At 35.5% G+C, this 1,153,433-nt stretch overlaps 1 long non-coding RNA gene across 1 annotated transcript; it reads right to left on the bottom strand.

Annotated features, from left to right (window-relative positions):
* Positions 1-257,811: 257,811 nt before the first annotated feature.
* On the bottom strand, positions 257,812-1,034,279 carry LOC147914394 (uncharacterized). The gene is made up of 3 exons (XR_015555439.1): positions 1,034,029-1,034,279; positions 270,126-270,560; positions 257,812-258,029 (listed from the first exon to the last, which is right to left on the bottom strand). It is a non-coding gene; the product is annotated as an uncharacterized LOC147914394 (long non-coding RNA).
* Between the last annotated feature and the right edge of the window lie 119,154 nt (positions 1,034,280-1,153,433).

Here is a 1,153,433-nt window from a genome sequence, read left to right as displayed (position 1 = left end):
CCAGATGCTAGAGCTGCATTCCTTGGCTCATGGCTCCTTCCTCCATCTTCAAAGCCAGTTGTGTAACATCTTCAGATCTCTCTGTGCTTCCATCACATTATGTTCTCCTCTTGGTCGTAAAATTTCCTTCGGCATCTTTCTTATAAGGGCACTTGTGACTACCTTTAGGATCCTCCCAGATAATCAAGGATCAGCTCCCCATCTCAATATCCTTAATTTAATCATATCTGAAAAGTTTCTTTTGTCATATAAGGTAACATTCCAAGGTTTCAGGGATTATGTTGCTATCTTTTGAAGCTATCATTCAGCCTACCACATAATCTTTCCACTCTGCTTTCCTCAGACTGGTGGCTTTATCCTCAGCTGCCATCCATTGTGGCTGCATGATGGCTGCCTATTCTAGGAAGCACATGCAGACACTAGTGTTCACTGGAAGAAAAAAAGGCTCTATCTGTGTATGTGTCTCTGTTTATCGACAAGGAAGCCTTTCCCAGAAGCCTCCCGAGATGCCTTTCTTCATAATTCAAGAGAAATCTCACTACATGCTCATTCCTAAATAAATCACTAACTAGGGGCAATTATACAGATTCCCTGAACAACTGCATTTGTTACATAGAAAGTCAGACTCTTAGATGCTGCCAATATTAGGGAAACAGCCAACATTTCTCCTACATTTCTCTAGCATCAGCTTAGCATTTGTCTACCAGGAGAGTTTATCTCATATGTAAAAGTATCTGCAGGGTTTTGTGTGTGTGTGTATGATTTCCTTTGTTGAGATTTGTCATTTAATTATGACACTAGCTAACAATAAATCCTCCCTAATAACACTGACCCTTCATGTCCTTAACCCTTATTCATTATACTCCAGCATCTACAGAATGCTACCTTTTGTTTTTTGACTCTAAACTTAAGGCATGTCAGATTATAAATACATTTTAAATGCATTTTTTATCTAACACATTTCCCTATGGTCCCATTGTTTAAAACCAAGGATAAAAATAGAATATTAGAAAGATTAATCAAATATAAGAGTCAACAATATAACTCCTTATTTTCTTCATTTACATATTATAATGTATATTAGCAGAATCTGTCATTTTTAAACATATGGAAGAAAGCAAAAGAGAAGCTTTCCAAAACGAAGCTGCACCGTGCTACAGCCACAGCTGTCGCACGTATTGCTGTGATCCTGAAAGCAAATGTCTGACGTTCTCTTTCTTAAGTTGGAACCTGATTTATGGGTTTATGCCTGCATCAGTGCCTCCTTTAGATCATTGCAGTTTGAAAAAGAGTAAACCAGCCAGCTTCAGATTGTCTTTGTTAACAGTTGTGGAAAAATAATAACCAGCCTGTCATACAAAGGGAACGAGACACAAGAGGTACAGAAAGAAGGAAAATCTTGACTTCTGTTGAATAAATTAACAGTATTTCGGATGCTTTATGATGTGAAATTTGCTGCTAGCAGCAACTAGCAATCAATATTTACTGTCGTCCTCACACACCTCTGGGAAGGCTCCTAGATTTGATTTGAATATTGCCACTTCAGTAATGTAACATGGTCATCCTATCGCAAGGAAAGAAGATTTGACCAATGGCTCTTATTTTGCAATTTTAATAAGAGATGAGATTGCAGGATAGGTTCAAATTGACTAGAATGCCTGCTTTTAAATTTCACTGAAACAAATGCATATGTGAAAATTTAACTATAACCCAATTACCTTAACCCTCCTCAACACCCACACATACATCATAAGAGGTCACTCTTTCTCTAAACACTCCTTACCTGTCATCTGCACCTCTCTTCCCACCCATTGCATTCTACTCTTCGTTACAATTTGTCTCATCTTATTTCCATTACTGTATTTTAAACATTATATACATAGAGTGTCTTGCCTACAACAGGTACTTTAAAATACATACTGAATAAATGTTTGGTTCCAAATCACCTTGCAGGATTTCCTGTTCAATCCCATTTTTACAATATCCTAATTAACTCTTGTGGTGAATAAAGAACGTTTCTACATTAGAAGTTATTTCCTTTTTTTCTTTTATTCCATTTTTGTCCTAATCAAAGGCCAAGTGAGGTATTAGCATTAATGGAAGCAAACCAACAAAAAAATAATCCTGCTAGGTTACTTCCACTTATCCTTCAGATTTCAAAAGACAAGTACATTTCTCATTATTGTCACTGTCGATGTTTTGGGGAAATCATTTGTACTATCTCTGATGTTAGACAGTCATATCAACGTGAGCATGGTTCTTATCCCTCTTCTCACCTTTGCGTCTCCAACACCTAAACTGGAGCCTGCTTTGTGCTTCACACTCAATAGGCGTGTGTTTGAATAGAAACATAAGTTATGAAAATATAAAACATGATTTATTGCTTTTTTTAAAATAGAAGAACATGTCACATAGAGCCTATTAATAAATAAATTAAATAATATATAAATAAATAAGAAATAAGAAGGTCTTTAATATCTACTCAAACTTTGGGTGAACCTACCTCATTTCTAGGGGTTTTACATTTTATAGCATGGACTCTTAAAAGATGAACTGAGACATATTAAAATTTTTGAGAGTTTATTTGAGCAAAAATCCACTGGAATTGGGCAGTGCTAAACTGGAAGTGGTTAGGAGCGTTCCACAGAAAGGGGCTAGGGAGAGACTTTACAGGGAAAAGGCTGAAGCAAAGGAAAGGAAAGATGGATTGGCTAGAGCTTAAAGCGTGGCTGGCTGTTTGTGATTGGTTGTTCCTTACGTTTTGATTTTGTAGCCTTGAGGCATTTACAGACTTAGATTTTGGTTTCCTTACGTAGGGTACCAGAGCATTAGAGCCACCTCAGTCTGATGGCCTCTTTGTTTAATTAACATAACAACTCTTAAATTAGTCCCATTCTGGCACCCTTTTCTTCAAATCTGAATCTAGCCTTTGGTTTTCCAGAGACTACAAAAAAGAAAGAAAAAAGATAACAAAAATGGCCATCTTGATTCAGAGTATGTAAATAAGCGATATTTTGGTTATTGCACATCCTATATTCCTATTGGTGCCTTCTTGATGCCTTATCCCATGGTCAGTTTCTCTGAGTACAGATGAAAGTGAGATTGGACCCTCTCTGTTGTATATTTTCTTACAACCCAATTTTAGTATCTCTGAAATAAACCCCTCAAGAAGAAAACAAAAATGTTTTTAATTTTCCACTTCTAATCTGAGCTGCTGCCATGTCTATATTTTGGAAATTGTAAAGTAAATGAGGCAGTGATGAAGCTTTCATGCCAGAGACGCTTTTAAATATCAAAAGCCTGTCATTACAGCTGAGTTTCGTTTTTCTTCTAATTCCTTAATTAGATAGGATAAGAATTGCATCTCTTCAGCAAATTCTCCTGCTATCCTTTCCTGGCCTCCAGAGGATCTCGTAATTGTATGCATCGTATTTTATTTGTAATGGACTTTTACACATTGTAGACTTTGTCCTTTCATCCTATCCCTGAACTAGAAGTGAGTTCTAGATTTCTGTGTTCCTGAAAACAAAAGCTAAATCGTTTTGCTTCTTTGCTTGAATCAACAAGTTAACAGATAAACTGATTTAAACAGGTGAACTGTTTTGAATTCTGTGGAGAAAATGGAAGGAATAATCTTATTTAAGAACGGGCAATATAAATATAATATAATAATACAATACAAATAAACAATACAATATAACTAAATGTATTTGAGAATGGCCAATTGTGCAATTGTTTTTAATACTAATGACCCAGCAGCTAATTGAGGCATTAGATACAACAAACAGAAAATTTTTCTTCTAAAATAGTTTTAGTTGGATCATGCAACAGGTTTTTGTTTTTCTTTTCTCAAGTGGTTATGAAAATTTTAAGTTAATGCTTTTTTAAAAAAATTCTATTCTTAAGATGATGAAGGCAAAATCAACCACCATTCCCCCACAAAATTTTTTTTTAATGGAGATCAATTTTGTGTTTCCAAATCTTCCAACAGAGATTTATGGTCAAATTGTTAAAAATATTGTAGAGTAAATTCTTGAATTCTTAATTGATTCATAATTGTCTTCCCACTGTAAGACTATTGGATTACTCTAGTCGTTGTTGAATTTGAGGCTTCATAGGTTATTCAAACTTCTAAAGACAGAAATCATGTGACATAGGTACTGGAGGAATAAAAATTAGGAGTTGGGAGCAGAATGCCTCTTAGGAGACAAAACTACCTCTATTTGGCAAAATGCCCTTTTGTTCATTTTGGCTGAGGAATAGCTTTCAGGATATTGTACAGTGTTCCAGAAGTGACGAGGAGATAAAGCTTTCTGCCTAAAGAATGCTCCTAAATTGGGACAGTTGCTGGTAAATTCATTAAAGAATAAAAGAAAGGAGATCAAAGGTAGGAGAGAGAGGGCACAGCGACACGGCAGGAATCTATCCAAACAAAAAAGATAACCTGCAGAGGCCTGTCCAGCAGAAGAGTGAACTGACTCCACCCAGTACCATTAGGCTTCCTGCTTCTTCCTGTGTTATTGCATTTCTCCTGGCTCCTGCCTGATGCCTAGATACCCTTCTAAGGGGAGCGTGAGGCCTGAGTTTAGGGCATGTGCGGTAGCCATGGTGGCACCGGTATGTGGATTTTTTTTTTTTTTTATGGTGCTTAGATTCTCAGAGGACACAGGATCATTTAACCAGAAACAGTCTTCAGAGATCTGGATTCAGGAGGAATATGACATGTTAGGAGACAACTCTTGTCTGCTAGCATCCAACTGAATGGTCAAATTGGTTCTGGAAGTCAGTTTGGCCCCACTCACCAAACCTTGCTACAGAACCTAGGCCTGTATCTGTCTAGACTTTGGGACTTCTTTATCTAAAGGTATCCCAACACACACATGTTGTGTGCTAATCATGACCCTGCCTTGTCATTCCCACATAGGCATAAAAGGGGAATTTATGGGCCTGAACCATAGAATACCTGCTGTGCAATTAACAATTAATGAGCTCCTTGACTACACCACTATGCTGGTGGCCTGGAACAAAACACCCTTGACAAACTAATGTTCCCTGCTTTCTCTCCTCAGTCTCTCTCTGCCTCTCTTTCTTGATAGCTACTTAGCTAGACATTGATATGGATCGCTTGATAAGTATGTATGTACATGCGTGTATAGCCATCCCTGGTAGTCTAGTGGTCAAGATTCAGTGCTCTTACCACCGCAGCCCAGGTTCATTTCCCGGTCAGAGAACACACCACCTCTCTGTTGGTTGTCATACTGTGACGGCTGCATGTTGCTGTGACGCTGAAGGCTATGCCACCAGTATTTTAAATACCAGCAGGGTCACCCATAGTGAACAGGTTTCAGTGGAGCTTCCAGACTAGGAAGAAGGAGCTGGCCACCCACTTCTGAGAAAATTGGCTATGAAAACACTATGAATAGCAGCGGAGCACTGTCTGATACAGCGCCAGAAGGTGAGAGGACGGCACAAAAGGACCCAGTGGGGTTCTGCTTTGCTGTATAGAGTTGGAATAGACTCGAGGGCACTAACACAGCATATGTGTATATAGAGATATATGCACATGTATATACACACACATACATAATACATAAATATGTATGTATTATATGTATATATAATGGTACACATGACACAAAAGAAAATAGCACAGAAGTAGCATTAGCCTCCACAATTCTCCATCAATAATCCTATTTTCCAAAGGCAAATGTTGGTTTTTATTTTTTTCTCAAATTACCTAAATACCTTTAATAGTAAGCATAATAAGCATATACATCTATTTCTCGATTTATCAATTTTAGACAGTATCTTTTAACTCTCACCTATGAAAAATAACTGCTGTGCAATTAGATTATCCTATTAACCTTCCTCACTCCTCTCAATATATGATAGAGGGATATTTTTTCTAATTTATCTCTTGGTTAATTTTGCATATTTACATGACTCATTTGAACTTCGGTTTCTTGAACCATCAATTTGTGCATCATATTGAGAACCTCTACTATATTAAATGAGGATACTAGAGTCCTTCCTTTTTTCAACACCTCTCTATTTGCTACCCTATTTCCTGAAAAAGTTAACTTTGCTTTTATATTTTTAAGTTTGTTAAACTTATATTCTGTTTTTCTACCATGTTTGAGTCATCAGTATTGCTTATAGGTTGATCCTAACCATTAAAACAAACACTCACAGTAGTGTGATTATATGAATGCTGTTAGTTGCAGTAGTGTGTAGGATTATGTATTCTTTTCTGTAGCTTCAAGGTTAAGAAGCTTTTGCATCAGAGATTTTACAAAACAGTATTATCATTATTTTTGCCTCTCTATGCTTTAATACTTGTTTAGGGATTTCTTTATCATCATATACACATTCAAGTGCAAAATTGAAACATAATTCTATGTTTATATGGATTAAAAATATTTAAATATGTCTATGTATTTTAGACATACACACACAAATGCTGTGTGTCAGGCTCTAAGTATATAGAAACAAATTTAATTAACAGATTATTCTTATCCATAATCCTATTGATCCTGGTGCCTATTATTATACCTATTTAAGTGATGAGGGTAATGAGACCCAAAAATGATATAGAACATGTTCAATGTCACATAACTGGTAGGTTAGTGATAGCACTGGGATTCAAACCCAGGAGACTCACTCCAAATGCTGTGGTTTTGTTAATCATCATATACTGTTTCTACAAGAAGAATTAAATTTGGATTCATGTTAAGATGTTATTTATGGGTATTTCAACATAAAGAATGAAATTCAAGTGAGATTATATGACATCTTGACATACTAAACCTCAACAAAATACTTGTTATGTTCATAATACATGGGAAAATAAATCAAAATTTGTCATTTTGCACATATTTTTTTCTGCACTTTTAATTTCTTTATTCTCTCATGTGAAAACAAATAGTCTTTTTTGCTTATTCTGAGTTTTAAAACATTGCATTCTTGTAGCATTCTGTAGAATTGATAAAAACAGGTATATTTTGGGACTAAATTATTTACATTTTAACTTGAGAGCCTGTTTCAAGAGCTACTTGGAGTTAATAACTGACAAAAATCTTTATTACAGTTATTAGCCCAATTAAAATTAAATTCTTAGTTCCAGTAAGTAATTAAAATTAAACATTAATAACTTTCATAAAATCTTCAAAATGACAATTAAAATTAAACATTAATACCATTTGGTATTATACCAAAATGGAGCTCTTACATAGAAAATTCATATTCAGATTATGTTGTAGACCATGTGTGAATGTGGAATGCAGAATTCTAGGATGAACCTCAGTGCCCCACACCCTTGTAAAATCACCCTTTCATTGAGTGTAAGGAGGGCCTGCAACAACTTCAATCCATATAAAATGGTAAAGTGAGGGTATTTTTCAGATGTAATTAAAGTCACTAATCAGTTGGCTTTAAGTTAATCAAAAGGGAGATTTTCATTTCATGGACCTGACCTTTAAAGATAGGATCTTTAAAGTGGATCAAGAGGAAGATACTGAAAGCACAGACACTCTCTTTCCTGCTGGCCTTGGAGAAGCAAGCTTCCATGAGTTGTGTAGCTGCAAGGAAATGAATTCTGCTAACAACCACATGAGACTAGGAGACTCTGAGCCTCAGATGAGACTGCAACTCCAGCCAACACTTGATTGCAGCCTTTTGAGACCCTAAGAAGAGAACCCAACTAAGCTGTGCCTGTATTTTTGACATGTAGGAACTATGAGATAACAAATGTGCATTATTTTAAGCCTCTAAGTTTGTGGTAATTTTTGATACAGCAATAAAAAACTAATACAGTCAACTATATCTTAGAAAAAAAGAATATTTTTCAATAAAAACTCATTTCCAACTTTGATAACATTTCATCACACGCACATAGATACACAAATATGCGCACACGCGCAGGCAAGTCTAGGAGATCTAACTCCTCAGAATTTGTAGGAAAAAAAATCCAGTCTCAATAATTATCTGTAAATAATTCTAATAATCACTGAATGGCAGAGTTAAACAGAGAGCTGAGAGTACATCTAGTCTAAACTATTTGTATTTCCCACGAAGAAATAAGAGCTTCGAAAAAGTGCAACACTTGTCCAGGGTCGTAGAACCCTGCAGAGGAGTTGCTGCGATAACAGCCCAGCCTGGGTCCCCAGTTTCCTCCTGCCACGAGTTACCACAAGTGAATTGCAGAATCTAGTCAGACTGCGCTAACCAATACAGAACGACACATAACTCACCTTTATGACCTGTAGAAATAAGATTCTGTAATCTTGCAATGAAGAAGATTGAAAGGATTTTTCTTCAGAACATGCATAAACCTAAAGATATTAGGTCAATCAGCTGGATGTTTTTATCCTATATGGCAGTTCTTAGTGATTAACTGTATAGTTTGACACGAAAGAGACAGTTCAAATCTCACCTATGATGTCGATTGAGACCTGATCTCTGTCGTCAGACGAATAGATTGCAGGGCTTGAATGAGTCAGGATGACTATACATACTGAAACTAATTCACAGAAGAAATGCAGAGCACCAGTAGATACACGAAAAGATGCTCAGACTTACCAATAACTAAATAAGTGCAAATAATGACAATGAAGAGATTATTTTTACTTTTCATTATTCAACAAATATTTATTGAGTGCTTATCATGCTTTAGGCACTTTGTGTTGTTTCTGAAGATAAATAGCAAAGACTTTGTTCTTGCCTTCGTGCACTCCGCGTTCCAGTGTTAGAGATGGACACTGGACAATAGATCACACAAATAAACCTAAAATTGAATCCATATTAAGTCCTATGGAGAAAAGGACCAGGGGACTATGAACACATATATCATGACATCTAACCTAATCTTGAGGAAGGCAGAGAAGTCACTGGGTAAGTGACTTTTAAGGGTGAAATAGAAGTTGACTGATTGTGTATGTGTGTGTGTATGTGTACATGCAGATGTTGTGTGATAGAAAAGAAAGTCTTAAATTTCATGCTGTGGATTCGATTTTGGGAAATTGGAGAAGGGAGGTTTTCTTAATAGAAATTTGAAAATCATGCTAAAGAATAGGTATTAATGAGTGGAAATGAATTCAATTATGAACAAACAGAGTTTGAAGGGGTTATGTGGTATCCAGACGCATGGAAACAAGAGACTAGATTTTGGGTGAGGAAATTGAATGAGGGATTCTCTGAGGTACATCTGTATCAAAGAATCCTTAGCTTGGGAGACAGAATGGTATGCTTGCTATATCTTCTCTTAACTTCCCTTACAACTGAAGTACTTAGGATTTTCTTTTAAAGTGTTTCACAAGCCTGACCTCAAGCGGAATTTTCATGCAACTTTAAAGAAACATTGATGTTTAAGTTGTACTCCACAAAGATTCTGATTTGATTTTTGCTTGTCAGTATTTTCTTAAAGGCACTCAATTGATTCTAATATACAGCCCAGGTTGAAAGCTACAGACTTTAGACATTTGTTAGCTAATATTAGGGTAATTTATCTGCTACAGAATCTTAATACCATTTGAATTGGGAATTTCTTAGAGCAGCTATTCAGAACATAATAGAATAGTAAATAAGTGCCCTGGGAAATGATCTAATTCAACTCTTAAATTTTATAGATGACACTGAAGGCTCATTTTGTCTAAGTGACTTATCTAGGGTGAAAAAGTAGCTTTGTTCCCTTTCAATTAAGCCTATTTTAAGAGTAGTCCACATATGAAATTCTGTATTGAGCAATTAAAACTCATTCTCAAAAAATATGTCAGTGTCCACTATGAGTCAGACTGTGCTGTCAGTTAAGTTAATAATCCAATAAGGTAATTGTTATCACTTCCATTTTAGAGATTCAAAGACATAAAGTAAATTCCCTAAATCATGGAACCAACAGGTGGTGGAATCAGGGTTCAAACTCAATTCTACCACTTTTAAAAGCCATGATCTTTCCATCACTGTTTCCATGGGCTTATCTAGTATCTCCTCATATACCTAAAATTACCTATTGGTTAAATTAGCTGATTCCCTCAGCCTTTCCTCAAAGGACTATTTTTGAAAATTTTCGATTAATTGCTTAGAACCCCAATATCTTTGTAACTGTCTAGTCATAAAAGACTTGCTCAGGAGTTTCAAAAGATTAAATAGTTCTAAAATAGTTTATACTATATGATAAATGCAATGGAATGCTTATCCTTATTCTAAAAAATTTCAGGATCTTCACTTAAAAGAAATCTTTAGAGTCATTTTTAAATTGTAATTCTGACCTTAAGGAAGTGTTAAACAGGTTTGTTCAAAATTTAATGAGGATGAGTTTTCATATGATAGTCATTTTAATTTAGAGTGTTACGAAGGATTCAACAATTTTAGTATAAAATAGCAGAACTTGCTACATACGTGTGGTTGATGACTAGTTCGGGCTAAATTTTGCATATCTATGGAGTCTAAAATTCAATTGCGATTCTATCCAATTTTTTGTTTAAGTGTCATAAGTAAAAGAAAATATCTAGTCTAAAATGAACCATGGTTTGAAACTCCATTCTCTTCTCAGCCACTTTTTCTTTATGAGTGGCTTCACATGAGCAGCTCTAACTGCTGGACATTAGGTGATATTTAGAAATTGTGAGAAAACAAAGCATGCATAGAGTGTTGGCTACCTCTTATTTCATCTATTAAGTGTATGAAATATAACTGACAGCCTGTTTTTTAAATATCATTACTTTAAGATGTAGTAAATACAGCTAACTGAAAAAAGAATATTGGTATCAGCATTGTGCTTAGAATTAATTTAGCATCTAACCACTATTTCCCACTAAAATATATAAATATATATATATTTTTTAAACAATTTGACAGTTTCTTTTCTTTTTTGAGGAAGATTGGCCCTGTGCTAATGTCTGTTGCCAGTCTTCCTCTTTTTTTCTTTGTTTTTTCCTCCCAAAAGTCCCAGGATATAGTTGTATATCATCATTGTAGAGTTGTGGCTCTTCTGTGTGGGATACCACCTCAGCATGGCTTGATGAGAGGTGAGTAGGTCCACACCCAGGATCCCTGGGCCACTGAAGCAGAACACACAATCTTAACCACTACGCCACCCGGCTAGCCCCCTAAAATATATTTTTAAATGTCTGTGTAACTTTAACTATTATTATACATGACTTATTTTTATTAATTTTCAGATGTTTCAGACAGGTTTTATTCATTATTCATTCATCATAATATTCATTTAGCAGTTCACATTTAACCTAGTGCTTTTTAGAAACACACACATATACATACAAATACATATATGTATTTACACATATAAATTCATATATATATATATAGATATACATATATATGCACCCACACACATATCCTTATTCGGAGTTGCTTTTCCAGGTTATCAGTCCTGAATTAGGGCAGGGCCCAGGGCCATCCTAGAAACTATGGGAGTCACATTGGACATATTAATCAAATAAGGAAACCTTTAATAAAATGCTTGGTATATAATATGGAAAAATGAGTATATAATATAAGAAAATATTGTCTCTCAAAGGTGAATTTATCAGAATCACCTGGCTTTTAACTTACTGTATTAAAAAATTCCACAAATAGTTTTTATTTCCTCTGTCTAGGTAGACAATACTGTTCTCGGAGATATGAGAACTTCAAGAAGTTTAACTATTTGCCTGGGAAAATGTAAGTAACACAGATAAAGCAAAAGCTCCCAGATGAAAGTGCTAAATTTTATAAATAGTATTTGTTTCTTTTATAGTCAGTGGTTCTCAAATGTGATTCCTGAACCAGCAACATCACCTGGGACTTGTGGGAAATGCATTTGGGGCCCCAACCGAGACCTACTGATTCCGAAATTCTAGGCTTGACCCCAGAAACAGGATCTCTAGGTGGTCCTGAAACCCACTAAAGTTTGAGAACTACAGAACTTAACTTCTAGATTTCTATTATTTTAATTATTCTGAACTTATTCTTTTTGTTCTAATTATTCTGAAATTGGTGGAGACTTGCTATATGTTTTTTGGCATGGGAGACTATATATATATTTTCTCCTACTTCATTCCCTTCTAACCCTCCCAACTATGTTACTGAGAATCAGGAGAAATCACCACCTTGGGTAATCAATCACTAGAGGATTGAACTACATTTACTCTTCATTATAAAAACTCTTTATATAATTCTGAAAGAAAATTTCCATGAGAATAATGGTAAAAAAATCTGGAGTTTTCAAGCAGGATCTTCTATTTCATTTGACTCCCTCGGTTATGTCTATATAACTGTTCATCATAATCAACAGATAAATAACAATTAAAATTATATTAAATATGTAATATAGCTTTTATTCTCATAGTATCATAAGACACTGAGATCAAGGGTTTTAAAAACTTAATATTTAAAATAGAATGAAAGATACAGTCAGCAGGAGGATTGTGAATGAAATAGAATTGCCACTGGAGTTCACAAGATGATGAGAATTTTTAGAGGTGAGGATAAGAGGACATTCCTAGGAAAGGGCATAGGAAGGAAATTATGAAAGTATCAAATCAAGAATACTCATGGTAGTTATTCGCACTTCTTGATTATGGCTTTTGAGATTATTTACACTTTTCTGAAAGTTTTGCATTTGTGCGAATCCTTCTTCAGAGCAAAGGCTTTTTCCCTCAGTTTCACATCTATACCCACCAGCTAGTACAGTGTCTGGCACATAGTAGGTACCTAGTAAATAGTTTAGAATGCATAATGAAGACTAACTAGTCACTTGGAACTAGGTTGAACAGGACATGGATGTCTAGCTGCCAGCAAAAGAGTTTAGACAATATTCTACAGGCTTTATTAGTGAAATCAGCAAAGTGATATTGTGGGAGTGCAGATGTAGCAGGAAGGAAGGTCAAAGCAGGGAAAGAAGAGAGAGAGAGACCAAGAAGTCAGGCAGGAGACTTGCAATTAACAAAGTTATGGGCAGGAAAGAGTCTAGGGGCAAAAAAGTGTCATTTGTTTCTGTTTTCTTTCTTAAATCACCAAAATATTATGTCAATTATCATTTACAATCACATCTGTTTTCTTGAAGCCAGTGCCTGTTTTTTCCTTCATTTTCTAAATTAAAAAAATTCAGTTAAGCTTTAGTAAATGTGGATGATGATATGCCCTTAATGTCAGCTTGTTACGTGTCCTTACTACTGACCAGAGTGGAGGAACAAATTTGGGAACGATGAGAATAATGATTAAAGTGAGGATTGAAGCAGAGAGCTGCAGTAAAAACTTTTATGCTACAGGAGGAAACGATGCAAGTTTACATATATCTTCAAACCTAAAGATTGACATAAAAATATTAATATCTATCTTTGAATAAGTAGGCTTTTAACTTTTTAAAGCAGCAACACACACACACACACACACACACGCACCACAAACAATCCTTTCTTTTCTAAAATGGGATCTTAATTAGAATCTTATTGCTGTGTACAAATCAGATGAAGCCAGAATTGTCTGTTTGTGGAGGAAATGTAGCAGAGCAACACTGAGGCTCTTATTCTGTTGACCTCAAGCTTTCCCTCAGGGCCTCCTGAGACACTTCATTTGTACACAGGGCTCCAGGAAGCAGAGAAAGCCTGCATTTTCCTATTAAAGACGTACGTAGATATTCTACTTTACACCAATGAAACTAAAATCTAATATGAAAGATGAAAAGTGCATTATAATTATTTTCTTATACATTTTTTTCTAACACCTTGCGTGATACTTGCATCTTAGGACTACAAAGAGATCAAAATGCCCTTTAAAAGGACCTCTAAGGCACTATGCCCGAGGACCAGTTGCCAGAATCTCCTTGGAGGGGGATGTAGATTTCATTTAACTCCACTATGTAGGTGATTCTTTGAAGACGGAGCTAGGATACACAGAGTACAGAAATATCGATAGAGTGTATTTTAGATTAATCATGAAGATTTCCCTACTATAGAGATGGTGTCTGTAATACAGTGCGAGTAAGGAATACGAACCTGGAGTGATGCGGTACTGCTCCGCAATAGTTTTAGTACCATTAGAATTGTGCCCCTCTCCCATCCCCCACCTTAATATCTACCATGTAGCACACAGCTTTGCATAAAAAAGACACTCAACAAATGATTTGGAGTTTAATTAAATATCAAATATCAATTTCTTGTACATTACAAATTTATAGCTCTTTTTAAAAAAATGTGTAAATATATTATTTAAAAAATTTAATTTAAAATTTGTAGGAAAGTCTCCCTATATACAAAATTATGTTATTCCTCCCATAATTTCAAAAATGTGGGAATATACAAGTATATCTCTTTTTTTTTTTTTTTTGTGAGGAAGATCAGCACTGAGCTAACATCCATGCCAATCCTCCTCTTTTTGCTGAGGAAGACTGGCCCCAAGCTAACATCCATGCCTATCTTCCTCCACTTTATGTGGGATGCCGCCACAGCATGGCCTGACAAGCGATGCGTCATTGTGCGCCCGGGATCCGAACCTAGGCCGCCAGCAGCAGAGCGTGCGCACTTAACCACTACGCCACAGGGCTGGCCCCTATATCTCACTTTTAACAATGCATAGATTCCTAAAATTTTGGAGAATCAAAGTTTTGTAAATCAAATTAATTGAAATAATATCCCTTTTGGAAAAGTGAGTAAAACTTCTTGACTGGGTGTAGTTGAATGGGGAAGATATAGTGGAATACACATTATCCTATACGTCCTGTACTTCCAGGAGGCTATCTTAAATATTCTTCTTATATAATGACCATTCCTGCATTTTATTATAGCTGGAAGAAAAAGTCTCTAGTAAGGCCATTAAAATAATCTGTTTTTATATTTGTTGTATAAAAATGGCCTTTTTTTGTGTATGTTGTTGTGAAACTAGCTTAAATAAAAGTTCTTGTCAAAGTTTTTTTTTAATGCATTCTGTATAAGAAATATAGGGTTTTTTAACTGGGTTGTTTACTTTTTTGTATGAGTTCTTTACATATTTTGGATATTAGCCCCATATCAGATATATGATTTGTCATATATTACCTTCATTATGTTGAGATACTTTCCTTCTGTACCCATTTTATTCAGAGTTTTTATCATAAATGGATGCTGTATCTTGTCAAATGCTTTCTTTACATCTACTGAGATGATCACTAATTATTAGGGAAATGAAAATCAATATTACAATGAGCTATCACTTCATGCCCATCAGAATGGCTTTTATTAAAAAGACAAAAAATAACAAATGTTGGAGAGGATGTGGCGAAAAAGGAATCCTCGTACAATGCTGATGGGAATGTAAACTGGTGCAGCCACTATGGAAAATAGTATAGAGGTTTCTCAAAAAATTAAAAATAGAACTACAATATGATCCAGCTATTCCACTTCTGGGTATTTATCCAAAGAACATGAAATACTAATGTGAAAAGATATTTGCACCTCTATGTTCATTGCAGTATTAGTCACAATAGTCAAGATTTGGAAACAACCTAAGTGCCCATCAATGGATGAATGGATAAAGAAGATTGGTATATATACACAATGGAATACTACTCAGCCATAAAAAAGATGAAATCTTGCCATTTGTAACAACATGGACAGACCTTAAGGATATTATAGTCAGACAGATAAAGTCAAATACTGTAGGATTTCACTCACAAGTGGAAAATAAAAACAACAACAAACAAACACATAGATACAGAGATTAGATTGGTGGTTACCAGAGGGGAAGGTGGGAGGCAGGCTGGTGAAAGGGGTAACTGGGCACATGTGTATGGTGACGGATGGCAATTAGTCTTTAGGTGGTGAACATGATGTAGTCTACACAGAAACTGAAATGTAGTGATGTACACCTGAAATTTATATAATGTTGTAAACCAACGTTACCTCAATTAAAAAAAAAGAAAAAGAAATATAGGGTTTTTGAGACAGAGTTTCTGGAAATCTCTCTTATAAAATTTGGCCACAAAAGATTGCTAGGACAACTTCCCTGAAATTCAGTTGTTTAGATAAGTGAGAATAATCTGCAAATTAGCTGAGTCAGCTTCATACTTCAGTGTGCTTCCTGTTGTGGACACTCATTAGACAGGATGCACCCCCACCTAAAATTTGGTTCAGCTGTCAAAACTGATGTTGCCACACACACACACCAAGAGGGTAAGAAAAGATTTATTACTCACATAGTGAGGCTTTCAAGGTAGAACAGGGCAGGTTTCTAAGGTTGGCCCAGAAATGGCTTGAGAGAGCAAGTAAAGGAGATCAGCTTGGGTTTTCATTGTGGTGAGGGAGTGGGGCCAGGGTGAGGGTTACTGCTCTTGTATGCCAGGGCTTGTGTGATTTGAAACACCCACTGGTGTCAAGGGAGGGAGCACCCAGGTATTTTCTTTTCAGTTTGCCCAGATTGGGGAAGAAGGGGAAGAGAGAGTGGGGAAGCTTAAAGCTGTCAGCTGTAAAACACCAAAAAAATGGAGTCAGACTCCTTATTATACTTTCATTGCTCCTTTTTAAAATGAGTAGTGGAAATTTGTTTCTACTTCAGTTCCGGGCATTGAAACTCTCAGAAATTGGTTCTGATTCTTCATTCTGGAAAGATAAAGAAAATCTCAGAAAAAGTGAGTAGACATCTATTGGTAATTATATCAGAAGCAAATTATGAGTAGATAGGTGACATAAAGCAAACTCAGTAACAGTACCTGTACAAGAATCAGGAGATTTTTAACTCCCCAGTATGATCATAATACAGGCATACCTCGAAGATATTGTGGAGTCAGTTCCAGACCACTGTGATAAAGCAAATATCACAATAAAGTGAGTCACACAAATTTTTTGGTTTCCCAGTGCATATAAAAGTTATGTTTACACTATACTGTCATATGTTAAGTGTGCAATAGCATTATGTCTAAAAAAACAATGTACATACCTTAATTAAAAAATACTTTTTGCCAAAAATGCTAACCATCATCTGAGCCTTCAGCAAGTCATCTTTTTGCTGGTGCAGGGTCTTGCTTCGGTGTTGATGGCTGCTGACTGCTCAGGGTGGTGGTTGCTGAAGGTTGGTGTGTCTGTGGCAATTTCTGAAAATAAGGCAACGGTGAAGTTTGCCATAACGATTGACTCTTCCTTTCATGAACAATTTCTCTGTAGCATGCAATGCTGTTTGATAGCATTTTACCCACAGTAGAATTTCTTTCAAAATTGGAGTCAATCCTCTGAAACCCTGCCGCTGCTTTATCAACTAAGTTTATGTAATATTCTAAATCCTTTGTTGTCATTTCAACAATCTTCATAGCATCTTCACCAGGAGGAGAGTCCATCTCAAGAAACTACTTTCTTTGGCCTACTTTCAATACTGTTGTTTCTCAGGAAATAGGGAGGCCTGAGGAGAGGGACAGAGATGGAGGAACAACCAGTTGGTAGGACAGTCAGAACACACACATTTATTGATTAAGTTCGCTGTCTTACATAGGCACGATTCGTGATGCCCCGATAACATCAAAGATCACTGATCACAGATCACCATAACAAGTGTAATAATAATAAAAAGTTTTGAAATATTGCAAGAATTACTCAAATGTGATAGAGGGCCACAAAGTAAGCAAATGCTGTTAGAAAAATGGCACCAGTAAACTTGCTTAATGCAGGGTTGCCACAAACCTTCAATTTGTAAAAAACGCAGTGTGTACAAAGCACAATATAACGAGGCGTGGCTATATTAGCTAGCATGTATTGAACATTCTCTATCAGACACTCAGCTAATCAGTTTATATGATTATTTCATTCAAACTTACAACGTCCTTATATGTTAGGCTCTATGATTATTCCCATTCTATAGTTAAGGAAATTTGTGCTTAGAGAAGTAAAGAGATTTCCTTAAAACACATAGCTAATGGTACAGATTGTCCAGGCTGGTCTCAGATGGGTGCTATTAATCATTGTAGTTTTCTGCCCTCTGATATTCTTAATTCCAATGGAAGATTACTTTAGAAAAATAAGTAAGAAACATATATTCCTGATAAAGGCATCAGGCACTATGTAAACCTTTGCTAATTTTTTAAAAAAAACTATACATTTTCATGCTGAAGGTTGTAATCAAGTTAATTTGCTATAAAGAACTTCTGCCAGAATAAACTGTGGAAAATGCATTGCTCCAAATCTTTGGGACTGAAGCTGAGATCCAATTTTGAAATAAGAAAAATCTCTGTATTTTATATTGTTCAGTGTGTTTATAATTAAGGGTTTTGTTGCTGTTGCTTTTTAAGACTTAAATAAGCTACTTCAAGAGGTCAGGTTTATAAAACTTGAGTGATATTGCATGAGATATTAAACTCTGGATCAGTTATAAAAGGAATAGGAACACAGTGAAACTGAGGCCTTTAAATGGCGCCTGGTTGACGGGTGGCCCTCTGTTACTTCCTTTCCTTTTCTGTCCTTCTGTGCCCATCCCTTGGATGTGCCACACTAAAAGAATCAGGGGCAATATAATTTGGTTACTCTTTGTTCTACCATGTCCCGTTGGTATATTCTTATATTACATTTAGATTCCGATTAGGCTGAACTTTGTGTAGTTTTTCACTCAAACAGAGCAGAGACAGTCATGGTGACTAGGCCAACAACTATAACTTGTGTTGTCCCCACCCGCAACTCTTAAAGGATTAGGCCTACTATTTCCAAGCATAGGAATACATTACTTCCTAGGCATATGCGAGATACAATATATGTGCTTTTTAATCAATTCAGCATGTGTATGATATACAAGAGTGAATTTTATAGGCTTAAAATTCATACCTTCATCTGCTATGACTTTTTATGTTAGATTATAGAAGTACCTAGAGGCTAATGCAATGAATGTGTCTAAAGATTTGTTGCTCAAATGAATTTTTTACAATAATTTTAATGACTTTGTCTTGATTTACCATGATGCTATGCATACTGAGAACTGATCACTTCACAAATGGCTGGAATTAGTTATCATTTTCACCTACGTTCTCTTTTAATGAGAAAATTAGCTACTCTTTTCTTGCCTTGTCCTTGGGGGTAAGTGGGAGGGGCATCAAAGGAAGGAAGGAAAGTACAGCACGGTGCATTTGTGTCATGTAGTTGTTAATGAGCTGAACCCATGACATTTCCCAAGGAAAATTAAATATGCAAATGAAAGCAATGGCTGAATTAAGGCCTTTCCATGAGTTTAACGTGAGATCCTCTGTAGAAATTATTTTTCAAAATTACTGTTTTATAATATTCATTTTTCACGGTTGTTATTCATCCAGATGGCACTGCTATAAATAATTTTTCAGAAGTTTAGGCATCCCCAGCAAGCCTGTGCTAAGCTTTAGTATAGGGTCAAGAGGATCCAATTGAAAGGGGCAAGTTCCCTGGAAATTTGTCAGATGTTGCTAAACATACTCGGCTCTACAGCCTGAGAGACAAAGTGAGCCACTTATTCAGACGTACCCCAAATTACAGTGGCCCCCAAATCCCATGTGCCATATTGATTTTGAGGTTCTCTTCTCTCATTATAATGTCCTTCAGGATGTTCTCCACTTGGGGTGTCTCGATCATATTTCTAAGTTATGTTGTACTTCTGGCATTACCATTTCCTGGCTCCAAATTACATCTCTTTGATTTGTTAAAGGGACACTTTCAGTGCTCCTACCAATGATCTCCTGCAATTCTGGGACAGATGACCTTGACCTAGGCGCTGGCACATGCTAACACCTCTGTGTGACCTTGAAAGAGATGGAGGGAATGCTGCTCTCCTTTTTGGGATTCTGCCCCAATAATGAAATAGAATCTTGCCTTCATTCATTCTCCGCAAATGATACCAAGCATAACATCATTTATTATCAACACTAGAATATAATACCATTTATGGAGTACTTAATGTGTGCAGGCAATATGATTTAATCTTCAAATAAACCTATAAGATAAGTACATTAATTCTCTTTTTTAATCAAGGACTAAAATAAGTTTCAAGGAAGTTAAATAAATTGTCTAAAAATTTGTTGCTTGAAAATAGTATATATCAGATGCAGAACTTCTAGTCCATATGGTATCTTTGTATAAATAAGAAAAAGAAAAAAAGAGTTCCCTTTACTCAAGATGCTTCCATCTTTCAAAAAATTAGCAGAATATGAATATATTTTTAAAAAGAGAAAGACACTTTACTGCCACCTACAGGAGAGTTTTGTTGTAATCTATACATCTATGATAGTGACAAAATAAGTAGTGTCTCCTTAGATATGCTGTCCTTGTGAAGTCAAGGGTCTACACAAATGTACACAGCAGCCCTTTTGGGATGTGAAAACAAGTGCTCTGAGTTCAAAGCCCTTCTGCTTAACTGTGTCATAAACTCAGAAATATCTAAGCAAGACCTAGTCACATTGTATATGTAAATTATCTAGATAAAACTAATGCTTTTTGCCCCCATCCCTGGTCACTACAATACAGACCCGCCTTCTAGACCACCACGAGTGCACCTTTCCGTTGTGCTATCTAGCTCCTGAACATCCTGAGGATAAAAGGAATTTTAGGAGAAAAAATGACAAAGTAAACGGAGTTACAGCAAAATGTAAATCTGGCTCCTCAGTTATTTTAAGATTTTATTTATTTTATTTTTTCCCCCCAAAGCCCCAGTGGATAGTTGTATGTCGTAGCTGCACATCCTTCTAGTTGCTGTATGCGGGACTCAGCCTCAGGATGAACGGAGAAGTGGTGCCTCGATGCGCACCCGGGATCCGAACCCGGGCCACCAGCATCGCAGCGCACGCACTTAACCACCAAGCCACAGGGCCGGCCCTCCTCAGTTATTTTAAAACCTTTAAATGGAATACATTTTCTTTTTTCAAAACTCAGCACAAAATGGAAGAAAATAAAGAGAAATTTGAACTCCACTGTTTTTAAGCTACTGCACACTTGTAACTATGAACCACAGCATTTGAAGACAGAAAGTTCCTGAAAAGGGGGTGAATTTGGGCCCAATATTCAATTGGTTTGGTATCTGTTTTGAATTGTCTGTGCTTCTGCCAGAGCCACTCTTGTTAGCCAATTTGAATATCAGTTTAGATCATACTAGCTCAAACTAAATTCTCTTTTTTAACTTGAAGAATGTGCACGCACTGATGGTCACAGGAAACTATTTGGGGAATGTTGTTTGTGAGGCCTTCTATTTAGCGACAAGCTTTTGTCATCGCACTTGTGATTGGACTACACCCATCAACAATTCAGTTACATGTTAACTGTGACCCTTGTCCTCAGTGGGGATTCCTAGCAAGCCAGTCCATTTTCATTTCCCCCAGCCCCATATGCAAACTTTGTAAATAAACAGGTCAAAATTCATTTCTGTCTGAAATGATCGAATGTTAATGTGACTTACATACCATCCATTTTTATTCCATGCTGTTCCCCGTGATGGGAGCATGTTAGAGTTGGATAGAACTTTACAGGTCAACTGGTAGCCAGATCTTTCATTTTACAGTTGAAGGAACAGAAACCCACACACATTAAATACATTTCTCAAGGCTGAAGTTCTTTTAGGAGACACAACTAGAAGTAGAACATTCGTCTCATGAGTTAAAGCATGAGGATTTTTTTATTACATTACATAGCTATTGTTACAGAGTCATCCAGAAAAATTTTTTTTAGTTTTCAAAAAGAAGCATGATACGTTTCTAAATAAATAATGATAGCTCCAATAATACTCTATTAGCTTCATGTAGTATCTCAACATAAAATATCCATCATTTTGTGCTACCCAGGAATTTAATCTTGATCGCACAAACTCAACCCACACCAGGAATCAGCAACATTTCTGTGGCAACTTGGTACATCATTGTCGTTTAGTTGTTCTCTGGATAGAGGAGCCATCTGCATTTTGATCAGCTCACTAAAGCAATTTGTAATGGACCAACAATTGTGGATTGCAAACAAGCTTGGTAAAAGTCCGATTTACACCTAGGAACCACATTGAGATGTTTTTGACAAAATGAAAGCATTTCTATGGCAACAGAATTTTTGGTTTGAACTTCAGTCAGCTTAAACATTCACTTTTTTTCTTTCTTTTAATTTTTATCTACTTCTAATATACCACATCTAATGTAGCCTGCCTCTTTAAAAGTTCCAAATCTTACTATGGTATTAAAATAATTTTCTTATAGGATTGTAAAAAACATATTCTCAATAATATTCATTCTTTTCTTGTGTGTGTGAGGAAGATCAACCCTGAGCTAACGTCTGATCACCCTCCTCTTTTTTTGCTGATGAAGATTGGCCCTGGGCTAACATCTGTGCCCATCTCTCTCTAAATTTATATGGGATGCAGCCACAGCATGGCTTGACAAGTAGCACATCAGTGCACGCCCGGGATCCGAACCTGCGAACCCCGGGCCGGCAAAGTGGAGTGCACGCACTTAACCGCTGTGCCACCAGGCCGGCCCCAATATTCATTGTTTTAATCAATATTTATTTAAAATCTAATATGTACCCCCGGGTGGAGCTATGTGAAATCAGGGAATCTATAAATTGATGAATCAAAGATCAACACTGGTTCTAGGACTATATTTGGTCTCAAAAAGCCACTTCCCAGCTCTCCTATGTGTCATAATTCCTTAGTGATAATTTCCCTGTGGAATTCTGTATGGTTACATTATGGGTACATCATCTGAAAAAGGTAAGTTCTTCTCTGAATATCAGAATTGTAAATTAAAGGGAAACATCTGCACACAAATTGTGCCAATCATCAGAGCATTTCTGAGAAAAGACAATTTTTCCTATGGGCTTGCTCATCAAATCTTCCTGAGTATGTTTGACAGTGACATCAGGCATTTTTCATTTCTACTGAATTGAAACAGAATACTGATGGATAACATTTCAATTGCTCACCACACAGAAGAAAGACATTTATTACGAATTAAGATAGGAAGACTTCAAAGAGTTCACACATGACGTGTGATATTCTCTGAGTTTCTTAGCCATATATTAAAATTTTAAATGGCCAAATATTTCTGTTTATAGAAAAATGTCAGGTTGAATAGCCGCTCACTTAATTTATTGACTTTTTAAACAGGGTCTCAAATGAAAATAGGAGGTAAACCACTACTTACATGAGTTCAAACACTGATGGGATTTATAAAATGGAAAGCAAAGTTGTCATTTGAAATTATGTCTTATAAGTCTCACAAAACCAAAATGTAGTGTTGTCTCTTGAAAACAATACAGTTATTTTTTCTCAGCTGATCAGAAAATAGAAATTACATGAAAACAATAGGAACCAAAAACAATGTGTTTACCAGTGCATTCTTCTGTTTTCAAAAAATAAAGCAGTCCACTCCTGGGTATATATCCAAAAGAAATAAAAACGTACGTCTACACAAAAACGTGTACATAAATGTTCACAGCAGAAGTATTCGGAATAGCCAAAAAGTCACAACAACTCAAATATCCATCAGCACATGAATGAATAAATAAAATGTGGTATATCCATAAAATGGATTATTATTTGGCAATAAAACAAAATGAAGTATTGATACATGCTACAACATGGACAAACCTTGAAAACATTACACTAAGTGAAAGAGATGAATCACAAGGACCACATACCTTGTGATTCCTTTTATATGAAATGTCCAAACTAGACAAATACATTTAGACAGAAAGTATATTGGCAGTTGTCTATGGCTGGAAAGAGCTTGAGGGAAATGATGGGTGACTGCTAAAGAATACAGCATTTCTTTTTGGAGAATGGAAGTGTTCTAAAACTGACTGTGAGGCTGACCCGGTGGCCTAATGGTTAAGTTTGCGCATTCCACTTCGGCAGCCCAGGGTTCGTGGGTTCAGATCCTGGGCGCAGACCTACACACCACTCATCAAGCCATGCTGTGGCAGTGACCCACATACAAAATAAAGGAAGATTAGCACGGATGTTTTTAGCTCAGTGACAGTCTTCCTCGGGCAAAAAGAGGGAGACTGGCAACAGATGTTAGCTCAGGGCCAATCTTCCTTACAATAAGATAAATAAATAAATAAATAAAATAAAATAAAATTGATTGTGGTGATAGTTGCATAACTGTGAATATGGTAAAAAATATTGAATTATATACTTTAAATGGGTGAATTGTATGGTATGTGAATTATATCTCAATAAAGCTGTTATAAAAAACTGCCTACACAACAGACTGGAGGCAAATTCACAAAAAAATAAATAAATAAATAAAAATTTAAAAGCCAAAGAAGTATTCCATGTAATAAAAAACATTTGAGCTTATCAGTATTGGTTAGTGATTGCTTATTAATTTATGAGAAAACACTTGATATGATAGTTATAAATAATTTTTTATTGTTATTTTTGTGAAGTTCAATTTTCTTAGAAGTATTATATTCTCGGATGTCATCAAGAGATTCTTAGTGAGTTGTTCTTTATATTTCAATTATTCTAAGATCAACAGTATATTAACTGCCTTTTGGATACTTCTAGTGTTAAATAGTTTTTGTAACTGCTAAAAAATGCCAATGCAAACCTAAAAAGACATTATTTTCCTTCTAAAAACATATATGAAATTTATAAAATTAAATGTTAAATGAATGAAAAATAGCAAATATTTAAAGAGTTTAAATGTAAGTGTAGAAAAATCTAGCTCAAGTATTGCTATCCTTAGCTTTATCTATAAAAATATTATGCCCAAGAATTTGAGTAACTTTAGGAGAAAAGTTTAAAATGTACATTTCAGGTAATTTTTCATAGGATTATAAAATAGTCTACATTCTATCAGTATATTTAAAAGAAGAATGCCTCCAAAATACATTCAGTATGCATTAAATACCATATTTTTAGGCTCAAAAATGGTTCCATTTAAAGTAAATTGTCATTATTGAGACTGAAATGTTTCCCAAGGAGTTGAAGATCAAATAATATATTTGGTATGGAAGTCGGGTTCTTGTTTTTTGTATGGCAGTTCTGCATTTTACATCTTATTCAAATTAGATTTTCTCAATATCTGGCATAGCCCTCTCTGACAGATAAAAATTGCTTTGTAAAATTATAGGAAGCAAAAAATATATACAACAAGGCTCATTTAGTTTGCTTTCAAACTCTTTAAAATGCAATCTGAAACTGTGTTTTCTTGACTTGAGACTTGTATCCTTAACCTGAAATCCATTGCTTTATCACATTCTATTTTTGAAAATATGATGTAATGTGAGTGCTAGCTATGATTTTTATCATATTATCAGCAAAATATTCAGCATAAGTGTAACATGTAATTAAGCCTCTCAAAAACTTTATATTTAATCTTTTATTTTATATTTTCCTAATTCTGTCTTATAGTTCTGTCATATGCATATTTGGTTCTCAAGGGCAAATTTAATGTTCACTGATATCAAATTAATGAAAATATTAAAGCAGTTTTTCATTTTTTAAATATTTTTATGAATTTAATTTTACAGAAAAAAATGAATTTGTATTTTTTCAGAAGATTTTTATAGAGCTTGTAAAGATATGTTTGTGGAATACAAAAAAATGAGAACAGTTTATCCTCAGTGATTTAAAAAATTTCAGTAACTTATGTTATCCTTTAAAAAGTTTCAGTTAATAAGGACTATATATTGAACTTTCTACAAGGCAGCATTCTGGGAACTGTGGGTGGCTAAAAGATGTTGGAAATGCATTGCTTGCCTCTAGGCAGCTTACAGTCTTCCTAGGCAGAGAAGAAACTTGTAAGGAACACCTGAACACCCCCTCTCTTCGTAGAATCAAAACATTTTCTTTCCTCAGTGGTTGAGTGGTGCCTTCAGCAACCCTGCAGGCAGTGTGAGTACATGGTCCAGCCCTTGTCAGTACAAACAGTCTATTACACTGACCAAAGAGATTAGTGCATGGTTAGGACAATTCGAGATTGCATCAGATTTCTTATCAGATTTGGAACAATGTGATTTTTTTCCCCCTGAGTGTTTAATCTGGTAGGTTTGAAGTCTGCAGATGCCAGTGGTCAGCTTGTGGAGTGAAAGCATTTTTGACGGAGGAACAAGAGTTTTGAGAATGTGATTTTCATCTTCAGGTCCAAGTAGGCCTTTACATTTCCTCCTACACCAGTTGTTCTTAGCTTTGAGGATTTTGCTCCCCGCCCCATCCCCTCCCCGGGATATTGGGCAGTGTCTGGAAACATCTTTGTTTGTGACACTGGGGGGCGCTACTGATATTCAAAAGAGTGGAGGCCAGAGATGCTGCTAACATCCTACAAGGCACAGGAAACAAAGCCCCTCACAACAAAGAGTATCAATAATGCTGTGGTTGAAAACCCCTGCCCCAGGTAAGCTGAGCAAACATATTAACCTCCCCGTCTTTTTTTCCTGTTTGGTAAAAGCTGGTTTAAGTTGGGTTTCTATCACTTAGAGTTGAACAAGTGGCATATAACTGTCAATAGAAGTTAGAATTGTTTAGCGCTGTGGTTATATAGGGCTTTCAGGATGCGAGGATACTAGGAAGAGGATTTAAAAACAGGATGGAGACAGATTGAGTGAAAACACGTGAAATGTTCCAGGTAAAGAGAACTGAGCAAGGCACTGGACTGGAGGAATGCAAACCTAAGAATAAGAAAGTGCGATCAAACTATCTGCATCATGTGGAAAGGAAGAGTGGAGTTGGATAAAAAAGATAACTTGGTAACAGATTGTGACCAGCCTTGAATGTCAAATGAAGAAACATTTAGAGTTTTTGAACTAGAAGAAATAGTATTTTCTGACACCTTGTTTTTAAATCCCTATAAAAAACAATATTACTTCATAGTTGCAAATTTAGAAAATTTTAAATGTGTAAAGAAGTAAATGCTATCACTCAGGTATAATTAGCATTATTACTTTAGCATATTTTCTTTTTTTTTTTTTTAATTTTTTGTTTATTGCAGTAACATTGGTTTATAACATTGTAAAAATTTCAGGTGTACATCATTGTACCTCTATTTCTGCATAGATTACATCATGTTCACCACCAAAATACTAATTACAACCCATCACCACACACATGTACCCAATTATCCCTTTCACCCTCCTCCCTCCCCCCTTCCCCTCTGGTAACCACCAATCCAATCTCTGTCCCTATGTGTTTGTTTATTGTTGTTATTATCTACTACTTACTACTACAATGAGATATCACCTCACGCCCGTCAGAATGGCTATAATTAACAAGACAGGAAACAACATGTGTTGGAGAGGTTGTGGAGAGAAGGGAACTCTCATACACTGCTGGTGGGAGTGCAAACTGGTGCAGCCACTATGGAAAACAGTATGGAGATTCCTCAAAAAATCAACGATAGAACTACCATATGATCCAGCTATTCCACTGTTGGGTATTTATCCAAAGAACTTGAAAACACCAATTTGCAAAGGTACATGCACCCCTGTGTTCATTGCAGCCTTATTCACAATAGCCAAGACTTGGAAGCAACCTAAGTGCCCATCAAGGGACGAATGGATAAAAAAGCTGTGGTATATATACACAATGGAATACTAGCATATTTTCTGACAGGTTTTTCTCTACAAATAATATTTTACATACACCAGATCATTATCTACATGTGATTTATTTTTGTTTTTATCCTATTTGCCTAATCATAAGTTTCTCAGATGGGTAAATCTCTTCAGAATTTTTAATGGCAATATAAAGTGTGTTAATAGCATATACCATATTTTATTTAACCATTTACTTATCAGTTTAGAAAAAATTCAGTAAGAGTGTATTGAACATCTTTGTGCATAAAATTTTATAATACTTATGACTAGAATTTGATGATATATATAAACATTTAAGAATCTTGATACTTATTGCCCAAATGTTTTAAGAAACATTGTGGCAATTTATATTCTTTCAGTCTACAGAAATAGCTCCTAGTTATTCTTAAAATTTAAAATAATTGTTACCTAAGGAATGCCCTGGGCAAGAATTGTCTTCCTTACCTATATTTTGCTAATGGGTTCCAATCATTTTCTGTCTGTGACTGAAAAACTTAGCCATTAAAAAAACAATAAAATTATGAATTAACCCATTTATTCATAAACCACAACTATAATAAGACATTAACATACAAATTTTTCATTGCTTAAATCATAGTAACTTCTTATGTAATTTTGGTCTTAACACCTTAAGATGCTAGTGTTTTTGAGATACTAAGGGCCTATTATTTGTACATCTATTTTTTATTTATATTCAACCTATATCCAAAAATTTTGATCTAAGGCTGATCCCTGACTACTCATAAAGACAGGAATTATTTCCTCGTTTCTTCATGAATGCTCCTGACAGTAGTTTGACAGCTTCTAGAATGTTCTTAATGCTCTTAATACTCTGAATTTTTTAACCCAAATCAGTTACAGCAGTAACTTATCTAGGTAGAGTATGTTGTTGTTTCTAAAATTAGCCTTCCATGCAGAACTGTTCTTACTCAAAACTGTAGTTTCTTCTCAAGACCAGTTTGATCTACACACTTTGCTAAATGTTCTCTCTGTCTTTCTACTCTCTAGAGTAGAACTCTCTACTCATCCATATCTAGCCCTGCCCTCCACTCCATGCATCCATACACACTTTTGATGTTATCAGTTTGCTTTTACACTAAAATACTTCCCCCAGTTAATAAAATTAACTGGATTTCTTTTGAGATATAGTCTGCATAAATTAAAAAGTGATGTGTTTGGGTCAAAATTATTCTCATACAGCATTCAGGGACACACAGGTCTTTTAGAACTACTATGTTCCTTAACTCCCTCCATTCTCTTCACTCTCATTTTAGAGTTGCATTTATTGCTGGCATATCACATGAAGGACCACATTTGACACTTTGCATGAAATAATAAATATAATATGCCTAATAAGATATTTTCAAATTTTTAGTTTCCTTGTTTTAATTCTCCTTAACATTTCTTAGATCAGTGGGTTTATAATTTTGCTTAGCAACTGTGCCTTTTAAAGCACACTTAACTAGTGATTTAAAAAATTATATTCTGTGTCTGTATGCATGCATGTGTGAGAGAGAGGGTTGATCTCCAGGACCAAGGAAAAGGTATTGGGTGAAATTTCAGTTATATTTATTTTTCTAGTTAATATAATTTTAGTACTATATCTAAAGGTTTAAGCAATTGCTTGCACCAAAAATAAATTCAAATTGGAGAAAAACAATCTTTTCTGTTCTATTCAATGATGAAAACTTGATATTTTTGTGGCAGATTTTAATTGGAATAATGTAATGCTGATTTCACTTATAATGCAAATTCTAATTACAGAATTGATTTTCTCAATATTAATAAGTTCATCTTGATCAAGATATCAGTTAGCTTTTGCTGTATAACAAACCACTCTAAAATTTATTGGCTTATAACAAGAGTTGGCAAACTACTGCCCAAGGGCCAGATCCAGGTGTTGCTTTTTTTTTTTTTTGCTGCCTGTTTTTATAAATAAAGTTTTATTGGAACACACAATGCCCATTTACTTATTGTCTGTGGTTGCCTTTGTGCTGCAACAATAGAGTTGACTAGTTGTCATACTCAACAGCCTAAAACATTTACCACCTGACCCTATACAGAAAAGTTTGCTGACGCCTGGCTGAAAATGACAATCATTTATTAGCTTATCATTGTGTCTGTCAGCAATATGGGCTGAGCTCAGCTGAGCAGTTCTAATGGCTTTTCCTGGATTCACTCATGTGGCTACCTTCTGCTGGCCTCACTTATGTGTCTGATGGTTGGTGCTGGCTGTCAACTGAGGTGGTAGGGGTGACTGGGTCACATGTTTCCAGCAGGCTAGCTGGGGATTATTCATACAGTTGCTGTTGCAGGACTTCCAGAAGCAGCAAGGGAGGGTAAACCCCAGTGAGCAAGGAGTTTTCAAGCCTCTGCTTGTATAACATTTCCTACTGTCCCATCTGCTAAAGCACCTCGCAACAGCAGGCCAAGCATCATTGTGCAAAGGAGTTATGCAAAGGTGTGATTACAGGAAGGCATGAACAAAATGGGGGCTATCACTGCAATAATTGTCCACGGTTGATTTCCTAATTTTACAGATGACGAAAATGAGGTCTGGAGAATTCCAGTGTTCACTTGGCTATGTTCATGCCCATGTTCATACAGCTAGTCAGTGTCTACGCCTGTACTTCACCCAGAATCTCCTGCTATTGCTAGTAGCAGTACATCCATTTCTTTCATTCTTTTTTAATGCCCTTCAGCTCATCATCAGTAAACAATTATGTAGCACACAGGGTTGGTGTAGTATAGCAGCTAACAACATGGGCTTGGATTTCAGACCTCAGTTTCAATTGTGGCTTCACTACTTTGTGGTTGATTTTGAACAAGTGACTCAAGTCTTCTGAATATATTTCTCCTCTGCACATAAGGATGACAGAGCCTACCTCATGAGAATGTTTGATGAGTGAGATGAACTCTGTAAGCCGCTACCATAGCGCCAAATCAGTGTAAGTGCTCAAAAAATGCCTGTTACTTTAGTGTTATTATCCCATCTCATATTTCATTGTGCCTTTTTCTCTCAAATCTATTCTTTGTTCTTTAATGTTTTTCATCATTTCTTTCAAACTTCAAAATTGGTTTCTCTGTGCTTTCACCTTTTCGACCATTGTTTTTCACGTAACCTCAGTCTTAATCGTTAGAGCCTGGTGTATCAATTAAATGCTTTGGTATGTATATAACAGGTGGCCTTGTCACAACAACTAGCTTTTTGTGGCCTTTGAACACCTTTTCTATTTGATCACAGCACATTTTCTAGAGGGGAGACATTATTTGTTGGACAGATAAATTCTCTAGGGCTGCATATTTAGCCTCATCATATTCCAAGGCAGCTACTGAGTTTACTGGGTTCTAGAAGGTACAGCTTATTTCTTTATTCCCAGCAGACCAGTATACCTCAAGGTTCCTCAGCTACTTTGATACCTGGCGTAGAGACAGATCTGTTTTGTTGTTCCTGCACACTGACTATTGTTTTATTGTCATTATCACTTTTTATAACGGAGAACTAAGTTCAAGGAGTGAATCTCATTCCTTTCTTACAATGTTAAACCACGTCATTAGCATAATTATTTTAGAATCCCCGATTTGATTTTTTAAGCTCTAGAAATCACACCTACTATTATTTCAGTTGGGTAATAAATAAATATACTAGTAATATCTTCACGATAGCTTAGATTGGATCAAGGTTAATCATTTGATTAACTGTCTACAAACAACATTCTTGGAATTTGCCCCCAATTATTTCCTGAGCATTTATATTATTTTATTTTTGTAAAGTTATATAATGTTCTTTCTCCATATTTGATTCTATATCTGATTCCAACACTCTAGTTTCAGTATTCCACCAAGGAAACTCAATTTCAAGTATTCATGATATTAGCAATACCAGTCATTGAGTTAATTGACTTATATATTAAATGATATTTGTCATTTAATTTTTTTCCTCATTTGAGAAAGCATGAGTGCTACATGATTAATTTGCAAGCACATGTCCAGTTTCTAGGATTACCTAGGTTTTTTCTTTCCCCCCAGTTGTTTTGATCTATTTGAACCAGTTTTTAAAAGTTAGCTTCATTTTAATAACAGAGGCTATGGCTCATTTAGAAAAATGACTATATATATGCCCTAAGTAATATTATTCCCTTGGATACCTAAGAACTAAAAAGAGCAGCAGGGAAATCACATTTAAAATTTTAGATCCTTTTCTAAACTGCTGGCAAGGGGCAAACAAGGCTATTAGTATAGACTTGTAATCATGTGCAGGATAATGCTGCCCTGAAAGGAAATTTCCAAATGAGAGTACAACCTTCCTTTTGTTAATTATCTTAACAGGAGCTTAAATGTTCTTGTTCTGTTATGAAAATCTAGAGGACTGTAGAATGTTCTCATATTCCCAGGGCAAGTATCACCTTGTGGTGACATTCGCAGACACATTAATGCGTGACTCCAGACTTCCGCATTCTTCAAGAGCTCAATTCTTGATGACATGGGAGTAAGGGATCCCAGGGTTTAAGCTCACGTGATAAAACCTGGATTTTTTTCAGGAATGCCAGGATTTGAGGCAGAAATAAATCTTAGCTTAAGAGTATAGAATTTAGACTTGGAATACATCTTTGAAACTATCTAGTTGAAACTCCGTATCTTTTGACGAAAAAACTGGGATCTTGAGTAGAGAAAAGTCTTCCACAAAGTGTCAGAAGTAGCTACTAGTAAAAAAGGGACTCAATTAGGACTAACAGGACTGTGGGATCTGACATTATACCAAAGTGTTTTCTTGGGCTAGACAAAGTTTTCATAGTGGCCAAGGGGTTCTGTTTATTTGATACTGGTTCACATACTTGACCCAACTGCCCATTGCCAGTATTAATAAATAAAAACACAGGGTATCTAGTGAAATTTGAATTTCAGATAAATAGATTTTTTTTTACTATAAATATGTCTCAATATTTTTCATATTGTAACAAGTAGCCTTGAGATGTATTAGACCTGAGTGTCTGGAAAAGGGACTAATTAGGAACCAAGCAGGAGATCAAGACCCAAGCTGCAAAGCTGAGTTTCTGGGCGGTTTTATAACTGAATGAGCAGGAGTATTTGATGGGGAAACTAAGGTTAACACCCACTTTTTATTAATTAGTCCCAAATTATGACAGTGTACAGGAGAGTTATAGACAAAGGCTGTGAATTAATTGAGTGAAATAAAAATCTTTGCCAGATGGGATAGTGAACTTTTGACACAATTTCCATTTAGTTTAGATTGGCTCAGGAACTGAATGGGAATGATCCTAAAGGTGGAAAACGGCAGAAGCTCCCATTTGGAGGGTTTGCTGAGTCCAGGCAGTTGGGATTGGAGCAGAGGCCTTTGAGTCCTTTGTATAAACAAGCATTATCCCTGGGTTCCATATTAAGGATATTTTGAAGTCAGCAATCAAATGATTACCACGCACTGGTGAGGAGGACAAAGAATGTAGTCCCACTGTATATCCCTACAGATAAGAAGCAGATACTTTCAATAATCTAAGCAAATATGTCCAACAATACCATTTTAAAGTTGAATTTATCACCTTTTTATGTGTAGTAATCCATTCTCCATCATCCAGTAAATGCTTTTAATGAATTATAAATTAAGCATGAAACATGAAAACCGTGATGTATTCAGTTGTTGTCTCTATTCTTTGAATTCTTAACCACAAATTGTTTTTCCTAAGTGTATGAGAGAGAGAGAAAGAAAGTCAACAGTTTCCAAAACTTTAACCACAATTGCCTATTTGTATATATTATACAAATTTGATATTAAAAGGGGGGTAGGTTCAGGTAAATGTTCTGAAGTGGTATTCAGATGATTGTTTGTTGGCTTGCCAATATTATGCATAAAAATTATTGCTTACTCATTGCTGATTTCAGAAGCATCACTAGATGAAAATGTGTGCATAAAAATACCTAGATTGCTTACATAAATTGCATTGTTTCATGACAATCTAAACCTGTTAATAGTGGTCAGTGCTCTTTGAAGTTGTAAAGCAAGGCAGCCTCTCCTAACCCTATGTTCCTCTGTTCTCTTACATTATGATACTCTGCCTTCAGGCTTTCTCATGGTTCAACCTGGTGAAACCACATTAATGTGACATTTCTCACCATGCAGCAATCCGTCAGTACCCATGATCACGCACAGGGAACCAAGTACAAGGGCTGCCTAAGCAGAAATTCATCAGAACCTGAGTTCTGGATCATGACCCTCAGTTCATATCTGTATCCCACCCCAGTCTTTTTGTTCTCTCTTAACCCGACTACAACTAGTTTAAGAAAGAATAGAGATACTTTGAGTTCAAATATCCAATCGTTGGAAAGGGCAAGAGTGGAACTGGCTGAAGCATGGCTAGTATGAAGGGAAATTGAAATCTGTTAACTCTCTCTTCCTCTCCCTCCTCCATTTCTTTCTTCTTTTCCATCTCCATCCCTTCCTCTCCTCCTCCTTCCCTTCTTTGCTTTTTTACATACACACACTTATCTTTCCTTCTATGTGGGCCTGTTTCATCATTTTCTACTCCAGAAAGTGTTCTTTTTTTTTTAATACCATGGAAGCAAATAACTCTTAGCATCTTTACGTTTTAATTGGTCTTTAATCAGTTAACCAGTTAATCTCAGCCTGAGTTTTAAAATTCCCCAAGGAGGGTTCAGATTGGCCTGGCTTGAGTCACATGCCCATCCACTGACCAGTCGAGGTAGTTAGGAGCTTGAGTCCAAATGACTGGTCCAGGTGAGGTCTTCCCTTTGGATCTTTCAGCTATTCTAGCAGAGAGGAGCATGGGAAGGAGGAAATGTATAATGGCACCATGGAACTCATTTTGAACTAGGCAGTCAACCCAAAGTGCACCCCCTGTAATTCTCTGGGATATTCCTATCATTTGTCTTTTTAATATTTCTGTATTTGCCTAACCAATTGGATGTGATGCATGCTGTTTTCCTCCTGGTTATAAATTCATCTCTTTGATGGTCATCCTGACTCTTTGCCTTAGCAATTTTTCCCTGAAGGATGCTCCTGGTTTGCCGTAGCTTTCCAGGAGCCCTTCTCCACTAGTACCTCCTCCCCAGTTGAAGGCTTAACACTTAATTACGTAAAGATTTGGGTGAAACCAGCAAAGTAACATTGTGCTTTGTGTCTTATGTGCTAGAGGCAAGGTGTGAGAGAGATCTCCTTTTATCTCAGGCAGTTAGAGAAGTCAAAACCTGTTTAAAATCAGTTTATGTTAAGTCCTTCAGTCATTATTTTCTCTTTTTATTTTAGGACAATTTATTGAGCATTATCCCAGCCCCTCTACTAATTGGAGAAAAATCAATGTTTTTCCTGTCCTTATAGAGCTGTTAGTCTTGAGGAGACAGATGCTAACCAAAATTCACTTTAATATGAATGCTCTAATGTAGGAATTTATTGATATGAGAGTACATAGTGGTGCATATGATATGTATTTATCATAATGTGAACATAATAAGGAAGGAATGGTTGAGGAGGCAACTGAGCTGAGATGTGAAGAATGACTTTGGGTTAAGTAAGTGAAGTGGAGCATTTGCAGGGAAGGGTTGGTTAGGGATGGAAATTACTACAGAAGAAACACCATATGCAAAGTTGCTACGGCAAGCGGAAACCTGGCGTTTGCAAGAGGGACATAATGAACAGTGAGCCTGGAGAAGTAGGTGGAACGTGTTGGGGATTCTATCCTGTATGACAGAGGCAATGGTGCCACTAAAGGTTTTTAGTGAGGAGACTTGGGCAGTCATGTAACTGATTAGTGTATTGCTCGTATCATTGACACAAAGTATAAGGCAAAGATAGCCCAAAGGAAATAATAAGAAACACTTGGGAAAGTAACTTAAAAAGCATCACTTCATTTAAAGTAGTAACATTTTGAGGTTAGCAGGGCCAGATGGAAAAATACAGGGCCTGGCAAATTAAAGATTCTTACTAATTGTTCTTGTTATTATTATTCTGCCCTGCTTTTTCTTTGTATCATATCTACAAGGCCATGTTTTCTCAAGAGATATTATAGCCACTAAGATTTTAATAAGAGACTTTTTAGCACATTTAAAGGGCAAGTGTAAAGACTGCAATGCATATTTGTTTTGTTTTTTAAAGTCATCAGAGGAGGACAAAGACTTAGTCCTTTTGATCACCAGAGACTACATTTGTTGACACTTGTCAGGAGCCTTCTGGGAGACAGGCACCAGCCAGAGTAAACATTTGTGAACTGTAGTTTACAGAAATTCTGTCTACACGTGGGTCCTTGTGACCTCAGAGCAGGAGAGAAAAGGGTGTCAGGGTATGTGTTCAGAGGGATATTTCTAACTTCATTCTTTCCTTCCTACATCTGGCAGTGAAAAGAATCTCCATTCTTCTGGGAACCTTTTAGTCTATTGGAAATGCAAGGACCACAAAGATAATTAAAAGTCCTCAGTCATCCTGATCATTACCAAGCACAAACTTTTTTGAAATAGAAAGCTGTTGGGGCTAAATTGTTTTTATGCTTTATTCATTTGGCATCTAGTGAAGATGTTAAAACACACACACAGAGATGGCCAACAGCCTGGCAACAGTAAAAAAATAGATAAATTCTTGGCTATTTGACAAACTGGAACATTCGCCCCTGAATAATAATAAGTTGGCCCAAATATTAAACAAATATATTTCATTATGTAGTTCATATTGTTTATCACCAGGGGAAAGATTCAAAACACTATTAAGCACATTTTGGTAAATCAAAGCCTTACAGTTACTACTTTCGGATTTTAAATAACGGATTTTATATTCAGTTACTTACTTTTGCTTTTATATCATCCCACAAATGATTTACCAGGTTACAACAAGTATCCATTTATAAAGAATATAGTGTAAAAAATTAGAAATTTAGAATAATGCGGGGAAAGTGTATGACCGTGAGCTGGACTTGTTCTCACTGCACAGGGTGGTAATTAATTAGAGCCGTTTTTTTGTAATTTGCTGAGACAAGATGCTTTCTTTAACGTTAAGCTTGAATGGCAACATTTTATTGTCAACATAATTACATTTCTATAGCTCTATAATTAGGGTGAATTTATCTTATTTAAAGTTTTATTTTCTTTCCTTTGACATTTTTCTTTTAAAAAAGCCAAATTGCTGGCAGGGGTGATATTCTGTTTTATAGAGTTATCATCAACTTCTTTCCTGACTGAAGAACAGTTTCTCAAAACGAGAGAACGAGCCTGTTTCATTCCCTGTGAAAATTACGGGATTTGCCGTTTAAAATATATGTATAGCCCTGCACTCAAGAAATATCTCCCCTTCTTTTTCTCATTAATATACTTAATACAGTAAGCTTCTCTCTATAGAAGTCTACTTATGGGGCCTGATACTACTCAAGCCACTGTTTGAGAGATTTTTCTTTCTTTGTCCGACAGATTGTTCTTGAAACAATTGAAGTCTCTAGTCCTTGTATATAAAGATATGTGATGCAACTGAATTGTAATTGAACAGTTTGAATTCAGACACCGGTATTATGTTTAAATTGGAAGAGAAGGATTGTCTTTTAATTTTATGTATTTAAAGAGTTGGTTGGTTACATTTCCCTGAGGAGCTGAGCCCCTAAGTAAATAGTTATCCTAAATGTGTCTGGGCAATTTCACCGCTACATGCCTTGTCTTTTTTTTTTTTCTTCTGAGGAACATTCACCCTGAGCTAACATCTGTACCAATCTTCCTCTATTTTATATGTGGGTTGCCACCACAGCATGGCTGCTGATGAGTGGCGTAGGTCTGCACCTGGGCTGCCGAAGCAGAGCGCACTGAACTTAACCACTAGGCCATGGGGCCGGCCCCACCTTGTCTTCTTTTTTTTTTTTTTTTTTAATTTTTTGTTTATTGCAGTAACATTGGTTTATGACATTGTAAAAGTTTCAGGTGTACATCATTGTACTTCTATTTCTGCGTAGATTACATCATGTTCACCACCAAAATACTAATTACAACCCATCACCACACACATGTACTGAATTATCCCTTTCACCCTCCTCCCTCCCCCCTTCCCCTCTGGTAACCACCAATCCAATCTCTGTCCCTATGTGTTTGTTTATTGTTGTTATTATCTACTACTTAATGAAGGAAATCATACGGTATTTGACCTTCTCCCTCTGACTCATTTCACTTTGCATTATACCCTCAATGTCCATCCATGTTGTCACAAATGGCTGGTTCTTTATTAAGAGTTAGAACTCCTTCCATCTGGCCCCATAAGAGGAAGGACCCCAAATTCCTGGTACCATGGCAATTGCTGATGGAGATGCTCTTCTTCTCGTGACCTTAGGAGGAAGCCCGTTCAGATATATATTTGCCCTTTTTGTTTCACCATCTTATGCCAAACCTTGATCAGAGTAGCGATAGATCATTCCTTTCTTTCTGGGTAGCAGAAAAATTAAAAAAATATTCATTAAATCTAATTGTGAATCTTTGTATCTGCATAAGATCTATTTACTTAGAAGAAAAAGAACATGCTTCAGCTCTATAACTAGATTTTTAAATAATCAAATTCAGAGACATATTAATTAGCCTATTTTTAGTAAAAATAAACAAAAAGAAAACTTAACGACTATGCTGGTTATCTATTGCTGTATAACAAATCACCTGTCAAACAGTGGCTTAAAACGATGATGATGATTGCTCATTTGTTCTCTCCTCATTGTGGGGGTGCCTGGGCTCAGCTTAGTGGTTCTCCTGCAGGTTATTTCATAGAAATGGAGTCAGATAGTGGCGGAGGTTGGTGTTATTTCAAAGCCTTTCTCACTCACATGTCAAGAAGTTGATGATGGCTGTTGACTGGGGGTTTAGCAGGGGTTTTTGGCTGGAATGTGTACATGTAACCTGTACATGTGGCTGGTACTTACCCACAGCCAGGTGACTAGATTACAACAGCAAGTATAGACAGAGAGATAAAGAGAGAGACAGAGAGGTGGAGACAGAGACAAAGAAAGAGCAACATAGAGACACAGACAGGCAGACACTCTACCACCTTTTGATGATCTAACTTTGGAAGTCACATAACTTGACTTCTATCAAGTTCTATTGGTTGAGACTCTCCCAAAGTTTCACCCAGCTTCAAGGGAAGAAGACATAGACTACCTCTTGATGGAGAAGGGCAAGGTCACATTGTGAGATGAGCAAGTAGATTATTGTTCTGGCCATTTTAGGAAGATATAGTCAGCCACAGTGACTCACTGAGGATCACAGAGTGCATCCCTAGTAATATTAGATAACTTTCACTGTATACTTACCATGTGCTCTGTGATGTTCTACATGATTTGCATGCACTGTCATTTAGACCTCACAACATCCATTCATTTCATGTGGATACCATTGTTTCCCCCCATTTAAAGGTTAGAAAACAGAACTAAACAATTGTTCAAGGTCACACAGCTTAAACTGAAGATACAGACCTGAGGTTCTTAACCTCTATCCTATACTGCTTCTTACTAGACAACAGAAATAGGTGTATTGGGAAAAGTTTAATATCTTAACTTAGAAGACCTACTGTTTAACCATATGAGCTTGATTTTCTTACTTTACATCTGTGAACCTTAGAGATTCATGTCTAAAAATGTGAAAAGAGATACTGGGCTTTGAAACTTTGTCAAAGATTAATTCATAATGTGCAGGAAAAAGTGCCTAGCATAGTGATGGCCACATAATTGTAGCCCAAAATACAATTTTTCGAACAGGTTATTTCATCAATTTAATTTTTTTCATTTAGTTTTTTTTTAAATGTTTTTCTTTTAGTTTCAAGTGATTTGATATTGATATGTGGACATGCTAAACTCCATCTTGTTCAAGGCCTCCTATTTAGCCCTCCTAATTGAATTACATTGTTATTAGTAGATTTCATAAGTGATAATATACACATTTATGTTTCTGACAAATGAAAAAAGTTTATTTTTTGGCACTGAACTGTGATATATTGTTTTATGCTCTGATGTTTTTTCAGGAAGGACATGGACTCATAAATGTACAGACATTTTTGTCCCTTTAAATATATACAATTAAATATTTTTAATATATTATATTTATACATAATGTCTAATTATGTGTAATTATTATGTATTATGTATAAGTATATATATACACAATAACGTATATATAATGTATATGTAAATATATAAACAACCTGGAAAAATACTATTCATGTGTGTGAAAATGATAAAGTATATATATACAATGGAATATTCAACAGCAGAACAAATGAGCAAAAGGTACATAAATCAATGACTGAATCTCAAAAACATAAGACACAGAAACAGTTTCTTCTTTGACCCTCTTTCAATCCTTGGAGCACATGCCTGGGGAAGTAAACCAGGTTATAGCCTACGGTTCCCCAGGAGACTCTAAGTGACTTGAGGATGAAGAATTTCTCTTTTTCTACTTTGACTTAGATTTTGTTTTCTCCTGTGTAACTGGAATGTAGTATATTCAATAAGTGTTTGTTGATTGATCAAAGGATGTTAAGTCTAAGATTAAGCTTAATGAGGGATTTTTTTCTTAATTGTCTCTTGCTAAGTATCATTTTGGGAAAAGCTTGAAAATAACCAAGGCCCATTTAAAACTCCAACTTTGATCTGATGCTAATCTAAACCTTATAAAGACTTTCTAGGCCTTTTGACATTACAAAATTTAGTTCCAGTACATCTTGTCTTGGCAGGAACCCAAAAATGCAGAAACAGTTCAGATGTCTTATAAAATTATTGAGGTTAATTTAAAATTTGGTTATATAAATGAATGAGGGGTCAGGGAACATAAGTGGCATATATTTTATTACCCCAAATCTGAACCTCGAAGGAAATTACTTGCTTTTTCACTTTTTATAGTCTCTTTTATCAGAATCTTCATTTCTCATCTCTTGATGTAAATGCTTTAAAACAATAAATGTTCACTTTATGCTGTGCTAAAGCTATCATAATACTCAAATAATATATACTAAGTACTTTCATTCAAATAGAGTATGACAAGTGCAGCGACTAGAATAAAAGCTGAACGTTTTTTCTCAACAATGTTCTTTTTAGAGAAATCTATGAAAGATTTAGACGTGGCCATTTTTTTTTGACAATGCACATCGATAATCAAAGCCAGCATTTTCCTGAATTGTCAAAGGTAAGCCCTTGACTCTAATTGTGCTTAGAGGGAAATATTTAAGCATTTATTTTTCAAATGTGGCAACCCATTTCCTTAGCTTATTGCAGGGCTGTCCTCTATAGACTTGGGTGCTGACACGTAAACGTACTTGAATTCATAGGTAGCTAAGTATGATATTCGTTACCAGTCCCTAAAATGCAAGACAGCTGCATTTATAGTAGAACCATTTATTTTTTTTTATTATTACTTTTTTTGTGTGTGTGAGGACGGTCAGCCCTGTGCTAACATCTGCCAATCCTCCTCTTTTTTTGCTGAGGAAGACTGGCCCTGGGCCCATCTTCCTTCACTTTATATGGGACGCTGCCACAGCATGGCTTGCCAAGTGGTGCATTGGTGCACGCCCGGGATCCGAACCGGTGAACCCTGGGCCACCGCAGCAGAGCACGTGCACTTAACTGCTTGCACCACCAGGCTGGCCCCATACAGTAGCACCATTTAAATATTGTCTAATTGTAGAAACAAAAGTCTTTGATATTAGTACTTCTCATGAAACAAACAAATGGGAACACATTAGGAATCGTGATGAAAATTTTAAAATAAAATATTAATTTCTAAATCTGGGTCATGAATTAGATTTTAAGTAAGTTCCTGTATCTATTTTATAATTGGCCAAATGTCCAACTTTCAAGAGGCCATCCTTTCCTTTTAACAGACAGAGTAATTACCTAGACAGCTTGCTCTTGCCTAATGGTATCAAACCAGCTACAAGGAAAGGACATTGTGAGGTCTAATCTTGGCTGTTACCAGGTCAAAATTTAAACTCTTTCTCAACACTCCTGCAGACCGTAAAGCAAGAGAGAAGCTGAGAGCTACCATAACTGTTAGTCACAGAGAAAAATCAAGCATAATAATGTCTTTTTTGTTGTGAGACTCACGCTGACCACAACAGGAAAGGAGAAGTGAGTTTACCTTTCACAAGGGGAGCCATCACTTCATCTTTTCTTCAGTGACCAATAGCTGTAAAGTTTCACCTTGCTACTCTCAGTGCCAATATGGCAGGGGAGATAAAAGCAGAGAGGACTTGAAATCAGTTTTAATCACTTATCTGGTGGTGAACAATTTTAAATGCAGGTTGAATTTGTAGACTTCAGATTTATAAGATTTGCAGAAGTAACATCTTGACTTGAAAAGGAAGGAGCACAAAAACAGTAGGGTTGCATACGTGATTCCAGGGACCAAGTTTCTAGGCTATCACACATTAGTACTCCTTTAGGAATACAAATTCCCTGTAGTAGACTTCAAAACTGCATTTGAGTGGAAATCGAGTGTCAGTATTGCTAAAGAAGATCACATACTTCTTATGGACAGAGGTCATGTTTTAGTCATCATTTTATCCCCAGCGCCAGACAAAGATTTCTGAACTTACGCAAACTCTCCAAACAATCTCACTACATGGGGGAAGAACATGCCCTTAAGTTTAATGAAGCCATGTCCAATCGTATGTTCCAGAGAAATCAGGTCACTCATGGAATCCCATGATGGAGATTTAGAATGCCCATCTACTTATTAATGGTTCCCATAAGTTTTCTAGTAAAGAAACCTTAATTTTGCTTAACCTATGCTCTCCAAACTGATCGTTATGAGAATTTCTTTTGTCTATCAGTATTCTTTGAAGTTATGTAGAACTAATGCTTAACATCATGCACACTGGAAAGGTAGTATTTTTTGTTGTGGTGAGTAGGTCATTTTTGCCCTATTCCCTAAATTTCTTTTCCAAGAAGTTCTTCAATAAGTGCTTTGTCTGCCCAATTGAGAATAATATCCTAAGTTAGAGTCAGAGGCTCTGGTGAGGTATGAGCTTAATTCTTTTTGTATGGTCTTAAGTATGGGGCATAATTGTTTAAAAATTACCTAGGACCACCCCAGAAAATACTGACTTAGAGTCTCAGTCCCCTCGCTGCCGCCTCTGGACACTTTTTAACCCTTTCTGCGTGCCTTCACTCTTCACTACTTCCCATTGCCTTCTCAATTTATGTCTTTGCCATATTCCTTCCTCTACCGTCTGGAACACAATCTTCTCTCTCTTGCCCTCGTCTCTCTTTCCTCTGGCTTCCAGGGAAGGCAACCAAGGCAGAATGAAAATAAATATGAAAAACAGTGAGATATGTGAATTCTTTTTATTTCTACAACATAAACCAACATTAAATGCACAAATAATGTTAGGTCATTTAGGGGGAAATATCTGTGGAAATGACACAAATGTGACAGCAACTATAACTAGGAATAATGCTGAATCCATAAAATGTTGTCTCATAAAGTGTTCAGAGTATATGGTAATGTGTGTGTAAATTATGAAAATAAAAATTCCACTAAAACATTGTTTAAAAGTTACTGTATAGAAATAAATTTTGTGCCCAACTTGTTATTGTTTTGGGATTAACTTTTCAGAGAATTAATAGAGTTTTAATAGAGATCTTATTATTTTAATTTATCTAGGAGGAAAATATGCGTAGCTTTCCTTTCAATTTTCTGAAGCATGGATCTTAATCATTTCTGATTAAGTTCAAGTTGCAACTTTATGAAGTCTAACTCAGAAAATATCATTTAGGCATGGAAATTTGAGATGCTGTTGTCCCTCCAGGTCTATAGGTTTCTCATTAATAAGGATAGTTAACAATAATGACTAATGAAACTATTTTAATTTATGTAACGCCATTTAATCAAAGATTTAAAATGTTTATTTTTTTGGTAAAGTTTCAGTTACATTTTACACATGCAAAGAAATCTTTTCCCCTTAGAACAGTTTTGTGTCTCTGCAGAGTACTCTTGCAGTTAATGAGTATTTATTTTGTGCTCTCAGTACATCTCCCAGCATTAACTGCCTAAAGATATATGTTTTAAATAGCTCTAATTCCTACAGAGTGCAAATAAGCAACTAATTAGAGCCGAAAGATTGTTAAATGATGATAAAAAAAGAAGAGGAGGAGGAACAGAGAGGGGAAGGAGAAGATGGAGAAGGAGAATAAACTGAAAAGTTGCTACACTTTCTTGAGGTTTTAGTTTGTGCCTGGTATTGTTCATGTATTTTGCAGAAAATCCATTAAACAATCAGGTGATTTAAGTATTAATCTTCCATTTTATAGCTAAGGAGACTCATGTTTAGAAAGATTAAGATTAAAAGTAAACTTCCAAAGCGTATATACCTAATCATTTGCCTAGTTGTGTTTCAAACCTAGGTTATTCTTTTAACCACTATTGTGGCCACATGATTATTAGAAGGTTTAGAAAGCAGGATCAGAGAGGAAGATGCTCAGGAGACCACAGGCAGTATAAAACAGGGAGTATCCATTTCCTAATGTGGTTTATATTTCTTTAATGTTCAATGCTTGCTTTTTGATAGAAAGTGTTATATCTGTCAAGATTTAATTCTTCAAAATATCTCATATACAGGGCTGGCCCGGTGGCATAGTGGTTAAGTTCACACACTCTGCTTTGGTGGCCCGGGGTTCGCAGGTTCAGATCCCAGGTGCAGACCAACACACCACTCATCAAGCCAGGCTGTGGCAGTATCTCACATACAAAATAGAGGAAGAGGGACATGATTGTTAGCTCAGAACCAATCTTCCTCAGCAAAAAGAGGAAGATTGCCAACAGATGTTAGCTCAGGGACAATCTTCCTCACCGAAAAAAACAAAAACAAAAAAATCTCGTATATACCATCTCATTCTTGAAGACTTTTTTGATTCTCTGACTTGATATTCTCTCTGCCTTATTTAAGCTTACTTAACTTTGGACCCTTTATATACTGCCTCATCTACTTGACCAATTCCCTGGCTCATCTCACTCTCCCCTCTATCCCCCTGGCAAGCACACATGACAGATTAAATGCCATGGTAGAAGGACTGTTTCATATTCCATGGTTTGTTCATTTATTTCATTCTTCATTCATACATCTAATAAAATTGTACTAACTACATACTTTTAGAAAACAAACCACTCCTTTTTCTATCAAGTTGTTTAATGGGAGAAAAGGGCTAGTACACCAATATTTATAATGCGTTGCCTGTGGGGTCACCCAGCACATCTTATGCATAGCAGGCTACCAATGAGTATTAATTGAATAGTCAGTTATGCCCTTTGTAAGTAAGCAAGCATTTTACTAAAAATACTGTTATGATTATATTAAGAAATCACAGGTAACATGGTGTGTTTAAACATTTGAAATTATTTTGATTATCATATTAGATATGTACCATATGACTTTACATCATAATCTCAGGTCATCCTGTACATAAAGGAAAATATATTTATTATCTTTAATGATATCTCTGCTGTATACAGGGTTCTGTGACCTATGACTAATGTATCCTAGGAGGAAAACTGGGCCAGCGTATACTGAAATCTATGTTTTTCTCAACTGGGTTATGATGGAATTGCATTTTACTTTTCACTATATTTAGAGTAATATATTTGTCAATAAAGCGAAAAATGGCAAACCCTAAATTAGGTCATAATTATAAATAACATTTCTGTTTGGGCAGTCAAGTGCACTGTGTTAATGTTCTAACATGCTTTCATTAATAAATTGTTTCATTTTTATTATTAATTATTAAGAAATAGGAGGATGAGAAGAGTTTCCCAATATACTGATAATCAAAACAAATTGTGTAATGAACTGTCAAGCAGACTTAAAGCACATGTCTGGAGTCTAAAAGATTATGCCCTGCGCTTAGACAAGTCAATATCGAATCAGCTAGAAAGCAGAGTGCTTATAAAAGCAGAGCCCTGATAAGAGGGGCAAGCATTCTAAAATCATTGTTCAATTAAGGAAGCAGCAAACATAGGTTTTCTCCCTGTTTTAAACATTGTTTGAATTTCAATTCCTTCAGCCAGTCGTATCCATCTGGACCTTTAAATTTTCAACAGGGGCTCTACAATTTGAACTAGTTTGAAACAAATTTTTAATTTTGTCTTTTGTTGGGATGATTCCCTATTCATATCTAGAGTTCAAGAGGGATTTATTGCTGTTCAATCTCATAACTAGCTTTGGTCTGAAAAAGGAAATCTATATTGACTATAAACTCAGATCTCTGTGCCCATATCTCTTTAATGTCCACAGAAACTTGCTCAGCTGTGCTCTCTTGCCATGCACATTACTATATTTGTAAAGATGCGTCCAGAATCATGTATCTAACAGACATTTATTAACTATCTACCGTGTACAGGGCATAGTGATGGGCATAAGGGATGCAGAACAGCACTAATCAATATCTCTGCTCTGAGGGAGTTTGCAGCTTAATGAGGATGCTTTGAAACAAATATTAGAACACAGTGAAGGGATAGTGAAGGTGTAGATTTGATGTATTTCTAAGAATGCAAAAGTAAAATGACTAACCCTCTAAGGAGGGCCAAGTAGTGATTCACAGAGAGCTTGCTTTTCATCTGGGGCTTAAAGTATGAGTGGGATACCACTAGATTACAACAATGAAATAAAAGTCATTAGTAGTAAATGATGATCAAGGGCTTTCTATATGTCAGTCTCATTCCATGCACTTTACATATATTACCTCATTTAACCCTCCCAAAGCTGTGAGATAGTGTAATTATTATTCTAATTTAGAGATGAGCAAATGACAGGGTGATTAAGTAATTTACCCAATGTTGCCTATTAAGTGACCAAACCCTCGTGTAAATCTAAAGTTTTGTAATTTTGGATCTAGCAGTTTGGTGCAAGGGCCTGATTCCAGACAGAAAAATAATTGATTAATTAAGGATGTAAGACAGGCATGCATGTACAGCATGTTCAGGTTTGGGCCTATGAGTTCAAAGGCTGGATGACTGATAAATATGGCAGGTAAAATAAGACACTGAAATTAGAGGTTGGGACCAGATTGTGAAGGGTTTTTTATGCCAGGTATTTGCAGTTATTAGCCAGCCCTGGTAGTCTATTGCGCAAGATTTGGCGCTCTCACCACTGTGGCCCGAGTTCATTTCTAGTCAGGGAACCACGGCAACCGTCTGTCGGTTGTCATACTGTGGTGGCTGCGTGTGGCTGTGATGCTGAAAACGGTGACACTGCTATTTCACATACCAGCAGGGTCAGCCATAGTGGACAGGTTTTAATGGAGCTTCCAGACTAAGACAGAGTAGGAAGAAGGAGCTGGCCAACGACTTCAAAAACAATTAGCTATGAAAACCTTATGAATAGCAGTGGAGCATTGTCTGATATAGCGCTGGAAGATGAGAGGATGGCACAAAAAGACCAGGCAGAGTTCCGTTCTGCAGTACACAGGGTTGCTAAGAGTCGGAATCTACCGGACAGCACTAACAACCACAATTTGTAGTGCTTACTATTACTATGATGTATTCACTGATGAAGAAAAGATGTATATATATATATGTGTATATATATATATATATATATATATTTTTTTTTTTTTTTTTTTTGGTATCTTATGAGATTTCTGAAGGAAACTATGGCAGCAGTGTGAAGGGTGGACCTTACAGGGAAGAGAGTAGAGAGTGTTGGGTGGAAATCAGTTAAGTGGAGCTATTACAATGGTACAGGTGGAAGGATATTGATGAGGACTCGAATTAAAACAGTAAACGTTAAGTCTGCAGTATTATGGACTACAAGATCTGACTAATAAAATGTATCTTACAATCAAACCTCCACAGCCAAGAGGAAATTTTACGATACACCAAGTAACCAGTGTAATAAACATAAAAACATTAACATTTAACATGAAAAGAAAATTAAACCTGTCTCAAAAGCACTAGCCATTTCATCTGTGGCCAAATGCTTATACAAGGCAGAATATAAATTTGGAAAACATTTAGTTTTCATAATCAAAGGAAACTATTATCCTCAAAGCAGCAACTTCAGGAAGAAGTAAGCATGACATTAAAGAAGACTCTCTCTCAATAACTCTCTCGCCAAGAGTGAATATCCTTGGGTTTTTGACAGGTATCAGATAAAACTGTTCATAAAGTGTAAAGAGACAGTGGAGACTCAATCACCTCAGGCTGTGAAATGGAAGCCCTAGTTTAGAGGCAAAAATTTCTATCAAGTTTTAAACATTCCATTTTTGAAACATAACCATTTCTTTGACTCTCTCTCTCATTTTTTTAAACCTCAGCACAGATATAGTGACATTTTGCATATTCTGCTAGAGAAATGTTATGTGACATCAAGTATCTTGATCACATCCAGAGAAAAGTAGCAAGGTTGTAAAATATATAGCCATCAGCTCACTTAATTAGAGGTAATTGTACTGTTTCCTCAACCATCAGAGAGAAAAATATCCATTGATCTTATCCAAGCCCTGGAATTAGATATTCTTTAAATCAAGTAAATCCTCAAGCTGATTGATTTTTACATGATACTAAAGAGGCAGCATGTTATAATCAGCAAGGCAAAGATAAATTTGGATTCAATTCCTGTCTCTAACACTCAAGTAAAGCTATAATCATCACGATAGCCCTAGATCTAGCAGAGTGCCTGGCACATAGTAGGAACTCATGCATTTCTGTTGCATGAGTAATGAATATTGATCTAGTTATTTGATCCATCTAAATCACAGTATCCTAATCTGTTATGAGAACCGATTGATTATACATAAATGTATCTAAAATGAGTCTTGGTGCTGCTCTATTCTAACCTCTTGTTAGGCCTAGCAGAGTTAAATGGCTTCAGCCTTTTGGCCTAACATTGTTTACCAAGATGAAGTTTTATATGGGAGTTTAAAGAAATCAAACAAATGAAAAGCAACACTTCTGTTATTGAAAAGAGGTTAGAGGGCCGGCCCCGTGGCTTAGCGGTTAAGTGCGTGCGCTCCGCTACTGGTGGCCCGGGTTCGGATCCCGGGCACGCACCAACGCACCGCTTCTCTGGCCATGCTGAGGCAGAGTCCCACATACAGCAACTAGCAGGATGCACAACTATGACATACAACTATCTACTGGGGCTTTGGGGAAAAAAAAGGAGGAGGATTGGTTAGCTCAGAGCCAGTCTTCCTCAGCAAAAAAGAGGAGGATTAGCATGGATGTTAGCTCAGGGCTGATCTTCCTCACAAAAAAAAAAAAAGAAAAGAGGTTAGAGAACCAAAAATGAGTCTATTCCTTGCCCTATTCCACCACACTAGACATAGGGTTCTGAAAAAAAAAAAGTGTAATTTGAAAGAAAATGGTAGAGCAATATTAATTCTAAATTAATCATATTCTTTATATATTGTCTCATATTTTCAGATTTTCTCCTCCAGAGATCACAGTCTTAGATCCAGAGTCTCTTTTTCCCTCTCTCATTAGTTTCTTTAGCCTTATACTTCAGTAGAGACATGAAAACAGTCTAGTGTTTAAATAAACTTCCAACAAGGTGAATTAATTTGAAGATGAGAAATATAGCCATGGTTTCATTCACAATTAGTTATGATAAATAGCTGACTTCTTACCAATTTACCTTTATAGACAATCAATTTTATAGCTTTATTGTAGTGTACTTGACACACAATAAAATGCCCCTATTTAAAGTGTACAGTTGGATAAGTTTTAACATATGTATTCATCTATGAACTATGCCCACGTTAAGATACTGAATATATCCATCATCCCCAAAGTTTCCCTTGTGCTCCTTTATAATCTTCTTTCCTCCCAAATTGTGGTCCCCAGGAAAACACTGATCTGCCTTCTCTCACTATAAAGTAGTTACATTTTCTAGAATTTTGTATGAATGGGATCATACAGTATGTACTATATTTTTGTACAGCTTTTTTCACTCATCATCATTATTTTGAGATTAACCTATGTCATTATGTGTATAAATAGTCTGTTAACTTTTTATTTTTCAGTAGTAGTCCATAGTATGGATGTATTATACTTTGTACATCTCTTGTTAAAATTATCCCTGGGCATTTCATTTTTTGATTCTTTCTTTAATTATATTGTTTTGCAATTTCAATCCTGATTGTTCATCACTAGCATGTAGAAATAAAGTTGATTTTTGTATAATGATCTTGTATCCTGAAACCTTTCTAAACTCACTTATTAGATCTAGCTTTCTTGAGTATTGTTTAGGTTTTTTTAGATAGGTCATCAGATCGTCTGCACAAAAAGACAGTTTTCTGTCTTCTTTTTCTATCTGTATGTCTTTTATTCCTCTTGCCTTATTACTTTGGCTGGGACCCCAAGTACAATGTTGAATACAAGTTTTGAGAGCAGACATCCTTCCTTTGTTCCTGATCTTAGGGTGTAAGCCTTTAGTCTTTCTTTCTTAAGCATGCTGTTAACTAAAGTTTTATTCATAGATTCCCTTTACGAGGTTGAGGAAGTTTCTTTCTGTTTACGTGTTGCTGAGAGCTTTTATCATGAATGGATTTGGGGTTTTTGTTAAGTATACTTTTAATGCATCTTTTGAGACAATCATATGATTTTTTTTCTTTTTGTTGTCTGTTAATATGGTGAATTATATTAATGGATTTTTGCATGCCAAACCTACCTTAAATTCTCGCCATAAATCCACCAGGTTATGTTGTATTATTTTTTCATATATTGTTATAGAATACCTAAAATTTTCTTACTAATTTTACATCTATGTCCAAGAGGGATGTAGGTCTGTAGTTTACTTTTCTTGTAATGTAAAGAAGCTGATTTCTCACCCATTTAACACCATAGGTAATCTTTTATTATATACTCTTTTATCCCAGCTTTTATTCTTTTTTTCTGGACTTTTACGTATTTGCCTTCTCATTTCTGCCCTGGAGCTCTTGTTTTTGTAATATTTTAACTGTTATCTTCTATATTATATGGACTCAAAAATCTTCCCATTTCCTATGGACCCACACCACTACACTCTCAGCAATGATAATGCATCATAAGATGTCCAAAGTATTATTACTATTCTACTGTAACAGGTGTTCTCAGCCCTATTAGACCTGATGCATTTTATTTTTTAACATATATTTTGTAATTCCCTTTCAATATATCTTAATGGAACATAAGTTCAACTGCATGAATGGAATTCCACATTGATAATGTAAAGGAGAAATAAATGGTGAGTAATTTATAATGGAATAATTACCTTTTTTAATTTTATTAATGCTTGGGCTATACTACTATGAAAACCTAATGAAATTAATCAGATGCTTGCACCTATACATTGAATGCCTTTAATGGGTCAGCTACAAATAGATTTACAGTCATATGTCACTTAACGACAGGGATACATTCTAAGAAACTCACCGTTAGGTGATTTCTTGGTTGTGTGAACATCACACAGTGTACTTACACAAACCTAGATGGTATAGCCTGCTACACACCTAGGCTATGTGGTAGAGCCTTTTGTTCCTAGGCTACAAACCTGTACTGCACATTACTGTACTGAATACTGTAGGCAATTGTAACAGAATGGTTAAGTATTTGTGTATCTAAACATATGTAAATCATAGAAAATGTACAGTAAAAATATGGTATAAAAGATAAAAAATGGTACACCTGTATAGGGCACTTCCATGAATGGAGCTTGCAGAACTGGAGGCTGCTCTGGGTGAGTCAGTGAGTGAGTGGGGAGTGAGTGTGAAGGTCTGGGACATGACTGTGCACTGCTCTAGACTTGATAAACTCTGTACACTTAGGCTACACTAAATTTATTAAAAAAATTTCTTTCTTCAATATTAAATTCACCTTAACGTACTATAACTTGTTCACTTTATAAACGTTAAAATTTATTTTTAACTTTTTGACTTTTTTTGTAATAACACAGCTTAAAACATGTATACATTGTATAGCTTTACAAAAATATTTTTTCCTTCATATTCTATAAGCTTTTTTACTATTTTAAAAATTTTTTATTTTTATTTTTTACTTTTTAAACTTTCTTATTAAAACCTAAGACACAAACACACACATTAGCCTAGGCTTACACAGGGTAAGGATTATCAATATCAGTGTCTTCTCCCTCCACATCTTGTCCCACTGGAAGTTCTTTAGGGGCAATAACACACGTGGAGTTGTCATCTCCTATGATAGCAATGGTCTTCTTCTGGAATACCTTCTGAAGGTCCTGCCTGAGGCTCTTCTTGAGGAAGTGTCACTCTTTTCAGAAATATGGTCCATGGTGGTTTTCTTCGTTAGTTTATTGTTTTCATTATAGATTTGCTTGTAAGCAGACAATGCACCATGAACATTCCTCTCTATTAATGAAAACCTTTTGGTGTTGGGGTCCATGTTTTCAAACTTTTTAAGGAACTTGTCGAATGTAAAAAAGCTTCTGCTAAACCCTTCCCTGTGAATTTTCTTGAGGGCTATTCTTTTTCTTCTCCTTTTCTCTTGCCTCTTCTTCAGCTATGCATTCTGGTTCTAGTCCCAGGAACTCCGTATTAGTCAGTTCCTCAGGAACCACCTCTAGGAGCTCCTCAATGTCATTCTCATCCCACCCAGGTTAAAGTTGCTTGCCGTCTGAACCACAGCCTTGTCGATTTTTGCATCTTCTCACTTTTGGCAAATCCTTTGACGTCATGGATGAACCTGTTGAATGTGTCTTCTTCCAGATGCCATTCACATACCTCTTGGTGACATCACGCCAAGCCCAAGCAAGGTTCTTGATGCAACTATAGATGTTATAATCCTTCCAGAATTGCATCAGTGTCTTCCTCAGTTGCAGCAATAGCGGTGGAAAAGGTTTTCCCAGGGTAGTAGGCCTTAAAAGCTGCTATAGTTGGATCAAAAAGGTGGTGTTTGGAGGGAGAAACACTGCTTTGATACCGGGATAAAGATCACCAATGAAAGGAGGATGTCCAGGAGCATTATCAACAATAGGCAAAATCTTGAAAAGTATATTATTCTCCAAACAGTAGTTCTCCATTTCACTGGCATAGCAATTCAGGAGGGCATCTTGAAAGAGGAGCTGGGTCATCCATGACTTCTTATTGTTCCTGTAGTGCACTGGCAGTGTGTACTTATTGATATGCTGGAAGACCCTGGGGTTCTCACTGTGCCAGATCACAAAGGGTTTCAATTTGTAGCCTGCAACATTGTCCGCAAGCAAAACTGTTATCCTGTCCTTAAAAGCCTTGAAACCTGGCATTGGCTTGGTATCCTTATGGATGAAAGTCCTTTGAGATATCTGTTTCCAGAATAGGGAAGTTTCATCCATATTGGATATTTGCTCTGACAGGTAATTTTCCTTCACAGTCAGCTTATCTAGTGTTTCCAAAAATTCTTCAACTGCCTTTACATCAGCACTCACAGACTCACCCCTCACTTTCACATTATGTAATGAATAACAATTCTTGAATCATTTAAACCACCCAGAGCTAGCAATAAATTCAACATCATAGTCGGGTTCAGCCTTTTCGTTCAACATTACAAACTTTTTGCTTTAGCCATGATTGTCATGGTGCTAAGAGAGATACACTTCTGTAGCTGGTCTTCAATCCAGGTCATTAGAAATTTCTCCATGTCTGATATAGGCCCTTCTTGAATTTTTGTTAGTATCATTGCCTTCAATCAAGTAGATTCTTTAACAGCTTCCATCACTTTGTTCTTGTTCTTCAAGATCATGGCTATGATCGAATGGGACGTGCCTGACTGGCGAGCAATAACCATCACTGATTTTCCACCTTCTTTGTCCTTAATCACTTTTAATTTTGTTTCCAGGTCAGTCACTCAATGTGGCCTCTTACTGGCAACATTGGTAGTGGATTTTGTACACTTAGGGGCCATGATGAACAAAACAACATGAGATTTAATCAACCACAAGAGAAAATGATGCCATCAAGAGATGCAATAAACACGAGATGTATGAGACAGCTGCTGGCGTAACATGGCATCCTGTTTTACAGTGAACTTTTTTATTTATAAGCAGAAAGAGTGCACTCTAAAATAAAGATAAAAAGTATAGTATAAACCATAGTATAGTATAAACCAGTAACATAGTTTTTACTATCATTATCAAGTATTATGTACTGTACATAATTGTACGTGCTATACCTTTATATGATTGGCAGCATAGATTTGTTTATACCAGCATCACCAAAACACGTGAGTAGTGTGGTGCGCTATGATGTTATGATGGCTCTGACATCACTAGGTGGTAGGAATTTTTCAGCTCTGTTATAATCTTACGGGAGCACTGTAGTGCATGTGGTTCGCTGTTGACTGAAAGGTTGTTATGCAGAGCATGCCTGTATTATATTGCAATTCAAACATCATGGGCAATATTCCTATGTAGGTAATGTGATTATTCTTAGTGGAAAAGAACCATTGGTTAAAAAAAGTTTTTCCAAGTTTAACCTTTCCTTAATTTAAAGGGAAATTACTTTGTGGAAATTCAGCATATACTTAAAATGTGCAAAAATGCTTTATATGACAAAGACGGTAAAAGTTTAGGCTCAGGTAAGTGTAAATATTTTCTTCTTCTTGTTGCCAGGCCAGACATTCAAAACCATATAGAATGTGGCAGCTTTCTCTGTGTGCAGAAATGTCCTGCACATTGCAAGACTTTCCCGGCTCTCCCTACTAACATTCCTGCAGTGCCGTAAATCATCCCGACAAACAAAACACACTGCCACCCAGGTTTTCAAAATCCTCTCAAGGAGGAGGTACTGCTTTTGTGGATAGGCACCAGAATAAAGGTTAAATAAAATTTACATTTGAACCTACATTACTCAGTTATCCCGTTTTAATCATTTCTTCGAAGCTCACAATTAACAAATTGAATTTGGAGAAGAGTATTTCTAGACATAACATGGTTGGCTATCCACTATTTTTAGATAAGGCTTTTTTTATAGCTACATATTAATCCTGTGAATGTAAATGAATTAGCCTCTTTGGGGATCCTGATGAATTTTTATCAACTTAAAGAAAAGTACATGCTTTTGATACTTAATGTTGAAACAACTCTGTGTCTCGTGTGAAGTAGTACAAAATTGCTCCAGTACCAGTTGTTTTTATTTGTGAATCAGAGATGAGATTTAAAAAATAGCAAAGGACTATAATTAATAGGAAACATTATTGTAAATGCATATTTTTGAAATACATTTTAAAACTAAAGCTTTTTTAAAAATATGGTGAGCTCTCACAAGCTCTTCAGAAATGTCCCTTTTAAGATAAGATTTTTTGATCTATGTATAAGTCTTTGTATATAGAAGTCTGGTCCCACATGCAAACTAAAATCAAAATGATGACGCTCTGTCACACTTTCCCCTCTAACGGCAATATGACTTCCCTTGGCTCACTTTTAGATCTTTTTTTAAAATTCTGATTTGAAAAATAATTAGGTTTTTAATAGTGAATGTTCTGGCATTTGTTAGAGGTTGATGATAGATTTAAAAAAATTAACATTTAAACACTAAAATATCGTACATAGTTACTGAATTATGCAGTATGCTAACATAAAAATATATTCTGAAGTATTTTTAACTACAATGTGAAGGCTTATTACAAAATAGAGGCATTAAATAAGTTTGAGAGATGTTACAGTGGAGCTTAAATTGTGGTAATAGATTTCCAATGTATCCTAAATGCCTAAAGCTTCCAAGTACTAGAGTTTGCAGGGAGGTCTACCATGTAACAAATGTAATAACTTAATATATGTTGTGTATATTTTTCAAAGTGAAATTCTAAGGGAAATCTAACAGACTGCAAATATAATAGAGTATGCTGGGAAAATGCAATTAAGAAAACTGTGGTAGTCAAGTATGCAAATTATGTCCATCTGTTGAACAAACCCTTGGGATAACATGGAACTGATGCACAGAAGTGAATGATTATTTTCCAAGCATACCTGTCAGAAACCATACATTTTAAGCCTAACTGTGAAGATAAGAACCCCTTCTAAACATTCTTAGTAAGCCAGAATCTTTTCCTGGTCCAAATGACTTAGCAAGCCCAAAAGACAGACCAAGAACTAGAATAAAGTCAGGCCCATTTGTTTCATTAAATCTGCATCCAACTTGAGCCAATTCAGTCTCTCAAATGGCCTTGGCAATGACTTAGCTTCCTGGAATTCTTTGCAAGTGCAGACATATCTATCTCCTAGATAGACAGAGGTTAGGACATAAAATGGGTTATAGAAAGAAATTCTGGAGTTCTAAAAATGCCCTGTTTTAAAAATGACTTTCAGGGCAGTATTGGTGGTAAGAAAGTTTTCATGATTGTTTTGTGGAAACTTACATTAAATCACAACTCTCTATTTCCAGTTCTAGATAGGCTATTTGCTAGAGCCACTATGTTTGAAAACAAAAATGGACCCTGAAATTCTGGTATACACTAGAATAATTCACACATTAGAATAATATCAAAGGTATATGTCAGTCTACTAACATGAGAATTATCCTACTTATCTTTTAAGTGGCCTTATCGTGGGCCATTTTCATATTAAATTTTCAAGAACAATAACTCATTAATTACTTAAGTATGCATATATTGTCAGGATGCATTTGTTTTTATATGATCTATAAAATGAAGTCACCCGTGGATAAGAGAGTTTAATGACAATTGATTTTTCTCCCATGTAAGACATGTTATGAAACTCTAAGAGCTCATGAGTGTTGACTACCAGATCAGCTGGTGTTTGCGTCATTTGGCGGTTCTCTTTTGTGCCTGCGTTTCTTTTCCTGCAGGAGTCCAGAAATAGGATTAAGTGTATCTCCCAGTGTCTTCTAATTTTAGGTTTCTCCACATGTGCTGGTTAATGGTCAAATGGGGTACCATAACTTTCCTGGTTCCTCCCATTTTGACATGAGCAGCAAGCTGCACTCGTTAATGCACTGAATCTTTCTGATGTACAACACAGGGATTTTTGTTAGTAAATTGAGCACAGTGATGATTGTTTATATGTCATCCTAGTACATTTTGGCTCACCTAAATTATTTCACACTGGATTTAACGTTGTCTTTTATTTTGCACAGTTAAATTAAGGTCACGGAAATTTAGAGGCTTTTTAGAAGAAAAATGCCATCCATTGGAGTATAATGCTTCACTAATGATTTACAATTAAATAAATTAACTCTTGAAATATTTAAACTTTTTATTCTTGAAGTAATATGTTTTCATTGTTAAAATAGAGAACATAAGAAGGAAAAAGCAAAGGATAGATAGAAAATTAAAATCAGTGATAATCTCAATACAAAAAATATATTTTTAAATATTGTATAATGATTAATTCTAAATGTTTCTATATATAAATGTATATCCCTATATCTATATCTATATCCACACACATAATAATATATGTTGCCTTAAAGAATTTTTAATTAACTATAGCTGTTATAATCTAGTTTTCATAAATTAGAAAAACATATCAAAGGTTCTATATAGTGAAAATTTCAGACTTTCAATAGTGAGTTATTTGATCTCCCAGACTATATTTAGAAATGTTATGATAATTAAAATGTATTTCAGTTCGACTCTTATTATTGCTATGAGATAAAGATTAGTATTCACTCCATTCTCCACTGAACCGCATCTTAATCCAAGAAGAAAAAGAAAAGACTTTGATCATTTATTTATTTAAACAATAGTTAAGCACATTTTAAAACATTTATTAAAATATTCAGAAGAACTATTATTTAGCAGCAATTATAGGTTTGAAAATCTGGTGTATTTCTAGCATTCCAATTTACATGTCTTCACTTAAATTTCTTGCATGATTGTGTAAAATGTTAATTGCTCCTTGTTTATATTTTTTTGTTGTTAAGTTTTTAACGAGTTTGATAATTCCATAATCTGATTTTAGGTGTACGTATAAACAATTCCTGCCCTCTCAGGACTTAATTCTCTAGATCAATGAGCTAAAAATAAAATTGTATGTCAGTTGTAATCTGGAAGGTGGAAGAAATACATATGTTAAGAAAAATAAAAATCAAAGTTTGAATGTTTTGGGACCAGCAAAAGCTATTGAAATATTCCCACAGTATGTGTTCTGGATATTCCTACATGTATTCTTTATAGGTCTATTTTTTTTTTTTTTTTTTGGTAAGGAAGATTAGCCCTGAGCTAACATTGTTGCCATTCCTCCTCTTCCTGCTGAGGAAGATTGGCCCTGGGCTAATATCTGTGCCCATCCTCCTCTACTTTATATGTGGGACCCCAGCACAGCATGGCTTGACAAGTGGTGCACAGGTCCACGCCCGGGATCCAAACCTGCGAACCCCGGGCTGCTGAAGCAGAGCGCAGGAACTCAACCACTATGCCACCAGGCAGGCCCCTATAGGTCCTTTTTAAAAGTGGCTGTGTAAGATAATTATTCTAAGATTGAAGGGGATCTCATATATTTTACAGTTTATACTTTTCTCAATGGACACATGTATTGTCTCTAACAAGGGTGTGGATAGCCAAATGTTAACCAACGCATTTAGAAATTACCTTTTGGTACTTTACTAGCAAGAAACAACCCACCGCAGAGATTCAGTAAAGACACCTAGCATGGAAAAAGCCTCGGCTTCAGATGCAGTCTTTTTTTCTCAAGGGAGTTCCTCTTTCGGAGGGCTTTTAAAATAATGCCTCATACTTTCATTCAGTTTCTATTAATTATTATTATTATCAAATAATTCAGCATTATGTCAACTTTTGATTGTATTCATTCTTTTATTTATAAATATTGAGAACCTTCTTTGTCTCAGAACTACACTGGGAATACAATGATTAGCAAGATAGAAAAGACCATTATGCTATAGAGGTTTTGCTTTTTTTGTTACACACTGACCTCTAGATTTCAAATATTTCGTGCAGGTGGAAGTTGAGTGACCCTGACAATAAAGAGGTGCCGGGTGAGACACTTCAATTATATTTGCCCATTAGGTGCTGGTTTTACCTAACAGATCAGTCTATTTCAACAACCTTAATTAACACACATGCACCTGGAATTATGATAATGTGTACCATTTTTTATGGTTAGTTTAGACTGGTCTTCTCAAAGGGGAGCCCCTGCAGCATCAACATCAACTGGGGATTTGCTAAAAATCCAATTTTTGGGGCCCCACTTTAGATCTACTGAATCACAAACTCTGGGAGTGGGACCAAGTAATTTGTGTGTTAACAACCTTTCAAGGCAAATGATTCTCTGCATGCTAAAGTTTGAGAACCACTGGTCTACACTAAATATTAACATTGTGTTGACCACAATCTATAATGGAGGCCAATACCACAGTGGATATTTCATAACTCTCCAATCAAATGAAACTTGAGGCTCTAGAACACTTTCATTCTGATGAAGAAATTATGGTGCTGTCTACATTATTTTTTGCTGCACTAATAATGATTGCATCAACAAAATCATGTGATATTAGCCAATACCTATCCTTGGCACAGAGAAAGTATTAAATTCACTCCCATCAAGTGTACCTTAAACGATCTAAAAATTTTAAGCAACAAAACACCTTCTGCATTCACTGGTATTAATAATTAACCTCTAAGTACAAAATAGCAATGTAAAAATGGACCAAATTTTAACTGAATATTTTAATGCCTGGTATAAACATTGAGTTTCATTCTGTGGAAGACAAATGGTTGGATTGACTTAGTAATTCAATAATTAAGTCCCTACTATGAGCAAGTATATGCAGGAGGCTGTAAAGTTGAGTAGTATGGCATCATCAGTGTTCTTAAGAACTTAGAGTTTGGTAATGAATATGAAATATACATACGTAGCTCTATAATATGGAGCACTATGTGATAAATTTCATAAGGAAGTATATCAACTGTGTGAATTCAAAGGCAAGAGAAACCTCTGATCTGAACCTTCTGAGATGCTTTATGTGGAAGGGGCCATTTGAACTAAAGTCATTAAGCCTAAAGAATAAATTAGATTTTAAGAAGTATAACCAAGTAGAGAAGGGTTTTCAGGAATGGGAAAGGTCATAAACAAAGGAAAGAAGGGAAGAAAGCCTAGCACTCTGCGTTTGGAGAGTATCAAAGAATGAGGCCCACTAGAAATCAAAATATATGCCTAAAATAGCTGGAGCTATACCTTAAAACTTGTTTTGAGGGCTTAGATAACATGATAAGGAATATAGTAGAAATTTATGGACTATTGAGAGTTTTGAGGGGAAAGAAAGTAAACTAATTAAATGTATAAACACACAGACACAGATCCATTCCTCTTACATAGAATAGATTGGAAGAGAAAGAAGTTTGAAGCAGGTTGAATAATTAGAAATTGTATTTAATTCTTGGTCTAAGGAAGAAGAAATTGGACCTTGAGTAAGAGAAGGATGAGTGAGGGGAAAGAAGGATAACGTAAGTGAGAGCTTCTGAGGTAGCCTCCAAAAGTTAAGGCAAATATTCAGAGTATCAAAAAATAATGCAGCAAGAGTGTTTATGTTAACTGATAGAAGGACAACGTTCAGGGTAGGAGAAATGATGAATTTATGGGGACATGATGATGTAGCTTTGTTAGAGGGACTAGCAGGTCTAGGAGCAATTGACAAAGTGTAACGAGCTTGGGAGAATGGTGGAAACTCAAGAAGGACGTGTGGAAACCGCCTCTTTGGTGTCCATTAATACTACGTGTTCACAGAACTGAATCTCTTTCCAGATGTGTTTTTAGTAATTAATCCATTCCTTTATTTAGCAACTATTTATTAAACTCTCACTATATGCCAGGCACTATTCTAGGCACTGCTGATACAGCAGTGAAGAGAACATTAGATCCTGCCTTCATGGTGCTTACATTCTAGATGGTTATTAAGAATAAAGGGAAATTAGAAGAATGCATATAGGCATTATATCAGTTAGAGGTAAAACATTTGATTTGTCCCTGATACCTCTTTCTAGAGCCACCTATTTTCAGTATGAGATATTGATTCAAATTATACTGTTCTCTATTGCAAGTATTTAAAAATAGTCCATTTATTAGGTTTCCTACAATTCTAATTCCCAGACTGAATATGACATCATATGAAAAGTTATCTTAAGGTTTCCCAATGTTCTTTCATATTTATGACAGAACTAATAATGTCTATATTACTGGACTGTAGCTTTTATGGGTAGCAAAATTCTTTTTGGCAAGTAAAATGTAATGAGAAAAAAAATCTGTCCATTTCTTGGTAAACTATTGCTCATGACTTGGCTTTCTTGAACAAAAATGTTCATATTTTATTTAATTTGATTAAAAAAAAAAGGAATGAAACCAAAAAGGAAAAGAGACAGAGATCTCAAGCTGTTGGGCTTTGAAATTTTGGCAGAGAATTATTTTCTCTGAAAAAAATTGTTGGAGGGGAATTCAAAACATCCGCCTCCTTAGACCTATTCAGACATCCATAATGCTGCCTCAGAGGACAAAAAACATGAAGGACCTCGCTTACCCTACTGGGAAAATCATTTGAAATATTGGCTTGCAAGCAGAGAGAATTCTGATGACCCCTGTGTATATCCAAACCACTCACATTCTTAGACCTCAATCACTATCATTTCTATGAAACCCACAGAATTCTCAGCATTGATATGCAAATGAATGCACCAACAGTAGCCACAGGATTCATTTTCCATGTGCTTTGCAAGCCAGAATGCTGAAAGGCTTCCAGCAATTTAATGCACAACACCTTCAACGAATTCTACTAAAAACAGTCAACCAGCTTCACATACTCTAGTCTGTAGAGACCTAGGCATATTCCTGAGGATTGTTTTGTTTTAAGTTTCCTAAGTGCAACTGAGGATTTTTTTTTTAACGGATAAAATAGGTAGTGAGGCAGAATGGAATGTTTAAAATCTTTGTTTCCATTTATGTTCTTTAAAATCACATAAAACGTATGGCATAGTTGACATTTGAGCTGTGAGATCAAATGGAAAAGGTTGGCCCTGTTTCGTGTGAGCTGAATTTCTTTTTTAGCAGAGCAATTAAATTGTCTCTCCAAAACAGACTACTTTCATTGCCTGTCGGCCTGTTGCTCTTCTGAGAGTAATGAAAATTGAAATGGGATACAGATTATGATAATGGAAGTGAAAAGGAGGGGAAGCAGAAGGAATTTGCTCCTCTTCTTTTCTATTTTCCCTCTCCTAATTCTTAAGGTAATTACAAGACTCTGGAGATGTGAACATCTTTATTATCTATGCAAAACGCCATCTGCTGGAAGCATATTTTGCAAACCTGCAGGGCCCGAATATGAGAAAAACTGATTTAGTAAAAGTGATGCTTTGTTGTAGTGTTCCTTTACTCAAGTGCCAGACTTCTCTTTGTTGTCCCAGGAGTTCTGTTTCTAAGAAAGTAAAAGGGAAGTGGGAAATATCTAGAAAAAGGTTTGATTTTATTCAGCCCCCACTGTTGTATTCTCTTTTTACTAACGCTCTGGAGCAGAGTATTATTTCTGGATTAGTGGACCATTCTAGTTACCTCATTAAGAACATTTCTTCTAATGATTTGCGAACAAATTGAATAACTATGAATGGCTAACCAAAGATCACTCATTCAACAAGCATTTATTAAGCACTTACTATTTGTGGGACAATTTGCCTAAATGCTGAGGATACAAGGAGGGAAACCCACAGGCACACACACGCATGCATAAATGTACACATGTGCGTGTGCACCCCTTCACACGCACACAGCGATTCTGCTCTCCAGGAACTCACGACTTAGCTTAGCAGAGAGTATATACGTCCCTGAAATTTACAACCAGAGCGATAACTAAGATTCCTCTTATATTTAGCTTGAATTATTTTTTAAGTAATTGAATTTTTCTTTTTCTACCTTACTCAACCTCCATTTAATTATCCCTTCCTATGAATTCTTCCATTTTTTTCTTTCTTCTCCGAGTATTTTTTCCCTCACAGACTCTCTCTATTCTACTTGCTATTAATCTTGCTTCCTTTTCTCCTTTCTCTTCTTTATTCGTTCTTATCTCAACCTTATATTTTTCCTTTCACTTACATGAAACCATTCATTTGTAAATCACACATGTTTTAAGAAATCCAAAATCCAACTTAGAGTCAGCTCTTGCTTTCAGTTTATAATTTATCTTTACCAGGGACTCTGGAACTTACCAGATTCAGCTTTTGAAGCTTCTCTATCTCCATCTTCCATGGGCATTTTGTAAGATAAATGACTGACAACCCCAATGCCTCCTCATAATCGCCATAGAGAACCAAGGAAAACTCAAGCAGATAAGATATCTGATGATCTACCATGATATATGACAGCCTAGATTATTAGCATAAATATGTAAAATAAAGCTTTAAATACTAGAATCACTCTGAGCTTAACAATGCCCTTCCACAACTGACCCAAATAAGTAATAATGATAGAAAACTTAAAGCTTCTGCAACATTTTACTACACGTATTGAAAATGGTTTTATATCATATCTTTTAACTCAAAAAACAAAACAAAAAAAAAAAACTAGGATGAACCTTTAAAGAAAAAATTAATTTGAATTTTAGAAACAAATATAATCTGGTTTCACTCAGTGTTTAGGACATATTAGTAACATAGAAAAGAGGTTTAAACCTCAAGGCCCAGGGAACTATGGATATATCTCTCAGATACCAATGCTTCATGAAGTTTATATGAGTAGAACCATGATATTGTCAAGAAAGGCCAAGAACAGGGAGTTCTCAAGCTTATGCATCGTATTAGATTGCTAAGGCTGTCATAACAAAGTACCACAAATTGAGTGTCATAAACAACAGAAATTTATTGCCACATAATTCCAGAGGCTAGAATTCTGAGATCAAAGTGTTGGCAGGGTTGCTTCCTTCTGAGGGCTGTGAGGGAGAATCTGTTTCATTACTCCCTTCTAGCTCTGGTGGTTTGCTGGAATCTGACATTCCTTGGCTTCTGCTGCATCACCCTGATCTCTGCCTTCCCCTTCACCTGGTGTTCTCTCTGTGTGCATGCCTGTGTCCAAATTTCCCCTTTTAAGATATCAGTCATATCAGATTGGGGCCCCAATCTCCTCCAGCATGACCTCAACTTAACTAATTATATCTGCAACAACTCTATTCCAGTAAGGTCACATTCTGAGCTACTAGGAGTTAGGACTTCAACATATGAATTTTGGAGGGAGATCATAATTCAAACCATGACACAAATACAACCATTAAAAACTCCAGCGTGGTAGGCTTGAGTAACACTGAAGACCTTATCACTTAGCAGAGAATGAAGACAGCCAAGGGCTTGTGTCTGTAGCTGAACATACTAAATTTTATTACCTCAAAAGTACTATCCATCGGGTCGTTGACTAATGCTTCATTTTATAAATGAAAGACATTAGTATCAAGAGCATAACTTGAGAATTGAAATGCATTCTTCAGATACAAAGTGGGTCACCAGCCATGGGCAAATCCAAAATGTACAACAGTAAATTAATTAGACAATATTAAAGTTTGTGAAGTGCAATTAAAAATTATCTTTTTCTGATATCAGTCATTGCTTAAAACTGGTTAGTACCGATCTCATGTATGTGCAAAATATCAAGCTTCGGTCTTAGTCCCTCTGAAATGTCAACTACTGAGGAATTCTGTGCTCTGTTCATGTGTTCACATTCCCCCAGTAGTCACTGTTTTGTGATTACAGTTTGAAAACATTCTGATGTAAATATAAAGTTAACTTATCACTTTAATCTGGAAATATCTATATTTGAGGATAAAGTTATATAAAGTTATATATATGTAATATACATATATATGTATGTGTATATTAAATATAATTGTATATATGTGTAATTGTATATATGTGTGTACACACGTATATACACACATATATAATATATGTAACAAATATAAACACGTGTGTATATATATGTTTTACATGGAGAATTTATGTATATTTATTTATATATAATATATGTATTTATATGTAAAATTTGCAATGTTTTATATAATATATAAAATACATATAAATATATAATATATATCATATATTATATATAAAAGTATATAATTTATATAGAGATAGCATATATATTCACATATTCTATTTAGTTTTATTTGCTTTTAGTTGTTTTTTTAAATCTCCCCTTTTTATCAAAAAGAAATGCAGAATTGATTATAGGGCAGATGAAAAATTCTACCTTTACAAAAATTGTGAAAAGTAGATAGCTGATGGCAAATATTTACTGTGCTCTAGGAGTAACTCTAATGGATTTTCTTCTATTTGAAAAGTCACTTTCTACCTAACATGGTTAGCTTCATGGTTAGAGCTAATTATAGTTGTTAAATTTCTATGACAGGCAATAGACTAATGCCCTTTATTATCCAGATAACAATCAATATTAAACCTAAAGGCTGGCTAATGCTGAGTGTTTAATATACACAAATATCCTGTGGATGTGGGAACACACCTTCTCAATCCTGAATGTGCCTTTCCTAATTGACTTAAGAAAACAAAATACTCGAACATTAACAAGAAAGCTTCCTTGAGGTTTAGTGTTGGACACAAGCCCATTACTTGAACAGTAATTTCCATGGATGCACAGATCTCTTCTCTTCCTTGTGAATCAGGCATATTCCAACATTTCATGTGAAAGCAAGTTGTCTAGAACTTGGGATATTTTCTCTATCTTTAAAAAAATTTTAGATGTAGATTTAGTAGTTAGATTTTGAGGCACGCAATATCTGATTTAATCATAGTGAGTCTAAAAGTACAGCAAATGACCACCTATTTTACAAGCAGAATTTTTACATTAGCCTCCAGGTGGCTATAGCAACATGAACAGACAATTTCTAGACTTCTGTGAGTGATCAGGAAGGGTTTACGTTATTTCTGGATTGTAAAGATTAAATGGTGTGTAGTTAAATGGCTTGCCAGTCCTCAACCATGCGAGGCCAGGCAAGGCAGGTATTAACCCTGGACTCAGGCGGAACAGAAATGCCCACCCTCTCATTCATTCATTCATTGTTGAATGAGTGTTTTCCATCTCCCAGACGTACTAATAAGCACAGATGATACAGAAACAAGGAAGTAAACAAACAAAAAACAGAGATTCATCTTTTCCCTGAAGTTGCTGAGAGCTATGAGGAGGACAGACGATAATGAGCAATTATAACGTTGGGTGTTGATACTGGATGAAAGATGTGCACAGGACTCCCAGGCAGCATTGAGGAGCACCTTACTTACTCTGGAAGCAGAGAAAAGTGATTAGGCAAAGTGAATGAGAGAAAGTGATCTTTGAACCAAATCTCAGATAGCTTTACCACTGAGGGATTGTATAGGAAATTTAAAAGTTTTTTTGGGGGAGAAAAAGAACAATTTCTAATTATAAAATTAAAATAATTTTTATATAAATACGAAATAGGTCATAGAACTGATTTAAATTATTTCTGTCATGCTCCTCTGAGGAATATTTGACCATCGATTTGTGTATTTGCGTAATACACATTTGTGCAACATGTTTCTAATCCATCATTCTTGACCTTTTGTTTCAATGGCTTTGTAGAAGCTATAACTCTCTACTTATCATACCATTTTTTGTGCAGTGCCTCTAAACATACGATTTCGCTTCTTTTCCAATCACACTAGACCAGAGACAATAATAATAGTAAACTAAAGTCTGAATAAATAAGTTCACATGAAAACTTCTCAGTAAGTATGGTGGAAAATCTTCTTGACAAGTTAAAATATTAGCTTGCTTTTTATAACTTTTCCTGTAATCTTCTCATGATAGTAAATATTGAACTTGATAACATATGAAAAAAACATAGAGAGAGATGTTATCACTGCCTATTTGCTGATAGGATTGAGTTTTGATAGATTGGCCAAGTGTATTTATATTTTATCGGTCTTCCAAAACAAACTCTATATTCTTTATATCTATTTCTTATTGTACCGCCTTTATGTTTACTCCAAATGTATGATCTATAAGGAACACACTGTAAAACATCTTCCATTTATTTTGGGTGGGGTGTATATATACAGCCAATTAGACATAGTGGGAAAAAAACTTTTCGCTACCGATCCCACCCCTATTCCTACACACACGTGCATTTTATCTCATGCTGACCAATGTGACTTTGGACAGTTTTTCCATCTGTAAAATGGGAATGGGGCTGATTTCACGGGCATGTGAAGAGTGTAGTCACACAGGACCCCATGCTTAGCATTTGGGGTTTAATGCTCTGTTGTAAAATTGAAATTCATAATAATTTTATCTTTGAATTTATGTTTAGTAGGTTAAGTGTTAGGGGAAATAAAGTATGCTCTGGGTGCTTGGAGCTTCGCGCATGCAATGTTTCACTTCCTGCAGTTTCCCACCTTCTGAGATCTGGGATGGCTTCTCATCTACCTCCTCTTACTCACCCTCTCCTTCTGTAGCCCCTGCTGTATGACTGCTGCCACCCTCCACCTGGCACGGCAACTGGAGGGAGGTCCATGTTAAACTACTGCCGTCTTTTCTCATTGGGGATCTAGGCATGCGCACAAGGCAGGGAGGGGTTGAGCCTGTACTACAACGTACTACCTGGTGTTTCAGAGCAGAATAAGGCTGTGGACATCCCACCCCTAGGCTGGCAGCGATACTGCACGTCAGATGCAGGGATTTAACAGGGACCTTTCATCCACCCTCATCTAGGTACTGAGTGCATTCCAGTGTGGAGGTTGCAATCCCTTTGCAATCATCAATCCACCATACGTTGGAGTGGCAAGCCAGTGGGAAGGGGACCCTGACTTCCCCATCCCAGCTAGGGCCCCACATTTTCATTTTGCCCTGGAACCCACAAATTATATAATAGGTCCTGAAAGCAAATGATGCAAAACTTAAACTGTGTAGAAATTAAATAAGATTCACGTACAGTACTTACCTGACATAGAAGATATGCCTGGCATAACTCCTGGCATAGAAGAGGTTGTCAGTACAGTTATTGTTCTTTGTAATTTCTCGTTTCTTTTCGTATTTGCTTCCGTTAACTACATTAGCCAGATCTGTATTAAACAGGTATAAATCTCTTATTCCAATCCACCCAAACTCCTTCCCATGTGCTACCTCAATTGAAAACGCTGAATATTAGCTCTTAAAAGAGACATTACACTATTTATTGGATTTAGTTAATTCTTAAGAAATGCTCTGGTCTTGGAGGCGTTTGTCCTCAGTATGAATGTGACAGTTAAGATGGGATGGTGTTATTCTTGGACTATGTTTTTCACTGCTTCTAGACTTCCATATTCAATACCTTTTGTAAAAAGGGTAAGCAAGGAATTGAATCAGGTTTCAGTGCAACCAACCCAACAAGCAGGTTGCACGCCACAGCAGTCTCTGTCCATAGGGATGTCCAGTCTTCTCATGCTCCATCCCCTAGGCAACAAAAGCGGTGCCTACTCTGCACCCACATAGCACCCTCCATGCTCTTACGCCAGAAACACAAGCTCACTCGTCATTAATTTACTATGTCTGAAGACAGTCGTTAGAAGTGGACTCCTAATTAATATTACTTCCTTTATTGCGCTTAAGAAGGCTACATACATTAAACCTAGGAAACAAATTACAGTGGTCGGCACTTCAGACCAGTATAAAGTAGCTTGTTTTGTTTTATCAGTGAACTTAAAATATATAATTATGCAGTTATAAACTATATGTCTAAATATTGTTCTTTTTTTATAAAGGAAGTTTTAAAAAACGTTTATTCATTACACACTTTTAAAATTCAATTATATGAGACAATTCATCTCTTTTAAAATTAAAAATACGAATTTGAAGTAAACATTTTTTTACTTGGGGGGCTGGCCCTGTGGTATAGTGGTTAAGTGTGTGGTCTTTGCTTCGGCGGCCGGGTTTGCAGATTCGGATCCCCGTGCACACCGACGCACCACTTGTCAAGCCATGCTGTGGCGGCATCCCATATAAAGTAGAGGAAGATGGGAATGGATGTTAGCCCAGGGCCAATCTTCCTCAGGAAAAAGAGGAGGATAGGCATTGGATGTTAGCTGAGGGCTAATCTTCCTCACACACACAAAAAAAATTTGTTACTTAGTGTTATAGATTCATGCTGTAGCAAGGAGTTACATTACTTATTCTAAAAGGGAACTATCAACATTGTGTGAAAGAAATAGTTAAATGGCTTCAGATTTTAAGATATCACAAATGGAGAGGTATGGCACAATTTTGATTATTTGATAAATGTTGAAGTAGAGAAAATCAGATGATAATCCAAATTAATGCTGCTTTCTAGAGTTTTAAAATTTGACACTGTCTCCTATTTACAGAAAATAGTAAGTTTCAGAATTAATTGGACATAGGTAGGAATCTGTCCTCTAACTCTCATAGTCCATAGAACTTTGTGCATGGTGTGTAAGTACTTTATTTGAACAATCTGTTTATCTGTAATCTCTACCTCATTGTACTGTTGTAAATGAGATAATGTAGAAAGTGCTTGGTATAATGAAATAATTCAACAAATAGAACACGTTCTGAGATTATTCTTCTTAAAATTTTTATTGTTGTTATTCCCAAGAGACAGTCGAAAGCAACTTTGTAGACTTACCTTTATATGAAAATTTTGCCATTTATTGTTGCTCTGCTTCAGAAGATATGATTTAACCTATAATAACATTCACGTCAACCTAATAATATTAGCCATATGCTAATAGGTTCTGCAGTAAGAAATTTCTGGTCTATACATAGCCATTGTAAAGTCTAAATCACTATACATTTACTGTGATTAAGACTAGTGTGGGTAGATTAAGTTGTTTATTTTTTACTTATAGCTCCTTCCAGGATTTGTAAGAACATGTTTCTATGTAGGAACTGATGATTATTGCAAATAAATTTCAATTCGCTTTTGCTTATATTACCTAGATTTTTTATTGTTTGTTTTAATGGAATGAAGTGGGTTAACACTATAATGGCCAAGACTTAGAATTTAAGAACACCAGGTGGTTATAATTTTCAGTCTAGTATTAGCTTAGTGTCAGGGTATGGGCCTGTAAAGAACAAGAGAAATGGGAAATAACAAAAAAGGAGTAAAAAGAGAAGAAAGAGAGTAATTAGGAAGAGAGAAGCTGCATTAGGAAAATGCATGAGGAAAAGAAGGAAACAAAAACAAAACGAAAAATAATTGAATAGAGCAGAGAGAATGAAAAGGAGTGAAAAGCTTACAGAAAATGAGCCTCTTTTTTTTCCCCTACAATTGTTGCTTTTCTTTACCATCCATTCTCAGGCCTTTACTTCTTTGCCTCCGGCCTGACGTAAACCCTGCTGTTTCCTTTTTGACATTCCCTATCCCCCACAGCCCCACCACCGTGACCAAACACAAACATACCAAGAACACATTGTCACCTGTCCTTGAGATTTTCCAAAGCTTTTGTGAATAGGAATCTAATGGGGCTAAGCTCCTTTTCTTCCCCCTTTTCTTTCCTAAACTGCCCTATTGTCATGTCAGGACACAAAATTACCAACTATTTTGTATATTACAGGTGTAACCTGTTAGGAACTGAATCAAGTCATTTCACTTCAGTTTTTTGAACTCATATCTGCCTTTGCCTCCATGAGCCCTTTAGGCAAATCACTGTGGTTTGTGCCTTGGGTTACTACAAAATAAATTAATGATATTAATACAGTTTTGGTAGGGATGATATGTCATAGTGAATGGGAAAAAATATATTCTAAATTGTAGACATTTTCAAATGTCCATTGGTATCATTTCAGTACATTAAAATGACTTGACTGCCAGCTTTATTGAAACTGAAAATAAAGACTGGTAACAAAGATATAGAATCCTAAGAAAATTTAGGGAAAGGTGACCAAAAATCTTGCTTGATTTGTTTTTGTTTTTCAAACAGTGGGAAATTTCTATAAATGTTCTGTTTCAAACAGATTTAGGATTACTGTATTTTCATAATTTAAGAAAACAGACAAATACAGCAAATGTAGCAAATACTTTTCTATAAAAGTATTCTTGTGTGATATATGAGCTTTTCATAGCAGAAATAGTTGTCACAGATGAAAGAAAAAAGTCTAAGTTAAAAATAATTTTATACAAACATGTTCTCATCTATTTAACTCTCAAAACATTCAATTCCAGTAATAAATGAAAAGAAGGCAATTTTGCAAGCTGTAGTTTTATGCACTGTGATAATGGGTAATTTACACTTCTGCAACCTGAAAGTTTAGCAGGCATTTTTTTCCTCACAATTTTTTTGTCTCTGTTATAAGTAATAAATCTGGTCTGTTGGAGTAAATTGTTGTTAGCTTCTCTAATTGTGTTTATTATAAGATTTTTCCAAGTTTAATACTTATAAAAAGAGCATTTATATATCAAGATAATACAAAGCATTTATGGTCTTACTGCTCAATATTTGCTTTCAAAATAGCTTGTATTATACTACTATACAAGGTGGGTAATGAGATAGAGAAAAATAACTGCATGGTAGCCATGAATACTGGTCTAATAACTTAGTTGCTATATATTGCTTTATGAAGATTAGGAAAAAAATCTGTTAAAGTGGATTATAGATGTACTTAATGCTTCTTAAAAATACATCTATTTATACACACCAGAAGGGAGCAATCCCTTAACTCTAATATAAAGAAATTGTATGCAGTATTACTTCTAATGTATTCATAAAAATAAATATATACCTATGGGCCTAAGGACTCTGAGGAATAGTGAATGAATAGGAAAGTTTGTATTACTATTTCAGAACTGTAGAGAACCTTTAAAAGTTGTATTCAGCGTACTCATTTTTACTGACGCTGAAAATGAAAACCAGGAGCTTAAAAAAAATCCCCTAGGGGAAAGGATACTTCTAGAATCTTTTTTTTTATAGATTTCTAGTCTTAATATTATTTCCACAATATAAAACTAATATTGAGTATATGGTACAATTTCTTTCTCTTCTTTGCATGTTTATGGTATGTATATTCATGGACCATGTATACAGTATGGGTGTACTAGGTATAGAAAAATAATTCCACTTGAGAACAATAGAAGTAATGGAGACTAAAAGACAAACAAAGGAGAAGCAAATGCAAATATAGCATGCAAAGATAGAATATTGATATGGCTAAGACTGCTTTTAAAGCAGTATATTTGGAGGTTTCAAATCTTGCTATCAACTCTCTTAGGAGGAAAAATTATTATTAAAATTTCCAATAAGCTATATTATTAAAGTGATAAAGTTTTAAATGTTAGCTTTATCATAGATGCCTAAGTCCCCAAAGTCTCTCAAATTTAAATGAATTAAAGCTTCCATAGAAACCATCTGACTATATGTAGAAAAATCATCTTGAGAGAAACACTGGAGTTGAAAATTTTCCTGCACTAAGAATAAACTTAAATATAACTTTCAATACAATTTCAGTAAATCTTATGTCATGCATTTTTAAAATTAGTTCACATGAAAAAAAAAGCAGAATGTGAGGTGAGTTGGGTTATTATAACTTTTGCATCAAGTGATCTTTTGGGGGTTTCCTCATTTATTAATTTTATTTCAACAAGATATAGTCAGCATCATGCCCATCAATGGATGAATGGATAAAGAAGATGTGGTATATATATATATGTAATGGAATACTATTCTGCCATAAAAAAGATGAAATCTTGCTATTTGTGACAACATGGATGGACCTTTATTATGCTAAATGAAATAAATCAGATGGAGAAAGCCAAATACCATATGATTTCCCTCTTATGTGGAAGATAAAAACAACAACAACAAACACATAGACATAGAGATTAGGTTGGTGGTTGCCAGAGGGGAAAGGGGAGGGAGGAAGGTGAAAGGAGTAAAAGGGCACATGTGTACGACAACGGATGGTAATTAGTTTTTGGGTGGTGAAAATGATGTAGTCTATACAGAAATTGAAATATAATGATGTACACCTGAAATTTATATAATGTTATAAACTCATGTTCTCTCAAAAAAAAAAGATATAGTCAGTATCAAACATAAACATAGGGCAGTCAAACTGTTAGGAACCAATAATAAAAAGAACAATTAAGACTGAATTCCTCAAAGGATTCACAGTTCACAATCACAAAGAGTAAGAATTGGACTCTAGAGTCATATCTATATGGTGTGTATAAATATCTATATATTTTCAGGGTTCTGTATGTGTATGTGTGGGTGTGTTGGCCTCTCTTTCAGGCCCCAAATTCTATGATTTATTTCTCCACACCAATGAGTGGGAGAAAGAAACAAAGGAAAAGAATACTTTTCAGAGTTCAACGTATTTGTGTTCCACACAGGAAGGTATTGATAGGGAAATATTTTGCCAACTTCTTTTCCTGGTGAGTTTGGACTCTGTGATTATATAGGCTTGCACACCTTATTGAATCAATGTGGAGGAAAAGAAAACAGCATCTCAGCAGCCCACAAAAGCTCTTCTTACTTTTGGCATTGTTCCTGCTCTTCAGAGTGTCCTTCCGTGTACTATGTTGTTTTTCCTTCTTAATATGATTCAAGAAATCTTTTTATTTATTTGTTTATTTGTTTGTTTATTTATTTAGCTTCCTTGTGCTCTTGAACCTTATCCCTTCTTTTCTGAGTGCTCACTAATGCCTGGGTATCATGCTTCAAAATTATGTAAATCTAAATGCCCATTTAATGCTTCTATATTCAGCAGAAAGGAAACAAAGTATCTGATAATAAATTAATATGTGTGTATACAAACACACACACATAAATGTAATTATATATGTGTGTATTATGTAAATATAATTACACGTGTGTGTATTTAATAGTGTATATAACATAAAATTATATAATATATAATAATGCATGTAATATATTTTATTATAATATAAAATAAAAGTATATATATTATATATACATATACATATATATATATATTCTTTTACTATGCACCACTATTGTTCCCATGAAGTTCTAGAATATTTTATATGTCTTAGGTAGATGCAAGATGTGTCCTCTTTATATACATTTAAAAATAATTATTGCAGGACAGTTGCCCATTAACATTTCTAGTCTGTAATGACAACTTGTGATTTATTAATCATTTGGTCAAAATGTCAGTGTGTGCCCTTTGACAGTACAGCACAGTGAATGAGAAGTGAGTTCTAGGGTCCCTTTGTCTGAGGGCTCTTTCTGTTTCCACCAGTTACTATTTGTGTAAACTTAGGGGAATGACTTCAAGTATTTGGCTCTCAGTTTCTGAATCTATAAAATAGACATAATTTCAGTACATAGTTCCTAGGATTGCAGAGAGGGGTTCAATTATTAACATATTAAAAATTAATAATTGTGCCTGGCATGTAATAAGCATTCAATAAGTACTAGTAATTTATTATCATTATTTCTTTTTACTTAGAATATTGCAGTGTGCTATAACGTTGTATTGCAATATATTATTCAGTACACTTATAAATGAAAGAAATTCTAAAGTTAATATTTAAATTAATGATTATTAATGCCAAAGTAGTCTTTTTTCTTTAAATTGAGATACTATTTAAGATAAATACAAGTCAATAAGGATACATGTAGATTTTGTAAAATCACGTTCCAGTAAAATGTTCAGTAAGTATGAACATTTTTGTTCAATTTCTGTTTATTTCTACTTTCTTCAGTTTTTAAAATTACAGGATACAAATAGAAAGGAATTTTATAGTAAATGGAGGGGAATGTATTATATAATTGCAAGTGTTTTCAAAAGCATTGTTGATAGTATTCAATTTGTTTGGCCTGTGGCTTTAAATTACCTAGACTACAAGATCTGTAAAGTTTCTCTCAGCTCTAAAATTGTGTGCATTCTTTCAAAGAATAGGTAAAGTGAAAACTTCAGGATCCAGACCAAGATTCCCAAATGCAAATATTTTCAGAATTTAAGGGGCAAAATTAATAATAATGAGAGTAAGAAAAGAGAGATGAAGTGGCAAAGGATAACTAGAGAATTTAGGCAATGTATGTCATGAGTATCAGTATGGAAATTCACTGACGTGATGTTTTGATGCCAGACACTGTGGCAGCCTAGAATTTGTAATGCTAAGTACAGAGAGTGTATGAAAGTACTATATTATCTGTTCAAACTTCAACAAAAATATTAGTTGTTCCTGTTTTGGTTAATTAAAACACTTTATTATGGGGGCCAGCCTGGCAGCATATGGTTAAGTTCGCGGGCTCCGCTTTGGTGGCCCGGGGTTTGTTAGGTTCAGATCCCGGGCGTGGAGCTATGCACCGCTTATCAAGCCATGCTGTGGCAGCGTCCCATATAAAGTAGAGAAAGATGGGCATGGATGTTAGCCCAGGGCCAATCTTCATCAGCAAAAAGAGGAGGATTGGCAACAGATGTTAGCTCAAGGTGAATCTTCCTCACCTAAAGAAAATAAAACAAAACACTTTATTATGAATATGAAAAGTAAACATTCTACTATGTAAAAAACAGCATTCCTATTTAAATTGAGATTAAAGAAGAAATGTAGATCAAATAAAGATGAAATCCCCTGCAGCATATCTTCACATATTTTTACCGATAATTCATTAAAAACAGTTGGGAATCTTTCTGTTGTATATGATATGTTTTCATAATTATGGGAATCATTTATGATACTTCATAAATAACCCGAAGCCTTTTTCTATAAATCTAGTATATTGAGTTCAAACTCTTAAAAGGTTTTGCCTTGTTTTCAATTTTTAGTATGTTTTCAATTGTAGTGATTTAATAATTCTATTGAAAAAGGCCAAATTTTTGTTTCTATGAGCTCCTGGTGGAGACCTAGCATGTACGAATAGGTATAATCCACAGTTATCCATAGCTCTTTCATTTTAGGCACAGTTTCACCACACGGTTCCATCAAAGCTTAAGAAAAATAAAAATGCTACCAGATGACTCAAATCTAATATTTTAAAATTAATTATTGTCAGTATAATGTGGAGTGAAGTTATAATGAGTTTACTGTGTCTAAACTAAGGTATCTAAAAGGAGCAGGAGAAGAAACACACGACATGGAAAATCCAAACAATATTAATTAGCTCATGAATGCTCTAGGGTTGAGTGGATTAAATCAAATTGTCCTATTTAGAATAAAGATATGTATGCTAAATAATGTGTCCAGGGTAAAAAAAGAAATTAGAATATGAATAATTAGGAGACTGTGATGGCACTCCGTCCAAAATGAACACCCAACATAAATTTAGTAAATACTTAGAAATTAATTTATGTTGAACATGTCAGTATGTTTTGTTCTCCTCCTTTGAAATTGAAAAGTATTGCTTTTGTATATTTTTGCCTTTATTTAGGATATCTTTTGGAAGACTTTTTTTTTCCCCCAACATTGTGGTTTTAGAGAATAGATTGATTTGTGTTTCAAATTCCAGGGTAATAAAAGTCTCACAGTTCTTATATTTACTGTTGGAGGCTCATTTTCTTTTCTTTTTTTTTTTTTTAAATAAATTTTTTGTTTATTACAGTAACATTGGTTTATAACATTGTAAAAATTTCAGGTGTACATCATTGTACTTCAATTTCTGCATGGACTACATCATGTTCACCACCAAAATACTAATTACAACCCATCACCACACATGTACCACCGAATTATCCCTTTCACCCTCCTCCCTCCCCCCTTCCCCTCTGGTAACCACCAATCCAATCTCTGTCCCTATGTGTTTCTTTATTGTTGTTATTATCTACTACTTAATGAAGGAAATCATACGGTATTTGACCTTCTCCCTCTGACTTATTTCACTTTGCATTATACCCTCAATGTCCATCCATGTTGTCACAAATGCCTGGATTTCATCGTTTCTTATGGCTGAGTAGTATTCCATTGTGTATATATACCACATCTTCTTTATCCATTCGTCCCTTGATGGACACTTAGGTTGCTTCCAAGTCTTGGCTATTGTGAATAACGCTGCAATGAACACAGGGGTGCATGTACCTTTACAAATTGGTGTTTTCAAGTTCTTTGGATAAATACCCAACAGTGGAATAACTGGATCATATGGTAGTTCTATCCTTGATTTTTTGAGGAATCTCCATACTGTTTTCCATAGTGGCTGCACAAGTTTGCACTCCCACCAGCAGTGTATGAGAGTTCCCTTCTCTCCACATCCTCTCCAACACATATTGTTTCCTGTCTTGTTAATTATAGCCATTCTGAGGGGCGTGAGGTGATATCTCATTGTAGTTTTGATTTGCATTTCCCTGATAGTTAGTGATTTTGAACATCTTTTCATGTGTCTGTTGGCCATCTGTATATCTTCTTTGGAGAAATGTCTGTTCAGGTCTTTTGCCCATTTTTTAATTGGGTTGGTAGTTTTTTTGTTGTTGAGATGCATGAGTTCTTTATATATTTTGGAGATTAAGCCCTTATCAGATGTATGGTTTGCAAATATCTTCTCCCAATTGTTAGGTTGTCTTTTCATTTTGTTGATGGTTTCCTTTGCTGTGCAGAAGCTTTTTAGTTTGATGTAGTCCCATTTGTTTATTTTTTCTATTGTTTCTCTGACCCGGTCAGATGTGGTGTTCGTAAAGATGTTGATAAGACCGATGTGGAAGAGCGTACTGCCTATGTTGTCTTCTAGAAGTTTCATGGTTTCAGGTCTTACATTCAAGTCTTTAATCCATTTGGAGTTAATTTTTGTGCATGGTGTAAGGTAAGGGTCTACTTTCATTTTTTTGCATGTGGCTATCCAGTTTTCCCAACACCATTTGTTGAAGAGACTTTCTTTTCCCCATTGTATGTTCTTGGCTCCTTTGTCAAAGATTAGCTGTCCATAGATGTGTGGGTTTATTTCTGGGTTTTCGATTCTATTCCATTGATCTGTGTGTCTGTTTTTGTGCCAGTACCATGCTGTTTTAGTTACTATAGCTTTGTAGTATATTTTGAAATCAGGGAGTGTGATACCTCCAGCTTTGTTCTTTTTTCTCAGGATTCCTTTAGCTATTCGGGGTCTTTTGTTGTTACATATAAATTTTAGGATTCTTTGTTCTATTTCTGTGAAAAATGTTGTTGGAACTTTGATGGGGATTGCATTGAATCTATAGATGGCTTTAGGAAGTATGGACATCTTAACTATGTTAACTCTTCCAATCCAAGAGCACGGAATATCTTTCCATTTCTTTGTGTCGTCTTCAATTTCTTTCAGCAATGTTTTATAGTTTTCTGTATACAGATCTTTCACCTCTTTGGTTAAGTTTATTCCTAGGTATTTTATTCTTTTTGTTGAAATTGTAAATGGGATGGTATTCTGAATTTCTCTTTCTGCTACTTCGTTGTTAGTGTACAGAAATGCAACTGATTTTTGTATGTTGATTTTGTATCCTGCAACTTTACCATATTCGTTTATTACTTCTAAAAGTTTTCTGGTGGATTCTTTAGGGTTTTCTATATATAAAATCATGTCATCTGCAAATAGTGACAGTTTCACTTCTTCCTTTCCAATTTGGATCCCTTTTATTTCTTTCTCTTGCCTGATTACTCTGGCTAGGACTTCCAGTACTATGTTAAATAGGAGTGGTGACAGTGGGCATCCTTGTCTGGTTCCTGTTCTTAGAGGGATAGCTTTCAGTTTTTCACCATTGAGGATGATATTAGCTGTGGGTTTCTCATATATGGTCTTTATTATGTTGAGGTACTTTCCTTCTATACCCATTTTATTCAGAGTTTTTATCATAAATGGACGCTGTATCTTGTCAAATGCTTTCTCTGCATCTATTGAGATGATCATGTGATTTTTGTTCTTCATTTTATTAATGTGGTGTATTACGTTGATTGATTTGCGAATGTTAAACCATCCCTGCATACCTTGAATAAATCCCACTTGGTCATGGTGTATAATCTTTTTAACGTATTGTTGTATGCGATTTGCTAGTATTTTGTTGAGGATTTTCGCATCGATGTTCATCAGTGATATTGGCCTGTAATTTTCTTTTTTTGTGTTGCCCTTGTCTGGTTTTGGTATCAGGGTAATGTCAGCTTCATAGAATGAGTTAGGGAGCTTCCCCCCCGCCTCAATTTTTTGGAAGAGTTTGAGAAGGATAGGTATTAAGTCTTCTTTGAATGTTTGGTAGAATTCACCAGGGAAGCCGTCTGGTCCTGGACTTTTATTTTTGGGGAGGTTTGTGATTACTGTTTCGATCTCCTTACTGGTGATTGGTCTATTCAAATTCTCTACTTCTTCTTGATCCAGTTTTGGAAGGTTGTATGATTCTAAGAATTTATCCATTTCTTCCAGATTGTCGAATTGGTTGGCATATAGCTTTTCATAGTATTCTCTTATAATCTTTTGTATTTCTGAGGTGTCTGTTGTAACCTCTCCTCTTTCATTTCTGATTTTACTTATTTGTGCCTTCTCTTTTTTCTTGGTGAGTCTAGCTAAAGGTTCGTCAATTTCTTTGATCTTTTCAAAGAACCAGCTCTTGGTTTTATTAATTTTTCTATTGTTTTTGGTCTCTATTTCATTTATTTCTTCTCTGATTTTTATGATTTCCCTTCTTCTACTGATTTTGGGCTTTGTTTGTTCTTCTTTTTCCAGTTCCTTTAGGTGCATTGTTAGATTGTTTATTTGAGATTTTTCTTGTTTGTTGAGATAGGCCTGTATCGCTATAAACTTCCCTCTTAGAACCGCTTTTGCTGTATCCCATAAATTCTGGCATGTCGTATTTTCATTTTCATTTGTCTCCAGGTATTTTTTGATTTCTTCTTTGATTTCTTCCTTAACCCAGTCGTTCTTCAGTAGCATTTTGTTTAATCTCCATGTATTTGTGGCTTTTCTGATTTTCTTCCTATAGTTGATTTCTAGTTTCATACCGTTGTGGTCAGAAAAGATGCTTGGTATTATTTCAATCTTCTTAAATTTATGGAGACTTGTTTTGTGGCCTAATATGTGATCAATCCTGGAGAATGTTCCATGTGCATTTGAAAAGAACGTGTATTCTTCGGTTTTTGGATGGAATGCTCTGTATATATCTACTAGGTCCATCTGTTGTAGTGTGTCGTTTAAGGCCAATGTTTCCTTATTGATCTTCTGTTTGGATGATCTATCTGTTGGTGTAAGTGGAGTGTTAAAGTCCCCTACTATTATTGTGTTACTGTCTATTTCTGTTTTTATGTCTGTTAATAATTGCTTTATATATTTAGGTGCACCTACATTGGGTGTGTAGATATTTACAAGTGTTATATCCTCTTGTTGGATTGTTCCCTTGATCATTATGTAATGCCCTTCTTTGTCTCTTTTTACAGTTTTTGTTTTAAAGTCTATTTTGTCTGATATGAGTACTGCTACCCCAGCTTTCTTTTCATTGCCATTTGCGTGGAGTATCTTTTTCCATCCCTTCACTTTCAGTTTGTGAGTATCTTTAGGTCTGAAGTGTGTCTCTTGTATGCAGCATATATATGGGTCTTGTTTTTTGATCCAGTCAGCCACTGGAGGCTCACTTTAAATGCAGAGGTTTATAAGCAGTGCAGGTCTCATCTGATCTGGAATAGCGACATAGTTGAAAAAATGGAAAAATGAACCTCTAGACTATTAAAATGTCATCTTGAAGCCCTATAATGTTCTGCCTTGGGCAAATCCTACACTAAAATACTAGGCCACTACGCATGGCTGCCTTGCTATTGATAAAGGATGTGTTTTGAGTCGTGGAGCTGAACCTGGCTAACAAGAAGTCTTTAGAGTATTCCTGGCCTTCTGAGTCCTAGAAGTCAACCAAATATACTTGATTGATTAAATGGTTATGCTGTTCATTCATTCATTTATTCATATATTCAGTTATTCCAGAAACATTGATTCAGTGTTTACCACGTGACCTGCCTTATGTTAAAATTAAGGATTCAGGGTAATAAACACAGTTCCTCCTCTCAAGGAGCTTAGAATCTGGTGTAGGAGGTATATATAAGAAAAGAATTACAGAATGTTAAGTGTGTTCTTCCAAGGCACTGTGAGATCACAGTGAAAGAGAAATTCAATTTTGAGGGCAGATGGAGTGGCAAAAGGCATAAAATAGAAAACAAGATGGTAACTGTGAAGTTTTCTAGGCAAGTGTGTATCTCTTAGAAAGCTACTAGCAACTTAGCAAGGAGAACTTCCGTGATATTATTAATCCTAGTCACCATTTATGATATTTATAATAATGTATATTTGAGTCCTTCTCTGTGCGGATCCAATGAACTATAAAATAAATAAAAGTAAGTTATCCCTGGGTAGATTCCTAAGTAGCAGTGCTTACTTAGCTCATAGGACACACTTCTATCCAGATTGTATATTAAGATATTGCTCTTTTGCCACATTCACATGACTATTTTTCTTTTTAAAGATATAGGGCATTCCGGTTTTGTTCAGCATTTTGTCACTCGTGTGGGCTGATAATTATTAATCACAAAAGGGTAAAACAAGGAAAGTGAAGTGTAATTTTTAGTAATTCAATTAAGCAAAAGACCTTCTCTACACAATTTAAGGACATTAAATTACCACTGTATATAGATTTAGAATTATTTGTGATTTTTATATATGAGAAAACTAAAAGGTTAATATTTTTTTAAAAATTATGTTTTTTTAAAAAAAATTTATCTGATTCATAAGAAATCCAGAATCAATTTGAGGAAATATTTACTAAAAGCTTGCCATACAATTTATAGAGACCTTCTCTCCCAACTATTTACCCTGAAGGAGTTAACTCTAGACAAATATGCCTCTCATTCCACCTAGAATGTAAATTATATTTCTTTGCTGGCACAGAAATCAGAAGCGGGTAAACCCAATTAATGCCAGTGATTTCAGCATAAATATAAATTAGGTCTCAAATCTCGGGCTGGGAAAAGAGTCTTCAAACAGACTCATGTCTAAGGAACATTCTTGCAAGAGCAGGCACAGAGAAATATTTACATACAAGAACTCATGATGCTAATGCTTAGAAAATATGCTGCAAAATTGGGGAGAGACGATTTGAAATAGCTTTTCTTCTTAAATTACCTTACCTACAAATCTTTACAGAATATTGAGAATTTTATTTATTGGAGAATTCATTTGGACAGCATAGATCAAGTTTTCTTATACCTCCGTCCATTTTTTTTTCACCTGAGACATAAATGAAGATGCCTATCGGACCTCCTTTCGTCCCTTTCTAATATATTATTATTTGGAAACGTCTTTGATTAAGTAGTTCAGCTTCTGGTACAGCTTTTAATTCGGGCTTTAATCTTTCATGTGGTGGCCCAGTTTGTTATTCAGCACAAGGTTAGTGGGAAAATAAAATGCAGCGATGATTTTTTATTTTACTTTTAATATTCTCGCTGTATATAGTAGCTACGTCAAATGTGATATTCTTACCATATTGTTTAACTTCAAGACTTGTCTGTTAACAATTTATTTTGATTCATAGTCATAATCTTATTGTTTTCATAATGAATATATCATTATTATAAACAATTCAAACAATGTAGAAAAGAATAAGAAAAATGTTATAAATCTCCAAGAATCTCTATTCATAAATAACCTGTGTATTTGATGAACGTCATTTCAGACATTCCCATATGCATATAGATAGACTAAACTCATTATTTTGTGAATGGATTCAGGCTAAATACTCTGGTGTGTTTCTAGAGATTCATTTCAGTCCAAGGTTGTATAAACTGCATCTCTAAAAGTGAAAGGCCAGTGATTGATCTTACTTATGAAAACACTTAGAACATGGCATTTATATTGAATAAGGTTTCTCAAATTCATTGCTAATGAAAAAAAAAATCTAGAAATTTACAAGTGAAAAATTAAAAAGCTCCTCCAAGACACATACCACATATTAAAATCTTTTTTACAACCAAAATTTTAAAAATAAAGGTAACAACTATTTGTTTCAAACTTCTTGAGCAGTGATGATTAAGAGAACCATGGGTACAAGTAAGACAGGGAGGAACAGAGAAGACATAGGTTACTGTTTGGATTTTTGTTGACTTCTTGTTTGCTTGTTTTAAATATCTATTATGTTGTTAGTATTTTTCAAAGTCTGCTTTTATAAAGGCCCTGTGTGTAAAAGAGTGCTCAGAAATATGCAAAGGCTACTTTCAGAAGCACTAGCTCTCTGTTTTCCTTCTTGTCTAATGAAACAAACAACCAAAAAAATTATTCTGGGCCACAATAGAAGCTCCTTAATAACTGTAACACCTCAATCACTAAATTTATGTTACATTAAAAAAAAAAAAATACAAGTAACCAAACAAAAAACCAGCAAAGTTTGTGGGTCTTGACTTGGTCATGTACTAAACCTTATAAACATGAAAGTCCGCGCAAAGAGTTGGCTTTTCAAACCAATTGACTACTGCTAGGGAACTATTTCTGCTAAAGACAGGTTCCAAGGGCCAATGAAACATCTTGGAAGCTCTTTAAGCTGCTTCGCTCAGTCACAGCATTTTTCTACCATCGATATTTCTCTTGCATCCTCTTCCTTAATGGAGATCTGTGTTGGCTGACCACCACTGGCCTGGACATAACAGATCACATACATGTGGTTTGATTTCTTACATTATGACTGCTGTGAAGCTTTAACTTGATCTGACAGGGAGCCTTAGGATACTTAGTTCAATGAAGTTGCCATTTTTCTCATTGGTCAGAGAAGGCAATTAGATTCTTATCAAGTACCAAATCAGATGAATTGGTGGAGGCCTCCCGCTGTGCTTTATTGAGAAATAGTTTGATGCATTTTCATGGCTATATGGAAAGAATGCTATGATCAATTTGCAATGTCTGCTATGCTGGAGAAACGATAACAGAAATATACTTGCCTTCTGCTTATGTCCATGTTGCAGGTCCTCGGCTTTGGGAGGATGAGGTTGAGTTGAGTTTCTAATTTGCTTTCAGGTCTCAGAAGCTAACCTTTGTGGAGTGTGTGTGTGTGAGCTTGTACGCGTGTGTGTCTGCATATGTGTACACGTGTCTGTGTTGGCCTGGAATGGAACAGTAAAACACAATGCCAACACCAGACATGCCAATAGCAGAATATAACTTAAACCCAACCAGTTTAAATTTTTTTCAAAAGCAAACACACTTTGTACTGACATTTGGGATAAAGCAAAGAAAAATTTGGTGGAAAGCCTCTTTTGGTAATGAAAACTCTTTCAATGCCACTTGAGCACTTAATAGAAATGAGGAAGAAGAGTGTCAAATAAATGAGAAGGGAAAAGGCTACACTCTGCTGTAGTAGTTATTTTCCTAATTGTAAGATTACAATCGCATGCCCATTAACAATAAAGAAGAAATAACCATATAATGAATGTCTTTGATTTTCAGTTTTTACCTGGCGGGGGAAAGAACAGAAAGCTCTTGCTGGAGTGTCCATTCCCATGGATGTCAGGAACTGAATGAATGAAAGACTTCCATCTCTCTAATGAACAAGGTGGTTGGAGAATTTTGATAATGAAATAGAGGAAGAGATAGAAATGTTACATTTGCATGTCAGGTCACTGCTTTGTGGCATTTAGGAATTAATAAACCATAGTTGGAGTAAATTTACCCCTTATATTTCTAACTCCATCAGAAAAAGTTAAGGCAGCTCTACTGTGTGCAGAAGTAAGTTGAGTATTTGACAAATTTTATAAGCATTAATAACAGCTGTGCATTTAAAGGGGAAACATCATTATGTGCCGTTATGTTAGTCTTCTTAAAATTGACCTAAAAAAATGTATTGTTGATAAGTTAAATAATAGTTTACACTAGTTAATATGTATAATAAACAGCATATTTCTAATAACTGATATATAGATAATAAAGATTTACATTTATAGCATATGAGTTAACCATAATTAATTGATTTTTAAAATTTCTTTTGATTTTAATTATGCATAAAAAGACTGTATATGAGCTATATGTATAGTTCAAAGAAAAATAATAAAACAAACTCCTCTGTTACCATGACTCAGTTTAAGAAATAGAATATCAATATTTTTGAAGCTCTGTATGTCCTTCCTTCTACCTGCACCCCTCCCCAGGGCAGGGACGCAAGTGAGGCACAATTTTCAGGCCCAAAATTTAAGGAGGCTCCAAAAAACTTAACAATCAGGATAAATAATATTTGAATGCAATATGGTAAAATAATAAAAATTGAGGAAAAAATATATGATGAAAAAGTTACCAAAATTTTAAATAAAGACAATATCAGTAAAAAAAAATTAGAAGGGAAAAAATTTGTATTGCTAATCCTTTAAAAATTTTCCTGAAATTTGTATTAATTATGCTTTCACTTTTATTTAGAGGTTTTTCGGTCTTAGCACTATTGACATTTGGGCTGGAAAATTCTTTGTGTGGGGGCTGTCCTGTGTATTGCAGGATGTTTAGCAGGATTCTTGGCCTCTACCATGTTTTTGAATCTTACATAAATAGGACCATGCTATATGTATTTTTCTTCAGTTTTCTCTTTTTACTTCAAGTGATACTTTTTAAATTGATGCATGTTGCTATGTGCAGTATTAAATATATATACCTTAATTTAATTAGATATTCTAGTATTGATGGACAATTGGATTGTTTCCTGTATTGACTACAAACAAGGCTACCTTGAACATTCTTACACGTTTCTTGATGCCTCGATGCAAAACCTCCCTAGGATTGATATGTAGGTGTATAATTCCTGGGTAATAGTATGTGTGCATGTTGTAAACAGCAAGATAATATCAAATTATCTTCCAAAGCTGTTATTCCAGTTTTAATTCTCACCTGCACTGTACGAGTCACCTATTGTTCTGTATGCTTGACTTAATATTGTCAGACTTTGTAAAATTATGCCAATCTGGTGGATTTTAAAATGTATCTCATTGGGTTAAATTTACAATTTACTGATATCTAATGAGGTCAGATATCTTTTCATATTTTAGTGCTCGTCCCTGTTTCCTTTCCTTTTCTGTGAAATGTCTAATGTGGTAAACATTTAACCCGTCCATTGAATTTGTCATTTAATTATTTTTTCATTACCAGCTTTTTTGGCTGTTTTTTTCAAATCCACCTTGTCAAATTTTATAGTCTTTTGTTCCTTTGTTCCTTTGCCATATCTTTATTTGGGGTAGGTTTGATTCTGTAGGGTTTTTTTTTTTTCCTCCTGACTTTCATTTGTGGTACTTTATGTCCTCATCGGTTTTGTGATTTTTGATGATAATTATAACTATCTTAGAGTTATAGTGAGAATTAAATGAGAGGACATACGTATAGATGATGACACTATGATTGTATCATAGATGCTCAATTGACATTACTTCTCTCTCCTTCTATCCAACTTCCTCAATACCACCTCTAAAACACAGGCCTTCTATCATGAATCTTATACATACATGCTTAAGACGTTTTAATGTGTCTATATAGTACAGGTTTCTAGAAATCTCATTTGTTCAGTTTTTTCATAGGATTAATACTCTGTTTTAATGAATACAAATTACATTTTTGTGTAGTTACATAACATGGACAGATATCTGATTAAAATCTCTAAAAAAATGTAAGGTTAAAGTATAAAAGTTTCATGCTTGGGAGGATGTTTTAGAAAGTAATTTTCATTTGCAATGTATGCACTGTCTGCATCTAAACCTTTTGCTGCAGGTCTGCATTAGAATGTTGAGGAAGAAAAGGCTGTTGTGCTTGGAGACAAGAAAACATTTGGGGGAAGAGCAGGACATGCTTTAAGGTTAGAGTTTGGTATCAGCTGCTACCCACATTGTGAAACATAAGATTCTACCTATCTGTCCAAAATATCTCACCTAGCATTTGACCATTTCCCCAGAGTGACCCAAAGCTTAAACTCCTACAGACATTCCTGGGGTTAAATAACCAAGATGGGAGTCCTCTTAGATAGAGGCATCTAATCAGGAACCTTTAATGTACAATGTAAGAATATCCACACTAGTCTTGTCCCAAAAGTAAAAGACTCAGTTTAATGTCTTAGCTATATATTGGCAAAGAGACTAATGGGAAAAGGATAATGAAGGAAATCTTGGTATAGATATGTTGCATTCCGGCAGCTCCATCCAATTTGTGATTCTTTATAAAAGCTGCTTTGTTGCAGCAGGACTGAAATATTTTATTTAGGAAGGCCTGTGTTAGGTGATCAATGTGTTAATGGAAAGCCATGCCTACAATTTCCCTGAATGGAAGCAAATTTTCCAATAAGAATTAGTAGTAAATGAAGGAAATAACAGGATGTCATTGATATCTATAGCTGAGAGTTCCCATATATTTCTAGCCTTTAGCAATATAATTTACACACTTAAATATAAAGATTACATAAGTTAAAAAAGAAATCAAAGTATACTCATAAAATTCTTTCCAATTAAAAACATAAAGATATACTTGTAAAATGTACTCCTTTTACACACCTGCAAGGCTAATTGATGGATTTGATGAGAATGTACTTTTACAGATAGTGATGGATAATTGTGTGGTTGACGTAGGGAAACAGGGAGCCAGACAGAGAGACAGAAGATTTTTCCCAGCAATATGCTGCAAATGTAAACACCAGGATGGGGATGAAGACATACGATGAAGTCTGTATAATCTCAATAAGTATTCCAAGTATGATAAAAAGTAAAATAAAAGGGATAATTTAAGGATAATTATGGAAGGAGAAGTTATGCACTAAGACATCAGAGTTTTACCTCTCTTTTGGTAACAACAAAGTATTTAGATATTTGTACTCCAAGACTCATTATTTCAAAGTGAAACTTTCTTGGGTACATACTATCAAGTATCGAATGTGACGGTGGTCTAGTGGTGAAGATTTGACGCTCTCACTGCTGTAGCCCGGGGTTCATTTCTGGTCAGGGAACCACACCACCCATCTGTCAGTTGTCACACCGTGGCGGCTGTGCGTTGCTGTGATGCTGAAAGCTATGTCACCAGTATTTCAAATTCCAGCAGGATGGTATTTGACAGGTGGACCCATGGTGGACAGGTTTCAGCAAAGCTTCCAGACTAAGACAGACTAGGAAGAAGGACCTGGCCACCCACTTCCAAAAAAATTGGCCATGAAAACCCTCTGAATAGCAGCAGAGCATTGTCTGACATAGCACTGGAAGATGAGAGGATGGTGCAAAAAGACCAGGCAGGGTTCCTCTCTGCTGCTGTACACAGGGTCGCTAGGAGTCAGAATCAACCGGACAGCACTAACTATTAAAATACGGAGAAAAGAAACTTAGGTTATTCTTAAGTGAAATAAACAAAATCAGCATTAAGCAAGGTTTGTTAGAGAGATGCAAACTGATTTAGCAAATAAATTTCAATGCTTTAGTGGCTTAACATAATGAAAGATCATATCTTGCTCTCTTAACACTCTTTTTAGCAGGTGGCTTTCCTCAGATACATGACCCAAAATTTCCTGCTCTTGGTTCTGCCATCCTTTAGGACTTCAAAGTCCCCTCTATCCACCCTGCAGCCAGGGAAAGAGAATATGCAGGAGGCACAGAAGCTTCTTAAAGGCCAGGCCGAGAAGGGACACAGATCACTTGTATTCAGAGCTCACTTCCTCTCTGAAGCCTTCCCTGATTCTTCTGGGCCACAACAATCCCTATGCTCTCAGCATTCCCAGAGTACTTTGTTCATCACTCTATTTACTTTGTCACATTGTTTGGACTCATTTATTTTCTCCAGCCTCATCTTGACATCTGTAGTTTCAGCACCTTTAATGAAAGCACCTTTAATCAATTCTCTCAGAACAAACGCATACGATTTCAATTTATTTTTTAATGTTTGATTTGGGTCATTTACGTATATATATGTTTTTCTATATAAAATTTCATCTGACCATCACAACAACACTTGAAGATAAAGTTTTTATTATGTACATTTTAACCAAGAGGAAATGAAGTTCAGAGACTGTAAATATTGCTCAACTTTTATAAGTAGTGGAGACTAAAATTGAAGTCGGTAGATGCTAAACTCTGTTTTATCACAAAGTAATTAACTGAAACCTCAAAAATATGTTAAATATTGTCTAAAGCATCACTTCTGACTCCCTAAGGCTCTATTCCCACCTATCTCTCACAGAGCTACCTTAATCTGTTAGGAGGGAAACTGCCAGCATCAGCAATGCTATTTTGAATCTACCTTCTCTGATGGTGTTGTTAATTGGAGAAGATGTACGCATATGGCTTTACCCGTGGAAGATGTATTGGAAATTTCTTTAAAAGGTTCTCTTTAAAAGCTAAAGGGGGAAAGAGTGACTCTAAAAAATACCATACTCAGTCTCAGGATTTGCAGTCCCAGAGGCTAATTTGGGACATCTTGGTTGATTCAATGACATTTTTAAAGTCTACTTTCAAGAGACAAATTTAGTGTTATATATTCTTTGAAGTACATGGAAACCTAAATGCTATTTTTTAATACCAGAACATATTGTTGCATAGCTTATGGATTTAGAAGTACTTTGATAGTGCCATCTAGTGAATACAATACCGAAATCCAAGTAAAAATAAATCTGTTTTGTTAAAAAAAAATGTACAGTAGCATTTTTCCTGGTATAAAGAATTTACCTCTCTATGGTACCAAAGGTGTATTATCACTTGAAAACTCATGTAGCTTTAACATGTCTGTCTTTGTTATACATTTAATAGATTTTTCGAAGCCAAACAACACTATAAAGGGTAACTATTATAAAATGGTGATTGAGCTCACACTTTGTGCAAAATTTTAGTAATAACTTCATTGCATCCCTGAAAGAGCTATCTGGGGTAAATAGCTCTGTCATACACATCTGCTGGCACTCCTTAATATTTTCAGATGTGCAATCACTCAAGCCACGTAGGAAAGAAAGAGTAGGTTACAAAAGTAGGCTCGTTGATCCTGTGGGTGAAGCCTTATAGGACTCTGGCAAGTTCAGCTGTCTGCCTCTTGACAAGAACAAGATTGTAAAATGCTTTCAACAGAGGATATCACTGGTGACCTAGATTATAGAAAAAGGATTACAGTACATATCCAGAGAATGATTAAGGGATTACAAATGCTTATTTTTCATGCAATAATGAAGAATAGTATGTCTAATTACTGTTTTTGATTAAAGATGTGAGGGTGTTTAAACTAAAGGAAGTTATTTTTATTATGATGAGTAGTAAAACTCTCCTGGTGGAATCAAGGACTTTCTATAAAAAATAAATAGCACAATCAGTTTAAATTTCATCTTTAATATCGTCTTCCTACTGACCTGATCATACAGAACATACATATTTTGCTTTTTTTGGTCTAACAGCCTATTTTTATTTATTTATTTATTTTTTTGAGGAAGATGGGCCCTGAGCTGTTACCAATCTTCCTTTTTTTTTTTTTGTTTCTCCCCAAAGCCCCAGTACATAGCTGCATATCTTTGTAGGTCCTTCTAGTGCTTCTATGTGGGATGCCGCCTCATTATGGCTTGATGAGTAGTGAGTAGGTCCGCACCCAGGATCCGAACCAGTGAACCCCAGGCCACCGAAGCGGAGCGCACGGGCTAGCCCCTAACAGCCTTTCGTCGTCATCATTTACCTCTCATATAAGACCTTTGGCCATACATTTATGCTCAGCTGCTACCAACTGATAAATTGAGATACCCTGATATCAATTGCCATATGTTCCATTTTTTCATGGCCTCCTTTCTCCAGCCTACCGTTGCCTGCACAAACAAGTTACACTTATATTAATCTAGGATGGCTACTTGATCAACGGCTTAAGGCCATATTAAGCGAGTATCAGGGCTGTCAAAACCTCTGGAGTTATCACCGAGAGAATACTACCAGGTACAAATTGCATACTGGCTACTGGATAGAGTAGGAAAGGTCATTCCACTGGTCGCTGTCCTCTAAAGCATATTTCGCCTTGCTTAGCAATATCTACTCCTTCAATTTCATCCTGAAGTGAAATAGTACCTGCCAGAGGTGGCCTGCTGCATCTTTAACGAGTTGCTCTTGCGTTCTGCATCATCTCTATCAGCGGAGAGGGGGCAACAGAAGATCTGATGGCATTTTTCCTTTCAGCATATTTATTGAGTGACATTGATCTATGTGATGCTTCATTGCTTCATCCAGAATTTTCTACTCATGAACTGCAGATCCCAGGTCAGCTCTACATGACCAGCGGCATGTTTTGAATTTAGAAAATTATCTTTGAAAGACAAGTTCAGCCTAAGTCATGCATGAAATTTTTTATCATAGATTCATCCTCAGATGCATTTGCCCTTGAAGATGCATTATTTTTCTTTGTTTGGGAGCTTTCAGTTTTTGCCTTTGAAGCATTCTTCAGGCATTTAATCAGAGGCTGTTATTTCTGTTACCATGAACTTCTATTTCTTCCACAGATGGCATTATAATAAAAATAAAGGAAATAAAGAAATTACTCACCCCAAGGCATTGGCTGTTTCCATTTTTCATTTTCACTGTTCTCCCCGTTTCTTTAGATAAATTAAAATAGACATAATTGTATTCATATAGTAATTAAAAAATTCTATTCTGTGTCTTTCAAATAAATTATGTCATTAAATTTTGCCATGTGTACGCGTCTTGTCATTTTTCTGTTTGCTATGGGTATATAGGTCAGTTTTATGGAATCATCCACTTTGTATGCCATTAGCTCTGAACTTATAAGTCTGGGAAAATATATCACGACAACAGTTCAAGTGCTCGGCTTGGGGTGAGAGTTAGTAGTTTAAATATATATATCTATGTATATATATATAACTGTATATATATCTACATGTTAAGATTGAGAGTCTCTAAATATCACCTTATCATTACATGAGTAGCTCCATTGATGCTTCATAGATAGTGGAAATGTATGAAAAATATGCAGGAAGCCCTAATCCTTGGCATTTTTTTACCATTCCCCAAGAGCTAGAAGGTATTGATATTGTCTTCTAATTGGTTGATATAGTGTCTACAAGATGCTATCTTAATTATTAATTTATGGGTAATCAGTTGTTTGTTTCCATATATTCTGGACACCTACTAAAATGGCTCAACCATATTTTCATATCATCTCTCCATCTCTTCTCACTTTTATCTGAGCTCTCCAACTTTTTTTTTCCTTTCTTCTGTGTCACTTTGGGAAGCAACCCATATAGATGGGATTCAACAATGGGTATTACTCTCTTAAATGGCAATTGAGAAATCTCCAGTAATGTAAGTTGTAAAGGGTACTCCAGCATTTCCAAAATTATATTTTAATGTCTGACATAAAGATCATCTGAATTGGTAATTCACTTGAAATTTATTTAAACTTTTAGAAATTCATATTGTTCCTTATTTTTTACTGTAATTTTTGCATAGACAAACTTTTTCACCTTTTGTAATTCTTTCTTTTAGTTCACATTTACTAGACTGAGGATTTGAATGATAAGTGGATTCTTTTTTTTTTTTTTTAATTTTTTGTTTATTGCAGTAACATTGGTTTACGACATTGTAAAAATTTCAGGTGTACATCATTGTACTTCTATTTCTGCATAGATTACATCATGTTCACCACCAAAATATTAATTACAACCCATCACCACACACATGTGCTGAATTATCCCTTTCACCCTCCTCCCTCCCCCCTTCCCCTCTGGTAACCACCAATCCAATCTCTGTCCCTATGTGTTTGTTTATTGTTGTTATTATCTACTACTTAATGAAGGAAATCATACGGTATTTGACCTTCTCCCTCTGACTTATTTCACTTTGCATTGTACCCTCAATGTCCATCCATGTTGTCACAAATGGCTGGATTTCATTGTTTCTTATGGCTGAGTATGGATAAATTCTTAGAATCATACAACCTTCCAAAACTGGATCAAGAAGAAGTAGAGAATTTGAATAGACCAATCACCAGTAAGGAGATCGAAACAGTAATCACAAACCTCCCCAAAAATAAAAGTCCAGGACCAGACGGCTTCCCTGGTGAATTCTACCAAACATTCAAAGAAGACTTAATACCTGTCCTTTTCAAACTCTTCCAGAAAACTGAGGAGGGGTGGAAGCTCCCTAACTCATTCTACGAAGGTGACATTACCCTGGATTCTTGATACTCATTGTTACATTGCTTTCCAGGGAAATTGTACTTATTTGTTCTAATCAAAACAAAAGTGCCAGATTTACCTCAACATTTCTTACCTTTAATATTCTCTAATTTGGAAGGAATAACTTACAGTCTGCATTTTTATTTGCATTTTTTATCACTGATGTGGAAAACATTTTCCTCATTTAGTTCCTAATTGCATTACTGCATTTTTGTTGTTGTTCATTGTCTTTGAAGGACTTTTATTCTGTTTTATTATTTGCCTTTAAATAAGAACAGTAATTGAAAGGTATGAGATCAAGTGCTCTGTGTACTACTGTAAAATTAAATCCAAACAAAATCATGTAGTACAAAAAATGAAGTCAAATAGAAAAATTCTAGCAACTTAAAAAAATAACTAAGAAACTAAGAACCAACTGTCAACAATGTTATAGAATCCAGTTCTATGTGAGAATGCAGGGGTATGAGGAAAAAAAGAAAGACTGAATTGATTAGACTACCCTAATGGCCCATTATTAAATTACCTAAATGGAGAAATTCAATTGCCACTAATCTGAGCAGAAGTAGAAATTGAGAATGGAATGGATTGGTCATCACACTGTGATGACCTTTTAAATTTTATTTTTCCTTTTCAAAAATTTAGTTTCATATAAATTGGGTATAAACAGCTGATCAGTGGATCTGTGTTGTCATAGGTTTCTCTGTCTACATCTTTTACTTTTTTCTGAATACTTGCTATCAGTACAGACTCTTTGTAAAAGTAGCCTCCATCCTTAAAGCAGTGCTGTCTATCTTCTTGGCATATTGTATACAATAGAATTTCATAAATAATATTTTAGTCATACAGTTTCTAGGAAGAAAAATATCATGAACTGGAGCATCCATAAAACGTTGAAACATGAAAGTCAGATTATCCTCTAGAAAAGCAGGTAAAACCAAGTAGTGTTCAAAGTTTGGAAAATTGAAATCTTAGTTCTTAATATCATTTTGTTTTGACACCTTTTCTAGTGCATGAGGTGTCTGTTGCGTAATAAATAAATGATCTGAAAGGATAAAAGCTGTCTACATTCTTCGAAGCTGGTGCAGTGTGCCATGGTGCCTTGTCATCACCTACCCACACTTAATTAATAAGCATCTGTTTCATTTTTATATTTACTCAAGATAGTGGCTTAATTTTGTATTCTTGATATTCTACTTATTTCTGGTAATAAAGGAACATTTTCTCTTTCCTGTTCCTTCCCAAACAGCTTATATTGACAAAAATTCAGGGCATGTTTGTTAAACTAATATGGGGAAGCAGACAATGCCAAAAAGATTCTTAGTTCTAGAAATTAAACGATGAAATAATTTGTGGATAAAACAACAGTGAATTGGGTTGCATTTTAGCTGTTCACGATTTCTGTTCCTGTTCAAGTGATTTTAGTTTTTTATTACACTACCAGGTGCAGTATATCAAAAAATAGAGTTTGTGATAACGCAGTTGTTTCCCAGAGAAGACTTTAACAGCAAAGGCTCCCATTAAATAGGTTTTGTGGTTGTTTCTCCTGGGAACCAGGGACTTGGCAGCCTGGAGCTATATTTAAGTTAATGATTGACAACTTCTGATTCTCTATTTATGTTGTGTATATGCAGGTCCAATGGGGAAAATGTTGATAATACAAAGTTTCTCCAAGGAAACAATTCCAAATGTGTGAAGACTGATGTACTATTGATTGTAGCAACATAGATAAATTATTTTTTTCTTGTTTTTAAAACTAGATTCTTTTTGGCCCCTATACGAGAAGTTGCAAGCCTCTTTTTGTTAATGTGTCCTATTTGTGGAGTATTTTTTCATTTGTACCCACTCTCCTACAGTGGATTCAAATGATTGTTAGTCATTAAATTAAGCATAGATTATTGTTATCAGAGAACAAAAGAGAACAAGATATAAATAAGTTGGTTGCTCTTTATCAAAAACTAAATTTATAAAAAGGTATTTTAAAACTACTACAAACATACATTCTATGTCAAGTAGTGTTTTGATTGAGCTATTTTGGTGTGTGTGTGTGAGGAAGATTAGCCGCGAGCTAACATTCGTTGCCAATCCTCCTCTTTCTGCTGAGGAAGACTGGCCCTGGGCTGACATCCATGCCCAACTTCCTCTACTTTATATGGGACGCCACCACAGCATAGCTTGACAAGCGTTGTGTTGGTGTGCGCCCGGGACCCGAACCTGTAAACCCTGGGCTGCTGGAGCGGAGTACATGAACTTAGCTGCGCCACCAGGCTGGCCCCCAGCTAATGACTTTTAAGTCTGTGTATCCACCTAGACCTCTCTGCTGTGATCAAGACCTAAACACACCAAACTACCTAGTAGGTAATACTATCTGGATATTACATGTATACTTCAACCTGTGCGCTGGAAACTCAGGTCATTATCTTTGCCTTACAAAATTTGCTCCTAGTCTCTGCTCCTATCTCTTATAATTGATTTATAATTCTCCTTGGCCCCAAATAACAAAATTTAAAGCTATTCCTGTAGGTTCACTTCCTTACCTAATACATCAAATGGTTTTCCAAGTTCTATTAACTTTAGCTTCAAAAATATCCCGTTTTCATTCTTTTCTTCCTATTCTGTTCATTCTCACGAGGACTAATTTAATAGCCTCAAACCCAGATCTGGTCCTACTTCCCTCTAATCTGCTGCTTATATTACCAGTAATGTGGTTTTCTAAAAGAAGTATGTCTAGCGTGAGGTGGCTTTGCTTGAGAATTCCGGGTGATTACCCAATGCCTTCAGAAAAAGGGCGCAGATTCCTTGGTATGGAGTGTGAGACCATCCCTTTATAGTGTGGCATTTGCTAACATCTCCTGCGCCCTTTCTTGCTGCTTGGCTTCCATTAAACTTGTACCTCAGAAAAAAAAATTCCTTCCAATTTCCCAAACATGCTGTGATCGTTCATTCCTCTTTGACTCACATATGCTATCTCTCCTCCCAGGAGAACTGCTCTCCTCCTGTCTGCTTACAAAGTCCTACTTTCTCTTTAAGACACAATTGAAGCTTCATATGCTCTGTGATGCCTTCCCTGGTGTCTCTGAGTCACTAACACTAATTTTTTTCACATCAAGCTATTAATGAAAGTATTGATTTATATATATGACTTCCCACCTAGATTAGAAGCTCATTGTATGCAGGCCAGTATCTGATTCATCTTTGTTTTTCCAGTGCTTAGGACAGAAAAGGCACAGGTAATTCAACTGACATCTGGTGAGTAAATGCAGGATGAAACAAAACATGAATAGTGCAATGAATCCTATTCTATAAGTTAGATAATTACATTTCACTTCAGATTATTATAAAATAGTTTCCTTAAAAGTTCTAGATATATACTGTTTCAAATTAAGTACCTATGACTATATAATCATAATTTGTGCTGAAACGTGAGTTTTGCTTCAGTTTTTAAAATAAAGCAGGAATATGACCACAAAAAGCAATATTTCAGAACTGTGTCAATTTAAAATATCTGGCCTTCAATATATTCTCAGTGTTTACTGATACTACTTAAGTTTAAAGTTCTTATTATATATTTTTCAGTTTTAGAAAAAAACGTTTTTTGAAAAAATGGTAAAGGTAATTCCTAGGCCATACATGAACAAAATTTAAGACTAAAAATGCTATAAACTTGATAAAACTTATAGTTACAGGTACAGAGCATGTATAAGTAAGTAAATAAAAACATAAATAAATAAGTATAGCATATGGGTAAGGGGCTCTGTAAAAGAAGGACAAACCTTCTCAAAAATAATGCAAAGCTTTGCAGAGCTTGATAGAAGAATATAATTGTGACATTCAAAGTAATAATTTATACCTGACTGTTCATTATTGAAAACATAATCCAATAAAAGAACTATATTAGTGTTGGTGCTTCACAGATTCTAACTTTAGCAACAAATAATTTTGGAGACAAGTCCTGGACTTGTTGGGTAACTGTAAGCATTCACGACTTTGGCGAGTGAAAATAGTTTATTTGACGTCTATGGATTGCTTATAATTTGATGATAGATTTTCTGATAAAATTAAATGTTAATTTTGCTGAATATATATTTTGTTGTTCTTAGGTTGCAGAAATTTTTGCAACCAATTCTTCCTCCAGTGAGACAGTCATGAGAAGCCATCTTTTTTAGGTTATCAATCTTGCCTTTTTCATAGTCATGCACAACATTACTTGGCTGGAAAAAAAATGAGTCTAAACTTATGAATCAGAACAAATAATATGTTCTCTGAATTTATTGTACCCAGACTATCATCTCGATTGATGTGCTTATTCAACAAATATTTAATGCTAGCCAACTAGATGACAGACTCGAATTGTGGCACTAGAAACACAGTAGGGAATAAGATGCTTGCTTGGATGGGAGTGATAAAACTTAGTTTGGAGGTATCTGGCTTTTTTCTAGTATTTTATAATTTTTTATTATTTTTTTTGGTGAGGAGGATTGGCCCTGAGCTAACGTCTGTTGCCAATCTTTCCTCTTTTTGCTGAGGAAGATGGGCCCTGGGCTAATACCCGTGCCCATTCTCCTCTATTTTGTATGTAGGACACTGCCACAGCATGGCTTGATGAGTGGTGCCTATGTCCACACCCCGGGTCTGAACCTGGGAAGGCCGGGCGGCCAAAGCGGGACGCGCAAATTTAACTGCTACACCACCTGGCCGGCCCCTTTTTTCTAGTATTTTAGAGTGTCATGGTGTGGTAGGAATACCCTGAGACTAAGGTGACCAAGACTGAGTTGGTTCTGTAGAACATATACAATGGTACAAGCAGCAAATCCAAACAGATTTTCGTGTAGAGGGAGAAATCTCTATGTAGCTGCTGTATATACTGAAAAATAAAGGGACATTCAGAAAAGCAGGGAGGAACATTTACATCTCATAGAGGTCAAGTCCTGCAAAACTAAGGCCTGGGGAGCTTACCAGGAGAGAACCTCGAAAGTCAGATTCAGCAGCAACGGCACAGCTGGCAAATTGGAAATATGCTTCCCTTAATCCAGAAACTGTTTGTCTTTCTTCACTATTTTATTGGGTGTGGGAGGAGGAAGAGGATGCATTTGGGCTCACAGATTTTGCCATCAAATTCTCACACAATTGAGGCAGAGATAGAAATAGGATTACTTTCAACTTAGCCCCTGTAAATTTTTCTCCACTCTTCATAATTTATGAGTTAGCAAAATAGCAGTGCAATCTAATAACTTAAGGTGAACTCATCTATTTTAATTGTATGTTATTACCAGACTAGACTGAGACATGTATAATGGTTCTGTGCTGTTACAGACATATGCAAAGGCAACTTTTTCCATTTTAAGTATCTGTGTATTCTAAAGACAACTGTTGATAGTGAGAGGCAGAATCTGCCCCCAATTAGGGGTATATATTTCTTAATATAGTAGAATGAGTGATAGACTCCTGTATTCATAGGGCATGTCTAGCCTCTTGTCCGCAAACAAATGGCTGTCAATAAAAGTGGTTCTCAAATCACAAGATTATAAGAATCACTGATGAAGCACTTTAAAATATGGGTTCCTTAATCTCTACATTGGAGCTTCTGTTTCAGAATGTGGTGTAGCCTTTTCATCACTCATACTTGACCAAAACCTCCATCAAGTGCCCTAGTGTACTGCCAGATTTGACAACCATAGCATAAAATACCTATAAAGTTGGCATTAGCTAGTGTTAGGTTTATTTCCTTGTGAACTCCAGGAAAGATAGTTAATTTTAAGCAGCTTTCAATTCACTCATCAACGATTTATTGAGTGCTTCCTACGTGTTGCCCACCAAGCTGTCAGGCAAAAACTAACAATGTATAGACTCTTCCTTCCAGAAACTCACAATCCATATATAGAAAATGGAAGATAGTAAATAGGAACTAGATTTCTCAGGAACTCACTTGGATTTGAATCAACAGTATCTCTTTACTCTGGTGTATTAAGCAAATTAAAGGTCATCATCCAAAATATCATGAAATATATATAAAGATGTAGATATACATAGCTGGATAAATGCATAGATTTCATTTCACAGAGGTTGAAAACTATTTCTCTGTGTTTTAGGTTTTAGGTTAGATTGCCTGTAGAAGATGAAAATGTGTCATATATTAACATATAATTAACACATATAAACTCTTCACTGATGTGTGCATATATCCATATGAATTCTTATAAATAGGCAGCCAGGTGCTATAGGATTTGAAGCACCCCTCAATGCAGCCCCTTTAACTCCCAAAATGACAATTCAAATCATGCAATCAAAGGATAATTTGGAGAAGTGTACATGTTGTAAAAAGAAATATAAGTCATCACGGAAGCTAAATAAAAAGATACTAAATTGTCCGTCATTTTATTTAGCATCATTTCTAAAAACGGCCCTGTACTCACTATAGCATCTGTGAGTGGAAGGGGGACCTTAGAGGTTATCTGGATTCAACTCCCAGCAAAAGCTGCGATCTGTTCAATAACATGACTGGCATATGGTCAGCAGCCAGTGTAAAACTTCTGGTGATAGGGAGGCTCCTACTTTCTAAGAAAGCTGTGGATGCACTGGCTAGATTGGAACATTCTTTTTACAATGAGCCAGAACTCTTTGTAAACTCCACAAGTGGAGGCTGTGGTCTTGTCCTCAGGAGAAAAATATATTTCACTAAATTCCTTTGCATGTAAAAGCACTGAAGAAATTTGAGGGGAGCTATCATTTTCCTCATGCATCTTCTCTTTCCCAGTCTAAAAATCGTTTCTTTATTTGAAAACACATCTACTTTCCTCTCTTTCTTGGTTTCTCTCATCTGGGTGCTTATCATTTGGTCAAAATCTGTCAGAAAACTTGCTGCCCAGAAATTGAATTTCAGTATTGCTCCTTACTGGCTTGAAGAGTGAAGGAAAGCTATTTAATCTCCGTGCTTAAGTATTAAATATACTATCCACATCTGAACAATGAGGAAAGTATTACCATATTTAACTTCCGAGGTGGCTACGAGAATCAAATGAGACGACCTATGAAGAGCCCTACCTATTGCCTAACACTCAGTAGGCTCTCGTTATTTCTATTCCCTGCATCCCGTCCCTGATTAGAAGGAAAAATAATAGTAGCTGATGCCTACAACTTTGCTAATAGAGAACAGAGACAGGGAGTATCAGGTGAGTAATGTCAGACCTTCCGTAAACATTCATCTGTCAATATTGATTGTTTATAAGGTTCTGCTATCGTTATGCATAGGTTGATTGTGAGGGGTGAGAATAGTAAAAATTTGTTTTATATGTACGTATCATATGTTAAAAACAACTAATTATACACTAAGTAATTTATGGTAAGAACTGGAGTGCCTGAAGCCATATGTTGGTTTTAATACATACGCAAGGAGATATGTAACATAAGATAAATAAGAGCCAGCCCAAATAGAGCATATTGTGAGCAGTGCATCTGCTCTTAAGAAGTTCCAAGGGCCGGCCCGGTGGCGCAAGCGGTTGAGTGCACATGCTCTGCTGCAGCGGCCCGGGGTTCGCCGGTTCAGATCCTGGGCACGCACAGACACACCACTTGTCAAGCCATGCTGTGGCGGCGTCCCATATAGAGTGGAAGAAGATGGGCACGGATGTTAGCCCAGGACCAGTCTTCTTCAGCAAAAAAAAGAGGAGGATTGGCAGATGTTAGCACAGGGCTGATCTCCTCTCGAAAAAAAGAAAAAAAAGAAGTTCCAGACCCTGACCTCTGCTGCAAAATGAAAGAGGATTTGAAAGGCTGAAACGAAAGAAGAAGAAGACATTAGAAAGAACGGGGAAAAGAAAAACTCTGTGTTGCTAGCTAATTTCAAAATAATGGATTGCCTTCTCTTAACTCTATGAACTTTATTGATCTGAATTTGAACCAATAAAGTTTTAAATGGATAATTGTGAAGAATAGTGACCCTTAAGTTTCTTTAACATGCATCTTTTCATTGCCAATTTATATACAATGATCAGTTGGACAGAAATCTCACATTGCATATTACATTTACAATTATAACATCCAAACCGATTTTCTAAAGAGAGATATTGTCAGAGGATAGAAAAAATTGTCACTGGACATAATGAATTCATATAATTTGCTTTTGCTATTTCAACATCCATTTTTCTACCTTTGAGAACTAAAGAGGCCTATTAATCTATTAGAGAATAGACGCATTGTCAAGTTCACCTCTCCAGTTGTTTATCTGCTTCCAAAGTTTTGATTAAGCACCATCAGTGAAAATGAAATTTCATTTTATCCTTTCAGTGTTTCCTTTGTCCTTGCCTCTAACAGTCCTGTAATGGATGTTGCCTCTCGTTTTTTCCAATTATGCCCATAATGCTAATGCCTTTAGGCATCAAATGTCCTGTGAATCTTTTTTGACCCACCTCTTCAGGCAATCATTACAACTTTCCGCTTCTATTACTGTACTCCTTTTGTTAGAGCTGATCATACTTGGCCATTGGTTGTAAGATGCTGCTTAACTCTATTTTCCTTTCAGGCACTATCATTCATTCCTGACCACTTATTCCTTTGGTTCACAGAATATAATCTAATCAATTGGCATTACTATGCTTGAAATTATCATCCTGCACCTAGTCTTTCCCTCAACTATACAGTAATACATTCCCGGGAGATGCATGCTTGCTATCATTAGGGTTTTTTTTATTAGTTTTATTTGCATAAAGTTAATTCTTCTACATATTTTTATTTGTAACAAAAATGATATGTATTAATGCGAGAGTAATTGATAATTTTAATGTACAATATTCATTAAAAGCAAGATCATTTCTTCTATTCAATTGAGTAATTTAAAAAAGTGTATGGATAGAAGAAATAAATAATTTTAAAAGAGTAAATTAGGGCTGGCCTGCTGGTGTAGTGGTTAAGTTTGCATGCTCCTCTTTGGTGGCCCAGGGTTCAAGAGTTCGGATCCCAGGAGCAGACCTACACACCACTCATCAAGCCATGCTGTGGAGCATCCCACATACAAAGTAGAGGAAGATTGGCAACAGATGTTAGCTCAGGGCCAATCTTCCTCACCAAACAGAAAGAGTAATTATCTGTAAGTGGGGAATAAATAATTCCAATGTGTGTGTGTGTGTGTGAGAGAGAGAGAGAGAAAGATTAGCCTTGAGCTAACATCCTGAGGCCAATCCTCCTTATTGCTGAGGAAGATTGGCCCCCGGCTAACATCTGTGCCAGTCGTCCTCTACTTTATATGGGATGCTGCCACAGCATGGCTTGACAAGCAGTGCATGGGTGAGCGCCCAGGATCCAAAGCTGCGAACCCCAGGCCACAGAAGTGGATGGAGTGCACTCAACGCTACACCACCGGGCCGGCCCCCTCCAATTTTTTTTGAAGTTAGGAAGCATGGCTTATATTTCATAGACATTTTAAGTGATATTTTATTGACATTCTGACATGTCTTAAAGCTTCTCTGGATGTTATTTTTTGGTCTTTGCTTATCTGTGTCCTTCTCTCCATTTATTGCTTCTCTGTCCTCTTTCTCCCTTAGGCCTTCTTTACAGACTCATTCCTACCATGGCCCACTAGGCTTCTGATGAAAAGTTCTTCACCATAAACTGCATGTCTCAGTTTACCACTTAATCTACCCTATAAGCATTCAGTACTCTACTCTTCCTGAAGCTTCTCCCAAAGCAAAGCCTATCTACTAGTCAAATGCATTCTTACATCCCTGTAACTCTCTCTGTCTAATTGTGTCATTCAGGAAGATCATTGACCCTTTCAAAGGACTGATTTCTTCAGGATAACAGCAAAGCCATAACTCGTCTGTTATTTCTTACAAAATAAATTTCCCTCTAAGAAGTGGAGCATGAATTTGTCTAAAGTAAAACTATGATGAAATTATGGAGAGAGTAGTGCCTCCTATGGACTTGTTCAAGCAAAGTTTTTAATGTTCTGTGAGAGAAAGGGTGCAATTCTATTAAAGGGAATAATCTCATGTTTCTATCCTGTAAGAATCCATTCATAGCCTCAATTTCCATGGCTGCCATCATATCTTAAACCTGGTTTAATTTCCGCCCAGTTTTCCCAGTGACTTATTTTATTTATAAAAATAAGTCCTCCTAGATGGAATGCATCAAAAGATAAAAGGTCAAGCGAGGGTCAAAGGGTGGTAACGGGGTGGAGGGAGAGTAGCAATCATTCAAGTTCAAACTCTTGGCTGTTTAGCAACACATCACAAGTTTTATATCTGTTCCTGTGTGTGTGTGTGTGTGTGTGTGTGTGTGTGTGTTTTCTTACATTTTAACCATAATGTAAACATACCAACCATAAGGTACTATATTCAGATTGTTGGGTTGAATTTTTCTCATTATTTTTATATGTATTTTCCCTTTAGAGCGTTTACTTTGTATCTAGTACAGGTTTAATACTAATTTGTCACCTTGTTACCATGGATTAACATTTTCTGTGTTTTCTAATAGGAAGTGATAAGACATTAAAAGGGTACTCAGAGTCTACGTAGAGAGGTACTAGATAACATTTTGTCTTTTGAGGACTGTTCAGGTCACCTAAGACTGGATTTAAGAGTGGTAGTAGCATCAACTAACACAGAGTGCTTACTTTGTGGCAGGCATGCTCTAAGCACTTTACACATATTGACTAGTTTAACCCTTAAAATAGAACTTTATGAGTGAGATGCTCTTTTTGGCTCCATTTTCATGTGAGAAAATTGAGACACAAAGGTGTTAAGTACATTTTCCAAGGTTCCAGCTAGTCAATGAGAGAGTCAGGGTGAATAAATGTTTCTATAATGAATGTTTTCCAGAATCCTTAACAAGTAATGTGATTCTAAAATGTGGATTATTCATTTTTTTTCTAAATGGTTACTAGTAGATACCATAAATAAGTTCTCTAAAGAGGGACTAAAGAAGGTATAATCTTATATAAAAGCAATTTGACAAAAAAAGGTACTGTATATAGAAACTAGGAAGAACTTACAAAGTGGTACCTGACAAAATTCACGTTGACAAGACCTAGTTTACAATAAGAACTCTAAATGGCCCTCGAATAGATTAGTTTATATGTATTTTCTTGTGCACACAAATACAGGATGTAACTCTAGAGTTCTAAGTATGTCTAAGTCTATAATTTTAGACTCTCAATATTAATAAATGGACTACCCAGATGCTAGTGAATCCTTCTTGAATATTGTGCTTCAAACTTGTAACCTATATAACTAGTATTGTGAAATATTTAATTGAAGAATTACCAACCTATGATATATGAACATAAACTGTATTTTTATAAAAAACAATGTTTTCCGCCCCTTGGCTCACCCCTGCCCAAATTATTTCTCTTCATAGTATCTTCAAAGACACTGAAGATATTATAACTGATTATATTTTAATCTCTACACGGGGTTTACAAACCTCAGAGGCCAATTGTGATCTTCAGCTAACTAAAGCTACACAATAGCTTATATAGCTTATATATTTGTATAAGTCATGATTATGGAAGTATTATTTACATACAGTAAAATTTATCCTTTTTAGCTATATATTCCAATGATTTTTGACGAACGTATGAAGTCATGAAAATCTACTACAATTAAGATATCAAATATTTTCATCTCCCCCTAGAGTTCTTTTTTTGCCTTTCTGTAGTCCATCCTCTTGCTCCACTCCCGGCCTTCGGCAACCACTCATCTGATTTCTATCACCAGTTTGCCTTTTCAACAATGTCATGAAAATGGAAGCATACCATAGGTAATCTTTTGTGTCTGGCTACTTTCACTTAACATAATGCTTTTGAGGTTCATCCATGTTATTGCATGCATCAATAGTTTGTCCCTTTTCATTTCTGAGTAGAATTTTATTGTACAGAATCTAGCTTAATTTTGCTAATGAAATTATTTTTTTGCTTCGTCTGTTTTCCCCCTTCCCCTTGGCTTCTTCTCTGCTTTGTCATTTAACTTTTTTGTATCATATCTATCTTTGCAAATGACCTTGAAGTATTTTTGATGCAAGGTAAAGCAGAGATAGTTGGATAACAGAGGGATACATTAGACCTTATAGTAAAATTGAGCTTGTAACAAGCATTTGTAGCAAAATGAATAAAAACTGAATGGATTAAGTTATCATATGACCTTAGGCATGTTACTTAACATCTCTATGCCTCACTTTCTTCATTTGGAATAGGAGGATAATAATTATGCCTACCTATTTAGAGACTGCTACTGGTTTTTCTCAATATCCTTTGTCCTCTTCTCCCATTTTGATAGAGCCTCCTAATTTTAGTCAGTTAAATGACCTCTCATAATGCAGATTGTATTTCCCAGCTCTGTTGCTGCTACATTCGTCCATGTGACTATTTTCTGACCAATGAAATATGAGAAGTATCATATATTAGCTTCCGGGTGCCTGAGTATTTGGCATCATACACTTCCTAGACCACCTGCCTAGGTATTTCCTTAAAAGAGAAATAAATTTCCACATCGTGAAAACCTGTTTTTTTTTTTTTTTTTCTGTCACTCACCACTGAACTTAAGTCTAACATGACACCTCATTAGAGTTGTGACTACTGAGGAAAATGATTCATATAAAGTATAGAAGAATGGTGGAAATACCATAAGACCTTAATAAATGCCAGCTGTTATTATCAGTGGAACTAGAAAAATTAATAAAATATAGAAGACTACTTTAATGTTCTCTTTAATGTCCAAATATTTTGAACATTATAGCAAATATAATTCTACATTTTAAAATTCTAATTTTTAGAATTAGCTTTATATAGGAGAAATAATTTATAGCGCTTTTTTTTTTTTTTTTTTTTTTTTTTTTTGCTGAGGAAGATTCAACCTGAGCTAACATCTGCTGACAATCTTCCTCTTTTTGTATATGAGGTGGCACCACAGCATGGCCACTGACAGACGAGAGCTGTAGATCTGCACCTGGAACTGAACCCAGGCTGCCAAAGCGGAGCACGCCAAGGTTAACCGCTAGGCCACTGGGGCTGGCCCTAGAGTGCTTCTTTACTCATTTGTGGCTGAAGTGGATATTAGGTTGGTTTACCTGCTAACATATTAAGCCCCGAATAAGCTAGTTTAAGGATATGCCAGCTGCATGATATAGGCAAAGAATCTAATATCTCAGCCTCAGTTTCCTGATGAATAGACAATTCTGATTTTGCAAGGTTGCTGTTAGAAATTATACAAATATAAAATATGAATATAAATAGACATGTATAGTAGACTCAGTAGATGGTAGTTAATCTTGTTGCTATGGATTAATTTATTTGATATGTTTTTAAAAATGATAGTTAATCAGGGAAAATTTTGATAACAGTCCAGAATGAAGAGGATACATTGAGAAGCACTGGGGAAGAGGTAACAATGACAATAAAAGTATATAAAAATGATATTAAGGACTGCTTTTATCGGTCCAAAATTATATTTTGGCTAAGCTCTTGCTGTGAATACTGATTGCATATTTTCATTTTGTTTTGAGATTTTTGGAGAAAGAAGCAAAAATAAACATAGGAGAATTTTCAGCTTGTTTGCCTTTTTTGTTAATTTGAGCCCAGCAATAATTGATCACCTTAACATTTATAATGGACCATGTTCTGGAGCTTTTGATTGAGCATGTGATTCCATGACTTCATAATTTTTTTTTAAATATTTTTTAAAACTTAGCTTTTTGTTCTTCTTTAGTGCCCATAATAGTGCCAAGCTATTGATTATTTTAAAATAGTAGAAAAATATGTTTTTTATCTAAAAAAATTGCATAAATTATTCTCCTAAAATTTCTTCCAGATATTCTGCATATTATCCAAAATAAGAGACTCATTGCTCCAAGCAAAAATACTAATAGAATTTTAAAAAGAAATTCTGTATGAGGTTATTGGCATCCTGAAAGGACTCTTTCCAGATGTATTCATAAGTACATTTTCTTGACATTTTAAAGCTGATAACCCCCATTCCATTCACAAAATACTGCCAATACTCAAATGTGTGGATATTTTTTATCCTGCTTTACATTTGTTTGCCTTATGGTAATTACTATGTTCACGTGATAGTACTTCATTTAATTTTCTCCCTTTCCCAGTTAATCTTCAAGTATACAAATCCTCCACTACATCCCTCTTCCCAGCCTCGATTTTAAATTAATCTAGGTGGGGTGTCTGAGTAGATTTTTTTCCCCCAGGTCTAAATTTAAAAGTCATAAGTGAAGTAAAAATTTCCAAAAAGGCACCACGTAAATTACTTTAAGATTTAAAAAAGAAAAAAAATGAAGTCTCTGAAAAATGGAGCTCATTACCAGTGGAGGGGGTCAGCGGATGAGGGAGAGGGAGATTGAAGAATATCTCTGATGGAGCTCATTACCAGTGGAGGGGGTCAGCGGATGAGGGAGAGGGAAATTGAAGAATATCTCTGAAAATAGCCAAAGCTATCTTTGGTTGAACATACCTTCTGAATAAGAAACAAAAACTGACCTATATTGTAATAAGAGGAATTTGGGTTTTTTATAAGGAAAAGGGAAAGTAATACTAGAAATGGGTTTCCGTGATGCTTTTGGAATCCAATTCCATGGAGCTCTTCAGAAATAAGGTAGATATCTCTTTGCTTAGGAAGGTTTAGGTTCTTATCCTTCCTGGAGTCATAAGTGTAGACTTACAGATCCCTATTGTACCATTTTGCTCTTGTGATTCTGAAATCCTCATTAACATTACTTTCAAGCTAAGCTTATTTATGTCTACTGGGACCTATAGAAAGTGATTATCTCCTTGTAGCGGAGCTATTCCTTCCCAAGCACATGTGTTCATGATCTGAGAGCAAGGTTAGGATTTGGAAGCTGGTGAGGAATAAAGAACACCAAGTTTAATGGCTCAGGTTGTCCTATGTAAATCTTACCCAGTTTGAGAGCACCTATCATTTGAATAGTGCAGAAAACATTTTCCTCTAAGCAGTATTTTTTTCTTCCTATTGAAACCATTAAGTTGTTGGTCTGTGCCTATAAGGCTGTGTATCAAGATATGGGAGGAATTGTATGTGACAAACTGAAAAAATTTTTTTTTCTAAATCATGACGTTGCCAACACTGTGATACTGATTTAGGTTCTGGCCTCCAGAACTAGGAAAGAATACACCTCTGTTGTACTAAGTCACCCCATAAGCACAGCAGCCGTAAGAAACTAATATGGAGCTTATACAGTAATATCACAGGCAATTATATGAGCTGTGTCTGCTCAATAAGACATTCCACCAATCTTCGATTCCTTTCAGAATATATATCTGCCTATTAAAAAACAAAAACAAAAACTGGCTTACTCAGTCTAAGGGTCATCATTACTCTTGATACTTTTGTGTGTGTGTGTGTGTGTGTGTGTGTGTGTGTGTGTGTGAGGAAGATTAGCCCTGAGCTAACATCCGATGCCAATCCTCCTCTTTTTGCTGAGGGAGATTGGCCCTGGGCTAACATCCGTGTCTATCTTTCTCTACTTTATATGTGGGACACTTGCCACAGCACAGCTTTACAAGCAGTGCGTCAGTCTGCGCCCGGAATCAGAACCATGAACCCCACGCCGCCGAAGTGGAGCGTGTGAAATTAACCACTATGCCACCGGGCAGGCCCTACTCCTGATACTTTTCACAAAGCCAATCTTTAGCAAGAAACTGTTTTTCTTCTCAAATCCACAAAAGTTTCAATTATAAGGAAATATATATTACAGTAATGGTAAGATAATTGTTTAAGTTGTTTTATAAATCTTGCTTCTAGTGTTCATTTTGTTGCTCTCAAAATAATTCATAATAACTCAACAAACAACTGTGATTAGCTAACCACCACCATCAGCACCGTGGACACACAATTTAGTGTATCTTGGTTGACTTGCACTTTGATATTTCTTCTAGAAACCAATTACAAGAAAGAATTTAAATAGTCTCGAGGAAGTCAAGTACAGTAGAAAAGAAAAATAAGCGAGCAGTTATAGAACAATGTGATACATGCTACGGCAGCTGTACCTAAAAAATGCTGCTGGAACACTGAAGAACACTGAAAAAGACGTTAAGAGCCTGGGGAAATCAGAGAAGGACTCGAAGAGGGAGTGGCATTGGAGGTGGAATGGGACGGGTGACTAAGCCTCCCTCAGGTCTAGGATATCCTGATGGACATTCCAGGGAGAGAGAGTACCATGGACAGGGTACAGGGGTATGTGACAGCTCAGGTTGAGGGGGGAATTGTTTTCTTTTCTTAGAAAACTAGATCTTAGAGTGTGTGACTGGAGTGTAAGGAGGATTAGAAGTTGCAGATCTTTGTTTCACTGAGCTCAATTACCTTTATGATTCTTTCCTTCAATTTTTAAATGTATAAAATAGCATTTGCAGCTGTAGTGGTAGTCATTAATACTTAAAATGATTTCGATTGTATCCAAAGTCTTATAATAATTGTTTTGTTAGAAATAACAGTAAGACAGTATATATTCTCTTTGTTATTAAGACAATATTTTCTGATATTAAGAGATTTATGAAAGAGTAGTCATTGGATAAAAATTACATTTTAATTTACCCCTGGGCTTTTCTTTTTCTCTCAGTTCCCAAAATGAGTGAAATATCTCCCACCCACAAATGAGCATGGCTTGTGAAAAACAGTCACATAAATCTTCAACCTGATGTTATTAATAATCTGAGTTCTAAATTTTCTTAAAATTTCTGGGACTCAAGGAATTGAGAGGCCAATTATTATTCAAACGGTTCAATCTACTTTGGCATATTTCTCCAACATGGGTCCTCACTCAACTTGTCTTTGTCAACTAAATAAAGGAATCTCATGCTATGTTATTGCTTTTTCCTATTCCCAGTGATGAAAGGGAGCTGGTTCCTTATTAAATCAGCATTTCTTCAGAGCCTACTCAGTGACGGGAGGCTGGCCATGGCTAAGCCTCATGCCCTCTGCATTACTGGACAGTCTCCTTCCTTTGCCTCTAGATTGCTAAACCTCACTCTGTGCTCCATACACCCTGAGTGGTTTTTCTAAAGTGCTGATCTGAAAATCGCGTTGATTTTTCTCATCTGTTAGTAGCTTCTCGTTATACTCAGAACCAAACTCTTTAACATAATTGCCATTGCTCTTCAGTTTCTGCAATCCTCTTTATTTTTCCTGCCTCCATTGTGTGATCCTCCTCACAGCAAACGTTCCCTTCCTCTCTCTTCCATGTTCTCTTTTGCTTCTGGGCCTTTGTGCGTGTTCTGCTGTTCCCTAACTCAGAAGACTTCTGCTTCCGTTCTCTCATTTTTTACCTAATGAACTCCTATTCATTTTGGAGTCCCAGTTTATATTTTACTTTTCTAGAGGGAATTTCTGGAAGTTGCCCTCTAGGGAGATACTCCTGCTGTATATTCTTATAATGCCCTATAATTACCCCTTCTTAAATATTTTTTATAGCAGTTGCCTCTTTGCTTGCCTTTCTTCCGCACTGCTTTCTATGAGGGCAGGAGTCATATTTGTTCTGTTGCTTGTTGTGGAAGATTGCAAAACGTGCTACAAATTTCTTCCATGCTCACCCTTTCTCAAAATGGCAGTATACTTCCTAGCTTGGAGAAGTGAAATCTATTTCTCCACCCCATTGAATCTGGGTTGGACTTATGACTTGATTTAACTTATAAAGTGCTGCAGAGATTGTAGCCATAAATCTCATGAGATATTACAGCATCCAATCGTGACTCTTTCTACCCTGAGACCCCTATGTAAAGAAACCTGGCGTAACTTCCCTGAGGATGAAAAACTTATGGAGAGAGAGATTCAGCCAACGCAAACTCCATACATATGTGGATGAGAATATGAATGAGACCCTCTAAGACTATCCAGCCACATTCTAGCTGCCAGATAATAGCAGCAGCCTGAGGGACCCCAGGCAAGACCAGTTCAAACTGCTGAACCATAGATAAGTAAACACAATTATTGCTGTTTTAAGTCTCTAAGTTGTGGGTTGCTCGTTTTGCAGCAATAGATAACTGATACAATTGTTGCATTCAGAGTGCCTGTCATGATTTCCTGGCATATGGCAGTATAAAAATTAATCAACCTTCTGTCTACCTCTGATGAACTTTCTATTTTCATTCTCTGAATAATCATAGCCTGCAATGCCAATGGCGTTGTACCTATTGAGATATATTCTTTCCAAAATCAGCTGTATTATTCCCAAATTTGTGAATGACAGTTTTACTTGTGAAAATATATAATTTCTCTAAATAAATAAAATTTAAAAATGTGGGCATGAAAGAACTAGTTATTTCAAAGAAAACTAAGTTGAATGATTTGGCAAGTAGAAAAAAAAGATAAAATGTTTAAAAAATTCTATAAGTTAGTTGTGGGCATGACAACTACAAAGGATTGGGGGAAAACCCCCCAAATTATGAATCTACATTCAGATTACTTTACAAGTGATGTGTTACTCCTCTTTAAACAGGAACTCTGAGAAGACACATTATGGGTGGTGTTTATGTAAGGACAACTCAGAAGCCTTATTCAAATGAACTCTTGGACTTTCATCAAAAGATTCTGAAGTAAATGTAGATGTATAGACTTTAAAATTTTTAAAACAAAATATTTAAATTATGCTAGTATTATGCTTTTATGAGTTCTACTTTAGTACAATTTTCCAATTAATCAATTGATTACAATTACAATCATGTCATCTAAGATATTTGATTTACTCAATACATATTCATAAAATGAATGAATATAAGTAAAGAGAATCCAGGAGAAAAAGGTTAAATAACATTCCTTGTTGGGACAAACTGCATAAAGGAAGGAACTTGAACAGAAAATGCCATGGGATTCCCAAATACTGGTTAATAACTTTGGGTAACAGGGATAGAGAAGATGAAGAGAAATGGAGTAGCGAAGTGTTGCCAGGAAGATGTATTGGAGCTGTACTGAAGGATCTCTCAATAACAAACTAAGGAGTTTGATATTGATTCCATAAAAAACGAAAACATTTGCTGATTTTTGGAAAAAAGACTAAAATGACCCAACCGCATTTCAGGAAGATAATTCTAGCCATATTGTAAAGTACAAATAGGAGAACCAGGAGAGATCAGTTGGGAAACTTTTGCCCTAATACAAATGAGAGGTAATGATGTCCTGGGGTCATCTACAAATTAATGTTTCCACGCGTGCGGCAGAATGACCCATGAAAGTGGAGGTACATCTTTCTAAAGCAGAGGACCTCACTCTCCCCCCCAAAGTGCAGGAGGGAAAGGAGCTTCAATATTGGAGAGAAGTGTTAACAGCTGCCTTTATCTTTGGGAAATTGATGTTAGTGACCAAGCAAAATCAGAGACTCACTACAAGTTAACACCAGAAGGGATTTGAGGGATCAAGCCCAGGATTCTCGTTTTACTTTTTTGGTAAGAGGTCTTTGTGCAAATGCCTAATTGATATTTTAGAATCTCCCAATGGAATACAAAATTAGGATCCTAAAGATATCACGCAATGGTCAGAAAATTTAGTAATATTGGTTAAATCTGAATCCTTGATAAACTACATAGAAACCAAAAGCTGTGATATATTACTGGATCAAAAGAAGAGTGATAGAACTGACTCATCTCTTCAATGAGTGTATGTATATGTGTGTAGATACAGATCTTTGTCTCGATCTAGATCTATATAGTCTCTTATTCCATACATGGTGCTGTGTTGGATGCTATGGGAGAGAGCAAGATGTAGAAAATACACCATCTTCCACAGTGAAAGAAAGATAAAGAATCATGCAATCAAATTAAGAACAATTTTTAAATGAACAATTTTGGTTTATTCACAAGAAGAAAATTATACAAATTGAATCAAACATATTAGAATTTTCCTTGTATTAGTGACTAAAAAAGCAGAATATCTTTTCTCTCCTGATATGGGATGGGGATTTTAGGACTGTTAGCACCCTCAGAGACATTAATAATGGAGATTCTTAAATATAGCAAGAAGTCGGTGGGTTTTCCAATTATGGAGTTATTTAAGATGGATGTCAATAGCTTAGATTTTTCTTGAGCAGTAGTCTTCCCCAGATATCAAAATAATCTGAAAAGTCAATTGCCTGTATCTTGTGACAATAGGCTGGGTACTGTCATACACAAATGATTTGCACACTTGAGGATACCATTTTGAGTAGTGTACTTAATGTTCCACACTTCAGTGATTCCCGATACTGCGTTTTTATAGCATTTAGTGATTTTATTTTTTCTACCAATGTTATTTATGAACCAAAAACCTATCTTGGCAAGGCTAAGTCATTTTAAAAACCTCACTGGAAACGGTTCAGTGTTAATTTCGTTTAGGCGAGGATTCGTAAAGGATGATAAATGCATTGTGATATAATAACCTCATCCTTTCATCTATCATAGTGTTAAATCAAATTGCAAGTGTTGCATTAATGTGATAAAATGCTTTCTGCTTACTTTTTCTTTTAGTCAGTTAAGAACTCAGATCAAATGAGAAAATTGGGCCTGAGTAAACAAGATTGCAAGATGGTTTAATCTATAGACCAATAAATTAAAAGCAAAGAATTGATCATATATCTTTGAAGTCCCCAATTATGCAGAGAATCCTAATTCTACCTTGCATATAGGTCAACAGTGGGAGAATAATTGACTCTCAGGCTGAATTTAGTTGTGTTGAATTTCTCTGATAGTCTGGATTGTGTTGAAAAGCTGGTTGAGGTTTGGGTTCCTCCCTCCCACACCCCTCTCACTAAGAGGGGCAATTCTTTACTTACAGCACAACTGTCTCCTACCCTTGTACATGGTCTGGTGTACAAATGGAATGGTTATTACTACCATGAAAACCTAAGCCATTCACTTGGGGAAGTAATGTTCAAGTACTGGCAATTAAAAGGATTGAGTAGAAATTCATCTGGAAATTTTCAGCCTTTCTGCTGAAGCTGTTTTATTAAACACTTGGCTCCCCACAGGGAACAGACGTGGCAGGTTTTATTACCTACTATGGCATCATATTCAGATACAATGTTCTGGTGCTTCACAGGAAATTAGTTAGGTCATAACCCACATATGCAGATTCCGTGAGCAGCAACAACAACAAAGAAAGAAAACTCTTGGTTCTACGGTGAATTCGTCTTAAAATATTAATTATAATCTGCAATGCAGATATAAAAAAATGATAACTGACATTTAAAAAGCACAAGTTCTAGAGTCAAATTAACCTGTGTTCTAACTGTTGTCTTGAACATATTAGCCATATACCCTTAGGCAAGTTATCAAATCACCCTGAGGTGTTTGTAAAACTCAAATAACAACCATTCCATAAGGCTTATATGAGCATTAACTGAGATAATCAATATATATAAAATTCCTAACATACAGCTCACCACAAAGGAGGGAAGATGCAAATGCTAATTCTCTTTGTCTCTCCCTTTTCCTTCAGAAGGAGTCACAAGACTCCTCAAAGCGGAAAGTAAATTTCCCACTGTAACGGAAGATTATGCATTATTCCAAGCTGGTCAATATCATTAAAGTTATTGCTTCACAGGTTCAATGGTTTTTGTTTTCTTCTTTTGGTCTGAAGTATATCCTGACAATTGAAAATCATCTTGTGTACTCTTTCATTAAGTGTAGTAAATTGTAGTAAGTCAGAGTTCACACACAGCTAGGACCTCACATAGAAAACATCCTCAAATTCTGTAAAGATTAACAGTGAGATCGTCTTTAATGCTGTTCTGGTAATAGTGTTACAAAAGAGCTAGTAGAGATAAAAAATGAAATCTTTTACCACTCTCAATCTGTTTGAATAGCACTTATCTCCTTATCTTAGGAAATATGGTCTCTGCTTTTATACACAGCCTTAAAGGTTATGAATGAGGCAACCCCTTTCACAATTACTACTGTGGTTATAGAACTTTATTATATGCACTTTAATTCTCACCGCCCTTCAGGTGTGATATATTGAAAGAACTGAAAAGAGCTATCTCAAATTACAAAGTATCTACTCATGTCAAATAGGATGCCAAGGGTCTCACATGCGTTCTTGTATTTGATTCTCAGAAAACCTCAGGTTTATCACTTTGACAAACTAGAGAAATTCCTGGCCTTGCCCCCATACATCAGTTCTTTTATAAACCTGAAGAGAACAAAGAGAATGGGGAGAGAAACTGAGAGCATTCACTAGGGAAAGAGGTGGGCCTAATTCTACCACACAACACAGTCCCTTTTATTTAAGTACTGAGTTACTATCAAAGTTTAGCAAACACTTACCAGCATACACTATATTCTCTGTGCACTGTGCTAGGGGCTGGGGATTCACACACAAATGCATCCTAATTCCTGTCTTAGAGTTCTAGTGTCTAGATTAGTGGATCTAACTATGATTTCATTTTCCTTGAAACAAGTGAATCATCTCATTATTAAAAGGTTTTGGAATCATTCTTATCCTACCTTATGATTCTTTCCTTAAATAATGAAATAGTATCTTTAGTTCTAAGGGAGGTTTGAAAGTGATGTACGCTATGAATGTGACTAGATGTGTTAAACTGCTTAAAGTGTGAATTTAAAATATTCGAAGGTACTCAGAATTATTACATGTGAGTGAAAAATGATTATATTTCCTTGTGAACACTCAGTGGGAGCACAATTATAATTACTTCCCCTTTGCTGTTTACAATTTATCTACTTTTTAATATGCATGTGCATTTCATTGTTTGCTTATGAGTTTATAGTAAAACAAGGCTTTGGTTTTCTTGGAGCTTTTTCTCTGACATTTTCTTTTTTCTTAAAAAATAACTTTACAATTGTTCCCTGTGGCCTCTCCTTGTCTCCTTCACTTTCTCTTTCATTTTTCATCTCTCCTCTCTACCTTTTGTCCTTTCATACCGGACCCAGATGCTGACTAGCTCCGAGTCCTTGAGGAAAGGCCTAGAAACAAATGAACAAACTAAAACAGCTGCAACAACATTTCCTTTGCTCATATTGACTCTCTCTCTTTTAAATAATTCCTAATGCTGATTTAGTGATTTTATCTTAAACACTAGGTAGAAGGATACATTCTTAAAACAGTAACAGTTTCTGAAGTTACTCACCACTTGGATCATTCAGAGATGCGCAATCCTCATCTTCTCTCTTCTTTTTTTTCACTTAAATACTTGAGTTGCACAAAGGATTATAGGTATGAATTGATCATAATTCTAGTTCATGCGACATTGTCAGCATCTGTCCATGCAAGACAATTCTTGTCATTCCTGTTGTTTGTTTGCTTTTCCTCTTCCCTTATCTTCACTTATTCTCAATCTCAGTCCTCATAGGTACAGTATCCACTCTAATGTATTTAGTATATCTCCTCTCTGTTCAGGGATGATGACATGTTTATTGTTTTTAAAATAAAATGGAAACCATGAATTGAGCACTTACAGTGTGCTAGGATCTGACCTAAGAATTCGTCATAGTTGAAATCCATAGCAGCACTAACAGGCAAATATTGTTATTATTATTTTTATCATCACCATCGTTATTTCCATTTACCATTTTTGATATAGACACCAAGAAATTAAAAAACTTGACCAAGCTCAAAAGCTAATACATGGAAAATAGAGCATGTGAAATAGTTTGGTTGAGAGTCTGTTTAACCAGTTATGCTGTATTATCTAAGTGTTCTCTTCATATTTCATTACATGATAGCCCAAGGAATGGAACTGCTGCTTGGTACATACGTACTGTCATGGAGGTATTGCCAGATTGTTTCTAGAATGGCTGCACAAGTTTACACTCCCATTTGCAGTGCATGAGTCCTCACTATATTTATACCCAGAACTTAATATTTTTATACTTTGTATTTTTTGCCAAACTGGTGTGTATAAAGTAGAAATAAATAGTTTTAATTTGTATTTATCTATTTTCTAGTGTGTTTGAGTATCTCTTCAAAATACATATTTGTCACTTTGGCTTCCCTTTCTGTGCAATTTTCTGTTAGTATTATTAAATATGTAAATAGATATATATCACTGACAGGCATTTGGTATCTGTTGTCATTATTGTTATTATTATTGCTATATTTATCATATTTTCTATTTGATTTCCTATATTTTCCACAGGATTTAGAAGAGTCACCAATCTCCCATACTTTTTAGACATTCCAAATATATTCTCCCAATCTTTCACCCATCCATTTATTGTTTTCTATGATGTCCATTGATTAAGAAATCCATAATTTTGATGCAGTAAATACTTTTTTTATTTTTAGTATTTATGATAGAGTCATATTTAAGAAAGCCTTCATACTTCACAGTTCCAATAATATTGTCATATATTATTTTCTGTTATCATTGTAAGTTTTTCTTTCACATTTTAATATTTCATCCATTTGAAGTTGGATATATGGCATGAGTGGGATTTTTTTCTTCATATAGTAAAACAATTTTTATATATGGCATGAGTGGGATTTTTTTCTTCATATAGTAAAACAATTTTTCTGACATTGTTTATTAAATAGCTCATCATTTTTGCATATATAGATTGTATGTTTCTAGGCCATCAGTTACGTTCCTCTCTTTGATAGTAACTGCAGGAGTACAATGCCATGTTAGTTACTATGGCCTTTTAATATGCTTTAGTATCTGGGAAGATCATTTTTCTCTATTTTTGTTCTTCTATTTCATAACCATTTACCTACCCATAATCTTTCTTTATTTTTAAAAAAATTGATGATGTTTATGAGGTTTCCTAAAAATTCCTGAGGTTTAGATTGGAATTGCATTAAATTTATATGTAAATTTAGGGAGAACTGAGCGACAATGCTAAATCATTTCATATATGAACACAGAATTTCTCTATATTTGGTGAGTATCTTTATGTCACTTAATAGACTTTTACACTTCCATATATGCAATTCTTATTCTTCATTAGGTTAATATCTTTAAAAAGATTTGTTGTAATTTCTCTTGGTACTGTAAATGGTATCTTACACTTTCTGGTTGTTAATTGCTCATACAAAGAATGATATTGAGGTAAACAACCTCCTCTATTTAGCTATAATGACTAGGTGGTTATCTTGAATTGTCTATAGAAATAATTATATAGATCAATAAATGTTACAATTTTATTTCTTAGTTCCAAACTATATGATGCTTTTTTAAAATTTTTTCTTGACTTACACTCTAGGACCTCCAGTTCTGTGCTCAACAGTAGTGATGACAGAGGACAATCCTTAAGCAGTTGTTGATTATCAAAAGAATCTCTCTAAAGTTTGGCCATTGAGTATGATATTTACTTAGCTTTTTTAGTAGTAATCTTTATCAAGTTAGGGAAGTTTAATTCTAACCCAATTTTCTAATTTTCTATTGAAATCCTGAATATACTTTAATTTCATAAAATCAATTTTTTTCTGCACAAATGAGATGATCAAGTGATTTGTATCCTTTGACTCATTAATGTGGCTATGCACATCTATAGATAATCTAAGGTTGAGTCATCCTTGCATTTCTAGGATAAAATATATCATTATAATGTAATTTTAAAGATACATTATTATATTCAATTAGTCGATTTTTCATTTAGAATTTTTATATCTCAGTTCGTAAATGAAATTGGTCTTTGATTTATTTCTCTACTTTATCTAGTTTTGGTGTCAATTTTATACGATAGTCATTAAAAAATAAGTGCTTTTCCTCTTTCAAACTTCTGGAACAACTTAAGGTATTATCTTGAAGAGTTTGTTGGTATTTGTCAGTAAAATCATCTGGACAGAAATGTATCCATTTTGTCTAGAGTTTCACATTTATTTGAGCTGGTGGGGCTCAACCAGACTGACTAAGGGAAAGAAGAATACGAAAAGAGGTCAGAGAGGAAACGGAGGGAATCTTGCAGATCATGTGGGCGTTTTAAAAAATTATTACTTTAAGAACTTTCACTCATTTCTTCTTAACCTATTGTTCTTTTACCGTCTTTGTGCCTTATGTCTTTTTTCGCTTTAATTTTTCCTTTACCTGAAATAAAATCTCTATCATAAATTTCATTTGATTAAAATATTTCCTGGTAATTTTAAAAGTGTCTTTTATTTTCAAATGTTCTATATCTTTTTTTTTTTTTTACTTAAATGTGTATATTATAGACAATGTATTGTTCAATCATGATTTGGTCTTCAAAAGTTAATTGGAAAGTCTCTATCTTTTAATTAGTGAATTTAGTCTCTTAATATTTAATTATTATCATATGTTATTTCTGATATTCTACTTTGTATTTTCTATATTTATTATACTTTTTTCTTTTTACCATTTTACTTTCAATTGGATATCCTAAACTATCAAATTTGCTTTTAGAGCTTGAACTAAAACTTATGCTTGTTTTTCCATTTATACCCTAAATAATTGATAATAACATCTTCTAGTCATCTGTATAATTCTTGAAGACTGTGGGCTCTGCAGCCATAGTGCATTTTGAAAAGTACCTCGCATGCAGTAATCCCACAATAAATGTAAGCTATTATTATTATATTCCAAGCAAAGTAAGAATCTTAATATGCTCTTACCTCCCTGTCTAACTCCTCTTCCTCAAAATACCCGTCCTCGTGCGATATGCTCATACCATGTTGGTATAATTTGAGATGTTGATCCTGGATCTTTAGGGATATATTTTATTGTTAGTCTTGCTCATTTAGACAATAGCAAACTTACTAACACCTTTATTCACCTTACTTCCCATATCTCATTGTTACCTTTTGGATTTATTCTTCTTGATGCTGGCAGTATCTTCCAAGAGTTATTTCAAAAGGATCTCTGTTGTGTTTCCCTTCTAAAACATTTTATACCAGAGTACATCTATATTTTGTCCTCAAATTTAATTATTTTTCAGCTGAAAATAAACCTCCAACTCAGTTCTTTACCTTCAACACAGAAAATATTATTTTCTAGTCTTCTTGTATCCACTGTTGTTGTTGATATGCATGATGCCTAACTTTTATTATTTTTTAGATGATCTGCGTTTACTTTTTGAAAGCTATTATAACAAAATTTGGTTTGATATTTAAAATTTTAACCATAATATACCTAGAAATGTATTTTCTAAAAATTTCATTTATTTGATAGCCTATGAATGATAGCCATAATTTTATACATTTCTCTCATTCTAGAAAATTTTTATTCCTTAATTCTGTATTTCCTCATCTCTATTTCTCATTTTGAGACTAATAAGAAACAGTTATTTACATTTGTACTTTTCTTATCCATATATCTTATCTCTACCGGGGCATTTTGTACCGTGGGGACATTTGGAAATGTCTGAAGATTTTTTGTTGTCACAACTTGAGGGGAACGACTGGCATCTAGTGTGTAGGGACCAGGGATGTTGCTAAACATCCTGTAATGCACAAGAAAGCACTCCACAACTACAACAAAGATTTTCCGGCCAAATGCAAACAGCTCTGAGGTTGAGAAACTCTGATATATCTTAAATTTTCACTTATTATTACCATCTTTTGATTTTATTCTTTTTTTTTTTTTTTTTTAGATTTTATTTATTTATTTTCCCCCCAACGCCCCAGTAGATAGTTGTCTGTCATAGCTGCACATCCTTCCAGTTGCTGTACGTGGGACGTGGCCTCAGCATGGCCGGAGAAGCGGTGCGTCAGTGCGATCCCGGGATCCGAACCCAGGCCGCCAGCAGCGGAGCGCACGCACTTAACCGCCAAGCCACGGCGCCGGCCCCTGATTTTATTCTTTGAGACATCTACAATTTGATCTTCTAACTTAGTTTGTTTTTAGACTAAGTACATCCTACTGCCCTATCCATCTATTTAAATCTGTTATTTCATCAATTACATTTTTCATATCCAGTTTTCTCTTTTATCTCCCTGAAAGCATTTATTGTGCCTTTAACAATTTTATTCTGCCCTACTAATTTGGGCCCTTCTAATATACATTTTTTTTTTCTTTTTTATTTAACCAAAGTACTCACACGCCTCAGATGCTTCATATTTCTTTCCTGTCATTCCATCTTTTATTCCCTTAAGAATATCAGATGCCTGGCCTAGCAGTGGGCAGGAAAGGCGGGAGAGGGACAAAATCCAGCGCCCCAACTTTCATTTCTTCAAATGAGTGTGGGTGCTTTGGGGTTCCTCTAGCCGTCTGTTGTTGACACAATTCTTCCTTGTGCCCCACCCAGACTCCAAAGCAAGTGTCTCTTACACTTTGGAAGCTCACAATATCTCCATCCCAGGCACTCATCTGGTGGCCAGCCAGTCTTTACTATAATTGCTCACTCATGGAGTCAAGGGGCAAAATAGGGAAAATACGAGTGGGAACACTTAGGGTCTGGACAGCCCCATGACGGCCAGAGGGGGAGAAATGATCCACTAAGAGAGGAAAGAAAAAGACCTCTAGAAACTAGAAACCAGAGAGCTCTTCTCCAGTTCAGCTTATACTAGCCACCTAGCTCTGCTTCTTTCCCATTTTTATTTGCAATATGACGTATCTGGTACCTTAGATATAAGAGAGATAATAATTTTATTAAGCATAAAAGGAACTGGGTAGTAGATAACAACTACTTTCAAAATGTTCAACAAGTAGATCTAGTGGCTACGTTTGAGGCAGTATTTAAGTTTGACCCTCAGTACAACAGGCAGAGCTAATGGAAGAAAGAATCATAGTCAGCAAGGTTACACCACAATCTAAAAAAAGTTGACAATCAGTTACTAGGTCCTGTTAATTCTTACCTTTAAAATATATCTCCAATCTATTTACATATTTCCATTCCATTGTCATTAGCCTAATTTAGGTCACTCTCATATTTTACCTGAAGCATGGGATAGCTTCCTAACTCATCTGTTTTCCTCTGGTCTTCCTGTCGTCTCTACCTACCCATTTGTTTTCCACATAGCCACCGGTGAGATATTTCTAATTTGCAAGTCTCATCATGTCACTTTCTCTTGTAAAACCTTTTAATAGCTTTTCTTTGTCCTGAAGTACAAACTCACTATTCCAGCATACAATGCCACTAGTTATAGCCCCTCGGTTCTCTGCCTCTCCTACCTCTCTTTGCCCTCTTCACCTTTGCCAATCTGGATTAATTAGGCTTCCTCAATTTGTCATTCTCTCTCTTTCTTCCCTGGATTTTCATATTTATATTCTTTTCCTTAAACACTTTGCTCCTTACTCAGCTTCCCTGGCAATTTCTTACTCATCCCTCAATTTTAAATGCAAAAGCACTTTATGATGAAATCAAGTATATTGCCCCTTTATAATATTCAGCACAATATGAAGCACCTTTCTATTTCTATTTATTTTTCTCTGTCCCCTTTTATAGTACAAACAGTCCCCGACTTAACAATAGTTCAACTTATCAATTTTTTGACGTTATGATATTGCAAAAGGGATAGGTATTCAGTAAAAACTGTACTTTGAATTTTTTTTCTTTTTTTTTTGTGAGGAAGATTAGCTCTGAGTTAACATCTGTTGCCAACCCTCCTCTTTTTTTGCTGAGGAAGATTGGCTCTGAGCTAACATCTGTGCCCATCTTCCTCTATTTTATATGTGGGATGCCTGCCACAGCATGGCTTGATAAGCAGTGTGTAAGTCCGTGCACAGGACCTGAACCTGCGAACCCCGAGCCGCCAAAGCGGAGTGTGCAAACTTAACCGCTACGCCACAGGGCGGGGCCCGTACCTCGAATTTTGATCTTTTTCCAGGCTAGCGCTACAATCATGCACCATGTAACAATGTTTCTGTCAACGACTGACCATGTATACGTTGGTGGTCCCATAAGATTAGTACCGTATAGCCTGGATGTGTAATAGGCTGTACCATCTAGGTTTGTGTAAGTACACTCAATGATGTTCACACAACAAGGAAATCATCTAACGATGCATATCTCAGAACATATACCCTTCATTAAGTGAGGCATGACTGTAAGTGATATGATACTCTCTCATGTCGCTGGGCGGGAGCGGCAAGCCACAGCTCCCAGTCAGCTACACGATCACGAGGGTAAACAAGTGATATACTTACAACCATTCTGTACCCATGCAACCATTTTTTTTCACTTTCAGTACAGTATTCAATAAATTACATGAGGTATTCAATATTTTATTGTAAAATAGGCTTTGTGTTAGACAATTTTGCCCCAATCGTAGGCTAATGTCAGTGTTCTGGGCACCTTTAAGGTAGGCTAGGCTGAGCTATGATGTTCAGTAGGTTAGGTGTACTAAATGCATTTTGAACACATAATATTTTCCACTTACTATGGGTTTATCAGCACGTAACTCCATCATAAGTCGAGAAAGATCTGTATAAGATTTGTGAAGGCAGGGACTCAATCTTATTATATTTCAAACACCTAGCACAGGGACCACAACATGGCTAGGTTATATGAATGAGTGAAGAAATGAAACAAACAACAGGAAAACTGCTTAAGAGTACTGCCGTCCAATAAACATGCTGTACTTGCCTCCTTATTTGTCTTTATAAGCATGTGCTTCAGTGAATAAGTGAGAAAAAACTAATCCCAAGCCATTTCTTGCTGAAAACTACACATTAAATATTTGTTTCATATCAATAATGCATTATATTAATTTTCCTATTCACAGTTTATTTCTTCTTTCGAATACAGCACGTGTATGGTTTACTCAGCTGGAGCTTGTCTTTTATAGAGATGATGGTATATGGCTCATAAATGGCTGAGGATCTCTCGAGGCTACTCCTAAGGTAGTTTACTTCCTAAGCCCCTGTCACCATGCAGAGATAATTACTTGTATGATTTATGTGCTTGCAAAGAAACTGTTCAACATAACCTTTTCCAGTCACTTTTATTATGTAACTGTCATAGTACCTTGAGATTTGGGATCTTTCTCTGCCTTCATGGATCCTCCTTTGGTTTATTTACAGGCCTAATAATTGATTTGATTTTTTGTATATAGGTCAAAGGGTTACCTTTTTTCTTCCCTTCGTTCTGAACAATTGTGTGGGTAATCTGAGTGGTTTGGTTTGGGTTTTGGAAAGGTAAACTGCCTAGGCTTCTTTTAAAATGCCTAGGCTGTTACATTCTTAAAATAGAGTTTAGACTTCCACCAAATTGTCGGTAGAAAAAGAAGCATTAAAAATCTTTTAATCTGGTGCTGAAAAAGTTTTACATAAAAATAACTATTTATATGAAAAAATGGTGTTTAAATAAAATATTGTATTTACATGTAATATTCAAAGATTAATACAAACTATTTTGCTATCTCAAGTAAGAAGTATTTAAAGTTATATAACAATTCACGCTCCTCAAAGGAAAAATCTTTGCTTTTATAGCCATTTTCCACCTAATAAAAGAAAATGTCCCTAACAAATATTGTTTGTAATGACACTGCATTTCAAAGGAAAAGTTGGAACAATAACAAGCCATTTGCAGTTCAGTTTTATGTGCATTGTTACTTACTTTGCAGCCAAAAGAATAAAAAGACATTCCAAAATGCTATTAAAAATAACATTATCTTTATGTTTTACATTATCTATGCTGAGATTTTTTTCTTTATTTTATATATAGTTCTTTTTTTCCTTCTAATTCCAGATGAAATTGTGTTGAGGTGTTGAGTATAACATTATTTATGACAATCACCTTATATCAAGGCCATACATCATCATACTTTGCCCCATACTTTAATTTAGTAGATTGCTTTTAAAGAAAATTTTGCAAAAATTTGAAATTAAATCAATAAAAAGTATATTTAAATGAAATATGTAGGATTTGTGTCCAAGTGTGACATTAGTTTCTTAATGAACCTATAAACCGGATATAAGGGATTGCAAGCTTTTCCACTACAATCAAAGACAATAAGCAAAAATATTAAGCCTACTGTACAGCTTGGTGCCTATAGTCAATACTACTGTATTGTATACTTAAAAATTTACTGGGATTGTAGATCTTTTGTTAAGTGTTATTATCACAAAACATAATAAGAATAATAATAAATAAAGAGGGTGAGAGAAAACTTTTGGAGGTGATGGACATGTTTATGGCATAGATTATGGTGCTGGTTTCTGGTGATAGATATGTGGTGAATGTATATTTATCTCCAAACTCCTCAAGTTGTATATATTAAATATGTACAGCTTTTTGTATGCAAATCATACCTCAGTAAAGTGTTTAAAAAAATGTTAGGTCATCTCTACGTATGTTTAGATACCTATTATAGAAAATGATTCGGTATTCTAAATTGTTATATCTTGAGATAACTGTATTTGATGATAGCTTATATATATTTCATTTTTCCTTAGGTTTTTACATTTAGATAAATAATTGCTTTGTTCCCTGATGATGTATGGACTCATGTAATAAGAGCTCTCATTCCTTGAGAGCCATGGGTAGGCCAGATGCTTTTTTCAGCATGATTTCTACATCTTACATTTTCCTTCTCATAATAGTAGCATACTAGTTTTACAAAGAAAGATACTGAAATTTTGGAGAGATTAAGTGACCATATCAGATTAATATGGCTAATAAGTAGTAGTGGTGTGGCAGGGACAACATTTTGATAATTGTTAGAATGATCCATCTCCTTCCATTGCATGATCATTAGGTCTCTTAACCTGAAGGACAAAAATCAAGGATTTACTGTCAAAAGAAGAAAAGTTGTCCCTTATCACTAACTTAACAAAGGAGTCTGATCTTGCCAAACAGAAACAAATTACTGAGAAGGCATATAGTTCTAAATAGAGCACTTAATTTTGTATGCACACACATATGGCTGGCAGTTATTGTTGCTACCGGTAGGACAGAATTTTCCCTGCAATTGAGTACAGTAAGTGCTATTAACACTATTATAATACCAAGTCGAACCTTGGCAATCTTAAATTTACGATTCACAGTTTAACCTAGTTAATGTGAGACCACAAGGCTCCGGGCATGTTGGTAATTATCCTGAGACTCAGCTTTCTATCTAGTGCTATTTGAGCGGGTTAGGCAAGAGCCAGGCATTTACCTAAAGGATGAGATGAGACAGCTACGTGACATAAGCACAGGCATCTCTATGAGTATTTATTGTTTTCTACTTATCCTTAGATGTGAGATATTCTCCTGTGAAGTACTAAAATCTTCTCTTTTTGTGTGAAAAAATGCCATGGAAAAATTTTAAAGCCAATCATTATTTGAGAATATTAAGATAAAGGAGAACATTCCTACATAAATGTTAATGTTTGTAAACTTAAGAATGTGTGAAAATTTGGAGACATTATCCTTTTAGAATATGAAAGAGTTTAGTTTTGGGCCGGCCCGGTGGCTTAGTGGTTAAGTGCGCGCGCTCCGCTGTGGGCGGCCCAGGTTCGGATCCCGGTCGCGCACCTACGCACCGCTTCTCCAGACATGCTGAGGCCGCGTCCCACATACAGCAACTAGAAGGATGTGCAACTATGACATACAACTATCTACTGGGGCTTTGGTGAAGAAAGATAAAAGGAGGAGGATTGGCAATAGATGTTAGCTCAGAGCTGGTCTTCCTCAGCAAAAAGAGGAGGATTAGCACGGATGTTAGCTCAGGGCTGATCTCCCTCACAAAATTAAAAAAAAAAAAAAGAAAGAGTTTAGTTTTGATAAGATCATAAAAGTATGTGATAACTTGTGTAGGATGTCTGACCCTACATCTTACTAGCTCTAAGTGACCCTAGGCAAGTCACTTCAACTTTCCTTAACTCAGATCGTTGTTCCTTATACTTTAGTAAAAAAAAAAAACAGTCCTTGCCAATTTTACAAGTGTTTTGCAACTTTTAGTTATTTGTAATATTTTAATTTTTTCTAATTTCTTTTCTAAGAATCTCAAAGGTCTTATTCCTAACAAGATAAAAAAAAAAATCAGAATATGCTAAAGAGCGAGATTCCACTCTTTACATTGAATTCTCCCAACACAAATGTATCTAATCATACTAAAATGCTAATATAAAAGTCTGCCATCTGGAATCAAACTCTAATGTTATATTCCAAATAAAGATAGAAAAATGGCCATATTCCACTCTGTAATGTGAATTAGTTGCAGGGTAATAAATACTTACTAATCAATGGCTTCACACTCACAAGGGAAAAAGGGGACGCGTGATATTTATGTGACAGTAGAAACTTGACCCTCTCCCCATTTGTTTCATTTTAATTTAACATTTTTATTTATAAGTGTACACCAATATCTCCTCCCTAAGATACAGCAAGTCCTTGCCAGCCGATAAGGTTTGTCTTTGATCCTGTGTAAATTTTACTTTACTTCTCCTCACGTACACATTAGAACTCAACATTAAATGCTGATTGGCCCAGCTGTCACCGCAGGCCTGTCACTGAAGTTCATGGGGAGGGAATAGAATGCAGTTGCATCTCTATATTATACACTCTCTTAGAAAGGACCCCAACATCTACCATAGCTCCTTTCTGTTCCTGTCCCCTCAATTCAGTTCAGCGCTAAATGAGGCCAGAGGAGAATGTCAGCTACGAATAGGCTAACCAGCCCCATCAAAGGTGACCAGAACTAGACCAGCAAGTCTCCCCACGGCATAATTTGGTGACTGAGAAAATTACGGATGGTGTTAGAAATGATTCAAGTAACAAGGCCATTTTCAAGTAATCCAATAGGTAAGATTTCAACCACTTATTTGTATATTTTATAAATTTGTATGATTAATAACATAATAGTAATATTTTAATTTTAACAGTCTTTAAGACAACTGAAATACTATCTTATTCTTAAAACATCTCTGCGAAGTAGATAGTGATATAAATATATGAACATTTAGGCTGCAAGAGATTTTGACTCGTTCTTGAAGTTAGAATTTAAGCATCGACAGTCTACCAACAACAAGATGATAATTTATGCCACTACTTATAAACAAAAATCTGCCACTAGAAACAAACAATTTTTTCCAAATGTCAACTTTTAGATTTTGACTCCTTAAGAAGACCTCCATATAGGTATTTGGTGTCCAAGATAAAAATATTTTGACAACTCCATTGTTGAAATAATTTACCAACCAATCTTCAGAACTTGAAATAAATTCTTATAAGGCCAGAGTGATATTATTTGTCCCCTTGAAATACTGTACAAGAAAAATATAGCACCATGTCTTGTCATACCTGAATGAAAGAATCTCCCTGCCATTTCACTGTCTAGTAGTCCTGGGTTGGAAAAATATCTTGAAGGATAAGAACACATGTTTAAGAAGCAGGGCAATACATTTCTTAGGTAGACATAAAATTCCCTAAGGACTTATTCACTTCTTTATACATTGTTGCTGTTTGGGTCGCTTGACCCTGTATTTATTCAACAAATATTTATGAATTGCCTACTATGTGGCAGGCACTGAGAAGTAATGGTAATAGTACTAGACTACACAAGTACTGACTGCATCTCAGTGAAATCAAGGAAGTGAACTTGATGGAAATTGTAGTAGGTGTGGGGAGGTGTTCTCGAATTAGTGTCCAATCCTAGTATTTTTAAAGTTAGTGTTATGAATATTTTCACATCCACAATTTCTATTAGCGTGATAATATACAATTGATAATGGAAAAGAAACATAGAAAGAAAAGTTAAAGCTAACGTGGTTAAAAATGGTAGTGTTTGTATTTGGAATAGTAAATGTGTGACTCTAGCTATGTTGTTGAAAAAACACGATTTAGAAACATGATTTTTGTTCTCTCATGAAATAATTTAGTTGTAGATGAGAGTCCTCCAAAGTATCAAAATAGTTTCACAGTAAAATATGGCCATTTGAAGGCATCTCATCACCTGCTTTCAGTGACCACTTTGCGAAGAAAGAGGTCTGTGCCAAAGGTCCAGATATCTATATTCTCAATGATGCTTCCAACAGCAGCTACAAATCAGATCTGGGAACCATCACTGCCGCTGCTGCTGGGAGCTGTGACCTCTACTGCCTGCTTAGGATAAATGGATTGGCACATTTGATGCTCCTAGTTTTCCCTATCATTCTTTAGAATTCTTGATACATCAAAGTCCCATCTGAGTTCTGTGTGGCATGCCAAATTTGAAGAATATCCTCCTTGTATTTTATGATAGAAGAATGTCATATTGGTAACATATTTTTCTCTAATCTTTTGACTTTTTTTTTTTTTTTTACTTATTTGAATGCATTTATTATAGCTTCTTTGAATTCTTTGACAGCTAAATCCAAACTCTGGATCCACTCGGAACCACTTTCTATTGCATATTCTGAGTATGGGTTATACTTTCTTACTTTGCACATCTACTAATTTTTAGTTGAAAACTGGGCATTATAAATAATACATTTTGGAGATTTCTTGCCTGAAATCTGATCTGTAGCACCTTTTAATGGCAAGGCTGTGGAGTTTTGTTCTGGTATTTACTGCAACTATAGTTATGAGTCTGGACAGGGCCTTTAGGCCAGAAAGCCACAATTGAGATTAAAATTTCCTCTGGATTCTCTCTCCTTAGGACATTTTACAGTATCTTTAAGTAGTTAGGTTGCTTTAAAATTTTTTATTCAGTTTATAATTGTTATTTGCAGAAGGCACAACCACCTCACTCCTCTGCCATTGCAATAAATGTTCCCGCACCTTCATTTGTATTCATAGGTTTTTCTCTATTAAGACTCAGACATGAATGCATCGATGGGAGTGGAAATATAGGGGTCGACTACTAGTAAGTGCTATTTTCAGAATCTTGCCTCCATTCTGAAGGTTATCTGTATATTTGAACCAAACCTGTTCCACACTATTTTTTGGATGAATTATTTCCCAGAAGTCACTATTGTTCTTCTGCAATAAACTCCTGACAGGTTGGTTGGCTTCTTCCAGTCTCTTAGAAATAGCAAATCTTAGAGGGAAATAAACCAAGGATTAAACTGTAGTTACTCTACTTTCGTATCTACCTTCCCTTAAGTCTAGGTAAGGTAAGCTTTTTTAGATTTAATTGCTTGGCCAGTGGGATATATATTTTTTTTCTTTTTTTCTGAAAGACAGCTAAAAATTCCAGTTTGTTTTACTTTTGTCTGATGCTCATAGAAAAAGTAAGTTTTAAACTTATGTAGTTAGTCATTGAATTAGCGAGTGACAGATCTATTCTCTTTTAATAAATACCCTTTTGGCTAAAAACTTTATATTGGAAAATGAAAGATTAAAACATTTTTCTTTCTTTCTTTTTTAAATACGGGAAGATACGCTGCTGCTTTGGTATTTCCAGAGAAAGAGAAGCACAAAAGATGCTCTTCTTGTGATTTTTCTGTTAGATCTCTATAGAGATTTTTAAAGGCAAATGTTAGGAATAAGAGCCCATGCAGAGGCAAGGTATCATAAAGGACATGGCTGACTCCAGCCGTACGGCAGCTGTGAAAACATCATTCCTGTTGCAGATAACGGTGTAGATCATTACACAGACATTTTAAACAGCACTGCGTATTATAATGAACATTGAATTTTCAAAAACAACAAATTAGTAGTAAGAGATCTTTTAAATCTCCGGATCCAGTAAATTTCATGATTCAGTAAATACCTCCATGTGGATTAAATGATTGACTAAAAATATAATTGTAAAATACAGATTTCATTACATAGTTATGTAAGACTTTTAATTTATTTTAACAACTACGATGCTTATGTTCATATATTTTGTGACAATATTTTAGAAGATTATGATCTCATATAAATACAAACTTTTCTTAAAACCTCAGTGTTCTACAAATTTTTAAAAATGTAATTTCAAGGAAAAAAAGTGAATTTCCTCCTTTAGCACCCCACCCTCGCTTCCAGAGATAATGGCCGCTGAGGTACCGTGAACTCTGCTCATCAAGATCAGATTGATGCTCAAGTCACAAAGCATCTTCTGTAGGCTTCTCACCGGGTTGTAGCTTAATACATATTTTGATCTCCTCCATCATTTACACCGCTGCAACTCTTACAACTACATTAGGAGAAGGTGAATTTGGACTTTATCTTCCCCTGAAGCAAACATAATAGCTTCTGAGATTTTAGAGGTAGGCTGAGGGTGGGAACTGAATAAAAAACCTCATCAATCAATCTTTTTAAAAATCAGTGCGTCCACTTCTAACTATAAGATATCCCATACTCTATGCATAATACTTCCCTAAAAATTAAAATTCACAAAGGAGATTCCATTCCCTAATAGCTAAACAGATAGTAAAAATCTTTATTAGATCCCACCTTGTAGACAAAATCTCAATGTATTTCTAACATTTTTGTATATCCTTGAATATTCTTTTCCTTTGTAAATGAACACACAGTCAAATTGTGTATTCAGTTGTGATTAAAGATTTGCTGCTTTCAGCATGTCAGAAGATTTCATCCTTGTTTCAAATCCTTTCTTTTTATGATTCTTCTACTTTTGATCGCTAGTAACAATAATTTTAAATTAACATTTTGACCCAGTATGTAAAAAAATAAAAAGCAATTGCCGTGAAATACTCAAAATTTTCAGATACTACCCGTTAAACAAAGATAATGACTCTGCCAGTGCCTTACTGTTGACTGGTGGGAAGCACTGTAATGCAATAGCTCATTTATCCTTCGGTTACTTCCTTTGTAAATGAAATCCTTGTAGGTTTGGGATGCTTAACAATCGAGGATCACCTGTGATATGTAATAGACATATGGATTTTTATAGGCTAAATCCAAATATTCCAAGTCCTCAAGAAAAATCGATAAAAGGGAATGTGCACTTTACCATTTCAATATGTTCCCTTGTTTTTTAACCGACTGATAATTTATTTACACAAGTATGCGGGGGGGGGGGGGGCCCAAAAATCTCCAGCTCCAGGTGTAACCTTATATTGCCATGCTGCTCAAAAATAGCTGAAGTTCAGTTTCATTATTAGCAGAGAAGAATTTCTAAAGGACTGTCTCTGAGATCCTCCCTCAGGTTCACATCAGCCTCCATCCTACTCCACAGGCCACTGCTAGCCATGTGTTCATTATGAAACAATGTCTAAGTCTATAAGACTAAGCACCTATAGAAACCAAGTAGGTAAATGCTGTACTTTAGATTTACAGGACCGTTGAATTTAAATGCTTAATAAAAATTCTTAAAATGAATAATTTGTTTTAACCACTAATTCCATTTATATTTTGTTTTAACCACTAATTCCATTTATATATCAATTTTTAAAAGAAAGGGAGTAGAATAATAGTCGTATATTTTATGCATATTTTGGGGGTACTGATTATTTTATACCTGCAAGGTATAAAAAAAAATCAGCATTATATGATGCAAATAAAACTACTAAAAAACTATTTCAGAAGAGGGTAGTGTATGGATAAAACATCTGATATAGTGGAAATGCCTGATGACTCGCCATCTCGATTTTATTTCTGTTAAACATATTAGTATCCTGAGTTTCTTGAAAATGTGTTATTTTTATCTTTTCCCAAGTGCTAGGGAAGAACAGCAATTTTGTTTATTCCCAGGTGGCTTAAATTTGATTTGAACTCACAGCAGAGTTTACGCTGATGAATAGCTTTTCATTGAACATGAATAAATTGAGAAATTCGGATTAGTCAGCCACTTTTTCTTCATAATTTAAATTCTGAAGAAGAAGCATTTAGCAAAAACAGAACACAAAGGGTAGTGCAGTTGAAGAATTGCACCTGATGACTAGCAGAATTAATAAAACTATTAATGAACTAGACGCCAAAGCTGCTTTTCATAGAAGATCTATGAAAATTATTGTTTTAAGTAAATAAAGAAAGAAAGAAAGAAGCATTGGAATCAAAAAAGAGCATGTGTTTTGTTCAGTTAATATGCAGACTGATATGATGTTAGAGACAGGTGCAAGCTTTCAAGCATATTTTTGCTCACAGTCTAAGTGTTCTTTTTGCTTTTTAACTGGCTTGACTACTATCTCTAATAATTAAAATAAACTCAGACATTCTCTCTCCCTCCCTCTCTCTGTATATAAATGTGTATGTTTAAATGTCCTCTACTTTTTACAGTCGTCATCCTCTTAAAAGTTTCAGATTTTTACAAATATATAAGCATGACATTATATTTAGATAAGCATTATTATTTACGTTTTCATTTTATTTTAGAGAAAATATTTCTATAAGAGTTCCAAATCTTACAGAAAATCTGTAACTAGCATTTGAATTTATCTTCTATTTTTCTAATACATTTATTAATTATTCTGAGCCTTTATTATTGTGACACTAAATTTGACCATGGCATATTATTGATTGGAAAGCACTGAATCTTTTAAGATATTAATCTTTTAGTGTTTGGCAACTAAATAAAACATTTTACTAGCCATACTTTTATAATAAGAATAGGAGATTTGTTATAAAACAAAGGTCCTTATTTACTTTCCATACAGGGCAAAGTATTTTTCTATATTTGATAGTTCATTTACTATATTCCCAGTATTTGATTCTATTTTAATATAGAAATAATGACAAAGTATTACGTTTAATGATTTTTAGTTGTGGTTTCACAATTACTATAATCTATGACATCGGACCCTCACTGAGGACAAAAGTTGATTTGAAAGTCTTGAAAATCACTCTCGGCAAATAAAAATAGAATCTTAAATGTGAAAGGTTTAACTCAATGTTACTTTCAAGCAAATAGAAGACATAATAGCTCAGTCACAGGGTGGTAATCTTTTGAGCTGTGTAAATAAAGCCTCTGGATCAGGACTGTGGGCTCTTCCATTGAAGTTCCTGAACTGAATTTCTATTTCTTCAGGTACCAGACTGAGAATTCCTTTAGCTCTGCGATATTTGCTACGCTTCTAGATGCTCCCGTGATTCAGACCTTCAAAGATGGGATTTTGTTCCTTCTTTTTTTATCTTTAGTCAGTTTTGGCTAGTTCAGGTTAAACTGTAGATCAATAGTCCAAATTCGTAATTCAGATGTATGTTATTAAGTATTTATTCTGTCCCGTCCAACCTAATCCCATGGTCCTTTCCAAGCTCAGTGTACTTTACCAGGTTTTCTGTCATCCTTTGTATTCCTGAAACCTTATATGTAATACGTAATATTATAATATGTAATATAGTTATATATGAACATATTATAATAAATATTTATATATAAAAGTATATATAAAACATTGTTTTGTGTACTTCTATTTGAAAATCATCTTTCAAATAAATCTATGATTCCTTTACCTGTGAACTGCCCAGCTAACTGTATAGTTACTTCTAGATTTGTAAGGACAATACAAATCATATGTAGCATTTTCCTTTGTATTTTATGCAAGCCAGATGAAAAACCTCAAAACTGTAATATGAAGTAAGATGTATATTATGGTCCTAGAACACACTCAAATAGATGTTCCATTATAGTCTCTTGTAAAATGAGGTTTTTCAGTTAGCATCAAACAATCTCAGTGGAGTGACACTGAATGTAATGCATTGATGGCAAACTTAGTACAATGGGAGACAGAACAACCAATCTGGAAAACTCATGGCTAGAAGCTATAAGTTCAGTTGAGGAACCATAAAAGTGTATTGTCAAACTGATTGATTGGTTCAATAAATTGGCAGTCATTTCCATTTTTAAAGTGTTCAATCTCCTGGGCCTCTTGAAGCCATTTAACTTAACCTAAGTGCTAAAATAGATTTGTGTCCTTGTAGAAATGAAAATGAAAAGGTGTGATTATAACTGTCCTCTGTCATAACTGTTTTCTGTGTTATAAACCCTCAAAGTTCTTAAATAATGGTCCAGTCATTTTTATGCACTGAAATCCAGATATCAATTGATCATTGCTTTTAAACTGTATTCCTCACTTGAAAGGATGATGATAACATTGTTCCATCCTGTGCTTCAGACAAAGCCATCTTTTAGAATTCTGTGTCTATGTGTGTGTGTTAAAAATAGTTCATTGCCATATGAGTTAAAAATACAAATATTTACTTTAGGCCAATATTATGAAAAGAATCTGCCAAAAATATGAAATAAGAAAGGACTATTCCAATTACAAAATGGTAATACACACAATACCCTTCAAAGAAGAATGTCAATAGATTTTCTCTGTCTTATGGTTGAGCATCCCGATGACTTGGATATTTTGGCATGAGCTCACATCAAAATATCAATCTCCAGACATACTTGATTTTAGAAGTATTTTTGAAGAAGATTACCTTGAAGAATATTCTTCAAGAATATACTGTGTTTTGAGATGTTGACCTTGGTCAGCTCAAGTAAAAATTGTAGTTCTAACTTGCCCCACCATTTGAAATATACTGAATTGATTTTCAATCTTGTCTTTTGCTTTGTATATGAAAAATATACTATATATCTTGAATTTGGCAATGGAATATGAAATGAAAAATATGTTTCAATGTATAAAAATAAGAGCAACTTTAATGGAATTGTGACTGATTAAACCATATTTATTCTAGTCAGCTTAGAAACTCACTTTACAAAAGTGAATATATTCACATAAGAATACATTTAAATGCAAATATTTTTAAATTCTGTCATAGTTAAAGGATGTCTCTGGTTTATGTGTATCTCAAAGGATCGCATAATATTTTCTAAGTAATATGTAATACATGTTGGAAGGTTGTATTTAAAATCAAGTTGAAATGAAGGGCAGATTTAGGGTCAAGAAAGAGGATAGCAACAGTAAAAATTGGGTGAGAAATTTATATATTTGATAGGTAAATTAGAGAGAAATGAAGTTTAAATTATTTTTTAATTAGAAAAGTCAGAATTTAAAAAAATTTCATTCAACTGAAAGCGGATTATTTTTTAAAAACATAATAAAAATAATCAAAATTAAATTTTTGTTCCTTTATTCATTTATATTCTCTCTCTCTCCTTTTGTCTAGATAGATAAATATTGATATATATTTGCCTTATATATGCACTTTGGAGTTAACCTAGTTTTTGGCATTGAGTGATACATCTTGCTTCTATTTTTTCCTGAAATAATGGCTAATTAAGAAAAAAGAATACAAAAAACCCCCAAATCAAACAACTTCAATTTTTTCAATATGTATATAGCATATCTTAATAAAGTAAAAATATGTAGTATTGAGGGAGGATTAAAGGCTCCAGATTCCAGAGCCAGACTATTTAGGTTTGAATAGCAACATTCTCACTCACTGAATATGTGACCTTGAGCAAATCATTTTGTACATCTATGAAGCTTCAATAGAGAGATAATTGTATGATTATTGTTATAGTACTTTCTTCAGGTGTTATTTTTAGAATTCAGTGAAATAATGTATATATTTGGCCTGATACGTAGGAAGGGCTCAATAAGCGGTAGCTATTAGCAAGACCTGGTTTTAAATCATGAACATGTATTAGGTAATCTTGGGAAAACAATTTTATCTTCTAAACCTCAATATCTTTATTTTGAGCTGATACAAATACCTATTTCAGGAGTGTTGTAAAAATTAAAAATGATAGGTAAGTAGCTGCTGTATATTACATATTCACATAATTTGACTTATTTTTTTCTTCTCCTCCTCCTCCTCCTTCGTCTTCTTTTTCTTTTCATTTTTCTTTTGGTTCTCCTCACAATTATTATAAATAAAAGAGAGTAGAAACTACCCACAGAACATTGCTGGGAGTGGTTCAGTAGGGAAAGAGCTATTTCTGGAAGTTAAAAATAAAGGAGTAAGACTGAATAGGAGGTGAAAAGGGCAGGTGAGTAGAATGATATCGTCTTAAAAATAGATGGGGAAAAGTTCAAAGGACAGTGCAGTTAAGAGTGACAGATATGGACGGAAAAAAATCCAAAATAGAGTTTCCAGCAAGCAAAGAAAATGGGATCAAGAGAGCTAACATATTGGAATTTGAAGCGGTAATGCTAGTTTTTAGAATATAAGCAGGAAATGATCTAATAACTTCGCAGTAGAATGGTCCCTTTAGTCATATCAAACAGCATAAAGGTTGAAGATTTATGAGGCTCACATGAGGACTGCTAAAGCATTCACAAATTTTTGAGCAGCAGGAAGGCAAATTAATAAGCAGTGAAATAGAATTTTTTTTCTCCAATGACTTACGCCTTGATTGGCTAACCAGGAGAAATTAGTTATTTGCTTCATGCTTATTTGCATAAATAGACAGATAACAGTGAAAGCTTATTATACAATTTATGCAATTTTTAAAAAATCAAGGTCCTTATAAATATGGATTTTATAATATTAAGTCTTTATTTAGGTTGTATTTTGGATTACCTTAAAGTTTTGATTAATAAGTTATTTAGTAAGATCAAAATCATTTCACTGCCCAGGTTTGTGACTTGCATAAAAATATGTTGAACTGGGATTTCAAATAAATAATTTTTAGAATAGAACACATATTACTCTGTATTTATTGTTACAGTTAACAATTTCATAAATGCAGAGAGAATGGACCATATAAAATTGACTGCTCTTTTGGATTTTATTTGTGGGCAAAGGGGCCCCATGAATTTAGCATTACTTTTACTAAATATGTAAAGACTCCATGTTTCTAATAGGAAATGGACAATGTACAGCCATTAAGGCAGTAGCAATTCCAAGAGTCAATGGTCTGTCTTCCCCATCTTGTTAGGAAAAGCTTTGCAATTTATGCTGATAACTCTTGTCTACTTCCTCCTTTCCCTCTTTATCTCTAGAGGTGTTTAGCAAGAGATTTCATCTAAATTCCATTCTGCTCAAATCTAAATTCTTGTTTAAACTGAAGATTGGACAAAATAGATAGCACTTTGTGAATAACTCAATCATATGTACACTTATCTTTCTCCCTCATTGGATTTTTTATTCCTAGCCCATGTCTTATGTCTTTCTTGTGCTGTATCAAGAGTATCTTTCAAAATGTTTGATGTATAGGAGGTACTGAATAAATGCTTTCTGAATGGCTTAATAGATGGATAGAAGTGTGAATGGATGAATAAAAAGCAGAAAAAGGAGAATATCAATAAAATGCGTAATTTTTAGCAAGAATGATCAGGAAAAACATAGCAGATATAAATTACCAATATCAGGAATGAAGGACATCACTACAGATCCTACAAACATGAAACGGATATTAAGTGGTATTATGAGTAACTTTAAGCCAATAAATTCCACAATTTATCTGAATCATGCCAATTCCTTGAAAGGTAAAAGCTACCCAAAGCTTACTCAAGAAGCAATTGATAACCTGAATAGTCCCAGAACTATTAAAGAAAATTCCAGGCCCAAATGGCTTCACTGATTAATTCAACCAAATATTTAAGATAAGATATAATACCAATTTGTTTTTACTAACTCTTCAAACTCATGCTATGATGTGAACTTTGTCCTGATAACAAAATGAGAGAAAGAAATTTCAAGAAAACTATTACCCAATATTCCTAATGAACATAAATGCAACAAGTCTTAACAGAATTTTAGCAAACCAAACCAATAGTGTATGGAAAGAATAATACTTTATGACCGATTGGGATTTATCTCAAGAATGCACAGCTGGTTAAATATTTAAAATCAATCAATGTAATTTGTCATATCAACAAACTCAAATAAAATCTATATAATCATCTCAGTAGATGCAGAAAAAATTTTTGACAAAATTCAGTATCTAGTTCTAATAAAAATTCTCAGCACATTAGGAAGAGAAGAGAACTTCCTGAAACTGATAAAAGTCATGTACAAAAACCTATAGCTATCATCATATTTAGAGGTGAAAGACTGTATACTTTCAGCCTAAGACTGGAATCAAAGCAAAGATGTCTTTTCTTATGACTCTTATTCATCATTGTAATTGAAGTCCTAGCCAGTGCAATAAGGCAAGAAAATAAATAAATAAACAGAAAACAAATTGGAAAAGGAGAAATAAGACTATTTCTGTTCACAGATGACATGATTTTCTATTTAGAAAATCCCAAAAAATATATCAAAAAGAGGTACCAGATCTAATAAGTGGGTTTAGCCATGTCACAGGATACAAAGTCAGTATACAAAAATTAATTTTATCTCTATATACTAGCAATTAACCATTGGAAATTAAAATTTTAAAATAGTACCATTTATGTTAGTGATTGAAACACACCAAAAATATATGAAATCTTTGGGTATAAATCCAATAAAATATACCCAAGATCAAGATTCTAAAATTTTTTCTTGAAATCAAAATACACTTAAATAAATGGAGGAACATACTATGTTCATGGCTTGAAATAACCAGTATAGTTGAGATGTCACTTCTCTCTAAGTTTATCTATAATTCAATGTAATTCCAATGATAATTTTAGTAGTTTATTTTTTTTAAATCAACAAATGAATTCTAAAATTTATTATGGAAATACAAATATATTAAAATATACTTAACAATTTTGGGGAAAAAAGAGCAAAGTTGGAGGAATTACGCTACTTGTTTTCAAGACTTACTATAAAGCAACACAAACCATAGCAGTGTGGTATTAGTAAGAGGATAGATATACAGGACAATTGAATACATTGGGCTATCTAGAAATAGACACACAGATATATTGATTTATTTTGACAAGGGTGGGAAAGCAATTCCATAGGAAAGTTTTTTTTCCCTTAACAAATGTTGCCAAACAGTTGAATATCTATATGTCAAAAAAGAAAAACACACACACACAATTCATACCTAATAACAGATACAAAAATCAATTCAGAATTGGTCATAAACCTAAATGTAAAGCCTAAAATTATAAAACTTTTGGAAGAAAACATGGGAGAAAACCTTAGTGTCCCTAGGTTAAGCAAATATTTCTTAGATACAACACCAAAAGCGTGACACATCAAAGAAAAAAAGTGATAAATTGGACTTCATCAAAATAAAGAACTTTTTTTTTTTTTTGGTGAGGAAGTTTGGCCCTGAGCTAACATCTGTTGTTACCAGTCTTCTTCTTTTTGCTGAAGAAGATTGGCTCTGAGCTAACCGCTGTGCCCATCTTCCTCTGTTTTGTATGTGGGACAACACCACAGTGTGGCTTGATAAGTGGTGTGTTGGTCTGCGCCTGGGATTTGAATCTGTGAACACTGGGCCACTGAAGTGGAGTGCGAACTTAACTGCTATACCACTGGGCTGGCCCCAAAATAAAGAATTTTTGCTATTAAACACTGTTAAGAAAATGAAAAGACAAAACTAGGAGAACATATTTGGAAATCACATATCTGATAAGTGATTTGTAACCAAAATATATGAAGAACTCTCAAAACTTAAAACAAACGATCAATTAAAAATGGGCAAAATGTTGGAACAGACATTAAAGTTATACAGATGACACATAAGCATATAAAAAAAAGCTCAAAATCATTTGGCATTAGGCAAATGCAAATTAAAACTACAATGAGATAGCTACACATAATTATTAGAATGGCTAAATTTTTTTAAATACTAGTACTAATCACTAAATGCTGCCAATAGGAATTCTCATACTTTGCTGGTGGAAATACAAAACTTTAATAGCCATGTTGGGAAACAGTTTGGCAGTTTATTACAAAGTTGAACATAAATTTACCATACTATCCAGGAATCCCAGTCTTAGGTATTTTCTCAAGTGAAGTAAAAACATGTTCACAAAAATCTGTATGCAAATATTTATAACAGCATTAGTCATAATTGCCCCAAATTGGAAACAACCCAAACATCCTTCAGCTGGTGACTGGATAAATAAACTGTGGTATATTTATAGAATGGAATACTACCAAGTGATACAACAGCAGAGAGGGATTTCAAACACATTATGCTAAGTGAAAGAAGGCTATATATTCTAAGATTCTCAAAGAGGTAAAACCATAGTGAAAGAAAACAGGTCAGTGGTTGCTTGGACCTATGAAAGGGATTGACTACAAGGGCTTCAAAGGCAAAATTTGGGGGTGTTGGTACTGTTTATATCTTGATTGTGGTGGTCATTACACAGCTGTATGAATTTATCAAAACTTGCAGTACTTTACACTAAAAATGATGACCTTTATGTAATTAAACTTTAATTTAAAAAAAAAAATAAAGTTAACCAGTCTAGAAATTATATACATATGCACAAATATTACATTTATTTTACACCCACAATCCACCTTAGATAATGTAGTATTGATGAATGAGTGACATTAAGATTAAGCTTTTAAACTGATCACTTTCTATGTTCAAAAGCAAATTTAAAACTTGTAATAGAATTTAGGGATATAATAAAATATTTATTGGACTTTGTGAATGTGTCGACTGACTTTTCTTTTAAACAAATTATCCCACCACCCACAGTCAATGTTCTGAGCAAACTCAAATTGTGTTTTCTAGTGAATACCTTGTATTCCATTATATTGATTTGTTGAGATTTATTTAACCATTTTCCTATTGGTAAACATTTATGTTATTTTTCAGTTCCTCAGTATTTTAAATATCTTTGAACATAAATATTCTGAATTTCTCTATTTCTAAATGCTATATTTCTAAAATTCATTGTACAGGTTCAGAGTTTATAAGGTGGATTCCTTTTTCCAGATAAGTTTTAATTTTAAGAACAATGGATACGATCTTGTGCTAGACTGTTTACAATAAGATCTCATTTAAATTGTCCATGATTGTGCAAATAGTATATAGTGAGCTAGAATTATAATCCATTCAGTCTAGTTCCAGAGCCTGAGTCTATATCAATATATGCCATAGTCTTGAACTCAAACAACCATGAAGACCAGAAAGGCCATATGAGTAAGTGGTGCACACTAGGTAGAGGACAGAGGTGAACTGGGGGGAATCGCCTTGCCTAAACATGCCATCTGTTATTCATCTAAAGCCAATTATTGTCATGGAAGAACACAGACCTGTCTAGAAAAAGCTGGAAACTAGAGTTTGTTAATGTTTTAAAGGTTGACAACCTTTAAAAAGTTGACAACTTTTTAAAACTTTGTATACACCAAACAAGAAAAATCTGTCTTTGGGTATTTCTGTTGGTAAATCTGGTCCAGAGTCCACCAATTTATGCCCTCAGTGACAAAGTTTGCTATCTTGAATTGTTGATGTTATATTTTTAATAAAAATATTGGAGGAAAAAGTGGCAAGTGAAACTTGTGTTGCAACGTGACTGCCCTAGAATGTATAGCTTCCTGGCAATATATTAATATCTAATTTCATTTTGGGTTCCTGAATAATAATATGAATATTGCTCCTTACTTGTACTTGCTCCGTGGTCATAATATGGGGATAGCTGAGTCATTTGAATGTGAATCACATATTCTCATTCCCTTCTACTATGAATGAAATGTTTTTCTGAGCCAACTGCAGGAAGCACACTGAAATGCCATTAATTTATTGTGAAACCATATTTCATCCTCACATACCACAGTCTCTGTTACTGTTCAGCTTTAGTGGTATACAGAAGGGTTAAACATAGTCCTGATTTTCGCAAGTCTATATTCAATAAAGAATATGCATATTTTAACATATGTCTAATGTAGTGTGCTCAACCTTGGCTGCACATTGGAAATACCTGGGGAGATTTAAAATGTACTAAGGCCTGATTCCAACCCCAGAGGTTGTGATTGAATTGGCCTGAGTGTGGCCTGGGCATCAGAGTTGTTAAAAGCTCCCCAGGCAATTCTGGTGTGCAGCCATGGTTGAGACGACTGGTCTAATGTATGTTTCACAGTACAGTATTTGATATGTAATAACAGTTCAATAACTGGTGCCTATTTATTATAATTTGTAATTATTATTAACAATAGTATTTTGATCTCTCCATTTAATCTATATCCTGTGTTATTCTTTTTCCTCCAACTATCTCAAGAAGTGGTACGTAGAATAATATGATGCCATTTTTCATAAAATCAAGAGCTGCCTAGTTAGATTGAAGAGGTGAAGTTCTATTTCCATCATCTCACTCATTTTCTAGACAATAATTTCCTTGAAGAAAGGAACTGTGTCTCTGTGTCACCAACACTTAGCATCATGCCAGACACACATTATGTGCTTTAAAAACTATTGGTTGAACAAATGAGTGGATCCATTCATTTTTCATAAATGAGAAACGTAAACTAGATTAAGAATAGACAGAAGCAACCCGAGAATGTGGCATTCTTTCCCCTCAAGCTACTGAGAACTAGAGGAACAGGAGCAGGAGTATAAGCAACACCACCATCTGTTTCCTTGACTTCTTTTCCACATTGTACGATTGTCTCATATTCATGCACATCCCTTTCTCTTCATAGTTGAAAATAAAGAAAGGTGGTGGGAGTGGGGTAAAATAACTTAGGTTCTAGGAACTCCTGTCTCTCTCTTGACTTTCAGGTATCTCTGAAGAAACAAAATTTGGGTCAAAGCCTTTGACCACACACTGTAATATTTATAATGGGCTCAGGACTTACTCACACTATACTCAAATATACAAAGTAAATGTAGCTTTTACATCTCTAATCATCTTCCTCCTGAACCTTCCTTATGGCTGAGAAAAATTAATGTCAAGCTAATGGAGTCAAACTCTGTCTTATTTTATAAACTGAAGTATTTCATTATGTAACTCAGTCTCTTAGAACTAAATGTTTATTTGTTAGATTTTCTCCTCCACACATCTTCCTCTTTGAGGTGGATTTTCAGTGTGTAGACAGAGTGCTTTCCACTGCCTGGACAACATGGCGGAGGGAGAGAAAAGGGTTCACCTCTACTTGGAATGCTCTGGATTCTTCCTAGTGTATGCTGTTAGTAGGTCTAGTTTGCACCTGTCTTTGTGACTGTGAGGATATTTATGGTCCCATTTTGGCACTCGGTAGAATATTCTCTCGGCTGTGGTTCCAGTAGTTTGTTTTCAGACTCAAAGTTACCACCCACATCTTTGAACCCCAGGTCTCTCCTCATCAACTAGCTCTGTCAGCAGCACCTTCATACTAGCAAATGCTCTTGGGCTTCCCCAAATGTACTGGATACTTGTCAAGATTTCCTGGCCCTTTCAAGACATTGCCCCAAGATGGGGATGGTGTGGGCTGGTAGCTAGGACTTTAGAATCTCAAATTGTCACTCTTCCTGATTTTCTCCTCTTCTTCCCACAATACAACAAAGCGCTTGCCTTCTCCTTCTCTGAGGTCATAATGCCAACCTCTTCCAGGAATGGCCGCCTTCAGAGTAAATATCATTATCTTAAATGATTTTATATATTTCTTTACTTATTTGTTAGTTGTCTCTTTCCCCCAAAAACTGTAAGTTAAATGATGACAGAGATTTTATTAGTTTTATTAACCATTATATCCTCACTGCATAGGATGGTGATTTTTTGCAAGAAACAGTATCATTAAACTATTCATTGAGTGTATGCATGTATATACGTACAGATGGATGGGTGGATGATGGTATGTCTGCATGTGTGTATAGATGGATGTGTAGGTGTATATATGGATACATTCATTAATTAACTTTTCAACTTTGGACTGAGAGGACACTAAGAAAACATGATATAAGGAGAAAATGAAATAGTATAGATTTCATACACCAAAAATATCATCTCCGCATGCTTTTATTTGCTAATATATTCAAATAAAACAGTAGAAGATTTGATATTTAAAGTTTGGAATATCAATTGCATATATATTTGTACTATGTATTTATAAACATGTGTGCATATATAATTATATAGTTGGGGAAATATAACCACAACATTATAATATTTATATCTGGTGGGATTTTGAATAATTTTTATTTTGCCATTATGTTTAAATCTATTTTACAGATTTTTCTACCATGATCATATTTTATTTTAAGTATAACAAAAAAGCAAAGCATATTATTTCTTAAATATAGGTATGCACATTTATTGTAATTTATCTGAAATGTTATGAGATTTCATCAAGAAATTGAAGTGGTCCTAAATGAATTCCTCTGGAAGCTAACACGTTAATCACTGACAATATCTTAATATAACAGTTTTCGAAATATGACCTAAATCCTTTAGAATTTCTTGTCATAGTCTAAAATCTGTAGGTGTATTTTTTTTGAAGATGATATGTGTATAGGAAAGAAAATAAATATTGTTAAAATGAGTGTATTTATTTTTACATTTTCTCTTGATAAAGGAGGATATTTCTATTTTTCTGTTTTCTATATCTGGACTAGCTAGTCTTATTATGTATTTTTCTTGTTTGTTTAGTTATAGCACAGTGCTATAGTTTAAGACATGGAATTTCTTTTTTTTTTTTTTTGCTAATGAAAGGAAAAATATCATGATTATCCCATAATGTATCAACCACATGCCAAATTTCATTCTGAGGTGAATTTTTGTGAGCACATTACAATCTATTAGAGAAAGAGATTTATAATGGGAATGCTGACAGACTGCTCCTATGCCATACAGAGGCTTCCTTAGCCGATTCATTAGTATCCAACCAAGTCAGGCCTATGTCTTTTTACAAATCAAATTCTTCCTCTCCAGTGGAGACAGGTCAAAATATTGAAGAAGCCCTGTGCTTGCCAGTAAAAACAAAATAGATGATGCTGACATCTCCATTGGTTTAATGAGAGTGTGGCAGCAGAGTGCTGCTGGATAGAGTGCTTTGTCAAAGTGGACTGAGGTCTATTTTTAGACAATGTGGGTTGCCTTTTATATTCATCCTACCTAATAGCAGGGGGAATGCAGCAAGTTCCAGAGTACTGAAATAGAAAAAGAAGGAACGAAAGCAGCGTAAATTTGATCAGCACCTAAGTCCACCTGAATGTCACCAATTCTTTGCCTTCGCTTAGAAATTTCTTTTTTTCTTTGTCTTTACAGTTCGATGACTGTCATTATCCTTTGTTTAATATAACAGCAACCTCAGAGTTGTACCCCATTAAAATGGCCTGTTTTGCAACTTTATTGCTTTTTTCCCCTACAATTCGAGTAGCTTGTAGAGAATGCACATTGGTCTGACATTTTTCATATACCTATTCTGATTGAATTGGATATGTTGTCTTGAGGAGGTTTTTAAATTGTTAAAAATTATGCTGCAATTTACTCATACACTAATTTGTATTTAAAGGTAAGAACAATCTAGAATGTGTACAATCGATATCGCTAGATTAGTCTGGCCTTTAATGAAGCATATGTTAATTTTTGAATCTGTGGATATATGTGGCGTTTTTATGAGCTTTCATTGCAGATCTTTCGTTGTGTGTTAAGGGGGAAAACTAGATTCCAGGTTAGGACATCACTATGCTTAAAAATATACACATTAGAGTGCACAGGTCCAAACCCAGTTTACCACTTATTAAATGTGTGATCCTTTCCAAGTGATTTGACTTGTCTTTGCCTGGTTTTCCTAATTGGTAAAATGGCACCAATAATAAATTGATACACAAAAGGCACAAAGTAGTGCTTGTCTCATCATAAACACTCAATAAATGCTAACTGTTTAATTCAAAAATGAATTTCATTACACCGCTAAGTATATAAATTAACTTGCAGTATGAATTTAATGAAATACTTCGCAAATAAAATTTACTTTCCTATTTTCAATAAACTAGCAGTAGTTTATTGTTTTTACTATTTTAATAAACAGAAGAATGTAGCACACAAATAGGACACAATTTTGTAATTATAATGATTTTATTCAAAGTATAGATGTAAACATTTTGAGCAAGAATCCAATGTTGTATTCCAGGTACAGATAATCCTTTGTGAGATTTCAACTAAGTAACTGGATTTACAATGTACTTTCTTAATCTGGAATTAAGTTTTAACACTTATGTATAATGATCAGCAATGAAAGCTCATAAAAATGGCACATCTATCCACAGATTCAAATATTAACATACGCACCATTAAAAACAAGAGTAATGTAGCAATATTGATTGTGTGAATTTTAAATTGTAGTTTTTGTCTACAATTTACAGTTTATGTAAAAGGTGATCTATCTTCTCTAATGCCTCTTTACTGAGTATGAAATATAAAACCATGATGTGATTGTATTAGATAATAATTGCTACGTCAAAAAAGCCCCAAAATGTAGTAGCTTAAAACAACAATAAATATTACCCTCACAGTTTCTGTGGGTCAAGATTTGGGCGTGGTTCTGTGGGTGGTTCTGACTCAAAGCCAGATGTCATCAGCAGGCTTGTCAGAGGGTGTAGGGTTCTATTCCAAGGAGTCTTGTTGACAAGACTGGGACATTTGTGCTAGTTGTTGAGGGGAGGCCTCTCTTCCTCCCCATGTGTCTCTCCTCATACTTTTTTGTGTGCTCATGACATGGCTGCTGGCTTCCCCTAGAGTAAGTGATCCAGAAGAGATCCAGCGTGAGTGTATGTGTGTGTGTGTGTGTGAATGAATATATATGTTCATTCTTATTTTCAAGTCTTGTAGTAACACTCCTGCTGCATTCTATTCATTTGAATTAAAAGACTAAATTCAGCCCACATTTCATGGGCGGTACATGGAGGATTAGTCTTCACCTTTTGAAGGGAGGAGTATCAAAGAAAGTGTGGACATAGTTTAAAATGACCACACTGACCTAATTGGGTTAAATATTGCGAAGAGATTCTTAAATAAAGTTTGTTAAAAAGAAAATTTGTGAAAATATTTGGAACACTTTGTAAACAAGGTACATTAGCTATACAGAGAGAGTGTAGAATAAACAATGTCTCAATGTTTTAAATAGCCTTAGAATTCAACAACATAACACTTTTAGGTATTACCACACTATATACAAGTTTTGACAAAACAGTACCTAAAAGAAAAATATATATATGATACAGCAACATTCCTCTTTTATACTTTCCTGGGATAAATAGGAAAATTTGAAATATTTTAACAACAAAAATGATCACATTACAAGAATTGAGTGTAGTGATTATGCAAATGCAATCTTTCTATGTAACTCATTTTCAACTAAAGATTAGTTTAGCATTTATCAGACTCATTTCTGAAATTTAAGTATTCTCTGTGTAAATATTTAAAAATAGGTATATATTAGTTAACTTTATTGTTACCATTTATTATGGTGAATGTATTTTTCTACTTTACATATCATTTATATTTATTATAGTAGGTTTATGATAGTTATTTTTCATACAATATGCTCATGTTAGTATTGTATGCTCATATATGTGTTGTACTTTATGTATTAGTTCATGTTATTTTAAGTGATCTATCTTATTTATACACTTACATATTTATATACTTATATATAGCATACATGTATACATTTTTATATATTTCATTCTTGTGTTGTAGTAATTTGTCTGCCTTGATGTTTCTTAAACCAGATGTGAGTTAGGGACACCCTGACCCTCAGAGTTAAACACTGGCCACAACTCTAATTTTTCAGGTATGGGAGTCCAGATACTCCATGTTCACTGCACTTTCTGTAATTCCCAACCACTTTCTTTCTTCATGCTTCCTTAGTTTCTCTTACAGCTACCAATGCTGTTTCAGTTCTCCTCTGTGTCAACTGGACATTCACCTCAACCCCGTTGGTGACCCACCCCTCTCCCACCCAAATCTTCCTGTACCATCCATGTTCCAGTTTATCGACTTTACCAACCCTGGTAGACAGCTTCAATGAAGACCTTCACTGTCCATGTACTAGAGACTTCAAATTCTTTGCCATGTGGACTTCTCCTTGGGCTGCCTAAGTGTCTCCAGGTCATGGCAGCTGACTACATCTAGAGCAATTAATAAGAGAGAGAGAATGCCAAAGACAGAAACCACAGGCTTTTATTGCCTAATCTTGTAAGTGACATATTATCATTTCTGCTGCACTCTATTGGTCACATGGACCAATGTGGGAGGGGCTTTCACAAGGGCATGAACAAAAGGAGGAGGGGATCATTGGGGGCCATCTTAGAGGTTGCCTACAAAGTCTGACCTCTGGCACCCAGGGAAATTGCTCACATGTACAGAATATACTCAGTATATTCTCCTCTCTAGGTTACAAGAGGTGGAAGCACGACCTACGACAAATCTCTTGCCACGGTGTGGGTTTCCATTTACCCTATTTCTTACTCATTTGCCACCCCGCCCCCCACAACATACACACACTTTCTCTCTAAATCAACCAACAAATTGCTTTACTTATTTTAAGCATAGCAGAGCCATTCATGCTATGGAGCAGCTAAGATCTTAATGTCTACTACAAGTAGACTTACCAAAATTTTTCTCAACACAGTTAACTATCTTCTTAAGAGGGATTCCACATCTAGCTATAAAAAGAATTTGTTCCCATCTCAATACATTTGACTCCTCTCATTCCCGTGTTTAACTTAATGCTCATCATATGACAAGTAAGAGTTCGCTATATTAAAATAAATATTTCCAAAAGAGTAGTATATACTTAAGTATATATACTTTTTAAAGATTTTTTATTACATCCTGTCCAAGAATCAATTAGGGCAAATTGAGTCAGCATAAAAAATGATGCGAAGCTAGGAAAACTATTAACCATAATATTGGTTAATGATACATTGGGATGGAGTGCGGTGTAAACAACGTTTTGTAGCAGGAATCCCATAATTTCTGAAAAGTCTCATGGAATTTCCATCCTCTGTGTACAGAATTTTTCTTTACTTCAATAATCTATAAAAAAAGACAACAAATTACAAATGCCTTAAGAATAAGCATTACTAGTTTTAACTGTTGACCACTAATATAAATGTTCTCAGTGATGATTGTTACCTCAATATTTGTTCTTTATTTCCTTCAGTTTTTTGTCACTGTAGTTATTTTAAATGGATAACAGAGTAGTGTGTAGTTGATGAGATGCCAGCCCAACATACAGAAGAATCTTTCTTCACTATCTCTTACTTTTAAATATGGTCTAGATTGTTTCAATGTATTTTTTATTTTCAGATTATAATTACCTGTATTTTCATTTTATAAGAACTATGCAATGTCCTCCACAAGGTGTGAATGAGAAGATTGATGATCAGATATACTTTACTGCATTCTAAAGCCAATTTAGCAAAATTGTGAAGTAGTGTATCTTCCACGCCTTCCAACCATTGTTGTGTTCTTCTCTGCCATTCTGCACTTGAACTTCTCCCAGCATAAATATTTATAAGTTATATATCAGATATTTAATTATGAAAGATATTGAAGTATGAATAAAATGCCTAATAAATTACATCCTTCTCCATATAGAGTTATAAAAGAATGAGAGGTGTCTATTATATAATGGTAACCTAAGTATTTGGGAGTCAGTCCTGAATGTGGGGGCAGGAAAGCCATCCAAGGGTCTCTGAAACATAGCATGTTTTAAAGACTGAAAATAATACCTAATATTTATTGAGCATTTAACAATACAGGCTTTGAGCTAAATGTTTAAATATTCTATCTTATTTTATCTCTCAAACAAGCTTTTAAGTAAATACTGCCACTGTTCCTATTCTGTAAGAAAGGAACCTGATGCACAAGCAAGTTATGCTAGGCCATCTAGCTCCTAAGGGACAGAACTTGGAGATGAGCCCAGTTATCTTTTCTTTCAGAGCTTTGACTCATTAAATACTATTAACTACTAGCACCAGATGACCAAAATGAAAACACAGCAATTGTTTTTCCTAGAGATTTGCTTTATTCCCACTCTCTCTTTTCCTCCCAAACAGCACAGCAAGTCTTCTATGACCTCCTCTGTGGCCCAGCCTCCAACAAATGCAATTCTTATTCTTGTTTTGTGCTGCTTGACATTACTATCACCTCTTATTTCCTTTTTCTTTTGCATTTGATGCTAGCCTATAGAGCTTTAAGGGATCTATTCTTTCCTTTCTTTTCTGTATGTTCTGTCTCCTCAGTTTCCACTTTTGTAAGAAGTACTGACCTACTTTGTACAATTCTTTATAAAGGAAGGTCTGGGAGGCCTGTTTCCCAGACCTCTTGAATTTCCATTTCCAGCTCTTCTGTCTCTCTTAAAGTATGATTTGGCTCCAAAGAGATGATATATCTGCTCTCAGTAGTTTCAGTTTATTTTTATTTTATTTTTTTGTTTGTCTTTGGTATAATACCTTTTCTTGTTCAGATGTATTATTACTTGTACTATTTCTGTCAATTCAGAAAAGAATTACTACATGGGTTTTTATTTATAACCATTCAATGTTTTCTCCTGTTTTGCATTTTGCAAATGTGTACACACAGAAGACAGATCTTTTCAGCCAAATGTAGTACAGTTCTGCAAGTATTTGAGTGATACTTATGTGTTGTGCATTGTTTGGTGAGGTCAGGTAGATATTGGTACTTGACCTCAAGAAACCCACAGTTAAGTAAGAAAAATACATTTCCAATGAACTATAGACAAAGCATGATGTTATCATTACTATAAAGAGAGGGTAAATCTGACCTACGCTAATAGAGACAGATTGAAGAAGAAATGGGCTTTGTGCTAAGGACCAGCAAGGTTTTTCATGGTAGAAACAAAAAGGAGGGATTTTATTTCATGTAGAAGAAACATCTTTGAAACTAATTGTAGACACTGTGTTAGGACACTCAAATGTTTGAATGGATGTTGCATAGGTTGGCTCAACTGAAATGTAAGTTGTATGGCCCAGTAGAGGAGGAAGAGCTGAAAAGGTAGACTTGGGTCAGTTTGTATAAGACTATAAGTGATAGGCTAAGAAGATTAAAATTTATACAAGAGGAATGGGGAACCATTGAAAGTGTTTGAAGTCTACAAATATCCTTATCAAAACCCAGAACCAAATCAAAATTTTGGTACACCAATTTTAAATTAATTTTAAGTGCACTGATTTTAAATTAATTTTCAGCAATATTATCTATAAGTAAATATAGCAGAAAAGTCATAAAGAGAAAGGAGAGGAGAAGTTTTTCTAAAACTTTTTGGTTACTTCAACAAAAAATAGCCGAAATCATGACTTGTAATAACAAATAATATTTTGGTTTAGCTATTTTCCTGTGATGGTGGCCTTTTAGCCTAGTGAGAACTAATTATTGATAATTATTTATTAACAGTACCAAAATCCAGTCAATTTAGCTGATTCAAAGTAGAATACTGGGGTGGGGGTGCACAAGTGACATTATACATGGAAAATAATTTAGTTTGCTGCTGAGAAGATAGTAATTGTGATGTACCAACTTGTGTACAGACCAAGAAACTGTTGGAAATGTGTTTCTGGGGCAAATTTGGAACCAGAGGTACAAACTTAGGTGTCATCAGCATTTATTTGGTAGCTGAATCCTTGCGAATGGGTGAGATGGTAGATAATGGAGGAGGAATCCACAAAAGACAAGTTAAAGGAAGAATTAGATAAGTAAGAGGAAAATCATGAAAGAAAAGGTAAAACAAAAGTCAAGGACACAGTAATTTGAGGTGTAGAGAGTGGTCAACCACGTTGATTGTTTTACAGATATCAGTAGGAACAGTCATGAAATAGAATATTAAATTTGGAAATTAAGAGGTCCCTGGAGACCTTAAGAAGGGCACTAAACACATTTTTATGATTAAAGAAAGGATTCTTGAAGTGCCCTTGAATAATCTGTACATGCTATTAGTAAGCATAGACTTTGTGAAGTCTGTTAAATATAATTAGGTCCTTTTGCACGACTACAACAAAAATAAGGCATAAACAAAAATGAATATCACCAAAATAGCAGGCTTTTAAATTCATGCACAAACAAGAAAGAGAAAGGTCCAATCACTCCCTGTCTCAATTCATATCAAGAGAGTTGAAATAGATTATCTTCCACACGTGAGTGAAATCATATAGTATCTGGCTTTCTCCATCTGACTTATTTCACTTAGCATAATGCCTTCAAGGTCCACCCATGTTATCACAAATGGCAAGATTTCATCTTTTTTATGGCTGAGTACTATTACATTGTATAATGATATACACCTGAAACTTATATAATGTTATAAACCAGTGTTACTGCAATAAAAAAAATAAAAAGAAATAGATTGTTTACTATATTAGAAAGTGTTTTCTCTATCTTTGTTGATACTAGCTATTATTTTATCTTCATGTAGCTCTTAACTTTGTGGGTCCCTAAAGCCAATGTATACACTCTAAACTACTACAGATATCCTATGTTGATATCCTATGTTGGCCACAATGCACTCCATTTTAGCTTTATATTTAAATATATAACATTAAATGGAGAGTCCGGCTTTCATTTTCAAGTAATCAATAGAGTAGCATGATATTTTCCAAGTAAATTAGTAAGTACTATTAGGTGTTTCAAAAAATTAAAGTTTGCCAAGAGCTAAGGCAGCTGAAAAACAGTTGGAGAAGATTGTAAAGCTTGGGCTAGTTCTTAAAGGGGGAGGGAATCTCTAATGAAGGCATTGGAGGGAGAACAAAGGCATGGAGGTGAACATGTGCTCAGTACGTTTAAAGACCGTGTTGGTTTGCTAGGACTGCCATAACAAAGTGCCACAAACTGGGTGGCTTAAGCAACAGAAATTTATTGTCTTACAGTTCTGGAGGCTAGAAGTCCAAGATCAAGATGTTAGCAACATTTATTCCTTCCAAGGGCTGTGAGGGAGAAATCTGTACCACACCTCTTTCCTAGCTTCTGACGGTTTGCTGGAATCTTTGGCGTTCCTTGGCTTTCTGCTGTGCCATTCCTGATCTCTGCCTTCATCTTCATGTGGTGTTCTCTCTGTGTATATATCTGTGTCCAAATTTCTCCTTTTTATAAGGATTCCAATTATATTGGATTAGGGACCCATCCAACTCCAATAGGATCTAATCTTAACTAGTTACTTCTGCAATCACCCCATTTCCAAAAATGTTACTTTCTGAAGTATTGGGGGTTAAGACTTCAACATATGAATTTTGAGGAGACACAATTCCACCCACAACAGGGCTCAATGAATAAATCATTTTGACTAAGGCAAAGGACTCATGTAGAGGAAAAGTGGTTTAGCACATTAGAGTGAAAGTTGGAACCAGAAAGGGGAGAATCTGGAGTTTTAAGAGATCAGATTTGATCCTGAAGACAGCTAACACCAGCGCTTTTACAAACGTATTGTAGCCACCACAGCCTTTCTCCAAACGTGATGTCAAACAGAAGCACAATATATAAAATGGATAAAAAGCAGTGCCTCTCTGGTTGTAGTCGGATGTGAGATCTCTCACTCTCCACCCTCCACTCCGATCCCTGTGAGAATTACAGGGATTCTTAGGGCTTCCTGGAGCAGAGTTTGAAAACTTCAACTTCAAAAGATTAATCTAGAAAAAACAGGTTAGAAAAGAGGAATAGGAGACCAAAATTGATTATTGCACTAGTGTAGAAATAAGAAAATGAGGCCAGATTGGGGAGGCCCCAACGAGCAAGAGGAAGTTAATGACTCTACCAATGCAAGTTGTACAGTTTCTACGATATTTAAATGATAGTAGGATGGTAGAAAGAAGAGAGAATGAGGATAACATGATTAATATCATTAATTAATAAATAATTACAATGTATTAAGTTTCCACTCCATGTCAAGCTGTGCCCTACTTGCCCAAGTTCATTAAACGAATACAATGGGATTTGAAAATAAAGCTGGGATGGAAATCTTGATTTCAAAACCTTGTTCTTTATTAGAGATCTCCCTTGCTCTCAAAGATCACTCTAATATTTTGAATGTAGGTGGCTAGACTAAAGAATATTAATACCATTTGTAGAATTGTAAACTGTTTGTATTTAAAGTAAAGGTAAATTTTCTTTTACCACATTAATTTGAGATAATGGTAAGACAACTAAGAAGAAATATCTTGGGGGTCATTACAGACGTGAGAATTGTATTCAAGACGGAAGTCTTATGTGCTAGCACTTCTGACACCACTCATGTCAGAGGTCCCACTACCACCCGAGGTTCGGTGCTTTGCAGAAGGGATTCACAGGGCTCAGCATATAGTTGTACTCATGGCTGATAATTATTGCATAACACAGCAAGGATACACAGCTGAATGAGTGAGTGAGAAAGCTGTATCAGATGGCTCCTGGAGGAATCCATGTGCACTCTTCCTGTATTCTCTCTGAAGGTGTCACGTCAACTGTGCTTTCCCCCAAACATGAAACACAGTAACACGTGCACAATGTTTCTTCCCGAGAAAGTCCACTTGGAACTTAGAGTTTAAGGGATTTGGGGGGGTAGTTACATGGGCAATCTCTGCCTAGCCACAATTATCAAAATTTTAGAATCCCAGAAAGAAAGCAGATGTTCATCATAAGTCACATTGTTTGTATAGCCTAGTTAGGCTGGTATGGTGAAACAACCTTATCAGTTAGTGGTAGAGGGAATAGCTTAAAAGCCAAGTTCCCTGATGCCAGCCAATACCCATCTCACCTAGACTGCCATGTTAACTCTTTCCTGCACGTCTTGTAAAAAAGGGTCTGATGTTACTCATGAAAGCTAAGTGACATACAAGATATAAAATGATAGAAATAGAAGAGTAAGAATTAATTCTTGGGTTATGACTAAGCTTATGAGCTCAACTATCTATACTAATTGTTGATAAATTGATTCTAAAGTTTGAAGTGATAAGGAGAGTTTAGATATAGAAAGTAGTATTATTTCAGAAATCAAATTTGTCAATGATCAAGCCTCTGAAAATGAGGGAAAGACTGTAAGGTATAAAAAAATAAAAAATGAGTCTGAATTTGTTATGGGATATCAAATGTTAATGGCAAATTGAAACAGGTACAATATGTGAATGCTGCATCTTTGTAAAACAAGTAGAGAAAGAGGTCAGGAAAATTGAATTCAATTTTACTCAACTTTCCATAACAGTTTGATATACACCCACCTTTTGCTTCCTACTCTCTCTCTTTTTTTTTTTTTTTTTTGGTGAGGAAGATTAGCCATGAGCTAACATCCAGTGCCAATCCTCCTCTTTTTGCTGAGGAAGATTGGCCCTGGGCTAACATCCATGCCCATCTTCCTCTACTTTATACAGGCCACTGCCACAGCATGGCTTGACAAGTGGTGCATCAGTCCACATCTGGGATTGGAACCTGCGAACCCCAGGCCCCCAAAGCAGAGTATGTGAACTTAACTGCTGCTCTACCAGGCCTGCGCTTCTACTCTAATTCTTGAGTTGTTAGATTGACATATGGACCCCTAATTTTGAATGCATGTCAAAGGCTAAAGAAAATATGACTTTTCTATATTGCTTTAAAAACTAAATTTGAAAATTCAATTTATAGTCTCTTCACAAATTGTCTTTCATAGGTTCAAAAATGATAACGTATTTTACTCTTGTAGTAACATTGTATATGTGTTTTTATTGTTTTTAGTCACAGAGTATTTTATCCTGTTTCAAGAATTTTGCATGCTAAGATCTATTTCTATGTCTATATCCATATTAATATCTTTATCGATACCAACATCAGATTTTCCTGTTGCTAATTGATAGTTTTGCTAGAGATAAAAACAATGATTAACTAATTTCCCTTTGATCCACCACATTCCTCCTCACAACCGCTTTATTAATACAACATGTATGTATAAGGAGGTATGAGGCAATGATGTGCATCGAGAGAATAGCTAGGGAATATGGCGATAGTATACTAGTGTCCTAACAAAGGTAATTGATTATATTACCTTTGACAGATTACCAGCTATAGAATTACAGGAACCCTAGTTTCCTTCAAATCAATTCCGCCTTGGAAAATCTTTAGCATATGTATGAAATGGGACCCTAAATACAGTCCTGAAGCTAGACTAACACACACCACCCTCATTCTCAGTGAGGACTACTTGGTTACTACTTTTATTTGTCTTTCCTTTTCTGCCATGAGCTATGTGGCTTCACAGCCTCTTGCTAGGGTCCTTTACCGTTTTTGAAGATGGTCTTTTCCAGACCAGTGCGCTCTGTGGACACCATTGCCTTCAGATTGTTCCTCCTCTGTTTAATACTCCCACAAATATATTTGTTTCTGCTATAACACCAAACATAAATTCCGGAAAACTCTGTACTCTGAAAAATTGTGTTCTAAATAATAAAGTTTATTGGAAAAACATGCTTGACAGCAGAGCACTCAAAGCCCATGCAACTGTCTCATCACAGCCTTAACAAAAGCAACAATTCTAACAAAAATAGTACCATACTTTAAAAGGCATGCAAACTTCCTAATCAATGAAAATTATAGTATATAGAAAATAATTTTCCTAAAAAGCAGGGAAAAGATGTATATGGCTTGATAAGAAAGAGTTCTAAGAAAAGGCTAAGACCTCTAAACTATGAATTAAAGGAATCTATGTCCAAAATTTTGGAAAACTGCACAAACAAGCACTTCCAATTCAGAGCATGTGGCCCATCTGCACCAAAAGCAAAAAAAAATGAGGTGAATGAGCATGGTGTGCTATACTGCATTCTTCCACAGCTTGCTGCATTTAGCTGTGTAGTGTACTTTGCTTTCAGAAGCAATATTTGGTGGCACAAAATATTAATGTGTTGGGAAAATTTATAATAAAATAATTCTATTGACTAAAAATATATAAGCTAATTCTTCTTATAGAATTATGCCTTAAAACAGTAACTTCTCCTAACTTGTGTTACATGTTATATTAAAAATTCTGTTTACAGTATATCAAATGATATAACAAATCATGGCTGAATTCTGTGCTCTGTTTTACTTGGATTCAAGTTTTTAGGGTCCTCTTGTCTTAAGACTAAAGCACGAGTTACAAAGTCTGAGCAAGAAGCCTATTTAAGGGTTGTCTTCAAAGTAACCTCTTCCTTGGCAACCAATTCTTGTTCTATGACCAAGTTTTACTCTTCAATGCTCTCTTCCATCAAAAAGAGGCTCCTTGTTTCCTCAAATGAGTAAAGAGATTTCAAGTAAGTCTAATCAGCCCTCCAAATGCCTGGGTGCGTCTGAATTTATGGTAGTTACATAACACAGACCTTCATTCAAGGGTTTCAACCTCCCCCTTCAAATTTAGATAGCTCCAGCCTCACATTGTTTGTCAAGTTGTTAGCAAGAACACATGTTTTCTAGTAACATGGATATTGTTCAAGTCCACAAACATTCACCAGGTACCTGCTATGGCCTTGGTACTATAGACACAACATTGTATACACAGTAGGTAATTTTCCAGCCAGCCCACCTGTTTAAAGCATAGTGGAACTAAAGCACAGCACTGGCAGTAATACAGAACCTAACACCATGAATATCAGTTTTTGAGGGAAGACACATTCACTATTCCAACTTAGAGCAACATGGAGTCATTTTTCTCCGTTCCTATTCTCCAAAATAATGGTGTCCTTTACTTGATTTGCCCACAATTTTCTCTAATCTTCTTAACTTCCAGATGAGTAGTTTTTGGATTCTTTTTCACAAGTCACTTTTGACAGTGGTCATATAACAAGATGGTGCATGAGTGACAAGAACAGAGATCACAGAGAACAATTGAGAGAGAAGTTTTGGAGACTCGACGTAGGGTCAACTTCCAAAAGAACCCTTCACTGGTTTTCCTGTACCAAAAGGAAAGACAAATAAAATCAAATGCTGTTTTTTGTAATTTGAGACTTCATGGAGATGACTTCAGGCCAATATACAAAAGAACTAACATGACAGTCTAGAAAATTTGAAATGTTTCTTCACCTCAAAAACTCACACACACTAGCACACCATTCAATAATGACCTAGGTAATTTTTATAATTAAAGTCTAAAGGTGGCCACAGCCCAGAGGCAAATTTAAAGTACAGGAAGGAGTGCATGTGTAGCTTCAATTCACTGTGTACCCTGTCTCAATATCCCTTTGCTCCAGAGAACTTCTACTCTCAGCATTAATGTCATGGCACATGCCTCTGCTATTGCCTTAAATGTCCACCTTTTACTATGCTTTGCCTAGACCAGGTATTTGAATTTAGTTCTACTACTGGGACTCAGGCCATATGCAGACAAACCACATCAGCAAATGTCTAACTTAAGCAGGCATATTTGTTAACAAGAGAGCTGCTTCAAGGCAGCCCTGCCAGCTTGATAGCTGTTGCAGTTCTTCGTAAACTGCTGTTTTCAGGCTGCCTCTGGCAAAGTCCTCTCCACTAGTAGGTTCCACTTTACAACTGCTCTACAGTTCCTGTGGTCAGCCAACTGCCAGGTGATGGGTAGGTGGGTGATGGAGGAGTGTCAGAGTGATTTAGATCTTGACTGTGGCTAGTGAGGCCTAAGGCTATTTCTGTCTCCTTTTTATAGGGAAAATACCTGGCTACAGTCCAATCCTACTCTAGTTGCAGTCTATATCTATGGTTTGTATGCATACCATACAAATTTAAGGATAATCTAGAGAACTGAAGTTCCTCACCAATATTTAATTGAACCCAAAGGGTTCGCTACGTTAACCAAGTTTTAATTGATACTCTGATGTTCATCATGCAAACATAATTTCCATCTGAGCATGATATCCACCAAAATGATATTTTTTGGCTGTTCTTCATAACCTTCCAGTCTTTTTCAAGCATCCCATTGTCCTCAGCCAAAATTAAATAAATCCATACTTTCCTTGGTCACCCTTTGATATCTGGAAATTTCTAGATCTACTTGAAATAAAATCATTTTGATCAGAAACATTATTTTGATTGACTCACAATGTAGTATTGAAAATAGTATAACTGAGTAATCCTAAACTAAGCCTAAGCACAGAACAGCCTGGGGCTACTGTAAACACCTGATTTTACTGAAGCTTAAGGACTAATGCAGGAAGACCACAATGAGCAGGTCTAGCATCAAAGCAAAATAGAGGATTGGAAAAGTTAGTACCCTTTTCTTGGGAACAGAAATATCTCTTTGCCAGAGACAGATCCAGGTTTTCTGGGCCCTGAAACTTCTTATACAGGTCATGTAGCTCTGTAAGAAACAGCATACAAAATGATGAATGCAAATTTGATCCCAGTGTGTAGGAGGAGTCCTTCTGTTTTTTGGAGGGGAAGAGCTTGATAGGAAGCCCTTATGTTTGTTTCATTAACGTCTCTCTGCTCTCTACTCATCCTTGCCCATATCTCTCAATTCCAGAGTTCTCTATCCTCCTTTAGAACCATCTTGGAAGGGATCACTCTAAGATTTCCTTTTCTCTAGTTTGCAAAATTATTTAACACCCTTGTTTCAAATTCTCCCATTGAAACTAGTCCTTCTCTTTCATAAGACAAAGAGTTTTCAAAAAACAAAGCCCCATTTACTTTTACAATAATTTTCCATTCCCATCCCCGTAGTTAAATCATAAAATATAGATGCACTCATTTTTTATTAAATGACATTTAAAAAATTAATGTGGACTTATTAGCACAGTGTCTAGCATATAGTACAAAAATGATAAACAATAAATGATGGTGGTGATCATGTTGTTAGCAGTTATAGCAGTAGCAGTAATAGTTATTCTTTAATATCAATAGTAATAATTATCATTACATTTACAGAACAGAATTGAATTTAATTTTTTCTCCTACACCTCTATTCCAGACCATAGGTATATCTACTCTCTTGAAGTTTTCATTGTTGACAATAGTGGGGAAACAGGCAATAATATGAACTTTTGTAACTCTATACCTTTTTCACTATTTCAACCCTGATTACCTTAAGGTACACAAACCACGAAGTAACAAACATAGAGATTTCAGGAATACACCCAGTCTGAGATTTATCTTGAGATTTTGTTATGTGAGTTGGTGGCAGGAAGGTCATGGCATGAGGGTCAAAGTCAGCATGGGGCCTGTTTGGGGAGTTGGTAGTAGAGAATGCCATACTTCACCCTCAATCTTTGTGGCTGGAGAGAAAAAAGTAAATCTTGGAGTTCCCTCTGCAGTCAGTGAACACCTAGGTTGAGTCTACTTTAATACTGAAGGAGACTCATTACTCAAGTTATAGAGTTATTGCTAAATGAAGGATGTGAGGTTTGAAGTATACTTTGCACTATTGTAGACATACAGATAAGTGAAAATAGATTATTACAGGCAGAAAAAACAGCAGCAGGGCAGGAATTAAAGATCCATTAGAGGGCCGGCCCGGTGGCTTAGCAGTTAAGTGCGCACGCTCTGCTGCTGGCGGCCCGGGTTCGGATCCCGGGCGCACACCGACGCACTGCTTCTCCAGCCATGCTGGGGCCGCATCCCACATACAGCAACTAGAAGGATGTGCAGCTATGACATAAAACTATCTACTGGGGCTTTGGGGGAAAAATAAATAAATAAAATCTTTAAAAAAAGAAAAAAAAGATCCGTTAGAGCTAACTCTAACTGATGAAATAAATTGGATATTTTTGAATAGTCTCCAAGTTTCCTCCTTAAGTCTCTTTTGTTGTTGATTTTATGTTGTTATTGTTGTTGTTAGCACTACAATCGACAGTCCAGTCTGGGTGCCCTTATCAATCACAACATTTTGGGCCATGCCACCTTCTTATTAAATAATATTTGCCTATTTTAATTTTAGCCTAAGCAAAATGTAATTAGGAAATAAACCTGCTTCCAAATTAAAATATATCCTAAAGCCAACTCTAAATGATTTTGGAATCAATCAATATTTAGGATTATCGACACCACTACTTCCTTCCAATTACATGGCTAAACAAAGATCTTTTAAGATAGAATCTCTATGAATTTTGCATATTTAATCATTCATGTGGGATCTGGGTTGAATTACCATTGACAATCAAAACTCTTATATATAATACTGTACAAGATAATAATTTAATAAGATTAATCAAGAATATTGCAAATAATAAAGGCATATTTTAAAACATATTTGACCTCTTAGAATGATCTATTTTGGTATAAACCACCGCACTATTCTACAACCCTACTTTGTCAATAAAAAATAATCAATATATCTTATCAAATGAAAATAAATGTTTACCAATGGTAGTGTATTTTGCCTCTGTCTCTATCTGAGCTCTGTCCATTTTTCCTTTTCTCTTAGAACCTATAGGAACTGTTACTTTGGAAGGGGGCATGAGGAAAGTGGCTGGAGAGCGGGGAGGGTTTAACATTTGGTCTGGAATTATTTTTTAAGATAAGTGAGCCAGCTGAAACCCTCCACTTATGGCTTAATCATTTGCTCTTTGAATGGAATTTCTTGAAGATGAAATTTTATATTTGGTTATAGCTTCTTCTTAAATTTTATGTTTTTAAGCAAACTATTTTTGAAATACTTATAATCATTGATGGTTATTTAAAACTGTAGAAACTTTTCTGAAAACCTAACATGTTTAATATTTGTCTTTATGATGTCTAGGAACACCATAAAGAAATCATTTTGTATTCTAATAGATATACTTCAAATTGCATTGTCATTATGATCCATGACAGTTTAGTTTAGTAGCATAATACTAATCACAACCACAGACTTTGTATTCAGAGACCTAGATTGGAATATCATTAGTTCTGTGATTTTGGCTAATTATTTGACCCCTCTGATCCTCAGTTTCCTCATCAATAAAGTCGGGATAATAATATTACTTAAATCACAGCAGTGGTTGTTAAGATTAAAAATAGATAATACTTTGAACAAGCACTTGACTTTCAGTAACCATTCAACTAAACTGAGATACCGTTATTATTGCTTTTGTTATTCCTGCTGCTGTTGTGTTATCATTATGACTAGTAGGAAAATTATACATAATAATGCACATAAGTCAATTAGCACAAAGCCTGGCATACTGAAAACACTCAATAATTATTTGTTGTTGTTATTGTTGTGAAGTGTAAAATGTTTAGCACTGAATGTGGTAGATATTCAATAATTGTCAATTTCCTTTTGTTTTTCTATGCAACATACACATATTTCTGGGAAGACTGTGTGCCTTAGTGCAGAGTGCCATTGTCTTTCATGCTAAACGTGAGTTTCTATCACTCCTCTGCTTAATTCCAATCAATGTGTTTTGTACAATCATAGTAATAAACACTTGAAGGAAACTTTGTTAAAGACTTTGAAATGGGCCCCAAACTGTGTCTTCAATGGAAAATGAGGAGTTTCTAAGCATGTCCTCCCAGGTTGTCTGATTCTAATGTGTCTCTGCACTTCTCATTATCTTGGAGATGTTTTATAACTCTGTATGTTGTAGATAACTGATGGCAATGCAAGTGATTATTTTCCATTGACTTGAAAATAAATTTTGTTCTAACAAAGTACAATTGGTTTCCCTCCCTCCCTGTGGAATACATCAGTTTTGCATCTATTAGTAAATTCATTTTATTATTACTTAGTGTGTGTGCGCACGTGCGCGTGTGTGTGGTTTTTTGAATTCTCCTTAGAACCAGTTATAATATCTTACTGGTTCCCTCATTAATTAAGGAGTTAAATAAAATCTTTGACACATGTTCATTTTATAACTGGTATGAGAGTTATGATTATATGATTATATTCTCTTGTAAAAATTATGCTTTTACACACTCAATACATTTTAGCCACTCTTACTACCAGAACTGCTCTAAACATTTTTTCATGCATTAACCTTATAAGTCAGATACGCTATACTCCGGATACATGATATCCTTTTAAAAGACTTGTAACAGATATGTTCAATCCAGTGTACCGTAGAAGGCGAAGACTATAAACATGGTTAAAATAATAAGTTTAGAATCTCTAGTTGTTTGACCGTGGGCAAATCACTTATATTTCCTCTTCCAGGAAATGGAGATAATAACCTCCGCCTTGCAGGATTGTTGTTGAGATTGATTGCAATAGTGGAGAAATGTAGTTAGTTCAGTACCAAGTACTTCCACCAACAGTAGTTATCATTATTATGGAAATTCAGTGTCTGACTAGACAGTCCATTTCACTGCTCAACAGTTCTCAGACTTAGCAGGTGTTTCTTACATAGAACTCTAATCTTGCCTGTTGTAACTTTCGTTTTTTGGTTTGCTTGTCAGTTTTGTTTGGTTTTATTTTGTTTTACTATTTTCCACATGACCATGGTTCAAATTTTTGAAAACAAATGCTATTTCAATTCTGAGTATTTTCTTCAAGCTAAATATCCCTTCTTCCTTAATCTGCTTTTAATATCACATATTTCCCAGATTCTTTACCTTCCTCGTTATCCTGTAGTTTGTAAATGTTATTCTCAAAATATTGTACCTGGAACTCAACACCAAATCCTAGTTGTGATCTGCACTAAAATGTAGTGCTGAACCACCATTGATCAAGGCACATATTTCCAGGAATTCAACCCAAGAATACTTTAGGTTTATTATTTGTGATATTATATTTTTGGTTCATTTTGAGCTCATAGCCAACTAGCATCTTCAAGTATTTTTCCCACTTACTCTTTTTTTTTTACTTGCACATTTTGCATTTGAATCAAAAGTTGGAAATGTATATGTATCACTTCTGATTATAGTGATAGTCAATGATATTGGGTAACACATTTAACACACAAAACAACCATTTAAAGTAGGTACTTTTATGGAATTAGATCAAGTATATGAAGCATATATTATTTCCTTTTGGCAAGTGGGGGTACTCAATAAATGTTAGAAGTTTCCTTCAGCCATTGAGCACTTAACCACTAATTTAATGCTTCCCTAGTCATTGCCATTGGAAATCTCACAGGTAGGTGACCTGCACTGCACTCTAATCTCCATCTGGTTAGCCACAATTGACCTATTGCCCCTATAGAAAGAAAGTGGCATCCATTCATTAGACACTTGCTAATATTTTTTTTTCCAGTGGGAAAAGTATCAAGTCATAGTTCTTGCTGTGTAGATAGTTTACTTTCAGCTTGGATGCTAAAGGTCAATTTCCATTTAATCAATGTAGAGCTTTAGAGTCCTGCTTCACAATGCTACTATTTCTCCCATTTAAACTTTAAAAGCACTTTTAGTAATAACAAACCCTTTTTGTTTTCCCTAAAACCAATTAGAAGATCCTCCAGAATAATGAGGCATATAAGTCTGGAAAAATACCAAGAAGGCATAAATGTCTTTCTCTGTGGACAAGGTAAATTAAAAGAGCTAGTTTCTTTAGGCAGAAATTTCTGGATCATTTCTTATCTTCTGTAGTGAATTGTGTCTTCTAAAAAGATTTATCTAAGTCCTAACCTATAGTACCTGTGAATGTGACCTCGTATGGAAATAAAGTCTTTTCAGATATAATTAAGTTAAGGATCTCAAATGAAATCACCCTGGATTTAGAGCAGGCTCCAAATCCAATGGCCAGTGTCCGTATAAGAGAAAGGAGGGAGATTTGATGGCACGGAAGAGAAGGCCATGTGAAGATGGAGGAAGATTGGAGTTATACTGCTACAAACCAAGGAACTCCAAGAGCCACCAGATGCTGGAAGAGGCAAGGAAGAATTCTCCCCTAGAGGCTTCAGAGGGATTGTGGCCCTGCCAACCCTTGATTTTGGACTTCTAGACTCCAGAACTGTGAGAGAATAAATTATTGTTGTTATAAGCCACCAAATTTGTGGTAATATGTTGTGGCAACTCTACGAAACTAATACATTTTCCATAGACACTCTTAGTTAACCTGTATGATAAGGCAACAGCATCAACTTCTGTCTAACTTCTTAGGTTCTATATTTAAATTGTAAAAATGGGCCACTCTACTGTTTTGGAGGCAATTTACCCTTTGGCCCAACCATACTGAAAATGTCATTTCCCTTTACATATCATTCTTTCATTTCACAAAAGTTTATTGAGCACCTCAAATATATTATGCTACTGTGGTGAACAAAACAGAAAACACACACACACAGACACACACACACACATCTCTGCTCTAATGGAGTTTATGTTCTAGGGGAGAGAGTAGATAGAAAATAAATAGTAAATTACGGAGTATAGTTATCAGAGTAAGGAAAGCAGGATTGTGTGGAGGGATGTGATTATAAATAAAATAGCATAGACTAGAATGAGGACATTTGGAAGAAGTCAAGAAGGAGGTGAGTGACTACAACATGATTATACCTGAGGGGAAATCATTCTGGGCAGAGGGAACAGCCAGTGCAAAGGCTCTGAGTTGAGAGTATGCTTAATATATCTGAGAAACAGAATGATGAGGCCAGAGCTAATGGTGTTGGAAATGAAGAACCATAAGGATTCACTGAGTGAAATGTATAGCCATTGGTGGGTTTTTAAGAGAACAGTGACATGACTTTGCTTAACTGACTCATGCCTAAAACAGGTGTTTTTAATCATTTTTGTGCCATCAATTCCTTTAGTCAAGCATATGGACTCTTCAGAAGAATGTTTTCATGTGCATAACATTAAATGTATAGATAATACAAGGTAAACCATATCACAAATCTGTGATAGAGTAGAATATGTGATTCACTAAAAATCTAGCAGTGTGTGTATTAAATACTGTAATATTGAAATAGCTATGGAGGTAAATAGTATTTCAAGTTATCTGTGGCAACTTAAATGTGATATGAAAATAGTCATGCATTGCTTAACAACAGGAATAGGTTTACAGGGATACGTTTTGAGAAACACGTTGTTAGGCAATTTTGTCATTGTGCAAACACCACAGAGTGTTCTTACACAAACCTAGATGGTATAGCCTACTGCACACCTAGGCAGTATGGTGTTAATCTTAGGGGACCATCATCATGTATGTAGTCCAGCATTGACCAAAAACGTTGTTATGTGGTATATGACTGTATCTGTAATTTCTTTTGGTGACCAAAACATAGATACTGTTAATACTACTGTGGCTGATACTGTTAATACTACTGTGGCTTGTTGCCTATATTCAATGAAACGACTCCCTGAATTCTGTCCAAATTAATAAACACTGGTTTATATGTATGTTGTAGCTAATCAAGAATAGAAGCAGAAACGCTAATAATTAATCCATATATCATAAGATTTAACTTAGACTGGCATTTTGCCACTGAGAAATAATGAGATTTTTATGATCATGTGGCCATTTCAATATGTAATTGCAAATCTCCTGTGGTCTTAGTGTTCAAATGTAGGAAAGAGAAAAAGGAATTATATTTTAGTTTATATTGAAATTTAATCCCTCGTGCTGTCTGATACAATTATAGATACAAATATGAAGAAAGTGAGATTTTGTTCCCTAATAAGCCATAATATAAACATATCCATTTGTATATCGCTCATCTCTAACTTTTTCACCATGTTAGGTCTTTTTTTCCCTATTAGGTCATGCATTGGATGTTTCCATAAACAACTGATTATTCCATACTATAGGTGCCATATGCTAAAGATGACTCCATTTTTACCTAGGAGCATATTTATTTGGTATACATATATCCCTTTAATTGGGAAATAAAGAAAATATGTGTGTATGTACGCATATATATATACACATACATATATATATAATGCACATATTTTATTTCCCAATTTGTGATATGTATTTGTTCTCCTGTATTTAATAGGAATCTAGATAGAAAGAGTAACTCAATTTAAATATTGTTAATAACCCTACTTGTATTATGCTATTACAGTTATAATCCAAGCCTAAAATAGTTTAGTTTTCAAAAGGGAATACACCTACACAAATTTACTCTGAATCTTTCTCCTTAGATGGAAAGGAAAAAAACTCATAACATTTTACCAAATACCATTTGATTTTAAATGCCTTACCCACATGTAGGTCTTAAAACACATCACAGCTGAAAGTGAAGATAATTCTGAACCTTAAAACAAAGAAAGTTTTAAATTAATTCAATGTTTCTTGGCCAAAACATGAAGAAACAAAAGAATCTACTTTTGAAATTTCACAGTGTTAACTAATAATCCAAAAATCATTTTAGTCACCTAATTATGTATAAGCAACATAATTTTATAGACCTCATTCAAATGATTCAGTCTTTCAGAATGTGCTAGAACACACTTGCCCTTATACTTCACATTATCACCCTATGTAATTCAGTAAAAATACATCACAACCAAGCATGTTCACAAAAAGGCTCTGTGTTAAATGTGTGACATTAAACATATGGGAATTATATTCACTTGATTGTGATTTTCATACTTGCACTGTTTGTGTGTGCCTAATCCACATTTTAAAATATCTAGATACACCAAAGGGAAGGCAGCGTGTGGCTTTTCTTTTTCATCCACATATTTTTGCTGCTTCTATAACAGGCGTCGACCTAAGTCTTGTCCTTGCCAAAGGCTGTGAAAGATAGTACTTTGAAGTTGTTTTTTTTTTTTTTTTTTAAATCCAATAAGGCATGGTCTGAGAAAGAAGCTGAAGACCCTCTCCCTTTAAAAAAGTAATAAACTTTCAAGCAGGGGTAAGACAGAGTAATAATAGCAGACCACTGTAATTCCTTAGAAAATTCTATAATAACATTCTGTATCTTTCCATATTTCTACTGATATTCTAAGTAGAACTTGAGATTTAAAAGTTGGAAATATAACATATGAATCAGCTTACCATTTAAGAACATGCATTATTAAAGAGGTGTTGTTAAAATGTCATACTGTAGGAGCTACATTAGCATTGTTTTAAAGGTTAGCTATATTACATGTGTCTTTAGAATCTCAAGGAATCTATAAAATTTAACTATATATGCATATGTGTATATTTCATATCTGCAAACATATATGTTTTGTATATATAAGCATATACATACATATGCACACACAGACACACATACACATATATTATATATATATATATACACATACATATATTTATATTTGCTTGTAGGCGTGAAATGCATATATACAGAGAGAGCAAGAGAGACACTGAGACTATCATTTTGCAATAACAGACAGGTATTGGTCCTGCCTAGCTAGTAAGTGGATAGAGTGAATGTAGTGATTTTGTAAATTGCCTTTATAGTCTAAGAATCAAAAAAATATAGGAAAGCTTTTTCTCCTGCTTTGGCCAAAAGTGGTCCTTTGCTGGATCCATATCCTATTTCCGCTGACCCCTTGAATAGGTGGCTCAGCTGTTCTTTGCTTTCATGTCTTATCTCATTTTATCCTAACAATTCTATAAAGGCACATATTATTCTCTCCAGGTTATGGGTGATGAAGCCAAGGGATTGAATGACTTCTGTAATGGCACATTGCTGTTCTTTCCACCTTTAGAGTGCTTTGATTTCCACAGCATTTTCAGTGTTTATCAATGGAAAGGACGATTGAGGACTATTTACATAAGAATTAAATCACTTTGGATTACTTGTTAAAAAAGTAGATTTCTGGTACTATCCATGTCCTGTCAAATCAGAATCTATAAGAGTAGACACTGGAATTTGCATTTTGTACAAACAACCTAGGTGATTATTTTGTTTATTAAAAGGCAAGGGTTATGGCGAACAGTAAATGAGCGCCAGATCCTAGATAGCTGAGTCATCGCCTACAGCATTGCTCCCCAAATTTGGTCTGTGCACCAGCAGCATTGGCATAACCCAGGAACTTCTTAGAAATGCAGAAATGCAGGCCCCAAAGCTAAACTTGAACAGGATCTTCAGGTGATTTGTATGCATATTAAAGTGTGAGAAGTGCTGCCTTAAGACTTTTTCATTATTCACCCCGTTTGATGTTTCCCAAACTTTCCTTATAATAATCATCACCTGGGGGCACTTGTCAACCATATCTGTCCCCAGACTTCTCCCTAGAGATATTTCTCTGTATCTGGGGAGGTGTCTGGATCCTTATGTTTAGAAAGCACCCCAGGTGATCATTATCGTTGGATAAGTTTGAAAAACACCACATCCATTATCCCTCATAGCAAGTCTCTGGTGTATGTCCTTTGGTTGTTGGAGTCCAGAGTTGGAGTTTGAGTTATTGATCAGGAGCTGTAGCAAATTATCTGTATCTGTGCAGGGACAGTGTGATGTAGGGATGATGATCATATACACGCAGGAGCCGGGTGGCCTGGGTGTGGACCTTGCAAAGTTACTTTACTTCTCCGTTTCTCAGTTTCCTCTTTTGTAAAATGAGGACAATAATTGTTATACCTCATAGGGTTGCTGTGAAGAATCAATGAGTTTTCATGAAAAGCTCTGCAAACAGTTCCTGTTTACCTGTTATTACTAATACGTTACCTCCCTCACAAATCCACTTTATAATTGGGCCCTTGATTTTGCATTTGTATCCTCTCCAAACACTGCAGAGTGTCTCTTTGCCATCTCCCCTTCCTGAGAGCAAAATTAGATTCTGGAATTTAGATTCCTGAGCTCTGAATTCCTTTTCCTCTCTTCTCCCTCCTCTCCTACGTAGGCAAAAAGTGTGTGCTTGAAATTTTGGATGTGAAAATTCTCCTTAGGGCCACCTGCTAGCCTGCACCCCAGAATCAATCGCAGCTGTTCCAACCCTATCCCAGGCCAGATGGGGGTTGCTGTCTGCATCTTATGACTAAAGAAACCTCAAAAAAAAAGGTGACATATGCAAAGAGGCAGTGGAAGGAACTGCCGAATATTGAACAACACTTGATGTAAATGCTTTCATTTACATCAATGTCCCTGCAAAGACATTTTAAAGATAGGTTAACAGACAGAAATCACGTATTTTCACCAAGGCCACACAGAATAGGGACTGCGATTGCAAAGCTGGGTCTGTTGGTCTCTGCAGCTAGTGCTTTTTCCATTAGAGTTATATATTCTCCGTATTTCAGAAGAATTGAGAATATATAGAGAATGAAGTACAGTGCAAGATAAAACATTTTAGGAAAAAGGAGAAAGGAGATAAATTAAAGAAGTTGTTAATATAATAGCTGACAACTTTGGATGCCTAAGTGGGTCAGGCTTTGAGTTTTACATGTATTAACTCATCCAATCTCTGAAGTATTATTCATTATTATTGTAGTTCTCATTCTACAAATAAAGAAATTGAGGACCAGGAATGTTAATAGCCCAGGGGGACAAAATAAGTTCGAGAGCTGGCACTGGAAGGTAGGGAGCCCAATTCCAAGTCTGAGCTCTTAACCACTGAGCTCCACAGCCTCCCCAGTCCTGAGCTCCCAAGTGCATTCTTAGCTCCAATCATCTGGGCAGCTGGAGGGAAAAGGGAATCCATTAGAAATTCAACTCTTGATTTTTTGCCAAGAGTAGATGTATTAATTCATCTGCAGAAATATTTTTCCTGGGGTTCCATTTAAGCAAGGACTTTGTATGTGTTATGACTCATTTCCACCAGATTTAATTCTGCTTTCTACCACTACCACTCATCTGGATTAGACCTTCAAGATCCTAGAAAGGAGTGCTGGTGTACAGCTGTGGTACTGACACTCACAGGCATATATTTTGTTAAGCAGTGAAGTAGATTTCTAATATTTAGACATTGTAGAAGACTTCAGTTTCTGCAGGTTTAGTTTGAAGAAATGAGAATTGAGACCAAAGAAACTTTGAGTGTGTCACAGAAAGTGTCTCTCTACAACTCCAAATGACTGTTGGCAAGGGCAGAGTTGACCCTTCCAGTGTTTGGGCAAGATAAATCGCCACTTTTGGCCAACATCCCTTACACCTTCTTTCCAGCTTTTGAAATAAGCCATATGGCTTAGAAGGGGACTGGCTTTAAGATACCAGAGAACTGATCTATACTGGTCACACATTGGTGGGGAATTATTTTATTTTAAGAGAAGGTGTGCACACTGGGCCATCCTTGGGAATCCAGAAAGAAGCAAGGGGGAAAATATTTGAGAATAATTGTTCTGGTTCTTGCTAGTAACTGAATTATCTTCTGGCTCATGAGAATATTGAAACCCAGCCCATTTGCATTTTGTTTAATTTTAGCTTTCCTGTTCCCTTACTGTGACTTTTAGAATTTGGACTCAACAAAATTAACTTTATCTGAGAAGTCTGCCTCCACCACAACATGGGTAGAGTTAATCATACCCTATTATGCATCTAGGATTCATCATGGTTGTAAAACAGTCAGTTGTGTATCTTTTCCTCTTTCATTCTAAATTTGATATTCCTGGAAAGCAGTGACCTTGATTTACTCGTTTAAAAAACGTCCCCAGTGCCAAGTATAGGGTTTAACCCAAAAGTGATAAATAATTGTTGGTTGCACAGGTACATTATCGAATAAACATGTACAAATAATATGCCCATTGTTTTTGGCAAGGTAAACACACAGTATCTGTCACTAATGAGCCTCATATTAACTCCATGCGTAAGATAATAAAAAATTAGGCTGCTGTGCCAAGTACATGCTCCAAGTCAACCCAGGAGCTCAGCTGCGACCTGTTGTTTTCTTGGCTGTTCTGCTTCTGGCTGCCTCAAGCAAGTTAAGCCCTCACAGCTGGTCATTCTGAAAAGGGAACCGGCTTGTCAGTTTCAGAAACACCAAACAACACTTAGGACAAAAGAGGAAATCTGGTGTGTTCCTCCCCTTCAGGGGTATCTGTGTATTCATCACCCTATCCACCTTGTTGTTTACTCACAATTGTTTTAAACCACTCCAGTCAATCAGGCCTGTACATCAAAATTACATAGCGGAAAGCACATCTGCTGGATTTAGAGCTGGAATGCAAAACTGATAGAGGAAAACATAGTGTGTCTGATCTGAGTATACCATTGTCTGTACATACTTGATCTTTCTGAATTCAATGCTTCCATTTTATAAATGAAGAAATAAGCTCAGAAAGGCTGAATGACTTGTCCGCGATCACACGGTAGGAAGTAGCAGAGGTAGAGATTTACTTTCAAATCTTTTTGATTCTAAAATCTAAAATCTTTCATCTGCAGAATGAATTGATCTTTCTACTACAACAAATTTAGAATGAAAAGTAGAAACCGTGCAAACTGCTACTCATTCAACTGTCAAATTACACCTGAGAAAGGAGTGATTAAAGAGGACAAAAACTCTGAAGAATCACTGAAGTGAATAATAATTGTTACAATAATAAAGTGGAACCTCCTACTGGTATGGGAAACCAAATTGGAAGTGAACAGATTGTAATCACCATTTTTATTTGCGTAGAATTGTTCACAAAATGCCATGGCGTTTATTATCTTATTTCACCCTCACAAAAATCTTAAAACATTGGTTCTCTCCATTTTACAGATAAATTAAAGGAGATACAGGAACTCAAAGAGTATGTGTAAGGCCACATCAGAAGTAAATAGCATTATGGGCCGGCCCCGTGGCTTAGCAGTTAAATGCGGGCGCTCTGCTGCTGGCGGCCTGGGTTCGGATCCCTGGTGCGCACCGACGCACCGCTTCTCCGGCCATGCTGAGGCCGCGTCCCACATACATCAACTGGAAGGATGTGCAACTGTGACATACAACTATCTACTGGGGCTTTGGGGGGAAAATAAATAAATAAATAAAATCTTAAAAAAAAAAAAAGAAGTAAATAGCATTAGAATACAGGAGTTTCCCATGTGTTGAGTCCAGAATGACACATTGTGGCCAAATTGAAAATCCTTGTATGTCAAATACAAAATGAATAGAAGTCCAGTTCATGAAGGTCTGTTTAAAAGATTTCACTAAAGTTCTGGTTAAGCTTTAGCTGGTTTAAGTTAAATTACAAAATTATGTTGTCATAATAAATTCGACTTAGTAATTAAAAGAGAGGAGATAGTCAATACTTTCTAATTACTTTTCTTGAAATTAGCCAGAAATTATTTCTATATCAAGTGACTTTTCCACGTTAATTTTTGCCAACATTTTCGTGATTGTACTGGCCAATACTCATTCCATAGGCTTTCGTTTGGCAAGATATAGCCTCTAATTGACCTTGATTAATGTTGGCAAATTGAGACAAAATTGCTCATCTCTGCTCCCCCTTTCTAAAAAATCTCAAGCAAGCAATCTTTCTCATGTTTTTTCTTAGTTTCTCCTCTCATGTTCTTTTAAGCTTCTTTTCTTTCTCTCTCAGATTTACTCCCCCATTTATTAGTTTTTTAATTTTTTTTCCACAGGAAAAGGGAGGCAACTGTATTATAATAGAAAGCACATGTATTTTAGAGTCAGATAGAACCAGATATAAAAGCACTGTGACACCCCTTCATAGTCATGCAATGTTGAACAAAGGACCAAACCTGTTTGAGATAATTTTCTCATCCTACACAATGACAACAATAATAACCTCACAGGGTGGTTGTGAGAAGTAAAATTCCTAGTTCTGTGCAGTTAGAGCACAGAGCCTGGAATATAAAGGTACTTAATAATCGCACATAATGCTGCAGGAAAAAGAGAGTTGTTTATGCTTGCTTTTCAACTTTGGGTCAGTAATTAGTAGATTTGTGACAGGGTGTTCTGACCATCCTACTGGGAAATTTAATCTATCCTTAAAGAGAAACAAACAATAAACAATATCACCTACATTATTCCTTACCCAATGCACCAAATATGTTGACATCATCTTTGAGAAAAGAAACTTTTCTTTTCTTCCATTTTTTTCCTTTTGCATAAGTTATTGGCATATATCAGGAAAGCAGCTGCAAGAATGCTAGGATTTTGACAGTTTGGAGCTGCTTGTCCTTGTCTTTTTATTCTTGTCACAATCATTCTCGAAAATAGTCTCCTTGCAACAATGAAAAAAAAATATATAACCAGGTAGTTCATTTTCCAACTCCTATTTTTCCCCATGAGTTTCAGAAAATTGGACGCTAGAGGCCTGGCTTTATCAACTACTAGTAACATTGCCATGGAAATACTATTAGACACCCCATCACTCAACGTTTCATCAGGTACCAATAACAGCAGTGAACACATCCACTTAAATATGATTTGGCTCAAAGAAGATGATCATAATAATAGGTAGTTAGTACCTCAATAGAAAAATCTGAACTAAAGTTGCTTAAGAAAAAGCAGATTATTTATAATTTCCCTGGTTTATGTTTTTCAAATTCGGCCAAGAATTTCTTCAAAAGGAATTCATTTAGAATAGTAGGTACCTGATAGGATATTTATTGAATGCAGTGGATCTGGTAATTACAGTAACACGTATGACCTTATTTTATTTCTTATACCTAAAAGCTTGACAAATTTTATTAGGAAAAATTATTTTGTCCCCTAAAATATCATTAGCCAGCCAACTTAACATCAACTATATCCAAAGTTACCATAAAATCAGCTCATCAGCCTTCTCACCGCCCTCTTGCTCCATCCCAGTGAGAATACAATAGTCTTCTCTCAGTAATATAACTTTCCAGAGGCAAGAAATCAAAATGCAATAACAGAAAGAAGTTGCTTATAGAAAATATCTTTTTAGCCTCCTGTTGAATTTCTTAAAGGATCAGCTTTGCTAATTCCTTAAAAAATATGGCAACATATTTATGTTCTCCTTTTATTTATTTATTGTTATACTGGTTGGTTTCTGATACCTCAGTATCTACTGTAGTGCTTTAGCTCATCTTTAAATCATGAAAATGCAAATGCTATACTAATCCTAGTGGTACTGGAGGTGCTCAGGTTGTTAAGCTAGTGAATCTGGAAGGGACTCTCCCTCCAATATGTTGACTATATTAGTCAGGATTGACTGAGTTGTGCTACAGTAACAAAATCCCAAACTCTTATGGTTTAAACAACAAGGTTTATTCCTTGCTCATGATACTTGTCCGTTTCAAGTTGTTTCACTACAAGAACTAGGCTGATTGAACACCCACGGATGTCACTTTTCCTCACAATGTTTTCTCCTGAGAAAGTCACATATGCTCTCTCAACCACAAGGGAGCCAGAAAGTATAATCCTGCCATTTGCCCCAAAGTGGGGACAACCTTCCATAGTTGAATGATCAGGCCAATAACTACTGCACTAGGAAAGCTATTAATAGTGCCAGATATAAAGGGTAACGTTCATGAGTAGGTTGAACTAAGGAAGTTGAAAATACATTTAGGCAATTGAGAAAATGTCTTCAGATATAATCCAGGATGGACAATGAATTTAATCATATTGCAGTTGACATTTCAGTCCCGATATCTATCTTTTCCCAGGACCGAATGCACCAAATGATTACTGGGCACATACTACATATAAGTCATTTACCAGATAATGTGTAGATAAATAAATTAAAAATCCATGAATCTGGATTTTACTTATGTTTATTGAACATTTATTTTATTAGGAATGGTGCCAGGTACTATTACTTACATTATCTTATGTAGCCTCACAACAAATAAAATAAAGCTAGTGTTATCATTCTTCTTGGACAGATGAGGACACTGGTTAAGAAAGGAGTATAAACTTGCCCAGGTTTACACAGCTCGTTAAGTGGCAGAGTTAATTAATACACCTTGGTCGTTCTAATGGCAAGTCCAGTGCTCCTTCTAGAACATATCTGTTGACAACAAGAAATGGTTGATGTGAAAATTAGAACTAAAACCAAACAGTTGCCCACCCATGCAGAAGGATCTTTATCACTAATATATTTCACACTCTGCTTTGACAGTTTCTCACTTTTGTTGTCTTCTCTTCTTCACATCCCCCAACTGTGGGCCTTCGTCAGCCTTCTTTTGTTGCAGCACTAGACTTTTTTCCATAGAGAATGTCATCCATGTGTATAAATTTGGCTCTCACATCTAAAATATATATATATTTTTATATTTTCTCTGGTTTATATTTTTCGAACTTGGTCAAGAACTTCTGTCATATATATCTTGACAGTATTTCCTTTTCCATTTGCATCTGCCAAGTCTACTTTTAGTTCCATTATCCCATTTATCTTAAAGTTTTAAAGGTAAATTTGTATGTTCTTTACTAAAATCCACCTTTCCCTAATTTATATTTTAGATAATCCTCAGAATATTTCCTAGGTCCTCAGGCTCAATGCCTTAGTATCATCTTTGATTTCTTTCTCACTCTCACTTCACTCAGTTTGAAGTTTATCCTTCCCAGCCACTCTTGCAATTTTCCTACCTCTGTCAACCTCAGTACTAAAATTTTGTCCATTGTGACATCAATTCCAAACTTTTGTTGTAGCTTCCATTCTCCTTTCCCTTTCTGCATGTCATTGCCAACAGTTGTGTTTGACTATATAGATATTTCATAACTAATAGATGACAATCAAATTCCTCTATATTCTGGCCTAATGCTCCCCTTCCTGCTTTTTTCTACTAAGTCTTAAAACAAAATGAAACAACAAAAACAATTTTCATTCTGTTCCAAATGGTCAATGCCTCCTTTCTAAATACACTTCAGACTTTCTTACCACTGCCCCTCTGATCATGTTATTTTTATCATCTGGATTGTCCTCTCAGATTCTAAATGCCTGTTGAAACTTCACCTATTGTGTCAGGCTGAGACAAATTTCACTGTTGTGTTTTTATTTGTTTGTTTGTTTTTTAACATTCTGCAATGCATTTACAGCTCAGTAAATTGTTTTTTTCTTTATGTTACTGTACTTCTCACTGCATTCACTATAATCAGCAAGCACACCATATTCTGCCTAGAACCCACAATTTCTATACCTTATAGACTGGCTTCTCACATATAATTGGTAGACTATAAACATCAGTGTAGTGAATAAATTATTAAATTGATAACTTTTGTGAGGCCAACTGAACAGTATTGATGAAAAAAATTTTAAATGTAGATTATTTTAGACATCGACATTTCACTTCCAGGAGACAGAGCATTGTTTTATGTTACTGAAAAATAGGAACCAACCTAATTTAGTGCACGCAGTAGTGGTAGAGGAGAAGCTTTGTTAGAACATTTGTGGTCTATTCATAAATTTGAAGTCAAAAATTTATTGGAAACACTGTAGAATTATGTTTAATGCCATGGAATAATGTGCAAAAATGAGGTCAGGGGAAGGGGGCCAGGTTACAAAAAGATGTACTTTTTTTTTTAAGAATATGTGGTAGACTAAGATTCCAGTTTCTTCTCTGGGCACACACCCACTTGTAGTTATTTGTGGCTATGAGACCTGCTTTGGCCAAAAAAATGTGAGTGGACTTGATGTGTGTAATTTCTAGGTAAAAGTATTTAAGATGGGTGTAAGAGTCTCTTTGGTCCCTTCTTCTGCTGTCGGGAGTCCTGAAGACTTGTGCTTACATGGTGGCATCATAAAATTGTGGCACATCCATCAGATTAGGGCCCTGAGTGACTACACTTTGCTTTCTGTTGTACCGTTTTTGTTATGAAAATTTTGGCAGATATTTCCAGAACTTCTCATATAAGATAATAATTATGCAAGTAACATGTTCATAATTCATATATATTTTCATATGAACAACCTAAAGTTTTAGAAAATAGAAAACTGGCCAATTGCAAGTTGGCAGAGGGTATGAAAGATGATCAAATTACCAATTGCCAGAGTTACAGAACTGCAAAACTTTGAGGCATCATCTAGGTCAACTGCTTCATCTTACAGATGAAGAAATAGACAGTTATATAAAGTGTAGGTAAAAGTAGAGAAGCAAGACTCCTGTTTTCTTGCCTCCTAATCCTGTGTACTTCTTGCCATGTAACACTTCCACTGAAGAGATGACATTCCTCTCTCAGTTTAGCTTTTGTCTAGCTGTCTAGCTAGTCTAATTAAAAATTATGTTGCAACCATCATCAAAACAGTAGAGTAAAATAGATTAGGTAATTAGCAGCATACTTCAATAATATTAGATATTAACTTTTACTTCATGATTAATTGTAATGTGGTTTTCAAAATATGGGCCATTGACTAATATTAATCTATCAAGACTATTTGAGTGCCTAATATGTAGAATACTTTGCTAAGCATTAGGAAAACACACACACACACACACAAAAAGCCCATCCTCAAGGAATCCTCAGTCCAATGGAGAATAAAAGAAACTTCCATAGTTGAGTGCTATAGGTAGGGCTATTACAGAGTTATATTCCAGGCAATTTGGAACACAGAGGAGAAGCTGGTTCAGGAAAGATATTTCAAAGGAGGCACTAATTGAACTGATATTGGAAGCATGAGTTACAGGAGTTTTCCAGATATACAAGGGGAGGGAAATGTATTCTAAAGGCCTTGAAAAGTTGGAATGCATGATGCGGCTGCCAAGAAATGAATATGACAGGAGCATGTTGCAGGAAATGAGGCAAGAGATTAAAGCAGGAACAAGGCCTAGTCTATGCTAAGGTCCAGTGTAAACATTTTATTTCTTAAAATCTTTGAATGGTCCCACATACATGTTGGAATTAAAAATATTTTTGAACAAATAATTTTGAACATTTTATTGTATTGACTTTGATTTAAAAAATGATGACTTTTGGATAAATAGACAAACTGGCAGATGAGTACCAAAAATTTTGTTATAAAATAATAACTTTTAAATGGCATACATGAAAGAGAGTAGATCTTAAGCACTCTCACCACACATACAAAAAAATGGTAACTTTGTGAGGTAATGGATGTGTTCACTAGCTTGATTCTGGTGATCATTTCATAATGTATATGTATATTAAATCATCATGCTCACACCTGAAATTTACACAATGTTACAAACCAATGTTACTGAAATAAACAAAATATTAAAAAAAAATCATCATGCTGTACATCTTAAAATGTGTTGTTGTACAGCCTAAATGTATGCTTAAAAGTAAACAAATAAATAAATAAATGACATACATGAGACCAAAGACATATTAATAAAAATTACATTTATAAAATGACATATATATGTGTACACAACTACTATGGCAAACTCTTCTTATAGTTATTTTAATAATTCTGGCTATAATGAGTTGCATGAATGGCATTGCATAGGTTTATAATTGTCACATACTAGATAAAATTTGTGACATCTATTATCATAGATCTCCATTGTGTGTGTGTGTGTGTGTGTAGGGAGCTGAAGTAGATATTTTTAAAGTATTTATTTAGCCATTAAATTCTATAATTCCATTTTTAATTTATCTAAATTCTTGAGGACACCAAGCAAGACCATGGTAAATTACCACGTGGAAGAAGAATGGACCAATCCTGTCTCTTGGCTCCAAGTAGGAATCAGCTTCCCTAGGCTTCCAGAGCACCACTTGGAAGGAGGAAGAAAAGATCCATTAGAACTCATTGTGGCAGAGGAATCAGGGACAATGAACCCTTGGACCTTCCCCTTGAATGTCTCAGAATGATGCAAAAGACAAAAACCCAACCACATAACCACAAAGGGCTTTAAAGAAATTATACTGTGTAATTCCCTTTCTCTAACAAGGCACGTGAGTAGTTTCCATTTTGCTCCAGATATTTGGGGTGAATTTTTGCTACTATTTTTTGCTAATTAAACCATAGTGCAATGATGTTTCTGTTCATATATTTATTTTTTAACTTTTCTCACTATTATGCTCTTAAAATATTTATGCTTATAATGCAACTTAAGTAAGCATCATAATACAATGGTAATAATCCTGACAATGTGTATTCCATGTCCTGGTTTTATAGAAGAAAATAGTCACACTCAGGAAATGTATAGATATTTATGAAGCAGCAATTCTAGCTTTACTTAAAATATAAAGGACAAGCTATAAAAAGTAACTAAAAGCATGTGCAGATATTAGTGCTGGGTAAGTGAAAATTGTTTGAAAACCACTCTAAGATAGGTGCTTCTCATTCAGCCTTTCTCTTCCTCAGCTATAATAGGTCTCCTTATTCCCTCAGCACTTTGTAATCCCTTTCTCATGGCGTTTACATTATTGAATTCTAATTTGTGGTTTAATTGGCTTCTAGAGATCAGGTCCTACTCTTATTCTTCTTGAATCTGACACGAAGTGAGTGTTTTGAAAAAAGACTGTGGAAGGAATGCATGAAGAAAGGAATGTGTTATTATTATTACAATGGATGTGAACTGTTTGGAGTGAATTATCAGGAAAAAATAATGATTTACTTTATGAGTTGTTTCTCCTTTACAAGAGTTTGACTAGAATTAAATATATTTACTCTCTGGTGTTTTGTAAGTATAATTTTGACGACTCTTTTTTACAAAATAGAAATTTTTCCTTTATACGCATTTTGAAACACTTATGGAATAAACAGGACATATGCCAAAGTAAATTAATTGGTAACTATTAATAGATATTATTACTACTAATACCACCTATATATCTCATGGAAAATATCTATGAGAACATCTGAAATTCTGAGGATAAAATTGTACATAAGTTCTGGATTTTATCGGTATTTTATTAATGTTTTATTGTTTGAATATTTTATTATTGTAAGTAATTATGATAATAAACCAGCAAAGAATGGTAGCTATTGTGACCTGTTTCATCTATCTGATTTAATAAGTGTTATAGTAATATTGATATTAGTTCTAGGGACTTTTTATTAATAATAAACTTAGTGTTCTTTTTATATTGACACCCTTCTAGCAATAATCTGAAGCTTTCTGTATCTGGTTTTTGTTTACAATTGTTTTTGTTTTCTACTCACAAGGAATGTTTCATCAAATCCAGTACCACAGGCAGCAGAATATATTGAAGGATCTATGGCAAATTTTAGATGAAAAAGTTTAATCCAGTGTGAGTTTCAGAAAATAATGAGTATTGTAAAAATGAGAGAAAGACTGAGTGAGAATTTTATAAGGCATAAAAAGCAAACTTGTCATGTAATTAGACTGAGAGAAACAACTTATTTAAAATGCCTCTAAAATATATTGTTGTATGTACTTGTATGTATTAAAATAGACTGGATAAAAATTCAACAAATTTATGATTAACATTGAGAAGTAAATGACAGAGGTGCTCCTTTTTAGCATATCTATAAGATGTAGCAGGCATATAGCCTGTTAAGTGATACGTGACCTTCCTTCCTTGCAGCTAGGGCTTTGGCATTGCTGCTTTCTTTAAATATATGTGTTTCCAAAGCTGTCTCTTATAGCACCTAGAACTATCCCCAGAATGGATTTGCAATTGTTTACAGATGTAATGTGTAGTCTCTAATACACTGCAGCTGTGGCTAGGATTTACGATTTTATGTAACTCTTACTGAGTGCACTTGAGGTCATTTTTCCATTGCACAATAAGTTTTCAATATAAAATTAGCTTTTATTTTCATGTGGTTGCTTTCAACCTTAAAATGGACCATATAGGAGAGAGGAAGGGGAGCTGTGCAAAGCATCTGTAGTAAGAAGCTGGCTATGTGATCTGAAAAGAAGGCAAGAGAGAGGTTTATTGTGGAGGCTGATCCTTCTATGGTTAAAGTCTTGGGTTCACCCATCGCTATTAAGTTGACTCCCCATGTCCGGGGACACTTCTTATGGTTGTTCAGGTTGTGCCCTGTTCAAAGGCGTCTAGCAGAGGAGGAAAGCTGAGATACCACCAACGCTCAATGTGTCAGGCTGTGCATCCTGGGATTACACTGCATCAGTTGTAAGAAAGGACTGTCATATTGCAATTTATCCCTCCAGATTGGAAGTCTTTTTGCATTTTATCTGCTTAAGGAAGAGGTTTTTTTGTTTTATCTTTTTCACATAAATGGTTTTCACATCCCTGTTCCTTACTTTCAGCCAGTCCGGTAGGTAATCTGCTTTCACTTCCTTTATTGGCTGCTAACACTTGCTCTGCTTCTTGGAGGTCCTCTCACTCATGAGTCAAGCATGGTCTCCTACATGCTCCACTTTCTCAGGCTGTATTATAAGGGAAGTTTTTTAATCAGTCCCATATGACTTTAAAAGCCACCTCTGTTTCATCTTTATTATTTGACTCATGGGCAAATTGCCTAGTAATTTTAAACCTCAATTTCCTCTTCTACAAAATAAGCAGGATCATCCCTATCTTATAGGCTTGTGGGGTAAAGTGAGATAATTCATGCCACTGAGGGCAGATGAATAGCACTTAGGAGGTGCTCGAGATATATTCATTCTTTTTCTCTATGTGCTCCCACCCAAACTTGTACATATTTTTAATTTTTTTTATTTCTATTTCTCGTATTGAAACTATAAATGATAACAAAAGGAGTCTCAGAGTTCTAAAAATCCTGTGAAGTTCTCATTATGATTTCCTGCCTCATGCTTCCTGACTTCCTTGCAAATAGCCAGTGGTGGCTCTGAGATCCTCCTCCTCTTGGATTGTATTCCTGAACGTCCAGTCCATCAAACCATTTCTTCTCTTACCACTCGTCTTCCCTACCTAAGGAAATAATAGAGCTCGGAGTCCAAGAGCGTAGGCTTCACACCTGGACTGCCTAGGTTCAAATTCTACTTGTTACTGGCCATCTGACTTTAGGATGGATATTTAAACTTTCTGTATCTTAGTTTCTTTATCTATGGATTAAGAATAATGATGCTTTGAGTTGTTATGAATATTAAGTGAGATGATATGTGAAAGGCGCTTAGTGAAATGCCATGCACTAAGCAAATTCTCAATTTGTTGCTTTTTATCACTGTCCACCTCACTCCTCGGAAAAACCCATCTGTCCAATGGTAGAACTAAATCTAAACTAAAGAACATTTCCCAAAATGTATCCTTTGGAGGAGTAGTTAATAAATATTGCTGGTTAAAGTTTACACACACACATACCCACACACAACACACCATACATTTGGGGAAAGCTGGCTCAAAAAAAGTTACACATGTTTATATTCTGGATGAATTCTTATATCCTTTAATATGCCAGGGTGCATTAGTAGATTATAGAGCATGTCGTATGTCCTATACTAATTTACCCACAGTACCATCTTTTCTTACAAATTACTTCTGATAAAAAGTCTTCCAAATCTCTCTATTTTCTAAATCCTAAATCCACCCATCCTTCTTTTAACAGTCAGAAATTGATAAGCGTGGCATCTTTAAGATATTACATACAAATTGTCCCAACTCCACAATCCTGTAACACTAAAAAGAAAAGACTCAGTATACTAAGTTAACCAGAGAACTCTAAGGACTGTGACTACATTGTAACTTGGCTGCCATTGTTGCTACTTTATCTGCTTAAGACAGCATATTCAAGTAGGCATTACAAATAATACGAAGTAAATCCTCTAAACTTTTATTTGTTTCTAGAGAACATGGCCAGAAACCTCAAATAATTTCACTTAATTTTAAATTTCACAAAATTGAAGGCAGTGATAACAAGCATATAATAAAACATAGTATTTATTATATGCTGAGGGATTAACATATATTAAATTATTTAATGTCTACCAACCCTATTGGAGGATACTACTTTTATCCCTATTGAACAGATGAGAAAACTGAGGCACAGAGAAATTTGCTAAAGTTCACCCTACTTTTAAGTATTTGCTCTGGAATTTGAACCCAGGAAACCAGTCTGATTTTGAATCTCATACTCTTCACAAGTGCACTTATACAGCCTTTCAAAATATAATCATAACATTAAAATTATTATAAAAACTGCGAGCCTCAATGAACTATTTGTAGACATCAAGAGCAAAAGCATTTATTAAAGAAATTATGACACTGATACTATATATTTATGTAACTGAACACAGTTTGAAATGTTCCAACGCATGATCACATGGAAAGAAAGTGCACACGTCATTCTAGCTTCGTGGCTTTTACTGTCTATGAAATTTGACTTCTTGATTCCGCCTTTTAAACTGAACAGATGAGTAAGATACTGTATAGCGAGTGCTGAAATAGTGAAGTGGAAGATCACTGATCCTTAACCATATGATCAGAGTTCAGATTTCACATCCCAGGCCTGCAGCTTACTGCCGCGTGCCTTTGCGTAAGTTACTTACTTTTTAAATGTGTAGTTTTTTTCATCCATAAAGTTGGGATAATAGCTCAGTTCTTGGACATACTAAGGGTTTAAATTTAGAACCTATAAACAGGCTGAAGGAGGAAAGCTTCTTAAAGTGACAAGTGTCTTCCTCCTAGAACACAACTGCATTCTACTCTTTCACCCTCCCAGTCTGAGAAAGGTGTGACACAGAAGGACACTGCCACCTGTTACTGATGAGATGCAACAGTGCCTGCCCAGACAGAACAAGAAGTACCTTTCGTGAACTGCTTTTTTCAGTCAATTAGAGAAAAGGGTGATGTATGGGGAATGCTTTTCGTGACTTTGGTTTCTTTTTGAAATCAGGGAAAAAAAAGAGAGAGATGAAAGGGAATAGTCAGATAACCCAAATATCAATCTATGTCTTAGTAACTTTTCCATCACCATATATGTTTGACCAGTACCAAATTCCAGTATTGTAGCCTAGAAGAGATACATTATTGCCTGTGTGACATTTCCTCCATTGTTCACGATGGTGTTTATGATGTTATGTGATCAGAATGGTCAATCTTCAACTCCACTACCATAAGCCTCCTGAACATCCATTGGGGTTCGAGGTCCCCTTGTTTGTGAATGTAGGGGAAAGGGATGTCCAGAGGCATACAGGATGTGATAGATGAGATGACCCCAGGTGTGTCAACACTAAGCATGAGAGACTGGTCACACTGGGAAAAGAATCACTGACTCTTGGATAAGAAGAAGCATGCATGATATTTGTGCTTTAATATATTCAAATGTCAGAGGTATGTGTATATGAGGACAATGGCTATTAAAAAATCATAGCTGCTATCATGTATACATGTATACATTAATGTGGGAGAACACATTTTGATCGTGTAAAACTAATGCTTTTATAGTAACGCATGTGAACTGCTGACTAATTACAGCTAATTACCATGCAACACATAATCACTGTAAGCTTAGTTTTAAAATATGCCAGATTAACACTTTTATGTTTTATGCATTAGATTAATAAAGTCGATGCATGTAAGCTCAGTTTTCACTCTTGCTCAAATATTGTTTGCTGTTCATGCAGTCTCATATGCAGAGGAGGCATCCCTGGCTAGTTTCCTGTATTGAAATGCAGTGGGTGATCGTGAGTAATGAGAAGGGATAAGACGGTGTTTCTGTCAGTATGTCTGATCTATTTTTTCTAATGTTGCGTTGCAAGTATCAGAGGTGGCATCCGGGTATGATGTGGATAATGCATTCCTATAAAATATGAGACAATTAGAGATTCCTGACAGACATTTCCTGACTCTAGGATAAAGTACTGAAATAGTCTATTATCCTCCATCTGTGGGATACTGGACACTTTTACCTTATATTTCAACGTGTTTTGCAGATTCAGCACTGCAAAAAGAAAGAATATATCAAGTTAAATCCATTAAAGTGAAAACATTCCTCTACTATTTGAAGTGTCAGTGTGAGACTTCATACATGATTTTGTTTAGAACCAGCAAAATGACAGAATATCTCACCTACGCCCATTTCCTCTTTGTAGATTGTGCATAGTTTACTATTTTCTTCGAATTTCCATGCTGACACCTTAAGGCTTACAATACTCTGCTCTGAAGTTTCTTCTTATTGTAATGAATCTTAAACCAGCGTATAGGACACTCTAAAGTGTGAGGAGCCTTTATGTGATAATGGAAAACAAATCAGTAATGCTAATATTCTTGCATTTGAAGAAGTCCATGATTACAAATGCAGAAAAACCTGGCACTTAGTGTAAGAGTGAAATAAGGATGAAGGCTTTTCACTGTTGGTTGTCAAAACATTTTTTGAAATTCTCAGGCCTGGAAAATTAGCTTACTGTCATCACAGCAGTCTTTTGCCATGAGAGCCATTATTTTAATTTCCTACTGCAATTCCTGCTGAGAAGTCAAGCTCTGCAGCCTCTTGTTTTACATAAACCAGGCAAGATTATAGATACGGTATGACAGCAGTGACTAAAGTCAGAAATGGAATATGAGATAACATGTTTCTCTAGACAATTACCCTTCCCTGTTTCAGAAAATATAAGCGGTATCATTTTGGTTTTTTCTAATGATTTTATTTTTGCTACAGTCTTTTACATGGATTAGTGTAAGACACAAAGGATTGTTTAGGAAAGAAAAAGCATGAGATTGATTTTCAATGCCTCATCTTGAAGTGGTTCTAAAAATTGAGAAAATGTCAAATTTATGTTAAGGAACTTGTTCGGTTCTCACTCAACACCCAATAAGTCTGTTTTGTGAGTAATTTTACATTAAAACCGTCATAATAGGTCTCTTAGGGGTTGAAATTTACTAAGAATATTGATATATAAGGAAAGAAGGAAACAATTTTTAAAGATAAGATAAATGGGGAGAAGTAAAATATTCAAAACTAGCCAGCCAATCCTACAATTCTGAAGGCTGTAGAGAAATACATTTTAAATAAACTTTAAAATTTGCAGTTTTTATAGGATACCTTTTGACAAATAACAATATTTTCTAAGTCACTGATTACAAGTCTATTTGACAATAATATTGTGACAATATTTCACAATATTAGCATATTGCAATATTTTCTTAGCAGAAAATTACTCCAATGATGCTCTCAGAGAAGTGTCTCGAGATGGTTATGTAATTAATAGATTGATCTACATTCTCACTCAAATAGAAGTTCTCACTTACCTTTTCTGAATTCAAAAGCTACATATGTAATGCCTAAAATTCACCAAACAATAATGAAAACAGACCAGCAATTATATATATATAATAAAAATTATATATATATTTTATGCAGACACATACGCTGGTTTTTTGCTTGACACACAACAAACCAGTGTTTCTTATGTTAATGTTTTACATAAGGCGTAGATAAGGTGAATATGGCTATTCCTTCAAGATCCACCATCATCATCTTCACCACTTAGTAAGGAACTCTGGTAGAATATGCATTAAATGATTTGTTTTTCTAATTAGCATTTCCTTGGTGTTTGACTCTGTAGACAGGAATCAAGTGTAGGCCAAAATGTATGATCTCATTATAGACCCTAGGTTATGTAGACTCATACAAACGTTATACTATAATATTACTCTGAAGCCAAGGTCATTAGGTGTGGTCTTTAAAAGGATCAGTTAATAATTTCCAATGGGGATAAAAAGGATAAGCTTTGCTACCCAACTTCTTTTGAACTTGTTCCTTAATGATGATGCTACTTTTGTATAAGCTGGATGCCTTCTCTGCTTCTCTAGGAAAATGAGAGATAAGTGTTCTCTTTTATGAAGAGGCTATGGATTTATGATCATGATCTGTAGCAGTCTTAATAATAAATGGCTCTGCTTTCTAATCATCCCTAGAAAGTCTACAAATCAATTATTCCAAAAATAAAGTAATTATTTTGGTAAACATCTATCTTCTAATTGACATATGGTTGACAATTCCAAACCGCAGTTATTTTGAATGAACTTGAAAACATTTGGGCTATAAGACTTTATGATATCAATCAAAATGAACAAATAATTCAAGTTTCTATTTTAGGAAGAAGTGTTCACAATCTAATTTGGAAGATCTCCTTTCTATCTTCCACTTGTAACTCTAACTATTTGCCACTATTTTCAAAACAATTTCAAAATCAATTTCCAGTACTGAATGCTTCAGTACTGAATTGGTCAACAGAGGGATACATTTTAAATATAGTAACTAAAATAATTAACTCTTCTCTTTGAAACACTTTCAAATAATTTTCCCTTTACTATTGGGACCTCCCAATCTTGCCAGGGAGACAAAAATAATCACTTCCATTTTTGTGAAAGAGAGAAGGTAAAAGATTCTCTCAAACTGTATAGTAATTAATAATAGTACCTAAATACCTCTTATTAAATCCTAAGTTCTAGGTTGGTTCTTACGTCATTTTTGTGGTCTATGCATTATTACCATAGTTCATTGACTTTTGCCCATTGAGAAATCAAACTCTGCTGTCTCTTGTTTTATATAAATCAAACATCATTATAAAAACAGTATATGACAGTGTTGACTAATAGCAGAAATGAAAATGGGTAACATTTTTCTCTAGACACATTTTTCTCTGGACAGTTAGTTACCTTGCCCCATTTCAGAAAAAAAAAATGTATGTATTTATTTCTGATGATTTTACTTTTGTGTAGATTATTTAAAGACACAAATTACTGTTTAGGATAGAACATGGTGATTGTATGATGCAGCGTTATTTTATATTCTACTAAGAAAGAAAAATTCTATCAATCAAAAGATGCCATTGATTGTAAAATGCTACCCTATTTCCGAGTTGCTAGCATATGAAAAAACTTTGTATCTTAGAATCAATTAAATGCAATATTAGAAAGTCTGCTTTCTAAAATTCTTGTCATTATTTCATCTAGCCTAGTTCTTAGTGAATGAGTTTTGATTTACACGTATACTTTAATCTTTGGGCTGCTTGTGAATATAACACTGAAACATTTTTTTTTTGATAGCAAATGTGAAGAGCTGACTAAAAACAATCAAAATAAGGTTTTTAGTATGTTGTTCCATGGCTTTGTTTCCCCAGAGATGTAAAATATTCACTGTTGCAGATTTCGCTCTGAATGACTAAGGTACTTGGTGAACATGCTATTCTAGTTAATTCCAAATCGTCTTAAGTTCTTGCTACTAGAATGAAGAAGGACTAAAGTATATGTCACAGGAGTTTGATTTTGACACAGTTTTATAGAACACTCCTAAAATTTTGAAATTTGGAAAGTGAATAGCAGATTTTAAGGAGTTAAACAACACATATGGAGCTGAAACTCTCTCCTATACTAGGTGCATGCACTCAGTTGTAGTCAGAAGCGCGATTTTGAACTGTCGTTGAATTCCCAAATAAGACAACTAAGCAATTTCTTTCACAGTCCTGTAGCTGCTGTCCTTCACTCTCTGCATGTGGTGGCATACCCTGTCATGTGAAAAAGAGCTAAATAATGGACTATTTCATCAATCACTTTTAATTTGAAATATTTTTCCAATATCTTTTAAATTACATTTTATTTTTGAAGCAGAAGGTCAGTAGCTCACACAGTCAAAAGTATGATGGTTATGCCTTTGAAGCATTAGACATTACTGTGTTATTTTTCCCGCCACCTAGTTCACACTTTATGTGGTAGACCACAAAAAAGATCCTTTTATTTTCCTTCAAAGTTTGAATGATAATAAAGACATTCAGCCTCCTTCATCTAACATCCAGATATAATAATATGTCTGGGAGACACAGATTAAAATACTTCCACGAATTTTCTTTTCTTATAATACTTTGGCCCCAATTAAAGTGCTTTTACTAAAGAATAACCTCTAGGGGGCCGGCCCCATGGCTTAGCGGTTAAGTGTGTGCGCTGCGCTACTGGCGGCCGGGTGCAGATCCCGGGGGGCGCACTGACACATTGCTTCTCTGGCCATGCTGAGGCCGCATCCCACATACAGCAACTAGAAGGATGTGCAACTATGACATACAACTATCTACTGGGGCTTTGGGGAAAAAAATTGGAGGAGGATTGGCAATAGATGTTAGCTCAGAGCCGGTCTTCCTCAGCAAAAAGAGGAGGATTAGCATGGATGTTAGCTCAGGGCTGATCTTCCTCACAAAAAAAAAAAAAAAAGGAGAAAAGAATAACCTCTGTATCTCTCAAAGGGCACTGTGGGAGGCAGAACAAATGCTGGCCAGAAATCAGAAAACTTGGTTCTAGTCATGGATGTTCTACTTATTACTGATGTCTGGAACACAAAAAGTACTCAATAAAATATTTATCTATAGCATGGATTAATTAATAACTAATATAGCAATATGTACACCGTGGTATACTGTACACCGTTCGGTATACGTGCATACGTACAATACGTACACCAAGGTCTGTCCTCATGTTGCTTATAGAGAGATTGAGGAGGTAGACCAGTACAGTATAAAGTGACTGGATCTGAATTAGAAGTATGGATGCAGTCGTCACTGAAGACATTGCAGAAGAGAGTGAGGAAGAGAATTAGAGTTTACTGAATACATCTCAAGAAGCATGCAAGTTACAATCTCCATTTGACTAATCAGAAAAAGGAGGCATACTGAACCAATCTACTTTACCCAAGGTCATTCATTTAATATATGTATAAGAATTCAAGCTTATGCTAGCTGTTATTCTATCAAAATTTTTTTATAGATTTGGGTGTCATACTATTTCAAGACAGAAAAAAAGCAAAATATCTCTATTCTAGGTACAAAATATTTTCTATTTACTAACATGTATTGTGATAAATACACCCATAGCTAACCTTATTTTGTTTTTTTTTGAGATAAAATTCACATAATAAAATTTCACATAAGATAAAATTCACCATTTTAAAGTGTACACTTCAGTGGTTTTAGTCTATTCACAAAGTTGTACAACCATCACCATTATCCAATTCCAGAACATTTCCATCATCCAAAAAAGAAATACTGCACCCATTCATAGATAAACTTTAGTGAGTATATTCTGTGATTAACCACTATGCTGAGCACTTTATGTGTAATGTATAATTTAATACTGACAACAGTCCAAAGAGGTAGGCAGGTAAAATTTTCGTATCTATTTTATCAACGAGAAAACTGAAATTAAGAGTGGTTGATTATCAATGTCAGAAATGCTTGACTACTGTCCCCACCTTACAGACTTCTGGTGTTCAGTAACACTCCAGTTCTTTTCTCTTCCTAAAGATGAAGTTCACCTAAAGAGTCACCTTCCTTCATACAGAAATAAAAGAGACAAATAAGATATGTGAACTATATCTTCTTTTCTCCATCTTCATACTTTATCCTGTATATTTGAATTTTCTGAGAGGATCTTGACTTCAAATCTTTTGTTCTGTTGATTGATCATAAGTCAGAAGATGTGTACTTGAAGTCCATATACATGAAAGCTTTATATATTTTAGAATTACTTCTGTTAGAAGTGTATTCATTTCTTTCATCACAGCTGCAAATTTCAATTACATTTTCCTGGGGACACCTGTAGTGTTTAGATAGAGATGAAATTGTCCTACTGGTACGATAGACTTTGGTAGATATAAAATTCATTTTGCGGATTGTCATGAGGATGAAATCTTGCATAGCACTATTTCTATAGAAAAAGAGAACTGTTCCAAACAGCAAGTTCGTAAGTAGTCTATTTCCTTACTACTTGCCAGATACTTAATAAACATTGGTTGAATAAGTAAATTAACATATAAGTCATAATTTGGGAATTGCCTGTACTGCTGTAAAGAAATTCATCCTGAAGTGTTGTAAACATATTATGACAGATTGAAGTATATTTGATTGTACCATGGGAAGAAGTTATACTTTCCAAAAGAAGTAGACTATATTTGTAGTCTGCAAAAGATCGCACTTACATGAGAAGTTATTATACTGAAATCCCAAATTTTAAAATTTTTCATGAAGTTGTACACTTTAGATAAGGCTACCATGATACTTCCTATTTTTCTTCATGGTAAATGCTAGTTTGTTTTTCCAGTGGTGCCAAGTACCTATCTCATAATAATTGTTGCAATGCTAAGCAGTCATTTGCTACTAGTACATTCAGTTATAAAACATGGAATCACTCATTTCTACCTAGAAAGCAAGATGAGTACTTAATTTCCTCTGGGTGTTCTGTGAAGGGATATTTTGGAGAGTTCTCATGGCACTCTGGATGATCAGTTATTACAATATTAGTCTCTTAGTGTTACTAGATTTCTTCCCAGTTCCTTCCCTGCCTAACAACCCTCTGCCCAGGTTTGATAAGAGGCTGTAGTTATAGTGATGTAATGAATAAACTACACCCTAAAGGATCAGTATTGAGAACAAAGTTTGCCCATATCTTCAATATTTTCTGTAAAAAAAAATTGCTTACCATAATTGGAGCATCTAGTAATAATTCTTGTAGGTATTACTTTTATGTAAATTCAAAATTTTAGAGGTTTAAAATTAAGTCCTAATGCTATCTTTGAGTCACAGTGAAGATGAACATTTCCATTTGGTAGACGAATTTAAACATAAAATGAGTGTAATATGTACCCTCTGTGTATCAAGCTTAGTTAAAAAAAAAAAAGAAACTTGTAACTTTTTGCTAACTCTTTATTGTGCATATTTCATTATTTTCTAGTTTCTAAAACAAAATATCTCCAAAATATTTTTGAGAAAAAACAAAAATTGTTTTTTGGGAGTTGGTTTGTGTTTTACTTAAAACTATTTCTCCCAGTAACTTTAAAAAGGTTTACTGCAGATTAGTTTCATGGTCAGCAAATGGTACTGCTGAGGCCTAAGTTAAGTGTGAGTCTTTTTTTGGAGGTCAAAGACCACCATCTTATTCTCTTCTAAAAATGAGAACTGCTATAAATTTTTTATGTGTGTTAACTCATTTAACCTTTCAGTAAGACCTATTTTACAGACGGGTAAACTTATGCATAAAAGTCCATTTAAATTGTAAAGAGTAGATTGGAGATTTGAACCCAGACAACCTCCTAGATTGAAACCACATTTTCAGAAGATAGTTGCAACAAAGTTGCGTTTGTATTTTTGTTTTATTTATCTTAAACAAAATACAATAAAGAATAGACTAGGGAGTTCTTTGAAGGGCTGCATTGATTCCTTCAATATACTGTACGTAGTCAGACATGAGACCTGCATGCTTAATAAACTTAATCTCAATCCTCACAACCAGCAAGAAGCTCTTCATTTGCCTAAAATGAGTGTCACGGCATAAGAAATCTTCATCCAAGCTCTCTCCTTGGAAAGGGACAGAGATTTGGAGCCAAGCACAGATCTGTCTGATGTAAAATGGACTCCCTTTCCGCTTCATACCACTTCATAGTCTGAACTACCACTTACAGGACTGAGCTCCAGAGTACGGAGTTGCTTTCAGTGGCCATCAAAGTGACTGAAAATGAGAGAATGGTTGGATTATTCCACTGCTGACAATTTCTAAGATATTGTGAGAAACAAACTCCCGGATGGTGTAGTACTGATGGTGGATCGGTCATGTACTATTTTTATGTGGAGTTACCACATGTATCTAAAATTGCGAATGAGGCTACAGTATCTTTTTATGCCAATAATATATTTAGGCTTTTTAGTATTAGACTTCTCATTTGTCACTATGAAATTCACCTATTTTCTGGCTCTTATTAAGTGCCACCAATGTGTCAAACCCTTACCAGTTGTTACACATTCGGAGTCAAATCATTTTTTAAATTGTTTTTCAATGATCCTAGCAACTGATTTCTGTACACTGAGTTGAATCCATCATATAGACATCAAATTAGACCACAAGTGGTTGTTTAATATGCTGCTAGGATTTTATATTTTTAATCCTGTATCCTAGAATCATTGTGTTCATTGTAACCAGATGGGTGAATGATACAAAGGCGAGCTGGAGACTATTTAGCTACATCTCATATTAGATTTCATGGAGCAGAGATTTTCATAGAGTAGAAGTTGGCAGTTCGTTAGGTTGTTCTGAAATATACTTGGAGAACATTCAAAAACATTACTGATGACCTCCAACGAAACTGATAAAACAGAGTTTATTTACCTATAAATTAGAGAGCAAAATAACGGCTGTACCTAATCGTTTCCCACCTGAGGAGTTGTTGCTAAGCAAACAGCAGGACTGTGTGTGTCCTGCTGTATGTTGATGATGATGGAGGTGTGTGTGCCTGTGAACACTATTATTCATTATCAGTCTTCCCCATTTTTCTACTCTGTACCTTACTTCCTGGGCTTTAGCTCATGGTCCACATCTCTTTCTCATTCCTGCTTCGGTCTCTCATAACATATTGTGCTGCATGGAATCTTTCATTTCTCAAAAAGAAAAACTGAATGAACAGCAGAAGCACTGGCTTTCAACACAGAATTTGATCTTTTAGTCATAGGCTTAGGCTCCTGAATGTTACTCCTATTTTAGGGTGCTTAAAAATATTCCCACCAGTTATAAATAAATCCCATTACCTCTCACATAAAGGGTATTTTACCATTCAAAATCATGTTGGCCAGGTTCACTACGAGGTCAATATTCTTTCTAATTTTCCTATCATTCACTCATATTAATCAGAAACTTGAAGTTAATTGGTTATGTGGCTTCCACTGACTCCAAATTTTTTTAATCTCTTGCCACATCAGTTGAAAAACGATGAGAGCGTGTCCTTAAAATGCGTATATATTTATTTGTAAATTACATGAATATAATGCATATAAGACTATACTTATATATTCTGTACATGATATTATATACATAAATGGAAAAGTTAAAAGAGAATGAAAGAGAAATTCTAATATTTTATAACTAATCTTAATGTATGGTCATGTACCAGCTCACCCCACCGAACACCCAGAGGACACTATTTTGAAAGGCAGTGCTGTTAATTTCTCCACACTATTCCGTATCATGACTATAGTTTGGATCTGTGCATCTTCATGCCGTTGACCTGTGTGTTTTTTTGTTCAGGAAAGCTGAGGCTTTTATTGCAATTGTCTGTATATGCCAAAGTTTCAGTGAGTTTTATCTATTATGTTCTAAGTATGTTGTGTTGAATTAAACAAGCGCCAGCAAACTACATGGATCAAATGTGGTTTACCACAAAATTTTGTAAATAACGTTTTATTGTAATACAGCCACATTCATTCGTTACATAGTGTCTTTGGCTATTTTCACATTACTGGGCAGAACTGAATAGGTGTGAACAGAGACTGTATAGCTTGCAAAACATAAAATAGTTATCATCTAGTCCTTTAAAGGAAGATGGTGCTGACCCCTGAACTAAATGATCAAGTATTATGTCCAGTTAGTGATACTTGGAAAGAGATTAATATCAATATCTAAGCATCCCAGTAATTATCACCATGCCTATTAATGTAAAATGATATGTGAATGGGTTATAACTCTGGTTTAGTAATAGATGAATATATGAAAAACAAACATAGGTTTACTCATGGATTTAAATTTTTCCCTGACACCATTCTATTTATATTATGTATTCCTATATTCAGTTCCTCTCACAATGTAACAGATACAATTTGGTTTAGCTTGTGATTTTGTTGAAAGTGTAGATAAAGGGTTCCCAGCAGAGTATCTGGCATTATACTAGGCACTGGAGAAACAAATGTGAAAAAATGTATTTTTTATCTTTCAGAAAGGGTAGCTAGACGTGGAAAAAACATTGCAGATATTATCACTGAACTTTTTTTTCCTAAAAATCACAAAATAACACCTAAAAAAACTATAGAACATTGTGATTTACAAGTATTTTTACTTATGTTGTGTCACCTGGTACTTACACCCTAAGAGATAGGTAAGGGGCCTATTATTATCTGTGTTTTGCAGAATAGAGAATAGGAAATTTAAGTGACTCATTCAAAGTCACATGGCCATTAAGACGTCATGTATGACCTTGAACCCAGTTCTCTAGATGACTATAGATTAGTATAGCTCTAGTGTTGACCAATTCTTAAGGCCTTCTTAATAGCGTTATCTCGCACTAAGTAATTTGTATTTGTATTTATATTTTAAGTTCCCATTAAAACTCTATGCTTTCATTATAGTGTGGTGTATAAACATCAATTTCTTGACAAGAATGAGCTTCTTAAACACAGTTTTCCCAGGCTTTGAGAAGCAAATGGTTCAGAAGCATTATCTATTCCTCCTTACACAAGTGTTATATACCATATTATGTCCTTTTCAAAGAGCCACAAGTTGAAAATCTAATAGATGTATATAACAATCTACACAGGCATTGAGGGCAGTTTATATAATAAATATAAGGGCCAGCCCTGATGGCCTAATGGTTAAAGTTGGGTGTGCTCTGCTTCAGCGGCCCCGGGCCTGGTTCCCAGGTACAGAAGTACACCACTCGTCTGTCAGTGGCCATGCTGTGGCAGTAGCTCACATAGAAGAACTAGAAGGACTTTTAACTAGAATATACAACTATGTACTGAGGCTTTGGGGAGCAAAAAAAAAAGAGTGGAAGATTGGCAACAGATGTTAGCTCAGGGCGAATCTTTCCCAGCAAAAAAAAAAAGAAAAGAAAGAAATGTAAGACTAGGCACCTGCCTGTAAGGGACTTCTAATCCAATTAAAGACCAAATTTAATCTGGTGTAAAAAATCAAACTATTAATTTAAGGTGATATGTATTAGTGTGTTAGAGAGAAAGTTTTTATAAGGAATCAGAAAAGAATACTTTCTGAGGACTAAGAGGGTCAGGGAAGACTTTAATGATAATATAGCATTTACATGGTGCAGAATATTGTCATAGGTAAAGAGGAAGAAAGAAGAGAGAAAAATATATTTCAGATGTGGGATTTATTTATATAGGTTCAGAACTTTAAATGAGAACAAAGAATTTGCGAGGGAAAAATAATTGCTAAAGTCTAAAACCAAGAGTCTTTGTATGTTATTGTTATGTTTTCTTTTCTCTTAAAGAGGGGCTGTTATTATTTAGTTTTATTTTGAATAATCACTAACGTGACCAAGTATTGAAATTTTACCACTGACAACCTGAAGAATGTGGTGTGTGTATGTGTTTGTGTGTATGTGTGTGTGTTTGGAGTAGGAAGAAGTGGGCTTTGCTTCCCAGTACAAACTTGCTTCTTTAATTTAACAAATGCTGTTGTGGTTAAATAATCGTATTCTATCCCTCAACATATCAGTTTTATCAGCCGTACTTAAGCACCTTTATTGAAGTGCACTGCACAGCTCAGGCATCATCTTTAAAGTGGATTTTGGCTGTATGAACTCTCAAATGTTGACTCTCAAAATGCATTTCAAGTTTCTGTATAACTTCATGTCTCTCTCTGTCTCTGTAATTTGGAATCCATGGTACTTGCTAGAAAAACCTGACAGTAAATTTCCAATTGATAGAATTATTTACTGTCAAGTTCTGTCAAAAATCAGCAGACCCCACACTTTGCAACATAATTGGTGCATTCACCTTGTTGTGTTGAAAGCAGCAACTCTCACATAGGATCATTGTTCATATTATAAACTTTGTATCCAGACTACCTCTGTGCTGTCCTCAAGCCACAGGTCAAACATGTCAATCCATTTGATAAGTTTAAAGAAGATGATGAGAAGCACTTCTAAATCTGTATCAATTGATCAACCAAATACAATGTTTGCATCCTTTAACAGATTTTATTCTGACATAAGTAATTAATTTCAGGAAAGTAGATTGGTGAAAATTTTGTAGAAGATTGATGCTATCATGAAATATTGGATAATAGTGCAGAAGTTTATTTTGTATGGAGCCAACATAGTTGCAGCTGCCAAACCAAGTCAGCCACATGGATTTATTTTCGGTACAGTCATGCACCAAACAACAATGTTTCAATCAACAACAGATCACATGTATAATGAAGGTCCCATAAGATTAGTACCATTTAGCCTAGGTATGTAGTAGGTTATAACATCTAGGTTTGTGTAAGTACTGTAGGGGAGGAAGAATTTTCCTCTATCCTTCTAGATTCTTTTGGCTAGTCTAAGAATTAAATTGACATGAGACAGATTAAAAGGAGAAAAACAAATGAAAGTTTAATGACAAGTATACATGGGAGAAACCCAGGAAATCCGAGTAACTTGCCAAAATGGTTGAAGCCCTCACCTTAAATATCATCCACAGCTAAAGATAAAAGAAGATGTTGGGGGTGGTAGAGTCAGAGACTTCAAAGGGAAGGAAGACAATTCACAGGGAGGTGAAAAGGAGCAAACATTTGGAAAACAAGTGTTTGGCCGCACAGAAACAGAAGAACACAGTGGGGATTCCACTAAACAGGCTTTTCTAGGTTCCTCCCTGTCTACCACCTAGTTCATGTTATGCTGAGGTGATAGCTCTCTTCCTGAGACAGGTTTTTTTAATCTGAATTCTTTTAAGCAGTTAAGAGGGAGATAACAGGAAAAATTTTGAGTATTTTTTTCTCAAAAATAATCAGCCTAAAATAATCCTCATGTTAAAGAGACACATTTTGGAGTGCTAAATTTTGTTCCCCTTCAGTACACTCTATGATGTTTGCGCAAGAAGGTCGCCTAATGATACATTTCTCAGAAGGTATCGCCATCGTGACTGTATTTCAAGCAGATATCGTCCTTATATTCAGCTCACTTAAGGTTAAATGTTAAACTTTGTTTTTGTCTAAATCCCTGTGTGACTTAAGTCCAAATTTTTCTAGTTATTACAAAACACTAGTTATGATTGCATTATACCCTAAATGGTCAGATGAGAGGTTTGATGAATTAATAAATACTCAGTTATTTTCGTGACTAAGGGAAAAAACTGCATAAACATGGCTGATTTGGAAACTCCGTACAAAACTTGTTAAAAAGAAAGCCAGTAATCACATGGGATTACACGAAAGTGTTTTACAATTAAAAATAAAAGTCACAGCCAATGTCATTTCCTTCTAGCAAAAATATTATGATGCACATTTTCTTTTTCTTTGTAATAGATTTAAATCTTTAAAGGAAAATCACCAATATCTAGGGAATAATTTATTTATTGGTGTACATTAGAATTCTGAACAAGTATATTATAGTAGCATTATTTAAAAAGTTATTGGCGTTGTAATATTTAACACATTTTCTAGAAATTTAAGAATTAATGTTTCTTTCAAAGGACTACCCAGAAGTATGCTTATTTATCTTTATGCTCTTACCTCAATGGAAGATGGAAATAACAGATTTAAAAAAAAGATAAAGAGAGAGATAAGATTTTTAGTGGATATTTTATATGTTATTTGGATGTTCTAATTTAAGAAATATTGTAATTTATTTGAAAGATATAACTTTACTCTCTTAAAATAAGAGATGATGGTTCCTAGTCAAAAAAAAAAAAAAAGAAAACCTGATATATTGTCAAGATTTCTTTCAATTATTAGTATATCTGTTTGTTTCAATATTTTTGTAATGTTTTTAGAATATCCACACCAATAATCGTTATGTGTTACTCATCAGGAAATTAATTTTCAAGATGATAGTTTTATAATTCTCTGGAGCATAAAATGGTAATTTTGCCTTTTTTCTTAGCCTCCCTAGTTAAAGAATAAGAACCCCTATAATAAAGAAAAGAAATGGTGTTATTATCAATTTTAAGAAATATCTATAATGTGTATAATAATAGATTTTATCTATCATTATATACTGAGATAGGGCAAAGCCTTTTACTTTAGCTGGTCTGTTATTTGTATGTAAAGCATGTTTCCTCAGTAGTTTCAGACAGATAAATGTGAGTCTTCTGCGAGGAAAGGGCTAGGAGTTTAAGTGGTTTGTTTGTCATCCTTTACATTCCCAATTCTTCCTGTTTCTTCTAATACATTCCTAATTTCTCCACTTCGCTCCCTTGTGTCATGATTGGATTAAAGTGTGGCTGTGACAAGTGGTTTGAATATCAATGCCTCGCTATTGCATCTACTCTGCATACACACTGTTAACATTCAGGTTTAGTCTAATAAAGGAGATACAGCATTTGGTCCTCTGGTGAAATTGTCATTATTTCTATTTTGGGTTTTCGTGCTCGTGCCTGATTTTCCTTTACTGTGAACTGTTATGCTGCTCTGTTCTACCAGCTATAATGGTGATGATCTGTAACTAGTTTCCTTGAGAGGATATGCTGTCAGGCAGTTACAGAAAGCTTCCTTAACTTATGATTTAAATGTATGCTGTTCCCTTTGCGTTTAGGTTTTACTTAGACTATTAGAGGCATTTTCTCTTTCTTCTTCTTATTTGTGTTTGCTGTCTCCTAAGTACTGCTCTCTTCTGTCACACAATTCTTTGTTTGTTCTTCCCACATATTTGGCAGTGTCATCTGTCAGAACGGGATTGTGCACACCAAGCTGGAGAAGAAGAAATTGAGCATTGAATTACCTTGCATTCTGTGAAGTTTATTCATATATTTCCTGGGAGTTATTCGTAGTAAATGCCTAACTCCGTGTACTCAGTGTCCTTTGGGGGTCAGTGCAAATACACCCATTTAGCAGTTGGTTTCAGAATGACTTTGCATTTGCTGAGTACACATCCCCGAAAGTGAGGGAAACCAACCTTAACTTAATCGAGACCAATTCACAAAACAATTAAGACGGGCACAGAGATTTACAGCTGGAAGGGATCTTTGAGTTTCCTAGATAAAGTAATTGAGGGCAAGGGAGAGAGAGGTTGGTGGCAGGGTACTATATTTAATCCAAGATCACATAATTAGCAGCAAGACCAGAATTAAAATTCAAATCTCCAGTCTTGATGTATGAACTCAAACGTGTAGCATGGTGGAAAAGAGTGATGTGAAAAACAAAGGGTCTTGATTCTGGAGTGCCTCCTGCTTGGATGCTCTGAAAAAAAAAAAAAATAGCCCCGGGGTGGCCTCAGATTTCATTCTTGCCAATGAGCATTTGGATTTGAGAGGAGTATTACCATGTATTACCATTCCTTTTAGTGCAGTCTTTGAGTAGGTGGCCAAGAGCGAATTGGCCATCTGGAATAGTAAAGCCATCAGAATAGCTGCAGTGACATGTCTACCTAGCTCAGATCAATCCATATCAGAGAGTCAGACACAACCTTAAGCTGGAAACTATAGTTTGAAAGCTTGCCAGTGCCATTTTTCCTTTCCAGAAACAGCGTTTGGAATTGACTTGGAGGGAAGTATAACAGTAACATAGGTTGGTCTCTTAATAGTACATTTTAAGATTTAAAACCCAGGTAAGCCTGGGTGCAAAGGACAAAGATCTGAAAATTGTCTGCATATAATTATTTGAATTCCAGCAAACAAAACCCTCCATTCATCTTGATGACTGGAAGTAGTTTTAAGCTGGATAATGTTCAACCAGAAGAAGTTCAGAAAAAGCAGTCAGATGGTAAGTCATCTGGAAACCATGTCTTACATGTCATGTTGTTAGCAGGAGAAGTATAAGAGAAAATACGAAAACCATCTCTCAACTATTTCAAGAATTATCAAGTGGAAGAGGAAGCAGATATTTTACAGAAGAAACAATAAGAAACAATGGATATAAATTCCTAGGAACCAAATGTTGATCAAGTAACCAGAAGAGAATTATAGAAATTAGAGCTAACTGTTATACAGGCTATTTCATGAAGTAGTTAAATAATGATTAACTCATCATCTGAAAAGTAGAGACTAGATAACCAATCACCTGGTCGGGATTCTTAATGATGCCATTGATAAATAGAAGGCTAAACAGGATTATATGGAAAGATTCCTTCCAACTCTAAGATTCTATGACTTTATATAATTATTAGTATGGGATATTTGGTAATGTTTAGATTTATTCTTTATGTTTAGGGATTCTTTTCTTTATTACTCTGGAATCATTCACTACTGGATTTTTTAGTATTTCTCAAGATTCTTTGAATTAATTTGTCCCCGGGTATTTATCCGTGGATAATTCGTTCCTATAAAAGCTGAGAACCTGCAATATGTTAAGTACCATGTGTAAGGTATGGAGGAGATACAAGATGAATGAGAATTTATTTCTGTCCACGAGTTGCTTGGAGGCTGTAGCAACTCTCAGATTGTACTGTGTTTTACTTTCAGCTATGGACGTCAGAATTCGTTTAGTATGGGAAAGGGAAATAAAGGTGAAGTCAGGTTGGATGTAACAGCATGAGCCAGACTATGTGGCTAGGCAATGAGAGAACCATTAATGCTGCAACATCTAGCCTACAAAACCAGTCTTGGTATCAGATTGACATTCACATTTTTAGGGCACTACTGGCTATAACCTGTACCAGGTTCATTTAAGTTTGAGGAAGGAATGGGAAAGAGAGCATGTCAGCATGACAAGTTTTCCTCGAGTTCTTACAGCAGTTCAGGCTCTGCTTCCCAAATCCCACAAGTGGCAGCTCGGTTTTCAGAGTTGAGACCACATGGGTGGGTACAGACCACGGCAGCGTAGGCAAGCGTCGTGCGTTGACAGCCTGTGAGAGTGGTTGACAGGCCTGTTCAAGGGCCTCGCTTTTTATAAGAAACATCACACAAGGAGACCAAGGCTTGTATTTTCCAGTAGGTTTTTGTCCAGTTTTTGTCATGTAGACCTTCAGGGTCTATATGTTCGTTCAGGGTCCTCCCGGTACAGATGTAGTTCACCAGTCAGAGGTAATAAACAATGATATCTGCCAGCACTGGTTCCTGTTTATGCGTTTTCAAAGAAACAGAGCTGAGGAAGGTAAACCTGAAAACATCTTCCCACAGAGAAAAGGTGTACCCTGCTGCTAATCCTTTCTCCCTGGAGGGTCTGTGAGCTGAAGAAGGTTATGATTACTATGGTTCCAGAAGATTAGCTTGTAGTAAATGTAAGAGGAAGTGTTGGTAGTGAAACTGGAGGTGGGGAGACAGAGGTGGAGAGCAGTGCATGACATATAATAGACACTCAAATACATGCTCAAGAAACAAGAGAGCCACTTACAGTAATTACAGTGAAAAATAATGAGGATATGAAGATGTTGGCAATGAGAATGGGAAGAGAGAACAGATCAGATAACTAATATGGAAGTACTGAGGCCAGAATTTAAAACCTTTGTCAGGAACCTATAATAGAGCATCAGTTAATCTGACTCTGAGTGCTAATGTGAGCAGACAGTGAAGGAGAATATTTTTCCTATTCCACAAAAAGAAAAATATGAACGTGCGGATTTTAAAGCACTTATACAGAAGGAAGTAAATTAACATGTAATTTAGGAAGGATGAAATAGACATCTTGGATAGATGATTCTGCAATGAAAAGACCTTCAGCCCTTGGTCATCTCCCACTTGTTAAATAAGTATGAAGTTTAATATAGACTGCAAAATCTTAATTTTACACAGACCCTGGAATCAGTATGTCTAATATAATATCTCACCGTTACCCTAAACACAACCAACCTCCACCCCAAATAAGTGAAACAGAGATGAAGAAAAAATTTATTCATTCAGCAAATATTTATTGAGATCTTCTATGAACTAAGCACTGTCAAGGCACTTGTGAAATCTCCCATGATATAACAATAGATAAGAAATTCATATATTATGCTATGAGGTTGTAAATGCTGTGGAAAATAAAAAATGAGCATTTAATAAAATCCAGAATCTTTAGTAAGTAAGTTATTTGTATCTTGGGCTTAGATTTGTTTTTAATCTTTTTATTTTTATTTTTTTTGTGTGAGGAAGATCAGCCCTGAGCTAACATCCATGCTAATCCTCCTCTTTTTGCTGAGGAAGACTGGCTCTGAGCTAACATCTATTGCCAATCCTCCTCCTTTTTTTTCTCCCCAAAGCCCCAGTAGATAGTTGTATGTCATAGTTGCACATCCTTCTAGTTGTTGTATGTGGGACGCGGCCTCAGCATGGCCGGACAAGCGGTGCATCGGTGCACGCCCGGGATCCGAACCCGGGCCACCAGTAGCGGAGCGCGTGCTCTTAACCGCTAAGCCACGGGGCCAGCCCATTTAATCTTTTTTTTAAATAAATACTCTTATTCTAGAGATTTAGAAAAGGAGAAAAAAGCATATTTCAAATAGATTTCTGAATTTTTGGCTTATAGTTATAAACCGAATCATAGTTATAGTTATAATCATTATGTAACTTCAAGGGACCTCTTCTTTAACAGATATATTTTCAGTGATAAAAATAAGTGTAAGTTATTTCAAGTATTCAAAAAAGAAGCAAACCTTGTTTTGCTGTAGTCGTTCCCCTTGGTAGAAATCAGTATGTACTAGAATCCACTGGAAATCTTAATGTTATTTCCATATCAGTATTTGCGTCAATGGCTTATTACTTCATTAATCCGCTTAGTATATATCCAGAGAATGAATTTACAGATTTGGAATTTATTCATATTTTTTTCTCTCTCTTCTTCCACACATCTCATTTATGGAAAGGAATAGAAGTGAGACTTAAATTATTTGACTATGTAAAATTTCTCAAAAACTTTTGAGGAAAATAAAAGTATTCCATAAAGTGGTTTAGGGAAGCGATGTTCCCATCATTATGGGAGGTCTTAAATGGTGGATGTATCACAGCATTTCATTGGCTTCAGATTGATGCTATATATACCGCGTGTGCTTTAGTACAGCTTATCAAATCCCTCCCACTACTCTGGTTCAGAAACATAAGTTGAATGCACACGGTACGCAGGGAACTCACAGGAGCCCACTCTTTCCTCTAAACCAGATCCGGTACAGAAGGATTTCTGAATAACCTCAAAGACTGAAGAGTTTATTTGACATCCATGGCTGTAGTAGGATCAGAGAAAACATCATGCAATTAAATGAAAACGTAGTGTGTCTGTGCATTTCTTTTTTCCCGTAAGAGCATCCAAAGCATTCATCAGATTCCCAAAAGCTCCCACAACATTAAAAAGGTTAAAAATACCATTCCTCTGTCAGTTTTAGAAGTTACAGAGATCCAAACTGAGCCAACAGCACCCTGAGTAGATAGGTACACAAAGAGGGTCTGGAATTGAGCTACATTCTTTGATTTTTGTTTTATTACTTTTTTCTGGATGTGGCACTGGCTTTGGGCTTGGACTGAAAAACTGCAAGCTATTTTGCATTGCTGTGGGTATTATCGTTATCTAAACATTCTCTGGCCACCAAGGGAACCTGCAGAGATGAACAAGAAGCCAACTGGCCCATGGTATCAAATGGTGTATAAGCAGGCTAGTGAGAGGAGGCAAATACTTTCTGATGCCACAATTCAGTCAAGTAAACATAGGGTAGAACTGAATAGGCCATTTGAATGCTTGCAATTGTGGTAGATATCTGAAATACCTACATTGGGCTCACACACACAAGATCTGGCACATTCTGCGACAACTCACACAAGGTAAAACATCACTCTGTAGGATACTTATTTGATGATTATAAAGAGGATTATAAGCATCACAATATTTTATAAACACTTTAGCCATTTTTAAGAATAATCAAAAGTTCTTTTTTATTCTGTTTTCCAGCTATGCTGCTTTTAAAAGTAATCAGTCAGTCCATTAAAATTACAAAAGTATTAACGTATATTTTAATAAAATCAATCACTTGAAAAATCTTTCAAAAAACGACTGAACCCAATATAGTGTTTCCTTCCTACCTTACCTCAAAAACCCATCACAAAAAGGATTGGAGTATAGACTTAACAGAATCTAGTTGAAAAATCTGGCTCTTGCCTATAGGAAGCCTTTTGGCAGCTTGACTTTTGGCAGCTGTCAATGACCTGGAAACCTGAAGCTGTGGAATACAGGTTGATGAGTTTTATTAAATTAGTCAGCAGTGAGAGAATAGAAGAGCTTGAAAAACTAGATAGAGGCAGAAATGATACAATGGAGAAAAGTGTTGAAAGAAGGGATGGAGTAGAACAAAGAGGTGGTGTGGTACCTGAGCCAAAAGAGCCAACGTACAAACTGCTTTCTGGCCCATGTTACAACTGGCCCATATAGTACTTCTATAATAGCAATTTCCTTTTTTTTTTTTTTGGTGAGGAAGATTGGCCCTGAGCTAACATCTGTGTTCATCTTCCTCTGTTTTGTATATGGAACGTCGCCACAGCACAGCTTGATGAGTGGTGCATCTGTCCGTGCCCAGGATTCAAACCTGCGAACCTCGGGTAGCCGAAGCAGAGCACACAAACCTAACCACTACACGACCGGGCAGGCCCCAGCAATTTCCATTTTTAATAAACTAAAGAATCATCTTTTTGTTGTTGTTATTAATATTTAACATTCCCAAGCTTCACATCAAAAATTTTAATTCAATATGTCTTGATTTCAGTCCAGGAATCTGACTTTGAATAATGATCAGGGTGTCTGTGGGACACATTTTGAGAAAGTTCCTGTTAGGGACTGAATTCTGTTCTCTCAAAATTCATATGTTAACCCTAACACCCAATATGGCTATAATTAAAAGTAGGGCCTTTAAAGAGGTTTATTGTTGTAAGTGCCCTCAAGACAGTTCTGACTCCCAGCGACCCTGTATACAGCACAGCCAAACCCGGCTCAGTCTCTTTTGCACCATTCAACACTATACAGACAATGTGTTACTCATACGGTTTTCATGGCCAGTTTTTTTGGAAGTGTATAGCCAGGTCCTTCTTCCCAGTCTGTCTTCATGTGGAAGCTCTGCTGAAACCTGTCCACCATGAGTGACCCTGCTGGTATTTGAAATACACCATAGCTTCCAGCATCATAGCAACCTGCAGCTACCGCAGTATGACAACCAATAGGTAGACGGTGTGGTTCCCTGACCGGGAAATGAACCCGGCCCATGGCGGTGAGAACACTGAATCTTAACCACTAGACCACCAGGGCTGGCTCTTTAAAGAGGTAATTAAGGTTACATGAGGTCATAAAGGTGGAGATCTAATTTGATAGTACTGGTGTCCTTATTAGAAGAGGAACAGACACCAGGGGTGCATGTGCCCAGAGAAAAGGCCACGTGAGGACACAGCAAGAAGCGGACCATCTGCAAGCCAAAGAGGGAGGCCTCAGGAGAAACCAAACCTGCCAACACCTGATCTTGGACTTCCAACCTCCCGAACCATGAGAAAATAAATTTCTGCTGTTTAAGTCACCGTGTCTGTGGTATTTCAATATGGCAGCCCTACCAAACTAATACAGCATCCTAGAACATCATTCATACAATGTGTCTAGTACATGCTAGGTATTTTTGATATAAGTGTGCTGAGCACTAAGTACACAGGATTCCTTCCTTTAGGGAACATAATTTTGTTGACATTAATTATCAAAAAATTGGGAGAAATATTGAAGCCAACAAGGTACAGAAACATCTCAGCTTGTTCATTTCTCAAGAGATGTCATAATTGTCAAGGAGTATGGTTTCTGATTCTTGATTATCACTGTTTTGTTTTGTTTTTTTCCCTGAAACAGAAAACAGGAGTCAATATCTCTTGGAAATTCCACTACTTTTTAATTTTTAATTAGGAAATTGGGATCTTCTTTTACTGGGGTCAAAAGTAAAGTCCCAAGGGACAATTAGTTTGAGTGCTAATTAAGCCACCAAGTCAAACACTTGTCAGACATGCACACTATGAATCTGAATAACTGCATCTGGTTTTGTGACAGAAAGGAAAACATCATTGTCTCAAGAGAAATCCTGGGAGCAACTCCACTAGAGCTCTTCACAACTGACAAACGGTCAGGGAGTTTGGAATTGGTGTGTGGAGGAGAAAATCCAACTCCAATGGGGAGTCTGGCGTAGTACAGCATCACAAACCAGGAAGGGGCTAATGTTCACCACATGATTGCTGCAGGTGCTCACACTCCTAGAATTGTAACCGAGTGTCACAAAGAGAGTGTCTTCTTGTTTGCACTCTGTTGGTGACAAGCCTTACCATCCTTGCTGCCTTCTCGTAGTCCGAGGCTCTTCCCACTGGGTTATCATCTCCAATCTGTCTATATTCAGAAGGTCGGGGCAGATGTCATATCTGTCTTCTCTGCCAGGGGGATAGAAGTCACACAATATCCACAGGGTTAGGCAGAACGATGAAAGCCATTTTGTGAAGAGATGAAGGGTCTAAACTTGGGATGGAAGAACAAAAACAGCTGCCAAATCCAAACGGCTGTATGGGAGCTGGCAGCCAAAACAGGGCAAAAACAAATAGCTCTGCTGCTGAGCAAAGATTATACTGATAAACAAACTGGTTAATAGAATGGAAATAAGCTGAACCTGAAAGAAGTCTGGAGGCAGACTAAACATGCACAGAATGCGCCTGATTTCAGCCACCGCTGCTTCTTCATGGACATGTTGGGCGTATTTTAAGGGGCCAAAATTACCAAAACAACATGCATGTTAAACAAAAGTACAAAAAGGAGAGAGCTTGTGTTTGTGCTCATTCTTCTTGGCATTTCGTGCCGGTTCCACAGTTAGTGCCCTTCCCTCCTGCTCCAAGTTGGTAATGGAAATGTTTGTTCTATCCTAGTGGAATTAATAGGCACAATATTAGAAGGTGCATTAACAGCTCTTGTAGTTACATTACTTTCCAAGTATTGGCCAAGAGAAGCTGAAAAAAGTGAAGGAAAATGGCTTCGGGGTTGAAAACAGTCACTTCTGTTGTATTCTTTGAGTGTATAGAGTGTGCATAATTTCCAATATACTCCCATTATTATTTAGATGAAATTGAATAGTATGTGTAAGGGCATGGAGTGTGTGACAGACCAACTCAAAGGACTAGAGAATATCCTTGATATCAGTTATGCTCTATACTTTTAACATGTTATTATTTATAAAATACTTCAGGATGGATTATCTTTTATGTTACTCACCTTGAAGGTCATTAAGATGGGGGTTACTACTTCCCTTTACATGATGATAAAGCTGAGGTTCAGAAAGGTAAATGTTTTCCACTACCTTCCCCACATTCAGTCAACCAGCAAGTGGCAGATTTGGAATTCAAATTGAGTATCAGTTTTTCTTATTCCTTGTCTGATATGCTTTCTCCTTTATCTGATTGCCTGTCTCATAAAGCAGAAGCACTCTATAAATTGACAGTGTTCCTAGAAAGTGTTGCTAATTTCAATGGGCCAGTTGAATCCATTCCTGGTTACCAGAGGTGGAAGACCTAGAACAAAGGGACCTGAGAATATATGAGAAATTTGGAAGGAAAAAGTTTGAATTGTGATCCAGTTTGAGTCAGCTAGCACCAAATCCCAAGAGCCAATTATTAGCATCTCTTCACAACTCCCTGTTCAGTAGCTTGAAATTGGCCATGGTGGGAGTATTTACATCAGAGAAAAAAGCAAATGCTATGTACAATCAGGGCTTTTTTTTCTGGAGAGATAGTTAAATAATATTTATTAGCACATTGGGGTGGGAGGTCGGTTATGGGTAAAGAGTAATAGAAAAGTATGGTCTTTGGAATAAAAAGGACTTTGGTTTTAATTCTGACTCTACCACGAGACAGTAGAGTGACTTTGGCCAAATTACTTATCCTCGCTGAGTCTCTATTCCCTCCTAAGTATAAGCAGCTAATAACCCCCTTGCAGAGTTGTAGGATTAATGATCATGTATGTAAGTGCTGACATACAAAAGGCAGTCAATTTTAGATGTTATTATTAGGATTATTAGAAACCTCACCTCTTTTTCCTTTTGTGACAAGTTTCCACATGAGTAAAGTCAAAATCACATTAGTGCTCTGTGGAAGATGTATGATATTGGAGAAAAGATTTTTTAAAATGGATAAAAATGATAAAATCTGTTGGGATCTTTAGAAACAGGTACCCTTATAATTCTAGCTATTTACTGTTGCTACACAATGCAACAGAATATAAAATCCAGCTACGAGAGAGCTACTTTTGCCAAATTGAAGTAACAGGAGGTAAATGGTGCTGCTCTCCTCCGAAGGATCTGTGGATTTATAAATTGGTTGGAAGCATAGGGTTTTGGTTATTTTGTTTCGTATGATTCACAGCACCAAGCACTGCAGTCCTAATTTTATCCTGGGGCATCTATTCAATACTTGCTTGGATAGAATAGTGCCACCAACCGCGTCCTCATAAGCACTGCCAAATATCCAAGTTTCTTTTTCCTGTTTGGAGAGGAATACACTCTAAAGAGCATCCATGAAGCCTAAGCTAATTTTTTTTTTTTTTCTTTTCAGGATGACAACTCAATGCTTGTATCAAAGTGAGAGTTTAGATTAGGAGTGAGATTTTCATAAGAAGCATTTTATTTTAACATTCTGGGACTCGAGGAACATGAGACAGAGAGTACAAATATTGTGAAATCTTCAAGAATATGCAAGGTAATAAACATAGTAGTGGTGAAACTAGCAACAATCCAGAAGCCAAAACAAGCACACAAAAACAAAACAACGAAAACTTGTTTTTGTTTAGTGGAAATGCCAAGGAGCTTAACTGCTCCCAGCGTCTCAGACTCAGGGAAATCTGGTGCTTTTTTGATCCTTCAGGAACATCGCATTGCAGGGGTTTAAAGGAAACTGTGGTGCCTGCTAATACCGTATAGAACAAGCCACCTAGTAGGAAGTCCTCCCACTGAGGCACGATTTCATGTTGCAAATAACAGATTTTGAGCTACCCCATTTTCAGCTTATTCCACAAAAAGAGCTGTTAAACATCAAGCACGTCGTATATGTGATTATATGTATTTTTTTGAAACCTGGTCATAAAAGTATAATTGATGGCTTTGATTAATGAAGTGATTAAATGGTCTCTCCTCAAAAAAAAATGAAACATAGAACCATGGTTGTGGATCAGGAAGCCATTGAAATGGGTGTTAAATTTACACCTGCTTCTTTGCATGCAAATAGATAAACATGTCTACAGGACAGAGGTTTAGGTTCTGAAATGTGAGGTTATATTAGTAACAAGGTATGCTTTGTGTTTTCCTATTTAAAGAGCTGTATCCAAATCATTGGCGGATGTTCAGAAGGAAAAGTATCCTCCAGAATTGGCAAAAAGACCAACAGTCCACTCAATAGACCTTTCATATTACTGAGAAAAAATATTTCACTTTGTGTTCCAAGAGAAATGACACTTTGCTAGGAGATACTAGCATCAGGAAACTTGAATACTTTTAGATGATAAACTGTAGTTACTCATGTGCAATCTCCAAAATAATGCCTTATGGAAATTTTGTATTTGCAAAAATGCAAGTTTGTTTTGCGACACCAATAACATTAAAGGACTGCTGGTATGGGCAGTAGTCTTCCCAGCCCCCCAAATGGAATTGCTCATGATGGATTTCCCTTACTCTCTTAATCACTGACAAATGCTTTCTTTCCCAGTTTGTCAAGGAAAAAAATTTAAGGAAAAATCACAGGCCTACTTCAATGCCTTGTATCTTGGTGGGATTTTGCAATCGTTCTACCTGTACTTTTCAGCTCTTCATATATTGGTAGATATTTGAGGTTTGCTTTCACAACTACAGCAATCTGAAAATTGCCTAAAAGGATATTTCCCCTCAGGCCCTGGGGAGCTCAAATGTATCAGACCAAAAAGTTTGATTTTATTTGTAGTAAAAATGGTAGAGCACTATAACAAAAATCAAATGGTCTAGTGGTGCAAGCAAAGAAAATAGACCTTCTCCCCGGAAAAAAGCCTATTGGAGTTCTTGCTTTAAGGGTGAAAAGTAAAGCCATCTGACCACGACAAAGCTGCATGGTATTTTGTTTATTGTCTGAATTTGTAGGGCTGGAGGCCAATGATGGAATGCAACCGTGGACCCGTTGACTAACACGGTGCAACTCTGCACCACTTACCTTGGATTAGAGTTGTGTTCTCAGGCAATAAATACATGCAAACTGGAAATGATGAGTTTCTGGATCTCTACAAAGTATCCTTTTTTTAAATCCAAATTATAGCAGAATTATTAGGCAGAAGAATTCATTTGAAAATTTATAGAGACAGTGCAGTATGCTAGGGAAGGCACATTATTGTGTGTATTTGGAAACATCTTTTTATACCTAATTGGATTTCTCTGGTTCTTAATTAAATGTTACAATTCAAGTCAGCAATTGGCTTTATAAACTCTAAGTTTGAGGGAAGTGGAGCTATAAATTCAGTTTAGCATTCTGCTTTAATATGTAGGACACTGGCCTAGACCATGAAATAGCAGATCTAGCTTTTTGTCTCATGGTTTTTGTGGACTAACTGCTTAATGTCTTTGAAGCTCATTTCTTCTTTTATAAGAGCGACAATGTTCTGGGGAGTAATGAGACCAAACCTACTCTGAGCTTCTTGGAGAGAATCAAGCCTGTAGAATTCCTGATGATGGTGTTATAAAGAAAAAGAAGTATCATTAACCACAACCATCTGACTGAAATGAGTTTGAATTCACTTTAAAAAAATACAGATATCAAAGATAAATACATTTTCCTTTCTTTGGAGACATGAGAAAACAAGAAGACTGTATATATATAATTATATTATTTATTTATTTATTTATTTACTTACATTCTGATAGTTTTTGTCATTTTTGAGGTCAGCTGGGTTTTGGAATATATATTATTCAAATTCAGCAAACAGTTATTGTGCAACTAATTAAAGTTCAAGTACTCTGTTGGGCACAGAGGTGATGAATTAATCCAGATGGTTCTTCCTCTCAAAAGGCTCACAATAGAGAGTGAGTAATAAGTATTTAAATAGCTCACTGTTCTACAAGAGAGAATTAAATGAAGACCACTTCGAGTGTAAAGAATTTTTAACAGAAACAAAGAAAAGAGAATAATTCTGAGGTAGATGAGCAGTAGACAGAGAAAACTTCAAAAAAATATTTTTTTTAGTTATACATTGAAGGCTGAAAAAGATCTTACTAAGTAAAAAATAAGAGAAAGCTATTCACTACAAGCTGAGAAAAATCCCCTGAGGAACATCGAGAAAACTTATGAAGATTTAGGGAACAAATTTGGTGTGTTTTTATTATTATCTCTATTAACAGCCACGTAGGGATGTTTTAGCCATAAGATAGGCTAACAGTAGATCTCTTTGAGTTTATAAGTTGAGGACTATCCGCTGGAAGCTAGAGATTCTGAGTTTTTTCCATAGTACTGCTACCTGTGAGATTTTATTGGCAGTCCGATTTTCTCTCAACTAGATAATATTGCTAGATTGTAAGAAATATGGAATATTTTCCAACGGCCTTTACACTTCAGGTTCAATACCTGAAAGACATAGCGCTTTCAGATCATAATTTTCCAAATTTCATATATTTATAGTCAAGTCTGATGGGGTTTGGAACATGCTATGGCAAATTATGGCACTTTGGCATATTAAATATTTTAAACTGAAGAAATTTGAGAAATGGCAGGTGTGGGAACAACTTTGACCTCCCACTTTTCTCCCCTGAAGCAGGTCATAAGATCCTCTTGTGAGAGATGCCCTCCCTGTACCTGGAGGAAAAGAGCATCCTTATCTCTGAAGTCAGAGGGACGCCAATGGGAATCCAAATGAACAGGGCTTCCTAAATTTCTGCCAGTTTACTACCCTTAGCTCCTGCTGTTTTGTCCTAACATGTTTTCTATGACTTTCCATTCTTCATTAAGCCTAATATTAAAAAGTTCAGGTTTAACTGTTTCTTTGAGTCTTCATTTCCTTATAAAGGCTCCAGTGTCATAAAAACTTGTATTAAATAAATATGTATGCTTTTCTCCTGTTAATCTGGCTTTTGTTCGTCCAATTTACAGGGCCTCAGCTGAAGAACATAGAAGGGTAGCAGGAAAAATAATTTTTTCTCCCCTACACGTACATATGATATTCACTCGTTTGGTGTTGGAACTAACCATTGTTTTATTAATTACGCAGTATTTTGCCATATAATAGAAGTCTTCTCAATTCAAAGATATGAAAACTAAGACTAAAAGAAGTTAAATAATTTATCAAAGTTCACCAAACTAGTTTGTAATAGATTTGGATCCAAACCCCCAAAATTCCTGTTTTGTTTTTCATAACTCTTTTTTTCTACTATAGGGGAAGAAAAATAATTTTCCCTCTACCCTTCTAAGTTATTGGCTGAGACTCCCTCTGTAATAAAAAGACAGATTAACAGGAGAAAAACAAACAAAAGTTTCATAATGTGTATACATCCCGTATACGTAGGAAATACCCAGGAAAACTGAGTAACTCTCAGAAAAGGGCCAAGCCACCACCATAAATACCATCTCCAGCTAAAGACAAAAGAAGATGTTGTGGGTAGAGAGCCAGTTATAGGAGGTTTTCAGGCAAAGCACAGTAAACAAGGATATGGTTGTTGTGCAGATTTATGTCCATGCCCTCTCCATTGACAAGAGTTTCTAGGGTTTAGTCCCCCTCCTCCACCTGGTACAGAGATGGAGACACCTGTAAAAATGGAGATTTCCTTTATAAGTGTAAAAATCTCTTACAAAAAGCATAATTTCTACTTGGTTTTCAGAGGCATATTTTGGAGTGGCAAATTCTGCTCCCCTTTGCTACTGTGCTCTACTACTCTTTCATCTGCAATTGATATTTTAAAGATATAATTAAACCCCATTTGGTATTAACAACTATTATTAAATGGAACACATTTCTCAGGAGAAAAAATGAAAAATACTTTTTTCTCTGCAGTTGGCAGGTTCAGTTTTATAACTTGAGTACCTATGTCAATATGCATTGGTTAAAAATTTGACAGAAGTGGAGCAGTTGAATTTTGCTGAATTTACACGATTCTTCTTTTCATGCCTGACCTTATCACATACAATAACATGCTTGCTTTATTTGCTACAACTGATTGCCTTTGTGTGATAGATTCTTATTGCCCATTTAGCAGAATTTCTCTGCCCTGCAGACAATCTGCAAATGATATTAATTTAGTTGCTACACTAACATTTCAAGATATGGCATGAGATTCTATTTCCACAATTGTTTCTTGACATATTCATTCTTAGGACAGTAAAATGCTCACATGAGCCCTACAAAAAAAGACATATTATTTCTTCTCTCTCATTCCCATGTTCTCTCAGAACTAACTGATTAACTGAGGTCAATTGAGAGTAGATCTGGGGTAAGGATAGGTATAAAAATGGGCATTTTGAGTTAGGATGATTCAGAAATCCCAAGGTGAAAGATGTTTAACCATACTTAGCTTTAGGGGAGCAAAAGTGGACTAAACTGTCAGGAAAAAAATATACGGGGGCCGGCCCGGTGGTGCAAGCGGTTAAGTGCGTGAGCTCCACTGCAGCGGCCCAGGGTTCGCCGGTTCAGATCCCAGGTGCACACTGACACACCACTTGGCAAGCCATGCTGTGGCGGTGTCCCATATAAAGTAGAGGAAGATGAGCATGGATGTTAGCCCAGGGCCAGTTTTCCTCAGCAAAACAAAAGAGGAGGATTGGCAGATGTTAGCTCAGGGCCAATCTTCCTCACAAAAAAAAAAAAAAAACAACTTTGAAATGAGCAAAATAAAAAAAATTCTAAGAGTCTTGAGTATCTTTCCCTAAGTGACTATGGCTACTTTTAACCCTGGTGTGGAAAACCAATAATAATACAAATGATGCTTTGAAAAGCAAATGGATTGTGCTTAGTGGAATGCAATTGATTATTGCCCAATGGATAGAGTAGTCTTACATCTTTTGTAATTCATTTCAGCATTTGTTATTGCCCAGATATGTGTACTTATTTGGATTCTCATTTGAACTAGTTATAACATTTCACCACTCCTCTTACTCAGTTAAGTAAATTGACACAAGATTATTTAAAATGATATGAGTCATGATTTTACCTTTCTTTCAAAAATTCTTTTAACAGTGTAAATCAGTGGTTCCAAATTCTGGTGTGCATTACAATCCTCTGGAGGTCTTGTTAAGACACAGAACCCTGGGCCCCATTTCCAGAGTTTCTAATTCAGTATTCCTGGGTGGGGCCCAAGAATGTGCATTGCTAGCAAGTGCCAGGTAATATTGATGCTGATCCAGAGACTGTACTGTCAGAACCACTGGTAAAAATTGTAGTCCCCTAGACTGATGATGACAATCCCAAGAAAACTTCATTTTACCTAAGCAAAAACATGTTCGTTCTAAAACCTAATCTGCAGCCTAAAACTATTTTTCAGGTCCCTATGTGAAAAGAATGTCCATTCATTTTTTTCCGCTATCGCTGGATAAATCAGCCTCTTAAATCTCCTGATTTGGGCATTAGAAATAGTGGCAGCTTCTATTAAGTGATGTGATGGGGAATAGGAAGGTATCATAGAAGACAATATAAGCTTCACTCTAGACCAATTATGTAGTTAATTACTCTAGTGTGTGAACTTAGCCTTCAAAGCAATCTCATTTGGGCTGAGGAAAAAGCTACTACAGACAATTATGGGATGTGTGTGATGTTAGAAAGGGGAAGACAGAGCTGTAGTTGAGAGAACAGTGTAAATGCTGAGAAGCGTAATCTGAAATAAACATAAGTGAAACTGTGTTTTCCCTGAGCTGTAGTCTTCATTGCATAACAGGTCCTTTCCATTCTAATTTCTATGATTCATTTGCTTATTGGGACAAGTTATATATTTTTCTTCTTTCCCCTTTCCTATTTGCAGGATATGCATTATCCTTCCCTGTTGTGGCTATAGAATTCAATATAAATTTTCATTGTCAGACAGAACGGTAGCAATGGGGAGTAATTTAAACGAGCAAACATCTTTTTCCTATTTAAATCAAAAGGAAAACCTGATACTCATAGGTGAACACCATACACTGACCTAAAGATGTGACCATTGTTTTCCTTTTGTATTCTCACATTCCATAAAAAAAGAAAAAGCAAGCCCTATCATTGGTATGCTGATAATGGGAAAAATACAGGCAGAACTTTCAAATACTTAAGAGGTGGCTTTTTAAAAGCCTTTTGTGAACCTATAAAACGTAAGGTAAATTAAATCTAATTTGCATGCAATTTGTCATGTATTTAGAGGTTGGTAACAATTAAGAAGTGCAATTTGTTTTTTAGCACTGTATTTCTCTTTGATGTGCATTAAAAAATGCATCAACACATTTCTGTCAAATTCATGAGATTACAATGGTGCACTCTAGTGGACAAAGTGAACACTTGAAATTATACATTAAATTTCTGTAAGGTTTTCATAATTTTATATATGTGAACTGACCTATATTTAGTTCAAATAGAAACTCAGTAATGACATTTTGTGTAGGTGGAAGACGGAGTATTATTTCGGGGGGGGAGAATTTGTGGATGGGACAATGTCTCTGAGTTAATTTGGATTTAGAAAGTAGGTTTCTTTTCCCCCATCCTTTTTTTTCCTTCCCCTTCCTTCTCCTTTTCATTTTCTTTTAACCAAAAAATCCTCAATTCAACATTATAAAGCAAATATAAAGGTGGGACTTGAAAACTGAGGACATAAATGAAACGCCTTATTATCATCAATTTGAGGGCCATTTTAGGTTTTCGCTTTGGTGGATAAAGCTATTTTAGCAAAAGCATTCTGCAATGGTACCTCTTCATATTTCTTGAATGTGGGTTGTCAGGCAAATAGAATATCAGAAGCATCTAAAATAGAAATTCATAAAGACTTTTTAACTGGTTGGTACTCAACACTAATATTAGAAGGAGTAAAAATATCTGTGCAATACCTAAACTTCACTTAGGTTTTTTTTCTGAATGCAGTGATATTTTGAGACTGAGATTTTTGCCTCTGTTATTCTAAATTATCTAGTAATGATGCATACTTCAATGTAAATCTTCTCAAGTAATTTTCGTATTACCTATATACTCTTTAAAAATATCCACAGGTGAAGTTTAGTTTTTTTAAATTTCTCAAGTGTTATCTTAGAGTCTTTAACAGATAAGGTGTTTTAATGTTTATGATACTTACAAATTACATATAATTTGAGAAACAGTAACTTGTTTATCCTCATAACTAATGTTTCCATAACTAAAATATTAGGAAAAGAAAAAGTGGAAAAGAAAAGACAAGGGTGTAATCTGTTTAAATACTAAGCACCTAAACTCTCTATTTCAAAGTAAGGTCATACTTCTACGAATAAAACCTTTTTTTCTTTAACCTTTGTTATCAATTAAAAAGAGCTATCTAAGAAACAAACTATACCCCTAGTGACTTTGCATATTATTGTAGAGAATGTTTAATACAAGCCATGCCTTGTCGTGATGGAATGGCCCAATAGCCACCTGCAATTGTAACTGTGCCTCTCAGGAATACAGGTTGGCATATGTTTCTCTCAATCCTAGCCCATAGCTGGTGTGCAAATCTTTGAGAGGAAGCCCCATGAGCATTCTTCGACAAGGAAGTTGTAAATATCAGCAGGCTGCTGAACATGAGTTTGTGAAGAACGTTTCTAATCTAATCCCTTATTCCAGTTCTGGCTCACTCATGAGACTCAACTGGCCCTAAAATAATCTTAAATTTGAACTTACTGCTTCAGGACAGTACATAATGCTATTAGCATGATAAATGAGGCTAAAGGAGTTGCCTCTACTCATTCTCTCTGATCCACTTATAAGAATTTTGTTAAATTCAACTGAGCATACCTGTTCGAAGTAAATGAACTTATTTTATTTTTTGGCTTTAAGATAGTCCTACTGAAACAGAAAAAGAAACTCCAACCTAATGGGAAACAGAACTAGACACTGCTAGGTACTGTCTCAATTCAATTTCTTTATTTGAAACAACAGAAAACGCAACAGAAACTAGGTATTTCTAGAACCAAAATGAGGTGGGTACAGGAGTAGCTCACAGAACTGAAGAAAGAGGTTCACAACCAATGCCTGGGAAATACAGGTACTATGAATGTCCAGGAGATATCAGAATTATAAATTTGTGGACCTTCTTTGGAATGCTCTATCAAAGAACAGAGCATAAGAAGATTTGGTCTTTAGAAAAGTTTCAAATTCTCAAAAGAAAGAGTCTGATTGGCCCATATGCTAACACAGAAAGATGGGGTTCTACCTGACATGCATAAAAAAAGCCGATTATTTACGGCATCAGCTTTTGGGAAAAGAAAACAGCTTTATTGCTAGATCAATCTACAAGGAGACAGGTGGCATATGCCCTCAGATCTGTCTCCCCAAACCAGAGCTTGGGGCAAAATTTATGAAATGAAGAGCAGGGTGGTCTGAAGTGTGGAGATAGATGATTGGAGATACGGAGAAGCGAGGTAATGGATGATCTCCGCAAGCATGGTCAAGCTTCATGGCTCTGCATAGGACGCATGCTCACAGAATGGGGGAATTACTGTGATCTGAGGGTGGAATTTTTTGTTTTTGTGTTTTTTTTGTGTGTGTGAGGAAGACTGGCTCTGAGCTAACATCCATTGTCAATCCTCCTCTTTTTCTGAGGAAGATTAGCCCTGAGCTAACATCTGTGCCCATCTTCCTCTATTTTGTATGTGGGACGCCACCAGAGCATGGCTTGATGAGTGGTGCGTCAGTCCGCCCCCAGGATCCAGGCCTGTGAACCCTGGGCCACCAAAGCAGAGTGCACAAATTTAACTCCTATGCCACTGGCCCGGCCACAGAGGGTGGAGTTTGTAGCTCCTTGACATCAATAAGGTCACTTATCGATCATTTGCGCAGGCCCAGTTTGATAGGTTGGTGGTCTCAACTGGCCTGAACTGGACAAGGGGTCTCAGTTCCTGAAAAACCATTCTCAATTACTCTGTTGATAAGATGGAGTCAGTTGAACTGGACCTAAAGGGCCCTAGGTTACACATATTTGGTCAAACAATAACTCTTTAGTCAAGTCCCCTTGATTCAGTTGATAGTAGGAACTATGATATTCAGCTTCATGGGAATCACTTAGCAGAATGAATGAAAAGAGGATATGGTCAGCAGAAGGAGAGAAGGGATGCTGAGTAGCCAAAACAATCAAATACTCGTTACATTCCAACTCCTGTCTCAGCACTACACACATACCCATATACTGACAATTCAAAAGTATTCTCTTTTAACAAAATGCAATTATCTTATATATTACTCAAAATAAACTTACCCTTTCCCAATAGAAAACAGACTCAAGTCATGTTTACTTTACATTCATATCACTGGCATGGAGAAGAGGTATGCTTCTTTAGGTCCTGAATTATTCTTCCACTTATAACGTGATTTCTTATTGATATTTTGTGATTTGTACATAGCACCCCAAAACTTGAGGGAGCAATTGGTATGAGGATTAATTCTTAAATAGCATTGTCCAGCCTTTAGTCCTATAATGCTAGTTGCATCTGTACTATGGAGTATGTACCATGCATATAGTATTTTCCTAAAATCTCTTTTGGTTGACATTTACTTTTTCATTACTCCATGTGCTGTTCCATCCCCAACTCAGAGTTGAACATGAGAACCAGATAAACAATAGACTACATAATCTTGGCAGAATTCTTTGACCCTGAATGAAGAGAAGACCCAAATAGTGACAAATGAAGTTGCCTGTGTTGGGGAGGAAAAATCATTTTTCTTCTACCCTTCTAGGTTCTTGGCTGACCTAGACCCCCAGTAATAGAAGACATATTAACAGGAGAAAAACAAACTGAAATTTAATCACATGTATACCTCTTGGATACATGAGAGATACCCAGGAAAACTGAGTATCTCTAGGAAGTGACCCAAACCACCACTTATTTTTTTTTTTTTAATTTTTTGTTTATTGCAGTAACATTGGTTTATAACATTGTAAAAATTTCAGGTGTACATCATTGTACTTCTATTTCTGCATGGACTACATCATGTTCACCACCAAAATACTAATTACAACCCATCACCACACACATGTACCGAATTATCCCTTTCACCCTCCTCCCTCCCCCCTTCCCCTCTGGTAACCACCAATCCAATCTCTGTCCCTATGTGTTTGTTTATTGTTGTTATTATCTATTACTTAATGAAGGAAATCATACGGTATTTGACCTTCTCCCTCTGACTTATTTCACTTTGCATTATACCCTCAATGTCCATCCATGTTGTCACAAATGGCTGGATTTCATCGTTTCTTATGGCTGAGTAGTAGTCCATTGTGTATATATACCACATCTTCTTTATCCATTCGTCCCTTGATGGGCACTTAGGTTGCTTCCAAGTCTTGGCTATTGTAAATAACGCTGCAATGAACACAGGGGTGCATGTACCTTTGCAAATTGGTGTTTTCAAGTTCTTTGGATAAATACCCAACAGTGGAATAGCTGGATCATATGGTAGTTCTATCCTTGATTTTTTGAGGAATCTCCATACTGTTTTCCATAATGGCTGCACCAGTTTGCCCTCCCACCAGCAGTGTATGAGAGTTCCCTTTTCTCCACATCCTCTCCAACACATATTGTTTTCTGTCTTGTTAATTATAGCCATTCTGACGGGCGTGAGTTGATATCTCATTGTAGTTTTGATTTGCATTTCCCTGATAGTTAGTGATTTTGAACGTCTTTCCGTGTGTCTGTTCAAACCACCACTTTAAATCCTATCTCCAGTTAAACATAAAAGAAGATGCTGGGAGGGGGGAACGAGTTATTGGAGGTTATCAGGAAAGGAATGGTAACCAAGGGTAGGTTCTTGGGCAGATTTAAGTCCATGCCTTCTCCATTGATAAGAGTTTCCAGAGTTTTAGCCATCCTCCTCTTGCTGGTACACAGAAGGAGACACCCTTACAAATGGGGATTTCCCTTATAAATGTAAATGTCTCTTACAAAAGGGTAACATCTACTCAGTTTTCAGAGTTTGTCCTGTGACTTAAAAAAAGCAGCTCAAGATAATCCTTATGCCAAAGAGTCATATTTTGGGGTGGCAAATTTTGCTCCCCTTCACCTGCAATAATGCCTAGCCTCCTAATAAGATTGTATACCTTTAGTTTTGATTCACTGTAGATGGAAAATTTAGCATTCAACTATGGTTAGCAATAGTCCGGTTTATTAACCCCTTGCATAGCCTTTGAATTAATTATGGGACTATGGGGTTTGAGTAACTGAAAACCCAGACTTGCATAAAATCTAAGGATATGTGCTCTTTGAATAACAGGAAATCCAAAGGTAAGGTATTGTTTTGAGTTGAATTGTGTCCCCCAAAAAAGACATGTTGAAGTTCTAACCCCTAGTACCTCAGAATGTGATGTTATTTGGAAATAAGGTCTTTACAGAGGTAATCAAGTTAAAATGAAATTATTAGCATGGACTCAAATCCAGTATGATTGGTGTCCTTATAAAAAGGGGAAATTTTGACATAAACAGATAGACATGCACAGATGTGAATAAACATGGAGAGAAGACAACCAACTACAAGCCAAGAAACTCCTGAGGCTACAGAAGCTGAGAGAGAAGCCTGAAAGAGGTCACTCCTTGGTGCCTTCCTAGGGAGCATGGCCTTGCCTATGCCTTCATTGGCCTCCAGAAACGTGAGACAATAAATTGCTGTTGTTTTAAGCCACCCACTTATGGTACTTTGTTATGGCAGCCCTAGGAGACTAATATGGGTAGAATCTACATGCATATTACCATCATTGCTCTGGTACCATTTCCCTAGAATTCTCTTGATTCTGCCCTCTTTGGTGTATCAGCTTGGATTTTAGGCTTGCTACATCATGTTCACAAGATGATTCCAGCAGGATTTGGGCTTTTTTATCCTCAGAACGGCAAGAAGAGAGAAAACGTCTCCTCAATTGTGGAAAAAAGTTGTTTGATTTGACTGATCATGTGTTACTTTTGGACCAATAACAGTGATCTTGGGATACCAGGTATTGATTGGATTGAGCCTCAGTTCCTAAACCAATAACTGCCAAATGGGGAGGACATGGAGGGATTGCTATATGTATCTTAGTTTAATCAGAATCTACCTCTGGAGCTGGAATTAGCACCCTGAATTACATGGGTTTTATGGGAATTGGGGTCTACATGAAAAGTCCAGGGTTCTTTTAGGAAGAAGCATAGAGGATGATTCCATGGTACCCATTTTATCCTCCATCCTTTCCACTGTGGCCAACACTGGAATGGCTGCAAACTTTGATTAAAGGCCTCTTCTACAGTGGAGGCCTTCTGGTGACCATTCAACTAGATATAAATATTTGAGGGTTCTAGGATCTCTTTTAAAAAGTTCTGTCAACATATTGTTAATAAATTTCTTTTTCTACCAACCCTCCAGTCTTATCCTTTAGAAGTCCTTGACCATGTACCAAATCTTTGTCATTACTCAGGAGTCAATGTAGTTCCTAACCTCAGACCATATCTCTTTCCAAGCAAAGTGGAACGTAAGACGCATGGCTTTAAATGCTGTCCTTTGGAAGGATTTTTTTCTTCTTTAATGTCCCTAGGACCACGCAAGAGGGAGTGTGATTATCTGGAAGTTCACTTCAGCTGATGCTGCTATAAAACAGTTAATGCTGCTGCTAAAGTCTTGCTTGCCTTCCATTCTTTGGTTGGCTTTTCACCTCTTCGACCTCTTGGTAACTACTTGCTGCAGTTACCTGTGTCCCTAACTGGACCCAGACTGATAAGCAGTGGCCTAGTTATTTATCACATCTGTAGATAATGTTTGATGCCAGTATAAATATGAGGATTCTTTATAGTCATTGTACAGCCTTCCAGATATTCCAGATCTGACTCACAACCATAGCACCTCAGAAATAAGGAAACTAAATTCAAGAAAATTTAAGAGGTTCACCAAAGTAATATATCTGGGGCTAGAGAATGAGCTAGGAACTAGCTCTCCTGTCTTCCAATTTAGTGTCTTTTTATCCCTATATTACCTTATATTTTATAAATATTATATTTCTGCTTATGCTTAGATTTCTCCATCTGATAAAAATTCATCTACTTTTATAACTAGAAATAATAATCCCAAAGTGAATACCTAGGCAAAATTTTCAAGGTTCAATAATTTATAAATTTTAAGACAGATTGTCTGTAAGGCACAGCTTCAGTGCACTAAATAATACTCAAGTGGCTTGAAAGAGTTAACTCAGTTTGCAAAAGAGCTTAATTTATTCCCAGGGCATAGCCCATACACAGGGAGAATATGGCTCATTAAATCGCTTTCAAAGACTCCCGATAGAGAAGTGTGTTTTTGGATCAATATGATGTTCCTGTGGACTTAACAGAATCACAATTACTCTTGGGAGGGGGCTAGCTTTTCCTTCTGGGTGTGGAACTCTTTTCAGAGATGGATGTTTTACCAACAGTTATTCATAATTCTGTTAAAAAAGTGAATTGACTTACTATTTTTTAAAAAAGACTAAGAATTAGGTAATTCTTCATTTGATAGTCTTTTTCTTTCCAGCAGCTAATAAAAGAGCTTACCCTTTTGTAGATGTTTTGTTTTGTTGACTCTATTTGCACCTGGAACCTTCAGCCCATCAGATTCTCTAATGGAAACATTGTACTTCACAACATAGCCATAAGAAGTACTTCTCCAGCCGGCCCGGTGGCGCAGCGGCTAAGTGCGCGCTCTCCGCTGCCTTGGCCCGAGGGTTCGCAGGTTCAGATCCTGGGTGCACACCTACGCAAGCCATGCTGTGGCGGCATCCCATATAAAGTAGAGGAAGATGGGCACGGAATTTAGCCCAGGGCCAATCTTCCTCAGCAAAAAGAAGAGGATTGGCATCAGATGTTAGCTCAGGGCTGATCTTCCTCAAAAAAAAAAAAAAAGTCAAAAGAAGTACTTCTCAAAGATCAGAAACTGCAGCATAATTGTGCTTTGTAAGGTGATTTTCCCCAGGTCATATATATACTGCAACATCCAATGAATATGATGATGCAGTAAAACTCTGTCTACATGATGTTGGACAATTGGATGCAATCTCAGAAATCATGATAGTTCCCCTGTATAACATAGTGAAGTGATGAAGAGTGAGGACCCTGGAATCAGTTCCCTGCATTTAAATCCTGGCTTCTCCACTTAATAGATCTGTGGCCTCAGGCATGTTATTTCAAGTCTGTCTCAGTTTCCTCATCTATATACTGGGGTAAAAATAGTATCTTCCTCATTAGAGCATAGATGAGAGGACTAAATTAAATGACAGGGTATATGTGAATGGTCTGATGTTAGTAAGTACTCAATTAATATTAGCTATAATCTTTACATGGATATTTGTAAACATCTGCATTATTTTAAAATATGTGTGTAGGGCTGGCCCCGTGGCTTAGCGGTTAAGTGCGCGCACTCCGCTGCTGGCGGCCGGGGTTCGGATCCCGTGCACGCCCTGACGCACCACTTCTCCGGCCATGCTGAGGCCGCGTCCCATATACAGCAACTAGAAGGATGTGCAGCTATGACATACAACTGTCTGCTGGGGCTTTGGGGGAAAAATAAACAAATAAATAAAATTATAAAAAAAATAAAGAAATAAAATAAAATATGTGTGTAGAAGCTCATTGGTGTAGTTCGCAAATATTATATCATAACAAATCCATCTTTGAAGGCAAATCTTGCATGTCTTATAGATCATGAAGTCTACATGAGCAGAGAGACACAAAATCTCTCTGCTGGCAGCTGTTGACTATCTCTTCAGATTATAGAGATTACAAATATTATCTATAGATTATTAAGCAAAACATCATTTGTATGATTACTACATGTCTATGAAATATTTTCCTCTCCTTGACAGCTACTGGGGATTTTCTGTTATAGTTCTCCTGACTGGTTTTAAATGAGGTAGGCTGAGGGCAGGCATTTACTTTAGAAGAGTTTAATAAACTAAGGAAAAATTCACATCTAAATTATTTTAAGCTGTATGAAATTTGTCCTATGTCCAGTATAAAGGTAGAAATAATAGCACAATGTTTCCTCATGTGTTCTAGACCCTCTACTAAGTTCACAAATTAGAATAGTAAAACATGCAAAACATTCTATGATGACTGAAATATATGAGATACTACCTAAAAACCTCAATGAGCAATAAAACAAAAGCTGCCAATGCTCAATCACTATTCATTTAAAGGGTCGTTGTTTTTGGACAGAATCAATGATCTATGAGGGGTACACAAACATATTTTTGCTTTATTCACCCACTGAGAACATCTATGGTCATATCCTCCTTTAATTACAATACACCACATTCACCATGAAATATTCAAACATCTGACCAAATTCCTCAGTTCTTTCCCCTCATTTCTGAAAAGCACTGATATACCACGAAAAACAAAGAATAGACTACGAAGGGCTAGTGGGAAGATGACGGCAGATGTAAGATCTTGGACTGCCTTGTTTCCTTACTCGCGTAGCTGAAACATTAAATGTCGAACACTTTTTAAGGCTTATTGTATATTTGAAAGTCAGTTCAGCTCTGTTTATTAACAACAAATCATTCTTTTTTGTGTGTGTGTGTGAGGAAGATTAGCCCTGAGCTAACAATCCGTTGCCAATCCTTCTCTTTTTGCTGAGGAAGATTGGCCCCAGGCTAACACCCAAGCCCATCCTCCTCTACTTTATACATAGGATGCCGCCACAGCATGGCTTGATAACTGGGAGTAGGTCTGTGCCCAGGATCCGCACCCCCTGAACCCTGGGCTGCTGAAGCAGAGCGTGCCAACTTAACCACTATGCCACTGGGCCAGCCCCCAACAAATCATCTATTTTAAGCACACATATGTCATAAGTCAATTATTTTCAAATTTCGTGTGGTTTGTTTCTTTGTATTTTGCTTACATAATCATCTTGAGTCAAACAATGTTTGCTTTATCTACTATCCTCATGAAAAAATTTGTTAATATAATATATGCTTTCACTCATTAAGCACATTGTGCACATTTTACATTGGTGTAAAATTTAGATAGTTATGTAGAAGTTTTCTGTATTGTTCAAATATAATCTAAAGAGCAAAGTATACTCTTCATGGTGAGTGTCATGACTTATTATTTTTGACATCCCACACGGTAATTGGTACATAATAAATGCTGAATATGTTTATTAAAGGGAGGGAGAGAAGGAGACAGAGAAAGGAAGGATGAGTGGATGGTTGGTTGGATGGATGGATTTGGGAGAAAGGAAGTATTGGGAAAGAAAGAAGGAAGTCTGTGATATTTGAGTGAGAAAAACATAGACTTTGAGTGAGAAATATTTGCATTTGAGCCTGGATCTTTTTAGCTGCGTGACCTTAGTTTTCATTTTCACACCTGTTAAAAAAAATTAGGATGATAATAACCACCTCACTTTGTTTTGGGAATTAAGTCAGATAACGTGTGCAAAATGCTCCCTTTCACAATATCTGAAGTATAATAAGTGCTCCATAAATGTCATTTTCTCCTCTTTTACAGAACTTGGCCTGATTTTACCTTAAAGGCAGGTTTTCGTATTTTCAAGTAACAGTTGAACAGATGATTTGAAGGTGGGGAATGACACCGTTCCAACTCTTAGCACATCTTCCTCCTGTGTTGCTTCTTTTGGGAGTTTGCCACTAGGCAGGCGCCTTTTTTAACCTCACTGTGAGTGAGCTCATGTTTAAAGAAACTTTCCTTCTTGTACTCTACTTTATTCCATCAATAGGAGCTATTGATTTGTAAGGCCGGGTGGGGCTGCCCCTGAGGCATGTGACCAGGGTGCTCTCTGAAGATTGCATTGCAATGTAAATAATCACAGAGGAGCCTAAATAATTAACAAGGCAAAATGCGTGGTTATAGTGGTGTATCTTTAAGGTAAATGTGAATTTGAAAATTAAAATATTTTTAGCATTCCTTAACTAAATAAAAAGAGAATTAAAACGTAATCATATTTGAAAGGGAAGAAAAATTAAACGTGTCTGTTAAGGGAGAAAAGATTATTCTTTTTTGACTAGAGAAAAGGAGTACAGGATGCCTGGCACAGAAGAGGCAAAACGGTGTCCCTTGACATAGGAAAAGAAAGATTATAATGTCACTGACTTTATGGAGGAAAAAACCACATTATGACTAAAAACAGGAGAAGATGGATTAAAATGTACTAGCTGGGAAAGAGCTCACAGTGGGAGATGAATGAATACTGGTTAATATTTCTAACACTTTAAAGGGAATAGTACAGCACAATAATTACCAAATTATAACTAAGCCATGTTTTCCTAAAACAGAATTCTTTCCTTCAAAATTATGAATATCTTCTCTTTTACTTCCCCAACATACAAAATGAACTCTTCGCTTAAAAATAAAAATGACTTCATTCTATGCTTGTAGAGAATAATATACTAGGTACACAGTATTCAGTGGCTTCTACATTTTTTTTCTTTTTTGTGTGGGTGTCAAATCTGCTGTGAGAATGTAACAACATTTATTATGCTTGAGGTACATTTAGCATAGTATGGAATAATATATGATTTACATTAATTTAGGAAGTTTTGATATTTATGACAAATAAGCATTATATATGCTTATCCTTTTCATAAAATTGAAACAGGAAAGTGAATCAACATTTGACTTTATATAATTTTCTAATAAATGGTTAGATAGAACATTTTTCAGCTTCCAATATGTATAAAGAACTACAACTCCCAAAATATTGGATAGGAAATTTAGGGTTAAGACTGAAAAACACAGTAAAACAAAATAAGGCAAGGATATACATTAGAGAGAGTTCCATGGAGATTTTTTTAATTATTGGTTTACTAGATAACTATTCATTGAAAACATAATTTTACTTATTCAGACATTTCTGCAAGGTTTGCAAGGTTTGCCAGGTTTATTGTACCAAGCTAAGTTAATTTTTATGTTTACATAGAGTCGTAGTTTCTTTGTCATCGTAATATTCCATAAGTATGGCCAAGATCATCCCCACCTCCCACCCCTACAACACAGCCTGTCTTGTTTGCTTCTCTTCTTACGGTCCACCTTCATTCTTGGGATCCCAGCTCAGGCCTTATGGTACAATCTTCTCAAATTCGCGTTTGTCCTCTAATTCAACAGATATTTATTTGGGGCCTACTATTCCAGATACTTGGAATAAGGAATAAACTTGACAGATAAGATCTGTCTTCAAAGAACCTACATTCTGATGGAAAAGTAAATAAACACATAAAAAAAAGAGTTTATGATAAGTGCTATAATCAGATTGTAGATCCAGCAAAAAGAATTTACTGGATTTTGAGATGGGTCATGCTGCCGTAAGATGAATCTTGACTACTTGGTTCACTCAAAAGTCTATCAGATGTAAGCATTTTGCTACTTTAGATAAATACATAGACTTGGCCTATGAGCCTTTCTACTCTTCTATAATGAAGTTGGCACTAGAGTATTTACAAGTGCTGTTGCTATAAACACTTTATAAAAAATATTCTAAATAAAACCTACCCTATTTGATATACGCTGTTCTCTATTAAAAGTATTTGGGGGTTCACATATAACTGCAGAAAATTACTATTGGAAAACTGAGTATCCTTGACATAGTATATAGGAACTTGACTTTCCCTTCAGATGATTTCCCTCATAACTCTATTAACATTGACCCAAAAGCTTTGGCAGCATTGCGTCACTTGATATAAAAAAGGGAGCCTGACTTTAAGTGGAAAAAGGAACAGATGGCCAAGTGTGTTCTACACACACATATAGGTTTTTGCCAGGGAAGATGCTTCTCCTTTTAATCCAGTTCAGTATGTTCTAAGGCAGCTACTATTTATGAAAGCATTGAACATGCAGGGCCAAAGTTTCTAAGTATGGACCCACAAGAGGCAGGAAGGAAATGATGTATGTTAAATGTCCTGGAAAATTAAGGAGGCTGCAGGAGATGGTTGCAGATCCCTTCAAGCCCCGGCACCCTGTGCCTCTGTCTTCCGCAAAGGCCACAGGGAAGTGGTACCAGAACCCGTGGCAGCTCCCAATTGACATCACCGCTTTTCCCTCTAACGCTTTGCTTTTCTCATTTCTCTTTTGTGACTCACATTTTATGCATTGGAACATTCTTCTCAAACCTCATCGAATTCCTGTTCAAGGGCTGCAGCTCTCTCCTGCTCTTGAACTAACCTAATGTCAGACCTCCTCTCTAATGCCTCCAATGGCTTCCAGTCCTAGTATAATTCAAGGCTTCCTAATCCTAAGTAACCATCTTACGACCAACCTTTTGCTCTTTCTGTTTACTGAACTTGACTCTTGTAAAAATTAGATATATTTTGGAGGCTTACCATTTAAATTAATATAAATTGTTAGCATTTTAGTGAAAGAAACACCTGAAAATAGGAGTTTTGAGGGTAAGGGGTAGGGATTGATGGTCACTATTTGTCCCTTGGGTGCCAAAGAGCTATTGAGCTAAGAGGTTTAAATATAACAATTGAAGGTTATGAGAAAATCCTTTACTTGCCTTTGTAAATGCTAGTGGTTCTAGATCCTACCTCTCTATAGATTTTTTTTCCTACCAGTTTCCAGAGTGATTATAAGTAATAAGAGTCTTAATGAAATTAGGAGTATAAAAGATGAGAACCAATCAATGGTGGAGTAAGGATTCAAGATATGCAATGAAACTGGAAGCTAAAATAAAGCAGTGGATATAAAGACAAGAAGATAGCTGGAATAAATCCAAATGGCAGAGGTCAGGCCAGAAGCACAGGCCAAAGATTATATAAGAAGCCAGAAACCAGAGCGCACACAAAAGTCAAAGGCCACCATCAGGCCATGGATACAAACTAGAAAAGGAATCAGTAAGGAGACCTGAGGTGCTGAAGACTAGAGAATTTTGAGCACTTATTGACCAGAAGATGAAAAAGAGATTGTAATAATTTAAGAAGCCAAGAGCAGCAAGTCAGCACAAGGAGCACAAAGGAGATGAGAACTGAGGTTAAGGAAAACAATACAACAAAGTAGAAGATCAAGAAAGTAATAGACACCAACTGCTAGAAAACATGACAATGAGGGGCCAGCCCTGTGGCACAGTAGTTAAGTGTGCACGCTCTGCTGCTGGCAGCTCGGGTTCGGATCCCGAGCACGCACCAATGCACTGCTAGTCAGGCCATGCTGTGGCAACATCCCATATAAAGTGGAGGAAGATGGGCACAGACGTTAGCCCAGGGCCAGTCTTCTTCAGCAAAAAGAGGAGGATTGGCATGGATGTTAGCTCAGGGCTGATCTTCCCCACAAAAAAAAAAAAAAAAAGAAAGAAAACATGACAATGAACATGTGGCAAACATTTGTCTCATATGGGAAACTTTTTATATGTTTCCTACTTGCAGCAAGAAATAGACAGCTAGATTCAGGAACAGAGCTAACATACAACCTGGAGGCAGCTAATGCTTGTGTTAGAAAACCAGGATGTTCACTTGGCTGTAAGGAGAACGATCAGAAATGAGGATTACTTGACAAGCCTACTGGGAAGACATGAAAATAAATAGGATAAGGTAGTTAGTGAGAAGGAACTAATGTTTCAGTGCTAGGTTTTCTACCTGTATTAGCCCATTTAACCATGCTTGCAACAATTTTGAGAAATTGATAGTAATCTTTGACAGATGAAATAACTATGTTTGAGGAAAGTTAAATGAATTGCCTATAGTCAACCAACTGATTGATCAAGTACTCAAATCCAAATACACTAGCTGACAGTGTAGAAAAAAGGCCAATTTTCCAATGTTATCGTACTTTACTTACGGTGGTGTGCCATATGAAAATTGAAATTTCAATGTTTTCATATTTATGGAGTCAAAACAAGATTTTGGCAGGGGTATAAATGTGGAGCCACAAGAGCGTCAAAAAAACACATGGGCAGCATTGAAACAAAAGTTCAGAGATGCTAAATTGCGTACATAAGGAGGGTATTTTCCTTGGCTGTATTTTATGAAAGTTGATTTGCTCTGAAGAGTTTATTTCCTCAAATTAATGAAATAAAACTAATAATAGTAATATATGTATGGCAATCATGGCATGTATAGTAAATGCCACGTATGCTGAAGTCTTTACAAGCATAATCATCTATATACAAGTCTCATAAGAACTTTGTGTGGCAGTTACTATTATCCTCATTTTATAGATGAGGAAACTGAGATACAGAGAGTTGAGGACACAAGCCCAGGGCCACATACTTATTAAAGGTTTGGAGCAAGGATTCACACACGAGTATCACTCCTTCATAATCTTTAGACATTATAATTTTATGTTCACAAAATAAGATATTTAACTTACAGGTGTTATAGCTCTGGCAATGTTCAAACTACGGGTGAGCTGCCATGGTATTATTCTTCTTAAAGCTTAAGTATTCTTTGCTAAAAGAATATTCAACATAGCAAAAGGTGTTTGAGTAGTAAAACAACCATGACAACAAAATATCCATAGCATATAAAATTGAATAACCGATTTTCATGTATCTTTGATCTACTTATTACCTGTAAAATATTCCAGTTTGGATGTCTGTAGTTGTTTTTCACTGAGTGTGCAAAATAGATTTTTATGGCAGGTGTAGTGGTGTTTTAAGACTAGCACAGTTTTTTTGTGATATTTCCATTTTTAAACAAGGTGGGCATGTGTTTAAACTATCTTGCTTTCTCTATAGAAATGTTATCCAGAATAACAGCATATACTTGTTTGTCGTCGTTAATGGAGTGGGGAATATTAATTGATGTCTAAATATAATCATCCATCTTATCTTTTCAGATAAGTGATGCATGTTTGATTGAATACATTTTTCTCTGAAATAAACCATTGCATTGTTGCAAGTAAATAATAACAGTTCCTCAAGTTTGTCAGTGAAGTATGAGAGACTTGTTGAAGACAAAAGGTTAAATATCCAAAGATATAATTGTGTTTTAATCAGAAAACCTAAAAACGTTTATGGATAACTGAGAAAACAATTACATAAAACAGAATATAATATAAAAATTATCACTAATGTATGTGCTTTAGCATATTTACCTAAAATCACTAATGAGGCTATCTAGAAAAGCTGTTTATTATGGTTTGTTAGTAATATGTGCAGGCAAATTACTTGATCATTAGCTAAATCCAGCTGCTAGAACATTTTTGTATAATACATCAAATTAAAAGAAGGTATTATTTTGTAGCTTAATATACTTCGTATTTCACAAATTATCAATATCATATTAATACTAAAATGCCATTTTCTTGAACTTAGAAGAAAAAGGGAATCATTGATAGATTTATAGTTTTAATTTATGTTTCCCAATATTGACTTGCCATATAATATATTACAGAAAGTTGCAAATATAAACCTGAGATAAGATACAATTGTGATTCTTAATACAGAATCAACGGAGCTAGCTCCTTGTAGAAATAATTTGAGGAAAATAAATATTGCTTATACAACAGCACAGACTAGTGGCCATGCCTTTATAGCAAATCTTTGCCTTATTCTGGGACATGTTATCTGAGGTAGTCATCTGTATATATTATGAAATCGTATTAAACAAATTATTTATTTAAATAGTGATTATTATAATACAATATAGGTTTGTGGAGCTTAAGAGTACATTAGCCAAATCTATTTTATTCATTCTATTTTGCTTTCACTCCAAATTGCCTAGAAATTGTTCTGAAAATGATAGGTGAAAAATATACATGTAAATATCATCACAGATAGTGAATTTAAAGACTATCTAGTTATTAAAATGGATATTTCTGTGATCTGTATTTTTTTGTCTTAAGCTTACAATATAATTAGTCCTCTGTAAGCAAGGCTATTTTTTGCTTAGAGTAGGGACAGACTGATGATATTGTAGTCACTTGTTATAGATGCCAACTCACTTGTCTCAAGACTCTCAATTTATATGAACTAACTTTATATTATGTCCTTCTAATATTTAAACATTATCTTACCCCATTTTAAGTGTTTTACCAATTATTAAAATGTTTTCCCAAATTATACTTTTTTATTTTAAAAAATTCTTAACAAATTTGTCTGTGGGGAAATAAAGGGATGCTACCGCTAAAGAAAAGTTATAGATATTTTCTGAACTGTGTCCTGATAATGTCAATAGAAGAAAAAGATGAGCAAATTAGTTAAAAACTTCTTTTTGATCTCTAAATCTTAAATAAAGTTTCTTTCCCAAAATATGTAATCAGATCTTCCTGCATTAACAGGATCCACCATCTGGAATGGTAGAGAGAGAAAGGAGCCTCACACTGTGACAGGCAGGCAATTTTGGAAACATAATTATTAGTTGACTGTTAATGAAATGACTCACAGACTGGCAGTAAAAGGGACGTAGAATATTGAACAGATGCAAATAATCAGTATAGTAGATAAGAAGCCTGGGATAATTTAAAATTGTGTCTATTCCCAGGAAAGCACAAAACCTCTCCTCTAACTTCTGAAAGGTTTGCTTTGGTGCGTGCTTTATGATAATAATTTTAACTTGGACTCCAATCCCAGCTCTATTACTTACTAGTTCTGCAAACTTGAGAAAATTTGCCAGTCTCCCTGAGCTTTCCTAATCTATAAATTGAGTATAATATTAATGATCTAACAGGGTGATAGCCAAATGAGGTAAACTTTGTGAACACTGAGAAATGCAAAATGAGAACAAATTATTTGATTATTCCAGTCGCTAGATTCTCAGTCTATATTTGCGGCTATTCTGTTTGTTTACTTGTTCATACAACAATGATTTTAACATTGCTTTTTAATCTCTTTTTATGTGGAAAGATCATGAGTATCAATTAAATCTGATTCCATTTTTACATCTGAAAACATATTCCCCTGAGATGTAGAGCCAACACAATAAACTAGATCAAAGACTTCATTGTTTTACATTTTTGTTTTTAAGTATGAAGGAAAAGTTGAATAGCATAATTTATATCCTCTAAAGTGTGGTGATAAACTATTATCTCTTTTTTATTATTCAATCACAAAGAATTATTTTAAGGAAAAAGCCTTAGACACTATTCTCTTATTCCTGTTAAAATATACTCTCAAACACAATTGTAGCGAGAATACCTGTTCTATAGTGGCACAGTTCTGATGCATTATAGGTATCTTCAATGGTAAAGGGCAGGATGATGAACAAGAAAGAAGGTTCCTTTGTACCTTCCCTGACTTTTCTGAGACTGACCTCCTTGCTTTCACGTTAAGGACTCTCTGAAGGGAAGATGGGGGCTTAAATATTTGTTGCAAATTCTGAACTCATGTCCCTGTGTTACAAAGCATAAGAAATAACCAGCAATCAAAATGGGATAGTGAATTTAAATCACAGTTGTCACAGCTCATGATCAAAATATTTGTTTTGGAACTGTAATTCATTATACACACTCACTTATTTGGATATTTACCCTACCAAAGACAAATCAGCCTTTGGAATTATGCAGATGTGGGTGGGCAGATCCTACATTCTTTACCTAGACTGTTGTTGGGGAAGGGGGAGAATCCCCCTCCGTCTTTTCACTTAAGGTTCTTATAGCTGGCCAAATAATTAACAAGACCAATTAGCAGGAGAAAATAATACCAAGTTTAATAACATGTATACATGGGAGAAACCAGGGAAACTGACTTTCTCAACAAAATGGCAGAGATTCTCCTCTTAAATATTATCTTCAGCTGAAGACAAAGGAGCATGTTGGTGGTGGGGGAAGTCAGCTATGGGAGATTACCAGAAAAGCACAGTAAACAAGAGTATGCAGATTTAAGGCCTCACCTTCCACATTGATAAGTTTCTAGAGATGAGGTCACCTCCCTCTTCCCAGTATGGAGAGGGAGATACTTTTACAAATGGAGATTTCTCTTATAAATGTAAATGTTTGTCTGGCAACTCTTTGCAGGGCCACCTAGAGAACGTGGCCAGGGAGAGACAGAATTTTTGATAAGATGGGCTTGGTACCTTTCCTATTGTTACATCTATTTTACATTATATTACAGCCATCATATGATAGTGGCTCCTTCCTGAAACAGGTCTTCTATGTTAAATTCTTTAGGCAGTTTGGGGAGGTCAAATGTCCGTCAGAGGAAATAATCAAGGTAAAGAGACATATTTCAGGGTGGCCAATTTTTATCTCCCACACTGTCTCCTCAGAAACATCACATTTGTCTTGTCTCTCCATGTGATGTTGATCTTCAGGTGAGAACCATCTCTTTACATTTTTGTACATCAGAAGACACTTTGAATTGCAGATCTAAGCTATGAAACATCTCAGAAAAATGTACACATGCACTTCACATAAAATTTTACAGACTTTTTTAGAAGGCTCATAGGAACTCCAAAGTTAACTCTCGTATCCCATAGAAGTTCATTGAGAGGAGTTAAACTCCCAATCCCAGTTGGTGATTGCCAATCTATGTTTTCTGCAATACATTCCATGGATAAATGAGAACTTTGAAAGAGAGGAATTTATGGTTGGAATATCAAAATTGTTTTTTCCCCAAACGCAATACCTATCTCTAAGTAATGCAATGGATGTGTTAGCAAGTGGTTTGAATTGCTTTGGTTGTGTGAATAGTATACATTAGTTTTACATATAAATTATAGGTTATTATGCAGAAATAATCTGATGTCCAACCCTAGCAGAGAGGCTGTAGCAAAACTCATATTTTCTTTCTCCACTACCAGAAAATATTTTATTTTGTACAGCCCTGTGTTTTTAGAGGCCTAAGATATCTTAGCAATGATCTGTTTCTCCTGCCCTCTTCTGTATAGATGAAACACTAACTGAAACCCAGAAATATCCAATAAATGCCCATATTTGGTCTGTGCCAAAACTGAGATTAGAATTCAAGTATTCTCAGTTCAAACTCAGTGTTCTTTATTTCTGGACTTTTCAACTGATGGCATGTTATGAGGATTGAAAAGCTTTTTCAGGAATACAGGTCTTCTCCATTTACAGTGGGGTTATGTCCCTATAAACCTATCATAAGTTGAAAATGTTATGAGTTGAAAATGCATTTACTGCATCTAACCTACCGAGCATCTTAGCTTAGCTTAGCCTAGCTGAAACATGCTCAGAACACTGACATTAGCCTACAGTTGGGCAAAATCATCAAACACAAAGCCTATTCTATAATAAAGTGTTGAATAACTCAAGTAATTTATTGAATACTGTACTGAAAGTGAAAAACAGAATGGTTGTATGGGTACAGAATGGTTGTAAGTGTATTGGTTGTTTACTGTTGTGATCATGTGGCTGACTGGGAGCTGTGGTTCCTGCTTCTGCCCAGCATCTCGAGAGTATCATACCAAATATCACTAGCCCTGGAAAAATCAAAATTTGAAGTAAGGTTTCCTCTGAATGCATATTGCTATTGCACCATGTAAAGTTGAAAAATCATTAAGTCAAACCACGTAAGTAGGGGACCGTCTGTACTTTCCTATTAGGTAAAGGAATGAACTCTTGGAAATTTTATGCTTTCTGTTTGCAATAAAATATTGTCAAGATTTTAAAAGTGCTAGGTGGCAACTGTCATTTAAAATTTACTTGAACAAGATCAGGGAAAGGAACAGTGTTCTTCAGGGTTGGTGCCAAACTAAGCACACCTAGGCAGCCCTCAGCGTTCCTGTTCTCAAATTCTCCCTCATCTGGATTGTTCGCTACTGGTTCTCTGTTCTCTGTATTTTGCCTTCTACAAACAGCACCATCTCTGTCAGTTTCTTCAACAATACTAATTAGTAGTCCTGCTAATAGTGCCTCCTGTTACTTCTCCTAATGGTAACTGCATCTTAATAAGGATGCCAGCATAAGGCAGCAGGTAAAATTTCTGAGGGTGGAATTCTACACCAGAGCAGGAATAGTAGCATTCTGGGTTCTCAGAAAATGATCTAGATAAATGGTTTCCTCCTCTACAGCTCTATTGGGCTGTTTTTAACTAATTTGGCAATCTATGGTGTTTTCATAGATGACATTTAATCTACTTTCAGGATTAATCTCTGAGTCTTCCATCTACTCTTCCTTCTGATTCCTCAGAATGCACAATAATAGGACAGAAATGGAATAAACTTTAAATTACACATAGAGGAATGACCCCTGCGGCAGCTGAACGGGTGAAAATGGGGTTAAATTTGCTCCTATCTTTTATATGCCTACAGGGCCTTTTTTGCTGGTGTTTAAATTTCTGGGAAAAAGCAGTCCGAAGTTTAAGTATTTTGCTACCTCTGCTGCTGCATTCCCACGGGGGCAGTGCTCTATTTCTTACCATTATTCATTTTCGTTCTGCTTCTAAACAGCAATACTTCTGAGGATGATTGTGCAGTACTGCGGATGCTGCTTTACTTCAGCTAGAATGACATTCCAGAAATGCTGTCACTGAAGATGTGCTTCTAAGAAGGATGCTATTTTGCCCTGAGTGGATGAGATCATACATTATATTTAGGATTCATAGGGAAGGCAACTGCTAATGGCTTCCAGCCTGGATCTAAACTTTATATTTTATTTAAGTTCCATCAGCTTTAAGAAACAACAACTTTTCGTTTTCCTAGGTAATAAAATTTCTTTCAAGTGCTTAATCATTTCATGCATTTAATCAGGCAAAAATGGTATAACATTCGATAAAATAAAACCAATTAGTAGCATTTTTATATCAGTGATACCCAGATTGCTGAGATTTTTAAAGCTACATTTCTTGCTCATATTAAGTCTTTTAGTGAGTCCTGTAGAGCCTCAAATATAACAAGGCCACTGGGAATGGTTTTGCTCCTTCACCACCCCTCAATTCTAAGCAGCATTAAAAAATGGGCTTGATATAATTGCTCCAAAATATAATATATTTATTTTCATAGGCCTATCTTATTTTAGGTCCCTAAAAAGTGGGTTATTGACTTACTGAGAAAACTATTTTCTATAAATAACATCTAGAAATCTGGTTCTTTTAAGTCTGATTTTCCTAGAATTCAATTCCATAAATTTCACATTTCTATTTATTTTATTTCTAGCACATGCAAAGTTAAAACTGGAAACTCTTCGATGATACAGTCCCAGTCTTTCACATAATCTCAAACTGTCTCAAGATACAACTATATATTTCTCAAGCCACAATATTTTGTGTGTGGGCATGAAAAAATAAAATATGATTTACAATAGTTACTTTTAAAAGCGATTTTCTTTCACTAGTGGCATAATGTGTTTTTGTGAGTTGTTTAAATATATTTTTCTTCTGCAGAAAGCGTGTGCTTTTATGGAAATATTACATATTTTTACATTCTTATTTTTCAAAAACATTGAAATGCATTTACTTTAAGAAAATGAAAAACATTTTTACATGTATCACTCTCTTCAAAACAACGAATAGAAATTGTGAAAGAAAAACAATCTCACCAACATTACAGTAAATTTGGTTAGCAAGAAGGTGGAGTTTTACAGTAATAGCTTTTAGGCAGATTATCTAATTTTAAAATAGTGCATATTGCACTTTGTGTGAAACGGAGATGGAAGGATACATTTCAATTTGTTTAAATGCCTTTAACTGTGGGTTTATCAGTGCTCAATTTCATTTTGTATTTAATACCTTTTTGCTAAATTCTTTCTGTCATTTTTTTTCTTTATCTCATTTTTTTTTTTAATCTCATTTTTAAAAGAACATTTCGCTACTAGGGAAGAAAATGTTTAAGATATCTTTGTCTATGGCCACTGATTCAGAAAGAAGTTAACTATGTGAGCCCCATAAACAAGCCTGCAGAAACCAATTTGTAGCCTCTGGTTGCTAAGGAATTTGCTGCTGGTTCTCCCAACAACCCTGGGCAGTCTGCTGAATTGAGTGGATCAGTAATGCTTATTTGGGAAAAACAAGGGCGGGTAAGCAGTGACTGCATCCCACATTCGGGGTAGTGGCAATTAGGTTGTAGTGATTTGGCTGGCTGTAAAATTGGGATTCTCAGTACGTGGTTTGGGCAGAAGCACATCTGCTCCTAGGACTCCCTATTGGATGTATCTAAAGTGCTTTGACCAATTGTTGAAAGTGCTGGATGGCTATTTATTCCAAGCTACATCTAGCATGCATGAAAACAGTGTGAGTGTTTTAAATTCAATGACACCAGACTTGCAACAAAATGGGAATTCTTTTGAGTTCTCTGGTCAGGAACATTCCATCCGTGCATTCATTTTTATCTATCCTTTGAACCAAAAATTCTTGCTCATCTCACTTCTTCCTCTAGCTTGAACTTGTTTTTCTGGATAAAGTTTTACCAAACACGGAGGTTGCTGCTGTCATTCACTTTTTCTATTCCAATTATATCCTCACTTTGAAACATAGCCATTCATTACTGAAAACAATGTGTATGCCTTCATGATTTGGACTGAGTACACTTTAACAAAAGGCAATTTTGGGGAATGGCATTAAAGCGTCCGGATTTTTTTTCCTTAGAAATTAAAATAATTCAAATTGTGAACGTCAAATTTTTGTGTGTGTGTGTGTGAGAGAGGAAGATTAGCCCTGAGCTAATATCCGATGCCAATCCTCCTCTTTTTTGCCGAGGAAGATTGCTCCTGGGCTAACATCCATGCCCATCTTCCTCTACTTTATATGGGATGCCGCCACAGCATGGCTTGACAAGCCATGCGTCGGTCTGTGCCCGGGATCTGAACCTGCAAACCCCAGGCTGCTGAAGCAGAGCGTGCACACTTATCCACTATGGGCTGGCCCCCTGTGAAGCTCAAATTTTAAATCCCAAATGTCTTATATTCTTTGTTCTGCAAACAGGCATAATATTGTTTTGTTGATTGTTTATATTTTGTCCTCTCTATTAATTTACATGATGATACCAAAGCAATTTTATCCAATTTGAGAAATCTACCAAAATTGGAAGGGTAAAGGAGAAAAAGATCTTAGAATTCATGGAGTAAATTCCCCCTTTGTTTTATCCCCAGATAAGAAAACTGAGAGCCATAGAAGCTTAGTGACTTTCCTTAGGACACAGAAATAATATTTTAGCGCAGGAGTTTTAGTTTTCGTGTTCTTTATGGGAGGAAAATTTCTTTCAGGTGGAAATTGAAATAAAATGTTTTGAATTCATGATAGTAATCTAGCTTACTTGTGCGACTCTTCCCAATTTTTAATGCAACTTCCGTTTCATTTCTGTATAAACATATACAAATGCTAGAGATTTATAAACTTTAAATTTTGGCAGCCAAAACTCATATAGACCCTTCTTTCTCATAACTTTATTTTTGCATATCATGAAAACAAGTGGCTATGGGGACATAGACAATTTGAATGTCTTAGAGTTTACATGAGACAGAAATCATGGTCTTGGTATTTATTTTATGTTGATTCAAAAGAGAGCTTTAAATTGTCAAAGTACAAACAGAATGGTGGTTTTACTTCATAACTTTTATAGATTTTCAATTTTTTGATAATTCAATCATATTGTTGATGATTAGAAATTCTATCCTGTATCTTAGGAAATTGAGCTATGGAGACGGGGAGAGTTTTGTACCCATCAAACCTATGCATATGCCTTTTTCATATAGCCATTTGAAAACCATGGTGGTATTTATGACAAGTTTTTTCATAGTCATACATTTTTTTTCAGTTACATAGACTGATCTTAAACACTTGATTGAAACCAAGACCAGAGCTTAAAGTTTATTGTCAGTAAAAAGGTTGGACTAAAGAGCCATAATTATTAAAATAATCCAGGTGAGAAGTGAAGAACTAAACTAAGGTCAGAGCCATAGGAATGGATAGGAGGAAATGAATTCAGTAAATATTTTGTACCCATAATCTAGAAACTGAGTGACTATAGTTCTCTGATGTGAATAAAAGTGAAATCTCAACTGATTCCAAAGACTGAGACTTGCAACTGAACAAGTATCTTTCAAAGTGTAATAGTTAAGTGTGTAGGAAGTCTATTCAAATCCCAGCTCCAATATTTATTCCTTGTGTGAATTAAGGTGAGTAACTTTACCTCTTTGTACATCAGTTTCTTCATCTTCAAAATGGTGATAATATTAATCTCTTTCTGATGAGGTTGTAGAGTACTTAAGTTATCACAAGTGTCAGGTACAGAAGAAATGCTGCATAAATGTCTATTATTACTGTTCACTGAGAGAATGCAGGAGCAGATGAATGGAAGAAGGGTGATTGAACATTTTCACAAATTGAATTGGGAATGTCTTCGGGACATCCACATATAAACGTCCAATAGCAAGTTTGATATAAAGGTTTGGGGGCTATACATTTGGAATTTATCAGTAATAAGTTATTTTTGAAACCATGGCTTTGTGTGAAGCTATAGTGGGAGATGGTATAGAATGAGAAGGACAAAGCATCAAAGATGAAGTTCTGAGAAAAAATATCATGACATATACGTGATCAATCAATTAAGAAGGAATAACCAGAGTGATAGCAAGAAAACTAGAAGAAAGCAGTGTCATGGAAATCAGGACAGAAATTTTAAGATGGTAAGAGTAGTCAACAGAAGCAAATGTTAAATAAGAGAGGTAAAATCATTGAAATTTAAATCTGTATTGGAATGGTCAATATGGAGGTCATTGGCAACTCCAGATATCACAATGTCAGTGCCAGGAATCAATAAGAAGGTGTATGAGCTGTGAAGAGAAGGTTTGGAAGTAGAGTTAGTGAAAGTAAACCAATTTTTGGAGAGGGCATGACTGAGAAGAGGAGAATGGAGAAAAGTAATAGCTATATAGAATGCAAAGCTTGGAAGGATTTTGTTTATTTGCTTTGTTTTTCTTTCTCTTTTAAGATGAGATATTTGATCTGTCTTTCAAGTTCCTTTCAGTGGAATTATTTTCTAGATACTACAATTGAAGTTTAATAGAACAAAATGTCTTTTTGTATGTAAGATAAGTGACACACTTTCCTAACAAAATGAAGACTGTTGCTCTCTCAAAAGGTCCTCAGGTTCGGATCCTGGGTGTGGACCTAGGCACCGCTCATCAACCCATGCTGTGGCGGCATCCCACATACAAAATAGAGGAAGAATGGTACAGATGTTAACTCAGCAACAATCTTCCTCAAGCAAAAAGAGGAAGATTGGTAACAGATGTTAGTTCAGGGCCAATCTTCCTCAACAACAACAAAAATATATATATATGGGAAACTTGTCTTGATTAAACCATCCACTAAGTGTGAAGTGGATATATCAGTTTCCTATTTCAAAAAATATTTTGTGCAGTTTGTAAAATCCTCGTCAAATTTCTTAAACTTATGTAAATATCTTCTGCTGCTATTTGATATCTAAATGGTTGACTCATATTTTATAGTGGGCTGTTATCTGATGTGATGTTTAAATGCCGATAAAATTGGTATTCAGTAAGCAAATGGGCCTTAGAATGTTTAGCCACTCCTATCAGTCAGAAACATCAGTGAATTAAGCATGGTGGGTAACACTTTGGTCACCATCAAGCTGTCAACAGGCTACCATTTGTGTGTCTCAGATGTCAAGGAGAAAGGGGTGACAATAAGCCTTAGAAAGCAGAGATGCTGCTAATGTATGCACACTATTGGCCCTAATCTGCCTTGGTTCTTATCAAAATATTAGTAAATTAGTATGTGTTTTTGAAATATGTAATACTGGAATTATTTGGAAGATACGCAATACGAGTAGCAGTGTGTATACTGCCAGCTGCCAATTATGAATATCTAACAGTGAAGCTTATTTTAGACTTACAAGCTGGCAAAGATCTGAAATGATCATTGGGAAAGCATGTTCCATCCCAAGATTTAGATGGATGCATATATCCTCCTAACCTTTTAAAGACAAACAAATGCGGATATAGGCTTTCTGGTTCTTGGACAACACTCTACAGTTAATAATCAGAACCATGCTGTCTCACCACTACTTATTCATTAATCTTTTTCCAACACAATTTTTCGGGCAAACTATTATTATTAATAAAGAAACCATTAATCAGGAGTTTCATCAATAAGGAACTCAAGTTGTCAGAGTTCGGCAACATAAGATTTGGAATGGAGGAAATGGACTGTTGGTTGGTCTAGAGTTTTCAGTTAGCAGGATAGTGAGACTGCAGGAAGGCCGAGGGGATAGGGTTGTGGTTAGAGGGTGTATGAAAATGTTGACCCAGGGTCAACCTGGATAGCCAAATAAGAAGAGTGAAGAGGGTGAGATAGACTGAGAGAAGAGTCAAAGGCAGGTACTTATAGTTATGCTGAAGACGTGATTTAGAGGAAGGAGAGCAGAGGCTGAATAATAGGAGGTTATTGTAAGAAAGATAGAATTTCAGTGAGATATAGTTTTAGTTTTACTTGTGGATGGAGGCCAATTGCTGCATGATTATATTTTATGATCTTTTATGAAAGCATTATGTGTATCTTTTCATTATATGTATCTTTTATCAGATAATATATGTTTAATATCTATTCACAGAATTCTTTTATTACAAGAGGCTAAAAAACTTTCAAAAGAAATGCACATCATTTTTTATATTGTCACTTATTTCCTGAAATTGTGTACTTTTATAACCCTCAGAAATTCCCTCTTTTGTATAATTTATTTTGTGATAGAGCAGAAGGCATACTTTATAAATTTTTCATTTTCCCCAATATTACATGTCTTCCTAACTGCTTGTGTTTATAATGTATTTCATAGTCAGCAATAGTGTTGTAAGAATTAAAATCAGTGACCATGGGATAGGATTTAATTTGTAACATGGATTCTCATGGAATTTTTAAAAATGATTAGCGTGTACGAGAAATGGTGATGAGTTTCTGGATTTATAATTGCTGATCTTAGGTAAGTAATGGGTTTAAACATAAACAGCATTTTTTTTAAACAACATAGTTGCTCTTGTTTGTGTGTATATGTGTGTATGAAAGTCTGTTACTCACTGTTTCTGTGAAAGCTAAAAGCAAAATATGAAGTGCCAGAAAATGATAACGATACAACACAAAAGAAATAAAACAAAAAGAAACAACAGGAAACCCAGCTTCAAAGAACAGGGGAAAAACTCAAGCTCTTCTAAGAACAGCTTGAGTAACATTGGGCAGTGATTCAACGTGCTTGAGACTAATTTTTCTTAACCTTTATACCGGATGATGCTGTCAATGATATCTAGCTCAAAGTTAAGTGCATACTATAAATCTAAAAGAAAAAATGCTTTTTTATAAGACTTGTAATAACCTTGTGAATCAGCTTCCAGAAAGAAAGGTTAAGAGTATTCCCGTGCATAAGTTTTAACACCACCAGTATTAATTATTGCTTTAGTCTCCAAAATGTGCATAGTTTAGGGAAAAGGGTTGGTTTAGGGAAATGTGAAGTTTGTAGCACTAAAAGTGCAAAATTATACTCAGTTCTTACAGATGCTGTATTTTTTAATGGTAATATAAAAATGGTTAAGATGTTCAAGAACAGAGAAGTAAAGATCAAATTTAAAAGCTATTTTAAATCTTACTTAAAATTAAATTCCACAGTTAAATTCTCCTGTATTATGAAAGATGTTTGATAATGAGTGCCCATGTAAATATCTAGAAAGAAATTTCATTTTTCTCTTTGAACTCCCAAGTATAATCCTATATCTAGATAGTGATTTTATAACTCTTTGGCTGGTTTACATGAAAACATTGATACTAAGACGGCCGGGTTCATACTGAGGAAGGAGTGTGAAGGGCAAAATCCTTTAGGAATTGCTACTGGCTTGTAAAAAAATGTCAGTTCCACATTTTGACAATATGTAAAATGTCTTTCTCACCTTCCTTCTGGCATTTTCTTCCCCTTTACCTAGCATACGTGATTTGTAGACACAGGGAGTGTATTATTGTAGTAGAATGAAAGGCTCTGAGTCAGGCTGCCTGCATTTACATTCCAGCTCTACCCTTTACTGACAAATTCTCTTTGTCTCAGCTTCCTCTTCTGAAAAGAAGGGAAATGAACAGCAGTTTCTACCTCATTAGTTTGCATTTAATCACGCAAAAAAAAAAAAGAAAGATCAATAATGTGTATAAGGCATCTGGTACCTAGTAACTACTCTATATATGTTTCTTAGCTTGGGTTCCAAAGAACTTACGTTCTTTGTAAGTTCAGCAGAAGGTTATAGCAATACCTTGTAATATTTTAACATTATTCATTAAAGGCATGTAGAAGAAATTAGTTCCAAAGTCATTTTCTATTAGTCCTGAGAAAGAACTAATTGTCAAATTAGACAGAATAGCAGTTTCTTCCTTTCAAAACCAAAAGTCATTTCTTGGTCAGCCAATGGAGATTTTGACATTGATCATTTCAGACAGTGTGTAGTACCAAAACTCTCCAATTAACTAAGTAATCAAAACATATGTATAATGTTTTCCCTGCTAAGTAGTCAGAATTCTACTGGATTCTGAATTTCTGAATACACACAGAACTATAGGATGTGATTGCTATTCCAATAAACTAAAAATTTAGTTGAGGAAAGAAGGCACATATGTGATAAATATATGATGAAGTGTATGTTAGTATTAGAACAAGCCTATGAATGCAAAAGAAATTATGGCTTCATAGATTAGGTGCATTTAGAGTTTAGTTTAGAAAGATGAATAATGTTTGAATAGGTAGCAAGGGAACATTCTAGGAAGAGAGAAACATAAAAAGCTTGGATGTGGGGCCACCCCGTGTCATAGTGGTTAAGATCACGTGTTCCGCTTCCATGGTCCAGGGTTCGCTAGTTCAGATCCTGTGCGCAGACCTACTCACTGTTCATCAAGCCATGCTGAGGCAGCATCCCACATAGAAGAGCTATAACTCTACAACTATGATGCACAACTATATACTCGGGCTTTGAGGAGAAAAAAGCAAAAGGGGAAGATTGGCAACAGATGTTAGCACAAGCCCCATGTTCCTCCAAAAAAAAAAAAAAAAAGCTTGGATATGTTTGGGAGGGGGCATTTGGATCAGATGTGAGGACTCAAGATGAACCCTAACTTCTCACTTCTTTATGGTCAGTAAATAGCCAAAATTTTGCAGATTTCTCTTTGCCTCAGGAGCAAATGACTGGCTGATCATTAAGCACTTAATGGGACCAACTCATCATTGTCACCCAATTCAATTTTCTGCTGTTAAATGTGTGATTTTAAGTGAAATATTTAATTATATATGACTTTTCTTTGAGTTGTGCTTATCTGGTAAATATTCAGCTATTGGCTTGCAAATTCTCCATTCTGATACATTAAAAGTTTTTGATGTACTTTGTTTATTATAATTATAGCCTCAGATATTTTCTGTTTAGTGCTGTGCTGTTAATTTGAAAGTTGTTGACAGTCCTAGAGTACAACAATCCCTTGGATATGGGACACGAGTTCTACTGATAATAAGCTTAATTTGATAGACAATGCTGTCTGAATCTATGAGAAAACATATCTGAATAATGAGTAGTATAATATTAGAAGAAAAATTGAGTGGTTCATTTTCTTATGTAGCACAGAAGAAAAAAAGCAGATTTAAAGATCTTGTACATAAGCTACAAATTATGTTTTAATAAAGTAAATTGTCATTTAAGAAAAGAAAATGAGTTTGTGGTTAATCAACAAATTAATGTCCTATAGTGTGAATTTTTATATCAGAGAAAAATTTAAGGATTGTATTTATTCTTTAAATGTTATGGGTCATAATACCTTACGTCAAGGAATAATATAAACACCCTTTTGATGGTATCATTTCCTAGCATTAATTCATCAATTTCATTAATCTACAACCTGTCAATTATTTTTGCTTTCCTTCTTCATCTCAACTGACTTAGATTTGGCATCATATAACTGCCCCAAAATGTAAATTCAAAATGCGTTTCCCATTTTTTTTCTTTTCAGGGAAATCTTGAGGAGTTTGATACTTTTCGTCCTCCAGCCATTAATCATTTTGTGGGAGAAGAATATACATTGGTAAGTCTCACTCATTCTAATTGCTGTTTTTGTAGTCCAGTTTAAAAAGTCTGTGACTTGATGGTGATATAGAACAAGCAGGAGCAAAGACAGGTCAACATCATTGCTTAGCTAATTAAAGAATGACTTTTTTTCAATCAAAATTTGTAACATCGGGATTTTGTTTTTGTTTTTAATTACTCTAGCAATAGTAGTGCTATTAAAATCTATAGATATAAAACTAAAATTATGTGGAGAATGGAAAGTAGTAAAGTTTTTTAAAAAGTCTAACATTGTGGTGGTGTTGCTTATAGGTACTTTTTAAGATATTTTATTCATTGACACCATGGTCCACAAGCAACAGTTGAATGAACATCCATGAAGAGGTCTGAGGCTGCAGTCAAACAAAAGCTACTAAATTTTATCAATTTTAGTTATTTTGCATATTGAAATTCAATTTTGAAGTTAAACAATTCTTATGTATTTTTATGCCATAAAACCAAATACACGCTTTTTTGCTTCAATTTATTCTTTTTTCTATATGTAAATAGCGTTAATGTATCCTGGTATCATGTTTCTGAAGGACCCTCCCTTCAACTATGCAACTATCCAACTCTCTCTTTCTCTCAGATGCACATATACACACACACAGACACATACACATACATTCACTCATTCCTTAAAATATCATGTGTTACATTCAGGTCACCAATAGTTAATTTGAACTTTCCCAATTCCTCTAAAATACAATTTTTGAGGGACTTCCCATGCCCTCCTGTGCTTTAGAGCTACGATCTCCAGATGTTTTTGATAAAACGTTCCATCAGTTAAAAATGTTAAATATGCACACAAATATATGTACATTATTTATAAATTACATAAATTTGCTACTACCTTTATAGATAGACAAATAATAGTAAAAAATGTAAAATGCACACAATAGAAATTTTAAAAGCTACAAAGACTATATATATATATGTGTGTTCTAGTGGAACTTTGGAAACCCCAATTCTAGAAATCCTCTGCTTTCTCCTATTTCTATTAACTCTCAGAAGTTGTATCGGCACTAAAAGACTCTTTAAAAAAACAAAAGCTCATTTTAAGCATTAGATTGAATAGATTTACTACATGCTGCAAGTTAGCAAGTGTGTTTATACATTTACACACACAAACGTGTGTGCATGTGGTTGATGTAGATGGTATTGGCTGGATCAAAAGTTTGAGGTATCTTAGAGTGGCATCCAGTGATCTTATATGAATATTCCCCTTTTGGAAAGCTTAGAGAGTAGAAGAATTCAGAGAGATTGTTTTGGAGAATCAAAGAGACAAATAGTTAGGAAAGACACCTGGTGTCATATGGAATACCTCCAAAGATATCTTGCCAAGTTAATATCTTGACAAAAGTAGACTCACACCATTAATGGTCACTATATGATAGAATTTCTTAGTCATGCATGAGCTTCCCGATTTTTTCTTAATAGAGTCCTCAGTGTTGGGTCACTACATGTTATACTATAAGGAGAAGAGAGGAAGACTAAATGGTTATAGTAAAAAGTCATTTAACACAAATTGTTTCTGCATGTGTGAACCAACAATTGACCTCTAAGAGTTATTCACATTGCACCAGATAACTTCCTTTGACTGCTGAGTATAGATCAGGAACTCCCCAGCCCTATGCCTTACAATAGGAGCTCACATTTAACTGGAGTCAAGCCTCAGTTCAAATCTGAAGCCAGACAGGAAGGTGGTGAGACATTACATGACAAATTCAGGACTTTCCAGACAAGCCAGCCTCCATTAAATCTTTAATACAAAAAGCCTTTGTAATTGCTGATTCCACTTATTTGAGCCCTCTTCTAACTCAAGAACCGAACACTGCTGAACCAGTTAGGAATCCATTTAAATGCTCTGTTATCCAGAAAGCAATTTTCTATCTCTTATCTTTCAAAATCTCATGTCAAATACCTTGCTGAAATAAAGATATATTGCGTCTACATAATTCCTTTAATCTACCAGTAAACTCTATCAAAAATAAAAAATAAAGCGAGGCTTGTCTGACACAACTCAGTGAATCCTTAATGACTTTTATTGATTATGGCTTTCTTCACAGCCCAGCCGGTTGATAGATAATTCATTTAAATTCAAGGATATTTGAGGGATCAAATTCTACCTCACCAAGTCAGAGCACATGTAATTTAGCTTGTCTTTTTTAAAAAACCTTCTATTAACTGGCATTAGGTTCACTATACTTGAGTCCTAGAATTTGTCTATGACTTTCCTCTAAAGAAAGAGAAAGAAAACAGAGAAATCAGTTTTGCTGTTTCATTTTGGATTGAATTTTTCCTGTTCTGTGTTCTGAGCAGTCAACCACTTCATGAAGGTGTCTGAGTTGTCTGCTGTTAAAAAGAAAATTAGTTTGCTACCTTCCCAGAACACAGATGAAGATTTAAGCAGCTTTGTACTCAAAGTTGCTCATGAAAAATCACAAACCATAGAATCCAAGGGTGAAGATGAGGTGGGGTGTAGGTGTAATAAGTTGGTTGCTTTGTCTCTTCATTGAATAATCCATGTGCAGTGCTTGTGACATGGGGACCCACTGCTCAAACTTTCAAGATCTTCTCAATTGGAATTTCTGTAGTTGGATATATTCCCCATGGGGACTCCCTTCCTTTCCTTACCCATCACCAAGCCTTAATACATTTAACCCTTTTCTTTGCTGTAAGTCTTCCCTTTTCCCAGATATTCCTCTCAACAGTTAATATTAGCCAAATAACTGCTTATGTTTCTTCTCTTTTCAGTCTATGGCTTTCATGGTTGAACTCACCTACTTTTGTAGCTTCAAAGAGTATTTATACCTAGTGAAACTCAAATCAATATGTCTTCTTAGGATCTTATTTCTGAGAATCAAATCAGCATCTCTATTTGATATCACATTAGCTTCAACTTCCAATATATTAAAATTGACTTGCCATATTTTCCCAAAAGCCTAATTTTGTCTTTCCCATTCCTATGAATAGAAGTACCATCTACCCAGTTTCCTAACAAGACACCTGGCAAATATCTTGGATTCCTTTCTCACGTCTCTTATTTATGTCACTCATGAAGTCTTGTCATTCCTACCTCTGGACCAGTGGGAAATGTTACAGGAAGTGTAAGGAAAAAATGTAATATGCCTCTTTTAAACAGCTTGAAATGCTTCAGTGGAAACTAAATCCATTAAGAGAAACAAAATGATCACTGTAGTCTAAAACAAGGACAGAGAGATAATTCATTCCCAAGTAAGAGCTAAAGCCAAAGTATTTTATCCTTTAGTTGACTGTATTTTTACTATAAACTCCAATCTCTTTAATTTTATTTCATTAATACTTTAGCATTTTTTACCCATAAATATATATTCATGTATCTTTATAGAGCCATTGTATCATTTCCCAATAACCCTGGCAAGTTTAATGTTCAAAATTTTCCATTATGTGATAACATCAGTGAGAAAAGAAGTTCTGTACCGTATATACACACACCAAATGCTTCCATTTGTAGTGATCAAACATATATATTCTTCTTTAATTCTTTTAAATTGAGTAGAACATATGATATACATTTGAGTGTTAATCTAGTTTTAGCACTTTTGTACACAGACTTAGCAGATGCATATGTACATCTCTCCACGTCACTGGACCATGTTTGTAAACTAGGGAATGACTTGTCCTGATAAGTTGAAGAAGGTCATATCCCATCCATCTCTTTCTACCCCCAAGTTTAATGCTTATGCTTTGCTCTCAACTGTTTTGAACATCATGATGAAAGTTTTCATCCAAATGCTCAATATTTTCTTTTTATTACTGGAAGTGGAAATTTTGTATTACCCTTAGGTTGTATGATATAATAGAATTGATAATTCTTATTGTGTTCCAACTGTATTTAGTTATAGTGGACTTTCAACCCCATATGTGAGATTGTCTAGAATCTGGTTTTATATTCCTATCAATGGCCAGAGTGAACTGAATTAATAGAAGGAATTACCTCTTTTTATTTATTCTACCAAGGCTGAGTCTCCCGAGGAATGTTTCATTGTTGCAGACAATACATTCCCTGGTTTGCTGGCTGGCCTTAATGGGATGTTAAAATCGATTGGAGCAATTTCTCTGTCATTTGAGAAGCACTGTAGTAGGTTTGTGGTGTGTTGCAGTTTCATATCCTTCTCATGTTTTCTTAAAAAATCTACATCACTAAATCAAGTGTCTTCCTTTTTTATAAGACCACAACTTCCTTTTTCTGAGGAAACACTTCTTGTTAAATGTGTAATATACCTGGAATCCAGGCAGATCCACCACAGTGGTTGTGTCAAAGCCATGACAGATAATACTGCATATGGCAGAGGCTAAGACTGCGTGTTTACAATTAATAACAGTGCTGCTCTGTTGAGAAAACACTGCCCCCTTGTGAAGGCAGCCTTATCCTTGTGAATATTGTTCCAACACTCATGCACAGATTGTGGGATAAAATAAACAAAAACAGCTTTATTTTTGTCTATGATTGTCTATGTTAATCACTGTCAGGATAGTTATTTACCTGCCCTTTGAGAAACGCAGGCAGACTCCTTGAGTTTTCTGGTAACTTTATGATGGTAAAAAATGTCCAGCATCACTTCAGAACTTTAAAGATTTTATTTATTCAGTTTTTTTCCCCCCAAAGCCCCAGCAGACAGTTGTATGTCATAGGTTCACATCCTTTTAGTTGCTGTACGTGGGACTCGGCCTCACGTTGGACGGAGAAGTGGTGCCTCGGGGCGCTCCCGGGATCCGAACCCAGGCCGCCAGCATCAGAGCGCGCGCACTCAACCGCCAAGCCACGGAGCCGGCCCCAGAACTTTAAAACACAGTGTCAATTCATGTCCGTTCCCATGGATTAATATTGAAACCTCTCCTTCTTGCCAGTTTGGCCCATTTGCAGCCAGTAGTTCAGGAAGGATGGAGTGATCAGCTTCTTTCCCTTTCTCTGTTCAAACCTTGTGCAATTCCTTCCCCTCCAGCTTTCCAAAATGCTTTGCTTTGGGGCATGGTAAGGGAGAAGAGATATAGGGATCACTCAAGTTCTTAGTTAAATGATACTGGCCTGGACTGGTAGATATTTAAAGCTAATTTTTTCTGATCAGTGCATCTGTGGTTTCTTCTAGGACCCCACAAATCTCTACAGAGAATCTCCACTTGCAGTATCCTTTATGCAAGTAGCAAACTTTTCTGAGATTCATTGCTTAATCCTCCCTCAGCACTTAGGCAGCAGGTGTTACCTCTAGTTTCTCTTTCTTGAGATCTATTCATGCCCTCCTGGTCACCTTTCTGTTAGGATCCTTATCTCACCCTTTATATTTCCCAAGTGGAAATGTTGAAATGTCCCCCATACTATAGCAGAGTATTTAACCCCCAAAATGGTCTCCTTAGAGTCAGTTTCTCTTGATTTGAGGTTAGTAGATTATACCCCAAATTCCTGAAAAGTCAGTGAGGGAAGCACATAGCACAGCTCTCTCCAAGGAAATCCTCTTCAAATGTTATCCAATTCCTTATTTTCTTAATGTGGGTGGGGGATTTAAAAATTACATAAATTTTAAGTTATCTAAAACTCATTTAAATTTTGCATCTGTTTGGAATATGCTTGGCCAACCATCCATTCTAATTCTCTCTTAGATGCACAAAGAAAGTTTGAAAGAAATATGTATTCTCTCATAATCAATGTTGACTCAAGAAAATCTAGTAAGCCAGTTCAAATCTGGTGGTCAAATAGTTTGTGTATGGTTATGTTCAAAAACACATATTTAACATTTATCATTCTCATGTGAAATTGCTTAATAATCGTAAAATGTCAAAATTTCTATAAGGAGTTGGGGAAAAGTGGGAATGAGTGAGTGTTTCAGAGATGAAACAGTTGGAACTTGTGAACTGGGACATCTGATTGCAGTGCTGAATATACTACAGCATTTTATCATTTCTTTAAAGTATCACATTATGAGAGTTAATTATGCAATTACTATAACAAGGTTGTGAATTTGTAGTCATAAAGGTTTATATTCTAAGGGATACTATTTTCTCAAGGTACCAGGCATTCACACTGAGCAATAAAACTTAGTAAATGACAAACAGAACTCCCTTTACGGGGGAAAACTACTTTCCCCATTCGGAAGCAGTTAGAATATACAAACCTCTCTATATAAGATCTTGTGCAAACTTACTCTGGAATGAATTTTAGAAGCATTATTTCAATGCAAATATTAATACTTTAAACAATGACGACAAATGCTTATCACTTTTGATTACATATTACTAAAATATTTGTTATCTTTCATCAAATACATCTCCTGACAATGACAATGCAAATGTTACTTTCATAAAACATTTGAAAATGCATTTTAGGGGCCGGCCCCGTGGCTTGGTGGTTAAGTAAGCGCGCTCCACTGCTGGCGACCCGGGTTCGGATCCCGGGCTCGCACCGACGTGCTGCTTCTCTGGCCATGCTGAGGCCGCGTCCCACATACAGCAACTAGAAGGATGTGCAGCTGTGACACACAACTATCTACTGGGGCTTTGGGGGGAAAAAATAAATAAATAAAATCTTTAAAAAAAAAAAAAAAAAGAAAATGCATTTTAAAATAATTGAACATTATCTTATCAATATAAAAATATAGGAAGTACACATAACTGAAAATAAATAATATACTTTTTAGTTCAAACAAAAATACTTAGAGCATATGGGCTAGCCTGGTAGCACAGGCGGTTAAGTGCACGTGCTCTGCTGCAGCGGCCCGGGGTTCGCAGGTTTGGATCCGGGGCGCAGACTGATGCACCGCTTGTCAGGCCATGCTGTGGCGGTGTCCCATATAAAGTAGAGGAAGATGGGCACGGATATTAGCTCAGGGCCAATATTCCTCAGCAAAAAGAGGAGGATTGGCATCAGATGTTAGCTCAGGGCTGATCTTCCTCACAATAATAATAATAATATTTAGAGCATACAAGTTAAAGGTCTTGTTATGAACAAATGTGTATTTGAAACAATTCCTGACCATTATTTTGCAATATTATTTTGAAGCATAAAATACTACAGCAGTATTTTGCTGAAGAATGAACATTGGTATATCCATCGTGAATGTAAAAAATGTCTTACCTTTCTTCAGCGGACTTTCTTTCTTCTGAAGCCTTTTTTTTAGGACTTAAATACTTCTTAAGCATTTTTATTTAGGCCCTAACTTGCAATGAAATATGGTACTTGAGTGGTAGTGGCTAATGAGAAAGCAATCTTAGGACTTAATAAGAATAAGAATATAGCTCTTAGATAATTCTGTAATAACTCTCCTGCTTTATCAGAAAAAAAATACGTGTTCAATCTGACTTCTGACAATAAAATACATGAAGAATCATGTGGAGGGAATGCAAGAAAGAAGAGCAATAAATATGAAAGTTTGTGAAATATTTGAAGGTAAAAACAGAAGTTCGATTTATTTAAAGAAAAGGGGTAGAGCTTTCCTTTCTTCAAGTGCGTGGTAGAAATTATGTACAGAATTGGTATTATTTCCACTAAGGATGAACAAGAGTCTGCTTTTAAATGTATAATACCCCATTACACAGGCACACATGTCTATGGCACAGCTAGAGAGGCCAGGATCTTTCTCAATGGAGGCTCTGAAATCTCCTTTTACTGGACAAGTTTCTAGGAAGTCTGGAGTGTGTAGTTGAGATATAGCTTTGGTTCTACATGGAAACCAAGAGATGGACTTTTTGAGAATCCTCCTTTTAATGGGACCAGTGTGTAGATTATTGACTTATCTTCAAAATTCTTAAGGTGATGAAGAACTTTTGAAATACTGTGGTTTGTGAACTCCAAAGAAAACTTTGGAACTATGCATATTATCTGCTGTAAATTCAAAATGATTAGTCTTAATTAGATTAGTCATAACAGTGATGTATTTATATATATTTAAGGATTTACAAAAATATGATTAGGGTTTTTTTTGCTGTTGATTAATCTTTACAAAATCTTTAATCTACAAACAATCTTTAATGGAGGAATTTCCTGCATAAATAAATATATAAAAATATTGTATTCATTTTATTTTAACTTTTACAATTTGGTCAAAGAGTATATACTTTTAGTACAATATTATTTTCTGTGGCAAAAAAAATTCTATCCAAGAACAGCTTTATCTAAAGCCAGTATCAGATTTTTTTGGAGACATAAAAAAATACTGAGGCATAAAACAAGTTAAAGGAACAACCTAATTACAACAATATAATTCAATGGGCTTTCTGCCCTATAATAGTGAATTATTGAGAACATGAAGACAATTAATGGAAGAAATCATTTCTAAAATGGGAATTCGGCATTTGGGTCTAGTTTATTGCATTTTATTCATTCTAGTGGCTAAAATAAAGCTTAGTCAATTTAAATCCGAACTGCTGCCCAATCTACATAAACTGCAGTAAATTAGTTTAATGATTTTACCTATAGTTTAAGATGAAATACCCAGTGTGTAAAACTTTTGTAGGGTGGTTTTAATCTGTGCAAAACAAGTGCCTTTGGCCTTATGGAAGGCCGTGTCATGGAAGATCCAGGAAAATTCTTTCTTGTAGCTCTGCCTGCTTGAGTCCATAAGCTTTCATTCTCAAGTTTATTCTTCCAAGATCTCAAGATGACTTAATCTGTGAACATCTGATTTTTTAATGCCTGACACTTTCTTTAGAAACCTCCCTGTAGACTCACTCAAGTGCCACTGACCACATTTGGAAAGCAGAGTTACAAGATTAAATAGCTCACATTTTCATATTCTATAATGGGAGGTGGCTCTATTAGGAAGGAACACATGTGTGTCTGGAAGGCCAGTGCTGTTAGATGAGCACTCAGCAATGTTTGAAACAAGAGCCATAAACAAATTGCTGCGGTTTAGAGTTTAGAAAAACCATATTGGTGTGTATAAGTCTAGTAAATCTTCACAGAGGAGATAATACTGGCGATAGAGAGGATGATTAAGAGTTTTCAGATAAAGCAAGGGATTCATAAGTGGGTAGGGGTGACAAAAAACATAGGATTCCCCAGTCATATTGATATTAATTGACTAGCATCTATTTCTCAGAATATTCTTGTGGCATAATAAATGTGAAAACAAACAATATGGATATGCTTCTAAATTAGGAGATTGTGTTGTATTTAGCCAAAATTGTTGGTTCATTTTCAGCAGAGAAAAAAATGTCCAATTAAAGTAGAAGCATTCTTTTAAATATTTGATTATAAAATGGTTCCTCTTTCAAAGTAGGATGTATTCATTCTTGTTAGCAATGTCTTTAATTTCTTCAAATGACAAAATTAAGAGGATTATAACTTCAGTCTTTATATTCAATATCTGAAGCTGCATTCAATATAGTAAAGTTAAAATTATTGTGTCAAGCATTGTTATAAACCTTTTAAATACATCAACCTTTATATGCGTTAACTCAAGATGATACCGTGAGGAAGGTACTATTGTTTTTCCCATCCTACAGATTAGAAATTTGAAATGCAAAACAGAATGTATCAGAAATTTCACACTTCCATTTTTTTAAATCACCAATCTTTTAGTTTTTAATTTAAATCTTATCCCTTAGAAAATCTTACTGAGAGAGATCTGTAATTTGGAATAAAATCAGGCTCACAAGATAAATGTATTCAAATAGTATTTCCTTTAGGGAACTTATTAGATACTTCAAAAATTGGTGGAAAACCAAATATTTTTGTAGAAATACTCCCCTAAAGGATTGTGCTTATTAACCATATGTATATTGGAAGTACAACTCATAAATAAGTTATTTTAGCAGACTAGTGGTGTTTGTGATAATAAACATTTCCAAAGCCTAGAAATGTGAACATTTTATCTGATATTTAAGTTACATGATAAATGTGAAGTTTATAAGGAGGCATAGATCTAGAAAGGTAGGGAAGATCTGAAGCTGGCAGATATGCTGAGAAAATATGCCTATACCTGGCGACCTACAGCTTCAGATTTTTTGGACCACGTGAAAGAAGGAAAAAATCCCAATCTACATCTTTACATCCCAAGAAGTTTTCCTCTCTTGTTTTTTCTTCCTCTCCTCCTATTCCTCCTTCCTCCTCCTCTTCCTCTTCGTCTTCCCCTCACACCACCCTCCTCCCTCTGTCTTTTCTTTTTCTTCTCCTATTCCTCCTCGTCCTCTTTCTTCTTTTTCTTCCTGTTTATATGGAGATGTGGAGTGGGATATGGGGACATTGACAACCTGATAGTGAAATTTGTTTAAAATGAAAAAGTCAGAAAAAGACGAGAAGCAAAACTAACCTACGGTGTTAAGATTCAAGATGGTAGTTCCACTTGGGTGGAGGGTAGAAGCTAGAATGTACCATGGGGGAGGCTTCTAGGGAGCTGCCAATGTTCTGGGTCTTCATCTGAGTGTTGGTTACAACATGAGGCTATTCAATTGGAGAAATTTCATCAACTATATACTTATAATAGGTAGATTTATATATAAGCAAGACATTCTTGAAAGATTAAGTCTTCTAAATATCAAAACTTAATAAAATGTTATAATAATTAAGAAAATGTGTTATTGGCTTAGGATTACACAAATAGGCCAAGGAACAGAATAGAGTCCCACGTATATGGATAGACCCTCATATATGGACACTTGACCTTTAAAAATTGAGGGGAGGTGCAGGTTGATGGAGAAAGGATGGTTTATTTAATAAATGACCTAGGATAATTGGTTTTCCAAATGGAAAAATTAAAATTGGCTTCCTACCTCATACCGTCCAGTCTAGATGGATTAAAGACTTAAACCTAAAACAAGGCTTCAAATTTTTTGAAGAAAATAAAAGATAGTCTCTTTATAATTAGGACATGTAGGATTCTATAATAAGATTTTGAAAAGTAAAGTACAGTCCATGAAGGAAAAGATTGATAAATTTTATAGCAATAGAAATAGAAACAGCGGCTTGTTAAAAGCCTCTGTACTCCATACAGAAAATAAAAAGTGAAACAAGAAACTTTATTCAACACGTGTAACTTACAAACAACACAACATATAAAAAAGACTCCTGAAAATTTTTTTTTTTTTTTTAAGATTTTATTTATTTAATCTTTTCCCCCCAAAGCCCCAGTAGATAGTTGTATGTCATAGCTGCACATCCTTCTAGTTGCTGTATGTGGGACTCGGCCTCAGGATGGACGGAGAAGTGGTGCCTCGATGCGCACCCGGGATCCGAACCCGGGCCACCAGCATTGCAGCGCGCGCACTTAACCACCAAGCCACAGGGCCGGCCCAAGACTCCTGAAAATTGATAACCAAAAAGACAAGCCATCAAAAGAATAGACAAAGTCATGAGCAGGAATTTCACAAATGAATGCCTTGTAACTGAGTGAAAAAATGGTAGCAATAAGATGAATGCAAATCAAAACATAATGAAAAATATTTCTATGCCCACTAGACTGACAAAACTAAAAAATATGGCATCATTACTAATTGTTAGTGAAGATGTGTAAGAATGGGAACTTTTATACACATCGCTGGTGGGAATGTATATTGGGACAATCAGTTGGGAAACAATTTGGTATTTTCTCATTGGGTTAAAGATGTGTGTAACCTGTGACACAAAATTTCCACTCCTAGAAATATATCCTAAAGAAATGCTTATAAATGTGCAAGAGCAGTCATTTCCAATAATGTTCCTAGCATTATTTGCACTAGAAACAAACCAACCAACAAACCTAGACACAGTCTACAGGTTTCTCCACTTTAAAATTACAGTTTTCCTTTCATAATTAATGAGTACTTTATAGAGAGATTTTTTGAGACTCTGTAAATATCCTCTTCTTTCTCAAACTTTCATCCATTGCTTGTAGCCTCTACTGATGATTTTAAAACTCCATTATTTCCTCTGTACTTATTACTTGAAATTCTACTGTAAGGAAAATCCTTTTTATCTATCTATCTATCTATCTATCTATCTATCTATCTATCTATCTATATCTACTTAGACACATAGATTTCTATTTTATTCAAATGGTTAGAACCCATTATTCTAAATGGATTAGTATAACTAAATATGTTAAAAGAAATTTTAATATCACTAACAGGTTTAAAAAACAAGCATTTTTCTAATATTTGTTAAAATGAAAAAAATAATTATAATATAAAATGTTCATCTACAAACAATCCAAAATTGCATCCACGTTTTAGCAGATTACGTTAAGCCTTTATCAACTAGATATGCCTTAATTCATATTGATAGCAACTATGTAACAAGGTTCTGAGTGACAAGACAGACACAGGTGGATGGAGGTGACTGTAGCCTGGTGCCTCACTCAGCAGAGGCAGATCTAAGTGACTGCCGTGTAGAGGGGGCAATACCGGTCAACAGGCAATTAGAGAGGGATGTGAGGCACACTTAGTATGAAATCTTGAGAGCTTGATAGCAGGACTTCTAAATTTTGCCTGGGAGTAACCCGGAGATGAAATGTTTCAAAAGAACCTTGTAATATCTTACATTATAAACCTGCTCAGTTCCTAAATCCCACCAGAGAAGATAAAGTTTATAAGATTCTATGATAATGGCCACTGTTGAGCCTCCCCCTCCCACTACTCCACTCTTCCTCTTTTTTCTTCTATTACTCCTACCATTAAAATAATAATTTTAGCAGACACCTCATATAAATCACTTAGTGCTTCAGACACTCTACTATGTGCTTTATATATTATTTCATTTAATGCTCACAGTAGTCCTTTGAGATACATATTATTTTCACCATTTTGCAAATGACAAAAATTGGAATTTAAAAAAGGTTAAATAACTTTATTGAAATCTGAATGCAGTCTTTATCTTCCATTAATTTACCCTGTTAATACTAACTACACATCCCTCTGATCTCAGAAATCTGTCTTCTCCCAAGTCAAAACTAATATGTTCTGCCTAATTTTTCAAGGCATTTTATCCACTGGGCTTGCCTTATCTCTCCAGCTTTATCTCCTACATCTCCCTACAAACTTTCCTAGTTTCAGTCTCCTCAATCTCTCATAAGCATGATAAGCTTAGTCCTGCCTCAAACTTTCCATCACCATCTACTCTTCCTTATCTAGAATGGTCTTCATTTCCTCATCTGCCTATCCAAATCATATCTTCCCTTTAGTTCAAGCTCTTTACCACTTCCTCTGTGGAGCCTTCCCTTTCCTTCCAGAAAGTTCCCTCTCGTGAAAACTTATATTACTTAATATTGGTAGAAAAGAGAAGAGAGTCAAAAAGCTTACAGTTAGTGGAGTATCTGTTGTATTCTAGTGTTATGTATGATAAAGATATCTGGCTCCAGAATCAGGTATCTGAGGGAACAAAAAAGCTTTCCTCTACTACTTACTGGCAGTGTGAAGTTACTTGAGCAATAACTTAACCTTTCTCTGCCTCAGTTTCTTATCTGTAAAATGGACTCAGATATAATACTAATGTGTACCTCATAGAATTTTGTGAGTATGAAAAGGCATAGTATGTTTAATGTACCTGACATTGTATTAACTGCTTTGCATGTACAGAAATTACATCTTGCAGTGATCTTCCTTCTAGTTGCAGCTGGGATTGACTTCTACTTCTCTAGTATCCATATTTCTACTATGTCCTATGTAATTTCAGTACTCCAGTTGTCAGTTGATTGCAATTTCATTTTTAATAGTTCCCAAAGGGTTTCTAACACAAAGAAGCATGATTAATTTGAGTGTGGAATATTTTCATATAGACACATTGACTTTGTGTTACTGTGGATGACTTTGTTCTACTACCATGGTTTTCTTAACTACTTAAATATTTATCTAACGTAATAATAATAATTATAAAATGTAAGTCAGCAGCTGTTAGTGCACATATTTTTGTTGCTGAAAAATTCAATTAGAGGCATTGCTAGCTAAACCAATCAAAAAGGAGGTAACTCTGAAAGGTCAATTCTGAGTTATTGTTACCCATAATCATTTCCCAGCCATTAAGCCTATAAAATCCAATTGAAACTGAAAGCCATGAAAGTAAATTATAGAAAAGCTGCCTAAGAAGGTAGTGAGAGTTCCACACATGTGAGCGAGACACTTGTCTACAGAAATTACTTCGACTGGATTATCCACAACAAGACTGCTGTAGTGAGTGTTATGTGACCATTACCATTTATAGACCCCACATCTCAAGGACATTTTAATTAATCAATCTCAAACAATCCAGTGAGGTGAAGTGCTAACTGAAGTTGTTTTTAAATATACGCGTAAAATGGGGTAACAAGTCTCTTGACAAAAAAGCACAGTTAAAAATAGAAATAACTATGTACTCAAATCACATCAGATATCTTTTTTTACAATAGAGATTGATGCAAAAAAAAAGGTTGGGAAATAAATCTACATCATATAATTCTAATTGAGGATTAAAAATATATATTCACTCTAAGTCAAAGTTTTTCTCTCCTTTTTTGTTCTATATTTCAACTTATTTCATGTCTCATTTCTCATCTGTAAAGCCAGATTAGTTTTGTCGTTTATGACTTGTAGAGGCTACCACCTTTTTCTTTAAGTGAAATATACTGAAACCATGTGGATGACAAAAGAATAAAATTTAATGTTGTGATGCAACGTATTATTTCTGGAGTGAATAATATTTTCTTATCATACAACCAAGTTTTTAGAAATCAAAGGTCTAAATATAGCAGTAACTCTCAGAGTAAAGACCCACATAGAATGATTTATTGCCATTGGATTTGGTATATGCAATTAATAGTTTGCATAATGAAATGTGAAAAGTAAATGTAGAATTCCTTTTTGGAAGACAATGGAGAAGTGGGAAGAATACGGACTTTGCAACCTAAACACCTAAACTGGAATTGCAGCTTTGGCAAATTACTTAGCCTGTCTGAGTCTTAGTTTCCTCATGTGTGAAGTGGTAACATTCTTTTCATAATGATGAAGGGATCAATCCATTAATAAAATATGGCAACTATAAAATATATGCACCTAACAGCAGAGACCCAAAATACATATAGTAAAACCTGACAAAATTGAAGGGAAAAATAACTCATTCAATATAAATAAAGATGTCAATACCACAATTTCAATAACTAATGAAACAACTAGGAGAGAGAAGACTTAAATAACAATATAAACCAACTAAACTAACAAATTTCTGTAGAGAAACTACATCCAATAATGGCAGAAGAAAGACAGGTAATATTTCCTATGATTAGAATGAATCACTTAAATAGCAAAGGACAGGCTTCAGGTATTGAGCTGTGTCCCAGGTGTGAGAAGGACTTTTCAAAATAAAATGAAAAAAAAAAAATTTTAAATAAGAATTAGTAGTTTTTAATTACCAATAGTAGTATTTGATCACTGTAGAAAATTTTAAAGACAGAATAAGAAAATAGACATCACACATAATCTAATGTTTAGAATCTATGTGTTTTTTGATGCATGCTTTTCTAGATATTTTAATCATATATTTTTCTTTAAAATATTTGGATTATATCATACATACTATTGGAAAATCAGTTCATCCTTAAAACATATGGTAGACAATTTCCATATCATTAAATATATTTTTACAGCAAATTTTTCATGACTTTATATATCCCATCAATAACCCATCCATTGTTTAAATATTATTTGATATGTAATTTGTTTTCACATTTTCACAGCAGATTGTCTTATTTATTGTTTTAATTGATTAAAAAGAGTCCATATAATTTTCCAAGGCATCATAATAGTGTTTAAAATTCAAATTTGTGATTCACAAATGATAGACCAAGACTTTAAATAAAAGAGAAAAGTTAAGAGAATAATACATATTCTGATGGATTGAGAAAATGACAACATGGATGTGGTACCTTTCACACACCCATAAAGTTTCCATTTAACAAGTCATTAATTTCAAAAATATTAATTGAGACCTATTACGTATAAGACAATTGGGTAGATGTCATGAGGGTACTAAAATGAAGATGTGCCTGTCCTCAAGGAAGAAAAGAGAATAGATAAAAAGTACCCTTAGAGAATGGCATTGTGAGATGCTCCCTTGGTCTCTTACCTTCAATCTACAATGAGCAAAACATCCATAACTCAATAAAGGCTATATTGCCTAACACACCTGGATGCCAGAGAGATCCACATATTAGTACAAATGAAGGTGAGTGGATTGGAGCACATAGACGAAGTGAACTGAGGGAACAGCGGAGGCATTGCTCATGATCCTAGTTCCCCGCTGCAGGAGCTAAGCCAGCTGCCCACAGCCCCAGACAACCCGGCAGCAGCAACAGAGGTGTGCACATGACTCCAGCCTCCTGACTGCAGCAGCACCTCTGGCCACAGGGAATCAGACAACAGTGAAGGCAGAGCCCCATGATCCTGACCCCACAGCTGCGGCTCAGAATCAAGTAGCAGCATTGGAGGTGCACACATGACTCCAGCTTCCCAATAGTAGCAGGCCTGTGGCCACAAGGAATCAGACAGCAGTGAAGCCGGTGCCCCATGAACCCAAATCCATCTCTACCCTTGTCCTCCCCATTCCCCCACCAGGGCTGCAATGCTTGCAACCCAGCCGATCCCAGATATGGCTGGAGTGTCTGCCATCTCTGTGCCCCTGGTGGCAAGGCCAGTGACTGCAGTCACACCAGCAACAGCAAGGAGTCAGTGACTTCCTAAAGTGCAGGCAGCAATGACTAGGATACTGGCGACCCCCCTAACAGAGGTGGTAGAGGGTGGACAGTGCCAATCATTACATATAGCCAGAGGTAGCTCAGGTAAGAGAAGCCAAAAACTGAAAAACACCACCAACTGAAAAACAAAAGAATCACCAACCAGTTCAACAGTTAGAATCAAAACAAAGAAAGCTATACCTAAATAAGAAAAGTCTTGAGTACGACAAACTCTCCAGCAGAGGAATAACTCATCAAGCACCATGAAAAGACACAGAAACGTGTCATCACACCCAAAAAATAGCAATTCTCCAAAATGTAAACATAACATCATGGAAGATTGTGATCTAACTGATAAAGAATTCCAAATAGCTGTCATAAAGAAACTCAGTGAGCTACTAGAAAACTCATAGAGACACTTCAATGAGCAGAGGAATAAAATTAATGAACAGAAGGAATACTTTACCAAAGAGATTGAAACTCTACAAAAGAAACAAACAGAAATTCTGGAGCTGAAGAACTCATTAAATGAGATGAAGAATGCATTAGAAAACATGGGAAATAGAGCAGACAATATGGAAGAGAGAATTAGTCAGCTCAAAGACAGAAATCTAGAAATGATACAGGTAGAAGAGGAGAGAGAACTAAGATGTTTAAAAAATGTTTAAATCCTATAAGAATTATCTGATTCCATTAGAAAGGGCAACATAAAGATAATGGATATCTCAGAAGTAGAAGAGAGAGAGAGGAAGCAGAGAGCTTATGTAAAGAAATAATAGCTGGTAATGTCCCAAACTTGGGGAAGGAACTAGATATAAAAATCCATGAAGCTAATAAAACACTCAATTACCTCAATGTAAGAAGACTTTCTCCAAGACACATGATAATAAAACTGTCAAAACTCAATGACAAAGAAATAATATTAAAGGCAGCCAGGGGGATAAAAAATAATAACCTACATCAGAACCACCATTAGGCTATCAGCAGATTTCTCGGCAAAAACTCTACAGGCCAGGACAGAGCGGAATGAAATATTCAAAATCTTGAAAGATAAAAACTTTCAGCCGAGAAAACTCTATCCAGCAAAGTTATCCTTCAGATACAAAGGAGAAATAAAGGCTTTTTCAGACAAACAGAAGCTGAGGGAGTTCATTGCCACTAGACATGCCTTACAAGAAACACTGAAATGAGCTCTCCTACCTGAAATGAAAATGCAAAAGTACACAAACCTTTAAGCAAGATGATAAATACACAGACAGACAGAATCAGAAAATTGCAGCTCTATATCAGAATAGCCTGGGAAACACTTAATTATTACGTAAAGGTTAACAGGAAAGGAAGCATTAAAAATAACTACAACCACTTCAATTTGGTAATGAACTCACAACATAAAAAGGGATAATTTAAGACAACAAAAACATAGAAAGGGAAGAGGAAAAAGATGAAACCTCAATAGGCAAATGAAAACAAGATGCTTTAAGCAGAAAGAGAACCATCTTATCTATGAAACCTTTAATACAAATATCGTGGTAGCCACAAAGCAAAAATTCAGAGCAGAGACATGAAACAAAAAAAAGAGGGAACTGAGAAAAACATCACAGAAAACCACTAAACTGAAGTGACAGATAGAAACACAAGGAAAAAGAAACAGTGGAAATGTAGAGCAACCAGAAAACAAAAGATAAAATGGCAGTACTAAGTCCTCATATATCAATAATCACCCTAAATGTAAATGGATTGAATTCACCAATCAAAAGACACAGAGTGTCTGGGTGGATTAAAAAATAAGACCCAACAAAATGCTGCCTCCAGGAGACCAATCTCAGCTCTAAATACAAACTTAGGTTCAAAGAGAAAGGATGGAAGATGATACTCCAAGGAAATGGCAACCAAAAGAAAGCAGGTATAGCCATAATTATTTCAGACAAAATAGGTTTCAAGCCAAAAAAGGTGACACAAAGATGGGCATTCTATAATGATAAAGGTGACAATCCATAAAGACATAACATTTATTAATATATATATACCTAACATAGGAGCACCAACATATATAAATCAATTATTAGCAGACGGTGAGGGAAAAATTGATGGCAACATAATAATAGTAGGGGACTTTAATACACCCCTTATGTCAATGGATAGATCATCCAGACAGAAAGTCAGCAAGGAAACATCAGTCTTAAATAAAACTTTAGACCAGATGGACTTAATCGATATATATGGAACATTCCATCCAAAAGTAGCAGAATACACATTCTTTTCAAGTGAACATGGAACATTCTCAAGGATAGACCATATGTTGGGAATCAAAACAAGTCTCTATAAATTTAAGAAGATTGAAATCATATCAAGCACCTTTTCCACCCACAGCAGTATGAAACTAGAAATTAACTACAAGATGAAAGCTAGATAGTTCACAGATATGTAGAGACTAAACAACATGCTAGTGAACAACTGTTGGATCAATGAAGAAGTCAAAGGAAAAATAAAAAAATACCTGGTGACAAATGAAAATGAAAATACAGCATACCAAAATCTAGCATGGGATGCAACAACAGCGATACTAAGAGGGAAATTTACAGCAATACAAGCCTACCTGAGGAAACGAGAAAAATCTCAAATAAGCAATCTAAGATTACACCTAAAAGAACTAGAAAAAGGAACAAATGAAGCCTAAGGTCAGTAGAAGGAAGAAAATAAAAATGAGAGAGAAAATAAATGAAACAGAGACTAAAAAGACAATAGAAAAAAATCAATGAAACTAAGAGCCTGTTCTTTGAAAAGATACATAAAAATTGAGAAACTCTTAGCTAGACTCAGTAAGAAAAAAAGAGAAAAGGCTTAAACAAATAAAATCAGAAAGGAAAAAGGAGAAATTACAGTGGATACCACAGAAATACGAAGGGTTATAAGAGACTGCTATGAAAAGCTGTATGCTAGCAAATTGGATAACCTAGAAGAAATGGATAAAATCTTAGAATCATATAACCTTCCAAAACTGAATCAAGAAGCAATAGAGAATCTCAATAGACTGATCACTAGTAAGGAGATTGAAAGAGTAATCAAAAATCTCCAAGAAAACAAAAGTCCAGGACCAGATGGCTTCTCTGGTGAATGCCACCAAACATTCAAAGATTTAATACCTATCTTTCTCAAACTCTTCCAAAAACTTGAAGAGAAAGGGATACTTCCTAACTCATTTTATGAGGCCAAGATTATGCTGATACCAAAACCAGACAGGAAAAAACAAAAAAAGAAAATTGTGGGCCAATATCACCGATGAACATAGATGCAAAAATCCTCAACAAAGTATTAGCAAACTGAATACAATAATACATTAAAAAGATCATACACCATGATCAAGTGGGATTTATTCCAGGGATGTAGGGATGGTTCAACATCCGCAAATCAATCAGTGTGTTATATCACATTAACAAAATGAAGAATAAAAATAATATGATCATCTCAATAGATGCAGAGAAAACATTTGACAAGATTGAACATCCATTTATGATGAAAACTCTCAATAAAATGGGTATAGAAGGAAAGTACCTCAACATAATAAAGGCCATATGTGACAAACCCACTTCTAACATCATACTCAATGGTGAAAAACTAAAAGCTATTCCTCTGAAACAGGATCAAGACAAGGATGCCCACTCTTACCACTGTTATTCAACATAGCATTGGAAGTCCAGGTAGAGCAATTAGGCAAGGAAAAGAAATAAAAGGCATCCAAACTGGAAAGGAAGAATTAAATCTGTCACTATTTGCAAATGACATGATTCTATATACAGAAAACCCTAAAGAATTCACCAAAAAACTATTAGAAATAATAAATGAACACAGTAAAGTTGCAGGATACAAAACCAACATGTGAAAATCAGTTGTGTTTCTATACACTAACAATGAACTAGCAGAAAGAGAAATCAAGAAAACAATCCCCTTTATAATCATAATAAAAAGGATAAAATGTCTAAGAATAAATTTAACCAAGGAGGTGAAAGATCTGTACATGGAAATCTGTAAGACATTGTTGGAAGAAAACACAAAGAAATGGAAAGATATCCTGTGCTTATGGATTGGAAGAACTATAATGTTCATATTATCTAAAGCAATCTACAGATTCAATGCAATCCCTATCAAAATTCCAAATATATTTTTCATGGAAATAGAACAAAGAATCCTAACATTTATATGGAACAATAAAAGACCCCAAATATCCAAAGCAATCCTGAGAAAAAAGAACAAAGCTGGAGGTATCACACTCCCTGATTTCAAAGTATATTACAAAGCTATAATAATCAAAACAGCGTGGTACTGGTAGAAAACAGACACACGAATCAATGGAATAGAAGTGAGAGCCCAGAAATAAACCCACATATCATTGGACTGCTAATTTTCAACAAAGGAGCCCAGAACATACAGTGGAGAAAGGAAAGTCTCTTCAATAAATGGTTTTGGGAAAACTGGACAGCCACATGAAAAAAAAAAAAATGCAACTAGACCACTATCTTATACCTTACACAAAAATTAACTCAACATGGGTGTCAGCCCAGTGGCGCGAGCAGTTAAGTACACACGCTCCGCCATGGCGGCCAGGGGTTCACCAGTTTGGATCCTGGGTGCACACCGATGCACTGCTTGTCAAGCCATGCTGTGTTGGTGTCCCATATAGATTGGAGGAAGATGGGCAAGGATGTGAGCCCAGGGCCAGTCTTCCTCAGAAAAAAAAAAGAGGAGGATTGGCAGATGTTAGCTCAGGGCCGATCTTCTTCACCAAAAAATAAAAAATTAACTCAACGTGGATTAAAGACTTGAATGTAAGACGTTAAACCATAAAACTCCTAAAAGAAAACATAAGCAGTACAATCTTTGACATCGGTCTTAGCAATATCTGTTGGAATATGTCTCCTCAGGCAAGAGAAACAAAAGAAATATACACAGATAGGACTACATCAAACGAAAAAGCTTCTCCACAGTAAGGGAAACCATCAATAAAATGAAAAGGTGACCTATGATTGGGAGAAGATATTTGCACATATATTTGATAAGGGGTTAATATTCAAAATATGTAAAGAACTCATACAATTCAACAACAACAACAACAAAAACAAGTAAAAAATGGGCAGAAGATCTGAACAGACATTTTTCCAAAAAAGATATTCAGATAGCCTACAGATCCATGAGAAGATGTTCAACCTCACTGGTTTTTAGGGAAATTCAAATCAAAACCACAATAATATATCACCTCAGGCCATCAGAATGGCTATTATTAAAAAGACAAGAAATAAGAGTTGGAGAAGATATCGAGAAAAGGGAACCCTCGTACACTGCTGGTGGGAATGTAAATGGGTGCAGCCACTATGGAAAACAGTATAGAGATTCCTCCAAAAATTAAGAATAGAACCACCATATAATTCAGCTGTTCCACTTCTAGGTATTTATTTGAAGAACATGAAAACACTACTTCAAAAAGATATATGTACCCCTATTTTCATTGCAGCATTATTTACAAAAGCTAAGACATAGAAACAACCTAAGTGTCTTCAATAAAGAAGATGTAGTATATATATAGAATGGGATACTTCTCAGCCATGAAAAAGATGAAATCTTGTCATTTGCAACAACATGGATGAAACTTGAGGGTATTATGCTAAGTGAAATAATTCAGATGGAGAAAGACAAATGCTGTATTATTTCACTCATATGAGGAAGATAAACAATAGCAACAAAAACAACAAATAAACAAACACATAAATACAGAGAACTGACTGGTGGTTACCAGAGGGGCAGGGAGGGGGAATGACTAAAGGGGCTCATTTTTTCGGTGCTGAATGGACACTAGATGTTTGGTGGTGAGCACGATGTAGAGTATACAGAAGTCGGATTATAATTATGTCCATCTGAAATCTATAAACCAGTGTTACTCAATTTTTAAAAAGTACATTTAACAGAGAGATTTATTTACCATTCAGAGAAAGGAGTAGGTAATGGTGAAAAACAATCCTCAAAAACAGAACAGTATAAGTCCCTCTAATGAGTTTTTCATTTCCAGTATTGTATTCTTCATTTCTGATTGGTTCTTTTTTATATCTTCCATTTCTTTGTTGACATTCTCACTGAGTCCATCTATTCTTCTCCCCAGATCAGTGAGCATCCTTAACACTCTTAGTTTGAACTCTCTGTCGGGTAGGTTGCTCCCAGAGGGGAAGGGGGGAGGGAGGAGGGTGAAAGGGATAATTGGGTACATGTGTGTGGTGATGGGTTGTAATTAGTATTTTGGTGGTGAACATGATGTAATCTATGCAGAAATAGAAGTACAATGATGTACACCTGAAATTTTTACAATGTTATAGACCAATGTTACTGCAATAAACAAAAAATTAAAAAAAAAAAAAAAACAGAACAGTATAGTCATGTGCTGCATATATGACTGTGGTCCTGTAAGATTAGTACCATATATGGTACTAATACCATATAGTACCATATAGTACCATATATGGTACTAGCCTAGGTGTGTGATAGGCTATACCATCTAGGTTTGTGTCCGTACACTCTACGATGTTCGTACAACAACGAAATTGCCTAACCATACATTTCTCAAAAATATTCCCGTTGTTAAGCAATGCATGACTATATTTGAATGGCAATGAGGTAGACTCTGGAAGTACAAATGGAAAGAACGTAGAGTTGACAAACGAACGACATGGTTCATGACCTGGGCTCTGATGGTGCTAGCCTCCTCCGTGACCTTGAAGAAGTCCCTATCTCTCTCTTCTTCAAGAGCTGATGTCACCACTTGAAAGAGCATGGGATTGGAATTCTTGGCCACCGAGGTTCTATTCAGCTTGAAAATGATGCATAACTTTCACGGTAGAATTAGTTTTTCTTTTTCTTTTTTCACATCAGAGATTGTCTTTTTTTTACATTGGAAATTACAATTGGAGAAAGTAATCACCAAACCTGTCTGAACTAATTTTTCTTCTTTCTTTTCAAATGTTGCAGGATGAGAAACTTTCATGTAAAGAGTTTTATATGTATTTCACGTTTTTTGGTAGTTTATTTTTTAAAATCATAGTTTTCGGGGATGGATCTCTGAATTTATGCAGTTGTGCGTTAGCAAATTTCTTGATCTATGCTTTCTTCTCATAAACTGTAAAATAGGAATAATAACAATTTGTTATTCTATATAGTAGAATTATTGAGAAAGGATAAAATGAGATATCATTCTCCTTCTCTTGTACTCCTCACTTTTCTCTCCTCTGAATCAAACACAGATTTTAAAAATGAATTATGTATTTTACTTCACCACAAATTATACCATAAAATCTACATGAGCATCTTTACTTTTGACTCACCTACTATGTATTTGTAACTTGTTTGTATATTCAAGAAGCTACATTACTAGAGTTCAAATGTAATTCTTTCAAATTCCCAACGACTCTACTGATCAAAATTTAGTTTTCTTGCAATTTTACTACCTCTTGTATTACTGTTGAAGCAATAGAAACCGTAGACAGTGTTTAACCAACAAATCAGAGATGTATATGAAAGTAAAAAGAATCCTCACTAGGACTGCAATCTGGACCTCACACTGTCTTTAAGGTAATACTGTAATTTAACATGGTAAGAACAAAGTAGTAGTTATGTGGTGTTTCATTTGACTGTTTAATTGCAATGAGAAATGTAGCTGAATTTTTGAAATGTCAGAATAAGAAGTCCTCTGATAATCTACCTTTACTATTATCTTGTAGGTAACTAATTTGTATAAAACCATGTGAAGAATTCCCTGAAAAGTTAGCAAAGCCCTAATATGTGATCTTTTATTAAACAGGAATCTAAAAGACGGAGAAATGAAATTTAAGATGTAAGCCTATATAATTGTGCAGTCTTACTATCTTCCCTCTGGTAGAGTTTGTAGATAAAACTAAATGCATCTTGCACAACAGGTACTTGGGAACACTAGTCTGCAGTTTTCTGATCCTCTCTGTTTATGTCTGAAACTTCAGGACCTATTGTTTGTACAATTTATTAGACATCTCTTGAATGTTCTCTAAATCGTTAATGAACCGTATTTTTATACCAGGTTAATAAAAGTTGGGTATCTGCTATTTTCTTAATGTTGGTGATACTAAGGTGCAGGAACCCAGGATTTCCTTTTTGAGAGCTCAAAATCTGGGGGTCAACTGACAGAAAATATTTAAAATGCAACTACTTGAGTACTGTAAGAGACATACAAGGCAATAAAGAAAAGCATGGTTTCCTCAAAAAAGAGGAAAATCTTTTTTCTTCTTCACAAGAGATATCCTGCTTCAATATCAAAGTATTATAGAACCTTAGAGTGTGCGACAGAGAGTGTTAAATAATGAGATTGGATAGATGAGCATAAGTCTTATTTTATGTATCTTTGACTTTGTACCTCCAATGATGCATAGCAAAATATCTCATTGGATGGTGCACGTTCAAAAATTATGTGTTCTTTGATTGATGTCAGTGAATTGGCTTTCATTCTTGTATTCATGACTGAATTGCTACGTAACTTTGAGCAAATGACTCCAATCATTATTTATAATAATATTTTTCCATTTGGCAATTTGAATGATAGAAGAGATGATTTATGCAAAGATTTAATCATTCAGAAACTCTGAATACCTTGGAGATAATTTTAGACTAGACAATAAAATAAATAACACCTGGTTAAAATTATACATTTATCCTTTCTTTCTCTCCACGCTATTAAACAGAAAGGTACAAAAATCTAACTTTTGAGAACTGTACCCAAAGGAAAAAACAAACAAACTTTCTTACCTATGAGATCACTATGCAGATTGGTCAAAAATGTCAAACTATAAAGCATCACAACACGAACCACAATATAAAATGGTTAGCAGAAATTTAAAATATAAAAAGTTGCATGTATTTTCCATTGCAATAGCACCTTGAAAAATAATTCTGAAATTAAGCCATCAACATTCCTGCATCTATTTTTAAGAATCCAATGAAGTATTTCATCCATGTGCAATGGAGTCTTTGTAGAATTTACTACACTTGTGATAGTATTTGCCATCAAATACTTTTGTCCGTGGTGAAATTTTTTCCAACTATTCTGTTTCAATAGAAAAAAAAAATGAAGGATTTTCTGCTGTCTATCCAGGTTTTACTTCTGAGGATAATTGGCTAGAAATGTCTAAGGTGAATTCTATTTTCTGCCCCTTGGTTATTGTATGTCATAGAGGAAAAAGGGTCTACCTATATGGTTCTGGGAATTGAAAGAAAAAATTGAGTAACACGAATCAAGACTGATTATTATGTTTATTAATGGAATATTCCCAATTGTTTTCACATTCTTAATATGAATTTAATTTTGTTCTTTTGTTTCTGTGAAAATGGTCTTTTCCAGAATCAGCACAGTAAAGTGCTCTCAACTAGAGGTCAGGGGCCTGACATCACTTTCAGGCTCCGATTGCAATCTTGCAGAAATCACTGAACAACCTCTGTATGTCTTTATTCTTTAATCAAATGGTAACAATAAAAACTTATTTTAGGTATAGTGACAACAGATGTGGTAGAAATAATACAGGCCTTGAATTGATAAAACTGAAGTTCAAATCATGTTTTTGCCATTTATTGCTTCCAGTGTTTGGATAGAGAACTTTAGGTCTGAACTTTAATATCACTTATAACATAATGATAATAATCATGGCACATTATTACTGAGATTATTGAGAATTAAAGAAATCTACTCTGGAGTGGATATACTTCTCTAACAGATCATGGAATTTATTAATAAAATAGTAATACATTTTATTTATCTAGTCATGATCTTGAAAATTATATGGACCATTTCCAGGTAATAATGTAATCTTGCTTCTCACTGATTTGGATGCTTTTGATGGGTTGTATGTTCTCTGTTGTTTCTTGCTTTGGAGTTTAGCCTGTAAGCAGCTATCCTAATATGTACAATGCAATACTCATCCAGGTAATTCAGTCTTTGGAAATCTTAGTGTTTTCCTTTTATCTGTATTTAACAGTTGTCTCAAATATTGAGCATTGTGGTGCTCCTATCATGGGTCTAAAAACCTTATCTTGGGGCTGGCCTGGTGGTGCAAGTGGTTAAGTGCGCGTGCTCCGCTGCAGCGGCCCGGGCTTCGCAGGTTTGGATCCCTGGCGTGCACCAACGCACCGCTTGTCAGGCCGTGCTGTGGCGGTGTCCCGTATAAAGTGGAGGAAGATGGGCATGGATGTTAGCTCAGGACCAGTCTTCCTCAGCAAAAAAGAGGAGGATTGGCAGATATTAGCTCAGGGCCAATCTTCCTCACACACACACACACACACACAAAAACCTTATCTTGAAGAATTATCATATGGGGATGACAGTGCTAGCCTTGGGATACGAACTAGTGAGTAAGAGCTCACATTGGCCCTGCATTAATGAAACTTATAGTCTGGTGGAAGAAGACGTACATTAATAAAAATCATCTCATACGTATGTATAGAGTGGCAATGGTGATAGTGCTGCCAGGGACAGTGGAAAACATAATGATTTTTCACATCTGTTCTTCCTACAATATTTTTTTCTTTTTCTCCAAATCTTTCCCCCTCTTTTTTTCCATCTCTCTGTTCTTCTTGTGATTAGTTTCACTTTAGTTTCACCATTCTTTAGATATTTTTTATAGTTCCTCAAAATTCTTACATAATATTTCATTTTTATACCTCTTACAATGTTCAAAAAATTTCAGTAAATAAATATTCAAAAATAACTCGATTAAGGGAATGATTAGATATGTATATGCTTCTTATAAAATAGTCATTATCTACAGATTACCTGTCAATATCAGTATTTACCATTTACAAGGAAGGATTTAATGGAATAAAAAGCTAATTGGCTGAAAACAAGTGAGCTTTGGGCATCTACCTGGGCCAAAACCCTGCCATCAGCCAGGCACGATAGAGGGTGAATGCTTGTCCCCACTGTGTCTCAGTCCTTACCTCCAACTTGTAATGCTGATCACTGATTAAAGAAAATTAAAAAGATTTTAGGAGGTGATTTATAAGATATAAGGAATGCTTCTGCACATCCGAAGTAATGTTTGAACAGAAAACTCATAAGTCAAGAGCATGGAAAGTCTCTGAAACTCTTTTCAAACTTATAATCATCAATGATTATTGCAAATAATCTGAATCCCCAGAGTTGGACATGCTACAAAGGTGTATTGTTTTTGAGAAAAAAGCACACTGCTCCCTAAAAAAAAGGGAAAAGAAAAGAAAAATACAAAATGTTATCGAAATCAGCCTTGCACTGGGTACTTGCCAGCAGTAGGGCATTATGCTTTGATGACAGCCTATTTATTATTGTGCTTTGACTTGCTAAATAAAGTGGAAGAATGAATGAAAACTAATTTAAGAAATCTATGCATTAGAAACTTATAAAGGAAAATGAGTTAGAGTAAGCTCTTTTTTTATTTATTTTGTTAAATTCCAAGTTCTGAAATGCCAGAAAGTGCCAGCTTCTTGGTATGTCTTTAGACAACAGGTTACTGACTTCATTATCAAAGAAAATAAAATTGGAAAGATGTTAACTAAATTCAATCTAACCAACAAGCGTTTTACAATTAAATGCTTTTCTAATGATAGGAGTTGCAGCTTTTAGTCTATGAAATCAGAGTTAACAGCTTGGAACATTGACGAGGGTCTTCTAAATCTTCTTCCAATCCAAGAAAAATAACCTAATCTGTGTGGTTTCTTTCTTCCAAAAATAAGCGCCTTCTATAGTGATAAGGGTTTGGTGGAGGGATTGTGGAGAATTTTTTCTCATAGTAAGTTTGTTTATTCATTCATTTATTATTTTTTAAACAAACGACTTTGTAGAATTTGCAATGTATTCCATGTACTAACCAGATGAAATACTTTGTTATTCGTTTCTTATCTATAATTACTTTAAGATACAATTTTCCTGATAAATCTCTGGTATTTAAAATGCTACCTAGATTGGATAGAATTTTCTTTTGATTAGAACAATTATTACATTGGTTTGAATGCAATGGCATATGTAATAGTTCTCAAACGTGAAAAATGTTTTTAGTGTTCTATTAGTTTTTGCAGAAGTTTCATAGACTTCTCTGCGGTCACCCCATAACCAAGAGGATCTGGATGAGATTATTTAAAACTTCAATTTTTTGTTCCATTGCTTTCCCAAGATGTATGTATTTATGTGTGTTTCTGTGGTGGGGCAGCAGTCGGAACTTAATGGTCACCTCTACTGTGGAAATCCAGTTACCACTGGCTGAATCCTGCCTATGAATTGCCTCAGGGTCCGGTGCATGCCCACTTGATGGTACACTGTGCTGAGCCAGGTGCAGAACGCATCCCTTCCCTCATTTTCCACCAACCCCACCCCGCAAACAAACAAGCAAACAACCTCAAAAGCATTCACACAAGCCACAGGCAGCCATTACAGAATATTTAAGAGGCAAAGGGAGCATTATATGAACACTATAGAGTAATGGCAGACATCTCATTTGTGTATATATTTGAGAAAATTACTATGTAAATTTGTTGCATTTTAAAATAATTCAAAATTCACATTCAGCCTCTTTTTCCCAAGGTCATGGTGTTTGGAGACATGGATCACAGTTCAAATGCTGTCTTTTGCAATTTCTAGGTGGGAAAATGTGAGCAAGTTTATTTGCTAAGTTTGATTTCTCAACTTAAAATGAAGATAATAATACCAAACTATTAGATTGCTCCAAAAATTAAATATATAGCATATTTCAAGCACAAAGCAAAAGGTTTAAGACTCCAAAGGCTACTTTCTCTATGTACTTACTAGGATTTATGAATCTTAGGTAGAACCAAAAGTATGGAACCATTATTACGAAAAAATAAATATATTTTTCTTTAATATGGCATTAACCTTAAAATATCACCCAGATTTTGGTAAATATTGGCAGACAAATAACGTTTGATTATTATGCACAGATTGTGCACAAAATTTATTTCCAACCAGTTTTGACTCTAGACAGAGAGCTAACATCGCACATATCAAAAAATACACTGAAAATATACATAAATTTATTTATTTTAGCCAAAAACCTTCCTCATATGCATGACAGTATAGATGGCTTACTAAGAAAATCTTTGGCTGTGTCATATTTCTCTTGAAGAAGCAATTTAGATATGGAAGAGATGAACATCATTCGAATGGAACCATATTACCAGAAGTAAATTCACGACATCATGTGGTTCAGCTCTTCTAATGTGACGCAAGTTAGCGCCCACACTGTACAAACAGATGGCCTTCTGTCCTATCTAACTGATCCCCAAGGACAGGCAATTCAGAACATCTCTTGGTAGCCTGTTCTGACTGTTATAATCAGGAAATTGTTGATTCTTCTTCAATGCTGCTTTTCTTCTAATTTAAGTACTCTTTTGTTTATTAAGAAGGTTATCTTCTATAGGAATGGAGAAAAAATTCATCAGCCATTTTTTATAGATTTAAAAGCCTAATCCACTTCTATCTTCTGTTTTCACTCTAATCTATTTGTTCAAGGTAAGCTAAAAAATAATATTAGTACAAATACAGTGAACCGATGTGTTTGCCATCATTGCATTAAAAGTTTATGTAGTTTGGTACAGAGATATGGATTTTGGAGTCAGACAAACCTGCGTTTGAATCCTGGACCAGATCATTTCTGACTGTATGTCCTTAAATAAGTTAAGCTCTTTAAGCTTCAATGTTTTCTTTTTAAAAACGGAAACAATTACCTTTACCTTAGAATGGTATTGAGGAGATTAAAGACTAGATAATGTGACTGTCAAAAGTGTTAGTATATTTTGGACATTTGTTATATTATAATTGTTGCTATTATAACTAATATATCAGCAATAATATCATCATTTTGGAAAACCATTTAGAAAGAAATAATGACCACTGAAAACCAAAATGCAAACTTTGACAATGAAAAATGTCAGAATAAATAACCTTGTTCCATTTCTTTTATAAGGTAATTAGTTCAGTAGGTAGAATAGGAGTACATTGTCAAAAGACTATATCTGGATTGTAGCAAGTCTTGAAGATGTCTGGTCTGGTATTTTGTGGACAAGATGGAGCTATACTGGATGAATGGTAGGAAAGATAGAGGAATTCCTACTTAACTGAGTAAAAACATTGGCTTGATGAATGGGGAAGTAAACAATGCCTGACATAGGGACCCACCCTTTTCAATTTTTTGAATGAAAGTGTTAATTATATTCTAATCATGTTCATGGATGGTACAAACCTGGAGAAGTGCTATGACCCGATTCTATAAAACATGATCCAAATATAGCTCATTCTAACAGTGGATAGTTGTATGGACAGGACCATAAAAGATGAGTAAGAGTTTGGGGAGCTATAAATGAAAAATAAATTTTAAGGCAGAAGGATCAGCATACAGCTTAATGTTCAGATTACCTATAACCTGAGTTAAATTCATGAAAAAAAATAGTAATAGTGAGACTACAGCAATGAGGAATAGTCGCATTCCTCAGATCCAAGACCTAATGCTAAGTAGTTGAATTTTTATCTTATAGCTATCGAGGAACCAATGCAAATCATTAAGTAAGGGTGTAAAATGGTCATATTTCTGTTATTACTTTTCCCAGGGTTTTCTGTTAGAAATTTTGAAATCTAAGTATCAAAAGCACCAGCCAATCGTTAAGTACAATATTTATCGTTTTCTTACCTCCTTTTTAATAAGACATTATTATATATTTACCTTATGTATATATGTGTGTGTGTATATATATATTTATAATTTCATGCCCTGTATATTTTCTTTATGTTATAAGAATTATTAATATTATTAAAAATTCTTAGAAACTTAATTTTTTTGGCCCTATAATAGTTTATCCTTTGACTGTTATTTAATTATGCATTTACCATAATTTTTTTAGATTTTAATACAATTTTGTCCTTTTGGAAATAATACTTACAATAAATATATTTTTTGTTCATTTGTGTGCGTTTCAGATTCTTAGAGGAGGATAGAATCTAAGGACAATAACTGGGTTGAAGACTGGTTATTTTAATTTTGTTGATATATATTACCAGATAGCTTTCCAGAAAGTTTTATAGTGTCATGCCAGAGAGATTAATGTGAGAGGAAAAACCTGCTTTTGAGTAATGAAGGGCACATACCCATAAAAACCCAAGTGTTTCTGCCCCAGATGCTTCCACTGTTTCTTTAGTAAGGAATAGAAAAGGAGGAGATGGGACACAATTTTAAATTCTCAACATCCTGATAATCATTTTGGAGTTATCTGAAAAAGAATGAAAAAGAAAAAAAAGTTGTGATAACATTTGATGCTTGGCCATACTTCCTGCCAAGAAGGAGGGAGGGGCTGGGACTTAGCCAGGCAGCAGTCCATAAGAAGTGAGCACAATTAGGACCTGTAACTGCTTTCTGAAGAGGATCTTGGTGCTATCTCTTGGTTTCCAAACTGAACTGCCATAATGATACAGCAATAAAGCCTAGCATCTTAATGATCAAATAATAGAAAGATCTAGTGTCTCATATTTACCTTTAAAAGCTAGTGGTTGGGTGCTTTTGAAATGCCAGCATTAACCATTTGCCTCATGTGCTGCCCCAGGACAGTAACAGATACAGTCACACAAAGATTATACAATGAACTTTGTATGGGTTCAAAATAAAAGGCAGAAAAAAAATTCTATGAGAAATGTTTTCTGTAGTTTACACCTACTTATATTTAGTTTTCTTTGCAAGGGTATATGATCACGCTGAGAAAAGTAAAGATATTCCACTAGTGTGAAGTGCGGCAACCAAACATTACAGTCAACCTACATTTTGAATTCGTTAATAATTAAGGTATATCCCTAACAGACAAACAAGCACTGACCTACTTTTTAATTCCAGTTGCTTCATATTGTTGCCAACTCTTATTAGTGATTTTATACCTGGAGTGGAAGGTTAGGTCAGAAGGCGTATGTCTGTTCAACTTTAGTTGATACTGCCAAATTTTCTTAACCACCATCTGTGTATAAAAGTTCACGCTGATATCTAATTGTGTTTTAGTTTATGATAACTGCTGTACTGGACCACATTATTTTTCCATTCCATCTCATTTTTATTATAACTTTTAATTTTCATTCCAACTAATTTTTGGTAGCTTTGTTGAGATATATTTTATATCACATAAAGTTCACTCATTTAAAGGACTATTCAATGGTTTTCAGTACATTCACAAGTCATGCGACCATTATCACTATATAATACCAAATATTTCATCACTCCCAACATAAAACCTTTATCCATTAATGGTCATACCCATCATTCTCCCCACACTCCCAGCCCTAGGAAATCACTAATCAATTTCCTTTCTGACTCTACAGATTTGCCTACACTGGACGTTTCACATTAATGAGATCATACAGCATGTGGTCTTTTGTGACTGGCTTTTTCCATTTAGCATAATGTTTTTGAGGTTACCGTGTTGTAGCATGTACCAGTACTTCATTCCTTTTTATTGCCAGTTATTATTTCATTGTATGGATATACCACATTTTGTTTACATCAATGGCCATTTGGAATTCCTTTTTTGTGAAGTGCTGTTGAATTCCCTTGCACGTTTGTCTTTTGGATTGTCTGACTTTTGGCAAGGAGTCGTGGAAATTCTTTGGATATTCTGAATATGTGACCTTTGATTGTTATACACATCACACATATCTTTTATCTCTCCATGGATTGCCCTGGCATTGTTTTAGTGTTGTATTTTGATAAAGAGGATTTCTCAACTTTAATCTGTGGTTTATCAAGCCTCTCTCTTTTGGTTAGTGCTTTTTATGTTTTGTTTAACAAATCTTTCTCAAGTCCAAATTCATGCAGATATTTCATTATTCATCTTCCCTAGAAGATTTTATCTCTTGTATTTGCAAAGCTATTTTGATACAGAGACAGTGCATTTCTCCTGAGATCCCTTATGAAGTGTGCAATATCTAATGTGGTGGCATGTCCTCTAAAATAATATGGTAATAAGTTTAATGGAGGTATTCGTAATAACACTCTAGGCAGATGCCATCTTGCCAAGGCAAACTTTAAGAAAAGCAATTTTTCAGGGAGGGGTTTGTGGGCAGCTTACACCAGACACCCGTCCCATCCCAGCATTGGGCTAAACAACATTCCAATCACAAAGCTACGGTTCTACTGACTCTGAGTTATCACCATATCAAAATGAAGATGATATATAACCACAGTAATCATTTTACAGATAAACAGTTTCATGTTGAAAATTATTTAATATAATTGACTTATAAATGAGATGGCTTTGTGACAAACATTATTCAAAAGTATTCTAAAACTTATGTTCAAAGGTAATTTTTACTTATTTACATGCATAAGATAATCCAAATATTAGCCTTTAAAGTAAACAAAAAATGTCAATTCCTTTTATTTTTCATCTTCATTTTATCTAGTTTGAGTTTGATCCTAGTTGAGTTTGATCTAGTTGAGTTTGGCTTGCTCAGCTTGTATTGTAGGAGAAATTCTATAATATTTAATGATGGGAAATGCTTCATGATGCTATTATAAGAAATAAACCCAAAACAATGACCTGAATAGATACAGATACTAATTCAGATAAACTTGTTCTGCTAGGTATCTTTGTTGCAAAAGAGAAAAGAGAAAATAAATATCCCAAGAAAAATTTCAGCTATGAATCTAATCCTCATTAAACTTTATAGTCCACAAACTGAGATGTGTGCATTTGCAAAAATCTAAGTTCAAAGAAGATGAACTTAATTGGACTATTTTTTTTTTAATAAATGAGGAACCAAAACAAAATTAATGACTGAGAATTTAGGGATGGTGTGCTTATAAAACGGGAGCTCACTCTGTTAATCTGTTTGCTAGTTTGCTCTTTTTCAATGCTATATATATATATATATATAAATTTTTTTAACTAACATTTTCCATTATCTGAATCATGTGTAGCTTCTTTCCTTTTTTTGTCATCCTAGAAATGAAATATAGCATATTAAGAGCTTACTATTCACTAAGCTTTGTGACCAGCTTTCATATATTATCCCACTTAATTCTCATGGTCATTACCCCCCATATGGCTTACTGGGGAGGGCGAAATTTTCCCTTTACCCCTCTTAAGTTCCTGTTGCTGGACTAATGATAAATTAATACAAGATAGATTAATGGGAGAACAACCAACTTAATAAATATGCATAGGAGATCATAAAAATGATGCTCAGGGAGTGACCAAAAAACAGGCAGCTTTTATATCTTTATATATAAAGAAACAATAAATTTGTGAAGATTTGACAGGACAAAGAAACTTAGATTAGGATGCTTAATTGGTAAGGGATTTAAGCCGAGTTTGGGTTTGAGTTAGTAAATTAGTAAAAAGATAACAAGTTTTTTATACAGACTTCTCAGCCCTGAATTCCCTAATTTTGGTGATAAGGATGTCTCTGTCAGCCTCCAGGAGTAGAAAAGGCACCCTTCACATGGGAGATTCTTTTCCTGCATTTAAGGGGAAAAGGAGGGTCAAAGTGTCTTCTCGCACCGGCTGCTTTTCAAGTAACTTTAATTCAAAATAATCACTATGCCATTGAGGCATATTTTGGGGCGACCTGCCCTGGGACCCAACATACTGCAACCTGTGTGACTATTTTCCCATTTTTATAGATGGAGAAACTGAAGCTCTGTGAGGTTAAGGAGCTAATCTGAAGTAACCCAGTTTATAGAACTGGACTCAATCTCTGATGTAACTGACACCAGAGGTCATGCTCTTTCCAATGCACCCTAACTTTGTGCTCTGCTGTATGTTTTTTATGTATGTCATTTTTATCTCTGGTAATAAAGTCTCAAATAATGTCTGTCACTGAAACACAATAGCTTCAATTATAGAAATAAATATGACCTCGTTCTGTAATTCCATTCAGAATGATCTTTCCTTTAATTTTCTCTATATTAGTTACATTTTCCACATGTTAAAATGTGAAAGAAATATGACTGAAAATATGTCATATTTGCAAGTTGAACTTCTTATTTTTGGCAGAGGATATAGCTACTAGCTAGAACAACTGTGCCGGTGTAGTTGTGTGGAATCATTTATTGCTGGTGAAACCAAAGAGTCAACAGCTTGGTCCCTGTAAGTGGGTTTAGAGTGACATTTCCTGAAAACAGACTGTCCTGATGTAAGGGAAGAAGAACACAGATAACACCTTTATGGTATAAATGTTAGTGCAGAAAATAATTGGTCTTATTTTGGTTTTCTCTTTATTTCCCTAAATTTCAAAGATCAGTCATTCCTTTTCTCCTTATTGAAAATAAATTAAGATTTTCTCTCCTTTTTATGTATGAAAGATGCCTTTTATCTAATTCCTGACTATAAGGAAGAAAATAAAAGCCTTCCTTTTAGATCTGGGCAAATAAATTTGTGTATCTTGAAAGTATTTTAAACTCGCTTTTTAAAGTTTTGATAAACTGAGCTCTTCTACTTCTAGATATGAGAAATAACAGGTTTTGTTATTAAGAATCACCTTGGCATTTTTTAACAAGAAAAAAAAAGAAAAAACTGACATCACTAGGGCTGTAATACATTACTAGACAGAGAAAAAATTAAATGTTCTAAGAAATAAGCGCAAATGTAATGGTGAATTTGTGATAGTTTCAGATCAGACACTTTAAGACTTATGTTCTGCGTATCCTTAAAATCTAATCCAGGGCCGGCCCCGTGGCTTAGTGGTTAAGTGCGTGTGCTCCACTGCTGGCGGCCGGGGTTCAGATCCCAGGCGCGCACCGACGCACCGCTTCTCCGGCCATGCTGAGGCCACGTCCCACGTACAGCAACTAGAAGGATGTGCAACTATGACATACAACTATCTACTGGGGCTTTGGGGAAAAAAAGGAGGAGGATTGGCAATAGATGTTAGCTCAGAGCCAGTCTTCCTCAGCAAAAAGAGGAGGATTAGCACGGATGTTAGCTCAGGGCTGATCTCCCTCACAAAAAAAAAAAAAAAAAAAAATCTAATCCAAAAAATACAGATACTATATTTAATCTAATTCAAAAAAATTGTCATCAGCTGCCTTAAGGAAATCAGTTAGATCTACATGTTTGAAGGTCAGGAATCTCTTGAACTAATCAATTTAATAAAGACCAGAAAGTTGATATTCATAATACACACAGTTGTCAGGTCGTAGCTTCTGAGAGAGAAAATAAAAGATTAAATAATAGACAAGAAGACACTTAAAGACAACATAATTTCATAGAATACAATTTTTCAGAAATAATTGATCGATATGTACAATGTATTCTAAAGCAGTTTTGCTTTTTCACATTGATGCTCAATAGGTGACTGTCTATTGGCTAGCAGAATTTAGTTATGTTTGTGTAATCAATAAAGGCATGTTACTTTTGAAATAAAGTAGGTGATATATTTAGCTATAAAACACCCCAAAATAAATATTCTTTTATATTCAGATGCCTGTTGTAAAAGCAGATAATTGTCTAGATGCCTAGTTATTGACATCTCTTAGAAGAAATAGGTGTTGACATGATTATAATGAAACTGCTGTTACTGCAAATCTGTCAGTTTAATGTTACTCTAGAGCTGCCTTGTAGAATTTCGTTACCAATTACAGTAAATAACATTTCTCCTGTGAAAATGTGAAAAATGAGTTTCAGTGGACCAGTCATCTTTTTCCAGTGTGCAATCAGTATACCGGAAAAAAAACCTATATGAGAGGTAAAATTTATTCCGTACATTACTATACTGCTAGCCAGTCTGAGTATGAAAAATTAAATACTATTTCCTGAAATATGTGGAATACCAAACCCCAAAGAAACTGTAGGAATTACTTTTGGTAATGAATCGTTGTGAAGAACTGATAAGTGTATTTAGTTTAACATTACAAAGCCTAATCTGTAAAGTTATTCATTTGATGTTAATATCCAAGTACTGATCATATATTTAAAGGTTGAGTTAGAGATTCACGACATATGCTTATGATTTCTATTAATATTTAACCTACCCAGAAAAAAGGTTGTTCATTGGAGATAAGAATAACTACAGTCTAATTGGAGTCAAGAGTACAGTCTTGAGTTACAGTCTAATCTCTGATTGATTATTGCTACATGGCTTTCTCTCCAGTCACACCATGTATACCCTATACTTTTTTTCTTTCTTTTCTTTTTCTCTCTCTTCTTCCCTAGCTACTCTCCTGGATTAAAGTCTAATTTCCCTAAAACCAATTCAGTTAGATGTCATTCCTGTTAAAGCAATAGAGGCAAGTTTAACCATCCTAGAATACTCTAGGGAGTATTTTTTTAATTACGATAAAAAACACATAACATGAAATCTAGCCTATTAACAAAATTTTAAGTGTACACAGTATGGTAACGTTAGCTATATGTGTATTGCTATATGGCAGATCTCTAGAACTTTTCCATCTTGCGTGACTGAAACTCTATACCCATTATACAGCAAGTCTAGAGAGTATTTTAATCACAAAACAGAGATGCTGCTTTTCTAAGTGATAAATGTTAAAAAGTAAATGTGTTAACCCATGTAAATGTTTTCTGCCTTAACATAAAATTTGTCTTTTTGTTTATTTTAGAGGTAACACATGCTCAATCCAAAAATTTAAATAGTATAAACACATATTAAGAAGACAAAATAAAAGACTGCCATGGCCCCCACCAGTAGGAGATAACTATTTTTAATCATTTAGAGATTTTACTTTGAGGCTTTTGTGTTCATACTTGCAGAATTCTTTTGTTTATAGCAACAAGATTACATTATAATTCTAGTTTTTATCCTCAAACCATATCATTGGCAACTATTCACACCAAAATATTGTTCTACAATACCAGTTTAATGGACATATTGTATGCCATTACATCAATGACCTGTAATTTATTCAATTTATTCTTGATGGACATTTAGTCTATATCCATTTATCACTATTGTACTTATACTACAAAGCAAAAGCTGATGTTTATAGCTCTTCACAATTGTCCATTTACTTTCTAGATGTGGAATTTTGGGTTCAGAAGACATATCCAATTTTAAAGCTTTTGACATTCTGCAGAATTGCTCTACAAAATTTCATACCAATTTGTATTTCTCAACAATGTAAGAGAGAGGTTGTTTTCCTCAAACAAGGCTGACACTGGATATCTGTATTCTTTATAATCTCTGCCTAATGGAAAGTTTTTAATTAGTAAAAAGTTTGGAAGTGATATTTTTGAATTACAAAATTCCCAGGTTCCTATAGCCATCCTCCCCATCCCCCAAACCAAATTAACTAGTCTTAAAGGGAGTAAATGAATTTTATATAGTTATTGTCAGAGTTTTCAATGTTTGCTCTTAAATTCCATCTACATATTATTTTTGACTATGACAAACAGTTATATAGCTTGCTCTGCCCCCCCTCCAGGACTTAGGAAAGGGGAAAAAATAAAGAATATGATTGTACGATATTACTGTATTTTTCCAAATATGATATATCATTACCTAATATACAAAACATTATTTATACATGTGTTTCTCATAATCAAAAAGTGTTATAGTAAATAATATGTTGCTAATTTTTCTCAGACTATTTATTATATTTATACCATGTGGACATACTGTTTTTAAAAAATAGTTATTCAACTCTTTTCAGTATTTTGGGATGAGAACTGCAACCAAATGCATCAAACATAGCTGTTAGCACTAAGAACTGAGACTACATATTGTCAACATGACTTAGTTGTTTGTTCACAGGAAATCTTTGCTCAGGAAAGATAAAGCTATAAACTAACAAATAACATCATGCTTGCTTCAGAAAACTTATGCAGAAAAATTTATGAGACAACTGCTCAAGATTTAATTCAAGATCTTCACTTTGTTATGTCTACCAATCTGGAAGTAATATGTCACAGACTTTGCACAGTTCTAATCGGTCCCCTGACTCAAAAGCCTTACCTTAAACCACTTGTGCCAAGACCCCAAGATGATATAAATATCCCACTTCTGACTCCCACCTTCTAAATCATTGCTAAGAACTTGCTAAAATGGTGTTTTCTCTTACTGCAGTGACTTCTAGTAAATTCAGCTTTTCTTTATTAGCAGGCTGTCTGGTGATACTTTGGGGAGTTCACCAAACTTGGGGAATTTGGGGGGAATCTCACAGAGATCCATTCAAGACTTCCTCACTGCCATAGTTCCAAAGCCTTGACTCAGAAATAGTGTGCTCCAGTGGACAGACTTTGAGTCTCTCACTCAGGGGTTTTTCCAAACAAGATGGTGGGATTAGTTTCATGGTGGATCTCAGCACAGATTTCTTTTCTTTGAGCTTCAAGTGTTAAATTCATTTTGCAACCCAGAAAGTAGGAATCTTTTAGTTTTCTGATTAGATTTGAAATCTCTCATTCTTAGTTGAAATTTATCTTGTGACTACAGGCACTACTGTTTGTTTTGTTAGTCCTTAATTTATATTGTATATCTACATATAAGAAAGATTCTATACGAAGAAGATGGGCATAAACTCAGTAAGTCTGTCCTCAAAACAAGTTCTGAAAGCCTCTTCAGGAATCCCTTGGGTATATTTTGCCTCAGGTCACATTTTCAAAACCTTAAAGACCTTTCTCAGTTGTCTTTGTAACTGATGTGTTTAGTTTTATCTACCTGGATTTGAGAAATTTGTCAGGCTCTTGATTGTTGATAGACAATCTGCTGGCAAACTTCTGAAGACACTTTTTTGTATGTGCACCACTCTTTATGACTGTTTCAATTGTGATGGGCTATTCACATTTAGGTCTTTAATCCATAGAATTGTTTTTTATGTACAGTGTGAAGGAAATACTTACTTTCATTCTTCTTCTATATGTATACACAATTTTCTGGAACATTTATGGAAAACTCTGTCTTTTTTCCACTGACTTGCAATGCCATTTCTGTGTATATTGTATCCATATATGTGTGGGTCAGTTTCTTGGCTTTCTTTTATGTTTCTTTTATCTATTTGTCTGGCCCAGGAATATCACCACACTATTCCAATTATTATATTTTTATAATAAGCCTGAATATATATTAGTGCATTTCTCCCTACTTTGTTGTTCTTCTTTATGAATGCCTTGGCTATTTAGACCCCTTTCACTATTTTATACATTAAAGAATAAGCTTGTCAAATTTGATTAAAAAAAGTAAGGATTTTTATTTGGATGGCAATGAATCCATAAAATAAATATGGAGAGAACTGACTTTTTTACAACATTGGATCTTTCTGTTATGAACATGACATAACTCTATTTATTCATGTCTGTCAATTAAATTTTATAATTTTCTTTTTTTGGCTTTTGAACATTATTCATTTATTATTAATAGAAGATGCATTGCAATTTTTTAAAAAAAATTGTTCAGTAAAATAACTGAAGATGGCACTATACAAATGGTGACAGACGGTAATTAGACTTATTGTGGTAATTGTTTTGTAAGGTATATAAATATTGAATCACTGTGATATATGCCTGAAACTAATAGGATATTGTATGTCAACTATACTTCAATAAAAAAAAACATAACTGAAAATGGTGTGCCCTATGGAATCTCTCTTTCCTCCCAAGATTACTCACAATAAATATTTAAAGTTTTCCTCATTATGTAGCAGTTATTTGGATTATTAATAAGCCTTTAAATGTAGGCTCATCATTTCCACTAGTATCTCTATCAGTGGCACAGTATTTATTTAGATATTTGGATAGTTTTTGTAAAAGCAGCTTTCCCAAGAAAGATTATGGGAAATGACCCCAGTGTGTTGTTAGTAGAAGAGTTTCAAATAGCATACAGAGTAGAGTACTAATGGCTATAGATCAAAGAATGGAAAGGTATATACAAAAATCTTAACTGCAGTATGTATTGCTAGTTATTAATTATTGCCTCTCAGCTCCATTTTAACTCCACAATACATGCTCTGCAATAATGAAGTTTCTCTAAGCATCCCTTCTTTATAGGGAGGACAGTGTTAAGCTTTCCCAGTAGAGGGCACTAAAGACATTGCAGGAGAAAAGGTTCTGTGTTTTCTGGATGCTGCATGGTGGGTCAACAGTATGGGTGTGAGGATATCCAGTGATGCTCTGCCTAGCCATGCACCCAGAACTGTCCCTCTTGACATGGACACTGGGCACTCCAGGTTTTCTTCCCTCACCAGGGCCCTGATTCTCTCTGCTCACTCATTCACTCCCACCGCAGGTTTGTCTCCCAAGATTTCTCCCATTTGGTGGTCCTCCCAACAGTTACTGTGTGTTCCAGTCCTCCTTAACAGGAGGATCTGTTCCCCCATTCCCTTTGAATGCCATGTGCCCAGGCATAAGCTACAGCTTGCCTGACTCCACCTGTGCCCCAGAGGGTTGACACTGGTGCCCCTAGTCCCTCTGCACAGCTACACACCTAGCTACCAGCTGTGGCTCATTTGCACTTTGGAGGATTGCTTCTTGCTTGTTCAGTGAATACAGACCATCCCTGACCCAGCACACCAGTGAAATTCTCTGTCTTTCAGTGGGTTGCAAGTACCTCTTCTCCAACGAGGTCTATACTCCAGCCTTGGGGAGGCGAGTCCCCTTCCAAGTTTGTCCTTCCTCGGGTAATTTTCCCCAGCCCAAGGGTATCTGAGATTTGAAAGTTTTCTTGTACCCTATAATTACTCTTTTATCAGAATTTAATAATTTTTATATTAAACTTCCCCTGATTAAATCACTGTGTGGTGTGTTTCTCCTGATTGGACATAGACTACTACATGTAGCATGTAGTTATCTCCAGTTTGTGGTTTAATGAGTGATTTCTATTATCATCTTTTTGTTTTGGTTTGGTTGTTTTTTTTGTTGAGGAAGATTAGCCCTGAGCTAGCATCTGTTGCCAGGCCTCCTCTTTTTGCTGAGGAAGATTGGCCCCGGGCTAACGTCTGTCCCCATCTTCCTCTACTTTATATGTGGGATGCCTGCCACAGCATGGCTTGACAAGCAGTGCATTGGTGCGTGCCTGGGATCTGAACCTGTGAACCGCCTGGGCCCCCACAGCAGAGTGCGTGCACTTAACTCCTACACCACCAGGCCAGCCCTTTATCTTCCTTTTCTTATTCTCCATTTTGAAAACTTTCTGTACTGATCATGAATTATTTTTTGTAATAAGAAGTAATATGAATAAAACAATAGAAATATCTGCTTTTTGATCATTGCTCCATGCTTCTCAATTCTTTATTTTATTTGGATATCTATCCTTCTATTAGAGGTTGACTCCATGGAAACAAAGGAATAGTCACATTAAATCAGAATTCTGTCTCTACGAGGGCACTAGAGAAAAATTGGTGGGGAAAGCATGCTTGAGTAAATGAATGAATGAATGCATGACTTAACTGCTAACTGTGTCATTAGCCTCTAAAGGTTAGAGTTGTGACTCAACTATCCTAGTATTCACTAGTACTATTAATATGTAAATATTTACATATGGTTGTTTACATAGGATATTTAATATATCCTATGTAAACATAAATATTTACGTAGGATATGTTTAAATCCTGCATGGTCATTCTATGACAGTATTTTTTAAATTGTGGATTGTTTAGTGTGTTGCAGTCATTTTCTTTTTTTTTTTAGTTAGAATTGAATAAAAGAATAGTAAAGATAACTATTATTTCATAATATTTTTGTTTCCACTTTATATATATATGGGTGTGTATGCTTTCGGTCCTAATGTGAAACATGTTTAAAGTAATAGCCACCACTAATACAGGGCTTATTATGTAGCAGGTACTAAGTGCTTTACTTATATTTTATTGTTGGTCGCAATTAAATGTTTAAAAAGTACTTGTCATCTTTGTGGGGCTTCGCTTTGCATAGTTTTACTACCCAGTGTTTTTGTTCCATTTTTCCCTTCTCTTTAGAAATGCTTTTATTACAGAGTACTATTCTATAGCTTAGAGATTCTTTGAAACAGTAACAGATTTGACTCTACACTGAGATTCCAGGGACTCTGGCAGAAAAGCTGTGGAACCATGCTGAGTCCTCTTAGCAGGGAGGCTGCTGCTGCTGCTACTAATTTACCCAGAACCAGGTCACCTCTGCTGCTGCACCTTCAAGATGGGTGCCTTCTTTCCCTGTAACCCATTCTGAATCAAAGTCTAGCATAGGTGCATTTGACTGGCACTTGTATCAACTATCTGTATCCTGTCCACAAGTGAGGATCGGAAATAAAGATTTTTGCATGACGCAGTAAAAGGATTTGATTTACACAGATCTGTCAAAATGTTGAACATTCAACAGACTTTAGGCAGCCGAGAATGACCTATATCCATTATATGACCTCGCTTGGAGAAGTTTACTTATCCCAACAACCATACAGATGTCATCTTTGTCAAAACAAGGTTTATTTAGCATATGAATCATCACCAAGCTTGATTTATGGGAAAGCTGAATCCATAACAGAAAAGCTTTGTAAAGAGAAAGTTACAATCAAGAAGTGAAAATTTGTCCTCCTTAGCATATAAACACTTATTCTTTTTAATTTCCAGGATCTTTCCTCTGAGATCCTAACAGGTAGCATCAGTCACAAAATGAAAAATTAATTGTAGAAAAGCCCAGCTCTAGCTTCTGTATTCATATACAACCTCGAAAAATAAGTAATACAAGTGATTGTATTACTTGATTGATACAAGTAATTCTCACCTTAGGGAAAATGAAGACTTACCTAAAAAGTTACTTTTCTGTGATTATAATGAAGGAAATGGCAATTAGTTCATGCCTTTATTCCTATTTATCTATATTATGGTTATAGAAATGATTTTTTCCCATTTCCTGGTCAATGATGTGAATGGCATCCATACCTAGCACCGTGAATAATATATCACAAAAGTGCTATTTTAGCTTAAGGACAATGTGTTGCAAGGTGATAATGTGGAGGTTCTTGGACAATGTCATTCTACTGAGTGCTTATAGACAAAGATGAATATAAAGGCTCCTGAATGAGTACCTCAAAAAGACTTGTCAATCTTTAGGAAACCAGAGGTTTCTTGGCAGAACTTGGTGTTGGCAACATTTTCTGGATCACAGGAAATATAGGAGCCATGCCTCACCATATGTTTAGCCAAGGGATCTGTCCACCAAGGGGAGGCATGCTGTTTCAACTGAGCATGCTCAGAAGAAGTGATCTGATAAAGCAAATTATGGGCAAATTATCATCAATTTATTGATGATTCAACAAATAATTTTTAGCATCTACTATGTGTCTGGTATTGTTGTATTTTAAAATATATTAATGTTCGAGACCCTTGGACAAAACAAAGGTCTTTTGGGACCATATATTCCAGCTGGAAAGAGACATATTAAATAATAAACAAAATAAGTAAATTAAATATTATATTAGAAGGTGATAGTCATTATGGAAATAAAGAGAATAGAGTACTGGTAGGGATCACAAACACTCCTCTTATTTTTTCCCCATTATCCCAGATCCTAGCTTCTATTTCCCTTTCCCCATTGGCACCAATTTTAATATGCATGTATGCATATAAATAATGTAGCATTGTTTTATGTGGCTATGTATTTTTAATTTACCTAAATGTTGTTGTCCCTGAATTTTGTTCAGCATCTTACTGTTTTAAAATTAAATCTGTGTTTGAATTTTATCCATCTTGTATGTGTATTCATTTACTTGTTTCTAACTGCTGCACAGATTTCCATAGCATGCATTCACCGACTTTGACTTAGGCGTTTCTGGCGATAGGCATCCAGTTTGCTACAAATTCTCACTTCTATAAATTACAGCATGATGTAGGTCCACTTGCCAAATTTTTGAGAACTTCTTCAGGGCGTACATCTAGGAATGGGATTGCTGAGCATAAATATATTCAATTTTAGTAAATAGTATAAGATTGCTCTCCAGAATGTCTGTACAGATGATACTCTCAGCAGTAGTACACTGAATTCCCTTTCTCTATATCTGGCTAACATGTACTACAATATATCTGTGATTTTTATATTAAAAGGTAAGATTTTGTCGCTCCTAAAATAAAAATTTTAGCTACCTTGTAGACAATATCTCTTCCATTGGGAATGCATGCTATAATCCACCACTTGTGTGTTTTCATCTTTTAAAATAACTTGGTTCTGTAATCTGTCAGGTAATTTTTATTGATCAGAATAGCTTATTTTTTCATCTATCTGTTAATTTTTGTTGAACAGAATGCTTAATTTTGAAATACTGATATTTTTTGCCTTATGACTTATTCTTTTTAGTTCTTAATAAGCCTTTTCCCAATTGTGGCTTACAATTTATTTTCCTATTTTTCCTTCTATTAATGTATAAGTTCTCCTTTCACATTTAGATCATTAATACAACTGACATACATTATGGATCCACTTTTACTTTTCTCAATATCCTAACGAATTTTCCCAGCACTACTCATCAAGAAGCCCATATTTTGCCCATTCCTTTGACCACCCTTCTATATGTATCTAATTTCTCAATGTTTGAGGATTTATTTCTAAGTTATCTGAGGTTTTTCCCCCATTAATCTACACTGTTTTAAATACTATGTTTTTGCAGGATACCTTAAAATCTGTTTGAGTAAATTCCCACTCTTAGTCAGAGTTTATTTAGTTATTTATAAATTATTCGATGTTTATGTTTTATTGAGTTTGCCAAGTTCTCCCAAAAATTAAAATTAAAGTCTGATGGTGATTGCTTTGATTTGCAGATTGATTTGGGATAATTGTTCTATTTATATATCCTAGAATTTTGTCTGTCACTTCGCTTAGATTTTTAATTAAATTTTTACTTTTATTCTTTCTAAATACGTAATATTTAGCAAAATTCAAAAAGAAAAAAAGTATATCTCTTAAAAATTCTCTTTCTCATTATTTATTCTCCTCTCTACAGGCAGCTACCACTATTGGAGTTTTGTGTATTCTTCCAGAGGATATGCACTTTAGTTGTTGAATGCCATAAATTTTTAAAGTCTTATTAGTATTATCATTGGGGTTATGTTCCATCTATAGATTAGTTTTGGGAGGATCGTCTTTGGCATGTTGAGTTTTTTGATCCAGTAACATGGTGTGCTTTTCCATTTGTTTGTCTTCAAACTTTTGTGTCTTTAATGGATTTTGCACATCTTCTTAAGTTTATTTCTAGGTATTACCATTTCTCTTCCTATTGTAAATGGGATCTTTCCTATGTCTTCTAAAACAAGAGTTAGCAAAATTCTTTTCTGTAAAGGGCCACTTAGTAAATATTTTAGGCTTTGAGGATCAGACAGCTTCTGTTGCCCCTGTAGTGCAAATGCAGCCATAGACAAATCTTAAATGAATGGGCGTGGTTGTGTTCCAATACAGCTAAAAGAAAGGGCAGTATGCCAGATTTGGCCCATAGGCCACAGTTTGCCCATTTATATTATAATGGGTTGTTGTTTGAACATAAGAAAGTTATTAATTTCTGGATATCAATTTTATACTCAGTCATCTTACTAAATTCCTTCATTGTTGATAGTATTTTTTCCTTCATTCCCTGTGTTTGCCAACTATACAATTACGATATGCAAATAGTGATAATTTTATCACCTCCATTACAGTTTTATACCTTTATTTTATTTCTCTTATCTATTTGCACTGGTTAATTCCTGCAAAATATGTGAAATAATGATGTCTATTTTGGCAATCTTGTCTTATATCTTTTCATAGTGGGAATAATTCTGGTGTTTCCCAGTAAGCGTGATGGTGGCTTTGGGAGTGAGATACATGTTTATATTTGGAAATTTACTCCTATGCTTATTTTCTTAGTAGTGTTAATGAAGCAGAAAGGATGTAAAATTTGTCAAATGCCCCTTCAGTATCCATAAAGATAAAATATTCATCCTTAAACCTGTAATATGATGAATTATAATAATAAATCCCCTACTACAGTCATGCTGTGCATAATGATGTTTCTGTCAATGATGGACCTCATGTACAACAGTGGTCCCATAAGATTAGTACTGTATATCCTAGGTGTGTGGTAGGCTATACCATCTAGGTTTGTGTAAGTATTGTAGGGGAGAAAGAAATTTTCCTCCACTATTCTAGGTTCTTCTGGCTGGTCTGAGTATTAAATCGACATGAGACAGATTAACAGGAGAAAAACAAACAACAGTTTAATGACACGTATACATGGGAGAAACCCAAGAAAACAGAGTAACTTGCCAAAAGGGCTGAAGCCCTTACCTTAAATACCATCCTCAGCTAAAGACAAAAGGAGATGCTGCAGGTGGGGAGAGTCAGGGCCTTCAAAGGGAAGGAACATAATTCACAGGTAGTGAAAAGGAGCAAACATTTGGAAAACAAGTGTTTGGCCACACAGAAAGAGAACACAGAGGGGAGCCCAACAAACAAGTCTTTCTAGATTCCTCCCTGTCTACCACTTAGTTCATGTTGTGCTAAGTTGATAGCTCACTTCCTGAGATGGGTTTTTTAATCTGAATTCTTTTAGGCTCTTTAGAGGGGGTAATAAGAAAAACTTTCTGAGTCTTTTGTTTCTTAAAAATAATCAGCCTAAAATAATCCTCATGTTAAAGAGACACATTTTGGGGTGACAAATTTTGTTCCCCTTCAGTACACTCTATGATGTTCACACAACGACAGAATCACCTAACACATTTCTCAGCACCAATTCCCTGTCGTTAAGCAACACATGACTGTGTTGAATCATCCTTACTTTCTTGGAATAAATCCCTTTTGGCATAGGTTATTTTCTTTTAATAGTGGCTAGTTGTAAATGATCTGTAATTTATCTAGGGTTTTGGCATGAAATTATATACTCAAGTTATTAAAAAAAAAACCCAAATCTTGGAAGCTTTTCCTCATTGTATCTAGAGAATATTTTAAATAGCATTGAGATGATCTGTTCCTTAAAGATTTAATATAATTATTCTCTAAAAGCATTGTAGCATGGTAATATTTGCACACTTTTTGCATTTTCTTTTAATTTTTCTTTGTAACAGTCTTGAACATTCTTCATTATGTTAATTTCCATATAGTTTATATATTTATTGTTTCATTGTGAATCATATATATATTCATTATCTATTGTTGCAAAGCAAATTACTCCAAAACTTTGTACCTTAAAATAACAATAAACATTTATTTTCTTCATTGTTTCTGCATGTCAGGAATTTAGGAGTGGCTTAGAAGGGTGGTTTTGGCTTGGAGTCTCATGAAGGAGTAGTCAAGATGTCAACCAGGGCTGCAATATCTGAAGTCTCCACTGGGGCAGGAGGATGCACTTCCAAGGTAGCTAGCTTACTCTTGTGGCTGACAAGGTGGTGATGACTGTGGGCAAGAGGATGATTCTTCCCCAACAAGGACCTCTCCACGGGATGTTTGGTGTCCTGAGAACATGGCAACTGGCTTCTTCCAGAGTGGGTGATACAAGAGAGAATTCAGTGGAAGTCATTATTTTTATAACTTGGCCTCAGAAGTCAAATAACATCTCCTCCATTGTACTCTATTTATTACAAATGAGTTATTAATTCTGGCTCACATTCAAGGGGAAGGAAATCAGACTTCACCTTCCGAAGGGAGAAATGTCATAGAATTTGCAGGCATATTTTAAACCAATAGTATATTCTCTGTTCTATAGTTTGCTCAGTTAGCGCTGATATGAAGCAAAGCTATCAAATTGTATAAATTTATCTTGTATTCAGTCTTATATTAACAATTTTAACAATTTGAGGAATCTTTCAGTTCTTTATGTAGGTAATCATATCAACCGCTAGTAATGGCCATTTCACTTTTTTATAGTCAATCCTTACCTCACATTCCTTTTTATTACTCTCTAAAGTTAGCCAGAACTTTGAATTTTATACTAAATAGTAAAGGTGATAGTGAGGATAGTGTTGAAGGTATTATTGTTTGTATGCTTGTTTATTTTAATGTTTCGGAAAGTTTTCTGGAGCCCCTCAAAGATCAAGTTATTTCTAAAAGTCCAAGTTATACCGACAGTGATGTCTCCAACAGTCTCGGAAGGATACATTTCCCAGTAACGGGAGAAAGATCTGGAAGACATATACAATAATATAAAAACAAAGTGTTCATCTATAAACACTTTTATAAAAATACTCAGTACAATTTTAAATATGGTAGAATAGAAAAGAAGTTATAAAGTACCACCATTCTACACCATCAACTATGAAGACAAACAATTATAATGTAACAGATAACTTGTGCTGCCATCGTTTTTCTTTCTTGACTGCCTCACGTGGAAGAGAAAAACCAATCAAAGCTAGTAGCTCATGTCTTTACTAAAATAGTGCATGTAAGAACAGCTCTAATATGAGCGTCCTGTGGGGAGTAAGGAACTTAAAAATTTTATAGGCGCAGGAGGTAGGGGCAGCAAGCTCAGGGTTGTCAGCCTGCAGCTGTTGTTTGAACAATTTTGTTTTAGCAAGAGGGGTAGAGAAGAATAGTTGGGAACTAAGGTCTTGAAAATATCCATGGAAAATTTTTAGTCTTTCGGGGTTTTTCACACACCATACCCTCTTGATCATTCCTAAAATATGACTATTAAGTAGGTATGTGTTCTAAAATAACAATTTTAGTGTTATCCTAAAGAAAACAAAAGTAATTTTGAAGTATTTTTATAAAGAAGAAAAATTATACAATTAATTCCAAAAACAAGTAAACTTTTATTTTTGATTATGCATATTTATTTGGATAATCTAACCATAGATATATATGTTTATGTGGAACGTAGATTAAACAATATAAATCATGAACATTTGACATATCACCTATATAGTAAAATATGTTTGAACTTCTGTTAAATGTTCACATCAATATACAGGCAGACCTCACTTTATTGCGCTTCACAGATACTGCATTTTTTACAAGACCCTCCACCAGCAAAAAGGTTACAACTCACTGAAGGCTCAGACGATGGTTAGCATTTTTCACAATAAAGTATTTTTAATTAAGGTATGTACATTGTTTTAGACATAATACTATTGTAAACTTAATAGACTACAGTGTAGTATAAACGTAACTGTTATGTGCACTGGGAAACCAAAAGTTCACATGACTCGCTTTATTGCAATATTTGCTTTATTGCGGTGGTCTGGAACTGAGTATCTCCAAGGTATGCCTGTAACTGTTTTACTCAGTAAATTTTATCCACTTAAAGAGAGATATACATAATTTAATATAAAAGTATTGATAATTATCTTCAAATATTTAAAGCATAACCCTTTTATCTCCCCATCCCCATGACACACATGCAATTTGTAAAACTTATTTCTATCTGCACTTTGTCTTTTGATAATGTAATCCATTTCCATGGCTTTAAATTTTATCTCTGGCCTTGACTTCCACATGTTATGTGTTAGTAAAGACCATTTCTCTGAGCTCCAGACCCATCCGTATATCCAAGTGTGTGACTCATGGTGGCTCATAGTCATTTCACTCTGTATATTTTCTGACCACTCTTTATGTAGGTCACCTAACTCCTTTGTGCTTTGTCACATTACTTACTTTTTTTTCAACAATAATAGCTGTAGACTTTTATTTATTTATTTATTCATTTTTCTTGAGGTAACATTGTTTTATAACATTACATCAATTTCAAGTGTACATCACTGTATTTCAACTTCTGTACAGACTGCGTCATGTTCACCACCAAAAGTCTAGTTTCCATCTGTCACCTTACAAATGTCCCCCTTTACCCCTGTTGCCCTCCCCTCACCCCACTTCCCCACTGGTAACCATCAATCTGTTCTCTGTATCTATGTGTTTGTTTATCTTCCACATATGAGTGAAATCATACAATAATTGTCTTTCTCTGTCTGACTTATTTTGTTCAGTATACTACCCTCATGGTCCATCCACGTTGTCGCAAATGGCAAGATTTCATCATTTTATGGCAAGGTAGTATTCCATTGTGTGTGTGTGTGTGTGTGTATCACATCTTCTTTATTCATTCATCTATCAATAGGCTTTTAGGTTGTTTCCCAGTCTTGGCTATTGTAAATAATGCTGCAAGAACATAAGGGTGCATATATCTTTTCGAATTAGTGTTTTTGTGTTCTTTGGATAAATACCCAGAAGCCAGAAGTGGAGTAGCGGATCATAGTAGTTCTATTTTTAATTTTTTGAGGAATCTCCATACTGTTTTCCACAGTGGCTGCACCAATTTACAATCCCACTAGCAGTGTACAAGGGTTCCTTTTTCTCCATGTCCTCTCCAACTCTTGTAAATTTTTGTCTTTTTAATAATAGGTTTTCTGATGGGCATGAGGTGATATCTCATTGTGGTTTTGATTTGCATTTCTCTAATAATTAGTGATATTTAACATCTTTTTGTGTGTCTGTTGGCCATCTGTATGTCTTCTTTGGAAAAATGTCTGGATCCTCTGCCCATCTTTTAACTGGGTTTTTGTTTTTCGTTGTTGAGTTGTATGAGTTCTTCATATATTTTGGATATGATCCCCTTATCAGTTATATGATTTGCAAATATCTTGTCTAAATTGGTAGGTTTTCTTTTCATTTTGTTGATGATTTCCTTCACTGTGCAGAAGCTTTCCAGTTTGATATAGTCCCATTTGTTTATTTTTCTTTTGTTTCACTTGCCTGAGGAGACAGTTCCAAAAAGACATTGCTAAGACTGATGTCAAAGAGTGTACTGCTTATGTTTTCTTCTAGGAGTTACATGGTTTCAGGTCTTGCATTCAAGTTTTTGATCCATTTTGAGTTAATTTTTGTGTAAGATGTAAGATATGGTCTACTTTCATTCTTCTGCATGTGGCTGTCCAGTTTTCCCAACACCGTTTACTGAAAAGACTTTCTCTTCTCTATTGTATATTCTTGGGTCCTTTGTTGAAAATTAGCTGTCCATAAATATGTGGGTTTATTTCTGGGCTCTCAGTTCTGTTCCATTGATCTGTGTCTGTTTTTCTGCTGCTACCATGCTCTTTTGATTACTATAGCTTTGTAGTATACTTTGAAATCAGAGTACGATACCTCCAGCTTTGTTCTTTTTTTCTCAGGATTGCTTTAGCTATTCATATAAATTTGAATAGCTAAAATTGTTGTTTCGTATAAATTTTAGGATTCTTTGTTCTATTTCCGTGAAAAATGTCATTGGGACTTTGACAGGAATTGCCTTGAATTTGTAGATTACTTTAGGTAATGTGGACATTTTAACTATGTTAATTCTTCCAATCCGTGAGCATGGAATATTTTTCCATTTCTTTGTGCCTTCTTCAGTTTCTTTCAACAATGTCTTATAGTTTTCAGTGTACAAGTCTTTCACCTCTTTGGTTAAATTGCAAGTGAGATTGTATTCTTGATTTCTCTTTCTGCCATTTTGTTAGTGTATATAAATGCAACTGAGTTTTGAATGTTGATGTTGTGTTCTACAACTTTACTGTATTCATTTCTTATTTCCAATACTTTACTGGTGGATTCTTCAGGGTCACCTTACTGACTTTCCTTCTAGCATTGCTCATCATCTCTATTTTATTTATATAATTATTATACTTGTCTGCTGTCTCCTTTAGTAAAATGTAAGCTTCATGAGAATAGGTACCATGTCTAAGTTATTATTGCATTTTTACCGCTTGACAGAATAGTTACCCAGTAGATGTTTATTTAACATTTAAATTTGGCAGAGCTAATTTAGTTTTTTTGAAGTGACGGTGCATGAAATTCAGAGTCCTATGGTCCTAGGGAGGAGGCTACTGAGTTACTTCATAAGGCCTCTATGGGATATATTTTGAAAAATATTCATTTAGAAAAGCAAAATATATCAAATTTCTTTTAAAACGATTGCCATAATCATTAAAACAATTAAAAATTTTAAAAAGGCTTTTATATTTATTTTCATATTTACTACTTCTGACACACTTCATTTCTTTGTGTAAGTCCAAGTTTTATGTCTCAAATCATACTCCTTCTGCCTGAAGGATGTTCTTGGACATTTCTTGTAGCACAAAGGTACCAACAATGAATAAGCTTTAGCTTTTCTGAGAAGTATTTTATCTTTATTTTTAAAATGTATTTTCACTGAGGATAGAATTATGGGTTGAGAATTTTGTTTTCCTTCAGAATTTAAAGATGTCACACTGCGTGTTCTTCATGTACTTCTAGCTTGCATAATTTCTGACAAGAATTTAACCGCAATTTTTTATGTTGTTTCCGTGTATGTAATATATCTTTTTTCTTTAAATGTCTTAAAATTTTTTTTGGTTTTCATTAGTGTGATTGAGATGTATCTTAGTGTGTACATGTGTTTTTCTGTTTGTTTTGTTTTGTTAGGGTTCTCTGAGGTTCTCGGGTTCTCTAAGCTTAGGATTCTCTCAGCTTCTTGGTTCTGTGGTGTGCTCTCATTAATTTTGGAAAATTTTCATCTGTTACCTATATCTATCTATATCTATATTGATGTATATTATTATTATTATTCTCTGTTCTCTATTGGTTCTCTTTGTGGGACCGAAAGAAACTCATGATAAATCATTTAATATTGTCCTACAACTGTTGATGCTCTGTTCTTTTTTTTTTAATTTTACCTTCTTCAGTTTTATTTCTTTCTGTGTAATTTCTACTGACGTATCTTTGATTCTTTCCTCAGCTGGGTCAAGTACTCTTATGTGTCCATTGAAGGAACTCTCCAATTCTTATATCATGTTTTCATTTTTAGCATTTGACTCTTCCTTATAATTTCCATCTCTCTGCTAAAATTCCCCATTTATTGAAATATGTTCTTTATCTTTTCTCCTAGATCTTTAACAGATTTCAAAATCATTTTAGAGTCCCCACCTAATAAATCCAATATTTAGGTTACCTATGAGTCTGATTCTATTGATTATCTTGTCTCTTGAGGATGAATTTTTCTTTTTTTGTGTGTGTTTTCTAAATTTTATTGAATTCCAGACATGAATATGTAGAAGAGCAGAGACCAAGGCAAATAATATTTATTCCTGGAAACGGGCATACCTATTATTCTGTCAGGCTGTTAGTATGAAGGGTTGATATAAACTAATCAGCAGTGAAGCTAACCTCTCATCCCATACTTGATCTTTAATAACTATTTTTAATTATTTTTTAACCTCCATATGTGGTGGCAATCCCCTCCTTCTATTCCTGTCCTTTATGGAATTCTGGTTAATTGGTTCTTTATAACGTCAGTGATCTGATGGACTTGAGAAAATTTATACTTTTATAATTTTTTGGGTTTTTTTCTTATTGCTTGGTTAGGAGCAATACTATTTCCTACTTTCTACATCCTAGACAGAAGCAGAAAGCTCATACTATTTTTTTTCTAGAAAGATATTTTTAAAATGCCACATTGTGTAAGAAGAAATAGTAGTTTCATATTTAAATAGGCCTTCAAATGTCTTATTTTCATATTACCATTTCCAACTAGCTTTCATTGAATCATAACCACATCAAATAACCCTAAATTCCCTTCTTTCTCACTTTTATCTTTAAATAACTCAAAGGGAAATGACATTCATTCTGAGAGAATTATTAAACTCAAAGGGAATCATCAAAAGCTAATTGATATTTCCTCTTCAGCTGTATTCATGGCAATTTTCATTGTTTTCACTCTTTTTCTTGTCATTCTTGAACCATGCTGTTATACTTTAATATTTCTGCACAAAGTTTTAAAAATACCAAAAATGAAAATCACTAGTCCCTCTGTTTTATAGTGTTCAAGTCTGTGATTACATGCTATTTATATCATTATATTTATGAATTTTTTTCAACATTAAAAACTTAAACATACATCTACTTGGATAGAACTCTGTACTTTCTCCATGCATCTAAGCTCTTTTACTTGAAAGGTAATTTTATTGTTGGAATCTGATATTATAAATGTATTGGGGACCCAATAAGGGCCTTGAGGTAGGAGCATGCACCGCATACTGTTTTACTTTCTTCTTTTATTAGGCCCAGATAAGCATTAGGGGCTTCTATTTGATGCTTTCTGCTCTCGAGCTCCCAGTGCCTTGCAGAAACTTATAAATGGTACAAGTCTCAGAGATGTCTATCAACTGCCATAACTTAAAAGAGTAATCTGTAAACTTCAGAGACTTTGAAAAACTATGCAATATCCATACATTTTTAAGTTGCCATCTGAATTTTATTTGCCATTTTTTAAATAATCATAAATGACTCAATTTAAGAGTACTTTATATTTTTTATGGGCTTAAAATATATTTTTCCAAACCTTTTACCTTTAGCTATAACTCATTCAATTTATGGAAAAATGTCTGTTCTAATTAAATGGCAAAGTTAATCCTCGTTGCCAAACCAATCAGCAAGTCAAATTTACTGTCAGAAAAGACTGGTTTCATTTTTTAATTTAAACTTGTTAATACTCATCACACGTACAGACATCTCTGTGTTCAAGTCTGAACTCTTCTAAAATAGGTAGTTGGGTGGCTAGCTGGAGAATAGGGCACAGAGTCTTGCTATTCCTAGTTGATCACCTAGATGATGCATGAAAAGTGTCTTTGGTGCCACAAAATTGCTTGTTTGTATGTTTGTTTTTACACCCAGGGCAATGTGCCAGAGTAAATTTTAAAATGGCTGGGAGTTAGGTTTTGATTTTGTAAATTAGGAGGACTTTTATGAAAGGCAAGTTGGGAGAGGAAAAGAAAGGCAAAGCTCAGACACTATTGCAGGCATCACTAATTTTAATTTTAGATAAATTATAAATGGATGCATGTGGATGGTGAAGATCTGCAAAATGTTCTGCTGAAACTTAAGGGTTCCTTTGTTCCATCTGGCATGTCTTCTATTCCCTTTGGGACTTTGCATGCCCCAGTTGAAGACTACTGTTTTGGTTTACTCCAAGGCTGATAAAGACCTGAAGAGAATGCCTTCCACCTGTTTTCAGATACAGGCATACTCAATACTAGTGACAATACCAAACTTGACTGAGGGCTTACTCTGTGCCAAACAATTTATATGACCCAAAGCGAACTTATGGATTTGGTATTATAATTATCTCCATTTTATTGTAGTAAACTAAAGCTTAGGCATAATAAGTAACCTGATCAAGGGAACACATCTAACAAGTGTTGCAATCCGGGTAGTTTGACTCCAGAACTCAGATGCCCGCAGATTATAGTGCCTACCCCAAGGGCCTTTCCTGCTTACCTCAACAGAGTTCTCCCCCTTGCTTTGTAATTTAGTAGGTTGATATAATGTAGAGCAGTTCATCTCAAAATTTAATGCATGTGTGAATCACATTAAGGAATTTTGTTAAAATGCAGCTTCTGTTTCAGGAGGTTTATGGCAAGGTCTGACATTCTGCATGTCTGACAAGTGTCAGCTGATGCAGTGCTGCTGGTCCTAGGTCCCCACTCTGAGTGACTCGATGGTTCTCAATCCTAAATGCACAGCAAAATCACCTAATGTTTTGCCCACTTCCAAAATTTCAAGATGAAGCATAGGCAACTGAATATTGTAAGGCTCTCTGAGGTTATTCAGGATAACAGTAAGACGGAGGAACCACAGTTAAATTTTTATGTCTGAACTTTTTTTTTTTTCTAATGCAACTCACTAAAGGCTATAGAAGCTCCAGAATTTTGAATATGTGGGTTGGTCAGAAGGAGAAAGCTAGAGGATTTGTCTGAAAGCTTACCTGGGGAGTTGGAAAAAATGGAGGGGAGTTGATGGAGATGGTAAGACTAAACTCCACTATGCCACATCACATTATGACTCTGCCCATGGGCGCGACTCCCACAGCTGTAAACATAATAATGGTGCACTCTGTCAACGGTAGTGTGACTGTGGAGAGCTGATGCAAAAAGATAGTGTTAATGGGAGAGTGGGCTAGGAAGGCAGCATGTGCAGGTTGAAAATCTGCCCAGGTGATTCTGATACAGCCTTCTCCTATGCCTGGAGAATCACAAGTTTAGAGCATGTATTATGATTGCTTTTCAATTGTATGTGGTTGTTTGAGAATTTTCTCCAGTATTGCTTCTCTCTATCCCTAAATAAACTATGAATATCTCAAAATAAAACTTGTGAGGGGACCAGCCTGGTGGTGTAGTGGTTAAGTTCACACGCTCCGCTTCGGCGGCTGCCTGGGGTTCACAGGTTCAGATCCCGGGTGCAGACCAATACACTGCTCATCGAGCTATGCCGTGGCAGCGTCTCATATATAAAATAGAGGAAGATGAGCACAGATGTTAGCTCAGGGCTAATCTTCCTCAGCAAAAAGAGGAAGATTGGCAATGGATGTTAGCTCAGGGCTGATCTTCCTCACCAAAAAAAATAAAAATAAAAAAAAATTAAAATAAAATAAAGTAAAACTTGTGAAATCTTCTTGAATCTTCCTACCAAATGAAAGAATTCACCAAGGTCTCATACATTGTGTGTTGTAGTTATTAATTTATTCATTCAAGAAATATTTATTGTGACAACAAAAATTTTCTATGTCAAACAATATGATAGAAAATTATAGGTGTAAGACATGGTTCCTATCCTCAAAGAGTTCATCGTCTAGTCAGGGTAGAGAGAGAAGTATGTACGGAAGTGTTCTGAAGAGATTTTGAAAGGAGGGCAGAGACTCCAGAGAGAGGCACCCAGCCTAAGAAATTTATCCTGAAATTATTGGAGGAAGTAGGTTTGAGTTCAGAGACGAAGTATAGGTTCATTTAAATGGGTTACCTTGAAACAACTACTGGAAAAAAAAATCAAATTTCCCTGAGCCTAGTGACCTCCTTGGCCCAAGAGATGTTGAGCTGGGAGTCAAAACACTTCTATGGAAAGTGGTACAAAATTGCACGCTACTTGTTAAGTGAATTTTATTCACTGTCCACATGAGCCTCTAAGGCAGCTTCTTTGATAGCAAAGAAGAAATATTTTTGTAAACATTTTGGCATCATTCAATATCGGCCACCTGTGCATACTTCTGTGAGAAAATAAAATGTTTTTAATTGGTGGTTTTATATTTAAACACCTCTAGGTCCTAAATGGTTTAAAAGTAATACATTGAGGTTATATAGTCATAGTTATCTATCAGTTGTAGACCATACAAAATAAAACAAGACCAAAGAAATCTCTGTAATAGAAGAGAGATAATAGGATGACTTCTCCATTTTCTCTTCAAGTTAAAGATGTTGGCAAGCCCATTTTTTCTAGCTGCTTATTGTGAAAGCTGCTTCATAATACAATTAGAAGCAAATCATCCAAGGGGTCACAATTTCTAAATTCCTATGATGTGGACAAATCTAGTTATAGAGCAAACAGAATATGTGCTCTCCCTCTTTACAAATATCAAAGCAATTTCGGGTATGGAAAGTCTGATCACCTCTCCATTTTTGCTGAGTTCCCTTAAGTGTTAATTATATTAGAGCACATTTGCACCAACTGGTTAACTAGAAAATTGCCAAGAATATGATTATAAAAATCTTTGCCATGAGACAAAGAATGCCCGCAGCCTCTAGAAGCTGAAAAAGGCAAAGAAACGTTCCGTCCCCTCAGAGCCTCCAGAAGGAACTAGCCATGCTGACACCTTGACTTGAACACAGCAGGACTGATTTTGGATTTCTTTCTTCTAATTGTAAGGTAATAAGATTGTGTTCTTTTAAGTCACTAAGTTTGTAGTAACCTGGTATAGCAGTAATAGGAAACTAATACACCTGGACATTGCACAATTAGTTACTCAAGTAATGTATTTTTAATGAAGTGAAAGAATGAATTCAAAATCAAATCACTAATCTAGAAGAGCAGCATGGGAGCAGCAGTGTTTCACCAGAGCCTAACTGTAACTGTCAGAACAGTTACTGAAACAGGAACAAATGTCCAAGGGGACTTTCCAAATCTCTCATTAACTTTTAAGTTGATTCCTCTTGAGGGGAGTAAAAATAGAGGCAAGCTTTCACTCTGCCAGAGAGGTAAGGAAGAAACGCGCACGTAAAACACAGAATGTTTACTACTTAATGTTTAATGTGGCACAGAGAAATTGAGGAAACCGGTGGAAATGTCAACATACACTGGATCATTTTCTCTGTGTGGCAGGTCAGAACTCGAGTCGTGTTTTTAACTGACAAATTCTACACAATCACAGAAAGAGCATACAGTGTGATTCCACATAGTGTCAAAGGCTGTGAGTATGGCTTGTATTACTGGAAGAAATGCAGCTCACTCAGATGAAACAAAAATTCAATTTAATAGATTTTTTTCAAAAAATTCCATTCTTTTGTTAATTGTTTCTAAAGTTGAAGATCTAGTATAAACTACTAGCAACATTTCTAAACATGTTTTCATTTAAGAAACACTACCTTTTTTAAATACAATCTAGTAATTGTGAATTTGTGACCACCCCAAATTTGCTCTAAAAGTGATAAGTATTTATACTGTTGAAAGTTTAAGTACACAGGGAATATAGGATAAAAGTTACATTTAAAAAATTAGTTTATTCTGTGTGAATCATAGATTACCTCTTCTCTCTAAATAAATCATGGGAGCAGCTTGGTGGTGCTATTTGCACAGCCACCACCAAACCAGTACAAGGATTCTTGTCCAAGCATGTTGAGTGCTTTCCATATATATTGCTATATATATGAATATACAATATATATTATAATACTAAAAAGGAGTTTATCTTTTTACAGGATCCAACTCTAATTAATTAAACCCTATGTTACAGCGTTAACTCACTAGTTTCTAAACCTGAAATCCTCAGAATTGAGAAATTTTGATATGTTGCTTATTTCAAAAGCTTCTTTTTATGGAAAATCCAACATGCAAACAAAAGTAGACAGACTACTGTAATACTTCATTGTTCTAGCTAGAACAACCATCAAATCACGGCCTACGCTGTTTCATTTATTCTCCTCCTACCCGCTTCCAAATACACCCAGACCACTAGATACCTGATTTCCACTCCAGACATACTGAATTTTAATCAGTCTAAATACTTCAAAGCTCTTTGGCTGATTCTGATTATCAGCTTAAGAATTACTTTCTTAAAGAAACTTTGAAGTCTTCTCTTCATACCTATTCTATTTTTAGTTTTTTTCAATTATTTTGTTGTTAAACACATGACTATTCTCCATATTGTTTGTTAAACTGTCCATATTTAACTCTAGTTTCCTAAAAAAGCAGTAGATTGTCTAAACTAGAGCCATTTCCTTTGTGACATTCCAGAGCAATTTCTCAAGTCAGGTTTCCTGTGGCCCAGGGCAATGTGGAGACAGTGGTGTGGATGCTTCAGAAACTCTCTTCCAGTTTGTTGAGCCTAGGTGTAGGATCTGATAGGGAGTTCTGTTCAGTCAACCAGCAGGACTCTGTGAGGCAACTTGGTGAATGCTCCTACCTCAGGTTCTCTGTAGCTCCCCAAACGGAAGACCATCTTACAGATCTATACAAATCCTTTCTAAGACTTTTAGCCTGCCTGCCTGTGTAGCGGGAGGGGAGCAGAATTTTTTTTCCCACTAGGTGCATACCTGCTGCACTTAGAGCCATGTCTGAAGTACCCTCCACTCAAAGAGAAAAAGAATTCAACCACCAGAGTAGTCCTCTGACATTTAGACACTCTCTGCCTAAAATCATTTAAGGGCTTCTCATTATCCTTAAAGTAAAATCTAAAGTCCTTAACATGGCCTTATAAATCTTATATGACCAGGGTGTGCCTATCTCTTGACCTCCCCCAGATCTTTAGCACCAGCCCATTGGACTGCTTCCGGCTTCGGAAATACAAATGGTCTCTCTTTCCACCTAGAGGCCCACGCCTCTGCCATTGTCCTCATGCACCCCTCTGCCTCTGTCTTCTACTAAATGACAGTCTTCCAGATGCATTTTTGAATTAAAGGAGTGGGCAGAGATGAGAAAGCACAGCTAGCAGGCTGGAGGAAGAGGAGTAGAAATGCTAAGCAGAGACTGAGGAAAAATACATTCTTTCTTGCCTGCTAGAGCATTCCGCAAGCAATAAAACTGAGCTGGGGTGGGGAGAAGTTTTCTTTCCTTCTTTCTCTCCCTGTAATGCTAAACTGTGCATTAAGGCTGAGGTTCCTGTGCTTACATTTTCTGTTGTTTCTATAATCTAGCTTCCCTGCAGGAGAGGAAGAGTCTCCTACATTTGTCCCCTTGGGAATCCTAATCACTTAAAAAGAAAAGGTCTGATAACATGGTCAGAAAACTCTTTGTTAGCAATTGGAATGGCTTATAATTACGTATGCAACAGGTTTTCTTAATTATTCTCCTTCCATTGTAATCTTTTTTAATTTCTTACTGCTAATACTTAAAGCATAACTTAAATATTTGTTGCTTAATAAGACAACGCAAAATGAAGTTTTAGGGATTGTGCTCCCAAATGATGTTACTAGAAATGTCATTACCACTTTGAATCAAATCAGCTGCGACCCTATCCAGCTTCAATAAAGTTGCCAAATGTATACCCTTCAAATGTCCTAGTATAGCACATGTGTGTGTAGTCAATACTCAAATTTGTGGCTTCATGGTTTCAGGGAAGAATAGTAGGTTCCCTTTTAAAATGTTATAAAATCCTTTTATGTTCTAAAATAGAATTCTTTTACCTAATGCAGAAGCTTAAGCACTAGACTTGTGTAAATTTATACTCATTACCATAAGCATTAGAGAACATGTTTCTCACTATTCTGGTCAGAATGTTACACAAAAGCTTCTCTAATATGGATATAAAATTCTAATTTTGTGAAAATATTTTTTCTTTATATATGTATATCATAATATCAGTTTATTTAGAACACAGTTTTCATCTGTTGCCATTTCTCAGGCATGGTATGCTTAAAAAAAATTTTGGCAATAATACTGAGTTACATTTCAACTTTTTGCACTCCTTCAATGTATATATGCCAATTATCTTTCTCAAATCACTAACATAACAGAAGTCAAAGCCCACTGTAAACCAAAGCTACCAATGCCATTAAGATGGCTAGATCTCTCAATATCTGTTCCAATAATGATAAAACTTTTAATTCTGTGTGACTTGAAGAAAGTCTCTTAAACTGTCTGAACCTCAAGTTCCTCATACAAATAATGAGATAATACTCATCTTTTAGGATCACTGTGAGGATTAAATGATGCAAAATGTAAAATTACCTGGCGTACCTTCTAATACATAATTGTCTCTCAATAAATGTTTTATCCCTTCCCTCTCTCAACCTCTGCCCTGCATTTTCTTTAACATCTTAGTACAGCAAGGTTTATATTCAGTGGGCATAGAGGTGATTGAAAACAGGCTGGGAAGAGGCTTAAGGATCTGGAGACTAATTTTCTCCTTTAGTTTCCTCTGTGGATGACTTGAACTTGGCATATATCCTAATTGTTAAGGGCCTTTATTTCCATCAATTTGTCAACTTAATGCTATAATAGTACTACTAACAATAATGAGAGTTGCTAACACTCAGTGCAGTCCATGTAATTCTCACAACTCAGAGAGGTACTATTCATATCTACAATTTACAGATGATGAAACTGAGGCAAAGGTTGGCTAAGACATTTGTCTAGAGCGTCCAGATGATAAGCCCTGGGCCCTGGGCAGTTTGACTATAGAATCTGACTCTGAAACATGACACTACTTGGCTCTCTGACTGCTCACTCTACACAATGCAGCACAGAGGAAATCTCTGTCTTTGGAGTCACCCTGCCTGGGCTCAAAGCCTGATTTTGCCATTTCCCATCTGGTCTTGAGTCTCTATGATTCTCTATGACTCAGTTTATAGTACATCTGTAAAATGAGAGGAGCATTTATAAGACTTTATTGAGGCAGTGTATTAAACTGCTTTGCTCAATGCTTTGCACAATGTAAATGAGGAATAAAAGTTAACTATTTCTGTTAAAAGTTAGAAGCACCCATTATCCTTTTCTCTTCTGCCTCTAAGCCCTCTCTAAAGCATTCATGGATTTTTGGGAAAAGTGAGTCTTTTTCCTTCCTCTGTGATGCTCAGAGTGGTTAACACTAATCAAAGGAGCCTGCAACAAAAAATGACCCTCATTTAGATACTGGACTAACTCTTTTTTTTTTTCTTTTAAAAGGTAAGTCAGAACATGCTGATTATCTTTTTTTTTTTTTTAATTTTTTGTTTATTGCAGTAACATTGGTTTATGACATTGTAAAAATTTCAGGTGTACATCATTGTACTTCTATTTCTGCACAGATTACATCATGTTCACCACCAAAATACTAATTACAACCCATCACCACACACATGTACCAAATTATCCCTTTCACCCTCCTCCCTCCCCCCTTCCCCTCTGGTAACCACCAATCCAATCTCTGTCCCTATGTGTTTGTTTATTGTTGTTATTTTCTACTACTTAATGAAGGAAATCATACAGTATTTGACCTTCTCCCTCTGACTTATTTCACTTTGCATTATACCCTCAATGTCCATCCATGTTGTCACAAATGGCTGGATTTCATCGTTTCTTATGGCTGAGTAGTATTCCATTGTGTATATATACCACATCTTCTTTATCCATTTGTCCCTTGATGGGCACTTAGGTTGCTTCCAGGTCTTGGCTATTGTGAATAACGCTGCAATGAACACAGGGGTGCATGTACCTTTACAAATTGGTGTTTTCAAGTTCTTTGGATAAATACCCAACAGTGGAATAGCTGGATCATATGGTAGTTCTATCGTTGATTTTTTGAGGAATCTCCATACTGTTTTCCATAGTGGCTGCACCAGTTTGCCCTCCCACCAGCAGTGTATGAGAGTTCCCTTCTCTCCACATCCTCTCCAACACATGTTGTTTCCTGTCTTGTTAATTATAGCCATTCTGACGGGCGTGAGGTGATATCTCATTGTAGTTTTGATTTGCATTTCCCTGATAGTTAGTGATTTTGAACACCTTTTCATGTGTCTGTTGGCCATCTGTATATCTTCTTTGGAGAAATGTCTGTTCAGGTCTTTTGCCCATTTTTTAATTGGATTGGTAGTTTTTTTGTTGTTGAGATGCATGAGTTCTTTATATATTTTGGAGATTAAGCCCTTATCAGAAGTATGGTTTGCAAATATCTTCTCCCAATTGTTAGCTTGTCTTTTCATTTTGTTGATGGTTTCCTTTGCTGTGCAGAAGCTTTTTAGTTTGATGTAGTCCCATTTGTTTATTTTTTCTATTGTTTCTCTTGCCCGGTCAGACGTGGTGTTTGAAAAGATGCTGCTAAGACCGATGTCGAAGAGCGTACTGCCTATGTTTTCTTCTAGAAGTTTCACAGTTTCAGGTCTTACATTCAAGTCTTTAATCCATTTGGAGTTAATTTTTGTGTATGGTGTAAGGTAAGGGTCTACTTTCATTTTTTTGCATATGGCTATCCAGTTTTCCCAACACCATTTGTTGAAGAGACTTTCTTTTCCCCATTGTATATTCTTGGCTCCTTTGTCAAAGATTAGCTGTCCATAGATGTGTGGGTTTATTTCTGGGCTTTCGATTCTATTCCATTGATCTGTGTGTCTGTTTTTGTGCCAGTACCATGCTGTTTTGGTTACTATAGCTTTGTAGTATATTTTGAAATCAGGGAGTGTGATACCTCCAGCTTTGTTCTTTTTTCTCAGGATTCCTTTAGCTATTTGGGGTCTTTTGTTGTTCCATATAAATTTTAGGATTCTTTGTTCTATTTCTGTGAAAAATGTTGTTGGAACTTTGATAGGGATTGCATTGAATCTATAGATGGCTTTAGGAAGTATGGACATCTTAACTATGTTAATTCTTCCAATCCAAGAGCACGGAATATCTTTCCATTTCTTTGTGTCTTCTTCAATTTCTTTCAGCAATGTTTTATAGTTTTCTGTGTACAGATCTTTCACCTCTTTGGTTAAGTTTATTCCTAGGTATTTTATTCTTTTTGTTGCAATTGTAAATGGGATGGTATTCTTAATTTCTATTTCTGCTACTTCGTTGTTAGTATACAGAAATGCAGCTGATTTTTGTATGTTGATTTTGTATCCTGCAACTTTACCATATTCGTTTATTACTTCTAAAAGTTTTCTGGTGGATTCTTTAGGGTTTTCTATATATATAATCATGTCATCTGCAGATAGTGACAGTTTCACTTCTTCCTTTCCAATTTGGATCCCTTTTATTTCTTTCTCTTGCCTGATTGCTCTGGCTAGGACTTCCAGTACTATGTTAAATAGGAGTGGTGACAGTGGGCATCCTTGTCTGGTTCCTGTTCTTAGTGGGATGGCTTTCAGTTTTTCACCATTGAGGATGATGTTAGCTGTGGGTTTCTCATATATGGTCTTTATTATGTTGAGATACTTTCCTTCTATGCCCATTTTATTCAGAGTTTTTATCATAAATGGATGCTGTATCTTGTCAAATGCTTTCTCTGCATCTAGTGAGATGATCATGTGATTTTTATTCTTCATTTTATTAATGTGGTGTATTACGTTGATTGATTTGTGAATGTTAAACCATCCCTGCATCCCTGGAATAAATCCCACTTGATCATGGTGTATAATCTTTTTAACGTATTTTTGTATGCGATTTGCTAGTATTTTGTTGAGGATTTTTGCATCGATGTTCATCAGTGATATTGGCCTGTAATTTTCTTTTTTTGTGTTGTCCTTGTCCAGTTTTGGTATCAGGGTAATGTTGGCTTCGTAGGATGAGTTAGGGTGCTTCCCCCACTCCTCAATTTTTTGGAAGAGTTTGAGAAGGATAGGTATTAAGTCTTCTTTGAATGTTTGGTGGAATTCACCAGGGAAGCCGTCTGGTCCTGGACTTTTATTTTTGGGGAGGTTTGTGATTTCTGTTTCGATCTCCTTACTGGTGATTGGTCTATTCAAATTCTCTACTTCTTCTTGATCCAGTTTTGGAAGGTTATATGATTCTATGAATTTATCCATTTCTTCCAGATTGTCGAATTGGTTGGCATATAGCTTTTCATAGTATTCTCTTATAATCTTTTGTATTTCTGAGGTGTCTGTTGTAACCTCTCCTCTTTCATTTCTGATTTTACTTATTTGTGCTTTCTCTCTTTTTTTCTTGGTGAGTCTAGCTAAAGATTTGTCAATTTTGTTGATCTTTTCAAAGAACCAGATCTTGGTTTCATTTTTTCTATTGTTATTATTATTTTTTTTATTGATGTTTTAATGGTTTCTATCATTGTGAAATTTTGGGTTGTACATTTTTGTTTGTCCATCACCACCTATATGACTCCCTTCACCCCTTGTGCCCACTCCCCACCCCCACTGCCCTGGTAACCACAGTCCAGTTTTCTCTGTCCATGTGTTGGTTTATATTCCACATATGAGTGAGATCATGCAGTGTTTGTCTTTCTCTTTCTGGCTTATTTCACTTAACATAATACGCTCCAGGCCCATCCATGTTGTTGCAAATGGGACGATTTTGTCTTTTTTTATGGCTGAGTAGTTTTCCATTGTATATATATACCACATTTTCTTAATCCAATCGTCAGTCGAGGGACACTTAGGTTGCTTCCACTTCTTGGCTATGGTGAATAATGCTGCAATGAACATAGGGGTGCATAAGCCTCTTTGGATTGTTGATTTCAGGTGCGTTAGATAGAGTCCCAGTAGTGGGATGGCTGGATCATAGGACATCTCTATTTTTAATTCTTTGAGGAATCTCCATACCGTTTTCCATAGAGGCTGCACCAATTTGCATTCCCACCAGCTGTGTATGAGGGTTCCTGTTTCTCCACATCCTCTCCAACATTTGTTGTCTTTTGTCTTGGTGATTATAGCCATTCTAACGGGCATGAGGTGGTATCTTAGTGTTGTTTTGATTTGCATTTCCCTGATGATTAGTGATGTTGAGCATCTTTTCATGTGCCTATTGGCCATCTGTATATCTTCCTTGGAGAAGTGTCCGTTCATTTCCTCTGCCCACTTTTTGATCGGGTTGTTTGTTTTTTTGTTGTTCAATTGTGTGAGTTCTTTATATATTATGGAGATCAACCCCTTGTCATATGTATGTTTTGCAAATATTCTCTCCCAGCTGGTTGGTTGTTTGTTCATCTTGATTCTGGTTTCATTTGTCTTATAAAAGCTCTTTAATCTGATAAAGTCCCACTTGTTTATTTTTTCTTTAGTTTCCCTAGTCTGGGTAGGCATGTCATCTGAAAAGATTCCTTTATGACCAATGTCAAATAGTGTGTTGCCTATATTTTCTTCTATGAGTTTTATAGTTTCAGGTCTCACCTTCAGGTCTTTGATCCATTTTGAGTTAATTTTTGTGAATGGCGATAGCACATGGTCCACTTTCATTCTTTTGCATGTGGCTGTCCAGTTTTCCCAACACCATTTATTGAAGAGACTTTCCTTTCTCCATTGCATGTTCTTAGCACCTTTGTCGAAAATTAGCTGTCCGTATATGTGTGGTTTTATTTCTGGGCTTTCAATTCTGTTCCATTGATCTGTGTGTCTGTTTTTGTACCAGTACCATGCTGTTTTGATTACTATTGCTTTGTAGTATGTTTTGAAGTCAGGAATTGTGATGCCTCCTGCTTTGTTCTTTTTCTTTAGGATTTCTTTAGCTATTCGGGGTCTTTTGTTGCCCCATATAAATTTTAGTATTCTTTTTCTATTTCTGTGAAGAATGTCATTGGGATTCTGATTGGGATTGCATTGAATCTGTAGATTGCTTTAGGTAATATAGACATTTTAACTATGTTTATTCTTCCAATCCACGTGCATGGGATATCTTTCCATTTCTTTATGTCATCGTGGATTTCCCTCAATAATGTCTTGTAGTTCTCATTGTATAGGTCCTTCACCTCCTTGGTAAGATTTATTCCTAGGTATTTTATTCTTTTTGATGCAATTGTAAATGGTATTATCTTTTTGAGCTCTCTTTCTGTTGGTTCATTATTAGCATATAGAAATGCAACTGATTTTTGTAGATTGATTTTGTACCCTGCAACTTTGCTGTAGTTGTTGATTGTTTCTAACAGTTTTCCAACAGATTCTTTAGGGTTTTCTATATATACAATCATGTCATCTGCAAATAGTGAGAGTTTCACTTCTTCGTTACCTATTTGGATTCCTTTTATTCCTTTTTCTTGCCTAATTGCTCTGGCCAAAACCTCCAGTACTATGTTGAACAGGAGTGGTGAGAGTGGGCAGCCCTGCCTCGTTCCTGTTCTCAGAGGAATGGCTTTCAGTTTTTCCCCGTTGAGTATGATGTTAGCTGTGGGTTTGTCATATATGGCCTTTATTATGTTGAGGTACTTTCCTTCTATTCCCATTTTATTGAGAGTTTTTATCATAAATGGATGTTGTATCTTGTCAAATGCCTTCTCTGCGTCTATTGAGATGATCATGTGGTTTTTATTCTTTGTTTTGTTGATGTGATGTATCACGTTGATTGATTTGCGGATGTTGAACTATCCCTGCGTCTCTGGTATAAATCCCACTTGATCATGGTGTATGATCTTTTTAATATATTGTTGTATTCGGTTTGCCAATATTTTGTTGAGGATTTTTGCATCAATGTTCATCAGCGATATTGGCCTGTAATTTTCTTTCTTTGTGTTGTCTTTGTCTGGTTTTGGTATCAGGGTGATGTTGGCCTCATAGAATGATTCAGGAAGTGTTCCATCTTCCTCTATTTTTTGGAATAGTTTGAGGAGGATGGGTATTAAATCTTCTTTGAATGTTTGGTAAAATTCACTGGAGAAGCCATCTGGGCCTGGACTTTTATTTTTTGGGGGGTTTTGGTTTACTATTTCAATCTCTTTACTTGTTATTGGTCTATTCAGATTCTCCATTTCTTCTTGGTTCAATTTTGGGAGGTTGTATATGTCTAAGAATTTATCCATTTCTTCTAGATTGTCCAATTTGTTGCCATATAATTTCTCATAGTATTCTCTTATAATCCTCTGTATTTCCATGGTATCCGTTGTAATTTCTCCTCTTTCATTTCTAATTTTATTTACTTGAGCCTTTTCTCTTTTTTTCTTAGTAAGCCTGGCTAAGGGTTTGTCTATTTTGTTTATCTTCTCGAAGAACCAACTCTTTGTTTCATTAATCCTTTCTACTGTTTTTTTGGTCTCAATATCATTTATTTCTGCTCTGATTTTTATTATTTGCTCCTTCTGCTGGCTTTGGGCTTTGTTTGTTCTTCTTTTTCTAGTTCTGTTAGGTGTAATTTAAGGTTGCCTATTAGGGCTTTTTCTTGTTTGTTAAGGTGGGCTTGTATCGCTATGAGTTTCCCTCTCAGGACCGCTTTTGCTGCATCCCATATGGTTTTGTTATGGCATGTTATCATTTTCGTTTGTTTCCAGATAGTTTTTGATTTCTCCTTTAATTTCATCAATGATCCATTGGTTGTTCAGTAGCATGTTGTTTAATCTCCACATTTTTGTCACTTTCCCATTTTTTTTTTCCTGGTTCATTTCCAGTTTCATAGCCTTATGGTCTGAAAAGATGCTTGTTATGATTTCAATCTTCTTAAATTTATTGAGGCTTGCTTTGTTTCCCAACATATGGTCTATCCTAGAGAATGTTCCATGCGCTCTTGAGAAGAATGTGTAGTCAGCTGTTTTTGGGTGGAGTGCTCTGTATATGTCTACTAGGTCCATCTCGTCCAGTTTTTCATTTAAGTCTAATATTTCTTTATTAACTTTTTGTCTGGATGATCTATCCATTGCTGTAAGTGGGGTGTTAAGATCCCCTACTATTATTGTGTTGTTGTTGATTTCTCCTTTTAGGTTTGTTAATAGTTGTTTTATGTACATTGGTGCTCCTATGTTGGGTGCATATATATTTATAAGTGATATGTCTTCTTGATGGAGTGTCCCTTTTATCATTATATATTTCCCTTCTTTGTCTTTCTTAACCTGTTTTATCTTGAAGTCTACTTTGTCTGATATGAGTATGGCAACACCTGCTTTCTTTTGTTTGCCATTAGCTTGGAGTATTGTCTTCCATCCTTTCACTCTGAGCCTGTGCTTGTCTTTAGTGCTAAGATGTGTTTCCTGAAGGCAGCATATTGTTGGGTCTTGCTTTTTAATCCATCCTGCCACTCTCTATCTTTTGATTGGAGAGTTCAATCCATTTACATTTAGGGTAATTATTGAAATATGAGGGCTGAATGTTGCTGTTTTGTCACTTATTTTCTGGTTCTTTTGCATTTCCTTTGTTTCTTGTCCCATTTGTTTTGGACTGCCAATTCAGTTTGGTTGTTCTGTCTTATGATTCTTCTAGTTTTCTCTTTGTTTATCATATGTGGTTTTGCTTTGATTATTTGTTTAGTGGTTACCTTGAGGTTTGGGCAAAAAATCTTGTGTATGAGATAGTCCATTATCTGATAGCCTCCTATTTCCTTATACTAAGTCAATTCAGTCACTTTCCTCTTCCCCTTCTAAGTTGCTCTTGTTATACCTTATTCTATCTTGTGTTGTGGCTGTGTGTTTACAGTGATGAGGTTAAATTTATTTGTGGTGAATTTCTTCCTTTGATCTTTGAGTTTAGTATTTAAGTGGTTGCTAACCTATTCTGGTAAAGATCTACTATTTCTCTGATTTTGTCTACCTACTTTTCTCCTTCCTCCAAGCTTTGTGTTCCCTTTTTCTTCTTTTTTTCAGGCCTGAGGGCCTTCTTGAGTATTTCTTGTAGTGGGGGTCTCGTGGCCATGAACTCCCTTAGCTTTTGTTTATCTGGGAGAGTTACTATTTCTCCATCATATTTGAAGGATATTTTTGCTGGATAGAGTATTCTTGGCTGAAAGTTTTTGTCTTTCAGTATTTTGAATATATCATTCCAGTCTCTTCTAGCCTGAAAAGTTTCTGTTGAGAAATCTGCTGAGAGCCTGATGGGAGTTCCTTTGTACATTATTTTTTGTTTTTGTCTAGCTGCCCTTAATATTGTCTCTTTGTCGTTGACCCTGGCTAGCCTTACCACTAGGTGTCGTGGTGAAGGCCTTTGTCTGTTAATATATATAGGTGTGCTGTTGGCTTCGCTTACTGGTATTTCCTGCTCCTTCCCCAGATTTGGGAAATTTTCAGCTATTATTTCCTTGAATAGGCTCTCTGTTCCTCTTTCCCTCTCCTCTCCCTCAGGAATACCTATAATTCTTATGTTACATTTTCTAATAGAGTCAGATATTTCTCGGAGTCTTTCTTCATTTCTTTTTAGTCTTAGTTCTCTCTCTTCTTCCATCTGGAGTATATCTGTATTCCTATCCTCTAAAGTACTAATTCTTTCCTCCATATTGTCAGCTCTGTTCTTTAAAGATTCCAGATTCTCCTTTATCTCCTCCATTGTGTTCTTCATCTCCATCAGCACTGATTGGTTTTTCTTTATGATTTCAATCTCTTTTGTGAAGAAACTCCTAATCTCATTGAATTGTTTGTCTGTATTGTCTCGTATTTCGTTGAGTGTTTTTATGATAGCTATTTTGAAATCTCTGTCATTTAGTTTATGGATTTCTGTGTCTTCGGGGTTGATTTCTGGGTGCTTGTCATTTGGTTTCTGGTCTGGTGATTTCACATATTTTTGCATTGTGGTTCCTGTGTTGGTTTTGATTTTCCTCATCCTGGAAGTTTCTGGTTGCAATTTCCACCTGCCGCCACTGTCTGGTGGTAAAGGGCTGTGTAGTCTAAGCCCCCTGCACTCTGCCCCAGTTTTTCTGCTGCCATCCGCAGTTTTGTTGTTTTTTTTTTCCAGCTGGGATCCACGGGTCCAGTCCAGTTTGTTCAGGTCTGCCTCGGATCGCTAGGTCTGGTCGAGCTGCAGACTCCGGGTTGTGGGGAGGGGGGAGCTCTCTCTTTTGCCCTCTGGGTCCCTGACGTGGGAGGCTTCTCGTTTGCCCCTTTTTATCCGCTCTCTGGGGTGCTCAGATGTTGATGGTAGCCCTGTGGCTCCTCTGAGTCCTCTCTGTGGGAGTTTCCACTGGCTGAGAGAGCCCGAAGAGCCACGGTTTCCCCGCCGAGGGCCGCCCCTCCCCCCTCTCTGGGAGCCGGGCGGACCGGGATCGCTGATCTGATGGGGAGGGAGCGGAGTTCTCCTTACCTCTCCCCACTTCCTCCGGGGGCCCAGCACGTTCCGCTCTCAGAAGCCCTCCCCCCTCTCTGGGAGCCGCGCGGACTGGGATCGCTGATCTGATGGGGAGGGAGCGGAGTTCTCCTTACCTCTCCCCACTTCCTCCAGGGGCCTAGCACGTTCCGCTCTCAGAAGTGCGGCAGTGTGGATCACTCCACTCTAGGATTTCACTGTCTGGGATTCCGTTGTTGGTCTGTGGCTGTTGCTTTTGTTGTATCTTGTGGGGGAAGAGTTCACGGGAAAGCTCACTCCGCCATGATGCTGATGTCACTCCATTTAAATTATCTCTATTGTTTTTTTAGTCTCTATTTCATTTATTTCTGCTCTGATTTTTATTATTTCCCTTCTTCTACTGATTTTGGGCTTGGTTTGTTCTTCTTTTTCCAGTTCCTTTAGGTGCATTGTTAGATTGTTTATTTGAGATTTTTCTTGTTTGTTGAGATAGGCCTGTATTGCTATAAACTTTCCTCTTAGAACGGCTTTCGCTGTATCCCATAAATTCTGGCATGTCGTATTTTCATTTTCATTTGTCTCCAGGTATTTTTTGATTTCTCCTTTGATTTCTTCGTTAACCCAGTCGTTGTTCAGTAGCATTTTGTTTAATCTCCACATATTTGTGGCTTTTCTGATCTTCTTCCTATAGTTGATTTCTAGTTTCATACCGTTGTGGTCAGAAAAGATGCTTGGTATTATTTCAATCTTCTTAAATTTATGGAGACTTGTTTGGTGCCCTAATATGTGATCTATCCTGGAGAATGTTCCATGTGCATTTGAAAAGAACATGTATTCTTCGGTTTTTGGATGGAATGCTCTGTATGTATCTACTAGGTCCATCTGTTCTAGTGTGTCGTTTAAGGCCAATGTTTCCTTATTGATCTTCTGTTTGGATGATCTATCCATTGGTGTAAGTGGAGTGTTCAAGTCCCCTACTATTATTGTGTTACTGTCTATTTCTGTTTTTATGTCTGTTAATAATTGCTTTATATATTTAGGTGCACCTACATTGGGTGTGTAGATATTTACAAGTGTTATATCCTCTTGTTGGATTGTTCCCTTGATCATTATGTAATGCCCTTCTTTGTCTGTTTTTACAGTTTTTGTTTTAAAGTCTATTTTGTCTGATATGAGTACTGCTACCCCAGCTTTCTTTTCTTTGCCATTTGCGTGGAGTATCTTTTTCCATCCCTTCACTTTCAGTTTGTGAGTGTCTTTAGGTCTGAAGTGTGTCTCTTGTATGCAGCATATATATGGGTCTTGTTTTTTTATCCAGTCAGCCACCCTATGCCTTTTAATTGGAGCATTTAGTCCATTGACGTTTAAAGTAACTATTGATAAGTATGTACTTACTGCCATTTTTTAACTTTTTTTTTTTCTCAGTGTTTTAGTAGTCCTTCTCTGTTCCTTTCTTCTTCTATACAGAATTGATGGTCACTTTAGTTTGACCTCTGTCTGAAAGCTGTACTCTTAACTCCCCTCCTCCCTCCTTTTATGTTTTTGATATCATATCTAACCTCTTTTTTGTGTATTTGTATCCATTACTTTCTAATCATGGAAATAGATAATTTTTCCTATTTGTGCTCTTCTCTTTTCCCCTTAAATCAGTCCCTTTAACATTTCTTGTAGCACTGGTTTCTTGGTGACAAACTCCTTTAATTTTTGCTTATCTGGGAAAATTTTGATCTCTCCTTCCATTTTGAATGATAACCTTGTGGGGTAGAGTATTCTTGGCTGTAAGTTTTTTCCTTTTAGCACTTTAAATATATCATGCCATTCTCTTCTAGCCTGTAAGGTTTCTGCTGAGAAGTCAGCTGATAGCCTTATGGGGTTTCCTTTGTATGTAACTTGACATTCTCTTGCGGCTTTCAGGATTCTCTCTTTATCTTTAATTCTGGACATTTTGATTATGATGTGTCTTGGTGTGGGCCTCTTTGGGTTTATCTTGTTTGGGGCCCTCTGTGCTTCCTGTACCTGGATGTCTGTTTCCTTCCTTACATTAGGGAAGTTTTCATCTATTATTTCTTGAAATAGATTCTCTGCCCCCTTGTCTCGCTCTTCTCCTTCCGGGACACCTATAACACGGATGTTAGTGCACTTGATGTTGTCCCAGAGGTCCCTTAGACTGTCCTCACTCTTTTTAATTCTTTTCTCTTTTACCTGTTCACCTTGGGTAATTTCTTCTAGTCTTTCATCCAGCTCACAGATCCGTTCTTCTGTATCCTCTACTCTGCTTTTGAGTCCCTCTAATGAATTTTTCATTTCCAGTATTGTATTCTTCATTTCTGATTGGTTCTTTTTTATATCTTCCATTTCTTTGTTGACATTCTCACTGAGTTCATCTATTCTTCTCCCCAGATCAGTGAGCATCCTTAACACTCTTAGTTTGAACTCTCTGTCAGGTAGGTTGCTCATTTCTGTTTCACTTAGTTCCTTTTCTGGGGTTTTGTCCTGTTCCCTTACTTGGAATGTATTCTTTTGTCTCCTCATTTTGCCTCTTTCCCTGTGCTTGTGTCTACGTATTAGGTAGGTCAGCTACGTCTCCTACTCTTGGATAGGTGACTTTATGTAAGTGATGGCTTAGGAGGCTTCCAGTGTGCCTCCCTCAGTTCTCAATGTTCCAGGGGTGACCCCTATGTGGGCTATGTGTGTCCTTCTGTTGTGGCCTGTTTGCTCTCCCTGTAGGTGCCCAGGGAGGCTGAGTTATGCTCCTGGGCAGCTGTTGTAATGCTCAGCTGCTTGTAGTTGTTGTAGGCCCTTTAGTCTCTTTATCAGGTGTGGGGAGCCCCAGCACAGTTGGCTGCAAGTTCTAATACCACATTTGTCTTGCAGTATTTCTTTTAAGTGAGTAGGCCCCCAGCGTGGCAAGTTGTTAGGCTCAGGGCCTTACAATTGCTGTAAGCCTCTAACCTATTAGGTCTCTTGTCAGCTCTCTGAGGATTGCAGCTGGGTGGGGCTGGCCTCAGGCACAGGAGCACCCAATCCTTTCAGGCTTTGGAAGGTGGGGCAAACCTCCTATGTGGGTCTTTGAGAAGCACAAGTCTTCTGCAGCTGACAAACCCTGCCGCCCACAGGTCCACACACACAGTCAACACAGTCCTGCCCAGTGTGAGCGCCCCAACCTCCCCAAGCGGACCCAGTCTCTCCATGGGGGGAGCCCCACATACTCCGCCACCGCCCCACACTCTCCACCCTCTCCTTGTGCACACCCTGCCCCGCTCAAGTCGGCTCAGTTGCCAGGCTGCAGAGAATCCAGTCACCAATCTATGCAGGCTTACAAGTTTCCTGAGGGCTTGTTACTGGGTGGGGCCAGTCTCTAGGGTGGGCTGCCTGCCCTGGCTGAGCTGGATTAAATCGGTGCTCTAGTGGGTGGGGCAGACCCTGAGCTAGCAGGCCTCAGGGAGAACTCCAATGGCGTCTGTGTCAGCACGCCCACACTGGGCCACAACAATGGTCGCCGCCAATGTCCCAGTCCCTGGAGAGGTCTCCCCCCTCACCGAGATGTACCAGGGCCTATTAGGTGAGTCTCTTGTCACCAAAGCACTGTGCACCTTTCTTTCTGGTGATTTTGGGATGCTTTCTGAAACCCGTGAGTTTGTGCGTGGGCCCTTTAAGAGCCAGTTTTAGTTCCTTTGTGAACCGGGTTTTCTGGGGGTGCTCCCCAATGTTTTAGTAGCAGGCAAAGTCAGACATTATGCTGCTGGTCTCGATTGTGCTGGGTCCACAAAATGCCCCCAGTGGGGGCGCTCCCCGGCTCAGGGCCCCGCGCCTCCAGGGAGGCTGCGGACCTGTGAGCTGCTACCGGCGGCCGTGAAGATGGCGGCTTGTGAAGGCGGCGTTTTTCCTCTCCGGAAGGGAGTCTCTGCCTCTTCTACCCCAGTTAGGATTGTCCGTTGTTGCAGGAGTTCCTCTTATCCAGTTTTCAGTTCTGTCTCAGGGGTAATTTTTCCACGAGTATTGTAAATTGGCTGTGTCCACGGGAGGAGGTGAGTTCCGAGTCTGCCTACGCCGCCATCTTGACTCCGCCTCTCTGGACTAACTCTTAAACCTCCTCACCCCCAATCATGACTTTTTTCCTAAAACAGTGCATTGCCCAATGTAACTACAATATACTGAAGTGAATCCAGAAAATTAGCAGGGGATATCTTTTCTCTTAAAGATGATGTTCTTTTTATGGACATCATTATTTTAATAGCTCAGGCTTTTGTGGAGAATTATTATTCACATTTAACCCCTCTAAGCTCTACAATGGAAGCAAGATCTTTTACTCCTAATGCCCTTCCTTGCTGACATACCACAGACCTATCTTAGAAACAGTTTTAGTAAAATTTACATTTGAAACAATGGAAAGCTGAGACCTTCCTGATACATCTAGCAAAAGCTGATAAGCACACTTCTTGTGAACAGATGGGATATGTCAAAAGGAGAAAAAAGTCACTAGGTTTGTAGACATAGAAAGTCTGAAGAAGAATAACTGGTGAATTGTGAATTTAGCAAATGTGTCTGGCCATGTGAACTTGGGCAAGTCTACAGAACATATATTTTCTTGATAATTTAGGTGTTGAGAATAAATCTCTTCTTGTTTTGCTAAAGATAGTCTTAGGTTCTCAGTTTTTATCCAGGTGTGCAAGCAGAATTATTGACTTAAGACGGTCTCATTTTATCCATCTGGTCAACAACCCAAAAGCCATTAGAGTCATGACATACATTCTCTATGTGTAAGTGCTGAAGAAGAATCCAGCATGGGTATATGCAGTCCCTAGGCTTATCTCAAATAAATAATATAAAACTGACTTTAAATGCATTCTTCTAGCATTTTACTCAAAACACACAAAAAGATCACACATACAATTATCTAGCAATATGTTATCATACAAGCTGTACATTAAGGAAACTTTAACTAAGATGTGGTAATACTTATAAACGAATTAATTGTGTACCCATTATATGTCAGTCTATGTGAAATAACTTTCCAAGTGCTATAAACTTAATCTCACAACAACCCTTTGTGGTAGGTACTATTCCATTTAAAAGATGAGAAGTCTAAAATTTGGAATAGCTTACAATGCTTTTCCAAGTCACACAGCCAAAAGTTGAAACCAGGTTTCTAATTCATACTTGTTTGGCTCCAGTGACTAAGTTGTTAGGCTTTATGGACTCATGGGAAACCAGTGTTGGGTCAGAGAAGGAAAAGTGGAGCAGGCAATGGGACAGTATAATGTTGCCTGTCTTTATGCCATTAGAATCATATAGTGGCTCCGAATCTCCTTAGCATAGCATGTAAGGTCCTTCTGAACTGGCTTGTAGTCTAATTTTCAATCTCGTCGCCTAACATTATCTCCTGTCCTTGACACGTGCTCTAGGCTCATACTGAGCTGCTCCCTTTTCTGCTAATCCGTGACTATATACCTGCCTCAACAGTTCTTTCCTACTTGAAAGCCCACTCTTCGTATATAGTACCAAACTCATATACCATTTCTTCTTACAAGTCTTCTCTATTCCCCCTCTTAAATCTACCTGCTCCAATCACGCCAAAATAAAATTGTCTCCCATCTACCTACCATTCCATAGCTCTTCATTCTTCATGATTGTTTTTCTGGCTCAGCTCTATCATTTCCAAAACAAATATTCTCCTATTTTTAAGAGCAGTTTACCAGAGTTTACCCAGATCTGGAAGAATTTGCCAATTTGCGCTCCATCTGTGTGTTATGTGTGTGTCTGCACACATGCATGCACCTGTTTGAAGATCTGTTGTAAATCACAAAATTTTTCTAAATTTACACTGTTGAAATAAGTCATTAAGATCATTATCGATTTAGAGATTCCCAGACCAAAATAGAATTATGAATTTGTTTATGTGCCACTTTTTTATTAACATATTTTTACTTCAATCATCAAGTAAAAGGGGAAGAAAAAAGAAAAATCAAGTTTATGTGCTCACATTTCAGATGAAAAGTAGGTTCAGTTAAATAAGATCTTGGAGTACACATTACATTTTCTGGTTTAAACACGATAAATACAATTTCCACATTTATGCTACGCAAACTAAGCCATCATTGTTATTCAATATATTCTTAATGTTTCACTTTTGAACACATCAATTTACAAGCAAAAGTTTAAAACCGATTTTCTTCCTAAAGAACTGTTTATCATAATTTTAGCTTACTATGCAGTTTGAATAGACATGAGAACTGAAACTAAAAAAAAACTGTTAAACTAAAAACATTAAGTCCTTTTTAAGGTTCTGTTGGAAAACCAGGTTTGCCCCACTCCCATCCTCCATCAGGAGGATTTGCTCAAATGTACTTTATGAATCATGATTAAGGTGTAATATTCTCCTTTTTCCTGCTAAGAAAAGTATCCTCATCTCTGCTGAGCTCTTTTAAGTTTTACTCTACATCCTAAACAGTTTGTGGAATTGTCCAGAAAGATGTTCTCATTCCTTCCCACTTAGGCTTCTATTTCTAAATCATGAGCAATGTATTAACCCCATGATCCACACTCGTCTTTAAAATACATCGCGTGTTTTAGAGAGCAATGTTTCCAATCAGCTCCCCTGTCACTTTCCTTCCTGTCTTGGTAGTGGCTAAATACTTGAGAGCTGGATTCCCTTGCACTCTCACCAAATTCAATATTAACTTGGTGACTATTTTTAGTCTCAAATCTGAGACACGCAATTTGAGTCCCCAATTTAAGAACATAGATATCTTACCAGTTTTATTTCAAAAACCATACAGGGAAATTATTCATGCACGTCTGAACAAATGCATTTAAATAAGCTCTCATGCCATTTATATAAATGCATGAAAGAAATGTCCATAAAAACGGAAACATGGGACCACTACTTGTTTGTCCCTGGGATAAACAGAATCATTTCTAGATTAGGAATTTCACTCTGACCTAAAATGTTTATGAATCCACGTGTTTAGCCTTTAATGTTGATGAACGCTTTGGCAGCCTTCTAATTAACAGTGAGGAGGTTATTTGAGAGTACTCTCCAGGAACTAAACGGAAGCCGCAAATTTCTTTCTTTATGGGCTCTAAAGCTTTCAGGTGATAACAGCTTTGTCTTTCTTGATTCGGACTTCGGGTTTTCATTTCCAAAAAGGAGAGGCTTTTCCCTCACTTTCTCCTCCATTAAATGGTTAAACATCAACCAGCTCTACTTACCCAAAATTCCATTTCTTGACTACGCATTATGTGCTGCATTTTTGCATGGCAATGGACTCGATACTGGTTAATATGCCAGGATCTGTAATGTCGCTACTTTTTCTACTGCTCTGATTTACTTAATGATACTACCATCCGGTTTCCATCACAATCCAATCATTCTCACTGAAGGAATTAAACTGTCAGACATAAGAAATTGGGTAGAAGGCAGAGGTTAATTATAAAGGAGAAAACTATTTACACACAGAGGTATTTCTCTTTTCTCAGTGCCCATAGAATTCCCATTACTGTTAATGGGACTTACAGAGACCTATTGAGTGGCAAACAGAGTATTAAATCTTGGTAATCGGCAGTAATGGAAAATGAAATTTAGGTGCGTACAATTCAGTTTAATGGCGTCTAGTAAGTTCTTTCATTTTTTAAATGTCTAAATTTGAGAAGGATTGTTTAAATCTCAGTATTGTATTAAAGGTTTACAGAAAACATTTAAAAAAAAAGGCATTCAATATGCCTGACCTATTTCTCTGCTAACCTTGTTTCTAAATTTGATTTTTCTGGTTGCAATAAAGAATAAGAGTTTTTATTACTTCCCTAGGATTATCAAGTACCATTTAAATGCTGCACATTATTATTTTATAGTCAGGGTGGATTACTGTTCTTTCTAGTGTTTGACATAGGTTTATGCATCCTCATTCAGTTGGTTTACTCAAGTCATGGTGCTTTGCATTTTGAAAATTTGTGCTGACATCTTTTCTTTTATATGGTGAACAACCTTTATTGAGGTCTTATGTTTCCACTAAGATTCTTAGTAAGACTAAATAGAAATAGGAAACCTATTGAATGTATAGTTTCAGCAAATGAGAGGTTCAACTTAATTTGTGGTGATTAGACATGGATATGTAAAACAACTAGAACATAGAATAACCTATTCACGCAGAGTAAAGGGAAACCTAACGGGTGGGTGGATGGATGAGAGAGAGAGAGAATCTGTTCTAGGAATAGCAAGTCAGAGCAGCTAAGATGGCTTTTTCAAGAGTCAGCATTTAATCAGAAACACGTATATTATTATTTTCCTTTTCTGATAATATTTGTCAATCACGTTGACAAAGATCAGATGTATCAACTGCCTGCTTTGCATCTATTCACTTTTTAGTTATCATACGTAATATCTCTGACATAATATAAGTTAAACTTGAATGACTCAAAATTATACAACTAATTACCTTCATTTTTAATTACAGTGACTAATTGACACAGGTCTGTTAGCATGACCCCTGGTGGCAGCAGGAGCAGCAGGCATGTCCACAAGCTCTTAAAAGCTAGCTAATTAGGGAAAAGTGTTTAGGGTTAAAAACGTCAGACTAGGTGTATTTGGGATGAGGCGAGCCATATTTAGCCCAGGGTTTCTTGTTGGACACTTGAGACTGAGAGAAATTGAAGGACTTAGATGTGTGGTTCTTTCACACTTTTTTTTTCTGGCTCCATATCATACACATGTGAAAAGAATAAAATATTAAGTTCATTAATTATACAAATGTGAATAGAGTAATATCATTATATAAGTTAATTATATCAAGAAGACTGGCATTCGGGGGGATGGGCATATCAGAATTTCAGGGGGTGTATCATTTCCATTTCTCATTGACAAGTACCAGATACTTGTTGCACCCAACGCTAGGGCGAGAAGGTGCAATCTTGCTATGTGCCTAAGAGGTCAGAGCTCAGAAATCTTCAATGAAGAACCTTAATGACTACCATAATTGCCTCAAAAGTAGGTCTAAGTAAAAAGGGCAGAGATTTTGCAACAATCTGTAAAATGTGTGTCTGTGTGTATATATATATATATATGCATTTTAATCATAACTTTTGGATTACTGAAATAATATTGGCAATATTGGCAATTGGGAAAAATGGAAACAAGGTTTATAAAGGCAATTTTCTAAAAGTAACTGTGGCTTAGTGTTTGAATAGATTGTGCTTCAAAATACGTTAGAGCGGGCTGGCCCCGTGGCTTAGCGGTAAAGTGCCGCGCTCCGCTGCTGGCAGCCCGGGTTGGCAGCCCGGGCGCGCACTGACACACTGCTTCTCCGGCCATGCTGAGGCCGCATCCCACATACAGCAACTAGAAGGATGTGCAGCTATGACATACAACTATCTACTGGGGCTTTGGGGGAAAAATAAATTAATTAACAAAAATTAAAAAAAAAATGTTGGAGGACCAAAAGAGAATGTGTATAAGGTCCAATATGCTCAACCTATATTAATTCAATTATTTTAAATAGAGGACTTATTTACTATATCACTTCATAAGTTTAGCTGGATGGATAGGAAATTTTTTATTGGTAATACTTAAAAAAATTACTTTCTTCAGCTTCCCTCTCTCTTATTCTAAGTATTGTTTCTTCTGTTTTTTAATCACTTTACCAACATCTTTTGGCTGTCTTAAAATGAACCTCAGTGATAGAGTGCTTTTCTTCCCTAGAGTTAATTGATCAGTCACAAATTCCTGACATATTTTTTATGCCCAGTCCTTCATTGGTTTGGTGGTGGTTTTAGAAAGCTCAATGGTCTCCTTTTAATCGTCAACTTCTCAAAAAGTTGCTTTTGCTATCAGAAGCAAAACCCAGGATGTTCTGCAAGTTACGTGGGCTAAAGTTTGCTCATACCTTCTTCTAAGACATGCTTTTCTTCTACCTAATTCTAAGATCTTTTCTATGGAATTATCTTTGAAAGCACTTGTAGAAGCACTATGAGTTATTCCTTGTGGAAGATAAATATGGTAATAACTGCTTTGCATTTTTTAATGAACTCTGACTTCTAAATTTTAAGTCTTTTTATAGTTGGTCATCAGATTTGCCAAGCACTATGTTACATAGCTTATTATGTCACCTCACTTGATTTTCATATTTAAGAGAACATGGATTTGCACTCAGGTTTGCCTGCCTCCTGCTTCCTGCACACTCTAACACAATAATTATCACACCGTGTTACCAGTCAGTGAAGTAATTATCATTGTGGCAGAAACAATACTTTATTCAGGCTTTAACCTACGAAGTCTATGGAGCCCAGTGACTGTTCTATAGTAGGCTTTGTTTAATGTTTGCAGAATTAGCCTTTACTAATGCTTCTGGGAAGTTTAAATCTTTTGTGGAGATGGGCTAACTTTATCATTTTCACTGAGTGACTAAAATTCAAAAACAAAAGGTACATAGGAAATCATTCTTATTTTTTCTCAAGTTCAGTTAAGATCACTGTTTTAGCAAGTATATTGTCCATTGCTTCTCAAACAAGGACTGGATGAAGGCATGCTTGTCTCAACTTCTTTGGTTTTGAAATTTCTAATTCCGGGTGTTGATATGGAGGAGAAGATATACACGGTAAAAATTATGCTTGAGAAAAGAGAGTAGGAATCTGCCTCTGAGATATATGTAAATATACAAGTCATAAATATATGCACATATATGTACATATGAGTGATGTTGTGTACTCTTATAACCCAATTTTATTTCAAGTTAAGTTTTAAATTACTTCATCTGTAAAAGGGAATATTGATGCTACACTGCTAGCGGGTTTTTTGAGGATTATTTAAGACAAAACACATGCTAAGCCCTCAAGAATATTAGTAATATTATTAGGTAGTATCATGTAAATGTACACATATTTTCGTGGATAGCAGTCATTTGAGTTAATGTCAAAATCATTCACAAGACACTTTCCTACCATTGATCATGTTGCCTCTTCTACTGGGAATGCCCTCTCCTCTGCATTCACCATCCCAATATTGAGTATGTCAAAAGCCTCCAGGCTGCTTAGGGTACACTGTGCTCCTGTATTATCTGGTGTATATCTCTCTCGAATAGTATCTCTACATTACTCTTATTACATTATACCCTGCCTACATATCTCTACATTGGTTTTATCACATTATATTGTATAACTTTTTATTTATGAGTTGTAAGGGAAATGATCGTATCTTACTCATCTTAAGAAATTCTGTACCTATATGTGCTTCAGTAAATGTTGAATTAAAAAAAACAAAGAAACAAATGAAAGGATGGATTTTAAAATGTCTCCATCTTTTATCTTACGGAATTCTCACTTCAGAGGCAATAATGGGAGTTATATCTTGACTGCACGTGTGAGACAACTGAGGCTCAGTGATGGATCCAAGAATACATCAAGATTTTTTTATTATAAACAGTACATTCTGGATTCTTAACGTATGGCTGCATATAATAACATGGTAGGATAAGAGTAAGTAAATGGACATACAGCTGAAGCGGTGGATTGTAGAACCTCTAGATTTTCTTATATTTTTCTGTTTTAATGTGTTTGCAGAAAAATTCACAGTATGGAAATACTTTGGCTTCAGGTATAGATCTACATCAGAAGGAATTTTCAAAATCACCTCTTGACTTTTATTCAGGATTTTTTTAGATTTGTTTTTCTTTGTAATTCCAGTATTTTAGATAGACTAGAAAGACACAAGGATGTGAAGTCTTCATTTGGCATGAGAAAAAGAGTAATGTTAATAGTATAACAAACTGAGACGAGCACATGGCCATATCTGACCAATCTGCTTCTTTTCCCACATAGCAATAAAAATTTACTTCTGTAGAAAAATTGCTTTTTTAATACAGTTCAGATCTTAGAAGTTTGAAACGAGTGGGAAAAGACAGGGTGACAATTTTAACACAAATTAAGAAAGTGTGACAGCAATGATATTTTGTAATGGAGGAAATAAGTATAGGGCTAGATGAGTCAATATACATTACCCCAACCCAGAGGTTCTGTTAATCTGTAAAATGTATCATTCCATATAGAAATAGCATAGAAATTATAGGCTGAACTTATTCAGGAAATTAAATTAGTTTCAAGCACATATGTCTAAATTTATCTTTAAGATTCCTGTGTTTCTCTGTGCAACTAAATGTAAATTACAGTTTAAAATGTGAATAAAATATTCATTCATCCAAATTACTGATAACACGTATCGTATCAATTGTGCTTCCCTGAGTTCCTTCCATTGTGATTGTTTTTATCTCAAAACAGAACTTGACCCAAGTTCACATGGGGCTTCCGATAAGCCTTTTAAGCTGCAAAGCTCTTTGAGTTTTGCATTTCACTTTCAATATTTTTCGCAACATCTGCATATTTATGTAAACAACCTGCCATCTTTTTCATATTTCTGTAGCTCCCTAACTGAATTATCAAGACAAAACAAATTGGCAATACACTTCTTTAATATTCTAAACCTTTGGTATTTTTCCTTAAGGTAGATTCAGAAAGAAATTATTCTAAAGGGATTCTGTTATCCATTATGGACCACAAATATTGTAGAATCAACTAGAGGATAATAACCTGTGCTAACACTGCCCAGATTCTTCCCTGGGCAGACACGCATGCTGAGCTGAAAAAAGAACAACGTTTGCAGAAATACCATAGCCCAAAATGCATTCCATGGAACCTATGTTGTTTGTTCCTTTGGGAGAGAAGCTTAAGACGTCATTCTGAGGTAACAGAATGCATTTATTACTAAAGATGTGCTTTCACATGCCTTCAGTTTGCTTTTTTTTTTAAACCTGTCTGCTCAGCTCCGGTTCTTTAACCCAGCTGCCTGATGATCATTTCTGTCCAGATAATTTATATTTCTAATTCCAATAATCAAACTACACTCTAACTTCCAAGTCTGTTCTTCCTCCTCCCTAAGGTCCTAGTAATACCACCACCATCTAATGAACAGGCTCGAATGTCTTTGATCCCATCTTCTCTTCTTCTAACTCCTTGCTCTCCATATCTATTCTGTTGCCATAGACAATCTCCTCCCTCAGCCTGTGGTCAGTCCTGTAGCTCAGATCTCTTCTTGCTTTCTTCCATTTGACCCCTCCCTTGCCTCTTTAACTCAATGCACTTCTTCCTTTAACATAATAATCCCAGAAAATTGCACTTCACTGTTGTTACTCCTCTGCTTTATAAACTTTGTATTCAAGTCCATCTATTCCCATTCCTTGATCTATCTAATGTCGTTTCCCAATATTCCCTATCCTTTTTACTGGGTCAAGTTATGCTGTTTGCTGGTCTCAGTGCAAATTCTTCCCTTTTATATCTTTGTACATTTTATACCAGTGTCATGCTTGTTCCTGACTTAAAATGTTTTTTTTTTTTTTGCATATTTGAATTTCCAAATGATATTAATCTATCAATAAATTTTTTATTCCTCAAACATAACTTTCTTAAAAAATTGGTGCACCCCAGTTTTGAAGTTTATACCTTTGTATTTTGGCAAACAAAATCTAGTAATAATTTTTGCCCTAAGGCCTGGCTTTTTATGATACTAACTTTGCCATACCCGTTTATTTGAGGTTAGTATTTACTCAATAAATACATATTTTCTATCCTCCTTACTTTCCTTTATTTCAGTGCTCTTAAGTTTTTGGTGTGTTCCTAAGATATAACTCATAGCCACACTTTAAAAAATGTCTTTACATAAATTGAATTGAAAATATTTAATTTAGCTGAGATCTCATATGAAAAAGGTGTAGACATGCAAAGTACTAACACCATGCTGTGTAAATGTAAAAGAAAGTTTTTGGAGAAATGAGTTAAAATCAGAGAAGTTGCAGATTTTTTTGCTCTCATTTTTGCTAGTATTACTATTAATTATTTCAAGTATGTTTAATATTCTCCAAGTAGGTCTGTTCTACCATTATTATACAGTTAATACTTATTTTAGTGTACCCATATATCTGCCAGTATTTGCTACCCATTCCTCCTTGCATCACATTCTTTTATTGCATGTTTAATGTCCTTCTTCCTAAACTACATGCTTTCTAAGCTCCTTTAGTGAGACTTCATTAGTAGTAAATTCTCAGTATTTTTGTTTGCTTGTTTTTGCCAAGTATTCCTCTATACCTTTCTATGAAAGATTGCTAAGTACAAACTTGAGGTAACACTATTATTTTTTATCAAGCACATGAAAGATGCTGTTTCACCCTATGTTATTCTTCTTTTAGTTGAAAAATCTATCTTCAGTCTTAGACCTTTATATGTTATTTGAATTTTCAAATATTTCTAGCTAGTTTCTTTGTTTCAGTAGTCTACAAAGATATTACAATGTGCCTTCATATAGATGTTTATTCATTCTTCTCTATACTCTTTATCCTTACTAAATTTGAGGAGCCATGTCTTTTGACAATTCTGGAAAATGTTGAGGCCATTTTATATATATATTTTTGTATGTGTGTGTGAGGAAGACTAGCCCTGAGCTAACATCTGTGCCCATCTTCCTCTACTTTATATGGGATGCCGCCACAGCATGACTCGACAAGCGGTACGTGGGTGCACCCCCAGGATCCGAACCTGTGAACCCCGGGCCGCCAAAGCGGAGCGCATGCACTTAACTGCTGCACCACGGGGCCGAGGCCATTATATTTTTAAATATTTCCTTTTTAATATTTCAACTCTCTCCTACTAAAACTCCTATCTAACATTGCTATACCTTTTTATTCAGCTCTTTATAACTCTTCACCTCCCTTCATACCTTCTTTATCTTTATCTGTCAGAATTACTTAAAATTTATTTAGATTTATCTTCTATTTAACTATTACTTCAGAATTATCTATGTTGATTTCCATTGTTTTTTATAAAATAAATTTTTGAAATTGTTCTAGATTTACAGAAAAATTGTGAAGGTTTAACAGAGAACTCCCATATATCCTATACCCAGTTTCCCATATTAACATCTTACACTATTATGACAGATTTTTATGGCAAACCAATATTGAAACGTTATTAAGTAAACTCCATATTTTATTTCAATTTTCTTAGTTTTTACCTAATGTATTTTTTTTCTGTGCCAGGATCTCATCCAAGATTCCACATTACTTTTAGTTGCCATGTCTCTTTAGGGTTCTCTTGGTAGTTTCTGAGACTTTTCTTTTTCATGACCTTGACATTTCTGAGTACTGGTCAGATATTTTGTAGGATGCCTTTCTATTGGCATTTGTCTCTTTTACTCAAGAAAAGACATGAATAATTGGTTACTGAGTGGAAGATCCCAGAGGTAAAGAGTCATTTTCATCACATCCTATTAAGGGCACATACCATCAAAATGATTTGATTGTTGATGTTGGCCTTCATCACCTGCTGTATTGTTTGTTGGGTTTCTCCACTGTCAAGTTAGTCTCCCCCACACCAGTCTCCTATCCATTCTGTGTTCTTCAGAAGCAATAAGCACATACATCATTACATGCACATCCCACACCTAAGGAGGGGGGGAATTATGCTCCACCTCTTGGAAGGCAGAGTAGCTACATAACATTTTTGGAAGTCTTCTGCAGGGGATGTTTGTCTCTTCTTCCTCATTTATTAATTTATTCATTTATGTCAGTATAGATATTTATTTTATACTTGGGTTATAATCCAATACTACTTTATTTTACTGCTCAAATTGTTACAGCTTTGGCCACTGGGAAGGCTTTCAGTTGCTCCTGGGCTCCTTTGATATACCCCCACCAATGAGGTTTTTTTTGGGGGGTACTATTTTCTTTATACTCTGCTACTATGAGATGCTCCAGGCTCATCTTGCATATTTCCTGCCCCTGACCCAGAATCAGATGTTTCTCCAAGGATCCCTAATTCCTTTTACTGCCTGCCATTTCTTTCAGGCCCTCCCAGCTGACAGACCAAAAACATATATGCTTATATTAACTCATGTATATGCACCTATCTGTAAATATCTCTATATGTAAACATCTATATCTATATATAGTTAAACATGAGCTCATACTGATGTCGCCAACTCGAATCCATTGCCACACAGATCATTCTAGCTTACTCTCCTCGCTTATCTGTAAAATGCCGTTCCAACAGTTGGAAACCTGGCTCCCACCATCCATCATCCATTTACTGAGTTGTCCGTTCCAATATACATGTATAATATCCGAATTCTTAACCCATACCCTGTGGGGTTACAAATTTATCAATTGAAGTACAGTGCTTTTATGCAGTTCCTTTTGTTTTTATTACAGATTTCACTCACTTACAAAGTGACTTAGGTCAGCATCTTTCTTCCTCATCCCCTTCAGTGGGTTGTTTCATACATTTGTTGTACAGTTAGATTCTCTTGTGGTAGTCTGCATTGCTTCTGTGGTCCCCAGATCTCCTAAATGATTTTTTTTTTTAATTTGCATACATTGTTTCCCTTATTATGCTTTAAGTTCTATGAGTTTAGACAAATGTGTGCTACCTTCTATCTACCATTATAGTATCATACAGAATAAATTTACTGTTCTAAAAATCCCCTGTGTTTTACCTATTTATTTCTCTGCCTTACCCCAAGCCTCTGGAAACCATTGATCATTTTATTCTTCTATAGTTCTGCCTTTTCCAGAATAACATATAATTGGAATCATACGTCGTCACCTTTTCATACTGGCTTCTTTCACTTAGCCATTTAAGGTGGATTTAATGTTCTTTCACATCTTTCTGTGGCTTGATAGATCACTTCTTTTAATTGATGAGTAATATTCCACTGTATGGATATACCACAGTTTGTTTATTCGTTCACCTATTGAAGGACACCTTGGTTGCTTCCAGTTTTTGGCAATTATGAATAAAGCTGCTATAAACATTTGTAGGAAGGTTCTTATGTAAATACATTTACACATCAATTGGGTAATTACCTAGGAGCATAACTGCTGAGTTATATGGTAAGACTGTGTGTAGTTTTATAAGAGCTTGCCAAACTCTCTTCTAAAGTGGCTGTACCATTTTGCATTCCCAGTTGTTGCTCTGCATTCTCACCAGCATTTCATATTGTTAGTTTTCTTCTAGTTTTAGCCATTCTATTAGATGTATAGAGTCTAATACATGTGGTATTTTTATTTCTCTAATGCAAATGATACTGAGCATCTTTTAATATCTGCCATCTGTATATCTTGTTTGAAGTGTCCACATATCTTACTTATTTTTTAATTGGTTATTTGTTTTCATATTGCTGAGTTTTAAGAGTTATTTGTATATTTTTGATAAAAGTGCTTTGTCAGATACCTGTTTTGTTAATAATTTCTTGCAAGTGTGGCTTGTCTTTGATTCTCTTGACAGTGTCTTTTAAAAAGCAGAGATTTTTAATTCTAAAGTCTAATGTATCTTCTTTTTCTTTTTCTTTTTTTTTAATTATTTATTTATTTTCTCCCCCAGAGCCCCAGTAGATAGTTTTATGTCATAGCTGCACATCCTTCTAGTTGCTGTATGTGGGACACAGCCTCAGCATGGCCGGAGAAGCGGTGCATCGGTACGCGCCCGGGGTTCCGAACCCGGGCCGCCAGCAGCGGAGCAAGTGCACTTAACCGCTAAGCCACGAGGCCGGCCCTATCTTCTTTTTCTTTTGTAGATCATACTTTTAGTATTGTATCTAAAAACTCATTGCCAATATCAAGGTCATCTATATTTTTCTGTTATCTGCTAGAATTTTCATAGAATTAAATTTACTATTTGGGTCTATGATCCAGTTTAAGTGTTATGAAAAATTTAAGTTCTGTGTATAGATTCGTTTTTTTTTTTTTTAATATGGGCATCCAATTGTTCCAGCATAATTTTTTGAAAAGCTATATTTTATCCATTGAATTGCCCTGCACCTTTGTCAAAGATCATTCAACTACATTCATGTGGATCCATTTCTGTACAATCTATTCTCTTCCATTGATCTGTTTCTTTTTTTCACCAATACCATGCTCTCTTGATTACTATAGCTTTTTATTAAGTCTTGAAGTTGGATTGTGTCAGTCCTCCAATTTTGTTCTTCAGTATTGTGTTGGTTATTCTGGGTCATTTGCCTCTCTCTATAAATTTTAGAATAGATTTGTCAATATCCACAAAATAGCTTTCTTGGATTTTGATTGGGATTCCATTATATCTAAAGATGAAGTTGGGGAGAATTGACATATTAACAATAGTGAATCTTCCAATCCATGAACATGGACTATTTCTCCATTTATTTAGGTCTTCATTGATTTCTTTCAACAGTTTTATAGCTTTCCACATAGAGATATTATATATATTTTGTTAGACATATAGATACTTCATTTTTTGTTCTAAGTGGTATTCAGTTTTTAATTTCAAATTCTAGTTGTTCATTGCTGGTGTGGAGAAAAGCAATGAACTTTTGTATGTTAACCTTATCCTGTGATCTTGCTATAACTGCTTATTAGTTCTGGGAGTCTTTTTCTATTTAGAAAATCTCAAAGAATTGAAAAAAAATGTCATCTGTGAACAAAACAGTTGTATGTGTTCCTTCCCAATCTGTGTACTTATTTCCTTTTATTTCACTAGCTAAGACTTCCATTATGATATTGAATAGTAATGGTGAGAGAACACATTCTTGACTTTTCCCAGATCATTGGGGAAAAGTATCCAGTTTGTCACTATTAAGTATGATGTTACCTGTAGCATTTTTGTAGATATTCTTTATCAGGTTAAAAATATTCCACACTATTCCTAACTTGCTGAGTTTTTGTCATGAATGGGTGCTGGATTTTGTCATATGCTCTTTCTGCATCAATTGATAAGACCTCATGAGTTTTCTTCTTTAGCCTATTGATGTCATGGATTATATTCATTGATTTTAGAATATTGGGCCAACCTGCATACTTGGAATACATCCTACTTTGTCATGGTATATAATTCTTGTTATACATTGTTGAATTTTATTTGCCAATATTTTGTTGAGAATTTTTGCATCTTGTTTGAGAGATGTTGACCAGTAGTTTTCCTTTCTTGTAATGTCTTTATCTGGTAGTAGTATGCTATGGTTTCATAGAATGAAGTAGGAAGCATGCCCTTTGTTTCTCCATTGAGTTTTAATTTCAATGATTATATATATACATATATATATGTGTATATATATATACACACACACACACACACACACACATATATATATTTTAGATGTTCAAGTTGATCACTTTTTGTAAGTCTGCCTGCTTTTTGATTATCTTTTTTTCTATTTTGTTTTCCTTATCTTACAACTTCAATAATTTTAAGTATTATTATTTATAGTCTCTATCTATACAGACTCCCCTTAAAGCCTCTATCAACTTGTTTTGTAATTTTGGATTGTGCATTAATATTTGGCAGAGCTTTATTTGTGGAAATTCTGTAAGATTTGGATTTATGAGGTCTAAAGAGAAGAGTATTCATTGCATCTGCCAAAATTCCCATGGATAGTAACAGTAACAGCTCTGGATCACTTTTTATGTTATTTTTTGAAAAATTTATGAGGTCCTACTGTAGCCAAGGCTAATGCAAACAAGTTTTGTACTTATCTCCCCTAGTGAGAATAATTGTTCTCAAATTATTTCTAACTAAATGTATAGCTGTTCGTGGACTTCAGCTTTATACGAAGTTATCAAATGCAACTTTCCACTTTACTTGAGCCCAAGCCTTTATCTCTTGTGCTGTTTTGACTCCTAACTGGTTGTAGACACTGACAATTTAACTTTTCACCATCTGTGAGCAGTTATAACATCAATATCCACCTTTTTTTTACACTTTCAACTAACATGCATTTAAAGTTGGTATTGTTGTTAAATTTCAGGTATTTTGTGGTTCTGTGGAAGAAGTTTGGTTAAGTTTTTTCATTGTTAGAAAGTAAAATCCCATTGCTTTCTGACTTTTGATTTACTAATATATGTCTGTTACTATGTAACTAGCTCCCTATGGGCCATGCCCATATCTGATTTACCTCTCTATTTCCTACCTTATTTACTTGAAGTGATTATTTGTGAAAAATACATACTTAAAGAATACAAGATTAAATTCATGGCAAAATTCTGAATCATGTTCTAAAATTTATCTTCTCTTAATTTTGATCCTTTTTAATATTATTAGTTTCTTCCTATATGAAACATAATCAACTGATCTTGGAAAATCTCAAGCACTTTTTAAAAACAATCATATTTCTGAATCCAAATAACATTTATTTGTGAATGTTTTAAGATTTCACATTCATGTAGAAACTATGATCATCTGACCCACATTCTCAATACTTAATCCCTACAATACTTTTATCTCATATTTTCAGAGATTTTTGTCTATTTTTTGAGTTTGACTTTAGTCAGGGTTGAAGTAAGATTCCCCTCAGTCACCTTTACATTCTCTCCTTCCCCCAGAAAGCACAAAGAGTAATATTATTAATAAGGTGATGGAATGAGAAAAACCTCTCCAAAAGAACCTCTTCATAGTTAAATTTATGATGAACTGAAGACCATAGATTAGACTGAGCATTTCTAGAACATAACAGAAAGCTGGAAATAGTTTTTAAATGCTTGCAATAATTGAGTAAAAGCAGAGAAATATAACAGATTGTACGTTTCCAGCTAAATATAGCCTCCACCAAATATTTATCTTAAGGGTTTTTTTTTCCACCCCAACAATGATTATAATTCAAAAGTCTTGGCTCTCCTTTGTTGAAGAGTACTTTGGATGCTGTTTAAGGAACATGTAGTTATACTCAGTCCTGGAAAATCTTTGTCCTTTAAGAGTAACATTATTATTTTCTTAATCGCCCAAATATTCAGAGTTGTGTTGTGGCTAAACTTGGTGATCAGAAGCAAAATTAGGGTACCAAAATGATATATAAAACAAAGTAAGAGGACAGAATTTTCTTCTGTGATTAGGAAAATGAAAAAGAAACACAAAAAGAAAAAATTTTAATCATTATTGAATCTGGCTTAAATACATACACATCCTTTACAGTTTTATGTTCTCTTAGGTAATTCTAGGATGACAGTCAACTCCTAATTCTGCTACTTAGTACTCACTCACTTATTCACCTGTTTATTCATTTGTTCTTCAACTGAATGCTTCCCTTTCAGTCCTACACTGTAGATAGTGTCTTTTCTTTGCTGAGAGCTTACTTAAGAGGACCTGACTACTTTCCTGCTAGGCTTTCTATGCCTAACTTATGATCGGAGGATGTTGTTTTGTCTGTCCTCTCTATTCTACTGCTTTGATAAAATGCAAGATTTTAAGCATTTAGTTTGACTAGGTATTTTTTAAAAATGAGAGGCCTTTAACTCATTTTTTTCCCACAATTACTTGTAAAATGAACTAAAGTGGGTAGTTATCTCTTAATACAGATTTAATATTAAAATTGAGTTTCTTTCATCCTAGAATCTCATTCTAAATAAGGTGTAAGCTGATCTCACTCCTTTGCAATTTTTTCCAGCTAATCAAGATAGCCCTTTGAAGGACGGCTATTTATATCATTATGTATATAGTTACTTGTATCTATTACTATGTTAATCTATGTTTCCACACACAAATATTTCTGAAAGATAAACAGAAACTATGGAGGAAATAAGAACTGTTATCTCAGGTGGGAGGAAGTGTTAGTATTTCATATGAGTATATCATTTGAATGTTATGTGCATATTATAATCTACTAAAAAGAAAAATAGTTAATATTCATGGATGCCTTATTAATTCAGTGGCCTCATAAATGACAGGAAATTTTCTATTTCTGCCTATTGGACATTCTTGTCTTAAACCAGGAACAAAATCGTTTATTGCCAGGTTATGCATTTTAGAAATATAGTGTTCTTAGGAACAGTATTGATGTAAGAGACATGTTCAAAAAGGTAGAATATTTTTAAAATAAATATTACTCCTAATTTAATAGGAAAAAAGATGATATAACTATATATGACCCTCTAAATAGAAGAGCTTATTAGTAGGACTGTTTATAGAGCAATGACTTTCAATCTATGATCCTAAATAGCTAGAGGCCTTCAAGGTAGTAAATGGATGAAGAATTGTGATTAAAAAACACTACTGAGAAATCCTGCACTTACACACATGGCAGCTCAAAGGCTAACTGCAATGTTGAGTGTGTGTGTACTAGATTTCTTATGGGCATCATATGTCACATGTCAATAAAGCCCTATGACAGGAAGTGAGAGGTATGTAGCATGGGCTTGAAAAATCATTGCCAGTTGGCAATTACAAAAACAGATTAAAGTATGTGCAAAACAGGTTGTTTCAGCCGTGACTGCAGTAAGCAGGAGTGAGGTGATTTACTGAACATAAGATAAGTCAGGTAAACTAATACCAGACTGTATTAATTTGCTCCAGTTAAAATACCACATCCTGCAGGGTAACTGGTTTAAGTCTATGGATACTTATCGTTGTATTAGAGTGCTCCAGAGAAACAGAACCAATATGATGTGTGTATGTATGTATGTATTTAGAGAGAGAATGAGAGAGAGATATTTAGTTTAAGGAATTGGCTTACATAATCATGGAGTCCAAAGTCTGCTGCTCAAATGTGAAGCCCATCAGGCTCGAGACCTAGGGAAGAACCAATGTTGCAGTTCAAGACCAAAGGCCGTCTACTGGCAGAATTCCTTCTTGCTGGGGGAAAGTCAACCTTCTGTTCTGTTTAGACCTTCAAAGGATTGGGTGAGGCCTACCCACATTATGGAGAGCAATCTGCTTTACTCAAAGTTCACTGAGATAAATGTTAATCCCCTCTAAAAACACCCTCACTGAAACATTCAGATTAACGTTTGCCCACATATCTGGGCACCATGGCCCAGCCAAGGTGATGCATAAAATTAACCATCACAATCGTGACCCTTGTTCCATTTTGTTTTTGCCTGAACAAAACAGGTAAATTGAATGGGGATATGATGTGGATAACCACCTTTGCATTCTTCAACTCTTTGATGGTGGCACTAATTTCTGTAACTCATCCTACGATTCATTATTGCATATGATTTACTATCCGGGCTAAGACGGTGAGGTGTAGTCTCCGGGGCCTCCACTTCTTCCTTCCTAGCATAATGTTCTTTACCCCACAGATTTAGCTCAGCATTTAAAGAATGGGAAATGCATAAACATAAATCAATGAAGTATTTTTTAATTGAAGATTTTGCATAGATCCTGGAGGAGGAAATTAAGATATATCAGAAAATCATTGAGTCTATCTTTTTCCTTTATGTTTGAACTTTACCTGATTTAAAATTTTCCTTATTCATTATCTTGATTTCTCGTAGTCATTTCTCTTCACCCCATCATAGAAATTTAGCGTTGTTTAGGGTACTTTAATATTCATCTATTTATATAACTCTATTACTAAATGTTTGGTTTTCATTTCAAATAGCCTTTAAAATTTGTGACTGTCATGTCTTGTATTTTGTAATTGTCCTCTCATTGTCCATTTTCAATCCCTTTTTTCCTTTATACCTGCTGTTAGCATCATGCCTTATACTGCCAATGTTTTTGGTTAGGCTGAGAGTACTCTCCTTTCTCTTACATTTGTAACAGTGCTCCTGAAGTTACTGCCATTGGATCACAGGAATTACCTGGATATACTTACGATGTTTGGCTAAACTTTGCACTCTTACCCTTAAAATTTTATCTTTGTAAGATAAATGCAATTAGGAGAGTATTGTATCATCAGATAAATAAAACAATCACCAAAAAGGAGAAGCTAAAAGTGCATGGCTATTTGACTTTTAACTTACCTCTAAATTTCACTTTCATTTGCCTTTATCTGTTACATTTTTCACATTTTCTTCAGTCAGCCATTTTTTCACTAAACACTCAAAAGAACTTACTGTTTTCCAGGTGTGATGTTAGACACTGAGCATGGAGTGGGATGAGGACAAAGTGGAGGAGAAAAGAGTGACAGCAATAAGGGATGTAGATCCCTTCTTGGAATATCTTGATCTAACGAGGGGAGATAGTTTCATATTTTTTTTTAATTAAAATACAGTGCGAGTAGTGCTGCTGGAGAACGACAGCGCAGTTCATAAGGATAGTAAATAAACAACTGACTGTGCTTTGAGGGTATAGCCGCATCTCCATAAAGAAGGTGACCTTGAATAAGGTCTCGAATGACTAGGACAACAAGAGGCAGACACGAAGTCAGGAAACTCATTTCAGGTTCAGTAACTATCATGGCCACTCTTCATGCTCTAAACTTTATCGTTTTTTTCTCTCTCTTCATTTTTGCCTTTTTTATCTTTCTGTCCCCTTTCTTTTTTTTTTTCTTTGTTTTGTGAGGAAGATCAGCCCTGAGCTAACATCTGTGCTAATCCTCCTCTTTTTGCTGAGGAAGACCGGCTCTGAGCTAACATCTATTGCCAACCCTCCTCCTTTTTTTTCCCCAAAGCCCCAGCAGATACTTGTATGTCGTAGTTGCACATCCTTCTAGTTGCTGTATTTGGGATGCGGCCTCAGCATGGCTGGAGAAGCGGGGCGTCGGTGCGCGCCCGGGATCCGAACCCGGGCCACCAGTAGTGAAGCGTGCACACTTAACCGCTAAGCCACCAGGCCGGCCCTGTCCCCTTTCTTGATAAAGTCAAGAAGAAAAAAATATTTTGCAAGCAGGATATCCTCCAACAAGGAAACACATAGATTCCTTCCAGAATAAGGAAATCCCCTAATGGTCTTCTCCCTCTAATGCCACCTTGTTTGATTTGTCCTCTATAGAGAGATACTCTCAGGGACAGCCAATTTAATAAAATAATCTTGATAGTCACATTACTCAGATAACTTTATGTGCAAAAAATAATTTATCTAGTTTCACAAATGTATTATGGGAAGAAAAGGTCTCTTGGAAGATATTCACAACCGTGCTAACATGAATGATTTTAGTCTGTAGCACCAGGAATCAGAACGAAAATCTAACTTCGCCTCTCACTACCTACATGCGATAGTATTTTTGATTTTGTTATCTTGAGAGCACGTGTTAAATATAACCAGCAGAGGAGATGGACACATAAATTCTTACCATTATATTCCAAGGTACATTGTTGAAAACTAAATGAGGTATTTTTAATCGAGAACTGCTAATCATACTGAACAAGCCTCTTCTATATGTAGAAATACATGATAAAGGGAAGTTTCAGCTTTTTAGCTCATCCAAATTATCTTTATAAAAAGATAATTTCTTTTGCGATATTTTTTGGCTCTTGGGCTAAAAATCTCATTTTATTTTTTCAGATGTTTTCTGGTTTTCACAAGCGAATAGAACTCTATGCGTGGCTTCCAAAATCAGGATTTTAATATATATAATCATTATTCATTCTGTCATTTGCATTATAAAAATGATAATGAGTCACACATATTCATAGTTCTGTCTCACAGAACATTTTGCTTAAATTAAAATGTTTTATATTGCAGTGAAACTCCTATGAGGTTTTTTTTTTTCTTTTTTTTTGTGAGGAAGATCAGCCCTGAGCTAACATCCGTGCTAATCCTCCTCTTTTTGCTGAGGAAGACCAGCTCTGAGCTAACATCTGTTGCCAATCCTCCTCCTTTTTTTTTTCCCCAAAGCCCCAGTAGATAGTTGTACGTCATAGTTGCACATCCTTCTAGTTGCTGTATGTGGGATGCAGCTTCAGCATGGCCGGACAAGTGGTGCGCGACCGGGATCCAAACCCGGAACGCCAGTAGCGGAGCATGCGCACTTAACCGCTAAGCCACGGGGCCGGCCCTCCTATGAGTTTTTACTTCTAATTTTATTGTGAGAATCTCTTTATGATGTTGTAGGCATGGGCTGAGAAAAAAAGAGTTGTGTCTTTAGAGCTTAGATGTCTGTTATTGCATTAGTGGATTTATGTATTTTGTGAAACTTCCCAGCCTTTCCACTGAACAAACTGCACCCCAGGAAGCCGGTCTTTGTGTGGGAGGTTTGGGGGTACAGTAACTTGGAGACTAGCAATAAGGAAAAGTGTGTTTCCCTTTTACAAGGGTGTGCCTCAGCCAGAGACAGGCAAAAGGTCACAGCAAACCTCAGGGGTGGATCCCTTTTGGTGACTGATAAGCAGCTATTGAACTCTGCACTCTCTCTGTATATTTATTTTTCCTTCTAGTTTGAAGAATGAATTTAAAAAAAAATTAATTTCACATAATTTAACTGATGTCCTACATGTCACTCACTAATCTAGGTGTTTTCAGCCATGCAAACTGCTTTGTACATCCCTCAGTTATACTTATCAATTTATAATACAGTTAATTTTCCGCAAATTTATCTCATCCATTCATGAGATAAGCATGCATTGAGCACCACCCAGTTACTAGATATTTCACCAAGTGCTAAAAATTACCAAGATATGTAAGTACTTGCATTTAAACTGCCCACAGTCTAGTGAGGAAGATGAGCAAATAGTCAAATTATCTTAGAAATAGGGTATAAGACAGTGATTTTGTTTGCACGGCCAATTTTGCAAGTACTCTCCTAGAAGCAGTACTAAGCCTATGAAAGTGCAGCATGGCAGAGAGGGTGAGGATCCTACAGGTTTCTCAAGTTTTAACATGTAGTAGTTCTGTTATCATTCAGCTTATATTTTAGTTTAAACTAATATTTCTTCTTTGATTTTCACAAATGTTTTTTCATTTCCAGATGTATAGGTTGTTGTTTTTGTGTGTTTAGGTTATCTCTCCATTACTGACTTTCAACTTATTTCCACTGTGGTGAGAGAACATGGTTTATAGGATTTCAGTCTTTTGAAATTTATTAAGGCTTACTTTTTGACATAAGTCTGGTCAACTTTAATGAACTTGTACATGAAAATAGTGTGTGTATGTTCTCCAATGTCTCCTTTCCAAATTTGTCTTGATTCCTTTCCATTCTAGTATCCTCTTCTACCATTTCACTAAAACACATCTTGTCACGATCGCTACATTGCAAATACAATGCACAATTCTCAGTCTTCGTCTTGCATGACTTACCAGCAATAGTTGACTCAGTTGAACATTGTCTCTTTTCACTTGGCTTCTGGAACCCCACTCTCCAACTTCCTTACATACCACCCTAGCAGCTCCTTTTCATTCTCCTTTCCTGGTTTCTCTTTATCTCCCAATCTCTAAGGGTTGAAGTACCCAAGACATCAGTCCTTGCACTTCTTGTCTTTTCTAATCACACTCACTAGTTTGGTGATGTCACGGCTTTTTAATCCTACCTAGGTTCTAATGACATTCATATTTATACTTCCAGGCACATTTTTTTCCCCATGAATCTCAGATACCTTTACCCAGCTCCTATTTGATATCATCATTTGGATGCCTGATGAGCATCTTAAAACTAACATTTCTAAGATGCATCTCTTGATAATTCCTCCTAAAGCTTGGTAGTCCTCTTTTTATGAGTAAATGCAAACAATTTTTCCTGATGCTCAGATCTAAAACCATGGAGTTGCACTTTATCTTTCTAACACCCCTCATTGAATCTCTTTGCAAGTTCTGTCTCTCCTACCTTCAAACATATCCATATTCGAATCATTTCTTGCCACCTCCACTGCTTCTTCTCTAGTCCAAGTCATATTCGTGTCTTTTCTAGATTGTTGAAAGTCTTAATTGTTTCCGTTTCTGACTTTAATCCCCGTCAGTCTGTTAACATTCAGCCAGAGTGGTCCTGTCAGTTTTCTACTCAAAATCCTCCATTGGCTTTCCATCTTATTGAGTAAAAACCAATGTCTATGATTCCTACAATAGCATACTCAGCTTTATATGATGTGTCTCTTCATTACTCTTTGACCCCCTCCTCTACTCCTCTCTCTCTCTCATTCAATCCACTCCAAACAAACTGGAACCCTGGCTGTTTTTTAAACAATTTAGTCTCCTTAAAGACTGCTGTTCATGTTGCCTATGCCTGGAATGCTTTCCCCCAGTTATCCACAAAGCTGACTCCCAATTTCTCTCAGGTCTTTACTAAAATATCACTTTAGTAAGGATGTACCTAACTCCCATATTTAAAATTGCAACCCCCTCCTGGACATTTCTTACATCCCTTTGCTGCTTTATATTTCTCCTTAGCACTTATTGCTATGTTTATATATGACGTATTGTATTAATCTTGGATTAATAATTGGATACCTTGCTGCTTCTGTAATTTTTGTCTTCTCCACTATAATCTTCATATGACCAAATTTTGTGGGGTTTTTTTTTTACTGCTATATTATAAGCACCAAAATTAGTGCTCAAATACTTGTGAACAGAGTGAATAAATGAATGAACAAGGGCTCTATCCAGTTGTTAGCTGCACATTGGATGCCTTGCTGCTTCTGTAACAAGCAGACAGGCGTGCAGGAAGTTTATAGGGAGTGTTCTGGGGATCAACATCTGTGAAAAAGAAATGAAGAAAGCAGAAATGGGCAGACAGAAGACGGGAAGCAATGAAACCTCGACGAAGGGCTCAGCCGACAACACAGGAAGCCGTTCTGCACTGTGGCCATAGGCCAGGCCTTTGTACTCTACAGCCACCAGTCGCTGTATGCAGGCTGCCCTTGAGTGAGGCATTGGTGAGGCAATCTCAAAGGGCAATTTTAGGGCAACTTCAAAGTGTCATGAGAACTGGGGCTGGCAGCTGGCAGCACTCCCAGAAGCTGGATGACAAGGCCCCTTAATCCTGAAAGGGGATCTTTCATGTGTCCACTGCACTTACCAAGTATGTTGTGGCCTTAGACTGTTTTCATGTCCTAGAAGGTTCTTCCTCCTGGAAAGCACATAGTTCCAGCCCCTCCCTCAAACTCTTGCTCAGTTGTTGCCTTCTTAGAGGTCTATCCTTTCTCTTCCTATTTTAAATTGAAACATGCCCTCCCACCACACTCACAGGCCCATGTCTTCTAATATAGCACATGATATGCTTAATTACACATTTACTGTTTGTCTCCTCCAACTAGAAGAAATGCTCCAAAAGGAGAGACTGTTTTGTCTGTTTTGTTCACTGAAAAATTCATGAGCACCTAGAACACTGCACATAGTATTCCAAATACTTGTGGAATGAACACATTGTAGGGGAGCAGAATTTGCTACCCCAAGATGTCTCTTTGGCTTGATTATTTTTAAGAACAAAAGACTTTGGAAGGAACTTTGATCTTCCCTCTAACTACCTAAAAGGATTTAAGATAGAAGGCGTGTTCCAGGAAGGAGCTATCATCATAGTTAACTAGAGTATAATATGAACTAGGTGTGGCAGGCAGGGAGGAAGCTAGCAAGGGCCATTTGATCAAAGTCCTCTCCATGTCCCATTGTCTCTGCATGGCATAGCAAACATCTGTTTACCAAACATTTGCTTTTCCATCTCCATGTGAATTGCCTTCCTCCTCTTTGAAATCCCAAATAACTATGCCCAAATCTTTCTTTGTCTTTAGCTGAAGATGGTATCTAAGATGGTGGCTTTGGCCATCTTAGGGAGTTACTCAGTTGTCCTGGGTTTCTCCCATGTATACATGTTATTAAACCTTGATTTTTCTCCTGTTACTCTGTCTCCTGTCAATTTAATTCTTAGACGAGCCAGAAGAACTTAGAAGAAGAGAAGAGTATTTCTTCCTCCCCTACAGCATGAATGAATGAGTTTCAGGCTTCCCACTGTGTTGACTTGGAGATATGTTTAGGACTTGGAATTCTGGAGAGTGATGATAGTGCTTTTGGTTTCACTGATGTATAGGGAAGGGTGAAGCAGAGACTGACTGCCCGGAACAAGCCTGCACTGCAGCCCACTGGCAAAGTACTCCAGGGCTATCTTTTAAAGCTAGTAGAGAAGAAAGGAAGGAAGAAAAAAAAAAAAAATAGAAAAGAAAGGAATCCTGCCTGATTAGGATACTCACCAACTTGCAGGCACACACCTCACTCCTTGAGGGCTGAAGTAGCTCCAATGTCTCTTTGTTTTCAGGGAGGGTGTAGTTCCATATTGTCTCAAAGATGAGGAGACTTGGGCTAGGCTTAGAGGCTATGAATGAGTCTGTCTGATATCAAGCTCTATCCACCTGCATACCTTTTGCCTGGAGAAATGTGAGGAAGATGCAATGGAGCAGGTTGCCACCAGAGGGCAATGTGGGACCTCTTTATGATGAGCTTTCCTGTATAGGATTTCAAAAAGTTGGGGACAAAAGCTTTGAAAAACCTAAACATAGAGGACTATTTTGCTGATGTCATTAATGACTTTGCTTCACTTTGAAAATACATAGGATAAGAAGGAATGTTGTAAATTGCAGTTGGAAAGGCAAAGGATACTAATAGGAATTTCACACAAAAAGATACACAATATCCCTTAAATGTTGTGAAAAGATATTCAACTTATCCCATAAAAATGCTAATCAAAATGACACTGATATACAATTTTCACCTATCAGATTTGCAAGAATCCAAAAGTCTGCCCACCCAAGCTGTTCCTTAGATTGCTGGTGGGAGCATAAATTGGTTTAATTCTCAAGGAGGGAAATTTGGCAATATATTTGAAAGTTACTCATGATTTTACCTTTGACCTATCTGTAGATGACCCTCTTAGATACTAATTTACATACTTTTTTTTTTTACTATAGCCTTTTAAATAAAAGGAAAATATTAGAAAAAATCAGAGAGGAGTGTGGTTAAATAACTTATGGTATATCAAAACAATAGAAAAACCTGAAGCTGGATATAATGAAGATGCTGTTTATTTACTGATATAAAAAGCCCTGTAAGTTACTTTAGGTGGGGGGAAAAAAAAAGTAAGGCCCATAATAGTAGGTAAAGCATGCAATCTTAATTTTTTTTCTTTTTTTTAGGAAAGGGGTAAAGAATAAGAATATAGTACATGTTTGTATTCGCAGAAAGAAAGTTTGCAAGGATGCACAGATGCCAATAAAGATGGTTTTCCTGAGGGTGGCAAATGGAGAGGATGGAAGTGAGGGTGGGATTAAGATTTTGTTCTATGTAACATTTTGTGAGGCTTAGATTCATGCAAAGTCATTACCTATCCACAAAATGATACTTTTAAATGATTACAGGGGAAAAAACTTTTGGTAAGTCATTGAGAAAATGCTGGCAATTCAACTGGTGGTTTTTCACTCAAATGCATCAGCTACATAGAGGTATTTGTTGTCATAGTTACCTAGTTTGTAAATTTCTAACTTTCTGCTTGAAATCAATTTGTACTAGTGCTTCTGGCAGCCTTGAAATGAATGAAGTGAATGTTCCAGCAAGGCTGTTCCAGCAAGGCTGTCCCAGCGAGAAGTTGCAAAGTTGCTTGGATTTTCCTTTGGGATCTTTTCAAAGATTTCTTGACTTTCTATGATAGTCTTACTCCCCACTATGTGCCATCTGTCACAGGTTGATTTTCCCTTTGGGCCAAGAGGAAAGAAATTACTGAATCTTTTCCTTACATTGTAACAGACATATTCTCCTAAAACACGTTTATCCGCTAAATGTTAATACCGTTGCACTGAACCACCTTCTGAGGATACAAATCTGTATGACATAGCCTTTCCCTTCCCTCAAGGAGCTCACAGTCAAATAGGAAGACATCATGGTTTAATTGCTTTGCAGAGTGATGTGTGCCGTGGAAAAACAAACAGGCAGTGATCCCCTTTTCCTGAGAGAACCTTCACGTTTCATGCATTATAAAATATGAGTAGAAATTCTCTAGGCAAATGGGGGTAAAAAAGAATTATTCTTCAGCAGAAGGAGCAACACTTATGAAAGTCAGATGTGAAAATGCATGGTCTATTAGAAAAAGTGCTAAAGAGTTAGGCGTGACTATAGTATGTTTGTATTTTTTGCATTTTGAGAGGCGTTATGCCACTATTCTAATATTCAGCACTCAGTAGTAGTGTGTGCTGTGGGTACATTAGGCCATTTAATCCTAACAACAGAACTCTGAAGTACGTATTATCTGCCTTGTACGGATAGTGATACTGAGAATTCTAAAAGTTAGGTAACTTATCTAGGGTCACACATGTAAGTAGAACAAGGACTCAAACCTATATGTGATTCCAAATACAGTGCTCCAAAGTATGGATAAGAGTGTTTGGGTGTCTCCTATTCTTCCAGATTCACTCTGTTTATTTCTACTTCCTACTCTCTAACCCTGGAGACTAGCCTGGATGGAATTCATCAACAGGCTCCCATGCACTTGGAATTCCAATGTGATTTGTCCCACAGGTAGTGTAGGAAGGAAACCAGAGGGGAGGGAGAAGATTAGTGTTTTATCTTTGGGCTCCCTCCCCTGCCGTCATCTTGTGCTACCTGAGACTCCCAGGCAAAGATCACTGCGGGAGGCCCTCCCTGTACATCTGCCTCCTGATTGCAGGAACTGCTCCCTGTCCTCGTCCCTGCAAGCCTAGGGGTGAGAACAACTCCACCACACCTTCCCTTGAGGTTTCCCTACATGCGGCTCACAGTATTGTAAATAGGTTGTTTATTAAACTCTCCTCTAATTTGAAAGTGCCATCTGTTTTCAGTTGGTACCAGATCAACATTTAAGTTGTTATCTAAGTGAGAGCTGATGTGGTAGTAGCCATAGAAATGAAAGGGATAAAGTAGATTCCAGAATGATATGAGAGAAATCTGAATATTTGAGAGAGGGCTACAAGCAAGAACAATAGTTACTCCTAAGATTTGACTTCTATAAAGGAATTCAAGTGGGCCTTTCTTAAACCTTTCATGTTACACTACGTAGAAAAAACTCTTAACCTACGTAACAGCAAGATGGGATGAAATAAGAGATTCCTAACTTGATACCAGAAGAAGATTAGGGTTTAGGGAGATAGATTTCACTGCAAGTATTGAAGTACATGGAGCCACATTATTCATCCACAGAGGGTGGTGCCAGGCATCAAGTGGTGATTCAAAGAAGCGATGAGGGCAGAGTAGGTACAACAAGAGGTAAGAGGGTACCCTCAGGTGGATCAAACAGTAGAGTGTATACCCTGGTTCTGAAGATTCAGGTAGGCGGTGAGCATCAGCAGGAAGGTCAGCAAATAGCACGGTCTCCACTATGAGATTCAGTTCAATCTCCAAGTCCTGGGAGAGGACAAAGGCAAAGGCAACATAACTGCTGGCTGGACCAACTGCAACAAGATTGGCATACTACTACATCTCCTGCATGTTTCCTTAATTTACTTAACCCAACTGTGCCCCAGACTGGGGCAAGGCTGAGAGCGCTGAAGGTCAAGTGGCTCTAATTGCGGGAAGTGAAAGGCCTAACACATCCCGTTGGTACACAGACAGCCCCGCTCTGAGGTTGTCACTAAGCCTACAATTTCATCATGTGGTCAAAATGTCTATTTTCATCTGATGTCCCAAAACATCAACACTCTGGTGCTTTAGGGAAAACGTCAGTGTTCCTCATCCGTGTCTCCCAAGTTGAAGAATATAAAATAGGGCAGGCGTAAAACTAACGGAATTGCATTATTAAATTCTGTTTCCTACCGAGATTCCTTTCCATGGTGAAAAAAAAAAGAAAATTCAGAAAATATTTTCAACATTACCCTCTTTCTGGGGTTTAAAAAAGTATTTTGATTTAGTATCCAAGAACAGTATATAGAAAATGGCTTCTTAAATTAACACATCAATTACTTAAACCAAATTGATGGGAATAATTACATTGAAATAATAAACTTTTAGAATGAACATTTTATAGAAGATAAAATATAGATGGGGCTTTTGACTTATACAGGTGCTATATTAATCACTGAGGTGTAAATTATAGAGGTGAAGAGTTGACGCTTCTTTGTGTTGAGCATTCTGATAAGCGAGTGTCTAATGTGACAGGAAAAGATAACATAATGAATATCTTGTTATGCTTGAAGGAATGTGAAAAAAAAAAATGACTGAGGCTGTATTTTGTTCCAGGTGGGAATAAAAAGCAGGCAGTTCCTGGCTGTGATACTCCAGTTGAGGGTGTCTGACTGACAGCATGTTGGCACCAGCATTGAAGGAATTGATGGGCTTCGGCTCCTGGTGAGTTCAGTTCTCCGAGACACAGTATGTGCATTTTTCCAACTCTTACCCACAGAGCTCCTGAAGTAATTCCATCAAGCCTCCTACCCTTTGAAAATACTGGGCCACTGCATTTCTTTAAAAGATGATAGTTTTAAAATTCTATAATGCATATTGGTTTTCTTAACTTTAAGAGATAGAACACGTAACTATAAACGGGTTTCCTTCTGAATCGAGTGTCAAAATGCCTGAACAACAAGTAGGGTGAAAGATGAATTTCGTACAGTATTTAGGGGTAAGAAGGAAAGGCTATTTCTAGAAGCGACCAAGACCGGGAACCCAGAGTTATTGAGCATTTCACACTGACACACTGTTCTATAGTCTTCTTAACTGTAGACATGTAATGGCCAAATTACCTTTGAGGACTCAAAATTTTATTACTTCAGAGTCAGGCAACTAGAGCAGGCAGATAGTCCAATAACTCCAAAGCCTCCTTGATTTCTGGTTTTCCAATTACAGGAGATCAAAACTAAGGGTCAAATATACCCTTTTGCTGCACTGATTCCAATTGTGACCCTCCTTGGGTCTGTACCTTCATGAATCCATAAGCCAGAATGTATGCATCACTTAGAGAAATTAGTATGAAACTTGTGTGGGCAAAATAGAGTAACAGAGTATAGGTTTAAGGAATGGAAGATATATGATTTTTTTAAAAATAATTTTTTATAATTTGTCAGACCTACATACTAGGCCTACACATATCTTATTGTAATTCACATAGAATCTCTGCCTGTCACAGATTCAAAGATTAATAAAGAAGATATACTGATCAAGATTACTGGGGCAAGTGCTATAAAGAAGATACAAGGAACGTGCAATAAGCGTTTAGTCTATTTATCAACTGCCTTAATAATTCCTCCGTTTGACAAAGCAATTCTATTATCTAGTGATTTAATATAAGAAAAGTATTAGGAATGTCTGAAAGGATTTAAACTAAAGGATGTTTCTCATAGTCTGTTTTAATAGCAGTGAAAATGATCAACAGCCCAAATATTTAATTATGTAGAACTTCTACAATAAACATTTTTTTAAATAGTGAAATCCTATAGAACTATTAAATGTTTTAGAGCAATCCTTATAACATGGAAAAGGAGCAGATATATTCTTAAATTTTAAAAAGCAGGTTGAAAGTGTCTTTATGGGATAACATTGGTGTGTTTATGGAGAAAAAATATATAGAAGGAAAGAGACCTATATGATAAAATGATTTTTATTTTATTTAACTTTTTTTTATATTTTTCACAATGGATATTTTTTCTAGAATCAGGAAAAAAACACCTTAATTTTGAAAATTAGGTCATGGAAATTTTTGCATAGAAAAAAAATAGTATTGTATAAGAATAAAAAGTTCATGAAAAAATAGTCACCATATTTTCCAGTGGCGTTAAAAATCAGGTTAAAAAGCACAATTGCAATAAAATCCTGTATTTGTATAAAATTAAACTTTAAAAAGTCATATCTATAAAGGTTATTAGCTTATCATAAAAAAAAAATAAAACTAATTTGTTTAAGTAAATGAGAGTTTGGGAGAGTGAAGACAATAATTTCTATTTAGTAAATGCGAAAAGTCTCCAAAGAAGGGATTAAATTTGAGTAGGGCCTTGAAGGTTAAACATACAAAAATGTGCTTTCATTAGCAGTGATAGTTAAATTTGACCTGTTCAAATGGATAAATGTACATATTATGCTCACATATATTCCACTCTTCATTTTGTAGAAAATTATAGCATAAACGATATACATTGCATAAATTTGAGTATTAATATTTCAAGGTTAGACAGAATAATCAATTTATACTAAATGCTGTCTTTTATCATACACTTAAACTTTGTAAATACTGCTGAATTTTTAACAAAAATTACACCATTATGTAAGTAATCACAATAAGAGTATATTCATCAAATCTTTGAAAGTTATGTGTGTTTCATTACCATATTTTTGTGCAATTCTTTATCAGACTTTAGTGATTCATGAATAAGTTGCACATTTATTTATATAAAAATAAACCTAGAAGAAATAACTCTAATTTCTTATATGAATATCTCATTTTAAAAATAAACTTTGTAAAGAATATTGGTGGGCCAGCCTCGTGGCTTAGCCATTAAGTGCGTGCGCTCTGCTATTGGCGGCCCAGGTTCGGATCCCGGGCATGCACTGATGCACCGCTTGTCCGGCCATGCTGAGGCCACATCCCACGTACAGAAACTAGAAGGATGTGCAACTATGACACACAACTATCTACTGGGGCTTTGGGGACAAAAAATAGGAGGAGGATTGGCAATAGATGTTAGCTCAGAGCCGGTCTTTCTCAGCAAAAAGAGGAAGATTAGCATGGATGTTAGCTCAGGGTTGATCTTCCTCACACACACAAAAAAGAATATTGGTAATGTTCTTTCACAGACTTCTCTGTTCCTGTCTTCCCTTAGCCTGTAGTTTCCAAATATATTCTTTGCCCTTTTAATTCTTACTGCATCTTCTGCTAAGATGATCACAATGACACCCATGGCTTCAATATGCCCAAATTTATAACTTTAAACCCACACTCTAATTGCCCAGTAGATCAATGTGCCTAATGAACCACAGCTATCATTCTTACCTAGGCCATATTTACTGCCCTTTTCCTTCCAATTCCTCTTTAATGGGGGTCTCTTCTTTCCACCTTCCCCAATATCAAATCTGAAAAAGCAAAATCCTACTGGATAAGGAGGGGTGTATGTGAGCGGCTGCCCCCAGATAGACTGAGTAGGTCTGAATTATCATTAATGGGTGGAATTTCTATTCTAGCTCTAAACGTTTAAAAATATGATCTAAGCAATGTTCGTTAATTTTATTAATATAATAATGTATTAAAATTTTTCTCCCTTTTTATATCATCAGTGAATTTACTCTTGGTAATTCCTCATCATTCTCTTTTCTATGCTTCTTCCCCCCAACATACACTTTTTAAATGAACTAACATTAAGTGGAAACTAGAAGAATGTCATAAAAAATATGTACAGTGGTAGTTTAGAGTTGCCAACATAAGTGCCGGGGACAGATCTGGCATTGGTTGACCTGGGCTCCAGTATCTACTCTGCCATGAATGAGTTATGCAATCCACAACGTACCATTCTCTTCAAGCCTCTGAGGCTTAAATTACTTGTTTGTTCTAAGTGGACACCTTTCCGTAAGTCAACAAATAAAATGTTTGTGGAAGCCTTTTATAAATGTTTAAGCACTTTGCAGGTGTGAGCATTGCTTGCTATTACAAACCACAAAGAATAGATACAACTTACCAAAACACACACATGTGTGTATATGTATGCGTATAGATAGAGAGGTTACTTCCACTGAATTAGATATTAAACGAACTCTGCTCTTTATTTTCTTCACCTGACACAAGGTCAAGTCTCACTAGTTAAAGTTTGCAAATAAAAAAAATTAAGATCAGTTAATATCAGCTCTAATGATGCTAGTAGACAAATTTGTCCAAGTTATTCTTTTTTTCACTTTACAGAATCATGTTTTTGTTGTTTTGTTTTTGTTTGTAGTAAAATATTTTCTTGCTTTTGAGTAAAGTATCTTCAAGCAGGTATTTGCAGAGAAAGTTCTCTCTTTTTTGCTTTAATGTATGTGATCTGCCCATCAAATCAGCATGGTTCAATAATTCAGGACGTGTTCACTCTGCTCTTTGATCACAAAGGAATTCAGCTCTGGACCAAATCCCAAGATAATGGGTTTGGCAACAGAAAGCAACTTCCTTTTATGAAATACACTCAAAAAATAAATGTGGTATGAAAATTAAAGACACAGAATATTAAGATAGCATTGATTCATTGATCTGGAAATTACTTCCAACCATATAATATTAATAGCACTCCATGACCTGAAATTTAAACTTCAGCTAACATCACGCAACAACAAAAATTATTTAATATTGCCAACAACTATAGTAATATTGAATTTTAACAGTTGAAATTACATTTGCTGAAGTACTATAATGAAGATATTTTGCAAACTACAATAAAATATTAGAAATTATCAGACAATGAGAATTTGTTCATACGAATCAATATTCAGTAGTCATTCAAGAATATATGCCTAGAATAAATCAAAATATATTTCACATTGGTCGTACTGAAACCACTTAGAGTTTCAAATAATGTGTGGTAAAATCTAGGCGAGTTTGATCACCACAAACCAAAACTCTCAACTGGATATATTTCTGTCCTTTATTCACATATCTCAAGAAAATGCAAGTGATATGAAAGTAGACCAGAGCTAAAAACAGAGACTGAGTCTCAAAATGATGGTTCTTAATAATAAAAGTTGCAATCATTCAAAAAATATTAAGCATCTCCTATGTATGATGTATCTCGCTAGACCTGTGGGGAATATAGATATTAAGCTTTTCTGCCTTTAATTAATTATCATCCACTAGAGGAGACAAGCTATATATATAGATACTACTAAATGGTATGTTACTTTGCAAATGCTTATATCATATATTCAGATAACTATTTATTAGTGTTAGATGCCAAAAGATAAGGAGAGATCAAGTGCCGATTGCTTCCCAAGAAGAGTGACAACTTTTGACTTGTGTTAAAGCAACTGAGATGATGTGTTGAAGTTGAATTTGATAAAAATCAAATAGGGATGATGTGAAGGCTGGGAATGGCATTGTAGCTGGAGGGAACAATATGTATACGAACAATGATTTCAAAGGTAGAGGACACAGAAAAGGAGAGCTAGCCATCTTTTTTTGTAATAAAGGGAAGTAGGACTGAAAAGGATGGAGATGAATTTTAGTGAATGTTAGACAAATGTTAGCCCAAGGAGTTTATTCTTTGTTTTATGATCCTCCTTCAGTGATCTGTGGACTTTACATTGTGTCGGACCCCAATAACATCACAAGTACAAACGCTTTTAAACATCTTTTTTAACTTAATATGGAGATATTCAATATCTTATACTGATGGAATATATAATAGTTACTACCAACTGTGAAGTTCATAACAGTGCTTAAATATCAGAGTTAATAAGCAAAATTAACCTCCTAAGGCATATAAAATATAAAACTTAAATGAACACTTTTTTCTACAACTTTCAAACACATTCAATTTTCTACAATAAACATTACTAGTCTCAAGCTTACAAATCAACAGTACTTGAAACTATTAAAACTATTCTTTGTGTATTACCTTTTTCTGTAAACCTGTTTTACATGCATAGTAAACAAATAGAAACTCGAATTTATGATGACATAATGCTGAAAAGGTATAGGTTAAAATGCAAATTTTATGGTAACATATATTCAGTAATCTTCCTTATCTTTCTAAACAAAGGCTAGTGGGTAAACCATAGCTTTGTTTTCTTAAAGCACTTGTGTCAAAGTTTTTCTTGAAATTTTTAGATTAACACTCGTTAGAAATTATGGCCTCAGGTTTAAACTATCATTTTAGTCAAGAAAGAGTCAAATATATTTGAGGCTTATAAATTTTACTTCTACCGTTTCTTAATTCTTAGTAATACAATTATCTTCACGTTTACCAAAATTTTAAATCATGGCGATTTTTTTCTTTTCCCCTCAGTTCCTCTGTTCCATTCATTCAACACGTATTTGTTGAAAGGAAACATTCTTTCAACTCCTGAGAGCCCTCTTATACAGGCTCTTTTATGTCTTCCTTTTTTCTTTCCAGTTTCCCCTGCCTATTCCCTTTTTAAACTCAATTATTTTTGGCTTAGCCAATTAAAAAGTTTTCTTACTGATTATCCCGTTACTGTCTTCATATCCACTATTTCTCCTCTTTATTTTATCATACTGTTGCCATAGTAATTCTTCTAAGATATTAGCGTTATCATATCGTTATCATTCACCAGAAAAATGGTATCTTTTTTCATATGGAGTTTTTGAGGGCTTGACGTGGTGGCAGAATATTATGTAGAAGTACAACATGGGAGTTACAAACATGAAACTTAGAGAAGTTGGAGCTTGGCGTATAGACTTGAGATTCCTCCCCATAAGTAATTATTTAACATCAGAACGCAACAGAAAGACAATAAGAAAAAAGATGTCAGAACAAAATTGTTTTGAGACGTGGACATTAAAAGACAGGAGAATAAAGATGAGTGAGAGAAGGAATAATCTCAGGTTATAAAGAGAAGCAGGAAAGCTTAGGTTGAAGAGACTTAAAAAAAAATGTGGTCAGTGTTATCATCTGCTGGACGTTGAAAAAAAAAAAGAATTGATAAAAGACCAGGAAACTCAGTAATTCTGTTTAATAATAAAAATGAAAACAATGCTTTTTTAAAAAAATATTAATGTGAGGTGAAACATAATTTTTTGGTTATCCAGAAAGGTAAGTGAATTTCCTTCAAGGATCGATTATGTAATGTAGAACCTCCTTCAATGTTTTAGATAGAATATAAGACCTCAAATATAAAAACATCAGTTGCCTTCCTTTCCCCTAGATCCATGACAGATGCTGGAGATGACAGATTACATGGAAAACTCAGACTTTGACAATAGTAGAAGTTAAATGTACACATTTTTTTTTCTTGTAGAGGGAAAGATAGAAATTCCTGTTAGGGCAATGTTGTTTTTTCACCTCACTAAATGAGAATTTCCTCACATTTTTAGGTATCACTTAAGCAATCACTCCCTTTGTCTAATAGAATAAGAGATCATTGCCACTAAAATTTGTGATCATATCTTAGATGTGTGATAAAATTAAATTCTTTTTGTTGTGATCTGCTATAATAGGTGAATAATGCCATCTATAATACACACCAGTGTATACCAATTACTAAAGTCAAACGTATTGCTACTCAATATTGGTAACTTGGAAATTACAGTAAACATGTTAGACCTGTGGAAATTCAGAAAATCTATCATCAATGGTAGAAGATAATTAGCATCTACTCTGGGTAGGAATTGAAAGCAGGGACAGAAAGTGCTTATTTTCAAACATATTTTTAACATTAGAAACAATTTATTTTACAAAACTTAGAGGGGTTTGTGATTTTCCTATCCTAGTACTGAAAGCTACAAAACTGTAGCTTTCAAATTTCTTGAAGTGAATCCTAATTTTTTTAAGCAATTGCTTTTAGAGATACAAAGGCAATAAGAACATCTTTCGGGCTCTCTCTGAAATTCCTTTTGATAGAAGATGGTTTTCCTTTCAAAAATATGTCATATGCAACACTGGACAATGTTTCTTTTTAAAATATTCCACGCACAAAACTGAGGTAGGGGGCCTCTCCCTGTAATGGTCAATGCATTCTATCGTTGAATTGGTTTAAGTGGTTTTGGGGCACTAAGAATTGTTCTTAAAATTGCTTTTATTCTTATAAGTAAAATAGAAACTCATGATCTAGTAATCAAATTGTATTAAGAGGCTTATAATAACAGCAACAGAATCAAAGCAGCTTTCTCTGCACCTGTCTATGCTATAGTCACATTTAACAGAACAAGATTCAAAGCTTAGCTTTAGCTTTCATTTGGTAATTATCTTATTTTTAATTTAATATGCTTATAGTTATTTTGACATCAATTTTATTATTATTATTTTTTTTTTTGAGGAAGGTCGGCCCTGAGCTAACATCTGCCAATCCTCCTCTTTTTTTGCTGAGGAAGACTGGCCCGGGGCTAACATCCATGCCCATCTTCCTCCACTTTAAATAGGATGCTGACACAGCATGGCTTGACAAGTGGTGGGTCGGTGAGCGCCCAGGATCCGAACCGGCGAACCCCGGGCCGCCATAGAGGAGCGCCCACACTTAACTGCTTGTGCCACCAGGCCGGCCCCTTGACTTATCAATTTTAAACATTAACTTTCTATTATGATACCTATACAGGATTTAGGACAGGCACACCAATCACAGGGCTTCTTTTCCACCAGCCCTCAGTGTGTTGAATCAAATCGTTTTGGTGAAATCAATATTCAATGTTTACTTTATTGTGACTACGTAAATATTACTTTCCAAGTTTATGATTTTTTGGCATAAGATCTTTATTTTTCCTGAAGTTTATAAGATTATTAATGATGATTTCAAGTAAGCTCTTTGATTGATTTCAAATTTCAGATGCACAAGATGATTAAAATATTTGTGAATTCCATTACTATGTTGAGATCACATTCATTCAGCCTTCGATCCTTCTGCTCCCATCTAGCTGGTTGCTTTCTAAGCCTCCCTGTCTCTGCTGGGTTTCTTGTTCCTGGATTGCTCTCCTTCCTCCTTGATTTAATCCCTCTTCTCTGCAGAAACACTTCTAGTAGCTTCCTAAGAAATACGGTGCATGAGAAGTATACATTTTGGATCCACAGTTGTCTTCAAAGAGCTTCCCTTCTATGTGGTTGATGTTTGAATATATACTTTAGTATATAGGATGAAAATGATTCTTCCTCATGAGTTATGAAAGCATCTCTCTAACGCCAGCCAGAACTCTTCTCATTTGTGGGTGATTTCTATTTTACTTTTCTGTTTTGTTTTTTTTTATTGCAGGAACCTCTTATGATTTTTGAAATTCACAACAATGTGCCTTGGTGTGAGACTAATTTCTTTTTGAAGACTGATACTTTTTGTGCTAAAATTTTTTCTCACATAATTTCTTTGCTAGTTTCATCTTATCAGCTGTCACGGGTTTCTCTTTTATTATCAGTCAACTATTGGACCTTCTGGATTGCTCTTTTCCTGTCGTCTAAAAATTTTTCATCTCTTTCTTTTACTCTTTGAGAGATTTCCTTGACTTTATCTTCTGTCTTTCTATTAATTTTTGAAAATCGTTTTATTTGGAAAAAACATGAAACATACAGAAAGTTGTTAAAAAGTACAAGGAAAAATCTCGGTATCTTTTAACCAGATTACTTATAGTTAACATTTGCCTCATTTGCTTTCTTTTACTCCACACTCAATCACACACACATATGCTATTTCTGTTTATCTATTCATGTTTTTTCCCTTAGTCATTTCGGATTAGATTGCATATATCATTGCCTTTCACATCTAAATAATTCAGCGTATGTTTCCAAAGAACAAGAATATTCTCTTACATAATTACAATAGGGTAATCAGCTTCAGTAAACGTAACATGATAAAATCCTTTGATGTAATCTGCTGGTGTTCCAATGTTATCAGTTAAGCCAATTCTTTATAGTATTTTTTCCCTCCAGTGTGAGATCCAAACCTAGAATCATGTATTGCATTTAGTTGTGTTAAAAGATAAATCGACGCATATTAAAATTTTAAGTGTTTATTTGAGCAAAAATCTGTTTGAATTGGGCAGCATCAAACCAGAAGTGATTATGAGCCACTCCACGGACAGGAGCTTGGGGAGAGATTTTTAGAGAGAAAAGGCAGAAGCCAAGTAAAGAAATTATCGATTGGCTATAGCTTAAAGCCTAGTTGGCTTTTTGTGATTGATTGTCCTTAAGTTTCGATTTCTTAAACTAGAGGCATTCACAGGCTTAGATTTTAGTTAGCTTACTTAGGCCACCATGGCATTAGAGCCACCTCAGTCTAGTGGCCTCCTTGCCTCATTTAACAGTTGCCATGTCTCTGCAGCCACCTTCTATCTGGAACACTTCTTCAGCCTTTCTTGTCTTTCATGACAGTTATGTTTTCAGAATAGTCTCCCTTTTTAAAAGTAGATTGTTCTCATTTTTGGTTCATCTGATGTATTGTTGGTTTTTAAATTTTACTTATCTACTTTTAATTTATGATAACGTCTTCATTTATCATAGCATTCTGTTTTTGTTTTATTATCATAGCACAGATTCTTTTCTCACTCCAACATCGATTATAGTAGTTCTTTCCTTCTCTCTTTTGACTTCCTACATTGCTCTGTTGGATCTCAGTCATTTTCGGTTGCCATCGTAGGTCTCAGCTATAGGTCTCGGTCGTGTTGCAGTTTTGCTCAAATAACTGATCTTTTGTTCCTCATTTGTAGTGTATTAGAGTGGGGTTTTAGAGTGGGAGCTGGGATGATATAATTTGGCTGCTGGAGTTATGGAAACTAAGCAGCGGGACTGGGTTACAGGTATTAAGTATGTCAACTTCCGATAATAGCTCTGTCCAAGGTCTAAAATGTACCAGGTTTATTTCTTCTGAGGAAAAACTTAGAATATAGGTTTTGGTGTTGGGGGTGATGAGGAATGAAGAGGAGTGCGGGGTGAAAGAGCAACCACTTCAGAATTTTCTGAAATTTTCCCTTTTCATCACTGTACCTCACCCCTGCCTTTCAAGGTATCCAGTTCTTCCCAGTACTGGGCTGCTGGGGGCTTCTGTGGGTGATTAGCTGACTTCTTGTGTGTACCCCACACTGTGGGCACACAGGCAATACTTTCTCAGCTCATCGTTTCTCCATCTGCTTCCTTCCCTCCACAACTTATTGAAACACAGCACAGTGATTAAAAGTATGACTCTGAAACCAAACCGCCTGGGTTTGAAGCCTAGCTTTGCTGCTTACTGAATATGTGATGATCAGCAAGTTGCTTAATGTTTCTGTGCCTCCATTTCCTCATCTGTAAAATGGACATAATGACAATGATGTTATGGATACTAAATGAGATAGAACAGTGCCTGACACCTAGTGTCCGCTGCTATCAACCTTGCTATTATTGTCATCTCTCTTCCACTAGTATCTCCATTTTAATTCTAAGCCCCTGTAAGTTGGTTTTTTAAATTATTTTGCTGTCATTTGCCTGAGGTTTGCAGAAGGAAAAGAGATTAATACCTGTCATCAAATCATCAGTTTTCTTAAAATATTAAGGCTTTGAATGTTATTCTTCTGCCAATTTTTTTCCTGACGAATAAAATTTTTGTGTAATTAGTAAGTTCTCTTAGCATACTCCTTCATTTCATCTTAAGAACAGGAACGAACGGTAACTTTTAAAACACCGAGGTTAATTTCAGGACTTTATTTATCTATATGAAAAATACTCTTTCTATTTTCTAAGATATTTTGTTTTAGAATTATGTGTGTGAAGTGTCAACCTCCTAAGTCATCGATTGTTTCAAGACATTACTATTCATGCAAGAACTTATGTAGAGGATAATTAGAGGATACATTCCCAATTGATATTGTAATATAAAACTTTACAAAAAAGGGAATTTTATTTTACTAGATGTAACCTATTAAACAGGTTCTACCTTCTGTGCACAGATATTTATGTTATAGAAATTCAGTTATTTAAATATTTATAAAAGGAGAATTGAGAGCAGCACTTTTGAAAAGCAGTTAATAACGAGCAGACATCAAGGGAGCTATCATTATAACAGCAAAGTGCTTTGCAACTCCAATAACGTCAGTGGTGCAGAAGCTGGCCATCAAATTTAATTAAAAGCAGTCAAAAATAAACTGAGAAATTGAACCGTAAAAGGCTGTCCATTGCCAGGAGCTGAAGGCAAAAAGAAAGCAAGAGAGAGCCTTGAAAGTAGTAATGAATTGATAAGCCTTACTGCCTGCAGCTTGTAATGCGCTCTGTCAGATTTTAGTATCAGTTAAACTAGATTAATAGAGCAATCACTGATTTTTCTATCTTGAATCCTTCTCCGTCGTCCTCATATTACAGGCTCCCATGATGGATGGCAGCCTGAGTGGGTCAAAATTTCCATTCATTTCTCTGCTCAATCACTTTTTAAACAATGCTGGCATCTACTTTTGCTGGACACCAACATTCTCCGTGATATTTTAAAAGCAGAAATAAATATAGTTATTGACAGGCTGCAGTCCTCATTTCCAATGAGGCTTAATTCCTTTTTATTCAACAGAGGAAGAAATCCCCTGGAAGGCGAGGAATTGACATCTCCTTCTACCACTAGAGGCTACCATGGTGAAATGAATGATAAAGAGAAGATTACAAATTTATTGTTGCTTGAAACCCTCAGATTAATGTGAATCTGCAGAAACAGTATCACAAGGACAAAAACAATTTGCCTTCGATCATCTTATTTTTATAATAATGTTCTTTAATGAAGCTAAACCCTCCCTGCTGTGACCTTATTATGTTTTTCAACATCAGTGAGAAATAGATTCCTCTGAATTGTAAGAGAGCTCATGAAACAGCAGGGATATTGAAATGGAGGATCAATTACTTTTTTGCAGTAATTTTGAACTTGAAATGGCTATAGCACAGCCTATGTAGACAAGAAGACAAACCAGCTTATTGAAAAGCTGTGTACAGGTTACACAGACCACAAAGAGCTGAGGTGAGCAAACTGTTTTGATTTCTTATATCTTTCAACATGATTACACAGTGTCCCTTTAAAGAGCACAAGTATCTTGTAGAAGAAGCAAACAAAAACCAAAAATGGAATTTGTCACCAATTTAAATGCAAAATTTTAAAATATATTTAAGAATCCTTCTGAAAATTGCTCACGTCACTGCTTATGAGTTAAATCTTATTCATTTTAACCTGAGGAAAGATCTTTGATTATGATGGTAACTCATCTTCAGATGAAGACAGAAAAGAAATATAGGTGTTATAAATGTAACAGATTATTATTGCATTTATGAAATACTCTAATTTGTGAGGCACTTTCAGACTCATCATGTCATTGTGTCGTTGTATCCTGGCATCCATGTCTTGATAAGACATGAGCTCAAACAAGCATTGATGTCTTACAATTGCTGCAGTAAGGAAGACGGAGACTCAGACAGGTTAAATGATGCGCAACAGGCCATGCAACTGCCTTACTTGCAGCTGGCACCTGGGCCCGAGTAATGGCCCAGCACTCTTTCTTTCCCTTTAGTTTTGGCAAGAACTCCCGACTTTCAAAATGCAAATCATTTAGCTGTAATAAAGTCAGTATTACCAGAGTATATAATTTCCATTTCCATCTGCCTCATTCAGGCAGGAAATTCTCATTTGTGCTGACATGGGAGTCACACGGATCAATGGGCCTTTAGAGAATGGAAGCTCATAAGTGTACTTTATTTGAATGATGGTCCTGCAGCACAGGCAGGACTTCACAGAGCCCTAAACGGTAGGAAACTGAGAGAGCTGGTGAGGGGGCTGTCTGAGACACCTCTTCAGAAAAGGGCACATGAGTTGAAAGCCACATTCTTTCCTGGGCAGGGACTTTCCTGCCTGAACGGAGATTGGGGTAGGGCTTGAGCAAGAACACCAATCACCCTGGTCAATGAGATTGACTTAAAGAGAGAGATTGCTGAAGCTCAAGGTTATAGAGTCCTGAAACTACTTAAAAGGAAGAGAAATGAACTTTCAAGATTGGGATTATAACAGAATGGAATAAGTGGAATTAAGGAGAGTGGTGGAGTGAGAAAAAGGTACTAAAGTACTAATGTGAGGAGCAAAAGATAGCTAAAATTCAAATGATAAGAAGCTTGCTCATATTCATGTAATTCAAACATTGTCATTGATTTGGTTATTTTAGCTTTTCTTAAAAACTATTTTCAATTCTTTCACGTGAGTCAATAAAGGACTGCCAGATAACGTTCTACCTTCTCAACATCGACTGGTATCGATAATTATAATAACAATGGCATTTATTGGGTTGTACCTATGTGCCAGACACTTTTCTAAGAACTCTAAATGTGTTAACTATTACATTATATATGATATAAATATATTAACTATTATTACTCCTATTTTAAATATCAAGATAATAATGTACAGCAAGGTTAAGTAGCTTGACCAAGATAAACTATGAAACTACTAAGTGGCTAAATCAGGGACATTTAACTCTACAGCCTTGACCCTTACGACTCCTCAGACCATTCCCTAAAATAAAATAATACATCTGCTTGCTCATTAGGACAGTTTTGTGATTTATTTGCATTTTAAAAAATAACCATTTTGGCAAGCGTAAGAACTTATGTGAATTTCAAATTAGAGTGATATTGCTTGAATATTCCCATAGTATTTTGGGTTGGGACAAAACCTATTGTGCTTTATCAGATAATGAGAAGAAAACAATTTTTATTTTTTTATAGTGTGATTATTTTAATTCATTATGAAATACAAAAATCTATCTAATAGCACTCTGTGACATGGTATAAGAATGATTGCCGTGATACATGGAGATGTACAATAAAGTCTACTGTCAGACTACATCTTCAGATATGGACTTGAGTTATAACCACCTACTAGAACATGGTTTTTAGCATAATAGAATCTGTTATAAACTATCCTGTTACTGAAAATTTTATATAAAGAGATAGATCAACTGTGTGTGTGTGTTGCGTACACACACACAGTTTATCTTCATTCCAAATTAGTGAATTTGCCTACTGGCTAAAGTTTATGGGTAGCCCCAAATTCAATGCTTATGGAACTTTCCGGTCACTCATAGACATGCACAGAGCAGTGAAAATTTGAGTCACCCTGCACACGTTTTCCCAGCTAAGATGGAACAGGTGATGCCCTGCCTTCTTGTTTGACTTGCATGTGTATAAACAACTGTCCTTTTCACTGTCTACTTAGTGGTAATTTTAGCACTACTTTGTGCTAAAATTTTTCACATTTTGGTGGGTTTTTATGCTATTTTTGCTCTTTAAAATAGCCCCCAAGTGTAGTGCTGAAGTGCTGTCAGTGTTCTAAGTGCAAGATAACAGATTTGTTTGTGGAGAAAACGTGTGTGATAGATAGGCTTCATTCAGAATGAATTATAGTGCTGTTGGCTATATACTCACTGTTCATGAATTAACAGTATATATTAAATAAGGTATCTTTAAACAGAAACACAGTTAAAACAAGGTTATGTATTGATTGGTTGATGAAAATATTGTGACCGAAGCTGGTAGGAACCTAGCTTTGTATTTCCCCTAGGAAATACAGTATTTAGCATTCCTGGTGACTTTATAGAACCTAACTACTGCGAATAATGACTATATATCTTATCCCTATCTTGCCAAAGCAGAACGTCTCTTCCCGGCCATTCCAATTCTTGCACCTTTCCACGGTTCTCCCAAATCATCTCTATCATCACATCAGATTCTAACTTTATTTACTCTCTGAGATATCTTATAACTTTCTTTTCTGGAAGAATTTTTATTATCTATCATTTAAAATGATGATGTTGTCTTCAACATATTTCCACTTAAAATACACAATAACCCCAATATCTGTGCAAAAAGAATTGAGAATATGTACCAAATGAGGGCCATTTCTCACAAAATGAACTTCTTGATGTATGACCATGATTTTAAAGTTGAAAAGGAAGGAGAGCCAGGTGGAGAAGAAAGTAATTGTTAGATAAGGACCCAGAAGAAATGATAATAAATGAAATCCAAGGTGTATATATAGAAGTTAGCCCCCAAAAAGAGGAAGAAGGCATTTTTCTGAGATAGAAAAGACAAAGGGATAGATGAAAATGAAGGAAGGGACAGGAAATGATACAGAAAACAAACAAAGAAAACCTTGAGGAGAAAACTTACAGGGGGTTAGATTTGATGATTTTAGTTTTCAAACTGAAAGGTGGGCAAAGTCATCTGCAGATGTGGTATTTATTGAACACCCTACTGTGAAATTAAAACACAACAAAGATGAATTAAACACAATGCGTACCCTCATGGGTTTATAATTTCATGCAAGATAAAAGATGTCATACAAACCATGCTATGGCACCAGGCATTATAGACCATATGCCACAAGAAAATATAAGTAAAAGGCTACAAGTGCTTCTCTGAAAACAAAAGGACTCATTGCATTTTCATTATAGTTCAGAAGCTCATGAGTGAAAACAGTTCTCCTTAAAATGTATGTAAATGAAAATGTATGTTCAGAAAACTAACTCCTGCGTGATGGCTTATTATATGATATCTTAAAACTCGAGAGTAGGGAAATGCTTGTGCATCTTTCGTATCATTTGTGATTGTACCTGTAATTACAAAAAGCTGATGAACTTTGGGGATGTAATGAGCTGGGAAAAAAGGAGCATTGAGCTATATGAAAATCACTAAAGGAAGCATGTTAGCTGCAAAGGTTGTTTTTTTCTCTTGTAGAGTCTGTTCTTTGCAACTCACCGTAATGTATTTTAACTTAAAATATGTACTACAAATCAAACTTACTGGCATTATTTCAAAATTTTAAAAGGATGCATATGTTATTACCTGCTTTTATTAACACTGTTCTTAAATATAGGTATATCATTTTGGAAAAAATAGACAGTACGAATAATGATGATCAGAAATATAAAAATACTTGTAATATCAGTACTTAGATTATGGATAATATTGATAGTTTACACCTGCATGTTTTCTATATATGTGTATATGTGTAAGTGTGTATGTGTGTTTATATCATCATTATTACTAACACTTAATATTTTGGGGGAGCTTATTGAGCATTATTTCACTTAATTGTCCAATTATCCCCATTTTATAGATGATAAAGTGAGGCTTATAAAGGCTAGATAATTTGGTCAAGGTCCTGTGACAGTCACTGGGTAGCAAAACCAAGATATAAACCTCAGGCTACCTGAAACCCCTGATCTTAACACAACACCAGTTGCCATACTGTTCAATAAACTGCTCTTTTTCAATAACAGTATATTGTAAACATGTTTCTTTGTCTGCTATAGTATATAAAATCCATTGTTCTCAATGGTTTTATAAAAATCCACTGCATGGATTCATTGACACTTTTTAACTAGTCCCCGTTGTTAAGTGTTTTGGTTGTTTCTAATTTTTCTTTATTAGAAACAGTGTTCTAATAAAGAAACTTGCATAAACACCTTTGCTAATTTGTCCCCTTATTTGCTCAGGATAAATTCCAGGAAGTAGCAGTGAATCATTAAATCGAAGCCTATGTACCACTTGCTCTGTCAAATTGCCCTCCAGGCAACCATGCTGGCTTACACTCCCACTAAAAGTCCGTGTACCTGTCCCTCTCCCCACATCCTTGCCAGCTCAGGGCACAGGTTTCTTTTCAAGCTCCATCAATTATATACAGTTCTATTTTTAAAAATTAAAAAAAATCATTTTAATCTGTGTTTACTCTAAAATTTCAAGGGCTTTCAGAGAAATTATACAGGCTGAGGGAAGAATTCCTGGAAATAACATTTCAGAATGACACCTGCTATTTTTTAGAGTGATTTTCACCAGCACTGCAATAAATTCAAACATTCTTAATAAATCATTTTTATTTCCACCAGTTAGTAATTCACACTAGCAAAACTGCTTCCCTCTCTGGCTTATTAAATAAATGTCCAATCTCTTAATTTAAAGTTAACAAAGTTAGATTGACTGATTCAATTCAGATATTAATCATTGCCCATGATTTATCATTCCATAAGATTTTTCTTTTCGTTTTCACTTAAGTGATGCCTTTTCAATGCGAGAATATAGATAGGAATATTCAAAACATTTAGAAATCACTTAGATTCTAAAATAAATTGAACTGTTCTAGTAACATTCTGAATCTGCAAAACGGTGAGAGCAAAGAAAGGAATTCATGAACTCGTTAGGATTACTGAATCAAACAGGAATGAATCAACCTTGGCTGCCAATGAACATGTATTTCCAGAAGAGGGAATCTAAAATAAACAACTTTTCATGTTTGCACAGTCCTGGCAATCTTAATGTTGCTGCCCACCATGATTGCTATAGTCCATTCTCTTCCATCTAATTTGTAAGGTTAGTCAAATGTTGCTTTTATTACTTAGACTGGACTATTGACATGCTGATCATGCATAACTCACAATTATCTTTAACTCCATTCCCTTTCAGGCAGAGATATACAAACTATAGACTGACAACAGTTTGACCCAAGAAGCAGTCTGTCTCAGAAATAAGTAGTAATTGAATACCTTACCAACTCCTTCTCAAAAGTTCTATTGTGAAGGAAAACATGAGGGAAGAAATGCTGTAAGAAATTGTCTCAGTTCCCCTAGATCCTCTACATTTTATGTTTAAATGAAACCTGAACTGTATTTGGAATCATGACATATATAACATTACAATAACCCGCTTCATTGAAATTCTTACCACATTTTACTATAAAAGTGTACTTGAGGGGCCGGCCCCGTGGCTTAGCGGTTAAGTGCGCGCGCTCTGCTACTGCCGGCCTGGGTTCAGATCCCGGGCGCACACTGACGCACCGCTTCTCCCGCCATGCTGAGGCCGCGTCCCACATACAGCAACTAGAAGGATGTGCAACTATGACATACAACTATCTCCTGGGGCTTTGGGAAAAAAAAAAAGGAGGAGGATTGGCAATAGATGTTAGCTCAGAGCTGGTCTTCCTCAGCAAAAAGAGGAGGATTAGCATGGATGTTAGCTCAGGGCTGATCTTCCTCACACACACACACAAAAAATGTATACTTGAGTATTTTCCATATAACACAAATGTATATTTTGTGAAGGCCAACAGGATTAATTTCTCTCAAGCCTCCATGCCAGATGGCTCTCTGTCCCCTGTGAGAAACAGATGTTTTTATGTTATGGACACCATATATCACATAATTGATGGTTTTTTTTTGGGGGGGGGGCACCAGGATGCCCAAAACCAAATTTAACAATGGTTCAGAAAAGCATTCAAGACCTTATGATACAGGTGGGAAGTATTAACCTCAAATAGTGTCTTTCTTTCCTACTCGTTTTGATATATTACTTTGCTTAATTTTTCTCCTGTACTTATGTTTCTTTCTAGGCAGCCTCAGGTCCCATTGAAAATTAGTGGGATACGAGTAGTTTTACAATAAACAAAGTAATTGTCTTGTTTGAATGTTGACCATATGAAGCTAAAATTTTCATAACTTTGAATGGTTTCCTAGCTCGAAGAAAGGTGGGGATATAAATTTAGACAATAATTTAAAAACAGTAACCATGTAAACAGAAGATGGCACGGAAATTAAAAACAAATGTAATTCTAAAGTCTGACTTGCAGTTTGAGGCATGTATACGTGATCCCCATTAATGAGAGGGGCAAGGAAGAAGAGGAAAACTTGGTTGTTATTTAAAAGTAGGAAGGAAGAGTCACAACTGAAAGGAAGAGACTAGGACATTCTAGTGCCCAGCCTCTGAGAAGATCCAGCCAGGAGAGTATGTCACTTGACTAAATTATTCCAGATCTTATTTCCTAAAGCTGTGCTCATGGTTGCTGACTTCACCTAAAAGACACCAGGCGTTATGTTTCTATTTGGACCATAGAGATGGGAACAGGGGCAGATGATACACAAAGCAAAGTGGGCAACAGATGTAAAGTTGTAATTAGTGGACTGATAGTAAATTTTATTAAACACTTAAAATGTCTCTTCCAGGACAGACATGACAGGATGGTGGAGCAAAACGTAGCTCTACCAAACCCCTCCAAGGTGATGAGAATGACTATCTCTTACCCTTCCCTTCCCCCTCCTGGAGCTACTCCTGTCCCATCTTGGAAGGGGGGCCCTTTGTAGAGGTGAGAGAGATGTAGACTCTGGGCTCCATCCCTGTAAAATGACGTGCAAAAGTCGCAACCGACTGCAGTACTCCTTCACTGCGGAAGCCTGAAAATAGACTAGAAGAAGGAACGGGAATTTTCCGAGGTTGTAGTCTATGCTTAGCAGTGGAAGCACTGTGGTCTAGTGGAAAAAACCCCAATTTTTTGGTCTGGTAAGAGTTTTCATGGTGATTCTGTCACTCCTTTTTGGATGTCCTTAGTCACTTAACCTCGTTTGAGCTCACTTTCCGCATCTATAGAGAGGGATAAATGAAACACATGGAAAGCATCAAGCACACTATCTAGCAGAGAATATATCCAAAAGAAAAAAGAAAAAACAGATCTTTCACTCCTTCTAACTCCAGCCCATAATTTTCCAGCTTATCAGAATTCCTAATTGGCTTTTATTTAATAAAGCACTGCATTTAGAGAGAGAAGCCTAAAATACCATAATTCTAGTACTCCTCAAATGGTATTACATGCTTAATACAATTGTTTAGAAATTTGGGGGAATGTAGTCATTCTTATTATTTATTTATTTATTTATTTATTTATTTATTTATTTATTTATTTATTTTTTAGTGCAGGTTCTGAAGGCTACCCAGCTAGGTAGAGTACTTTATAGAGTTAGGTTCCCTGGGTGTTGTCTCAGAATGGCGTTGGGAACCACTGATTCAGTGAGCCACTTACTAGGAGTAAACAGTATAATTTAATAGAATGCACACACACGTGCCATCTTTCTTGTACTTTCACAGTATAGCTTGAACTCACAGACTCTCTCTCTCACACACCCACACACATACCCACACACACACACTATCTTTTTTGGCTACTCTGCAAAAGTTGGAAATTGACCAAGGCCTGCTTCTGTAACTGGTTTTCCTTCTTCCTTTTAACCTCTCCTCCTTTGTCTCCCTCACTTAACCTCCTTCTTCATCTTCATCAGGTTTCTGCCCTGTCCTGTCACTCAGCATTTTTATCCACCTTTCCATCCTCAACTGTGGTCTCAAGGTAGATATATTTCTTCTTTTCCAACTTTACTCCTAAAACCCCATATTCATCTCTGACTCCCTGTTTCACAATATTTCCTTCATGTCTCACCATCTCTTCAGATTTAGCAGTGAAAAACTGAACTCTCATGTTGTCATCACCTCAAGGAGCTTCTCATTGTGCCACAGGAAAGCAAGAGCCTGAAACTGTTGACTGGGGCAGCAGTAAGAAACCAATAAGTAGGAAAAGACTGTCGCCAAGAGTTGCTTAATACAAATCCAGACCAGCATGGTTTGGCTGCTGGACCTGACAGCTGAGCACATTACTAGGGAAGAATGTGTTTAGCTCTATAAGTTGATAAAAATTACAAGGAAGTCTTTAAGCAAAAATCATTTTATAATTTTAAAAAATACTATCCTATTCATTTTTTTCTTTAAAAAATTTTATAGTAACTCAGTACATAGCTTGAAAAAAATCCCAAGAGGAAAGAAGGAAATCAAAGGAAAAGTAAGTTTTCCTCCCACATTGTCCTTCATTGTCTCAATTGAGGTAAACATGATTTTTAGATTCTTACACACCCTTTGAGAGAGTATCTATGCATATAAAACACACGTGTATAAAGGCACGTTTTTAAAGTTATAATTGTTGCATTCTGTGCACATTGTTCTGCATCTGTATTTTGCATGTCTCAGAGAAAAAAGTGGAGGTTGGTCCTTTATGTGGTTAAAAATAATAGAAAGACCACAGGTAACATTTGATAATTGCTTGTGACTTTGTCTCAGGCACTGTGTAAGCCCTATATATTAATTTAATTCTTATAACTTTCCTAAAATAGTACTATTATCTCCTTTCTGTAAATGAGGAGACAGAGCCTGAAGAAACCAATCGAGCTGTTGAAGCTCACCTAGCTAATCAGGGACAAGCCAGGCTTGAACCCGCCAGTTGGAGTCCAGAATCTGCTCTCTTGTCCATCATTCCCAAACTTGACAGGAACCCTGGACTGAAGCCGGTTAGAAAAAGAAATAACCAGGAGAGTTGTGGAATTAGCTAAACATAACCTTTAGTAATAACTCTGTAAATTGACATAAAAAATGGGGAACCTTAAAATAAGGAAAATGTATAAATGAATAATTGGATTTTCTTTTTTTTTGACTTAAAAAAGACTTTTAGAGACTTCCATGCAGATCTGGAGCACAATCTCCATTTTTTTCATTATTTTGTTTTATATTTTAGCCTTTTTGTTCTTGGTATCATAACTGAAATGAGCTGGAACAGCAGGAAGCTGAGACAGTGACAGGAGAGAAAACATTCTCACTCACCAAAGAGGGTGGATATAGAGTGGAAAGACGTGAAGAGGACTGGAGAGTTCATTAGGTGGCCAGAGGAAACTAATTAACTTGTTCTTAATAGTGAACAGTTTTTATAGAGTGGGCTTCCATGGAGGGAGCAGGCCCGTGTGATATTCAATTGCGAGGTCCTGGGTTTTACAAAGCAGAGAATCAATACAGGAAGAAAAAATAGAGCAGACCTCAAAAGACTAACGTTAGCTAGTGATTGTAAGTTGTCAGAGTAGGGAAAATCGAGTGTTCAGCTTTAAATTGTCTGTCTCAAATTGTTTATCACATACCTTGGAAGTAAGAATTAGAAAAAAATAAACTATGCTATATTAAAAGGACATTTTTATAGAAAGTACACAAAGTAGGTTTATCTATGCCCTGTCTAGAGCCACAACTCAAGAATTCTAACCTTTTGACCTAAGTAGCCAGTCCCATGGTGCCATCTGGTGGAATCTATTGTAATTCCAAGTGCAAAGCCTCCAAAAATAAAGTCTCTAAAAGGATATGATTTTCAAACCAAACCTACAAAGTGATGAAAAATGGCGGAGAGGCTGGAATAGATTGGGCAGTGGAGGTTAGCATCAGCGATGGCAGAGTTTTCCAACATTTCGGTTTTGGCAGATGGTAAAATTGACCTATTTGAATTAATTCTAGCTTTTGAGAGGAATGAGTTGCTCTGGGTACTTTTCTTAAAAGGCGAAATATTTTCATGAGCATAAAGAGTAAAAGACAAAACAAGACTCAGAGCTAGCAAAGCCAGGCTGTGTAGTAAATTGCCAGTGCCCTGGGAGCATAAATAATATCATCTTTGGTTTAATTTCTAATTTCCAAATGTGAAATATGTAACACACATTTGAGAGTGAGATAAAAGTAATGGAAATATCTAGGAACTTATGTATACGTAGAAATACCTAGACCCTGCTCTGCACCCTATAAACAGGAGAACTGGCCAAAAGTGAAGGAGTGTTCTATTTAAGTTTAGGGATGTTCCAAAGCAAGACAAGCAGAAAAAGAAGTGAGGGAATCTAGAATACTAGAAAACACATCTTTGGTGGGATTGGACATGAAGTTCGGACTGAGCAGAGAAACAAGTGAAACCAAAATGGACTGATGGACTTGAACATGGACAGACTGCTGTGACACTGTAGATGAGGACTCACAGGCATGAGACAGGCAGCAGGGTTAACAGATCCTTTCCAAGGAGAGTTTACGAAATTCGGTATCTTAGAGAACTTGTTAGCAATGAAGTCCAAGGTATGGCCACATTGTGAGAAGTTTATGAGAGAGACAAAAAGAAAACAATTGTATTTAATCACCAGCATTGTTCTAGACACTTTCAAATATCTTCTCATTTAATCTTTATAGAAATCTGCTGATATGTGTGGTGATATCCCTGTGTTATAGATGGAAACACTTAGGCTCAGAGAAGTAGACAAACTTGTCTAAGGTTACAGAAGTATTAAATGAAAAAGCACTGTTCCCAAGAACCTGATATTTCTACCAAAGTTCATGGTGAAACTAGAGGTAAAGTAAACGCTAAGTGTACCTAGTAATACCAGCACATCTTAGGTGCTCAAATGATACTGATGAAGGAATGTTAAAGCAGAAAAATACAGCTGCTTTCACCTTAAAGGGGCAGGTTGACATTAGAAATGAGAGAATACGCAGTGAATAAGTTGAGCAATATTTGAATATATGTCTTGAATGTAGGAACAAAGTTGCTGCTTTTCCTATATAACTTGTCCTTCAATATGTGTGTCTATGATAAGGTAAATAAGATATTCTGGTATTGAATTCTAAACCTCAAGTTTTGAAAACAATTTATTCTACGAAAGAAAAATAGTAACAGTATTCTCAAAATTTGTGCCACAGAGCACAAGTTCTGGGGAATGTTAATAAGTGCTCTGTGGTAAAATGGCTGAACTTGATGGTTCTTGATTTGAGGAGTTTTCTGGACACTCTTTGCCCCTTTTAGATATTCACAGTGCACATTACCTTGGTACAACCTTCATATGACATTTATCAGTATTCTTTTACTTTGGGAAATACAATGCTGAATGAGATTCATGATCACTCAACTAAAATCAAGACTTTTTATGGAAGATTCTTCAAGGAAACTTGTATTCAGTTTTGCTCTTAGCTAACCACATCAACAATCAACTACTATGCATAACAAACTTTTTAAATAAAAAGATGAGTTTGTGGGCCAGCCCCAGTGGCCTAGTGGTTAAGTTTAGTGCACTCTGCTTTGGTGGCCCGGGTTCGGTTCCTGGGCGCAGACCTATACCGCTTGTCTGTCAGTCGTCATGCTGTGGTGGCAGCTCACATATAAAAAGAGGAAGATTGGCAGCAGATGTTAGCTCAGGGCAAATCTTCCTCAGCAAAAAAAGAAGATGGGTTTGTGTCACAATTAGAGCTTAATTTGGAGTTATATTTCATTGGAACTATATTGTCATCTCTTCTGTTGATGACCCAGAAAATTTGTAATCGATCACATATTTGTCTGATCTTGCAAAATGAGGCAAGAAGCATACTAAAAAAAAACTTAATTTCATATTTTTAATTTTCACAGCAAGCCTGAATATCATCCAATGTATTCATCTTGATTTACATTTATAAAGGAAGAAAGGAAAGGAGGAAGGAATGAAAGGCAGAAAGAAGGAAAGAAGATGAAAAGAAAGTGTCAAAATTTAAGAAATCATAACGTACATTAGCTTTACCTTGTTTTTCTACTCTCTGCTATGAGGAAGTTAGAATATTAGCTAGATTTAAAAATTCTTACCATGTTTTAGTGTTGTTGAATCATATTAGTTTACAAAAAGAAAAAAATCTTTAAGTCAGGAAAGTCTATGGGAACGTGATTTTATTCTTAACCCGGTGTTATTGGCTTCCCGCCTCATTTTATTAGTCCATTCATCTGAATTATAATACCAACTGGCTCCTTGTTTCTCTTTGCCTCCAGAGGGAGATGAAAATTCACATGTGGGGCCCCAGCACTGATTGCCAATGATAGCATTTAGTATTATTCAGCTGTCTCTTGAGGAGCTTCATCATGAAATTATTTCTAGACACTGATAAAGCATGTTGCTTCTGGGGAATATTGTGATCTCAAGCTTAAATTCATATGACAAGAAGAACATTGTTTTATGCAGTAAAGTCCATGAGCACCCCAGAGAAACAGTAGAATTTACAGCATAATCAAAGCTGATATCTGACAAAGGAGACCCCCTCATAATAAATGAGTTGACTCTCTCAATTTTGGACCAATGTCTTACTTGAACACTGTTTGCATATTTTAACTTGGTGAACAACCACAAATGCCTTGTGTTTTCAGTTTAAGTGGCAGGTTTTCCACAGGGGCTGACCTGCTCAAATTTAAATTAAAAGATAAGAATTTTTTATTTTATCTTTTATCAGCTTTCATTTTTACTTGTAAATACACTAGATAGAAATTTACTGAACTTGAGGGTGGTGTTTCTTAGCTTTTTCCCCCACCTATCAGCCAGACTGTAAATTATAGACATCATTTTTCTTATTCCTCTTGCCTTACATTTTCAAACTCATAAAAGAACATTAAGAACTTTTACTTTTAAGTCTAGTAAATTATGGCAGTATATGTTGGCTCCAAAAAATTGATAAAAAGAAATAGATAATCTGTTGTATGTCAAGTAAATGACATAGTCATTTTTGAAGATTAAGCTTTCTACATGTGCTTTTATTAAACAAGAATGCTATAGGAAAATTTCAAAAATGGATTATTTTATTAATGTTATTGTCTTATTATCCTAGAAATTTTACTTAACAGTAGAAATATGAAGTTGAATTATTTTTGTTTCCTATATCTCACTGTTATTTAGCCCAGTTACCTGGCATTTTGAATAATAGAAAAGTTCATTACTAAATGGAAATATAAGAGCAATATTTCTTGAAGTCTGGTGAAATATAAATTGTTATGAAAACAAAATAGTTTTTTTTTTCCCAAAGTATTAGCTTCATTAAAATTACCATACGTTTTCAGGGCCGGCCTGGCAATGCAGCAGTTAAGTTTGCGCGTTCTGCTTTGGCGGCCCGGGTTCCCATTCCAGTTCTGATCCTGGGCTCAGACCTACTCACAGCTCATCAAGGCATGGTGAAGTGGTGACCCATATAGAAGAGCTACAACTCCATATCTATAATACACAACTATGTACTGGGGCTTTGGGGAGAAAAAAAGAAAAAGAGGAAGATTGGCGACTGATGTTAGCACAGGGCCAATCGTCCTCAAAAAATAAATAAATAAATAAAATTACGATAAATTTTTACACTGCATTTTATTTTTGCAGTAACTACTTGTGTAATAATTTGCTTGGGGTTTGTTATGGTGTGGGAGTGAACTCTGACTTGAGGTTTGTGTGTATATGTGCCTGTGTGTGTTTTTAAATGTCTTCTTTTACTGTGTGGCTAATGTTCATTTTCACGTACATTTGCATCCAAGCAAGTTTGAAAATGCTCTTTTTAGTTTGCTATGATTAAATGTAGAGGCTATGTTTTAATGAGTAAGAGATCTTGTTCAACTATAAGAAATATCTTAATGCAGTATTTGATCAGACCAGTGATTTACCCAGTCTTGGAATTCTTTTCTTGATTAAGAGAACTATAGTTGTCATAGCTATCTAACTATCTTCCCAAATAAACAAAGCCGAGAATGTGGGAGCCTTGTTAGAGGAGAGTATGGGGATGATCTATATGATCCACACAATGGAGCAAAGACAGGATTAAGTATGAAACAAACAGGAAATAGAAGAACAAAATGTCAACAGAAAGGAGTTAACCAACAGGCAAATCTAGATATGAAGCAATGAAACGGAAACCAATGAAATGAACCAGAAATGGAAATAAAATGGAAAACACCAAACCAAAGCAAGCAGGTTCCAAAGGAAGTGATTCCCATAGGAATGAGGATTACTCAACTTAAATCCATTGTGTGGTCTTTGTTGCATTAAAATGCATTGAAGTCACTACTGGAGCCATTAAACTTATCAGACCTCTTTAGCTTTCCAAGTTTTATTCAGACTGCTAAGAATCTCATGGCTGTACAGTAGAACTTGGTAAATAATTCTCTATTTGATCATTTTAACCAATATTTTAGGAAAATGTTTCCTATAAAATGATCTCATGGGAATCAGTAAGAAAAAGAGAAACACATCTAAATAAGATAGGCAAAAGACAATTAAAATAAATAATAAACATAAAATGATGCCTAATTGTACAGGTAACTAAAGAAATGAAACAACACATTAATTTATTAGAATAGCAAAAGAGCGTGGAAATATTTTGCACTGGTAAATGTGAAGGGAAATGATCAGAGTCCTGCACTGGTTGAGAAGCCTTCAAAAATACATATCATGGGCCAGCCCTGGTGGCCTAGTGGTTAAGTTTGGTGCAGCTCAGGTTTGGTTGCTGGGCATGGACTTACACCATTAGTCTGTCAGTGGCCATGCTGTGGTGGTGGCTCACACACAAAAAGAGGAAAACTGGCAGCTGATGTTAGCGCAGGGCGAATCTTCCTTAGAAAAAAAAAAAAAAAAACACATATCTTTCAACTTGGTATGTTTACTTTTAAGAATTTATTCAAAAGGAATCATTTGAACAGATGTGCAAACGTACATGTGTACATCTGTTCATTGCAAATTACTATGCAGGTTTTTAAAAAACACTACATACACAAATATACCTATATAATGAGAGAGAGATGAGAGAAAAAATGCCAACACGTTACATTAAGTGAAAGAAATGTTCATATCCTATGTTGACTTCTGTGAAAATGTGCAGGTTCATAGAAAACTATAATATACTTCTCATCAGCACTGTACTTATTCTGTACCAGGAACTCTAAGTACTTTATACTATACATGATAACTTGTTTAATCCTGATCACCTTACGAGAAAGATACTATCACCTGCATTTACAGAGGTGAAAATAGACCAAGTCACCTGTCAAGATGTTAAGATAGCAGTAAGCAGCAGAGCCAGAATTTGAACCTGGGCACTATGGCTCTATGGACCCTAGTCTTTACCTTAAAATAGAGATGCCAAGGTAGAATTTTTCTCTGGCTATTTAGGATTATTTTGTCATTTTTATTCATATCTTCTATACTATTTAAATGTATTATATGTATGTATTACTTTTCTATTAAGAAGAACATTATGAAGCTAACTACATGTTAGGGGAAAAAAATAATTGCACTTATAGGGAAAGACAGATGTTAAATCAGGTCTAGTGAATAGTGAATGCCCCTGAAAAACAATGTAGAATTGAGAGACAATTATGTCCCAAAGGCTTACCTTTCTGCGTGTTCAGGTCAACTTAGTCAATTTCTTAATTAGTTCATTAAAGTATAAATGGACTATAAAGACAAGGAAGGCTGACAATATCAAATTAAGAAATCATAAAAGTAATTTTACATTTGGACATGTTTATACCAATTAAACTGCTTTGCATTTTATACATTTTACAGTGGTGTCTAAGGTAGTACCTAATGTTAAGTCCATATACTTAATGTAGTAAACAATAATGCAATTGGGATAGAGAGGTTATGACCTATGTTTAACTCAAAACTACACTGCCTTTTCGAGTTGTTGTCATTTTTAATAAACTGGTGTTGATTCAGATATGTAAGCATTTTGAAAACCCGTCCAATACTTCTTTCCAGCCCCCAGCAATTTTAGTAGTGAAATTAGTAGGAAAAGCATTAAAAATCTTAAAAACTAAAAACTCAAACTAAAATCCCAATCATCAGCATGTTATTCATCCATAGCAACATTATATGAGGGGGGAAAAATACACAGGAAGCGTGCAATTGACAAACACGCCGTTTCAGGTAGAAAAGTGCTGCTTCATTTATTTTTTATTTTTTTTATTGATGTTTTAATAGTTTTTAACATTGTGAAATTTTGGGTTGTACATTTTTGTTTGTCCATCACCATATATATGACTCCCTTCACCCCTTGTGCCCACTCCCCACCCCCATTGCCCCTGGTAACCACAATACAGTTTTCTCTGTCCGTGTGTTGATTTATATTCCACATATGAGTGAGATCATACAGTGTTTGTCTTTCTCCTTCTGGCTTACTTCAGTTAACATAATACCCTCCAGGCCCATCCATGTTGTTGCAAATGGGACAATTTTGTCTTTTTTTTTATGGCTGAGTACTATTCCATTGTATATATATACCACATTTTCTTGATCCAATCGTCAGTCGAGGGACACTTAGGTTGCTTCCACTTCTTAGCTATGGTGAATAATGCTGCAATGAACATAGGGGTGCATAAGCCTCTTTGGATTGTTGACTTCAGGTTCGTTGGATAGATTCCCAGTAGTGGGATGGCTGGATCATAGGGTATCTCTATTTTTAATTCTTTGAGGAATCTCCATACCGTTTTCCATAGACGCTGCACCAGTTTGCATCCCCACCAGCTGTGTATGAGGGTTCCTGTTTCTCCACATCCTCTCCAACATTTGTTGTTTTTTGTCTTGGTGATTATAGCCATTCTAACGGGCGTGAGGTGATATCTTAGTGTTGTTTTGATTTGCATTTCCCTGATGATTAGTGATGTTGAACATCTTTTCATGTGCCTATTGGCGATCTGTATATCTTCTTTGGAGAAGTGTCTGTTCATTTCCTCTGCCCATTTTTTGATCGGGTTGTTTGTTTTTTTGTTGTTCAGTTGTGTGAGTTCTTTATATATTATGGAGATCAACCCCTTGTCAGATGTATGTTTTGCAAATATTCTCTCCCAGCTCGTGGGTTGTCTGTTCATCTTGATTCTGGTTTTGTTTGTCTTGTAGAAGCTCTTTAATCTGATAAAGTCCCACTTGTTTATTTTTTCTTTAGTTTCCCTAGTCTGGGTAGGCATGTCATCTGAAAAGATTCCTTTATGACCAATGTCAAATAGTGTGTTGCCTATATTTTCTTCTACAAGTTTTATAGTTTCAGGTCTCACCTTCAGGTCTTTGATCCATTTTGAGTTAATTTTTGTGAATGGCGATAGCAGATGGTCCACTTTCATTCTTTTGCATGTGGCTGTCCAGTTTTCCCAACACCATTTATTGAAGAGACTTTCCTTTCTCCATTGTATGTTCTTAGCTCCTTTGTCGAAAATTAGCTGTCCCTGTATGTGTGGTTTTATTTCTGGGCTTTCAATTCTGTTCCATTGATCCTTGTGTCTGTTTTTGTACCAGTACCATGCTGTTTTGATTACTATTGCTTTGTAGTATGTTTTGAAGTCAGAGATTGTGATGCCTCCTGCTTTGTTCTTTTTTCTTAGGATTGCTTTAGCTATTTGGGGTCTTTTGTTGCCCCATATAAATTTTAGTATTCTTTTTTCTATTTCCATGAAGAATGTCATTGGGATTCTGATTGGGATTGCATTGAATCCGTAGATTGCTTTAGGTAATATAGACATTTTAACTATGTTTATTCTTCCAATCCACGTGCATGGGATATCTTTCCATTTCTTTATGTCATCATCGATTTCTTTCAATAATGTCTTGTAGTTCTCATTGTATAGGTCATTCACCTCCTTGGTAAGATTTATTCCTAGGTATTTTATTCTTTTTGATGCAATAGTAATTGGTATTATCTTTTTGAGCTCTCTTTCTGTTAGTTCATTATTAGTGTACAGAAATGCAACTGATTTTTGTAGATTGATTTTGTACCCTGCAACTTTGCTGTAGTTGTTGATTATTTTTAATAGTTTTCCAACGGATTCTGTAGGGTTTTCTATATATACAATCATGTCATCTGCAAATAGTGAGAGTTTCACTTCGTTACCTATTTGGATTCCTTTTATTCCTTTTTCTTGCCTAATTGCTCTGGCCAAAACCTCCAGTACTATGTTGAACAGGAGTGGTGAGAGTGGGCAGCCCTGCCTCGTTCCTGTTCTCAGAGGAATAGCTTTCAGTCTTTCCCCATTGAGTATGATGTTGGCTGTGGGTTTGTCATAAATAGCCTTTATTATGTTGAGGTACTTTCCTTCTATTCCCGTTTTGTTGAGAGTTTTTATCATAAATGGATTTTGTATCTTGTCAAATGCCTTCTCTGCATCTATTGAGATGACCATGTGGTTTTTATTCTTTTTTTTTGTTGATGTGATGTATCACATTGATTGATTAGCGGATGTTGAACCATCCCTGCATCCCTGGTATAAATCCCACTTGATCATGGTGTATGATCTTTTTAATGTATTGTTGTATTCAGTTTGCCAATATTTTGTTGAGGATTTTTGCATCTATATTCATCAGTGATATTGGCCTGTAATTTTCTTTCTTTGTATTGTCTTTGTCTGGCTTTGATATCAGGGTGATGTTGGCCTCATAGAATGATTCAGGAAGTGTTCCATCTTCCTCTATTTTTTGGAATTGTTTGAGAGGATAGGTATTAAATCTTCTTTGAATGTTTGGCAAAATTCACCAGAGAAGCCATCTGGTCCCGGACTTTTATTTTTGGGGAGGTTTTTGATTACTATTTCAATCTCTTTACTTTTGATTGGTCTATTCAGATTCTCCATTTCTTCTTGGTTCAATTTTGGGAGGTTGTATGAGTCTAAGAATTTATCCATTTCTTTTAGATTGTCCAATTTGTTGGCACATAATTTCTCATAGTATTCTCTTATAATCCTCTGTATTTCCGTGGTATCCATTGTAATTTCTCCTCTTTCATTTCTAATTTTATTTACTTGAGCCTTTTCTCTTTTTTTCTTAGTAAGCCTGGCTAAGGGTTTGTCGATTTTGTTTATCTTCTCAAAGAACCAACTCTTTGTTTCATTAATCCTTTCTCCTGTTTTTTGGTCTCAATTTCATTTATTTCTCCTCTGATTTTTATTATTTCTCTCCTTCTGCTGGCTTTGGGCTTTGTTTGTTCTTCTTTTTCTAGTTCTGTTAGGTGTAATTTAAGGTTATTTATTTGGACTTTTTCTTGTTTGTTAAGGTGGGCTTGTATTGCTATGAGTTTCCCTCTCAGGACTGCTTTTGCTGCATCCCATATGATTTGGTATGGCATATTTCCATTTTTGTTTGTTTCCAGATTGTTTTTGATTTCTCCTTTAATTTCATCAATGATCCATTGGTTGTTCAGTAGCATGTTGTTTAATCTCCACATTTTTGTCACTTTCCCAGTTTTTTTTTCATGGTTCATTTCCAGTTTCATAGCATTATGGTCTGAAAAGATGCTTGTTATGATTTCAATCTCCTTAAATTTATTGAGGCTTGCTTTGTTTCCCAACATATGGTCTATCCTTGAGAATGTTCCATGCATGCTTGAGAAGAATGTGCAGTCAGCTGTTTTTGAATGGAGTGCTCTGTATATGTCTACTAGGTTCATCTCATCCAGTTTTTCATTTAAGTCTGCTATTTCTTTATTGACTTTTTGTCTGGATGATCTATCCATTGATGTAAGTGGGGTATTAAGATCCCCTACTATTATTGTGTTGTTGTTAATGTCTCCCTTTAGGTTTGTTAATAGTTGCTTTATGTACATTGGTGCTCCTATGTTGGGTGCATATATATTTAAAAGTGATATGTCTTCTTGGTGGAGTGTCCTTTTTATCATTATATATTGCCCTTCTTTGTCTTTCTTAACCTGTTTTATCTTGAAGTCTGCTTTGTCTGATATGAGTATGGAAACACCCACTTTCTTTTGTTTGCCATTAGCTTGGAGTATTGTCTTCCATCCTTTCACTCTGAGCCTGTGCTTGTCTTTAGAGCTGAGATGTGTTTCCTGGAGGCAGCATATTGTTGGGTCTTGCTTTTTAATCCATCCTGCCACTCTGTATCTTTTGATTGGAGAGTTCAATCCATTTACATTTAGGGTAATTATTGATATATGAGGGCTTAATGTTGTTGTTTTGTCACTTATTTTCCAGTTCTCTTGTATTTCCTTTGTTTCTTGTCCCATTTGTTTTGGACTGCCAATTCAGTTTGGTTGTTCTGTCTTATGACTCTTCTAGTTTTCTCTTTGTTTATCATATGTGATTTTGTTTTGATTATTTGTTTAGTGGTTACCTTGAGATTTGTGTGAAAAATCTTGTGTATGAGATAGTCCATTATCTGATGGCCTCCTATTTCCTTATACTAAGTCAATTCAATCACTTTCCTTTTCCCCTTCTAAGTCGTTCTTGTTATACCTTATTCTATCTTGCGTTGTGGCTGTGTGTTTACAGTGATGACGTTAAATTTACTTTTGGTGAATTCCTTCCTTTGATCTTTGATTTTGGTATTTAAGTGGTTGCTAACCTATTCCGGTAAAGATCTACTATTTTTCTGAGTTTATCTACCTATTTTTCTCCTTGCTCCAAGCTTTGTATTCCCTTTTTCTTCTTTTTTTCAGGACTGAGGGCCTGAATATTTGAATCTTGATTGTTTCTTGTAGTGGGGGTCTCGTGGCCATGAGCTCCCTTAGCTTTTGTTTATCTGGGAGAGTTACTATTTCTCCATCATATTTGAAGGATGTTTTTGCTGGATAGAGTATTCTTGGCTGAAAGTTTTTGTCTTTCAGTATTTTGAATATATCATTCCAGTCTCTCCTAGCCTGTAAATTTTCTGTTGAGAAATCCGCTGAGAGCCTTATGGAAGTTCCTTTGTACATTATTTTTTGTTTTTGTCTAGATGCCCTTAATATTGTTTCTTTGTCATTGACTCTGGCTAGCCTTACCACTAGGTGTTGTGGAGTGGGCCTTTGCCTGTTAACATATTTAGGTGACCTGTTGGCTTCACTTACTGGTATTTCCTGCTCCTTCCCCAGATTTGGGAAATTCTCAGCTATTATTTCCTTGAATAGGCTCTCTGTTCCTCTTTCCCTCTCTTCTCCCTCAGGATACCTATAATTCTTATGGTACATTTCCTAATAGAGTCAGATATTTCTTGGAGACTTTCTTCATTTCTTTTTAGTCTTAATTCTCTCTCCTCTTCCATCTGGAGCATATCTGTATTCCTATCCTCTAAAATGCTAGTTCTTTCCTCCATATGGTCAGCTCTGTTCCTTAAAGATTCCAGATCCTCCTTTATCTCCTCCATTGTGTTCTTCATCTCCATCAGCACTGATTGGTTTTTCTTTATGATTTCAATCTCTTTTGTGAAGAAACTCCTAATCTCATTGAATTGTTTGTCTGTGTTGTCTCGTATTTCGTTGAGTGTTTTTATGATAGCTATTTTGAAATCTCTGTCGTTTAGGTTATGGACTTCTGTGTCTTCAGGGTTGTTTTCTGGGTGCTTGTCATTTTCCTTCTGGTCTGGTGATTTCATGTATCTGCATTGTGGTTCCTGTATTGGCTTTGTTTTTCCTCATCCTGAAAATCTCTGGTTGCAATTTCCACCCGCCGCCACTGGGTGGGGGTAAAGGGCTGTGTGATCTGAGCCCCCTGTGCTCTGCCACGGTTTTTCAGTGCGATTCTCAGGTGGCTTGGTCTGGTCTGGTCGGCAGAGCTGCAGGGTCCGGTTTTCGGGGAGGGGGGGGCTCTCTCTTTTGCCTGCTGGGTCCCTGGCGTGGGGAGGTTCTCATTTGCCCCTCGTTATCTGCTCTCTGGGGTGCTCAGATGTTGATGGTACCCCGTAGCAGTTCTGAGTCCTCTGTGTTCGAGTTTCCCACTGGCTGAGAGAGCCCGAAGAGCTATGGTTCCCTCGCAGAGGGCTGCCCCTACCCCCTCTCTGGGAGCTGCAGGGACCGGGATCGCTGATCTGATGGGGAGGGAGAAGAGTTCTCCTTATCTCTCCTCACTTCCTCTGGGGGCCCAGCACGTTCCACTCTCAGATGTGCGGCAGTGTGGATCTTTCCGATCTTGCTTTTCACTGTCTATCATTCCGTTGTTGGTCTGTGGCTGTTCCTTTTATTGTATCTTATCGGGGGAAGAATTTACGGGAAAATTCACTCCACCATGATGCTGACATCACTCTGCTTCATTTATTTTTTGATGAACAAAATACATATATCAGCAATCAAAAAAATCCTTACACTCACCCCCTCCTCCAGAATAAAAAGGAAAACTTGAACTCTATAGTTTGGATTTGCTTTTAAATCCTAAGAAATATGTGGAAAAAAATTCCCTTATTCACCTTAGTGATATTGATAGAACATAATGTTAAGATACGGTCATGTCAATTTTAAAACAACTTTTTATATGATATTTTTAGTTAAATTGAGGGGGCGCATCTTATATCTTCTCTCTATATGATATTTTGTTTAGCTGACTATAAAACTCCAAAGAGGTGCTGGCCCCCATGGTGTAGCCGTTAGGTGTGCATGCTTTGCTGCTGGCGGCCCAGGTTCGGATCCCAGGTGCTCACCGAGGCACCGCTTGTCAGACCATGCTGTGGTGGCATCCCACATAAAGTGGAGGAAGATGGGAATGGATGTTAGCTCAGGGCCAGTCTTCCTCAGCAAAAAAGAGGAGGATTGGCATGGATGTTAGCTCAGGGCTGATCTTCCTCACAAAAAAAACAAAACAAAAAAAACTCTCCAAAGACATGTTATTTTTTCCTTGACACCAGTGATTATATCAAGAGAATTCTAATCTCTTAGACCTAGCATTTATATCAGTTCATATTTACATAAATTTCCCAAAGATAAGTTTCATAGATTAATGTAAATTGGAATCTTTGTCCATTACTTCTAGATATACCTGATGTATCAGTTAAGAAGTCAACACAGAAATATAAGTAGTAGCATTAACAGAAAACACATATTACGTAGCAAATGGATGCAAAGTATACAGTTTTAGAAGCTGCCTGGGCAACTAAACCTTTAAAACCCATTCCCAGGCCCGGCCCTGTGGCTTAGAAGTTAAGTGCGCACACTCCGTCCGCTACCGGCGGCCCTGGTTCAGATCCCAGGCATGCACCGATGCACCGCTTCTCCGGCCATGCTGAGGCTGCGTCCCACATACAGCAACTAGAAAGATGTGCAACTATGCCATACAACTATCTACTGGGGCTTTGGGGACAAAAAAAGGAGAAGAATTGGCAATAGATGTTAGCTCAGAGCCGGTCTTCCTCAGCAAAAAGAGGAGGATTAGCACGGATGTTAGCTCAGGGCTGATCTTCCTCACCAAATTAAATTAAATTAAATTAAAATAAAAAAAAAAAAAAAAACCATTTCCCTCACCCACAACTGTGACACTTCATTTCCTCTCTGGATTGCCATCTGAGAAATAATAGGGACGAACACCCCTGTGGATGGCACAGACTCCCAGCACAAAGGATTCCCTGCAACTATAATTCTAGTCCCTTCCAGTCCACAGTGGAAATGTAGTCAACAAGGTGTGGGTCCACTACTTTCCCGGGACTAGTCCTCAGGCCCAGAGAGACTCCTCTCCACCTCTATCAGCTGAAATAGCCTGTATTTCCTTGCCTGGCACTTCCTCTTAAGTCAGCTATTAATACATTGTCTTCATGTTAGAATTCTCAGGCCATATGGTAATCACCACCAGGCTGGCTTGCTCTGGAGCTGTAAAGCATGTATCACAGGTATACTCTATGTGGTAAATGCCAGAGAGGTATTGAACTTAATTTCTTCCCCTGGCATAGTCCATCTTGTTTCTTTCACTCTCCATTGATTTTTCCCTTGCCCAACTGGATACCACTGATTTTTCATTTTTATTTATTTTTTTTCATTTCTATGCAGTCTATTCTCTGAGATTCTCCCCCACACATTCTTTTCACCCTAACCTCTGTATATATATTCTTATGTTATAATCCTACAACATACTGTATGCCTCACAAAAGTATGAGATGTAATAGATTAGATACATGATACATTAATAAATTAAACTCTAATAATTACCACTGGAAAAGTTACAGGGGTTGTCATAACTATCGTCCGTTAAGCTTTATAATACTAGTTTATAATCTGTGATACATGTTATGTTACTGGCATGAGAGAAGAAAATGAGTACTATTGATTGAGTGATTTCTGGTTTTCATTACAAAATCAGGAAGGTTTTGATTACAAAGAGTACTTATGGTTAACAGGATTTCTTGGTTATTTGTACAAACGATAGCTATATTAGCAGGGATGACAATATTTTTTGAAATTGAATTCTGAAATTGAATTACTACTATGGACTGAATTTTGTCCCTTTAAAATTTATACGTTGAAGCCTTACTCCTCAATGTGACTGTATTAGGAGATAAGGCCTTTACGGAGGTCATTAAGGTTAAATGAGGTCTTAAAGATGAGGCCCTAATTTAATATGACTGGTGTTCTTATAAGAAGAGGAAAAGACACCACCCTCCAACACTGTGAAAAAATAAATTTCCGTTGTTTAAGCCACCCTGGCATTTTGTTATGGCAGCCCTAGAAGACTGATATAATCATTACAGGATATTTCTGCAATGATGATTATATGAGAATCCATAAGGAGCAATACCAGACTCCAAAACCTCCTAGGAATCATCACCAGTGGGATGATTAAATATGACCTAATTAGACTGCACTTGCCACTGCCAGAAAAGGACAACCCCAAAGCTTGGGGGGGTAGGCAAGCTAGAACACAGAAGACTCGCCTGGCAAGTACTACTTGAACTCCTTCCTTCATTACAACCTGGCCTCAGAAGGACGTGCTGTGTGAATGCGTGCGTGTGTGGTGGGGATGGAGGGATGGGAGATATAAAATAAGAAAATATTAAATGTTACATGAAAATTCATCATACTGAATTCAGATTTAGGTAATTTTTCCTAAATGTCTTCTATGTCCATCTTACTCTTAACAAGGTGCTTTTTCACTTGAGTCAGCTGAAATCAGCATGGGCCACAGATGCAGGGAACTCAGAATAAGTTCCTTAAGCCACATCTCACTTAACCTGTCAAGCAAATTGTCAATCCAGAAAGAATTTCTCTTATAAAATACAAGATTACCTTCTATATACTTGAAAGAAAATAATTTTGATGAGTCCTTGTTTTTTTATTTTCACTTTTTTTTTATTTCTTTTTGTTTTGTGAGGAGATCAGCCCTGTGCTAACACCTGCCAATCCTCCTCTTTTGTTGCTGAGGAAGACTGGCCCTGGGCTAACATCCATGCCCATCTTCCTCCGCTCTATGTGGGATGCCGCCACAGCATGGCTTGCCAAGCAGTGTGTTGGTGTGCGCCGGGGATCTGAACCGGCGAACCCCGGGCCGCCGCAGTGGAGTGCATACACTTAACTGCTTGTGCCACTGGGCCGGTCCCTGATGAATCCATTTTGAACTGAAAACTGGAAGTGTTATGTAACAAAGAAAATTTTCCACATACTCTTTTGAAAAATGGGTTCCAGTTTAATTAAAAATACTGGTTTTCCCCTGCCTGTGAATTATCTAGATAAGAGCCATCCTGGCCCTTGAGAAGTGCTGACTACACGATATGTGAGTTGAAACATCATAAAAGGATTCTCTGTGGAATTATTTTAGTGTAAGATTTGACCTAGATGTGTCACAGAAATGTCTATCTGTGACTTTATTCCTTTATTAAGCTTTTACTTAATGGGAACAATGTAACCACCATTATTATATAACAGAAAATAAGAGAAATGAAAACTTCAAACATTATTATACTGATTACATATGCACCAAATTCATGTTAATCTATAAAAGATAAAAGCGATGAATGTGTAGCGTAATCTATATTAAAAAAATGATAAATGAGTATAGAGTTAGAACTTAGAACCTTTGGAAGAATCTAGAGCTGTATTTCACAATCACATAAAAGCATGCTTCTCATCATCTCTGTGGCTAAACACCTTGGATGAATCCTTCTTTCTTGTTCTGCCTTCATATTTTATACCATATTTTATAAGTCTGTCATGAGATTAGTTGTACTTCGAAAACTTTTCATATCTATCTTTTCCTTTCCTTTCCTACTTGAGTCCAACACTCTCCTTCTCCCCCATGGCTAGATTACTTTAATAATTTCTTTGCCTCCACTAAACTCCAGGAGTTTGCAGCTTGCCCATTCTGCATTTTGCTATTCTGTATCCTGCTCAAGATTTACATCATGTTCCTCATGTGTACTTAAGTTATGTGGACTTATATTGCCTACAGCATCTGGTTTAAAATTTTCTCTCTGACAATGAAACCTATCCTAATCTTGTTTTACCTTATCTTTATAGTTCATTAATTCTCAACACAGTCTCTTCTTCAGTCAAGACAGGTTCCTCATGAATTTGCACTTATGCCCCAGACCTGTGTGCTCTGTTTAGTTGTCACACTTTCCTTGTTTATATCCTTTTCCTTGGCTATAGTAATGTCCATGCTCTTCTTTATCTGCTTCTCTATCCACTCTCCTTTTTTTTTTTTTTTTTGTGAGGAAGATCAGCCCTGAGCTAACATCCATGCTAATCCTCCTCTTTTTGCTGAGGTAGACCAGCTCTGAGCTAACATCTATTGCCAATCCTCCTCTTTTTGTTTTCCCCCCAAAGCCTCAGTAGATAGTTGTATGTCATAGTTGCACATCCTTTTAGTTGCTGTATGTGGGACGCGGCCCCAACATGGCCAGAGAAGCGGTGCGTCGGTGCGCACATGGGATCCGAACCCGGGCCGCCAGTAGCCAAGCGCGTGCACTTAACAGCTAAGCCACGGGGCCGGCCCACTGTCCACTCTTCTAGTTGTGGTTCACTTCTACCATTTAGCATCTTGGATCCTTCTAGTCTATATTGGGTTCCTATTGCATATATAGTAAGAATTATGCAGTTGAAAATTAAATCACAACTTATCTTGTATCTAGTCCCCGTTATTATACATGTCATCTGTAAGATCTCTGAGAAGCGGGACCAATCTCTTGTTTTTATGAACATATGAACATCTGTTTTATGAACATATGTATACCTATATATACCTATAGTTACTCTATGGCATCTTTTGCCGTATTGAACCAATATTTTTCAATAAATATCTGACTGATTTGATAATAACCAGCATATGAATACATGATGCCAAATTTTTACATGTAACTATAAACTTTATCATATATAATCACATATATGAAAATATAGTTTTTTGAAATCTTAGAATGTATTCTTGATAATGCAGCGTTCATTTGCTAGTCATTAATAACAATTGAGCTAATTATTTAAGACTTTACCTGAAATGTAATTCCAGTTAAAAAAACAAAAAGACATGACCTCAGTAAACAAACTGAATTTAGGGTGACTAGATATGTTCAAAGTAGATGAGAAGCTATTGAATGGAATATATAGCTATAAACACAAACACACAATAGTTTAGCAAGAGCTTTTTAAAAAAATATGTGCTGTTCAAGTATGGACTAAATTTGCTAAGTTCAGGCACAAAAAGGTGAGTCGTTCAGATGATATACTCTCATTAGGAAGGAAAACCACTGAGTAGATGACGATGAATATTAAAGAGAACATTGATAATGTATGCCTCACTGATTTGAGTCTTTAGGATGGTGATTTAAACACACTAAAAATCCATGTTTATGCATGTCGTTCTTTAATGAACTGAATAAAATATGTGACAGATTAAAGGCACTTTCAGTATGGGAACTTAAAGCCCCACTTTATTTTACCAAAGTATATCATTTACCACCTATCATCCCTCTGAGTTTGATCTGGGGTGAATGAAACTTTAGTAAACTTCTTTTACGTTGTCTATTTTCCAAATAAATTTGGATGTCTCATTAAATTTGCTCAATTAAAAAAAATAATTGGGCTTTATTCTCTTTGTCTTTTTATACCTGTATCATACGTTGTGTTTGTCTAGTGGTTTGCCTTTTTCAGAGCATTTTTATATGCTTTATTGCATTTAATCCCTTTGAGATACTTAAGGAAAGAGATTATTATATTCATTTTGTAGGTGTAGAAGCTGAGGCTCAGAAAAATTCAATTAATTATGGACATAAATATTGGTGCAGATAAGAGCACAATCCTTGGATGGTGATTTTTGCCTTTGAGGTTGTTACAATCTAATTGAGGATTCAGAATAGTAAATAAACAGTGAATTAACTTTAATTTAGTAAAACAATACTACGAGTATTTCAATTCTAAAACAAATATAGAAATCATTTTTTTTGCCCGAATCTTCCAATTCTAAGTGGTTTTTGCCTTCCTTCTTAATCACTGTCATATTTAAGTAGTTAGCGAATGATAACCTTAGAAGTGACCTGTCTCATCTCAGTGAGCATCTTACTTCCAAGAGGTGATCTCATCTCCTGTAGCTCATTGAAGGTTTACACCTAAAACATAGTGAAGATTTAGAAAAAAAGCAAATTTCAAGCTTTAGAGCCAGACTTGCTGTCTCGCCTGTCTTTGTCTGACACAGAGGAGCTCTTAGTGAGCAGAGAGAGACGTGAGATGATGAAAAAGAACAGTTTGTGCTTCAGGAAAGTGTTGTTCACTATCATCAATGCACTTAGAGGACTGAACTTGGCCAGGAGTGACCCCACGGTTGGTTTGATGATGGTCCCAAAAGTGAAAGCTGGCACTTTGACCCAAGATAAAGGCTAATGTTTCTTTTAATGTCTGCAGATTGTGAGTCAGTGACACTATTAGTTGATTATCGAATTTTGAAAACTGTATTTATTGTTGTGATCAAATAAAAATTAGAACACAATTGTTCTGACACATTTAATGAGATGTGTAGTCATGATGGTGCTGCATGGTAATTAAATAGAAAGGGTTAGAGAGGTGGAAAGATCCAATGAAAAGCTTCAAGTACTTGGAAATTTCCCAGCATCCCTGAGCATAGGGTGAGATGGGGAGGAGGAGGAAAGAATATTTTATAAAATCTGGACTTCCACAGAGATGAACCCTGTTGATTTGTTAACTATTCCTTATATTTCTTTTATTCTTTAAATGTATTAAATTTTAATTCATTCTTTTAAAAAAAATTGAGCTTTTTTTCTGTCTCAGGCATTGTTTCTATGCTTGACATATAAAATAAATGAGATAAACTTTATCTGTGTGTCAGAAGAGAAATAGTTATTTACTGGGGGCCTGGTCTGTGCCCAGCGGAGGTCCAAGTGCTTATAAATATTTTCTCACAAACTCACGGAGCTGCTTCCATGATTATCTCAATTTTACTGATGTGATAACAGAGGTGCAGAGATCTGACATGGAATTTAAATCCAGACATTAATGATGCTTGTGGTGGAAGCGTCGAGCAAATTGCCTGGCATTTTATAGGTATTAAATAACAACAAATTATAATAAATACTCAATTTAAAATGTTTAATTTGGCAAATTAAGGTGTTAGATTGAGGGCTTCTGTTTCTGAAGTTCCTACTAGCATGGTGCATAGACAGACTTTGGAGTCAAAGTGTCTTGATTCTACTTCTAGATATGGGACTCGAACAAGTTACAGAAACTCCCTGAAACTCAATTTTCTTCTGTTAATAATGAAAGTATAATACGTGCCTTGCAGTGTTGTTGTGAGAAATGATAAAGGATGATATGGACAATATTGTGGTATAAACTAAATCCTCAATAAACAGTGGCTATTATTTTTACTACATTAAGTTCATGATAAACTTTTGTTAAATTGGAAGGAGCCTGGACTCAAACCCTGGATCAGGTGTGCTCTTCACTCCATTTTGCTCAGTCTCTTATTAATGTGCTTCCTATTTTTACTTAAATGGAGCCATTAGGATGGTGTGGTTAGTAATTTTCATATTAAGTTTTCTATCCCCAAGATTATAACATGTGATTTCTTTGAAATCGGCTTTCCTAAAATTTAGCTTATAAGTCTGGCAAACATCTATTGGCTTGTTCTTTTACTGTTATCAACTAGTTCCTTTCTCCTAAGGTTCATTTTTATCCTATGGTATGTATTTTGCACCAGCCTCATTCTTTTTCTATTTTATAACCCTAAGGTTGTGTGTGTGTTTGTATGTGTGTGTTAACCATTTCTCATCTAATTTTGATTTATGGTTATCTTACTGTATTCTAATTTTTCTTGGTAAGCTTCTTAAATCATTTTTGGAACAAAATGGGGTATAAACAAAGAAAACGAAAAATTTTGATTTCCTTTACAATAAATGGAGTTGTTTTTATTTCCTGTTACCTACGTTTTCTTTCAGTACTTTAGTTTTGACTCGATAATTATGGATCAATCACTTACTAAAATGCAGGGGTCATGCATATAAAGTCATGTTGCTTAGACAACACAGCATACAAATTTGATCTTAAGGAAACCACAGTATTTAAATCATTCATTTATATTTAAATATAAAATTAGCATATTAGGAAAGATACTATTCAACTTTGGTCACTTGACTAGCCTCATCTGTCTGCTTGTTTGTGTGCTGGCTTGTGAAATTGTTCTCAATAATATATTCAAAATAGTGAAATAACTTCATGAATTTGGATATAGATCTATAGATAGGTAGGACAATAGAGAACTCAGGTGTACTTGGAAATGTAAAGATGAGTCAGAGCTATTTTCTTTTACTGACTTCTTCCTAAGCACACTGCAGTGTGTACAAAATACATTTGGACATCTTAGGGATTTCTCAACACACAGGGCAACATTTTCTAAATCCTTTAACGTGTAGAAATCTAGAAATCTAAAGTTTGACTTTGGCTGCTACTGAAAATAAAACCATAGCTCACTCTAATTCTGTCAAAATGTCCTATTTTTTTCCCCCAGAAATAGGATAGTGTCTTATGCTGCTTTTCGTCCTTAGGAAAATCTATCATGACCTCAATTTGCCAAATAAACATTATGGTTTAAGAGAGTTTTGCCGGAGTAAAGGGCATATAAGTTCTCAGTAAAGATCAAAGTTTTTGCATATGTACATATGTATTTGAGCTAAAGATGTATGTCCTTATTTAGCATTTTGTGACATAAAATAAGTCATCAAATGAGGAAGAAGCAACTAATTTGTTGAATCAAATCATTTTCTTCCAATGATTACATATCTTACATAGCACAAAGATTGCATGCATATGAATGAATGCATGTGACTCACTTTATCCTCCCTTACAATTTAAATCTGCATGTTTTTCTAATAGTTTATCCCTATCTAACAGTTTTTTTTTACTTTCTAATATTTTGTGTGATGATGAACTTGACTATTTTTAAGTTCTTACTTAAGATGTCATGGTAAGACATTACTACTCTGACAAAAATTGCTGTCAAATTTGTTTAGTAGACACTGTTAGTGTACATTTCTGAGCTCTAAACTGTCCCAAATTGGCATGAAGCTGGCTGGTATTGAATAATGTTTGAAAATAGTAAGAGTAAAAATATATGATTATTAAATCCAATTAATATGCTTTAACATTAAACCATTGTTAGACCTTATATTCTTTAAAACAAGTTCTCATATCCTGTTTTCAGTTCAACCATCTTGAGTTAGTTAACAACTATATGCAGGAAAATATTCTAGGCTCAATGAGTCTAAATCTGATTAAGATAGTTGCTGGCCTGGAATACTTATAGCATTCCACATGTAAATCCTTCATGAACTTACCTCTAGAGTTTCTGAGAGAGAAAGAAGTCAGATTTCTCTTGTCTCTTTTATTAAAAATTCATTTGAGTAGTCTGAGGAATTTTAAACTGTGGTTATCAATACCAAAAAACCACAACAGTTAATTCTCAAATATTTAATATATTTCATTTATCATAAATCATTATCCTACTCATTGTAGCATCATCTTTTTGTAAAGATGTTATTGTAAATAAAGTTTTATTGAGACGGCCATGCTCATTTGTTTGTGTTCTATGGCTGCTTTTACACTATGGTGGCAGAGCTGAGTAGTTGCAACAGAGACCACATGACCTGCGAAGCCTAAAATGTATACTATTAGGCTCTGTAGAGAAAAGTTTGCTGAGGCTTAATTTAGACAGCCAAGAGTTAGTACCATAGTTAAGTATATGTTGTCTATATTACAAAACATCAGATTTAAAATAAAACATTAAGTATCTGATTGTTTTAATAAGCTGATTTATAACAGAATATATATGTATGTAACATTATAATAATCTGAATTTCAGGTTAACAAAATTCTGATACATAGGTAAATCAGTACCTGTAATTTAAATTGTGCTTATTTCTATTAGAAATACTATATATATTCTCAACATAATCAGAAAGCACCATTTTGATATTTTGACATAAGGTACAGATAGACTCCCTTTGAAAAAAATATACAAATATAAAATTACTTCATTGCAAATAGATTTTCTTGGTTTTCTTAAAGATTCACTGTAGAGTTCAACTTTCCCTCTAATAACTTTTTTACTTTTTAAAATACACTAATGTCTTATTTCTCTTTTAAAAATTCTTGGTGGAAATGTCTAGGTTCATCATACTGAGTCTTTAATTCACATATTCTCTTTGGTTTAAATTGTGTACATTTGATATAGCAACTCAGTATTTTAGAGATGACTGTGGACTGTTTGCTTCATTATTCTTATACCTCTAGATTTTAGCAACAATGCTAAAGGAATTGGGCATTACCATCACCAACCCTCAGGGACATTTGAGAGAGAGTATATGTGTGTGTGCGTGTGTGTGTGCTTATGTGGGTAAGAGATACTTTTGCTGTTTTAATAACTGGGAAGAGTTCAGTGCCCTAGAAGAAAGAATGTCAAAAGTCTTGAAATATATAGCCAGTCCCAAAGAGGGAAGAATTGTTTTCCCCAAAATACCATTAATGTCCCCGTTGAGAAACACTGTAAGTCTAGACATTATTATTATTATTTTTTTAAATTTTATTTATTTATTTTTTCTCCCAAAGCCTCAGTAGATAGTTGTATGTCATAGCTGCACATCCTTCTAGTTGCTGTATGTGGGACGCGGCCTCAGCATGGCCGGAGAAGCGGTGCGTTGGTGCGTGCCCGGGATCCAAACCCGGACCGCCAGTAGCGGAGCACACGCACTTAACCGCTAAGCCACGGGGCCGACCCAGTCTAGAGATTATTTATGAGAAATTACAGAAAGCTTTGAGATTGCATTGTAAATCCACCCACGTTCACTCATCAGTTTTTGTTATTGTCACTTAGTAAATGGGTCTCCAGTTAATGATTTTTCTAATGTTATTAAAAGTGTTTCCCATTATAATCCAAATAAATAGCAACTGATGTCAGATTTGCATTATATTTATATTTGAAAATGTACTCAATTATGATAATTGCTAGTATTTCAGTTGACGCCCAAAGCAACTGCATTTTCTGATGACATTTAAAATATTCTTTTGTAATCTGTAAGTCAGCTAAGTCCTTAGGCTGATCCTCTTTGAAATGAATTCCTTAGATCTAATTCTTTAATTCATGTTATTTTATGAAAGAAGTATAAATGTTCTGATGATTTTTATGTTGTTCTGTTGCCAATCATTGTAGATATTCCCATTCTTTTTTGAAAAAGAGTTTAGCAAGCCAAACACAGTAGACTTATTTTTCCGTAGTAAAGGTAATATAATTCAAAGCACTATCTAAGAGTAGACAGGAGAGGCCTGTTCCAGTTTCAGCTGTTTAAAACATTGCAATGGTGAAAACTTCTCCTCAAAATAGTATTTTATGATGAAAAAAATAATTTCAAAAGGTTTTACATTCTATCTGAATCTTAATTTTTTCCATAACTCTGTTTTTTCTTTATCTTGAAAACTTCCCAAAGTCTTACTTTTTCTACAATGAAATATTTGAGACCAAGAGGCCAGGAACATTTTCAAATTCTTTGTGTGTATTTAAGAAAGACTCACATTTTGACATTCCGTGTGTTCTGTGTGTATGGATGTGTGTGTTTTACGGAAGACTTCAGCCCCCTTCATTATGAAAAAATTAATCTGTCTCTGTAAATAAATGGATGAGCCCTAAGCTTTGTAGCCATCTCGTTTGCAGCAGATGAACTGTGACAAACGGACCCGTTAGCTACCCATCATTCATGTTATGAGTAGGTTTCAGATTCTACCTATGTGCCATATAACTTCAAGAAAGACAAACTTTCCATTATAAATGAAAGAGGACCTTATTCATCACCATTGTGATAGACTCCATTTTTAAGTTATTTATCATAACTATAAGAAAAGAATAGCAAGTATATAAATCAATGAGATTTTAAGGAACTTACATGTCATAAGTACTAAATTGAAATTTAGCTGCCACAGGTCCTTGACTTAAATTTCAAAAAATGAAAAATACCATTCATTCAGCTGAAATATTCAAAAATATATATAAGGTCTTGGGCTGGGGTATGTCTGCTTCGCCTCCATCTCATTCTTCCCATTTTAGGAGGCCTGGTAGAATTCTTTCCTCTTCTCACTGGCTGCTACTGGAGGTTTTTTTCTTTTCTATTGCTTGTTCCTCTTCCGCACACAGTAATATCCAGAATACCAGGTGCTTCCTGGTATCCATGTTTTTTTTCTTCTTGATTTTGGGCCAAATTTACATCTTTTGGAACAGGAACAAATACTCAAATTGCTTCCTAGGCCATATCCTTCATCTGGATGAAGTTTAGAAATATATACATATTTTTTTCAACCCATTGTGTATCTGAAGACTTTGCCTTTCCTTAGCAGGGTTTTATAGAAAAAAATAAAGCAAAAAGGGGATTAGAGATGAAAAATGGAAGCATCTTTTTGCTTTGTTTTTCCCCTTTGAGTTAAAACCACAGAAACATCTCAAAAATAAATGGCAAAGTCAGAGGAAAATATAGAGACAACTTGATTGAACAAATATTTATTACCATATATATACCTGGCACTGGGGTAAGTGTAGACTGAGCAAAAATTGTCTCAGAACCCAAGAATAGGTAGCCTAATAGAAAAGATAGATAATCTTTAATTCATCATAAAAGTATGTATGGAATGGTAACTGTTGAGACTGTTCTTAGGAAGAAAAGCAGGCAGTGTGGTACAGGGGATTTAATGGACTCAGTGAAGGATCTCACGGAAAAAAATGGTACTGAGCTTCAATCTAAAGGAGTGGAAGTTGGTTAAACTAATATGGGAAAAGGGAAAGTATAACAGGAAAAGGAAAACTCTGTGGCAAGAGGAAACATGTTGAGTATAAGTAAAGGCAAGTGAAAATAAGAAGTTAGTCTGATTGAAACTCAAATTGCTAAGGGCATTCTGGGAGACAAGGCCAAAGAGAGAGAGCAGAGAGATCACACATGGCCTTGAGGAGCCTTTCCAGAATGTGGGTCTAAATGGGCGTATGGAAAAGGAAGCATGGAAAGGTATTACGTGTGAGGAATTAACATGATCTGAATTGCTCTCCCCAAAGATGTGTTTTGGGGCAGAGTGGAGATCAGATTTGGGGGGAATCATCACAGAGGCAGAGAAACCAGCCAGGAGACTATTGCAGGAGGTCAGGGGAGAGATGATAGATGTTAGCTTGGAGATGGAGAGATGTGGAGAGTTATGTTAAATATTAAAAAGTAAAAAAAACAGGCTACAGGAGGACAGGGCGGTGGCTGGAGGAGGAAGCTGTATTGCCTAACTGAACTCTGATTGTTTTTAACGTGAGGGAATTGAACATGCTTAAAAGCCATTGAGAAAGATTTGATTAAGAGAGAAAGGGGAGTTTAAAATATCAGAAAACAATAGAGTGAGATTCCTGAGAAAGCAGGAAGAGTAGAGGTCAATTCTAGGGGAGGATGGTGTTCAATGATGCTCTGTCCACTCCCTCACTTCTGTCTCCATATTGCTGGGTCCCCATCCCAGGATTTAGGAGCCACAAGTGTCTCAGAGAGGGGAGAAGTTATTGAAACAGTAGTTGTGGTGACAAGATAAAGGGGGACTTGTGTCCCAGAGCCAAGGCTGTGTATTTTAGAGGGAAAAGTACCAAATACATTGTCCGATGGAAAACTTTGTTTTGTATAGCAAATTACACTTGTGGTATGCTATCATACTTCATGAATAGTCTGTGTTAAGTACTCTGTGTTGGGCTCATATTGGAAACTAATCAACTGCATCACCCACTTTTCTCTACTGGAAGCTGTAGTCTTGAATTCAGAGAGACAATCACAGTCACAAAGAAAAATAGGTTTTACCCAATAACCTATTACCCAACAGCTCAGTATATTTAGCTTTCATACAAGCTATAGGGCAAAAACAACACACAAAATAACAGCCTAGAACAGGTCTTACAGGTCTCAGCAACAGCTTCCAATGTCTCAGCCATTTTGCAATAATGATGTGTGTTGTCCGAAAATCTAAGTTGAATGTATGCAGATAACTTCAATTCAGAGAAGCTCTCAAGTGTATGTGACCAGTTAGTCAGGCGGCCCCCTCAGGCATCATGACTGCACTCCTTTGGGGCAGCAGCATTTCATCAACACCCTTAACTCATGACTTGATTATAGCTGCTTGGTCTAGTTTATCTTCCTTGGCCAGATTCTTCCTTATCCGGGATCTGGTAAAGGTAATCCCCTATCCATTCCTTGAGATAGTGTTGCAGAGGATTCACCAAATTTCAGGCATTCCTGAAGCTAGAAGAAAAGCCTCAGAACCCTGTTATTTCCCTCCCACTGCCATTTTTATTATTATTAACTTATTGCCAAATCATCGGCTAAAACAACTCACGGTAGTTACTTTCGATTAGTTTTTGCATTGTTTATAGGTAATCGTTAAAAGTTCTCTACAATATAAGATGGTTACACATTTGTCACCTGTCTTGAATAATTACATAACAGCTTACGTTATAAATCATTATAAAAGCTTCTTTACTTAACTCTATTGCAGAATTGGGGAAAATTTGTTCCTTACGTGTACTGTGTCAGGAGTATGCAGCTGTTAGTAATAAGCCAAACTAACAGTGCTCAAAAATACCCAAAAGGTTTTCTTTTTCCCATCTGAAAAGAAGTCTGGAGATAGGTAGTCCTGGGCTGATATGGCAGTTCCACAACACTATCAGGAACCAGGCTCTTTCTGCCCTATTATTCAGCTCTCCTTAGCCTGTGGCTTTTGTCACCATGCTCCTTGCCTCATGGCTGCAAGATGGAAGCCTCTCCTCCAGCTTACATCTTCAGATGTAAGGAAGGAAGGGCAAGAACACAAAGTTCCTTCCTTCAGAGGAAGAAGGGAATGAACAAAAAGTAAAATGTTCAAAGGCATGTGTTAGCTATGTTTTCTACCTTTAATAAGTCTTAGAGGAATTCCCACTCAACAGCTTTTATTTATATCTCATTGACTACAGCTGCGTCACATGGCTACATCTGCTGTAAAGGAGTGTGAGAATCTGAACATATTGACATTGGTGCATTAATATCCTTAACAAAATTGGGGATTGGTAAAGATATTGGATAGGCAACTCCAATTGATAATCATGTTCCGTATTACGTTATTTCACTAGGTCACTTTCTAAATGAACAGTATTTAAGAAATTCTTTTGGGGGCTGGCCCAGTGGTGTAGTGGTTAAGTTCAGTGCCCTCTGCTTCAGGGGCCTGAGGTTCGCAGGTTCAGATAGTGAGTGTGGACCGACACCACTCATCAAGCCATGCTATGGCAGTGATCCACATAAAAAAAGAGGAGGATTGGCAACAGGGGTTAGCACAGGGCCAATCTTCCTCACTGGAAAAAAAACCAAAAACAAAAAAAGAAATTATTTTTGTGTTAAAGGAATAAACTTAATTTCTTATTTTATGTGTCTAGACCAAACATTCTATTACTATAATAACTTAAAATATATAGAAAATTAGAGCTTAGATTATGATTCTTTTTATGAAGACAAGAAACTTATTATTTTAAATTTTCTTTAATTGTCACTTACAAGTCTTAGCTATTTTATAACATTTTCTCTTTTATTTGGCTTTCCTTTAGAAGGTTTGGCACTTGAAAACTTTGACTGAGATCACATTAAGATGGTGAGACAAGATTAACATGCACTAACCTACTCTAGTTTGGGAGACTTGCTTACAATGGTAAATGATTTTCTTTCTCTTCATTGAAATGCAGAAGAATAAAAATGATTAGATGTGATCTTTTAAAACAAGTTTATATTTAAAATCACACTTATAACCAAAGATTGATTACCAATCAATATTTTCATAATATATCCATTTATTTCTATAAAATTAAATTTCTAAAAGCTTACGATCAATTTTTTATGACTTTCTATTATCAAGGTATTTTTGTTGCATATACCAGGAATTGTGAGAGTCTTGAAAGCTTACAGACTTATAGCAGTGATAAAATTTCAAAGTAGCAATTGATTTCATAAGTGCATTTATTACGAGAGCATACATCTGCATTTATGGTATTACGTACAACAAACACAAGTAATTTTAAATAGAAACAAATCTCTTTTTTGCCACTCATCCTTAATAATATGTACAAGCTCTAGGAAAGAACTGATAATGTGCAATGCAATGAGTTTAGGTCTGTTTTAAATTGCTCTTCACTACAATTAATTTCCAAAAATGCTGCCTATGCATTGAGATCTATATCTAGATTACTGATAGCTTCCCCTAGTGAAGCAATAGGTAATTATTTCAAATTATCTCTAAACAAGGATACTAAGGTTTGGAGGAAATCAGAGATAGGGTGCTAACATTTCCTAAAATTGGAGAAAGTTCAGTGAGTAGGAATAGCAGAAGGTGTGGGAATCAGCAATGGCTGGTTAGTGATTTTTAGACCTAGAGACTAGTGACCTTTCTACAGCCAGGTGGGAGATAACATTCAATGCATTCAGAGCAAGGAATGCAGTGTGTCTACACTACTTAGAAGAATAGATTTTAGAGCTAGCCCTGATGGTCTAGTGGTTCAAGTTCAGCGCTCTCACGGCTTCAGCGGCCCGGGGTTCACTTCCCGGTGGTGGAACCACACCACTCATCTGTCAGTAGCCGTGCTGTGGCAGCTCACATAGAAGAACTAGAAAGACTTACAACTAGGATACACAACCATGCACTGGGGCTTTGGGGAGAAAAAAAAAAAGAATAGATTTTAATTTCAGGTACTCCTTGGATTGAATAGTGCCTTTTCCATTTATGAGCTGTGTGACTGTTGAAATTTATTTAATCTCTCTCAGCCTCACTTTCATTGCAAAATTGGTGTGAGCATAAAATGTGGAAGGACCTAACAGAAAGACTGACACAAAATAGGCATTATTAACACTAGGTACAGTTACTCATCTAGTCTCATAGCTTTAATTATAGTCTATATGCAGATATTTCCCAAATGTATAATTCTAACCTGAAGCTCTCTCCTGAACTTCACACTCTTACCTCCAACTGCCTACTCAACATGTCTACTTGGATGTCTGATACTCGAGTACTTCATGTTTATCATGTCCAATACCAAATTTGTAATCTAATATCCTTATCCAATTTTCCCCAATGTAAGCAATGGTGAATCCATCCTTCTATTTGCTCTGACTGAAAAATTTGGAGTGATTCATCCTGGACTTTGCTCTCTCATATCCCAAAACTAATAACCTCATTAAATATTATTAACATTACCTTCAAATTATATCAATATTGTACCACTTCTCAACCTCTCTGCTGCAATTTCCATGGACAGGCCACCATTATCTTTAACCCAGTTGTGATAACAGCTTCCTAACTAATGTACCTCCCCTCCAGCTCTTGCCCACCCCTACTCCCCACAAAGTCTGTGTTTGACATGGTGGGGAGTGGATGGAATTCCAGTAGATGGTGGAATCATGTCACAAATCTGATCTGCTCGAAATGTTTCAATGCCTTTCCATCTCACTCAGAGTGAAAGCCAGCGTCATTACAAGTGCCCACAATGTTCTGGATGACTTGACTTGCATGTTGGATCCTGAAGTAGACTTCCTCTACTTTTGCTTTCCCTCTAGCTCACTGTGCTCCAGACCTGCTTGGAGTTCCTTGAGCAGAGCAAGTGCACACACACCCTCAGAGTTTTTGTAATTGCTGGCCACCAATGCCCTCTCCCCACCAGGAATGGATTGTGCTTCTTCCAGATGTCAGCACAGTCTGCTCCTTCACCTCCTTTAGGTCAAAGGCCATCTCAGTGAGGCCTTCCATGACTATTTAAATATCCATCTCTCTCCCCTTCCCCCTTTACTCCATGTCCCTTTTGCTGATTCATTTTTCTTCATAGGACTTATCATGTGACCTAAAATACATTTTATTTACTTGTTTATTTGCAGGGCCTGGCACATGGTAGTCACTCAGTAAATGCTCATTACATGAATAAATGTGTAAATAGAAGCATTTAAAAGTAAATTTCAGTTTAGTGTTCTCTCAACCTATTTCATCGGATAAAATAGAGATAAAAGGGTCATCTCTGTTTTCTATTCTCAGCTTTAGAAGACGGTAATAATAAAATTATGAGGTAAATCTTTTAACTTTTAAACTAAATTTACAGGCTTATTAAGTTCTATTTAGTGAAAAAGAGCTGGAATTATGTACAATATACATTGAGGAAAACGTAAATATTTTGACATAAAGGCTCTGAACTCTTCTAGTCATATGTAGTTAGTATTTTAGTCTTTTATGTAAGTTGTGTGCCTATGTGCACAAAGCCCAGAAATCTGATTCTTGAAACATCTAATTTTTTCTTGACTTATAAATATGAAATACTGTATATTTGACCAGTGACCTGTATTTAGAAGGCTCAAAAGAAAATTCTCTTTCTCTAAATGACCATCAAAATCTAACTGGTTAAATGGAATAGATGAGCCTTCAAAAATAATTAGGTAAATCTGAATGTGTTTTAAGGAAATAAGTTCATATACATCGTTAAGAGTGAAAACATGCAGAACAAATACGTAGCATTTATAGGATAGCCCATGTTCAGTAATGGCTTTCTCTCTCTATGTGCTAAATGTCAAATTGCTCACAGTCCTCACAGGATAATGTGCTTGTGCCGAAAAAGTTAAATGTTTCCCTGATGCCATTTATTACTTTAAATCTAAGTATTTTCTCTTTGCTATCCTTTAATTTTTAAGATCCAAAAGTCTAACATTATGGGGAGTTTATGACCCATTTCATACAAACCTCATCTCCTCTCTATCCCCACACAACTGGGAAAGTTCAGTGAGGCTTGGTCTGGAGAAGAGAGCAGGACATATATACACAGGTGGGCATATACTCTTGCTTGACTGACTGTACTCCCTTCCACACTTCCTTTTTACCTAGTCATTTTCCAATAGTTGTACAAGACATGGCCATATGTCCCAGCTGTAGTCAATGAGATATAATCAAAGTCACTGACTTTCATGAAAGTTTTTGGGAAGGGACAAAATCAACTGGCATTTCCATTTTACCTTTCTTCCTCTTACTGCTTGGAATATAGATATGATGCCTCCAAATCTGGTATAATTTAGATTCAGCTACTCTGATGCTCTCATGCAAAACTCAAATTTGGAATTAAGTGGGACAGGACAGAGGAGAATCAGCAGTGTTTGAGGGGCATGGCATTTTGTACAGCGGCCTGAAAGACACAGCATGTTTTGGAAGTCAGCACCTGCTTCTTCCTTGGGTTGAAGCTAGGCAGAAACACTCCCGGAAAATGCATCAGTGGCATCCTGATTTCTACCGTTGTTTGGCAGAGAAGCAATTCCTCTGTGGGCTAGTTCACAGCGCTGTTCCAGGAGTCACTCCTAGAGTCCCACCACAGAGCCTGCTCTTCACTCCTTTTGATGATGTTGTGAATAATTTCTGGCATATTGGGTAAGTCAGGGCTCCATCAGGGGGCAGAAACCACATAGTAATTTAAACAGCAAAAATTTAATGTAAAGAATTAATTATAACAGGAGATTGTAGTAATGGTGATTGCCTAGTAAGGAGTAAGCAGATCTCTAAAGAATTCAAGAATAGCGTATATAAGGAGTAGTCCCTACCCTTAGAGCTTAGATAAAACACCCAAGAAAGGAACCAATCTAAAGAAGAACTCCATTCCTAGGACTGAGATCCAGGCCTCATTGAGAGCGTGTGGTCACGGTTCACCAGATGGAGAAGTTTATTAAGCTACCACACTAGCCAGACTTACTGGTAAATTCACCCTCTTGGGTTTCTTAGAAAACTGCCCACAGAGCGTGCCATGTGCTGCTGGCTACTGTCACTGCAGAAGCTGCACACGCTTCGGGAACCTGGCCCTGCAGAGAAGGAATGCAGGAACATACAATGCAGGAACCTGCTGAGGAGAGCATACTGAAACCAGGAAGAGAAGCCCTGCATCCTGCTATGTGCTTCCAGCGCCCTCTACTGACAAAGTGGAATTAGCATCGTGCCAGTTATAGCAAAGAGGAATGTTTAGAGTCCAGCTCAGTTATCACAGAATAGGCAATGAACTGTGCATTTGGGGCTTGGAGGTAATAAATCAGTAGCACACATCTGCACCTGAATTCTGACTAAATCACCAACTCAGAGCCTTGGCACATGCAGTTCTCTGGGCTCACAATAGTCTTCTCCCAAGTCTGTGTTACAAATCTGCTGCTTCTGTACTCACCTCTCAGCTCAGAACTTACCTCCTCAGAGAACTTCTGTATTTATTAGTTTTATGAGTTGAATTTTGTCTCTTCAAAATTCTTATGTTGAAGTCCTAACCCCCAGTACCTCTGAATGTGACCTTTGGAGATAGGGTCTTTACAGAGGATATCAAATTAAAATGAGGTCACTAGGAGTGACCCCTCATCCAAAATGACTGATGTTCTTATGAAAAGGGAAGATTTAGACACAGACACACATAGAAGGAAGATGTGAGACAGAGAAAATGGCCATCTACAACCCAAGGAAGGAAGTCTGAAATACATCCTTCCCTCACAGCTCTCAGAAAGAACCAACATTTAGGAACCCTTAATTTCAGATTTTTAGCCTCTAGAACAGTGAGACAAATTTCTGTTGTTCAAGTGACCTGTTTTGTGATACTTTTGTATGGCAGCCCTAGCAAGCAAATACATTAGCATGCTTTAGATTACAAGTATCATAAATGTAGCTTAAACAATTAGTGTTTGTTTTTCTCATACAATAAAAGTGCTGAGGAGCAACTAGAAGGATGTGCAACTATGACATACAACTATCTACTGGGGCTTTGGGGGAAAATAAAGAGGAATATTAGCATAGATGTTAGCTCAAGGCTGATCTTCCTCACAAAAAAAAAAAAAAAAAGTGCTGAGGTAGTTGATCCAAGATTTGGTTCTGGCTCAGTGAAATCAAGACCTTGGGTCAGCTTCTCTGCAATATCCATTGCCTTCCCCATGACATCACAGAATGACTGCAGTTGCTCTGCATATCTTGTCCTCACAGGGCAGTGTTCAAAGCAGGAAATGAAGAAGAGACTGTCTTCATAAGACCCTCTTCATCAGAGAGGAGGATCTTTCTTGGAAGCATCAATTCTCCACCCCTACTGCCCCAACAAATTTCTCCATAATGTCTCAAAACTGTGTTCCATCTTCTCTACTTCTTGCCATGTAGGGGGATAGGAAAGTAACTGGCAAGAGATGGGCTGTTCCATTAGGACTGAAGGGAGGGGAGTGGCTGTTGGGCAGGCAAACAACAATGCTTGCTCCGCCTTCCCTAGCCATCCTGGCTCATGTACCAATTTCCACCAGCCATTGTCTCTCCATATGCCAGACGTCATTTTCTTTTTCAACACTTAGTTTTCCGAATTTATACTATTTTGTTAGTTTCTTGTGAGTTTATTGTCTCCCTCCATTAGAATTAAGTATCCATGAACCCTAGGACATACCTATTTTATTTGCTCCTGTACCCACATTTCCTCAGACAATAGAGAAGACATTTCATAAAACATTGACTGAATGATTGTACTTAGGAGCATTTCAATAGTATTATACCCTTTCTATACCCCTGCTAGTAAAACTTTCTACTTCTGCAAAGAGTGTTTTCCCTGTTCTAATTTTTCCATCTCCAAAAAATAGAAATATTTTTAAGGAGGGGGAAGCTGAGAGTCTCTCCAGAAACTACTTTAGTACTACCCCACATCCCACCAGCCGGGTTTCCAGGTTTGGCAGAGTACACGTGTGGTCTCAGTAATCAGTGATGTCTTACTCAAGGATCCTAACTTTGTCCCACAGGAAGCTGAACATATAACCTTGTTCTGGCCCTTGACCGTGCGGTTTACCGTAAGATCAGCTTATTGATCCTTCAAAATGTGTGGTCATATACAAGCATTACACATCATACTTTGCTTTCTCATAAGAATTTCACCCTCTCAGGAATGGCTTGATAAGTTGACGAGAACATCCCTTCTCCATTCTGGAACTAAGAGTCATAGTAAATATCCAGTAGTGTTAAAACAAACAAATCCTCCTTCAACTGTGTTGTAAGGGTGTGGATCCCTTAAAGGGGAACAAAGCCCCTTCTTGGTTTTTTGTCCACATCAAAAAGTGTTTAAAACACATGTCATTCATTCAGTCATTCAACAGGTTTAGAGTGAACACCAGTTATGTGTATCCCTTGTTCTTTCATTGCCAGAGACATGAACTTGAACAACTCAGGGCCTTTTCCCTGAGGATTCTGTATCTCAGTGGGAAAAACCAAGAGGTGTGTAAATAATAAATACCCAATACAGTAAATGCAATCTCGAGGAAACCTTTCACAGTTTGGTGGTAAATAAGGTGAAATGAACAACCAGCTCTTCTGTGATGTTGAGCGAAGGCTTTCTAGTGCAGGTAAAAGTATGAGAAGAAAGAAGTCACTACCAATGTGTAAATAATTGATGCTAGAGTTTTCTTGTTTTGATGGTACAGAAGAAGGGACTTCTTCAGTAATCTAGTGTTGTTTTAATATATTTCTCCATAATTTAGTGGCTTTAAAAAAACAATTTTGTGATGTCTTATTGTTTTTGTGGGTCAGGAATTTGGAATGTGCTTGGGAAGAGTGGTGTGGATGCAAGTCAGAGGAGCTGGAGCTGGAGCCGGAGGAGCTGGGGGCTGACCAGGTCTGTCTCTGTTCATGTAGCCTACAGGCTCTCCCAAGTGGTCTCTCCACATGGGCTAGTTTAGGCTTCCACAGAACACGGCAGCCTCAGGGCTGCTGGGCAACTTGCATGGGGTACTCGGACTCTAATGTGTGTTTTAGTAAAGAAAGTGGAGACTGCATCGCCTTTTCCAACCTAGCCACAAAAGTCATGCAGTGTCACTTCTTCTACATTCTACTCATACAAGAGAGTCATAAGACTGCCCAGATTCAAAGAGCAGGGAACATAGACCCTTTTTTTCAATGGAAGAAGTGTCAAGGTCACATTGTAGAATTGCTTCATGCATAGGAGACATTGTTGCAGCCATTTTGGAAAATACACTCTGCTACAGTCAGCCCTCTGGTCACAATTTATATCCCTCCCACGGGCAAAATACACTCCCTTCTCCAGAACTCCCCTCCCCCACCCCACTTTTTTAAGGCAACAGTCTCAGGCTCGAAGTCTAAGATCTTTTATTTAAACCATGTCCACGTGTGGATAACGTTATTTGCATGCAGTTCCTAAGATACAGTTCCTTGAGTATCATTTCAGTTCATTGGAATACCTGAGAATTCAACATAATCAATACAGGCATTCCAATTCACATAGAGAAATCTGGAGACCCACAGCTGTCACTGGTATATAGTATTTCTGACATCCAGGTGAGCACATGTTGTCAATTCCTTGATTCGTGTGCAATCCTGCTCTCTGAAGTTGTCCTCTGGCATCTCTTGGCTACATCCCTTGGGCACCATTTTTTTTTCATAAGAAGTGGCTGGTGTGTATAAATGAGGAACTTTCTCAACTTATTTGCTGCCCATAGTAGTTCAGAAGCCCAAAAGCCTCTTTTCATTTTGTCTATGTCTGTCCTTTTCATTTCATCTTGGAATCATTCTTTTTCAAATGTGAGTTTTTGTATTCTTTCAATTGTAATCTACTACATTAGACAAAATTCACACCCAGAAATCTCTTTGGGATAGATCCTTCTCTCTCTTGAGCACTGCATTAGTTTCCTATTGCAGCTAAATCAAATTAGCCACAAACTTAGTGGCTTAAAACAACACAAAGTTCATGTCTTACAGTTCTGACGGTCAGAAGTCTAAAATGAGTTGGCAGCGTTATTCCTTCTGGAGGCTATAGTGGATAATCCATTTCCTTGACCTTTCTAGAGGCTGCTCACTTTCCTTTGCTTGTGGCCCAAGATCACTGTATCTTCTGCCTCCATTGCCACATCTCTCTAATTCTGACTTTCCTGTCTTCTCTTCCCCTTATAAGGACTCTTACGATTGCATTGCGCTCACCCAAATAATGCAGGACAACATCCCCATCTCAAAATTCTTAACTTAATCAAATCTGCAAAGTCCTTTTTGTCATGTAGGTAACATACCCCCAAGCCCACTGTGAGGCTGCTGAGGGAAATCACCCCTAGAAGCCTTATTAACTAACGAAGGGGATCTGTGACACGTGACCTTAAAATCCTCAGAGACCGGACTTTGGGTGATTATGGTGTGTCAATGGTGGTTCATCAGTGGTAACAAATGTAACGCTCTGGTGGAGGATGTTGCTCGTAGGGGAATTTGTGCATTTGTGGGGGCAGTGGGTATTTTGGAAATCTCTGTACCTTCCCCTCAATTTTGCTGTGAACCTGAAACTTCTCGAAAAATGTAAAGTCTTAAAAATAAAAAAAAAACTAACAGCAACTTTTTCTTATAAATGTAACAAATTTGGAAACCAAAAAAAAGACCTCAGAGTTTTTTGTCTATATGAAAAGTTCTATAAGGCACCACCTTAGATCTTTGCTAGGAGTTAAAGGAATTTACAATCTCACCTTGGCCCTTTCATCCTTGGAGAACCTTTTGCTGGCTGAAAAGATTGGTCTGGGTCCTTCCTTTTCAATGCAGTAATTTCTAATTTTCATCAATAAATGAAAACTTAATTCTTTAGTTTATTTGTTTTCTCTTATTTTGTTATAGGCAGCTAGAAGAAGCCAGACCCCACCTTCAGCCCTCTGCCTAGAAATCAACTTAGCCACAGCATTGAATTTTTAGGAATATTTTGCTTTTTTCTATATTACTACAGACAACAGTTTTGCTAAATTTTCTGCCACTACATTATTAGGATCTCCTTTACTCAAGGTGTCAACAGCATTTTCTTTACTTTCCTGACAGCTTCCTAGCGGCTTACCAGACTTGCATAGTCTCCTCAAGGTCCTCCAGCTTCCATCTGCCATCTAGTTCCAGAGCTTATGCCATATGTTTTAGGAGACAAGGAAATGTTACATGATTTGATGGTGGTAAATGTTTGTAAGCAAGGGAAGTAAGCAATGAGGTCTGCTATAACGTTCGGGAAAGGCTTCCATGCAGAAGTAAAATTTGAGAAGAGGCAACTCTCTGCCTGAAATACACACTAAAGTTGAAGGAAGTGATGTTACTGTATTCTTGTTTTGAGGGATAGGAAGAAAATTATTAAAAAACAAACAAACAAGGGCCGGCCCCGTGGCGTAGTGGTTAAGTTCAGCATGCTCCACTTCAGCGGCCCAGGTTCGTGGGTTCAGATCCCAGGCATGGACCTACACCACTCATCAGTCATGCTGTGGCAGTGACCTACATACAAAACAGAGGAAGATTGGCACAGATGTTAGCTCAGGACTAATCTTCCTCAGCAAAACAAACAAACAAAAAAACAGACACCATAATTCTGAAAGAACATAAAAATGTGAAAGTAGAAAGACTGAACTCTGTGTCTCAGCCCTTACTCCATTCACCACAATGTCAGATGTGGTAACCTGAACAGAGTCCACAATAGTTGCTGGGTGATGAGGAGGCTGAGAGGGCCCCAAATCCACCTCACCTACTACATAGTTTGGCAGAGAAGCTGTCATATTCTCAGCTCTGACTATTGTATATCCTTTGGCTTACTGTGTCTAGGTTAATATTTGGAAATCATTATAGATAGTGCATATTTATTTGGAAAATATATAGCAAGGAATAAAACAAAGAATGAAGGTACCAGGACTGAAGAAAAAAAAAAAATAACGAATATCAAATACTCACTGAAAGCATAAAGTATTCAGCTTGGCTTCCCAGGCGCTACTAATAGAATAATTTCATTGAACATTATTTCTGCTGCTTCACATTGGAAATGCACTTGGTACTGATCTACTTCAGTTGCTTTCCCTCGAGTATTGAAAGGTTTGCCGTGGAAAATGAGAAAACCAAGTGATGAGAAAATTTCACAGCGTATGGCTGAATAATAAATATATTTATTTTAATTCTGGGAATAACGGCTGGTTGAGAGGTCAGAGTACATGTGAGGCAGTGGTTGTGTGTCACCAAAATATTTTTAGAATTGTTGGTGATTGCCTCATTTATAGGGAAGCAGATACGATTCTCTGATTTTGGTATAGGCTCATCTATCCTTAAAATTCATAACTGATGGAGAGACCAGGTAGCGTTGAGTGAAAACTAGGAAGTACCTGAAACATAGCTGCACATTTGGTATCTTGTGATTGCCAGACATCATCTATACTTTCCTGTTTTTCTGGTTGACCTCCTCTTCAGAACTTTTTGTCTATTCATTGTCAGTTTCTGGAGATGTTGTTTTTCTCTAAACCTCTCTAACTTTTCTCTTAGAATAAAGAAATGTCAGTGCCCGTCAAAAAATGATAATAATTGAATTTGTGTTTAGATTTTTTTGAAGCAACACGGGGAGCTTGAAAAATAAACACAATGGCCTATCTTGCTTGTGTGTTATCTGATAAAGTGTAAATACCTTGAAGGACAGAACTTTGACTCTTGCTGTGTGTGTGTGTGTGTGTGTGTGTGTGTGTATACACACAAGGCTCCCTACCTGACAGGAGCATAAAGACATTTAATGCACAATCTAAACACAGAATTTGGCAGTTGGCATACACTACAATGGGATCAAAGGTGATATTTAGCATCTGAAATGCCACCAATAAAAACCTCATTCTCTTCTTCATACAAGTCACTTAGTTTAGATCAAATATCAATTCTATACCCAGAACTTCTGAATTAAAGCCCTCTGTCAAAAGGAAAAATAAGTGTTGAAACCTTTCTCTCTCGACTGTAGAAAACTTGGGAATAAACATTTCTCAACAGAAGAAACCAACTTTACCCTTTGGAACACTGCTTTGGTCGAGCATTGGCCAAATATAAATGGTGAATAAGCAAATAGACACAAGCAAAAATGATGGGGACATATCTCTTAAGCAGTTCTTTCAGGGCCAGCTCAGTTAGGGCTTATCGAGCTTCTGGAAAATGTTCCAGTTTAGGTCCTTTTGATGCCTGTCAAGTTGAGAGAAATAAGATATTGGATCAAAATGGGAAGAGAGATGGGGAGAAATGCAGGTGGTGGAAGGGTAGATTGGAGAACTGGGATCTAAGTAAGTTTTCAATATATGTGTAATACAAGTAGATATTAAATCTCTGTGTATATAATATTAAACATAGCGCTATGAGGCATTCTTTATATTAGTTTTTCTATATTCTTCTTTCAACTCCAGACACATTAAAGGGCTTACAAAGGACCTGTGTTAAAAGACACAGTGGAGTTGGTGGTGGGGCAATGGTTGTTGGATGGGGCTTACGCGTCTAGGGGGGTTGCCTGGGTGACTTGACCCTGCTCCAGTGATTGTTCATTTCTCCGGAAAGCTAGTCCAGGCATGTTCTTGTGGTGAACACGAGGGTGTAAGAGCACGCAAACCCAATCATTCAGGCATATTTCAAGTTTCTATTTTCTTACTTTTGCTGATGTCCCATTGGCTAAAGTAAATTACACGGCCTCTCTGAGAGTCCAGTTGCAGGGCTTTGTATTATCAGAGTGAGATACAGGGAGGGATAAAAAAGTGGGACCTTCAATACGATCCATCTACCCCACACGGTTGTATACATCCTGCCAGCCATTTTCTACAGCCCCAAAGCCTATTGATGGATTCAAAAGTTCCAGGTATCATCAGGGGTTCGTTATATAACCATCCCATTTTATTTTCACAGCAACCCCTTGGGTAGATATTTTCTGTTTAGAAAGGATGAAGATGCTGAGGTAGATAGAGAATATAACCGGCCTCAGTGAGCTTGGACTCAAACCCAAGTCAGACAAAGCTCTAATGTTATAGGAGCAGAGAAGTGGGAAGTGTGAATTACTTGTAGTTGGAGACAGGCATAATAGTAATTATAAAAACATCAATAGTTATGGAGACAAGTTGATAGTAGAGAGTCCAGTGTTAAAATAGCCGACCATCAGGTCCTGGTTGTGTTGGTGAGTCCAAAAATATGATTGAGTGTCCCGAAGAAACTGCTCTTATTTGATTTCTCTTTGTGTCTAAATTCTGCAGTATTAGCCAATTTTAAAATACCTAATACTTACATTTTCCAATATAGAATGAATTTCAAAAAAAGAAAACATTGTTGAATAAAGTTTCACCTCACTGCTCAAGGATTTCCATGTACCCTTCCAAAATGGCTAATGAGAAATTTTGCTGAGCGTTCTCATACTTGAACTAGAAATACCTTTGAATTCAGGGTCTTCAAATGTGACTGTAGAAATAGTTTTAGACTGCACAAAGGTACTAGTGGAAAGGAAGGATTGTTGTTCACTTAATCAGAGATTTCTATGTGTTCTAAATAGTTTATTTTTTAAAATAAAATTACCAGAAGAGCCATTGTGGGCAGCAAAAAAATAAGTGAGCAGTGAAGGTCAAAACAGTATGAGTCTAAGGAACACTGTAGAGTTAATAGATGAACCGTAACATATGCTTGGCTGACTTTAATAGTCTTGGCACTAAATAGCAGCTGTGTAAAAAAATCTACCATATTTACCAAAAAAATTTGTAATAATAATCACTGCGCCACAGTATATAACACACTGCTTATCACACACAAGCATGCACATGTGCACACACACAGACACACACACAGAATTCCAAAGAGATGAATAAATCCTTCTCTAGGGCATTGAAACCAAGGTAAAGCGTACTTGGGACTCACATCTGATAGAAGAAACACGTAAATTTCAGAGAGATCATATATATGCTAATTTTAATTTGAATATATATTATAATACTGTTTAGAATTATACTCAGTGGAAATGGTGAAATAAATCTGACTTTTGAAAATCTGAAAAGTAAGCCAATTAACATCTGAGGAGCACATGACATTTTCACTTAAATGCTAGCAATTAGCACTATAGTCATCTTTTAGGCACCCTAGGAAAGAAATTCAAATATTTTCTTCAAGTATAAAATATATAGATGGCTTCAAGCTTCAAATATAATTTTCTTGTCCATATCGACCCAACTGTCAGTGATTATTCTTGATCTCCAGGCTGTCTGAAGCAGGATGAACTGGAAACTCAAGCTGTTCTTTAACATTAACATGATCATACTAAAGCAAGAGACAAGGAATTTTCTATCCCTTCAAGCTTATCTCCTAAGATTATCTTATCTCAGACATGTCTTACCTCTTGATCTTGAGACTTTCTTCTCTAAATCAGAAAACCCAACATTTTCATTTAGATGACCCATCAATTTAGTCGATATGTTCATGGTTTGACTACATTGGCAAAATGTTGTAATTGATGCAGCATCAAATATCTTAAGCTTAATTTTTGTTCTCTCTTCAAACCTCAGAATTTACCTACTCTTTGTTAATTTGAAAAATAAAATTGACAGCTTCCTCTATGATAAAATTTCTTTCGAATTGAATGTTGTTTGTAATACAGGTTTGTTTCTCAATAGGAGAGCGGGGTTGCCCTCTAGGGCACACTTGGCTATATCTGGAGATATTTTTTATTGTCACAACTAGTAATGAGGTAGTACAGACTACTGGATAAAAGCCAGGGATGCTGCTAATCAACCTATAGTGCACAGGACAGCTCTCACAAGACAGAATTATCTGTTCTAATTGTTCCTAGTGCCCAGGAAGAGAAACTCTGGTATAAGCAAAAGGAAAAAGGCAAATACTGCTGACCTCAGTTTCTCCAATCCTTTACTCTCCGTCCCTAGGGAGAACGAAGCCTAAGCTAAATCGTAGCTTTACATTTAGAAAAAGGATTTAATAGTCATCATGGAACTACAAACCAACATAGAAAATACTGAATGGAAAGGGTTGGGGGTGTGTAAAAGAATACGTTTTGAGGGAAGATAGAATAACAAATCTCCTATTCATTCATTCATTCATTCAAAACCTACCATATGTCTGGAGCACGTATAGGGTCCAGAGTGCTGAGGATTGAGTGGACACAACAGCGAATCAGCTAGGCACAATACCTACCATTCATAGCATGTGGTGGATTGTGGAGGGAAGGATCAAGAGAAAGGAGAAATGAAATGCCTCTTCCTCTCTTGTTTTTCTAGTGGAAATGCTAATAATCAAAAAAATTTAGTAAAAGCCCTGAAGACAGAAGAATGTAGATGGAAAAAAGCAAAGGCAGGAAGAATCTAAAAATTATGAGAAACCTACTGTGCTGTATTTAATAGATTCCATGTAATGTCACTTCATTCTCCTAACAATGCTGTTGGAAAATGAGGAAACAAGCCAAGAGAAGCTCTGTAATTCATGCAGCGGTGTAGCCAGGACTTAGCCTGATAGACTTTGGTCTCAACGGTCTCAAAGTGCAGTCTAAAACTATTTTCTACAGTCACATCTGGAGACCCTGAATTCGAAGATATTTCTTGTTCAAGTATGAGAATGCTTGGCAAAATTTCTCATTAGGCTTTTCCTCTTATGTCAAACTTCCCAAGTCTCTCTTCTATTCAGGCTTTTTGTCTGCAATTACACTTCCTCCCACCTCACCCTACTTTACCTGGATAATGCCTGTTCATTCTTGAGGTCTCGACTTAGATAACTCTATTTCCTGTAAGCCTTCTCTGCAAGTCTGAAGTGCCTCTCCAGTTTGCTCCCTAATTTCTACAACCACGGCCCACATCTCAGTGTATTGCAATGGCCTTTGTCCATTCACTCCCCTCCTAGAATGTAAAGAGTAAGGCTTTCTTACTGACTTACACTCTCAATAACTAGCATAGTATATGGCATATAATACATACTCTTATGTGACTAAATGAATGACTTTGTGCATGAGATCTTCCCAGGTATTTTTAAAAGTATGTAAATATATTTCAGAAAAATACACATACAGAAAAAAGAAAAAAAAGGAATTCCTGCTCACAAAGTCATTACTTTTCTCTAGCTAGGTATCCTAAGATGGAATTGGGGTCTTTCATCTCCACCATAATTGGCAAAGTTCTGTGTTTTATCCAACCACCAATGAGGTTATGCTTGAATTCTGGAGAGTATCAGATGGGTATGGTGGGAAAGGCAACCATGCATTCCTTCAAAGGCTCTTGCTTTTAATCCAGATCTGTTTTCTTACCTTGGTGACCTAGAATGCACCCAATAGAACACCAAAATACTCTTTACCTTCCACTCTAAAACCTAGAGCAGAAAATATTCTCATTCCTCCTTTTCCTTGGGCTTCACTCTAACTTTGACTACGTGAGTAAGTCATAAAGAAGAAAAGAATCTTCACTCCGGTACAGTGGTCTCAACATATTATTTAAGAGTTCCTGATTTCATCATTAATCCATATCTCAAAGTTTCTCCTCCAGACTGAAGAGTGAAGAGAAAGGGGCTTTTGCACTTTGCCTCAAACCTCCCTCCCACATCCTCATCGTGATACTAGACTGTGGAAAAGCAGAGTGTATTGATGAAGCTAAAATTAATTTTTTCTCAAGAGAGTTGCCCTTGGATCTGTCTGTTTTGCAAGAGAAATGTAAAATTACTGGAATTACCTGTCACTTGGGAGATGCATGACTCACTAGTTAACCAAGTTCTGATTGAAGTGCACCACTGCATCCTAAGAATCACTATGATAAATTTCAAATGATAGTCAGAATGTCTCTCTGTATTGTAAGTAGATTTTTTTGGTGCCCGGCACCATGCTTGAATTCTGTGGAATTTCTATATGTACAGTCGGATAAGCTTAAACAAGTGGCTTGAGCAATGTGACTTTAAATTCAAGCTTCACCCAAGGGAATTAGTCCCAAGGGGTAAATAATTTAACTTATTCATACATGCAGTCTGTTTTCTCGTATCTTCAAATTAGCATATTTAAATGATGTCTTTGATATGATACAAATGAGCAAAAAGTTTGACACAAAAACATGACTTAAAGCCATCCTTAATGGATGGCATGTCATTTATTTTGAATTTCTTGACTTGAGTAGATTTGTGCCACCACTATAACAAAACATAGCTTAATTTTATGATATCTCATGATTCTAATATAGAATTTATATAAAGCAAATATGAAAAAGAGGCCCCAAAATGGCAAATATATATGAAAAAAAAATATTATCAAGGGCAAACGTCTTTAAAATAGTGCCACTGCACTAATTTTTATCTAATGAGCCTTAAGAAATGCAATGATCTCATATTTGTTATTGTTAAAACTGTGGAGGTGGTTTAACAAGTGTTTTCACATCATGTGTGCTTTGTCAGATGTTAAAACAGTTTTATTTAAAGCGGCATAATTAAAATAGAATGGTGGGTGCCCTGGGGAGACTTTCACAGCTCTGTTTAAATATAAGTGAAATTTCACAGATGTTAGCCAAAATTTCTAAATGTACGTTTGCTTCTGAAGTCCTACTTTGAAAAGAGATTTTCAAAGTATTTCCCAAGACCTCTTCAGTGATTTTGTTTCAGTTAATAGGTTTCTTCATTAGAAAGAAAAACATTCATTTATTTTAATAAAGCAGGAAGAGTCTAATTGTGTAAGACTTTATTTCCTAAATTTTTATAGCAAAGCTGAATTCTAAACTCTCCCCCATCTACCATTAGACCTCAGGTGCCCAGAATTGTATTAACCATAATCCTTGATTAAAAACACAATTGTTATTGGTCTGTGCATGGCCAATCTTCCTTCCTCTCTTCCATCCTTCCCTTATAATAATGAAATGAGCACTTGCAAACCCACCGTGAGAAGCAAAGCCAGGATCTCCAGATTATCCTACACTTAACCCTGTCTCTCTGCCTCCATTCACTAGAGAACACTATTTTCTTGGATCCTGTATTAATCTTTCCCGGATTTCCTTTTTATGTACTTGTATTGATATTCCACTTTTTATCAATTAAATTAATATTTATCACATTTGACTAAAAGATTTAAGATGAGCTAATATTGTGGACTGTTATCATTCCATCTTAAACCTGGAAGTTTTCAATTTACAAAAGATTAATATTCCAAAATTCTGTCATTAAGTCAGCTGTCTAGAGCATGGATCCACAGAACCTGTGTTATTACTGATCACTAGATTTCAGTCTGTTTCCAAACTCATAAGACGTTGTTAATCTTTACCAATGCAAATGACAGTTGCCTGATTTCAGGGTCCTTGGGAGTACAGCATGTGTAAAGTACAATAAGAAGACAATAAAGATGAGTTAGATAGTCTTTGGTTTGAATCCTACTTAGGTTATTAACAGATGTTCAATTTTGGTGAAATTATCCAGCCTTTTTAAAAACTCATTTTTTTCTCCAGCAATTTAAGACGTCCATACTTAACTCCACCTTATTAGTGACTCTTGATTTCTCTTCTATGTAAGACAAAGTCGTGAGATCTCAAAAGCTATAGAGTTTTGAGAAATTATTTAGGGCCCCAAGTTAACAGTGTTCTAGGCAAAAGATTAGAGAGTATGGAAAAGAAAGGGCCAGAGAATGCAAGATGTGAGCAGTAACAAAATACTGAAGAATTATAATAATTAACATTATTGGTGTATAAGTTGATAATTTACCAGTTTTGTTCATTAGAGTTAGCTAATGATCCTCAGAGCCCTTTGTAGCAGAACATGAGTGATTATGCTCTTTTTTCTAGTGATTTCACAAAGCTTGGCATGTTTAAGGTAACCTGTATATTATAAAACTTGGGATCATAAAATTTTGTAACTGAAATATTTTAGATTTCTAGTCTACAAAGTGCACTACAGGATAACTTCTCACTAATCACAAATTCCCTGGACACAAATTACTAACGTTCAGATTTATCTTGCTTACCTTTCCGAATTCATAAGAATTTCATAAGAATATGGAAATTAAGCATCAATTCCGTAACTTAGGGAAACTGTCTTTTTTGCTCCGAGTATTTAAGAAAACAATCATTTAATGTTTGGCTAGAGGACTGTGGACATACTGCTTTTTTTTTCCTGCTTTATTGAGGTATCTTGACAAATAAAATTGTGGAATGGTTTAAGTGTACATCATGGAGATTTGATATATATATACATTGTGAAAGGATTCCCCCCACCTAGTTAATTAACACATCCATCACCTCACATATTTCTCGTTTTTGTTAGTTTTTTGTTTTTTTGGTGAGAATGCTTAAGTTCTACTTTCTTAGCACATTTCAGTTATACAATACAGTGTTACTGACTATAGTCAGTATGTTTTACATTAGATCCTCAGATCATATTCACCTTATAGCTGAAAGTTTGTATGCTTTTACAAACCTCTCCCTATCCGCCCCCTGCAACACCAGCCCCTGGCAACCACTTTTCTACTTTCTGTTTCTATGAGTTTGACTTATTTATTTATTTTTAATAAATATGTAAGTGGTGTAAGTGATACCATGTAAGTAACTTACCACAGGTGATACCATTAAGTGATAAGTGATACTTCCTCAGTCTGGCTTATTTCACTTAGCACAATGCCCTCGAGTTTCATCCATATTGTCACGAATGGCAGGATTTTCTTTTTTCTCATGGCTGAATAATATTCTACTGTATGTATATATACCATAATTTCTTTATCCATTCATCTATTCATGGACACTTAGGTTGCTTCCATATCTTGGCTATTGTGAGTAATGCTGCAATGAACATAAGAGTGCAGGTATCTCTTTGATGTCCTGTTTTCATTTTCTTTGGGTCTATACCCAGAAGTGGAATTGCTGGATCATATGGCAGTTCTATTTTTACTTTTTTGAGGAACTTCCATACTGTTTTCTGCACGGATTTACATTTCCACAACAGTGCCCAAGGGTTCCCTTTTCTCCACATCCTCAGCAAGATTTATTTGCTTGTCTTTTTGATGACAGTCATTCTAACAGATGTGAGGTGATATCTCACTGAGGCTTTGATTTGCATTTTCCTGATGATTAGTGATGCTGAGCATCTCTTCATGTACTTGTTGGCCATTTGAAAGTCTTTGGAAAAATGTCTATTCAGTTCCTCTGCTCATTTTTTAAATCAGGTTTTTTTTTGATATTGAGCTGCATTGCTTTATATATTTTGAATATTAACCCCTTCTCAGATATGTGGTTTGCAAATATTTTCTCCCATTCTGTGGGTTGCCTTTTCATTTTATTGATAGTTTCCTTTGTGCAGAAGCTTTTTGGTTTGATGTAGTCCCACTTATTTTTCCTTTTGTTGCCTTTGCTTTTGGCATCAAATCCAAGAAATCATCACCAAGACTGTTGTCAAGGAGCTTACCCCCTGTGTTTTCTTCTAGGAATTTTATAATTTCAGGTCTTATGTTCAAGTCTTTAATTCATTTTGAGTTGATTTTTTTGTGTATGATGTAAGAAACTTTTGAATACTGTCTGATAGAAAGCAAAACATGTTCGGAAGTTTATTCTTTAAACTACAGGGAAAGGACAATTTGAGAAGATCTGATGATGTCAACTGGGATCTTCATCCTTCCTTTGGAATTCAAATAAATTTGGCTTAAGTCCGGCATTCCTTTCAATATCTCTCTGAAGGAGGTGCTCATTTCACTCCTGGTAGCGATTCCTGTTTCCACAGATTTTACCTTTTATCTGTTGTGATTTTTCCTTTTTTCTGATCCAAATTTATCCAATATTAGTATCTCTTAAAGCACCAGGGGCCGGTCCGGTGGCGTAGTGGTTGAGTTCACACACTCCGCCTCAGTGACCCGGGGTTCGCAGGTTCGGATCCTGGGTGCGGACATACACACCACTTATTAAGCCATGCTGTGACAGGCATCCCACATATAAAGCAGAGGAAGATGGGCACGGATGTTAGCCCAGGGCCAATCTTCCTCAGCAAAAAGAGGAGGATTGGCAACAGATATTAGCTCAGGGCTTATCTTCCTCATAAAAAACAAAACAAAACCAAAAATACACCACTCACATAGTGTGGTTAGTTGTTTTTAGAAGACTTTTAGTGAAGATTTAGAGGTTATGGCTGAGGTTTAGAAAATTGAAGAGTGAATACTGTAAAAATGAATAATGAACAGCATTCCTAATGGAGCTTCAATAAAATGCTAAACTGATGTCTCTTCTATATTGTCTCCAGCCCCCTCCCTCCTCTTCAGTCTCCTTTCTTATCTCACACCTCACTCAGGTTCCACTCGACAGATGCCTGATCATTTATTATGCACACTAATCTACCCTTCTTACTCATTTACACTTGCCTCTCCAGACCACCCCTTAAATATTTCATAAGGACAAGGTCCTTCAAGAATTTTTTTCCCATAAAAAAGTAATCTACTTTAAAAGGTTTATATCTTATGCATTTTCCTCGTTTTATGTAAAATAATATACAACATTACTTTTTCAATATGTGTTAGCTATTGTTTTATTTCAGTGAATATTAAACCTATTTAAAGAATTTACTATGTTCAAACATGGTTTTGTTTCCATAACTCTATTTCCCCATAGGCTCATAAGTTCTGCCTCTGCAAGTTATTTTACCGTGGGGATACTCGAAATATGAGCCTCCAGTTGGGGAGAGAATATTATAGTTAAAAAGAATTAAGAACAATTTTGTTTTCATCTGCTTGTTGGTATTTACATAATCTGTTTTTTAAAACAGCAAAACTATATTCTAATTTGCTTCTATATTTTTAGATTCTTGGATAACCTTAGGCTAGGCATTAATCGAGATGTAGAATTCAAGAGAGGAGCGGTATTTCTGTTAACCTAAATTCTGTGCCCTCCTTAGAATCTGTGGTAAATTACCCAGAGAGTCTTTATTACTTTACTTCTTATTAACTTCCCTTATGGAAAAAAAAAAAAATAGTGAGATCCATGTTTTAGCTAGAGCTTATGACTTTCTGGATAATTACTTTTTTTGTAAGTGGATGGGAAATATATTGACCATGCTTTGTGCTTTAAGGATTATTTCATTCCTTACTTACTCTTTTTATAAAAGAGAAAAGAGAGGTTCAGATAAGCTATGTAAAGCTAATGTTTCCACCATGAAAGGAAGAAAGCTCTAAAGAAAACTAGAGCTTTTCTTTACACGAAAGGTTTGAGCAGTTTCTCTTTCCATGTTAAATAGACAGTGGTGAAGGCTCCCAACACATCCGTGATGAACCTCTATTTGATAATACTTCTTCCGTCTGATCTTCCTTCGCTATGGTAGGAGATTTGGTAAGATGCACTTGCTTCATAGAATGATCATGATTTTTTTTTTTTTTTTTTTGGTGAGGAAGATTGGCCCTGAGCTAGCATCTGTGCCAATCCTCTTCTATTTTGTATATGGGACACTGCCACAGCATGGCTTGATGAATGGTGTGTAGGTCTGCCCAAGATCCAAAACCACAAACCCCGGGCTGCCAAAGTAGAGTGCACAAACTTAACCACTGTGGCACCGGGCCATCCCTGGATTTTTTTTTTTTTAATTAGTGAATTCAGGTTTAAATTTTAACATTCAGTGTTTGATATTTTCATGCTATTATTTAAATGAGTAAAATAATATTGACCTTCTAAGCCTCTATCGTAAAGCCCTTAGACATTAACTGTTAAATTCAGTTATTTGACAAATGTTTATTAAGCTTATACTTAATATTAAGCAGGCACTTTGCTTGGGGATATAGTTGAACATAGGATGTCTTCTACTTAATTGATAAACATTGTAACTTTCAGTTCCTTCCTGTCCCCTATCTCTATTTGAAGCTTTTTTACTTTGGAACATAGTCATTTTTTTCAAAATCACTTGAAGCTACTGCAGTAAGGAGTGTCCCCCCTTATAATAATGGTGTCTAACATTCACTGGATACTTTATATGTACCAGGCACTGTGCTACACTCTTGAAATGTACCTCTCTCAAGTAATCAACTTGTGAAGCTGTACTATCTGCGATCCCTGCTGTATTCTCTTATTGTTGAGAAAATTGAGCAAATCACTTTACCAAGGTCAGATAGCTAGTAAGAATTGAAACAGAAATTTAATTTGCAGACTAGCTGCCTTCAGAGCCTATACTCTTAATCATTACGCTAAGGTAGGTATTTCATTTATGGGAGCACGGTGACTGCCAGCTCTGATGGGTAACCGCAAGATGAAACTGATGAGTAATCATGCTGTGCATAACAATAAAGGGAAGCAATCTTGACTCCACTGCTTTCTAGCCCATGGGACCGCTGTATAGTGGAAGGATAACAGCTCTTACTCATGAGTTTGTAGTGAGTATTAAATGAGGTCATACACATAGAGTGTATAGTTCATTGCCCGGCAATCATAAATCACCTGTAAACACTAGCTTTTATTATCACTTTGATTGTTTGGGGATAGACTCATGCATTCCTGTTGTTAAAGGACCTTAAAGATTTAGTCAACTCCCGCCCCCATGACCATTTAGAGACAAAGATAGTGAGGTCAAGGAGGAGCTTAAGTTGCTTATTCTATGTTCCTCAGCTTGTTTGAAGAGAGAGAGTTAGAAACTTGGCAGCTCCCCTGACTGCTATCTCCTTTGGCTATTTCACCCACCCTTTTACATACTAAACCAGAGAAGATTTGGAATTCTACAATAAAATATCAGAAAATAGTCAAAATGGAGAAGAGAGAATGCCATATTAAGGCAATAAGGGGACATGAAACTGAACTTCTCAGAAAGATTTAGCGTTACTGAATGTTTCTTGTGGAAATGTCATCACATATACTTTTAGCTTTCTTATTATTTTTTCTATTTCTTTGAAGTTTTATCTGTATTGAATCTCTTTTGACTTCCAATTGATTTGTCCTGTTGCTCTTTATTGTAATTTCTGAAGGTAAGCACTAAATTATTTTCTCTCTAAATTTTTAGGCTCCAAATTTTCATCTAACATCAGCTTTTGGTGTAACTGTAGATATTTGTTTGAAATGTTCTCTAGAGAGAATGTAATTTCATATTTTTATTTCCTCTTTGATTCAAGGAATCAAATGAATGCCTCTTATGTGTTTATTCAACTGTTTATTGTTTCTTAATTTTATTTCTCTCTCCAACCCTCTACCGTGATAAGCTTCATACTTATGGAAAAATTGAGAGTAGAATAACACGCATACACCCTTCATTCAGACTCACCAATTGTTAACCTTTGTCAACATTTGAGTGCCTCTTCCACCTCTCTCTCATCTCTCTTTCTTTCTCTCCCCCACCCTCCCGAAAAAACGTATGTATAAAATTTTTTGGCTGAATTATTCACAATGTAATTACAGAGATAAGTACACTTCATACCCAAACGTTTCAGCAGGTATCACTTAAGAACAAAGACTTTGTCTCATATACAACCGTAATAGGATCGTTATATCCAAGAAATTTAATATCAGTGAAATGGAAATAATGTTGTCTAATATGCAATTCCTATTTAGATTTATGTAATTATCTCCACAATATTCTGTGTTTAATTTTTATTTTGAATGAAATACGTTATGATCAAAGAATACTGCTATAAAATCTCAACTTTTGGAAGATGTTTTCTTAAATGTCCAGATCTTTTGCCCATTTTTTTTTTTTTTTTTGCAGGGAAAGATTCACCCTGAGCTAATATCTGTTGCCAATCTTCCTCTTTTTTTTTCCCTCTCCAAAACCCCAGTGCATGGTTGTATATCCTAGTAGTAAGTCGCTCTAGTTATTCTATGTGAGCTATCACCACAGCATGGCAACTGACAGACAGACGAGTGGTGTGGTTCCATGACCGAGAAGCGCACCCGGGCTGCCAAAGTGGTGAGCACTGAACTTTAACCTCTAGGCCATCAAGGCTGGCTCAACTTACTGAAGATTTTAAAGGTTATGGACAACTTCATAATTTATTGTAAACTTTCCCTGGGTACATGAAAATAACCTCTATTCAAGTAATATAAAGTTTTCTGCATAGACAGTAAATGTAGATTGTAGATTGTCTTACTCAATTTCACTGTTTTTCCTTCTTTGCCTACTAGATCTATACAGATTTTAAAGAAGGATGATCTATTGAAATCTATCATTATAATTGTTTTCATATGAAAGCTTCTTGAATTTTTAGAATCTTTTTATTTGGAAATTTCCAAACATATCCTAAAATAGAGAATATAGTATAATAAATCTCCATGTTCCCATTCACCCATCTTCAATAATTATCGACACTTTATCAGTCTTACACATCTCCACTTCCAATTATTTTTTTGTGAGTAGTATTTTAAAGCAAATTTCAAACATCACATTATTTTTTCTGTAGATACTTCAACATGAGTACCTAACAGATAGGATATGTGTGGTATACATATATACACATAAAAATATACGTACTAAAATGCTATTACCAAACTAACAAAATTAAGAGAAATTATTTAATATCATCTAATATCTAGTCTCTAATCATTTTCCTGATTGTCTAAATAAATGTATTTCTACAGTTGATTTGTTCCAATCATGATTCAAACAAGGTTTGCATGTCTCTTTAGATCTATAATTTTTTTTCATGTCATTTGTTTGTTGAAAACCATTTTGTCATTTATTTGTAGAATGTCTCACATTCTGGATTTGCCTGTAAACTTTATCCTGATGATGTTTAAACCATTCCTCATTCCCCCAGATTTTCTGTTTATTGATAATTATATCCAGAGTTTGGGTTAGATTTCAGCCTCATCTTATATTTCCAAGAATACTCCATTGGTGGGACTACGTGCTTGCTATTGTGTAACACCATGAGACGTTCCCCATCTGCCTGTTCTACTTTCAGAGAAGCTAGGATTGATCTGTGTGTTCAGGTGGTACCAATCTGAACCATTCTTTATAAAGTTTCCCCTCAACATTTCACCTAATAGTTTTAGAATTCATTAATAATCATTGCCTATACCTATTATTTCCATAGGATTTGCAAAATGGTGATTTTCTAAATTTAACATTTCTTCTGCATTTGTTAGCATGACTTCTTCCAGGAAGACAATGTTTTCCTCATCAACTATTTGATTATATAAATATTTGGAGCCTATTTGATTTATTCAGAAAAGGCAAGATAAATGCTCGAGTCATTCTTTTGTTTATCAATATACAGTGTAATAACTTAATGTCCTCATACTACCTGCAATGGTGAATTTCTCACATTTTTAATGGTTTTGGTTTTATATATTTCATTGATATATTGGCTGCTGCATGCAGGTTTTTAACTATCACACCATATTCTCAAAGTAATCCTCTTAATTAGATGTATTTGTATAGGTGGGTAATATGGTCTCTGAATCCTTGTATATCTACCAATATTATTCTTTCTCCCCAACAGGTGAAGGAGATCTTCCTTAGGTAGAGGAATCGTTGATTTCAGACTTTTTCTCTTAGTAGTTGGTATAAGTTTTTCTACCAACTCTTAGAATACAGTGTTGTAGATGAACAATTGAATAGCATTTGAATTTCTTTAGCTTTTGTAAGTAACTTGTTTTTTCTATTTGAAACGTTTATGATTTTTTTTTTCTTTGCCATTTTTTTTTCTTTTTTTTTCTTTTCTTGATGATGTCTCATCAAGATATTCCTATGTGATATCTTTTTCATAAATCCTGCTTGGAACTAGTCAAACACTATTAAACCACAGACTGGGGTCTTCTACAGCTCAGAGAATTTTTCTAAAAATACGATTTTTTAATTTGTACTCCTTCTATGTCTACTTTTTCTTCTTCTGGAAAGATTATTATTCTCAAATTACAACTCCTGTGTCTACCCTCCAAATCGTGTATCTTTCTCTCCTGACTACAATCTCTTTAAATTTTGCTTTGATCTTCTACTTGATCTTTGCTTTGATCTTTGACTTGAGTCGCAACAGGTATGATTCTCTCCTTCACTGTATCTACTAAAGTTTTGGTTAAAAATATTTTCATTCCAAAAAGTATCTTGGATTGTATATGATAGTTCAGTTTTATTATCATATAATTATTATTATTTTGTTTCAAGTTGTTTTCTTTCTTCTCCCGTGTCTCTATTTCATTAGAGGTCTGTTCTGATTGTTCTATTTGACTTTTCTCTCTGGCTACTGGGCTTTTAAAAGTGATAAAATTGTTCTTGTTCTACCCATTAGGGCTCAGCTGCTTGGAATCCTGAAGCATGGTAGTACAGAATGGCAAAAGGCCAATGGTCTATCTGTACCTTTGGGCTTGGAGGTAACCATAAATCAGGTTAATCCAAGAGAAGACTGTTTTGCTACCAAGTCTCCCTGCACTTTCCTCTCCTTGGAGATGGGGAGGAATTAGTCCAATTGCTCAGCTTTTGCTCAGTTCTTTGTAGAGCAAGAAAATCAATTCCACCCAAGTTGTCTGGTTACAGATCTCTTTTTAGGGATCAGAGGATCCCTGAAATCTAGGATCTCTTCAGATTCTATCATATTCTGCTCTCTTTCACAGGTCCCCATGCTTTCATATGGACCAGAGAGGAGGAAGATCTTATTAACTCTTGAGCTTAAACCTGTGAACCTTCCAGCTCCAGTAATTTCTTGGCCTAAGAGAATGAGTTTGAGTTTAAAAATTGAAGGGAATATGGATGTTTTTCTTTACCTAGACTTTGGAAGATAATATATTTTTTGAAGTATCAATTAACTTTTTAATGTAAGTTGACAGCTTATCATTTTTTTTTTATTTATCTGTGAAATAACACCTGGTCAAATATAGGAGAAAAAATTATTTAGAAACTTAGATGATACTCTGAGATTCCTTCTTTATTAATATTGCCTTATTTATAAAAGCAATATGTTGAGAAAATATGCTTGTTATGTATCATATTTAATCATGCAGAATATGTTGAATCATTTTGAAAGTAGGAGTCATAAATCAAATAAGTAAAGAGATTTTTAATCCTTCCTAACCGAATAGGAAGATAATTTCAGATTGTGTAAAATAATGGAATCATTCATATTTGTCTCAAAATATTTCCTTTTCAAAAACAGTAGAATTAAAAATGTCTTCGAATAAACCTAGTGTGTGATCAAGAAAATAAGTAACTTAACTTATCAGCAGACCTGGATTCTAAGCCTGATCATGTGACTAGTTTGTGATCTTGGGGAAAAATAAATCACTGTAACACTGCTTCTCGTCTGTTAAATGGAACAGTAGTATAGGTGACAACCTAGACCCCTGTTGTTTCTAAATTTTCTGAGCCTGTATAAAGATATAAAGATAATTTTGAGTATAAGTTGGAGAACTGAAGACAAAAGAATTCACATGACTAACACAAATGTAATATAAAAGAACCATATTATATTATAAGCTGTACTTAGCCCCTATTACAACAAAACAAAAACAACAAAAACAAAAACTTCTGCTATTGAATAGGAACTGCATTGTTCTATATAAATGTAAAACATTATTTTCCAGTTATGTTGAGCACCTTTGCTAATGTTTTGTTTAGGCATTAAACTCAGAAGATACTTAAAGATTTATTCTATTTTCTAGAGATGTTTAACACTTGTGATGATATATAAAAGGTACTTTCCAAGGGGGCACAGTCATAATTATCTAAGAACCTCAGAAATCAACCCCAAAATCACATAGAAGGCTTGGTTAATTTGACAAAGAAAATTTCATAATAGCTAAGAATTCTCTAAAACATACCCTCTTCCCACCTGTAAATTTTTTTTTCTCTATTATTCCTTTCTTTAAACTTCTGTGGGGATAGTTATTCATATTAACACTCTTGCTACCTGTTTCTTTTTTTCTTTCTCCTCGTGTGTAAATACCAACAAAATAGCTCCTGAAAGTTGTAAGAAGGATAACTTTATCTAGATCCTTTGGTTGAGAGATCAAAATTTCTATTCATACCATTGAAATGCATATTTATGGTATCCAGATTATATGTCTTGAGTATCTGTGTCTGCCTAATTAAAATTTAAAAAGTTTTAATTTTATTAAATTATTCCTACAAATAATACTATAATAAGTGCTATGAAACATTATTTGTCCTTAGTATATGATGCACTTAAAGAAAATAACATGAACAAAACCAGAACTGATCAGAGCTAGAAGATAGATAGATAGATAGACAGACAAACAGGCAGACTGATTCACTCTAAGTGGATGATACAAATTGTTAACATTATAAGTAATCTGAAGAATAAAAATTAACTTAGACACATTCTAGAGAATGGATACAACATGAACTAGATGTTAAATGGTGGGCAAATCTTAAATAGGGGGAGAAGAGGGTTTCAGGGGGACGGAAGCTTATGTATGCACACACATGTACAAAGGAAGGGAAGTGTGTGAGAATGGCACGAGACAGGAGCAATGAGAAGGCCAGTAAATAAGACTGTTGGGAGTATTAGCAACATAGCTTGTTCAGACTTCAGGAACACACTGAGGGACGTTGTCTTCAGTCTGTGGGCAACTGGAAGCCAGTGTGGATTCTTACACAAGAAAACAACATAATTGAATCGATATCATGAGGCCTCCTGTGAAAAGAGCTAAATTATCTTAAATTCATTAATATAAATTGTCGCTTTTGTTTTTACATAGTTATAATAAATATACAAAATAGCTTAGGTTCCTTTAGTAAAGAAAATATTCTTTGAGCAGGAAATTACAGAATATGGACCAATAAAACCAATTGATGGTCTCAGTCATAATTACAAAGAACTTGCTTCTTTCTTAAATTATGTAACTAATCTGATTTTTCCAATGTAGATTTATTTTCTGTGACATACAGCCTTGAAATATAAATATTTTTGGTCATTCAGCCCAGTACACACTTGAATTTTTTTAGATACCATTGTATATGATCTTTTAGAGACATTAAAATGCATATGCAATTGGTAGGAAAAAAATTAGAACATAGTTAATAAAACACCACCCACTTAAACAAGACTATACAGATATTTTAGTTTGTATTTTCATGTATCTATTAGAAATAATCTTATATATCAAGATCATATAATCTTATATATCAATCTTATTACATCAAGTAGAATGTAATATATCTAATATTATGTACCATAATATCGGAAATACATAAAAACATTATTTTATAATCCACCCTAAAATAACCTAATTTTTACAAAACTAAATCTTCTACAAAGTATAAAATAATCAATAAATTTTAATTTGAATAATGCCTCCTGTACTATGAAATGCATGGAAATTTTATTTTAGTGCTTTTTGTATTTCTGTTTATACTTTGTGGACCATACAATCTGTGTCACACAGCCCAGATATTTCCTTCAGTTCAGGACCTCTATTCCCAACTGCTTATTTCACAGTGGTATCTGGATGTCCTGCAAGCATTCCACACTTACTAGGTTCCACGTGGAGCAGGCCTTTAGATTAATTAGGATATTTTTGCCAAGTAACGGATTAATCAACTCACAAAACTGCAAAATTCAGAGGTAAGATGAGGATCAGGTATAGTTCAATCAGAACTTTGGGTCCATTTTTCTGTCATTCCTTTATCTGGTTCCCCTCTTGAACCTAAGATGGCTACAAGAAGAACAATTCTTGCTATGTGGTTCATAGACAGAAAAAGATGTTGTCTTTCTGAAGTTCTTTTCATAGTACCTAGGAAGCTTCTATCTTACTTATTCTTCACATTCAACAAACCTCTCGTGAATGTCTCTTTGACTTGAAGAGGGTCATATGCTCATTCTAAATAAATCCCTGGGGTAAAGGCAAGGAATGCCTTGCTCAAGGGGCTTAGGCTCACCTCTTCTGAAGCCATTACTGTGACAAGAGGACAAGGGGGATGGGATAACTCTGATGAGTTTAGATTAATCAAGGCTACCTCTGGACATAGAATCAATCCCCTAAATTGTTTAGTTGCCACACAATGAGGGAGAGATGAGGTAGAAATTGGTCAAAGAAACTCAATGTTTACTACATCCTCCTTGCCCCCAAATATGGTCTTATATCCTTGATTTTATATTTAATAATATGACTGACTGTTAATGTATCAAGTTGGAAAACTTGGATTCATCCCTGACTCTTGCCTTTACCCAAGCTAACACCAGATTCTTTAGAATGTGTCTCAGGGAGTGTTACTAATCTAACCTCCCCTTACCTCTACCCCCATGCATTATGTCTTTGTCTTGGTTTATGCACCATTAATCTGTTTGAGACTTTTACAGTGGCTTCCTATTTCATCTCTTCTGTGGGCTGTTCTGAGATTTTTAAGAGGAGAGACTTTGCCTAATTTATCTTTGAATCCCCCAAATTCAGCAGCATTTCATACACTCAAATATTTGAGTTTAGGTACTCCAAAATATTTTTTTTGAATGAATAAAATACAAAAATAATTTCAGAAAACTACAAAGTACAATTTTCTCATATTGTCATTGGCTCTTAAGTCTCCCATATCAATGAAGAAATAATTGCTGTTGAAAAGTTTACAAATTATTTGGCGGAGTAACGCTATGAGAAAATCAGGTAAATTTTAATATCTTACATATTTTATTTTGTTTTCAACTGAAATATAATTGAAAAGGCACCATGACACCTGCAATAGAGTACATCCGGGAAAACTTAGATGGTGGTATTTAAGAAAAATATACTTTTGGGGCCGGCCCAGTGGCGTAGTGGTTAAGTTCGTTCACTCTGCTTTGGCAGCCCGGGGTTCTCAGATTTGTACCTCAGGCATACACCTACACACCACTCATCAAGCCATGCTGTGGCAGCATCCCACATACAAAAAATAGAGGAAGATGGGCACAGATGTTAGCTCAGGGCCAATCTTCCCCACCAAAAATATATATATATACTTTCCTTAAAAATCTAAAACAGATTTTGGTTAAGTGTTAGGGTTGGTATCTGTAGAACCAACTTAGTTTGAGTGGGAGCTGAAACTCGCCCTTAGTTTCAGCGGGGGGTTGCTGTGTACTATTCTTTGAACACACCATGTGCAGCAAAATGTCTTCAGAGTACTTGGGGAACTCAGCTCAATGCACCATGACAAACATTTCCAAATACAAATGATTACACCTCTGAGTGGGGATTTCTTGTCTCTGATTTTCAAGCAGAAGAAAGTATTGTTCCCCAATTCCTGCAGCGCTTTCCATGTCAGAGAATTATTAAAACAGGCTTGAGAAGGCATGGTGAAGGTCTTTGAGAAACTTCTTACTGAGCCCAAGGAGATGCTTTTTTCGTGTCATGTCTTAGGAAACCACCTGCACCAACAAGGCATGTTTGGGTATGAGGCACTGTGTGGCACTTAGAGGTAATCCGTATGTTTGCATAGACAGGGATGGATTTTGTGCTAACCTAATTTACCTTACCTTCCTTTCAGAGAATGCAGTAAAACTTTTATTTAAGTGGACTTATAGCAATTTATTTTATCTAAGTATGTCTTTGCTTTTCAAAATGGCAAAGATTTAACTTTTCTCCATGATGGTACTCAATAGGAATAGGTTTGTCAAAGAATTCTTTGTACAGTGCTAGCGGAATTAAATTGATTGGAAAATATTTTGAGGAAAGCAGTCGTGTAATGGGTAGGAAAAGTTTACAAATCTATGTAGCATTTGCCTTTAATCTTTAGGAAGACTTGTAAGACTGATCCCTTAACCTGTGGGATCTGACCCTATCTGCAGGTAGGTAGTGTCAGAATTAAATTGAATTGTAGGACATCTAGCTGGTGTTTGAGAATTGCTTCATGATGTGGGGAAAATAGTTCCTCTTTCCACTTGGAAATGTGGTCTTAGAAAACCTAAGAGATGGCCATCACGTTGTTACTTATAATCATGAAAAAATTTGAAACAACCAAAAGGCCCCAAATTTTGCATGGCAAATTCTTTAACCAGAGTATATAAGCATATGTTACTATTGTAATCAAAACAAATCATGTAAATTTGATGTGTGGGAGTATACATATACCCAAATGCATACACATACATACACTTATTTATGAAGATTTCAACTTGTTGGTTCTTCCAGATGGTCATTATCAATTTAGTCTTTTGTAAGTCATTTTATGAATTCATTTATTCTATTTTAATTAGGATTTCTCTATATAACTTCAAGATATCTCTTAATTTTGCTACAAAAATGTGAATGATGTCATTACCAGGGACAAAATACTATACTGTGTCACTAATTAAAAAACCATCTAAGCATTCTTTCCATGAGTTGTAAGAATACGAAATTACTATTTCAAACCTAATTAACCTCATACCATGAGAGTCTCATTTGAGTAAGCGAGTCTTATTTGGGTAATATAAAATTTATTTCTCAATACACTCACATGATTGGAATGGTAGGTAGAATTTTCGAGCAAAATTTCCTTCTCTCTCTCTTGCTCCTTTCTCTAATTGTATACATTTGCAGTTATGTAATTTAAAAGCGGTCATGAGGTAAAATTAATTCACAATGTGTGTTAGCATAGGATAGCAAAAAGCCAACTGAGATTCCTTTTACTGGTGAAAGGAATATGGTAAATATTTTAAAAATCATTGTCTGATTATAAAAATAAGAACTTTCAGCAGGGGTATCTATTTTGCCAACAGTTCTGTTATTTCTCAATAATCCAATACATAATTATAGTTTTTTTCCAACACTGCATTCTTTTGAAGAGTTGTCAATTTTCAGATCCATACTACAAGTGTAGCAATTTTGTGATGTTACTTAAAGAAAATTGCAACCAAATAACAACTCTATTTTCTGCTGTGGTGATAAAAGCCACAAAGAAAGCTTTGAACAAGGAATATCACTGGAGACAAGGCCATTGTGGTATGGACAAGCTATTTACTACAATTGCTAGTGGTATGAGGGAAGCTTCACAAACATATTTCCAAAACGGGATAGTCTAGTGACATCGATATATTCTGCCTCACATTTTCATCTATGCTTTTGCCTGTTTTCCTTCAAGGTGTGAAATATGAGTGTATTTGTTATAGTCTTAAACTGGTATCTTTGTAACCTAGGAATAAGGAAAACAATAGAAAGTATTAGCTTGGGGTGCTAATGGGAAATAGCAACTATCCAGAAAAATTGGTAAAATTTGCTTAATATCTCTATATTCTTGTAAACATATATGAACAATAAATAAGAAACCATTAAAAGCTATATTATTTCTGTACTTAACCCAAATAAGGCAAATATATCCACTTACATACGAACAATTAAATATTTGTCCAGGAAGGACATGAAATTTCTTCAATCTTGGCTCAAGCTGTTTTCAGATGAGTTTTCAGAGGTAAGTTAACACTGACGTCTTTCCTCGCTGACTTTGTAATCCTCTTCCTTCATCGATTTTGCCTTTAGTGACTCCGCAGTGGAATAAAAATCATGACACTCTTCAAAAGCAGATCTTGTGAAATGCCATATGCTCCATGATACTTAGAATGAGAAATAGTTTTACGTTATCAATTACTTGGCTTTTTTTTCTGGTAGATATTGTTCATGGACATGTGAATTTTACTTTATGCAGTAAATCTGTGTGACTGAAAAGTTATTTTTAAACAGTTTGGGAGAATCAAATCTTATTTTAAATGTACCAGAGGAGTTTGTTATTATTAGGGACCTTGTGATAAACACTTCTTTAAAGTGAAATATTCTAATTTTCTAAGTTGTGATTTTTCCATACTGTTATCTAAAATTAGGTGCAAATATACTGGATGGAACTTGGAAGAAAACGGTGTGTGGCACATGAAGAAGCAGAGGCTTATCAAAAGGAGAAAGCCAGCTGGCGTCCCCCAAATGGCCTCACATTACCTTGGTGTTGCTACCATATTCCAGAATCTGACCTTGGAGATTGCAAGCTCAGAAATTTGGATTGTCAGCACTATAAAACGAGATCTCAGGAGCATTAAATAAGTTCATAGAACTCCTGTATTAAGTCAGAATACCATCTTAATTATAGCTGTTGAAAAATACTGCTTTCATACGACCTAGAATAGTTACAGGAACATGACAAAAGCCTTCTCTGCTCCAAGGTGGAGGGCGCTATTTGGGAATCCAAATTATTATCATGGAGTTATTTTGGTGTGATTAAGCTCAGAATAAGGAGATTAAATAAGGGATATCATATAGCATGTTTTTTCTGCCCTTCCCTGCCCTCAAACCTCAGAGACATTGCTAATTGATCATTGCTAATTGATGAACTGATCCCCTAGGTTCAGACTCAGCTTTACAATCTTTCTCAGCATACTGGTCCAGGAAACCACCTCAACTGATTGAGGTTGGAAAAAGATTTGACACCTGTTCTTGGGCAAATCTTTCTGCTCTGTGCAGTTTCCTTATCTGTGAAATTAATGGGTTGGACTAATTTTTTCCTTCTAGGTCCTTTTCTGCTGAACAAATAACTCTGCTGTTTTGAGGAAATCACTTCACTGTGGTTGGCCTTAATTACTGCATCTTTAAAATGAGAAGGTTAGGGGCTGGCCCAGTGGCGTAGTTGTTAAGTTCAGGCGCTCTGCTTCAGTGGCCCGGGGTTCGCAGGTTTGGATCCAGGACACAGACCAATGCACCGCTTGTCAAGCCATGCCTCAGCAGGCGTCCCACATACAAATTAGAGGAAAATGGGCACGGATGTTAGCGCAGGGCCAATCTTCTTCAGCAAAAAGAGGAGGACTGGCTAATCTTCCTCACAAACTAAAGAAAATAATAAAAAATAAAGAGAAGGATATACTGAATATTAAAAAAAATACACTTCCAGTTATACAATTCTTAATTTTATCTAAAACCATGTAAGCCAGAGCTTTTGTCTGCCTAAGCTTATGGTTAAGAAACTGAGACACGGATCAATTGCTCGTTACTGCCTTGTGTTCTCTTTTGAGTTATCTGCATCCAAATATTGGGTTGGTGGTAGAGTGTCAGAGTGAATTATGATGTCTGTGCTGAGAGCAGAATATGGGAGTGTTGGCACATTTACCATTCTTGATCTATAGATTGATTACTATCTCAAGTATTTGTTTCACTAGAACAGTCATTGTCTGTCGAATCCGAGAACAGAGAAAACTGAAGCAAGTTTGAAGAGTCACATGTACTATTTTCTGGAAAAGTGTTTGTAAAATCAGGCCTATTTCCACTACGCTGGCTATATACAGACAAAGCATAACTGTTTTGTGTTATCATATTTATTGCCCATATGTGTCTACTAGCAGCAAATGTCTTTTAGTTATGGAGCCTTCAGAGCATCGTGAAATAGTCCATATTTTAGTGATGAAAAAGATCTCTCATTACTGAAATGTGTTCTTTTTATAATTCAGGGCCTGTGGTTCTCTATTCATTAAAACAATTGCACAGACTGTAGATCACAGTTCCTTGAGTGTCTGGTTAAGGGCAAAAATATAAAGATCTGATTGGTGTTGAGTGAATTTTTTGAGAAAGATAATGGTTCAGCGTAGAGTGATAATGCATTCTTCATATCTTCGCTTTCTTTTTGTTCACTTAAAATTATTTCTTTCCATTTGAATTTTTTCATTTACTTTAAGGAGAGTATTCATCAACTATGTACATTTAAAAGCTATTAATGTTCTCTTCCTTCACCCAGGCTTTTACTCTTGCACAAGACAGATACCAAATGTGATTAGAATGAATACTGCCATATTAACTTATTAATAAACGCCTGTATGGCCCATGAGGGGCGTTTGCCCTGAAATAGAACTTTCAGACATCTCTGCTCAAAAGGCAGCCAGCCTCTGTCTGCTGCCTGACTGAACTACAATTTACATTTTGTACAATATGGGCAGAAAGCAATTTTAATTTAATATATAAATGTAAAACTTCAGCTTTCCACTCTCTGTAATATGGACTCCACGATTTTATTTATTTATTTTTTATCAGCAAAGCCTGCATCCTGTGAGGAGTGACTCTATTAGGCAATGGGAGAGGATGAAAATGGTTTGAGATAAATAAAAAAGCAATTACCTAGGCCTAGGACAGAGATACCACACATTTATTCAGGAGGCATTTAACTTACTCGGGGCTCCATTCCAATGAACTATTGTTCCCTTTTCTATCTCCCTAATATATGCCAAGTCGAAGGGGGAGAAACAGAATGATGATTCACACCCTAGCACTAAGGAGTCAGAAGTCTGAGGACTTGAGAAAGCTGCCCTTAAGGGAAAGACAAAACCATGAGGATGCCCCTCGTTCCTTTTCCAGTGTTGAGAATAAATGAAATCTTATCTTTATTTTGTACCAAGTCTGGTAGATAGTAAATGCTCTAAAATTTGGTAACTACTATTTATTTAAATTATAATCAACCATAAGCACATGGAAAGGACCTTTAACTTGAAAATTTATGAAAACAACAAAAAGATTACATGAAAATTATCAAATCCATAAGAAGGAGTGATAAATATGTCTAATTTTTATACAGTTAAGTATATTTGTATAAAACTCTATAGCAGATTTCTGATTTTAACTTTTAAGTTCTTTTCACTAAGGATTTCTTACAAAAGCAAAAAAAACTCCATTTGGTCTCAGTTTTTCTTTTTTTTCTCAGTATCTAATAAATCTTTGCCTACTACTGCCATTTATCCTAGTTCTCTTTTATGCTTGTGTGGCTTCCTCATTGATGAGAATAATAGCTACCAAAATTCTCTTTCAGAGTTTGGCCTACATTGATCCAAAATTCCAATTTTAGATATACTGGTCCTTATCAACTCATTCTTAAGGAAAATTCTTCTACTTTCATCTGTAAATTTAACTTATGCAGGAGTGTTTTTTTTTTTAATTCAGTTTGCTTCACCTTAGAGTTGTCTGTCTCTCTCTCTCTGACAATTTCATAATGTATCCATTTTCTCTCATCATGTAGCTCTGGTCTCTGCTTGATGCTCTGTGAATGAAAAGAGTTATATAGTCTATTCCATTTATCAGTAAAAGAAATTTTCAGATTCAATCTGAAATTTGAGAATATTATGGAACTTAATTTACCAACTTACTAACATTTTAACTAGATATAAGGAGCTCATGGACTTTGTGATTTAATTAGTTTATAACAGTGGTGTAGCCAGCATTGACAGTAAGGGGCCATGGCTCTTGTTATGACAATGATTTGCAATAAGAAACAGAGATGTATATGTCCATTAAAATTATAAAAGTAGGTATATTATTGATAAACCTTACAAAAGTGCCTACACTAACTTTATCTTTACATTTTTTACAAAGAATGTAATCAAATCTTATAGAATAACATCACGAAGTAATTGCTTGAAGAATATGAATCTTTAGGTTCTACAGTACCCACTACAACTTTAATTGAACCAAAATAGGGACAGTGTTCAATTCTTTATTGGATTCATTCTAAAATATATGATTGAGTCAGCCCTGATGGCCTAGTGGTTAAAGTTCCATGCTCTCTGCCTCCATGGCCCGGGTTCTTTTCCTGGTCTTGGAATCACACCACCCGTCTGTCAGTTGCCATGCTGTGGCAGCGGCTCACATGGAAAGAATTAGAAGGACTTACAACTAGGATACACAACCGTGCACTGGGGCTTTGGGGAGGGAAAATAAAAAGAGGACGATTGGCAACAAATGTTAGCTCAGGGCAAATCTTTCCCTGCAAAGAAAAAATAGTAAAATATATAATTAATCCTCCATTGACTCTGGAACAGATATGACTGCATGTCTGAGTAGAAGCAGCCATGCTAAAACTTGCCTGTTGAGAGCAATTCATTTTAACCCTTTTATCTCAGAGTTGGCAGAATGGTACTGCAATAACCCAAGCAAGATGAGTTTTACTCAAAGATGCTTAACTGTGATCTGTTATAGGGATCTTACTTTTGCTCAGGTTATTTCTAGTAAAATGGTAATAGAGACCAATACTGCAATGTTTACTCTATGCTAAGTTCTGTAATATAACTACATCATTTTATTTTATCCTAAAATAAGCTTATGGAGTATCCCGATTATCAGTTTACAGATGAAGTTCCTGAAGTTAGATAGGGTAACTAATTTTGTCTAAAAACACATAGCAGGTGGCATCTAAGGTCTCTTTGATTCCAAAGATAAATCTTTTAAACATTGTGCCTTTGTATACGTAAACCTTCTCCAAAGTATTTTGCTTAAGATTAAATCTCCTCTTCCTTCATCCATTTAATTATTATTTTAGTTATGGATTGTTGGAAATTCATCTTATAACTCTAAAAAACATTGCTAAGACCTTGTATGTTTGATGTTTCAGTCATCCATTCAGTCAGTGAACTGAGTAGCAAACCAGGATAATAGCAATCCCAATGATAATAGCAATCCCAATGATAATATTAACAATAACAATAAAACGACAATTTATATTTGCATGTTAACTCCACTTCTTTATATTATGAACCAGGATTCTTTCCTGCCTCCAGCATGATTCCTGATCTTCAAAGTCTCAAGACTTATATTGCATCTAATTCTTACAAAGAATCACTGGAAAGATCGAAGTTTGAGTATCTAAAAAGAGAGGTTAAGAACCAGCTTTTAATATCCTTGAAGCATTAAATACACCTCAGTGGTAACTTTGTTCCCAAGCTAAACCTAAGGCATGTGGGGGGTGGGGCTGGGGTGTGACAGGCTGGTGTTTGTTGATTTGGATTACCTGGGTAACTTATCTGTTAGTAAGAGTTGACAGTTTAGCATACTCTGAGGCTTGTTTACTGATACCATCTGTCTGTGCATTTATTTTTACATTATATTGATGTTTGCTCTTGATTAGGAGCAGAGTTGGGTGCTGGTCAGATTTCATTTTTGCAAGACCTTGCTCTTCTCTAACTTGACTACATTAAGCTTCAAAAGGTAAAGATAACTACAACTACCCACAGTTTCCATGTATTGCTGTGTTCAGAAAAAGTATGTGAAGATTTTGATTTGGTTGTTAGAGGCTTGCTGATTTGGGGTGGAGCATCAACTGGAGACTAGAGCCAGCACTTAAATTAGCACACAGCTAGCACTTCTTTCACTGTGAGACTGACATCTGAAGATCGTGAACTAAAATACCAAAATGCCAGTCAACGGTTTAGCAATCACACCTGAGACAAATGTGCCTCTCTTTGAAATCAAGAATGATTCACAATAGTTCACTACCTTAAGCCTGGAGATTCTTTTCCTTTCCTGCCTCATTATCATTCTTTTAAAAACAATCAGAATAGGGCCGGCCCAGTGGCTTAATTGTTAAGTTTGCGCATTCCACTTCAGTGGCCCAGGATTCACGGGTTTGGATCTCAGGCACGGACCTACACCCCGCTCATCAAGCCATGCTGTGGCAGTGTCCCATGTACAAAATAGAGGAAGATGGGCACAGAATTTAGCTCAGGGCTAATCTTCCTCAGCAAAAAGAGGAAGATTGGCAATGGATGTTAGCTTAGGGCCAATCTTCCTCACCAAAAAACAAAACAAAACAAAAACCAATCAGAATAGACAATAGCATTATAGTCAGACTTACATATATCAATTTAAGAAGATATTAATATCTTGACTTTTTGTTCTAATTTAGCCAAACCAAAGCATGTAAAGTCAATCAACTGCTTTTGTGTAAAAACGTTGAAAGGGAACATTGCTAATCATAATCTTCACAATTTGATTTGTTTATTTGGTGCTTGGGTTCATTGTTTCATCTCTCTTACTACCTATTTTTTCATTATAATCTGGGTATATGTTTTTTTCCTGAATCCCTTATGAAAATAGCTTGTGTAGATTGTACCTGAACAAGTTGATCTTTTGGGATCAGATGGAAGTCACTGTGAGGAATCCTGGGGCCAATTTCCCCAATAAACACAACTACTTCCTCCATTGCAAATTTTTCCAGAAAGTTCATCAATAACTCCCCTCTATAAGCAACTACTCTCCAAATACACAAACACATCCTGTTTTTCAGGTAACGGACATGCTCAGACACTTCTTTGTCTCAACTTAGAAAATATCTTGGATTCTCTGATAAATAGGTTATCGATTAGAAATTACCAGTGTACATTTTTGATTAACTGATTTTCAGATACATGTTCAGTACGTTATCAAGGCAATTGATTTATTTTTGGTATTTGGGAACTTTGAAGATCAAAGAGCCAAACTTTTTTTTTACAAGAAAGGGAAATAAGGGTGTGCACTTCTCAGTTCTGTTCACATGAGCACCATTTAGAAAAAGATTCTTCTAGAAATAAATGATTTAAGATATACTTATTGGATATGTTGTCTGTTTTGTGTGATAGATTTTCTTAATATCTTTAATATATATTACTGAATAGACAGAAATATTGGTTGAGGGCATAGCCCCTAGGATCAGATTGCCAAGTTTTGAAGCTTGGGTCTACCATTTAGATGCTATGTCATATTGGACAAGAAATTTACATCTCTAAGCTTCTATCTTCTCACCACTGGCCTGTTGAGTAGTTGTGATGATTAAATGAGATAAACTAAATAAATTCTTATTAATGTGACAAATGGCATCTCTGTTTTACTCTATATATATTTGAGCATTTACTATCACGTCTTATATAACTTGAATTCTACTCTTGAAATGCATTTCTGGCCCTCAGGGAGCATATGGTCTAGATAGAGGTCATATGTCTCTGTATTTATTTACAGCCCAAGCCAAGGTATGGAGTTAATGGGATATGGCTGTTAAATGTGTTGGTATAAATGAGCATAAGACAAAAGGCACTGAAGAATCTTTGGCTCTGCAGCTATTGCTTCTGAAAACTAATGTAAAATCCATGGGTTAACTCATAAAGTTAGTATAGAGATCAGACTAAAAATAGAAGATTCTGAAGTGAGTATAGCTCATCAGAGGCCCTTTTAAAGCTTTTCCCCCTTCCACTGCTCTCAATTTGGCATCCCAGCTCATCTGACTTGTTCACAAGTCCTTCTGTATGAGAAAAGTCCTCAATGCTGATTGTGAATCACGTGGGCTGCCACTACCCTTGTGTGATTTTTGTTTTCTGGCACTTCTTGCTGGGGGCTGCTTTAGCAGGATGCAGCTTCATCACGTGGAGCTGACTCTTTTAAAAAGTGTGATGTACATCACCTACAGGCAGGTATCTCAGCTGGTTCAGTGAAAAGGCAAAGCAGTTTCATTTCCTGGCCTGAGGCCTCAGCTCTACAAGCTCAGTCCTACAAGCTCCCTTTTAATGCTCCAAGATAGCTTCCCAAGCACCAGATGGTTCTGGTAAGTCTGGGATGATTATGAGGCTTCCTGTTCAAGAGCAACAGCCTGGCAAGACGATTTGGCCTTGCCTGGAGAGCTCTCCTGAAAACAGAAAGAAGGGAATGGTGGGGATGACAGAGTTCGTAGCTACTGGATGAAGGAAGCCTGATATCTGTCTGTTTTTATGGTTAATGAGAAATAATGAAATATTTCTGGGAATAAGTCCTATTCTATTACCTAGATACCCTGTGGAGTTTTTGTTTTGTTTTCCTATAAAGTGGCAGGGATTTTGGAGATGTCAGAGGGATACTGGTGAAGAAATGGGTTGATTGCTCAAATTGAGGTCAGAGAATGGGGATATTTTTTTCAAGAGTTAATATAAGTGAAACTGGCAGATATTTCATAGCCAGTCATTTGAAACATTCTCAGAAAAATATAGCATCAATTATATAAAATTCCCTGAAGCATCAAAATATTTTGCACACTTGAAATCCTGCAGATGGTACTCACAAGTAAAAATACATTGTATTTATTTGCAAAATATCATAGAGCACATTAGTAATTTGTTGTGGATGGCATATGTGTCCTGTTGCAACGAAAATGACAAAGTAATCACTTTTTGAGTATAGAGTCAAATGCGGTTTGGTCGTTTCATTTATTTATTTTTAATCATGCATGGGGACAGAGAAAAATTGAGGTGAATTTTAACTTCTCTGAAAGGACATTTAGGATTGCATTTGGATTTTATTTTCTCTACTTAAGAGGCAGGTTAAAGGTGATTTTGGGGGGCAATTTAATAATATTTTAAGACCAAAACTCTTTAGAAGAATAGCCTAATTAATTACTTGAGTGTCTGAATATGTATTGTTTTTCTGGCCTACTTGGGGAATTTTATACTTTATGGCATGAGATTGTCTCTTCTACTTTCATACATCACAGCACAGTTACCCTATCAGTTTCGCCCAAGATAAAAGCTTTATCATAATCTCCCACTCTTATTAATTCTCCTGTGGGTACAAAACATGTCTTCCTTCAAAGATGATTTTGGCAGTTTTTAGTTAATCAAAAAGAAATCCTCCTCCCTCCGATCCTCAATATTCCATTTCTACTGTCCAAACAGTGTCAGCACTAAGACCTTTCAGTTTCCTTTTTCTTTCATCTCTGGTTTACTTGGTGTTTGGCAGAGTAATGATCTAGGTGGTTTGTTTAAAAATAAGTTTCCAAGCTGTATCTTCAAACTACAAAATCAGAACCCCTTGACATAGAGCCAGAAATCTGTAAACTCCCCTGGTAACTCTTATGCATACCCTGCTTTGAGACCCATGTATGTTCAAATAATTTTGCTCTCATGAGCCAGATTACTTGGAAGAAGTTTATTTTATAAAAACTCCATTGAAATGTTAGTAAAAATTATTTAGTGTAGTTTTAAGAGCTTAATTTCTGTAAAGATGAAATTTCAAGTAAGAGAAGCTGTGCATTTTCTATAACATCATGTTATGAAAGTTGCTCAAACTCTTATCTGGAGTCTGATCCCTTACCTTAAACCCTGGATCAACTTTGTGAAAATTTAGTAGGGCTGGAGAAGACACTGAGAGCAGTGTTGGTTGTAAATGCTGCTGGATACTGAGGCTGTGAAATACCGCTCTCCGCAGTGCTATATATACAGGTTGTAAAGATCAGCAGTGGGGGGATGATTTGAGTGAGAACAAAGAACAAAGTGTTGTTAAATTGAGAAACTAAATATCTTGCCTGGGGGGGGGGGTGTATTATTACCTCTTTAACACTAAGGTAATTTTCAAATAGCAAATATTAAAAATAGAAAGTTAATTTCTGTGCCTAGCTACATAATTTTCATAATATGGGGAATTAATCTTCCTTAAGACGCAAGTTGATTAATTTCCTGCTACCCTTTGTTCCTCCTAGTTGCTGGTGCTGAAGAGCATCAAACTGTTGCTCCTGCTTCGCCCTCCTCTGCCCTGTCCTAAATATGAGACACTGTACCCCCACAGAGGTGGAGCTGACAGTAGTTTTATAGTTGGCAGCCTGGTTACTTATGTAATTGCAGCCTTCTGCTAACCATTGCCAGGTTTGCATAGCCTGGTCCATGAGTTTGGCTTTATGACTTGCTTTGCCTTTGCTTAAGCTGCTGGGTTTTTCTTTTATTTAATTGACTTCATGTTCTCTTGCTGTGGACTTTCTACCAAGCATTCATAGATTCTGTCTCTTGACCTCAAGTTCATTACGTGGGCCTGACTCAATCCAACACGTCACAGAAAGCAGGACGTGACTTTGACAGGAAGGACCCTACTATTTGGACCCTTCAGCCATGTTAGAAGTCTTTGGGTATTGAAAAGAGCTCGAATTTAACTTAAATTTACCCCCTCACCCCCCACACACTCTTGAGATTGTATAATTTGCCCTGAGGATCAGACTCGCTAGGTCAAAAAGTCTCTCATTCCCGGCTGGTCCTTGCGTCTACATCTTTGGCGTGGGTCTATCACTGAATTTTCTTGTGGACAAGATCAGTTAAGTAATGGCAGATAGGAGTTTTTGATTTTGTAATTCATCTCTTTTCTCTTTGAAAAAACTGGAATGTGGTAAATAAAATAGTCAGGATCACTATTTATACCTATAGATGGGAAAAGACAATATTTTAATGGTTTATTAAAAACAGTACTTAAAGTTAATAACATATAACTATATTAAAATAGATTATTCCAGGGGCCAGCCCAGTGGCGCAAGCCCTTAGGTGCACGCACTCAGCTTGGGTGGCCCAGGGTTCGTTCGCAGGTTCGGATCCCGGGTGCGCACTGACGCACTGCTTGTCAAGCCATGCTGTGGTGGGGTCTCATATAAAGTAGAGGAAGATGGGCACGGATGTTAGCTCAGGGCTGATCTTCCGCACACACATACACACAAAAATAGATTATTCCAACTATAATGTAATACCTGCATTATAGTTTTTCTATGCTAACAAAGCTGCTTCCCTTTCTTTTAATTTTTTTATTTATAAATTAAAACCTCTCCAATTCTAAATATATTTTTTAAATCTTAAACATTGCAGATGCTCACCTGAAGAACAGGTCTTGAGTGTTCTAAAAATATTGGATTTTTCCAATATTTTTACTGGAAAAATATTTATTGGAACTTGTATTTTGAATAAATTCTAGTTACTGAGATTTATTTACATGCTGTAATATTTAAAATTAAAAGACGAATATTAGATAAAACTATCAATACAACATAACAATCCATTCTGATAATTTGTATTAGTTATGAGGGATTCATTTTTTTCATTCTCACCTGTTCCTTCCAATTACCACATAATCTGAGTTCCTTTTACTTTTCATTTATCCTATAAATACTTATTAAGAACCCAATATTTTCTAGGCACCAGATAGAAATCCATGGTCCTCCCATTAAGAACATAGATTCCAGTGGACAAAATTCAAAATCTTTAAAGGATCAAAAGAATATGGTTAAAATGAAGAAGATAACACTAGAACTCTCATATTTGAAGATATCCAAGGAGGCTTATGTTTCTAATTGTAACTGTGAAATAGGGGCCTGCCCGGTGGCGCAGCCATTAAGTGCGTGTGCTCCGCTTTGGCAGCCCAGGGTTTGCACGTTCCGATCCCGGGCACACACCAAGTCACCGCTTGTCAAGCCATGCTGTGGCAGCGTCCCATATAAAGTAGAGGAAAGATGGGCACGGATGTTAGTCCAGGGCCAACCTTCCTCAGCAAAAGCAGGAGGATTTGCATCAGATGTTAGCTCAGGGCTTGTCTTCCTCGCACACACACACACATAAAAAATGTGAAATAGAGTAAAGCTCTTCCCCACTTGGATCTTAAGCCCACACTTTGAGCCTCGTTGTCATGGTCTAACAGTGAGATCACTAGCCAAAATCCTGGCTAAATTCCATCAAAATCAATTAACACCCACCAAACATCAGACACAGTTTTTCTATACCTTTCTTTATATTTCTACTCTCATTTTAATGTCATTTAATCATAATTTATATCTTGTTTTTATTTATATTTATATTAATTTTTATTGATTTTTTAGATATATAATTTGTATAAGCACACACACTTAAACATATATATTCAAAGATCAATAAATACTTATGTATTGCCGTTGCTTTATAGATTCAAACCTACATGAGAAATATCCTGTCAAAACGTGGGAAGAGAAGCAATTAATTACTGAAGGCTCCATTTTGCCAAACATGAGGCACCTGCAGGAATAACACCTACAGAACCATGTATGATATTACACTCCTTACTTTAATTTTTTTTATATAAATAAACTAAGGCTTAAGAGCGTAAATAATTTTGCCAAGGTCATTTGCCACCTTTGGCAACGGAGAAAGGGCCTAATTTGAGGAAACAGATATAAAGTGTACTTAACATTTATGGTTAAAAAAAAAAGAAAAACAGTGATACACTGGCACCTTTTTCTGTCAGCTGAGAAAATTCCGAGGTGTAACAACTATTTATAAATTATGGAACCATGTCCCTAAGAGATCTTAAGATTCTCTCCCTGTCCACAAACAACTTTGACCTGAAATCTTGTTTTTTTCTCAAAAGAATGTTAAACGTTTTTTGTAAATGGCCAGAGGAAAGAAGTTTAGGCTTTGTAAGACATAAGGGTTGTGTTGCAACCACGTTGCTCTTCTGTTATAGTGAAAAGCATTCATTCGTAGTCGATGTGCAAGCATGGCTGTGTTCCAATAAAACTTTATTTAAAAAAACAGATGTTAGACAACATTTGGCCCACTGGCTGAAGTTTGCTAACCCCTGCTTGACAGTTTAGACTAGTAATTTCTGAATAACTTTGATCACATACACTATTATTTAAGAAGTTCCATGTGCATACCACTGATATTTGATTTTACTTATTTATAGGAATTTATAAGTACTGCTGTTCTAGCATGTTTTCTTCAGTATGAAACGCACAAAAATATAGACTAAATATCAAATAAGCAGAAAGTCAATTTTATTTCACATCATGTGGATAGTCAACTCACCACCTGGTGTGTGAAGCACTCTACTGAAGAACACTGCCCTAGATACAGCCAATAAGGCAATGATCTAAAAAAAAACATATATATATGCATACACACAGACACACACACACACACACACACATATATATATTGAATAGTTGGTTAGGCTATAGTTGGTATGTTACTTAAAAAGACAGTTTCCTTCACAATGGGAGCATCGGATTATAACAACCATACTACTTTTAGAATTAATACTGATGCCTGGTCTCTGTTTTTTGCTTCTAAATCCCCCTTTCCTCCCTGTTTCCCTCCCTCCCTTCCTCTCCCTCCGTCTCCTTCCTTCCCTTCTTTTCCCTTAAATCTACTTGAGTTATCAGCTTTGAATAATAGCTGTCAATCTTAACATGGATTTAATTACCTTTTTCACTTAGAAAGGATGAAATGAATAATCCTTTGGTGTTTCTACAGGGTGCCCTACTAGATTTTTGCTTCTTTGTTTCCAAAGAAAAAGTGCTCTACTTCAGTTGATTTTATTTTTTTTTTATTTTTTTTTTTTTTTAAGATTTTATTTATTTTATTTTTCCCCCCAAAGCCCCAGTGGATAGTTGTGTGTCGCAGCTGCACATCCTTCTAGTTGTTGTATGTGGGACTCGGCCTCAGGATGAACGGAGAAGTGGTGCCTCGATGCGCACCCGGGATCCGAACCCGGGCCACCAGCATCGCAGCGCACGCACTTAACCACCAAGCCACAGGGCCGGCCCATTCAGTTGATTTTAGACTTTGAGTTTTTGTGTTTTGAGTTATTGCCTATTAAAAGTACTCCAAGCAGACAATCATAGGTGTGTTGGTTCAAAAGAAATATAGATTATATAGAAGCCTTCTAACTTAAAATTTTTTTAAGCATAAATTCTCTCAATATTCTGCTTTATTTTCCTTCATGATGTAAAATATACATGAGTATATAAATTTGTGTATATACATCTAAAAATAATATCTTCTCTTAGCTATTTTAGAGGAAAACTAAGCAGAATTTTTTTCTAATATTAAAAATTTATAGTCTTTCACAAACGTATTAAATATTCATCTCAATTCCTTGTCCAAGCAAATATAAAAAATGAAACATTTTTAACATGAGTGCTTACATGTATTTGCCAACATATTTAAGACACTAACAAATGTTAAAAGAAAAATGCAACATATTTCTCTTTAAACTTTACAAATCTAGTCAAAATATTTATGTTAGCAGTTAACCTAAGGTACATGCATGTCCTTTTGGCAAATATGTATTGAGTATGTACTTAAATGTAGATCTGAGAAGCTGTGAGATATTCCAGATAGAGAAAAGACTCAAGTCTCATCAAAAAGAGATTGTAAGTTTTTTCCACTAAAACTCTATTTGACCTAAAATAAATACTTGCTGTCTCCCAGTCCTAGCTTCTTCATTTATAGGTAGGGTTGGGGGCTGGAACAAATGCTTTTTAAGGGCCATTCCATCATTGAGTCCGTGATCTAACATGTATTCTAATAATAGCATTATGAAAAACATAAAGGTAGCTAAAATTTATTGAGCACCTACTTTGTGCCAGCAACTGGGCTGCATACTCTTCATGGATTATCTCCTTCACTGCTTATCTCAACTCAGAGAGTTACACAATTATTTGTCTTATTTTAACATCAGAACCGAAGGTGCGGAGATAAAACGTCGCCAGCACGATTTACACAGCTAGTAAGAGAAATAACTAATAATTAAACCTAGGACTCAGTGATTCATAAGTCTGTTGTACTTCAACACTTCTCAGAACCTTCAAAGTACATATACACACGTTATGCATCGTAACTGTTAACTTCACTACCACCACTCCTACGACCCCTACCTACCTCCCAGTATGGTTTCTGAGATGCAAAATAATTTGAATGTGTTTGCTAGTAAATACTAGGAAATCTTTTGAAATACGTTTAGCTCCAATTGAATAAGAAAAACAAACATACAAAAAAACCCAAATAGATTGATGTAGTCCCATTTGTTTATTTTTTCTATTGTTTCTCTTGCCCGGTCAGATGTGGTGTTTGAAAAGATGCTGCTAAGACCGATGTCGAAGAGCGTACTGCCTATGTTTTCTTCTAGAACTTTCACAGTTTCAGGTCTTACGTTCAAGTCTTTAATCCATTTGGAGTTAATTTTTGTGTATGGTGTAAGGTAAGGATCTACTTTCATTTTTTTGCATATGGCTATCCAGTTTTCCCAACACCATTTGTTGAAGAGACTTTCTTTTCCCCATTGTATGTTCTTGGCTCCTTTGTCAAAGATTAGCTGTCCATAGATGTGTGGGTTTATTTCTGGGCTTTCGATTCTATTCCATTGATCTGTGTGTCTGTTTTTGTGCCAGTACCATGCTGTTTTGGTTACTATAGCTTTGTAGTATATTTTGAAATCAGGGAGTGTGATACCCCAGCTTTGTTCTTTTTTCTCAGGATTCCTTTAGCTATTCGGGGTCTTTTGTTGTTCCATATAAATTTTAGGATTCTTTGTTCTATTTCTGTGAAAAATGTTGTTGGAACTTTGATAGGGATTGCATTGAATCTATAGATGGCTTTAGGAAGTATGGACATCTTAACTATGTTAATTCTTCCAATCCAAGAGCACGGAATATCTTTCCATTTCTTTGTGTCTTCTTCAATTTCTTTCAGAAATGTTTTATAGTTTTCAGTGTACAGATCTTTCACCTCTTTGGTTAAGTTTATTCCTAGGTATTTTATTCTCTTTGTTGCAATTGTAAATGGGATGGTATTCTTAATTTCTCTTTCTGCTACTTCGTTGTTAGTGTACAGAAATGCAACTGATTTTTGTATGTTGATTTTGTATCCTGCCACTTTACCATATTCGTTTATTACTTCTAAAAGTTTTCTGGTGGATTCTTTAGGGTTTTCTATATATAAAATCATGTCATCTGCAAATAGTGACAGTTTCACTTCTTCCTTTCCAATTTGGATCCCTTTTATTTCTTTCTCTTGCCTGATTGCTCTGGCTAGGACTTCCAATACTATGTTAAATAGGAGTGGTGACAGTGGGCATCCTTGTCTGGTTCCTGTTCTTAGAGGGATAGCTTTCAGTTTTTCACCATTGAGGATGATATTAGCTGTGGGTTTCTCATATATGGTCTTTATTATGTTGAGGTACTTTCCTTCTATACCCATTTTATTCAGAGTTTTTATCATAAATGGATGTTGGATCTTGTCAAATGCTTTCTCTGCATCTATTGAGATGATCATGTGATTTTTGTTCTTCATTTTATTAATGTGGTGTATTACGTTGATTGATTTGCGAATGTTAAACCATCCCTGCATACCTGGAATAAATCCCACTTGATCATGGTGTATAATCCTTTTAACGTATTGTTGTATGCGATTTGCTAGTATTTTGTTGAGGATTTTTGCATCGATGTTCATCAGTGATATTGGCCTGTAATTTTCTTTTTTTGTGTTGTCCTTGTCTGGTTTTGGTATCAGGGTAATGTCAGCTTCGTAGAATGAGTTAGGGAGCTTCCCCCCCTCCTCAATTTTTTGGAAGAGTTTGAGAAGGATAGGTATTAAGTCTTCTTTGAATGTTTGGTAGAATTCACCAGGGAAGCCGTCTGGTCCTGGACTTTTATTTTTGGGGAGGTTTTTGATTACTGTTTCGATCTCCTTACTGGTGATTGGTCTATTCAAATTCTCTACTTCTTCTTGATCCAGTTTTGGAAGATTGTATGTTTCTAAGAATTTATCCATTTCTTCCAGATTGTCAAATTGGTTGGCATATAGTTTTTCATAGTATTCTCTTATAATCTTTTGTATTTCTGAGGTGTCTGTTGTAACCTCTCCTCTTTCATTTCTGATTTTACTTATTTGTGCCTTCTCTCTTTTTTTCTTGGTGAGTCTAGCTAAAGGTTTGTCTATTTTGTTGATCTTTTCAAAGAACAAGCTCTTGGTTTTATTAATTTTTTCTATTGTTTTTTTGGTCTCTATTTCATTTATTTCTGCTCTGATTTTTATTATTTCCCTTCTTCTACCGATTTTGGGCTTAATTGTTCTTCTTTTTCCAGTTCCTTTAGGTGCATTGTTAGATTGTTTATTTGAGATTTTTCTTGTTTGTTGAGATAGGCCTGTATTGCTATAAACTTCCCTCTTAGAACCGCTTTTGCTGTATCCCATAAATTCTGGCATGTCGTATTTTCATAAACAAATGGGACTACATCAAACTAAAAAGCTTCTGCACAGCAAAGGAAACCATCAACAAAATGAAAAGACAAGCTAACAATTGGGAGAAGATATTTGCAAACCATACTTCTGATAAGGGCTTAATCTCCAAAATATATAAAGAACTCATGCATCTCAACAACAAAAAAACTACCAACCCAATTAAAAAATGGGCAAAAGACCTGAACAGACATTTCTCCAAAGAAGATATACAGATGGCCAATAGACACATGATAAGTTGTTCAAAATCACTAACTATCAGGGAAATGCAAATCAAAACTACAATGAGATATCACCTCACGCCCGTCAGAATGGCTATAATTAACAAGACAGGAAACAACATGTGTTGGAGAGGATGTGGAGAGAAGGGAACTCTCATACACTGCTGGTGGGAGTGCAAACTGGTGCAGCCACTATGGAAAACAGTATGGAGATTCCTCAAAAAATCAACGATAGAACTACCATATGATCCAGCTATTCCACTGTTGGGTATTTATCCAAAGAACTTGAAAACACCAATTTGCAAAGGTACATGCACCCCTGTGTTCATTGCAGCGTTATTCACAATAGCCAAGACTTGGAAGCAACCTGAGTGCCCATCAAGGGACGAATGGATAAAGAAGCTGTGGTATATATACACAATGGAATACTACTCAGCCATAAGAAACGACGAAATCCAGCCATTTGTGACAACATGGATGGACATTGAGGGTATAATGCAAAGTGAAATAAGTCAGAGGGAGAAGGTCAAATACCGTATGATTTCCTTCATTAAGTAGTAGATAATAACAACAATAAACAAACACATAGGGACAGAGATTGGATTGGTGGTTACCAGAGGGGAAGGGGGGAGGGAGGAGGGTGAAAGGGATAATTCGGTACATGTGTGTGGTGATGGGTTGTAATTAGTATTTTGGTGGTGAACATGATGTAGTCCACGCAGAAATAGAAGTACAATGATGTACACCTGAAATTTTTACAATGTTATAAACCAATGTTACTGCAATAAACAAAAAATTAAAAAAACAAAAACAAAAACAAAAAAAACCCAAATAGACAAAAGTATTTTCCGGTGTCCTGAGATGCCTTCTCTAAATTCGTTGTAGCTTGAGCTTCCCTGGCAAAATCTTCCTGACAGAGCAAGACACTTACGTCTAGCTCTACGGTCCTTCATTCACCATCACTCATAGCTTGCTGTCCTTCTCGCGCAGGGAAGGGTACAGTTCCCAGACCTGCGGAATTTAAGTTTATCTCCTTTTGTTTCTCACAAAACCAAATTGGAAGAAATAAAAATAAATATTTTATCTTCCACTGTATTTCCCCTCATCTTTCCAATGTACCATATTTTTCCCAGTACTTTTAAACTCATAATTTTAATTTTTGGCTCCCCACTCCAATAGTGAGCTAATTTATAATGCAGGCACGCCCTTATCAGGTGAATCATAATTACATACCTATTTCTTTTTGTTTTACGTTCTCTGACTAAGTTAAACTTATACGTTGAAGGATAAAGTTCTGACAACCAGGAAAAAACAAAATCTGTTTTTTAAGTTTGACATAATTTGTAGGATTTTTTTTCCCTAAATGTAAAAGTAATATACTGAAAGAATATGAAAATACAGAAAATAAAAAAAAAGAATTAAGATCAACCACAAAATTCTGTCACCTTGGATTAAACCACTATTAGTATTTAGATGTATAGTTTTTCATGAATTTCTGGAGATATGTACAAATATTCTCCTTGTGTTTGTATATGTATGTTTAAAGCTACAGATCAATATATATCTAAATACATAGTAGATTTCTTGATTGCCAGCAACAGAGGAAGGATGTTGAAAAACTTGGAGATCCAGGCTTCTGAAAAAAGGTAGCAATGGCAGGGAACAGAGAACACAGCCAAAGCCACACCCGTCTACTTAGGATGCTGCACTGGTATCACAGACAAGATCTTTGCTCAACGATGCTGCAGAATCTTTAACATTTTCACATCTGCCTTGATTAATTTCCCTATGAAACAGAGTCTTGAAATTACTCCATCAAAATTCAAAAACTTGAGTCAGAGATTGGTTGCCTAAACCTAAGACATATGCCTATATCCTCAGCTATATGGCCCCTTTGCCTTTCATATGGAACGCTGGACCTACTTCCCACCAAGATTCACAGTGAGAGATTCTTCCAAAAGGAAAAGGGAATCTCAAAAGTTGGGTATTGACTCATGTCCACTACGTTCTAGTACTTTGGCCATACCACAGCCACATCTACTTTTCCTAACACTGCTCCTGAGTAAGATATTGTAACTATCTCTTATTAAACTATTTCCCTCAAAGAGAAATAACCCAAATTTTCATCACTCGTCCAGTATCGAGTATCTCTGGGTAGTGTCCATTTCTTTTGTCATCTGTTGTGATCCGTCTCATTATCTTGCAAACTGTGGGCTACATTGAAAAGTTAACCCCCCTACACACACTTAATATACAAAAATGAGATAAACGTGAAGGAAAGTGAAAGAAAACAAGTTAGTATTTAATCTTACACACATAACATAAAGAAAAGAATATGAGTAGAGCTACCATAGACCTCCTTTCTGCAACTGGTTATGAGGATATAATTGGTGCTTATTTTCCCCCCACTAACCATTTATGTTTTCCTTATCTTCAGTTAACACTGTACGTGTTGATGCTTTTTAGCAACTGGTGTGGCTCAAATATTCAATCCTGAAAGAGGTTTCTTAATCACTTACCATAGTCTTTCATTAATTTTCTACCTCTAGATATGATGGTTTTCTATTATTTTATTTAATCATTACTTATATGGTGCTGACTATGTATCAGTTACTTTTCTAAGTGTCTTGCATATTTTAAGTCATTTTCTTCATAACAACCCTGAGACATAGATAAGATTTTTCTCTTTATTTTACAGTTGAGGGAATTAAGTTTACACAAACTTTATGTGACTTTCCAAAATTCACACAGCGATTAAGTAGTGGAACCGGGATGTTAACCCAGGTAGTCGACACTGTGTGAAAGAACATCCCATGGAATCTCCTGCGTTTTATCCATGTTACTCTCTATACCCTTGAAGAGGACCAATGTTATGTCCCTTTGATAAGTTAAATTGCCCCACAAACTCTACCTTTTCCCTTTTTTTCCTTGTTATTAAGTGACAAGAAGAGCCCCAGATCACTGCTATTGGGTAACTAATTTATCCCCCTGGAATATGCTCCTAAGGCTGGTACCTTTTGTTGGCAAATTTGGCATTCATCAGTGACAGTAGTCAGTGAGCCTTGGTGAGAGAAGGTTCAAGTTGAGGATCTCCATAGCCTCTACTCCTGCTTCCATGGCCACATGGTTAATGAGCCCATTTAGCTGTCCCAACACAGATTAAAGAATGAAGGTGACTGACATACACTGACAAGATCATCTTGTCTACCTGATTATTAAGAGTTTTCTCTATTCTGTGAGCATTCAAATGATCCTTAAAATTGGTATTCAGACAGAGCATATATATCCTCATTCTGGGGCTACTCCAGGAGGTTATTCCACATCCTTCTTCCCCAAACTGCTTCGTTACTAATCCTTGAGTCCTGTTTTTCCCATTTCCCCAAACATGTATTCAAACTATCTGTCTGTGAATTAGCATAGATTTTTAGTTCAGATCATCAGCCTTTCCAGAAAGATGTGGACAATGAGATACACTGCTAAAGCTTCCTCATACTAGAAGGATTAATCTCCTGCACAGTCTTTGAGGGATAACTTGAATGGGGGTCCATTTCTGGAGCAGCAATTTCTAGCTAGTACTAGAATATCATCCAGCACCTATTGCAAAACTGACTCCAGAATTTTCCTCTTCACTAACTGGTCATTGACCACTCTCCATGACATCAGAGTTGAGTATTGAAGAGATTACAATGTGGCAGGAGGGTGACACTGAAAATGTGCAGTTTGCTTATGCAATTGCTTTGACTCTTTCCACTTCTGCATCATGATGGAGTCCGGTACTGGTCACTCCAAACTTTCGTGCAAATTAGGTAAGATAATACCTAGTTCAGTAAGGTTACAGGGTCGCCTACTGTCCTATGGTTAGATAGTCAGACTTTATCAAATTATGGTGCAGGCCAAGAGCCTCTTTGTCAAAAAGAGACCAGTTACTTGGTGAAGAGTCATGGATTGGTTCCAAAACCCTGGTGTTCTCCAGTGTGATTCTCATTTTGCGGCGTCTTCCTTTCTGCATACTCTTTCCCATTGTACCAAAGACTCCATGTACACCATTGTCTCTGCTCGGTAGCAGAGAATCTTGCACTGCCAGCTTTACAAATTAGCCTTCTTTTGTTCTGAGTCTTATCAAAAGTGGCAGCCTTTAAGTTAAGTGACTAATGGGACAGAGCAGTATAACTAAATATGCTGTTTATTGCATCCAAAATATAAAAAAGCTCAAGTGCTGTGCCTCTTAGCTAATGGCAGGGGCCACAAGTGTCCTTCACTTTGAAATGTATTATGCTACCAGGGCCAAGATCATTGGATTCCTAGAAACTTCACTGAAATGGCAGATACTGGTATTTTATACCAAACAGATATCCAGGATACCTTATCCTTGCTACCTTGGTCCTAGCAATATGATGCCATCAAGTTGTAGAACAGCCTGTGGAATGTTCTACAGGAATGGAACATTCCTGTGGAATGATTATATAACTAGGGACCCTGGCTACTATATTGTGACACAGCATTGAGAGGTTAGTATAACAATAAAGGAAGGTAGTAAAATTGCACTCTTACTACCAGATAAAAACATTCTGGTCTTTTCTGGTCTGGAAAATAACAAAATATTTATTAGCTTAATATCTATATACTATGAGCCAGAGGCTACAGTCTTGGTTCAAAGAAGAAAACTACATCTGGAATTCTAACTGCAATTGGAATTACTAATGAATTAAACATATGCTAATCCAGTACCCTTCTTCAAGGCCTGTCCATTTCTCCTCTGACCAAACTGGAAAATTAAATAAGGATGCAATAGGAATCACCGTTCTATGTTTTTAAAGTCTTGGATGGCTGCACTAATTGTGGGCTTTCCCTAGAGAAATAATACTCATTTTTATTAATTATCTGAATAGGGAGAAATGGCGCCAGAAGCTTTTAGTTGGTTCTTCCTGTGAAAATGGCATTTACTTCCAAAAGCAATGGGCTAGTGAAAGGATTCTGATGTTTGCTTAGTTATCTTTTCCAAATGTACACTTGGCAACTGATAGAATAAACACGGGATGGTTTGGGGGTTTCACTCAGCTGATTATGAGGCAAACTTGGGGCGAATCTCCATTTATTACCTGACCCCTACAAGCCTTCGCACTGATTGGTAAACTCATGGTGTTCTGGGTCCTCAGCAATTAATGTTTCAATCAGAGCCATTTTCCAATAATCCATGGTAGATCTTGGCTTTCTCCTTTTCTTGTACCACAGCGACTATGATGAATCCCTGCAGATCCTTTAGGGAATCCTAAAAGAGAGATTTACATTACATGTCCCTGTTTCTCTTGTATGGCCTTGCCTTCTCTTCAGTGGAGAGGTTCTGTGTTTATCAAGGGAACCACAGTATCATCTTGGCTCCCAGTGAAACATGCCTCTGTAACCCAGATCTGGGATTATTTTTCTGAAAGTACAAAACGGTATCAGTTAAACTGTCTAAAACAGTAAAGACTTTCTTTTCTCTCTCTCTCCTATGAGAAGGAATCCAGAGATAGGAGTCTTTAGACTTGGTCAGTTCAATTTCTCCAAAAACTCATTGAGGATTCTTTATATATATATATATATATATTTTTGCTCTGCTATCTGCAGCATGTCAGCTTGGTCCATAGGCTAGCTGTCCCATCATCACAGGATGGCTGTTAAAGTTCCAAGCATTATCCAAGGAGGTTATAGTCTGCTGATAAGAGTGGCTATCTCTACCTGTGCTTATTTTTAAAAGCAGAATCCTTTCTAGGCAGCCCCTAGAAGTCTTCCCTTCTTGTTTCATAATTTTATTACCGTCTTCCAGGCCTAACTAAATCAGTCATTAGCAATACAAATGAGCTAACCCTAATTTACTTAAATATCAGAATGGATGCCTGAGTAGGACATAGGAATCGATTTTCTTGAGTGTTGTGTACCTGAACAAAATTAGGACTCTATTAACAAAGAACATATAATGAATGACTGTTACATTGGCCACCAAAAATACCTGCTATATAGGACTTTAATTTGTTGTATATTTATTTTGATTCTAAAGAACACACAATTAGTTCTAACCTTCAAATAGCCCTACAGATAGGAATATTTGTATGTTAGCAGACTCCATCTCTTACTATCATAGCATATCGGCTTTGCTTCTGGTGGTTCATTGTTGTTTCTTTTTTCTACTACTCCAAGATCTATCCATTCACATTGAAATCAGGGGTCTCTGTTCAACCAGAGTGTCTTTCACTGGCATAATAGTCTACAAAATAGCACCAATCCTGACACTGATACTGCTTATCTGTGCATTTCTCAAGATTTTAGTTGACCGATTACCTTCATGTACTGGAGAGTATTTTTAGGAATGATTAGGTGGGTTACACATTAAAAAAAAATCAGCTCTAACATTTCTATTTATTCAATGTTTTGGATTCCTTACTGTATAATATACTAAGTAATTTCTGGCATTGTAATGGCATATGATGAAGGTGATATTCGGGTTCACATTTTTCTAAACCTGTCAAGAGAACTATTGCAATCACCCACAGGGTCAGGTTAGCATAATGAATATAGAAACTCTGGCAAGATTATGCATATTTGTAAATTTAGCTTACCCTAAAAATATGCCCCTCTACCACCTTGATGGAGCAACATCAAAAGTTAACTATTTAGTAATTCCCTGATTACTTATGAAGATAAACTAGGAAAATTCTTCATTTCGTCCATGGATAAAATGTTTCAATCTGTAATCAGCCCTTCAGGTCATGCTGGAATCTGACAGTATATAGAGAGAACAATGAAGGGTGGTTTGGTGGGAAGCATGTGGTTTATTGGCTTTTTGCAACTTAAGTCCTTTAGGAAAAGAGTAATATTTTTAACCTGGGAATGAACAACCCTAACAGACAAGTTATGAAAAGTTACTTGTCAGGCAAGGAGGATCAGTAGCTTTAGATGATTGGGGTATCCCCATTCCACTTTTTAGGGTATATCTCTTTCCAGATCAATACTCTCAGTCTCATCTCAAAGATGATGTAATCCTCTGAATTAAACTGACTTTGGAAATCACCAGTCATAGAATTGAACTTTGCTTTTGTATTTTGGCTACCTCAGCCTGAGGCCACAAGAGATAGGAGACACTGGATTTCAGTCTATTCCTTTAGCTGAGAATTTATAAATGTGGGTATATCATTCACTTTCTTAATGCTATCCAATGCATTTTAAAGCAGCTACCGAACTGTGCAGTCATTGAATTCCTCTTAACATTTGTAGTACTTAATGACTGTATCAGTGCCATACCCTGAAGCTTTGCCTCCAATGGGTGACCACAGACTATAATGAACAAGACTTGCACCTCTGGTGCTAAAATGCGTGCAATTTAGGATTCCTTCTTAAACTGCAAAGAAAATTTCCCTGTCTTCAGCCCTAATATAGTCAATTTACCAATCCAGAGTTCTTACATTTTCTTGAGGGACTAATACCTACAAGACATTTTCTGTCCTGCAGTTTTGGTTGCAAGCAACAGTATAAAACAAAACATAAGACAAGTTCAAAAGAAAAGGAAGGTATTGGACAGATTTTGAAAGCAAAGCTATAACTGAAAGAGTTGGTAATGGGCACCTGCCTCAAAGGTCTGCTTAAGATAGCACTGCTGATACTGCACCACTGGATTTTACATCATTTCCATACCAGACTTTAAAAATTGTACTTCCAATATACTGTACTGATTTATTTGTAACAGTCTTTCAACATTCCAAGATTATGAGGGAGCACCTGAATGTGCTCATGTTCTAGCTGCCAGTACACAGGAAGGGGAAGCTCTGTCCCTTTTGGCTTCCATAAATGGAAGTGGACACTGCATCTCAGTAAATTAATAAAACCAAAAAATTGTTACAATATGGAAGATGTTAGAATGTTAGCAGCCTTAAAAATAAGATAAACGTACCATATGTTTATTAAAAACAGAGTCATACTTCATGTGGTCTTTTATAAACTGCTTCCCCACCCCTCCCATTTAACAAATATCAGGCACATTTTCTATGTTGATAGTGATCTGTATCATCATTTTCAAAATACGGTGTATATTAAGAAATAAAAAAATAAAGTCAAATCTTCAAAAAAATAACGTGAGGGTATGAACAAGAAATTTACAAATGTAAAACAATATGTCAAATTTACATGTAAAAGATAGTCCCTATCAGTAGTAATGAAACTTATTTTTTAAACTTTGATTTTTATTTTTTACTGTGAATTCACAAAAACCACAGACACATTTTCAAGGCTTTTATGTAAAGAGGGATATATGCGTTTTTAAAAGGAAAATGTAAATCTGAGTTTTATTTTTACCTTATAATGCCAAGAATTATAGATTAAAGTTTACATGTTGGAGGTTCCTAGTTCATGCCATATGGGACTATTAACCAAATGCCATATTTTAGTAGGAACTGTGCAAAAGGAACAGAGTTTATTATAGGCAGTCAATATTTGTTAAATGAACAGATATGAGTACTATTAATTATTACTTTTCTTTTAGACACTCATAATTTTTATAAATGTAATAAAAATAGTAACAAGTACCTGATAACAGAACAGCTTTTTAAAACAATGAGTCTTTTCAAAGTGATAATAATGATAATAGTAATAATTATAATAATAATGTAGGTTTCTAGAGTTTAAATTTATTTCTAAGTCTGTGGTGTGCCAGGCTTACTTTTTGAGCAAAAAAAAAAAGAATTGTGATTGTAACATGAAACTGAAATATTTAGTCACTAAATCCCAGTGCCTCATTTAATATAGTTGATTTGTTTAATGATATCATGTATATGGATAAACATGTCACATAAATGACGGCTGCCTTATTGTCAAAAGAATAGCTAACATACCACCACATAGCCCTCCATATATTAAAAATCATATGTTTCTGAGACATAGTTTACAAATCATATTTTAGAGATTTTCTCTAGGAAAATCACTTGGCCACATTAAACCAGAGGAAATATGATATTAAAAGATTTTAAAAGCAGAGCAAGATGAATTCCACAGCACTTGTAGTTTTGTACATTTATTATAGACTTTACTGTAAATGCTTAATATCCACTGGATAAACATGGGTTTGTTTTATTTATGTTATATTTATATTAGTAGAAATCAAAGGATTGTGATTGTGATATTTTTAAATTAGTTGTAAATATTCTGAAAATGAATATCACCATAAATATTCTTATGTAAATAAATGCTACCAGTTTATAGACATATGTAGTGTAGAAAATGTCAACTCCAATTTGAATTGATCTTTCCTAATTTTTCAATACAATATTCTACATAATAGTCTTTTGTGTGTCTTCTAAACATAAAGAGCAATGTCATAGATGAATGCACCTATGCATTAAAATATGCATTAAAATATTTAAAAATTTTATTTCCCACTACACTTCATCCCTTTAAACATCACAATGCATCAGTAGTAAAATACTCCAATACATTTTATTGACTTGTTTTAGATATATTAAAAATAGTAGACATAATAAATATGCAGGATGATATTTTCTCATAACTTTATATTTATAAACATAAATTTATAGAAATAAATTATAGAAATTTTTATAGAAAACTATCAATTACAACATCATTGCACTGAAAACAGAGTTACAATACATGGGAGTGAGCATTATCAAATACATATTCAGGTTATCTCCTTGTTAAGAGCTAAACATCTTTGGTCATCAGTAATTAGACCATAGTATAAGCACTGCTTTGAGTAGTTTATTGATTTCTGAGAGGTAGGGTAACTACAATAAATGTTAAAAAAAAAAAAACTTTTGCTTAATTTCATAAGACTTTCATTAACAGGTCAATTAGCAAAATATCTTTTTTAAAAGTATTTGTAAACTACGTATTTTGTCTAAAGTTTTACAATAGAATATCACTGCTAAGGACACGCAGCATCCTAGAAGTAATAAGTTGTAGAATTCTTATATACATACTTTTCTATCATTTTATAACCAATAATTGACTATTGGGGGAACTAAAAATCTCTGTTAATTAATGAGAAATTACTTTGTGACTGGCACTGTCCCTGGATTAGCTAATTGAATCCTCAAAAAATCCTATGACAGAAAATAAAATCTTGCCAGAAAAACATGCCCCAAAAATGATTCAAAACTATAACATATACTATTTCAAAATAATCTGCAAGACATTAGGAACATTACAAAGCTAGTAGAGAACAACATTAATCAGAATTAGAAAATCTCAGAAATGAAGTGACAGCGTTCAGGGAAGTATTAGAAATAAAAGAATAATCATTTTAGAAATGAAGACTAAACTAGGAAGGAAAAGAGAGCAGATATCCTTAACAGGTAAAGCATAAAGGAAAAGAAAGTAAAAGGGAGACAGTTTTTGGAAAAGAGGTAAAAAAAAGATGTAAGAGCAATTAATAAATATTAAAGACATAAGAAGATCTTACATACAAATAATAGGCATCCCTGAAGAAAACCAAAGGAAAGAAAAAATACTCAAAACTATAATCAAGGAAACTTTCCTGCTGATATTTGAAGCTACACATTGAAAGATAATTTTATATATCTAAGAGTATCAACCTGGAATTACCAAAAAACAAGACATATTCTAGTAAAATTCTGGTTTCTAAAGAAAAAAGCACATGTCATTTGGACACATTTAAAAAAATAATAATAGTAATGACTAATAAGGGAGAGAAAATAAATCATCATCAGACAACAGAAACCTAATTCTAGAAGAAAATGTAACATATTTTTGATACACAGGGAAGGAAAATGAGAGCCATGTGAGCCAAAGAGGTTACGTTCAGAAAAAACTAACTTTGAATTATAAAGGGCATAAAAAACTTACTATTATTGAAGAACTCCATTGTTTCCTTGAGTTCTTCCTGAGAATTTTCTATAGGATATGCTTCAGACAGCCAAGTGACTACAGATACATATAAAGATTGTTAGTAAGCATTTAAAATATAGTTACTCATAGAACTTAAGCTAAATAACGGTTAAAAGGGAGAGAGTATAGTACATAGTGACTATACGCTCTGACTATAAGTACAGATACAGATAATATAGGCATAGATATGATATTGGTATAGACATCATATATCTATGTATATATGTATGTGTGTGTATATGTCTGTGTGCCTGTGTAGTACGACTGTAAAAATAGGAGATTATGGGAGAGCATATTCAAATTTTAAAAACTTTTATTAATCATATTTGTGGTGGTAGTATTAGTGTTGCTATTCTAAGACTATCCTCTGTGTAAAAAGAATAAAGAAAATGAGTAATTAAGATGGGATATTTTCATTCTATTATCCTCTATACCTTCAAGAATCAGGATTTTTGATGTGGAAAACAGAATGGTGCAAAATGAAAGAGATTTAGTAAAAACTCTGTAGTCCTGAATTTGCATGGAAGTGTCAGTATTAATTGATGATGAATTTTCTCTTGAAAAATACATTTATCTATGCTTGAGTATGTGTGTACATGCACAGGTGTGTGCATTTGTGTGTGTGTATCCTAGCTCTGCCACTGTAAAGACCAGGAAGCAATGACTGACCCAGTAGCAGTGAATACCTGTAGCACCCAGACTATGGTATTGAAACAGCATTTCCCATTGAAGGAAACCAAGGCTTTTTGGACAAACGGCAGGTCTAGGACAAGATGCACCTGGAATATCTTTTCAAATCAGGTAGCAAGCAAGCTATAAAAGACTCTAGGGTTATGTCAATAGAATTCGGAAAATAACTTGAAGAGGTCTCTATTGGGTTAATTTGCTTAATAAATATAGTCATTACAATGAACTGAAAACTATTAAATACATATAAATCTGTGAGTTCAAAATGATATTTTAAAAATTAATTGATCTCCTTCAGAGGTTGTGAAGCAATTAAATAATTATCTTGAAAACTAAGATATGAAATAAAAGAATTAAGCATTTATCCTGCCTTTCTTATATGGACTCTACCACTGGGTAATAAAATAGCAGAATAGGGGACATGTCTTGTTATAAAACTATCCCAGCAAATAAAAAACATAGAAAAGATAGATTACTATTTTGCAACTACAAGTTAATTAATGGATTGAAGAACTGAGTATCAGTGGCTACTAACACATAAAGAAACTAAGGCTCAGATAGATTACTGCAATTATACAAGATCTCATAGCTAGTAAGTACCAGAGTAAAGATTCAAACACAGATCATCTGGTCCCAGAGCTCACTTTCATCCCTTTGTCTTAATTCAAAGTTTATTCTGGGCCTTTCACTTTTGTACCAGGTGTTGAATACTAGTATAAAATAGTTTGTATTTTGTGATGAGCCATGCTTTACCAGACAAGATTTTAAATGATCATTAATATCACTTTCATTTAAGACATACAAAGTCATCTCAGTAAATTTTAATCAAATACTGAGAAAGCTACTACCTTTTTAATTTTTTCAATTCTTCTGATTCTTCAGGAGAAATACTTATTTTTATACTAGTATATCTTTAACAACCAAGGTATTTCTAAAAGTTTTGTTTTTCACAAAGATAGAACTGGTCTCATGCTCCCAGGCAAAGATATCTTACTAAAATTTAATAATATGTTTTCGTTTTTACTGTATTTGTTTTTATGGTTAACTCAAAACAATGGAAAGTTACATTGGGTTTCCATTACAGCAGCAATATAAAGCTCCATTCATGTAATAAAGCAGCCAATTAAAACATCGGGTAAATTATGATATGGATGATGGATACATGATGTGACAAAAATTACGATTAGTTCTCAAGTAAATGGCATTTATGAAATACTGTGCTAGGTCGAATTCTAATCCGATATTATGTAGTTTAGTTAGAAAGGAAAATTAAGCCATAAGAGATGAAGAAAGTATTAACAGTACATTTGGGAATAGACAGAAGATAAATAATATGTTTATATATGTTGGGATTATCTTAAGTGCCTTCATGAACATATATTTCAGTCATAGTTTTAAAAATATTTAATGAGCTAAAATATCTTTTCAAAATAAAGTTATACATAATTTAACAAGAAAAAGGAAGAAAGGAAGATAGAAATGGATAATGGGACATATGTAGTTGGTTATTTTAATTACACTTTTTTCTTTTTGCTGAGGAAGATTCACCCTGAGCTAACATCTGCTGCCAATCTTCCTGTTTTTGTATGTGAGCCATCACCACAGCATGGCCACTGACAGGCGAGTGGTGTAGGTCCTTGCCCGGGAACCAAACCCAGGCAGCTGAAGTGGAGTGCGCTGAACTTAACCACTAGGCCACCAGGGCTGGCCCTAATTACATTTGTTTATACTCATTTTCAAGCAGTTTATGTGATAAATTTAAAGTTATACTGGCTTCATCATGGTTGCCTTTTGGCAGATAAACATGTACGGTGATATTTACTACCACAAGAGCTGAAATGATTTGAGACTTTAGTCACAGATTTGAATTATCTTAGCCTACAAATTGAGGATGTATGTAAATCATAAGTAAAGTATGTACTCACACATGTACATAGACATGCATATCCTTTATTTTTGGAATTGATGAGTGAAAATTTGCTTTACTGCTTCCTAGTTATTTGGTGTTAGTCAATGTATTTACCTCTGAAAGTCATCAATAAAATGAGAATAATAATAGAAATCTATTTCAGAGAATTGTTGGTAATGTTACATTTAATAATGGGTATAAAATGCTTTAAAATGCATGTGATTACTAATATCAGTAATTTTTATGCCTGAAAAGGAAACATAAGCAGAGACAATAGTCTGCGTACAACTATTACAAATATGGGTAATATATATTTTTTCTTCAGATTTTCTGATTCTGGATACCAAACCTGATAATTTCTATATAGCTACACCTCTAAAGAGTGTTCAGAGAAGTTCTAAAAGCCTCCAAAATACAATGGATGTGCTGGTTCAGGTAGGCTGTGAATTGCCTAGAAGGAAACACACACATATGTCTAAGCAGACCCCTACCCCCCACCTCCATGCACACCTCTGACACAATAAAGTTAAATTACATTTGGTATTTAATTGGTTAAAAAAAATTTTTTAAATCTTAACAGAATATACACAACAGCAATCCATACATGCAGCAGAAATTGGTGATCATTAGGCCTAAGTCCTTAAGTGAAGGGTAGAAACATAGAGAATCTGCAAACTGCAATTCTTGTTGAACCTCAGTCTAAATTCTCCTGGGGCTTCATCTCTCTTCTGGAAGAATTTGTATTATGTAAGACTTTAAAAAGAAATAGTTACAGAGATCTGATTCCTACTGATTCTCCATCCAAAATCAGCATCAGTAAATATATGTCTCACACTGGGGAGAAGACAGGAGGGGCAAGGAGAGGCAGAATCAGTGTCCAGGCGTCCCTCACCAATACCTCTGCCTCCAGCCTCCCAAAGCTCCTGAAAGCTCATCTGATTGCTATGAGGAGCTGCATTATTCTACTGTATGTTACCCATCAGAGAACATTCTGGCACTATCTCAAGGACTGTGATGAGAAGATTAGATAATAAGTGATGGTGAAGCACTTTGCAGTTAAATGAGTATACGATAATACATCTTTGTCAGTTATTACAAGCAAATAACCAAAAGACACACCTATCTGCTATTTGTGTTTTCGACTCTGGAATAATAATGTTTGTAGTTATTGTTCTGAAGGCAATTACAATTACAGTGTTGTCTCCCAAAATGGTCTTTCTCCCTCCCTCCCTCTCTCCCTATCTACAGGTCCACATATATATATACATATATACATATACATATATGTACACGTACATGATATGTGTATATATATATTTACTGATAAAATCAATATGACTTTATATAAGTAAATAATGTTTCTAGAATCTATATTTAAGAAGGAAGTTAGAGCATCTAGGACTTGTATTCTCTGACCTGCCATAAAAGTTTGGTTAATGACCAGGTGAAACACATGGCTTAAATGCTCACCTGATAAGAGGTTTGAGCTCTTTTTTACCAAGCTTTAGCGAAGGCTGACTTTACATGTTGGCAGCCATGTCATGTTTCCTGGGGGCTATAGAACAGTGTGCACTATCTACCACAATCCTGGACATCCTACCATTTCAAGATCCATTTCTTTAGGTCTAAATGACACTTTGTTGATGTGGGTCTCCATTAAAAACATATGTTCTTCTTAAATCTTTGTCATTCACTACCTCATTGAGACTTAGAGGGCAGCTAGATGAGATTAACAACTGAGGAGGAGGTTAGTCAAGTAGACTCCAAGACAAGCCAATAGGATGTTGTGAGAGAACCAAAGTCAAATGTAAAACATTAACTCTTTACCCCAAGGGCAGTGCCTGTAATTAGATTGAAGGAAGTCCTTGAGGAGATCAAAATTTTAACTCCATACCCCACATACCCATAGGATTCCTGAAGATGATAGATTATTCTTCACATTGATCTTGTTAACCAGCTCCACAATGGCAGGCACAGCTTTCCTGGTTTCCCAGAGACACAGAGAGCTAACTTTAAATTTGTTTAACCTTTAGGTAGAACCATTGACTTTTTGACACTGATACAGCAACCAACGTGCTTTCAAGACACCCTTGTATATGGACGCTTTTTCTCCCCACTATAATCTTCATAGAATGTCCATTCACTCCTGAACCCCTTCATTTTACTTTCTATGGATAACTGGTGGACTAAAATATTGTAAATAATTAGTTAATTTTGCTTTTATTTAATCTATATTTAACATTTTACTTTCAATTTTGTTAGGGACATATCTGGGTAAATAGTGGACAAAATAAACTTGGCAGGATGAGAAAATATATATACCTTGTAGATTTGGCTTCTACAGATATTCTTGAATCAATTTTTTTGAGTAGTTAGCCAAGGTAGCGTGAAACAATTGACTTCCAGTTCAGTGAATACATACAAATCACCAAGTTGCTTTTATGTACGCTCTTCATGTTGAAAATCACTTTTTAGTCTGACCTATGGGCCAGCCATGTGTACTGGCTGATTTGATCTTATATAATCATATTTATGTTATTCTAAAAAGCAAGAATTCAGAGGTCATTGAGGAATACTTAAGCTGGCCTACAGTAGTCAGCCATCATTGCTGTTACTTTGTTGGTGCAAAATTTAGAAATGAGTTTTAAGGTTTATTTTTCAAGTTTGTTTACACAGAGAGAATTATCTTAAAATCTATTTCATATAAGGCTTGTTTCCCTCATGATTCATTTCTGAGCTGGGCTTCAGGCAAAAGCAATGTTAGCTCGTCTGGGGGAAGCTCATTGAAGTAGATTGTGATAATGTTTTTGACAGCTAGTAATTTGCTTATTTACAGCTTCCTGATAAGGTCTTCTAATGCAGCGGTTGCTCATATGAACTAATAATCTGCAGTTAAAGAATCCTTATTTCCCATTAATTGTCCCACTAAGATAAAATAAACTTTAAGTTTTTTTCCTTCATTATTATGATTAATATCTTGTGACTTTTCTTATCTTACAGTAATAGTGATTATTATCTATGCATAGGATTATAGAGATCCACCTCTTATTGTTGCAAATTCTTTTCTGGTTCACTAGCTGTTACCATAGGCATGCACCTTACAAACTATCTCAATATTGATGGTGATTTAGCCACTAGTGATATCTTGGGATGTGACATTCTAGAAAAGTTTGAGCAACATGTTAAGCTGCTTCAGAATGTGCAAAAAGTCTTTTCTTTCCTTTGTTTTTAGCTAATAAGGCATTTTTGGAGGAAATATTCCTTTAAATACATTCACAGGAATATATTATATTGTTCAAATAGTGAGATTTATATACATGTACCAAAGCACTTTAGAATTATGATGTATTAGCTCACGTACGGTAAACACAAAGCTATTTATTAAATCTGTAAAGTGGTTGATTTGAATGAAGATGTTTCCAATAAAAGATGAATTTTGTTTGTTGTAATGTGGCAATATCCATTAACAAGTCTTTATGAAAACCAATTTCCTAAATTTAAATGTATTGATTTAGATTTTTTAACAGAAAATTTGTTTAGCATAAAACATACTGGATTATTAGACATAAAATTTGTCAGCTTCTTTCACACTGACCAAGGAAACAAATAGTTTAATTCTTTTTATAAGCTGTAATGATGCCTCTACAACTAAGACTATCCTTTGAAATAAATTGTCTTAGTGTTAGAAGTGTTATCTCAAGAGGTAGAAATTTTATAAGCAACGTAAGGATATGTAAGTTAAGCACCATTGTATACCACCACAGCTTCTACTTATCTATTCTGACCACAGTTTACCTACCATTTATTGTGTTCCAACAATAGGCCAGCTATTACATATATATATATAATCTCTGAGACTCTTTTTTAATCCTGGAGACTAGAGGAAGGAGCTAGTATTATCTCTGTTTTAATAGAAGAGTAATCAGGGGATTAAAATACTTGTGTAGCTGGCCAAAGGCCAAAATCTAATAAATGGAACATCCAGGACTATAAAGTGATTTGTTTTGCTTCAAAATCTGGTCTTTACATTCAATCCCAGGCTCCCTCTCATGTCAGTCTTGTAAACTGCTCCAGCTCAAAGAGGATAGACAAATTGGAAAAGAGGGGTGGTGGTAATTACAAAGTTATGAGATCCCTCGATTGGAATTGTTTCACACAGATCATTCCTTCCAGGAATACGGTGATGAACAAGACTAGTCTGTTCCGTTAGGAAGCTCATATATCCAGTGGGTAAACAGACAAATAGACTTATACTAATGAACTATAAATGCTGATAAGTATAATCATCTAATGCAAAGGGATTAAGAGTAAGCTTTCTAAACTAATATCTGAAGAACAAGTGGAAACAGTAGTAACTGAGGTTGTAAGTAGAAGTGAAAGGAAAAGGGAAGGGAGGATGTTCTAGACAAAAGGGACACCATGACCTTCCCACCCAGTGTCTTAGGTCTCTGGAAGTCCTTTTGGCAGCAATCCTTAGCACCATTATTTGTTCCCATTGCTTTCTTAAAGATTGAATTGTGCATCTGTTGCAAATGACTCCTGAGGACTTGGTCTGTATAAATGTGAATACACTTGCTAATTTGACAGCCACATTCCATTGTCAAGTCTATTTTTCTAGCTCTTCAGCTGACTTCTCCATTCAGCCTCCAAATAGTGAACACTGTCAAGGTCTTTGACCTTCTTTTGCCCCTCTATTCTTTCCACTTCCATAGTTATATATTTCAAATCTGCAGTTGAATTCTACATAAATACCCCTGTTGTTTCTCTGCCTCTTGACATATATTTTAATTTCCAACCTTCTGAATATTCCATTACAACCTCAAATGTGTTTCTAGCATCAGAGACACCATATTCTTTTCTGATTTCCTGTTCCTGATAATGGAATGGCAGGCTTCTTGGTTAGACACATTTGGAACATGAGTGTTAACTTCATATCCACTTCTCCAATCAATCTTTAATCTCCGTCACCTCTAATCCATAACACTTATGTAGTATGCAATAGTTGTGAACGATTTCAAACATCAGAAATAGAGAATCTGATTAAGAGTGGATTAAACAAACAGGACTTTGTATATTCTCATGAAAAATAAAGCTAGATGTTTGTCAGTGTTGGTTCAGCCAGGTGAGGCGGGGAGTCAGAGTGGAGAATCTGTCTCCTCACACTCCTCTTGCCTTTTCTCTAAGATCTTCCCACAAGCTTCCCAGAAGATTTCTCATCATGTTTAGCTATATCTGAATCTCCTGACCACCTGTTCTTTGAAATCAAAGGATTTTCTGTCCTTCTCTGAATAAAAGAGGGGAATGTGTTAGCAAGAAGAGGACAGGGAATAGGGAATGTCTATTGGGAGAGTAAGTATGTATTTTGCTGCCTGCCACAACACCACTGAGAGACTGTTACGTGCTTGCCCCAAACATTTAGTAACTCCCATAATCTTTCAAATAAGATGCATACATCCTACCATCATTTGCCTCAATAAATTTGACCCCATCTCATTTTAATCTGTTCCCCAGTGATCCTTTTTGTCTAATGGCCATTGTACTCTGAGCATTTTTAGGCTAAGGATCACAGTTCCCTCTAAGAGCTACTTCTGGGCAACTTACTCCACTATTTGAGTGAATACATTAATTTAGCTCATTTTAAGGTTTGTTTTTTCGTACAATTTCTTTCCTACTTTGTCTTTTTCTTCTCCTTCTTTCTATTTTCCCTTACAAAATTCCCCATTGATGATGGTGCTCCTCAGCTCTCTTTTTCATTCAATAGAAGAGTACCTTTTTGAGTTCAAGAGAAGCATTAATGTTCATGAGCAAGAGGCTGAGAAACACATATTGGAAAGGTCATTCTTCATTTGTGAATAGAGTAATTAGGTACCATCTTAATCAAATTGCTTCTCAAGCTGAAAAAGTTAGTATCTTGTTTTCACTGACAAATAGCTTTTCTGTCACAAATAATGAATGCATAAAAGAGTACTTTAAGAAATCTCAATATGTATAAACCCTGAGTTATAATAGATGAAAAGAGTTTTAAATATTCAAATTACACTTTTTTATTTTGTGAAAATTAATTTGAAGCCATTACTTCAGATAGCAAATTTTTACATTTGACTTGATTTCCGCTTAAATGAGCTAGTAGAGCATTGGTCTAAGAACAAAATCTGTCAAGTCAGACTGCTTTGAGTTTAAACTCTGTTTGCTGCTGTTCTACCTCTGCTGCCTCTGTTCTACCACTGCTGTTTCCTAGCAAGTCATTTAGCTAACAGTCCAATCCCCTATTAACAATGACTACTACTGATGAAATCATTATTGCGCTCTTGCTGCGCGAAGAGCCCTGGGTTAAGCACTTTATGAGTTGTCTCTTCTAGTCCTAAATGAACATTGTGAGGTTGTTTATATCATTCACCTGGGGCTTGAAGGTGTTGAGATATTTGCTCGAGGTCACAGAGTAAATGGCAGAATTAGGATTTAGACCCAGGTAAGCCTGGCCCCAGAGTCTATGCTCCTAACTATTATGGTATTTATTGTTCCTCATTAAAATGAGAGTATTCATACTTAACTGCAAAGTCTTTGTGGGGGTCCATTTAGATATTGCATAATGACACTATATAAACTATACAATATTTTACAAATATAAGCTATTACCATTACTAATCCTAGAACATACTTTATACATAATCATCATTTAACCTTTAGGACAGCAATATGAATTTATGAGAATTATCAAAGAATTTCTTCTATGTGGTAAATATTTCAAATGCATATGTAAAATGTGGGTAGAATTAAACACAAGATTAAAAATTTTATTTTGAATCACCAAATTATAATCAAACAATTCATATATAAAAAATTCACCCCGCTTATCTCTTCCAAGCACGTAGGGTGCTAAAGAAGAAAGCTTCGTGCTAATTCAATCTTGTTTAGATTATATGCTTTTTTATTTGTGAGTTGCTTAATGTAATTTCTCCCCCCAAATCATATACAATTTTATTTACAATCATATACGATATGTATTTTTTTAAATATTTATTGAGCACCTACATTGTGCCAAGCACTGCTTGGAATAAAAATTGAGAGACTCTTCCTCAAAATAGTCATGGGAAGGTGACTGTACCTTTCTGATTAAAAATTTGTAATGTTATTTAAAAGCCATATGACATTTTTTGTACTACAGGAATTTTAGAATATCTTCATGAATTCACAATATTAGTAGACATCAAAATTACCCTTTTTAAAACATTTTTATAAATCAATTACCTGTGTCTCAGATACATTAATATATGGTTCAATGGCTTTTGGGATGCTGATCCACATTCCCACAGGGGGGCTCTAGCAGTGGGGAATGCAGTGCAGTGTGCTGCCATATTGTGAAATATTACACAAGTACATAATTATCTTGTCCTGTCCCAGACATGAAGCTTCTTTCTGTGAAAACAGGTCTATGAGAGTGAGAGAGGAATGAAGAGGGGTGGGACTGAATATAGATTATGGTACTTAATTCTAGTGAAAAACAGTTCTTCCTGAGCTTAAAAGATGATCAAAAACAACCATCAGGTAACCTTTGCACATTTAAAAATGTAACTCATACACTATATTTCTGATGATGCAAATTTTAACATTGGAATGTAACAGGCATTTGTATGTGTCCTGGTCCTATTTCCATTGCTCAGATAAAAGAACTCAGTTAAGAGAGGTACCTGAAAACCTCTTCTGAGATGGTATAACACTAAATAAAATGTAGATCTCCTGTCTTCTCTAATTTATTGTAAAACTACTGTCAGGCTCTTTCTCTCATCCCATTAAAATGCTTCAAGCCTGCCATCAGAATACTCGTGAGCTCCCTCTAAATAAAAAGTTCCTCTTTTTCTGATTTGTTTTGTGTTTTCATCTTTAATAATAGCATACATCAATAAGAGGAGAAAAGAGTCCCTTCCCTGACAGCCAAAAATAATAATAATAATAACTGCATTTATAAGTTAAAAATTCTATTTTCCCTCCACTGTTGCCATTGGCGCACTGGGCAGAGATCCTAGAAATTAAGAGGGCACCAGCTATGTTTGATTATCAGGTGCCTAATTAAAATAGTGCTAACCTTGCTGGCCAGGAGGTTTCATCTATTCTGGAGGGTCACTATGATGAGTGAAAATTTTAGTGCTGTATCTGAAATGAAAAAATATGGAAAAACGATTGCTAACTATTGTTGGAGGTAATGTCCCATTAATTTAAAAAAGGAAAACTATTTCTGAATTGCAGAAATTAAGAGCCAATCTAATGAAAAAATACCGTTTCTTCAGTTCTGCTATTGTATTGAGAGTGATGAAAAATTTTTTTTCTGATAAGAGTTTAATGGTTTTTACAACCAATGAGAATGATCACTGAACATTTTACTGACTTGCCTTATCAGAGAGCTCAGTTACATAAGGGCAATAATAACATCAGTATTTTCCCCAAATCACTCCTTTAATATTCTCTCAACATTTCAAGTGATTTGGCATATCTTTTCTACTTGTATAATTCTTACATGTCTGGCAACACATTTTCCTAATGATAGATTCTGGAATTTATAATAATTGAGCAGAAATGCATATGCAGCAAAGTATGTTTTAGAAAGGTTTTGCTTGATTGTATTAAAATACTTTATGGAGCTAGGTTTCCCAAGAAACTCTTTCTGGTTTAATAATAGTATATTTGATCATCTGACCATGTTTATAAGGATTAAATAAGATCAGTGTAGTATTCGGTACTACTGTAAGTAGCCCAAATTATATAACATGAAGCAAAAGAAATATATATTGTTTCTTATTATATTATATATTACAAATGCATATTTCTTTTGAGTCATGTTACATATATAGATTATATACATGTTATATATGACATATATAGAGAGATAGAGAATGAGAATAAGAAAATGATTTTGCTCTATTAGAGACTTTTTTTGTGGGGGGGAATGTAGTTGGCAACATGTATTGGAGGTCCTGAGAAAATACATGAGGAAACAGTGATAAGTGTGTTCATTCGACAAGTATTTATTGAAAGCCAACTGTAAGCCAGACCCTGTTCTACATGTTGAGGATGCAGAGTTGAATGAAAGAATCAATTCCTTAGCTCTTGTGCTTTGTCTTTTAGTGAGGTGATTTATTATATGACTAGGCTTACCCACAAAAAAGTCCCTCAACATACATATGTAAGAAATCTCTAGGCTGTAGAGCAGAGGTACAAATAAATAGAGATGGCTGGAACCCAGACATTACATTTGGGTTATGTGGCTGAGGAGCAAATTATTGCCTTATACGATGTAGTGAGTTGACTTCAGAACCCGAGGAGAAAACAGACTTTATTTTTGTCTCAATATCCATCAACTTGTTCTTCTATGTTCTTATATTTTGAAAATTACCTAGGCTGACTCTATTCTCATGTAAACTGAACCATAACCTCTAACTCTTATCATTGTACTCTTTTGATTGGGGGTACTATGAACCTGAGTTTTGTACCAAAATACATTCTGATGGGAATGCCATAAAAAGCATCCTTCTGGTTTATAGGGAATCCTATTACAAGTCATGGGATGGTCTGGCCAATTTCTTGAGAGGCAGTTAATTAATTTCTTACTGTTTGGTGAGTTTAACCTTTAACAACAAATAAGTTGAAATGTCTCCTCTAACAAGTGGAATTGTTAAACTTTGTAAACTTAAAGTGATTTTTGACCCATCAGTCAATAAAATGGAACTTGATCCTCAGAATCCCAAATGAAACTACTTTTCTTAATCCAACAAAGCATTTGTTTACTTACTCTCCGAAGGCCACAAGGATGCTTTCTTTTTTTACTTTGAGAAACTCGCCTTTGTACAGATTATTTAAAATTAACAACCAAAGTGATGTAATAGCCCAGGTGAGATTAGCATGATTTTAAAACTCAGAACAGGTTATAGAAGGGCAGCCTTTAACAAAAGGGAAATCCCTTTGGAGTTTTACATTTTTATTCCTCTTTGGTATGAACAGACTTTTTTTTAATCTTCTTTAGCTTGCTTAAACTTGATGCAGCTAGAGAAAAGAGGGCCGAATGTAAGCTGGTAGCTTTACTCCGTCAGAGAGGACTTAACACGTATGAAAGCATTTTCCTGTCTGTGAATGTATTCTGGGAAATGGCCATTAAAAAAAATTCTCATTTATATTTGTCACTAAAAAGACTTTTAAAATTTAGAGTTGTTAAATGATGAAAGTGCCTAATATTTACTTTTAACAGAAAATGACTTTTAAATAAGTGTTTGATTCTTTATTCCTTCTCAAATGGAAAAAAAATCGGTCAAGTGGCTCTTTCATTTATAAGTCTTTCTCATTTAAATGCATTCTAAACTCTTAGTATAGAACCAAGCGATTATGCTTGAGCAGTTGTCAAAAAGCTCTACTAATCATTTATCTTCTTGCATTAGAGATATAAATGCTTGTGTTGCCCATCTCTTAAGAAATTTTCATTAAATTTTTGAGTGACTCTCATTTTGCAAGCTTTAAATTGATTGGCATATGTATCATTATAGCTAGAAATGTGGGTGACCACATTTATTGACTTTTAAACAGTGACCATGATCTTTATGGTGTATCTATGGCTCTATAAACATTACATAAACTGGGCAATGTATACTTTAACACCTGATATTAATGAAGTACCACTGAATCTGTCAAAATACATTTATTGAGTATTTACTATATGCTAAACTGAGCTACAAAGATCAACAAGTGGTTTCTTCCTTCCAGGGACTCATGGTCTATAGACAGTGGTCCTTCTTTCCTTCATCTATCTAGTTTCTGATAATGCATTCTTACTTTACTCGTCCATATTTAATAGTTATAAATCATTTCAAGGTGTTTTGAAAATAACGAAGTGACCCTTTGCTGTTGCCATTTTCTCCCAAGGAATGTGAATCCAGGGTCACTCTAGTTCCTTTTTTCCAAATGGCTCGAAGTTCATATAAGTTTAAGAAATGTTAAATAAAACTAACTAGTAAAATCTTTTTTTCTAAACTGGAGGATATCTCAGATATTTTATAATACAAATGCACATTAAGATAATCTAAAAGGGGTGTAGTATGCAGGATTTCCCAGATGTATTTTACTTTGCAAATTTTATTCTATTTATTGTGACAGAAATTTTTTCTGGAATAACATATATATATAGTCAATGTGTGTAATTTAGGAAGTTCAAGTGGTTAGTCTCCTTTAGGAAGAGCTGAGACAGGAACTTTGCAGACTATAAGAGGTTTCTATTTGTACTTTAAAGCAGGTTTAATCCATGTCTATTTTCTCTGTGTTTCTAAGTCGTTTTTTTGTGTATGTGTCTGTGAATATCAAAGTTCAAAATGAAAGCACTCCATCCAAACAATCTGTCTCACAGGCTCAGCTCTCTTTAGATTAGTGCTTTATTGTCCTTGCTTTGTCTTTTGGTTAAGGCCCTAAACTTTCTACATATTTTAACTCTGTTTGTATTTGTTACAACATTATTCTCTCCCCAATTACTTCCTACATATACTAAAACTTTGAGTTTTACCTAAGCCTTCGCTGCCTCTAATGCCCCTCTGCTTTCTTTCTTTCTTTTTTTTTTTTGTGAGGAAGATGAGCCCTGAGCTAAAATCCATGCCAATCCTCCTCTTTTTGCTGAGGAAGACTGGCCCTGGGCTAACACCTGTGCCTATCTTCCTCCACTTTATATGGGACGCCACCACAGCATGGCCTGACAAGCGATGCCTCAGTGCGCACCCGGGATCCGAACCTGGGCCGCCAGCAGCAGAGCACGCGCACTTAACCGCTACGCCACTGGGCCGGCCCCTGCCCCTCCCCTTTCTTAAAAAAAAAAAAAGTTTGCAAATAGAACTGCTCATTTTTCTATGAATTTGACCTCAGTAACAGTTGGCTTTATCTTGGTTCTCATTAGTGTTTATGGAATATTGAACTGACAACACTTTCATATGACTCCTCATTTGCAGCCTATGGAATCCAGAGTATCATTCTTTCAAAATTCTTGGAGGTTGTAGGTGCTGGCCTTTCAGTCTTCCTTTCTGCCCCACACCTTCAGAAGATTGTGGGCAACTTCAATATCCTCTGAATGATATTCTACACTCAACGTTGTCAAGGTTCAGTGGTCCTCATTTTCATTCTTTTGATTAATTCATTTAAAGATCTACATTCTATAATGGCTTTCTATATAAAATCTTTAACTTTTAAATTAAGCTCTCTATCCAAAACTTATCCCTCCACTTAATCTGTTAAATTCTAAACAGATTCATCAACCTGACTTAAAGCTTTCCTCATTTATTTCCTAAATGAAAGTTAATTGTTTTTATTCTAAAAATACATACAGTGGAAGGAACTTCCTGGTGAATGACTGAAAAATTGTAGGTGAGATACATAAGTTTCAATTCTATAGTAATTCCTGTAGTTTTTATTATACTCTCAGACTGTGTGAACTCCCATGATGTGGATCTAATATGTAAAATTTTCCGACTTTATTTGACTACGATATATTTTTCCTCCATTCTCCTCGGGATTAGTTTGCCCCTCATTGCACTTTGGTAATTTGGATGATATTGCTCTCAAATCTGGTTATCTCTTTATTTCCAAAGATTCTCTCTGGTTTTGCTTTCATCTTTGCTGGGCCTGGCTCACAAGTAGGTCATTTCACCTGCTCTCTCACAAACTACCTAACTCACTTCTTGTTGACTTTTCTCCATATATGGTTTATTTCAAACATCCTCTTTTTTTTTCCATTTCTGCTTCTAGGCTGCTGCATGCTAATGGAGAAAATAGCATAACAACATTAATTTTCTCTGTTAAAATATATGATTATCAGACACGGCTTGGGATCTCACCAGCACTTGGTATTTTTTCTTTGTTATATTTCCCTCCCTTGTCCGTTCTCTCCAGTGGCTCTTCTTTGAGGATCCAACCCTCTTTTGACGTTCTCAAATTTTGCTGACATATGAATCTCTTATAATGTTAAGAAAATTAGTGTGTTCAAACTTTAACCATTTAACTTCCATTTCACCCTAAATCCACCATTTTCTAACATCATTATTACCTCCTTCCCCACTTGATGAGAGAAGATGATCCTTTTTATCACGGCTAGCCCCTTCACTTTTGCATTATTCACTCTACCATCTCCAATTTGTCTAGGTTTCTCCTTCATCTATTATCCTTTTTCATTCATCTTTGATCTTAACCCTCTATTCTAGCACCTTCTCTTCAATCTAAACTGTCTTAAACATCAGCCCCTTTCTTAAGAAACAACTAGTTCATCTCTTTTTATATTTTATAAATATGTAGTTCATAGTATTATTATAAAAGTAAATTCGTTTATTGTAGAAAATTTGGAAAACACACAAAAAACTTAAAAACAACAAAATTGCCTGAAATTTTCTTACCTAGGGGTAAGAGTATTAGCTTTTTGATGTAAACCCATCAAAAAGCCATATTACATAAATGTGTTATATTTTTTTAATTACAAAATTGATGTGATACTGTACTTAATAATTTGTAGCATTTTCTTCTAGAATGTTCTTTTTCCTTCCCTACATATTTTTTGAAATTGCAGAGTGTGTCCATTGTCTTTGCTCTTATATCTCCCGTTTACTATTCAACTAATTATATTCAGACTTCTGTTCTCATTACTTGACAAAAACTGATTACACTGAGTTTACCAGTAGGCTCCTAAATATTAAAAACAATATCCTTTTCTTGGCCCTCTTTGTCTTTACATCCCTGAAGACCTTGATGTTTTTAGATTTTTCCTGAAGTCCTCTCTGAGTTTAGCTTCCAAATTCAACTCTCTACTGATACTTTGCCTACCTTTCAGAATTTTTTTTTTTTCTTCTTGGCCTGTGGCTCCTCATCCTAATCCTCGTATTTAACACTCTTCAGTTTTTGTACTTTCTATTCATCTCTTCCAATTGTACATTTCCTCTCTGCGCATTCTCATACACTTTTTTAGCTTGAACTATCACCACATGCTTATTTCCCTCACATTGATATGACTAATCTGCAAAAGACAAGGTAAAGAGAAGGAAAAGATAAGCCACAGACTGGGGGAAAATATTTGCAAAAGACACATGTGATAAATGACTTACCTAAAATATACAAAGAACTTTTAAAACTTAAGAAAACAAACAACCCAGTGAAAAGATGGGCCAAAGATCTTAACAGCGACCTCACCACAGAAGATATACAAATGGCAAATAAGCATATGAAAACATGCTCCATTTCATATATTCATTAGGGAAATACAAATTAAAACAAGGAGGTACAAGTACACTACCACTATTAGGATGGCCAAAATCTAGAACACTGACAACACCAGGTGCTGAGGAGGATGTGGAGCAACAGGAACTCTCATCCCTTGCTGGTAGGAATGCAAAATGGTATATCCACTTTGGAAGACAGTTTGGTGGTTTCTTATAAAACTAAACTTGTTCATACCATGCAATCCAGCAATCGTGCTCCTTGATTTTGTAGGAGAGGAATAACTATTTCTCTACCTGCCTAGGTTCTTCTGGCTGGTCTAAGAATTAAATTGACATGAGACAGAATAACAGGAGAAAAATCAAAGTTTCATACATGTATACGTGGGATAAACCCAGGAAAACTGAGTAACTTGGCAAAATGGCTAAGGCCACCACCTTAAATACAGTCTTCATCTAAAGACAAAGGAGGACATTGGGGGTAGTTGTTTGGGACTTCCAAGGGGAGGAAGGCAATTCACATTGAGATGGAAAAGCAAATGTTTGGTAAATAAATATTTGCTGGGCCATCTGTAAACAATGGGACCCTAGAGAGAACTTTGATAAAATGAACCTTGCTAGGTTCCTCCCTGTCTACCACTCCTAGTTTATATTATATTATAATTATCTTATAGTATTAGCTCCTTCTTGGAACAGGACTTCTACTTAAATTCTTTTAGGCAGTTAGGGGGAAGGCCAAAGTTCTTTTTGAGTTTCTTTTTATTAAAAATAATCAAGCCAAAGAGACACATTTTGGGGTTGCAAATTCTGATCTCCCACAATATTTACCCAAAGGAATTGAAGACTTAAGTCTACACAAAACTTGCACATGGATATGTATGACAGCTTTATTCATAATTGCCAAAACTTGGAAGCAAACAAAATGTCCTTCAGTAGGTGAATGGATGAATAAACTGTGGTGTATCCAGACAATGGAATAGTATTCAATGCTAAAAAAAAAAAAAAAAAAAAAGCTATCAAGCCATGAAAAAACGTGGAGAAAGTTTAAATGCAAATTATTAAGTGAAAGAAGCCAATCTGAGAAGGTTACATACTGTATGTTTGCAATTATATGACATTTGAAAAAATGCAAAACTATGGAGACAGTAAAAAGATTAGTGGTTGCCAGGAGTTGGGGTATGTGGAGGGATGAATACCGAAACACAGGATTTTTAGAGCAGTTGAAAATACTCTGTATTTTCAACTGTACAGTATTATACTCTGTATAATACTGTAATGATGAGTACATTTGTCTCAACCCACAGAATTACAACACCAAGAATGAACCATAGTATAACCTATGGACTTTGGGTGATTATGACATGTCAATGTAAGTTCATCAATTGTAACAAATATACCACTCTGGTGAGGGAGGTTGATAATTGAAGAGGCCACACCTATGCGGAGAAAGGGGGTATATAGGATATCTCTGTACCTTCCCCTTAATTTTACTGTGAACCTAAAACTGCTCTAAAAATATAAAGCCTTTAAAAAATTTTATATGACTACTTTCTATTCTCTCCTGAACATCAGAGCCATATATTTCCTGTATATACTCTTGTATATTTCCTCCTGTATATTTTCTTTCAGATGTTTCATTGATTCTCCAGACATAATATATCTGAAATTCAACCGTCTTCTATGCAAACCCAGAATCCTTTTCAGTATTCGACCCAGAAACCCATGATAGGCACCCTGGAATTTTCTCTGACTCTTCACTCTATTCGATTACACAGTATTAGCAAGTTTGTCTTTAAAAAGTTGCCCAAATGTCCGAGCCTCTTTGTTACTGTTGTTGTTTTCTTTTACTCAGAGATAAATCTGTAGGACAAGAACTTGATATAATCTTGGGGGTCCTCTTTAAGAATACAAAACTGTTCAAAAGTGAGTATTTAATTAGAAAAAGAGTAATCGCAAATTGCGTATTTAAAAAGACTGACAAATACCTCAAAATTCAGAAAAATAACCTTATCTCTTTCTTGACACAATTGCATAACATTTTCCTTCCTTTATTTTTTTGCTTTTATACTCATGAATCACCTCTTCACATGACAGCAATCCTGTAATATTTTTTTTTAGAGAGAATGGAAACATAATTGTCTTTTCTCTAGTATTGTTTGATCATTTTGCTGTGTCTGTGGCAATTTCACTTGCTGTTTAGTCTGGAACCACCAGACATTGTCAGGAGAAGATGTGTCAGGTGCATTAAGACATGATTTGATACAACTGGAAACATAAAACTCGCAACTGCATACACAGACTGATTAGCTGTTTGACGTACTGCTCTAGGTTTATGCCCTACAATACAGAAATACTGATCAAACCTATTTCATTTGATTCCCACCCCCCCCAAAAAAAGAAAGGGGATGGCCTGTTGATAATTGTATATGATCCATTACCTAGTACAGTGTATTCCCTCTTCGACATCCCTTTTTGACTAAGTGTCAATGAGAACATAATACTCTGCCTATAATTTACTTGTGTGGTGATTCAAAATTTTCATCAGACTTGTTTCTGGCTTCACTTGTTTCTCCTCCACTATCCACATAATTCCTGTGCTGAGTGCCAAGGGACCTCCATATTGTTTGTGATCAGACCTCTGACCTTATAACTTCATATCTCAAAACTAAATGAGTTGACACAGGAATATTCCTGATAACTTAAGGGTGTAGTGTTCCATAACTTACTTATGCATGGGTGTTATTGGAAACTGCATAAGTAGACCCCACTATATCCAAGCTAAATATATGCCCCAAATCTCTTCCGCTAGATTGCCAAACGTAGGTGACCTCTCCAATACCATAGGATAGGAGCAAAAATGTGACAGGTTGGAAGGCAGAGTAGAAAGACACAGCACCCTTAATTAGCGATTTGTGGTTAATGCATTTGCAAATAATGCAAAGGTATATGACCATGTGAAGCCCTGCTGGGGCTCTTTCCAGGGCCTTGACTGTGGCCTGTGCCAGTGAGGACCCTGAAGGTCAAGCTTCTTGGCTTCCAGGTAAAGCTGCCTACGCCGCAGCTACTCCCTGCATTCGTTTAGACCTGTGATATTTTTGGTTTAGATTCTGGCAGCATCTTAACTGTTCTCTTTGGCTTTTAGAATCTCTCTTCTCTAATTTATTCTCTCTCAGCCCTGCCAGTAGTTATCTTTTAAAACACCAGTCTGGTCAGGTTGGCAACGTAGCAGAGTAGATAAGTGTGACCTCTAGAGAGAAATCCAGGTTGAGTCACTTACTACCTACTTGATTCCAGATAAAATATTTACCTTCTATAAACCTTGGTTTTATTTTTTGTACAATGAGGAACGCACTACTTCTGATTTTTTAGGGCTGCTGTGAAGATCAGATTAGATGTCACATACAAAATAGCCGATGAATAATGTTATTTATTATCATCAAGACACATCCCCTCCTTAAAGAGTTTTAATTCTCCTTGTCTGATTAGCTTAGTAGCCAAGGTCCTTCAATTACGTTTGTGTTTTTGTCTCCCACGTTGTCCCCATATGCCTTCTCTGCACAGCTACATTGACAAGCTCACTGTCCCTATTAGCTGTCCAACAAATGCATCAACTTTATAGACTCCAACTATGTCACTTTTGTTTCTCCAAATACCCACTCCTTTATCTGGCAAAAATCTAAGCATCTTTTAAGGCCCAGTCCATGTCATTTCTTGGTCATCCCAGGCATAATTAATGGGCCCCTAATCTATACTTTCCGAAATACTGCATTCAATACACTTATCCCATCGTTTACTAGTTAGATGTTTCCCTGTCTAACTCCCTTGATGAACTCTGAATACCTTGAGGGCAGGAAATGTGGCAGGCACAGTTCTATTTTTAACCTAGCGTGGTGCCTGGCATAGAACAGAAGATGGATACATGTTGGTGAATTAATTCAATCCCAGTATCTCTTACCCTTTTTGATTATTCTCTAGCTCTCTTAATTTTTCTTCTGTTTTAAGAAGTAGTAGGTTGCATTTCATAAAATTTTCCTAGTATCATACAACTAAAAGTCAATTTTATCCTCAAAAACTTGGTAGTGATGAATTTTTATCTTCGTATTTATTTCACCTTTTATAATCATTTTCTTAAAGTTAAGTGGAATTTGGGATTTAACCTAATAGAAATCCGCTAGGGGCTACTAACAAGGAGAAAGAAAAAAAAAGAGATACATTTACCGTTGCATAGTTTTATTCTAAGATGATATGTCCTGAGTTGAATTTGAAACTCTTTTTTACACATTGAAGAAATTGTTAGTTTTCTTCCCCTCTGCATTTAGGTTTAGGATGTGTATCAGAGGAATGAACTTTGAGTATAATAATTTATTATGCTTTTTCTTGACAGGGATAATCTTTCTTAACAGCATAAAAGAGATTTAGTAGAGGCATATTGACAATCATATCTATCTATTTAATCATATATAATGTATATATATATATGTGGGTGTTTTAATACATTTAGTTCAGCTAGTTTGCTGCTAATGAATATACAAGTAGTGGGTTTGACTCAGGTAAGAGTGTTACTTTCTATTTGTGGGCGTTAAGAGAGATTTTCTTTTCACTATTGGAAAAAACAAAAAAAATTAAAACCTCAAATGGATCAACCAGCACATCTTATAAATGGAGATGTCTGTTTTATTTGTAGTAAAGATATGGAATGATAGAATATCCATTCAATTGATATCTTTCTATCAACATATGATAACAGCAATTTTTGTGAATATAGGACACTAAAAAATAATTTTGCCATGGCAGAGTAATGACAGGAATTTCAGGTCCTTGCAGTTTAGTAAACAGAATAGTTATCAACCATTTGGGTATGGTACAATCCACATAAATGCACACTGTATCCTGCAGTTACAAGATCATCTCTGTGCCCACAATAAACGGGCCAATTTTGTCATTTAAACTTGGCATATGCTCTCAGAGGTGTTGATTATTCAAAATACCTGTTTGCCCAAGTCTATTAAGCCTAAACTACATTTTAATGGCCCCTTATATTTAAACCCTGTTTAATATGGCAAATGCTTGAGAGCTACTTACAAACACCATTAAATTTCATCACTAATTACTAATAACAGGAATGAAATTAGCACCTGTCTCAGCTGCTTTAGATTTTGGATTGCACTTAATAAACAGTTGAGAGAATCCTCTGTTGCTCAACATTTACTGGGGACATTTGCATTCTGATTTTCAATGAGCTATTATGATTTACACTCTCATATAGTCATCTGAAAGAGCATAGGACTTGAAGACATTGTTCCTGATTTGAATTTGAAGCAATGTATGTAATATTTTACCTTCTCAAATCGGTTTTCAGTGTGAGACATCGATTCATCTCATATAGGAATGATTCTGTGTCTCAAAGACTACTGAGTTGAGAATGCTAGTGGAGTGAATGGGGATTTTCACACACACACACACGCACATACATGCACAAACAAAAAACATTGAAAATCATTACATTAACAAAAAAAAAAGAGAGCTCTAGAGGTTTTAATGATCCCTAAAAATGCATAAGCTTAGGCTGCCCAGTGGCGTAGTGGTTAAGTTCGCGCGCTCTGCTTTGGCAGTCCGGGGTTCCAGGGTTTGGATCCCGGGCACAGAGCTACACACTGCTCACTAAGCCATGCTGTGGTGGCGTCCCATATATAAAGTAGAGGAAGATTGGCATAGGTGTTAGCTCAGCAACAATCTTCCTCAAGTGAAAAGAGGAGGATTGGCAACAGATGTTAGCACAGGGCCAATCTTCCTCACACACACACACACACACACACACACACGCACACAATGCAAAAGCTCTTAAAGACGTGAAAACCTGGCTTCTCTAGCTGTTCTTTGTGGGCCTTTGGCCTGTGCTGCTACTGTAGTGGCTGGCAGAGTTCTAAAGTGAAAACAAGACAATTAAATTGGTGAAATGATTCAGCGCTACGTGTAACACCGTTAAATAGCATCACTGATTAATAAGAATAGGAAATGTGGATTTGGGAATGTTTCGCATGCAGAGTGCATTTGTCTTGCTGCCACATTGAAAAGGTATGAGAAAAATTATGTAAAAAGTAATATGATAGAAAAATGTCATGAAACCTTCTCATTAATCTCCAAGGTAAATAATCGTGGGATAAAACACTTTTCTATCTTTGGTGACCTATTCAATTTTTATACTTACAAGAAATGCATCAGATATTATCATTATCTTTAGGATTTCAGGCCAAATGAACTCTAGGTACACTGGCTGTAATCATTCAAATTCTTCTTTCATTTAATATGGATTTATTTTTCTAATATTTCAAAGTACATCAAGAGGCATTTTTTAATAAAGTTTATAAGCTTTAAAAAATCTTACATGATAACCAGAAGATGGCAGCATGGCAGCTATTTAGAAATTTGATAGCTTGTAACTTCCATTATGTGAAAAATAGTTTCTAGATTTTTGTAAATAGTATCTGATTTCCAATCACAAGATATTTTCAGTATATGAAACATAATTAAAATAAAAGACTGTTACTAAGATCTAAATGATAGCTTGACCAAAGCAGAATTACAAAGGAAGAAAAATGAGTTCTTCTCCGCTGCAAATAACGTCAAAGAAAGATGAAAGAGACTCGGCAGAGGGAGAATGTCAAGGCTCTTAAAAATGTGCTTTCAGAACATTTGAAATGAGCTTGATAGAACCCATTATGGGAAAGAAGAGTCTCTTTTAAAATTCCAAACAAGGTCAGTCCTGATATTGAAATAACCAATTAATTCCATCTAGGCCATCAGGAAGGAATTAAAGGTCATTATTATAATTGCACAGATTCAAAACAAACTCCTTAAATTTATCATCTTTAAAGTCCATTTCAGCTTTTAAAAAAATACACCTATGATTCTGTGATCTTTCAAATCTTTTATAGACCTAATACGTGCACAGTTTACAAAGAACTTCCAACACTTTTTATTTTTAAAGGTGTAATCCCATTATAACTAATACAATTAACTGAAGACTTTCTATAACAGAAAAAAATGTCTTTTAAACTTCAGCTGAGAATCCACATATTTATAATAATATAGAACATAATAAAATGACAGTTCAAGAAAACTTTTTTCTATAGTCCCTGAAAAAAATTGTAACAAGGTTTTACTATAGTAGAAATTTTGAGGAAAGCTCCCCAATACCTCCTACTATGAACTGTCAACAATAAAACTCAGAGCACTCACCTATTACATTTTCAGTTTCATTTTATAAATTTATGATATGATATGTATTAAATCTTCACTCTTCATCCAAAATACTCTAGAACCTGTTCAAACTGAACTAGTTACCATGCTTGCTATGAGACTAGTTTGGAGTAGAGTGAATGTACTACTAAACTGGTATAGATCCATTTATTTATTCAAAATTTATTTGTTGCCTACTATAATAGTCGACACCATTCTAGACAATGACTGATGCACATTATGTTTGGAAAAGATCCATTAAACAATTAGCAAGAGAGTAGAAAATATAAGAACTGAATAGGTAGGCCAAACATTTTGTGTGAATATCTATATAGTTATTATAATTAACAACAAGTAATTGTTAATATGCACTGGTTTAAGTCTCTGTCATTTTTCTTAGTTTGATATAATGGATATAATAGTTGATCAAACTTATCTTTATACATATTAAACTAGCATTGAGTTCACAGGGTGAAAATATCTATAAACAAGATTCTTCAAGTAATCACAGAATATCCAGCAAAATAGTGGAGAGAAAGACACTGAAGAATCCAGGCAGAAGGAACATGATTTCTCCTCATTTCTTCCTGCAGTGGGCAGAAAAGCCTTAGTTAGGTTTTAAGATTTCTGAGAGAAAAGGAGACAATGAACCTCGGAGCAAAACAACTGAAACAGTGGACAGGTGTCCTTCTCAGGGCTCTTAGGAAAGAGGTTTTGGGGGCAGGAAAACGAATTAGATGACGATGATGGTGATGATAATGATTACGATGAGGATAAGTATCTTATAAAATGCTTTACCTTTCTTTTTTCTCATCTTAAAAAAGTGTCCAATAGAGTAAGCCATAAAAATAGTCATTTTTTACAGTTGAGCAACTTGAGACTCAGTTAAGTTAAATCTAAGGACAGAGAGCTAACGAACAGGAGAGGCAGGATTCTGAGCCAGATATCCCTGCCTCTACCTTAGAATTAGAGGAACACTGAGAACAGATCAGAAAGAGGTTTGGGCCTGCTAAAACAATCTTTGATCCTTTGGCGTTGAGAAATTATTTGTATTCTTTTAGTTATTCCACAAGTATAAATAAAGTATCTACTCAAGTGCCTAACTTCTGTGTTTGAAGGCAAGAATAGAATTGAAGCTCATCTAGGGAATTTATTCTTTAAGAGAGATTTTAGTAGCCAGAAAGGTTTATTCACCATAAATTTGATTTCCACTTGTCTTGGTAAATTCCAACTTGAATTAAAAGGCTTTAATCCCGTGGGTAAGATGTTGATTTTTTTCTGCCTCAGTAGAGAGTCTTGGCCTTGTGAACAGAGAAAGCAATGCAGGATGAAATATTTGGAGCAAACAAATTATTATTATTTGGGTCTATTTTCACCCTATGAACTTGACCTTGTGTGACATCCAGCGCACTCCCCGTGCTTAGGTAGATATCCACTGAAAACCTCGTTGGGTGCCTCTAAAAAGTGGAAACTTGTCTACAGCCTTAGTCATTCTGCTTTGTGGGTCCTACCTTCGTTCTGTGTCAGAGCTTTCTCCACCTGGGATAGGGGCTCCTGACTCCTGAAATATTCTAATACACAATCCATTTTTAGAAAGAACAAACAGAGCCATAAAAATAAAATAACAATACAGGTAACCTACATTAAATACTAAAGGTATGTAAAGGCAAGAAATGTTAAAGGATACAGCCTGCCATGAAATATTTGTTAAGCACCTATTATGTGCTAGATACTGCCCTTGATAATGGAATATTGCAATAAATTCAGCAAAGGAATTTGAATTAGTTTCTGAAAGCATTAGAGAGACATTGAGGTCTTTTGAGTAAAGCCACAACCAAAGCAGAGGGTTCTTCTAAGTTGTTTCCACTTTAGATTTTTCACTCCAGTTGAAGAATATAAAAGTGTTAAATATTTGTTTAAACACCTCACTCCTTATTGTACATCAACCTCAGATGGACAAAATAATACTTCAAAATTTGACAACATTTGGCCAAATTTTAAAGTGTTATAAACCACATGGAATCCACCCAGTGGCTAGTTGGTCTGTTCTTATTATCTCTCCCCCTTTAACTAAATGTTTTCTCTATTGTATGAGATTAATATTATATTTTGCGTCTATGGAGTTAAAATAAAATGTTACTGCCCCTTAATGAAAGAGTTATTTTTTATACCTGGCATGACTTTACATAATAGAAAATATTGCCAGATACTCTTCTTCTGTACATGGAGATATGCTTAAAAGAATAAAAGGAAAAAACATTTTTTAGTAAAATTATAACTTCATGGTTTATTTGTACTTCATGTTATGGATTCCTGCTAATTATAAGAGAAAACTTACATACATTGTTCAGATTTAAGTTTTCCTACTTTTTTCATCTTCCTTGGAGCCTTGATCTTCCCCAGCTCTTTGACATTTTGTGATAAGTTCTTTTATCCTCTTTTCCCTTATCCACCTTATTAAGTGTCCCAAATCCCTTTTGCCTCATATGTTTTCAGTCTCCCTTCCTTAATCTTTTTTTTTCTGGAATCTTGTTTAACTCTCTCATTTCTTTACAAAATTTATATATTTAGGAGAGAGAATGTAAGGTAAACTGTGACAAAAGAAAATTGACAGAGAAAACTAAATATATCAATTAAATTTTGAATAATAAAGGATTTCACTCTTTTTTGGTTGAAATCATTTCTAGATCTTTATATTTACTGGTAAATGCTTATCAGTCATCATCTTTAGACGTTTACTCATAACACGGTAAAGTCACAACATACTGGGTTCAACTTGAGTGCAGCCTAAAGTGTTAGTCATTATATACTCATCGCCCAATTTCAGACCTCATAAGCAAATTTGGACTTTCACCTGTCAGCTAACAAATAAACATTTTAAGCTTTGTGAAGTGATACTCTCTACCACTCAATCATTTACTACGGACAGCGTCATCATTACATAAGTGTTTATGCTTTTATTGAAAAAAATATTGTATAATATTATTTTAGTGAAATATGGGGAAAATATAAAACAAATTTGTGATTAAAAACACAAAGTTAATAGAATTAGGATTAAAATGGGAATCTAGAACTGCAGCCTAACTGCAAGTGACTTTAAAATACCCCTCCTATTGCTAATCCCAGCCAGGGATTCTCCCCTGTGCTCCTGTGCCTCTGACATTCTGTTGTGCTTCTTATGTTCTCTTCCAGAGGTGTAAAGTTCATGTTACAAAATTTTCATTACATGGTAATTTATTGCATCCCTTCTGCCTATATGACTTCATACCATTATATACAAATCTAATGATGGCGAAACCCTTCAGATTCTTATCTTCTCTCAATGAGGCTAATCATTTTTTCAACCAAGAGTGTAACCATCAAATGCATGCAAATGTGTCAATAACTTTCAAAACGATTTTAACTTAGATGATAATGGGTTAGAGTAGATATGTAAGATGTAAATTCCATAAACTTTGTTTTAGATCTCGTTAATCTATGCAGGTAGATACATTGTAATCTTACATCTTCAGTACATGGCATGTTGTGGCAATCAATAAATACTTGTATTTGTTGAAATGATATGACAGACAAGATTTGGGGATAGGTAAATGTAATGATGATAACAGGAAACACAGGCTTACGCGATTGGTTTGTTCATATTATTGATAATGAAATATGGAGGAATAATATATTCTCATCAATTTATTTGGAGAAAAAAAAACTAGGACAGTGAGTAATTACAAAACTCAGCAAAATGGTGACATTGGAATAATTTGGTAGTTACGAAGAAAGTTTGAGGGTCTGCTGGCTTCATTTACATCACTACCTACCTGAAGCTTTGGTATAATAGCTTTAAATTATTTTGAAATAATTTTAGATCAACAGAAAAGTTGCAAAAAATGGTACAAAGAGTTTATATGTACCTATCAACCAGCTTCCCCTAACGTTAATGCCTGACATAGTCATAATAAAATTTCTTTGTAAAATTATACAATTAATATTGGTACATTGGAATTTCACCAGTTTTTCCACAAATATCTTTTTCCTGTTCCAGGACCCAAACTAGGATTCCAGATTACATTTAGTTGCTGTTTCCTTATTTTCTGCTAGTCTATGATAGTTGACGTCTTTCCTTGTCTTTCAAGTCCTTGAAACATTTGATGAGTGCTTGTCAGTTATTTTGTAGAATGTCTCTTACTCTGGGTTTATGTGATATTTTTTGCATGATTATATTGAGGTTATGAATTTTTGGCAATACCACAGAAGTAATGTTGTGTCCTTCTCAGTGCATTGTATTGGGAGGTATATGATGTGTTTTGTCTCTCAGGATGTACTTGGTTAAGGTAGCATGTGCTGAATCTTTCCACTGTAAATTTACTATTTTTCCCTTTGTAATTAATAAATTTATTGGGAGAGATACTTTGCTATTATGGGAATATCCTGCTTCACCCAATTATGTTAGCATCCATTGAGGAATCTTGCCTGCAACAGTTATTGCTGTGGCATTTGCCTAATGGGGATTTTGTATTTCCCTTATTATTTTTCTATTTATTACTATATAATAAGGTTTTGTTACTTAAATATTACCTGCTGTTAATGTTAAGCAGAAAGAACAAAAATATGCTATTTCTTATTTTTGTTCCTATTTATTGGGACTTTTCTTGCATTCCTTCCAAAAACTCTAGTCAGATTAGACTAGAGTTCCATCTCAAAAACAGGTTTTTAGCTAAATTTTGCTGGTGCAAACAGTTATATTCACCCAAACCCTGCCCACACCAAACCCTGCCCATACCGTTATATATACATATATTAAATGCTAGTAATATTCATGGGCAATACATATTGACATTGAAATTTGCTTCAGGTTTAAGGTTGCACAGCTCCATTAAAGAACCAAGGCTTCGTAATTGTTGTGAATGAGTCAGTGTGGTCTCTGTTATGTCATTGATCTGCTAATTAAAAATTCTTAAAAATTGTCATGATGATTTAATGATGATAAAGTGTCTGATTTGAGAGCTCCCTTATGAAAATTTGCCATAGCTTTGGAAGGAAATTTGTAAAACAGGAACAAAGCAAACAGTACAGTGATTTGTAATTCTAGAATATGAGATTAGATTTAAAAAATTCATTTTTCCTTACATATAAGTTGTGGATACTGTGGTTGAAAGTCTATTAATACCAAATAAATCATAAAAAGCTTGCAAGCTCATATGAAAATTATACCATTAAATTTTTCCCTTAGTATACACTTTATAATTTTCTACTGTATATTCTGTAAATTTTAGATATTTCTCTGATATACGAGTGCTTCAGTGTTGGCAAGAATATTTTCAGCATATGTTAGCTTCCTGCTCTGTTCTGTTATTCCTAGAATATGACCCTTAAAACTAAATGTATTATGTGTCAAAGAAGAATAAGTAATTTTACTTTTAGAGATATGAAGAGCAAATATGGCTTTGGTCACCTTATAGGAAACCTTTTGCACTCTTTTAAGCTTTCTGTGAATCTGTCTGATGACATTAATGCAAATTACACTGTCTTATTTTGTGACTTCTGCAGTTATTCAGCTTTATTACAAACTCACCAAGAATTTTTTTGCCCCACTATTAGAATTGCAGCTAACCTCTGGCAGTCAGTTGCCTTCGGTGGCACTTGTGTATGCATAGAGCTGATAAGTACTGTGGTTCATTTCACTCTTGAGCAAAGCAAGTTTAAGGAAAAAAAAAAAAAACCCAGACAAATGGTTACCTTGAGATGAAGGTGGTGAAAAATCACTTGATGACTTTCTAATTCTTGGCAAGATATAACGAAGTAAGGCTTTGGAGGGGTGGAAGGTGAGAGGGGGACCCCAAAGCAGAAGGCAGGGGAGACGAGAAGGGGTATGAAATAGCTTTTTGTTTTCTTTCTTATGGTTCCCGTGGATTCCTTTAAACTATATTTTATTCTGTACTATCAGGTTGATAAGATTATAATTAAAATGTACATCTTGGTTTAATTATGGATTCTGTCCCACATCAGTGGCTATTCCTCAATATTCCCAGTGTCATCGTTTCACATTACATTTTAATTTGTTAGTTCATCAGGAGGAAGAACAGTGTATCCTAGCATAGAAAGGATTACTTGTCATGACTCAGTAGGCTATCAAAGCTTTTATAGAAAGGAGAAGTCTTATGAAAAGAAAAAAGAGATTCTACTCCTTCTAGGTCAAATTATTAGCTCAGACATTTCATGCAAGAGAGAAGGTGGAAATTTATTTTCTCATTGCACTGTACAGTGTGCTTTCTTAAAAAAAACTAAAAAAAGATATACTAAAATATCACTTGAGAATACAATATATACACAGAATCTATAACAACCGTAGTTTTAGGAATAACTCTTAACAATTACCATTGCATGGGAAAAAGCTTTCAATATTATTCCATTCTTTTATTTTAAAAGAATGAAAATTGTCCCTGGTAGCCTGGGAAGAATTTAAACAAAATCGTTAAATATAAATATAAAGGTGTAATAATGAATTCTGTGACAATTGATTATTACCTTCATGCATTTAAATTACATGACTTTATATTTTGGGCTTGTCTACTCCAATATCTTAAACTAAACACAATGTGAGTTAACAGATATTTATAATTTATTCATTAGAATAATAGCATTAAACTAGGCAAGTTCCAAGGAAGCAGATATACCAACCACAAAATAATAAAATTTCCTTGCATTTGAGAATTTCCTGAGTATTCAACATAGCATTTTGATTCCAAATTGAGAATTACTTGTTAAACAATGGAGTTTTATGATGATAACTCCGAGGACCTGATAGACTAGTATAATTAAGATGAAACTCCTCAGTCAACCTTTTGTTTCCTTATTTATCTTCCACACGAATAACTCAGAGCTATGCTCAGTGCAGAAGTCCTTCCCCAAAGACAGCATGTCCTGGATGGGGAGTTCGGTGTTTAGGGGGCCAGTGGTAGGTCTGCCAATAAATACCTGCATAGGCCTGGGTAAGTTCCTCAACTTCTCTCAACCTAGGTTTCCTCATCTGTTAAATGAGAGTTTTAGAAAAGATTCTTTCCATTTTCCCCAATTAATAAATTTGTAATTTACCTTAATTTTGAAAGGTCCATGTTTTTCAATAATCTTTTAAAGATACAAATGTGTTCCTTCAATCAATGGGTCTGAAGCAGTTAGGAATTTTTATAAAATCTTAATCTTACCTGCTTTTTAAATTATATATATATATATGCAGTACATCTTATGACATCCAGCTTGTGTTTACTGAGAAAATACCATGTTTATCCACGCACGTGCGCGCGTACACACACACACATACACGCACACACACACTAGAGAATATTTCTGGAGAAAGACATCTAAGTTGAGATCTGACGAAGAATAGATGTTAGCCAATAGATAATACAGGGAAGTAGTATCTTAGGAAAAAAGAGTGTGTAAATACCTACTGGACAGAGGAAATAGTCCTTTTGAGAAATTCTATAAGTTCATTAAGGGTAAACTTCAACTTAAAAAGTTTTATCCTAGTTCAGGGAAAGGAAACTAACACTGTTGAGCACATACTGTGTTTCAAACAGAGTGCTTGGTGCTTTAGACTTCTTATGTTACTTGATATGTTATATACCTCCAAATAGCTGCACTCTTCACAGGGCCTCATGTAAAGCTTCAATTGGGCAACTATTTCATATTGGTCAGTTTGATCTAATTCATTTAATTTTCTTCTTCCAATCTCACCATTGCCTTTTATTGATGAATCACAGCTAGCCTTTATTCCTGCTCTTGGAATATCCTCTTTGTCTAGGCATTTCTAGCATCTCCCTTCCAATATTCAGATGGCATTTTAGACAGCGGTTCACGTGCAAACCCCTTTTGGCTAATTGTATAGAAGAGTGTGATTTTTTTTTTCCCTCAGTGGCACTCTAATTCTCTTTGTAGACACTTACTATTTATGTGTTTCACAACTACTCTTCAGTGGTGCCCAGACTGTCCTCACAAGGATGCTCAATTTAAAAAGTATTTTTAGAAGATGACTAGAAAATTGATTCCCTGAATTTATGCCTTTCAACCCAGAGGATAGGAGAAAGTATGTACTGACTATTTGGAAAATGTGTGCACAAAATTAGCTAGCTATTATCTAGTTAACGGATAAGCTCTGCTGTCTGGTGTGCTATGAAGTGGAAGTGAGCAATTGTTGGAAAGAGGATATAAATGGTGCTTTATGAGGGTATATTGATCTTTCTTTTTGTTTTCAATTTGAGGTTTTGAAAAAAGTAATTTTAAAGATGAAGAAAAGTCTAGTAAATTCACCGTCTCTATCGTAACACATTTTGGCTGATTAGGTTATTAAACTAGGATGTTCAGGGTTCTGTTGTAAGGTAAAAGGGAGTAGACTGTATCTTGGATACATCTTTGTGCACATGTAAAAAGAGAAACTAATAATAAACTATTCTATGAAACATATGGTTAATTTTTTATCCATTCATTCAACAAATGTTTTCTGAGCACCTATTATGTGCCAGGCATTGTACTGGGTGCTAGATAAGAGAAATCAAAAAGCAAAGTCTCTTCTGTTTAGGAACTGACAAGTATTTTTGGGAGAGATACACATTTAAAGCAACAATTGGGGCCGGCCCCATGGCTTAGTGGTTAAGTGCGCGCGCTCCGCTGCTGGCGGCCCGGGTTCGGATCCCGGGCGCGCACCGACGCACCGCTTCTCTGGCCATGCTGAGGCCGCGTCCCACATACAGCAACTAGAAGGATGTGCAGCTATGACATACAACAATCTGCTGGGGCTTTGGGGGGAAAAATAAATAAATAAATAAAATAAAATCTTTAAAGCAACAATTGCAGTGCAGGGTTATAATACAGGAATGCAAGACACATAAGAGATACACATTTTAGGGGCTTATAACTAAGCCCAGGAGGAAGTTGGAAAGGGAGATGGTATGAGCTGGATCATGAAGGACTTAGCCTGAGTAGGGACTTAGCCAGGGAGAGAAAAAGGAGAAGAGTATTCGATGAACAAGGAACGGAATATGAAAAACACAGAAGTGAAAGAGAACATAGCATATTCAGGGAACAGCAGGTGGTTTGTTTTTTCTGGAGCAGAAGGGTGTTATGGGTAAATGGTGGGAGATGAGACTGCTGAACAAGGCAGGGCCTACTCACTTCATGAAATGCCCAAATCAAGAAGTCTGTATATTGTCTGTGGTGATGGGAAGCTCTTTTAGAACGTTAGTGAGAGAATGACATAAACAAAATTCACTTTTTGGATAATGTCCCTATAACAGAATGAAAGATGGATTGGATGAGGATAGAACCGAAGACAGGGAGATTAATTAGAAAATTCTAGTTTCTGGATGCTGCATGAACCTCCCATCTACCACTCTTCTTCCCCAAAGAAAATTTAGGTGCAGAACAAAAGATATTCAAAAGTGAATGAATCCTTAGATTGCAATTCTAATTATTTCATTCTCTGATGAAGAAAATGAGGTCAAATAGGTTAAATGACTTGCCCAAAGCCAGAGAGTTTCTGACAAAACCGGAATTTAGGACTCTGACCTCCTCTTTCTCAAAAAAACCTGGATTAAAATTCACAAGGAACCAGCCCTTCAGCTTCAGAGAAGTATTTTAACTAAAGTATTATTGATGGTGTGTCTGTGTTAGCAGTATCATAAAACAAGTGACCTTCATGGACAAAACTCTCTGTGGCTAAAATTAAAAAGACAAAGGAAAATGAGGTCTGATTATTAATGTAATTAGTTGATGATCCAGTGGGGTGACAGATCCATAAATGCCAGTTATTGACGGATGATAATGGGGCATTCAAATCTCCAAACCGGTGCTCAAGTCCAGCTCTCAGAAATAATGAGGGCCATGCTTCCTCCATCCTGCCTCCTTGCAAAGTTCTAAAGCTACATTCCAAATAATGATGTACAAACCCGGCATAATGACGGTGCTGCTGTTGCTCCACGTTAATTCCACTATTATTTTGTTTTCTGTTGCTATAGGTTCTGAATTTTTGAAGATCAGGCATTTATAAAGTGTTATCATGAATGTTACAGGGAGAGAATATTATGATTACCCCTTCTTAAGGATTGCCATATTCACAATATGTTCGCAAAACTCAAGAGAAATATGCTAAGGGTATAACACAGTGTAGTGCTTAGCATTTACATAGATTTTTTTTTTAATAACTCCATTAAGGTTTCTATCAGAGTGCCTAAGTCACATTTAAAAGTGTAATTTGGCACCCGAGTTGCTAGGGGCTATTTCAAACTAAAGATTTCAATGCCCAATAAATAGAACTAGTAGCTCATATAGAAAGAGACCACTTTACAGGCACACATATTTATTCAGGTGAGTGGCCTTAATTGGCTGTTAAACTTGATAATATTCACTATGAGCTTATTTAGACAATAATAATCTCCAGTCAGGATAAGTTATTTGCCCAAGAACACAAGTTAGTAAAATGGCGAACTAGTGCTTGAATCCTAAGACCCTTACTCCAAGTCATCACCATATTCACTGTGCCAAAAGGAATTTGTGCCTTTGCCAAAACACTGTTGTTTAAGCAGTGAAATAATTCTTAAAGGATGTCTGTTTCCTGAAATGCGTATATGTATCCATATTCTCCCAGCCCCAAAGATTCTAAATTTAGGAAAATTGAATTTTAGATAAAAGGTTTTTTAAGGAGGTGAAATGGAAGTCAATCTTCAAGTGTTTCAGGGATCATTGAGGACCAAATTGCACATGATGATTCAAAGTTGCTAGCTGTGGGGTGCGCTGTGGCTTGAGATTCCTGATGTCCGTAGTATTGCCAACACAAGTCATTCAAAGCACTGTGGTCCAGGCAAAGCAGCTTAGTGTGTAGGTGGAGTAGTTGCTCGCTTACCTGGATGGGTCCAGCCCATTTTCATGTTTGTAGAATAGGCAGAGATTAGCACATTGCTTCTTTGGAATAAAACATTGATTTCGCTTGCAAAGGAGATACTTGGTCATGGTAGAAAAAAATTAGAAAATACAGACAAATGTATAGAAGAAAATCACCACTCAGAGATGATCACCAAAAGCATTTTTGTGTATTTTCTTCCATGATTTTCTCTGTACATACTATACCACAAGGGCTCTACACACGTCTGTTCAGTTTATAGAAAGAATTGGATGGTGGAATGTTCCAGGCACTCTGGTGACAGTCTTGCCTAAGCGAGATTAATTGGCAATCATGACCATGTGCCATTTACAATGCTTGCTTTATTTCTGAAAAAGTGAATTTGCTAAACTCTCACGTAGCGATCATGATACAATAAGGTTTAAACTGTTGCATTCCAATAAAACAATGTGGGTAGCTTATAACAAGGGGATAGAATGAAGTATGTAATATTATTTAGTCTTTATGTCCTACGTCATGAGATACTTTGTTATACCTCTGTTAGGGAATAAAGGAAGACTATTTCTTGATCCTCCAAATGAGAAAGGAAAGTTGTAATTGGATATCAGCATTTTCAATTATTTTGGATATAAAAGGGAGAGGCAGGTCACTTTAAGAGTGAAGAAGTTACCGGGTTGTATTCACAAATTATAGCTATGGAAAACCTCTTTCTCCCCACTCCTCTTGAGATGATGGAAGATTCTGCTGGAAGACCATTATAACTTATGTCTGCTTCTTGGAATTCTGAGTGTTTAACTACTTTATAAAAAGAAACTATTTTGGGGAGAGGAAGAGGGAAGAGAGGAAGTTGGCAGAGTAAAGGGAATTCCTGGTTTTTTGGATTAATTTAGTTTTACACAATGGAATCCTATTGTATCCTGATCTGTTCATCTAAATTGTAAATTCACTTTATATTCCTACGCCATTAAATTGTCTTTGAAAACATGGTTACAAGTAAAAACACAATATTTCCTCATCTGTGGGAGGAACTCCGTTTCTCTAATCTGTTATAAGACATTTTGGCTTGTTTCATTTTGGAGGGGAGAGGAGTTAATATGAATAGTAGTGAAACGGATTATCAGAGTACATAAATGTTTGTCAGCCTCTGTTGATCGGTCCTTTTGAGAGATTCCCAGAAGTGAAATAACTGGCTGAAAGGGAGCAAATATTTTGAAGACTGATGCATGGTGGCAAATTGCTTCCCAATTTATACTACCACCAGCAAGGAGTGAAGAGGGCAATTTCAACACCTGCTTGTTACTATCAACACGAAACAAGATAACACAAAATTCTTGCTTTGTAAAAAAGGTATTATTTACTTTTTGCAGACAAATAGACTCAAAGACAGATATAGGCCAAGCTGTCCTTAGTAATTAAAATCTTTGTGATAGACTCCTCCTTTAGGTCAGGAGAGGATTGCTTTGAGAGTACATTTAGAGAGGGAAGCTGTGTCTACCGATAGACAACCCCTTGAAACTTGGGAACATCGAGAGAACATTGGTTATGCAAGAAGCCCATGAAAGATAAAAATAAATATTAAATGGAAAATGTGAGAAGACTGAAGATAAAATTTAGCTCTGTCATATTTTTATGTAAAGCTGCACTCTAACTTTGGAAATTACCAATTGTATTAGGTTTCTAGGGCTGCCATAACGATCCCACAGACTGGGGGCTTATACAACAGAAAAAAAATTTTTTTTCTCATGATTCTGGAGGCTAGATATCCAAAATCATGGTGTCCACAGAGTTAGTTTCTTTTGAGGGCCTCTCTCCTTGGCTTGTAGATGACTATCTTCTCTCTGAGTCTTCACGTGGTCTGTCTTTTGTGTGTCTCTGTGTCCTAATCTATTTTTTCTTTTGTTAAACTTTTTTTTATTGTGATAAAATACACATAATATAAAATTTAGCAACTTAGCCAATTTTAAATGTACAGTTCAGTGGTATTAAACACATTCATAGTGTTGTGCAACCATCATCACTATCCAACTCCGTAACTCTTTTCATCTTGCAAAACTGAGGCTCTATACTCATTAAACAATTACTCCCCATAATCTCCTCCACCCAGCCTCTGGCAACCACCATTCTACTTTCCATCTCTATGATTTTGACTACCTCATATAAGTGGAATCATCCAGTATTTACCTTTTTTGTGACTGGCTTATTTCACTTAGCATAATGTCTTCAAGGTTCATCCATGTTGAAGCATGTGACAGGATTTCCTTCCTTTTTAAGGGTGAATAATATTCCATTGTATGTATATACTACATTTTGTTTATCCATTCACCCACTGATGGGCACTTGGATTGCTTCCAGGTTTTAGCTATTGTGAGTAATGTTGCTGTGAACATAAGTGCTTTCTATTCTTCTGGGTATATCCCCAAAAGTAGAATTTCTGGATCATGTGATAATTCTATTTTTAATTTTTTGAGGAATCTAACTGTTTCCCACAGCAGCTGTACCAATTTACATTCCCACCAACAGTGCACAAAAGTTCAATTTCTCCTAATCTATTCCTATAAGGACACAAGTCACAATGGATTGGGGCCCAACCTTACAAACTTATTTTAACCTAATTATCTTTTTAAAGACAGTATCTCCAAACACAGTCACATTCTGAGGTAATAGGGGTTAGGACTTCAACAGAAGAATTTTGAGGGGGCACAGTTCAGCCGATAACACCAATATATTAAAATTTCTTGTTTCTCCTTAAACTATAATGCATAGTACACTGTTTGTAATACTAACTTATTTATTCATTAATTATTATGGCAACAGTATGATCTACTATGAGAGAAAAACGTGTTGCGCACCATGATCATTCTGAATTTGTTTTGAATCTTCATGTTCACCAGCACATCTGGTTTTATAACAAGCAGATACAAAAAAATAGATTTAGGAATAGCTGTATTTGATCTCTTAAGTTCAGTTTGCACCTTCATTGCAATACAGCACATCTACAACGTGCTCCTGCAATTCGTCATACATTAACAGGGGAATGAAAATGGAGTGAAAATTTCCTTCAAAATAGGTTGAAAAAGCAAGTCATTTTGAGGACTTAACATTTAAATAAGGTGATGTGGAGTAACTCTGCCACTATCTTTATGATCTTCTGACAGCTTTGACAGGGAAAAATGTAGCCTGGAGAAAGGCTTCCACGATAAGCTCTGTGGCTTATGCTTACAAACTTGATATGTAGCCATATGTGACATGGCTAGTTCCATTTCAGTTAGGCAGTGGATACATCCAATTTTGATCATACAGGACATAAAGTTATTCTGTAATTCACAATGTGAATAAGATATGGAAAATAAAAATATTTTAAATGCAGCTTCTAAATATATGCATTTAGTCATGCATACATGCATTAACAACTATTTCCTTGGTATCTTTGAAGGAATAGAGATAAGGAATAATATAAAATATTAACTTTGTATGTATCTGAAAATTATATAGATATATTGTACAGTCAAATTTATTGGATACTAATAGTTAATAAAGGTGAGAGAAACAAAATCTTGACCAACTCTCAAGCATTCATATTGGGCATAAGGGGCATAAATCATTGTGATGTTCTTTAATTTATTTTGGTGTAAAATAGTGATTCTGCTGGAATGAAGTAATTGTTGACGTAGATCTATTTTCTTAAGAACACCTCTTGTTGTGCCCAAAATATAGGAAAGATGTGTAGGTCCCATGGCGTTGCATTGCTATGTATATTTGACCATTTCCAAGTTTGTTCTAAGTACAGACTTCTCTTTTGAATCACAACAATAACAACATAAATAACACTCTCCTATCCTTTCCCTCCTCCTTTCCTGAACACATTGCTTTTAGCTATAGAAATTCACCCATAATTAATGAATGGTTTTAAGGAATTAATTCTCCCTCCCCAAATTTTTGGCCTGTGCCAAGAAGGTCCCTGAAGACAATTAACACACTGAAACACAGCATGTTTTTTAGGTTGTAAATCACACTAAATCAACATCAAGGAAACATTATATGTTATAGTTGAAATACTCTGAGCAACATGATAATAAAGGAATATTCTCAAATGAGCAAAATGAGAACAGTGCAAAATTCTACTTTAGTTTATATTAAATAGTAACAATTATATTGTTTTCAAGATTAGTTTTTGTTCAAGTCACTGTAATTTTACATACATATTTTAGATACACTAGTCATTTTAGATACATATTGTATCTTCATGTAAATATTCAATAGAAATGCATCTTAGTTTTGCTTAAAGTAGTTCAGTTGTTATTTTGGTACAAATTAAAAATCAAATACTAATATTAAGCCACCTTATTTTCCTTAAAAATGATTTTGGTTATTACTTATTGAATTATGATCTATTATCAAATTTCTAATAATAAGGCAAACAATTTATCTCTTAATCAAACTAAATTATTTCAAACAGGATAATGTCTGGCTTTGAATTTAATATTCTTTAAAAGAATAAAACTAAAATCAGATAATTCACTAAAATACTTTCTGACATTGAAAAATGTTTGAGAAAAAGAGAATACAATTACCTATAGGGTTTAAATTGACATAGTGTGAAAACCTTGGTGACCAGTATCTGTTCAACCCAAGTTTAATACACGGCTGCATTAAATACTAGATGGGCGATGCTTAAGTAGGTTACTTGCAATTAAAGTATCCTCTGTCAGGACCCTTGACCAAGCAAGTTTAGTCCTCTTCTTCCTGGAAGATTCACGCTACATAAATGATGTGATCTCATAATTTGGGAGGGTTTGTGAAGAGGTAAAAGGAGGCTAGCACTTCCCCGGCTAAATCAGACGGGATTTTTCAACCTCAGCACGTGACTGATATTTTGGGCTGGATAATTCTTTCACATTTGTAGGGGCTGTCCTGTGAATTGTACGATGTTGAGCAGCATCCCTAGCCTCTACCCACTAGATGCCAGTAGCACTCTACCCCCACTTGTGACATCCAAAAATGTCTCCAGAAATTGCTAAATGTGCCTGGTCATGGGGGTGGGGGAGGAAATTAGCCCTGGTAGAAAATCCTTGAGTTAAAACAATGAAATGATGTGCATATGTCACCACCCCCACCACCCCACTCTGTCACCACCTCCCCCTCCACCTTCACCACCATCACCAGATCTATAAAATAACTTCTGATCGAAACATAGTTTGTCAAATATATTGTCTACCTTTCAGGTTTGACATTTAGAACTTTCCCTTATTGAGCCTATAGTTGTTTTAGTCTTATCTTTTTCTTCTTCCCTTTGTTATTATTTTGTTCGTTTTCTCTTCTCTTATCTACTCGTCTTTTTTTTTTTTTTCCTAATTGTAGCCTATACTTGTTCAATTAAACCAATCTTTAAAAGATAAATATGTCCCCTCTCTTTCCTCCTGCAAGTTATTCCATTTAGAGGGGTGTATGTTCCTATCAGAAAAATCAGAGCAAGCAAGCTTAATCCTATTTTTAAAGCCCTGACTATTCCTAGGCCAAAGAAATGGAGATTTTAGAAGCTGGAGATTGTCTTCTCTGTGAGACCAGCTCTGACTTTGTTGATACCACGGCTTTATGTGATAAATTCAGTATAATCTGGCAGTAATGCTTACTATCCAGAATTTTATACTTTCTCTTCACCCCATACTTTTACTCCCATGGATATTAAACAATTGGATTCTTGCTTGACCTGTGGAAAACTTTAAGTGCCTCCCTGTCATTTAAAGAGATTTTCTGTTCCTCTAGTCATGCCAGACCACAAGTAAATCACAGAACATAGAATTACAGCTATTAAATACCATTTAAAATGCCTCATTTGAAAAAATAAATAAAAAACACTGCCACTTTTACTTTGATTTCTCTGATTCTTTCGTGAATAAAGTTTGTCATCTATACTTTGGTTTCTCAATTATTTTGTGCATAATTTAATTGTGCAAATATAGTTATATTAAAACATAAGAAGAAATACAGACTAAGATTTTCATACTGAGAGATGAATAGTAGACTAGAAATGTCAGTTAAAATATTGTTAATATCCAAATCATTTAATATTTTTGAAGAGCTATTTTTGCTTATCAAACGTTTTGTAGTTTTTGATAGCTAATGTTTATTGGCCACTTACTATGCCCTAAGCAATTTATTTGTATTAACTCATTTAATCTTTACAACAACTTCATTGTAAGTGAAAAACTAAGGCTCAGAGAGGGGTGTGTGGATTGTCTAAAGTCCGGGCTGGCTAATAATCCAAGGAGCAAGGTTCAAATTCACGTAGTGTGAAATTCTAGTTTTGGCCATAAAATAGATGGTCTAAATGTGTGTGGTGTGTGTTTTTTGTTTGTTTTTTTTTTTTTTTGCTGAGGGAGATTGGCCCTGAGCTAACATCTGTGCCAGTCTTCCTCTGTTTTGTATGTCGATTGCTGCCACAGCTTGGCTGATAATGAGTGGTACAGGTCTGTGCCTGGAAACTGAACCCGGGCCACGGAAGCGGAGCATGCTGTACTTAACCACTAGGCCACAGGGCCGGCCCCCATGTGTATGTTTTTTAAGCAACAAAATCCTGTCATTAAATATTATCTTATGTAGACCCTTCAGGTGAGTGTGTGTGCATGTGTGTGTGTGCATGCTTGTGTGTGAGTGTCTGCCTGAATAATGGCTGAGGGAACATTATAGATGACCCAAAGGCTTGGTTTCCTCCCACAGCCCAGGAGCTCCTGAGGTATTTCCATATAAGAATGAGAACTCCTTAATTCATAGTTCGAATCTTTACTTGATTATCCACACAGGGGCCTTCTACAGCTAAAATTCTTTGGATTGGTAAACTTTAAATATGGAGTAAAAAATTCTATTTATTTCTACTTTGTGGATGCTATTCATGATTCATGGTAAAACTTGTATTCCAACATTCTGGTGGAGATCACAAAGGAAGTTTATTGTTTCTGATTTTTTCCCCCATATCTGGAAATTTCAGGCAGATAGGATGCCAAAAAATATTTAAAAAGTGAGTGGTTCTTACATTCTGCATTTAATTGAAGTTCTTGTAATTAGTATTATCACATTTGCAATGAGAGTTCTTAGATTTAGATTTGTGATTTTATGTGAGTGGGTCTCTGAACATATTTAGAAATGTGGCACTGCATCGAGTAGAACAATAAAATAGAAAGAAATGGTGGAAATATTGGGCTTTAGTGAGCAATACGTGATTCCATTTCCTCCTTTGATTTTTAAAGTAGTCAAGTTCATGTGAACATATTTAAATCTATTATCTGCACATACATTCTAGTTTTACTGCCTGAAAGTTTGAAACATTATTACTGTGAAAATGATTCTCTTTTAACTTTAATTGGTGCTCCACTGCCACTTTTTGATAAACAAATATAAGGCTTTTATTATAAAAAATCTATTTAACCTGCCTCTTCATCTTCCTGTTTTGAACATAAATCTGTTTCTGTTTCTTTCTGGGGAAAAAAGTTTATTTAAAGACACAAAGAAATTTTAAGACACAAAGACCTCCTTTGGAGATTGAGAAGTGTATCAGAGTATTTATATCTTGTCCTTTTTTTCTTACATGAATTTCAGCAAAAAAGAAAAAAGATAAACATGCTTTTGACGATAATGGGCAGACACCCACAATGAACAATAGTTGTTTAAACCATGTTTTTGTTTTAATTTTATGTATCAGTATTTCTCAATCTGTTTATTACACTAAGTATATTAATAAGAATATCTATTTCTTTTTACAATAGGTTCCTGTCCTGAGACCACAGCAGGATGTGCCTTGGACAAAGGTATGCACATTTAAAATATATTGCAAATTTTCTCCATGAGTATAAAAATGTTATGGTAACAATTACATTACTGTCACATGCTTAGATATATGGAATTATAGTATGTGTTCATGTACATGATATACACTCTGTCATCTGGCAAAATATGACTCTAGTGAGAAAATATCAGAATTGAAAATCTGATTTTCAAATACATATCATTGTCTGGACACAGAAAGCCTTAATCCACACAACCCATATGCAAAGAACTGTTATCACTAATGCCCTTGCAAGTAAAACAACAGAACTATTCTATGGTGGAAGGAAAGTGTTTAACATAGTCTTTAATGACTCTGATGATTAAATTACGGAAATAGGATATATTTGAGTGAAATTATCAGTCAAGAAGTGCCTATGAGTGTCTAAGTTTTGGGGGACCAAATAGTGAAATTAGTTTAAAATTACAAATCAATTTGAAAAGAGGAAGCAAAGAGGAAAATAAACACACACAGCTCAGTAAGAAATATACAAATGCACTTCATGAGAGATGAGGGGGAGGGCGCATGGCCAATTCAGGATGCCTATGATTTCAAAATGGAAATGCTATTGTAAAAAAATAAATGTGAACACAGAACATTGTAAAGATCGAGAATTGTAATAACCTTGAGTCCTAAGAGGGAGCTGAAAAGAAGATTTATACAATGAATAAAAAGTATATAGTGGGGACTCTGTGAGTAAAGACCAAAGGAACTAAGATTCTTAGGGAGTGTAGTGGAGAAAGATGTAGACTGATAAAATGAAACTCACATATAGGAGCTATTAAAACCAGTCCTACTCTATGGAGGAAGTAGCAAGAGAAAAATTGCTTAAACTGGTACATAAGGAATTTCAGTCAGCTGGGGAATAAGGTATTGAGAGAAGTTTTGAAGTCATTTCTCTGGAGGAATTTAAATACGGAATGGATTCACAAATATCTGATTATAATTTCACTAAAGCTTCTCTAGATCCTTTACCTGGTTCAGGATCCTTCCAACCCCACACAGAAATTGATGAGGCAGTTCTTTTTATTTTCCTGTGTGATAAAGTAATTTCATATCAAAAGGAAAGCTGGAAGTTGGCTTGTGGTTATAAGAAAAATGTGGACATATATGCTATAGTAATAATTGATGTCTGTTCTATTTTATGCAAACATAATACTTGGGGAAATATACTTACACACATCTTCATATTTTAAATTTGTCTCAAAACATACTATATTTGTTCTGCCATGTTATTTTTATATGAAAAAAACTATTTTATAAGCATATTCATATACAGATAATTTTCTGAGATTTTAAAATTGAAACACACTCCCAATTTTTTTCTTGACCCTATTTTTCCTCTTAGTCATTTTTAGTCCCTTTTCAGAGACTGGTGAGACTTTAGAATATCCAAGGAAAATATGCCAGCCGATGTGCACTGCCAGACAGGGAATGAATGGCTCCAGGCACAAATCTCTGTTGTGTCAAGGCTTTGGCATGACATTTGGCAGGGAACTAAATCAAACACAGCACAAAGCAAATAATCTCGGTTTCCCATAGATGTGCAGCCTCAACCTCGAGCCTGCTGTTAGTCATTATTACTCTTTCCCCTTGATATTCCTGGTAATGACATTTCTGGTAATGAACTGAAAACCAGGGCATTTCTTAGGTGTTCTCATGGTGTGAGGAAGTGAGAGGATCATGGCTTTGAAATTGGATCTTCCTGGGTTTGAAGTGCGACTCTGTCACTTACTAGCTGTGGAACCCTGGGCAGGTCACCTCAGATATAAAATGAATTTACTAATAATTATCACGGGGATTGTGTGGGGATTAAAATGACATAATTGTCCTAAAGCACCCCTTAGACATGTTACAGAATAGACATTTAATAAATGTTATTTTACTTCTTCCCATTTCTGTAACAAGTTGGGTTTTGTGTTAAACTTCTTAATAATCTTAATAATCATCTCCATCATTCTGTGAATAGAAGAGGAATGACTCTAATATACATCTGTAAGTTGTAGGTTATGTCAACGTGTGCAATAATATTTGTCTTTATCTTTGGGTGAGCACTCTTTTTGGTGAAGGAAGGGTTGTTGCAAACTTCTTGATCATTTTTTTTTTTTTTAAAGATTTTATTTATTTATTTTTCCCCCAAAGCCCCAGTAGATAGTTGTCTGTCATAGCTGCACATCCTTCTAGTTGCTGTATGTGGGACACGGCCTCAGCATGGCCGGAGGAGCGGTGCGTCGGTGCGCACCCGGGATCCGAACCCGGGCCTCCAGCAGCGGAGCGCGCGCGCTTAACCACTAAGCCACGGGGCCGGCCCTTGATCATTTTTTTATATTGAGTTCTTTTTTTAAAGAGGTGCATGTGATACAAAGGGTCTTTATGTTGCACAAAAGTGTTTTGAATGTCTTTGATTTAATTTTAGGTTTTGTTAGTGTGCTTAAGGATGGAAAATCACATTGGAAAATGTAGATGGCTTAGAAAAAGTATACCTCCATAGCATACACAAAAGATTTAGTTTAGTTCAATAGTTTGGTTCAACTCCTTTACTGAGAAATTACTGTGTGTTATATACTGTGTTAGGTGCTAAGGGTGCAAAGCAGAAATATATGTTCTCTGACTTCAAGGGAATTATAGTCTTAGAAGGGAGGAGATATGTAAACACATCATTTTAAAAGGTAACATTAATGTGGTAACATACTACAATGGAGAGGTGCCAATGAGGGGACCATAAAGAAAAGTCATTTTAATCAATCTGGCTTCCTGGAGGGGTTGACACTTCAGGCATCTTGAAAGGTGGTGATGAACTGGTCAGATGTCAGTCAAATATAGAGACATAAGGGTGGTAAGATGTTAAGAATAAAGGGAGAGAAATCAGTTAGGAATCTATTGTCATAACTAAAACAGTGGTGGCAGTAATAAAGGTACAGATTTGAAATTGAGAGTGAAATCCTCTCACTTTGTTCTTGAAGGTATAGATTTAAACTATGCTTAGAAGATTATTTTTACAGGAATAAGATTTATGTGTAGTGGTGTTTATCATAGTGTTATTTATAGTATGATAATAGGAAACAATGATTAAATAATAGGGAAACTGTCAAATACATTATGATAATATTTATGATATTTTACAGTTTCTGAAATTCATGATTTTGAAGATTAAGAAATTTGTGTTCTTAAAAAACAGGCCAAACTTTGAAATAGTACTATAGTACCACACCTATTTTATACATATGCCTTCATACATATATTTATATAAATCACAGAAACAGAGAGACTCAAACAATTATATATATGATATGCTTATATTAGGGGATAGGGTTCAAGGAGAACACACAGAAAAAGATTGGAAAGAAACACATCCAGCATCATTAACAGTGATTATCTCTATGTGGTAGGTATATGTAATTCTTTCTTAAAACTTTGAAATGTGTTTTACATTTTATATGATGAATGTAGTGAACGTACTCCAATATGGCTCCCATGAGTCCTGCCTCTTCATGTTCATACCCTCCCATTGAGTGTGGGCAGAACCTCTGACTTGCTTCTAAGCAATCGAATATGGAGAAGGTGACAGGATATCACTTCTGTGATTATGTGATGCTATATGACAAAGGTGATGGAATGGCAGTTCCATGAGTACATTACATTGTGTAAGACTATATTTTGTTAGAAGAATGGTTCTTGCTTTCCCGCTGGCCTTGAAGAAGCAAGCTGCTGTTGTGTGGGAGGGTCTCTGGAGAGGGCCACATGCCAAAACACTGTGGCATCCTCTAAGAGCTGAGAGTGGCCTCTGGCTGGCAGCCAGCAAAGAAGTCAAGGACCTCAGTTGTACAGTCGTAAGAAAATAAATTCTGCCAACAGCCTGAGTATACTTGTGTGAAATGATAAAAAATATATAGATCTCTGCCCTCAGTTCCTGGCACAGAGCTCCTAAAACCCTTGTAATTTCCTGGGCAATAGGACTGTCTTTTTGTTTTAGTGAAGTGACTCTTGCTGGGCTCCTGGATAGCTTCAGGAAGGGAGATGGTCACCAATAAGACCATGCCATGATTAGATTTTTGGAGCTTTCAGCCCTCCTCCCATCCTTCAGGAAGAGGAGAGAGGCTGGAGATTGAGTTAATGATCAATCATGCCTACATGATGAAGTCTGCATAAAAATCCCAAAATACAGTGTTCAGAGAGCTTATGGGCTGGAGAATACATCTATATGCTGGGAGTCCAGCACACCTCAACTCCTTGGGGACAGAAGCTCCTGTGCTCAGGACTTTTGCAGACCCCACCCTATATATCTCTTCATCTTGCTGTTGATTCATATACTTTAATATTCTTTGTAATAAACCAGTAATCTAGTAAGTAAACTGTTTTCCTGAGTTATGTGAGCCACTCTAGCAAATTGATCGAACCTGAGGAGAGAGTCATGGGAACCTCTGATTGATAGCTGGTCGTTTAGAAGCCCAGGTAACAACATGGACTTGCCAATGGCATCTGAAGTGGGTGTGGAGGGGCAGTCTTATGGGACTGAGCCCTTAGCCTGTGGGATCTGTGATAACTCCAATTAGTGTCAGAATTGGATTGAATTGTAGGACTCACAGTTGGTATCTGAGAAATGCTTGGTGTGAAAAACCCACACATCTAGTGTCAGAAGTATTGTGAGTGTGAGCGTAAAGGAAAACACAGGAATGTTTTCCCCATACAAGTTGGAAGTGGGTATATACAGTGGAGCTTCCAGATAAGAATCCAGATTCACCTGATATCTTGATTGCAACCTTGCAAAGGACCAAGCCAAGTCATGCCTAGACCTACCCACAGAAACTGTGAGATAATAAATGTGTGTTGTTTAAGCTGTTAAATTGGTGGTAATTTGTTACTCAGTGGAGAAAATTAATTGCTATGGACTGAATTGTGTCCTCCCCAAATCCATAGGTTGAAGCTCTAACCCCCAATGTGACTGTATTTAGAGATAGGGCTTTTAGGAGCCAATTAAGGTTAAATCAGAACATAAGGGTGGGTTCCTGTTCAGACAGGATTTATGGTCTTAGAAGAAGAGAGCTTGCACGCTCTCTCTCTCCTTCCCCACTCCCCATGCAAAAAAGTTGGGTGAGCATACAACAAGATGGTGGCTACCTACAAATCAAGAGAAGAGGCCTCAGAATGACACCTACACTTTTTATTTTAGCCATTCTGATAGGTGTGTAGTGGTATCTCAATGTAGTTTTAATTTTCATTTCTCTAATGGCTAATGGTTTTGAACATCTTTTCATGTACTTGTGTGGCATCTGTATATCCTCTTCAATGAAATGTCTGTTCATGTAATTTGCCTATTTCATAATTTATTGTTTTTAAAGTGATTTTCGAGAGCTTTTATGAATAGTGTATTGAGTATATACATATTATGGCTGAGTGGAGATGGTGGAGAAGATGAAGAGGTATTATCTGCAAGTCCAGATAGGTAAACAATCAAGAAGCAGTTGTACATATAAGTCTGGAGCCCTGGGGAAAGATCAAGGATGGAAATAAAGATTATAAGGGTGTGATAGTCAAGTATACACTGGAGGAGATCTTGGAGGACAACAACTTCAAGCCCTTGTATTTCCCTGCAACACAGAATGGTCCCTCACCCACAAAAATTTTACCTTAATAAGTAAATGCTCTTCCATTCCATGGACTTGAAATTGTATATAAAACACTAAGGTTTTCTCATTTATCATAGACCTGAAATGTTACCATTATTTGAGTAGTTTCATAAGATATATGAATTTTTCCACCGGAGAAACTAAATTTGTTTTGGTATGTAGCACAGACACAGGAATACAGGAAAGAGTTGGTCAGGCTACAATCTGGAACTCGGATTACCCACAGAAAGAGGTAAGATATTTTGTAAAGAGGTCTTTCTTGAGACACTGTAAGAAAGTTCAGTTCATAGGGCAACTCTGGGAAGTCTGGTGATACAACCATGGCAGTCCAGTAAAGCAGGCAATTTGGGAGTTTAACATGAGCCAGAGGTACACCACCAGGTGGGGAAAGAAGAAAAGGAAGTAATATCTGAAAGTCTAGAAAGACTAGAGCATATCTGTCAATAGAGGGCGTCCAGGGGCAAAGGAACAATTCATCATTCAAGAGAGACATTGACTCTATGAATATGTCTGCCCCATTTTCTCATCTTTGTACTATAGACTGGGTTTATGCTCAAAATTTAAAATTCACATGGTACTGGTACAAACCAAAGATAGGTCCACTCAATGGATCAGGGAGCAAGAGACTCTCCTGCTTTACTAGCATTAATCCTTTAGTTGCTGGGTTGTGGGGGCTCCTGGAGGAGTGGCCAAGACTGCAAGCGCCATGGGGAAGAATGGGTTTGAGACGGTGCCTGTATACCAATGGCACGTAAGTACTTTAATATTGTAATAATCCCTGCAGCCAATCTCACTGCAGACTGGCCAAATACCAGCCTCGACTATGTGCCTATTTCTGGAGGGTCTCAGTGGAGCTGGCCAGCAGTAGAATGACTAAGCAAAAGGAGCAAGAGACCTGCTTGCTCAAAGACAGAAACTGGGAGAAGAATTATTTTTGAAAATTATTTTACTATGGAGGTCATCAAAATTGGTTTGATAGAAGAGTCTGAAATACTGTAGGTATAAAGCATGTTTTTTTTTTTTTTTTCATTAACCACTACTGCCATGTTCTGGCAAATCCACTTTCCTACCAGGTAGTGTGCTTGCTTTCTTAATCACATTTGGGGCTACCATAGCTTTTTGGTCACTTTTTGTTATTAAAATGTCTTATTTTTATTGTTAAGAATTAGTTTTGATTATTTTAAAGTTTCAACCCCCTATTTGCTTCAGATGTCTTCTCCTTGCCTGGGCGCAGTCTAGAATTGATGTTCTATTGTTCTGAATATATTGGGGGTGGTGGGTGTGGGGGTGATTGGTAGTGAAGGAATGAAGGGAGGGTGCCAGAGTGCCCTGCTTTCTCACATCCCTTCCTCCTTCCCTGTTTGTTTGGGTTGGGGTGGCAGGGGAAGAGGGACACAATATTTCCACATGTAACTCTCCTTGGCAAGTGGCTCTCCACTCTCTGTTGGTTGTCACGGCTGTGCTATCCTTTGGCCTTCAGAGCTGTCTACAATCCTGGAGCCCACATACTCCAAAATCATGCTTTCAGTGGTTCTTCAGAACGCCTCTTCATGGCTACTCCTGTATTGTTGCCTGGTGTGCCAGATTTGGCCTCTTTCTACCTCTCCCCGCCCCTCACCAGCTTCTGGCATAGGTGGCCCCATCACAGACTTTACATGTGACCTGATATATGGTTCCCTGTTGCTCTCAACAAGATAAGAATTGCCTTAAACTAAAAGTAAACATCAATAAAAATGCACAGAAGTAGATTGAATGGAAGTCAGAGAGCATATATTGAATGATGTCTGTTTTCTTCCAACGAAAGAAATAATGTTGTTTTCTTTCAGTGGGAAAAATTGGTGTGGAAGAGTGTGATATATATACTTTTTTTTTTTTCCTCCCACTTTTACTCTTGAGATGACAGCTGAGTAGTTCAAATACAGACTAAGGGTATTAGGTTGTGTGTGCAATGCACCCAATCAGGATTGTTTGGGGACTTTTCCCCAGCAATGCTGGATGTTTACCAATGGAAATGGCACTGGGAACTATCCAAATGTAAGCATTACCAGGTTAGTAATAATTACAACTTAAAGAAATTAGCGATTGTAGGGTGCTATTAAGAACATCCAGGAAATGGCTTCACATCGGCTTCAGACTGTCTAAAGCGGGAAGTGAAACCAAAATAATGATGATGGGCTTGCAGAAAAAAAGGAAGTTAGCATTCTTGGTTATGATGAGTGGGACAATCGAGTTTACACGTATTTTTGGAAGGATAGGTTACCATCTATATGTTATGTATTCCTTATGAAAATTCTCCAAGGTAGGAATATCCATGTTTAGAAGGAGAAATGGAGCCACAAAGCACACACACAAAAATGTGACAGGCAAAGTTGGTTTTGACTGATTCCAAATCTCACATTCTTTCTATGAAATGATAATGGCTAATAAAGAAAAAAGGAATAGGAGGATTGAGTTATAAGCTGGTTTTGATTAGAGGAAATAATTATTTTATAATAAATCATTGCTCTGAATTTTCAACTGCTTTAACTTTTGCTGAAATTTTTGTCTTCCCTACTAAGAAAAATAAGTGAACAAAAAAACCCCACAAAATTTATATAAAACATCATTTTTTTTTCAAATTCAGAAAGTTAGTGCTTTCAGTTGCTTATGAAAGACTTGTTTAAGCCCAGAAGCTGCTGTGCTAAAAAATGCAGGATGCCGAATCTACACACTACATAGTTTGTTTTATCATAAAATTTAAATAGTTTTATGTGCACATAGCAGAGCTACCATTTGCATGAAACTTAACTAAAAAGTAAATATTAAATGTTTTCAAGTAGAATATAAAAGATGTAATTGCTTAGTTTCCTTTGCACTTTTACTGTTTCTATTAGGAACAAGTGCTAAGGAAATGATCCTACAGGGAATTCCACTAAACTGCCCTGTCTTTATTATGTTGCCTGAATTCCTGTGAAGTTTTGCAGAGGTACTAAGTAGATCACCCAAGTGAAAATAATTCTGTAATAAACATTCTTTTCAGAGCTTTGAAGAAAACAGTGATTCCATAAAGGTGTTTTATGAAACACATTCTTGTAGAAATGCACCAGGTATAATGGGTTCCATGGAAAATGCAATTTGAGAAACGCTATTTACCACACCTCTATATACCACATCACCCTATGGGACATTTAGCAGTTTATCAGCATGATAAAGATATTGAAAATTTCTGTAGTAAAAAGTTATTAATTTTGTTTGATCTAGAAAAATTTGGAGCCAACATAGCCACTTGGATGGCAGTATTTTGTAATGGTTAAGAGTGTGGTCTCTGGGGTCTGGGTGTATTTGATTCCCTGCTGCACTACTTTTTTTTAATTGATATAAAATTTACATAGTATAAAATTATCCATTTAAAGTGAACATTTCAGTGGCATTTGGTACATTAGCAATATATTCACAACTGCTAGTTCCAAAACATTTCATCACTCTAAAAGGAACCTTGTACCCATTAAGTGGTTGCTCCCCAATCCTCCATCCCCACCTGCTCCACTATGATAAATTGTGTGGACATTCTGCTTACCTTGAGACTCAGTATTCCTATAAAGATAGGAATGGGTTTCACCTTATATGGTGGTTGTAAGAATTCAGTAAAATAATCCATAAAGTTCACTTAGAACATTGTAACTATTAAATGTATGTTAGATAAAATGATAAACTTATTTGGTTCTCGTTTGCATCCAAGGGAACAATTATTCAAGAAAGCTTTGTCGAAGAAATGCTGACAAAAGTCAACAGAACAGGAAAAGACTGAGAGAGACTCTATAGACCTTGGATTACTTAGACGCTAATGAATCTCACACGACACTCTGGCGATCCAGAAAACTGACAATTATCACCTATGTTTATCTCTGTCTTTCCATATACAGTCATTCTCGGTATCTACGGGGGATTGGGTCAAGACTTCCCACAGATACCAAGAGCCGCAGATGCTCAAATCTTTTAGCTGGCCCTCCGCATCAGTGGATTTAACCAACCGCCTATCATAAACATAGTCCAGGATCCGCATTTGGTTGAATATATGGATGCCGAATTCGCGGATACCGAGGGCGGGCTGTAATATTTATGGCTAAAGTGGTTTACAGGTAGAAGTGAGGAAAGGGAGGTGTTGAGAGAATGAAGGAAGTTCCCAAGAATCCCTCATCTGAATATATGAGGAATACAGAGATTTTATCTGGGGAAATAGTTTTCTTCAAGACGTGAATGAAAGGGGTGAAAACAGGTGACAGCAGCTCTAAACAGGTTCTAAGTATTTTCCACTAGATACTATAGCTATTCATGATTATGAGATTTTTTTAAAAGTGTCATTGACATGAAAAAGCAAATTACAAAACAACATGTAAAAATATAATATAAAATTATGTATAAGCATATATTTATATTTATATATGTAAATATATGTAAATTTAATTATAGGTATAATTTTATATAAACGAAATCATATTCTACAGTGGCTGTACAGCTCTAGAAGAATTTTCACCAAAATGAGAGCAGTAATTGCTGTTCTGTATCAGAACTTCAGGTGTTTTTCATTTGCCTCTGTATTCTTTTCTATAATTGGTGAAATTTTCTACATGACTATGTGCTGTCTAACAGAAACAAAACAGTAAAGCTGTATCCATTTAATAACAGAGACACATTACAATCACATCTTGTTTGATATTTTTACCCAGTTTGTCTTGATAGTTGCTGGAAGGATAAACTCTTAAAAAACATTGAAATGATTGTGAAACTGAAGCAGGTTCACTTGCCTCCAGGAGGCACAGAAGAAGAATAAAGGAGTTTGTGGTGTCCTCCTTTCCCCCATAAACACAAATTACTCTTGAACTCTGGTAACATACAGAAAACTGAAGCTGTCAGTTCCTTCTTCTTCTCTTTTTAGTTCAATCTGCCCCAATTGTCCCAAAATATTTTTTTACCCTAAGATACAATTAGACCATTAATTTCTAATTCCTTCACAAATTCTACAAAAGATAACATGCTCAGTGATTTTAAGGGAGAGGAGAGTTTATCACCCCTTGCTACGTAGGGAACCTCAATTTCCTGCTCCTGATCTTCTGCAGTCTGTAGTTTCTTCGTTTGCTCCCTGAACGGAAGGATGTAAATTCCTGTAGTGGTTCTCAAACCTCAATGTCTTCATTGGAATCATCTTGAGATCTTGTTTAACATGCAGATTCTTGGATCTCATCCCAAAGTTTCTTATTCTTTAATTCTGGAATGAAGTCTGGGGAATCGGCAGGTTGTAATGTTCCAGATTATACTGAGGCATATGATTCATGGATTACACTTTGAGAAACACTGAAAGCTTTATAGCCCTCAGTGTTTAACCTGTTTGCAAACCTGTGATTAAAAAAATAATAATTTCTTCCAATCTTTTCCTTCTAAATGCATCTGGAATTCTTTGTAGCTCCTCTTCTTGAAAATGTGTTTGGTGATTCAGGTAAAACATGACAGCTTATCCATCATCATAATCGCATGGACCATCCCCAAATGCAGAAAGTATTGAACAATCTACTTTTCATTCCATTACTTTATAGATGGATGTAGTCCAAATGCTCATGATACGTGGAAGAATCATATATTCTAATTATATTTTTTGATTAGGTTAATGTGATTTCACCAAAATAGTCTTGTCTACAATAAATTATTTAGTACATAGTATGCAATACCAATATAATAATATTTAATTTATATGATACATGTAGTTTAGGGTGTTTTTAAAACGGTTTCAGAAGTGCTAATACATTTTCCCCCAAACATCCCTGAGAAATAGACAAGGACCGCTATTATTTATCACCATTTGCAGAAAGATTGAATCACTGAGCTAGTAAGTAACTTGAAGAGGGTCACAGAGTCAGTGTCTAAGTTGGAACAAACACTTCATCTCCTAGCTCCTTGTGCAGTAATGTTCCCAACAAATCCTGTTGCATATCTCTCTTCCTGTAAGAATTTACAAGTCATTGAATTTTCTGGAAGATTCTTCATTATGGGGCATATGACAATTTGTACTGTTTGGAAGTTTGAAAACTGGAAGTGAGAAATTATATTAAAGACAATCCTTAGTTTTCAAAAATGGCTTTTTCATCTCTTGAGTGTCCTTGTTACTATTCCTGTTTCATAGGACAGTTAAGAACGCTTATTCTATTCATCCATTCATTCATTCAGTCATGCAATCAATATTTACTGAAGATATTTAATATGTCTAGCCCTCTTCTAATAAACAGGACACATCCTTGTCCTCAGTTTGTGCAGTCTGATAAAGAAACAGATATGCAGACAAATGGTATCATATAATAACTGCTATATTGGAGCTAGGTCTTAGGTGCAAAGTGGCTTGGGGAAGAATCTGTTTGAGGGAGTCAGGGAAGTCTCCTCAGAAATTGGGAAACTTGATCTAGGTTTTGAATGAAGAGCAAGAATTTATAAGGATTCAAGGTAAGGATGGGGCATGAAAATGGGAGGACAAAGAAAAACCCTAAACATAATGTAGTCCTATCCCATCCATGATATAAATGGAGATGTCTGGATTTAAAATTTAGAGACCTAATCAATACTTTTGTAATTTGGGGAGGGCATTTGCACCACACAGGAACCCTCATTTTTGGAGCCTTGGCATCCTCCACAGAGAACAAATGTGGATCGTACCCAGATATGAGATCTTTAGCACCATGAACTCACCGCATTAAAACCATCATCATTGCAGCAGCCATGTTGGTTTAGAAAAACAGACCTCTCTTCATTATAAATTATATACAAGCAAACACAAAAGAGAGCTAGTGTTTTTGAATGGTAAAACTAAACAAAGTGAATGCTCTCTTCCTAGGCTGGCTTTGTATGCTTCAGCCTGGAAGGCATTTTTGCAACCAAGTGAGAAGCCCTCAAAATATAATGGAAACACTGACAGACACTTAACTATACCAGCTCTGTTGGGTAGAGCCATAATTCACTTCATAATACAAATTGATATGTTGTCCAGAGGGGTCCCTGCATTGGTGTTATTGAGTGTCTTTTGAAAAGTTCTGGTTCTAGGCTATGAAGCCACAAAATGAAAGTAAATGATTCTCTCTGGAATAGATTCTGAACTGGGCCCCTCAATTACAGTACTGATATCCTTAGGGCAGGCAACATGGAAATGTCCCATAAAGACTGGAAATATAAAATAATAAACCAAAGTGAAAAAAGCAAACAATGAAACAAAGTTTGTTGTATTAAAAGTGTAATATTTCTTCCCACAAGTTCTACTAAAAAGCTGAGCACAGCAGAGGTGACAGAGGGCAGCTTGCTTTAATTTAAGTGGGGTTAGTTGTTACACAGGTTACGAGTACACTCTGTATTTGCAAAATCATGTGGCGGTCCAAAGTTCAGCCATCCCAGTGATCTTGATGGCCAAAGTGTCCCATGTGTTTTATAGTATAATGCAAATGACTTCAATCTGAGGTAGCCATGTTTCCAAATACCATTTAGGGGTTTAATGACTTGTCCTAGAAAGGTCCTGCCAGGCCATATTTAATGGATCTTCTAAACAATGTAAAAAGATTTCTCTAAATGTGTTATACAGCTCATAATTTTAGTGTAAAAATCAGTGCCCTATGTCCTCACTACTGCTCCCTTCCCCAAATGCAATTTTTGAGCCTTCTTTGTTGAAAATGTTACAATGTCACTTTCTTCTCTCTGGATCTGAGTTCTCCCGACGTTGGCCTTAAGATTGCATGTGCAGAGATGGGGTTCTGACAATTACAAAAGCTCTGCAGAATTCTGAAAATAACACAAATCCTGAAAGGCACACTCAATTTTCAACAGGACGTTATGAGACAAGGAGTCTAGTGTCAGCTTTTCCAACATAAACTGTATAACCTTGAGCTCATTATAACCTCTATGGGCCTCAATTTGCTCATCTCTAAAATGAAGGTCACAGACTACCTCTTTGGTCCTTTAATGTTGTTCCATGGCACCATTTAAGCCTGCTAATGAATTACTTAAATATTGAAGTGCACATTAAGCCTTATGGAAAAGCATAACTGGCAAGATTTTCCTCTCAATTGCTTGTGCTAATAGGGGCCAAATGGCATGGATACTTTAAATTCACAGATAATCCCCAAACTTCAATTTAGCTAAGTGTTCCAACCTCCTCTCCTGCCAAACCATTTACAGGGGATTCAAACAATTAGCACACACTGGCATGAGATTTATCTCCTTTGTAATTCCTGCCTTCCCTACTGTCTTACCACCAGGGTATTTTTATATCTAAATTTCCAAAAATAGAGATAAGGGGTAAATCAAGTATAATTGTTGCCTAATCTACCCATCGGTAGATATTCCAACATTGTTATTATTAATAGTAATTTATTAAGGGCTTATCCTATACCAAGTGCTTTACAAATCATTGTATTTAAATCTCACAATCACCTTGTTTGGGTAGTGTATTAGTTTCCTAGGGCTGCTATAACCAAACACCACAAACTGGGTTGCTTAAACAACAAATTTATTTTCTCACAGTTCTGGAGGCTGGAAGTCTGTAGTCAAGGTGTCAGCAGGACTGGTACCTTCTGAGAGCTGTGATGGAGAATCCATTTCATTTCTCTTTCCTAGCCTCTGGTGGTTTTTTTTGACAATTTTTGGAGCTCTTTGACTTGTAGATGCGTCACTCCAATCTCTGCCTTTATCATCACATGGCATTCTCTCTGTGTCACTGTTTTTTCATATGGTGTTCTTTTTGTAAGGACACCAGTCCAATTGGATTAGGGGCCCAACCTACTTTAATAAGACATCATTATATGTTGATTACCTCTGTAAATGACTCTATTTCCGAATAGGGTCATACTCCGAGGTAGTGAGGGTTAAGACTTCAAATATATCCCTTTTTGGGGGATTTATTTCAATCCATAATAGGTAGGTATTCTCATTTTATAGATGAGTTAACTAAGGTTACAGTCTTGAATTAATTTTCCTGAGGTCACAAAGCCACTCAGTGGCGGAGCTGGGATTCACATCCAAGTTTGATAACTTTATTTATTGTTTAGCAAATAATTTTGGAACTCAAAAAGAAAACCCGCTACATCAATTTCCCAGGACTAAGAATATTGAGCGTAATCTTTTTGGTAACTTCAGTAGTCTGGAGGATTCAGCAACACTGACCAGTGTCCAAGTTTCGTTGATGGCAGCAGGGCTAAATCTACACTTGTCCGAACTGATTCTTAAGCAAGTTCTTTAAGCCTTGGCAGGGATTTAAAAAAAAAAAGCCTGGACCCCAAGTCGTCTTGAAGGAGATGTACACACATAATAACTCTGAGAAGCCTAATAATGAAGTGTCCTTGTAAAAAGATTTTTAAATATTCAGTATTTACTTAATGGGGAATTGGTAAACAGCACCTAGGAGTGTTTTTCTGTTTGTTTTATTGTGTATGTGAGTGTGCGTGTTTTTATGTTTCATTCAAGTACTTCGTTCAAGAATTGTGGCAGGAGTGAGCCAGCCCTGATGGGCTAGCAGGTAGAGTTTGGCGCACTCTGCTTCGGCAGCTTGGGTTCGGTTCCCAGGCGCTGAACCACACCACTCGTCTGTCAGCTGCCATGCTGTGGCAGCGACTCACATAGAAGAATCAGAAGAACTTACAACTATACACAACTATGTACTGGGGCTTTGGGAGGGAAAAAGGAAGAAAAAAGGAGGAAGATTGGCAACAGATGTTAGCTCAGGGAGAATCTTCCTCTGGGAAAAAAAAAAAAAGAATTGTGGCAGGAAAGGGACAATGAAATTCCGTGGTTATATAAGGAGTTACATTGGAAGATCAAAATTAACAGACTTTGTATGTCTGATTCTTTTTCCCAGTTATGCTTTTATGTCCTTAATTGGTGTTTGTAAAGCTAACTGGCTTCCCGTTGATCTGGCTCTGCTCTGAGCACTTCCATTTAATAATCTACACAGAAATGGACAAGGCAAACCTTGAGCCTTTGGAGGAAGTGGATGGGCTTCATGAACTAGGGGAGGGAATACCTAAATTTAGAAATTAGGGTATATTAGGCCTTTGAGTCCCCAGAGTTCTCAGGTTCTTCCAACAAATAATCCCTATTATTCCAATCATTTATCAAAATGACATCTCATCACAAGATATCTTGGCAGTGGTTGAAAATGTTTCACTTTTTCAAGATTCCTGAATTTTTCTAAATGTGGAATTACTTATGTTAATAAACATAGATTTTTTTTTTTAATGCAAATCTCTGTGGGAAGGTAAGGGGCCTTTCACAATTTAATGTGACTGTATTACATTCTCTCTTTGCTTTAGAGAACGCTCCCAGAGATTGGTTACAATGAAACAAGTGGAAATCTTGATATAGGATGGGGTTAAAAGGAAGGCATAAGTAGTTTAGGAATATGTTTTTTCAGCAAAGAGAATTTATGGTAAAGGCATCTTGGTTTGTGTACATCTAAGCTGGGAGAGTATTTTCCTTTGCGTTAGTGCTATAGACTAGAAGTTTAACCTATTTATTTCCAGTCATATTTCTAGTTTGCTTTATAATTGAAGAAAAACAAAAATAATTTTTTTCTGAGTGTTATCAATATTATTTTGTTTATGAGCATTTCAATAATATATGCAGGGAGTATATAATTGTTAGAATAAATTTAAATGTTTAAATAATTATCACCTTTGATTGCACTTAGGATATGCATTGGGGGACTTGTGTACAGCAGTTGACATAAGGGCAAAAACTTTGCAAGTTGTATTAGTAATGGTTGGTAAACCAGGGTTAATGTTAAGTAAAACAGATTTACATCAATCATACAAAAACTTATTGTTTTCATAGTTATCAATTAAAATACTAATTTCAAGCATCCCATAGCTATTTCTTATGAAGTGCTGTGCAAGTAGTTTTACACACGTTAGTCAACATAGGAGCACCCTTTGTTACTTGCTTTAGGTAGCTAAAGAGAGTTGTTAGTTATTTGAAGTGTCTTCAGCTGAATCCAACCTTTTTCTTTTTTTTTTTTTTTTATGGATGAAGAGGAATAGAGACAGGATGAGTTACTAAACTGAGACCTGTTCTAATAACTATATTTCTAACTTGTACCTAATGAAGTTTCCAAATGAGCTGTCAGACTCTTAATATAAATCCCTTCCTGAGGCCTTCCTTCCTCAAAAAAAAAATTTAGAACACGCAAAAAGGATGTATTATTAGAAAGATATACCTCCTACACTGGGGCTGGGGTGTGTGCACTCTGTGGATTCTATATAGAATATTGTCTTGTTATGCAGTCTTGAAAGGAATTAAGACTGTTAAACAATGATTGTTCTGATAATAATGAATATCTGATAATACCATCCAGTGTTTTATTATATTCACTGCTGTTAGGGTTTAGGGGATCAATAAATAATACCCTGTTCTTCCTCTCCTGAGCTTGGAATCAATTCAGAATTAAGACCAAAGAGACAGACAAATGGAGGTCAAATAGTCAGTTTTATTATAAAGATCATTGGAAAATGTGGTTTTAAATGTGTAGGCAAATAGGCTTAATACCCCACCACTGAGTTAAGCAGACTTTCCAACCTAGTCATTGGCAAAGCTGAACGACCAAAGGCATCCTCGACAGGGCTGAGTTGGCCCCTCTAAGCTTATTCATATGGCATCAGGGAAATTGACTGAAATATGAGGACCAACAGGCACTGAGAAGGGCAAGAGTTCAGAGGGAGCTGAGCTAGATGTGGTCAGTGCCTTCTGCCAAACTTTGGGATCAGAGGAGAGGGGAAAAGGCCAGGTAGATTGCTCTAATAAATACCATCATGAAAACAAGAAGCAAAGGAAAGAAGGAAGAATTTACCTGACATCCTCCATCCAGTGGTTCTCTTAATCTCTTGGGCTTTCCCACTCTAGTGATTTCTCCCATCTCAAATTTTTACCAGCCATGTTGCTTAATTATAGATTAAAATATTACATGATAGGGGCAGCCCTGTGGCGTAGTGGTTAAGTGTGCATGCTCTGCTTCTGGCAGCGCGAGTTTGGATCCCGAGTGCACACCAATGCACCACTTGTCGGGCCATGCTGTGGCGGCGTCCCGTGTAGAGTGGAGGAGTATGGGTGTGGTTGTTGGCCCAGGGCCAGTCTTCCTCAGCAAAAAAAAAAAAAAGAGGAGCATTGGCATGGATGCTGGCTCAGGGCTGATCTTCCTCAGACAAAAAATCAAAAATATTACATGATAAATACATATCAGTATATAGATAACAATATAATGTCTCTGATATGGAAAGCCTCAAGTATGGACAGTATAATTCTTCCATTATCAAATTCCCAGATATTGACTAAAGTTCCCTAATTAAATCACCTTGCTGTGTAAAACTCCAAGCAAATCCTAAGCCAAAATTCTTAAACTTAAGTGCAATGAAGTTAAAGTCCAAAATCAAAGATTTTTGCTCAGCTGGCCAGCTGTGGTAACTCTTCTGATTCCTGAGTGACGCGGGTGACTTCAGCAGCTGTCATTCACTAAAATTGTTGTAGTTCCTTCAGCATTTCAGAAGTACTCTTCCCACAGAGGTAACCTGATTTTCTCTGTGGTTTTTGTTACTTACATATATATCTCTTACAGTATATTGTTTAGCTTTGCCTGGTTTTGAACTTTAAATAAATCGAATCGTGCTGGACGTGATCTTCTGTCTTCTTTCTTTTGATAGCCTTGGTTCTGAATCGTCTATGTTAATGCATATAGCTGTAGTTCATTGGTAGCACATGCCACAATTTATTTATCACTTCTGTGGATCGTGGCTCCTTTTTTATTGTTCCTGTTTTTGAGAACAATGCTGGTGTGAACACTCATGCAAATATGCAAGGATTCCTTTAGTGTGGGGCCTCAGTTTTTAAAAAGTATAGCAAGTGAATAGATTATTACAACATGAGCTTTATATGCACCAAATTTAGAGAACACAGCAGTGAACCAGGGATTCAGTGGTGACTGGTGGAAGGAAGGTATTCCGTGAAAATCTTACTCTGATCAGCCTTGCTAAGATACCAGTCAGTCCACCCCAGCTGTCTGGATTCTAAAACCTGTGAACTCCTGCAAGATCTTTTCTATCATATGCTTAACCATGGCACTACATTGACCATGACTTGGAGGAAATCTACCCCCGCATGCAATCCTTTCTCAGAGAGTGTCATTTGAAACTTTCTGGCCATCTTGCTAAGTTTAGAAAGGTATAAAGATGGCAGACTCAGTCACCATGTATAAACTGAGGTGCCTTCCTTTCTCAAATGGTATATTCAAAACTTTTTAATTTTCCTTTCTCATTTGAGCCTTGGATCTCTGGAGCCCCCATGCTGTAATGAATGTGGATTCTGTCTTATTATATGGCTCATACTCTCCTGTGAGCAAGCATATTAAGTTCTGTGCTGCACCAGCTGCTACCACTCACAGTAGATATGGAAATGTGTAAACCTCCAAAACATGCTTTCTTGGGAGGGTTTATCCTGTAACCTCACGTGTGTTTCATCTGGAAAATCATCTTGATCTGAAGCAGTCGACAGTCCTGAAGCCTGTGTCCCCAGGAGGTCTGGTGAAGCCCAATACCTCTACCAGGAGCTACTCTGAAGAATGCTTCCTCCCGCTTTTCTAGGCCTTGAAAAACATCTACTCCTTTACAGACATCAGAAACTTCTTTATTTCTATGACATCTTTCTCTGTAGCAATGGATATGTCACTAGTGTTCAATTTCCTGCTGTTGTTCTCTTACAGGTTTCTAGGAGGCTCAGCTGAGTTTTTAACTGTTCAACCTGTTAAACCTTTTCTAATACATACAGGTCTAGTACTGTTTGCAGGTTCAGAATGTTCTGTTTCTTTTTTCTTCCACTTTGCTTTGTGGTCCATGCGTTTGTTTTGGCAGTATACTTCTCTAGATTTTGTCTAGTGACATTTAAAAAATAAATGAGTTCTGCATCTGTCAAAGGGAAGAACTTATCAAAAACATCTTGTCTAACTTCACCTCCTGAAGTTGAATGATCCTGCCCAAGATGTACACTCCTGCAGAGCATGTATCTCAGACTTGGCCTCAATATATTATTGGCTGCTGGGTTCTTGTTGACTATGTTGCATCTTTTCTGTGACTTCTCTTATCCCACTTCTCATCCAACTTCTCACGCAGAATCCCTAATGGCTAAGAAACTTGTGCCTCAATCTATTATAAATTATGCTAATTTAGTGTATACTAATTTATGAAACTCTCCTTATAAAGTTTTAAGAATTCTACACTATTCTTCCTGGTGTTTTATTCTCTGTTTTCTCCAGATTTTCCAATGTGATGTGATCTAATGACGTAAGTCTTGAAGAGGTGGTTCTCCCACAGTGCTAATTATTAACTCTACCTGAGAATCTGCCTCTGATGGATCTAGATATGTGTTTTCTCAAAAAAAGATAGTCTAGTCTCCTTCTGCAACCTTGCCTCCCTTCTTTTGTTAGATTTATTTGAGTATAAGTAACTTTCTGGTCTAATAACAATTAAAAGCTCTTTTTTTCCCTAGAACCCTTTAAAGACGTTTTCTCTTTCATTTCGTATACATTTAGCTTACCTTTTAAGGTCACAACCTATCTCTTAAGAACAATCTCTTCTAGATCAGGCTGTTTTCCTTTTTATTTTTCTTTCATGCTCTCATTCTGATAGACTGAAGCACATTTTAAAAAGCATTGCAGAGTTTCTCTTAGATTTTCTGAGCAAATTTATTTCTTAAAACAGAGTATTCATCCAAAAGCATTTTTTTTTTAATTTTCAAGGTTTTTTTTTCTATTTCAACCAAGGATGATGACGTATTTTCTTTATAATAAAGGGCCTCCATTTTGCTTTATTTGCTTGTTATTAAAGCCCGTTATACTGTGATTGAAGTTGTTTTCTCAGTTTCTAGTTAGCAAATCTAAAGTCATTTTATGGCTATGACTAAGTGGTGGGGAATGATTTGAGTTTACATGTAATCCACATGAATTAGAAAGTTTGCCTTTCTCCAGTTCCCTTCTCCTAATGCAATTCAAAGGAACAAAACCTGGAGAGCTATTCTAGCATTTAGCTACTTCACCACACTTTATGCAAAGGCATTGTGGAGGGGATGGAAAATAGTGAAGTTTAGGGATTGAAAAATGTCCAGTGTAGCCAGATACAAAGATGGAGAAGAAATTGAGGCCAGGAATGTAATCAAGGGCCAGACCATGAAAGGTCATATAGACTGGGGTAAGGATCATGAGCCTTAAGGGAAGCCCTGCTCTTGAGTTTAAAATTTTCAGAAAGTTTGTGCAGGAGAATGAAACAGCTAAAATCTTCTTAGAGGAATTGTGATATGTAAATGAATAAAAATCATGGCAACACTGTTGAAGGAAACATTCATATACTCTGGCATGTTGGAGAAATTGGAGGAATGAATGAAAATGAAGCATATTCATTTTTGCTGGGCTATGTTACTTCATCTTACTGTGGGTATGCCTTCTCCATGACTGTATAGCCTTTTTTCAGGAGATTGTCCAGGAAGTTAGATCCAGCCAAAATAATTTGGGTGGTGATGGTGATTGAAGATAGGGAAATTGAATAGAGTGATGTTTTCCAAATTCTGAAGTCATTTTGTGAGTTATTTTGGTGGAAGAAAGAGAAAGGAAATTTTTTTTTGCTCTACTCATCTCTCCAGGCGGGACTGAAGCCCTCATTTTAGTTCCAGGAAACAACTTATCAACAAGGGTAATCAGAATTACTGAATTCATCCTCAAAAATAAGTTCATATTTTGCATAGCAAAAGACATAAAGCTGTTTTATGCCCCCATTGCATTTAAGTCATAGCCTAATGGTCTATGTCCACTTAAAATAATTGCTTAAGAAAAAGTACAGACATGATGAAATGTGATGCTTTCAAAAATGTCTAAATTTTAGTTCGAATCTACTTTGTTTTGGTTAATTACTTCTATATTATAATTTTTAAGAATTAAGTTATTTTCCATGTTAAACACTCTTTACCAATCTACTTTTCTTTGGACATTAAAAAATGTTTTAATCAACACCACTTCTTTATTCTACATGGCTTTTAGTTAGCTTATTATGAAAATTAGCGCCAAGGAAATGCTTTTTATTGATTTCTGATGTATAGATAGTGTTTCAGTGTAGCATTAGAAATGCACACAAATGACATTTTCAAGAACATATTTGTAGTTGCAAACTTTCTGGTATCATTAAAGTTGCTGGAGGTCTCACATAAAAGCTGTATGATAAATTAGATTATATTGCGGTTTATAATAATTACCATTTACTGAGCACTTACTAATTGTCAAGCACATCAGGCTAGGAGATTTATATTCATTTTTTTTATTCATCAGTTTATTGTTTTATTCTTTCATTCAACACGCTGGATGACCTATGTGTCAGGTACTATCTTTTGCTATTGTTGGGTGAGTCCAACCAACAATGTCTCTGTTTTCGGCATCTTAGATCATAGTGGAAGGACAAACTTTCATGAAATCTCTTTACAACTGGATGAAGCATGATGTAAGTGTTACAAGTGCTCAGAAGGAGAGGTACAGAGACTTCAGAAACAAAATAAAGGAGAATTGAGTGGGGGATGTCGGAGAAGTTGTCCCTCACTTAGTTCTCAGAATGGTTCAATGGACCTGCATTCTGGCTCCAGACTGCCTGGATAGGAAACCAGCTCTGCCACCATTGCTGTGTGATCTTGAGCAAGTTACTAAAACTCTGTGAATCAGGTTTGTCATTTGTAAGTGGAGATAAGGATAGTACCTTCTTGATTAGGTTGCTGTGAGTATTAAATGTGTAAGAGATTAGGTAACTTTCCCAAGAATAGTAAGAGAGAGTTAGGGTCCGAAAGCCAGTTTGGCGGACATCAGAATGCAAGTTTTAATCACTACCTAATTTTTGCTGTCTGGTTCAGAGAGACAGGGACTTTGTAGGGAAGCTCTGCTCTCTGTTTGGGTAACCAGTTTTAAGTCACAGTGCAATTCAACATATTAATCTTTGATGAGGGGAGCACTGGTTATCTCATGTAGAGATGCCTATGCAAGCTGAAGCTTTATTTCTCTGAGACTTATTTTCACAAATGGCATGTAATGCAGTATTTCATTTGTTGCTTTTTATTAGGCCACATGAGGAGACAGCGTTGTATAATGGCTAAGGGCACAGACTGTGGAGCTACACTGCTAGGGTTCAAATCCTGGCTCTGTTGCTTACTAGCTGTGTGACCAGGAACGGGTTGTTCAACAACTCTGTGCTTTAGCATCCTTTCTGTGAAATGGAGATGGTAGTAATAATATGCACCTCCTAAGGCTGTTATAAGTACTAAATGAATTAGTGTGTATAATAGAGCAGGGCTTGGCTCATAGTGAGTCTTTCCTAAGTATCGAATAACAAAAATCTACCCCATTTTTTGATGAAAGTTCTATTGTTTGGATGCAATTATCATAAAATCTAGTTCCTGAAGCTACTCTCCAAAACAGCTAGTGATAGCCACTTGACATCTGAGAAACAGGATCACATTTCCTTCCTTTAAGCTTATTACTATCCAAAACAACCTAATTTTCAGACTTAGACATGGCCAAAGAAAGGACATTAATAAAGCAAAATGCATTTTTTTCTTTCTCAAAATTAATCTGATATCTTACATTATTTTTTTAATCTACTATGCACAAGGAAAAAACACAAGTAGAACTGGTTCTGTTTACCATGCTGTCCCCTTGTTGGAAACAGGAACTAAAAAATTATCTCCTCAAGAATCACTCAAGAAAACAGTAGGTTAATGTTGCAAATGTAAAGTGTTCTTTGAAATAATATCCATGCTTCATCACCTGCCATCTGAGTCACCGTGAACACCAACTAGCTGAAAATTGTTTGTATCTCATTTAGGTATTTATGAATCGCTTTGTATAAAACTGTCTACAGGGCTAACTGTGACACAAAGAACTTCAATGATTTTTCTCCATGTACCTAGTATCTCTAAACACCTGCCTTTGTACTTTATTCTGTAGAAATAAAAAGCATTCCATTTCCAAGAAACTTCTCCACATTTTGTCCCCAAAATGTATTCTCAATTAAACACATAAAGCAAGTGAACACACAAACAGGTTTTCCATATTATTTTTCATATAGCATGGTGTCAAGCAAGTAATAAGGAGACACGGCAGCGGTGGAAATCCACTCTGCAGATCCAGACGTGAGGCTTGAACAGGTCTCAGAGTATAATATTAGACATGCAGGAGCAAATCAGCCAACTAGCAGAGAGATAAAAACTAGCAGAAGGTGGAATCACGTACTGAAACTTGGCATAGAGTTAAATTTTTAAAGGATTTATTATGGCATCTTCACTAAATGGAACTAAATGAAGGGTAAGCATGAACGAAGAGAGTAGATCACTAGATTAGTCAGTAACAAGGCAACAAACTGGCAAGATGAGGATATGGTCACTTTAAATGTGTCAGGATCAGAGATTTAGGTTCTAGAAAATGTTATTTCAGGCTTAGTGAGTTGGCAGAGCTTCAATAGCTAAGAATTGGTTTGTTTGTAAGATTATTAACTTTGGGAACTTACTTTTTCTGAATGCAATGGAGATGAAGATCTTGTCATGAAATGTTTTTAACTAGTTCCACCCGTCCTTCTAGATTGGAATGAAAGTGATATGATTTTCGTTGTTGTTTATTCTAGGGGACTTGTTTTGAGAGGTTACCTTCCTTCCATGGTGCTGTGGTTAAAGTTGGAATTTTGGGAAATGAAGTGCCTAAAGTGTAATGGTGATGGGTTCATGAGTAGACATCACTGGTACCATGAGTATCAAAAACTGAGCATGCCAAAAGCGAATTGTTCAACAAATATTTATTTAGTACCTTCCAAGTGCTAAATTCTAGACTCAAGGTGCAGTTATGCAATAGTAAATACAACAGACAAAATGAATGCAGCTGACTTTCCAGTATGAGACTGAAACCGACTTTGACAAAAAGTACACTGAATCCGTGTGAAATCTACCCATGGAAAACTCCTTTACTTCTTCCTCCCAGTTGCTTAGTCTTTAGGATTGTACGAGATCACGGGGGAAAATTAGGATGCTGCTGTCATTGATCCCTCTGAGAAAAAAGTGTAGACAAACAGGAGCCATGTGAGCCCTGAAAAAAGGTATTGATTTTGACAACTTGGAGAATTTGTATCTATAGCACTACGGTCTCAGAGAGTGTTCATGTAATTAGTTCATTGCTCTATGTGCAAACTCTTATTATAGCATTTACCATGCTTGGCAATTATTTGTTTACTTCAGTTTTCACAAGTTAACATGAATCTTTTAAAAGCAGAAATTGAGTCTTAATCATGTTTGTTTCTGATTCATAATTCCTTGCTGAATGGATGAGTGAATATATAGATATTATAGTAACATGAGATAAGACAGGAAAAAACTAGAAGGCGTATTGAAATATATTGCAGACAATTATTCCTACATCAAACTGCATTTAATACTGTAGCCAATCACATTCACTTTCAACGTGAGCAACTTTGAATCACAGAGTTGTAAGATTTATGTGGAAAAAAAATCTTTGCATGGTTTAAGTAAGTTTGATGAAATTTGGTTTAAGGCATCTTAAGCCAAATTCAGTGTCTCCCTGTCATGGACCATCTAATAGTTCTTCATTTGCTAATGTGCATTGTGGATACTAGGAGGAGGAGTCAGCAATAAATGATTTTTTTTCACAAATTATCTGTGAAAGCAGCACTTTTCTTCAAAGTAAAATTTAGAATGTGCTAATTTCCATCATTAGTGACATCATTGTTGTAATAGAAAAGGTTTTGTGTATTGAAATAGGTAACATATGTAATGAATTAGAGCTATTTAAACTAAACTGAGATAATACTATGGAAAATATGTCAACCCATCATTAATTCTTTGAACTCAGTCTTGCTGTTTTAAATAATTAATAAAGTTGATAAAAATACATCCATTTCTCAACATCTACATTCAAGATTTATAGAAATACTTGTTTTTATTTGAATCTCTTGCCTCCAGTCCAGCTGCTCTGCTTTCCACGTCTAAAAACAACTCTGGTTTCCCTAAAAAAACAAAACAAAAAGGTTAAAATGTGGTGTTCTACTCAGAAGACATACAGATAATTGCATGAATCTCCTTTACAATTCATCGTGAGTTATTATTTGTTTGAGGAGTGCAATAATTTGGAAGGTTAAATTGAGTCACCCCAACTGAGTTAAAATTCAAATTGAGAATGGTAGGATTCAGTATTTGTGTAAGAGAATTTTAAGGCTTAAAAAAATTTATTAAGTAAAAGAAAGGCACATAAAAGTTTAGATAGCATGACCTCATCAAGATACTGCCCAATCCGATAAATTACGCAAAACAGGAAATAGGAGGGTGTTGATTATTAATGTGAAGGAGTAGAGTGGCTGAATTATATAGAGTTCTATAATCAATTAGCCTGCGTTTTGTCTTTTTGAATAAAAATTCAAGATATAATTGAGACCCAAAGAGAACTTGACAAACCTACTCAATTTTTGTGAAGGTAATTCATCCAATCAGAAGAATAGTAGAATATATGTACTTATTCTATATAAATAAAGTTTTGGATACAAAGCAGTAAGACTTGGGGTGTGGGGTAGCATGTGTGATGTTTTGGTCTCTTCTTCCAGTTAAAGGCCATGCCTTTGGAAAGGGAAGGGGATATGGCTGTGAGCAGCTGACTACACAGATGGTGTCCAGGAATAGATCGTTGCTTATGGTACCAAAGAAATGGGCTCTAAGGAAGGTCAGACTGCATCTCAGATCCAGGTTTATCTAAACTTATGAGCCCTCACTCAGGCACAAGCACAGCTTTAGGTATCTTCATAGGAATAGCATTTAATTCTTAGAACAATCCTATAAGAACTACGTATTAAGATCTCCTGTTTATCGATAAGGAAACTGAAGGTTAGACCAATTATCTAAATTAATAAAACTCAAAAGCTGTCATCAGAACACAAATTCTGACATTTTGATTCCAGTGCTTTTAGCCTTATAACATGGCTGCTTCCCTCTGAAGGATCTGAAGTTTGCATTTGGCAGGTGACTTTCCATTTACATAAAATGGTTTTGTTCATTTATGCATTCACTTTTTTCATTCATACTTAATTTATTCATTTAACAAAAACCCTTTGGGGGTCTATGAGCACGAGACTGTGCAGAGAGGATGGAGAGAGAAACATTTGTGGGAACAGTGTCCTAAAGGGCTTATCTGAAAGGAAAAGATAAATTACATAAATAAAAGTATAAAAATGGACACCATTTGGAATAATTGGAATAACAGACAGAAGTACAATTATGCTTAGTAATTATCAGGAAGGGACTAAAGAAAGATAGTAACAATAGAACTGATTTTGTGTCTATATACCAGTATAATGAGTATGTATAATATAAAAAGGAAACTTGAAATTTTAGCAAATGTAGTTGAATATAATCCCATATGTACCAGTGAACATTATTTGAAGGACATACTTTGATCAAAAGAAGATAGTAGAAGGAGTGAAAAGAGTTGATACTTTTAAGGGACACATCCAAATGGAAACCCAAGGCTCTAAATATTGAAGCTCTATGTTACATATTTATGTGAAAAGAAAAGGAGAAACAGGTACAATGTCCTTACAAGTCAGACAGGTTTTTTAAGGTTGACTAATATGGGTGAGGCTCTCTGATGACCTGAAATTGTTAACATAATTTGTACAAACAAGAACTACCTGTCCTTTACTCCATTACCACACTCAAACCTTTTTTCTGCCCTTTTCTTCCCTTCTCTATCAAAAGTCAAAAAAAGAAAAAAAATCATTCTTTCAATTAACTATATATCTTCAAGTTCCCATTTATCACTCAAAGTGTTAAGCTTCTAATCTCAACATTATGCTTAAATGTCTCTTAATAAAGACAATAATGAAGGCCAAATTTCTGTTTTCATCATCTTGGAACACGCTGAAGAACATTTTGCATTGCAGACACCCCTTGTTCTTGGCTCCTTGCTCCTTCTACATCTCTTAAGTTTCTCAGCCAATTTTGCTTATTACATTTTTGCTGCCTATTCCAGAAATGTTGATGTTCCCCTAAACCTTCATTATTGGTCATCACTTTTGTGGCCTTTTTTTTCTCCCATGCTTCATTAAAACACTGACAAATCCCAAATCTGTATCTTTACTTTATAACTTTCTTCTAAATTCCAGATCTACCTGTCCAGTTGATTACTAGAAGTACTCATCTAGAGAAGCTACAGGGTTGTAAAACTCAATACACTTAAAATTTTACTTTTATATTTCTCTACCACCTCCTCAGATGGCTTCATTTTAGTTAAGGGAATCATCACCCTACTCTAAAATCTTCTCTGCCTTATCTTCAAATTCTTGACTAACTACCAAAGTCTAGCCTTTATCAAGCCCTTCATATCCGGTCTTAAATTTTGCCTTCAAATATGAGTCATATCTCTTCCATCACACTCTCAGACACCAGCTACACTACCATGTTGTTGGATATGCTATTTTTCTTGTTTAAAATAGGTATTCACTCCAGTTAAAGCCTTCTTTGACTCTCCCTGGAACAGCTGGCAACTTCCACTAGTAAGTTGACAGCCTGTATATTTACTTTAACATGCATTTCTTTCTACTGAAGTTATTTGCTGTGTGTTGGGAAAAATCAATGTAAATGCTGGTACATTTCTATTAATTTCAAACAAAATCAACTTAGAAACAAAAGTAATATTAGAGATAAAATGGAACAAGTTCACAAGATAACAGTTTCAATTGAATAAAAGGTTATAAAAATTCTAAATTTGTATGTATTTCTTAATGTAGCCTAACATATACAAATAAAAAAATGATAGGGCTAAAAGGAAAAAAAAAGTCAAACTCAAAATTATGTTAGATTACAACATGCATCTTCCAATATCTGAATGAACAACATGATTAATGCATTTAATATAATTTATGTATCTAGAGCAATGTACACAATTGCAGAATGTATATTATTTTCAAGTATACTTGGAACATTTATAAAAATTTACCAGATGCTGAATCATAAAGCAAGTTTCAATATAATATAGAGGATTGACATCATGTAGAGTAAGTGCTTTGTGCACAAATTAATTTGAACTGGAAGATCTCCATGTATTAGGAAAATTAAAATATACATTTTTGGAATATGAATATGCATTAATATTTGGAATATACATTAATATGATGGAATATAAATATACATTTTTTTACATGATTTTAAAAAAAATCAACCTGAAAATATTTAGAAATAAATAAAAGTTAAAATGCTGTGTAACGAAACTAAGCCAATGTCAGAGGGAAGTGTATTTTAAACGCGCATAAAAGAAAAGAATAAGGCAGAAAATCAGTTATAAGCATCCATCCTAAGAAGTTGGGGGAAAGAAGTACATTTAAGCCAAATACAGAAGAAGAGGAGAAATAGTAAAAATCAGGAGGTAGTATAATGAAAAATATTATATTGTACCAAACATACAATAGAGAGGATCCACAAAACCAAAATTGCTTCCTTGAACAACCTGATAAAAGTGGTAGATATTGAAGTGACTGAGCAAGTAAAAATAAAGAGTGGTCAAAAATAACTAATATCAGTTAAGTAGCTATAAATCCTGAAGACATTAGAAAGAAGTTGAAAGGATGTGGGAAATTACTTTTTTAAAAAAATAACAGTTTTGAATAAAACAAGTTTCTAGTAAAATGTAACTTAACAAAACTAACAGGAGAAAGCATAAGACAATCTAAATAATCATATACCTATTGAAGTAAGGTAATGAATAATAAAAAAACCTGTATAACTAAAACTCTTAGTAAATAGAAATAGAAGGAATCTTTCTCATTGTGATAAAGAATATCTACCAAACACCTACAATAAATACTGGACTTAATGGTAAAAGTTTCCCTTTTACTGGGATCGAGAGGAGGATGCCCAGGATCACAACTTCTATACACTGTTGTACTGGTAGTCCTAGTGAGTGTAACAATGCAAAATACATATGTACATGCATACACACATCATCTGTGCATACATACAGGCATGCATGAATGCATTCATATATACAGATACATTTTTTTAAAGTTCAAGGATTTAAATGGAATATATAAAACTATCAGTCTTTTGTATATAATGTGAGAGTACAGATAGTAAATTGAAAAGAATATACAAGTGAATTATTCATTTTAATATGATTTTATCAAGGTTGTTCAATGTAAGGTCAATAGAAAATCAATTGCATTTCTATATACAAGTGATAAATAAAAAATGTAAATACCATGTCTAATGACATAAAAAATATCGACTAGAAATGAACCTATTGAAAGGTGTAAAAGCTGTACATGGAAAATTCTACTACATTATTGAGATAAATTAAATAAGACAAGAGAATGAAAAGGCATGGCAATGGGAGAAAATGTTTGCAAATCATATATCTGATAAGGAATATCCAGAATATAAAAATAGTAGTGACAAATCAACAATAAAAAGACAAACAACCCAAATAAAAACTAGACAAAGGTGGGGGCCAGCCCAGTGGCGTAGTGGTTAAATTCATGCTCTCCGCTTCGGTAGCCCAGGGTTTGTGGGTTCAGATCCCGGGCACGGACCTACACATCACATATCAAGCCATGCTGTGGCAGCATCCCATGTACAAAATAGAGGAAGATTGGCATAGATGTTAGCTCAGGGACAATCTTCCTCAAGCAAAAAAAGGAAGATTGGCAACAGATGTTAGCTCAGGGCCAATCTACCATACAAAAAAAAAAAAAAGAAGAAGTGGACAGAGGATTTGAATAGACATTTCTCCAAAAAAAAGTTATACAAATGGCCAATAACCAGATGAAAAATGCATTCAACATCATTAATCATTAGGAAATGCAGATTAAAACCACAACAAGACATCATCAGACTCCCTGGCTATAGTGGCCGTAATTTTTTTTTAAATGGAAAATAACAAGTTTTGCTAAGAAAGTGGAGAAATTGCAACCCTCATGCATTGCTGGTAGGAATGTAAAATGGTATACCCACTTTGGAAAACAGTTTGGCAGTTCCTCAAACAGTTAAACATAGAATTGCCACATGACCCAGAAATTTTACTCCTAAATATATACCCAAGAGGACTGAAAACATACTTTCATAGAGAAAAATTGTACATCAACGTTCATGGAATTATTCATAATAGCCAAAAAGTGGAAACAATCCAAATTCCTCTGCTAATAGATGGATAAACAAAATGTGCTATATCCATTCAATGGACCATTATTCAGCCATAGAAAGGAAGGGAATATTGTTGTGTGCTACAACATAGATGGACCTTGAAAATATTATGCTAAGTGAAATGAGTTAAACATGAATGTCCAAAAATTGTATGATTCCATTTGTATGAAATGTCCAGAACAGGCAAATCCGTAGAGACAGATTAAATGTCACCAGGGGAAGAGGATAAGGGAGAATTAAGATTGACTGCTAAAGCTACAGAGTCTCCTTTTAGGGTGTTGGAAATATTCTGGAACTAGTGATGATGTTTGCACAACATTATGAACATACTGCAAACCACTAAGTTGTACAATTTAAAACAGTGAATTCTATGTTATGTGAATTATATTTCAAAAAAAAGTCAATAAACTATTAATGAAGGAAAATGTAGAAGGGCCTGCTCTATCAGATACCAAGGTATATTATAAAGTTACATTGTGTAGGATAGTGTGATATAGACAAATAGTTAAATAGAATATATCGACTTCTAGAAACACAACCAAGCATCTAGGGGCACTTAATTTATGACAAAACTAGCATTATAGAACAGTGAGGGAAGTAAGGTATTTTCAATAAATTTTGTAGGTCAATTTGGAAAATAATGATATTTTACCCCAACTCAAACAGTGCAGAACATTAATTTCAGGTAGATTTTTAGATTAGATATGAGAGGCAAAATAATCATAACATAGCAAAGCTTTTAGAAGAAAATAGAGAGGAAATATATATGGCCATTTTTTTTAGAAAACAAGACACAAAAAGAAATAGAGAAAGAGATGGTTAAATTTGACTGCAGTGAAATTGAGAATTAATTTGCAACAAAAGGTACAATAAGTGAGTAAAAGGGTGAGCCATGCAGTGGTAAATATATTTTCACCACATGTAGCCAACAAAGAACTCATATCTAGAATATATAAAGTACTTCTGCGAATCAATAGGATAAGACAACTCAGAAAATAGACAAGAAAATTAAAAATTATCTTCTTGAATATATATGTATATAAATGACTAATATATGAAAATACACTAAAACATTAATAATCAAGGAAATGTAAATTAAAAGTATAATTATATTTCACGACACAGTAAACTGCTGACTAAAATTAAGCAGAATAAAACTACTTGTTGATGAATTTGTGCAACAATAGCAACTCTTATACACTATTTGGCAATAACTGCTGAAGTAGAACATAAGCACATTTTCTGACCTAGTAATTTACTCCTAGGAAATATCCAACAGAAATACATGTACATTTATAAAAAGATGCTCATGATAGAATTATTCATAATAACTAAAAAGTAGAAACAACCCATATATCTGCCAATAGAGGATTGAATATATAAATTGTGTAATATTCATCCAATGGACTGCTACAGAGTGATGCAAGTTAGCTATAGTTACAAGCAACAACACAAATGAGTCTCACAAACATGATGTTAAGGGAAAGAAACTAGACATAGAAGAAAATACAGTGTATGATTCTAAATGTATAAAGTTCAAAACTAAGACAAACTAAAGCTATAGGATGACCAAAAAATCTGGAAACATAGACAAATATATATATAATAAATGGTTTATTGAAATAACAATACACAATATGTTCAATGACATTACATGATATGTTCAAACGGTTGTCCCTCTCTGGCAATGTGTAGTTAATATGCCATGCAAAATTGTGATGAATGTGTGGCATTAATGCTGCATTTCCATAAATTCCTGCGTACGTATCTGTGTTGCCTCAGATGGTTTGAGTTTTTATTTGAACCTGCGCTTTAGCATAATCCACAAGAAGCAATCAAGTGGGTTCAAACTGTATGTATGTATATGCGTGTGTATATATGTGTATGTATGTGTATATATGCTGTGTATACATATGCTGTGTATATATGCTGTGTGTGTATATGCTGTGTGTATGCTGTATATATATGTGTGTTATATACTTGTATATATGTGTGTGTGTATGTGTATATGTGGGTATGTATATATACATACCCACATATACACACACTGTGATAGAACAAGCTATGGGCTTCTACATGTTAGTCATGTTCTAGTTCTTGATCTGAGTGGTGATTACATGAGCATTCACTTTGTGATAATTTATTGAACTATATACATTTGTAGTTTTGCACGCTTCTTGTGTGGTTTACAACTCACAACAAAGAAATAACTTAAAATATGAAAAGGAAAGATAATATACTACACAGTCTCTATGACTCTCTTGAGCAGAACTAAGATCCAGGGACAGAGGCTGCCAGGAGACAAATCATCCACTTTACACCTTTGAAGCCCAGCTAGGGCATTCAAAGAGATCTCTCATAATACAACAAAATCCATTACTTGCTCCTCTCAAATGAACTGCTGGTCTTCTCAAATGATTCTAGGCCTTACAGAAGGAATTTTAATAGATTCATTCCAAGCGATTTGTTGCCAATTAGTGGACCGGCATTATGTATATAATTCTAGCAAAAGAATCTAATTTAAATGTTCTGAGGATAAGATGTAGATACATAATTATATGCACAAAAAACCATTCACACATAGTGCCAACTCCTTTTCACATTTGTGTTCTCTATTGTCTTCCAAAGAAAAATAGGTGTTTCAATATTCGTACAATATGTAATTTCAAACTTGATTCCCAAGGTAAAAAGAAAAGGCGATCATCATGTGTTTAAAAAAATAATCTCCTTTATTCTATAATAATAACGGTTAGAAGTTCAATATGTCTGCTCAGACACAGAGGCAGGCAGGCATATTTACAAAAGGCCTGACAGTGTTTGCCGTTGCCTTTACACAAGACAACGTTTATAAAACCTTTGCATCCCATGGCAGGTGCTAGGTTTTCTCTTGGGGATTTGTGCAGTTCAGATATTGCCTTTCATTTGAACTTCAAACACCTTTAAAAAATAGAAGCTTCATTTTAATACAATTTGGACATTAAAATCCTTTTATTTTTTATCATTATAGTCTCTTCCATGGATTTACTTTTCAAAAATGAATCCAAGCCAAAACTAATTACTGTCTGATAGCCACCAAAGGCAGAAAAATAGGAAAACTTCTTTAAAATGAAGCTTTGTTCTGCTTTGCCCATAAGAAAATTTAATGTATGTAATAAATATTAAAGGATTTCAAGCATATTTAAAAATAATCTCCCTTTTTTTGAGAACTTAGAGAATTAAACTGAGTAATTATATGGTCACCTGAATAATTGGAAAGACATTTTCTGGATCTTGACTATATTTTCTCTTTCTTTGTTTCTAACGGCACAATATGAGATTAAATAAACACAAATTTAAGTGAAAAACATATTTTCACCTAGGAAAATGATTTCCTAAATTTTTTTCATCAGTCTGCAATACTTGTAAATATAATAATGTTATAGAATTATAATTTAATTGTATATATATTTTTAAAACAGAAAACTAAAACATCTTTTTGTGTCTCCCTTATTTTTGTTTTTTATTAGGCTTGGACTCCTGGATCGTCTGGTGACTTCAAATATCTGGTGAGATACTTTTTTCCTGTAGTATTGTCAATGTTTTTATTTCCCTCATGAGAAATCTTGGAAGGATGTCTTTTTTTCCTAATCTCAGGCTTAATGCTTTTTCTTAATTCTCCCCTCATTTCCATCCCCTGGAGCGGAATCTTGTAAGGCCAGTAGAAGAAGGTCAGTTACATCTTAACCCATGTGGGATGATCTGATAAATCCAAATACATCTTGAGGACTCGACTGCATGGGTCAGAAGAATATTCCAAAGAGGGGCAGCATTTGTTTCTTGAAATAAAAATCACCACTGAAAAAGTCTGAGATAGGAAGGAGGATTATTCAGGTAAGATGCAGAAAGTATCAATTTGAAAAATTTTCTTTCAAAATAGATCAAATGCAATAGCAAGATAGAAGCCATAGAGGAGCTGAGTGTAACTGAATTTTTAAAAACTTTCTCATTGCTACAATGCTAGTATTATAGTTGACATTTATAGAACTAGAAACACGCCGAAGGCACTGCCTTTTCTATATGGAAACAAAATTCTTATGGTGTTTGCCTGGTACATACATTATAGGCATGGGAAAGAAATATAGTTAAATTAGAAAGATGACTTGTTGAGGTAGAAGTTTTTGTATTAAGTTGTATGTTTTCAAACAACAGCTTTTGTATTCATCTTAGACTCCATTCAGTCCCCCCCCGCCCCGGAATATTATTGAAATATTGCTCACATTCAAATTCCTATATTGGGATCCTACCATGTTCTGAACCTATGCAAGATTATAAAACATATTTTATCTCATGTTTTATCTCATTTAATTTTCTAAAGAATACTCTAGCTTGGGGGCCGGCCCCGTGGCTTAGCAATTAAGTGCGCGCGCTATGCTGCTGGCGGCCCGGGTTCGGATCCCGGGCCCACACCAACGCACTGCTTCTCCGGCCATGCTGAGGCCGCGTCCCACATACAGCAACTAGAACGATGAGCGGCTAGGACATACAACTATCTACTGGGGCTTTGGGGGGAAAAATAATTAAATAAATAAAATCTTTAAAAAAAAAAAGAATACTCTAGCTTGGATTCTTATTCTTGTGTGATCTTGGAGTCCCCAACTTTCCTGATTTCTAGAGTCCCCTTTCTATAATATCCAGCAAGAGCAATACAAAATTCTGACTTGATAGACTGAAGGAGTATGGTCTTCCACACCTTTCTTTAGCAATACCTGGTTATTGCTGGGTTAGAATGGGAGGGTGGTGAGAGCTCAGCATGTCTTTGTTGTTGTGCATTACCTCTTGCTCCCAAATGCTTCTAAGGGTTTCTCAACTCATATCTCTGATCATCTTATCGTGACTTTTCCGTGCTACTTCAGGCCATCCCAATGTATACCACCTGCTGAACAGTAGTAAAGTTGACAGTAAACTCATGTTTAACAAAAACATTCCTGAAGACTTCAGGTTAAACTAACAGAATTACAGCACCCAAAAGAAAAATTTAAGCTTGTATATCAGCTCTTCCTGCTCCTGAAAGCCATTGGACCCTGCATTCCCAAAGGGGTTTGCACTCTCTGTCCTCAGCACCAGCACACCACTGTGTTGTTGGGGTCTCCATCCCACCCAGCAGAACCCACTTTGGCATTCTCTACATTTGAGTCCAGCCAGTTAAGTGAAGAATATGTCAACATTGTAATACTCTGTCAGCATTTTACCCAACCTACAAAGAAGACAGTCTTCTCTTTATAGTGCAGAACAGTTTAGCCCTTCAATGTGCAGACTTTTCCTGGGCGTGAGTAGAATTTTGCATTTCCTTTGGATAGGGTTACATAGAAATTACTCTCAGACAAAAAAAAAAATTACTCTCATCTACTCACAATGATAAATTCAGTGCTCCATATTTAGCCATGAATAGGAGCAACAGAAACTTGAAATTTATATTTTTCCTTAACAAATTTTAAAGGTCCTTATCAGATTCTCAGCTGCTATTCATTCTCAGGTTGGGGATGAGGGTTAGCTTCCTATCACCTCAGCACTTTCTACAAATGGGGAGCTTTGCTTAAGCATTTGTTGGGGAGGGCAGACTTTGTGGTGTCTTATGGATAGCAGAAATTGTCTCTCTCCATTTCCATCATAACAAAAGCCAAAGGCCCTGAATTCTTTTTCCCCTTCACCTAAACTTTTTCTTAGTTGCATAGTGGGATCCAGGCCTTCTTTCACTAGTTATTTTTTTCCCCTGAATTCCACCTTCCTTCCTCATTTAAATGGACAGTGTGCTCTTTCAATTCTGAGTCTTCACCCATCACAATTATCTTCTGGGTCTTCTTCCATCTTCTAATTTATCTCATTTCTAATCCATGTTTCATAAAATAGACATATGATTCATTCTAAAACACTTATTATAACCTACCATGTTTCCTGTAAGTTTCTTTCCTAATCTATTATATAAAATATAATCAAGTACTGCCTCTTACTCAAAAACAATCTTCCTTGAGTGCATACCAGGAAACTTAAAGTCTTACTGCACAAAGGGCATAATCTGCTTGCAGAGAGACAAAAGCCAATTCTCAAGAGGCAAGATGGTGGAAAAGAAAGGGCAGTTTATTACAGCTTGGTAGCAAGAGGGGAGATGGCCGACTAATGTCTCAAAGAACCATCTTAAGGAGGCACAAAATCTTACAGCAGTTATGTAGGCCGAAGAGTTATAGGGGAGAGGGTTAGGAATCTTGACCTTCTGGTGTTACAGACTGGGAGTGCCACACCAGATGTTTCCTAACTGAAACGTGTTCAGAACACTGACATTAGCCTATAGTTGGACAAAATTATCTAACACAAAGCCTATTTTATAATAAAGTGCTGAATATCTCATGTAATTTATTGAATACTGTACTGAAAATGAAAAACAGAATGGTTGTATGGGTACAGAATGGTTGTAAGTTTATTGGTCGTTGACTCTTGTGGTTGTGTGGCTGACTGGGAGCTGTGGTTCCTGCTGCTGCACAGCACCACAAGAGAGTTTCATACTGCATATTGCTAGCCAGGGAAAAGATCAAATCCAAAGTATGGTTTCTACTGAATGAATATTGCTTTCACACTGTCATCAAGTTGAACCATTGTAAATCGGGCACCGTCTGCACTGTGACATGTTCTAAGGTTCTTACGTTGTGTGCGTATTTTCTACTCTGCAATTTTGCAAGCTTGTTAAATGGGCACAGTGCCATTGTGCTGTTTACTGCAGCATACCTAATACATTGCTCTGTATCTAGTAGTTCCCCAAGAAATATTTTCAATTGACTACCTTATTTAGGATCTCACCTACAATTATTAAGACAAAACCTAAAATTTCATTTCTGTAATTATTTGCTTCTCTCCAATTATGATTTTCAAAGGAAACAATGACATGAACATGGAGGATGATTAATATTACCTGAAACAAACTCTGAATTATATGATACACTCTAGAAAACTGTGTTTTTAGAGTGTTATTCAGTGAAAAGAAAATAAATTTAAAATTCAAACCAGAGTAGTATTGAAATATGAATGATAATATGCAAACTATTACAAAGTAAATAAAGTAAAATATACTCTATTTAATTATCATATAACTCTCAAGCTAAAAAACTATTTACTCTGAAGCTAAATGCCAGCAATAAAAATTCACCTCAATATGAAGAGCTAACATTGCCCTCATTGAGGTTGAAAATATTTAGAGAAAATCCTATTGCAGCATTTTTTCCCTTATATAAGATAATGTGTTTAATGCTTACAATCCACTGAATTTTGTGTCTGTGTGTGCAATTGCAGCAATCTGTTCCAATTCATAAATTTTATATTCTGCACCTGGAGTTTGGACCTTTTAAGAGGTCAAAATAATAACATATGCACAATTATATACAGTTGAACAGAATTCATATTTTTAAGCATTCACTGTATATCAGGTGCTATGCTAGATGCTTTTTCTATGTAGTCTCATTTCTAACTTCCAGTCACACTTTGGGGCAAAGATTTTGGGTACCATTTTAGAGCCGAGAAGTCTAAAGGTCAGAAAGTTAATTAATTCATCCACAGTCACTCAGTTAATCATGATGCTGAGATTTCACTCTCTTCCTAGGATTTCAAAGATTCCACTGAGATGCCTTCCCCAAGAAAACTTACCCCAGTAAGCTTTTAATAAAACCCAATTCTATATATATTGAAGTGGTAACCCTGATCTGTGGTCCTTAAGAAAGATTATACATATGTGGTTAAAACGAGTTTTAATCTTTTGTTCTTCTGTGGTTATTTGAGAAGATGAAAACCCTGCTTATTTTAAATCCAAGGGGGAAAAGATTCTAATAGTCTGTGCTCAAATTGTATGTCTATATTTTACATCATATATATCTATATCTTTTATATCCTATGTATATATTTTGTATCACATCTAAAAGTATGTCTATTATACCTATATATATCTATTTTATATATATATTATATATATATACACATATATAAATGACATATATATGTCATTAATAACCAAAGCAGAATCTATGGAAACCCACATAATCCTTCTGTAGTTAGGCAGTGGTGATTAATAGATACTTCATTCTCTCATTCATGTTTTCAGTTTTCTAATGCAAGTTTTATGTAAGTCTGGCCATCTTGAATTTTTTTAACAGTATTATAGGCAACCTGCAAATTACATTCACGTGGTTAGCATTAGTCATGGAATTTCTTTCAAATAATAGAAATTATTCAACTAGAGCACTGCATTTCCAAGAATTGAGTGCTGTCTCCAATATAGAGGGTTTTAAGAATATATTTCTTGGACTTCTGCCCAAATAGCGTGATGTTGTAAAGTATTCCCCCCTCAAAAATTAAATGGTATTAAAATATTGTATGTTTTCTAAGTTTCCTATGTTGTGTGTAAAAATTGAAGGGAACAAACCACGCACCTATGCCTACTTCACAGTTTTGAATTGGGAAACATATATATATAAATACTTAGTAAAGTTTAAAGCAACATGTGGGTATTAAAATTATTATTGCTGTCCTGATGTAAATTGTCAGGATGGGAACATAAATCATATGTTCAGAGACCAAAAGAGGGAATCATACTTTTCATTGATTCCTTTATTCATCCATTCTCTCACCATTTACTGAATAACTTATTTGTGCAAATAATCTCATAGAGTTTGGATAATACAAAAATGACATGACATGACCCTGAGTTCAAGGACTGTCATTTTATGTGTTCTGCATAATTGTGGTGCTTTTATTTATTTTTATTAATTAATTTTTTTTTAATAATTTATATTATTGATGTTGACTAAAATACTGAGCCTTTGTTTTAGGCCTTTCGTTGTTTCCCTTTACCTTGCCGAGGTAGCAGTTTACTGGAAATCGTAAGGATGGTGTGAGAGAGATTTTTAGTGCACATCAATGTCTGGGTATCCTTTCACTCTTGAGCATAAGGGAGATTATATTTTCCCTCCACTTTATGGTTAGGTGGGGTCATGGGATTACTTCTGGCCAAGGAAAAATGGAAGTGAAGTGTATCACATCTGGGCAGAGGAAGCGAAAAGCCTCTCTGTGCTTTCCTACTCTCTCTGCCTCTGCAGAAGAAGCATCAATTTAGGATAACAGAGCCACAAGAGTATTTCATCCTAGATCCCTGAGTCACCTGAGGGAAGACAGCTGCTGTGGCAAGTCGCCCAGTTCCACAGCCAACTTATAAGAACAAGAAGTAAATTCTTTTATCTTCAGCCCCTGTGTTGATTTTTTTTTTTTGGGGGGGGGGAGGGTTGCTTTGTTACAGCCCCATAAATCCTGCCCAAACTAAGCAAACGGTTCTTGGGAATGTGGGTATTGTAGTGTTGGAGTAATACTGAAATCTGGAGTCATGTTTCCAAAGGCATATTTTGGCAATATTATTTTTGACTTTAAACTAGTTCTTCACTGACTGTCACCAAATAATCTGAGGTTTCACTTATTTGCTTGGCATAGCAGGCAACATATGCCCCCAAAATAAAAGCCTTGGGAAAATCTGTACTAAAATATTTCATAAAAATCAGCTGTTATTCACTTATCAAATATCTTTGGATGGGGCTGGCCCCATGGCTTAGCGGTTAAGTGCGTGCGCTCCGCTGCCGGCGGCCCGGGTTCGGATCCCGGGTGCGCACCGACGCACCACTCCTCCAGCCATGCTGAGGCCGCGTCCCACATACAGCAACTAGAAGGATGTGCAGCTATGACAGACAACTATGTGCTGGAGCTTTGGGGGAAAAATAAATAAATAAAATCTTTAAAAAAAAAAATATCTTTGGATGAAGCAAACAACGTGAAGTAGGGAAATAATACAAGACATAGCTCTAAATTTGAAATGGTACATTTTCTAGTTGAAAAGTGAACAGCATTCTTGCAATAATACTTTTAGTTTTCTAATGTTAACTGGCATTAGATAACAATCCATATTAAAGACTATATAACAATCATTCCTTTTTCCTAAGTTAAAAAGAGTCTCCCTGTCTTAGATGATATTTTTTTGGTGTGGTGCTCAGAGTAATTTATGTTCAGCTCTTTACTTTTTGGAATGACCTGAAACAACTCCCCCTCTATGTTTTCTTTTTTCTTGCCTTTTATAGTGGAAGTCTCTGTATGCTGTCTCACTTTTACTTTTTAAGACATGTAACTAATTTAAATGCCACCACCCTGTCACCAAGCATTATTTCTACAACACCTAATTAATTAAACATAACCTTTTTTCTTCACACATAGGACTGGAGATAAAAAATAATCGTATACAATTACCTAGAGCTGAAAGGATTTAAATATATTATTATGAAAGGGGGCACAACAAATTATGTCTCATGAAGTATTTTGTGCCAGTCAGTAATAGCCCATAAAATAGTCATGGGATGTTAAAATCTACGTCTGTAATGTTTATTCAACTTTTAAGAATCACAGTCTTTACGTCTGGAATTCAATCCAACTTGAGTGTTACATCCCTTCAACAGCTTCCTTTAACCTTTTTTTTGCTTGTTTTTGTCAACTAATTTCACCTTCAGGGTGGAGTTCGAAAAACCTCCTTAAGGCAGCACATTCTGTTTTGGGAAGATTGCTAGTTTTCAAACATATTTTCTTAGCATTGAGAAAAAATTAGTTCATCTTAGTAGTTTGCTCCTCAGGTGGCACAGGACTCACGTATTTGCCGGTAACAGTCCTTAGTTGGACTGTGCTAGTGTTGATAATCAGACTACACGGAGAAGTGTCCTTTTAGCAGAAAGTTAAATTATTTACTTTTTTATTTAAACTGCTCTCATCTGACATAGAAAGTTAAATGCTTTATGAAAACAATTTAAATAGGAATTCTAATAAATCTCCTGACATTATCTATCTTAGTACTAATACTTTGAAAGAAGGTTTTGTGGTTAATTAAGCACGGCATCCTCTACTTGATTTCTTACCTGCTGTCCTAAGTCAAGCAGTACTTCTCCAGGTGTTCACCAAAATGGAATTACTACCCTAATAGTTTTCATAATTTTTTAAAACTCCTTGTTTATTATTCTGTTTTTGTACATTACTACCTCTATCTTGGGTACTCAGAACACTGGATTTATTGTCCAACAAATATCATGTAATACCAGGGAAACTTTATGATTTGCAGCTGTTATCCCTGTCAACTTCTCATCCTCCTCCCTTTGTTTTTGAGAAAGATGCTAAGACAATCATCTCCACTTTGTCAAAGCCTGAAAACCACGCCTGCAATGCAAACTCTAGTATCAGAAAAAGATATATATCTTAAAAAGTTGCCCATAAACATACTGAGACATATGAAAGTGTCTTTCCATGTATCATTTCTATTTTGTAGTTGATACTGAATTGGTTTACCTTTTTTAGTTAGTGAGGGATATATGGTGGAAGATGTCTGTCATAATTTCAGAAATAAAGGAAGAACAGGGAAACATGGAAAGGTAATAAAATGATTAACATTAAAGAAAGGCAATATGATGCAATTTAGTTTTCTTCACAAAGAAAATTTTAAGCACAGATTTTCTCAGTGACCTTAGATACTTTTGTTTATCATCCTTCTCATAATTATTGATTCACTATCAAATAAATACTTTTAGCTTATTCTATTTTTGCTTGGTACAGAATATGTTCCTTTGTCTATATCTGGCTATTTCTAATTAGACTAATTAGTCCTCAAATATTTATTTTTTTATTTAAATCTTCTTTCTACTAAATTATTACTAGTTCTAGTAACACAATGAAAACAATATCCCCAAAATGACCTCTAATATTCAGACGTATATGATGTCATATATATGCATTTGTGTTTTTGACACATGTAGAGATAGCTTTTTGCTACAACCACCAAAATTGCTTTGAATTTTTATTTGATCTTTTTTATATCTCTCCCATTAAGTAAAATTTTACAATAGGCCATACAGACACTTAAAATGATTTTTAAAAATTAAAGAAAATCATAGCATCGTACTGAACGTCCTGGGCAAGGGTCAGTGGCAAGGTGGATGGGCTTTAAGGGAATGTGGCTGTGCCAATAGAAGTGAATATGGAGGATTTTACACTGTCCTGCCAATGTCTTCCCACCCCGGAATGAGAATTCCACTTCAGCCTCTCTCCTCGCTCCTAAAACACCCTTTATAACCTGGAAATGTGTACTGGTTCCTAGATGTGGAAGACACCTAGAGACTTGGTACGTGTGCTTGGCAATTGCAGTGTTATCATATGGATCTCTTAGAGTGAGGAGTTTTTTGGTATAGGATGGAATGGAGATAAGCAAGGAGGTTTCTTTGAAAGATATAATGGAAGATTGATTCTTAGATAATGTTTTCTTGGTATTATATGACACATCAACGCCCTGCTAAATAGATGTGCAAGCAGTCCATCAACCATAGTGTAGGATTTCTTTTTCTTACCTAGAATTCTAAGTCAAATAAATCACGTTTCATATTTAGGTAGCTATGTAGTTGCTATATTGCTCATAACACTGGATTGATTGAGTTCTGTCTCTGCTCTTGTATGATTCTCCTGAAGTCAGCTGCTTCTCTAAAAGATGTCTCCTGCTAGGAAATATGTAGAATTAGACTTCAGGTTATCACATATATGAACAAGTTGTGTTTTGAGTGTTCTTTTGAAAGAATAACTCTCTTAAAAAAATTCACTGCAATTTCCTGAAGGACTGTAATTTTTTATCAATTTTCACAAAAGTATTTGCCACAGACAAACTTCTCAGATGTTTCTTCTTCTTGAAAAAGAAGAAAAGGTGGACATTTTGTTCTTCCAATATGTATCTGAATAATTACAAACACTTTCTATCCTGAAAAAGAAATTGACAAACCTGGGGAAAGGAGATAACTAACTGCCAAGCCTCCCTCACTCACACTCTTGCATACCCTACTTTAGGGTAAGTCAAATCATTTTCTAAATTATATGTACAAAAGTCTTGCTTAGTAGTCACAGCTCAAATTTTTATATACAAGGTCAGATTTTATTGTTTTCTGTGTCTTTGCTGGTGACACATTTTTATTCCACATTCCAGTGCTTAAATGGTTCAGTACTATAATTCTGAGTACTAATTTGATTAATGCAGCCTTCCAATGAACACAGAAATGATCTGATTGGCAAACAACTGGGGTTTTGGCAAGAACTCGTGCTACCCCAGTGTCCATCTCTTTAAAAACTCTATTGGGGAGAATTGAAGTGCATGACCTCATCATTCCAGAATCCTAAAGTCAGGCTTACAAAGACATTAGTGAATTTGTACATTTACCTTCCATAGTAATATCACTGCATCTTAGCAAAACACAAGCTTTTTCTATCTGCTTGCCAAGTCTAGGATATCAAGGTAAAAAATTCTGCTCTGATAGTGGAAGATCAAGTTTCTTACGGTTGAACATCTCTTCCCTATAGAATAAAATCACATAATTCAAGTTTTATTGTGCCATTTTTTTGTTCCGATTGATTCCTGTTATAGAGTAAGAATATTTTTTTCTCATTAAAAATGGTGTAGACCTTATTCTCTCTTATCCATTTGTCACATTTAGGAGCATCATTTTTAGGGGATTTATTTTATGCTATTATTATTTTACAATATTTATTTCGACCATGTAGCAGCACTTTAGCATACACTTTACAATTTTAGAATTTACTAACTAAAATCTTGGGTATCTTTGAGGATATTTCATAATCATCTGTTGCAACTTCCCATCCTCTTACTTCTCCCCACTGTTTTAAGGCAGCAAATGAAACTAGATTTCTCGGTAGGAGTCATTCGTGTGAGAGTAAACGTCATGTATGGAGATTCTGTTAAATCTTTAAAGTTATCCAATCATTTTTAATTCAAAGCAATACATAGTCATTCTATGCATGTTTAGTAAACTGCCCAGATTTTCTACGTTTGTCTTAATTTACGATTTTTACCTTCATATCCTCAAGTAAATAAGAACTTAAACACCCCAGTGACTTATTCTTGGTTTGAAAAAACATGACTATGGAAATGATATTGTGCTCCAGGAACATCTTCATGCTCCTTGAGCTTGAGTTGTAGGCCAATTCTATTGATGCTTGTGTGACTTTTGACACACAAAGTCTCTAGGTCTCAGTTTTCTCATCTATGAAATGGGTCTATATGTAAATTATTTCTAACTCCGGTGTTCTATTTTGGATAAAAAGGCTCACCGCCACCCCATCTTTGTATCTGGGTAAACAGTACTAAGATGTCTTCTTAAATTCTCACTGAAGTTAATATAGAGTTGAACACGAAAATCCTGACAGCATGATGGCATTTTATCTTTGATGTTGATCTTCTTGTTTCATTCTCACGTTTGCAATATTTTCTCTTATAAAAGAAAATATTTTGGTGTACTTTCTTTACAGAATGCCAGTGGGTAACTCAAGTATTTATATCTATTCTCTGACATACTAAAGAAACATTTTATATTTGTAAAACGTATACTATCTTCCCTTCTTCCATAATAGAAAATGACAGAATCCCTTGAACTGGTGGTGATTTAACACCAAGACTCAATTCACTACAGTTATGTAAGGAAATTTTGAAAACGGTATTTTCTGAGAAGTTAGGAATGATTAGAATTTATACTCAAGATTTACTTTGGAAAAAATTTTTCAAGTTTTTCCATTACTACTTTTATTTTTTTGAGTCCTACAATTTATACTTCGTATAATACAGGAGAGTATTATAGATGGAAGTATCAAGTAGTTCATATGTTTCCATATTCTTTTTATAAATGGAGTGTCTGATAATCCAAAAGGAAGGGTTTACCATACTAAGATTAACTGCTTCCATCTACCACACAGAAAACTGGCTTTTTCTGCCCATCATACACCAAATTGTCAAAGGCTTGCGGGGCTGTAGTTACGGAGCAGATGCTGCTGCTCCACATCCATGGTAAAACTTTCCCCTGGGGTCACAGAGCACCTTTGTTTTAAATCCATTCCTTCCATTTCTGTTATTTTCAAAACTGAATTTTTTAAGATCCTGGTTGAAATAGCCCCCAAAGGAACATAAACAAAATGAACGAGTTTTATACATCCTTACTTTGAAAGACAAACTCATTAAAAATTTATTAGCACTTGTTTGATTATTAAAGTTTTTAATTTTACATAGAATTATAAATTCTGTTAAAATTGCTATTTACAACAGCCTTCAGCCTTTCAGTTCTCTGCTTAACATCTGTTTGGAATAGGATTTAAAAAATATGTTGCTTTTCATACTAAGGTGAAAGAGCTCATTGTTACAAATGAATACATTCCCTTAATAATGTGATGTATCCTTTTCTCCATCTACATATCAAGTATTCGTATCTAAATTCTTTTGTAGTTGAGGATTTGCATGCATTTAATTATTGTATGTTCTCTTTTCAGTTTTATCTGAAACAGGTGTTTGTCCTTTGATTCTAGAAATGAACCAACTGTCCATCTCTTATTTCATATAGCATAATGCCCTCAAGGTGCATCCATGTTTTCGCAAATGGCAGGATTTCATTCTTTTTTATGGCTGAATAATATTCCATTGTGTGTGTGTGAGTGTGTGTATGTGTATATACAGACCTATACACCACATTTTCTTTATCCATTTATGGACACAAGTTGAATAGTTTTTATTTCTTTTTCTTGCCTAATTGCTCTGGCTAAAACTTCCAATACTATGTTGAATAAGAGTGGTGAGAGTGGGCATCTTTATCTTGTTCCTGAATTTAGACAAAAAGTTTTCAGCTTTTCATCATTGAGTATGATGTTAGCCATGGGCTTGTCGTATATGGTATTTATTTTATTTATTTATTTATTTATTTATTATTTATTTATTTATTTATTTATTTATTTATTTATTTAATTTAATTTTGCTACCCTGCTCCCTTCTATCAAACCCAGGCCTGCTCTGTATATATTATCTTAATTATGTTGAAGTATGTTAATCTCTATACCTACTTTGTTGAGAGTTTCTATCATAAATGGATGTTGAATTTTGTCAAATGCTTTTTATGCATCTACTAAGATGATCATATAATTTTTATGCTTCATTTTGCTAATGTGGTGTATCACAGTGATTGATCTGTGAGTGTTGAACCATCCTTGCATTCCTGGAATAAATCTCACATTATCATGGTGTATGATCCTTTTAATGTATTGTAGAAATTGGTTTGCTAATATTTTGAAGATTTTTGCATCGTCGTTCATCACAGATATTGGACTGTAATTTTCTTTTCTTGTGGTATCCTTGTCTGGTTTTGTTATCAGGGAAACACTGGCCCCATAAAATGAGTTTGAAAGTGTTCCCTCCTCTTCTATTTTTTTGAAAGAGTTTGAGAAGGATGGGTATTAATTCTTCTTTAAATATTTGGTAAAATTTACCAGTGAAGCCATCTGATCCTGGATTTTTGTTTATTAGGAGATTTTTGATTACCAATTCAATCTCCTTACTAGTAATTGGTCTATTTAGATTTTCTATTTCTGCATGATTCAGTCTTGGTAGGTGGTATGTTTCTAGGAATTTAGCCATTTCTTCTAGGTTATCCAATTTGTTGGTGTTAAATTCTTCATAGTAGCCTCTTGTGATCCTTCATATTTCTGTGTTATCAGTTGTAATGTCTCCTCTTTCATTTCTGATTTTATTTATTTGAGTCCTCTCTCTTTTCCTTGGTGAGTCCAGCCAAACCTTTGTCAATTGTGTTTACCTTTTCAAAGAACCAGCTCTTAGTTTCAATGATCTTTTCTGTTGTCTATTTACTCTCTATTTTGTTTATTTCCGCTCTGATCCTTGTTATTTTCTTCCTTCTACTAATTTGGGGCTTTAATTGTTCTTATTTTTCTAGTTCTTCAGGTGCAAAGTTATATTATTTATTTAAAATTTTTCTTGTTTCTTAATGTATAAGCATTTATTGCTGTGAAGTTTCCTCTTAGAACTGCTTTTGCTGCATCCCATAAGTTTTAGTATGTTGTATTTCCATTTTCATTTGTCTCAAAGTATTTTTTGATTTCTCTTTGGATTTGTTCTTTGACCCATTTGTTGTTTGGTAGCATGTTATTTAGTCTCCACATATTTGTGAATTTTCTAGTTTTCTTCTTATAATTGATTTCTAGTTTTATACCATTGTGGTCTGAAAAGATGCTTAATGTGGTTTCAGTCTTCTTAAATTTATTAAGACTTCTTTGGTGACCTAACATGTGATCTATTCTGGAGAATGTTCCATGTGTGCTTGAGAAGAATGTGTATTCTTTTGCTATTGGGTGGAATGTTCTAGATATATTTGTTAAGTCCATCTGGTTTAATACGTTGTTTAAGGCTGATGTTTCCTTATTGATTTTCTATCTGGGTGATCTATTCATTGATGAAACTAGGATATTAAAGTCCCCTACTATTATTGTATTGCTGCCTATTTCTCCCTTTAGGTCTGTGAATATTTACTTTACATATTTACATCGCTTATCCATTTTTAAATAGGATTTTTATAAAATTCTTAATGAATTGTACATGCTCTTATATGATAAAACATATTTTTTTTAAAAAAATCCACGGATTTTTGTCTTGTTTTTCAACTACATTTATGATATATTCTGCCACTTAGAATTTTTTATGTAGTTAAATTTACTAGCTGTTTCTTTTACTGTTTCTGGTTTTCATGCCATGTCTAAAAAGACTTTATCCATTATTTTATACCAGCTCACTATTTTTTCTTTTGGTGTTTTTAGGGGGTTTATTTCATTTTTACTTTGGATTAATCTGAATTAATTGTGCTGCAAAGCATGCCAAAGACATATAGCTTCATTTTTTTGGCAAAGAACTACATAAAGTTCTCAATTTCGTTACTGAGCAATCAATATTTCATTCACTGATTTGAACTAATGAATTGGTATTCTTATTGTCATTATAATTTCCATTTTTTATATTTATATACCAAAATATGTTTCACGCCAGTCATAAGAGCTCTTAAAATTGTCTCACGTTCACCCAGAATTATATGGCTATGGACAGAACCCAAGTCAATCCTTGCAACTTTCAGTTTGATTTTGCATTAGTGTTTAGTGTTGCAATGATTTACCAGAGCAGTTTCTCTTGTTGCTATGCAAAAATACATTAATTCAGTGATCCTCCTCTGAAAAAATGGTTATGAGATGAAATATGCTATAGCCCTTTAGTAAGAGTAGCATTTATATCAATTAGGAATCAAAAATGCAAATTCATCTTAGCTTTAAATATAGGAAGCTCCAGTGAGGCAAATCTGTGTCCTTTATTTTCATGTACTAATTTGTATTCAATAAACTTTTTGCTCAAATGGACCACCTGTTTTAAAAGATATTTTTGTCCCATTATACTGTTATATAGCTACAAAGTTACTTCAGGCGCAAGACATTCTATTTTGAACGTGAAACTTAGACAAGTAAAAGTTCAGTTTGCCTGGTGTCTAGGAGTAGAGAGGGTAATCTGCCTTTTTGGAAGGCCTTTTGAGAGTGTCCCAGCACTTATACTGTGGAGACACAACTTTCGAGAAGAAATTTATGGTTGATGAGGAAGGCTATGAAATTAAGCCTCACCAAAACCCTGAATTATAAAATTGGAGACAAGTGGCCATAATTTTAGTGAACTCTGCCAACATCTTATTGAAGATTATTTTACCAATCTTCTGTTTTTGTGTTTCCCACTGTCCTTGTGATGAAAAGATCATGAACAGGAGCTGAAAATGGCGGGTGCAGTTCCCACTGTGGAGAACCCCTGTCTCTTCTGGGTGCTGCTGTTCCTCTCACAGTTCTACTTATTGTCCTGCAGTGGATCCTTACATTCAGAGCATTTGCATCTTCTGGCTCAGCCGATAAAGGATTTGGGCCCAACACTGACTTTCGCAGTAGTTCCCAGGGCAGCAGGAAGTACCAAAGTTCCACTTTATGTGATGAGTATCTAAGCGACGGTCTGTGTAGCAGAGTTCCTGCAGATTGTAGAATTCAGGATAGATTTCTCCTGTGCCTGGGGGAAGCCTGCCGTTAAAGAAAATAACTTAAAAAAAAGGAAAAAAAAATCATAATGGAATAGTTCATATAATACTTCACTTCTTTCAAAACAGGGTGATTTAGGAGGCTCTATACTTATTTTTCTAAAGTGAGCCATCCTTTCATGGGCCAGCTCAATTTTAATTCTTCTGTAATGCCCTAAAATATCACAAATCAATCTCTGTTGGCCTTAAACTACCGTTAATTTATGGCTTGAACCCTGTATTTTGCACTTGGCATGATCTTATGTTTATTATAACTTTTTTCCTGGTTGTTTATGATACCCCTCTACTCCATTCACTGTAAGTAATCAAGGACAGAAGTATGACTCACATTTCTTGCTGTCCTTTATAATAGTAGCATGAGATCTAGAGATCTAAGAGGACTGCTGACATTCTTGATGCATCTTATCTCATCATTCCTCAATGATCTGAACCATGATCTCCTTTTCCCACGCTAAATTTCCTTGGTCTTTGATTCTGTCTTGTTTCAACAACATACAAGAAAAACTTGTGACTTTAAACTTTGTTCATAGATAAACAAAGAATATTAATAAATATTTTATGTCTGAGCTTATCTGGCAGAAATAAGGTACAAAGCCAAGTGTATTTCATTTCTAAAGTAGCAAATGTGGACATCAGTGCAATGGGTCATTTACTGAGTAGAATAATCTTGCTCATTTACAACTATTTTATTTAAAAATGTGTGCATGGCTTAAAGAGTACTGAATATTAGGATTGTTTTTCAGGGATTTGAGCACGTCAAGTTGTACAGGAAGGTTTGTGGCTAATTTAGCAAATGCGTTTTTCATTAGTGTATTGTGTATTCCTTATCCATCATAAGCTTCACCTTTTCAGGTCTTTTTGTCGCTATAGCAATCATATAACCTTCTACTGAAAACAATAAACATCATAAAAGAATGTTTTATGAATGTTTTTAAAAAACTGTATGTTATTATACTATATATAATATATATTAAATATATGTTATTACATGTTATATACATATCATATATGTATATGTATGTAACATAATTATCTATGTTATGCTATGTATATCACATTGCTTTTTTAAAACATTCATAAAACACTCTTTTATCATGTTTATTAATTGTTTAAGACATTCATCGTTAATACTACTTTTAATGCATTTTTTAGGTCCTCTTGGTATGTTATTGCATTTCAAGTGCTCAGCTGGAACAAAGAAATTTGCATTATTCTGGAGTGAACTGGATAAACTAAGAAAAGCTTTTGTCAGACTAATTGGTATAATAATACATGGAAATGTCTTAAGGATACATGCATGTTCAAAAATGGCAATGCATCACAGAATAGGTATGTTATCTAACAGAGATTTGTTGTCAATCGTTCCAGTAGTTTGGAATGCCTTTCTTGACAAGCTAAGGAGGGAATATTTCCTCATGGGGTAGCATTTCTCCTCCCCTGTGGATTTAATTTGTTTTTGATTAAAAGAGAACATCACGCTTTTGGCAGTGTGCAAATTCAAAATATTAATGAACTGAAGTAAAAAGTACAATAAATTTTTTTTTATTAAATCACAACCAAAGTTTATATTCATATCTCAGACTTGTCAGCCTGTCAGTGTGTCCCTAAGCTCAAGCTCTAGGGGATATAATTTGACAAATTTTATTTTTTTTGAGCTTATGGTTATAGCTGATTTCTTTTAGAAATGGAGATGTTATTATTGCCTTTTTCAGTCCAGATGGCTACTATTTTCATGTTCACTAATAAGAGAAATCATAAGTAAATGAGAGAAGATATTCAATGGATATTATTTTCTTTTATTATTACTTTGTATTTGGTTTCAAATGCCAAAGAAACTCAAAATTAAGTTCTGCAGGTTAAAATCAAAGACTTGTTTGCATTTTATGTTTTGCTAAGCTGGTGCTAGATCTCAAAACACTAATGCTGGATTTAATCCTAAAGGAAAAAGTATGTACATTCATGCATCAAAATGACAGTATTTGTGCCAAGGGAACTGTTACTGGTTTATTTTCCCAGTGAACAACTCTTCATATAGTTGGATATAGCTGTTTAGCTTGGAAATCGTGCCATGACTCTGAAGCAGATCTGTCTAATTATTTAGACTTTGTGAATCCATCTCACTTGTAATCCACAATAAGAGAGCTGTTTGAATAAAGCAAGGTTTCTCAACCTCCACAATATTGACATTTAAGACTGTCCTGTGTATTGTAGGACGTTTATTTTAGCAGCATTCTGGCTTCTACATATTACATTCAGTAGCAACACACCAGTTCTGACAACCAAAAGTGTCTCTAGACATTGTTGCCATTGTCACATAGATGCTAAACTTTCCCTTTGTGGAGAACCACTGGAATAAAGCAGATGCAATTCTAATAGAAATCTTTTATTCCAGTATGTGTTCCATCTCTGAGAATCAACCCTTAAAACAAGATAATAAGTAGTCTAAGTTATTGTTTGGCATATTATTTTATTTTTATCTTTTTTGTTGTTGTTGACAGAGTTATATATTTATCCACTGAAAGTTACAAAGTAGATAGAAACAAAGCACTTGCATTATCAACTAATATATGTATATATCAACTAATATCTCTTTATATGTATCGACCAATATATCTATATATATCAACTAATCATTTTATTATGTAAACTAATCTATCTATCTGTATATCTATATCTGTCCTGAATGGTATCAATTCATGGTGAGAACTTAGACAGACGACTCTCTAGATGCTCTCAGATTTTGGTCCCATTTTGGTATAGTCCTTTTTAACCTAAATGAAGGATGTCAAAATAAAGTAGCATTCAGTTAAAATTTGCTTTTGGAAAATGAAACTTTCCAGTTCTCTTATGAGTCTCTTTAAATTAACAATCAAAACAAAACACTACGAAAAACCTCATTAGAGTTGATAATACGAAATCTTTGAATGAAGTCAGAATGATCTGAAATAAAGAAGTAATACTTTAAATTCGCTGTGAATTGCTTCTCAATTCGTGATCAGGAATCAAGTGCTTGGAATAAAACTGCTTAAGTTTCTGTCTTCATTTACTAAGAATTGAATTATGTTAGTGTAGGCCTAAATCTTTAGTAAGTTTCTTAATCACCCTTTCCATTATAATTACCTCTTGGTGTGTGGAAAGAGTTGAAGACTTAAATTTTAAAGTTCTGGGTTCTTGCCCTCCTTCTGCTACTGGTTAACTATTTAAATGGGCTAAGATACTTAACCTCGTTTGAGCTCTATTTTTGTAAGGAAAAAAATGAAATAATATGCCCTCCTACTTACTTTATATCTTTGTAACAAAGATCAGATAAGACATTAAACTATAAGCACTGAAGTGTATTTGCTATACAGATAAATTTAGCTCATTCTGATATATTTTCTACTTAGTAAAATGGCATTCATGGTAGTGACACTAGAGACCTATTCTAAACTTTTTTAGACAAGATGTAACAAAATCTACCTGGAAAAAGCTTAGGCTTGTTGGATGTGATCAAAATGATAGCTTTCTACTGAATGAACTACAGTGTCTCTAGACTAGAAGATAGTTTCATAAATATTTACATAAATCCGTGTAACATGCAGAAAAAGAATATTCTGTTAATTGGATTCAATAATTAGGTTTCTGGAGCAAGCATACCCATACATACATAAACATGGAGCAATCAACCTAGGTAGAGGAAATGTCTCTAGATCTCCAAAGTATGATTAAATGACTACTAGCCTATAAATGGTGATTACAATATTGAGGGCAATAACACAGAACAAACAGTACTTTTATTTTTGACCCTTTAAAGTTTGTTTAAATTTTGCCTTCTGCTAAACGGAAACGATCTGCTACATTACCCAAACACTGTCTTTCCTTTTTAGAACAGCCGAATGTGAAATGTATTACTTAATAAAGCAGATGCAAGGTTTTGTAGTATGTATGAAGATAGATTGCTTATGTGAAATGGAAATGAATACCATAAATCAAAATAGCTCATTATACATTTCTTGTTTTATAGTAATTTATCAGTTTTAGTTTTAGTTTTTTTATTGTTCAGGTCTGTAGTTTACTACCTGAGTGTATCCTTCCCTGTAAAATTTGGTTACATGTATGCCTTTACCACAGCAAAAGGGTGCACATGTAATATCTTGCCATTGCAAATGTGAGATAGAGATTATAGAGAAAGTTATACTATTTGATGACCTCTTAACAGTGGCATTTAGTCAAATAAATTTTGGTGATATCTTATAAATAATGAGGGAGAATGCTTCAAAATAGATAAAACAATCTACAAGATAAATTGAAATACAACAGGAATCAGAAAGTTCTAAGAGAATAGAAAACATTCATAACTAATCATCTTAATGTTATTCTGTTTTGGTATTTGAACCTCTGCAAAACCACGTGTTCTTACCTTAAAACTTATATGCCAATTTATTCAGAGTGAGGAAATGTTTTATAAGGTTTTAAACTCTTAACATTCATTCACTCATGAAATTAAGACTACAGATGTGAAACAATATAATTACTGTCCTCAAGAAGCTCGTGGTATAATTGATGCAGTATAATGCAAGCTGGTGAGTCCCAAAAAAGACCTGAGATTGGCAAAATTGAGGAGGAAATCAATTTAATAAAACTATAATTTTTAAAAGTTGTATTTTTAATTAATTTATAATGATATTTCAACTAATGTGCCATGTTGATTTTTCAGTGGCATCCTGAATTAAATTTTTGGAAAGCCAGGTATTATGCAAGTTGCCACCAAATTTTTAAGTGAATTTGCATTAATTAATGGTTGTCTAAGTGATGACTTCTTCCTTCCCTTTCACCCTGGGTGACTTCTACCAGCAAAAGTAGGAGAGAAGAGAATTGCAACTGGGAGGAGAACCTCCAGGTAGAGAGGAAGAGTAAATACATATCTGAATGTATCAGTGACAGATGCCCTAAAATTAATAAAATTGGACCCAATAACTGCAGAACTTTCTGTAAGCATGTTTTTTCCAGAAATCCCTTATACTACTTTGACTATTGCAAACCCAATCAACCCCAAAGTAGGCAGAACTCTATAGCTAAAGCAAACACTATAATTCCTTCCATTAATAGTACTAGTTCTTATAGAGAAACCTCTTTGGGTGTCATTTAGAGTCTGTCCGTTCTTTCTTTTGTGCAAATCTTTATAAGCCTAGTCATATGGTTTTCTCTCATATCACTAATTAAAAGGGGCACATTCGAGGGTGAGCAGGAGAATTCTTACAGGGAGGCATGTATCCCTGAGAAGTAAAAACTGGCAATGAGAGAGAGAAAATGAGAGAACTCCAATAGGCATAAGGAATTTCAAAACATAGCAATGTGAAGCCTCTGATTGTGTGGGCAAATAACTCTAGATCTCACTAGTCTTTTATATAGTAGAATGCAGCCCAGGGGAATAGTGTTCCTGCCAACACATCATCAAAAATAAGATGAACTTGTATGACGTGCCTGTAAAAGAGAGAAATTAAGCATTTAACATATTTTGGAAAAAAATTATATTTTAAAAGAAAAAGCTTATTTTTTTGATAATTCATATGTGGAACTCTTTCCCTGGATGATTTCAGAAAAATGTGTGTTGTCAAATTATTTTAGAAATGGCATACTGGATAAGGCAAACAATCACAGTGCTATTCCCATGAGTATGGCAATGTTATTTAGAAAGGATTTCTTTACACCAATTCTATTGCATATCAAATTTTGTATCAAAACAAGCACTCTCAACTATTCGCTATATTAGGTTCTATTACAAATGGATTGAAAATAAAATAGATTATGTCCTATCCATGACATAATGATTTGTATCTTATGTAAGTTGAATACTGAGATTTTTACACAAGTATGTGATCTCTAAGGATTTCAGCATGGATGGGAAGCCAATAAAATATTTATTTCATTTTGTTTTAACCACACATTGGTTTTAATTAACAATAACCATCATCATAATTTTTACAATATACCTTACACATACATAAATGCCATTTAATATTGCCTTCAAAATACTGTATGGTATATATTTTAAAAAATTGGAGGGGCCAGCCCTGTGGCCTAGTGGTTAAGTTCAGGGCACTCCACTTCAACAGCCCAGGTTCGGTTCCCAGGTGTGGACTTACACCACTCGTTGGTGGCCATGCTATGGTGGTGACCCACATACAAAACAGAGGAAGGTCGGCAACAGATGTTAGCTCAGGGCATTGGGGCGAATCTTCCTCAGCAAAAAAAAAAAAAAAAAAAAAAAAATTGGAAAAATATTACTGAGTTACACAAGAATTATTTTATGATATTTCAAAAATATTACTTAGATGTACATATGTCATTGTTGCTTTGGCAGCTGGTAATTTTCATTAAAAATTAGATGTTTATTTTATCTGTATTTGCAGATTATCAGTGTTGAGTAGCATTTCTCACTTTTAGTTCTTTTGACTAGTTCTATCAATTTTATCTTTACTGGTATCTAATTATTTCAGTAAGTATGACCAAATGGTCTTTTGCACGGATGCAAGATTTTCAGGTATTTAAATTTGTCTGTTTTATTGTTTTAGTCTATATAATACAGGTCTTTTAGCAATACCTACACCTCCTCACTCCCAGCTAAAGACAAGGTTTTGTTCTTCTGTATCTTATGTTTAGATTTCTCTCTGACAGAATATTTGGATACAGAATTGAGTTTTTAGGAATTAGCAAATGTATGGCAATGTGTAATGATATATTGTTAGTAAAAATTTAATGTTACCTTTACCTATTTTGATGTCTGATAATGCATTGGAAGAAAAACTTCATAAGAAATAAATCAGTTGTATGCAAGAGGCTTGATCATCTCAGTGAAAAATTTTATAATAATCAAAATTGTTTAGGAGAGAAAGTTTTTATTCAAAACATATAAAACATGAATATTAATAAATAGGACATCAAACAGAACATTTTTTAGTTTTCTTACGCTGCAACTGTATATTTCTCCAGATTAGTGAGTAATTCAAAACAAACTGTGGTAATCAGAGTAGGCAAGAGAAATGATAGTGTTCATAGCAATAAATATCTGTCATTTATTCAATATTCACGTACCACTAACTATGCTATGTGTTGTACTTAGGCTATATAACTTACTCCTCACATGGATTTTGCAAAGAGATATTATTATGCTCATTTTACAGATGAAGAAACTATTGTTCAAAAAGGTTAAGTAATTGGCCCAGCAGCTGGGTAGACCATTGTTACTGTACTTTGAAGCCTGCCACATTCTTTCCACTAAGGAAGGCTGACTCTCTCTTTGTCTTGTCTGACAGAAAACATAATACATTTTAAGGTAATTGAGTAAATATTAGCTCTATATCTTACAGTTAGACCCTCTCAGGTATGGTGCGAGATGATAAAAATATTTAATTGAAAACATTCTGCACAGATAAAAAAGAAAAGATAAAACTCCTTTGATCTTTTTATATATTAGCATGCTACAAAACTGGTTAAAGTAGTTGAATTAGCTCTTAATATTATAAGTAGGTATATTTCTCTTAAAATATGTTTTAATATAAAACACTTTTATTAGCAGAGAAAAATTAATAGTTTAATCATTGTACACAATCATTAATATTTTACTATGTGCTTCTAAGACCATGGAGAGCAAAACCCTCACGTGTTTGAGGGAACAGTTTCTATTTTAGATAGTAGGAGTTATCTCATTCTTGGCAAATGTAAAATATATAAAAACACTTTGTATGTTATATAAACGCCACTTGAGAGTGTTTAATATAAAAAGAAAATTTAATTTTTTGTTTCCATATAATCATATTTCAAAATATTGGATTTCAACCTATGCATACTTCCTTGGCTTAATGCTACATTTAATTAAACTAATCATAATGGAAAATGTGTAATTCTGCATTTCAAAATTCCCCTTAAATCCTAATTCATTTATAGTGATTCAGCAGCACAAAACCACCAGCATGAGAATAAAGAAACTGTTATGAAATATTACCTGTCATATGCAATTCTGTGAATGTTTACCGAATAGTACTTGACCTAAGATGCAGTTGAGTATGTAAGATGAATTTCTAGCTCCATACGAAGTGCTCTGTGTAGCATTAAAAATTGCTCACATTTATTCCATTAAAAAAAAGAGAAAGAGAGAAAAGATATAAAACATGTAACTAGGGGAATGACAATTCATTTATCTATTACAATTTAACTACCCCAAACCTTAGTAGCTTAAAACAGTAACCATTTTACTTTATCTCATGAATTTTTGGGTCAAGAATTTGAATGGGGCTTGGTTGGGAGATTCTTCTGTTCAGTGTGACATCAACAGATGTCACCCGATGGTATTCACCTGGAAGATGACTAATCAGGAGAGTACAAGATGGTTTCACTTGTGTCTGGTGCTTTGGTGGGTATGGCTAGTAGGCTGGACTGAGCAGGGACTGTCACCCACAGCACCTTCTTGTGGACTTTATATCATGGCGGTCTCAGGTGGTCAGACATCTTATATGGTGGATCAGGGCTCCCAAAGAAAGTGATCGAAGAGATCCAGGCAGAAGCTGCAAGTGTTCTTGTGAACTAGCCTTGGAAATCCCAGGATATCACTTTGATTTCATTGTTTTGTTCAAATAAGTCACTAATTCTTGTCCAGATTCAAAGTGAGAGGTATTACACTGAACCTTTTAATTGGAAAATCATTAAAGAATTTATGGCCATCTTCCTTCCCTCATCCATGGGGCATCAAAACCAGATTCTCTCCCAATGTTGTTTTTCTCTTTAGAGTTGTCTTAGCTGTAGATTCAGAGCAAACTAAATAATGATTTAAAATAATACATCAGGTGGATTTAAATTGATTATTTTATCTATTGCTAAACAGAGGTAAAGGGGAAAGAATTTTTTTTTGAGTGAGCTGCTAAAAACCAGAATGCTACTTGATAACCTGATTCAGAGATAATAATCTGTTAGAATGTATATGGATATGCCACACCTGAGTTTGAAGGGGACCCAGTGAAAGTAGTATTGCAATATATTGCACAGGTAATGCACATGTACATTTTAAAAGTCTGTCTGGTTTCAGTAAAAATGAAGAACCATTTAATAAAAAGTAAACTTAATAAAGTAATTGTTGTTCCGCCAAAGAAAATTTCTGGCATTCTATATGTTTGTAGTATTGCTTTAAAATGTGGTATCACATATTTTTGTTCAAACTTACTTTAACTCTTTAAAGTTATTTTATTGTTTTTAATCTCTCTAATTTCTAAGAACAAATTAAATTTATGTTGGTTCTTGGAAAAAAGTCACTTATTAACCAACAAGTTTTCTTTCAAATGGGTAGACTATACTTTATATAATAAATCAACAGATAGCAAAATTATCAGCCACATATATGCAAACCGTAATGTATTATTTACCTCAATATGTTATAAATTAATGTTTCTCATAATTGTGCATATTAATTACCCGCAGATCTTTTTAAAATGCAGATGATAATTCAGTAAATCTGGGGTGGAACCTGAGTTTCTGCATTTCTAACAAGCTGGCTGATGATGCTAATGCTTCTGTTATAGGAACCACACTTTGAATACTAAGGTTTTAAATATTAAAATAATTTCAAGACAAAGGGACTCAGGATATCATAAACGTTTGAGTATGGATGATATAATGCAGTCTGTTTAAAAAGAGGATAGTACTAGATTGGCTGTGTATGGTGTACACCAAAATGGAGTTGGAGACTTTGAGTCCTTTTCATTCTTCAATTTCCTTGTCCCTCTCACTTTCTTCTTGTAAATCCTACAAGAAGTTAGGCACTAAGTATCCTAGTTAATATTACCTTGTTTCTTCCTTCTTTCCCATCTGCACTCATATAAACACGTAATCAGTTATTACCCCTTCCAGGTAAGCTGTCTCCATTCCTCCTCTATATGATGGGCATTCTACTTTAAGAAACACATTTCTCTGAAGTATCTTGTTCTCTTCCGTTTTTTCATTACTAGTTTTCTCAAAAAGTGCCTTGAATTTACTAACTCCATTTTCTTATCTTCTCTCCATGAACTATTCAACTAGAATCTATTCCCCTAAGCCCCACTCCAGCCAGTATAATGAAATTACTCTCGGGGAAGATCACTAGTAACTTCCAGCCATCAAATGCCAGAGTTTTTTTAGTGTGGTTGGCATCTTTGGAACAGCTGATCCAGAAGAAGCCCACTGTGAAACTCTGTGCTTCCTTGGGCCCCATGATAACATATTTTGGTCAGCTCTCTCTATCTTGTAATTCTCTTTACACACTTTTCTCTTGTTACCAACTCTCTAAATATGGACACGACCAAAGTTCTCTCTTTAGATTACCCTCTCTTGATGCACTGTCTTCCGAAGTGAATTCATTCTTTTGTCCTGTTTTATTGAGATATAATTGGCATATAACATTATATTAGTTTCATGTATACAACATAATGATTTGATACATGTATGTATTGTGAAATGATCACCGCAATGTCTGGTTAACATCCATCATCATACATAGTTATCATTTTTTTTGTGATGAGAGCTTCTAACATATACTTGCTTAGCAACTTTCAAATATACAATACAGTATTATTAACTATAATCACTATGTTGTACATTACGTCCCCATGACTTACTTATTTTATAACTGGAAGTTTATACCTTTGGACCACCAATTCATTCTTAATCGTGATTCAACAATCTCTTCATTCAAATGAGTATCATAAACATCCTCAGCCCTTTTCTTTCCCATCAGTACAAGACTTAAGTTTTCATTAATTTCTGATCAATATGTGTATAAAACTGAACCTATTTTCTTCTCTCTGAAAACTTTCTTCCCTCCTTCTTCCAAATTGTATTAAAAGCATAGTCATTCTTCTCATTTGAAAAATAATTATTTGATTGATTTCAATCTTAACATGCTATCTCTCATAAATAATGAATTTCCAGCTCCTGTCTACTCTTCCTCTCCAAGGTCTCCTTTATGTCTCCTATTCTCCATCCCCACTTCTGCCATTAGGAAGGCCAGTGACTGGCTACATGCAAATTGGTCATCGATATCTTCTCAAATGCCAAATACAACAAGCACTCCACTTTGTAATAAATTTGATTTCTGTGGCATTTAAAACCTCTGGTCACTTGCTTTTTATTATAGCTTAGAGTTACCCACAGTCTCCAGATTATTCCCCTACGTTTCCAGCCTAACTGGTCTCTCTGTCTCCAGTTTCTCTGCTTCCCATCCACTCCGTGAATTGTTAGGGTGATTTTTCTATAATGCAAATTTGTTTTTGCACTCAATTATTTTAGATTTTTTTAATGGCTCCTTATTGTATGTAAGATATAACCACCATCATATTATAAAACATTCTTATCTTTTTACTACACTTTTTGGGGCTCACCTCCTAATTTCCTCTTTGCATATCTATGCTCTTTGCCAAACTCCTTAGTTCACAAGGGGTAATACACATCTTTCAATATCTGTATATGAGCTGTTCTCTATTTCTCAATGTCCTCTCAGCCTATTCCAACTGGGCAATACTACCCAGTTTTCAAATTTCAGCACAAAGTGTTTAGAAAGCTTTTCTGACTTCTCCTGGGGGAACCAGATACTTTTTCCTTTGACTTTCGACAGCTCTTTGTATACATTTCTATTTTGCTGTCAACATTTCATATTATAATTGTTTGTTTATATCTCTAACTTTCTGTTAGTTGTGAGTTATTTGATGGCAGAAACCATATTTTATTTATCTTTACATCCAACGGCTTAGGGTACTGCCTGAAATCTACTGGAAGTTTTAATAGGAGATGAAATAGGAGATAACCTCCACAGCTTAGTTAAGGTCAGAATATAAGAACATTTTATAATAATGATAGTAGTTATGTCATATATACAGTAAGGAACTGTTATATATTATATTGTATATGCAATAAAGAATTATTGCATATAATTGTAATTCAGTATTGCATTTGAATTGTTATTGAAATTTTCTGATTTTTTGTTTGCTTTATTATTGTCTCTTTGGTGATACTTATTACTTTTAATCTTACATTGTTGCTGTTTGTGTAAACCTCTCCTTTTCTCTACAAACTTAATGTTTTTGAGACCAAGACTTCGTTTATATATACTCCTCCAAAGTCCTGCAGAGTGCCTTGCACATCTAAACTCTGGAAATAATGGGTGATAAAACTTCCATATTATAGAAAGACACAACATTAGAGTATAAATATTTTCTTGTGTGTTGCTATTATTCATTGTGTAAATACTTATTTTCCTACTTAAAAGTGCACTGGGATCTCTAAGAAATTAAAAAGGGATTTCAAGTAATGATTTAGCAGAATATTAAATTTTTTTCTTTATAAAATAATTCTACTTTTATGTAGGAGTTTAATGTCTTTCCCAAGGCCAGTATTATAACAAAATGACAATATGTACATAATAAATTAGTCTCAATCAATATCAATCACTAGAAAAATATTATATAGTTCAGTATCTTCTCCAATTTAAGTGTTATATTTATCCTAGGTTAAAATGTGATATTATAGTGAGGGAATTTCACATTTTGAATGTCATTTTTTTCTCTTCAAATCCAAAAGTTTCAGTAAAAATAACAAACATCAGGATACCGACACTTTCTTGAAGTAATAAATAATTCTGAAGGTTGTATCCTTGTCAGATCCAAGCTCTTCTGCAGGATTATCTCACAAGAGATGGAAAAACATTGCAACCCTAGGTTAAATGAGCAGCTGGTATAGTAACTCTGGTTTGATCATGTTGCTTTTCTTGACAGACTAATTGTTCTGATTTATGGTTATCACCTGTACTTCATGGCGTCTTGCTTCTAGTTCTAATTAGTGGATAATTTTCAACTGCTGAAACTTTAATTGTCCCTCTGGTTTCAATGAGTGCAAGAAACAAGAGTGTTAGCAAATAGAAGCCCCGCTGTTGCGACCTTTCCATGGCACTTAGTTGGTCAAAAGAACACTCAGATTCTTCCAAGCAAGCATGTTCCAAAATGGAATATTTTAAGTTGCTAATGTTGGAAAAAAGCCCTCTAACAGAGAAGACTCCTTTTAGAGAGCTAATATAATTGAACTGTTAGTTAAACCATCATAGACACAGACATCTCCTATGTTCTGAGGATGTGAAAATATAGATCCCAATTTTACAGTTCAGTCATTCCATTCCTAAGAAGGAAAAGGAACAAAAAGGAATTGTACATTACGCATGAATCAACAAGTTTTAAAACACATTTTATTGAAAGATAAATAAATGGTGACTAGTAATTCAGAAACAAAATGAAAAGGGAATTATTTGGATCTTGATTATTAGCAAATTCTTTAAGAATACGCCATTGTGCTTGAAAAGACAGGACTCAGTAGAAGCCACATATGTAGAACAAAAAATGTTACGCTTGGTTATATTCCAGAGAAGCATTTTGACTAAAATGCAAGTAGATGAACTAAACAGCATTACTGCTGGCATGATAACCAAAATAGCCAATTATGAGTTCTTTTCCAAAATATAAGTTGAATTTTTTTAAATGAAGAAAATATCATGTAAGCCTCTGCACAAGTAATAAGTTTTTGAATGAAAAAGTAGACACAGGTAGCTGTGAAATACCAAATTTCTATCACTTGTTTGGTTTGTAATTTTTGATAAATCTGTAGGAAAAAAAGTTAATAAATGGAATAAAGCTAGATTATAAATTATGATTCATAATGTGAAGCTGGCCCACATGTAGCTGTCCTTCTCTTTTGGCCTCATAGTTTATCCAATTTTCTCTTTTCAAGCCATTGTTCTTTAGTCTTCTTTAGAGCAAATATATATTTAATTGACATTAACTCCACATGTTGTACCAGACGTTTATCATCAAAATGATTATCAGGAGTTTATTGAAAGAGTATCAGCTCTCAGAATCAACAGGAAGTCCATAGAGCTATATTTGGGCAATAATAGAGATGCAAACTGTAGGCAAGCTCCTTCTGGAGGAACCATTTGTGTGACTTTGCCACTGGACATTTGTTGCTGCTCTGCTGGGCCTGCCTATTCGTTACCCTGTAGACCATGAATAGTGATGTGGTCTGCTGTCCAGTCCAGTAACTGTGAGGAGGGTCGATTTAAGGTAAAACTGGCAATGGGGAGGCTACTTAGGGGACTATCTGCTGGTCCAGCTAAGAGATGATGAGGGCTTGAAATATGACAGGGGGAGTAGGGGTGTATGGGAGGGACTAAATTAAACACCAGAAAGAGGACTAAAGTGACAGGACTTGATGATTGACTGAGTAGGAGTGATGAGTCAGGAAAATAAAAAAGATTAATGTAACAGGATTTTTAAAGAAAATACTATATTTCACTTAATTCGCAATGACCTTATGTGGTATTATTTTGCTCATTTTGCAGATGAGGGAACAAAGGCAGAGAGAAAGGTTAAATAAGTTGTCAATGGTAATGAAACTGGGATCCACAGCCATGCTTTCTGTCACTGTCCAATTGATACACGAGAGACGCAAACAGAAAAGAACAGAAACACACATACACTTTAAATATAACATTTATTTAACCACATAAAAATTGAGGTGAGTTCCACTTGACTAGTTTATATGTTTATATACATTTAACATTTATCATATTTAACTTTACAGTTTTATTTTTGTGTGCTAGAGTACGTATGTATGTATGTATGTATCTATCTGTCTATCAGCTATTTATCTAGCTAACCATCCACCCATCCTTCTGTCAATATTCAGGATATATCATTAGAGACTTAAAAAACATGTAGCTCGTTAGCCCTATTTTTAAGGTACCTTTTGGATAAAATATCTCTGGAACTTGGAAAGTTTAAAATGTGTGCAAAACCTGTGGGAGAAAGTTTGTTTTTATTTTAATATTACCTATAGGCTGTATAATCATTTAAAAAAAATGTTCTTTCAGCTAAGTACACTTAGCTTTACAAAAATTTCCCTACACTGTTCACATTTTTTTTTTCAATTCACTGTGGACCAGAGAACAGCGAGCCAGCATCTGGCATTTGAGAACCACTATTTCCTATAGACAGCCTAAGGCTATTTACCCTCAGGAAGCTCTGTGAAACACAGCTCCAGAGGATAAAGCCTTCCTTATGCAAGCTTCCACAAAGGGGGTTGCACTTATCCTGTCATCTAAGCAGGGTATTTCTCCCACCTGTATAAGGTTTATTTTAGTAGCCCACCTTTCCTCATTTTAGCAAGGTTTGTATTTCTGTGACATTTATGTAGACAAGTATCTCAAGTTTTTAAACACAGCTTCTCCCCATTTCCTGGGAACTCAAGGGTCTGTCTGTATTGTTAATGATGTGCTGTGCAGATCTGTGTGTTTGTTTATGTGTTTGGCCCACCCTCAATTTCCCTCTGTGGGGTTCATTTATTACATACTTATTTAATACCTGTTTTGAACACTGCACTGTTAGGTGTTAGGATATAAAAATTAATAACACAGCCTAAACTCAATGAGTTCATGACCTCGTATCAAAGTAGAAGTTCTTGGGAGGCAGGGACCATGTCTCATTCATCTTTCTATTTCGTATGTCACCAAACAAAAAGGTCAGGCATATTGGAAGAAGTCAGCATGTATCTGTTGATTAAGAACAGAAATGTTCAAAAGAACATTTCTTTTGAGGCCGGCCCAGTGGTGTAGTAGTTAAGTTCATGCTCTCCGTTTTGGTGGCCAGGGTCTTGCGGGTTCAACTCCTGGGTGTGGACTGAGGCACTGCTTGTCAATCCGTGCTGTGGCAGCATCCCACATAAAAAATAGAGGAAGATTGGCACAGATGTTAGCTCAGCAATAATTTTCTTCACACACACACACACACACAAAAAGCATTTCTCTCAAAGATGCCTATGTGTTCTCAGAGTAGTTAAGTATGATGACTTCTAAGAGTATCATTCTTTGTTAATAGGCATATGTGTGCCTAGTCATTCAACCATTATAAATACATATTATGGGCATATAACTTACTGTAAACATTTATTGATGTGTAACATACATATACTAAAGTACACAAATTTTAAGTGTATACATTGATAATTCTTTACAAAGTGAACACCTATTTCAAGATAAAATTTACTGGCACCTCAGCAACCTCGCTCTTGCTGCCCTTCATTGATTGTCCCACTCCAAATGTAACCACAGTTTGGACTTCCATCAGCATAGGTTATTATCTATGAATAGATAATGTCTATCTAGGATAGATAATAATCTATATATTATTTAATAAATTTACACAGATTATTGTGTATTCTATCACCATAGATCTGACTGTAGAATCAGAGTGACCCTTGAAAAATGTAAGTCAGATTAGTAAATATTTGTTGAACTGAATCATTGAAATGTTATGCAGAATATGTAGTAGATAGACAAGTTCAAATGTAGAACTTTAAAAATATAATTCATACACGTACACTCACATCTCAAAAAATGAGATGATAGAGGATTAATTGAGGTTGGAGTAAAATTGGTAGTATACAGTATTTCAACATCCAAGAGAAAAAATTTAAGGAGAAAATGGTAAAATATAAGATTTAAAAACAAAAAAATGGTCATTTCAACAATGAAAACAAAACAAAAACGGGGAAAAAAAATCCAATATAAGTGGAAAATCTAGCTCTCCAAATGCAAAACTTTGGAAAATATTTTGCCTGAAAATTAATAATTTTTTATACATATTTCTGCCTTAAGTTCTTTACGCTCTCCAAAAAACTCCAAAATATCTTCTAGGAATTCCAGATTTTCAGCAAAATTTTTTCAATTTCCAATGCTTCCAAAAAGAGTTGGAGTTTGACTTTTAATTAATGTGTGAATATTTTTTGATCAATCAGATAAAACAAACGTAAACCTTTCTTATTCTTTTTGAGAAGGAGAAAAGGATCAGAGTTGCTGACAGATGGTAATGAAGAGCTGGAGAGCTGTAACTACCGAAATTTAAAGATAGTATACTTAGAAAATAGTATTAATCTTTCTCCTGAAACTACCTGTAAAATTTTGCTGCTAAAGTATTCTGATCTACTTTACTAATATTTTTTCCCTAGGCAAAGATGACAAATTACCTAATTTAAAAGTCACCAATTCTAATTTGAAGCTAAGGTAACTATCAGTAGACATGCAACATACTTTTCCTTATTCTTTTAATTCATGAAGGTGTCTGCATATTTTGATTTGGATATTATTAAGATCTCTTCATTTTTTTTATGTTTCAAACATTACCAGAAGGAAATTAAGTTTAAAATATATACTTAAAGTAACAGAGGAGTTACACACTTAAAAGCATACAAATAGTGGAATATGAAAATAATAGTTCTCCCTAAAGTAAAATATCTTTATTCTCAATTTTAAATCCAATAAACTTTTATTGAACTTGCTTTTAGGGAGCCTTGTCTTGTTTTAAGTTGGTGTTTATGTGCATATGTGTGGATTACGTTTGCATTCTTCTAACAAATGAGATCTATAAACTAAATATACTATAAACTGTATATATATCATATAAAAATAACCACACATTTAAGAATTTTGTGTACTTAGGAGCTGGAAACTTGTTTCATTGTCACATTTTCTGTTGTAAGTTGGTAAGAACTATAATCAAAATGCTTGAAACCAAAATGCAGATGGAATTATATACCTAAGGTTATACTTTTGTATTAAAAGTCCATTTGTAAAAATTCAAAGGTTTTTGGTAACTAATAATAGATGACAATCCTTAAGTGCTCACTATGTTCCAAGGACATATGCTTCAAGTTATCAACTCAAATAAGATTCTTAACAACACTATGAAGTATAGATTATTCTTATGTGAGAGAGGAAGAAACTAATCCACAGAGAGTTTAAATAACAAGCCCAGGATCAATAGCTAATAAATAACAGAGAAAAGATTGGAATCAAAGTAGTGTGACTTTAAATTCCATGATCATAATCATTCATTTTGTACTGCTCTAAAGACTACAGTACTTCTGAAAAGCCGGAGGTAGAAAAAAAGGATTCAATCTAGGAAAAAATAAGAAATCCACAAATATTGGTCTGGTATTTGAATACACATAAAAATAATTTCTAGGAGATTTATCTACTGTTAAAGTACAAGGCCTTAAAATGCATTTGTTGAATATTTAAAGAGAAGGCTCCTGCCCACTTACTCTGCCTCATCCGAAGTATTTTTACTCAATTGCTACTAAAAAATAAACAACTACCCCAAGTAGAAGGATTATTTTTCTTTGAGTTGCATTGAGTGGCAAAGGGAAATCTAGCTGAGGCCATCGAGAATAAGGCATCTGATGTTTTTGGGACTGAACTCATCTTGGAAGTTAATATCTAATGTTCAAAATGCCTTCAGTCAACTATCTTATGAATGAAAATATGCCCAACAACCATAGGATCTGGGCGCTGGAAAGTGATAACATCTTACCTATTATAGTGTCCTGATGATTAGCATAGCAAGGCGTTTGAGTAACGTTAGATTACTTAGAGGTTTAGTTTTGAATTATTCTTGCTGTTTGAAAGAATACTGGATTCCTTGAATGATATGAAAGGTTAAGTGGTGTTTTATGGTTAACCGTACACTTCTAATGTTATATGTTCATGTCCTCTTCTTATTGAACAAGGGGTGAGTAGTCTCTTCAATTATAATTGGGCAATCTGACCCTTATTGCTGGCAAGATTGTGAAAACACCTTCCTAGAGGTCTATAAAATTCCCTTTAAGCTACAAATAAGAAGCTCTTACTGTCATTTTCAGAGCACGTTTTCTGTATTCAGGAACATTAATGTTGATCATGCTTGCTTCTGCCAGCATAGGTTGCTGGAGTCACATAATTGCTATTAAAATTAGAATAGTCTGTATCTTAGAACTCAAGCTAATCTAGAGTCTTAAGAAAGATGCCCTTGTGATTATAAATATTAATGTATTAAAATGAGTAATCATCTTTGAATTTTCCATCGTTTCTGTTTTGTGATTTTTATGCATATGAGATGATACATTACATAATTATATCTCACACTATCATCTTAAAACACTAGGTGCATGCTTATCCTGTGTTCTATGCACTTTTTCATCTTTCATTATAGATTCTTGTTATCGTATGATTATTAAAATCTAATGCTAAAATGTGGCAGGCAAATAAATCTTATTACCTTGGAGTTCATATTCTGTGTTTTTATTTTATTTTTCTGAGATTTTGCTCCTAAACTTACAGGCAGAAAAACATGTAGAAGAACAATATGTCAGTTTTTATCTGCATGTCATTGTAAAGATTTGCCTATCAGTGAAAATGTTTTTCACTGAAACTTTTACTCGTTCTCTTTATTTTTTCCAAAGCTAAACCAGAGCTGTTGTCCTTTACATGCATTTTTGCTTCTGGAATTGCTCCAATAAGGAAAAATAACATATATTTTGTTGCTTTGTTTTTGATATTTCATTGTTTGTTTTTCTTGGATTGCAGTCTGTCCTCACTAGTCTGTTTCAACAGTGGCTGGTATCTGTCCCCAAATCTCACTCTTGTGCCAGAAACCACGCTAGTTACTTGACAGAGTTCTGTGTTGCCAATAGCCTGCTTATCTAGGCTTCTGAAGAAAATCAATCTACTCCTGAATGCCTGGTAATTTTTCCCTGTCCTTCTTCAACTGGGAAGCACTAATACTTCATGTTCAACTTCTTAATTAACAACAGCCCATTTAACTTTTGAATATAAATTTTATAACTTCAGTGGCTGCCTAATTCAATGCTTCAAATCTTTCCACCAAATGGCAGAGAAGAGTAACTGTTATCAAAAGGGAATCCAAGATCTTAGCCTGAAGAGCTTGCCATTCAGAGTATTGTTTCTTTCGAGTCTCCTGTCTTAAAAAATCTGTGATTTTATACTCTACCCTTAATATATCTATGTTGATTTGACTATAAATAGTAACAAAGCCATCACTGATGGTAGTCCATATCTTGCTCATCAGTTTAAGTTTCTTTCAGTGGCCTTCCCCACCAGTACTTGTCTAGAGATCCAGATCAATCCCTCCCATGGGTTATGAGGACCTGGATCTTTCACAGGACTAAGCAAAATGTTGTGGAACTGATAAGCACTATTGATGCAAAACAGTTCCTAGGTTATGTGCTTGTAGCAAAATTTCTAAAAGGATTTTGTGTGCTGGAGAGGAAAGTTCTTGCTGGAAGGAAGGCTAGGTGGCTTCTAGACAGTGTCTGAGCTTCTGAGCATGTTTTGCAGTGCTCCAATAGTGCCTAGGCAGTGGGCTTCTCTCTCCCAAGCACTTGCAAGGGTCAACTCCCAAGCTGGTGACCTCCTTCCCTGCCTTCTTCTCTTGCTCCAATCCTCTATAAGGTTCATTTTCACCTCACACCCACAAACACTCTTGTATTGATCTACCCTACCAGAAATAAAACAAAAGAAACAACAGCAACTATAAAAAACTCTATTCTTGTTCTTTATAAATAAACCTTGAAAACCTCTTAAATGCAGATCCTGAATTATTCACTGACTGCAGTTGATAGAAAATGTGAGCATTCTCAAAATATAAAGGATATATCAGAAAATGTCATTAGAAAAAGTGTATCATTAAGAGTACGGTGAAGAGGATGCAATACAACTATAGTGATACCCCACCAAGTGGGCTCGCCTCCTGGTGAGTTCAATAAGACTCTACACCAGTGGAAGTTGTCTCACAAAGTCAAGTGTGTTTGCAGCAAATACGAGACCATGAGGAATCATTTCCAAAGTCATGGCGTCCTGAACCAAGGAAAGCAGGAACTTCTATTTGGTTGGGGAATGAATATTCAAAAGGGAAGCACAGGCTCAGTTAGAGAACATGCTTCCACATAATGAGCCCTAAGCTCCTCCTGGAGAGATCTTTGCATTAAAGATAAGGCAAAGGTCATGGGCATAGCTCTTGTGGTGAGGCTTGGTCAGTTTCAGGATGGCTGGTGGTTATATCTCCCTTGAGTGCCTCACTTGGTCAGTTTCAGGATGGCTGGTGGTTACATGTCCTTAACAACGAAAAGGAAAAGAAAAAACCTGGAAAAATGGTTAACTGCTTCCAAACCCACCTTTGAGTTTCTCGAGGCACCTAGTCGGTGACAATAGGACTAGAGAAATCCATGTTAGAGGAGCCTTAAAAGATCACCTGATCTACCCCTGCCCTCTCACAGTTTTGCCTTAAGCCAGTGCAGACTTCAAGGAGAGTGACATGCTAGCAACCTGGCTTATAAAACAAATTTTTCATTAAGATCAGTGCCAGGTTTGTGTTAAACCATCACTTTGCTGTTATCCAGGGGCTGGCAAGTTAAAGCCTCTGCAAATTATGTATTTGGCAGTTTAACGAGATTGTCAAGCTCATCAATTGTCAGAGAAAAAGAATGGGTAATGACAGGGAAGAAAGTTCAAGGTGATGTCTTTGCTAAGCTCTGGAATGCTAATAACTAGAAATGGACATAAATACAGCATCCCCTATATAAACGTAAATGATTTTACTGCATTATTACTTTGTTATTGTCAACAGCTTCTACATCCTGAGTGGTGTCCCTCTTGCTGATTTTTATGTGCCAATTATTTTCTGTTTGTAAGTCAACAACCAGCTAGGAAATCAACCCTCTGGTGATCACCTTTTAATTAAAGCAACTGCTGAACTCAACATTCACTTTTCTATTATTAAAATGACTTGCTTGCTGTACAGGGATAACATGGAACAGATTAATTTTCCTCAAGGAGATAAAAGATGCAAGGAGAGGGGAAGTAATCTCTCCCAACCTCGTATGGTGTTTGCTGCTTTTCAGATGGTCTCATTAAAAGAGATATCAAAGTGAATAAGGGTCACATAAGGAGGCAGTCAGGGCCAACATTTGGTGGCATGCTGGGTTCAGACAATATTACTTTCAGTAGGGTTATGTATCAAGATCACACCTTTATACACCATTTGTTTTGATACTTCTCAAATATTGCATGGAGGCAGTATTTACTCAGGCTGTTAGGAGCCTAGGATGTAGATAATCAAAGGGACAAAACTAAAGAGAACAATATCCATTTAGATATTTTAATGTCTTAAATTTTGAGATAATGGTTCAGTCCAACATAAGAACATAGAGCTGATGAAGCAAACAGTCTGTTAACCCAGGAAATAGGACTCCACACTCTAGAATCCCACTACAGAAATAACATTAGGTTTCAGTTTAAGACACTGAAAATATAAATGTTTATATTACATTAGTTTTTAAAATGTATTCCAGATTCAAGTAAATGGAAAAATCGGTTTTGATCAGTATTTACATTTTTAGAAATATTTATTGACTCTTTAATGTGTTTATTTTGAAATATCTATTATTTATCTATTATGAATTTGAAAAGTACAATAAAGCAGTAATTCTGAAATGCTGCTCTGTGGCAAAATTTTCCCCAGTCCACTATAAAAGAGCTAAATGAGAACAACATGGATATTCCTAAAGATTTATTTAGTCAGTCTAAAGAGATGATTCTTTATTCTCTGACAGTGTGTCTTATTAACTATTTTTTTGAGTGATAAATGCTCCTTTCTAAACTTAATGTATTTTATAGTTTAAAATACTATATATATCTTCCTGTTTTTCTTGAGGAAGATTGTCCCTGAGTTAACCTCTGTGCCAATCCTCCTCTATTTTGTATGTGGGATGCCACCACAGCATGGCTTGATGAGCTATGTGTAGGTTCGCACCTGGATCCAAACCTGCAAACCCCGGGCCACCAAAGCGCACACACTTAACCCCTATGCCACTGGGCTGACCTCTAAAATATATTTTTTGATAATTATGATAACCTTATGTCATGCATAATACTGTTTCTCATTTTTTGAAATTTCATGAAATCAAAAATCTGGGATCTACTTCCACAACTCCAGTACAATGCCACCTCTATGTTGTGACTCATTTTATTGAAATGGTGGCAAAAGAGGGAGACTGAAGGCAGAGACAGATACAGGGGGGCTGTGTCACTCTGTGACTGACATACACTTTTATGGATAATCTAGGGCTTGGAAATGCACTGTGGAGAAGATAAACACCCAATCATATGTAAACACAAGGCTAAATAAATAATTTTGGATAATTTTGTCACTTTGACTTAACAAAGTATTGAAAGAATAGTATCTTAGACTATCGAAAGAATAGTATGTTGAAATTATATCAATATAAAAATTGAATGAATAGTATCTTAGAATCATCAGGTAACTGGAAACACCAAATTAGTAAGTATGTTTTCATCAGAATACAGTAATATACAATGTAAATTTTCAATTGCACAAGAATACACACACATACAGCTGCTGGGTGATAAACTTCGTGCTAGTCCTCATTTTTTTCATTAGTTTCATAAAAAAACTTATGAAAGATATATTACTGTTCCTACTTCATAGATGACAATACTGAGGCTCAAAAGTTAACTAATTTCCCAAAAGTAATGAAGTGATTATGTGGAGGAGCCCAGAATCTAACACAGGGCTTTCAGGCAACTTTCCTGATTCTCTTTTGTGGCACGCTGTAGGCACAAGTGTCCTGTTTTGTTTAACATCTATTAAACTCTGGTTTGTTGATTATGTGGATATTATCCTTAAAGCATCTGAATTTTTCCAGATTTCACATAACTTTTCCAGTCATCCAACAGGGATAGAATTACAGCATTTTAGGTCTGGGAAATAGCTTAGGGATCAACTACTATGGGACCTTAGTTTCGCTGTTACCATCACAATCATAACCTTCCACTTCTATCAATCCAACCAAAACAGCTGACCACAGTAGCTGCCAGAGCTTAAGGTTGGAGAACCACAGGGTCTCAAAGTCCAAGCAAGTGAATCAGAATTTATCTAGTCATGAGAAATCCTATGCTTTCCTCCCACATCGTGTGGGCCATTAAAGCTACGAGAAGTAAGCGAGGGTACCATGATATTAATGCTCTCAAAAGTCAGATGGAAAAAAAATGTGCGCTCCTTCAATTCACCCACACGAGGAGGTGGATGCTCTCGATGGTCTGGCAGGGAGTCTGCTCAAGCAGCAAAATGCTTTCATTAAACCAGGCTTTCTTTTCTCTTCTTCCTATATCAGTTAACCCCAAATAGTTATGAACTTGCACCTCTTCCTCCTCTTGATCCCAAGAGGGGATGGTGGAAATGAATCGAGATACTTAGGCATCCAGACCTTCAAGTAATATTTTAGTAGAAAGTAATGACCAGTCAGCTCTTCCCAGTAACTTTTCAGTAATTCACATTACCTTTGCCTTTACTTGTTTAAATTCAGTTTAGGGGCATAATTTTTATAGATATAAGCTAATTGCTCTTGATTTATTTGCTTTGATAAACTTCAGATGATAATCAGGTTTATAAATGACAAAAAAAAATGACAAATTCCATTTTAGCCAGATATTTTAGCATTGAATGATGTTTACTAATTACTTTAACACTATGTTTTAATAACTCAATAATAATTGGCCACATTGTAGTGGGTGTAGTTTTAATAGATTATAAGCCACCTTTAAAATAGTTCTTACAGTGAATGATAGAGACTATGAACTCCTCAGATTAAAAATATTTAACTAACAGTAGGAAAATACTTATGGTATATTTGTTACAAAGATTATAAAGAAAAGATGAAATAAAAATGAGTAAGTAAATTTAGAAGCTAAAGTCTTATGAGAAAAGAACTAGTATAGCTTTTATGGTAAAATATCTTTCTAGTTATTATCATTTTTGAGACTAAATATAAGATTATTTCTCATTAATGGAGGCTAACCAAATGATTGTAATAAAACAATTTGTTATAAATTCTTTAATCTAGAAGTACTAGCAATAATTGTAGCAATTTATAAAAATGAATTGGTATCCTGTAATTTTGGGTCTTGATGCACAAATGATACTAAAATGAACCTTTATGTTTATTTTCTAATTTCCAAAGCAGTATATTCAAATGTGAATAGATACTTTGGAGCCCCAGCTTTGACGTATTCCAATCCTACAAATTAGAAAATTTATTTATCCTTCTGTAGATTACAGAAGATAAAGGCTTTTTATTATTTTAAGTAGAAAAATAGTTGTGAGGAAAAATTATGTTGACAGGATTGCTTGAAATAAAATATCTTTGTAAGATTGAGAAGATATTATGAGTCATATAACTGTCAAATCTAAGTGAATCTTAGCAGTATTCATTGTTTCCCTGATACCATATTTATCTTGAAAAAATTTGAAAGGGAAATATTATTTTAAAAATATTGTTCTCAACAGGAATAAACATAGAGTATTTTATATTCAAAAGCAAGGGGTGTATTCAGATACTCTTGTGACAGTTTTGCATATCTTATATCAGTTTTGCTATTTGAGTAAGCACACTATTTTACTCCCAATGCTGTTGTTTATTCTGCAAATTATTGACAGACTCTCTGGATTTTTAGAAAGACTGGCAGAAATAAATGTTTCTTACACTTTTATTTTGTTTTTAATCAAAACATCGTTGAGTCACTGAAGTACAATTGAATTGGCAGATCAGGCCTCCCGATTTTGGTTATTTTCCTTTCCTCATTTTTTTTTTTTATGGTACTCTGTTAATTAACACAAGGTTGGAATCTAGGACACCCAGCTAGTTTGGCATGGCCTGTCTTTATTGAGTGCCTGCTTAGTAAAAGTTCCCATAGTTGGAATTTGCTGATGCCATCGTGTGATGTTCTTTAAAACACTCCTCCGTAAATTGTTACTTAATCACAGAGGACTGACCCATTTGATTATAATTTTTCAGCCGGGTTAATTCCTAGATGGTGTATATTTCCATCAGGTGGTACATAGTCTTTATTTTTAAAACTATATTTTTTGATAGTTGCTACTTCTATAGATAGTATTTCTTTATTTACTATATATTCAGCCTCTTTGCTTATCTTTTATCTTATATGTATTCATTTATCTGTATGTTACAAGATTTCTAGATCAATGTTGCCCTCTTTTGTGTAGAGCAAAGTGTGTTTATGTGTCTGTGGAGGGAGGGAGTATAAGGAGGGAGGAAGAAAGAGAGGATGAAGCATGTTTGTGTTTCTTTTTTGATTTTTTTAATCAATCAATTTTCACCTTTGGTTTCTTTTCCCTTTCACCATTCAATTTCCAAAGGGCATCTCTCCCTTTGTAGCTTTGACTCCTTGATAAACTTTGAAGACTGCTTCTTTAAACTGTGCAGGCTTCAGTTCTCTTTACTAGCATCAGAACTCTCAGCCACCAGAATGATAGTACTTTTTCTTTCTTTTTTTTTGGTAATATTTTTACACAGGGTGACTTTGTCTTTCAGGCGTTGGTTTTAGAGCAATTTTAGATGCCACTTGACCCTCTCTTCTCTCTGCCCACAGTGTTTTGCCCTCAGCCCTTGATCACCACAAAATCCTCTAGCAGGAGTGTGAAAAGTTGCATACTGGAATTTAGTGTTTTTTTTTCTTTTATATAGACAGTTGTTTTCAAGTTGATGACCCTTCTAGTTATGCTGAGGGCATTTTTTGTTTTTTGAGTTTTAAATTTTTTTCTTATTGTTCTGTACTGTTTTTTGGAGGACATATGGAGAGATGTGAACCTAAGTAGCCACCATGGTTGCCAAATAATACCTCTAACATTTCCCTATTAATAATAATGTTCACTATGATTTTTATTAGAAATTCTTAAGGTACCTAACAGAAACATAAAGGATTCTATGTTATATTCTAATTTTGCTAGAAACTTTTGAAGTTGAAATATGGGATTGCATAAAACACTTTTATGGCATATTTTGAGAAATCTTGTGTTTTGTGTTATTTAATCTGTTCATGTGGTGACTGACATTTGTGGTTTTTTAACATAAAAGAACCCTCACAATAATGTGATAAATCACACTTGGCCATGATGTTTTATCATTTTAATTTAATACATTATTGGATTTAGTTGAGTAATATTTTGTTTGGAATGCTTGCATCAATGATCATGAGTGAAATTGGATATAATTTTCTTCTCTCAAACTGTTCCTTAATTTTTTTCATATTAAGGTTATATTAATTTCACAGAATGAATTGAGAAGTTGTCTCTGTGTTTTAAATATCTGGAAGAATCTGTTTAGGTTGATAGAACCCACTAATATAATTGTTTTGGCCTGCCTATCTGTTTTTTTTTCTTTATAGTAAAATTCAGATTTTTTCATTTTTTCTTGAGAAAATTTTATAAGTTATATTACTTTAAATCTTTGTTCCGTTTACATTTTCAAATTACTGTAACAAATTTTTGCAGTTTTTTAAAATTTTTATTTTAATTTATATATTGGATCTGTATTTGTGTCCTTTAAAAAGTCACTATTGTTGGGTATTTGTACATTTTCTTTTTAATCCTGATAAGTCATTTGTTGTAATTTTCTGGTATATTTTATTATTATATTTTTAAAGCACTAACTTCTACCTTTGTTGATTTTTCTCTGTATTATCAGTGCCTTCTATTTGAGTGTTTCTTTGGGGCTGTCCTGATGCCCTTTCTCCACAGTTTTGGATTAGGCATTAACTAATTAATTTCCAGCCATCTTCTTTTTACCATTATAAGCATTTAAGGCTACACTTGATTATGGGAGTCCTTCTTTTCCTGTGTGCTACCGATTTTGATACCAAGAAATTTCTTAATCATTCAGTTCAATATATTTTTAAATGGTTTCTTTAAAGACTCATGAGATATCTTAAAGTGGTTAGTTTCAAAATATATAGAGATTTTCTATTTATTTATCTTTCATAATTGACTTTTAATATAATTGCCATAAAAGTGTGGTTGTCAAAAATCTCAAATTTTTTAGACTTGTTTTATGGACTAGAGTGTGGTCAGTTTTTACAAATGTTGAATACGATTTTGACATGAGACGAATCCCTTCTCTAGTTTTGTATGTAAGATTCTATGTAGTCCATGTGACCCAAAATAAAGCTTATTATTGTATTTCTCAAATCTTCTATACCTTAACTATTTTTATTGTCTCTTTGACCAACAAAAGTTGAGAGAAATGGGTTCATATTTTTCACTGTTAACGGTAAATTTGCCAACCCACTCCCCTAACCCCACCCCAACCCAGCCACCTGTGATATAAGCCACATTTTTCCTTTATAGGTATCAGTCAATTTATATGACGCACACATATGTAGAATTGTTGCATCTTAGTAAACTGAATCTATTATAATATAATGATACTTTCTGTATTGAAAAATCATTTAATCTCAAAGTTTATTTTGTCTAATATTAATGTAGTTAACTTAGCACTTTTAGGTGTACATTTGACTGGCTTATAGTTTGATATCCCTTAATTTCAATCTTCCTCTGTACTTATGGTATATGTATGTCTCTCAAATAGCCTAACTGTTTCGTCTAGGGGTTTAGATTTGATTCATCCTTGTCTGTGGACAACCTAAGTTTCTTCTCTTTTTCTGGTAGAATTCTTCCCTCCAGAAATTATTGTGTTTGTTTTTTCTAGGAGCCAGAGGACATTACAGACGTAGATTCCTTTAGTCTGTTGAAGAGTTTTATATGTTGAGCTTTATCTCGGAGTCTTTGATTTCCCTTCACATACAAATTAAATTTCCTTCCATTTACTCCTAGTAATACTGATATTGAATTTTACCCCAAAATAACCCTTCTTTTTGTGTTTGTTTACAATCACTGTTCACGGCTCTAATTTCTCTTCATGAATATGGAAGTTTGCTCTCATAGCATTGGTGGTTTCCTTAACATCTTGTAAAACCAGCAACGCAACAAAAAGCATATATTATATGCAGTTTCTAGTCGTTCCCAGTGGAAGGAATCTTCAGAGTTTCTGGTATGCCATTCTCCTCAAAGTAGAAGTTCTGTCTGGTAATAAGTTTAACCATGTCAACATTCATTAACTAGTTTTGAGTAATTTCTCTGAACTAAGCAACTTGATAGGCTATAAGTACATTTTGGCAACTGACACAGACATGATCTTTTTCTTCCTGCAGCTTACAGTCTAATGGTGGAATAATGAAAATTGGAAAGAAAACAAATAACATAAACAAAGATTATGAACAAGATGCTAAAAATTTATGTTGAAAAGGATAATGCTGGACAATTCTCTAGAATTATATCCATAATTTGTACCTATTTTTCAAACTTGTGAAGTGGTATTTGAGTCACTGTTCTTAAACTTCTGCAGTATTGAGAATTTAGTTCAGGTTGTCATTACAATTTTTATATTGTTATTATCACTGAATATGCCTGTCTTTCCCTTGGTTAACAGGGATCTTATTACCTGTTGACCCTAAGTCTAGAACCAATATCAGTAAATATTTCAGATTGCATAAATGCATATATTTTACTATATATGTGTCATTAGCAGTTTTGGAATATTTTTCCATCTCCAGGCGTTAGAATTATGCAGATTCAGGTTGTGTGTCTAGACTACATTAACTAGCTTTTTAATCTTACATTGCTAAATCTTTTGTAGCGTCTGTTTTCTCATTAGCGAAATTGGGTGAATAATAATTCTCTCTCAGGATTTCTATAAAGACTAATTTGAGGGATAGATAGATACATAAATAGAATTCAAAATATATTTCCAATCCTATTTTCTCAGTGAGGTAGCTAAGTGTAATTGTTCGGACCATAAGCTCCAGAATTAAACTGGTAAGGAATTCGATCGCTGCCATTTATTAGCTGTGTGATATCAGGCAAGTTACCTGACTTCTCTGTGATTCTGTTCCTAATATGTAAAATAAGAATAGTAATGGTGTATTCTTCATAGGATTGTTTTGAGTATTAAATGAGTTAGTATTTAATAAAGTATTTAAAACAGCAGCAGGCACAAAATAACAAATATTTAAATGGAGATAAAATCATTGTAGCAATTCACCTATATGGGTAATTATTTTTTATTTTTATATTTTTCTTTGCAAATTATCCATCAGTGTTTTCCAATTTATTAAGAAATAATCTTTAATCTAGATGATGGAATTTACAAATGATTTTACTTATTTGGATTTGTTACAATTATCCTCAGAAAATTACGTTGCCATTATAATATGGAATCACATAGAATGATGTCTGTTTTCTTTTATTTACATTTTGAAATAAGTAATATTCTTCTTGTGTTATCCAGTAACCTTGTTAATAACAGCATCTCCTCCCCTATAGTGATCAGTTCAATGTGATTCATTTTTCACAGCAGTTACACAGGCTGTAAATGTTGACTCACTCTCTTAAACGTATCCCTGACAAGTCCTGATGGTTTAATGTACTGTGGCAATTTTTATTCTTCCCATCAAGTCTCATAAAAACTCCCTAATCATAGTCTCCTTTGGTTTGGATGTTTCGTGTAGGCATATTTGTGGAACTCTGAGTCTCTCCTTTCAGCTACTCTGGTCTTGTTGTTTTTAGTTCTTCCACATTAAGCATACTTTTTACAGTGTCTTATATTTGTTTTTAGTTCAACACAAATTATTCCTAATTCTCTGTCACATATTACTCTAATTTACTGTCAAATAATTAAAGTTTTTAGTTCTATATGATGAAACGATGAAAAACAAGCTAAAGCAAAATGAAAGGACCATTAGAATATTTATAAATGATGGTGATGAATGAATTAATAATATTGCAGTGGATAATGCCACTGGAATACAAACATATCTTAATGGAGACATGGCTATAATCAATATATACATTCTATATTTAAATTGTTGATGATGACTGTACTCATATACATGATTTTCAAAATTCTTATAAGGGTTATTTCTGTTTCAACATTTTAGATGGACAATTTGGAGTTATAAAAATGATATGCAAGAATACTGCAGTGAATTGAAATTGGCCAGATTGCTATGAAAATTTAGGTTTTAACTCTTACAAACATGCAATTAAAACCTTAATTTACATATTTTTAAATGTTCAGCTAAAGTATAGTTTATTTTCAGATAGTTCAATAAACATGATATTTTAACAAGTTTAAAAACTCTTCGGTTTTCAATACTCCTAACACACATTGGAATTACATCGGTTTGCAAAATTTGTTTAAAATGGCACCTTAACAATGGTGTTTATCCATTTGTTCTAACCCACTCACATATGGTTTTAAGAACTCTATTATTTGATGCACTACTTTGATCTTTTGGCTTTTCTCTTTATATCAATTCCTTAGAGATAGAAAGTAGATTACCTGTGTTTGGTCCAGAACCAATTCCATACCAATCAGGAGCAGTGGGTACTATCAATTATACCAATAGATTCTCTATTTATTGTGTTACTTGTCCATCTCAGAAGCTGTAGAAATTAAAATTACCCCTTGTTGCCAATGTAGAAAACGGGGAAAGAGAACACATCTGCTATTAATTTAGCACTTCACTATTATTTTGCACTATAGCAGCTAATCAGGAGTTAATTTAAAAGAAATATGTGATTGAAAACGACATTCAAGACTCAAGTTTAGCATTGGTCCCCAAAGAGATATTACCTCCTAGAGTGGGTTCTTCTGAGGTGGGAGATACTGCCAAAAATGAAGGCAGTTTACAGGCAGCATTACTGACATTGGTGTTCTGAATTTATCAAATCATATCAATCTTAGAGGAAAAGAAAATTAGTTAGCTGAACTAATTAAGAGCTTAAAAAATAATAATAATAAAAGTAAATAGGTGCAAATACCTTTAGAGTGTTAACAAATGCCAGGAGCAAGTTTACGTTTTAAATGATTAGTACAACTGAATTTCTCTTTATGCTGAGTGAACAAATCTATTAACAGCAAAGAAGATAAGAGTTAGTTTATAATTTTAGGGGGATAAAAAGGCCAATCAAAACTTAATTGGATCCATTTAGAAGAAAAAAGATAAACAATGTACTAAAAAGGCAGTAGTAATTAAGAAGGCATTTAAGGATTAATACAATATACTCTAATATTGTATGTCTTAGGGTAACCAAATCAGACCTAATTTAGACTTTGAAGACTGCAATTAGCAAAAATTTCCACTAATAAGCAAAATCCTTTGAAATTTTTTTTTTATTTCTGGAGAGGAAATGTGCAGTCTTGCTGAAGACCAATCAGGAAATAAATTGTTGGGTCCAGATGGTTATTCAATAGTGTTGCATAAGGAAAAAAATGACACTGGAATTCACTTCCTTTTATCAGTTGTGCTTATAATCAGTTCTTCTTTTAAGATTGTCTTCCACTTTCCATGAGTGAGACCTGAGGGCTTATTATTCAAAAGATATGTGAAGATCATTTTGTTTTAGCTTTGACAAAGCAAACCATTATTTGAGTTTCAGGATCTATGATGCTAGCTCTGATTTTGAACTGGAAAAAGGGACAAATAGTCTACCCATTTTCACAAGGATTTTGTTTCACTGCGGGTTGTTCTAATAACCTATGCAGGCCATCAATCCTCATTTAGAAATATTTGCAAGTGCACTGTTTCTAAGAGAATGATTTACAAAGTGGGACCCCCCAGACTACTTCTAGCAAAGTCATGTGGGATGCTTGACAAATGCAGATTACCACTTCCCCCTCCCACCCCACAGAGTTCTAAATAAATATTTCTGACTGACATGCTGGAAATCTCTGTTTTGATAAGCACTGCAGAAGATGCAGAAGCATGCTAATATTGACAACCAGCCCTCTAGGCATTTGCCAGGATTTACCAGCTACTCCAAACTGGCTGATTGTCCAGCTGTTGCTTCTAGATGATTTGGCCTTCACTGTCAGCACTTGTATCACTTCTCAAAATCTCTGGACTATTAAATGAATTCACTTTTAAGGAAAGAACCAGTTCATCAGGAGTAGAAAATACCTTAACTATGTATAATTAAAATAATAGTTCCTTACATTTTTTATGGCTGAATAATTTATAAAATGCATTAACATATACTATCTCATGGCATTCATGGAAACCAGTGAATGAAGAAGAGGCAGTTTTGCTGGCTCTGGTCACAATATTGATAAACCTATTCAATATTTATTAAGACACTGTTAAACACCATAAGAAAAGTAAAACATCTAATTGGAAAGTGAGGATGAGAGAGGTTAATTATGAATGTGATGATCTCAGAAGGTTTAGGGAAATAATAGAATTTGAGCAGGATATAAAACACTAAGAACTTTGATAGAGGTGGAAATGGTTGAAGAAGGCACTGCTGCAAGATGAATCAGCATAAGAAAAAATTCTGGAAGTTGAAGAAGGTGAGTTGGAGTTTACCATCATGATTATTCAGTTGTCAATGAAGCACATGGAGAAACGGGAGAGAAAAGCAAATAAAGCTATAAAGGAATCAGATTGTAAAGTAACCTTAAAGGCCAGGCTAAGGAATTTGTGTCCCATTGTGTTTGCACTTGTGGGTAAACGTGAAACACGTTTAAAGAGAAATGATAGATTTTGTTCATTTCTTATTAATATTAATAAAAATATTTATCAGTAGTTCAAATGACCCTTACCCAGGCCTTTTACTGTTGATTCATATGCAACAATGTATCCATGAAAAGGTAGGGGAAGAATTAAGGAAAAAAGGGAATGGAAGGGGATTCTGGTGTTGGTCTTAACGCTCTACTTAGATCATGCTGATAGATGGTTATGTTAGCTAGCCATCTCTTGGTTTTAGAATGGCTGTGTATGGAATTCATTGAAGAGGAAAGAAACTAGATGCAGGGATGAGGGACTACTGCAGCAGTACGGTTGAAATAAAACAAAGGCCTTAACTAGAACAGTAAAAGCCAAAAAATAAGACTTATGGAGACTGAATTAACACAATTTGCCAACCGGTTAAATACAAGGTCAATGACTTAAGTTAGACATCCCATTATTATTAGTTGTAATGATAATAGGAGAAGGAGTAATATTTTGATTTTTTTTAACCATTGTTATTATTTTTATAAAACTGAGCTGTGTGTAACTTTAAAATTTTAACTTTTAAAAGGAGAAAACAAAAGCTACACAAACTCCCACCAGAGAGAGACAACATCCTAGAAGTTGAACATTCTTTCTATGAAAGATAGACAAATTGTACAAAGTATAGAAATGGGATCATAATTTACGTGCTGTTTGTTTTTAAATAGCTTTTATAATTCTACAATATGTCATAGACATATTCCATGTCAGTAAATATGTTTTTATATTACCCTTTCGAATGGCTGCACAATATACATGTTATGAAGGTACAATATTTTAAGTAGCCACTCCATTACCAATGAGCACTTTATTGCTTTCTTTTGACTGATATTATGAATAGGGTTTCAGCTATCATTCCCATACATACATAATACTTTGGTATAAATGTCTAGATGTAGAATTTTTGGGTCCAAGGTTATACGTATTTGATATTTTGGATAGCTATTGAAGAACTCTACTCCCGAAAATTTATACCAACTAATTGACAACAACATTTTATTTTTTTGTATGCACAGTACCTGCCTCTTTAAAACTTGAGAAGATAAATGGCTTTGATCCCTTCATACTTTATACCTTTCTTCCTTTTGGAGCTCATATCCATTCACTGGTTATTTAAAAAAAAGTAAAAAAAAATAAATATTTGAAACACTATACATCACTTTAATCAAATTACCAATCAAATTCTCAGTAATAAGCTCCGTAACATTTTGGCAGGCAGGTTCCTAGTTTACCGCAGTACTGTGAAAGAAATATTTCATTAAAAAAATCAATCATTTGAAGACTTTACTTTTTTTATTAATATCTTTAATATGATCTAGGAGAAGAAAGAAGTAAGTTCAAATTGTACTATTTTGAGGGTCTACATGTGAAATTTAGGGATGTGGCTGAAAGAAAGTAAACCTTGACATCCTCAGACCTGGGTTTGAATCCCTGTGCCATCCAGAATCTGAGAGACTCTGGGTAAGATATTTTACTTGATGGACTCTCAGTATCTTCAGTTGAATATTTAGGATCTCATATATCTCAGAAAACCAGAATACGAGAACATGGTAAGAATCCAATCATGTTAGTTTTCCTTCTACGTTCTATCACAGTGACAATTTATATATTTTTTTGATATTAAATGAAAAAATCTATTTATTCACTAACAATGTTCTACTCTGATGTTATTTTGTTTAGAAACTGTTTTATAAGTGTATTCAGCTCAAATAACAGATTGAATAGAAATATTAATGAATACAGTATTATGGCTTGTTTGTAAGTCCATCAATTATTTATAGTTTTTAAATAACCCATTTTAAGGCTTTTATCTAATACTAGAAATTTGGCTGTTCACTTTTTTGAGTCAGAACACTATTTTTTGTAGCTGTTACTTTCTAAATAATTCTTCCTCTCTCTCTCACCCTTCCTTCCACCCTTCTTTCCATCCTTCCTTCCTCCCTCTCTCCTTTCACACACTTGATGCCCTTTCCTTTGTAGAGTTCTGCTTAATATAAACAAATATGCATACACCAAGAGAAGAGTGACAGTTTCATTGCTTGCTCATGTATAAGAATTTGAGTATGACAACTGACAATCAAATATAAAAAGCTTTAATTAATTGATTTATTCAATTTTAATATAAGTTTCTATCCTAAAGACTGACAGGGAAAACTTTTTTGTGCTTGCACAGCTCAAATATACTCTAGTTTTAAGAAGCTAAAGATTACTAGTTCAGAAAAGCTTTCTGGGATGTAAGATTTCTCATTAATATACAGAAAAGGTAGAAAGTACTTGTTCACTGATTTTTAATCAGTTTATGACGTGAACTGTAAGGCTCCTTCAAAAGGAGATTCTGCTTGACTAATAATACATCAGCAGTAATCCAGTGATCTGTCCATGCATTAAGGATACAATTTATTTTTCTACTGATCAGTTCTTTTCCTAGTAAGACGAATTGTCTAACTTTTGATGGAACTGTCTAACAAAAGAGCTTTGTGGATGAAATTGACAGACCTTACAGGGTTGAGTTTAGTTTGAATGCTTAAATTAGAAACCCTTGTATTAGGATTAAAATGGAAAAAGAGCTGATCTAATTGCGTGTCCGAGCAGATATGTCAAATCTGGTTTCTTATGAGCATTGAATTCTAGCATAGTTCATAAATGTAGTTAATATATGAGAAGAAAAGTGATTCTTAAAGGCTGAAGAAATATTAGAAGTAGATTCTCCTCACTCTATCTGTGGGAAAAAAATTTTTTTTTATGTTTTTGTATCGGTAATTATGCTTCAGTAGCAATTATTAAGCTCATAGATGGTTATCACTATCAATAGTAATTACTAAATATACCAACAATTAGAGCTCACTTTTTAATTTTTTTTAAATTTAAATTTTAAACACAGGCTGTGTAGAGGACTCTTTACAATTCATAGCATTTTTTTATCCTTAGACTCATAGCTTGCCTTTTCTTAAATGTGTATGTGTAAATTCTCGTATGCATATGCATAGGTATAGTCCACTTAAATTATTAGTTAACATAATCTAAAGTAATGTAAATAAAATCAATTTCACTGAAATGCATGATACAGTATAGCAAAGTATCATGATATAGGATGAATTTCTGTGAGCTTCTGAAACTTTAAAATTACCCAAACCAACTACCACACTAGAAACAAAATTAATTTTGCATTTGAACTTTGCTTTTGACATCTAAAGTATGAATTCAGTCAGCTGTTACCACTGTTAATCAAAACCAATAGAGAGGAGAATGCTAAGTATCATATATATATATATTCACTTAATATTTATAGTTCTGTGAAACACTCATTATGTCACTTTTACCAATGAATAAATTAAAAGTCAAATTCAGATCTTAGTGATCATTTGGGTATGAAAGAGGAAGAAGAGAGAGATGTCATTATAATACCCATGTTTTTTTCTTAAGCACACTGCTTGGATGGTGACATTATTAATATAGGCAAGATTGGAGTAGGAATTTGTTAGGGTTGGAAGTATAATTCAGTTTTGCTTACGTTTGAGCTGCATATGAAAAGACAGATAAAGAAGTTAAGTGGACAGTTGTTTCTTCCAGTCTGGCTGAATTTCTTTCTTAAATTGTCTCATTGAGATGATGTAGGCACTTTTTTTTTTGCTTACATTGAATTATATATATATCTTTACTAAGTATTACTATGAAATCAAGTTTATTAATATACCTAATAACTTCATATATAGATATTTGTAATGGTTGTATTTTATTTCTGTATATTATTCAGCATGATTATCTAATCCTATTTAGAAATAAGTATTTCCTTTCCATGACATTGCTGAGTAATGCAGAGAAGGTGGAAAGAGAGAAGTGGAGTAATGATATCAACCCAATCCCACATCTAATTTCAATTCTGAACTTTTGATTGTCATAAAATTGCTAGTTATAGTATCTACATGCAGATAAACACATGTGCTAGCTTCTGTTTTTTAATATCAAATTAAATTTTGCTATTCATATATTGCCAAATTAAATAGGAATCACAGCATGTGAGTTTATATACAAAATAATGTTTAAATAAACCCATAAATAAAGGGAAAAAGTAAATCTGAGTTTTGCCTCAAAGTGGATGAGATTTATTGATCCTTATAATAAATACTTCAGTGGAAATAAACACAACTAACTCTTTACTCTCAAGCACTCTGCAGTCTAGCAAGGGATAAAATATGTACACAACAGACTATGAAACATGGTAGATTAAGGTGAGCATCATGTGCAAGACACCAAGATCCAAGTGGTTTTAATGCCTTGGACCCATCCCATCTGGGGATTAATTTACATAACTCTAAAAACGGTCAAGTCTTCAGTAAATATGTGTAGTTCAGCCACTTTTGAACATTTTACATTGTCTTTTAGGAATGTTACTTTGTATGGAGCATATTTTCCTTACATGAATCTGTTGAAGTGGTGGTTGAAATGTTTTTCCAGCCTTTTCATGCTGACATTCTTCAGATATTTTAACGGAGGAAGAAAACCCTATTGCTTCATATGATGTAAAATAATAAGGAATACCATAGCAAAACTCAGCCCTCATATCCTTGTTGATAGTTTTCTCCATACGTTATTGCTTATTTATAGCACAGAATGTTTTCTCTTAAAGAAAAGCCTATTGCTGTTGTAGCAGTAATGTGGTGCAAATAAAATGGTCATGATTATGTTCCTTTGGGAAATGCAACTGCACTTTTCCAATTTAACTACCTAAGTTATATATTTGAACAGTTTTCTTTTTCTGCTACACACAGAGTTGAATATCACTTTCAAAATAATTAGATAATAGGTTTGCTATGATACTCTTTATAGAAGGTTCAGTAATAATATATGTAAATACTGGAACTGAGGCCTTGCCTTCCCAGCCTCTCAAGATATTTTATCACTATACGAGGTATTAAGAATGCTAAAGTTCTTTAATCTTGAAGAGAAGAATGCTATCTTGTAATTTCTTATGTAGAATGGCAATATTTGACTACCTTGGGAAAACTGAGCATTGATATATTTAAAACTAGATCAAGAATTATAGCTATTATATATCTTATACATGTTGTGTGTGTGTGTGTGTGGGTATACTGTTAATTAGTATTAACAACTCTAAAGTCTATAACAACTTGAGAGTCCAGATATTAGATTCACCATTGCACCAGAGCAGTGCTTCCCTCAAAATAACTCACCTGTCTAATACCTGGTCTGAAACAGACACTCAGATCTCCTGATTCCCACAGGGTCTTCCTCCTCTCCCTTACTCCTCCTCTCCTTACCTCCCTACCTTCCTCCCTCTGTCTTTCTCTCTTCCCTTTCTTCCTTTCTTCTTATCTGCGAAAACCTAGATGAATGGTGAGAAACAAGTTAGACATGTTTTCCTTGTATTCATGGAGCTTGCAATGCTGGAGAGACAAACGTAAACAAAGAAACCCACATATAGGTATTCTACATAGGTAGAAAGAGTCATAAGTATTCTACATCATCTAATGATAACATAGCTTACTATAATTGTCCAATTGGTAGCCATTATTGATTCACAGAAAATAAAATTGCTTCTAGACTGAAGCATTAAAAACACATGATTTGAAAAACATTTGAAAAACTATGAGATGAAACTGAATACAATGTATCACTTTTTAAAATATACAGTTAGTTTAATTTATTCAAAGTATTGCTTTTTAAAATATTACTTTTTTGTTATTGGACAGTATTTTTATATAATTAGTGTTAATTATTTATGTAAAATGGAGTCTTAATTAGAAAAAGTTGTGTGTAGAAGTAAGAAAGGGACAGGTCCATCTTGATTCTTTATAAAACGTCTGAATAGCCTCCCATTGGAAATATATAGCATACATTTTATATTTAATTTAGGCCCCCACATACAGAGAAATTGTTTAATATATTAGTGTTTGCCTTTTTCTTATTAAAGCAGGAAGCTATATTTCTTTTGGGAAAATTATGTGGTGATTCTTTAGTAATAAAACCAGAGGCTAGATAATTACTTGAATAAAACTGTTTCCCTTTGAAAGCTTCCCTTTGAAGCTGCCCATGAAGTCTTTAAAATTTTGAGTTATTTAAAGTCACTGTTTAAAATGACACTTACAATGATGACAAGGTAATGAATCTTGGCATTATTAAAACTTTGCAATTCAGGCTCTGAGTTTACTATAATGGAAAGGAAGGAAAAGCCTATGAGATAGAGTTGTTCCAAGACTGCTCGTTTTCTGTGGGCAATCTGAATGTTGGAACATGAGCAAGGTAAGCACTATAATCACTTTGTTTATTATATCCTTGAACATCTGAAGGCCAAGAACTTGTGAATTTTTTCGAAATCCTGATAGTGTTATTTTCCATCTCCCAGATAAACTAAGTTACAATTTCATAGAATGCTTACCTAAATGATCAGATTAGTGGAACTATCAGTTTCTGAAAACATGTAATAACGTAATAGAGTTACATATTCACCTTTGCTTCTCTTTTTCTTACGTCCCCCATCTCAAGCACAACGCACATCTAGTGCTTGAGAAATACTGTCAATTAAACTATATTCAAAATCCCACCATTCACACCATCTCTATTACTCATTGACCTGGGCCACCGTCATCCCATGCTCGGATACTGAAATAACCTTTTAACCTGTCTCCTTGCTTGCACCTTTGCTTATGTCCTCGCCTCGTATAGTCTATTCTTCACAGGGACAAGATAATCCTGTTAACGTATAAATCTAACCATGTCACTCCTCCACTCTAAAGACTCCTGTGACTACCAATCTCACTTAAAATAAACTCCAGAATCTTTGTGATCCTATGCCCAGATACATACATCTATAATCTGTCTGCTACCATTCTCCCTTTGACTGGATATGAATTACATGAATTTTTTTTTTTTTTTTTGCTGAGGAAGATTGGCACTGGGTTAACATCCGTGCCCATCTTCCTCTACTTTATATGTGGGACGCTTGCCATGGCATGGCTTGATAAGCCGTGCATAGGTCCTCACCTGGGATCCGAACCTGCGAACCCCAGGTCGCGGAAGCAGAGCACGTGAACTTAACCACTACGCCACTGGGCAGGCCCCCGTGAAATTTTTGAAGTGCAAAAAGGTTGTTAGCACAATAACAATTAGGACAAACAAATAAAAAGCAAATACCCATGTATATTAATTTAAAATTAAATATTTAAAAAAATAAACATTTGGGGTCAGATTCTTTCATTGCCTTGAATATTCTAATTTGGTTGGATAGCTTGTTCCCTTCAAATACTGAAGTTACCATTATTAAAGGAAGAGATAGCAGCACCTGTAACATATAGAGCAATTGTGATTTTGCAAAAAGTATTGCTGGAAGACTTCCGGAAACAAATAATTTGGCAAGGTTCAAAAGGATATTAAGCATAAAACTCAAATGGGTTCCACTTGCCTGGATTAAATATGTAAGGACAGTCAGGTCCCATCCTCTCTTTGGGTCAGGAAAAAATGTTGCACCGTATTATGTTGTGCTGCCCAATTAAGTGCTTTGTGGAGGGTTTGTGGATTTGCCTCACTCTAAAGCCTACTGCATCAGCCACTATCAAAGGGAGGATGACAGCTCATTGGTTTGTTGCAGTGTGGCAAGCCTATGGTCCTAGGGCAATGCATGCTCTACCTGTCTTCCATGTTGTTTTGTTAGAAGAAAAAATTCAGCCGATAAAAAACAAAGATTAAGTTAAGAGCAACACATAACCTTGGTTTATTATTTTCTAGAGAGCTAAAATTTGAAATCATTGATAATTTGTCTCCATTTTTATTATAATGGTGATAAACTTTAGTATTTTTTTCTTTTGACATAACATAGCTGGAAGATTAGACGTTTCATTCATTCATTTAGTCAGAGTGTTTTCCAAGCACCTATTATATTTCAGGCTCTCTGCTAGGTGTTTGGGATTCAATATTATTGACTGTTCAACATAGTTGCATTTATTGAGTGCAATATTTATTTATTTATTTATTTATTTAGCACATGGCGCTAAATTCTTGGCATACTTTTCTCGTTTAGTTTTTTTTTTTTATAATAGATTTTATTTTTTTAAAGAATATTTAAGTTCACTGCAAAACTGAGGGGAAAATACAGAGTGCTCCCACATGCCCCTGCCCCTGCAGACCCATAGCCTCCCGCACTATTAACATCCCTCCCCAGAGTGGTACATTTGTTACAATCAGTAAATCTACATTGACACATCATTACCAACCAAAGTCTGCAGTTTACATTAAGAGTTGTACATTCTATAGGTTTTGACAAACGTATAATGACATATATTCACCATTCAAGTACAATACAAAATAGTTTTGGTGTCTAAAAATCCTTTGTGTTCCACCTAGTCATTCCTCTCTCCTCACTGACCCCTGGCAACCACTGATCTTTTAACTATCTCCATAGTTTCACCTTTTGAAGAATGTCATATAGTTGGAATAATATATTGCATAGCCTTTCACATTGGCTTCTTTCACTTAGTAATTTGTATCTAAGATTCCTCCAGGTCTTTTCATGTCTTGATAGCTCATTTCTTTTTAGTGCTGGATAATATTCCACTGTATGAATGTGCCACACTTTATTTATTCTTTCACCTGCTGAAGGGCAGCTTAGTTGCTTCTAAGTTTTGGCGATTAAGAATAGAGCTGCTTTAAACTTCTATGTGCAGGTTTTTATGTGGCCATAAGTTTTCACCTCCTTCGGGTAAATATCAAGGAGTTCAGTTTTGCGATCATATGCTATGAACATGTTTAGTTTTATAAGAAACTGTCTTCCAAAGTGTCTGTCCATTTTACATTCCCAGCAGCAATAAATGAGAATTCCTGTTACTCCATATTCTAGCCAGCATTTGCTGTTGTCAGTGTTTTGCATTTTCATCATTCTAATAGGTTTGTAATGGTATCTCATTGTTTTAATTTGCAATTCCCCAACAACATATGATGTTGAGCATCTTTTCATATGCCTATTTTCTATCTGTATATCTTTTTTGGTGATGTGTCTGTTCAGATCTTCTGCCAATTTTGTAATCAGGTTCTTCATTTTCTTATTGTTGAGTTTGAAGAGATCTTTGTATATTCTGGATAACAATCTTTTTATCAAATGTGTCTTTTGCAAATATTTCTCCCAGACCATGGCTTGTCTTCCCATTCTCTTGATCATGTAGTTTTTATTATAATGCTATAAAGTGGGTGTTATGATCCCCACTTAAAGATAAGGTAAATTAGTTAGCGATGCTTAGAATAAATATGATCCCTATCTCGGAGAGGCCTAAGCAAACCTTCAGATAACTAGAATATATATGCAAGCTTCAGTTTAAAAAATAGTTAACTATTTGTGGAAAAGGATCATTGTTAAATATAACACACACACAGCCTCCTTTTAAAGCAAATGGTATGAAATCATTTAAGGATTTCTTAAAGTCATTGCTGTGATCAATTTTTATCTTAGGCTTTATTATAATGATGCCTCTAGTATTTGTTAAAGAGAGTAAGTCATGTGTAATATATGACAAACAAGCCTGATCTGTATATGCGCATGCTACATATTTGTGTGTATGCAGATCTTAATTGACAATGTCTTCCTTTTGACATTGTACCTGCTTCTAACCACCCTAGTATTCAGATTATTTTAACCTGCTGATGACAAAAAAAGAAAATTAAATAACCAAACTTGGGGATGGAGAATCTTGCTATGAATAATATTCATTATCTTAAGTGAAAGGGTTTTGCACAATTTATTTGGAATACTTAGGTGCTGTTTTTGTATATTTCTGTGTTCCTAATAGTGTTTATAATAGATAAGTAATTACCAGTTAAATACAGTGTTATTATGAATTGCTTATGCTTAATGTGTCTATATATGTGTATATAATTTATTTGCAAGTATATGCTTAGATGTATGTATATACATATAATTTACATATTGATCATATTGAAATCATTTCTTATCTCAAGCATTAAAATTTTTGGAAGTGTATTAAACATGTTGCTACTTCATGAAATTATATATGCCACATTTTGATATTTTTATAAATTCTCACTCTTACTGAAGATATTAAGATTGGGGACAATAGAATTATTAAAAATCTTTCAGTGCTATTACCTGCCTAGTTACATGATATTGCTAAGAAGTATTATAATGTAGCCTGGGGTTGGATAAAAAGTATATTCCTTTTTAAGAATGAATTATCAGAACCCAGTCCATTATTTTCAGCTGAGGTCTTTGATCTGAGATAGTGGCCTTGTAAGATTTCAATTTTGTAACCCCAACCTTCCTTTCATCATGTTCTAAGTGAGGTCTGTAATACCCTAGCTACATCAAAGCAAAAATTAAAAGTACATATATAATAAAAATTACCAAAAACACCATTTAAATAAGTCTTCTATTGAAAATAATAATAAATTTCAAGACTTTCATAAAGGAGCAAGGAGAGCAGTCTAATCTGTCTTTATCACTTCAGATACCACGTGTCCTTAGTTAATAGTCTATCAGAACCAAATCCCTTTAGGGGAAAGAGCCCTGTAATGGATCAAAGAGTAAAATGTTGATAATGTCCAAAACACTAATTTTCAGCACTGGTCTTGGTTCCTATCAGCAAGCCATTCCAAAGCTTTTATTTGGATTGCTTCTTCCTGCCAATAATTTATAACACAGTACCTGAGTGATAATTTTCTCATGCTGTTCAGCGCAGTTTCTAGCTATAAAAACAGGTAAGCAGGCTACTAGAGCATCCACTTATGATGGAAGCTTCAGGCTGTTGACAGTTTTTATGTTTCTCTAAAGTAAAGGTACAGTGTTTGCTTCTGCATTTTGAAAAAAACGTTTTTTAGTTTTCTAAAGGACACTGTATATTTACTAGCTACAAACCATTAGTTTCTCTTTAGGCACAAAATGAGCATGGCAACTTTTTAACCTAAGACAGGAGATTTGATCCAGTAAATATTGAACATTTCGCCATAAAGGAGAAACTGTGGCCAGGAATGCAACTAAGCAAAAAAACACTGAGCTCCTTAAAAGTGGCAAATTCTTTTCTGGTCAGAAGGATAGAGACTGTTATGAACTAAATGATTATGTTTCCCCCAAATTCTTTTGTTGAAACCTGACTCATCAATGTTACAGTATTAGGAAGTGGGGCCGTCTGGTGGTAATTAGGATTAGATGAGGTCGTGAGGGTGGAGCCCTCATAAATGGGATTAGTGTCCTTGTCAGAGTCAGGAGAGAGCTTACTTCCTCTGCTCTCCACTGTGTGAGAATACAATGAGATGTTGGCAGTCCGCAACCAGAAAAAGGGTTCTCACCAGAACCTGATTATTATGGCAGCCAGATCTCAAACTGCAAGTCTCCAGAACAGTGAGAAATAAATTTCTACTGTTTATAAACCACCTAATCTATGATATTTTGTTACAGCTGGCCCAAGCTGAGTAAGATGGAAAGTAAAAGACATTGAATTTATGCTCTAGGAGTTCAGAATCTGCCTCATTCCAGGGAGGCAATAAAGGAGTTACAGGGAACCCATTGATATTGCAGTGATCAACTTCCCCAGATTGTAACGTCAAGAACTCTAAATACCCTCCCCAACGACAACCTTCTAACTTTTTTTACACAGGAAACGTAGAGGTTCATTTCATAGTCAGAGATAAGGTTCTAAAATTTAAAAGGAAACCATCATTACATATCTTCATGCAAATGATCAGTGTCAGATACTTTGTCTCAGGTTATTGGCTGAGCGGTTGGTGTGAGAGTGGGTAAGTTCAAACAGCTCAGCTGTGGGAAGTGTGCGAGAGAACTAGGGCTTCAGCCAAGCCAGTAGATAGTATGGCAAGGAAACACTGGTATTAGGATAGATAGTTATTAAGGGGATATAATTTAAGATTAGAAAAACAATAAATGATTGTTGTTACTAATAATATTAAATCCAGGGCCGGCCCTGTGGCTTACTGGTTAAGTGCGTGCTCTCTGATGCTGGCGGCCCGGGTTCGGATCCCGGGCGTGCACCGACGCACCGCTTCTCTGGCTACGCTGAGGCCGCGTCCCACATACGGCAACTAGAAAGCTGTGCAACTATGACATACAACTATCTACTGGGGCTTTGGGGTGAAAATAAATAAATAAATCTTTAAAAAAAAAAAAATCCATATGGCTATAATAATTTTCAAAGCTCATTCTCAATGTGTCTTTTACCTAGGAGCCAATGGTTTGGTGATGGAAAAAGCATAAGCCTGAGCTATCCCAGTTATTAGCAGAATGATTATGAGTATGTTATTCAGCTTTTCTTAGACTCGGTTTCCTTATCTATAGAATGGGAATAATCTCTAACATAGTTTTTTTGAAGATGAGTTATTTGTATAATTTCACCCAATTCTCATATATATATCATTTATTCACACAGAAAATCTATCATATTTGTGAATATTTAATCATTTAGAAACAAAACATATTTATATTTATAATTATATACATATATTACATATGTATATGCAATATATACACATACACATATTTTCCTTGCTATATAGAGAATATATAATTATATAATTTATATATATTATAGCTATAATTTTAAATTATATATATTATTGTATAGAATAGATTATAAATGTACATTTATGTTTTATTTATAAGATACATAATTTCTATTTATTCATTCTTATAAATCATTGTGAAAATATATAATATGTATGACTGCATTTTGAAAAATATGGCACACTAAAGAAATTTAAAATATTGTTAGATTAGTATATTTATTGGATTCTTATATCTCAGAGTGCCCATTATTGTCCTTAATTTACAAATGAGGCTGAAAATGTTTTAGAGGTTCTAAATAGCATTTATATACCCATTCAACTGGTATACATCACAGCCAAGACTCATGTCCAGTTCTAATTCTAGTCACCGGTAGAGGTAACAGTTTGGAAAGAACACCCTCATGTTAAGAAATTACTGCTTCAACATATTTTACCCCTTCTAACAATATATGAACTACACCTTTAGTATTGAAGTACAGAGTGCTTCTGCGTGTGCAATACCCAATTTTGAAAAAGTCTTTCCTCATTCTCTGCCTGGACAATGGTTATTTATCCTTCAAGACCAAGCTCAAGTAAAAAAAAAAAAAATTATTTCTCTTTATCCAAAAGATAAAGTAATATAATTAAATAATAAAAATCACCACAGTCAACACATAAATATCGTTCATTAAAATGTATTTTAAAGCATCTTTTCCATTATTAAAATATACATATAATCAAGAGAGATGGGAAATATAACTCATAGAACCAACACACAAAGTTAAACCACTATTATCATTTTGACACTTTTTATTCCAAACTTTTCTTCACAAAATGGTTTTCTTTCGGGAGTATTTTGGAAAACTGCTTGTGATTATATTGATTTTTATCCTGCTGCTTCCCATTCATTTAGTAAAGCATTTTCAATATAATTATAATTTTTTCAAATACACTTTTTGTAAATATAGATTTTTAAAAATCTTCACTGCCATAAATAGTACTTTGATAAACCTCTGTATGTGTGGATCTTTTTCGGCACATGGGATTCTATTCAGATTCAATTCTTAGAATAGCTAGATCAAATGTGTTAACTCTTTTCAACAGTGGACAAGTCTTCTAAACAAGTAACATAAAAGTATCAAGTAACAGCAGCAGAGAGTAAGAACATAGAAAGGGGTGTGGCTTGTGTTTCAGTGGGATCCCTAAAAGAGTTAATAAAAGGTTTGTTAGAAGAAAATCTTAGTGTTAACATTATAATATAAACAAACAAGCAAATAGCAACAACAACAAAACCCCGTACAGGTAAAATTAGTCCCCCAGGCCCCGGGCCTTGATTTGTGGTTCTGTTTGAAATGTTTTAAATAATATGTTAACGGCCTTTTCAGGAGAGTTATATCAAGTTACATTTACTGTTATAATTCATTCATTTATTCTTCCAACAAATATTTATTGAGAACCTAACGTGTTCAAGGCTGAGGATTCACTACTGAACAACATAGACATGGCTCCTTCCATCTCCTAGCAGGAAGAGGGCCTCAAGCATGAGAACTAACAGACATGTATGACAATTACAAATTGTGATGTGTTATCATATCACAAAGAAACAAATAGGTGGTAGAAAGGGAGACCCTCTCTGATGAGGTAACATTTAAGCTGAAACATAAGTATGAGAAGGATCTAGTCGTGGAAAGAGAAGGGAAGGGTTTCCAGTCAGAGAAAGTATTAAAAAAACTCTTAAATCAGGACACTAAAAGAAGACAATATAGCCAGAATGGAGGGAGAAGGAAATTATAGAAATTAGAAGAAAGGGCCTCTAGGCCATGGTAAGGAGTTTTGATGTCATTGTTCATGTAGTGGATGAGGAATGAATGATTTTTTAGCAGGGAAACAACTTGGTTGAGATGTAATTTATGTTGATCAACTCTTACTGTTATGTGAAAACAGATGAGAAGGAAGCAAGAGAACTGGAGACTAAAATCAAGAGGCTGACCTGGACAAAGATGGTAGTAAGAAGGAAAATACAAATGATAGGACATTGATGGAAAGGGAGAAACCAAGGGTTTGTGGGTAAAGAGAAAGTTCTATTGAAGGCAAATGAATGTTGAGATATACTTGAGACATACCAGAAGTGCTGTCCTGTCTAGTTACCTCTCACAACTGGAAATGTGAATTTAGATTTTAGAAGCAGGTTCTAGATAAAAGATAGAAAACTAATACATAAATTCTGTAGGACTGTATGAGATCAGATTTCCACAGAGAGGTTATGAAGAGGACATAGCCCAGAACATACCCCTCAGGAAGATTAACACCTAGAGGACTGCTTATGAGCATCCCTGCTGTTATCCTGCTAATATTATGGCTGAAAAATTGCCTCTTATTTTCATTTGCATTTCTTTGATTTTTTGGTTGGATATATTGCATTCAGTGTATGTTATTTAAAATCTTTTTGACTGAAATTGAATATTTATGATTAAAAAATATCATTTTTCTGGAAAGGAAAGTAGTGCGATATTGTGTTATCTTAAATGGAACAGAATCAAGCTATCAAGTGTTTTAACATTAACTTCCAGAATTTCCTCAGGACAACATGGTGACATATGGATGGCTTAGCTAATAAAGTAGCAGGTATAAGAGTTTGTTCTTTTGAGCCATGTGAATATACTAATTCACACAGCACTGAGCCAAAAAGGTAAAATAGGCTTGCTTTGATTTGCAGTCCTCCCCACTTCTTATTTGGTCTTTTCCTGTAGGTAGTACGATATGCTACCACATTCTAAAAGTGGAATACATGCACTTTAAACACATTAATTTTACTTAAAATATTTTACATTTTACTCTATATCTTATGTCTTTATTTTTTCTAATTTTTCATTAACTTTTTAAGCTAAAGCCTTCATCTTAAGTTGAATGTTATACTTAGACAGTAATGCTGGTAGGATAATCAGGTCAATACGTTTGTAATTGTATGTTAACATGTGAAAGTAATATATTACCCTACTCCAAAGTGGTACCACATTAATGAGTACAAAATGAGTGACTCTAATTATGAGAAATTCAGATACCATAGCTAATGTGAGAATTATTTTAGTTCTCTAAGGTAGTGATATGATTTAATCTCACTAAAATGAGGGTGAATATACATTTTGATTTTTTTAAAAAAATATGGACTAATCTATCAATTTATTTCTTTATGATTTCTGCTAGAAAAAACTCTTCCCCGTTGAAGATTATGTAATTAATTACCTAACTTTCCTTTCCTTATGTTTATGGGTAAATGAGTGCTGTTGAACTTAAGCAGGTTATAATCACTACTGCTATTAGGATTCTTCTTGAAATTCTGCTATTTTACAGATATAGTGCACATTTTTTTTTTTACCTTAAAGTGAAATATGTAGTGTGAGAAGGAATTTCTGTGTTCTAAAAGTAGTTGTGGCTATATAGTGAAAATATGCAGTATTGAAATTTCCGGTGTATAGTGCTAATATACAAAATGTATCAGAATGTATGAAATGAAGAGTTTTCTAGAAAATTCTTGACATATAGCTATATGGTATATAGTTGCAATTTCATTGTTTACAGGCTCTGAATAATGCTTCAGTCTTGGCTTGTTTACTACCTTTCAAATTCTTGCCCAATTCCTCTGGCTCATGCTTGGGACTCAGGAAATTCAGGTCTTATCAACCAGGCCCCTCTGCTTGGCTTGTTGGAAAACAGACACACTGTGTGATATTTGCTTCCTTTGTGAACCGGTTTTTCCACTGCTAGTCTTCACTGTTGTTACCTAAACTTTGCTTACTTGGTAGCTATGTTAGCTAATACCTCCCTGAGGGATTTCATTTTTCTGTTTCCCACCTACAGCTTACTTGAGGGTTTGGGCTATTGGTTTAGTTAGTTTGAATTTTTGTAAAAAGTTTAGAGATAGAGAAAAGTGCAAAATACAGTATAACAAACGTAACTTTATATTTTGGGCTTGGTTATACAGAAAGAAACATAAAATTGACGCCATTCATAAATTAAAGCAATATTGGATTCAAGTCACACCTGGCACATGTACTATTAGGCAACCCTGTGCCCAAGGGTTGTTAGGTCTGGGTCTCTCTAAAATTTTTTCTGCCTCTAAATATCGACGCTACCATGTTTCTTCTAACAACTCCCTCTATAAGAGACTTGAACATTAGACTCAAATAAGTCAAAAGGAAATTATTTCTGAGCATAAATATATATATACTAATTACATAGTTTAATATTTGCTAAAAAGAAATATATAGCTCAAAATTTTTCTTTCGGAATCAACATAATGACCATCAGAAAAAAAAATTCAACTCATATAACTAGGAGGGCAAGGGAGGCAGAAAAAATAAACTTGAAGATGTTAAAAGATCACCATGTTTAAAAAGTATTTTAAAAAATTCTTGGAAATAGATTTTGTGCTGAAATAAAGGAAGAGATATGAAGAGGACATGAAATGAGTGTAGGAGCCCGGAGAACTGAAGCAAGTGTAAGAGAAACCTTTCGACCTTAGAGCTTGAGGAACCCATACGTTGAGCTTCCAGTGTAAATTTTCCTTGGGGAATGGGAGATAGGATTTAAAATCTAGGGCATGTCCAAGTTGTAGAAACTAACAAGAAATGTCCTGTATAAAGACAAGACTCAAGGTCTGCTCTCCCAATGAGGGTGAAAAACGAATGAACCCATTTTTCAGAATTCCTGCAAGGAAACTGATATGTCTTGACACTGGCATTGGGTGAAGGGAAGACAGGTCTCTACTGAGAATTTATGACTACAAGCCAAATTTGATTTTTGGCTCACATTCACATTAGACCTACACGGAAAAATAATTTAAAGTGGTCTCATTTAGTTGATATACGTATAAGACTGGCAAAAGTAAGCATACGTGTTCTTGGGAAAATTGCATATTTAATCCAGTCTTCAAAAAAAGGAAGCAGAATCAAACACAGTGGATCTTAATAAACAGATAAATAACACCCACATCCTGCCATATAAGCAAATCAGAAAAATAAAAAGAGAAGATCTAATAGCAGCCAGAAGGAACAGGCTGATTTCCTTCAACTGACTGACAGTTAATCTATTAAATGATTTTTCAACACTTTCCCACAATGGAAGCTGGAAGACAGTGGAATAGTATCTTAAATGTGCTGAGCAACACACACGCTCGTGCGCACAACCACACACACACACGAAAAACTGTCAACCTAGAATTCTGTGCCCTGATACTATCCAGTAAAATTTTCTTTCAAGAGCAGGGGCAAAAAAAAAACATTGACAGACAAAAATTAAACTTACCACCAACAGACCCTCAGTTAATCAAATTCTAAAAACCTAATTTAGGCAGAATGAATATTTTCCCTGATGGAAGCTATAAGATGGAATGCATCTAGGTAAATAAAGATAATTGTAAATATGTGTCTAAATATAAATAAACATGAATTATAATCTAAACTAACACAAAACAACAGCAGCAGCAACCATGTTTTATTTATGTGGCAGGAAACAGTCTAGATGAAAATGCTGTGCAAAATTTGCACGCAATTTTGAGGGAAAGTAGTTGGCATTAAAATACACTATACTCTATTTTCTCTATATTTTTCAGGAGAAAGCTAAAGATATGAATGTTAAAATAGCATGGATTAACATTAAAAGTTTAGACATAGTATAATTTCCAAATAGAGGAGGAAATGGAATAAGAACGAGGAAAGAAAATATCAATTAAAAGAAGGCAGGAAGGAAGGGGAAATCCAGGTGAATCTGATTCTAAAGTTTATGCTCTTTTTAGCAGGTCTTGAAGATACCCAAAATCCTCAAATAAAATACAGCTTAGGTTCTCAAGCTAGGATACTGAAAAGTTAATAAAAAATGTTTTGATTACTTGATTGTTGACTGATTCATTCAAGCAAATAGAAAAATAATATATGTGGAGAAAACTGATAATTTCTATAATGGAAAAAAATCAAGTCAATGCCTAAATTAGTCTTCCCAACTTAAAAAATAATTATTTACTGTGAACCAAGTGTTCTCAAAATTTTATATCATTTTATCTCTAGAACAACTCTTAGAAATAGGTATTATTGTCCCCATTTTACAGATAAGGAAACTGAAGCTCAATGAGGTTAAACAACTAGCCCAAGATCCCACGGTGGAAGAATCAAGATTCAAACTCAGCTTTACAGAAAGCTACATTCACTATTTTCATTACTCCACAGCTGAAATGCAAGATAGAGAAGGTTGTTTTAACTAGCTTATAAATCTTTATTCAGACCAAATAATTTGAAAATGATAAAACTGAGTAGAACAACCAAACACAGAGAGACTGTATAGTGTCATGTGAGCATACTAGATATTTGATTTCTGCTGTATTAAATCAACTAACAGAGAAGCTCACACAAGCCAAAAGCTTTGCCGTTCCCAGATTCTCCCCTCTTGCCTTCCCCGTTTGAAACCTCCTCTGTTCCTGCAAAAGGTAAATCCATAATGTCGAGAGGGTTGAATGAGCCTTCAACAATACACACTTTCTGCTATGCCAAAGAGATCTATATAAACATTTTTATGATTAAAAGCAATTATCAATAACACTTTTATATTTCTTGAATAAAGTGGAGTACTTACATTTATTTGGAAAAAAAAAATCTTTGAGGCACCAGCATTTTGAAAAACGTACCCTTGCAATACATAAATCTTCCTGTTAAAATTAATGACTTTGACAGAATTACTCCAATAGACAGTAGAATTTACACAATGGTAATAGTTGTGGAGTATTGAAATGCATATGAGTTTCTTTGATATAATTCTTTAGCAGACAATGATTAAAATTAAGGCAAAATTGGTTCCAAAATAAAACATCTATTTTAGAAAACTAGGATTCATTGTGTTTGGAAACTCAAATACCAGTTTTGAGAAAATCTGCTTTCTGCTTTCCTAAAAGAGACTATTATCTAAGAACAATCATTCATATAGCTTCTGATTTGGCAGTGATCCAATGATATCGTTATGATAGACAAAGGAAGCGGGGCTTTTCAAGCTTTTTAATTTAGAAAAATAGATTTTGTTACTTTTATTCTCCTCTCTATTTTCTGTAATATGTTTAAAAGAGAGGGTAAGATTAATTTTATAAGACGAAGATGTAAAGGAAAGATCCACTATCACATCCATCAACCAGAGTTGCCTAGAGCACTATTTGCTTCCTTCATGAAGAAAAATACTTTCTTGTCTTCAAACTGCTCATTCTAGAATTATCTCCACTGTAACAGGTACAGATGAAAAAGCTGTTTTCTAGCAGTCCTGGAGTTACAAATCCAATTTGAGTTTAGTGACTGAGACCCTATGTTCTTTTTTTAATGTAACTGCAAAGCCTAGAGCTTTCTATGTGACTGGTTCTGATTAAGTATAAGTCTGTGATTTTACATGTTGCGCTTTGTCATCAAGATATCATTAGAATCCTCATTGTATGATTTCCCTGTATAAAAATCTCCAAACTTCTGTCACACAGGTTCTGCAAAAGATATTCTAGACTATGTGGTCTGAGGAATGCCTGCCTAAAAATTCCCTGAGGAATTAGTTTAAATTGCAAATTTCTTAGTTGCCTCCATAACCTACCAACTCAAATCTCTCTCACATGGTAACCCACATTTTAGCAAGCTTCTCTGTAATTCTTATACATACAGAAATTTGAGAACCAGCATTCTGAAAGTTTGAAGAGAGTTGAAGCCAGCTTATTCTAGGAACAAGATAATGGACTTTGAAGTTTCGAAGACTTAGATTTGGTACTATCAGCAAATTACAGCACGCTCCTGTAGCATACTAGCTATGTGACCCTAAGTACATTGCTTGATCTCTCTGAGCCCGTTACCTCATATGTAAAATGGGGATAATAACATCTACCTTACAAGGTTGTGTTTAGGATTCAGGAAGCAAATGTCATATATGTATAGTGCCTTGAGTTGTTTAAAACAAGGTGCTTATTATTTACCTTTGTGTGTGGTTTCTTTAGAACCCACACTTAATCTGTGTGGTAATATAATCTATTCTATTTTCATATAGCCCCTTATCATTTCTAGTTGCGAGGCTGCTTAGTTCATGGGGTTAAAAATGAACTTTCCCATCTTTGCCTGCCCATCATCTCCTTTGAAGAAAGGTTTATGGAAACTTAATGGGTTCTTTTGCAAAACACTAGGAAAGATTTGAGCCTATCCTGTCACTTAGACAACTAATTAGACCATTACATGCTGCAATTACAATTAAAGATTTTCAGCTGATGAAAGGCATGTTCACTGCATTCTCATTACCTGATATTTCCTTGCCAACACTCAAGAGTATCATGATTTTGATGAAATGAAAACAACTCAAGGAGCTATATTTGCTCAGTAACATCAACAGAACAGTTCAGGGAGCCCATTGCAATTCCCTTCTGCCCCACTGCATTTTTCCACCAAGCTATTTAAAGCTACAATCTTTGTTATTACCTCACAGAACTTGTTGGCTGCCAAAATCATTAGTCATTTCTGCTGATCCAGCATTGTTGTGTGGAGCATCACAACCTGGTAGGCACGTAGAGCTATTTCGGCAGGAAGCCAATTGGATGTGGTCTTAAGTTGACTCAGACCAGATCAGTCAATTCAAATCACTTAGTGCCAGCAGTGGCTTGGCATATAATGTGCTTGCCTTAAGTATACATTATTTACAACAGCCTCTTAGCAATAGCAGAAGTGGACAGATGGCCCGGGGCCAAAGGACATCCCCTTAAGACTCTCTCCTTTTCCCTTTTGACTTATTGCTGTCAGGGATCACTCCTCAACTTCCCAGCCCCATAAATGTCATCAAGACCAATCACCGTTCTGATGCTTGGTCCATTTTAAATCATCCCTTTCAAGTAATTGCCTAATGCCTGAATATGAATTTTTTAATGGTTGGAAACTTGATACGTCCTAAGGATTTACATTCTGTGTGAATATGTTTAATAATAAAAAGTTCTTCCTCATTGTATTGTTTATGACGAGTTATGACTCTGCTCTAAGTAACAGAAAACCTGAACTAAACTGTCTTAACCGAATTGGTGATTTATTGCCCCAACTAAATGAGAAGTGTGAAGGCTTCAGGCATGGCAGAATATAGAGATCAAAAACAATGTCATTGGACCTTTGTTCCTCACTCATGGTCTCTCAGTTCTGCTTCATTGCTTACAGACAGGCTTTCTTGCCTAAATTCATAAATGAGCTGCACATGCCCTTCAATCTCACATCAGCTCGGCTACAGAAACTGCAGGGAAGAGCGCCCCCCCCCATTTAAGCATTCCTAGCAAAGCTCATATTGCACGTCGTTGGCTGTATTTAGATCACATACAAGTTACTAAGCCCATAAGTTTGGAGAAAGGAATGGAGTCCTCTGATTTGATAAACACCACACATCTGCCTTTAGATCAAGGTTTGATTATCCCTACTCATACCACATGGGCTGAGACTGTTGGGACGGGTCTCTAAGAAGAAATCAAGGTTCAGTTACCAAGAGAAGAGGAAACAAATGACAGAAGTGTCTTTGTCCTTACAGTCAAACAAAATTTACCTTCTTAGGGGTTTCTCCCATTGATCTATAATTGATTCCTCACACTCTACAGAACAAAACCTCTTTCTCTTTTCTCTGCAACCTGTTGATTCCTGAAGAAACAATGATGTTCTCTATCCAAGATGTAATAAATTCAGGATGAGTACTTAATGCAGTAGGATCATTTAACTTTTAATGCAAATTTAAGTTGAATTAACAGAAGTTTAGTATATAGAACAATGGATCTAATCCCTGGAAGCCTATCAGAATTACTTGATTGAGCACTGAAAAGATAAATGTGCCTGTGTATAAACCACACAAGATCTACCACCCAGAATTTTGCAGGATGCTGCAGAGGTATATGTATTTTTCAAAAGCTTCACAATAATTCTCACACAATTTTATTTATAAAACACTGATCTTTATAGAATGAGAAAAATGATATCTTTATTATTCTGGGTCTGAGAGAATAGCAAAAGGATTTTGCCTGGTACTAAATATCATATTTCAGAGGGACAGAGATAAACACAGCCTACTCATAGGGAAATGACTAGGATGAAACTGTGCCTTTTGAGAAGCAGAAGTAATTGACCACATGGATAATAAGAATAGACAGAGGCTAGAAGGAAAAAAAAAAAAATCAATAACCCAGGAGTTTTTCCAGAAAATTTTTGGTATTCATCTATCTACTCATTCATTCAATAAATATTTAATAAGCACAAACTACCTATCAGACACTGAGCTAAATGCTAGTATAGAAATGATGAGTAAAAACAATCATGGAGTCTGCTGTCATGGACTTACAGTCTAAGACTGAGACAGATATTACATAGTTCGGCTGCTTTTGCTGCAGACCCCAAACAAAATGGTTTAATAATTAGAAAATTAACTCATAAAACTGTTAGTGTACATGTAGGAAAGGATTTGAGATTAAATCATTAAATAGCTTGGTGACATCACTAAATATCCAGAATCTTTGTATCTCTCTTCCCTGCTACCTTTGGTGTTGGCTTCATCTTACTGCAATTGTGATTACAATCCGTCTACTGCACTTTCAGAGACTATATCCAAACTCAAAATGTCCAGAGAAAAAAGAAGACTGTCTCTTCTTTTGTCTCTATCACAGAAGTGAAGACATGATTCCTAGAAGTCCCCTATCAGATTTCTTCTTACATCTCATTGGCCAGATTGAAGGTACATATATATCCTTGCATCCATCATTGGGGAAGAGGGAAGGAATTACTATGATTGGCATAAACTATATCTAGATTATCTGTATGTTTAGAGTCAACCAAAATGTATGCTACAGATATCAATAAATTACAGAAGCAAATAAAAAAATTACAAATGTGAAGGACTTCTATACCATGTTTAAAAGTCTCTACTACGAAAGCGCGATAATCTGGAAAGATTTTCCTGAGAGTGCTTAAGCAGGGACCAAGAAAATGAGTAGCATTTGAATTAGTAAGGAACAGATAGAGAGGGCAGAGAGAAGAACATTTGAACAATGTCCTGTGGCTGGACAATGAAGAATTATAAAACAAATGAGAGTCACAGAAATATCACTTCTGCTGTAAATGGGACCCAAAATGAATAAAGGGAGAAAAATGAGAATTTTTCCAGGTGAAAGATGATAATACTTTGACTTGGGTATTGGTGGTGAAAATATAGAGAAGTAGACTAATACCTGTTTAGAGGGAAAACTTGATAAGACTTGAGATGGCATGGATATGCTTTGGGGGAAGTGTTTCAGGGAACAAGAAAATATATGCTATCAGCAAGGACTTCTGGGTTTCAGTCTTGCTGAAGTAACTGGTAGTCAATGAAAGTGGTCTATGTTAAGATTGTGCAGTAAGAGGTAACAGAGTACCAGAAAAGGAGTAGCAACAAGGCTAACAGGTTACAGAGGTACTGCATTAACGCTCTTTAAATCTGCTAATGGCTCCAAAGCCTGGAGAATGTCTTCCCTTCACCATGAAAGCATAACCAAGCGGTTCAACGCAATCCTTGGAATTCAATGAATTTGAGTGAATAATCACCCTTGGCCCAAATGAGATCCTTAAGTGCCCAGTAGGCGCTGTTTCCATGCAAAGCACAGGGCCTTATAATTAAGACTGAGAGCACTCAGTGGGGGAAGAACAGGCTACCCTGATGTACCTTTAGCCAAAAAAAAGCTTCCTAGTAGGGTTCATGGAATTTCATCACTGGGCAAAATCTTCTGTTAGCAGATTGCTAGGAAGCACATTAAGTAACACATAGTAGGCCTTTAATATAATTGGAAAGCATAAATCCCCCAAATATATCATAAGGGCTTTTGTCTCTCATTTTCTATTGATGATCTTATATCCTGAAGAAAAAAAAAACCCTTTATTCCAACTTGCATGGCCACAGATGTCATTCTTAGCCAAATATAGGTGGACAGTGTTTAGTTGGTCTAAACCATCCTTAAAAAAAATAGTAAGAATGTGTTCTCTTGTTCAGACACTAAGTATCATTCATTCAATATATTGTTAAACATCAAATGCCATCTTATCCATCCATTCATCTGTGTTTCACATTTCCGTATTTTATTTTAAATCTCCTTTTTTCATCCTACAGCTTTATACAATCTTACCTTTCCAACTGGTTATCCCACAATGTAGCTAACATTCAAAATAGCACACGTACTCAATATAAAAGTAACTTGTAATCCCCACTCTGTGGGAACTAGTACTTAGCATTCCTATTAACACAGTGAGAAGTTATACACTTAACTTTACTCCCATTCAAATGAGAGTATGTATGCAATATGCACAGAAATCCACTTTTAAATCAGATATCATGATTTTTGAGCTTTTAGAATTGACTGCTTTTTATATTACATCTTTTGACTAGATAGAAACTACTGTTGTGAAAGAAACCATTTTATAATGTGTTCAGATTTTTGTGGTTGTATTATGACATATGAATTTTACTTGGTAAAGATAAAATTAAGCATTTAGTTTCTACCTTCTTATGGTTCAGGCAATTGTGAATTTAAATAATTAGCAATTTGATTGTTCAAATAGTCATAGCAGAAACAAGCACTCACATACACCCTCATTTGATGTAATAAATGATTACAATTAGTATTTTTTATTACCATTGTTCTCATCTATTGCTATAGCCCTGGAGTTGCTCAGGTATTTCTAGCATTGAAATTAATATTAACAATGATCCTCTCTTCCCCACCTCATTTCTTACAGGAAAAAAAAAGGCATATTAAGACCTCAAAACAAAGATAACTACTTAATGAGCTTGGGAATTTTTCAAAATCAAACAGTGGTGTCTTTTCTCTATGCTGGAGCCATATTGAATTCTAGACATGTGTATCCTATTTCTTTTCTTTCTTATCCCTTCAAACTCTAATATTCCAGGAGATCCCATTTGTAAGCAATTTAGGACTCCAAAGGTAGCAGGCAACTTTTGTACCTGGGGCTATTCTTTCATTTGCTCAACAAGTATTTATTGAGCAACTACATCCCAATCGTGGTTCTAGGTGCTGTGGATACAGCAATGAACAAAACAGAAAAAAAATCTCTACATTAGTGGAGTTTATAGGAAACTGGTTTCACATTATAGCCAAACAAACAAACAAAAAAAGGAAATGGGCGATGTCAAGAATATGGACCTAAGATACGTAAAAGTAGAGGAAATTTGTTTTAGTTAAATAATTATATTAATATCAAGAAAAAGAAGAAAAGAACACTAACATTTATTAGCTAGCTATTATTTACCAGACATCATATTTGGTGTTTTCAAATACTTTAATACTCACGGGAATTTCAGTATAATCAGCCTAGGTTACTGATACATCTATACGAGAACAGAGTTTTGACACACGTTAATTTGATAAGGAACATTATCCTGCTATTATGATCTAGACATTTTTACAACACAATTGAAGCTGCTTTTATCAAAGTGAACATATTACTGACTGGTGACATCTAGCATTCTTTAAATAAGTAAAAATAAGATAAATTAAAAAATTAAGATCTGCTGACACTCTATCGCATAAAGAAGAAAACATCTTTTCTTCTTCAGTGACAGTTAGGTAGAGGAAAAGTTAACAACCATATAGACTCCCAGTTTTGACTTAATGATGTGTTTGTGCATGGTTGTTTAGGTGGGGAATGTTGTGTGTACATAAACTGTATTTATACTAATGATTTGCACTGGAGAAGACAACACAAATTATTGTGAGAATATTCTCAGGGGAAATGAAATTCCTAAATTTCAAGTGGATGATCTTACCTAAAAATGTGTTTGTAATTCATGTAAGAAATTTCCTCCTGTTTTAAGGTCATTGAGCCTTACATAAGATAACCTACAACCTTCAGGAAGCATTTTTAATTAATTTTTTTTAGAACGTGGATAACAAGATCACATAAACCAGATGGGATCAGGGAGAGGGGGCAGAAATCTTTCGCCCTGAGAGGGTCAGGTACTCTTCACTTTCGATAGCTATAAATGAGTAATATGTACCTTAATCTCTTTGAACCTTACTTCTACATTCTATATGCAATGTCAATGCAAGGAATTAATATATGTGTTATTTTGAAACAATGCCTCTTTGGGAGTAGTTTGGATTATGAAGGGGTTCAGAACATACTACCTCAAAATATGCTGCTTTGACATATTGATTATTTTGAGCCAAAGGCAATTGAGAAATTGCAGATACAGGAAGGTCTCTATGAACTCCCCCTTTCTAATTAAAAGCAGGTCATAAAATTTCCCATGAGAAAGATGCCGTCTCTGTACCAGGAAGAGAAGAACTTTCTTATCACCAAAGACTGGGAGTTGACACTGTAATTGACCTACACAAATAAACCTACTAAAGTAACCCTTATCTTCTATTAGTTTGCCCCATATATTTCCTAGTCACTGTCCCACAATTTACTGCCCCTAGCCTAAGCCCCTTTCTCTTATCACATCCCATAATTTATCGTTCTTTGTTTAAAAAAGTATATAACCTTTTGGGCATAACCTCTTTTTGGGGTCTTCATTTTCCTTTTGAAGACTCACATATGCACATAAAAATATTAAATAAAATGTGTATGCCTTTCTCCTTTTAATCTGTTTTCTGTCAGTTTAATTCTTACACCTTGCCACAGAACATAGGAGGGTAAAGAGAAGTTTTTCAATGAGATCTTTGGTAACTCCTTACTATCTACAGAATAAAGTTCAAACTCCTCCTCACATGTGATGTTGAATTTCCTTACCCACTGACCATAACTTTTCACTCTAATTTCATCTTGTATCCCATACTTTTCTAGCTGGTCATGTTTCCTAAGGGCTCCCTCTGTTCCTTGGCTTTTCTTCCCTTTCCATGAAATGTTTCCTTCATTTAAACTTAACAGTTCCTTCTCATTCATCACTGCCTTGCTCAAAATCACAACTTCTGGTGAAGTCTTCCACAAACTTCTGGTCTTCCATAGTGCCACATTTATGTCTTTATCTATGTCTATGCCTACATAACTGTCTCATTTATGGTATAGTTTATCAGGCACCCTTTTGAGCCAGCTGGAGAAATCCTTGAGGTCAGGGTTTATGCCCTACATAGTGGTTCGAGGCCTCCAATAATAAGAAGAGGTATGTCGAAGCAAAAAATGAGGCAAGCCAACATTTTATTAACTCCTTGTTGTCATAACGTTATTTTGTTCCTAATAGCTTTTGTATTGGAATGGTTGATTTGTCATGTTCTGAGGAACTGACTTTGCTCTTAAAACAAACTCTATTTCCATTATAAACTTTAGTTTTTATATCATTTGGATGAACATCTTGCAGAGTATATTAGTGTCAGCATTGTACTGTTATTGAGGTGTAATGATTTATCTTTTCCAATTATTTACATTTTCCGATAATTAAAAGTTTGCTTTAACTGCCCAGCAAATGGCTGAATCTGGCTGTTTGTTTTTGTGGTGTCTAATTGTTTTTCTATTGTAGGATGATGCTCCCTGCTAATTTTAGATGATTGTTTTTATGATTTGCTGTGTCTAGTGTCCTCAACACAGACAGGACAAGATGCACTTAGAATACACAGATGACACTTGCTCCTTTGCCTGTTACCTGGTATGGCTGTGTCTGCGCTGGGTTAGGGATGAGGCTGAACCTACTTGGTCTGCATTTAATTCCGTAATACAAGCCTAAAACCTGCTGAATCTTGCAGACTGTGTTTAGAAAAAAATAAGAAGAAATGCTATTATTTGAATAAGAAATGCTGCATAGAGAACCCAGTGAGCCAAGGAAAACTGTTGCATCTTGCTTTTAACCCAAATGAGTCAAACTTAACATTGGAAAAAATAACTTCTGTCCCTTCTCTACCTGCAGTAGGTACATGCCAAGTGGAACCATTGATACAGAATATACAGCTATGATTTTCAGCTACATCTTGCTGCATATTAATTTTCATTGATTTGCAGGATTTTATACCTGGGAGAATGATTAGAGATCATAGTCTAACCAGACTTGACTCTTTTTTTATGAATGAGGCAACTTGTCTCAGACCACACAGCTAAGAAGTAGCAGAACTGGGAATTAAATCCTTGCCCGCGTGATTACAAATGCTCTATTCTTAATCTTTTGTGACAGGATTTTATTGTTTCAAAATGATGGCAGAGCCATATCTGCTTCTTTATAGTCGGCTTCCCCTTTCACTAAAGACATGGAAAATGAAAGGGATTCATATACTCTGCGTTTATTTCTACTCTTGTATTTTACTTTCTTTAATAATTTATTTTCTAAGTTACTTAGATTTAATTCCTTATTTTTTAATCAACAAATATTTATTAGCCACTTTTTATATATATGTTAGGCTATATGGGGACAAAATTGTACAAAGTCTAATTTTTGACCTTAAAAGTTTACACCCTTAATTGAGACATTAGACAAATATGCATAATAAAATGCAACGTGTGACTATTGTAAAATAAGTTTATTGAAAAGTCCCTACTATTTGGAAGACCCTTGTTTGCCAGTGACTATCTTCCTCTCAGGTTCTATTTACTGACTCCTTTTTCAACAGCTCTTTTAATGGCATTTTGCTCAGGTTTCATAAATTATCAGCCATTTGCGGTTAATAAAAGTTTCTTATTCTAGTGTTTGAACCTAATCCTGGTGCATTTTAAAATTTCGAAGTCCGTTCACGTCTCCTCTCCTCCCCTTTTCTCACCACAGGCTAGTGCTATAGCTTCAGTGACTTGAAGTGGATGGTGTGGGCAAAGTGGGGCGTGGGCTAGATCTTAGAGACCATTTGTCCCTTGCTTCTCTTCTATGTTAAATTAGGAGGAGGAAACAGGAAAAGGGTAAGCATCTTCTTGGGTAACTGATAAGGATGAATTCTTCTCCTTTGCTATCCAAAACTAATGTCCTGCTAGTTGTCTATGACCTCAATGAAGATGAGTGGCAACCCCCAACCTGACACCATGAAGAGGAGCTCACCTACACTCAGCTCCTTTCAGTACTTGTGAGTCCTGTGAGAGACCAGGCCACCACTTCTTGCTGACCTGCTGGCACATCTCCATTTATGCTGGTGTCTCCTGGAAAGACTGTAGCCCCCGATCCCAGCCTCCTAGAGTAACTCTGAGATCCAGGGACACACAGGGGAACAATCTTACGTACTTACCAGGAACCAGAGTCTAAAGTCAGGCAGTAGCCTTAACTGCCTTCTTCCTGCAACTTCCTCACTTTGTCAGGTCTCACTCATTCTCATTTCCTCTGCTCTTTTGCTATATGAGGAGACAATACCACTGCCTAATCAGACATCCACTGAGAAACAGAATGCTCTTTTCTCCTTGTAAGCCTCCCAAGTTGTTTTGAGTGATTCTCTCAAAGCACCCTCCTTTCAATACTTTGTATTTGGGAAGGGAAGCAACCCATTCCTTTCCCCAAAAGACATTTTCCTGTCTCCTTTACCCCCTCCTATCAACTGGCATAGGAAGGGGGACAAGGACTGGGAGTCTGGCCGTGGTATGTGCTAGAGCCAGTTCTCCTGTCTCTCACCTCACTGCAAGACCTTCGTGGAAATAGGCTGTCCCTCAGGGTTAGTGGGTCTTGGAACTTAAAAGGTAAGGTATTTTGTGCTTTTACTTTCTCAGCTATAGGCCTTAGCTGAAAGTCAAAAAAAGCTCAAATTCTAATCAACATCATCTTATAAGTGCAATAATAAAGATGCAAAGGAAGTTCTTTGGAATTTTCCAAGAGGAAGCCTACTTTCTATTAGAGGAACTAAGAAAGCCATCCTGAAATAAAGGAAGTGGCATTTAAGGCAGTTCATCAGTGATATAAAGTTAAAGAGAGTTAAGTATATAAGTAAATGTAGTAAATATGCACACACATATGTAAAAGTAAATAAGATATCTATTCATATATCCATAGAAATATATCTACATATAGTATAGGTATTGATGTACACATACATACAATGATTTTAAAATTTAAATGTATATACATTTCATAGAGCTATTGCAATTACGTAATCCTGGAAAAATCTGGAAAGATAGTTACTGAATCATTATTAGTGCTTACCTCTTTAGGGAAGATTGCTAAGAAGGAGGTAGGAACTGGGAAATTTGTTTCTTTCAGTGTTTCTGAAGGAAATAAAGTAGTTTTTACTTTATTTTCTGTCCTTAAGAATTTTTGAAACTAAAAGATCTTTGAAATAATAACATTTTTGCCATGGAGAATGATAGGATTCAGACTATGTTTTAGGAACTTCACATGGTAGCTGTGTGCAGACCCTGAAGACCACTCGCTCACAGAATAGTGCAAGAGATGTGAGACTTGAGAAATTATCAGAATTGATTCCAAGGATTGTGAGAAATTAGAGATGGTCAACAGAAATTGGGAACTTAAAGGAGGAAGCTGGGAGATGATGGTGGTTTGGGACGTGCTGATATTGCCTGTGGAATATGGAGTAGGCCATTGCAAAAGCAAGACTAGAACATGAGTTGTCAGGGTTGACCCTAGACTTAGGAGTCAACGCATGTTGGTATAGCCCTGGAGGTGACTGCGGAGACAAGGAGAGGCTACATGAAGAAGAGAAATGAAGAAATAGACAGTTAAAGCCTGCATTTACATAACAATGCAATGAGGACTGACTAACAATTAAATACTAGGCAAACCAGGAAGAAACAATGTAACTGGGGAAACCAGCCAGGGAAATCACACGTTAAATGCTAACGTGACAGTCTGTGTTCTTGCCTTTTTGGATGATGTATTCCTCCAGTGTTTATTGTTCCTATTTTAGTATATCTTAGTAAGTTTGTTTTCTTATATTTTTTGAACAAATTAATGCGTTCTTTTTAATCACATATTTTAAAATGTAATTTGTAGTTGTTGCCCTCTCTCCAACATATCCTTTCCGCCTCAAACCTCTTTTGGAAGCCTCTTCCTCTCCCGCTGTCTCCTGTAGTTTTTATTGGAAGAAATAAGAGGGGTTCAGTTACTTACCAACTCTACAGAGCAATCTAAATGTTATTTGTTAGAATAGATTTTGTCTTTCTCTTCATTAGCAGTTACCTCGCCCTCCAGCCCCATCTTACTGAGAAATGCTGAATAAGCTGTAAAATTCTACTGTTGCAAAATAGTGTTTACTTTTTAGAGAAAAACTCTATCAAATTGATTCAAATTGATTTCCTTTATCTCTAGCTCTCTCATCACAGCAGCAAATAATAAATTATTAACATAAAGATCAAATAAATTGAATACAAACAGATTAGGCAAGGGAATTGGCTAAAAGTCCACCACAAGATTTGGCATTGCTTTTGTAAAACAGAGTTTAATTTTTCTTGAATCCTGGAAAGTTCTGAGTCTGTCTTTTAGTATTTCCAAATTATCCTGAAATTTATATTAAATTATTACTTAATGTTGGCAAGTTTATGTCATTTAACTTGTTTTGCCCATTGATTCCTCCATCTCCTTCCATTAAACATCAATAAAGTTATAATTTCATGGAGAGACAAATGGATTTGTAGTAAGAATGTCTGAACTGTGTCCGTATGAGCACTTACTAGATAATTAATTTTAAGCAACTCATTTCATCTTACCTATCAAAAGCTGTTCTCATTTCTACAATAGAGATGATGTTCCCTATGTCAGAGAGCTTATTCAATTTCAAATTAAAATCATATGCAAAGTACTTAAGAATTATAAAAACTTGTTCATCACTGACTTTTAAACACACATAATTCCATGTGAAAATTTTAAGAAAATTCACTTTTATTTTCTTCTTTCCTTCCTCCCTCTCCCCTCCCCTCCTGGCTTCTCCTCCTTCTCTCTCTCTTTTTTCAGTTTTTCTTTACGTTTTAATTGAATAGTTCAGCTATAAATGCAAACACAGGTTTTATATTTGAAGCCATTTGAGACAAATTCTTCTCCAGCAGTTCTGAAGTATGAATTTGCTTGTATGTGAATGGCTTCCTTTATTAGAAAGTTATAAAACCCTATGATGTTAGGTACTACGCTAGGTGCTAAGAAACAGCAAGGTATAAAATCAGACAGAGCCTTAGCCTTTTAGTCTGCTTTGTAAGTTTCGTTATAAAAATAGTCATTACAATTAGCACCCTAACCATACTGAAGCCCTACACTAACATATAGAGGTATTTTCTGAGTTATATGGAAGGGGTTTTGTTTCACGAAAAATGAAGGTATTCTCACTGGGTAGGGGAAGGGGCCCTAGAAACATCATGAATATTTTCTCATTTTGAACTTTTCTATTCTAAAACAGGAGTGGATAAACTATGGCTGGTAGGCCTAATGCAGCCTTCTTCCTGTCTGGCCAATAAAGTCCTATTGGAACACAGCCATACTCATTCATTTACCTATCGTCTGTGGCTGCTTTTGTGCTACAAAAGCAGAACTGAGTAATTGTGACAAAACCTTATGGTCCTCAAAGCTGAAAATATTTACTCTCTAGCCCTTTACAGAAAAAGATCTGTTGATCCCTGTTCTGGAGAAAAATCGCCCCATTAACGTTCATCAGATTCTTGGTTTCTAAACAAGCCAGCAACATGTTATAATTGGCTCTGTTCTCTCTATGATTAACTACAATTAACTGTTCTTCTTTGCTCTACTGTTCCTTCAGATAGAACCTACCCTGCCGTTGCATGTGAAGAAACTTCCCAAAATGACCTTGTGAGTTCTTTGTCTCTCTTAATTACTGTGGGCCACATCATTTGTACACAACTAAGAGATTTCCTGTGGTCACACAAAATGGTGACTAGCTCAGACTTTGAACTCTTACATTTTTAAATTTCTCTCAGTTCAATTTTTTTTTCTTTTTGCAAAGGAGCAGTATTTGGTCAGAAAATCACCTCCGTAATTCAGAGGAGTTGGTGTTGTAGTGGAGGCTAACCAGGAAGCCAGAGCTACCTGAGGTTAAAAACTGGCAGAAGCTCTCTGACAGCCGCTGGCGCTGCAGTGTCATGGTCTACTCCTGGCCACTCTGTCAGCTCGTTCCAGGCTACAGACAGCTCGGGGTGTGCACATTTTAGCAGAACCCTGGGCCCTGGCCAGTAGGCTTCTCTTGCTCTGCCTGAGGTCTATTAACTACAGCATGTGCTTCTTCTTCCCTATCCACTTCCATATTCCCTGTCTACTTCCATATTCTCCACAGCCTTGTGTGTCCTGTCTGTAACCCCACTGAGATCCAGCCATGAACTTAGAAGGAGGTGTTGTACAGTGACAAGAATTCCAGCCAAGGATTGGGTAAAGACCCTACTGCACTTCACCAGCTGGGTGATTTCAAATAATTTGATTTAGCTTTCTAGGCCTAAAAGTCATCATCACAGATTTAAAAGTCGTTTAATAACAGTGGTTATTTTTTGGCCCTATGAATCAGTAGGCAATAGGCAAGTATTTATCTTTCTCCTCGCAATAATTCTTTATTATCATGTTGACCAAATTTTAAAGAAAAGGAAACTTAATAAGTAACTCAGGCACATTACCGGTTGCCAACAGAACTAGGATAAATCCCAGCTGCTGTTGGTTCTGTAATCCCAACCCTTCTCCCACTAATCTATCCAGTTTATCTGTAACAACTGACCCTAAAGCAACAGGTCCAGAGTTCCAAGGACTGAGACTGCTGAAAGATCCCCAAATCTGATTCTTTTTGCTAAAATTCACTCAATCCCACTGAAACATGTTTGAGATAGGAAGTAAACTGGGCTTTTAAACTCTGGATTAGGTCTCAGTGAGCTGAACTCTGATAGTTTCAAAATACTTACAGTAGTTAAAAACGCCAGTTACTGGAAAACAGAGTAATAGAAATGGTCAACCAGCAGAGGAAAAGAGAGTAGTAAATAATATACTTTTTAAAAAATAAAATGTATTGTAAGCCAATGGCAATCTATAATTTAATTTAGACTTTTTTCCACTATTGTGAATAAGTATTTTCATTTTCTACCTAACCATGATTAGATAAGGACGCAAAAATCCACGCTATTTATGTCCCCATATCACTGGTTAATTCTTGTCTCATTTGTTCTAATGATCAATGCTTTTCGTAAGGATGCATTCCCAGAGATGCTGTTCTTTTTGAAGTTCCAGACCCACTAAACTAGCTCACCATTTATCTCAGGTTTGAACTTTCCCTTACATGTTGTTCTTAGTTTGCCATTTCCCCAGAATTTAGTTTTAGCCAATCTATAATTGAGAGAGATCACAGAGGAAAATATTGTAGAATGGTTGTAAGAAGCACTGCTTCTCGAATATGATTTTCTAAAAATCCATTGACTTGTTTTCACAGGGAGATTGTCACCTTATTGTGCAATGCTTTTCAAACTTCAGTATATGTGAGATTCTCATTCAGTAAATCTGGGATAGGGCCCAGGAATTTGAATTTTTCACAGGCATCCAGATGGCAGCAGGTGGGTCATTGGGCCACACTGGAGTGACATTTAATTGATTGCTGTATCATTTATATCCTACAGTGTGGCACAGTCCTGGGTAGTTTGTAAGAAATGAATTGAATGGCTAAGCACAAGTGCTGATAGAAATGGCAGTGTGAGGTATTCATTCATTCACCCAGTGATTCATTCCTTCAGCACTCAATGAGTGGCTGTCATGTACTGGACATTATAGCATTATGTGTATATATGTATGGACATAAAGGCACTTTGTATATACTCCATGCTTCCAATGAGCATGAAGTCTAATCAAGGAGTTGGGAAAGTGAAAACGTCGTTTCAAGATAGTATTTAGGTGTTATCAAAGTGATAAGTGCACAGATAATTGTCAAAATAAAAATCCAAAAAAAGCCTTGCTTCTTATATAATTACTGTGTCAGATGAGTTATGTTAAAGCAAGTTGATAAATTGTGAAAGGCAACATATATGCAAATAAAAAATATTTATACATCTCTTTCCCCTTTATAGAGATAGCCAAGTATCCCCAGCCTCATTCAGTATGTTAACTGGATGCCTCAGCTCACCTACCTTACCCCACCTGGTAGCAAATTGGATCCCTCTATCTGATTTTTCACAGAAGGAGGCATATGTTGTCTATCTCTGTGGCATGAAATCTGCAGGACCTGGGGCTCTATGCTAATGACATTCTACCTGAACATTTAAAATCATTTCTCTTTGAGCTGTAGTAGCTATCACATAATCGGTGGAATTGCTGGAAGTAATAAAGACCCCTGTCCTGAGATACCTGAGTAGAGTTTATCTCTTTACCAAGCATTTAAAATGCATACTGTGGTAGGGCAATCCTTAAAAATTTCCTTGCTATATCCTTGTTATTTGAGCACTATAAATATATTTTACCAATAATCAGCAATGGACAGTACAAATTCTTTTCTGGGATTCCAGCAATAACCAAACTTTCCATAACAGTGGACTTCAGTAATACTCATTGAACTTGTATAAGGTTCATGGAAAGTATAGCACGTCAGAAATTCAGTGATAAATAGAGTTTTGGTTAAAAAATACTTCAGTACATTTTTTTTTCTTTGATATGTAGTAGTGTTCTATTTGTGCAGTATGTAAATGATACAAAACAGTGAGAAGTAAAAGGAAGAAACTTTAATCTTCTGTACATTAACCAAGAGCTCATCTAGACTGCACAAGGGAAGATATATCCAGCATGACATTTTCCACACAATATGTCTAGTTCTGAAATTACTACTTGATTTCATGGGATATGTGTCTTTGTGTGAGAAAATATGAAAAGGAGAAAATAAGCCTGTTTATCTTACAGTCGGTTCTCTGAATTTTGTATTTAATGCATGCTAAACTGATAGAATCAGAGTTGAAGCTAGCAGACCTAATGGTCTATTTTGAAAACCATCAGTTCTTTTTTCCTCTATCCTATAAATAAGTCACATTAAATCATTCTTTGTTCCTGAATACTTTCCATGTAAATTCCATATTTTGAGACACTTTCTGGCTAGAAGATTTTAGAAGGCTTTAATAGGAATATGTTGTGCAAATAAAACAAACCCAAGTAAAGAATAAGGGCCTGTCCAAAGCACCATTGGCAGCACAAGCAACATTTACGTCACAGCATCTCAATCTACCTGGAGCTGCCCGCTGAGTCTACTGCATGAAGAAGCCACCCCAGTCCAGACATGCTCCACTTTAAACTTTAAATAAATGTATTTAAAAAATATAATGCCTCTAAAAGCAGATTGCACCTTACAGTCTTATTTTTCAAGGAGTTTAAAAATGTCTCAAGGAAGGGTGATGCCTGTCTGGGATTTACGATTATTACTCATAGGCTTTATTGCTCATTCTACTTTTACACAGAGCATCCACATCACATCCGCCGGAGAGCATCCAGAGGCAGGCTCACCACTTCAAGTTGTTTTGATAATAATTTATCCCAGGGTCTGACTCCATCGTTCTGCATGTATGACATAGAACTTCTATGGAACATCAAACATATTTATTGATAGGCGAAAATTGTGTCTTTATGAGTGTTTCTGTAATGAAATAGGATGAGGGATGTAGAAAGTCACTGGCAGTTTCAGTTCAAGATGCGCTCTTCAAGAAGAGGAAAATGGGAATGTTTTTATGAACATGAAATAAAACTCTAAAAATAGATGAAATGTTCTTCTAATATCCACTGTTCGATAATATGTAGTCATATTGTCCTTTGTGAATGAAAAGGGCACTGTGAATTCTTTCTTGTTGCCAAAAGTGTTCACGCTTAGAAGAAATGAGCATTATGCACCTCCTCCTTCGTATCCTCACAGCCTGGACAGTGACTAGTCTCACAGGTATTAAGACCCCCTGTGTGGTTGTTAATGAAAGGTATTGATTACTGGTTTACTGAGTTCTTTGTCTCCTCCTCCAACCCAACCCTTGCCCTCCACAGACACCAACACAAGGGGAACTGGGTCTTAAATTTAATACTGTTGACAAGATAACCGTCCATTTCTGGAGCACTGGCTTGCAATAAAGGCTATTACCTTGTTGGCCATGTACCATATCATTTTGCTGTCTGCTAATGCTTTGCTCCTTTTTTCTTATTTAATTTGCATTTAGAAGAGCTAGCAACCTTACTTGGCAAAGCTAACTGCTGATGTAGCTAACAATAAAGCACTATGTCACCACTTGAATCTCAAAAATTAGAAGGAAATGAAGAGCTAACATCTATCATGTTTTTTATTTTAAAGCCAAAACCTAGTTTAATTTTGTCAGAACTGTGAAAAAGAGTTATCCCAATGTTGGCTATGTGATAGCATTCAAATTTATGTTGAAAAGTCAAATTTGAAAACTAGTACAGGCCATGGGAAGGAGTTGATTGACTGAGAATAAAGACTCTAAAAAGACAATGAGAAATATAGTGATGCTTGGAATACTCTACAGTGGGAGAGGGCTTAATATTGTGTTTAGTTAAAATTGGAAGAAATAAGTTCAGATAAATACAGCTCTTATATAAAGGATGTTACGGAAACCAAACCTTGTGATATACTAGCTAAGGCTGAATATAGTTAACAAACTGTCTTAAATATATTCCAGTGTGAAAGAGTACATTAGTTAATAGATAAGAGTGACTTGATATAGTTCTTGCCATCAAGCTACTTAACAGTCTGATTGAATACAAGTATCCATATCCTTTTATGTTCTGAACTATGTACACCCTTCTTTCTGTGCATCTTTTTTTTCCTGAGGAAGATTCGCCCTGAGCTAACATCTGCTGCCAATCTTCCTCTTTTTGCACATGACCCCCCACCACAGCATGGCCATTGAGAGACAAGTGATGTAGGGGTGGGCCCAGGAATCGAACTCCGCACCACCAAAGCAGAGTTCATCGAACTTAACCACTAGGCCACTGGGGCTGGCCCTTTTCTGTGCAATTTTGACGTTAAGGCTGTGCTATTCTAAACATGTCTATGCATTCAGCAGCTTCTGCTACCTAGAGGACCCAGAGAATACTACACTAAGTAGGAAATCAGAAATTCCAAAAGATGAATTTATGGCTCCCAGATAACTGAAATTTTTTTTGGAAGAACTTTAAAGCCAAGGAAAACCATACGGGGTTAATGGTGCTAACTCTACATGTTGAAAACAAACCCTCTCTCCACCTCTCCACCCCTTTTTTCCATTTATATAAGATTCAGGTAGGCTGTGTCCAAATCAGTGAATGTCAAAGTTGATATAAAAATCTTCAAGACTAAGAATTATTTTAGTTCACCACCTTATATGCTATTTGAAACCTCCTCTCTGTACTTCCTGTCTCCTTGAGGATTGTATCATTTATTTCCTTTCTCTTGTATCTTAAATATTAGTTTTCAAAGTGTCTCAAACTCAAAATTTTCAAGTCTTTCTCATCTTATAGCAAGCAACCCGAAATACCCCCTTGGCCCTACATATCTTTATAGCTGTCACCTTTCTTTTCATAGTCAAGCATCTTGAAAGAGTTGTTTTGCTCAAAGTTTATATACCTCCTCACTTTTTGTGCAGTCACCTTACTATAATCTGAAATTTACCCCCACCATTTGTTTTTTCTAAACATTGACCTCTATGGTGCTAAAGCCAAAGAACACATTTTTCATTCTCTTTCTTGTTTTCCCTGTGGCATTTCATTTCTGAACATCTTTTCTCTTTGCTTCCAGGATACTACTCTCTCTTGGTTTTTTCTACTTCTTTGTTAGAAAGAGGTATTTATGTATCCTCGGTTTCCTTTAGAGGTTTCTTTTGGGTTTTTTTGTTCTGTAAATGTTGGTGTTTTCCAGGGACTTCCCTCACCCTCTTCATTTTTCATTCTACACATTCTCCTTGGGTGATTCCATTTATACTCATGGCTTCACATATAACCTGGAAAGTTTATAACTTCCAAATCTATATCTCCCACCTAAAATTCTCTCCTGAGTTCCAGAAGTGTATGGTCAATGCTTAGTTGATACTTACACTTGAATATCCAGTGGTCCTCCACCTTAGACATATCCCAGAGAGAACTTCTCTCCCCTCCTTTCACTTCCTACTGTTTCCTCTCTTTAGTAGCACAGTTGCCAAAGATTAGGATATTTTTCTCTTTCTTCCCACCCTCTCCACATCAAGATCACTTGATTCTACCTTTCTAATTAATATCTCTTCCACCTGTTCTCTCTTCTGCAGTCATCACCACTACTTGAGTCATGTTCTCACCAAGATTATTGGCAAAGCTAATTCCATGTAGCTAATAATAAAACATGATGTCATTGCTTGAGTTTTCTGAGTCTATAGCTATGGAGCCAAAAAAAAAAAAAAATACTCTGGAATAGAGTCCAGTCTCTAATTACTTGAATTGTTCCCTAATTTTGCTAAATCTCAGCTTGGGGCTGATGTGATGTTAAAGAGAGCGGATATTATTAAAAGCTTAGGACAGTGCCTATTACAGAGGAAGTATGTGATAATAGCTCTTCTTTTTATTAAGAAAGTTTCACTCTGGTTCCAATCTTGCCTCTTTCTAGTCTATTCTCCAACTTGAAGACAGATTCATGTTTCTAAAACAGTCAAGATTGTGAAACTCCTTCCTAACATTTATGAAAATATCTAAGCATCCTCCCAAGGCTTAGATGGTGCTCCCTCCACCCGCTTCTCTTACCACTACCTCACCCTACCCCCACCCCATCCCTCAGATGCTGTCTTCTGGTCTGACTGAAATACTTACTGTAGCTCCAAAGTGCCAGGTTTTCTTCTTTTCCTTTACCTTCACACAGTCTTCTTAGATTACCAGAACTCTCTTTCCTCCATTCAACTAAATATCTACTTAGTCCTCAGATTCGATTCACACACGTTTCCCTACACTTCAGTTATTCAATCTATGCCCAGGGCTCTCCTACTTATTTCCATAACACCCTGTGTTTACCTCAATCATGATTCTTTGCACACTTTATTCAAATTATCTGTGTTATGATATAATTTATACCTTATGCCAATAGAAGATATATTAAGCTTTTATTAAGGCATAGGACATCACGTTATAAATTTGGGGAAACCACGAAAGCTCAGAAGGTAAAGATCATGTTCTGTATACACTACAGTGTAACGCATTCTGGAAATATTTTAATGTCTATTTGGATAATAAACCTATGTAAAATATGTTTATCAATCATTCAAAAAAAAAGTAAAATATTCTTGGACATTTAACCTAAATTTTGGGATGTTTACAAGATCTAGTAGTTATAAACACAGTCATAATATTGAGAGAGGACTGTTTTTTTTAAAGCTCAGGTCAATCACTTGACCCTGAGTAAACTGCTTTAAGTGCAAGCCTTAGTTACTTCTTTTGTAAAATGAAGTATCTACTTCATAAGATTTTTGTGAGGATTCAATGAAATAATGTTTGTGACGAGCCTGGCACATAGATAGTTTGTAATAAGTAGTAGCCTTATTGTTAACAAAATGATATCTAAAACAATTTTCACTTCTAATTATCGACACCCAAGGTAGCAGTCTGGGTCCAATCAGGAGACAGAAACCATACAGTAGGTTAAAGAGGGGTAGTTTAATACAAAGAATTATTAGCTATGATAAACATAAATATAAGATATAAAGAAATTCTGTATGGTACCCCAAGGATGAGGGAGAGTACTTAAGAAGGAAAAGCTTGGAAGAGGTTCAGACTTCCCTGGAGAAGATGTGGTTTGGTCATTGGATAATAGAGATCATCACTAGTTTGGCCAGGCCAGAACTGGTTCTGGAGCTGCTGTGCAAAAATAGGCCATCTGCCATGGTGCAGGTGAGGAGCAGGTGATGGGCAGTCGGTGGCTGGGCATGCAGTGGGAGTCCAGGTGCCAGTGCGAGAAAAAGGCTGTCAGAGCCTGCTCTTTGAAGGAGGACTGACTACTTGGTGTGTGACCCTCTGGGACACAGGTGGCTGCATGTAGGCTACACAGGACTTGTCAGAGGGATTCAGGCTGTGTGCAAAGATGTTATCACCAGGCTGAGGCTGCAGGGTCAAGGGTCTACATCCTGGGCTGGTGGCTGCTGGGTGGTTCCTTACCAGATGTTCTCATGCCAACACTGCTGACCCTCCTGGATCGCGCTGCAAATCATAGGAAGCCTCTACCTCAGGCAGTATCCCCCCCACCAGCCTCTACTGAGAAAGCTTAACATCATATTCACTTTAAAGGCGAAATGCTTAAACAAATTCTGTTGTTTATCATATTGAACGGTGCATTTGGATCTGAGAGACAATAAATTGATAACTGACACAGCAGATATGCTTAACAAATACAGAGATAATCTAGAAATCACAACACTGTAAAAATGTGTTCAAATACTGTGTTCTGCTCTATAGCTCTTTCAGTTCCAAGTTTTTTGAAATGAAAAATTGGCTTATATAGGTATAAGATACTTTAGTTCATAATTTTAATATGAATATCCATTAGCATCATGATAGCTATGCATATGCTGGAAAATAATTTAATGAATTACAAAGCAGCACATCAAAGAGATGCTATGGTCTATTGAATCAAAAATCCAGTTTTTGAAAACTGCCTAAACATAATTTACCTATCCAATGTCAGTTTAAAATGTGCACAATAGGCCATAATGACTTTTAAAAATCTCATGTAAATAATGACCCATTTAATATGTTTTGCAAAGAAATATATTTTAAACAGTCTTTTGTATTCTTTTGATATATTGTAAGAGAGGGCTCATTTTTTTTCTCCATTACCCAAAAATGTTTCTCAGAGAAAATAATAAAAGAAATATTACTATGCTGAGCATGATGCCAGGGGAAAACTAAAAATCCTTGAAAATATAAAATTAGTTGAACCACTGAGAATTGTTATATTATGGCAGAGTGACATGTTATGAGAATGAACCACACTGGTAATCAGGTCAGCTTTGATTCACAAAGATCTATGACTGACTACTTTGAACCTCAGCCAACCACAACCTCTCATTCCTCTAATTTCTTTTTCTCTAATAAAAATAATTTTTATTGGGAGCTGGCCCGGTGGCGCAAGCAGTTAAGTGCACATGCTCCGCTGCCGTGGCCCAGGGTTCACCGGTTTGGATCCTGAGCACACATCGATGCACCGCTTGGCAAACCATGCTGTGGCAGCATCCCATATAAAGTGGAGGAAGATGGCCATGGTTGTCAGCCCAGGGCCAGTCTTCCTCAGCTAAAAAAAAAAAAAAAATAGGAGGATTGGCAGATGTTAGCACAGGGCTGATCTTCCTCACACACACACACACAAATAATTTTTATCAACAATTGATCATTTATAATATGTCCAACTGTGCTTATTACTTTATATTTTCATCACGTTATTTTTATTACAACAAGATATTATCACCATTTCACAGATGAGGAAAGTGAGGAGAATTGTTGAGTTATCTTTATCTGTTCAAGAGAATTATCTCAGAAGCAGAAGGGCTGGAATGTGAATAGTTGTCTGTCTCCAAAGCTCCTACTGATTTTAGACATGTTTCTAACTCTAGATCAAAGTAGAGATTTATACTTCATAATCAGACGTATTAGAGATGACAGCACTGCTTCTTAAACTTTCATGTGCACACAAATCACCAGATGATCTTCAGAAAATACAGACTCTAATTTATTAGGTCTGGAGTGAGACCTGCGATTCTAACAAGCTCTCATTTGGTGCCCATGTTACTAGTCCGTGAACCATAGTTAGCATAGAGAAAGGTAAGGGAACAATGTGGTTGGAACATATTGAGATATTAGTGGAATCCAAATAAGTTTAATATTTCAGCTTTGCAGCTAACTTACTTAATACAAAATGTAGAGATCAGTGAAAGAGATGATTTATAATTCCTAGGCTTAAAAAGAAGAGGAGGATTTGGAAGATCCTGCTGTAAACATCATGAAGTAACTCACCATAAAGGCAAGGATTGATCAAAAATACATGACATTCCTAATTCATTCTATGAGTCCAGCATTACCCTAATACCAAAACTAGACCAAGAAAATACAAGAAATAAAAATACAGACTAATATCTCTTGTGAATATAGATGCAAAAATTCTAAACAAAATATTAATAAATGCAAAAAAGTACCAAAAGAATTATACAGCATAATCAAGTAGAATTTATCCCAAGCATGCAAGGCTGGTTGAACATTTGAAAATCAATGAATGTGGTCCATCACATCAACCAATTAAGAAAGAAAAATCACATGATTATATCAGTAGGTGCAGGAAAAACATTTGACAAAATTCAATACCCATTCATGATAAAAACTTTCAGTAAACTAGGAATAGAGGGGAACTTTCTCAAATTGATAAAGACTTTCTACAAAAAACCTATAGCTAACATCATACTTAATGGTGAGAATCTTGAAGCTTTCCCACTAAAATCAGGTAAAAGGCAAGGATGACTCCTCTCACCACTCTTTTTCAACCCCATACTACAAGTCCTTGCTAGTGCAATAAGATAAGAAAAGGAAGTAAAAGATATACAGATTGTGAAAGAAGACATAAAACTTCCTTCACAGATGACATGATCATCTATGCAGATAAAAAGAGTCAACAAAAAAACTCCTGGAATTAATAAGTAATTATAGCAAGGTTGCAGGATGCAAGGTTAATAAGCAAAGGTCAATCTCTTTCCTATATACCAGCAATAAACAATTGAAATTTAAAATTAAAAACACAATACTATTTCTATTAGCACACCCACAAGTACTTAGGTATAAATCTAACAAAATATGTGCAAGATGTATATGAGGGAGACTACAAAACTCTGATGAATGGAATCAAAGAACTAAATAATTAGGGAGAGATTCTATGTTTATGAGTAGGAAGATTCAAGATGTCAGTTCTTGCCAACTTGATTTATAGAGTCAATGCAATCTTAACCAAAATCCCAGCAGATTATTTTATGGATACACACAAACAGATTGTAAAGTTTATATGGGGAGACAAAAGACAGAACAGCCAACACAATATTGAAAAAAAAAACAAAGTCAGAAGACTGACGTTACCTGACTTCAAGACTTACTACATAAAGTAGAGTAATCAAGACAGTGTGGTATTCGTGAAAGAATAGGCAAATAGATCAATGGAACAAGAATAGAGAGCCCAGAAATAAACCTACATAAATATAGTCAACTGATCTTTGATGAAAGAGCCCAGGCAATACAATGGAGCCAAGATAGTCTTTTCAAAAATGATGCTGGAACAACTGGATATCCACATGCAAAAAAAGGAATCTAGACACAGACCTTACACTCTTAATCAAAATTCACTTAAAATAGATCATAGACCTAAATGTAAAATGCAAAACTATGAAACTCTTACAAGATATCATAGGAGAAAACCTAGATGACCTTGGATATAGTGATGCCTTTTTAGATACAACATCAAAAACACAATCCATGACAGAAAAAATTGACAACCTGGATTTCATTAAAATTAAAATATCTTTTACTCTGCAAAGGACAATGTCAAGAGAATGAGAAAACAAGCCACAGACTGGGAGAAAATATTTGCAAAATATATATCTGATAAAGGATTGTTATCCAAAATATACAATGAACTCTTAAAACACAATAAGAAAACAACCTGATTAAAAAATGGCCCAAAGATCTTAAAAGATATCTCACCAAAGAAGATATACAGATGGCAAATAAACATATGAAAAGATGCTCTATATCATATGTCATCAGAAAATGCAAATTAAAATAGTGAGATACCATTACACACTTGTTACAATGACCAAAATCTGGAACAATGATAACACGAAATGCTTGTGAGGATATAGAGCAACAGGAACTCTTATACATTGCTGGTGGGAAAGCAAAATGGTACAGCCACTTTGGAAGTCAGTTTGGTGGTTTCTTACAAAACTAAACATACTCTTACCATATGATACAGTAATCACATTGCTGGTATTTACCTAAAGGAGTTTAAGACTTAAGTCTGTACAAAAACCTGCACATGGATGTTTATGGCAGCTGTATTCATAATTGCCAAAATTTGGAAGGAAGAAAGATGTCCTTCAGTAGGTGAATGGATAAATTGTGGTACATTCAGACAAAGGAATATTATTCAGTCCTAAGAAGAAATGAGCTATCAAGCCATTAAAAGACAAGGAGGATACTTAAATGTATATTTCGTAGTTTAAGAAGCCAGTGTGTGAAGGCTATGTAATTTCAGCTATATGACATTCTAGAAAAGACAAAACTGTAGAGATGATAAAAGATGAATAGTTGCCAAGAGTGTGTGGGGGAGATTAACAGGGGCTTTTTTTAGGGGAGTGAAAATACTCTGTATGATATTATAATGATGGATATCTGTCATTATATATTTTTCCAAACCCATAGAATGTAAATACCAAAAATAAACCATAATGTAATCTCTGGACTTTGGGTGATTATGATATATCAATGTAGGTTCATCCTTGGCAAAAAAAAAAAATGTACCATTCTGGTGAGTGATGTTGATGAGGGGGAGGGCTATGCATTTGCAGAGCAGCAGGTATATGGGAAATCTCTGTATTTTCCTTTCAATTTTGCTCTAAACTTAAGTCTTCCCTAAAGCAATAAAGTCCTTAAAAAACAAATAGAAAAATGATGACAAAAGAAAGGATGCTTATTCATCTACCATACCCAGGAACATTGATCATGAAGACAATTATCTTTAGAACCTCAAGCCATTTGTTTTTACAAGGTAGGCGAATGCTTAAAATACTAACATGACGATTTAATAACTAAAAAGTAGTTTATGTTAGCTTTGAGTTGTCATGCATATAATTAGTTACATTCATTGTCTATGTAAACCTACTTATAAACATTTTAATACTTAAATTGTTTATATTTGTTGAATGATTTTTATTTCACGTTATGAAATCACATACATGTAATCTACAGGTCTTGCTCTTCGAAGTGTAGTCCGTGGACCAACAGCCTCAGCACTGTCTGAGAGCCTCTTAGAAAGGCAAATCTCAGGCCCCAACACAAACCAGCTGAATCAGAATCCGCATTTTAACAATACCGACAAGCTGTTTCATACGCACAGTAAAGTTTGAGAAACAATGGTCTACAGAAGGTCTGGTTTTTTAACTATAATCAGCCACTGAAAGACCCAAGGAAAGTATCTCTCAGTATTGTCTTTTAAAAGTATATTTAAACCAGATATATTTTGTGAAAAAATGAAATGCTGAATGTGTAATCACACAGTAGCAGTGTTTCTGTTGACAGCAAAGTGTTTCTTATATCAACATGAATCAAAATAGTTCAGGCAGAGGCTGCACTTGAAGAATTTCTCTCTCTTCTTTTTTGGCTTTCAAATTTGTTTTTCTCATCTTCGCATTTTTTTTAGATGTTACAGTGAAAAATTATGATAATTACTGTCTTAGGATAATTGGCTGAAGCTGACCGTGGGTTATTATCCCATCAGCATCTTGACCCTTGAGGTGGAAGGAAGGGAAGAGAAACAGAAACACAGATCATGAGAGAGGAAAAACCACTTCCTTAATTTTGCTGTTGACTTGCTCTTTGAGTTTTTATATTCACACTTCGACTTTGGCCTCAGCAAAACAACAGGTGCAAACTGCAGATGGATCCTATCGCAGCCACAGACCGACACATCTGCCGCTGGGTCCAGGAGTCTCAATGTGAAAGATGGCCGGCAGCAACCAGATTTATGCACTGGGGCGGCAGGGCAGAGGGCTTCTCTGAATGGTGAGGATACTTCCAGGCTGTTTCCACCTGAGCACTCAGTCAAGACCGCCCTTCCAACTTTATTTCAGAAGCTTAAATACTGATTCCTCCTGCAGCTAGGTATAATTAAACAACTTTCTCTAAGTGAATTAAAGGAAAAAAGAAACTTAAATATATATTCAATTTTAATTACATACTGTTATATATTTGTCTACATATTCATTGACATTATATATATAAAATTTACCAAAACACTGTAAATTATGCCACCCCAAACTGAAAGTTGAAAGTATATTACAATAGACATGGTCATTGTTTTTCAATTTTGCTCTCAAAAATACATGATATATTTAAGTTTTTGTGAGCGTATTTAGTGTTTGTCAAGTCTCAACTATACGGAATTACTAAGGCAGATATTCTTCTGCTGGTTCAAATTGGGTGTGTGGGGGCGGGCCCCGTGGCTTGGTGGTTAAGTGCGCGCGCTCCAATGCTGGCGGCCTGAGTTCGGATCCCAGGCGTGCACTGAAGCACCACTTCTCTGGCCATCTGAGGCCGCGTCCCACATACAGCAACTAGAAGGATGTACAGCTATGACATACAACTATCTACTGGGGCTGTGGGAGGAAAAATAAATAAATAAAATTCTTAAAAAAAAAATTGTGTGTGTGAATGGGCATAATTTTAACGTCTGAATGAGGAATGAATATATTTTGATATGTAAGATAGACCAGGAGTTAATATTCTATGCTTCAGACAACTATACTAACATTAATATTTTTATTCTTAAATACTTCTACATCAGTCAATGAATATGCATGTTATCAGACAATGAATATATATGTGTCAGTGAATGTACAATACACACACGTATATGTGCATGTGTGTGTGCATATTCTGAAACCGTGATGACCAAATATACTATGAATAATATAATTATGTAGCAAAAGACTATATGTGCCTATGTTTCTTTAGATATATACAGATTAGATAAGACCAAATATTTTATACAGTGGATTTTCTATTAAATTTTTAGAGCAACAATATTTCCAATTAAGGATAGTGTTATTGACATATGCAAAAATACTGAGCACTATCAGTAATCAAGTAACTACAAATTGAAACTATTAGATACCATTTATTTTTCCTGTGAAATTTGCAAAAATTATCATGGTCAACATAAATACTTCACTGCTGGTAGAGACATATATCTAGCATTTAGAGCAAAAGCTTTAAATAGTTTGTTTTTGATCTACATTTTCTCTTGTTGTTCATTCATATGTCATAATTAGATAATCAGATACTGACCAACTTTATGTGCAAAGATGTTTACTGAAGCATTTTGATGTTATTGATAATTTGGAAATAACCAAAATCTTCAACAAAAGAAATTATGGCACATCATGTAGCCATTTTCAAAGGTACTTCGTTAGAACATTTAGAGGAAAATGCTCGCAATATGATGTTAAATGGAAAAAAAAGACACAAAATTGAAAGTATAATAGAACACCAATTTTGAAATCACATGTTCACTCATTGTCTTTTGAGTGCTTACTTTTTTCTTTGTCTTTGGCAAACACTGTCTAAGTATTTGGATATATTAGTGAGCAAAATAGAAGGGTCTGGTCTTCATATAGCTTATAGTTTAGCAGGAGCAGGACTAGAAACAAAAGGTTCAAAACTTTTTTTTTTTTTTTGATGAGGAAGATTAGCCCTGAGCCAACATCTGCTGCCAATCCTCCTCTTTTTCCAGAGGAATATCGACCCTGAGCTATCATCTGTGCCCATCTTCCTCCATTTTTATATGTGGGATGCCTGCCACAGCATGGCTTGATAAGCAATGTGTAGGTCCCTGCCCAGGATCCGAACTTGAGAACCCTGGGCTGCTGAAGCAGAGTGCATGAACTCAACCACTATGCCACTGTGTTCAAAACTTTTAATAGTAAAATCTTGATAATAAGATTATAGGTGTTTGTTTTTCTTATTTGTACCTTTCTCTATCTTCTATCCACCCACATTGAGAATGAATTACTTTTCTGGTTGCAAGGCAAATACTTAAAAATGCAACAAAAAAATGATCAGAAAAGTAATTATGCTACTTAAAATAGTGCTTAACTAGTACTCATAAATCTTAGAGATGATCTTTAGTGCTTTTCAGGTATTCAACCATTCCCTTTGGACTTTAAACTTCCGATGATACTCATACAGTAATCTTTTACTTTTCTCCCTCTATTCCAAAGGAGCACATTGGTTTCACTAATTTGTTCTAAAAAAAGTCTTTCCATGAAAATATAATTAGTTGCAATTAATATGCAAATATGAATATTTGGTTCTGGAATTGGCTTCCCTGGCCCAATTTAGCCCTACAACTCTGATTATCCATCCACTTAGAGTAGTGCCTTGATAGTACAGATATAGTTTGAAGTCTCTTTGTAGTATAACTCAGAACTCATTTACCTGCAACTGTATGGTCTATCTGTGATTTCGTCATTTAACCAAATCATTTTTATATTTGCATGCGACAGTTTTTGGATATGTGTTTAATGGCTGCATAATGTTGTAGTTGTTCAAGTGCTAAGTGGGTAATTATTCTCCTTTGCATCATGGCTCTTATCATATTGAAATAACCTACATTGTAAAACCTCTTGAAGGATTCCCAGCCTATCTCTACTGGGTTATACACTGCTGATTGTCAGATTTGGGCACATCTTTCCTTGGCATCTCAATGTCGGTGGTCCCAAGCACAAATGCCTACAGAGACTAGACTCCAAACATGGATGAGTGGAGAAGGCTAGCAAGAAGGGGGCCAAGAGGCATTCGGAGAATATGTGGCATCTGTACAAGGGACAGCCTGTACTCAGCTTCACCTAATTTAACCGATCAGATGTCTTAGCCTATATTTTCTGACTTTTTAATAAATTATGAATCTACTTTTTAAATGTAAAACTTCCCAACTAAAAAAAAAATCCTAAATTGACCAAACACAACGCACCAGCCAACCGGATTTGATTTCCCATAGGGAGAGTTCAAAGTTATGAAACTTGCACATTGTTATACTCTTCGTGACATAGATTTTTTTTTTTTTTAAGGTAGCATAGGGGGAAATTTTAAATATTTAGAATTTCTATGTGTGTGTATAGAAACACCCTCAGCCTGAATTATCATCTGGTTTATTAATGTTCAATTAGATGATTCCATTTTAAGTTTATTATTTTAAATATATGCTTGCTTTTAAAATTATTGGGCTTTTTAAACTTTCATTTGACAATAAATCAATGTAGGTTCGTAAATGTTATGGATAATCACTATGACGATATACAGGAACTAAATATAAGTGCACAAATCACACATCCAATTCCATTACTACTTAAGCAATGTATAGTCTTAGATCTATAATCTAATTTTTAAAGAAAATGCCATGCATAATAAATCTTGAATTTGTAATACTAGGTATAATCACAATGTCCTAGCATCTCAAAAGTAGACGGGGAAAATAAAGAACTAGAACAAAGGGAAGCTATTTTTTTCCAAAACAGGAATAAACAATAAACCAGGTCCTAGTGACTGTAAACGCAAGACAGTGAGTCACGGAAGAGGGTAATTCTTGGAGAGTAATGTATAGAATAATCTACCAAGGCAACAAGCAAACTCTGCTGAATCTAATATATCTAAAACTCTTAATAAAGCACCAGGCAAAAAAAATCATAGAGCAAGTTAAGTATTGTCAGCCTCTGTGCCACAGCTGTCACCAGAAGACAGGGGTAAAATTTTAAGTAGGTGCAAAGGCAAAAACACAGAAATTGGAAGAATTCCATGTCATTAACAGTGTGAAGCAGTGTTTGCTCATCTCAGCAGCCTCAAGGATGACGTTTTGTTTTTCTACGTCTACATTCTATTCACGGAATATCACGTGGGTTAAAGTGGTGTCCATATTAGTCTTCTGTCACGGATGCCACTGGCAAAGAAACACTGGTTACTTTATGGGGGAAGGAGACAGAGAGAATGCTTGACTGGAGGACCCACCTAGCTTAAAGCTGGGGGAAAAGTGCCTCCTACTGGATAGGCTTGATTCAAAGACGTTAGTCCAATATTTTTGATGAAGGTTTAATGAAGAGGAAGTATTGCTAAGTTAAATACCATGCTCCAGATGCTTTAAAATTGCATACATTACCTAATTTATCAAAATTTATATACAAATGATTATTTTAATGTAATAATAACAATAACAACAATAGTAACTAACCCTTGGTAAGCACCATGCCAGGAAATATATTGTGTGCACCTCACATGAGTCGATTAGTTTAATCCTTATGTCAATCTATGAACTAGCTACTACTATTACATTTATTTTTAGATACAGAAATACAGAGTAAGTGGCAGATCTGGGATTTGAACCTGATCAGTCTGATCTAGAGACAGGGATCTTAATCTCTCTGAGTCTCATTATGGTTAGATGTTTTCCCTGGTGGGCAGTGGAGTCTGATTCTAACCCACACTTAGTCCGGGTCTATCGCTTTTCAAAACAAACTCTTTCCACTCTGCCAAACTGCCTTTTATACAAATGAGGGATCTGTGGGATGCATCTGATGACTAAAAACCCTGAGAACTCCCTTACTCTCTTCAAGACTGGTAGCGTATATTTACACTGGTTTAATCACAATCTATAGAGCATATTGCAGGAAATATTCCCATTGCAGGAAAAGGCTCTTGGCACTGTCTTTTGATGTATGTTTCGTAGAGTGACATTGATGGGGCACTTCTCAGGTATTTTTTGTTTCCTTATTTTGTCCATAGCTACCCACCTGCCACTGTAGGAGAGGAAAAATAATTTTCCTTCTACACTTCTAGGTTCTTGGCTGACAGGCCCCCTGTAATAAGAGAGAGATTAACCGGAGAAAAACAAATAGAAGATTAATAACATATATACCTCCCGTATACATGGGAAGATACCCAAGAAAACTGAGTAACTGCATGAAATGGCCCAAGCTGCCACCTTAAATATCATCTCCAGCTAAAGACAAAGGAAGATGTTGGGGGTGGGGGGAGCTAGTTATGGGAGATTATGGGGCAAAGCACAGTAAACAAGGGTATGGTATTTATGCAGATTTAAATCTTTGCCTTCTTCATTGATGACAGTTTCTAGAGATTGTCATCCCTCTCTTCTGCTACAGAGCGGAGGAGACATGCTTACAAATGGAGATTTCTACTTGGTTTTCAGAGCTTCTCCTGTGTCTACTGTTGCTTAAAAATAATCAGCCTAAAATAATCTTTATGCCAAAGAGGCATGTTTTGGGGTGACAAATCTCGCTCCTCTTCACCACCTTTTCTTGGTTACCTTTGCAGCTCTTCTGGGGCAAACCTTGGAATCTATCAGGAAAGATCCCTCGAAACACTCACCAATGAAATTTCTCTAACTAGCAGTCAACTCTATGTGTTTAGGTACAAGAGTTTGCAGGAACCCATGGGGTTAAACCTTCTCTTCTCAAGGATTTCAAGTTTATGTCTCTTTCAGTCTCATTAGATGGATTGGAGCTGTGAAAAAAGACATATAAAACTTTGATCCTTTGGTTTCTTAAAGGAAGCCTCACACTGTGGTCAACCTTGAGACAATTAAATCCCAGATCACCATAGCTGTGTAGCCTTGAGTTAGTTTCATCATTTGTAGAATAAAGGTATTACTAATTTCTGTTTCTACAGCTCGTTTTGACAATAAATTTAGCTAAATTCATGTAGCGCTGTGTCCAGTGCATAGTATAACTAAAAAATTTAAATAATATGAGTTTCTCTACAAAGAGTTTAATATTCAGATTAAGGACCCATAAGTAAAAACAGAAATGCCCAACAATCACCATAGATTCCAATGGGATTGAATTATGATTTGTTCAATTTATGCTCTAAATCACTAAAATTATATTGCTACTCTTCCAATCTTCACCTTCAAGGGGCTTTAAGGTGCATAAATAAATAACCCATTACATTCAGTCTGTGTAAAGAATGTTATCAGTCATGTGCTTTGCATTGAGGAGTTTCATTTGAGGATAAATTCCTTTGAATTATGCTGCTTTATGATATGGCAGAAACATATCATTTTTATAGCAGTGCTGAGGAGTCAAATTTCTCTACTAAAGTGAGCTTTCCAGATAGCTCTCTCTGCCTTAACCATTGAAGAACACTCTTCTCAAAAGTATAGCCCGCAGACCTATGCTTGGAGGATACTCAGACATAATCTGTGTCTGCTTGAGGATTGATTATTGTTTTGGGTCTTAAGAAATTTCTGTGTCTGCCTCAGTCTACTGTTTTAGTAAGGACCTCAATTGCTTTTCTGATGTCAGACAACCTTCTTTTTAAAGGCTTGTGTTACCCTCAGCTGGTAGGTGTTGTAAACATATAATAGACGGCCCTTTCTGCAGGCTAAAATTCAGAAGTATTAGGGCTTTTTTCCCAAAATTTTTATGATCAAAGACTCTTTTGCTTAACATATAGGTTCGTAGCTACTTTTCTAAGATTGCCAGACATTATCAGAAGCATAACTTCCCAGATATTGAAAGATATCCGTACTAGCCATGTGATACAATAATTCAGTAACGGAGGATACAGGGACAGGCAGAGATAAAGACAGGAAATACCTGAAAGCTATTTGTAGTTAAAAAACAAAAATCCCCAGGTTTCATTCTAATATACAATAAGCTTTAAAGAAATTGCTGTTGTATTGAGATCAAACTAATTATAATGAAACAGAACCGGATGGTGATAATGTGCTTTGATTTTAGAGTGAAATTCAGGAAATAGCTCCAGGGTCTGTTTTTAATGACATCTCCATTGATAAAGGATACAAAAATTTCCAAGTCTATTAGCTATTCGTTTAATAGTAAATTGGATCGACTGTAACGACACCTACATTTTCTTATTAGAATACTTATGGTTATCTACATAGCAAATGGCAAATCGGAGATATATAGGCCATTTAAATTAGGTTACATCTAGGAAAATTCATTCCAGTCACATGGAAAGCCCACTCTTAAAAGAGACTTGTTGTGGAATAGTTTTAGATGGTTTTCTGTAGTACCAAGAGACGTTAATATAATAACAGATTCCTTTTTAGCATAAGAGTGATTTAAATAGACAGCTGGACCACGGGAGTGCAAAACAGTCAGGTAGCAGCTTAGTGTTGCACTTTGGCCTTTACTTCTAACATGAAAGAGTCTTATTATGACCAGTCCCATTATGGTAGGAAATCTGTTTAAGGGAGCTCATTCTTGTTCCTAATCCAAAGAGGTTTCATTACCAGAAGCATTAATCTTACTACTAATAATAACTAACATTTGTAATGACTTTGAAACTTGCAAAGAATTTTCACAAATACTTCTTGCCCTTGTGTTATTGTACTAACTTCCTAATTGTTCTCCCTGACTTCAATCTCAACTCTTTCCAGTCCATTCTCTATATTGATAATCAAAAACCCAAATTTCATTATGTAATTTGCATGATTGTACATCCACAGTGGTTCCTTATTGCCTATACTGTGAAGTCTAAATCATTAGCAAACTATGTAGGATAGACAACATTGGTTGTGGGGAATCAGGTTTTTCATAATGCACACACATACAAATAAACCAAAAATGTATTAAAAATGTAGCGACAATATAGGAAGGAGCAGATGCTCCAAATCTTTGCTAGGCTTTTCTCGTAGCTTATTTTTTCACATTAAGAGTTCACAGCTTCCAATGACATATACAATACAGGTCAGGGATCAGACAGCTCAAAGAAAAATTTTTAAGTGGCCCGTATATATTAAGCGTTCTACTTCAATCATAGTGTAGTGCTTTATACATAATAGGCACTCAATCATTTTTTTAAATTTAACTTTATTTCAATATGGAAAGTATCGCATTATAACAAATTGTCTAATGCAGAATTGCCACATAGTCTCAGGGGATGATGTTATTTTAAGGTTCCAGTGTATAAATTATGTGAAAATACTGGGCAAAGGGAAAGGAAATGTTTTGCTAGATAAAAATAGAATGCTGTACAAATTCCATTCAAATAGATTTAAAAGAAAAAAACAACAATCTGAGTTTATGAGCATGCATTTCAGTGTTGAAAATAAGCGCTGACCCATTAGCTTTTACCTAAATAATATCAGGGACAACCTCTTTTGAAACAAGATTTTGAAGTTTGTAAGAAAGTAGTCCTCTCCTTATAGACGCTCATTCTTCTTTTAGTTTCTTTTGGAATCATCTTCTGAACTGCAAACATGCGATTAAAGAGCAGAAACGTAAATGTTTTGGCCATGGAAATGGCTCATTTTTGACCTTGTCAAACATATGCTCTTGAAAATTGTCCACTCATACATATAGACATGGTTTGAATTTGTAAATATAATAAACTGTGAAAAAGGAGATATGTTTTGATGAGATGAAGTGTAGCAGTAATGATGGTTATGAGCAGGATCAGTGCAAAATTTCCAGTTTAAACAACACTTTGTGGAACATAATGTATTTCCATAGTTTTTTTAGAGTTGAAATTATTTCTTATACTAAATATTGGAACATCTTTAACAGAAAACATTCATTCCAAAGCAAATAAATACATTAATTTGTTATAGTTAGAGCTAAAATTGTACCGATCTCTCTTATTTTATATAAAAATCATTTAGAGTACAAAGGACAAACCTTCCCTTCACGAAATCTGAACATACCCTTGCTTAAACTGAATCTTCTCTTTTTCTTTTGCTGAGGAAGAATTGCCCTGAGCTAACATCTGTTGCCAATCTTCCTCTTTTTTATTCGTTTTTGTATGTGAGCAACCATCACAGCATGGCCACGGACAGACGAGTGGTGTAGGTCTGCGCCTGTGAACTGAACCTGGACTGTCGAAGCAGAGCACACTGAACTTAACCACTAGGCCATGGAGGCTGGTCCTTAAATTGAGTTTCAATTGACTTTGTTAAAAGGAATTTGATTTTGAAGGTTGTTCCTATCATGTCTTAATGAATTAAAAGAGATGCATTTAAATTTTTTAAATGGATCAATTCTGTATTTCCATGGTATGTGTTGTCATTGGAATAGTATTGGATTTACTGGATGCATTTAGATTGTTTAATACCTACAACTGAGGATTTGTCACTGAGATGGTGGTACAAGTACTACAGTTCTTTCACTCTTGGTACTAATGACTGAAAACCTGTGAACCAACTTTCAAATAATACACTTTTATTTTTCCCAGTAAAAAGGAAAATTTTAGAAATGAAAGCAAAACTATGTAAACTAAACTAACGCTATAAAATTTTCTGGTAAAAGTATAGTTTACAGCAAGAATTAAATAACTTTCTAATCACTTGTATTTATTTCCTGGTATTAGTTGCAATTTACATTAAAGAAAAGTAGTAGACAAACTTTTACTCTTCTTGAAGGTTCTGGGGTCTCCCAATATGACTTATATAATCTTTATTTCCTGTTTCTTATAGTTTTGAACTGGGGACACCAGTGCTGGGTATAAAAGCTGAAACTTCCACATCTCAGAGCTCTTCAATTTGTTTAGGCCCCAGTGTGCTTGGTTTTATCTGACCAAGTGTCAAATGCTCATGTCCACACAATAGACGGAGGAACTCATCTCCTTGTTCTGTCCCTGCCTCACCTGTATAACACAGATTTCCTGATGACAGCCTGCAGCATATGTTCAGTCTTGACGTTTACCTTTCCAGAAGCATCCTATCTATGCAATTTATCTCATTTATGCATTGCCTCATCTAATTTCCCTTTAACCAAATATTTGCAGCATTTTAACCTAATTAGTGTGCTCATAGATTAAGTTCAATCATGAATTATTTCTTTAGAGGATGTAATTTATTTTTTTTTTTGCTACCCTTATTCTCATGGATTTTGTAACACAATCTAATCTTCTAAAACATAGAAGCCAATTTGGGGACCTTTAGAAAAATAATTTTTTCTGGGATAGCAAAAGTTTTCCAAGTTATTTTGAACTTTATAGTATGAGCTTGCCAAATGATTCACATAGAGATAGATGGAGGGAGATAGATAGGAAAGAAGTGCACAATATTTATCTAGCTTTGTGAAAAAATATTGAAAATTTCAGTCTTCTTATTTTGGAACGTGATCCCTTTAATAGTATGATAAAAGTAATGGTCAACTTCCCAGAAGAAGATTGACATGTGCATACACACTAATCCTCCAATCCTCTATCAATTAGAACCACTTTTATATATGTAGTGGTATGAAATACAGAACCCACAGATGTATGATGACCAGAAATCCTATAATTATTTATTCACTGCAACCTTCATGATTATCCCAAGGAATCCAAATCCACTTTATCTTCCACTATTTGTTTTTTCTAGCACTTTTCACCATCCAACATACTGTGTAATTTACTCATGTATTATATGTAGTGTTTTATTCTCTGTTCCACCTGCTGTAAGGCAGCTTCCACCAAGGCAGTGATCTTTGTCTTCTCTTCAACAGTGCATCTAGATCATGACACAAAGCAGTGTCTCATTATTTCCTGAACCAATAAATAGATTTATGATGACCAAATATCTTGTACTGATTATAAGGGTCTGAATTTTGAACTAAGAGCCTGACATTGGATTGTTGATCTGAATATCCCTAACTCCATCCTTTCAAAAATAATAGATCATGCATGCTTTTACAATTTTTTAGGATGAAATAGTGAATCTATGATCTTACAACAACCATATATTACTTATATGACTCCACAGACAGTTCCCTGATGTAGGTGTACAGTGTGGCAGTCAAGGCCACCATTCTCCAGAGGGTTATCAACTGCCCAAGTTAAGTGTCAGCTTCAACTGAAAGTTTCTTGAAGGAAAAATTGAATCTTTCCAACCTCATAATGAAAGAAAACTGTTATCAAAAGTAACTGTAACAAATATTATTATAGCAAGTAAATTATTAAATTCTGAATCATATATGCACACAAAATTGAATCTTTTTCCCCAGTGTATTTACCCTGGATGATACCCATGTTTTTTCTTTGTTTATTTTGTTGATTGGTTTTCATCGTTTGATACCCATCGATGATACCCATCATTTCTCATTGTTTTATTTTGTTTTCCAGCGTTGAGCCCTTTCTCTTGTATTTTTGGCCATTCGTCAGTTAAAATACCCAGGTTTCATTGCTTATGGTTACATGGCTTTAGCTACACCATGAGCTAAAAAAAAGTCACTGTAACAACCAAATGCATCATGAAACATGTAAGTGGAAAAAAAACCATCTGTAACTTCACTAGCTGGTATATCTTTATCACAGCTACTGTTTAGAAGACAGATCGCAAAAATGTGGGAAGATAGTTCAGATTTTGTGAGCAAGGGAAAAAATGTTCTTACACTTAGGCACTATTCATTAAATTTTAGTATAAAGTGAATATTTTTATATAGCGAAGTTATCAGGCAGGGAATGAAAACAGAAGGATGAACAGTTCTGCTATAATTGTTATAGAATACTAGCCATGTCTTGTGAGATTCAGTCTGAGGATAAGCAGGGAAGAACTAACATGTAAAGAGAGCTCATCAAACAGGTGATGTTCTTTGTAGAGGAGGGAGGGCCTCTTGGTTGTCAGATAGGAGGAAGCAGGCAGATGTCAAAACTGTGCTCGTCGCTCCATCCTCTGCAAAGCCACAGACTCTGTTAGACCCTTCTCACGCTGAAATAAGTGACTCTCCTCACATGCCAGTGCGCCAGACTAGACCGTTTATTTTCCATGATATGCCTAATCCTTACAACAGGGGTTGACAATGAAGGAACGAAGGAATGAATGGTGTTCTATAAGTGGTATCCTCGGAGGAAGAGAGCATATTACATTTGTGTCTTTTCATTGTTCAGAAAAGGAACATACTGGGGTGTAGGTTTTCTACCTAAACTTGTCAACTGTACTCCTTACTGCTGTTATTTGGTCTAAACTTAAAAGTTTATTATCATCATCTCAAATAATTTGTTATAAAGATGTAGCTAGAAAGCCTCCTTGTTTCTGTGTGTTCTCCTACCTCTGTGATACATTTTTTCCACTTGATTAGTCTGTGTATCACACACACACGAACCCAGTGTGAGAGCAGTCCTCAGCTGACAAATTTCAATGTTCCAAAAACTCATCTGTAGCTCATCTGTTTGGGCTCAGAATGCGTTTTACATATTATCAAAGAAACAAGCCCAGAGAGCAAAGGTAATAATTTGGGGCCAATTGAGACGTTAACAATGTTAAATAATTCTGTTTCATTGATCTAATATATTGCTCTATTTATTTAGGTCTTCTTTAATATCCTTCAATAGAGTTTTACAATTTGCTTCATGAGGTCTATAAATTTTCTGTATTCAATTAATAACTAGATATTTTATAGCTTTTTTTCCTACAGTGAATGGTAGTATACAGTCTATTGTATTTTCCAGCTTGTTATTGCTATTGTAGAGAAATATGCTGGTGTTTTTAAGTTTATAGAAATTCTAAAAATGCTGATTATAACAAATGGAATTTTAGAAATATAAGTTAAAGCATAGCCAGAGAAAACCATAAAGAAAAATAGTAAATTAGAATATGAATTTTAGGAAATCACTCAGAACGAAACGGAGAGATAAAAATAAGAATATAAGAAAAAGAAATTGAGGGGCCAGCCCCGTGGCATAGCGATTAAGTGTGCACGCTCTGCTGCTGGCGGCCTGGGTTTGGATCCTGGGTGCGCACCAATGCACTGCATTGTCAGGCCATGCTGTGGCAGCGTCTCACATAAAGTGGAGGAAGATGGGCATGGATGTTAGCTCAGGGCCAGTCTCCCTCAGCAAAAAAAAGAGGAGGATTGGTATGGATGTTAGCTCACGGCTGATCTTCCTCACCAAAAAAAGAAAAAGAAATTGAAATACATGGAGGGATAGAACGGGAGAACCAGCCTATGATAAAAAGTTTCAGAAGAGGGGATTATAGATATTGGAGGAAGGGCTGTATCCAAACCTGGCCCACGAAAGCACATGGTGGGCCTTGAGGAAGCCAAAAGGATACGAGGTATCACAGTTAAGGGTACACACTTCAGGTTTGAATTGGTATCAAAGTCCCAACTGAGATGTTTACTGAAAGAGTAAGTGACCTTGTATAAAATACATGTCTTCTCTAAGGCTCAGTCTCCCAATCTTCCAAATGGGCATCATAACAGTTCCTAATCTATGACATTGCCATGGGACTCAGTGAGATAGTACATGGGCTCTGTTTAGCATTTGCCTGGCACACAAGCACTCAGGGAACATCACCTTTTATAAGATTCTAGAAGAGAAGTACTAATTATACTAATATTATTTGTTATATGGTGGCGTAGGTACTAAATAATACTCTAAAACCTAACCATTGTGTGGTTAGGTGCAGTGTTCTCTCGGGAGGAGGGTGGGCATTTATCATGCATATCTAGCACTTCTGTACCCTGGTAGTAGAATATAGTTTTCATTTATCAGTTCAAAAGGCTCCAATTTGGGGAGGGTTTAGGGACCAAAAATTGGAGGAGCTAAATTTTAGGCAGGGGGGCAATTTGGATCTAAAAATTCTGAAGCTTAAAGATCGTTTGCCAAGATGACACAGCTGAGCAGTGACAAAGCCAAGATTCAAACCCAAGTCCACTTCAGTACAAAGCTCTTTCTTATTAGCCACTATGAGAAGGACTGAGTCATTGGAATGGAGAAGAAGTAATGGCGAGGCATTAAAAAGTATGTTTACCAATAAGGTAAAAAATATATACTATGAAAAAAATTTTAAAATAGGATATAAATTTGTACATAGCTTGTACCAAAAAATTTTAAGACAGTTTTTAAAATAGAAGTTTTAAAAGGTCTATATTTGTTGCCTCTAAAAAATTCTTTTTTATATCTTTCCATATTTTTCTACCATAAAAACTTTATTATTTTTTAATTATTTCGTAAAAAAAGACTTTTCTTGCTTTTTAACAAAATGTAGTAGTCAAGATTCAGAAGGGCAAGAAACCACATTTGGAGTTGGGATTTTGAAGGATGGCATTGGTTTATAATTATAATGAATACAGGATAGAAAAAATTGTAAAGGATAGGCTTTCCCCTCCCTCTTTCCTCTCTTACCTCTCTTACTCCTCTCACCTCATTTCCCTTTTTTTCTCCTACCATACCCAGTAGTGCAGGTTGTGTACTGTACAAGGGATCTTGTCCAAGAGGATGAAGGAGGGCTTGAATCCAGCACTAAGCCGGGGCTGTGTCGCCCAGGAGGAAAGAGGAGTACGAGTCTGAATAGTGCGCTCTCCCTCAAGCCAAGTGGCAGTTCAAGTCCTGCACACGTGGCAGAATACCATTGTATCTCCCTCCTTTTTCTCTATTGCTTCTCATACCATAGACCACTCAGGTACCGAATCAGCAGTCAGAAAATGACTGCTTCAAAACAAGCTCAAATCCTTATTAAATCCATGACCCCGGGCACCTCATTTAACCTCTCGAAGTCTCAGTGATTTCATATTTACCTGGATAAAGCTTAGACTAAAAGAAGCCTAGGGTTCATTTTAATTTTAATTTCATCTCAAGATTCTATAACTATACTATCCACCGCTGTTTCCAATCCTCCGAATATGAGAAGGAGGGTTAGATGTGGTGATTGAGTGAGGAGAGGTGCTTGACCAGGGCCTAAGGCAGGGCCGAGGTTCAGGGATAATCATGGGCTAAGATTGATTATAGGGCCAAGAATAAGAAACAAGAGGAGAAATAAAATGAGGGCATCTCCAGTAGCAAAAAGGAGAGTAAGAAAGTTTGATTTGCTGGTGAAAGAGTTTTGGCATTTGTAACAACCTCCATAATAAATATGAGGTTTTTCAGTCAGGGTATATCCTTAGTGGGGATGTTTCTGCTTTTACAGTGGTGTTTGTAGTTGTTAAGCCTATGTTTAATAAGTAAAAGATTCAGTTATTTGATTCTTGATTAACAGTTCCCAAAGAGTGGTCAGTGCAATCAGAGCAGTTAGAAACATACTACCCCCAAATAAGTTTGAAAACAGTTGAAATTAACTCAAGACAGTGAAATATGTGATAATATGTTTTTTTTTTAAATAACTTAACAGACTTTATTTTTGTGGGAATTTTCAGAGCTTTAACTGACATCTGTTGGGCACCTCTAAGAGAATGTGACAGTGTCCTGGGTTTCCCAAACTTATTTGACTATTTCCCACCAAATATCTCATAGGACTATCTTATGAAACACATTTTGGGAAACTGTATAAAAGTGTTATTTCAAGATGGAAAAGTTGAGTGCTCATGGAGATATGAACCTGTGAGAATGACACAGATGATCAGGAGTTCTTTGCTGAAACCTCAATGTAACATAGAGACAGCAAAATACAGTGGTAAAGAGCAAATCCCTGAAGCCGTATTGCCTGGACAGGAATCCAAGTTCCACCCTCACTAGCTGGATAGTCCTCGCAAAATCAAATAACCTATCCATGCCTCAGTCTCCCATTTGCAAAATCAGGATACTAATAGAACCTCATGCTAGCCCACATGCTGTTATGAATACTGGAGGAGTTAATATGTTCCAAGCACTTAGAAATATACTAGTACATAGTATATGCTGCATAACCGTTTGATTAAAAATATATATATTCCGGGAATTGTAGGGAGTGAAAATTCCCAAACTGTAAAAAAGGAATGCAGCTATCCTTGAATGCAAAAGACCTTTCTGTGATGAGATTTTACCATAGAAATCATAGAGACTTTGGAAATACGTTCTTAGAGAGATGTGTGCTGTAGAAAATGTGTATGGTTGAGAGGAAATGTATTTCCTGGAATCAAGTATTCAATTTGAGAATTTCATCTGTTGCAAATGTTCAGTCATTTACTGAAATGCATGAACGGTGTGACACTTTTTCAAACTTTCCTGCCTGGCTCCACGTGCATCTAAACAACCAATATGCCAAACTTAACTGCCGTTTTCTAAACAGGTTACTTCCTCAGATTGCCTTACCTTTTTACATATGGTTCTTCTACCTAGACAACCTCCCATTTCTACAGCTGGAGTAATTCCTATTTTTCTTCAAATCCTATCCAATCCAAATGCCATCTCCCTGATCCTTCCTGACAGAATTGATTTCTCATTTCTCTTTTCCCACTGCACCGTTATGACACTTTTTACATCATATTATAATTTTTGTTTGCTTACTTCTCTATACTTTATATTAGTTCTCTATTTCTGCACAACAAATTACCCAAAGTTAGTGGCAGAAAACATAAACTCCTATAATCTCCCACGTTTTCTGATGCTCAAAGATCCAGGAGCAGCTTAGCTGAGTGGCTCTGGCTCAGAGTCTCTTGTAAGGTTTTAGTCAAGATGTTGGCCGTGCTGCAGTCATCTGAAAGCTTGACCGAGGCTGGAGAATCCACTTCTGAAGTGACTCACTTATGTGCTGGGCAATTTAGTGGTGGTTGTTGGTGGGTGGCTCTGTTCTTTGTGACGTGGACCCCATGATGTGGCAGCTACCTTTCCTCAGAAGAAGGGATCCAAGAAAGAACAAAGAAGATGCCACAGTGTCCTCTGTGACCTAGATTTGGAAGTGACACACCATCACTTTAACCATATTCTATTAGTTAGAAGTGAGTCACTAAGTCCAGCCCACGCTCAAGGAGGGGGATATTAAGGAGGGAGGAGTGACAGAAGAATTTGTGCATGTATTTTAAAGCCACCAATGTCTTCATATTGTTTACATTATGCAGAGAGGAATTAATGTGTTATGTATAGAGAGAGAATTTAAAGAATAATCCAACCCTTTAGTGTTTGAATACAGAAGAGCAACACTATTAATTTGTATTAGTTAACACAGAAAAATATGCATACACAAATTTTAAAACAAATTCTCAAATTTAGAATATCTTAACCAAGCTCTTCCCATTTACAATTTGAATTAAATATTGCTGCGATACATTGAATATTTAACTTTTAATGTTCCTGTACTCAGAATATTAAATTTATTCTGAATATTTAAATTATTTCTATTCTGATAAGCAAAGGTAGAAAATTTGGAATGGATATAACTTATGAAGGCAAAAATGAATTATATTATAGATGAACAAAATAAGTCTCCATAAAATCTGGTTTCTAAGAAAGACAATTGAGATTTCCTTAGAGTTGCTGAAATCCGGATGTTCTAAGTATATAATAATTTGTAGGATAAAGGTCTTTAATCGAGATACATGTTTTTTTCATTTAATGTTTATATGAATAGTAGAGATGATGAAAAATACAAGATACCAACAAAAAATAGTAGTTTGGACCAAGGAAAATTAGGGCAGGATTGCATTCTTTTGTCAACAGCGCTCATTCAGTATTTGGCATACTTCATTCTATTTATTTCCTAACATTACTGCCAAATTTCATATCTATTGCCTCTGTTTCCTGTCCACCTGTCGTTTCCTCCCCATTTGCACTACTGAACTGAAACTACTTTATCCACCATCATCAATGACATATCTTTTTTCCCACAAACCAGTCACCTTTTAAGTGTGCTTATTTCTTGACTTTTCTGATATATTTGGCATTGTTGACTTCCTCTAAAATTGTAAAATTCTCTCCTACTTTAGTTTTTGCAACTCTACAGTAATACTTTTGCTCTCGAGTAGTTCTCTAAGCATTTCTGTAATCATCATGTTGAACAGTCATTACTTAAGGGATATTATCCTAAAGCAACTTTAGGTTTTCTCTTTCCTTTCTCCTTATGATTCATCTACGGGACTAGCTCTTTATTCCTGAATGGAATTAAGCCAAGTCCTGTGACTTTTTAGTTACATACCAGTATAAGATGTTCTTCAATCAGTATAATCAATATCCCATTATTAACTATAACAATAGCATTTTTACCTTTGTTCAAGGTTATGTCTTTCTCCTTCTCCCACTTGAATGGGCTGTTCCCCTGCAATGGGGGAGGTTATATGTGTTTGTCTTTTCTCTTTGCCCACTTTTTGCTTTTAAGTATGATTCTGATCCTCCTCCTTGACTGCACCCCCCTTCTGTGTTAGAGCTCGGCAGATGTTTAAAGCCTATTCTCTCTCTCATCACTTTCATTAGTTTTTCAGAAACCACTGGGAGCTTCTCACCTACAGCTTCCAAGACATACATCAATGCGTATCCATTCCTGCTAATTTCTTTCTTCTTTCTCTGACCTATCCAGTTTCTTTTTTTTTTTTTTTAATTATTTTATTGAGGTCATATTGGCTTATAACATTGCCTAAATCCAGTTCATAGAGAATAGTCTTGCCAAAGCAATGGATCCCAAGTTCATTAATGATTAAGTTTGTATGCTGACTTTTGTGTGATTTGTGAATGTCATATATACTAATTTATAATTATGAAAGACATTTTAGGTTGAGGGCAGAAGGTGTTTTATATTTCTTTATACCCAAATATTTAGAATAAATTTAAGCTAACAGTTCCATTCATTGTCCAATTCATATGCATAGTCCTATTAGACAATTTACATACCAGTTTGAAGAATATGGACTGGTGCACACAGTAAAGTCTTTAATATTTAACCACATCCTAGACGACATTATTTCAGCTTTTTACTTGTCACTGTGTCATCTGAAAGAAAACTAGCAATCAATCATTTCTGGTGCCTTTTGCTAGTCTTGGAAAAATGGGGCTAACATCACAAATGATATATGAGGTGATGGTTTAAAAATATTTCTGTGTATTAACAGTAACAATTGACCTCTCTAAATAAAAAAGATAAAATTTTCTATAAAGTGAACAATGGAAAAAATATAGTATGCTATCATCCCTCTAAGAACCATTAAGGAAATACAAAGAGTACCTCTGAATATTTTATTTAATATACAAAGGTGTTTATGGATTCACACAAGAATTATTCTTCAGGAGTTATTCTATTGGCATGCTGTTTATTTTATCTGGCCTCTCTGCTCAAAAAATATTCACTACAGATACCCTAATATTACCTATTTTTTTAAGTTGGCATTATGACTCAAATATTAGAATAAACACAATATATAAATTAATGCCTATTTAAGTATAATGATAAATAATGTACACTTGCGTGTTCCTTTGCACATGCGTAAATATATGTATTATGGTTATTCTTAAGTAAATATATTTTTCCCTGGTTAAACACAAACTTTTGCAAAAGACATGAGTGCTCATAGGATCATACATAAGCAAAGAGAAAATCCTTTGCAATGGATGCGAATAGGAATGGTGTTTTGCATTAACTCTATTTTATAGCCCATCTTGAGAACTGACAAAGCATTTTAATTCTTGTATGTAAGAAAATTTCTCTAACTCATTTATCTTTGAATGCTTGCTTTTTATTTTCTTATTGTATTTTATCAAGTGTTCTTCCTTTGTGTGCTAAAATGATTCATACTGAACTGACAGTTTTCGTGCATCAGGGACACTATAGAGTTGAAATAACTGCATCATTAACTACTGTCCATTGTTCACGTATGGATGAAATGGTGCTATCCTGTACTACCATGCCAATAGATAGCAGGGCTCCATCCAGCTTTACTCAGGCTACAGGTGTCTCAGGTCTTTGGGAAGCAAATCTCTTCCTTGGGTAATGAAAAGGGTACTGAACTAAGTCGTGAAGGGTGTCACTCCTGTACAGTCAGTGGGTGGGGTGCTGTGCTGAGGAAGGGATGATTTCTCCAGGTGACAGTTGGATGATGAGAGATTCTCATTTCAACAAAGGCTAATGATCAGATGGAAAATGATGCAACTTCCTCAATGATCTTCACCTTGTTTCTCCCCTGGGTCAGACTTTCAGGACAGAGGGTCCTCTCGCTTAAGAAAATTCTCTTAGCTCTTGGGGCTGCTCTCTGGGAATGCCTCCCATGCTCAATCACTTGGCATTTGTCCTCCAACCCTCTTGTAGTCTGCAATGACTCCCTCCTGCATTCTTAACATTCCTTCACGGGAGGCCTTAATGGACTGTTAAAATCTAAGCAACAACAACAAAACTGTCTCCCTTTCTTCAAGGAGAAAGATTGCTCAATATTCAAACCTCTGCAGAGGTGAATATAGATACAATATTCGATATACAGGTACGTGTACATACGTGTGTTTGCATTCCTTGCCCCTTCTGCAGCAGAGAAAAGGAAGCTGATATTTTTTCTATATTCATGTTTATGGAGATGGGCAATTATACCACCACTACTGTGAATGCTCTGTTAATTATAGAAGTAAAAGTGGAGAAAGAAATAAAACTGTAGTTAGAGTAGCTGTATAGATTTATTTTCTAAATATTTTAATCATCATCATCATTGTAGTCAATATTTGTTGAGTACTTACTATGAGACAACTTTTCTACACACTTTGCATTGATTACATCAGTTAATCCTTGCAATTAGGTATGAACTCTTTGTATCTCCATTTGGAGAAACTGAGCCTGAGAAGAATTTTAATATTACAATTTTTAATTTTATATTTAAATAAGATATATTCAGTTTGGTGGCAAAATTTTTATTGAATTTTAACTTTTGTGTATTTATTACCAATAAAGTTGACTGTTTTATGATGCTTACTGGTCATTTGAAGCAATCCACACCATTTCATCTTTCTTATTTCTAGGTAATTGACTGGACAAATATTTGCTCCTAAAAATGTTGAAATTTATGTAATAGCGAAAACAAATACAACAATAGTTTTATCTGGTATGTAATTAATTTTTAATATTTGAGAGTAAAAGCAGCACCTGATAGCATATGCCAGGTAAATTCAGTAAAATCCTCTTGAAGATTTTATACATTTCTTCTATAGAAAAACTAAAGGTTTTTGGTTGCATCTATAGTCACAATTTTTCATTTATTTCCTAATATATATTTCCTTTTCAAAAGGTTTTCGTTCATTTAAATTTGGTGACATGTTCTCTTTTTCTCCTATATCTTTTATTTTATTTTTTTTTTTGTGAGGAAGATCAGCCCTGAGCTAACATCCATGCTAATCCTCCTCTTTTTGCTGAGGAAGACCGGCTCCGCGCTAACATCTATTGCCAATCCTCCTCCTTTTTTTCCCCAAAGCTCCCGTAGATAGTTGTATGTCATAGTTGCACATCCTTCTAGTTGCTGTATGCGGGACGCAGCCTCAGCATGGCCGGACAAGCGGTGCGCTGGTGCGCACCCGAGATCCGAACCGGGGCCGCCAGTAGCGGAGCGCGAGCACTTAACCGCTAAGCCACGGGGCTGGCCCTCTCCTATATCTTTTAAACATAAGACAAGTAATACTGATTTGTAGCAATTAAGAGAGGTCGTCTGTGTTTCTGATTCCTCAGTAAGGCCCTGGAAAATAGGATATTTCTTAGGAAGTTAATCAGCTATCTACAACAACATTCAGCATAGAGTATTCCAGTGATATTTCAAAATGTTTAAAAGCATTATATGGCTTTTGAAGTAATTATGACTAGTACACACAAATACAGCACTAAGATTTATGTTACTGGATTTTTCTTTTTTGAATCTAAAAGGCCATGAATTGTAAGACAAATCATTATTTTATAGACTTCTACAAAAGGGAAAAAATGCTAAATTATTCCATTGGGTATGCATCTTGATTTTAGAGATGTTAAAATTTGAAAAACAACATATGGTAAACACATGTAGCAGTAATTGTCGCTATTGGCAGATAGATGAAGTCTTGTTTATGAGCAAGGGACTTAAGCTCAAGCATGCAGTGTGATGGGAGCGGAAGCTGGTACACTCTTTCTGGAGGTCTTTTTGGTAATACCAATCCAAAGTTGTAAAGCCATTCATCTCTTTTGACTCCATAATTTCTTTTAACCAAAAGAAATAGTGAACGACGTGCCAACATTTAGGACCACCTTCTATGTGTTAGGCTCTGTTCTAAGCACTTAGGGTATATTAACAAAGGGAACAAAGAGCCCTGACCTTGTGAAACTCACGTTCTGACAGAAATAGAAAATGATCGTGATATATCATACCGTGAAAGAAATAATTATAGAACAGTATTTGCTGTATGATTCTAATTTGTAAGTGTGTTTTAACAAATGGAAACTTTGTAAAATCTCACAGTAAGTGATTGGCATAACGTATTTAGTCAGCTGAGTTTTATTTCCATTTGGGTTTTATTTTATAAATTTTAACCAGATTTGATTATTAAAAATGCATATAACTTACATAGGTATGTTTCTATTTTACTAACAAACTGTATGTGTCCTGTTTTTATTCTGCTTGTGTAAATCTTTACGTATTCTCAAAACTGAGTCTTTATTAGACTGTGAGCTTTGAGAGGCCAAGACTGGATAACTGTGATTCTGTTTAGTAAGCACTGACTCAGTGGTTCTCAAAGTGTGGTGCCCAGATCAGCAGTAACAACATACCCTGGGACCTTGTTAGCAATGCATATTTTGGGACTCTGCTGCCCAACTACTGAATCAGAAACTCTGGGGGCAGGGTCCACATATCTGTGTATAACCAAGCCCTTCAGCCATTCTGGTATACTTTGAAGTTTGAGAAGCACTGTAGTAACTCATACTCAGAAGGAAGCTAACTGATACTTGTTGGGCAGCTACTAGCTAGCAGAAATCAGGCACCATAGTGGGTGCTTCAACTAAACTACCTCATATAAATTCTTTTTTTTTTTCTAGTGAGGAAGATTGACTCTGAGCTAACATCTGTTGCCAATCTTCCTCTTTTTGCTTGAGGAAGATTGTCCCTGAGCTAACATCTGTGCACATCTTCCTCTATTTTGTATGTGGGATGCCACCACAGCACGGCTTGATGAGTGGTGTGTAGGTCTGCGCCCAGGATCTGAACCCACGAACCCTGGGCCACCAAAGCGGAGTGCATGAACTTAACCACTAAGCCACCTGGCCAGCCCCTCATTTAAATTCTAATAGCATGTAAGACTGTATCATTAGCAGACTCCTCTCCTGACTGGATGGACGCCCTTGGGCAAGTTATTTAACTGCTCCTTTCCTCAGTTAATTTGTCTATAAAATAGATATAATAGAAGTGCCTACTGCCTAGCATTGTTAGGAGGATTAATTAAATTGACTAGTGTATGAAAATCCTAGAATATATGTGATCCTTACATGTGTTTGCTATCATCATTATTATTGTTGATGATAATCATTATTGAGGACTCAGTAAGTTAACTTGCCTGATGCGATACAGCTAAAATTTGATCCCAGGTTCGATACAGCTTGAATTTGTTCCTAGGTTTGTCTTCCTCTAAAGGGAGATCTGTTTTTCTCCCCTCTCCAACTATGTATGACAATTATGTTTGTACCATATATTTTGTCTCCTATATACGCATACGTTTTTTCCTCCTTTATTGTTCAACATTGATATGATAGACACTTCTCTAACTAAACATCATAGAAGAGGGGTAATACTTTGTGTTTCCCAATACCTGATATGGCATTTAGACACATAATAGATGTTCAATAAATACTTGCTAATTGATAAGGAATAATAAAGCCGTGGCTAAATCTTTTTTCAAACACTGGTAAGATAGAATAAATTTGCTATGCTAGTGATATCAGAGATTATAGGAATCATATTAAAGAAAAATCTTTTTTCCTCTGTTTTTGACAGACATGTCAGAATACCTATATATTGGCACAGGACTAAAAATGTACATGGTATCTGTCTAATCTCTTTCACTTATCAATGTGCAGCCTATATAGTAGAAATGGCAGAGAAAAAAGCACATTTTCATGAGTTTTCCTATTTATTTTTAAAGAAACAGTATTTAAGTAGTTGAAAGAAAGATATTTTACCTTATAGAATCATGGGAAATAATGTTTTGTCTTGATACTAATTAAATTATCTTTATTATATTTTGGGTAGGTTTCATATTGAGCAATTGACAACTAGAAGAAATAAGAATGTTCAATAAAAATACTTTCAATATTAAAAATAACAAAAGTTTTGGCACATAAAACTCAACTCATAAAAATTTTAACTTTATTATGTACTTATAACCACATAATAATTCCCATTCTGCCAATTATATTAGATTGTTGTTGTAGTAACAAACATTCATTGAACCTGTGTACTTTTCAAATGTTATACTCTTTGTTGGTGATTGGAGGATTAGACTGTCTGCTCTCAAGAATTACGTAATGTAGTATAAATATAATTAGTGGCTGAATTGAGGAATGCCCCTGTGATTGGAGGAGAAAAATGAAAAATGAAATATGAGAGACTAACAAACAAAGGGACAACAGCCAGACCATATACTACAATAGAACGTTGACCAACAAGTCTAGGAAGCCAAACCACAACCTCTGTGGAAATTGGCTCAGAGGCCAGGAAAGGCCAGGACTTTCAGCATATTTTCAGGTGACTGACTGCCAACTTCCTTAATTTTTGCCCCCTGCTTCCAACTCAGAACCAACCAGAGAAAGCCAAATATGCTCCCCAACCAATTACAGAGGATGCTCTTCTTCTAGTTAGCCCACCTCCAACTTGCTCATACTAACAACCTCCAATCAGAGCATACTCAAAGCTTTGCACTTTATTCATTACAAAGCTCCTTGGCATTGGTCTTGGCAACTATTTTTTGAATATGAATATGACACCAAAAGCAAAGCAACAAAGGCAAAAATAAATAAATGGGACTACATCAAAGTAAAAGGCTTCTGCACAGGAAAGGAAGCCATCAACAAAATGAAAAGGCCACCTACATAATGGGAAAAAATATTTGCAAAGCATATATTTGATAAGGGGTTAATATACAATATACATAAAGAATTCATACAACTCAATAATAGCAATGACAGCAAAAATCTGATTTAAAAAATGGCTGAGGGACTGAATAGAAATTTTTCCAAAGAAGACATACAAATGGCCAAGAAGTACATGAAAAGATACTCAACATCATTAATTATGAGGGAAATGCAAATCAAAACTACTATGAGATATCACCTCACACCTGTTAGAATGGCTATACTCAAAATGACAAGAGATAACAAGTGTTGACAAAAATGTGGAGAAAAGGGACCCTTTGTGCACTGTTGGTGGGAATATAGATTGGTGCAGCCAAAGGAAAACAGTGTGGAGTTTCCTCAAAAAATTAAAAATAGAATGACCATATGATCTAGCAATTCCACTTCTGGGTATATATCCAAAGGAACTCAAAACAGGATCTCCAAGAGACAGATGCTCTCTCATGTTCATTGCAGCATTGTTTGCAATATCCAAGGTATGGAAACAATCTAAGTGTCTGTCAATGAATGAATGGATAAAGAAGATTTGGTATGTATATATACAATGGAATATTATTCAGCCATGAGAAAGAAGGAAATCCTGGCTTTTGGGACAACATGAATGGATCTTGAGAGCATTATGCTAAGTAAAAAAAGTCAGAAAAATAAAGACAAATACTGTACAATAGCATGTATATATGAAATCTGAAAAAGCCAAACTCATAAAAACAAAGAATATAGAATGATGGTTACCAGGAGCTTAAGAGGGGTGGGGGAAATGGTGAGATAATTGTCAAAGAGCACAAACTTTCAGATGAATAAGTTCTGGGGATCTAATGCACAGCATTGTAATTAGAGCAAACAATGTCATATTATACACTTGAAAGTTTCTAAGAGGGTAGATCTTAGATGTTCACATTACAAAAAAGAAATGGCAATTATATGACGTGATGGAGGTGTTTGCTAACACTATAGTGGTGATTATATTGCAGTATATAAGTGTATCAAATCAACGCATTGTATACCTTAAACTTACACAACGTTATATGTCAAGTATATCTCAATAAAGCTGGGGAAAAAAAAGAAAAGCTAGAAGTGTCAGTAACAGAAAATGAGAATCTAGAGAGTCGAGTAGGTTTTGGCAATAAGGGGATAAATTTTTTTCCGGACATTTTGATTTCAAAGTAATTGTGCAGTAGGTAAGTAGAATATCTAGCAAGAAGTTAGGCAAGTAGCACTCAAACCAAGAAATGCAGTCAGGTCTACAATTTTTAGATTTGGAAATATTCCCCATAGAGATGATGATTGAAGCCATGTTTATGAAGGTAATTTCAGATATGGAACATGTAGAAAGAGGAGAGGATTATAAAATATATTCAAGCATTGATACATGTATTCATTCAAAAATTCCTGTGCATGGCTATGCCCCTGGGCATTATTCTCGGCGTTGAGGATAGACATGCTGTAAGACTGTCTACATTTAAATGCACTGGGAAGGAGATAACAGCAAAGCAAAGCCATAAAGTGTAATTATCAGAATATAAAAACAAAACTAAAACTAAAATTAAGAAGGCAATGATGGAATCCATGGAAGAAGAGAATTTCAAGAAGAAAGAAGGGGTTAACAAGTACTGCATACTGTGAAGTGTTCCAGGGTGATGATGACTTAAAAAAGAACGTGGGATTTGATGTCTAGATGTCATTGGAGATATTCAATGAAACGTGTCATTAGAGGTTTTATGATAAAAAGCATATTGTAAGGTATAATAAGTAAGTGTAGATTGCCCACCCAAGAGAAAAATTAAAGACAGAAGCTTGAAGAAGTAGGAGGCTCAGGGCAAAGTTCTCCAAGCAAGAAAAGGCTTGAAAATATAGGCTGAAAGGAATGATCAAAAGGAGAATGAGAAATTGTCATTAGAAAAAGCATGAAGGATGTGTTCAGGACAGGCCAGAGAAGATGAAAACAAGACTACAAGGAGAAGAGAGAGTTCTTTGGAAATGAAATAATAGACAAGGAATAGAGGAAGATGTACAAGCATTTTTTAGATGGAGAATGGGAAAGTTGAAGTTGTTAACCTGAATAACTAATCCACTTAAAGTGTATAAGCAAGTTGTGTCGTAGCAGGAGAAAGGGGTAGGGACAGAATGGAAGGGGATGGGAAATATTTCACTTTAGTGGCTGTTAGCAATATAATGGGTAAGTAACTGTGGAGAAATATTAATGACAATGAAACATGAGCAACTAGTTTGTGTGACTAGTTGTGTGGTAGCATAGCAAAAGAAAAGTAATGGAAGCAAATATTTCAGGACAGCAGCTTTCTTTTCCAAAGCTTAGAAGCTTGAGAGGATTTTAAGGAACATGGTCTAATTGAAGTGGGGAGGATTACAGTGGAGGGGAGATAGAGAAGTTGTGGGATACTTCATGTAGATGATCTATGGCTACCCCATCTTACAGATAAAGAAACTGTGGCATAGGAAGCTTTAAAAACCTTGTCAATATTGCTTAAATGAAGATTCTGATCCATATTTCTGAGACAGGGCCTGAGATTCTGCATTTCTAACAAGTCTGGAAGTATCAATGAGACTATAGTTTAACGAGAATCCCAAGTGATTTGTATGTGCATTTAAGTTTGAGAGGTACCGCTGTATACCTTACTTTTGTCTCTGAGTTGATAATTGGCAAGAAAATGGTAAAAGGAAAAGAATAAGGAACACAGGGCACTTTCCAAGGCTTTATTACAGTAGCCAACCATGCAGAGTTAGCTAGAAAGGGACCGAGGCCCAAATACCACTATGTACTTTCAGAATAGGGAGGGATAAGGATCTAACAGTTATGATGGCAGCCACAGAACTGAAGCTCCCAAAGCTTATCTGAGCTCCTGCAACAGTTGAAGTGAGATGAAAATGAATGTTGCTATAGTAACCAATTAATTTACATAAAGGTTAAACCCATTCTGTGAACTTTTACACATTCTTACAGATTTTCCAGTATAACTATCTCCAGTATCTAAAAGATCATTATATTATGCTGGGAGTTGCAAGTTACAATTTTAATTTCTTCTTAAATGTATAGGTATCTATAACATGGCAACTTTTATGTTGAGCATTATTACTTTTTTAAGCTCTACCAATTAGTGTGACTGAAAGTCAACTTAGGAAAATTATGACAATGTCACTCAAGGAAAAGAATTTGGAGGATCTCTTTGTAACGCACCCATTTATAGTTTGAGGTTATTGTTGCCCATCCTATCAACACAACAGGAAACATTTCTATAAAATTTTAATGTTTTGAATAATTTGGAGAGGCGTTTTACAGAATAGTGATATCTAAGAGTCAAAATGTCAAATACAAGGATCTATGCATTTTAGATTAAGGCGTACACTCCCCCCACAGAATGGATTGTTTAATGTTTTCTCTATATCTACTTGACATGACAAATATTTGTAATCATTTCTTTCATTTCATACCTTTTTTAATGAGGATAAAACTTCATTTAGAGGTTTTAACATTTTGCTTTCTTGTAAGCACAATTTCAAAAAGACGATTCATTCAGTTACAAAAATAGCAATGGCACCACTAACAATACAGGCTAAAATATAAATTCCAGTCTATAATGTGTATTGGCAATTGGTTTTTTCTAATCATGCATTTTGTTGTGTAGTCCTTTTTGAATAATTTGCAAATATAACGAAACCCTCACAAAAGCCCTGGGAGGTGAATGGTTTGTCTTATTGTTAGTTAATTCACAAATAGCCTCTTTCCTCAGTAGATTCTAGATGATGGAAGACAGAGATGGTCATTTTTTGTTGTTATTTTTATTTCCCCTAACGTGTTAGTGCATATTAGAAAATTAATAAATTCAGACAAGTTTGAGTCCCCAAAGAATATGCTACACAATTAATTTTCTACCGCAATAAAATTTATCCAAATTATTTAAGAAATCAAATTAAACTAAAAGGGTGATATAAGGCACAAGTTTTTTTATAACAGTTTTATTGAGATATAATTCACATACCATAAAATTCATCTTTTTTTGTACAACCTTTTAAAGTGTACAATTCACTGAATTTAGTCTATTCAGCATTTTACAACCAGCACCGCTGTCTACTTTTAGAACATTTTCATCATCCGAAAAGAAACCTTGTATCCATTAACAGTAATTTCCATTCCTCCCACCCCTCAGTCCCTGAAAACCACTGTCTCTATAGAATTTATTTCTTTCTCATGTTCAAGAGAAAATCCATCTAAGCATGAGATGACGCTCCTTGTTGTCCAGGATCCAGTCTCCTTTTATCTGATTACTTTACTGGAGGCTTTAAGGGAGCAGAGAGAGGAGCGTAGCCTCTGATGACAAAAGATAACTACTGGTGCTCCAGGCAATAATTCTGCATTCTAGCTAAAAATTAATGGGAGAAAGGGACAAAGATGGGCATACTCTTACATTCAGTGACACTTTCTAGAAGTTGCTTCCTCCACTTCCACATATGTGCTTTTGCTGGAATTTAGTCTCCTGGCGCCAAGACTAAGGGTCATAGTCTTATTCCAAGTGGCCATGAACCTAGCTAAAAATCAGTGTTCTGTTACTAAAAACAAGGTAAGATGGATATTGGGGGATAATTAGAAGTTTCCGCCATAGTGTTAAACCCACTTGAATGTATTAAAGCTTGTTCAGCTAGAGTTTGGAACACGTGAAGAGCAATCCCTACAAAAGATTATGGACTGTTATGGCGGAATGTCTAGTGGCTTTTGATAGTGGCAATAAAATATAAAATCATGAAGTATAATATCAGTAACCAAAATATAAAATCTATGAGAGCAGACCATACCTGTCTGGTTCATCACTTTAACTTCCCCTTTTAGTATAGTAGTGGCTGACACATACTCAATAAATATTGAATAAATGAATTAATTACTGAACTAACATTATATAGTTATATGTTATATATAATTACAGTTACTCAAAAGATTACCTAAACATGAGATGAGTTGATAGTCCCGAAACCCATCACTGCTGTCACTACAACTTTCCTATGGTTTAAGATCTGCTTTGAAAGAAATGATCTAGGTATTGAATAAGACATTGAACAAGTTTGGATATTACTGAGCTAAGGTAAAAATCTAGCACCTAAACAAAGGGTAATTTTCTTCCTAAGGGCTTACCCAGTGATTTTTTCTTTGTTAGAACGTTTAGGTGTTCATTAGTTTTTTATTGAGAGTTTACAATATGCCAGTTTTCACTAAAACAGTCTATTTTTTTCCCAAACATGTTGCCTACAATTATAATAAGAATCGTGTTTCTGAGATGATAAGCTTGACAGTCTTGAAAGAAGTGAGAGTTCAAAGTTTTTTTTTAAAGCTCATTATTTGCATTTTTCTAAATAGATAGAAGGCTATCTGGTTTTCCAAGAAACCATTTCTGATAACCTATACCAGAATTGTGCATATATTATATAAAATTTACATATTTTATAAAATCTTAAGTATTCTAAAATTTATTGGCAGGAAATTCTAGAAATTGGCATGCCTGATAAATAATGCATAGTTTCAATTTAGCATTTAATGAGCTAGGCATTGTGGGGCTGTCACTATCTAAGACAAGAAGGGTTTTAATTTATTTACTATTCTTGTAGATTTATTTTAAAAAATTGAGGATGTAGTCATATCTCTGCTTTATGAAGTAGAAGTTTTAAGTTTCTTTCTAAGTGGGCTAAAATGTAAGCCCTTAATTTCTTTCCCACTTCCTCCCCCTTAAAACAATCAGAATCTCTATGCTGCATCTGATTAATAGAGTTAAGAGAGTTTGTGTTTGAAACTCAGCTATACCATCTACTAACTGTGCCCTTGGGCACATTTATTAACCTCTCTAATCAATTTTCTTATCTATACATTAAGGGTGATCGTAATACCTGCTTGAACTGCTATGGGATTAAATGAAATGAACTTAAAGCACTTAACATACTTCCTGACACATAGTAGATGTTCAATAAATGTCAACTATTATTATTACCTAGGATCAACCAACTAAGATGATAGTAGACACATAATAAATGTGTAATTATATCACCCCTAAACCTGAAAAAAATAATGTATATGTTTTCGTTGAAGTATTACTTGCAAAAATAGTGCACAATGATCAAATATCATGTAGAGACTGTATCATGTAATGGTTCACAGCACAGTCTCTGAAGCCAGGATTTCTGGGTTAAAAAGAAAAACTTGTGTAATAAAGGACAACTTCCTCACAGATCAATTTTTTTCATCTATAAAGTGGAGATACAGTTGTCAGAATTAAATGAGTTGATACATATAAAATACTTAGACCAGTGCCTGACGTATGGTGTATATTAAGTAAATGTTATCTATTAATATTATCCTAACCTGGTATATGACTTCATTGGGATTCTAAACTTAATTAAGCTTGGGTTGAATTTTGCCATCATGACGCGTTAGCAATAAGACATTTTGGAGTTTATTCAGGCAACTGTTAGCTTCCAATTTCTTATCTGAAAATGTGGAAAATAATCTCTACCACAAGAGACTTTCGTGAGTATCAATTGAGAATAATGAGATAAAGTGTAGAAATCCTAACACTGTGCTATTTATCCATTGCTGATTAAATATTATTTTCCTAACCCCACTAAATTGCCTTTAAAATTATTCATAATTATTTAAAACAATTTCACAGTTTTTAGGTTTTCAAATCATTTTAAAATTCAACTTCTTCCCACTCCCTCCAAAAAAATCGATCTCCCCTGCCAAAAAGAAATAAAGCACTCTAATTCTTTTTAACATCAGAGAAATCAGCATCTGACATGCCAGTTCCACGAATTTCTCCAAATGCTGTCGCATATTCAATAAATCCATTCATAAATGGCATTAATTAATCTATAGAAATATTAATTAAATTACAACTTTTCGAGGTTTCTGCAGTAATTTGATAGTTATCTAAACTTTACTCTGAAGCATTCCTTTGTTCATATAATAGATTTAGAATATTAGAATTCCAGAATTATCAATCATATTTTTCCGAGGTTTGCTTACTTGGCTCAGCATAAGTTCTTTCTGAATGGTTATTCCTCCAAAGATAAGAAGGACAAATGAAAGAAGTATATCTGATCAAATTCATTTAGCTGGAATCTTATCATGAGAAATAAAATTTCCTGAAATGCATCAGGGATAAAACTAATCCAGCGCCAGTGTCATTGATAGTTTAATAACTGATCCTTCACCACAAATCTCTCCCCTAAAAATAGTTATCCATATCATGTTAAAATTGACTCTTTCATCTTTAAATATATCCCAGTACTCAGTATCCTTGCCTGAGTCAGGCCATGTAAATCATGGAAAAAGGTAGATTAAATTTGGGATGGGCTGTATTTCTGCTTTGGCCTTCTTATGTGCCTAAAGTCACTTCTTTGGCTTGGCGTTGGCTTTGAAGACCAACTAGCCAAATGCATTCAATATCATTTCTGGAATCCCTGAATTTAAACATGAGCAGTGACTCACAGTCTGTGTGTCCACCATATCTAATTAGTTTAGCAATGTCAGTAATATAAACCAGGATATTCTGTGGATTTGCTGTTAATATCTGAATATTCACATTCAGATATTGATAAGCATTCTAGATGTAACTGGAGGACATAAATCTCCTTATGTGTTTTTTACGTTGAAAGTCTATTATTGAGTTAAAATTATCAATTTAGTATTACAAATAAGCAACACAGTACCTGGAGGAGAAAACTGGTATCTGACGATGCTAAAAGAAAATATTGTTCCTGCATTATGATATCAAACCTTAAAGCTTGACTTCAAATCTTTAATAATAAAATGGTAATGTCAATTATGTTTTTTAATTTGTGTATCCAAGGAGTTCATTCCACAATGGTAATACTTACCTTCAGCTGAATGTTGATTCTAACACTCAGCCCTTTAACATTTGGCCCCAATTTAACTCGATGCACCTCTTGATAAAAAAGGAGAACAGAGGGGTAGGTCACTAGAAATCCTTGGTTGACTTTTTGAAGTATAGGCATTCAGCTCACACTAGATTCTTGGGAAAGTCTTCCTCTTTAACAAAACCAGTAGGAAGCAGATCTTTGGAAGTCATCTTCTCTCTCCTTCGTCCCTCAGGGAAAGTGAAGACAGAAAGCAATAGAAGAATGTGCCTGTGAGATCCACAGGTTAATCCATGTGCACTGGGATTTATAAAAGGAGTGGGCAGTAGAGACATCTACGGAAGGCACGTAAACAGTGTCTACCAACTTGGGAACAAAGAGACCTGGAGCCATGGCCAATAAAAGGATTGAAACACAATGGATTGAGAACCAGAGACTCAGTGCAGTCAAGTGTCTATCACCAAAGAGCTCAGCAACTTTGACCAAGAGTGTCTGAACGTTCATGAAGATTTGAAGATTTCACTCCACACATGCATTTCAATTTGCAGAATAAGAAAAATAAATTTTAATGTGAACATTTACACCTCAGTGATAGTGATATTTTGTTTTCCACTAACATTTCATCAGAAGAATGTTAGAAACATTTCCTTTCACTCCTCCAGTAGATCTTTTTAGTGTTAGAATCATTTTCACATATGATAAGCCCTCCTAAGAGTTAAATATCATCCCTTTGTCAGATAAACTGTTATACAGTGTTTCCCTCAATTACAGTAGAAAACAGTTGAAACAATTCAATGCATAGATGTCTGAGCAAAACACATCTTCTAAAACAACACTAAGGCACTGACATAATAGATTCAGTCTATTACAGTTTCTCTCTTTTATTAACTTATATTGCAATACATCACACAGTAGAACATCTGCCTATATCGTCAGTCACGAGTTTTCATAAATACTACTAATTTCTTCATTGAGAGTAACGATTAAATCTTCCGTTTGCTTCTTTTGTTCATATAAAACAATATCTACCTAGAAGTAAGCAAATTTAAGGTCTTAATAAATGTGTTTTGATTAGTCAGTCACCACTCTTGGAGTGTGCCTTAACTACTAAATATGATCACCTGTGATGGTAACCAAATGGCTTGATTTAAACACAGTAATATTAACCAGTGTCATGTAGTGTTATTGTTAAATATCTTAAAGGATTTAAGAGTATACTGAACTATGGAGTATAATGCAGCCTTTAAAATTATGATAGAAAATATTGATATTCATGGAGAGTTATGTATTATCCGATGATTAAAACAGATTAGACAAAGATAAAAATAGAATTATAATATGATAACCACATTTGTGTTTGTGTGTGTGTGCATGACAAACAAATTACAAACTATGTGTATATGGCTGTGTGTATATTTGACACTTATTAAATGAATGTAAACCAAGAAGGTTCTTTAAAATAATACCTGCAAAACACAATTTGCTTGCAAATGTGTCATTTACCCATGGTGCCACAAGAAGCAAAGGAGACAAGAAGAATTCTCTCCTTGCTTGTCATCCCCACATTAAAGAGCCCATATTAGAGTAATTAATCTTAAATCACAATAGTTTGATGTGAGCTGAGTAACTGTAACGCTATTTCAGACAAATATTGTAGTCAAAATTTTTTGTTAAATGATATGTACACTAATTACTCATACAATAAAATTTCTCATGATATTAAATCATTGTTTAACATTTATAGTGCTTGAATTGAAATGCAACACTAGTACTAATAGAGAATGTTTTTGGTTGTACTTTTCTAGGTCTCAGGGTGGTGAACTTTTTCTTTGAATTCCTGATCTGTGAGCTTATGGTAAGATTATAGTTAATATACTAAATTTTAGAGGTTTTTTTCTTCATTACATTGACATTCATTGCTTGACAGTGTCCAGTAAATACAATAGTAAAGGAAGTTTGCATAATTCATCTGATACTTTACCATCTTTTTCATAAGTGTTGAAGACTATGTGATATTTTCTCTCCAAATGTTTATATTCTTGGATAGATAATAGTAATATAGTTTGATAAAGTCTTCAATAGGTTTCTAGGTGAATTTGAAGGCATCGTTGAAAAGATAAGGATTTATACCACTGGAAAATAACTCTTTGGACACAAATGACAATTTTATATATTAAAATTTTTATAGTGAAGTCTATTTGATGCCAATGAATAGAGGCAATGAGTTATTGAAAGTAAAACTTATTTTATCACCTGTCAAGATTTATCAAAATTGTGTTCCTCTGTAAAAGCTTGATGTTAGAGCTTTAAAGAATTGAAAGTAAAATATGTGACTACAGAAATAGAAATGATAAGAAATATCCAGTGACTTCTAAGGTGATTTTTTCAGTATTATTTACTTGTTAACTTCTGTGAATCTGGATTACCCTTATAACTGATTGCTACAGATTATAAGTAACCATAAGTTTGTGTTGTGAAACTGATAAAGTTCTTTTTTAGTAAGAATTTTCAGACAGTTGTTCCTTAAGAGTAAACATGATAAAGATTTAGCTTGTAACTGATATATAAAATACAGATAAATGGGCATTCGTATCATATATTTTATACTTGGGGAAAATGATATCCTTGGAAACACAAAGACAATTGACAAAAACTCCTGTTGATTTCATCGTACAGCATTATTAAAATGTATCTTGAAGAAGTTGTTTTAAGTGACTGTAGGCAACAACCACTTCTAAGAACTCTAAGGTGCACTTTTGGGTTACATTTTTCAGAAACACTCAACAAAGGATTACTAAAAAACAAGTGACATATAGAAGCAAGGGGAAATTCCTCTGCCCTACCAAGAGGAATCTGCTGAAAATAGAAGAAATTATTATGAAATATATTATTTGGATATGCATTCAGCAATAATTTTATCCTCAAGAAGTATTTGTTAAAGTTGTAACTTTTATTTCACAAATATACCTAACTTTCCTCACAAATTATTTCAACTTATACACTGTTAAAAAATACTTTAAAAACTTACTATCGTCTCTGGACTTTTTAATCTTCTTATATAAACATAAAATACATAGAAAAATTACTCATATCTTAAGTGCACGGTCTCAGTGAATTGTCACAAAATGAACACACTCATAAAACTAGCACTCACATGAATTAAAAAACAAAAAGATAGGACATGAGGGTACCTTGAAGCCCCCTCTTATGTTCTTTTCTGGTAACTATACCCACAGAGCATAAGCAATATGTTGGCTTCCAGGATTGATTACTTTGCCTCCTGTTTTGCATTCTATAAATGAAATCATACAGTAGGTACCGCTTTGCTTCTTTTGCTCAATATTAAATTTGTAAGATTATGTGCAGTGGTAAATCATTCATTCTCATTGCTGTGTGGTACTCAGCTGTGTGCATATACCAAATTATGATCCTTTCTCCCATTTGTAAGCATTTGGGTAGCTTCCAGACTTTAGCTCTTATGAGTAGTGGTCATATAGACATCTGGATCACGTCTTTTAGGAAACACGTGTAGGTGTTTTGTTGGATATGTAGGATATGCATATGTTCTGCTTTAGTAGATACTGATAGTTTATCAAAGTTGTTATATCAGTTTTTGATAGGAAGATGTGAGAGTTCAGTTGCTCCATATAGTCACCAACACTTGGGATTTTTCATCCTCCTATTTTAGCCATTCTGGTGTGTATGCCGGGGTATGTTAATTTGAATATTTTGAAGACCACTGATATTAATCACTTGTGTTTATGATGGTCTGCCATATTTGTGATGATTATCTATTATGCGGATATTCATTTTTTTTTTTTTTTTTTTTTGGTGAGGAACATTAGCCCTGAGCTAACATCCATTGCCATGCCTCCTCTTTTTGCTGAGGAAGCCTGGCCCTGAGCCGACATCTGTGCCAATCTTCCTCCATTTTGTATAGGGGTCGCTGCCCCAGAGTAGCTTGATGGGCAGTGCGTAGCTCCACACCCGGGATCCGAACCTGCGAACCCCAGGCCACGGAAGCAGAGCACGCGAACTTGACTACTACACCACCAGGCTGGCTCCAATATTCTTTTTTGAACTAAGTCTTCTGCCCTTTTTCTATATTATCTATCCATTTTTATTATATTATCTATCCTTTTCTACTATATATATATATAATGGGTATTGAATCCTCTGTTGGATATATACGATCCTGATTCACAAGATTAAACCGTTAAAGTGTCAAGAATTTTGAGAGCTGCTTGGTAGGTTGAAAGGATAGAAGTATTTACACCACATACATTGACAAACACTAAAAAACAGGGCCTTATTTTTTCTTCTGGAGAGCTAGTTGTTAAAAATTTACTGGCACACTACTGGATACTTATTTTGTGTATTAAACCATTCGGTGGATGTTTCCATTACTCTCCTAATGGTGTCTTTTGATGAATAGAGATCTTAATTTTAATTCTAGTGTATTAGGCGTGTTTCTTGTATGATTAGGGCTTTTTGAGTCCTATTTAAGAAATATTTGCCTTTGCCTTGGTTGCTAAGACATTTTCTTATGGTTTCTCCAAAAGCTTTATTGTTTAAACTTTCATACATAATTATCTCCAGGTTTTAAAGATATTGTTTTATGTTATCTTATGTGTTTAAGGTAGCTGGATAGCTTTCCATTAGAAGAGTAGTTGCCCTGTATATATTTTATCTTTGTTATTTTAAAATTAATGTATAAATATGCAGACGGTGATATTTATGTTTATTTAGTAATTTAATGTAGCTATTTATAAGCAAATTGTAGTATTTCATAAAGTTAATATATGTATGTATGCATTGTCCACTATAAGTTTCACACACCACAATCAGTTATGTGGCATATAATTTTGAAATAAATATTCAGCACTATAGTAAATTAATATTTGACTTTAACCCTAAATGTATTTTGGTAATTTATTTCCATCATATATTATTAAGGGAACCAAAAGTCTGCAAAATAAATATTCTACAGAATCATTTAAAAAATTCAGAATATTAGGCTAACTTTTAGGCATTTAAATAAAAATATAATTAAAATGTATTTAGTTGCTTCCAAAATGTTATGTTTAATAAATTTCATAAACATATAACAGCTGTGAGAAATACAGGATAAAGGATTAATTATAGAATACTATTGTGTTTACTTCATTTAGATTTAATTTATCTAGTGATTTATATATATACATATATATGTATAAAATTTTCCATGAAAAATACAGCAGTCTATCATATACCTGTTTTGTGCCTGATAGGAATGATAGTATAAAAATAACTATTACTTCTTCCTTAAAATTCTGAGTCAATTATGCAAATATGTGTATGTTTGCCACAGATTGTATTGTCCTATTATGCATGCTTTTTGAATTTCATGTGTTTTTCCTCTTGAAGTAATCGTCTTGGTTTAAATACATTCAATTTTCTCCATAATGGTTGAAATATTTGAAAGATGTAATGACACATAATGGAATTAAATAATTATTTTCAAATAGAAAGTTTAAGAGTTTCAATATACACATATCAAATTTAAAGTGTTTAATTTTTTAATATCTGGGTCCTTAATCCAAGCCATTTCATTGACTTCAGAGTAACTCGTTCAAGCAATGGAAATGCAAAAGCAAACTGAATAATATGTTGTTTTTAATAATTAGTTATTCTTTTTTAAGTCTTTATAATAGTAAAACATCTGATGAGGAAAACTGGGGGATTATAGATTAAAACCCTTGAAACTAAAGAAAGATGGTATTTCATTTATTTTCATATATTTGGAGAGCATGGGATTTGTATCAGGGCTGTTTTTTCTTTTAGACTTCCTTACCTGTTTTAGGTAGCCAAAGGTGAAGAAATATATAAAGTGTATACTAATTTAAAAAAACTAATTAGGCGATTTACACTTTTACTAAATTACTCATCTCTGTGGCATAATTAAAGCAGGAGAAGCAAAGGTGAGACACAGAAAGGTGTCTTGAAGATTGGTCCAAAGGCTTTACAAAACATTAATGGCTAGCTGTGATCCTCCACTAGCGTTTCCAAATAGCTAAATAATGAGTTTATCTGTGAAACACAGCATAGGTTACAGAAGGAAATATTTCAGGATTTAATTCATGAAAGTGTCCCTGAAAGTAAATGATAGGTAAAGGGGAAAAAAATCAAAAGACGCAGACCATAGATACACGTAATTGATGCCAGTTAAATATACTTCATTTTCAGAGATGACAGAGCTTGGGGACAAATCAAGTTGAAAGACATATAATTAACGTACTTCATGAAGGAAAGTGGAAGATACTAAAGAATTATAAACATGTAGAATATTTTATTGTGTATAACTTGAACCCAAAATTAAAAGATTGAATTATGTGGTAAAATTCTAATCTGAGGGCGTGAACACCATTTAAAAAGGCCAACAAAAAAAAAAGTAAAATACAGTCAGAAAAAAATATAACCAAAAAGTTTTGTTAATATAAATGAAGATTGAACTTGAGAATAAAATTATTGGAATCACAAAGTACTCTGTGTATTTTTTTAGTTTCTATTCAATGATATATTTATTTTATTGAACTGTTAAAGTACAGTGTTATGGTTTTTTTCTCCCTAAAAAATAGAAATATTTTCTAGTTCTTGACACAATATCTGATAATAGCAGATGCTCTCTAAATTTTTGCTATCTAGAAAGTCAATTGTATGTGAACTAGAGAGAAGTTATGGGGTTTCTTTTGCTATACGAAACATTTGTTTTCTCGAAAATATCCCTTTCCAACCTTTCTCCCCTCTTCCCTCCTTTCTTCTTTTCTTCCTTTTTTTCTTCCATCCTTCCTTCCTTCCTTCCCTCCATCCTCCTCCCTCCCTCTCTGTCTTTCTTTCTTTCCATTAACAAACATGTATAGAGAACTTACTATGTAGTAGGAAGATAGCTGACATGTTACAGTGACGGAGCAGACAAGGCTTATATCTTTATTGATGACACAATCTAATGAGAAAAAAAGAGATTAAATCAACACGCAAAATAAATCTCAATTCTGATAAATGTTATAAAGGAAAACATTCTCAAATATAGAATAGTTAAGACAGGAGTTGATATTTAAGCTGATACTTTAAAGGAATGATGGAGTTCACCACATGAGGGAATGGAGAGGGGAGGGGTGTATAAAGAGATTTCTAGGCTCTGAGGAAAGGAGAACTTGGAGTGTTTGAGGAGCTAAAAGAATGTTAGTGTAGGTGGAGCATAGTAAGTAAAAAGGAGAGGGGTTTGAGATGAGGTAAGCCTTGTAGGCGGTGATAAGTATATTGGATTTGATTGTAAATGCCATTGGATGCTTTTAAGCAAAAGTGTGTAGTAATCTCATTTATGTTTTAAGATAAGCGCTTTGTGGAGAATGAATCAGTGGGAAGTGAGACTAGAAGTGGAAAGATCATTTAGTAGGAGACATTTGTGGAATTTTGAGAGAGAGAGAGAGAGAGATCTCAGGATGGGATCACTGAGATGGATTTACAATCTCTTTTAGAGGCAGAACCAAAAGGACTTAATGATTAATTGGATGTAGAGGGTGAGAGAAAAAGAGACAACAATGGGCCGGCCCAGTGGCTTGGTGGTTGGGTGCACGTACTCCTCTGCTGGCGGCTTGGATTAGGATCCCGGACGCGCACCGACACACCTCTTCTCCGGCCATGCTGAGGCAGCGTCCCACATACAGCAATTGGAGGGATGTGTAGCTATGACATACAACTATCTACTGGGGCTTTGGGGAAGAAACAAAGGAGGAGGATTGGCAATAGATGTTAGCTCAGAGCCGGTCTTCCTCAGCAAAAAGAGGAGGATTAGCACGGATGTTAGCTCAGGGCTGATCTGCCTCATAAAAAAAAGAAAAAAGAGAGACAACAATCATCAGTCCTAGATTTGAGCAATTTATTGTATAGCATGACCATTCACAACTGACTTGATCAAGATGGAGTTGGAAGGCAGGCTCTAGGGAAAGAATCAATAACTCCATTTGGGATCAAGAATGTGCTGTCTTACTTCTTTGTACTTAGGGGTTTTGCAGTTGCCACTTCAGACGAAAACCAAATTAAAAGCAGCGAACGAGGATTCAATACTGGACATTCTAAGGATTCATTACAGCCAATGATCTGGCAAACCAGTCGATCATAGCTAAATGTCCTGGGTTGATATTTGTAGAAGTATGTATGAATTGACACTGTAAAGACATACGGTAACTCTTGGGACCTAAGCATTCTATAGAAGGAACATGAAATTAAATATATATTTAATACTATAGATTTCAACGATCTTTGGGATTTTAAAATGAGTCTATAGTGAGATCTGGACAGTGTATGGAAGGAAAGGGGTCACAATGGCTGGGTATTCTTTAAAGAAACAGCTGGGAATAGTTGGGAAAAGTTATTTCAATGAGCAAAGAATTTCTAATTTTAACGTGACCTCTCACAGTCAAACATAAGTAAAAGTAGAAACAATATGGGAGGAGGAATTTACTGGAATAAGTGCAATTTGAAAGATCTCTATAAACTTCTGTCATCATTATCTTCTCTAGAAAAATCACATCTTTCACATTGAGAGAATCTGATAGAGGAAAAATGAAAACAGCGCACTTTTCCTCATTTTATTAACTGGCAAAGAGGTTTCTATGAATGCATATCTGCCTTTGACAAAATTGAATACATTGGAAACCAAAACTTTCTTGCCATTCCTTATATCTATTTGTCTGTGAAGGTGGGCAACTGATGGTCATGCAATTGTGTTTGCAACATGCATTTCCTGCTGCCTTGTTTCACTTATTTAATAGCATAAATATATCATAATTTACATCTATCCTCGATATCACTATCTGTTCTGTATTCTGATACATTTTACCTGAAAATATGACCTTAGGAATTTTTTGCATTTAGTTCAGACCATCTCACTCCCAAGTAAAATAAAATATTTTCTCATTACACAGAAGAGAGATCTGAATATTACCCGTTAAAGAAGGAAGCAATAATGGGACCCTCACCTCTGGCAGATCCGAATTTTAGTCCAGCATATTCCTAACTATAATTTTGAGATCAGCATATGATGTTTAGCCATGATTAATAGATACAGAAAAACTTGGCATTTTATCATATGGCTTCTCATTCAAAGAGTTCCTCTTTACCCAGGATAGCCATAATTTATGTCGGCAACAGAAGAATTATGTTATGGTAAAAGCAAGGAAATTAAAACTTTAATTATCTCAGAACTTTTATCTATCAATTCTGTATATTGAATTTTCAATCTCAGATTCAAATAAATCATCTAAGTATGCCTATTTGAAATCTATTGTTACATGTTATAATCACATATTCAGTGAGTTTATTTCAATGTATAGTTATTGCAAAATTCAAATATATTCTATTTAATGTAAAACACTCCAGAATATGCACTCATTTCAACATTTGCATCTTATTCCAATCTGGTGGATTAGAAGGAGAGATAATATCACGTGAATACGCTGTAATCTTGAAATAAATTTAAGTAAAAGCTGTTTCATTTATTTTGCTGTATTCAAAGAGGTAAATATATTTTTAAATTAAACTGATGTCTCTATTATCTGCTAAAAGTAAGGTCATGAGTATTTTAGCCCGTAAGTATATTATCACAAGAAATTATAATGGTATCAATAAGAACTTGGCATAGAAATTCTGCTTTTTCCCTAGCACGGTTGCCAAGTGCTCTGGGATGGACAATGATTTGTACCATTGTAAAAGGAAATGGAACAATATGGAGGATGGGGAAAGGCTGAGGAGGTTGAGGAAAATTTATTATTGCTCCAAAATATATAGTAACTTTTAACAGATTCAATAATTATTATTCTGTTGATACTTGTGCTGGATATTTATATTTATAGAAGGGAATATGGAGTGTGTGTGTATGTGTATGTGTATGTGTGTGTGACAGAGCGAGGTTACAGATACTCTAAATATTTCAAAGAAGCATAATTGGGATCCACCTTCCCACTATTCTTCTCTACCTTAAAAACACTATTTAATAATATCTGCGAAACAGTGAACAAATCATAAACTGAACAACTATAAATTGTGAGCAATGCTAGTTTTCTTTTCCAAGTGTAGATTTTTAAAATGAGCTTTTTGTCCAGCTATAAAATCTATAAACTGATTTTAAGGTAGACTCTAAGGTAGACTCTCTCCCTGAAAGTGTTATATGAAAAATATTAGCTAAGAGGGACTTTTTATTTTGATAAGTTGCTGAAACCAAGAGTTAAGATATTAAAGTGTACTTCTTTCTTATTATATGTGATAATGTTTATAATCAACTGATACCTAAATTCAAACAGAAATCTTTGTGAGGTTTGTCTCTAGCCTCAAGAGGTTCTAACAAGTCTCTTATTAATAAGATTGGTTTTCCATGTTCGAAAGATCTGTGTGTCTACTAGGATTTAAATCTGTAATAGAGATGGGATTACTGCGACATCATTATTTTATAGTGAGTCTGTTTGCAATAGCAGAGTAAACATGTTTACCATTTTGAACATTAATTTTTCAATTCATAGATGTATTTTTCAAAATTGGAAGTAATTATAACACATACATATATTTATTTGCTATATTTAAATACATTTTTATCTGTTAACCCAATCATTAGGGTAAGAGTCTTTACTTCAAATTATTCATACAATTTAATTTTATTCATGAATCTTCATAGTTCCTTAAAAGTATCATTAAGTGAGGAAGCCAATTGTTCTTCTAATGTAAATTTCAAGCATGACAGGTAAAACATTGTATAAAAGGCTTACTATGCAAAACTGTTTTGAATACTATTGCTGGAGCATTTGTCCACGCATGAAATAGAGATATAACTACAAAATTTTCAGGTCAAACCACAGCATCGGGAAAAGGTTGAATATAAATTAAAGATGAAATCCAATATATTTGGGAAGGACTTCATTTTCTTCTTGAGAAATCAAAGAAGGACACACTTATTAAACTTGGTCTGAAATTTCTCAAGTAAAAGTAAAAAACTGACTTCGCTAAGGACACACATAACAAAAGCACTGGCTTGTTCAGCATTTTGTTTTAAACTTTTGGAAAAAATTTTGGTTAAAAGTATATATGTAAAAGATTAAAAGACATTGTGCCTACTCTGAAGGACACAGGGAAAGAGGGTTTCACCAGGGAACAAGCACGCAAGAATATTCGCTCCTTGATGTGTTCAACACAGATTTAGACTGAAAGTAAACTGTGTGTGTAACACAGTGCTAATCTCTGGGCTAAACTCTGAATAAGAGCTCATTTTGGATCTCTCCAATTAGTGATGGGGAAGGGCATGTGGTCACGTAAATTATAAGTCAGCCCAACCACAGTTAAGATTTATTGAGCATGCAAAATGTGCCAGGCAGTGTGCTAAATCCTTTACCTTGATTCTCTCTTTTAATCTTCACAATATACCTGTGAGAGAAGGACTGTTGCTTCCAGTAAAACTGAGATTAAGAGAAGGTATAAACCATGCTTATGGCTTCACAACCAAGGAAAAGTGTAACAGAGATGATAGATGCTATTAGAAGGATATGAAGCAAATGTCATAGGAGAGGCTAGGATAATAATAAATGCCTATGCGAGTCTGTGAAAGCATCCTTCCACATGGGTGTAAAATTTGAGGTAGGTCTTATAGAAAGAATATGAGATTTTCTAGGTAGTGAAGGCAGATAAAGGGAATGTTTCCATCTAATAAGATTTTCTGGAAGCATAGGATTCTGGCTTTCATTTTCTCATTTATAATATGACAGTGGGACAACATGATTTCCAAGGTTTTTTGAGTTGTGGAATTTTATGATGCTATATCTATTTACTCTACATAAAAATAAGAGAAGAGTCTTCTGAGTAAATGCTGAAGCATCTGAGACTTTTGCCAATATACCACTTTCTTGCAGAAAGAAGAAAGATTCCTTTTATCCTGTGCATGGATAACATCATCTATTTTCTCCAAGGATAGATAGCTATGAGTAGAAATTTTCCCCCTGTCAAGGAGAAAACTATGATAATGACGTATCGGGGCAGAGCTTAGCCAATCTGTGGTAGTTGATAGCTTAGGATTTTGTATTCTATAGAGCCAGTTACTTCTGTTTGGGCTCTCTTTCTTTGTCCCCCATTCCACCCCCTCCCCTCCGAATGTTTTCTAGTTCCTTTGGGAAAATTTCACATTTTAGACTTAGAAGGCTTTCTCACACTCATGTGGGAAGAGCCAAGGTATTTATAGCCCACAGAGAGGTGTTGCACAGCTGGTAGGATAGCCACTTAGACTCCCAGAAAAAGCCAATGGAGTTGGCAATGATAGCAAAGGAAACAAACAGAAAGATGACTATGATTGTACATTCTCTTCAACTTCGACATTTTCCTTATAAAATATTGAGTGAACAGAGTTAGAATGAATTTATCAGGAAGGTTTCCCAAAAGTTTTGCAATATCATCTGTGTTTATAAGACATTAGCATAATTTACTGTCCAAAAAAATTGCAAAACCTCCCTTCTTATTTTAGGGAGTATTTTGAGAGAATGGAACAAACTTACAAAAGTTAGCATGGTTAATCAGAGCTTTCAGGACCTAAGTAACTGGAAAGACTAGTACCTGTGGGGTGATCTTATCCATATAAATATATCTGCTTTTATATGTACTTTAAGTATCTGAAATAATTTGAATCGCATACATCACAGCAATCAAAAGTGCACATGAGTGGATGAGAATGTTTCTGGATTGAGAGTTACTGCCAGAGTCGAAGGGATGTTCTCAGACCCACGTGAAAGTGATGACTTGGTATACAGAACTGAAGATGTGCATTGGGAATTCATGGCTTAGAGTGTGGTCTTTGAAATCAGGTCAATTAACAACTTGCATAATAGAGAGAAGAAAGTCAATAAAGCTGAGAAATTGGAGGAGAAATAGAAGAGCACAATCTCAGAGAAGTGAAGAGGAAAGAAGAAATTTCTCTAGCAAGAGGCCTGTGTTCATATCCCAGCTCAGCCATTTAGTCCTTGGGTAACTTGGGCAAGGTAGCCCTGCTCTCTGCCTTAGGTTATTCATTTCTCAAAGGATGGGTTATGATACTACCTAAAAGATTGTTTAGTGCATCACATGTAATAGCGATAATAAAAATAACAACAACATCAGGAAAAGACCACTGAATTTGGCCAGGAGAAAGTCATCGAAATCTTAGCAGTTCATTTACCATATTGAGACTTTTTCTTAAATGAATGTTTTGACAAACTGGTATATTGACTGTGTGAATATGTGAGTATGTACTTAGCTTGGTCATTGTGTAATAAAGATTGTTTATAGGAGTATTCTCTCTCTTAGCTGCTAATAATAATAATGATAATAATAATACAGATGTATATTTCCTTGAATAGTATTTACAAAGCCAAAAGCATTATTAAAGAAAATATCATCTACATGTTTTTGCATCAAGTAGATGAATTAATAAACAATGAAAAAAATACTTGAAATCACTTTAAGACTCTTGAGTGGAGTTCCTATTTTTATGTTATCTGACAGATAACATAATCTTTAATTTGATCTTGAAACAGTATAATTATACCAGAAAAGAAACCTGGAAACACTTTTAGCTGTATATAAAATATCTCATTTTAAAAGGAAATAGATATGAACGAATTCAATGGAGAAATTATATATGGAACAATATATTCATCTGAGGATAAAGCAGGGACATAGTGTAAGGGGAAGGCAGTAATTACCTGTCCACTTGTAGAATAAGTTTAGCTATTTGATGCTGACAGACAATGTTTTCAATCAAAAAGCACGCCTCTAATCATGACCAGTGCATTTTGGTAGACGCACCACCAAAATAGTAAGAGGAGTTTAGAGACTTCTTTAATGGCCTGCTCGTGACCTTTCTCTTTAATTCTGGAATGGTCTAGTTAATCATTGCTACTTGCTAAAACTACTTTGTAAGGAAAAATAATAATTTAATTATTCTGTTCTTAAAGCCTGTGTTACTCCCTGCTTATCAAAAAAAAAAAAAAATCAAGATTAACGTACATTTTCTGAGAATTGGAAACTGGAAAATTAAAGGTAATAATGTTTCTTCCAGTCAGCCTCAGTAAATTTATCTGAAACAGAAATGATTTTAAAATACTGCTAAGCAAAGTGCTTTCCACCCATTCAATCAAAATTCTGTGTAATTTCCTCAAGAAAATAATTACATAACTGAAGACCCAGGAAGTATTCTAATATAATCTTAAAAAGTTATCTTTATGGAACTAGATACATCATATACATGTCTTTTCACCCACTTAATTTAACTTTCGGTTTGAAAAGAGGCACTTTTACATCAAATGTATGCTATATTAATTCTACTATGGTGGGTAGTTTTATCTTTCATCTATAAAAACATAAACAATGAGAAATAGGCAGATCTTTTACAAATTCAAATAAATACAAAAAAATATTTATTTCACTATATTGTTGCTTTGTGATTTAAATGCTCAAGTTTTCAGAGAATGGTGACAGATTGCCTTCTTAACCATAGATTTCTTCCTTTTAGATTTCTGCTCCATATTAAGATGTTTTTTCTCCTAAAATTAGGATTTAAATGAAAAAGAAAGGATGAAAAACCAATGTATTTATTAATGTTTAGTGGAAAGAATACAAAGAATTCAGAATACAGATAAAAAATCAGAAAAAGCAGAGACAGCCGTAGGCTCCTGGTGAGTGCTTTAGTTGGCAAAGTAGTCCTACCATCATGTCTGTCCAGGCTGACTTGCTAAGTGAAATTAATTCCATTTCCCACTTTTAGCTTGTCTTCTGTCAAATTTAGAAAGCAGCCTGCCAGTTATGATTAAGATTTTCTTAGAAAATAGATGCTAGAACATAAGAATACAGGCCTGTTGGAACCATTGTGTAAGCATAATGGTTTAGAGCAGTTGTATGCAAATTTCAGTGCACAACATTCTCAGGGCAAGCTTGCTAAAACACGTTTTTATGTACCTCTGCCTTCGAGGGTGTCTGACTCAGGAGATCTGGAGTAAAGCCTGGGAAGTGACACTTTAATCAAGTGTTCCAAGGTGATTCTGATGCAGGTTGTGTTTAGATCACTTTTGGGGAAACTGTTTTTGAGAGAAATGAAGAACACAGTATATTTTTATATGAAAAGCAAAGTGGTTGGGGAGAAAATGAGAAATATAAAAAATGTGAAGAAGGGGCAGTAATAAGAAAAAAAAGGGACTCTAGTATTGAAGTACTTAGTAAAAATGAATCGCTATTTTATTTACTCTTCACAAAATCTCCCTGAGGTATTATTACCTCTATCTCAGAATAAAAATCTGAGACTCAACGATATCAATGACTTCTCCATATATCACCAACATGTTAGACCTCAAAGCTGAGGTCATTTCCACTAAACCAAGTGTGCATGAGTGACACAAGGAAGAAAGAAATTATTTAAGCACCAACTGAGAGAGGTGAACAGGTTTTTGTTTTTGTTTTAATTACCTTCCTGAAAGCCACGTACCAGTTACATGTTGAGAAGCAAGGAAGAAAGATAAAAAATACACCCCCACACACCCTAGTAACCCAATGTGTGTATTTGTACACACACACACAAACAAATCTTGCTACCACCTGGAAACTAATGGCTACAGATTTGTTTACAGTCTTCATTATGTCATTAATGCTCCCAGCGGGTTTTCCTAAGTCCAACACTATGTACTTTCTCTTTAATGCTTTTTGTACACATACTGCCAATAAATACAACTTCTTAAGCTTGTGCTCACCTTGCTCTTCAGAACATTGTATAGAAAAGCCACTTTATTCTGGCTAAAATTTTCATTTATATTCACATGGCATGTAAACTTTAAACCACTTAGCCAATTATCATGAGTTGATTTTTTTTATGGAAATTCAGTTAAAAACCATCTATCTTTGAACTATGAAACTGTGAATTTTGTTATTTCCCATTACCTGAATTTACAAGTGGGGAAACTGAGGCTTAGAGTGACTGACTTCTTTCTGGTCTTTCGAACTTATAAAAGTTTTCTCCTGAGAAAGTTATTAACCAGTACTATTACATAATGCTTTCTCCAAGGAGTGACACACACACACACACACACACACACACACGCACTTTCATTTTTAGTATCTATGGCAAAATTTTATTGTAAGTTGTATGCTTACATTCTGGAATCCCTTTTTTCCCTCTGTTTTCTCATGCACTCTTACCTACTACTAGGTGCTAAAGTATTGCTACCTGGTGATTAATATTTTGAAGGGAGTCAATTGTATTATTTCTCAACAGCATTTACATTTTAATTGTGAAATTTTAAAGACAAAAAATTCTCCAGTTCTCATTTGGAAAAAGTTTTAATCATGGAATAAAGAAAAGTGAATTTGATATTATGGCCATGAGATTAAGTATTAAGAATACTTGTAACCATCTGATGGATGAAAACTAGCACTCTAACTCAACCTATTTATAGTACAAAGTGTCACTTTTTTTTTTTACTAATTGCCATGCCAAATGCTAAATCAAAATCTCTGAATTCTACTCAGTTCTTTTTCTTTTGAAAGGAATTCTTTTTTTTTCTTTTTTGATTTTATTTTTTGAGGAAGATTGGCCCTGAGCTAGCATCTATTGCCAATCTCCCTCCTTTTATTCCTTTTTTCTCCCCAAAGCCCCAGTAGATAGTTGTATGTCATAGTTGTACATCCTTCTAGTTGCTCTGTAGGGGGCACTGCCTCAGCATGGCTTGATGAGTGGTGAGTAGTTCCATGCCCAGGATCTGAACCCACGGACCCCAGGCTGACAAAGTGGAGCACGCAAACTTAACTGCTACGCCACTGCGCCAGCACCTCTGCTCAGTTCTTTAATTCTATACCCAACCCTTAATCTTTCTTCCAACTGCTGGAGTAGCTCACATGCCATCTTCTCCCAAATTCTTGTTGTCAACAAACTTTTGGAAGTCTGAGGCTAACACAGGTCATATAAAATATGTTGAGTGACTGGTTATGACATAATGCTGGCTAACCAAGTTGGACAATACATAGAGAAAATGGAGTTCAACTTCTGATGGGCATTTTCAACTCATGTTTATGAAAAACTGGCTCAGGGATATTTGCTTACAGAATGCCTCACAGAAATCCTTTAGTCTGAATACATATGGACTATCACCTGTTCACACCTTTGAATAGATTGTTCCTATCTGGCTAGCTCACATCTAATTCTGATTAAATAAATTATCCATCTGTGAATCCCCTAGGCTTAACTTTTAATACTTACTCTGTATTATTTCCACACTATATCTAGCCTTCTCCCTGCCCCCAACACGTCAAAAACAAGTAATTTAGTTGCTAAGACTTTTCCATTTGTCTAAAGGCAAACTTATCCACCTCTATGAAAATGTGTATATTATCTTTCTCCCTGTTTGATATACCATGGATATCTGGGAGAATCAAGATTAGATTTTAGTCAATTTGACTTGTTGATAATGAGGTGGTAGGAAAAGCAGTAAAGGTATTGAAAAAAAGAGCTTTAAAGCATGTTTAAGCTTACTAAAGCCTTTCAACAGAACATATTTTATTCTGGTAGTAATAAAATGGATGGGATTTCATTGTAAAGCTGAGCAGAACTCAGCTTCTACTATGTCAGCTTTACATGACAGATTATTAATAAACTGCCACTGTTATCACTTGATACCAATCTTTGGTGACTGCTTATTTTTGAACTCGAAACTCAAATGTGTTTTTTAAGTAATCTTTCCTTTCCAAACCAGTTTCTTCTTTTAAATACATTTTTCTCTGTTCTGTAGAAATTATTGTGCCATTTAACTCATGGTTTCAATTTCATTATACTAACATATTCCAAAAATCACTAGGGCATATATATGACCATATATAGATAGATAAACAAATAGATAAAGATTTTTTTCATTTGATGATGATGAAGACAAGGCAGAGAATTAAGGAAGAGGATTTACTTTAAACTTGGTACTTAACATAACGAGAAAGTTAGTAAAATCCATTCTCTCAACTAACTTTCTCCAGTGTGTTCCCCTTTTTCTCTTTTGTTCATCTATCCTTGTTGTAGATACCCATTTTCTACTGCCCATAACTTCATTAATTCAACAAAACACATTGAGCCTCTGTATGAAATAGACATTAGGCTAATGTTGGAAAACAGGCAGTGGACAGATCCTGCAAGGAACTTACAGTTCAAGAGAGCTTACAGAGTCTAAGGTCATCCTCTAGGTAAAAAAGGGGTCATCACCTAGGAAGTTCTGTATGCTATGTATCTCCTTGTCCTTCCATCAAAACTTTAGCTACCCATCAGAGGAAAGTTAAGAGCTACTTTGCAATAAGTTGTAATTAGTGAGTTAAAGGACATAGCATCTGATGATGGTAAAGAAAGTGTGCATAATGCCATAAAGAGGGCAAAGCAAGTAGAAAAATCTATAGATCGGTGGAGGTATGACTCACTGATTTGTATGTAAGTAGCATATATTATCCTCATTGTTGTAACTGGATGGTTCTTGTCAAAACTGATTACTACTTGGGCAAAGCTGTAAATAAGCGTTCATACTCGTAGGTATTCATCAGTACTTACTGAGCACTTTATTACACATCGCTCTGCTGGATGATTTTATACAAATAAGAGAGCACTCTTTTTGGAATAAAACTGAAATATGTAAAAGATGAGTTAGCAGAGTATTTATGGAACTTAGGAAGCCTGATTCTGCTTATAATTAATTGTGTGACTTCACACACGTCATTTGTTTTCTCAGGTCCTCCATTCGTTGAAGTATAAAATAAGAAGGATGTGCACTGTGAATTGAATCCTTTCATGCTTTAAATTTAATTATTCTTATTGCATCAGTTGGGATGCTTTTGGCCACAGGTAACAGGAAACTTACTTAGCAAACTCTAAAAAAAAAGGTTTATTATCATACATTACAAGAAGTTGAGCAGTTGTATGAATGATTAATTCAGTGACTCACCGACATCATCAAGGACCGAGGTTCTTTCCATCTTTGTACTCTGTCACCTGTCACAGGCTTGTCCTTGGTCAGCTTCCCTCAATATTGAAAGATGTCTGCCATAGTTGCAGGTTTCGCATCCAGACACAAGATGTCCTGTGGAGGAAAAGGAACTTGGCCTTCTTTGTTTGTCTTTTAAAATTAAGGAAGCTATTTCGAGAAGTGCCACCTGACTGTCTACTGATAGCGAATATCCCTTCACCTCTCGTTGATCAAATGTGTCGGATGCCCCAGCCTAAAAGAACCAATTACTGTTGGCTTAGCCAATCATGTTTACCCTCTGCATCTGAAAATGAGTCCCACTTCCATAGAAGCTCAAGGCTGCCCAGAGAAAGTAAGAGTTTTAAAAATTCAAGTTTCCTTAAGCTGGAAGAATTGTTGTTGGCCAGGCATCCAGTGGTATCTGTTATACTTATTATGCTTTGTTGGTATACTATGTTCTTCCTGGATGAATATTTTTATTTTCCCTGAGGACACAATAAATAAACCATGCGTCTACTTTAGAATGAAAGTCTCCAAGTATATGCAAATCAAATTAAATAGGTGATTGCCTCCAAAATAGGCAATTCTTATTGTTTACATTCACATCCTTTCTCAAAATTCTTTAGTGACTCCTCATTTTCAATAGAATAATTTAGAAATGTACAGAATAGTTGGTCTCTCCCTGAATTACACAGCTCTGTTCCTATCCACAGCCACCTGCATGCACTATTGCATTTGCTTTTCAACTGCTGCCTTTGCCCATGCTGTTCTCTCAGCATCACAACAATCACACCCTCAACAGCGTCTCCTACCCCCTCAATCCTCCCTGTAACGCTTCCTTGTACCAGACTGGCTCTTGCGTATTTGCCTGGCAGAGAAGGGGAGCTTCTCTTCCGTCTGTTCCTTCAAGTACCAATGATGTACTTCATTTCCCCTTGAATCCTCAGGTGACCTATTGCTCTTTCATTTTCCTGTTAAGCTTCAGCCATATTCCTATTAGGTTGATTATTTTATGGTTTTATGTCTACTTGATGATCTCTCTCTGTACTGGACTTTCCAATTTTTAAGTGTAAAGCTGGTGTCCTTGCTGCTTTTGTACTTGACCCTGTAATAACTGACATAAGGCAAGGTTTATTGTGTGTTTGCTGGAGTATGTGTCTGGGCAACAGATGGTGTCGGAGTCAGTGTACGTAAACCAAGCAAATAGTTGGATATTTCTTTTCTCTTTCCATGATAAGAAAATAAGATAGCCTGCAGAAGTGCTTCTCAAAATTTTCCACAAATGTCAAAATGTTTCCCTACCCAAAAACTTGACCTACTAGGGACAATCTACAGAATATAATTAGTAATTAGCAAGTGCAAACTGTCTTTAAATACGATATTTAATCTTTTAAAATCTTGCTAATTTTATTTTTTAGAGTGTTTAGTCTTTTAAATGCCTTGTAAATCTATATTCCATGTCATAAAATATCTAGATTTTGCTTAGTATAAAATAATGTTTATGTATCATTATGTAAAATCAATTTCCAAGAAGAATCATCTGGTTTATCCTGATATCCTAGGCAAACCATTAATCTGGTTTATCCTGATACCCTAGGCAAACCATTATATACTCTCTAAGGAACTGAATTCTCTGATCAAAAAAGATGGATTTAAGAGACTGGAAAATAATCCATGAGATATAACATTTTGTCCACAACACCATTGCTAATTGCTGCTTTCTTGAGTAACTAATTTAACCTCACTGTACATTAAATAAGCAAAATCCTTATGGTTCTGTTATTGTAATTTACTTTCATATATATCTCCATTTTTGAAAAGGTTAACCTGTGCGAATTATTTTCATCTCCTTGAATTCAAACATTCATATAAGTAACAGTCTTTAAAATATAAGAATAAGTTTGATTTATGTTACCCATTTATAATTGTAACTATTAGTACATTGTGACTGTTTTAAACAAGTACTGGAAAAGAAAAAAATATCCCAAGATGAAATCACTGGGGAAGAAAAAAGCTACAGGAAAAGAAAGCAAGCTCTAACAGCATAGCATTTGAGTTGTCACAAATGAGAAGGCAGCCAATAAATGATTCATTCTGTTTCCATCATAGCATATTTATAAATCCATCTGACATCTCTGGCCTATCAGAGGGCTAAAAAATGAAATTAAAGGTTTCCTACTATAGGTGACACCATCAACAAAGGGGGCGAGGGAGGGTTATTGGTCATTTTCATTTATCTCATTTCTCTCCGTTCCATCCTTGACAGCTCTAACACATAAGGTCTTCAATCCCAGGGAGCAGGGCCAAAGTTTAATCTCCTGTTTTGTTTTCACCAAGGACATTTCGTTCTTTTTATAACTGCACGAAAAGATGAATAATATATACAATTCTGCGAATATGTTATGGTAAAAAAACTGTAAAAAATGACTTTAAAAAATAAAGAGTTCTGTAATTTGTTCTTCACATCTGTGGATATTTGAAGCATTTTCTTTTCATTTCTTATATCTAAAACAATTTTCATATTCTTGTAAAAATAGTTTAGCAATATTAAGAACAAGTTTAAGAAATAAAAGAAAAAAGAGAAACAATAAATTAAAAGTATCCCTATTTAATCTGTCGTCCTATGGTACAGATTCTGAAGTATCAAGATAAACAGGATTTCCATGCTTTCCTTTCCAGTGCTTGTACAGACTCACAAGCAGATACCATCATTCAAAACATGCATCTCTTTCCAACTTAAACTAAACGAGTATTTTCAATCATAAGAAAAGTATCTCCATTTTTACATAGTCTTAAAAATTGTAAATTTAAAAGACTGTCTATTATTTCAGTTCAAAAGGATTCCCAGTCGAAACAGACCAAGGTGGAGTTTACTGGGCTTAAAAATGTATGTTTAGAGTAACAAAGAGAGAGGGAAATTAACAAAATGTCTTGTTATTTTAGCTACCAGCTTAGACAATCCTCTTCATTTGAGAAACCATTTACTGATATTACTAATATTTTAAATAAATATTTGAGTATTATCTTTCTCTTTATTAAAATTATTTTTTATGAAATTGCATAAGATTGAGATAGTTAAGAGGAAACAGGACAAACTTGAGATATAGGCAATTTTAAAACCAGTTGTCCTTCATTTAAATTTTTAGTAAACAAGTACATGTTGTTTATTTTTTTATTGAGATATAATCGACATATAACATTATACTAGTTTCAAGTGTACAACATAATTATTTGAAATTTGTATATATTGCGAAATGATCACAATAAGTCTAGTTAGCATTCATCACCATACATAGTTACAAAAAACATGATTTTTTTGTGATAACTTTTAAGATCTACTCTCTTAGCAACTTTCAAATATGCAATACAGTATTATTAGCTATAGTCATCATGCTGTACATTACATCCCCATGACTTATTTATTTTATAACTGGAAGTTTGTACCTTTTGACAATCTTTACTCATTTTGCCCACCCCGACCTCTGACAACAACCAATCTGTTCCCTGTACCTATGAGATTTTTTAGTTTTTCTTTTTAGATTCCACACGTAAGTGAGATCATATGGAGTCTGTCTTTCTCTGACTTATTTCACTTAGCATAATGCCCTAGGGTTCATCCATGTTGTAGCAAACAGCAGATTTCCTTCTTTATTTGTGGCTAAGGTATATATAATAATGCTCCAATAAACATGAAAGTGCAGAAATCGTTTTGAGATAGTGATTTCACTTCTTTTGGTTGTATCCCAGAAGTGAGATTGCTGGATCATAAGGTAGTTCTATATTTAATCTTTTGAGGAATCTCCATACTATTTCCCATAGTGGCCGTACCAATTTACATTCCCACCAGCAGTGCACAAGATTTCCATTTTCTCCACATCCTCACCAGCATTTGTTATCTCTTGTCTTTTTGATGATAGCCATTCTAACAGGTATGAGCTGATATCTCCTGGTTTTCATTTGCATTTCCCCTATGATTAGTAATGTTAAGGACCTTTCGTGTACCTGTTGGCAATTTGTATATCTTTTTTTGGAAAAATGTCTTTTCAGGTCCTTTTCCCATTTTAAATTTGCTATTGAGTCTAATAACTTTTTATACTGTATTTTGCATATTAACTCCATATCAGATATGTGGTTTGCAAATATTTTTTCCCATTCCATAGGTTGTCTTTTCATTCTGTTGATGATTTCCTTTGCTGTGCAGAAGCTTTTTAATTTGATGTACTCCCACTTGATTATTTTTGTTTTTGTCGCTTCTGCTTCTGGTGTCATATCCAATAAATCATTGCCACGACCAATAGCAGGCATCTTTTTTTCCCTATGTTTTCTTCTAAGAGTTTTATGGTTTCAGGTCTTTGTCTTTAATCCTTTTTGAGTTAATTGTGTGACTGGTGTAAAATATGGGTCCAGTTACATTCTTCTGCATGTGCATTTCCCAGCACTATTTACTGAAGAGACTGTCTTTTCTCCATTGAGTCTTCTTGACTCCCTTGTCAAACATTAGTTGACCATACATGTGTGGCTTTATTCTGGACTCTCTGTTCTATTCCATTGATCTATGTGTTTGCTTTTGTGCCAACACCACACTATTTTGCAGTATAGTTTGAAATCAGGAAGTGTGAGGTCTCTAACATTGTTGTTCATTCTTAAAATTATGTTGTCTATTATCTTTTAGCAATACTAATTTTTCCAATTTACAAACACAGGATATCTATTTTTTGTGTCTTCTTCCATTACTTTCATCAGTGTCTTATAATTTTCAGTGTACAGATCTTTCACCTCCTTGGTTAAATTTATTCCCAAGTAATTTTATTATTTTTAATGGTGTTATGAATGGGAATTTTTTCTTTATTTCTTTTTCCGATAGTTTCTTGTTAGCGTATAGAAATGCAACTGATTTCTGTATATTGATTTTGTATCCTGCAACTTTACTTAATTCATTTATTAGTTTTAAGTTTTTTTGGTTGGATTCTTTAAGGTTTTCTATAAGTCATGTTATCTGCAAACAGAGACAATTTTACTTCTTCCTTTCCTATCTAGTCCCCTTTTATTTCTTCTTGTCTTATTGCTCTGGCTAGGACTTCCTGTACTATGGTGAATAAGAGTGGTAAGAGTGGATACCCTTGTTTTGTTCCTGACCTTAGAAAAAAGCTTTTAACCTTTCCCTCTTGACTAGGATGTTAGCTGTGGACATACGGCCTTTATTACGTTGAGGCACATTCCCTCTAGACCCAATTTGTTGGTAGTTTTTATCATGAAACGTGTTGTATTTTGTCAAAAACTTTTTCAGCGTCTATTGAGATGCTTATATGATTTTTATTTTTCATTTTATACTACAATGCATCTCCTTTATTGATTTGCATATGTTGAACCATCTTTGCATCCCAGAGATGAATCCCACTTGATCATGTTGTATGATCCTTCTAATGTGCTGTTGAATTCAGTTTGCTAGAATTTTGTTGAGAATGTTTACATCTATATTCATCAGGGATGTTGGCATGTAGTTTTCTTTTCTTGTAGTGTCCTTATCTGGCTTTGGTGTCAGGGTAATGCTGGCCTTTTAAATGATTTGGGAGTGTTCCTTCCTTGTCACTTTTTTGGAAGACTTTGAGAAGAATTAGCATTAATTCTTCTCTAAATGTTTAGTAGAATTCACCAGTGAGACCATCTGATTCTGGGCTTTTTTTTGGTTGTTTTTGAGAGGGTTTTGGTTGCTGCTTATATCTTCTTTGTCATTATTGGTCTGTTGAGATTTTCTGTTTCTTCAAGATTCAGTCTTGGGAAGCATATGTTTCTAGGAATTCATTCATATCTTCTAGATTTTTCAATTTTCTGGCATATAATTGTCCATAGCTGTCTCTAATGATCCTTTGTATTTCCACAGTATCAGTTGTAATGTCTCCTCTTTCATTTATAGTTTTATTTGAGTCCTCTCTCCTTTTTTCTTGGTGAGCCTAGCTAAAAATTTGTCACTTTTGTTTATCTTTTCAAAGAATCAACTCTTGGTTTTGTTAATCTTTTCTATTGTTTTCCTGTCTCTATTTCATTTGCTTCTGCTCTGATGTTTGTTATTTCCTTCCTTCTAACTTTGGGCTCAGTTTATTCTTTTCCTCATTCCATGAGATGTAAAGTTCAGTTGTTTATTTGAGATCTCTCTTTTTATATTGATTTGTGCATTTATTACTATACATTTTTCTCTAGAACTCCTTTTTCCTCATCCCATAAGTTTTGGTATGTTGTGTTTCCATTTTCATTTGTCTCAAGATATTTTTTTATTTCCCTTTTGATTTCTTTTTGATCCCCTGGTTGTCCAGGAATGTGTTGTTTTATTTCCATATATTTGTAAATTTTCCAGCTTTCCTACTGTTGGTGATTTCTAATTTCATACTATTGGGGTCAGAAAAGATACTTGATTTAATCTCTATCTTTTTAAATTAGTTTAGACTTGTTTTGTGGCCTAGCATATGATCTATCCTGGAGAATGTTTCTTGTGCACTTTAGAAGAAGATGTATTCCGGTGCTATTGTTGGATGAAAATACTCTGTATATGTCTGTTAGGTTCATTTGGTCTATAGTGGTGTTTAAATCTGCTCTTTCCTTTCTGATTCTCTGTCCAGATGATTTATCCATTTTCAAAAATGGAGTACTAAAGTCCCCAACTATTATTGTATTGCTGTTTATTTCTCCTTTTAGTTCCATTAGTATTTGCTTTTTATGTTTGTGTGCTGCTATGTTGGGTGCATAAATATTTACAATTGTTATAGCTTCTTAATGAATCAACCCCTTTATCAATATATAATGACCTTCTTTGTTTCTTGTGTCCATTTTTAGCTTAATATTATTTTGTCTGATATAAATGTATATACCCCAGCTTTCTTTTTTTTTACCATTTTCTTGGAATAACTTTCCGTGCCTTTATTCTCAGATGATGTGTGTCCTTAATGCTAAAGTCAGTCTCTTATAGGCAGCATTTTGTTGGATCTTGTTTTTTTAATCTATTCAATCATTTTGTGTCTTCTGATTGGAGAATTTAATCCATTTACATTTACAGTAATTATTGATAGGTAAAGACTTACTATAGCCACTTGTCAATTGTTTTTTGATGGTTTTGTAGATCTTTTGTTCCTTGTTTCCTCTCTTACTTTCTTCCTTTGTGATTTAATGACATTATGGTGGTATGCTTTGACTCCTCTGTCAAAATCATTTGTGTATCTACTACAGGTTTTTCTTTTGTGGTTACTATGCATCTTACATAAAATATCTTATAATATCCTATTTTAAGCTGATAACAACTTAACTTTGAAAACATACAGAAATGTCATACTTTTACTTCTTATTCTCTCACATTTTAGATTATTGATGTTACAATTTACATCTTTTTTATATTGTGTATGTAATAGCTTATTGTAATTATTGTTGTTTTCAATACATTTTTTCTACATTTTAAACTAGAGTTGTAAGTGATTTATGCAACACCATTACAATATTAGAGAATCTGAATTTTACTTTAGATTTACTTTTACCTGTGAGTTTTACAAATTCATATGTTTTACCATGTTAATTAGCAACCTTTCATTTTAGCTTATAGAATACCCTTTAGCATTTCTTGTAAAAAAGGTCTAGTGGTGATAAACTCCTTCAATTTTTGTTTGATTGGGGTTATCAAGTAGGCATTTGGATGTGTGAGGCTTGGTTTTGGGAGATATGTCAGTGCAGAAGATAAAAATGTGAATGTTGGTAGTGTAAAGATGGTATTTAAAGCCATAGGACAAGATAAAATTCTTAAAATAGTGTGTATACATATAGAGAGAAAATGTCTAAGGCTGAGCCCCAGAGCATTCCAACATTAAGAGTTCAGAGAGAAAAGAGCAAACCAACAAATGAGACTGAGCGGATACAACTTGTAGATAGGAGAGAACCAAAAGTGTATGGTATGTGTGAAGCCATGAATCACTTGTGAAGTGAAAGTCTTATCAACACAGATATTCTATAAATTAATAGCTTCCTTCTTTTGAAAGTAACAATACATTCAATTTCAGTTAAATTTTGAACTAAGTACCTTTCCCCCTGCACATTCCCACTGTAGTTCTGAAAACAAAGGGAGGGTATTCTCCTTTGTTGCTTGAGTACTATGTTATTTGATTGTTCTTTGTGAAAATGCCATTTTCCTCCACATCGTATGATGAAAAATTAGTGACCATTTATTGAGAGATGATGAGGGCCAGACAGTGTGCTAGAAGGATACTCTTTCTTTCATTTGTGGACATTATATTTTAAACTCACAACAATCATTCAGTCAGTGTTTTGTGGGTGAGCACTAAGTCCCAGAGAGGGTAGGTAAATTAAGGTGATAGAATAAGTAACCAATAGAACCACCAGGTCCATCTCAGTTCAAGCCTTTGCTCTTTCCTGCAGTAGAAGTGAATATCTCATCTGAGGTTAGGATACAGGGTTCTAGTCCTTTGGCTTTTTCTGGGAACTGAGAGGCCTTCCAGGGTATTGGGCATCTCTGAGACTTTACTCCCTCATCATCAAAATGATAAATTAGAGAATTCTCAATTTCTTGCCCAGAATTATATTCTGAGGCTTGGATTTAATCTGATATGCTGACCATCTTAAATAGGAGGATTTCAGGTTGTGTTAGTTCTCAGAGAAACAGACAAAGCTATATACTTTAAACTGTCCATGCATCTGATGTGGGGCCCTAGCAACAATAACTAATTAAAAAGTATTTCTTATGTGCAAGGTGACAAGGCACTGGGCAAGAAAATTGGGGGCAAGTTAGATTCAAAGGATGAAACACAATTTTTGGCCTCCAGGAGTTTATAATCTACTCAAAATTAGTATGAACAATAACAAGCATAATATAAGGCCTTATAAAGAAATAATTTAGGTTACAAAGAAGAAATGTAATAGGAGACAGAAGTTCTATTAATTTATTTTTCTATATGTAGACTTCCAGAGGAGGACAACCTTTTAAACTTTTTCAGTCATTTGTTAGTTTTTTCATTTATTTTTAATGTTAACATTTTCATTAAATAATATTAATGTTACATATTGTAAGGCAATTAGATTCAAGTTTATTCTTTTCTCATACAATATAATGGAAAATATCATTTCATAGCTAATGTTTTCTCTCCTTTCATATGTATACTTGAGAACACATAGATTTGGGATATACACATTTTATAACCTACATAAATGCAGAACACAGTTCCTTATATATACTAGGTCCACAAGATATTGAATTTAGCCTGTTTCTAAAATAGAAAGCAGAGAAGAAATCAGTTTGTAAAAGATGCTTTACACCCCACAGTGATGCTGGGCTATAGTTGCAGATACTATATGAAATATTGTGTAATTGTGTGTGTGTGTATGTGTTTATGTGTATGTTAGCAGAGTTGATGGGACTAAAATACAATGAAGTTAAATTCAAGGAATTGCTCTACGGGGTTGTTTAGATTTGTCCAAGTCTTTAACCACCAACTTTCACCCTCATCCTAGTGAACCCAGTCGGTAATGTGTGATGTTGCTCAGAAGGTGAGCTGGCTCCATGAGTATGGGGAAAATGTAGATTTATATAGGTAAACAATGCAGAGGATATGGCCATATATCTGCCCTAATAAAATATTTTGTTAGAAATTCTTCTAAAAGCATAAACAGTTAGTAGTGTCACATATTGAGTATTCTCTAGAAAATGAACACAATATATTTATGAAACATGCATGATGGCAGTATTACATATATTTTCTCCTGAAAACTCACACTCAAAACTGTGAAATATGTCATGTTACACACTTGTGTCTTTAAACAGAACCTAATTTTACAATTGAATCTAAATTTTCTAAGTATATAGAATTATTTTCCTGGTTTCATAAATACTACAACCGGCAACCTATGTTTGACTAGGTTATAGATATGAAATAAAACTTACATAAAACAGAATATATAGAGCTATAAGCAAAGAAATTATATTAAAATTCATATGTTTCTGATTGGCTTTATTTCATTGAATAATTGAATATACATAGTTTTCCTTGGCTTGGAATTTATGTCCTTGCTGACCTATAATCATACCTTCGTACTGTGTGTTTTATGGAACAAATTCCATTAAATGTAAGTTTTCTGCATAGTTAAGAAGTGTTGTCGTTTCCTCTGCAATTCTTTTTATCTCTATTTCTCAGTATCTGTGCAGAGATTCTTATTCATTTGAAGACGCTGGAGCTGAATTCTAATGAGTCAAGCCCCAAGTGTTCATTTCATGGGTAATTTCTTCAGGTGCCAAACATCGACCAACATTTTCAGGTGCCAGAGTGGGTATGATTGTTCATTTTCTCTCGGGTGGTGTCAGAACTCATTTCTCTCAAGATATTCAACCTTACACTATTTGCTTGACACGCTCCTCCTAAAAATCATATCAAGATTTTTTTTTTTAAATAGCTGCCAGTGTAATCTAAAAAATGGGTGAGTCAGATCAAAGAAAAAAATTTAAAAAAACTATTTGTCAGGGTGTGCACTAGTAAATAAATTCTCTGGTCTCAATAATGTTGGGGCAGGAGAATAAATTAGTATCTATCCATTAGTCACACATTCATCCATAAAATGCTCAAATATCATTTGAATGGACATTCTGTGGCATGTGGACTATAAGAAGCCATGTCCTTATTGGCACGACCCTGAAGATAAATTACTTGGTACCGTTTCCCGTATTTCATACACCCACATGAGCACAGTGATGGAGTTTGCAATTAATATTTTTGGATTCTTGCCCACTTACCCCTTGAAATACTGTCATATGAAAAAAGTGGAAGATGAAGTTAGAATTTTGCTTTTCTACCCAGTCTGTAACAGAATGTTCAAAAATGGCATTAATCTGCAGATGCCATGTTCCCATCAGGGGTCTGGTTCATTCCCTTAAAAAGCCACAGAATTACAGCAGGCAAAATTCCCATATATAAGCTCTGTTGTTCGAGAGAGAATGTGTGCCTGCAGCTGTCAACTGTCCACCATTGTTCCCACAGGGCCCAGTAGTCATCAATTAAGTAATTGATAGATGTTGAGAAGTTGTGAGCATTATTTAATTTTTAAAGTATGGTTGTAACTGTTGAATTTTGAAACATATTAAGCTCCTTCGCCTCATTTTTCTAAAAATTTGGAGGTACTAATTACTCGCACCGTGAGTATTTTGGTAGGAAGTCCTTTACCGTCCACAATACAGTCTGGCATATTTGAACTTACTTGATGGTAAGGAAAAATTGTATCCACTCCTCACTAACCTCATAAATTCAGCAAGCTACAAGTATCCATAATGTCATTCGGAAGCACTAAAACACAGTAGAACACATGATCTTTGGAATCCCAACCTGAGAAAGAATCTGTTTTTCACTTCTTACTTATTGGGCTTGGACAATGGTCTGAATTCTTTGAGTCTGAGTACCCTCATCTGTTAACTGGGAATGATGTCATTTGCTACTACATGGCAGAATGTTTCTGGAAATTGTGACATTAATTGTTTTGTGCAATATTGGCAAAATGCTATTTAATAAAGGTTAGCAATGAATATTGTTCTTAAGGAGAAATTAGAAAATAATGTCTAATTCGTTCACTCATTCAATAAGTATTAAATGTTTTCTATGTGCAAATCAGTATAATAATTTCTCAGAAACAAACTTCCAGGAATTAAATATTAGCTCTTTTTCTATCAAGTGCTTTCAAATTATCAAAGGAAATTCTAAGAAAAGCAAAAGGTTGCAATAATCTATTTTACAAACATCTTCCCAGACATTACAAGTGTTGGTATGCTTTATGGCCTTTGCCTCCATATTTAATAAATACGAAATCTAACAAATTGTTGTACTACCACAATGCAAATTTGGCCCCAGTGTCCAGAACTTCTACTATTTTCTGGAATGGAAGAAGACAGTCCACTCAAATTGGCTTTGGAAATGGGACCAAATGCTCCAGATGTTCTCGTACTGCCAGCGGAGCTTGTCTGTGATCCATGTCAGAACTGCACCTGTCAACGCGAAAGCACACCTGCCACCGGTTTACTGTCAGCAAATCACTTTTCAGTTGTATTAGGAAGTGAAGCCAACTGCCGAACGAAGCATTTGCCTTTAAAAAGAATCCGTGTCACAATATGATTTTGCTCCATAAAAATTCAGGGATTTCTGGAGTCTTCCCAAGCACTAACCTTAAGCTCAGGGAGCAATGTCTGAAAATTAGTAGATAAATCTCAGAGTGTTCTTAGGTCATTAGATAGAACAAGCTTCTGGTAGACTCACTCCAGAGAAGCAAGTATTTGCACATTAATTAAGGAAGCCCTACTACAAGTTGGCACAATTATCTTTATAAGCAGAACTAAAACATAAAGTAGAACTAAGTAAACTTGTTTGATCGTCAATATTTCTGAGGATTTGATTAAAAACTCTCACCGGAGTAACAAAATTTTAGAGATTTGGAGGTTTTATTTATGTTTTGAGGTATAGCTGAACGCGGAAAATGGTGATTGACGTGAAATTCTTCCACCAGTGCAAAAGCGATGACTCTTTGACTTCAAATTAAAATCATTTCCCTCTTTTTGCATACTCCCTGCATCCTGTTCCTCTTTGATTTTGTTTTGTTTTAGAGACTTCATGGAACAATGGAAATGCATGGGTTTCGGGGTCAGTCAGCCTGGGTAAATTAAGTAACCTCTTTGAGCTTCAGTTTCCTTATTTGAAAAAGTGAGATACTTACACTTGTCTTTTATGGAGAGTACATGAGATTCTGAATATTGATGATTCTCAAACTTAGAGGAGATTCTGAAGTGGGACATACACTTAGAAAGCCCTTCAGGTGATGGTGATGAGCAGTTAGGTTTATGCATCTTTGATTTCTTTGTATTTTTTGCTTTTTCTGCCCCTTGGCTTCAGTTTACTTCTCACTCTTTTCTCTTTTGTTTTCTACTTTTTGTCTCTGCCAACTATGACTGGCCTCTTTCTGCATGTCTTGAAGTCAAACTCACTGAGAGATGATCTCATTGTGGCACTTAGTCACTCTTTCTCTTTTGATTACCATTTTGTGGCGCCCCAACTTATAGGCCACTGGCAGGTATATAAATTGGCTTAGAGCATTGTGCCTCATTCTGGTCGAGGCTGGTGGGACTTGGTTGGTGGAGTTATATGGTCAGCTTTTTATCACTAGCTTTACACAGTAGAACTGTTAGGTAGTCATTCACCATTAAATGGAGGATCCAACTGAATTAAAGAATGCTTAATGAAAAGGGGGCAGAGAATATAGTGAGAACTGCAGAGAGGCCAAACATAAATGCAATATCCTCAGCCTCTCTTCCTTAAATTCATATCTAGTTTCATGGAAACCTGTTTCAGAGCTCTAATAGGTGGATACAGAGTGAATTTGCTGACCTGATATGTATTTATGAAATATGAATACATCAACATTCAACAAACATTTTAGATATATTTATTTTAAAACCCTATGTATATAATTATATCCATTCCAGTATCAGTTGACTTATGTGTTATCATGTATAGAACAGAGCACCAGTACTGGTGGAAGGTTAAATAGTACCTAATACCACCACTGGAAAACTGGAACTATACTAGCTTTTCTGTATAAATAGAGACCTTTATTTTAAATACTATATTTCTAAAAGTTGTAAGGGTTTGACCTCAATTTGTCAGCTAAAATTTTGCAATTAAGCATTTAGTGCTTCTTCACTTGTAATTTTATAAAATTTATTAAAGATCAGGCTGATTATCATTAGAAATGATCCCCTCCGCCTTGCCCCAACTCCTTGAAATAACATCAGATTGGATACATAAAGAGGAGCTAATTTAAGACTCTATTCAGTGATAATTTACAGTTCTGAGCTTGCGGCTATAGCCATTCAGGGGGCTAACGCTATGTATATTTTACCAAAACTGATGCTTTCTGGGGACATTGCAATTTACTCCCTCTATCGTTCATTTTTGCTATGTAGTACTTCATGCGCTGGGGAAGGAAAATGGGCCTACTTCTGTGTGTTGGTTAAAAAGGACTTACTCTCAAAAATATCATGAAATTCACTGTGTTATCTGAAATCCTAAAATGAGTCACTTTTAAGAAAGTTTAGAAATTCAATAAATGTAGAATCCTTGACCTATCATGAATTGGAAGAAGAGACTCTATTTCAACCATACCATTTTTTTTTCTAAAGCTATACCACCTTCCTCAAGAGAAAGACAAAGATACCTTTAAATACAGTTTCAGTTGAAATGAGAAGATGAGAGCTGGAGATGCAAAGAAAAATACAAGATTCCGGATATTGTCTTACTGCAGAGTACATTTTTCTTGTTTGGTTTTTATATATTATTATTAAGTGAATATTATTTTTCACATTTTTAAATTTAGGAATAATTTAAATGCAGTGAAATCTTCATATGTTAAGTGCACCGTTTGATGAGTTTTGTCAAATGCGTGTACCTCTTTATCCCACATCTTTCTGAAAACATAGAATATTGCCATCAACTCAGAAAATTCCCATCTTCCCCTTCCCAGACAATCTCCATTCTACCAACAAGCAACCACTGTTCTGCTATCACCATGGATTAGCTTTGTCTGTGAAAGAACTTCATATAAATGGAATCATGCAATAGGTACTCTTTTGTGACTGGCTTTAGTTGCTCAGCAAACTGTTTTTATAATTTAAACACGTTTTGCATGTGTTATTAGTTTATTCCTCTTTATTTCTGAGTAATAGTCCATCGTATGAATATATAACAACTTCTGTATCAATTGTTGTTTCCAGTTTTTTGCCTATGATGAAGAAAGCAATCATTCTTGTGTGTCTTTTTAATGGAAACTTTTTTTGAGATAATTGTAGATCCCACAGTCAGGTGTAAGAAATAGTACAGAGATTATTTCTTGCACACTTTGCCCAGTTTGCCCAAATGTAACATTTTGCAAAAATATAATATCTCAACTCAAATATTGACATTGATACCGTCTACCATATTCAGATTTTCCCCATTTTATTTTTACTCATGTGTGTGTGTATTAAGTTATGTGCAGTTTTATCACCTGTGTAGGTTAGTGTTTCCACCACCACAGTCAAGATACTCAACAGTTCCGGCACCACAAGCAGGCCTCATGTTTCTCTTCCATAACCACACCTACATCCCTCTTCAATCCACCCCCTATCACTTATTTAATCCACCGTCCATTACTAACTCCTGGCAATCACCAATCTGTTTTCCATTTCTAAAATTGTGTCATTTCAAATGTTATGTAAATAGAATCCTGCAGTGTCCAACATTTTAGGGTTGGCTTTTTTCACTCAGCATAATTATCTGGAGATTCATCTAAGTTATTGTGCATATCTAGGATTCATTCCTCCTTATTGCTGAATAGTGGTATGGTTGTGCCACAACTTATTTAACCATTCAGGCATCTGGGCAGATTCCAGTTTGGGGCTATTCCAGATAAAGCTATGAACATTCATATGCACATTTTTATGTGAACATAAGTTTTGGTTTTCTGGGATATACAAAGATTCATGTATTGAGTACAATGGCCAGGTCGTATGGTATTTGCATGATTAGTTTTATAAGAAAGTGTCCAACTGTTTTCCAGATGACTGTACCATCTGACATTCACACTAGCAAATGTATAAGTGATCCAGTTTCTTCACTTCCTTGCCAGCATGTCATGTTGTCAATAATTTTTATTTTAGCCATTTTGATCACTGTGTAGTGATATCTCATTGTGTGTAATTTCCATTTCCCTGATAGCTAATGACATTGAACATCTTTTTCATGTACTTGTTTACCATCTCTATATCATCTTCAGTAAAAGGTTTGTTCATGTATTTTGCTCAATTTCTAATTAGATTGTTTTTTTATTGATGTGTTTTGAGAGATCTTTATACTAGATACCAGCCTTTTGCCAGATACGTGGTTTGCAAACAATTTTCCCAGCATATAGCTTACCTTTACATGCAGGCATTCACAGGGCAAAACCTTTTAATATTTATGACATCTGTATTGGTCAAGCTTCTCCAGAGAAATAAAACATATATATGTTCATATATTTATATATGTGTAGTATATATAAGTAATAGATGCACTATGATATAATATTATGTCTTTGTTCTTAAGGCTGTCAAATAGTTGGATAAGATCCACCCATATTATGAAGGGTAATCTGTTTTATTAAAGTCTACTGATTAAAATGTTAATTAGGTCTAAAAAATACCCTGCAACACTTAGTTTGGTGTTTGACCAAACAACTGGTCACCATAGTCTAGCCAAGTTGACACAAATAATTAACCACCACAAGTTCAATTTATCAATTTTTCCTTTTATCAATCATGCTTTTGGTGTTTTATCTAAGAAATCTTTGCCTAGCACTAGATCCCCAAGATATTCTGTGGTGTTCTTCCTAAAAGTTTTATACTTTTAGAATTTATGTTTAAATCTATGCTGCACTTGGAGGTAATTGTTGTATAAGATATGGAGCTTAGTCAATGTTCATTTTTATGCCTATAGATGTCCAATTGCTCCAGCACCATTTGCTGAATCATTTCTCCATTGAATTGATTTTGCATCTTTGTCAAAAGTCACTGGAGCCTATTTGTTTGGGTATATTTCGTAAAGGTGTTTTTGTGACATGTTTTCATTTCTCTTGGGTAAAAGGCATGAAATTGCTGGATCATCAGATATATTGATGTTTAACACATTCTCACCGGTGGTTGGTGATATCAGTCTTGTTGATTTTATTCATTTGCATTGGATATGTAGTGACATCTCATCATGATTTTAATTTGCATTTCCCTAATGACTAATGGTGTTAGCACCATTAGGTAATAAGCACTTTTTTAGGTGCTTATTAGCTATTCCAATAGTCTCCTTTTTGAAGTATCTGTTCATCGTTTTTGCTCATTTAAAAAAATTGGCATATTTGTGTTTTGATTGGTTTGTAGGAGTTGTTTATGTTTTCTGGATGTAAGTCCTTTGTCATGTTTGTTTGTAATATATATAATATATGCATATGTAAAATGATATATAATTTTCTTCCAACTTGTTTGCCTACTCATTTTTTACCAATGTCTCTAAATAAGCCGAATTTTTTCTTTTTTTTAATTGAGGTAACATTAGTTTATAACATTATATAAATTTCAAGTGTACATCACTATATTTTGACTTTTGTGTAGATTACATCATGTTCGCCACCCAAAGACTAATTACAATCCATCACCATATGCATGTGCCTAATCACCACTTTTGCCCTCCTCCCGCCTCCCTCACCTTCTGGTAACCCCAATCCAGTTTCTGTTTCTGTGTGTTTATTTATTCTTGGTTTTATCTTCCATTTATGATTGAGATTATGCAGTATTTGACTTTCTCCCCCTGACTTATTTTGCTTAGCATAATACAGTCAAAGTCCATCCATGTTGTCACAAATGGCAAGATTCCATCCTTTTTTACGGCTGAGTAGTATTCCATTGTGTATATACACCACATCTTCTTTACCCTTTCATCACTTGATGGGCACCTAGGTTGATTCCAAGTCTTGGCTATTGTGAATACTGCAATGAACATAGGAGTGCATATATCTTTATGCATTCATGTTTTTATGTTCTTTGGATAAATACCCAGTGGGGGAATAGCTCAATCGTATGGTAGTTCTATTCTTAATTTTTTGAGGAATCTCCATACTGTTATCCATAGTGGCTGCACCAGTTTACACTCCCACCAGCAGTGTATGAGAGTTCGCTTTTCTCCACGTCCTCTCCAACACTTGTTATTTCCTGTCTTGTTAATTATAGACATTCTGACAAGTGCGAGGTGTTATCTCATTGTAGTTTTGATTTGCATTTCCCTGACAATTAGTGATGTTGAACATCTTTTCATGTGCCTGTTGGCCATCTGTATATCTTCTTTGGAGAAATGACTGTTCAGATCTTTTCCCTGTTTTTTAATTGGGTTGTTAGTGTTTTTGTTGCTGACATGTATGTGTTCTTTATTTTGGATATTAGTCCATTATCAGATATATGGTTTGCAAATATCTTCTCCCAATTGTTAGGTTGTCTTTTCATTTTGTTGATGGTTTCCATGATGTGCAGAAGATTTTAGTTTGATGTGGGCCCATTTGTTTATTTTTCCTATTGTTTCCCTTGCCTGGTCAGACATGGTACTTGAAAATATGCTGCTTGGCTCCCTTGTCGAAAATTAGCTGTCCATAGATGTGTGGGTTTATTTCTGGGCCCTCAATTCTGTTCTATTGATCTATGTGTCTGTTTTTGGGCCAGTACCATGCTGTTTTGGTTACTATAGCTTTGCAGTATATTTTGAAATCAGGGAGTGTGATACCTCCAGCTGTGTTCTTTTTTCTCAGGATTCCTTTGGCTATTTGGGGTGTTTTGTTGTTCCATATAAATTTTAGGATTCTTTGTTCTATTTCTGTGAAAAATGTCATGGTGACTTTGATAGGGATTACATTGAATCTGTGGATTGCTTTAGGAAGTATGGACATTTTAACTATGTTAATTCTTCCAATCCAAGAGCATGGAATATCTTTCTATTTCTTTGTGTCTTCTTCAATTTCTTTCAGCAACGTTTTATAGTTTTCAGTGCACAGGTCTTTCACCTCTTTCGTTAAAATTATTCCTAGGTATTTTCTTCTTTTTGTTGCAGTTGTAAATAGGATTGTATTCTTTATTTCTCTTTCTGCTACTTCATTGTAGTGTATAGAAATGTAACAGATTTTTGTATGCTGATTTTGTATCCTGCAAATTTGCTGTATTCATTTATTATTTCTAAAAGTTGTTTGGTGGATTCTTTAGGGTTTTCTATATATAAAATCATGTCATCTGCAAGTAGTGAAAGTTTCACTTCTTCCTTTCCAAGTTGGATCCCTTTTATTACTTTATTCTTGCTTGATTGCTCTAGCTAGGACTTCCAATACTATGTTAAATAAGAGTGGTGAAAGTGGGCATGCTTGTCTGGTTCTTGTTCTTAGAGGTGTACCTTTTAGTTTTTCTCCATCAAGAATGATATTAGCTTTGAGTTTGTCATATATAGCCTTTATTATGTTGAGGTACTTTACTTCTATACCCATTTTATTCAGAGTTTTTATCATAAATGGATACTGTATCTTGTCAAATGCTTTCTCTGCATCTATTGAGATGATCACATGATTTTTTTTCTTCATTTATTAATGTGGTGTATCACGTTGATTGATTTGTGGATGTTGAACCATCCCTGCATCCCTGGAATAAATCCCACTTGATCATGGTATATTATCTTTTTAATATATTGTTGTATTTGACTTGCTAGTATTTTGTTAAGAATTTTTGCATCTATGTTCATCAGTGATATTGACCTATAATTTTATTTTTTTGTGTTGTCCTTTTCTGGTTTTGGTATCAGAGTGATGTTGGCTTCGTAGAATGAGTTAGGAAGCTTCTCTCTCTCTCTCTCTTTTTTTTTTTTGGTGAAGAAGATCAGCACTGAGCTAACATCCATGCTAATCTTCCTCTTTTTGCTGAGGAAGACCGGCTCTGAGCTAACATCTATTGCCAATCCTCCTCCGTTTTTTTTTTCCCCAAAGCCCCAGTAGGTAGTTGTATGTTGTAGTTGCGCATACTTCTAGTTGCTGTATGTGGGATGAGGCCTCAACATGGCCGGAGAAGCAATGCGCCCGGGATCCAAACCCAGGCCTCCAGTAGCGGAGCGCACACTTAACCGCTAAGCCACAGGGCCGGCCCTACCTTCCCTCCCTCTTTAATTTTTGGGAAGAGTTTGAGAAGGATAGGTATTAAATCTTCTTTGAATGTTTGGGAGAATTCACCAGGGAAGCCGTCTCGTCCTGGACTTTTATTTTTTAGGAGGTTTTCAATTACTGTTTCAATCTCCTTACTGGTGATTGGTCTATTCAAATTCTCTGTTTCTTGTTGATTCTTTTTTGGAAGGTTGTATGATTCTAAGAATTTATCCATTCCTTCTAGATTATCCAATTTGTTGGTGTATAGCTTTCATGGTATTTTCTTATAACCTTTTGTATTTCTAAGCTGTCTGTTGTAATTTCTTCTCTTTCATTTCTGGTTTTATTCATTGGAGCCTTCTCTCTTTTTTTCTTGGTGAGTCTAGCTAAAGGTTTGTCAATTTTGTTTATCTTTTCAAAGAACTGGCTCTTAACTTCACTGATTTTTCTATTGAATTTTTAGTCTCTATTTTATTTCTGTTCTGATTTTTATTATTTCCTTCCTTCTACTGATTTGGGGCTTTGTTCTTCTTTTTCCAGTTCCTTTAGGTGCACTGTTAGATTGTTTATTTGACATTTTTCTTGTTTTCTGAGGTAGACCTGTATTACTATAAACTTCCCTGTTAGAAGCACTTTTGCTGTATCCCATAAATTTTGGCATGTCATATTTTCATTTGTCTCCAGATATTTTGTGATTTCTCCTTTGATTTCTTCATTGACCCAATCATTGTTCAGTAGCATTTTTTTTTTTTGTGAAGAAGATTAGCCCTGAACTAACATCGTTGCCTAGCCTCCTCCTTTTTGCTGAAGAAGATAGGCCTTGGGCTAACATCTGTGCCCATCTTCCTCTACTTTATGTGGGACGCTGCCACAGCATGGTTTGACGAGCGTTGCGTAGGTCCACGCCTGGGATCTGAACCTTGTGAGCACTGGGCCGCTGAAGCTGAGTGCATGAACTTAATCACTATGCCGCTGGGCTGGGCCCTCAGTAGCATTTTATTTAATCTCCACGTATTTGTGGCTTTTCCAATTTTCTTCCTGTAGTTGATTTCTAGTTTCATACTATTGCAGTCATAAAAGATGTAATAAGCAGAATTTTAAAAATTTTGTTGATTTTTTCCATTTTCTTCTTTTGTAAGTTCATGCTTTTTGTCCTATGTAATACTTTTTTGCATACTCCAAGATTGCAAAGATATTTGCCTATGCTTTTCTTGAAAAGAAAATACATTCTGAAGTTGTTTGATGTAGTGTTATAAAAATATCAATTATATCAAATTGTTTGATAGTGTTGACCAAATAGTCTATATTCCAACTAAATATCATAATTTTTTTGTTAATTACTGGAAATAAGCATAACCAATAACCAAATATGATTGTGGAATTTTCTATTTCTCCCTTTAGTGCTGTCAATTTTTGCTTCATTTATTTTTGCAGCTCTCTTATTAAATGTGTATATATTTAGTATTGTTTCTGTCTATTTGATGAATTGACCATTTTATTATTATAAAGTATCCTCCTTTACATCCTCCTGATCATGATCCTCATGGTGAAGTCAACTTTGTCTGATACAGCAGTCCAAATTTCTTATGAGTAGTGCTTATAAGGTATAATTTTTGCTATCATTTTGCTTTTAACCTATTTGAGTCTTTATATAGCAGTGTGTCTTATATAAGCAACAAATAGTTGCATATTGCTTTGTCATACAGTCTGACAATCTTTGCCTTTTAATTGAGTGCTTAGCCTACATTTTGATATATTTTCCTTTTTTGTAATTATTGATAAATTTGGGTTTAAGTTTATATTCTTGCTTTTTTTTCTGTTTGTCTTAAATATTATTTCCTATTTGCAGCCCTCATCTTCCTTCAGGTATATGCCAATTTCTATCTGGAATCATTTCTATCAGCATAAAGAATTCTCGTCATCATTCTTTGAATTATATATCAACTGACAAATTATCTTATATTTTATGGCTCAGCAAATGTCTTTATTTCACTTTCATTTTGGCTACATAAAGGAATCTTAGATGGAAGTGTTTTTCTTTTCTCCTTTGGCATTTTAAAGATGTTATATGCTTGTTCTCTGTCTTGTATTGTTTTGGGGGAAAAGTCAGAAAAAAGTTGCATCATTGTTCTCTTTACTGTAATGAACCTTTTTCTGGGGCTGCTTTGAAATTTTTCTTGTTATCTTTCATTTTTAGCATTTTGCCTATGATATGCCTTGGGCTTTTTCTTGATATATGTGTGTGTGTGTGTGTGTGTGTGTGTGTGTGTATTTATCATGCTTGAGGTTCACTTAGCTTCCTTGCTTTGGTGGCTTTATAGTTTTCATCAAATTGGGAAAGTTTTGGAAAATATTCTGTAAATATTTTTTCTGCCCCAAACTTTTCGTTTTCCTTTCTTTTTTCTCACACTTCAGTTAAATGTATGTTATACCACATGACATTATCCTACATGTGTCTGAGACACATGTCAGCCATTGTTTCTCTGTGTCCTCAGTCTGGATATTTTCTACTGTCTTGCTTACATGTTTACTGATTCTTCTGTAGCAGATGGTATGCTATTAAGCACATTCAGTTAATTTTTCATATTAGATTTTTTTTTTTACTGTTACTCTCAATTTTTCATTTGTTTTTTTTTATAGAGTCATTTATTTGTTAAGAATCTCTATCTATCCATTTGTTAAATTTATCTTTTCCTTTAAATTATTGATCACATTTACAATGTCTGTTTTAAAGTCCTTGTCTGCGAATTCCAACATGTGAATTTCCATTGAGGACTTTTTTTTCTGCTGCGTACAGGGTGTATTTTTCTGCTTCTACATATGTCTAGTGATTTTTGCTTGTTGCAGACGCTTTGATTTGGAGAAAATGGATTATGTTATCTTCTTATAAAAACTATTTTATTCTGACCGTCAGTTAATTTCTTGGTGGCTCACCATGATTTTGTGAGCCTGGACTGTAGAATTTATTAGAATAGGTATAAAGTAGCCCTTATTCTATAGCAAAGTAGTTGTACTCCTAAGTCTTTGCTTTCTGGAATCTCTGTTAAGAGGCTGTAATGTTCATAAAGGTGTCTACATTCTGGGTGATCAGAATTCCACTTCCCCTCAGCATTGCATTATCTAAAGAATCTCCATTCAGCTCACAGCTCCCCCATAACTGTTCTCTGCTTTCTATTCTCTAACTTTGTGCATAATTCATTTCTATACCCATTTTTCTTTCACTTCAAGAATTATTCATTTTTCAAATAAGTCAGGTAAATAAATGGAATTCTATGTGCGTTTACTGGAAACAAGACTTATTTATCAACTATAGTACTTTTTAAGTGCTAAATTGGAATTTTGAACTGGCCCCTGGATGTTTAAATACTCAATCTGAGCCAGAATATAAATACCTTTGCCAGATTTAACTCTTGATGTCATGTTTTAAAGAAATCTTCAAAAACACAAAGACAAAAAGGAAATTAAAAACAATTGGGAGAACAAAGATGGTTATCTTCTGGGGGGTTGTTTTGGGATGACTCACTAGAAATTAAAAATAATGTAGCTGTTTAATTCCATTCATTAAATAAAGGAGAAAAATTTAGCATAAGTTGAGATCTTCTAGATCATCAGAAGGAGTAAATATGCTGAAGTACAAGGTAAATATCCCAGTTATATGGATATCCCTGGTCATGCCATCCCAAGATTGTAACAACTATTATCTGGTGAGCCCCTGCTATGTGGGTGCCAGTCACTGAACCAAGCATTTTACTTTCATTCAATCCTTAAAACAGTCTAAAGTAGACCCTATTATTATTCACGTTTTAAAGATTAGGTCTGAGGTTTTAAGAGGTTACGTAACTGGTCTCAGGACTAATTAAGCCCTTACTTTGGGGTCCAAATGAAAAATTCGATGAATCCAGACTGTGAGCTCTTAACACCTACTACCTCACTAATCTTGTAAGAAGGTTCGCACATTGATCTGCTGCTTTAAATACTCTTTCATTGAGGAGCAGTGTTTTCAAATATCTCCATGATATTTATTTTGATTATAAATATTCTATGAATCTCAATGATTTTATTCTTTCACTATGGATTAAATAAGGTAATACACGGAAAGCACTTAGCACGGTACTTGACACATTGTAAGTAGTCAGTAGAAGTTAGCAATTATTATTATTGCTATAAACACAGAATGTAGTGGTAAAAAGAGGAGCATTTTTAATTTTGGACATTGTTGCCCGTGCTTTATATATAAAGGAGGTAATCGGTATAAAATCATCAGTAATGGGAAATACCAAAGAGCTAAGTATATAATTAGTATAAGATAAATAAAGAGGAACAACATCGAAATTAAATGAGAAAAAAAGATCATTTCAAAGTTATCTAAGGAGCAATTATAAAAGGACATTAATCAGAAAACTTTAAAACATGAATGCAGAACAGAAAATAAAATAAGAGAAATATGTAAGAATCTGCAACAAATGAAAGAGTTGGGATTTAATTTTGGTTTAAATAATATCTGATTTAGGCTAACTTAAACTTCCAAACTTATTCAAAGTTAGTCAGAAACTTACCCTCACTAGAAACGTGAACTATGCACTAGAATTTGCTTCAGGGTTCCTACTTTCTAATTTGCTATTATAATTAAACTATAATAAAATGATAAAGTATCTAAAATAAAAGTGTAAAATTTGTTATAATAAAATGCATACAGTTTAGTCCTACTGGACTTGCCTCTAAAAAGTCTAATTTTTTTTAAGTGCTTGATCTGAGGAAAATTTTATTTGTATGCATGAAAAAAGGCCATAGGGATCTAGTTTGCATGAATGCAAAGAGTATATCCAGATATTAAAATCGTATTTTTGGTTAGCTAAATTGTTATTATAAAGTCAGGTGGCTGATGTTCTTTGTGCTTCAAAATTGATCTGAAAGCAATTTCAAGAGAAGTTCTCAAAATATTTTAGGCATCATTGCTTTAAGTATATAACCTGTCAAGATAGAGTATTTTGAAAGAAATACTTCTTAATTGAGTATATAAGCCTTAATAAAATTAAGACATTTGTGTCATATGTAGTTAACAAATACAAATGAGATCTAATGAAAATATTTTAACGGAGTAATCATTTTGGAAACCTTTAATAAATAAAAAGTATTTTCATATAAAAGAACTTAAAAATAAACATTTAACCCAGCTAATTAAAATGTAATAAAATTAATATCATAAATGATTAATAATACTTGCTTCTCATATATTTGATTCTTATGATAAAAATGTTAGGGGAAGTGGTAAAAACCACAAGTTTAAATAAAATGAAATATGGTTTTAGAAGGAATAGCTTGGTATTAAATAAGCTTTATAAATGCTCACCATTTATCTGCAAGCTTAATTCAAACCAAGGTTATTTTGAAGTATATCACAGAGATATGGGCAGTAGCTCAGATGCATTTCCTAGGAAAGAACAGATTAAGTCCAGTTTTATGAAATTTGGAATAGCTTACAAAATTGAAGATAGAGGTTCTAATCGGACAGTTAACTGATAAAATTTGGACTCAAGGCAAATTTTGTTAAGAGTTCTGGAAAAATGGTAGCTTCTAATAATATGTATTTAATAAACAAATTATTTTTAAAAGAGTTAAGCACATATTCTTCTAATTCTACTATAGCAATTACTTTCAAGTTTTAAGACAACAACCCTTTAGAAAAAATCAAGTGTTTAACATTGTAGAAGGGACCGGATTATAAAGAAGCGCAAGACCAAAGTTCATTTATTTTCTTACTCATTTTTTGTTTGTTTGTTTCCTGTAATACTCAAGATTAATGACCTTTATCTTGGGCCTATGACATAAGATGAGCTCTGGGACTTGCCAAATTCTCAGCAAGTTGTTTATGTCTCCTTTATCCATTGCCAAGGAACTATATCCTTAAATATACTCTAGTTGGGAAAAACAAATTCTTGCCAATTAAACTTTTGGGGACTTAGCTAATCTTTATTATGACATAATTTGTATAAAACACAATTCAATTATATTAAGTGTTATGTTATCAATATGACATAGTGATATTAAGTCCAATGAATTTGGTAATTGTATATACTGTCGGAATTACCACCTGAAGCAAGATCTAGAACATTTGCATCCCTCTAGAAGTTACCTTGAACAAATTTCTCAGAAATGGAGAAATTCTACAACTCCAGGACCACCAATGGCAAAATTTTTCTGATTTCTATTCCCATAATTAGTTTCATCTGTTCCTAAAATTCACGTAAATGGAATCTTAAAATATGCATTCTTTTCTGTATGACTTCTTTTGCTCAAATTAATGTTTTCGAATTTCATTCATGTTATGTTTATCAGTAATCTCATTCCTTTTTATTGCTGGATGATATGTCGTTGTATTAATATATCACAAGTTATTTGCTCATTTTCCTGTAGATGGACACGTGAATTATTTTCAGTAGCTATAAATATTCTCATACAAGGATTTTTGTGGACATATTTTCATGTATTTGGGATAAATATCTATTAGTGGAATTCCTGAATTTTAGAGTAGGTTTAGGTTTAGCTTTATAAAAAATACCTAGCATTTCTCCAAAATAACTACAATTTTATACTCCTACCAGTGTAACCCTTCGCACGTCATAAGAGTTCCAGTTGCTTCACATTCTCGCTAATCTTTGCAATTGTCTGTATTGTTGATTTTAGGCATTCTAGTAAGTTGAAATGGTGTCTCCTTGCAGTTTAACTCGCATCTCTCTAAGCTAAGTGATTAATCTTATCTACTGACGGCACAAAGGAAACAGAAGCCAATAGAGGTGATTTTAACTCAACTTCTTTTCACCAGACCTATAAATGCAGTTAATATAACCTAACATAATATAAATAAGCTACTATAACATATTTTGTTACCACTAAGCATTTCTTTGTTTTTTTTACACCTTACTTGGAAATCTCTCAAGTCTTACTTTATCTGCCTTACTGCTACTTTGTCCTCAATTTCCATCTAGATGCTCCTTCTTCTGGATAGTCTCTGGTTATTTAAACATGTATTAGGTACCATCCCTTGGTGCTTCTATTTCACTCGGTGCTTTCTCCATCATAGACGTTATCACTGCATATTGTACTTGACTATTAACCTGTCTGTAACCCCCTCCATAGCTCCACATACACACACATCCTAGGCCATGATGAGCTCCATGAGGTAGAAATTCTATCTCTCCACCTCTCAGTTGTATCCCCAGTACCAAGCACAGTGCCCAAGACTCAGTGTGTGCACAATAAAAGTGTGTTAAATAAATGGATGTGTGAATAACACATCTCTCATCTGATTATGTTACACCAGCATATTGCAAAACCCTGGCTGAGAGATACTAGCCTAGTGATAAAATAGTTAGTGGCCAAAGTTATAAAAACAGAGCTATACATGCCTTAGTAGAAAGTAAAGAATTTTTTTTAACTTAGTGAATTTCATGTAGTATAACTAATAACTTTAGAAGAATGATTCTTGGAGAAGAAGAATGAAAAGGGGGCACATTCCCCTAGGAGGAACCTCATCCAAAAAAGGAGAGCAAATTATGCAAATGTCTTCATGGGGGTAATTCCCATTCCGCCTTGAGGAATACTACTAAAGAGGATGCATATGAGAATAGCATGACATTTGGAAAAAGGCTGGAAACCACTGATTTAAAAAAAATAGATTCTTAAATGTGGACTGGTTTTATATATTCTATATGTGCTTAGAGTTTAGCTAAGTGGAAATTCTTTTCCTATTCACTGAAGCAAAGCAGCAATTTACTAAGTAGCATCCTAACATCCTAAAACAGTTTAATGCAGTTTCCAAAAATGGACAACACTCCCAGTTAATGGCAGTGAGCACTCTGGGAGAACTGATTTTACAAATACATTTTTATCCAGTGCTTTAAAAATTCAGTGCATTACTAACACAGAGAGATGCTTTAACTCTTTTGTTACAGACTGTGTATCTCTAAATCCCAGAAATGGTTAATGTGAATGAACTACCAAAGAATAACTAGAACTGAAAAAAAAAAAAAGGTATTTTAGGAGAATATTTTAGATCTGGAGGGACTTCAAAGATCAGCTCATGACTTATGAGAAACGTAAGACCCGGATAAGTTTGCTTGCACAAGAGACAAAAGTAGTTTGCAGCAGAAGCCTTCCATTTTGTCAAGACGTCTTCTTTTCCACTACCACTTCCCCCTTTCACTCACTGTGTTCAAGCCACAGAAGCTTCCCTTCTGCATTCAAACAGTCTAAGCTTATTCCCACTTACGGGCCTTTTTACCTGCTGATGATCCTGCAGGGGGCGTCCTGGCCTCATATCTTCTCATCACTGATGCCTCCATTCAGGTCTTATCAGATATGTCACTTTGAGTACCTGTCTCAAGTAACTCCTTCCCCCACCACCACTATTTTATTACATCACTTTGTATTGTTTTCTTACCTGAAAACTTACCTGAAAATATAGTACTTACCTGAAAATATATTGTGCATTAATTTATTTTGTATTCTGTCTCCCCACTCTTGAACCTAAGCTCCGTAACAGTGACATAGCTGTTTACTTGTTGCACTGGCACTGGGAAGCACTCAGTAAGTATTTGCTGAGTGATTGAATTATTTACCCACATGGTATCTGTGATGCCAGTCTGGTTACAACGTTTCAAGAGGGGAAAAAACTAGAGTATACATTTCAAAGTAATTCAAGTCTAACTGACTCTTTTTTTAAACCAAAGCCTTTTTGATAATCTTTCTTTAGAGCATTTGTTTGGAAATGAAAACGATTCTGTAACTATACATTGACATACATGCATCAATATCAATTTAAAAGTGCATCAATATTTTTATTCCCGTCTGCCTGCATTAATTCATACATCACTATGCATTCTGCTACTTGGCTCTGCTGATTCCAGATTCTCCAGTTTGCAGCATAGCATCATTGGGTTTGGTCCCATATGGCTGCCCTTCTTTGCTCCAAGTTTTGATCAATCAAGTGAGGGCAGACTGACTCATGCCATTTTAAAAAAGATGGGGATTTGATGTGGAGCTAATCCACTAAACTATTTTCTTGAAGAAAAATGTGTTCTAAGCACCAAAAGGGGAGCATAAGCTACCCTAAATATATATATATATAAAATACACTTTGTACTAATGGTTGTCTCAGAGACAAATTGCCAGAAACTTGTTTTATCCCTAAAAGGAAATGCTCCTTCCAAAATTTTAACTGGTGCTGTGCTCATGTATGTGACTAAAATTATTTTTTATCAACAGTAGTGAGGGCTTTTATCCCCTCAAGTAGGGTGGTCTGTTCTTTCACTGAATGAAATCTGAAAACCCAATGTTGCAGGTTAGTGATTTGAAACACCACCAACAAATATGAGGAAATACTTGGAAAGATGCTCTGATTATAATCTAATGGTGTAAAAAAGTGCATCAAGAAGTCTGGCTCCCACCCTTCCTCTGAATCCAGTCCAAATTCTGCTTAATTATTTACTGATAACTCATCTCAGTCTCAAAAGTAGTAGATGCAATTATAAAAATATACCTAATAGCCTAGAATAAATGGGGATAAAGAAGTGACAGCACAGAGAAATTTTTAAAAATTATTAAAATCAAGCCAGGGGTAAAATTAAGAATGAAAACATATTTTCCAGAAGGTTGTAAAAAATGGTTAATAAACTTGGCTTTGAGATTATTATTGGCTGAAGTGGTAAAAAGTTTTTGCAATATCCATGAAATACCTAGTTTTCAAATACCAGTTATACACGAAAAACGAAGGTTTTTTTTAGCACTGAGGTTTGAAAGAAATATTTGTCATAGGACTTCATTAAGAGGATGTAGGTCTTATCTAAACATGCCCTTAACCACATCTCTGCAGTCAATAGTGGGAGTTACATTGAGCTATCCCTTAAACAAAGAGCGGACACCAATGCAGTTCTCAAAAACAGATTCTAAGATGTTCCATGGGTTTGTATTCAAAATTTGCAGTTTGCTGAGGTGTTCTTAATTGGTTTAGGGATAAGAGAAAGAATATCGGCTAAGTGTGTTTCAAGAACTCCATTTAAGAAAGATGCAAGTTGAAAGTGCCACTGAATAAAGAAAAAAAATGTTTAATAGTGTCAATGTGTTAATGTTACCCATAATTCTCCACTTTAAAATTTTAGCAATGTTGTAGCTAACATACAAGACTGATGGGACATGGATGTACCATATTCCAACTCCACTACTTACTAGGTGTGTGAATATACAGAAGTTACTTAATTTCTTTGCTCATGAGTTTCTTTTTCTGTGTAAACAAAAAATGAAAATAGTCATATCTATACCGTATACCCTAGTGGGAGTTACATGAAATAGCACAGATAAGAGCCCCTCACCCCATCCTGACAGTACCTGGCACATAGCAGATACTCAATAATCGATATGTCATGTCCCCTTTGCTGCCTTATGCACTGTATCAGAAAAACATTCCTCGAAGAACAGTAATATTGAGAGAAAGGATCCTGTAAGTAACACAAGTTGTAGGTAAAACTTTCATTGAACAGCAGGAACCACAATTAGTAGATGAAAAGGGCTGATACGTACTTAGCTGTTACTGGGCCATCTCTACTCAATACTACACTGTCCTTTCCACTCAATTCCATAACTGCCTCAAAAAGGGAAGGATATGCCAAACTTTTCTCCTGCTACAAGAAAGTTTAAATTGAAAACAAGAGTGCTGGGGTGAATACAGCTTCAGCAGATTCCCAGTTAAATTAGAAGGGGCTTTTCGTTTAAGTCCTAGTGTTGATATGTCACTGTGCTCTGTCACTTTGAAAAGCGATAGTGCTTTGTTATCAGCACTGAGCCCTGGCAGGCTTCTGATGTAGACTTAGACTAAAATAGAATGCCAGAATGATGAAGGTGCTGCTTACCTTCAAAACCCTCCAGGCTGTGGATGTGGGCAAAGGTGCCGGCATATTGCTCTGTCCAGCCCAGTGGGTTCGATAATCTCCAACTGATCATTTTCATATTTCAGATCATAATTTGAAATTTTAAAAGGGTAGATAGGTTTTCAACAGAAGCATGAATATTACTGGTTCCATTAGATTTATGCCATTCAAAGACTTTATTTCTTAGGCAAATTATTAATATTTAATTCTTGCCCTTTTACTTGCAAATTCTATTTAGGAACTCTTTGAGGAAAGAATACTGTAACTTGACCATTTATAGAGGGCGCTGACTTGCCAGTAAATATAGTCATTTATTGAATAAACATTATTTGTGTCAACCTTCTGCCAAACACTGAGGTAGGTGCTGGAAACAGACAAATAAAAGTCCCTGTCCTCAAGCAGGGAGACATATACAGAAATAGCTAACTATAAAATAATGCAGCAAGTGAAATATTATGCATAGAATATTACTGAAGCACAAAAAGCAATTATCTTGATATCTTTTAGGAAGCAAGTAACAGAAATAGTGCATGTCTAACCAGTATCCTTGTTCCTAATTACTAGATCAGCAAATTCTATGTATGGCTGAATATTTATATTGATATGACATTGCTTTTCTTGGCTAGGAACAAGATTTCTCTTAGGAACCATTGAACAGACATATTCAAATAGACAATCTTATGGGAAAAGTGGAAAAGTTTTTGAGGACTTTGAGGACTTAGAATGATTATTCCTTCTCACCTCTACCGCCCATCCCCCCAAATGGATACACAATTTAACTCTCTATTCACTGAAATTTCCCATGTCTTTCTGTTGTTGACTACACAGAAAGGAAATCCAAATGCTTGTTTCTAGCACTTCCAGGCTCCTTAATATAGGCTCACTTTCATACTCAGCATGTTTCTACACATTAAACTCTGATAGATATAATCATGTAGCTAAAGAGCATTTAAGGGAGAATACATTGTGAAAAAATATATATGTATTTTACCACATTTGCTGCTTTTTAAAAATAAATCTATTTTTGACTGTATTTGCATAAAATCTTCAAAGCCCTCCCCTCTGGGGTAGTGTGTTAGCAACACAGCAGTGCTGCTCTGAGCTTTAATCACTGGGCATTTGTTTTTTCACACTAATTTCAAACCACTAACATACACATTGAAATGGTAATAAGTTCACAGCCTTTCAATTTACTTTTAAGTGTCATACTATCTTTTCAGAGCATTTGATCAAGTTTAACGCCTTTGGATAATTTAAAACTTCATTTTCTCTAATCTGCAGCCTCCGAAATATTTGACTTCTATCTAAAAGCAAATATGTAAAAGTAAAGAATCTCTTACATCTTCAATAAAAGTTTTCAAAAATGAGTCAGCCACATGTTTGAGTCCCATCTCTGTGAGCAATCCCCAGAGTAAATCATTCCTGGCTTGGGGGGAAGTCCACAGAGCTGTGTATATTTCAGTCCAGAGGATTGATATATGCGAATTGGCCATTCAAAGTTAAGGAAATAACTACTTTTTCCACATTTATAAATGCTATCCCTTATATTTCGCATTTTATTTTACCATTTCCTTGTCTACCTTTTTTGTTTGTTTGTCTGTTTTGGTTTTTGGTTGTTGTTTTTTTGTTTTGAGGAAGATTGGCCCTGAACTAACATCTGTTGCCAATCTTCCTCTTTCTTTTTCCTTTTTGTCCCCAAAACCCCAGTCGATAGTTGTATGTCATAGTTGTACATTCTTCTAGTTGCTCTATATGGGACACTGCCTCAGCATGGCCTGATGAGCAGTGCATATGTCCGTGCCCAGGATCCAAACTGGTGAACCCCGGGCCACCAAAGCAAAGCTTGCAAACTTAATTGCTACACCACTGAGCCGGCCCCTCCTTGTCTACCTTTAGTCTTTTAAGTTCATAAGGGCAGGAATTTGTTCATCATATCTACAGCTGCATCCCAGTACCTGGACCAACAGTAAGCAGTCAAGAAATATTTGCTGAATAAATAAATACCTGTGTTTAGAGGCTGTAAATAAAGAAAGGGATTGGAATTGTAGACAGACTTTAAATACAACTTCATATATACTGAATCCTAGCTTGGAAGGCAAAAATAAAAATGATAAGGAGGGCAGAGATAACTAAAATGGTTCTGGATGAGTGCAGCAGAAAGGTTCCAGGGCGCTTGACAAACACTTCCCTTTACCGTATTTATTAACTGGCATTAGGGTGGGAATGCATACACAATTTTTCCTTTAAGCAGCAGACTTTCAAAAGTATTACTCCAGACAAAACTCAGATAGTAAATACAGTGTAATGCCTTACAATATTATTTAGGACCCGCATTTAAAATAGAGCACTTACTCCTAATTTATTCCTAGGTATGTAAGTAATATATGTTAAACATTATATATACATTAAGTAATACATATATTATACATGTTTATAATATTTATATATTACATAAGTAATACATATATAATACAAGTTTATATATTACGTAAGTCATAATCATCTTATTAAACTGTTATCTCCTTTGTCAATAATATTATTACTTGATCCCTCTTACCCTCTATTTCTCAGTTGTGTGTTTAAGCAGTTGATGGTTTGGGAATGAGTTGATTTTCTGTCTCTAAACAAAGCCAAATGAGAAATGGCTTTGACGCCACCGTGGAGGTAATGGAGGATGCACAATTTTGGTAAATAAAGAACATGTGACTATTTTACTGTGTCCTGATTCTTTCAGTATTGTATAAGTAATACTCTTAAAATGTCAAACAGATCATAAGAATACCCTATAATATCTCTGGTCATATTTTATAGAGAAACATTAACAAGTTGTAGCTGTCAGAATGATCCACCTTACTAGACAGAACAACTAACAGCAACAAGATGTACGAGATCAGCAATTTATAAGAGAACTGCCTTCTGTTTCTATTTTTAAATTCTCTGCTGGCTTAAACTATGATTTTATGGCTATTTAATGTGTGTGTGTGTGCTTGTGTCTATTTTCTCTCTATTACATTGTGAGTTTATTCAGTAATTTTATCACCATTTTGACAAAAGTTATTAGTTTGAAACATTTTGTAGCAGAATTACTTACTGCAAATCAAGTTTCATCTTCAATGAAAGCAATCAAAAGAAGAAGAGATGAGTATAGACAAGTGCATTTTAATTTTTTCAAGATACATTAATTAAGAAAAATTATTCTAGACCTGTGTTCATTCTTCTATTCTACCCTACTTCACTGCAAAAAAGCATGCACATATAAATAATTATTAAGACAAACTAAATATCATTTGTTTGGAGTTCAGGTATAGTGTTCATGAATTTATATGACTAGTGATTGAAAGATATCATCATTAATATTAAGGCGGTTTTATAAGGGCAAAGAAACAAAACAAAATTGAATTAGGTATGGCAAATTGTATGGAATTAAGTATTGTTTGAAGTATACCTTTTTTGTAAAATCTGAAGGTCATTCCACGTGTTATCCCTTTTGTTCAAAGGAAAAGCAACCCTGAATAATGCATTTTTAAAATAGGCAACATTAATTAGAGGAAAAAAATTTAAGCAAAACAAAACACCCAGAGCATGAATATCAAAACAGGAATTTCCATGGCACAACAAGAGGTAATTAAATCATCCTTTGATCATTCCGATCAAAAACTAATATAAATGTAGTATGAATGAACCCATTATAGACACTGCGTTGTCTGAAAATGGAAAGAAGAGTTTAGATAGGTGACTTGAAAGTCAACACTGGGAACCATTAAGAAACCTAGAAACTATATCTTAATTCATTCATTTGCAATTTATCATTTATTTATTGCCAGTAGGTTGGATTTTTGTGGAGTCTTTGGAGTGAATAAATAAAACATAGTCCCTCTTTGAAGGGTCTTCATTCTATCAGGAGAAAGAAAAATATAAACAGATAATAGCAATGCTATCTATGTAGATACAAAATGCTTATAGACACTACCTATTTATTGTATAGCCAGGTCAGAGTTTGCGTGCGTAAACCAAGCCAAGGTTGCTGACCACCACTTGAAGTTTTTCAGCACCATTTTCACTCAGCTCTTCTTTGTTACTTGATAGTTATTAAACAACTGAGAGGAAGAATGTAGTAAAAACAAAATGTTTAAATAGTCACGCGATGGCCATTTCAATAGAGATTTTGCTAGCTCATAAGCAGCCAATCATATAAACTATATCATTATTTTGCAGCTGATTATACAGTTGTAAGTCCTTTCTTCAGTGATTGCATTAAGAGTGCTAATAAGTACTTCTGGGATGGAAGACTGGGATGCAAGATTGATATGGAAGGCTTATTTGAAATCCATCTGCTATGGATTTCAACTCCACCAGCCTGTAAAATGATCTGAGCCACATAATCTACTCTAATATTCTCTCCCAGGTTCATAGGGAACAGCAGCACAGACCCAAAGTTGCAATGAGTTGGAAAATTTTTTCATGTAGCTCTCCTGAATCTCAAGTAAATCCAGCTTGTTAGTCTCAGAAGAATCTTTCAGCCACTACTACATCTGTGCTTCCATCTGAGTGGGGACCTAACCAAGGCATGACTCCACTTTGGAAACCAGCAAGCAGAAAGGCTAGTTTGCAGTTTCAGAGGGAACTGGGCAGGATGTCAGTTGGATCTAGGTTCAGTAAGGCCAAGTTGCTACAGTTTACTTCTAGGCTCTGCAGTAATCTAATTTTCACTCACCCCGGGTCTTGGTTTTTTGGAAACTTGGCGATAGAATGGTCTAAATGTATAGATCCTCCCCTCATATAAGTCTCTTCACATCTTATACACCACACAGACTGTCTTATAAGTCCAACCACATCACAATTCTTTACCCATCCCCACTATAAAGCACGTTCATCTTGTGTTTCTCCCTGGCTCTCCTGTATTTTTTCTATATTCATTTAGATCTTAAATTCTTTAAGGCAGGAAGCAGGTACAAGACTTTGCCTTATTTTTGTCCATATCCTGAGTGCTTAATACAGAATCTGGCATATAGTGATTGATCATTAGCACTAATGGTTAACTAATTCATATTATTGGGAAAACATTTTGCTATTAACATAGATTTTTTTCCAGACATATCATATATAATATATATGTACATATACGTGTGTATATACATGTCTGTATGATGTGTATCTACATATATTTGTATACAAGGTATCCTCTGCATGTATACATATACAAACAATCTCTATCAACTTCACTAGCCATAACATCACCACAAAAAAGAATACATCTTATTAAAAAAGATTTGTGATCAGTAAATTAAACATGGAATTACCATATGACCCAGTAATTTCACTCCTAGATATCTACCCAAAAGAAATGAAAGCAGGTGTTCAAACAAAAACTTGCACATGAATGTTCATAGCAGCACAATTCACAATTCACAGCCAAAAGGCAGAAACAACCCAAATGTCCATTAACTAATGAACAGAGAAACAAAATGTGACATAATCTGTGCAAGAATATTATTCAGCCATAAAAAAGAATGAAGTACTGACACATGCAACTACATGGCTGAACCTTGAAAACTTTATAGTAAGTGAAAGAAGCCAGACCCACAAGACTACATATTATATGATTCCATTTATATGATACGCCCAGCATAGGCAAATGCGTAGAGACAGAAAGCAGATTAGTGGTTGCCAGGGACTGGAGGGAGGAGGAATGGGGAATTAATGGATAGGTGGTTTCTTTTGGGGTGCTCAAAATGTTTTGGAGCTAGATAGAGGTGATGGTTTCACAACATTGTGAATAAACTCAATACCACTGAATTTTATACTTTAACATGATTAAGCTAGTAAATTTTATGTTGTATGTATTTTACCACAACAAAAATATTTGTGCCAGAATTGCTATTTAGTAAAAATAGATTTTAAAAAACTCAAAATCTTGAACTGTACTACTTTTTCTAGCATTATCTACCAGTTATGGTTTAGATGACTTACTTGACTAAAACGAACTTTAAGGGAAATTCAGTCTGTTGAAACCTCTGTTCTGTATCAATGAAAATCATTAGTTCTGTTTGTCAAAAATGATTCATTGTCATCCATAGTTCACCTATTCCCTTTTTTTTATTGTAATAACTAATCTGATGGGTGTCTTCCTCTTTGAAAAAAGAGGTAGATTTTTATTAAATACTAAAAATCTAAATACTTTCTTTGATAAAGCTAGTTTTTTCAAAGAAAATTATTTAAAAAGTGATATTTACCTGCCATTACATTATACGTTCATGTATTAACATAATCATTACTTTACAGTCTCATGTCATTGGAGAGAGAAGATCAGTATGTAAATTAGTATTATAAAAGATGGAGTCATGGGGCCAGCCTGGTGGCATAGTGGTTAAGTGCGCACGCTCTGCTTCAGCGGCCCAGGGTTTGCAGGTTAGGGTCCCAGACGCGCACCAACGCACCGCTTGTCAAGCCATACTTTCCCATACAAAGTAGAGGAAGATGGGCACAGGTGTTAGCACAGGGCCAATCTTCCTCAGCAGAAAGAGGAGGATTGGGACAGATGTTAGCTCAGGGACAATCTTCCTCATTAACAAAACAAAAAACAAACAAACAAGAAAAAAAAAAATATATATATATATATTAAAAAAAAAAAAAAAGATGGAGTCATAAACACCAAAAGACAGGTATCAACTAAATGGCATTAATATTACAAAGGAGAGACAAAGTTGACATTATGATGGGTCTAGACGAGCTTCATTGAAAAACATGAACTTTGACATGGGTCTAGAATTGAAAGGATTCTGATAATTTACTCTGGTGAGATGGAATGGTGAGCGTTCCAGGTGTCTGGACAAGATAGAAAATGGTTCAGGATTTTAATATTTCCTTTGTGAATGATTGAAAACAGCTTGCTAAATGTTTTCCAACCTGTAATTGCACCCATTCTGACGCATCCTACACACTCTGAGCTGAAAGATCTTTCTAAAAGGCAAATCTGTTCAACCAAATAATGATGCATTTATATGGTGGTTACTCTGTTCCAGGCACTTTTCTAAAGACTTCACAATTAAGGACTCATTTAATCATCACAATAATCATGTAAGATTTTTGCCTCCCCTGGCAAAATTCTTACAAACATTTTAAGAAAATCAAACTCTGAATCATACCATGAGCGGCCTGTATATTCTGACTCACAGTCAAACCAAATCGCTTATATACAAGAAGAACAATAACTTATCCAATTATATAACACCTGCTTAGTATACGCCACGTATTTTCTCATCCCTCCATTTCCTTGTCTGTGCCATTTCTGCTGACTGAAATATACTCCCACTACCTTTATACCTCATCTGTGTTATTGCACGAATCAATAGTACATTCCCTTTTACTGCTGAGTAGTATCCTATGGTATGGAAATATCACAATTTCTTACTTAGTTAACACTTTATTTTTATGTCCAAATTTGGCTATTATTTATAAAGCTGCATTAAATATTCCAATATGAATCTCATGTCAATGTATATTTTCATTTTGGTTGGGTAAATGTCTAAGAGAGGAAATGCTGGATCATTAGAATACTGTATGTTTAACTTTATGAGAAATTGTCAAACTATTTTCCAAAGTGCCAATGGCATTTCTCATTTCCACCAGCAATGAGTTTTAGTTGCTCCTCATCTTCAACAAAACTTGATATTATTAGTCTTATTAATTTTAGCCATTCTACTACATAGTACTATCTTATGGTGCTTTGGGTTTGCATTTTCCTAATGACTAACGATGTTGACCGTCTTTTCATGTGTTTATTTTCCATTCATATATCTTCCTTGGTGAAATGTCTGAAAAATCAAAACTCTATTTTAATTTTACTTGAATTACTTGGCTTCATATTAATGAGTTGTAAGATTCTTTAGATATTCATGTTATACGTCCTATATCACATATATGTGCTACAAATAGTTTCACTCAGTCTTAGGTTTGCCTTTTATTTTGTTACTAGTGCCTTTTGAAGACCAAATATTTTTAATCTTGATGAGTCCAGTTTATCATGTTTTAATGGTTTGAGCTTTTCATATCTGGTCTAAGAAATTGCCTAATCCAAGGTCACAAAGATTGTCAAAATTCTAGGATGACATTTTTTTTCTTTCTATAACTTTAAAGATGTCTTTCCACGCTCTTCTGGTTTGAATAGTTTCTGTTGAGACATCTCCTCTCTTTCTTTGTTTTTGTTCACCTGTACGCAGTGTTTCCTTTTTCTCGTTAAACTTCAATATTTTCTCTTTATCATTGACTTCAGTAGCTTAATTATGATATTTCTCTGAATGGTTTCTTTATTTTTATACTGCTTGGGGTTCTTTGTATTTTTCTTGAATCTGTGGGTATATTCTTTTCAACTACTTGAAATAATTCAGGCAATTATTTATTCAAATATTTTGTTCTTACCCTATTTTACAAATCCAATTTTTTTAGGAATTATAGAAATTCATGCTTTGTTTATTTTTAAGTCTTTTATTTTTAAGCTCTGATAGGGAAGGTGCTGAGAAACCTTTACACTAGGGCTAATTTAGCTTCAAAACTAAGACAATATCCTCCTGAGGATTCTATCTGAAGCACTATGTATTATTAGGTCTTTCTACTCTGGTGGGTGGAAATAGGAATCATTCTCAGCCTTGTGAAAGCTCCAGGAATTTTTCTACTCCCTCCTTTCTTGTGGCTCTTTCCATGACCTCCGGTAGTTTCCTCTCGTGAATGCGCAGAGCAATATCAGTGAAAGACTTGGAGAAATCCCTGAAGTTCTACAGAGTGGTCTCTCTCTATGGCTGTCTGTTCTCTCTTATTCTGGACTGCAAAATCTAGCTTTCTTGACCTCTCCCAAATTTAGTCTCTCTCCCCTCGCCTTAGCAAGATGACTGGATTCTGTCTAGGGTAACCCTCCCTTTACTGGCCTAGAAACTGCCTCTAGGCAGTTGGTACGATTGAAGGAATCATCTGATTTGTTTCACTTATATCAGGGGTCACAGTCTTGTGCTGCCTGTTGTCCAATGTTTGAAAAATGTCATTACGTATATTTCTGTATGTTGTTTAAGGCAGAGATTTTTTGTTGTTCCATCCTAGCCAGAGGTTGAAGTTCTAGTCTGATCTGACATGCTGAGTAGAGAGGGTTGTGAAACATATAACAAGAAGTCAAAAAAGACACATGGTGCTTGGAAAGCAGCTTATTTTTTACAAGAAATTTCTCAATTATCTCTGTAAGTACAATAATTGAAAGTAGAGAAATAAATGCTTCATTGGGAAATAGTCTATATAAAAAAAGAAGAAGATCAAAGATGTAATACTTGGGGAGTTTTCATACATAAGAGGAGAAAGCTTTATAAAAAGTAGAGAATTATATGTTAGATGAAAATGGAAACAATTTTAAGAATTTGAAGTCATTCTGATAATTGATTGGTGTGTAAATGAAGTTTGTCCTGCTTTGTTTTCCCCTAAAAATTCAGCAAGTTCTTGATTTAAATTTTTGAAAAGGGATATTTTTTCCAATGGAGTGACATTTGGTATCAAACATTTGTGCCTAATGACAAGACAGTGACATGGTGCCACAGCAAGTGCCCACGATTCAAATGGTGTCTAGACAAGAGGGAACATTTTCAACTTCTTATTTTTCACTGTCTGTATCATGAATCACACCTTGTTTTATGCACAGTGATTAGGCATAGGCTTCACACAAAAGGGATTTATAAGGCATAATACCGTAACATCCTGTAAATAATTAGAAGAATCAATTTATTTAAGTAGATTGGATGTTGTTCAAGAGAATAATCTAGAATTCTTTCACAAAGGTAATATCAGAACTTTGAACTGTGATTTAATTCTTTCAATACACACATGCGCACACATATGCATATATAAAATGATTGAAATATGATATAGATTAAATCAGCTGTCAAGCCAAAAAATTTTAATAGACTAATTTTTAGTTAGGTAAAAATATTGTTAACAGATGTAAAACTGAGAACCTTTAGTCCTATACATATATTAAAATACATCCTTGACTCAATCTTTGATTGATAGTTCACTGGAAGATGAAGGAATTTTATGATAAAAATGTAAGTGAACATCTGAGTTAAAATAAAAACTACAGATTTCTGGAGCATTATAAATTATGTTTAAGTTGTTAAACTTCAAGTGATTGAGAATCATAAAGAACTGATCATGTTAATTATTCTGAGAAAGTTGAATAATTATCCATTTAAACCCATTTGGAAATGCCACAGAGAAAAATTTTAAAATGCTCTACGTAATTCATTACATGTTTTTTAGAAGGAGATTTCAGGGAAAAGTACAGCTCAAAGATATAAGAATGACACCCTCAGATCATGACTAATTTATTGTGGCATTAAAGTCATGTCCTATTATAGGCCAACTTTGGTTACATTCCTGAGAACTATCCATCATTTACCAAGGTTAGATTAACTTATAGTAAAATGTCTGCAAACACTAGTATTTTAAAATATTTTCCCTAAACTTATAGTAATTCTATTTATGAAGCAAAAATAAAACATCTATCTTTAAATTATATAATGCCATGTTACAACTACTTTAAAAAGCTCTTGAGTCTTAATTGACGTAAGATTGGGACAGACATGAACTATGATCTAGATTAGGTAAATACCCTAGAGAAACTCATGTCCATGTGTACCCAAATGTATATGTAAAAATATTCATAAAAGCATGTTAATAATAATTTTAAATTAGGGAGAAAAAGTCTAAATGTTCATCACCAATAGAATGCATAAATTGATTATGGTATTGTTAAAATATTATAGAACTGTGAAAATAATTCAAATACAACACACTTAAGAATATAACTGTATTTTACAAAATGTAAATTAAACTAAGGACATACAAATACATAACATGTGATTTATTTTTTTAAGTTTCAAAAACAGACAAATCTAAACCTCATTCTTTGGAATGCATACCAAAGTGGTAAAACAAAAAGAAGAACACAATATAATTATTACTATATAAGTTAAGATAGGGTTCTCACAGTGGGAAGGGAGGGGATGATGGTTGGAAAGAGACACATGAGGATTTTTGGAGTAAGGCCAAGATTTTTTTCTTGACCTAGATGGTGTTTACATGGTTGTGTACTTTTTAATTATTTGTTAAACAGGAAAGTTGTGTTTGATGCTCTTGTCTCTGTATATGTTTTTTACATTAATAAAAAATTTTCACAATATAAAATCAGAAATATATGACCTAGCAATATCGTGTATAAGTCTCAAGCTCTTTACAAGTATTTGTATAGTTGACTTTCTATACCTCATTTTTATAATTTTCTTTGCAAATATTAAGCATTTCTCTTTATATTTCTAAGCAGTTTAACCTGTGATTTAATCTCCTTTATCTGAACGAAATTTGTTTAATGAATGCAGATCTCTCAATTTCCCCATATGTTGCTTTCATATCTTACTGTGAAGAATTTATCCCTCTCAAATTAATTGGGAAAAACATGAATTTTATTAATGATACACCTTCGATTTAATTTGTGAAACGTTACTCTAACTTATGGCAATTGTATTTTTGTTATTTATTTGTAATTTATTGTTTTACCTGTTGAAAAGGGTGAGTAGACCACATTATAATGCTGCTGATAATATATGAGAAGCACTAATTATTCTTTGATTAAAATATAAGAAACAGGGTTGGGGTACTTATATGCTGGGTGGAAAAAGTCAGGAATACAGGCTGCAGAGAGGAAAAAGATGGGATATCCAGGTCTACAAGATAATTGAAGATAAATGCCTGAGAGAGGACTAAACACTCAGATCTTCCAAAGAACAATGATATAATGTCTCTGCATGATACTCAATTTCTATAAGAATTTCTATCCACTAAGTATCAATCCGAAAGTAATAAATAATCAACAAGTTTGAAGTTCTTCTGTGGGCAACCTGCTTAAAATATAGACAGTATAAAATCTAAACCATTAAAATTGCAGCAAAATATCAAAGATATTGCAATGAAAAAGAATGAAGACCAAATGACTTTAAGAACAGAGTAGTCCTTATATATCCGAGATCAATTTGGTATTTAGTTTGTAGGAATCTCCAGGGACACTATCGAATAATCCAACAGTTTCTGGCAAAGGAAAAGTATGCTTACTAGTTGAGCTTGGATATTTTCTAATAAATGATGCAAAACCTATAGGATTTTTGTGCAATTTAAATGATGTAGCACATGAAAAGCACTTAAAACAGTGACTTCTAAATAGTAAAACAGAATAAGTATTAATTTGATTAATATTATTACCGCCATAATTTTTATTGAAGTTTCTTGATATTGACTTTCTGATTTTTCTCTATGGTTATCAAGAAATTTTTGAATGCTAATTTGATTCCTTCTATCTAAATCAGTAGTAGAAAGTAATGCGTTGGTTAGGAATTCCAATGCTTAAAGTAGTATTTCTGGCCAGGAAACAGGGTAGATAGGACCACCAAGAAAATAAAGACTAGAAGATAAGCATATTGTGAAGAAGAGGGGAAACTCATAGTAGTTTGGGATATGTTACGTTTGAGAAACCTGTGGGAGACCCAGTTAGAGATTTTTGATAGTCAGGAATACACTTAAAGGGGAGAGATGAATTAGGAGAAAAGTGGAGTTATTAGTATTAGATACTAATTTACTCTGGGAATTATGGAGAATATTTAAATGGACAAAATAGAATTTGAGAAGCAAATTCTCAAATTCTCTTTGTTTGGCTTTGAGTCAAACAAAGGCATATTTGTTAGACTACTGTGATTTTTGAGATGGAGACAAAAGAAAAAGGAGAGAGAGAGAGAGGAAAGAAGGAAGAGAAGGAAGGAAACTATTGTTAAGTGAAAGCCGTGGTGCAGCTTTCAGGCTCTGCTAGATTCAAGTGCTCCTATGTTAACCTCAAGAAACGGACTCTCCCCATCTCCCAGCCAGAATTTTCCCTTCGCTGGCTCTATTTTCATACAGCAGATCTTTCCAGGCTTAGATCCAGAGGAACCCACAGTTCAGACAAATGTCCTGATCCTGTTTCATATTCATTGCCTGGATCATCTGTCCATTCATAAATGACTGATCATTGTGGCTAAGGAGATTCAATGCTCTGGCTGGCCCATCTTGCGTCACCAGCCCATGCCTGAAGTCAGCCTATCTGAAGCACGTGGTCTGAGAGAAAAAGAAAGGGCAAATACCAATACCTTCTGAGACAGATCTGAGGGATAAGCAGAGAGGAAAAATACAGAGAAGAGAGCAGGAGTCAGAGACATGTGAGGAAAACCAGGAGAGATGTTGTCTCAGAAGCTGATGAAGAAAACTTGAAGAGAGCAGTCAAGGGGGTCAAGTGTCTCAAGTCAGTGAGAATAACTGAAAACAGTCCTTCAGAGTTTGCTTTGGAAAGTCAAGTGCTTTAACAAGGTCAGTTTCAGTGAAGGCAGAAGCCAGACTATTGTGAAGACCCGGAAAAATCTTGAGAATTGTAGATACGCAAAAGAGATAGATAGAACAGTAGTTAAATATTTTGTGTCAAGGAAAGATTAAACACACTATAATCTAAAGTATATTTATTTGCTACTAAAATGTCCTTAGCAAATCGCATTCAATTCAGGAAACTAATGTTTATTATTGAATTCAATCAAGTATCTCCTCTCCAATTTGCAGGAGATATAAATATTTAACAGCTGTGATTCTTCATATGTGTGCAGAAACTGCTTTTTTCAATAACATATAGGAGGATATCAGCCAGGAGATAGCAAAGAAAAATTATCAGTAATTAAATAGAATCTTTACCTCAAGTAACAAATATCCACATGTGTTATTTTATGATAATATATTTTCCTCCAAAAAAAAACCACAACAGTTTCTTTAAAATAATTAAACTCAAACTCCAAAGTTTATTGTTTGTCTGGATTGTTGCCTATTCTTTTGGTTGTGGAAAGATTTATGAGAGGTCTGTTTTTAACAACGTGAAGAAATTGTGGCTAATTTAGTTCACTTTAAAAAAATAGTAGTCGTGTTGTTTTCTACCATATTCACTGTATGGTCCATAGATAGAAAGTTGTACACTTAACCTCCTCCTCCTTCTGTATCGAATATTCTTTTGCAAAGTAGCTCAATTTTCAGGTTATAAGTGTCAGGGAGCTTGCTTATTAGCCAGAGGGAAGTGGCATAGCTGGAGGAATCCCCTGCTTCACAAACATTCTCTGCTGATCACTCTAGTTGCTTCAAAAACCTGAAGAACCTCTAGTTTTGGAATTCAAAACTCAACTGGTTTCCTCTTTATTTTACGGCATTTACTATGCAGTGAAAGCTATTTTTTTATGAGAAAGGAGGGCAGGAAATTACACCAACAGGCAAGATGGGTTTCCCTTGGCTTTTTTCTTTCTTGTTACTCAGGCACTAGGGTAGAATTCAGATTCTTTTGTTTTCTAAGATACTTACTCTGCAGAATCTATTATTTGATAGTGAAATTTGAAGCTTTTGGGGGGTTGCCTGGCAACACAATCAGCAGTGTCCTTTCAAGCACTTACAGTGGCTGAACTTACCTGTTCTCTTTTTTTATCTGGTTAAATGGGTTATGTTTTTATCATGTCTAGATACTTCCCTTTAGCAATGTTTCTTAAGAGTTCCCCTCCAATGGACATACACCCTCCTACCTATTATGAGTTTGGGCTAAAACTCAAAATTTACCTTTAGCTAATTTGCATACTAGTCAAATAGCAAACTAACTCAGAGGTTGTTGACTTTTTTCTTAGTATGCAACACTATTTGGAATAGATAGATTTTGGTTATCTTACTTGTAGTGATTATAAGCCTCAAAATAACAGGAAACCAGTTAGTTATACCTGTAATGCAATTAGTACCATAGAATAGTAATGTCCCTCTATGTGTAGAAATGATCACACTCTTCACTTTGCTAAACTTCCTATTTGAGTAGAATTGTTGACTGCTCTGACCATACACGTGTATGTCACTTATCAGGCACAGTTCTCTCATTTTCAAAAGGAAATGTGCTTTTCCTTTGCCAGTTCCCTCTTCTTTTCAGGCAAATGGTGATTTCATGCACAGTTCCTTGCTTTTGGAGAAAGTGCATTCCTGGGAAGAACGCTAAGATTTCTTCCAGCTTCACGATGCAGATGGCATAACTAGGAAATTTTGAAGGAACAATGTGACAGGTTCGCTTGCCTTTGCCTTTTCAGGATCCTTATCATTGGAGGTTGACAAGCAAGTGGCTAAATGGATGATGAGTGGACTATGTTTAATAGGTAGCACCTAAAGAGAAGTGGAATGTCAAATAACAAGAGACTGAAATATGCTGGAATTTAGACTGTGAATTGAATGCTAAGAGGAATAGTACCACTCAGGCTTGGCCACCCATTTCTGCTGTACCAGGCTTCCTTGTTCAGCATACCCATGGGGTGGGGAGGTAGGGGAGCAAACACTACCCGAGTTGGAAACATCCCTCAGGCAGCCAGAGTACAGATTTGGTTCTTGGATTCTTGAGTAGATATGAAGAAATTCTGAATCTCCTCTTAAAAGACAAACTGAGGCCATTAAAAAACTTTAAGAGTTTATTTGAGCAACAACTGATTCTAATGGGGCAGCATCAAACCGGAAGTGGCTAGGCACGTTCTGCCAACAGGAACCAGGGGAAAGAAACATAGAGAAAATACAGAAGCAAGGCAGGGAAATTATTGACTGGCTATAGCTTAACGCCTAGTTGGCTGTTTGTGGTTGGTTGGCTTCGTAACTTGGAAGCATTTACAGGCTTAGATGTTGCTTTGCTTAAGTAGGCCACCATGACATTAAAGTCACATCAGTCTAATGGCATCCTTGTTTAATTAATTAAACACTCCCAAACAAAAGATTAGGGACTAGATTCTTAAAATTTAGTGTGAATAAAAAATAAGTTTGGAAGCTTGTTAAAAATGTACATTCCTGTTCACCATCTAATTCAGATGTGAGCCATGAATCTGTCATTTTACAAGCCTCCCAGATGAATCTGATGCAGTTGGTCTGGGACTACACTTTGAGAAACATTGTTGGAGGGATTTAGAGATTCCTTTCTTCAGTCCAGAGACACTGCTTGCTGCCTGCTGAGATTTGTTTAAATAGTACTAAACCCCTGATTCTATGATCTGTAGACCACTTTAATGAAATCCCCTATTTCTGTAACCTATGCTGACATTGAACATTTTATTGATGTTCAATTAAAATGAGAGAAATTGTTTGCTTATAAAAGGTTTTTCTGACTGCCAATTACTTTCAAGATAGTAGACTACACTAAAAATGGAAAGTAATTTATATCTTGATAACTGTTTGTTGACCAGATTTCTTTGAAATTAGTCTGTGCCTTTGAAAGTTATTGTGGACCAAGCAAACAAGCTTGAAATGTTAAACAGCTGAGTTGAAAAAAGACACTGTATTTCTTCCAGTTAGGAAAATACAAAAGAGGCATGATGCATGGGAATATGTAAATTAACTTGAAATCCATCTTCCTCAGCTTAATGGAAATATATTTTCCGTATGTTATTAACTGTTTATGTACTGTATTTTAAGCTTAAGTGTATATAGAGTCCTGTAATAGTATTTGTATATGTCCATAATTCATCCCCAGATTATGATAAATTTTGTTATACACTATATATCATTCCTAGAAATTTATTTATACATTTAAATACAAAAAGGTATGTGCTCTGGGGCAGAGAATATTATATTAAAAATAAATGTAAAACATTAAATTTCAACAGAAACCATAACTGTCTTATAAAGTAGATTGAGGTGAGAATAAACACCTTTGCTTCAATTTTTTCTCTTGTATGTCTAGGTAAAAAATACTTGAAAAATTTTTTTGAATGACAAAATTTTTCGTTGAATGCTATCTTGCATGAGCAGAAATCAGTTGCATTTAGGAAATTAAAGGCACACAAAGCCCATAGCTTTTGCCGATAATTAGAAGTAACTAAGGTAATATTTGAGAACTTACATATGTACCTAGTATCATGATAGGTACTTTATAATCGTGATCTCATTTAATCCTCTCACGAAGACTGTGAAATGGGTGGAATGATTTCCCTTTTGCAGAGAGTGAAACAATAATAAGAAAGTTTGAATAAGTGACCCAAGGTCATGTGGCTGAGAAGTAGCAATAGTGAATTCAAATTCAAGTATTTCTGACTCTTACTACTACAATCTGCTGCTAATAAATCTAATTGTCATTGGTTTCAGTTCTGCCTTGAACCCACTTGTATTTGTCTCCTAGTGAACACGTGCCTGCATTTCTGTTCCGTGAGGGTGACCGAGTCAAGGCATTCATATATTTGTTTCAGTGGATAACGTCAAATGGTTTTTCCAAAGGATTGAACCAGTTGTGTAGGAGTATTCTTATTGCCCCACACATTGAGTAACCTGGACATTGTTTTGTTTTAAATGTTCTAGCCATGCTGGTGGGCATGTAGTTATATTTTAATTTGCAGTTTCCTGATTTTCAATAAGATTAAGCCACTTTTTAATCTATTTATTGGCCATTTGAGTGAAGTATTTGCAAGTATTTTTGTTACCAATTTCACCTGGCTCCTGTGGGACTCCAGCCCACATTCAGAGGAGCTCTGAGGAGGGGCCCACGAGTGGGCGTCGTACCCACAATCCGTCCCTTCTCCGGAGGATTCTTTTCTGTTCGGTGTCGTGGATTTGACATGAAACCAAAGCTGAGCCTTCAACCGCACAAGCTTTTATTCAACGGCCAAAGAATTGAGAAGTGGGAACTATGTTCACAAATCAACTTCTCAGCTCCTGGGGTGATTAGATAGCTGTTATAAGGGGTTTAGGTAAGGAAGGGAGGAATATTCATAGTATTTGGGGAATAGGACAGGCTTTTCCAGGGAGCAAGGGTGCTTCTCTTTTCTTTCCTTATTTAGTCATATCCTGCCATTGCCATGGCAATTGTAAACTGTCATGGCGCTGGTGGGTGTGTTATGTAGCATGGTAATGTATTACAATGAGTGTATAATGAGCTGCAGGGGTCAAGTCAGACTGCCATGTTGCCTTAAACCAGTTTTAACTCGTTTCAACTGTATGTCTCAGTCATCTCCTCCTTCCTCTTGTTGTGGTTTCCTGTAGGCTAAAGAGAACATGTTAGACTTGTTTTGAGCAGGATTGTGGTTAATGCCTTATGGAACCGGAAGCCGGGATTACATTCCACCCCCCCCCCGCCTTTTTTTTTTGGAATTGTCTGTCTTTTCTTATGGATTTATATTCTAGATACAAACATTTTTATGGTTATAAATGTAAATATCTTTCCCCTTTTCACTCTTATTGTGTCTTTTGAAGCACAGAATATCTGAATTTTATTAGTCCAGTGTATCATTTTTCCCTTTTATCATTATTTTGTGTCTTGCTTAAGAAATTATTGCTAGAACACCAAAGTTACGAAGATGTTATTTTATGTGATTGCTTAGAAGCCTTATCGTTTTGCCTTTCGTATTTAGACCTACAACGGTATGTGATTAATTTTATGTGTGATGACATAGGCATCAAGTGTCTTTTTTATTTTTTTAATACAGATACATTTGGTCCAGCACTGTGTTTTCTCCCTGCTGCTCTGTAGTGCATGAACTTTCAAATAAAGCGTCTAAATATACCTCCGCTTATTTTCAGGCTCTGTGCTTTTTCATTATTTTGTCTATTTCTGTACCAATACCATATTCTTTTAATTACGGTAACTTTTTAAAAAGATATGATTATCAGTAGAGCAAGTCGTCCTCTAGCCCTTTCCATTTCCATGTAAGTTATAGAATCCACTTGTCCAGTTTCATAAAATTATTTCTTAGGACTTTGATTACATTTTATTCCAATGTATAGATAAATTTGAGGTGAATAAACGTTTTGGTAATATGGAGTCTTTCAATCCATGAACCATCTTATATAACTCCACCTATTATGTATTTTTTAATTCCTTTCAATGTTTTATAGTTTTATTTTTAGTGATTTTGTATTCTTTTTGTTATACTTGTTCCTAGATACTCTTTTTTTTTTTTTTTTAATTCAAATCCTTTTATTGTTCAAGATAAGGGGAAGAACATTCAAATATAGTATTATACTAAACTTTTAAAAGTTGTGTTTATAAAAATTACGCAAAACAGTAAAACAATTTCAAGTATGACAAGTTAGACTTATTTGATATTCTTAGTTTTGATATGTTGTAATTTCTCTAGGAATTTATTTATGTCACCTAAATTTTCAAGTTTCTTTGAATACACTTGTTCATAATATACTTTTCTGCCGTTCTTGATGTCTGCAGTTTAACAGCTATTTCTCCTTTTTACTCTGCGTATTGATTATTTCTGCCTTTACTCTTTTTTCTTTTCTTTAGTCAGCTTTGAAAGGTTTTCTCAAGTTTTTTAGTCATTCCAATGAATCAACCTGCAGCTTTGTCAATTCTTTCTATCTCTGTTTGTCTATTTCATTTATTTCTGCCTTAATCTTCACCGCTTTTCTTCTACTTTCTTTGAGTTAATTATGCCAGGTTTTTTTCTGTTTTCTTGAGACAGGTGCTAAGATAATTCATTTTCAGCCTTTTCTTATGTATGCTTTTAAGGTTCAAAATACCAAATAAGCACAATTTAGTTACATTTCACATATTTAGATAGGTAATGTTTCATTATCATGCAGTTCAAAATATTTTTAAATTTTCATTGTGATTTCTTTTTTAAGTCATGGTTGTTTACAGGGTCTTAATTTGCAAACAAGTGGAGACTATTTTGGAGCTTTTTATGTCTTGAATAACTGCACTATAATTATAGTTTATATGATTTCAATCTTTTGAAATTTGTTGAGAAATAATTAATGGTCTGTAGAGAAAGCAGTGCACTGTTCGTGATGGAATACATATTTATTTCAAGGATAGAGAAAACATAGCAAATTAAGCAAGGGAGGGACATATTTTATAAAGTTATTCTTAGCAGTAAGGTAAAAGCAGGGAGATGTACCCAACTCCCAGGTGAATCTGTCTTACCTGATGATACTCAAATGAGTAGTATTTTTCTGATGCTTTCCTTCCTCCCTAGAACTCTACTATGCTGCTGTGTCTATGCTATTAATCTGGCACACATTAAAACCCTATCATACAAATCTGCCATATTTAATTTCCCTGTAGTGGAGAACTATGTCTTTCCTGAGCAGAATATTTAATGCCCCTTTAGTTCCCCAGTTTTTGCCATTCCACCATGTTGGAGGCAAGGAAATCAATGCTACAATGTGTTCCACTCCTAATTATATTGCCAGAATATCGATGTCTGCATTGACCAATCCTGCTATGCCTTATTATAAAGTTACTTTGTGAACTCATTTTGCATTTCTTCATACAACTGAAATTATGAAGCATCTATCTCCTATCCATGTACATCCATAAACAGTATCCACCTAAAAATTATTAGCAATGCTACTATATTTTTACCAGTATGAATAAAATCTTCTTGCAACCTAAAAAAGTGTTATCTATGTTGCAAAGTATATTTCCTCATCATTTTAAGGATAAAGTTCAAGCCTCTTAATATTACATAAAAAAACTTTCATAATCTGCTTTGTCCCTAATTTATATTTATAATTCAGCATTACAGACAGTTGGTGCCAACTTACCACCTAATTTGCTGCTATAAGGTAAAAATCCCAAAGCAAGCCCTTGTAAGGAAAATTTTAATGCTCTGTGAGCAGTCATTAATTCTAGAATATCTAATTCTTAATTATAAAAGTATCAAATTTTATCAAAGAATTCAAAAGCAAGTATACAGTTATTAATATATTGAGTGTAAAAAGTAATACTTTATAAAATATTAGAAATTTAATAAAATTAATTAACTTTTAAAGTGTTTTTCTGCATACACAGCACAGGTTAAGATTCTTACAACTGTTGAAAGGAATTTGGATTGAAGTCTTCTTTTCTGAGTAAATCTTTCTATAACAGGCATAAGCATTATCTATTGATCCTGTGTGCTTTGAATTACTTTCAAAATTAGGGTCACGTGTCTTGAAATATGTCATTACCAATTAATACGAAGTAGTGCTTCTGGAAATCTTTGCATAGTAAATCCCAGGGGAAAAAATTATATGATAAAGTTTTTCAATGACACCTTGATAATCCCTCCTTAATGCCAATAAAGTGTTTGCTATGCTTTGTAAATGGGATTCTAACATTTCAAAGGAAATCTCAAGCCACAAGTCAATGTTTCTAATACTCCAGGTATTTTCAGAGTTACTCTGGGTGTAGGACGAAATTTTATGAAGTTTTTTCACTAGTGTGGGGGTTAAAAAAACTGGAGCTGTGAAAACTGAGCTATTATATTACAGGGGTCATTTTTAATCAACTCTAGCTTTTCTTTCTCTCGGTGGTTTTGCCTAGGCTGTTTGCTCTGCCTAGAATGCTACCTCACTTTCTCCCACCTGTCTGCACATAACAAAGTTTATTCCTTTATTAAATTTTAAAATTAGACACCACTATTTCCAGAGAACTCTCCTATCCTGTACAAACAGAATTATGTGCTAATCATATTTTATTGTTTCTGTTTTCCCAACTATATGGTAAGTCGGGTAGGGGCTAGATAGAGATTCTTCTCAGGAATCTTTTTCCCCTCACCTAGCACAATGCCTCATAAATTATGAAAATGAATGAATGAACACGTAGGTGTTTCATAAGTTAGCAATCACAATTTAGCATAAATTAGTATTCTTGAAATGTGTAACATATTAATATTTCTAATAATTGAGCTAATATTTTTGATATACTTAATTGCTTTTAGCTTCTGACCAGCTATTCATTCTGTGTTGTTTAATTTTACTGAAACTTATGTCAAGTTAGAGCATTTATTTATTATATTTATATCCTTTGTTATTCATTTTTTGGCCATCATTTTGGTTGATTGAGCGATTGGATAGCTTGTTATTCTTTGATTTTGTTTGAGTACATGACTATTCTCATTTGTTAGTGTAGATAAAATAACTTCAAAACTAAAATAATTTAATTTCCCTGGGTCTAAAAGAATATATTTCTTGAAACAAGTTTATAATCTTATAAATGATATTCCCTATGTGGTTGGCTTCCATTGGCAAATTTTTAAATCTTTTATGTAAGCAGTGCTTATTAGAATGCTGTTTGTCTCCATTTGTTCTTGATTAAGTTTATACAAGAGAATAACCTTCATAATTGTCTGTCTGTCTTTTGAGAGTTAAGTATCATTTTCTCACAAGAGGACAAGAGCTGAATGGTATTACCACTCAAATTGCTATGTCCTTTTGGCTTAAGAAAGTTTATGTGGGAGTTAAAAAAAAATTGAGTATGAATATATTTAGATGGACTGTAGAATTAACCTTTCCTCTGTTTATATTTAGATACTCTTTTTTCCTTTGAAATAAACTAAGTGATAAGATGCAGTGGTGCAAGAAGACCGAGAGGGAAAATCAATTTTAATTTTAAAAGATTAGAGGTGGAGTATCATCAAATTATCCCAGGAACTATAAAGGCTAAGCATAAACTGTAAATGTTGTACAGCAGTGGAGGGCTTGCATTTGGGTACATATAAATTAATTCCCCAGTTGCAATATTCACCTAATTATTTGGAATTTGGTCTTCCAAAAGTGAAGTCTAATATATTAAATATTCTCATGACAATTGGCTGGGGACAATGTTTGATTTCCTCATAATATGATTTTATTTTTACTAATGCTTTTTCCCCCCCTCAATTATTAATTACCATACAAATAAATTTGTAACAAAAACAAAGAAGACATACAAAAGGGAGCAAAATCATCCTTACCTCACTACTCTAGAACATCAAACTTTTTCTTTTCCATGTTTTCTGTCAGTCTTTAATAAATATGTTTGCCCATGTGTATAATTATTAACCCAGTATAAATATAATTTTATTTTATATTATGGTTTTTAAGATTTATTATTAACTCATGCAGTTCTTCATGTTGTTCTTTATCTTCTAATTATAATTGTAGAATACATATAATTTGATTCATTTTACAACATCCCCAGGAGAAGGACACTTTTCCATCTCCACTACTCTCTCTTCTATATAGTGGTACATAGAACAACTTTGTGCATATAGATTTTTTTCTTCCTCATAATGCACTTTAAAGGCTTGTCTTTGAAGTGGAGACAATTTAGAAACTAGAAATTAGTTATTCTCATGCTCTACCTGGGGCACTGTACCCTCTTAAGATGAAAATTGAATTGAATTTGTGCCTATATTCTTTTTCTTTTCTTTAATTAGCTTTTCAGAGTTTTGTTAATTTTATTAGCCAGGCATTTTTTAAATCCAATAGACATTCAACCATATAGGCTCTAAAGAAATGAAAAGTTAGACATGACATGGGGAGGCAAGCAATGTTAACATGGTGGAATGTGGAGGTACTCATTCATTCATGAGAGCTGCAGGTATAGTTAAGATGAAGTTTTTAGAAAAGGCTTCTATGCCACCCCCTCCACTACAAACAAAAACAATGCACTCAACTGGGTAAGTGAGACTGTGGAAGTGGGAGGCAGTCAGTAGCTCTCTGAATGACAGAAAGAGAAGACATGTCAGACTACGGCTTTGTAAGAGTTACCCAATACATGGATGCAATGTTGAAGCAGAAGTCAATAAATGGCAAAATGGTTTGTGATTACTTGTATTTGATGAAGGTTTTGGAGCATAAAAGAAGCCCGCAAACTAGACCTTGATTAGACAGTGTACAATTAACTATTTGGTTAAGTATGAAGCAAAGCAATTTACTGGGAAGCCACCAATGAGAGAGAACCGGGCATGGTGGAGTTAGTTCTGAGGTTGGCACATTTCTTATGGTGACACAAAGGCCAATGGAACCTCCAAGTGTAGGACTTCTTTGAATCATGAGGAGCAGAACCAGATTAAGAAAGTCCTCAGAGAAATTTACCAGTGAGGGACTGAGGAGGACTTTAAATTTTAAATTTTGCATGTCAGTTGAAAAATGAAAATTGAAGTAGCTAATTATATCTCATTTCTTCTTAAGAATATGATGTGGCAAGTTCTTCTAAAAATAGAATAAAAGGAAGTTAATGGGACTTAACAATTTTGACTTGGACATTTAACACTTGAGAACCCCTCAGATGGCCAAATTTTTTTCTCTGGTAAATTTTAGTCCTCTCTGTCTACTTCTTCAAGAACACCTTAATCACAGTGTGTAGAATTACAAGTACTTGTATTTTGTCTTCATTTCCATCTTCCTGTTTAGTATTTTGAACATTAGCTCAAAATGGACAGCTTCCCAGGTCTTCTAACTATCCAGAACACTTGTGCATCCAAATCTTTTGTATTCCATCAAAAAGTTTCAGTTATGGGTTTCATTATTCCTTAACTTAATCAAGCCTGTTAAATTCAGTTATACTGATGTATCAAAGAGGCTTATGTGGCCCTCTCACCTAAAGGTAATTTTTATTCCAGAAGAGAACAATTCCTTCCTAATCCAAAAGTTGTATCTCTACTTCTGTCATATACCAAAAGTAGGCCAAGAGGAATTTGGGCGGTGGGGAGAGCAATAGCCTTTTCACAATGTTCAAAAGCACACGTACATGGGACTTCTTGCTTTGACTGCTTATTATAGACGTGGACTTGGCAGAGAGGAAAAGGGCTCCCCGGTAAGTTTATTTGTTTATGCAACGTAGATGGCCACAGCTTCTTTCAGGACCTAGCATTGGTACAAGTTTGGCTCCCATCACATCAGCCTTTTTCCACAACACTTTGTTTCTACTGTCTTCTACCTTCAAAATTTTTCCACGCTCTTTTAATGTGAGGAGGAAACCCTAATGAAAACTGGCAGGTGAAGTTTAATTTCTAAAAAGAGCAAGAGTCTGTTTTGCCCTTTCTGTATCAGTAAGGTCCCATTGTTCTTTAATTTAATTGTAGATGATACTCTCTCATCGACTTTTTGTTTTATCTATTAGATAAATATGTTTATTTACTTTAATTCTGCATGTCAGTGTCTGTTTCATGAAAAATTGGGGAAAGGAGATGTAGTAACAATATTCAGGAAAAACCCTAACTTTCCAGAAATGAGACTATGAGTTTTTTGTTGTTGTTACATATATTTATCAGATTATTACTGAGTGCTTGGAAATTAAATGCAATATATGTGAATAATTGTTACCTTTTTAATAAAGAGCAAAATATTAATATATGAGACCAGATTACTTATAGGAAACATGCTTTAAAATACCATTGTCTGTTTCTCAGTAAACACTTTGAGTAATATCCCCTATTTCTTCCAAGTGGTTTTAAGATAGTCAAGTAAATCATAATGTATAAGAAAATAACCAATTTAGCAACACATGGAAGAAAAAGGTTAAGGTACTAATATGAACTGTGAACATTTAATCTATCATACTGTGTAAGATAATTTAGCACTTACATATTTTTATCTGTAAATGTCATCACTTTGTTTTATAGCTATTTGAAGCCCTGGTTGGATTTTTATGTAGAGTTATATATCTTGAAAAGACTGTGGCCATTTACTGATTCTGTTTAATAGGAAATAAATCAGACATACAGTATCTTGTTATTTTAGTGGGTTAGAAGGTCAGTCCTTCTGCTAGGATTTATGAGATCACTAATTAAAGGTCAGGAGTAGATATGTTGGCCGGTAACACATCCTTATCCCAAAAGGAAAATTTATTTGCCAAAAAGAACGAAATTCATTTCCTGACTTGTTACCATCCTTGAAGGAATGCATGAAAACCTCTTATATTTCTCATTAGTAATGATTACCAGTGATTATTACTGTTTTATATCTTCACCATAGAAGGCAAGAGATCTGGCCTTGCTCTCTAAAGAGAACAGTACAGAAACTCCAGTTTTGCGCTTAGAATGGACATTTGAGTTTTACTGAGCAAGTCAATTAAACTATCTCTGTGGCCTCAAATATGGTCGTGGCTCATCTCCAAGAGTTGAGGAACAACGGAAGCTAATATATCTCCTAGTATTTAAAATATTAAGGAGGAATCTCCTATGAATACAAGATGCAGTGATTTTTTTATTGTCGTTGTATACATTTGCCAAAAAGAGATTAATGAGATGAGAAAAGATAGCTATTAACTTTTTTGATTGGAAAGGGAAATTGCATTTTTATCACTGAAATGTCTTAGATGTTCTATATAAGGTGAAAGAAATAGTGGCAGCTTACTAAAAAGTAACTGTCTTGATTAAAAGACTATTACTTTATGTGAGGATAACCCTCCTACCTTTTCAGGGGAATAGTTTATCTCTTTAAAAAGATTATTTTTTCTTGCTAAGAAGTCTTTTAAAAATAACCTTTTACCCCTTCATCCATGTACCCAGAAAAATAGAACTAATCACCTGCTCAATCATCTTTGATTTCTACGTTTATTCTGTCAGAAGAAAGCTGGCATACTAATTGAAGCAAGGGCTTTTGTGTTTTCAATAGCTAATCATGTCATTATGTTTTCCCTAGACACTGTTGGGTCTATTTGAATAAGAGAGATCATGAGTTCAACAAGTCCTTAGCAGTTTCTCTTGTTAAACTTCTAGTAAGATGTGATGAGAAGAAACATACATATCTGGCTTCATCGAGACTAGACTGGAGAGTTGTTTCAAAAATTTGTCATGATCTGTTCTCCTGGGTGGGAGTTTCATGGAGGTCACACTTATGATCCCCATTCTGGATTATGTGTCATATGTCTGATAGAGAAGAAGTAAAAGGATTGGAAATGGCAATTTTGTGTCCTCCGGGACAAATTTGATTGCTGACCATTGGGGGAAAGCTTAAGCTTGTTTAGAAATGGTCTAACTTTGGCTTTATGTCAAATGTGTTTGAACATTTAATCTACATTAAAGAAATGTCTGAAATAATGGAATAGATCTTGGTATTGAATGTAATTAAGTTACAGAGTATGGAAAATTTAAAAGTATTAATATATGTTTAAAGATTTAATAAGCATTTGTGAAAAATTTAATATATTAGAATGTAATTCATTGTTTTTTTCTTTATGAGAATTCAACTCATACTGTATTAAAGAAAGCAAAACAAGGGATTTGTTGTTGCTGTTGCTGTGTTTATTTTATTCATTTATTTAACTTATGACACGTGAATTTTCAGCAAAAGCTTTCCTTTCACTTGATCATCAAAAAGTTATACAAGCTTGATTTTGTACGTATTAAAAATTTCCACCAGCTTAGATATTCATTATATGGATAACAAATGATCTTGCCACTTGGCAGCTGAAAATCTGGCCTAGATTCATCGACCTAGCATCAGCTATGTACTTCCAGGCAACAGCTGTACTAGAGTTCTGCTACCAAATTCTTTTTCATACTAAAAGCTTTGCATTGCATGTTACCAATTTGTCAATGCCTATTGAGTGATCAGCGTATCCACTCCTTAGCATAGAGGATGAGGATATTTGGAAAATGTTCCCAACTATTACACAGCCATAAATACTTTTTAGGAGGTACAGTGTGATATTTTTTAATTAAATGAAATCAAGTCTAACCTTAGAAAAAGCCAAACATAAAGCTATCTCTAAAGCACACACAGGCATTTCTCTTGAAAAGCATTTGCCATGCCCTTTGTTCATAGATTCTATTATACAAGAGCCTTGTTTGGGTTGGATATTTTGCTCTGCTTTATTAATTTTGGCAGAAATGTTGCTATCTGTAGTGTCTCCCAGAGGTCCTGCTGCTTTCAACCACCATCTTTAATTAGAAAAATAAAATGGAGAAAATTAAAACCAAGCAGTGATTAAACTTTCCTTTCTTGCTCTGGGGCATTTTTGCCAATTAAGTAAAATGAGTACAAAATTTAGGGCATTTAGGTTGTTATTTAGATTTTAAAAATATTTGTTTGCCACTATTTTATTTTACTGCTTAATGAAATGATAATTCAAAGACGCATAGTTGTGTCTAAAGTGACCACGCCACGAATGAGGCTACGCAAATGGGTGGGCAAAGCCAATGGGGACGAATGGATGACAATTGTTTTTTATAGAAAAAGAAGAAAAATAATTTTGTATTTTCTTAATGGCTAGTAGTAAAATATTAAAAAATACAGGACCAAACATCTATTAAAGTGGCGCAGTCTTTTGGGGACTGAATATTTTTAAGTAACAATGAAGTACCTTGACAGATATTATTTCAAATATCAAAGTATCCCTTTTAATTTAAATATTTATATTCTTATTCAGAAATTTATGCTTCGTAAAGCAGAATTTAATTCAACATGTATTTAATGATCACCTAATGTATACCAGTATGTGCTCATTGCTAAGAAGGTTAAGATACTGTCTTATTTAAACTTTCACAAAGTTTACAGTTATATCTTTCAGGATCTAGCCAGGAAAACATGTACTATCCTAGCAATTTCCAACAGAAAGATTTTAATATAAGAACATGGTATAAAATGAAAAGGAGCTTAGAAGCCAAACAAGAGTTGATGAGGCAACCTGGATTAGTGAAAACAGGAAGCTACTCCACCCCCAGTGGACCAACGTGAAGATGTTCCCAGCAGGAGGTAGGACCATGGAGGCAGAGGTGATCTCATTGGAGACAGAGACACAGAGGAGATGCAGCAATTGCCGGAGACACCTGGTCACTAGAGGAACAAAAGACAGGAAGAAATTTTCTGGCTTCAATCTCTTCTTTCTTTCTAATTTCTTATCACTGCCTCTCAGGATGCCAGTTGGTAAGGGGACCTGGGAAATGTAGATCCTATGACACAGGGCAGAGAGTAAAGTCAGAGAATAGATCTAAGAACAAACAGGCAAATAATTTCGGAAATAGTTGAGTAGAACAGGAAAATATGTCAAAGAGGTCATTTTAATAAACTATGGTAAATGCAACAAAGGATGATGTACTCAGACTCTGAGAGTACATAGGAGGGCCACCCAATGATGCTTTGTCAATGATGGGTAATTCATGGTAGGTTTCACAGGGGTGGTTACATCTTGTCTGAAGAGTAGGAGACAGCCAGGCAAAAGGAGGGAGGGGAGAGCAAGGAAATGGTGATGGATGAAAGTTGTTCCAGGTAGAAGGATCCATAAGTAAAATGACTTGAAAAAATATATAAAAGTACTTTCTGGAGTTCAGAGAACACTGAAAAAATAGTGGGAGAAGAAGAAAGATCAAGAGATAGAGATAGGTTATAAAAAGGTGGGCTTTATCTAGAAAGCAGTGGTGAGTAATCAAAAATCTAAGAAGAATAACATGATTAGGTTTAAATATTGGCAAGTTTGGTGAGTAGAATATGACGGATATATATGGAGGAACATCCATTCTGACTTGTTGGGTCTTATTTTTTTCTTCCTCTGAAACATACAGGAATTTAACAGCATTTATTTTCATTATGGAAAATATCCTGTAATTTCTGTTAATAAGTGATCATTGGGGCTGGCCCCATGGTGTAGTGATTAAGTGGGCACGCACCACTGCTGGCGGCCTGAGTTCGGATCCCGAGCACGCGCTTACGCACCACTTTGTCAGGCCATGCTGTGGCAGTGTCCCACATAAAGTGGAGGAAGATAGGCACGGATGTTAGCCCAGGGCCAGTCTTCCTCAGCAAAAAGAGGAGGATTGGCATGGGTGTTAGCTCAGGGCTGATCTTCCTCACAAAAAGGAAAAAAAAAAAAAAAGAGATCATTTGGTGGGAGTGGGAAATAGAAGAAATGGTCCATGGGGAAGAATTGTGTTACTTCCTGGCTTTTTCTTTCCTGCCTACCTATTGCTCACCAATGGTAGAGCCATTGGAGCAAATGCTTGCATCGGAAAGTATGTACGGAGTTCCAAACCACAAACTTAAAATTATCTTCACAAACACGACCTGTTCGTAAGTTTGAACATATATTTGTGTATATGGTGTATGTGTGTGTGTGTGTGTGAGATAGAGTGCATTCAAGAGCTTGAATAATTAAAAAAAAAAAAAAAGCTAGAGACCAATTACACAAACCACTACAAACACTGAAGTGTGAGCTTGCTGAGTTTCCTTATAAATTATTAAAACACCACATTAGTTGAAATATGTTAGTGTTTAATTAGGTAAATACTGAGGCTTTTCATGTGTGAGAGTGCAGAAATATTAGGCTATGGATACAATAATAAAGGATCTAGATTTTAACAGTTTATTCCCCTTCTCTAAATGAATTTTAAATTTTCTCAGAATATAGAGGTCTCCTAGACAAGAATGACAAAAATCAAATAGACTTGGGCTTATGAAGGTACAATTGGGATTATAATTACCACAGCAACCTAAACAATGAGCCTCTAACTAAAATACACTTTTATAAACAGTTTTTGAACCACATCTGGATCATTCAGAATGTGTATACACTAAGATGATAGATATTTACTTTATGACATTACCTCATTCACTAGTACAGCAGAAATGGCCCAATTGCCTGTATTAATGATGGAAAAATGTTTTTTATTAAATTCACAACTCTGTAGAATTACAAGACTGGTTGCAATGAATTCCTGTGAAATATAGAGGATTATTTTTCTTCCTTAATCATCTTCTTAGTACTGTCTATGTCTTTCTTTCCATAGGGGGGAAAACAACTAATCCTTTTACAATTCATTTTATCTTGATTTCTTTTCTGAGTCATTTTTAACTATCATTTTTTCTTTTAAAATACTGTTATGTTTTGTTCATTTTTATTGTATACAATTCAGAAAATCCAAGTATATAGAAGATAATGCATCTTTAATCTTATTACTCATGTAGCACTCTTAAATTTATAGCGAATTTAATGCAAGTTTCTGCATTCGTATAAATGTGTTTTTGTGCATTTAGATAGAAAATGGATATACATTGTACATCTTTGCTTTTTTTCTTTTACAAAATTTGGATTATGTTTATCATCCTACTTTTTATCAGTTAATATTATATTATGATCATTTTCCTAATGTCATTCTAATTCTTTTAAAACTTCATTTTTAATGAGTTCCTAAAGCTCATTCATCAGGATGAACCATAATTTGTTCAGCCATCTCTCTCTTCTTGGGCATATATCCTATTTAAATGTTTGGGAGTTATTACATATAGCACTAAGACAAATATATTCTGTATAATCTTTGAGTACATCCTTTAAATTAACTTCTAGAAGTAGAATTACTGGGTTACTCAGGTTACTATGGTTTTAAAACATAATCATTATTTATTTTCCAACTCTCACTCTTTGTTAACTCTTGGTTTCAACTCATCTAGATTCTATGACTTTTGTGGCTGATTCTTTCTCGGGATAAGAAATGCTTCCAAACCACCATGAGATGAGGTCCCACCCAGAGCCGTGTAACTTTCATTGCTTCAGATAACTTCTTAATGTGTCTTACTGCTAAAATATATGGATTTCCTCACCTTCTATCTAGGTTAGTCTAAGCCACCTCAAATTATGCATTCTAAGGGCAATTAAAGAAAAATGAATATGCTGAGAAAGGATATCTACAGACAATCTGATACATTCTTCTCCAGGTCATTTCTTTTATCTTCTAGACATTATCTGAATAAAAACCTTCCCATTTCTTCCACATCAAGAGGCTCGTATAAGAGGCATAATCTTAGAATCATACAACTGGAAGGGCATGAAGGCAGGACTCTAAAGATTAATAGAACCCATGTCTCTGGAACTAATCTCCAAGGAATAAGATATCTTGATTCTTATGAAAGTCCTTTTTAACAATGTAATAAGCTCTTCTTCCTTGAAGTTCTCCCTTTAGGATAAAAACTCCAGTATTTCTTCTACAGATTAAAAGTACAATCTTCTCTTTTTTCTTCAGTATGAAGGGGAAAATTTAGATATGTTGAATAAAAATAATTTATTATAAACGTAGAGACAGTTATATAGGTTGTAATGTGATTTTTTAAAAAATCTGTGTAAGTTAAATACTATAGACTATTTGAAATCTATTCCAGCCAGTTTTGAAAGTGTAGCCAGACTGGATTAATTTTAGCCCAGTTTGCCTTCATTTATAGACAGTCTTCCCATATGAGTTTAAGCCCTTACCTTTTTACCATTTAAGCTTCTATGTCGTGAATCTGGAAAATCAGACCTATATCCTTAAATTATAATATTGTTCTATCTCACATATTATCCCTACTTAGAGATGAGAAAATATGGCAGATTTAAGAGTTTGATGTTTGTTGGTAATTATGCCTTTAGTGTAATTCATTGTGTTCTAAAACCCTATGTTAGAAAGAAAAATAAAGTAATTTTGTTTATCCTGAAAATAGGTTATTTCTTGGCATCCTAAGGAAATTTAGAAGGCCAATCATAGTTATAACTACATTTCAGAAACATTTTTAACTTGATGAACACACACACACAAAAGTCATTTCCTTGGAATGATTGTTCTATTTTTGTTTGAGTTCTTGTGGAAGCATGCCTAGATAAAACCTTTCACCCATCATAGAATGCAGAATGTGGCCGTTGACTTGACAAGGGATATATCCATTCTTCCTTGAACGACTTCTAAAAAGAAGTTTATTGAAATATTTGATCACTTCATATAATAAGAATACCTGCAAAGTTCTCTGATACTGAATCTGGTATCAAATTTATTTCAGAATTGAGAATACTTTGAAGTCAGGCTGAGCATCTTTGTGACACCTTGATTCAAACTGCTTAGACTGTGTATTGAGCAATGATTCTGAGCCACTTTTGCAAGAGAAAAAAATATTCTGATGCCAACTTAGACTAAGATAACTGAAAAATCACATGAAGATGTAAAATGTGCTGAGAAAGAGTAGAATTAACGAATGGATCCACTACTGACTACTTGTGTAAAAAAAGGGTCAGCTTTTCTAGCCTTGAATGAAGCCATTTTGCACGTCAAGGTCCTCTGAGAAGAGGCCACGATGAAGTTAAATATGCAAAGATTTCGTTAGGGGAAATACCTATGTGAAAAGGAATAGGGAGGAAGTCAGAAAATTCAAGAAGAGCCATCAAACTATGATGCAAGTCTGATCTTTGGAGGGAGAGAAGCTTAGAAGGTTGTGTGCAAGTGTCCTGGACTGCCATCTAGTCTAAAGAGTCATTGAGCTAAATGCTGTCAATAAAGGAGTCCTGAGTCTTGTACAAATGGTTCTTTTTAAGAATCTCTGCTGCACTCAGTCATTGGCTGGGAGCAGCCCATGAGTGAGTGTGTTATAGCAAATTGAGCAATAGATTTCAAGGAAGAACTGGAGCCCTTGGCCAAATGCAACCCCTGTACTAGGAGCCTGTAAGGTGCATTCTTCGGCTGCCCCAGCTGCAATACATGGACCTCTATAGGATGTGCGTGTCCATGCCTATGTGCAGGTGTAGGTATGTATTCAGATGCCAGAGTAAGGCAACAACCACCTATTGAAAGGAAATTCAGAAGACAGGCTGCAATCTTAACTGTATGTGTTAGGGTAACACTAGAAACTCTAACCAATGAACCCTAAAATATAGAATAGCTTAAATATAATAGAAACGTATTTCTTATCATGTGAATTATTAAATGCATGTTCTTAATTGGTGGGTGTCTCTCCAGCAAGGGGTGATTTAGGGATCCAATCTTCTTCTATAGTGGCTTTATCAAAGCTATCCATGGCTTTCAAGGTCCCTGCACTTTGTACCAAGCTGGTAGAAGGAGAAAAGGATGAAAGATAGCACATGAGAGAGTATAATGGGCTATGCCTGGAAGTGAAGTATTTCACTTCTTCACACATTCCATTTTCTAGAGATCTGACACAAGACCACACGCAATACAAAAGAATCTGAGAATTTAAGTCAAGTGTGGGCCCAGGGAAAAGAAGAAACAGGTTGGGTTTACAGCTAACAGTTTTCATCACATTTTATAGATGTCTACTCCTATGATCTAGGTTAAGTCACAGAAATTCTAAGGACTTCAGTTCATTGACTTGTAAAATGGAGAAAATTATGCCAATCTACCTACTCCAAAAAGGTACTATAAAATCAAGTATAATAATGGATCTAGTGAGATTTTTAAAGCTTTCTACATCATTATACAATTGCAGAAAGATATTATTATTGAAATAAATTCTTCAGTTGACTATTTGATTGTACCTCGTTACTTCATAGCCATTTCTTCTGTGTGCCTAGACCTATTCATTCAAGAGCCTACATGTGCTCTATATGTGCCAGCACTTGAGGAAATCCAACCTGGTTTCTGTCCTCGTGGACATGGGTGGTGCTTTTAAGGGAACATATTAGTGAAGGGACAGGGGAACAATGCTTTTCTTTACATTAACAGGTGAAAGATGAGGCCACAAGTGTGACGATGTAGGGCCAGGCATTGGGGGAGGAACTTTCAGGTTAAGAAAAAAAGATACATTGGAGCTCTCAGAGGAATTTTTCTTGATATGAAAACGTGCTGCTGAAGCACAACAAATGTGTGTTGGGAGATAGCTTAGGATCGATTTGGAATGGAGGAGACAAGGGTCATACAATACAGGGCCTTGTAGGCCATCATAAAGCATATTCATTATCTACGAGGTACGCTGGGAAGCCTTATGCAATCTTCATATCTAAATTTCTTGTGTTCGGATTTGAGCAATATATCTTGCGTAGTAAAGGTATTTGAAAACGTATTTTGAATACATAAACATATAGATGGCAAATTTTAAAATAAAATAAGTTGGCAAAAAAAACAAAAGCTTGTCCATTTAGGAGTGTCTTTGTAAAGTTTAGAAAAAGCCTTAGACTACACTTTGCCTTAGTTTTCAACTCTACCATAGTCCTGCCACAGGATTTGTAGGTTTGATATTGTTATAGCCTCATTGATTCTTATGCAGTAATTACCAAAGAAGTTGAATTAACCATGATAATTGTGGCAGAGATAGCAGCACTCAACAAATTTCCACATCCTCATCTACATTTCTCAGTCTCCCTTGTGGTTATGCTAGGGTTGTATAGCTAATTATAATGCATGAGCTGTGAGTAGAAATGACACGTGTTATCTCTGGACCAAGTTACAAGATCTCCATACGCCCTCTTCCCTTCTGTGCCCCTGGAAGACAGCTACTGATAGGACAGCATCACAATTGGTGCAGCTTTCATCAGCCTAGGCCCTTGAATGTCTGTGTGAGCACAGTTCCCAACCCCCACCCTCATTTGACATGTGTGGAATGTGTAGTATGAAAAGCAAATCTTGTTTCATTAAACCAATAAAAATTGGGGGTTAGTTTTTACCACAGCATAATCTACATATTTCATCTGAAATGAGTGGTTTGCTTCAACACATCCAATAAGGAGAGAAATAAAAGAGGACCTTCTTTATATAGGTACCAGAAGTGAAACCAGTCTATAGAAAACCCAATGCTAATATTCCTGAGAGATATTAGCTAAAATAAGAATAACCTTCATAAAATAGTATCTAGGGGAAATGACAAATTTGACAAGATACAGTTAAAATAGCTACCACACAAGTCCTTCCCTTGACTTTATGTATCTATTTATTTGTTTATTTAAATTGAGGTAAAAATTTACACTCAGTGAAACGCAAAGGTCTTAGGACATAATTTAGTTAATTTTAACAGATATATATACCTGCGTAACCAAACTCCCAATCAAGACATAGGATATTTCCACCACCCAGAAAGTTCCCTTGAGCCCCTTTTCAGTCAATCTCCACCATCATAGGCAACTGTGTTCTAACTCCAATCACCATAGAATAGAATAGTTTTGCCTATTCTAGAATGTTATATGAATGGAATCATATATTGTGTACTCTTTTGTGTGTAGATTCTTTCCTTTGACATAATGTTTTTAGAATGCATACATGTCGTTATATATCATCAGTTTGCTCCTTTTTAAAAAATAAATATTGCATGAATGTACCACAAATTGTTTATCCATCCTCCTGCAGACGGATATTTGGGTGGTTTGCAGTTTTGGGTTATTATGAATAAAGCTGCTATAAACATTCTTGTGTAACTCTTTTTGAGAACATATGTTTTTATTTCTCTTGGTTAAAGATCTAGTTGTGGAATGGTTGAGTCATATAATCAGTGAATGTAGAACTTCATATGAAGGTGCCAAACAGTTACTCAAAATAGCTGGATCATTTTATGCTCCCAACAGCAATACATAGGATTTCCTGTTGCTCCCTCTAAATCACTGTTTCAGAGGCATCCTGCCAAGTTATTTCTGTGTGTATGTTTTTGTTTTTTTACTATTCTTCAGTTTAATATTTCTAATTTTCTTTGTGATTTCTTCTTTGACCCATAGGTTATTTAGAATTATGTTGTTTAATTTCTAAATATTTGAATCTTGTGTGATTTCCTGTTTTTATTCATTTACAATTTAGTTATGTTGTGGTCAGAAAATACACCCCACAATAGTCAATGTTTTGCATATTTTATTGCCCAGTATGCAGTCTATTTTGGTGAATGTCATGTTCACTTGTTGAACAGAGTATTCTATATATATCAATTATCAAAATCATTTATATATTTACTAACTTTTTCAGGGGCTCGTTTTATAAATGCTGAGAAAAAGTTAAAATCTAATTATTGTTGAGGCATTATATATTTCTCATTTAATCTGGCTGTTTTTGTTTTTTATAATATAGAGACTCTGTTATTAGGTGCATACACATCTATGATTGCTATCTTTTCCTGTTTCATTGAACTGTTCATCATTAGTAAAGATTTCCCTTTTATATTTGGTAGTACTCCTTGTTTTGAAGGCTACTTTTTCTGATTCTACTTACTGTTTGTGTGGTATATCTTTTTGCGCTCTTTTACTTTCAATCTATCTGTGTTTTTACATTTAACATGTTATCTTGTTAAGACAAAATGCATTGAGTGATACTTGTTTGTCCAATTTAACAATCTTTGGCTTCTAATAGGAATGCTTAATCCATTCACATTTCATGAAATTAATCATATAGTTTGATTTAAACTTTTTACCTCACTATTTATTGTGTTTTGTCCCTTCAATTGTCTGTTGCTCTGCTTTTCTTCTCCTGCATTTGGTTGGTTAACTGAACATCTTTTAGTGATGCATTTTATTTCCTAACTAGCTTTTCAGGCAGTCCTTCAGTTGTTTGTAGTTTCTTAATGGCTGCTCTAGAGATATTAATATATATCCCTAGTTTATCAGTGCATAATTAGAATTGGTATTGAACAACTTAGTATAAAATATAAGTACAGTAAAACAGTCTCAATCCATTTGCCATCATCCCTTGTGCTGTGGTCAAATGTTTTATTTCTATGTCTGACAGAATCCTCAAAAAATAACTTAATATTTTTACTTTAAACAATCACAAGAAAACTAAGAGAAGAGAAAAAAATAGTCTTCTATATTGACCCACATAAATATAGATCATTTGATAGATCCACAACTCCATCTGGAATACTTTTCCTTCTACCTGATGAACTTCCTTTAGCATTTCTTGTAGTGAAGATCTATCTTTACATACAGTCCAACGGCCCATAGTGAACTCTCCTACGAACTTCAGTGGTGCCATATGCAGAGCTCTCTCTGATCCAATACCCTGGCCAACCAAATCTGGCCACCTCAACAGTACCAAACTCTAGTATCTGGCTTCTCACCTTAGTGGCACTGCTGTGTTTTCGGGCTCTACCTCCCTCTATTGCTGTCAGGAAAATGCTCCCTGGAAGAAATCCAAGAAAATATAAAATACTCATTTTGTTCTTCCTCAAAAGTCATGGTCCTGAACTGCATATTATATGCCTGAAATATATGCTTCATATTTGTGCAGTTTTAGTGTTTACACCAGGAGGGCAAGCTCATTGTCACTTTCTCCGTTATGCCTGGAAGAGGAAGTTACACTTTAATTTTGGATGGTTGTATTTGATGTTTTATTTGTTTTTATAAAACAGCTCCCGATGCAAGCAATTTGAAAAATATTAGGAATGGGAAAGCAACTGAGAAATGGAAGAAAAGTGAGTTTTTGGCAGATTTTTGAAGCCCCACTCAAAGAATAATTTTGTAAGTTTCTTTTAAACAAAGGCTATGCATATAAGAATTAATATTCAAGGGATAGGCCAAGAATTGTTATTAATGTACAGTTCTCTCCTAAATGTTTATTGCTGGAGTATCACTTCTGCTCGGTATGGATCAGTCTTCATTGCAGTTTATTAGCAATCAGCAGTTATTATTTGGCTCTAGTGTTTACAAACTATAATTCATTACCCCCTTATCTTTTATTAATGAGATAGTGTCAAATGAAAGAAACAAATCATGCATTGTTTTTCATTGGGAGAGTTTTGTACACTAGAGAGTATTAACACTATCAGTGTTAGTGTTTTATTTAAATATATTCTTTCAGGTCTCTTGAATGAGGAAGGTCCTACATACTCTGAAAAAGACTAAGCTGTTTTTCTGAGTGCCTGCTGTGTATAATGTTTGCCCACACACTAGTCTGTTCACTGATAAGAGGTACTTAAAAGAGTACTATTTAAAATAAGCCAATCTCACTCTAAAAATAATGTCTTAATTTAGATGTTTGAAGATGAATGAGTTTTTTAATACATACCAACACAACTCAACATGCAGTATTGTCAAGATTCTAATAACAATAATAGATTTCCATTTGATGAAATAGAATTTAACCAATACATCTTTAAAAATTTTGTCTAATAACAGAATATGTAAGAAAATATTGAGTGGGATAGTGAAAAGTGCACAAGAACTAGAAGTCAGAATTCATGATCTCCCATTGCTGCTTATAATGTACACAAATTTGAGTAAGTTATTCAAGTTTTAGAACTGTTTCTTCATTCACTAAGAAGAGGATAATATCTTATGTCTTGATTACATTGTTTTTGTCAGCATGATGCAAAATATATGAAGTACTCTAGTACCTGAGTGCCCTGCTTATCATAGGAGAGAAATAACAGGATTTTTCATCTAATCTGTGCTCATTATTGATTTACTAAGCTGCCTTGAGAAAGGATTTAGCTCTGTTTCCCAAAGTCTTAAATGATGGCTACAATAGCTGTTCTTTTGAGCTCACAAGAAAACAATTGATAGAAAAAACAAGATATAGATAATATAAACATAAACAGTTTAAAGAAAAGTATTTATATATCTGAAGGTGTTGTTTTAATTGCGATTAAGTATGGATTTTTTTCAATAAGGGACACTTTCAAATTAAGCACACAGATATGTTCTAATTGTCTAATCATTTTGTATTTACCACAAGGACAATTTCCTGTCATATAATTACTCACTACATTTTAGTGTGCTCATACTCATTATTCTATTTGTGTAACATCTTATTGCTCAAATCAGTGGCGTAATGTTCCTGAATGACAACTGTAATGGGATATTTAAATTTGTCCAAATAAATATTTATATAAAATTCTGCAACCTCAAAATAATTTCCCCTTATACTGTATTTGTTGTTTAAAGTTTTTCTTTTTTTCTCCGAGTAAATCTGTCTGCCACTAAAGGCCAGACGAAGAGAATTTCATATCCATTTCCTAAATACTGTTTACTGAAATGTCAATGAAGCGGGAATGAAAGGCTCTGGGGAAAGTTCCCTGAGTTGAGATATGATAATTTATCAAATCTAAACTAAACTCCAGGTAGAGTCCAAGTTTATAACCTGGATTTAGATTACAGCACAGATTTACTTTTTATCTTTCTGGATCTTTATAAGTCACAACTCTATCTGTGACACCTGTACTGATGCAATACATCATTTATGTCAACATTCATACTGGGCTTACAAGGTTGCATAATACAGGAAGGATCTTAAGCAATAAAATTACTTCTCTTCTTGTGGAATGCTCCTCCAATAGCCTACTTCTATTTTTAATTTGAAATCCTAAAGCTGTGCCACTAAAACAACTGAACAAAGGTAGGCATTACTATAAGGAAGGAGCTAGAAGACTAAACTTCTCTCAGTAAGTAAACTGTTTCTTGGCGCCTTCATGGACTTCAGTGAAAACACTTAAGGATCCTTTCAAATGTGCAAAACTGAGAACTACTATCTCAGGCAAACAGAAAAGGTTATTCATTACATAGAAATCCAGAATGTTAGTACTGAAAGGGACCTATGAAATTATCAGAATTAACCTGCTCAGTTTACAGATGAGAAAACTGAGACCCTGATATGTGAAAGTTCTGGCTGAAAGTTGAAGTTAATACCTGACAGAGCCAAGATAGTGCTCATTGCAGGGTTCTCACTCCATCATGCTGCCACTCCTTGGATGAACTTATTGCTACCGTGATATAATAGGTAACACATATTGAGAGCTGCCTGTGTGCTTTGTACTATGCCAAAACTTTCATGTCTTTTATCATAACAACACTGAGACATAGGAGGGATTGTTATATCCATTTGGCAAATAATGAAAGTGTGTCACAGAGAAATAATTTGTCCACTGCCGTGGTGAAAAGGATATGAAACCTCAAGCAAGCAGGTGCCTCAAGCTTCCATTATTCCGAATAATTCCCATTACAATGTGAGTGTGTGTTTTGCAGGGGGATTGGGGATCTGGGTGATGAGACATAGCAATGGTAATTACATGTTAATAAATTAGATAGCATTCCTATCTTTTTTTTGAAACAACTATCGTCTGCTGAGTTGACACATGGACAAATGTTCCCACAAAATCAGTCAAAATAGAATTGTTTGAGAGTATCCTTACTTTAATTATAGAATAGCTAGGATAATGAACTTAGTTCAGTTGTTTGGGTGAATGTATGTCAATATTGTGCATGTTGAAGGAGGATGATAATGAGGGACTCTATTAAAGTGTACTGTTGAAACATAACAACAAAAATAACTAGAAGAGCTTTTAACGCCAATTCTATTTTCAAAATGGACTCTTCGATGTCACCAAAATATAGAATAGAAAAGCAATTGGTAAATCAAATCCTACTGACCAGATAGTTAAATCAACTCTCACTGGTATCTGGTTTACTTTTGACACTAGAAATACTTGGTTCATTGTGCATAATCAAAGACCTAATAGTAGTTTGGCAGTTCATCTAATTTGGGGGATTTCCTTGTCCTCTGAACTCAGGAAGCTAGCTGAGCCCAAGAGTGTGAGAGAAGAAACCAAGTTCTTCACTTCCTTCCCAGATACTGCTGAGTGGGAAAACCAAGCTAAAGGCAGTAGATCTTAGTATATACTAAAAAACACGGCATCAAAATAAAGAGTCTAATTAGGCCTTTTAATGAAAAGCAGCAGAGGTAATTTTATTTCACCATCCATTAAACTGTGGAGTTGCTTCCAAAGAATTACTGTACCAGTACCTATATTCCAAAGAGTGATGGAATGGGCAATGCCTCATAGTGTAGTGGTGAGAAATATCTTATAGTGTAGTAGAATGCACATTGGGCTTGATGCTGGAAGACCCAGATTCTGGCTTGGTTATGATCTTTCTGTGCCTTCATTTGTTCTGCAAAATAAAGATAAGAATAATAAGTGATCAACCTACATTTAATGCAAGAAAATCTACCTCATAGGGTTATGGTGGTCAAATAATATAAAAATAAAATACTTCATGGAAAAACACTTCTAAAAATGTTAGATGTTATTAAATTGCAAGATATTATTTTGGTAAGCCAGCCCTGGTTGTCTAGTGGTTAAGATTCAGCACTCTCACCACTGCGGCCCAGGTTCGTTTCCCGGTCAGGGAACCAGATACCCTGTCAGTTGTCATACTGTGGTGGATGTGTGTTACTGTGATGCTGAAAGCTCTGCCACGGGTATTTCAAATACAAGCAGGGTCACCCATGGTGGACAAGTTTCAGTGGAGCTTCCAGACTAAGATAGACTAGGAAGAAGGACCTGGCCACCCACTTCTGAAAAAACTTGCCCTGAAAACCCTGTGAATAGCAGTGGAGCATTGTTTGATCCAGCACTGGAAGGTGAGAGGATGGTGCAAAATGACTGGACAGAGTTCGCTGTGCTGTCCACAGGGTTGCTAGGAGTCGGAATCAACTCCATGGCACTAACAACAGCAAATTATTTGGGTAAGGACCCATCTTCTGTTCCACTTTATGGAGCACATATACATTTTAGGCATCAGCTCAGTCAGACTCTCAACTTGGAATATCAAATAATTGGCATTATTAAAAACAGCTTCTTGTATCAACTGGTTTTGACGCTAAAATAAAACTGAAGCAGGAAGCCCATTTATAAAGGAATGGACCATGTCTATACACAAGTGTAGCTGGAAGTGAAACCACATAGTTGTAAAGACAGAGCCATATCAATAACAGCGGAGGGAAATATGCCTGCTGGGATTGGGTGTTTTCAATATTGTTTTAATGATCTATGTTTATACAATGAATGGTTATTACTTTGGGAAATAAAGAGATTTAAAAGATACTATTCTTATTTATGTTTCAATAATACAAAATATTTTTTTAGATTATGGGTCAAATATACTACAGTTATATATTTGCTTAATCTTGAATAAAAATATAAATTGAGTCTAAGATTCCTTCTTTTATACACTTTTATAGTATATTGAAAGCAGAACCTATTCAGATCCTACTTTGTCCTACATCACATTACTGTGAATTTTAGGAAAGTTATTCCTCGTTTTATAAATCAGGCTATATATATATCTCTATTTATAAATATGCTTGTGTATATGTATGCATGTACATGTGCATATAGATGCAAGTAAGTAGATATTCTTTTAATATTTAATAAATATTATTTATTAATAATTATTCTTATTAATATTAATATTTAAATCTAATATTTAAATTAGATACCCTAATACTACAATAAAGAAGTAGCAAATAAGTTGTATAACGTTTAACTATTTTATTACAGTTTCTGTGACCCTTTTAAGAACAAAAAGAATAAACCTAAAGACCATCTTCACTTAGGAATTTAGATGCAAAAATCCTAAATAAAATAAATTTAAATCGCATTAAAAATATCTTAAAATAAAAATATTCCAGGAGGTCATACATTATTTGGATAACTTAAAGATAGGTTTGATATATTAAAATATATTAGTGTACTATTACTCTAATGTATAACATCAATGGTACACATAAGAAAAATATCCAGTCATTTCAATAGATGTTGAAAATCTGATAATAACATTCAACTGATAGGATTTTTTTAAAAGAGTATAAAACCTGGGGATAAAAGAATGCCTCCTAAGCTTAGTTATAATATGTACTACATAGTTTGTCATACTTATGTAAAAGAATAGGTAAATACATCTCAGCTGAACAGCTGTAGCAAACGCTATTGATGCCTTGCTGGTGTCAGCTTGCCCTTACCATTTCCATGCATATCTGCCCCAGCAGCAGCCTTTAGCAGCAGCAATTGCTAGAACTTAGTGTGTAAATATACGAGCTCCTTCGTTGCTAGAACTTAGTGTGTAAATACACGAGCTCCTTCGTTCTCTGATGGGACAGCTCTGAGGCGTGTACTCCACACTGGCTGTTAGATTTTCTCCAGAAAGATTAAACTCCAGTTGCCTACCTGTTAACTCTCGTGATGATGTAACCTCTATAGGATGCTTTCACTACCCTGTCTCACTCCCCCACATCCCTCACTATGGTTCCTGCACCTTTCAAATCAACTACTTGGCCTCATTTTGGGCTCTGGGTCAGCATCCGGAAGTACTCAAACTAAGAACCAACAGGCATATTTAACAGTGAAACCCTACACATATTCACAATTAAAATCAGATATGAATTAAAGATACCTCCTAATACTTTTATGTAATATCATTTTTTCTAGTCTATCCAGTACAACAAGTCTTAACAGTAATTTGGGGTGTCACATGTGATAAGGATGTAAAGTTATCAATAGTTCCACATAATATGATTAATTTTACTGCCCAACCCAAGAGAAAATACTGTGAAACCTAAGAGAGATAAAAGAGAGGAGCAAAGTTGCTAGTTCATAATCCTTAACATTATTGAACACTTCCCTATATACCAGGCACTACCCTAAGCCCCTTACATGTATTGAATAATTTAATTCTCATAACAATCCTGTATTAGGTACTATTTTACAGGGAAAAAAAAAACTAACAAAAAGAATAGTTAAGCAACTTGCTCCAAATCATACAGTTTGTAAGTAGAGGAGCTTAGATTTAAGTCCCGGAATTTTAGCTCCAAGCCTGTGTTCTTAAACAGTGAGCCATATCACATCTGTACAAATAAAGTATCTCCCTGGTGAATGTTATGAAATATCCCTTTCACAACAACAACAAACCCTTTAAAACACTTTCTAACAATATTAACAAGAAATGTGTGAGACCTATGTAAGGAAAATTATGTCATACTTACTGACATAAAAGTCATAGATTAATGGAAAGACACAAGAATGAGAAAACTAAATACTATATCCTGAAGATGTCCATTGCTCTAAATTAGTTTATAGATATAGTGAGCTCCCTGTCAAAATCTCAACGGGTTTGGCTAATTGACTTGAAAATTTTATCTTAAAGCAAATCTGGGAACACAAATGAAAAACTAAGATATTTTTGAATTAGGAATATAAATCCTCATTCAGGACTGATTTCCCCTATTTTATTATTAAACTATAATACTTCAAATAAGTACTGGCATAAGGAAAAACAAATGTCTTTAGAAATTTGTACTACCTACAATTTGCAAGGCACTGTGAAAGTGTGGAAGACACATCTGGAAAAGAAAAGCAGGTATGATCCTTATTTTTATGGAGATGGAGAATAAAATGGCAAACATGGACAAAAGAACATACAATCACAATACAACATGTTAAGTATTGTAATAGGGGAGATATTACATTTCAAGAGAGTTTATGGAGGATGTATAATCCAGACTCAGAGAATGCATTGTGGAAGAAGCTGTATTTAATCTGAGGTCTGAAAATGAGTGGAAGTTACTCAGGTGAAGGGGGATTCCAATGCCGAGATGGTCGTTGGCAGATGGAGATATAATTCTGAAGCTTATGAGAGGGATAGAAACAATTAAGGATTGAACATTTGAGAAGGAGGTAGCAAAAACACCTAAAGAGGTGCCTCTAGAGATGCAGGAGAGTGTACTGTATCTGAAACCAGGGGAAAAAATTTCAAGGAGGAGTTGTCCACAAGCAGCAAATAATGCCAAAAATCAGAAAGATAAGAAATGAAAAATGTCCATTGGAAGCAACAAGGAGAACATTGGTGCCTTGGGAGTAATATTTCCAGTGAAATCATGGGATCGAAGAAGAGATTACACCAGACTGATATAGATCCTTGTTTGAGGATTTAAGATAAGGAATGTTGACAACGTATTCAAGATGGTTTTCTGTGAAAGGAAAGCAAAATGAAAGGACAGAAGTCACACAGTGACTTGAATCCAAGGGAAAGTTTAAAGATGGGAGAGATTTGAGCAGGTACAAATGCTGATGGGAAGGAGCCAGTAACGAAAGGGAAGTGGAACATCTAGAGCAGCAAATGGAGACTAATCCATTGGATGAAAGGGACAGGCAGGGATCAGATAAGTCCAGCATAAAGTTGGGGAAATAAATCTTACACCAGAATAACACCACTTCAGAAGAGGAAAGGAGAAAATGATTGTGAAGGAGGCAGGGAATTTTGTGGAATTATGGCACAAAATTGAGGAAATTTTTATTTGATCATTTTTATTTCATTGTTAAATAAGAGATCAGATTATCTGCCAAGTAACCAAGAAAATTGGAGTTTGAAGGAAAATGGGATGAATGTTATATAAATATAGACTAAAAATATGGGACTTCAGAGTGAAAAGATTGAGGATGAACCATGCTCTAATCAAAGTGCTCAAAATTATGAAGAGAATTAATTGAAAGTGCCAAATTCAGCTAATTTGGGTTCATGAATCTCAAGAAGTGCCCATTGAACCAGGGTTTGTCATGAATTTAACCAAAGAGAACGGACTACTCCAAGGCAAATATTTAACAAATTTAAGAATTGTACAAATAAATCTAGAGGTAATTTGTTCATAATCATTTAAGTGGCTGTACTTGTGTATATTATTTTTATTCCAAAGCATTTCTTCTGAATTTTAGTGAATTTAGTAACCTAAAATATAAAATCTATTTCCATTTAGTGCTGTAATGCCATATTTTACTACTTTGTAAATCGTGCTGAGAGATTAAGGCTAGGATAATGGATTATGCTTCAGTTTTTTTTCACCCATAATATTTGTTTTCAGGACATGCAAATTGTTCTGATGATGTGGTATTGATGATTTTAAAAGTGGGGAGAGAAGTCCTGAAATGACAGCTGTTTGACACGTTTTAACATCCGTTGATCTTTCAAAAACTGCAACAGGAAAATGGTTTATGTTGAATGCATTTTGGGGAACAATGTGATATTTACAGTTAAAACCAGTATTCATAAACTGAAAATTATTTAAAACCCATAAAGCCACTGACTGATAGTTTTTGCTTTCAATTTCCATTGCTTTGATGCTTCTAATGACTCTCTTTCTCTGCACAAACGTGTTGTTGTCTTCTATTACATGAAGCTCCTCTAACAATTAAAACCAGATCTGTAGGGACCTGATAGGGAGAAACAATATAGCTTGGTGGTCAAGACTGTGGCTCTGGAATCACACAGTTTGAGTTCTGATCTTAGTTGCACAATGTACTAGCTATGTAATCTTGGAAAGTTTTGTGTCTTCCTTGTGCCTCATTTCTCACCTAAAAATGGGACTAATATGTGTCTTTCTCATCGGGTTGTTGTGAAGATTAAAGAACTAATGTATGCCAAGTGTTGAATGAATGATCACCAATGTCAACCATGGCAGAACATTATTTCTTCTGCTTTTTATTAAATGAAACATGGTTTACATTCAGCAAAATACAAGAATATTGTGTGCAGCTTGACAAATTTTTAATATGTATACATCCATGTAACCACCACTCAGATCAAGGTATATTATATTTCCATATGCCAAGAGAGTTCTTTGGCTTGCTTCCCTGAAAATACCCCACTCTCCTTTCCTGAGAGACCCACTACCCTGAGGCTATCACCACAATTTAACTTTACTTTTAAACTTCATATAACTGGAATCACACAGTATGTACACTTTTGTGACTGGCTTCTTTTCATTCAACATGAAGTTTTTGAGATTCATCAGGTTAACATATATACCGGGAAGTTTGTTGTTTTCTTTTTGCTGCATGGTATTCTATTATATCAATATAGCACATTTTAAAATCTCCCTTTCCTATTAATTGACATTTGGGTTATTTAAATTAGACTTTTCTTAACCCATTACTTATTTCCAGTGCTTAAATGCTTTTCTTTAGTATAAAATGTGGCTGGTCATTAGTTTTTAAAAGGAGTAGAAAAATTAGCCATAGAAGACAGTAAAGACCATAATTTGTTTTTTTAGCACAGAAGACCTATAACTGGAACTTGTAGAAAATATAACATTTTTAAAATGTTATGTTTATAATATAACATAAATGCAATAAAATATAAAAGGATTTTAGTGTTTTTTGTTTTCTAACCTCAGAGAAGAAGGTGGTTGCTATATATGCCAAGAGAAAGCAAATCTTCACAGAGAGGATTATAGCATGATTAAGAAAATAAACATTACCTTTTTCTTTTGCTGTAACACCATAAACCCAGGAAATAAGTCACTGATTCCTTAGGCCCAGAGCATCTAAGTTCTTCTCTATTCTCGGGTATCATCGCTGCAAGTACCAATTGTTAAGGATTCTGTAAGCCCTCTAACAGAGAGGAAAAGACCAAAATGTCATGTCTTTCTCCCCGTTTCCCAGCCAATACCAACAAGTTGCTACCTTTGCCTAATTTGTCTTTAGACTACAGTGACTTTAGGGGGAGCCACTAAATTAATGCTGAAAACTTCTATATTCTTGATTACCTTACTCATGCTGCTTCTCACTTCTAGGTTACAAAGATGATTGGCATTTAATTTTCTAAATCCATTGACTCCTTTAGTTGTATTCTCACAAAAGGTGAAGGCACTTGTCAATCTACAAGCATCCTAAATGACTCTGAATTGTATTCTGTCATGTTGTAAGGGCAACATGCTTGCTGTATGAAATTACTAGTGACAGTTGACGGAGAAAGCAATGCAGTAAGATAATTAAAAATGCACCTGTGATCATATTATCAATAAAAATTAAAGTTGTCTGTCTCAGCTGAGTCTCTGCTGTCATGTTCTATACGTGAATTCCAAGACAAAGAAGCATTTATTGCACCACAGTTCTTTTAGAGGATAGATCTTACTCTTAGATATTGATATATTAGAAAGTATTTAGTCACACTGAGTGAATGCCCATTTTTTCCTTATCAGAGAAATGCAGACTTTAAAATCATTTTTAAGTGGAGGAGAAAAATCAATTTGTAAATTGTTTTACTGACTTTCCTTAAGGACCCATTTAAAGAGAGTGGGGTCCGAATTTCAGAGGCATTTGACAGTTCAGCTTTCTTGCTAAGCAGCAGTTTAACAATTCCTCATGCATAATAGTGGTATTGTTAGTTAAATCCCTCTAGTAAAATATAGAGCAAAACAAAATGCTATCCTAAGGAGCAGCCCTTATTTTCGCTTCATAGTCTTAATTATCTTTCACGGATATTTGTAATCTCTATTTATAAAGAAACATACGTTTAGATGTGCTATTTAAGCTCTCTCTAATCAGGACTATTGCCATTTAATGATTGTAGCTAATGTCCTCAGGAGAAGCGAATGGGCAGTAAATACTTGAACTTTGGTTCTCTTTGTATTTCTGTAACAGGCTAATGTGTATTTACTTGTGACACTTCTTAGGCTTTCTCATTCCCTATACTAGCCTTCCCTCTACTCAAGCATTTGGACAATGAAGGAGAACAATGCTGGACATTCTCCAAAGGAGAGCTGTCTCTGGGGAGCTGCTGGGGCCACATGCACATGCTGTGTGGGGCTAATGTGTCACCTGGAAGAGAAGTGAGGAAAGAGACAAGATGGTGTAGACAAATTGGCGAGAGTGAGAGCCTCTTGGGAGATTTGAGGTGCTACTAAATAGGAATGGATATGAAATTTTAATAAAATTTCCTGTTTATCGTGTGCCTGGACACACTTATATATTTGAAGAAAAAGTGAGTAAAGCTTGAAATAACTATTTAAGCTGAGTAACTTTAAATGCAAAACCTCCTTTTGGAATCTGGGCTCCTGGGGTCAAGGTTTTCTAAGCATTATTTTGATCATATGCAGCTATTTTTTGTTTGTTTTTTGTTCATTAAATATTTAATTGTATGAAAATGTTGATTTGGATATTTCTGTTATGATGAAAGTGAAATGTTAAATTATACTTGTGATAATTAAAGCAGACTATTTATAAATATTAGTTGTATCTATTAGGATCCTTTGGATTGCAGAAAACACAATGAAAATTGGATTAAACAATGAAAAGTATGTTTTCACTTAACTCCAAGGACAGGGTCTGTCAGGTTTCAGGTATGGTTGGATCAGAGCCCAACTCCGTGTTTCTCTGATTCTCTTGGCCCATCCCTCATAAGTTGACTAGGAGTAAAATAGCACAAGAATAGAACTGAACACGAGGTCACATTATGACTTTTGTGGGCCCTAGACATTTTGCCTTCATGGAGCCATTCTCCATTGAAAAAGTACTAAAAATTAGGACTGCATTGATATAAAAAAGAATATAGTCCAGGCTGGATTATTATTACATATTTATTATTATGTTCATTTTTTCCTTCTGATTTTAGAAGAAATAAAATTAAAATACTTGTTGGCTCCTAAATGTATTATGGGCCCTAGGCACTATGCACCTAATGTATAAATCAGCCTTGGTGAACACAACAGCTATTTTTGGTGCTTTTCATATGATCTTCAAAATATCCCTGCGATATAGGTCTTCCTATCCTTATATTCCATGATGAGAAAACAGAAGATTAGCAAGGCTAATTAAATTACTTGAAAACACACTGATAATTATGAGAATTAAGAGTTAAATTCACTTGTGTTGGACTTGGATGCCCCCCAGTTTCCACTTTACCACGGCCAAATTTTTTTATTGGTAGTGAACATTAAAAATACACATTATCTTCCTTACTGTCTACTGCCCATTCTGCCCCAGTCCTTTCCACATTCCAACCTTCACCACTTTAGCTAAGTGGTGAATGCTACCATCATCATGGAAGTATGTATTGAGTGCACATTCCAATTTATACCAATTTGTTCAATCCTTGAAATAAAATTTGTCATATAGGCATTATTACATGTCTTCAAGAGATAGACCAAGGCCCAGGGAAGTAGAATAACTTGCCCAAGTTGACTCAGGTAGCAAGTGAAAGACTTGTGTAGTGACGTATGAAGGAAGCCTACCGATATCATGAATAATCCTCTGACTACTCTAACGCTTAATAGTCTTCTCTCAAGTATTATGTCACATACAATCTGTTTACCACGTTTTAGCGTTTTGTCATATGCTTTTTATTTTTCTCTAATTATTAATGGATGTTAGTTTTGTCTCCTCAACAGGACTATCAATATCTTGAAGACAGGGAGATCCTTTATGGCCACATCACTATATACACTAAAAAACATATGGCATAAATTTTCATGTATTATATAGAATGTCTTTGTTAAAAAAAATATGTCACTGTAGCTGGAGCAATAGCGGGAAAATTTGAAAAGTAAAAAGAAGCACTACTAACATCAATATGAAATTTGAAACCTAACATTTTTTTAAATTTCACCTTCTAAAATGTAGCATTCTTGGTGTTTCAACTGTTTAATGGCCTTGCATATTTATGATATGCACTGAATTCTTGATCTTTCCTTATATTCTGAGATCTGAAAGAAAATTCTTTTAAATTTGGAAAGAGACATATTTCAAATATACTTTCAGTTTTAACTGAGTGTATGTTTTCTTTTAAAAGAACAATTTTGCCTTTTCCTCCTCATGAGCAACGTCTCAAGCAGAAAAACTTAAGAGAGAAAATACACTTATTTTAATGTCATCATTTGATTTTAAGAAAGGTGTGAATACCACCAATCACCATCTCCTTCACCATCAGTAGAGTGGTTCACATTTTATTCAACACCCTTGAACTGATGGATTTAATCCCTGAAGCATATGAATGTCCTTACTCTCTCAATGTGCCCACGAATAAATTTTGTGGGCAATACCGTCATGGCATTTTTGACAGAAAAATTCTGTGGTAGGACAATTGATCCCAGATTCTTTTACCATCATATTTTATCATTGTTTTTGCTCATGAAAAGAGAAATAATTATGTTTGTAGCTGTCCATGGTATGATAATCTTTCTGAGTAGCCTGTCAGGTTTAATTTCATCAAATAAATTATATACCAGGTATCTATTCCATATTGTCAATTTGTCTAATCCTGCAATAGTCTTCATAGCAAAATTTACATTATACTTACTTGGTATTTAAGACTGCAGTGCTTTCCAAATAATTTGTGTCTTTCTGAAGAGAGGAAAAGAGAGAATTCAGAAATTTTATTTCTAACTTTACCACTGACTGAATTGTTTAAGGCTTTCAATGTGTAAAATGAGTGACTGCCATCATTTGTCATCAATCGAATAATTTCTGTTCTTTGGAAGACCTGTATATAATAGTGTTTAATAATCTTGGTTCAAGTTTGAATTCTGTGTAGGCAAAGCATGTTAATTAAATACACTGGCTCATTTTTACCACTTATAAAATCGGCATAGCTATATACTACCTATCTTTTGATGGTGTCAGAGAATTAAATGATATAATGTTTGTAAAGAGTCGGGTCCTCAATGACTGGGAACTATTATTATTTGGAAATGATTCTGCCTTCGTTTTCATAAAATCCACTAAAAAATGAGTATTTTTTTAATCAGTTACCACATTTTCTCAAGAGATTGAAATGTTTTGATTTGCTTTTCTGAAAATGGAGATGAAATATGCTAGAAGTGTTTCGTGATACTAAATGTGAGAGGGATGTGTGTGTTTGTGTGTGTGTGTGTGTGAGACAGAATTATTTATCATATAATATAAAGATTATTTTAGAATGATAAAAAATGAATAGTTTTCCCAGAGGAGGAATGATCTAAAGACATTGAGTACACATTCCAAAAGAACGGAACATAAAGAAAAATATAGATCTTATGAAGCATTGTGTGAATATTTTCTCTGACTCCAAGAAGGCACATCTGACTAGCCTGTGTCTTTATGTCTTACGATGTAATTATCCCTCAAATTTTAGAGCATATTCACTATGACAGGCAAGGAGTTGAAAAATAATCATTCTCCCAGTATATAAAAGTGGATCAAAAATGAACTTCATAAGTAAATACCAGATAGAACTTACCTGCTCTCTGATTTACTTTCATCAGGGGCAAAATCCTGAGGATTACACTCAAGCATGATATTTATTTAATGGAAAATAGACCTGTGAACTATTTTTGGTTTTCTTAAATCTTTTTTCAACATTTCAAAGCATAGCATTTTAAAAAAGATATTAATGCTCTATAAACAACACTTGTTGTCAGTAACACTTAAGAAATGGTAACTATTTGGGATGGAGGGTAGGGATAGGGCAGGAAATTAACTGTCAGACTTGAATTTAAGGCAAGATCCATTGTTTACTAGCTGTGTGACCTTGGGCAATTTACATGGCCACTCTCAGTCTCACTTTTCTCATTTTCAAAATGGAAGTTTGTTGTAAGAATTAGAGATAATGTATGCAAAGTACTTAGCGCTGTGCCTGATATATAACATGGGCTCCATAAATGATAAATGGCATTGTTTAAGTTTTTAGTATTGTTGTTACTCAGCTATTAACCTCTTAGAATGTCAGAATCCAAGACCTTAAAGGCATTTCCAGAACTCAGATGATGCTATCCTTTTACATCCTTCCTTATTGCCTGAAGTCATTTAGCCCTTGATTAAACTTAGTGCCTTCTTTGATACACAAGCAGTTAATCTATAGAATAAATTTCATTGATATTAGGCTTGCACACAAATGTCTTGACTAGCCAAGCTATTATCAAAGCAGTTTACTCATTGCTAAAACCATCATAGGACTAAAGAATATTTGTACCTAATCTCAGAATGAAATCCAAATTCTTTGAGACTGTAGAAACAAATATAAACCTAAATTTTTTAGGATGGCAAGTTTTTCAGGATGGTATATATATATGGTACAATTGTAAATGTCATATGTTTGTATTACTATCTTATTAAATTTTTTTTATACCAGTGATTATCAATTCTGGGAGCTTTTAGGAGACATACAACTCAATCCTTACCCTAAATTTTTGAGAACTAATATAGAAGTTGTAAAATCCTATGAGAATTATTGAAGATTGAGCGATATCATTTTACTTCCTCTAACATTGATTTTGTTGTGGTATTTTTTGAAACACGTTTATAATGAAAATGTACAGTTCTAATAGCATCCCTTCCATATTCTTCATTAACTTCATATTCTTTGTGCTATATAATATAATAAGTGACCAAAGCAATTTTATTATTCTTATTTTTTTGGTACTGAGAAATAAAGATATGTTTCAGAGTCTCTTAGATCATTGCACAAGTATCAGTTCTTACACTTACTGATCATTGTCATAGATAACTGTTTTGGGCCTCACTCTCTCCAACTTTAAAATGACGATAAACACATCTGCCTCACATCATAGAAATGAATATTAAGGAAACAGCACAGGAAAATGAACATTCAGGGTTTTAAAAAGCTTAACTCCCTGTTGCTTTTTCTGTGAGTGGAATGACCATACCTCCTCTTTTGCCTGAGATAGACTCAATTTACTGTTATTGTCATAGCATAATTACTCATAATGCCTCCTTTTACCCTTAAAAAGTTCCAGTTTGTAAAATAAACTATACAATAGTCCTACCTATGAGGGTCATAGGTGTCCTCAGACAACTACTATTAATCTCAACAAAGGTTACATCCTCATAGACAAATCCTTACCTTTATGGTTTGAGGCAAGTGCATATCAGAACCAAAGGTAATGGTGGTGACTATTTACATTTGACTAGCACTTTACCAAGAAGTGATTTGATTTTGTTGATAAATTGAAAACTGTGGAGTCAGAGGGTCCTGAGCTTAAATACTGTCTCTTCCAATGGTCCATATTCTTGAAGCGTTTACCCAGTCGCTCACTCAAAGACTGCAAGTAAATAATACCTTTTGTGCATTGCCATTGTATGGCTTAGAAATAATGTTATAAAGGATGATCAAAAATCAATAGTTATGATTATTTAGTACATGCTTTTTATATAAATTGTCAAAGTCTCATCAGTATACTAATTACTATGAGCCAAACAGTAATATATAGAGAAAAATTCAACAAACATTTATACACATTTGTTATATTCTAGAGAGCACATGCTAGAGGTGAGGAAAAGATGAATGTGTTCTGGTCCTTGCTATCAATGAGCTTCCTATCAAACTGGGGAGACAGATGTGTAAACTAAAATTAAATCTATTTAAATATCCCCTGTCCTCAGTTATCTTCTTAACACATCACCTTATTCATTTCCTCCACAAAACTGATTATAGTCCTCAGTTATCCTGTTTGTTTATTTATTTCCTGGTATGTTATCTCTCTTGCTTCTACTGAGAACAGGCCCCTGACTTGACTTGTTCACACCATGTAATTCACGATTTGAAAAGAAAAAATCGAGAGTGAATGGCGATATTTGCTTGTTGATTTTCTATTTTCTCAAGATCCAGAAAAACAAAATATATATATATATGTATATATGTGGAGGGAATTTATGCATTATGAGGAATGAGGAGATGGGCAAAGTAGGAGTTAACAGACCGGACTGGAGATCCTCTTCTGACACCTAGCTCACTGGGCAGCTTTGAGACAATCATGTGACATTATTCTGCCTGTTCTCAATGAAAGAGGAAAGATTTTAAATTTAGATATTTCTAAGTTATCTTGTGACTCTAAAGGTCAGTTCTAATGTTCATAAATGTCCCTTCTAATGTATTGGTAGCTGTAATATACAATCAATGAGACTCTGCTTTTCTCTTTTTAATATACTGGAGTTCCACAAAGATTTCACTTAAAGAAATAATACTGCTTTAAAAAGTGTGAAACTACCACTATGGAAGTAGCACTACATTTGTAGCACAGGCCAAAGCCCATTTCTAGAGCTGTATGATCTTAGTTCACCTGCATCAAAGGAAGCTGGACTATATGCTGAAGTTTCAGATTCCCAAGCCTCACCCCAGATCTAGTGATCCCAGATCTCTATGAAACCCTAGAATAGGCATTTTAAACAGGCGTCTATATAATTCTAATGAAAATCAACATCTGGGCATTCTTTGTCTAGAACCTACCAAGTCAGGGCCATCCACAGAGAAAAAGAGGTGACATGATGCCACCATTTTGTGAGACACTGTCTGAGCATGAATCCAACACAGAGGTGGGCAAGACTGGGAGACAGAGAGAGAAAGATTGAGTCCTGAGGACATTGGTTAATCCCTAAATCCAGTCATGTATGAAACTGGCACTATTTGAGGATTTATAAGTCAATAGAAATCTATCTTTGCTTGTTCTGTTTTAAGTAAGATTTCTGCCACTTGCAAATGTCTCTGCTGATGCAGAGTTTTAGTCAAAGTCTTCCATAGAAGCTGTTATTCCTACAGAGATCCATGCAAAAAGAGCAAGGCTATGTAGGTTGTTTATGATCGTTCCCGTTTATTGATCAGTGAACTTCTGGTATTTATTTTGTCTGATCACTGTCCATGCCACACTGTCTGTTAAATATTTTGAGTGTCAACCATAGTTAATTGCAAATTTTACATTATTACAGCTATTGCTATCGCCTCTGGAGGTGGCGAAAGTAAAATAATAAACATAAACTGAATTATGTAATGGAAATATTTGGGAACTATGTTAATTAATCACCATCTGGCTGGAGTTGGGGGGATCACCCCTGGGCGTAGTGAGATTGATTGTGGAATCTTTCACTTGGGGTCTTGAAAAAATAAAACAAAACACAAACAAGCAAACCACACCTAGATCTCATGTTTAACCTATATTGGTTGGTCTAGGTGTTTTCCTGCTTAAAAGTGAGAGAATGGACAAGTTGAGTTGAAAAGGTCCCTTTCAGTTTAAAATTTCCAAGTGTCTAAGCTGATTAGGAGCCTTTGAACTTAAAAAGCAAAACTCTGATAGATTAGGATTGAGTTGTTTTGCAGCAGTGGGTCAGATGTTCAGCACCTATTTTACAGTGATAAATGGTCACAGCGAATGTTATTCAACTTTATGAGTCATTATTTTAATTAACATGAAATGTACCAAATATTTTTTTTTTCTAAAAGACTGTGGAACCTTGTGGAAAGCTGCTCATGAAGTGATTAACATTGGTTACCTCAGGAGTGTGAGATTGAGAGCGTCTATAGGTTGAGGTAGGGATAGAATATCAACTTCTTTATATGCCCGTATATTATTTAGCTGGCAAAAGAGACATGTATTTTGTAATTAAAGTAATGAAGTAGGATAGAATATTTAAATTAAAATCTAGGCATAGATCACCATCCTATGTTTGTCAGTATATCAGATAGTTACATAAGATATTCGATGCATAAATATGTCAGTGGTCTACATTTTATGAGTGGAATTTTTTGGTGTTTGTAATATACTTTTTGTTTATAGGAAACATGATTTTAGAAGTAAAACTGTGGTCAAAAATATTATTAAAATGTAAATATCAAGATATACTTGTCCCTTTAAATCATAAAATATGACAATTTAAATGCTTAACACTAAAAGCGTGACTGCCATAATGCTGCCTGACTGAATCTCATTTTTGCATGAAATATTACTTGTGAATGTCTAAAGTACACTCCAATTAGTCTAAAAGTTTGGTAAAGAAAAAATTATTCAAATGCATTGACTTGTTCAAAATAAGCACATGGAAGCAATACATTTCCTACAATGAAATTTGAAAATCAGAATCTAATGAGATTAGAAAACTTGGTCAGAAATATAAGGACAAAATAAATGAGGGTAATTGTAAAATATAGCAATTTTGACATTTCTTTTTTATTGTGGCTCTTGCTTCTATGTAAGCAATAAATTACTTAATATTCATTTAAGGGAATATTCATGTTTTTTTCTTTGAAATGAGAAGAGTATTGATTTAGGTAAAATGTCAACAATTTGATTTATTATTTAAAATTGAAGTTTTATGATTCTGGTTGTCATCAATGAAATATGATTGGTTTATAAGTTGCTCCATGAGACGTTCTCCCACTGCCATTGTCACTATTAGCACTATGATAAGTTCAGTGAAAAGAAAGATCCATTTTTTCCTTTGGCCGTCATTGATATAAATATATCATATGTATGCCTATGTATATATTGCTCTGTGTGTGTATATATATAGTCAATTTATGAATTAAAATATCTATTTTAATATGTCTGCATGTCTAGCGGTGACATGTTGCTTTTCAACTATGAAAGTAAAGGAAGGATAAAAAATACAGAGACACTGAAGCTAATACTTTAAATGTTATAGATTTATCAGTCCTCCTGCTAGACCCCAAGATCTACACATTACAACTTATTATTTAGGCAAATATGGAAATAGATAACTACACCCATCTGAATTCTGGTCTATAAGACATTTGTGGAAAAGATCCAAAGACTACAGTGTAACCTCTTATCCCACCAATCATTTATGACAGAAGAAAAAACCTTTCTACATTAATCTATACAGTTTGGTCTTGCCTAATTGTAAAACCTCCCCTCAAATAATTACTTAGTTATTTGAGCCAGCATGGCATCTTCACATTGATTACAGTCCCTCCACACTAATGATGAATGAGACTTTTGTTATATTTATTTCCAGTTCCTGTCTCCTGAATCCCAACCCAATGCATATGGCAATTTGATAGGGCAGTGGAGAATGTAGCCATATCCCATTCTTCTTTTATTTGAATTGAAAGTTTGGGTTCATATAATTTTACTCCAATCAAAATAGAGCCAAGTGTTTGGAGAAAAGGACAGCAGCTTTCATTTCAAAATATGCACCCCTTTTTCACTAAGTGAGTGATATTTGAAAATACTTTCTTTTCAACTCTATGAGCTGACTGAAACAAGTTGTGTTTTATCATCTGTAATTAATAAAATGCCTTAAATTATATTTAGTGTTCTTAAAGATCTCAAAGTTTCTGCTCAATTCAAATATTCTAAATTCTTTAATGTCATAATGGCTTTTGAAAATGTATGAAATATGACTTTTGGGAATCCGTGAAGCTTCTGCCAATAGATGACACTTTGCTTTTTCCTGTCTTGAAGATAAAGATGGTAGAGTCCAGGAGCAGCCAAATTTGAATATTAAACATATTTACAAAAACAAGAAATTCAAAGAAAGTAACTTTAGAAGTTTTCATATATGTGTATGAGTCTACAGTGTGGCATGCAGTTGAAAAACTCATCATCTTGCAATCCTACTACTACTGCTGTTAGCTCCTTTAGACTACAATCATGGCCTGAAAGCCTGGCCAGCACCGCACTTCCTTCACGACTTCTACACAGACATATACATGAGATAAAAGCCTCCCCTCCACTCTCTACCACTTCTATACTCCAGGACCCCTCGCACCTTACCCTTTCTTTTCTTTTACTAGAAGTAACAATCAAGAAAAGCAAAAACCTCCTTTCCTATGTCCACATCCAGATGATATTCTCCACGTCTCAAGAATGATTCCTGATTGTATTGGTTGGTGAATATGTGTGCTGTGGTCAAAAGTTGACATATGCCACCACTAAATTTGATTAGTCATTAAGAGAGTTAGCACCAACTTTATATTTTTCTCTACTGTACGTCCATTATAATATTTACTAGAATGGAGCTTTGTTCAGAGCAGTTACCAGTGAAAGACCCTTTCCTCTATCATCAAGGAACTATTTTTATTCTCTACCATACATTACTATTTGGAATAGGAAATATAGGTTCTATAAGTCAACTCTTGGTAGACAGCCTCTGTCCCAAGCTCAGGAGACTTCTTTTTTCCCACAAAGACCTTTCTAGCACCCAACTAGATCTGCCACACAGGAGCTGGTTAGCCACTTTGGTTGAAAACTCTGATCTCTGGGGAATATTGGCAGCCTTATCCTTAAAGTTATGGCTCCAAAGAAGACAACAGAGCTTCAGAGTCTTTCTAAATCAGCACCAACAAATAGACAATGCAAGTCACATATATAGTTTAAATTTTCTAGTAGCTACATGTGGAAAAGTAAAAAGCACACACAATTAATTTTAAAATATATTTATTTAATACAATATATCCAATATATTATCTTATGACTTACAGACAATATTATAAAATATTAATTAGAATTAATGTCTGTTGTGTATTTTACACTCTCAACACATCTCAATTTGATATTACAAGTGCTCTCTAGCCACAAGTGCAGCTCTTAATTGTTGAACGCTTATGCTGAATTCATGAACTATTTGATGAGTGAAAGATAATACTTCCCAGTGAGATTTTGATGCAATTCCTCTGGGGTTGTTTTACTGTAGATACAAATGACACTGTGTTCTAGCTCTCAGGTGAATTAGGGATGAAAAAATTAGAAAAGGATAGATTTAAACACAAATAATAAGCTTTGAGAATAAGCCTTCCAACATGCCTGACTCTCTTTAAGAAAAAAAAAAATTGGAATTAAATTTCAGAAATATAGCCAAACCATCTTTCAATATATATGGAAATTAAAATATGTACTTATTAAAAAAAAATCTGAGTTAAAAAACTATAATTAAAAATACTAATTATTTTGAACTAAAGAAAAACAAAAACATTGTAAGTATCAGCTTAAACAATAATTAGAGGGAGATATATAGATTAAATCTCTGTTTATGAAATAAAAAACCAGAATATTGATAATCTCTGTGTCCTACTTAAGTTAGAAAAAGAGTAATAGTGTAAGACTAAAGAATGATCAAAGTAAGAAATAGCAAAAAGATGAGAAGAAGATCAGGATAAAGAGAAGAAACAACACATGCACACATAAATATACTTATGTATATGTGTACACATATATTTATACACATATACACATACCCATGCAGAGAGAGTGATAACTATAGATGTAGTAGACTGTTTCTTGAAATCTAAAGAGAATATTATAAACCACTTTTAGCCAATATATTTAAAATCTTAGAGGAAATGAAATTTCTAAATATATATAAATTGCTGAAAGTGGTTCCAGAAAAAAAAATCAAAACTATTCTAGAAAATAATTTGGGTTGTTTATCTTCTTTATCTATTTTCTAAGGCTACTAATATTTCTAGTAAAATTGGACACCTATAGAAAATAAAAAGTATAGGAGAATCACTCTTATGAACATATATGTAAAATTTTAAGTTAAAAATTGCCATACCAAATATACCAATGTATTTAAAAATGAATAGTTACCAAGTGGGTTTACAGGAAGTTAAGTGGTTTAATCTTAGAAAATCTATTAGTGTAATTAACCACATAAACCAATGAAAGGAAAAATACTATTACGAGTTTCCAAATAAATACAGAAGAGTCAATGCCTATTTAAGATTTTCTAAAAAGTGAATTAAGAAACTGTTAGACATTTAAAATAAAATAGAAAGTATTTAATGAAATGTTGTCTACGAAAATCTACAGCAAACATAATACTTATTTGTGAAAGATTAGAAATATTGTAATTTGCGTTCAACTTCCATGATAGATTTTAGCCAAAGCAAAAGGACAAAGGAACTAAGAAGTATTGTGTTTGGAAAGAAAAAGATAAAACTGTCATCATCTCTAGATGATGTGATTGTCCACATACAAAATCCAGGAAAGGGTGATGGACACAAGATCAATGTACAATATTCAGTAACGTTATTTTGTATCAGCAACAACCAATTGGAAATATAATCGAAACAAAATAGATACTGAGAAATGTATTTAACAAAGTTGTATGATACCATTATTAAAAAAATTATGATGTTATTAAAGGACATTAAAAACTTCCTAAGATAAGGCTGGCCCCGTGGCCTAGTGGTTAAGTTCGGCACACTCTGCTTCAGCAGCCAAGGTTCAGTTCCTGGGTGCAGACCTACACCACTCGTCAGCAGCCAAGCTGTGGTGGCTACCCATATACAAAATAGAGGAAGATTGGCACAGTTGTTAGCTCAGGGCATCTCTTCCTCAAGCAAAAAATGAAAAAAGAGGAAGATTGGCAGCAGATGTTAGCTCAGGGTGAATCTTCCTCAATGATAACGATAAAAAACTTCCTAAGCTATGGGATTTTGTGATAGGAAAAGACATATCATATGTATAGATGGGAAGACTAATGAAAGTATAAACTCAACTCTTCTGCCAAGTTATTAAATTTCATGCAATTCCTATAAAAATTACAACAGGGTATTTTTTTCAGCACTTGACAAGCTAATCCTAAAATTTACATGCAAGAAGAAAAACTGTAGATTAGCAAAGACTATTTTGAAGATAAAAAAGAATGAGGAGATGGAGGAGACAATGCATCATAAGATGTAGCAATTAAAATTTGTGAGGCGTTTGGCACGAGTAGACTGGTAGAGGAAAACAAAAAAGCTAGAAAATAAAGACTTGAGAACTTGCTTTAACACAAAAATAGTATTCCAAATATGTAGAGAAGGGATGAACTATTGAATAAATGGTCTATCAATAGAGGAGATCCCTATCTCTTACTATATACATTTCTTAAGGAGATAAAATGGACAGAGCTTGGTCACTCATGTGAAAAATAAGTATGAAACCCATGTTACTGTTTTGAATACATTTTCTTAAGTCGAAATAATTCATCAGCTATTACCTTTGCTTCAATTAACTTATTTGGGCTTCCTAACACACCCCAAATTTACTTTTTCTACCTTGATTTGTACTCTGCAATTTCACTATAGTGAATGTTATTGAATAGGTATGAGATATGATCAATATGAGTCATTTTATTTGGAACAGTGACCGGGGAAGAAGAGAAGCTAGGTTTTAAGTCTTATTGTAACCTATGCACATGGCATATAATTTAATATTATTGTGAAATCTTGGGGGAAAGAGTGTGATTTGTAGTCACTGCGGCTGGTTTTTATTGCAATGGTTGCAGTCTAATTGGAGCTCTGGGAGAAAGTCACCAAAATCTGGTGTTCTGCCAACACCCAGCTCCCTAACTAATGGCATTCTGCCTTGATTCCCATAGAAGGAAATTCCCTCTGGGATGTAACTACACTGTTATTGGTAAGAAAGGACAGCTTGTAAGGGCTGTTATCAAGCAAAATCTCACATAACCAAACATTTGGCCCCTTTTTTAGAACCAGAACCCACTGGGTTTGGGGTGTAGAGGAGGGCAAAGATGTGGAGAAGGGGATTAGTCTCAAGAATTAAGACTTTGCAAATGTACTCTAAGCTCTCTTGTAGAGAGTGAGAAGCTCCTTTGGATATCATGTGGTTGGGATCCAGTGTGCATTCTACATAGATACTTTATATTGCTCTCATCCATTTACATATTACTGGTAAGTATGCTTATATTCTTGTACTTGACTAATGGTCTCACCTGACTCAAACAATCAGTGTGCCGTATTCTTTTCTGGTTCCTATGAAATATCACGTTGCTTATGCCCAGGAAGTGTTTATTACATGCTCAAGCAAATTTATCATACATTTTTCCTATCTTAAAAAGAAAGTATTTCTTATTTGTTTTATTATTAAATTTGGAGGTTCTAAGAGTTGCACCCTTGTCGGTTATTTAGCTTTTGTTTTATTGGAAGATAGATTTGTCCTCTAACACTAAAAAATTTTAGCTGGGACCAGCCTGGTGGTGTAGTGGTTAAGTTTGTGCACTCCTCTTTGGCAGCCTGGGGTTTGTGGGTTGAGATCCCAGACACGGACCTATGCACCACTCATCAAGCCATACTGTGGCAGCGACCCACATACAAGGTAGAGAAAGATGGGCACAGATGTTAGCTCAAGGACAATCTTCCACAGCAAAAAAAAAAAAAAGTTTTAGCTGACGTCCTGATGTTCACCTGGTACAATTCTGCAGCTTGATAAACTATATAGCTATATCTTAGGATCTAAACCATACAGAGCTTAGGACAAATCTCAGAAGAGAATAAATGTAAAAGCACCAGAACTTAGCCATTCAGGGGCAGACGATCTATCTGTAGCCAGTGATGTCTGTAAACAGCATGGAAAACAGAATTAAAAATAACCAAGAGACAGTTGTCTCACAAGAAACTTCATTTTAACCTGTACTTTATGCCCCTGACCTAAAATATATAAAACAAGTACATGATATTTGATGCACAATTGCTCGATACACCACAGTGGATATGCTTAATTAACATCCCATAAGGCAAGCCCAAGGAAGTCAGGAGCGTAGGTTACTTTTTGCTGTAACTTTAAGACCTAGAGAAGAAGGAACACATAAAATAGGGGAACAGTAATCTTGGTGCAAGTTACTGGTTGCTAAAAACTCCCGTTTGCTGCAGATGGATTTTATATTTAGCTGGTTAATGTGATTCCCAGGGTGGGAATCAACTAACAGATGGAATTTGATAGACTCTCCAAAGTTAAGGTGATTAGACTTAAGAGCTGGAAAAAGTGGGAACAACATGGAAACTTGCATGAATTCAAGCAATAAAACATACTAATAAATGTGTCTCTTGCTGTGTTAGACTCCAGGCAACTCATGCAAAGGACTTAATTTTAAACACAGAAATATAAAGTCACAAGGATCTGAATATTAGGCAAAACTTAATAACTTTATTTCTCTACTTCAACAGCTCAAAGTTGAAAGGATAGTAAATATAAAAATATAGATAAAAATAAGTAGTCAGAGGATTAATCACAATCTTTCACTATTTCTTCTTTTACTATATTTTCTTTTGATTGTAAATTTTCAATCTTCTCTCAGAAATTAGAGTAAGTTCATGATAGAAAAGAGACTCTAAACCCCATAAGTACATATTCTGCTTATTTTTTTTGGTCTCTTTTGCCCACCTACCCCTCTCCAACACACCTACACACACACACAAACACACACACACACTCCCCCTTCCCACTCACTGTCTTATCCAGAGAAAAGAGAAAAATATATCACAGAGTAAAGGAAATTCTGGATTTTATAAATATAACCTCTTTTTTTCACTGTTTTATTGTTGTTGTGGTCATTGCTCTTTTTTGTCTCTCTCTAATTTTAAACTTCAAGGATTCAGTGATCCCTAGCTACCTGATTCTTGCAGCAAATTTCCAAAGGAATGTTGCTTTAATCCTTCAGATTAATCACCACCCAACTGGGACAGCCAAGGCAGAAAGTTGGATTAATATCAGTACCTGTGGTCAATCTGAAGGGGCCACAAAGGCTTCCATTTCCATTTAATCTCTTGGAAACCAGATGCCAGAAACAATCTTATTTATTCTTTAGTAGTCAGTTCCTTAGAGAAAAGTGTCTGCAAATCATATTTAAATCCCTCAAATTGCACTAGGGATAAGAAGGAAAACTGATACAACCATTCTTTCCTCTTTGCTGGGCAACAACTGACAAGAACTGCTGGTAAAGACGAGGCGGGTGGAGAGAAGAGAAAGAGTCTCTAAATGTTGAGAATTCACAGATTCCAGGAAAGTAGCACAATTTCCATCTGTGTTTGTCATCTGCTGTGTTACTTGCTAGATTCCCAATGTGTGGGTGCTATTGTTGTTCCTATCAGGTTTTTAGGGTCACTAGCCTATTTGTTCTTGAGAAACAGAAAGAATTCTTCATTTAGAGGGATCAGAGGGAGGGAGAGAAAAACATTTGAACACAGTGGAGAAGGATCTGTAGAACAGGCAGCTAGCAGAAAGCCGCGCTGGAAGAGTCATGTGCATAGTTTTATTGCTGGGATGTTTTTGTATTGTTTCTACTTTGATTAAATTAACAACTTAAAAAAAAATTCTGACTTAATTTATCTGTATATCTTAAACCTAAAATAATTTGAAGTGCATACTAGCTGCTTTAAATATGTGGTTTTATAACGACGACTTCTGGTGAGCCATTTGTTGCCTTTCTGCAAAATCTTTTAGTTACAAATACATGAATGTGAATATCCAAGACTATGACAAATGAGGACTATTATTTCACATTTCAAATGGATGTCAGTTCCTTTCTTGGCTGTATAATTCACTGGCAGAAATTACCAAAATTCTAGAGCTTAGTTCTAAGTTCTTTTTTTGTCTTAAAAATGCCAAAAGATGCCTGAAGGTAGAATCATAATACATAAGATATTTTGAAGTCCTTCCTAGTTCTAACACGGAGAGTCTACTCACTCATTCTTTTCAATTCAACAGATAGTGATTGTGAATCTACTCTTTGCAGATCATTGTGACTCATTCTTGGAGACATGATAATAAACAAGATATAGATGTTCAGGGGGACAGACAATAGAGAAGTAAACAGGCTAATAAATTATGATATATTTTATGATGGATTAAAACGAGGTAGTTTGATTAAAAACTATTCCTGGAAAGAGGAATGAGGTAAAGGTTGTAACTGAAATATGATGGTCAAAGAGCCTGAGGAAATAATATTTAAACTGAGACCTGAAGGATGAGAAGTCAGCCATGAGAAGAACCAGGAGAGAAGCAATGTAGAAAGGCCCCAGGCTACATATTGTGACTTTGCTAAAGTAACATTTGTTAAGTAGAGCCCTGGGGTGTCAGATGCTGAGCCAAGGGTCAACAAAAGGTCACAAGGGAAAGTGACATAGAGTTCATTACTCACAGGGCCTAGAGGAGGTATACAGCATGCCTTGAGGGGCCACACAGAGCAATAGACCTTTATTAGGCACATGCCTTTATTAGGGTCCTTGGGTGGAGTGCATCGGGGTTCTTGAGCTAAGGCCAGATTGGTCAATTCAAACCAAAAGGAGTGGGATATCGGTAAGCTTAAATGAGGCTTGTGGTATTTTGGAGGCAATTAACACAAGGAGCTGTTCAGTAGGAAGAGTGGCAGAATAGAAAGTGAGATGGAGCTGTAGGTCTGGCACTTCTTGGTGACAGATCCAACATCATTTTACTTGCAAGGCCTGGGCTGCTATCTCAGAATTTTGTATGAATATATTTGATCTGTTGAATCTGGCCCACCTAGTTGTGCTGTGGAGCAGAGTCGTCATGTACATCGGGGAGGGGCTTATGTTGAGAGGAGTGGAGGTGGCAATTTTGGATATGGAGAAGGTGCTGGTATCGGTGGTGGGAATAATGAGGGGAGTAGGGTCTGTCATGGATGCATCAGGGGGAAAGCAAAAGCTGTAATCTAGTACACTGAGCAGCAACCGCAGCAGCAAGAGGTCCCTGACTTTGGGATCTAAGCAAATCAAGCTAGGGGTGTTGCTAGGAAGTGCTTCCTTGTGGCTGGTGTGATTTATGGTTTGATTGCCATAAATGTGAAATGGTATCTGGTGGTGCCAGGCAGTCGGCAGGCAACTTACTCAAGGTTTTGCAAGCATGCTGATAGAGGCAAGGTTCATGTGGCAAGAGGTTATCTATTTCAGAGAAATAGTATTCTAGAGGGTCCACAGGGTCCATCAACTGGAGGCATTTTTGCAACTTGGCCTCCAAGTTGACAGTCACCAGTCATTCATTTCCCTCCTGGTGCAGAGGAGATCTAGGGTGGGGGGTTGCAGAATCCCAGTGTCCAGTGAGGTTGGGGCACATTGTCTCCCTTGTTGTCTCTTCAGTTGTGGCCTCGCCTCTGAGGTGCAGTCATCTCCAATGGTGAGCTCTTGGACTGGGACATGTTGTCTGAGGCATTGTACTTAAGGGTGATGGTAGCCAACCAGGGAGAGGGTGGCCTTCCCAGGTGGAGATTCATAGAAAGGTAGGAGTGTCTGGCTGGTGTTGAATTCTGAGTATATATGTAGAGGCTCAGGATGGAATTACAAGCTCTGCTGCTAATTGAGCATGTCTCAGTGAGCTCCATCAGATCATCAGAGGAGCACCTTGCAAAGAGCGCATGACATTTGTGACCAGGTTTTGTGGGGACTCACTCTGTAATGCTTCTGGGCACAATGATGGCCCATTGGAGGGATATTTTGTGGATGGTAGCGTCAACGAAACTGGGACCCCTCTCCCTGGTCTAACGGGCGAATCTAGCAAGCAGGCTACATAGGCTTAAAGTCACCACAATAAAAATCCATGCCATACTGTGAAGCAGCCGTGCAGGCCATCCTAATCCTGTGTTAGAATGACCTTGCAACCCCTCATCTCAAGAGGTAGAGGTGAAGATGCCAGCAGGATGAATCAGCAACAGGAAGAGATAATGGGCACCTCACTCTCACATTTCCCAGCTGCATTTCTTAGAGATTGAGGGAAAAATTAACGACCCTGGTCCTTGCCTCCCTCCACACATAGATAACACCAACACTCCAAGCCTTGTTTGATGACTAACCAAAAAGTTCTTCTTATCCTTGAAGTAGATGATGATTAGATGTGTAAGCCCTGTCCTGCAGGCACACCACTTTGTTAAAAAGTATAAAAACTGCATCAAACCTATAGATCTCAGAGCAGTTCCTCAGAATAGTCTGTTAGACTATTTCCGGGGATTCAAATTCCTTACTTTGATTATGGAATAAACTCCTTTAATTAAACTTTCCCCAGACTCTTTATTTCAGTGAACAATAGCTTTACAATCTGGAGATCACCCCCATTAAGATCACAGTAGGATGATTACAGCACAAACCCGCTAGCCAGATGGGTCTGGTTTGGTTACATTGAGAGGGCCATGGTATATGCTGAGCCATGGTGTAAGGAGAGAGTGACTTTTAAGCAGGGCTTCTACTGACATCATTAAATGTGGAGGGACGTGAGCGCTGGGTCGGAATCCATACCCATGGCACTCTGGCCGAGGCCTTTCTAACAGGGCCTGCCAGCATCTGGCACTCAGCCATCCTGTGGTGCAGTTGTGCGCCTAGCTGATTTTGTTCCAGTGTTTCCTGGGACAGGGTTAGGCCTGAGGGGTCTTCTAGCAACCCTATTGTCTAAGCTGTACACAGTAAGAGCAATAGCTACAACAAAGGAGGGCATCTGCACCTGACTAGCTCACAGGGGCCTCCTTAGGGGTGAGCAAGCTGGATACTGACCCGAAGTTGGAGTTTTGCTTTGGACCAATAGATCCTTTACCTCTTTGCCTAAGGTGGGGAAGAGGTTTGGCTTGCATCATTTGACCTCTAGATTCCGGGGTTCCTTAGTGGATTTCAAACTAGGCAATGGATTTCATGCACTAGGCAGCAAGCCTCTTTCCCTCTTTCCAAGAGCCACCCAGTTCTACTAGTGGGTCTGGAGCTATAATTTCAATCTCTTGCAAAATTTTTGATGAATTTTGTTTAATTAACCAGCCTTTGTAATTTGAATAGTAAGGCAGAGCCATTGGCCATAGCTTCACAGCTGTTACTGGACCATCATCGAGACCAATAAAATCTGTATAATCATGATCCCTAAGCAATTTGGAAGAGGTTTGTTCCCTTGGCCTCTCTATTATAAGAAGATCATATTGCACACTCCTATTTTCTATATAGTTTAGCATCTTTAGTGTTTAACATCCAACCCTCATCCTAGGTCTGGATCCTTGATTTGGACCAAGAATTCCTAACCTAGAAGATACGGACAACTTGCAAGAAGCTGCACTAGTCTCGAGAAATAAGGCCGTTTGCAATGTTGCAGAAATTTTGAGAGTGTGGGTATATGGGTATTTTTGTGGATAGAACACTAGCTCTCACCATGTTTTCAGATAGTTCAAATACCCATAAGTGATTAATAACACTTTTCATACCAACTTTCCCCCCCATTCTGATTGTACCTCATGTGTTTGTTTTTCCATATTCCTTGATTTCTTTGTCTGCCTGATTCCATTAATTCTCCTCCCTAGGCTACTTGATTTGAGAAGGGTTGATTTTTCTACATTAATTTAAAAATCATATTTTAGCAATAAAGAATATAACCAACTTCCCTACACATAATGTATCTTACAATTTTATTTGAAGATTTTATAATTTTCCCTCTCATCGCATAACATTTTCCAGGTTTCTTATATATTTTGAAATAATGGTAAGTACCCTTCATCATGCAAAGTTAGTCTCAAAAAATAAAATTTTCAATCAACATATCAAAATTATTTACAAAAGCATTTTTTGAGCAAACGTTTATGTGACACTATGCTGAATTTATAGTTGACAGTTTAATCCTTAAGATACAGAAACCATTTATTTTTGTTTATTATAGAGAATATTCCTAATTTTCTCCATTTTATATGTACTTAATTGTTCAGCCATTTGCCAAAGTCTCATATTATTGCATGATTTTTTACCATGAATCATAGCTTAACTTAAAGAAACTTTTATATTCTGAAAACATTGTAAGGATGAAGTGTTTACTAATCTACATTTTTAAAAAAATTTAAATAAAATCTGACTAAATCCACCAAATACTTTGAAAGCACAATTGTCCCGCCAGATTTTTTAAATTAAACATCAGGTATAATCATAATATGATGCAATACTTATTTGTCTATGAAATATTATTCTTACTTCAGAATTAATTAATATTTACAGTGATTTTTAAATTTGTACTCTTCTGGACACAGTACCAGTGATACTGGTAGGGATATAATTTACAGTAATAGTGGCCTGCTCTGTTCTCCTTGGGAAAAAAATGCCCTGGGGTGGGATGGAGGGGAATGTACCTAATTTGTCCAAGTCACAACTTTTTTCCCCTGTACTTATTTAAAAGTAGTTAAAACTATATACTTGGAAAACAACTAGATATGTGGAAAAAGTCTGAATGGTCACTTACTAGAATTAAACATACATAACATCTTGTACAAAAGAAAGTTTGTGTGGAAACATATCTCTAAAATTCATATTACAATGAAATCTTTACCAAAAAAGAAAAGTGAAAAAAAAAGGAAACGCACAAAACTTTCCCAGAGCAGGAAGTACATTGTGCCCGAAATGTTTGTGTAGCCTCTTTGGTGATTCTGATGTTCATAATGTTTAGTTTTCTATTCTTTAACCACGGAGACTGAGATATATAACATAGAATTATATTTTTCAGTCAATATTAAACTTTAAATTCAATTAATTCTAATATTGAATCAAATAAAAGTTACAGTTGTACCCAAGAGAGCACAATTTCATAAAACTTTGTTGAATCTTTGAACTGAGTTTAGAGAAACTGACTAACAACTATGAATGTATTGAGTTTATATAGTTTCCTTTGGGGTAAAAGGTTACATGTGGCATGCAATTTAAAATTTATCAAATCATAAAAATTCAGCATTAACCTTGTACATTAATCCATGTTTGCATATCTTAACTTCAGAATGGAATTCAATGTTGGTAAACTAGGAAGCATAATGAGTAAATAAATAAAATTTAAAAAATAAGTGTAATGAGTAATCTTTTCTCTTCCCTTGCTCCCTCCTGCTGTACCTACCACTCCACTCATTCAGGACCCTACTGCTATTCTTGTTTGAATGAGTTAGTTACAGATTCCAAGAGACAGTTCATTGACTTTCCATAGACTACTGCACTATGTGACTGGGAATGCTATTCTGAACACAGTTTTCCAATTTGTCATGCCTGCCTTACAGTAGTTCCGTGATACATCATGCTGTTTTGTTTATCGCCGCTCACTACGTTGCTTTTTTCTCCCTTTTTCTTTCCTCCTTTCTTTTGGAAATATTATATGTTGGTAAAGAGCTCAAGATCACAAATAAAACCTGAGGGGTTCAAATTCTGACCTGAAATTTACCATTTGTGTCACTTTGGGCAAATTTCTGACTTTTGGGCAAATTGTTCCTCAGTCTCCTCATCTGTAAAATGAAAACATAATTTTATCTACCATGTAGGGATTTGAAAGGATTAAATGAGATAATACAGATATTTATTATAGGTATAGCACATAAGAAGCACTCAGTAAATGCTGGCTACTATACTACTTATTAAAGTTTGAGGTGATAGAGGCCCACTGTGACCAGAGAAAGGCCTTCAAGCATATAAATAATATATTTTTAACTCTACTTTCTTTCTCTCATTTAGTTTGGGTTTTTTTAATCAAAATATGGGAGATCAGGGAAGCCACAGATAAAAGGGGAAAAGATAGGCCTGGCATCCATCCTATCCCTCTGTCATTTACCAATTTGTTGAGGGGAATTATATTCTAAGCAATGTGTATGTTTTTTTCTCATCTATATTTTTTATTCCTAATTATCACCTTGAAGCATGCAGACATTAAAAGACATTAACAACAAACACCTCTTTCCACAATAAAATAAAATTTTGAAGGATTTAAAAAACAACAATAAACTTCTTTGGGATCTGTGTTTGTAGTTTTCAATAATCAGGTCACTCCACTCTAAGTCCTTTAGCTTGTTGTTCCATTGAACTAAAGAGATACTAAAACTGAGTTGTGTTCTTAAAGTGTGGCTACATGTGCACTGATTGTCATAATTAAATTTCCATTACATGCTATGTGCTTGATTTAGAATTAAATTTATTCCATTTTTAACAGTTTAATGGAAAAAATGTAATATTTTAGACTTGGATTATTATTTTCTTTAGTATCTGGTTGTTGGTGATTGAACTTTGGCACCACTTAGCTAATAAATATAACGAGTAAAAATAAAGGGTTAAATGAAGAAGTGTAGGTTGGCTTTCATCAATCAGCTGACGAGAACCCTTAGGAAGACCTTCAGTTTAAACCATGTCTGGCTCACTTCCTCCATGTGGTTCCTCTTTACCCACTCTAGTAGCATCCATTTATGCTTATTTATTCTGTTTGAACTATATGGAAAGTTCTTTCACAGTAGCTTCTCATTTTTATAATATTTAGTATAGTGAACTCAGAAAGAAATTTTGTGTTTTTTTCTGCAACCCATGCCATAAATTTTTTACCCTTTTATATTGAAATATCTAAAAACTCCGGGATTCATTTCTTTTCTTCTTTGAGAAAACTCCAAATTCCTGATTCAGTTATTGGAATCTTCCTTTATGCCTTGAGGATTCAGCAGCCAATCAACACCCTGGGTAAGGATAGTATTGATCTCAATAAGCCTCTTGGGGAGCATGGAGAAAGTCAACTCCAGATTTTTAAAGTAATCCTAGTAAGATAATGTTACACATCTGTTATTTAACTTGTTGTTTTGGAAGTATCGTTAATATTCTACACTGTTGATATTGTTATAAATATGCATAATATTGTACATAAAAATAAACATGAAATTATAGGAACTTATAATTATCTATCATTATATCTATGTGTACAATTTTCATTCACCACATACCTGTTATATATTCTGCATATTGTTTCACAAAATAATAATGAGACATTTGTTATATGAATTGCAGCAAAGGATCTTATTATTTCATTTGCCCATCCATGTATCTCAAAGCCATCCGATGTAATTGGTAAACAGGAAAAGGATTGCTTAGAATGTCAACTCTAAATTAACCACTTCTGCTACTGCCAGATGTTATTGCATTTGTGAAAGGGAAGCTTTTGAGGAGAACAAACATAGATGTTTAATGCCCTTATTTTTTAGCACTGCTCGTTAAAACTTTTACTAACAAATGAAAAAAAGAGATGAAAAATGCAATATTTGTTCTTTCTGTCGGAGGTGGAATAGATCTGTTTCCTAGAGATTTCTTCTTCAAATTCCTCACTTAGGCAATGATTTTTCAGATTCTATTTAGACAATGAAAGAGTTGCTCTACATGAATTTAGCAACCAATAATTAGCATGCATTATATATACATATATATATATATATGACATTATTTATATCTGATTCACCCATTTTTTGCCCAACATCTAGCCCTGGAACTAACATATAATAGGTGTTAAATAAATTTTTATGGAATGTTGAATTTCACAACACATTTATGATGCAAAATAGTTAGATATATACAGTTAAGGAGAAACTATATATAATCTAAATTTTAGAATTGTGTAAATATATTGTATTTGTTTTTGGTGCATGAAAAATTTTATTTGGCCATTTAAAATGTCTTGCAGTCCTTAAAAGCTTATCTTGAGCGCTCTTACTGAACTAATGCAAACACTCGAATTTCTGATTAGCAGTGGGGAATTCAGTGTAACTGTTAAAGTTTAATCTGATCAAAATTCAGATTTTAATCATGAAATTTTATTTAAGACATAATAACTCAATCTTTACATATCATTGTAGTGCCCTGGGAATCATTAGAACCATAGCTATTTTATGACAAGATACTACAGCGGTGTGCTGGAGCTAGCTCGTAGTAGATTGTAAGAGTGAGTTGCTAGCATCTCTTCCCAGTTCTGTGTGCTGTGACCTCATGTTGGTAGCTTGAAAATGGCCACATTGAGAGTATTTCCTCATGGTAATGGGCAAATGCTACAAATCAGGGGTTTTTTTTTCCCCCCAGCAACCCACTGTCAAACATTTGCCAGCTCATCACCAGAATTATCTAATTACCCAAAGATGCTCAGTTTTGGCTATGTTCTTAAAAATGGATATTTTCATATTTCACACAATGAATGTCATATGTCTTTGTTATTTCTATAAGAATTTTTCTGTTGTATACTTCTTTCAGAAGATATAGATAATACAAACACATAAAGTGAATGTAACTGAAATTTTAAGGAAAAGAAGATGACATGGAATTAAGACAGAGAGAGAGTACTAGAAAGACACATTTTTAGCAATGAGTGTCATGTAGAATAATATGCTGACAAATGGAGCAGTGATGGAGTGAAGACTAGTGCGACACACATACTCTTCTTTCTTTTAAAAGCCCTTTAATACTTTATGTCTCCTTATAAGCTTCACTAGAGGAAATGTTTAAAATAAGTTTTTGAAACTTCCTTCTTTAAGTTCAGGTTTTAGATTAATTCCAAGAAATTCACCTTTTAGTTTATATTAGTCTTAAATGTTATCCATATTTTTAAGCGACTTGAAGAGAAAAATAAATAAACATACCTCTCATATCCCTGCACTTGATTTAGATATTAATGAACTTTTTTTTTTTGACTCATTTTGGTAATTAGCAATAGTTGTCTTTGTTAATGAGTCCCCTTAGACTGTAATCTAATAAGGAAGTCTGGCATCTACTGAATATTTCTTCGAAACATTTACTCTACATAATATCTCCCCAAGCATAGATTTACTTTCATCAAAAAGGGAAAAATTGAGGGGAAGAATTGAGAAAATTTTTTTTGTTTCATAATTTTAATATTTCCAGATCATAGTTCATCTAACTTTGCATGTGCCACTTTTATAAATGCATAGTGTGGAATAGATATGGTTATCATCACTTTTGTAAAATATTATAACATTGCATTGCCCTTTGGACTTCATAAGTCATTTGGAAGTCTAACGGATTGTTTTACTGTTAATATTTACTTATTAACACAAATGTGGTTGTCTCTGAATATGCAACCCACTGTAATGATTACAAAATGAGGTTGAACATGTTAACTGTGAAATAAATGGCTTGTAAAGATGTTTGAGTGTTGTTCACATCAACAAGCATGTCCTACAAAATATTATTTAACTTGACAGGGTAGTGCATTACAGAAGATTTGAAAGTCTTGCCTTAATAGCAGTATTAATTTCCATTCCATTTGGACAATTATTAAGATGTATCAATACCCCACATCTTGTGGATGTTATATTTCCAATAGGTACATAGAATAATAAAGTACAAAGAGGCTTCAGTTGATATTTTTCACACAAAATTAAAGTTTACGTCAAAAACATGTGAAGTCTGAGGCTGGCCCCGTGGCATAGCGGTTAAGTGCGTGCACTTTGCTGCTGGCGGCCCTGGTTTGGATCCCAGGCGTGCACCGACGCACTGCTTGTCAGGCCATGCTGTGGCAGCGTCCCACAAAAGGTGGAGGAAGATCTGCGTGGCTGTTAGCTCAGGGCCAGTCTTCCTCAGCAAAAAGAGGAGGATTGGCATGGATGTCAGCTCTGGGCTGATCTTCCTCACCAAAAAAAAAAAAAAAATGAAGTCTATATTCAAAACAGGGAGTTTTATGCTTATAACATATTTTAATTTTGAAAGAATGGGTGTGTTTTAGAATTTTTCTCAAATATTTGAGCAAATAAAATGTAGGATATTTCTAGAGTAGAAATAGCTTAATGGTCTTCAAGAAATCTCATTTTCTATTGTAAATACTAAAAAAATTATTATTTTCCATTTTCTTTTAGGGATATGTGAACTTTGTATTATAATTATGCCATATAGCTGATTATTGACTTTAGTGTGCGCTAAAATAAATAATACAGCTATCTACAACACATATGAGAAGTCACAATTAAAACATGGTTATGGTGTAACAGTACATGAGGATGAATTTTTATGACTGAGTTTCAGCTGAGGCAACTAAGTGAAATGATAGGATACCGAAATGAGTGTAAGTTAGACTCAGTTCCCCCAGGCCCACCCCATGCAAATTTACAAAAAGGATCTTTAAGTCTCTAAATCCTTAGCGAACCAAGAGCCAAAAAAAATGAGTTGGAGAAAGGATAAATGAGGAGAAAAGTGATTTAAGAGTAATAATTTTGTAAAGAAGAACAAGAATGCTGTGGCAAGTTTTTTACCCTCTCCTCCTCACAGATTAAGCCAACTTCTTTGGTAATCAGTTTTATTCTATCTTGTTTCATTTTACCCCCAAATTTACTGTAATCATTATTAATGCATATTTTTATGTATACTTAGACCCACATATTCACAAAATATTTTTGCTAATCATTTATTCTTGTATTTTAGATGTGACATTTGGAAAGATTTATTTTGACTTAAATTTTTTTTGTTAGAAATAGTTGGTAGTAAAAACTCTCGTTATTTCATTCTTATTTTTAAAAGATAGCTTTCAACCTAGAATTCTATACCCAGTAAAAGTATCTTCTGTCCACGCATTAAAAATACTATTCTACTGTTGTCTCATTTCATTTTTGCTGATAAAAAGATAGCTCTCTATTTAAATGCACACATTTTGAGTCAATATGTCTTTTTGCCACTTTTAGGATCTCTTCTTTGTTTTATGATTCTCAGCTTTATTATTATAATGTACTAGGTGTAGTTTTTAGGGTTTTTTAAAATTTTTCTGGGGATTCTTTGTGCTTTCTGTGTCTGAGGTGTCACATCATTCAACAAATTTGGAAACTTTTTTCTATTGTATATTTAAATATTGTCTCTCTTCTTCCTACTACATCCTTCTAGAAATTTAAATAGATGAAACTTCTTATTTTATCTTCCACATGTCTTGGTCTCTCATAAACTCTCCATCTGTTCTTCTCTCTGGGTTGAATTTCTTCACATACAACTTCTAGTTCATTCAGTTGTGTCTACAATGAAATTTAACCCTTTTTACTGAATTTCTAATGTCAGTTATTATCTTTTTCATTTCTAAAATATCTATTTAGTAATTTTTAAGTGTTCTTTATTGATTCAATACTCTCTAGTTCCTTGCTCATTATTTCAAATTTTTCTTGAAACACAACAATCTGTTTAATTTTGATATCAAAAATCTTTGTGAGTTTGATTCTTCTATCTTTTATTTCTGCTTGTTCTTATTCACGCTGCCTTGCTTCCATACTTATTTGTGATTTTTCACTGCAGGTTCACTTTCCTGAGAAAATTTTCCTGAGGAAATTATTTGAGACTTTATTGAAGTTGTATTTCTTCAGTTAAAAATCGCAATTGAGGGCCAGCCCCATGGCTTAGCGGTTAAGTGCACGCTCTCTGCTACTGGCGGCCTGGGTTCAGATCCCGGGCGCGCACTGACGCACTGCTTCTCCGGCCATGCTGAGGCCACTTCCCACATACAGCAACTAGAAGAATGGGCAACTATGACATACAACTATCTACTGGGGCTTTGGGGGAAAAAAAAAAAGGGAGGAGGATTGGCAATAGATGTTAGCTCAGAGCCGGTCTTCCTCAGCAAAAGGAGGAGGATTAGCATGGATGTTAGCTCAGGGCTGATATTCCTCACACACACACAAAAAAAGTTGCAATTGATCTCATAGTTACCAATGGACCCCACCAAATTGGGATCTACTTTAAATTATTCTCACAATGTTTTATGTTCAAATAGGTAGCATAAAAACTTGAAAATAAACTGAAGAATTACATGCATTCCAGCTTGTGATTATGACAATTCTGGAAAGTTTCTTTCAATTTTGAATTTGTTATTTTTCTATTTATTGCCAAAGTGAAGACAGACAAATTTCCTTCTTGCAGATTTCTGTGCTTATTCTCATTAAACTTTAAACTGGTGCTATTCCTCGGGGTCTAAGATTTATCTGAGGTTTCTAATATACTCCCTGTGTGTGGTCAAACTTGGGCTTTATCTTCTGTGTCTGTACTTTGTTACAACAGAAGCTCAAGATCATCAAGATCTGGAGATACCAAGAGGGCAAAAGCTGACTTTGGCAGTTCCTAACGTTCCAGGATTTCTGCCGTCACTTCATTTTTTATATCTGCAGATTCTTTATTTCTTGCCAGCTTTGTGATGTACTTAAAAAAGTATGTTGGTATGAATGTGTGTGTCAGCATGTTTGTGTATACACAAACATATATATACACATATATATGAACACATTTAATATATTTTTCCCATCCAGCTTTTTAAATTTTTTCTATTAGGAGAATCATACAAGTCATAAAGTCTGTCATACTGCCAAAAACAACTCTGGGGGATGTTTTTGTAATGTAAATGCTTAGGCCTCATGCCATATCTACTGAATCAGAATACCCATACCTAGGATAAGAATTTATATATGTCTTTTTAATATCAAATCCCAAAAGTAATTCTGACGTGTACTTTTGGTTAATAATAAGTGCTATGAGATATACTTGAGGTTATGTCTGAATAACAGGTAAAAGGAAAAAAAATTTAGAGAGAGAAATTGAAAAAATATATACATAGGTAGAGATTGAATATTAGGTCGAATATTTGTATATATGCACATATATATACATACATATATTATACATATATGTATACACACATACATACACAGCTATATACATATGTTTGTGTGTGTGTGTGTATATATATATATATATATCTTTACGAAGCATTTTAGCCTTAAGTTTCTAGACCATTGTAAATGAGAAAATATGGAACACTTCTGCTTTTACCCTATATGCTTGCAAGGACTCTGGTTCTAGACAAACGGGGTATTGGAGGACCTCACAGAAACTTGGATGACTTCCCCACACAAAGGGTGTAGCCCATTAAGGCATGTCCCTTCTATCCTCTCAGTTGCCCAGACCATTATGACCTGCTATTACACAGGTGACATGCATATGACAGCTGGAGTTCACTACTGGTAGCTTGTAAAATCATAGCTTTTTAAACTTCTCATTGATACACTGAGTTTGGGAAAATAAGCAATATGGGGAATTGTCTTAATCATCAGATACTCTTGATAATCTTCAAAATAATCTTGGATTATTACAAACAAATTGAATTGCTGAAAAATTTCACATATCACCCCAACTTAAAATACAGAAACAAAAATATAATTCCATAATGGTAAGATATTTTTTCCCCTGTGGTTGTTGTTCTGTTTTGTTTTTATTGTTTTTGCTTTTAATCTGATGAAGAAAGAATTCACTGTTCCAGAATTCTGGAGAAGAGACGGTTATTGCTGGTGGCAGTGTAGAAGTAAAGATAATTTCAGACAACAGCAGGCTTTCTTGCACATTCTTTTCCATTTCATTAATAACATGGTCTATAAAGAGACATACTTTGCGAGGCTGAAAGTGGGGATAGGAATTCCTCAGAAAGAGCCGACATCTGTGCAGATGATTAACATTTTTTAGATACACCATCCTCCGTTTTCGCTGGCTTCCTATTGAAATGCTGATGGAAGATGAGGCAATTATTAGCAACATCATCTACCAACCACTCTGTTTTTAATCACAAACTATGCCAGTATGTGTGTTTTTGGTTTTTGTTTATTCCCTCACTGAAAAGAGAAAATTTTCTCAATATCTCTGAACTGTATTGAAAATGGTATAGCTGGCCTGCATCTTAAACAATTCCATTAGATATCAGACCAATGTAAGAAAGGGCTGGTCTCTTTTCTTCCCCATTGTATGTCTAACTCGTAGAACAGTGCCTGGCATCTAATGAGTGTTTGTTAAATGCTTTTTTGACTAAATGAATAAATGTGATTGAATCCTTTCATTTTCCAGAATTTTACCACTTCTTACTACCTCCACTGCTACCACCCTGATTTTAATTAATAATGCAAGGGGCTCCTACCTGGTCTCCGTACTTCTCGCTTTCTTCTCCATAGCCTGTTCTGTCACAGCAGCAGAGTGATCCTGCTATAACACATCAGCTCATGTGACTCCTCTGCTCAAAACCCTTCCATGGCAGCCCATCTCATGGAAATACAAAGCCAAGGCAGCCTGCCAGCCCCTATGTGGCCTGGCCTCCGAGCACCTCCCTGACCTTACCTCTTACCACTCAGCCCTTTCTTGGATCTGCCCCAGCAGCACTGACCTCCTAGTTGTTTCTGGAACAAGGCAGCACATTCTTACCTTAGTCCTTTTAGACCCATTTTCCCCTTTCCCAAGAACACTCTTCCCTCAGATTCCTGGCTCTCGTATTCTTCAAGTCTTTGCTTAAAAGTTACTTTTTCAGTGAGGCCTTCCAGGACAAGCATATTTAAAAATGAATTCCCTGCCCCATCCCAGCACTCCATAGCAATTGTCACTAAATAACATATGTTTTATTTCTTCAGCTGTTTTTACTGTTCCTTTTCACTAGAAGTACCTTGGGGATAGGGATTTTATCCATTTTGTTCTTCTGTGTCACCATTGACAATAACATTGGCTGGATGCTCAATAAGAGGCTCTCAGCAAAGGAATTAGAGGGATAAATGAATGTAAAACAGAGGCCCAGGCGGGCTGAGTGGTTTGCCAAAGGGCCCACTGATTGCTAATGTTAAAACCTCATGAGAGTCCCAGAGGGTGTGAAGCAGGTTGGACACAGACCCAGCTGAGCATCTTGAAACGGGAGATTCTTCCCTCACAGATATTTTAAGTAAGTGTGTCACAAGGATGAGGTACAGTGGGAAGATAAAGTACTCCCTTTTCTATTTGAGCAGGGAAGAGATATTATCTTTAAGACACTATTAGAACTAGGGAGAGCAGATGCTCATAAGTTCTTCAGGAATTTGGGTCAACCTTAACTAGATAGTAACTCTAAGAATTTTAAGTGTAATCTTTCCCAGACTATGCCTTTCTTGACCTAGTGTTCTGTTTTGTTTGTTTGTTTGTTTTGTTTGGTAAACCATCTGAGAGGTGTCATGTGCAAATATCAAAAAAAAAAATGCATATACATATAAAATGTAATATCCCCTAACATCCCTTACAACCTTCCTTTCATAAAAGAATGTTTTAAAACCCTAAAATAAATAAGTAAATAAAAATAGAAAGGATAGTATCTAAATTAAAGGGTAGTTTGTTTATTTATTTCTGTGGTATATTTTTTCCAATTTTATGAGATATAATTGACAAATAACATTGTGTAAATTTAAGGTGTACAATGTGTTGATTTGATAGACTTATATATTTCAAAATGATTACCCACCAGTGCATTGGCTAATACTGCCATCACGTCACATAATTGCCATTTCTTTTTTGTGGTGAGAACATTTAAGATCTACTGTCTTAGCAAAGTTCAAGTATATAATATGATATTATTAACTATAATCACCATGCTCTACATTACATCCTTCGAACTTAATTAGTCTTATAACTGGAAATTTGTACCCTTTGACCAACATCTCCCCATTTCCCCCACCCCCAGGCCCTGGTAACCACCACTCTACTATTTTTACAAGTTTGGCTTTTTTAGATTCCACATATAAGTGAGATCATACAGTATTTGTCTTTCTCTGACTTACTTTGCTAAGCGTAATGCCCTCAAGTTTCATCCGTGTTATCGCAAATGGCAGGATTTCCTTCTTTCTCATGGCTGAATAATATTCCATTGTATATATATACTACATCTTCTTTATCCATTCATCCATTGATGGACACTTGGATTATTTCCATATGTCGGCTATTGTGAATAATGCTACAATGAACATGAGAGTGCAGGTATCTCTTTCAGATCCTATTTTCATTCCCTTTGGATATATACCCTGAAGTGGGATTGTTGGATCATACGGTCACTCTATTTTTATTTTTATTTATTTATTTTTTTTTGAGGAATGTCCATACGGTTTTCCGTAGTGGCCGTACCAATTTACATTCCCACCCACAGTGCGTAAGGATTCCCTTTTCTCCACATTCTCCTCGGCACTTGTTAGCTCTTGTCTTTTTGATGATAGCCATTTTAACAGATGTGAGTTGGTATCTCATTGTGGTTTTGATTTGCATTTCTCTGATGATAAGAGATTTTCAGCATCTTTTCATGTACTATTGGCTATTTGCCTGCCTCCTTTGAAAAAATCAGTTCCTCTGTCCATTTTTTAATCAGACTGTTTTTTTGCTATTGAGTTGTATGAGTTCTTTATATATTTTAGATATTAACCCTTTATCAGATATATGATTTACAAATATTTTCTGCCATTCCATAGGTTGCCTTTTCATTTTGTTGATTGTTTCTTTTGCTGTGCAGAAGTTTTTAGTTTACTGTAGTCCTTTTTATTAATTTTTGCTTTTGTTGCTTGTGCTTTTGGTTTTGTATCCAAACAATCATTGCCCAGATCAAGGTCAAGGAATTTTTTCCCTATATTTTCTTGTAGGAGTTTTATGATTTCAGGTCTTACATTGAAGTCTAATCCATTTCAAGTTTATTTTTGTGAGTGGTAAAGGTAGGGGTCTAATTTCATTTTTCTGCATGTGTTTTTTTCCCAGCACCATTTCTTGAAGAGACTTTTTTTTTTCTGTTGAGTATTCTTGGCTCCCTTGTCAAATATTAGTTGAACAGATATGCAAGGCTCTCAATTCTATTCCATAGGTCTATGTGTCTGTTTTTATGTTACTACCATACTGTTATGATTACTATAGCTTTGTAGTATAGTTTGAAATCAGTAAGTGTGATGCCTCCAGCTTTGTTCTTTTTTCTCAGGATTGCACTGGCTATTTGGAGTCTTTTGTGGTTTTATGCAAATTTTAGGATTGTTTTTTCTATATCCATGAAAAAAATGCCACTGGAATTTTGGTAGAGATTGCATTGCATCTATAGATGGCTTTAGGCTGTATGGACATTTTAACAATATTAATTAGTTTGATCCATGAACGTAGAATATCTTTCCATTTGTTGATAGCTTCCTCAATTTCTTTCATGAAAGTCTTGTAGTTTTCAGTGTACAGGTCTTTCACCTCCTTAAATTTATTCCTAAGAGTTTTATTGTTTTTGATGCTATTGTGAATGGGAGTTTTGTTTTTTTTAATTTCTTTTTCAGATAGTTTGTTGTTAGGTATAGAAATGCAAAAGATTTTTGTATGTTGATTTTGTATCATGCAACTTTATTGTTTGTTGATTAATTCTAACAGTTTTTTGGTGGAATTTTTAGGATTTTCTATATACATGATTATATCATTTGCAAACAAAGACAATTTTACTTCTTCCTTTCTGATTTGGATGCCTTTTATTTCTTTTTCTTGCCTGATTGCTCCGGCTAGGACTTCCAATACTATGTTGAATAGGAGTGGTGAGAGTGAGCATCCTTGTTCCTGATCTTAGAGGAAAAACTTTAACATTCCCTCATTGAGCATGATGTGAATTTGTCATATATGGCCTTTATTGTGTTGATGTATATTCCTTCTGTTTGCAATGATGAGAGTTTTTATCATGAAGGAATGTTGTATTTTGTCAAATGAGTTTTCTGCATCTGTTGAGATGATCATATGATTTTTATCTTTCATTCTGTTAATGTGGTATATAAAACTTATTGATTTGTATATGTTGAACCATCCTTGCACCCCAGGGTTAAATATCACTTGATTATGCTGTATGATCCTTTTAATGTACTGTTGAATTTGGTTTGCTAATATTTTGTTGAGAATTTTTGAATCTATATTCATCAGGGATATTGGTCCATAGTTTTCTTGTAGTGTCTAAAGGATTGTTCTTTAAATTCAGTAGAATTGACTTAAAAAGTTTTCTGTATTGAGTTTATTTTTCTCACTTCCTTATGTCCAAACAGTGGTCTGTACACCTGTGTTAAGGAACCATTTCTTACACATTTGACTGTGTACAAGCACCAGTGTTCCTGACAGCAAAAGTAATATTGTTCCACTATACTGCTCTACTGCCTAAAACCTCAGGCAAACTATATGAAGGCAAATGAAAATCCTGCCAGTAAGGATTAACCATCTATGAGGGAAAAATGTAAAAAGGGAGGACCACTTTTTCCAGATCTCAAGAAAACAGATTCCTCAATGACATGCATAACAGGCTAGCTTTAATTAGTACTGTCCATATGCAGGATAAACATGAAACAGACAAGCTAAGTATGGTAAGAGGCATTAGCACATGGTTCTAGGATTGTCAGAGAAACAGAGATGAATGGGCTACAGTTTGACTTGCTCATTTATCATCCAGAATAGTCTCTAACGGAAAAGCTGATACCAATTAGGATTCATCATCTAAGCTTATAAAATATTAACAAGTACAAAAACTCCCAAATTGTCATGCCAAAGGCCAATTCATTTATTTGTGTTTGTTTTTTTCATTCATCAATTTTTACTTTTATCTAGAAATGCTTTAAAACAGTATTTAAAGATACATACATATAATAAAGAAAAAAATTAAGTTAAAATTGTTTTATCAAATGATATAAATAGAGGACAGAGAAAATAATGTCAGGAAGTAGGATAATTTTGCATTTAATCTCCAACAGGAAATATTGTTCCTGAAATGATCATTCTGACATTTATGTAGATCATATATTCGTTTATATGGGCATAATTTGCAACTACCATAAATTCAAATAAATAGTAATATATATAATAATATTATAAAATAATTTACATAAATAATATATAAAATTCTTCATAACATCCAGTCATATGCAAATATAGTGAAACCCAGTAGCACTTACAACAGGTATAGGGCAGTGATTCTCAACCAATAGAGAGTGATTTTGCCAACCCCCCACCCGGGGGCATTTGGCAGTATCTGGAGACATTTTTTATTATCAGAGCACCACTGGCATCAAGTATGTAGAGCCAGGGATGCTGCTAATAACCTTGCAATGTCTAAAACAGACCCCACAATCATGAATTATCTAGTCTAAAATATCAATAGTCCCAAAGTTGAAAAACACCGATATGGAGTGCACCTTTACAAAACACAATACATTAATTGATTGAATTCTTCCATAGGTCTCAAATGGAGAATATTCTTCCCTTCGAATAATTTATATATATTAAGAACAATGTAGTACAATGTATAGAAATGATGAAGTGATGTCATTCTTTTCCTAAAAGCAAATGTTCAGGTTTCTTGGAGTAGTGAGAAAAGACAAAAGGCTATTTTTGCTTTTTATCACTTGTAACTTCTACTCCAGTCTTACTTGAAGTCAAAAAAAATCTCCTTAGAATGACTAGAAAAGGGCCAAAGGTAGTGATTACCTCATATACCTAAGTGCTGAAAATACTGTCATGCCCATAAAAACATCTGTATTCACTACAGTGTGGACCATCACTTGAATCAAGTTAATTTCTTCTACCAGTTTATTGAACATCTGCTAACTCTGAAGTGGAATGCAGGGCACAGTATCTCAGAACATAGTTTGAGTCCTTTGAGTCTGAGAGTTAAATATGGGAAAACATAGAAAGGAATATGGTTTGAAGGATTTTTAGTTAATAACATAGGTGAAAACCTTAGAAAAAATAAGCATAGGTACTTTTAATATCCACCTGAAGAATTTTGTTATTTTAATATGCCCTTTTCTATAAGGTCTCTGATTTCTTTAAAAAATAAAACTAAAATTTCAATAAACAAAAACAATGTTACGTCATATTCTCTTATTAGATTAGTTGTTCAGAAAACAAAAAGCAGACACACAAAACCAAAGAATATGTTGAGTGGCACATGCAAAACCCAATAAAAACTGAGTAGTGTCAAGTTTATTATCAGCATTTGACCAAACAGGCTTACTTCATCAAAAAGTAGTCAAATCATATTTTTCCTTGATTCAAACCATAATGAAAATAAAATCCCCATGGTGTTATTTTATCAGTATAATTAGAGAAACTGGCATAGTGTACTGTAGACCAAAAAGATGACTATAAATTCAGAGACACTAGTCAATACAGGTACATGTTCCATCTTACTTCCAAGATTGTTCCAGTTATTTGCTGCTGTATAACAAAATACTCTAACACTTAGTGGCTTAAAACAATATCTTTTTACTGATATTGTTGGCCAGAACCTCAGGAAGGGCTCAGCTTGACACCTCTTTTACTCCATGGGTGCCATCCAGGATCAGTTGGGAACGAGGCTGGTCTAGAAGATCCAAGACGGCTTCATTGGCATGTCTGACACCTTGGTGAGGACAGCAGGAACGCTGGGCGCAGGTGGGCCCCCCTCCCTCTCCATGTTTTCTCGTGACCTCTTGTGTGGTCTTTCTAATACGGTAGTCAAACTTCTTACATGGCAGCCCAGGGCTCCAATAGACCAAACCAGAAGCTGCCAGTCCTCCTAAAGGCTAGGCCTTGATCTGGTGAGCTATGTATGCATGCACTTTTTTTGGCTTAGTGACCAGTACTCTTTCTTAAAGTGGTTTTAAAAATAAACCCTCCAAAATGTGCCACCAGTAGAATTATGCTACGAAATCTGTATCATAGGAGACAACTGAACTCAATATAAAACGGACTTTCATACATGCACGTGCACATGCATATGTATGGATATGCATATATAAACACACACACATACATGGATATAAATAGATACATAATAAATAGATACACACGCACACACCATACAATGGCTCAAAAATCTTTAAGGAAATAGTTCCACCAACAATATTCTATTTTTTCACATTCACATATAGGATAAAATACTAAATAGAAACATTAAAGGTAACTTGAAAGAGGGCATTCCCAACATGGCCAGAGATCCGGTTTTTTGATCAGTGGCAACATTCTCTGTTATTGCAGATTTTGATCTACAGCTTCAAATAGGCTTTGAAAAATACAATAGAACATCTTTAATTAAATCCTCTAAACTCATATTCATGGATAAATAATAATCCATCAGCTACTTTCTTCTCTAACAGTACCCTAGAGAACTTGACAGTCTTAATCACTTCAGCCATTTATACCTTCACTTTGGCTTTATTTCAGTCAAGCCATTTAGTGGACTTTATCTAAATTACTGTATCTTTTTTCTTATCACATATTCAGAGCTGTAACACAGAAACTAATTTCAGGTGCAAAATAGAATATCGCAGGGGCCCAGACATCAGTAGTACAGGCGCATTAGAATGAAAAGTTACCTATCACTAACGGATATTTGTCTCTGTAATAGGTGAGGCAAAAGGAACTGTGGCTATAATAAAATTAGGAGACACCAGCAGCATTGCAGAAGCCTAACTCTGCGAGGACACACAGATTCCTGTGTTCAAACTCTGGAAGGGAGCACATTTCCAATAAAATGTATTTTGAAATATGTTCCACCACTTATTTTGGATAATAGTTAACAAAAATCTAAAACAGAGGAAAACACCCCTGTTATTGCTAAAATACCATAACACAAGGTGATTGTTTCAGTAGAAGCAATTTTACCACTTACAACAATATTCCTCAACATATTCTCAAAAGGTTGAGTGATAGCCTAATAGCACTGTATATGTAATGATATCTTTTTCTTACGCATATATAGTCAAAAGCAGTATTAATGCCAAATTCATCCCTTTTGGAAAAGTGGACTTTTTTGCCTATTTTAACCCTAAATTGTTCAAAAGTGGCTATATTGATTCAGATTTTATCATAAAATGCTATAGAGATACGCTCCACATATGTCACCATGGAAAGAGCAGCGTGGTTCTTCCTGAAATGAATGTTGCATTTATCGACAGCAGGGAATGGATCATTCACTTTGTTGCCTAGCTTCTCTCTCCAACATCACCTCTCGCCTTTTGAAGCCCTTGCACTCTATGCTCCAGCTAAACTCAAATACTTTCTATTCCCTTAATATAGAGCATTAGCTGTCCTTTAGAATTGCACACATAGTTTTTCTTGTGTCTGGAAGTTTATTTCCATGTTTTTTACCAGACTTCTTCCTATTCATCTTTCTAGTTTAAGCTTCCTTTCCTCTAAGAAGCCTTTATTTCCTAATTGATAGCCTCCTAGACCTAGCCTTCTTAGACACTGGTGTGATGGACACAGTAATGTGTGTCACCCAGGCCCCAATCAAGGAAGGACTTGTTGCCAGATGCTTCGAGTCCTGTCAGCAGGCAGCCTTGAATTGACAGCATCTTCAGTGTCGCTTTAGCTCCAGAGAGCCACATCTCTCAAGGCCACACTTCTCAAGGTGGGGTGACCCATATATAATGACTGACTGAGGGGGAAGTATACAGGCCCAGCCATTTTGGTCCAGTGAGGACAAGTCTGACAGGACATTTTAGCTCCAGAGCTCTCTATAAGTTTGAGGGATCTGAAAATTTGAGAAGCTGAATGGGCTGGTGGAACAGTCTCCAGTTGTGTTTATTCGTGTGCTATTGCCAAGCTTGCTAAAAATGGTCTTTATCCAACAATCTCCTTTCAGTGCGTTGTCCCAGATTGAAATGAAAGCAGAAACTGATACCAAGGAGTTTATCATCTTGTTCCATCTCAACAGTTGTCCGACCTGAAAAATTGTTAGTGAGTGAAAGCAGGCGAGACTCCCAGTCCTCATTCTCCTTTGGCCTCCAAAATCAGTTTCTTCATCAGAGTATGTTATTCTTTGCTTGAACCTTCCAATAAGTGGAGTGCCCTGAAAATGATTATATTTGCGGGATGGTACTCACTAGCTTCTTTCTTATGCTTCAAATTTTTACTGAGTTGAAAATTTAACATCTTTATAGGTCTTGTTCATTTTTAGACTGATGACATTATTTCCTGCTCTGGAGCTATATATATTTTAGTGCTAATTCATATTCCTTTACGAGTTCTCTTTGGAGGAAAGAAGAAAATGAGGTGTGGTTTATGAAATGATCATGGAATGTTTCAAGGAAATATTCTTTTATATTTTGTTTGAGTGCACATTTCTTATAGGATGATAACTTAGTTTCACACTTAATTAAAACTAAAGACTAATAATCATGGAGCTGAAGTTTAAATACTGTCTTATAATACTCCCATCTCATATTTGACACATCTAAAAGTTATATAAATCTAAATTTTTATGTAAACGATATGTTTTACTCGTAATGTAGAATATTGCATTTACAATTTGAAAGGAATTATTACCCATGTACAGTAATTACTTGATAGCACAAGAATTTTGATGCCATTATTATTATTAGTTTATAACTTTCTTCTCAAATTACAGTTTAGGAAGAACTATAAAGTTTGAATTTTTAAATCCTAATTTGAAATACCCAATAGTAACCATAGTGGACCGTGAAATCTCTTTTTTTTTTAAACAAATCTAATTTTTTTTTTTTTTTTTGGTGAGGAAGATTCGCTCTGAGCTAACATACATTGCCAATCTTCCTCTTTTTTTTCTTGAGTAAGATTAGCCCTGAGCTAACATCTGTGCCAATCCTCCTCTATTTCATATGTGGGACACCGCCACAACATAGCTTGACGGGTGGTGTAGGTCCGTGCCCGGTATTAAAATTCATGAATGCAGGCCGCCAAAGCAGAGCACGCTGGACTTAACTGCTACACCACAGGGCCGGCCCCTGAAAGATCATTTTGATAAAGCCATGTGTCACATTTCCAGAGGCTCAGAGGTAGAGATGCTTTCACTGAACAGCACAAACTGATTCACATGCTTTACTAATATCTTCATTTAGACTTGTTTATGAACTGCCTGCATATATATTAATTATTCTCGTTAATAGCAAAACTCCATAGAGAATATCATGATTATTACACAGCGCAAATTTAGAAAGAAGGCAGAAGGAATTTTATTCCATTAAATATTCTATAACTGAATGAAACAGCTTGTTCCTCAGTGGCATAAAACATATCATCTTCATGTTTGTGTCTCCAGTTCTAACATGACACCTGGATAAATTACTTTTTAAAAATATTTGTTAAATGAATAGTAGTCTTCAGCTGTAGGCACTTATTAGGGGTTGAACTGTATCTCCTCAAAAATTATATGTTAAAGTCCTAACTCCTAGTACCTCAGAATGTGACCTTGTTTGTAGATAGGGTCTTTACAGAAGTAATCAATTTAAAATGAGTTGATTAGGGTGGGCCCTACTCCAATATGACTGCTGGCTTTATAAAAAGAGGAAGTATGGGCAGAGAGACATGCATACTGGGTGAATGCCATGTGAACATGAAGATGGCCATCTACAAGCCAACAAAGGGAGGCCTGGAACAGATCCTTCTCTCTCAGCCCTCACAAAGAATGAAACATGCTAATACCTTGATTTTGGACTTTTAGCTTCCAGAACTGTGTGACAATGAATTTCTATTGTGTAAACCTCCCAGTTGTGGTACTTTGTTACAATACTAGCAAAGTAATACAGCACTGTAATTACCAGAAGAAACACTGGAAATGAGTAAATCAATAATTAAGTCTTACAGACTGATAGGCATTGGCTAAATTAGAGGACCAGCATCCTATCTCAGGTTAGCTGTGAAGTTTGCACGTAGAGCAGCAGGTCTTAATTCTGTATCACATCACGCTGCCATGTTATCATGAGTTGCAAGAGATATGACAATCTACTTTTGTTAAAAACATGAGTCAGAAGTTGGTGAGCAATTTACATTTTAAAAAAAGTTCAGCAGATTCTAAAAAGTGTGATATTCTAATTCCCAAGATGGAGGAAAATTCAAGCCAGACTATTCAAACATAAAAATCTGCCTGATAATAAAGAAAATAATGGAATTATGAAAATTTGAAATGTATCTATTAAAAATCCCAACAGTCTCAGACACTTTGACATAGAGATAAAAAACCTGACACACCTCCTTAGTCCCTGAGGAAGTCATTGTGATTGCAACCACCCAGTCAATAATTTCTAGTGGCATTACCATCAAAAGTTATAAATTATATTCAGCTTGTTTTGTGAAAGACATCAGTAAAATAAGAAATAATACTTTTTGGAAAGATTTCCAAGCAGAGTAGATAAAAATAAAAATCTAGAATTTCAAAGAGTAATCTTTAGTTATGCAACAAAATCTGTTTTGTAGAAGAGCTCAGGCCCTGCTATTTCAAGGTTTGTCTTCCACTTTGAACATTTCCCCTTCAGCCCTCTCCTAAATAAAGGCAGAATGTGCACAAGGATGCAGAGCTCCAATGAATCTGGCAGCCCTAAAAAATGTTAGACTTGATTTTATTGCTTTAAGAAAGGCTATATTTTCCAATGGAAGAAAAAAAATCTACATCATACTATATATAGTACAAAGAATGGAGAGAAGGATGAAGAAAGAGTCAGAGGGGGTAGCTTTTTCTATGCTATTGCCCTGATTTAGGTGCCAGGGATAGACTTTTCCTGTCTTAGTGCATTTAGTGGGTGTACAGAGAGCAAGGGGCAGTCTATGGGAACCAGCATGGAAAATTCCACTGCATAGATTTACTCGACTGAAAATGTATGCGTATGTGCTGTGTAAAATTAATGACTCTGCTGAATATTTAAATGTTCATAAAATATTCCAACATCTGCTTCCTTCATATAGGGTTTTTAAAAATTTTCTGAAATCCAGTATTTTGAACAAGGGGACAACATACACATATGCTTTCTAACAAGAGTTATTGTTAACATACATTAATAAGTATAGAATTTATTAAAATATTTTCATCCTACCAAGAGAATTAAGTGAAATTCTTTTAGCATGTTTCTCTAAACTCCATCCAAAATCAGGGATGAAATTAGCAAGGGTTTAGTTTTTACCAATGAGTCTGTATCTAACTGGTGTCAGCTAAAAATCCTAATTGAAAGGTTCATCATATCCAGTTTCTTAGTCTTTCTCTTGAAAAACAGACCCTAAGAATGGGCTTACATGCAGGTAGTTTATTTTTGGAAGTGGTCCAAGAGAACAGGAGGTGGGAGGATTGGAGGAGTGAAATGAGGAAGGAATGAAAACCAATTGAAGGGTGAGTTAAGTAGTTGATCACCACTCAGGACAACAGGGCCTTTTACATTGAGACCTTTGAAAGGTGAAATACACCTCAGAATTGTTCACTCAAGGGGTAGGAAAGGAAGATTTTATTTACCAATTACTATCCTCCATTAACCCAAGGCCATCCCATGGACTTTTCATTTCCTTGCACTTCTAGATCATTCATGGTTGAGTATTAGGAGGATCAGGAAGTCAAGGTCAGAAGCATGGCTAAGGCAAGATGCCATCAGGGTATATACCTGCAGGAAGCTGATTGTGCAGAAATGGAGTCAAAGGTGGGCTAATTGCATGGGAAAATGGGCTAAAGAGGTTTCCCACATATATGAAATTAATTTCTTGTACAAATTCTGGCATCTGATTTCTATTTCTTTATTTTAAACAGTAGTGTTAAACCTTATTTTGTGGTAAGTAAAAGAAAAAGACTAAAATCAAATATCAGTTAACCAAAAAGTTAGTTTATTGTGTCAGAGATGAAGTGTGACCAGATTTTGAAAACACGATTTTTGCATCGTATTTCTCAGACTCAAATACTTTCTAGGGTCAGATAGGCAATATAAATGAGGTGGGTAGGGAACTAGGACATCAGGGACTGGGGAAAACTGGCAGATCAAAAAGCACACACAGTGCCTAAGGCATTATCTGCTTCTCAGCTCTAGCCCATCTTTGCTAGGTGAGGACACTGGCCTTATATTGTCACATCCTATGATTTTCAGGAAAGGCTCAAAATCTGAATTTTATTTGAAATTTCACAATTTTTTAAATATATCTAAAAGAAAATAATTTTTAGGCTGGTAACCACCCATGGGTTACTAATCATAGATCCCAAGTTTAATTATTCATTATAAATTCTATGTAAGGAAAACTGGATATTAATATTAAAATTAAATTATTTAATTATATTCATATTTTATACCCAATAATTCACAGGAAATTATGATTTATTACATGCATTTTCTACTTATACATGCTTGCTGGAAAATAATTGTAAAAGATACTGAAAAATTTAATAAAAGTAGTCCATACATTGACCAACGATGATGAAGAGTCATGAACCAAATCTTTCGCCCTTGAAGTCTGATAAATAAATCAAGCAAGCAAGCAAGGAAACAATAAAACAAAGTCCAAAATAAGTCAGATTTCCAGGAGAGAGTTTAAGACCAAGTTCTGGAGATCTAACTATGAATTTGCACTACTCCATAACTTAAACTAAATATCCTTAAATATTCTCTGTCTTTTAGTGTTCCACTTTTTTTAATGACAAGAAATTCTGTGAAGCAACATATTGTTATTAAATTCTGATGAGAACAGGGGCTAGTCTAAATCAGAACTGTCTGATGAGAACGTATCATTTGCCTTTGGATACAACAATGTAAGTTACTGAGACCAAAGTCAATTGAGAACCGAGTAACCCAAGTAAAATGTTGATGATCAACATGATTCTTAAAGAAATTATTTTGAAAGCAGGGGCCCCTAAGATTAAGATTTTCTTTTTAAAATTTTTTTTTAACTAATGAAGAAGTTCAAAGAAGTCTAGGCAGTATTCATAAAAACATAATTTAGAATACTTCATATTAATTTTTGTTGATTCAATTTTTACTTCAGGACCCGTATTATAATGTACAAAGCCAACTGTTGTCTATATTCTGGAGAGTATAATTTGAGTACATGAAGAACCAAAGATAGCCAAAATTCCTAGAAGCAATATTCTAAAACTTTTGTAATTATAATTTCCTTTGTCTAGGCCAATAATTCCAGTGATTTCTCTCTGTTGAGCTGACCCATGTCAAAAAAGAAAGTGAACTACTTTTTCAGCTTATCAGAAAAAAATAACCAAACCCTTTGCCAAATAAGATTGCTAAGAATGTCAGAAGTTGGCCTCCACCAGATCCAACTTTGATGCGAAAATTTCCAGGAAGAATTTTCTAATTTGATGACTTGATGTTGTGGCCTCAAGTATAGTGGCCATTTTAGTACTACAATTTAAAAAGCATATTTTTCTTTCGCCTCTTGTAAATATTCAACAATAATCAAGAATAAATTTTTCCACGATTTTGAAAATAGTTTTGGTGAGATATCATTGTGATTCTTGCCTCAAAGAATAACACAGATGGTGCTTGCAATTCTTACCATCTCTCAACATTAATGAGTAATATAGGGGAGATATGATGGGTACAATGTTTGCTAATAAAAAAAACTTGCCTTATCATTGTGAATTTCCCATGGATTGGGAAAAATTTTTCAAATCAAAACCACATTTTTACTTAAAATACATAAATTTCCCACTTTTTATTTGATTAATTATTGTATTTAAAAAAGTAAAAACAAGCAAATTTTATAAGGGTCTCTTGTGAATTCCTTTGACTATGTATTTGCATAAGCCTTCTTAATAAAGCCACCTTAAACTTAACCAGTTTCCTGAAAAGTGGTTCTGCTTTACTCCTTGTAAATCTTCAACATAATTCTGATCCAACTTCACATGTGTCAGTTCAGTTCTGAAAAGAAAACTGATTTCCTACTGATCTAGGATCAACAATTCAATAAGCTTCAATAAGCTTGTGCCTGCTGAGATTCAAACTTGTTTTAAGCATATAGGCACCTTAAGTCTTTCAAAAAGCATGTCAGTAGGATACCTGGCAGGGTAATGCATCTCTAAGGATAAAGCGTGTGTTTGCTTTGGAGGTTCTCTTTCTCTTTCTTTGTTTTTCCTTCTTCCCCCAATGCCCCTAGTCTACCTTGTCCTGTCTTTTGTGTGCCTTCCCTAACACATACATATACAACCGTGCACACACACACACACACACACACACACTCGTGCACACATTCACATACTGACATATACATGCTTTTGGTAGAGCACACATTATGCTCCTCTGATTCTACTCCAGTGACTCTTTCTATTGCCTCTGAATCTAAGAGCTGCCCTTAGTGAATATTTGAAAGCAAAGCATTGTCTACAACCGTGGCATTATAGTGATTTCTTGATCCTGCTAAAACTCCACTTTCTCTCTTCAATGTTAGCTGTAATCCTTTCTTTGTTATGCCACAGGAAATATAAGAAATCAAATTAAATTGATTCTTTGAAATGTTCGAAGGCTTATTCTTTTCTTAGGTATTAAAGTGGCTTCATCATTCATTAAAGGATACTTTAGAAATTCCATATGTATTACCTAGCATTGTGAAATCTTAAATATGATAGCTAATTTCTATTTGAACAAAGCATTTCCCCCTTAGGCAAAGGCATGGGTCTGCACTGTTGGGCTTATTTTTCAATGTTATTCAGAAGAATAAAAGATCCTCAGAGGAAACTACAAAGTAAATAAAAAACCTCTTCAGTAAATCACAAAATTATGCTCTTTCTCGTAGGATCAATATTGTCCTTTTTCAAACTGAGGTATTGGGCTACAAATAATAATGTATTCACCCAGGTGTTTAAGAAACCATTTTTCAAAACATCATAAGTTTGTCTTTCAGCTCCTTTAGCTCGCTGTGTTAACTAAGCGAGTGAGCTACATTTTAACCTTAAATGAAAAGTGGCCAAACTCTTGGTCAATTAAGACTGTATAAATTAGAAACTGACCTGCGTCAGAAATGGTAAGTCACCATCTGTCTCCAAAGTCTCTTTCTTTCTAGTGCTAGATTGCTAGATTTTCATTCCCATTCACTCTCTACTTTGATTCAGAATTAATTCAATAAACATTGCTTCATGACTGAAGTAGTTCAGACAATACATGATATGTATTACTTGCCCTTACTTTGTTTCAATATTTCCGTCTTAGTTTTCTTTGATTGATGTGTTCATTTTTTTCTTTTCATTAGTATTACGTAAAAATCAACTCAATACCATTTTTATATCTGCTTCTAGAATTAGTGGTGGAGAAATTGCAGTTTTATTATTGGTTCAAGATAATAATTTTCCTAACCAAACGTAATTGATTTATATGGAGAAATTCACCAGGAAGTTTTCTTTGCTAAAAATTATATCTGCATTACTGTTAAATATAATTTCAAATACAAAATTTGGTAATGTAAGTTCATGCCATGGTTTACTCTTAACTGTATCTGCTTTCACATCATGAGCGTCAGTTTCTGAACTCTCTGTCCTGTTGCACTGATATCATATATGTATACGTACATGTGCGTGTGCATATACACACAAACTTAGTGGCTTAGAAGACAGCCATTTTATTGCTCAGGATTCTGTAGGCCAGGAATTTAGGCTGGGCTCGGCACACTTGGTTTGTCTCTTCTCCAGATGTCAGCTGCTGTGGTTCTTCTGGGATCTAGGATGACCACACTGGGGCTTAGATCCTGGCTGTCCTCTGGGGTGCATTTATTCTCCTCCCCCTGGCCTCTCACTCTCTCCATTTAGTCTATCATCATTAGGCAGTTTAGAAGAAGCTTCTATACTTGTTAGCTTATATCCAAGAAGGAATACAGAAGTGTAAGGGCTTGTAAGGTTTAAGCTCAAAATCATATAATGACACTTCTGCTGGATTCTATTTTTCAAAGCAAGTCACAGACCCAGCCCAGATTCAAGGGGTGGGAAAAAAGAATCTACTTCTTCATGGACAGAGGGGCATATGTATACAGGGATAAAGAAATTGCTGGCAAACCTCTCTGCAGCCAATCTACCATTATATATAATATATATCATTATATATACAGTCATGGACTGCATAGGGATGTTTTAGTCAACAATGGATCACGATATGCAGCAGTGGTCCCATAAGATTAGTACCGTATAGCCTAGATGTATAGTAGGCTGTACCATCTAGGTTTGTGTAAGTACACTCCACGATGTTTGAACGACGACAAAATTGTCTAATGACAAATTTCTCAGAATGTATCCCTGTCATTAAGCCACATGTGACTGTGTAATAAAATATATATAACTTGTTTCCTAAATGTTTCTTTTTGCTGGTACAGAGAAATACAAATTTTTATATTGAGTTTGTATCTAATGACCTTGCTAAAGTTTAATTATAATACTTTGTCAGTAGATTCTTTAGACTAGACAGATAATCATCTGTCTTCATATCATGTTAAAAAAAGGCCTCTGACTTTCATCTTTAATGAATTGGTGATTAATCATTCTCAGCCGTTCATTTTTTCCATTGCACTATTGGCAGTTATCAAGAAGCTTCTGATTCTGTTGTGTTTATAATTAGTAGTTCCTCCAAGCTCTCAAAAGCCTGAGATATTGTCCTAGTGATGGCATTCCCTTCTACTGACATCCCATCCCAGTTCACCACAGAGAACAGTTCCACTGCTAGCAGGCGCCATGGGCTGTTCTGCACTTTACCTTCTACCTGTAATGGATTTCTCATTGCCAGCCAGCTGGTAGGTGATCCAACTCCAAAATATTGTTTTAGTGTCTGCTTCCTTGGAATATTAACAGCATCCACTGTCTTAGAACAAGTTCCCCAGGAATCAGACTCTGAGTTGAGAAGTTGGACAGTACCCTCAGATCAGCGTCTCTCTGTGGAGTAAAGAAAGTAAGAATGGGCAGAGGGAGGAGTAGAGCCATGATGAATGACAACTAAGGCCTCCCAGCCAATTCCATGGGGAGTTCTGGGACTAGCATGCCCCTTCAAGTTAGCCAGACATTTATGCCTTTGCATCAACCAGTCATTGGATGTGGGCAGCCTTCAGAGGTGAGGAGTGACCTTAGGCAGGATCTGTCTCTTTTGCTCAGGGAAATTACTGGAGCAGGATTTAGCTAAGAGGCTTGGGTTGCCAACACTTCCAGTACCTAGGAGAATGAGCACCTTAGTCCTGAAGGGGAGATCTGAGTGGTACACGCAGCATCTGTTACCCTAGGATTCCTATTACAATTATATTAGATCTTTTCATTGTGTCCCATATGTCTCTCATACTCTTTTCTGTATTTTTTCATCCTTTTTTCCTCTGTATATAAATCAGGATTTTTTTACTGGCTTATCTTTCAAGTCACCAATCCCGTCTCTAATTCTGCCCTGTCTGTTGCTCAACTTTAATAGTAAGCTCTGGGCAGGCCCCATGGCTTAGAGGTTAAGTGTGCGTGCTCCGCTGCTGGCGGCCTGGGTTCAGATCCCGGGCACGCACCGACGCACCACTTCTCCAGCCATGCTGAGGCTGTGTCCCACATACAGCAACTAGAAGGATGTGCAGCTATGACATACAACTATCTACTGGGGCTTTGGGGCGAAAAAAATAAATAAATAAATAAAATTAATAGTAAACTCTTAAATTTAGTTATTGCATATTTATTATATTTTAGAATTTTTATTTGATTATTTTTCATAGATTCCATTTCTCTGATGTAGTTCTCTTTATTGTCATCTTGAATATTTTAATTACATTTAGTTTAAGTACATGCCTTAAAATTCCAACATCTAGGTCACCTATGAGTCTGTTTCTGTTGTCTGTTTTATCCTCATGTTACTTTTCCTTGATCTGCCAAATGATATTTTCTTTAATACAGGATGTATTAGTCAGCCTGGACAGCCATAACAAAATATTATAGACTGGGTGGCTTAAACAATAGGAATTTATTTCTTACAGTTCTGGAGGCTGGGCAGGCCAAGATCAAGGTGTCAGCTGACTCAGTCCCTCAGTGCAGGCTCTCTTCCACAGAGGACTGCCTCCTTTCTGTGTCCTCACATGGGGAGAGAAAGAGAGCTGTGGTCTCTCTTCTTACAAGAACGCTAAACTCATCATGGGGGCTCTGCCCTCATTACCTCATGTAAACCTAGTTACTTCCCAAAGGCCCCACTTCCAACCATCACACTGGGGTTTAGGGCTTGAACATATGAGTTTTGGGGGGATGCAAACGTTCAGTCCATAACACTGGACATTGTGTGAAAAAATGTAGACACTGCAGGGAAGATTCACTCTATCTTCTAGCAGGCAGGTAAAGTAGGAACAGAACATCTCAATCCAAACAGGGACTGCACAGACTAGAGGGTGGGGTTCAGATTTGATAAGTCTCAGCTTACCTCTGGTTTTCCCCCACTTTGGAGTATATGCTAATAGGATCCTAACTGAGAGCCTGTGGTATGTATCAAGTCCTCTCCTTTCTAATGAGTTCTCAAATACAGTTTTTAGTCCTTAATGTAAAGCTGCCAACACTTCCTTTCAACTATTCAGCCACTCATTTGTTTGGCTTCTTTGCCTCTTGCCTTGGAAAGCTTAAGAATTGCCAAGGCCCCAAAAGGAAAACTGTCTCAGAGTGCTGGGTTCACTCCTCTGCTCCTCTCTTCTACTCAGGATTTTGACTCCTGAATTCATAGCTACCTTGCTTGGTGTAAACCCTAACTTTTGTCTCCCTAGCTGTTTGATACTGTTGAAAGCTCTGCCCGCTTCTGTTGGTTGCAGCATCTGCTTGACATCACAGTCTCTATATGGTAGCTACTTAAGAAATTAGCAAATGCCCTAAGGTATGTCTCTTACCTCCAATGAACTTCCCTTGTCTTCAAGATTGTGGCCCTAAAATTCTAGAAAACTCAGAGCTCTTCGATACCTTTAGGAAGATACTTTCTTGAATGAGCCCTGATGGCCTAGTGGTTCAAGTTCGGCGCTTTCACCACTTTGGTGGCGGGGGTTCATTTCCCAGTTGTGGAACCATACAACTTGTCTGTCAGTTGTCATGCTGTGGCGGCAGCTCGCATAGAAGAACTAGAACTCACAACTAGGATATACAACCATGCACTGGGGCTTTGGGGAGGAAAAGGAAAAAAAAAAAAAAAAAGGAAGATAGGCAACAGATGTTAGCTCAGGGCGAATCTTTCCCTGCCAAAAGAAAGATGCTTTCTTGTGTGTGTGTGAGTTTATTTTTTATACAGATTTTCTAGTAGATCTAAGCAGGAAACTGGGTCTATTCAAGATACTCTGTCATTGCCACAAATAAAAATGATTCAACTCACATTTTGATTGCTACCTCACACCCCTTTCTTCATAGTAGTTTAATGGCTAAAAACCAAGAATCTGGAATCTTACAGAACTAGAAACTTAGCAGTGTGACCTGGGGCAAACCACTTATCCTCTTTGTGCCTCAGTTTCCTCCCCTATAAAATGAAGATAATAGTGTACTATCTCACAGACTTGTGAATACTGAACAAAACAATGGCTACAAAGCTCTGAGTACACTGCCAAGTATGTAGTACATGCTCAATAAATGTTTACAAATATTATTCTCAAATAGGTGATTTAAATGCATGTGCTTAATTGTCAAAAGCTTTCATTTTTTTTTTCACATTCTCCACTCTTTTTCTTTTGCTTTAACACTGGTGTCCTCTATAGTCTTTTTGGTTTTCATTCTTTTCCATAGACCTCGATCAGACATGTACCAAAAATGTTCCAGAACAGCTGGGTAGCCAGAGTCAAATTCTATTAGCTGCAATAACAAATGAACCTTTCAATAAGAGAACAACTGATTGTGTTTTATGAATGTTTTCTTTTGGTTAGCATCATTCTCACCTTTTGGTTTGTTCAATATTCACTATAAAATGGTGTGACAAAACCTGAATGAAAAAGAACATTAAATCCCAAGTGGTGTATTGCTGAGCGGGAGGCGTGGGTTGTATTCCTGAGCTCAGATTATCTTTTGCCCAGAACAAAGAGTAAGAAACATTTTTGTGGGATTTGAAATTGGTAGTACCATAGGTGAGGCATACAATGACATTTCAAGCCATTCAAGTTTTTGCTACTCATGTTCAGAAATATTTTATGGCTTACCCAGTCTTAGAGTCTTTCTCCCGATTCCTAAGAGAAGGGGAGAGAGAAAAGATTAAGAATTATATATTTAATGCTTTACTATTGTTATTTCAACATTGTTCACATGCTTATTACCTATCTATATCCCATATAAAACTGGTATAAAATTTTGACAAAGAAAACACAATTATCTGCTACTTACAGTTTTGTTTTTTTTTTAAGAATGAAAGTATTTTCGCTGTAGAAAAGTATTTATTACTTTTTAAAGGTGTAATGGAAAAACTTAGTTTTCCTTCTTCTATGTAGGGAAAAGCCAGTTCTTCTTGTGTGTTACTTCCCTGTGTGTCTTACTGTGTGTTTCTTTCCTGTGTGTCTCCTTTACTATGCACACAGCACACTTCACTTCTGACACTTCTAGTTGCCAAATGTGTGGACATTTTTCTCCACACCAAACAAGTCTCTGTGATACCAGCTGGGTGTCCTACAATTTAACTCAATTCTGACACTGTCTTTCCGGAGATATAGCATCTGATGCCACAGGTTAAGGGCTCAGTCCTGAATGACTGCCCCCCACCAACACATGCACTTTAGATGCCAGTTGCAAGGAAGGCCAGGTTATCACTTGTGCTTCTGACCAATTGGCTGCAGAGTAGAGATTCCGAGGACCCTCTCCTTGGGTTTGATTAATTTGATAGAGCAGCTCACAGAACTCAGAGAAATATTTGCTCACATTTACTAGTTTTTTAAAGGATATGATAAAGCATATAGAGGAACAGACAGATGAAGAGATACAGAGGGCAAGGTCTGGGAGGGTCCCAAGCACAGGAACTTCTCTTCTTGTGGAATTGGGATGTGTCACCCTCCTGGTGTGCATGTGTTCACCCACCTGGAATGTTCCTTCACCTGGAAGCTCTTTGAACTCACTTCTCTTGGGATTTTATGGAGGCTTCGTTACATAGGCATGATTAATTAAATCATTGGTCATTGGCGATTGATTCTACCTCTAGCCCCTCCCGTTTCTTGGGGGATCAGGGGGATAGGACTGAAAATTCCAACCCTCTAATCACATGGTTGGCTCCATTGGCAACCAGCCCCCATCTTTAGGAGCTTTCCAAAAGCCATCTCATTAACATAACAAAAGAAACTTTATCACTCTCAAAACTTATGAAATTCCAAGGGTTTTGGGAGCTATGTGTCAGGAACGGTGGAAAAAGACCAAACATATATGAGAAATGTGACCAAAATATATTTCTTATAAATCACAATATTACAAAAGGCAATATGTAAAGGCAGGGCCCCTATGGAGGTTATGCATGGGACAACTCTAGGCAGAATTATCAACTGTGTAGACATCATAAATTGTATATTTTCAAATATACAATTATCCGTTAAATATGACAGTTGCCTGATAGAAAGAAGTAAAGTGTTTGAAGAACTTGTTCCTCTTTCTATTACAGACAAAGACTTGAATTACCAAATGGCAGCCTTAGCAAGGCAAGTAAACAGATATCAAAAAAATGACACCACTGAGAAAAAAAATCGCTGTCAAGGATTGGTTGCATATTTCACCAAACTATGTATGTATATGGAAGGGTATTTTATATATACAAATGTATAAATACATAAATAAAATCACTACAATTTGATATACTGATTTTTTTCCTTAATGTGTCATGCGCATCTTTCTATGTCATAAATATTGCGCTACATAATTATTTTAGTGGTTGTGTTGCGTGTCATCATATGCATACAGAGTTGCTTACTTTATTTGCTCAGTCTCTCATTAATGGATATTCGACTGTTTCCAACTTTCAGTAATATAAATAACCTTGCATTGAACATCAATGTATGCACATATTTGTATAATTATCTGGTTAGTTCCTAATAAAATTGTTAGATCCATAGTTATTTATGTATATAAGACTTTTGATGCATATTGCCAAATCTCCAAGTAGATACTTTAAATATAATGATAATGGTCTAGAAGTACTGCTTTAAGAACTATCACCAAAATGTGACAGGATCTATGATAACGAACAGGGAAGGTAGCACTAGCTAGTTGCCCAAAAAATTGAAATCTTTTATTCCTCCTTTTCAACATTGCAGAAATATGCTTTATAATAAAAAGTGAACCAATGTTTTTGGTTCACTAAAGAAAGCTAATAGTGCTCTAAACTAAAATAGTCCACATGTCAGTTCTACTAAGCAATATCTGCAGATATTTTATTATGTTTGTGACTAATAAAATTGCAATTATTTTCTAAAGTATTATTAAACATAATAGTGACTAAATTTTTGATCACTTTTGGCTAAACTTGGGTGAGTAGAAATTTTACAGCTCTTGGGATTTTACATATAAATTCAGAATTTTTACTATAGGATTTTATAGTTATTAAACTATGTGTGTTTTAAAACATCAGTTTAACTTGGTTGTGGCCAGATTTACTAGAATAAAAGTGTGTTTCTTAACTAACTACCTTTCCTTACCATCACCATTTAGATGTCACATATGAAAGCCTTGTATCTATGCTGGATCACACACAATAAGGAGTATTTTAATGATATATGGTCTTCAATTGTATTTATAACTTTATGTTGTTGATAAACAAAGCAAAATGCTTTATCCACCTGTGAAACATTTTTTTGTTTAATTTATTAATACGTATTTTTTATAACTTTCAAATACAAATATCTCTGAAAGTCAAGTTTTATTTTCATTGCAGTCATTTTTATAAAATATTCTTTGCTTGTGAATGAATTCATCTGTGACAACAAATTGTCATTTTACTATTTGTGTTGATCCGGATGTATCCATGAAAAATCCTTGGCAAATTCCAGTAGCTAATAAACTGGGTTTTTTATTTGTTATACCATCAAAACCATGAAGAGAGAAAAGATGATATACTGCTTTTGTTCAAGTTTCTAATGATATACATATTGGGGTTTTTTCCTAAATATATTCATTTCTAAGCATGATTGTAGGCTTCTTGAATCCTCCAAGTTTTATCGGCCTGATTTCTTGAATTTTGTTTCTGAAACAGACGAGATTACTTATCAAGTAACTCAAAAATAACTATTGAAGAGTCACTAAAATAACTTTACAGAATTTCAATTATATGTGAGTAGACACCTAGATCATAAGCTAGTTTAAAACCAACTGATACTCTTGTTTTATTGTTTAGGAATAGCTTCATTCAATCTGACAGAGTTTTTAATTATCTGAATGTGTTATTCATTTTACAGTGAGACTAAGTCTTCATTTTCAATGTGTTATGTCGTTATGTTAGAGATGAAGGATAAAGACAATACTTGTGTGTGTGTAGATATGTAATTTGTGTGTGTGTGTGATAAGGGGCCTATCTTTAGAATTCATAAAGCTGAGCTTATCTCATTTTACAATAGAATCCTCTTGCCATATCTTCACGGGTATTCTCATTAGAATTTTACACAAAATGTTCTGCCAAGTCAAGCCCTAGGGCTCATCAGTTGCTTATCTGAAAAATCCTTTTCTTCTCCACCACACTTTTTCTACTTACTAGAACAATCTTGCTCACCAAGGAAAAGCCCAAATCCAATGGCTTTTCTTCTGTCATATCTCCTTCTGAAGCTCCATGTAGAATTAATTGTTTTTTCCCTCTGTACTCCTACACCAGTCTGGTTCAAACATATCTTCATTACCACTGATCAAACTATAGATCTGATCTCACTTTTAGTCCTCAAAAGCAAGGACTCTATTTAGTCCATCTATGCATCCACTGTCAAGTAGATAAATGAATGAGTCACTCAAGTACCCTCTGGTATAGACAGTAGTAACACTTATAGCCAATATTATATTCACTATCTCATTTGTAATAGCATCCTTATTTTACAGATAAGGAAATGGAGGCACAAAATAGCTAGATAACTTTCAAAAGTTGCATGACTTACAACTAGAAAATGTCAGATATTAACGTAGTCTAATGCCCAAGTCCCCACATTTATGAATGTCTCTCATTGCAGATTAATATTCAGATAAATGCTCTTATTGTTAAAAATAAAGTGCAAGACAAACTCGAACAATTACACAACCAGCGAGATATGCCTGTTTTTTGTGGTATCAGTTAATCTCCACATGCCTATCTCTAGGCCAGATGCATTTTAGGCAGAATAAATTATATCCTATGAATAACCATCAGGATGGCTCAATAGAAAATCCAGTCAGCCTTCCCAAGAGGTAAGTGAATCCATCCAACAATTCATTATTGAGCACGGCCTTTGTGCTCAGCGCTGTGCCAGGTACCTGGAGGACTTGCAAACTGGATGCAAGTGGCTAGACTAACATGCATGGAATGAATTTAAAAAGATTCTCTTAAGATTCTCTTAAAAAGATTCTCTTATATGAATTTAAGGTAAGGATTTTTAGATGACAAGGAGATAAGGGCTATAGGTTTCAGTGATCATTTCATGGAGGAAATGAATTTTTAGAGAATTTTGGTGGAGAGGAGAAAAAATATTCCAGGTGAGGCCAAAAATTCAAGTGACAGAGAGAGGACCTAAGTGAATTTTTTTTACTACTTGAAGAGAGTTGAAGGGTTTATGTTCCTTTCCCAGTATGAAACGGTGTCACGTTATACTTGATTAGTATGTATTTGTTCAAAGTGCTTTCATGCTATTCCATTTAATTCTCACACAAATTCTGACGAGTGGGCAAGGCTGACGTTGTTGTTCTCATTATATAGATAAGGAAACTTGAGTTCTGCAGAGATTTAGTGACCTCCTAAATTCAACTGTTTTTTAAGATAGAGAAGCATATTACATAGCACTATAAATATATGCCACTTCCAGATAGTTTCATGAGCTTTTAATCAAGTTTTGTGGTGAGTATAATTTTTTGATTCTAATTTTCCCTCAGGATTCTTTTGATTTTTTTTCCCTTCTGTGAGTCTCTAAGTGCAAACCACTTTTAATGGCTAATTAGAAAATACGAACTGGATTTTTCTAGGATTGGAGGCATCAAAGCCAAATTGTGCCCTCTTTAGCAAGAAGAACATGCAGCTGTTTTTGCAGAGATCCAAAATAAGTATGTTTGTGGTAGCATACAAACCTCTGAGGTTTTATTGGAATCTGCTGCTTGCATGTAAAATTGGGATTGATTTTAATATAATGGAAAATTATTGATGTTTGTGGAGTGAATCTATATCAATCTGAATTTACTTTAGCCCAGACTTTAAGATTAAAACTTTAATTTTACCAGGCAGATCAACATTCCATTTAAATTTTTATCTGTGGCAGCTTTCTCTAAATGCCTGTGCCCTAAAATGACAGTGCTGCTTCTGTAGCACAAATTTTATGGTTGAAGCAAGAGATACTTGAAAATGGCTGTCTCAGGTTCCCTCCAAAGAATGGGATAATAGTCCCATTAATCCAAGAATGGAAGATTATTCTTGCAAGGAGTGGAGTATGTCAGATTTTTGTTCATTTACTTATTTGTCTGCTTTCTGATCTTACCTGACATAGATACGCTGTTAATGGAAAGCCATATTAATTTTCAATAAAGGGAAAAGAACAGGAAACAGTAAGGGCAGCCGACAAAGTAGATATTTTCAGAAGAGTTGTATTGAGAAAAAAAATATTTTCCAAGAGAATATCTGAAATTTGTGAAACAAAAAATACGGGAAAATGAGCACAGATTTGAACCAGTACGAACTAGTTTAGGGCTTTGTTAGGCTACTCCTTGTGTGATTTCGAAAAAGTCATTGGACCAATCAGGGCCTGGGTTTTCATGCTGATCAAATGGGAACAGCATGAATGGAAGAGATGAGACAATAATGAATGGAAGAGATGAGACAAACAGGTTGTGGAAGAGAAGTGTTGCTGGGAGAAGGCACAGCATGTAAACATCCTGGAGAAAAGGGAGAGCATGTCATGTAGCTGAGTATTGTGGGCATGCAGAATATGGCAAGGAATGACGCTAGAGACGAAACAGAAGCCAGCTAACCTAGGGCCTTAAACCCCACACGAAGGAATTTGACTTTACCCTGACAGCAATTACATTTACTGAGTGCTCTTTATGTTAACCAGACAGTGTTATCACTTCATATATACTACTTTACTAATTATCATGACCTCCCTAAGAGGAAACTGAAGACCAGAGAGGACAAGACGCTCATTAACATGGCACAGCTGGTAGGTGGGAGAGCTAAGATTCAAATTCTGTTCTGCCTGATTTTGGCTCAAGATTATCCACTCCCAACACTGCATTGAAAGATTTCAAATCCAACAGTGACATGATCAAATTTTTATTTTAGAAAATGTCCTCTGATTGCAGAGAGGAGAACTGATCTGAGGAAGAGGCCTAACTGGAGACATAGAGACCAGTTGGAAAGCTGATGGAGTCATCTAGAAATGAGATGGTGACAGCCAGAAGTGAGGTAGAGGCAGTGCACTCGAGAGATATCTAGAAGATAGAATCAGTAGGACTTAGCAACTTATTAGGTGAAAGTGAAAAAAAAAAAAGAAAAAAGAGAACAGGAGATAAGAATGCACCCAGGTTTCTTTCTTTTTGTTTTCTTTTGTTGTTGTTTCTTTTTAACCTTTTCTTAACACCCGTCCTATACTGTAGCTACACTTAAACTTTGTTCTCTTGTACCCTCACAGTCACTCTGCTTGTCTTCTGAACATTCAGTTATACTGTTTCCTCTGCCTGGAAAAGAAGTCTCCCTACCCCACCCCACCCTACCAACTGTGGCAAAGAAATCCTACTCCCCTTGCTTTCAGAATTTTCTCTTATTGTCCCCAAACTTTTGTAGTATCTTCCGCTTCTGGAATCCTCATATCTCTAAGTGTCTCTCTTGAAGAGCATATTGAGAGCTGCCTGTATACTTTATTTTTCCACTTCAAATTTACTTGGGACAAGAACTATGTCTTACTAGTCCTTAAAGAGTAATCTGATAGCTTCTCAAATAGAATAGGTGTTAAATCGATACCTGTTGAATTTGATTGAATAAGTTCAGTCTCTCATCAGGGCGTGAGATCCACTAATTTAGTAAATGTTGTAATTCATGGCTCATAAATCACATCATCAGAAAGGTCTTTTTTGACTCCTATTTAAAGTAGCTTTGTGACTCATGATTCCTGTCTTTCTCTATCTCATTACTTTGTTTTATTTCTTTTATAGCACTTACAACTATCTGAACAAGACTGCCTACTTAATTGGCAGAGTCCTGTGCAAAATGAAAATGTAGTCCCCGTGTTAAAAAATTACTAAGAATTTTAGGAAGACAATAGCAGAGTCTGAAACCAAGTTCCAGGCCCTTTTAAGAGCAGGTCCTCTGTGACTACACAGGTCACATGCTCATGAGGTCAGCCCTGGGTGTGAAATTCTTTTAAATTTTCATATTTTTTTTATTTGTTTGTTTCACATCTCTCCCCCTTTCCACTGAACTCTAGGAAAGCAGGGGTCTTACTGTCTTACTCCCAGTGCCTAGAGGAAAAAAATTGGCAGATGGTAGGTACCTAATAAGTATTTGTTGAGTAAAAGAATGGTTTTAGACTAGAGTTCTACATTTTGAAACTTTTGAGGGTAATTGTCCTGTCAAAACCGTTTCCTCCACGTAATTTCACACCTTGGTTCCTATCTCTGCTACATGATGTATCCAAGAGACGACAGCAGTGATTTTTTTTTTTTAATTAAAAACCAACACTGATCGTGTTGAATAGCTCTAATTATCATCCCTAGGATGTGTCCATTGACTGAATGGACCAGGAAGACTCAATTACGACCACTCCCTTAAGGCAGTCTTTCCCTAAATGTATTTGAGATTCTGTAATAGCCAACAATTTTATGAATATTGCTACTCATTCTAGTCAGTACCTATTTTGTGACGTAAAGACCTTAATTCTCCATCCTTGCCAATCTTGCTTCTTTCAAAAGCATTAAATTAACTTTTATGAGGGAAAAGAAAGAACCTGACTGAAGGCAGTAAGAGGTTAATTTAAGCTATTGTTTCTGTGACATGGTGCTACTCCACAAAGTATAATAACTTCATCAGATGGAATTCAAAACTTCAGGGAAAAAGAATTATGGCCTTTCAGGTACTCAAAATACCTTTTGAGATGTATGTGAAAAAGATAATTGAAGAGTTTGGATTGTCTTTTGAGAAGATGTGGGAAGATAGTTTGAATCCAATCAAACATTGTTTTAAATAATAGGAGGTGAATTCTCAAAAGAGCTATGCAATATCTATTTCTAAAGAAGAGAAAAAAGTGTTGTGCAGGAAAATTCTACTCTTTCCTTGGAAATTCTCTTTCAGTTTTATAAATGCGGATTAGTCTCCTAAAGTTCAAAATCACATGGTATTAGTGATTATATTATTACGTGTAAAGGACAATTTATAACTAAAATATAATGAAACTTGTCATTTATTAAGGGACCATCATGTGCCAGACAGGGTGCTTAACTACTTTAAAAATGGTATCTAAGGGGCCAGCCTGGTGGCATAGTAGTTAAGTTTGCACACTCCACTTCAGCAGCCCAGGGTTCCCAGGTTCAGATCCTGGGCACACACCTATGCACCACTTATCAAGCCATGCTATGGCAGGCATCCCACATATAAAGTAGAGGAAGATGGGCACGGATGTTAGCCCAGGGCCAATCTTCCTCAGCAAAAACAGGAGGATTGGCAACAGATGTTAGCTCAGGGCTAATCTTCCTAACCAAAAAAAATAAATAAATAGAAGGTACCTAATTGAATCCTCATAATAATCCTAAAGGCTGATACTCTCTCTCCTCTCCGTCCATTTTACAAATAAGAGATCGAAGCTTAAGGAAGTTAAATACACTGACAAAGGGCACAAAGTGAAAAAGAGACAGAGCCAAGATACAACCAAATTTCAGTTGAGAAACAAATAAATGGTCATCATGGCTTTTATCTGAACAGAGTTTATACCCTGGGATAATTTCTAATTTTGCTTTGTTTTTTCAAAGAGTGATGGATAGCCCTACCATAACTCAAATTCTGACAGCATAGTCCATCATAATAAGGTTTTGTTTCATTTTATTTGTGCAAATATTTTCTTTTTTTTAATTAATAACCAACTAAATGGGGAAATGTGAGTTAAAATCAAATGCTTCAAGGTATTTTATAACTTGTTTGCTCAAAATGACCTTCCCCATCCCAAAGGTCTGCGTGGAATAATCACCCCAAATCAAGATGGAGTATCTGATGCCTTTTGGTATAGTTTGAGGTGCATTGCTAAGCCCCACTGCCAAAACTGTATCCCTCAACTGGTCTTTCCTCTTCTGAAATACACTTAATGAGGTTCATTACTCTGTTTTAAGGCACTGTGTTCACAAGGTCTTGAGAGAGTGAAAAAATGGTCTCAAAGATTGTTAACACATTTGTCCATTAGAACCTATCAATTTATTAGATTACCTTATTATCAAAAACTTGAAGGTATGTTGCAAAAGATAAGTACTCTTTTGGGGGATGGCACATAAGAACAGAGAAGTCTGTGAGGTTCTCTGAGAGGAATAAATATAAGAAAAAATATATTTAATAGGGTGAAGATGGGTATGGATAAAGATAAATTTGAAGGTGGGAGTTAGATTTGGTGGAGTGAGGGAGACTAGACCATCTTCCTGAAGTGACTAGTCTGTGATAGGTGCCTCGGCAAGAGTGACACAAGACTGTGGGGGATGTGAAATGGTGATGACAAAAGAAGGGAATAGATCGAAATAGTAATAATTGCATTAGGGAGATGAGGGTCTGTATTTGTGCCCAGACCTCTGAGGGCTGGATGCCCGGAAGGCAGCCACCATGGCTGCTGTCTTGGCCATGGAAAGGAAAGTGATAGGAAGCCACGTAAACAGGAAATTAAGCAATGACTGCACTGGGCCAGGGTGTTTGAGATGCTGGGTGGTATCATACAATACTTGTCTCTTGCCACAAAGCCACAAATACCACATTTAGAAAAAATGAATTTGTTATAAAATGACATTATTAAGATACAAAAGTAGGTCAAACTGCTATTGGTAAAACAGAAATTGATTTTAGGCAATTCTGGCCAAAAAAAAATAGTATCTACATGATTTGGGGATAAAATTGAGTTATATCTGAAATTTGGCTGTATAATCCTCCCTTCTCTGTGCTCTTTGCTTGTCGGGACACCAAGGTATGGCAGAGAGAACCCCTGAGTTGTGGTCAGAAGACATGGATTCACTATGTGGCCCTGTTATATAGGCCACTTACCTTCACTTGGCCTCAGTTTCTTCACCTGTAAAAAGACAGTGTTGCTTTAAGTGATTTCATACGTCCTTTTTCCCTGCGGTGTCATCAGCTCATTATAAATTTAGTATTTTATTTCCTTGCCTAGAGAACCTTTTCAAAAACTCACATTTAATTCCCTAGGGATCTTTTTCTGCATAGTGTTGAGATTCTTTGTGTTGTGAATTCTTTGTTTAATTTAAAATATTAACAGAAACGTTGTGAGTCTGACATACGGGCACTCTCACCGTTTGCTCCTCTGATGGTAATGGAAGTTGCCTATTTACCTCCTTTCCTCGGGCATCAGAAAGCAAATCCCGGCTTTCAACTTGGCAACATAAGATGAATTAGCTCTCATGTTAGAAACGTTAGCAAAAGGCTGTTTCCACTTCAGGTTTACTGATCTCAATGATGCCCAGAGAGTGAGTGGCATTGTATGATATCTATATCCTTTAGAGAAAAAGTATAATTTGACTGCTTTTGTTTAGACAGTTCTAGATATTGATGGTATCCATGGGAATTATTTCTACACAAACTCAAAGAAAATGTTCACAATTCTGAAGAAAATAACATATATTTGCTAGCTTAGGAATTATTTTATATTTGGGTGTTAGTCTTAGAAGGCACAATTCTATGAGACAAAAGTCTTTGTTCTCACCCGCTGCCCTGATTATCATGAAAGGCACAGGCAATGCCACGTATCCTTAGGGATTTTACTGTAGATCCTAATGCATCATTGGGAATTGAAAAGGACCACAAAATATGTCCCATTCTGGAGTTAAGTTTTTAATCCATTTCTTGTCTATTTTGATAGAAACCCACTTTATGGTTCATTTCTTTTTCAGGTTAATGGTATATTTATTTTATAGTCATACACACACACACACACACACACACACACACAAAGAGGTTTCTCAGCTATGGTGAAAAAAAGTAAACACATATATTTGGCCTACTTTTCATTTGATTAAGGCATGCACACACCTACACTTATTCTAAGCCCCAATTTAGGTCACTGAATATTATTCAGTGAGTTCATCACAGCAGCTTCTGCTCATAGCATGATTGTGGTTACAGAATTCTGCTGAATGTGTTTCTTATGTGTATGTACACATACGTATATGCATGGATATATTTGGGGAGTCCATGATAATAGTTTTAATAGACAATAGTAAATATTGGTAATTATTCAAGACCAGAGTGAGTATGTGTGTGTGTAAGTGTGTAACTATATATATGTATGTGTGTGTATGTATGTATATATGTTTATTATATATATTATATATATACTAATATAATACTAAAATATTTTAGTATTCATATATTTATGAATACTAAAATATAACTTCAGTTAATCACAATCACAGTTGTCTTTTCTATGGTCAGTTAAAAGCTCCCTGTTTTCCTCCTACCCATCACCTCTAAACTTTCTGTCTGACCATTTGGGTCCTCCCTTACCCAGTCTCATCCTAACTTAATCCTACCCTTCCCAATATGTACCTACAGCTATGTTCAGGCAAATTTCTTCCCATGCCACCTTACAACGTGAGTTTGTCACATGGTACTCTAATAATTGGTTTACATATTTGTTTTTACTGTCAGACCACAAACTCCTTAAGCATAGAAACAAGATCTTCATAGCTCTATCCCCAGAGCCTCGTACATAGTAGGGGCTTAGTAATTTCTTGTAGAAGAAAGGAAAGAAGGGAGAAGGGAGGGAGGAAAGACAGAAGGAAGGGGAGAAAATATCTTTTCCTCCCTCTATCTCTTGTTTGTTGTGAAAACTAGCTGAGTTTAGAGATGTATTTCATTCCCTTAGATAATTCATCCCTGTACCCACAGTAACGTCCATGCTTAAAATGCCTTCTGATTTTCTTACTCTCTCTCAAAATTCTATCCCTCCTTCATGATCCTACTAAAGCCCCACTTTTATCCAGAAACTTTCTCCAACATCACCCCCCAGAATTAGCTCTTCCTTCTCCGAATTCCAGTGATACTGATTTTGTGTGAATGATTGGACGTGCATGCATGCCCATGTGTGCGTGTATGTGTGTCTGTGCGGGTGTATGTATGTGAGTTTGCATTTATATGACCCATCACATAAGCTTCCATTCACTCTGTGACTCTTTTCCCTAAAAATAAATTCCCTTTCCCCCCATCCCCAAATACCTCTCTAGCAAGTTGAAGATTTTTTTATGCAGGGTCTGGCTACTCTGAGTTTGTTCTTCTTTTATTTTTAGTAAGGATCACATGTGTGGGCTTCTTCCTAGTATGGAAAGATTATGTGCTTTAAAAGTTGTCTGTGCAGGGAAAGGGAGACATGGAAAAAAATCCAACTTAAACTGGACATAGGAAACGAAAATATGAATTACAAACGACAATGACACAAATCATTTTTCTTTTGACATATGTCTCAAAGTATCTTATTTTTGGTGTACATTTCCATTGATTTCTGAGTTCAAATCACAGAACTAACTTTCTTTTAATATAATTTCTGCCTGTTATTTATAGCAAAGCTGTGTGCTGAATTTCAAGCACTCACTGCTGAAATACCATGTATACTGAATGCATATTTCAGCGTATTGATTTGTGCCAGTAATCTCTGATCTACAAGCCTACTTCACTTATCTAAACAATTGATGCTCTCTCTAAAGAAATCTAGCAGTTACTGAATTTGTATAAGGCTGCTTAGTGAACCTTACTGTAATTTTCATTGTGCTATATTACCTCACAAATGTGTTTGACAACAGATTTTTTAAAAAGAGTGTTTTTTTCATATTTTCCTCTTGCAGGTAGCAAAAGACGGTAGTCAGGGAGGCCAAGGCATTACATTTCGATCATTCTACATACTTTTAAATAAGATCTTTGATTTGGAACTAGCCTTAGGCAGAAGGTTTTTCTCTTTATTTTAACTATATCATATATGCCAAAAATAAAATATTTGAAATCTTAGGATTTATTTTTACCTGAAATATGAGTTTATATATGGAATAAAATCTTTGAGAGCCAGTCATTCAGTAAACTTGAAAACCAACTGCTTCCCTGGGACTCTATTAGGATTTGAAAATAATAATTCCTGGACTTTTCTATTATTTTTTGGAATGTAAATTTTCTACTTTCTCCATCTGCTGATTCTTCCTTATGGTGGATTCCCTTACTCCTTCGGTTTGTAATTTTTATGTTGTGAGCTCATCTTTGATGAGAGGTGTTTTTCTATAGAACTTTTATATGCTCTCTGTCAGTGGTGGCAATTTCCTTTCAGATATTTTTGGAATTAGCTTCTATTAACTCATGAGATGTGTTACTAGTCTTGAATTGGTTTAATATGATTTTTCTGGCATCTAAAAAATTATGTTTAAGTCAGTATTGCTACGTATTTGAATTGGTAAAGGATTTCCATTTCTGCTTAGCGAACTGTATTGTGGTCCAAGCACATGGTTCCAGATTGGAGAAGTTCCAAGTATAGGAAAACATTCAGATGCATAAAATAAATGACCTAAAGTCCAGAATGATAAGTTCAATCATGAAATATAAATTAAAAACTGCTATCAGATATTATTGTAGATGACTATATCTTTGGCAGGAGTAGACAGGTGCATAAAATACTATCGTAGGTAGAATAATACTGACTTTGTAAAAATACTGTGGGAAATACACTGAGACAAGTTCAGTGCATGTATGCTCATTTTTCTATTAGTGCCTGTATACTCATCTTTGTTTTAGTGCATATATACTCATCTTTGTATTAAAATCAGAAAGCCTAATATGAGAATAATGCACATCTATCCTTGTCAGATGGGAATATTCTAGAGTAAAGTAAAGACACATTTTAGAAAAGTTATACTTATAACAACTGTGTCTTCATTTTGGTCAAACAAATTTAGTCTCCTACTTTCTTGATAAATACTGATTTAAAATGCCCTAATATATTTTGGGAGATATTGAGTGATATCAAGAAAAGTCTCTAATGAGTCAGACAAAATACCAAAATTGGGAAATTTCGATTACTTAGAAGGAAATAATTTAAAAATAGAGTGGCAAGGGACAGAAAATGTAAGATTACTGGATGTCTGTTTTGTGTCAGGCTGTGAGTGTATTTTATGTTCATGATTTTCTTTAATCCTCACAGTCACCCCTTTCTGCAGATGAGGAAACTAACCCAAAATCAAATATTAGTAAACAGTGGTATTATTTTCAAAGGAGACTCTTTCTAAAACCTCAATTCTCTGTTCTTTCCTTAAAGTAATACTTCTTAATATAATACTGTTTTTTTTTTCATTTTAGCACAGCATTTACTAAGACATAAATAGAAGCCAATGAAAATTATTCCTTCATTTTCTTAATTGAAATGAATTCCTAAATTCGAGAGTGACGTTAAGTCTCCATTTTATTATAATGTTCTAGGACTCTGAACAAACAAGCATTGCAGGTCTGAATCTCAGTAAGAACACGTTTGTAAACACAACAGATACATTTTAGAATCATAGATGAGCTATATGGGTTGGAAAAAATTGCTTGTCATACTTGTAATTTTCTTAAATGCTTCCTTATAAATGGTGTTTCATTTGTTTTAGATTTTGCCAGTTCAGTTGCGTGTAGTCCCCAGCTGATCCAAAATTGTAAGAAAGGGATACCCAATTTGCAAATATAATCATTTCCTTTGCTGTCAAAATGTTAGAAAACAAAAACAGAAACATGAGAAGCATCAGTAATGATTCAATCAGTGCACTGATATGGTAAATTGCCCGTATTTTTCCTCTCTCTACTGCGGATGCTACTCTGGTGGCTTCGGTTCATAGATTGACAGCCCCACCTCTAGGTGGCTTATCCTACAGATAATTTGCTACCCTGTGCTTATAATGTCAATAAAACATTCAGTGCTTATAATGTCAATAAACATTCTTCTGATTCCTTCAGTATTTATTTTATTTTTAATTACTATACTATAAATTCTTCCACATGTCTAACCGAAATTTTGCAAGACAAAAATTATGGGAGGAAAAACAGTGTTCTCTTATCATAAATATAATAATACAGTTCCAACAAATACTTGTTGACTGATTAGTTTCTGCCAGGAACTGGACTAGATTTACATATGTTAGGTAGTTTATTCCTTGCAACAATCCTATGAAGGAGATACTCTAATTCTCTAATTTTACAAATGAGCACATAAAGAAACTGAGCCTCTCAAGTTAAGTAACTTACAATATTAATAAAAATAATTAATTAATAAAATGTAAATGAAATAAGAAGGAATAAGTAGTGGCACTAGAATTTGAATCAGGCTTTTTGATGCCAGAACTCATGTTCTAAATAACCACGGTATGTCAATTTCCAAAATTTGTTTTTATTGTAGAAAACTTAGAATAAGTCAAAACTTATCTCATATCCCACTACCCAGAGGCGACCACTTATTTCAATGAAGATGTCTTTTCTGTGCATTTGATGCTTACGCCTTCTTTGTGTATATATATCCAACAGAATTGTGTGTGTGTCATCATAAGGCACGAACAAGCATGTTTATAGAATAATTATTCATAATCATTTTAAAGTGGAAACAGCCTAAATATCACCAACAGTAGAATGGATGAATAAGTCATTGTATATTCATACATTGGAATCCTACACAGCAGTGAAAATAAACTACTGCCATATACATCATCATGATTGATTCTCCTAAATATAATGTTGAGCAGAAAAAAGCAGACACAAAATTAGACATTTTCTATGATTCATTTATTTAAAGTTCAGAAATAGACAAATCAATCTATGGTATTGGAAGTCAGGCAATGAGGGTGTGAACTAAAATTCTGGTGGTGAGAATGAAAAGGAGAGATAGTAAAGATTAACCAAGAATATGAAACTAATTTTTTTTGTATGTCGATACCAAATGAGAAAGAGAAGTGCAGGTTGACTCACAATTTTAAATTGGAGGGTGATAGGAGTAACAAAAGATGGGAAAACCGGGAGAAAGACTGTAGATAGGATAAGAATATCAACTTATGTATAATGTCACTCAGAGGTGACAGTGGAATGTCTAGACAGAGAAACCCTGCAAGTTGAAAATAAAAATTAGGGAAGAAGTTTTGGTGGGAGCTATGTATAATATGAAGTCTTGTCTTTGTAAATGATAGTTGAAGCCATGGTAATGCATAAAATTGCCAAAGAAAAAGCTGACAGAATAGTACAACAAGATGAATCTAAGATCTCAGATAAGTCTTATTTTCTGAGTTGGTAGGAATAAAGAGGGGCAAAAAGGGGAACTAAGAGACATTGGAGAAATGGTAGAAATGACTAGGGGAAGAAGGAAGAGAAGGAGCAGGAGGAGGAGTGGTTGATTGAGGAATGGCATTATGCAAAGTTCATTACAATACTCACAAGCTGACTCTATGCTAAATTTATCTAAACCACACAAAGACAGTGCTTCATAAGATAAATACCATTATTATTCCCATTTGAGAAAACTGAGGTCCAGAGAGGTTAAGTAATTTGGTAATTTTCTCAAAAGCACACAGTTAGGTAGTGGCAAAGTCTTGATTCAAATTGAATCTTTCTAGCTCCAGAGCTCAAGTTTTTAGCATTACAATAGAGAAGAAACAGAAAAATACCTTTGCTTTGGAAGGCTATAAAGAAAAGAGCTATCAGGTGTAAGTATTTTCAATCAATAAAGAATTTCAAAATCAAGGCGCATTAATTAAGACTTTGCAATCATGTCTAATAGCCCTAAGGCTTCCTCTGCAACAGACACAAGAAAGAGAACAAGTCAATGATAACAGGGACGTTTTGAAATGGAAAGGAAAGAGTTCACATCAGATGTTTTTTCAGGGTCACCGTTCTTCAAACCTTTTCCCCTCTTATTTCCCCTAGAAACTTGCACATTAATGATTCTCGCTTCCTGTGGACTCCTTCCTTAAGTATCCAAAGTTTCTCTTATACTGAAACATTCTCTTTCAATTCTGCTACCTGCTTCATGCTCTCACAGACTTGCTTCAATCCCCTTACTTCTGGGAGTGGTATTGAAAACTCAAGAGTATATCAAATTCTTCCCCTTCTCTTACCATTTTGGAATTATGGGAAGGGGTGAGTGGGGAGACCTCCATTGAAAAAATGAGTGAATGTTTCTAGTCGATGTCTTGACTTTAGCATAAAGGTAGAACTTTGTAGAAAAGTGGGGTTTATTCACAGTAGAACAGAGGATGTGCCAAGAAATCGAACTGAGGTCTATGGGAATCATTGTACTACATGCAACTGGAACATTTGCCCTTGAGTACAAATGAGGCAAATAAGTGGTGAAGAGGACAGAGTTTGCAGTTAGAGGGAAGTAAATATTAATTGTGTGTCACATACTGGGGCAACGGATATGAAGAGTAGACAGAGATTCCAGTTGGAATATTTACAGGTTGGTAATACTTCCTCAAACTCCCACCAAGCAACCAGATTCTACAGCTCTAATATGAGGAAACTGAAGAAAGACCCATGGACAAAATGAAGGATGAAGGATATCAGGAATGTTTATATTTGAAAACCACTGATTTATGTTATAGATTTTCTTGTTATATAGAATCACAATTTTCTTAAAAGCTCATATTTTTCTGCCACACAGCTTTCTCCTCTCATCTCTTACTTCTATTCATTCAATTTATTTATATCATTGAATGGAACCACAGCTCATTGTTTATTTCAAATTTAATGTCCTAAGGCTTCTACGTCATAGTCAAAGACAATAAAAGGGCTGTTTCCAGCTGTCCCTACCCGCAAATCAAAGCAATGGCCTGAACAATGACCAGTCCTTTCTTTGTAATGGCAATTTTTAGAGGATAATTTAAATATGTTACAAAAACATCTATCTTCTTAGGTATGTGAGCATTCTCCTTGAAATCCTGTTTTAGCTATTCAATCTTCTCAGTATATTTTACTTCTCTAAATAGAGTGCACAGGTAAATTTTACATTAACACTTCATTTTCCAAACCAAAGTTATCCAAGAATACGTTTTTAATGTACAAGGAAAATAATAGCAAAATTAAATGGCAAATATGCTATTTTTTAGGACAAACATTAAACATGCAGAAAATATGCAAAGCTGTAATGTTTGCAGTTTGTTAGCAAATTAAAAATTATCTCAAGAAAGAGAAAAGCCAAAGGACAAACATCAAGACAATTTTCAACAGCTTCATAGAAATGATTTCAGTATTGGGAAAAAAAAATTTAGATGAAGACAATTATGAAAATGGGGAAAACACATTTTGTTAAGCAACTGTCTCCCCAGAGTTACAGGATAAAAAGTCAATTTTGCACCAACCATGTTAAAGTCTTCCAGAGAGAGTGTTTTGTTGACAGCTTCATTTTGCCTCAACAAAGAATAGTTTAGCGTCGCACAAATCCAAACTATAACTTTGCTAAAACATAGATCCTGAATTTACAATTTTATTAATTGAAACTGAAGTGGATTTAACCAGGCTATTGTTATAAACTATGCCTTGGAGCAAGACGCTGTCTGTGAAATTTGTTTCAAGGTATGTCTGTCTACATATTTCCTTTAGGATTAACAGATTCTAGAGATTTATTTTTATTTTTACTTTGTTTATTCTATTGGTGTTAGATGTACATTGTTGCTTTGCTTGCAACTTTTGTGGTGATTGGTAACACTTCAGGAATCTGATAGTCCATCACCTTAATCATTCTTGAAGAAGCCACTGCAATTTTCCAGGTGGCTCAGTTATAAATTGCAAAACAATAGGATCAAATGAAGTAAATAGAACAATATTAAGCTGCAACTCCATTATGAATTTGTTATATCTCCTTTTCCTGAAATGTGTAGTTCAAGGAAAAACTATTTATGATGTCATTTTTTTTTTCCTATTGAAGTAATCTGTGGGTTTTAGATTTTGAAAGGAATTGGGAGGAAATGAAGAAGAGTGGTTGTTATAAGAAATGCTTGGTACTGCAATAATAAAAAACTGTTTGAAATTGACAAATTGTTAGGTTGTCACTGGAATGTTATCATGAATCCAGAAATACTGGATAAAGAAACATAAATTTATTGAATTTAAACCAGATGAGGCATAAGTCAATTTTGTTTATTAGGCCACCGAGCACAGAATGTGCTGTTAGGTAGGGATTTGGTAAAGACTCAATTAAATACCCCTCTCTCTAGCCAAGCCCCACAAAACTTGACTGTAATTTGCTTTCTGTTCTCGTTCTTAATATTGGGATTCCCTAGTCTATTGCCCAAGCCTTCCATTCTTTGCTACTGACACACTTTCCAATTCCTATGCCTTTAGATACCATCTCTATAACAATGATTCCCAGTGTGTATCTCCAGCCCTAACCTCTGCACTGAACTCTGGGATTTCCACATCCAACTTCCTACTCGACATTTGTACTCACATAACTAAGAAACACCTCAGCCTAATATAGCTAAAATAGATTCACCAGAGCTAATACACATATACTAAACCTATATTCTCCACCAATCTTGCCTGACTCAGTAAATACCACTAATATCCACTCATTTACTAAAATCCCAAACCAGCAATCACTTTTACTCACTACCCACATCCAATCCATCAGCAAGTTCTGTTAACACTATCTCCAAAATGTATCCCAGAGCTACCCAGAACTATCCAGTTTGCTCCAGCTCCAGATATACTTTAGTATAAATCACCACAAGCTCCTGCCTGGGAACTTTCAAAACTATCTCTCAGTTTTTACTCCTGCCTCTGCTTTCCATTTTCCACACTAGCCATAGGCATGTTTAAAACAAAATCAGATAATGTCACTTTACTGCTTAAAACCCAATGACATCTCATTGCCCCTAGACTATAAGCCAAACTTCTTAGCAATGGCTTGCCATACAGTCTACAATCTGTCCCCCACCTATCTCTCTAACTTTATCTTTCATCGCATTTTTCCTGCTTGCTAGATTTCAGTTACATTGACCTTTTCCCGTTACTTTAATGTGGTAAATTCACACAAGACCTTATGTGTTCACTGTTCCTTTACATAAACATTCTATCTCTTATCTTGCATGGCTGTCTTGTTCTATGTTAGTCAGGCCTGACCATCCAATCTAAAGTATTCCTCCTCTGAGCCACATCATTGGTTTCATTTTCTTCATTTCACTAATTGTCTCAAATTATTTTACTCCTTTATTTGTCTGCTTGCTTATAGTCTTTCTCCTCCTTGCCCCCTCCTTGCTTTAAGGATGTAAGTAGGGAACATGCCCACATGGTTACCACTGTACCCCAGTGCCTAGAACAGCCCACAACACATAGCAGATGCTAAAAATATTTGATGAATAAATGTTAAAAATATTTATTTAATGAATGTGTAAAGAAAAATAATGAATAAATTGTTCTTTACTCATTTTAACCCACTATTTTGTTATTGGCTTGATATTACACAATTGTGGAGTCATTGGATTTATCACATGGTGAAAATATTTTTCATAGTGTAAAATGTGTAAATAAGTCAGCAAGGGGCACCAGGATAGTCTCTTTATGGAATTACCTGGAAGTGTGTAGAGTGACTAGGCAGGGATCTCAAAATCTAAGTGGAAGAACAGACAAAAAAAGAGGACAAAAAAGTAAAAATCTATAGCCCTTTTTATTCCGGAGGCATAACACGTAGCAGATGTTAGCTGAAAATCTAGGAGAACCAAAAGTCCTTTTTTTTTCCCCTGGAACTACCATGAGAGGATGGATTCCTTGGACTTGGGACTTTCAGTTTTAAAACCAGGACACGTTGGTCACCCTAGTTAAAACTAAGGACTTTTTCCCTTGCTATTTATATTTTCAATATCTTTCCTTCTACTTTCCTATCTACTTCTACAAGTAGAAACCTTTAGAAAACTATTCAATAGCTTTGTTTGTTTTGAAAACGTAGGACAGAGGAGAAACTGTGACTGTTCTTCAGTGGAACTGGGAGAAAAGCAGGTAGATGCCACTGATGGCGACATGAGAAAGTGAATCGGAAGGATAATACAGTCCTGGGAAGAAGAGGAAGGAGAGTATCAGACTCTGTCTTTAACTAGCAATTGAGTTCATTAACATTTTGTTGGAAGTCATCCAAAGGATGTGACCTCCGGTTGACCCTTGAGCTAGATCTGGGCGTTCGGAGGTGGCTTACCTCTCCCCTGTTCTTGGAATGTATACTCTGCCCACTGTCCCCAAAGCTGGAGTTGTTTCAAGGATGCAGCCTTGAGAGAGTAATGTGTAGTTGAGACCATCTGGACAGTGTATATGACTGAACCCTGTTAAGGCCTCTAGATACACCTTCAAGATTCTGGCAGGTGACTGCAGAAAACTACTCGTCTTGCAGCCACCCAAGACAAGCCTTGAATGTAGGTTCCTTTGCTTCTTAAACCTGCCACCTACCAATCTGGGGCAGTCTGACTCTTTCTTGGGTCTCTCTCTGTCTCCATGTAAGGGATCCAGTTTTAGATTTAACTGGGGGTGGTGCCGAGTTTGCAAACCAACACATTGTTGTGGTTACTGATAAATTTGTATTTATTTATATCATTTTGTCTTGTGCTTTTAATTTACCCAGCTATTTCTATGTATAATATTTCTCTCTTTTTTTGTGGTAATTTTTTTCTTCTTAATCACTTTAGATATTATACTTTCTATTTTCCTTTTTTTTTGTCTGTGTGGTTACCTTTAAGTTTTAATGCTCATGCCTCACTTAACAAAGTATAAAGCTAATAAGTATCTTTACCCTTCTCCTAAATAGCATAAGAACTTTAGAACACTTTATTTATTTTTAAAGTTTTTGTTTATTGCAGTAACATTGGTTTATAACATTGTATAAATTTCATGTGTACATCATTATACTTCTATTCCTGCCTGGATTACATCATGTTCTCATGTTCACTACCCAAATATTAATTACAACCCATCACCACACACACATGCCTAATTATCCCTTTCACCCTCCTCCCTCCCCCCTTCCTCTCTGGTAACCAGCTATCCAATGTCTGTCTCTATGTGTTTGTTTGTTGTTGTTATTATTTACTACTTAATGAGTGAGATGATACGGTATTTGACCTTCTCCCTCTGACTTATTTCACTTTGCATAATACCCTCAATGTCCCTCCGTGTTGTCACAAATGGCTGGATTTCATCATTTCTTATGGCTGAGTAGTATTCCATTGTGTATATATACCACATCTTCTTTATCCATTCGTCCATTGATGGGCACTGAAATTGCTTCCAAGTCTTGGCTATTGTGAATAACGCTGCAATGACCACAGGGGTGCACATATCTTTACGCATTGGTGTTTTCAAGTTCTTTGGATAAATGCCCAGCAGTGGAATACCTGGATCATGTGGTGGTTCTATCCTTAATTTTTTGAGGAATCTCCATACTGTTTTCCATAGTGGCTGCACCAGTTTGCACTCCCACCAGCAGTGTATGAGAGTTCCCTTCTCTCCACATCCTCTCCAACACTTGTTGTTTCCTGTCTTGTTAATTATAGCCATTCTGATGGGCGTGAGGTGATATCTCATTGAGTTTTGATTTGCATTTCCCTGATAGTCAATGATGTTGAACATCTTTTCCTGTGCCTGTTGGCCATCTGTATATCTTCTTTGGAGAAATGTCTGTTCAAGTCTTTTGCCCATTTTTTAATTGGGTTGTTAGTTTCTTTGATGTTGAGATGCATGAGTTCTTTATATATTTTGGAGGTTAACCCCTTATCAGATGTATGGTTTGCAAATATCTTCTCCCAGTTGTTAGGTTGTCTTTTCATTTTCTTGATGCTTTCCTTTGCTGTGCAGAAGCTTTTTAGTTTGATGTAGTCCCATTTGTTTATTTTTCCTATTGTTTCTCTTGCCCGGTCAGACATGGTGCTTGAAAATATGTTGCTAAGACCAATGTCGAAGAGCATACTGCCTAAGTTTTCTTCTGGAAGTTTCATAGTTTCAGGTCTTACATTCAAGTCTTTAATCCATCTTGAGTTAATTTTTGTGTATGGTGTAAGGTAAGGGTCTACTTTCGTTTTTTTGCATGTGGCTGTCCAGTTTTCCCAACACCATTTGTTGAAGAGACTTTCTTTTCTCCATTGTATGTTCTTGGCTCCTTTGTCAAAGATTGCTGTCCATAGAAGTGTGGGTTTATTTCTTGGCTTTCAATTCTATTCCATTGATGGAATAGTCTGTTTTTGTGCCAGTACCATACTCTTTTAGTTACTATGGCTTTATAGTATATTTTGAAATCAGAGAGTGTGATACCTCCAGCTTTGTTCTTTTTTCTCAGGATTCCTTTAGCTATTCGGGGTTTTCTGTTGTTCCATATAAATTTTAGGATGCTTTGTTCTATTTCTGTGAAAAATGTTGTTGGAACTTTGATAGGGATTGCATTGAATCTATAAATTGCTTTAGGAAGTATGGACATCTTAACTATGTTAATTCTTCCAATCCAAGAGCACGGAATACCTTTCCATTTCTTTGTGTCTTCTTCAATTTCTTTCAACAATGTTTTATAGTTTTCAGTGTGCAGATATTTCACCTCTTTGCTTAAGTTTATTCGTAAGTATTTTATTCTTTTTGTTGCAATTGTAAATGGGATTGTATTCTTAATTTCTCTTTCTGCTACTTCGTTGTTGGTGTATAGAAATGTAACTGATTTTTGTATGTTGATTTTGTATCCTGCAACTTTACCGTATTCGTTTATTACTTCTAAAAGTTGTTTGGTGGATTCTTTAGTGTTTTCTATATATAAAATCATGTCATCTGTAAATAGTGAGAGTTTAGAACACTTTAATTAAACCTCTCCCACCAGCATTTTGCATGTTATAGATGTCCAGTATTTTCAGTCACTTTGGTTTAATTTACCCCAAAATTGATTATTAATATTACCATATTATCATATTTCTATACAGTCAGTGGTTTTTTTTAGATTTACCTGTAAGTATCAGTTTTTCACTCACTATTCTTTCTTACATCTCTTTCTTTCGGTATTCACTTTCCTGCTTCCTAAATTATATCTTCTAGATTTCCCTCAGTAAACGTCTGTGGTAGAAACTAATGTTTCTTTGTCTGAAAATATCTCTTAAAACCTTCCTTAATAAATTAACATCTAGATAGGTAAAGGGTACTGTAATAACAGTTATTTTCTCCTAGCACTTTTGAGATATGATTCTTGTCTTATGTCTTCTACTACTCTTGTTGAAAAGTTTGCTATAAAACTAATTTGCTTCTGTTTGAATACTTATTTTGTCTTCTACCTATTTTTAAGTTTATGTTTATATGTTTGTTGGTGAGGTAGATTTAGTTGGATCTGTCTTGTTTGAGATTCATTTAGCTTCCTGAAGAGATAGACAAATAGATAGACAGACATAGATTTATATAGGTGTATAGATACACACCACAATTTATATATATGATATTGCAATTCTTGAATATTTTTTATATTACTCTTTTAAGATTACTTCTGCCTCTTCTCCCTCTGGCTCCTATTAGACAAACATCTAATTTGTCACTTATTCTTTTATCTCTCATATGCTCTCTCTTGTCACTTTTTTTCTTCATTGTTTCTCCAGCAATGTTATGGATAATTTCTTTAGTTCTGTCTTCCTGTTAATTCTTTCTTTAGCTCTGCTTAATATATCAGTCTATTTACTTAGTTGCAATGACTATATTTTTATTTTGAAAATTGTAATTGGTACTCATTGAAAACAGTCTTCTTCTTTTGATAACATCTTGTTTGTTTCATATATTTTCTTACTATCTTTCATTTTTAATAATATTAAACAATTATTTCATAATCTGTGTTTAGTATTTCCTGAATCTGAATGTTTTGGTTTTTCTAATCTCGCTCTTTGATCCTTCTACTGACTCTCACTCAAGATTTCTTCACGTGTTTTGTAACTACAGATTTGAGCTTCTGCTTAGCATGGCTTTATATTTGTAGTCTCTAGGTGACCTTTGTTGAGGGTGCGCCCTTCCAGAGAAATTTTGTGATTGACCGTAAAAGGTACCAAACCAGAAATAATTTTATGTTAAATATTCTCTGTGGAATTTCCCTGTCCTTGTCAATAGTATAAATTCAAACCCAAAATCTGTGAGAGATTTTCAAGAGAGACTTTTTAATCTCTTGTCCTTGAACTCCCAAGGCTCTTGGCTGAGATTGATAAACGTCCCAGAGAGCCAAAAGATCAGTGCCTCCATATCGGTTGTTTCCACTTTTTCTTCAATTTTGGCCATTGAGGATTTTCTTAACATATTTCTCTCACTTTTGCATTTCAAAGACTATGTGTTATATTTTCTCTAGTTTTCCAAAATGTTTTTATAATGAGATTGTTCGTTATTGGTTTACCACATCTGATGCATCTTTTTGACTGAAATAGAGCTAGTTTGATTTGTATTTTCACTGTAGCTCTGTAAGTAAAGATAAAGAACTCACAACTAATTATGACTGAAGGAAGAGTTATTTGTGTTTCAGGAGAAAAAAAGTAAGACCTAATGTTTACCCTTCCTTTTTTTTTTTTTTTTCTCCTTTAACAAAGGAAGGCTATTCTGGGCTTTGGCTCAGGGGCTGTTTATGTAATATATGGAGTGAGGCTTAATCCTACTAATTCTCTTTCATTCTTGGTGCCTTTCACTCTTACCAGTCATCTTCTGCCCCTTTAGCCAAGTCCTGGACTTGCTTATGACTGATTGAGAAACGAGGACAGGAGTTTTGGTATGGAGAAAAGGAAATGCCAAAAGAAGGAGGAAAATTCCTCTAACCACCTATGCATGTGTCTATATCTGTACGTGTGTGTGTGTGTGTGTGTCAGAGAAATAAAGAGAGAGAGATTGTATGAATGTATGTATTATATATGCCTGTATGTATTTCTGTGATACTTTTGGAACTCAAAAATTTCATTGCTAAAATAATTTTGTATGCCTAGAGTGGGTACCTATTTGCATTTGTTTTTCATAATTATTTCCATAATTGATTCTACAAGTAAATACAGAAATAGCTGGCTTATTCCTACCACCTGCCTAGTACAGATCTACAGAGAAGTCAATAATACATATTTAATTTATTCCTCACTTTATTTTCTAACAAATCTCATGATTACAATATTGGAATGATATCCAACTTAGTATTTTGTTCCTGCATTCAAACACCAGAGTTCTTTTACAGAAAATAGATGCCCTTTATGAGAAGTAAATGGTCAAATATGGAGAGGTGGGTGGCTAATTGTAAATGTTATTTGAATAAATTTGCATATGAAAGGTTCTCAGAAAACTTCTTTTAAGAGAAAAATTTTCTAGGTGCATGTGCTATCCATAAATCATTTTATTTGGGGTGACTCCACTCCTATACTCATGCCAGCATCTCTGGCGTCGAAACAAAAGCTCCAAAGTTTTTGATAGGATCTTCTTCTCCTCTCAATCAGTTGGTTATCCACTTAGTAAGTTATCTGTTTTATTTGGAAGGATTTCCATATTTTGTGATTGCCATTCTCAAGACCCGATCAAAATACAGAAGGAAAAAAGGGAATGGAAAGATATTCGGCCAAAAAAAGATAGAAAATTTGGATTGATAAAGGGAGTGAATTGGGTATATGAATATGTTAGAAATTATAGATTAGTGAAAATATTTTGTGGTACTAGAAATAGAGGTTTTTATTGGTCCCATTCTTTGGCAATTCCCATCACATGAAAGAAATGTCCGTTTAAATGTCCCTAGAACAGATATTGATTAAAACATTCCCTGCTTCACAGTTCTTTCTAATGCAATTTTCTTTGTTAAATTTTGATTGCCTTTTGAGTGAAACAAGGGACTATCATTGGACTATTGTTCTCAGGAAGCCGTGGATCCTTGAAGTCCTAACCAGCTATACATGCATTATCTCTGGCACAGAAGTGCAAGGAAACAATACATTCAAGGATGCTTTGTTGTTAGTACCTTCAAGTCTATTCCAACTTCTAGAGATCCTGTGTAGGGCAGAGGGGAACCCTGCTGGGTCTTTTTGCACCATCCTCTCATCTTCCAGTGCTATATCACACAATGCCTCATTGCTATTCACAGGGTTTTCATGGCTGCCACAGTATAACAATGGACAGACAGGTGGTGTGGCTCCCTGACTGGGAAACGAGCCTGGGCCAGGGCTGTAGTGGTCAGAGCGCTGAATCTTATCCACTAGACCACCAGGGCTGGCCACTGACAAGAGTGCTTACCACTGATGTTTTTCTGTTTCCTTATCTACCAGCGCCAGCCCCAACAAATCAGTATGTAAAGTCCACACTCTATTTTATAAGAAAAGCAAAGTAATATATAGTTGATTGTGAGGTGTTAATATTTATAGCAAAAATTCAATGATCCATTTTTATTAATATTTCTAAATTGCTTCCATAATGATAGCTCATTACTCTTGTTAAAATACTTCGAGAACTTTGACACTTGTAGGGGAAAGTGTCCACTAATCACCTGGTAGTAGACTCAGGCTATCAACACATGTTAAATTACTGAGCATTACTCCACTTTAGGAGCTTCCCTGAATCACAAACTAAACAAAAAGTTTTATTTTTCTTAATTGTGTTACACCCATGTTCTTCCTCTGAGAAGTATTGAGGGTTGGAATGAACATATAATCCGAGAAGCTGAAGGTTGAAGTATCACATCCTAGGTTTAGAGATGACGTATCTAATCAAGTTCTCCCTCTCACCAAATTAAGAAACATTGCTTTTATTTTCAATATCCATATTAAAATCTTTACATCTGTTATTTAAAATTTTATTATTCCATTCAATAATACTTTCTGTTGATATTTAATATAGTACATGAAAACAGTAAGAAAGTCTTTAATAAAATGGATGAATAAATAGCCAATTTATAATCATCTAGAAAAAAAAAGAAAACCTGCTATGAGTAAGTTCACAGAATTGTTTGTCAACTTTTTGAAAGCTAAATGTGTTTGTGGGCCCAGAAGGAGAATGAGGGATGAGACAATGTGAGTATGTAATACACCTGCATGCTTCCTATAAGCAGAGTCTGATCTGGCATAGTTAACTTGGCCAGGAGTGCAAAACTACCGAGAAGGCGATGTTACCACTTCATTCTCCATAAAAAGATAGATTCTCTTTTCTAAGATTATGCTACTACTTTCAGTCTTGCTGCCGGGGTGACCATGTTAATGGTTCAAAGCAAATCTGTCACTGTTCCTCAAAACACTAGTTCCAAACATATGCTATGCTAATAGAGGGACAGAAAGTATTATCACCTTTCCATACAAAATTCCAGCCTGCAAAAAAATGTTTTTTAAATCTAAAAAAAAAAGAAAATGTATTCCCATGTGGTACAAAACGCCTTAACTTGCCTCAAAAGTCCTTTATCAATAGAGGAAATTTTCTTCAACTTCAGTTCCTTAATTTATTTTTTCATAAAACTAAAATGTTTCATTCATAATGGATTTACTATTCCCTTAAAATTCAAGCTTTATTAGCAGAAACAGGTGCAATGCAACTATACTTTTCTCTTAAAGGATCACAGATGAACATAAGGAAAACACACACAACATATTATCTCTATATTAAATACATTGCTTTCTTTAGCTCAAGCAGCAACTTCTGGACATCTCCCATGCCAAAAGCATAGCAGGAAGTTTTCTGAGTAGGCAAAAATGAACAGGGTCAAGGCATAAATACCCACATCCATAATACGAGATAGAATTTGTCGAGGACTATAGTAAAGGTACACAAAATGGTGGAAATATCTAAAAAATGAAAAGTAATTCCTTCTCTAGGTGTCAAGACAAGATTCATTGAGGGGATGTTAATTGAGGTGGCCCTAAAGAATGGGTAGAAAGAATATTGAGGCAGAGAAAAACGGATGAACCAAAGTATTGTTCAAAAAAAATGAAAGTATGTGTTTGAGATATGGTGTGAGTGGGGCCGGCCTGGTGGCGTAGTGGTTCAGTTCGCACACTCTGCTTCCACAGCCTGGGGTTTGCAGGTTCAAATCCCGGGCAGGGTCCTATCCACTGCTTATCAAGCCATACTGTGGCAGACATCCCACATATAAAGTAGAGGAAGATGGGCACGGATGTTAGCCCAAGACCAATCTTCCCCAGCATAAAAGAGGAGGATTGGCAACAGATGTTAGCTCAGGGCTAATCTTCTTCACCAAAAAAAAAAAACCAAAAAAACAACATATGGTGTGAGTATAGGGCACAAGGGAAAATAGTGGGACATAAACTTGAAAGGTAGAATAAGGATGCATGGGAGAATTGTGGGAGAGAATTGTAGGAAGGTAGAATAGGAGCAAGTGACTGAAGTCGCTGAATACTCCAGCTTTTTTTGTATAAACAATAGAATTTTTGAGATTCAGCAAGGTGATTTCTACGTCATTATCGGCGCTGTGTATTAGGATAAGTATCTCACAATTGTGTTCATGCCAGGACCAAGATTATATTATACAGGAGATTCTATTTCTGCCTACCTTTTACACTTGAATATCACAAGAAAATATTGATGCAAAATATAGACATGCCAGTACGTATATACAAAAGATTTTGAAAAACAACCGATTATCCAATTTGGACCTGAAATGGTGGGGATGAAACCATTTCATTTGAAATAACTAAATGATTGAGAACAGACAAAGTATTGCTTATTTAATTTTGCTTCTGTAGATACCTTCACAATATGTGTTTGAAGCCAATTTGAAAGTTTTTGATAGTTTTTATGATTGCAATATCAAAATACTTTTCTGTTGTTTCAGGTGATGGTGCCTGTGAATTAACTGAACAACTGTGGTAAGTTGGTTTTTCTCTTTTCAAATCTGCGTAGAATGTTTTTCTTTCTGAGATTCAAAAGGATTTATGTTGCCTATAAAACCTACAAAAACGTGAACACTGAAATGGACTGAAAGTTAGGCATGCCCTAAAGTAGGCTGTGCTTTTTCCCAGGGATGTAACTCTTCATTTTTTTCTTCTGAACTGAGCCAAGACTGAATAAATCAGAATATCTCCTGTACACACATACCAGGGGTCTAGGAGGGGCTACTGTTTTCCAAATGTTTTCCATTTCACATGTGCCATCTGCTTGCCCAGGGATGACCCTGAGAAAACACCCAAATGTTCACACCATCAAAAGTGCAGAATGTTTTTTAAAGAAATTAAAAAACAAACAAACAAACAGTAATTTAAAGTTATATAGAAGTTTGGTAAGAAAGAGCAGATGTTTCTCTCTTTTCTGCTTTCATTTCATGGAGGTGTTAACAATCATGGCCATGATGTACACACAGGCTGACTTTCATTTTTCCAGTTTCATAGCTGATTAAATTCGACTTTGTTTTAGTTGAATTACCATATTGGAAAGCAGAAATTGAAAGAGATTTCTATCTTTGATATGAATGTGTTTTGGTCCATTTGGGGACATCTATTTGGTAATATTCTATGTGTGAGAAGGAAATATGGTATTAAATGTTGTATAAAATAATAATAATGATGATAAAATATATGCTGCATAGTGTGAACTCAAAAAAAAAGAGGAAAGAAAGAGTTTTCCTCTGGCAATCCATTGGGCGTTATAGGATGTTTTGTTTCTTCTTTTCTTTTCAATTAAAACTAAGAATCTACTTTTCAACCAGATATTGTCAACGAAGACATTGTTTTCATAGATTCTTCACTTAATCAAACTCTCAATCAGTTAGAAAAGTAATATCTTGTTAGTTACTGTATCAGTAGTTACAAGGTGTATTCTATAGTGTTTATATTGATAGTGAAACACTCAACACTTACTGGCACAAATCTATTTTCTTACAAGGAGAGAAAGAAGAAACATTATTTATATGTCTTAACTTACATAATTGCCTTGGATTATTATGATTACTCATTGAAAACTAAGATGAGTGGGTATAGTTTTTAGCCATCTAATTCATCTCTAGAGAAGTTGGTATCCTTTCATCTCTGTCTTCGAAGAACAAACCCAACATATTTCTATACTTTTACAATACTGGGAATCTGGTATTTTCAAGGACTCTCTTCACATTGTCAAACTAATAAGGAAAAGACTTTGCATCAGGTTGTTACCCATTTTACTTCCTTGAGATTTTTCCAGTTTAGAGTAGACCAAGAGAAAGTGTCACTATTTTTCTCTTATTCAACTCCAATAAGGAAAAGGTTATGAGGGAGTGCCTTTGTATAGCATCCTGCTTCTACCCATAGACTAGGCTGTGGTAAAATAAGAGATGACCAGAGTGGGAGATGGTTGGAAAGAGGATAACAAAAAGTTTGGAAGTGTAAGAAAAGTTTACAAAGAGTTTGGATAAGAAAGAGGACTGGGCAACTGTATGGGATGCTGTATGGGATATTATTTAAGGAAGAGCCAATATTGGGAAAAAAAATTTGGGTGTCTTACTGTATATTACGTAGTGCTTCTCAAACATTAATGTGTCTATCAATCACCTAGACTATCTTGTTAAAATGCAGATTCTAATTCATTAGGTCTACAGTAAGTCTTAAGAATCTGCATTTCGGGTCAGCCCGGTGGTGCAAGCGGTTAAGTGCACGTGCGCGGCTGCGGCGGCCCTGGGTTCGCCGGTTCGGATCTTGGGAGCACATTGACCCACCACTTGTCAAGCCATGCTGTGGCGGCATCCCATATAAAGTGGAGGAAGATGGGCATGGATGTTAGCACACGGTGGATCTTCCCCACAGAAAAAAGAAAAAAGAATCTGCATTTCTATAAGCTCCCAGGTGATACCAAAGCTGCTAGTCCAAGGACCATACTGTGAATAGCAAGATATTATATAAATAATTTTCTCCTTTTGCCTCTTATTCAAGGAATTTCAGTCAAGACATTACTTTTCAAGCGTTTGATTTGGATTTGATTTTTAGTGTCGTTATTTCACTTCATATGAGATCAATCTTAAGATTAGAGAAAAAATGCCCAGTTTTAGTTCAGCCACACACAAAAAGAACTGAGTCTTGCTAGCTGCCAAGGCCTACTTTCCTTCTCATTAACTGATTAACCTATGGTAAACTGAAAGATCAAAGAAAGTCAATCTGTTTGAGTCAAATCATTTTCAAGTAAATGAGATGTAAGATTTTGCAAAAAATAAATGTATTTTTCTAGTATTGCAATCTGTTCAACAGCAATCATATCATCACCTTGAAATAGTCAAATTATAAGAAGCAACAATGGTCATAGTGGTTAGAGAGTCCTAACCATACTATAACTAGACATTATCATCGTTGCTATGCTTGCAAGTACTTGACTTTTGCCTTGAAAATGTAGTAAAATGTCATTGGTTTTGTATCATGTTCCTATTGACATTATGAATGTTATCTAGTCTAATTGTTAAGCTTATTCACATTCCAAGGAGATTATCAAGAAGGCAGGATAGAAGTCAGACTAGGCAGGGTGGGTCAGTAACCATGAAAAATAAACCCAAGAGGCCCTAGTCCACTAGTGTAAGGAAATCTGAAGGACTTTCTGGAAACTGGATTTCCCTAGGAGCCTGGAGAAGGCCTTGAAAGTAGAAGTCTAAAATCAATTTGAATTTTTCTGCTCAACCTCTTTCCACTAGATGACTGTTTCTTCACTCAAACTGCATGTCAGAATCACCTGGGGAGTTGAGAAAAAAATAGTTAACACCTAGGCCACACCCAGACAAATTAATTCAGTCTGTCTCTCAGGGTGGAGGCTGGTATCCAAAGATTGATGCTCCAGGTTCCTGGTGATTCCAAGGGGAAGTGGAGTTGAGAACGAGTGCCCTGCATTAGGGCCTGAGATTTGCATTTTTAACCAGCTCCCAAGTGCTGTTGGTATTGCTGCTCACATTTTGGGTATTAAGGGTCTAAGAGTCCTTATAAGTTTTCCTCATGTTCTGCGAGGGTCAGTATCACTTGAGGGTAGTTATCTTCTCTCTAAGGATGAGGGGAGGAAGAGGAGAAGTAGAAAGGAGAGAAGAGACATCCAAATGGCACATGGTAGGGACCCTGAATAGAAAACTCAACTCCCCACATGATTGGATTTGAAGGGCAGTGGAAGAATCCCTGACCTCCAAAATAACTCATCTAGTTAAATCATATGGTGCCTGAACTTGTACTATTAAAATGCATTTGATTTCAGTGCTTTCCAAACCTGACTGTGCAAACACTATCCTTTGGTACAATTGTTAAAAATATAGAGAGTGGATGGAAGGGGGTGCAGTGGGCAGGGAGCTGAACTTTACTAATCATTCCAGATGATTTCTAGTCAAGATGTTTCTAATCAAGAATGGAGTTTCACAGCCATTGTTTTAGACCACATACTACCTTCTTTCCTGCCCTTCTTTCAACATGCATATACATTCCTCTTCTTTAAATTAACATTCGTATGTACTATTCCATGTATCATCGGAGCTCAATATAACAACAAAATAATAATCATAGCTAACAGGTATATGGTGCTTTTTATTTGTCAGACACTGTTCTGAGTGCTTCATATGCACTAAAACAATCTTAGATAATGTGTACTATTGTTATCTTCTTTATGTATAAAGAAACTGGGGCACAGAAATATTAAATTGCCCAAGCTCACATAGCTGGTAACTGGTAGAACTGGGATTCAACCCAGGCTTTCTGACTCCACAGCCCTGCTCTGCCAAACTACCAATAAATTGTCAGTTGATTCATATTTTCAACAAATATTTCTGGAGCAGCTTTTATACACAAGGTGCTAGGAATAGAGCAGCAAGCACAACAAAATCACTGCCTTCATGGAGATTTTTTTTCCCGTCTGAGACACAGGCTCTTGTTTTTAGAATAGCCAGACATTTTAAAAAGACCTTAGAATTCACGGTAAGAAGACATGGGATTCAAATATGACCATTCCATTTGCTTTCTGAGTGATCTTGGCGAATCTCTTTACTTCTTTAGTAGTCTATTGAAATAATGTGAAGATATCTAAATGAGTTATTTTTATTACTTTACATCATCATTGACCATAATGAAAGAAGTTTTTTGTGTATGTATGGCTTTAAAAACATATTAATTGAAAAAGACTGATTTTCCTCATGGCAGTAGATACTAAGGGCATCCTGAAAGCACTAGATTTCAGAAAGGTGTTGGTGGTGTTGGTGTTGGTAATGATGATGATTGTCATAATGGTGGTGATGGTGATGGTTGAGATTGTGAAATGGATGGTAACAACTACCACTCATTAAGCACTTACTGTGGCTCAGACATTGTGCTAAATTTTTTATATTATTTTATTTAATCCATGCCACAGCCCTATGAGGTAGTACAATTACTGCCCACAATGTAGAGCTGGAAAGTGTGAGGATTAGAAAGCTTAAACAACTCACTCAAGTCACATAGCTAAACAAATAATGGAGCTTGGATTTGATAGCTAGATCATTACCTATTGCTGTGTAACAAACCACCCCAAAGCTTAGTGGCTTAAAATAACCATTTTTTATTCCTCATCATTCTGTAGGTTGATTGGGCAGTTATTCTGCTCCACCTGAGATTGGCTAGGGTCACTTATGTGGCTACATTCAACTAGGGGCTTGACTGAGATATCAGTTCTCCATGTGGCTTGTCTGTCTACATGGTGAATTATCCTCCAGAGGCTCCACATGACCTTTCTCTCTAGCGGAATAGCTTAGACTTTCACATAGCATGCAGCTCAGTTCCAAGGAGTGTTCACCTTGTGTGCAAGTGTTCAAGTGCCTCACCTTACAACGTGCTTGCTAAAGCAACATTGGTCAAAATAAATCAAATGGCCATGCCCAGAGTCAATTAGGGAAGAATCAACAAGGGCAAGAATACCTGGAGGTATGGTTCAGGCCCCCATACCAGATGTGGCTGACTCCAAGACCCACTGTGCTTTTAACTACCATAGTATGTTCCCTCCCTGGAGGTATTGAAAGTGAACACTGGAAGAAAACAGACCGTAGTATCATTGAAAAGACACTATGGATAGACTTGACCTGGGCTTATTCCAACAGCAATGAGCACATCTAAGTATTAAAGAGGAAATTTATTAGAGAAAATTCAATATTGAGGTGGATGACAAGGTTCAAAGTTCAGGAATTCAGAGTTTTTGAAAGGATCTCTCTGTAGTCTGATTAGCAAGTAGAGTCAAGGCGTAGTTGCCAAATTGTGAATATTTAAAACATAGATTTCTACTCTTGTACTAATGTAGGATCCCATTTTCACAAGTACACACCTGCATGTAGGGCAAAAACAGGAGGGACAGCAATAATATTGGGTCTATTTAGATTAGCAAATTGGGTCTTACTTGAATCCTCAAGGCTGACACCAAAAGCGTGCAGACAAGACCTGGATCTGAAAGATTCAGAAGGCAAAAGACTCCTGCTGTTACCAATGATGCATCTACAATGTAGAGAAACCTCTTAATATGAGTTTATGAATGACTTTGGATTTTGAACAGGCTTGTGTCCCAGTGGGCCTGTCAGAATGAGTGAGTTAGAAAACGGACATCCCACTTATCCAGAATTTTATCATTGTGGTCATCAATTTTCCCAGCCTATTGTACCACAGCATCCTAACTTAGGGCCAAGGAGAATCTTGATTGTACAGCAAGACCATAATAATATAGTTTTGCCTCACTGCTTTTCAGCTATATTTTTTTTTCAGGAGCTCTACAGAAAACATCTGTCTCTAGGACTATAAATTTGGTGCTTTTTACCAGCTCTAAATTTTCTCTATTGCTTAACAGTAGTTGAGATCAACAGCTTCCTCCCATCATTTAGGGACTAACAATGTAGAAAATTGAGTGAACTCAATATGATCACCACTCAAGGGTTCTCCCTGTGAACCAAAGCCTTCTTTAAATTTTGAAATAACTTCCAAATAAGAAGGCAGAAAGGAACAAAAAGGTGTATGAGAAAACATGTTTTTGCTTTTTCTCGGCAGAGAATGGAAGTGGTAGCGTTCCCCTTCTGTTGTGACTGGAAGAAGGATTCATTTCCCATGTTCTTCTAGGGAGTTCTATTTTACTAGTCAATAAAAACTGAATCTGTATTGCCGTAGATGGAAGAGAACTAATTCCCTACTATATCAAATAGGGATTTCTAAGTTGTACCAACAAAATAATTGGGTGCATGTACAAACGAGATTCCACATGTGCAGAATTCAAATTTTGTGTATGCAAAACAGATAATTGTGCAATCAAATAGGTACCTTTGATTAAAATCATCGTATATGCAAATTTGTCACTTGCTGAAGTAGTCATATTTTGGCACATGCATACATAATTTGTGGTTTCTAATTTAAGGTAGTTTTATGGCAGAAATAGTCTTACCTATTGGATCTCATGCTTTAAATATTAGCCAAATATTACTTTTTTCAATTTTTTTATTTTCAGTGAGCATATTCTGTCATTTTAAAGATGAAATTTCTCCTTGTATCAATAACATTTTAACATTTATGAAAATTAGATGGACTTAAAAATCAATTAGTACATTAAATGTAGTGTCTTAGTTATCCTTAAAGTAACCCTTAACTTATTGGGGCATTTTGCAGTAAAGAACATCTTATAATCAAGATATTTTGTTAAATACCATCTTGCAATCAATACTATCTTATCATAAACATCATTTTGTTATCAAAAACAATAACAACACACACTTACATTTGTATATTATATGTCAGGCACCTACTCTTCACAACTAGCCTGTGAGGCAGATTTACCATATTTTATAGATGAGGAAACTGAGACATAAATCACATGACTCTCTCAGGGTCCCACAGCAACCACGTGGCAGAGCTAGGAAATTCAGAGCTTGATTAGACTGTGGCTGCTTTCCTCCACAGAATCAGCACTAACTCTGCTTCAGTTGCTCCTCTCAGGCAGCTGTGACAGAAACTGTAATGAGACCTACTTGTGTGGGAATTACCTCCTCTTTCTTTTCTCTCTTACCTTTCCTAAGGCAAAAATATATAAAAAATAAAAACTCAAGGCTTTTGCTTTTTGCATTTCTCTCACTCTCTTGCTTATCTTTTATCTGTCTTCTGAAGACTCTGGGACATTTGCAAACTGGTTAGAGAGCCTAGGGAACCCGGAGGCTGGAATCTACCATTGACTGGTAGTGGACTAGTTTTCAGGGAGCTCAGGAATTTGTTTTCCTATGTAGCTTGAGAACCATATTAAAAGCAAAAATCTAAGGACGACTGTATTCCAATTTCATTTGATCTTTGCTCAATACCCTCCAATGGCTCCTTAATCATACTCAGAATGAAAGCCAAAGTCCTTACAATGGCCTTCAAGGCCATTGCCCGTGATCTCGCCCCCTCTCTGACTTGGTTTTCTACCTTCTCCCCCCTCTGTCACTTGTTCAAGCTGATCCTGCTTCCCTGCTCTCCCTGGAATCTGCTAAGCAATCTCATGGGTTAGGTCTTTTGCTCTTGCTTTCTCTACCTGGAATGCTTTCCCAGCATAACAGCATGTGGCTTACCCTTGTGACCATCAAGTCTCTGCTCAAATGTCATCCTATCACAGTGCTCTTGCCCTCATCTCTGCCTCTTCTTGTCCCACTTAATCTATTTTCTTTTGCTTCCAGAGTACTTACCTACCACACCTATCATAAATTTGTTTATTTCTCCAACTTTTCCTACTATAATCTATAGAAGCTATAAGGAGGCAGTGACTTTGAATGGAATGTTCCCTGCTGCATCCCCAACCCCTGGCACCCGAGTAAATGCTCAGTAACTGATTGTTGCAGGAATACATGAGCAATCAAATGAAGGAAACAAACAAGTAAATGAATAATCTAGGTCTCTGATCCAAGGATTCCCTACTTAGCTGTTGTTAGAATGATTGTATTTTCAGTACAACACAAAATGATTTTCTTTACAGCATTATTACAGATAAAGATATATTAAAGTATTTGTCAATGGTTGCTAAATGTCATTTTACGTGGAACTGAAAGTTATTGCAATTAAAGATAAATTATTAGAAAATATGAAGAGTTTTATTATTTTAGGGAACACAATAAAAACAATAGCTAACCATTATACTGCTTATTATGTATCATCTCTATTTTATATGTTTACATATATTATATAATTTAAACCTCACAACTTTAGAATAGAAGTATTATTATGATATCCATTTCATAAATGAGAAAACTGAGGCACAGCAAGTTTAGGTTACTTGCTAAAAGTCATAAAGAATCCTATAGACTCACATTACAAACTTAAAATGTATATGTATTTTTTCACACCGTGGTTTATTGTTCAATACTAACTCTCCCTAATGATCCTGATTAAGCTTCTCACTTTGAAATATTTTTTTCCACAAGAGTGGCAATATTATTGCATCCTTTTAAACTCATTATCTCAGAAAGCTTGCTTTTAATTTATTCTTTCTGAGTGTTTCAGAAATTATCTTGGAGAAATTAACAAATGCATTAGTATACACATGCTGCACACTTTCCTGGACTAATACCTATAATTACAGGAATAAAAATTTTTCATATTTTTTCTCTAGGTTTAGCCTGGCATATTTAAGACTTTCCTGTTAAAACACATTTTTTGAATCATGTTTCTTCTTAAACCTGTGAACGAGAATAAGCCTGTGATTGAAAACTGGTTTTGCAATGGAGCCTTGGAATCAGTCACTATCACCTTTCTTCAATACCTGACTGATGCTTAAAAACATCAGTCTAGGGTAACTATATGTCCTAGTTTACATGGAGAGTCCCATTCATGTCTGTTTCCCAGTGTAATTATTAATAAATATAGTTATATTACAAGTACTAGCACTAAAAATACTGCTTTCAAAAGTGTTTCAAAAGTGTTTAGCATGAACAATATGTTTTTTGTTCACCTATTCAAAGCAGATATGTGATATTTACAGAAAGTCTTTACCCTAGAGGTAAAAGAAAGAAAGATTTAATGTCCTCAATAATTTTATTTTAATTTCAAAAGGAATCAGTTAATTAAAATCCAGAGTGCAGGGGGGAAATACATGCTCACCAAAATGAGACCCACTAGGCCTAAACTACTTTTCCACTTGCTTAATAGAAATTTTCTCAACAAATCTGATAAACCAACTTGAATTATTAAAAGAATTAATCTTTGCTAGAAAGGATAAAACATATATTTTTCTAGGTCTTTCCTAAATTTCACATAAACACACATTGAAAGAATTAGAGAAGCACTAGCTGAAATATTGTGTTCCATTCACTGTTCCACCAAATTCATTCAAATATAAGCCTCGTCTTTGGCCAGGCTGGCTAGCCAAAGAACAAACTCGGCGATCATCCTCAGCATCTGCACTCACAGATGAAGTCCTCCGTGCCTCCTGGCACTGGACAAGCACACAGCCAGAGCGTCTTCTGCTGTGTCTCAGTTTAGTTCTGTTGGGACACAAATTCCTGGAGGGTCCAGCCTGTAGATCTCACACAAAGAGTTTTTTCCTTTCTGCCTTTAAATGAAGGAAATCTCCTCTGTGTTGGGGCTCAGGAGCCTGAGGCAGCTTCTCAGTTCCTGTTTATTTTATAATATTCCAAAGAGGAGAGTACAGCCAACTGTTCATGAAGACTCTGACCTCTACCCTAATTCTTTCCTTCCTTTTTTTTTTTTCATTATTATTCAGAGGGCCTAAATAAGAAATGAATACAGAAACGTTAATCGTAATATTTGTATGTGTGTTTTTTTGCATATAAAGTTTTTAATTTTTAGAAAATTAGGAAAGCTCTTCATTTTTTCCTGATATTTTGCTGTTTAAAATGCATTTTACTGCAACTCTCCCCCCCTTCCTCCCTAGATTATTACTTTAACCACTGCTATAAAAAGTGTGTTAGTCTTCACAGTGGTTGACTGCTGCCTCAGAGGACTGAATTTTCTCCCCAAATCTCCCCACCATCCTCTGTGAAGCCTCCAGTAAGGCTATTGCAACTACTGTTCATTTTCCCCACACATACCCTCACTCTTCAGTCTGTTTTATTTGCTGGGTCTTTTCTACTAAAATATATTGCTAGGTCTGCCATCTGGGAATATTTGGAGACCTTGTCTCAGTGGCACTCCTCTTTGGTTCAATGAGAGGCAGATTAGCGGGTCAACAACCCTAGGGGGTAGATCCCCACATGGTGCCTGCCAAAGGCTCACAGAGTTCATACTAGTCACTTAGACAGAATTAAAGAAATCTAATGGTGCCTGGCATTGCAAATGTACATTGGAAATTATTTTTGTACCTAAGCTTACAAACTAGGGCCCATGTAAATCAATTCCATCTAAGCTCAGGGTACACAGGTACTTGCCTCTTTTTTTAGCTGGACGTCTAAATTTTTTCCTGATATAAGTCTTTTCTTATAAGGGGAAGAAGACTACATTGGGCTTTGAAATCTCTGAAGATAGCTGTCCCAAAATCTAATGGATATATATGCAAACGAGGCCCCCAGTGGGTGGTCATAGTTGTTTTATGAGACGGCATGTTTTAAAAGAGCATAGCTCTGGAATCATAGGTTCAGATTGTACCTCTACCACTTACTTTCCATGTGTCTCTGGATAATTCACTTTAATTACCAGGTGGTGTCTTCAAATGGAAAATGGAAATCAAAAGCGACATTCACTCCAAAATTGTGTAGATTAAATGAGTTAATGTAAATAAAATGCATATAAAATTGCCTGGCTTAATGACTGTTTCTTCACCCAGCATACTGGGAATAATCACTCTCCTTGCCCGTATTCACTTTCACTAAGTTTTTCAGGTCTAGGAATATACACACACGCATGCACACACACTGAGCCATGTTACAGAGCAGCTAGAAGCCCTGTGGGGTGACATATGTGCTCACTGAAAGAACCAGTAACCTTATTTCACATTTCCTGAAAAAATGTGTGAGAGGATTGGTTTGCTGTGATTACTGACCCAGCTTAGGCTTAAAGCAGAGGCAGAATCTGCAAGCATTTTGAGCTCCTTGTGTAAGATTTGCTAGAACTTCACTTTCCTCCTGTTTATCTCACTTTCTCCTCATTTTTTTATCTTACTCTCTGGGACTATGTCTGAAGGCCGTTGATCAAAAGGAGAAAAAAATCTATATCTTGGGGGAAAAATTGTGGAGAATAAATATTTGACTGAAACCTCTGGCTGTCTTCACAGTGCTTGTGAGTCCAAATGAAAATGAGTGAAAATGCCAAACAATTTTAAAGACTTTTGGACGTGGGGATGCTTGTTAAATGAAGGCAGAACATGTGGATTCCTTATTCTTTTTTGTGTCGGTATTATGTCTATGTTATGGCATTATGTTGGAAGACCTGTGTTTGTTCAACCTATAGATTGAGTCAGGAAATAAATTTCCTATCACTCAGATAGCACCGAGAGAAAAAAAAATGTAAATACTTCAAAATTTGAAATACTATGTATAGAAAAATGATATATTGAATGCATGTCATGTTCAATAAATTGTAAGGGATATATGAGCAGCTTTAAAAACTATTTGAGTGTTTCAGGACCCACAATTGTTTCAGAGGGACTTCATCTTTTAAGGTCCCATCCAATGTGGAAATTTTTTTTTCCGCCAAATAGAAACACCACTGAACATCTGAAAGAAAATAGTGAAGCATGAAAAAATTAATGATGAGAAAATTCGTTACACTGGAAAGTCCCGATAGCAGTAGTTAGTGATCAAGGAGTTCATTTTATTGTACAATATTGGCAAAAAACCTACACCTACAAGTTACAAGAAATAGTAACAACCAGGGTGAAAAAGCAATCAATTTTAAAATGTCAAGGAATCTACTTACTTATTTTCTAGGAGTTAGCTTAATTAGAAAAGTTGTTACAAGTGCCAAGACCCTGAAAGGAACATATTTTACAAGTTAAATGGAAATGTGGTGGATTCTTAGTGAAAGAACTCAAAGACTCAACTTCAATATACCAGGTGATCAGTGTTGGTGTCACAGACGGATACTGTTTCTACACTGAATAAGCTCTTAGGATGGAGCTCTTTGACCCGTAGAAGTCCTGGTCTTTTGTTCAAATGTCACCTTCCAATATAAAACTTTTTGTATCCAAAATAAATGAGACACAAAATCTTACAATAGGCAGCATGGGAAACTGAAAATCCAGATCAACCATGTTGATATAGCACAGCCTCAATTTTCTGGCCAAAGTCTTCCTTTAGCTTAAGATTTAGAAGAAAAAAATTTTCCACATTGAGTTCTTCCTAGCATGCAGATCTGAAATTTGGCCTCCCTGTCCATTTCTTGGAATTTTCTTAGTATCTATTGCGATGAGATTTCTGAGATCATTACCGAATACTAAAGAATGTATATTCTGCACATTATGTTCTGTGTATAATGTGATGTTTCAATGCAGCCTGGCCTTCTTTTTTCATCCCCAGATCTGTGAGCAAAATGTTATACTACTTTATAACGAGAGACCCAAGGGGTTCTCGCTCAGTCTTACAGGCCTATAAAAGGCTTTTGAACATGACTCTATTAATTTTTCTTCCTTTTAAGACTAAATTCCTTTTCAAGACATAGACTATTTCATTTCATATCTTAAAGCTCTTTAGTGTCTAGGAAATGTTTCTCGTTATTAAATGCCAATTTTGGTAGGATATCAGTAATTAAATACCTACTGTCAAATTTCTTTTCAGCTGAGTTAATGGGTTTGGACTCATGGGTGAAATTTAATTCATAGTCCTAAACATTATTTAAGTCAATACATTTCACAAAATAATTGCATACGTATTGTATTTTAAAAGATAATTTGATTAATGGAGAAAGGTTTGGTTTTTAGTAATCACAGATGTTGTCTATATTTTAAGTCAGACTTTACAGCAGGGTGAAACTGAGGGAGCTCAATCCTGAGTGAATGCTCCTGCAAGAGTGGTTATCCAGCCATTTGATTGCTGGGAGGAAAACAATTTTACATACCTTGTACATGTAGATTAAAGTAGAAAAAGAATTTTGAATGTAGACTTTTTTCCAAGCCTGTGCACTGAGTAGAGATTATTTAAAAGATTTCAACAGTGAAATATGTAATATAATCAAGAGGAATTACAGTATAATAAACTGTTAGGATCTAATAATGATAAGATCTTCTTTGAACAATTTCTCCTTCCTCATGTATTACATTATGAAAATGATTTAATACCATGTCCTTTACAAGGAGAATCTCTACTCAATCCTCACAGACGTTTTATTTTTATTGTGGTAAAATATACATAACATAAAATTTACCATTTTAATCATTTTGAATTGTACACTTCGGTGGCATCAAGTATATTCACGTTGTTGTGCAACCGTCATTGCTATGCATCTCCAGAATATTTTCATCATCCCAAACTTAATTCATAAACAGTAGCTCGCCCTTACCCCCTCTCCCCAGCCCCCACCAACCAACATTCTGTTTTCTGTCTCTATGAATTTGACTGTTCTAGGTACCCCTTATAAGTGGAATCATACAATATTTGTCCCTTGGTGTCTGGCTTATTCCACTTTGCATAATATTTTGAAGATTCCTCTACATTGTAGTATGTATCAGAATTTCATTCTTCTTTGAGGCTGAATAATATTCCACATCCACATTTTGTTTCTCTATTCATCTATGATGGACGTTTGAGTTGTTTCCACCTCTTGACTGTTGTAAATATTACTGTTATGAGTATTGATGCACCAGACATTTTAATTTTTTTTATCATGTGTGCATGATATAACAGACTTTTGATATAGAACAAAATGTTTATGTAAGTTTTATTTGAAACACACATACAGACACACACAAAATACAGGGTTGAGTTTGGTCATAGGCCTATATTTAACTTGTGCTATTATCTCTTTAAATTTCTAGTAATTGAGAGCATGACTAAATCTCTCTCTGTATATGATACTTTTGCTCATCATATCCATTTCTTTAAGTATTTTTTCTATCAAGACAGGTTAAATTTTCTTTAATGTCTCCTCTACGTTGTTGTTGTTTTTTTTTTTTTGATAGCCAGTCGTAATATCCATAACATTATTTTTTTTTCATGGTTCATCTTAAGACAATGAGAGCATTTAGAAGGCTTGGAAGATGAGAATGATGATACTCAGGACCATGCCCAATGTAATATGAATTGCCCCAGTGGGTCTCTCTCATGCTTGAGTATTGTTTTTCTTTTTGTAAAGATTACCTTAAAAGAGCTTAGGTAAATTTGGCTATACTCTTAATGGTCAATGACTGTCCACTAGTTTCCATGTTTTGAGGTTCTTAACCTGGGAGGAATAAATCTAAACTCTCTCTTATATTAATGGTTTCTAAGATTTGATCCAAGTGAAACATTTCATCATTATTTCCTTTTACTTACTTTACCTTATTACCCTCATTTTATTCTGCATTCTCCAGAGAAATAGAACCAATAGATTTATTATAGAATTGGCTCACATGGTTATGGAGACCAGGAAGTACCCCTATCTGCCATCTGCAAGCTGGAAAACCGAGAAAGCCTATGGTATAATTCAGTCTGAGTCCAAAGGCCTGAGAACCAGGGGGGCTACTGGTGTAAGTAATGGAGTCTGAAGGCCCGAGAACCAGGAACTCTAATGTCCAAGAGCAGAAGATGGACATCCCAGCTAAAGAAGGGACAGAGAGAAAATTTGCCCTTTCTCCGCCTTTTTGTTCTATTTGGGCCCTCAATGGATTGGATGATGCCCACCCACATTGGTGAGGGTAGATCTTCTTTCCTCAATCTACTGATTCAAATGCTTTTGGGAATACTCTCACAGACACACCCATAAATAATGTTTTACCGGCTTTCTGAGAAACGCTTAGCCCAGTCAAGTTGACACATAAAATTAACTATCACACCCTCACTCAGCTTCATTCCTATTAAACTAAATTACCTTCTGGAACACACTTCTAATCTATGTTGTGTGGTCAAATCTGTTTTTCTTTTTTCAAATGTTGCCTCTTTGAATTCTCCAAGACATAAGTATTTATCTCCTTCCTCTGAAAATCATAGCAATTTAAATATACTTCTCTTTTGACTTTAGTATTCCTGTTTCAAATGTAATTATAGAAATAATGTACAACTATATTTATTGTTTAAAAATTTGAACAGAATTAATATAAAGTAAAAAGTAATAATTTATTTATCTTATCTCCTAATTCTTTCCCCCCGCCACCCTCCTCTTGGCAGCTACTAAGCAGTTGGGTGTGTATCATTCAAGACCTTTCATATGTATGATGGAATTATACTTTACATAAAATCTGTGACTTTCTTTTATCACTTAATATTTATGGTATGTTTTTCTAGGTTAATATATAGATCCACTTCGTTGTTTTTTAATAGTTGCATACTATTCTGTTATATAGATGTGCCATTTTTCTTTATTTCCTTCTGATAAAGAAGTTGAAATTCATAAACAATATGCTCATTAAAATGTCTGAATTATGAAAACCATGAGCAAAATTAAAACACAAAAGACAAATTGGGGGAGATATATTTATCTAACTGATAGAATATAATGTCTATAATATATAAGGAGCTAGCAAATAGGTATGAAATATGCAAGCATTCCAGTATAAATTTCAAAAGAGTACTAGATAAAGTAGTTTATCTAGATAAGGCCACCAAAGATATCCAAGTTTTAATCTCTGGAATCTATAAATGTTGCTTTATATAGCCAAAAAGTCTTTGCAGATGTGATTAAAGTTAAAGATCTTGAGATGAAGACATTATCCTGAATTATCCTAGTGGGCCCTCCATGTAATCACATGCGTCTTTGTGAGAGTAAGGCTGAGGGAGATTTGACTACAGAAGAGGAGAAGGCACTGTGACAACAGAAGCAGAGACTGGAGTGATGTGGCCATAAACGTGGGAATGCTGGCAGTCATCAGAAGATGGAAGAGATGAAGACCAAGTTCTCCCCTGGAGCCTCCAGAAGGAACTAGCCCTGCTGATGCCTTGATTTAGCTCCCATAGACTCATTTCAGACTTCTAGCCTCCAGAACTGTTACAGAATAAATTTCTGTTGTTTTAAGCCACTAATTGGGTAGTAATCTGTTACAGCAGTAACAGGAAACTAATACTAATACTAATAATAAACAATTCTATAAGGATTTCTAGGTGTTATATGCACTCTTCTATGCATGTAAATTATATAAATTAGTTTAAAATAATTTAATTGTCACACAAATCTTAAAAGTTTCTGAGGCACCAGGAATTTAAGTAGTTTGCCCAAGGTCATACATCCAGTAAGCGGTGAAGTAGGGATTTGAACTGAGGCAGTCCAGGTCCTGAGTCCATATTTTTAATCGCTGTACTATACAGCCATTCTAGGAACTATCAATTCCAGAAATAGAAGTTGATGGCTGAGGGACACAAGTTGTCAGCTTGAGAGAGGGGTGGTTGTGGTGACAACTAAAGACGGTCAACATTAAGCGTTGGCAAAGAAGTAGAGGAAAAATGCCTGCATAACATGTGGGTAGGGCTGTAAACTGATGTTCCTTTTGGTGGTGGTGGTAGTGGGCAGTTTTAAAAGATTTAACAAATTGGATAGTGTGCGTTTCTCTTTAGCTAAGCAATTCCGCTTACAGATAAATCCATTGCAGTGTTGTTTGTAATACCCTAAACATACGAACATTTTTTTCTAGCTTACATTAATTATACTTATTTATAAATATGGTGTTATTACCTTGAGCTTAAGCTAGTCCACCAGTATGACTTCTAGCAACCACCCCCTATACACACACACAATGGGACATGTAAGAACAATCTTTGGGGCTTTTTCAAGGTACCACATTTACTGTTCCAACCTACACTCCCTCCAAGGGTCTAATATTTCTCTCTAGGAATGTGACTCTCAAACTCTCTCTGTGAGAAACAATGCTGCAGTAAGCGGTTCAGGTTAACTGAAATACGCTACATCCTTCAGAGGGTTGTGGTAGATGAAAGGATGAGAATCAACAAGAAATGAAAGGACTAATATTTGTTATCTTCTGCGGCTTTTCTGTGCCAGATTTGTGCTAGTACATTCCATGCATTAGCTCAATTAAGCTTCATAAAATCCCATGAAGTTCAAGCCGTATCTTCCACTGTAAAATTGAGGAAGCTAGGGTCAGTAATGTTAAGCAAATTCATGTGGATGACACAGTCAGCAGATGGGAGAGGTAGGATATAAATGCTATCTGACTTTTCACTGCATGGACCCTGATCAGTTTTTGAAATATTAAATTCACATTTGGCAAACAGTTTTGCAAATCAAATGCACAGTGAAACAGGATCCATATTGAATAGGTTTCAGGTCCTAAGTGAAGATCACTAACATGTGTTCAGTGGTTTAATCATGCCAGCTTCAGCTCTCCTTGGGTCAACATAGATTACCACCCAGTGTTTCCTCAGATGGCCTACTGGGTGTTCAAGCACGCTAGTAGTTCTCTCTTATGACAGGGGTTAGAGAGAGACAGAAAATGGACCCCTACTATTCTACTCTAGGAACAGAATGCACAATAAGACTGTGAGATGGTACAAACGTCACCTTTTCTTATTACTGCAATTTGGTCTTTGTCAGATTGCTTTGCAAATTAGAATAGCTTGTGATATGTGAGCCCATGATCTCCTCTCTGCACCTGAGAAATTGGAGCTATTCTTTTATCTGAAATCTTCTCTGCAGTTCTGATGGGAACAGCTCACATCTGTTTACCAGGGAAAGTCTAAGAACTTAACTTCTCACTATCTGCTATGTGTTCCTAATGCCACAAGTTTCAGTGATAGTTACTCATTCAAAAATATTAAATTTTAGACTTTCATGGAATGATACAGAACCCCGTACCAGGTAATGCAATATAGAAAATTTTCTAAATTGCTATCAAAATAACATATTTCATTGGTAACATTTAAAATTGAGAGATAATTTATTGAACTAGAGATGATATTATTTAGGCTAAAATGTCTATGAACTTAAATATGACTGTCTTCCCCTCTTGCCCCTTAGGAATCTTTTAAATTTTTCAAAACATCTTTGTATGTTCTTCCTTTTATTTACTGGAAGATATGAAAATCCAGTGTCCTTGAAATGATATTTTTTGCCTATACTCGAACTTGTTTTCCTTCTAGTTAACTTTTCCCTCACTACAATTTATACAAACTCTTTCTAGTTTTCCCTTGTGAAAACTTCAAAAAACATTGTATCACAATATAAAGTTTGACATAAAGATACATAATAAAAATAGTGCCACAATAATATTGGTTATATCAACTTTTCACTTATAAGCCAAAGAATCATTTTCTGTGGCATAAGTGCTTTATTTTTTCAAAAAGATATTTCTTAAAATTTATTGCTGTTGAATATGTTGTGCTATCCTGAGCTTTATTTTATTTGGTAAAACTTTGCAAGCATAGTTTATTGATCATGTTGCTAGGGGGCTTGGGAAAGAATTATTAGACATTTTATTAAATAAACTTTTGAACAAATTTAGGGTCTATTCTTTATTAAAAAATTATCATAACTATTTTTTCTCATTATCAGTAATACATGGTCAAGAGATAAATACAAGAAATACATAAAAGTAAAAAGAAAAAAGAAATATCCCTCTGCCCAAAGATGTCTTAACCTTTATGTTGCCGTTTATGTCTTTAACTCTACACATTTTTATTACATGTATGTTTTCTAAAAACAAACACTTTATTTTGTCCTTTTTGCAACCTATTTCTGACTCACTTAGAAAAAATGTTTCCATATTCTTAATGATTCATTATTTTAAATTAGATCAAAATAGGTTTTTATTTCTTAAAATCATTACCACATAAGAAATGTAGCTGGTATGATCATAGGTGAAATGTTTCAATTTCACGGATTTTTTTTCATCGTTCTGTTCATGGCCCTTTTTACAAAATTTCCAGCTGATTAAAACAGAACCAGGCGGGGCCGGCCCCGTGGCTTACCGGTTAAGTGCGCGCGCTCCGCTGCTGGTGGCCTGGGTTCGGCTCCCGGGCGCGCACCGACGCACTGCTTCTCCGGCCATGCTGAGGCCGCGTCCCACGTACAGCAACTAGAAGGATGTGCAGCTATGGCAGACAGCTATCTACTGGGGCTTTGGGAGAAGAATAAATAAATAAAATCTTTAAAAAAAAAAAAAAAAAACAGAACCAGGCTATTTGTTTTAGTTCAGGAGTTAGTGCTTTCTCCTGCTCTATATAGCATAAATTCTTAAATGCTGAATTCCAGTAATTTCACGTGGCGTTATACATTAAGCTTTCTCTTGCTTTGCCTTCTCTTCAATAAAGTCTATCTTTAGGAAATGAAAATTATCTGCTATCCACAGGTGACCTACTCTCAATGATTCAAGAATAGATAGATCAGTGCTGTTTATTTAGAAGACTTTCAAAATCAATATTTTTCAAAGAGAAAATAAAACATCTCATAAATCCTCACCAAAAAGAATCCTGGTTTTAAAAAATTCCAGCACTTGAGATTTAAGCCATATAGTCAGTCGTGCAACCGATGAAATCTAAATTACTTTTTAGTTTTATTTGATGATAAAATTGTTCAGTTGCTAATTATTTTACAGTAATTCATTTCATAAATAATTTGGCAGTTAATATACAGATAAGGTATCTATTTGAATTCTCATGCAATAGGCTTATTTCCAGGAATTAGTAAATCCTCAGGATATTGATAACAGAATATTATTTTAAAGACATAAGATTATATTTTAATATCTTCACAGATCAATGCTATATTTATATCAAAAGAATTATTTTATTATTGTAGCTATGTTCAATTACCGTAATTCCAATGAATGAATACATTTAGTTATATTCATTGTCTTAAAAATACTGTATTATATATCTCTAGAGTTTCAACATTTTAAGGGTTATAGGTTTGAGAATGAGGCCTTTGGTTGTGTAAATGCCTGTTTGAGAGACCCACAGACATACTGAGTTAAACTATAAGTCAACATCACCCAGGAAGGAGGTAAAACCTTTGGCTCAGCCTTTCCTAACCTATCTATTTAATCCCATTTAATAGTCTATAATCTTTGTTTTGAGAAAACATAGACATCAATGAAGAGCACTTGATTATAATGTCTTTTAACCCAGTGTGAAAAGCTGTCCATTTGGTTGTATTGGGCATACTACACATAAATAAATGGAATTTTACAGAATTGCCTCAGCTAAAGATAGAAAGCAGGCAGATATCCTCAGCAGGAGAGGACAGTTAGGCAACTCACGAATTAGACAACTAATTGTGTTTTCATAATATTATGAAGACATTATTTCTTTGGTTGTATAAAAAAATCTTTGTTAAGGCTAATACCAATTGTATGTGAATGATGATGTATTTAAATTTACACATTTAAAATGTCATGTTTTAAATCACACTGCTGAGTATGAGGCTCAGTCAATATCTTCAGTCATGTAATAGAGACACATGATTTTAAGTTGAGTGGCAACTGCCCTATACCCTATATATTTATACCAACTATAAATAAAACTGTGATTCAATAGTTTTCTTATTTGTCCTCTCTACTGAGGGTATAACCTCTGTCTGAGCTTTAGCATACAGAGTCCTCCAACTCAGCGTATGGCGATGGCATCCTTGAAGTTCTCAGGCCAGGTAGGAGTCATCTTTGACTCTCTCTCTCACACACACTCATATCCAGTCCATCTGTGAATCCTGTGAGTTATACAATCAAAGTATACCTAGAACTTCACCTCTTCTTACTCCCTCCACTGCTACCACTCAGGTCTAAGCCACCACGAAGTCTTGTCTGGATTATTGAAAGTGCTTCCTCCCTAATCTTTCTGCTTTTGCCTTTTTACCATCCACACTCGATGCTGCTCACAGCACAAACTGAACCTTTGAAAATGAAGGCAAATCACATCACTCCTCATCTCAAAAACCTCTGCTTCGCATCTCACTGAGGACAAACCCGCATGCCTATGGCAGCCTATGGGGTCCTATATAAGTAGAACTTTTCTTCCCTCACACTTCCTTCCTCACACTCTATCCCCCTTTGTCCCCTCTCACCTCATGACTTATTCCCTCTGCTCCAATCATACTGCCTGGAATGCTCTCCCCTTATATACCTGCATGGCAGAGTCCCTCAGCTCTTTCAGGAATTTCCTCAAATGTCATCTAGTGTGGCCTTCTCAACCACCTTCTTTAAAATTGTAACTACCCATGACCCAAAATATATTTCCCTCTCCAATACTTATCCATATCTGGCATACTTTCTCTTTGATGTTTTTGTGTGTATCTCACTCCTTCCATTAGAATGGAAGCACTGTTGGGGAAAACAATTTTTTGATAGTTTTTGTTTGCTGCTATAACTCGATGCATAAAACAGTGCCTGGTATATGAATTGTGAATGGACTGTACTTCTACACAGACTTTATGTATGTATAGAAGTATATTAGGTAGCCGATGCCACAACAGAGAAAAACAATCAGCTTGTTAGTTTAGAATCTATATTTCTATTCTCAAATCTAATTGCACATCAATTTAGAAGAGGCCATTGGCCTGGATCTGAAGTTCGGCACATGAAAATGTTGTAAAACCACGCTGATGATGTGAATTAACCCTTATAAAATAAAATCAGCTGTCAATGAATACTTACCACCAAAGGCCGTGTGCTAGACAGTCTGGGGATTTAATGAACTACAAAGGATGCTTTCTCTTTATAATTTAATTAATAAGACAGAAAAGAGTACCTAAAACTATAATGCATAATACATAATTAAATATTGACCATAGACAAGTCATTTATTCTCACTGGACCATGGTTCCCTTGGTTGTCAAATGTATTTGATGGAAACCAATCAGTGGTTTTTTAAGATTTTACTTGTTGAGGTTTTAAGGGCCCTTAAAGAATCTTTTAAGAGCTCCCTTAGAGAATCTAGAGTGGTCATGTTTAGGAAACGCTGCTAAGTATCTGAGCTTCAGGCCCCAGACCTTGTCTATGTGCCAACATCACCCTATATGGGAGGAAGAACTATTCTTCTAACCTCTAGGTTTTTCTTACTGGTCTAATAATTAAATTGACATGAGAGAGATTAACAAGAGAAAATCAAACAAATTTAATAACATATATACGTGGGAGAAACCCAGAAAAACTAAGTGACTAACCAAAATGGCGGAAGCCACCACCGTAAATACCATCTTCAGCTAAAGACAAAGGAGGATGTTGGGGGTAGCAGTTTTGAAATTCAAAGAGGAGGAAGGCAATGCACGTGGAGATGGAAAAGCAAATGCTTAGTAAACAAATGTTTGCCAGGCCTTGCAAATACTATAGTTATCTATGGTGATAGCTCCTTCCTGAAATAGACCTTCTATCTTAAATTCTTTTAGGCAGTTAGAGGGAAGGTCAAAGTTTCTTCTGGAGTCCTTTGTTTTTAAAAATAAGCCGAAGAGACACTTTTTGGGGTAACAAATTCTGACACCCCTTCCCTGACCCCTTTCAACTGGAAAAGCTCCGCGTATATGAGTTTTACCTGTTGTACTGACACCTAAGAAATTGTTTGAGCAAAGAGAGCCAAGTCCCACCCAGCGAAAAATTAGTTGAAACTATGGCAATGCTCTAGCAATCTATGATTGGTATAATACTTCTTCCATAACGTTTAAAAATGAAAATCTATAACCATTAGCGAAATAAAATTACCTCCTAAGTATAATAGGAACTTTTGAGAGGCCATTTCTTTCAAGTCTCCTAGTTTGGGATTCTGTCTTCAAGTACAAGGGGCACAAGGCCAACTCTTATTTATTTATTTATTTATTTGTATGAGGAAGATCAGCCCTGAGCTAACATCCATGCCAATCCTCCTCTTTTTGCTGAGGAAGACCGGCTCTGAGCTGACATCTATTGCCAGTCCTCTTCCGTTTTCTCCCCAGTGCCCCAGTAGATAGTTGCATGTCATAGTTGCACATCCCCCTAGGTGCCGTATGTGGGATGCGGCATCACCATGGTCGGAGAAGCAGTGCGTCGGTGCACTCCTGGGATCCGAATCCTGGGCCACCAGCAGTGGAGCGTGCGCACTTCACTGCTAAGCCATGGGGCCAGCTGCACAAGGCCAGCTCTTATGTGAGGATTTCCAAGTCCCGGTCCATTACAGTTGTGTGCAATGTCAAGACTTATGATTCTCAAAGGTATTTATGATGTCTTTTTGAGGGAGTGACCAGTAACTGCTGTTGTAGACTTGTGATTCCCCATTTTGGATGACAAAAACGAGAAATAAACAAAAAAATATATATATGTTTTATATCCAGTTCTAATGTGGTTACAGGCATATTAACAACAGCAGCAAAAAAGTATGATTTGCTGATGATTACTCTTCCCTGCAGCCCAGAAGTACCCAAGAAAAGGGTAGTAAATTGGGGGCTTGAATAACATTTAGTAAACTAGAGCTGCCTCTTTTTAATTTGAAAACTTCTCAAACATCTGATTAAAAAGGCTTATAAGAATATACTTTCCACCACTGACCACTTTATACATACAATAAGAAATGTTTCCTTAAACTTACTTCATCTATCTAGTATTTTCCTTCAAAAGTGAATTCTTCATAGAAATTTATAGCTGGTTTATACCATGCTTTTCCAAAAGCAATAAATTAAGCCTGATAATTAATAAGATATTTGTTATCCTATCAAGGAAGTCCTAATTCAAAGATTTCAAAAGTATCATAGATTTAAAAAATAATGAATGGAGATGCTATTGACAAGCTGTGAGCACATATTGACCCATTGGGAGTAAGATAAAAATTGTTCCTGGGGGAAGTGAATTTCAAGAACAGAGAATATGCCCCTTTGTATCCATCTGGGACAGATACATCTTTTAGAAATGAAGTTATACAAGACACATTAGTTGATGTTTCTCTGACAATGTTGGCAATGAAGTACCACGAGGGACCCCATTCTTGCTTTCACACGTCATCCTTGAACTGTATCATCCTTGAAGTGTAGATATCACACTGTGTCATTTGTAGTCGGTTGATATTTTTAAATATAGTCTTTGCCCTTTTTAAAGCATGAGAAAAAAACAAATATTTTTCCTAGAATCTAATATATACCTATTTGTGTTTTATATGCCTATATCTTTATTTATCCGAAAGAAAGTATCTGGTACTATTTTTCTAAAATGCACGACTAAGGAAGTTTTGAGGAAAAACTATGAAAATACTATATAAATATTTAATGTGTCTTTACTTCCCAATCATATATTTGCCTTCCCTTCATCTGTTTGTGATAAAAGGGAAACAGTTTTCTCCAAGTGACTCAACAATAGATGTTTAATTCCACTCAATCTTAAAAAAAAAAAAAGCCAACATTTGAGGATGTGCTCTGTTCTCAGCTAAACTCTTAATGTTTGGACTCAAGAATGACTCATGTTAGCTTTTCCAAAAGGAGTTAATGGATTATTATGGTAAATGTGTAAGTATCCAACATATAAGAATATTCAAGAGAGTAGGGGGGTCTTGATTCTTGGTCACTCCTGTATGCCCATTTCTAGAAGAGTGTTTCACACATGGTAGGCATTCAGTAAATAGTTGTGTAACATACAGTTGACAAATAGTAGTTATTATACAAACAAAATACCAAGGGGGAAATCAAATCTTCTGAGCAGATATGAAAAAATTTGACACTTAAGCTCAACCTTAAAAAACTCAACACTAGGGTTCAATTCAGCAGTGAAGAAATAAGGTGTGTTTCAGAGAATAATATAAAAAAAAGTAATCAGGTATGCAATTGAGGAATGCCAGCAAAGGACAAAATATAGGGCCTGTAAAAGAATATTACTCTAGGATAAAATTATAAGTGGTTTAAAATATAATAAGGAATCACTGAATATTAATCAGCAGCAGTATGACATGATCAAATGGATATTTTTAAAAAATATGTCTGGTGATAATGTGGAGGATAAATTGAAAAGAAAGAAGACAGCATTTTCAACTGTAAGGATTGTATGAAGAAAAGGAAGCTCTAGGCATTTAAGTTCCCACCACAATTTAGTTGTAAGCATTTGACCCACAGTGTGGCCCTCAAATGATCTGTCCTTCCAATGAAAAAGAATGAAATGCATTTAAGCGTGCCATGATTAGCTATATTTTTTCCTGAAAATGATCCCTTTATGTAAAATAAGTTGAGAACCTCAGAACTAAAAATAATATTTGGCCATGTATCAGAATATCAACCAGGTCATCTCTATTTTTCACTGCTATTCTTTCTGGTTACCTCATTTTAGTAGAATTTAAGATAATTTCTAACAATGATTTATACATCTTCCTTTAGTGTTTTGCCTTAATCTGTATTTCTCTGTAACTAAGTGAAAGATATTAATAAATAATAGCTTATCAAATCTACTCCCTCATATAACACAATCAGGAATCTTATTCTAGTATTATTTCTATTATTAAAAATTATCAAGCTGTCCATAATCAAGCAATGATTTGCCTTTATTTACAGAGAACATATAGACTCGGAAAAGAACCTATAATTGCTAAATAACATTTACCTTTTTATATTAATTTTGATATCTTGGCTAGATTTTTTTGTACTGCACTGGAACTTCATTTTATTTTATTTATTTCACATCTTACACATTCAAATTGATAATTTTTAAAACATTTGTCCCATTATCCATTTTACTTCAAGATAATTTCCCAATTTACCTATTTCAGAGATTAAAACAAATTTACATCCACACTCCCACTGGACCAGACACAAATGTGGCCTTGTTAAATCAATGATTATTCCTTCAAATAGTCATTTTTAGGAAAAACAATTTAGTACAAATTTTCCAAAAACAACCCCTTTGAAAATGAGAACTTATTTACCTAATCTTGCCTCATTCCAAGCTAAAACATTTCATAGATTCAGATATTTTTTCCTTTTATTTGTTCTTGTTACACTGAGATAAAGGACTGCCCAGTTTTTACCTTTTCTCTCTTATGGCTCTACCAGTCATCATTTTTTTCCCTCTATCATACAACTGTCAGTCTACAGGAAATAGTCTTCTTCAGCTGTCTAATGCCCAAAATGAAAAATATCAAACTGTCGGATTTTTAGAATCACTTCCATTAAAGCACAATTTAAAATCTAAACACTATATACCTACCATAAATATTAAATTTGAAAACATAAGGATTTTTGTTATGAAACCTGACTTCTACAAGGAAAACACCTAGAATTTTTAGTTCATATACTGCACTGTAACAAAATCACTAAAGCATCCTTACTAGAGACTATTTGGAAAGATACGAAAAATGTTTTTAAAAAGTTATGGTTATATTACACAGAAAGGGAATCCTATCTGTATTTCTGCTAATCTGTAAGAGCTGTGAAAGTAAATGTCTGTGAGTCCTCTTGCACTGTTTCACCAGAGCCCGGCGTACTGCCTCTGCATGATAGGCACTCAGTATACTTGCTGAATAAATGAATGAATGGATACATGAAAATCAAACTGAGTCAGATGCCATTAAAGCCCTTATCAGCATCAAATGAAGTCTGATTGGGAAAGTCATCTGAAGAAAATGAGGTTAGAAGCAAGTTGAAAGAAGGTATATAATTCCATAAAAAGCTGACTGGGCTCAGGAATTCATAACACATTTCCACGTGAATAGTGACTGGGTTTAGTGGATTTCAAGTTCAATTTAATTTTGGGAGGTAAAAATTGCTGCATCCCATCTATACTGCAGAAAGGTTCTTTAGCTGTGTCTTTGCCAATTTAGTACATATTTGCAAACAGTGTTTCTATGAAGATCAGGACAGAGATAAAAAGGGAGATATTGTCAAAAACCTTCACAACCACTTATGAAGGGCCACTTTTATAGAAATTGAATGTGAAGCCATGCATACCATTAAATCAATTTCTTTGTAGTCCCCAAAGTGTCCTTTCCTCTCCTTTAGAGAAATCATAGATAGCTTCAGCTAATACAAATAGCCCAAAGCCACATTTAGCCTAATGCAGCTTAAATGAGATTTTAACCCTAGACCTTTCTTTTTAAAAAGCTTACTTTCTAATTGGATAGTGTCTTTTATAGAAAATTGAAGGATATAATGTTGATTAGGTTCATACAATGAAGGAAAAGTTGCCACCCTGAGGTCAACATCTGTTGACTCTGAAAATGACAACCAGTATTCACAGTTTGAGATAATGACTGTCTGTGACAGGAGTCATTAACAATTGTACCTCGTAATTTCAAGAAAATTTGTAATAAATGCCAGTGTAGCAAAATCTGAAGGAGACGGTTTTTCTCCCAAAGTGCTTTTTGTAAGTCCTGCCCACACAGCTTGTAGGTTAATAGAGGTGCAACAGTAAGGTTGGACGCAATCCGTTTTGATTGTGGGCTTCTCAGAGCTGATTCATTCTCATCTTGAGTCCCCTACACAAGAATGCAATTAACAAACAAGTAGCTTAATGATGTTAATGTTTGGTACTCAGAACGCAAAGGTGTTGGATTAATCACGAAGTCTGAATCTGATTCAGGCATAAGCCCTTCTCAACATGTACTTTATTTCTACCAGTCTAACTGCATCTTTGCAGTTACTCCTGAGAGGTAGAATGGCTAAGCTTGTGGACACATTGATTTCTGGAGCATGGGAGCCAATCAGTTCCTTTGTGACTATTGGCATGGTTAGCAAGTGTATACTCAGGGTTGCAACTAGAAAGATTCTCTCTGAAGGCAAAAAGTTGACATTTATTTTAATTCTGAGCTCCTTAGAAGCTACCTTTCTAAATTCTTCCTGGATGAACTGAAGCTAAAGTGTTTCTATGAATATTTATTAAAATATTATAGATATAGATGCTGATACACATATAAACGTATCTACGTGTACTCATTCTATGATTTCATTATAGCAACTATTATATTTTTAACCATCAAAAATAATATAAGCTATTTGAAATAAAATCATTTCAGTACCTGGAAAAGTAATAAGCACATGGTATAATATAAATGATTTTGATCTATTTTTATTTCTAAATAGACAACAGACTGAGTACAACCAATTTAGAACTAAATGGAGATAAAATAAACATGCCTATTTAATGTATTTTTCAAAATGTTACACATGCTTTGAACAACAATACAAAGAACAGGAGCATTTACTCTTTCAGAAAGCTCTTTGGACAATAGATCTTCCAGTAGATGCAGTCAGAAACATGTTTTAAGTCCTTATTCATGAAATGGTAAAAATAAATCCTTCTAGAAAACCTTCTCTGTGTAGTCTGTTCACAGGAAGAAGGAAGAAGTCAGTTTAGCTGAACACCAAAGCAGCAGTTTATCTGTTAGGAAAGTGCAAATTCCAGAGAGTCAAAAAATACAAATTTAACAGTAAATAGAGAACAGAAATGTAGTTTTGGTAGATAAAGATGTTACCTGAGAAAAAAATGAGAAACATAAATCTCAAGTCCAATCAATAAATATATTTATGATACCTTTATAATGTCAAATAGATTCCAATTGCTTGAGACAGGGTCATCCTAAAATAGTCTGCACTATTGCCCTCTTAACTGTGTGATGGTTTTGTATTTTAAAAATTATTGAGCGGCACATCCTCTGATTTAATAGTGACATTGCAATACCTTTGGCCAAAGGAACTGAATTTAACCACTTTGTTTCTTTCTCTCATTCATTTGCTACTTAGAACTATTTTCTGATTCTTCTACTTTCTTTTAAGATTATTGGCCACATTTTAGGTCTTCTGAAAGCTGCAAAGGGACCTATATATGATTTCCCAGGCTTAGGACCTAAGGCCATTTGAAGCATTCACCAAGCCCTAAATCTTGCCTCATTTCAGACCCAGTGATAGCATACAAGTTCCTTCACTGTGTAACATAAGGTCAACAGAAGTCCACAAACCTTTAGGAAAAAAATGGGTAAACAAATGAATTTTATCTGGTTTAAATTCAGAGCTGCATGAGCAGAAGCAAGAACTTAAATTTCAACATAAGATTAATATCTGACATCCCACAAATCCCCATGGAAAGAAAACATTTAGTTCACATCAGCCTCTCTTCCAGTTAATCATATATTCTCATAGTATTTATAGAACCAGATTTTCCTGGCATCTAAATCAGCCATTTGCTAGAAAACTGTTACAATAAGAGACTTCTTAATTCCAAAGCTCTCAAATATATAATCAGAAAGGAATTCAGGCACAAGAGAATTGAAGTCTACTGATGGGTTAGCAAATGAGGAGAAGGAATGAGGAATGAGGGAGAGCAGAAGAGTGCATATTGCCTTTAAGAGTCAAATCCCCTTTGGATGTCTTATACCTGTCACTTAACCTTATTTTATAGATTTACTGGCCTCTCATTTCCTGTTAGTTAACCATAACTCTGTCTTCCTCACTAGCTGCAAGGTGCCAGCTTTATATATATATTACCTCTTATACGTAATAGGAATTCAGGGAATGTTTTTGTATTGAATTTATTGTAATGGACCTTAAAGATCCTCTAGCACAATGTATTTATTTTTTAAATAATGAAAATGAAACCCAGAGGGAGGATTGTCTTTGCAAATGTGGAAATGCTAGTCAATGGTACTTGGGGCCCAACGCTGAGTCTTCTGACTCTTAAACTATGTTTCTTTGACTTGCACATTCTGATTAACATGATTAGCTCTGCGGTATTCACACTTCTTCTCCCGCTCACTACTACTTTCAACATAACTCACTTTCTCTAAATGTGATTGAAACAGGGAAAATGACATTTTGAAGTCAGCTGTATTTAAGAAAAATAAATACTCTGTGCTAGATGATCTTTAAGGTCCATTCTAATAAATTCAATACAAAAACATTCCCTGAATTCCTGTTACATATAAGAAGTAATATATATATAAAGCACATAGTAAAATCTATGTGCAAAGGGTGGCAGGCACCTCTGTGATTCATAATAAAAGTGCTCAGAGGATTTTAAATGTGTGTTTTAGTTAAATTGGTTTGTTTATTATAACATAGGCTGTGATGGTTTTTGATAGGCATGAAAAACAATAAGGCAGATGAGAATAATCTACATCAGATGTCCCTCAACCACTTGGTTAAAGACATTACTCTAACAATTCTCCTCTCTGTCCCACACCAATTTTTCATTGACCCCATTTTCTCTACCAGCCACACCCTCCCCATTTCTTGGCTCCTTTTGGTGGTGAAATTCCCTGAAATTGTTTCTATTCATTTTCTGTGATTTCTCTTACGTTCTCTCTTAAAACTGCCGCAGTCAGGCTTTTACCCCATCTCTCCATCAAAACTTGTCAATGTCACCAATGTCCTCCAACTTGCTAAATCCAACGATACAGTCTCAGAGCCCACTTTATTTAATCTTATCAGTGTCATTTGACACAGTTGATCACTCCTTCCTTGATACATTTTCCTTGGCTTCTGGGATACCACACGCTTTGGCTTCCTTCTCTTTCACTAGTTTCTCTTTTTGCCATCTCGTTTTCTCGGTTTTCGTCTTCTTCTGACCTCTTAACGTTGAAGTGCTCTAGGGCTCAGTCATTGGTTTTCTTCTATTTTCTGCCTTGATTCACTCCCTTGTGTTCTCATCCAGTCTCATGGCTTTAAAATAAATATCTTTTTTGGGAATCTTCTAAAATGACTCCCAATTGTATGTCTTTAAGCCAGATGTCTCTCATGAACTCCAGACTTAAAAATCCAGCTGCCTACTTGACTTATCCACTTGGATATCCAAAAGACATCTCAAATGCAGCATGTCCAAAAGACAAGTCCCTGACCTTCCTCACCTTCTCTATCATCTTCTTCAGATGATAGCGATCCATCTATTCAGCCACTCAAACTCAAAACCTTGAAGTCATTTGTAAATCCTCTGTTTATCCCATATGTCACCATTGAACACAATAGAAGTGCTATTAGCTCTACTTGCAACATATATTCAGAATCCAATTCTTAACACCTCCACTCCTAAAACCCTGGTCCAAACCGTTGTATCTCCAGCCTGAATTTCAGCAGTAGCCTCTTAATAGGTCTCCCTGCTTTTACTCTTGCCCCTTTACAATCCATTATTAACAAAGCAGCCAGAGTTTCCCTTCTAAAACTTAGGTCATATATATCACCCTCCTTCAGTGGCATTTCATTCCATCCAGACTCAACAATGGCACCTCAACATGTGGTTCCTCATTACCTCTTGCCCTTGTCTCTTATTTTCTTTTTTGCCTTCACTCCGTTTCAGTCACGTGTTCCTTCCTGCTGTGTTTTGAATAGCCAGGCATGATCTGGCCTTAGGGCCATTGCCTTTGTTCTTCCCTCTGCCTCGATTAATTCTCTCCCAGACATCTTCACGGATGACTCCATCACTTCCTTCATGTCTTTGCTCAAATCTCACCTTCTCAATGAGCAACACCCTTGATATCCTAGTTACCTATTTCTTCCCCAATACTCCAAATCTTTCTTTATTTTTTTCTTTTCTTGTGAGGAAGATCAGCCCTGAGCTAACATCTGTCAATCCTCCTCTTTTTGCTGAGGAATACGGGCCCTGGGCTAACATCTGTGCCCATCTTCCTGTACTTTATATGGGACGCTGCCACAGCATGGCCTGACAAGCAGTGCGTCGGTGCTCGCCTGGGATCTGAACCAGGGCCGCCAGTAGCGGAGCGCACGCACTTAACTGCTATGCCATGGGGCCGGCCCCCCGAATCTTTCTTACTCTGATCTCTTTTACTTTTATTCCATAGCACTTTTTACCTCCTAGTATATTAGATGATTTACTTACTGATTATAATTGTCATTTAGTATCTCTCTCTTCCCATTAGAATGTAAGCTCCACAGGGGCAAGAATCTTTGTTTTATTCATTGATGAATTCCAAGTTAGAAGAGAGCCTAACATAATAAACGTATATGTTTTTAAATTCATTGGAAGAGTTAATAAATTTTAAAGAATATATTTCAATATTATAAGACTGTATTAGCGTATAACCTCTGTTGGAATTCATTAAATTATACATTAAGATAGTGGAAGAATCATGACAACCACAAAGGAGGTAAAATCTTCCCTTTCATTGAGGTGTGTCTTAGTAAGAAAACTTCGTTTTGTTGTTGTAGGCGGAATTCTAAGATGATCCCCTTATCCACACTCCCATACATGTGCTATTCAACCCCAGGACTTTTGAATATGATGGGATAATCACCTTCATGATTAGATTATGTTATACGGCACAATTGGCTTTAAGAAATAAAAATTACTATGAGTGCTGCCGGCCTACAAATAGTCCTGTGAACATATACAAGTTTCCTAAAAGGAACCAGGCACTTCCTAAAAGTGAGAGTTGAAGTATGATAGGGATTCAACAAAGGGGATTCTCTATTGCTGGCTTTGTAGATGGAGGGGGCCAGGTGGCAAGGAATTAAGAATAACCTCTGGGAGCTGAGAGCAATCCCTTATTCAAAAACCAGCAAGAGGGACCTCAATCCTACAAACACAAGAGCTGAATTCTGTCAACAAGCTGAATGAGTTTGGAAGCAGAATCTTCCTCAGAGCCTCCAGATGACGCAAAGCCCAGACAACACCTTGACTTCGGTCCTGTGATATTCTGAGCAGAGAATCCAGCTATGCTGTGCCTGAAATTCTGACCTACAGAATTGTGAGCTCATAAATGGGTGTTTTAAGCTGCTAACTTGGTGGTAATCTACTACACTGTGATAGAAAACTAATATATTGCACGTTGTTATTTTTTTTACTTCTGCTTTTTATTCTTCTGCTTTACTTTTAAATTGTAAATCACTTGATGCTCCTGTCTTAACCTGGAAAAACTTTCAGAAGCAAGAACTTTTTTTTTTTTTTGGTGAGGAAGATTAGCCCTGAGCTAACCTCCACTGCCAATCCTCCTCTTTTTCCTGATGAAGATTGGCCGTGAGCTAACATCTGTGCCCATCTTTCTCTATTTTATATGTGGGATGCCTTCCACATGGCTTGATAAGTGACGTGTAGGTCCTCGCCCGGGATCTGAGCCTGCAAACCCAGGGCCACCAAAGTGGAGCACAGGAACTTAACCACTATGCCACCGGGCCAGCCCCTAGAAGCAAGAATTTTTTTCTGTGTGTGTGAGGAAGATCAGCCCTGAGCTAACATCCATGCCAATTCTCCTCTTTTTGCTGAGGAAGACCGACTCTGAGCTAACATCCCTGCTGATCTTCCTCCACTTTATGTGTGACGCCACCACAGCATGGCCTGACAAGCGGTGCATCGGTGCGCGCCCAGGATCTGAACCTGGGCCGGCAGCAGCGGAGCACACGCAATTAACTGCTTCACCATGGGGCCAGCCCTGATGCAAGAATTTTTTTTAAATAAGTAATGAAAACAGGTTAAAATAAACATAAGTGAAAATGCCATGTGAAGGAATAGGAAAAAAAAAATTAAAGTGGAGCTAAATGACCACATTTTTCCAAAGCACTTGACATTGCATACAGAAATGGACTCTAGCCTCAGCACTCTCAATAATTACTCTTTGACCATATGCAACACATTTAACATACCTTGACTTTATTTTCTTTATTCATTAAATGAGAGAATTTCACTAAAATAACTCTAAGATTTATTCCTGCTATGAAATTCTATGGTTCAATAATTCTATGGGTCTAAGATAATCTATGATTCTCTATGTTCATATAGAAATATAATATTTTCCATACAATTTAAATATTGAAATTTGTATGTGAAATATTACTTTATGGGTTTGACAACAGACGTTAAAATATGTTGGCACTTTGTAACCTATGAATTGAATCAGTATACTATAAATAGATCAGTATGAAGTAGATGCCAAGTAAAGTTTTATTATTTCAAGGAGAGTCTTGCTGTGACCAAGCCTTAACGTCTCTGATGAAAATTTAATAACATTGTTTTGACCACCAGAGGGCTCCCACATGATTTATCCTTGCATTAAAATTTTAAAGAATTATTCAAATTTTGTAATTAGAAATTAGAATGCTGAGGATACCATAATATATCACGAAGCAATATAAATAACAAGAGGCATTTTCTTTTTTGTGTACATAATAATTATAACAAATTTCTTATTTCATATAAAATCATTGAGCAAAGATCCAAATCATAAAGCAACAGAGAATCACTTCTGTACTTTGATGTATGACTTATTCTCAATCACTTTTCCACAAATTTAAAGAGAGATTCTTCTCCCAGACATTTACAGTTATTAAAACACTGAAAAAAGTCAAGATATTTCTGTAGACTATGGTACTCTAATATGAAATATATAGGCATAATTCATAGTAATCATTAATCTGCCATGCTCATAAGAAAGTCCCTACGTTTACATTTGGTAAATCATCCCAGGATGGCTATATTTTTCTCTGAATGTGTTAGAAACCTACTGAATATACAAATAAAGACTAACCAGCCATTTTGTGTGAAGGCAACAGAGTGAAGTATTTGTCTCCTGACTGAGTCCTGAAACTGAATGAATGCAGAATTTCATGAAAACAAATGAGGTCCTTTTTTATGATTTTCAGGAGAAAATTTTAATAAATTTGCCTAGGGATTAAGTATAGATTACTGGGGAATTTTAATGAATAACCTCTAATTTGAGAAATCTCTTTGATCCATTGAGAAAGACACAAAAAATGTCATTTGTACATGTATTGGCTTTTATCTTATATTTGTAATGGTTTAGCACCCCTCAGACAAATTTGGATTTTAACTTTACTAAATCCTTAATCTATTAGGTTTCTGTTAAATACTAACTCTTGGAGTTATACACACTGAAAAGCTGCGCTCTGTTTCTTGGTAGTAAAGAGCTTGCGGTGTATGTCTCTGTGTGTCTGTAGTTGTGTAGTTGTGTCTGTCTATGTGTATAACCCTAGAAAGAAAGAAATATTTTGAAAGTGAGAGAGAAGGGATGTTAACTATTCTTGACGATAAACTTTTCACAAGAAAGAGAATGATAGGGCCGGCCCGGTGGCTTAGCGGTTAAGTACACATGCTCTGCTGCTGGTGGCTCGGGTTCGGATCCAGGGTGAGCACCGACGCACCGCTTCTCCGGCCATGCTGAGGCCGCGTCCCACGTACGGCAACTAGAAGGATGTGCAACTATGACATACAACTTTCTACTGGGGCTTTGGTGAAAAAAAAGAAAAAGGAGGAGGATTGGCAATAGATTTAGCTCGGGGCCGGTCTTCCTCGGCAAAGAGAGGAGAGTTAGCATGGATGTTAGCTCTGGGCTGATCTTCCTCACAAAAAAAAAAAAAAAAGAAAGAGAATGATGTTTGAAAATCCTTCCATGGGGTGAAACAAAAACACCCAGTTTTAAATAACTACTATTTTTACCATGCTTGTATTTTTACAAAAAGGACAATAGCACAAGATATTTTGTAATCAAGGCATTGTTTTCTCTTAGCCAGCATAGAAAACTCAAATTAGAATGTTAACTGGCCTTCAATAAACTTTTTTATAACCAGATTGGCCAAATTTAAAGCTTGAGTAATTTCCAGGGCAAGACTTCTCAGAGGCTGTTGATAGTGTCGATGGGGGTTTGATACTACATCTTTGGAGGGCATTTTCACAATGTCAGATTTTAAGGGGTCCATATTCTTCATCCAGAAATTCTACTGCTAGGAATATGCCTTAAGAATTTCCAAAGAAATACTCTAAGTAATGTATAAATAGATTTTTTTTGCAATATTATTTGTGTTTATCAGCTACCCGAACAACCTAAATTTCCAACAATATAGAATTGATTAAATTATTTTACATATATACTGTGGAACACTATGCAGTTGTTAAAAAGTGAGATTGCACTGCATGTGCCAAGAGGGAAAGCTCCCAAAGGTATATTATTATGTCAGAGACAAAAAGCAAGATGCATAAAAATATATATAGTGGGGAGTATCATCACTTTTGTGTAAATAGTTAAAAGAATATTTAATAGCTATTTATACATTTTTCTGAAAAACCTCATAAGAAACTCCTGACAAAGGAGGCAAAAGATGGAAAGATGGGTTTTGTGTTTCATTTTTACTTTACATTATGGTTTGCGTTTTTATACCAAGTGCATATATTAGGGTTTTTATTGTTCGACTGATAGTTTTTGTTTTATTACCAAGGATTATCTTGTCAGTAGGATTTTTGGATATTTTCTCTTTTTTATACATACGTCAGCATTAAGACAGCATTCTAATATGAATAATATGGCTCTCATTTATTGAAATCTTATTACACCCCAGGCTAACTTATTTAATCCTCACATAGCCCAATGAGGCTATGTGAGCTATTCCTATTATCCCCATTTGACAGATACAGAAATGGAGCACAGAGAGTTTAAGCAACTAGTCTAAAATAACAGGTGGGGCCATACCACGAACCCAGCTGACCAACCCATAGTCTACACTCTTAAGCTTCACAATCTATTGCACATGCATATATTACAGTACATTTTTAAGACATCAGCAGCCCACAAGTCCTCTTTAAATTGAAAAGAGAAAGTAAGGCAAGCTCTTCAGTGCTCTCTATTCTCTAGCTAACATGTGTCTTTCCAAGGTTGTTTGGTTTGCTCCACCAAGTACTATTTTTTGTGCGGGTGTTTCAAGACTTTATATTTTGCCTCTGTGGTTGATAACCCCTCCCATCTAGTGAGGTTCACCTGAGCACCTGAAAGGAGGTTCAAACAGTGTGTCCTTTAGTATTTGAAGAACTAGAACACATACAATGCATAGTTATTCTTCTCTTTCCCAAGCACCTTCTTTTCTTCCTTTCCTTTCTAGGCAAGCTCGACAAATGTTTATTAATCAATTTGAATTCTTCTAGTGCATGTCCCAGTGCAGGCTATACTCAGAAATTCAAGTGCCAGCTATTCTGTGTTTGGTTTACTTTTATTTCATCTCTTCATGTTCTGTTTTCTACAAGATATCTTTAGAAATTTCAGTTTCCTCTGTAAACTTGCAGAAATGAAATGAGGTAGAACTCAAATCTGTACATTTTGCTTCGTGTTAGCAGCCCTTCTGAGAAAAGCTTGGTGATGGGAGGTGTTGAGAGAACTGATTGAAGGATGTCTGGAAATTGTCAACAAATGTCCGTGTAATCCTATCTCCCATGCCAAAGGTAATTGAGAATTGACTTTAGAGTACCAGTTGTCCTGTGAGCCTTCACAGAAATGACTTTGCAATCTGAAAAAAAAAAAAAAGGTCAAATCACTGAAATTGAAAGATCATCAGAGTTCATTTTTGATGACAGCTGGACAGTTAGAAAAAGAGAATCTTAGATTGAGATTGGCTACCCTAGTCATCTGAAGGATATTTTCCTTTTGCTATTTAATATGATATTTATTGTTGTTTAAGTTGATGATTTCTGCTCAGCTTAGGTGATACTATACTGTTTTGTTCAAGTTCCTTTTCAAATTCAATATTTTCAATTCCACATTGAAAATAAAAGAGTAATAATCAGAGTGAATGTTTCTGGTCTCTCTCTGAGACAAATGCTTTGTAGAAAATATATGAAGTTTTTCATCACCAAAGATATTTATGATCAACTTATATTAGAATTAAAATAGAAGAATGAGACTGTGACATGTTGTCTAGCAGTCAAAAGAAATTAGAATGTTGACGTAAAGGGGGAAGCAAATAATTTGAGATTATGTTTTTATTTGAATCCCAGGTAATTACACAAAAGGTTTGGAGAATCTTACAAAAGCATTCATACAGTACAAAAGCATGTATCAAACTACTGAGAGAGTCAGAGTAAGGAGCCATAAAATACAAAAATAAAGACAGAAATAAAATTAGTATACAGAAATCCATATCGTATACCTCAGCGCTTCTAAGAGTTAGGCTGCTCATTTGCTTCTGAGCTTCCTAACTGTCCAAAGAAAAATCAGAACATCTTAGACTCCAGTCTAAGATTTATTATTTCTCTATGATAAAAATTAACTGCTTGTTCAGGAGAAGCTTAGCATCTTTGATGATGCTGAGACCAAAAAGAGATGTTTGCCAAGGGTTATCTTAGGAACTTGATGCATTTTATGGTGGACATGATCCATGGAAGCATCTTTCCAATGGTCCCTAACAAGTTTTATATGGCTAACTTTTATATTTCGCTATAAGCTTATGTGTCGGGAAATGGTATTTCCTCATTTGTGATTATGATGGTCATGACAACTTTCATCAGAACATTTCTTCATGTCTTACTGTACCACTGAGACTTTTTTAAAATAAAAAACATTTGTCATCTTACCTGGCCAAGCTTGGTTTACTAACTCCCAACATTGAACTGTCTGTAAAATCAGGCGTGTTAGATAGCACCTGAGAACACACAACTTTGGTTTGCTTCCTGATGAGTTTCTGAAAGTGCTTTCCAAAATGACCTGTCCCAGAAATATGGCAGCCTGAGGGCTACCATCCTGATGGAAGGACGAAGGTGGGTTTTCTTAGATCAACACGGGATTCACTACTCTATACTATACCCCACAGCATAGTGGCTGGACCCCTTTTCATCTCCACCTTCTCATGCATTTGTATGGCTGAACAGAGCCTTCTGAAAAAGGAATTGCAAGGACCATGGTGACACCTACACGGATGCTGGGTAGCCTAGTCCTCAGGATATTCTTGTAGTTTGAATGTTGAATCTAGACAATGCTGCCATTTTATATATCTGTGTTCATGAAATGACTTTCTACAATGTGCGGGGTCTAGGCTGAGTACTGCAGAATTACTAATGTATGAGAGATGCTGATCTCATCTCCAAAGGTGATCAAACATATTTGCAAATAAATGTAGCACAGAGAAGTATGTGACAGGTGTCACTGAAGTGGTATATACAAAATGATCCAGAAATCAGGGAAGAGAAAGATCATTACCACTGGAGGTGATGGCTGTAGGCTCCGTGAGGGAAAACGAATTTGAACAGAGTCATGAAGCAGTGATTCTCAAACTTTAGTAAGCAAAAAAAATCAACTATGGAAATTTAAAAAATTCAAATTTCAAGGCTTAAGCCACAGAAAGTCAAATTTACTATGCTTTGAATGAGGTTCCAAAATCAGAAATATAAATAAGTTAGGTGGCACTTCTATGCTATTCTAACAGCGGCAGCAGTCTTGTTGGGAGGCAAGCAGGCTTGTCTTAAAGCTTGTTTGCAATATTCCCTTTATTAGACAGAAAAAATATCAGCTTATGGTTCATGTCCAAGATGAGGGGTGAGAGTGAGGTGGCTGATAGTCTGCCAGTGCTTTGACAAAGAAGGAGTAAACAGGTAAATTTAGGCTAGTCCTTGACACTTGTTATTCTATGTTAAGAAGTGCCTTGCCATTCTAAATTGAGGAGTTCTGAAGTTAGTTAACAGATGGCAGGGTGTTCATTAAGTAAAATATTTAAGCAGAGGAGTGATAGGATCAGATCTGTGTCTAGGAATTTTTTTTTCTTAAATGTATTTCCACCCCCACTGATGTATTGATTTTTCAGAATAGATCCCTTCTTCTCAAGGGTGCTGTGATTACTATGATGCACCCTGCTCACAACAGTAATAGTGATTGGCTACAAAATACAGACAATAAATCTGATTATGAATATTAGTACTTAGACTCTGATCACCTTGGAAACCACTTCCTATCAAAATAGGTTTAGCCTCCTGAACTGGTTAAAATTCAAGGAGACTCAAATCTTGACTGATTATTGGAAGAAGAGAAGCCACACATAGGTTGTCATATTGTAGAGGAAGCTTCATGAAAAGAACACCTTAATTAGGGTAAGTGGGGATCTTCATAGCTAATACAAATGACATGAACCTCCATTACACACAAATGTTCAAGAGAGGCCATAAAAGGCACCAAATAACATCAGAGATTAAATTATCTGAGAGACATCATTTAATCTAGAAAATGCTGGAATATTCACTTTCTAGGCTTCTTACTTGGTCAAGTTCATTACCATAAGTCCCAATACTCAGTGTGTCTGAAGAGGAGAAAACTTGTGCTTTTTCCACTTCAAATGACGATTTAAAGGGGTGATTTTCACCCACAGTATTTGCTCACCCACCCAGCATACTAACGCACTCTTTCAGTCAGCAAGGCCTTTATTCTTAACGTTACTGTTTTACTTAAGAGATAATGTCAAAGAAATTGAACGTTGTGACTGGGTAATGGTCTCCCGCTGCAAGATAAATGCTTAGGCATTTATTGAAAATAAATGTTGGAGTGAAGCCAAGACATTTATTTTTAAAGTAGAAAACTATTTTCTAGTCACAACTTTCAGTGCCAGAGACATTATAGCTATCTTACCAAACGATTTTTTAAGTAAATTGAGATCACTCAAAGAGAGCAACAGAATACCTAATTTGGTCTCACCTATCTAACAGGTAACATTCTGGTTTCCTTTCTACAGATACCAAATCAAATTTAAATATGCTATTTGTTTGGTGGGGAACATTGAAAGAGTGCATTAACAACATATTCAATCAACTCTCTAGCTTGATTGTACAGCCTTGGTTTTTGCTTTTTTAAATAAAGTGGATTTGAATATGCATGCTGAAACAGAAGCATAAAATTTTCTGATGCATTACTGAATTTTTTTTTTCCACTTTATAAGCAGGATTGGTTACTGATACCTTTATGATGTGTCTGAAAGGCTTGTAAGCAGTAACTTAGGGAGCTTTTAGCAGCAAAGCTAATGAGTTGGGATCCGAGGTAATGATTTTGATTCTTCCAGTCATTGTGGAGCACTGAGAGAGAGCACTATAAGTGAATTTCAACAAACACTAGTCACACTTTTCCTCAGTGTTGAAATTCAAAAGAATACCATTTAACCTGACTAGTTATTAATGGAATTTAGAAGCAACATGAGTCAAGTTCTCACCCTCTTCCCCAACATATGATGCTATATACTTAACTTATAGTCACATTCATCCCGTGATATAAAGTAACTCCATAGATATTGCCTGTTTATTTTTTTTCCTTGCCATTCTCTGAAATAGCTAAAGAAAAACAAAAATTTATAGCTGGAATAGGCTTAACAGAAACACAACCTCTGCATCAGCGTAAACAGTAGGGGCCACTCAGCAAACGGTTTTACCTCGAAGGATGAAAAAGAAAATAAAGACATATTTAACGTTGAAGTGAACAGAAATTGTTATTCCTCATTTGAAGATTGTGTTATAAGAATGCTTTTGAGGATAAACACTTATATGTATGGATATATATGTGCTTTAAAGGATTAAAACATATTTAATAAAATATTATAAATAAAGATCATCAGTGGACACAGTTAAAGAGCATAGAATTCTTTACCTGCATACATGTGTGCTTAAGAACAACCAGAGAGTTACACACTTGTACTTGGCATTTTAAGTGACTTTAAAGAAATCTTCCATCTTTTCACATTTTAGAAATAAGCATCACTAATTAAGTACTTATAATTACTTTATAGATTTGTTTAATGGTTGAGTAATTATTTTTTATAATTATTATGGTAATATCTTTGTGCAGTTTTTACACATCCCTCTCATTAATTAATTTTGGTTGCTTTTCTTTAAATTACTTCTTCTCAAGGTTGAACTTTATTATATGTGACTCGTGATTATTGACTCTCCCATATTGCTATTTTATTTTAAACTTATGTCTGCTATGTAATATCCTTTCTTGAATATCTGGAGGAATGTTTTCTTTCATTAAAAATAGCATATTTTTATGGCCCCAGGGCCTGGTGGTTGGGGTCGTGCACTCTGCTTTGGCGACCCAGGTTTGCAGGTTCGGATCCGGGGCACAGACCCACACCACTTGTCAGCCATGCTGTGGCAGCGACCCAGAAAGTAGAGGAACATTGGCACAGATATTAGCTCAAGGTGAATCTTCCTCAGCAGAAAAAAAATCTACATCTACATAGTCACCATGTTAGAAGAACATTTGACTCCTTTAGCCACCTTAGGAGATTATAGCTAAAGAGATATAGTCTACATTTCAGATTTGTTTTTAAAAAATTTATTTCCTGGGGCTGGCCTGGTGGTATAGTGGTTGAGTTCGCATGCCCCACTTTGGTGGCCCAGGGTTCGCAGGTTCAGATCCCAGGTGCAGACCTATACACTGCTCGTCAAGCCATGCTGTGGTGGTGTCCCACACACAAAATAGAGGAAGATTGGTACAGATGTTAGCTCAGGGACAATCTTCCTCAAGCAAAAAGAGGAAGATTAGCAACAGATGTTAGCTCATGGCCAATCTTCCTTACACACGCAAAAAAAATTTATTTTCTACCTCTGTTCTGGGGAACCAGTGGAGTCCATAGCAATACATGAGGGAAACTCCAAAACATAGCCCCCATTCTATTCTCCTCAAGAGCAGAATTTCCTTTGCATGTTGAACTTTCACCTAAAATTTTACTTCAATAAAGAGTTCCACTATTGATATTATGGAATAGAGAATAAATGGAATAAAGAAATACATTGAAATATTATAAAGACACTCTGTAGAGAAATAGTAGAAATACTTATGTAATAGTTTATGTACCAGTTACTCTATATCTATTAACTTATCTAATCCTTATAATAACCTTCTGACATCATGATTGTTCCCACTTTATAGAGGAGGAAACTAAGGGAAAGAGAGTTTAAATAACTTGCCAAGATCATACAACTGGAAGGTATCAGGATCGGGATTTGCATGTAGATAATGTACCTCCAGAACCATGATCATTTTAGCCTCGTACTGATTTAGCCAGATGCGATGACTCCGGAGATTATAATTAATGGTGCAAATTCTTTAATATAGTAGCGATTTCTAAGGAAGCAATTTTTTATAATATGTATAATGAAAGTATTAAATAAAATTTTATTTTATGAGGAAATTTGGAATTCAAGAAAAGGCCCAAGGTGCATGTGTAATGCGTGACCTCCCAGCCATCACCCAGACTTGAGCCTTTGCCTCTGCCTTCTCTGCCCAAGACTCACACTACTCAGCTTAAAAAAGAACTAGAGCAGCGACCACTGAAGGGACATGTGCAGAAGAGGGGGTCTGAGCTCAGGAGGTAGCTCATGGGTAAGATAATATATTATTACTGAATTAACTGAGTTCAATATTTAAATGTTTAAAAAAAGTATATTTCTAAATGCAAGCTCTTATCATTACTGAAAAATAGTCGTATGGTAGCCCACATGAATATTTTGACCTAAAATTAGCTTTTGTAAAATTCTGCTTTGAGAGTCAAAGTCTCAAAAGAAGTCCCTGAGGAAGCACTTTCCTGTCTGGAAAATCAGTAGTAGCTTGTGGCTCCCGGTGGGTGGCGGTTCAATTTACCAACTCCAAATATATGAAGCCTAGGACATAATTTTTGTCCCTTATTATATCTTCTCCTCCAGTTCCCTAAGTCCCTTTATCAGTAACAAAGTAGTTTTCTTAGAATATCCTCTGGCTTTCTAGCTAATTCTTATAAAGATTTTTCTCATTGATAGAATTAACAATATATATCCATTGTCCCCTATAAATAATAACCACATGTACATCTCAGGTTTTTTTCCTAATTATGGTGTGTTTCAAATACATAAATAAATAGGAATTTTCCTCTTGAATGAAATGTAAAACTTCATCAGAATAAAAAATATTAGATAGGTTAAGATCACTGGCCCTATTTTGGGTTGTGTCTACTACATAAAATGTTTAACTTTTTAATTTTTTAAAAGTTAAGCTGAATTTCAGGATACAAAAACATTGTTGTGGAGACCTTCCAGATATCTTCTTCTTTCTACACTTGTGAATTTTCGGCATGAATGCAAACTGAACATAAGCATCACAGTGCAATATATGTATATGTATATCTACACATACACATTTCATTCATTAAAGTGAGTTAGGTTCCTTCATGTAAGTTCAGATCTGTTGCCAATGTAATAAAATATTCTTCATAGAATTAATGCACTTGCTCATTTCAGAGATGGGCATTTTCAGCATGCTTGGTTATCTAGGAGATATTTATAGCACCTTACGATACGTATCATTGATGTGTGCAAGCTCAATTAGGAAGAAAAGTGAGGAGTTTAATTTCCAAAAGAAAGTTGGAATGTTCTCCTGGGAATTTAGATAACTTATCTCTTCTTATTGGTATTGGGCCATAAATAACTTAACACAGGAAATAACCAGTAGCTGGAAATTGGAAGAAAAGAGAAGCATCCTTTCCCCTTTCATTTCATCTCTATTTTTAAAGGGAGTATATTTGCTTCACTTCATTTCACAGACCTGCAATCCTCAAAGGCAAAAAAAAAAAGTCCCTCCTGTTCATGATTTTCCAATGGAATTTTTTCATAACATTGCTTGTTTGAGATACTGTTTTATCTGATTTTATTGACTCTGGAAAATAGTTTCTCCATTGCATCGAACTTTGATATTTGCAGTTACTTATATTGTTATGTTGTGTAGACTCAAATATCATTTGAAGAAAAGTCAGAGACATGCAATTTGTGAGAACTCCTTTGGTGGATATTCAGGTAATCAAAATTTGTTAAATAGCAAATACTATATCAAGATTCCTGAAGTGTTTCCATAGGACTCAGTATCCCCCCAAAGCTATGCTTTTTCTTTAAGCAACAAGTCTATTTCCTCTTGTGTACATGTAATGAATCATGTATCTTCCATTTCTTTGACCAAATTAGAAAGCACAGAACTAAAATATGCATCAAATCCTTACCTAGAATGGATTTTATTTACAAATATCACCCCTGTTTGCATTTTTCTCCCTGCTTTTCCTTTCAACCGTGTATCATCATCTCAAAAAAAATAGTATACAAATTTATTTTCGCCGTCTTCCCTACCTCTTTTTAAGTTTCAAGTAAAATGGCACAAAATAAGCTGGGACCCAGGAGAACACTACTTGGAAGTGTGTTATAATAAACTAAATGAGTGAGTTCTAACAGGCAGCGTAGTGTAGTATTCCTTGACTACCACTGGACCATATCTCCGAATCTTTTCATTATTAACAAGAATATCGTCCAATATTCCTGTCATCTGCATGCTACTGAAAGACTGCATTTTCTTAAATCTTGAAATGCTTCCTTGAGAATTCTTCCAGTCTACATATTATTATTTTCCTATGCAAGTACAAGCAGATATTCCTTAATCCAGGAACAGGTACAAGTAATAATCATTCCAGAAATCAGTTTCCAAATCAGATCAGTTCAAGGTAAGGTCGGGCACAAGCACTATCGTCCAAGGTCTAAACTCAAGGTCAAAACCAGGATGTCAATGCAAGTGGGTCAGCGGAGCAGTCAGTGGAAGTCCAAAGCCCTGAGTAGACAGATGCCCATCCAACGTCAGCAGACCAAGTGCCAGAAAACCAGGCTGCTGATGGCTGTTGTGGAACACGAGCACTGGATGGAAATGTAGTCAGTGAGAATTGGGGTTCACAAGGGAGAAGATGAGATACTAGCCGACGCCTGGGCCCTGGGGGGGTACTGAGGTCACAGTGGAGCAGCAACTGAGTCGAGTTTCTGACAAAGGGCTTCTTTTAGAGCGCATGTGTCTAAAGCGACACTCCTCTCAGGGCCTTGAGTCAAGCTGAACCCACAGATGGAGGTTAAGTCGCACAGCTGCAAGGGTGAAAGGCCCAAAGAGCCAGGAAGAAAGTCAGAAACACCATCTTTTCCTTAAATAACCACAGTCTACAACTATAATGTATGTTTTGTGATGTATTTACTTATTAAAGTTTTATTGTCTCTTTCTTGATTTGAACAGCAACGGGCAAAGAATTTTATATTTTTCTTTAAAAACACGTTCACATACATCTATTAATAGGAAAAGATTTTATGTGTATGCCTCATTCTGTATTGACCATAATGAAGCTTGCAAACTGTATATATTGCTAGAAGTGTTGAATGCATTTAGCCTCTAAATTTACTCTTATCATTTTTGTCACAAGTGATTTTTTCTCGTGATTAGTCAGGTAAAAGAACTATATTTTTTAACCACGAATCTACTAGCTCAAGAAAAATCATTTATTTACCAAAGAAATTAATATTTATCTCTAAGTTAATATTTCCTTTTTACTTTGAATTCTGTTGGTATTAATTCCTATTAGTAAGGAAATATAATTGTTTTTGCACGATATGTCTAACAGCTTTCCAGCTGAGGCCGACCCTATTTAATTCATAGCTCTTTGGTCCTAACAGATATTGAATTCTGTGCTATGTATTCACTCACAGTGTGATCAGACACCCGCCAAGTCTCTAGCAGTAATTAATATATTACACGGGGATAGATCCTATTAACTGAACAACTTTGAATAATGCATTTCAGGTTAACTACTACTTGCAGCTTCCTGCGGCATTCCTATATTTGAACCATTTCTTGTGAAGCATGATAAGTATAATTAAAAGGTTAAAAAAGAGATTTATACAGTCACAGAATAATATAACTCCCTTCTAAAGCAATCTTCAATGTTCTGAGAAAATAAATTGGTTTCTTCATATTATAGTCTTGGTTTTTCACTCATTATCTTATTTTACATGTAGTATCCTAGACTCTCTGATGTAACATCTGTTTTTCTCTCTAGATTGAGAGGCATTTATTCATATATTGATTATTGGCTGTTAATTTTCTTTCATCTTGATCAATCATCCTGGTAGGTCAGTATCACTTTACTATATTTTGTGGTTTTTTAAAGTGCATTAGCTCAAATTAAATAAGTTATTTTTCACTCCTTCCTAGAGTGCCATTTATCTGGCTCTCTTACTGAGACTTTGTATTGCTAATGACTTCTCACAGTTACTCTCATTTTGAAATAAATTTACATACAGTTTATCCAATTAGAGTATGTTAGTTGCTGAATGATAAAGGGCTTCCAAAGTAGATTAGTAATTTTTTTTTAAATCTTCATATTTATGATCATATGTATTGATATAGACTGACCTAAAATAAATGATATTATTATATTTACTGTACTCCAATTTGGTACTAAAAGCTTTCATGAAGATGTTTCATTGCTATGGCCTCAAAGTGGTTAGCATTTTTCATTCTAAAGTAATTAATTGGGGTGACAAGAAATGATCTTAAGATTTTTGAGAACCAACCATACAATTAGCTAAGTAAGGAAATATTCATTTGGTATCTGAAGTGCTTCCTACCAATCCAGTTGGTATAAATAATTGAGTAAAACTCCTAGACCATTTGATAAATACCTTTTATTTATTCAATAAACATGTTTTAAGCAAAAACTTCATGCCAGGATTATACCAGCCACTTGGATATAGAGATGGATAAGACACAGTGTTATTCCTCAAGTTAACTCCAGCTTAAGTAATGCAAAAGCACACATTCAAAAGAAGAGTGAGCAGGAGGGAGAGAGGGAGATGGAGGGGCTGAGAAAGTGAAGAAGACAATGGAAATAATGGAATTACTAGATAATACAGAAGAAATTCTGACAAATTGATTCTTAGTGGAATTTCTGAATTGTTTGCCTGACAAGTTATGTTTTTATCAGTAGGACAGTCACGTGCTTGCAATAAAAGTTAGTCTAAATCAATCAAACAGATTGCATATATAGATATGACAATGTTGATATTCTACAAGTCATAATTTCGAAACCAAAATATAATCGTTTATAATAAGGTACTGCTGGGTTCCTTTAGTTTCTTTGAGCTAAAAGTAAAGTCATCATGAAATTGAAACATATTATGGAAGAAATTAAAAAATGTCTGAAAATTATATTCATCTTACTACAATCTGATTTAGAACATAGTTCCAGAGGGACAACGCATTCTAAAGAATGGAATTCTTAACAAAAGAGAATATGCAGGGAAGCCTATACTCTATTGAACTTTGTCTTCTGAATGTGATGCAGCAAGAAATTTAACATAAGAGTAATTCATTGCACTAGTTCTGAGTGTTACTCCAGAGGCTTTGATGAATGCTAAATAAACAGGAAATTAGCAGCTTTTCTTTAATGATCCTTTGTTGTTGTATCACAGTATTTTTCAGATGTACTTTTTTACTTGAATAGAGCAATTTGTGCATGAAACAAAATAGCCTTCTGAATAAATACATAGGATGTTGTTTTGATCAGTTATCTGTTCTTAATGCATCTGTTTCTTTGGCAAGGAAAAGAATATATGAAGAAAATAAAATCCTGCAGCTTTAAAATTATTTATGGCTGCATTTTATTACATCATAACAATCCCTAGCTATTTATTTAGTACCTTAAAGGGGCAGATTATGAGGCAATCTCGACCCTTGATGGAGAAGCTTATAATATACTTGGTGAGGGATGTCCCATAGGGAACAATCTGAAGCAAAGGAACATTGTCCAGGAAGTTGTTTGTCCTTAAGGAAAGCCAATCCGTTACCCAGAAAGTTCTCCAGAGAGTGGCATTTTTTCGTTTGTTTGTTTTGGCAAAGTCACCATAGGACAAGTCTTGGCCCTCAAATTTGCAGATTCAGACATTTTGTTTGTCAGGTTGTCCGTCAGTTATGGGTAGATTCATATTAAACAGATTCACAGAGACTAGTATATAAAACCAACACTTTAATTATTAATTTAAGATGACAAATATAACTCTAAGGAAAACATTCCTGGCTACCCGGGAAGAAAATTGTGACTAGGAGTCTCTGCGTGTGCATGAAATTAGAACAGGAGGAATTAGATGATCTGAATGTCTCCTGTTATTGATCTATAAAGTTCCTTTCTGAAAACCGGCCTAGGGCAGAGTGCCGTCTGCCATCCAGAAGAGGAAACACACTGCCAAGAACTGCCTAGGATTTTCCCTTTTCTGGCTTTCACTGCTGACCAAACTTTGATAGATAAATTATTTGTTTCCATAGTTATGTTGGTTGGGGGACGATGTCACATTTTGTCACTCAATGGTGGTACCATACATTTCTGTCCCAATCCCTCACTTATTTCATAGTTTCACTCTCATAAAATATTTCTCTTGTCCTCTTTTCAAGTTCTTTGGGAAAGAGACAGGAGGGACGTGCCAGTGACCCCCAGAGCTGCCTACTGTATTCCATTCAATAGACTTTTTCGGCAGTTTCTTTTGTTTAAAAAAAACTGCACTAAAATGACTCATAGATCTTGACATATGTTTGGAAAAAAAAGTATAGCTATTATAAGTTATTCTAAATGTCAATGAACAGTATGATGATGATGGTGGGTAAGCTACCTGCAAGGTCAATGTGCAACAACTCAGGCCACACACCCCGTGAACAGTTTAGGATTCACAGTTTCTAGAAGTTGATAGAGAAACATCCTTCCCTGTGTATCAGGGCAGATGGGCAAAGGATTCTGCCCTTGAAAAGATGTGTGATTTTTTCATATCTGTATGACCAACATCATCACATTCTTTCCAGAAAAGCATCAAAGCCAAACATTTGTAAATCTCTCCGGAGGGAGTAGTTTTAGAAAGATACATCGAAATCCTGACTTAGTTTTTCTTATAAAGAGGTCACAGAGATTATATCTGTACGTGATAATGAAAGTTGCAGAAGATGTGTGTGTGTGTTATATCTATAATGTGTGGTTTTTATATATACATTCTCCTACCAAAAACTTAGAAAATAAAGTTACTATGATATTTATACCTTTTCTGTAGTTCCCTTTAGATCTTGAAATTTCAAGTTGAATTCCAAGCAGCCTTCTAGAGTTAAATTTGTAAGTCTTCTCTTTAATATCTTTGTTTTGAGGTGGTGAATTTTCTTTTTCCCAAAGTTCCAAATTCTTTGATTTCTCATTCTTTTTTAATGAAAGGGATGTTGCCCAAGTATATAGGCTCTCCTATTATTATAATCAAATATTATGTTATTACACTCTTGTGAATACGGATTTGGCACATTAGATTTTATTGGACGCTGAGATGTATCTTTTGTGGCAAAAGTCCAATTTGCCTTTAAGTTTAAAGGTCTACTTTTTTCAAGTTTCTAGGGCCTTATTCATAAAAAGAGAGGATTGAATTAAAGTTGTCTCCAAGGTCCGATTCACTTCTCTGCTTCTTGGGCTAAAAATGAATGAGAAAGGGATAAGAAAGTAAAAAGCACTCAATATGTGGTTGTAATATAACATTAGGTCAAAATAATTTATTATTTTACTTTAACTTTGTTAAATACCTAGGGCCTGTATATTGACTATTTAATTTAAAATAAATGCCACGTTTAAGAGACTATTCCAGAAAAGACCAATTCAAGACTTACTAGGAAAATGTTTTCGCTGAATATAAAAAGTGAAAAGATGAGTTTGTTGATATCTGTTGTAGACTGTTTACCTATTAAAGACACAGTAAGGAATAATTTTTATGACTATAAAACTAAAAACCCTAATGACGGATTCCAAAATTGCCATCTGTCCTATTCTTTGTTCTAAATCTAGTTTTCTGGTATTAATATTCAGAGTTTATCTTTCACCAAAAGAGTCTAATTATGGAAGAATGATCAGATTGGTGATGAGTAATTCAACTGGGGATGAAATTCTACAGGTAATGTAATATGAATTGCAATCAGGAATGACAATGACTTTTTAAGGCTTTTTCAAACTGCTTATTTGAGTCTAAAATAGCAATGTTAACACAGAATATCAGGCAGAAACCAAATTTTCAGTTGAAGCAATTTTGTCACTGGGGAATATTAATGTTATTCTGAGAACTGCAGTTGACTACAAGATGAGCATATATTAAAAGCATATAGACTAGTGGAGTCATTGCTTTTGAAACAGATGCTTGTTACTCATTACGCAAGCTGAAACATAAGATCGCATTTCCAATTACTCTGCCTTCACAAGGGTTTCTTTTAAAATTATTTTTACTACCTGCTCGGCTCATACCCATATTGGTAGGCATCTAATGTTGTTTTCTCGTCTAGTATCGTTTACTTATTCTAAAGTTACCTTGGGGAATCTGTGTTTTCTCTGTAATTCTGACCAAAGCAACATGGTTGGGATGAGGATAATAATGATAACAGCAATGATAATAATAGAAGCTAATATGTTTTGAATAATTTTTGTGTGCCAGGCAGTATGCTCAGAGATTTGCATATATTATCTCCTGTATCTACCCATGAGGAAGGTACCATGATTAGATCCATTTTACAGACTGAGTAAACAGAGGCAAAGAGAGATAAAGAAACATATCCATGTGCAACTATGATATACAACTATCTACTGGGGCTTTGGGGAGAAAAAGGGAAAAAAAAGGAGGAGGATTGGCAATAGATGTTAGCTCAGGGCCAGTATTCCTCAGCAAAAAGAGGAGGATTGGCATGGATGTTAGCTCATGGCTGATCTTCCTCACAAAATAAAAAGAAATATATCCAAAGGTCATCCAAGATGGTGACATAGGAGGCTCCTAAACTCCCATCCTCTCACCAACACACCAAATGTACAGCTACACACGGAGCAATTCCCTCTCAAAGAAATCCGGAAACTTGCTGAGCAACTCCTTCACATCTGGTGAATGAGAAAATACCCACATCAAAACGGGCAGGAAAGGCTGAGACACTCTCTTGCCATAAAGCCCAGCACCAGCACAGCGCTATACGATTGAGAGGCAACTCTCCACTCCCAGCTTCTCCCTAAGGAGTGAAGGGGTTGGACCCCCACATTTAGCACCCTAGCTTTTAATACTTCCACTCATGGGATGGGTGCCCAAAACACTTTGCTCTGGAAGCCAGCGTGGCTTGCGTCTCTGTGACCCACAAGACTATAGCAAACAAAGGAGCAGTTGTTAACGGGTGCAGAGGTGCTCACTGCAGCACCCCCCCCAACCCCACCCCCAGGGCTGAGTGCTGATTGATCATTTGTACCCAACGTAAGCACTTATTTTATTGTTTCCATCAATGTTCTTTGTGTTTCTTGGTTAATTTATGTATGAGCTGTCTTAATTGTAGTACAGGTATGACTGAGATTATGCCTTTTATTTTTAAGCAACTATTATTGAATTATCTGGGAGTTAGCTTTTAAGAAATTAAAAAAAAATTTAAATGAAACCTCAACCAAAGTATACATTATGGACGTATACACTTAGGCATATTCTTTCAACACTTACCAAGTTAAGCACTCTCTGAGGCCTGGGCACTGTTGGGAGCCTACACTAGTTTAGTCATACCTGCTCCCTCTCATAGAGGGTCTAATCTGGCGGACTGAACAACTTTGAGGATTGAAGGGACTTTGAAATATAGTAGTTCATATACACTTCCTCCCCTTCCCCATTAGATGCTCAGGTATTTAAATAATATGTACCACTTCTCTTAAAAGATACACATGGCAAATACTTTCTAATTTCCTAATTATCTCATTCACCATAACTATTTTCTAGCCACATCAACAAATTAGTGGTTTTCTTTAGTTTTAGTGTATTGTTTTTGACATCGTATGAATGTATAATAAAATAGTCGTAAATATTAGAGTTGGAAGTTTCCATCAACTGTCTGTGAGCTAAGTCAAAAAACCAAGTGACCTATTCAAGATTGTACAGCGTGTCAGTCAGACAACTGGAATCAAGTCCCAGATCTTCACATTTCCAGGCTAGTGCTTTTTTATTGTGTGACAAGTCCTGTGCTCCCCTGCCCCACATGTGTCCACTGATGATTGCAGTGAAGAAGATTATACATATCTCCTGGTTTCTAAGTAGCCCAAATAGAACCAAAGCTCTGTTTGTAGTTTTCTCCAAACACTGTCCAGTGGGACTCCTCAGTTTCTGCCAGCTCAGACTTCTTACTTTCCCCTAAACAGGCCATGCTCTCCCTGTCTTTATTCTCTTCCCTTCTCACACACCTGTTCACATTCTTGCTGCGTGGACTTTATATACATATGCCCTTAAAAAGCCTTCCTTCTGCCTTTGTGTTACTCTATATCTACTATTTTAAGCCCTTATTCTGTCTTGTCCACAAAGCCTTTTTTGATTATTTCGGCCCCCACCAATCGTTCTTTTCTGATTATGTATTCTATATCGTTCCTCTTTCAGATGTGCTAATCTTGCCTTCCCAAGTATATTTCAAACATCTTTGTAGCCAGAAATGTGGTCTTTACTTCTTTTGTGTGCCTCCTCAAGAACTCACACATTTAGTAAATGCTTGAAGGGCACCCTGTTGCATTGATACGGTGTCCTACTCATGCTTTTATGATACAAAAATACCTAAAAATCACTTTAGGTCACTTTTACTTCCTTAAGGTTAAACTTTTGAATAATATTAAGAGTTCCTTTTAGAAATATCATAGCACATGTACCCACCCAATGAAAGTATCAGGAATTGAATTTCCACATGTAATTTATTTTACTTACAGCAGATTGGGTTTAATTTGACAACTCTGTCATTACAACTACCAAAAAAAAATTCCTTCCTCTGTACAAATGTATTTCCATATTTCCATCTCAGTATAAGCACAGCTGTGAACCAATTACTTCAAAGTTCAAGAGCTGGTTGTTTCTATCCTTAGCATCGCTAGAAAATGTTGAGCGTAGTCCTAGGGAGAGACTCCCAGGCTCAGTATAAAGAAGGTTTTTTTCCTTATTTCTTATTTTTTTATTTTGTTTTCATATCCAGCACAAATGGGACACACTTTCTTTCCTGTACTATCACATTTATTTTCTATATTTGGTACAGAGTGATAATAAGTATCTGCTTTGCATACTCATTTGAATATATTATGTGGTTGTTTTTTAGTTATTGATAGCAACTAGATAAAAGGACATACACTGTGTGGCATATAGATCAATCTGTTTATCTGAGGGCTAAATACTTCCCCAAGCCTTCTGCATTGTGAATGTGAATATGCATGTGAATATGAAAAACAAATACGGATGCTTTACCTGCCCTTTCTGGAATTGATTATACTCTGACCCTCTCCACACCTGCCCATTGGCTTTCACCATCTCAGAGAAAGAAAAACAAATAAATGACTGATACAAACATATATTTCAGATAGCCGCACTCTTACCAGTTGGTGTTTTTAGCGTGTCACTCTCTGTCGTTTTCCTTAGTGTACCTCCTGATCTCTACTTGTGAACAGACTAGCTGTCATGCAAACTCCATAGAGAGGGAGCAAATATGTAATTAGCATAGGCTTTTATCCTCTTCATTGAGAGGGAAAAAAATGGGAGGTGTTCTCTAAGCAAACACTAAAGGTCATATTAATTTTCCCTAAACTTTCCCTCTGATTTCCTCCGGAGAAGTTGCTATGATGTTAGGCGTATCAAAATGCGTTAATTACTATGCACGTCCAACCTGATGAATGATCTCCCAAACCCCAGCACAGCCTCTCTGGTGCGTGCCCCTCTTCTGCTGTGTCACTGCACCTACTTATTTGAGATGATTTGATTCCGTGACTGACAGTAAGTGTGAAAGAGGTGGGAGGCAGGGAATGAGAAGAGAAATCTATTTGGTGAATGTTATCCACATGTGTTACATAGCCATGGTTATTTGGTTCAGTTTAAGAATCTGAGAAAGACAATGTTCTTTGATTTGTAAAACATACCGCTTTTATTGATCAGAGGTCAATCCATAGTTGTTTGTTCTCCTGAGAGATGTCATACTGCCTGTTCTGACAACACTCCCTTTTAAGGGAGATCTTCTGACAAAGTATGCACTCTACCCCTCCAGTCTCAAGTGATGGGATTGGCCGGCATCTAATCCAAGGAAATCAATCTACACATAGTCCTGCTGATGATGTATGACCTATGAATTACCAAAAAAAAAAAAAAGTCAGGTAATCATATTACTATTTAAGACATTTTTAATTTAATTTAAAAACAGAAAACTCAGTCAATTGGAAGCAGAGGTAGAAGAGGGTAGGATACATCAAGATTTCTATAAGATATAAAGTCAGAGATGGTAGCAAACCTAAGCCATGTACAAGCTATAGTTATAAGGGAGGAGCAACTATATGGAAGCTGGTTTTGGAAACACAGGAACAGAAAACGTGAATAAATATCATGTGGCCCAAAAAGTGAACTCAGAGTATCACCATCAAGAGTCAATTCATTGTCCCATAGTCTTACAAGGTAGAATTTTTATCTTAGTGAATTTATATGGCGCAGAAATTTGCTTCTGTCAGTGTAAAGCATATCCACATCTCAGGGAAGAATTTACATGGTCTCAACTCACAAGAGTCTAAATAAACCTGGAGGAAATGTGTTAATTTGTACTGAGAAATATAACCATTAGATGGATCTTAATACTTCATATCATCAGTTCATCCTCCCCATGGATAAAAAAAATCTAGGGAAACTGAGTTTTTCTTAATAAAACTTAGTGTTCTTAATCAAAAAAAAAAAAAAAATATCATGTGGCCCATGGAAGAGATGAATAGAGTAGCTAGTCCTTGGAGCTGTCTCATGCATGACAGTATTCCAGCCCAAATCCTGGTCTTCATGTTTTCTTAGACTGTTATCTTAGCTAGCTTGGCCAGGTTATGTATTCCATGCAACCAAATGACCCAAAGTACTCCATTCACTAACATTTATTTAGCACTTAGTATAGGCAAAGTTTTCCACTAAATTGTTACAAAAAAATCAAAAAAAAAATTTTAAGTGCCTCTCCCCTCCATGCTCATGTATGAGATTTTCTATAAATCAATATTACAAGAAATTCCCCATGTCTCTCTCTAGAAAAAAGTGAATTAGTATTTTTCAAAATTCAGGTTATGGATAATTGTACTTTTTCCCCTAAGCAAGAATTTAATGACTTTTCCCTCCCTAGAAATCAATACTGTATATGAGCTTGGTTCCATTTAAGGGTATTGAATATACTACGGCAAAATTAATTCCTTTTCAAAATTTAATAAAAATGAATCAATATGCATTACTCATAGCCTCATCATACATTCATACGATTAAAGAGTAAAGATGTACTGGCCAGATTTTTAATAATATTATACTGTATTTACTATTTGACTATTAGTTTTCATATTGAATACGTTTCCTCCTTAATATGGCCATACATTAAGCTTGCTTGATGTAAAGTCATAATTCCAATTACATGTATAGAATGTAAATCACAAAAGTTTACTATACTTGGTTTCATGGAAGAAAACATTTTCTAAAAATGTCTGGAGCAGGTGGGGAGAAAAATATGTACATATTTCTTTTTATATAGCTACTATCAAGAGTTCTTCTTAGAAATGGAACTCTTTTTGCTGTTGTTAAGGAAAATAGTTTAGAAATAGAAGGTGGACATATAGCGAGTGGTTTGGAATGAGATAATAGAAAGCTAATCTACATAGGGAATGAACAAGTATTTTGGGTGTCAGGAGCTCAAGGAAGAGAGGAAGAAAAAGTAAATACAAGAAGCAAGTCAGACAACATGGCAGCATCTGGAGCTTGAGGCAGAAGACGGCCAATGAGCAATTCCAAATAGCGTCATGGCTAAAGGGTTTTAGGGAAATGAAAATTTGACATTCATTTGTAGGTTGTTCGTGTTTCTATGGTATAAACCCACTCCATCACCCTAAATTTTCAATAAAGTCTGCTTAGTGCACAAGTGTTCTTTGTGAGAATTGATTGGAAAATCAAGGAAAAGCCACTTTTCTGTTACCCATAACAGGAATTAGTAGCTAGAAGTGACTCTGGGAATGTAGAGCACTAGGGATTTCTCAGTGAGTTAATTGGTTTATATAGAACATGAGAATGAAGGGGTTCAAAAATTGTGTTTAAATCTCGGAAGCCAAAGGAAACTTAGCTAATAACACATTTGTATTGATACAGCTTTAGCCTTAAATATGAAGTCATTTCTGATGATTAAACTAACAGCTACCAAGGACTAAGCCTCTAAATGATACTGGGATACTGGACGTTGATCCAGTCTGTTATGGAAGTTATGTAATCAGTATCGTTCTGCCACACTCCTTTTTGTTCCCTTCTTGCTGTTCTCTAATGGAAGATAGAAGTTTTTCTTTGTTTTTTTTTTTTGTTCTTGTTGTTGTCGTTTGCTGAGAAAGATTTGCCCTGAGCTAACACCTGTGTCAATCTTCCTCTATTTTGCGTGTGGGTCACCACCACTACTACCTACTGTTATCTCAGTGTGAAGGACATAGAATGTATGCTCTGCTAGCATTAATAAAGTAAAAAAAAAACAAAAAAACCTCATGAGTATGAAAGATGAGATGAGGGAATATAGACTGTCACCAATGAATGAATCTTTTCTTTTGGGGAATAACGATTTTGCACATATCTTTTCTTGGCATGAACTTATAAAGAATAAGTAGCCAGCCATGTTACCCTGGCTCTGTGATTACAGTTGAGAGAATTCTTCCTGTTGTTATCAGGTTTTCCTCAGAGATTTTTCTTGCACAATTAGGGGAGGTTTTGAGGAGAGGATAGCTGAATTTTCCCAGAGCCACTGTTCCTTATTATCTGAGGGACTGTCTCAAACAGCAAAAAGAGAAAGAAAAAAAAGCGTTGTCCTCATAGTGTCAACTTTTACCCAACTTCAACCCTCACCCCTCATCACTTTAGCCAAAGTGATCCAAAAGAAAATTTGAACAAGTTTTTTCATAATTTCCCTGATATTTCAATATGAATACATGTGCTAAATTGACACATAAAAAGCCAAAGACACATTGAAGCATCTGGAACACAGAACAGAAATTTAGTTTGAAGAAGTATAATTAGAAGATGGAATGGAAATCTTTTCCTTTCACAGTAAAATCCATTAAGCTGGCTCTACCCTAAAGAGCCTCATGAAAAGCAGCAGACACAAAATATGTCTAAGAATGGATCACACAAGTGGAACATCTTTCTACTCCCTGTCTTCATAAAGAAGACTTTGGTATGAGTGATCCTACATCCTACTCTTGGCAGCATCCCTCCCTCCTCAAAATTTCATCATTCAACCTATTTATAATTAGCTCTAGTAAATAGAATATAAAAATTAAGTTTTAAAAACTCAACTATTTTTTTTAAATTTCTTCGTCTTTGGTCATGTTGGAATCACATACACTTAATCTAAAATTCATAGACTTTAAAGTAATATTAAATGGGATCACCAAAAATAGCATTATTTTGATTTGACATAAACTACAAACACTATGTAGATACTAGCATACATTCTATGCTATAAATAGACAAGCGAAATATACGTAATATTTTCCAGTGAAAAAATAAGAGTACTTGAACTCTATTCTTGAATTACAAAACCACCTGAAAATCTATTATTATTATTTTTATTGCTCAAGTTTCTCATTTTCTGCCTTATCTTAAAGTAAACCTCTTGCAGTAGAAACAAAATTAGAATAAATATAAGATATTATAACTATCTATCATGGATATGGCCATTTGAAAGTGTTTCCTTTCATATTCTGAGCTTTGTTACATATATTTTCATGTAATTCTTCCAAATTTTTGTGAAAATGTTCATAGTTTTACCATTTAGTATTCGGGGCTGTCTTACACATGTAAATTCTTTAATAAGAAAAAGCAAGGTGGGAAAAAAATTACAGGAGCAAAAGTCAAATAACTGTTTCCATTTTGATTACTTTCGATTCTACAGCAAGCGCATTTAATACTTTGATTGCTTATCAAGAAAAATAGACCAGAACAGGAAATAGTCCAAAAGAAGTAGCAGAATTGAAGGACTCTACTAGAGGCAGATTTAATTTACAGTCTTGCTGTTTACAGGTGGGACTTCTTTTTTAATCTTTTTGCTTCTACTCAGTATAAATGAGTCTATGCCAAGTGTTTAATAATTTACCATGAATTTCAGTAAATGGTAGCATTTTCTGCCAGGGATTCTATGTGAGATTGTTCTTGCTACACTGTAGAACAGCTTCATGCTTGGAAATCAATTGACCACTTCAGTAAACACAGGCCTAGTCCCTTTTACTTTGTTCATTTAGCTTTGTGACTTATTCTCGAAGCCTTGTATCCCTCCCAGCCTAAGAGTGACTAGCCACTGCTAGTTGGTGAAGGGACTTGATGCAAAGGAAATTAGCTTCTTGGGCAAGAGAGGTGGGCCACCCACAACTATTAACTCCTTCTAAACTGAAGGCTGAATGCCTATATGTCTTTATAAGACAAAATAGTGTTTTTGAGTAAGTCATTTACGAAAAAATATTTTTGTTCTTTTCTCTACCTTTTCAGATGCCTGCATATTTCTGTTTTAGGTTCTCCTTCTTTTTATTTTCCTCTTTACTTTATTTCAGGGTTCATTTTGTCTTTATCTTAACTTCTCCCTTTTTAAAATACTTCCAATGCTTTAATGTTTTTCCTTTTTATTCAAATTTTGCTTCTATTATAATTTATATCCTTTTCATTGTTTTTCTTGACTTTATATTTAGAAGATGAAAGTTCCAAATATCTGGTTTCTTTTCTTTTCTTTCTTTTTTTTTTTTTTGCTGAGGAAGATTGCACTGAACTAAAATCCGCTGCCTGTCTTCCTCTTTTTGCTGTATGTGAGCTGCCACCACAGCATGGCCACTGACAGACGAGCGGTGTAGGTCTGCACCCAGGAACCGAACCCAGGCTGCCAAAGCAGAGCGCACCAAACTTAGCCACTAGGCCACTGGGGCTGGCCCCCAAATATCTGGTTTCTAATCTCAATTTTTTCCTCCCAACTTAATACCTTTGCAATCTCAGGAAAATCTTCAGAAAAATCTCAATCTTCCTGAATGTCAGTTTCCTAATTGATAAAATGAGAATAAAGGTAAAGCTATACACATGGCAAGTTTTATTATTTTGAAGATTGCATTACACTTTAAGATTTCACTATACATTTTTTATTCAATACCCTCTCAAAAAAATGTTCTCTCAGTGCATAAGTAATTTTAGAATTACATAAACACTCCCATTTGGTGTTATCCAAATGAATTCTTAGATATTACTATTGTCAATGAAGAGATGCTTTGAGTGAAAAGATCACATTGTCCAAAGTTCAAGTACATGGCTTCCTGAATAGGCTCCTCTCTTTCCCTTCATCAGGACATACTCTCTCTGTGCTTCATTTTCTTCAAACTAATAATTACATTAGCGTTATTGTGGGGTTCACTTAAGAAAGCATATATGGATTTGACAAAATGAAATCAGATGTCCTCATGGTCACCACTATAATTGGTACTAAAGAAGTAGATTTGGGGGGGATAAGAGTAGTAAAATGGTTCTTCAATTGTTTTCAGATATTGATACTGGTTAAAAATATTAAAACAATTCTTAGCAAAATAGATTACTAAAATGGAAGTGCAGAATTTTGGGTTAGATGACCTGATCTGAATCAGATTTAATTTATTGGCATTGAGCATGTTACGTAACTCCTTTGGGTCTCAATTCTCCCACCTTTACAGTTAGGATAATTGTAATTCCCCCAACTCACATAGTTGTTTCAAAATGAATTCAATGATAAATGAAAAATGTCTGGGTAAACTGTAAATCTCAGCGTAGTTTGTAAGCATTATTATTATTATTGATTCAACTAACCATATAAGGCTTTCTCTTCTTTTTTTTAATAAACAGATTATCTTTTCTCATTTTGTTACTGTACAGAGTAACCAGTTGAATGGTATAATTACGAAAATCTTACTCAAATCTACAACACAACAGCAGCTTCACAAGAACGATCTATTCTGATGTATACAAAATATCTTAATTAAATGTCCAAAAAATACAATAAAGAATAACTGAAGGGCCGGCCCTGTAGCTTAGTGGTTAAGTGCTCATGCTCCGCTGCTGGCGGCCCGGTTTCGGATCCCGGGCACACACTGACGCACTGCTTCTCCGGCCATGCTGGGGCCGCGTCCCACATACAGCAACTAGAGGGATGTGCAGCTATGACATACAACTATCTACTGGGGCTTTGGGGGAAAAAATAAATAAATAAAATTTTAAAAAAAAAGAAGAACTGAAATTTTGAGTAATTCTTTTAGAACAGGTTTAGTCATTTGTTTTCTTGGCAGGGTAATTTTTTTATTAAAAAAAGAAAACCCTAATATAATAGAAATTGTTAAAAATCACTTGATCCAAGTAACTGTGCACAGAAATACTGTAGAATAATACATAATCTAAAAATGCGGATGCTGTTTTAACTAGGTTTCCACACTTTCTAAATAACTCATTCTTACATACCAGAGTGGCAATACATATTCAAATTTCCAGCTCAACAAGATGACAAATTATTAGAGTCTATGGACCCTTGAAATCTCTACAAAGTATTTGAAACCATAAATGCTAAATTTTCTAACACCAAGGACCTACAGTGTTCACTTATCATTGCACTGATTTACTCATTTAATAAAACAGAGCAGTGATCCAAGTCACGTGGCTGAGGTCCTGCAACGCAAATGTGTTACTCAGAGACCTTTGCTGCCATGTACTTGTGCCAGTTGTGTCAGATGACACCAAAATGGTCTTTTAAATAAGGAGTAAGTATTTGAGAAGTGGCATGGTACAGTGACATGTCTAAAATATAAACTAGGATCAAATTCCCGCTTTTTTTTTGCCGTCAGCTATGTGACTTGGAAACATATTTAAACTCTCTGGACTTGAGCTTTCTTATTTATCAAATAATGATCATACTCTTCTCATAGGAAAGTTGTTAATTAAATGCAGCCATGTACATAAAGCATTAACGCAACCCCTGACCCACAGTAAACATCCAATAACTGGTAGCTTTTATCATTTTGAATTTTCGTTGGAGATGAGGTCAACAGATTTTACCGATGAAAGTCATGGGATTCTTTACTGGTGTGCAATATTTAAGAATATCTTTAACCAATGGTATCTTGCATACTATTTTGTTCGCTGAACTCAGAAGCATGGCCATTTTTCAGGTCTTGAATTCACCTGTAGACTTGAAGCCTTGCATAATTAGAATAACTGCTTAACTATTCAGGCCTGGAGAAGTCAGAATTTCCAGTGATTAAGTAATTATTTATGGCAAATACTTTTAAGACTGTAATACTTACCACAGTGCCTTGCCAAGAAATATTAGATGATGGATTAATGCATATTTTAATGAGGGCAATAAAGTGCCTCAATCAAAATCAAGTTAATTAGCTATTACCACAAATTTACTAAAATAGATGACATATATTATTTACTGTGTGCTAAGCACCTTACGTGAATTATCTCATTTAATCCTCTCAACAACCATATGAAATAGATCCTTCTGTTATTCCCATTGTACAAATACATAAACTGAGAAAGAGAGAAAATAAATCACTTTTTCTCATGTCACATAGCTACTAAATACTTGAAAATCAGAATATGAATGCAAATAGTCTCTGTAGCTAAAGATTTTAACCGCTATATTTTGTTTCTATGATTTTATGAAAGAATCAGGTACTGGTAGCCTGCATTTTAACAAAAACAGAATCTTCATTGTAATGAATGCTGGGCTTTAGAGATATGTTTTCAATTTCTTTAGGGTCAAAATAGTATTTGTGCTACATATAGTCAGAAACATGACAAAAACCAAATAAGAAAATATGGTTTGAATTTTATACTTCCATATCATACATAGATTTCACAAAAAGATATCTCGTGCAGGAAGTGATGTCAATTTGTAACTCAACGTTGGGCTTTTGGAATTCTCATTAAATACTTTTCACTGATACTATAATCATTGGCTTGAATTTCTTGAATATTCACGACTCACATTGTTTACTAACAGGTAGTGAAGGCACGCAGTGTCTCTTCACTTTCTTGGTTAAAGGAGAAGCCCGTTTAGGTAATTTAGATGAACAAAAGTCTTATTCAGAATATTTCTGGCTTTCGAACAAAATAAAACTTAGTCTAATTAAAATATAGGTAGCTGAAGAGGAATAGGAGCCTTCCCATACCGCCTCACAAATGTGTCTGCTATGAAGATAACAGAAGAGTAGAAAATCTTTGAGGCAAAATAATGTGGTATCCCATGGAGTTATTTCCTTGAAATGCTGGTTGGACTAAGAAGATGAATAATAAAATATGAGAAGTTTAGGACTCTAGCTTCAGCTGTCTCATTACAGTCAACCAGTGGCATAAACTCCTTCTTCAAAGGCCTTACAGTAAACTCTTTGTGGCATGTCTTCAAGCCTGTGTATTGTGTGCATATATATGAACATTTGCTCTCCCACACTAAGAAAATATTATCAATAAAAATTTTGCACTACAAGTTTATTTAAAAGCCCTATGCTTAATAACACCACATATCCACCACTCTACTGCAACCTGAGCATACAAGATGGTCTCATGTATTCTCAAGTTATACTTGCTTATCGGCCACCAGGAATGTCTGCCTAATTCATGCGATGTAATATGATCAGGAAGGTCGTGCGTGAAGAGTGATGACATGGCGTCCCTCAGAGGGCCAGTGTAAAGGACCGGTGTGTATTAGAGATGTTAGCATAGTGTGTGACCAGGGGCCAGAAGGATGAACCAAGCATTTGTAGCAATGTTTGATTTTCTCTCCTATTTTCCTCCCTATTTCATTTTAATAACTATATATGGGTGATATATTTTTAAATTAGAATTCCCATGAATAGATTTAACTCGTAAAATATGTTTTATCCCCACTGTTCAGGCTCTCACCAAACATAGTTTTTAAATAAGAACACAACCCAATTTCACCTTCTTTCTCACATTATCTATAGATGCTGACATGTGGGTGAAGAAAAGGAGGTCATCAAGAAGTGGTCTTTTTATTAAGACTGGGAAAAAATAAGAACAAAAGGAAGAAGAAAGCAAAAGAAAATATGGCTTCTTTAAATCTAGCCTTAAAACATTTTTAAGATTAAAAAAAGGAAATCTTATTTACCTAAATATGAGTTGATGTCTATTCTGGTCTATTCTCTTTCAAATAAATAAAACATTATTATTCAGATTAAAAAAACGAGGTCACTTTCTCAAAAGTTGAAGTTGGACTTATCTAATATATTGTAGGAAGTTTCCTTTTTAGTATCAGTGATATAATTGAAGTGAAAATATCACTACTATTCTTCTTTTCTTTTTTAAGGACTTTATGAAACCATGTGGTTACTTAATTCAAATTGTTTCAGAATAAATTTGTTACAGGGACTTTGTTCATTAAATGTAAACTATTACAAAGTGCTTATATCAAACCATGGGTTGTTATGGGGTTCTTTGTGTTTTCTCGTGTTAATTACTGCTAATGCTAGAAAATTTTTAAGAAACTTTTGTTGATTATGAAGCTGATGTACCTTCTTTCTGAAATTCTTGAGTATTTCTTCTACTTCAGTATGACAGTCTTCTGAACTGCCTAAGAGCTTCTCATGAGAAGAGGTGTTTAGAATCTATGGTACACTTAGTTAAGTAGAAAGAGTAAATGACATTTGGGGAATTCAGGCTGTATATATTAATTTTACTCTTTGGGAGACTTTACCAAGCTAATTGCCCGACATAAATTCCCAAAACTTCTACTAATTTTGAACCCAACACTGTGTGCCACTTTGGTACAAAATGTTCTCCACATCTGTCTTCCTGAGGTGATGGCCACGTCCTGTGTGTTTTCACCTTTTATTTTTATTTTGGCCAGCTAAAGAGTGTGTTAGTTTTAACCTTCTCATTACATAACAAAGAGGACAACAGGGTTAAAATCACAGTCATAGCCGATTAACATTAAATCCCCGACTTGATTTATGGAGAAACCAGGCTGAAATTTCAGGCATTCCCAAATGCTGGAGTTCAACGAGTAATCCAAGCAAAGAAAAAGTGCAGTCGCAATCTGAGTGTATTACAGAAAGGAAGAAAGAAAGGAACATTAGTTCATTCAGCTTTCAAGGGTGAGTCATTCACCCTGTGCCACTGCTAAAGTGAAACATTTTTATTGATTTGCAGATTAAGAATCTACTTAAATAGTGATAAATCAATCCTTCTCGGCAAGCCTACCACAGCATGTTGAAGAACTTGAAAGCAATCACTGCTGTTTGAGGAAAGCTTACTTAACTTGTGATTCTTATAATGATAGAGAAAACTATAGTTCATAATGAAGGCACTGTATATTGAACATCTTGATGAAAAGTCAGAAGATTGAGCTGGCATAAATCAACACATGAATCCAGAAGCCTGCAGGTGGGGTGAAGAGCAGAGAGTTTATCCACCTTGATTATCGTTGCATTTGAAAGTCAACAAGGAGCTCACCTCCATCGTGAACTTCAGATGTAACTGTTGTTCACAATTTTATCTTATATTATAATAAAGAGTAGAAGAGATTAAAAATAAAAACTATCTGAATAATGTCTGTGTTGTATTAAAATAGTAGACCATAATCAGAGATAAAATATTTTTTATTAAATCTTAAAATTTAAGTCTGTGTTTATAAAGCTGAAATGATTCTACTACTTTAAATTTGTATGCTAACAAAAAAAAAATCAAAATGCAGTGTTTTTCAAGACAGATCTGAAATATTTGCATACTAGTATTATTACATTTCTGTAATGCCTTGGTCTCTTTGCACAAATTAGTGCTTGGAGGTGAGAAGAAGAGACAAAATAATGTTACTTCACAAAACTATGATTATGTGTTGGGATTTTATAATCTCACTTGTCAGCTTAATTTGACTTTAGAGAATATCATAGTAAATTCAGATATTACAAGGAAGTCTACTACTCCCTAGCCTCTAAATGGCACATTGCAAAGCTGTTTCATATCTATATATTTTGATTGTGGCAAACCTCTTTTAACAAGTGTTAAGTAAAATCCTTTTTTAACCAAAAACTATGGATTACCCCAGGCATAGCATGCAACTGAGCAAGATTAGTGAGCTTAATAATTTTTTCATACCTGAAAGATGATTATTATGAAAATGAGTTGGGTTTGTTTCAGTAAATAGAAGGTATTCATAAGATATCATAATTTGCTTTAAAAATGATACCATGGGGCCGGCCTGGTGGTGTAGTGGTTAAGCTCATGCACTCCGCTTCAGTGTCCCAGGGTTCATGGTTTCAGATCCTGGGTGTGGACCTAGGTACCGCTTATCAAGCCATGCTGTGGCAGGTGTCTCACATATAGAGAAAGATGGGCACAGATGTTAGCCCAGGGCCAATCTTCTTCAGCAAAAAGAAGAGAATTGGTAACAGATGCTAGCTCAGGGCTAATCTTCCTCACCAAAAAAAAAAAAAAAAAAAGATACCATAATGAGGCCAGCTCTGTGGTATAGTGGTTAAAGTTCCATGTGCTCCACTTCAGCAGCCCAATTTTGTGAGTTCAGATCCTGGGGGTGGACCTACACCGCTCGTCAACCATTCTGTGGCAGCGACCCACATACAAAATAGAGGACGACTAGCACAGATGTTAGGTCAGGGCTAATCTTCCTCAGTAAAAGAAAAAAAAAGGTAACATAAATTGTCTTCCCTTAATTAAATAAAAATATTTCTGCAATATTGTGTATCAGTGTCCTAATCTTTAAAATCAACCTCATAGAATAAGTTGACCTTCCAACTCAAAGATATGTTTATGAGTCAGGCTTTTATAGTAAATCAAAACATAATATCAAAATTCATCTAAATCTTCTAACCTTTGATCGGCAATCCTATTTAAGGAAGTTAGACCATGGAAATAACATAGAAAAAGAAACAAATTACATACCGTAAGCTATTAATCAGTGTTTTGTATCACCGTGAAAATTTAAAATTGAAATGGCTGATAATAACAGAATGAGTAAATGATGTTCTATACTCTGAGTGTACTGTTAGGCAGCTATTAAAAATTATATTGACTCACATTATGGAAAAATATCACACAACTAAACGGAAAGCTTCTGAATGACAGAGATTCCATTTTACTTGACTCACTTTTGTCTATTGTATTAGCTAGGCTTATACTAGCTGTTGTAATAAATATAGCTCAAAATATTAGTAGGCTACCACAATAGAAGTCTTCCTCAATTAACAGTCCAATGTGGATGATCCTTATTGGCAGACAGCTTTTCTCTATACAATGTCTCAGAAATTCAGGTTTCTTTCATCTTTTGGCTTTGCTTTCCCTAGGAACTCATTGTTCTCTGTATCTGGCCAACAGAAAGGGAAAGAGGAAGAGCATAGAGAAGGCACAACATTCCTTTAATAACTTGACTCAAAAGTGTCACACACACCAACTTCACTTCCGATCCATTGATGAGAATTATGACATGGTCAAATTACGCAAGGTGATTTTCTAGTGATAACTGTGCTGGAGAAGAGAAAGAACATATTTTGGTAGGTAATTTGCTGTTTCTGCCACATTTTCTTCAGTATAGAGTTGGCTATATGAATGTTGGTTGCATGTATTTCTTGCCAAGGATCACTGGGAAAATAGCATGAAGGCATGAAATAGTTTGGTTCTTGGTGGTCTACAAGTCATTCTTGAAAAATAAACTAGAGACTGAGGCAGAGGCTAAACAATTTAGAGACTTGTGCATCAAGTGAATAAGTTTACGCTTCATCCTATAAAAATGAGGAGGTATCAAAAGGTTTAAGAATGGGGAATAAGATGATCAGAATTGCAATTTTTTCAAATATAACATTAGCAGCAATGTGGAGTATAAACTCTAGAGAATCAAGACTGGATGTACACAGACCAGTTAGAAGACTAATTAGTGCAGATGATCAAGGCAATAACAGTGGGTTATGATAGGAAAGCAGATACAAAGATTAAAGCGTGAGATGAAGATAAATTCATTCCTAATTATGGGATAGAGGTAAAAGACAAAGACAGAGGGTTACCTACTTGTTTAACGCTTGGGGGACTGCATTTACCAACATAGGAAATTCAGAAGGAAAAACAAAGTTTTAGAGAAGAGTACTAAGTTGTGTTTTGGAGATATTCAGTTTCACATGCCTGTGAATCTTCCAAGAGAAAGGAGGTGTTCAACAGGTGGTTGACTGAATGAGTCTTTAGCTCACATTACTGGACTGGAAGTGATCAGTAAATAGGTATAGGTTGAAACATAGGCATGAAAGATGCCATCTTTGGAAAGTCTACAGAGTGAGCAGAGGACGGAACCTGGAAGATTACCAATTTTGAAGAAGTAATAAATCTTAGATACTAAAGAAAGAAATGGACTAATAGACAGGAAGATGTTGAAATCATCATTGAGATAGGAAATAAACATTAGACCAAGGTACTAGATTAATATATGTGAATGAGAAGAGAACAAGAGCAGCGAGAGATGTGTCTTAAAAGAGAGAAGGGCCATCTGTTTTGTCAACATTGTAGAGAAGGAGATGAAGGCACATTCAGATATAAATGAGTTTGTAATTTTAGAGGCAGAGTTTATTCTTGAAGACCTCGATGTGCTCAGCAAAATAAGAGACAGGAATATTTGCAGAATAGCAGATATCTTTCACCAAAGACTCATAAAAGGACAGCTGTGTGGTCTCTGAGAGCCCTGGGTCAATTGTTGACCCTACAGTAGCTGTAATTTGGTAAATGTATTTATGATTGATTGTGTTATTTTATTTAATGCTATTTTATGTAGATACCAAGCTGAGCATCATTCCATGCATCCAACTTTTCTCACTTAATTTCCTGCTATAATTCTTGGGAGATAACCAGCAAAGTTGATTCTGTTATTTTGCTGCTTACATATTTCTCCCTTACAAAACCACATTGGAAGATTCATGAAAGGGTGAAAACTGGCCTTGTGTGCACGTGTCACAAAGAGTTATTTGGCTAATAATATCCTCGGTTTTTTATTTGGGTCAAGCAATGTCTTGTTTAGCTTATCTATAGATCACCTTAATAGAAGTCTTGTTTTTAACTTGAGGATAATTTTGGCTCAGACGCTCTACATATATTATAAAAAAGATTTTCTAATAGCAGAGTTTCAAAGCATTCTAACCTGAAAAACATATCTGCAACCCAGTTGATATTTGGGGGAACTGTTTGCTTGTCGGACATTATACTGGTGTAAAAACAGTGAGTATCAGAGACAGAGAGAGAAAAGACAGAGAAAGAGGGCTTTATTCGTGTGAGAATCTCACTGACAGAAAATTTCATACAAAAATCTGCTTCATTATGGTAAAAAATGATAAATGTAGGTTATTTCCAAGTAAACACATCCTAATTAATTGTAAATATGTAAAGTTTTCTTCAGGATTCTTATGGACTTAGGCGTGTGCAACAAACATATAGTTTTGTGGTATAAACTGTATACTGGTAAACCCTATTTTGTTTATGTCAACATCCATAAGATTCACATGGGCACATATACATGCATGTCAATTAATTAGAATATCTATCGAGGAAATTCACAAGCAAAGCTCTCTGCATCTTAAGTTCTGTGTGAGTGTTTTGACTCTTTGTGTGACGTTCAGTAGCTCACATGTAGTGAGCAAAGGTGTCTTTTACTATAATACAAAAAATTATCTGAAGGAGCTTGAACAACATACGGATTCCACCCCGGATTTAGTTTGTTCTTAGTCAGAGTTTTTTCTTCCTCTGTTTTTTAGACAGGTAAGAACTGGGAAGGAATATTCTTCAGTAATAGATATGTTTATGGCTACAATAAGGTGGAAGTAAAATATATATAATATTTCCTGTAAGTCAACAAAATCAGTGTTGGAGGAATCAAACATGCACTGACCAAAAAATGGATTTCCCCAGATTCGGTTTCCACTCAGCCTTATTTCAAAACTATATTTCGAGTTATTATCTGGTATGGTAGAAAGAACACAGACTTGGGAGTTGGATAGGAAAGCTCCTAAAATTCCATTTCTACATTTTTTATGTGGTGATCCTAGACAAGTATTTAATACAGTTTAATTTTCTAGGATAGTAATATCTACCTCACAGAGATATTGTGAAAAATATGTGTGTGTGTATAAAATCTCTACAATACAGTAGCATTCAATAAGTTCAATAAATTGTAGTTTCCCTTCTAATTTAGCTGTATATCTAAAAATAGAAAATACTGTGGATAAAGATACAAGAAGTTTCAGGATCGGTATCTTATAACTAGGCAAATTTGATGAAGTCTGAATTCTATATCTTTTGCTGCAAAAAAAGAAAAAATACAAAGAAGAAAAGGGAAAGATCGTGTTCACTGTAGAATAATGAGGTACAAGATGAACAAAACTTTAAAAGTCAATTTAAGTTTAGTTGGCCTCAGCCAAAGTTTAGGTGTAAAAATAAATAAATAAAATCTAGATGAGTCGTATTAAAAATATTTAGTGGTAAAATTCTACATGGAGCTGGAATGAGCAAAAAGGAAAAGATCAGGAGGGTAAGACTGACAAAGTAAATTACCTTAATAAGTGCAATTGGTGTCTGGAGAACCAAAGAACAAAATGGAAGATCGTCACGGTCCTTTGTGCTTATTGTATCTCATTAGTTATTTCAAAGACACTTAAAAATAAATAAATAAAACAGAGTAAATTGCCCTAGAGATATTTTAGATTCATTTTGATAAGTTAGAGAATGAAAATAAAAACCATTCATTTTGACACTGGTTCAGAGCTTCTGAACAAATTGTTCAGTCACATCGTAACTCCATCCCATTGCATTTTAAATTCTTTTGCTTTAAATAAACAGGCATTTATTATATTTCTACCATAAGTAAAACACTACACTAGGCACTGGAGAAATGGGTGAAAAATAGGAAGCCTTTTAAATCTCTCAAATGTTAGTTTAGCTACTGCTCTACATTCATTTGATAAAATTTTCCCAAGCTGGGACGTGTGCCATGAAATCATGAACTACCAAAAATACTCAGGGGAAAAAAAAAAATCACCTGCATTCTTTGATGGGGCATTTGCTATTAATTTATATTCATTTAAATTCCATCCATATGTTTGACACTACAAAACTGAATTTTTTATATACCACCTCATTACATGGGTGATGTAAGAACAGAACTTGTTTCTTCAACTCATTCAGCATTCTAACGAACTCAGAATACAAATTTCGTTCCATAAAAAGTAATAGAATCTCACTATCCTATAGCCATTTAAATGCTTTAGAATAGAGCAGTCTTCTTTTTATTCCCGGAGGCGTATACAATAAATCTCATTATGAAAATTACCATATTCAGACTATCTTAATAATGCACATGCCAATATCTCCACCACCTTCAAACAAACAAATAATGGTGAAGATTATGCTAGTACTGACAATAGCTAGGAAGTGTTATTGAGAAATAAACTATTTTCCTCCTGTTTGTTAGAGTAAAACAGCTTCTTTGCTCATTTAACCAGCTAAAAGACGTCTAGATTTTGAACATCCAAATATACTGCGTACGTGGAAAAAGTCTATAGAGGGACATTGATAGGTGTCTTGTTTCCAAGCATGGGTGTTTATGTGCCTGCACACAGAGAAATCAACACATAAAATCAAATCTTAAATTTTGTATGAGGATTAAAGAGATACAGAAGTCTTCCTCCCCTTAAGAGAGACTTCAGAAGATTGCATTATACACTGAGCAGCTAGATTTAGGCTTCTCTCTAATACAACTAGAAACAGAAGCAGGTAGAGGTTAGGTTGCATCTTTGGACTGATCCTGTAGAGTCTCTCAATTTTTTTTTTGCTTGAGGAAGATTTGCCCTGAGCTAACATCTGTTGCCAATCTTCCTCTGTTTTGAGTGTGGGTCACCACCACAACATGGCCTCTGACGAGTGATGTAGCTCTGCGCCCAGGAACCGAACCTGGGTGGCTGAAGCAGAGCATGCTGAAATTAACCACTAGGCCACAGGGCCGGCCCCTCTCTCACCTTTTGCTGGGAAAAACCAGAGGTCAGATTTCTTGTTCTGTACCTACTGCTTATATACCAATGATTTATTTCCAGGAACAAGACCTATTTTACAGGTGCAATTGTACCACCTCCTAGAAGAATTTTCTTCTGCATTTGCTGCACCCCTACCCCACAGTGCTCCAAAAGAGAAATCATTTATACACTTTTCAACACGTTTCTTTAAAGAATCTTATTCCTCACTTCTCAAATATAATACAGAGACCAAGCTCTATGTTGACTAGGCAACTTCTAAAATCCTCTGTAATCTGGAATTTTATTGATATTATTAATTGAATCCACATGGTTTTGGAGTTAGAGAGAATCAAGGTGCAATCCTGGATGCTCTAACATTCTAGCTTGATTGTTTAAACTCTCTCATCCTCAGTTTCTACAGTTTTTACATGGATATGTAGTAAAGCTGGTCTTCCACAGCTCATTGAGCTGTTTTAAGGATCAAATGAAATCTTTTGATTCAATGAAATCAAATGTAATGTTTGTGATATGAGCCACTAATTAAATATATGGAATTTTAAAATTTTTCATTGGAAAATACATTTTCAGGATATTACACTTACATTTCCTTTGTTGAGAATAAACAGGGCTGGCAAATTAAAATTGCACTTTATTTTACTACAGTTAGCTGTCATTCATAATGTGTCATAAAACCTATTATTGACACTGAGATAAAAAGTTAATGTGCAAGGTTAGGATTATTGTTTACTGATTATAGTTTAATTAATTGCTATATGCCTCCTATTTTTATCTACCTAGGATACAGTCAATGAACACAATTGCTTGCAAAGTACAGGTCAGTTGGTTTCAGTGATTTTTCAAATGAAGAATGAGAGTTTTGATTCTGTATTCTATTTAAAACAATGGCGGATCTCCAAGTCTTAAATCTCTCTAATGATTGCCGCTTAGATTAAGGAACGATTTGGTTGTCAGAGATAGGAGTTTCTAATCCCATTTTTACAGCTAATTATGGGGTAAGTTTAGAAAAATCACATGCAAGAAAGAGCATCCTTCTTCTAAATTCTCCTTAAGTAAAATGATAATAACCTTTACTTATTTTCTCTGCAACAGACATTTTTGGGAGTAACTTGTTAATGTAATTCAGGATTAGAGAACTTCCTAAACTGAGCAAATAGAAAGACACTGGAGCAATTGCCTTGTTTCCGAAGACTTTGGGTGATTTTGTTTAGTTTGTCTAACACTTATCAGTGTTGTTTATAATGTACAGCTGGTAGCTGTACATAATATTCCAACCTCTCTGGAGGATCTATGCATCTTTTGTTATATAGCAACATAATTTAGTGTTTGACATGGGATTAAGTGCCTGTTCAACTACTTCCTGGCTTTGTGACCTCGCACAAATTATTTAATCCCTCTGAACCTTTAGTTTCTCCTTGGAATTGGAAATGAAGACATCCACTTCATTGTGATGTTTCGAGATAATTTAATGTAAGCAATTAAAACATGCAATAAATGCTTGTAATTACTGGCATTTTTCTTTCCCTATTTTGCCCTGTGCAAACTTGGACTCAAATAGACAAGGGTTTGAATTTGAGTACTAAAATTTATTTGCTAAGGTTACTAAGTTATTTACCCTCTTGGAGTATTCATTTTCATATCAAATGTGGGCCTACCACCCAGAATTAAATGTGATACGTTATGTGAGAGTGCTTTATACATAGTAGGCATACAATAACTGTTCGCTAAAATAGACTTCAAATTAGGACATTTTTTTTTCTGCCTTTTCTGCTAAAGACACAGTTATTGAATCAGGTTTATTGATTTCTTTTAAAGGAAGTTGGCCCACAGAGTATCAGTTACCCTCAGCACGTTTCACTTGCAGATAATACAGGCCAGAGAAGGGAGAATGGGTAAGGAGCAAGGAGAGAAGCAACAGGCAAGGCCTCCTGCTGAGAGTCTGTAGCTTGGAGATAGGGCAGGTGTGGAAACTAGATAAAGGTCTCCATACTGCAGGCTGTGCATCTGCTGTCATGCTCTTTTGAAACCCGCCTTCACTACAGCACGTCCCACCATGCTTCGTCATTAAATCCCCGAACACTTCCTCTGTCCTCCTACTTTCTCTCCAAGCCCCACTTCACAAACATGGGCAGAACCAAAACAGTAACCACCTGTGTGAGGTTGCTGCCTTGGTCTATCCAGTTTGGAAGAAATGAGACCTACAGGGAATCCTGGATGGCAGTTTCTTTACAGAATAATATTTTATTTTCCCAATCAATTTGAAGAATGTTGTGATAACAGAGAAAGCCTTCAGATAAGCATCCAAACCCCATAACATGATTCTAAATTAAATCCTATGTAGGACAAAAACAAACATCTTCATACCATTGTAAGGGGGAAGTCCATGATCCATCTCAATCAGATAGATTCCTATTTGAATCACTCCTTATTAAAATTGAGCTGAATTATAAATAGAAACTACTATTCCCAGATTAGAGGAAAGCAATAAGTTGGAAAAGTTTACTATCTACAAATATCCTACTGAAATTCATTCAATCAATATTTTTGATCACTTACTATGTAAGATAATGTGGCAGTACTGACGAGAGGGTAGATGAACTAAACAACGTTCTGCCGTATTTTGTCTTCAAAGATTCTCTGCAAAAATTTTATGAAACAGCATAGACAACATGGAGTGTCAGATTCTGCTCTGTGGTGTAGTAGTGTTCTTTTAGAGTCCCCCTTTGAAGTGCTAAGAGAGAGTTTTCTATATTTCTGTAACCTCAAAGAAATGTGTCCTGGCTCGATGAGACGAGTAAAGAGGAAATATTTGGTCTGAGGTTTGGTTAAAGAAAAAAATGTTTCATGACACTTGTTAAAGATGGTAGGGCAGACTTTATTCAAGAGGAGCTACTACAATGGGGTTTTGTAATAGAGGAGAGAAAGTGGACTCCACTCCAACTCCAACAAGAACAAGTGACTATTTATAACAAAGGAGTAGCATGGGAGTCAGTGGATGGAAAATTACTAAGAAGGAACATCAGAGGTAAGGGAGATTCTTGCTAGATATACTCAACAGAATTCTTGCTGAAAATAGGCCAGGGTGATAAGGTATTGAGGGTGGGAAATAAGGTATTCAGATCAGATACGTAGGATGGTCAGATACCAAGGGTAGGGGGTTTTCACTAAGCTCCCTTAGCAGGATTCTTGCTCAAACTAGATTCTCTAAGTACAGAGAGGGAAACTCAAAGGCAGGCCTAGTCAAGCAGAGGGCTTAAAGTTAGGTCAAGGAGGAATCTTTGCCAGAACCAAGAACAATCATCATTAGAATATATGAGGTGAGGCAGGCACGTGGACCTATGAGATAAGGTAGATGATTCTAGCAGCTGGATTGCTTTTTCTTTTCTGGTACAAGTTTTTTTTTTTTTTTTTTTTAACCAATATTAATAATAGTTTCTTAAGAGTTTACCTACACCTTTTAGGAAAATGGAGTGTTTGTGTTGGGTTTGGGGTTGGAAGGAACAGGGAAAAGTACAGAAGAGATACAAAACTTATAGGTCAGGCAGGAACAGGGCACCAAATTGTCCTAAGGCTACATCTCAAAAACCTGAACTTCATGAGAAAATAATATTTTGTGTTAAAAAAGGAGCAAAGACTTTCAAATAAATTATTGCTTCTTTCCTTTCTTTTTTTTTTTTTGTGAGGAAGATTGGCCCTGAGCTAACATTCATTGCCAATCCTCCTCTTTTTGCTGAGGAAGATTGACTCTGAGCTAACATCCGTGCTCATCTTCCTCCATTTTGTACATGGGATGCCACCACAGCATGGCTTGACAAACAGTGAGTCAGTCCGCGCCCAGGATTCTAACCTGTGAACACTGGGCCACCGAAGCAGAGCACGCAAACTTAACTACTATGCCACCGGGCCAGCCCTACTGCTTCTTTCTTTTGACTTGTGCTTTTCAGAATGACTGAGAAGAAAAATAAGGTGACATTTTATGAATAAGCTTAACTTATATCACTTATAGCATGTAGCACTATTAAGTGATATTTCTGGAAAATATGCTGGTACATAAACCTCACCAAAATAGTTTGAAGACTTTACTTTAAATAACATGTAATGATATTTTTGCTCTCTAATGCTAATTAACCCAGCTTGCTTCACAGGGTTTGAGAATTCCGTAGTTCATGTGATAAAAATTCAACACAAAAATATTATTTCATATGTAGAATATATTGTTTTAAATTGCATAAAATATCCATTTTAATAACTCTTTAATCTACAAACATAAACTTCTAATTATATGTGTATTTTAATCAGGTGCAGGTAAATAGAAGATAAAACTACTCTTATTTTATTCTTTGGATTCTTTCCGCTGATAAAGCTAAGACGGTAAATAGCAACCTTAGGTAGCAAATACCAGTCTTTAGTAGATTGGCTCTATTCCTGGTGAGAGCAGGTGAGGAATTACAAAAAGAGAATCTCACCACAACGTCCATCTCTTGTTTCTCTTTCCACTCATTTATCCTCAAGAAATGGTGCTTCAATACGCAACACAACATTAAATTCTGCTGAGTCCTATTACTGTTTTGGCCAGCCAAGGATTATTGTAGCAGATATTTAATATATTACAGCAATATTCTCTCAATTCTCGTCATTTAGGATCTAGACTATCTCTAAGTACATATAACCCTATTCCCTTTAAAATATATTTCTAGGATTTGCATCATAAAATCGTGAATGATCTTAAAACGAATATGAGCTCTGTGCCATCGGTTAGTGGTATTATTTTATTGCACTCTGATGCTTAGAGAAGTATTTGCCCAAAAGCACACAGGGTGTCTGATTCCAGAGGCCATGCTCTTAACCACTATTCTTAGCTACTATGCATTACGGATTGCATTAAAAATAGTCTAACACAAATTAGATCATATATGGTAAGAGTAAAATTTACTTTAAAATATCATAGTCACAAATTACCTATTTTCTTAATTTTTTCTGAAGCTGAAAACTCAAATATTAAGCTGGCTACCTGGCTAGGCTAAAACTAGACAACTGACAAACCCACTGAGGAGATTACATTTGAATGGAGTTTTGTAGGATAACTTATCATCAGCTTTTCATAGACGGTGGGGAGTTGTAGCCCCAGTTGAAGGAGAGAGCATGGGCAGAGGTATGGTGGTGACAAACAGAATGTGCCCCCAGGTTTTGATCTGGTGGATTAGTGCAACTTGAGCAAACAGAGAGTGTGATGAGGCCTTGAGAAATGATGCTCAACTATTAACAAGGGAGAGATCAGAAAGGACTTTTTGTGCCAAGCTAAGGAGAGTGAGTTTTATTCTGAAAGTTACGGAGAGTGGAAGGATTTTAAGCAAGGCTTAACTTGACCAGATTTGCAATTCTGAATGATCACTCTGATAGCAATGTAAAGAATTGTCTAGGAGAGATCACCAAGGAGACCACTGGGGTGATTTAGCCAAGAAGTAATGGGATCCTACCTAGAGCAGCAGTGGTTAGAAAAAAGAAAAGACAAAGACGTGAAATTAGTGGTTAAGGACTCAGCAGCTGATTACATGTTAGGGATGAATGATAGCTAAGAATTGGCAATTGCATAGTTCAGTTTATTAATAAAGTGAATAAAGAAACAGGGATAGGCCTGGAGGCAAACTAAAATTTAGTTTTGGATGAGGCTGTAGAATTTTAGAAGAAAATAAAAATTCTTCACTTTCTAAGCTTGAGAAAAAACATTGCTGGTATGTGCTTGGCCTCCAAGAGAAAAACTGAACCAAACAGTTTTATCATATGTTGTGAGTTACTCAAGTGGAAATGTTTGATCTTCCAAGTGATGAATGAAGTTGTTTTCCTCTCTCTCCAAACAATTTTTAGCTAACTGCCATGTGTTTACAACCATAGGTGGTATCACCAGTTTAACTTCCCTAAAGATTTTGGTTAACCTTAAGCAATGGGATTGCAAAGCTTACTTGAAATGTCTCAGGAGTATCAATTCTATATTGATGGGTTGGTTCATTCATATGTAATTGCTGAGCAAATGTTAACAATTTGAATATTACATCACTAGCACTTTCCACGTTCTTCAGAATGTCTTTAGAAATTGTCAGACAAGATTTGTCTCTTTCTAGACTTCAATTTCTTAAACTCATCTCCACTTCCAAGACATTCAAATATATATATATGCCAAAAAACCATTACTCTTGCTTTAGCTGAGATAATGTTGGTAATGATTTTGATTGTAATAGCAAAATAGGGTACTTCCTTAAAAGTTACTCTCAATGTTAATGAAGTCAGAAAGTCAGCCTAAAAACAATGAAGGCATGTCTATCGATATGAAGGAAATTCATGAACCGAGAATGCCTTGTAATAGCATTCAACTTTCTGTCAGAAATAATGGTTACATGATGTTAAGTGTGTGTGCTTTTATTTTCTCAAATACATTAATAAAGTATTAGTGACTATTTTTGAGAAAAGATGTGATTTTAAAATGTAAATGTGTAGATGTGTTCATATCCTCATTTTAGCAATTATCATTGAAAAATCGGTCCTTAAATAATCAAGAGCTTTTGCCATATAGTTTAATAATGTCAAACACATTTTTACTTGGAGAATTTCCACTTGACCAAAGGTAAATGCAGAGGCATTCTTCTTTCCTATGTTTATATGTGGTGAGTTGTGTTCTACTATGTTCTTGAACTATACTTTGTTCTGGTGTTATGATGTGTACTCTTTTCCCAGGGTTGCTGTAACAAAGTACCACAAACGGTGTAGCTTAAAACAACAGAAACTCCTTCTCTCACATTCTGGAGACTAGAAATCTGAAATCAAGGTCTCAGCAGGGCCATGTTCCCTCTGAAGGCTCTAGAGAAGAATTCGTTCCTTATCTCTTCCAGCTTCTGGTAGCCCCAGGAGTTCCTTGTTCTGTAGCTGCATCATTTCAATCTCTGACTTCATTATCACAACACATCATCACACCCCCTCACGTCATCACAGCCTTTTCCTCCATGTGTCCTCTGTGTCTCCATATCCAAATCTCTCTCTCCTTTCTCTTGTAAAAACACCAGTCATTGGATTTAAGGCCCATCCTAATCCACCAGGATCTCATCTTAATTACATCTGCAAAGACCCTATTTCCGAGTAAGAATGTGTTCTGAGGTCCTGGGTGGGCATGAATTTTGGAGGGCGTTTTCCATCCCAGGGCGTTTCCATCATCCATACCATAATAAATACATGGTATTTATCAATCTGGTCTGAGTTAGAGTTGTGTGAGGGTGTATCTTTCTCCCACACTCAACTCTGAGCCTTTGCAGCATAGAAATCTTGTTTTAATAATTTGTATATTCCCAATAGCACCTGACACAGTGCCTCCCACTAAATAGAGCCCAGATAAATATTTATTTTGTTGAATTTTACTGACTCCTGGTTAAACATCGCAGATTGAACACGTCTATTGATGTTCCCTCAGGGAACCCTATAAATACTACTATAAAAGAATAAAAAATATAAATATGTATAATGACAGAATAGAAATGAAACTGCAGCTGGACGAGATATGAACACAATTTTGGAAGATGGAACCCGGTCTGAGATATGTTAACTGAATTAGTGAAACAAAACAAGCTGAAATGTGCAGAGAGAGAAGGTAAAGATGAGAAGCAAGTTGATTTTCTGGTGGATTCACAGAAAGGCTCAGGAATTGAAGGGACCAGAGACTGGACGGTGGGAGTAAAGTATGGGCCTGAAAATAAGAAAACTAGTGGACACAACTGTTTAAGGCACAGTTAGACTCCTAGGATATACAGTCCCCTCCCACGCAGCCAAGTGACTACCCCAACCCCCATCTACCGGAGATAGTTGGTTCTCTCTTCCCCTCATGGAGAGATTATTGAGGAAGTCCCTGGATGCAAGGGCACCAGGAATATTGAAGAGTGGAGATTAAATAAAAGTCTGTGAATGAAAAGTAAAGACCCTCAGCCCTGCTCCTTTGTCCATTAGCAGGCCAGCAGCCATGCTTATGCTCCAAGGCCAGGAAATATATATAGAGATTTTTTTTCTCTAGAGAAACTGAACCACCCTAGAGAGAACCACCCTAGAGAAAAGAAATAAAATACTAATATTGGGGGCTTTCCAATAGAAGTGATGATTTGCTGCTCTATCATCCTAAAATGAATTCTACTCGACAAGCCCGACCCCTATATACAGAGCATATAAAAGGCTTTAAGTCTCTCATTCTTAAATCCAAATCAACCTTCAAAGATCAACAGATATTTCAGGAAAGTCTAAAATAGGAAAAAACAGAGAATAAAAGTAGTAAATGTGCAAGATACAAGAACTCTGAGGAAACATCCAAATGGCAATTCCTTTACCTCCTTCAAGTCTTTGCTCAAATGTTATACTCATTGAAAGTTTACCCTGGTCGCTCTACTCAAAGTTGCAGACTGCTTTTTCCTCCTGCACTCTCCACCCACTTCAACCTATTCTTCTTTTTCTTTTTTCCATGGCAATCATTCTCTACTCTACTATATAAGTTACTAATTATGATCTACTAATTTATCAAATCTGTTGTCTGTGGTCCTCCCCTTTAGATTACAAGCTTCATGAGGACACGTGTCTGTGTTTATTTGTTTGCTGATTTATCTCAAGTGCCTAGAACATTGCCTGGCACATTGGAGACGGTAAATATTTGTTGAATGATTGAATTGCATGCATCCATTTTAAACCATGAAAGTAATAGCTGAAAAAATTAAAAGAGGTTGCCTCCTTGAGCCCAGCTGGGGAGTGGAAAGAAGTGGGACCAAATGTGATTGCTATAAGACCTTTGCTACTATCTGTCTTTTTAACTGTTTACAAGTATTCCTTATAGGAAGTTTAAACTGAATCATCAAACAGAAGAAAAATTGAATTTTATGTTTAGTAGATAACCTACAAATGAGGGCAATGAAGCAGCCAATGTTTGTTTCTTTGCTTGTTTTTATCACAGACAGCATTCTCACTTTCCATGTGAGACCATGTGAGGGATTCCTATCTCTGATTTACTTTGGGATTCTGTCAGGCGACATGTGCCGAGGAAACATGGATGGGTACTTCCAACTTTCCACTCTTCTGTTTCCATTAAAATCTCAGTTCCAGTCCATATGTTAGACTCTTCTCATTTTTCTTGAATCTAATTGCAAATGGTAAATTTATTCAAAACATTTAGTAAAATCCACATAATCACACCACAGCAGGTTTTCTTCATTTTATAAGATGACTCTTTAAAATAGTGATTAATGTATTGAGAGAGTTACTGAAGAGTCGTTATTGCTGTATGGTTTTGTTACAAGGATTAATTGTTTTAAAACTAAGAAACATAGAAAATGTATATATAACACATTTGGGCTACTTTAATAATCATAGTATGCTACTATGGTCAAACCTATGTAACATCCCCCATGAATTGTTCTTAAAATTTCATATCTTATATGAAACCAATTATGTGTTTTGGGTTACCATTCTCAAATTCTCCAAGCCAATTATTATTATTATCATTATCATCATCAGTAGTATAAATTGGCGTATAAGAATAGGAAAACATGGCCCTGGACTGAAGGTAAGGAAGGTCTATTTCTCCTGTGGATAGGCTGTAGTTTAGCTTCTTTTAGAGTCTAGTTCCAGCTTATCTCTTTCATTGTTTTAGGGATAATCTTTGTGCTAACACCTTTGCAATTATATTTAAAAAATAGAAAAGACAGGGTCTGCTCTTATCAAGCCAATGAATATTTACAGCCTTTCACTATGGTAGGACCTACCCCAAATAGTATATAATCTAAAGAAAAGAGCAGATGTGTGCAAACTGAAAACACCAATTCAGTGTGCCAAGTTCAGCAGTAGTGTTTGCATAGGGTACTAGATATTTGCAAAGGAGTAGGTTCACACTGCTACAGGAAATTAGGAATGGTTTCCAAGGAAAAAGATAATGCCAGAGCTGAGTCACAAATGGTGTATAGGAATTAACCAACTGAAGAAAAGAATGGAAGAATGCTTAAGGCAAAGGACAGAGCACAAGGAAAGACACCAGGTTGTAAGTCAACACGATGGGTCAATATCGCTGGACCATATAATGGAAGTTAGAGGATGGAGAAGGATGAAACTGGAAAAATAGACAGAAATCAATTTGCAGTGGGCCTTGGATGCAACATAAATTCATAATCTTTGTCCCATGCACCACATCCATTTTCTCACATGATTTGCATAAGGAATTGGGGAACAGCAAAAGTAAAATAGCTCATCTCTGTCAAAGAGAGATGCCTGCCAACAACAGGTGTGTGTGGTATCGGGGGAGGAGTGTGAAGGAGGAACATCTGTCTTCCAAGTTTCTTCCTAGCTTGCCAAAAGGTCATAGGAGATAATTCCTGGCAGGTAGGGCCAGAAGGAAAAACCATGGCATATTTTCAGCAAAAAAAACCACAAGTGGGATTAAAGAAGAATAAATTCTTAGCAATTGCAATGAAAGCTGTGTATCTTAAATGGATGACTTCTAGGACGATATAGCATTGCTCTAAATAACCATATAGATGACCCTTGATATTCATAAGCTATGCATGAGCAATCCAAAAGAGCCATGATATTTAATAATTTATCAATTTTATAAAGATGGATTTTGAGTTATGGCCATGGCAAGCTGATGTAAAGTGGCTAGACCTTAAAAATAAATGAATCAACATAGCAAATGAACAAACAAATGTGTATTTCTAACTCAGTTCCTGCTCTTGTTGTTGTTTCTTCCAGATGTCGCCTGGCTATTGATGAATTTTTTCTAATATTCATAAAAATTAGGGACTTGGGAAAGTTCTTGGGATGTATCTCTTACGAATGAAAGGAGTCTACTGGACCCATGACAGCAGTTCCTTTCTTCAAGATAACTGATAAACCCATCGTCAGTGTAATACAATTTTATAGCTTGATGGAAGTTCTATCTTTAACAAATCCTATTTCTCAATGCATTAAACAATTGAGACAAATCAGATTAGCATTCAATCAAAAGTAAGATTTAATTAAGGCAGTTTTCAAGAGAAAAAAAATGATGAGCATAAGATTCAAAGTGACCGGTTCTGTAAATATAGAACAGAAACCATAATTGAATGTGAATTAGCAGTTTGATGCAGTCCCACAAAATATATCCCCACTGCTATATTTCTCATTGATTAGTTCTAGTTCAGTCTGATTGTGTGCCATCTTTATAATGTATCTTGTTATAATAGAATAACTCAGTATGTTTTCTTACGAATCATCTTAAGACTATAAGCAAACTGCCTTACAGTTGTTTGAGATGGAATACATCTCAGTTGGCAGTCTGGCTAAAAGTAGGCATGGTTTCTGCTTTGAAAGCTCCTGATTATGTCATCCAAAACAACATATCTTTAAAAACTATATCTTATGTGATTTGAAAGAAAATATTTTTTAAGCCTGTGGTTCTAAACATATTGAAAAAATAGGCATATGATAAATTAAAGAATTGTGTTATTGTGAATGATAAAAGGTTAGTTTATCACAGTTGTCTTAAATTATACTAAAGAATTCTGTTTATTGAGTGCCTGCTTTGTGTCAGATACTGTGTTGGGCTCTGTTAAGACACGGATGAACAATAGTGAGGTAATGTTGGTGTCTTGATGAGTTTACAGTCTAGTTGGAGAGGTATATTATTCAAACACTTATAAAATAGATGACTAATTGCATACTCTGATTGTGCTATGAATAATGAAATGAGAGATTAAAGCAAGGACTCCTGATTTTAAATGAGCAAAGTCAGGGAAGGCTTGTAGGTGGAGATGACATCTGGACAGGTGATAATGATGAAGAGGAGCTATCTAGAGAGAGGACTCAGCATATTCAGAGCCTCTAAGGCAGAAAGCAAAGTTGGTGTCATCAGTAATCTGAGGAGAAGCTTGAGAAGCAAAGTAGTGCTAGAAAAGTGGGGACCAGATCCTTTAGGGACCTGTAGGTCATTTTAAGTATCTTGAATTTTATCCCAAGTACATTAGGAATCACTTGAGGAATTTAAGCAGAGAGTGATACACAAGTATTTTTAAAAGTCGTTCTAAATGCTGTGTGACATACAGATTGGAGGAAGGCAAGAGATGAAACAAGGCTTACTTGGGAGGACGTTGCACAGTAGCCATAGAGGTGGGCAGAATTGAACAGACTCATAAATAGTGCTAAGTTAAAAGAAATCATTTGTCGGTAAAAAAAGACAAGATGACACTTTGGTTTTTTTGACATTTTGAACTGCATGCAGAAAACATCACTAAGGAACTATGTTTATAGGAATATTTAGACCTTTGGGGTCAAATAAAATAAAGATGAATAAAAGGGTTCAGATTTGAGTTTTCCAGTTAGGTTAAGGAATGAACAGTTCTTGCTCAAGGACGTGAAGACACAGGTTGTCCTCACCACATGTATGTGTCTTTCCCAGACACTGTCCTATCTTGTTGTAAACAAGAAATGGAGAGAATAGTTAGGTCAAACTAACAGAGATTCACCTTTATGCAAAAATATTTTGGACATCAAGTCACTGTTGTCATCATTTAATGATCATTAAGACATGTAGGAATGGTCTTGCCCCAGTGACCTTTAAAAAGTAGTACTTTTGAGCGTTATAACAGGTAATCTGAAGTCCGTGATAATATATAAATCATCCCAAATAAGGAAAATTTAATGACAAACAACCTTGAGAAATATGTGCTGAAAATCAGAATGTTGACATTTTGGACTGGACAATTCTTTCTTATGGAGGCTGATCTGTGCATTGTTGTACTCACTAGATGCCAGTAGCAACAGCCATTCCCCCAAATCATGACAATCATTGAAAATGTCTCCAGACACTGGAAAAGGTCTCCTGGGGGCAAAATCACCCTTAGTTGATAAGCACTGCTGTAAATCTACCTTTCTGTGTATTTGCTTTTTTACCCATTAACTAATATTGAAATAATAAAATCTTGTTGTCATTACCAAAATTAATATACTATTTGGTTGCTCAATGAATTAGCTATTCTAATTGGATTTATTGCACATCTCCCCATATTTGCTGGAGACACAATTATTTTTTCTCACCATCTATAACCTTCATCTGCCAATAGTCGTGATCTACATTGTAATTATAGTAGAACCTGAAATGATTAGAGTAATAATAAAATTGGCACAGAAACTGTGAAGCTTAATCAAAGTATATTAATTAGCAAACACATTTAAGTCTTTGTTATTAAGAAAAATAGACTCCTTTCTATTTCATGCTCATTGTAATGGAGACTTTTTTTTAATGCTGATATTGCTAGAGGGATTAATAACTGCCTTCTGTCTAACACATTTTATAAGTTTTTATTATATACAAATTTATAATGGACTTGTATTGAACGGCTAATGGTTTGGCTTCTAACTATTCAATGTGTAAATAATTCAGGACAATTTGGAGAAAGAGATGAATTAAATATAGACAGCTCATTGCTAAGGGAATTTTCTCCTGCGCGCTCATGTCTTCCCTTCGATAATCCTTATCTTTTTCCTCCTGCCTCAGCCTCTTTATTGCTCCTCTACCGATTTGGTTATCATAATCTTTGCAGCACTGCAAAACACTTCAAGTTCCCTCTGCAACCTTCCAAAAAAGTCAATGAAAACGGCTATTAGACATCTTTAATTAAATATTCCTTTAGCTTTCCTGTCCTATTTAAGCCAGTATCTTGCCCTACTACAACTTTTGACTTTTTCTATGTATATTCTATCCACTACAAAAGTTAAAATGTACAGAAGAAATTAAATCTAGTTGAAAAAAAAAGGCTGTGAAGAAAAAATATGTCTCTGAGGATTAGAAAGAAGCAATTCCAGTAATCAGCATATATCCCAACCTCCTCATCTTTGAGGGATATTTAACATTTTATGAGATGCCACGGAGAACCAAAAGAATTAAAAGATAAAACTCTGCTCACATTTGTTTTACTTTAAACTCTTTTTCTGCACCCTTTAGGTTAATGATTTGTTTAATATCAGATTTGCCAATTTCCCAAGCTCAAATTTTTTCAGTCTTTCTATTGACAACTTTGCTACCTTCCCTCGTCGTCCCCAAGATTAATAACTTGGAGTTGTCTTTTACTCATCTATTCTCTCCCATTCTAAGTCACTAATTTATTTAAGCATATTCACTGGGCACCTATTATGTGCCAAGCATTGTGCTAGGATCTATCCATACCAACCTTAAAATTGTTCTTAAGTACTCTTCAGTTTTACAGAATTTATCTTATAGGGCTGTGCCGGGACTACATGACTTACTACATGTAAAGCTCTTAAAATTAACTGACAGAAGTTAGCTCTACATCACTGTGTCACTGCCAACCCCCTAAGTTAACCTTGATCATCAACTCTTTATGTAAATTCTTTATTCTCATCCTTCTACTTTGAATTTTCCAATATTTCTTCCTATTCTACTTACTGATGAAAAGAAACTTTCTAAAATTTCTTACCCAGCCATCAACATTGAGTTTTATTATCTTTTAATATAATGAAGTATTCTGGTGATTTATAGTCAGCAATAAAGAATATCTAACTCTTACTTAAAACTTCTATTATTAGGGTTAATTATTTTTATGTATTTCTGGAAAAACTAGCTGAAATAACTCTTTTCCAATCTACAAGCCTTTTTGGTAGATGCTCAATAAAATATAATAAGTACAAATACTTGATTGGCTTTGGCTATATGTGTTTGGATTTTTACACATCTGTTGTTTCACCTTTTTAACCCACGTCATGGACTAAAAAGTGCTCATCCTGAGATGGTGGAAAAAAGGCAAGATTTCGCAAATTTTCTGATTTTCTTCATTCATCTCATTCTACTTCTTCATGATGCTCGTAACATCCCAAACCATTTGCCTATCTCTGCAATTTCTCTCCTGTAAAGATGGCAAAAAGATGGAAACAAATTTATTATTATTTTCCTGCCACAACTGACTCGAGACTTGCAATTAACAGTGAATTTCTGAATCTTGGGTAAGAGACCAGGAGGCTCTGGAGATGAAGGGGCACCTTCTGGAGAAATTTGGAGAGATTGTGGTAGCCGACTCACTCTGGGTCATTATAGTCTTAAGCCAGGAGGAGCTACTAACACACAGTGTATTTTAACTCTTGCAAAACTATTTCAGAAAGAAACGTTCTCAAAGTCAGTATGTTGAAAGGTGCAGAGGTTTGAACATTTATGGAAGTCTTAAAGCCTGCCACAAATTTAAGATGTTAACACTAATTGCTTTAGATAGAGCTGTCTCATCCTCCACTTTAATATCTTCTAGAACCTCTCACATCACATAGTGTAGGCTTTGTTTTGGGACTCCCACCAGGACAATCAAAGGCAATGTAAAACTGGTCCAAATTCATTACTGTATTGTCTTGATTCATCCACAGGAGTCCGTTAGGGAGCAGTAGGATAATACAAAAACTTCTTCTTTATTTAAAATGTCAAAAGCAATCAGAGCCACATTTAAAAGCCTCAGTCCTCTCCATGCTACATTTTCTCTATTCACTGACCTTTGTTCTATAAATCCCAGGAGATGAATGCTAAATAGATCCTTAACATTGAAAGGATCTGAAACTGACTTAAACTCCACCCTCAGCCCATCCTCGTCGCCTACGCAAGGTATAGGAGGAGAAGGAGGAAATAACCATAGTTTGTGTGTGTATAAATTTCTAAATTAAAATAATGCATTGTTAACTGAATAGATTTGAACATATGGTCAACTCAATTATAAAAAAAATCTAATTTATCAGAAGGTAAAGAGAAATAATGATGGAGCAATTATCCCTCTGAACTTATTTCTTAATTATCCAGGCAAGACTGCTAATGATGTCCGTTTCCTAGGTGCCACTGCAGTGCAATAATTAAAGGTCATGCAAGAACATTTGTCCCAAGGAGACATAAAGTCAAAATGGTAAACTCAGAATATAAACCTGAAGTCTAATATGAGTCCAAGTTCATGGTGCAGAACCAGCAGTCTAGAGATTTTTATAGCCCTTGTGTTAGTCATAGAATTTATTTTGTTTCATAATTCTAAACCCCATTAACTGGCCATGATTGGTAGTCTAATACTCTAGGTATTAAACTCAAAGCTGAGAATGAGTCCGAAGAGATTATTTGAGTCCTTATTGTCAACAAAACAAAACAAAACAAACAAACAAAAACAAAAAACTGAGATGCTCTCTAATGTTAAGAAGCTATTTTAAATTTAATTTTCAGACTCTCAATTCAATCTCGTGAGTTGTAAAGCCATAAACGTTAATATGCTAATAACAGAGGCTTCACAACATGAAAATGGTGTTATAACCAGAGCCCAGAGAGGAACATTACCTTTGAATCACCCTCTGAAGCCACGATCAAAGTCCTGTCATGCACGAGAGCCACCCACAGGCTTGGGTGTTCCAAACTCTGTTTGTGAGGAAATGTTTCAAAGAATCAGCCTCCATCTAAAGTTAACCTAGTACTTTCCTACTTTATTTCATGACACACAATACCATCTGGTCATACAATACAATGTAATTACTCCTAAGAGAAAAGTCATTTTTCTCCTCAGAAGAATCCAAGAAAGACAGAGATTCCTCCAAAAGCCTCTTGAAATCTACCTTTGTTGTTTGAGCGTAGCTGCTCTTATTAAAGTATATCTTTCAAATAGTTATTTGATTGTTCATAATCCTCTAAAACAACTGTTTTCTCCTCAACAACTTTCATTTTAAAATAGCTAGAACCACATTGTCTATTTCTTTAAGTAACAGTGATAGAGTAAATTCTTGTGTGAGAGAAGTAACTGACAGTTGCATTTTATTTTCAGGAAAAAAATAGTACAGAAAAAATGGAGCAAGCTTGAAAGATTCACTCATTTTACTTCTTATGTTGATTTTAGCATACACACTATAGTCCTGACATAATTTCACCTTTAGCTTTATAAATACGAAAAAAAAAGATATGCATGTTTTCAACAGAAGGTGTTAATTAGAATAAGGGTAATAAAATTTAGAAGCTTCCCTCTAAAATCTGCTTTGAAGGATATATTTTCTTTTCCCACCCACTCAGTGTTTCATTGAAAATCACAAAATTCATATGTGGAAAACTAAAATTCTTTTTTTTTTGTTTTTTATTTTCCCCCGTAGCCCCAGTAGATAGTTGTACATCATAGTTGCAAATCCTTCTAGTTGCTCTATGTGGGACGCGGCCTCAGCATGGCCGGAGAAGCGGTGCGTCGGTGTGCGCCCGGGATCCGAACCTGGGTCGCCAGTAGCGGAGCGTGCACACTTAACCGCTAAGCCACGGGGCCGGCCCTGGAAAACTAAAATTCTTGATCACTGTTTTTTTGATTAGGATAATAAAGAAATTTGATTTGAATAATACATTATTTACTTTCTTAAGGTTCATTTATACAAGTACTGACTAATTAGATCTTAGTTTTTCTTTATTGACTATTTCATTTAAAACTTTTTTTGGCGAATCTGAAAAAGAGAATATTTAGATTCAAGACTGCCTTATTTTACCATAATTATTAAGTGTATACTAATCCAATAGAGTATAGAGGTCCCTATAAACATTACCTCTTCAAGTATGAATTCATGTTTATCTTAATATAAATACAAATTATTACATATAGAAATATTCATAAGTATGTGTATACACACAAGTTAGTACATATATACATGTTTCCATTCTCTGCCAGCTGAGAGGGCCTAGAAACAACAACCCCCAGTAACAATGAGCACACCTAGCTCCCAGATCTGGTCTCAAATAGCATTTACCAGTAGAAAGATCTCCTTGGATAAATTCATGGTTCTAGGACTGGGAAAGGAAATATGCAAGATGAACCTGGAGCATCTTGTAGTGCAAGAAAGTAAAGAAACACTGAAAAAAAACCCACAATGAGGGAGGTATGTCAAAGGAACAAAGGATACAATTGAAAGAACTCTCAGTAGACAAAGCTAGAACAATTTGTTCAACAAAATAAATAATGTAGTATTAATTTAGAACCCAAAGTATAAAATAAATGTTCATGAATCCATGCTAATATGAATTAAATGATTGAATAAATAAATAGAAGAGAATAGATAAATCTCCCATGTAAGAGAATTCTAAACAATTTATATTTTCAAAGAAGTGAAGCATAGTTTCCAACTTCTTCAGTGTGGGCTCTGCATAGTGACTTCCTTCCAAAGTGTACACTACACAAAGGAGGAAAAAAAGAGTAACTTTAGAGTGTAAAAATTCAACAAATTCCAATACAGAGGCATCTTACATTATACCTGATCAGTACTCCCCAAAACTGTCAAGGTCTTCTAAAACAAGGTTAGTCTGAGAAACTATCACAGCCAAGAGGAGCCTAAGGAGATATGACTTGTAAAGGTAATGTTGTATCTTGGATGGAATCCTGGAATAGAAAAAGGACATTAGGTAAAAACTAAGGCAATCTGAATCAAGTATGAGCTTTAGTTAATAGTAATGTATCAACATTGGTTCATTAATTGTGACAAGTGTACCATAATAATGTAAGATGATAATAATAGAAGAAAATGGGTGTGGCATATATAGGAAGTTTTTGTACTATCTCTGTAATTTTTCTGTAAATCTAAAACAATTTCAAAATTAAAAGGTTATTAAAAAAAATATCCCCTCGGTAAGCTAAAAGAAAGAATGTTATATGTTACTTCTCGGTCACATAATAGTAAGTTGTAAATCTTCCTACATCCTGGGAAAAGTGGCAGAGATGACTGTGGACAAATGGTTTTAATTTCTTGACCTTGAAGCCTTCTATTACAGATCTAGATAAAGAACAAGTTATGCCTCAGTTAACTTGGAGGTACTTCAAGAGAATAAGATGATGTTGAGTGAGAGAGGTAAGATCTAGAAAAGAGAGGAAAATATTATGTGATCATTACTGGGTATCTAAGTAGCAGGAAACACTTTTAAAAATATTTCCGTATCACTATGTTCCTTCAATCTGTCTGGCCTAAGAATAGGCCCCTCATCTCATAGGTAATGCAAAGATGCATGAGTTTTCTGTGGAGATGGAATAGGGATATTGGTTATAGATTTCACTTTACCTAGTAGATTAGGAAACCTGTACAGAAAAGAAAACATGTTACTATAGAAAGTAATCAGAGAGGAGAGATTAGGTTAAGTAAATGAATTTAAAGTCAAGAAATTTATGATACATGACTTAATTTTACATGTATACATACATTATATTCACACATATATGTACACACACACACACACACACACGCACAAAATCCCCTTGGATAAGATTTTTCCACTTGGAAACCTAAAAAGATAAAAACTAAGAGGGAGTATTATAATAATCTTTAACTTTATAAATTTTCCCAAAGAAAATTTTCTGACATTTGAAAACATTATTATAGTAAATAAACTCCAATTTCAAATTATCCTTGAGATAACAAACCAACGGAAGAGAAAGTTTACATGGAAAGTATAAACAATATATACACTTAATAGTTGCTTACTGTAGTGTATCCCAAATTTTATAACATAATATTAATGAATTAATAACATACTGCAAAATCAGGTCTTCCAAGGAACACTGGGAAATGCTGGTTTACGTTATTGATATGTTAAAATCTAATCAGAATCTCTAATGAATTTCCAGAGCAAAAGGTTAAGATGTTTTCCAGTAATTATTCAAGGAACCATGTTATTTGCACCTCTGTTGGTGGCATCTTCTTCAAGGACATGAAATCCTGAAATTTCTTTATGTCTGCATTTAGTTGTAAGGAAAGCAGTCACTTAAATTTCACATTTAACAGAACCATCTTATAGGGCCGGCCTGGTGGCGTAGTGGTTAGGTTCACACACTCGGCTTCAGCGGCCCGGGGTTCACAGGTTTGGATCCCGGATGAGGACCCACGCACCACTTATCAAGCCATGCTGTGGCAGGTGTCGTACGTGTAAAGTAGAGGAAGGTGGGCACAGATGTTAGCCCAAGGCCAATCTTCCTCAGCAAAAAGAGGAGGATTGGCAACAGATGTTAGCTCAGGGCTAATCTTCCTCATCAAAAAACAAAGGACCATCTTATAAGCTCCACATTTTGAAGAAAAGTATAAGGTTTCTTTCCCTAAAGGCTGTTACTATTTAATAAAAAATCACCACTTATGATTGATTGCTATGGTAATACTGTCACGAGAAGTTTTTATATATATTCAAAAGTTAATGCGTATGCTTTAGAATTTGACAGTATATATCACCTTTTCATGTTATCTGTTAATTTTTTAAGAAATTGGTACCAACCAAATTTAGGAAGAAATATATATATTATAGCTAAAAAGAGTATTAACTAACGTATCACGTTGAGTCATCTTTGCTACTATTTGTGTGATCGTAGGTAACTAAGACCCTCTTGGTTTTCAGTTTTCTATGCTGTGAAACACAGCAAAAGTACTAGATAATTTCTATAATTACCACTACTTATTTTAAAATTTTATGATGTAAGCTCACTGATGGCAAAGAATAGGCCTTATAGATATAGCACAGAGGAGTTTCTCGGCACAAAATAAATATTTCTTCACTACCTGACTGAACGGTGTTATAACGTTCATCACTGGGAAAATAAGTAATCAAACTAATCACCCATGTTTATAAATCATTTTCAAATGTTAACTTTTATTGTTCATGCTAATCATAATGCTTTGATTCACAGTTTTCATACAAAATCATTAACTTAGCTTGGCTCCCTAAAGTGAAATTTAAGACTTGTGGTAGTTAAGCATAATTATAAAATGCAAGTGATTAATAAATGGTTAATAAAGATCTAGTAGTTTTACTGTCTGTCACATAAAAATTAGTTGCTAACTGTTTAACTTGTTATCAACCAAGTTATCTTTACCATGCGTATTTATCTAGGTATATACTGGCATGACGGTTTTATAGATTTCTAAAGAAAAGTGTTAGACTAATCAATAATAGGAAATATGTACCATTTGAAAATTAAAATTCGATTTGTATTTGTGTTCTGGAGGGTAACTATTTGCTAGCCCACTTCACTTTTCAGTGAACTCTACTTGCCTGACAATGACTGGCCGGAAGTACAAAGTTTCCATTTCACTTACCTATGAAATTCCAGCACGTTCTGTCTTATTGTCAGACAATAATTTTAGTAATTAACTAAAGACCTCTTAATTCAATTACAGTTAATAATGAAAGTGTAACCATCATACTGTTTGATAGTTTCCTTGTTTATAAATATTTTCTCAAGTTTTATCTGATATACACAGATATCCCATAATAAAGAACAAATGCTAGTTGATGACCGTGGAGACATTCAGGTTTGTACACGGTTTTAAAGTATTCATTATGGCAGTTGTACTGGGAAAGTTTAAGAAAGCATAAGCATAGAGATATTATGACTGGAGAAATTCCAGGATGGTGGAGGATAGAGCGATTTTATACATAATATACATATCATAGCATGACATAATTGCATATGTATATAAATTATACACACACACACATGTAATCTCCTTCTAGATAGGATTTTTCCAGATGGAAGTCTAAAAAGATAAAAACTGTGGGGAATATTATAAAAATCTATAAACTTATAATTTTCCCAAACAAAAAACATTTCCTGACATTTGGGAAAGGCAAATATAGTAAATAAACTTTGATTTTGAAATACCCTTTAGATAGAAAATCAATGGAAGAAGCTAGTGGAAGAATTCAGATCAGAGTGTAAACAAATTTGCAGTATGTTTAGAAATCAGTCCAAACAATTGCGTTTTGGAGATGTACAATCTTTCAAAATATAATGAAGAAAATAATATAACTTCATAAAACATTCCTTTTATAAGACAAAATACTGGGATGAGAAGAAAAAAATTGGTCTGACTTAGCTCTTCATTTCTTGTGTTTTCCCATAAAAAACTCCAGAGTTGCTGAGAAATAGCTAGAAAATCTAAATGGGAAATGTTGTGCCACATTTAACCATTATAGGTCCCTGCTACGCAGCCTCAATTCACCTCTCAACATTTTGCTTCAGAATTTGGAAAGCAGATGGGAAAGTTAAAATTAAAAAACAAAAAAAATAATAAAGCCATGCTTTCAAAGGCGTCTGAGAGCAAATAAATGAACTCATTTTCACTGGTGCACTAACACCTTCTTACTAGAGAGACAGGTCAAGGTTGTTTCCTAAACTCTAGTTTACTGGCTGAATATGAAATGCTTATTTTAGCCACATCTTGATGCAAAAAACAGATTTATACAAATATGTTTCTCAGGAGTATCTTCAACACTACATATTATTTTATTGATACTGTTACCACACAAAATTGGGGTTCTCTGCCCGATGCACATAAACAAGCCAATTAATTACGGCATCAGCCTTTGGGGTGAGAAATCAGCTTTTATTCTGTGAGATCAATCTGCAGGGAGACAGGAGGTATGTGCCCTCAGATCTGTCTCCCCGATTCAGGATTTGGGGTGAAATTTAAGAGGTTAGGGGGTATAGGCTGGCACATGGAAACGCTGGCATAGGCTTTTCTTGATGGGCTTCAAGCATTTATGACAGGGTTCTAAACATTTTTGATGAGATGGGGAAGGAATTTTAATACCAGATCTTCCTGAATGAGCGATCCATCTTTTCTAATAAGAGTCCGACTTTCAAGTTCCAGTCATGTCTGGTCCGTGGGTTCAGTGAGGAAAAGGATCTTCAGTTCTGAGTTCATTTCAGGTCACGATTTCTTCTTTTACACATGCTCTGGCTTCGTGACTTTGCAGTTTTTCTGAAAGACAATCCTTAATCACTTTGTTGATAGGAGATGGGGTCTGTCAGAACTGGCTCTAAATGGGCCCGTGATTACAATACTCTCAAAAGTACTGTAAATCAAACTCTTTGGATATAAATTTGTTTTGCAATAGGCCCTTTGATTACCCACTTCATTAATATAATTTAGGCTTAGCTATCATATCTGTCCATGATCATTTAGACTCACAAAATAACTGAGAAAACTTTCAAAGCCTTGAGCTTTAAACATAACTCTGCCACGAATGATGATATACTGAATAATTTCCTCCTATATGTCCAATATAAGTGGCCCACATGAAGGTTGGCTGGATGGAGAAATTGTAAAGTAGCCTACAATCTGGCAAGCTGCAAACTTAAGACACATCGTATAATCTACCACTAAAAGTTTATAGTGCTGATCATAAATATTACAGCAATTTATTTATTTATTTTTTGTGTGTGAGGAAGATCAGCCCTGAGCTAACATCGTTGCTAATCCTCCTCTTTTTGCTGAGGAAGGCCGGCTCTGAGCTAACATCTATTGCCAATCCTCCTCCTTTTGTTCCCCAAAGCCCCAGTAGATAGCTGTATGTCATAGTTGCACATCTAGTTATAGCAATTTCTGAGAAGGAAAAGGTGGTGTTGAAATAGTAAATAGACACACGACTATTGGGTCATTTTTAAAAGGGAAAGGCGCATAAACATTTCCGCCAAAGTTTCTGTACTAAAAAGCTTTTAAAATAACAGAAACTTTTAGTAGCTTCAAGACTATATTCAACCCCTTTGTTCACCCATTCTTTCAGAATTTTTTGAGCATTTACTTGCCAGGCACTGTGCTGGGCACAGACAGATCAAAGATAAACGAGACAAAGCCCCTGCCCTTAAGGATTTCACAGTTCAGTAGAGCATGTAGATGTGCAGAATGATAATTACAGTAAAAGGTGATTAGGATTAAAATAAGAGAATGAACAAGGAGCCAATGGATCACAAAGATATGAACAAGTTAATTGGCCTGGGAAGTCAGGAAAGACTCAACAGATCATATTTCATTTGAATGATATTGAAAAATAAGTAAGAATTTTTCAAGTGCAAAAAATCATTAGGAAAATACATGTCCATCAGCAAAAGTAACATGTGCAAAGACTCAGAATTGTGAATGGGCATTCTGAGTTCTGTGATAATTCCAGTAGGATTGGCGTTTGGAATGTATAGTGGGAATAAGAGATAGAGATGAGACTGAAATGCTGGTAGTGGCAAAATTATGAAGGGAGGGTCGCATAGATGATGCTAAGGGGTTTGGTCTTTACTGTCTTGTTAATGGTATAATTTATAGCCCAGCTGGGAATCATTTGATAACAAAAGGGAGTGCAATAGCTGAGACAACAGACTTACCACAGGACTGGCATAAACACACCAGGGTATGTGCTCACTTACACAGAGAGAGCAGAAGTTTTCAGGTAGGGCAAGAACATAATAAGATCTGCTTATTTATTTTAATAATTCTCCTAGCAGTAAGAAGGAGAACCAGAATAAAAGAAAACCCTTTTTGAGCCTATCGTAATAGTTGCAATAATGACATAAGCCAATAGCAATGGAGATGGTAAGGAAACAGAATTCAGGAGATATATCTGAAGCAGAATTGATATGCTAATGTGACCAATTAAATGTGGAGTGGCAGGGAAGAGAGGAGAAAATGTCCTGGCTGTCTCAAAAGAATTTGCCACAGAGAATGTGTGTATAGTGACAATATTATTTAGGAGGGCAAATTCTGTGGAAGGGGAAGTATTGGGTGGGGGATGGGAATTGAAATGAGGCCATACAACGAGTTCAATTTTGAGGGTGTTAAGTGTGAAATGCCCATAGTAGGCCAGGATATTGAAAATATACTGTGGATTGAGAAGAGAGGTTAATTTACAGATACGTAGTACTTTCATAGCTATCCACATACAAAAAGTAGCTGAGGCCATGTAAGTAGATGAGGTCACTAGCCATTTACTGAAAGGTAGAGAAAAAAGAGGACTAAAGTCAGTGTCATAAGAAACACGAACATTTAATAGTTCTCCATGAGGAGAAGCCTGTGATCAAGACAGAGAGGGAATGACCAGAGTTAGGAGGAGAATTCGCAAAGTAAGCTGTCCTGGAAGACAAGGACAGACAGAACTAAAGAAGTTAACAGTCAAGTGCTTCAGAGATAAATAGGATGAGGTCTGAATAAAAGTGACCAGTGGATTTGGCACGTGCACAGTTGCTAGTGACTTACCAACGGCAGGTGCGGTAGAGTGGTTGGGGCAGAAGTCAGAATGTACTGGCAATAAGGAATGTCTGGAGATAGCAGGAAGTAGCACCATCAAGTGATTATCCTTCCAATCAGTTGTTGATGAAGGAAAGAAGAAAGATTGAGCGGTAGTTTGAGAAAAATTATTTTTAGGATAGGTGACTTGATCATTCTTTATAGACTGAAGAGAAGTCAGAGGAGAAGAAATTATTAGCATTATAGGAAATAGAGGGAAATTTGATGGAGCGATACATGAGGCAGGTGGGATGGGATTTAACTTTGAGGAAAAGTGAGACATGCCTTCCTTTAAGACTGAAGAGAATGTGACAAGACAAGTACTATTTTCAGAACATATAGAGGAAAAGAGAAAAGAAGAGGAAAAAGTTGAAAGGTTTCCATTGTAAAAGAGTACACTTAAACAACGATATATGTTTTTCAGTAAACGAATTCAAAACTCTTCATGGCAAACATGTAAGATTTTATATTAAACTTTAAGTAGTGAGAAATGGAAGTGGAATATTATTTTTATGGCTATCAGTGAAAATTCATTTTCTCATCTGCCCAAAGTGAGCTTCTATTCTGCGCCACATATTGTTCGTCACATTTTCCCAAAGTCCATTGATAAAAGCATCGTTGTTCACATTAGTAGAAAATGAAATCAAGCCTCAGAGAGGTTAAAGTTAAGCAGTCACATAACTAGTTAATAATGGAGCCAAGAGCCTATCACCAGAATCTACGAGCTTTCCAATACACCAGGGTACTTTTCTCTGCAGGGCTGTCTGCATTTTCGATATTACCTTTAAATTAAAATTCTAGAAAATGTATTCATGAGGAATGACTAAAAGTATCACTTCAAGATTTTTATCTTCAAAAACGTGTCTGTGGACTGATGGAGAAATGATTGAAGAAGACATTGGAGGAATGGATCTGTAACACTTCTTCACTGGTGGGAGCAGAGGGCTAGCAAATTTGGGTAATATTGTTTCTTTTACCCTCTCAAACTGATCAGTTCTGGAAACATCTGACTATTAAAAAACCAAGACATTAAGTGAGGAAAGGTAAAAATAAAACTTGTAACCTAGGCACGAGTCTACTTATGGCTGTACAACCATGTTGGGATCAAAAAGTTTACAGGGTGCCTTGAAATCAAGGTCGTGGGAAGACTAGAACCAATAAACTGTACTACGTCAACTATGGTGCTGTGGCTAAGCTGAACCTATAGGACAAGGGTATGCCCAGCTATAGGGAACAGGTATATGTAAGACCTGAAAGTTAGGATGGAACCCCAAGAAAAGGATTATTTTAGGTTTATTTATACTGAATATTATGTTCCTCTGACTAATCCTGGACATTCCTGCAAAAATAACGCCAACAATGTTTAGGTTAATTAGTGTTAGAGATATTACATTCAATTTAAAATATCAAGGAATCTGATAGGGCATGCCAGTAAGATTGTATCACGATCAAATAATTTTTCCAGTTGCAAAGCCTAGTTGTTTATAAAAAGCTACAAAACTTAAGAAAGATTGAATGTAGTAAATTATAATTATTGCTTCCTTATCAGTTTCCCTCTATGTAAGTTTATTGAACCAGGAATCACGAGGTACTCAGAATTCTTCAATATGGGCTATTTGTCACACAGGGTCAATATACTTCTAGTATATTCACTCTAATTAATGCAGTACAATTAGAGAGATGTATGAATAGGCAGAGGCAAGACTCATTTTATGGTAAAGAAAAACCGTTTTTAATTTTTTTTCCAGCCTCAATGGAATTTTTTTCTTTGTTCAATAACAAATTTCACATGATGTTCACTTAATTGAACCAAATGGTCATAAGGAAAAGGCAGCTGCAGACTTATAACTAAGCAGATAGTTTTGAGGAGCATTGTCATTTTTCTATTTGTCCTATCACTAGTGATAATTGAGCTTACTTCCTAGCAGTTGGATACTTTCTGTATAAAAGAAAATATAAAACTAAATTGCAGATGTTATGAGAAAGAAAAGAAATGAGGAGACATAATTGAACCTGTAAAGGGTTCATTTGTAGATGGGACATTTCCTCCTGGGAAATGAAAGATCTCATAGCAATACAATGAATATACTTCTGATTTATGGTAATTAATTCTGAATGTGGGTTATCTACCACATTGCTCACTATAGAAGATGAATCGTACAACTGAATTATCAGGGTCTTGGAAGTAAAATTAGCATAACCTTAGCAGAAAGTGAAGTTTTGTACCTCATCTTCACATTGAAAGCATAGATCAAGCCATGCTGTCTTATTTCACTGCCCAGAGGTCCAATTATAAAGAGGAAATGAAGCAAAGAAGGAACAGCTTTCCTATGTATTCTTCCATGACACCACGTTTTTTTGGATATCACACCAAGTTTAGAGGAAGATTGAGACACCTTCACTCCATTAATTCTGACCTCAAGAAAAGAGTCAGATGAGAGTAGATATTATTTCCTGTGGAATAATGTTTCTTCATACCTAGTGTTGGAATAAAATAGTGTAGTCCAAAATATTGAAAAATACACGTAATTTACTCTACTAAAATGACAATTAGGATGTGTTCCTAAGCGAAATTTTGGAGCTGCCTTTGTATGCTGCTTCCTCCTGAACAGTTTATTTGGGCTTCAACCACAATTATTGACTGTATCAAGACTGCAAAATTCAGCATCAAAATTTAGTTTTCAGCTATTTCTAAAGGAAACAATTAACTAGCCATGTTCATTTGCTCTTTGAACTGCTAGGGGGTAAGTTAGTTTAATCAAAATGCTAGAATCAGTTAGGTTTGAAAAGAAAACTGTAACTTCATGTAATTAATACCATGTATTCAGGAGAACAAACTCTGGGATCATTTATACAGTCAGGATCAAATGTAGGGGCTGAATTTACATAAATTCAAATAGTCACATAGAGGCAGAAAAACATATGTTTCCAAGTATCCAAGATTTAGTTTCCAATAGAGTAATTTCTGAATTTTTACTTATCATTTTTTGTTATTTTAAAAGTTATATTATACTTTATGTTTTAGAGCAGTTTTGCTTTCATAAGAAAATTGAGTAGAAGATACAGAATTTCCTGTATACCCTCTGCTCCTACATATGCGCAGCCTGTCCCACTATCAAAATCCCACACCAGAGTGGTACATTTATTACCATTAATGAACCTACAATGATGAATCATTTATCACCCAAGGTCCATAGTTTACATTACAGTTCACTCTTGGTGTTGTACGTTCTATGGATTTGAAGAAATGTATAATGACAGGTTTACACCATTATAGTGTCATTCAGGGCGGTTTCACTGTCCTTAAAGTCTTCTGTGCTCTGTCTTTCCATCCTTCTCTCCTCTCTAACCCCTGGCAACACATGTTCCTTTTACTGTCTCCATAGTTTTGCCTTTTGTATAATGCCATCCTTGTAATCATACATAGCTTTGTCAGATTAGCTTTTTGCACTTAGTAATATGCATTTAAGTTTCTTCCATGTCTTTTCATGGCTTGATAGCTCATTTCTTCTTAGTGATAAACAATATTCCATTGTCTGGATGTACCACAGTTTTGGGGTTTTTCTTTTCCATTCACCTACCGAAGGACATCTTGGTTCCTTTCAGGTTTTGGCAATTATAAATAAAGCTGCTATAAACATCCATATGCAGGTTTTTGTGTGGACGTAAGTTTACAATCCCTTGGGTAAGTACCAAGGAGCGTAGTTGCTGGATCTTATGGTAAAAGTATGTGTAGTTTTGTGAGAAACTACCAAAATGTCTTCCCAAGTGGCTGTGCCACTTTGCGTTTCCATCAGCAATGAATGAGTGTTCCTGTTGCTACACATTCGCACCAGCATTTGATATTGTCTGTATTCTGGATTTTGGCTATTTTAACAGGTGTGTAGTAGTATCTCATTGTTGTTTTAATTTGCCTTACCCTGATAATATATGATGTGAAGCATCTTTTCATTTGCTTATTTGCCATCTATATATTTTCCTTGGTGAGGTGTCTATTCAGGTCTTTGGTTCATTTTTTTTTCAGTTATTTTTATTATGGTAAAATACACATAACATAAAATTTACCATTTAACAATTTTCAAATGTGCAGTTCAGTGGTATTAAATACATTCATAATTTTGTGCAATCATTACCACCATCCATCTGCAAAACTCTTTTCATGTTGTAAAACTGAAACTCTATACCCACTAAACAATAACTCCCCATTCCTCCCTCCTCCATCTCCTGGCAACCACCATTCTACATTCTGTCTCTATGATTTTGACTACTCTAACTACCTCATGTAAGTGGAATCATACAGTATTTGTCTTTTTGTTTATTTCATTTAGCATACTATCTCCAAGGTTCATCCATGTGGTAGTATATTGCAAAATTTCTTTACTTTTGAAGGCTGAAGAGCATTCCATTGTATATATATATATATCACATTTTGTTTATCCATTCTTTGTCAATGGACACTTGGGTTGCTTCCATGTTTTGTTACTGTGAGTAATGCTGCTATGAACATGGGTGTACAAATATCTCTTCAAGATCCTGCTTTCATTTCTTTAGGGTATATACCCAGAAGAGGAATTGCTGGATCATATGGAAATTATATCTTTAATTTTCTGAGGAACCTCTATACTGTTTTCCACAGCAACTGTACCATTTAACATTCTCACCATCAGTGGACAAGGGTTCCAATTTCTCCACATCCTTGCCAACACTTGTTGTTTTCTGTTTTTTTGAAAGTAGCCACCCTTTCTTATCTTTGTCACTCACCATTGTGAGTGGGGTATTGAAGTCTCCAACTATTATTGTAGTTTTCCCTTCATTTCTGTCAGTTTTTGCTTCATATATTTTGGTGGTCTGTCATTAGGTGCATAAATGTTTATCATTGTTTTATCTTCTTGCTGTGTTGAACCTTTTATTGTCTTCTTGGCCTCTAGTAAATTTTTCTATTTAAAATCTATTTTTTCTATTAGTGTAGCCACCCTGGCTGTTCTTTAGTTACTATTTGTATGGACTATCTTTTTCCATCCTTTCACTTTCAATCTATTTATATCTTTGCATCTAAATCGAGGCTCTTGTAGACAGAATATACTTGGATCATTTGTTTTCATCCATTCTGCCAATCTCTGTCTTTTGATTGGAGAGTTCAATCTATTTACATTTAAAGTAATTACTGATAAGGATGGACTTACTTCTGTCATTTTGTTATTTGTTTTCTATATGCCTTATGTATACACTGTCCTTCATTTCCTGCATTACTGCCTTCTTTTGTGTTTAGTTGATTTTTTGTAGTGAAATGTTTAAACTCCTTTCTCATTTCCTTTTGTGCATATTCTATAGCTATTTTCTTTATGGTTTCCATGGAGATCACTTTTAACATCCTAAAGTTATAACAGTCTAATTTGAATTCATACCAGCTTAATTTCAGTAACATACAAAAACTCTGCTCCTTTACAGCTCCATCCCCACTCTTTTGGCTGTTAATGCCACAAAATTATATCGTTTGTACACTGTGTATCCAAAAACGTAAACTAATAATTCTTTTTAATGCATTAGTCTCTTAAATTCTTTAGAAAAATTTGGAGTTACAAACCAAAGTTATAATAATATTAGCTTTTAGACTAATAATTGTTTTTTTGTCTTTAAATGTAGTAGTCTCTTAAATCATGTAGAAAACAAAAAATACAGTTACAAACCATTGTTACAATAATACTAGCTTTTATAAATTGCCCATGTATTTACCTTTATCAAGATTTTATTTCTCCATGAAGCTTCAAGTGACTATCTTGTTTCCTTTCATGTCACCCTGCAGGGCTCCCTTGAGCATTTCTTACAGGGCAGGTTTAGTGGTAATGAACTCCCTTAGCTTTTGCTTATCTAAAAATGTCTTAACTTCTCCCTCACTTTTGAAGGACAGTTTTGCCAGATAGAGGATTTGGGGTGGATAGTTCTTTTTTTTTTTTTCTTGTAGCGTTTTAATATATCAGATCATTGCCTTCTGGCCTCCAAAGTTTCTGATGAGAAATCTGCGAATAATACTATTGAGGATCCCATGTGTGTGATAAGTCACTTCTCTCTTGCTGCTTTCAAGATTCTCTCTTTGGCTTTGGCTTTTGAAAGTTTGATTATAATGTGCCTTAGTGTGGGTCATTTTCAGTTCATCTTACTTGGAGTTTGTTGAGCTTCTTCTGTATTTAGATTCCTGTCTTTCATCAAATTTGGAAAGCTTTCAGCCATTATTTCTTCATTTATTCTCTCTATCCTTTTTTCTCTTTCTTATCCTTCTAGGACTCTCCTGATGTATATGTTGATCCCCTTGATGGTGTCTCACAAGACTTTTAGTTTCTGTTCACTTTTATTCTGGTTTTTCTCTTTCTGTTCCTCAGACTCGATCATTTCCATCATCCTGTCTTCAAGTTTACTGATTCTTTCTTCTGCCTGTTTGAATCTGCCTTTGAATCCCTCTAGTGAATTTTTCATTTTACTTATTGTATTGTTAGCTACAAGATTTATTTGGGGTTTCTTTTTTAGGTTTTCAATCTCTATTGATGTTTCCATTTAATTCATACATTGTTTTCTTGACTTTCTCCACACCTTCCTTTACTTCTTTGAATATTTTTAAGATGGCTGTTTTAAAGTCTTTGTCTAGTATATCTGCCATCAGGTCTTTTTCAGGGCCAGTTACTGTTGACTTATTTTTTCATTTGAATGGGCCATATTTTCCTGTTTCTTTGATTGCCTTGTGAGTTTTTGTTGAATACCGGCCATTTGAATCTAATAATACTGAAACTCTGGAAGTCAGATTCTCACTCTTCCCCAGAGTTTCCTTTTTTGTTATTACTGTTTAATGTTTTTCTGTTTTTTTTTTTATTGTAGGCTGTCTCTATGCCAAGTTTCAGCCTGAGATATAAACTTAAGGTCTTCTCAGGTTTTATTCTAAGCCTTTCCCTGGGTGTGTGTGCTCACTTTCTAATTTTCCCCGTATTTGCAGTTGCTTTTGAATCTCCTAGTCTTTAATGTCTTGCTACCAAAAGGGAAAAAGGAGAAAATTGAAGTGAGTAAAAAAGGATGTTGGCCCTTTAAACCACCTGGAAGTCACTTCAGCCAGAGAGGAGGGGATTATAACAATGGGAGGAGGCACAACAACAATAGCTGCCCATCTCTTTGCAACTCAGAAGCAGCAATCAGTGATCAGAACACAGACCCCTGATATTTGGAGAACAGAGTCCTTTTAGTCCACCCTGGCTCCCACAAGTGGTGTGCAGGCTGCTCCAGGAACATGGGCACAGTTGCTGCCATATGGCTGGGAGTAGAGGATGGGTAGCTGCTACTGTGCTAAGAGCTAAAATTGACCAAAAATTAGCTGCAATTTACCATCCAAGCCTTTCCCTGGAAGTTGCAAGCCTTCAATAGACTGCAGAGTTCCAAAATAACTACATCAGACATACTCTGCCTGTGTAATTGTTGTTTAGGTGGGGAGCCAGATTCTTGGTGCTTCCTACTCTGCTGTCTTCCCAGAATCCCACTGGCCCATTTTTTATTCAGGTTGTTTCTTTCTTATTGTTGAGTTTTAAGAATTCTTTGCATATTTTGGATAATAGTTCTTTACCAGATATGTCTTTTGCAAATATTTCTCTCTGTGGCTTGTCTCTCATTCTCGTGACATTGTCTTTCATAGAGCAGATGTTTTAATTTAATGAAGTCCAAGTTATCAAGTATTTCTTTCGTGGATCTTGCCTTTGATATTGTATCTGAAAATCATTCATTGCCATATCCAAGGACACCTAGAGATTCTCCTATGTTATCCTTTGGGAGTTTTATAGTTTTGTGTTTTACATTTAGGTCTGTGACTCATTTTGAGGGTTTTTAAAAATTTTTGAAGTGCATAAGGTTTGTGTCTAGATTCATTTTTTGCATATGGATGTCTGGTTGCTCCAGCACCATTTCTTGAAAGGGTTATCTTTGTTCCATTGTATTGCCTTTGTTCCTTTGTCAAAGATTAGTTGACTATATTTATGCGAGTATTTTTCTGTGCCCTCTATTCTGTTCCATTGATCTATTTGTTTATTATATTACCAGTGCAGCACTGGTTTGACTGCTATAGCTTTGTAGTAAGTCTTGAAGTTGAGCAGTGTCAGTCCTTCATCTTTGTTCTTCTCCTTCAAAATTGTGCTGGCTATTCTGGGTCTTTTTCCTCTCCATATAACTTTAGAATTAGTTTGTTTATATCCACAAAATAACTTACTGGGATTGGGATTGCATTGAATCTATTGAGCAAGTTGATAGGAACTGACATCTTGACAATATTGAGTCTTCCTATCCATGAACACAAAATATCTTTCCTTTTATTTAGTTCTTCTTCAGTAACTTTCATCATAGTTTACATATATATATATTGTGTACGTATTTTGTTAGGTTCATACGAAACTATTTCATTTTGGGGGAGTGATAATGTAAATTGTTTTCAATTTCAAATTCCACTTGTTTATTGATGATCTGTAGGAAAGAAATTGACTTTTTTATATTAAAATTTTATCCTGCAACCTTGCTATAATCACTTACTAGTTCTAGGGTTTTTTTGGTTTGTTGATTTGTTCAGATTTTCTTAATTATCATTTCTAGCCTTTCTGTTTTATATTTATATCTTTCCCTCTTTCTTATTCCTCTCATACATATAATTCAATCAGTGTCAGAAAGTAGCTTGTTGAGTCCCAGGGTCACTCACTCTTCAAGTCACCTTCTTTCAGTACATGCCCCCACAATATGGATTTTGTATTTAAAGCCTAGCCTTATTCCTACTGAAATAATTGACACTCATGTGTCTCATGAGCATGTTTCCCACGTGTGAGTTTCCTCAGACTCCAAGTGGAAGCATCCTGCCTCTACTCACCCAGCACCTTATAGTGCCCTCCTTCCTTAAAGAGATCCTACTATGTTAAAGCGTTGTTTGTTATGGTGGAATATTGGATACACCCCCACAGACCACCAATATAGAACCAGCCAGTTAAATCTTCGAGCATCTATACAATGAAAAAATATGGAAGAATGAGGCAAATCACTATATTTTACATTTTTTTTTAAAGTGGAGTCACAAAAAGAAAAAGTAGAGTGAATTGTAACTCTTATACTGAATGCGTACTATGATCAGATTTTGAAAAGAAAAAAGTAATTTATTAACATATATTAAGCTACATAGAAAAAAATATCTCGAGAGTGGTAGAGCATGCTGCTAAATGTGATTACTTCAGAGTTAAATAGGAGTGGGCAGAGGGCAAATGGCAAGATGAGGAGAATTTTCACTGTTGTATAAAATGTTAATGATTGAATTTTTCATGCTTTCTGCTTGTAAGAAGAAAAAAAAAATTCAATGATCCTTCTACTTACCATTTAGTGAAATCCCATTCTTTGTAATGTTATCTTCAACAGAAGTACTGACTTTTACAAAAGAAAATCAGCACAAAGAATGTTTAAATTAAGTTTATGAGCATATTATACCTTTTAGATTGCTTTTGTGTGTTTCCTAAATCATTAATAAAGAGAAAAGCAGGATGTGTAACTGGCTTTATCTTCTAGAATCATATCAATAGAATAGAATTCATACGTCAGAATAATTTGCTGCTGCTAGCTATATGTGTGTGTATTTGATCATATACACATACATATGTGCACACAAAATGGTCTTAATACCAACCTATTGTTTGAAAATGGAACTTCCAGTTGCCATTATAATCGTGGCCCAAAAATATGGTCAAAAGGTAAAATTTGCATTAAACATTAACTTCTTAGGCAACCACCTGGTATGATATGTGCTTTTGACTATGTAAATGAGTGAATATATATTTTTCATGCCATGTTGTTGTTCAAGTACAAACTGGAGTTTATTCTGTGGCATACAAACGATGAAGAAAGCAAAGAGCTATAACAAAGAGCATCGGACCTGGCAGACTGTTTTGCAAAATCCTCTCTCTTTTGTAATCAAAACTCTGTGTGTATGCGCACATGTGTGCACGTGCATGTGTGGATGTATGTCTGTCTAAGAGTGAAAGAGGAAAAAACAATATTAGATGTAACTTCCATATCCCAGGAAGTCATTTAATCCTTACGATAACATTTTAAGGTAAATGTTGTCATCTTCATGTTATAAATGAGGAAATGGAATCTCAGAGAAGTCAGATCTGATTGACACTAAAACTTCTGGACCTTTCATGACATTTAAAAGTTTTTGTATAAGTAACCTTGTGCAGATCAACCACTTACATCATGCTGCCCTCTATCTGCTGAGTCCCACTTCTCTCCCCTGGTGGGGTCTTGCTTATCCATGCTTCTGACTTCCCAAATCCATCCTCCTACATTAAAACATACATATCCTTGATTTGGTGCAATATCCTATTGGGTACTAAATTTTAATAAAGTATATTTCTGAAAGGAGTTTGCAAATAATATATTCTTATGCTGTCATTCTAGGGTTATTTTATTTTTCATAACTTCTTAAAATTTGAACAGGCAGTATAGTGAGTTTCCTACCGTGTTTAAAAATACAGTCAGCTGCATCTCTAAAATTAGAATAGCATTCCACTTAATAGCCATGATAATAACAACGAAATTCTAAAGACCCCAAAGCCTTATTGAAAGAGATAAATACCTAGTTGCAAGATTTCAGGCATGAGAGCAAATTGGTTGGATAAATAATTTAGGACATGACATCTTACTTGGCTGCCCTTGTATCATAGTATATTGGTTACTTTTTTATTGTTATTTATCATTTATTTGTTTACTATTTGTACGAAACACCTAATTCTGTGACAAATTGTAGGAAAGCATAGAACCACCTTTATTGACATATATTTTAGCAAAATAAATCTTAAAAAGTCTTCTTAACACTCAGTGAAAACTAATGCAAATTAATTTTATGAATTGGGATAAGATATCCTCCCCACCTGATTAGCCTAAAAATATCCTTTCAGTGAGAAAACATTTTATCACTAGGCTCAAGCTTGGAAGAAATGTGTTTTTAGCATTTTCGTAAAAGATGTAAGTTCTTAAGAAACACAGATTTCTGGATTTTAGTATTTCTTGGCAATTTATAAAGATTAGTTTGAGAACCCACAGCGGTAGTTCCAAAAATGTTGGTAATTTGAAGTAATCAAACATGTCTGGGATATTCTTCAAAGGTTGGTTAAACATCTTATAAAACTCATTAGCAAATCCATCTGGACTGGGGTCTTTTCCAGATGGGAAACTTTCATTACCGCCCATCATTTTTCATGGTTTATTATAGGTATAGTTTTATTTTGAGAGGGTTGCAGATAGATGTGTACAATAAATAAAGCAACATAGTTGTTTAATATTCATTCAAGAGATCCTTCTGTATAACGACATATACAACTACATATAAAAAATAAGAAATGCCATATTTCTAAGTCTGAGTTACAGAGTTTTTTCTTTTATTAGCAAACTTAGTTTTTAGTATTATTTAATATTGTTCTACTTCAATCTAATTACAACTCACATTTAAGGATAATAATCAAACTCTAAAGTCTAAATTTACAAACTCGTAGTCTAAATTTATCCATGTGTAGATAGTGTGACATTTCTGAAGTAGTTTCTTGTACACAAATACATTCGATTATGATTCAGAAATATGTACATTTTTTATATCAACTGGTAAAAAATGTGATTATGCATTATTTAAAACTATACAGTCTTTCCTTTTACTTTGGCAAAACTCCATCAATACCTGATACTGAGTTGTAACACCCTGAATATAACATATAAAGCTTTCTAAAAATGTTAAATTCTTTTATTTTATTTTATGTTTTTGGTGAGGAAGATTAGCCCTGAGCTAACATCTGTTGCCAATTCTCCTCTTTTTGCTGAGGAAGATTGGCTCTGGGCTAACATCCGTGCCCATCTTCCTCTAATTTATATGTGGGACGCCACCACAGCTTGGCTGGATAAGCAGTGCATACGTCTATGCCCAGGATCTGAACCCATGAACCCCAGGCTGCCAAAGCGGAGCACACAAACTTGACCACTGTGCTGCCGGGCTGGCCCTAAAAATGTTAAATTCTTATAAATTGGCATTTTAAGAGATAGCCGTGCTGAATTAACTGGTGGAGAAAGAAAACATTCATAAACATATAAAATCAATTATTTGGATTTTTCTTCAATTAGACAAATATTTGTGAATACTTATTTTGAGCTAGGCAATGTTTAAGGTACTAAAAATAAATACAAATGTAAATAAGAATTTAGGAGGGAACATAGAAATGCAGACAAGAAATTGAATTATAGTTTGAAGAAAGGAGCATGTACTAGGTACAATGGTGGCTAAAGCAGAGTGTTCGACTCTCCTTGGATATTGTAAAAAGCTCCACAGATGCAGAGATGCTGCAAATGCTCTTCTGGCATGTGCAAAGGAAAGAAGACCGTTGTAGGCAAAAGGAACTGCATGTGCCGACACACCACGACACATTCAGAAACTTGCAAGCAGTCTCTTTTTCTTTACAAGGGTAATAAAATATTGGTTTGACTGATTTTTCCCCATCCAAGTAGTGAAATATAGAATTGGGGATTTAAAAAGAACACATCTTATTCCCCTTACATCATGGATGAGAACATGCCTTAAAGGAGAGACCAGCACACTGGGGCCATGTGATCTGAAAATGACTGATGTGAGTGTTTGTCAGATAAGTTCAAAAATACTGTTCAACAATGCCCCCGATGAAATTACTAAACAGGCCAAAATGTACAATTGACAGGACTTTACTTAGGCTTGAAATGTTAGCGAGGGTCAAGCAACGTTAGACAAGTACATTTAGCTGAGCTGTAACCTACTTTCCCCTTAGGGCTGAGCTGATGTTTTTTATTATCCCAAGAAATTTGTTATAATAAATTCAATTGAGATGTTCTCGTCCTCATTTCTTTTTTTTTTTTCCCCATAGAGCATAAGGCACGGTTGGTTTGCATAGCTCAATCTCCTTCATGGCCTGGGGACATTCTGGTGGGTAGAAGAATCCTTCTTCTATAGAAACACACATACAAACATATATACACATACATGCACACAGCTGTTTCATTCACTGTTGTCTGAAGCAATTTGTTCTAAAGGGTGGGAGGTAAGTAATGAGTGCCTACACTAATTCACACTTTAGAGAGAACACAGATGAGTCATCTGATTACATATTAGGATTGACCTTTGAATAACAGCATACCCAGAGGTAGGAAAACAATATTCCCTGGGGCACTGGCTCTTATCTTGGGGACCAAATCCATTCTACTGTTGTTGCTGATGAGCTAGACTAACCCAGCCCAGGGAGGGTAATCTAGGCTTTTAACAGCCTGTCTTGACTAATGTAACCTGATGTAGAACAGATAGACGTGGGTTTCAAGGCTGAGACACGTAAAAGCAGAAGAATAGCTTCATCCTCTTCAGTGTGGGTCCAGAGAGATTTTCAATCTCATAGTACGTGTGTCACTGAATGTGGGTAAGCAGAGCCATTCTTGAGGGAAATACACACACACACACACACACACGTTTTATAATAGGAGTTTTACCCTGATAATAGCTTTCAACTGGCCCTCACTCACTATTTGAAGTTGACAAAATCTATAATTATGAAAGGTCAAAGGTAAATACTTCCCAAATTCAATTTTGCAGAGCATAAAATGTTAACAGATTTCTAGGGAAAAAAGGGGGCTTTGATGGTCCAATTGGTTTGAGCAAAGTCTGAGTTAAATTATACAAGTTAGATTGCAGGACTTGTCAGAGATTTTTTTCATATGTTCATATAAATCTTGAATCTCTAAGGAAGATAGATAATAGTGAATATTTCTCAAATTATTTAAAAGTGGAATAATTTCTATCTAAGGACGTGTATATAGCCATCTCCCTGAAGACTGGTGTTCTATGTATCAAGAAATGCTGGTTTGATAGTAACATAATAACTAATATTAATTCACAAAATTTGGATTCTGTATGTCTTGAGTCAGCCCCAGAAATATGTATTTTAAAACAATCAGCAATTAATCTATTTGGCCAAACTACAGATTCCAAAAGCAACCTCTTTGACTAATTTATTCAAGTTTTTTCAAGCTAGAGGCAAGTGATGAAAAGAGAAAAGTTGGACCTTCTTAAGGATCCTCCAAATCTCAAAGGAAGAAAAAGGATAATAGCAGCAAGAGCTAGGATGAAGAGATAAGCTCTGTAAGGGTCTCTATTAAATGAGAATTATTGTTGCATATCTAACATCTTAAGTCTTCAGAAGTTATCATCTTAGACATAGCATAATCTGTTGCAATTTAATGTCATAAGTATTGCTTGAGCATCTATTCTAGGCAGACATTTACCACAAATGATTTAAAGTTGAGGATGGTGGAGAGTGTGAGTTCATGCTGTACTAGCTTTGGTGAGGTTTGAAAGGATAAATCAATCATAAAGCATCAACGGAGTAGTATGGAGAAAGTCACATGGTGAAGCAAATATAATAAAAAACAGACTGTGTATAGGCTATACTATGTGCAAGGGGAAAAAACGAAAAGGAGATTTAGAGCCTGGAGGGGAAATAGTAGAAAGACATTGTGAAAGAGGATTTGAGCACAGCTTTGAAGAAGCAGAACATTGACAGAAGGGCACCCTAGGTGGAAGAGATAACTAACAAAAATAGTATATAGGAAGAGAGGTGCAGGATCTGTTCAGAAAAGAGACAGTTTCATTTTATTGGATTATGGGATCAGATGTGGTTGTGGCAGAATATAAGGGAGGAAAAATATGTTGATGTCAGATCATGGAAGATCTTGAATACCATATTAAAGAGTATGAAATTTCATTTATAGATATTGACAAACTTCTGAAGGTTTGGAGAATGTTCTTGTAGGGAATATAATAAGGAAACTTATGGAGGAGATGAACAGGAATGGGTCAAAATTCCTGTTATTAGTAAACAGCCCAAGTCCCAATCCATGTTAGGTCACTCAGAGGTGTGTTAAGCGGCTGGATTATATAGAAACTGTATTTGTATGGAATAGAGTCAGCCTGGGCAGATAGTCTTGTTAACACACTACGTAGTTTGAAGACCTCTGATATCTGCAATCATAAAAACATTAAAGTGATTTCACAGTTCTGCATTTTCAAAGAAAATGGAATTTGCATAGTTAATAGATGCCGACTTTCTCTTCTATATTCAATAAACACTATATAAGAAAGATAAAAGGTAGTTTATATCTTTTAAAGTTTTGCTAAATATGCATATGTATCCTTACAGCTACCTTAAGAAGTTGTTATTGCAAAGCTACACAATTTCAGTAACAGTTCTTTTTGCCATACCATAGCACAGAGGATCCAAACTATGTTGCTTCATGTATCAGTGATTGTTTCACAGCATGGCTAGGCCAAGAGAAATACCTAACATTTCCATTTACTTAGTAGTTAGGTCCCAACCACTCAATAAGTATTGGCTTCCTAAAAGCTTGGAAGATATTTGCAAAAATAATACCCATATATTGACAGAACGATATTTCTATTTCATTCTCAAATAAGCACAATCACTTACCAATGGATGTGTGCACCTGCTGGGTAATGCACATCACGGACTGCACAAAACGTAGATTCAGATTGGACACTCCTACTCATATGTCCTGTTCTACATTGATTTCCATGCAGTGTTTGCCTTTTATCAGCAATCACAGACCCAGCTTCACAAAAATATTGACATTATTGAAAGGCAGGCAGCACTACCTAATTTTGAAATTATGAATTACCTCAAACTGGTTAGTTTGTGCAGGGTTGCTGTATTTTCCTTGAAAATATTAACTGTTTCAGGGCACCTCTGAGAGCTCACTGCAGCACCACAGGGTGTCTTAACACACAGATTGGGGACCATGGCCATGATGCTTACTTTTGAACACCTGGTTAGGACATGGAACTGGCAAGTGATGGTTAGGACGGGGGAATTACATGTGTTTCAAGGTACAGGAAAATGACTTCTGAACAGGCAGTGATGAAAGGAGGCAGCCTGGTGACAGGTAAGGTAGAAGCTCAAAAATGTTATATTAAAAAGATTTGAGGCTCTTATATATTCAAGTAATATTTTCCTCCCGTTAACCACTGTAACAAAGCTAATGGCTTCAGGCAACCACTTCTTACCCCCATTTATGGTTACCCTAAAATACTTTTCTTACTCCATCAGGTTTGGTTCAGTCTCAAAGACCGGAATTAAGGTATCTTTGATTAAGAGGCCTTAGTAATTTCCCACTAATATTAAGTTAATACTCAAGTGATACTGCTTGCAATAATTTTGAAATATTGGGAATATTTAGGATTACACAAAAGAAAATGGTAACTGTCAACCTTGTTTTTCCTATGAGAGGGTAATTTTATTTTAGTCCTTACTCAGACATTTGGAATTAATGTATGCCTGCATACCAGCCTCTCGGTGACTGCCTTCGTTGTCTGCCCAATGAAAATGATTTTTAAAAACCCACATATTAGGGTAATTCCTTCCATTTGCTAAAACTACCCTCTATGGTATGCATGGTTTCAAGGATTGTTTTCTTGGGTACATTGCAAACTTTTAAAAGCTGGGACCAACTTTTAATTCTCTGACATTTTGGGAAAATAGATTTACTGTCTAAAGAAGTTTTGACCGTAGAAAAACTATATCCTGTGTTAACTTGCCACTATTATAAAGTGCTACAACACTGATAAAAGAAATAATAAAGCAGAGTATCTGATTTTTATTATTATATTTAATCCTGATGAAGCCTTTAAGCAACCGCTACTATTCTTCCGTGTGTATTCTATAATTTTTATTTCTGGAACTTTGAACTCCTCACACATAACCTTTGAAGATAATGAAGTAACCCAATCAAATTCTAAATTCTCTTTTTTCTAATCCGTAAATTCTATTTAATGTTAGTCTCAAACATGTTTTCACAGATTGAGGAGGTGTTTGATTACAAAAGGTCAAGACAAAATACCAGCATATTTAACCAATACATTTTTGCAGACTGTTTATAGAAATTCTCTGAGTTGCATAGCAACAGGCTTTTTAATTACTACTTGCTATCCAGATTTTAATAATTTAATTAGTATTTTTTGCTTCATTAAGTTGCTACACCCAATAGATTTAATGAATTCAATTCATAGCATGTTTTAAAAGGTTTTTTTTCACATGTTGCTGTGCAATTCAGAATATGAACCATATTTATCTTCTATTCAGATGTAACAAACAGGGAGAAAATATTTTCTTTTTAGATATGACTGGTCTTCAAATCTGAAAGAGTTAATTAGAAATTTTGAGAAGATGGCCATGCTTTTAAAATTGCACCATGTTCAGAAAAATGAGAAAGTTCACAGATTTTTTTTTTAAATGAGGAAAATAAATTTGAAGAATATACTACTCCTTCAATCTTTGTAATAAAGTTTTAAAAGTTGCTCTTGTGAAGTACTTAGGGAATTAACTACAAATTGAGATGCATGATTAATGTTTGGAGGTTGGTTTTCCTCCCTCTTACTACTGATGGCAATTTATGGTTCTGGGCTTCATAACAGCAGCATTTCTTAGCAGCCCGCAACCTCCATCTTTATATCTCCACCTGGAAGTCTCATAAATACCTTAAACTTAACATGATCAAAATGGAATCTTTATTCCCCAACCCTCAAAGCTTTTATCTCACAGTCTTTCCTATATTAGTAAATTGCTTCAGTGTCCATGAAAATACTCAAGCCAATAATCCAATCAATATTCTTTGATTCCTCATTTTCCTGTACTCCCTATATCTACTCCACTAATAAGTTCTGTTGTTTTTACCTCCAAAATATATCTCAAATCTGGTAACTTTTCTCCATCTGTTCTGCCACGTACCTACACCAAGACACCATCATATCAAGACACTGTCATCTCAAAGTGATCTCTCTGAATTTACGTATCTCTCTACATATTAGTCTATACCCAGTGGCCAATGAAACCTTTATATCACATATTAGATCACGTGATTCCCTCTGCCCTCTCCCTCTGCCTCCTATGGCTTCCCTTTGCTCTTAGAATCAAATTCTTCCTTCAATCCTTGTCCTGACCAGGCCCTTCCTAACTCTCGAGTGTCAGCACATTACACTCTCTAGTTCACCACACTCCTGCCCCGCTGAATTTTTCCCTCCTTGAATGATCCAAGCTCTTCTCTACCTCAGGACTTCTGTATTTGCTCCTCTCACTGCCTGGAACACTCTTCCTGCCCTTCTTTCCTGCGCTGGCTTGTTATTATCTGCCGTATTTTCTGCCTAAATACTACCTTTTCAAAGAGGTCTTCCCTGACATCTTCATCTAAGTATTTTCACTTTCCTCTCCTTGCTTCCTCCCTATCTCATCATTGATTGTTCCTTCACAGTAGTTATCACATTTGTAGGTATCTTGTTTATTTATTTACTTGTTTATGACATGCTTCTTCCACTAGAATATATATATCCTTAAGACAGAAACCTTAACTGATTGTTTTGCCATTGTATCGCCAGCACCCAAACAAAGATTGAAAAATGGTAATGAGTTTATATTTGTTGAATGAATTCTTGACAAATAAAGTGTATTAGAGAGGGTCCTTGTGGCAAATAAACCACAAAGTTACAAAACTGTAAGTAGTAGATGAGAAGTTCACTGTAACAGCTTTAAACAGAAATGGATACATTTGAAGGGTGATGCATATTAATTAATTCAGGAAAAATCAAATACTTACTGTGAGCCAGACACCATGCTAAGTATCAAGAATAATAGGTTTCCATGAAGTTACAGTATATAAAAAACTACGCAAAGGCTTTCCAAGGGATACTTAGGAATAGAATATGCGATTATATATTCAATATGATTACGTTACACTGTTGACTGAAGGCAGAGAAATGTACCATATTGTTCCTTTATATTCATCCAGTCAATCATTCATTCAATCCATCTAAATTAACTAGCTACTGTAATGTATGTTTGAGGTGAGAGGAGGGGGAGAACAACACGGTGCCTTCCCTCAAGTCTCCTATGGGAGATACAAAAAAAAAAAGAAAGGAGAAAAAGAGTGAAAATAACTTTTACCTATAAAACAGAATCAAAGTACACAATGAAGACAGTGAAATTCTAGCGATAATTAGAGTGATTTCTTGGGGTCGTTTAAGGCGGTATGATTTCATGAGTCCATCAGAACCCAAAGAACTTTTGACTATACTTTATCTAAGTTCAGTCTCAAGAGACAATTCATTTTTTTTCTTTCACAGACACTTCATGATACATCTTTTTTTTTTAATCTGGCATCAGAGTTTCAGTGAAGCCCCTGAAATTATATGAAAGTGAAATTACGTATAAAATTGTATATGTATCATATGTATTTGCATTTTTCGGGGGAGAGGATAAGTAGTTTTAAATCTATGCCTCCAAAATTGTTAAGAAATCTAACTAAGCTAGATAATTTTTTAAAGTAGAATCATCTCAATGCAGAAGGCAGAAAATAATCAATGGACAGATTTCATTTCAGTAATTCAAAAGGGTAGCTATCTGGGTCAATGCTGAAAGTGGATTTTTTGTATATTCTTATAGGAAATAAGATTGCAATAAGAAATGTGCCATTAAAAAAAGTAAAAAGTATTTAGATTCTGTTATAGAATTTCCTTTAATTTTTCTGCGTATATCTTAGCTCTAGAAATCATTGACTAAGTGAGTGATGACACCAAGGCCTTGTTGAACACTCTGTTGATTTCTACACTAGGGCAATTTTTCACTGGTACATATTGAGGTACAAAAAGGGATATTTTGGACAATCTAGAGCTGTACTGCCCGATATGGTAGCTGCTAACTACATGTGAATATTTAGCACTTGAAATTTGATTGACCCAAATTGAGATGTGCTAAGTGGAAAATAAACACCAGATTTCAAAGACATGGTATGAAGAAAAGTACGTAAAATATTACATCAATAACTTTTATATTGATTACATGTTAAACTGATACTATTTTTTGGTATACTAGGTTAAATTAAATATATTATTAAAATTGCCCCGTCATTTTACTCTTTCTCGTGTAGCTACTAGAAAATTTTAAATTACATCTGTGACTCTCATTGTATTTCTACTAGACAACGCTGATCTAGAGGATATCTTGAGAAACACATCTTTCTTACCCTAAAATTATTTCCACAGTCCAGGCATTGCTTAAGTATACATTAAATCATCATCAAGGAATTGTGCTATCGGATACCATTGTATATTTCTTGCCAGTTTTAACATTCCTTTTCCTCGCGTAAAGAGATTTCATATCTTCCCTGAGAAGTCTTTGTAAAGTTCTATAGTCTGTACTGTCTGAAGCTGTTCCTTTCTTTTAACATATAATTTGCTTTCTTTTGTCTACAAACAGGTCCACTGATTAGTAGCATGCCTTCCTGGGAAAATAATAGAAATAATCATAATTTAATGAGCAGAAATATTTACCATTGTTAAAAAGTGTATTCTGTCTCATCTCTGCCCCATTCCAAAGAGAAAATTGCAAGTCAGTGAAAGGATTAAGGAGCCACACTTAGCTGAAAACAGATACATCTAGACTTTTCCAATGATTTTACTAAAGCTCTTCAAAATTGAGTTACATTATTTTCATTACATTGTCTTTATTCATGCCCCTCCTTCCAGAAACATACGCACACGCACACGTATACATATTCCAACTCATTATTCTTTGCGGTTTGTCTTCTACCAACCGCTACCCCATTCCATATTATCACAGGTGGTCTCTAAAAATGAAAATCATTCATCCTTCTGGCAAAGACCAGTTCTTTTCCTCATGTAAAGATAAAGTGTTCATTTTTATTGTCTCTCTCATTATGGCACATTTATCTAAATGGAATTAATATAGTACCTACCACAGGTTTCCTTAGCTGATTGCTTACAAGTTTGAAAATGTTAATATTCAAGGACATTAAAACTAGAATAAAAAAAATTAGATCCTTTCAAATAGGAGATGTTTTAACGTGTGGTCCCATAAAATAAAATAAACATTCTAAAAAATGAAGCCTATAAACATCAAGAAGATGGATAAGTTGACACCTCATTCTGCATATCTCTGTTTAATAATATTATATTTCATTTCCCGTGCTAAGAAAACAGCCATTACCCAAAGCAGCCACTCGTAAACAGGCCTTGTGAACAGATTGCATCCTTGTTGGTGGTATGATAATTGAAATAAGTTTTCCAGTCTTTTATGAGAAAATACCAGATGTATAAAATACCTATTAATCAACTCACTCGCTTTTGCAAACATAAGTTTCAGTACCGATGGCTATTAAAGAATAAATTCTGCATGGAAAAGAGAATTGTGAAAAAATACCAAAGAATTAGCTAAGTGATCATCTGTGGGCTGCTTCTGAGTTTCTATTGATTGCAGTGCAAGAATAATCATCGAACCCTTGAGGACAGTCTTATGAGCACCGTGCCCTGTATTTCTCCACTGTTTATCCTAAAGTAAGGAAAACAGGGAAAAAGTGATTGCTACAGAGTACATGAAAAGTGTAGTCTACCATCCAGGTTTCATCCATGGCATCCTACTGTATTCATTGATGTTTCAAATAATTTTCCCTTTGTGTATCATCTTTTAAAGCTGTAACATTTAGAGTCAGCATTTCACAATGCTGTTAAACCAAGTCCTTCCAAGTTCGAACAATATCCTTGCACCATACCCCACCTCATCCTCTCAAATACAAATAATGAGATAAGAAAAATGGGAGAAGGAAAAAAGGTCATGGGAAAGAGGACTGGAACCCAGCCTAGAAAGAGAAACATTAAATTGACAAGAGTTTTCCCTGAGGTGCTATTATACTAATTGGCATTTTTGGCTAAAACTGTCCTGAACTGCTTTTTCCCTCATGCAAGAGATGAAAGAAGTTGCATTCCTAGAGGAAGAAATAGGTAATTTTAGTAGACATGATTTTCTTTTTCTGTTTGAGTCATGACTTTTAATATATTCCCTTTACAGCAGTCTCTGGAGTTAGAACCACGTGCCTCACTCTGATCTTCTTAATGTTTCCATATTTCAGGTTCAGAGCTTTAGCTGACAGAGTTTGCTTTTATTTAGCCCAACGTTCTGGTTTACATCGCTGGTTTCTTTTACCCTTTTTCACTTTTGAAAGTCAAGAGGCAGATGATTTTATCTACTTACCTAATTTGCATGTATATCGTTTATATAAAATATATTTTACAATGTCATCTCAAGCTCAGAAAATAGTTTCTCTCAGAGACTTCTTTTCTGATATTCCTTCAATTCTCTGTCTGTTAAATTCTAAATATTTAGGGCAAATATCAAAGGACCATTTGTGACTTGACAGTCTTTGAAAGTCGCTAAGGCATGGTGTAGCCAAGACTATAAGGTTGACGATGTTTTTCCTTAAACTCTCCTCACATCACTTTTCATAAATCCATCTCCCCTAGACATTCAGTTATCTCCGATTGACTGCCCTCCTTTGGGACTTTATGCTCGGATCTCTATGCCCCAAAAGCCCACGTGTGCTAGTCAAACTGTAATGGCAAAACCATTAAGTTTCCCAGGAGGCTAATGAAGGTGGTACTTTCCTAAGGGCTTTAGAACTTTCATATTGTTCAATGAGTTACTTGAGGTCAGGTGGACTTTTTTCAATTTGTTCATGTAGGGGTCACCTATTTCAGGCCAGACTAATTCTGGACATGTGATCCATTATCTCCACTCTCACTTCTCGTTTTCTGAGGCTTCATATTTATACGTGTAGATACATTCAGTGAGTGAGGGGGGAGGGAGGATTGGATACATCATAAAAGCAAAGAATCTCCAGAAAAATGTCCTGTTAAGCCCATGTCTCAATCATCTTCTAGGCAGAGTTGTTTAGCCCTCTTTTCTGTATTTTCACATAGCAGATAGTCTTTTTCCACTGCGTCTAATTGAATTGCCTCTGTGGGTCTTTCTCTTCCTCACATAGTTTCTTGTAATAGAGAGAACCCGGGCTGTGAGACAAGCAGCACGGGTTCTAGTCTCAAATCTGGCAATCATTGGCTGAAGCATTTTTGCCAAGTCATTCTCATCCCCCTGACTCCCAAGTGTTCTCTGGCAACAAATGAGAAATTTTTATTAGTTCAGTGCTTGGGATTGGGTAAGAAGGGCACAAATCTGTTAGACAAGAACATTGGAATCATCTGGTGGAGAGAGAAGGGATTTATCAAACTATATAGTGCTTTCTCAAACCCACAATAAAACATTCAAAAAAGCCTCCCCCAACACTTGAGAATCACAATGAACAAAGTCCATAAACTTTTTTGGAAAATGGGCCCTTTTGAAAAATTATATATATGAGTTATAAATTCCATCTCAGAGAAATTCATTGACATAAAAAATATTGGAAACGTTTAAATAAGTTCACAGATGCTTAATATCCCTCCCTTCACACAAAAGTCTGAACTTTCTAGTGGTCGTCTTACAATATATTTGGTTGAGATTTCTGCTGTATAACATAAACCCATTACTAAAAGCACTAAGTCTTATTATTATTCCACCATTGTACAGCTTTAGTCAGCTAAGAAATATTTTGGAAAAGGTGAGTTAGAAAACCTCCTCAAATTATACTTATTGACCATAAAAATGCTTAAATTATTATACTTTTCAATATAATTCTGACCTCTTAGTGCTTCTCAAATATAAGCTATTATTACTGATTCTAAAATGTGACATCACTGCAGCCTGAGGCTTAACAGCTTTAGTAAAAAAAACAGCATCCTCAACTGCTGCTATTTGTCTTTTTTTTAATAGAAGCTTGCAATGTATTAAATGAAAAACTAACCAGAACAGCAATACAGATTACTAAGCATAATAGCCATCTTCAAATGTGTATCCTGGGGTTTCAGATGATGTCATAAACTACTACTGCAAATTTAATAGTATTGTTGCCTGGAAGCTAAGCTATTATAGTATGTTTAATTTCACTAAGATGTAAATTACATGCTTCAGCCTAGTGTAGTATTGGCTACTGTCACTTTCAGTTCTTATTTTTGCAGCTGTCAGGCATTGTAATGTTTATGATTGTTTTGTTTATCAAGAAGCCTGATGAGGCTACCATGTTTAAATATATATATATGTAATATAAAATAATATATATATATTAGTTTATCTCATACCCTGCTTTACTCTTTAAATTCTTGCATTACCACTGTTGCCAAAAGCCTAATTATTTTAAGGATAAGAGTAAATGCTCCTGTACTAGCATTGTATGTGATTTTTTTCAATACAGAAGTCCTTCTATTTCAAAAAGTGTCACCACTTCAGAAAAACTCTTCTTAAGACTACCTTCCTTAATGTACCTGCTAGTTAGGGTAGATTTGACATCTTTGTTGCCCTGGCACAGAGATTTTTAAATATCATGTATAAAAATTATGACTTTTTTTTAGCTTTTTATCACTCTTCAAATTAAGGAGCAGCGAGTTTAATGATGAAGAGCTTCGGTCTGAGAAATGAAAACCCAATCTTTCATCCTCGAATTATGTCTCATATAGTTTATGTAGCTTCCATAGTCTCAATATGTAAAATGGAAATACAACTATGTACTATCTGTAATTTCCTGGCCATACAAAGAAACTTTACTTCCTTTCTCTTTCTTCCTTCTCCTCAGACCTCTTCACAGCACCTGGAAATCTTGACAAAAATCACTTACCTTCTCTAGAATTTTGTTTTTGACCCATCAAAGAAGAAATTTTACTAGATCATCTCCAGATGTCCTTTTAGTATAACAACATATGGTCCACAATTGATATTAATAAGTTTCTTATTGGATATTTTATATATCCAATATATTACCAGAGAGAGAAGGAGAGAGACTGAAAGGATGAATTAAGTTATCTTGGAGATTTGGGACATAAACAAGAATAAGGAGCTTTGTTTGTTCTGGGGATGGTAAATAAAACAGGTTGGTCCTAGAAGGGAAATATAGAAGGCCCACTGAATGCAGAAGTCAACAAATGTTAGCCAAAAAGGATTTGGGATTTATTCTATAAATGGAGAGCCAGCTGGGACTTTCTATAGGGAGAGAGGGACAGGAAAATAGTCAATTTTCGTATGGGTGAATGACAATTTGATAATATCATTTTATCCATCTTTGAGATTCTTGTAAATAGTCATGGCATTGTTATTTCTCCCATTGAGTCTTATAATAGAAATATCCTAGACTAGGACACAAGAAATCTAGTTCTAGTCCCAGAGCTGTCAATCACTGGTCGAAACATTTTGGCAAGTCATTTTCATCCTCAAGTGTCCTCTTGAGAAAAATAAGGAATTTTTATGAGGTGGGTGTTTGGGATTGGATTAGAAGAGGATGAATCTCTTAGGCAAGAACATTAGAATCATCTGGAGGAGAAAAAAGAAAAATAGAAAAGGAAAAAAATCAAGGTAAGAGCCTGAATGCAGATGATATCAGAGAGCAGGGAAAGGAAGGGATGAAAGGAAGGGAGTGTGAAGGAAGTGTAATGCGATTTGGATGTATTTTCAAAGAGTCCTTCAGCAACATTTGTTCAACTACAGAGGCTGAGAGCCTGGAGATCTTTCCTCTATGATTTCAAAGGCCAGCAGTATCATTGTCACTCTTCTTTGTGGTCTTAGAAGCAAGGAGCAAGGGAGTTGGATTTTAGTCTCAGATTAGTCACTCATTCCCGGGGCCGCTCCACACAAGTTGCCTTTCTCCTCCTGATCCAGTTTTTTCTCATTGTCAACAACGAAGATGTTAATTGGGTGAAGTTCGAGGTTACTTCCTACTGGAAAATTCAAGGAAGCTGTTTTTTTTCCCTGGGACTTGGCTTCTGGCAAGACCTCTTCACGGGGCTGCATCTATCACTGAAGGAGCCAAGCACACCTTCCTGCAACACTGGCAGGGTACAAAGGTCTTCCAAGCAGAGGTTTGGATGGTCTCTCTGAATCACGGAGTCAATCAAGGAGCTCAAGACCAACAAGGAAAGTTTGGGCCAGACAAGCACAGTGTTAGTTTTTTCTAATTGAAGATCATTAACAGGAAGTGGAACTGTTTTTAAAAAACAGTCTTCTTTCTGCCAAAACAGTGACTTTCACTATAGAGTAAATGTGTGTATCTCATTACTCTCGTGTTTAACACTTTTAAATATTTATTTAACAAATATTTAAAGGACATCTTCCATATGCCAGGAATTATTCTAGGTACTAGGGATACAGTAATGAACAAAATGGACAAAATCTCAGCCCTCGTGGCATTTTTCTTCTGATAGTGAACAACTGGATTACCTTTTGCAAACAATCGTCATTTCCCGTTATAAAACTTTAACTTGGTGGTAGTTTGCAATGTTTACAGTATGTGTGCCAATAAAGTCCTTTGGACTAATTATTCTTTTTTTTTTTTTTTTTGTGAGGAAGATCAGCCCTGAGCTAACATCTGCCAATCCTCCACTTTTTGCTGAGGAAGACTGGCCCTGGGCTAACATCCATGCCTATATTCCTCCACTTTATATGGGACGCCATCACAGCATGGCCTGCCAAGCGGTGCATCCATGCGCGCCTGAGATCGGAACTGGCGAACCCCGGGCCGCGGCAGTGGAGCGCGCACTTAACCGCTTGCGCCACCGGGCAGACCTTTGGACTAATTATTCTTACCTTCTCTTTATAAACCCATCAGTGTGATCCAACCATTATATTTATGTGATTGCTTATAGGACAGGAGAGACAGTTGTCCAATATTACGTACTTTCTCTTTGTTAGATTCACATTGTGAATTTTTAGTGTCAGCGAGATGCTTTTAGGGTTGGAGCATTGTCTCATTGTTCAAAATAGATCTTAATCCTTTGCATATACAAAGAGATTTTTATTATGCTTACTTCTTCTCAGTTGAGCTATAAGTAGGAGAAAATATTGAATATATTCTGGTCAGCTTAAAAAACAAGTGGTTCTTAAGAGATATGATTGATATAGACTAAGTCAGTTATTCAGATGAATGGAAATAAATCAACAATAATGAGATCTAAATTTAAATAAAATCCTCATTGTAATCAAAGCAAACATATTTTTATTCTTCTTGAACACCTAAAAGCAAATTAATGCTCCAGTGGCATTGAACTACAGATGTTCATTGTTTTTCTTCTGGGTCTGTTTGCACACAGCAAAGCCTAGTCTGTATTTGACTTGAGCTCTGTTTATTTACTTACTGCAGTGGCGTTAGTTAACTGAATTGTGTTTTCTTCTTTATGGAGCCAGAAAATCTCATCTGTATCATGGAAGGATCAGAAAGAGATCTTTGTCAGAATTTTACAACCTGTTTTTAAGCAATGGATATTGTAGAGTAGATATAAAACTGCAGTAAATCAGCAATATTCTAACAGCCATAGAAAGTGGGAAATTATATTCTCAGGAATATTTGTTGGCTTCGGAGTCTACAACTGGAGGAATTCAAATCCAGGAATTGCATATACAAATAAAGAGTGAAAGGAATAAGAGTGGGCAAAATTTTACAAGATTGTTAAAAAAAATAAGCAGTAAATTATTTTCAAATGTTTGTATCCCTCTTCCACTGAGATTTATCCAATAAGAAACATGTGCTGATATTTCTCCTAAATCACTTCTAAGGCTTCCAGATGTTAATCATGAATGTTAGTGAAACCAAATTCAAATCCTCTTCATCTTTGGGATTTTTTTCCTTTCACTATTGAAAGATATGTTATATAAACTGACACATAAATTATGGCAGAAATGACAGAGAATCTCCCATTAGAGCTATTCTTACATGTTAAAAACATGTCTATGTACAAATAATACAATTAATTGTAAATAAAACTCTTTTCCTTAGGTAGCTAACCAAAAAGACTACAAAAAAACAGCAATAAAAAGCTTCTCACTAAAATAAAGTTATTTCTAAAACCAATCTCAAACGTAGCCCAAAAGCATACCCAAATAACACAACCATAAAGCCCAAATAGAAATAGTAAGGAAATGGAAAATATGCAGACTTACCTTATCCAAAAAGGGTTATTTTGCTTCTACAGAATTCCTAAAGAAAGGCATGTGTAGGGGCTGAATAGTTGCCCCCCCACATCCCCCCCACGCCCCGCAAAAATATGCCCACATCCTAATCCCTGGAACCTGTGGATGTTAGCTTGTTTGGAGAAAGGGTCTTTGCAGATGTAATTAAGTTAAAGATCCTGAGACAAGGAAATGATCCTGGACTATCCAGGTGGGCCCTAATTCCAATGGCAAGTGTCCTTATAAAAGACACACAAAGGAGAAGGCAACGTGATGACAGAAGCAGAGATTGGAGTGATGTGGCCACAAACCAAGGCAGTGGGCCACCACCAGAAGCTAGAAGAGATACAGAAGAAATTCTCTCCTAAAGCCTCCGTAGGGAGCATGGCCTTGTTGAGACCTTAATTTTTGACTTCTGGCCTCCAGAACTGTGAAAGACAAATTTCTATTGCTTTAAGGCACCAAGTTTGTGACCACTGTCACAGCAGTCCTAGGAAACAAATACAGCATGACTTCCAGCAATCACTGAAGCTCAATGAGAGTAGAACCATTTCACCAAATGGAACGAGGACTACCAAAATAACAGTTCCTCATTCAAAATCGCTCAAGCTATTCCTTATGCTTTGGTGTAAGTTGGGACCCCAGCAGACTCTAAACCCAAATGAAATTTCAAACATATCAACATCACTGAAACTGCAGCACTTTGAGGCATGTAGGTAAGGAAAGAAATAAAGATATATACATTCCCAAAAACACATGCAGTCAAGCTCAAAAATATGATCCAATGAAATAAATAATGAATATGCCAACTTTTGTTAGTAACTAATTTTAGTAATTATTATGTATTAATTAATAGAATAACATTTCATCAATAATTCCTAGACTCAATGCCAGCAACATAAAACTTTTAAAAAGTCAGTTAATAGACCTCAGCTTTAATTGACTGAAAAAGTCAATTAATAAAAACTTATTAATTTTGATCAATTAATAGGTTTATATTGAATGCCCATGGAATACATAGGTACTTTAGATCCTTAGGGGAAAAATCAGATGGCATGACCCTGGCTTTCTAAAAGCATTTACTCTGGGAGGATGCATGCTTCAATATCAATAAATCAGCATGTACTTCAAAAATTGAGATAAGAAGTGTGAGTTCTGGGATGTTGCTGCTGGACATGCCCAAAGCTCTCTCTGTCTTACTTTGGAAATTTCACAATAATTCCATTTTAGAAATTTCATAATGATTCTACTTCTTTTCTGTCTCAAAAATCCAATTTTACTTGATATGCATATTATGCCAAATTTTTTATTTTTGTTTAATGTTCTTATATTTGTTTTCTAAACGATTTCAGATTTGTTTGTGCCATTCTCTTTCTAAAAGACGTGTTCCCATAAGAGAAATGTGTCACCATAAAATATGGAATCCAGATTTAGAGGCAAGCAAAGACTCCTGTGGCAAAATTAGCTGCCATGAAAAAAGTTCCACTACAATAATAGAGGGCAAAAAGCACTGTAGAGCTTGTGAAGGGAATGGGCGGGTTAGATTGGTTGTTTTTGGTGAGGGCATTCTGCATAGAATTTTGTATTTCATTGGAGAAATCAAGACAAGGAATGGCATCAAGGTGACTCAAGGCATGGTTGAGATCACGGCAATGTCTAGGTCTAACTGATATATTCCAAAGACATTATAAACAATAATTCTAGAAAAGTTATCTCCCAAACTATTTATTTAAACATTTTATTCAACAATTATTTTTTGAGCATTTAAAATGTATAAAGTACCCCATTATGCTATTTATCGAGGATACAGATGAAGAAGACATACTTCTTACCTCAATGAACTCTCAGCCTTGTATGGAGAAAGACAAGAAAAATAAATATAGCAATATAGTGTGACAAAATCTATAATGACAGAATATACAAAAGATACAATATTTGCCCAAAGGAAAATGCATTCAACTACCATTCACTTTAGAGAGAAACAGATCCTTGAGCTGGCTCTTAAAAATTAATAGCAGCAGTTATCAAAACGAAGAAGGAAGAGAAGGAATTACCAGATAGTAGGAACAGCATGTGCAAAGGCATAGAGCTGTGAAACTTGCTAGTGAGTAGCCGTTCATGCCTACAGATGTGTGAATATGTACACTGATAGTAAGGGAAATATTGCTAGAAAAGTATGCAGAAGTCAAGTCACAAGAGAATTTTATATCATGGAAAAAATTTGAACTTTATCCTGTGGATAATGGGGAGCCACTGGAGGTCTTTTTATGTGCTGCTGGACTCAGGTGCCAATCTCTCTCACAGCAATGCTCAGCAGGGCTGCCTGACGTGTATCAGCAACGGAATCACAACCCTGGAATCCACAGTTGACAATATCCAGGCTGGATTTCGATATATCCCTGATACAGTGCCCTGCATCTTAGCCCCCAACCCCAAATCCGGCCTTTAGGTTTTCTGACTCTGAATTTCCATTTCTTTTCCTATCACAAATAGTATAAAGGATGAAACAGGATATCAAAGCTCTTTGGATATGGTGAGGGAATAGAGGAGATCAATTTCAAATGTAATTCATCTCTTAAGGTGGATCACACTTACTTCCTGACCAGGAAGGCTGATTTCCCTTCTACCCTGCTGAGTTTGCATTCACGTGTGATCCAACAACAAAAATCAATGAAGTAAATAAATAAGTAAATAAATAAACTTTTTACGAGGCTACTGTCATAAGAATGCACAAGGAAAATGATCACTTTGGGACTTGTTTCATTGCTTGTGATGTCTTTGTTGGTTTTTATTTTTCTTTTTGGTTTTGGTTTAGTTTCTGCTGTTTTTTAAGTTTCCATTTCCCTCATGCAGAATGCCCAAAAGACCAGAGGCTCCTGAATCAACCAGAGAGGCAGGCCTAATTTTCCAGCATTGAAAGGCAAATCATGTTACCAGCTTAGTGCATATTACAGAGACTTTAAATAAAGTCAAGGAAAATGAAAATCATGTCTCCACCTGCTGTTTGAAGAGACACCAGGTCATGAATGTTAACCTTTGGTCAGTGGGGGTATTTGTTGAAGTCTGGAGAGTTGAGAAACCATGGTTAATGACAAAATGTTTGCATTCTTCATCTGACCTAATTATAACAGCTTGTGGTCAAACTGTCTGAGTTATACCCTCTGAGAGATTTACCGGGCTAAATAAGGTTGGACAGGTATTAGTATTTATATGCAAACCACTCAAGCAACAGCTACACTCCTTCACAGGTGAGATGTTTTTACTCTGGGGTCAGCAAGCTCGATTAGTACTAGTACATGATGGGTGAAAACAGCCCTTCAGAAAAGAGAAAAATATAAAGCCACACACGCACATGCTTGCTGCCAATGCCCTAGAGCTTTCTGTAATCGTAAGGACGTCAACTCAGCATTGTGACCATGTATTAAAGAACTTGTTTATACAGCTGTTAACAGTGGGCTTGGGAGTTCTGGGAAAAGGCAAGTTTCAAGGCAAAATATTGGTCTTGATAAAAATGATTTCCTCTAACTGAACTGTAGTTAACCAAATAGTGCTTAATTTAAGTGAATCCAGAACATTTAGAGGGTTTCTTGTCAAAAATACTTTTCCTCTCAATTTCTTCCTACTTGTTTATCCACTGGTATTAAGACAAAACACGTTTTAAATTCAAACGAATGGTGATTCAATTACCTGAGACTACTGAAGTTTAAAAGAATATTTGATCCTTTCCTTTGATGTTTGAGTTCATTTTTTCACCCTAAGAAGGTCTGTATGAGGTATGTAGATTCATCACCTTCAATCAAAATAGCCAACAAAGGACTATTTGAAGCTGCCTTTGCCCAGACAAAGACAGTGATAGGAGTCCACTGTGGAGGCTCCCTCTGTGAAGAATGGAGAATTGAAACTTTACCAATTGATTCTAACTGTTCAAATCAATTCGGACAATCCAGGGAAGAGAAAGAAAGAGAAAGCTAGAGGTAAGCAGAGACAGAGAGAGAGCTAGAGAGAGAGACAGAGAAAGAAGGAAATAAGTTTACAATGTATAATAATAAGACACTTTTTATTTGTCCTGGGCATTATGTTTTGAAAATTAAGTTGGTTGTCAACATTTGGAAATCAGAAAATTTACCCAGAGAAATCTTGCTTTTGGGATCCCAATATCTGATAACACTGAATCTGTAGATTTGTAGTACAGCTGGCCAGCCAGTGCTGAGTGCTTGATAGCTCTTGAGAGTTGCTCTCCTGTTAGCTCAGCCCCCTCCTGAGCTATTTACTTCTGTTTACCTGCGTGGACCCTGTAGGCATTTGAATTTGTGATGTCTGATGGAGTTGTGCCTTTTTATGTACAACACCCAAAGCACACCGTTGTCTTTTTAAAAAGATAAGGGATGGCACATTCCCAGCATACACGCCATGACTTCTCTTTCCCTTGGCATAGCATGCATGCATCATGGTGCACAGGACTATTTTACACTGAATCTATACACAGCCTCAGAATCTTTCTCAACACAGAGCACCAGGTAGCCACTAATAATCAGAGATGAACATAAGATTAACTCTACTTGTTATCCCTGCTGTAGAACCAAATTAAAACATTAGTAGCATTGGTCAACAAGTAGATGTTATCTAATATCTGTCTCCTCCATTGCCTACTAACTGCTGCCTTAACATTAGAAAAATTCTAGGTATCCTGTAAAATCATTGTTAAGATAACTTAAAATGTTATGAAATGCAACTTTGATGTCTTTAAAAATTACCCAGGAGCTCATTCATTTATCCATTTACTCAACACCATTACTTGACACCTACTGTATACTACAAGAGATATAAAGAGAATAATGAACACAGATTCCACTCTCAAGAGCTACCTTTAATAGGATATCAAAGATAGATAATACAAATAACTGTGAAACCAAGCCAAGAGTTATAAGTGAGATAGCAGAGATGCAAATAAAATGTATGACAATGGTTCTCAATCTTCGCTATGTATCAGAATCACTTTGGGAAGTCGTAAAAATTTAGCTGCCATCATTGACTGTGATTAAGAAGATCAGAATATATCTCTGACATCTATATTCTTAACCAGTGATGGAGAACCATCCCATTGTGTGGGATTCAGGAGTCAGTAGAGATGATTCCAGCTGTAGAGCAGAAGACTTCCTAGAAGAGAAGTGATTTGAGTTGGGCCTTCCATTGGAGAGGAGTTGCCATGTAGAAATAGAGCAGGGGCATTCTAGGCAGAGGGATGAGGAGCTATATATGGGAAGAAATAAAAAATTAATTTTAGTTGATCTAACTATCTTGATAATAAACATAAAACTACACAAAAGCCATTGTGAAAACACGAAGTCACACGTTAGAAATACAATTCATTGGCTAGTGTATCTATGTTATATATTTGTTCAGAAAGAGAGTGTATTATGAAACTTCCAGAATAAACCTCATAAAGTAGCAAAATGTTTCATATTTCACCACAGAATGATCTTTTGACAATTGACAGAAACCTATCATTGAGGCTTCATTAGAGTGAATTGGTTATACTTTAATAAATTGAACCAGATTTACGTATTAGCTAATTGAATATAGTTAGCTTGAATGGAAATGTTTGTAATAACGGTTCATAGCAGAAAATTTGTAATTCTCTAGTACTTGAGTATTCTAATACTTGATAGTTCTTATTGCATGTAATACAGGGACAATTGTTGATGTTCCACAAGTTCAGTCTTAATAGTTGATTTTGTGCAACTCTATTAAAACCTCTTTTCAGTCATTTAAAGGGTAAGATGGACATAATGCACTATATTTGCTAGAGAATTTAGTTTTGCAAGCTCAGCATACAAAAGGGCCTTAACCTATTTATTCTACACAGTAACATTTGTTCCAGTGCACAATAATGTACAGGTAAATAGTGACATTGCAGAGACAATATACTTTTTTAAAAAGTGTGAAATAGAATTTTAAAGAGTGTGAAATAAGGAAAAAGGAGATGCATCTTTGGATGGTCGCATGTTATTCTACATATCACCAGTTTTCTTGACAGAGACAGTGACGAGAGAGAGAAGAGAAAAGTAATGGCCTGATTATCAGAACAAGGAAGGATTTCTTAGATATTCATTTAAACTTTATTTGTGTTTCTGTTCTCTAAACTTAACAGAGATAAGTAACAAAAATGGTATATAAGCAAAACAAAGCTAATGGATACATACCTAATTGTATATATTGCCTAGAGTGTTATTGTTTGGCAAATTAGACAATTTCAAAAATGCTAAGTAGTATTTAGATGGAAAGTCTTACTATTTTAATTACACATAATTTGTATATATAAATATACAAAGTACAATACATAATTTGTATATATATAAATACTTAAATAAAATTTTGTTAAGATCTTTGTTCTCTCATTCATTATATCACTTCCAGGAGTTCTACTTGTAAAATTCCTGGTTGTATCAGAAATCCACTTCACAATCAATAATATACTCTAACTAGTCATAACATTTCTAATTTGGCGCTCCCACCCAAAGAGTTCAGGATACAAAATTAGATAAATTTAATTCCCGCTTGTTAAGATGCTTTGTTGGGGAGTGAGGGATGGAATCCGTCTGTGTATTTAAATACAAATAATTAACATCTATACTGAAACCATCTTTTTTTTACTCATTCTTTCGTCTATGCATGTTAGCAGAGAATAGGGATATAAGCCTGTCATGGAAACAACAAGAAAAGCAGGCATTTTAACTATGTTCCTAAATTGTTAGATCACCACCTCCCACCTCATTGATAAGAATCAAGGAGATAAGGATTTTCAAGCTTCAGCTCACCTAGCAGCTTAAGCAAGTGGGAGATTGGCTATTTGAAGTATTCACATGTGGGGCTGAACACTATAAAATGATAAAAATCTCTTTGCCTTAGCTCCCAAGATTAATTGTTTGTGAGTGGGTTGTTTTTAATTAGACTATCCAACAAAAGATGGTAATCTCAGGCTAAATTTCTCAGGTTATAATCTTTTTTAAGGGAAAAGATACAGATTTGTCCCTGTAGTATTTTCAGCCAGTTAACTATAGTGTCTCTTAGTTAATTATTATTTAACGTGCAAAGCAGATAAATATATTGCTATTGCTTAAATAATGTTTTTATTTACAACGATAATTTTTTTAATAAACTAAAGTAAATCTCAACAAAGGTTCTAGTATTTTCTAGTCACACTACATTCTCAATCTCTATCTTAATTCAAAAATGTCTCTAATTTGTGTATTTAATGTTATCAGTGTTTTAATCAAACATGAAGTATCAATATTCATATAATTATAAAATTTTACTCTCACATCTCATCATGCCCCCTTTCCATTTCTGTAGCCTCAATGGCATGTGTAACTTCTCTTCCTTTCAAATGAGTCAGTCAAGGCATGACTATTTAAAGAAATTAGTCATTTTTGCCAGCCCAGCTATCTTTGTCTCTCCTAATATAATGCCATTTGCTCTGGGGGAATTGCTTCTCTTTATCATGTATAATTTTGGTGTGAGAGTAAACCCAAGTATTTGCCAACCATTAAAGTAGCCAAGGGGCCGTATGCTTTCTCTCACTATTCTGGTACAGCCAAGAGAAAATGTATGACCTAAGCTTGGGCAATCAGATGTTCACTAGGCTTTGAGTTTTGGGTGGGAGGTGCAATGACAGAAGGAAAGATTACAGATTATTCATTGCAGCAGGAACAGGCTGACCAGGCTTTCTTTTATGAGCCATTGCTGTTCTTCCTGTTCTCATATCACATGCTCTCCTATCTCCATTAATTCTCTGAGTCCTCAGCAGCCTTCCAATAGTTTGTCTTTGGCTTAAGACAGACAGACTCTTGCTTGAAAGCCAGAACCTTATCAGCTATAGGACTGTTTCTTTGCTTTAGCTAATGTAAATAAACAACTTTAGGGCCGGCTCTGTGGCTTGGCGGTTAAGTGCGCGCGCTCTGATGCTGGCGACCCGGGTTCGGATCCCGGGAGCGCCCCGAGGCACCACTTCTCCCTCCAACACGAGGCCGAGTCCCACGTACAGCAACTAGAAGGATATGAACCTATGACATACAACTATCTACTGGGGCTTTGGGGGGAAAAAAAAACTGAATAAATAAAATCTTAAAAAAAATAAGACAATCTCTTCAAGTTGAATATTATCAATTTGTAAAAATGCCTACATTTAAACCAAGAGTATAGTAATAAAATGTGGTATCATTCTACTTGAACAATTGTGTGTGATAGGAATGTTACAGGAAAACAAATCAACCCATGTTAACATTTCATTTCTAGGCTGACCACTTGCATTACAAAATTATTTCTATCAAGGAGTGTTGCATTTAAAGACAAAACCCTTCATGCTTTCTCCTGAAAAAACATTTGTGATAATATGTGTGTATTAAACTATCTACCCTTCATATTCTTTTCAACTACTATTTGTGGAACTGCCCTATTAGAACTTTTTTTTTTCAATTAGTTATATAGGTTTAATTAAGCATAAAGAAGAAACAACAAAGAAAGGTGGGAAAACGGAAAATAAAAGGGAATTGCTACTTTATGAGTGATTTCTATGAACAAGGCACTATGCTAGGCATTTGAGACACATAATAACATTTAATCTTCATAATAACTATGAACTGGTAATATAGGAAAGGAAATGGTGATCAAGTAACTTTTTACAAGATCATATAGCTGATATACACACACACATACACATCACACACTTATATGTTTAGACACACTATATATCTACATATATATAAACATGCATACATATGTGCATGTGCAGTTCAATAACTCAATAAGATGTATTTAGAAATAAGAATGAGTTTAAATTACTTTTCTTGATTTTTATTCCATCTGGGAACTTCTCCAGTGACACTTTGAAAGAAACATGATCATATCCTATTTAACTGAATTCAATACTTATGAATATTGCTACCTGATGAATCCATGTCTCCTTTTAAACATTCAGAGTTGGATGAGTAGCAATCATTTAAACAATGGAGCAAACATATAAGCAAATGATATATTAGAAATATAGGCACATGTTTATATATATGTGTAAAAATTAATTCAACTATACACTTATGTTTTGTGCATTTTACTGTGTAGTCTATTGTGCCTAGAAATTTCAATCAGCATGACCAAATGGCATGATATTGATAGCCTACACTCTCCCACCACAGAAAGAGAAATGCTTAGAAAAATATGGCATTAGTAATCTATTGCTGAATAATGAATTACACCCAACATATTATTTCATCATTTCATGGCCCTGGAATTCGAGAAAAACTTAGCTGGGTGGTTCTGGCTCAAAGTATCTCATTAGATTGCAATCAAGCGTTAGTTTGGGCTGCAATCCTCTGAAGGCTTGAATACGGCTGGAGGATCCCCTCCAAGGAACCAAGATGGCTCACTCACACGGCTATTAGCAGGAAGCCTCAGTTTCTTGTCATCTGGGCCTCTTCATTGTCATGATCGTGTATGATTTATTTTATTCATTAAAAGCAACTCCCTAAGTTCAGCCCACACTCAAGACATCTCTCGCAGGGAGGAGTGTCAGAGACTGTGGACATCATGTTTTTAAACCATCACAAATTACCACAAAAAACAAAAAGCCAAATCAGTAGGGGGAAGCTAGGAACACAGAGCCAATGAGATTTCAGACTAAGGTATATAGCACCAGGCTAGGGAGTGAGGTTTTAACTTTCACATTGGAGGAAAAATTAAACAACGCCGACCTCGGTCTTCTCCCATACCAAGCAAATACTACTGCTGACTCCACTACCTAAAACCGGGGTCTTGAAATGTATGAAAATAGGAATATAAATAATTACTCAAGAACCTAGTAAGTATGTAAGGAGGCTTGCCATATGACCGTGGCTGTGCTGCAGGGGGTGGTGGGAAGGGAATGTCTTTGATGAAGTTATTCCACCTCATTTCCTATAAAATGAAGATAACATTAGTTTCCTAATCTACTTCACAGAGGTATTAAAGACTAAAAGACGACAATGCTACTGTAGAAAAAAATATAATACTATACAAATATGAAGTATAAGAAATGTCTGAGGGTCAAGCTTATCTGATTGTGAAATGAAGTCCTCTTTTAGTATGTTGGAGGCAAAATTTAGATATATTTACCATCTGGTGTAGCTCTCAATGCAAACTTGTTGACAATCTTATTGTCGTTTGATTGTGAAATGCGTCTTTAGTTATGATATCCATGTTAAGTGAAGGATGCACTGATAAACAGGATAGATAAAGTCACAGCCATCAGGGAACTTACAGTTTAGCTGTTCTGTATGACAACCCCATGATATTGTCAAAGCTCTTATTATCTCCATAGATGGGGAAACTGAGGCTCATTCCAAGTGCCTCAACCAAAATCCAAGATCTAACGACTCCACGTAAATGGACGACAAATCAAGAAACTGTATATTGCTTTCTCCTCTTTGCCAGAATTTTCCATCTTTACCTCCTTCCTATTCAATTCCCCATTCCCCCATACCCTGCACTACACACCTAGTTCCCTCTGCGGAGTTTTCTCATCCTGACAGATTCGATATCATCAATAATGTAAGAGTAAACATTTCTGAGCCAAATAATAATAGTAAAGCAAAAGTGAGTCTTCTGAGACAGCTGGGAATTCCAAAAGAGATATCTATACTAAATAGACAGGTTTTAAATAAAAGTAAAAATTGCCTTAATGACCTGATATTAGGTTTTTCATCCAACTCATAGCTTTGATCTGAGGCCAATAAGCATTTCCTACCGGACTAGACCTTTGCACGGTGAAACAGACTACTGCCTGCAAGATTTCTCTGAAGGCGTCTTCTAATCCCAAAATGGAGCTACTTAGGCCCCTGAAATGACCAGCATTCTTCTCCCACTTTAATTATCTCATATAAAGCAGCCATTAAAATGCAAATAATATCCTGGAGAGCTAATGTCAATTCATTTTTAGATATAGATAAATTTCACCCAATTGGCTTATCATTTTCCTATGTAGGGTAGGATCCTCGAATTCCAGAAGAGGGAACCATAAATTTTCCTCAGCAACAAGCCCCTGAGGTAGAAGGAAATGTCAGGAGTGCTGCTGCTGTCTGGGCCTGTGAAGGAGAGGAGGTGTTAATGCCCATTTTAAGATAGCAGGCCTGAGGGAGGCGCACCAATATGCCGCTGTATTGTGGCTTTCCTAAATACCCAAGGCAATCTGTCTTTGTCTGGAATAGACACAATTAAAACCTTCTAGTTCTCTCCTCTCCTTCTTGTCTTGTGATCCGCACTCACAGGACAGAATTGTCTGTTGATTTTCCTGCAGTCTGTCCTTTTTTCCATTTCCTTCCATGAAAATGACTCAAACCTCAGAATCTAGAATTCTTAATTGCTCCATCATCTGAATAGGAAGATGACTTCGCAAAGTAAGTTTCCGAGCTAGTGATATCTCAACAAGGGCTATGATTTGTAGGAAGCACCGCATTCGGTGCAGGACACTGACAGCACTGGATGGTGTATGGGGCAGTGGGCCCCACATGGATAAATGGTACAGGGAACCCAGCCCTTGCATCAGTATTTTTGCCATAAAGCAATCAGCCGGAGCTGGAGCTGTTTTTCTCTTAGATGTGAGGGATTTTTCACTAATCACGTTCATCCTCTCATATAGTGTCCCTTGTAAGAAAGGCTCCATATTTCTTAAAGTGCCCCGTCTTTGATAAGGGGACAAAGCCTAGTCCAGTGTGTGATCTACTTAAGCTGGCCAGGTGATTTCTCTGTGGTTGTCCCTCATGACATATTTACCATTTTCTAAAGTTGATGTGTAAATAAATCAGACGAGGTAATCACAGACATAACAAAGAAATGAAACCATTTACGAGAGTTCCCCAAAGCTCCATCTCAGTCCAGCTTTTCCCTTCTTTTTCTATCTGATAATAATTTAATAAAACTATGTATTTCATACAAGAAGTTTTATTATATTAATCATGACCTTCCCTAGAAAAAAGACAAAACACAAAAAATTATTTCCTGTGGATCTGAGTTAACATAGATGCCAGCAGACATGTATAAATGGATTTAACTGATTCAACAGATCAATCCAATATTAAATTAACAGGCAGTCAATCAAATCTTTCAAACTGATTTTAGGGAAGAAATGTCTTTGACGAATTTCAGCTCATAGCCAGCATATAGGGATGAGCAGTCAGCAAATGTATTAATTTGAATCCTTTTATTGTCATTTTACTATGAAAGATAATCACCTTTTAGCTTAAGAAAGATCTTATGCATTCTAGAATTCTATTATGCTATAAAACAATGTCAAGTTTTCTTTAGAAAACATGGGAAAGTCAGCACATACTTAGAAAATTTAATTGTCATATCTATTAAAACATTTATTAATGAATGTAATAAATTAGGTAAGCCAGTTTAAATAAGTTGTTTTTAAGTCATAATGAGATATAAATATAATCATAATTAATACATGTATCTTAATTATTAGTAATGACTTAATTTGACTTAATGACTTAAAATTCCCCAATTTTCACTGTGAAGTAGGCCATTACAACATCTAAACCAGAGCAAAGAGATTTTATTGCCCCCATTTCCAACTTTTCTTTCAGTTACAAATACAAACCATACTTAAATCTCCATACCTAAGCTAAATCAGAGGCAGTTCTGGAAAGAAGGTGCCAAATGAGAATAAATGTGTTAGAAATAGAGTTTGTACAATGAGAACTACCTGCTTGAAACTGAAAAGTTCACCTGAAATTCCCTTTCCCTCTCCCCTTCCCACACACATAATGCCCAATAACCACAATGATTTTTTTTTCTTCTTTTTTTTTTTTTGGCTGAGGAAGATTGGCCCTGAGCTAACATCTGTTGCCAATCTTCCTCTTTTTGTTGAGGAAGATTGGCCCTGAGCTAACATCTGTGCCCATCCTTCTCTATTTTGTATGTGGGATTCCGCCACAGCATGGCTTGATGAGTGGTGTGTCGGTCTGCGCCTGGGATTCAAACCTGTGAACCCCAGGCTGCCAAAGCGGTGCGTGTGAACTTCACTGCTATGCCGCCGGGCCAGCCCCCACAATGATTTTTTTAATTTGAAACTGATCAGTTGCTGGTATCTGTAAACTGTGCTGAAATAGGAGTCATGTGTCAAGGCTTCTTCCTGACTTTGTCATGGTTAAGGGTGGGACCTGTGTTGGAGTTACTGACTATAGCTGCTTACCCTCTCCCCAACCAACACACACACTTCCTTCCCTTTAAGAGTGAGAGTCTTGAGGGACTCTTCAACCTTTTCCAAATCTAATCTCTGAATAGTTGTTATAGAATGTTCTGGCGTTGTACAAAACCAACACGATCTGCTAATCACATGAAAATAAGTAAATTAGAAGAAATAAATTTATTATATTTAATATTTAGTTTTATTATCTTTTCATATATATAAACATGGTCTTCTAAATTCAAAATACTCATTTCAGTCATGGAGGCATGATGCCAGGTGTGTAGGAGAGAGAACTGGACACTGAGTGAATAAAAATGGAAAGCTAATGCATATGTAATGTACTCAGCCGAACTCTTTACCAGAGACACATCATTTATAATCCCCAGTTCTTGGAGTTAATACACAATTATAATTAAACCTTGTGCATTTGATTTGCATTGTCAATGCACTTTGCCTCATCATGTTTTAGTTTAATCCTGTTTTTCTCAAGTACCAAGTTTTTCAATAATACCAATTTTGTGTCAGTGGGATTGAGTCTGCTTTCGTAGAGAGGTGTTCTTTGATAGTAACAGAATCCATAAAATACTTTTAAAAAATTAATGAAGGCATTTGCTAGGCATAGGTTGTTTCATCAGAGTGTACCTAGTTTATTTTACAATGGTAAAATTGCCGAGACTTACAGAGCATTCTGATTGAATCATGAATATTCCAAAGGGGCAGCTTAATCCGTGTGAACTACAGAACTCTGCTGAAACTGCTGTTTAACACTCTAAAGTGTGGAATTCATCTTCTTACAGCACAAAAGAGCTTCTTATAATAAAGATTTTTTATAACAGCAATAAGACAGCTCAGTGGGGTGTGGTTTTCATGGAATAATCACACTTCTGAGGGATTAGACACTGTGCCTTGTGCTGTACAATCCCCTAAAGTATATGATGACACGATGATGCCACCTCCCCGATGCAGCTCTATTGCTCAGCTACTCAATGGGCCCTTCCAAAAATATATGCCCACTTAGAGCTATATTATAAATAAGGTAGGAGATCTATAACAGTATTAATGCTTTATCACATCCCACTATTCCTAATGGTTCTTATAAATACAAATTATTGTAGCTTTGCACTGTAGCTCAGGTGTAAAACAAACAAACCACAAATATATTTAAATTAAGAAAAAATCATGGTTTAGCAGTGGGGACTGTACACCTGTTGAAGTTCAGCTAATAATTATGCAAGTCATACCATTAGTAATCAACATTGCTTTTTTCATGAAGCGTTCATTAAGAGTTCAAGCATAAATTTGAATATTGTACCATAAAATTAATCCAGAATATTGCTAACATTAAAGTATATTTCTTCAAGTTCCCATAAATTTTTATGTGGGAATATGTTACTTTTGCTATTTGCTGTTCACCTCAAACTATAATCTAAAGAACGTCTATTGATATTTTCAGTGATCGCTTAATGCTAATATTTTGAAGAATGACAGTAGGGTGTATCATTTACTTCTCATTGGCAAGAAAATTGTATCCTCTCGCATATTTCACCCATTTTAGTGTTTAGGCAGAGTGTTAAGGAAATATATGGGAAGGACCTATAAATATCAGTTATAAGAAGGGTTTTTGATTTACTAAACACTTTTCTAGGACTGAGCCAAAATATTAAGCTTTGTGAGCATAATTCTACATTTTTGACATGGAATAAATTTTTAAAAGCTGCTTTGAAATGCTACATAATTGAAAATTCCATTATAAGTAATGTCACACTCCTTGTGCTGTAGTATAAAATATATTCCTAGTTTAAAGTGTTATTTATTTCAAAAATAATGCCATTTTTAACCACAGAGCACTTGTAAGAGATGAGTAGCATGTTTTTTAAGCTAATGGTACAATTAACCAAAGTTTTATTTTATGTCCAGCCGTGGGATTTTTTCCCTAAACTTCCAAGGCAAGGAATCTAACGGTCTATCATAGACTATATTCACAAAATGTCAATATTTGAAATTCAATAATCAATTAATTTTACCTGCAATAGCAAAAATAATACTAATGGATTTTCTGACTGAGTTTGTCCTAAGAATATTAACATTGTTACAATAAATAATTTTGCCAGTTCCAGTTTTGGGAGACGTTCCAACACAATGGACAAAATTAACTCTTACTTTTATTATGAATTCTGTAACTGTGTTTTTCAAACTTTAATGTACATATGAACCACCTAGGGATCTTGTTAAAATGCAGATTTTGAATCAGTAGGTCTGAGGTGACAGGGGTGGGGGCGGGAGACTTGAGATTCTGCGTCTCTAACAAGCTCCCAGGTGATGACAATATTTCTGGTTCAAAAACAGCCTTTGAGTAGCACTGTGCTAGAATCTCATATTATTCCTTTGATTTGTCTTCTCTGATGCACACGACAGATTTCTTACAGGTTTTGCTTATTACTATGGACTGAACTGTGTCCCTCCAAAATTTGTATTTTGAAGCCCCAACCCCCAATATGACTGTATTTGGAGATAGGGCCATTATGGAAGGTAATTAAGGTTAAATAAGGTCATATGAGTGGGGGCATGATACAATAGGATTAGTGTTCTTGTGAGAAGAGACCCCAGAGAGCTAGCTCTCACTCTTTCTGTCATGGAGGACACAGCAAGATGGTGCCTATCTGCAGGCCAGGAAGAGAGCTCTCTGAACCAAATAGATTGTCACCTTGATCTTGGAATTCCCAGCCTCTAGAACTATGAGAAATAAATATTTAAGCCACCCAATCTATGGTATTTTGTTATGAGGGCCTAAGCAGACTAATACAGTTGTTGTTTTTGCTTTGTCTTGTTTTGTTTTCTTCACTTTCACATATCACGTGAAGAAGTAAAATCAACCAGATTAGGAGGCTGGTGTAAGCAGAGAGGAAGCAAATTCTCAACTGTTGCTCCAGATTCTATCCTGATTATGTCATGCATCAACATCAGTTGGATCAAAGACAAAGCGTGATGCTTTTCTCGCTTTACCAAAGAATGCATTCAATTTTCATTAGCTACTATATTATTCACATTATCAAAGTAAATATATGAGGCAGCCTCCTAAAGCCCTATAGAGTAGGGATTCCAAGCTGACTAGTTGAAGAGTTCCACCTGGTTGATTTGAGGGCAACAGCCTCTGCCATGTCCTCCTCCCACCCCATATTTTGACCAGGGAGAGGAATATAACTAGAGGCTGTATTGTGGCTCTTTTGCCTCTTGAAATATGGATGCAGCCATCCTGGCTGCTGCCAATCAATTAGCCTCCCCCTACTTTCCTACTCATGGACCAGGTCATCAATCTACAAGTGTCAGGGAAATAAATTATGGTACCTCCTCAGAGAAAGCTGGAGGGATCTGTTAAATAACATGGCTATAAAGAATATCTTATGAATTATGAAGGTACAAAATGTCCATGGGAACAAACTTATTTTGTGAAATAAGAAACATGCTTAAATTACCCATGTTGGATACAGTCGAACTCTGATCATTTTGCAGTGTATGTCAAATATAATTGACTCTACTCTAGGAACATTAAATACACCAATATCTGAATTTAAACAAACATATAAATGAATGGATACTAATGCCTAATTCAAAACACTTCTTTTATATTATGGAAAGACATACTATTATATTCTATCATGGAGTAGTTTCCTCTTTTTTAAAAGTCCCATCTATTTCCAGAAAGTTTCAGAAACAGCTTTATAAGGAACATATGCACAATGCACAAAGCAGGAAAATCAAAATGCAGTTATTGAGACCAAATATGCTCACTACAAGGGCTAATTTAGTTGCTGTATTGGCCTCCACTTGGCAAGATTTATCAATAGCTTTTTTTTCCTAGCGCTAAACTCAAAAAAAATGCCATTTTTGAATATGAAGCCTCATGGATAGTGTTCTCAACAAGTATAAGAATTGTCTGTACATGAATATTTCTTGTAATAACTCAAAAAGTCATAGATGTGAGCTTAGGTAGCGCTCCACTGATCTGTCTTTATCCAAATATCGAATTTGAGTTACCTTGAGGAAAGGATACAGAGCATGATTTTCTCCCGTTTTCCACTACTTAAATTCCTTACAGTTAAGTCCTTCAAAGTCTATGCTTTTTCAAGAATATTTCAAATATGATTCTTTTGTTTAAAAATGAGTTTATACATCACTTGAAAAGTCCACATCAAATGGATGAAAAAATTACAGAAAGCTTATCCTGTTGAGCTAATGAAGAGCAAAAATCTTCCCTTTCCCATAGTCCCAATCTTTTGCTGAAAATGGGATAGAAGCCCATTTTCTACAGAGAATTGCAGAAGTGGAACGTGCAGCTGCCAGTTTTGACACTGCCACGCGCAGAGCTGTTACATCCGTTGGGGTGGAGGTTAGAATTCTGATCCACCTTCTATCTTCACTCCACAGAAGATTCCTGCAAAGGTTTACTTGTGCCCAGTATCCAATCCTCCTATCAGAGAATCAAGTTCAGTGTTGATACAGGTTTTACTGTGAATACAGTCATGTGTTGCTTAACGACAGGGATACATTCTGAGAAATAAGTTGGTAGGCGATTTCGTCGTTGTGCGAACATCATAGCATGTACTTATACAAACCTAGAAGGTATAGCCTACTACACACCTCAGCTATAGATACTAGTCTTATGGCACCACTGTCATATGTGTGGCCTGTCATTGACCAAACTCTTATTATGAGACTCATGACTGTACTTTCGAATGGTTTTCCTTTGCTCAATAGTGCATATCTTTTACCTGGTTCAATGTAAACAGAGCTATTCTATAGTGGAAAAAATCATTGGTAAGGATTTTTAAATTTATCTCTATGACCCCCTGAATACAGACTGAACAGGTGCTTGAAACTCTTAAGGAATTATTAGCTATGGGCCAAATGTTTATGGACTGGTTTTTGGTATTAGTTTCCTGGTTATCAAGTTTTTTAATTTAATAAACATCAGAAGATACCCTATCATTACAGAATAAGTCATCTGTGAAATTTATTTTGAACAAAACAGTTCCTAAAATATGAAATATAATCCTTTCTATTTCTTTTTAAACCAGAGTAATCTCTGAAAACAAAATCAGCTGTACACTGTCAATTATACATCTGGAGACATTTTTTTTTTAATCTATTTGGACAGTGTTTTTAAATCTGTAACAGTTTTTAAACGCCTTATATCAGCCCAAGAACTTTTATTTTAGAAATTGTATTTTTCCAATATTTTTGCTTATAAATATCTCTGCATTGAAATCTAAAGAGGATATCCACACACTCTTATGCATATGTAATAATGTAATATATTTTAAACGGCACACAAGATATGAAAAGAGAAATCCTGTTTAGTGGAAAAACTGTGCACCAAAGTACCCTTTCCTTTCCTTGTGGTATTTTCACCTGACAAGGTTTATGCTTTTTATTTGCTGCTTAACAGCTGGGCTACACAAATGAAACATAGCTAAAAGGCCTATTTGACTTCCTGTATTCAGGGAATGCCAGGATGGTGCCCCAGGGAAGCTGCAACATTGCCTCCGGAGAATATGGGATGGGATATTCTGCTAGTGTTTCTTACCACCTCTGCTGTGATTGGCTGGCATTCATGAGAGTGGAGAAAGCCGCTCTTTGCTTGTGTTCCCAGACCAGAAGAATAATGCTGATAACACCACCTAAGACAAAAGTCCTGGATTTATTTACGATGCACACCAGCCTTGCCTGTCCCATTACGCGTGTTACCAGAGCACTTAGCTTTAGTTTGTGTGATTTAGCAGCCTTCCATAGAGGAAGAAAAACACCCATGTCCTTTTTGTACCTAAGATTATCAGGCATGTTCATATTGGAAAGACACTTCATTTGATCTTTCTTGTCAGAATGAGACTGAAATATATTTCATTACTGAGGAAGAGAGGTGTAGGATTAAATGCAATGATGAGATTTTAAGCCGATGGCCACTATTCTTGTCTTAGCATTGAAACACCTTTTAAAAATAAAGTATGACAGAGAAAGAAGTTAAATTGAGCATCAAGCAACGTTCAAGGCCTATCTATACCTGGATCTATGAGTCACATAGGAGTGATTAAAAAAAAAATATGTGAACACATTGAAACCAAAAGGCAAGAAAAATCTGACATTTTGAGAATACTGAGAATGGCCAACAGAAATACAAAATGAAACAAGCAATTTCCCAAAGATACTTTATTTTCTTTACTCAGTACAATGCAACAAGCGTTTATTAAGCTCTTGCTGTGTTCCAGGCCTGAAGTCAGGTATTCTATAAACGGGTATGGATATGTTTCATTCTCTGACCCCAGAGGGCTCAGATATGAACAGAGTCAACATGCAAGGAATAATTTTCATATAATGGAATGCATGCTTTGTTAGCAATGTGAAGCAAGAGCTATTGCACCCAAGAGAGAAGAATAAATTCATGTGTTAATTCTGTAAGAGAGAAGGGACCAGAGAAGGCTTCAGAAAGGAAGCTGTTTCTGATGTATTTTATCAGAAAACATGTGGAGAAAACAGTACATTGCAAACAAAGGCAAAGAGGAATTTGGCTGGACTGCCAGGGTGGCGTTTTGGTGGGGATGAGGTTTTGTGAAGGAAGGGAAGTGGCTCCAAGGAAGGTTATGTCCAGATTGGCTGGGACTAGATTTTGAAGAGCCTTGAACATTAGAATAGGGAGTTGGGACTTTAAAAAGCCCTTGGAAAGAGGAGAAAGTTTTTTAGTTGGAGGATAATGCACTCGAGTTTGTATTTTAGAAAGATAACTGTGTAGATGGAGCCCTGATGGATAAAAGAAAGATCAGAGGTAGCCAACACATGCCCAGATGAGAGGATAATGGCTGAGCTAAGGCAATGGCTGGGTTATTGAGGAGGACAGAATGAATTTGAGCATAGCTCAGGGTTTATTCCAAAGATCACTGGTCCCAAGTGATGCCTTGAAAGAAGATTTGGAAAATTAATAAGTTTGGGAAATACTGAATCCTATTCTATTTTATTCATAGCCCATATGAAGCACTTACTAGGTGCCAGGTACTCTTCCGAAGTAACTCTACAAATATTGACTCATTTAATTCCCATACAAAAACCTTATGAGGTGGGTCCTATTCTCATCCCCATTTTGCAGGAAAGAAACATCTTGCCCACACAGGATCCCACAGCAGAAAGACGCAGAGCTGGCATGGCAACCAGCAGGCTCTAAATTGCTAGGCCTGCAGCCTTCAGATAGAATTTCTTTGGCCCAGGGGACTCTCAGTTTTCATTTGCGTATTAATGCATCTAAATAGACTTAAAAATTTAAAAAAACAAGCAAAAAAAACTCTGCTAACCCTAGAATTTCCTAAACACATTCGTTCATAGAAACTTTTATTTTTAGAACTAATGCCTACCATAGAACTCAGTTTAGGAAATAAAAGACAAAAAGAAATAATTCAGAAGTAGAAGCAATAGATGTTGGTAACCAAAATTCACTTAATTATTCTATTTTTAAATTAATTGTTTCATTATAATATTTTTTTTAGGTATAATTGACATACAACATTATGTTAGTTTCAGGTGTACAACATAATGATTCAATATTTGAGTATATTGCAAAATGATCACCACAATAAGTCTGGTTAATATCCATTACCATACATAGTTACAGAATTTTTTTCTTGTGATGAGAGCTTCTAAGATTTATTCTTTTAGCAACTTTCAAATATACAATACAGTATTATTAACTACAGTTGCTATGTCATACATTACATCCCTGTGACTTATTTTATTGGAAATTTGGAATTTTATTGGAATTGGAAGTTTGTACTTTTTGACTTTTGACCCCCTTCACCCATTTCACACACCCCCAACCCCAACTGTCCACCTCTGGCAGCTACCAATCAGTTCTCTGTATCTAGGGGCTTGGGCTTTCTGGGTTTTTTTAGATTCTACATATAAGTGAGATCATACAGTATTTGTCTTCCTCTGTCTGACTCATTTCACTTAGCATAATGCCTTCAATGTCCATCCGTGTTGTTGCAAAGGGAAAGATTTCATTCTTTTTTATGGCTGAATAATATTCCATTACATATATATACCAAATTTTCTTTATCCATTCAGCTGTTGATGGACACTTAGGTTGTTTCCATATCTTGGCTATTGTAAGTACTGCTGCCATGAACAGGGAGGTGCATATATCTTTTCAAGTTAGTGTTTTCATTTTCTTCAAATTAATACCCAGAAGTGGGATTGCTGGATCACATGGTAGTTCTATTTTTAATTTGTTCAGGAACCTCCATACTGTTTTCCATAACAGCTGTACCATTTTACATTCTCAGCAACAGCACACAAGGTTCCAATTTCTACACAACCTCACCAATACCTGTTATTTATTTATTTTGATAACGGCCATCCTAATAGATATAAAGTGATATATCATTGTGGTTTTGATTTGCATTTCTCTGGTGATTAGTGATACTGAGCACCTTTCGTGTACCTGTTGGCCATCTGTGTGTCTATTTGGAAAAATGTCTATTCAGACTTCTGCCCATATTTTAATCCGACTGTTTGTTTTTTTGCTATTGTGTTTTATGAGTTCTGCATACATGTCGGATAGTAACCCCTTATCAGGTATATTATTTGCAAATATTTTTTCCCATCAGTAGGTTGCCTTTTCATTTTGTTGATGCTGTCCTTTGCCGTGCAGAAGCTTTTTACTTTGATGTAGTCCCACTTGATTATGTTTGCTTTTTTTTTGCCTTTGCTTTGGTGTCAAATCCAAGAAATCATTGCCAAGACTGATGTCAAGGAACTCACCATCTGTGTTTTCTACTAGGAGTTTCATGGTTTCAGGTCTTCTGTTCAAGTCTTTAATTCATTTTGAGTTAATTTTTGTGGATGCTGTAAGATAGTGGCCCAGTTTCATTTTTTGCATGAGGCTATCTAGTTTTCCCAACACTATTTATTGAAGAGACTGTCATTTTCCTGCTGTATATTCTTGGCCCCTTTGTCATAAATTAATTGACCACACACACATGGGTTTATTTCTGGGCTCTCTATTCTGTTCTGTTGATATCTGTGTCTCTTTTTATGTTAGTACATACAGTTTAATTACTGTAGCTTTGTAATATAGTTTGAAATCAGGGAGTGTGATGCCTCCAGCTTTGTTCTTCTCAAGATTGCTTTGACTATTTGGAGTCTTTTGTGGTTCCATACAAATTTTAGGATTATTTTTGTTCTATTTCTGTGAAAAATACCATTGGAATTTTGATAGGAATTGCATTGAATTCCTTTGGGTAGCATGGACATTTTAACAATATTAATTCTTCTAATCCATGAGCACAGAATATCTTTCCATTTATTTGTGTCTTCTTCACTTTCTCTCATCAATGTTTTCCAGTTTTCAGTGTACAGGTCTTTTACCTCCTTGGTTAAATTTAGTTTTAGGTATTTTATTCTTTTTGATGCAATTGTAAATGGGATTATTTCTTAATTTCTCTTTCTGATAGTTCATTATTAATGCATAGAAATGCAACAGACTTCTATATATTGATTTTGTATCCTAAACCTTACTGAATTAATTTATTAGTTCTAACAGTTTATAATGTATTAAGCTTTATATGTATAATGTTATTTATTATGTCAACACAGTTATAGATTACACAGAGACATTTGATTATATAACATCTATAGTCTTCTTAAAATTATTTCAATAAATGAGAGGGTTGCTTCATTTTAAAATAAAAAAAATCAGAAGTAAATGAAAGATAAGGCACAAAGCAGAAAAAGAAATGAAGCTTTTCTCTAGATCTAAATCATTAGTCAAGCTAAGGTTTTATAAGAACTCCCGTCATTTCCAGGTTTGCTCTTGGACTTTCTCTCAAATTCTTTCACTGTTCTCAGCTTCCTTTACTCTTCACTTTTACCTATTCAAACATCACAGTGAACCTGGCAGATGATGGCAGTGTGGATAATCAGGCTTAGTCTTTCTTTGAGGTTGGGGGGAGGAAGAGATAAAGTAAGAAGGGACAGTTAGGAAGTTGGTTCTACGTAGGATTTGAAAATTGAATTTCCTAAATTCAGAATTACATATTTGATCCTACTTCTTCCTAGAAACCCTGTGAGGTGGGTAGCCCCATATTGTGGAGGAGGAGACTGAGGTCAAGAGAGGTAAATGGCTAGGGCTTGGCAGCAGGTGACTGTCATTAGCATTGGCATCATTATTGTGACAGCTAACATTTGTTGAACACCTGTATTTTCCAAGCATTGTACTAAATTCTTTACATGCCTCAGCATATGTAATTTTCACAACTCTGTGAGGTAGGCCCTATCATAATTCCCATTGAAAAGGTGAGTGAACAGAGACTTAGAATGTTAGTCATTATCCCAAGGTTACATAGCTAGCAAGGAATGGCATCAGGATTCTAATTCAGGCAGACTGATGCCGGAGTACACGTTCTTAACCATTCCACCATGTGTGGCCATTATGTGATACAAGTAACTGTCAAGGCCGAGGAAGCAGTGTCGCATAACGATTTGTAGAAGTGCTTGTCCCTAGCCTAGCAGAGTGTACAGTACTTGTCCATTGACTAATTTGCCTCCTCCACAATACTGTTGGCTCCACCAGGGCAGACACTGTGCTATTTTACTGCTGTGATGGTTTAACTCCCAAGCACAGTTCTTGATAAAACAGATTGTATGAAACGTTCTTGAATAAATCAACGAATCAATGAATGATTGAAGGAAGAAAGCCATGAGCAGCTACATGTGTTAATTGTTAGTTGTAAAGAATAGTTTTAACCCAATTGTATTAAATTGACCTCCTGGGTTAAATAATTAAATAAGCCCCTGAGGAGCTACCTCCTTCATCCCAACTCTCTGCCTCACAGCACCTCTGCTCCATATTCATTGTCTAGTTTCTACAGCCGTGGTGGAAATTCCTCTTGTGTCTCCTCCAGCCTGCCTAGTCCATGGAGCAGTTCAATTTCCAACCCATTGTAATGCCTCACATTTTGTAATACATTTTCACATATGATCACATTTGATTCTTATAGCAACTCTGTGTGGTAGACAGGGTATTTTTTTTCTCTCTCTAGAACTCAGGGAAGAAATGGTCACTAAGTGGCAGAGTGGCAAATGCAGTTCTCCTGTAGCTTCATAAATTTTCTACCAAATAAGTATAAGTGTGTAACTACTCCAAAGCATACCCTGGGAAGTCAGGCATGACTTCCACAGCTATTGAGTCAATGAAGAAACATGTGAAAATAGGGTTTAAAAATTTCCACCAGAGGATAATTTTTAAAAGAATTCCCTTTCCAAAAATAAAAGGACCAGTTTTACCATGTTGTGGTTTGCACTCATTCTTAATACACAATGAGTCATCTCACTGATTCTGCGCTGAAACTACTGTTCCCAAGAAAAGAGACCAAATAGTAGTACTGTATTTGAACAAATATCAAAGTAGTGTGAGCTCAAGAGGCAGCAGAATAGAGTCATTAACTGCCCGGACTTTGAACCCAGAAGGGGTGGTTCAAATTCTGGTTTTACCATTTTCTAGTCTGTCATCTTGGTTAAGTTACTGAACCTCTCTGGGCCTTAGTTCCTTCATCTGTAAAAAGTAATAGTGTTAGTACATATCACAGAGCCTTGCTGAGAGGATTGAATGAGTTAACATATGTCTATAGTGCCAAACACACAATAGGCATTATGTATCTATCAATATATTTTGTTTATAGTGTATCTTTACACATGGCTTTGAAAAAAAAAATGGAAGTACTAGATAAAAGTATTGGATTTTCCATCTCCTGCTCTCCAAGTTTAAAATTTAAAAATGTGTACAAAAGAGTCATGGAGAGGTCTCATTGACAGATTTCACCCTGGTGAAGATGTTAAATGGTCTTATTTGCTTTCTCCTAATTGAGCAGCTTTCTTCATCAGCTTTCCCTCCCCTACCCTCCTGCTTTGCAATAGAAGTTAAAAAAAAATCCTTCTCCCTTAACTGCTTTAACATTTAACAGTCACTAAGAGAAACTGTTCCATCATGATGTCCTCCGAGTTAGTGGACTAGAACAAATTCAGCCCGTTTCGTCATATGGCATCAGGCAGTGCTGAAAATGCAATTTGTTGTGAAATTTGTTTTTGCATGGGCGATTAGAAGCTAAGTGTCCAGCTCTTCTGCAGCTCTCCACTGGACCTTATCAGGGAGCACACTAGCTGGAGGGCATCACAGCACAGATCACTCAGAAGGAAACCAAACAGCTGTGTTTTTGACAGCGGGAGCAGGCCTGATGTCCATCAAACAAATATCTCGGACACCTTGCACTTCTCCTTAGCTAGTAGGAGGCAGGAAACATTCTGTTAGTTTGGAAAGGAGAGTTCTTTCATGGTTGCCATTTTGTTCGGGGAGTGTTAAGCACTAGAATTTGTTTACATTCGTCTATTGTTCTGCTGGGCATTTGCTATCATCCTTATTATAAAAAATAAGTAAGAAATAAAGATGAAAATGTTCCAGGAATGTGGCTAGGCCTTTAACAAATAAAAGTGTAAACAAAACTACACCTATTTTAAAAACAAGGCTAAACAAGGGACAAGCTTTGCTACAGAAAAGGGAAAGGAAACCCTTGGAATCTGTTGCATTTTTCCTGCTTCTATATAGTCTTACATGTAGACATTGTTTTAATCACAAACTACGCTGAGAAGGGAGGAATGATGAATTCCCCTTAAGTGTCCTCTAGCCTAGCACTTCACTTTCATCTACTTGTCTCCCCTGAGAGTGGACCTCTATTCAGGAGCATTAGGGACACTCTGTTGGATGCTAAATGTGCGTTTTGGCATAATGTGTCAGCATATTTGAGTACAGAGGGACTAAATCCACACCTTTACCACATGTTTGTAATAAATGCAACTTAATCCCCCAAATCATTCAGACCTGATCAATGGTGGTCTCTTACAAAACAAGAAGGGAAACAACAGGCCTTGGTTTCTCAAGTGTAGTTTTAAATTAAATTAAGTGTAATTAAAACATAATAATGTACATTTAACTTAGCACAGAGTACTTTCAAATACTCATAACCACATATAGATAATAGGGCAACATTGTGTTTTACGTTTTGTCCATATCTGTATCAAAATGGAGAAATCTTCCCTGTTGCCTCAGAAACACCAGTTTTCTCAGAGTCCCCCCATCCCTAAGTGCTTCTTAGTTAATAATACTTAAAGTATTTGCTCCTCTCAGTTAATGAGTTCAGCTAAAGAGATGTAAAGTTAGTCCTCTGTAAAAAGATCTCTAACAGAAACTGAAACCACCTCATACAATAGTTTATTAAACCACCTCGAGAAAGTAAGATTTAAAACTTTCACTTAAAAACCTATTTGGGGACTTTGTGTGCTTTGTTTCCTCTTCATTTAATAAATAGTAGTGTTATAATAATTACAATTTTAATCGGCATCTTACTCTTAACCTGACCTAAAAAGATAGGTCGCTGTTCCAGAAGTTAGAGCCTATGGCATCATACAGATCTCCAGGCTAATCCTTCATTTTACATGTGAGCATTCAAAGCAAAAGGTCGAGTGACTTACGTCAAAGCACAGAGTATAGAAGGAAAGCCAGACCTAACTCCTGCTCCAGTGTTCTTTGCATCAGACACACTCCCTAAAAGCAAAGTAGAAACCATGTCGGAACACAATGGTTAAAATACTATGTCACACAGACTGACACACCAACTTTTCCCAGTAGGATTGATATGGAGTCCAGTAACGCACATGCATATCAGTTCCTCAGCCGGTAGTCCAACCATGCTCATAAAGTCTGTGAGTGGCCTTGGCTATGTTTGCAAAATACTTCTATCTCAACATGCCAGATTTCTTGCTCCCTCTTACATTTTTCTCCCAGCTTTCTATTGATTGGCTGTGTAGGGTATTTTCAACATGGAATGAGCAAGCAAGCAGGTGAAACAAGTATTTGCTTTGCTGCTCAATTGATTTGACCCAAGTACTTTTGCAGGCATATACCGTCAATAGATTTAAAATCACAAATTGTAAACAAATAGACTAACCATGAGGAGGCACAATAGGAAAGTATAAAGAGTGGCTGGAAAAAAGTAAGAGCTACCATAAAATAACTGTTTCAGCATAGGGGACAATCGCAAAGAGGCCTAGGGGTAGCAGGGGACATTTTGTATGTATTACTGATATTGCTATTGTTTTCCTTAGTCTTTGGCAATAATTTTATGGCAGTTAACTTTAAATGTTTTTCTCCCACAAATGTGCCAATAGAATATTTTAAACAATAAGAACATTGCTAAGAACATGAAATGCACCAAACAAATGGTGATAAATATCATTAAAGTGCAAACATCTTTATCCCTCTCAATGGTGGGTATTGCCATTATTACTTATGACAATAAAATAATTATTCTGTTTTCAGGCAGAATCCAACTTTGGTGCTATTATTTTAATAAAGAATCAGAATTGACTAACATATTCAAGAAGCAAAATTGTTTGCTTCTAAAATCGTATGGTTCATTAAGCCTGAGAAGGCAGCATTGAACAATAGAAAGAGTTCACATATTAAAATTTTATAGAACTATTTTCAAATCTTGGCTGCAGCACTTAAATAGTTGTGTAGCCTAGGGTAAATTACTTAGCCTGTCTAGAAATAAGGCTTTTCATTTTTCAAATCAAATAATTAATACCTACTTCCTAGGGTAGTTGTGAGATTAAGTTAGAAAATATATGTAAAACATAGCAAAGAGCCTTTGACAAAGTACTAAAAAATTATTATTGTAATTCTGTGTAATTATTTATTGAGAAACTAATTATTAAGACTCTTTGATACATGTCAAAAATTCTGTAGCTTAAAGACCTTATAGATCAACTTATTAATATTGCTGATTAAGAAACTCAACCCCAGAGAGTTTAAATGATTTCTTCGTGCCATTTTCAGAGTAATTTTAGGAATTATTAAATTTACTTTAGTTTTATAATTACATAAAATATTTACATATTTTCAAAGTAAAAAACAAAACAAACTGGTAAATAAAGAGATCGAACATTTATCCTAATTCTGCTATATGAATTAAAATGTAAAAAAAAAAGGGAGCCAGCCCAGTGGCGTAGCGGTTAAGTTTGCGTGCTCCACTTCAGCAGCCCAGGGTTCACCAGTTCGGATTCTGGGCGCAGACCTAGACAGCGCTCATCAAGCCATGTTGAGGCGGCGTCCCACATAGAGCAACTAGAAGGATGTACAACTATGACATACAACTGTCTACTGGGGCTTCGGGGAGAAAAAAAGAAAAAAAAAAAAGGAAGAAGATTGGCAACAAATGTTAGCTCAGGGCCAATCTTCTTCTTCAAAAAAAGAAGAAACCTTTAAAACAAATGCAAAAATAAATCTTAATTTCTATTTCTATCCCTCCTCCCCTTTCTCTTCTACCCTACCTTTCTTCATCAGTAACTTAAAAAACCTATTTGTGGTTCATCCTCCCTGTTTTTTAAAAATACAAGCAGATACATACATATGACCATATATCTTTTTTTCTTTGATGAATAATGGCACACTATGTACTTGCCTCTTTTACTCAACAATATGCCATGAATATTGCTCCATAGTGGTACGTAGAGATATCCTTCATCTCTTTCACAGTTATATGGCTTTCCATTATATATATATCCATTATATGGATACATCGTAATCCCCTATTGATAGATGTTTGAGTTGTTTCAAGTCTTTTCTTATTACAAATATTCTTACAATGAATAGCTCTGTGTATATATGGTTAGATATTTTTGTCAGTGTATTTTTGGTATAGATTTCTAGCATTTGGATTTCTGGGTCAATTTGGCTACACGTTGCCAAATTTTCACCTATAGTAGTTGTAACATTCTGCATTCCCACCAGCAATGTAACAAAAGAGCATGTTTCTCCAGAAAGTAGATTTTTACAGAGCTCCACCAACATTGCGTGTTGTCAAATTTTTGGATTTTTGTCAATCTAATAGCTTTAGTTTATATTTTTCTCATTAGGAGCAAAATTGAGCATCTTCACATATGATAAAGAGCCATTTGCATTTCTTTTTCTGTGAATTGTTTATTTCTGTAACCCATTTTTCTATAGCATGGTTAATTGTTTTTTCTAATTTTAAGAGATCTTTATATTTTAGGGAAATATAATCTATTTACTGAGATCTCCCATTAACATCCCCAAGCCTGACTTCTACATGGAACTTGAGACTCATGTCCAACTATCTACTCCATGTCTCCACATAGTTGTCTATTAAGTAGCTAAAATTTAACAAGTTCAGAATGGAACTCCTAATTTCTCACCACACACTAGCTCTTCCCTGTAGTCTTCTCCTGCTCAGCAGCCCCATCATTCTTGGTTTCTCAGGCCAAAATGCTCGGAGTCATCATTGACTCTCCTCTTCTTTTCAGTTAGCATATTGACTCTATTAGCAATTCCTATGGACTCCACTTTCAAAATATATCCAGAATCTTACGACTTCTCTTCAAATCCATGATTTCAACTCTGGTCTGAGCCGCTATTCTCTCTCCCCTAGATTATTGCAATAGCCTCCTAGCTGATCTCTCTTGCCTCTCCCACCCTCACCGCAGAGTAGTCTTCACATAATAGCCAGAGCGTTCTTTTATAAACATAGGAGATCGTGTCATAGCTTTGCTCACACATCTCCAGCGCCCCCACCCCCTCGTCACAAAATCCAAAGTCCTTTGAATGCTCTATAAAGCTGTATGTCATCTGGCCCACCACCCTCCATCACTACTTCTCTGACCCCAGCTCCTAGTTCCTTCCCCAGCACTCACTCAACTCCAACACACTGGTCTCCTCTTGTTATTTGAGCAAACTTATCTCAAGGCTTTTAATTTGCCAACCCCTGTATCTGGAATGCTCTTCCCCCAGATAGCTCCATGACTTACCCCTCATGTTTTTCTAAATCGTACTTATTGTGTACCACATCACTAAGACCTTCCATGAAAGCCCAAGATGAAATAATAAGGCCACACTCTGCCACACTCACTACTCCACTTTATCGTACTCTCCTTTGAGGCAGTTAGGACCAACTGACATGATGATGTGTTTATTATGTTGATGATTTGCTTTCCCACCAGAAAGTAGGCATGAGAGTGTGAACCTTGTCTATTTCACAGCTGTATCTGCAAGCTTCTAGAGCCTGGCACAAAGTAGGCAGTCTGTAAATTTTTTGTAAGTGAACAAATGAATGAATAAAAGAATGGATGAATATAAAGTTATAGTTTATTGACTTGACAATTACATCGGACAGAAATATCTATGAACCAGCATAATCATGAAAACTAAAGTCCATAAGAAAGGTCTAAAAACGCATACTTGGTATTAGGAAAACCCTGATTTATGTCACCTTGGATAAAGTAAAGAGAAGAAAAATTTCTCAATGATGCTTTGTTTTACAGGTTTCTATGGAACAATGATTTATGCAGAATCTGAATTTTGGAATAGCTTTATGATTTATTACTATTATTATTTAGAAATAATTCAGCATGAATCCTGAACAATGCATTGTCAAGTATTTAGAATTAAACACATGTGATCCCTGCCCATCAAGAACATGAAATGGTCAGTGTATAGTTCAGTGTGAACTGGTAAAGTGCCTAGTTCAATACTACTCACAGTATTATGTGAGTAATCGAAAGGCACGGGTTTGGGTTGTCTGAATTAAATATATTTACTTAATGTTCTAACATGGATACAAAACTTGATTGGAACTCATTTAGAAACAACAAGATTTCTTCCTACCTGCTGTTTCTTAGTTAAGAGAAGATTCAAATTCAATTCAAGAAGATACTCTTTTTTCTTTAATAAGTGATTTATAATTTCACTGGTTCTAATTTACCGTAAGCAAAGCATCAGATTAGTAATGTGTTTAATATGAGTTATTAAGTTCCCATTAGACTAAATTACCACCCCTAGAGATCTGCAAAGCTACTCTGAATTAATTTGCATTCTTCAATAGACACACACTTCACCTTTTCGTAAATGTCACAGATACTCTAGGATGTATATCCTAACATGCTCCTCCAAGAACAATAAGTCATCTTATGAACTCTGAAATTCCTACTTCTGTATATTGTTTTACAATAATAATAATCATTTTTAAAATTTGTAAATGGTTCTTGATGGTTTCTTTTGGTTGTTTTTATATATATTAGCACGGTTTCCATGTAATCCATGTTCAAATCCATTTTCACTAAACTATAATGGAGCAAAAACTTTATTGACTATACTCTTTCCAACTACCTTCAAGGCCATCCATTTAAAAGCAGCTTCTAACTGACTGATTTAATATTTGGCTCTAAATATCTCACATAAACCTACGCAATCTAAATATTTCACCTGTGAACCTTATAAAAATTGAGCCAGAACTACGTAGGGCTTACCTACTCTATAGTTGGAAGCAAGGGCTTGTGAGTGTTGCCTATGGAACTTGAGACCACAATACTGCTTAGAGGGGAGGAAACTGTCTAAACTAGGCTTTGTCAAATATGAATGCATTAAACTAGCTGACTCAATCTTCTTAACAGCAGATTAACACCATCAATAAATTTATGAACTTGATTTTGTGGTGGTGATTAAAAGAACTCCAAAAAAGGAAAAAAAAAATCCAATAACTGAATATAAGAGAGACATGTTTGCAGTGAAAACTGGTCACTGGAAGCATCAGACATATTAACTAATGAAACAGGGCCTGTGCATATTTACTAACCACATTTGTGCAAAGCAGATTTACCAACTCAATTCCTGAAAGCTAAAGAGGGTATCAGGCTGGATTAGAAATCAGAAGTCCCTATTCTTGAACTCACATGATGAACTCGCATCTGTTCCCTGGTGTACAGCATTAATTTTAGCAGTAATGTAACCAGTATTAGTCTGAGTTGACCCAGAAAGGCACTGGATCACTCAAGACAAAATTCTCAGTGTTCTCAATTTAATCTGATCCCCAAATCAGAGACATATCGTCCCTGTATTTATCCACACTGTAAATACTAAGAGTTTAGTGAGCAGAGAAAGCCAGGTTCTATGGCTTCATTTTCTTCTTCCAATTTTTCTTATATTCTACTGCCAAATTAATCTTTCTAGAGCACTTCTCTGAAACAATCGTTTTTCTATATGAAAATTTAAATATTTCCAAAGACCTTCTTCTTTGTTTTAAAGCATGTATTGTTTGTCTGAGTCTGTACAAATACCTACTTGATATATCAGAAACTGAAAAAACATGTAAAGGAGAAAATTTAAATTACCTGAAATCCATTTTGGATTTTGGGGGGAATATGACTGTGGCAGAGATGGAGAGAATCGATTAAAGGGAAGAAAATTTGGAGACAGGAAAAATCATTGGGAGGTTTTTGCAGCAGTCCAGGAAAGATGTACTAAGAACCTGAACCATCCAGTGAGATTGAGGGGGAGATTTAAATGATATTTAAGAGACTGAATCAGTGACTGATAGAGGGATAGGAAGAAATAATTTCTAGTTTCCTAACTTGAGAGAATTGGTAGATGATAATGATGTGAAAAACAGAGACATTGAGATTCCTGTGGGACGTATAGTAAAGCATAATGGAAAGTGCATGGGTTTCAATGGATCAGGTTTTAGAATGGAATCAAATCCAAGTTTTACCATACCCCAGCTATGTGACCTTGCATGCATGACCTAGCCTTTCTGAGTTTCAGAAAAAAAGGGGAAAAATTATATCTGATTTTTCAGAGTTGTTTTGAGATTAAAACCAGATAAGATACCTAAAGTGCCCAGGCAGGACCTAGCACATAGTAGGTGCTCAATAAATCACAGCTATCAGTATGAATATTGTATCTAGATTGAGATGGCACATAGGCAGCTGGAAGTAGATGTCTGGCTCTCATGAGAGGGATGAAGACTGGAGATGTGAAAATCGTTGGTGATATAACAGGAGACTATGAGATCATCCAGGAATTGGAAGAGAACATGTCTGAGGACAGTACCCTGAAGAAACATCAACATTTAAGGGATGGACTAAAGAAAAGTCAGAAAAGGACTCTTAATTAAATGGAAGTAAGAAAGCCAAACTTCCAAGGTGAAGACCAGAGTGGCCATAAAGGCCCCACGAGTGCAGTTGTGTTCTGTGCTAATTGAGTACATCTTCTTCAGGTCGTGATATGTACAGCAGTACAGAAGATCACTTGATAGGAGCATATTTTCTCAATGCAAATGTCAGTCATGCTGCTAATTCACACTTGTAAGACAAAGGCTCCAGGCAACAACTAACGATATACCATTATTGCCGCCCAATTAGAGAAGATCCTGATAAAAAAAAGTTAGGAGACTATTGATCAAACTTGCATCTGATATCATGTGGCTTCTTCAAAGTCTGGATTTAATAACTTGTGACAGTTTGCTTTGTGGAATTTTGTGTAAAAAATTTTTTCAAATTGGCCTAACAATGGTAGGAGACTGAAAAACAGCTATTACGGACAGGTTTAATATCTTCTACTCAATATAGAAGATGTCCAGAAGAAAATCGAAAATTTTTAAATACATGGGGATATTAAGGGGAAGTATATAGTTAATTTCTAACCAGCTTGCATAGGGACTTTTGACTAATCTATAGAAAGATAAGGGAGCAATAGATCTGACAAGATTTATGTTGTAATAGAGTACAAATTTAGTAGAGTGAAGAGATTCCACCAATATCAATTACTATTGCTGGAAAACTGTCTAGGGTTTCTTAACTGTGGTCTCTTCTCAAATGTTCTCCTCATCTGCATGTCCTACCCAACACACTGTTCAAAATCCATCCAAACGGCATCTTTTCCGTGAAGCCTTTTCTGATCTTCCAGTTAAAGATGAGCACCTCTTGTTCCAGAATCCACCAATAATTTGTGTATATCTCTCTTAGTACATTCAACACATTCTGCTTCTTTATATAATTATTAGTGTTGCATCATCAAAAAAGTCCTTGAGAGTGAGGACTATACATCACTATGGTCTTTTTGCTATACGCCAGAGATCCCAGTTCTGTGTTTTCTACAGAATCATTGAGTAAATATTTGGTACCTAACATTAAAATGATTTAATGACTGTGCTATGATTATAACTTCAAAATTAGTCCCTCATCCCAAATAATCACTTTATTTATATTAAATTAATGAGATTTATTTTGCATTTTATAATAAATAGAACATAATTTCCACATTTAAATGCATTGCTAACATCAAAGACATTTGTTAATTCTTTTTATTGGAAAGATACTTTTTTTAAAGTCTCAGAGAAGTTGAATGTTTGTAATAATAATCCTATAATAACAAATCAATGCTTTTTTGTTATTTAATCACAAAGTGTCCAATATTGTACTCTATTCACCATTGGGTTTTCCATCCTATTGCCTTATTACTTAAAGACATACTAGTTAATATTTACATTGTTCTTAAGAAGAATGATCAAAATAAACTTGGAATCAACAAAATTCTTGATTTTGAAATTTGCTGCACTCACCTTTACCAAATATAAGTTGTCTAAACAAATACATTCCATGCTCTTCTTCAATATGATAAAAATAGGAAAGACCTTGACACCAAAATTCGAACACAGGAGTTAATTTCCATTTCCTATCTCTCTGTTTCCTTCCATTCAGCATTGCTTTTTAATGCTCCCTATTTTCAACATTTATTTTAGTTTTCTTCTTGCTCCTGACATGTGTGTGGTAGAATCTGACAATTTTATATGTTGCTTACAAAAAAGAGAAGAATTTTTCTGAAGATGTCACTGTTTGTAGTTAAATAAGCCACTTTTCATGATAAGAATTTTCTTATATTTATTCAGAGGTTTCTATTCTTTTCCCTTATAACTTGATAATAGTCCCGCTGTTCTAACCTTTCAGTGAAACTGTGTTTAGTACACAATTTGAGATGTTTGCAGCATACACTGCTCTTCATATGAGAAGAGATTAGCTTTTTAATAATAGCTTCTTTTGAATTAGGAAAGAATTTCTACAATAGAGACAGAAACCACATGGGGAAGTGTAATCAATGATGGTTTTGTGTAGGCATTAACAATTTCTTTGTTCTGAAGGTTTTTGCAGTTTTTGGTTAGGATAAAGGGACTGCCACCACTATCCAGTCATTATTTCATTCACTGCAAAAGCATTGATGATTATCTAGGGTATTTCTTGACATCTTTTAAAGAATCCATTTTTAGCAGACCTCTACCAACTAGAGATATCTTCCATAAAGATGTACAATTGCTTTTCTCAGTAGTACAATGAAAAAATTCATGAACTCTGCAACCAGACAGTCTTGGTTGGAATCCTGTGTTACCTTAGGCAAATAGCTTCACTCTCTGAACTCTTGGTTCTCTTATCTGTAAAGTGAGGAGGTTGCAAAGTTAAATAAAATTACATATATAAAATATCAACTAGTGCCTTGCCCATAAATGTACCTAACAAGTATAAACTGTCTTCATTCTTAGAGATTTAATACCTCCTTGTTCCAGATAAAGAGAAGAATGTTCATTTTGGAAATTAAGAAGATGCTACAAATAAAGTAGATCGTATTCAGACTGAATTAAGTGATAAGGAAATATTTTGTCTTGTATAACAAAAAGTCCAGAGATCAGAAAGACTCCCAGGGTAGATATCAGGGTTTCTGCTCAAATTTTCTATGATTCCTTCCTTCTATCCTCCTCCTCATGTTGGATTTTTTTGCCAAGCTACTTCCTTCATAGTCACAAAATGGCTGCCAGCAGGAACAAGGACAACTCATTTCCTTGCTCACAAAGAGTGGGAGTTGAAACTGGTCCTCAGCCATGACCTGCTAGTCTGTTCAATTGATATGATAAGGGCATCAGATCTTGTGCCCACTACTGAACCAATAACAGTCTTGTGTAGGTAAATAGGTATTGCCAATTTACAATCAGAAACTAAGGTTCAAAGACTTGCTAGACCACACTTCTAAAAAGAAGGAGAGCTGTAATCAGAACACAAGTTTTCTAACGCCAAGTCCAATGATCATAGCAGGGCCATTGAGTTTTATCACTAGGGTTATTAATAAATAAATACACACATATACATATATATGTATATATCCATAGGTATATATGCATCTGTTTTAATAAAATCGTTTTTGGGACCTTAAGTTACCTTTTAATTTATTTTACTTTTTCTTAAAAAGTTGACCTGTATGGCATAAATATTCTACAACTCTATAGTCTTGGCATACTTCTGAAATATTTTTTCAAATGCTATTTATCTCATTCATATTCCCCTTTCTAACACGGTGATCTGTGGCTAAAAATTTCCCTAGATTTAAGTTGATATGGGTCTTATTTATAATATTCTTGTCAGTTCTCACCATTTGTATTTTGGTTCTGCTCTTCTTGTCTTCATTTTTCTCATTAATGCTTTATAGCCACAAAACACTGTAGGTGAGTTCCACACGCGTGGATGTATTTTACAGTCTCTGAGTTTTCTGGTTAGGGACTCAGGTACATGCCATAGGTATACAGGATGACAATTGAATTAGTGATTTTACTTAAGGTAAGTAATGGGCATTTTTCATAGTAGAATTTTATAGTAAGTCCCTGAATAAGGGAATATACTTAAAGGTCTTTCCCATTTTCTAAAATCAAGCCCTATCCTAGCACTAACACAAGCATAGCACACAGAGCCCTTCCTTCAGGAATCACCGTAGTTTTATATATATTGCAAAGTACTCTAGATACAACAACCAGTCACTTCCTGCTCCGTCTCTTCTTACCTGAAAGGATGATATTATGGCTCCTTTTGCACTTATTATCAGGAAAGCCCTTCAGGTCTTAACCAACTTTCAATCTACGCCTTCTAGATAACACTTGACCTGCTGCCTAACACGTGACTTTGGTGCTACATAGATAATTAATCATAAGTTATATCCTCCTTCCATGGCTGAGCAGTTCTGTAAAAAATACCCAAGCTATGATAAATCTGGAAGCCAGAAGCCTGACCTTAGAACCAGAGACAGACCTCCCATAATGAAATACAGATAGGAACCAATTAAGTTCTGTCCATCTACTTCCTGTCATTTGAAGCTACACTGTATCTAGTCATCTCTCCAGAGGCGCAAATCAGATGCTTTCCATTCAGATAAGACACAGATTATGGACACCCTCAGCCCAATGGAATCATAAGATTTCTGTCCAGGTCATTTTTATTTTAGAACATGTAGGAATTTGAGACTAGGTTAAAACTAACTCCATATGTTTGCATTTGGGCCCCTTTCCCTCAGTAACTTGATCCCATTGAAGTACTAAATCTTAGGCATTCCAAGTTACCAAAAATATTTAAGAAGAAATTAACTAAAATTCTCAAGATTGGCTTTATACAGAGCAGGAGAAAACTAAAATGGTATGCTTCCACATCTCATGTGTCTACCAGCAGCTTTGGCTATCCTAAAAGGTTTTTAACTTCTAAGTGGTTCCATGTTTACTAAATGAATAAAAGAAAGGCAAATTAAAAGAAAAAAAAAAGTTTAAACCTATTTGACAAAGGGCTACAAAATTCCCCACGTGACACCTAATTTCCAGTGAAATGGATACTTAGGGTAGGGTAGAAGAATTAACAAAATTTATATTTTAAGTTTGCTTTGATTTTATGGTGTATGTTTTCAACCCGGTTAATAGTGTGTGTATATTTATAACCTAAAAATCGTCTGCTGGGAACTGTGGAAGATTGAAGAAATACAAAGCCACAAATCTAAGTGAAATTAAAATAATAACTAAGTTTAACCATACATAAGAAAAACAAAACGTATAACTAAAAATAATAAGCAAACCTAAATGCATACTTTTGCTCCCTTGTACAAAGTGAGAAATTCCTAGTAGTCTTCCTGTGTTCTTTGACTGTGCAACACCTAGTTGATTGGTCCCTGCCCTAGTTTTAAGAGATTTCAGTATCAGAAATCTCGATGCTATGCAATTCCCTGCTCCTTATCTGATAGAGTGGTGAGCTGATTTTTTCCTGAAGCTTGCCTGGCTGGGGCTATGAAAAAGGAGAAACATAACAAGTAGACACATAGAAAGGGAACATTCATTCATTCAATAACCATTTAACATGAAAGGAGTGGTGACAAGAAAAGGAAGTCAAAGTAGAATGAAAGATTAGTCCAGCAGAGCAGAAAAATAATGACATGTGGAGACAAGAGAGATTGGGATTAGAGTCCTAGACCTGTCAGACTTTAGAGCCAATGTACTTAATCACTACCTTATAAAACAAAGTAGGTGTGAACAAATATTGGTGCATTAAGAGATAAGCTTCTTCATTAAACTATAAGGTGCATAAGGGTAGAGATACTGTGTTTTTCATTTCTGATTTTTCCAGATCAACCAGATCAGTGACTTGCCTGCAGTGATGCTTAATAAATACTGAATGATCAGTTAGATGGGTGATGGGTGAACTGACTGGCGGAATCAAAGTTCACACATGTTCAGGGTCATGACTATTTGATATAATTTCACTGTGTCCTAGAAGTAGGAAGAAACCTTAAAATGTTAGTAATAGCAATCATTCAGCTTTTGGATTGCATGTGATTTTTACCACAAACTTCCACATGTATGTTCTTAAAGGTAGATCATTATCTTGGTTTTCACATGAGAACATGGAAATTCAGGTATGTTACGTCTTCACCCAAAGTCACATAACTAGCAAGTGACCAAACAAGGGCTAGAGTCTTCACCTCCCCACCTTTCAGTTCAGTGGACTATCCTCCAAACTATACAGCCTCTTTGCTTATAATTTCCCAAAATAATTGAGGTAAAGGGAGGAATTTTCAGAATGTTCAAAATGTTTTTCTTACATTTTCTAAATATCAGCATTTACCAAACGTTTCTACTTAACTAGTCATGATGAAACTATGACCTACCCACAACTCTCTTTCCAGCACCACTGTTTAGGTAATTGTTCTCTCTTGCCCTTGACAGGCTATAGCTGTTTCAGTTTCTCAGCACTGTGAAGAATTTACAGTGCATGACTATTTCTAAAAGTTATCTTTGTGTGCACAATATTTTTTTTGCATTTAAATGATGTTGATGACTGGGGAAAACTGCTGATATCTAACTAAAAGCAACAATACTACAAACTCCTTGAAGGAGGTGAATGCCCATTCAGATGAAAGATTTCAAGTTGTGTGATAAATTGAGAAAACAATCAGTATTTTAACGAAAAATCCCAAGACTGAAAAAGCTCATATTAACTATGGATCCACTGAGAAACATTCTGAAACAGGCTATAATAATTCTTACGTAGTCCCTTAGAAATATGCCTTCCCATTGGCCCACGAAGAATATGACCTATTGGCCTATAGTTAGGTTAAACTTGATATTCTATTGATCATGGACACTGAGCTCCTATCACCCAAAGCATCTTCCATCTTTCACAGAATCAGTTCTGCATTCCACACAGAGAATATTCTGATTCATTTTGCAAACTTGAACTTTAAACTAAACTTTCTTTGTGAATTACTTGAGTAGCATTGTGAAAGTGAGCTTCAGTGTAAATCACCTTTCTTTAGCTCAGACTTAGGATAAGGTTTCCATAGCTTTGAGTGCTATAACCATGTCAGCCTAATGATTTATTTACTTGAAAAAGTTGTCTATATACATATATCTATACACACATCCACATATACACATACATAAATATTATATGTAAATTATCTAGTGTAATTGTGATACTTAGAGTTCATAGAGTTAGATTGGTCCTTGATAATAATATTCAACTATTGCATTAGGTAGAATGAGAAAACTGAAACTAAAAACGTTTCATTGATTTACTAAAAATACCTATTTGATAAGCTACAGAACCAATACTAGAACCCACGTGTTTAGATGTCCATTGAAATATGTGGTTCCCTATCTTCCTTCAATAATAAGCAATATATGTATAATGTTGGGCAATACTGTATAAATGCTTTTAGAACCACTGTCCCACTAAGGCTCTGGATCCTAGCACCCTACTTCATTAAGTGAAATCAAACCCCTGTAAGTCAATTGGCGAGCTGCTCACCTCTTGTGTGTCTTTACACATTCCTCTTGTCTGTCCCTGCTTGATAGAGCAATATTTAAATATTTATACAAGTTTACAAAACCAGAAGAGATTATATATTATGTTGTTCCCCTTTTAAACTAGACTTCCAATGACATAATTATCATTTTTATATGTGGCTTTTCCCTCCTGATATGATTTTTAAAGATTGTATCTGACCTTGAATAAAGCAATATTCATGACCTCAATCCATTACTGCAAATACCAGCCATATTTATCAGGCTGTAGATTTTAATTTAGCATAATTTAAGACCAAAAAACAATATATTGAAAAAATGAGCTGACCACTCATTATTATTAATTTACATCTAACAAAAGGTTTGTCTATGGGATTTCAGTCAGGTCATATGCCTTTAAATAGACAGGCAAAACAGAGGAATAGAACATTCTGTTGACAGGTAAATGTGAATCAATCTGGTTTCATTCAAAGGAAAATAATCAAGCTCTTTTCAAATAATATAAAATGCAAAATGATTGCCTGTTGGAGAGGAGGGGGCTTTATCAACTTCTCTTCTCAGAGAAATGATTGCTGTTTTTTAGCTGGAGGAACATATGCTCCAGCTGATCTTGTGACTTCTCTGCAGTCTCTGATATTTGTTAACAGTTGATTTTGTGTCGTTGTTCTTCTTCCCCTTCTTCCCTCCTCCAGTATAAATTAGTTTCCCCAAATCTACATCTAGCCTTCATTTTCTTATCAGTCTTGCAAAAAGGATGATTATTTCATTATTGGTTTTGAAGAGTCTTTCATATTAAGTGGTGCAGCTCTGGTTTCAGGCAGACATTGAACAGACTGTCTATTTGTTTTATTCTTTGTCTCATCATCTTAATCAAAGCCCCCTGAGACTGAGTCTTTAGTAACAAACAAGAGTAAAGGGAAATTATGAATTATTGCTTCCACAGAAAAGGCAGTATTCACCAGGAATTCCTGGTGGGATTGAAACAGGGTAGACTTCAAACATGTGAAAACGATTATACTCACCTCTGAAAAAATCTTTTCATAACTAGGATACCTGTCTTTCCAGTCTCTTTTTAGGTTAATACCTAAGAAGTGTCCGTCTTTGGGGGTTCAAGCTTTACTGTATTGTCCTAAGGTTGCTAGTGGAAGATTTTTCAGCATAAGAGTTTATTTTTTCATATGATAACTGCATTCTTGCTTTCTCCCAGATAATTTGTAATTTTTTTCACACAGCTTTTTTTCATCTTTGCTATATAGAATTTAACATGAACTCTCTGATTTACTGAACAGACACTGTCCTGTATTCCTGATAGTGAACAGCTGTGGGAGAAATGGAGGTGTCATGCCCTCATTTTTAGATTCAGATGATTCAAAATAGCCTGAAAGCCCTCGTCTCACACTGTCCCTGCATCCTTTGATCATATTTTGATAAATTTTTCAGAAGTACTACAAGAATTTGGTTACTATTTAAGTAGAAGTCAGCTTATATTGGGGCAACATGAAAATGGTCTGATATAACCCTTGTTTCTCCTTAATGAACAAATAAAGTTTTCTATCTACAAAAAAATCAGAGAGATCCAAAATACCTGACTTCCTAGTACCCTAAACACCAATCACTATTATACATTTAATTATATCTTATTTACATTTAGAAATCCTTGCTCACATCTATATATTTTTTTTGATATAATTAATTCAAACAACTAAAGTATATATTTGATTCTTAAATGGCTTTGGGCTCACATATCCACTAATAAGTTATAACCATATTAAAATGCTGCAGTAAATAAAGAAATAAAATGCTGCCTTCGACTTCAGATATGGTTCTCATCAGGCATCTCTGACATAGTGTCAAATGTATTTGCCCTATTGGTATGGTGTACTTAGACAGGGAAATACAGATTGTGTTCGTTATCTATTACTCTGTAACAAATTATCCCAAAGCATAGCAGCTTGAAGCTACAAATTTTTATTATCTCATAGTTTCTGTGGGTCGTGAATCCAAGGTGATGTAGCTGGGTGCCTCTGGCTTAGGATCTCTCACAAGACTGAAATCAAGGTATCAGCCAGGACTGGGGTCATTTCAGACCTAAATGGAAGAGGATACACTTCCAAGTACACTCACATGGCCATGGCAGGGCTCAGAAGATCCATTCTCAAGCTCATTCATTGACTGTTGACAAACCTCAGGCACTCTCTGATATAAGCCAGAGACATCAATGCCTTACCACGTAGGTCTTTCCGTAGGTGTATGCACCACATGACAGCTCGCTTTCCCCAGACCAAGGGCTCTAAACAAAGAAAGAGTGAGAAAGGATGAGCAAGAAGGAAGCCACAGGTTTTTTAAATCTAATTTCATCAGCAACATCCCAACACTTTGGCAGCATTCTTTTTGTCAGAAGCAAGTCCCTAGGTCTAGCCTACACTCATGGAGAGGGAAATGCGAGGAGATGGGGATCTTTGAGATCCTTTTTACAGCCTGTCTACCACAGTCCACTCTTTGGCTCCCAATGGTTCATATCCCTCCCACATACAAAAAAAGGCTCACTCCTTCCCAGAGTCCTCAAAGCCTCATCCCATCACAGTAAATCAGTATATGCTAAATTATACTGCCGTAACAACTCTAAAATCTTGGTGACTTAAAACAACATTGTTTTATTTTTCAATGATACTGCATGGATTGGATAACGATTCTTCTCATGTTTTCCTGACTCAGGGAATCTCCAAGATCACTGGGGCAGGAGGGAGGAGAGACCAAATTGATCACTGGCTCTTAAAAGCTTCTATGTGGAAGTGATATGTGGTACTTCTGCTCAAATAACAGGGCCACACTGATTTGAAGGGCACAAGGAAGTACATTTCTACCACGTGTCTGAAAAAAAGAGGAACAGAAATATCAATGAACAGCCCAAAAGATTAACATAATGGGTAAAGTCGTGTATTTCACTTCTATCTAAGTACATACCAAAATGATTATGCGCCAAATTTTGATACATTTAACTCATTGCAAATATTTACTATTGTATGCTAGGCTTATTAAAAATGCTAAGGACTGGGGCCGGCCCCATTGTGCAGCAGTTAAGTGCACGCGCTCCGCTTCGGTGGCCCGGGGTTCGCAGGTTCCGATCCAGGGCGCGCACCGATGCACCGCTTGTCAAGCCATGCTGTGGTGGCATGCCATACAAAGTAGAGGAAGATGGGCACAGCTGTTAGCCCAGGGCCAACCTTCCTCAGCAAAAAGAGGAGGATTGGCATCGGATGTTAGCTCAGGGCTGACCTTCCTCACCAAAAAATATATATATATATGTTAAGGACTAAGAGCAGAGAAAAAAGCAGTCCCTACCTTCTTGTTTCTCAATATAGTGGGCAGAACAAGTGAGAGAAGGAACTTTGGACTAATTAAGAGTATAAAGCCACTCTGAGTCTGCCTCTGGCAAGACGCCTGAATCAAGTAGCTTGATCCTCCAGCTGGAAGAACTGTAGTGTCCCCTGCTCTGTGTAGTAATGGCTCTCTTTAATTATTATACAGAAATGTATATATTTCACCCGCGTCTGTGGCCACCAGACAGTGAAGCACGTTGTCATCCTGTTTCGACAACACATACTTAAATTTGGTATTAGAGACACATTTCCTTATGATTCTGGGTTTAGATTATCCAGGTTTCTCAGTGCCTCTGTTTTCTTGTGGGGATCACTATAGTCCTTCATAGGGCTGGTGTGAATATTAAATAAACAAGTAGAGGTGCCGTGTGTGGAATTGTGACAGGCACCATGTAAAGGCTCCATAGTTGTTTTTATTATTATCAATATTATCACTTTTATTATCCCATCCACAAAAATGACCCAGCAAATAATTATTAGAAAGGAAATACTGAAAGACAGTAAAGCTAAATGCAAACTGCATAAAAAGACTTTTTGTAATACTAAGAGTTTCAAACTTGTATTGTTTGAATAGATTAGCTAAGACAATAGAATTATAAATATATGTTTTCCATTTTTTCTTTCAATTAATAATGATTTATTTGTATGGAAAATTTATAATTAAAAAAAGCCAACAAGTTTTGTGATTAAAAAAATATATATAGTGGGCAGAAAGATAAGTGCACAGATAATTAGAAACTAGAAATCATTATAAAATGTTGTTTAAGACATAATAGAGGCATCTAATGCAGACTTGAAGAGAGAGGAGATCAGAGAGGACATCTTGGAGTAGATGAACTCTCATGAGTTCTGATAGATGTGTAGAAATAGGCCAGGTAAAAAAAATCAATACAGAAATTTTTCAATGTTTCTTTAATAAAATGAATTTATGGTGATTATCTTCTGGGTCAAAAGGCCTGATTCTTCTGCATCTGCAGTTAACTCCTGCCTTAGCCTGATCAAGTAACTGGGCAACTGTACATCTAGACTTCCTCATCTGTGAAATGAGATGGTTTAATTAGATGTTGTCCAAGACCTCTTCCAACTATAGAATTCTGTGATTATTCCTGACTCTAGAGGATATTTTTTCAAAAGAACCTTCTATAGGATAATTATAAAATAATTACCTTATAAAGCAATTGCTTACTAAAACAGTTCAGTAAACACCCATGGGAAATTTCTATATCTGAAAATACAGGAATTGTATTCCCATCCCTTCTGACACACAATATGTTCAAAATTGATCACAAAAAGAAGATGCAGTTTATAATAGACTGATATGAAGTACTTCTTCATGGCAAACTTCTACTGTGACCTTTTTCATCTTTAATCTACCACCCTAGACATTTCTAATGATTCTTATATATAAAGAGACTCTGTCTGTTTTATGTATTGGTTTTCTTTTGCTTGTGAAAAGACTCCAATCTCCTCCACACACACACATAATTTAGTTTGCACTGAAATTCTGTTGCCAGGTTGATTTGCACCTTCATAATTCTATATCTTATATCCTATATAATAGCATATATTATAGGATATAATAATAAGATTGCACCTTCATAATAATACCATGTTCTTTATTTGACTCCCCAACACTTCACAGAACCTCCTACTTCCAGGGAAAGTCCTTGGCAGTGACATGCAAGTCTTCACCACTCACAGCACAACGTTCTTCTCCTGCCAGTCAACTGCAGCCCAGGTCAGGAGTCTTCTCTTTTCCACTGCAAACCTTCATTCCCTCTGTCCTCTTTCCCTGATCTAACCTAAACTCTCAAAGCAAATACCTCTACCAAGTATTGGCAAAGATGTGATACAACAGGAACACATATATTTCAGGAGAATATAATTGCTACAAACACTTTGGGAAACGGTTTGGCATTATCTACTGAAGTTGAACATATGCGTACCAGATGATCCAGCAATTCCACTCCTCATTATATCCAACCTATGTACCAAGAAATATCTGCAAGGATGTTTATTGCAGCATTAATTGTAATTGCTCTAAACTGGATATGACCCAATGTCCATCAGCAATAGAATGGATGTATAAAGTGTGGTATATTCGGATGTTATTTGATAAACTGCAACATGAATAAAACCAATAAGCATAAGGTGAAATAAAGAAGGCAGACACAAAGTAATATGTAATATGTGATTATATTTATATAATGTTCAAGGCAGCTCTAAACTATAGGGTTAGAAATCAAGAGAATGTTTGTTTACCTTTGACAAAGGGGGAGAAATGGAATTGGGAGGGAGCTTGATGGTTCTGTAGCACTAGACATGTTCTATATTTTGACCTGGGTGGTGGTTACTCTGGTGTTTGCTTTTGTGTGATTCATTGTTTATGCACTTTTCTATAAGTGCACTGTACTTTGACTTTAAAAAAAATAATTTAAAAGTTACTTGGGTTTCCAAGAAGTCTTGCTTGTTTTTTTAAGGGGACCCTGTGGAAACACACACACAATCAAAAACAAAACCCATAAATTCTCATTCTTTAGTGATAAGAAGCACAACTGATATCCCAGTTTGTGTATCCTGCCATGTGTATTATGAAAATCTTATACTCCGGTAACCTTCATCACTGTAGACTATTTTTCCTAAGTTTCTATGTTAGCTGCAATGTGGTTTAAGGTAGGATTTGGTATTGTTGATGTTCAGTTAATAAAGCTCCAAACCACTCAATCTACTTAAGAAAAAAATAAAAGGATGACATTAGAAAAAGAACAAAAGAAAAAAAAAGAGAGAGGGAGAAGGGAGGAAGAGGAAGGAAGAGAGGGAGGAAAGAAAGAAGGAAGGAAGAAAGGAAGAAAGGAACAAAGATATGTCACTTAGGGCGTCTAGAACAAAAACCTACTTAAAAACCTACTTAAAAACCTACTCTCTTCCTCATCCATCCTGGTTTCCTACTGCACAATCTGCACGTGAAATAAGTACTTGATGATTTTGTAAGTCAGGTACCTTTAGGTATTTCAAATTTTCTTTTTTCTTGGATGTTTGCTTACCTACTGTTGCTTATCTAGTATAAACCTAAATCTATGACAATATGAGAACAATGACTAAAGAAAAACATGTGCAAACAATTCTAAATAAAAGCATATGAAAGCCTCCTAATGCAGTCTCTTTAATATGTAATTTTAAACTACTTTACGGGGTAGCAGTTGCTTGTGCTAATGTAGAATCTGCTTTAAAATGACATCCTATTTTGACAATCAGAATTTTTTTTTTTTTTTTTTTTGGTGCTTTAGAATAGGGTTAGCAGCAGAAAGAAACTTCATACGAAGTAAACATTTTTCTAATTTAAATAAAGTTGTAAAAAGCATCACACTATAGCATATAAATTAAATTCCAGCTTTTTGTTGAAATACCATTTTTTAGGTTTGAAATATTTTAATTAAAATATGCCTATTACATTTAATAGAGTCATGAGTCATTAACGAAACTTGGAATTTTCACATTATAACAGAAGGGTTGCCGTATAGCAAAGACAAAAATTATAGTGAGTAAGTCCAAAGTATTTTTATGGGTCAAAATGTAAAACATACATGATTTGACTCTGACTAACTCTATTTAAAAAATAAAATGGAAGATGATATTCTTCTGACGTAAAACACACTAAATGAAAGGCTACTTATGAGATGTTTGTTACTTCTGTGGGGAAAAAAACTGAGTTTATGACTTAAGTAAATGGAAAACTTCAAAAACTCTTAGAACCATTTTCCATGCACATCTGCAAATACTAAAACTGCATCAGGCCAGATTATACCTCACCATGGACAGTTTTGCTCTGGAAAATTATTGACTTTAGCTCTCACAGTTTCCTCAGCCACAACAATTAGTCAGAACTTTGGCAGAAAGCACGGACATGAAAGAACACGTACCATTACACCAGTTCCCTCCTTGTTTGTTTCATTCTCTTAGCCACGTCAGGAATGTTCTGTGAGCTGGAGTGAGCTGCTTACTTGGCTAAATCAATTGCTGAAAATCCATTTTCTCCTGCTTATGAGAAACTATGATCCATTTTTTTCCTCAGTCTTCAGGAAAAAAAACAAAATTGAGACAATAATTTGCGCTCTGACCACTGTAGGAAGCTCGGTTGACATAAACGCAAAGCGTGACTCAGAAAATTTTTTATATTTCTGGCTGGTGTTAAATACTTTCTGTTTTCTCCTCTATTAGATCAACAGGTCATTAGATTGCTATTTGTACTCATAAAGGAAAGGTAGCATTGGGATGACATGAGAGGCAGAAGACTTGTCTTCGTGTCTATGAAAACTTTAAGAAATGGCTTCAACTGGCAAATCCAATGTGCGTTTGTCTTACACTGAAGAGACAAGTGCTTTAGCAAGGCAAATTACATATTAACATTGATGTGAGTGAACTACATGCTTATTAAAGCTACCGTAACATCTAGCCTAAAGGTGCCATTCAGCAATATTCTAAATGAGTTGTGGAACAGAGCTTGAGGATTTCTACTTCAGGTTAAAAGGCAATGGCATGTCTGGCAGGAAAAGCTTTTTCTTCATTCTTCGGAAAAGAAGCAAGGAGATCTGACCATCTCCTCTCTATTTTCCTTGCTTAAACAGGGCTGAAAGTAAAGAAGTGTGTGTTTGAAAGTTGGGTTCTGCCAAGCAGGACTAAATTTACCTAGCAAGTGGATGATCATAAAGAGACAGATGGGTGAGATTTATGAAGAGACCTTTTGGAAGTGGCCTCAAACAGGTGGTTGCCCAAAAGGAGTCAGTGCACACAGTGTTTTTGGCGCAGGAGTAAGGAGAGAGAGAGGTGTTGGCAATAAATACAGGAATGCGTGCTGACTGAGACTTGATATTGCTTGTCTCTGTTTTTGACTAAACTTCAAAAGCTATTTCATTGTACTATGAGAAGAGAAGAAGGTCTTGGGTTCTCTGATTGGTTATTGTTTTGAAAAGGAAAGAAAATTACCTTTCATTTTCTCTCCATTGCCATTAATCCCCAGTGGAGGTTCGAAGGACATTCTAAATCACGGCAAATGCAGCAAGTAGATTTTGAGTCTGTTACTTCTGACTAAGGTTTTGCAGTGATCTCACCATCTTACCAAAAACTACAAATAGAGGCCTACAAAGACAGTTTTGTGAAAATGTTTCCATGTTTCCACTTGCTTTGAACTCTTAAGCAAAATCAGATTTTAACTTTAAGGTATTTACCAAAAGGTATTTTGATGCCTGTACTAGATGAAGCCTTGAATTTCCCCCAGAGGAATAACTGTATCTAGAATAATATTTCCTGTGAAATTTTCGTGGTACATTTTATCGTATAAAATTCAAGTTATTAAAAAATATAGAGAGATGGTCATTATGTGCCATATACTGTGTTAGGTGAAACTCGGAACAAAACAAAACCAGTCGCTGTGGGAGTACTATAGTTTACAATCTAATCGGGGAGATGAAACAGATCGAACAATCCCAGTCTGGATTTTGTTAGTGGGGATGAGGGATGATCCTGAAAGCTGTGGTTGTAGGACCAGGATCTTTCTGTCTTACGGATCTTTCCTCCTGTAGGTCCTCAGGGATTCTACCTGTGAATGGGGAACATAGAATGAAGGATCGTGTATGAGATGGTTTTAAGGCTGGCCTAATAGTGGCATGATTTGTATCTAGCTGTATTCCATTGTGAAGAATTCAGTCACATGCACACATCTATCTGCAAAATGTAGCCTGGCTCTGTAACAGGAGGAAAAGGGAAACAGTTTGGTGAACAAGTAGCCAGTTTCTGTAACACAAGGTAATGTGATAAGGAAGTACTCAAAGCTGTTGGAGCATCTAGAAGATACATCTAAGTGAAACTTGGAGGGGGCAGGATGTCAAGGAAGGCTTTCTGCATGAGAAGACTACTTCCCTGGGAACCGAAGGAGAAGTAAGAGTTGAACATGTGAAAAAGAGTTGAGAAGAAAGTGGTCTAGATGAAAGGAAACAATTCTGAAAACAAACATGAATCATTAAGATAGATTTTAGACTTTATAAAATGATTCTATTAAGGAATTAAGACAAAGTGCCTTTTTATATGTTTCAGAGGTGTGGATTTTAAAAAATTAATCATGAGATGCTTTTATGTGAATGTAATCCTTATAAGATTTAGAGTTCTTCCATGCTAGTTAGTCGCAGGATGAGTATAGAACAGACAAGGATTTGCTCTAGTTTGGCTGCCAACTTTTAAATGATCTCCTTAACAACTTAGAGGGCATCCAGCTCCATAAAGTCCAAAGAATGGGAATTTTGAAATGTATTATGTGATTTCAGAAAGCAACAAACTAAGGCATTGAGTAGCCTTGATGAAATAGGTGATGTGAGAGGACAATTTGATCGTTTTGTGTTAGATGGGATAGAACGAGTTCAAAATTTTAAGGAATAATCAATATCCACTGCTTTACAGCATGTGGACAAAAGAAATTTCCATGTTGATTTTTGGCATTTCACTATTTCAATTAAAGATTGTATCACATAAAATTGATACCAGCTTCTCATTAACCCTCTTGCTCTTTCTCCTCTCTGTCCCAATCCCCCATAAAAAAAAAGGAATGGCAGAAATACCATATTTTGAAGACAATTTAGGGTTTGAAATAGTTTTTAAAATAACTTTTGATTTTTATCTTTCTAATTAGGTTTGAACTTCTTGAGGCCAGGGACTGTGTTTGAAAACACCTACAGGGGCTAACACGAGGTAAGTCTACAACACATCTTAACTCCTTCCCTTCTTCGAGACCTAGCACCTAATATAGTGCCTGATACATAGATGGCACTCAATAAATATTGGTTAGGATGGATGGCTGAATGGAATATTCAAACATTATGCTCTATTCACCTGATATTTCTCTTAAAGTATACTAAGATTGGGTTGTTCCTGACTATGAATGACCAGTTTTTCTTTTATAAATAAAATTACAACATACCCAAAGAATTAGAACAACTAGGAAATGATCTGTCAATGAGGGATTTATTTTTCAGTTCTGAATCATGGATGATGTTAGTTATGAATATATGGGAAATCTAACAACGGGTTAATGTTTTGAACTGGAGCAGCAGATGCCTATAGATTTAAATGTTGATTGAATTTAGCTACTGCTGCTGCTATGAAATTATTAGCCCTCGGCGGTGGTCTCGCCTACATACTTTATTTCGGTTCTTCTGGAAGCTGCAAAGCTTTTTATTGTTAATGAGGGTATAAAGCGAGAAAACAGATTAACAAATAGATTAGCAAATTTTTAAATGTCTAATCTCTGTTAAACAATTGCAAGTTATCATGTAATGCATTCCGTTCTCACTACTTTGCAACAAAACTTTTGCTATTAACATAGCTTTGTTACCTTAGATATTCTTTCTCTAATATAAACATTTCATCTATCATAATAATACTTTTTGATGAAATTCTCTACCAAGTACATTTTTTCTCGCCCGTTGCAACTTAATAATGTGCTACTAATCTTTAAAATGATACTTCTTTGAAATAATAACTCCTATGCTCTAAGATATTGATCTATTGGCTTACCATTTAGAACTATCATCTAGTATAAATCTGTGGGGAATTGTGAAATAAACTCAAATGATTTTTCATTGATGTTTCAAAATACAAATTTTGTAAGTAAAGTTTACAAAGTTTACAAGTTCCTTAGTGTGCTCAAATATTTTTATCGGCTAAAAATTTTGCATTCTCAGCTTAAAGGGAAGAATAGCGCCTCCCATATTCCCCATCAACCTCATTTTGGGGTTGATGCTTCTTATGACTCTAAGAAAAAAAAATCTGCATGGAGAAAAGGTACACAAAGGTCCTTCAGAAACCAAGATGGCATTAAAGTCAAATGAGATGAGGGAATTAAGCAAACAAGAGAGATGGAGATTGTAGTAAATTTGTTTCAACTCTCAGGCTGTTTTCCCTTTGGTTCCTCATTGTTTTGATTTTATCCACACTGTATTAAGGTTCAGCTCACCTTCACCATAAAGCTTTCTTGGATACCCACAATCAGAATGATGTCTTCTTCTTCTGAGCTCCTATGCATCTTTGTTCATAACTCTCTTAAGACACTAATCATTCTGCCTTATGGTTCAGCAATTTGTATAGAATCGGTTCTCATTTTCTGAGCACATTATGTTCCAGAGTTAATTTAAAAACCAGTTGTTTGGGAATCTGAAGTACTTATTCCCATAGAACTAATAATAGAAATGATGTTCTTATTTTTTTTAAGTTCTATTGCTGTCTGATCTAGTGCCAATAGAAATATTTCAAATATACCTCCATTTATGACATTGCTTCTTCAGAACAAATCAATTCGATTATAAGGGGCAAACTGCATCCATTCTAACTTAGACTTGCCTAGATTCTCTGCTCCTTACTAGCTGTTTGATCTTAGGCAGATTATTCAAATATGTGTATTTGAGATTCTTACCTATAAAATGGAGATAACAACAGTGCCTACTTCTTATGGCTGTTGTAAACATTAAATGAGTTTACACATGAAAAGTGCTTTAGAACAGTATCTGACATATACTAGGGGGTGTATAGGTTAGTTTATAGATATTATTATTTTCATTGAATCTTGGAGTATCAAAAACTTATCTGCCCACACATAGACATGTTTGAAAGTGAAACTATACAATAAATTTTAGAAGTTCACCTTCTGGAGACAGAGTAGATACTTGAATCATAGAACGCAGTGTCTCCTGGTCAGAAAGAAAATAACCAACTACCTCTTCTATAAAATAGAGATTAAATGCCTTCTTGGTATACCTGTATTTCCAAGATGAGTAAAAAATGGAAAGAAAAAACTGTAATTATCTTCATCTCATCACAGAAATGAAATGAAAGTGAAAATAACAATGATTATCATTGATACGATTTATTGAGCCCTTAAGATGTGCCAAGTGCGTTATCCGCATATCCTCCCTTTACAGAAGAAGAAACTGGTGGTCAAGGAGGTAAAGATCTTTCACGGCGGGCCGGCCCCATGGCTTAGCGATTGGGTACGCGCGCTCCGCTGCTGGCGGCCCAGGTTCGATCCCGGGCGCGCACCGACACACCGCTTCTCCGGCCATACTGAGGCCACGTCCCACATACAGCAACTAGAAGGATGTGCAACTATGACATACAACTATCTACTGGGGCTTTGGGGGAAAATAAATAAATAAATAAACAAAATTATAAAAAAAAAAATCTTTCACGGCTAATAAGAATCAGAGCAAAAGTCCAAACTCCAAACTTTCTGACGTTCAAATCTTGCAGTACTTCCACTCTACTAAGACAGCACTCTGAGCCAGGTCCAAAAGTATTTTTTTCAGATTAATATTTACACATTCCAATGTCTTTTTAGGGGCTGTTCTGCCACTTCACAAATTTACCTAGTTCTTTCTGATCTTGCCTTATCCATATTGTCTACAAAAATATAAGACATTCTGTCAAACAATTAGGTGAAGGCCAGTACACTTTATTTAGGGCATTATATTTGATCAGTATTTCCCAAATTGTCTTCTCCTCCATTTATCTAAGATCACCAGCTCACAGCAGTCTTGCTTTAGGGCATTGCATTAGAAATTCTTCTTTCCCTTTGTAGTCCATGAATGTTATATAATCAGTCTTGAATGTAAGTATCTCACTCTAACACATTACAAAATGTGAAACTTTTTAATCTTGCCAAAGAAAAGACAGCTTTCTTATTTAATGAATCCCTTATCCCTTAAATATATTTAACCTTTATTTTTGATATGCATATTATGTGCAAAGCACATTGCACACATATCTCATTTTCTCTTCAAAGTAAACCTCTGAGGTCTGTACTTTAATTGTCTGCATCTTAGGATGAGGGACCTGAGATCTGGAAAAACTAAGGTATCTTACTCAAAGTCACACAAGTAGTAGTAGTATCAGAATTCCAACCCCGTGTAACTCCAGAGACAACAATTGCCACGATGTTTTGAAATGGTCCCTAAGGGACCAATGGATGAAGAGATGTGGCATATATACACAATGGAATACTACTCAGCCATAAGAAACGGTGAAATCCAGCCATTTGTGACAACATGGATGGACATTGAGGGTATTATGCCAAGTGAAATAAGTCAGAGGGAGAAGGTCAAATACCATATGATCTCACTCATAAGTAGAAGATAAAAACAACAACAAACAAATACATAGAGATAGAGATCGGATTGGTGGTTACCAGAGGGGAAGGGGGTAGGGTGGGGGGCGAAAGGGATGATTAGGCATATGTGTGTGGTGATAGGTTGTAATTAGTATTTGGGTGGTGAACATGATGTAATCTATGCAGAAATAGAAGTATAATGATGTACACCTGAAATTTATACACTGTTATAAACCAATGTTACCGCAATAAAAAAGAAATCAATTAAAGAATCAAATAAATAAATAAACAACGAAAAAGAAAGAAATGGTCCCTGATCACTTTGAGTTGAGAGAACCAAAACCATCTACCTAGATGACAAAAGCGTGAGGCTTCCACTCTTTTGCCAGTCCCTCCTTAAGTCTCTAGACTGTAAACTTTTGAAAGGAGGGTCTAAGTCTTCTTACTCATCTTTATATCCCTCACAAGATCTAAAAGTGTGCCTTGACACCATGGACACTTAATAAATGACTGATTGAGAACATTATGGGATATCTAAGATACTGTTAATGATGAATATACTATTCTGTAGTTAAAATTTCAAAACCTTTTGCCCTAGGGCCATTGACCAAGTTTAGTCAATTTGGTTAAATGAGCTTTCTTCTTCATGCAATTGTCAGTGTCACTTTTCATAATTGAATTAAGCTGATGCTAGCCAGAAACTGTTTAAACGTCTGAATTTGTGAATTTACAAATAGGCGGGGTGAACACAATATTACTGTGGGTTCTATAGCCAAGTGCTTTGCTTATTTTGGCAAGTGCAATTTAGTTTCTTGTGAATGATAACATTTGATTATTTGCTACACAGTATCATATTTTAATATAAGGACCAATGCCAATACTTGTAAATATTTTCATATCACAAAGAGTAACCTTCTGGAATTTTAGTTAATTCTTGGAATTTCATCAATTAAGAAAGTCATAAATACTGATTTTTTTAGGTGATTTTAAGAATTGTTTATAAAGTTCTGACTAGCACTACTTTGGAGAAATAAACCAGATCTGCTAACTAAGGCATCCTATTAAGTGAGCCTGATTTCAGTTATTTTAGAAAAGAAGTAATTAACATTACACATAGCAGAGATATATTCAGGTCTCTATTAGAGATTTTTGATTACAGTATTAATTTGACAATCCCTGGTAAAGAACAAGTTAATCTAACTAAGGGAAGGATAATTGTGTATGCAGACTACACGGCCAGAAGAAGAAGGCTCAGCAGGATCTTCTCTGAGCATTTCTGCTTGAGAGAGTTACATTTTTCCATTCAGGGATAATAACCGAAACTATGATATTATACATATAACATTTGACAGAAAGACTTATTAAAACAATTTACTAGCAAGTCAGTGTAGGGACAGTAATATGCATAATCTAACACCTTGTGTGGGGGTTGACTAATTGCTTTCCAGTTCTAAATGCTTTCCAGCTCTATAATTATAATGATCCTTCACCATGGGTAGACTTAGAGTTTGACTCAGTATGTCTACATTTGTATGGTCAGAGAACATTAGAACTAAAATACACGCTAAAAACTCCAGGCCAGGGCCGGCCCCATGGCTTAGCAGTTAAGTTCTCACGCTCCGCTGCTGGCAGCCCGGGTTCAGATCCCAGGTGCGCACCGACACACGGCTTCTCCGGCGATGCTGAGGCCACGTCCCACATACAGCAGCTAGAAGGATGTGCAACTATGATATACAACTATATATTGGGGCTTTGGGGAAAAAAAGGAGGAGGATTGGCAATAAATGTTAGCTCAGAGCCAGTCTTCCTCAGCAAAAAAAGAGGAGGATTAGCATGGATGTTAGCTCAGGGATGATCTTCCTCACAAAAAAAAAAAAAGAAGAAAAGTCCAGGCCATGTGCGCTTCACTTCGGTGGCTGGGATTCGTGGGTTCGGATCCCCAGCATGGACCTACACCACTCGTCAGCCACGTTTTGGTGGTGACCCACATACAAAATAGAGGACATTTGGCACAGATGTTAGCTCAGGGCTAATCTTCCTCAAGCCAAAAAAGAGGAAGATTGGCAATAGATGTTAGCTTGGGGCAAATCTTCCTCAGCAAAAATGAAAAAAAAAGACAACTCCAGGCCATGTTTTGTACATGACACGTTTAGACCCACAGAAGATAAATGACCTGCCCAAGATCAAAAAGATATTTGGCAGCATATCTGTGACTCAGATGTCTTTTTACTCTGCATTTAAAACCATATTATCCTTCAATGAAGAAAAGAAAAATAAAGACAGAAAGACCAGCGCATGTCCCATAGCTCAACCTCCTACTCTATAGGAAATTTCCCCATGGCACACTGTCAGTCTGTGATTAAAACTATACAGAAATCTCACTTTCATTGTTGGGTAGCTCTAATTGCAAGAAAGAGCTTCCTTATATTGCTACAAAATCTACCTGCCTTTATTTGTTCCTTTAATCTTCTGTTTTCTATGCAAAATATCCTTCAACCCTTCCTTTTGAGATATGAATTTCAGATATCTCATCCTCTGATGTCTCTTCCCAGCACATCAATAAAATATTTTATGTTTCAGATTGATGCCTAGAATTAAACAAAATGTGATAAGTGGTATCTGGATGCTACCATAAGGATGTGGAAAAGCTACTCTCTAGATCTGACCACTATACTTCTGGCTTTTTTAAATGAATTGCGCCTTCTGTATGGTTTCAGTTGCCTTTATGAAACAACTAAAGCCCAAAGGTGTTTTTCACATGGACTACTATAAATAAAGCTCTCTTATACTGATTTTTAAATTGGTTTATCATTTTTAAGTCAAGATCGACAGGATTAAACGTAAGTATTTGCTGTCATCATCACCATAATTGCCAAAAAGACTATCAGTTTGGATTTTCTGAGTTGCTCAAGAAAGTCATGATGATAAAGAAAAGAGTTTAAGTCTAATGTGAGTTCATAATGACACAAAAATAAAACAAGTAGCATAAAATAAATTGTAAGGTAGTTACGAGCATCAGTTTCCAGTAGCTTTTCTCCCTATAAATGCTATATACTAATCAATATAAAGTGTGAATTGTCCACCCTAGCTTTGGTCAGTATTCATCAATTCATTTCTAGAAATAGAAGCTAAAATTGGTTAGGTCCCCTCAATTTTGCTGCGAGTTTCAAACTGCTCTTAAAAAATAAAGTCTTAATTTTAAAAACTCCTGCTTTATAAAACAATATTTTTAAAAAAATTAAGATGGACTTTAGGAGACTATATACATATATATATGTATATATACAGTGCTATATGTGTATATATAATATACATAGTAAATTATTAAAAATATATATAGTACATATTAATATATATACAATCTTAACATGTTTTTTCACCATCTAACCATCTAGAATTGAATTCCATTAACATGGGTATATTTTTAAATCTGTCTGGCCTTTAGTGATCAAGTTGGAAAACACTGGCTACATCCAAATCTCCTAAGAAATGGACAGGAAGGAAGAAAAGCCCCTAAGTAAAGAAGGCTGGGAGAAAGTGAATGGTTCTTAATGGCTAAATAGAGCTATAAATAGAGGTTGACTTCTAACTCCCCCTAAGAGTGACCTCAATGATAAAATCATCCAAGATTATATTTATGCAAGTGCAGACACCCCTTTCTAGAAATAAAAGACTGAATAAATAAACTGGATAATTTCAATCAAATTCAATTGCAAGTTGTGGAGTATAGAACCAGAACAATCAGACTAGTATGTTGAGAACCTTCCTGGGTGTCAGATCCTTAAGTGTGCACATTATCTGCCTGATTCTCTTCCACTATTTTACTACTTATAGGCTGTAGGAAGATGGGGGATGAAATATCAGGGTAGCAATCTGAGGTTGTCTGAAATGTTAACTTTTGGTACTTGGTAACTGGACATCTGCTGTCCAAAGCAAGAAGCTTGGAGACTCAGCTGTAAAGGATCACCCAGAAGTTGAGTTCAAGAATGATATATAGAGCCCAGCCTGGTGGCACAGCAGTTAAATTCATGCATTCCACTTTGCCAACCCGGGCTTCACCAGTTTGGATCCTGGGCGTGGACCTACTCACTGCTTATCAAGCCATGCTGAGGTGGCATCCCACATAAAAGAGCTACAACTTTACAACTATGATACACAACTATGTACTGGGGCTTTGGGGAGAAAAAAGAAAAATGAGGGGAGGGGGCGGAGTCAAGATGGCGGCGTAAGCAGACTCGGAACTCACCTCCTCCCGTGGACACAGCTAATTTACAACTACTCGTGGAAAAATTACCCCTGAGACAGAACTGAAAACTGGATAAGAGGAACTCCTGCAACAAAGGACAATCCTCACTGAGGCAGAAGAGGCAGAGACTCCCTTCTGGAGAGGAAAAACGCCGCCTTCACAAGCCGCCAGCTTCACGGCCGCTGGGAGCAGCTCACAGGTACGCAGCCTCCCTGGAGGCGCGGGGCCCTGAGCCGGGGAGCGCCCCCGCTGTGGGCATTTTGTGGACCCAGCACAATCGACACCAGCGGCATAATATCTGACTTTGCCTGCTACTAAAACATTGGGGAGCACCCCCAGAAAACCCGGTTCACAAAGAAACTAAAACTGGCTCTTAAAAGGCCCGCGCACAAACTCACCCGTTCCAGAAAGCATCCTAAAATCACCAGAAAGAAAGGTGCACAGTGCTTTGGTGACAACAGACTCACCTAATAGGCCCTGAGTGCATCTCGGCGAGGGGTGAGACCTCTCCAGGGACTGGGACATTGGCAGCAGCCATTGTTGTGGCCTCGTGTGAGCGTGCTGACACAGAAGCCATTGGAGTTCTCCCTGAGGCCGGCTAGCCCAGGGTCTGCCCCACCCGCTAGAACACCGATTTAATCCAGCTCAGCCAGGGCAGGCAGCCCACCCTAGAGACTGGCCCCACCCAACAACAAGCCCTCAGGCAACGTGTGGGCCTGCATAGATTGGTGACTGGATTCTCTGCAGCCTGGCAACTGAGCCGACTTTAGCCAGGCAGGGTGTGCACAAGGAGCGGGTGGAGAGTGTGGGGTGGTGGCGGAGTGTGTGGGGCTCCCGCTGTGGAGAGACTGGGTCCGCTTAGGGAGGTCGGGGCGCTCACACGGGGCAGGACTGTGTTGACTGTGTGTGTGGACCTGTGGGCAACAGGGCTTGTCAGCTGCAGAAGACTTGTGCTTCTCAAAGACCCACATAGGAGGTTTGCCCCACCTTCCAAAGCCTGAAACAATTGGGTGTTCCTGTGCCTGAGGCCAGCCCCACCCAGCTACAATCCTCAGAGAGCTGACAAGAGACCTAATAGGCTACAGGCTTGCAGCAATTGTAAGGCCCTGAGCCAAACAACCTGCCACGCTGGGGGCCTACTCAGTTAAAAGAAATACTGCAACACAAATGTGGTATTAGAACTTACAGCCAACTGTGCTGGGGCTCCCCACACCTGATAAAGAGACTGAAGGGCTCACAACAACTACAAGCAGCTGAGCATTACAACAGCTGACCAGGAGCATAACTCAGCCTCCCTGGGCGCCTACAGGGAGAGCAAACAGGCCACAACAGAAGGACACATGTAGCCCACATAGGGGTCACCCCTGGAACATTGAGATCTGAGGGAAGCACACTGGAAGCCTCCTAAGGCATCACTTACATAAGGTCACCTATCCAAGAGCAGGAGACGTAGCTGACCTACCTAATACGTAGACACAAGCGCAGGGAAAGAGGCAAAATGAGGAGGCAAAAGAATACATTCCAAGTAAGGGAACAGGACAAAACCCCAGAAAAGGAACTAAGTGAAACAGAAATGAGCAACCTACCCAACAGAGAGTTCAAACTAAGAGTGTTAAGGATGCTCACTGATCTGGGGAGAAGAATAGATGAACTCAGTGAGAATGTCAACAAAGAAATGGAAGATATAAAAAAGGACCAATCAGAAATGAAGAATACAATACTGGAAATGAAAAATTCATTAGAGGGACTCAAAAGCAGAGTAGAGGATACAGAAGAACGGATCTGTGAGCTGGATGAAAGACTAGAAGAAATTACCCAAGGTGAACAGGTAAAAGAGAAAAGAATTAAAAAGAGTGATGACAGTCTAAGGGACCTCTGGGACAACATCAAGCGCACTAACATCCGTGTTATAGGTGTCCCGGAAGGAGAAGAGCGAGACAAGGGGGCAGAGAATCTATTTCAAGAAATAATAGATGAAAACTTCCCTAACCTAAGGAAGGAAACAGACATCCAGGTACAGGAAGCACAGAGAGCCCCAAACAAGATAAACCCAAAGAGGCCCACACCAAGACACATCATAATCAAAATGTCCAGAATTAAAGATAAAGAGAGAATCCTAAAAGCCGCAAGAGAATGTCAAGTTACATACAAAGGAAACCCCATAAGGCTATCAGCTGACTTCTCAGCAGAAACCTTACAGGCTAGAAGAGAATGGCATGATATATTTAAAGTGCTAAAAGGAAAAAACTTACAGCCAAGAATACTCTACCCCGCAAGGTTATCATTCAAAATGGAAGGAGAGATCAAAATTTTCCCAGATAAGCAAAAATTAAAGGAGTTTGTCACCAAGAAACCAGTGCTACAAGAAATGTTAAAGGGACTGATTTAAGGGGAAAAGAGAAGACCACAAACAGGAAAAATTATCTATTTCCATGATTAGAACGTAATGGATACAAATGCACAAAAAAGAGGTTAGATATGATATTAAAAACATAAAAGGAGGGAGGAGGAGAGTTAAAGAGTAGAGCTTTCAGACAGAGGTCAAACTAAAGTGACCATCAATTCTGTATAGAAGAAGTAAGGAACAGAGAAGGACTACTAAAACACTGAGAAAAAAAAAAAAAGTTAAAAAATGGCAGTAAGTACATACTTATCAATAGCTACTTTAAACGTCAATGGACTAAATGCTCCAATTAAAAGGCATAGGGTGGCTGACTGGATAAAAAAACAAGACTCATATATATGCTGCATACAAGAGACACACTTCAGACCTAAAGACACTCACAAACTAAAAGTGAAGGGATGGAAAAATATACTCCACGCAAATGGCAATGAAAAGAAAGCTGGCGTAGCAGTACTCATATCAGACAAAATAGACTTTAAAACAAAAACTGTAAAAAGAGACAAAGAAGGGCATTACATAATGATCAAGGGAACCATCCAACAAGAGGATGTAACACTTGTAAATATCTACGCACCCAATGTAGGTGCACCCAAATATATAAAGCAATTATTAACAGACATAAAAACAGAAATAGACAGTAACACAATAATAGTAGGGGACTTTAACACTCCACTTACACCAACGGATAGATCATCCAAACAGAAGATCAATAAGGAAACATTGGCCTTAAACGACACACTGCAACAGATGGACCTAGTAGATACATACAGAGCATTCCATCCAAAAACCGAAGAATACACGTTCTTTTCAAATGCACATGGAACATTCTCCAGGATTGATCACATATTAGGCCACAAAACAAGTCTCCATAAATTTAAGAAGATTGAAATAATACCAAGCATCTTTTCTGACCACAACGGTATGAAACTAGAAATCAACTATAGGAAGAAAATCAGAAAAGCCACAAATACATGGAGATTAAACAAAATGCTACTGAACAACGACTGGGTTAACAAAGAAATCAAAAAATACCTGGAGACAAATGAAAATACGACATACCAGAATTTATGGGATACAGCAAAAGCGGTTCTAAGAGGGAAGTTTATAGCGATACAGGCCTATCTCAACAAACAAGAAAAATCTCAAATAAACAATCTAACAATGCACCTAAAGGAACTGGAAAAAGAAGAACAAACAAAGCCCAAAATCAGTAGAAGAAGGGAAATAATAAAAATCAGAGCAGAAATAAATGAAATAGAGGCAAAAAAAATAGAAAAAATTAATAAAACCAAGAGGTGGTTCTTTGAAAAGATCAACAAAATTGACAAACCTTTAGCTAGACTCACCAAGAAAAAAAGAGAGAAGGCACAAATAAGTAAAATCAGAAATGAAAGAGGAGAGGTTACAACAGACACCTCAGAAATACAAAAGATTGTAAGAGAATACTATGAAAAACTATATGCCAACCAATTCGACAATCTGGAAGAAATGGATAAATTCTTAGAATCATACAACCTTCCAAAACTGGATCAAGAAGAAGTAGAGAATTTGAATAGACCAATCACCAGTAAGGAGATCGAAACAGTAATCAAAAACCTCCCCAAAAATAAAAGTCCAGGACCAGACGGCTTCCCTGGTGAATTCTACCAAACATTCAAAGAAGACTTAATACCTATCCTTCTCAAACTCTTCCAAAAATTGAGGAGGGGGGAAGCTCCCTAACTCATTCTACGAAGCTGACATTACCCTGATACCAAAACCAGACAAGGACAACACAAAAAAAGAAAATTACAGGCCAATATCACTGATGAACATCGATGCGAAAATCCTCAACAAAATACTAGCAAATCGCATACAACAATATGTTAAAAAGATTATACACCATGATCAAGTTGATTTATTCCAGGTATGCAGGGATGGTTTAACATTCGCAAATCAATCAACGTAATACACCACATTAATAAAATGAAGAACAAAAATCACATGATCATCTCAATAGATGCAGAGAAAGTATTTGACAAGATACAGCATCCATTTATGATAAAAACTCTGAATAAAATGGGTATAGAAGGAAAGTACTTCAACATAATAAAGACCATATATGAGAAACCCACAGCTAATATCATCCTCAATGGTGAAAAACTGAAAGCTATCCCTCTAAGAACAGGAACCAGACAAGGATGCCCACTGTCACCACTCCTATTTAACATAGTATTGGAAGTCCTAGCCAGAGCAATCAGGCAAGAGAAAGAAATAAAAGGGATCCAAATTGGAAAGGAAGAAGTGAAACTGTCCCTATTTGCAGATGACATGATTTTATATATAGAAAACCCTAAAGAATCCACCAGAAAACTTTTAGAAGTAATAAACGAATATGGTAAAGTTGCAGGATACAAAATCAACATACAAAAATCAGTTGCATTTCTGTACACTAACAACGAAGTAGCAGAAAGAGAAATTAAGAATACCATCTCATTTACAATTGCAACAAAAAGAATAAAATACCTAGGAATAAACTTAACCAAAGAGGTGAAAGATCTGTACACCGAAAACTATAAAACATTTCTGAAAGAAATTGAAGAAGACACAAAGAAATGGAAAGATATTCCGTGCTCTTGGATTGGAAGAATTAACATAGTTAAGATGTCCATACTTCCTAATGCCATCTATAGATTCAATGCAATCCCTATCAAAGTTCCAACAACATTTTTCACAGAAATAGAACAAAGAATCCTAAAATTTATATGGAACAACAAAAGACCCTGAATAGCTAAAGGAATCCTGAGAAAAAAGAACAAAGCTGGAGGTATCACACTCCCTGATTTCAAAATATACTACAAAGCTATAGTAAGCAAAACAGCATCCTACTGGCACAAAAACAGACACACAGATCAATGGAATAGAATCGAAAGCCCAGAAATAAACCCACACGTCTATGGACAGCTAATCTTTGACAAAAAAGCCAAGAACATACAATGGGGAAAAGAAAGTCTCTTCAACAAATGGTGTTGGGAAAACTGGATAGCCACATGCAAAAAAATGAAAGTAGATCCTTACCTTACACCATACACAACAATTAACTCCAAATGGATTAAAGACTTGAATGTAAGACCTGAAACTATGAAACTTCTAGAAGAAAACATAGGCAGTACGCTCTTCGACATCGGTCTTAGCAACATCTTTTCAAACACCACATCTGACCGGGCAAGAGAAACAATAGAAAAAATAAACAAATGGGACTACATCAAACTAAAAATCTTCTACACAGCAAAGGAAACCATCAACAAAACAAAAAGACAACCTAACAATTGGGAGAATATATTTGCAAACCATACATCTGATAAGGGCTTAATCTCCAAAATATATAAAGAACTCATGCATCTCAACAACAAAAAAACTAACAACCCAATTAAAAAATGGGCAAAAGACCTGAACAGACATTTCTCCAAAGAAGATATACAGATGGCCAACAGACACATGAAAAGATGTTCAAAATCACTATCAGGGAAATGCAAATCAAAACTACAATGAGATATCACCTCACGCCCATCAGAATGGCTATAATTAACAAGACAGGAAACAACATGTGTTGGAGAGGATGGGGAGAGAAGGGAACTCTCATACACTGCTGGTGGGAGTGCAAACTGGTGCAGCCACTATGGAAAACAGTATGGAGATTCCTCAAAAAATCAAGGATAGAACTACCATATGATCCAGCTATTCCACTGTTGGGTATTTATCCAAAGGACTTGAAAACACCAATTTGCAAAGGTACATGCACCCCTGTGGTCATTGCAGCGTTATTCACAATAGCCAAGACTTGGAAGCAACCTAAGTGCCCATCAAGGGACGAATGGATAAAGAAGCTGTGGTATATATACACAATGGAATACTACTCAGCCATAAGAAACGATGAAATCCAGCCATTTGTGACAACATGGATGGACATTGAGGGTATAATGCAAAGTGAAATAAGTCAGTGGGAGAAGGTCAAATACCGTATGATTTCCTTCATTAAGTAGTAGATAATAACAACAATAAACAAACACATAGGGACAGAGATTGGATTGGTGGTTACCAGAGGGGAAGGGGGAGGGAGGAGGGTGAAAGGGATAATTCGGTACATGTGTGTGGTGATGGGTTGTAACTAGTATTTTGGTGGTCAACATGATGTAATCTATGCAGAAATAGAAGTACAATGATGTACACCTGAAACTTTTACAATGTTATAAACCAATGTTACTGCAATAAACAAAAAATTAAAAAAAAAAAATGAGGAAGATTGGCAACAGATGTTAGTACAGGGCCAATCTTCCTCAAAAAAAAAAATAATGATATTTAAAAGGCTGTGCCTTTGTGTGTGTGTGAGATCTCTAGCATGTGGAAATTAAACTATACCCATTGCATTTCACTCTTCATTTCTAAATAATGTGAGTTTTTGCTAGTATCTGACCTGTTTCTTAAGTACTCAGTGGGATGAAGATAGGCATGCCTGTGATGGGCTGTGTTGAACAGAGGGAGAGTCGCCTGGGTCAGGGGCAATATATAAGAAGGGAAGTAACAAAACACAAGAAGGGCAGCATTCCTCAAAACAGGCAGTAAGTATCTTTTTGAATCTTGTGTTCATAGGAATTGTCAAGACTATCTTTTGTACATTTGATAAACATGCCTTGTATGATCTTATATAATTTATTAACAAAAATTTTAAGAGTTTGGGGCCGGCTTCATGGCCTAGTGGTTATGTTCGGCTTGCTCTGCTTCGGCAGCCTGGGTTCACTTCCTGGGCGCAGACCTATACCACTCATTGGTGGCCATGCTGTGGTAGCAACCCACATACAAAACAGAGGAAGACTGGCATAGATGCTAACTCAGGGCAAATCTTCCTCAAGCAAAAAGAGAAAGATTGGCAACAGATGTAAGCTCGGGGTGAATCATCCTCAGCAAAAAAAATAAAAAAAATTTTAGGAGTCAATTGTTCTTGTGGTAGATGGCATAGACCTAAAGATGATATTTTTTAAAAATTTCATGTTTTTTAAAAGCTTGAACACATTAAGTAGTTCCAAAATTAAAAAAAAAAAAAATGACTTCTGAATCTGATCCCAGATTTTTCTATGCAGAATCATATTTTTCAAATCACATTTTAAAAGATCAGAAATCATCTATAGTTATGCAGTGGAATTATGAAATCTCCTATGTAATATCTTCTGTTGGAAACAGCTGTCTACAGTTTACTTGAGATCTTCATATTACTACAATTTAAAACCATAGTAGTGCCAAGAAAGGATTATGTGTATATTATATTTCTCCTCAATCACAAGGATTATGCTCCTGAAAATCCTTTAGACAGATAAATTCACACGTTAGGAATATATAATTTATAAAGTTATATTTGAGCCAATTAAAGTTTGTATAAACAATTTTATTTTGATTAAAAGTAAGTAAGCATAATAAATAAAGGCATAATTGGGATAATTTGTATATCTTAAATGAGTAATTGTGGGTATGTACAAAGTCCTTCTTTCGTTCATCTATTCATTGAATATTTATTAACCCGTCACTACACTAGATGATGGAGATAGGAAGATGAAAAAAAAGAAGATACCTGCCCTCAAGGAGTTAACAATCTATTATATGGAGACAACATGAAAGCAAATAAGTATAAAAATGTTCCATCATACCTTTTAAGGTAGAAGCATGCATAGGCTAAAATAGGGACATACGGTGGAGTACCCACAGTAGACCAGATAGTAATGAGAAATAGGTGAAGTACAGAGTACATTAGGTAGTGATGAGCAGAGATGAGGTTTAAAATATTTCACAACCAGTACAAATGGGTACCAACTCATCAAATAGACACCCAGCTACCCAGAATGGAAGTTTATCTTACCTACTGAATATCAGTCTTGGAGTCAGCACTAATAGGAAAAATAAAGCAGAGAAGGAGAATTAAAGTATCAGGTAAGGGGAATATTGGGATTTTAGAAATTTTGTAGAGAGATGACTTTTGATTAAAACTCTTAAGAAAGTAAAGGAGTTGATCGTGTAGATACTGGAGGAAAACCATTCTAGACGAAGGAAATAGCACGTGCAAAGGCCATGAGGATGGCTTGAGGAGGAAGCTTACCTAAAGTGAGGAGCAGAAAGAAGACCAGTGTGGCTGGAGTGCCTGCTACAAGGAGAGATAGGAAGAGAAGAGGTCTGAGGAAAGAAGACCCTTGTAGCTCCTAGTAAGAACTTTGATTTTTATTGTAAATGAGACGATATCTTACTGAAGATTCTAAACAGAAGACTAACATGATCCGTCTATGTTTTAAGAGGATCCCTCAGGCTTCTGGGTTGAGAACTGACTACTGGGTGCAAGGCGAGTGGCAGGTATACGAACTAGGAGGGAGGCTGTTGAAATACTGAAAGCCAGAAGTGGACAAAGTTATGGCTCTGTGAGTGGGAGAAGTGGTTGAATTCTGGATGGGTATTGCTTTGTAGGCAAAACTATCTGGATTTGCAGACAAACCTGGAGTGTGGGAAAAAGGGGTCAAGAATGACACCAATTGGAAGAACCAAGCAGTTGTCTACGTGCCAAACCCTTTGCTAGTGCCTAGGGAACATAAAGGGGAATAAGACAGACAGAGTCCATCTAGGATGTAGCCAGTTAAATAATTATAGGAGTGTGCAAACATTCCCCAAATACCGGAAGCACAGGAGTAAAATCTAGTCAAAATAGGTGAAGAATTATTTCTACAGGGATGAAAATAATGTCTGAGTCTAAGAGTGAATCAAATTTATTCACGTGAGGAGAGGAAAAATTAGCTATACTTACATGTGTAGGATCCCAAGCACTTTAAATTCACTAATATCTTATTAATGACTTTATTGCTGTGTCTTCAAGGATAGTATATTCTTACAAACTATTTCTTGCCATTGGCAGGAAGTTGGTTCAAAGGCTATATTCTTATGCATTCTTTCTTTCAAAAAATACTCGTGGAGCACCCTTTTTGTGCTAAGGTCTCTATGCTGAGTGCTGAAGAGTGTGCCAGGATGAATTATATTTGGGCCTTCCCACAAGGAGCTAAGAGCATAGTTTTATCTTCCAAGTTAACCCCTAAGTACTTAATTAAGTCCACTAAAATAGCGCATTTATTTTTTCAAGTTGCTAGTACACTCAATTTGTTATATTATACATCGTGTGAGTTACCTGAGTTACTAACTACACAACAGACCACCCTAAGGGCATGCTGCTTGTGTTTACCTCTGCAAAGTGTCTTTAGCACCTACCAAACAGTGTAGCCTATAATATTTGTTAAGTAGTAAATACATGAATTTCCCAACTCGAATCTTGTTTTTGCCATAGATCATTGAGACAGCCATGAAGAATTAATATACTGTTATATTTTGTGAAGATTTATTCTATGAACTTTCATTACGTGTTCTATGCCAAGAAGGTCTTACATCATTGCTTCTATTAAGGATTTTTCATATATGCATAATCAATCATTAATAATCTTGAACTTAGTACCACTTAGAGTAATTTTCTCATCGACGTGTCTACTTGCAATCTTTCTCCTCTTTCTCATATCAAATACTTCGCCAAAATTCTAATTCTCGTCACCGTTTGACCTTGTGACATATGTTTTTCACATATTCACAATTGTTTCCCCATTTATAAACTTCCACTTATCACTCTTGTCTAAACACTGATTTTAAAGCTTTCAAATTTAGGACCCCTGGAATCATTTCCCTCATTTTTTTCATGATCACTCCCTTTACTTGAGAAAGAAAGCTCTTCTTTCTAATTCTCTGTGAAATCAAGTATAATTTTGTTCATATTGAAAAGAAAGACCAATATCGATTATAAATATATTTTAAGGTGCATATTATTTTATAATCAGTCACTCCATCCCACACCAATTTTCCCTTCAGATTTTGTAGGAAAAAGGAACTGATCTGGCGGCAAACAAATGCAAAGTTACGGATCTGTGAAAGTTATTAACCTCTCAATGCCCCATTTAGCTTTTCCATTCCACAAGAATCAATGATAAACACACACATCCATTTTATATTCCTCATTAAAGCAGAGAGTTAACAAGAAACAAGTGTCTCTTGTTTTGTCTTTCAACTTAGTAATGTTTATATTATTCTAAGAAGATGGCGCCACTGTCCTAGTTGTGCCACAATGTGGCAGGTGATTTTTCAGCTTCTCTGGACAGTTATACCTATGATGTAGGGGAGCCTATAATCCACTTTAAGTTCTACTTGGTTTGAAACTACCACTGTCACCACACTTCTCTCCTAAATGGGTTTAATTCCACAGGTCCAAATGTTGGCTCATTATCATTCAGGACCATCTTTCTTCCCTCCTATTGTCATCCTTCAGTCAATTGTTTTAAGACTGTTTTGGAAGTCTGAGGTTGAGAAATGATGAATTCTTGACTTATACTCTTTCTACTTGTTTCTCTAGGTTGGAGAGAGAGCATCAATAAGTGCATATTCATTATACTTAGTACTTTCCTTTTTGTCAAATTGTCTCTCCAAAGCTTTTTGTTTTCTGAGCATCCACTTAAACACAGCAGGGAAACCGTGAAACTGCTTGTTGCCTTCCATTGAAAATTAGGCTCTGGCCCTAAGCCAAGTTGCCTGAGCCAGCACTAATACAATTCACAACTGGAAGAAGACAATCAATTAATCAATACTATAATTTGGAACTGACCATGGTAGTAACACTCACAGCTATTAGACTTAACTGACTGACACCATTTAGGATTAATGAGGTAGCAAGAGCAGGCAAACCAAAGATTCTTTTAAAGACTTTTCCCTCTAAAATCAAACTGCCCACTGTATTTTGTTGTTTTTTCTTATTTCTTGATGCTGCAGCAAAATCTAATGTAAGAATTTGAAGGACAAAGAATCTTACCCATTACAGTGATTCTGAACAAGAACTTTAATGGATCTTTTAGGCATGGATTTCAAGAAAATAATTCAGTTCCGTGTTAGACTTTTCTGAGAAATCTAAAAACACGACGTAAAATTGCCTTTCTGATGTTATTTGGACATTCCTTGATTCAATCTTACATAATCAAAGATTGATATGTTTATTTTTTGGATAAATAAATAACTGCCTTTTAAACGACAAAACTTTAAAATAATTTCCAGAAAACCTTTATGGTTTACTCTGTTTTAATCCCACAATAAAATAAATAAATAAAAATATAAAAGTACACAGAATCTCTGGTGCTTGCAAAATGACAACAAATATCAACTCCCTTCAGTGTCTTCTGGCAAAGCCATCAAATCTTGCAGATCTTATTGCCAAGAGAGGATTTTTTTAAAGCCACCAGCTTTATTTATTTATATTGGCTCAATATTTACAATGATATATTGGCTTAAAGTATTGAATCAATATTTATAATGATCTATCATTAAACTAACCAGGAAGTTTGTGCCTTTGTTGTTGCTGTTGTTGTTTCAGTTTTCTTTGGATTGGGTGTATCTAGACTCTGAGCCCTCAGACTACAGATGACTTTTTCAAGTGTGTCTAACCTGAAATCTCAAAAGCCAGCTCAGGGGAGTTAAGCGTGGTAATAGATTTTTGTTTTTCAACTAGAAAGCAAAATACAAAAGAATCTGCTTTAAATCTGGCAGAAAACAAGATGGAGGGGTCACATAGCTGTACATTTTATATATTCCCATGCATCTGAGAGGTAGGATTTGACCTGCAACATAGCAAAATCCATATAGACAGACTCTGGAACAAGGGCTTACCTCCATTTTTTTAAATTGAAATATAATTGACATGTAACATTATATCAGTTTCAGGTGTGCAGCACAATGATTTGATATTTGTATCTATTGTGAAATGATCACCACAATAAGTTTATTTCATTTTTTTAATTGGAAAATTTGGTATGGAATTATCTCACTTTAATTTCCTAATTTTATTATTACAAACTGAAGAAAAGTACTTGGAATACAGTCATGGGATTTATATTTTCTTTCCAAATGCTTGCCATATATTAATAACCAAAAGGACAACGAAAATGTAAATGTCCTCCTAGTGTTGAGTCAGAGACACTGAATTTAGAACATTTAATATGGTCTAGAGTTGGTTAGAAATCAAGATAGAATTCTTCGTAGTGTGACTTTGTTATATATTATCTGTGGTGTCTTTTTGTATCCTATAAAGTGAAATGAAATTTTAGAACTATTATGCAAGTTTTGGATGAGAGCAGTTAAAGAAAAAAGAACGGCTTTAAGATTTGCTAAGAAAATAATATATTAGACAAAATGGGAGCATTTAGTTAGAAGGTCAATGTAATTTTATCCATTGGTTTCCACTGATATTAATTTATATATATATACACACACTTTATAGCACCCAGTGGTTGTTTCCATAATAGAAGCATATATCCTAAATAAATGACATTTCATGAAATAGAGCACATGTCCAATTAAATATATCATTTTTTATTACAGAAAGACAGAGGAAAGCATTAATTTTCATTCTACTTGCCTACACAAAATCAATAAGGAAATAAAAATTAAATACATTTTAATTTTAAAAGGTAATATTTAATATGTTTAATAGATAAATGATTTGGGATCTCATTCAACTTTACCCTCTAGTAAATATATTGTTCTCTTCCTCTCAGAAAATAAAGCATAAAGTTCAAAATGAACTATTGTATTTTCTTTTTGTTGGCCTTTTTCTGCTAAAAAAAATCACCTTTGGAAGATTCATGCAATACAGTAAAATAAAATAAATTTAAAATTGCTAAAAATATATAGAAAAGACAATAAAGGCAAGAAACTAAGGTAAAAAATAAGAGATAAAAAATGGATAAAAGTTGGGGCCAGCCTGGTGGTGCAGTGATTAAGTTCGAGCGCTCTGCTTTGGTGGCCAGGACTTCGCAGGTTTGGATCCTGGGCGTGGACCTACTCACCACTCATCAAGCCGTGCTGAGACAGCGTCCCACATAGAGCAACTAGAAGGAGGTACAACTATGACATACAACTATCTACTGGGGCTTTGGGTAGAAAAAAGGAAAAAAGGAGGAAGACTGGTAACAAATGTTAGGTCAGGGCCAATCTTCCTCAAAGAAATAAAAGGATAAAAATTAAAATGTCACTTTTGTGCATTGGATAAACAGTTGGGGCAATATAGCGTGCAGCAGTATTTTGTGGAGAGTCATATAAAGACAATGCCAATCTAAGCTTTCTAGAGCAAGAGTCAGTAACTTTTTTTCTATAAAGGGCCGTATTATAAATATTTTAGAGCTTGTGGGCTATATAGATTCTGCAGCAAGTAGTCAATTCTGCCATTTTATATGAAAACAGTCATATACAAAACGTAAATGAGTGGACATGGCTGTGTAACAATAAAACTTTACAAAAACAGAAAGTGGGACATTTTTTATGTCTAAATTAAAAAAAAATTTATAGTTTATAAAAGTAGTTTTATAAACTATTTACAAACTACAACTGTAGTTTGCCCAATCCTTTTCTAGAGAATAAAGCAAAGGTGGAAAGAGTCAGTTATCTGATTTTGAGATAAAAGTCTACTCCAAAAGAAGATAGCTTTTCTTGACTCTAAAATGTGAAATGAAGCTCTCTAAGGGAAGCCTGACTGTGGGCCATATCAGTTACATCTCTACAATAATTAAAATAGCATGTTTCATGCAACAGCTGGCCACAGCCTCGTGAACAGATGTAAAATGAGTGTAAAATACAGCATAAAATTTAATGTTTCGTCTTTAGTAGACAAAAACAATGGACTGTTCTCTTTATTTCTTAATTGGATATTACAGTAATGGCGTTTTATGTTTTGGGATCTTCTTTCTTCTTAAGTTTGCTTTGCTTTGCTTCTTTTGATTACCATTATTATTAAATGGAAAAAGCATTCCTGTACATGGCAAGTGAAGCAGTATACCATCTTACATTGCATTTAAAAAACAGAGAACCAGTCAGTGTTATAACAGAGAGTGAACATTACTAGGGGAAAAGTGATGGGAATAAGAAAGAAATCACAATCTGATAGGGAAAATGTGCTTTAAACAAAGAAAAGTGTGATGAATGTTATGATATGAGAAGACATGAGTTCTGGATTTGGATTCCTTGATTTTGAATTTCAAGTCCACTATTTATCAACAATGTGACCTCCTAACATATTTCTTAACCTCTTGGGCTTTGGTTTCTTCATCTCTAGAATGAGGATGATATTAATGCCTTTCTCACTGAGTTGAAAGAATTGAATAAGACACGACTTAGTACAGTGGCACATATACTCAATACTTAACTCAGCTAGGGCATATATTCAAAAGTGAGGTTCTAGGCTGTGATAGAAGTTTTCAGAATTAGCTGTCTGTCATCCAGCTATATAACTGTTAAATCTCTCACACATATAGGTAGATTTTTTTTCTTTTTTGAATGGAGGAGTTTTGAAGAGATTTTCTTTGGAGAGAGGTGTTTTGTGAATGTCTTCCTTCCCCCAACACACACACACCCCAAAGGGTCTTTAAAGACCACTTAGGGAGCATAATATGTATTCGTTCAATTTAGAGGACATAGTGGACTATTATCTGAGCCAAGCCTAAGAAGTCTACAAGCAAGAAACTAGCTAAAGTGGTCTGTTGCAGCAGTGGAGAGGGCTGGTTTGAGGATGTTAATGGCACCCTCAGAGTTTGTAGGGACAATGGATTTATGAGCATTTCCTTGGGACCACTTTTGAAACACACAGGAGAGGAAGCAGCAGCTGGGTGGTCTTGACCTTCCCAAGCAGTTCAGCTGGAGGAGTGAAGGGACTTTGACAGAAGGTAGAGGCTGACTTCCAAGAACCGAGCAGCTTTGGAAGAGAGTTCTCTGGGGATGGAGTGGGAGAGATATCCCCCAATATTCCATGAACATGCACAAGAGAGTCTGCTTTCAACATCTGCAGAGTCTGGAGAGTATTGAATTTACCTCACTTCCACAGATTAGGCCAAGTGATGTCTTTTGTTCCACTTAACTCTCCCCCTTCCCCCTATTCCAACACCGAAAGTGTCAGAAACCACAGTAAGCAAGCCAGGTGGGGAGGAAGAGAAGCGATTCAACATAAAAGCAAACCCAGAGTTCTGACATATTCATGAGATGGGGCATTTTGATTATTGAATTGAAACTGTTTTGTGATTCAAAGTCACCATAGGTTGTTTTAATACCTGAAAGTAGACAGGAAACAATTGAACCTGTCTGAATTTTTATTCAGAGACAGAATAAAAACTAGTCCCTATGAAAAAATTTAAAGGGGCAATTTGTTGTTGCTGTTGTTGTTGGTGCCATCGAGTCAATTCCGACTCCTAGTGACTCTGTGTACAACAGAGTGGAGCCCTGCCTGGTCTTTTTGCTCCATCCTCTCATCTTCCAGCGCTATGTCAGACAATGCTCTGCTGCCATTCATAGGGTTTTCAAAGGGGCAATAGAGTAGGGGAAAAAAAAAAGACTGTTTTATAGTTACATTTGGTTGTTTTGTGATTATTTTATAATTTACACTTGTTCAGTGTTACATATGTTTGTTATATCTATATCAATGGACTGAAATCACATCTAGGACAGTGTGTTCCTTTATAATAAATATGCACTGAACATCTCTCATGGGTCAGGCACTGTGCTAGGCCCAGGGAATAAAAGAGATATAAAATCTAATAGGAAAAATAGACATTTAAACGAATGTGGGAGGGAGAATAATGCCCCTCTTCAGGATGTCTGCATCCTAATCCCTGGAAACTGTAAATATGTTAACTTGCATGGCAAAAGGGACTTTGTAGATATGATTAAGTTAAGGATATTGAGGTGGAGAGATTAGCCTAGATTATCCAGGTGGGCCCACTATAATAACAAGGGTCCTTATGAAGGAAAGAAGGAGGCCAGAAAGACAGAGGCAGAGAAGATGTGATGACACAAACAGAGGTCGGAGAGAGAGATTTGAAGATGTTACACCACTGGCTTTGAAGATGGAGGAAGGGGCCATGAGCCAATGAATGTAGGCAGCCTTGAGAAGATGGAAGAAGTAAGGAAATGAATTCTTTCCCAGAACCTCCAGAAGGAACACAGAATTGCTGACCCATTTTAGACTTCTGACATCTAGAACTGTAATAGAATAAATTTGTGCTGTTTTAAGTCACAAAGCTTGTGGTAATTTGTTACAGCAGCAATGGGAAACTCATACAATAGGAAATAATAATAAAGCATGAAGTTATGGTAGGAGTAGTACTTAAATGTTGAAGTCATATTTCAGTAGGATTTATTAAGCTAATCCAAAAATCCAACAGGGGCTGCTTGAAGAAGTGATACATAACCTAAAACTAGAAGGATAATAAGATCAACCAGAAAAGAGGAATGCTAAAGAGTATTCCAGAAGACAGAAATAAGATGTGAAGAATTAGAGGTGGGCAAGTGCAAGTTATATTTCAAAGAAATGGAAGAAGTTCTATGTGTCTGTTCTGTTTGGGGAGAAGGATGAGTGATGAGGCTGTCGAGTGTAATGATGTCAGATCAGGGAGGATCTAATCAGTTACAACAAGTTTCCAAGTTTGAACTTTATCATAAGAGCAATGGGAAGGTTCTAAAGGAGTTTAAGTAGGGGAATGTCATAATCATATTCTCATAGGTGCACTGTGGAGAGTGGATTAGAGGAGAGAGATATTGAAGGAAGAAAGGCCTATTAAGAAGAGGTGGCAACCATTCAGAAAGGAGATGATATTTTCTTGGACCTGGGTAGTAGCTGTAGGAATAAAGAGAAGTACCCAGAAAGCAATTTGACAGTAGAATCTAAGTGATTTGGTGATTAACCAGATACGAGCGGTGTCCTGGGTAGATGGTGTTAGTATTTCAAGGATAAAGAACACAAGAGGAGAATTCAGTGTGGAAGAGGGATAAGGAGATCATGAGTGCACTTCTCAAACATGTTAGGCCAAAATTATCTATGAAATATACACATGGAAATGTTCAGTAAGCAGTTAGATACATAGAACTAGGCCTAGGAAGGAAGCCTGTGCTGGATGAGTAGATTTGGAAGTCATCAGTTTACATATAGTTTCTGAAGCTTTGGGAGTAGATGAACTCACCAAGGTGTTCCTTAATAAGTCCATAACAGTGAGGCAGAGAAAAAGACTACACCTGAGCCTTGAAAGTCATCAATATTTAAAGTGGAAGTAGAGCAAAAAGAAAATAAGGAGAGGCCAGAGGAGAAAGAGGCAAACCAGGAGAGAGTCATACCATGGGAGACAAGGAAATAGAGGTTCATGAAAAACAGATTCCAACAGTATCAAATGCATCCAAGGAGTCAAGCAGAATAGCTAAAAAGTGTCCATATTTTGCAATCCATAAGCATTGATAGCCTGTGTGAGAGCAAGGTCAGTGGTATATTGCAGGAAGAAATAACATTGGATGAATTCAGGAAATTGAGACAGAAAATATAGATAACACCTTCAAGAATTGTGACTGTGAAGGGGAGATGAGGGAGTAGGATTTGCAGAGGTAATTTAGATTGAAGAAAGTTTCTTTTCTTGTTCTTTTTTTTTAATGCTGAGAAACCATACATGGTGAAATTCTGATGTGACTTATCCAGAAGTAATGGAGAAATTCAAGGTACAAGCAGATGGAGGATGGAACATGTACTGTATTTCTAAGGAATCCAGAGGGGAAGGGTTCCAGAGTGAAGATAAATGGTAGATCAGTTATGCAGATGGAAAGCCAAATCTTCCTCATTCCAACAGGAAGGTGAGAAAGGTGGGTGCCGGTTGTAGCCCGGACAGTGAGGAGTCTAAGAGTTTTCTCCCAGTGCTTTTAAGTAGTCTTTTGGATTCAAGGGAAGAGATGGATGACCTGAAGATTTGAGGAGAGTTGAGAAGATTTCAAATAGTATCTGGAGGGAATGAGAATTAAGTTGTATAATGGAAATCTAAGAGGATTCCCAGACACTATTGGGAGCCTGGGTAAGATTAGCAATCATGAATGTATATTGGCACCAATCTGCCCCTTTGTGTGACATTCTTTAGCAGTGTTCAGCAGAATTTAGCAGCCTTGATGCATGCATAGGGAAAAATGTCACTGCAGACAATTTTCTACACAAGATGACCAAGGCCAATAGGGCATCAGGTGCTAAGATATTGGCAGAAAGTAGTTGAAGATCTTCTAAAGGCCTGGCCTTCCTAATTCCTCCTTTGACAATGCTGAGTCCCTTCTTATGTTACCTTGCTGCTCTTTTAGGATTCAAGACAAAGAGTCCCAGAATGAAATGCCTTTTAAGGTTGCACTATAAATTAATAAGCTGAGTCCCATTTCATGAAAGCATGGGAAAATTGAAACATTTAGCTAATTATGATATATACGTATGTGTGTAGCTTATGCAGTAATGTAACCATTACCGTTACATAATGCATTACACAGTTTGCCATTTAGAAATAAAAGTGTAGTATGACACACAAATGTATATGCATTTATCTAAAGCATATTTTGAATGTATCCATAATTTTGCCACAGATGTCAATGTACAGCTGTGTCTTTATCGCCAATAGACGTGAGGAGAATGACGTGAAATGCTGATATTCTCATTCAGAAGCCTGCATGAATCTTTAAGTGTGTGTGCTCCTCCAGGATTTGATTTTATTTTTTAATTTCCATTTCTTGAATTTTGTTACATCTCTAGCCTCTCATTTTAATTAAAATTAAATTTAAAAATTAAATCCCTACTGCTAAGCTGCTTGGCTTTGAGCCCAAATAAGAACCACACATTCTCTTTTCTTCATCTCCTGCTCACTTTAGCAAATTAAATATAAATAGAAGGAAAAGTGCCCTACATATGAAAAGGAAGATTTAGCTCTCCAAATATGTCTTATGACCACTAATTCTTTATGCTCTCACAGAGAAGAGGTTAATAGATGAATATCTTTGCTACCTATTCTTGTCTAAAAGTCAGAAAACACACAGACTTTGGCTAACCACCATGTGACAGAGAAAAAGTGTGGAGTTGTTCCTGAGAAGCAGCTGGCTAGGCGGGGAATATGTATTTCCCAATTTTTTTGCCTCTAGAAGAAGCCATATTGGTTATTTGCACCAATGGAATATAAACAGATGATATAAGTGACACTTCCTAGGCAAAAAGATTAAGAATCACGTACGTTTTTCCTATAGTTTCCTTCCTGATCCATGAGGTGGAGAAAACTCTAAGATTCTTGACAAGATAGAGCCACAAGATAGGAGGAGTCTGGGTCTGAGTCAAAAATGATCCTATCTGGAATACCTGCTGTGGATTTTGATGTAGCAAAAATATGTCAAGCCACTGGGAATCTTTACAATGGATGCCCCGAAATCTCCTCAGCCATACATTCACTGATAATCTCTTGATTATTCCTACAGACAATTTAGTCTAATCAATTACGTGTTGGTTATAACCATTTTCCAAAGCTAAATTTATTCCTAAGTTCTGGGTGCTTCTTAATTAATACATACTTATATAAAAGTGTTTTCTTTATGGCAGACATAAATCTGCTCACTTTAAAACCATTTTGAGGCCTTTATCACAAAAATGTTAAGGTAAATGTAAATATCTCAGAAGGTAGAGAACGAGAATTTTGGCAAGAAAAATAAGAAAATTACTTTTCTGCATTCTAAAATGGACTGAAGGTATTTTTATTTGGAAAGAAGTCTAAAAGCTCGAGAATATAACCGTAATAGTTTGTCAAAACTGCTTTAAGACATATACATATCCGACAGAAAGATTGCTTTTTTCAAAGCCCTTTCAAAATGAAGTATTTGATTCTCATAGTGCCTCAGGTAAAAGGAATATCTACTTTACGAGTAAATAAACAAGAACCGTGGATAAACTTTGTCTGGTTCAGAAACAGAAGTCTAAGGCTGGAAGCGAATTCCTCATCAATTTGTAGGAAAGCTGTTTTTGAGTTTCAATAAGTAAGAATGGCCAAGTTACAAGGTCTAAGGTGGAAGCTCATCCTGAAGCTTCTATTCAAGGATGTTGAAGCTAGAGAGGAGACGTGTGCCACCTTGGTAGGCTGCAGAATTATTTCTGAGAACATTAACTTCCAGTGGCCCTTCTTTTGCCTTCACTTGCCCCTCACTCAACAAGTGTAAGTTTCCCTAAACTCTTGTATTCTTGGGTTGCTGTTCCTATTTAGATGGCATGTCTGCACGACGTGCTTCATCATGTTGAGATCCAATTCCTGTACACAGAGGAAAATCTGCAATGGAAACACAATTTTAATTTTAAAAATAGCATTCCAGTTACTAGATTTGTACATTTAAAAAGTAAAAAGGCCAATACATTACCCACTCCTAAAATCAAAAAACACTCTCATTGTGTCTTAGGGTAGGCATATGCACTAAGGCAATAATCATTTCAGACTATATAATAAACTGATATTGTTTCTAGGTTTCTTGATCCCGTAACTTGATTGTGAGTATCACCCTGTTGCATTTCTGCATTCATCAGACTGTACCCAACAGAGAAGACTTTAAAAAAAATCTATGCAATCTCATATTACAAACACGCATGCATACACACACAGACACACACACACACAAAAGACAGAAAATGAGATATTTGTTTTTTCAACAGGAAAAAAATTATCTGCACCCAAATGTAGTGAATTTGATCATTTTAGCTAATACAAAATATTTTCTACTGGCAAAAAGTATTTATGTTAACATAAATTAGAGAAAATGGTTTTACTAAAACAAAAATGGCCACATAAACAGAAGTGGTTTTGTTGATTGCCCAGACCAGAATATACTCTCCTTTTATTTGTCTGGTTTATTTGTTGCTGTTTTGGGAGAAAACTGATACAAAGAGCTGGGACAAGCTTTACTAATTTATGAATATTAGTCAGGTTATATTATAGTAATACTGTGCAACTGTTACAGACTGAATTATTGTGTCTCCCCACCCCCGCCAGCCAAATTCACGTTACAGGCCCAAACCTCAATGTGACTGTATTTGGAGATAGGGCCTTTATAGAGGTAACTAACGTTAAATGAGGTCATAAGGGTAGAGCCCTGAGCCAATAGGATTATTGTCCTTATAAGGAGAGATACATGAGAGCTGGCTCTCTCTCTCTCACCATTTGAGAATACAGCAGAGGATGGCCATCTGCATACCAGAAAGAAAGTCCTCACCATGAACCAAATCCTGCTGGAATCTTGATCTTAGGCTTCCCAGCCTCCAGAAATGTGAGAAAATAAATTTATGTTGTTTAAACCACCCAGTCTATGATATTTTATTATGGCACCCCAAGCAGACTAAGAAAGGAACAAACAATCCCCAAATCTCAGTTGATTACAATAAAAATATTTGTTCTTATTCACAAGTGTGCGATCCATTGTGACAGCTTTATTTCAGACTCCAGATCAGATCTGGGTCCTTCTGAGGGTCTGAGGTAGCAGCTGCTATCAGGATTGTGCTCTTCTTGTGGTTGGTGGCAAGGTGCAAGTAGCAAACTTGAGCTGCACAAAATTCTACTCAGATGTGCCTATCTCACACCTATGCACGTTCCATTGACCAAAGCAGGTGACGTGCTAAATTCAATATCAGTGAGGCGGGGACATTTACTCCTCCAGGGAGGAGGGGAGTGGAACCAGTGAATATTTGCTGAACGATAATATTATCTGCTGCGATAGTCAACAACTTAAATCAGATAAGAATTTTTTTCTAATAGCTCCTGGTCCCTTAAAATTCCATGAGAAACTATAGTTTAAGGAGATAGGTTTATATCTTCTCTATCGCTAATTTTATTGGATTTTGGCTTTGAAACACTGTAGTAAGTAAATGCTGATTTTTCTACAAGATAATTGGCTATAGAAGAGTATTAAAAACATGACACCTATTTATCGAATGCATTTCATATTAGAAAGAAGTGTTTTGTGGAGACCTAGACATTTTGTTAAAATTAACAAAAGATAAATTTTAAATGTGTATCTAATATCTCTGTTTACCATTAATAAATCACATTAATCTGCCAAAATTAATTGATATTCATTTTTGTACCTTATGACATATGGAGAAACTAAGATCTCACATTTAAAAAGTTTGGTAACTTTTGTATACATTTTTAATTCTCAGCTATGTGACACTTGAGAAGAAAAAAATGTTATTTCTCACTTTCTCAACCTCAAAACATACATTCACACACACAAACATACATACACACTCACACTCTCATGTGTATACACAGACCTATTACATTGTATATAGTGCCAAGAATGTAAGCTTATTCCATTCTGGCTGAATATGACTTCATCTTTTTAAAAAACTGTGAAGTCTGTCTGTTTTTGTTCATCCTATCAGTTAAGGAGAATTTATATTTATTTGTTTGTTTATTGTGGTCATAGAATCTGTTACTATTGAAGAAATAATAATCAAGCCAACTTCAAAACTGGCTGAGTTATAGGTTAGGTTCCCTCTTTCACATTTCTTAAAAGCACAGGAGGAAGGCCCATGTTCCCCTCACTAGAATGTCATTTATAGACTAACATGAAACTCACAAGAGAAGCATGGTCAATATTCAAGCACCATATAGTGGTGCAAAAATTCTGTGATGCAAAATAACTCAAGGTTAGTGAATAGTACACAATAGAGAGGACATAAATATGTGTGTCAGCATCGAGTCCCAGAAAGATGTATTTGGTTCTTAATTCACAAATAAATGTGTGCCCCTCTCATCAGTTCTGGTTCATGAAGATTCTAATCAAGCAATTTATCTGGTTCATTTCTCATATGCCCTCATCAACTGAAGTGCAAAGTCTACTCAACAGCCAGAAAAGATGAGGTCAGCTTTGAAAATAAGTGTTGGCCCATTTGCCCAAGGCCCAAAAGAAACCAGGGTGAGACAAATGAGATCAGCTTCTTTTGGACTAGACCCCATAGTGCCGCAGCAATATTTGAAAGATGAAAATTACAGTTATGCCATTCGTTTGGCACCATTTATATCCCCCCACCAGCACTCAGTGATAAAGTTAGTTGATAACTTCTTTTTTATTTATGCTGAATTATATGTTTTCATATTTGTCTTTAGCGTTAATCTCATATATTCACTCCCACTAAGATCCTAGAGTCAGCCTGAACTAGTATACAAACGTCATAATTTCGCCCTTAAGACTTAAAAGCAAATTGAGGAATGCAAGTGCTCAATATTTACTTTAGAATTTACTTTCAGTGATGAAATGGGAGAAAATTTTACCTGGATATGTAAGACAGAATATTGGGTTGTGTGTGTTAAAATGAAATGAACAGCGCATCACAAAGAGAAATCTGAAGTCAGAGGCGATGTCTTTACATGTACATTCAAATCAGATACCCGTGGACGATGCCATGGCTCTAATTTGCCAGAAAGCTTGGTTAAAGGATTAGACATGGAGGTAGTTGATATCAACTGGTGCATGCAAACGAGTAAGAGTAAATCAGTGGCCAGCTCTTCATTCATACCCAACGCTATCACATGGAAAGACTCAGCCTGAGTCAACAAGGTAGAAAAAAAAATTCCACAGTACATGTCCTTTTAAAGAGGTCTTCTGTCTGGCTGTGTTACTTCCCATTCATCCAACTGTTTATAAGCACCGAGATCGAAATCAAATTCAGTCCTTAAGTGATTAATAAAAAGTTACTCTCACAGGTGGATCAGAGAACAGTGAAAACACATTGTTAGTAAGTGACAGCCCTTTTTTGTTCTTAGCGACACAGTGGGTGCCATCGTCACCAAACCGGCCCTCGCGTGATCTGGAGTACTGCTTCATTTGCCTCTTTATATCACATTGTGATGAAAACTGTCACAACGTGCCTCTTTAGGCACTGAGCAATCTGTGATTTATCAAAGTGCCATCTTGCTGATGAACTGAAAAACAAATTCTGTCTCATCAACAACCAAAGCATTTTACATTAAAATATATTCTCTACTAGCCTCTAAAATTAATCTTCCAAGATGGTTTCCTCAAAGGAAAATAAAAATAGATAATATTTTTACAGATTTTGCTAGTTGATATTCGACCCTCAAGTTTTTGAAGACTGTCTTCTTTAAACAAAACACACTATTTTAACCCTTTCCTCCCAAGTTCTTCAGGATGAAGTTCAAACCCAACTGATTGGTGAGACATTCTGTACCCTTCTCCAGTTGTGGGCCTGGAGTCCCACAGTCCTTGGCAGTACATCAGGAGGCCATGCCCACCCAGGAACACAGGCTTAAACACCTCTTCCTGGCGAGGTCCTGGGGTCTAGGAAGCCTGGGAGGCTAGTGGGTATGAATCATCATGTGCTTTTGAGCTGATAAGTTGGGGGTGAGGGATGGAGAGCAGAGATGCAATAGTATAAGAGATGCTCGAACAAAAGCCCAAGACTCTCCAAAACAATCCTAATTCTGAAGGTCTAGAATTCATTGAGATCCAAGATAAGTGCAGGAGAGAGAAAATGAAAACATTTGAGGAGGATGGTGGAAATGGAGGCTAGAGCCATTCTTGCAACTAAAAGAGGGTAACTGTCTTTGATTTGAGAGGAAATATTTAATTATAACGGGTGCATAGAAGTAAAGCATTAGTCTGGTGGTAACTCTTATTTTATTTTTTTTTTTAATTTTTTGCTGTGGAAGATTCGCCCTGAGCTAACATCTGTTGCCAATTTTCCTCTGTTTTGCATGCGGGTTGCTACCACAGCATGGCCACTGACGAGTGGTGTAGGTCCACACCCAGGAACAGAACACAGCCCGCTGAAGCAGAGCAAGCCAAACTTAACTACTAGGCCACTTGCTGGCCCTTGGTGGTAACTTTTAAAACGTGGTTATGCATGATCTTGTTTTCAAAGTGTATCAGCAGATATTTCCAACTCAATAAGCTTCTGCATTTCAGATTTTTCCACTAAAGAACCCCCGGCAGAAGGGCGTGAATGGGTTCACCAGGGAGAATTTAACTGGAATTAAAATTATTCTGTTTTATCAGAAACATACCTTCAAAATGTCCATTCTATGCCGTAGCATATCTGCCACTTTTGTTTTAATACAAAAATATTTTTTTAATTAGATGATTAAGCTCTGTGACATGAGAGACTAGCTTATCTTTTTACCACTATATCCCCCAAATCTAGCCTAACACAAAGTATATGTCCTTAGTAAATATTTACTGCATGTATGTCTAGGCTCTAGGAAGATGCAGAATGACTATACTGTGGTTTCTCACACATATTCCCTGGAACGCTCATTGTACCCTCCGATCGTAAGAAGCAGATGACAGAACATATCTGTGCTCACAATCACTTCTTCTGGTTAGGCATAATAGAAAGCAACCTTTTATGTTTTCCAAAAACAAGATGACTGTCTGGATCTGTCCCTTCAATGGTGTCATGAATTTGGGGATCAAGTGGCAATTGCTCTGGTGATGGGCAGCAATGCTTGTTCCAAAGCAAGGCATTATCACTTGTGTTTATAAGATGGGTCTTCATATATAGCCGCCTGCCTTTGTATAAAGTTTTGCCAGTGTTTACTCTTTATACTAAGCCCTGTGTCCTCAGACCCCTAAACAGAAATACCCTGTCATGCAGACGGACTAAGGTCAGATATTAGAGCTGCCTCAGCGACACATCCTGAGGACAGAACAGCACAGCACATCAGAAGTAACATCCAGATGTCTCTCACCCCAAGGTGGAAACAGATTTTGAATTTACAGGTCAAGGCTTAAGGACAAGAATGCTTTTACTGACTATGTTTCCATTTGCAAATTTTAGCAAAGAATCTAAAAGAGAACTTTTCTTCTGGTGTAAAGGTGAAAATTGTTATCACTCACTTGGATTGAGATAGAACCTGGATTTTTTGACCTGGATGACTTCAGTATTTGATGAATGTGGTTCCTGAAGCCGATTGCCAGGTGTAGCTATGAGCTTTCTCTGTGGAGTCACCATGCACAAGTCACCAAAACAGCTTCTATAGAGGGGGACCACTAAATTGTTTCCAAGCTGATCTAGAAAGCAATTCTAGTGAACCATCTGATCTGATTTAGGAGAGAGCTCTGAGTTTGTTGGAAAACTAAATAATCTTTCACTGCATATCTCTCCTCCCTTGTCACCACTACTGACTTGCAAATACGTGATCAACAATTAACAACGACAGTGACAAAAGCTGACACTTTTCAGTGTTCACTATGTGCCAAACATGGGGCTAAGGGCTTTATATGGATATCTCGTCTCATTCTCAGAGTAAATCTATGAAGTGGATCCTGTTATCATCTTCTTCATTTGATAGAAAACTGAGATGCAGGTGGATTTTGTACCTTGCCAAATGATAGCCAGATAGTAACGGGCAATGCTGGGACTCCAACCTAAAGAGGTAGACAGCAAAAGCTGAGCTCTTAACCACTCTAGCTGAGGCCATCCTTCTATCACTGAAAATGAAGTCTCTTATATAAGTTTACAATGCTCTTCGGAAAACTAAATCATTGTTGAATTTGCTTACTGGCTTTTGCATAGGCAGTGTTAGCTAGCCTACTAAGACCATACTCCTCAATTACAATCTCTGTTTTTAACTGCAACATTTTGTTCTAGCTTTAGTAACCATATCATTTTCTTATTTTTATCACCTCAGGTTTTATTGTACTAGTAAACAGAACTGAAATTAAATATTCATTAATATCCTGAAATAAATATCACTGAATGAGGATGGAATGGTACATTGAGCCATTCATTTCATTAGAGTGGGATATTAAGAGCCATTAAAGGGTTTTCTTTAGCATGCTTTTCAAAGCAATAGCCTCATTTGGACTGGATTATTTTATTATATTTTGTTTTTAAATGATTAGTCTTCATGCCTCCTTTCATCCTCATCTGTCCCCACAGTTTCAGTTCAGATTGAGACCAAGCAGTCCTTTCTTCAATAGTGGATGCAGAAATGTCAGCCATATGGGGGTGAGCACTTGGTGTTCATGACACGTAGGCATCAAATGACAGGACATCAAGATCAGGTTTTTCTGCAAAAAGAAGCTGCATTTTTTTTCTTCCCTCCTGTTGAGGTCAATTTGATTTCCACATATAATTTCAGGTTGGTTTTTTTAACTTCATATATAAATAATTGAGGCATATTGTATTTTTTTCTTTATAAACCAAATGATAAGCCCTTTTAAGTACCACTGAGATTCAGCTTCCAGAAAGGTTGCCATCTCATTTTCCTGATTTATCAAAGCTACTCTGAGGTAATTTTATAAAGCCTGTTAAAATTAAAGTAAGCCCTGCAGCAAGACATGTAATTTTTCCCCCTACCAACAGCTATTTCTCTGGCAACAAAGAGTTTTCATGAGTGCTCATCATTTTCTTCTACATTTTTGTATGTTTTCCTTGCAAATGCAATATAAAAGCTAACTATTTCATAACACCTACATATATATATTAACTTGTATTTTCAAATAATTTTTTCTTATTGCATCCTTAAAACAAGCCCTTCCTCCTGCTCTGTGATAGTGGTTCTCAAACTGTAGCATGCATCAGAATCAACTAGAAAGCTTATTAATGCACAGATTGCTGAGTCCACCTCCCATACCCACCTCCTCTCCATAATTTCTGATTCACCATGTCTGAGATGGGCCCTGAATTTCTAACAACAAACTCCCTTTTGATGCTGATGCTGCTGGTCTGAGGAATATACTTTGAAAACCACTATGCTAGAAGAGGAGTCTACAGACTTTTTCTGTAAAGAGGCAGATAGTAAATATTTTAGGCTTTGTAGGTTGTATGGTCTCCATAGCAGACAACTGCTCAACTCTGTGATTGTAGCATGAAACCAGCCACAGACAGCAGATAACAAATGAACATGACTATGTTCCCATAAAACTTCCTTTATGGGCACTGAACTTTGAATTTGATATAACTTTTACATGACACAACATTTTCTTCTCTTGATTTTTTTTTAACCATTTAAAACATGCAAAAAAAAAAAAAAAAAAAAAAAAACACCTTCTTAGCTTGGGGACAGTGCAAAATCTGGCCATGGGCTGGATTTTATCCTCAGGCCATAGTTTGCCAATACTGGTCCAAGAAGAAAAGAATGAGTAGAACCTTCAGTATCAAAATTCATGGCAAGTGCCAAATAAGGAGCAGAACTCATGCTAAAAAGAGATCAGTAACAATATTAGTTCTCCTGGGAGGCTCATGTCTACTACAAAAGGAACAAATTGGAAGTTCCAGAGTCACAGTGATTACTCCAAAGAATAATTTTACCAATTGATAAAAAGTCATTTATCATTATTCAAGATAATAGATACCTGTAAATAATAGAGGCTGGGGGTACTTCTTAGATGGGGAAATCAGTTTTGAAATTTATAGAATCAAATGACAGAAAATAAGGATCATTCCTATTAAGGTCTAATCTCATACTCATCGTGTGCTGACCTAATATCAGTTTGATGGTAGTTAAACATACATCTATACATACACACTGGGTTCAAGAATTTCAAAATCTGTCAATTTTTAATAATCAGTAAAAACATTTTTAAAACACTCAAGTCAAAATATTTTTGAATGACCATGTTATCATGATAGCCACTCCACGTGTATGTCAAGTTGTTATTCCTCTAAAATCTCGCTGGAGTTAGTGACCACAGTAGTAGAATAGTCTACCAGTTTATAAATTATGCTTCCTAAATCACGCTTCTATGTCTAAGAATCATTTTTGTTAGTAAAAATGCCATATTACTTGCCAAACATATTTTTGGTCCCTTATAAATGGTAGTTATCATTTTTACTATGTCAAAAGTAGTCTGTAAGGCTGGTTTCTCATTGAAATAATCAAATATTTTTTGGAATTTCAAACACATCTTCATTTAATCATGTGGATGTTGAAAGAGGCGATCTCCAAGGTCCCTTTGAGCTCTAAAATAAATTAGTTGTGAGGATCATTTTGTAGTGACTATAAGCCTTAATCAAAGGAAAACGTCTTATTAGCATGGTGCTCAAATTTCAGTGTGCATAAGAATCACCTGGGGTTCTTATTAAAAATGCGGGAGAGCCTAAACCCCAGAGATTCTAATTCAAGAAGTCTAGGGCCCCAAATATGGCATTTAAAACAATACCCTAGGTAATTCTCATATAGGCGGTCCATAAATCACACTTTGAGAAACACTGACTTACTACAACCAAATATATAATTGAGCTTGACAGTAGAATTAAATAAAAGGAAAATTAACGAATTTGCTTTTGGCCATGCAGAGCGGCAGTCTGATATAGCTACTACAGAATAAACAATCTCAATTCTAGGATTCAACAGGCACGATGTTCTGGATCACTTCTGTTCAGCATGAGGAATTATGATTGGTGGAAATTTTTTATCAAAACCCCTCTGTAAGCCAATTTCATGGTCTGACAGAATTAAGCACTCATAAGAGTGAGTATTTTTTAAAAGGAGAGTCTAGGTGGGTGTAGTGAACACAGAAGGAGTGAAAGTGGCATCAAGCCCTTGTCACCCTGTGTCACCCTGCTCTTCATGCTGATCCTAGAGCAGGATCTCCTCCATCAGGGTGTTTTTCCTCGGGTTGAGTTGGTTGGCGATGCATGACTATGTTCATTACCTTTCCTTAGACGTGATTTGATTATCGCTGGAGTCTACGGTCAGATACCTGTTCCTCAAGAGAGATGAAAGGTACCAGAACATCCTATAAACTTGAACAAGGAAGAAGTACATGGCCACAGTCGCAATCTTTGACTAGGACTCGATTCTATTATATCGCCCTCACTCCTTGCTTCTATCTCAAGCCAAACCAGCGAGCTCCTCGTAGCTCCTCATAGCCTGCCTTAGACGTGAAGATATATCTCTCTTTAACTTATTTCCTCCTAAGACCCACTCTAAGAAGTCAGATTCCTATTATTATTGGCCCAGCAGCTTTTTCAAATTTGGAGGAAGGGGTTAGAGTTTAATTCATATTTTATTACACTTATATTTAGCTTAGAAATTAAAGCATTTTGAGGACCAGGTATTTTGAGGACCAGGTATTGTTGACTAATTCAAAGGTATCCTTGATTATTATGTGTTCCCAATTAAAAGCATATCTATTATCTAAACCTAAAGAAATTCAGTATGCCATTTTTTTTCCCAAGGAAGGTTATTATAAGCAATAATCATAGGAAATTCTCTGTACACAGCTTGTCACCTAGTATCCTATACTCATTTTTCCAGAGACAGTCGTCCCAAAGAGAACTTTAAGAAAACTCTACCCATATTTAACAGGACACATAAACTGCCTGGTTTACCTAAATTGTGTGTTCGTTAAGTTGGAAAGTGATTCACAGGGGCCAACACAGATACATTGCATAGCAACACATGCTTAGATTCTTAAGGAAAAACAGAATATGACCTACATCTTCAACTACATTAGTAATATGTTCTGGAATTTGAGCTATCAGGCCTATGATTGTCAACGATATTAAATGGTGCAAATCACAATAATCCCCTTCTGCTTACAAATATCTGTTAAAAAGTTACTTAAACTTTCAGCATATCTTTCAAGTGAGAGACTTCCTGAGTGGTGAAGCAATTCAGTTATAATCAGAACATGATATGAATACTTTTAAGATGTAATGAAAAGATTTTCTTATGCTTTTAATGACAATATTGCTTTTGTGATATGCCAAATTGCCATTAAAGGATATTTTAAATCACTTCAATAAATCTTAAAGTGATTTTCAGATATCACTTAATGTTTCCAGTTGACATAACAAATGAACCATTTCAGATTTCATTGAAAGCTCTTTAGTACATGTCAGCAGACTATTTTGGAACAGTTTCAAATGTGACAAATTGCAGTAAATCCTCTCAAGGCAGCTCAACACCACTGCAGTCATTGCAAGGTAGAGGCAGGGCTGTGTAAATCATGGAAGATCGCATATCAGCTTTGTCACAGGGCAGAAATAGCAAATAAAAAGCTGTCAGGGTGAGATGTTTCCTTTCCTACTACTTCACTTTATGTAACATTTATTTTAATGTTGACACATTATACAGATCTGTAATAAAGGAAGGGAAATACCCACTACGTTCATTTATCAGACATTTGGCCTGGTTCCCAAGCTATCATGGTTATAATGAAAGAGTTGACCTTGGAAAAAGTGTTCCATCTAGCTCCATACACAGAACATCTGCTCCTAGAAGGAACAAAAAAATTCTTAACACCTCTTGATGAATGATCATATGAGAAAATCTCACAAAACCTGTGCTAAGATATTACATGGAATAAATTCTTTTGGTTTTTTTTTTTAAATCACTTGGTATAACTAGCCAAGTATTTTTTATCATTGAACATGTTACTGTTTAAACCTTAATCTGTTTTCACACAAAGATTTCCTTCCTCTGAAGATGGGTCAATTGTTCATTCAAAATTCACTACCAAATTATTGGGCAAAGTATTTTTCCATCACATATAATGTTTGTGTGAATGCCTGGTATACTAAACTTTTAATATTAAAGATATTTGAAGAGATCCATGTTGTGATGATCTCCTGCGATTGTTAATTACACCATTATAAAACATTCACTCTGCTAAAAATTACTGTGATTAACATCCACATTACCATAAATGATTTGCATCAATGATTTTCATTTAAAAGGGCTCTCTTTCAATGCCTGATCTTTACTTGGAAAATATAATAGAAGATGATAACTAGTTCAACGTTTATTCATTACAATATGGTTAACATGATTAAATAATTGTAGTAAATGGAGGCAGTGCAGGAGTGTGGAAGTAACATTGTAATAAGAGTCAAAATTGCTGAATTCCAACCACTGACTACCTTTGTGACCTTGGGTAAATCATTTTCTTTTTCTATGTGGCAAATCTTTTTATTATAAAATGGGGCAAATACTTTATAAAGTTGACGTAAATATCAAATGAGATGGTTGATCTGGCAGAGTCCCAGAGGCAAACAAATGGCATGATCCAATTAGGATTTGATGGAAATTTAATAAAGAGACTGTTAGCAAAAGCGAGAGTAGTAGAGACCAAGGGGTAGTGAAGTGTTAGCACCTGAAGCTGTGACGGGAGGGAGTGGGTATTGGAACCCAGAGACAAAGAGAGCTCTGTGGAGACAGCAAATTCCCAGGAGCTCTGACTTTCCTTGGAAGGATGCAGCCAGTCCCTGGAGAGCAATTTCCTCCTCTGCTCTTGCCACTGTTCTCCATTGGTTGAACTTAACAGGAAGCCAGAGGCCAGGAAGCCCAACAACGTGGCCCCTCTGAGTCAACCTCCCTGGACATAGAGCTGGAGGCAGAAAGGGAAGAGCGAAGTTAGAGAAGCAAATGGAAGATATCTAGGACAGATGGGGTATGCAAAAATACTTTGAAATTATAAACCACCAGAGAAATAGAATTCAATAACAAGAGTCAGAAATTCTGAATTCTCTCCTTTCCTCTGCTACTATGTAACCTCAGATAAATGTTGCAGTTCCTTTTTATATCAAGTGGTCTATAGAAGGTATAAGGATCTTTGGTGAAGCTTAAAATGTGCAATTAACATTATTAGAAAATGTTAAAATGCAATGGTCAGTTTAGAGACTACTAGGTGCAGAAAAGTCTCTGCTAATTTAGGCAAAATTTCTGAGCATCGATTTGATAGCAAAAGGAGTAAATACGTTTTGAAGTTGTTGATGACAACCACATACCCATCAGAGCTTTAGTAAGATCACCAAGTTCAAGGAGTTATGAAGAAAACATACTTCTATGAATAAAACTCTCAAATTCATTATAACACCTGGACTGGAGAAACTGTCATTCACTGCCCATTGACTCACCTATCCTGTCCCTTATGCCAGTCGTTCTACTGATCCTGAGACTGAGTCCCTAAGGATGAAAGTATCATAGTTCTCTGGAGGTGGCACCACGACACCTGCTGTGCTGCTCTTCTAGGGCTTCTTTTGTTTTTTGCTGAGAAAGATTCACCCTGAGCTAACATCTGTTGCCAATCTTCCTCCTTTTTTTTTTTTGCTTGAAGAAGATTTACCCTGAGCTGACATCTGTGTCAATCTTCCTCTATTTTGCATGTGGGTTGCCGCCACAGCATGGCCGCTGACGAGTAGTGTAGGTCCACGTCCAGGAACCAAAACTGGGCCGTCAAAATGGAGCACACTGAACTTAACCACTAAGCCATGGGGCCAGCCAAGGACTTCTTGAGCTTTGCCTCTATGGAACTTAAATTGTAATGCGCCTGCATTCAAATAGCACCTGTCCAAAGCCTGCACTTGTTTGGTAGAACTGCAGGTAGACTCCACAAGCCCAAGGAAAAGGCTGGAGCATTGAATCACTCAGTTTCATCAGCAACCCACTTTAATTTCCTAAGGGAGCTCCCACTAAGATGATCACTATAAGGATGGATGTGTATGTGTAGCAATCAAACCATGTGTTTTACAGGCATTACCAAGGGAAATTATTATTTTTCCCTGGGAGAAAGAAGACATGAGAGGAGCAGCTATTAATGATAAACTCTCACAATACCCATGGCCCACCTTCAACCATCAAACATGTATTCCAAGCTAAATAATTGCACTTTCCCAGAAACCTTATTAACTAAACTAAATTTATATATACTAATTTATATATACATAAATTTTACATATATATGCACACACACATACATACACTCTATATATATACACTAAATTTATATATACTAATTTATATATATATATAAACTTTTACATTTATATACATGCACACACATACACTATATATATACTAAATTTATATTTACTAATTTATATATATATAAATTTTTACATATATATACACACACACATACATACACTATATATATACTAAATTTATATATGAATATGTACATATAATAAATATATAAAAAAGTATATATACATATAAACATATTGGTCAGAGTAGGAGATTTGGACTCTAAATTATATAACAACCAAACATAAGTGGCTAAGGGCAATGGTAGAACATATTGAATTTTGTCCTATATGTGGAACCATAATTTAATATAGCAGAAAAACAGTAAACTAAATTTGTGGCTCATTATTTCCAATTCTAGTGAGGTTATCTATAAGAGAGAAACCATCATTCTAAAGTAAGTCAAAGTAGGATAACTGCTGTAACAAATGACCCCAAAATTTTACTGGATTAATGCAACAATAAAGATTTCTTTCTTACTCACGTTATAGTCCAGGGCAAGTTTCAGAGGTGCTCTGTTCCATGCAGTCATTCAGGGACCTAGGTTCCGCCATGCCTCAGGGTCTCATAGACTTCTGAAGGAAGAAGAGAAAGAGAGAGAGGGAGAGAAGGAAGAAGGGAGAGAGAGAGAGAAAGGAAGGGAGAGAAAGGGAGGTAGAGGGAGATGAATGGAGTACTCAGAAAACTTAAGCTCCGGCTCTGAATTATATACAATTCTTGCTTATATGTCTTTGACACTCAGTCAAATGGCCCCATCTAACCACAGGGGATGTTGAGAAATGTAGTCCAGCTACATCCACAGAGAGAAAAGGACATGCGGACGGTTAAACATGTAGCACTATCTCTGTCACAATGGCTTTCAGAACTTTACTTTTTGTGCACATCTAGGTAACAGAATCAGAAAAGTACTAAAGAATGACAGGCACAACCTTTGAAAAATATCTGAGGGCCTTCTAGATTCAAAAGCTCAGTAGTCCAAACAACAGCAACATTTGGGTAACAACTTACAACACGATCTACAGGATCTTAGTGGAAGTATGAGTGTGTGCTATGCAGGCATACATTGAGCATTTAGCAACACAGGCCAAAATGAGGTGAAGTGTTGTCTATCAAGATAAAATACTCCATTTAGTAACATGCTGGGAAACAGCAAAAGAGGCAATTTTTTTTTTTTCAAATATACTATTACACAGTGACTCAACTTCTATTAAGGGGCTCTTTTTTAGCTTCTAATAGTAACTGCATTCTAGAAATGTTAGAATGTTCTTCAGGATTACAAACTGCTCATTGACTTGGTTTCACGACTGTAATAAAATTTTTTTTCACGAAATAATCAACTCTCTTCGTCAAGAACAGCAGGAGACATGCATACAATTATACCAGATACTCCCACCATTTCTTTAACAAATAAAAATTGTAAGATAATGAAGGGTATTAGGACCCTACAAATTTATCCTTTTCATCCTTTTTACATGAATTAGTATGAATTCTCAAATACGCATCTAAGTTTAGAATAGTTCATCAAAACCTCGCAGTCTGCCAGGATAGTCTGGGAAAAATAGAAGACCATCGAATTTGGTGCCTGTCCTGCCTCTCATATTTACTGGCTATATGTCAAGCGTATAACTTAGTAAAGATAATAAATTAATGAAGTTAAGTATTATTATTGTTACTGTTTTATGCTACTACTTAATGCCTAGTGTAGTTATAATTACCAAATATGATCTTGAATACATAATAACTCTAAGCAACTTCAGCCTGGAATGGTAACATTAGATTAAATATGAAATGGCCTCATTTGTTCCTTTTTTCAACACATATTTATCAATGCTTATTAAAATTTAGAACTGTTTATATAGTTCTATATGAAAATTCTAGTTCTATATTAAAATGTATACCATAAACTCAATTGTTCCTCACGGTGCTCAGCTGGTAAAAGGCAAGCCAAGGAATATACCTTTAAAGCTTGGGATCTTAGTCTTTCCCTCCCACACAAATGCAGACACCATCTTCCCTTAACACAGCGAACACACTGTAATTTTTAAAAATGAAGGCATTTATTAAAGGTAAAAGATATGGAAAACTGTCACATAAAACAACTACAAAGAAATATTTTGAGATATTTATGAATTTTGGTGCAGCCATCCTAAAAATAAGAACAGCCTCTGCTTCAAGATATGTTTGAGCTTTATGTACAAATAGTACTAAAGAATGATGATGAGGATGAGGATGATGATGATGATGATGGTGATGATTTTATCTGACAGTCATTGAGAACTTCTCTGTGCCAGGCACGTAAATGAGTTCACATCACGTAATTGCACTTAATTAACTCTCACCACATCTCAATGGGAGACCCCATTTGGGAGATAATAAAGCCAAGGCTTAAAGAGGATAATTTCATTGCTCTTTCTTATTTCTTTTTATAGTTTTCAGATAAAATAGTCACATTTTGGGAAGTTTTTAGGTATACATTTTCTCCAGAAGGAAAAAAAAATTGTATTTGATTCAATAGGTGTTATTCATCTGTGTTGAAAAATCAGAGCCTGTGATAGTAGAAGGATCTTGGGCTTTAGCATTAGAGAGATGGAAATAATAGCCCAGCTCCGCCCCTTACCAGCTGTTTTGATTTCTGCAAATGAATAAACATCTCTGAGCCTGTTTTCTCAACTGCAAAATAAGATAATAAGATCTACTTCATAAATTCTTTTTGGGGGCAGTCAAGATTTTATATACAAAGAGCAATACTCAAGAAATGGAAGATGACATTATTTAAACCAGAGTTGAGGCCAGATATAATGGAGATAAAGAATTTCTTAGTTCGCTGTCCTTCATATGTTTTCCAATCTTGTGAGATAGACTGATGCACCAGGAATCCAGCTATAATACACACTGACAGAGAAACACTTTTAACAGAAACACAGTGCACTGTGAGAGCACAGAAAGGGAAAGATTAGTTCTGACTTGCTTAAAATTTTTGTTTAATACTTTTATTGTAGTAAATCAACTAAACCAGTTGAAAAATAATCCTGGTCCTTGGTCATAACATTTTATGAAGAAAGTCATCTACAGATTTCAATATGCATCCATGGTTATTCTATAGAGACTGAAAAATAATAATTTCATAACCTCAAAGATATTATGGCTAAGAGAGAATTATATATTCGTTTGTCCAGTCTCTTGTATGTTCAAACAGGAAATATGAAGACAAGATAAAAAAAGGTTTTTGCAAAACTTTGCCAAGCAAGTCGTTGGTAGCTCTATAAATTCTCAAGCCCAGATTTGATAACATCTAGTCAATTATGGTTTTCAAAAGAGAGCGAGAGAATGGCAAGTTCAGGCACAAATGTCACATCTGGTTTAAAACAACATAGGCCAAGGAAGGTGACACAGAAAGCTGGGGGCTTACATATAAATTATTGCTACAATGGAAATAAAATTCCATGTATCAAAACTGAAGTGCACCTATTGTAACAGGAGAATCCATAATTCCTCTTCAATAGCAATTTGCCTTACGTACTTGACTCTGCATTCCATAAACTGTGGAAACATTTTTCTGCGATTCCATTAGCAATAAATTACATTTTGAGCAAGTGAAATCATGTAATTGGACTTTTGAGATTGTTTGTTGAAAAAGCTGATGCTTTATACTTAAGGACCAAACAATAAACAAGAAGAAAATATCACCTTCCTCTCCACTGTCAATGGAGATCTAGTTTATCCCTGAGTGAGCCAGAGCAAGAATAAATCCCTTATCAAGTGACAGATCTTAAAAGCAATCCCGGTTGGGCATTTCACAAATTGCAATTATACAACTCCAATACGGATACACTGTTTATTTTCTTCCAAAATTACTCCACAGTTCCATTCTCTTTTTTACATTTATGTTAAACTCATCATATAGGCAAGGATCATAAGGATTGATTTTTGGTCATTTGTTTTCATGGAAGTTATCTGTGGGGGCAAATACATATAGTTAACCTATTGACTCTTCTTTGAAAATCTTAGTTAAATGGAGGCACTGTAAATGGTTTCCTAAAATTGCAAATATTTTTTAACACTTAGGATATTTGCTTTACCAAAGTGAAATCACTCTTTATTTCACATATTATTATTATTAGATTTGGTAGTCTTTCTCCTTCCAATTTACCCAATTAGTGATCATATTTGGAGTTAATTAATTTCCGTTAATTGAGTTTACATCACCCTATCTGCATGTATACAAAGGAGTTCACATGATGATTTTAAAGTGTTTGTATTTCATTCCATAAGAATCTATAACTTTATTTTATTAGCTTGTATAAGTAAATAATCAAGAGGAAAATGTTTTATAAAATGCTACCATCTTATAGTTAAAGTAGTTAGACTGCTTTAATCTAAAAATTACCATGACTAAAAATAGATGTTAATTAGAGACTTAAAAATCAAGGTAGAACTAAAACACTTGAGATCCTAGTGCTTGCCATTTGTTTCTCCTTGATATGAACGTAAGTTCCTTGCCACAGTGAACTACTCTTTATTCAACATTTGATGAGGTTGTGGAAGCTTCAAATTCATCTTCAGATATCACAGCACCACCTTAGGAGGTAAATAGAGATGTTTCATTAACAAAAGAAATAACTTGGTCTCTCAACTACTATGTATGTGTTTGTGTGTGTGTGGGTGTGTGCCCATGTGCACATAATAACGCACATAATGGCCATATATAAGACAATTTCATGTTAAAACAGCAAATTTCAGGGACTGGCCCTGTGGCGTAGTGGTTAAGTTCGCATGCTCCGCTTTGGCAGCCCAGGTTCGCTGTTTCAGATCCTGGGCATGGACCTACACACTGCTCATTAAGCCACGCTATGGAGGCTTCCCATATACAAAAAAAAGTAGAGGAAGGTGGGCACAGATGTTAGCTCAGGGCTAATCTTCCTCAGCAAAAAGAGTAAGATTGGCAACAGATGTTAGCTTAAGGCCAATCTGCCTCACAAAAAATAAATAAAAAATAAATGATTTTCTCCTTTCTATTTAAAAATCTGTCATAAACTAATGAACTTATTCTAAAATATCTATTCAACTACTGGAGAATAAGAGGAAAGGTAGGAAAATTTTTTTCAATATGAATGTTTCTAGTTATGACCGGGTATAGCTAATATTCTATATTAAACTATTAAAAAGTATTTAATAAAATACTTTCTTATAACTTGTCGTTAATAGCAAGTTTCTAACATATGACGTATATTTATGGTATTTTGACCCAATAATTCTGCATAAAGTAAGTTCAAGTTGGATTAACAACAGCATTTCCTTGGTCTTTAGATTCAAACTGAATTGTTTCCCTCTTTAGTGTCCTGTATTATGCTTAGCATCCTTCTGGGCACGTAGCAGAGGAATAAAGCATTGGAAACCTTTTCCTTTCTCTCTAGCACTGTCTCTTGCAATAAGAATTAGTCACCAGCGATGTGAAGATCTCTTGGTGGCAGCCATAGTAAGGAAGATGATCCAGCCATCGTGAATGTCTTTAGACACTGTGTACACGCACATTGGTTTTTACTGTTTTGCTCAAACAATTCAATCCAGAACTAAGAAAGTCATATGTTTCTCTCAACCCAAGGATTATATAGGAAGCAATAAATCAAGAAATATTTAATCTGTTTTTCTACTGTGTGCAAAGCATTGTACTAGGTGTTGAACGGACATTGTGAAAAAGTGTAAAAATCTTCTCCGTCAAAAGTCTAAAAACAAAGTGAAGAGACATGAGTCCCTTTCTCAGCTCTGCTGAGGATTTGGGCAAAACTCTACATTTCTTTAAGATTAGGTAAAATTATAATTCCAGACATGATTCCCTCTACTCTCAAGGAATTTACAATCTAATTAACACAGACATGTGATCTCAAATTAATATAATTCAAGGTAAAGCATAACAAGGCTTGTATGAGTGTCATCACTATGTCATTTCATAGGAAGAGCCTAAAATAGTTGGTTGTGCTGTGGACACATTCCTCATCTCTCTCTTCCAAGATAACATTCTGTAATGTATCTACAGATTTTCACTTAATATTCTAAAATTATTTATTGAACACCAGCAGTGTACCAGGCAGTGTCCTAAGGGCCAGGGATAAAAGGTACACACACACACACACACACATACTATCCCTGTATACAAAAATCCCTGATCTCACAGAGTATGCAGTCTGTTGAGAAGGATCAAACAATAAAGCAAAAAGTCCATATAGCAAGTCAGTCGACAAAAATTGCTGTGGAGAAAAACAAAGTATCCAGAGGGAGACAGGGAGCTTGTGGGGAGAGGAGAGGTAGGGTTGCTGTCGGACCTTGTGAGCCATTTCCAATACCTAATCTTTTACTTTCAATAATGGGGAAATCACTGGATTTATGTGGAAAGGATTTATGGTACAATTTAAAGCTATCATTTTGCCTAGGTCAGCATCAGAGAGACCTGTTTGGAGAATGTTGCAATATTCCAGGTGAGCAAAGATGGAAAACTTGGACCAAGATTGTAATAGTGGAGATATGAGAGGTAATGGGAACATGTTTTGAAGGTAAGGTCAATAAAATTGCTAATAGATTAACTGACTGGAATGGAGAGAGGAAGGAGTCAAAAATAACTCTATATGGACTATTGGAAGTTACAGTTGGCATTAAGACTGTAGAGGTAGTGGGATTTGAGTATTAAGATCAGAAGTGGGGAGCCAGCTCTGATAGCCTAGTGGTTAAAGTTCGGCACACTCCACTTCAGCAGCCCGGGTTCAGTTTCCGGGCACAGAACTACACCACTCGTCTGTCAGTAGCCATCCTATGGTGGCAGCTCACATAGAAGAACCAGAACTTACAACTATACACAACTATGTACTGGGGCTTTGAGGGGGAAAAGGAAGAAAAAAGGAGGAAGATTGGCACAGATGTTAGCTTAGAGTGAATTTTCCCCTAAAAAAAAAAAAGAAGTAGGGCTTTGGAAATATTGTTTAAGAGTTCTACTGGAACACAAAAATCTCCTTCTTGCCCGAGCTATACCTAATCTCATCCAGTTCCCTTTTCAGCACTGTGGTGGGTTGGATGAATTGGCACTGTGCCAATGCCCTCTGGCAGGATCGAGACCCTTCTTCATTCTGCATGTATATGGGCAGCTCAGCCCATGTGCCCTAAAGCCCGGCACTGTATTTCTACTAAAAATAAACAACTGGAAAGTCTGTGTGTTATATATTACAGACTCAGTGGCCATATATGCCCACCATTGTCCAGTAACGTAACGATGATTCCCAGATACCTAGTGTGTCCAACAGGGATTTTGACACAATACTACATCTCAAATTCTTACGTATCGATGTTTTCAAGATGAGTGTTCTTATAATAACTCTCTTGACTTAAAAAGTTTCCCCCTCACGCAGACTACTCTTTTTTTGTTTGTTTATGAAATCTTTCATGAAGCTCCCTTTGTTTTCCTTTCAGTACACTCTATTTCTTAGTTCCTTAGAATGCACTGATCATCCTATATTAAATGAATGCTAAATCATTGTTATTCGTTTGAAGATCATGTTGATTTATATTTAGAGAGCTCCACATTATGCAAAACGAATGTCCCTGGGGAGCAGATTGTTAGTGAAAGAAATTTAAGGAAACTTGCCGAGTCTGGAACATCATCAGAATAACCTAGCCAGGAGTCTTTAATTCTTCAGGTTCCATCCCCACCTAATCTTCCAGCCAATCCCCAGCCATATCTCTGTGAAATTCTCTTTTGGTAATTCTAGGATGGGCCCTGAAATCTGTACTTTACAAACACTTTCCCAATGTTCTGATCAGCCAAATACAGGAACCACTAGACAAAGAAACTCCTTAGTACCCCTAAAAACAACCGAGGTTACATGATGTGAAATGGACCAGGAATCAAATTAATTAGTAAAATATCTTCTCTTGAAATCCCTACTCTTAGAGTAGCTTAAAATAAAACAACTAGAGTCTTTTGTTTCACGTGTCAGACTTCATTTGATATGAAAAATGAATACAACTCAATTTATATTGTATATGCAATCTAGTCTCACCATCAATGAATTCTCATTCTTTTGTATGGTCCTTTTTAATCATATATCACTTTTTGGTGAAAAAAGGTGATTATTTAGCCTTATGTATTTGCACACAAATGTGAATGTTCTGTAGTGCATTCATTCCCTGAAGTGTGGGAAGAAGAGGATTTGGAATCTGCAACATTGCCTACAGTTCATTTAATTATGATTGCATATTTGGTTAGGGACAAAGTAAATTCAATGAAGCATTAAAATCAAACATCCCTTTAATTAAACTGGAAAAGAGACTTACTTCATCTTAGATACTGTTTATTTTTATTAATAGAATGAGAATACTATGTCTCCAAAGAAGGTATCACAATTTCCGTAAAATAAAAGATACTTCTCTATCCAGCTGCATTGTCTGTAAGCTTGAGTTTGACCCATGTCTCATCCCATTTAATCTATTCTGAACAAAGTCTTTCAGAGCATGAAATGCTACACAAATTATTATTGTTACTGATATTTTATGTGGCACTTTACACACTTGCAGATGGTACAAATGGACTATACCCAAATCATGAGGGATTTAGGAAAATTCACAACCTTCAAAATGATTGGTGCTTACATAAGCTCAGTAGACTAAACAAGTCCTTCCTAAATGAGAGAAGTATTGCAGCTGCCTTTCAAATTAATTAAAGCAAAACTCACAAAGCCTTTATCTCACTGATAACTTTGCCATGTTTTAAAAATTTTTGATAAGTCATTGTAAGAAATACATTTTACTACATGAACCACTGTATACATACATCCCCAATCCTACCTAACTCTCAGTTAAATCATTCATTTGTCCTAGTCAATATTTGAATTGGCTATTTGTATGTGATATTTACATTAGGAAGAATGATTTTACAAAGAAACTTTTGGGGAAGATACCGGTACTTCAGTTAATTTCAAATAAGACTACATGGTTCTCCATACCTAAGCAAATCTAAGTGACTATTAGCAAATGTACCTCTCTGTAAAATGGCAATTTCCCCCAGAGTCTATTACAAATGGAATATATTGTATACCTACCATGATGGGGAGTTTTCACAGCAGCAATGACCCACTTCTACAATCTGATCCACAGGGTTTTATTGTTTGAACTCATTGGTTTATAAACAGTATTTCTGACATATTTGTTTGCTGATTCACTGGTACACTTTTGTGTGGGCCATAAAAAGGCAATTGTTTCTAGTTATAAGTTATCTATGGCTCCTGAACATGCTTTCTTCAAAAAGATATTTTGTTCTTCCAAAAAAACTAAAATCTGAAAGAAAACAGATGAATTGAAATAAGATTTAAACTGTATCCAAATGTTAATCGCACAGGCAAATGCAATGGAAAAGAAGAAGGCATAAAAAAGACCTGGGTATGTGGGGTTTACCCTAAGTATCAGTTTTTACTCCTTCAGTTTATTTTATTCCTTACCTCAAACTTTTCTATTTCCCTTCTCCCTTCCCATTCTTCTTCAGATTTCTCTTTCACCCTAGAAAACTACTGGATTTTTAAATAAAAGGTTTATCTTGCATTTAAAAATCCAAGTGACAAAATTCAAATTTGCAAAGATAAATGAAGATAGAATGAAGTATTCATCAAAGGTCTATTAAAAACAGCTATTTTTAAATGGAGATTTGACTAAATGCAGTTTTGGAGCCTACTCCTGATGTGTAAAGTGGAGTATAAATCTTTCATCATAAAACCGGCACCTGCTGAGGCCAGGTTGGTAAAATGACTAACCATAAATATCTCAGCAACCCCAAAATACACTCAACCAAACATTTACTTTCACTTGCTTTCAATATAAGACACACGTAGTCACAGTGTAGGGCAGTCAGTAGGAATGACACGTGAAAGCAAATAATACTATGTCCGTACATATATAGATTCAGTCTTTAAAAAAGGTTTCCCTCCCTTTAGGGTAAGTCTGAACAGGAGAACAATATATAGATGAATGGGAGTCCGTAAGGATTGTGTATGCAGCATTTCTACTTTAGCTCCTAGATATTGATTTTTCTAGAATTTACTAGAATACTTTGTCCTCACAAAAAATACATGACCCCTGTTTTGTTTGAATTGTAAACCATTAAATTAGCAACACACTGAAACAGAAAGATGGAACTCTTAAAGAATGGAAATGATTCTGTTCACATGATTTCTTGGAATTGCAATGAAAATTATCTGGAGAATCTCTTTAATTTTTATTGAAAATGTTGATGTTTCATTGTAAACAGATGAGAAGTAAATGCTCAGTTTTTTTTATAGTAATCATTTCCTGTCAGCCTTCATCATTAAACCAGTTTTCCTACATTTATAGTAAATATTCCAAGATCTGGACATACTCCCACCAAAGAATATATTATTTTGAAATTATCTGTATCATTCATGCATTTCCCCAGCCAGCCTGAAAAGATCTTCAGTGCAGGACGGCTTTTACAACAATGTATTCCTAGCACTTACCACAGGATACACAAAGAGTTTAATAATAATGATTAAAATGATAGCAATATATAATACGAAGAGCCTGCTATATGCCAGACACTCTTTTAAGTGCTTAATGTATTTTAAATCACAGTAATCCTCAGATGCTATTATTATACCAATTTTACAAATGAATAAACTGGAAGCAAAGAGAAATTATGTAACTCGCCTGGAGTTAAGCAACTGGTAAGTGACAAAGCTGATATTCCAAACTAGGAAGTCTACACTCCTAAACACTATGCTCTAGTGCTTTTAGTATAAGTAAATCCATACTAAATATTTACTGACTGGACAAATAAATGCAGTGTTGATATAAATGTAGAATGTAGTCAAACAGTAGATTTTAGTTACATAAGAGAAGGAAAAAAAACACCTGGCTAATAACTAACGTAGAAAGCACTTGGGCTTTCTATGGTTCTATTGGAGGAGTGAGGGTGGAGGATGATAACCAAGGAATTGATTAAATATGTAAATAAGAGAAGAAGGGAAATCAATTAATTAAGTTGCAAGAACTGAATATTTAAGTCATGGTTAAATAAAGCCTGTGTCAGGACTATTTGTAGGAGCAATAGCCTCACTAAATGTGGTTGATGTGGACATGTGTTAACGCATTAAATAAAGCTGCTGTAGAAATTTCCCAAGTAGAGTCATTCATTGCCTACTTGCTAAAAATTCATTTAGTGTGACTTCCTTAATACCATTTGGAATTAGAGAAATAACGTTGCATTTAAATTTTGTTTTTAAACTTAAGATTCATAATTTTTAAATTATGTACAGACCACAATGAAAAATACTTCTCTCCTTGAGGTGTGAACCTTGCTAACTTCTCTGTTCTCATATGTGCAATGTGACCCACAGGAACATAGCTGCTGCTACAATTTAATTAGTCTTTCCTTTCCATGAAGCCTGAACTCCTTTTTATCTAATTGTACTGAGTTCTTGAAATCATTTGGTAGGCATCGATCTCACTGCATGCATTATATACATTAACAGTCAACTCATATAATCAAAAAACTGATGTATGTTTTAAAAAGCAGCTGAATGTATAGACTTATACTCGGAAAACCAAGATCTCTTCATGCTAACTAGATTCCTGAACATGTTAGCATTTCCAAATAATCGTACCACTTTACATCAAAATAAGTAAGACAATGGACCATGATGCTATTGCATAAGCATACATAATTGAATGTATGTTTTAAAGAATGTGTATTAGAATATAGGTATTTGACATGTAATTCTGAATTAGGACTCCTAAGTCATCTATTTACTAATGATTGTTGGGTGCATGTTTCTTTATGTGTTTGTATATGCGTGTTTATGTCTCTGTGCATGGATGTATGGGTTGGGAGGTAAAAAGGAGGCTAATGAGCTGAAATATTTTGAATTATTGCATATTCAAAAAGACCTATTAACAATGGTCTTCTTTTGTGAGTTTCATAAAAAATTGGAATAGCCAAAGCATCATGGTCAAGTACATGCGTTAAGCTGATGATCCAACATCTATTTTGTCCACGAAGTAAGAGCACCTAGAGTTAAAGAAACACATACAAAATATTTGTCACGCCCATGTATTTCAATAACGCACTATACTGATGAGTTAATGTATTTATTTCAGATCTGGAATAAAATTGGCAGCCAATTTGGACGGTGCCAAGGTGAATGGAGAGTTTGGGTACTTTGTTGACCAGATATTCTGGCAGGACCAAATTCTGACAAAGTTAGGAGACAGATGAAATTTAACCGGGGTGCTTGCTCTTGTTAAATTCCTGCCCCAAAGGCATTTCTTCTAGTTGTCCTCATTGGTCTATTTTCTCTGAGCTTATTTTCTTTACTCTCTCCCGAAGTGAAATTATCCATAAGCTTGACTAAATACTGACAACTCTTAAATATGCTTCTCCAGCCTTACCACTACCCTCAGCTAAAATGTGGATGTTCAGTCACTTATTTAACATCATTTGAGTGGCATAAAGAGATCTAAATTTATCGGGTTTGAAACAGAACTTTTGACTGTTCTTTATTAAAATGGAATAGATGTCCATATCATTGATTGCTCAAGCCAAACCTTTCAATTTGATTTACCAAAGATCCCTTCCTTGTCTAAGGACTCTTTACATCCAATCTATCTGTAAGTCCTTTCAGTTACACCTCCAAAGTATCTTTCATATCAATTCACTTCTCTTCATCCTTACGCTACCCACCTATTTCATGCCACCATTATCTCTCACTGCATGCTACAAGGCTAACCAACCGTTCAGCTCATCTTCAGATATTATGGCTTATTGGCCAGTGTCCATTCTGATTGGCTGGTGACTTTTCTGATTGATAGGTGTCAAAGGCTATAGAAGTTGTTAATTGTTTTGAATCTCATCCCTGTCTAATTGTTTTCCCTGATTCTTGGAGGTAATAGATTACTTTCAATCTAGTTTCTACATTGCTGATGAAGGCATTATCTATTTAAAATAAATAATGGCTTATGTCACTCTCCTGCTTAAAACCTTACAAAGGCTTTCTATTGCTTCTAGAATAAAATCCCAACTCCTAGCTTTGGTTTAAAAGCCCTTTGTCATCTGGCACTGCCTGCACTGTAAATTTCATCTCTTACTATTCTTCCTTCATCTGCTGTGTTCTAGGCACAAGAGCCTCCTTTCTATGCCTGCAACACTTCAAGGTCTTACTCATCTTTACACTAACTGTCTCTTCTTTCTACACCATTTTCTCCCTACTGTTTGCTTGACTAGTTCCATTTCATTCTTCGGGTCTCAGATCAAATGTCACCTCTTCAGAGAAGCCTTCGTAATCTAAAACAGCCCTCCCATCAGTCTTTACTTGATTATTCTCTTTATTGTTTAATTGTTGTTATCACAATTTGTCATTTCTTTGTTATTTGTCTCTTCTCTTGGAGGATAGTTCTACGAGGAAATGGATCTTTATTTCTGCTGTATCTCTGTGTCTGGTGCTTAGAACATAGTTTGTGCTCAAGAAATATTTGTTGAATCCTTTAGATCAGTGATTCTCAACTGGGGCTCTATTTTCTAATGAATTCATTCAATCTGTATTTCTTGAGCACTGCTTCTGTTTGTTGGATATTGGGAAACTGAAATGAAAGGCAAAGTTCCTGTCCTGAAGGCTCTCATAAAGGGGAGCTATAAATATGTAATAGGTTTATAGGTCTAAAGTGGAGCTATCTCTTTTATCAGACAATTACAGCACTGTGAGGGAAATGCTAAGTTAGAGGTAAGCACAGGTGCTATGGGAAGAAAGAAAATCAAACTCAACCAGAATGGTAATGGAGTGGGAGAGCAGGTGAGAGAAAGCGTCCGCAGGAGGTAACTCCTGTGCTGAGTGTTGATGGCCAGATAGGAATGACTCTAGTGAGAGAAGTATTATCCCTCCTCTGACAGCAAGGTGCTCCCATGACAGGCAGTTGGACTGGGGAATCTAAAGTCAAGCAGAGCTTCCTGACACCCTCTGATCATGCTGCTTAGGAGAGGCCCACTTTGCCTGAGGAAGGAGCCAGTTCTACTGATAGCTGCCACACTGTGGAGAAACCCAGGCTCTGGTATGCTATACTCCAGTGTTTCTTTATGTGTCTCTTTTCCTGCTACACTGTGAGAAGCTTAAGAAAGCCTGTCACACAGAAGAAATTAGAAGAGATGTTGGATTGACAGATAAGAAGGGAGGGGCACCAGATGCCCAGTGCAGCAGTTTCTTGTTCTAAGGAGTTAACAAAATAGTGACAGAGATTTTCAGTGTTTGGGTTATTTTCTGCTATCAAGTATGTCCAGCGGTTGGCAACTTTTGCAACAATTTTGAAATCTGTTTAAAACAGGGAAAATTGCCCAGATTTGTGATTTCTTTGTGGTTTTCCTCCTACAACATTTTTGATGCAAACATAAAGCCTTATAAACTGGCAGACAATGCAACAAGGCTGAGTGGAAACTGGCTGACTTCAACTATATTATTTGAGGTCAAAAAGAAATGAGGCTTGAAATAGCAGCCACCAGGTCTGAACTCACCAGGAATTGAATGAATCAGATTTGGTATGAGTTGAAGAGTTTGGTTTTTTTAGTCCTTTTTATTAAAAAAAATAATAATACAATTTTGGAGCAGAGATTCTATAATTGCTTGATTTTTTTCAGTTTTATAATTATGATGAATTTATAATTATGGCCATTTCGTCGTTCTGCTCTGATCTAAATTTGAGTCTGCGTTTGATCAACCATATTAGAAATGCATCAATAAATATATTGATTATATGGTAGTATTTTCTGAATCTGTTTCAGGATTGTTATTTAAAGAAAGCCAGGGGGCTGGCCCAGTGGCGCAAGTGGTTAAGTGTGCGTGCTCCGTTGCGGCGGCCCCGGGTTCACCGGTTCGGATCCCGGGCGTGCACCAACACACCGCTTGGCAAGCCATGCTGTGGCAGCGTCCCATATAAAGTGGAGGAAGATGGGCATGATGTTAGCCCAGGGCCAGTCTTACTCAGCAAAAAAAAAAAAAAGAAGTATTGGCAGATGTTAGCACAGGGCTGATCTTCCTCAAACAAAAGAAAGCAAGCCAGAATTCTTTATTTTGGCACAAGGAAACATGTAATATTACTGAAGTATATAAATAAATAACATTTATTGAGGATTATTTAAAAAGTCTACCTCTTTTTTCCACACCTGTTAAAGTATTTGTTACTGTCCAATATCTCTCCAAGGAAGATGTCTACTCTTGCATCAAGGACGTCTATGCTATAATACTTCATCATGCCTGATGCACACTTAAATTTGGTATGGCTAAATGTCCTTGCTTCCTATGCATAGATATGCAGATAAAATATCATTTTGCCCAGGCTTGCTTTATGCTTTGTTTACTAGCCATATTAATTCCCTAGGCAGTTTGGTAGCTCCCTCCCTGAATCCTGCCTTTTAGATAACATGTCTACAGAAACCAATACTATCCGTTGGTCAATTGACTTTTTCCAAGGTGTGCTTTAGCTTAGGTATACTCCAGTTCTATTTGCCTGATTTTACATTGCTATTGCCCACATCACCATCACCTCTTCAATTTGGTTGACCACGATTTGTTGTGGATACCCTGTTGAACCCTTGTCAAAATAATTTTTGATTTGTTCTAAATTTGCATTTGAGAACTTTGGAGCATACCCTTCAAAAAATGTTGTATTCCCTTCATTCTGGAAATATTCTCTAGTATAATTTGACATAAAATAAAGCAAGCTGTATTCTTCTGAAGAATATTCTTGTAAAGGAACCCAGGCTTCACTCTAGAAAGTATCATTGCTGTGTAACCCTTCATTTGGTAAGAAGTCATGTATTAAGTTTTTAATCAGTCCATGGGCTGATTACTTAGCTAACAACATGTCGCTTTCATGATGCCATTGGAAATTTTTTTGTTTCTTATGACATATCTGATTGTATGTAGCTGGGGCAGCAGAGTTCCGTGTCAGCTTTCTAATCTGAACTACAATAAGTCTTGTGACTTTATACATCATGTAGCTGGCAGTCTCCCTCAAGTTGATAGTTAATATATGACTTATTCTACTGATGAGTTAAGTGAATGACTCTTTATGTCATACCTGATCAGCAGTGGAAGGGACATACATAGCCTGCTGAAGAAGAAATTCTGCTGGCATTTCAGAGAGATGCCCTAACAAAAACACCTGGCTTTCTAATACTAGAACTGTATTTTTATGCCTGAGTTGGAGCTACATGGGACAGATAGCATGAAGCCCTGTCTACATGATTGTCCCTAAATCTAACTACAAATGAAAATCTTAGTGTTTTGATGTTCATTAAATGCTAGACTCTTTTCCACTAAATGGAGGATTCTCCTGCATGAACAGAGCAGCCGTGCTTTGACTCATTTCTCCTCTGGACAGATCCTCTGTCCAAGGATCTCAGGTTTGCTAAAAAAACAATGAGTTTAAGTGTCTTATAAAGTAGAAATGCCATTGTCCACATGCTGCATCCTTTGAAGATGTATTTCTTCTAACATAAATTGCAGTAACTGTATCAATGGTGATATTGTACAAAGATTCTTTTTACGATCACTGGGAATGGGGTTGGGTTTGCGTTGTTTATCCGGGGGAGAGATGAGTTTCCCAGAGTTGCTTATACTCTCACACATTACCCCATGCACTGGCGCAGACATTGGTTGGGAGTATGGGTGCAATCTGTGTCTGTGAAACATAGTGTAGCTAAACAGCAAACACAGAATTCCAATCCAAAGTTCTCTGGACAGCTGAGCCAACTAACCATATGTTCTTGCCATGTACTGTAGCAAGTATCATATCATTTCAGGATGGGAGGGAGCTTAAAAACCATCAAACTTAAAATGCTCTTAAACATTTAGTTAAAACTATGTTTGGGGTGCAGAAGAGTCCAAAATAAAACCCAACATGGAGATTTTACTAAGAAGAGAAAAAATAGAATAGTGCTATTGATGGTTTTAAGCTTTCAGCTAACTCAGTTGATACAGTTAGGATATTTACTTACTCAGCCATTTTTATTATATATTGTGATTCTTCTCTGAAATACTTATCACTGATTTTTGTAATTGTATATATAGAAGTGAAAAAATAAAGTCTTGTTATTTTAAAAGGCTTAGGTAACCCCATATGGATATATCTTCCCAAGACTAGACCGTGTATAAGTGTTGCTTCTCTTTATCAGCATAACTAGAAATAATATCTGACAGGCAACAATGACTCTTTGTAACACATCATTTCATTGTAAGAGCTCAGGAAATCAAATGTCACCAAGTGACATATGAAGTCTGCAAACATTAATAGTGAAAGCTTTTTCCAAGTATCTATTTTTTGTTTTCTGAAATACATGGTTAGTATAACTGCTGTGGGTAGAGTGGAGAGAGAGGTCTTCTCTCATTTAACACATTTCTGGCAATATTAAATAAATGGTGATAGTCACTATTTTGATATTCATTGAATTTTTCTTGGGTTTATTGACAATAACCTTACAGCAATTCATAGGTCGAACAATATTGTTCTGTATGTGAACACAAAAATATCTGGTCAAGTTTTTTCAGGGATGGAAATTTTCAAATTAATAAAAATATTTATCACATTTTTATATGTTGTTGATGATTATTATAGTGTCTGTGCCATATTCTTTGGGTTCTATTTACTACAGAAGAAATTATCCTGACTTCCTAATAAGTATATGAACTGAAAATTTGAGTCCTGGAGGTGTTATATAACCTCTATACATTTTGTTTTCCTCACTGATAAAAGCAAATAATAATAGTATCTACCTCATAGCATTGTTGTGACAATTAAATGAAATAATTCATAAGAGTGCTTAGTATAGTGCTTGGTACTCTATAAGTAACCCGTTAAGTGCTAGTTCTTAGTTATATTTTAGATTCAAGCAAGGAGAGTTCCTAATAGTGACACACACTGCCTTGGAAGTCTTTAGGCTTAGATGTCACCATTTATCGAAATATTGTAGACAGGATCCTTGCAAAGTTTGGCCTAAATCAGTAGTTTCCAAATTTGGTTCAGAAAAGGATTTCTGGAGGAAATTTTAAGCTACAAATATCTGAGTGCTACTCTAAACCTGCTCAGTCCAGCTCTCCAGGGTTGAGTCCTGGGAATCTGGATTTTCACCATCCTTTCCACGTGGTTCTGTTTCATGATTGAAAACCACTTGTCTAGATAACTTCTAGAATACTATCCAATTCAGAGATTCTGCAAATCTATGTCTAAATCTAAAGAGGTACCTTTTTAAGCAATGGAGCTTTGCCCAGCTTTCATATTTGACAAATTTTTATGTTGCTCCAAATCTCAGACATGTATATGTGAATGAATAATGATTTATGCTAACGAGGCAGATTGCCAGAGCACTGCTGAGTTCATTGGAAGATGTCTTTTAGAGCTTTCTAAAGTACCATAGTGCCTAATAGCACATATCGTCATGGTCTCCATGTAATTACCGATTCAGCATTTCCCAAGCTGATGTTCCCCTGGACACTGTTCTGCAAGATGTTATTAAGAAGCCGTATAAATGACATCTTAATTCAAATAAATTTAGGGAACAGTTTTCTTCAGTCTAGTACTTCTCTACTCCATGACTTCTCAAAGCCTTCAATATACCAATGTGTAATATGAGTCTCTAGGAAAGGGGGATAATCAGGTCCATCACAAGCTGTTTAGACCATGGGTTCTTTACTAGGTGTCTGCCTACTGGCACCCTTCAAGGAAAAATGTTTTAGCAAACACAGTTAGAAAAATGGTAGGACTTCAATCATTATGTCCCAAACACAGATTTAAAATGTCGAATGGCTTGAGATAGAAAATATGAAAGAGATTGATTCAGTCCTCATTTAATCATGTAATATTAATATTTTACAATAATGTGTCTGAGATTCTGGACCTATGTTTGGATTTCAACATGAATATCTTCAACTTTGTCCTGAAAATCATTTCCTCTAAATACATCATAACCCAGAGTTATCACTTCACCATTTTTACTCAACCAAATTTCTGAGGCAGTTGGGGGAGAAGCTCGCCTTTTGTTATTGTTAAAAGACAACAGGTGGAGACTAGGCCAGTTGGTTTTAGGGTGACAGCTAATTGGTTTACACAGTAATTTATAGTCCAATGACTAGCTCAGTAAACTAGCTTATCATTTGAAGTGATAAGCAGTCAAAATAAGATAAATTCAAAAATGTTAAACCAATTCATTTCACTTCTGCAGAGAACCCAGGACACCATACTAAAGAATATACAGGTTTGGCTGGGTAGTTTTCATGTTACTAAAGAAAAGATTACAGATATCTCCATTAATTTGAGTGTCTTGGTCTTTTCACATGACATAAAAACATGTGAACCTTAATATCTTTTTAGATGAATAATATCCATATCCACTACCACGATTTTAGGCCCACTAACTTCCCTTTGTAACTGTGGAATAAAATATAGTGTGAGTTCCTGTGCATAACTTTTGTCAGAAGTACTGAGAGTTTGGGTTTGTATTTTATTAAAAAATAAAGTGCTCTGATAATTTACTTTAAGGTCGAATGGTCATGTCACCCTTCATTGATCATATGGAATCGAAATTATAAAAACAAAGAAATAAAAAGGGCACAGTATAGTGAGCTCACTGCTTTCTAATCACCTTATTTGTTCATTTCTCAGCCACCCATGCTCGCTGGGAACTTCTGGGTCATCTCAATAGAGAGAGGCTACATCTTTATGCCTTTAAGAATTTAATTGTCAATTTTTTCAAGAAAAAAAAAGTGGGGGGATATGAACAAAGCTGGAAGATTCTAGTCTCTTTGCATTGTGTAGGCTGGTAGAGATAGCTATTTAGATTCTTGACATAGAGAATAAAAACGGACATCCCTGGAAGGAAGATAGGAAGCCAGGGTGTGACTAAAAAGTTGCTGCGTACTAAATCACTGTGCATACAGTGTGAAATTGGGCAGGATTTTTCTATTCCCACTTTAACTTCTGCAGAAAATGGTCAGTAAAGTGGAGCTAAATGAATTATATCTGTTCACTCGACCTGGGAATCCTTGTAATTTTGAGATCAAGTTAGCTATGTATTCTCAGGTAGATTATTTGGTCATGCTAATAATTGAGAAAGTATTTTTATTATCATATTATTATTATTTGCTAAAAACATATTTAAATACTTTTATGGTGTCATTCAGGTTTCAGATCCTGCAGAGCCACTGTCGAAGGCTCTAACAATTCTCCTTTGAGTTTTGCAGTGACCCAGGTGTGGACAATTCTCTGGTCTAGGTGCCAGAGGCAGACTTGGCCTGAAGTTAATAAAGTCCATGCTTCTGGTCCCTCTCTTGCAAGGCCCCATCCAAGGACTTGTACCTAAAATTATAGTCGTAAATTTTAAAATTATTTTTATGACAAAATGGACATTTTGTAAATGTCAGATGCCTCAAATTTTGGATCCTTCCCTTCCCATTTCTTTTTTCTTCTTTACCTCTATCATTATATTCAAGGTAATACATCAGTCTAATTTTTCAGGCAACAGGGCAAATGATAGCCTCATGATTTCCAAAAATATTACTAGCCATAACATTACAGTTAGTTTCAAGCTGTAAGTTATTTTTCTTGACACAGTAACATTAAAATAAAGCTTTCCAAGTTTAATTTATTCAAGGAAAGGCTAGGGATCCATTCTTTCATTTATTTATTTATTTATTTGGGAAAATTTGATCAATAGCTGTGTTGTAGCATGGTTCTAGGCATGTACAGAGATAAAGTGTAATTGAATAAGAAAACATCTTGCTCCTCAGTTTGCTCACCAACTCTGCACTGGGGGTGGGCAAGGTACTTAGTGAAATTCTCAATTATAAAATAATTTTAAAATAGCTTGCATGCATGGTGTTTGGTGGGGGGGTCGCCATTTCATGTGCGTTATCTCATTTGCATCATTTTACTATGCTTAAGCACAGTGCATGTTATAGCTCATTAAAAATGACAAATTAATAAGCAAAACAAGATGTTAATTAATGTATTAAGGCACAATGGAGCTACATTTTACAAATCTAACAGTCCTTTTATACTCAAGAATTAATTACTGAAATATAAGTTGAGCGCACCCTGAAAAAAAAACTTAATTTCCTGAACTCTCAGTTGGGAAAAGAGACTAATTTTAGATCAGATCCCACTTACTTATAGCATACTAAAAATTGATGAAGAAGAAAAATTACTTCAAAGTTTCTATTCAGTGTCCAGGCATTATCCTTCTTTCAAGAGTCACCTTCCTTTAATATATTTGGGGAGGAGAAATTTCGGTCCATGTCTGTCCAGTTCCTCTCACCTCGAGCTCTTCTCCACCACTCTGACCATCACCATCCCCCCTCCCGATGCATTTATCATTTATTTGACATTATTCATTATTATTCATTATTATTTAATGAATTCCTACGATGTCTCAGGCATTGCCATAAGTTCTGGGGAGCCAAAAGGGAGATGCTTCTAGATTAATTATATAATCACAAACACATATTACAAACTGTGGCAGGCACTATGAACGAAAAGCACAAGGTTTTAAGAGAAAATACGGTTGAAGAACCCCATCCTCTGGACGTAGGGGAGCCTTTTCTGTGCAAGTAACATTTAAGGTGAAATCAGAAAGATGACTCGAAAATAATGACACCCTCCCCCCAAAAATAAATAAAAGGTTTTTAGGTGTACCAGACTTTCTAAAATGTGTTTAAATATGGAAATAATTGCTCTCAATATAAGATTGTTTCCCAAATCAAAGAGAAAAGCATCCCAAATGAAACCCTCCACACGCGGAAACATATCCCAATTTCTACACTTGCTGCCCTCCCCTGAGGACCTCCTCCTTCAATCCTCACTATCAGCATACCTCCTCCCTTCAGGGAATCGGCAAAATAGAATAACTACCAGCAATACATTTACCAAAGTCTAAAAGTTATTGAGCCTGAAACCCTATCACAGACTACTAGTAAGGAAAGTGAACTTTCCACCTTCCAGTCCAGGACAGCAACCCGAGCTAGGTTGGTCACCCTAAATCCTGTCCTCTCTAAAGTCTATCCATCAGCATGAGATGTAGAGAGACCATTTCATAAACACAGTCTCCTGAGAATAACATTGATCCTTGAGCTCAGTGGAGTTTAAATTCAAATTCAGGAGGAAAATATTTCTCTACAGGCCCCGTAATCTGCACGGGGGCCTGCCCCCAGAGTAGAGGCAGCACTTCTTGTGATCAATCATTCAGAGCAGTTTTCAGACTGTGCCCAAGGCCCACAAATGCATAAAACTGGGACTCACGTCAAAGTCACTTCCCCCTAACGCCAACCATCTACCTGGCTACACAAAGACGAGGCAAAAGTTTTACATTGATTTTCTCTTATTTTTTGGAGCAGGTAAAATTCTCGATCAGAGGATGCCTTGTATCCTTGGTAGGTAAGGAAGACAGGCCAAGCATTTCTTTTCCCCAGGAATGGATGATGAGAAGTTGCTCTAACACACACACTTAACATATTGTGATTGGGGTTTGGAGAAATGTCAATATACTTGCTGTTGATGTTGTTAAGAAATATTTAGCCAAGAAGAAATCAGCTTACCCTCCCTCCTTTATTCAAATATTTTTGGATTGTGCCCACCTGTAGACCAAATGCCCCCACTGAGGTTTTCTATCTCCCACCAGCCCTGAATAGGATTCTTCCTGTGGAAGAGGCCTTTCCCAGGGCAAGCCTTGTAAAGACGATCCTTATCATTTTACAACTCAGTGCACTCATTGTTTCATTATGGAGCTCTCAAATCACAGGGCCCACAAGCAGACACAGACGCACTCATCTCAAGTGTCTGACCATGAATTCCCATCCCTTCATGCACCAAAAACCAGTCTATAGAATCCCCAGCGATCCACATCAGAGCTTACAGACAACATGATTGGCCTGTGGTCTGCTCGTTTTGTTTGCAGGGAGTAAGCTTCAAATGACAGTTTTTGTGTTTGACAATTCAGGTCAATAGGGTGTGATTTACAGCTCTCCTGTTTGCTTCCTTACAATGATCCTCACCGTTTTATTCCACTTGCCTGAAACAGCCCATTCATAAGATACAGAGGAAACCTGGGAAAGAAACCTGCTAGCTCCTGACTGAATAGTCCTTTCTTCTCATTTTCTCTTGTTCCAAATATCAGACCTTTTTTGGTGAATACACAGTCAGTTGATACCTAACCATCACATATTGTGATCTATAAAGAAAACTGATTTTTTATTTTACTTTCTTCAACAGAATTCTTCAAAGTGTGGAAGAGTTGCTGTACTACTTTTTTTAACATGTTTGGAAAATACGTAATATACCTTGGTGGTATCCTGGCTGCAATTGTAAGAATTCTGTACTATAAATTTGCTTAACTTTGTTTTGCTGGGAAAGATTCACCCTGAACTAACATCTGTTGCCAATCTTCCTGTTTTTTTTCCTCCTCAATGCCCCATTATATAGTTAGTTCTTCTAGTTCTTGTGTGTGAGCCGCTGCCACAGCATGGCTACTGACAGATGAGTGGTGTGGTTCCACGGCTGGGAACTCAACCCGGGCCAGCGAAGCTGAGCTCATGTAACTAACCGCTAGGCCACCAGGGCTGGTTCTGCTTAACTATTAACTCCATAAGTTTGGGACTGGAGTCCTACAAGTCACTGCTTCAGAAACATCCCTCTCCTCACCACGTTATCTTTCTCCTAATGCTGTAGGAATGACTGAATCAGGGAAAAGACTAACTTTGAATCTCTGAGTCTCCCCTAGTTTCCTGACCCTAACAGAACAACTCTGTTGATCCTTACAGTAATGCTGGAAGCTCCTTCAGGACAAGATTTTTTCCCCTATTGTAGATACTGTATGTTTGTTAGTATCTTGTGTGTGGTCACTGTACCTTAAATATCTAATGAATTTAATTAAGCATCAAATAGAGAGAGAGAACAATGGAGAACTTCAAGCATCTAAAAGGAAGAAGTGGAGCTCAGATAGGGGGAGTTCGTCTTATGGTGATCTTATCAGAGAGAAAAAACACATTTCTTTTTCCTCATCAAAAGTTTGGAATGCAAACACCTGCTAAAGCAATTCAAGAGGTACAAAACATATTTGCTATGGTCTCATGAATTTTATCTGCTTTCAAGTTATCTCATTGGAAACAAGGTTCACAACTCTGATTTTCTTATAATTTCTTTTACAATTTTATTAAGACTAAAATTCTATGTGATTTTAAGCCTGCACATTTATTCTCTTTCTTAAAATCTTTTCATTTTGCCATTTGATGAATATTGGAAGCAAGTGGATTATCTGGATCAAGAGAATTAGTTGAGGTTTGCATCAGTCAAGAGAGTAAAGTCACCAGAGGCTTTGAAGGGAGTGCCTTACGATATAAATAGTCCTAATCTCCTTCAAGCATTGACTTTCAAGAAAGAGAGTTTTCTCAATGCCAGTGTTTTTAATCAGCAAGATCTGCAACAAGATTGAAAGTAATGCTGGTGATAACGGAAGCAGGCTGTGCAAGAGACAGGGCAGCAAGCAGTCAATGATCTGATTCATAAGGAATGTTAGAAGGTGGAGAGTAGGGGGAAATTAAGAAGTGTCTCAGACCCCCTAACTACTTCTACCTTTAAAACAGCCATCCAAAGACATCCCTGCCTGATGTGAAAACGTACCATTTGGATGGGAGTGAGTTATTAGCTAGAGGCGGGCACCCAGTGAGATGCTGGAAATGTAGACAGTGCTTTAACGGTCCCAGTGTTTCTATTTTTCATGCCAAAAAGGATCAGTGCCAGCTACAAAATGGGTGGAATTATTCTAGCATGGCTCTGTAGCAGAAAGGAGAATGAGATATGTGATTTACCTAAGATAGTGGGGCAGAAGTAAAAGCAGATAAGGTTACAGCAAAATGAGAAGAGAAATGGCTCTGGCCACAAATTGTTGGAGTCTCAACTCTCAGCAGCAGTGGCCTGGACCCCCATTTTTGAACCTTCTTTTCTCCTAGAAGAGAGAGGAAAAGTGGTTCTAAAGTGCCCATCTTAGGTGAGGGGAGGAAAGATTTCTTTTTTATTTAGTATCATGCAATTAAAAAAGGGAAAAAATTAAAGGAAGTAAATGCCTCTATAGTTATGTCAGATATATTCTGTCGCATTTGTGAAATTTTTTAAATGTTTTCCTTAAGTATCTCTACAAAGAGGAAAAGAATTTTCAATGGGAAAAGAGGAACACATACCAAAATCATTTCTGATCTTGCATGCGATTCACCTTGAAAAAATCAGCGTTGCATAAACATTTGCCACAGACCCTTGGGCAAAATTGTTACACCAATAGTCCTCTATCCAGGTCACTTGTTAGCAGATGTAAAATGCAAACTGATAGTCACTACTTTTGGCAACTCCCAGAGTGTGTATTGGCCTTTCAGGAAGAAATTTGTTTAGCCTCTTAACATGGAGTGTCTCGCATGCTCAAAAGAGCTGTTCCCACTGCTGCCCTGTGTCACGTCTAATCATTTCTAGAAGTAGGACTTACTGTGCAATGGGGAACCACCTGGAAGGAGTGATCTGAAGGTTCCTGCTCTAAAGACTGAGAATCAAGGGATTTTATGCAATGATTATTGGACAGTCAACTACATTGAAAGCCTCCTCAAGTACTGAGAGAAATTGTATTAAATAAATAAATGAAGTTATTTCTTCTGATTGCATCACTTTTCTCTTTTCTTCCTTGTCTGATATTTCCACGTATTCTTTGAAACTTGGCTTCACCTCACTTTCCCTGGAAAGCCTTTCTGGCTCCCTCTATCTAGCTCAGATGCTCCTGACCTGGATAACTAGATTGCTCACTTGATCTTCTGGTTTTCTCTGCTGGACTGTAAATTCCACGAGGACACATGTGACATCCATCTTTCTCTCCATGCCTGCTCAGTGCCTAGCAGAGGGGTTGGCTGACCTTTTCAGTAAAGGGCCAGATAGTAAATATTTTAGGCTTTGTAGACAGCCTTTGTTTACAGCCCCTGTTGCAACGTACTCAACTCTAGCATACTGCACAAGAAGACACAGACAAAATGCAAATGAATGAGTGTGGCTATATTCTAATAAAACCTTATTTATAAAAACAAGCCATGGCCTGGATTTATCCTGCAGTCAAGAGTTTGCTGATTCTGCCCTAACACAAAGCCTGGCACAAAATGTTTCAGCAAGAAGACCTTTCAATGGTACAGGCTGAGTTGATGGTGGTCTGTGAAAAGGAAGAGAATAGGATGGATTTAACAGCTGTTTGGTGATTGGATGATTAGTGGTTTGATATGAAGGGTGGGTAAGAAGAAGAGAACAAATCCAAGTTTCCGGCTTGAGCAACTGGCCTTAAGGAGGAGACATTACGTAAAAGTGGTGGAACTGGGTATGTTAGCAGGAGTGTGGAGGGAGAGATGAGTAACATTTAGAGCATACTGAATATGAGAAACCTGTGATAAAGTCTATAATGGTGGCTCTTAAATTTTAGCATGCATGAGAATCCCCTAGAGTGCTTGTAGAAAACACAGATTCTAGGATCTCACCTCCAGAGTTTCTCGCTCTGGGCTGGGGCCCAATAATTTGCATTTCTATCATGTTCCCAGACAATGTTGCAGATGCTGGTCTGGAGAACATCCTTTGAGAACAACTTTGAGAGAGATGTGCCAGGGTTTTGATATGGATGTCCTCAGTATTGAAAGTGAATGAAATGGAGAAAGACTCATTTCTTTGGGACAGAATTTGAAGATACCATAAATGTAACAGTGTGTATACTATTACCCCTCCCTCAAATGATTTAGAGCCCTTTGAGACTAGAGCAAAATTTCTTTCATTCTTCCCCTGTCAGATTTCCTTCTGTGATAAGGAGCAGTGAAGTCAATCCTGTCCTTATCCCAGCCTTGACTCCTGTAGCGTCTCCTTGGATCTCCTGGTGGTATCAGGCTCATTTTGGTCCAGTTCTACCAAATGTACCTCACACTGCTTTTCCTCTGTTCCTGTGGCCTCCATACAAATGACCCTATCATCTTCAATCAATTCATATCAATTCTCAAAATCTGAGCCTTCTTTACAGCTGGTCCAGTGTTCCTGACACAATCCCAGACTTTCCGACTCAGATTGGGAAAGCCACCATCTCTAGGCAGAACCAAAAATTTTAAAAAACAGAAAAAAAAAAAAATGCTACTGATGTTAAACAACTCCTTCCCTACCAATTAGCAGAAAGATGAAGAAAAATATTGAAAAATGTCAAGCAAGAGGAATATAAAAGGATGCCTCAAATCTCTGGAACTTCAAGCTCTGTGGTTAATATTTGTGTTAATATTAACTTACATTAATAAAATATAAATATTTGCAAGAAACTTCTTACAAACTTTTCTACTATTAAAATCAGGGAGATCTCTGAAGCCTACACTGTCTTCTCTGTTTTCCTTTCTTTTCTTATAGCTCTTCCCTTCTACTCTGCATTATAACTATTATGGCTATTAGATCAACAATTATGTTCACAACCACTATTCATTGAATGCTTACTTCTAAATGCTTGTACCGCTAATGTGTATTTTCTCATCTCATCTTCACAACCACCACTGAGGTAAGTCTTTGTATTTCCATTTCAGAGAGACACAGAGAGGCTAATTAACTCATTCAAGACCAAATGGTTAATAAGCATCAGTGAGAGAATCTAACCCCAGAATCTAACCTGACTGACACCAGAGCCTATCCTTTTGACTACTCTTAGGCACCCCTAGATTTCCTTTCTCCTTCCTGTCAAAGAATAACGCACAGATGCTGCATTTTTAAGGACTTTGCTGCTAATCTGTACATAGATAAAGATAAGGTATAACAAGCTTAGCAAGGTTTCAAAGTTGAGAAACTACTTTAAAATTCTCAAGATCCTGATCCACAGCAGGATACAATCTTATAGATACAAAGGTATAGATATGAAAGTCCAGATGAAAGACTTCCCTCTTTGTTTGTTGCCAAGGAAGGGGCTAACCAAAACTTCCCCACCCCCACTACATCATGATGATTCTTGCCCAAAGGAGAGGAACAGGCTGACTACTGCATAAAAGAATGCTTTTCTTAGTGCTTTGCAAGGAGTAGGGGTGGGGAAGGGGAAACAGTTCAGTTGATGAGGTACCAGTCATACATATCTTTAAGCAGAGATGTCAGTTAGTTACAAGGGTGACTCTGAACAATTGAATAGATGCATGCTCATCTTAAGTATTTATTAGCATTCCAGTGCTCTGAGTGACATTCGTACCAGAGGGCCTCAGCAGTTACACAGCTCTTCCTCCATGGAAACACTAGGCAGAGACAGTCACTGCTCACCTGGTATTCATAGTCCCCTTGCAGTTCAGCAGGCATTGGTGACCAGGTCTGGACAATGTGCTGTGACAAGAAGTAACCTGTGTCACTTATGGGCAAAGCACTTAAAATCCAGTAGATGACCTTCTCGCTGTCTCTTCCATTGACTTGGAGACCACATAGGCTAAGTATTATAAGTTGCATAACCACAAGATAAAAGCAGCCTGGATCCCTGAGTCTCCACGGAGGAGAGCTGTCCTGGGCTGTCCCTCAACCTTGGGAGGACATTGTATGAGTGAGAAATAATATTGTTTTATTTGTTACTGTGAATTACTTGTTACTGCAGCATAGTGTTGCCTATATAAACTAATGCAAGTGCTCTTATTACTACTAATTTATTTACTCTGGACTGGATGAAGGTTTCTGTTCGTTCTTCAATATATCTTTCACTCTTAGTTGAAAGAGATTATGGCTAAGTCCAGAGAAGAAAATAAAAACCAAAGATAAGAAGGAAAAAGGTTCAAGAAATACTATTCTTAGTGAAGAATGCTTAATTGCTACAGACAAACATAAAGAACATAAATTTTAAATGAAGGTCTTTAACTCAAGAAAACCACGGCTCTAAAAGCTTGGAAACAGTGTTGGATGATATAAGCCCTAAGAGCTTGGAGAAGGACTTATTACATTGTTTACTAAATGGTTTTCTTATTTTAAAGACATGAGGAAGAAACATGGCAACATTAGAAGAAAGGAAAAAAACAATGATGAAGATTTTGAGAGAGAAAAGTGGCTTGAACTCTTGTCACATGTAAAGAGTAAAAGGAAGTGCGTTTAAGCCAAATGTTTCTGTGAAACACACACAGCACAGGCTTTCAAAGAACAAATAAAGGCATGTAAGCTGAAGAGGGTAGACTAAAGTAGAGTGCATTTTGACCATCGATCCTGGAGGTCACAGAGATCTGAACAACTGTAGTTAAGTGTGGATCATAAATAATGTGTTACCATCTCTGAAGCAAAATCAAATGACTTGCTCACCAGCAAGAATTTCAGGAGAATTTGTGGATGAAAAACTTTCCAACCTAAGGGACAACGACAAATAAGCCAATATATAAGCAGTTGACAGCCCCATTCTGTCTGCTACTCCTTCCTTCCTATTTCACCATTCTCCTGTGTGTGTGTGTGTGTGTGTGTGTGTGTGTATGCTAGCACTCACGTGTATACTTGAACACGCAGACTCCTGCTGCCAACTGATCTAAGGCAAATGGTCATTCACAGTCAGTAGGTTCCTTATGGTACATAAAAGATCCGAGAGTAGAGACACGTAAGTGTTTTAAGTTTCCTCATATAACCAGATTACACTAAAACAAGGCTAACAGAAAGAATTTGGTCATACATACAAACATTTATTGGCAAACAAGCAAGCAACATGTTCTATAAGCTCCTTCTTAGTGTTTTGACCCCACCTGTGTGAAAGATTTGCTTGAGGCAAATGCAACAAATATTCTAGCAGCAGGATTCAGTGTGGCAACGAGTACGCTCCGAATCAGTGGGTGTACACTGGACCATTTCGGTATCTGGCCTCAGGCCTCCTGCCAAAAGATATAAATTACCTGGTGTCTGGATTCTTACACCCCATTCCCGCAAGGGCAGGAAAGCCTGCCCAACTGTATCACTCATGGCAGTAACAAAAAATAATTTCTAATACCCCTTATGTTAATCTGATGTTAATCAAACGTAAGAATATTAGAGATAAACATTGAAGTATATACCTTTGGAATGTGGGCTTCTGATTAGAAGATTTCAAATGCTAGCTGTCCCTGGAGTAGTCTCTTAGTTAGGCCAAGTGACATCCCACAGGGTGTAGATTAAATTAACACAACATGTATATCACATTGTCTGTGCAGAATTATTTTCAAGGATAATAAGAAACACTACATAACAATTCCAATCCATGGGGATGGATAAGACATAGATTTCAGGACAAAGTAAGAGGAGAGAACAATTATCATGTATTGAATATATCTATGTTTAAATGAACATTTAAACCACCAACCACGGCATTTGTTCAATGATTTGAATTCTTTTGATAAATGATATCCCTATTAAAGTTAGTTAGGGCCCTGCAGAAAAGACATTTTTTGTCTGTGGAAGATAGGTTAGGAGTGAAGATAGGTACTCTCCATTGGCTGCCTTTTATGAGAGCTTCTCTGCAGTGTAGTGGTTGAGTATGTGACTTCCAGAGTCTGACTGTCTGGGATCAAACCTTTGTTCTGCCATTTATTAGTTGTGCCATTAAGCATATTACATAACTGTAATTTACAGTTTCACAATGGGGATAATAACTCTTATGGATGCTGGGAAGATTAAATAAATTAACATACATAAAATACTTAGAATCTCTAAAACATAGCAAGTAGCACACACATTATTATGTTTATTATTGATATTATTATTATAACTTTAGCAGCCGAATTCTGTATACTTCCCTGTACCACTTATGTGATTTGAGAAGCATGGGGATAATAATAACTATTTCATAGGATTCTGTGCTGATTAAATGAAATAATGGGCTGGAATTCCTGTAATATAGCAATGACCGACTAAGTAATAACAATGAATAACACACGGAACTGTTTAAGTTGTAGTTGCTATGTGTAATATTTGGACATTCTTCTGGATATCCCAGCCACATACCCCTCTTTTCTAAATGACATCCTCGAGGAAAGCACAAAAACTGTAGACCCCTGAAGCTCTCCAGAGGTTCTGCCTTAGGAACCTGCTTGCCTCCCCCTATTCCCCCCACTCCCCCAGCCACGAACCAGAAAGAACACTGGGTGGAGTGGGGGAATAGGCATCCATCACTGGGGTTTGAGGGAAGAGTACAGATCCTGCTCTTTAGCATTAAAAATGGTGGAATCTTTAAAATAGCAGAAAGTCAGAACATATAAGTTTAAACCCCAAAATAGTACTGATACTTAAGCAGAGCCACATCAATTTCACTTTGGTTGAATGGATTTGAAAAGCTAAACTGATAATCCCCTGAACATTTTCAGTGTGTAGCTCTCTCATTCAGTATGTTTAATCCACTCTCCTAGATCGTCATACAAGTGTTTTGTTTTGTGCCAGGGGAAATTCTGATCTTAGTTGATGAAGTACCCAGTCACTTATAATCTTGTGAGAGCCACAAATGATGATAATTGCAAGTTACGGAGTAACCTGGAATGAAGAATGCGATATGCTGAGTCTAAGAGCTGAGGTAATTGTATATTTACTTCAGATCAGCAGAAAATACAAAAAAGGTAACGTCATTTGAGCATTATTTCCAATTGCATTTTCTCAATTTTTATCAACTACAGTCATTAAGGACTCATTGAAGAAAAGATAAGAGCTGTGCAAGTTGACTTAGAGAATCTGTATAGAAAAGAGAGAATAAACAATATACAGTAAAAAGCTATGGAAGAGGCAAGGAAGGCTTAGTGTAGTAGAAACGATATTGAACTGGCACTGAAGAACTTTGAAATTTAATAAGGCCACCTCTAAAGAGTTGGGTGACCTTGAACTTCTTCTTTCTCCTCTCAGGGCCACTTTTTCCTTGTTAATTAAATTTGAAAATCCAAACGAATTACCACTCAGATGTCTTTTGTTCCTAAAATTCTTTGACTATAGACAATTGGACAATTGCTACCCTGTTATATAAATAAATATGTAATGTATTATCTGAGCTGTTGCAATAAGTCTTCTCTTCTTTAAATATGTTAAGCGGATTTGTTTCTCTGATGACTTCATTGTACTTTCCGTCTTCCAAGACATCCTTTCTCTTCCATGGTCTCCTGGAATTCTCTTCTCAAATCTCACACTTATCACAGTGGAATCCAGCCATTAGTTTGTTTGTCTCACAGCTATTATAAGTTCTCACAGTTCAGGAGTCGTGTCTAATTTACCTATTTCCCCAGTGCTTAGGAAAGTGCCTGGCATTTAATGTGGAATGATGGAACGGACAAAGGAATGACTAAGTGAATAAATGAATGAATCAGTGGTTTGATATCAATGAGGCAGAAAGTAAGTAAAGAGACACTGAGCACCAAACCAGTCAATGCAATTCACCAGGAAAGCTTATCTTCAAGCTGCTGTTTCAGGACACTCTAACAAGATACAATCGGAAATGGTTCTCACAGCACTTGTTTGGGCTGACAGCAGTGACATTCATTGAAAATTACGGTGGGCTTGAGTCTCTTTAGAAATAACTATTTTGAAAACCTTATTACCACCAAACAGCCTTCACAAAACACCTGCCTGAGTGCAAATGTAGTGTATATATAAACGAAGACTGTATCATCCATCTCGAGGATTGGCACATCATGGTCCCTTGGCCAAATCTGCCCCACCGCCTGTTTTTGTAGAGTCTGTGAGCTAAGAATGGTTTTAACATTTTTAAATGTTTGGTAAATTTTTTCAAAAGGATAATAATATGTTATAGCACATGAAAATTATCTGAATTTGAAATTTCAATGTCCACATACAAAGTTTTATTTGAACAAAGCCATGCTCATTCGTTTACTATTGTCTGGCTAATTGATGTCACAACAGCAGAGTTGAGTACTTGTGATAGAGACTAGATGGTCCACAAAGACTAAAATATTTACAGTTTACCCCTTTACAAAATAATTTGCTAAACCTTGCTCTCTCTGATGGTCCAAGTTCCTTTTGTACTAGCAAAATCGGTTTACAAACAGCGATGACTTTTTGTTTAGGAGAACTGCTTCTTGTTCAAATTGAAAGTTTTAGTACCTTTAAAAGCTGGAGTAGGTTCATTGTCATTTCTTTTTTTTTTTTTTAATGGAAATGGAGATGATGTGTTACAGAAGAGAATTACTCTAATCAAATTCATTTTTTTCCATGTTATTTTTATGAAATTTAAACGAAGAACTATTGTGGGCAATTATTTTCTTTAAAATAACACATGTTCATTTAACTTATATATGTTCATCACATATTTATTTATTCATTTCACATTTTCTTTTAATCCAAAATGATTTACCAAGATATTTCCATTCTAACTCAAGCAGACGTCTGAGGGATTTCTTTTTAAGACAATGACTTGAAACAATTTATAAAGTATTATTATGCTGTCCGTGAAATTGGTACAGTGAAACAAACAAAAAAACTCTTCCTCAATGAAATTAAGCAACTAAAAGACTTCTCTTAAGCCCTTTTTCTCAAATAGTGTCTGAGGGTAAATCGTTAGAAAATGATATTGATTAGATTTTTTACAAATCAGCTAACCCCACTAAATAAGAAGTCTAGCAATTCACAAACTTGTTTTTGTAGTTCTTTTGTTTGTATCATTTTTATTTTTTCTCAGAGTGCTCTTCCCAAAATGGATAAAAAATCTCTATCAGCTTAATTTACTAAAAATATTAATTTGTTCAGTGGGATCAAAATCACTTATAATAAGTGACTTCCATACATGATCACATTGTAAAACGACTGTGGTCTGTACATTTAAGAAAATGTTTTCCCACATGGGCTAAATTCTGTATGTAAAGAGCAACCACAGCGGGAAAGCAAGTCTTTCAGCTCTGAATCAATGAGAGGGTGAGTTGTTATCTTGCTGATTGATGGTGATTGGGTTCTTGGAGCAGATCTGGCCTCCATGCTGGTGAATGCCAAATGGCTGAAGGCCACCTCTCTCCAGACCCCTTTGCTGGCAGTTATCTTTGAATGACTTGGAAGAAGCCACAGTTCCAGCAGCATGACGTTGGTTCAGTGGCTCAAATTGGTCATTTTCTTTTGTTCAGATCATTGCCCCTACCCAGGCATTACCTGTTGGTGGCCATAGAATGGTAAATTTAAAAGAAAATAGAGGCACATTGTGACTTCCTCTTTCTTGCTCTCCTATCTGGATGACAGGAAATACTCTATCATAAGACTCTTTTAAAAATAAAAACCTATTAAAATAAATTAGCAGCTATAACCTAGATATTTATAAAACATATGCAATAAAAAATCTAGCTGTGATCTTCAATAATCTTAAATACATCTAGGAAAATATTTAAATTTAAAAAGAGGTCCTATATGCTTGCCTTTGAAACACTGATCAGTAGAATTTTCTCTTGACAGATGGTTCATTTTTTGTCATTTATGATAAGCACTAAATCAAATCAACCCCCAAAGAATTGTAGATTTGTTGTTGTTTTTTTGAACTATCATGCAAGTATAGCCTTAAATCTTGCTGGCATGTCAGGGCGTGTCAATATTTAAATCACATCAATTACTCAGGATGGTGTAATTAGAAAAAATATCAAAATTGTTAGTAACCTTAGAATTCTGGAATCGTTGAAACAAGATTTTCTATATGTACAGCCAAGGAATAATTTCCTCTCACATCAAAGATTCAAAGTAAAAATATTCTCACTTACTGTACATGTGTGTTAATCATATGGTTACTTAGGAATAACTGAGTGGGGTAATATGCATAAGTGACAGATGCATGTCATGTCTCAAGTCTTTAGCTTCTCAAGGTGTTTGTGGATAATGGCATGGTGTTAATGCTCAGAATTCTTTTTTTTAAATCAGGTGCTACAAAAGATAATAATTCTCGTATTAATTTCCCTATTTTGTAAATGTCAGTCATGACAATCTTATGCAGACACTTTGGTTTTACCATCACACCCTGCTCTGCTGCCTCATTAATGCATTAAGAATATCTTCAGAATCCCCTTCCATCCCTATTCTTGATTTCCTGGGAGGTGAGGATGCTAATCATATCTGTGCAGGTGTATTCTTATAGACCTGCCAGCAAAATCTTCTGCTCATTCAAGAACATCATCTGTCTGCAATTAATGTTCTGTCTGTCTTCTTGAAAATGAGAAATGAGTATCTACCTAACATCCCAAACTTCACCCAGCAATTGAATTCTCAAGCATCTATTTAAGCTCAGGTCTATCTGAAAGATACTTTATAATGTTTACAATACTAGTTTATTCGCTGAACGTCATTATTGTTCATTTTTTGAAGCTCTTGTTCTCTTGCTCTCTACTCCCTCTTTCTTCATTTATGTTGACCAATTCGTTCAAATTTCGTATTAACTTCTTGTATGATTTTTAAACATTTTTCCCTTCTTTATTCTTTCTAATAATCATGTACAATAAAAGTTAACAAAAACCTGCTTTCACATCAAGGTGTCTATATTTATGTGAAATCAAATTAATGCATTGTAAATTCTTAAGCATTCAAATTTCTGTGAATGATTATACACACAGCACAAATGAGAATTTGGAAATCAAAGTTAGTAATATAATATGAGATCAGCAGCTCCTTAGGATTAGAAATTGTACGTTACACCACTGTGAGTTTACTACAGATTCTTATATCTAAGATTCAATACATAACGTTGAAAAGAGGGTATAGACCTGCCTAGAAATATCCCCGGAAGCAGAACAGGAACATTCCCTTCAGAATCTGGCTGCTATTTTCCCAGGACTTTTTACCTTACCTGCAAAGATGCTGATAGTATCCATTTTTGTCATCAAATTTTTGCTTTGTTTTGTTTGTTTCATTTATCTGGTAGAAACAAATAAGTGCGGTGATCATCTTCCCGAACAATGTTCTGTCTACCTGCTCCTTCCAATAGGATGTTAAATTTTCTGGGTCATGTCATCCTGTCCAAACATAGAAGAGGAATTGTGGGGGTGGTGTTCCCCAAAAGAAATAGTAGTGATTGAAATAAACCCAGCTATTTACACAACTCTGTGTCACTAGGGATTCGTTTTCAAAGCTCTTTTCAGAAATCATTGTATCTTAGGATGTCATACTCTTCCCCATAAATTCGGGTGCCAAAAGGGAAGAGCTACAGGGTTGCAGGCATATTTGGGAGCAGATGGTAATACCTACTGCTGTGTCCAAATAGGCTGGTGGGCATATTTATCTGATATGTTTTTGAGCTATGATAAGAAGCCAACCATTTCTCTTTATTCACCACCCAGGAACACACACTTTCAAGTGAAGATAATCCTTGCTGTAGAGCCTGCTTGCCAGTTAAAAAGAAATAATATACTTGCTAAATTTTTATGTCCTTTCAATTACAGTCATTACAAAAAGAGGATACTTTTTATGGGTCTTTTAATGTTTTCTTTTAAAAGTATTTCTTTAAAGCACTTGTATATAAATAAGATCATTGCATATTAACATTATACACTAATTGGAACACATTTTCCCCTGAGTTGCTTAAAATATAGACTTGTTCAAATTTGCAGTTCATCCTAACCCTTCAGTATAGCTCTCTCCAACTCTAATTAATTTGCATTGCAAAAGCAATGAGTTTGATCTCAGCTGTAGATGTCACAGTGACTTATCCTTTCAATGAGGTGATAATTGGTGTCTGGTTAATTCTATTCATAGAAACCATGGGCAATAAAAAAATAATCCCCACTTCCACCACACAGCATGAAGATTCCAGTAGCACCTATGCTGTTTCCTAGTATAGAATATTTTTATTCTTAAAACCATAATTCACAATTTTGGAAATGCATCCTATAAGCAAATATCTACTGCCTGCTTGAGTTACTCAAGAAGACATTGCCATCCTATTTTGCATATGATCACATGGTCTTTGACAGAAAGAGGATTGCATTATCTCCAAAAACACAAAGCCCAACCAGGCAGAAGTTAATGTATCTCCTTGCAAAATACAACATAACCTCTAAAAACTAAGACAGATATAGTCCATAGACATTTATTCAATACAAAGATGATTGATGATATCCAAGGTACTTTCATATGGGTGTGTAGTATTTTGATACATATGAAAGAATATACATATTTTTGCTGTATATATTTGTGAATTATGAAGCAAATAAGAAAATGAATAATCATGAATCAGCCCCTAAGTGAAGAATTAAAATATCACCAACATGGGGGCTGGCCCAGTGGCATGGTGGTTGAGTTTGCGCCCTCTGCTTCAGTGGCCCGGGGTTTGCGGGTTCAGATCCCGGGTGCAGACCTGTGCACCCCTCGTCAAGCCATGCTGTGGCGGTGTCCCACACACAAAATAAAGGAAAACTGGCACAGATGTTAGCTCAGGGCCAATCTTCCCCACCAAAAAATATATATATATCTGTATATATATTTCACCAACATGGTTTACTTAGGGTACCTCAACAAATATATACATGACCTGCTTTGTGTTTATCATTGTATTGGCTTTTATAAGGTTTTATCACATGTTTATACACAGGCGCATACACACACACAATTTTGTTTTTGTTTTTTTAAATTTCCATTGAAATATCATCATGCTTTTTATTACCTCTCACTTGCTTTTTCCACTCAATGTTATGTTTCTGAGAATTACTCATGCTGTTTTATGAAACACACTTTGTTCTTTTTCACTGTTACATAAATCCTCTGTGGTATGACTGTACCACAATGTATGTATGCATTACTTGGTCTGTAGACATCTCAGTTTTTTCCAGCTTTTTAATAACATGAACACCACCACCATGAACATGTTTGTGTATTTCTCCTGGCGAACATGTGTAACAGTCTCTCTCAGAATAGAATTGGTGGCTTGTAAGATGTTCAAATGATTAACTTTATAAAATATGTCCAAATTTATTTCCAAAACAGTTGTATTGATTTATATTTTCTTCAATAATATATAAGGTCCATATACTTTCCAAGGGTTTATATAAATAATTGGGACATCATAAACATAGTTGTTATGATGATTATTTTTATCATTAGTAACTTTGCTGATGATACTGCAAGTATTAAGAATTATAGTAATAAATGTAAATAATAACAAAAATAAATAACGATGATACCGACAATAATAAATATCTTCATGGGACAAAAGAACAGAAATCAGGAGCAGGAAGCAAGAGAAGGGGAAGAGAAAGAAATGCAATTTGCAGATGAAGAATCACAATGATGAGTGTGTCTTTGGAGAATAAATGGATAATGAGTATTTGTTAATTTTTTAATAGTTGCATAACATCTATATAAATACATTCACTTTGATATATGTAAATATACTGATATTGTTAAAAATTCAACCAATTCTGTTAAATAAAAGCCCTTGACCACTGGGGAGTCACTTGCCAATTCCATTCCCCTCTCCAGTGGTAGCCTATTGAGCGTTTTGTAGGCAACCTTTCAGAATTTATATACATATATGAATGTATATCAATAAAACATTGTGGATGTTTTTATATACATGGTATTATACCAGAAGCATCACTTGCATTTGCTTTCTTTTACCTAATACATGTCCAGAAAATCTTTCCACCTAAGTATATGTAGCTTAATCTCATTTCATATAACTGATAAATGTCTCATAATTTAGCCTCCATGGTTATATGGCTAAATGGTAAGACATTATATAGTCATTTCATATAACTGATGGATGTCTTATAACTTAGCCAACATAGTTATCCTGTGTATGTGTTTAAGTCCAAACTGTGTTGCAATAAATATCCTAGTGTGCCTTTATGCCTATGAGAGAATATGGCTCTAAATTAGATACCTAGAAGTAAAATGTTTCAGTCAAATAGCATATGCATATTGAGTGTTAATAGTTATAGCTAAATGTCCCTTTAGAAGGCTAGAACTGTGAAGACTCTGACATTTTACCCTACTTGAAAGTTATTAATTTAGCTTGCCACAGTTTCATAGATGCTGGCAGAAGATACAACACTCCTGGATCAGAGACAAAGGACTTTATTACTCAGCAATAGCAGTAGCCAGAGGATCAGTATTTTCTTGTGCAGATTTACCAGGACCAAATTCCCAGAGCGCCACGTGAAGTGGGCCAGGTGATACCTGCATATGTAGTGGGTTATGTGACAAAAAACTTGAGCTTAGGGAACCTGACTCTTTTAGGAGAGTCCATAAGCATGCCTGTCCTATGATCCAGAGGGAGATATTACCTTTATTATGTTGGATAATACACTAACATAACCTTTACTCCTTAGGAAGGCGCCATCTCTATCTGCCACAGCTTTTCACTATACAAACATCCTTGAAAATATGATCTGTAACACAGTTAGAGCCTCTGCTCACAAGATGTGCAGAAACAGGCAACCCATACAGGAACTTTTCCCAGCAATTTCCTTCCCATAGGATTTGCACTTGCTTCCATCAGGAACCATGGCGTACTACTAACCTGTGGATACTTTACACCCTTTCCAGGTTAATTCAGGAGTATCAGGTTCAGGCACCCCTGACTCTGCTGCAGGATCCGATCTGAATCTCCTAATAACAGCACTGATGCTGCATTTGCTTTCAGGACAAACCAACTTTTCCTAAGTGCTTAGCCAACATGACAGGAATCAAAAAAATATAATGCCTCTTTTCTGCAAATCAGAGAGCATATCTCTTATGTGCAGGAATCAGCTACTGCTCATAGCCAGCTAATTGTTGCCCTGTACACATGCAAACCAAGTGCTCCCTTTTATTCTGATGTTTCAAGAGAAGAGAAAAAATCTTTATTTTGATGTGAAAATAGCCAATTTTCAAATGTTGGTGAGTTAATTCAAATGGATTAATAATATGTTCATCAATGTGAGATGCAACAGAGAAACTGTAGAGAGTAAGTAAAGAGAAGTAACTTTGATGTTTAGGAGCTCATTGGTCACACATCCTGCTACACCCAATTATGGCCCGTTCACAAAGCTTCCATAGCATTTTACATAACTCCCCTACTAAGGGCATCACATTGGTTCATGATGTTTTTTTTTTTTCCAGTTTAGATAAAATATATTTACCGTCTTAGAGGCAATTAAACTGAAACATTTGGGATAATCTTCTATACCAAACAAAAATCATTTGTATCTTCATCTGACAAATGTAATTTATGTTATATAGTTTTCTATAAGTTAATATCTACTGTTACAGAATTATAAAGATTCATGGCACACGAAAATTTCTCAGCAGTGTAGAAACTAGCATTTAGAAATAATTTTCAACACTTTAACTTTAACCATAATGTCACATTCCACAGTTCAAGAAGTTCACAGTTGTCTTGTGGGGAGTTTTAAAGACTTTCCCCAGCAGGAGGTCACATTGAGGAGGATCTCAGAACCTTCTGGGTGTCTGTGCTAGAATTGTTCTTCACCACAAAGAGACCCAGGAGTCTTGGGACTTGCCTGTGGCCAGATATATTTTTTATTATACCAGAAGTGTGTTCATTTTATAGATCAGTTTGGGGAGAATTGATATCTTAAAAATAGAACTATGTTTGATTTTTGTATGTTGACCTTGTATTTTGCAATTGTGAATTTAATTCAAGTAGGTTTTTTTATAGGTTTCTTCAGATTTTCTATGTAGATAGTCATGTTGTCTGTGAATAAAGACTATTCTATTTTTCCCTTTCTATCTGGATGCCTATTTTTTTTCTTCTATTATTATGCAAACTAAGACTTCTGGTATGTTGAACAGGAGTGATAAGAACAGATATCTTTGCCTTGTTTCTGATGGTAGGAGGAAAGCCTTCTGTCTTTGAACATTAAGTGTGAAGTTAGCTGTAGGCTTTTTTGTAAATACCATCTATTAGCAAAGATATTACTTTCTATGTCTAGTGTGCTGCAGGTTTTTTATTATGAATGTGGTTGATATCAATTGCTTGTTGATTTTGAAATATTGAACCAGCCTTGCATTCTTGAGAAAACCCTCATTTGGTCATGAAATATTATCACTTTTATACATTGCTGGATTTGATTGCTATTATTTTGTCGAGGATTTTTGCATCTGTGATCATGAGGGGTATAGGTTTATAATTTTCTCTTCCTGTGATATCTTTTTTTTTTTTTTGGTGAGGAAGATCAGCCCTGAGCTAACATCCATACTAATCCTCCTCTTTTTGCTGAGGAAGACTGGCTCTGAGCTAACATCTATTGCCAATCCTCCTCCTTTTCTTCCCCAAACACCCAGTAGATAGTTGTATGTCATAGTTTCACATCCTTCTAGTTGCTGTATGTGGGATGCAGCCTCAGCATGACTGGAGAAGCGGTGCCTCAGTGCGCACCCAGGATCCGAACCCAGGCTGCCAGTAGCGGAGCACATGCACTTAACCGCTAAGCCACGGGGCCGGCCCTTCCTGTGATATCTTTATCTGATTTTGGTATCAGCATAATGTTAGCCTCATAAAATGAGTTGGGAAATGTTCCCTCCTCTTCTGTATTTTGGAAGAATTTGTGTGGAATTGTTTCTTTTGTTGTTATTAGATGTTTGATTGAATTTACTAAGGAATCCATCTTAAACCTAGAGTTTTCTTTGTTTGAGGGCTTTAACTTCTATTTTAATTTCTTTAATTGGCATACGGCTGTTCAGATCATTTATTTCTTCTTGAGTGAGCCTTGGTACTTTGTGTTTTAAAAAGAATTAGTCCATTTCATCTAAGTTGTTGAATTTATTGTCACTAAATTGAGCTTAGTATTCCCTTATTATCTTTTTAATGTCTGTAGGATCTGAGATCATGCCCTGCTTTTCATTCTTGATTTTGTGCCTTCTTTTTTTCTTTTTCCCTTCATCAGTCTGGCTAGAGGTTTATCAATTTTAATGATCTTTTTTTAGAACTGTCTTTTGATTTCATTGATTTCTATTTTGTTTTTGTTTTCCACATTATTGATTTCTGCTCTTATCTTTATTATTTCCTTCCTTTTTCTTTCTCTTCTCTTTCTAATTTCTTAAGATGGAAGCAAAGCTTAAATAATTGATTTGAGAATTTCTTTTAATGTAAGAATTTAATACTATAAATTTCCCCCTATACACTTCTTTAACTACATGCCACAAATTTTGATATGTTGTGTTTTCATATTTATTCAATTCAAAATGTTTCTAACTTCCATTGTGACTTCCTGTCTCATCCATGGGCTACTTAGAAATGTGTTATTTGATTTCCAAATGCTGGGGAATTTTCTAGATTTTTTTAAATTATTGATTTTTATTTTAATATATTATGGAAAGAAAACATTCTTTACATAATTTCCACTGTTTTACATTTTAAGGCTTGTTTTATGTCCCAAGATATAGTCTATCATGGTGAATATTCTTTGTGCACTTGAAAATAATATGTATTCTGCTGTTACTGGGTGGAGTGTTCTAGAAAATATCAATTAGGTCAAGTTGGTTATTAGTGTTATTCAGATCTTCTGTATACTTACTGATTTTTCTCTGCTTGTTCTATCAATTGTTAGGCAGAGTGTTGAAGTCTCCAACTACAATTACAGATTTGTCTAATTGTCCTTTCAGTTCTATTAGTTTTTGCTTCATCTGTTTTGAAGCTCTGTTGTTAGATGCTTACATATTTAGGATTGTTATGTCTTCTTGGTGGTTTGGCCCATTTATTACTGTACAGTGTCTTTATCCCTGTTCTGAAACCTAATTGTTTGATATTAAAATGTCCACTTCAACTTTCTTTTGACTGGTGTTTGCAGGATATATCTTTTTCTGCACTTTTAATTTTAACCTAGATATGTCCTTTTATTTAAAGTAGGTTTCTTTTCAATAGCATGTAGTAGTCTTATTTTTTAATCCAATCTGAAAATTTCTATATTTTAATTTATGTGTTTACAGCACTCACATTTGATGAAATAATTGATATAGTTGGCAATCAATAATTTTTAATTTATCCCTCTAAATTCTAAATATTAACTATATTTAAAACACATTGCACATAATATGAACTCAATAGATGTTTATTAGGTTTGTATTTCCTTCAAATCAATTGTCTTTTCCACTCTACTTTCAGATCCATTGCCTTTTTCACTCTACTATGGATTTGCTCTAAATATAATATCTCTAATATTTTCACATCACAACTTTTTTTCATATAAGTTATAAGTGACTAGAATAGCTATTACACTTAATTTCTAAATCACATTTTATTATGAATACATTTCACATGCCCATGCAGTGTAAGAGTAAGATAGTAGTTGCTGAATAGATCAGTGAGTATTAGATTACTTATCATTCATCTGCTTATTACATGTTGTACTTTTAATAATAATAATATGAGTCCATTGAAACAGAAGAAGAAAAAAGGAATAAAATTATAAATGCTTTGCTGCAGAAATCAGTAGCAGCATATGGTCATGAATAAAGTATCACTATTTCAATATCTGTGTCTGCTTTAGTTCCCAGTAGTATTATCTGTAGAGAAGACCTTTGCCCTACAATAGAGAATACTCTTAGCATTTGAAAAGGGTGCATTATTTCTGAGAAGTAGGAGAACATGATAGTGGTTTAACATTAGCATGTTTATAACAATAGTGGGCCTAGCGTTTTGTTTTCATCCAAAACACTATTAACCTTCCCCATGGCAAATAAAAGTTTAATTTAAGATCAAATGGTCTAAAGAGGCATTGCTTTCTAACTGGAGGAGAATCCCTAAGGTGAACTGAGAGAAAAGAAGGTTGCAGAGATACTTAGTAACTGATGTATAATCCTGGCAGATAGAAGGTGGTGTTAGACAGATAAGGGGAAAAAGGAGTATTTTAATATAGGGTTTTCAGTGTGTCTTATTCCCACACTCCACACAAAACCAATTGATTTTTAAGCACAATGGTACATAATACCTAGACTAATCCTGAAAGTAGGCAATATCCTATTTGCCCCAAACCTGAAAGAAAGCTCATTTTTCCAAAGGATCATAGACTACTCAATGGGCTTGTTCTATTAGGTTTTGTTTCGTTTTCTTGTGACCGGGAATTTGTGCAAATTTAATATTTATTACAGACAGATATATATTTGAGTCATTCTCCATGACTCTTAGTTTCATTCCACAAATATTTTTGTGTGTTAGACACTGTCCTAGGTGCTGAATAGGACTATTGCCCTGAAAAGCAGTTTTAAGAGTTGATTCTGAAGATGAGAACCATTTTTAATCGTGGTAGGACAAATACCCATATTAAACCTACCAAGCATTCCTATAAACCTATTGAAGTTTTAGAAACAATTTGCAAACTAAAAATGTATTTTTTAATGAATAAAACTTTAATAAGAAACAGAACCATACTCTGATTGATCTACCAGAAATGTAGAACTCTAGGAAAATATGCCAATATTCATAAGAAAAATATCTTTAACTTATCAGTATTATCAATGGAATAAGATAGCATCAAAAACTCATTAAGAGTTATTTCAAGTTTACAGCAACTCAACTGGGAAGGACGCAACTTGTAATTAGTGATGTTTTGAGTAAGGACATCGTCTTTGTTCAAGATCCGTCATTAGTATTACCCCACTTAGGAAGATGGAAATGTTTTTCAAGTTTGTATAAAAGTGCCAGGCTGCCAGCTATTATTGTTCTATCTGAAGCCGCTGCCCCTCAACCAAAAAGCAGGCTTATAAAAATCACAATTATAGGGCGGGCCCGGTGGCTTAGCGGTTAAGTGCGTGCACTCCGCTACTGGCGGACCGGGTTCGGATCCTGGGCGCGCACCGACGCACCACTTCTCCAGCCATGCTGAGGCCGCGTCCCACATACAGCAACTAGAAGGATGTGCAACTATGACATACAACTATCTAATGGGGCATTGGGGAGAAAAAGGGAAAAAAAGGAGGAGGATTGGCAATAGATGTTAGCTCAGAGCCGGTCTTCCTCAGCAAAAAGAGGAGGATTAGCACGAATGTTAGCTCAGGGCTGATCTTCCTCACAAAAAAAAAAAAAAAATCACAACTACAGCCACTTCTGACCTAAGTAACTTTGTCATCTTCACTACTCAACCCGAGGAAGTACTAGAATGATTTTCAATGTGTCCTATTTAAGAAGCCATCACCCACGTGATCCACGCTCAGAAGGCTCTTCTAATTAAAGACACACAGTTCATGATCAAAAAACAATTCAAAATAAACTTTTCTCTTTGCAATATTCAGACACAGTGAAAAGAATAAATATGCCACAGCATCACTACTTTATTTCCCTTCCAACTTTCTGACATGTTATATGTGATAGCCTCTCATTTCCACTTTGGAATCTTCCACGAACTATTTTGTCCTGCCTGGCAGCATGTCCATCTTTCCCCCCACCTTGACCCTTTTCTACTTACTCCACATTATAAAATCTCAAAGTCATCAGTCAGGCAAGGTGGGGGAGGGAAACCTAAGTAGGCAAAGAAAGATTCCATTGAGAAGAAGACTAGGGCTAGATTTAGGAATCTTAATGGAACAGTAATTTTGGTTTTGCTACATGAGATTTCTAGGCCTTTGCATACTAAGAGTTAGTGAAGTCTTAATCTTAAAGGAGCTCCATAGAACATTTATTCCAACTTACAAATGAGAAGCTTTGGTCATAAAGTTTAAATGGCCTGCCCCTAATTAAATAGTAACATTGAAGGTGCATCTGAGAAGTGATTGTCCTGGCTGCATACTCATTATCTGAGCATTGTGCTTATCGTTGTCTACAGCAGAGGTCAGGAGACTATGGCTTTTGGGCCAAATCTGGCCCACTGCCTGTTTTTGTCAATAAAGTTTTATTGAAACACAGCCACACTCATTTGTTTACCTATTGTCTGTGACTATTTTTACAGTACAACAGCAGAGTTGAGTAGTTTTGGCAGAGACTGTGTGGCTCAAAAAGTCTAAAATATTTATTATCTGACCATTTACCGATGGCCGCTTTTTGAAAGTAGGGTATCTATCTATTAACTCGTGTCAGGTCCTTCAAGACAAGGATATACCTCGCCCACAGTCCCCCCACACGCACACATGGATACAGCCACATTGCAGGGTTCTGTTGACTTCTCTTGTAACTCACAAATGATCTGAGGAAGGCCTACCCTCTGCTAGAGGATAAAAATAGGAGTAATATGAAATGAAGACCCCCTGAGGTCTTCTTAAAATAGCTCTTATTTATTGAGTGCTTATCATTTTCCTGGCACTGTACTAAATATTTCACAATACTAACTCATTTAATATTCACACCAAACATACCATTATCTATTATTAACTCACTACAGTTGAGGAAACTGAGAGTAGAAAGGTTAAGTAACTTGCTTAAAGCAGCACAGCTCTCAAATGGCAGTCAGGTTTCAAATACAGACACTGGCTCCAGAGCCCACGGGCTTAAGTTCTAAGTGAGTTTGCATCTCACAAATAGCAAGCAAATCTTTGTTTTTTTGCAACCACGGTAAGACAAGCAAAGCTGCATTCGGATAGCAAAGGCTGATTTGGGGTAATCTGTGATACTGTTTGTAAGTGTAAAGCTCCTTTAAAGCCTTGGCTCAACAGACATTTCTTAACTTCCCTACTGCATGCCCAGACCCCATTTTATTAAGTGGAGACAGCACCTTCTTGACAGCACTTACAATTTAGCAGAAATTTCCTTTCTAGAAGGTTCAGAGGTTGAATGAGGGCATAAGAATCAAGAGTCAAGGGCTCTTGTGGGAACAAGGTTATTATGTTCTCTTTGACATCAGATGATGGTGTTGAATGAAGAACATACTGATAAAATGAAAGGAATCTGGGCTTTAGAGCTGGAAAGTAATGAGTTTCAATTTCTAGCTTGACTTTGGAAAAGTTACTGCAAACTCCCTGAGCCTCAATTTTCTTATTTTTATAGTTTAGAATATTTACTTCCCAGAGTTTTCCATAAGGATTAAATGAGATCATATATGTGATGAACTCTAGTGTAATGTCAGGAACTTAGTCCTGGCTCTGAGTTCTTCCTCCTTGAAATGCCATGAACATTTATTTATGGGAAGACATTCTCTCCTGGGCATGCAGGGTTAGGGTGGCTACATTCAGGAACAGCTATCCTCGTTCTTGGATGTATATATAGATCATTGGAAAATGATCAAGCGTGGATTATATGTATATCTATGTTTATTATTTGTGATTTATCTTTTATGCACTTTCTGTTCCTGACTATGATATTCAGGGTCAAGGACCTAAACTCTGCTTTGGTAACTCATTAGGGCACTGTGTAGATATTTTGCACATTGGTAGTAAGGAAATATTTTAGACTACTTCAATTGAAAGGGACAGAGACTCGCTCAGTTCACCTTAAATAAAGGATATTTATTAGATGACTACAGTGGAGAAATAACAGAGAGAAACCCAGGAGCAGCTATATAGCCAACGCAGAGATAATGGAAGCCAGGGTTTTGTGCTTTTTCAGGAATTTGCAGCTCTGATGCAATTAGAAAAAAATGAGCTTGTCATTCTCTCTGTATCTCACTTCAGCCACAAAGACTATATTTCATTATTTCTCTTCTCTTCCCTGCATCATGGTGTCTGTTTATTCAGAGCTTTTGCAGCCCCATAGTTCCTATATACTGTCTTTCCTCTGAATCTCTCTTGGCTTCAGCTTCCTACAGTCAACTTTTTTGTTTCATTCTTTCAAATTCCCCAAAGAAAACTTGTGACTAACCTAAGCTATCATCTTTGTCCGTATTTGGACAAGGATTTTGCTCAAAGACACACCAGATGCTGTTATTCAGCTCACAAACTATCAATCTTGGGATACGTACCCATCCTTAGCCATTTCAGCTGTGGCCAAGAGGATAGGGGTCTGATATATAAAACTTGGCTACTTATATTTTCTAAGAATAATCTAAGATCACATTCCATATCTGAGGGCAGGGAATGAGGACAGGAGGACTTTGGCTTAAATACAGAATACCCTTGGAAAGCTAGCTAAGGACTTAGTATACATTCTGTGGATGATAATGATTTATAAAGGTCGTAATAATCTAGTGGGGGAGACAAAGGCAAATATATACAAATAGTGGCATGTGAGACAGAAATCAGTCCTTAGGCTCCTGGATTTCTTGAGAGTAGCAACTTTTTTCTTTGTTTCCCTAGTAACTAACCCAATATGTGGTACGTAAAAGATTATCAATGTATGTTTGTTGAATAGGTAATGAGCAGCATGGATTCTGGATTAAACTGAATATTTCAATGTTAAAACCACCATCTACGATGTTTTCATGCTCTATTATTCTGAACGGATGGTATGAACCAGAAGTTCAACTTTCCATGTCCATAGATTTACAATATTTTTTGTATTTAAGACCTCTTAGGGGCCGGCCCCGTGGCTTAGCGGTTAAGTGCGTGTGCTCTGATGCTGGCGGCCCGGGTTCGGATCCCGGGCTTGCACCGAAGAATGTGCAACTATGACATACAACTATCTACTGGGGCTTTGGGGGGAAAAGAAATAAATAAAATTAAAAAAATGTTAAAGTGACTGAGTGGTACAATAAGCCTTAGATTCAAGACCAAATGGTGTCATTTAAAAAAAAAGACCTCTTAAGTGGACAGTGTGTGTGGAGATCACACTTCAGTTCACTTGATGCCATTCCAGAAGTGATCCTGATTTAAAAAGAAAACTTAAGTCCCAGTTGTGTCAGTCAGTTAATCTTTAACAGCATCACCTTGACAGTGTATTCAATTTCTTGTGTAACAGCACACTACCATGTATTGGCTGCACTCATATTTGCTTTTGCAGGACTAACCCAAAATGTTTCCACTGGTCTAGAAAAACAAGTCCACAAGCATCTGCTAAAAAGTGAGCAGCTTGTAGTTGGAATCAAGTAACTGACAATCCTTGCTGGGCACAATTTCATCCTGATCAGAAGACCTCCCTATATTCAAAGGGTTTAAATGAGTGTAGAACTTGGGAAAGTCTGATAGCCCAAATATACGAAATATTAAAACTTTTGGACTTTATATCTTACGGCAATGTAAGAAAGAGATGCATTTGACCTTAAATTCCTGTGTATGGCAATGAGGCAGCAAACAGACAATTAAGGAGAAAAATCTGAAGGCCAAATGTCAAAAATGAGAGCCTTAACCCTGAGTTGTGACATTTTAAAAATGTCCTTGGCTCACACCGAAGTGTAAGTGCTAATGTGGCCATTTATTTGTCTATTTATAAGGAGAAAAAAGCCCTGAGATTTCTAAAATGTTTTCAGAAATGGATCTTATCCTTCCTGAAAAAATAACAACAAGCTGTTATTTCCAACCTAAGGGTCAAAACTAAGAAGAAGTGTCCATTAGTACCCATCAAAGCTTACACATGCATAGTGCATGTCTTGAAGCAAAAATTAGCACATTGTATTTTCACCTCGGCTAATACTAAAATTCTCTCTGAGACATAGAAAATAATCATTTTAAAATATTTTCACTTAGTGGTAAGAGTAGAATATTTATTCTAGGAATCCTAACTATGTGGTTGTAAAATAATTTAAGAGATAATATGTGCATGTTTCCATCATTCTTCCCAGTCTTGAACATTAGCACAATGCCATTATAATAGGAGAAAGTCCCTTTAGACTGTGTTGATCAAAAAACCACTAAGTATGTATTTCTCAGCCTTGTAAACAGCCACAATTTTTTGTTTTCTAATTAAATAACTAGAAAATTACTGAATCATATGCTTTAGTCAATACCCCCTTTTTGTGCTTGACTATGCAATAGAAAGGAAGAAGCTTTAAAAAACAGTCTCTTCAAAGAAAAAAATCATCTTCCCCTGTATGTGCTGGAAATGGTTGGTTAAAAGTATCCTTCATTCTATAGTCTTAAACAATGTTTAAGAGAGTGGTTAAGAAATACACACGCTTTCGAGAAAGTACGATGTTGATATTTTGATAGCTGTAGAGATCTTTTCGGATGGCTCTTTTGATGAGAGATCAAAACAACAATCCTTGAGCCATGATGCTACCTACTCTTCCTCTTTCTTCAAGTGGCCTTCCTCAAAATCTTGCCCACGTTTTGCTACGTGTGTGTCATTTGGAGTACACTTTTACTACCATTGTTAGGGACAGAGGCCAAAGCATTACATCTGCTTAAAAACAACACTCTCAGATCCTGTTCATTCATAGTCATTCAAATTTTCTAGATACTATTCACATAGACTTTGGCTGCCAGAAGTGTGTGTCAATGAGAACACTTTCTGTTTTAAGCAATGTAGTATACCAGCACTTAAAACAGAATCAATACTTAACCCAAAGAGGGGTAGAGCTGTGTGATTATGTCGGAGTTTCTGCAGTCAGACTGCAGGAGTCTGACGCCAACCCTACTGCTTAGAGCTGGGTAACCTTGGGAAGTTACCTAAGCCCATCTAGACCTTATTTTACCAATCTCTAAAAAAGAAGTACTAAAATGATAGTATATGGCTTTTAGAGTTGCGAAGAGTCTATTCAAGTAAAGCACTTCAAACAGCAAGCGGTACATAGCAGCAACTATATTTACAATGAAATTAGTATTCACATATAGCTTCTCTTCACTTTGCTGGGCGTAATTGTACATTATCTTTGCATGTCTTCTAAAGGATTTTTAAAAACTTATTCTGGACTAGAGTGGCAACATTGTAGATTGGGGAGGAAAATCTGGACTTCGGAATCTAAGAGATTTGGAATAATTCTGTCAGTCATGTCTTACACCTTGGGTGAATTTGGACAAGTTACATCATCTCTCTAGACCTCAGTTTCCTGGTCTTTAAAGCAGGGGTCATGAATTGGGAAGTAAGTGATATAATGTGTTCAGGGGTCTAGCCCAGTGATAGATGCTCAATAGAGAACTACAGATTAGGATTTGACCAAGTTAGGTTAAATCCAGAATCACACATATCTATTTTACATAAAATATCACTAGTTCAGAATTTAGAGTGTTCAGGAAGTCCTTGATCATTTAATATCGCATTGGTAGCTTGATCTAGCACACAGGTTACAGTTAAATATTAACCTTCAGTAGAGACTAAGGGCATCCTTACTCCAGGAATACATTATTATCATTACGTTAATCTGATAAACTAATGAACTGCACGAAATCCCAGCTCTCCCCCAATTTGCCTTTGTCTATAACTGCAACATATGGGCTGAATTTTGGTGTGAGGTAACCTGATAATCCCTAAAGGGCATATGTGCTGTGATGTTCCATGTCTGTGCTTCCTCACTAAAGTGTTTCCCTCAGCTGTCTAGCGCTGCCTGCCAAAGGTTATGTCCCGTCGCATGGGAGACATGACCAATAACTGGGATTCAAAGTCCTCGCTCCTGGCCCCAATTTGGGGCCATCTGAGAGGCCATCCTAGCCCCAGGGCTCAGTGTAGGATCAGCTAAGCCCTCTATGGTAACCATGGTGTAGACAGCTTCTCTCTGCCCAGTTTGCCTTCCATACTTCTTTGTAGGTGTAGCTCCTGAGAATACTCTGCAATAAACCTTCTGTACTCAACTCTGCCCAGAGACTGCTTCCAGAGAATACAGTCTAAGGCCTCCCTAGTTTTAAAGGTTTTAAAGCATGTTTAGAGGTTTTAAACATGAACCAAATACATCTTTCTTATCTATCCTGGCACAGCAGACAATGGATGAATTCGAAGTGGAGCTGATGTAAGAACTTGGCCAGCCCTTTTGGAAGCCACAGCATGCATCACAGCAAACATGTGAAAGCACACCCGCATTCAACACTAATTATTTACTGTAAAATTTTTGGAAAGACTGTTGTAAGTTTCCTTTTGAAATTATTTAGCTATGTGTGATTGATATAATTTATGATTGGCTATGATTTTTTGACACTCTGCAGACTCAAAAATTCTAGCAAAGTGGAAAAAAATTATCCACAAAATGCTTTTTATGAATTCTGAATTTAATAATTAATGAAATGACATAATGTTATGTATGCAGACATTTAAGTAAACATTTATTCATTTTGATATTGTGGTTTTCTTTTTCGTATTCTAGAGCCAGCAAATTTAATTTTAAAGATTCAAATTTTATATGAAGATCTTCAAAAATCTCATATGCCATTGAAAATTTTAAGGTCCTTGAATATATCTGAAGAGAAATCCAGTATACATTTATAAAAGGCAGAACATAAATTTTTCTCTTTTTCCTATTAACTCTTCTTTCTAGATTAAAGCCAGGTGGACACACCCTCCACAGCTTGCATCAGAGTTCACTCAAGCTTGAGAGAGAGGGAAAAAGGACATAGGATTGGGCGAGGGGGTGGTTCTACGAGAACACAAGACTAACTCAGGTTAAGCTAGTGTCATTCCCTTTCATGTTTCCAGGGAAATCTCTCATTTTCTTCAGCTTTATCTTGTGTGTGTAGCCATATCTGTGTTGTTAACTATGGCCAATCACATGTCGCTGGTCTGATAAAGTGACATTTCACATAGCTCCCCAACCATGGCTTGTTAAAGTCGAGCATAGAAAAACACGTATATTCAAACTCTCTTTGTGACACTGTCCTCTACTAGTGTCAGAAAACTGGCTCTTTCAACCAGTTGTTAAATACCTATAAACATATAAAGAAGAAAAATAGACTGTGGTGTGTGTTTGTGTGTGTGTGTGTGTGTATGTTTTAATCAAGAGCAGCCAACCACCTCTTATGTTCAGTTTGCTCAATCATAAAATCACCCAAGTCAGAAATGGAAAAGACTTACTATATTAGGAAATTAGTACCATTAAGTTTATGCAAGATAAGAACATTTTCAGTAATTTGGACTCAGTCCCACTCTGTTTCTAGAAACCACAAAAAAATACACATCATAACAGTTTTTCCTTAATAAGGCAATCTTTATTCTATATTATCATTATCTCTGAGAAGGTATGTAATGGGATTATATAGTACTTTATTTTTTTACCCCATTTTGCCCCTAAGCTAAATCGCATTTCTAATTCCTCAAAATTCACTCTAAATTTGATCCAAAATTGTTCATTTTAGATATATTTCAATTACATGTAAATATTACATAAAAGATTAGCCATATTAAAAATATATAATCATTTATGTCTTCATGTCATCAACTAGTGTTGATCTATATTTTACTCAACACAAATTCTACCAGGTGTATATAAAACACATGGGCAGATAGAAAGAACCAACTAAACCTCAATTTATGATCACTTTTCAGAATTCTACAAGAACTCTCATATCAATCCTAATAACTGCTAGATGTTGAATATGAGTATGCCACCAAAAGTTACTTGTATGTGAATCAATCCTAAAGTGTTTTCAGTTTCAATGACCATTTTTATAAATTCTTTTTTACTTCTTTATCCTTTGTACCACTCTTCATCTTTTTTCAATTATTCTTTATGTAAATGTCAGTATTTCAGCTATCAGCAGGTTTATACCATTGAAACAACAGCAAAATCCAGGGGGAAAAAAGCTGTATTCTGAAATGTGGCCATCATTTCACAGTCAAATGAATTAGTTTAATGTCTTAAGAGTTTTTTTACCTCTCTTGGCGTCAGTTTCCTCATTTGTAAATAATATCCATTTATGGGATTATTTTGAGGACAATAAAACAGCTCCTACACAATGCGGTCTTAGGTGTGTCAGGCACTGTGCTAGAAATTTGATGTAGATTTTCTCACATAAGTCTCATAAGTTCTCTGGAAGGCAGTACTATAATTAGTCCTCATTTTACAGGTGAGGAAACTGATGAGATTAAGATTACACAGACAGTGAGTAATAGCACATTCAGTATATTATATATTAGCTATGGACTATCATGTCCAAAATGATCAATGAGATTTTCTGAATGGATTCTGAAGAATTAGAACTGACATTTAGCTTGGTCGATATACGTGTTAGTCAGAGTTCTCCAGAGAAACAGAAACTATACACATATAGAGAGAGGGAGAGATTTATTTTAAGGAATTGACTCACACTTTTGTGGGGACTGGCATATCCAAAATCCACAGGACAAGTCAGCAGCCTGGAGATTCAGGTAAGAGTTGATTTGCAGTTTTGAGTTCAAAAGCTGGAAACTCAGGCAGAATTTCTGTGTTGCAGTCTGGAAGCAGAATTCTTTCTTTGGGAAACCTCTGTCTTTGCTCTTAATTAAGGCTTTCAAATAATTGAATGAAGTCCACGTACATTATAGAGGGTAATTTGCTTTACTTCCTTCAACTGGTAGTAAATGTTAATCTTCTCTAAAAAATACCTTTCCAATAACATTGAGACTAGTGTTTGACTAAACAGCTGGACACTGTAGTCTAGCCAAGTTGGCACATGAAATCAAAAATCACAATATATTTGATTTTTTTTAAAGTCCCATGTTGTCCTATTACCATGTTGTCTCAGAGATATTATTCAAAGATATCTGACTCCAGAGTCATTCTCTGGAGTTATTCTCTCCTCTTTTTTAACCCTTCTTTTTTATTTCTCTGATATAATTTCTCCCATTGATTTCACCATTATATTGTTGAAAAGCTGTCCTTTTAAGTCTTACTCTGACTTCCATATTTAAGATCCCCAAATAAAACATTTCCCAAATATGCTGTCAGTAGAAGTCTGTTTAGGAGGGCTTCTGTTTTTTCATATGCCTTCATGCCTTTCTTTCTTTATTTTTTCTTAAAGACAATTTTTTAAAGCAGTTTTAAGTTTATAATAAAATTGAAATAAAGGTACAGAGATTTCCCATATACCCCTTGCCCCCATACATGCATAGCCTCCCCTATTATCTATATTACTCACCAGAATAGTATATTTTTTACCAAGGATGAATCTACATTGACACGTCATAATGACTCAAAGTTCATTGTCTTAGGGCTTACTCTTAATATTGTACACTGTATGGGTTTAGACAAATGTCTAATAACATATATCCATCATTAAAATATCATATAGAGTATTTTCACTGCCTTGAAATCCTCTGTGCTCTCCTATTCATCTCTCCCCTCCCCCTCACTCTTGGCAACCACTATCTTTCTATTGTCTTCATAGTTTTGCCTTTTCCAGAATGCCATATAGTTGGAATCATACAGTATCCTTTTCATGTTGACTTTTTTTTCATTTAGTAATATGCATTTAATGTTCTTTCATGTCTTTCCATGGTTTCATAGCTCATTTCTTTTCAGTGCTGAGTAATATTCTATTGTCTAGATGTACCACAGTTTATTCATCCATTCGCTTACTAAAGGATATCTCGGTTTCTTCCAAGTTTTGGCAATTATGAATAAACTGCTATAAACATCTATGTGCAGGTTTTTGTATGGACATAAATTTTAAACTCCTTTGGATAAATACCAAGGAGCACAATTGCTGAATTATATGGTAAGAGTAATTTTGTAAGAAATTGACAAGCTGCCTTCTAAAGTTGCATTACCATTTTGCATTCCTACCAGGAATGAATGAGAATTCCTGTTGCTCCACATCCTCCCTAGCGTTTGGTATTGTCAATGTTCCAGATTTTGGCCATTCTAATAGGTGTGTAGTAGTATCTCATTGTTGTTTTAATTTGCAATTACCTGTTGACATACGATGTAGAGAATCTTTTCATATGCTTATTTGCTGCCTGTATATCTTCTTTGGTGGGGTGGCTGTTAGAGCTTTTGGCTCGTTTTTTAGTAAGGTTGGTTCGTTTCCTCTTGTTGAGTTTTAAGTGCTGTTTTTATATTTTGAATAACAGTTCTTTATCAGACATGTCTTTTGCAAATATTTCCTCCCAGTCCATGGCTTGCCTTCTAATTCTCTTGATGTCTTTAGCAGAGACATTTTAATTTTAATGAAATCCAGCTTATCAATTATTTCTTTCATGGATCATACCTTTGGTGTTTTATCTAAAAAGGTATCACCATACCCAAGGTTATCTAGGTTTTCTCCTGTGTTATCTTCCAGGAGTTTTATAGTTTTACATTTTACATTTAGGTCTATGACCCATTTTGAGTTAATTTCTGTAAATGGTATAAGGTCTGTGTCTAGATTTATTTTTTTGCATGTGGATGTTCAGTTGTTCCAGCACCGTTTGCTGAAGAGGCTTTCTTTGCTCTATTGCATAGCTTTTTTATGTCCTCTTTTCCACCAAATGTCCATCTATCTTCTGGTTCAAATTTGTACAAAATTGGTATGGAGAAGAAGGAATGCACCCAGAGCAAAGAACAGTATAACATAATGTTTAAAAGTGTAGGATTAGTAACCTAAGATCACTTCAGGAAAGTTAATTAAGCCCTCACAGGCTAAGATTCTCCATCTGTCAAGTGGAGATAATCATATTAACACAAATCATAGGGCTGTGGTGAAGATTCAGTGCTATAATACATATTGAGTATATGGAATAGTGCCTGGCAAATAGGAGGTATCTGGTAAATGAAGAGAGATTTTTGTAAAAGTATAATGAATGGAGTATAAAAAGACAACTTATATATTTCCAGTTCCCTCCCTAAGAAAAGCACCTTAATCCAGAAAGATAATAAACAGGCTAAAAGAAGTAGCAGAGGACACCATACGCTTTGTCTAGTGGTTTTTAAAATGTCTCTTTGTGAGAGTAGCTTTTAAATGACAGTCTATAGTCTGGTACGAGTCTGTGACAATGCTCTATCTGTTCCACTTGAAAGCAAACGGAAAAATTAAAGAGCGAGTGAATGTGTATGTGTATGTATGTGTGTCAGTGTATGTGTGTGTACAGAAGTTACAAACTCTTCTTTCTTGGGATTCTCCCTCATTCTGAGGTCATACTCATACTAAACTTTTTTGATGTTATAATATATTTTATTAGTGATAAAGCGATTAGACACTAGTTGGTGTATTTTAAATGCCATTATTTTGTAAAATTAAAGGTTGACAACACTATGTCTGTCCCCAAAACATAGCTTTAAATTATCCTGGTTTGTGATGTCGAATGTCTGGGAACCACTGCCTGAGGAAACAATCACTTCTCTGGTCTGGCAGAGCTCTGAGATAAATGTGCAGCAATGTTGAGGAAGGGACACAATGCAGGAAACAAGACGACAGAACAGTGCACCATTTCTGTGTGTTATACACACAGGTTAAGAACATATTTTACTCTCAAATAGTAGGAGGAAAGGCTCTAACGTCAAAGCACATTCATTTTCTATGGAGGAACAACAAATTACTACAAACTTAGTGGCTTAAAGAAACATACACTTATTATCTCACAGTTTCTGTGGATCAGGAGCCCAGGTATGGCTTAGCTGGATCCTCTCTTCAAGGTCTTACAAGGTTGCAATCAAAGTATTGGCTGGGCTGTGTTTTCAACTGTAAGCTTTACTGGGGAAGAATTTACTTCCAATCTCATTCAGATTGTTGTCAGAATGTATTTACGTTTTTTGTCTGTGTGATTAAGAGCCCCTGCTTTTTGCTGGTTGTAGGCTAGAGACAGCCTCAGGTGCTAGAGACCATCCATCATTCCCAGGGGCCACCTGTGGTGTCCTGCCACTTGTGCTTCCTCTGCATGATGGCTTACTTCACCAAGCCTGCTAGGAAAATCTCTCCTGTTTGGAGTCTGACCCTAGGGAGGGCTTACTCCCTGTTTTAAGGGCTTTTGCCTGATGGAGTCAGGCCTCCCAGGATAATCTGCCATTTGATTAACTCAAATCAACAGATTTGGAACAAAAATTACATATCTGCAATGTCCCTTCACCTTTGCCATATTCTACTGGTTAGAGGCAAGTCATGAGTCTTGTCTGAACTCAAGGGTAGAGGATTACATAGGGCATGAAGGGAGATGGGGAAGGGCTATGGGAGCCACCCTAGGGTCTGTCCACCACAGAAAGGATTAAATGTGTTTCCGCAGTCTCTTTAAAGGCAGCATTATTGGCGTGGGGAAACACAGCAGCAACACAAAGGTACTCTGATTTCTGGCCTTAACTCTACCACTTATTAGCTGGCTAAACTGTGCTGGTTGCTTAGCATATCTCACTTATAAAATAAAGATAAGTACAAATCTTGAACTAAACAATTATTGAAGTTTCCATAGAATGCCAAAATGCAATGATTGTAGGATCTTCAACTGAGGCTTCAGTCAGATAATAAGAGCAGATAATATGTCCCTATGGCTGAAATTCCCAAAAATTAAGTAAAAATTGTCTATTGCTTTTATTTTTTTAAAAAAAATAAGGACTACAACTAACAAGAAAAACTATTTAGAGCAAGATGGGGTTTATCTCCTTTTTTTAAATATACAAAATAAAAAGGAATTTACCCTTAACTTTCCGACTTTTTACATATTAATACCTTCAGAACTTTGATAAGGTTGACTGAATCAACTTAAAATTTTTGAATCATTTGGATCAATATAGGTACCTATACTCAAAGAAAATGAGAATGGGAACATGTAATAATTTATCACAATGACATTTTCATAATCTGTAAAGGAATGAGAGGAAAATAGCATATTATCTCTTATAGAATTACAAGACCCCTTATGTAAAACTGGCTTTACGAAAATCACCTTGATTTACTCTTTGACAAGTTGGCATCTTTGAATTGCATAAATTGCTTCTCCACCCCCTGTGTCAATCTAGAAAATCAAGTGACGCCAAGGCAGAATCCAGCTAATTTAAGTCAAGATTTCCTTGTGAATAAATAAAATGCTGAGAGTTATGCAGCTCAGCTGGTCTCCTAAGTTCTGCTGATACTTGAAATAGATGACTGATTCCTCAATGACTCTGTCCATGGAAGAAACAAGTAAGGAAATATTTTACAATGAAGTGTTGATTTACTTTAAACTGTTCTCTGAAACAAAATTGGGAGAAAGGCTTTTTTTTTTTTTTTTTAATTTTAGGGTTTCTTTTTCTCCATTGGTGAAATAATAAGCAATAGATGATCCTCAAGCTGACATTTCACAATAGCTGGGTGATTGTACCTGGCACTGCTGGAGTGAACTCATTTTTATATCACTCCTCTCTCAGGGATGCCAGGATCAGTTGTGGATAATACCTGAGCTTTCTATATTAAATTAAGAGGCGTACACATTTCTTTCATCTTCACATTCTAGCACCATCTTTGTAAACTCGATTCAAGATAGTCAAGTTTAGGAGGAGCTGAGTCAGGTACTACATTGCTCACTACAAGACACTAAATGATTGGCATTTAATGAAAGAGTTGATAACTTTGCTGGCTTGAAGTCCTCGAAAAGAGGCTACAGCCAGCAATCTGGGGTTGTAATTTAACAGCTAAGGTAGCATCATGATAACTTTTCTTGCTTTGAGTTTGTGACCATTTACTTTCTATCAATAAAACTTTGAAGTGAAACATATTTCTTCCACTTCAACCCCATTTCCTAAGACTAACCATTTTTCTCTTATACCAAAATAGCTCATTCTAGTCACAAAGACCTTCAAGTAACGAATGTATGGAAGTCAATTTTCTGTGAATGCTATTATGGTTAATTTTACTTTCTTTTTATACTTATCTATATTTTTTGCTCTTTTAATAAGCATTTATTTACAAATAAAAATAATTCGGTTTCCATTTTGAAAAAATTAATAAATTTTAAGACATTTTTACTGAGTAATAGTATTTAAATATCTTAAGATTTCATCTAAATTGGTTCTTATCTTGAAAATTTAAAGTTCCACCTTGGGAAACACTTACTTAAGAATAGTAATATTTTTATACATTCCTTTAGGTCTTCACATGCACTATAGTCCTGTTTATTACAGAATAAAGGCAATTCTTTATTTTTTCTTAAGTAGGTGCTTTTATATTTCTTTGTATATATGAAATCCTGTTACAAAACTGGGGATAATAAAGCTATTTTCCTATCGCGCAGAACTATTAAAAATATCTAAATAGCTTCCCATAAAGAAATTTTATGCAAAACATAAATTACAAGATAAAGATGAGAAAGAGTTTCAATGAGTATCCCAGGAATAAAAGGTAAAAAGTGACACCAAATTAGTTATTAAAACACTGGGTGATAGTGAATGTCAGACCTTTTAAAACAAACCCAAGGATCAGTCATACATTGCTGGTGGGAATGTAAAATGGCACAGCCTCTCAAGAAAATAGCAATTTCTTATAAGACTAAACATGCAATTACAATACAATCCAGTAATTGCAATCTTGGGCATTTACCCAGGAAATGAAAGCTTATGGTTCACATAAAAACCCATACATGAATGTTCGTAGCAGCTTTATTCACGATATCCCCAAACTAGAAACAACCTAGGTGTCCTTTAACAGGTGAATGGTAAACAAACTGCAATATAACCATACTACGGACTAGTATTCAAAATAAAAAGGAATAAACCATTGATATACCCAACAACTCGGATGACTCTCAAGGTAATTATGCCCAGTGAAGAAAAACAATCCCAAAAGGTTACATACTGTTTGAAGCCATTTATATAAGATTCTCAAAATGACAAATTTATAGAGATGAAGAACAGAGTAGTGGTTGCCAGGGACCGGTAGCTGGGCAGTTGGGGAGGAGGGAGGTGAATGTGATTATAAAAGGGCAACAGGAGGGACCCTTGGGGTGATGAAATTGTTCTGTATCTTGACTCTAGTGATGGATACAGAAACCTACACAAGTAATAAAATTGCATAAAACTAAATACACACACACACAAAAGTAAAACTAAAACTGGGAAAATCTAAATAAGATCAATGGATTGTATCAGTGTTAATATTCTGGTTGTGATATTGTCCTAAATGTCTGCAAGGTGTTACCTTGAGAGAAACTGGGGAAAGGTTACACAGAATCTCTTTGTATTATTTCTTAGAACTGTATGCTAATCAACATTTTTTAAAAATAAAAAGTTTACTTTAAAAAAAATCCAAAAATTTTTCAGCAAATAACCAAAGGACTAATTGAAAGGCCCCTGAAAAACTTGAAGTAAAAAGTTTATATATATATATGTGCAAAATAAATACCTACCAAGAAGGAAAAGAGGTGAAAAGCACTGGAGGAAGAAGTAGACTCAAATAAGACTCACAGATTGGTTATACCTAAGGAGCATTTGATACACACAACATGAAAAATAAGCAAAATGAACAAAAAGAATGCCAGTGACTCAGAGGGGTAGAAATATAAAACCACATAGAATTCAAACATAAGCAGTAATGTTTTAAAAACTTTATTATTAAATTACACAAATATATGTAAAAATCTAGTTGGAAATCTTTGCAGTTTTAAGATAGGTTTTGATCATGATTGCCATGGAATCATTTATCTTTCATTGGAAATTAAACTTTTAAAAAAGAAGTAAGCAAAAAAATGATTTCTTGTTTTTTTTTACAAGACAGTTGAAGTAATGTCAAAGCTTTGTGACATATCAGGACATACTGTTCAGTTCTGGAATCAGTGGTTCTTCAGCATTATTCACATCTAAATCACCCATATGAAGGAATAGGTATCCTTAATACATAATAAATTACCCTAAAGTGATTCATTAACCTGATAATGGTTTCTAAAGATTATATGAAATATCTTACTTAGGTGATAATTAAAATTCTTTTCTATAATAAAAGTCATCTAAGAATAAATCTGATTGCAAACTTTGGGTATATTTAAGTGAATTAGTGGGGGTGCATGAAATTTAAGTTTTCATTTACTTATGCGGTCGTGCATTGCTTAAAGAGGGGGATACATTCTGAGAAATGTGTTGTTAGGCAATTTTGTCATTGTGCAAACATCATAGAGTGTACCTAAATCAAGCACAAGAGAAAATGATGCGTTCAAGAGATGCGGTAAAAACAAGATGTCTGAGGCTGCTGCCAGTGTAACACAGCATACTGTTTTACAGTAAACTTTCTTTTTTAGTAAAAAGAGTACATTCTAAAATAATGATATAACACCAATGCATATAGATACATGCACCCCTGTGTTCATTGCAGCATTATTCACAATAGCCAAGACTTGGAAGCAACCTAAGTGCCCATCAAGGGACAAATGGATAAAGAAGATGTGGTATATATACACGACGGAATACTACTCAGCCATAAGAAATGATGAAATCCTGCCATTTGTGACAACATGGACGGACATTGAGGGTATTATGCAAAGTAAAATAAGTCAGAGGGAGAAGGTCAAATACCATATGATTTCCCTCATTAAGTAGTAGATAATAACAACAACAAACAAACACGTAGAGACAGAGATTCGATTGGTAGTTACCAGAGGGGAAGGGGGGAGGGAGGAGGGCAAAAGGGATAATTCGGCACAAGTGTGTGGTGATGGGTTGTAGTTAGTATTTGGGTGGTGAACATGATGTAATCTATGTAGAAATAGAAGTATAATGATGTACACCTGAAATTTATACAATGTTATAAACCAATGTTACTGCAATAAGCAAAAAACTTAAAAAAATAACAATAATAGATAAAATAATGATAAAAGTATAATATAGTAAATACATAAACCACTAACCTAGTCATTTATTATCATTATCAAGGATTATGTACTGTACAATATTGTGTGTGCTATACTTTTATATGACTGTCAGTGCAGTAGGTTTGTTTGCACCAGCATCATCATAAACATGTGAGTAATGCATTGTGCTATGACGTTACAATGACTTACACCATCACTAGACAATAGAATTTTTCAGCTCCATTATAATCTTATGGGGCCACTGTCATATATGCAGTCCGTCATTGAGAAACATCATTATGTGGTACATAATTGTATTTTTAAAAAAATCTCTCAGTGCAATGGATAAGTAGCTCATTCAGACCAACCCTCCCATCGAACAAATATAGGAAAAAATATCTGTTTTAAGGCTTAAATAGTAACCCAGGCTGCTGAAATTCGAGTAGCCAGGTTTTCTAAGTGGTATGTAAAAACAAATCCTTTCTGGGGTATATAACATCAGCCACAGCTCAAATTAGCTCTATAATATTTTTATATACATGGTTAGTAATCAGTGAATAATTACTAGACATGACAGAAGCCAGGATCAAATGAGCAAAAACTACCTGAACAAAAACGAACAATAGGAGCAAAACAACAAATGATCCAGATATTAGAGTTAATAGTCACAAACTGGAAAAATAATGTGATTAATATGTTTCAGGAAATAGATGATCCAAATGGAGAATTCAGCCAGAGAAATGATATAAAATAAATAAAATAAAAATCAAATAGAAATTCTAGAAATAAAAAATACAGTAATAAAAACTAAGAACTCAATAGATGGGCTTAGCGATTTGAAATAACAGAAGAGAGAATTAGTAAACTGGAATATAGTGCAATAGAAAATATCTAAACTAAAGCAGAGAGAGAAAAAAATGTGGAAAACGATAAAAACATGTTAGGGACATATGGGACAGGGTGAAAGATCTAGTATGTGTATTATTAGAGACTCAACAGAGAGAAAAAAGGAATGGGAAAGAAGGAATAATTTGTGATATAGGCCAAGAATTTTCCAAAACCATCAAAAGATAACAAACCAAAAGTTCACAAAAACCTCAAGAATATAAATGCAAAGAAAACGAAAATCAAAACAGCCAAAGGGGGAAAAAAAAGCACATTGCCTTCAAAATAGCAACAACACTGACATAACATCTCAGCAAAACAAGGGAAGCCAAAAATAATGGTTGATATTTCTAAGGTGCTAAAAGAAAATGCTGTAATACAGAATTATATAATTAGTGAAAATACCCTTCAAAAAAAAAGTGATATTAAGATGTTTTCAGACAAACAACTTGAGAGAATTTTTCACCAGTAAACAAACACTAGAAGAAATATTAAAACAAGAACTGACCACAGGTGAAAACACTACAATGCAGGAAGAACATATAGGAGCGAAATTCTACATGAGTATAGAGCCATTAGAATGTCTTGTGAAATTTACAACATATGTAGGATTAAATTACATGATAACAGCACAAAAAGCAATAGGGTATAAATGTTGTTAAATGGTTCCTAGATCCTTGCTTTGTCTTTGTCTAGTAAATGTTAAAAGCACTAATCTATCTTAAGCAGTAATAAATCTGAATGTTTAATATATAAGGTAACTACTAAAAGATGGGCTGAACAGTGTATAACTCATGAGATAATAAAACGGGAAGATGAAACGTTGAAGAAAAAAACTTGAATAATCAAAAATAAGGAAAGAAAGAAGAGAGATTGGAATGTAGAATAGGTCAGATAAATAGAAAACAAATATGAGATAGTACAGTTATAACTAAATAATCAGTAAAAAGTAAGTGGACTAAATATTCTAATTAAAAGACAGAGGGATGTGATGTTAGTAAGATGGCAGAACAAGAAATCCCAGAAACCTTCCCTCAAGGACACATTGATCCAACAACAATACACAGACCAGTTCCCTTCGTGAGAAGTCCAGAAATCAGTTGAGAGGTTCATGCTCCCTGGCGAGAGCAAAATCAACTATATCGAAGCTGGTAGGAAAATCTGTGACACCCTCTCACCATAATCCATCCTCCCAGCATAGCACCACACAATAGGGAGGAAACCCCTAGCTCTCAGCTTCTCCCTGGGGAGGGAAGAAGAGGACTAAACACATGTCCAGTATTCTGTTTTCTGCCGTTGACTATGATGTTAGCTATGGGCTTTTCATATATGACCTTTATTATGTTAAGGTAATTTCCTTCTATTCCTAGTTTGTTGAATGTTTTTATCATGAAAGGGTGTTTATTTCGTGAAATGCTTTTTCTGCATCTGTTGAGATGATCATATGCTTTTTATCCTTCATTCTGTTAATGTTGTATATCTCAATGGTCGATTTTCATATATGGAATCATTCTTGCCTCCCAGGGATAAATCCCACCTTGTCATAGTGTATGATCCCTTTAATGTGTTGTTGGATTCAGCTTACTAGTATTTTCTTGCACAGGCAATAAAAACAAAAATAGACAAGTGGGACTGGGATTATATCAAACTAAAAATCTTCTGCCCAGCAAAGAAAACAATCCACAGAGTGACAAGTCAGCCTACGGAATGAGAAAAAATATTTGCAAACTGCGTATCTGATAAGAGGTTTATATCCAAAATATATAAGTAATTCCTACAATTAATAACCAAAAAATAAAAAGTAAACTGATTTAAAAATGGGCAAAGGACTTAAATAGACATTTCTCCAAAGAATACACACAAATGTCCAACAGGTATATGAAAATATACACAGCATCACTAATCATCAGAGAAATGCAAATCAAAACCACAATGAGATATCAGTATATCTATTAGGATGGCTATTATCAAAATAAGGGACCGGCCCTGTGGCATAGCAGTTAAGTGTGTGCACTCCGCTGCTGGTGGCCCGGGGTTCGGATCCCGGGCGTGCGCCAACACACTGCTCGTCAGGCCACGCTGTGGTGGCATCCCATATAAAGTGGAGGAAGATTGGTACGGATGTTAGCTCAGGGCCAGTTTTCCTCAGCAAAAAAAGAGGAGGATTGGCATGGATGTTAGCTCAGGGCTGATCTTCCTCACAAAAGAAAAAAAAAGTAAATAAGAGGTGTTGCTAAGGATGTGTAGAAATTGTAACCCTTGTGCACTGTTGCTGAGAAGATAAAATGGTACAGCTGTTATGGAAAACAGTATGGAGGTTCCTCAAAAAATTAAAAATAGAACTACCATATGATCTAGCAACCCTTCCTCTGGGTAGTTATCCAAAAGAATTGAAATCAGAATCTTGAAGACATATTTGCACACCTACATTCATTGCAGCATTATTCAATTAGCTGAGATGTGGAACCAAACTAAAGTCCATAGATAGATGAATGAGTAAAGAAAACGTGGTATAAACATACAATGGAATATTATTTGGCCTTAAAAAGAAGGTCATCTGTCATAATGCAGCAATAGTAATGAACCTTGATGATCTCTGGTTAAGTGAAATAAGCTAGTCACAGAAGTATAAATACTGCATGATTCCACTTATATGAGGTTAACTGAAGTAGTCAAACTTATAGAAGCAGAAAGGAGAATGGTGGTTGTCAGGGGCTGGAAGAAGGGAGAAATAGGGAGTTGCTCTTCAATGGGTATAAAGTTTCAGTTATGCGAAATGAAAAAGTGCTGGAGAGCTGCTGTACAATATTGTGCTTATAGCCAACTATGCTGTAGTCTACACTTAAAATTTTTTTGAGAGTGGATCTCATGTTATGTATTTTTCTCATCACATACATAAAACAAGGACAGAGATCATCAGACTTGAGTAAAGACCTTATTACCCAACTCTGTGCTACATACAAGAGATTCCAGCTAGGTAAAAGGAAATATACACACAGGTAGATTGAAAATAAAGGGATAAAGGATATACTATACAATAATTATCCAAAAGCCATCTGGAATTATTCAATAACTATATTAATATCAGACAAAGCAGACTTTAAGACAATAAGGTAAAAAGGGACATTTCTTAATATAGAAGTGTCAGTTTATCAAGAAAACAGCAGTTTAAAAAGTTTATGGATCTAATAATATAGACAAAAATAAACAAATAAATCACTGACAGAACTACAAGAAGCAATAGAAAAATTCACAATCATCATGGGAGATTTTCAACACCCATCTCATAGTGACTGTTAAAACAAGCAGATCCCCCGAAAAAATAATAACAAATGATATAGAAACTTTGAGTAGTGCAGTTATGAAACTTGTCCTACTTGAAATACATAGAATACATACCAAACACTGGCAGAATAGACATTCTTTTCAATTGCACATGGAACATTTTATAAATGGTGGGTGACCATGAATTAAATCTCAATGCATTTCACAGGATTGTAATCCTAACAGTATATTTAAGAACCAGCATAGAATTAAACTAGAAATCATGATATAAAGATAAAGAGCACAACCTCAAATGCCTAGAAAATAAACAGAATGTATATAAATAACCTCTAAGACAAAGAAAATCAGTATTAGAAAATATATTTTACTGAATAATAATGAAAATATGAGATATAAAAACTTATGGGATACAGCTAGAGTGTAAATGGAAATTTGAAGCTTTAAATGCAATAGAGAGACTGAACAATCAATGACTAATGTTCACCTCAACAAGTTAGAAAGAAATGCAAATTGAACACAAAGAAAGTAGAAGAAGGGAAATTAAGATAAACGCATAAATAAATGAAATGGAAAACAACTTTAAAATAGAGCAAAAGTCAAGCGAAATGCTAGTCATTAGAAGAGGCTAATAAAAGTGATAAACCCTTGAGGGGAGAGAGAGAGAATACAAATTATCAGTACTAGAAATGCAAAAAGAGGACACCACTATAGATTCTAAAAAATTTTTAACAAAAATGAGAGAATACTTGTATAGTTTCCTGAGGCTACTGTAACCAATCACCACAAACCTGAAGGCTTAGAACAACAGAAATGCATTATTTCACAATTCTGGAAGTTCTGGCCAGAAGTCCAAAATTATCACTGGGCCAAAATCAAGGTGTCATCAGGGCCACACTTCCCCCAGAAGCTTTAGGGGAGAATCCATTCCTTTCTTCCAGCTACTGGTGGCTGCGGGCATTCCTAGGCTTGTGGCTGCATCATTCCAATCTCCGCCTCCGTGGTCCTTCCGTCTTCTCCTTTGTCTGTGAAATCTCCCTCTGCCTCTGTCTTATAAGGATACATGTGATTGTGTTTAGGTCCCACCCTGATCATCCAGGATAATCTCCCCATCTCAAGATCCTTGACTTAATCACATCTGTGAAGACCCCTCTCTTGCCATATAAGGTCACATTCACAGGTTCTGTGGATTAGCACATGAACATCTTTTGGGGAACCATTTTCAGTCTACTACAATAACTATAAACGATTCTAATTAACTTGAAAATCTAAAAAAAAAAGAAAAATTTGGAAAAGTATAATCCACCAGAACACAGAAGTAAAAAATATGACTCTTTTTGTATTTATTAGAGATTAAATCTATTTTTAAAAATTTTCCACAAAGAAAATTTCTGGCTGTAATGGCTTTACCATCGATTTACCAAATCAATGATTTACCATTGGCTTTACCAAATGATTTCTTCCAAATATAAGAAGTAACACCAGTCTTACACAAACTTTTCAAGGGAATAGATAAAGAAGGCACACTTCTCAATTAATTTTATGAGGGCAGAATAACATTGATACCAAAACCTAGATACAAATACAAGGAAGGAATATTAACCTCAATCTTTCTCATGACTACAGATGTGACAATCAGAAACAAAACATTTGCAAGCTGAATCTCTCCAATCACATATATAGATCACTTCAAGGTTGCATCTTTGATAAAAATTATCTATAAAAACATTTTACAGCAAACATCATAACTTAATGGTGAAATAGTTTCTGATATTCCATTGAGACGAGAACTGAAATAAGAATTCCCATCACCCCACTTCCATTCCACATTGCACTAGAAGCTCTGGCCAGTGCAATAAGGCAAGACAAAAAGAAATAAAATATGTGAGATATGTAAATAAGAAAATAAAACTGATATTTTTGCAGAAAATATGACAGTATATGTAGAAAGACCAAGGAATCTACAGATAAACCATTAAAATTTATAAATGAATTTATCAAGGTAATTAAATTCATCATCCACGTGTGAAAATCAATCATGTTTTTGTATATTAGCAACGAACAAATAGAAAATAAAAAAATTTTAATGACAATTTGCTAGCATTAGATGTAAATTTAATATATGATGTGCAGGATTGCTATAATGAAACTACTGAACATTACTGAGAATAATTAAAGAAGACCTAATAAATGAAAGGAAATATTGCATTTCTTTATCAAAAAAATCTTTTACTACTTATACTATTAACAACAGCTAACATGTATTGAAAACTTACATTGTATACTACCTGTGCTGTGCTTTACATGCATATGTTCTTTTTTCTTTTGTGGTATTTATTTATTTTCATCTTTTTTTAATTGAGGTAACATTGGTTTATAACATTATATAATAATGTTATATGTATATATAACATATAATTTATATGAATATAAATTTCAGGTGTACATCATATTTTGATTTCTGTGTAGACTACATCATGTTCACCAACAAAGACTAATCACCATCTGTCACTTGTACACATGCACCCTGTTACCTCTTTTGCCCTCCCCACCCCTTCCCCTCTGGTAAGCGCCAATCTAATCTCTGTATCTATGTGTTGGTTTGTTGGTGGTGGTGGTGTATTTCACTTGGGATAATACTCTCAAGGTCCATCCATGTTGTCTCAAATGGCAAAGTTCCACATTTTTTATGGCTGAGTAGTATCCCATTGCATATATATACCACATCTTCTTTATCCATTTATCCACTGATGGGCACTTAGGTTGTATCCAACTCTTGGCTATTGTGAATAATGCTGCAATGAACACACGGGTGCATATATCTTTTTGACTTAGTGTTTTCCTGTTCTTTGGAAAAGTAGCAGAAGTAGAATAGCTGGATCACATGGTAGTTCTATTCTCAATTTTTTGAGGTATCTCCATGCTGTTTTCCATAGTGGCTGCACAGTTCACATTCCTACCACCAGTGTATAAAGGTTCCTCTTTCTCCACATCCTCTCCAACACTTGTTATTTCTTGTCTTGTTAATTATAGCCATTCTGATGAGCGTGAGGTGATATCTCGTAGTTTCAATTTGCATTTCTCTAATAATTAGTGATGTTGAACATCTTTTCATGAGCCTGTTGGCCATCTGTATATCTTTTGGAAAATGTCCATTCAAATCTTCTGCCCATTTTTTAATTGGGTTATTTGTTTTTTGCTATTGAGTTGTATGAGTTCTTTATATATTTTGGATATTAGCTCCTTATCAGATACATGAACTGCAAATATTTTATCCCATTCAGTAGGTTGCCTTTCCATTTTGTTGATAGTTTCCTTTGCTGTGCAGGAACTTTTTATTTGATGTAGTCCCTTTTATTAATTTTTGCTTTTGTTGCTTTTGCTTTTGGTGTCAGATTCAAAAAATCATTACCAAGACATATGTCAAGGAGCTTACCAATGTTTTCTTCTAGGAGTGTTGTGGTTTCAAGTCTTTCATTTAATCCATTTTGAGTTAATTTTGATGTATGATGTAAGACAGTAGCCAAGTTTCATTCTTTTCTATGTGGCTGTCCAGTTTCCCCAATGCCAATTATTGAAGAGACTGTCATTTCCCCATTGTATATCCTTGGCTCTGTTGTCAAAAATTAATTGACCATATATGCATAGGTTTATTTCTGGTCTCTCTATTCTGTTCCAATGACTTATATGTCTGTTTCTATGCCAATACCATATTGTTTTGATTACCATAGCTTTGTATACATACATTCATATTCTTTTATAAATCACACCATTACTTTATGAATTAGCCGCTATTCTTAACCTCATTTAACAAATAAGAAAACTGAGATATAGTGAGGTTAAATGGATTACATTTATAAATTACACTAATTAATGGCATAAATAGATTCCACTAGTGAGAACAACTAGAAAAACTCTGGAAGCTTTCCAGAGTCGTTAAGGTATAATTTCAAGGAAGAGAGTGTGGCTGTGCGATGAGCATCTTCTGGTTTAAAACTCTGGTCCAAGCTACCAGCATCTCGTTCCTAACTGAACATCCTTCTTCCATCCTAACCTGAAATTCTATAACTCATTTTCACTCATGGTGAGATGAATAAGTCTGTTAACTGCAATTCAGATATTTTCATTCTTCTGCTCAAAAGCTCCGATTGGCTTCGTGTTGCATTTGAAGTAGAAGACGTCTTTCTTGTAGCACTGGTTTCTTGGTGACAAACTCCTTTAATTTTTGCTTATCTGGGAAAATTTTGATCTCTCCTTCCATTTTGAATGATAACCTTGTGGGGTAGAGTATTCTTGGCTGTAAGTTTTTTCCTTTTAGCACTTTAAATATATCATGCCATTCTCTTCTAGCCTGTAAGGTTTCTGCTGAGAAGTCAGCTGATAGACTTATGGGGTTTCCTTTGTATGTAACTTGACATTCTCTTGCGGCTTTTAGGATTCTCTCTTTATCTTTAATTCTGGACATTTTGATTATGATGTGTCTTGGTGTGGGCCTCTTTGGGTTTATCTTGTTTGGGGCTCTCTGTGCTTCCTGTACCTGGATGTCTGTTGCCTTCCTTAGGTTAGGGAAGTTTTCATCTATTATTTCTTGAAATAGATTCTCTGCCCCCTTGTCTCGCTCTTCTCCTTCCAGGACACCTATAACACGGATGTTAGTGCGCTTGATGTTGTCCCAGAGGTCCCTTAGACTGTCCTCACTCTTTTTAATTCTTTTCTCTTTTACCTGTTCACCTTGGGTAATTTCTTCTAGTCTTTTGTCCAGCTCACAGATCCGTTCTTCTGTATCCTCTACTCTGCTTTTGAGTCCCTCTAATGAATTTTTCATTTCCAGTATTGTATTCTTCATTTCTGATTGGTCCTTTTTTATATCTTCCATTTCTTTGTTGACATTCTCACTGAGTTCATCTATTCTTCTCCCCAGATCAGTGAGCATCCTTAACACTCTTAGTTTGAACTCTCTGTTGGGTAGGTTGCTCATTTCTGTTTCACTTAGTTCCTTTTCTGGGGTTTTGTCCTGTCCCCTTACTTGGAATGTATTCTTTTGCCTCCTCATTTTGCCTCTTTCCCTGCGCTTGTGTCTACGTATTAGGTAGGTCAGCTATGTCTCCTGCTCTTGGATAGGTGACCTTATGTAAGTGATGCCTTAGGAGGCTTCCAGTGTGCTTCCCTCAGATCTCAATGTTCCAGGGGTGACCCCTATGTGGGCTACATGTGTCCTTCTGTTGTGGCCTGTTTGCTCTCCCTGTAGGCGCCCAGGGAGGCTGAGTTATGCTCCTGGTCAGCTGTTGTAATGCTCAGCTGCTTGTAGTTGTTGTGAGCCCTTCAGTCTCTTTATCAGGTGTGGGGAGCCCCAGCTCAGTTGGCTGCAAGTTCTAATACCACATTTGTGTTGCAGTACTTCTTTTAAGTGAGTAGGCCCCCAGCGTGGCAGGTTGTTAGGCTCAGGGCCTTACAATTGCTGTAAGCCTCTAGCCTATTAGGTCTCTTGTCAGCAATCTGAGGATTGCAGCTGGGTGGGGCTGGCCTCAGGCACAGGAGCACCCAATCATTTCAGGCTTTGGAAGGTGGGGCAAACCTCCTATGTGGGTCTTTGAGAAGCACAAGTCTTCTGCAGCTGACAAACCCTGCCGCCCACAGGTCCACACACACAGTCAACACAGTCCTGCCCCGTGTGAGTGCCCCGACCTCCCCAAGTGGACCCAGTCTCTCCACGGTGGGAGCCCCACACACTCCGCCATGGCCCCACACTCTCCACCCGCTCCTTGTGCACACCCTGCCCAGCTAAAGTCGGCTCAGTTGCCAGGCTGCAGAGAATCCAGTCACCAATCTATGCAGGCCCACAAGTTGCCTGAGGGCTTGTTGTTGGGTGGGGCCAGTCTCTAGGGTGGGCTGCCTGCCCTGGCTGAGCTGGATTAAATTGGTGCTCTAGCGGGTGGGGCAGACCTGAGCTAATAGGCCCCAGGGAGAACTCCAATGGCATGTGTGTCAGCACGCCCAGACCAGGCCACAACAATGGCCGCCGCCCATGTCCCAGTCCCTGGAGAGGTCTCACCCCTCACCGAGATGCACTCAGGGCCTATTAGGTGAGTCTCTTTTCACCACAGCACTGTGCACCTTTCTTTCTTGTGATTTTAGGATGCTTTCTGAAACTGGTGTGTTTGCGTGCGGGCCCTTTAAGAGCCAGTTTTAGTTTCTTTGTGAACCGGGTTTTCTGGGGGTGCTACTCAATGCTTTGGTAGCAGGCAAAGTCAGACATTATGCTGCTGGTCTCGATTGTGCTGGGTCCACAAAATGCCCACAGCAGGGGCGCTCCCGGCTCAGGGCCCCGCGCCTCCAGGGAGGCTGCGTACCTGTGAGCTGCTCCCAGCGGCCGTGAAGCTGGCGGCTTGTGAAGGCGGCGTTTTTCCTCTCCAGAAGGGAGTCTCTGCCTCTTCCACCTCAGTGAGGATTGTCCGTTGTTGCAGGAGTTCCTCTCATCCAGTTTTCAGTTCTCTCTCAGGGGTAATTTTTCCACGAGTAGTTGTAAATTGGCTGTGTCCACGGGAGGAGGTGAGTTCCGAGTCTGCTTACGCCGCCATCTTGACTCCGCCCCAAAGACATTGTCTTTCTGATGGCCTATGAGGTCCTACAGAATTCACCTTATATTTTACTCCTACTTCCCTGTTTCACTGCACTCCAGCCACACTGAGCTCCTCACTGTTCCTCACACATGTCAGGTACAGTGCAGCCTCTTACTCTGTGCACTGGATTTTCAATCTGCATGGAACATGTTTCCCACTGATATCATAGATCTCCCTCAATGGGACCTTTTCCATCTCTTCTGTTGTCACTTTTCAACAAAGTCTACCCTGATCTCTCTCTCTTTTTATTTATTTATTTATTTATTTATTTATTTATTTATTTATTTTTGTGAGGGAGATCAGCCCTGAGCTAACATCCGTGCTAATCCTCCTCCTTTTGCTGAGGAAGACCGGCTCTGAGCTAACATCCATTGCCAATCCTCCTCCTTTTTTTCTTCCCCAAAGCCCCAGTAGATAGTTGTATGTCTAGTTGCACATCCTTCTAGTTGCTGCATGTGGGACGCAGCCTCAGCGTGGCCAGAGAAGCGGTGCATCAGTGCGCGCCCGGGATCCAAACCCAGGCCGCCAGTAGTGGAGCGTGTGCACTTAACCACTAAGCCACTGGGCCGGCCCTGATCTCTCTATTTAAAACTGAATCTTCCAACGCTAGGGTACTCCCCATCCACCCTATCCTGCTTTGTTTCCACAGCACTATCACTTCCTAACACACTATTTAATTAATTTATTTAATATCTTTATTATTAATCTCTGCCCAGTAGAATTTCAGCTCCAATAGGAAAGAGCTTTTTATCTAAGTTATATACTGCTGTATTCCCAGCTCCTAGGAGAGTGCCTATTCCATAGTAAGTGCTCAATGAATATTAGTGGGAAGAATGCTTCAGCCAAAAGTTCTAACATATTTAAAGTAAATCTGAGCTGGGGACTGTTGTTCAGAGTACAATAAAAGGCTCCTTCGCAGTTATGTACATTGGTTTAAAACATGTGAAATTGATGACCTGTTATATCTCTATGCCTGTTGTCTGGATCCATAAGCTATCTGCTCATTTTGCTGTTAGACAATTTTTCCAAATCCTATATTCAGGTCACTTTTCTGAACACAAAACTGCAATTCTTTAATGAAGTATTATTACCATCATGATTTTAAACAATTTGACTGAGGGTCCACACTGACTGTGTGACTCTGTACCTAACACTGCTGTCAAATGAAGTTCTTGAGCTACCGTTATTCAGTTCAGATAGTCTCAGTTATCTTAAAGCAGAGCATTGGAATTGTATTTGGTGGTGGGGCAGTTTTTGAACATAATGGACTCTTTTTATCCCTTGATGTTGCATGCCATGTCCATCAATGTCAGACAGAAATAACCTGACCTTGAAATGTTTGGTCCAGGTGCCATGGATGAACTGAATTAGATCAATCAAACAGCTGATTGGATCATTGTGTGACAATCAGTTCTCAAGAGGACCCGAGACAAGGCATCATGGAACAGTGAATTCTCTAACTACATAAAATATAACTATAGATTTCCTTTAAAAAAAAAAAAATCCTGATGACCTATATACAAGTTACTATTCTGTGATAGAGTGGTCTGGAGCAATGCAGATCATATCCATATTTTTAATTCTGCTAAACTTGGGATCTTTAAATATAGAGGCACACAATAAATAGCAATAACAAATAGGATCCACATGTTGTTGAAACTACAGATGCTGAGAAAACTTGTAAAAGCCATTTCTTATGCCTTAAATTTTCTTTTAAGCCCAATTATGTAAATTATTTTTCTAAAAAATAATATATAACAATTTGTATACTATGATATATTATTGGCATAAAAAGAAACTGATTCAAGCACTCAGCTGTACTTTTTTTTGCAAAAATTTGCATCTCACTTGTACGTTTTTTAAAACCATACCACGGTCAATTAAAGTAATTACCCTAGGATTAATAAAAACTTCTATTGAATTAACACTGTGTCATGTAAAATAGAGGACTATTATCCTTGTATTATTGCAAAATCTTATCATGCTTAAGCCATGTGCATCTCCAATGACCTGGCAAAAGTGATTTAGACTGGGAAAAGTTCCAAATATTTTTATCGATCTGATTGCAGCACATCATCTTTCCTTTTGGCATATCTAACAAAAACACAGTCTTCCATATACTACTCTTCATTAAACATCTTTCTCTTAAACAGATCTAGCCTTACACTTCACTTGGTTAAATAGTTTGGTATGCGTTAAGTTTTTCACTCAGTACATGTTTTTGAGCCGTTCTGTTGGCTAGGCTTTGCTCGAGGCACTCAAGATTCAGCAATAGACAAGATAGCCTCATTCTATTTGAGGAGACACATGTTTTTAAAAAATGAAAAAAAAAAAAGATACTTACAGATTATGGTGAGTTGAAGGAAGTAAATATGATGATGTGCTGGAGTAACCGGGAACCCACTTGCATAGGATAGAGGAATGTTTTTCTCCTATCCTGAGTCACCGTGAAAGCTCACTTCAAATTATTTGATGGGAGTAGGCATTTCAATGAATGTAGAATCTTAACTCCTAAACCACCATTCTGCTATTGACTTTTGAAAACAATTTCTTACCTTCTTAAATATGAAGGATCACACTGAATCATAGAATTACAGAATGCTAGTGCTGGAAGCCACCTTCCAGTTCATGCAGTACCTGGTTCTACCTCATTTTAAAGATGAGGTATCTGATGCCCCGAGAGGCAAGGATTTTTATAAAAATTTACCAATGCTAGTTGGAAGTAGAGCCATGACAAATGTTGGGATCTCCTGGCTCCTAGTTGAATGTTTACCCCAGTGTTCCCCTCTCTCACAGGTCCGAGGTGTCAAGGTTGGTGTTCCAGTGAAAGGAAAGCCTGAGACATTCTGCCCAGATAAACATAAATCTCAGAATCACCAAGGGAAACCATAGTCACTGGAATATCACGTTTCTTTTACATGGTACCTTTTCTCCAATGAACTCAAATGCTTTCTGGCAAGTTATCACGTTCTCTTAAAACATTCTTGCGAGATAAGCAGAAGTCTCTTATTTCTGAAGTTTAAGAGCTGCCTGGGATTGGGAAATAAGCCTCGTGGTGCCTATCAAAATCAAGTCGGAAATTCATTGTGGATAGAGGCAGAAATCAAATGATGGATATAAGCAGTCATATAATATTTACACAGTAGCATGACATTTAAAATTTTTTTTTAATTTATTTTTTCCCCCAAAGCCCCAGTAGATAGTTGTATGTCATAGTTGCACATCCTTCTAGTTGCTGTACGTGGGACGCGGCCTCAGCGTGGCCAGAGAAGCGGTGCGTCGGTGCATGCCTGGGATCCGAACCCGGGCTGCCAGCAGCAGAGCGCGCGCACCCAACCGCTAAGCCACGGGGCCGGCCCTAGCATGACATTTTAAACTGCTTGTGCTGTGTTCACTATTGGCATTATTCACCCACTGAAACACACATTCAGTCCTGCCTGCTAAATCAGCTTAATGTTGGACCTTATTTTCTCTAGCATAATCAGATAGATAGATAGATAGATAGATAGATAGATAGATAGATAGACAGACAGACAGAGACAGACAGACAGACAGACAGACAGATAGATAGATAGAGAGTCAGTTTTCCTATGGGTGTGGGGTCCATGAGGATACAAGGAAAGATGGGTTAACTGACAAGAGATTAACATATTTTCAAATTTTGAAAAGAAATTATCAGTATCTTTTATCAGTTACAAAGTATATAGATGAATTATTAGCTGTACTGGTTGTTTACAGCTAATTAGTTGTTTACTCATTAGACAGCGTCCATGCAGTATTTGTGCATTATCAGCTGTTTAATGTTTTTATATCTCCCTTGATTTTTACAATGAAGGTCAAAGTATGTTTTGACATGTAATCCTACCTACTTTCTCTTATGATTTGGTTACACTGTGTTCAAACTATACACGCATATGGTTATATGGTTTGAAAACAATTTAAGTAAAATTTTATGCTACTAAGTAAACTTGAACTTCAACTATTGGAATATGAAATGCGGTAGAAAAGAGAGGACTGGAGCACTAGGGATTGGAGTTAATTTTTTGAGAAAGGTCATTGGATGGGGGAGAAATATTTGTAATAATGCTTGGTTTGTTAATGTTTCGTGTTCGGAGGCATCTTTCTATTTCTGCTCCTGCAGCTGATTCTTGGTGTCCATTATCTGCCAAAGCAGTGGGGTTTGCGTGTTTTCTTTGAACCTGCCAGGGATTCTGTTTGAAGGGGATTATTTGAGTTTGACAACTGGGAACAACTCTGTCTCTCTACAGGAAGATAGAGGAGATGTTTATTTGACCAGCTGAGAGAAATGTGCACAGAGGCAGACCTGCTAGTGTCATTGGGTCCCAAGGCCCCCAGTAGGATACAGAATAACAGCTGTTTGGTACAGTGAACAGATCAGAGGATTTTCATTTAATAAATTGGTGCTCTACTTTTATTAATATTTTCAATGGAGCCAGGCTTCATCATGTCCTGCTGTGACTCTTACCTATATTTTCGGGGTAGTCAAACTGACCAATAATCTGAGCCAATGATGAACAGCCTTGGGCATCTTATGAATATTAGCAGGCCCAGGCTATCCATGGGGAAAAAGGAAAAGGAGAGAGGCACCTAGAGTAACTGCTCTGAAGCCAAAGAATTATAATATATTGGATAGTTTTTTTTTCTGAGCTCTCGTTTTCATGTTTATTGTTGTTATTAAGCAAGATTCTAGAATCTAAGACTACATGTCTGAAAAAGGTTATTCATTGCAGTAGAAATGGGAAATTGTATTAGAATTATTGCATTGTAATTAGAAGAAATACGTGGTCAAAAACTTTATTCACATTATCTTTTTTTGTTTTAACTTTTTTGTTGAAGTGTAATGCACATATAGAAAAGTGCACAAAACCAATTTACAGCTAGAGGAATGTTAACAAAGTGAATAGCCCACGTAACCAGCATCCTGGTCAAAAAATAGAACATAGCCAGGTGCCTGAAAGCTTCTCTTTTGTCCCCTTTCAATTGTAACCCTTCCCTTCCACTCACCTAACTTGTAACAGGAAACTTCAGTTATGACTGAGTTTGAACTTTATATAAAGTTTACATATAAACTTTAATAAATATTTGCAATTCTTTTGTGTTCGACTTCTTTTTTAACATTATGATTGTGAGATTCCACATTGTTATAAGTAGCTATAGCTTGTTCATTTGTATTGCTGAACAGGATTCCATTGTAGGCCTGTACTGTGATTTGCTTTTTCCATTGTATTGTGGATGAACATATAAATCGTTCTACATATTCACCAACACATGCAACATATGTTAATGATTTTCATTTTTGCCCTTACAGTGAGTGGGTTATGGTATCTCTTTGTGATTTCTCTGATTAATAATGAAGTTGAGAGCCTCTTCATATGTTTATTGGCCACTTGGATATCCTCTTTTAATTGCCTGTTCAAATATCTTCCCCATTTTTTTTTTTCCTATTAGATTGTCTGTCTTTTTCTTAGTGATTCCTAGGAGACCTGTATATTCTTTGTTTGCTATACGTGTTGTTATATGTATAAAATCTAACTTATCTAAAACTTTTATGTATCTATATATTTCAATGTATCTTTTATGTACTTTTATGTGTAATTTTTATGTATTTTGTGTCTATTTATGAAAATTTTCTTCAACTGCAAGGTTATGAAATTATCTCATTATTTTCTGAATTTATTTTGTCTTTAACATTATGATGTAACATTCTTCTGGAAATGACTGTTTTATAATATGAGATAGGGGTCAAAATTTATTTATTATGAAGACTTTCCTTTCTCCATTGTTCTGCTGCACACCTTTGTTGTAATCTATTATCTATATATGCAGAGGTCTCTTACTGGCATCTGTTATGTTCCATAGGTCAATTTTTCAATCCATGAACCAATATCAAATAGTTTTAGTTAATGTAGTTTTAAAATAACCCTTGATATCTGATAAAGTCCTCCCCACATCATCATTCTTCTTCAAGAATATTTTAGCTATTCTTAGCCCATTTCATTTCCATATAAATTTTAGAGTCCACTTGTCAAGTTCCAACAATACACACAAGGAAACAAATATTTATATTCTGTGGGGATTGCATTAAATTTATAAAACAACTTAGAATATTGAATCTTCCAATTTATAAGCGTGGTGTACCCCTCCATTTATTTAGGTATACAATGTCTCTCAAAAATATTTTATACTTTATGTATGGAAGTCCTATACATTTTTATTGGATTTATTTTTATGCATTTAAAATTGCTTGTCCTAGTTTCTTTATTATTTCATTTTTTATTTGTTAGACATATAATTGATTTTTGTATATTTACCTCATATCCAAGAACCTTGCTAAATTCATTTATTAATTGATATTTCATCTTTATATATACAAAATCACATCATATTCTTTTGTTTAACTGGAGGATTTTTTTTGTACCTCCTTGGCATTGTTAATTTTCAACTTTGTTTTCTTTTCTAACAAATAGATTTAAGGCCATAAATTTTCTTCTAAGAATGGTTTTAGTTGCATTTGACAGCTTGTGATATATTATATTTTTATTATCTTTCTGTTTCCAAATACATTCATTGAGAGTTCTTTAAACGTGGGTTATTTTCTGTGTTTTTTTTTTTTTCATTTTGTTATTGATTTTTAACTTAATTTACTGTGGCTAGAGACTCTCTTCTCTGTCTATATCCATGGCCTGAACTGGCCTCTGACCTGATGATTCCCATCCCTTCTAAAATCTCTCCCTGGCTTCATAAGCTCTAAGGCTTTTTCTGAAGTCATTTATTCCTTACCTGGTTTGAGCCTGATTATGGATCATTTCAGTGCTGCCCACATTAGAACCTTGTAGTTAGCTGCCTGCCTACCCTAAGCTTCCTGCAATGCATTTTTTCTTTCCTTTCTGACTAGTGAAAATACACTGACTGTTTCTATGATTTCTAACCTCAACTGGGTCCCCTGAGCTCCCCAGCACCCTTTCTATTCTCTCCTTATATTTTCTCCATGTTCTATGACTCACAGCCACTGTTCCAAACTGTTTTAACATTCCCAGGACCACCAAATTTTCCTCCATCTCTTCTCCCAAAACATAAGACCCACTCTTTACTGAGAAGATTAAAGTTGTCTGGCATAAGTTCTGTGAACTCTCCTGTGATCCAAATGAAAATGTTTTAGGCACTTACCTTTATTTCCACTGTAAATATATTATATACCCTTCCTCATTCTCTCCTCCTTTGCTCCATTTGCAGAGGAAGCAGGGACTCTTCTTTTTTCAAAGCTAACCTCACTGTCATCCATTCCTTCATGACTTATTCTTTCATGACTCCTCTAACTTGGATTCTCTCTCCCCTTGCTTAAAGGAACACTCCTTATAATGTTTCTCTGACTCATAGTATTATATATAAATTATCTTCTAAGCTATCTCTCTAGGAGATTTGGCCAGTCCAATCCAAGTTCACACCAATCAGAGCTAAAACAGAATATCGCTACTCCTTTTATGCTTCACGGACCATAACATTGCATAAAACACTGCTTTATCTACTTTACTTCTCTCGGTTGATGGATGAAATTGTGACTCCCTCATAGAGCACATTACTAAAAAACTAGTCATGAGTGCAAGCCCTAGTTTCTCCTTTATGTTCTGTTCTCACTATTTAAATATTTATTGCAACATTTGTCTTTCCAAACATGGTAAAGTAGATGATATATGTTTAAGGAGTCCTATGAATTTCTTCTTTCTTATAATTCTATTGTAGGATAGTCTTTGTAAATATTAGGGAATTGAAACCTTTGTAAATGTTAGGAAATCCTACAATAAAGGAGGATATGAATAGTAGAAGCTGCTTATTTTTGCCTCAAGAATGCAGCCTATACTTATTTTTTATACAATATTTTCACATTCAGTCATGTCTTACTTATGCTAATATTGTAATTATTTTCCATTACTTGCACACACCTTGACTAGTTACGGGGGATGACAACTCAGAATAGCATGCCTGGAATTAAGCATCTAAGCTGTGAACAATCAGCTCATAGATAACAGAGAATTAGGAATTTTATTGATGTTCACATTCTCTGCAGCTTCATTCACCCTCACACCTCTCTGATGTTATTTGATAGTAGCCAACTACCCTTTTTATGTGGATATACTTTACCAGACATTATTATGGTAACATGTCAGATATACCCAACAACTTTCTATTTTAATCCTTATCATTCTTCACTTACCAAAAAATCCCTTAGGAATCTAAAATTCAGGCTTCATTTGTATCCTAGTAGAATCTAAATCCATTTTAACATGTAGTTTCAAAGTAAAATTCATTTAAACCATCTAGAAAGTTTTATTTTATGTTCATATTAAATTTTACGTTACGGTAGAATGGGGGAGAGAGGATTGAGGGCATTGAATTGGATGTTCTCCAAAGTCTCTTTAAGCTCAAATATACTCTGACTCTGAGGAAAAAAAATGCCAACACTGATAGTCCCTAGAAGAATAGACTACTTTCTGTTTCTACCAAAGAGAAAAAAATCTTTAAATATTAGAATATGTGATCCTCTGTTTTCTGTAATCAGATTACTAGCCATGATGCTAACTGTATTTGCATAGCCCTTTAAGGTTTATGAAGAGCTTTTTATGAACATTTAATCATTACAAATACCCTATAACAGATCCCCTCTGAGAAAAGAGAACATATTAAGATGAGGGTAAGTGATCTACCGAAGATCACCCAGTTGGTAAATGGTGGAGTCAGTGCACACAGAACTCTCTGAAAAAGATCAGTATTGCAGTCAATGGAAACATTATCCTGACACATTATTTTTTACTTCCAACATACATACTACAAATTTGATTACTTAAAAATAGATGATATAATAAGTGTGATTTAATAACATTCAATGCACATTGAGAAGGAACTGGGGAATGAATATTGAGAATGACCAGGCTCACAATTCCCTTGAGGAGAGAAGAAATTCAAAGTTGTTAAGGTATATAGTCAGCACTTAGCTCACACTGATAATGTCTGTCTTGTGCAGGTTTCTGCAGGATCTGAACTCCTAGGTCAAGCACAACTGTCTCAAAATGTTTTTATGGCTCCTTTGCTTCATTCAAAGGTGGAGTTTAAGATGCTCTTTGTACTTCTTATGATGAGACACATGATTGTTTCTGACCATCCATAAATTTGTTAGCAAATTTTCATCTTCTCCCACATATGTGTTACTCCTTGAACAATTAGCTCTCTTGTGGTCAATACAGTGGAGGACTCAATAGATGATTTTATCTTCTTAGTAGAGTGTTCCGATTGTTGAGGTCTACAGATCTAGAGAACAGCTAATTTCCGTTTGGTACTCTTAACATTTAGTCTTTCTATGTGGCAGATCCAGCACTACCCTAGTACATTTTATAAGACGTTATGAATCAAAACTGTTCACCAGGGGCCAGCCCCGTGGCGTAGTGGTTACATGCACCCACTCCGCTGCTGGCGGCCCGGGTTCGGATCCCAGGCGCTCACCGATGCACCGCTTGTTAGGCCATGCTGTGGCAGCATCCCATATAAAGTGGAGGAAGATGGGCACAGATGTTAGCCCAGGGCCAGTCTTCCCCAGCAACAAAAGAGGGGGATTGGCATCAATGTTAGCTCAGGGCTGATCTTCCTCACAAAAAAAAGAAAAAAAAAACTGTTCACCAGAACACAAAACAAATGGCACAGAGAGAGCCCAGCAGACTAAACAACTTGCAGAATAGTCTCAGATTCTTACATGATGCTGATGAGCATCATTGACTGAGAATGTACAGTCTGCCACACTAACTTTCATGGCATGTATATGTATATGTGTATGCATTTGTATACGTACGTATACATATATACATACACATTTACCAGATAATTTAAATCACTATGGAATCAACTCAGATTAACAAATATGTACTCAACTTTTACTATGTTTCAGGGCTCTGAATTAGGAACCTGGATTATTGCAATCATTCTTTCTAATTAGTCTCCTGCCTGCTCTCTTGTGAAGGTTAATTTTATTTTTCAAATTGGCTGGTCCATGGTGCCCAGATTAAACATTATTCTGGATGTTATTATGAGGGTGTTTTAACCATAAGGGAGATTGACATTTAAACTGGTGAACTTTGAGTAAGGCCAGTTGCCGCCCATAATGTGGATGGGCCTTATCCAATCAGTTGAAGGCCTGAGTAAAACAAAAAGACTGACCACCCTGGAGTAAGAAGGATTCTGTCAGCAGATGGCCTTCCAACTTGAACTGCGACATCGGTGGTGCTCTGGGTCTCCAGCCTGACAGTACACCCTGCAGATTTGGAGTTGTCAGCCTCCATAATCACGTGAGCCAATTTCTTGAAATAAATCTCCCTGTATATATATACACATCCTGTTTGTTCTGTTTCTCTGGAGAACCCTGACTAATACAACTCTTATATGCTCAAAACCATTCCTTAAGCAACTCTCTGTGTGACCTACCAGAAACACTTATCTAGTCTTCATTTCCCTCTTTAAAACCCTCAAAGCCCAGCAAATATGGATAAAATCCAAGTGCCTTAACTTGGCCTGTAAGGCCCTCCAGAGTCTATCCATGCATTTACCTATCAAATTTTTCCTCCTGCCACTTCCTACCTACCTCATGCTTCATACTCCTGTAGTGAATCATGTGTCCCCTAAACACAGCAGCCTATTTCACACTTCTATGAGTTCGTCCAGACTATTCCACTGCCTGCATACCTTCCCTCCCCCAACTTCAACTCTTGTCAGTACTTCATCCATCTTGTTCTTGGCTCACAATATTCTTGATTCTTCTGTTTATTTCATTTTGTTTCATTTTGAGATATGTTTATAAACACAATTTGGAGTCTTAAAACATGATAAATTTTAGCTCTTTTTACTTCCTGTTCTCTCTATTTTTTTAATAAAGGAAATAAACCTCACAAATAATGTTGAAGTCCCCTTTGAACTTCAATTTTCATCCTTTTGCCTCCCCAGAGGCAACTACTGCTCTAGAGTTGTTGTCTGTTCTTACAGACAATTTTTATTCATCCAACACACACACACACAAACACCCATGCATACATATCCACCATGATACAATGATGTTATATGTTTTAATTTTACATCAATAGTATCATACTGTATTTATCATTCTGCAAATATTTTATTCAAAATTTGCAATGTTTCATCTTTTTTTTTCTTTTTTTGTGAGGCAGATCAGTCCTGAGCTAACATCCATGCCAATCCTCCTCTTTTTGCTGAGGAAGACTAGCCCTGAGCTAACATCCATGCCCATCTTTCTCAACTTTATGTGGGACGCTGCCACAGCATGGCCTGACAAGCGGTGCGTTGGTGCACGCCTGGGATCTGAACCCAGGCCTCCAGCAGTGGAGCGCGCACACTTAACCACTACGCCACGGTGCCGGCCCTCACCATTTTTTGATATTTGTCAATACTGAGATATATAGATCTATCTACTCCACACTTTGAAGTTGAGTATTGTGTTCCACAGTATGGATATACCACATTTTATTTGTGTGTGTACCTATTGATGAACACTGACGTTGTTTTTAATTTGAGGCTCTTATAAACAATGCTGTAATAAATATCTTTATACACATTTTCTTGGACACTCAAGTGAATTTTTGCCTATATGTATACCTAGAAAAGATTATTATCACATATTTGCACTAGCAATTTTATTGGATATTGCCAAATTGTTCTTCAGCATATATGCATAAGTATCCACTGTTAGCAGCAATGTATGACACATCCTGACCCTTCCAAATACTTGATACTGTCAGCTCCTTAATTTTCCTATTCTTTGATTAATAGTTGAAGCTGATTACCTGTATCTGCCTGGTCATATATCCAAACTCAGCTCAGGGATTAATACTTTTAGGATACATTCGCCAGTCTCCTCTTTTGCATTTCCTTACACAACTCTAGCAGAGTACATAAAATAGTATCTTAAAATCACTTATTTTCCGTACTGCCTGTCCTACAGGACTATGATCTCTTCATGAGCTAAGATCTATTCTTATTTACCTTTGAGTTACCAGATCACACAACAATGGCAAACGCATGAGTGTGTAATCAATAAATGTATGTTTAAGCAAACTAAAATATAATAGTGAATATTACCAAACTCAAAATGGCTTTGGAGCATACTTCATGGAGATTCCTGAATGATAGGATAAGAGAACATCGGGAGTAGCCATCAGATCCTTGGACTTGAGTGTTCCTGTCCGTAACAAAGACTCTTTCCATGGACTTGTAATGAGACATGACCTAGAAATTCATGAAGGCCCAGATGCAAGAGAGATCACAAAAGATTACTGGTAAAAGTCATAATAATTTAACATCTATTAGTTCAAATTTTTATTTATTCAGAAAGACGTACTTACTGATTGTTATTGAAAAATTGTAAGGTTCCCAGAGAGGCCTCTTACAACTTTGATATACACCTTGGCTGAACTCCTCAAAGTTGAACAAGATACTATTGTTTCAGGATATTGAATTCCTCATTTATTAGCTTCATGACAATGGGAGTGTGATTTAACTCCTCTGAGTCTCAATTTTCTTTCTTTTATTTTTTTAATTTTTTTCAAGTTTTTTGTTTATTGCAGTAACATTGGTTTATAACATTGTATAAATTTCAGGTGTACATCAT

Source organism: Ceratotherium simum, chromosome 20 (assembly GCF_057802395.1).
Source record: "Ceratotherium simum simum isolate JZ-2026a chromosome 20, ASM5780239v1, whole genome shotgun sequence".
In the NCBI taxonomy this organism is placed as follows: domain Eukaryota; kingdom Metazoa; phylum Chordata; class Mammalia; order Perissodactyla; family Rhinocerotidae; genus Ceratotherium; species Ceratotherium simum.
This window is presented reverse-complemented; position numbering and strand designations above follow the sequence as displayed.